This window comes from Podarcis gaigeae, assembly GCF_964106915.1.
Source record: "Podarcis gaigeae genome assembly, chromosome: 3".
NCBI classification, from domain to species: Eukaryota; Metazoa; Chordata; class Lepidosauria; order Squamata; family Lacertidae; genus Podarcis; species Podarcis gaigeae.
The window spans coordinates 120,668,346-121,803,730 of NC_139680.1; the positions used below are offsets into that span (position 1 = coordinate 120,668,346).

Here is a 1,135,385-nt window from a genome sequence, read left to right on the forward strand (position 1 = left end):
TTTGGACACGATGCTTTAAAGCACAGACCTATGGCTAGAATCATTGCACAAAAGGAAGTCTGGGTGAGGCCTTTCCTGGATATTGCAGCCAAACATGATTCTGTGCAGCCCAAAGAACCAAGATGGCGGGGGAATGAGATGGGGCCAATCTTACTATAGGGTTAGGGTTACTATAGGGTTAGAGTTGCAGTGCCTTGCTGGAAAAACCAGCTAATAAGCTGAGAGTCTTTGGGAGCTAAATGAAAATGGATTATTTCATACTTGTTTGGCCTGATTTTATTTCTTTTGTAAGTAAAGAAGAACAAGGACTTCGCTCGGCCCATAATCAAATATGGCTGATATAGCGAATCAGGGCATTGGAATATGTTAATTCCTTTCCCTTGGTATAATAGGATCCATGTTTTGTCACCTTGTCTTGTTTAACCATTACGTCGATGCAAAAATAGCTCCTGTCGCTACCTTCCTCGCATTCACATGCCTGCGGTTTATTTATTTGGGTTTCGTTATATGTCTGCATTTCTTCGACAGTGATCTGTAATTGTACACGGACTCAGTATATTGCCATCAGATCCCTTTTGGGAACACTGTATTTTGCAGAATTTTGTATCTTTTTTTAAAAAAAGTAATAAAAATCATTTAAAAGGAAAACAGAACTGGAATAGGGGGTCGGGGAGCATAACCAGGAACGCTTGATCTGCAGAACAGATTTTGCTGTGCAGAGAATTAAGGGTGCAAATGGGTGTGGAGGAATTCCCACCCTCTGGGATCTCACAAGAAAAATCACCGCCCTGCCCTGCCTTGCATTTTGCCAGCACTAAGGCGGCAACCCTACCATTCCCCCCTCCCTTTTGTAAGCAGGAGCCAGTGTATTTGGCACCCCCTTCCCCAGTGGCCCACTCTGAACTGAAAACGCAGCTGCTTTCCAAGACTGCCGTGGGGAGGAAAAGATGGAGATATGAGAAACTGTGGGATGTGAAACACACGAGCAGTCAAGTACAACATTCCTAGAGTGTGTTAATGGAAAAATCTGAGGGCTCCCTTGGACAAAAACAAAGACACCAACCAGGATAACTTGGAGCAAAACAGCAGCCTGTAGGCTTGGCCTTTATTGAACTGTTGCAACAGGGTGCTCCCCTCACCTGCAGGAGAGAGGAAGGACCCAGAAAAAATGGTGTGCAAGGCCTTATGAAGACTTTTGAAATTGCCATCCTGTAAGTCAAGCCCACCCCCAGAAACATCATGCATACATCACAGAAAGGAGGGGTTGAGGGAGGAGTTGTGGTGGTAACCTGAGTGGCCTGTCACCTGGCTGGTTCCCCCTTTCCCCCTCCCCATGAGTACTTTCCAGGTGACAGAGGGGAGTTGGCAGTTTCCTGCCCCCAGAGGGAAGAGCTGATTATTGTCCTTTGTTCCAGTCCGTGCTGAATCCACTCCCATATTCAAGTTCTTTGTGATCTTGATGGTCTTCTGTCTAGGACCATCAGGGTTGGCATAGCAACTGGGCAGGGCTCCTGTGGATGTGCTGGTATGCTCAAGGGATTATGGCTGGCCTGTATCAAACCTTCCCCATTTTGTAGTCCTTCCTTCATGGAGTAAAATAAAAGTGGAACGGTGCAAATCCGATGTATGGTTGATTTTCTATGAATTTATAACAGAAGCGTAGCGCATGGAGTGTGTGAGTGTGTGTGTGAAGTTTGTACAAACTGAATGATTGGGGGGGGGGGTTCCTGCTACAAGTGAACATGTTTACACATGGAGAGGAATATTTGTTCAGCTTGCAGGTAAACTTCCTGTTTCCTTCTGGGCTGGGACAGACTTCCTCTGCATGTGACTAGAGGTGGGTGTGGCCTCACCTGTGCAGGTAACGACAAAAGCACAGGGCAGGGCAGCCATCTCTCTCTCTCTCTGACTACATGCATCGAAGAAGCAACATCTGCTTAGCCAAAGATGCTTCCAGCCAAGAGAGGACAAAGGGACTGTTTCCTTATGAGATAGTTTCCAAGTGTATGTTACTTTTCTAGGCTAAGTCTGCCTTCTGGGATCCAATTGTGAACAGAATGTGCATAAACTCTTTTTATATTTTTATAGAAGACTGTGTCGTGTCTTATCTTTTACGAGGGAATAAGTGGGAAATACCAAAACAGTTATTATAGAGGCTTTAGTGAGCCTGAGCAAACGCATCCGCTGCGAGTTTAAAAAGGGGAATATTACTCTGCTAAATTGTGAACTTGTTAACAAAAGTTGGAAAGGCTATAATCAAGCAGTATATCCTCTCCTGCATCCCTGAACATTCCCACAGAAACTCCATGCTCTTTGCCTTTCCTCAACAGTCAAATTTTATTCTCCTGCAAAATATACAGACAGGTCTGGTGCCTGGGTTCCTTCCCTACAAAAATATCTGTGATGGAAGCGTTCCTCTGGAAGAGTTGATTTTGTGCATCTTGGCTTGTGTGCCGTCTGGATATCGTGCCCTGCCATCTTGCCACCGCTTCCTTAGAAGTAGAGACTAAAAGAGCTGCGGGGGAAGGGTGCGCAATAAATCTATTATATCCTTATAATAGGCAAGGAATAGTGGGGATGGGCTTAATAGCTCTGTCCCCTGGCAATTGTCACCGCCACCCTCAAGTTGGAGGGTGACTGTCATGGAAAGCTTGCCCTACTCAGTTTTTAAAAGTTTGGGGTGGGGACTAAGGTACGGGAGGGGGATTTTGGAGCTGGGCCCGTGGGGAAGAGGGTTGGATGGCTCGGGTGAGTTTTTGACAGGGCTCTTACTGTAGGAAGTCTGGAGACTTGGTCATGGCATGTTCGAACTCCACCAGGGAGAGCATCTTGTCGTTATCCAAGTCGGCCTCCTCCAGGACCTGCATGGAACGGAAATGTCTGCCTTGAAGACCATTTGCCCCTTCCTGACACAGGTGTCCCGGCCAACAGGAATGCCCTGTGTGAGAGACCTACACCCCAAACCATCTGGCTCTGAACATGAGATCAGGATCTCCTGTTTGCTAGCCAAAGGATGGAGCAAGCCAGCTGTCCCCAACCTAGTGCCCTCCAATTTTTTAAAAAAATGTAAGATCTCAGAGCCTGGGTGAGTTCATAGGAGAATATATATAGCATCACAGTTTTGAGATTGGAACATCCCTCCCAACACTGCCCTCAAAGCACATAGAAATCATGCACTGAGGACCACACCTAAAGTTCTCCCAGTTGGCCTCCTTCATCTTGTTCTGCACCTCCATCTTCTTAATCAGCAACTCAAGGACCACCTGCATCTTCTTGGTCAGAAATGGACTACAACTCCCAACAGCCCCTGGGGCCATGGTGTTGGGTGCAATAGTGACTGGCGCTGGTGGGGGAGAAGACAAGGAGCCCAGTTGACTCAGACTGATGGGAGTTGTGGTGCCAAACATCTGGAGGGTACCAGGTTGAGGAAGGATGAAACAAGCTTGCTCTGCTCTAGCACTGCACTAGGAATTGGTGTCCTCCATCCCCCCTTGGCCTGCTTTGGCCATTGCGGGACATCCCAACATGGCCAACGTCTTGTCCCAAGGTCTCTGGAGATCTCATAAAAGGAAGGGCATGCTGGGAAGTGGGGCAAGACGCACATGGTTGGCCAGAGATGCGATCTCTTCCTCGCTGAGGTTGTTCCTGTTGATCGATCTGCGGATGACGTTCTGGAGGTCTTCCTTGTCAACAAAGCCGTCGTCATTGAAATCTGCTCAAGGGAAGTGTTGCAAAATGTGCGGGTGGAATGGGTCACAATGTAGGAACATCGGAAGAGCATGCAGGATCAGGCCAATGGCCCACCTAGTCCAGCACCCTGTACTCACAGTGGCCGACCAGATGCCCGTTATGGGAAACCCACAAGCAGGATTTGTACCCAAAGCCAACCATCTCCCATCCTGTGGTTTCCAGCATTCAGAAGCATGGCTACCCCTGGCCGTGCAGGCAAACAGGTGCCCATTAGGATTGGGCGATACCTGGTTTTCAAAATAGTGATGTATCACCAGCTAAACATTGCAATGTACTGATACATCGCGATGTCTGACATAAGGATGGAGGCAGGTAGAGGCATGGGCTGGCTTCACGGTTTTCCCTGCATTGTAATTTTTGCACATACACAAATCTTGATTAAAGGAATAATCCGGGAGCCATTTTTTCGCCTTTCTGATCTTAAATGCATCAATCAAGCGCTGGTTTCACGAATCATGATGTTAGGGCTGGGCAATATATTGTCCCAAACTGGGTTGAGTCCATATTGTGATATTGGTTTCATAATTGTCGACCTGGAGAATCAACATGTGCAAATGGCTTGAGATACCTGTTAGGTCCATAAATCACCATATAGCTTATTTCTAGTTACAGGTAGGTAGCCGTGTTGGTCTGCCGTAGTCGAAACAAAATAAAAAAAAATCCTTCCAGTAGCACCTTAGAAACCAACTAAGTTTGTCATTGGTATCTGAAAAAGTGTGCATGCACACAAAAGCTCATACCGATAACAAACTTAGTTGGTCTCTAAGGTGCTACTGGAAGGAATTTTCATATAGCATATATTCAATACACAAAAACAGCGACAATTTGTTGTTGAAAAAGGACAGCTGGAAATATAAAGGGCCCCATTACCTTCAGGAGGTTAGGGCCTCATCAAAACTAAATCCGACCCTGACCCCACCCAAAAGGCGATGACCGCATTCCTCGGACCTCGGTTGCCGCAAGGAGAATTTGGGGGGAAACACCCTACCGTATATCAGAAAAGCATACTCCATCTTAATGCTCTGGCACGCTCGGTCGCTGAAGACGGACGCCATCCCAAGGATGTCCTCAAAGGTGAAGTAGCCGTCGGTGGAGAAGACCTTGCAGATTCGGTCCCGGAATGGATTCACCTGTGTGGACAGATGAAGAGGGATTGGCATAAACTGAAACCCACATCCCAAGGGCAAGGGAGCAGCTGGTGAAGGAGGCAGTGGGTCCTTCTTGAGAAGTTCAGAACTCAACTATGTGGAAATGGCAAAACTGATTGTTAAAAGAAAAGGACATTGCGATGGATTGTTTAAGGAAGAATGGTGACCATTGATGGACTAGGTAAAAGGTAAAGGTAAAGGACCCCTAGTCGGTTAACTCCAGTCAAAGGCGACTATGGGTTTGCGGCGCTCATCTCGTTTTCAGGCCGAGGGAGCCAGCTAATGTCCGCAGACGGCTTTTCTGGGTCATGTGGCCAGCAGGACACTTCTAGTGCAACGGTACACTGTGATGGAAACCAGAGCGCACAGAAACGCCGTTTACCTTCCCACCACAGCAGTACCTATTTATCTACTCGCACTGGTGTGCTTTTGAGCTGCTAGGTTGGCAGGATCTGGGACAGAGCAACGGGAGCTCACGCTGCTGCATGGATTCGAACCAGTGACCTTCTGATCGGCAAGCCCAAGAGGCTCAGTGGTTTAGACCACAAAGTTAAAAGGTAAAGGATGCCTGGATGGTTAGGTCCAGTCAAAGGTGACTATGGGGGTGCGGCGCTCATCTCACTTTTAGGCCGAGGGAGCCAGCATTTGTCCACAGTCAGTTTTCCAGGTCATGTGGCCAGCAGAACTAAACCACGTCTGGTGCAACGGGACACCGTGACAAAAACCAGAGCGCATGGAAATCTCGTTTACCTTCCTGCCAGAGCAGTACCTATTTATCTACTTGCACTTTGTGCTTTCAAACTGCTCGGTTGGCAGGAGCTAGGACCGAGCAACGGGAGCTCACCACCATCACAGGGATTTGAACACCTGACCTTTGGATCAGTGAACCCAAGAGGCTCAGTGGTTTAGACCACAGCGCCACTGGCATCCCACCACCTATCAAACTATTATTCATACATGAAGTCACAGGCAGGATTTGAAATATAAGCAATGGGTTATTGAAAGAATTGACAATATCAGGGCTTAGATAATAAATACATATTTGTTCTAAAAGAGAGTCTCATGCTCTATCAAGTGAGCTAAAGCAAGCAGATTATCAATCAATAATGGTTGTAATTTTTTTTATATTGAATGTGGAACTTGGATTTCTCATGCGGGGTTTTGTTTTGTTGAGATTTGCAAGCTGCTAGCAGATCCCTGTTGAAATCTGAAGCAGCGTCTTCATTAATTAGTTAATTGATTAACTGAACGAAGGCCTCTGACTTCCCCTCCCCCATCCCAAGCAGTACCCCTCTTCTACCATGGGGAGGCAGTAGGGAGCTTCTTCTCCCTGCCTCCTTTTGTCCAAAGGAGATTAAATTTCCACTCTGGGTAATATGATAATCTCCAAATGCAGACTTATCGCTCGCAGTCTATGAAATGCCCTTTGGAAACCAGCGCTCGATTGATGCATTTAAGATCGGAAAGGCGAATAAATGGCTCTTGGATAATTCCTTTAAGCCGCAGAAGAGTCCGACGATAACCGTTGCCTGGTGCTGGGAGCAAAGTGAGGGGGTCTGCAACCCACCTCAGCCCCACCAACGTCCACCACCGCTGCCCCCTCCTTCGGCTGCCCCAGATGCTTGCTATAGGGCAAGAGCATGTCTGTGGGTGCTCCCCCCAGCTCCCAGTGGGGTGTCCTTTCACACTGACATTTGGGACTGAAACTCCCAGATTTCATAATGGAACCTGTGGACCTCATAGACCCTGGTATCCTCTTCACATGTACCTGGCTTGACAGCAGCACATGTGAAAAGAATCCAGGGGTCTTAGGTCCAGATCCGAGGGCCTTCTGGTGGTTCCCTCCCTGCAAGAAGTCAAGTTACAGGGAACCAGGCAGAGGGCCTTGTCGGTGGTGGCACCCGCCCTGTGGAGCACCCACCCACCAGATGTCAAAGAGATAAACAACTACCTGACATTTAGAAGACATCTGAAGGCAGCCCTGTTCAGGGAAGCTTTTAATGTTTAATAGACTATTGGAAGCCGCCCAGAGAGGCTGGGGAAACCCAGCCAGATGGATGGGGTATAAATAATAAATTATTGTTATTGTTATTGTTATTGTTATTGTTATTGTTTGCCAGAGGCATATCCAGGTCAGGTGGTACCCTGTGTGAAAAACTGCAAATTTTGAGAACGTTGGCCAGAGTTGTTGAGCTTTTTTTTAGGGAGGGTTCGCTGTGAAACAGATACGCCCTACGCTCACCGATCGCAAAAATCCACCAAGAGGTGCCAGGATGATTGCCGGGAATATTTGCGCAATCAGCGGGTGGATTTTCACCACGACGATTGTGCCAATCATGGAAATCCACCCGCTGGAAGTGCGAGCATCACCACACCGATCCACCTGGGGGGGGATTTTCACCCCCCACACATGACACCCGGGGCAGACCGCACCCCCTTGAGATGCCCCTGGTCTTAGCAGACCACAAGCTTAACATGAGCCCACAGTGTGATGCATTAGCAAAAGAAGAAGAAGCAAATACTATTCTAGGCTGCAGCAACAGAAGTCCAGGGTCCAGATTTAAGGAAGTCGTAAAGGTAAAGGGACCCCTGAACATTAGGTCCAGTTGTGGCTAACTCTGGGGTTGCAGCGCTCATATCGTTTTATTAGCCGAGGGAGCCGGCGTGCAGCTTCCAGGTCATGTGGCCAGCATGACTAAGCCGCTTCTGGCGAACTAGAGCAGCGCATGGAAACGCTGTTTACCTTCCCGCCGGAGCAGTACCTCTTTATCTACTTGCACTTTGACATGCTTTCAAACTTCTAGGTGGGCAGGAGCAGGGACCGAGCAACGGGAGCTCACCCCATCGTGGGGATTCGAACCACCGACCTTCTGATCGGCAAGCCCTAGGCTCTGTGGATTAACCCACAGCGCCACCCGTGTCCCAAAGGAAGATAATAGACCTGCTCTGTTCTGCCTTGGTGAGTCCACATCTGAAATACTGAAATACCAGTTCTGGGCACCACAATTTAAGAAGGATGTTGACAAGCTGGAAGGTGTGCAGAGGAAGGCGACCGAGAGGATCAAGGGTCTGAAAACCAAGCCTCTCTAAAATAGATCCCACCCCGTAGCCCAGAACAGTCAGGAGCGGCAAAAGAGAGAGGGAGAGAGAGAGAAAAATATATCCATTGTTCCTCCTGAAAGGAAAATAAGTGCTTTCAAAAGAGTCGTGGACAGTGTGTTGTGCGTGCATTACTTTCGCTGGAATGGATGGCTGTGCTGTTAGAAAAAAGAGAGGCATTTATTTTGGGGAGGAAGCAAAGCGTCAGAGGCTCAGTAGAGAATGGAAAGCCACTCAGCCCAACCCACCAATTTAGCCAAGGTGCATCATCAGGTGCTGAGCATAAGCGCAGAAGAAGAGGCTGCTGGATGAGGTCAACATCCTGTGCTCACAGGTGACAGCTGTCTTCCTGTGGGGAAACTGAGAAGCAGGAAATCGAACACCAGAGCAACTCTCCCCTCCTGTCTTTTCCACAACTGGGATTCTTACGCACTGCTGCCTCTTGACCACAGAGGCAGAACAGAGACCTCCCAGCTAGGAGCCACCGAGAGTCCTCTTGTCCTCCAAGAATTCATCTTTTCTTTTCTTTTGCCTTTGTTGCTTCTTCTATTTTTAAAAAAATATATATTTGGAATTTCAACATAACAACTTATCAAAAATACATCATCCTCACCCCCCCCATTTTCCCCCTCTCCCCCTAAAAAAGAAAAAAAGAGTTTTGCAAACTTCTGTCATGTCGCCTCTTTGAAATGCCTCTTTCTCAGGCGCCCCACAAGAACTGGCATGGCTCTCGCCCAGCCTTTGTCAGTCTGGGCCCCCTCCAGAAATTTGGGGCGACTCTGTGTTGCCTGGGGCGGGCGGGAGTTGTGGTCCCACGATGCTGGTCGAAGCCCCTGGAAGCCAACTGAGATGGCAACATGTTTCCTGAAGATGGCAGCCCTCCATCAGCAAAGAGGTTTCCTCCAGCCCATCTCACATCGCCCAGAGAAAACCAACTCCAACACAGTGGTCCCTCGGTTCTCAAATGCCTTGGAATAATTATAACTATAGGGGTAGGGGTTGGAAGTAAGTGTTCTGGTTTGTGAACCCTTTTCAGGAGCCGAACATGCTCTGTTTTGAGTGTTACGCTGAGGTCTGTCTGTTTTTGCTATTTATTTTGCATTTTTGTTTTCACAGCTTTATTTGTTTTGTTTTTGTGACTGTGTGGAACCCAGTTCAGCTACTGACTGATTGTGTGACTGCAGTACATTGTTTATTGCTTTCATTTTATGGATCAATGGTCTCGTAAGATAGTAAAATTCATGTTAAATCACTGTTTTAGGGATTGCTTTTAAAAGTCTGGAATGGATTAATCCGTTTTGCATTACTTTCTATGGGAAAGCGCCCCTTGGTTTTGGAACGCTTTGGTTTTGGAATGGACTAAGTTTGAGAACCAAGGGACCACTGTGCAGCCGAAAAATAAAACTCCTTTATGCCCCAAGATCAGTCCTCAATGTTGTTATGACAATTTTCTGCTTACTGAGGGTGTTTTCACCCCTCCCACCAGCAATTTGTTATTTTGAAAAGAGTACAGAAAGCAAATATCAAGAGGACATTTTGTCTCCGTTGCTGTAAATGGAAATAGTTTTGTTTCTGGAGCCAAGACTGGACATTGGCCCCCTGGGCAGAGGGAAGCAAAAGTTACATCTGAGGTCACCAATAAGCCGTCCTTGATTTGAGATTCTGGGTTCAACCTCTGACAGCATCTCTGGGTTGGGCTTGAAATCCTGATGTGCTACTGCCAGTCAGTGTAGACAAAACTAAACTAAATGTAATGGTGATCTGACTCAGTACAGTCATACCTCTTGTTACGTTCGGTTCAGGTTATGTCTTTTCAGGTTGCGTTCCGCACGACCCGGAAGTACTGGAAAGGGTTACTTCCGGGTTTCGCCGCTCGCGCATGCGCAGAAGTGTGAAATGACATCACGCGCATGCGCAGAAGTGGCGAATCACAACCCGTGCGTGCGCAGATGCGCCGCTGCGGGGTGCACTCTGTTCATGTTGCGAACGGGGCTCCGGAACAGATCCCGTTGCCAACCAGAGGTACCACTGTACAAGGATGGAAAGATGGGTTAAAAGAGACATCATCATCATCATCATGGCGCTCGGGGGGGGGAATTGTCATCCCGCCACTCCTTGGTGTGTGGAGTGCCTCAGGGTGCGATTCTCTCCCCGATGCTTTTTAACATCTTTATGCGCCCCCTCGACCAGCTTGTCCGGAGTTTTGGGCTGGGTTGCCATCAGTATGCTAATGACACCCAACTCTTTCTGTTGATGGACGGCCATCCTGACTCGGCCGCAGATACACTGACCAGATGTCTGGAAGCTGTGGCTGGATGGTTACGTGGGAGCCGGTTGAAGTTAAATCCCTCGAAGACAGAGGTCCTCTGGCTGGGACGGAGCGATATGGGATTGAGGGAGCAACTCCCATCTCTTGCGGGGGTGCAATTAGTGCCAGCATCGTCCGTTAAGAGTTTGGGTGTAATCTTCGATACCTCCCTCTCTATGGAGGCGCAGATTGCAGCTATAACAAAGGCTGCATTTTTTCATCTCCGCCAAGCTAAGCAGTTGGCTCCTTACCTCTCTCGCCCTGACCTAGCCACTGTGATCCACGCGACGGTCACCTCCAGACTGGATTATTGTAACTCGCTCTACATGGGGCTGCCCTTGAGACTGACCCAGAAACTCCAGCGGGTGCAAAATGCCGCAGCGAGACTCCTTACGGGGTCTTCGCTTAGAGATCACATTCATCCGGTGCTATACCAGCTGCACTGACTCCCGGTGGAGTACAGGATCAGGTTTAAGGTGCTGGTTTTAACCTTCAAAGCCCTATACGGCCTAGGGCCCTCGTACCTACGGGACCGCCTCTCCTGGTATGCCCCACAGAGAAACCTACGGTCTGCAAACAATAACATCCTCAAGGTCCCAGGCCTCAGAGAGGTTAGGCTGGCCTCAACTAGAGCCAGGGCCTTCTCGGCTGCGGCTCCAATCTGGTGGAACGCTCTGTCTCAAGAGACTAGGGCCCTGTGGGACCTGACATCTTTCCGCAGGGCCTGCAAGACAGAGCTGTTCCACCAGGCCTTTGGTCAGGGCGCAGCCTGACCCCCTCCTCTGGCAATCTGCACAGAATTTTGCTTAATTGGTTGCCATCAATTTGATTTTGATTTGATTTTAATTAATTTTATAATGAATGTTTTTAGAATGTTGGATTATTTTGATTGTTGTTAGCTGCCCTGAGCCCAGCTTCGGCTGGGGAGGGTGGGATATAAATAAAATTTATTATCATCATCATCATTTATTATTTATACCCCACCCATCAGACATTAAAAACTTCCCTAAACAGGGCTGCCTTCAGATGTCTTCTAAAAGTCAGAAAGTTGTTTATTTCCTTGACATCTGGTGGGAGGACGTTCCACTGGGCAGGTGCCACTGTTGGAAAACAGGCCTTCTCGGGAGAGTCTGGCCCCTCCCCCAGGTTCCCGACTTGTTTACCGGTGACTTCCCTGGCTGCAATCTCCGCAAGTCCAGGATAAGTCTCAATAGGCGACATCTCCCAGCGTGGGAAAATGCACACCCCCTCGCTCCTTGCTTCCCTAGCAGGGAAAGGAGATAGCCAGAAATCTATTTACATCTCTTTATTTCTGACTTTGCAGCACTACACAAAACATGTCCGATCAGTTCAGACTTCAGCAAGCAAGTGACAAAGACTTCCTTTACAAACACAACAGGAAGGTCTCATATTACACACTGAGCAAATTCCGGTGACTCGCCCTGTGAACGGACTGTAACATTGTTTCCCACTGTCAGCCCCATCATGTGATGTTTTCACCGAGCTGGTTTGCAGCTGCGTTGCATTCATATCGTAACAGCCATCACCGAGAAGGCCCTCTGCCTGGTTGCCTGTAACCTCACTTCTCTTAGAGAGGGAACCACCAGAAGGCCCTCGGAGCTGGACCTCAGTGTCTGGACTGAACGATGGAGGTGGAGACGCTCCTTCAAGTCTACTGGGACGAGGCCGTTTAGGGCTTTAAAGGTCAGCACCAACACTTTGAATTGTGCCCAGGAACATACCGGGAGCCAATGCAGATCTCTCAGGACCAGTGTTATGTGGTCCCAGCGGCCGCTCCCAGTCACCAGTCTTGCTGCCGCATTCTGGATTAGTTGTAGTTTCTGGGTCACCTTCAAAGGTAGCCCCACGTAGAGCGCATTGCAGTAGTCCAAGCGAGAGATAACCAGAGCATGCACTACTCTGGCGAGACAGTCCTCGGGCAGGTAGGGTCTCATCCTGGGTACCAGATGGAGCTGGTAGACAGCTCCCCTGGACACAGAATTAACCTGCGCCTCCATGGACAGCTGTGACTCCAGAATGACCCCCAGGCAGCGCACCTGGTCCTTCAGGGGCACAGTTACCCCATTCAGGACCAGGGAGCCCCCCACATCAGCCCGCTCCCTGTCCCCACAAAACAGTACTTCTGTCTTGTCAGGATTCAACCTCAATCGTTCTTCTTTTTAGATGAAAAAAACCCTTCTCTCTTTTGGTACAGGCTCCCACTCCACCACTGAAAAGCAGGAGGGTATTATTATTAGTAGTGATGTATGGAAGTGAGAGCTGGACCATCAAAAAGGCTGATTGCCGAAGAATGGATGCTTTTGAATTCTGATGCTGGAGGAGACTCTGGAGAGTCCCATGGACTGCAAGAAGATTCAACCGATTCATTCTTGAGGAAATCAGCCCTGAGTGCTCACTGGAAGGACAGATCCTGAAGCTGAGGCTCCAAGACTTTGGCCACCTCACGAGAAGAGAAGACTCCCTGGAAAAGACCCTGATGTTGGGAAAGATGGAGGGCACAAGGAGAAGGGGACGACGGAGGACGAGATGGTGGGACAGTGTTCTCGAAGCTACCAGCATGAGTTTGACCAAACTGCGGGAGGCAGTGGAAGACAGGAGTGCCTGGCGTGCTCTGGTCCAGGGGGTCATGAAGAGTCAGACATGACTAAACGACTAGACAACAACAACAACAACTATCATCATCATCATCATCATGCCTGTTACCTGCCAGACCACAGAGCCCCTTCCTTTTAAAGGCTAGTTTAGGCAGCTCTGGGGAGGGAGGGAATTTTCTCCCCGTCTGGCAGAAAAAAGGAGCATCTCACTTCAGAGCCAATGCATTTTCCCACCTCAGCAGGAAATCAAGCAAAATGGGATGAAGTTCAAAGCAAAATAACCTTTACAATTTATTTATTTTTAAAGGAAAGTGCCTCAACCCCAAAATGCTGAAAAATAGCCTCATGCAATTCTAGCAAAAGCACATTCCCCCCCCCCCACACCCTGGGGAGTAACTGGATGTTCCCTGACAGTTTAAATAGCTTCGGCACAGAGAGATCTGCAGAAAGCATCCAAGGGGAGAGGCAGGGAATGGAGGAGACCTTCCCTGGTTGTGCCGCAACCACGCACATTTCCCTCCCCGCTTTCGTTGAAGGGCTGAAGGGCAGAAGAACCTCCTGGAAGAGACACCAGGGATCACATCTATTGTTAATTTTGTGGGTTGGTGGGGGGGTCAGTCTGGATGATGCCCTGAGATCCCTTCCAATTCTGTGAGTCCTGCACCCAGTAAGGGTCAGAACCTAAGAGAGGAGGCTGCTGAACTGGTCAGGTGAGTTTCTTCACAAGACAGTGACCTTAGCTGGCCACTCAAATGTCCTCATCGGCATCCCAAAAGGAAGGAACCAGGTTGCAAGAGCTACAACTAAAGGATGGGGTCCTCCAGGTCAGGCATAGGCAAAGTCTGTTAGGATATTTCCGTTCCACCTTTAGAAGGGAGCAGGTTGTTGTGTCACAGCCTGCGTATTTCCTGTTCACAGGAAGTTTATGTTTTGTACATTGCTTTCGTTCTCTCTCTGTGCCTGAACACGCAAGCAGGCAGTCATGTTTTTTCTTTGTTCTGATCAACGCTGAATAAAGTTGTAAATAATGCTCTCCTGAATGTACCTTTCGTTGTACGAACTCTGCTGATAGAGCATGCACGAGCTCTGGAATGTGGCAAGCTATTTCTTGAGGCTCGTGTTGCTAATTGACTGATACTGTATCTACAGGAGATCGATGGATCGTCCGGAATCAACGTGGGGGTCATGATGGCCTTTGTCTCCCTGGCAGTATCCCAACAAAGTCAGCCCTCCAGATGTTTTTGGGACTACAACTCCCATGACCCCTAGCTAGCAGGACCAGTGGTCAGCGATGATGGGAGTTGTAGTTACTTCTGGGTTTCGCCGCTCACGCATGTGCAGAAGCACAAAATGACGTCACATGCATGCGCAGATGCGCCATTGCGGGTTGCGTTCTTTTCATGTTGCAAACCAGCCTCCGGAACGGATCCCATTCGCTGTACTGGTTTGTGTTTTCATCTGTTTTTAGTTTATCAGTGATTTTAACTGTTTTTGAACATTTTAAATGTTTTTAAAATTGCTTCCCCTTCCTTTTTTCCCCCTTCTTTTTTTTTTTGGAAACTGCTTTAAGGTTTTGTTTTGTCTTTACCATGAAGAAATGCCAGACTAGGACCCGGGAGAGAGCAGGGATAACTTATGCATGGCAACTTGTACGGTGTTGGAAGCCACCCAGAGTGGGGCAACCCAGCCAAGATGGGTGGGGTATAAATAATGAAATTATTATTATTATTATTATTATTATTATTGTTGTTGTTGTTGTGAACAAGCAGGTGGGATGTAAATGCAGCAAATAGAAATTCCGACTAAAGAAGAATGGCAGATAAAATTAATGGACTATGCAGAATGGGATAAAATGACAGGAAGGATTCGAAACCTACGGGACCAGAGATTTACAGAAGATTGGAAGAAGTACGTGAACTATCTGAAGAGCAATTGTAACCAACAAATTATGCTAGTCGGACTACAAGAAGTTTCGTAAGGAGAAATATATGAAACGTTACAACGTAGACAAAGAATAGAGATACTAGTTATGAGTTTTAAATGTAATAGAGAAAGTAAGAAATGTATACTAAGAGATTAGATTGGAAAATTTTCAGACAGGACTGATGGAAGTCAAAAAATTGTATCAGATGTAAACGTATGTTTAATTACTGTCAAAATGATATGTTAAAAAATTAATAAAAATGTATATATATAAAAAGTAAATGCAGCAAATGAATAAATAACATGTTACACAAAAAATCAATAACTTGCCTAACTTTTGCGCACTTAAAAAACGATAGTGATGCTTTCATTCACTTGCCCTCTAACAAACATGAGAATCGTGGGAACTTCCACAACGGTTTTGCTTTTTTTAACAGATCTCTGCAACATCCCGAACCCGGAATCTGTAAGGAGCTTTTTTAAGAAGAAGAAGAAGAAGAAGAAGAAGAAGAAGAAGAAGAAGAAGAAGAAGAAGAAGAAGAAGAAGAAGAAAACCCAGCTGACTTTCAACAGTTTTTAAATCTCCAGCCCAGTGTTGCTAAGTGACTTGCAATTGAGATGGAAATCCTCACCCTACTAGAGAGACTGGCGATGGTTCAGATTCAACTCCTGATGAGAAAAAGAGAAGCAGCTATTTGCCAGAGCACGGGCTGCATCCCAAAAAGCTGTCGCAGAAGCTCTCTCGGCCCATTTGATCAATGCAAAGTTCTGCATTTGGTATTCCGGGGAAATGGCTTTTTGCCTGCGGGGGAAATTCTTCATTTAAGTACAGAGGCAGGGAGGTGGGCTGAAATGGCTACAGAAGGGACCTTGAAATAAGGAGAGTTTGTGTTTTTCAGTTGGTGGGGTTGAGGGGACAGACAAGAGGGGCTCTCCAGGGAGCTGCTGAATAAAATAATTTGGAGGTGAGGAATGTTCCTACTTCATTTTTTTAAAAAAAGGAACAGGTTTTAAGAGAAGTTTTGGAAAACTACACTTGGGGGAGAGAGTGTTCAGGGGAGATAACGATAATTCAATAAATGCAAAATTGTAAGACCATAGCAGTCTCAAGGAATGGGGGCAATGAGATGTTCAGAAAATAATAATAATAATAATAATAATAATAATAATAATAATAATAATAATAATAATAAATTTATACCCCACCATCTGGCTGGAACCAGAAAAGACCCTGAGGTTGGGAAAGATGGAGGGCACAAGGAGAAGGGGACGACAGAGGACGAGATGGTGGGACAGTGTTCTCGAAGCTACCAGCATGAGTTTGACCAAACTGCAGGAAGCAGTGGAAGACAGGAGTGCCTGGCGTGCTCTGGTCCAGGGGGTCACAAAGAGGCGGACACGACTAAATGACTAAACAACAACAACAACCTACGGGACCGCCTCTCCTGGTATGCCCCACGGAGAGCCTCAAGGTCCATAAATAGCAACACCCTAGTGGTCCCGGGCCCTAAGGAAGTTAGATTGGCTTCGACCAGAGCCAGGGCCTTTTCAACTCTGGCCCCGGCCTGGTGGAACGCTCTGTCTCATGAGACCAGGGCCCTGCAGGATCTGATTTCTTTCCGCAGGGCCTGTAAGACAGAGTTGTTCCGCCTGGCCTTTGGCTTGGAGCCAATTTGATTCCCTCTCTCTCTCTCTCTCTCTCTCTCTCTTTTTTTCCCCCTCCTCTTTCTTTCTTTTCCTTCTCCTGCGATCAGGCTACATTTTAATATTTTAATGTTCCATTATTTTAATGTTGTATTTTATTTTTGTTTTTAAGTTGTAATCATTCATCTTGTTTTTATTATTGCTTGTAAGCCGCTCTGAGCCCGGCCTTGGCTGGGGAGGGCGGGGTATAAATAAAAAATTATTATTATTATTATTAATAAAAGCTATGCAGTTATTTAGATGACTATTGCTCCTTCTTACTCCTCCAAAGGCTTCAGCCGGCTGACACTCCATACGTAGATTGAGGATTTAAATTTATACCTGCCCTGTAACAAACTCACCCTCTAATTTTCAGAGCAGGCACTGTTTGGCCCATTACTGTGCCAGGATTCGGCAGCGAAAAAAGCAGGCTCATTAAGATGCGGCTGTTTCCCTTTCCGAAAACATTGCAAAGCGTCTTCCTTGCTTTTGTACAGAACCTCCCTCCCTAATTAGGCTGCGTCGCAGAAGGCAGCTATTTTCAGTGTCGCCTTTTGACACTCGCGAGCCATGTCAACAAACACAAATAGGCTTTGGGCTTCTTGTTTTTTTTTTTTTTTTAATAAATAGAATCGTAGAATGGCAGAGTTGGAAGAGACCCAAAATGTTCATCTAGTCTAACCTCCTGCATTGCAGGAATCTCAGCTAAAGAATCTCCAATGGATAGTCAGTCAACCTCTGTTTAACAACCTTCTGTGATGGAACCTAGGGCTTTCCAATCAGAAGGTTGGCGGTTCAAATCCCCGCAATGGGGTGAGCTCCCGTTGCTCGGTCCCTGCTCCTGCCAACCTAGCAGTTCGAAAGCACATCAAAGTGCAAGTAGATAAATAGGCACCGCTCCGGCGGGAAGGTAAACGTTGTTTCCGTGCGCTGCTCTGGTTCTCCAGAAGCGGCTTAGTCATGCTGGCCACATGACCCGGAAGCTGTACGCCGGCTCCCTTGGCCAATAAAGTGAGATGAGCGCCGCAACCCCAGAGTCGGCCACAACTGGACCTAATGGTCAGGGGTCCCTTTACCTTTACCTATGATGGAGAGTCTGAAGACGTCTGTTCAGCTGTCAAACAGCTCTTGCCCTCAGAATATTCTTCCTGATGTTTAGTTGGGATAATAATAATAATAATAATTTATTTATATCCCGCCCATCTGGGATATATTCCATCCACTTTTGTGCTTGGTTCCTGCTCACAGATTTGCACAGGCATATGTTTGGTGCTGGAGGAGACTCTTGAGAGTCCCATGGACTGCAAGAAGATCAAACGTATCCTTTCTTAAGGATATCAGCCCTGAGTTCTCACTGGAAGGACAGATCCTCATGAGAAGACTCCCTGGAAAAGACCCTGATGTTGGGAAAGACTGAGGACACAAAGAGAAGGAGACGACAGAGGACGAGATGGTGGGACAGTGTTCTTGAAGCTACCAGCATGAGTTTGACCAAACTGCGGAAGGCAGTGGAAGACAGGAGTGCCTGGCGTGCTCTGGTCCAGGGGGTCACAAAGAGGCAGACACGACTAAACGACTAAACAACAACAAGTAAATAGTATACAATTTAGTTTATTCAGCTGTCAGTGATCCAATGCCTTTTCCCACTGCACAGGAATGTGGAACAATCTGAGGTCATTGCAGAGATGTCATATTGTAGAATCATAGAATTGTAGAAGAAGAGGAGGAGGAGGAGGAGGAGGAGGAGGAGGAGTCTGGATTTGATATCCCGCTTTATCACTACCCGAAGGAGTCTCAAAGCAGCTCACATTCTCCTTTGCCTTCCTCCCCCCACAACAAACACTCTGTGAGGTAAGTGGGGCTGAGAGACTTCAAAGAAGTGGGACTGGCCCAAGGTCACCCAGCAGCTGCATGTGGAGGAGCAGGGAAGCGAACCCAGTTCACCAGATTACGAGTCTACCGCTCTTAACCACTACACCACACTGGCTCCAACTATGGAGGTTGAAAACAGTCACTGTGGGTGTCCCTGATCCTGCAAGCTCTTCTCAAGTTCTTATGTAACAGGATGCTGGGCTAGAGATCTGCCATGGACCTGATCCAGCAGGCTCTCATGTCCTTCTATCTCCCTCTGTGCTGCCAGAAACCTCCAGAAGCTGCAAGGCAAAGGCAGTGGTAAGCGCCACAGTTAAATTTGCCAGCTCCTCAAGAGCTCCCTGGGATTATCTGCGCATCTGAGCGAACGCAGCGGCACTCTCCTGATAGTGCAGCGCAGGGATCCCGACAAGGCTGTCCGTTGCCAAATGGCACCATGTCGAACATCGCTTGCCGGATCTCGCATGGAGCTCTTTGCAAGGCAGCCCTCGAGAAGAGGGAATTAATCATCCCGGCCATGTTCAGCATCCCTGCGTGCCATCATTTCTCTCCCTGACAGCCACGTCTCTTAGCGGTGGCCAAAAACATCCCAGTGATCCTTATTTAGAAATTCAGCAGCGAGCATTGGGTTGGAAAGCAGCGAGCTTAAAGGCTTCTGAACTGTGCAACAAAAGCAAACTCTCTTTTGTGTCGGTTGCTTTGCAAATACAAGGTGACATTCCTCTCTCTCTCTCTGCAAAAGCAGAACAATTGCAGCCCTCCCTCTCCCCTCTGCCCTGCCTCCAAATTAAGGTGCTATTTCTGCCAGCAATGTTTTCGGGTGCTACAGATGCTTAGCGAATGTCTCACACCCCCATGACGACCTCAGATGGACCCACACTTCTGTGCTATCAGAGGCAGCATCAAATATCTCTAGGCTGCATCAAGAGTACGGCAGTCACACAAAGTGACGTAAAACTACCGCTCTATTCTGCCTTGGTCAGACCCCACCTGGAGTCCTGTGTCCACCACAATTTAAGAAAGATATTGGCAAAGTGTGCAGAGGAGGGCAGCAAGGGTGACCAGGGGTCTAGAAACCAAGCCTGGTGAGGAACAGTTGAAGGAGCTGGGGATGTTTAGCCTGGGGAAAAGGAGATTGAGAGAAGATAATGAGAGCAATCTTCAAATATCTGACCCATGGAAGAGGGGACAAGCTTGTTTTCTCCTGCTCTGAAGAGTAGGATCCAAGACAATGGCTTCAAGTTACAATAAAGGTAAAGGGACCCCTGACCATTAGGTCCAGTCATGGCTGACTCTGGGGTTGCGGAGCTCATCTCGCTTTATTGGCCAAGGGAGCCTGCGTACAGCTTCCAGGTCATGTGACCAGCATGACTAAGCCGCTTCTGGCGAACCAGAGCAGCACACGGAAACGCCATTTAGCTTCCCGCCAGAACGGTACCTATTTATCTACTTGCACTGGTGTGCTTTCGAACTGCTAGGTTGGCAGGAGCAGGGACCGAGCAACGGGAGCTAACCTCGTCGTGCAGATTCGAACCGCCGACCTTCTGATTGGCAAGTCCTGGGCTCTATGGTTTAACCCACAGTGCCACCTGCATCCCTAAGTTACAATAAAAGTGATCCCAAGAACTTTCTGATGGTAAGAGCTGTTCAACAGTGGAACAAACTCTTTCTGGACTCTGGTGGTGGACTCTCCTTCCTTGGAAGTATTTAAGAGAGGGGTCAGCAAACTTTTTCAGCAGGGGCCGGTCCACTGTCCCTCAGACCTTGCGGGGGGCCAGACTATATTTTGATGAAAAAAATGAGCGAATTCCTATGCCCCACAAATAACCCAGAGATGTATTTTAAATAAAAGGACACATTCTACTCATGTAAAAACACACTGATTCCTGGACCATCCACGGGTCGGATTGAGAAGGCGATTGGGCCAGATCTGGCCCCCGGGCCTTAGTTTGCCCACCCCTGGCCTAAAGCAGGGGTCAGCAAACTTTTTCAGCAGGGGGCCGGTCCACTGTCCCTCAGACCATGTGGTGGGCCAGACTATATTTTGAAGGGAAAAAATGAACAAATTCCTATGCACCACAAATTACCCAGAGATGCATTTTAAATAAAAGGACACATTATTTGTTGTTTAGTTGTTTAGTCATGTCCGACTCTTCGTGACCCCATGGACGAGAGCACGCCAGGCACTCCTGTCTTCCACTGCCTCCCGCAGTTTGGTCAAACTCATGCTGGTCGCTTTGAGAACACTGTCCCACCATCTCGTCCTCTGTCGTCCCCTTCTCCTTGTGCCCTCCATCTTTCTCAACATCAGGGTCTTTTCCAGGGAGTCTTCTCTTTTCATGAGGTGGCCAAAGTCTTGGAGCCTCAGCTTCAGGATCTGTCCTTCCAGTGAGCACTCAGGGCTGATTTCCTTCAGAATGGAGAGGTTGGATCTTCTTGCTGTCCATGGGACTCTCCAGAGTCTCCTCCAGCACCATTCTACTCATGTAAAAACACCAGGCAGGCCCCACAAATAACCCAGAGATGCATTTTAAATAAAAGCACACAGTCTACTCATGTAAAAACACGCTGATTCTCGGACTGTTCACGGGCTGGATTGAGAAGGTGATTGGACCGGATCTGGCCCACAGGCCTTAGGTTGCCTACCCCTGATTTAAGCAGAGGTTGGAGGCCCATCTCTCATGGCTGCTTTAGCTGTGATTCCTGCAGTGCAGAGAGTTGGACTAGATGACCCTTGGGGTCCCTTCCCAGTGGCCAGCCAGATGCCTCAATGGGAAACTGGCAAGCAAGACTCAAACACAAGAGCAACTCTCACCTCCTGAAGTTTCCAGCAATTTTCAGAAGCATCGCTGCCTCTGTGAATCTGTCTAATCCTCTTTTGTTCTCACATTCTTGGTTCTTAAGTGCCATCAAGACATAGCAATGGTGTTTCTGGAGTTCTCTCTCTCTCTGTGTGTGTGTGTGTGTGTGTGTGTGTGTTTGTGTGTGCATGGGGGGGGGAGCGGCTTTAAATTGTCCCTTTGCACCAACTATCCTAAATATCACCACAGCCCTGTGATATTTTCAGAGGAGTGGGATCGCATTTCCCAGTTGCGAGGAGTCCGCTTCAACAAATGCCGATCGCCTCCTCCTGCGTCCTCCTATGCAAATAGCGTTAATTAAATGTGCAAAAAAATGTAAACATGCTCGCTGTAATCCAAATTGACAGTGTGGCTAAATATATTTATTTCCCGGGTTTTAATTAAACCCCGCAGTGCCTGAATCTTTAAACATGACTTGCATGAGCTCTGGTGAAACAGGCCTGAGTTGTGGATCAGGAGGCTGATCCATGCTGGCCGCAATTAGCACTCGCTGCCTGAGTGGCCGTCTCAGCTATTGTCTTGCAGGGGAGAGGCTTGCCTTAAATGCAAAGATATTATTTTGCCGACAAAGGTCCGTATAGTTAAAGCTCTGGTTTTCCCAGTAGTGATGTATGGAAGTGAGAGCTGGACCATCAAGAAGGCTGATCGCCGAAGAATGGATGCTTTTGAATTCTGGTGCTGGAGGAGACTCTTGAGAGTCCCATGGACTGCAAGAAGATCCAACCTCTCCATTCTGAAGGAAATCAGCCCTGAGTGCTCACTGGAAGGACAGATCGTGAAGCTGAGGCTCCAATACTTTGGCCACCTCATGAGAAGAAAAGGCTCCCTGGAAAAGACCCTGATGTTGGGAAAGATGGAGGGCGCAAGGAGAAGGGGACGACGGAGGACGAGATGGTGGGACAATGTTCTTGAGGCTACCAGCATGAGTTTGACCAAACTGCGGGAGGCAGTGGAAGACAGGAGGGCCTGGTGTGCTCTGGTCCAGGGGGTCACGAAGAATCAGACATGACTAAAAAACTAAACAACAACAACATTATTGGGGGGGGGAGTGTTGCATCCTAGCAGAGGTTCAGCTGCATTTCCTGATGCTGCAGAAAAGTTTCTGGAGACTTTGCTTTCCTTCCCTGGCTTGTCATGTTGAACCAAATCCCTTGCCTAGGATGTCATAGAATCATAGAATCCTAGAGTTGGAAGAGACCACAAGGGCCATCGAGTCCAACCCCCTGCCAAGCAGGAAACACCATCAGAGCACTCCTGACATATGGTTGTCAAGCCTCTGCTTAAAGACCTCCAAAGAAGGAGACTTCACCACACTCCTTGGCAGCAAATTCCACTGTCGAACAGCTCTTACTGTCAGGAAGTTCTTCCTAATGTTTAGGTAGAATCTTCTTTCTTGTAGTTTGGATCCATTGCTCCGTGTCCGCTTCTCTGGAGCAGCAGAAAACAACCTTTCTCCCTCCTCTATGTGACATCCTTTTATATATTGGAACATGGCTATCATATCATATGTCCTTTTTGGGCTAGAACCCCATGGGACTGGGACAGAACAACCACCAATGCATTGCAAGGGGTGGACTAGAAACTTCAGCTGGTGCAAAATTCAGCAGCTAGATTGCTCAGCGGAGCAAGACAGTTTGAGCATATGACACAGATCCTGGTCCAACTGCACTGGCTACCGATTAGTTTCCAGGTCCAATTCAAAGTGATGGTTTTGACCTATAAAGCCTTAAATGGCTCAGAACCCCAATACCTCAAGGACCACCTCTTGCCATATGAATCTACCCAGACCCTGAGATCATCTTCTGAGGCCCTCCTTCGCGTGCCTCCTCCTCGAGAGGTCTGGAGGGTGGCAACACGAGAGCAGGGCCTTCTCTGCAGTGGCTCCCTGGAATGTTCTACCCAGGGAAGTTCGCCTGGCGCCTTCATTATACACCTTTAGGCGCTAGGCAAAAACGTTCCTTTTTAACCAGGCCTTTGTTTGACTGATCAACATCTTATACCCTTGGATTATTTTCATTTTTGATGTTATATATTGTGATTTTTATTGTACCTCTGGGTATAGGGCGGTAAATAAATTCAATAAATATAATAAATAATAATAAGGACCTTTTGGGTCCCTTCCAACTCTACAGTTTTATGATTCTATTCCAGGGGTCGGCAAACTATGGCCCCCGGGCTGGATCAGGCCCACCTGGGTCCTAAATCCAGCCCACACCGTGAAGCTGCAACTAGCCGCAAAGCCAAGACAATGGCGGCAGAAGGAAGAGGCTGAGTGGCAGCGGCTCTGCTAATCAAACGCCACTGAGGTAAACCAGTCGCGGTGTTTGAGTGGCAGAGCCGCCGCCACTTGGTATCTTCCTCCCATCGCTGTCACCGACTGTCTGGCCAGAGTGGTGCATGCTCTGGTTATCTCCCACTTGGACTACTGCCATGCGCTCTACGTGGGGCTACCTTTGAAGGTGACCCAGAAACTGCAACTAATCCAGAATACGGCAGCTAGACTGGTGACTGGGAGCAGCCGCTGAGACCATATAACACCGGTCTTGAAAGACCTACATTGGCTCCCAGTACGTTTCAGAGCACAATTCAAAGTGTTGGTGCTGACCTTGAAAGTCCTAAACGGCCTTGGTCCAGTATATCTGAAGGAGCGTCTCCACCCCCATTGTTCTGCCCGGACACTGAGGTCCAGCACGGAGGGCCTTCTGGCTGTTTCCTCCATGCGAGAAGTGAGGTTACAGAGAACCAGGCAGAGGGTCTTCTTGGTAGTGGCACCCGCCCTGTGGAACGCCCTCCCACCATATGTCAAGGAAATACAGTGGTACCTCTGGTTAAGAACTTAATTTGTTCCGGAGGTTCGTTCTTAACCTTAACTGTTCTTAACCTGAAGCACCACTTTAGCTAATGTAGCCTCCTGCTGCCGCAGCGCCGCTGGAGCCCGATTTCTGTTCTCATCCTGAAGCAAAGTTCTCAACCCGAGGTACTATTTCTGGGTTAGCGGAGTCTGTAACCTGAAGCGTCTGTAACCTGAAGCGTATGTAACCCAAAGTACCACTGTAAACAACTACCTGACTTTTAGAAGACATCTGAAGGTAGCCCTGTTTAGGGAAATTTGTAATGTTTGATATTTTATTGTGCTTTTAATATTCTGTTGGGAGCTGCCCAGAATGGTGGGGAAACCCAGCCAGATGAATGGGGTATAAATAAATTATTATTATTATTATTATTATTATTATTATTATTATTATTATTATTACCTGCAACTATCAGTTTAGAAAAATCTGCATTTAAATCTGCATTCTGAAAGCTTTTTTAAAAACATTATTTTTCTGACACGTTTCTAGGTATATTTTCCTCTGAAAAGTACACCTTTCAGAGCTTACAGTATTTTGATATGCTTAAACATTCGAGGAGTGCATTGCAACATACAGAGAATCTACGAGGAGGTCAGTTTGTAGCAGGGCAGGCAAATGCCAGGTCCCAATTCAGAGGATGGGCAAATGAATGGAAAGGTTTGCTTAGCAGACCTGCCCCATCCCCAAATTGCCTTCCGGGGCTGCTCTGTGCACCGAGGAGAAAGTAATGAAGTGAGAGTTCGTTAAGAAGAAGGCACAGGCTCCTTCTTATTTGTGCAGTCACCCCAGGATGGCTGGGAGCTTCAAGTTAATTAAAAGTGTTGGATTTTTGAAGGAAGTTGGGGTTTGCACATGAGCGCTCGGGTTGGGAGGCAGCAAATGAAAAGAAGCCGTTGCAACCAATGTAAACATTGCATAATGTCTGGGAACTAATAATAATAATTTGTTATTTGTACCCCACCCATCTGGCTGGGTTTCCCCAGCCAATCTGGGTGGCTTCCAACAAAGATTAAAAATACATTAAAATGTCACACATTATAAACTTCCCTGACCAGGGCTGCCTTCAGATGTCTTCTGAATGTCAGGTAATTGTTTATTTCCTTGACATCTGATTTGATATCCCGCTTTATCACTACCTTGAGGCGTCTCAAAGCGGCTCACATTCTCCTTTCCCTTCCTCCCCCACAACAAACACTCTGTGAGGTGAGTGGGGCTGAGAGACTTCAGAGAAGTGGGACTGGCCCAAGGTCACCCAGCAGCTGCATGTGGAGGAGCGGAGACGCGAACCCGGTTCCCCAGATTACGAGTCCACTGCTCTTAACCACCGCACCATGCTGGGCAGGTCACCCTCTCATCTCGCTGGTAGGCTTACCTTCAGTTGGGGCCAGGTGGAGACCTGATCTGAGGTAAGTTTCTCCTGTCTATAATCCTTTCCTTGAGGGCAGTCACTGCAGAAAGCATCATAGATTCTGAAAGCGAAGGAAAAGGGCAGGCTGTTGGCTGGGCTGGGCTTGCACCATCAAGGCTCCTTAAGAAAATACAGTAGTACCTTGGTTCTCAAACAACTTGGAACCAAAACACTGCAAACCCAGAAGTAAGTGTTCTGGTTTGTGAGCTTTTTTCAGAAGCTGATTGTGCTCCATTTTTAGTGTTACACTTCCAATTTGAGCGCTACACTTCTGCTTTGATTGTTATTTGATATTTATTTTGCGTTTTTGTTTTTGCAGCTCCTTTTGTTTTGTTTTCGTGACTGTGTGGAACCCAGTTCTGCTACTGATTGATTGATTGATTGATTGATTGATGGTGTGACTGCAGTACACTGTTTGTTGCTTTCATTTTATGGCTCAATGGTCTCGTTAGATAGTAAAATTCATGTTGCATTGTTGTTTTAGGGGTTGTTTTAAAATGGAAGGGATTAATCCATTGTGCCTTACTTTCTATGGGAAAGCACGCCTTGGTTTTGGAACGCTTTGGTTTTTAACGGACTTCCGGAACGGATTAAGTTTGAGAACCAAGGTACCACTGTACCATAATAGCTTAAGAAGGGCCTGTTGGGTCAGGCCAGTCGCCCATCTAATATAGCATCCTGTTCTCACAGTGGCCCAACCGGATGCCTCTGGGAAGCCCACTTTTTAGGAGGACTCAAATAACACTTGTAATGTAACAAGGACTTTGGATATAATGGACAATCAAATAATTGGAGTGACATATAAAAAAGGACAAGTACTGAACCCATGGAGTGGTGAAGTCAAAAGATTCAAGAGAATCTTGTGTGTCTGTTTTTATTTGTGATTTGGAATGTAAACATTAATTTGTAAAACAAAATAAAAATTAATATTTTTTAAAAAGGAAATTGTAGCTCTGCAAGGGGAATAAGGGTCGCGGGTGGCGCTGTGGGTTAAACCATAGAGCCTAGGACTTGCCGATCAGAAGGTCGGTGGTTCGAATCCCTGCAATGGGGTGAGCTCCCGTTGCTTGGTCGCAGCTCCTGCCAACCTAGCAGCTTAAAAGCACATCAAAGTACAAGTAGATAAATAGGGAAGGTAAACGGCGTTTCCAGCGGGAAGGTAAACGGCATTTCCGTGCGCTGCTCTGCTTCGCCAGAAGCGGCTTAGACATGCTGGCCACATGGCCGGCTCCCTCGGCCAATAAAGCGAGATGAGTGCTGCAACCTCAGAATCGTTTGTGACTGGACTTAACGGTCAGGGGTCCTTTACCTTTTTAACAACTCTCAGTACCCTTAACAAACTACAATTCTTGGGATTCTTTGGAGAAAGTCATCCCTGTTTAAATGTATGGGGTGAACTCAAGATGCCTGTACGTAAATAGCAGGTAGGAGCCAAAATAGAGATGCACCTACCGTAGGATCTCCCCCTTGGTAAGAAATGTCAGCACCTGCAGGAGAGATAATGCAACAACATGAACCATATATTGGACTTTTTATTAGGAATTGTGCAGTAGGTGCAGAAATACTGAAGGAGCAGAAAATACTGTTATATGTCTTTACGTGAGCACGCAGCTCATGTTATAAAATACACATTTCAAGAACATAAGAAGGTAACAAGAGAACATCCCTCAATAGGAAACCCAAAAGCAGGATTCGATCATAAGATCACCCTCCCCTTCAGTGATTTCTAGCTACTGGTATTTAGAAGTGTTGTCTATTTACAGTTTAGTAGCGCTGCAGAGAGCTTGCTGGGAAGACCATGCATTAAAAAGGGACTAAAAAAAAAAGCTGCTGCTTCTTCTTCTTCTTCTTCTTCTTCTTCTTCTTCTTCATCTTCTTCTTCTTCTTCTTCGTCTTCTTCTTCTTCTTCTTCTTCGGCAATCACTCATAGCCCAGTAAGATTGTCTTCAATAATAATAATAAAAAAATAATAATAAAATTTTATTTATATCCCGCCCTCCCCAGCCAAAGTCGGGCTCAGAGTGGCTAACAACAATAAAAGTAAGACAGCATTCTAATATCAATTCTTTTTAAAATCAATTCAAAATCAAATTAATGGCAACCATTGGGCTAGAGTTCTGTGAAGAATTACTAAAGGAGGGGGTCAGGCTGTGCCTTGGCCAAAGGCCTGGTGGAACAGCTCCGTCTTGCAGGCCCTGCGGAAAGATGTCAAGTCCCGCAGGGCCCAAGTCTCTTATGAGAGCAAATTCCACCAGATCGGGGCCACGGGGCCGAAAAAGCCCTGGCTCTGGTTGAGGCCAGCCTAACCTCCCTGTGGCCCGGGACCTCCAAGATGTTTTTGTTTGAAGACCGTAAGGTCCTCCGTGGGACATACCAGGAGAGGCGGTCCCGTAGGTACGGGGGTCCTAGGCTGGTTTTAACAATGAGGGTTGTGTACAGCTATTAACCAAATGAAATACTGTACAACAAAGCCAGTGGACCTGATGGGATACCTGTTGAAGTCTTCAGAGTGGGTGGGATTTCAAAACATTGCTGCCTCCAGCCGTGGATCCAGGGCTTAGGCATCGTGGCTAGTATTCATCTCCACCCCCGTCGTTCTGCCTGGACACTGAGGTCCAGCTCCGAGGGCCTTCTGGCAGTTCCCTCACTGTGAGTAGCAAAGCTACAGGGAACCAGGCAGAGGGCCTTCTCGGTGGTGGCACCCACCCTATGGAACGTCCTCCCATCAGATGTAAAGGAAATAAACCACTGTCTGACTTTTAGATGACATCTGAAGGTATAGGGAAGTTTTTAATGTTTGTTGGTTAATTGTGTTTTTAGTATTCTGTTGGGACGCGGGTGGCGCTGTGGGTTAAACCACTGAGCCTAGGACTTGCCGATCAGAAGGTCGGTGGTTTGAATCCCTGTGACGGGGTGAGCTCCCGTTGCTCAGTCCCTGTTCCTGCTAACCTAGCAGTTCAAAAGCACGTCAAAGTGCAAGTAGATAAACAGGTATTGCTTCGGCGGGAAGGTAAACGGCGTTTCCGTGCGCTGCTCTGGTTCGCCAGAAGTGGCTTAGTCCTGCTGGCCACATGACCTGGAAGCTGTATGCCGGCTCCCTCGGCCAGTAAAGCAAGATGAGCACCGCAACCCCAGAGTTGGTCACAACTGGTCCTAATGGTCGGGGGTCCCTTTACCTTTACCTAATATTCTGTTGGGAGCTGCCCAGGGTGGCTGGGGAAACCCAGCCAGATGGGAGTGGTATAAATATTCTTAGTATCATTAGTATTAGTATTAGTATTAGTATTAGTATTAGTATTAGTATTAGTATTATTACCATATAGGTTGGTGGTCATCCCTGCCTCCAGTGGCAGTGAGTTCCATCATTTAACTCCACATGCCATGAATAAGTCCTTCCTTTTACAGTCGTACCTTGGAAGTCAAACGGAATCCGCTCTGGAAGCCCATTCGACTCCCAATACGTTCGGAAACCAAAGTGCAGCTTCTGATTGGCTGTAGGAATCTCCTGCAGCCAATCAGAAGCCCTGTTGGACATTCAGGTTCCAAAGAACGTTCACAAACCGGAACAGACATTTCCGGATTTGCAGCGTTCGGGAGCCAAGGTACAACTGTATCTGTCCTGAATCTTTCAACATTCAGCTTCATTGAGTGTCTACAAGTTCCAAGTGTTATGGGAGAATTTTTTATCTATCCACTCCCTCCATGCCATGCCTAATTTTACGAACTTCTATCATGTCACCTTCTTACTCGCCTTTCCTCTAAAGTCTCAAATGCTGCAAACTTTCTTCATTCGAGAATGATGAATATCTAGCGTAAAAAAAAATTCCCAGTGGTTGCAGAGCTGACATAAAATGCAATGTTTAAAACTCCAGAATTGAGTCATGGCCTGCATCAACCAAAATGACAATAACTGCATTACCCTGCTGTGGATTTTGGAATTGTTTTAAATTTGGATCAAGATGGCTTACCTTTGCTTTTAATATTTTTAAAGCTGCTATGTCCTGGTGAGTTGTTTTTTCCCAGTGTTAAAGAATGAAGAAAGAAATACTAGACAGTGCTTTCTTTCCAACTCTGAGTGATAGCTTTGGTTTATTGGACAGTACATCAATTCACACTTTCTTGAATATCTCAGAAGGGAGCCTACATTGAAGTTTTCACAGCCTGCAAGCTTAATTACACGCAGGCAATGAATTAACCAATTAAGGCAGCTGACTAATCAGCTAAGGTGATTAATGGGTGGAAACTGCCTCATTCCCCACCCCCAAGACAAATGTGAGACTAATTTAGGGGCTTTTGTGAGATCAATACTCCCGTACATTTTTCAGGGGAGTTAAAATAGAATCATTGAACTGTGGAGGAACCCACGGGATCATCTAGTCCAACCCGCTGCAAATGCAGGAATCTCAACTAAAGCACCCACAATACTTTTGAGACCTGTAGATATTGCTTGGGGGGACTTGAAGGGTCTCTATTGAAGAGTTAGCAAAAAGTCAGGTGGCGCAAGGTAGTGCGCACAAGGTAGCGCATGAGGTGTCAAGAAAAGCAAGAAAACATCCATGTTGCTGTTGCCATGGACCACCACTATAGCTGTCAAGTGTCCCTTATTTGGCGGGAAAGTCCCTTATCCCAGCGCCGTGTCCCGCTGCTGTCCCTTATTGATGACGTCCCTTAAATTTCCCGGGTTTCAAAGAAAGCAGCTCCTCTCCCTCCCTCCCTGACAACCAGACAGGAGGGAGGCTCCAACTTTGTTGCTTGGCTGCGTTGCTCACCCAATAAGGAGTCTAAGAACGACTGGGGGGTGGAGCTTGCATGCCTTGTGCTGATCAAATCGGCCGTGTTGCCTGGGGACTCGCCTTTGCTCAGCGCTTCCCAGCGGAGAGGTGACGGTGGTTTCCCTTGCTGCATCCCCTTTGCCGGGTTGCTGCGCTGTAGGAATCACCACTTGAGGCTTCGTTTGGCTGCTGCCTGAGCTTTCTGTCTTTGGCTCGGAGGGGCCTTAGAAGTCGAACATACCTGTGCCTGGGAAATCCCTTATTTTGGCTGCTGATCCCTTATTTTCAAATCTGCAAGTTGACAGCTATGACCACCACTAACTCCCATCCGATCACAATCTCTAACCACTATGCCACACCACTGATGGGAGTGGTGGTCCAAAATGCCTGGAGGGCACCAGCTTGGGGAAGGTTGCTCAAAGGCCTGGATGCGACCCACATTCACAGACAGGACCTATCCTGCCTGTTTCAGCCATCTTCATCCCAGGCCACTGGGGTTTCCCATCAGCCAGACATAGGGTGCAATTCTTCACTTTTGGCCAGGTTCATGGCTGGCATAAGCAGTGCGGCATAGCGGTTAGAGACCTGGGAGACCAGGCTGCAAGTCCCCATTCAACAAGGAAGCTCATGGGGCCAGTCGCTGCCTCTCTTGTCCTCACAGGGTCGTTGTGAGGATAAACTGGAGAGGAAGGGAGCCATGTATATAAATATGGTAGTGGACCAAATATAACAACACAGACCACAGGGGTGTTATTTTGCTTCACGGACGACACCGAATATCTGTCTGGGACAAGTGACGATAATAAATATTAAATTTTTTTATTTATACCCCGCCCTTCCCAGTTCAAAAACTGGGCAAAGGGCAGCTAACAACAAATTTAAAACACTTAATTATAAAATACAGTATAAAAACATGAATAACAATAAAATTCCAAATTCAAAAATCAATTAGATAATCCCCAGGGCTAGCTGGCTGAATTGATCCTACTTGGGGCAGTGAGGAGGCCAGGGGAGAATGAGCTGTGGGGTCTCAGAGTGGGTGATCTTCATAAAAAGGCGAGGGGAAGGGAAGGAATATAAAAGATCAGGCTGAATTCAAATTAAAGGCCAGGCGGAATAGCTATCTCTTACAGGCCTGATGGAAGGAGGTTAAATCCTGAAGGGCCCTGGTCTCATGGGACAGAGCATTCCACCAGGTTGGAGCCATCACTGAGAAGGCCCTGGCCCTGGTGGAGGATGGTCTGACTTCCTTAGGGCCCAGGACCTCTAAACTATGGTTATTCATGGACCTTAAGGTCCTCTGCGAGGCAGACCAGGAGAGGCGATCCGTATAGTTAAAGCTATGGTTTCCATGATCACTGCAGATGGTGACAGCAGCCACGAAATTAAAAGACGCCTGCTTCTTAGGAGAAAGGTGATGGCAAACCTAGGCAGCATCTTAAAAAGTAGAGACATCACCTTGCCAACAAAGGTCCGTATAGTAAAAGCTCTGGTTTTCCCAGTAATGATGTATGGAAGTGAGAGCTGGACCATCAAGAAGGCTGATCGCCAGAGAATGGATGCTTTTGAATTATGGTGCTGGAGGAGACTCTTGAGAGTCCCATGGACTGCAAGAAGATCAAACCTCTCCATTCTGAAGGAAATCAGCTCTGAGTGCTCCCTGGAAGGACAGATCCTGAAGCTGAGGCTCCAAGACTTTGGCCACCTCATGAGAAGAGAAGACTCCCTGGAAAAGACCCCGATGTTGGGAAAGATGGAGGGCACAAGGAGAAGGGGACGACAGAGGACGAGATGGTGGGACAGTGTTCTCAAAGCGACCAGCATGAGTTTGACCAAACTGCGGGAGGCAGTGGAAGACAGGAGTGCCTGGCCTGCTCTGGTCCAGGGGGTCACAAAGAGTCGGACACGATTAAACAACTAAACAACAACAATAACAACAAAGGTCCTCTGCAGGGCATACCAGGAGATGCGGTCCCATAAATATGAGGGACCTCTCAACTATGGTTATTCATGGACCTTAAGGTCCTCTGCGGGGCAGACCAGGAGAGGCGGAAATACGAGGGCCCTAAGCCACCAACAGGAGGGTTTGGGGATCGTCTGTCCCTCTGCTCACCTGATATTCTTCCAGATCCTTTTTCTTCATGGAGTGACTTAAACACTGACCCATTCTCCTGCCCAGAATGTCAACCCTGGGGAGACGAATGGAATGAGGGACCCAGTAACCATTGGTGACAGAATGTGCGCCATGGATCCAGGCCTGCTTCTGTCATAGGTGCCAATCGAATCTTCCCATAAAATGGGCGTAGGGACACCCTGTTGCCTTCAGAGAGCTGGAGGCTTGTAGGATCTCTCCTTTGTCTTCATTGTGATGATCCGCATGCTTTCATAAGATGTGTGTGTGTTTAATTTTAAAAATATGATTAACAGCTATGTTTTTAGCTGTTTCTGTTTTAGATGTGAGCCACTTTGCATATTTGATGAAGGGTAAAGGTAGGATTATTAATATTATTATTATCAGTGGGGGTTTTTCAGGGGGTACTCAAAGGTACGCGATGCTGGCACGTCTTTTGTTTTGTTGTTAATAAGTGTGGCACGTACTGTAACAACTTCATGGTGAGTATCGGCACCTATTTTCCTAGAAAAAAAGCTATTATTATTATTATTATTATTATTATTATTATCTACTTGATTATTATCTACCAGACTTGATTATTGTAACTCACTCTATGTGGGGCTGCTGTTGAGACTGACCCAGAAACTCCAGCGGGTGCAGAATGCTGTGGCGAGACTCCTTACGGGGTCCTCACCACGAGATCATATTCACCCGGTGCTATACCAGCTGCACTGGCTCCCGGTGGAGTACAGGATCAGGTTTAAGGTGCTGGTTTTAACCTTTTAAGCCCTATACGGCCTAGGACCCTTGCACCTACGGGACCGCCTCTTCTGGTATGTCCCATGGAGGACCTTAAGGTCCACAAATGACAACATTTTGGAGGTCCCAGGTCGCAAGGTGGTTAGCTTGGTCTCAACTAGGGCCAGGGCTTTTTCGGCCGTGGCCCCGATCCGGTGGAACGCTCTGTCCCAAGAGACTAGGGCCCTGCGGGACTTGACATCTTTCCGCAGGGCCTGCAAGACAGAGCTGTTCCGCAAGGCCTTTGGCCAAGGCACAGTCTGACCCCCTCCTTCTGTAATCCTCATAGAACTCTAACCCAATAGTTGCCATTAATTTGACTCTGAATTGATTTTAGAATGAATTGATTTTAGAATGCATTTCAATTAATTGATTGTGATTTTATGTAAACTGTGTTACTTTTACTGTTGTTAGCCACTCTGAGCCTGGCTTCGGCTGGGGAGGGTGGGATATAAATAAAAATTTGTTGTTATTATTATTATTATTACTACTACTACTACTACTACTATAACCTTGAGGGGCAATTGGAAAAGGGTGTGGTTGCTCCATGGAGGGCAGGTTAGCGTAAAGAGGGGTGAGGAAAAGGCAACTATGCCCATTCTGGTTTCCCTCATTTTCTCAATCTTAAGTTCTCCACATTCCCACATCAGTCTGTGATTGATTGATTTAAAAAATCGAGTGTCCTGATCTGGGCACTTCAGTTTAAGGAAGATATGGACAAGCTGGAAGGTGTGCAGCCAAGATGATCCAAGGTCTGGAAACCAAGCCTTATGAAGAATGGTTGAAGAAGCTGGGTATGTTTAGCCTGGAAAACAGGAAAAGAGATGCGAGTGCTGCCTTCAAATATCCAAAGGGCTGTCACATGGAGATGTTAGGATATAATTCCGTTTCACCTTAAAAGGGTACAGGCCTGACTGTTGTGTGTCACATGCCTGTTTACTTCAAGCACTGTCTCGCTGGGAACTTCCGTTTGTATAGAGCTTTTGTTTTCAGTTGTTTTGTTGGAGACGAAGGGAAGCCAACATGTTTTCCTTTGTTCCTGAACTATGCTGAATAAAATACCTGTAAATACTGCTTACACATGTCTCTGTCCGCCTCTTCTGTTGCAAAGAGTTCTTATCTCTGCTGGTTTGCCTGCTCAGAGTCTCTCAAGGTATCTGAGGCTTGGGTTGCAGTTTTGATGCTGTTCTGAGAACCGGAGTATCGCCCGGCTGCCGGCTGGTGGGTGGAGCCAGCTGGGGGCCTGAATTGCCCCCGTCTCCCGGCAGCATCCCAACAGAAAGATGGAGGAAGCTTGTTTTCTGCTGCCCCGGACAGTAGGATTTGAACCTTGGCTTCCGGTTACCAGGCAGGAGATTCTGACTAAACATCAGGAATACCTTTCTGGTGGTAAGAGCTGTATGACAGTGGTATGGACAACCTCAGAAGGTGATGGACTCTCTTTCATTGGAGGTGAAAGCAGCAGTTTAGTGGCCACCTGTCAAAGTCTCTTTAGCTGTGATTCCTGCATTGCAGAGGGTTGGACTAGATGACCCTTGAGGTCCCGTCCATCGCTACAATTCTATGATTCTAAATGGTTTATATTTCAAATAGAATGAATGAACAGCCCATCTTCCTGTTGTGCATGTTGGCAACCATGCTGATCTATCAGCTACTTTAAAATAAGCCTGCATTTTGAATTGCATTTTAACCTGTATTTTAAATTGGTTTCCCCCCCCCTTTTTGCTCCCCCCTCTCTTTCCCCCCATTATGTTTTTACTGTGATTTTATTAGTGTTAGCCACCCTGAGCCCAGCTCTGGCTGGGGAGGGCGGGGTATAAATAAAATTTATGATGATGATGATGATGACGATGTTTGATTCACTCTGTATTCAAATGTGAAATTTGCGCTTTCCGAACCAAAACAGAGTTATCCCATTCATCTGAATTTTGCAATGCAGTTCATTAGGAGGCTGTGTTCATAAAAAAAAATATTATATGAATGAAAGCAGCTTATATAGATGCATGATCAGATTAGGGGCCATATCTGTGGGGAGCCAGCAATCAGGATTCGAACTCAAGAGCAACACACTCCCCTCCTTGCTTTCCAGCAACTGGTATTCAGAAGTGTTGCTGCCTCGAACTATATTATGGGATAGCTCAACTCAAATGTGTTATGTAATGTACAGAGAAATGTCATTGCATGTTGTCAGAGCTGCCTCTAGGTCCCAGCTCACAGAGGACCAATGCTAGGCTGTCGTAATGTACAAAAGTCTTTATTGAAGTTCAATTTCCATTTCAAAGCCGCAGCGTGCAGCCCTACGTCTTAAACCCTAGATCGGCGAAGTCCCGTCTGAGTCTCCTCCCCTCTGACACCAGTTTAAGATCCTAGCCCTGCTCCACCTTTTCCGCTGCTCTCTCCTCCTCTGGGTCCTCCTGCCCGCTGGGGCATTGCCCTTTCTGGACTCTTCCGACGCTGAGTCGCTTAGCTCCTCCCCCTGCCTCCGGCGGGCTTTAGGACCCGGTTCCCAATCCTCATTCTCCGTTGTCCCGCGCTCCTGTACATTTGAACTTGCCTCTCGCGCCAACCCAGTGACCTTTCTCCTAACCGTTACACTACTTCTGTCACTGCTTCCCTCTTCCGGGATGCTGGCCGGATCTGACCTTCCCTCCGTTGTCCGACTCTCCGATGGAGGCGTGGTCAGCCCTGCCTCGTCTTCTCTCCCTGGTGGGGAGTGCACTGGCCCCGATACTTGGGACCCTTCCCCCCCACTCTGCTCTGGTGGGGAGGCTGGTCCTGATTTCCAACTACTGCTCTGGGAGTCCCTGCTGCCCCCTTGCTCCTGGGGCGTTCCCCTTGGGAACCCCCTACCTCTGGCCACTGGCGCCCCCTTCTGTGAATCTTCCGATTCGCTGGAGAGGCTCATGGAATCCCTTGGCCCACTGTCCTCTTCTCCTACGCTCCCCTCGGATTCTTCCCCTTCGCTCTCCATTCCCTCTCTTCCCTGTGCCTCTGCCCCTGAGCCCCTGACACATGTGAATATGTTCAGAGTGCTCAAAATGTTGCTGACATATTTGCAAACCGTTGTCGTTTGTGAAAAACAAGCAAATGTGTGTATGCTTCCATTTGCAGAACAAAGTGGGGTAAAATACTTTGTATGTGCTCAGAAGTTAATTGCACTGTGTGTGAGCTGTGAGGGGGTGTTGGGAATCTGAATACATGCAGCTACCCACACAGAGTCAATTAGGGTTTGGCAGACAGCCAAGGCAATGTGAAGGAGTAAGTCTGCCTGGTGATAACAGAGGCATGGAGACAGCTCCCTGATTGGTCAAGCTCTCTCATGGGAATAATGATTAATGGCCTACTAACCTGAAGGTGTTGGTTTCAGTAGTACAAGTTTCAGTTCAGGTGTAGGAGTTGTGAGTCGTGCATGAGAGATCTAGTTAAAGATCTGTGTTCTGTTCTGTTCTGGTAAATAGTCCACTGTATATAGTCCACTGTATAAAAAGCAGAGACATCACCTTGCCAACAAAGGTCTGTATAGTTCAAGCTCTGGTTTCCCCCGTAGTGATGTATGGAAGTGAGAGCTGGACCATAAAGAAGGCTGATCACCGAAGAATTGATGCTTTGGAATTCTGGTGCTGGAGGAGACTCTTGAGAGTCCCATGGACTGCAAGAAGATCAGACCTCCCCATTCTGAAGGAAATCAGCCCTGAGTGCTCACTGGAAGGACAGATCCTGAAGCTGAGGCTCCAAGACTTTGGCCACCTCATGAGAAGAGAAGACTCCCTGGAAAAGACCCTGATGTTGGGAAAGATGGAGGGCCCAAGGAGAAGGGGACGACAGAGGACGAGATGGTGGGACAGTGTTCTTGAAGCTACAAACATGAGTCTGACCAAACTGCGGGAGGCAGGGGAAGACAGGAGTGCCTGGCGTGCTCTGGTCCAGGGGGTCACGAAGAGTCGGACACGACTAAATGACTAAACAAACAACAAATTCCTGATTCCTGCTTTGTCCATCCTGTCTGCAGCCAAGCTGCCACTTGCTTTCGTGAACTCTGTGTTTACTCTGCGAGGTCTGGCTAAGGTCCTGCAACTAGAAGAAGAAGAAGAAGAGTTTGGATTTGATATCCCGCCTTTCACTCCCCTTCAGGAGTCTCAGAGCGGCTAACAACCTCCTTTCCCTTCCTCCCCCACAACAAACACTCTGTGAGGTGAGTGGGGCTGAGAGACTTCAAAGAAGTGTGACTGGCCCAAGGTCACCCAGCAGCTGCATGTGGAGGAGCGGAGACACGAACCCGGTTCCCCAGATTATGTGACTGCCGCTCTTAACCACTACACCACACTGGCTCTCAAACTAGCCAGAAAGTTGCAAAACAACAATAGGTTATGCCAATACATGTGACTCTTAATCTCAGGGTTGTGAGTTCAAGACCCGCATTGGACAAAAGATTCCTGCATTGCATTGGGTCGGACTAGACGGCCCTCCCAACTCTACAATTCTATGAAACTGTGGAGGGCATTGCTTAGCTATCATGGCCCCCCTCCTCTATGCATTTTTCTAAACCTCTTTCAAGGCCATCTGGGTTGGTGCCCATCGTGCCCACGGGGATCCCAAAATCAAGACCTTGTCCTTCCAGCGTCTTCAAAATCTTAGCTTGACACTGAAAATGCGCCACGAGGTTTTGTACGTAGCATCTGCCTCTTATTCCTAGGGGAGGGAGGGGCAGATTTGAGGAGCCTGTTCCCCAGAGCCGCACCACACTTTAAATCCAATGCCTTGCGGAATATCCGCTACCTTTGGAAGCCTGGCGTCAGCCAATTTCGCAAGCGTACATTTGATCCAAAGGCATGAAAAACCGGCTCGAAAAGGGCTTAACGAAGAAAATAACGGCAATGCCCCATGCTGGGTGCACGTCATTGCTTTCAAGTGAAGTTTCATCCATTGTTTGTTAGCAGAAGCCGTGGATGGAAGTCGGTTCCAGGGTGGGGGGGGGGATGGAGAGAGAATTTGGATTGACAGAAGGAAGCTTGCTGTGCAGAGAAAATCCAGGACCACAGTTCAAAGTTTTTCCATCACTAAAACATAAACAAACAAATATAATGTTACACACCTCCCGAATTTTGAGGCGGTGAGGGAATCCAGGGATTTCTGTGCTAACCCATGGTTCTGTTTCAATAATAATAATAATAATAATAATAATAATAATAATAATAATAATAAATTATACCCCGCCCATCTGGCTGAGTATCCCCAGCCATTCTGGGCGGCTCCCAATCAAGTGTTAAAAACAGTACAGCGTTAAATATTAAAAACTTCCCTGAACAGGGCTGCCTTAAGATGTCTTCTGGATGTCAGGTAGTTGTTTATCTCTTTGACATCTGAAGGGAGGGTGTTCCACAGGGCGGGCGCCACTACCGAGAAGGCCATAATAATAATAATAATAATAATAATAATAATAATAATACCCCACCCTCCCCAGCCAGAGCTGGGCTCAGTACGGCTAACACCAGTAAAATTACAGTAAAAACATAACAGGGGGGGAAAAAAACCCAATTTAAAATACAGGTTAAAATGCAATTTAAAATGTAGCCTCATTTTATAAGTAGCCCATAGATCAAGACCATAAGGGGAGGGAAACATAAGAGTCAGACTGGGTCCAGACAAAAGGCCAGGCGGAACAGCTCCGTCTTGCAGGCCCTGCGGAAAGACGTCAAGTCCTTGGAATGAATGGAGATCAACAGAGATTGTGGTGTTTGGGCTGGGGAGGGCGGGGTATAAATAAAATTATTATTATTATTATTATTATTATTATTATTATTATTATTATTATTATTATTATTATAAAGCAACTGTACCAAAAGGCATTACAGTGGTACCTCAGGTTACAGACACATCAGGTTACAGACTCCACTAACCCAGAAATAGTACCTCGGTTTAAGAACTTTGCTTCAGGATGAGAACAGAAATCGGGCTCCGGCAGCGCGGCGGCAGCAGGAGGCCCCATAAAGTGGTGCTTCAGGTTAAGAACAGTTTCAGGTTAAGAACAGACCTCAGGAACGAATTAAGTACTTAACCCTTATTGTTGAAATAAGACATTGCAGGGGGATTTTTGTCTCGCTCAGGGTGCCCTATTACCAAAATCTGCCCTACTTCCAATTTTTCCTTTGCATCCACAGCCTTAGCTGCGGAGAGTTTTATCACCCAATTTGGAGATTTGTGAAACTGGAAAGCTTGCATATTTCTACACCAACCCAGGTTGGCGCCTTTTTCCGCCAATATCTCCATGTAGGAAGAAAACTGAGAGTAAGGCAGACTCATTCCTCACGGCACTTGGAAACTGTCACACGTGCTTTGCCAAAGCCATTCCCGATCTCAGGAGGGGGGGGTGTTGCGGGCTCACGACCCCATCCACATTCTCGCGGGGCTGGCGCCAGCCCCGTGGGATTTTGGATTTCTCATTAGTATGCACCTTTCCCAGCGTCGGCCAATCGGCGGGCTGAAGGGGCGGGCCTACCTAAGGGCACTTAAGGTCAGGGCAGCCCTGGCTCGCCCCTTTTCCTTCTTCGCAGCAGCCGCGGTTTCCCACCCACCTGCCCTTTAGGTTTGCCTTGGACTTTGCTATGGGCTTCGGCTGGTCCCACCGCAAGGGGCCTGGTAGGAGTTTTTCCATTTGGCTAATTGGCTGAATTTCGAAGCCACTTGGTTTTTTCGCCTACCTCGTAGCAAAACGTCACAACTCCTTGGTTTTGGCGGTTAGGCATTGGCAGGGGTATTGTTATGCAAATGAGATTGGGGGGGAGGAGCGCCATCACCTCCCCCAATTCTTGATGGGTAGTTCGTTAAAGGACTCCGAGGGGCGTCGCCTCATCCGAAACCTACGGAGGCTAGGGCCTAAAGCGCGCCCCCGAGCGGTAACCCCTTGGGGAGCGCCAAGGGATGTGCATCTCGGGGGCTCCCCCTGTTGGTGGTTAACCCTTCCCGGTTAGACCGGATAGTCCAGGGGTCTGCAACCTTTAAGACAAAAAGAGCCACTTGGACCCGTTTCCGAAGAAAAAACAACAACTGGGAGCCGCAAAACCATTGCAACATTTAAAACAAATATAACACTGCATACATTGTTTCTTAGCCCAATGTTATCCTCGTCATTATAAAAATAACTTTTTTGACACTTTTTAATTATTTTTTGTTTGACCCCTCAGAATTACTCCTCCTCATAGAAATAAACGTTATATTAACAAGTTACCTTTTTTTGAGTGTGTGTTCTTCACTCCCCTTCAAAACAGTAGCTGCAAATTGCAAAGCAATAGCAGCAAATCAGCCAGCAACAAAGACATGCTATATACCGTATTTTTCGCTCCATAGGACGCACTTTTCCCCTCCAAAAATGAAGGGGAAATCTGTGTGCGTCCTATGGTGCGAATGCAGGCTTTCGCTGAAGCCTGGAGAGCGAGAGGCATCGGTGCGCACCGACCCCTCTCGCTCTCCAGGCTTCAGGAAGCTATCCGCAAGCCTTGCAAGCCCGGCGGGAGTTCCCACAGGCTCACAAGGCTTGCGGGCAGCAGCCTGCAGCCCCAGCGAGTGTCCGCAAGCCTTGCGCGCCTGGCGGGAGCTCCCGCCAGGCGCGCGAGGCTTGGGGCGGCAGCCTGTTGCCCGAAGCACGGGGAGCCCTCCGGAGGGCTCCCCGTGCTTCAGGCGAGTGTCTGCAAGCCTTGCGCGCCCGGCAGGAGCTCCCGTCGGGCGCGCAAGGCTTGGGGCGGCAGCCTGTTGCCCGAAGCACAGGGAGCCCTCCGGAGGGCTCCCCGTGCTTCGGGCGAGTGTCTGCAAGCCTTGCGCGCCCGGCAGGAGCTCCCGTCGGGCGCGCGAGGCTTGGGGCGGCAGCCTGCCGCCCGAAGCACAGGGAGCCCTCCGGAGGGCTCCCCGTGCTTCGGGCGAGTGTCTGCAAGCCTTGCGCGCCCGGCAGGAGCTCCCGTCGGGCGCGCGAGGCTTGGGGCGGCAGCCTGCCGCCCGAAGCACAGGGAGCCCTCCGGAGGGCTCCCCGTGCTTCGGGCGAGTGTCTGCAAGCCTTGCGCGCCTGGCAGGAGCTCCCGTCGGGCGCGCGAGGCTTGGGGCGGCAGCCTGCCGCCCGAAGCACAGGGAGCCCTCCGGAGGGCTCCCCGTGCTTCGGGCGAGTGTCTGCAAGCCTTGCGCACCCTGCAGGAGCTCCCGCCGGGAGCTGCTGCTGCTGGGAGCCCCCACAACCCCCGAAAGAGGACTCGCTCCAGAGATCCTGGCGGCTCCCAACCCGGGGTCGCTTCACCGCGCGGGGCAACAATGAGTGAAAGGAGGCGCACTAAAAACAATGGCTCACGGGGAAGGCGGGCGCGTGCCGCTCGGCCCTTGGGGAGCCTTCCTGCTGCCGCTGCCCTGCGCCCAACTCGCGAGGAGAGTGGCGCTGCCTTCTGCTCTCCGCCGCCGTCTCACAGATGACAGCGACTGCACGGGAACAAAGGAAAATGCGCCTCCTCCCCTCGCCTCCACCCCGGAGCCGCGGCAAAGGCGTTAAAGAGCCGCATGCGGCTCCGGAGCCGCAGGTTGCCGACCCCTGGGATAGTCTGTTAGGGCCAATGCCTAAGGCCAATACCGCTCTTACCTGTAATCAATAAAGTTGTGCCATTTTCGCCCATTAACCTTAATATTGGTGTCCGGTGTCTTTATTTACTACATCTGGGGATGGGGTGGGAATTGCCACGCAAATGGCTTTGCCTTGCAAAATGGGCTCCTCCTTTTTTTACAAAAAAACACAAACCCACTAAACTCTGCTCCTGCTTCTCTGTGTTTGTAGGGAAAAAAGATCTTCACCCCCTTTTTAAAAACCAGGCCTGGTCTGGGTTGTCTTTTGAGGCCTGGCCTGTCGCTTTCCAGCTGAGTAGACATATGGTCTTCATAGATAATTCAAAGTTTAACCACATTAGAGAGTCTAAAAATAAACTCTCCTGGAAGTGTGAGCCTTTGTCGTCGTCCTCAGAGAGGACCACGTGGTCGGGGCAGCCATGCCAGCTCAAGGAAGACTCAAGGCAGGCGCTCCCGTTCGGACTTCTGCTCGCCCGAAGGACGGTTTGTTAAATGAATTGTTTGGGAAATTATGGGGGGGCACATCTTTAAAGTTAAATATTACAATGCGGGTGGCGCTGTGGGTTAAAGCTTCAGCGCCTAGGGCTTGCCGATCGAAAGGTCGGTGGTTCAAATCCCCGTGGCGGGGTGCGCTCCCGTTGCTCGGTCCCAGCGCCTGCCAACCTAGCAGTTCGAAAGCACCCCCAGGTGCAAGTAGATAAATAGGGACCGCTTACTGGCGGGAAGGTAAACGGCGTTTCCGTGTGCTGCGCTGGCTCACCAGATGCAGCTTTGTCACGCTGGCCACGTGACCCGGAAGTGTCTCCAGACAGCGCTGGCCCCTGGCCTCTTAAGTGAGATGGGCGCACAACCCCAGAGTCTGTCAAGACTGGCCCATACGGGCAGGGGTACCTTTACCTTTACCTTTTTATTACAAATATTATGCCTGAATGTATCCTTTCAACTTGACAGCTCAGGGAAGTTACCTAGCTTTAAAAATAATATAAAATCATCTCCTTTCCAAGTTTCCTCCATTCCAAAGCTATTTTCCCCTTGAAAAAGGACTCCAGGAAGTTCCCAGAGGTGACAATTGCTGGGCTCATTGTTAGCCAAGGGAAGCCAAATCTCATCACCTGACTTGCCTCAGGCTCCAGACATGCAAAGGAACTTCTATTGTACTTTTGGGTGGTGGGTACTTAAGACATATTTGTCTATCCTAATCTTATACCTGGGTCTTGCCCTCCCACGTCTGCTTATGCTAATCTTGTGCCAAGGACTTGTCTGGACATAACAAAAAAAATTCCTTCCAGTAGCACCTTAAAGACCAACTAAGTTAGTTCTTGGTATGAGCTTTCGTGTACATGCACACTTCTTCTTGTCTGGACATGTTTGCCAAGGTTAACCCCACCCCTTTTGTGACATGTCAGTGTCGGAAATCAAGCCTTTATCAAGAGAAACTGGCAACTCTCCCAGGCACCCGGCATGATTCCCTGTTGACCTCCCTGGCTGCATTCCCCAGCAAGTTCCAGGCGAGGTCTCGATAGGCGATTCTTCTCAAACGTGAGAAGAACACACCCCCTCTTTCCTGCCCCCTGGCAGGGGAAAGAGATAGACAGAAACATATTTACATGCCTTTATTTCTGTCTTTGCAGCATTACAAAAAACATGACTGTTCTCTTCAAGCTCCAGCAGTCAAGTGACAAACACTTCCTGGACAGGAATAAACGGAAGAGCTCATATTACACTCTGAGCTAATTTCGGTGCTTCGCACTGTGAATTGACTGTCCCTCTGTTTCCCACGGACAGTCCCAACATTCCCATTATGTTTTGCTTTCAAGCTAGCAGTTTGCAGCTGCATTGCTTCAATATCGTAACAGTCAGTGATGTAGCAATGATGTAGCAATGATGCTGTACGAACTATATTCTGGGATATGGTGGGAAACTTTCAAAAGTCCTTCTCACGCCATCCTTGGGGTTCAAAATTCCTCTTTGAACCTGTTGCAAAATAAACTTTGGTCTACAGCTATTTGCTCCAGTTGGTGGCTGGACTCCTTCCTTTATTCTGCAGGGACCCGCGGGCTCTGCCCGACCAGCTGGGGGACTGAGCAGCCTCGCACCTAGAGTTTTCCATAACAGAATGAAGAACTAGCTGACCTTGGGAGTAGATTGCTGCGTCTTAAAGGCCCCGATTTGCTCAGGGTGTGGTCTTAGAAGCACAGAGTTGTAGATGGCAAGGGACCCCGAGGGTCATCCAGTCCAACCCCCCTGCAGTGCAGGAATAGAACCGTAACCACTGCCCCCTTCCTGAAGATGAGGAGGTCTGGCTCCGGTCAGTGCTTGAATGAGTCGTTTTCTGGGAGTCATTTGGACACGGCCTTGGGTTCCATGATGGAAGAAAGAGGAGACAAATGGATGGGAGAGAAAGAGAGAGAGAGAGAGAGAGAGAGAGAGAGAGAGAGAGAGAGAAAGAAAGAAAGAAAGAAAGAAAGAAAGAAAGAAAGAAAGAAAGAAAAGAGAAGAGATGGATTACAGTGAGCTTGTTGTTGTTTAGTCGTTTAGTCGTGTCCACCTCTTTGTGACCCCCTGGACCAGAGGACGCCAGGCCCTCCTGTCTTCCACTGCCTCCCGCAGTTTGGTCAAACTCATGCTGGTAGCTTTGAGAACACTGTCCCACCATCTCGTCCTCTGTCGTCCCCTTCTCCTTGTGCCCTCCATCTTCCCCAACATCAGGGTTTTTTCCACGGAGTCTTCTCTTCTCATGAGGTGGCCAAAGTCTTGGAGCCTCAGCTTCAGGATCTGTCCTTCCAGTGAGCACTCAGGGCTGATTTCCTTCAGAATGGAGAGGTTGGATCATCTTGCAGTCTGTGGGACTCTCAAGAGTCTCCTCCAACACCAGAATTCAAAAGCATCCATTCTTCGGCGATCAGCCTTCTTGATGGTCCAGCTCTCACTTCCATACATCACGACTGGGAAAACCAGAGCTTTTACTATGCTGACCTTAGAGGAGGAAATTGCACCTTGGAAGCCAAATTTACTGCTTGGGGCAGTAAAGGCAAGTGATGGACAGGAATGCTGTGGCCTTCCAGATGTTGTTGGGCTCCAGATGTTGTTGGGCTCCAACTCTCACCAGCCCCAGCTAGCATGACCAATGGTCACAGATTGTGAGAGCCACACCTGCTGGGCCACTGGATTAAACCAATCCAAGTCCCTGGAGGGCTAGTAAGGTGCAGTGGTTTTGGTGTCTGGCTATGACCTGGACAACCAGGAGTTCAAATCCCCACTCAGCCATGAAACCCACTGGGTGACCTTGGGACCAGTCACTCACTCTCAGCCTACCCTGCCTCACAGGGTTGTTGTGAGAATAAAATGGGCAGGAGGAGAACTATGTACACCCCCTCACTGGAGGAAAGGTGGGATGGAAATGCAATCCACCCATCCATCAATTGAGTCCAAGTGCAGCATGATGCTTAGAGCATCAGCATACTGGGACCCAGAAGAGACCAAAGTTTGAATCTCTGCTCAGTCGTGCGACTCACCAGGTGACCCTGAGGCCCGTCATTGCCTCTCTCAGCCTAATATAGCTTGCAAGGTTGCTGTTGTGAGGATAACATGAAGGGGGGGATAGATAGATAGATAGATAGATAGATAGATAGATAGATAGATAGATATAGATAGATAGATGATAGATAGATAGATAGATGATAGATAGATAGATAGATAGATAGATAGATAGATAGATAGATGATAGATAGATAGATAGATAGATAGATAGATAGATAGATAGATGACAGATATACAGTGGTACCTTGGGTTAAGTACTTAACTCTTTCCGGAGGTCCGTTCTTAACCTGAAGCACCACTTTACCTAATGGGGCCTCCTGCTGCCGCCGTGCCACTGGAGCACAATTTCTGTTCGCATCCTGAAGCAAAGTTCTTAACCCAAGGTACTATTTCTGGGTTAGCGGAGTCTGTAACCTGAAACATCAGTAACCCGAGGTACCACTGTAGATGATAGAGATAGATAGATGTAGATGATAGAGATGATGATAGATAGATAGATAGATAGATAGATAGATAGATAGATAGATAGATGATAGATAGATAGATAGATAGATAGATAGATAGATAGATAGATAATAGATAGATAGATGATAGATAGATAGATAGATAGATAGATAGATAGATAGATAGATAGATAGATATAGAAAGATAGAGATAGATAGATAGATAGATAGATAGATGATAGATAGATAGAGAGATAGATAGATAGATAGATAGATAGATAGATAGATAGATAGAGATAGATAGATGATAGATAGATAGATAGATAGATAGATATAGATAGATAGATAGATGATAGATAGATAGATAGATAGATGATAGATAGATAGATTAGATAGATAGATAGATAGATAGATAGATAGATGATAGATAGATAGATAGATAGATAGATAGATAGATAGATAGATAGATAGATAGATATAGATGATAGATAGATAGATAGATAGATAGATAGATAGATAGATAGATAGATAGATAGATAGATAGATAGATATGAGAGAGAGAGAGAGAGAGAGATGGATGTCAAGGAAATAAACAACTATCTGACTTTTAGAAGACATCTGAAGGCAACCCTTCATGTTTGATGGTTTACCATGTTTTTAATATTTTGTTGGCAGCTGCCCAGAGTGGCTGTGCGTGGGGTCATTATTATTATTATTATTATTATTATTATTATTATTATTAGGACCAGTCCTCCTATTATGGAAAGTGAGATGACCCCCACCTCAGGCTGAAAATTTGGAGGTACAGTCATACCTCGGGTTGAAGTTGCTTCAGATTGAGCGCTTTCTGGTTGCGCTCTGCGGCGACCCGGAAGTAACAGAACGCATTACTTCCGGGTTTCACCACTCGCGCATGCGCAGACGGTCAAAGTGATGTCACGCGCATGTGCGGAAGTGGCAAATCGCGACCTGCGCATGTGCAGATGCGCAGTCACGGGTTGCGTTCACTTCAGGATGCGGGGCTCTGGAACGGATCCCATTTGCATCCTGAGATACCACTGTACCATTAAGAATGAAGCATTAATTCATGATTCTCTGTTGTTTAATCCTTGTCGGCAGGCCAGTCTTGGGATCCTCCACCTCAGGCGCAGAAATATCATGGCCACCTCTGCATTTACACCTCTATGCGTTGCTCATCAAAACCCATGGATTCCTCCCCCTCATTTTGCATGCATGCAACGGATGCTGCTCCTGTCAGGTGAGAGAGCCCCCCGCCCGGATCTTGCCGCCCTCGCTCAGGATGCTGCAGAGGTGCCACCACCGGAGGCTGCGCTTGCAACTTGGCTGCCTCGGTAATTGAATTAAGCTTCTTAATAAAGCTACTTGCTATTTCCCTAATTCCTCTCCAGACACTCTAATGCTATTACCCCAAACAGAGCGCCATTTAAACTGCTTAGTTTTGATTGCTTTGCAAGCGCAGCCTGCAGGGTGAAAGCACCACACGCCCAGTCTGAAATCCAGGAGGACCACGGAGGCACAGAACTGGAGGGTGGGAAGGGGTCAGTCATCTAGTCCAACCCCCTGCAATCTCAGGGATCTCAACTGAAGCACCCAAGACAGATGGCCTTCCAAACTCTGCTTAAAAACCTCCAAGGAAGAAGAGTCCAATACTTTCTGAGGTTGTCCACTCCACTGTCAGAAAGTTCTTCCTGATGTTTAGTCTGAATCTCCTTCCTGGTAACTTGAAGCCATGGGTTCAGGTCCTACCCACCAGAGCAGGAGAAAACAAGCTTGCACCTTCTTCCATGGGATAGACCTTGAGATATTCGAAGGTGGCTTCCATATCTAGCCACTGTGATCCACGCGACGGTCACCTCCAGACTTGATTACTGTAACTCGCTCTATGTGGGCTGCCCTTGAGACTGACCCAGAAACTCCAGCGGGTGCAGAATGTCGCAGCAAGGCTCCTTACAGGGTCCTTGCCATGGGATCGCATTCATCCAGTGCTTTACCAGCTGCACTGGCTTCCAGTGGGGTACAGGATCAGGTTTAAGGTGCTGGTTTTAACCTTTAAAGCTCTATACGGCCTAGGACCCACGTACGTATGGGACCGCCTCTCCTGGTATGTCCCACAGAGGACCTTACGGTCTTCAAACAAAAACAACTTGGAGATCCCGGGCCACAGGGAGGTTAGGCTGGCCTCAACCCGAGCCAGGGCCTTTTCGGCCGTGGTCCCGATCTGGTGGAACGCTCTGTCACAAGAAACTAGGGCCCTGAGGGACTTGACATCTTTCTGTGATGTATGTAAGATGTTTCTGGGAGTGGTCTTGATCTACAGGGTGGCAATTTCAAAAGTCCATATAAGACCTTGCACATCATTGTTCTGGGTTCCTCCTTCTTTCCTGCAGGTGAGGGGAGCACTGTTGCAACAGATCAGTAAAGATCAGGCTTACTAGCTGCTTTGCTTCTCAATATTCTCTGGCTGGCCTCTGTTATTTTCTCCTACCAATAGAGAACCCACATAAGGACTCTACATGGGCACTTGGATACCCCATAAGGGGAAAGGGGCAGATTTTGTTTACAACAGTTTCCAAACTTTTATGGGCCACTTTCACAGTGCCCCCTGCCCTGTGCTATAAAAAGCATTATTTGGAATTACAGTTTACACAACCCACTAAGAATCATAGAATTATAGAGCTGGAACGGAGCCCAAGGGTCATCTACTCCAACCTCCTGCAGGAATTATTAATGTATATATTACATTATAGACCACCTTTATCTTCCAAGGAGCTCCAGGTGGCCTCCATGGTACTCCTACACACACACCCCATTCCATCCCCACAACAACCTTGTGAGGTAGGTTAGGCTGAGAGATGGCAACTGGCCCGAGGTCACCCAGTGAGTTTCATGGCGGATTCGAACCTTGGTCTCCCAAGTCATAGTGCAGCACTCTAACCTTTAGGCCAGACGATAGCACAACAAAAATCAAAGCAGTGGCAATTAATTGCGCATTTATTCTAAATCAAAATATTTGGTTTAATTATGTGATCAAAGCCGATGGACTAGATCCCATGACACCAGCCTTTCAGAGTCTGGAGGTCATTTACACCTCCAGCGCTTGAGGCACCTGATAACGGAGCAATCTATCTCTAAGGCAGGGCCTACGTGCTTCTTCTTACTAGGAAGAGATGATCTTGAGGACCTTCTGAAATGTAAATGAAAGGGAAAGCAGAAGAATATTAGTAGTCATCTGTCTGGACCCATCAAGCAAAAAGCGTAATAATAGTCTAGCAGAGTTTTGTAAAGGCCAGTGGTTAATAAACAGAAACTGTACCCTAGACACATTGAGAATGGAGCATTGGAGCATTTGTGAACATGTTGTTAAAAAGCATAGGCTCCAACAGTGATCTCACTTTCGAAACCCGTCCATTGGGAGAATTGCCCGATTATTCCTCCTCTCTGCTTCCTGTTTCTTCACTTGCCATGGGATCCATAAAAGGCCCTCTCCTCTTCTTCCGAGGGAGAGGGGAGAAATTAGTTCACTTCGCACTTCCTGAACTCAAGCACAGCTTCCTTCCAAATACACGCTTGGGCGAATTTTAAAATGAGGTTTTTCGACCCCAAATTGTACATCAGAATACTTTATCAGTGACCGCAGTGCACAATGCACTGCAGAAGAGGAGACTGAGAGGTGAGGAGATTATTATCTTCCAATATAATAATAATAATAATAATAATAATAATAATAATAATAATAATAATAATAATAATTTATTATTTATACCCTGCTCATCTGACTGGGCTTCCCCAGCCACTCTGGGCAGCTTCCAAAAAAATATTAAAATACTGTAATACATCAAACGTTAAAAGGTTCCCTAAACAGGGCTGCTTTCAGATATCTTCTAAAAGTCTGGTAGTCGTTGTTCTCTTTGACATCTGGTGTGAGGGAGTTCCACAGGGAGGGCGCCACCACCAAGAAGGCCCTCTGCCTGGTTCCCTGTAACTTGGCTTCTTGCAGTGAGGGAAACGCCAGAAGGCCCTCAGAGCTGGACCTCAGGCTGAATGATGGAGGTGGAGATGCTCCTTCAGATATATTGGACCGAGGTCGTTTAAGCCATTTCTCAAGGGCTGTTACATAGAAGATGGAGTGATCTGGTTTTCTGCTGCTCTGGAGGGTAGGACTCGAACCCATGGCTTCAAGTTACAAGAATGGAGATTGCAACTAAACAACAGGAAGAACTTTCTAATGGTAAGGTGCAGTTCAACAGTGGAACAAACTCCCTTGGGAGGTTGTGGACTCTCCCTCTTTAAAAAAATTTGGGTGGCCATCTGTTTTGGGTGCCTTAGCTAAGATCCCTGCGTTACAGGGGGCTGAACTAGATGACCTCTGGGGGTCCCTTCCACCTGTACAATTCTAAGGTTTTATTATTCTGTCTGGACCTGTGACCAGCCCAGGCTCTGTTCAAGACCCAGAGTGATCAATCAGAGCTCTGTTCTTAGAATCTCTTAGAATCTTAGAATCTCTAGAATTGGTAGGGTTCTGGAGGGTCATCTAGCCCAACCCCTTGCAGTGCTGGGTCCTTTCCCACTCTACAATTTGATGATTCTGTGATTATACTTGCAAAATTCACACGTGGTCCCTTTCTTGCAAAAGTGCATATACAGTTGTTGGAAATGTAAAGAAAAAGAAGGTACCTTTTTTCATATGTGGTGGACGTGCCCCAAGGTGAAAGACTTCAGGGGAAAGATTTATAATGAGTTGAAAAAAAGTTGAAATATACATTTATTAAGAAACCAGAAGCCTTTCTACTTGGAATACTAGGACTGGAGTTGCTCAAAAAGGATGTTAGACTGTTTTTGTATGCCACTACAGCGGCAAGACTTTTATTAGCTAAAAATTGGAAATCGCAAGAAATACCAACAATAGAAGAGTGGCAGATGAAGATGTTGGACTTTTTGGAGCTGGCCAACCTGACTGGAAGAATTGCGACCAGAAAGAAGAGGATATACAAGAGGATTGGCAGAAATTTAAAGAATATTTAGCTAAATATTGTGATATAAGATAAATAGAAAATTCTTGGAAGTAATAAATAGGCTTAGGGATAGAATAAAAATACGTGGTGGTAAATATTAAGGATTAGAATACTAATAAAGGAGAAGAGGTTAGTTAATGAAAGGAATCAACATAATTAGAAATATGAATTTGGAGAACTGTTATATAGGTGATATAATGAAATTCAGTCAGAGGGGATTCGAGGAAGTCAGTTATCAATGTAATGAGAATTAGGTATTTGAAGAAATAATTTTTCTTTGTGTTGAATTTTATTGTAGTGTAGTGTGTTTTTCTTTGTTGTGTGTTTTGTTATGTCATTTTGTGATAAATGTGGAAAATCAATTTTTAAAAATGGAAAAAAGTGCATATGCAAGTCATACCTCAGCTTACGAATGTTGCAGACTGCAGAAGTACTGGAACGGGTTACTTCCAGGTTTCGGCGCATGCACATGTGCAGAGGCACAAAATGACGTCACACGCATGTGCAGAAGCACCAAATTGCATCACACGCGTGTGCAGACTTGGCGCTTCAGGCTGCGAACACTGCCGGTTGCAAATGAGCATCTCGCACAGATCACATTCACAACCCGAGGTATGACTGTATCAGGAAAAATGTGTGCAAAAATGTTAGTGAGTCTTCATGAACATTTTCAGGAGGGTGGTTGCAAACGGATGTGGAAATGGTGTGAACTGAATTATACAATGGGGAAAATGAGAGATGGGGAGAAAGACTCTCCTCCCTGAAAGAGAGGGGAGTGGTTGTGGGCGGGAGCCCGAGCACCGCCCAGCAGGGGGCGTTGCCCCCTGCCTCCAGCTCACCTGGCTGGCGCTCACGCCCCCCCCCGGTGGCCACCCAACCAGGTGCCGCGGTGGGGGCGTGTTCAGCAGCCTTTTGCTGCAGCGCCAGCCTTTCCCTGGCCTCATTCCTCCTCCTCGTCCCGTCACGAGTCACCCACCCTCCACTCCCTTTGAGTTAGGGCTTAGGTCATTGGCCTTGCTATGGACCTTAGGTTGGTCGCCCTGGTTGTCCGGGGGGCCTGGTAGGAGTTTTTCCATTTTGCAATAGGCCTTTTGGTTTTTTCGCCTACCTCGTAGCAATCGTCACAACTTTTGTGGTATTGGTGGGTAGGTTAGGCATTGGAATAATGTGTTGTGGTGTGTCGAAGTGCTAGGTGTGGCCATCGCCTATGCCTTCAATTTTTAGGGGTATTCCATTAAAGGAATCTGGCGGTCGTGTATTCTGTCCGATGCCTGCTTGGCGGGAGGCCATGGCCCGACCCTCGGTGACAGCAGGGGTGAGCCTATAGTTGGATTAGCATCAACAGGTGATGAACCCCTGGTGAATAAACCCACTTGTTTCGATCCAATGCCTAAGCCAATACCTTTTCATTGCTGTAATCAATAAAGTTGTGGCCTTTTCTAGCCCATTAACCTTATATCACGTGTCCTTGTGTCTTCATTTCACTTCGCGGGGGTCGGGCCCTCGAACCACAAACTGAAATTGACAGATACCCCCATTCCCAACCCATCCATCTAGACCCACGGGGCTTAGCACTGCTCCATTTGCCAAAAAAATGTTTTCCCCCTCAAAGACAACAGGGAACTGTCCAGCAAAAGCAGCTCCTGAAGAAGCAGAGAGTTTGGCACTTCTGCTGCTGATTCTTGCTGATTTCCTCCTAGCAATGTGATTCTCTAGAGCAACGGTTCTCAACCTGTGGGTCCCCAGATGTTGTTGGACTACAACTCCCATCACTCCTAGAAGGCCAGAACTCAGGGATGATGGGAGTTGTAGTCCAACAACATCTGGGGACCCACAGGTTGAGATCCGCTGATCTAGAGCATGGGTAGGCAACCTAAGGACTGGGGGCCAGATGCGGCCCAATAGCCTTCTCGATCCAGCCGGTGTATGGTCCGGGAATCAGCGTGTTTTACATGTGTAGAATGCGTCCTTCTATTTAAAATGCATCTCTGGGTGATTAGTGGGGAATTTGTTCATTTTTTTCTTCAAAATATAGTCCGGCCCTCCACATGGTCTGAGGGATGGTGGACCGGCCCCCGGCTGAAAAAGGTTGCTGACCCCTGCTCTTGAGCAATCGGGACATGTGGGGAAGAATTTCCTTCCTCCTGGTGGCCAGGTCCATTGCTGTATGGTACAGGTACTGTAAAGCTAAAGGTAAAGGGAGCCCTGACCATTAGGTCCAGTCGCGGACGACTCTGGGGTTGCAGCACTCATCTCGCTTTACTGGCCAAGGGAGCCGGCGTACTTCTTCTGGGTCATGTGGCCAGTATGACTAAGCTGCTTCTGGAGAAACAGAGCAGCGCACGGAAACGCTGTTTACCTTCTCGCCACAGAGATACCTATTTATCTACTTGCACTTTGACGTGCTATCAAACTTCTAGGTTGGCAGGAGCTGGGACTGAGGAACGGGAGCTCACCCCGTCGCAGGGATTCGAACCTCTGACCATCTGATCGGCAAGCCCTAGGCTCTGTGGTTTAACCCACAGCGCCACCCACGTCCCAATGAGGAGGTGATAGCTATCTTCAAATATAACAAGGGTTGTCCCGTGGAAGATGGAGCAAGCTTGTTTTCTCCTGTTCCAGAGGGTAGTACCTGAACCAATGGATTCATGTGACAAGAGATTCCGACTAAACATCAGGAACAGTTTTCTGATGGTGAGAGCTCTTCTAAAGTGCTGTGCTTGTCATCAGCTCCCAAGCCAGCCCTCCGCTGACCTCCCAAGATCTCTGTTTCTCCTGATTCAGCGAGAGCCTCTCTGACGCAGATGGCACTGTGACGTGGCACAACCGACAGCAGCTTCTCCCCGAGCCCCAGAAACACAAATCTCCTTGAACTGAGAGAGACATCCAGGCCTGGAAGCCAGCTCAGAAGTTTGCTCACAACAGTTAGTGACCCGAAGCATGGCGAGTTGAACAGAGCGTTAAAATAGAAGAGGCTGCCACGTAGACCGACTGCTAATTGGGCTCAAGGAAAAGGTTTCGGGGGGGAAATGTGCCCACATTTCCCTGGGCAGTTTGAGAATGTGGGGGGGGGGGAGAGGCTGCTGCACCCCCAGGAAGGATCTGGGTCACAGCTGTGAGGAATCTGACCCCTGAGCAAGGTGCATCTCTGATTCTGATGCTGCTGCTCCAGCCATCACTCTTTGCAAATTGCAGGCACCCGGGACAGAAGCATGAGTGTGAACCTGTGGGATGTGAAACACAAGAGCAGTCAAGTACAACATCCCTAGAGTGGACATAAAAGGGGGTGTCTGGACCAGCCAGTCAGAACTTCCTGTTTCTCCTAGGCTGAGACAGACTTCCTCTGCATGTGACTAGAGGTAGGCGTGACCTCACCTGCCCAGGTAACAAAAGAGCAGGACTGGTCAGCCATCTCTCTCTCTCTCTCTCTGACTATATTCGTTGAAGAAGCAACATCTACTTAGCCTAAGATGCGATGCTCTGTAGCCATGAGAGGACAAAGGGACTGTCTCCTTATGGGATAGATTCCAAGTGTATACAGTGGTACCTCGGGTTACAGACGCTTCAGGTTACAAACTCCGCTAACCCAGGAATAGTACCTTGGGTTAAGAACTTTGCTTCAGGAAGAGAACAGAAATCATGCAGCGACAGTGTGGCAGCAGTGGGAGGTGCCATTAGCTAAAGTGGTACCTCAGGTTAAGAACAGTTTTAGGTTAAGAACGGACCTCCAGAACGAATTAAGTTCGTAACCCGAGGTACCACTGTATTATTTTTGTAATTTAAGTCTGCTTTCTAGGCTAAGTCTGCCTTCTAGGATCCGACTGTGAACAGAATGTGAGTAAACTCATATGAGGGCAGCCATCTCTCTCTCTCTTTGACTACTTTCGTTGAAGAAGTAACATCTGCTTAGCCAAAAATGCTCTCTTGGCTCCAGCCAAGAGAGGACAAAGAGACTGTCTCCTTATGAGATAGTTTCCAGATGTATGTTACTTTTGTAACTTAAGTCTGCCTTCTGGGATTCATCTGTGAACAGAATGTGAGTGAGTAAACTCTTTTTATACTTTTATAGAAGACTGTGTCGTGTCTATCTTTTTATGAGGGACTAAATGGGGAATTACCAATGAAACGTATTTTAGAGGCTTTAGCAAGCCTGAGCAGATGCATCCGCTGTGCAAGTTTAGAAAGGGGAATGTTACTCTGCTAAATTGTGGAACTTGATAACACAAGTTGGAAAGGCTATAATCAAACAAGATATCCTCTCCTGCATCCCTGAACATTCGTACAGAACCAGCATTGAAATGGCACCGGGTGAAAGCTAGATAAAGGTTTGGAATCTGTTCCCAGTGCCAGAATTCACTCATAGAAATGTTAAGTATAGTAATTGTAATTGTAAATGTAAATGTTTGCGTGCATTACCATGTGTTTAAATTTGATTGAATTCTAAGCAGTTCTCTAGTAGTTCTCATGTGACTGGCTAATGTTGGTCACACAGGAGCTATCTAGTGAAGGAGAGACTCTATTTTATGTGAAGCAAGATGACTGTGTTCTAGAATCCACTGTGAACACTGCTAAGTTGAATAGAGTGTTGCAGTGCTTCTTCTCGGCTTGAAAGAAAGAGAACAAAGCCGTAGGAGAAGGCGAAAGTGGAAATCTCTCCTAGGCATAGCCTACGTAATTGAGATACAGGAGATTGCTAAGCTCTGGAAAGAGAGGAAAATAGAGTTGTTTGGAAGCTGGAAGAAGGGACTGTAGGCCCATGCTTGGACAACCATGTGACTGTAAATATTACATTTCAATTCATCTGTAACTAAGTTTCTGCAAGGTTTTGAAGGTTGGACATTGGTTTAATTTCCAAAGAAGAGTATCAGTCAGATATATGATTTGAGCTTCTTAGCTGCCATATCGCTGCTCTTACTTCAACAGGAACAAAGGAGGTAAGAGTGAAATACAGAGCGCCCCTGAGCATGTGTAGAACACGGGGTGTTCAGTTATTTAATTTAGGATACTGGGGAATCAGCAGACATTTATTCCATGCTAAAGCTGTACAAAACCAAGAGAAGCTTCAGGACAGAGAATAGAAAGTTCATCTTCACAAAGCACATATTTAAACTATGGAACTCAATGGCAGAAATGACATTTTCTTGGTATGCTTTGCACATGGTGTATCTTCAACGGGGTTCCAACCTGCCTTGAGTCCCTGGGAAAGGCCAGGGCTGTAAACAGAGGCTCCTTCTCTCTCCCAGACACACCCCTTCAAGCATCATATTGGCCTCCTGGTGGTCAATTCCTGGCTCCTCCAGAGTCCCACTCCAGCCCTCCAAACTTGGGTGGCTCTTTCTGGCTTGCTGCAGAGCAACAGAACAGCCTGAAACGGCATGCTTCGTTCCGTGGGAAAAGTCCACCGGCAAGAAGCAAGAACAGACCCTTCTCATTAGCAGATCTTCATGTCTGACGAAAGGAAAAACAAACAGTTTCCAAACTCATCGGGGACGCCTCGGAGCTGTGGCAGAAGCGGGGCCCAGAGGTTACTTTCTGGCTTTGTGGCAACTCGGAAGGCCGGCATGCTCCTTGTTCCATTCTCAGGACCCCGCTGCCCCCCTGCCGCCTCCGCAGCCCACCTCTCAGCCCCTCAGGACGCCCTCTGTTCCAGGCACATTCCTGACAAGCAGCTGTTCCCAGTTTCTCTGTCAAGGGACTATGAGGAGTTATGACCCCACCACCCCAGCTGTGGAACACGTTCCAAAACAAGCACCATACCCATTGGTGGTAATGCACGCCCAGTTTCAGGGAAGGCTAGCATCAGATGCAGTTGACGCTCTGAATGAATGGTTCCCAAAGCAGGCAGTCGTCATCTTCTTCTTCCTCCTCCACCACCTCCTCCTCCACCTCCTCCTCCTCTTCTTCTTCCTCTTCTTCTTCCTCTTCTTCTTCTGTGATCCCTCATAGCCAAGTAAGATTGACTTCCATCAACACGGTTTTAACAATGAGTCTGTAAGTGACAGTGAAAGCCAATTCTGGATCCACACTTCCTTCCACAGTGGGGACATTGTTTTCCGGGCGGGAGTTGATCACGGTGTGGATTTGCCAAGCGTGTCTTCCTCTTAGCACACAAAGGTGTCCTGGGCTTTGAAGACACTCGAACTCAGGACGCAAGGGAGAAATGTGCTAAGAGGAAGGCACGCTTGGCAAACCCTCACCGTGAAAAACTCCCGCCTGGAAACCAATGTCCCCACTGTGGAAGGACGTGTGGATCCAAAATTGGCCCCCACAGTCACTTACGGACTCATTGTTAATAATAATAATAATAATTTATTATTTATACCCTGCACATCTGGCTGGGCCCGGCCTCCAACACAATATTAAAATATTGTAATGCCTCAAACATTTAAAGCTTCCTGAAACAGGGCTGCCTTCAGATATAATCTAAATGTCTGGTAGTAGTTGTTCTCTCTGACATCTGGTGGGAGGGAGTTCCACAGGGAGGGCGCCACCACCGAGAAGGCCCTCTGCCTGGTTCCCTGTAACCTCACTTCTCGCAGGGAGGGAACCGCCAGAAGGCCCTCGGTGCTGGACCTCAGTGTCCGGGTAGAACAATGGGGGTGGAGACTCTGGGTCATCTTGTCCAACCCCCTGCAATGTAGGAATCTCAGCTAAAGCATTCGTGACACATGGCCATCTAACCTCTATTTGAGCACCCAGTCTCGGTTTAAAAAAAACCCTGATAAAGGAGAGCCCACCGTCTCCCGAGGGAATCTGTTTCACTCTTACCATCAAAAAGTTATTCCTAATGTTTAATCAGAATAACTCTTCTTATCGTTTGAATCCGTTGGTTCGGGTCCCCCCCTCTGCAGCAGCGGAAAACAAGCTTTCTCCATCGTCCATGGAACAGCCATTTAGATATTTGAAGATGGCTCGCATATACCTTCTCTGTCTCTTCTTCTTCAGATCTCCATGCGCGTCTGGAGCATGGAAAAATGGCCTGGTTCTGCAGATGGAGAGAGGGCGAAAGTGATGTAATTCCTCACCCCAATGGAAGAGAAAGATATGTGGATGGACTCCAGGATAGAGATATCCCATCTCATTCTCATGTGGAATGTGGGCAAAACAATTTCCATAAGAGCTGGGATTCCTTAAAAAAAATATAGAGCATTCAAACAGCATAATTTGACCATTGGATTCCAATTTTGATGTTGAAATTTTGAAAGCAAAATGTGACATAGGAACTGGAGAGGTTCCCCTCTCCCTGTTCACATAATTTGATTTAATGACTGGTTTGCAGAACGGTGAGCCTGGTTTTCAAATAAAGAAGTAAATAAATAAAAACTTAAAATCGAATTTAGATTAAAATACAGAACTGAAACTACGACTGAAAATAGACAAGTAATAAACACAATAAAGCACAAAAGAAACATTACCTTTCAAGTACCAGGGACATGATGGAACAATGCAGAGCAAAGGCACAGAGGAAGAGAAGAAAACGTTGGAAGGAAGGTCATCCAAAATTCATCTGGGGCTGTTGAAGAAAAGGCCCTGCTAGTTTGGGGAAATAAATCCGGACTCCACAACCATTTGAATCTGCTGCATCAGCTGGCCTTAAATGTTGAGGCAATTCACAATAATATTTGGGAATAGACTAAATTCAACTGAATAATTGAATATAATTAATAGTATGAAACTGACTAGGAGATATTGCAAGATTTGCAAAGCAGCGATTGGATACTGTGAAACTTCACATCTTTGAAGTGTGTAATTTATTCATACATTCACTTAGAAAAATGTATGGACCATTTCCATCATAAGAATCTCTATGTGGGATACGCAAAAAGGGAATTATGAACAAAACATGGATAAAATCAGCAACACTTGAAAAGCAAAAATTTGCAAAGTAATTATATCAAGAAAACTGTTAGTAGACATCTGGGATTATAAAAAAAAAATTGCATTACATATATGGCACAATTTCTTCCTCCTCTCTCTGATACAGGATATTGCCATTTCTTTTCACATTTGCTGATATGCTAAAGCTTTGCAGTAGAGAAACCTATATGCTGCTGCATGTCTGTAGGCAAGATCCTGCACGGTGTTGCTTGCTGCCGGGAGGAAGCATTGCATGTCAAACATTGACGTTGAATATCAAATATTGGCCAAATATCCAGCCATTTGGAAAATTGGAACAAGTCTGCCCCTGTGGCTTGATGGAGGTAGAAACGGTCTCTCTTGTCTTGTTACACTGCCGTTTCTACAGGGATCTACGCTCGGCATTTATCACTCCCGTTATACAAAAATCTCCAAATGGGTCCGAACTTCAATGTCTAAAACTCCTGGTAGAGGACAAGGATCTAGAGACCACGCTCAGGGTGGCCAAATTCTGTGCGACTGCCATAAAACTTAGGGAACACGCTGTACTACCAAAATGATTAAGGTTTTAAATGACAATTTTAGGTTTTATTTTAGTGATCAAGATTTTAACTGCCTCTATATCTGTATTAGGGACGCAGGTGGCGCTGTGGGTTAAAGCCTCAGCGCCTAGGACTTGCCGATCGAAAGGTCGGCGGTTCGAATCCCTGCGGCGGGGTGCGCTCCCGCTGCTCGGTCCCAGCGCCTGCCAACCTAGCAGTTCGAAAGCACCTCCGGGTGCAAGTAGATAAATAGGGACCGCTTTCTAGCGGGAAGGTAAACGGCGTTTCCGTGTGCAGCTCTGGCTCGCCAGAGCAGCGATGTCACGCTGGCCACGTGACCCGGAAGTGTCTCCGGACAGCGCTGGCCCCTGGCCTCTTAAGTGAGATGGGCGCACAACCCCAGAGTCTGTCAAGACTGGCCCGTATGGGCAGGGGTACCTTTACCTTTACCTATATCTGTATTGTCTCTGTTATACCCAATTGCAATTCAATGTATTTCTGTGGTGTTTTATGATTTTCCTGATATTGTAAGTGAGCCGGAACTGGTCTGTGACCGTAATAATAAAATTCAATTCAACCAATTTCAGCGTACAGGACTCTGCTATCCTACTCAGAGAAGTGGGTCTGTTTCCCAGCACACCTGAGCTTCAGCAATAACCCACAAAGGCAGCACATCTCAGATGTCTAGAAAGGGAGACTGGTTCAAAGAACGGAGGGAGACAGCCGATCTTGAATTCAGACTTTATTTTGTTTCTAAAATGAAAGTAAAAGAGCAGTACAAATATGCTTTGGCATGAGAAAAAGAGAAGATTTGTCCAGGAGCATTTTATTCCACCCCACCCCCACCCCCAACTCTTTATTTTTCTATGGGTGAAAAAAACCCCAGCTAAGAATAAAATTCTCCCCAATTGCTCGGAAGCAAATTTCCCCCTGCAATACCCTTGCAAAGAGATCACGTCTACATCGATATGGTGTGTACATAGCATCATTTATAATAAATAGCTCTTCTTTAAAATCCCATATCTAATATTATATACAATGTTGTCAAGTATTAGAAATTGGGGAGGGGGGGTTAAATCTTCTTCGCCTGTGAAAAAATAGCAAAATGCAGGGTCAGCTTTGCAACTTTGCAAGCCGAAACACCGGCTTGATCCATTTCCCCCGTGACCTTTGAATTCTGCCCCCCAACCCCCAAAATACCCTAATAGTCCAAGTGGGCTGGCCCATAAAATGAATAGGAAGAGGAAGGAATATTGCCGCAGGGCTCAGTCCTAGTCTTGAGCATCTCCCCAACCTGATTCCCAGCATCTTGCTGCATCGGTCACGCAGCTGCAGCATAGAATGATAGGACTGCAGAGTTGGAAGGGAACCCTGAAGGTCATCCAAACCAACCCCAATTTGCAATGCATCTGGCGCTTAGGTTAGTTAGGCTGAGATTTCTTTCCTCCCTGACTTGAGCCACCGCCTTTGGTGCGCAGCGTTAGCCGGAAAAGGAAAGCAGAGCGGCTCTTTGGCAAAGCAGAGGCGTAGCAATGGGCAGGAGCAGCGTGCCAGTGCCAGCACAGGAGGCTACGGGTTCGAGTTCCGACCAGGGACACGTCCGGAGGCTTCACCTTTTTGCGTTTGGCAGGCTTCATTCTTTCGCAGCAGAGTCTTGCAACAGAGTAGAAGGCCAGCTTTTTGCGTTTTGAATTTCTGGATTTATTTTGCAACAAAGCATTTCTCTTTGATCGGTGTTTTGGGATCGGTTTGCCCATCAGAGCAATGGGGCAGTGCACCTGTGAAGAAACAGCGGGCACCTCCCTTTGGCTTGCTTAGTGGCCTTGGCCCTCCCAGTTGCATGTCAGCCAGGGATTCTTTCGCTGAGGTCCCTGCATTGCAGGGGGTTAGACTGGATGATCCTTGAGGGTCCCTCCCAACATTATGATTCAATGATTCTGTCTACCCTCTTCCCACCCCAGTTGCACCATAAACCACTCACCCAGTCTCAATGATTTCTCCCAACTGGTTGTGGGAGAATCACTGCAGCTCTTAAGCTGTAAGAATCATAGAACTGTTGAGTTGGGGGTGGGGCTACCAAGGGTCATCCAGCCTGACCCCTTTGCCATGCAGGAATCTCAGCTAATGCACACCTCCTTGTTCACACGTACATTTCCTCCACTCTTTCCAGGCATGGCTCACTCTTTATGTGGGATGTGAAACACAGGAGCAGTCAAGTACAATATTCCTAGAGTGTACATGTTTACACATAGGGAGGAATGTTTGTCCAGCCAGCAGGTAAACTTCCTGTTTCCTTCTGGGCTGGGACAGACTTCCTCTGTGTGTGACTAGAGGTGGGTGTGGCCTCACCTGTGCAGGTAACAACAAAAGCACAGGGCAAGGCAGCCATCTCTCTCTCTCTTTGACTACATGCATTGAAGAAGCAACATCTGTTTAGCCAAAGATGCTCTCAGCCAAGAGAGGACAAAGGGACTGACTCCTTATGAGATAGTTCCCAGGTGTATGTTACTTTTCTAGGCTAAGTCTGCCTTCTGGGATCCGACTGTGAACAGAATGTGAGTAAACTCATATGAGGGCCGCCATCTCTCTCTCTCTTTGACTACTTTCGTTGAAGAAGCAACATCTGCTTAGCCAAAAATGCTCTCTTGGCTCCAGCCAAGAGAGGACAAAGAGACTGTCTCCTTATGAGATAGTTTCCAGGTGTATGTTACTTTTGTAACTTAAGTCTGCCTTCTGGGATTCATCTGTGAACAGAATGTGAGTGAGTAAACTCTTTTTATATTTTTATAGAAGAATGTGTCGTGTCTTATGAGGGAATAAGGGGAAAATACCAGAACAGTTATTATAGAGGCTTTACCGAGCCTGAGCAAACGCATCTGCTGTGAGTTTAAAAAAGGGGGATGTTACTCTGCTAAAATTGTGAACTTGTTAACACAAGTTGGAAAGGCTATAATCAGACAATATATGCTCTCCTGCATCCCTGAACATTCCCACACTTTAAACCTCAATGTCCGAGCACTGCTCTTCCCCCCCCCCCATGAAAACTCAATCTCTAAAGGTGAATCGGAACAAACAGCAATGCGCAGGAAACCTGAATTGACGTTTGCTCTGATAATGCACTCAAGAGTGGTTTTTCGTGGGGGGGAAAGATGGAGCTTTAAAGCACAGAGCTGTGTCAGGAAAGAGCTGGGTGAAAGGTGCGTGTGGCCAAGCCCCCTGAGACAGCTTTCAAATGCCACTCTCATTCATCGCTTCTGGGTGTTGATTATTATCATTTTTCTGGTTTCTATCTTTATTCCCCCACCAGCAGTGAAGCCCTGCGGAATTCCCCTGCAGTCGAGGAATTCAGCAAAAGTCCCTGACAGGGAAATAACTCTAAAAACACATTTTTCCCCTTAGACTTTAGCTGCCCGGCTAATTCATTGCAGCAGAATCACTTCTGATAGCTCAAGGAAAACAGACCGTGAACCCAGATCCGTTGATGGGGCAGGGGGAGGTCTTATTATTCTGAGATAATAACCCTGCAAGTTGCTTCTGTCTCAGAATAATTAGGAGGCTCTGAGTTTAAGACTGGGGGTGACTAGGGGCTCTTGATGTGCCTTGGTTTCGTCTGGCGCCAAGTGAGGAAACTGCACTCATTTCCTTGGATGTGCAAAGGCGGGTGGAATATAGGGTTTCCCCGGAAACAAGCAGTGGATCAAGAATAAGGAGCTTGAATGGAAATAATTTGGGGTTCGCTGCACCCACATTATCGTGTGTGTGTGTGTGTGTGTGTGTGTGTGTGTGTGTGTCCTGCTGTCTGAACATGGACAACCTCCAACTACCACAAAATGACCCCGGCATGGGTCACTCATGTTGCACGTAACTCAATGTTAAGTCCTGTTGAGCTCAATAGGACTTAGAAGCATAGAGTTGCAGAGTTGCAAGGGACACCCAAAGCTCACCTAGTCGAACCCGTGCGACGCAGGGATCGGGGCTTGTAAATTGAGACTCATTTCTCCCTGCGCAGCTCAGGTGTGTGTGACTAATTGCCTCTAGGGTGTGGGATGTGATAGATAAGGAGCAGTCAAGTACAACATTCCTCGTTTTCCTAGAGTGGACATGCAGGAGGATGTTTGGTCCAGCCAGTTGAATACTTCCTGTTTCCTCCTGGCTGGAGCATCCTTCCTTTGCTTCCAGCCAACAGAGGACACTGGGATTATCCCCATATGGGGTACATCCACATGTACATATTTGTAACTAAGTCTGCCTTCAGGGATCCAACTGTGAACAGAATGTGAGTAAACTACTTTACACAAGATTGTGGCGTGTTTATTCTTTTAAGAGGGGTATAAGGGAACTTACCAGGAACCTAATAGTGAGATGCTCACACGAGCCTGCAACCAGCTACCCGCTGTGTGTTTGGAAAGGGGAAAGTGAAGCTCTGCTAAGTTATAGAACTTGCTAGCACAAGTTAGGAAGGATATTAATAAACAATATATCCTCTCCTGCCTCCCTGAACATTTCCACGAAGCAAACCATAGTGATCAACACACATTTGAGGTTCACATAATATATTGCAGGGTTACTGGTATAACCATAAAATTGGTTGCAAGGGACCCTCAAAGGTCATCCAGCCCAACCCCCTGAGATGCAGGAATCGCAGCAAACTGATGGTATTCAGGATAATTTTATAATACGACTTTTCTCGTGGTTGTGCTGTTTAGCCTATTTGTTAAGTTGTTTCGTTAACAGTGCTTTATCGAAGAAGGTTGTTTTACCGATGATTTGTTAATTATTTTACATGATTTATGTTGTGATTGTGGTGTTCTGCTATGGTATTATTTATTGTACGTAAGCCGCTTTGTGACTCGGGTGAGTTAAAAGCGGTAAACAAATTTAAAAATGAAATGAAATGGATGAAAGTGCATCAGGGGAGCCTTGCTGGAACAGAACAAAAAACTCATCTTGCCTCCTGCAGACAAACAGATATTCCCAGGCATCAATCAGGGATTTTCCAAGGGGATGGGGGCAAAGGAAAACACAGGAAGAGAGAGAGCAAGTTAACAGTCCCCAAAAAATTAGAAAAGCACCTGTACGTTGTGCCTCCTATCTCAGGTTCTACAAAGGCTAGAAACTTATTCTTGATTTTTTGAATGAAAAATGGGGATCTGGAGATTATGGTTCATATGGAGAGGGTGGGAACTGTCCTCTTTGTCACCCTGGGGGCACCCATATTTTCAGGGTCTCATGAAGAAGGGTATTCCTGAGGGATTAGAACAGGCTACCTCAACCTCGGCCCTCCAGGTGGTTTGGGACTACAACTCCCATGATCCCTAGCTAGCAGGACCAGTGGTCAGGGATGATGGGAATTGTAGTCTCAAAACATCTGGAGGGCCGAGGTTGAGGCAGCCTGGATTAGAACCGCAGAATCGTTGAATTGTGGAGCTGGAAGAGACTTCCATGGGAGTTGTTCACACAACACGTAGATTCAAAGTCACCCAGGTACGTGTTGCCGGGTGCATGCAGTTCTCTGTTGTGAAATGTTCCTTAAAAAGGCAAGGAATTAATGAGGAATGCTGGGAAGAACACAGATAGGCGAAAATGCTATATGACTACAGCTCCCATAATCCCCAGCAGCTGACCGGGAGCGATCGGAACTCTAGACCGGCATTATCAGGAGAGCAGCATGTTGGTTCAAAGGCCAGGGACACAGGAGGGGCGCAAGACCTCCCTGCCATGTTTCAGTTTCAGTAAATGCCATCTTTGAGGTCCTGAGCCAGGGCTTCATTGTGTTCCCAATGCTGAATCTGAATTGCGAAAGAAGTGCATCTGAGCATGTGCAGAGCGCCTGTCCGGAACTCATCCCTGGAACCCTGGACAGCCACTGCTAGGCAGCATAAGGGCTCCTGTGCTGGGCTGAACCCTGTTGTGTCTTGGTACCAGAATCCTGACTTCCTGGGATCCTGCAACCCAGACTTTGCTCCTCTTGGATCAGGGTTTCCAGGGACAATTGATCCTCTGCTTGAGAAACTGTGGCTCATTTAAGCCAGCCGGCAGATATTGCTTTCTCGCCTCCCTTCTTACTCCCAGGTAATGAAATGCGTGAGGGAAGATCTCATTCGCTCAGTGCCTCCACTCCCCTCCCCCTCCCCGTTAAGCCACTATTGCTTAACGACGCGGGATGGGCATGATTGACAGTGGCGAGAGCAATATGCTCGCTTAATGCTTCCTGGCCTAATTCTGCCTCCTAAGAGGCCTGTACAGCTTTGCCAAAATGGACGGATCAGAAAAGGGGTTTTTATCGAGCGGGGCCGTGAATTGCACACATGCACACACGCATGCAGAAAGATGCATTTCTCCTTCCGAAAAGAGCCCAGGGATTGTTTCTCCTCCATCGACCCATCCACCTTCCCCCTCCATGCTTTGCCGCTCTGGAACCAGCCACAGGGCACAGGGCGGCATCCCAGAGGGTTCGTCTGCAACCCAGCCGGCCTCGACTTCCTCCTTTGCCTACGTGACACTTCGCGGGTTGCCTCTGCCACCGCGGCCGGGGTCACATGGGCAGAAATATAAAAAGCTTTCGCCTAAGACCGTCTTAGCCTAATTTGCTCGCTGGTGCGTGAGCCTGTTTTACTTGGGAAGCAGAGCTGGACTGTGATTCTCTCTCCCTCCCTCTCTCTCTCTCTCTCTCTCTGTGTGTGTGTGTGTGTGTACTTTCCTCCCAATTCCCTCCGCTGCACGGCACACAGAGTGCTCTGCACACCGATGTTCAGCAAATGTGCAGAAGGAGAAGCAACGGATGCTCGGGAGGAAGTTTAATGCTCTTAGCTCCAGAGCAGGCCACGGACGGAGGGCGAGGTCAGTGGAACTTGCCCCAGGAAGGGAGAGAATGGGGACAGGGGTTCTCCACCACCACCATCACTCAGAAAGAACAGCGGCCTCTAAGGCCAGCCCCAAACATTGTGCTGCCCAAAGGGGGTGGCAAGATGGCGTCCGCTCCCAGACTGACCTAGGACGTTGGAGATGGAAGAGAAGTGCCAGGACCCCCCCTCCTCCTTTGAAATCCCTCGCCCACTGCCACAACTTCCACCATCTGAAACAACGACAGTGGTACCTTGGTTCTCAAACGGAATCCATTCCAAAAGTCCGTTCGACTTCCGAAAATGTCCAACAACCAAGGCGCAGCTTCTGATTGGCTGCAGGAACTTCCTGCACTCAACTGGAAGCAGCGTTGAAGGTTCAGCTTCCGAAAAACGTTCACAAACCGGAACATTCATGTCTGGGTTTGCGGCGTTCAGGAGCCAAAACGGACGAGTACCAAGGCGTTTGACAACCAAGGTACGACTGTAATATAAGGTGGGGGACACATCCTGCGCAACTGTCCTGTTTTAAGTGGGACATTCTGAATCTACAGAAGTCGCCCCGGCTTCTGATCCCAACCTCTAAAATAGATGTCCTATTTTAGCTCCAGTGCTCTGGCCGCCCCAGAGTGTTGGGCCAAAAGCCACACTTTTGGGGTCCCACACGGTGGCAGCGCAAGTCTGTTGGCTCACACCAGAGGCTGGCATCAACTCTACAGTCCTATGATTCTAAGAACCAGAGGCCACTCCAGGAAGCCCCATCTCTGTGCCGCTTTTAAAATTCTGCTCCAGTAAGGCAGGTAAATAGTATCACAAACTGGTGTGGAATCATGGAGAACTGAACTGGAAAAGATGAGAAACCAGAATGGGCAGATCGGATGCTTCTCTGATCATGTGTTTCAGCTCTTGGGGAGAGTTGGCAGAGGGAGGGGGCCACTGGTCTGGCTGACCCCACACCATTCTAGCATGCCCTCATTGGCTTTGCAGGTTCTTTCCAAGGCCCTTGGCCAACATCAATGGCGGAGAGGTGGCTGGTTTTCCAACAGGAGCAACTGGCTGGTGGGGTCAATGGACTTCTCACTGGCTCATTTTTGCCTGCTAAATACCCCTCTTTTGTATGGCTACTGCATTTTTGCAGGAAAACAGCCGTTCCTAGAAAAGTGGGAATTTCTTGGGTGCAGGGGTGATGGGTCGGAGCTTGCCCCCACAAGTCAGGACGTTAATGGCATGATCCTGCGCTGTGCCTAAAGAAAAGAGCAATGCAACCGCGATCCAAAACAGAGACGGATTTGAGAGGAAGCTGTGGGGGCTGAGGACAAAAAGAGGGAGGGGTGGGTCAAGACTGGGGTTATATGGGGCACAGCTCTGAGCCCCATGGAGCAGGACGTGGGTGTTTCACGGGCTTCATGTACTCTTGCATAAAAGGTCTTCTCTGCAAGGAGGGGCGAGTTCATTCGCGTTGCAGAAAGCACACAAGCCCAGAGGTGCGCGACCCAGGAGCTGCTTTGCATGGCCTTGTCCCCTGGAGTGGAGATCGCCCCGAAGGAACGGGACGCAGCACATCAGTGGCCGCCTTTGGCCACCCAAGCGCCAACATGCACCATTCGTAACTGAAGAAATTTGTACACTTAGGGTCAGAGATCCCTGCCCCGTATCCGATGCACAAACCCCTCCACACAGGGGAGAAAGGAGCTAACTCTCCCCTAAAATGAAGGGAATGAAATGAATGGCGTGGGGTGACCCAGAACTTAATTTCCCCCCATTTATTGGCCAGGGGTGAAGAGAGATGCTATGTCCTTCCATCAGTCTACGCAGAGGTATAAATCACACTCAGCCAGGAGATCCGCCGCCACCACCCCACTTTATCCCATACCCCACTCCCATGGGGTCGGGGGATCCCAATTTTCAAGTTTCACATTTTTGCGGAGCTGCTGCAACTGGGAGCATTCAGAAGTGCGGCCAGCAGGACTCTCTTCCAGGGAAGAAAGGGCTTGAAGCAGCTGACCCCTCTGGAGCAGCTTGACCTCCATATCTCACCCCCCTTTCTGCAGCTGAGCCCCCTCGGAGCTCTCCATGACTCGGTTTCCCCGTGACCCAGGGAGCCAACCCATCTCTTGCTTTGTCCTCCTAGGCTCACACCCACGACTCCCGGCCCAGCTGCTGACTCTTCCCTTCCCTTTAGATTGTCACCTGTATGGATTTTCGGTTATGGTGGGCACCGTTCCTTCCCTTCCTGGGGTCTCTGCATGCCTATCTCCCCACCCACCCCCACTGCTCTCCTCCTCCCCTTCCTCTGCCATGTAGGACAGTCCCGGAGAGGGTCTCGCTAGCCTTCAGACCGAGCTACGCCGCTTCATGAGTCCCTGGAAGGCGGAGAGGCTGTGCAGGCCCGTGGAGACAGAACTGATGGCCGATCGCTGGGCGTTGCAGAAGCACCGGTTGGGCGGCGTCTCGGGGTACCGCCCCGGAGACGAGTGGCTCTGTTCCATGCAGGTGTCCGAGGTGGAGAGGTCCCTGGGGATGATCATGGGAATGGAGTACTGCAACTTCTCCCGGCTCTTGTACCAGAGGCAGGAGCACATGGACTGGAAGTGCAAGACCTCGGCATAGACGTTCCGGAGGCCCCCACGCCCCCCGGCCCCACCGCCCACCCCCACGCCCCCCAGTGCGGCGGCCGTGGAGGACGCCGTGGTGTCCGTAGTGTGGACGCTGCTGGCTTGGCCGTTGCGGCTGAGCAGCGCCCGGTGCTCGGCGTCCCTCTTCTCATCCTCGGCGTTCATGGTCATGAAGCGCAGCACCACCAGGTTGAGGAAGGCGCCGATCACGGTCAGGCCGGTGAGGATGTAGATGAAGCTGAAGGCCACGTACTGGGGCTGAGTCTGCAGGGCCTGCTCCTTCTGCAGGGCCACATAGTCTCCGAAGCCGATGGTGGTGAGCGTGATGAAGCAGTAGTAGTAGGCCTGGAAGAAGGTCCAGTTTTCATAGTAGGAGAAGGCGGCGGCCCCGATGCAGAGGGTGCTGATGCAGGAGAAGAACCCGATGGTCACCATGTTGGCCATCGAGACCTCTGGCCGCCTCATCCCAAGGCACTTCTTGATGCGGTGGAGGAGGTATCTCACCAGCGTGTTAATCCTCTCCCCGAGGCTCTGGAACATGACCAGGGTGAGCGGGATCCCCAGCAGGGCGTAGAACATGCAGAAGACCTTCCCGCCATCGGTGCTCGGGGCCGCGTGGCCGTACCCTGCGGAACAAAGACACAAAGCAGAGGCAAGCCCGGTCAGTAGCGCCTCGCAGGTTACGGGGACCGGTCGCTGGTGGGGAGGAAGGTGGAGAGATGGGCCTCCAACCTCCTCGTCTGGGCTCGGCAGGCAGGCGTGCTGGGAGTTGCCTCCTCCTCCTCATCCAAAATGGCAGCCGGAGAGAAGGGAGGGGAGTCGGGATGGGCGCCGCTCTGGCCTGCAAACTCGGTGGTGGTGTGTCTGGGCCACGGTCCTCCTCTTCCGGTCCATGTGCTCCTGCTTCTGGTACAAGAGCCCGGAGAAGCCACAAGGCTCCATCGCCATGATGATGTTGTTGCCGCCAATGCCGCCACCCCAATCCCTTCAGCCTGGGCACGCAGCAGAGCCACACCACCAAGTCTGCAGGCAGGAGCAGCGCCCACCTCAAGCAAAGCGAGGGGGCAAAGGGGGGAATGGGGGGGTCAGGACACGGGGGGGTTGAGCTTGTCGTAGGACTCACCGTATGGGGCATGGAGGGCTGTGTGGGGAGGAGAAAGGGATGGGCAAACGGAAACTTGGAAGGGTGGAGGGGGGAATCGGAGGGGAACAAAGTCACGGAGTGTGGTGTGGCTATGCAAAGTGCCCGAGGTGTGCTTCCCCCGTAGAATCACATATTTAGTTATTTATTGTTAAGTACAGGCATACCTCACGTTAAGTCTGCTTCAGGTTGTGTTTTTTCGGGTTGTGGACCGCCGAAACACGTAAGTACCAGAACGGGTTTACTTCCGGGTTTCGGCAGTCGTGCATGCGCAGAAGCGCCGAATTGCATCCCGTGCGTGTTGCAGACGTTTCGGGTTGCGAACGTGCATCCCACACAGATCGCGTTCGCAACCCGAGCACCCACTGTACCCTTCACCTTAAAGTCCAACTGTCAGGGAGCTGACAAGGAGAGCAGGTCGTTCACAGATCAGGGAAAGACAGGGAACCACCAGCTAACTTACAATTAATTCATGTGTTTTTTTCCATTAAGGAAGCAGAACGGAGACTTCTCAGGGTTGATCCTGTCTAGATGAAGCGGTTGCCCGATCTGGCTTGTAACGCCGCCGCCCCCTCCTCTCCTTATCCCTCTGAGTCCGGCACTTCACTCTGTCTACGCAACTCCCAAGGGACCCTCTCTGTGTCTGCCTGGCTCTCCGGCTCTGCAACATGCATCAGACACCTTGTTCTGGGAGTGGAGGGGGCTTGCCGGCTGTCAGAACAGAAGCTGTCAGGGTGGCTCTGTGGTGGAGCTGCCAGGTCAGATTCCTGTCTCTGCCTTGCGCTGGGCCACCTGCCTGTTTCCTCCTCTTTCTCCTTCTCCAAGATAATAATAATAATAATAATAATAATAATAATAATAATAACAACAACAACAACAACAATAACAATAATTTGTTATTTGTACCCCACCCATCTGGCTGGGTTTCCCCAGCCACTCTGGGCGGCTTCCAACAAAGATGAAAGATACACTAAAATGTCACATATTAAAAACTTCCCTGAACAGGGCTGCCTTCAGATGTCTTCTGAATGTCAGGTAGATGTTAATCGCTTTGACATCTGATGGGAGGGCGTTCCACAGGACAGGCGCCACTACCGAGAAGGCCCTCACCCTAGTTCCCTGTAACTTGGCTTCTCGCAGTGAGGGAACGGCCAGAAGGCCCTCGGAGCTGGACCTCAGTGTCCGGGTAGAACGATGGGGGTGGAGACGCTCCTTCAGATATACTGGATCCCAGCCTCCAGCACTTCTCAGCTCTTCCCCTCCTCTGGGGTGTGGGCCTAAACCTCTATTCCCACCGCTAGGATCCAGAATCCAAATTATCTCCCTCTGTGCTTTCCCTGGGTTTCGTTCTTCCACCATTCCTCTTCATCCAGCCAGTGCCTGACACTAGGGCAGATTACAGTATTTAATAATAATAATAATAATTTATTATTTGTACTCCGCCCATCTGGCTGGGTTTCTCCAGCCACTCTGGGCTGCTTCCAACAAAGATTAAAAATACATCGAAATGTCACACATTAAAAACTTCCCTGAGCAGGGCTGCCTTCAGGTGTCTTCTAAATGTCAGGTAGTTGTTTATCTCTTTGACATTACAAAACAACATTAAAAATAAACAACAGCAACAACAACAACAACAACAACAATGTATCCCACCCATCTGGGCGATTCCCAACAGAATTAAAAGCACAATAAAACATTAAACATTAAAAAAGTTCCCTAAACAGATGTCTTCTAAAAGTCAGATAGTTGTTTATTTCCTTGACATCTGATGGGAGGTGTTCCGCAGGGCGGCCGCCACCACCGATAAGGCCCTCTGCCTGGTTCCCTGTAAGATCACTTCTCACAGGGAGGGAACCGCCAGAAGGCCCTTGGTTAAGGTTACCAGACAACCCCGTTTCCCCGGATTTACTCATCAGTCCCCTGACAAAATCCATATATTTAGTAGGAAGTTGAAAAGCATCCCCGGATTCATTGAAAAAAATTTGGTAACCTTACCCTTGGCGCTGGACCTCAGTATCCTGGCTGAACAATTGGGATGGAGATGCTCCTTCGGGTATACTAGGCCATGGCCGTTTAGGGCTTTCAAGGTCAGCACCAACACTTTGAATTGTGCTCGGAAACATACTGGGAGCCATTGTAGGTCTTTCAAGACCGGTGTTATGTGGTCTCGGCAGCCGCTCCCAGTCACCAGTCTAGCTGCCACATTCTGGACTAGTTGTAGTTTCCGAGTCACCTTCAAAGGGAGCCCCATGTAGAGCACATGGCAGTAGTCCAAGCAGGAGATAACCAGAGCATGCACCACTCTGGCAAGACAGGCTGCGGGGAGGGAGGGTCTCATCCTGCGTACCAGATGGAGCTGGTAGACAGCTGTCCTGGACACAGAATGGACCTGTGCCTCCAGGGACAGCCGTGAGTCCAAAATGACTCCCAGGCTGCGCACCTGTTCCTTCAGGGGCACAGTTACCCCATTCAGGACCGGGGAGTCCTCCACACCAGCCGGCCCCCTGTCCCCCCCCCCCAAATAGTACTTCTGTCTTGTCAGGATTCAACCTCAATCTGTTGGCCGCCATCCATCCTCCAACCGCCTTTCGACAGCTGAAACAACTTTCGACCCTAAAAACAAGGTGGGTTCTAAGAACATACTACTCCAGTGTCAAGAGCAAAGAGGTGTTTCTTCCACAACCTTCAGAAGCCATACAACGAAGGTGCCATAGCTTAGGGGCCACCACTGAGAAGACCATATCCTGCTGGACCAGAACCACCCCTGAGCCTCTGAGGATGGAGGAACTACAAAGAGAGCCCCCTCTGCTGATTTCAGCACCCACTGCAGGGAAGGAGGCAAACCTCTTGATATTTCACCTTCTGGTTTTCCCTCACAAAGCGTGGTTGATTTGCCAGCTGGGATGTACGGAACTGGAAAGCAAAAACTCTCGTTCCAGTTTCGGACAAAGGCTTTAAAGGTCAGGTTTTCCAGGGGGCTTGCATGACAGGCTACTGCCATTGGGGGTGGGGGCACAGTTTCTGCCCCCCCTTTCAATTTGGAAGACTGCTTGATGCTTGCACCCAAACAGAAATTTCAGGCAGTCGAATCTAGGAGTGGAGGAGAAATCCAATGCAGAACATGTTTAAAAGCAGCTCTACCCAGTCCACACTTTCCAAGGCGATATGCAGATTGAAATTCAGACATCCTTCAAAATTTGCACATAGCCGAATTTTGCAATGCAGTGCTCCAACCAAGCAATAAATGCAAATATTACGGAAGCATGTGCATAAGAATGAAGATATTAGTGCAAATAACGTACCAAAAAAATAGGGGAAATGGCTTGCAGAAAATGATAAGGCTGCATATAAATCTGTGTTTATCAGGACAGATTTGCACTGAAATCCTGACAAATTTTCATTGGTAATCACAAATCGCCACCAGGTGCAGAGGACTGTGTTTAAGACTGGGGGGAAATGAGAAAGTGAGAGATCATGAATTGACAGGTCCTTTCATCCCTGGTTAAATCGGATACAAGAAATGACAATATCCATAAATCTCAGCAGCCATGGTTGTTACTGGGCAGGAGAAGCCAGGCCTTCGAGACAAAGTAGACAGCTAGGTTGCTCCCCATTGCTGGCCCTTTGCAGTCCCGGATTTATGTGGGGGCCCCAAAAAAATCTAAAGGGGAAAAAACTGGATGTATATTTCCAAAATATAAGATGAAAAAACAAATGAAATAAAACCCACATACAGCAACAGTGTTTTGTGTTGTGTAGGCTCCTAAGATGTAAGTCATTGGCCCTGCCTGCCAGCCACTCCCTCAAATATCCCTGGTTTGCTCCTTTCTATATATAGGGCCCCCACATTCTGCATGGACTGGTTGCAGGGTAACATGCGCAAATGGCTTGAGATACCTATGAGGTCCACAAATGACCATAGAGCATATACAAAACAGAGACAATTTGTTGTTGACAAAGGACAGCTGGACATAGAAAGGGCCCCATTCCCTTCAGGAGCTGAGGGCCACATCCAGCCTAAGGAGATCAGACAAATTTATGGAAGACAGTAAGGCCGTCCATGAGTATAAAGGACAAAAGAGAAACAGCATATAAATTTGCACGCCACCCAGCTTGCCCTTCTCAGAAGTAAGCTGCATTCAATTCAATTGGACCTCCTGGTGGCCAGGTCAGGATGTAGACTTGTAGGAGCTAATAATCATAAAATCATAGAGTTGGAAGGGCCCCTGAGGGTCATCTAGTCCAACCCTCTGCAATGCAGGAATCTCAGCTAAAGAATCCATGACAGGTGGCCCTCCAACCTCTGCTTAAGTGCCTCCAAGGAAGGAGAGTCCAGCCACTTTTGAGAGAGTCTGTTCCATAATCAAACAGCTCCTATTGTGAGAAAGTTCTTCCTACTGTTTAGTAGGAATCTCCTTTCTTGTCCCTTGAAGCCATGGGTTCAAGTCCTACACACTGGAACAGGAGGAAGCAAGCTTGCTCCATCTTGAATGTATCATTTCATCATCATCATCATCATTATTACCACCATCATCTTTATTATTATTTATATTTTCACAACTTCATTCAAGACAGGTAAGAGAAGGATCCCTCAATTGGGCACACACTTCATTCCATTAAAAAAGAAAAAAATCATTTGAATTTCATGATGTTTGAGGAAGCTCCCCAATAACTCTGCTGCTGGCTTCGGCAGGCAGGGAAGTCGCCGAAAGATGTTTCTCAATTTAATTTGCTCGGAAGCGGTGGTTGATCTATGGGCTACTTTTAAATTGAGGCTGCATTTTAAATTGCATTTTAACCTGTATTTTAAATTGGGGTTTTTTCCTATTATCTTTTTACTGAAATTTTATTGGTGTTAGCCACCCTGAGCCTGGCTCTGGCTGGGGAGGGCGGGGTATAAATAAAAGAATATATTTATTATTATTATTATTATTATTATTATTATTATTATTATTATTAACAATAAGCCCCCCCCCGAGTCTTAGTGCTCCACGTCTCTATATCTGCCGCCACAGACTTCTCCAGCCAGCTCTCATTTTTTGAAGCACAACATTGTGTCTTCTCATTGTGGAGCTTTCCGTTCTGACGTTTCAATTTCAAAGTTGGATGGATTTATATGATGGGCGCTCCTATTTTAAGATTTGCATAATGGGTGTTGTTGTTTTTTACACTTTGTACACTGCTTAGAAGGCATTAAGCAGCATGTACATTAAATAGTTACAACTCATGGAAGAAAATGGGCCAAGGAGGGCGACCAAGACTGATCAAGGAAGCCAAGCCTTATGAGGACGCTTGAGGAAGCTGGAGAAAAATTGGTTTAATTTGCACTGACGTGGAAGTGCCTATGTACGATGAAAAGGCCATAACTTGGAGGCTTTCCACAGGGCTATATAAAAAGCAAGAAGAACTCTCTCTTTTTGGAGGTTGAAAATTAACTGTCGTGGATGCTTTAGCTGAGATTCCTGCATTGCAGGGGGTTGGACTAGATGACCCTCGGGGTCCCTTCCAATTCAATAATAATAATAAAAATTCATTTGTACCCCCACCCATCTGGCTGGGTTTCCCCAGCCACTCTGAAGCTACCAGCATGAGTTTGACCCAACTGCAGGAGGCAGTGGAAGACAGGAGTGCCTGGCGTGCTCTGGTCCAGGGGGTCACAAAGAGTCAGACACGACTAAATGACTAAACAACATGATCCCACCATCTGGGAAACAAGAGACTGTGGCCAGAACTCTGGCCAGGTCTGTGCTGGTCCACCCTGCTGCTCCCTGTTCCCTGGCCAGTCCAAGGCCCCTGTGTACCTTTCCCTGAGACTCGTACCAGGCAATTCTTCAAGTAGAGGACTATCTCTTGCAAAAGTGGGACACTTCCCACCTCTATTCCCTCGGCACGTGTGTGAAAAACAAGCCGGCGGGTGCCATTTTGATAAATAATGCATAAACGGCGCAGAATTCAAGTTTTCTTGGCAGAGACTCTTGACATATTTATGCACGGAGTCCTGAATTATGCATGGCGTGGAGAAAGTGGAGGAAGAAAAGTGTTTCTCCATCTCTCGTCACGTTAGAACTTCTGGGCATCCAGGGAAGCTGAGCGTTGGAAGATTTGAGGCAGGCAAAAGGGATTTTCTTCTTCTGCGCAGCGCATGGAGTTCAACTGTGGAACTCCCTGCCACAAGAGGGAGTGATGGTTGTGAACCGGGGTGGGTTTAAAAGAGGGCTGGACAAACCCCCCCTTTTTTCAGCTGGACCTCGCCGGAACTAAGTTCTGGCACCTCTCAGATGGGTACCATTGCCATTCCAAGAGAACCAGGGAGAGGTTCATTGTGATGATGATGATGATGATGATGATGATGATGATGAATCTATGCCCCGCCTTTTCAGCTGACAGGGCATCAAGGTAGCTTACAGATAAAGTAAGAACAGCCTGCATCCTCACCACGCTCTGAGAATGGTTACTCTGGCATCTCTGTCAGGAAAGGAGTAACCGAATGTTACCTCGATGAGCATATGCTGGGAAGGAGTTTTGTGGGCCATTGTGTGGGATGTGAAACACAAGAGCAGTCAAGTACAACCTTCCTAGAGTGAACATGTTTACACATGAGGAGGAATGTTTGTCCAGCCAGCAGGTCAACTACCTGTTTCCTTCTGGGCTGGGACAGACTTCCTCTGCATGTGAGTAGAGGTGGGTGTGGCCTCACCTGTGCAGGTAACAACAAGAGCACAGGGCAGGGCAGCCATCTCTCTCTCTCTTTGACTACTTTCGTCGAAGATGCAACATCTGCTTAGCCAAAAATGCTCTCTTGGCTCCAGCCAAGAGAGAACAAAGAGACTGTCTCCTTATGAGATAGTTTCCAGGTGTATATTACTTTTGTAACTTAAGTCTGCCTTCTGGGATTCATCTGTGAACAGAATGTGAGTGAGTAAACTCTTTTTATACTTTTTATACTTTTATAGAAGACTGTGTTGTGTCTTATCTTTTATGAGGGAATGAGGGGGAAACACCAGAACAGTTATTATAGAGGCTTTAGCGAGCCTGAGCAAACGCATCCGCTGTGATTTTAAAAAGGGAAATGTTACTATGCTAAATTGTGAACTTGTTTACACAAGTTGGAAAGGCTATAATGAGACAATATATCCTCTCCTGCATCCCTGAACATTCCCACACATTGGCATTTGGGCATCACTTGCCAGATTTACACCAAGTGAAATTGTTCCCTTCTCCTCTAATTTGGACAAGCAGACCTCTTCACAAAGACAAAAATGGGCTCCAAAACAGAGGTCTTCCTAAGACAAGTGAAAGTTAAGAGGCCCCCCACTGTCAGCATTGCCCTCGTCATCTGTGACCAAAGAATTACCCATGATCCTCCTCTTGGCAGCCATCTTTGCTGGTCCCCCCAAAATGCAACTGGTTCCCACTAGAGGGCTCCAAAGATGCTTGCTGAGCCCCGAAAGGTGGTGGCCTGTCTACTAACCCTCTTGGAGCTTCCCGAGTGGATGATGGGAAATTTCCTCGTTGACTGATCTCCGCAGCGGTGAAAATGAAAACTGGGCAGTGAAATCAGCTTTCAACTTGCCCTGGAGTTGCAAGGCATAATTACAGATGGTTCTAAAGCCTTAAGAGGATAATATGACCAGAGAGAGAGAGAGAGAGAGAGAGAGAGAGAGAGAGAGAGAGAGAGAGAGAGAGATGTAGTGATGATGTGATGATGGTGGCAGCAGCAGGAACATCAGTGGCGCAGCAGGGTAGTGTTGTGAACAAAAATCTGCCCATTTTCCCTTATGGGGTATCCAAGAGCCCATATAGATTCCTTACGTAGGTTCCCTATTGGTAGGAGAAAATAACAGAGGCCAACCAGAGAATATTGAGAAGCAAAGCAGCTAGTAAGCCTGATCTTTATTGATCTGTTGCAACAGGGTGCTCCCCTCACACGCAGGAGAGAGAAGGAGGAACCCAGAACAATGGCGCACAAGGCCTTATATGGACTTTTGAAATTGCCACCCTGTAGATCAAGACCACCCCAAGAAACATCATACCTACATCACAGAAAAGGCGGTCTAAAACAGAAATTTGAATGTTGTTTTTCCTGTTTGCCAGGTTATCTGCTTGCTTTTCCTAATAGTCTTCACCCATTAAAATGCTAATTACTGTACTCAATTCCTGAGGCCATGGGAAGGCTCTCTGACCCCCCTCCCTCCTTGCAGGGAAAACATTTGGTCATTTTGGGAATCAAAATGGTTTCAGCTCGGTCTTCCTGCGCTGATCTATGTACGTGCTTGGCTGGTACACTTATGAACATTTAACATATATCTAAGACCTCAAAATTCCTATCGCAATATCACGACAAAGATAAAAAGGTGTTCCTTGTGGTTTGCAGGGTAACAAAGATTAGGGGGTTACTTCTGGGCTTTCATGATTTCTGAGTGAATTTCAAGCAAATTCCAGGTTGCAGAATCAAAATGGATTTGAAGGTCTCGTGCAACAAGCTCGTCTCTCCAAAAGATTAGACTTTCCACCATAAAGGGAGCAGAAAACGGCTAAGGGAGCTGGGCATGTTTAGCCTGGAGAAGAGGAGGTTAAGGGGTGATATGATAGCCATGTTCAAATATATAAAAGAATGTCACATAGAGGAGGGAGAAAGGTTGTTTTCTGCTGCTCCAGAGAAGCGGACACGGAGCAATGGATCCAAACTACAAGAAAGAAGATTCCACCTAAGCATTAGGAAGAACTTCCTGACAGTAAGAGCTGTTCGACAGTGGAATTTGCTGCCAAGGAGTGTGGTGGAGTCTCCTTCTTTGGAGGTCTTTAAGCAGAGGCTTGACAACCAGATGTCAGGAGTGCTCTGATGGTGTTTCCTGCTTGGCAGGGGGTTGGACTCGATGGCCCTTGTGGTCTCTTCCAACTCTAGGATTCTATGATTCTATGAAAAGATTATTTGTGTCTGCAACGACAGCAGCGCGGATACTATTGGCCCAGAGATGGAAAGAAGACCAGAGACGAATGGTTGATGAAGATGATGACGAAATGGGAAAATGGACTGGAAAATCAGGAACCAGGAAGAGAAGAACTTTAAGAGGGAATGGGGGGGGTTAGAATGTATTTAAGAGAACACTGTAAACAACTAAAAACTTGGGCAGGATTTGAGTAACGCTTCTAATGTACTAAGAAACATGGTAAAAATGGATTATTTAAGAAAAATAAGAGAAGCAGTTGGAAAAAGATTGATAGTGGTAATCGTGGAAGGGAATCAAAAGATTCAGACAATCCTTAATGTCGATGTTGATGTTTAATGTTTGAATGTAAATCTGCTATGTAAAACGTAATAAAAAAGATTTGACCCAAAAAAAAGACTTTCTTCCACAAAGAGCTAGGAGGGGAAGTTCACTGGAAAGTTTGGAATAATTTTGTGCCATAATGTTGTCTAATCCAGCTATTGTTCTAGAAAAAGAGGTGCCGAACTCACCATGAACACCTCCCTCGTTCTCTTGGAATGGCAACGGCACACATCTGAGAGGTGTCAGAACTGATTTCTGGCAAGTTCCAGCTGGGGGAAAAGCCCTGGTCTGACCCCCCTGCAAACAAACCAGGATGAACGCATTGCATAGACTGGAAAGAGAAGCTGCTGAATTGCAACTTATTACCAAACTTAAAACCATGGAGAGACCTGGTCTGAACAGAGACATTGGATTCTTATCTCATTATACACGACAAAGCCATTTTTCACCTTCTCACCCCTTGCTTTTTCCTGTAAGACCTATTGCAGTCGTTAAGAGTCGTCAACAGGCTCATCACAGCTATGTGCCAATCACCCATTCCCACCACCCTTCTGAGTAATACCCCTCCCCACCTTCTCACTATATAGAAGGGTCTGGAAACTTCTGTTTCAGTGTATCTGAAGAAGTGTGCATGCACACGAAAGCTCATACCAAGAACTAACTTAGTTGGTCTTTAAGGTGCTGCTGGAAGGAATTTTTTTTGTTTTGACTATGGCAGACCAACACGGCTACCTATCTGTAACTGCATTGCAGAGGGTTGGTTTAGATGACCCTTAAGTTCCCTCCAGCTCTACAGTGCTATGAAAATTCAATAAACCAGTCATCAGGAAGCTACCTAAGAGGACCTCAAGAGGGAGCCTGTGCCAGCCTCAGGCTAGATTCGTTTCCTTCGAAGAGCCCCAGGGAAAAACATTTCTGCTGCTTAGCTTTCCCTTTCCCTGAATCACAGCAACTCAATCCCCTAATTATTTGTTCCTGATAATACAATAATTGACACTGACACCAAGTGGGATGATCTAGAATCAATTTGCCATAGGTGGGCGAGTCAAGAGTTGTGCAAACCCTACGCCTGACGGTTCTGCTGAACAGACCGGGATTATTTTGCTGGGCCTTGAAATTCCTACAGATGTTTTGCCTGAGCAAAAGGCAGCCCATTTAATCACCAGCACCACCGTCTGTCTTACCCCACCCCCCTCCCCTCCACAAATCAAGAGATTTCAATAATTGCTCTCATTTGCAGCTGATCTGACTGCTGGGATACATGCCTGAATTGCCTCTCGCTTAAATTACCACCATGCACTCTTCATTGCTTTCTGGAGTGAGCTTTGCTTACTACATTACACGGGTCCTGCATCAATTGCATTGGCTTTCTGTTTGTTTCCTGGTGTGCCTTCAATGCGCCGGCAAGCAAAATACAAATTCTCCCCCAGCTGAGTTTACATGGCCTCCAATTGGGAGAAAAGTGAGTACAGTTGTACCTCTGGTTGCGAATGGGATCCGTTCTGGAGGCCCGTTCGCAACATGAGCAGAACACAACCCACATCTGTGCATTTGTGGGTCGCGATTTGCTGCTTCTGCGCATGTGCATGACGTCATTTTACACGTCTGCACATGCGCAAGCGGCAAAACCTGGAAGTAACCCTTTCTGGTACTTCCGGGTCACCGTGGGACACAACCTGAAAATGTTCAACCTGAAGCAAACGTAACATGAGGCATGACAGTATGCATAGTGTGTTTGCACTCCCCAGGGACACTGTCCCTATTTTCGTCACACCTAGGCACACCCCGTCCTTGTGGGAATGGCTGTCCTATGCACTTTGGGGAAGGACTCTCTAGCTCAGGGGTAGACCTTCTGCCCTGCATGAAAAGGTCCCAGGTTAAACATCTGATGGCATCTCCAGGGCAGGTTGAGGGAGACGCCTGTCTGACCAGCTGCACAAACATAAGATGGGGAACATCAGGCTTACCAGTGGTACATGTGAAAAGGATCTATGGGTCTTGGTGGACCACAAGCTTAACATGACTCAATCAACTTTGTTGGACTGGTCCTGTTGTGCGGATGCCTGATGATCACCTTCCAAAGCAGCTACTCTATTCTGAACTTAAAAATGGAAAGCGGAATGCTGGTGGTCAACAAAAGAGGTTTAAACACCCTCTCAAATCTTAAAAAATGTAGTATGAACACCAACAACTGGGAAACACTGGCCTACGAGCACTCCAGTTGGAGAACAGCCTTTACCAAAGGTGTCCTGGGCTTTGAAGATGCTCAAACTCAGGACGAAAGAGAGAAGCATGCTAAGAGGAAGGCACGCTTGGCAAATCCACACTGTGAACAACTCCCACCCGGAAACCTGTGTCCCCACTGTGGAAGGACGTGTGGATCCAGAATTGGCCTCCAGAGTCACTTATGGACTCAGTGTTAAGACCGTGTTCATGGAAGACAATCTTACTCGGCTACAAGTGGTGAAGAAGAAGAAGAAGAAGAAGAAGAAGAAGAAGAAGAAGAAGAAGAAGAAGAAGAAGAAGAAGAAGAAATGGGTGCTCTTCTAGGCTGCATCCACAGAAGTCTAGTGTCCAAATCAAGGGAAGTGATAGTCCCACTCGATTCTGCCTTGGTCAGACCACACCTGGAATTCTGTGTCCAGTTCTGGGCACCATAACTTAAGAAGCATGTTAACAAAAAAGGATACGGGAAATGCAACACTAAGAGGAGACGTGGTAGCCAAGTATCTCAAGGGCTGTTACATGGAAGATGGAGCAAACAAGCAAGAGATTACTACCAAACATTAGGAAGACAGTAAGAGCTGTTAGCCAGTGGAATAGACTTCCTTGGAAAGTGGTGGACTCTCCTTTGTGGAGGCTTTTAAGCAGAGGTTGGATGGTCACCAGTTTGGGATTCTTTAGCTGGGATTCCTGCCTTGGACTAGATGACTTGGCTTGGGTCCCTTCCAATTCTACAACTCCAAGATGCTATGATAAGGACACTGGTGACCTCTAACCTCTACAATTCCCAGTGCTGAGAACCACATACCATTGGTACATTTTAGAAAGGGAGTTTCAGAGCTAAACAGTCCTAGCTGTTGCAATCTACAAGTGCAAACTATATGGTCATGATGCACCAGAAATCCTGAATGTGGGTCCCCCCAAAAAATAACCCTGTGTGCCCTCCATGTGAGGAGGCTCTTCTCCCAGTAAGGCTATGTCTCTAGGTTTCAAAACAGCCATGGGGCTGGAGATGCCCCACAAGCTCTTTGCTGACCTGGCCGATTCCATTAGACACAGATGCAGATAATCCCCCAGGAAATATAAGGAATAAGCCCTTTTAACATAATTTAACATGTGGTTTGGGACAGGCCAGATGGAGATTAATTGAAATCCTGCTTCAGGCATGAACCCTGCTCTCTGGGAGAGGGCTTTTCAGCCATTCCCAGCCATGCACCCCCAAATGACATGGGGGGTTCCTAGTTTTCCTGTTCCCCTTCCTAAAAGCTCAGTAGGTCTCACTTTGGTGGCTGGTGAGGAGGTGGAGTCCTCTGTGTGAGAGCGCCATGGAGGACGCTGCAATAGAAGGGGAGGAAATGGAGGCAGTGAGAGATTTTACTTTCTTGGGCTCCATGATCACTGCAGATGGTGACAGCAGTCACGAAATTAAAAGACGCCTGCTTCTTGGGAGAAAAGCAATGACAGACCTAGACAGCATCTTAAAAAGCAGAGACATCACCTTGCCAACAAAGGTCCGTATAGTTCAAGCTCTGGTTTTCCCAGTAATGATGTATGGAAATGAGAGCTGGACTATAAAGAAGTCTGATCACCAGAGAATGGATGCTTTTGAATGATGGTGCTGGAGGAGACTCTTGAGAGTCCCATGGACTGCAAGAAGATCAAACCTCTCCATCCTGAAGGAAATCAGCCCTGAGTGCTCACTGGAAGGACGGATCCTGAAGCTGAGGCTCCAAGACTTTGGCCACCTCATGGGAAGAGAAGACTCCCTGGAAAAGACCCTGATGCTGGGAAAGATGGAGGGCACAAGGAGAAGGGGACGACAGAGGAGGAGATGGTGGACAGTGTTCTCGAAGCGACCAGCATGAGTCTGACCAAACTGCTGGAGGCAGTGGAAGACAGGAGGGCCTGGCGTGCTCTGGTCCAGGGGATCACGGAGAGGCGGACACGGCTAAACGACTGAACAACAATGACATAGGGTGAGCCCCCCAGCGGGATCAGGCCATTGCCCATCTAGACCAGCCCCTCGTTCTCCCAGGGGCCAATTAGATGCCTGAATCCCAAAAGCAACACTCTGCTGGCCTGCGATTCCCAGGAACTGTGAGCCAGACTCTTAGAATCATAACCTTGGAAGGGACCCAGAGGATAATCTAGTCCAGGAACGCAGGACTAGGCAGATGTCCCATATGGAGATTTGAACCTGCAACCTTAGTAGTAACAGCACCATGCTCCAACCAATGGAGCTACCCAGGCTGGCCAGCATGACTGCCTCTGATCATAGGGAAAAACTTTCTGACAGTAAGAGCTGTCGTGCAGGAATTTCAGCTAAAGTACCCATGGTGTCCAAACTCTGCTTAAATACCTCCAAGGTAGGAGAGTCCATTGCCTTCTGGAAGAGTCCGTTCCACTGCTGAGCAGCTCCTGCTGTCAGAAAGTTTCCCCCTATGTTTAGTCGGAATCTCCTTTCTCGTCACTTGAAGTCATGTGTTCGAGTCCTACCCTCCAGAGCAGGAGAAAGCAAGCTTGCCGCACCTTCCATGTAGTAACCAAACAATTAAACCCCTGTGTTGCAAACAATTATCAGTAATATCCAAGGCAACACGATGACCCAGTACAACAATGCAATATCAATATAAACTCTGTATATAATCTATATGGAACATAGAACAGGATGAAATATGCACTCTCTGCAAACCCAATAAACAGAAACCTTATAAATCTCTGAAAGTCGCAAAATGTGCACTCTTGATGGATTCTTTTGAAAATGTAGAACCAAATAAACATAAGTCTTATAAGTCTCCGAAAGTCTTTGTAGACTATGCAAGTCTCTGAAAGAAGCAACGGGTCAGATTCTTATCTGGTGAAGACAAGCCATAAAGCTTTGTTTTATGACGTCCAACACTGCCAAAGTGGTCCACAAACAGACGTAGTGAACAGTGATTCCGGATATACCCACTTTTTCATAGAATTCTTCTTCAGCACAGCAGAAGGATACAGAAATGCTTCACAAACCCATTTATATGGTGAATGGAATTGTATAACAACAATAGCTATGGAGCAGTGGCCATTACAGTTATGTAACTGCTCCATAGCTATTGTTGTTATACAATTCCATTCACCATATAGATGGGTTTGTGAAGCGTTTCTGTATCCACTTTCCATGTGACAGCCCTTCGGAGATTTGAAGATGCTCTCACCTAACAGGTGGACACCCAACCTCTGCTTAAAAACCTCCAACAAAGGAGAATGTGCCACTTTCCAAGGAAGTCTGTTCCACTGGCTAACAGCTCTTACCACCTTCCTAATGTTGGGTCGGAATCTCTTGCTTGCTTATTCCACCTTCCATGTAAGAGCCCTTGAGATATTTGGCTATCGTATCCCATGGACTGCAAGAAGATCCAACCTCTCCATTCTGAAGGAAATCAGTCCTGAGTGCTCACTAGAAGGACAGATCCTGAAGCTGAGGCTCCAAGACTTTGGCCACCTCCTGAGAAGAGAAGACTCCCTGGAAAAGACCCTGATGTTGGGAAAGATGGAGGACACAAGGAGAAGGGGACGACAGAGGACGAGATGGTGGGACAGTGTTCTCGAAGAGACCAGCATGAGTTTTACCAAACTGCGGGAGGCAGTGGAAGACAGGAGTGCCTGGTGTGCTCTGGTCCAGGGGGTCACAAAGAGTCGGACACGACTAAAGGACTCAACAACAACAAAAAGAATTGCATTAGCTTCTTTTGCTGCTGCATCACCCTGTTGACTCATATTAAGCCTATAGTTAAATCATTGGAGGTTAAGTCTTTTTCGGCCGCTCATGGTCCTCCCTGGACCATGCAAGGCAGGCAGGTATAGGCATCAGACATAGGAAAACACCTTATACCCAATCAGAGCCTTCGTCTATCTCGCTCAGTATCTCGCTGGCAGCATCTCTCTGGGATTTCAGGCAGGGATCTCTCCCAGCCTTACCTGCAAAGGTCAGGATTTGAACCTAGGACCTTCTGAATGCAAGGCAGCTGCTCTACCTGTTGAGCTACGACCTGTTCCCAATCAATGTCCAGCCCGTATCTCCTGCCATAATCCACCAGAGTGATATTTATGTTAGTTTGTGGCCAAAACCTTCCAGTAACAAATTGCAAGCATTAGGTTTCATTCTGCAAATTTTCTTCTGTCTCAGGGCCATCGCCAGGCAAAATCTATTCTTAATCTTCAGATTAAGGATATCGATGCAAAGCACCCGGCTCGCGAAACCTCCTCTCTGTTGCATCTTGGTCTTTGCCTATTGATTAGTCTAAGAGTCGTGCCAATTATTTAGACAGCTTGACTCTTTCCAAATATTGGCTGCCCTTTTGTAGGGTCAGATTTAATTGCTTTCCTGGAGGGGGATTGGAGTATTCCCCAGAGTGGATGGCACTGTCTCTGCGATGGCAGAAACGGCCAGAAATTTAGCATGCGCTTTCTCTAAATGAGATTTTCTATGGTGATGAGCAAAACTCCTGCAGTATCAAAATATCCAGCAACGGGTTGAGTGGTACTTGGCTTAATTATTTAAAATAATGGATGATAGAGTTGGAAGGAGCCCTGTCGGAAGGGACCCCGAGGGTCATCTAGTCCAACCCCATGCAATGCAGGAATCTCAGCTAAAGCATTCATGGCAGATGGCGATCCCACCTCTGCTTAAAAACCTCCAAGGAGGTCGGTCCCAATGTCGAACAGCTCATACCGTGCCAGAAAGTTATTCCGTATGTTTAGTCGGAATCTCCTGTCTTGTAACCTGAAGCCATGGGTTCAAGTCCTACCCTCCAGAGCAGGCGAAAACAAGCTTGCTCCATCCTTGAGATATTTGAAGTTGGCTCTCATTTCTCCTCTCAGTCTCCTCTTTTCTGAGCTAAACATACCCAACTCCTTCAACCATTCCTTTTTGGCAACTCTCCCCACACCGCATGCCATTTCCACAGTGTCCTCTTTCTGCTGATGGTCTCCTCTCAGCCTTGTTCCCGATGTTCAACTTCCCCCCACTCCAGTTCCTGATGTAGAACTTCACTCACCCCTTTTTCCTGGGCTGGGGCCACCCATTTGTCCTTCTGATCCTGAATGGGGTAACTGTGCCCCTGAAGGACCAGATGTGCAGCCTGGGAGTCATTTTGGACTCACAGCTGTCCATGGAGGTGCAGGTCAATTCTGTGTCCAGGGCAGCTGTCTCCCAGCTCCATCTGGTACGCAGGATGAGACCCTCCCTGCCCGTGGACTGTCTCGCCAGAGTGGTGCATGCTCTGGTTATCTCCCGCTTGGACTACTGCCATGTGCTCTACGTGGGGCTACCTTTGAAGGTGACCCGGAAGCTGCAATTAATCCAGAATGCGGCACCTAGACTGGGGACTGGGAGCGGCCGCCAGGACCACATAACACCGGTCTTGAAAGACCTACACTGGCTCCCAGTACGTTTCCGAGCACAATTCAAAGTGTTGGTGCTGACCTTGAAAGCCCTAAACAGCCTCGGTCCAGTAGACCTGAAGGAGCATCTCCACCCCCATCGTTCTGCCTGGACGCTGAGGTCCAGCTCCGAGGGCCTTCTGGCAGTTCCCTCCCTGCGAGAAGCCAAGTTACAGGGAACCAGGCAGAGGGCCTTCTGAGTGGTGGCGTCCGCCCTGTGGAACACCCTCCCATCAGATGTCAAGGAAATAAACAATTATTTTACTTTTAAAAGACAACTGAAGGCAGCCCTGTTTAGGGAAGTTTTAATGTCTGATGCTGTATTGTTTTTAACATTCAGTTGGAAGCCGCCCAGAGTGGCTGGGGAAACCCAGCCAGGTGGGCGGGGTATAAATAATAAATTATTAGTATTATTATTAGTATTATTAGTAGTAGTATTATTATTAGTATTAGTATTAGTATTAGTATTAGTATTAGTATTAGTATTATTATTAGTATTATTATTATTATTCTCCGGTGGCAAAATGTCCTGGGCTGGCTAGCCCGCTGCTTCAATCAGCAAAACTTGTCCTGTTCCACACAACACCTGTTCTGCATTTGCAAGAACTCAATATTTTCACATGGCAGGACCTACCCTTTGGAACTCACTGCCTCTTGAGGTTGCATTCTTTTTGGCTTCTGCTAAAAGCATCCTTGTTTAGACCAGCTTACGAAGGTGTTTAGAAAACTGATGCGAGCTTCAGCCTGCGGGAAAGCTTAAACCATTGTCATTATTTATTTTTTCTTATTGGCAGTTTTGTCTCTTTTCGTAAACTGCTTCGAGGCTGCTTTTTCACAACCAAGCGCTGCAAACAATTTTTGTTGTTGTTTTTATTTAGTCATTTTGTCATGTCTGACACTTCGTGACCCCCTGGACCAGAGCACACCAGGCACTCCTGTCTTCCACTGCCTCCCACAGTCTGGTCAAAATCATGCTAGTGGCTTTGAGAACACTGTCCAACCATCTTGTCCTCTGTCGTCCCCTTCTCCTTGCGCCCTCCATCTTTCCCAACATCAGGGTGTTTTCCAGGGAGTCTTCTCTTCTCATGAGGTGGCCAAAGTATTGGAGCCTCAGTTTCATGATCCGTCCTTCCAGTGAGCACTCAGGGCTGATTTCCTTCAGAATGGATCGGTTGGATCTTCTTGCAGTCCATGGGACTCTCAAGAGTCTCCTCCAGCACCAGAATTCAAAAGCATCCATTCTTCGGCGATCAGCCTTCTTGGTGGTCCAGCTCTCACTTCCACACATCACTAGCACTTTTACAAAGTAAAACACTTTTACAAAGTAAAAAAAAGGGAAAAATAAAGAGAATAGGAAGTGTTCCTGGGCATGCGCAAAGCACAAAAGTCCTGGCTTCCTTCTGCAGGGACCTTGCTGCCCTAGAGGTCAGTCCAGCCCCCAAAGGCTGCATTCCATGCTCTTTTCCTGTCCTCGCTTGACCTGCGCAGAGGACGGCACATGTTTTTAGAAGTTGCCGGGGAGAGAAAATGCTTCCTGCTGGATTGCATCTCCTTGCGGATGCAAGTATGAGGCCTGCCAGGGGTGTTCTGGGCATGGGGCACAGAGTTTCCTCCTCCCCAATTTATCAGGACACCCCCCTCTCCTGCAGGCTGCCTGTCCTCACAGTGCCCCTGCCTTCAGGGAGGGAGAGACCCATCGCATTCGCTTAAGCGCAAGAGCGCAGAGACAGCTCATCTCACCAGGCAGGGATGCAGAGGAGGCTATAAAAAGCACGAAAGGGAGTCTGGGTCGTGCGTTGCTCATCTCCCCGGTCTGACTCAGCACCCTTTAGCCCGCTGCAAAAGAAAAATTAAAAATTCCAAAGCCAGCGAGCGTCAGCCCCAAATGTCCCCCCTGGGCGAAACCCCAAAGCCGTCTCAGGCCAAGGGTTTTGAGCAAAGGACTTTGGCCCCAGAGCTTTAAATGCAGCCCTGGAAACAGAGAAGCATTAATAGAAAAGCCTGCCTCTGGGCATGTACGGAGTGCCTTTGGCTTGGAGTCAATTTGATTCCCTCCCCCTCTTTCTTTTTCCTTTTTCCTCCTGTAATGAGGCTGCATTTTAATGTTTTAATGTTGTGTTTTAATCTTGTTTTTAAGTTGTATTCATTCTATTTGTTTTTCTTATTGCTTCTTAGCCGCCCTGAGCCTGGCCTTGGCTGGGGAGGGCGGGGTATAAATAAAATTTATTATAATTATTATTATTAGCCGCAGTGAGCAAATCAGGGAACATGCAGAGGGCCGAAGTGAATGCTTCTCATCTCTGACAGTTTGTGCACCTAATCGACACAGTGCAAGATGGTTTTGGATAAACGTTAGGCAGCCCCGTCCTCTATGTACTGTGACGTGCACAGATTGGGCTGCAGGGAACTGCTCTATTCAATTTTTAAAACTCATTTTTATTGATTTCCCAATAAAAAAAATCCAATTAAATATCCAATCATAATACTTCATTTAAAAAAATAAAATAAAAAAGATCACATTATAGTCCAAATTGTATTTATTTATTTATTTATTTATTTATTTATTTATTTATATTTAAATATATATAATATATAATAAATAAAATTATATATAATATAATAAAATAAATGAATTTAAATAAAAGAAAACTGCTATATTCAACAATGCTTTACTCAGAGTTGACCTACTCCAAGTAACAGACCTAACATAGTCTACTCTGTGGGAAACCACCCTGCGTTTTGGAAAGTTGTTGGTTTCCTAGGCATTTGGGCACCTCTTAAGACACTTTAAAGGGACGCGGGTGGTGCTGTGGGTTAAACCACAGAGCCTAGGGCTTGCCGATCAGAAGGTCGGCGGTTCGAATCCCCGCAACAGGGTGAGCTCCCACTGCTCGGTCCCTGCTCCTGCCAACCTAGCAGTTCGAAAGCACCTCAAAAGTGCAAGCAGATAAATAGCGAGAAGGTAAACGGTGTTTCCGTGCGCTGCTCTGGTTCGCCAGAAGCGACTTAGTCCTGCTGGCCACATGACCCGGAAGCTGTACGCCGGCTCCCTCGGCCAGTAAAGCGAGATAAACGCCGCAACCCCAGAGGCGGCCACGACTGGACCTAATGGTCAGAGGTCCCTTTACCTTTACCTTAAGACACTGTAACTGAATCTTGAAGGATTGTATAGAATTCTGGATTTGGAAGGAACCCCAAGGTCATATAGCCCAACCCCTTCCAACACAAGAATCGCAGATAAAAAATCCCCCACAAGGGGCCATCCCACCTTTCTTTAAAAACCTACAACATAGGAAAGTACAACATCTTCTGAGGTAGTCTATGGAACTCGCTCCCACAGGGCCATTGGCCTGACGGTGCAGTCTCCTCTTCCATCTGCATGTCCTTATGTATTCTAAAATATGAGTCATGGGCCCCACCTGCTCGCTGCTCCCTAAAATATCGCTGGTTTGCTCCTTTCTATATATAGGATGCCAACATCCTGCAGGGACTGGTTGCAGGGCAATATGTGCAAACATCTTGAGATACCTGTTAGGTCCATAAATTATCATATAGCGTCCAGTCATACCTCATGTTACGTTTGCTTCATGTTACGTTCTTTCAGGTTATGTCCCGCAGTGACCCGGAAGTACCGGAAAGGGTTACTTCCGGGTTTCGATGCTCGCACATGCGCAAAAGTGCAAAATGACATCATGTGCATGCGCAGAAGCGGTGAATTGCAACCCGCGCATGCACAGACGCACCACTGCAGGTTGCGCTCTTTTCATGTTGCTAATGGGCCTCCGGAATGGATCCCGTTTGCAACCAGAGGTACCGCTGTATATTCAACACAAAGAAACAGCAACAAGTGAGAGCTGGACCATAAAGGAAGCTGATCGCCAAAGAATTGATGCTTTTGAATTCTGGTGCTGGAGGAGACTCTTGAGAGTCCCATGGACTGCAAGAAGATCAAACCTATCCCTTCTGAAGGAAATCAGCCCTGAGTGCTCACTGGAAGGACAGATCCTGAAGCTGAGGCTCCAAGACTTTGGCCACCTCATGAGAAGAGAAGACTCCCTGGAAAAGACCCTGATGTTGGGAAAGATGGAGGGCACAAGGAGAAGGGGAGGACACAGGACGAGATGGTTGGATAGTGTTCTTGAAGCTACCAGCATGAGTTTGACCAAACTGCGGGAGGCAGGGGAAGACAGGAGGGCCTGGCGTGCTCTGGTCCAGGGGGTCACGAAGAGGCGGACACGACTAAACGACTAAACAACAACAACAAAGGACTGCTGGACGTATAAAGGGCCCCATTACCTTCAGGAGCTGAGGGCCTCATCAGACCTAAATCTGGGCCTGCTTGACATGTTGGGGTCTTTTCTCCTAATGGGAAGAACGCAAAAGTTCTCTGGAGATGCCCCTTATCTCCAAACTCTCCTGGGAAGAGGAACGAGCGACTGAGTACATGTTGTGGGAACGTTGATCTGACATCTGATCTCAGAGTCTCCTCCAGGATCATCGTTCTCTTCTTCCCTAATCCCTCTCAGTTTAATAGACTTTTGAGATGGTTTGGAGGAGAGGAGCAGGTTCCTGCTGAGATTTTCGCCCGCCCGCCCGCCCCCGCCCCCCCACCAGCTCCCATCCCAAAAGATCTCCGCCCCGGGGGTCTGCCAGCTCCTCACCCCAACTATCTCCAACAAACAGGTGATGGGGTGGGTGGAGACGAGCAAATCCATCCATTTCACTTGATCTCACTTCCCCTGTTTTAAGTTCATAGGAGGCAGTGTGGTGCAGTGGTTAGAGCACTGGCCTATGACCTGGGAGAAACAAAGGTTCAATAATAATAATAATTTATTATTTATACCTCGCCCATTTCGCTTGATCTCACTTCCCCTGTTTTGAGTTCAGCTCTGCCTATTTCATACGCTGCATAGGAGGCAGTGTGGTGCAGTGGTTAGAGTGCTGGCCTATGACCAGGGTGAGACAGGGTTTCAATAATAATAATAATTTATTATTTATACCCCGCCCATCGGGCTGGGTTTCCACAGCCACTCTAGGCGGCTCCCAACTGAATATTAAAACACAATACAGCATTAAGCATTAAGAACTTCCCTAAACAGGAATAATAATAATAATTCAAATCCCAATGGGCCATGAAGCTCACGGGATGTGTCTTTGGGGGCCAGCCACTACCCCTCAGCCTCACCTCTCTCACAAGGTGGTTCTGGGGACTAAATGAGAAGGGAGATAATCTTGCGCAACACCTCGATTGAGCTCCTTAGAGAAAAAGGTGGGACTATAAATGCAATAAATAAACAAACATTTTGACATCAAACTGATTTTTTAAAAAAATGAAAATTCACCAGCCATTTAGTGCGAACTTCTCCTAATAAGCAGATCATTTTCACAAAGCAGTTTCCCCTCATGTGGTCCATCTTTAGCTGTTATTTTCACTGATACTTGCATTTATTGCACACTTTGCCTTAGACTGTGCCTTTTCGTACACATCACTTGGGTGGAAAACTACATTGCAAAATTCAGAGAAGTGCAAATTTCAAAGAATGTCTGAGTTTCAGTTTTCAGGTTGTTTCAGAAAGTGCAAATTAGGCAGGTTCACCCTTGAAATATTCTCGGAGTCGAGAGTGGATTTCATGCTCTTTATTCAGCTCATAGTGGTGAGGAATGGAAGTTCCCCCAGAATGTCTGCTTTATATACATTATTTACACAATGGGCTGCACATGATTGGCTAATTCCGGGATTCTCCTGTAGGCCAATCAGGTTGCAGATTCACTTCCACCTGGAGCTGGATTGGGTGGCTCCTGCAGACCAATCAGACTGCTGCATTCTGGATCCTTTTGTTCTAGGACCAATCAGACGGTTAAATCCCTGACTCTGGGGTTGCGGCGCTCATCTCGCTTTACTGGCCAAGGGAGCCAGCGTACAGCTTCCGGGTCATGTGGCCAGCAGGACTAAGCCGCTTCTGGCGAACCAGAGCAGCGCACAGAAACACCGTTTACCTTCCCGCTGGAGCGGTACCTATTTTTCTACTTGCACTTTCACGTGCATTCGAACTGCTAGGTTGGCAGGAGCTGGGACCAAGCAACGGGAGCTCACCCCGTTGCAGGGATTGGAACTGCCGACCTTCTGATCGGCAAGTCCTAGGCTCTGTGGTTTAACCCACAGCGCCACAGATGCAGTAAATTTAATCTTAAAGATGGAATGCATGGACAGAGGGAAGCAGGTCTAAGGGTTCCAAAGTACTCTGTATTTTGATGTTTGAAATGGTTTTGTTTTGTATGTATATATTTTTAAAAAACTTAATCTCATATATACACACACACACACACACACACAGAGACACACATAGTGGTACCTCGGGTTACATACGCTTCAGGTTACAAACACTTCAGGTTACAGACTCCGCTAACCCATAAATAGTGCTTCAGGTTAAGAACTTTGCTTCAGGATGAGAACAGAAATCGTGCTCTGGCGGCACGGCAGCAGCAGGAGGCCCCATTAGCTAAAGTGGTGCTTCAGGTTAAGAACAGTTTCAGGTTAAGTACGGACCTCCGGAATGAATTAAGTACTTAACCCGAGATACCACTGTATATGGAAACATTTAGTGTAAGAGAAGTCACGCAGACATCGTCTAGACGCGAGTGGTCTAAAAAGCAGAAGTCAAATGGTTTGAGATGGGCCTGCGGTCGAGAAAAGCCACAGAAAGCCTGTCTGCCTGATTTAAATCTGCATGGAAAAGGTCACGGAGAACAGCGAGATCATTATCAGGAATATCACAATGCCCTTATCCCAATTTACAGTGCAACCGCATTTGGGATAATGTGTGCAGTTCTGGCTGCCTCACCTGGAAAAGAATATTGTAGAGTTGGGGAGAGCCGCCCCCCCAAATAAATTGATTAAGGGGATGGAGAGACACACCTGTGAAGGCAGCCTGCAGCCTTTGGGACTAGAGATAAAGTGAGGCACGATAAGAGTTTATAAAATTATGCCTGGCTTGGGGAGAGTGGATAGAGGAAAGTTTCCCTTGCTCTCTCATAACACTAGAACTCATGAAGCATGATGTACAGGGCCTTTTTGGCCATGGCCCCGATCTGGTGGAACGCTCTGTCACAAGAGACTAGGGCTCTGCATGACTTGACATCTTTCCACAGGGCCTGCAAGACAGAGCTGTTCCACCTGGTCTTTGGCCAAGGCACAGTCTGACCCCCTCTCTGTAATCCTCACAGAACTCTAGCCCAATGGTTGCAATTAATTTGATTCTGAACTGATTTTAGAATGTATTTCAATTAATTGACTGTGGTTTTATGTAAACTGTGCCAATTTTACTGTTGTTAGCCGCTCTGAGCCTGGCTTCGGCTGGGGAGGGTCAGATATGAATAAAAATTATTTTACTTTCTTGGGCTCCATAATCACTGCAGATGCTGACAGCAGTCTCGAAATTAAAAGATGCTTGTTTCTTGGGAGAGATGCAATGACAAACCTAGACAGCATCTAGGTGTGTATCTGAAGAAGTGTGCATGCACACGAAAGCTCATACCAAGAACTAACTTAGTTGGTCTTTAAGGTGCTACTGGAAGGAATTTTTTTTGTTTTGAGCATCTCAAAAGGAAGAGATGTCACCTTGCCAACAAAGGTCTGTATAGTTAAAGCTCTGGTTTTCCCAGTAGTAATGTATGGAAGTGAGAGCTGAACCACAAAGAAGGCTGATCGCCAAAGAATGGATGCTTTTGAATGATGGTGCTGGAGGAGACTCTTGAGAGTCCCATGGACTGCAAGATCAAACCTCTCCATTCCAAAGGAAATCAGCCCTGAGTGCTCACTGGAAGGACAGATCCTGAAGCTGAGGCTCCAAGACTTTGGCCACCTCATGAGAAGAGAAGACTCCCTGGAAAAGACCCTGATGTTGGGAAAGATGGAGGGCACAAGGAGAAGGGGACGACAGAGGACGAGATGGTGGGACAGTGTTCTCGAAGAGACCAGCATGAGTTTGACCAAACTGGGGGAGGCAGTGGAAGACAGGAGTGCCTGGCGTGCTCTGGTCCAGGGGGTCACGGAGAGGCGGACACGACTAAACAACAAATTATTATTATTACCAACTTGGGGCCAATTTACCAAACAGGCCCTGCATAGAGTGCATTGCAGTCATCCCATCTGGAAGCAGTCGACAAACACATACACAACAAGGTTGTATGAATCCTTTCCATCTCCTGGGATGGATCTTCTGTTTGAAGAAAGCTTTTGTTCCCTGCCAAAGCAACAACAAGATTTCGGTGGCCAAGTGACCTTCTGCCGGACATTCGCGGAGCATTTGGGAGCTAGCAGATGACAGCCCAATTGGCGCGGACGCCATCGGAGAGGAAGGACGCCTTGCCAAGGGGAGGCCGCTGTTGCCAAGTATGCCTGCCTCTACCATCCCAGCTGTTGCCAGCGAAGACAAAAGTATCCCCCAGGGGATGGAGATTTATGAAATAAGCCCTCGAGGGCACAATGAGGTCGAATCTCAGCTGCCCTACTTTTTAAAAGAACAAGTGCTTAACCCTCATCGTTTGGGAGGGACGCAGGAGAGCTTTCGCACTCAAGGCCGAGAAATCTGGTGGTGGGATTCCAGGGATCAGGATGCGGCCGTGGGAGGCGCTGGGTTTCGGTCTCCTTTGTGTTACGTGCCCATTTCCCACAAGCATCTAGTGCAGGGCTGTTACGTACTGAGTTGAATAGGATCCAAAATGCAGCAGTCTGATTGGTCCTAGAACAATAGGGTCCAGAATGCAGCAGTCTGATTGGTCCTAGAACAATAGGATTCAGAATGCAGCAGCCTGATTGGTCCTAGAACAATAGGATCCAGAATGCAGCAGTCTGATTGGTCCACAGGAGCCACCCAATCCAGCTCCAAGTGGAAGTGAATCCGCGACCTGATTGGCCTACAGAAGAATTCCGGAATTAGCCAATCACATGGAGCCCATTGTGTAAAGAATGTATATAAAGCAGACATTCTGGGGGAACTTCCATTCCTCCTCCTCACCACTATGAGCTGAATAAAGAGCATGAAATCCACTCTCGACTCCGAGTATATTTCAAGGGGTCAGCAAACTTTTTCAGCAGGGGGCCGGTCCACTGTCCCTCAGACCTTGTGGGGGGCTGGACTATAATTTGGAGGGGGAAAATGAATGAATTCCTATGCCCCACAAATAACCCAGAGATGCATTTTACGTAAAAGCACACATTCTACTCATGTAAAAACACCAGGCAGGCCCCACAAATAACCCAGAAATGCATTTTAAATAAAAGGACACATTCTACTCATGTAAAAACACCAGGCAGGCCCCACAAATAACCCAGAGATGCATTTTAAATAAAAGGACACATTCTACTCATGTAAAAACGCGCTGATTCCCGGACCATTCGTGGGCCAGATTTAGAAGGCGATTGAGCCGGATCCGGCCCCTGGGGCTTAGTTTGCCTACTCATGATCTAGTGGAAGAAGCCAATGCAAGGAACGTTCTGACAGCCTGTCTGCATCAGAAGATGCAGTGCTGTGCAGTGGTTAGAGGGCTGGTGTCAGAGGGGGAAGAGGCAGGTTCACACCAGAACAGAGGAATGTACGATGTAGCGGCAAACCTGACGCAATTCTAGGCCGTGCCAACAGAAGGATAGCGTCTAGATCAAGGGAAAGAATGGAAAGGCTTTATTCTGCCTGCCGGGGGTCCTGTGTCCAGTTCTGGGTGCCACAGTTAAAGAAGGATATTGACAAGCTGGAAGGGGTGCAGAGGAGGGCGACCAAGATGATCAAGGGTCTGGCAACCAAGCCTGATGAGGAATGGTTGAAGGAGCTGGATATGTTTAGCCTGGAAAAGAGGAGACTGGGAGGAGATATGAGCGGTGCTTTTTTTCTTTAAAAAAAATGTTTAGGGGTACTCTCATTTTGACTCAAGAAAATCACCGGGAAAGGAAAGGAAGCTGCCATCGGAGGTGGTAACAACGAAACTGACCAATCACCGTGCTAGATTCCAATTCCTACTTCACACATTAAACGCCCGCTTCCGTCTGAGACTCAGGAAACACCGTGACAGGAATTGAAGCCGCCATCAGGAGTAGCAACAGAATGGACGGTTCACCGTACTAGAGAAGATTCACAAAATGTTTAGGGGTATGCATACACCCTGCGTTCCCCCAGAAAAAGAAGCACTGGATATGAGAGTCACCTTAAAATACCTTAAGGGCTGTCCCATGGAAGAGGGAGCAAGCTTGTAGGACTTGAACCCATGACTTTAAGTTGGAACAAAGGAGGTTCCCCTGAGGTCCCTTCCAACTCCATAATTCTATTGTTATATGATTCTCATACCAGGTCAGAGCATTATTCAGTCCTTCTAGCTCAATATGGCCTGCACTGAGTAGGAGCAGCTTTCCAGATTTCTAGTCAGGGCACAAGCCCCAGCCGTATTTGGAGTATCCGGGGATTGGATCTGGGACATTCTGGTGGATCTAGTGGAGTATCGGGTCAGGTTTAAGGTGCTGGTTTTGACCTTTAAAGCCCTTTGTGGCTTAGGGCCCTCGTACTTATGGGACCGCCTCTCCTGGTCTGCCCTGCAGAGGACCTTAAGGTCCATGAATAATCATAGTTGAGAGGTTCTTCATATTTACGGGACCGCCTCTCCTGGTCTGTCCTGCAGAGGACCTTAAGGTCCATAGATAATCATAGTTTAGAGCAGTGTTTCCCAACCTTGTGCCTCCAGATGTTTTTGGCCTACAACTCCCATCATCCCTGACCACTGGTCTTGCTAGCTAGGGATGATGGGAGTTGTAGGCCAAAAACATCTGGAGGCACAAGGTTGGGAAACACTGGTTTAGAGGTCCCGGGCCCTAAGGAGGTCAGATTACCCTCCACCAGGGCCAGGGCCTTCTCAGTGATGGGTCCCACCTGGCGGAATGCTCTGTCCCATGAGACCAGGGCCCTGCAGGATTTAACCTCCTTCCGCAGGGCCTGTAAGACAGAGCTATTCCACCTGGCTTTTAATTTTAATTCAGCCTGATCTTTTATTTCCCTTCTCTTCTCCCCCCTCCCCTTTTCATGAAGATCACCCACTCTGGGATCCCACAGTTAATTCTCCCCTGGTCTCCTCGCTGGCCCAAATAGGACTAATTTTGCCAGCTAGCCCTGGTGATCATCTAATGTTTATTGGATGGATTTCCCCCCTAAATTGATTTTTGAATCCTGAAATTGAATCCTGAATTGTTATTCACGTTTTATACTGTATTTTATACTGCTTTCTGTTGCATCAATTAAGTGTTGTAAATTTGTTGTTAGCCGCCCTGAGCCCGGTTTTCTGAACCGGGAAGGGTGGGGTATAAATAAAAATTTATTGTTATTTATTATTATTCTGCATGCCAGGCTGCTGAGCCCTTCCCCCATCTCAACCAAACCTCAACACACACGCAACGAGCTTGGAAATGTCACTGTGTCCCACCCTAAGCTACCTTCTAGTGTTGCTCTGAGGGTAAAAAGGACGGAGGGAACAGTTTGTGCCACCCGTGAGCTCCTTGTTGCAAAGGTGGGATAAAAAGGCACTCTAAATAAAGAGACGCGGATGGCAGGTGTTTCTGGGAAGTCAGCAAGCAGGGCATGGTGCCAACATCCACTTTGTTTACATGCAGAAAGATGCAGGCTGATATTTACAGGCTCTGTGCAGAGTCCATGAAGCAAGCACTGTTAGATATCCACAAATACGATCATTCCTTTTCCCTGCTTTACCATCACGCGGTCACGAAATTAAAAGATGCCTGCTTCTTGGGAGAAAAGCAATGACAAACCTAGACAGCATCTTAAAAAGCAGAGACATCACCTTGCCAACAAAGGTCCGTATAGTTAAAGCTATGGTTTTCCCAGTAGTGATGTATAGAAGTGAGAGCTGGACCATCAAGAAGGCTGATCGCCGAAGAATGGATGCTTTTGAATTCTGGTGCTGGAGGAGACTCTTGAGAGTCCCATGGACTGCAAGAAGATCCAACCTCTCCATTCTGAAGGAAATCAGCCCTGAGTGCTCACTGGAAGGACAGATCCTGAAGCTGAGGCTCCAAGACTTTGGCCACCTGATGAGAAGAGAAGACTCCCTGGAAAAGACCCTGATGTTGGGAAAAATGGAGCGCGCAAGGAGAAGGGGACGACAGAGGACGAGATGGTGGGACAGTGTTCTCGAAGCTACGAACATGAGTTTGACCAAACTGTGGGAGGCAGTGGAAGACAGGAGTGCCTGGCGTGCTCTGGTCCACAGCGTCACAAAGAGTCGGACACGACTAAACGACTTAACAAACCATCATGCAAGTCTATACTTCATACTTTCTGGGTGTCCCATGAGCATGTTATAAAGAACTTGTGTTCTGTGTTATAAATCGAGCACTGCTAAGAGTTGCTTCTTTTTGTTTCCCAAAGTATAAAGAAAATTCAGCAAGGTGTGAGCAAGCTTTTATTCTATAAAGGTGGCCCGGAGTGAAAAGTTTGAGAACCAGGCTTAAAACCCATCGTCAGCAGCTGGACAGCAGAATGAGCAGTGGTACAAGTCACTTTGGCGATATGCATTTCTATTTAAATTGCAGCGACAATTTTTCAGTTTGCATCTAGTTGTATAAGTGAGCATAGGCGCATATTTATGCAATTATGTGCCCACCTTGTTTTGGGAGAGGGACGGGTGCATTTGCTCTTTGGGGGCAATGGATTAAGTGTCTCCCCATCTCTGCTGAGCACAGGCCTGCAGCAAGCTTTTTCCTAGAGACAAGGAGGTGAAGTCTGCCCTGTGATTGATCTCAATGGGCGGAGGAACTTCACGAAGCCTGGGTACCACATCCACCCCCAGCGCATGAAGACAAAACATTGCCTCTTCCTAATCATCCCCTTCTTCGGGTTACAGTGACTCCTTTTCTGTGCAGGATAGATATGAAGTCAAAAGACAGAAGAAAGGTCCCTCGCCGGGGCATCTTTTCCCAGGAGAGTAAATCAACAAGAGCTTGATCTTTCCCTGGCAGATGGATGACCGCGACTCGGTTCAGAGAAAGCGTCTTCCTTTCATCTCGGAATCTCACCATGCTCTGGACGACAACATCCAGCCAAAGAAAGGATGTTGTTTGAATTAGAGAGACAGAAAGCTGGCAGGCGAGGCTCTTTTACCCCCGGAGAATAAACTCCGACGAGATGTTAATGGGAATCTCAGCACAAGAGTTTGGGGATTTGGTTCAGAGAGGTTCGGCACAGAGCAGGCTTCCTCAACCTCAGCCCTCCAGATGTTTTTGGCGTACAACAGCTGTCCATGGAGGTGCAGGTCAATTCTGTGTCCAGGGCAGCTGTTTATCAGCTCTATACGGTACGCAGAATGAGACCCTCCCTGCCCACAGACTGTCTCGCCAGAGTGGTGCATGCTCTAGTTATCTCCCGCTTGGACTACTGCAATGCGCTCTATGTGGGGCTACCTTTGAAGGTGACCCGGAAACTGCAACTAATCCAGAATGTGGCAGCTAGACTGGTGACTGGGAGTGGCTGCCGGGACCACATAACACCAGTCCTGAGAGATCTACATTGGCTCCCAGTACGTTTCCAAGCACAATTTAAAGTGTTGGGGCTGACCTTTAAAGCCCTAAACAGCCTCGGCCCTGTATACCTGAAGGAGCGTCTCCACCCCTGTCATCCAGCCCGGACACTGAGATCCAGGGCTGAGGGCCTTCTGCGGGTTCCCTCATTGTGAGAAGTGAGGTTACAGTGAACCAGACAGAGGGCCTCCTCGGTGGTGGCGCCCGCCCTGTGGAACGCCCTCCCACCAGATGTGAAGGAAATAAGCAGCTGTCCTATTTTTAAAAGACATCTGAAGGCAGCCCTGTTTAGGGAAGTTTTTAATATTTAATGCTGTCTTGTTTTTAATACTCGATTGGGAGCCGCCCAGAGTGGCTGGGGAAACTCAGCCAGATGGGCGGGGTATCAATAAACTGTTGTTGTTGAGCTGGAAAAGGGGAAGAGAAGTGATCAGTAAGGCAGAGCGCTGCTGCTCCAAGGACAGGCTAAAACTTTGGGACTTTTCCGTTCAGAAAACAAAAGTTAGGAGGAGTGTTAGAGGTTTGTGAAATTATGCATGGGGAGGAGAAAGTGACGGGGGACGAGGCGCAAAAGGGCAAGGCTGTTGGCAGGCATCCCTCCCTTCCTGGCAACTGAGCCAGAGCGAGGGCAAAGCCATTGTGCCTTTGACATGTTTGGCCAGCACATTGCCTCATTTACTAGAACTCTTCTCTTCCCATTCTCTGAAATGCCGGGAGTCATTATCATGTGCTGTGATCTCAGACATCCAAGATCTACCCAACCTCCCAAAAAAATATTGTGCCCCTGCTTTGGTATGATGCAATAGCTTCGCAAAAGTCTCTTTTTTTGACGCTCGTTTTCTTGCTGTGCTTTATCAAACCAAGAGGGATGAGTTCTGCTGCCCGGTGGATTGCAGCAATCTGCCTGGTGCTTGCTAGGCCAGCTGACCTTACATTGCTGACATTCCTATTATTTTATTTTCTCCCGGTTCTCGTCCCCAGCTGTCACCCTTCGTTAGCGTTTTCTCCAAAGAGCTGTTTACCCTCAAAGTGGCACCGAAACCTCACAACTCCGGGGGAGAAAATAGAGCATATGCTATTAATAAGGAAACGGGCTCACATGCTAAAGTCTCGGCCGAGAAGGATCCGTCAACGGAAGAGGAGTCAGCGGAGGCGGAAGAGGAGACCCCCACCCCAGCTCCTCTTCATTGCTTGGCCAGATATGACTTGGCCTTGGCTGGGTCTTAAGCACCGCACCGTGGGTGGGCTTCTGGATGCAGATATCAACCCAGCTGCTGAAACAGCTGGATTTGTCTTGGGTGAACAGGGCAGCGACTCTGGCCGGCACAGCCAAAGGGCACCCACGAGGTGGCCTGCCAGGAATCATAGAACTGTAGTGCTGGAAGGGATGCCAGAGGTCATCTAGGCCAACCGTCTGTAGTCCAACAACAGAACACAATAAAATTGTACATGGTATGAAGAAAGCAGGTGGAGAAACCATAGTATACCTAAAGGAGCGTCTCCACCCCCATTGTTCTGCCCGGACGCTGAGGGCCTTCTGGTGGTTCCCTCATTGCGAGAAGCAAAGCTACAGGGAACCAGGCAGAGGGCCTTCTCGGTGGTGGCACCTGCCCTGTGGAACGCCCTCCCACCAGATGTCAAAGAGATAAACAACTACCTGACATTCAGAAGACATCTGAAGGCAGGCGTGTTCAGGGAAGTTTTTAATGCGTGACATTTTAGTGTATTTTTGGTCTTTGTTGGAAGCCGCCCAGAGTGGCTAGGGAAACCCAGCCAGATGGGCAGGGTACAAATAATAAATTAGTAGTAGTAGTAGTAGTAGTAGCTTGAGGATGATGTAGTGGCTGTTAAAGGGACCCGTGACCATTAGGTCCAGTCGCTGACAACTCTGAGGTTGCGGCACTCATCTCGCTTTACTGGCCAAGGGAGCCGGCGTACAGCTTCAGGGTCATGTGTCCAGCATGACAAAGCCGCTTCTGGCGAACCAGAGCAGCACACGGAAACGCCGTTTACCTTCCCGCCGGAGCGGTACCTATTTATCTACTTGCACTTTGAGGTGCTTTCGATCTGCTAGGTTGGCAGGAGCAGGGACCGAGCAATGGGAGCTCACCCCATCACGGGGATTCGAACCCCCGACCTTCTGATCGGCAAGTCCTAGGCTCTGTGGTTTAACCCACAGCGCCACCCGCGTCCCAATAATAATAATAATAATAATAATTATAGTGGGTAGCTTGAGGAAGATGTAGTGGCTGTGGGGAAAGGCAAATTCTGTGGGATGTAACATAAGCAGTCAAGTACATTTCCTGTTTGCCCAGAGTAGATACGCAGGGGAATGTTGCTCCAGCCAGGAGGACTTCCTGTCACACCTGGTCTGGAGCTTCCTCACCCTACGTGTGACCAGGTAGATAAGCATGAGCCTGGTGGACCCCATAAAAGGACTGGTCACACAGCCATCTTCCTCTCTCATTCCTTCTTCTATCTTGATGGTTTTGCTGTCTGCTGGCCCTCAGCCAGCAGCACATGGGCTCAATCCCCACATGGAATAAACTAACACTCTCTTCTGTAACTACAAGCTAAAGCCTGCCTTCAGGGATCATACTGTGAAATGAATGTGAGTAAACTTCTTGTTACTTTTAAGAGAAGACTAAAAGGGGAATTTGCCAGGAACAAAGCCAATCTGAACAAAGCCAGACTGGATTGCTTAACTCAAGAGATTCAAACGAATCTACCAACTAGCTTATAAAGGACGTGGGTGGCGCTGTGGGTTAAACCACAGAGCCTAGGGCTTGCCGATCAGAAGGTCAGCGGTTCGAATCCCCGCGACAGGGTGAGCTGCCGTAGCTTGGTCCCTGCTCCTGCCAACCTAGCAGTTCGAAAGCACGTCAGAGTGCAAGTAGATAAATAGGTACCGCTCCAGCGGGAAGGTAAACGGCGTTTCCATGCGCTGCTCTGGTTTGCCAGAAGCGGCTTAGTCATGCTGGCCACATGACCTGGAAGCTGTACGCCGGCTCCCTTGGCCAGTAAAACAAGATGAGCGCCGCAACCCCAGAGGCGGCCACGACTGGACCTAATGGTCAGGGGTCTCTTTACCTTTACCAACTAGCTTCCTGCAATATATATACAGGGGAATGTGCTCTGCTACCAGCTCACCAGCATGAGTGAGGAAGGATAATATTCAATCAATATATCCTCTCCTACTATCCACAACATCCTCACAAATTCCATGCTAGGGATCATCAGGAAAAGGACGGAAACTAAAACTGTCAGTATCACAACGCCATTATATAAATCTATACAAATTATACAAATCTATGGCAGGACCGCATTTTGAATACTGTGTGCTGTTCTGGTAGCCTTACCCGGGAGAGGATATTGCCAAGTTGGGAAAGATTCAGAAAAGGTCCATCAGACTTACCCAGAGGTTGGAGTAGCTCCTTTAGGAGGAAAGGTCGCAGTGTTCTGGACCTTTCCGTTTAGAAAAAAGGTGAGCAAGCCTTCTAAAATTATGCGCGGCATGGAAAAGGAGGGTAGAATGAACAGTTTTTCTTCTCCTCTCCTAAGACTAGATCTCATAACATCTGATAAAGAATGTCGGAAGATTCAGGACAGATTTTTAAAAAGCCCTTCTTCATGCAGTTAAACTATGGAACTCCTTGCCACAGGAGGCGGGGATGGCCACCCACTTAGATGGTCTTTAAACCGGATTAGGCAAATTCATGGAGGAGAGGCTATTGATCACTACTAGCCCCTATAGATCAGCTCTGCCTCCACAGGTGAAGGCAGAAATGCTTCTCAATACCAGTTGTTGGAAACCACAGGAGGGGAGATGGTTGGCTTTGGGTGCAAATCCTACTTGTGGGTTTCCCATAATGGGCATCTGGTCGGCCACTGTGAGAACAGGATGCTGGACGAGAACAGGGGGCCCTGGCCTGATCCAGCACACTCTTCTTATGTTCTTCGGCTTAGGTTTTCCTCCAGAAAACCAGAAAACTCAGATCAATCTGGAGAAAACCCAATTGACATCGTTTGCAAATGGTCAAAGGCCTGGAAACGATGCCTTATGAGGAACGGCTAAGGGAGCTGGGCATGTTTAGCCTGGAGAAGAGGAGGTTAAGGGGTGATATGATAGCCATGTTCAAATATATAAAAGGATGTCACATAGAGGAGGGAGAAAGGTTGTTTTCTGCTGCTCCAGAGAAGCGGACACGGAGCAATGGATCCAAACTACAAGAAAGAAGATTCCACCTAAACATTAGGAAGAACTTCCTAACAGTAAGAGCTGTTTGACAGTGGAATTTGCTGCCAAGGAGTGTGGTGGAGTCTCCTTCTTTGGAGGTCTTTAAGCAGAGGCTTGACAACCATATGTCAGGAGTGCTCTGATGGTGTTTCCTGCTTGGCAGGGGGTTGGACTCGATGGCCCTTGTGGTCTCTTCCAACTCTATGATTCTATGACAAAATGTAGCTCAGTTGGTTAGAGTGTCGTGCAGGGTCAGATTGAGGCTGGATGAGGCCCTCAGCTCCTAAAGGTAATGGGGCGCTTTATATGTCCAGCTGTCAACAACAAATTTTCGCTGTTTTTTGTGTTGAATGTTAAATTGCTGTTTGAGGGGTTGTTTTTAAAAGTCTGGAACAGATTAATCCATTTTACATTACTTTCTATGGGAAAGTGCACCTTGGTTCTGGAACGCTTTGGTTTTGGAACAGACTTCCGGAACAGATTAAGTTTGAGAACCAAGGTACCACTGTATATAGAATGAGCAAACCAGTGATATTTTAGGGAGGAGGCTAGCAGGCAGGACCCATGACTAACATCATGGGAGCCTACACAACACAAAACACTCTTGCTGTATGTAGGTTTTATTTCATTTGTTTTTATCTTATATTTTGGAAATGTACATCCAGGTTTTTTTCCCTTTAATTTTTTTGGGGGGGCCGCAGAGAGTGGGGCCCTAAGCTAGAGCTTGTTTAGCTTATACTTAAATCCGGCACTGGTGTCGTGCCAATAATGCCAAGGTTGCAAGTTCGATCTCCTAATGTGACAGCGGCATATTCCTTCATTGCAGGGGGTTGGACTAAATAATAAAAAGTTGTTGTTGTTGTTGTTGTTGTTGTTGTTGTTGTTGTTGTTGTTGTTGTTATTATTATTATTATTATTATTATTATTATTTATTACTTATACCCCTGCCCATCTGTCCGGGCCTCCCCAGCCACTCTGGGCGGCTTCCAACAGAACATTACAAACACAATAAAACATCAAACGTTAAAAACTTCCCTGGTCCATAGTTCTGCTTGACTGGGGTTACTAGAGATTAGTGTTTGTTCCAATTCAGCGGTAAACAGTAGGGGAAAGCAGCAGGGCAAAATGGTAGAATTGTAGAGTTGGAAGGGACAGCCAAGGGTCATCTAGCCCAACCCCCTGAGATGCAGGAATCGCAGCATATTCTGTGCCTTCTGCACCCAGCTCTGCATTGCTTCCCTTCCAGCTCTACAATTCTACGACATTTGCACCGATTTGGTGGTAAAATCAGGTTTCCACAGGGGGAAGTGGTGAGAGGCTAGATGAGCCCTGAGTGTTTGGATGAGGGTCATTTATGAATTATTTGGGGCACCTCGGCAGCTGGGGCCAGCGGCGTAGCGTGGGTTGTCAGCACCCGGGGCAAGGCAAGTAATTTGTGCCCCCTAACCCCTAACCTGTCGCCGCTGCCAACTTCTTCTTGCTGCTGCCTGGTCTGGTCTGGTGTGGTTCTCTCCCGCACTCAGCGCTGTGCTGGGCGGCCGCTGCACTGTCCCTCCCCCAGATAGTTCCTGCTCTCTCTCCGCACTGCACGCCTGGCACCCCCCCACACACAGTGGGCGGCGACCCGGCAGCTCGGATCGGATTCGCACAGCCAGCACTGCAGTGAGAGAGAGTGAGTGAGCCAGGTAAGGGCAGAGAGCTGCGAGTGCGAGTGCGCCCCCCCAGATGTTGCGCCTGGTGTGGCCAGCCCCCCCTGCACCCCCCACGCTACGCCACTGGCTGGGGCCAATTGCCAGAAAGGAGGGTCTGTGGACCCCAACAATGAAATGGAAATGGGAAGGGCTGGGGACTTTTGCCACACAGGGGAGGGAGCAGCAGGCAGCCTGGTAATCCAGGCAGTGGAACACCTGATTCCTGACTAATCCCTCATTTCCCTGAGAGGTGGGGGCAGGAAGCCGAGGCCTCTGACAGGAGAGATTTAGGACAATCGGCCCTAGAGACCCAGCTGTTCTCTGCCTGGGCATTTGGAAAGTCAGATGCAAAGGGACGACATTGTGTGTTTGTGTGTGTGCTTTGCTCCTGGCCGTAGATCTGCAACCTGGACGTAGATCTGCAACGTTTCTGAGCACAATTCAAAGTGTTGGTGCTGACCTTGAAAGCCTTAAACAGCCTCGGTCCAGTAGACTTGAAAGAGCGTCTCCACCCCCATCGTTCTGCCCGGACACTGAGGTCCAGCTCCGAGGGCCTTCTGGCGGTTCCCTCGCTGCAAGAAGCCAAGTTACAGGGAACCAGGCAGAGGGCCTTCTCGGTGGTGGCACCTGCCCTGTGGAACGCCCTCCCAGCAGATATCAAAGGCATAAACATTCAGAAGACATCTGAAGGCAGCCCTGTTTAGGGAAGCTTTTAACGTTTGATGCATTACTGTATTTTAATATTGTGTTGGAAGCTGCCCAGAGCGTGGTATAAATAAGATATTATTATTATTATTATTATTATTATTATTATTATTATTATTATTATTAATATTATTATTATTATTATCCTGTCCCAGACTTGGTTTGGAAGGGCGAGGTCTCCAAAGAGAGAATGCTTGGGACACATGAAGTCTGCACGCACTCAGAGAAACTCTTTCCCGCAGCAAGGCTTCGCGTGTTCCAGCGCTGAGCCCAAGCTAAAGGTGGCCAACTAGGCGTCACCAAAAAGAGAAGGCAAAAGAGGAGCCAGAGTTTTACCAAGTTTGCAGAAGCTGGTTTTAGTGCGTTAAGGAGAGGGTCTGGATCAGGCCAATGGTCCATCTTGGTCCAGCATCCTCTTGGAGGGTATGCAGTTATCTGAACCCCAAGCTAAGGAGATAAGTAGATACAACCTTTAGAAGACATCTGATGGCAGCCCTGGATAGGGAAGGTTTTTGTTTTTTAAAATGTTTCATGTTTTATTCTGTTTTTATATATGTTGGAAGCTGCTCAGGGTGGCTAGAGCAACCTAGTCAGATGGGTAGGGTGTAAATAACAGAATTATTATTATTATTATTATTAGGCACATGACGGGGCTGGTGGGTCACAGAGCTTTCCTGTAAAATCTGCTAGACAGAACTCTATGAGATCACTTCCTTTGCCTGCCTTGGCAAGAAGCTATATCCAAGTCGTGTCTTGGATCTCAAACGCCTTGGTTCCCGAACAATCGAAACCCGGAAGTGAGTGTTCCGGTTTTTGAACAATTTTCAGAAGCCCAACATCTGGCATGGCTTCCACAGCTTCTGATTGGCTGCAGGAGCTTCCTGCAGCCAATCAGAAGGTGCATTTTGGTTTCCGAACATTATGGAAGCCGAATAGACTTCTGGAACGGATTCCGTTCGACTTCCAAGGTCCAACTGCACTTCCTTCTGCCTCCTCTTTCTTTTACCTGCTTACCGGCTGACCACACATGCAAGTCTGAACCATCCTGAACCTAGATTTATTATTGTTATTGTTCCTGTTGAATAGAAACACCCCCTATTTTCATTGGAGAAATGTTGGAGAGTATGCTGTAGTTTCCAGCAATTGGTTCCAGAAGCATCACTGCCTCTGAGAGATCAGAGCCATCAAATGAGCTTCATTCTCCTACATGAATTTGCCTAACCATCTTTTAAAACCATCCCAGTTGGCGGCCATTGCTGCTTCCTGTGGAAGGGAGTTCCACAGGTTAACTCTGCACTGGGCAAATACGAAATCTCATCTGTCCTGTATAATGAGATGACAAAGATGTTGAAATATACATTTTTTTAAAAAAAACCAGAAGCATTTTTACTTGGTATTATAGGTCAGGACATTAATAGGCAAGATGTTAAATTGTTCTTATATGCAACAACTGCGGCAAGAGCATTGTTAGCTCAGAAATGGAAACAAGAAGAAATTCCGATGAAAGAAGAATGGCAGACGAAATTAATGGACTACGCAGAATTAAACAAAATGACAGGAAGGATTCGAAACCTGTGGGAACAGAGATTTACAGAAGATTGGAAGAAGTATATGAATTATTTGAAGAGCAACTGTAATCAACAAATTATGCTAGTAGGACTACAAGAAGTTTTGTAAGGAGAAAAGTACAAAGTAGAAAAAGATAGAGATATTGGTTATGAGTTTGAAATGTAATAGGGAAGATAAGAAATGCATACTAAGAGATTAGATTGGAAAATTTCCAGACAAGATTGATGGAAGTAAAAAAAAATGAAAAAGATGTAAAAGTATGTTTAATTACTGTTGAAAATGATATGTTAAAAAACATATATACACTGGTACCTCAGGTTAAGTACTTAATTCGTTCTGGAGGTCTGTACTTAACCTGAAACTGTTCTTAACCTGAAGCACCACTTTAGCTAATGGGGCCTCCTGCTGCTGCCGCGCCGCCGGAGCATGATTTCTGTCCTTATCCTGAAGCAAAGTTCTTAACCCGAAGCACTATTTCTGGGTTAGCAGAGTCTGTATGTAACCCGAGGTACCACTGTATATACATACATACATATTTGCTTTCGTAGATTTTCACGGGTACAGGAATGCAGGTTTTGGTGTCCTCGGGTGTCTTCCCGTGTAAAAGTTGGGGTGTCTAGGCGACGTTTCGACGAGGTCTCACTCGTCATCTTCAGGCTGGTGCTTTCGGCTTCTTGTTACTGGAGCCGAAAGCACCAGCCTGAAGATGACGAGTGAGACCTCGTCGAAACGTCGCCTAGACACCCCAACTTTTACACGGGAAGACACCCGAGGACACCAAAACCTGCATACATACATATATATATATATATATATATATATATATATATATATATAGGGACGCAGGTGGCACTGTGGGTTAAACCACAGAGCCTAGGAATTGCCGATCAGAAGGTCAGTGGTTCGAATCTCCGCATCGGGGTGAGCTCCCATTGCTCAGTCCCTGCTCCTGCCAACCTAGCAGTTCAAAAGCACGTCAAAGTGCAAGTAGATAAATAGGTACCGCTCCGGCGGGAAGGTAAACGGCGTTTCCATGCGCTCTGGTTCGCCAGAAGCGGCTTAGTCCTGCTGTCCACATGATCTGGAAGCTGTACACCAGCTCCCTTGGGCAGTAAAGCGAGATGAGCGCCGCAACCCCAGAGTCAGCCACGACTGGACCTAATGGTCAGGAGTCCCTTTACCAGGGGTCCCTTTACCTTTATATATATATATATATATAAGAAGCCTCATCTGTCCTGACCCTGCCCACATTCGGCTTTTTCTCTGCATGTCCGCGAGATCCGGCAATGCAAGAAAGGGAGATACGGCCGGCTGTATCCCAGGAAGGTCCAGCCAGCATGCAGACCTGTCAGGTCAAATTTGTCATCCTTGCCTGCCTCCCCCCCCCCCCCAAGATCTCTGGTGCTGCTGCTCAGCTGGGAGGGACCTCAGCCCTCCATCGGAGCTGATGGTGTCATGGAAAATGCTGCAGCCAGCCAAAGGGAGTGTTTGTGCCGACAGAATCAGGCAATTTCTCTGCTTTTTTCTGCTTTCTCCTTGGCGCCTGGCCAGGCGCAGCCAAGTTCTTTCCGCAGAGGATCAAGGCAGAAGGAGAGAGAGAGAGCGCTCCGTCTTCTTCCCTCCCCTTCCCCACACCCAGGCCTGGAGGGAGAAATGCTTTTTCCCCCCTCCAGTGACCACAACCTCCCTCCCCAGAAGCAGCTTGCTTTTGCCAGCCAGAGGGAAGGAGGGTTTCAGAGGAAGGAGCAGGAAAAGAAGAAGAAGATGATGTAGCCATGCTCTGCTTCCATGGCCACAGGCAGGTTCTGAACCTCCTAGTTGCTCTAAACTGCAGGAGGGGAAAAAGAGATCCTGCTTGCGGGTTTCTGGGTGGCTACTGCAAGAACAAGATGCTCAACTAGATCGTTGTTGTTTAGTCATTTAGTCGTGTCCGCCTCTTTGTGACCCCCTGGACCAGAGCACACCAGGCCCTCCTGTCTTCCACTGCCTCCTGCAGTTTGGTCAAACTCATGCTGGTAGCTTCGAGAACACTGTCCCACCATCTCGTCCTCTGTCCTCCCCTTCTCCTTGTGCCCTCCATCTTTCCCAACATCAGAGTCTTCTCCAGGGAGTCTTCTCTTCTCCTGAGGTGGCCAAAGTCTTGGAGCCTCAGCTTCAGGATCTGTCCTTCCAGTGAGCACTCAGGGCTGATTTCCTTCAGAATGGAGAGGTTGGATCTTCTTGCAGTCCATGGGACTCTCCAGAGTCTCCTCCAGCACCAGAAATCAAAAGCATCAATTATTTGGCAATCAGCCTTCTTGATGGTCCAGCTCTCACTTCCACACATCACTACTGGGAAAACCATGGCTTTAACTATACAGCTCAACTAGATAGTAATACTAATAATAATAATAATAACGAAAAAAGAATGCAATGAAGGTGCCTACTAACCTCAAGAGGCAGGGAGTTCCAAAGGGCAGGTGCTGCCGCATGAAAAGATAGAGTTCTTGCAAATGCAGAATGGGTGTTTTGTGAAACAGGGCAAGTTTTGCCGATTGAAGCAGAAGGCTAGCCAGCCCAGGACATTTTGGCACATAATAATAATAATAATAATAATAATAATAATAATAATAATTTATTATTTATACCCTGCCCATCTGGCTGGGCTTCCCCAGCCACTCTGGGCGGCTTCCAACAGAACACTAAAATACAATAACCTATGCATCACCTTGCCAACAAAGGTCCATATAGTTAAAGCTCTGGTTTTCCCAGTAGTGATGTGTGGAAGTGAGAGCTGGACCATAAAGAAGGCTGATCGCCAAAGAATGGATGCTTTTGAATTATGGTGCTGGAGGAGACTCTTGAGAGTCCCATCGACTGCAAGAAGATCAAAAATTCGTAAGGAAATCAGCCCTGAAATCAGTCCCATGGACTGCAAGAAGATCAAACCGATCCATTCTGAAGGAAATCAGCCCTGAGTGCCCGGACTCTGAGGTCCAGCTCCGAGAGCCTTCTGGTGGTTCCCTCGCTGCGAGAAGCCAAGTTACAGGGAACCAGGCAGAGGGCCTTCTCAGTGGTGGCACCCGCCCTGTGGAACGCCCTCCCACCAGATGTCAAAGAGAAAAATAACTACCAAACTTTTAGAAGACATCTGAAGGCAGCCCTTTTTAGGGAAGCTTTTAATGTTTAATAGGTTATTGTATTTTAGTGTTTTGTTGGAAGCTGCCCAGAGTGGCTGGAGAAGCCCAGCCAGATTGGCGGGGTATAAATAATAAATTATTATTAGTAGTAGTAATAGTGGTAGTAGCAGTAGTATCATCATCATCATCATCATCACACAGTTAAACTATGGAACTCCTTCCCACAGGACACAATGAAGGCCACCAACACGGGTGGCTTTTAGAGGACTGGAGAAATTCGTGGAGGAGGAGAGAGTTATCGGTGGCTAGTGCTAGTCAGCTCTGCCTTCACAGCTGGCGGCTTCTGAATCCCAGTTGGTTGCTGGAAGCCGCAGGAGAACAGAATTGTTCTTGGGTTCTTTCAAGAGGGGTTTCCTGACTTTTGGGTTTGGTGGGTGTGCGTCAGTAAACGAGGGGAATTAAGACTAAGAGAGCTGGGTGAGGGTGCGCTTGTGTAATCTCACTGTATACAAGTTGTACAAGTGACAAGAAAGTATTTCAATTTTCAATTTCAATTTCTCAGGTGCCTGCCAGCTTTCAGAACTGCAAAAGCTGAGAATATGCAGAGTAGCCTCTTTTTCTGGAGAAAAAAAAATAGCACTGGGTTCAAGGCATTCCCTGGCCTGATTCTCCCCCCACAATATTAAAAGCCAACTCCTTTTGCAACTTATTCAGAATGAGCTTCTGAGCACATCCTCAACGAAACTTGTGCCTTGCATTGTGTTATTTTAACTAAAACATTTTCTTTTTCATGCTGTTCTCCATTGCTATTTGACCCATTTAAGGTGGGCCATTTTATTCCCTCCCTCCTTTGGTTCCTGCAATGAAGGGGGTTGGACTAGATGTCCTTTGGGTACCTTCCAACTCTTCGATTCATTGATCCTATGATTCTATATCGCAGCTGTTGTTATCGCACTATACTTGGGGTTTTTTTAAGCTTTTTAAAAAGGGGGGTTATTTATAAATAATAATAAAAAATCAGCAGAGGCTTGTTTTAGAGCAAAGTTCCATCCTGTGTCAGCAACACCGCTATAGATGCTACGAGAGATTAAAAAAAGAAAGGAGTCACAGCAAATGTTCTTAAAATAAACTGCTCCTTTGCAACCTGGGTGAGCAGCAGCTTCCATTCTGCACCCTTCCCAGTCGTGCGGAGGAGGCGGTGCCACTAGGCGCCGCTGTCTTTCGATGCTGACAGAGCATCTTTGCACTCGGGAAACCTTGGATTTTCTTGATATAGACCAATGGTAGAGCACAGTTTGGCAAACAGCCTTGCTGAAAAGATTATCACACAAATTAAAAGTGTCTCACGCAACTGGCAACATTATGCTTCTGGCATAATGGGACACCGTGACGGAAACCAGAGCGCACGGAAACATCGTTTACCTTTCCGCCACAATGGTACCTATTTATCTACTTGCACTTTGTGCTTTCGAACTGCTAGGTTGGCAGGAGCAGGGACTGAGCAATGGGAGCTCACCCCGTCGTGGGGATTCGAACCGGCAACTTTCTGATCAACAAGCCCAAGAGGCTCGGTGGTTTAGACCACAGCGCCACCCGCGTCTTTTACCTTTGCATCGGGTTAACCACTGTGAGGATAGGATGCTAGGCTATATGGTCTGCTGCACTGATCCTGCAAGCTCATCTAATGTTCTTAATGAAGTGGCTTCATGTATGTATGTATGTATGTATGTATGTATGTGTCGGGGTGTGCATGATCCAAACAGGCACCAGAAGAAGAAGAGTTTGGATTTGATATCCTGCTTTATCCCTACCCATAGGAGTCTCAAAGGGGTTAACAATCTCCTTTCCCTTCCTCCCCCACAGCAAACACTCTGTGAGGTGAGTGGGGCTGAGAGACTTCAGATAAGTGGGACTGGCCCAGGGTCACCCAGCAGCTGCAGGTGGAGGAGCAGGGAAGCAAACCCGGTTCACCAGATTACGAGTCTACCACTCTTCACCACTAAACCACACTGGCTCTCAGGGGGAAAGGGCAGAGATTCTGATTCAGCAGGAGACCCTTGGCTGGCAGAGGGCGATGGAACTAGAGAACGAAGACCCCAAGCAGGTTTGGGATGGGGGTATAAGGACATCAAACCGCCGGTCTTCCGATCGGCAAGCCCATGGGGCTCATGGTTTAGACCACAGTGCCACCCACTCCCATAGTCGCCTTTGGCTGGACTTAACCGTCCAGGGTCCTTTACTGTTTACCTTTAGGAGTCTCCAGGAGTACACAGAGAAAGGTAGAAGGCAGAGCAGAGGTGGGTTTGCAACTGCTTGGGAAGCAAATGCAATAAGCAAAATGCTGCAACATTAATGGTAAGTGTATTATAATTTGCCTGGTTCACCATCAGTTCCTAATACTGAAAATAGATTTAAAAAAAAAAATTCAGGGGGGGGGGGTTTAATGAGTTCATAGATCCTAATGGTTTCAATTTACTTTAGTTTTTGTACACCCAAAACACTTCCTTTTTCCTTTTGCTGTCCATTAATATTTTGAAATTCCATTTTAAAAAGCAACTTGGGTTGGAGGGAATTCCACTTACATCTTAACTGGAACCTGCCTGAACAGAGCATCCTCAAGAAAACAAATATATGCATCGGGTCAGAGCTATCCTTCAAAATTTGCGCTTTTCCAGATTTTGCAAGGCGGTTTTCTAACCAATAAAGAGCACCTGAAAACATACATAATGTTGGATAGTGCGCAGAGGGAAAAACTCTGTGAGGTTTCCTACAACTGAGCGGTATGTGAATTTTGTGCAATAAATAAGTAGATCAGGCTCTAACCACTGCACCGCATTGCTGCCTCTGCCTCTGAGCCTCCCCTCCTCCCTAGCATCGCTTGAGTCTCCCCCCACACAATACTTTCCCACTTGCCCTTACCAAATTTCATTGTGTCGCTCTAGAGGCCCCTTTGCCAAGGTCAGGGGAAGTCCTCTAATCCTCTCCTCTCGAGGGTATCATCCTACTTTGATGTCCTGCTGTGCAGCCTGCGAAAATCCTGCTCCATGCCCAGAATTGCAGGCATGTGTGTGTGTGATTTAGCCAAGCCAAGGCCAGATCTCAATATTAATAACCTACTTGGATGTTGGACCAGCTTTGCTAAATGTCTGAAAGGCCAGATGATGCGTCAGGCGAGGCACAATTGCTGTCCTTATACCCCCATCGCAAGCCTGCTTGGGGTCTTTGCTCTCCCGCTCTACCACCCTCTGCCAGCCAAGGGTCTCCTGCTGCATCAGAATTTCTGCCTTTTCCCCCTGGTGCCTGTTTGGGTCATGCACACCCCGACACATACATACATGAAGCCACTTCATTAAGAACATTAGATGAGCTTTCAGGACCAGGGCAGCAGACCATATATATAGTCTAGCATCCTAGCCTCATAGAGGTTAACCCAATGCAAAGGTAAAAGACGCGGGTGGCACTGTGGTCTAAACCCCTGAGCCTCTTGGGCTTGCAGATCAGAAGGTTGATGGTTTGAATCCCCGCGACGGGGTGAGCTCCCATTGCTCTGTCCCAGCTCCTGCCAACCTAGCAGTTCGAAAGCACACCAGTGCAAGTAGATAAATAGGTACCGCTGTGGGGGTAAGGTAAATGGCATTTCCATGCGCTCTGGCTTCTGTCACGGTGTCCTGTTGCGCCAGAAGTGGTTTAGTCCTGCTGGCCACATGACCCAGAAAGCTGTCTGTGGACAAACGCCAGCTCCCTCGGTCTGAAAACGAGATGAGCGCCGCAACCCCATACAGTGGTACCTCTGGCTGCAAACAGGATCCGTTCCGGAGGCCCATTCGCAACCTGAAAAGAATGCAACCCGTGTCTGCGCATCTGCACATGTGCGGGTCACAATTCACCGCTTCTGCACATGCATGTTAATGTCATTTTGTGCATCTGTGCATGCGTGAGCGGCGAAACCCAGAAGTAACCTGTTCCGTTACTTCCAGGTCGCCGCGGGACGTAACCTGAAAACGTACAACCTGAAGCAAACATAACATGAGGTATGACTGTAGTCACCTTCCAAGGGGGGGGGGGGGGCAAAGCACAGCCCTCCCTCAAACACTTTAGCTTTTCTCCAAAGGAAAACTCCAAGAACTCGGAGGAGCTGCAGGGACACGGCCCTCGGAAGTTGTGTACCTGCCACCTGATCTGCCTGAAAAGGTGATTTGATGTTCTTTATTGCACTCCGACATACGAGGATCCTCTGAAAAGCAGTAGAGGAGGGAAATTGCTTGTTTATTGTTCAAAACCTGCCGATTTTGTCCAGGGAAAGCCGTCTTCGAAGAGTAGGCAAAGCGAGCGGGGCATGAATCGGCACGTCGGTCATAAAACTGACCTGGGAGAAGCAAGGCACGCCTGTGTTAATTAAATCAAAGGCCAGGTGGGCCTTCTTTCTATTGGTTTTGTCACCTGGGGTTTCATGAGCATTGCTCTCTGACCTTGAGATGATGATGCTCGTAAATCCAAGAATGGAACAGCCTTGGCTTATCTCTGCATCTCTCTCTCTCTCTCTCTCTCTCTCTCTCTCTCTCTCTCTCTCGGGTTTGGTTTCCAGGGACCGGGATGACACATTGATGGCCCCGTCCTCCTGACGCCATCTCAAAGAGCAGGACAAAAGAGCAGCAAACAAACCATGTGCAGCACCTGTTGAGTTGACATCTCAAGGCCAGGTCAGTAGAGGGTTCCATGCCTTGCCACATGTGGGGTGGGCGGAAAGGAAAAGCCCCCACCCTGCGCCCTAGGATAAGGGAGGGTTTCATTTCTGTTCGCATTTAAAGGCCAGCCTCCCAAGTTCACATTGTTCTGGAACGACACGTGGAACATAACGCAAAGCCACCCTTCAGAAATTTGCAATGTCGTTCTCCAGCCAAGCAGTGCACGTCAAAATGCTTTAATAACTCATGCACATAGATGCATATATTAGTGGGGGGGGGGAGTAAAGGGACCCCTGACCATTAGGTCCAGTCGTGGCTGACTCTGGGGTTGCAGCGCTCATCTGGCTTTATTGGCCGAGGGAGCCGGCGTACAGCTTCCGGGTCATGTGGCCAGCAAACCAGAGCAGCGCACGGAAATGCCGTTGGCCTTCCCACCGGAGTGGTACCTATTTATCTACTTGCACTCTGACGTGCTTTCGAACTGGCAGGAGCTGGGACCCAGCAACAGGAGCTCACCCCGTCGTGGGGATTCGAACTGCTGACCTTCTGATCAGCAAGTCTTAGGCTCTGTGGTTTAACCCACAGCACCAACCACATCCCTATATTAGTGAAACTACCATGCAAAAAAGTGCATCATGTTGGGGAAATCTGTGTTGTAGAAAGTTCATTTTGGACAAAATTTCACTTGGAGATGTGTGCGGTCGGAGAAATTCGCACCGAAAGGCTGGCGAACTTTCGTGAGGACTTTCAAAAAAGATCTTCAGCTGATTCAGAAGTGTTGGGAACAGAAGTTAAGATTCGAAAAATGAGAAACTGAGAGGTTCACTCATTCCTACAGACAACAAGACAGCCCTCTTACTAACATATACTACATGTGCTCAGAGATCTGCATTAGCAAGTGATTTTCTACCAAGCAGGTTTAGATTTAGCAACGCTTATCATTGAGCATCTTGCAAGAGCTGGATCTGAGAGAACAAGGACCTCAGGTGTAGCAAATCATGTTAATCTGGTTGGAAAGGAGTGGGAACCTTGTAAGGAGCTCTGATTTAAGTCGGGCAGGATGGGCTTGCAGGTATCATTTGCAAAACGGTTTGGCTCCACCGTAAGCTAATTAAAACAAGGACCTGAAGTGCCTAGGTATACTCCGCTGTAAGCTGATTAAAATGAGAACATGAACCAGGTGGCGCTTTTAATTGGCTTGCAAACAAACTGCCTTGCCTGGCGCAGTGTTTTCCTGTGATCTGAAAAGCAGCTCATCGCTAAGAGATAATTGACTCTAATTGCCACGGACCTTGTTCAAGAAACAAGATTGAAAGGAAACACAAGGAACAAGAGAAGAGGTGCAGAAACGGAAGGGAAGGGAGTCGGCAATAGAGTGCAGTGTCTCCATTGAGATTGGCACATGCCACCTTCGCCATCCTGCAGCCAACTTTGTGGGTGTTGTGGGTGGTGCCTGATTCCAGGACCACAAAGACCTTAAGCGCTTATGAGCAGAAGGAAATACCACAATTTTTGCTCTATAAGACTCACTTTTTCCCTCCTAAAAAGTAAGGGGAAATATGTGTGCGTCTTATGGACTGAATGCAGGCTGCACAGCTATTCTAGAAGCCAGAACAGCAAGAGGGATTGCTGCTTTCACTGCGCAGCGATCCCTCTTGCTGATCTGGCTTCTGAGATTCAGAATATTTCTTTTCTTGTTTTCCTCCTCCAAAAACTAAGTGCGTCTTGTGGTCTGGTGCGTCTTATAGAGCGAAAAATACGGTAAGTGGCTTGCCTTTGCATCCTTCAAAAATTGTGCCAGAAGAGTCGCCAAGTCCCTGCTCATTCACAAAGTTGTGGGATTGGTTGCGGCTTAATTTCAAGAACACAAGCATTGCAGGGGGTGGGACTGCATGACCCTCCAAGTCTTGGATTCTATGATTCTAAACTCCTTTCATGAAGGGACTGCAACCAAGCAGCCTATAAATGTTATGAAACAGACATGCAGCAATTTGACGGCAGAGAAATCCTTAATCCTCGTATAATAAATCCCACAGACCGTGGGGTGAAATTTGCACTTGCAAATCGAGGGTGAGGTGACCACAGCTTGCTACAGAACAGCATGAAGTGTTCTTGCACTCAGGCAAAGCTTTTCACAGAGGGGTCTTAATCAAAGGCAGCCACTCCCAGCTCAAAGGCCTCCGGTTAATCGTAGAATCCCGTCTGGCTGCCAAGTGCAAGAGCGAGCTGGGAGAAATAATCTCCCCCACTTTCTTTCTCTAGCAGTTAAGTGAGACTGAAATTTCATGCCTCAGATGCAACAGCTGAACGCTCTCTAAGAAACAGGCATGCCAAAGATTGCCAGCCAGCTTCCCAGTTAACCACCCTTTTTCTGTTGCGCTGTGCCGCTCTGCACCCCATTGCAGCAGAGCCAAGCCAATTCGGCTGCTCTGATCTTTGCTCAGGAACCTACAGAAAGCTGTCCTAGGACCCACATACCTGTGGGACCGCCTCTCCTGGTATGCCCCGCGGAGGACCTTAAGGTCCACAAATGACAACACTTTGGAGGTCCCAGGTCGCAAGGTGGTTAGATTGGTCTCAACTAGGGCCAGGGCCTTTTCAGTACTGGCCCCGACTTGGTGGAACGCTCTGTCCCAAGAGACTAGGGCCCTGCGGGACTTGACATCTTTATGCAGGGCCTGCAAGACAGAGCTGTTCCGCCTGGCCTTTGGTTTGGACTCAGTCTGACCCTTATGTTGCCCTTCCCTTGTGGTTTTAGTCTATGGGCTACTTTTAAAACGAGGCTGCATTTTAAATTGCATTTTAACCTGTATTTTAAATTGGTGGGGGTTATTCCTACTATGTTTTTATTGTAATTTTACTGGTGTTAGCCACCCTGAGCTGGGGAGGGTGGAGTATAAATAAAAAATATTAGTAGTAATAATATTAGTAGTAGTAGTAGTTGTTGTAGTAGTAGTAGTAGCATGTACTGGATAAAAGTAGATTCAGGTAGGTAGCTGTGTTGGTCTGCTGCAGTCGAAATAAATAAAAAATTGTCCAGTAGCACCTTTTGTTGTTGTTGTTTAGTCGTTTAGTCGTGTCCAACTCTTCATGACCCCATGGACCAGAGCCCCTTCATGGATCACTGCCTTGCCGTGGTGAAGGGGTTTGAATAACTCAGAGAAGCTATGAGCTATGCCGCGCAGGGCCACCCAAGATGGACAGGTCATAGTGGAGAGTTTTGACCAAACGTGATCCACCTGGAGCAGGAACCAGCAAGCCAGTCCAGTATCCCTGCCAAGAAAACCCCATGGACAAAGACAACAGTAGCACGTTAGAGACCAGCTAAGTTTATTCTGGGTATAAGCTTTCGTGTGCATGCATAAAATCTGAAGAAGAAGGTTTCTGAAGAAGTGTGCGTGCACATGAGAGCTTATACCCAGAACAAACTTAGTTGGCCTCTAAGGTTCTACTGGACATCATCATTATTATTATTATTATTATTATTATTATTATTATTATTTGGATAAAAACAGTCACCCAGGCACCAACAGCGAGCTGAAGATCCCGGAAGTTCGTGCCGTAACAAAATGGTTAGGTTGTCAGGTGCCGCAGAAGACTTCGCCATATTTGATACGACACGCTGATTCTGGGGAAGACAGGGAGCTCAAAACAGGCCAAGGGTGCAAACAGGGGTGGAGCACCTTCCTTGCAAGGAAGTGTTAAAGTAGTCATTTGCAAAGTGGGTGGTAGCCCCCTCTGGGGGTGGCAGGATTGCCTGGGGGTTCTGTGAGGAAAGGGGGTGCAAAATGACTATCAGACCTTGAAAAGCTGGTGTCCCTGGATCACCCCTTCTGTTGAGTTAAACTAAATGGTTTTCATTGGGTTTTGAGGAAATGTGCAGTTAGCGGAGAAATGGTTGTTGCAGAGAGATAAAAACTATGCTATGAATAAGGTAAATGTTATGTACTGAGTTGAATAGGATCCAAAATGCAGCAGTCTGATTGGTCCTAGAACAATAGGATTCAGAATGCAGCAGTATGATTGGTCTGCAGGAGCCACCCAATCCAGCTCCAGGTGGAAGTGAATCTGCAACCTGATTGGCCTACAGGAGAATCCCAGAATTAGCCAATCATGTGGGGCCCATTGTGTAAATAATGTATATAAAGCAGATATTGTGGGGGAACTTTCATTCCTCACTACTATGAGCTGAATAAAGAGCATGAAATCCACACTCGACTCCGAGTATAATTCAGTAAAGGTAAAGGACCCCTGGATGGTTAAGTCCAGTCAAAGGCGACTATGGGGTTGCGAGGGAGCTGGCATTTGTCCACAGACAGCTTTCTGGGTCACATGGCCAGCAGGACTAAACCGCTTCTGGCGCAATGAGACACCGTGACGGAAACCAGAGCGCACAGAAACGCTGTTTAGCTTCCCACTACAGTGGTACCTATTTATCTACTTGCACTGGCATGCTTTCGAACAGCTAGGTTGGCAGGAGCAGGGACCGAGCAACGGGAGCTCACTCCATCGCAGGGATTCGAACCGCTGACCTTCCGATCAGCAAGTCCAAGAGGCTCAGTGGTTTAGACCACAGCGCCACCCGGATCATGATTCCACAGAAGCACAATGGAGCAATCAATAACAAGTTCCAGAATACAGTCAAATCCAGATAAAGTCATCCTTTGCTAGGCATGAGTTTGTCTTTTGACGTAAATCATGAACGGCTACCATATGGTTGCACAATTCATAGGTTTGGCTATACCCCTGGAAACTTGTAAAAGAATGATTGAGTTTGTCAGGCACTGCAATAAAGGCCTGCTTGCACTTTCGAAAAAGTCTTTGCAAAAATGCATCAGCATATTAGTGTGGACTTCTTCTAATACTTTATTATTATTATTACTACTACTGCTACTACCAGATCTGCTCCCCTCTGTTTCCCTTGATGGGACTCAAGATGGCTTACAGATAAAAACAAGAAAAGCCTGAATCAATCATTAAAATACAATTAAGCACTGATGGAATTAAAACTATATATATATATATATATATATATATATATATATATATATATATATATTCCGTTAAAAGCACACCAATAATTACAATAAAAATAGCATGGCACCAGCCTGTTCATTAAAAGCAGGAAGTTCCCAAAGGCCTGTTAGAATAGAAAGGTCTTCACCGGCTCAGTCGGCACAACATGAGACACTTAATCCCAGGGATGTGGGTTCGAGTTCCACAATGGGCAAAACATTCTTCCATTGCAGGGGGTTGAGCTAGATGACCGCCATGGTCCCTTTCCAGTTCTACAGTTCTATGATCCTGTGCTGATTCTGTGATTCTGTGCTGGTGGAAGGACAGCAAGGAGGGAGGCAGTCTGGCTTATCTAAAAAAGGGACAAAATTTTGGTGTTGCACAGGGCACCACTGAGAATTTAAAGCCCAATTTCCACCGCCGGCCTCCTCCAAATATCCCCAAACGTGGGCACTCCAAAATTTGTAGAAGTGCAGATTTTGAAGGATGGTTCTGTGTTTCGGTTTGAGCAGCGTTTCGGAAAGTGTGAAATGGGCAGGTTCGCCTTTTGCTGAGAATGGTATCAAATCCACTCCCCCGTTACTAGTTGAGATCTACGGAGCTGTAGCTGGGGCAGATGAATGCTAGGACATCTCTGCATTTTTTCCTCTCTCATTCCCCCCCCAAAGGTCTGTCCCAAGAAGCCATTGGGCAGCACAGGGCATCTGGACTGTCTTGCCAGAGTGGTGCGTGCTCTGGTTATCTCTTGCTTGGACTACGGCAGTGCGCTCTACGTGGGGCTACCTTTGAACTTGACCCGGAAACTACAACTAATCCAGAATGTGGCAGCCAGATTGGTGACTGGGGGCGGCCGCCGAGACCACATAACACCGGTCTTGAAAGACCTACATTGGCTCCCAGTACATTTCCGAGCACAGTTCAAAGTGTTGGTGCTGACCTTGAAAGCCCTAAATGGCCTCGGTCCAGCATATCTGAAGGAGTGTCTCCACCCCCATCGTTCTGCCCGGACACTGAGGTCCAGCTCCGAGGGCCTTCTGGCGGTTCCCTCCCTGCAAGAAGCCAAGTTACAGGGAACCAGGCAGAGGGCCTTCTGGGTGGTGGCACCCACCCTGTGGAACGCCCTCCCACCAGATGTCAAGGAGAAAAACAACTACCAGACCTTTAGAAGACATCTGAAGGCAGCCCTGTTTAGGGAAGCTTTTAATGTTTGGTGCATTACTGCATTTTAATATTGTGTTGGAAGCCGCCCAGAGTGGCTGGGGAGGCCCAGCCAGATGGGTGGGGTATAAATAATAAATTATTATTATTATTATTATTATTATTATTATTATTATCATCATCATCATCATCATCATCATCATCATCATCATCTGCCCTGCAATGGTGTGGAGCCTTGGCCCCCTTTCAGATAAAGTGTGGAAATCAAGCCTTATGAGGAATGGTTGTACTTCGCTTGAGAAAGAGGAGACTGATATGTGCGGGAGGCACATTTGTAACCCGTAGTGTTCGCAACCCGCAACCTGCGCGTCTGCGCATGCGCAAAGCACAATTTAGCGCATCTGCACATGCTCAAGCGCCGAAACCCGGAAGTAACCCGTTCCGATGCTTCCGGGTTCGGCACAGTGCGCAACCCGAAATCGCACAACCCAAAGCGTCTGTAACCCGAGGTATGACTGTATTTCAAAGGCTGTCACATGGAGCGTAGAGCAAGCTGGTTTTCTGCTGCTCCAGAGTAGAGGACACAAACCAAATGATTCAAATGAGATTCCGACAAAACATCAGGAAGGGCTTTCTGACAGCAAGAGCTGTTCAGCAGTGGAACAGTCTCCTTGGAGGTTTTTCAGCAGAGCTTGGATGCCAGCCTGTCAGGGATTCTTTAGCTGTGATTCCTGCATCACAGGGGGTTGGACTAGATGACCTTTGGAGTTCCCTTCCAACTCTACAATTCTGCTTCTATTATCTCTCCTCGGTTCGGAGGCCCAGACCTCACCATCCACCCACCCACCTCCGAAACACCTCCCTTGCCACAAGGAGCTAGTAAGCCCATTGGTTTCTAAGCACATTTTCCTTTCAGTGTGTTTAGCAAACATTAATCATCATATCCCTCCAGGGAGGTCAATTGGCAAATATTTTCTCTCTCGTGTGCAGATAATTAATCAAATAAAAATATGACAGGGTGTTTCAAAGGACCTTAGCAACTGCTCTAGCCTTCAATTTTCTGGGCAAACAAAATGAGGGGGGGTGGGGAAGGATCCACAGAATTTAGCAAAAGGTCACACATTTAAGGATATATGTATTCCGCTTCTGACGACTTCTTTAAAAAACAGAAATGAATATTGTCATTAAAAAAGATCAGAGTTAGCCAAGGAAAACCAAAGCCATGGAACAGGCCACCACTAATGAATGGCTTTGATTTGATTAAAGCCTTTTTACTGGATTAAATAACCATAGAACTATAGTCTTCAAAGGAACCCTTTTAAAATTAGAGGCAGGATGTCCTATTCCTAATAAACCCAAGTAGTTTCCATACCAACTATTATTTCTGGACACTGTTTGAGAGACGGCGTGGCATAGCGGTTGACAGCGTGAGCTATGAGCTAGGAAACTGCCAGGTTCAAATCTTGCTCAGGTGTGAAAACATGTCATGTAGCACAGGGGCGTTATCCAGACTCAAACCATTTGTCCCTTTCAATGTAGGAACATAAGAAGAGGCTGCTGGATGAGGCCCATGTCCCATCTAGTCCAGCATCCTGGTCTCACAGGGGCCAACCAGTTGGGGAAACCCAAAAACGAGATCTGAGCACATGAACCCTCTCTCCTCCTGGGGTTTCCAGCAAAGGGGACTCAGAGATTTTTCCGCCTCTGGCAGGCGAGGCAGAGCAGAGCAATCCTGGCCATTAGTCATCCATAGCCCTCTCCTCTTCCATGAATTTGTCCAATCCTCATTCAAAGTCATCTAGATTGGTGGCCATCACTGTGCTCCAGCGACAGAAAGGTAAAGATAAAGGGACCCCTGACCATTAGGTCCAGTCGTGGCCGACTCTGCGGTTGTGGCGCTCATCTCGCTTTACTGGCCGAGGGAGCTGGCATACAGCTTCCGGGTCATGTGGCCAGCAGGACTAAGCCGCTTCTTAGAATCGTAGAATCATAGAATCATAGAGTTGGAAGAGACCACAAGGGCCATTGGGTCCAACCCCCTGCCAAGCAGGAAACACCATCAGAGCACTCCTGACATATGGTTGTCAAGCCTCTGCTTAAAGACCTCCAAAGAAGGAGACTCCACCACACTCCTTGGCAGCAAATTCCACTGTCAAACAGCTCTTACTGTCAGGAAGTTCTTCCTAATGTTTAGGTGGAATCTTCTTTCTTGTAGTTTGGATCCATTGCTCCGTGTCCGCTTCTCTGGAGCAGCAGAAAACAACCGTTCCCCCTCCTCTATGTGACATCCTTTTATATATTTGAACATGGCTGTCATATCACCCCTTAACCTCCTCTTCTCCAGGCTGAACATGCCCAGCTCCCTTAGCCGTTCCTCATAAGGCATCGTTTCCAGGCCTTTGACCATTTTGGTTGCCCTCCTCTGGACACGTTCCAGTTTGTCAGTGTCCTTCTTGAACTGTGGTGCCCAGAACTGGACACAGTACTCCAGGTGAGGTCTGACCAGAGCAGAATACAGTGGCACTGGTGAACCAGAGCTGCACATGGAAACGCGTTTACCCTCCCGCTGGAGTGGTACCTATTTATCTACTTGCACTTTGAAGTGCTTTCGAACTGCTAGGTTGGCAGGAGCAGGGACCGAGCAACAGGAGCTCACCCCGTCGCGGGGATTCGAACCGCTGATCAGCAAGACCTAGGCTCTGTGGTTTAACCCACAGCACCACCTGCGTCCCTTCCAATGACAGAGGAAGTCAAAAAGACAGAGGGTGCTGTGTGCCTTGTCCTTTTTGTTACTTAATCAGGTAAGGCCACGCCCACCTCTAGTCACATGCAAAGGAAGTACCGGTATGTCCCAGTCCAGGAGGAAACAGGAAGTTCTGACTGGCTGGACCAAACATCCCCTTGCATGTCCACTCTAGGAAAACAAGGAATGTTGTACTTGACTGCTGCTTATGTATCACATCCCACACCAGGGTCATCTAGGAATTGCACCTGAAGAGAACCCTGACAGGTGGCCATCCAATCTCTGGTTTAAAAACCCCAAGGAAGGAGAGTCCACCACATTCTACAGTAGTCCATTCCACTGTCAAACGACTCTTACCATTAGAAGGATCTTCCTATGGTTAAGTCAGAACCTCCTTTCTTGTCATTTGGATGGGTTCAGGTGGTCCTCCTTTCGAGGCAGCAGTAAACATGCTTATTCCATCCATCTATTATTTTATTTATTTATTTATTTATTTATTTATTTATTTATTTATACCCCGCCCATCTGGCTGAGTCTCCCCAGCCACTCTGGGCGGCTCCCAATCAAATGTTAAAAACAGTACAACATTAAATGTTAAAAACTTCCCTGAACAGGGCTGCCTTCAGATGTCTTTTAAAGATAGGATAGCTGCTTATTTCCTTCACATCTGATGGGAGGGCGTTCCACAGGCCGGGTGCCTCCACCGAGAAGGCCCTCTGTCTGGTTCCCTGTAACCTCGCAATGAGGGAACTGCCAGAAGGCCCTCGGAGCTGGACCTCTGTGTCCGGGCTGAACGATGGGGGTGTAGACGCTCCTTCAGATATACTGGACCGAGGCCGTTTAGGGCTTTAAAGGTCAGCACCAACACTTTGAATTCTGCTTGGAAATGTGCTGGGAGCCAATGCAGATCTCTCAGGACCGGTGTTATGTGGTCCTGACGGCCAGTTCCAGTCACCAGTCTAGCTGCCGCATTCTGGTATTAGTTGTAGTTTCTGGGTCACCTTCAAAGGTAGCCCCAAGTAGTCCAAGCGGGAGATAACTAGAGCATGCACCACTCTGGTGAGACAGTCTGCAGGCAGGTAGGGTCTCAGCCTGCGCACCAGTTGGAGATGATAAACAGCTGCCCTGGACACAGAATTGACCTGCGCCGCCATGGATAGCTGTGAGTCCAGAATGACTCCCAGGCTGCGCACCTGGTCCTTCAGGGGCACAGTTACCCCATTCAGGACCAGGGAATCCTCCACACCTGCCCACCTCCTGTCCCCCCAAAAACAGTACTTCTGTCTTGTCAGGATTCAACCTCAATCTGTTAGCCGCCATCCATCCTCCAACCTCCTCCAGGCACTCACACAGGACCTTCGCCGCCTTCCCTGGTTCCATGGGACAGCCCTTCAGATATTTGAAGATGGGTGTCTTGTCGCCTCCCAGTCTCGACTCCTTCCCAGGCTAACCATCCCCGACTCCTTCGACCGTTCCTCACAAGGCTTGGTTTCCAGACCCTCATCATCCTGGCTGCACACCTTCCCACGATGCACTAGTTCAGGATCCCTTCCTGCAATCTGCATGTGGAGGGAAACACTTGGGGGGAGAGCGGCAGCAGCCGTCTTCTGGCAACCCTTTGTGAGCCGGGGGGGGGCGGGCACAGGCCATGCTCCTTTGCCACCGGGCCTGCTCCCCCTCACTCAAATTGCCAGCTCCTCTCTCCCCGCCGGGACCTGCACCATGAATGATTCATTGGCCGAGTCAGCGCCTCGCCATATCCAGACGCCAGCAGTCACTCCAGAGCGAAAGTCATTTGATAAATATTTAATTGAACCCATCAATCCGGCAGCCGAGGCAGCAGCACCAGGTGCTAAAAATATTCGCTTTGCCTATAGGACTCTGCCAGGAGGGGCAAGGTGGCACGGGTGGCTCCAGGGGGCAAGGCTGGGTGGGGGAGATGCCAATCTCTCTTGTACAAGATGCTGTCAGGTGCCCTCTGGCTTTGCTACCCTGTTTTGGGGATAGAATCCTAGAATTGTAGAATTGGGAGGGATCCCCAAAGGCCATCTAGTCCAACCCACTGCAATGCAGGAATCTCAGCTGAAGGATCCACGGCAGTTTGGTGTGCTTAAAAAATCTGTGTTTGATAACTTCCAAGGAAGGAGAGTCCAAATACCAGAAGGGTTCCTATCATGAGTCACAAGAACATCAGAGGGACCCAATGGCCTCTCCGAAAATCTCAAAACCAGGAGAGGTTCGTATGGGGGAATGTGCTCTTTCAGAAAGCTTGGCTGCAAGTCATTTAAAGGGCATAATCAATGGTCACTCTCAAGTGTCCCAGGACAGGGCCGTTTTTGGTGGCTGTGATCTCACACGATTTCATGCCGAGATCTCGCCCTGAAATAGGTGCTTTGATCAAGGCTGTGTTAAAGCTATGGTTTTCCCAGTAGTGATGTATGGAAGTGAGAGCTGGACCATAAAGAAGGCTGATCGCCGAAGAATGGATGCTTTTGAATTATGGTGCTGGAGGAGACTCTTGAGAGTCCCATGGACTGCAAGAAGATCAAAAATTCGTAAGGAAATCAGCCCTGAGTGCTCACTGGAAGGACAAATCCTGAAGCTGAGGCTCCAAGACTTTGGCCACCTCATGAGAAGAGAAGACTCCCTGGGAAAGACCCTGATGTTGGGAAAGATGGAGGGCGCAAGGAGAAGGGGACAACAGAGGACGAGATGGTGGGACAGTGTTCTCGAAGCTGCTAACATGAGTTTGATCAAACTGTGGGAGGCAGTGGAAGACAGGAGTGCCTGGCGTTCTCTGGTCCATGGGGTCACGAAGAGTCGGACACGACTAAACGACTAAACAACAACAACAACAATCAAGGCTGTGATCTCTTGCAGTGCTCCAAAATGTGTCATGGGCAGGCCAGCAACAGCCTGATCTGTTCTCTGGGTGAAGCTTGCCCACCGAAGAGTCACCCACTTACGTCTCGCATTAACTGGGCCATTGGTCCACCCAGCTCGATACTGCCTGATTTTTAGCATCTCCAAAGAGGAATAACAGACTCATAGATCTGGAGACTTGGAAGGGAACCCAAAGGTCAACTAGTCCAGCCCCCCTTGCGATGCAGGAATCGCAGCTAAAGAAGTCTCAAAGCATCAGCTCAGTTGCTTAGAGCATGGTGTTGATAATGCCAATGTTGCAGGTTCGATCCCCGTATAGGACAGCTGTCTTGCAGGGGGTTGGCCTAGGAGTGGCCAACTCCCAAGAGACTGTGATCTACGCACAGAGTTAAAAACTGACAGTGATCTTTTTTTAGGAACGAGGAAGGCCTGCTTTTTAGGGGAGTCAAAGTTATTGAGCTTCTTGGGGAGAACCAGTGATCTACCAGTGATCTACCTTACCTTTCTTGCCCTGATCTGGCCACAGTGATCCATGTGACGGTCACCTCCATGCTTGATTATTGTAACTTGCTCTATGTGGGGCTGCCCTTGAAGCTGACCCAGAAACTCCAGCGGGTGCAGAACACCGTGGCAAGACTCCTTACAGGGTCCTTGCCGTGGGATCACATTCATCCAGTGCTTTACCAACTGCATTGGCTTCCAGTGGAGTCCAGGGTCAGGTTTAAGGTGCTGGTTTTGACCTTTAAAGCCCTAGGACCCACGTACCATGGGACTACCTCTCCTGGTATGCCCTGCAGAGGACCTTAAGGTCCACAAATGACAACACTTTGGAGGTCCCAAGACGCAAGGTGGTTAGATTGGTCTCAGCTAGGGCCAGGGCCTTTTCAGCACTGGCCCCGACTTGGTGGAACGCTCCGTCACAAGAGACCAGGGCCCTGCAAGACAGAGCTGTTCCACCTGGCCTTTGGTCTGGACTCAGTCTGACCCTTATGTTTCCCTCCCCTTACGGTCTTGATCTATGGGCTACTTTTAAAATGAGGCTGCATTTTTAATTGCATTTTAACCTGTATTTTAAATTGCCCCCCCCCCATTATGTTTTTACTGTGATTTTATTGGTGTTAGCTGCCCTGAGCCCGGCTCTGGCTGGGGAGCGCAGTGTATAAATAAAATTTATTATTATTATTATTATTATTATTATTATTATTATTATTATTATTTATTATTATTATTACCACAATTCACGATCTACCTATTGAACGTGCCTCAACTAGATCCTCAAGGTCTCTTCCTACAATTCTTTGGCCTGGGGGTTGTGCAAAGTATTTGCTTTCCCAGCTCAGTTATTCTACCTCTTCCTCTTGGGGTTGAGAATCGTTGCCCCAGCTCTATGCCCTTCAAAGTTGTGCAGCAGACAGAAATTCAACAGGTTCAGCTCTCTCTCTCTCTCTCTCTCTCTCTCTCTCTCTCTACCTCCTTGCTGTAGAGATAAAGAGGACTTCACCTGTTTGATTTCTGCAGCAGCCCTGCCAGACAGAAAGGTGGAAACCCTTTCCCCCTAACACAAGCGGAAGATAGCCGGGGAGTTATGAGGGTGGGGCAGTGCAAGGGTGGGAGAGCAGGCAGGAATCTGACTGCAGCTGTTCCGCTTGGCAGTTGGGGAGAAGGTCACCCGGCAGATAATTTTTCCGTTTGGGCAGGGAGAGAGGGAGAGAGGGGGAACGTGACACACGCGAACATTGTTCTTGGATCCCTTCAAACCCTCCCCGCTGCGCTTCTCCCATCCAGCCTCGAGACGATTTTGCTCATCGTTAATTAATGTATCCCTAAACATAGCCATTAAAATAATATCGGAGCAACATGGTCCATTTCCTTTTGTGCATTGCAGACCCAGAGTTTTATTTCTCTCTGTGTATAAATCATAAATGCATATATATATATATACACACACACACACACACACACACACACACACACACACACAGATACTGGTTAAGAGAACTTTTGTTCTGCAAGCATAGATCCACATTCCTGGCAGCTGCTGGGAATACTTCCAAGGCCCTTTTTAGCATGCCAGGGAGAGGCTCCTTCCATTGCACATGTGAGTTGGTCGGCTCAGCAAATCTAGGAAGAGAGCAGGCCTTGGATCTTTCAAGAGCCAGTGTGGTGTGGGATACTCAGAGTGCCAGACCAGGGGTTCAAATCCCCCCTTGGCCACCCTGAAGCTCACCAGGCGCGATCTTGGGCCAGTGGCCTGCCTCACAAGGTCGTCGTGAGCATGAAATGGAAAGGAGGAAAAGCTGCACTCCTTGGAGGATGGCAGGCAGGGTGCAAATGGCCATGAATAGAAGTGCAGAACTGAAGGGAACCCCAAAAGGTCTTCTAGTCCAACCCCTGCGGTGCATGAATCGCAGCTACAGTCCCTGGAAACAGCTATCCCACACATGAGCCCTGAACAGCCCAACCCATAAGGGAGGCGGTCAAAATCAGCAAGTCGCACGGGGGTGGTATCAGGGTCGTCTCAGTGGTGCCTCCTTTTCTGTGGGATGCACAAATTTACACTGTTTTTGGTTTTTTTAAAAAAAGAATTTTGTTACCTCTACTGCTTTTGAATTTGGAATCTTATGTTGTTTCATTATAGCAGTGGTAGTATTTTAAACCTGTTTTTCGAGTAACTGTCCCGAGTATATTTAGTGGAGGTCAGGGTGCAAAATACTCTTCAGGAACATCCAACAGGTAGATAGTGATCTACCCCCAAAGAAGCTCAACATGATTTTGGCCCTGCTTTCCTCCTTCTTAAAAAAAAAGCTCAACAATTTTGACCTGTATCCCCCAAAAGGGGGTAGATCACTGCCAGTTTTTAACTATGTGAGTAGATCGCAGTCTCTTGGGAGCTGGCCACCCCTACTCTAAATGAATTAGCAGTATCTCACCTGAGCTATGAACTCATCTGGTGGGAGTCAGGCTTCCACAACTACCTGACCTGATGGATCAGTTATCTGTCGCTGCAAGATTATTAAGAAAAGCCAGCATTGCAGACCTTCCTAGTGTCCCTGTTTTCCAAGGACGTCCCTGATTTAGAGAAGCCATCCTGGTTTCTGATTCGATCCCGGAATGCCTTGCTTTTCCTTGTTGTTGTTTAGTCGTTTAGTTGTGTCCACCTCTTCGTGACCCCCTGGACCAGAGCACACCAGGCCCTCCTGTCTTCCACTGCCTCTCGCAGTTTGGTCAGACTCATGCTGGTGGCTTCGAGAACACTGTCCCACCATCTCGTCCTCTGTCGTCCCCTTCTCCTTGTGCCCTCCATATTTCCCAACATCAGGGTCTTTTCCAGGGAGTCTTCTCTTCTCATGAGGTGGCCAAAGTCTTGCAGCCTCAGCTTCAGGATCCGTCCTTCCAGTGAGCACTCAGGGCTGATTTCCTTCAGAATGGATCGGTAGGATCTTTTTGCAGTCCATGGGACTCTCAAGAGTCTCCTCCAGCACCAGAATTCAAAAGCATCCATTCTTCGGTGATCAGCCTTCCTTATGGTTCAGCTCTCACTTCCAGACATCACTACTGGAAAAACCATGGCTTTAACTATACAGACCTTTTCCTTAAAGGTAAAGGGACCCCTGACCATTAGGTCCAGTCGTGACCGACTCCAGGGTTGCAGTGCTCATCTCGCTTTATTGGCCAAGGGAGCCGACGTACAGTTTCCGGGTCATGTGGCCAGCAGGACTAAGCCGCTTCTGGCGAACCAGAGCAGCGCATGGAAACGCCGTTTACCTTCCCGCCAGAGCGGTTCCTATTTATCTACTTGCACTCTGACGTGCTTTCGAACTGCTAGGTTGGCAGGAGCAGGGACCGAGCGACGGGAGCTCACCCCGTCGTGGGGATTCGAACCGCCAAACTTCTGATCGGCAAGTCCTAGGCTCTGTGGTTTAACCCACAGCGCCACCCATGTTCCACAACCTTTTCCTTAGGACATCCCTATTTTCATTTGAGAAATGTTGGAGTTATCCAACCCCTGAACTGTTCTGAAGGCAATTCTGTATAGGGGAGGGCTTTTAAAAAAATGTTTAATGTTTTATTATTATTATTTTTAATATGTTGGAAGCCGCCCAGAGTAGCTGGGGCAACCCAGTAAGATGTTTGTGGGGTATAAATAATAAAAAATATCATTGTGGAATGGGATGTCCCTATTTCAATCGGAGAAATGTCGGAGGGTATCGGATTGTGCAGCGGCTGCAGCGTCGAACTAAGACCTCGGAGACCAGGGTTCGAATCTGCACCCAGCCGTGAAGCTCATGGGTGACCCTGGTCCAGTCGGCCGAGCCTACCTCCCAGGGTTGTTGTGGTGGGGATTAAATGAAGAGGGGAAGAAGTATGGCAGAGCTTAGCCATCATGGCTAGTAACTCTTCTGTTCACACAGCGGCCGGATGCATCTTCTGGGAAATCTCCAAGCAACAGCAACCCTTGCCCACATACACACACACCCACACACCCTGGCTGTTCGGCTTGGAATCAACTTGATCCCCTCCCCATTTTTCATTTTTCCTTTCTCCTTCTGTGATGGAACTCCTATTTGGGGACTTCCCTGGCTTTTTCTGGCCCGTGTAGGACCAGTCTGGATAGTTAGCCTTGGTGAAGACTTGACGTTTTCATCCCCCAAAATGTTTTTGATTTGAGTTTCTACTGAAATGAGGCTGCATCTTAATGTTGTATTTTAATCTTGTTTTAAAGTTGTATTTCAATCAATTTGTTTTTATATCGGGTGTTAGTAGCCCTGGGCCCGGTCTTGGCTGGGGAGGGCGGGCTATAAATATTTTTTTTTTTTTGGTATAATTTTTATTAAAGATTTATACAAAACATATTATCCAAAAGATGTCATCCTTAATTTCCCCCCTCAGTTCCAGTCTTTGGTTTCTTGGTGAATGCTGTTGTCTGCATGTTACAAAGTTGTATAAATCCTTAAATTGTTTAACTGATTATTGTCAATAAAAACTTGGTGAGTGTTTATTCAAAGCCTGCCAAGAAGTCCAGTTCACTTTGTTGCCTTTGCGAAGGGTTCCCATTCATCTTTAAAGTCACAGTTATCCTTGTCCCGTAGCTTGTGTGTCAATAATTATTATTATTCACAGCAACTGGAATTCAGAACTGTGCTGCCACCGCCAATATCACGAGGGTGGGCTGCTAGATTCCCTTCCCGCCAGGACCCAGCCTTTTCTTCTCCTTAGGAATCAGCCGCACCCAGCCAATGCCGCTGGCGAAAAGAGGCTTCCCACGTACGGCCCATCTGGCCGCATCCAGAGCCCTAGACGGCTGTCCACTCAGCCTCTCTGCTGGGTTCAGTTCAAGCCGAGGTCCACATTGACGTCAGTGGCATTAGCGGCCGCACTCCGGCGAGAAAATCTTCTTAGCCCCGGGCAGCAGGCAGGGAAACGTGCCACACCTGCTGTGGCAAGAGAGGAACGAGGGTGGGCAGGTATCGTCCCCACGCGCCCCAAACATACTGCCACCATGGGGCCAGGAAGGCCGGAGGGAAGGGGGAAGCGGGAGAGATGTCCAGCAAAGGCTCCGCTGAAACTAAAATTCTCATTGTAAATAAGAGATTTCTCTCTCTCTCTCATCAGGAGAGAGGGGCTTCCCCATGCAACTCAGAAAAGAGCAGAATTTACAGCGGCAATTCTTTCATTGGCCTCTCGTCAGGATAATAATAATAATAATTTTTAATTATACCCCGCCCTTCCTGGTTTAAAAACCGGGCTCAGGGCGGATAACGGCAAATATAAAACATGGATTAAAATGTGACTTAAAAACAGCATAAAATGCAGCATCAATATCAATAAAGTTCAAAAATTCAGGGGTCATTTTTTTTTGGGGGGGGGGGGGAACCAAGTCAATAGACATCAAATGATCACCAGGGCTAACTGGTCATGTTGGTCCTACTAGGGCCAGCAAGGAGACCAGGGAAGAGTTTAAATGTGGGGTCCCAGAAAGGGTTTCTTCTTAGAAGAGGGAAGGGAAAAGGGAATAGAGGATCAGGCTAATTCAAATTGAAGGCCAGGCAGAATAGCTCTGTCCTACAGACCCTGTGGAAGGAGATCAGGTCCTGAAGGGCCCTAGTCTCGTGGGACAGAGCATTCCACCAGGTCGGAGCTGTCACTGAAAAAGCCCTGGCCCTGGTGGAGGATAGTCTGGCTTCCTTAGGGCCCGGGACCTTCAAGCTATTATTAGGGTCCTCTGCGGGACATACCAGGAGAGGTGGTCCCATAAATACGAAGGCCATAAGCCACAAAGGGCTTTAAAGGTCAAAACCAGCACCTTAAACCTGACCCTATACAGTCATACCTCTTGTTACGTTTGCTTCAGGTTGCATCCCGCCGCGACCCAGAAGTACCAGAAGGGGTTACTTCCGGGTTTCGCCGCTCACACATGCGCAGACACGCAAAATGACATCACGTGCATGCGCAGAAGCAGCAAATCGCAACCTGTGCAGACACGCAGACACGGGTTGCATTCCTTTCATGTTGCAAATGGGGCTCCGGAACGGATCCTGTTCGCAACCAGAGGTACCACTGTACTCCACCGGGAGCCAGTGCAACTGGTAAAGCACTGGGTGAATATGCTCCCATGGCAGGGACCCCGTGAGGAGCCTCACTGCAGCATTCTGTACCCGCTGGAGTTTCTGGGACAGCTTCAAGGGCAGCCCCGCATAGAGCGAATTACAGTAGTCAAGCCTGGAGATGACCGTCGCATGGATCACTGTGGCCAGGTCGGGGCGGGAAAGGTAAGGGACCAACTACTTGATACAGCGAAGATGGAAAAATGTTGCCTTGGCTGTTGCTGCAACCTGCGCCTCCACAGAAAGGGAGGCGTCAAGGATTACACCCAAACTCTTAACGGAAGGCAATGGCACTAATTGGGCCCCCGCAAGAGAAGGGAGTTGGCCCCCCAACCCCATGTCATCCCAACCCAGCCAGAGGACCTCTGTCTTTGAAGGATTTAATTTCAGTCGGCTCCCACGCAGCCATCCAGCCACAGCTTCCAAGCATCTGGTCAGTGTGTCCGGGGCCGAGTCGGTGTGGCCGTCCATCAGCAGATAGAGCTGAGTGCCAGCTCCGGACAATCTGGGCGAGGGGGCGCATAAAGATGCTGTCAGCATCGACATTGCTTCCTCTCTCTCTTCGACGGAAAGAAGCACCCGAAATGTGGCAATGGGGGTATTTGTCATTTAAGAGCAGAGAGATAGATTGACTGATTGTGTATCGATCGGGTTTTTATATCATCTTTAGATGTTGGGTTGCTGGGGAAGTTTGTAGACTCAGCACGAAACAGCAATTAAGCATTACAGTGGACGCTCAGGTTGCGAACATGATCCATGCGGGAGGCATGTTCGCAACCTGCAGTGTTCACAACCCATGACCCGCACGTCTGCACATGCGTAGGTCATGATTTGGTGCTTCTGCGCATGCGCAAGTGCCGAGATCCAGAAGTAACCCATTCCGGTACTTCCGGGTTCAGCACAGTGTGCAACCCGAAATCGCACAACCCAAAGCATCTGTAACCCGAGGTATGACTGTATGTTACATGTCACCCCACTCTCCAGGGGGTGAGAGATCTCTGGGGTTCCAGGGCTCAGTTGGGTTCAGTTTCCTTGGAATTAAGGTCAGCAGAAGATATAGTGTCTTTAGGGAAATGGTTTTAACTACCCATATATACAAGCTAAGCCTAGGATGGAAAGGCTCACAGCCTTGACAGCCCAACCAATCTTGCTTCTCTCTCTTTTTTTTTTTAAATGATATTTATTAAAGTTTCAATTAATACACATAAACACAAACAACAACACAAACATACACAAACAAAAACAAGTATAATTTAAACCTTATTTTCTTAAACCTTGTTTCCCCGACCTCCTCATACCTCCCCCTTCTGTATTCTAATTTCTAATTGTCAAATCAGCAAATCCTCTCCCTTATTTTCCATATTTTTTTGATCTTTCTTTTCCTTTTCCTTATTCAATACCGCTGAAAACCACTTGAGTTTTAAACCCACGTCATTCTAGCATTCATTAATTTTACAATGTTTGTTAAGATAGTCCTTGAATTTCTCCCAATCTTCTTCCACTGTCTCTTTCTCCTGATACCGGATTCTGCCAGTCATCTCTGCCAATCCCATATAGTCTATCATCTTCATCTGCCATTCTTCCAAGGTGGGTAAATCTTGTGTCTTCCAATACTTTGCGATAAGTATCCTTGCTGCTGTTGTAGCGTACATAAAGAAAGTTCTGTCCTTCTTTAACACCACTTGGCTAACCATACCCAGGAGAAAGGCCTCTGGTTTCTTCAAGAAGGTATACTTAAATACCTTTTTCATTTCATTATATATCATCTCCCAGAAAGCCTTAATCCTTGGGCATGTCCACCAAAGGTGAAAGAATGTACCTTCATTCTCTTTACATTTCCAACATTTATTATCTGATAAGTGGTAAATTTTTGCAAGCTTGACTGGGGTCATGTACCACCTATAAATCAATTTCATAATATTCTCTCTCAAGGCATTACATGCCGTGAATTCCACAACCTTTCCCAGTCAGCAAACATAATGTTATGACCAATATGCTTCTCCATTAGTCATGACTTCGAATCCAGCACAGAGCAAGCAGGTCTCTGTGTCTCCAGCTTCCAGTTCATCTCACATCCACTCTGGCAAATGTCCTCCTACTTGGCAGCTAGGTGAGCGGGTGGAGGAAAGGCCCACCCATTACCCAGGAGAGCCCCAGGACTTAGTTGCAGCTCTTGCAAGCTGGCTCATTCTTTGGAGATGTTGATGAGGACACCTGAGCGACCAGCTAAGGTCGTTGTCTTACAAAGAAACTTGTCTGATTCATTGAGCAATATTTATTAGATGCTAAACTTCCCTGGGTACAGGACCCCCAAGAATTGGAACAGTTACTCAGGGCATCATCCAGACTGACGCCTCCAAATCCACAACTTCACAATAAACCTCCAATAGTCCTTGCAACAGAGACATCATCACACAACAATCAAAAGAGGCAGAAGTTCGAAACACATCAGATGGTAAACACTTGGCAGAAGAAGGAGGTATTAAAATACATTAAAATTCACAGCCTAGGACCCTCATACCCACGGGACTGCCTCTTCTGGTATGCCCCACGGAGGACCTTAAGGTTCCATAAATAGCAGCACCCTAGAGGTCCCGGGCCCTAAGGAACTTAGATTAGTTTCAGCCAGAGCCAGGGCCTTTTCAGCACTGGCCCCATCCTGGTAGAACACTCTGTCTCATGAGACCAGGGCCGTGCGGGATCTGATTTCTTTCTGCAGGGCCTGTAAGACAGAGTTGTTCCACCTGGCCTTTGGCTTGGAGTCAATTTGATTCCCTCCCCATCTTTCCTTTTTCCTTTCTCCTCCTGTGATGAGGCTGCATTTTAATGTTTTAATGTTGTATTTTAATCTTGTTTTAAAGTTGTATTCATTCAACTTCTTTTTATTATTGCTTGGTAGCCACCCTGAGGCTGGCCTTGGCCGGGGAGGGCGGGGTATAAAAAATTATTATTATTATTATTATTATTATTGGTGCCAGATGAATATTCCCATGTGGAGAGAATTCCACAGGGAGCCACAACCAAGGAGACTTTTTCAGCATCTAGGTTTCAAAAACATTGTGCCACTCCGAGTTCCCTGCTGGACGAAACGTTGGGTGTCAGTCCCCCTTGATTCCTTTACAGCCACTTTTGTCCAAATAGAAGCACCTCATCATTGTTGATTTATTCCTGGAGCAGTTCCTAAAACACCTACAAAGTATAGAATCGCAGAATAGTAGAGTTGAACTGGCGGCTAACAGACTGAGGCTGAATCCTGACAAGACAGAAGGACTGTTTTGGGGGGACAGGGGGCAGGCAGGTGTGGGGGACTCCCTGGTCCTGAATGGGGTAACTGTGTCCCTGAAGGACCAGGTGCGCAGCCTGGGAGTCATTCTGGACTCACAGCTGTCCATGGAGGTGCAGGTTAATTTGGTGTCCAGGGCGGCTGTCTACCAGCTCCATCTGGTACGCAGGATGAGACCCTATCTGCCTGCAGACTGCCTCGCCAGAGTGGTGCATGGTCTCACTTGGTCTACTGCAATGCCCTCTATGTGGGGCTATCTAGGAAGGTGACCTGGAAACTACAACTAATCCAGAATGTGGCAGATGGACTGATGACTGGAAGCAGGCCGCCAAGACCACATAACACCGGTCAGAAAGACTTACATTGGCTCCCAGTATGTTTCTGAGTACAATTCAAAGTGTTGTGCTGACCTTTAAAGCCCTAAATGGCCTCAGTCCAGTATACCTGAAGGAGTGTCTCCACCCCCATCATTCTGCCCGGACACTGAGGTCCAGCCCCGAGGGCCTTCTGGTGGTTCCCACATTGTGAGAAGCAAAGCTACAGGGAACCAGGCAGAGGGCCTTTTCGGTGGTGGCGCCCACCCTGTGGAACGCCCTCCCACCAGATGTCAAAGAGAAGAACAACTACCAGACTTTTAGGAGACACCTGAAGGCAGCCCTGTTTAGGGAAGCTTTTAATGTTTAATAGGTTATTGTATTTTAATATTCTGTTGGAAGCCGCCCAGAATGTCTGGGAAATCCGAGCCAGAGAGGCGGGGTATAAATAATATGTTGTTGTTGTTGTTGTTGTTGTTGTTGTTGTTATGAAAGGGACCCCAAGGGTCCTCTAGTCCAACCCGCTGTAATGCAGGAACCTCAACGAAAGCATCCATGACAGATTGGCCACCCAACCTCTGCTTAAAAACCTCCAATGACTTTTGATCAAATGAAAGGTTAAGGGGGGAACCACGTGGATGCACTAAGACTTTCACTTTGCCGGGGGCTGGACTAGATGACCCATGGCGCCCCTCCCAACTCTGCAATTCGGTTCATATCCACACCATCCATGCCACAAAACCCATGGCTACTTTTCAGACTACGCGAGAGGTCCCATCAGCCCCACCCTTGCCGGCTGCCAGCTTCCAAATCCCTTAACAGCCCTGGGGATCATGACAGCTTCTAATCCTCCCCTGTAACTCAGCAAAAGAGGGCAGGATTTGGGGGCCGGCTAAAGCCCCAGGATCCGGCCTCTGAAGGGCGGCAGCAGCTGCCTGCCTGGCACACCAGCTGGGTTAACAGCACCACATGGATGTCCGTGTTTGAGCTGCGGCTGGGGCTAAAATTAAGCCAAGCTGTGTGCCACTTGGCAAGGCTCTCTGCAGCTATGACCGAAGGGCACCCCCTGGCCTCTCTCCTGCCTGTGCCCCCAAGGACCTCAAGTCTCAAAAGAGGCACCAAGGCTCACCAACAGCTGACAATAGCACTCTCACTCTCTCTGAACTGGCAGCTGCCCTCTGAGTAGCGGTTGCCATTTTGGGCCACTCTCCCCTCCTGTGGCTTCCAGGAAGTGGAATTCAGAAGCACGGCGGCCTCTAAATGTGAAAGCAGAACCATCATGGCTAGTGGAGACAGCTAGCACTCTCTTCTGCCATGAATTTGACTCATCGCCTTGCCACAGAATCAGAGAACCTTAGAGTTGGAAGGGACCCCCAAAGGTCATCCACCTAGCAGTTCGAAAGCACGTCAAAGTGCAAGTAGATCAATTGGTACCACTCCAGCGGGAAGGTAAACGGCATTTCCATGTGCTGCTCTGGTTCACCAGAAGCGGCTTAGTCATGCTGGCCACATGACAGGAGGGAGAAAGGTTGTTTTCTGCTGCTCCAGAGAAGCGGACACGGAGCAATGGATCCAAACTACAAGAAAGAAGATTCCACCTAAACATTAGGAAGAACTTCCTGACAGTAAGAGCTGTTCGACAGTGGAATTTGCTGCCAAGGAGTGTGGTGGAGTCTCCTTCTTTGGAGGTCTTTAAGCAGAGGCTTGACAACCATATGTCAGGAGTGCTCTGATGGTGTTTCCTGCTTGGCAGGGGGTTGGACTCGATGGCCCTTGTGGTCTCTTCCAACTCTATGATTCTATGATTCTATGACCTGGAAGCTGTACGCCAGCTCCCTCAGCCAATAAAGCAAGATGAGCACCGCAATCCAGAATTGGTCACGACTGAACCTAATGGTCAGGGGTCCCTTTACCTTTATTCTGCATTGACCAAACTGCGGGAGGCAGTGGAAGACAGCAGAGCCTGGTGTGCTCTGGTCCATGCGGTTACGAAGAGACAGACACAACTAAACGACTAAACAACAACAACAATTCCCCATGAAGTTGTTACACTTTTAACCAGTGCTTTTCTTCCAGGGAAAAAAAGGCAACGGTTACTGCATATCCTTGAGTATCCCAGAATAAGAGCACTGCTAAAAAAAACCAGGCGTCTACACACACAGGAAAATAGGTCTTGGTCCAAGTACCCTGTTCTGTGACTTTGCAAACTGCAGGACCAAATGAGTCTTGGGTGTTTATGATTAAATGGTCCTGGGTCTCCCCAGGGTGAACAAGAGGCTTCAAGAAGCACCTACAGCATCAAGAGTCCACAAAGAACAAGGTCAGCCAGGGTTACCACTTACTTGGACGAAGCAAAGGGAGCACAGCTGAATTCCTTGGAGGTTTTTAGAAAGTTATTAAAGCAATGCTTCCCTCCGCATCGTGGAGAAGGGCATGTGTCCATCTGGACATCTTGGCCTGGGGGCTCCTCTCTATCTGAAGTTTTCTGGTGAACATCTGGAGAACCTGCCAGGCTGATTTGTGGAGCCCTTCCTCTCCTCTCGGGGTCTGTCCCAGGGAACAGGATAGCTGGGCAGAAATATTTCACGTTGTCCTTGGGCCGGAGGATGGGTAGCTTGGCTGACTCAGTAGAACAGCTCAAAAACCAGACTGCCGGCTCTCCTCAGGGTCTCATCCTGGCATTGCTCACACATATAAGCAGTTTGAGGCCTCTATCCTGGGTTGCATCTCAACTAGAAGGGCTCAGCCATGCTCTGTATCTTTTTACATAACTTTGATGGAGGCGTTGGGGGAGGGCTCATCAAATTCGCAGATGACACCCAGCTGGGACAGGTAGCTAATATTGCAGAAGACAGAATTGGGATTCAAGGTCACCTTAACAGATTGGAGCCCAAACTACCAAAGTGAATTTCAATGGGGACAAATGTAAGTTTCCACACTTAGACACGAAGAACCAGCCGTACAAATATAAGATGGGGAACACCTGGCTTACAAGGGGGAAAACAATGCTGTCCAGGGTTGTAAAGACTGCAGAGAGAATAATTGGGTGCACTCTTCCCACCTTGGATCAAATCTACGCTTCCAGGTGCCATAAGAAAGCTGCAGAGATAGCGCAGGATAGTGCGCACCCTGGAAACGATCTCATTCAGCTACTGCCTTCTGGAAGAGGGTCCAGGGTTATAAAGGCTAGGACTAGCCGCCTGAGAAACAGTTTCTGCCCAAATACAATTTTGGTTTTAAACACAGTGTAAAGTAGTCTCTATGGGAGTATATTGTATTTAAAAATGGGTTTTCAGAGTTTTTAGGGGGCTAACCAGGTTGGGACAGCTGGGATAGCAGGCTTGTTGGGTGTTGAATGTCTTATGTAGATCTTTTTCAATTGCATTGTTCTGTATGGGACAATGACAATAAAGATTATCGTATTGTATCGTACATGTGAAAAGGATGAAGGGGTCTCCGTGGACCACAATCTTAACATGAGTCCACAGTGTGGCACAGAAGCAAAAAAAGGGGGGGGGAAGAGCACATGCTATTCTAGGCTGCATCAATATGATAAAGGTCTGGAAACCAAGCCTTATGAAGAAGAAGAGTTTGGATTTGATATCCCGCTTTATCACTACCCAAAGGAGTCTCAAAGTGGCTAACATTCTCCTTTCCCTTCCTCCCCCACAACAAACACTCTGTGAGGTGAGTGGGGCTGAGAGACTTCAGAGAAGTGGGACTGGCCCAAGGTCACCCAGCAGCTGCATGTAGAGGAGCCGGGAAGCGAACCCAGTTCACCAGATTACGAGTCCACCGCTCTTAACCACTACACCACACTGGCTCTCTTATGAGGAATGTTGAGGATGTTTAGCCTGGATAAAAGGCGACTGAGAGGAGATGTGATAGCCTTCTTCAAAAGGGCTGTCACGTGGAAGATGAAGCAAGCTTGTTTTCTCCTGCTCTGGAGGGCAGGACCCGAACCCATAGCTTCAAGTTACAAGGAAGGAGATTCCAACTAAACATCAAGAAGAACTTTCTGACAGTAAGGGGCGTTTGACAGACTCCCTCAGGAGGCTGTGGACTCTCCTTCCTTGGAGGTTTTTAAGCAGACGTTCGGTGGCCATCTGTCAAGGACGCTTTAGCTGTGATTCCTGCATTTTAGGGGGTTGGACTAGATGACCTTTGGAGTTCCCTTCCAACCCTACAATTCTATGATTCTATGCCCAGGCTTTGCATGGTTAAGTCTGCCTCTGTTGTGTGGCTCAGCTTTTACTGGCGGGTGGCAGAACGCGTCCTTGTGTTGTTGAAGGAGCATTTTAGGAATTTTGTTTTGCACACTGTTTGCAACTTGATTGTTGAATTGATTTTATCTGCTTATATTTTGTCTTGCTGCTATGTCACTCTGACATTTTATTATTATGACTTTGTGTAAAACAACTGACAAATGTAAACCGGCATCACTGCTGGAAGGTTCCAAAATTCTTAGGCAAATTCGGGAAGCAGGAGGAGAACTCTGTTAGCCCACAACTTTGGGACCCATGGGGCAAGGTAACTATGAGCAATTCCATGCAGCAGCAAAAAAACAAAACACCCTTTTTCTCCTGCTTTGGAGGGTAGGACTCGAACCCATGGCTTCAATCTACAAGGAATGAGATTCTGACTAAACATCAGGAAGAACTTTCTGAGGGTGATAACTGTTTGACAGGGAACGGTCTACGATTCTATGACAAAGTTGAAAGAAGGGCTGTGCAAACTGAATCAGCCAAAAAGCAGACAAGATGATAGATTTTCCGTGGAAATCCCCTGCTCAGAACTTACACAGAAATGAAATTAAGCTTGCGGGGTCTACGACATAGGCTTTACTCATGCCCTGTTTTTAGGATTTCTGCGGCGGAGGAGGGAAACTGAAAGCCCACAAGCACACACTTCAAAACCACCAAAATTTTCGGCATGGGTAAGTAACGCTGAGTGTACATGTGCTGATTCCTCAATGCTGACATTGCAAAGCTCACGGAGGTATATGCCCTTAAATTAGAAAGTACATGTGATGGAAACCGACATGGCCAGAAATAGGAGTTCAAAAAAAGGAATGAACTTGCTTTCCTCCACTACAGTAGCATGACAAACTCTTCCTGTTTCTCTGTTGAAAGATAATTTGAGGGCAGAAGAGGGTGCCTATTAACTTATTGCATCACTCTCTGCTTTGCCAGCTTCCGCTGCCTGTGAATCGGGGCCTCCACCAACCAGGCATGCTGTGAATTATGTTGTCAGGAAAGGATGTGTCCTTGCACTGAAACAGTTGGAAAAGAATCCCACTAATTATTTTTCTCAATGTCTCAGTTGGTCATGGAGGCCTTAGCTGGTCCTTTCTGGTGAGGAGGAGGAAGAGGAGAAGAAGAGAGTGGGATGTGGAACACAAGAGCAGTCAAGTACAACATTCCTAGAGTGAACATGTTTACACATGGGGAGGAATGTTTGTCCAGCCAGCAGGTAAACTTCCTGTTTCCTTCTGGGCTGGGACAGACTTCCTCTGCATGGGACTAGAGGTGGGCATGGCCTCACCTGTGCAGGTAATGACAAAAGCACAGGGCAGGACAGCCTTCTCTCTCTCTTTTGACTACATGCATCGAAGAAGCAACATCTGCTTAGCCAAAGATGCTCTCTTGGCTTCCAGAAAAAAGAGGACAAAGGGACTGTCTCATTATGAGATAGTTTCCAGGTGTATATTACTTTTGTAACTTAAGTCTGCCTTCTGGGATCCGATTGTGAACAGAATGTGAGTCAGTAAACGCTTTTATACTTTTATAGAAGACTGTGTTGTGTCTTATCTTTTATGAGGGTATAAGGGGGAAATACCAGAACAGTGGGACACAGGTGGCGCTGTGGGTTAAACCACAGAGCCTAGGACTTGCCGATCAGAAGGTCAGCGGTTTGAATCCCCACGACAGGGTGAGCTCCCGTTGCTCGGTCCCTGCTCCTGCCCACCTAGCAGTTCAAAAGCACATCAAAGTGCAAGTAGATAAATAGGTACCACTCCGGCAGGAAGGTAAACGGCGTTTTCGTGCTCTGCTCTGGTTTCGCCAGAAGCGGCTTAGTCATGCTGGCCACATGACCTGGAAGCTGTACGCTGGCTCCCTCGGCCTATAGAGCGAGATGAGTGTCACAACCCCAGAGTCAGCCACGACTGGACCTAATGGTCAGGGGTCCCTTTACCTTTACCAAAACAGTTATTATAGAGGCTTTAGCGAGCCTAAGCAAATGCATCCGCTGCAAGTTTAAAAAGGGGAATGTTACTCTGTTAAATTGTGAACTTGTTAACACAAGTTGGAAAAAAAAAAAATCCTTCCAGTAGCACCTTAAAGACCAACTAAGTCAGTTCTTGGTATGAGCTTTCGTGTGCATGCACACTTCTTCAGATACACTGAAACAGAAGTTTCCAGACCCTTCTATATAGTGAGAAGGTGGGGAGGGGTATTACTCAGAAGGGTGGTGGGAATGGGTGGTTGGCAGATAGCTGTGATGAGCCTGTTGACGACTCTTAACGACTGCAATAGGTCTTACAGGGAGAAGCAAGGGGTGAAAAGGTGAAAAATGGCTTTGTCATGTATAATGAGATAAGAATCCAAGGTCTTTGTTCAGGCCAGGTTTCTCCATGGTTTTAAGTTTGGTGATAAGTCTGTAACAAGTTGGAAAGGGTGTAATCAAACAATATAACCTCTCCTGCATCCCTGAACATTCCCACAAAGAGGACATTCCATGCCCATTGAACCCCTAAGCTGGACTCCAGCCAGTCTGCCAGGCGGCAGGGGAAGGGTAGCATTGCGCCCCAGCTCTGTCGGAAGGGAAAAGGTATCAGGAAGTGCTTCTGTCCTCTGGCTCAGAGGATGGAACAGCCCGTCCACCTGCCAGCTGTCTGTGCCAACCCGTCACTCCGCCTGAGTCTTAATACCTGCTGTTCTGGGAGCCCCCTTGGTGATCTCATTCCTGCGTATTTATTTAAGCGAGGCAGCTCCCATAAAAAATACCGGCCAATTAAAAATACCTTCTGAAACAGCAGTGGTAAAAGCAGTCAGCGTAAACTCCCGGGAAGAACAGCTACTGAGACAGCAAGCCGTGGCAACGTCCCACTCCCCGGGTGGAGTCCTGTGTCCTGTTCTAGGCACCCGAAATGTAAGAAGGGTATTGAAAGATGGAAGATGTGCAGAAGAGGGATGGCCAAGCGTCTGGGAACCAAGCCCTGCGAGCAACGGTTGAAGGAGCTGAGAACGTTTAGCTTGGAAAAGAGGAGGGTGAAAGATCGCCCGCACTTGTCTTAGTGGACACTTCCACCGCTGAATCGCAGCACATTTCAACTGGGTTTTTCTAAGATTGACATTTGCTATAATTCAGTGGTAAAACTCACTCTACGTGGGGCTGCCCTTGAGACTCCCAGACAACTCCCATCTCTTGCGGGGGTGCAATTAGTGCCAGCACCGTCTGTTAAGAGTTTGGGTGTAATCTTCGATACCTCCCTCTCTATGGAGGCGCAGATTGCAGCTATAACAAAGGCGGCATTTTTCCATCTCCACCAAGCTAAGCAGTTGGCTCCTTACCTCTCTCAGCCTGACCTAGCCACTGTGATCCACGCGACGGTCACCTTCAGACTGGATTATTGTAACTCGCTCTACATGGGGCTGCCCTTGAGACTGACCCAGAAACTCCAGCGGGTGCAGAATGCCGCAGCAAGGCTCCTTACAGGGTCCTCGCCGCAGGATCACATTCATCCAGTGCTATACCAGCTGCACTGGCTCCCGGTGGAGTCCAGGGTCAGGTTCAAGGTGGTGGTTTTGACCTGTAAAGCCCTATGTGGCCTAGGACCCTCGTACCTACGGGACCGCCTCTCCTGGTATGTCCCACGGAGGACCTTACAGTCTTCAAAGAAAAACACCTTGGAGGTCCCAGGCCACAGGGACCAGAGCCAGGGCTTTTTCGGCCGTGGCCCCGATCTGGTGGAACTCTCTGTCCCAAGAGACTAGGGCCCTGTGGGACTTGACATCTTTCCGCAGGGCCTGCAAGACAGAGCTGTTCCGCCTGGCCTTTCACAAAGGCACAGTCTGACCCCCTCTCTGTAATCCTCATAGAACTCCAGCCCAATGGTTGCCATTAATTTGACTCTGAATTGATTTTAGAATGTATTTCAATTAATTGACTGTGATTTTATGTAAACTGTGCTATTTTTACTGTTGTTATGAGCCCGGCTTCGGCTGGGGAGGGCGGGATATAAATAAAATTTTATTATTATTATTAAAGCATGGGTTTTCCTGGGGAAAGCGATGGGACAAGCAAAAAACAAACAAAACCCCTCTCACACCAAGGAGAACCTAAAAAGAACCTTCTGGACCAGGCCAGCAGCCCCTCTAGTCCAGCATCCTATTGTCACAGTGGTGACCAGATGCCCAGTATGGGAACCCTGCAATCAGGATTCGAACACAAGGCCCCTCTTCCCTCCTGTGGTTTCCAGCAACTGGGATTCAGAAGCTTCGCTGGCCGGGAGCCAGCGCTGTCCACAGACACTTCCGAGTCACGTGGCCAGCGTGACAAGCTGCATCTGGCAAGCCAGCGCAGCACACGGAACGCCGTTTACCTTCCCGCTGGTAAGCGGTCCCTATTTATCTACTTGCACCCGAAGGTGCTTTCGAACTGCTAGGTTGGCAGGCACTGGGACCGAGCGACGGGAGCGCACCCCGCCGCGGGGATTCGAACTGCTGACCATGTGATCGGCATGTCCTAGGCGCTGAGGTTTTACCCACAGCGCCACCCGCATCCATCTTGTTAGAAGGTACAGGACCGATAAAAGAGCACTTGTGGAACTCACTGCCACAAGAGGCAGGTATGGCCACTAACCTGGATGGCTTTAAAAGAGGATTAGGCAAATCCATGGAGGAGGAGAGGGCTCTTGATGGCTACTAGCAAGGTCGTCTCTCTGCTCCAGCTCCACTTCTGCTTCTGAAACTCCAGAAAGGGAGGGTGCCTTGCGTTCGAATCCTGCTTGTGGATTTACTGGACTAGATGGACCAGGAGCCTGATCCAGCCTCAGGGCTGTTCTTATGTCCTTACGTTAAGTCAAAGTTTCAAAGGAAGGGGTTCTCAGTGGGATATCGTTTCCCCTCTCGGGCAAGAACAGAGAAAAGCTTGCAGAACTGATGCTGGCACAGAAAGGCAGAAATGCAATGTTGGCAATGGAGATCGTAACTGGCAAGGCAGCGGCAGACTGCAGAAAATCCCTTGCCAGCTTGGGCCGAAAGCAGGTTGGAGGCTGGCAGAGAGGGAGAGGTTCTCAGGCTGGCACAGAAGAAAATGCCAGCTGCCTGCCCCGTACAATGACACGGCTGCCTCGTTGCTCCATGCAGAGTGTTTGTCCTCTCTGCTAAAAGGAGGAGAAACATTTCCTTTAAAATGCTGTTGGTTCAAGCATTGAAATTCTGCAAAGGAGGCGAACCTCATGACCTTTATAAATTGCAGTGGTGAAGCACATTGCATCACATAGAATCATAAAGAGCTGGAAGGGACCCATTGGTCATCTATCCCAACCCCCTGCAATACAGGAGTCACCATGTTTAATAATAATAATAATTTATTATTTATACCCGGCCTATCTGGCTGTGTTTCCCCAGCCATTCTGGGTGGCTTCCAACAAAATATTAAAAATACAATAAAATATCAGACATTAAAAACTTCTTTAAAGAGGGCTGCCTTCAGATTTCTCCTAAAAGTCATATAGCTGTTTGTTTCCTTGACATCTGATGGGAGGACATTACACAGGGCAGGCACCACCACCAAGAAGGCCCTCTGCCTGGTTTTATCATGTTTTTAATATTCTGTTGGGAGCCACCCAGAGTGGCTGGGGAAACCCAGCTAGATGGGCAGGGTATAAATAAATTATCATCATACTGACTACGATATGAAAACTTCAAAACACTCCATAAAGGGATCGCAAGACCATGAGGTCTAGAAACATGGCTAGGATCCCAGATCTCTGACAGCACACCCTGAACAGAAACTACTCTCATCCAATCCGGATTCAGTGGAGGAAGCACACCTATGATCAATGTGCTTCGTTCGCAGGCTGCGTTGCAATGCCGGGTGGCCGGCCGTGTTCCTCAAAGGAGCCGACACAGAGGTGTTGTTCGAAGCTCATCTTCAAATGGAGATTTCCTCGAGGGTTGGAGAATTAGATCAGGAAATGGTTGGGGAGATAAGCACAGCCTCATGAGTGGAGCCAAGAGCCGGCCGCCGAGTCAAGGCCGGAGCAGGGATTCCGGAGATAGCGTACATTCTGTGCGGTTGGGAGGAGGGCGACGTTTCATGCGCCGCAGCGGCCTGGGTGCTTTCAGAGCCGCCGTGGCCTGGGAGCATCACAGAGGAAATAAACCAGAGGGTGAGGAGGCCTTTCCCCTAATTCTCCAACCGCTCTACAGTCCGAGAATCACACTGCAGTCGGAGGCCAGTTGCTGGAAAGCACACGAGGAAAGAGCACTCTTGCGCACAAATGCTGCTTGCGGGTTTCCCACAGGGCTGACTTTAGGTTGGATGAGGCCCTAAGCCACTGAAGGGAACGGGGTCCTTTCTATGTCCAGCTGTTCTTTGCCAACAACAAATGTCACTGTTTTTGTGCTGAATATATGCTATATGGTCATTTATGGACCTAATAGGTCTCTAAAGCCATTTGCAGGGACACGGGTGGCGCTGTGGGTTAAGCCACAGAGCCAAGGACTTGCCAATCAGAAGGTCAGCAGTTCGAATCCCCGCGACGGGGTGAGATCCCGTCACTTGGTCCCTGCTCCTCCCAACCTAGCAGTTCGAAAGCACATCAAAGTGCAAGTAGATTAATAGGTACCGCTCCGGCGGGAAGGTAAACGGCGTTTCCATGTGCTGCTCTGGCTCGCCAGAAGTGGCTTAGTCATGCTGGCCACATGACCCGGAAGCTGTATGCATATTTCATTGTTAACTGACTTCCTCAGATCCCTCCTATCTGAATTTCATTGTATCACCTTATAACAGCTCTCCAATATCATTTTTCTATTAAAATTAATGCCGTCAATTAACTATCTTCTTTTCTTTTCTTAATATACTAAATCCAAAAAAGAAAGATAAATTGGGTTTTACAAGAAATATGTGTTTAATTTTTTTTTGTTTTTCTTGTTTTAGCAATGTAATGTGTTTTGTTTTGTGTGTTGTTTTCTTTTCTATGTTATAATTGTGGAAAACTTAATAAAAAAAAATTGGGGGGGGGGAATCCATATTAGGAGAAATCCTCCGTAAGGTGCTGAAGAATTTTCACGAGGACTTCTAAAAAGAAGAAGAAGAATTCGTAAACTCGTATGGAGAACTGAACTTTAGAGCGAAAAAAATGAGAAACTGAGATCAACCGAAACTGACAGATTCTCCCAGCCCTCACGGCCCTTTTGTCCTTGTGGACCATGAATCAGCCCCTGTAATATTCAATAAAAGAGAGTTCCCGGGGCTTCCCCGGCAGACGCCTCTCACATGACACCTACTACTCGTCTCCCGTGATTTTCATTCCTACAATCACCTCAGGCTCTCCCTTGTAAAAACTAAGCTCTGGACTTGACTCTCCAAGCTCCCCTCCCCGAAGCGGCTGCCTTGCTGCTTGACCTTTCCCTCCCCTCCCCCCATCCTAATTCCACCTAATCTCTCTCTCTTCACATTTGGTTCCAAATCCAGCCTCCCTCAGCTTCCCTGGATTAACCAACTTGAACAATTTGCATGCAAAGCTTGGGGAGCACCGGCCAAAGGGACTCGAAGCAGCCCCAAGCGAAGAAAGATGCTTTTGCACCTGGCTCTCCATTGAGCGCAGTATTGCACGCACTGGCTGGCAGAGGCTCTCCGAGGGTTTCCCCCATTCTGCTTACTCCCCAGCCCTACCTGGATGTGCCCCGGACCAGACCTGCACTTTGAATGAGCTGCCACCTTTCCCATCACATCCACACAGGAATCCACGCAACCCATTCCTATCTTTCCAATTGCTGGCAAGTACAGTCATACCTTATAAGTACAGTTCAAGCTCTGGTTTTCCCAGTAGTGATGTAGGGAAGTGAGAGTTGGACCATCAAGAAGGCTGATCGCCAAAGAATTGATGCTTTTGAATTCCGGTGCTGGAGGAGACTCTTGAGGGTCCCATGGATTGCAAGAAGATCAAACCTCTCCATTCTGAAGGAAATCAGCCCTGAGTGCTCACTGGAAGGACAGACCCTGAAGCTGAGGCTCCAAGACTTTGGCCACCTCAGGAGAAGAGAAGACTCCCTGGAAAAGACCCTGATGTTGGGAAAGATGGAGGGCACAAGGAGAAGGGGACGACAGAGGACGAGATGGTTGGACAGTGTTCTCGAAGCTACCAGCATGAGTTTGACCAAACTGGGAGGCAGTGGAAGACAGGAATGCCTGGCATGCTCTGGTCCAGGGGGTCACGAAGAGTCGGACACGACTAAACAACAACAACAGTCATACCTTGGGTTACAGCCGCTTCAGGTTGCGTTTTTTTGGGTTATGGACCACCAAAACCCGGAAGTATGAGAACGGGTTACTTCCGGGTTTTGGCGGTCGCGCATTCACAGAAGCTTTAATTGCACTTTGTGCATGCATGCCGAATCGCAACCCGTGCATGCAGAGACGCACAGAAATGGGTTGCGAATGCTGCAGGTTGCGAATGTGCATCACACACGGATCACATTCACAACCTGAGCGTCCACTGTAGAAGGCTTGTTATGGGGCAGTCTCAGCAAGACAAGGTGGCTGATGGGAAACTCCCCATGGGGGTCACCTTCATCATGCTGCCTGTCCTAAGAGATGGGCGGATGATGATTACTACCTTGCCCATCAGACTGTGTTTCCTCAGCCATTCTGGGTGGCTCCCAACAGAATATTAAAAACACGATAAAACATTAAACATCAAATGGCAGTGAGAGCTGGACCACAAAGAAGGCTGATCGCCGAAGAATGGATGCTTTTGAATTTTGGTGCTGGAGGAGACTCTTGAGAGTCCCATGGACTGCAAGAAGATCAAACTGATCCATTCTGAAGGAAATCAGCCCTGAGTGCTCACTGGAAGGGCAGATCCTGAAGCTGAGGCTCCAAGACTTTGGCCACCTCATGAGAAGAGAAGACTCCCTGGAAAAGACCCTGATGTTGGGAAAGATGGAGGGCACAAGGAGAAGGGGACGACAGAGGACGAGATGGTTGGACAGTGTTCTCGAAGCTACCAGCATGAGTTTGACCAAACTGGGAGGCAGTGGAAGACAGGAGTGCCTGGCGTGCTCGGTCCATGGGGTCACGAAGAGGCAGACACGACTAAGCGACTAAACAACAAAACATCAAACATTAAAAACGTCCCTAAACAGGGCTGCCTTCAGGTGTCTTCTAAAAGTCAGATAGTTCTTTATTACCTTGACATCTGATGGGAGGGCGTTCCACAGGGCAGGCGCCACCACCGAGAAGGCCCTCTGCCTGGTTCCCTGTAACCTCACTTCTCACAGGGAGGGAACCACCAGAAGAGTCTTGGAGCTGGAACTCAGGATCCAGGCTGTAGGATTTATACCCCGCCCATCTGGCTGGGTTTCTCCAGCCACTCCAGCCGGCTTCAGGCCAGTGACCCATCTAGTCCGGCCTCCTTTTCTCACAGTGGCCAACCCAATGCCCATTATGGGAAACCCACAAGTAGAATTGAAGCACAAGAATGATCTCTCCTCCAGAAACTGGTCTAAACTAAAACTGAAAAGCCCCAAACACGGTACGCTTTTTTCTTAGGGGATTTCGCTCCAGCCCTCTTGAACATTTTGGTTGTCCTTCTCTGCACTGGGATATTGCAGATGACGATTTAGATTTAGTACCCAACAGTCTATAAATTAAACACAAGGGAATTTACAGTCTGGGTCAATATACACACACTTGAATTAAACTCAAGACAATATCAAGTAACTCCCGTAAACAATCTAAAAACTACCGTATTTTTTGCTCTATAATACTCACTTTTCCCCTCCTAAAAAGTAAGGGGAAATGTGTGTGCGTCTTATGGAGCGAATGCAGGCTGCGCAGCTATCCCGGAAGCCAGAACAGCAAGAGGGATTGCTGCTTTCACTGCGCAGCAATCCCTCTTGCTGTTCTGGCTTCCGGGATTCAGAATATTTTTTTTCTTGTTTTCCTTCTCCAAAAACTAGGTGCATCTTATGGTCAGGTGCGTCTTATAGAGCGAAAAATACGGTAGAAAGGTCTTTAAGGCGACAAGATGAAGGAATGGAGCCAAACTTGGCAGAAGAGTTTGAGAGCTGTATCTCTCAAATATCACATCGTTCCACTGATATGAGACGCATCCTCTGGAGTTATTAGAGCAATTGGTTTGGAACTGGGAGCTGGCTTCAAACTTAATTATATCTCCACCCCACTCTTCCACCCTGAGCACAGTTTTTCACCTCCCCCTTTCACCCCCTACAACAACAACCCTGTGAGGTAGGCAAGGCAGAGAGACAATGGATGGCTCAAGATCAGCCGGCGAGCTTCAGAGCTGAGTGGGAATTTGAACCCTGGTCTCTCCCACATCTTACTCCAACACGCTCTCTAACCATTACATCAAACCGGCACTTAATAAAACTTCATTCCTTTTTCTACTATTATTTTCTCATGGGTTTCTATGAGATTTGACCCATTGATATCACACACACACACACACAGAGGAAGGAAGCCATGGAAGAAGACAGAAAGTATCCATCCAGTAGACAGACAGTAGGATTAGAAGCTCAAAGTCCTGGATTCAAAACCTGCCACAGCAACAGACTACTTAAATTTGCTGCCAATGTGCTTCCTGTGACTGTTATGGGCTGTTTCATGTGTACAGGTGTTTGAATTAATTCTTCTAATCGTATGGTATATTTATATTTATGTATTGAAAAGTGATGTGAGCTGCTTGGAGAATTTTGCGTAACATGCAAACATAAATACATTACGGTTCAAGTTTCTTGTATTAATTCACAAAGCCCTGGGGCAACTTAGGTCCAGGGTACTTCAGGGACCACCTGAATTCTCCTATCCCCACTCGGTCATTGAGGTCATCTGCAAAGGCATCATTGGTCATCCCCCAAGTTGCTGGGGCTCAAAGCTAAGCCTTTGGTGTCATTGGCCCTGTCCTCTGGAACTCTCTGCCACTGGAAATTCACCAGACGCCTTCTGTGTCGACTTTTAAAAGCCTGCTGAAAACTTTTGTATTCTGCCAGGCCTCTGACCACATTGGTCCACAACTGTTGTTTGAGGTCTGTTTTTAACTTTTATATGGATGCCATTGTGTGGCTTTTATGTTTTCATTTCTGTAAACTACTTCGGTTTATTTTTTAATGATGCAGCAGTATACAACTATTCTTATAAATAAATAAATGCAACTATCAAGACTAAATGATAATAATCAAGGTTGAACAAGACAATGTCACTCAAAGGCAATTTATGCTATAATTCCAGCACAACCATGCAGTGGGGGAAAACTTGACCTCTTGGTCACAGAAGGGTCACCCCAAAGGTCATCTAGTCCCATCCCCTGCAGTTCAGGAATCACAGCCACCCGACCTTGGTTTGAAAACCTCCAACAAAGAGTCGACCACCTTCCACTGGTACTGGCACATTTGCCATCACTAAAGCCACTGGGATCTTAACAAAGGTTGCAATTTTCCCACAGCCATTGTGCGCCAAAACTGCAGTAGGAATTGAGTCTCGGGCTGAGTTTTCCAACCGATCCAATCCCTTGTAACCTCTGGAATTGGCCTCTGCTTTCCATGGAGCTGGACTTGGCAACTAGTGCAGCCAAATAATAATAATAATAATAATAATAATGTATACCCCGCCCATCTGGCTGGGTTTCCCCAGTCACCCTAGATGGCTCCAACAGTATATTAGGTAAAGGGACCCCTGACCATCAGGTCCAGTCGTGGCCGACTCTGGGGTTGCGGCGCTCATCTCGCTTTATTGGCCGAGGGAGCCAGCGTACAGCTTCCGGGTCATGTGGCCAGCATGACTAAGCTGCTTCTGGCAAACCAGAGCAGCGCACGGAAATGCCGTTTACCTTCCCGCCAGAGTGGTACTTATTTATCTACTTGCACTTTGACGTGCTTTCGAACTGCTAGGTGGGCAGGAGCAGGGACTGAGCAACGGGAGCTCACCCCGTCGCGGGGATTTGAACCGCCAACCTTCTGATCAGCAAGTCCTAGGCTCTGTGGTTTAACCCACAGCGTCACCCGCATCCCTTAAAAGTATATTAAAAACACTATAAAACATTAAACATTAAAAACTTCCCCAGCCATCTCAAGGGATCCTGCGCAGCCTCTTTTACAAGAAGTGCCCTGGTTCTTTCTTGCCAGAGTCAGGAAACTACAAAAGTCAGAGAGGCCTTTTCCCTAACGGACAGTGGCATAGCGTGGGTTTGGCAGCACCCGGGGCAAGGCAAGTAATTTGTGCCCCCTAACCCGTGGATTTTAGTAGGGGCAGAGAGCTGCAAGTGCGAGCGCGCGCCCCCCCCCCCCCAGGTGTTGCGCCCGGTGCAGCCGGGCCCCCCTGCACCCCCCACACTACGCCACTGCTAACGGAGTCCAGCTGCTGTTTACATTCTGTAGCAAGCCCCCCCAGTGCCCTGGGATGTGAAAAGGCCACTGTCAGAGGGTTTAGGGCATGGGCAGGCAAACTAAGGCCCAGGGGCTGGATCCGGCCCAATCGCCTTCTCAATCCGGCCCATGGATGGTCCAGGAATCGGCATGTTTTTACATGAGTAGAATGTGCCCTTTTATTTAAAATGCATCTCTGGGTTATTTGTGGGGCATAGGAATTCGTTCATTTCCCCCAAAAAAATATAGTCCGGCCCCCGCAAGGTCTGAGGGACAGTGGACCGGCCCTCTGCTGAAAAAGTTTTCTGACCCCTGGTTTAGGGACTCTTTCTGTTCTTGTGACTTAGAATTATAGGATTGTGGAGTTGGAAGGGACCTCTGAAGGACATCTAATCCAACCCCCTGCGATGCAGGAATCTCAGCTAAAGCATCCATGATAGAGGGCCATCTGCTTAGAAACCTCCAAGAAAGGAGAGTCCACCACCTTCTGAAAAGTCTGCTCCCCTGTCGAACAGCTCTGACCATCAGAAAGCTCTTCCTGACTTAGTTGAAGTCTCCTGGAAACGATGCCTTATGAGGAACGGCTAAGGGAGCTGGGCATGTTTAGCCTGGAGAAGAGGAGGTTAAGGGGTGATATGATAGCCATGTTCAAATATATAAAAGGATGTCACATAGAGGAGGGAGAAAGGTTGTTTTCTGCTGCTCCAGAGAAGCGGACACGGAGCAATGGATCCAAACTACACGAAAGAAGATTCCACCTAAACATTAGGAAGAACTTCCTGACAGTAAGAGCTGTTCGACAGTGGAATTTGCTGCCAAGGAGTGTGGTGGAATCTCCTTCTTTGGAGGTCTTTAAGCAGAGGCTTGACAACCATATGTCAGGAGTGCTCTGATGGTGTTTCCTGCTTGGCAGGGGGTTGGACTCGATGGCCCTTGTGGTCTCTTCCAACTCTATGATTCTATGATTCTATGATTCCTTTCTTGCAGTTTGAAGTCTTTGGTTTGAGTCCTAACCCTCTGGAGCAGCAGAAAACAAGCTTGCTCCATCTTCAGATATTTGGCTAACGTGTTTATGGAGTGCCAGGGAAACTCAACTGGTCCTTTCATTATATATCTTTAGGTGCCAGGCAAAAACATCCCTCCTTCTCCCAGGCCTTTAACAATCTACGTTCTTTGGAACTGGGGTTTATTGCTTTTGTTTGTTATTATGCTATATATTTTTCCATTGTTATGTTATAAACTACCCTGTGATCTTTGGCTGAAGGGTGGTATAGAAATTTAATAAAGAATAAATATTTCGGAGAAGATAAAAAGCTATCCTTTTCTGGGACACCTGCACTGAGCAACCAATTCCGGTTGTGCTGCTGCTATAGATTCAATTGCATTTATTTCTTTGTTTTATTAATACTCTTTTGGGGCATAAGTATTGCCAACCAGCAACAGCAGTCAGTGTCCTCTCTCAAAAGGGTGTTCTGAACAGGAACGAGAACGAAAAGCCGTAGAAAGATTTTTTCAAAAAGTGAAATAATCCAGCACAGAGGGAAAGCACCAAAAAAATCGAAACCAGGAAGAGAGGGTGTGCGCCATATTTCAAGGAGACTCTGCAGGGAAGCGCTTTTAAGAGCTCGGGATTTGAGAAACAATTTGGAAGCGTTGCAACAGGCTTCAAGGCTGTCTGGCCTCTGGGGGTCTTTGGCCAGAATTCCAGAGCAGCGGCATAAATCAGGAATTAATCTGATTGCAAGCAAGAGTTAGGAGCTTAAACTGATCTCTTCCTCTGCGCGTCAAACTGCGCCCAATTGCATTCGTTTGTCCTTAAAAATGCTCTATTTGTAGCTGGCTTAATACGCCATAAACAGAGGCACATAATTTCTCCTTTTAAAAAGCGTCAAAGGAAAGCCTTCTGTCCCCATTAAGAAGAGAAATGTCGAAAGGGTCAAAGTGAATGCCTGTCCAGTTTACTCAACAGGCAATATGATTCTGTGTTCGCTCCAAAGTTCAATGTGACTTACTCCTAAGTAAAAGTGCGCAGAACTGAAGATGAACTACATCATGCACAGCTAAAGATTTAGACTTTGCAATACAGCTGACCTTTCTCACTTTATTGTATGGAGGCAAGAGAAAATATTGAGGTGCAATTAATACATTTCTGCCTACAGAAGAGTCCTTTTCTCATTTCCCCCATAGAATATCTAATATTGTGCAAATGAACTTTGGGATAATCCAGGGGTTTCTTGCCCACCCACCTCAGATCACATGACGTAGCCCATTGGGGGGGGGCACTTTGAGTACGATGAGGAAACAACAAGTAAACTTCAAGGACGCTAGAGCTTTGGGGCCAAAAAGGCCTGGGATTTAATTTCTCTACCTTCTGACACGGGTTCCCTTCTGCCCACCTCAACTCTCCATCTGTAAAATGGGAACAAGCCCTGGAACGCCAAGCACGCAAAAGGGGTAAGGGGAAAAACATTGCTACGCATTTGGATTATTATTGAAAGCTTGGCAGGTCAGGATCCCACGATTACGGCGAAGTGAGTCCCACTGGGCTCTATGGCGTTTACTCCTTCGTTAGTGTGCTCACGACTGCAGACTGAGCTGAAAGATGCTCTTAAAGATCTGAGGCTCTTGCCTGGCGCAGAGGATCTTCCGAAGCTTAGTGGAAACGAGGGTGGCAAAGAAGATCTCCAACTATAGGACTTCTCTGGGCAAGGGAACCCCCCTTCTATTTTCAACGCTGCCCACTCGCAGGAATCCTGCGCATTGCAGACACGGCGAGACCTCCCCCCCACACACACACACACGCCTTGCCTTCCTGTGTGTTTTGATTCACATGTTTGGAAACTGGCAAAATGACAGGCTGGGTGTTCCCCATAAACAACCCACGAGCCCTGAATCCACGAGCTCGCCTCATCCTTCTGGAAACAGCGGAGGAGCAAAAGAGATCCATTTTTGTTTTACTCGAGAGAAGCGGGAAGAAAAACAAGCTTCCTGAACCTCGGTCGCTTCCTGCACAGGAGGGTAGTTGGGGGGGGGCAACCTTCCTCTTGCTAAGCCCACGCACCCACCCCCAAAAAACACCCCTCTTGAGGGCAGGTAGATAAAGTCAGCTCACGCCTTTTACGACAGATTAATAAATCGCCTGCATCACACGCAGCGTCGGATCTCTCTCCCTACAGGGATTAGGAAGCGGTCACGCACAGATGGCAAGGGGGAGGGGTCCGAAAAGTGCTTCCTAACTCTTGCAGGCCGCGATCCGGCGCGCCTACTCGAGAGTAGACCCCGCGGAATGCAGCTGGGCTTGCTTCTGAGGGACCAGGCGTGGGATTGCACAGTGAATGCATCTGATAAGAACCTCGGTCGCTGCCTTATGACAGTCAGAGAGACTACTGGTTCATCCGACACAATATTGTCGACACGGGCTGGCAGCAGCTGCCCAGGGTTTCAGCCAAGGATCTCTCCCGCTTCTGCCTGGAGATGCCACCGCGGACTGAACCTTCTACAAGCAAAGCAGCTGTTCTGCCTCTGAGCTACTACCTTTCTCATTCCGTGCAAAAGATATCTTTATGGCCCAGCCTATGCATTTTTACTCAGAAGTAAGCCTGATAACTCTTCCCAGTACATTTATATACTCCTATCCGCAGCCCAATAACGCACCCTACGGCATGTTTACTCAGAAGGAACTTCCACTGTGCCCAACAGCATTGACTCTTTGGTAAGCATGCTTCGGAAGACAGTGGAGTCAATAATGCGAGAAATTCCTAATCACCCTAAGCAGCCCCCCCCCCCCATCCCATAATCGACAGCCGCCGCCCTCCCCCACCCCACCCCCAACTCAGCAAAAGATCATTCGGCCACAGCTTCTACCCAGACACACCAACGACCCTCCACGAGAAATTCCGGAGATCCCAGTCGCGCCTCCAAACCCAACCAGTAATCTGGTTTGGTGGTCTTAAATGGGGAGGGGGGAGAGACGAGAGAGGAGGGGTCTGCTTTCCAGGGAAGACCCTTTGTCTTCATTGTTTCTCCGCGCTTTAGCATGCATTTCAAGCTCCCTGCCTCCAGACCTCTCCGCGCCCCTCGCCACTTTTTCCATAGAAGCCTGCTGCGGTGGGGGGGGGGGGTCATTATAAAAACAACCAGTCCCCCACTTTTCCAGAAACAGGTTTGCTTTAGGTCTGGAAGGGTGTTGCTGTTTTTTTTAAGGGAGATTTTTCTTCCGGGCGCCGCTGAGAACGTGCCATCTCCTGCGCACACCCCACCCGGAGACTATACTTTCGGGGCGGGGGGGGGGGGGACAACAGAAGAAGGCAAAGGAGGAAAAGACGAGTGGACGGGGCTCGGGGCGTGAGCCGTGTTCTGAGCTTGGATGATGATGGAGAGAGAGAAAGCGATTATATAGCTGGAAGAGGGGCTTTGTGTGTCTATTGGAGAGTAAAGTAATAAGGGAGGGGAACCCCCCCCCCAAAGAAAACCACTCAGAGCTCAGCGAAAGGTTTCCGAAGCCCGTTCTTAAGTTGCCCAACTCCTCTCCAAACCGGCGTCTCCCTCTCCAAAGTGGGAAAGCGGTTCTGCAACGCAGCAGGCGCGTTTGGGGAGGCAGGTCCGGCCCCAAAGGGGAAACTGAGGACAAAGTATACACGTGGAATGTGGCGGCGGCGGGGTGGGGGGAGACAGGCACGCACGCACACTTTCTGGGGACAGTCCCACCCACCCCCTCCGGGGCTTCGTGCAGCCTCAGGCGGCGCCCCGGGGCGCAGACGGCGGCGGCGACGGGCGCGCGGCGAGGCCGCCTTACCGATGGTGGTGATGACGGTGATGGCGAAGTAGAAGGATCCGGCGAACTTCCACTGGACGCCGGCCTTGTGGGGCTTGAGCTTGAGGACCACCCCCTCCAGCTCGCAGTAGTTGGCCTCGCTCAGGTTGTACTTGCTCTTGAGTTCCAGCTGCTTCTCCTCCAGCGCCGTCCGGTCGGCCGTCTCCGCCTCGGACTCCAGCGCGTCGAAGACGGCGGCGCCCACCAGCAGGTAGGTGAAGGTGCAGATGATCAGCGCCAGCGTCCGCACGTTCTGCCGCTTCATGGTCCCGCCGGGCTGGGGCTGCCGGACGCCGGGGAGCCGCGAGCGGAGGGCGCTTCTGCTGCTGCTGCTGCTGCTACAGCCGATGGAGACGAGGATGGAGAGGAGACGCAAGAAGCGGCCGTTGCCTGGCTCATGGCTGCTGCTCCGGCGCCTGCCTGCTGCCTGCTGCCTCCTGCCGCCGCCGCTGCTGAGGCTCCCGCGGCAGCTGGGCTGGCCAAGGCGACGGCTGCTCCGGGAAGGCGGGCGGGCGGGCGGGCAGCACCCGCCGCCCAGGCTCCCCGGGGGGAGGGAGAGAGCGCCGGAGGGCGGAGGGAGGGAGCCGCGGAGCTGTTCCTTCAGCACCACCTCCAGGAGAGCCCGGGCCACGCCAACTGGGCGGGAGGCCTTGGAGGGGAGAGGGGAGGGGTGCGGTGGGGAGGGGAGGGGTAAGGAGAGAGGACCCCCCCCCCCAGGGAGAAGACCCCGGGCACGCACCAGCGTGGATCCCAGGGGTGCTGTTTCCATGCCCCACGCGCTTTGCTAGCTCGGGAGGGTTGGAAGAGTGGTCCTGTCTAAGGCTCCGCGGGGCAGGGACCTCCGGGAAAGGGTCCTTGAGAGACAGCCGCCCGACCACCTGTGTTTACAAACCTCCGGGGAATTATAGCATTATGGGGTAGTAGCGTTGGAAGGGATCCCAAGGGTCTACTAGTGCAGCGAAAGGATCCTCCAGAGGCGGCCGCACCAACTGTTTTAAAAGCCTCTGTGTGGCAGAATCATGCAATTGTACAGGTGGAGGGAATCCCAAGGGTCATCTAGTCCAACCCCCTGCAATGCAGAGATAACGGCGAAAGGATCCACCATAGATGGCCACCCAACCTCTGTTTTAAAATCCCAATGAATCATAAACATTGCAGGAGTGGAAGGGGCCCCATGAGTCCAGCCCCCTGCACTGCAGGGATCTTATATTAGGGTTACCAGACGTCTCCGGTTCCTGGGGACAGTCCCCGGAATTGCAAATCTGTCCCCAGACAAATTCTGTCCCTGGAATGTCCCCCGATTTCCAAATCTGCCCCCAGGAAGTGTGACGCGGCAGCTAAAAAAGCCAATGCAATTCTGGGCTGCATCATTAGGAGTATAGCATCTAGATCAAGGGAAGTAATAGTGCCACTGTATTCTGCTCTGGTCAGACCTCACCTGGAGTACTGTGTCCAGTTCTGGGCACCACAGTTCAAGAAGGACACTGACAAACTGGAAGGTGTCCAGAGGAGGGCAACCAAAATGGTCAAAGGCCTGGAAACGATGCCTTATGAGGAACGGCTAAGGGAGCTGGGCATGTTTAGCCTGGAGAAGAGGAGGTTAAGGGGTGATATGATAGCCATGTTCAAATATATAAAAGGATGTCACATAGAGGAGGGAGAAAGGTTGTTTTCTGCTGCTCCAGAGAAGCGGACACGGAGCAATGGATCCAAACTACAAGAAAGAAGATTCCACCTAAACATTAGGAAGAACTTCCTGACACTAAGAGCTGTTTGACAGTGGAATTTGCTGCCAAGGAGTGTGGTGGAGTCTCCTTCTTTGGAGGTCTTTAAGCAGAGGCTTGACAACCATATGTCAGGAGTGCTCTGATGGTGTTTCCTGCTTGGCAGGGGGTTGGACTCGATGGCCCTTGTGGTCTCTTCCAACTCTATGATTCTATGATTCTATGATATGAAATGTGGCAGTGGCAGTGGCAGCCTCAGCAGCCCGGAGCCAGCCTGGTAGCACAGTTGGCTCTGGCTGGCTTCAGGAGTTGCTCGCTGCCTGCCATTTTCCCCCATATGATGTGTCCCCATATGATGGGGAAGTCCCCATGTGATGTGTCTTGTGCGCATATTATGTGTCTTGACCCCTTCCCTATTTGTTTTGACTGATCGGGGGAGGCTTGGGAGTTGCAGGCAGGCGGACGTTGCCCAGTTTTTTAAAAACTCTGCGCATTTATGTTTCACAGGGTGCGAAAGAAGGGCTCTACACCTTTATACAACATGCCTGTGTGCTTGGGCCCAGGGTCTTTTGCCTCACCATCCCCACTACTGACTTCCTGTTGCTACTCAGCTTAATTTTTTTTTTTTTAAGTGTCCCTGGATTCATTGAAAAAAATCTGGTAATCATATCTTAGATAAAAGAATTCCTCACAGATGGCTAGTCAAGGAAGGTGAGTCCACCACCTTCTGAGGTCATAGACTCACAGAATTGTAGGGGCTGGTAGGGACCCGCCCCCCCAGGGCCATCGAGCCCAGTCCCTTGCAATTCAGGAACCACAGCTAAAGTGTTAAAGTTAAGCTACAGAACTTCCTCCCACAGCAGGCATTGAAGGCCACCAATCTAGATGGCTTTGGAAGAGGATTGGACAAATTCATGAAGAGGGCTTTCAGTGACTACTAGGCATCATGACCTCCACAATCAGAGGGAACAATGCTTTTGAATACCAGTGGCTAGGAGGGGAGAGGGATCTTGTTTCCCGCAAGTATTTTAAAATTCACCTTCTGTTGTTCTTATTGTTGTTTTGCAATTGTGCTTCAGCTATGTCTTTTACAAGATAAACCAGATCGCCTTGTGAAGGGGGGGTTGGCTGGCCAATGCAAGAACAGGACGCTGGACTAGATGAGCCATTGGCCTGATCCAGCAGAGCTCTTCTCATGTTCTTATTTATTAATCCCCTTATTTATTAATCCCCTGAATTTGCCCAGTCCTCTTTTAAAGCCATCCAGGTTGGTGGCCGTCCCTGGATCTTGTGGGAGTGAGTTCCATAGACTAACTCTGCATTGCATGGAAAAAGTCTTCCTTTCCCCTGTTCTGAATCTTCCACCATTCCACTTCAGTGGATGCCCACGAAGGCTTCTAGTGCCACGAGAGAGGGAGAGAATCTTTCCTGTTACGGGTATTACCGTATTTTTTGCTCTATAAGACTCACTTTTCCCCTCCTAAAAAGTAAGGGGAAATGAGTGTGTGTCTTTTGGAGCGAATGCAGGCTGCGCAGCTATCCCAGAAGCCAGAACAGCAAGAGGAATTGCTGCTTTCACCGCGCAGCGATCCCTCTTGCTGTTCCAGCTTCTGAGATTCAGAATTTTTTTCCCTTGTTTTCCTCCTCCAAAAACTAGGTGCGTCTTGTGGTCTGGTGCGTCTTATAGAGCAAAAAATACGGTAGATTAAAGGGCCCAGACGGAAACGATTACCGCTGTGAATAGGTCACTCCACTCTTTTCTTGTACACGTTTGGGAAGTGCTTAGAAATGTCACGAGCAAAGTGCTCCCTTTATATCTCGTGGCCTTTTAGGACCACAGTTTACAAAAGTTTTCTTCTGTGCTTGTATGCGAGTGTCTATCTGCCAGCTGGAAGCAGGACTTCCTTCGTTTGGTGAAAAGAGGATTCCAGAAGCCACGCTATATCTGTTAGTCTTGGAGGTACCACCAGACTCTCTAGACTCTGCTCTGGTTTGCCAGAAGCGGCTTAGTCCTGCTGGCCACATGACCCGGAAGCTGTACACCGGCTCCCTCAGCCAGTAAAGCGAGATGAGCACCACAACCCCAGAGTCGGCCACGACTGGACCTAACAGTCAGGGGTCCCTTTACCTTTTCCTGGGTTTACCAGGAACAACCCAATCTGGACAAGCCAGACTGGATTGCTTAACTCAAATGATTCTAACAAATCCATCGACTAATTTCCTGCAATGTGCAAGAGAATGTGCTCTGGTTCTGCTTCTTTTTTGGTGATCCCTCGTAGCCAAGTAAGATTGTCTTCCATAAACACGGTTTCAACAATGAATCCGTAAGTGATTGTGGAGGCCAATTCTGGACCCAGACATCCTTCCACAGTGGGGACATAGGCTTCTGGGCGGGAGTTGATCACGGTGAGGGTTTGCCAAGCATGCCTTCCTCTTAGCACATTTCTCCCTTGCGTCCTGAGTTTGAAGAAGAAGAGGAGTTTGGATTTGATATCCCGCCTTTCACTCCCTTTAAGGAGTCTCAAAGTGGCTAACATTCTGCTTTCCCTTCCTCCCCCACAACAAACACTCTGTGAGGTGAGTGGGGCTGAGAGACTTCAGAGAAGTGTGACCAGCCCAAGGTCACCCAGCAGCTGCATGTGGAAGAGCAGAGACGCGAACCCGGTTCACCAGATTACGAATCTATTGCTCTTAACCACTACACCACAGTGGCTCGAGTGTCTTCTTTTTTTATTTATAATAATTTTTATTAATTTTCCAACACAAATTAAAAACAAAACAGCTCACAAAACATAGACAAACAAAACATATAAACATGTATAATTTCAAAATCTCTTTTTCATAAACCTAACTTCCCCTTACCTCCCCTTTTCTGCATCCCTGTTTTAAAATTCCTTCAGCAACCCCTCACTTCAGTTAACTAATTATTTTCTTTTTTTGCCCTCTTCTCTTACTTAATCAATTACAGCTGTAATTTTATTTTTTCCTTTCCCTTGACATTTTAGCACTCATTAATTTGACAACAATTCTTAAGATATACTTTAAATTTCTTCCAATCTTCTTCCACCGTCTCTTTTCCTTGGTCACGGATTCTGCCAGTCATCTCCGCCAGTCCCATGTAGTCAATCACCTTCGTCTGCCATTCTTCCAGCGTGGGTAATTCTTGTGTCTTCCAATACTTTGCTAAAAGAATCCTTGCCCCTGTGGTAGCATACATAAAAAACGTCCTATCCTTCCTTGACACCAATTGGCCGACCATGCCCAGGAGAAATGCCTCTGGTTTCTTATGAAAAGTACATTTAAGTACCTTCTTAATTTCATTATAGATCATTTCCCAGAAGACCTTAATCCTCGGGCAAGTCCACCAAAGGTGATAGAAAGTACCTTCAGTCACATTACATTTCCAGCATTTATTATTGGGCAAATGATAAATTTTTGCAAGCTTGACTGGGGTCATGTACCACCTATAAATCATTTTCATAATATTTTCTCTTAAGGCATTACATGCTGTAAATTTTATACCGGTGGTCCATAACTGTTCCCAGTCAGCAAACATAATGTCATAACCCACTTAATCATAACTTGTGCCCACTTAATCATAACTGATTTAACTGTCTCATCTAGTGTATTCCACTTCAACAGCAGGTTATACATTCTTTTTTTAAAAAAAATAATTTTTTATTGATTTTCCAATTTTGTCAACAAAACAACACCAAACAACACCAACAACAACAAACACAAACAAAAACATAAATTTTACTTTCTTAACCTCATTTTCATAAGCCTCTTTTCATGGACTTCCCCATACCTTCCCCTTTTTGCATCCTAGTTTTACAATTTTCAGCAACTTTTTTAGCCAATTAAGATTTAACTTATTCTCCTTTTCAAAATCGCATTAAAACAAAAAGAATCAATGTAGCTGCAATTAACATCTTCCTTTCCCTTCACACTTTAACACTCCTCAATTTTATAACGGTTTTTAAGATATACTTTAAACTTCTTCCAATCTTCCTCCACAGTTTCTTTCTCCTGGTCACGGATTCTGCCAGTCATTTCTGCCAGTCCCATAAAATCGATCACTTTCGCCTGCCATTCTTCCAGCGTGGGTAGCTCTTGTGTCTTCCAATATTTTGCTAGTAGAATCCTTGCTGCCGTTGTGGCGTACATAAAAAAGATCCTGTCCCTCCTTGGCACCAGTTGGCCCACCATACCCAAAAGAAATGCCTCTGGTTTCTTATGAAAAGTACATTTAAGTACTTTCTTAATTTCATTATAAATCATTTCCCAGAAGGCTTTAATCTTCGGGCAGGTCCACCAAAGGTGATAGAAGGTTCCTTCAGTTTCATTACATTTCCAGCATTTATTATTGGGCAAATGATAAATCTTAGCAAGCTTGACTGGGGTCATGTACCATCTATAAATCATTTTCATAATGTTTTCTCTTAAAGCATTACAAGCCGTAAATTTTATACCTGTAGTCCACAACTGTTCCCAGTCAGCAAACATAATATCATGTCCTAAGTCCTGTGCCCATTTAACCATTGCTGATTTAACAGTTTCGTCAATTGTATTCCACTTCAACAGCAAGTTATACATCTTTGATAAGTTCTTAGTATTGGATTCTAACAGTTCAGTTTCTAATTTCGATTTTTCCACCTGGAACCCAATTTTCCTGTCTTGTTTAAAGGCCTCCATTATTTGATAATAATGGAGCCAATCTCGTACCTTGGACTTTATCTTCTCAAAACTTTGTAATTTAAATTCGCCACTTTTTATTTCTAAAATCTCAGAATATTTTGGCCAATTAGTTCTCATATTAAGTTTCTTCACCTCTTTGGCCTCCATTGGTGATAGCCACCTGGGAGTTTTGTTTTCCAGCAAATCCTTATACCGAGTCCAAACATTATACAGTGCTTTCCTAACAATATGGTTTTTAAAACCCTTGTGCACTTTAACCTTGCCATACCAGATATATGCATGCCAACCAAACATGTTATTAAAACCTTCCAAATCCAGAATGTCTGCATTTTCAAGTAGTAGCCAGTCTTTCAACCAGCAGAAGGCTGCTGATTCATAGTACGGTCTTAAGTCTGGCAGGGCAAATCCCCCTCTTTCTTTTGAATCAGTAAGTATCTTAAAGTTTATTCTGGGCTTTTTGCCCTGCCAGACAAATTTAGATATATCTTTCTGCCACTTCTTGAAACAATTCAGTTTATCTACAATTTGTAATGTCTGAAACAAAAATAACATTCTAGGCAATACATTCATTTTAATCACTGCAATTCGTCCTAGCAAGGTAAGCTTCAGGTTCGACCATATTTCTAGATCTTTCTTAATCTCAGTCCAGCATTTATCATAGTTGTCTTTAAATAGATTCACATTTTTAGATGTCATATCAATTCCCAGATATTTCACTTTTTTTGCCATATGGCAGCAGGTTATACATTCTTGACAAATTCTTAGTATTGGGTGGCTCGAGTGTCTTCAAAGCCCATGACACCTTTGGTGAAGGCTGTTCTCCAACATCCACACCACCCCCAGTGGGGGGGGGCAGGTGAAGCAGGGGAGGGGAACCTTGGGTCCAGTGTCATAGACTGGTTGGACAGAGGAATGGTGGAAGGAACCAGCTGGGGAACCATCAAGGGAAGAAGGCTCAGAGCCCAGGGAGTGGTGGTGGGATGGTGATGAGCGATCAGAGGGAGCAGACTGGGAAGAAAAGGTGTCGGAGGCTGAAGGGGTAACAGGGCTTGGTGAGCTGGGAGAGTTTGTGGCAGAGAGAAGTCAAGAACTAGAAGCTGAAGCAGAGGAAGAGGGAAGCCAAGAGGCAGAGGTGAGCCAGGCTGGTGAAGCCTGCTGCACCAGGCTCCCTTCTTCCCGTGACACCCAGAACCAGAAGAGGCATGAAATGGGAGGAGCAAAGGCAGGCTGCACACAGGCTCAGACTCTGATTGCTTGGAAGAAGCCCTGGGAAGGAGGAGACCTAGATGGCTGTGGGGAGGCAGGGAGTTTTAATCTCTGCAACTGGCTTCGTGGAGTAAGACCTACAAGGCAACAAGCTGCTGTGCTCATGAGGCCTGAAACTCTGTCCAGTCTGTGAAGATCATGTTCTGCTAATAAAGAGTTAACTCCAGTGTTGAACTGTGTGATTTACTGGCTGGCTGGCTGGCTCCTTGACACCCAGGGGCCATATGTAGCCCTCCAGTGCTCTCTCTATGGCCATCCAAACTCTCTTCAGGCCACGCCCTCTATCTCCAGGCCACACCCCCTCGCCAGCCCTGCTTCACAACCCAAGTTACCTGACTGGAATGTATCCTTGAGTTCTAACTGTGGGAATGTTCAGGGATGCACGAGAGGATATATTGTCTGATTATATCCTTATCCAACTTGTGTTAACAAATTCCACAATATCACCAGAGTAACATTCCCCTTTATTTTAAGTTTGCAATGGCTGCATTTGCTCAGGCTTGCTAAAGCCTCTATAATAACTATTCTGGTAATTTCCCCTTATTCCCTCATAAAATACAAGAGACGACACAGTCTTTTACAAAAGTATAAAAAGAGTTTACTCACATTCTGTTTTTTTAAAAAAAAAAAAAATATTTATTAAAGTTTTTTGATACAAATACCCAAATAATAAACAACATTACTTATATCAAAACGTGGTTTCATCACTTCTTTGGACTCCCTCACGTCTCCCGCTCCCACTTACATCGTTAAAAAGTTTTTCCAAGCAAATTATCAACTTGTTTACAATCTTGTATCCACTCATTTAAATACAATCTAGTAATTCTCCAAAAGGTTTGTGTTTTCTTTAACCTCACTTATAATCAAATTCAGATCTAATTTAGTGGTGGCCAATTATTTATAATCTAGCATCCTTCTTAACATTCAAACAAATTACAATGTTTTTGTAAATACATCTTAAATTTCTTCCAGTCTTCCTCAATCCTCTCTTCTCCCAGGTCTCGGATTCTGCCAGTCATCTCGGCCAATTGCATATAGTCCATCAGCTGCATCTGCCACTCTTCCAATGTGGGTAAATCTTGCATTTTCCAGTTCTTGGCGATAAGTATCCTTGCTGCCGTTGTTGCGTACAGAAAAAATGTTCGGTCCTTCTTTAACACCTTCTGGCCGACAATACCCAGAAGGAAGGCCTCTGGTTTCTTAGTGAAGGTATACTTAAATACCTTTTTCAACTCATTATATATCATTTCCCAGAAGGCCTTCACTTTAGGGCAAGTCCACCAGAGATGAAAGAATGTTCCTTCATTTTCCTTACATTTCCAACATTTATTGTCAGACGAATGATATATTTTGGCAAGTTTAACTGGGGTCATGTACCACCTATACATCATTTTCATTACATTTTCCTTCAGAGCATTACATGCGGTGAAGTTCAACCCAGTGGTCCACAACCTTTCCCAGTCCTCAAACATAATGTTATGCCCAATGTCCTGTGCCCATTTTATCATGGCCGATTTAACCGTTTCGTCTTGTGTATTCCATTTTAACAGCAAGTTGTACATTCTAGATAGTACCTTAGTCTTTGGTTCTAGCAATTCTGTTTCCAATTTCGATTTCTCCACCTGGAACCCTAACTTTCTGTCATTTTTAAAAACTTCTTTAATCTGAGCGTAATGTAACCAGTCTCGCACTTTATCCTTCATTTTCTCCAAACTCTGCAATTTCCAATTGTCTCCATCTTTTTCTAATATTTCCCAATATTTTGGCCATTTGGCCTCCATATTGGGTCTTTTTCGGGCCTTAGCTTCCAGAGGCGAAAGCCACCTCGGAGTCTTGTTTTCCAATAAGTCTTTGTATTTTATCCAGACATTAAATACTGCTTTCCTGACAATATGGTTCTTAAAGGCCTTATTGATCTTAACTTTGTCATACCATAAGTATGCATGCCAACCGAAAGCATTGTTAAAACCTTCCAAATCCAACACATCAGTGTCTTCAAGAAGTAGCCAGTCTTTTAGCCAGCAGAAAGCTGCGGCTTCATAATACAGTTTTAAGTCTGGCAGGGCGAAGCCCCCTCTTTCTTTCGCATCAGTTAATATCTTAAACTTAATTCTGGGCTTTTTGCCCTGCCAGACAAATTTAGAAATATCTCTCTGCCACTTCCTGAAACACTCCGTCTTGTCCACAATTTGCAATGTTTGAAACAAAAACAACATCTTAGGCAATACATTCATCTTAATAGCAGCAATTCGGCCTAGCAAAGAAAGCTTCAATTTTGACCAACTGTCCAAGTCTCTCTTAATTTCAGACCAACATTTTTCATAATTATCCTTAAATAGACTCAGATTTTTTGCTGTTATGTTTACCCCTAGGTATTTTACTTTTTTAACCACAGTTAGTTCTGTTTCTCTCTGAAACCGTTCTGACTCTGTATCTGTCAAGTTTTTCCCCAACACCTTGGTTTTCTGTTTATTTAGTTTAAATCCCGCCACCCGACCAAAGTCTTGAATCAGTTGTAATACTCTTTTTGTACTAGATTCTGGCTCCTGCAAGGTCAAAACTAGGTCATCTGCAAAAGCTTTAAGTTTATATTGTTTCGCTCCGACCTGAATCCCTTGCACCAACCGGTCCCCTCTAATCCTATTCAAGAGCACTTCCAGGACCGAAATGAATAGCAGAGGGGAAATCGGGCAGCCTTGTCGTGTACCTTTTTCAATTTTAAACTCTTCTGTAACCACATTGTTAACTATCAATTTTGCCTTCTGCTCTGAATATATTGCATCAATCCCATTCTCAAAACCCCGTCCCACTCCCATTTCTTTTAAATTTCCCTTCATAAATTTCCAAGAGATATTATCAAAGGCCTTCTCCGCGTCTATGAAAATTAAGACTGCTTTTATGTTTATGTCTGTTTGCAAAAGTTCCAAATGTCAATAATGTTTCTTGTATTAGCAAACATGTGTCTACCTGGGAGAAAGCCTGCCTGGTCTTTATGGATTACTTCATTTAGAACTTTTTTAAATCTTCTTGCCAAAACGTCTGCAAATATTTTGTAATCCACATTTAAAAGGGAGATGGGACAATAGTTCTTGAGTTGTGTCTTTTCAGATTCCGATTTGGGTATCAATGTGATAAAAGCTTCTTTCCACGATTCCGGCGCCCTCTTCCCCTCTATAATTTCATTGCTGACCTCCATCAGTGGTTGTATCAGATAGTCTTTTAATGTCTTGTAATACTTGGAGGTCAACCCGTCTGGTCCTGGAGATTTGCCCAATTGCATGTTCTGAATGGCTTGTTCAATCTCTTGTCGTGTTATTTTACTACTCAGGGGTGATCTATTTTCTTGTGAGAATTTTTTAAGTCCATTTTTTTCCAAAAATTGTTTAATCTCTACTTCATCCTGCGGCCCTTGAGTGTATAATTTTTTTAAATATTTCTGAAAACATTTTCTAATCTCCGCGGGGTTCTGGATGTTTCTTCCTTCAATTTCCAAATTCGTAACTGTATTTAATTTTTGTCTCTTCTTCAACTGCCACGCTAGCAGTTTCCCACATTTGTTTGCCGATTCAAAGGTTTTTTGTTTCATTAGTTTAATCTTCCACTCTATTTCCTGATTTATCAGTTTAGAATATTGTGCTTGATGAAGTTTAATTTCTCTCAGAATCGGCTGTGACTTCGGATTTAATCTTAACTTCTTTTCTAATTCTTTGATTTTCTCCAAAATCTTGTCTTTCCTCTCATTTTGTGTCCTTTTCTTTACAGCATTCTGTTGTATCAAGAACCCCCTCATCACGGCTTTGCTTGCGTCCCAAATAGTTCTTTTTTCCACCGTAGTGTTCATATTTATCTCAAAATAGTCCTTCAGAGTTTTTTGGGCCTTCTTAATGATCTCCTGATCTCTAAACAAGTTGTCATTCATCTTCCATCTAAAGGAACCGGTTGGTAATAGTGTCATATCCATTTTCAGTGCATTATGGTCGGAGCAGGTCTTTGGGCAGATTTCCACCTTTCTGACCTTGGGTGCCAGACCTCTAGTTATCCATATTTGGTTGATTCTTGTCCAAGTCAGCTGGGCTTCAGAGAAAAATGTTCCTTCTCTTCCCAAGGGGTTTCTCACTCTCCAGATGTCAATCCAATCCATATTGTCTGTCATTTCAAAGAAGGTCTTTGGTAGTCTTCCGTCTTTTGTGACGTTTTGGCTTTGTGACTTATCCATGTTAGTTGATACAACCCCATTCATATCTCCCATCATTATGATGTTGTTATAGTCCAGATAGTCCAGCATAATCTCATGCAACTTCTTATAAAATTCCGATTTACCTTCATTCGGAGCATAAATTCCTAATATCAGGATTTTCTCTCCTTGATGTTGTATTTCGATTGCCAAAATTCTTCCATGTTCATCTTTAAATAGAAATTTGGGTGAAAGACTCTCTTTTGCATATATCACCACGCCTCTCTTCTTTACTGTGTCCGAAGATATAAATTCCTGGCCGAGCCTTTTATTTATTAATACTTTTCTGTGGAGCCTAGTCACATGTGTTTCTTGTAAACAAATAATGTCCAATTGTTCCTTTTTTAATATGTGAAAAATTTTCCTCCTTTTTTCCGGAATGTTACAGCCATTTATGTTCCAACTTAAAAGTTGCAGAGACATCCTGAATAAATCTGGTTATTTTCCTTGGGGTGGTACTTTGTTCTCCGGGTCTTTAGGGTCCAATGGTGCAGGTACCCCTGGTGGTTCAGGCCCCGCGGGTAGTTCAAGTCCTTTATGAAGGTCCTCTCCGTATGCAGTCAGAAACTTATCTCTATCTTCCAATGTTCTAATTTTGATCTTCTTCCCTCTGAAAGTGAAAGATAATCCTTGGGGAAAGTCCCACCTGAAGATGATTGAGTTGCTCCTCAACAATTTTACTAGTTCCAAATAATCAGATCTAAGGTCCAACAGTTGTTTAGGGATGTCCCTGTAAATTTCAATTCTTTTGTCCGAAATGTCCAGTGACTTTCCGTAATGCAGGCCCAAAATCTTGTCCCTTTCCTCCTTTGATCTCAACGTAATCAAACAGTCTCTGGGCTTCTCTTTTTTTATAAGTCTTCCAAGCCTAAAAGCTGATACAATTTTAAAGTCTTTTTCCTCTAGGTTCCAAAACTTGGAGAATTCTTTAGTCAGAAACTCAGCTAGGTTGCCTTCTTCCACTTCTGGTATCGACCTTATCCTTAAGTTGGTCTCCCTGTTCCGAAGTTCTATCATAGAAAGATAGGTCTGATGTTCACCTACTTGTTTACTGAGTGGTCTTACCTCTTTTTCCAACTCTCCCAGTCTTTGGCTGGTATCCTCAACCAATTTCTGATTTTCACCTGCAGCCTCCTTCAGTTCTCCAATTGCTTGAGCATTCTGTGCAACTTGTCCAGATAGTCTATTTAAACATTCTGTATTTTGATCAATTTTGGCTGTTTGCTGATCAACTTTTCTGTCCAAAGACTCCAATTTTTCAAGAATTCTCTCTAAAATAGAGCCAGTTGCTCCTGAAGCCATATCTTCCAATTGTAATTCCTCAGTTTCTCCCTCCCCTGCCCGTGGCAGAGAAGCAGCTTCTTCCTCCGAAGGCAAAGTAGGCACAGATGATCTACGTGCCTGAGAGGCTGCGGTTAAAGTTGTTAAAGTTGTTTGTCTAGTTCTTGGTCCCTTTTTTCTAGCGCCACTCATTCCAAAGTTATCTAAAAGTCAAGGTCAAGCTGAGTTGTTCCCATGAGAAAACAACGGCCCAGATGGTGGCAGTCAAACAGGAGGCCGGGAAAAGGAAAGTAAAACAATGTCACTGCTGTAAATCCCAAATCCTCTAGGGGGAGCTTAAAATGTCTTTAGGGGGACTTCCGGAGGCGGCGCGAAATAGCAATGGCGGTCCTCTTTGCGCTGTGAAGAGGGGCTCCGCGAAAAAGGGTCGTCCGCTGCGGCAAAGCGGAGACCCATTAAGAAAAACTGCAGGCAGAGCGAGCCTGCGGCCGTGGGACTCGGCGGGCGCCTGGAGCCCCCCCAGAAGCGGGGAAGGAGCCTCGTAAGAGGCTCCGGAACGTGAAAGGGGGAGCGGCGCTGTGAGTTCATCGCTCTTTTCGTGGAAGCAAAGCCGCGCTGCTGCTGCTGATGAGCGCTGACCTTTCTTCTTGAAATTATCGGAATTGGAGCAACATACCCGTGAGTAAGGGACCTAAATTTTCTAACTTAAATTGAAGAAATTCGGCTGAAAGCGGGAGGCGAGTAACAGGAAGTCCGCCTCCCGACTCTGCTAATTAGATCAAAGCAAGGGCTCGAAAACGAGCTGAAGTATTTAAAAAGGGATTATAAAAGTGGAAGAAAGGGTGCATTGAGAGACTCTGCATTTTGAAGATAAAAAGGAAAGAACTGTGTGTTGTATAGACTTTTATTCTTTAGAACTATCCTCCAATTTCTGGGCTAAACGGGGTTGAAAGAGATAACCCCGTCACCGGGCTGCCAGTGCATAGAAAAAGAACTGTCAAACTGCTGTCAAACTGACGACATTGTTGCAGAGATCGAAATTGTTGCATAGACTGAGATACTAACATTAAACATTGTTGCATGGACCTGTATCGATACTTTATGGCTGGATTTTAAGAGATTAGAAGTTCTGGAAACCTTCCTTTTGTGTTTGGGAATTACAAAACTCAATATGGGGAATTGAGGAACTTCAATGGCGGAAAATAGTTCCTTTCTTTTTTGAAACTTTGAAATACTCCCCCTATAGGACTGTGGAAATATAGTGGCATGGGAATTGAGCTTTATTGAAACTTTTTGTGGTTCTTTTTGTTTATATTTGGGACTTGTTTTTCCCATGGGACAAAAGACCACTTGACCTTGAACAGAGGCAGGTGTGGAATGAGCGGCACAGGGAGAACAAGAGCAGCTAAAGCTAAAGATAAAGAAAAAGAGAAAAAATCTGGGCAACTTTTGCAAACAACTTTAACTCATCACTGTAGATCATCTGTCCCAACTGTGCTGACAGCACAGGAGGTGGAACTAGTGCAGCCTGCTGCAGAAGATATGGCAACTGGAGGATCTGAAACAGTTTTAAAACAAATTTTGGAACAATTGGCAGTTTTAAACCAAAAAGTGGACAATCAAACATCAAAGATTGACCAAGCTACATCCTCTATTGGCAAATTAACTGAACAGGTTTCGCAGCACACTCAGGCAATTGAGAAATTGCAAGGAGCTACGGCAGAAAACTACAAATTAGCTGTGGAAGCCAACCAAAAAGCAGAACAGGCGAATTTAAAGGTGGATGAAATTAAAGGAGAGGTAAGACCTCTGAGAAGGCAGGTAGGGGAACAACAAGCCTACCTGGCATTGGTTGAATTGAAAAGTAAAGATAGTAATCTCAGGATAAGGGCTATCCCGGAATTGGAACAAAATAATCTAGAGGGATTTTTGACACTTTTGTTCTCCAAATTCTGGGGAATTGAGGAAGAAAAGGACTTTAAAATTGTGACAGCCTTTAGACTGGGAAAATCAGTAAAGAAAGATAAGCCCAGAGACTGTTTGGTTGCTCTGAGATCAAGAGAAGAAAGGGATAAGATATTAGGCCTACATTTTAAGAAATCTTTGGAGATAGAAGGCAAAAGGGCCGAAATTTACAGAGATATACCCAAATATCTCTTGGAACTTAGGACTACCTATATAGATTTGACCAAATTGTTGAGACACAACGGAATTCCTTACAGGTGGGAGTTTCCACAAGGACTTTCATTTACTTACAAAGGAAGGAAAATAAAGATTAAATCACCTGAAGACCAGCAGAAGTTCCTACACGACCACGAGGAGGACCTGCAAAAAGGAGCTGCAGCTTCTTGGCCTCCACCACCACCGGGACCATCTCCAAGAGTTATACCACCAGGATCAGGACCAGCATTACCTCCCCCGGGATCGGGAGGAAGCTTAGATACCCCATTGTAGAACCCGTCAATTGATTCAGGATGTCTCTGCAGCTTCTTAGTTGGAACATAAATGGCGGAAACTCCCCGGAAAAAAGAAGGAAAGTCTTTCACATTTTGAAAAAGGAACAACTGGACGTTATCTGCCTACAGGAAACACATGTGACAAGGCTCCATAGAAAAGTGTTAATTAACAAAAGACTAGGCCAAGAATTTATTTCTTCGGACAAAGTTAAGAAGAGAGGAGTGGTGATTTACGCAAAGGAGAGCCTGTCACCGAAATTTTTATTCAAAGATGAATGTGGCCGAATTTTGGCGATTGAAATACAGACACAAGGAGAAAAAATTTTGATATTAGGAATATATGCTCCAAATGAGGGAAAGTCGGAATTCTTCAGGAAGCTGCATGAGACTATGCTGGATTATTTGGACTATAGTAACATCATTATGCTGGGTGATATGAATGGGGTTGTGTCTGTAAATATGGATAAGTCACAAAGTGCCAACATATCGAAAGACGGCAGACTACCCAAAACTTTTTTTGAAATGACAGACAATATGGACTTAGTCGACATTTGGAGGGTTAAGAACCCTCTAGGGAAAGAAGGGACTTTCTTTTCTGAAGCTCATCTGACATGGACACGAATCAACCAAATCTGGACAACTAGAGGACTGGCACCTAAGACTAGAAAAGTGGAAATCTGCCCAAAAACCTGCTCCGACCATAGTGCTTTGAAAGTGGAATTGAGACTTAACACAACCGGTTCTTTTAGATGGAAAATGAATGACACTTTATTAAGAGATCAGGAGATTGTGAAGAAGGCCCAAAAAACTTTAAAGGACTATTTTGAGATAAATTTGAATACTACTGTGGAAAAAAGAACAATCTGGGACGCAAGTAAGGCAGTCATGAGGGGGTTTCTAATACAACAAAACACGATTAAGAAAAGGCTCTGGAATGAAAAGAAGGAGAAGATATTGGAGAAAATAAGAGAAGGAGAGAAAAAATTAAGATCTAGGCCTAAGTCGAAGGACGTGTTAAGAGAAGTGAAATTTTTCCAGGCGCAATATTCAAAACTGATAAACCAAGAGGTGTAATGGAAAATTAAACAAATGAAACAAAGATCCTTCGAATCGGCGAATAAGTGTGGGAAACTGCTAGCTTGGCAGTTGAAAAAGAGACAAAAGCTTAATACGGTTACAAATCTAGAGATCGAAGGGAGAATGGTTCAGAAACCCGAGGAAATCAGAAAGTGCTTCCAGAGGTACTTCAAAGAACTTTATACACAAGGGCCGCAAAAAGCCTCAGAGGTGGATCAATTTCTTAAAACTAATGGATTACAAAAAATACCCCTGGAAATGAGAACAAACCTGAACTGTAATATTACACAGCAAGAAATTGAAAGTGCCATTCAAAATCTTCAACTTGGCAAGTCCCCAGGCCCGGACGGCCTAACCTCCAAATATTATAAAGTTTTAAAGGACTATTTGATACAACCTTTGATGGAGGTTTGCAACCAGATAATGGAGGGAAGGAAGGCACCGGAAACGTGGAAAGAAGCTTTCATCACATTGATACTTAAATCAGAGACTGAAAAGACCCAACTTAAGAACTACCGCCCCATTTCACTCCTAAATGTGGATTATAAAATTTTTGCAGATATTTTGGCAAATAGACTTTAAAAAGTACTAAATGAAGTGATTCACAAGGACCAGGCTGGCTTTCTCCCTGGTAGGCATTTGTTTGATAACACAAGAAACATTATTGACATTTTGGAACTTCTACAAACAAATCTGAACACCAGAGCGGTTTTGATTTTTGTTGATGCAGAGAAGGCCTTTGATAATATTTCTTGGATGTTTATGAAGAAAAATTTGGAAGGGATGGGAGTGGGGCGGGGGTTCGAAAATGGTATAGAAGCAATCTATACAGAACAAAAAGCTAAATTGATAGTAAACAATGTGGTGACAGAGGAGTTTAAAATTGAAAAAGGGACACGCCAGGGGTGCCCTCTATCCCCCCTATTGTTCATTTCAGTTCTGGAGGTGTTGCTAAATATGATTAGAAAGGACCGGTTGGTCCAGGGAATTGAGGTCGGAGTGAAACAATATAAATTGAAAGCATTTGCAGATGACTTGGTATTAACACTTCAGGAACCAGTCTCCAGCACTAAAAGAGTGTTAGAATTAATTTCTGATTTTGGTCGGGTGGCGGGGTTTAAGTTAAATAAGCAAAAAACTAAGGTTTTAGCAAAAAATTTGACAGTTACAGAAACAGATGAGTTCTCCAAAGAAACGGAGCTGAATGTGGTTAAAAAAGTAAAATACCTAGGGGTGTACTTGACCTCCAAAAATTTGAATTTGTTTAAAGATAATTATGAGAAATGCTGGTCAGAAATCAAAAGAGACTTGGAAATATGGTCAAGATTGAAACTTTCCTTATTAGGCCGAATAGCTGCTGTAAAGATGAATGTATTGCCGAAAATGTTATTTTTGTTTCAGGCCCTACAGATCGTGGACAAGGTGGAATGTTTTGGAAAGTGGCAGAAGGATATTTCTAAGTTTGTTTGGCAGGGCAAAAAGCCCCGAATAAAGTTTAAAATATTAACTGATGCGAAAGAAAGAGGGGGATTTGCCCTGCCAGACTTGAGGCTATATTATGAATCTGCAGCCTTCTGCTGGTTGAAAGATTGGATTTTATTGGAGAACACTGACGTCCTGGATCTGGAAGGGTTTGACAATGCGTTTGGGTGGCATGCATATTTGTGGTATGACAAGGCTAAAGTGCACAAATTGTTTAAAAACCATATTGTCAGAAGAGCAATTTGGAGGGTCTGGATAAAATACAAAGACTTATTGGAGAGTAAAACTCCGAGGTGGCTCTCACCGGTGGAGGCCAAGGCACGTAAGAGACCCAACATGGAGGCCCACTGGCCTAAATATTGGGAAATAATTGAAAAAACTGGAGACAATTGGAGGTTGCTAAGCTTGGAGAAATTGAAAACTAAGGTACGAGACTGGCTGCACTATGCGCAAATTCAAGAGGTATTTAAAATAGATAAAAAAGTTGGATTCCAGGTGGAAAAATCGAAACTAGAGACTGAATTGTTAGAGCCAAAAAGTAAACTACTTTCGAGAATGTATAACTTGCTGCTTAAGTGGAATACACAGGATGAGACAGTCAAATCCGCTATGATAAAATGGGCTCAGGATGTGGGGCATAACATTATGTTTGCAGACTGGGAAAGGTTATGGAACACCGGTTTGAAATTCACGGCATGCACTGCCTTGAAGGAAAATATTATGAAAATGGTATACCGGTGGTACATGACCCCAGTCAAGTTAGCCAAGATATATCATCTGTCTGACAACAAATGTTGGAAATGTGGAGAGGCGGAAGGGACATTCTTTCATCTCTGGTGGACCTGCCCGAAAGTGAAGGCCTTCTGGGAAATGATCCATAATGAACTAAAAAAGGTATTGAGATTTACCTTACCTAAAAAACCAGAGGCCTTCCTTCTGGGCATGGTGGACCAGAGAGTGCTTAAGAAGGACAGAACCTTTTTCATGTATGCTACCACAGCAGCAAGGATCCTGATTGCAAAATACTGGAAGACACAAGATTTACCCACGCTGGAGGAATGGCAATCGCAGTTGATGGACTATATGGAACTGGCTGAAATGACTGGCAGAATCCGAGACGTGGGAGAAGAAACAACTGAGGAGGACTGGGAAAAGTTTAAGGACTATTTGAAAAAACACTATAAGCTGTATGAATGTTAAAAAATGCACCTTTCAGGAAATTCTAGCTTCAGCAAATGTAAGTTAATGAAATGAAAATTAAGACACAAGAATTCAGAGGTAAAATAATGAAATAACTTTATTGTGTTTAATATAAAACATATAAGAATTGAGCTATAGTAAAATTGAAAATAGGGAACATGATAAAATGGAAGTTACAATAAGTTTTGAAATAAGTTAACAAATTGCTGATGCTTTATAAGACAGAGAACGCAAGGTTCGGAGGATGTGGGGAAGTCCTATAGATTAGATGGAAAAAGAATATGGAAATTTGTTATTTATATCTTTTTTTCTTATAACCACTCTTTATTCTTTTTTCTGTATTTCTGTATCTTTAAAAAGCAATAAAAAAATGTTTTAAAAAAAAAGTCTTTAGGGAAGAGATCAATTCCAATAAAGTTAGTAAAATCTAATTTAATGTCCAGGAACCTTCAATAAAGTAGATTTTGCAGAGTTAGTGTTTAAAAAGTCACAATGTTTCAAACAGTGCTTACTGGTATTCCAAGAGGTGCTTCAAAGTATCCAGTTCAAACTCCCTCAGATTGTTTCAAAGTTTAAGTTCAAAGTATCCAACCCTGCAGACTGGCTGCTCAGTTGCTCAGGCAGTTCCAGCACCTGGGTTTCTTGCTTAAGTTGTAATCCAAATAGAAGAAAGGTAACACAGTCCAAATGAAAGTCATAAAATCAATTGCTTAAAATCCTTATTCTGCTTAGAAGTAATTTCCATGGATGCCCAGATCAGTTAAGTAAAAGTTCACTCTTTGCCTCCACTCCTCCAGCTCTTTACTTTCAAGTTCAGTGTTAGCGGAAGACGGACTTCCTGTTTTTCGTCACTCCGCTTTCAGCCAAATTCAATGTTTTTGAGTCTCCAACTTTTGTAAAGTCCTTATTTACTCACGGGTTGTTGTTTTCCGAATCAGCAGTTTCAGGAAGAGAGGTCAGCGCTCACCGGCAACAGCAACACGGCTTCGCTCCTTTGACCGCGAAACGACCCACAGCGCCGCTACCCCCTCCACGATCCGGAGCCCCTTACGAGGTTCCTTCAACGTTTTGGAGGTAGCTCCTGGCGCCCGCCGGGTCCCGAGACCACAGGCTTCTGCCGCCTGTGGTTTTTCAAAGTGGGTCTCCGCTTCGCCGCAGCGGACGACCCTTTCTCAGCGGAGCTTCCCTCTCCCGGTTAGAAGAGGGCAGCCATTGCCATTCGCGCCACCTCCGGAAGTCTCGAGTTTACTCACATTCTGTTCACAATCAGATCCCAGAAGGCAGACTTAGCTTAATGAAGTAACAAACATTTGGAATCTATCTTATAAGAAAACAGTCCCTTTGTCCTCTCTTGGCTGGAAGCCAAGAGGGCATCTTTGGCTCAGTAGATGTTGTTTCTTCGATTCATGTGGTAAAAAAGAGAGAGGTGGCTGCCCTGCCCTGTGCTTTTGTCGTTACCTGCACAGGTGAGGCCACACCCACCTCTAGTCACATGCAGAGGAAGTCTGTCCCAGCCCAGAAGGAAACAGGAAGTTTACCTGCTGGCTGGACAAACATCCCTCCCCATGTGTAAACATGTTCACTCTAGGAATGTTGTACTTGACTGCTCTTGTGTTTCACATCCCACACTAACCACGACCCTTGCTTGTCTGAGTGGAGGATAGAGATTAGCTTACCACTGGCTATACTCATGGAGTACAGTGGTACCTCGCGTTACAGACGCTTCAGGTTACAGACTCCCCTCACCCAAAAATAGTCCTTCAGGTTAAGAACTTTGCTTCAGGATGAGAACCGAAATCGTGCTCCAGTGGCGCGGTGGCAGCAGGAGGCCCCATTAGCTAAAGTGGTGCTTCAGGTTAAGGACAGTTTCAGGTCAAGAACGGAACAAATTAAGTACTTAACCCGAGGTACCACTGTATAACCATTGGCATGAGAAGTAAGGCAACCTTCCAGAGTCCAGTGAGCAAGTGAACCAAAGAGCAAGATGCAGGGAAATAAAGGGGAGATTCAGGACCATGGACAGCGCATGGGATGCTGCTGCAGGTGATCTTGAGGGTTGAGATAGTCCTGAGTGTTGCTTCAGCACTGGTCAGGCGCTCCCCACCACCACAAGGGCTGAAAGACCATCACACCCTAAGTTTTAAGTCAGATTCTCCTTTCTTGCCATGTGAATTCGTTGGTTTGGGTGCTTCATTCTGGAACGGCAGAAAACAAGCTTGCTCCAAGCTCCACATGGCAGCCCTTTAGATATTTGATATTCTGATCCATTTCCTCCTTAATATTGATTTTAGGAGTGGATTCCCTGTAAACCCTAACCTGTAGTGTTAAATCACAAGGCCAGCCAATTGCCTCTCAAACAGCTGATGATGCTTTCTCCTCCCCCCCCCTTTTGCAAACACCATAAAGTCAGGCACAGCTGTGCTGCCCAACAGAGTCAAAAGGAGCTGGGGTTTTATTCGCTAATTAAAAATCTCCTAGCAGCCAAGTCTCTGCTGTCTGGAGGCAGATCAGATGTCTGCAGAGTTACCAAAACCGAGACGGTTCTCTTGGTTCCCAAAGCCCGTCAGCATGGAAAGTTCCATGGCCAGGTGCTCAGAGAACCATCTCACACCCCAGTCCTACTTTCGCTTGATCTGTATTTTGGTAATAATAATAATAATTTATTATTTATAACCCACCCATCTGGCTGGGTTTCCCCAGCCACTCTGGGCGGCTTCCAACACAGTAATGCATCAAACATTAAAAGCTTCCCTAAACAGGGCTGCCTTTAGATGTCTTCTAAAAGTCTGGTAGTTGTTCTTCTCTTTGACATCTGGTGGGAGGGCATTCCACAGGGCGGGCACCACCACTGAGAAGGCCCTCTGCCTTGTTCCCTGTAACTTGGCTTCTCGCAGTGAGGAAACCGCCAGAAGGCCCTCGGCGCTGGACCTCAGTGTCCGGGCAGAACGATGGGGGTAGAGACGCTCCTTCAGGTATACCAGTGTTATATGGTCTCGGCGACTGCTCCCAGTCAGCAGTCTAGCTGCTGCATTCTGGATTAGTTGTAGTTTCCAGGTCACCTTCAAAGGTAGCCCCACATAGAGCGCATTGCAGTAGTCCAAGCAGGAGATAACCAGAACATGCACCACTCTGGCGAGATAGTCTGCGGGCAGGGAGGGTCTCAGCCTGTGTACCAGATGGAGCTGGTAGACAGCCACCCAGGACACAGAATTGACCTGTGCCTCCATGGACAGCTATGAGTCCAGAATGACTCCCAGGCTGAGCACCTGGTCCTTCAGGGGCACAGTTACCCCATTCAGGACCAGGGAGTCCTCCACACCTGCCCGCCTCCTGTCCCCCAAAAACAGTACTTCTGTCTTGTCAGGATTCAACCTGTTAGCCATCATCCATCCTCCAACCACCTCCAGACACTCCAGACACTGGTCGCATTGTGTGCAGATTAATTCCCCTGGGATTTTCTCATTGTCCCGTGGCTGGAGATGCTGAGAGCTGAACTTCCACCTTCTGCTTGTTCTTCCACTGAGCTCTGTTCCCTCCCCACTTTGGCTTTCCAGCGGCAGGAAGTTGTGTTTGCAGAGGCACCAAAATACTTCCTGAAAAACATGGGGAATATTACTCTTCTGTATGCCTGTTTTCAGCCATTACTTTGCCAGACTGCTGCTGCTGAGGCACCATCTAGTTGTCGGCGTGCTCCCAGCCAATCAGGAACCAGTGTTTATGTGGCCAATTGTGTGCTGATGTCATGGGCAGAGTGTGAGCCAAACTTCCTGGACTGGTCCCACTGGGAAGCCGAGTCAGCCAGCAAAGGGAGGGCAACTCTCCATTGGCCTCTGTAAAACAACAGCATCTCCCAGCATGTTCTCCTCTGCAAGCTTCTCAGAAAAGATGAACAGGGAAGAAAGAAGACCTTGCCCAGGAGGATTTCCCAGTAGATGGGACTCTGGGGAGGCTAGGAGATTTTGCACGCTCTCAGAGCCACGCGAGGCATCTGTTGCTGCCTCCGAAACCGGACCTTGATTTGTAACATAGTTAAAAGCAGCAAAATGGAGATTTGATTAAGGGAACATCTGGCGCCTGTTTGTTTAAATGCTCAAAAGTCATTTATCACACTGGAGCTCGCTGTGGCTCTTCTCCAGGGGAGTTGAGACATAGGGACAACGGACAAGTGAGCAGGAGTCTTGCTCTGTGATCGCCTGCCGTTCATGATTCGTTATCTCCATCCAAAACAGACGAAGGCCTCTCATTTCCCAGCGGTGCTCCTTAACTGCTCTGCCATTGCACAGCTGCTCCCAGTCATGTCAATGGGGCTTGTGCGAGAGAAATGGCCAGAGGGCCAAGTCCTTGCATAGTTAATAAAGGTAAAGGGACCCCTGACCATTAGGTCCAGTCGCGGACAACTCTGGGGTTGCAGCGCTCATCTCGCTCTATTGGCCGAGGGAGCCAGCGTACAGCTTCCGGGTCATGTGGCCAGCATGACTAAGCCGCTTCTGGTGAACCAGAGCAGCACACGGAAACACTGTTTACCTTCCCGCCGGAGTGGTACCTATTTATCTACTTGCACTTTGACGTGCTTTCGAACTGCTAGGTTGGCAGGAGCAGGGACCGAGCAGTGGGAGCTCACCCCGTTGCGGGTTGCGGGGATTTGAACCACTGATCTTCTGATCGGCAAGCTCTAGGATCTGTGGTTTAACCCACAGCGCCACCCACCTCCCTTGCTTGCATAGTTAACCTACTCCTATATTCAGAACTTTGGGCTGGCATTTTTTTTGAGGATTATTTTTAGATTGAGAGTCACTTAAAATAAAATTTTAAAAACCCCTAGGGGCATCTTCCATCCTAGCACTGCAGCAGCTACCATTCTGCCTTGGCCAGATCTCCACCTGCAGTTGTGGGCACCACAGTTTGAGAGGATCAGGGGTCTGGAAACCAAGCCAGATGAGGAACAGTTGAAGGAGCTGAATATGTTTAGCCTGGGGAAGAGGAGAGACGGAAAGGTGATGTGGTGGCCATTTTCAAATACAGGCAACTCCCCAGCTATAAACGCGCTCTCCAGATCAAAAATACGGCATCCAAAAATATCCACAACTGGAATGGAAGCTCTGGGGCTGGCAGGAGGTGTTTTAAATATCCCACAGTGCTGATAGGGAGGGGTGTGGTAGGTCAGGTGGGGGGCAGTGACTGGCCCAAAGTCACACCCAATGAGCTTCATGGCCAAGCAGAGATTTGAACCCTGATCTCTCCCAGTTCCTAGTCCAACATTATAACCACTACACCACACTGGTGTAATGGGAGCAATTAAAGACAAACTACCTTGGTTCTCAAATGCCTTGGTACTCAAACAACTTGGAACCCAAACACTGCAAACTCAGAAGTAAGTGTTCCAGTTTGCAAACTTTTTTTGGAAACCGAACGTGCTCCATTTGGAGTGTTATGCTTCCGATTTGAGTGCCACACTTCCACTTTGAGTGTTACACAGATATCTGTCTGTTTTTGCTATTTATTTTGTGTTTTTGTTTTTGCAGCTCTTTTTGTTTTGTTTTTGCGACTGTGTGGAACCCAGTTCAGCTGCCAATTGATTGATTGTGTGACTGCAGTACATTGTTTATTGCTTTCATTTTATGGATCAATGTTCCCGTTAGATAGTAAAATTCATGTTAAATTGCTGATTTAGGGGTTACTTCTTAAAGTCTGGAACAGATTAATCCATTTTGCATTACTTTCTATAGGAAAGCATGCCTTGGTTTTGGAACACTTTGGTTTTGGAACGGACTTCCGGAACAGATGAAGTTTGAGAACCAAGGTACCACTGTAGTTTAAAACAACCATTAAAATACAGCAGAACACATTTAGAACCAGCGATTAAGATACAGTTTGCCTTGTCTGAACCTAGTTTCCAAAGGCCTCTCTGCTGGTGAAATGATAAGGCTTTTAATAATGCTGTATTTCCTCCAGGGTCCTCTGGAACTACACCTGGATGCAGAGGTAGCGTCTGTAGCAAGGATGTCTTAGGCTGATTCACCTGCTATGACCCTTCCTGGAGAGGAATGACCAAGTGATTCATGCCTTAGTCACATCGAGATCGGACCACTATCATGTGCTTCATGAACTCACATAAGCATGCCTTGGGAAACTGCAACTGGCTCAGAAGACAACTGGAAGTCGGGGAGAGCTCAGCCAATGCAGGCTGTTTGAGTTGCAAGTCAGGGAAAAGGGCTGCTCTTGTACTCAGGCCCTGCTTGCAGCCTTCCCGCTGAGACATCTGGCTGACCGCTGTAAGAACACAATGGACAGGATTCAAGCACAAGAGCAAAGTCCCCTCCTATATGTGGGAATGTTCAGGGATGCAGGAGAGGATATATTGTTTGATTATAGCCTTTCCAACTTGTGTTAACAAGTTCACAATTTAGCAGAGTAACATCCCCCTTTTTAAACTGGCAGAGGATGCGTTTGCTCAGGATTGCTAAAGCCTCTATAATAACTGTTCTGGTATTTCCCCCTTATTCCCTTATAAAAGATAAGACATGACACAGTCTTCTATAAAAGTATTAAAAGAGTTTACTCACTTACATTCTGTTCACAATCGGATCCCAGAAGGCAGACTTAGCTTAGAAAAGTTATCTACACCTGGAAAGTATCTCATAAGGAGACAGTCCCTTTGGCTAAGCAGATGTTGCTTCTTTGATGAAAGTAGTCAGAGAGAGAGAGAGAGATGGCTGCCCTGCCCTGTGCTTTTGTCGTTACCTGCACAGGTGAGGCCACACCCACCTCTACTCACATGCAGAGGAAGTCTGTCCCACCCCAGAAGGAAACAGGAAGTTTACCTGCTGGCTGTACAAGCATTCCTCCCCATGTGTAAACATGTTCACTCTAGGAATGTTGTACTTGACTGCTCTTGTGTTTCCCATTCCACACTATATGTAGTTTCCAGTAGCTGGGGTTCAGAAGAATTGCTGTCTCCAACCATGGAAGCAGAAAAAGGTAAAGGTAAAGGTAAAGGCCCCCTGGATAGTTAGGTCCAGTCAAAGGTGACTATGGGGTTGCGGCGCTCATCTCACTTTCAGGCCGAGGGAGCCAGCGTTTGTCCGCAGATGGATGCCTGATTATTGTCTTCCAAAACAACTACTCTATTCTGGACTTAAAAATGGAAAGTGTAATGCTGGTGGTCAACAAAAGAGGTTTAAAGACTGTCTCAAGGCAAATCTAAAAAAATAATGTAGTATAAAAACCAACAAATGGGAAACACTTGCCTGTGAGCGTTGCAGTTGGAGAACAGCCTTTACCAAAGGTGTCATGGGCTTTGAATTACAGGTAAGTAGCCGTCTTGGTCTGCCGTGGTCGAAACAAAATAATAATAAAAATTCCTTCCAGTAGCATGTTAGAGACCAACTAAGTTTTTTATTGGTATGAGCTTTCGTGTGCATGCACACTTCTTCAGAAACACTGAGACACTCAGATTCAGGACACAAGGGAGAAACGGGCTAAGAGGAAAGCATGCTTGGCAAATCCACACTGTGGTCAACTCCCGCCCAGAAACTGATGTCCCCACTGTGGAAGGACATGTGGATCCAGAATTGGCCTCCACAGCCACTTATGGACTCACTGTTAAAACCGTGTTTATGGAAGACAATCTTACTCAGCTACGAGTGATCGCCAAAGAAGTCTGCATGCTTCTTAGTTGTTGTCTAAGGTGCTACTGGAAGGAATTTGTTAATTTTGTTTCAGCCAAGGAAGAAGACAGACAGCTTTCCAGATCATGTGGCCAGCAGGACTAAACCGCTTCTGTTGCAATGGGACACTGTGACGGAAACCAGAGTGCACGGAAATGCCATTTACCTTCCTGCCACAGCAGTACCTATTTATCTACTTGCACTGGCGTGCTTTCGAACTGCTAGGCTGGCAGGAGCTGGGACAGAGCAACAGGAACTCACCCCGTCGTGGGGATTCGAACCCCCAACCTTCTGATTGGCAAGCGCAAGAGGCTCAGTGGTTTGGACTACAGCACACCTGCTAGCCATTGTGGCTAGCAGTCCTTGGTGGCCTTTTCGTCCTCCATTAATTCACCTAATCATCTTTGAAAGCTGCCAATCTAGTTCTCCCTGCAGCCTTGAAACCCGACCAGAGGCGACTCACAGGTGCAGAGAACAGCTGCATTCTCCGGGCTGATGCTGCCTGTGCCATTTGCAGGATTGCAGCTGCTAAAATGCAGCCCTTTCTCGGGCCGAACTTTGTCAACTATTTCGCAGCAAAGAGCAACATGTGCTTATCCATCGCCAAATGTCACGCAGCTGCAAGCAGAGTCTGCTTCCATGCACCTCGGTCCAAAAGAGCAGAGTGTACTGTGATCTGGGTGGCTTCGTCTTGTGGCTCCACAGGCGCCCAAATTCTGCACCCTGGCAAACAGCCTCCCATCAGATGTCAAGGAAACAAACAACTACCGTATTTTTCGCTCTATAACACGCACATAGTTTTTAGAGGAGGAAAACAAGAAAAAAAATATTCGAAACGAAACAGTGGATGTATGATTTTTGTGGTTCATGCTGTGGCCACAGACATGTGATCTGACGGTGAGTTTCGGGTAGCCCAATGCAAAAATCCTGAGGATCCATGTGGATCCATGCTTTGTAACCACGTTTTTGCACCACTGCGGCCCCGGGCAACAGTGGGTGCGTGATTTTTTTTGGTGCAAGATGTAGCCATGGACATGCTATGTGATCTGATGGTGAATTTGGGGTGACCCAGTGCAAAAATCCTGAGGATCCATGTGGATCTGTGCTTTGTAACCACGTTTTAATTGGGGAGGGAAGGAAAAGCACTCAAGGGACAAGGAGAAGGATGCTGCTAATAATGCAGAAGAGGGGTATAAGGGGAGAAGGCTCCTCTCCTCTCCTCTCCCACTTTGCTCCTTTAAAGCAAGCAGGCTCTGCTTTTCTCCCTCCTCCCCGCTCATCCCCAGCTTAGCAAGCTGAAAAACTTTGCTGCTATTTAGCGAGCTGAGTGGGGAGGAGAGAGGGACAGAGAGCCTGCTTACTTTAAAGGAACCAACCGGACAGGAGCCGCTTACACTCGTGTAAGTGGCTCCTCTCCTCTCCCACTTTGCTCCTTTAAAGCAAGCAGGCTCTCTGTCCCTCTCTCCTCCCCACTCAGTGGCTCTTCTCCCGCTTTGCTGTTTCAAAGCGAGCCACGGAGGAGGGAAGGAAGGGGAACCATGGATCCTCTGCTCACGACTGCAGCAGATCCCCCCCCCCCCGCCATTCGCTCCATAACACGCACAGACATTTCCCCTTACTTTCTAGGAGGAAAAAAGTGAGTGTTGTGGTGCAAAAAATACGGTATTTTACTTTTAGAAGACATCTGAAGACAGCCCTGCACAGGGAAGTTTTTTTAAAACGTTTGAGGTTTTATTGTGTTTTTAATATTTTGTTGGGAGCTGCCCAGAGTGGCTGGGGAAACCCAGTCAAATGGCCAGCATATAAATAAAATCATTATTAATAGTATTATTATTAGCCACATTCCATTATCCCAGTTGCCTTTGTCCATGGAGTTTTCTTGGCAGGGATACTGGAGTGGCTTGCCGGTTCCTCCTCCAGGTGGATCACGTTTGGTCAAAACTCTCCACTATGACCTGTCCATCTTGGGTGACCCTGCACGGCATAGCTCATAGCTTCTCTGAGTTATTCAAGCCCCTTTGCCACGGCAAGGCAGTGATCCTAGACAACGTCTTAAAAAGCAGAGACATCACCTTGCCAACAAAGGTCCGTATAATAAAAGCTATGGTTTTCCCAGTAGTGATGTATGGAAGTGAGAGCTGGACCATGAAGAAGGCTGATCGCCAAAGAATGGATGCTTTTGAATTATGGTGCTGGAGGAGACTCTGGAGAGTCCCATCGACTGCAAGAAGATCCAACCTCTCCATTCTGAAGGAAATCAGCCCTGAGTGCTCACTGGAAGGACAGATCCTGAAGCTGAGGCTCCAAGACTTTGGCCACCTCATGAGAAGAGAAGACTCCCTGGAAAAGACCCTGATGTTGGGAAAGATGGAGGGCGCAAGGAGAAAGGGACGACAGAGGGTGAGATGGTGGGACAGTGTTCTTGAAGCTACAAACATGATTCTGACCAAACTGCGGGAGGCAGTGGAAGACAGGAGTGCCTGGCGTGCTCTGGTCCAGGGGGTCACAAAGAGTTGGACATGACTAAACGACTAAACAAACCATCATGCAAGTCTATACTTCATTATCCCATTGGTGTGGTGCTGAGCCGTTCTAATTAGAGCAGAGCTAAGATTTCTCTTTAAAACATTTTATTTTGTTATCCAAAGCTTGGTATTGGCATCCAACCGAAAGCTGGAGGAGGGTGCAAATTGCATGAAAATGCTTTCTACTCCCCTTTTCTTCTCTATCGCATGTCCCGTAGTCCTGCCATTGGCAGCAACTCCTGGCTACAGCTGGGCCCCTTTTTGTTTTTTACCCATCACACTTCAGAGGAAAGGAAGGAAGCACTGACCTCACTGCACTCTTTTCAGCACCTGCTAAAAAAGTGTGCCGCCTCCTCGAGAGGTCCGGAGGGTGGCAACACGAGAGCAGGGCCTTCTCTGCTGTGGCTCCCTGCCTGTGGAATGTTCTCCCCAGGGAAGTCTGCCTGGTGCCTTCACTACATACCTTTAGGCACCAGGCAAAAATGTTCCTTTTTAACCAGGCCTTTGATTGACCTGATTGACATCCTATACCCTTTTAAAATGTGGCTCATGGGGGGAGGGGATGTTATTGGGTTGTTGTTTTTATTCTGATTATATACATTGTGATCTTTTCTGTGATGCGCCCTCAGACCTCCAGGTATAGGGCAGTATATCAATTTAATAAATAAAACAAATAAATAAAAACAGTCTTGTTTCAACAAGCCTACCTAGTTGCTTAGAAAGTTGAGGTGATTTTAATCTGTTTTAGTATTTTAACTTTGGCTAGAAATACAGTTAGGATGGTTGTCTATTGGCTACTTTTTAAATGAGGCTGCATTTTAAATTGCATTTTAACCTGCATTTTAAACTGCATTTTAAATTGGTGGTTTTTTCCTTCACCCTATTATGTTTTTACTGGTTACAGATAGGTAGCCGTGTTGGTCTGCCATAGTCAAAACAAAATAAAAAAATTCCTTCCAGTAGCACCTTAAAGACCAACTAAGTTAGTTCTTGGTATGAGCTTTCGTGTGCATGCACACTTCTTCAGATACACTGAAACAGAAGTTTCCAGACCCTTCTATATAGTGAGAAGGTGGGGAGGGGTATTACTCAGAAGGCTGGTGGGAATGGGTGATTGGCAGATAGCTGTGATGAGCCTGTTGACGACTCTTAACGACTGCAATAGGTCTTACATGTTTTTACTGTGATTTTATTGGTGTCAGCTGCCCTAAGCCCAGCTCTGGCCTGGGAGGGCGGGGTATAAAATAAAATTTATTGTTGTTGTTGTTGTTCTTGTTGTTGTGTTCCCCCCCCCCCCCCGATTTCACTGTTTTTTCTTTTGTAAACTGCTTTGAGTTGCTGTTGTTGTTTTTACAACAAGCAGTGTAAAATTTTCATGAAATAAGTAATAAGAACAATAAGAACCTTCTGGATCAGGGCAAAGACCCATCTAGTCCAGCATCCTCTGTTCACAGTGACCAACTGGACACCCCAGTGGAAAACCCACAAGCAGGATTTGAACACAGGAGCAATTCTCCCCTGCTGTGGTTCCCAGCAATGAGCATTTAGAAGCACCACTGCCTCCAACTGTGGAGGTGGAACAAACCCTAGGACCCTTATACCTACGGGACCGCCTCTCCTGGTATGCCCCGCGGAGGACCTTAAGGTCCACAAATAACAACACTTTGGAGGTCCCAGGTCGCAAGGTGGTTAGATTGGTCTCAACTAGGGCCAGGGCCTTTTCAGCACTGGCCCCGGCTTGGTGGAACGCTCTGTCACAAGAGACCAGGGCCCTGCAGGACTTGACATGTTTCCGCAGGACCTGCAAGACAGAGCTGTTCCGTCTGGCCTTTCGTCTGGACCCAGTGTGACCCTTACGTTTCCCTCCCCTTATGGTTTTGACCTTTAAAATGAGGCTGCATTTTAAATTGCATTTTAACCCGTATTTTAAATGTCCCCCCCTTTCCTATTATGTTTTATTGTAATTTTATTGGGGTTAGCCGCCCTGAGCCCAGTTCTGGCCAGGGAGGGCGGGGTCTAAATAAAAAAGTATTATTATTATTATCATCATCATCATCATCATTTGGGGCTAGGAGTCATTGATGGCTCTCTCCTCTTCCATGAATTTCTCCATCCCCTTGATCGCTGGGGTGGCAGCGAGGCCTCGTAGCCGCTGCTCCCCTCGGAGGGGCAGGGCTCAAATTTGGCTCCCGTGCTCTTCCCAGCCCCGCCACCTGTCAGGCATCTAAATATAGGCACCCGGCTGGCAAATTATTGTGTTTTATTGGCAGGCTAGGGCCTGCCCTGCTCAGATTTCCTCTGGAAAACAGGGACGCAAACAGGCTGAGAATTGTCTGTCCTGTGCCAGCGTCCTGGCCACAAGAGAAGCAGCTGGCTGCCGGAGGGAGGGGGGGCCAGAGAGAAAGCAAAAAATAGCTGCCCCCACCACGCAGGGGGCTGAGGGCTTTCAGCATCCTGGCCAGCTCCCAAAATTTCCATGGAACAAGCCCAGGCTGGTTTCAGGCATGGAAGGGAGACCACAGCACCTGTCGTGGGAAGAGAGCTTTTGTCCCCGAGGCTGTTGCCAAAGAATTGTGCGGAAGGGTTTTCTTTTCCATGGGGGGGCGGCGACTGTGAGCTCCTGGAAGCAGGTTTGCCATCGTCAAGGCCAGCCTGGGGGTGTTTTTTGGGGGGTGGGGAACTGCCTGGGTGCAGAAAAGTCTAACCAGCACTTTCCTAGTGCGCTCTCGCTCTCTCTCGCGCTCTCTCTCGCTCTCGCTCTCTCTCTCTCTCCTCTGTATATAGTGGTACCTCGGGTTACAGATGTTTCAGGTTACAGACACTTCATATTACAGACTCCGCTGACCCAGAAATAGTACCTCAGGTTAAGAACTTTGCTTCAGGATGAGAACAGAAATCGCGGCCCCATTAGCTAAAGTGCTACTTCAGGTTAAGAACAGTTTCAGGTTAAGAACAGACCTCCAGAACGAATTCTTAACCCGAGGTACCACTGTATATATCCACACACACACACATCGAGATAGACAAGATCCATTTATAGCAGACCCTCCAAGTGCTCCTATTTTCCAGAGAAATCCCTGATTTAGAGAAGCCGCCCCGGTTTCTGAATTGATCCCAGAATGTCCCACTTTTCCTTTGTTGTTGTTTAGTCGTTCAGTCGTGTCCGACTCTTTGTGACCCCCTGGACCAGAGCACACCAGGTCCTCCTGTCTTCCACTGCCTCCCGCAGTTTGGTCAAACTCACGTTGGTAGCTTCGAGAACAGCGGTAGGCAACCTAAGGCCCGGGGTGCAGATGTGCCTACCTTCCCGCGGACTGTCTTGCCAGAGTTGTGCATGCTCTAGTTATCTCCAGCTTGGACTACTGCAATGCGCTCTCCGTGGCTCACCTTTGAAGGTGACCCGGAAACTACAACTAATCCAGAATGCAGCAGCTAGACTGGTGACTGGGAGCGGCCACTGAGACCACATAACACCAGTCCTGAAAGACCTGCATTAGCTCCCAGTACGTTTCCGAGCACAATTCAAAGGGTTGGTGCCGACCTTTAAAGCCCTAAACAGCCTCGGTCCAGTATACCTGAAGGAGCGTCTCCACCCCCATCATTCAGCCCGGACACCTGGGTCCAGCTCCGAGGGCCTTCTGGTGGTTCCCTCCCTGCGAGAAGCTAAGTTACAGGGAACCAGGCAGAGGGCCTTCTCGGTGGATCAAGAAGCAAGGAGTCATGAGGTCAGGGGTCTGAGATCAGGAAGCAAGGAGTCACAAAGTCAGGGGCCTGAGGATCCAGAAGCAAGGAGTCATGAGGTCAGGTGTCTGAGATCAAGAAGCAAGGAGTCACAAAGTCAGGGGCCTGAGGATCCAGAAGCAAGGAGTCATGAGGTCAGGGGTCTGAGATCAGGAAGCAAGGCAGGGAACGTGTTGCTGTGGCAAAGAGCCGAAGGGAAATCCTGACCTTATATCCCTTCCCAGCTCTTGCCACCAGGTGCTGTGAGTTAGCAATCAGCCTCACCTGTGAGGCCGTGCTTTGCCTCTTCAGAACAAACTTCTGAAGGCCCCAGTCCTGCAAAGTCCTATTAGTCACAGGGCCTGGCTCCTGCATGCACTCCTGACACGGACTCAACATTGGGGAGAACTTCCTGACACTAAGAGCAGTTCAATGGTGGAATGGCCAACCTTGGAAAATGGCGGACTCTCCTTGCTTGGAGGTTTCTAAACAGAGGTTGGACGGCCACCTATCAGAATGCCAGTGTGTTTTTCAAGTTCATTGCTGGTTTTGATTTTCTTCTTAACGTTTTGAATGCTTTTACTAAATAAGATTATTGTTTTATTCTTTTTGAAAGTGGCTTCGAGGGTGGGTGGGTGTTTTAACAATCAAGTGGTATATAAAATGTATTAAATAAATCAATACGCAGTTCTGGTGTGGTTCCTTCATTGCAAGGGGTCTCTTGCACTTGGGGTCCCATCCAGCTCAACAGTTCTATGTTTTTCCTTCCTCAGTGACATGCTTATGGAGAAGGGGCAGGGCTCTAGTCAAATGTTCCTTGGGGGTGTCTCCCCCACCCTGAACAATAGAATGATAGCGTTGGAACGGATGGAGTTTGTCTGGCACCCAGCCATTATTTTGACCTACCAGTGTCAAGACAGGGCTGTTCAAAGGAAGTGCTCTCCTGCTGGTCATGCATGGTTTCTGCTACTTGTCGACTTGCAGTTTATGGGAAGAATAATCTGCTGGTGATCATCAGGAGATTATTCTTCCCATAAACTGCAAGTCGACAAGTAGCAGAAACAATGCCTTATCTTAAACAGCAGGACTGAAATTGTTTTCCATTTGGTTGTGTGCTTTTTGACGTGCTTTATTTATTGTTTATGACTTTTGTTATGCTGGTAATTACCGTATTTTTTGCACCATAACACTCACTTTTTTCCTCCTAAAAAGTAAGAGGAAATGTCTTTGCATGTTATGGAGGGAATGCCTACGGGTGGATTTTCCTCTAAAAACTACATGCGTGTTATGGTCAGGTGCGTGTTATAGAGCGAAAAATACGGGTATTTAAATCTTGTTACAGGTAGGTAGCCGTGTTGGTCTGCCATAGTCAAAACAAAATAAAAAAAATTCCTTCCAGTAGCACCTTAAAGGACTCCTGACCATTAGGTCCAGTCGTGACCAACTCTGGGGTTGCGGTGCTCATCTTGCTTTATTGACTGAGGGAGCCGGCATACAGCTTCTGGGTCATGTGGCCAGCACGACTAAGCTGCTTCTGGCGAACCAGAGCAGCGCATGGAAACGCCGTTTACCTTCCCGCCAGAGTGGTACCTATTTATCTACTTACACTTTGACGTGCTTTTGAACTGCTAGGTGGGCAGGAGCAGGGACCGAGCAACGGGAGCTCACCCCGTTGCGGGGATTTGAACCACTGATCTTCTGATCGGCAAGCTCTAGGCTCTGTGGTTTAACCCACAGCGCCACCCATGTCCCGATTAGCACCTTAGAGACCAGCTAAGTTTGTTATTGGTATGAGCTTTTGTGTGCATGTACACTTACACAAAAGCTCATACCAATAACAAACTTAGCTGGTCTCTAAGGTGCTACTGGAAGGAATTTTTTTATTTTATGTAAATCTTGTCATGTTGTAAGCCACATTGAGCATTGTTTTAACTAAGGAAAGGCGGCATAGAAATAAAATTATGATGATTATTATTATTTCAATCCTGTTTCACATCATGCCGTTTCTGGAACAGGAGCAAACTTTGCTCAGATCTTTGGCTCCGATTGTTTTCCTAATGGCGCAGCAGGATAAGCTCCCCTCTTGCGCTCGTGAGAAGCATTTGATGTTTGTTCCCGCAACTGGGACTGAGCGGCTGTGCTTGTATGTGTGTCGCACTTTGCTGTGCTACAGGGAGCCGCTGCTGAATTCTGTGCTCTGCACAGGCGAAACTCATTCAGCTGGCTGGCTGCCTCCTTCTGCGCTCTCCTTGATTCCCACAGGTCCAACCATATGCGCAAGCAAGCTTTAGTCAATCTGCACCGTGCCTGATGATCTGCCTTGTAATTACCTGTCTAAAGCAGTCCAGCGTTATGAGATGTTTGCCTGAGCAGGAACATTGTTCTCTTTCCTCTCATTTGCAGGGTTTTTTCCGTACCTAGGACAGTTTGCAGAGGCAGGTCTACCTGTTTGCAAGCGTGCAGATACAGCCGGGAATGTCCTTTGCCGTTGCAGTACAGAACGCTTGCTCTGATACCGTCCCTGCAAAATCAGCTGCTCCTAGAACCTGTTATCATGTGCAAAGCTCAATATTCATTATGAAAAGGGAGGTAATGGGTCAGACTGCACATTTTGCGGTTACAGAGCAGGAAATGGTTATTGCATGAGCCTGTGTTTTGTTTTGTTTTGCTTTTCAGTGGTTTATTCTCCAACAAGCCATTGATGCAATGATAGGGGGGAAGAGAATCATAGAATTGTAGAGTTGGGAGGGACCCTGAGGATCATCTAGTCCAACCCCCTGCAATTATTATTATTATTATTATTATTATTATTATTATTATTATTACCCCACCCACCTGGCTGGGTTTTTAATGAAAGGGCTGACGCTATTTATTGTAATTACTGGTATGTTCTTAATTAGATAGATTAGATAGATAGATAGATAGATAGATAGATAGATAGATAGATAGATAGAGATAGATAGATAGATAGATAGATAGATAGATAGATAGATAGATGATAGATAGATAGATGATAGATAGATAGATAGATAGATAGATAGATAGATAGATAGATATAGATAGATATAGATAGATGATAGATGATAGATGATAGATGATGATAGATAGATAGATAGATATAGATAGATGATAGATGATAGATGATGATAGATAGATAGATAGATAGATAGATAGATAGATAGATAGATAGATAGATAGATAGATGATAGATAGATGATAGATGATTGATAGATAGATATAGATGATAGTTTTAATTCTATTAATGTTTAGTAGTTTTTAAATGGTTGTTACCTTTCCGTGGTTTTAGCTGTTCTGATCTGATCTGTAAGGTGCCTTGTGTCCCTGTCAGGGGAAAAAGCGAGGTATAAAATATATATATAATCATCATCCTGGATCGCTCAGTTCGTTGGAGCGTAGTGCTGATAACATCAAGATTGCAGGTTCAATCCCTGTATGGGACAGCTGCATATTTCTGCATCTTGAAAGACCTACATTGGCTCTATGTACATTTCTGAGCACAATTCAAAGTGTTGGTCCTGTATACCTGAAGGAGCATCTCCACCCCCATCGTTCGGCCCAGACAAGCGAAGTTACAGGCACCCAGGCAGAGGGCATTCTCGGTGGTGGCACCCGCCCTGTGGAACGCCCGCCCATCAGATGTCAAAGAAATAAACAACTACAGTGGTACCTTGGGTTACATACACTTCAGGTTACAGACACCTCAGGTTACAGACTCTGCTAACCCAGAAATAGTACCTCGGGTTAAGAACTTTGCTGCAGGATGAGAACAGAAATCATGCTCCAGCGGCACAGCAGCAGCAGGAGGCCCCATTAGCTAAAGTGGTACCTCAGGTTAAGAACAGTTTCAGGTTAAGAACGGACCTCCAGAACGAATTAAGTTCTTAACCCGAGGTACCACTGTATCTGACTTTGAGAAAACATCTGAAAGCAGCCCTGTTTAAGGAAGTTTTTAATGTTTGATTTTTGTGTGTGTGTTTTTACTACAGTCATACCTCGGGTTGAATGTGCTTCGGGTTGAGCGCGTTCCAGTTGCGCTCTGCAGCAACCCGGAAGTAATGGAGCATGTTACTTCCGGGATTCGCCGCTTGCGCATGCGCAGATGCTCAAAATGATGTCATGCGCATGCTCAGAAGCGACAAAAAGCAACACACGCGTGTGCAGACGTGCCGTCACTGGTTACGTTTGCTTCGAGATGTGAACGGGGCTCTGGAACGGATCCCGTTCGTATCTAGAGGTACCACTGTATTCTGTTGGGAGCCGCCCAGAGTCGCTGGGGAAACCCAGCCAGTGGGAGGGTATAAATAAGTTGTTGTTGTTGTTGTTGTTGTTACTGGTTTGAGTCCTACCTTCCAGAGCAGGAGAGAACAAGCATGCTCCTTCTTCCATCATTGTCAAGCCATGGGATTCCAGCTCCCACCATCCCTGACCATTAGCTATGCTGTTTGGAGCAGCCCTTTGGATGCTTCACGGATGCAGGAGAGGATATATTATCTGATTATATCCTTATCCAACTTGTGTTAACAAGTTCCCAATATCAGCAGAGTAAAACATTCCCCTTTATATTAAGTTTGCAACGGCAGCGTTTGCTCAGGCTCGCTAAAACCTCTATAATAACTATCCTGGTAATTTCCCCTTATTCCCTCATAAAATAGAAGAGACGACACAGTCTTTTACAAAAGTATAAAAAGAGTTTACTCACATTCTGTTCACAATCAGATCCCAGAAGGCAGACTTAAGCTTAATGAAGAAATATACATTTGGAATCTATCTTATAAGAAGACAGTCCCTTTGTCCTCTCTTGGCTGGGAGCTAAGAGGGCATCTTTGGCTAAGCAGATGTTGTTTCTTCGATTCATGTGGTGAAAAAGAGAGAGATGGCTGCCCTGCCCTGTGCTTTTGTCGTTACCTGCACAGGTGAGGCCACACCCACCTCTAGTCAGATGCAGAGGAAGTCTGTCCCAGCCCAGAAGGAAACAGGAAGTTTACCTGCTGGCTGGACAAACATTCCTCCCCATGTGTAACCATGTTCACTCTACGAATGTTGTACCTGACTGCTCTTGTGTTTCACATCCCACAGCTTGGAGATGGCTCTCATATCTCCTCTCAGCCTCCTCTTTTCCAGGCTCAACATCCCTAACTCCTTCAACTGTTCCTCATCAGGCTTGGCTTCTAGCCCCCTGATCATCTTGGTCATTTTTCTCTGTCAATATCTCCTTCATTTGAGGTTTTTTCTGTTTTTGTGTTTTACTTTTCTTTTTTATTGGTTTTCACATATTACTTTACAATACAGATGTACCAAAGCCAACACCATTTCCTCCCCATCCCCCCATACATTTACATTTCTATTTCCTCAGTCCATCATATTATCCTTTTCTCCTTCCTCCCACTTCCCTCCACCCCCACTCGATTTCCTCCACGTTATACAATTTACAATAATCTTTGCATTCTACAACCTTCTCAAATCATCTATATATTCTCATTATCTTTCCTTACTAGTTTTTCTTCCATCTAGTTCTTCACATTTTAATCTAGGCATATTAGCGTATCTTTTTTTGAGGAATATTTTGCCATATATTCATCAAAACATTTCCACTCCTTTTTTAATTTTTGTTTTGACCAGTTTCTTATTATAGCAGTTAATTTTGCCAAGATTAAATATTCATTTAGTTCACAAATCGATTCCTCCTCTGTGGGTATAGTTTGTGACTTCCACCTAGCAGCAATCACTATTCTAGCAGCTGTACTCGCATATAGAAAAATTCTCCCCCCCCCCCCCGTGGTATCTCTTCGTCTATCAATCCAAGGAGATATGTCTCTGGTTTCTTTGTTATTGATATTTTCAATATCGTCTTTAGTTCTTCGTGTACTACTATCCAAAATTTCTTAATTTCCTCCTTCATTTGAGGTTTTTAAACAGGGACTAACATCTTAAAAATCAGAGACATCACCTTGCCGACAAAGGTCCGTATAGTGAAAGCTCTGGTTTTCCCAGTGGTGATGTATGGAAGTGAGAGCTGGACCATAAAGAAGGCTGATCGCCAAAGAATAGATGGTTTTGAATTCTGGTGCTGGAGGAGACCCTTGAGAGTCCCTTGGACTGCAAGAAGATCAAACGTATCCATTCTTAAGGAAATCAGCTCTGAGTGCTCCCTGGAAGGGCAGATCCTGAAGCTGAGGCTCCAAGACTTTGGCCACCTCATGAGAAGAGAAGACTCCCTGGAAAAGACCCTGATGTTGGGAAAGATGGAGGGCGCAAGGAGAAGGGGACGACAGAGGACGAGATGGTTGGATAGTGTTCTCGAAGCTACCAGCATGAGTTTGACCAAACTGGGGGAGGCAGTGGAAGACAGGAGGGCCTGGCGTGCTCTGGTCCAGGGGGTCACAAAGAGGCGGACACGACTAAACGACTAAACAACAACAACAACGAAACAGGGACTGGGTGGCCCCTGCCAGGGATTCTCCAGCTGCAGTTCCTGCATTGCAGGGGGCTGGACTAGATGGCCCTTAGGGGTCCCTTTCAGTTCTGCAGTTCCACAATTCCCTGTCTGGAATGGCATCTGCCATCAGGTCAGGGTAACCCTGGACCCACAGTAGTCCTGACTGATTTGCCTGGCACAGAGTATCATTAACCCTTCTCATATCTATTTTTAGATCTCTAGCTGATGTACCCTAAGCTCTTAAAAGACGATTTCACCCAACATAGTCCGATAGGGTTATTCATAATAACTGGGGGCAACTCTCCAGCTTCTGCAGTCTTGCAGGGACAGGCTGAGGCAAGAGAGGGGCTTTTGCATCGCACGCTGACCTTAAATGCTATAAATGCACACACACTGTGCCCTTGGGGGCAAGCTATTTATATGATCTGCCACGATCACAGTTGATTTCCATTAACATACCAGAGAATGTGTCTTGAAGGCGTCAGCTCTGTCTCATCCCGACCCAACTGGCTGAATGTTGTCATTTCAGTCTCTGAAAAGAAGCTGGGCTTTCGTAATAGTTACAAAAATAGGCTGCTCGTCTTGCTCAAGTGGCAGGGAGTTCCAATGGTGTACATATTTCTTTGACAGGGTCTGCTTCCAGACAGCACGCAAAACATGTGGTTCCTTTGCAATTACCTGTTCAGGTTCCTAATAATAATAATAATAATAATTTATTATTTATACCCCGCCCATCTGGCTGAGTTTCCCCAGCCACACTGGGCAGCTTCTAATCAAGTGTTAAAACAATACAGCATTAAATATTAAAAACCTCCCTAAACAGGATGTCTTTTAAAGATAAGATAGCTGCTTATTTCCTTCACATCTGAAGGGAGAGCGTTCCACAGGGCGGGTGCCACCACCGAGAAGGCCCTCTGCCTGGTTCCCTGTAACTTGGCTTCTCACAGCAAGAGAACCGCCAGAAGGCCCTCGGAGCCTCAGTGTCCGGGTAGAACGATGGGGGTAGAGATGCTCCATCAGGTATACTGGACCGAGGCCGTTTAGGGTTTTAAAGGTCAGCACCAACACTTTGATTTGTGCTCGGAAACGTACTAGTTGTAGTTTCCGGGTCACCTTCAAAGGTAGCCCCATGTAGAGCGCATTGCAGTAGTCCAAGCGGGAGATAACCAGAGCATGCACCACTCTGGCGAGAGTCCGCGGGCAGGTAGAGTGTCATCTTGCATACCAGATGGAGCTGGTAGACAGCCGCCCTGACACAGAATTGACCTGCGCCTCCATGGAGAATTTTAGTCCAAAATGACTCCCAGGCTGCGCACCTGGTCCTTCAGGGGCACAGTTACCCCATTCAGGACCAGGGAGTCCTCCATACTCGCCAGCCCCCTGTCCCATAAAAACAGTACTTCTGTCTTGTCAGGATTCAACCTCAATTTGTTGGCCACCATCCATCCTCCAACCGGAATGCAATGGCAAGCAGGCCTGGCTTGATGCATCTGTAGGCAGACGAAGCTGGTAGACAGCTGCCCTGGACACAGAATTAACCTGTGCGTCCATGTACAGCTGTAAGTCCAGAATGACTCCCAGGCTGCGCACCTGGTCCTTCAGGGGCACAGTTACCCCATTCACAGGGTGTGAAAGAAGGGGTTTGCACCATGCCTGGCAGAGAAACCGTGCACCTTGCACCCCTCCTGGGCAACGGCCACCTGCCTGCGACTCCCACGCCTCCCCCAATCTGTCAAAACAAAGGGGGAAGGGGGCAGGAGATCTGTTCTGCCAGACGTCCCCGGTTCCCCTTCAGCAGTGGCGGTGGCAGCGAACAGCTCCTGAAGCCAGCCAGAGCCAATTGTGCTACCAGGCTGGCTCTGGGCTGCTGAGGCTGCCGCTGCCACATTTCTCTGGGACAGATTTGCAAATCTGGGGACATTCCGGGGATGGAATTTGTCCGGGGAGAGATTTGCAAATCCGGGGACTGTCCCCGGGAACCAGGGACATCTGGTAACCCTAGATTAATGTGATTCCTGCATTCTTTTAGCTGAGATTCATAGAATCATAGAACGGTAGAGTTGGAAGCATGAGAGTCTTCTAGTTCCTCCCCCCCCCCCACCCCAATGCAGGAACTTTTTTGCCCAAGGTGGGGCTCAAACCCACAACCCTATGATTAAGAATCTTCAACATCAACTTCGTTGGAATGGTCATGTTGTTTGGATGCCTGATGATCATCTTCCAAAGCAACTACTGTGGGCCCTGCTCCCCCTCCCGATGCGCAGCCAGTGTACATCGTCTGAAGCTCTGGAAAAAAGGCGAAGAGCTGGACTTTCCTGCTTCCCAGATGGCCTAATGCAATCACAGCTCAACCCCCGCTGCTCCCGAGATGCTGGAGCTCTCTCTGTGTGGCGGTCAGACACACTCTGGCCTCTGCTCTGCTTGGTGGAATCTGATTTCATCTATTAAATCTGGGAAGCAAAACCGGAGGGACACATTTTGCAACCTGCTCTTCAGATGTTCGTTCCGGAGGCAAAGGTCCAGTTTGTCTCAGGCCACAGGCCTGTGAGCAACAAAAAACAAAGACTCTGGTTACAGCAGGGCTGTTTGGAGCCAAAGCACCTTGCTGCCCGCCAGGCACAGGGCATGGCAACCAAGGCTAGCCAAGTTATTTTGGCATCTCATATAATAAGAATAAGAATAAGAATAAGAATAAGAATAAGAATAAGAATAAGAATAATTTATTATTTATACCCCACCCATCTGGCTGGGCTTCCCCAGCCAATCTGGGCGGCTTCCAACACAGTATTAAAATACAGTAGTCTGTTAAACATTAAAAGCTTCCCTAAACAGGGCTGCCTTCAGATGTCTTCTAAAAGTCTGGTAGTTGTTCTTCTCTTTGACATCTGGGGGGAGGACGTTCCACAGGGTGGGTGCCACTACCGAGAAGGCCCTCTGCCTGGTTCCCTGTAACTTGGCTTCTCACAGTGAGAGAACCACCAGAAGGCCCTCGGTGCTGGACCTCTGTGACTGGGCAGAATGATGGAGGTGGAGCCACTCCTTCAGGTATACTGGGCCAAGGCCATTTAGGGCTTTAAAGGTCAGCACCAACCAACACTTTGAATTGTGCTCAGAAACATACTGGGAGCCAATGCAGGTCTTTGAAGGCCGGTGTTATGTGGTCTCGGCAGCCGCTCCCAGTCACCAGTCTAGCTCTTAGCATGTTTCTCCCTTGCGTCCTGAGTTTGAGTGTCTTCAAAGCCCAGGACACCTTTGGTAAAGGCTGCTCTCCAACTGAAGCACTCACAGGCCAGTGTTTCCCAGTTGTCAGTGTTTATAGCATGCACAATCTCACTCACAAACGCACTCGAGATCCTAAGCTCCATCTTGCACCTTCCTTTTCCCCAGCCGAGCTGGAGCTACCGTTCAAGGTTGTTGTGACAGGTAGAAGCTTTGCCCAAGATCTACCATGCATGCCACACAGAGGCAACCCCACACTTCTGCTGCAAGCTCCCAGCAGCCTAGAGTCTTTGCCAATTTGCCTTGGCCGGCTAGCTTGACGGAAGCCGGCGTTCCAATTCCCTGGTGACGTTGTCCTCCTGGTGACATCACCCTTCTCGAAGCTGGGAAGGCTAACGTCGGAGCGCTATTTTAAGGAGAATGACTCCATTGCCCCTAAAAGAACATGCACACATTCCTGTCAAAATACAGGGTGGGGATGGTTCCAGTATTATTTTTAAAAAACAAAACAGCATGGAAAGAGATCTTCTGTATCAAATCAAAATTCGTTCTGGTTCACTGTTTATTTCCAGCGATGGGTAGCCAGATATCTCTGGGAGCTCACGGGTGCAGGAGGCCCTTAGGAACATGAGAAGATCTCTGTAGCTATATGGCCATTGGCAGGGCTTCCGTAAGTCCAGATTTTACCAGGGATTACTGTTAAATTGTGGGTGAACATATCAGACGACACAGCGATTCTTGTTTATTCACAGGCCAGAACAGAACTGAACTGAAGGGTTCAGCCAGCCTGCTTATATGGAGCTCAACTACAAAGCAACAGTAACAACTTTCTGTAACTATCCAATCACTGAACGTCACTTTCAATCCCTTATTTGCATATGTGGACCTGAGTGAAAACTATCTACAGTATCCCCCTGCTGGCCCAGGGTAAGTACATAACAATTACGATTTCGAAGGCAGAATTGATGTCCAGGGGAATTTCCAAAAGGCAGATCCTGGATCTTAGTCAATTGAAAAATCGCCAAGAAAAAATTGGTGTTTATGTAAAAAAAAAACAACTCAACAACTTTCAGGGTGTCTTCCTGGTTTTTACTTTTTGAAATATGGCAACCGTACCACTGGGCCATCTCAGCCAGCATCCTGTTCTCACAGTGGCCAACCAGAAGCCCATTATGGGAAGCCCACAAAGGAATCAAGGACCAGAAAAACACTCTCCCCTCCTGTGGTTTCCAGGAACTGGGGTTCAAAAGCGCGGCTGCCTCCAACTGTGGTGGCAATGCATAGCCAGGAGCCCTCAAGAGCCCTCTCCTCTGTAGGGATGATCGCGGAGTGGGGAGTGGGGTCCGGAGGGAGCACACTCCCCACCAGCAGGCAGCCACAGTCTGCCTGCCTGCACACGTGACCTTGGGGTGCGGAGGAACCCCCCCCCAGACAAGCCACAGCTGTCTGAACATCGTTCCCTCTGTCTAACCTTTTGCGGTCTCAGTAGTCTGCGGTGTCCTGTCTGTAACCTTTGTCCCTGAGACCTTTTGTCTCCTTCGTCATACACTTTGCAAGGGGGAAATGATGTGGTGGAAACAGGTGACAAAATAACTTTGTACCACCCCACGATCTCGGGACCGGAAGATGTGTAAAGGTCACAGCCCAAAATGTATCTGCCTGGTTTGCATATTTGTCTCAATAAAAGGAGGCTCCACAGGGCTGGCCGGCAGCTTGCATGCAGCCCACCTGTGCGCAGCTCACCTGCATTATCAACTCCTGCCTCATGTCCTTCACTTCACTCCTCCTCCATGAATTTCTCTCCTCCTCTTTTAGAGACATCCAAGCTGATGGCAGGCACCAGCTTGGAGGAGCTTTTGCTAGAAGACACCTTCCTTTCCTCCCTCCCCAATAGGATTTACTCTCTGGTATGTTCCTGATGTGTAGGGATGTGGGTGGCGCTGTGGTATAAACAACAGAGCCTAGGGCTTGTCGATCAGAAGGTCGGCGGTTCGAATCCCTGCGACGGGGTGAGCTCTTGTTGCTCAGTCCCAGCTCCTGCCAACCTAGCAGTTCGAAAGCACACCAGCGCAAGTAGATAAACAGGTACCACTCCGGTGGAAAGGTAAACAGCGTTTCCGTGTGCTGCTCTGGTTTCGCCAGAAGCGGCTTAGTCATGCTGGACACATGATGTGGAAAAACCTGTCTGAGGACAAACATCAGCTCCCTCGGCCAGTAAAGCGAGACGAGCACCACAACCCCAGAGTCGTTTGCGACTGGACTTAACTGTCAGGGGTCCTTTACCTTTTTACAGTGGTACCTCGGGTTAAGTACTTAATTCGTTCTGGAGGTCCGTACTTAACCTGAAGCTGTTCTTAACCTGAAGCACCACTTTAGCTAATGGGGCCTCCTGCTGCGCCGCCGGAGCACGATTTCTGTTCTCATCCTGAAGCAAATTTCTTAACCTGAAGCACTATTTCTGGGTTAGCGGAGTCTGTAACCTGAAGCGTATGTAACCCGAGGTACCACTGTATATGTTCCTGATCATTCTCACAGTTTCCATTATTATTATTATTATTATTATTATTATTATTATTATTATTAACTCAAGGCAGCTTACAGCTAACATTCCATTCCATTGACCTCCTGAAGGTGCTTTAAATGATACTTTCCCTCGCCCTTTTTTTTCATTACAACAATCCTGCGGTGCAGGTTAAGCTGAGAGGTTGTGAGTGGCTTGAAGGGACAGATGAACTGCATATGGTTGTATGACATCTATGTCTCCGGTGAGACAGAAGGCGGGAGAAGCTTCCTGGTGTGGAAGAGAATGTCCATGTCTTCCTTGGAGAAACGTTGGAGGGAGAGAAGAGAAAAAGAAATTCAGCAAGTTGTCTGCCTGCAGGTGTAGCAAGCCAACCCAGCTTGCCATTTCACTCCAGTTGGAGGATGGATGGCGGCAACAGATTGAGGTTGAATCCTGACAAGACAGAAGTACTGTTTTTATGGGACAGGGGACGGGCGGGTGTGGAGGACTCCCTGGTCCAGAATGGGGCAACTGGGGAACTTCCGGAGGCGACGCGAAACGGCAATGGCGGTCCTCTTTGCGCTGTGAAGAGGGGCTCCGCGGAAAAGGGTCGTCCGCTGCGGCAAAGCGGAGACCCATCAAGAAAAACCGCAGGCAGAGCGAGCCTGTGGCCGTGGGACTCGGCGGGTGCCCAAAGCCCCCCCAGAAGCGCAGAAGGGACCCCGTAAGGGGCTCCGGAACGTGAAAGGGGGAGCGGCACTGTGAGTTCATCGCTCTTTCCGTGGATGCAAAGCCGCGCAGCTGCTGCCGATGAGCGCCGACCTTTCTTCTTGAAAACATCGGATTGGCAGTAACATACCCGTGAGTAAGGGATACCAAAATCTGAATCTAAAATTTAAAAATTGGAAATTTGGCTGAAAACGGGAGGCGAGTAACAGGAAGTCCGCCTCCCGATCTTGCTAAACAGATCAAAGCAAAGACTCTGAGGAATGCGGAGGAGATTAAAGGGGATCGTAAAAGTGGAACTATTGTGCATTTAAAGATTTATTTGAAGGATAAAGGAGAAGTTACTTTCGAAACTGTGGGATTTGTTCTTGGAACTTTTTTCTTCCTTTACCTTTGTTTTTGGATTTATAAGGGACAACCAAGCCGTCGGGCTGCCAGTGCTTAAGAGAGCTGTCAAACTGCGGATTACTGTTACAAGAGTTTAAACTGTTACATGTATTGAGGTTTCAACACTTAAACATCGTTGTTGCCACTTTTCTTGCTACCTTGTGGCTATTCATTAAGAAATAGAAAGCTTTGGGAACTTTCCTTTTGTCTCGGAACTATAAGGATTCAACACAGGGAATATAGGAACTTCAATGGCGGAAAAACTCTTTCCTTCCTTGAAACTGTGAGCCACCCCCCCTAGTGGATTGTGGAGACATAGAGGCCTGGGAACTACATTTTGTTTGGACTTTCTGAGGTTAATTGTTTACACTCTGGATTTGTCTTTCTCATGGAATAAAAGACAATTTGATCTTGAACAGAGGCTGTTGGGGAATGAGCGGCACAGGGAAAACAAGAGCAGCTAAAGCTAAAGAAAAAGAAAAGAAATCTGCCAAACTAACCCAAACAACCTTAACCCATCAACGTAGATCATCTGTTCCAACTGTGCTGACAGCACAGGAGGTGGAAGTCGAACAGCCTGCTCCAGAAGATATGGCAGCAGGAGGGTCTGAAGCAGCCTTGAAACAAATTTTGGAGCAATTAGCAATTTTGAACCAAAAAGTAGACAATCAATCAACAAAAATTGACCAAGCAACATCCTCCATTAGTAAATTGACTGAAAAGGTTTCTCAGCACACTCAAGCAATTGAGAATTTGCAAGGAGCAACAGCTGAAAATCATAAACTAGCTGAGGAAGCCTATCAAAAAGCAGAGCAAGCGAACAAAAAGGTTGATGAGATTAAGGGAGAAGTTAGGCCTCTGCAAAGACGGGTAGGGGAACAGCAAGCCTACCTGTCAATGGTGGAACTGAAAAGTAAGGAAAATAATCTCAGGCTGAGGGCCATCCCAGAATTGGAGGAAGGTAATTTGGAGGGATTTTTGACACTTTTATTTGCCAAATTCTGGGGAGTAGAAGAAGACAAAGACTTTAAAATCGTGACGGCATTCAGACTGGGTAGATTGGTAAAGAAAAACAAGGCCAGAGACTGTTTGGTCATTTTGAGATCAAAGGAAGAAAGAGACAAGATACTAGGCCTACATTTTAAAAAATCTTTGGAGATACAAGGTAAAAAGGCTGAAATTTACAGAGACATACCCAAACCGCTTTTGGATCTTAGAGCCACATATTTAAAACTGACAAAACTGTTGAGATACAACGCAATCCCTTACAGGTGGGAGTTTCCACAAGGATTATCATTCACATACAAAGGAAGGAAAGTAAGAATCAAAACATCAGAGGATCAGCAGAAGTTCCTGCACGACCACGGGGAAGACCTCCAAAAAGGAGCAGCAGCTTCTTGGCCACCGCCCCCACCGGAACCTACACCTGGAGCCGGACCAGTACTACCACCACCGGGACCGGAGGAAAATCAAGACACCCCATTGTAAGACTTACGAATTGATCCAGGATGTCTCTGCAACTACTTAGTTGGAATATAAATGGCGGAAACTCTCCGGAAAAAAGAAGAAAAGTGTTTCATATTAAAAAAAAAAGAACAATTGGACATTATTTGCCTGCAAGAAACCCATGTGACAAGGCTCCATAGGAAAGTGCTAATTAATAAAAGGTTAGGCCAGGAATTTATTTCCTCGGATAAAGTTAAGAAAAGAGGAGTGGTGATATATGCAAAGGAGAGCCTGTCACCAAAATTTTTATTTAAAGATGAACAAGGCAGAATTCTGGCGATTGAAATTCAAACACAAGGAGAAAAATTTTTGATATTAGGAATCTATGCACCAAACGATGGAAAATCGGAATTTTTCAAGAAGTTGCATGAGACTTTACTGGACTATCTAGACTACAACAATATTATTATGTTGGGAGATATGAATGGAGTTGTGTCTGTACACATGGATAAGTCGCAAAGTGCAAACATAACGAAGGATGGCAGACTACCTAAAACCTTTTTTGAAATGACTGACAATATGGACTTGATTGACATATGGAGGGTTAAGAACCCCCTAGGAAAAGAAGGAACTTTCTTTTCTGAAGCTCATCTGTCATGGACACGAATCGACCAAATATGGATATCTAAAGGACTGGCACCCAAGACTAGAAAAGTGGAAATCTGCCCAAAAACCTGCTCCGACCATAATGCCTTGAAAGTGGAATTGAGATTAAACACAACCGGATCCTTCAGATGGAAAATGAATGACACTTTATTAAGAGATCAGGAGATTGTTAAGAAGGCCCAAAAAACTTTAAAGGACTATTTTGAGATAAATTTAAACACTACGGTAGAAAAAAGAACAATCTGGGACGCAAGTAAAGCAGTTATGAGAGGGTTCCTAATACAACAAAATACGATAAAGAAAAGACTCTGGAATGAAAAGAAGGAGAAGATATTGGAGAAAATAAGAGAAGGAGAGAAAAAATTAAGATCTAGGCCTAAGTTGAAGGAGGTGCTGAGAGAAGTGAAATTTTTCCAAGCACAATACTCGAAACTGATAAATCAAGAAGTGGAATGGAAAATTAAACAAATGAAACAAAGATCTTTTGAATCAGCTAATAAGTGTGGGAAACTGCTAGCATGGCAGTTGAAAAAAAGACAAAAATTAAATACAGTCACAAATCTAGAGATTGAAGGGAGAATTGTTCAGAAACCCGAGGAAATTAGAAAGTGTTTCCAGAGATACTTCAAAGAACTTTATGCACAAGGGCCGCTGAAAGAGTTTGAGGTGGATCAATTCATTAAAACCAATGGATTACAAAAAATACCCCAGGAAATGAGAACAATCCTGAACAGTAAAATTTCACAGCAGGAAATCGAAAGTGCCATACAGAATCTCCAACTAGGCAAATCTCCAGGCCCTGATGGACTTACCTCCAAATATTACAAGGCTTTGAAGGACTATTTGATACAACCCTTGATGGAGGTCTGTAATCAGATAATGGAGGGGAGGAAGGCACCGGAAACGTGGAAAGAAGCCTTCATCACATTGATACCTAAACTAGAAACTGAAAAGACCCAACTTAAGAACTACCGTCCCATCTCACTCCTAAATGTGGATTACAAAATTTTTGCGGACATTTTGGCAAGTAGATTTTAAAAAGTCCTTAATGAAGTGATCCATAAGGACCAGGCAGGCTTTCTCCCTGGTAGGCATTTGTTTGACAACACAAGAAACATCATCGACATTTTGGAACTTTTACAAACAAATTTCAACACTAGAGCGGTGTTAATCTTTATTGATGCGGAGAAAGCCTTTGACAACATTTCTTGGATGTTCATGAAGAAAAATTTGGAAGGGATGGGAGTGGGACGGGGGTTTGAAAATTGAATAGAAGCAATTTATTCAGAACAAAAAGCTAAATTGATAGTAAACAATGTGGTGACAGAGGAATTTAAAATAGAAAAAGGGACACGACAGGGGTGCCCCCTATCACCTCTATTGTTTATCTCAGTCCTGGAGGTGCTATTGAACATGATTAGAAAGGACCGGTTGGTACAAGGAATTGAGGTCGGAGTGAAACAATATAAACTGAAAGCATTTGCAGATGACTTGGTATTAACATTACAGGAGCCAGTCTCTAGTTCTAAAAGAGTTTTAGAAATAATTTCTGATTTTGGTCGAGTGGCGGGATTTAAGCTGAACAAGCAAAAGACTAAGGTTTTAGCAAAAAATTTGGCATCCACAGAAATAGATGAGTTCCAAAAAGAGACAGAATTAAATGTGGTTAAAAAAGTGAAATACCTAGGGGTATATCTGACCTCCAAAAATTTGAATTTATTTAAAGATAATTACGAGAAATGTTGGTCCGAAATTAAAAGAGACATGGAAACTTGGTCAAGATTGAAACTTTCCTTGTTAGGCCGAATAGCAGCTATAAAGATGAATGTATTGCCGAAAATGTTATTTTTGTTTCAGGCCCTACAGATCGTGGACAAGGCGGAATGTTTTGGAAAGTGGCAGAAGGATATTTCTAAGTTTGTTTGGCAGGGCAAAAAGCCCCAAATAAAGTTTAAAATATTAACTGATGCGAAAGAAAGAGGGGGATTTGCCCTGCCAGACTTGAGGTTATATTATGAATCTGCAGCCTTCTGCTGGATGAAAGATTGGTTTTTGCTGGAGAACACTGATGTCCTAGATCTGGAAGGGTTTGATAATGCATTTGGGTGGCATGCATATTTGTGGTATGACAAGGTTAAAGTTCACAAACGGTTTAAAAACCATATTGTCAGAAGAGCAATTTTTATGGTCTGGACTTATTGGAGAGTAAGACCCTGAGGTGGCTTTCACCGGTGGAGGCCAAGGCACGTAAGAGACTTAACATGGAGGCCTATTGGCCAAAATATTGGGAGATAATTGAAAAAATTGGAGACAATTGGAGGTTGCAGAGCTTGGAAAAATTAAAATACAAGGTGCGAGATTGGTTGCATTATGCCCAAATTCAGGAAGTTTTTAAAGTGGACAAAAAGGTGGGATTCCAGGTGGAAAAATCGAAATTAGAGATAGAATTGTTAGAACCAAAAAATAAATTGCTTTCGAGAATGTATAACTTGCTGCTTAAATGGAATACACAGGATGAGACAGTCAAATCCGCCATGATAAAGTGGGCACAGGACATTGGGCACAACATTATGTTTGAAGACTGGGAAAAGTTATGGAACACCGGAATGAAATTCACGGCATGCACTGCCTTGAAGGAAAATATTATGAAAATGATATACCGGTGGTACATGACCCCAGTCAAGCTTGCTAAGATATATCATCTGTCTGATAAAAAATGTTGGAAATGTAAGGAGGCGGAAGGGACATTCTTTCACCTCTGGTGGACCTGCCCGAAAGTGAAGGCCTTCTGGGAGTTGATTTACAATGAGCTAAAAAAGGTATTTAGGTATACCTTACCTAAGAAACCGGAGGCCTTTCTTCTGGGCATGGTAGACCAGAACGTGTTAAAGAAGGATAGTACCTTTTTTATGTATGCTACTACAGCAGCAAGAATCCTCATTGCAAAGTATTGGAAGACACAAGATTTACCCACTCTGGAGGAATGGCAGACGCAGTTGATGGATTACATGGAACTGGCTGAAATGACTGGCAGAATCCGAGACTTGGGAGAAGAAGCAATGGAAGAGGACTGGAAAAAATTTAAGGACTATCTACAAAAACATTATAAGTTGTATGAATGTTAAGAAAATGCGCTCTATAGGAAATTTTAACCCCAGCAATAGCAATTAGGTGAAATGAAAACCAAGGTATAAGAAGTTTGATGTGGAATCAGGAAATAATTTTATTGTGTTTTGATTAAAATATATAAGAATTGGTGTACAACATTTTGAATTTGATAACATGATAAACTGAAAGTTACAATAAGTTATGAAACAAGATGACAAATTGCTGAAGTTTGTATTTTAAATAATGCAAGGTCTGGAGGATGTGGGGAAGTCCAGTAGTCTTGACAAAAGATCTATGAAATCTTTGTATTCTTTTTTCTTCTATCTGTTTTTCTTCTATTCTGTAAAATTAATAAAAATATTTATTAAAAAAAAAACAGAATGGGGCAACTGTGCCCTTGAAGGACCAGGTGCACAGCCTGGGAGTCATTCTGGACTCACAGCTGTCTATGGAGGCGCAGGTCAATTCTGTGTCCAGGGCAGCTGTCTACCAGCTCCACCTGGTACTCAGGATGAGACCCTACCTGACTGCGGACTGTCTGCCCAGAGTGGTGCATGCTCTAGTTATCTCCCGCATGGACTACTGCAATGCGCTCTATGTGGGGCTACCTTTGAAGGTAACCTGGAAACTACAACTAATCCAGAATGCGGCAGCTAGACTGGGGACTGGGAGCGGCCGCCGGGACCACATAACACCAGTCTTGAAAGACCTACATTGGCTCCCAGTACGTTTCTGAGCACAAAGTGTTGGTGCTGACCTTTAAAGCCCTAAACGGCCTCGGTCCTGTATACCTGAAGGAGCGTCTCCACCCCGGACACCGGGGTCCAACTCCAAGGACCTTCTGGCAGTTCCATCACTGCGAGAAGCCAAGTTACAGGGAACCAGGCAGAGGACCTTCTCAGTGGTGGCGCCCGCCCTGTGCAACGTCCTCCCTTCAGATGTGAAGGAAATAAGCAGCTATCTTATCTTTAAGACATCTGAAGGCAGGCCTGTTCAGGGAAGCTTTTAATATTTAATGCTGTATTGTTTTTAATATTCGATTGGAAGCCGCCCAGAGTGGCTGGGGAAACTCAGCCAGATGGGCGGGGTATAAATAATAAATTATTATTATTATTATTATTATTATTATTATTATTATTATTATTATTATTCCAGGCCTTTGCTGCCTTCTGGATTCCGCAAGCAGAGGAGCCCCTTTCAGAGACCGGGAGCATCTATTATTTCCCCTCCAACAGCAGAGGCTGGAAACCCCTTTCTTAAACGAAGCTAAATGGAGCAGCCCCAGGCACCAACCGCTCTCTCTCCTAATGAGCCCAGAAGGCAAGGATGGGGCCCTCTCCTTCCACAGACAGCTGGCAGCATCAACCCATCAATTACCCCGGGCATCAGGGGGTGGGAGGCAATTTGTCCAGGGAAAAGCAGAAAAAGCCCTTCTTCCCCTCCTCCCCTGCTAATGAGCGAGACTAATGAGGTGACGAAGCGCCCATCCATCTCGCTATCTGGAACCGAAAGGCTTTGCCAGCTCTCTGGCACTCCGCAAGACAGGACTGTTTATTATTCCCGGGATTTAAAAAAAAACGCAGCAGCAAAAACTGAAAATTCTGCCTTGACCCAAGGCTTGCAAATATGTTGTTGTTGTCTAGTCGTTTAGTCATGTCCGACTCTTCGTGGCCCCATGGACCAGAGCACACCAGGCACTCCTGTCTTCCACTGCCTCCCATGGTTTGGTCAAACTCATGCTGGTAGCTTCAAGAACACTATCCAACCATCTCGTCCTCGGTTGTCCCCTTCTCCTGGTGCCCTCCATCTTCCCCAACATCAGGGTCTTTTCCAGGGAGTCTTCTCTTCTCATGAGGTGGCCAAAGTCTTGGAGCCTCAGCTTCAGGATCTGTCCTTCCCGTGAGCACTCAGGGCTGATTTCCTTCAGAATGGAGAGGTATGATCTTCTTGCAGTCCATGGGACTCTCAAGAGTCTCCTCCAGCACCAGAATTCAAAAGGATCCATTCTTCGGCGATCAGCCTTCTTGATGGTCCAGCTCCCACTTACATACATCACTACTGGGAAAACCATGGCTTTAACTATACGGACCTTTGTCGGCAAGGTGATGTCTCTGCTTTTTAAGATGCTGTCTAGGTTTGTCATTGCTATTCTCCCAAGAAGCACGCGTCTTTTAATTTCGTGACTGCTGTCCCCATCTGCAGTGATCATGGAGCCCATTAGCTGTGCAGTGATAAGAGGCAACATGGGTTAAGATCCACACTCGGCCATGAAGTTCACTGGGTGACCTTGGGCCACTCACACTCTGCCTAAACTTCCTCGTAGGGTTGTTGTTGTTGCAAGGATAAAATGGGGAGGAGGAGAAGTACATATGCCGCCTGGAGCTCCTTGGGAGAAAGGCAGGATAAAAGGTAAAGGGACCCCTGACCGTTAGGTCCAGTCGTGACCGACTCTGGGGTTGCGGCGCTCATCTTGCTTTACTGGCCAAGGGATCCAGCGTACAGCTTCCAAGTCATATGGCCAGCATGACTGAGCCGCTTCTGGCGAATCAGAGAAGCGCACGGAAACGCCGTTTACCTTCCCGCCAGAGTGGTACCTATTTATCTACTTGCACTGGTGTGCTTTCGAACTGCTAGGTTGGCAAGAGCAGGGAATGAGCAACGGGAGCTCAACCCGTTGTGAGGATTTGAACTGCTGACCTTCTGATCCGCAAGTCCTAGGCTCTGTGGTTTAGACCACAGCGCCACCCACGTCCCAATACAATGAATAAAGGTAAAGGGACCCCTGACCATTAGGTCCAGTCGTGGCTGACTCTGGGGTTGCAGCGCTCATCTCATTTTATTGGCCAAGGGAGCTGGCGTACAGTTTCCGGAACATGTGGCCAGCATGACTGAGCCGCTTCTGGCAAACCAGAGCAGCGCACGGAAATGCTGTTTACCTTCCCGCCGGAGTGGTACCTATTTATCTACTTGCACTTCAATGTGCTTTCGAACTGCTAGGTTGGCAGGAGCAGGGACCGAGCAACGGGAGCTCATCCCGTCGCGGGGAGTTGAACCGCCGAACTTCTGATCGGCAAGTCCTAGGCTCTGTGGTGATAGAAATGCAATAAATAAGAATTGTAAAATTATGCATGGCATGAGGACTTGCAACATGGCTTGCACTCTTACCTGGAAGTACATTTTTTTACAGTAGATGCATGCCTAGGAGTCCATGTTGTCATTTATCTCGCTGGTGGTGCATGGTGGCTTTTCCGATCACAGGAATTCTGGCTCCTAGCTTGGCACAAGCAACGCCTGCGAATCCTGCATTGCAGGGGCTTGGAATGGATGACCCTGTGGGGTCCCTTACAACTCGACATGCCCGTGATTCGATGCTCTCTTGGCAGAACAGTACAGTGGCCCCTTGGTTCTCAAACGCCTTGGTACTCAAACAACTTGGAACCCAAACACTGCAAACCCAGAAGTAAGTGTTCCGGTTTGCGAACTTTTTTTGGAAGTCGAGCATGCTCCGTTTTGAGTGCCACGCTTCCGTTTTGAGTGTTACGCTGAGGTCTGTCTGTTTTTACTATTTATTTTGTGTTTTTGTTCTTGTGGCTCTTTTTCGTTTCGTTTTTGTGACTGTGTGGAACCCAGTTCAGCTACTGGTTTATTGATGATGTGACTGCAGTACATTGTTTATTGCTTTCGTATTATCGATCTATGGTCTTGTTAGATAGTAAAACTCAAGTTAGATTGCTGTTTTAGGGGTTGTCTTTTAAAAGTCTGGAAGGGATTAATCCATTTTGCATTATTTCTATAATAATAATAAATAATAATAATTTTTTATTTATAGCCTGCCCTTCCCGGTTCAAAAACCAGGCTCAGGGTGGCTAACAACAAATTTAAAACACTTTAAAACACTTAATTATAAAAGCAGCATAAAATAAAGTATAAAAACATAAATAAAAAAAAAAATCAGTTAGATTAATCCCCAGGGCTAGCTGGCTGAATTGGTCCTACTTGGGCCAGCGAGGAGGCCAGGGGAGAATTAGCTGTGGGATCCCAGAGCGGGTGATCTTCATAAAAGGGGAAGGAAGGGGAATAAAAGATCAGGCTACATAAGTTTATTTTTTTTATATAAATAAATTTATTGATTTTCATCCAGTTATACATTTTAAACCGAATACAACATATTATACCTGTTTTGAACTTCCTTCAGCGCCTCTGACTATCATCCATATTTATACCTTTGATACACATTCCCTTTTTTCATAAAAAAGGAAAAAAGGAGGGGGGGAAAAACAGGCTACGTAAGTTTAAATTGAAAACCAGGCAGAATAGCTCTGTCTTACAGGCCCTGCGGAAGGAGGTTAAATCCTGCGGGCCCCTGGTCTCATGGGACAGAGCGTTCCACCAGGTCGGAGCCATCACTGAGAAGGCCCTGGCCCTGGCGGAGGATAGTCTGACTTCCTTAGGGCCTGGGACCTAAGGAAGCTCACCTTGGTTTTCGAACGCTTTGGAACGGACTTCCGGAACGGATTACATTTGAGAACCAAGGTACTACTATAATGCAATTGGAAGTCTAGGCCGTACCCAGGAGGAGAGGCAGACCCCTCCGTGAAGTGTCTTTAAAAACCCAATAACACCAGCTCTCCGGCTGCCATCTGTTGTAGCTGCAATACCAAATAATCTTGTTCTTTTTCCGGATGGAAAAGTCACAGCTGCCTGGACACAATGGCTGTCAACCTGCAGGACCTTTCGGGTAACGGAGTATGCGAAAAACCCTGCTTTTCTGCCTCTGCAGAGTTGAAAGTGTTGCCCAGTCGGTGCTACACAAATTCAAAGGTTGCTGCAAAAAAATTCCGAATTCATTTTTGACAGAGCTTATAAATATCACCGAGGAAACTATTCATCCTCATCCGAAATTAATGTGGCTGAGTGTTTTCGATGACTCCAACATAGATAGACCGTCAAAAGAATCGGTCTTACATATGGCTGCAATCGTTTGCAGCAAGCAAAATAGCTGCTCTATAAAGGACGAAAGATGTTTGCCATGAAGGGGTTGAATAATCGTGAGACTGGAGAAGCCACTATAAATTGCATTTTCAGCTGAATTTGGCGGGGGCGGGGGAGGCACTTGAAGCATCCGTTGTACCGAGCCGTTTCAATTGCTTTGATTTGATTTGCTCATTGCAAACAGCCGAAAGTCTGTAAATGTTGATAATAAACCCAATTTGCAATGGGGGGGTTGAATAATTTCAATTGCAACCGTATGATCTTGGCAGCACAACAGTAATCACAACTCAATGGGGAAAAGCCCATACACTTACACACCGGATACTTGGTGGTGCTCGCTCTGGAATAGAGCTATTATGGAGACAATCATGAATCCTCTGAGGTTTCGACAGGGGCTAGAACCTCCAGGCACGTTTAATTCGATTTGGTGTTCCTTTATTGCATGTACAGCAAAAAGCATCATTTTCAAGGCAACCAGGGCACAAGCCTGACAAATCTGAAGCAGTACAATCTGATAAAGTCCAAAGCCTTTGCTATTTTAACCCCTGTGCAAGTGGACTCATTCTACATGCCTATCTTATAGTTCTGTTTTCCCCCTTTTAATTTTTGTCTGGTGGTGTTCTCTCTGTTTCATATGCATCATAACATGAAAGAACAGTGAAAATCCGGACAGAAAAGTTGTTGAGTTTGTTTGTTTGGCCTTGCTGAGCCTTCCCCCCCCCCCTCCAAAATCAGCATTTCTTAGCTTTTTTAAAATGGAAAATTGGCAAACAACATCCAGATTTCCCTGTACTATTTTTTAAAAAACCAACTTTCACCAGAATCCCAGTTTCTGGAAACCACAGGTGGGGCGGTGACTGGCTCTGTGTTCAAATCCTGCTTGCTGGTTCCCCATTGGGGCATCTGGTCGGCCCCTAGATGGGCCACTGGGCCTGATCCACAGCCTCTTCTTCCTTTCTTACATCTCAGCAGCCTTTGCCATCCTTTTCCACCGCAGGGGAGAGAACGGCTGTGCGTTTGGGTGTTCCTGAGGAAATTGAAGTTGATGGACGCGTCTCCCGGAACCGGGGAAGTTGGTGATCTGAAGGCTGATCCCGTCCTTGCGTCAACTGCAATTTTTCAGCTCCGTGTCAAAACGTTGCCTTTTAAAGCCTCTCTCTCCTTCCCCTGCTGTGCTCACCCCCCCCCCCCGCAACACATACAAAACGAAGAGAATAGGCTGCCTCCCTTTTAAACAAAAAGAAGAGACAGCTTTCCAAAATAGGTGTCATGGAAAATCTCCAGGTATCTGCTCATCTCGGCTGCGTGCATAAGCTATTCCGAACCTGGCAAATTCAATTACTCGGGCAAGGGCTGTTTCCTGAGCTGGGAGTTGTTGGGGGGGGGAGCTGGAGAGATAAAAAGGAATTGGATGTTCCATTAACGAACAAGCGGCGGCCACATGCGCTGATTAATTGCGACAGGACGGCGGAACCGCCTCCCGGGATCATAAACAGCCCGGGACATCAAGGCCGTGGCAGAGCTTTTAACTCTAATTCACCAGCACAGACAGGTGTGCAACAGGAGTCCTGTTTGCCATCACCTGGGAATCTGCAGGGAACCGTTTCCCCTTCAGAAAAACAAGCAGGCCCTGGATGGAACAGATGTTGGTAATCAGGGGTTTGGGGTGGGGAGGAAGAGCGGAGAGATCAGAAACATTTCCCCCCCCCCCCAGCTTTTCATCGCATTTCCTCTATGGCTCTGCTGTGGCGTAATCTCATTGCATGCCCAAGGGTGTGGTAAAGGTAAAGGGACCCCTAACCATTAGGTCCAGTCGTGGCTGACTCTGGGGTTGTGGCGCTCAACTCACTTTATTGGCCGAGGGAGCCGGCGTACAGCTTCCGGGTCATGTGGCCAGCAGGACTTAGCCACTTCTGGCGAACCACAGCAGCGCACAGAACGCCATTTACCTTCCTGCCGGAGTGGTACCTATTTATCTACTTGCACATTGAGGTTCTTTCGAACTGCTAGGTTGGCAGGAGCAGGGACCGAGCAACGGGAGCTCACCCTGTCGCGGGGATTTGAACCGCCAACCTTCTGATCGGCAAGTCCAAGGCTCTGTGGTTTAACCCACAGCGCCACCCGCGTCCCTTTATATACACAGGGGTGTGGTAGGCAGCAATAAAAAGGGATATGAGGAGATATGGAAAGCCAGCCGGGACTCCACATTGCGTGATAGTTGGACTAGAGACTCGCGTTTGATCCATGCTGATCAGAAGGTAGGCGGATTGAATCCTCGCAGCGGGGTGAGCTCCCGTTGCTCTGTCCCAGCTCCTGCCAACCTAGAAGTTTGAAAGCACGCCAGCGCAAGTAGATAAATAGGTACCACTGTGGCGGGAAGATAAACGGTGTTTCTATGCGCTCTGGTTTCCATCATGGTGTCCCGTTGCACCAGAAGTGGTTTAGTCATGCTGGCCACATGACCCGGAAAGCTGTCTGTGGACAAACGTTGGCTCCCTCACCCTGGTTGGCCACTGTGAGAACAGGAAGCAGAATGAGGTGAGCCTTTGGCCTGATCCAGCCGGGCTCGTCTTATGTTCTAGTACAGGGGTCAGTCAACTTTTTCAGCAGGGGGCTGGCCCATTGTCCCTCAGACCTTGTGGGGGGCTGGACTATATTTTGGGAAGAAGAAAAAAGAACAAATAACCCCACAAATAACCCAGAGATGCATTTTAAATAAAAGGACACATTCTACTCATGTAAAAACACGCTGATTCTCGGACCATCCGTGGGCTGAATTTAGAAGGCGATTGGGCCAGATCCAGCCCCCAGGCCTTAGTTTGCCAACCCATCATAGCTGTCAACTTTCCCCTTTTTTAAAGGGGAATTTCCTTATTTCGAATAGGATTCCTCGCAAGAAAAGGGAAAAGTTGACAGCTATGCTACCCATGTTCTAGTATGAAGCAAAGCACTATGCAAGGCTGCTCCTCAGCATGCAAAAGAAGATGTGCCTTGCAAAACCTGGACTGCCTTATGCAAAGCTGCTGTTCTGCATGGGAAGATGTGCCTTGCAAAACCTGGATTTACTGCGAATGTTAAGTAGAGCGCTCTCTCTGTGTCTGTCTCTCTGCACTTGAATGTTGCTAAACCTTGGCTGCTCACCAGATTGAAGGTCCTGCAAGTGAACTCTCTAATTTCATAAGACGTTTTCTTTTCTAAAATGGCAATACGAAACCTCTGAACAGATTTCCTTTCAAGATACAGATATTTAAAAGAGCAGCCTTGGCTTGCCTGAATCTGAGCCTGGTCTGGGACCACAGACGGAGGGCAGGCTAAATAAAGATGCAAGGTAAAGGGACCCCTGACCATTAGGTCCAGTCGTGGCCGACTCTGGGGTTGCGGCACTCATCTTGCTTTACTGGCCGAGGGAGCCGGCGTACAGCTTCCGGGTCATGTGGCCAGCATGACTAAGCCGCTTCTGGCGAACCAGAGCAGCGCAAGGAAATGCTGTTTACCTTCCCGCCGGAGCAGTACCTATTTCTCTACTTGCTCTTTGACGTGCTTCCGAACTGCTAGGTTGGCAGGAGCAGGGACTGAGCAACGGGAGCTCACCCCGTCGCTGGGATTCGAACCGCCAACCTTCTGATCGGCAAGTCCTAGGTTCTGCGGTTTAACCCACAACACATAAAGATGTAGTAAGTAAGTAAATAAATAAACGGAGGCCATCATCAAGGCCTCCCCACAAAAAAATAAAACATAGGTGTAGCATCCTGCACACGTTTACCGAGATGTAAACACCACTATAAACACTGGGCTTACTCCCAAGGAATGTCCATCCCCTGGAATTTCACAAATGGGCAAGGAGCTGGATTGGCTGACAAGCTGGTTGAAAGTACAGGAGGACAACCCTTAGAACATAAGAAAAGTTCTGCTGGCTCCAGTCTAAAATCCTGTACTCACAGCGGCCAACACAACAATTTTGGGAAACCTGCAAGCAGAATTCAGGCTGGAAGCTGGAGACACAGAGACCTGTTTGCTCTGTGCTGGCTCCAAAGCTGCGGATAATAGAGAAGCAAGACCTCCTGGGGTGTCGATGCTGTGAGCCCTTCCATCTTATGTGCAGTTTGCACACATGTGCAGATAAAACCATACATCCCAAAGACACCGCGGTCTCTGCTGACGTTCATTCCAAGGAAACCAAACCTGGATAACCTAGAATCTCTCGTTGCTGAGAGACTGGGGTAACAGATGCTTTCTTTAGCGAGGAGGAGGCAGTGGCACTCTGCACGCGTGTAATGACACTCTTTTCTAAATTAGGTTCTGCACAAGTCCTATTGTAATGAAAATTGGAATGTTAAAAATTGCAGCCCCACTAAGTTGAAATATCACCAGCCGCCACTAACAGCGACGTACTGGCAAATATGAACGTAAAAAGGGGCTCCTGGATCAGGCCAATGGCCCGTATAGGCCAGCATCCTGTTCTCACCGTGACCAAACAGAAACCAGCAAGCAGGGTTCGAACTGCTGTCCAGAAGCATCGCTGCCTCTGACTGTGGAGGCAGAGTGCGGCCATTGTGGCAAGTAGCCAGCGATAACGCTCCCCTCCTCCATGAATTTGTCTCCTCCTCTTTTAAAGCCATCTGAGTTGGCGGCCCTCACCACCTCCTGTGGCAAGGAGTTCCGCAGTTTAGCCACGTGCTGCACTAATAAGTGCTTTTAATTTATCTCTCCTAAATCCGGGTGGGAATGGCTGCTGAAAACATCCACAGGGCACCAGGATGGGAAAGGCCGGCACCCCATCCGTCAGACTGACCAGCAGGCAGTGCACGACACATTGAAATAAAAAATTAAGGTCTTATGTATATAATAAAGGTTCATAAATGTACCAAGCAAACGCATACATATATATATAAGCCACGTGTCTGAAGCAGCACAGGAAAACAGCCCTGGAACCATATTTTATTCCCAAACTGACCAAATGATTTCTCTGCAAGGTTAAGGAAAATGGAAAAGCCTCCCCATTGTCTTTTCCTTCACTAATCCTGGCCTAAGGGTATGTCTGTGAATGAATAGGGTGAGCCTGTGACCTGGCTCAGGAATAAAGTATCTATCATTACAAAAGACTAGCCAGGCTCCCCAGGGTATCCAATCAAGTGACCATTAACAGGTAACCTGCCAGACAAGAGGTAAACAATGCACTCAGATTTCTGGTAAACAAAGCACTCAGATTTCTGTTGTAGACCACCCCTTTCTGTGATATATGTATGATGTTTCTGGGGGTGGTCCTGAACTCCAGAGCAGATAATATGAATTGTCTATGTAAGGGCGGGCACACTTGGGTCCTGGGTCCTCTTCCTTCTTCTGCGTGTGAGGGGAGCACCCTCTTGCAACAGTTCAATAAAGATCAGGCTTCTTAGCTGCTTGGCTTCCCAATATTCTCTGGTTGGCCTCTATTATTTTCTCCGACCGATGGAGAACCTGCAAAGGACTCTACAAGGGCTCTTGTGTCCCCCATAAGGGAATAAGGGCAGATTTTCGTTTATTACACACCATTCTCCTTATCCCTCGCTGGGCATGTTTTAGTCGAGGCAAACTTTTGCAGAGCTCAAGCGCAAACAAGCACACAGCACCTCCTTCTCCCCTCTTGGTGTGACTCTCTCTCTCCCTCTCTTCTCTCCCCCCCCCAGCCCCCGGATGTATCCTGCTGGCTGGGCCTGGAGCTGATCTTATCATCTTGTTATTTTCCACTGGTTATAAATCTCCGGACTGCTTGTGTTTGTCTTTGCATCTCGGATGAGGGATTATGAAAAATGAATACATTCTCCGTGTCACCAAAGAAGGAGAAAGTGATGGAGCTTGAAGGAGCTGTGAGAGAAGGCCAGGAGGCGGAGGACTGCCGACTGGAGGGGGCACGATGCGAACTCCGGGCAGGTCCAGCTGCAACTCACCCCCTTGTACCTAATTATTATAGGAACACAGTAAGGAGGGGGTCTTTCGTAGGAGCACCAGCTCCCAGCGGCTGCAAAGGGTCAGGAATTCTGCTTACGTTTTTGTATGCATTGGTCTGGATGCTTAGTCTCTGCTGGAGGTCATATAACCATGCAATCGTAATAATAATAATAATAATAATAATAATAATAATAATAATAATAATGTTTAGTCATGTCCGCCTCTTTGTGACTCCCTGGACCAGAGCACTCCAGCCCCTCCTGTCTTCCACTGCCTCCCACAGTTGGGTCAAACTCATGCTGGTGGCTTCGAGAACACTGTCCCACCATCTCGTCCCCTGTCGTCCCCTTCTCCTTGTGCCCTCCATCTTTCCCAACATCAGGGTCTTTTCCAGGGAGTCTTCTCTTCTCATGAGGTGGCCAAAGTCTCGGAGCCTCAGTTTCAGGACCTGTCCTTCCAGTGAGCACTCAGGGCTGATTTCCTTCAGAATGGAGAGGTCTGATCTTCTTGCAGTCCATGGGACTCTCAAGAGTCTCCTCCAGCACCACAATTCAAAAGCATCAATTCTTCGGTGATCAGCCTTCTTGATGGTCCAGCTCTCACTTCCATACATCACTACTGGGAAAACCATAGCTTTAACTATACGGACCTTTGTCGGCAACGTGATAATAATTTATTATTTATACCCCGCCCATCTGGTTGGCTTTCCCCAGCCACTCTGGGCAGAACATTAAAACAGAACATTAAAAACACAATAAAACATCAAACATTAAAAATGTCCCTAAACAGGGCTGCCTTCAGATGTCTTCTAAAAGTCAGATAGGTAAAGGTAAAGGTACTGCTGCCCGTACGGGCCAGTCTTGACAGATTCTAGGGTTGTGCGCTCATCTCACTTAAGAGGCCGGGGGCCAGCGCTGTCCGCAGAGACTTCCGGGTCACGTGGCCAGCGTGACAAGCTGCATCTGGCGAGCCAGCGCACCACACGGAACGCCGTTTACCTTCCCGCCGGTAAGCGGTCCCTATTTATCTACTTGCACCCGGAGGTGCTTTCGAACTGCTAGGTTGGCAGGCGCTGGGACTGAACGACGGGACGCACTCCGCCGTGTGGATTCGAACTGCCAACCTTTCGATCAGCAATTCCTAGGCGCTGAGGCTTTTACCCACAGCGCCACCCGCGTCCCTAAAAGTCAGATAGTTGAGTTGTTTATTTCCTTTACGTCAGATAAGAGGGCGTTCCACAGGGCTGCCTTCAAATGTCTTCTAAAAGTCTGGTAGTTGTTGTTCTCTTTGACATCTGGTGGGAGGGCGTTCCACAGTTTGGGTGCCACCACCGAGAAGGCCCTCTGCCTGGTTCCCTGTAAGCTCACTTCTTGCAGGGAGGGAACCGCCAGAAGGCCCTCGGAGCTGGACCTCTGTGTCCGGCCTGAACTGTGGGGGTGGAGTTGGAAGGGACCCCCAGGAGTTAATAAAACCATGGAATTGCAGAGTTGAAAGGGACCCCTGAAGGTCATCTGGCCCAACCCCCTGCGAGGCAGGAATCTCAGCTAAAGAATCCCTGACAAATGTCCATCCAACCTCTGCTTAAAAACCTGCAAGGAAGGAGAGCCCAGCCGAGGGAGACTGTTCCATTGCTAAACAGTTCTTGCTGTCAGAAAGTTCTTCCTGATGTTTGGTCAGAATCTTCTTTCTTGTTACTTGACGCCATTGCTTCAGATTCTACTCTCTGAAGCAGCATCCATCTTCCATGTCACAACCCATCAGGTATTTTACTCGTATTTTCTTTAAACCATAAGGTCCCTACTCTCTACAAAAACAACAACAACAACAATAAATTTTATTTATACCCCACCCAGAGCCGGGCTCAGGGCGGCTAACACCAATAAAATCACAGTAAAAACATAATAGGGGGGAAAGGGGGGGGAGAAAAGGGGAAAAAATTAAAATACAGGTTAAAATGCAATTTAAAATGCAGCCTCATTTTAAAGTAGCTGATAAAGCAAACCGTAAGGAGAGGGAAACATAAGGGTCAGACCGAGTCCAAACCTTGCATTTCGTAAGTACTTAAATTCATCTAGCAAGTGTTGGAATGAGAAAGGCTCCATTTTATAGGAACCTGGGAAGCTGCCTTATTCTGAGTAATTGATCCAACCAGCTCAATAATGTCTACACAGGTCAGCAGCTGCTCCCCAGAGTTTCAAGCCGGAGACATTCGCTTAGGATATGGATCATCTCCAAGGTGTCCAGAGGAGGAAAACCAAGACGATCAAGGGTCTGGAAACCAAGCCTTATGAGGAACGGTTGAAGGAGCTGGGTATGTTTAGCCTGGAAAAGAGGAGACTGAGTGGAGATAGGAGAGCCCTCTTCAAATATCTGAAGGTCCATCACATGCAAGATGGGAGCAAGCTTGTCTTTGCTGCTCTGGGGGGTAGGACTCGAACCCATGGCTTCAAGTTACAAGAAAGGAGATTTCCACTAAATATTAGGAAGGACTTTGTGATAGTAACAGCCGGATGTTCTCGGAAGGTAGACTCTCCTCAGTTGGAATTTTTTAAAGCAGAGATTGAATGGTCATCTGCCAGAGATTCTTCAGCTGCCATTCCTGCATTGCAGAGGGTTGGACTAGAGAATCTTCAGGGGTCCCTTCCAACTGTACAATTCTACGATTCCGTGATTCATTCCTACCTGGAAATACAATGAATCATACAAAGCGGATGTTCTGCCCCTTAGCTCTGCCCCCCTTCCCTCTTTCCCCTGTTTTCTCACTCTTTATAGCATCTGCGCCTGGGATGCACACCAGAGTGTGCATACAAGATTCCTGGCATTGTGTCAATGTCTGAAGAAGAAGAGTTTGGATTTGATATCCCGCTTTATCACAACCTGAAGGAGTCTCAAAGCGGCTCACATTCTCCTTTCCCTTCCTCCCCCCCCCCCCCAACAAACACTCTGTGAGGTGAGTGGGGCTGAGAGACTTCAGAGAAGTGGGACTGGCCCAAGGTCACCCAGCAGCTGCATGTGGAGGAGCGGAGACGCGAACCCGGTTCCCCAGATTACGAGTCCACTGCTCTTAACCACTACATCACACTGGCTCTCTTATGATGATGGTCACTGTGGCGTTTTGACCACCTAGGTGTGTGACATCATACTGGGTTCAACAGGAAAGGGTTAACTAATTGTAAAATGACTAACCTATAGGAACCCAGGGGGAGGAGTTAGAGTTAGAGGTGTTAAGAAGTCAGTCTGGAGTTAGAGAAGAGAGAGGGAGGATAAGTCTGTGGGTTGGGCTAGTCTGATGTGGGAGAGTGAGAGAATCTGTTAAGAGGAGTCAAACAGTTGAGATAATCAGGCAGAAGGTATTAGGAAGGTATAGGCCGGTAAACAAACTAAAGTTAAGAAACTGACAATAATATTATCTGAGAAACCATAAACTTGTTATCACTTATAAAATAAACTTGTTTATTTGGTTCAATTTTAACAACTGTCTGGACTCAGTGTGTACCCGAGAGTAATGGGTTGGTGGCAGCGGGGAAGTGGGCACAGTGGTGCACAGGGATCAATAGACCATCAAACGTCCGAGGACCCTGTGTGATCGCCACAGTCACCATTCGGGACATGTCCAGCAGCTGTCAGGGCAACTGCTGAGGCTTCCATACATTATCATCTCCATTTTACACCTCACTTGGGAAGACAGGCGAACTAATGCCAGTGTACTGGAAGAAGCAAAGATCGCCAGTGTTGAAGCAGTGATTCTTGAGCATCAACTTCATTGGACTGGTCATGTTGTGCAGATGGCTGATTGCCGTCTTCCAAAGCAACTACTCTATTCCGAACTTAAAAATGGTAAGCTGGTGGTCAACAAAAGAGGTTCAAAGACTCTCTCAAGGCCAATCTAAAAAAAAGTAGTATAAAGGTAAAGGGACCCCTGACCATTAGGTCCAGTCGTGGCCAACTCTGGGGTTGCTGCGCTCATCTCGCTTTATTGGCCGAGGGAGCTGGCGTACAGCTTCCAGGTCATGTGGCCAACATAACTAAGCCGCTTCTGGCGAACCAGAGCAGCACACAGAAACACCATTTACCTTCCCGCCAGAGTGGTACCTATTTATCTACTTGCACTTTTACATGCTTTCAAACTGCTAGGTTGGCAGGAGCAGAGACCGAGCGACGGGAGCTCACCCCGTCGTGGGGATTCGAACTGCCAACCTTCTGATCGGCAAGTCCTAGGATCTGTGGTTTACCCCACAGCGCCACCCGCAACACCAACAATTAGGAAACACTAGCCTGCGAAGGCTCCAGTTGGAGAACAGCCTTTACCAAAGGGGTCATGGGCTTTGAAGATGCTCAAACTCAGGACACAAGGGAGAAACGTGCTAAGAGGAAGGCACGCTTGGCAAACCCTCACCGTGATCAACGCCCGCCCAGAAGCCTATGTCCCCACTGTGGAAGGATGTCTGGGTCCAGAATTAGCCTCCACAGTCACTTACAGACTCATTGTTTATGGAAGTACGGGTACGAGTGATCGCCAAAGAAGATAGGCATCTCTCACCTGCCAAAGTCAAAACAAAGCTTTTTTTTAAAAAAAATCCTTCCAGTAGCACCTTAAAGACCAACTAAGTTTGTTATTGGTATAAGATTTCGTGTGCATGCACACTTCTTCAGAGTCAAAGTCAAGGTTCTTTATCTGCAGTGCATAGCATGAGAGGTCTCAGTTCATTCAAACCGCTTTCCCTGCTAAAAACAAAACTGTAGCCACAATTTCTTTTTAAAACACATGCAACTGAAAACATACTGGGGTTCTGGAGTCCCTGCCCTGCAAGGATAGGAAGATGAGGCCATTTTAGACAGGATTGTGATAGAAGCTTGTAAAATCAGGAGAGTGGATATTATTTTCCCCTCCTATAATTTGAGGGTCACCCCATAAAATCAACGGGCAGCAATATTTTTGCATTATGGATGGTATCAAATAAATACTTTCTTCATAAGATGTATTGGTTGCCTAATACAAAAAGAGCCTCAAACACTTTCAAAGGCATTCAAAACAGGAGCTGGCGTTCACCCAGGGCTGCAGCCCAGTGCTATGGCCAGAAACTCCAACGGGTGCAGAACACCGTGGCAAGACTCCTTACAGGGTCCTCATCGCGGGATCACATTCACCCAGTGCTTTACCAACTGCACTGGCTCCCAGTGGAGTACAGGGTCAGGTTTAAGGTGCTAGTTTTGACCTTTAAAGCCCTATACAGCCTAGGACCCTCCCTCATACCTATGGGACTGCCTCTCCTGGTCTGCCCCACAGAGGTCCTTAACAAATGACAACATTTTGGAGGTCCCAGGTCGCAAGGTGGTTAGATTGGTCTCAACTTGGGCCAGGGCCTTTTCAGCACTGGCCCCGACTTGGTGGAACACTCTGTCCCAAGAGACCAGGGCCCTGTGGGACTTGACATCTTTCCGCAGGGCCTGCAAGACGGAGCTGTTCCTCCTGGCCTTTGGGTTTGGACTCAGTCTGACCCTTATGTTGCCCTCCCCGTATGGTTTTGATCTATGGGCTACTTTTAAAATGAGGCTGCATTTTAAATCACATTTTAACCTGTATTTTAAATTGGGGTTGCTGTTTTTCCTATTATGATTTTACTGTAATTTTACTGGTGTTAGCTGCCCTGAGCCCGGCTGTAGCCAGGGAGGGCACGGTATAAATAAAAATTATTATTATTATTATTATTATTATTATTATTATTATTATTATCCTGGCACCTTTAAACGTTGTGGCTGCCGACTTAAGTAAGAGCATAACAAACATGAGAAGAGCTTGCTGGATCAGGCCAGTGGCCCATATAGTCCCACATACTGGTCTCACAGTGACCAGCCATGGTGGGAAACCCCTAAGCAGGATTTGAACACAAGAGCAACACTCTCCCCTCCTGTGGTTTCTAGAAATTCAGGAACATTGCTGCCTCCAGCTGTTGAGGCAGAGCAGAGTCATCTTGGCTAATGGCCATCGATAGCCCTTCCCCTTCTCTGTGATTTTGTCTAATCCTCCTTTAAAGCCATCAAGGTTGGCGGCCATCACTGTGGCAGGGAGTTCCACAGTTGAACTCTGCCCTGTGCAAATCACCCTTTTTATCCATCCTGAATCTCCCAACTCTCAGCTTCATCCAATATCCCTGAGTTCTGGTCATCCGCTTTCTCCAATTTTATAAACTTTTGTCCTATTCCTTCTAACTCGCCTCTTCACTAAACTAAAAAAATCCCAAATGCTGCAGCCGTTCCTCACAGGTGAGTCGCCCCATCCCCTTCACCATTTGGTGTGTGCGATTTTCAATTTTATTGATTTGTTAGCCATAGAGCATCACAGCCCAGAAGAACAAAAGTACTAAGATACCCCCCAAAGCGATAATGAAGTATTAACTTATACAAAGATTCCCTTTTCAAACAATACAGATTTATTGATTTGTTCATTTGTTTATTTATTTGTTTATTTTAAAAAATTGCTTGCTCATTTCTCAACCTTTTCCAACCTTTCGATATCCTTTAAGGGATAAGGAAACTGTGCAACTGCACACATTTTGGACTCACAGCTGTCCATGGAAGTGCAGGTTAATTCTGTATCCAGGGCAGCTGTCTACCAGCTCCATCTGGTACGCAGGATGAGACCCTACTTGCCCACGGACTGTCTTACCAGAGTGGTGCATGCTCTGGTTATCTCCTGCTTGGACTACTGCAATGCGCTTTACGTGGGGCTACCTTTGAAGGTGACCCAGAAACTACAACTAATCCAAAATGCGGCAGCTAGACTGGTAACTGGGAGCGGCCGCCGAGACCATATAACACTGGTCTTGAAAGACCTACATTGGCTCCCAGTACGTTTCCGAGCACAATTCAAAGTGTTGGTGTTGACCTTGAAAGCCCTAAACGGCCTCGGCCCAGTAGTCCTGAAGGAGCATATCCACCCCCATTGTTCTGCCCGGACACTGAGGTCCAGTTTCCAAGGGCCTTCTGGCGGTTCCCTCTCTGTGAGAAGCGAAGTTACAGGGAACCAGGCAGAGGGCCTTCTTGGTAGTGGCACCCACCCTGTGGAACACCCTCCCAGCAGATGTCAAAGAGAAAAACAACTACCAGACTTTTAGAAGACATCTGAAGGCAGCCCTGTTTAGGGAAGCTTTTAATGTATAACAGAGTACTGTATTTTAATTCTTTGTTGGAAGCTGCTATTCTATTCTATTCTATTCTATTCTATTCTATTCTATTCTATTCTACCGTATTCATGCTTCCCGTCCTTAATGCAGATGTTTCACTCACAAGCGAGGTGACTCTTGTCTTTGGTGCAGCAGAAGGGGTTAACTGGGACGACCCCCCCTCCAGGTCCAGCGCCCAAGCCTCACTCCTTCCCCTAGCCGCTGATAGAAGGCAGGTTTGAAAATAGCCCTGGCAAAGGCCTTTTAGTGTTTTTCCATCTTTTCCCCCTCTTCTCCCGGCCTCCCACAGGTCACGGCCCAGAGAGAGAGGCTGACGCGGGATGGAAAAACCATTTATCTCCAGGCTGAGCCCTGGAGCGGCTTGTGGCGAGGGGGGTTGGCAGCTGGGAGGAGGGGGGGTGAAGTGTAAGACAGCAGCAGCCGCCCAGCTGACTTCAGCCTTGGCTGGAAACCTCCGACCCAGGTGCAAAAGCAGCCGGTCTGTCGTGCGATGCATCCCTGGGGGACGTCTCCATCACCCATCGCTCCAGGGTGGGAGGGTGGTCCTTTGGCTGCCGGCCTGGAACTCAGTGAGGAGGCCGTCAGCTTACTCTCTGGAAAGAGGGGTGGGCATAGGATGGCTCTGGTGGGAGGCCCTCTATGTGTGGGGCACCGGCAGTCTCAGATGGCCGCTACTACAACAAGGTACTGTTTCTAAGCACAATTCAAAGTGTTGGTGCTGACCTTTAAAGCCCTAAACGGCCTCGGTCCAGTATACTTGAAGGAGCGTCTCCATCTCCATCATTCAGCCCAGACACCAACGTCCAACTTTGAGGGCCTTCTGGCGGTGCCCTCACTGCGAGAAGCCAAGTTATAGGAAACCAGGCAGAGGGCCTTCTTGGTGGTGGCGCCCGCCCTGTGGAACGCCCTCCCACCAGATGTCAAAGAGAACAACAACTACCAGACTTTTAGAAGACATCTGAAGGCAGCCCTGTTTAGGGAAGCTTTTAATGTTTAATAGGTTATTGTATTTTAGAGTTCTGTTGGAAGCCGCCCAGAGTGGCTGGGGAAACCCAGCCAGATGGACGGGGTATAAATAATAAATTATTACTATAAAGGAAAAAACCTGGATGTACATTTCCAAAATACAAAATTTATACAGGGTATAAATAAATTATTATTATTATTATTATTATTATTATTATTATTATTATTATTAAAACATTTTGGGGTGAGAGACTACTCAACAGCCCTGCTCATCGGGGTGCAAGTCCCCTGAGAGTCCATGCGGTCAGTTAAAAAAGGAAGTTCCAACGAAGTAATTTGGAGCAAAACAGCGGTCAGTACACCACAATCTTTATTGTTGCGCAACAGGTCCCCCCAGGAGTAAGAACCCCAAGCATGTGGTGACGTCCTCTTTTAAAACTTTTAAAAACAGAATACACTTTGAGCAGCATCACTGAGACAGCATCACTGAGCTCAGGGCTTGCCGATCAGAAGGTCGACGGTTCGAATCCCTGTGACGCAGTTAGAAAGCATGTCAAAGTGTTTTCGGGGTCGTGTGGCCAGCAGGACTAAACCGCTTCTTGAAGCAACGGGACACCATGACGGATACTAGAGCACACGGAAACGCCATTTACCTCCCCGCAACAGTGGTACCTATTTATCTACTCACACTGGTGTGCTTTCGAACTGCTAGGTTGGCAGGAGCTGGGACAGAGTAATGGGAGCTCACCCTGTCACACGGATTTGAACCGCCAACCTTCCATTTGGCAAGCCCAAGAGGCTCAGTCATTTAGACCACAGCGCCACCCGCGTCCTAGTGTGGCACGTTGGAACTCCCTGCCTATTAAGTGTGCCGTCCATGAAGTAAACAGCCATGCACTGCAGAAGAAAAGGAGCCTCTTGCAAATTCCCAAGAACAGAAGAGACCTGCAGCTGGATCAGGCCAAGGGGGGTCCATCTGACCTTGACAGATGACCCCCCAACCTCTGCTTGAAAACCTCCAAGGAAACAGATTCTACCACCTTCCACAGTCAAACAGCTCTTACTGTCAGAAGGTTTTTCCTTGAAGCCAATGATTTGGAGCAGGAGAAAACAAGCATGCTCTCTCCTCCATGTGAAGCCCTTCAGATATTTGAAGGTATTGAAGAACCTCTTAATGAGGGTGAAAGAGGCGAGCGCAAAATATAGTCTGAAGCTCAACATCAAAAAAACCAGATCATGGCCACTGGGCCCATCACCTCCTGGCAAACAGAAGGGGAAGAAATGGAGGCAGTGAGAGATTTTAATTTCTTGGGCTCCATGATCACTGCAGATGGGGACAGCAGTCATGAAATTAAAAGACGCCTGCTTCTTGGGAGAAAGGCGATGGCAAACCTAGACGGCATCTTAAAAAGCAGAGACATCACCTTGCCAACAAAGGTCCGTATAGTTAAAGCCATGGTTTTCCCAGTAGTGATGTATGGAAGTGAGAGCTGGACCATCAAGAAGGCTGGTCGCCAAAGAATTGATGCTTTTGAATTCTGGTGCTGAAGGAGACTCTTGAGAGTCCCATGGACTGCAAGAAGATCCAACTGATCCATTCTGAAGGAAATCAGCCCTCAGTGCTCACTGGAAGGACAGATCCTGAAGCTGAGGCTCCAAGACTTTGGCCACCTCAGGAGAAGAGAAGACTCCCTGGAAAAGACCCTGATGTTGGGAAAGACGGAGGGCACAAGGAGAAGGGGGCGACAGAGGACGAGATGGTGGGACAGTGTTCTCAAAGCTGCCAGCATGAGTTTGACCAAACTGCGGGAGGCAGTGGAAGACAGGAGGGCCTGGCGTGCTCTGGTCCAGGGGGTCACGAAGAGTCGGACACGACTAAACGACTAAACAAAAACAACAACAAAAAATCATATCACCTCTAAGTCTCCTCTTTTCCAGGCTAAATATACCCAGTTACTTCAACCGTTCCTCATAAGGCTTAGTTTCCTTTTTTAAAAAATATAATTTTTATTAACGGACCAATCAAATCAAATCACATCACATAAATTCCGAATTACAAACCCGAATTTTAAATTTCAAAGGGGGATTCCGATCATCTTCTTGCTACTGCGTTCATATCCAAATCAGTCCAGATAAAGCTCATAATTCTATCCAGTCTTATCTTGCTGTTTCCACATCTCATCTTGTTCGTACATTTAAACTGTGGTGTCCAGAATTGGACACAGTATTCCAGGTGGAATACTTCTGACCAAGGCAGAATAGAGCAGGACTATGGCTTCCCTGGCAGACGCAGGTGGCGCTGTGGGTTAAACCACTGAGCCTAGGGCTTGCTGATCAGAAGGTTGGCGGTTCAAATCCCCACGACAGGGTGAGCTCCCGCTGCTCGGTCCCTGCTCCTGCCAACCTAGCAGTTCGAAAGCACAAAGTGCAGGTAGATAAATAGGTATCGCTCCGGCGGGAAGGTAAACGGTGTTTCCGTGCACTGCTCTGGTTCGCCAGAAGCGGCTTAGTCATGCTGGCCACATGACCCGGAAGCTGTACGCCGTCTCCCTCGGCCAATAAAGCGAGATGAGTGCCGCAACCCCAGAGATGTCTGCGATTGGACCTAATGGTGAGTGGTCCCTTTACCTTTTCTTTCTTTTCTGCCTTATGAGCCACTTTTCTTTTTTGCACTGCTTTCGAGGGACCCAAACTGAGAAGTGGCACAGAGGGTGGCAAAGAATCGGCTTCTTCCAGGGAATTTTGCACTCGCCTGTGTTCTCAGTCTGCAAGGCAGCTCACAGCGGCGCTGCAAGCTCCCCCCCTGCTGGTCCAGCACATCAGCGCAGCCTTGTTTGGCTGCACATTGAGAGTGCATCTAATTGCTTCACCTGAACCAGCTCAGGGGTGGTGCAAGTTGTGTGCACCTGGACATGATGACATCGACAGGAATCCACAACCCACGTTTCAGTGCTGAAGCGAGTGCAACAAGAATTGCAAGGGCTGTCATGACTCTAGGAACGCCTTGCCCTTCTGCAACTTCAAAAAAGTTTTGTATTTGTTTATTGCGCTTTATTTATTCCACCTTTCCTCCAGGGAGTTTGAGGTGGCCGACACGACTTTCCTCCTCCCCAGTTTATCTCTCAACAACCCTATGAGGTAGTTTAGCCTGGGAAGCCAAGGCCAGTCCCAACCAGTGAGCTTCACGGCTGAGTGGGGAATTGAACTCAGATCTCCCAGGTCATAGTCCAACACTCTAACCCAGGCTAAGGCAAACTCGGCCCTCCAGATGTTTTGGGACTACAATTCCCATCATCCCTGATCACTGGTCCTGTTAGCTAGGGATCATGGGAGTTGTAGTCCCAAAACATCTGGAGACCCGAGTTTGCCCATGCCTGCTCTAACCACTGCACCACACTGCCTCCCAAGGAGTTTCTCTTTCATTTCACCCACCTGATTTGTTCCCATCAAGTCCCTTTAATCAGGAGGAAGCCGGTAGAAGCATAATGCAAAATATTAATGGAAAAATTAAATATTTTTCATTCATAGGGTAGGATTGGCTTCCCACCATCACAAGAACACAAGAAGTGCCCTGCCGGATCAGGCCAGCGGCTCATCGAGTCCAGAATCCTGTTCTCACAGTTGCCAACCAGCAGTGGCGTAGCGTGGGGGTGCAGGGGGGGCCGGCCGCACCAGGCGCAACATCTGGGGGGGCGCTCGCCGCCTCCGGAGTCGCCGAAGAGCCTCGGGCGTAGGACGAGCTGTGCACGCATCCGGGCTGAAGGCGTCCGGCAGGCAGCAGCTCTCAGCGCTCGCCGCGGTCCCCGCGTGTCAGGGCCGCGGAGGGCGCACCAGGCAGCCCCTCCTCACAGCCCCCCCCCCCCGCCGCCACCGCTGCTGCTGCAGCTGCTGGGCCATGTTGCATTTTCCTCGCCTCTCTGCCCTCCTCCTCCTTCGGGCTAGCGGCGTCGTTTGGGTGGCAGCGCCAGCAGCAACTCACCTCAGATCACCTGACACAGACCCGCCGCCGCCGCCATGGCTACCTTACCGTAAATACCCCAGTCCAGGCAGCAGCAAGAAGAAGCTGGCAGCGGCGGCAGGTTAGGGGTTAGGGGGCGCAAATTACTTGCCTTGCCCCGGGTGCTGACAACCCACGCTACGCCGCTGCCAACCAGATGCCCATTATAGGAAACCCACAAGCAGGATTCGAACACAAGAGCGACAGTTGTGTCCAGCAATGAGGATTCAGAAGCATCACTTTCTGTTGGAATTCTGGCCCGGTCAGAGGTATGTGCCTATCTATACAGGCACCGGCTGAATTCCTTTGACCTCCCTCCGGCGACTCCCGGCAGGAAAAAACACACAAGGTCCGTTCCGGCGATTTTTCTCAGGCTGTGAGAAAAACACACCAACTGCTTCTCCTCCTCCCTGCATATCCCCAGGGAGGGGAATCAGACACAGACAGAAATGTAACTACATGCTTTTATTCCTGTCTTTAGCAGCCATACAGTATAAGATGTCTGCTCTCTTCAACAAACAGAGAGAAACTCCAAACTCCACCCATGTACATCCTGTACAGGTCGTATAACACACACTGAGCTCACATCCGGTGCTCAATAAGGAGAATGGACTGCCCCTTTGTTTCCATGGCAACAGTCACAAACTTCCTGTTTGGCTTTGCAGCCACAAGCAGCTGACTGAGCTGCTAGAGCCTTTGCTTGCTGCAGCATTGCTGCTTTAGAATAACAGTGGAGGCAGAACACAGCCACCCTGGCTAGTTGCCATCAACAGCCTGTCATGAAAATTCAGCTCAGTGTTGATCCAGAGCAGATTCCAACGTATACCGGTAGTTAGCAGAACAAGAACTTAAACACATTGCAGGATTCCCCAAAAATAGACGAGAGGCCATTGTATTTCATCCAGCAGAGCTTTGCAGCTACTGAAGGCAAATGAGAATAATGGTCAAAAATCCAATGCAATGGTACCTCGGGTTAAGAACTTAATTCGTTCCGGAGGTCCGTTCTTAACCTGAAACTGTTCTTAACCTGAAGCACCACTTTAGCTAATGGGGCCTCCTGCTGCCACCGCCGCACGATTTCTGTTCTCACCCTGAGGTAAAGTTCTTAACCTGAGGTACTATTTTTGGGCTAGCAGAGTCTGTAACCTGAAGCGTTCTGCAATCTGAAGCATCTGTAACCCGAGGTACCACTGTACAGTCATACCTCATGTTATGTCCACTTCATGTTACATTCTTTCAGGTTACGTCCCGTGGCAACCCAGAAGTACCGGAAAGGGTTACTTCCGGGTTTCGCCGCTCGCACATGCGCAGAAGTGCAAAATGATGTCATGCGCAGAAGTGGCGAATCGCAACCTGTGTGTGCGCAGACGCGCCGCTGTGGGTTGCGCTCTTTTCATGTTGCGAAGGGGCCTCCGGAACAGATCCTGTTCGCAACCAGAGGTACCACTGTACATTCAGGATCGACACAGTCCATAAGAAATCCGGTTGCAGCAGACTTAACTTAAACTTACAATAACTTATAATAAGTCTAAACCTTTACGCTAAGCATACTATGTACAGAACACCACACCAGAGGGGAGAGAGAGAGAGGGAAAGTGAAACCCGGGCTCCTTCTGGCCCTAATTTTATAGTCAGCGTGTCCTTGGCAGAAGAGATAGCAGGACCAGTTGAAGGCAGCGGTATTCATCTTCTCGGAAGGAATAACCCAAACATCAGGAACCTTCTGCTTGTTTCTTTCACGCAGAGAAGCTTCCAGAAGCCTCTTGAATTAATTAGAATGGGAAATATCTCTACACATCAGATCCATACTTTCTGCACTGAGAAATGCAAACTGACACAGCCCTCTCTTTCTCCATGAATTTGTCTAATCCTCTTTTAAAGCCATCCAAGTGGCAGGGAGTTCCACAGTTTCAACTCTGCACTGCATGAAGATATCCTTTTGCTTGTTCTTTCTGATAGTCTGATCTTCCCCCAATTCATGCCACTTTATCTATCAAATGATATTATAGTCTGTCTTTAGTTCCTTCCCCCCACACAACCCTGATACCTTGCTGCTTGATTACTTCTATAGCCGTGGTTCCCTGATTGCTTCACTTAGGGCTTATCATGCGATTGCCTCACTTAGGGCTTAAAAACCTCCAGCAAAGGAGAGTCCGCTATCGCCAGAGGAAGTCTGTTCCGCTATCAAACAGCTCTTACCATCAGAAAGTTCTTAATGTTTAATCAAATCTCCTTTCTTGTAACTTGAATCAATTGGTTCAGGTGCTCACCTCCAGAGCAGGAGAAAGCAAGCTTGCTCCATCCTCCATGTGACAGCCCTTGAGATATTTGAATACGGCTCTTATATCTCCTCTCAGTCTCCTCTTTTCCGGGCTAAACATACCCAGCTCCTTCAACCGTTCCTCATAAGGCTTAGTTTCCAGACCCTTGATCCTCTTGGTCGCCCTCATCTGCACACTTTCTTGGCTTGTGGTGCCCAGAATTGGACTCCAGGTGCGGTCTGACCAAGGCAGAATGTTGTTGTTGTTTAGTCGTTTAGTCGTGTCCGACTCTTCATAACCCCCTGGACCAGAGCATGCCAGGCCCTCCTGTCTTCCACTGCCTCCCGCAGTTTGGTCAAACTCATGCTGGTAGCTTTGAGAACACTGTCCCACCATCTCGTCCTCTGTCGTCCCCTTCTCCTTGTGCGCTCCATCTTTCCCAACATCAGGGTCTTTTCCAGGGAGTCTTCTCTTCTCATGAGGTGGCCAAAGTACTGGAGCCTCAGCTTCAGGATCTGTCCTTCCAGTGAGCACTCAGGGCTGATTTCCTTCAGAATGGAGAGGTTTGATCTTCTTGCAGTCCATGGGACTCTCAAGAGTCTCCTCCAGCACCAGAATTCAAAAGCATCCATTCTTCGGTGATCAGCCTTCTTTATGATCCAGCTCTCACTTCCGTACATCTCTACTGGGAAAACCAGAGCTTTAACTATACGGACCTTGGTTGGCAAGGTGATGTCTCTGCTTTTTAAGATGCTGTCTAGGTTTGTCTTCATTACTTCATTTGATCTGGATACTATACTTCTGTTGATACAGCCTAGAATAAAGGTAAAGGGACCCCTGACCATTAGGTCCAGTCGTGGCCGACTCTGGGGTTGCGGCGCTCATCTCACTTTATTGGCTGAGGGAGCCGGCCTACAGCTCCCGGGTCATGTGGCCAGCAGGACTAAGCCACTTCTGGCGAACCAAAGCAGCGCACAGAAACGCCATTTACCTTCCCACCGGAGTGGTACCTATTTATCTACTTGCACTTTGACGTGCTTTCGAACTGATAGGTTGGCAGGAGCAGAGACCGAGCAACGGGAGCTCACCCCGTCACAGGGATTCGAACTGCCGACCTTCTGATTTAGACCAGAGCGCCACCCGCGTCCTAGAGTAGCATTAGTTTTTTTGCTGCGGCATCACACTGCTAACTGATGTTCAGCTTGTGGTCCACCAAGACCATGGGTCAGCAAACCTTTTCAGCAGGGGGCTGGCCCACTGTCCCTCAGACCTTGTGGGGGGCCGGACTATATTTCAGGGAAGAAGAAAAAAGAACAAATTCCTATGCCCCACAAATAACCCAGAGATGCATTTTAAATAAAAGGACACATTTTACTCATGTATAAACACAATGATTTCCGGACCGTCTGCGGGCCAGATTTAGAAGACGATCGGGCTGGATCCAGCCCCCGGGCCTTAGTTTGCCTACCCATAACCAAGACCCCTATCTCCTTTTCACATGTACTACTAGTAAGCCAGGTGCCCCCCCCCTTCCTATATCTGTGCATCTGGTTCTTCCTGCCTAAATGTAGAACCTGACTTGTGTCCCTATTGAAATTCATTTTACTGGTTTGGGCCCAAGCTACGGATGAAGGGCAGTATACAAACATTATTATTATTATTATTATTATTATTATTATTATTATTATCATTCCTGTTGTCTTTGTCCATGGAGTTTTCTTGGCAGGGATACTGGAGTGGCTTGCCGGTTCCTCCTCCAGGTGGATCACGTTTAGTCAAAACTCTCCACTATGACCTGTTCATCTTGGGTGCCCTGCTTGGCATAGCTCATAGCTTCTCTGAGTTATTCAAGCCCCTTGACCACAACAAGGCAGTGATCCATGAAAGGGATCACTTGCCAACAAAGGTCTGTATAGTAAAAGCTCTGGTTTTCCCAGTAGTGATGTATGGAAGTGAGAGCTGGACCAAAAAGAAGGCTGATCTCAGAAGAATGGATCCTTTTGAATTCTGGTGCTGGAGGAGACTCTTGAGAGTCCCATGGACTGCAAGAAGATCAAACCTCTCCATTCTGAAGGAAATCAGCCCTGAGTGCTCACTGGAAGGACAGATCCTGAAGCTGAGGCTCCAAGACTTTGGCCACCTCAGGAGAAGAGAAGACTCCCTGGAAAAGACCCTGATGCTGGGAAAGATGGAGGGCACAAGGAGAAGGGGGCGACAGAGGACGAGATGGTGGGACAGTGTTCTCGAAGCTACTAACATGAGTTGGACCCAACTGCGGGAGGCAGTGGAAGACAAGAGTGCCTGGCGTGCTCTGGTCCACAGCGTCACAAAGAGTCGGACACGACTAAAGGTAAAGGTAAAGGTACCCCTGCCCGTACGGGCCAGTCTTGACAGACTCTGGGGTTGTGCGCCCATCTCACTTAAGAGGCCAGGGGCCAGCGCTGTCCGGAGACACTTCCGGGTCACGTGGCCAGCGTGACAAAGCTGCATCTGGCGAGCCAGAGCCGCACACGGAAACGCCGTTTACCTTCCCGCTGGTAAGCGGTCCCTATTTATCTACTTGCACCCGGAGGTGCTTTCGAACTGCTAGGTTGGCAGGCGCTGGGACCGAGCAGCGGGAGCGCACCCTGCCGCAGGGATTCGAACCGCCGACCTTTCAATCGGCAAGTCCTAGGCGCTGAGGCTTTAACCCACAGCGCCACCCGCGACTAAACAACAACAATTATTATTATCATTATTTTGTGTTATGTACTGAGTTGAATAGGATCCAAACTGCAGCAGTCTGATTGGTCCTAGAACAATAGGATCCAAAATGCAGCAGTCTGATTGGTCCTAGAACAATAGGATTCAGAATGCAGCAATCTGATTGGTCCTAGAACAATAGGATCCAAAATGCAGCAGTCTGATTGTTCCTAGAAGAATGCAGCAGTATGATTGGTCGGCAGGAACCACCCAATCATGCTAGATAGAAGTGAATCCACAACCTGATTGGCTTACAGTAGAATTCCGGAATTAGCCAATCATGTGCAGCCCATTGTGTAAATAATGTATATAAAGCAGATACTTTGAGGGGACTTTCATTCATTCCTCCTCACCACTATGAGCTGAATAAAGAGCATGAAATCACTTTGCGACTCTGAGTATATTTCATTTTGAATCCCAATTTTGTCTTCTGTGGAATTAGCTACCTCTGGAGGCATCACATGGGGCGAAAAACAAGGCTATCTGCACCCCCACCCATAGCTACAGCACTGCCCAGTGGTCACTGACCACTGTCCACCTGTTTCATTGGATGCTTGGAGCTCAAAGCATCACTCGGACCAAACAACACAGACTCCCATTGTCTTCAGAGTCAGACGGATAATAATAATAGTAGTAGTAATAATAGTAACAGTAGGGGGAGGTAAGGGGAAGTCCGAGAAAGAAGGTTCACGAAAAAGAGGATTTGAAATTATACTTGTTTATATGTTTTTGTTTGTCTATGTGTGTATGTTATTTTGTTTTAAATTTGTGTTGGAAAATAATAAAAATTATTATAAAAAATAATAATAATATTAACAGTAATAATTTATTATTTATACCCCGCCCATCTGGCTGGGTTTCCCCAGCCACATTGGGCAGCTCCCAAGAGAATATTAATATTAATATTAATAAAGCAATAAAATATCAAACATTAACAACTTCCCTAAACAGGGCTGCCTTCAGAGGTCTTCTAAAAGTCAGATGGCAACCAAAGCTTACCATTCTAGAAAAGTACACATTGCTACATTTAAAATACATCAGGAGATAAACGAAGTCCATTATTAACTAAAAGCACTCATCCTGCGATAACGTTAACAGGACACAGCCCGCCCGCACCTCTAAAAATATTCATTTAAAGCGAGTTGGGGTGTGTTTTTTTTGCTGCATTCATAGAATGGCAGGAAGAGACACCCCGTTTGCCTTTTGCAAAAATAGGAATTGCAAAAAAAATAAAAATCAGAGTTTGCAAGTGTATGCAGGGGGGAGCTTGGAGGAGTGACCCCCTCCCTCTTGCACGGTGATTGGCACCAGGGGGGCGGACCCCAGATTTGGGAGCCTCCCCCCCGCCCTCCCCCAACCCCCCCGTCAGCTGACTGGCTGCGGTCATGTGACCTGCCTAGGAGGAAACGCGCCCGGGCTGTGGCTGAGCCGAGCAGCTGCTTTGGTGCCGGAGCTGCAAAGCGGATCCGGGGCGGTTTAATTTCATTTTATTTCTGGATCAAGGCTCGGCTGCGGAGCGAGGATGGCCTGGACCAAGTACCAGCTCTTCCTGGCCGGGCTGATGCTGGTCACCGGCTCCATCAACACCCTCTCGGCCAAGTAAGTCCCGGGTCCCCCCCCCCCCCAGCACTGCCTTCTCCTCCTCGTGGGGTGTTCCAGATGGCCTTTGGGGGTCCCTTCCAAGGCAGGGGATGCTGGGGCGAGGGGTCCAGGCGGGCGGGATTTGGGGAAGGAGGAGGTCGGGGGGGGGTGTCTTGTTGCAGTTTTTTGTGTTTTTTTGAATTTGCATTTTATTAGTACAGTGGTACCTCGGGTTACAGACGCTTCAGGTTACAGACGCTTCAGGTTACAGACTCCGCTAACCCAGAAATAGTACCTTGGGTTAAGAACTTTGCTTCAGGATGAGAACAGAAATTGTGCTCCGGCGGCGCGGCAGCAGCAGCAGGAGGCCCCACTAGCTAAAGTGGTGATTCAGGTTAAGAACAGTTTCAGGTTGAGAACAGACCTCCAGAACGAATTAAGTACTTAACCCGCGGTACCACTGTATTAATAATAATAATAATAATAATCTATTATTTATACCCCACCCATCTGGCTAGGTTTCCCCAGCCACTCTGGGCGGCTTCCAACAAAACACTAAAATACAATAACCTATTAAACATTAAAAGCTTCCCTAAACAGGGCTGCCTTCAGATGTCTTCTAAAAGTTTGGTAGTTATTTTTCTCTTTGACATCTGGTGGGAGGGAGTTCCACAGGGCGGGCGCCACTACCGAGAAGGCCCTCTGCCTGGTTCCCTGTAACTTGGCTTCTTGCAGGAGGGACCCGCCAGAAGGCCCTTGGAGCTGGACCTCAGTGTCCGGGTAGAACGATGGGGGAGGAAACGCTCCTTCAGGGATACTGGACCGAGGCCATATATTTGTTAACATTCTTATGTTACATCGATAAACGTTGTCCTATTACATTACAGGACTTACTATAAGATGTATACAAAAATTATATACAAAAGTTATATACACCTAGAAAGAAAATGAAACAAAAATAAAAAGAAAGAGCAAAGAGAAAGAGCAAAAACAATTTCCCCTCCCCAAAATCATATACATACCAATACACTAGACTTCCTGTCTTTCCCGTTGTATATTCCTTTTTTATAATAATTTAAAATAATAATAATTTATTATTTATACCCCGCCCATCTGGCTGGGTCCCCCCAGCCACTTACAACAATACACTAAAATACAGTAACCTATTAAACATTAAAAGTTTCCTTAAACAGGGCTGCCTTTAGATGTCTTCTAAAGTGTCTTCATTCTACAAACGAATGTGCTCTTATTACTGTGTATTTCTTTACATATTATCTAATATGTTCCTATATCAATATGTGCTCTTAGTCTTGTTTCTCAACTCAGTCTCACTCCAACGTCAATCGAACGCTAGCATAGATAGCAAACTAAAGGTTTGTATTTTTGAACATATGTTTTATATTTATCCCACATTTCGATAAATTTTTGTTTTGAGTTGCCCCTCAGGGTATTTGTTAACTGTGCTGTTTCAGCAAATTCTTGTAGCTTGTAATGCCAGTCCGTTATTGTCGGGGCTTCTTGTTCCTTCCACCCTTTTGCCACCAAAGTCCGAGCTGCGGCCGTTGTGTATAAGAACACCTAAGAGGTGAGAATTTGTCCGTGAATTTGTCCAATCCGCTTTTGAAGCCATCCAAGTTGATAATCCTCACTGCCTCCTGTGGCAGGGAGTTCCACAGTTTAACTACGCACTGCTGTATGAAATCTAAAGGCAGCCATCTGAGCAGCAGCAGCAGCAGCAACAGCATCCTTGTCTTTTTAGCTAAGCCAGCAGAATGTGGACCTCTCCTGACGGTGCATCTTTCGCTCGCTTACTCAGCTCCCGATTTTGCAAGAAGCAGCCCCCAGGAACACAAAGATTAGTCATTGCTTTGGTCTGGAGGGAGGGGCAAGAAACCCAGAACGCCACAGGTTTCGAAACCCCTGCAGCCCTACGAACACCGACTCCGTGTTCACAAGCACTAGGAGTGAAGAGGCAAAGTCCAGAGACCACTCCCAGTGCCGGATTTACATATAAGCTAAACAAGCTCTAGCTTAGGGCCCCACTCTCTTAGGGGCCCCCAAAAAAATTAATGGGGAAAAACTGGATGTACATTTCCAAAATTTATTGTTGTTTAGTCGTTTAGTTGTGTCCGACTCTTCATGACCCCATGGACTAAGTTTGTTATTGGTGTCTGAAGAAGTGTACATGCACACGAAAGCTCATACCAATAACAAACTTAGCTGGTCTCTAAGGTGTTGTTGTTGTTGTTGTTCTTTAGTTGTTTAGTCGTGTCTGCCTCTTCGTGACCCCCTGGACCAGAGCACGCCAGGCCCTCCTGTCTTCCACTGCCTCCCACAGTTTGGTCAAACTCATGCTAGTAGTTTCGAAGACACTATCCAACCATCTCGTCCTCTGTCGTCCCCTTCTCCTTATGTCCTCCATCTTTCCCAACATCAGGGTCTTTTCCAGGGAGTCTTCTCTTCTCATGAGGTGGCCAAAGTCTTGGAGCCTCAGCTTCAGGATCTGTCCTTCCAGTGAGCATTCAGGGCTAATTTCCTTCCGAATGGATTGGTTTGATCTTCTTGCAGTCCATGGGACTCTCAAGGGTCTCCTCCAGCACCAGAATTCAAAAGCATCCATTCTTCGGCGATCAGCCTTCTTGATGGTCCAGCTCTCACTTCCATACATCACGACCGGGAAAACCAGAGCTTTAACTATACGGACCTTTGTTGGCAAGGTGATGTCTCTGCTTTTTAAGATGCTGTCTAGGTTTGCCATCGCCTTTCTCCCAAGAAGCAGGCATCTTTTAATTTTGTGGCTGCTGTCACCATCTGCAGTGATCATGGAGCACAAGAAAGTAACATTTCCAAAATATAAGATAAAAAACAAATGAAATAAAACCTACATACAGCAACAGTGTTTTGTGTGTGTGGACCTGTTAGGTCCATAAATTACCATATAGCATATACAGTAGACCAGGGGTCTGCAAGGTTTACCTCGCCTGAGCTGGTTCACTCCAGCGGACATCCCTCCATGGACCGGATTGTGTGTGCACATGAGCGCCCGCGCCTGCAATTTCCAGCATCTGCGCAGACAGGATTTTAGGTGCTGCACTGCGCTGGTTTAGCGCAGCGCATGGGGACTCGCTGAGCGGTCGGCTCAGTTCAGGGGCAGCTCGGGGGCTGGTTAAACGACTCCCGTGGGCTGCTTTGTGGATTTAACCTCCGGATTTAACCTCCTTCCGTCGGGCCTGTAAGACAGAGCTATTCTGCCTGGCCTTTAATTTGAATTCAGCCTGATCTTCCTTCCCCCTCCCCTTTTATGAAGATTACCCACTCTGAGACCCCACAGCTAATTCTCCCCTGGCCTCCTCGCTGGCCCAAGTAGGACCAATTCAGCCAGCTAGCCCTGGGGATTCATGTTATTCATGTTTTTATACTGTATTTTATTCTGCTTTTACAAGTAAGTGTTTTAAATTTGTTGTTAGCTGCCCTGAGCCCGGTTTTTGAACCGGGAAGGGCGGGGTATAAATAAAAATTTATTATTATTATTATTATTATTATTATTATTATTATTATTATTGTGGCCCATGGGCCTTAGGTTGCCTACCCCTGCAGTAGATCCTCAGCTTATGTTACCCTCGGGTAACGTAAACTTCGGGTTGCAAAAGCGGCAAACCCGGAAGTATATTTCCGAGTTTTGCCCCTCACGCATGCGCAGAAGTGTTCTATGCACCGTGCGCATGCACAGAAGCGTTTTCCCATGCCACGCACGTGTGCAGAAGCGGCGCCTCCAGTTGCAGAACTTCGGGATACCGCCGGATCTCCATAACGGATGCCGTCCACAACTGGAGGTACGACTGTGTTCAACACAAAAAAACAGCGACCATTTGTTGTTGGCAAAGGACAGCTGGACATATAAAGGGGCCCATTACCTTCAGGAGCTGAGGGCCTCATCCAGCCTAAATCCAGCCTTGCACCCTCCCCAAACCAGCCTTCAGCAAGCTAGTTACCCACCAATTGTTTTGGACGGCAGTCACTCCGTAGAGGAAGAACGCAGAATCATAGAACTGTTGGAAGGGACCCGAGGGTCATCCAGCCCAACCCCGTACAATGCCGGAATATCGAATTCAGCATCCGTGAGCCGTGTTCTTACAGCTGAGGAACTGCTGTAAGCTTTCCCTGAGAGACGTCTCGAACAGCCTTGTGACGCGGAGCATCTCCTTGCCTTTCATTTCTGGCAGAGATGAGTGGCAGGTTGGACATCCGATCTGCGGCAGACTCTGCCCTCTTTGTTATATTCAGGTCTCCGGTTCCAGGAACCTGGCAAGCGCTTGGCGTGACCTCAGCCGACAGATGCCCCTGCCTTTGCTCCTCGGCTCGGGGGCAAGTCCAGGCATGGAACGAGGAGCCGGCACAGAAACAATTCCATTCCAGGTCACAGGAAGGTGCTTCGTAGGCAAAGGCAAAGCAATGGCCTACGCAACCATCGGCTCAGGATTCTTCACTTGCGATTTCTGCTTTGCAGCGGGTTGGACTAGATGACCCCTGGGACCCCATCCTGCTGGGTTCCATACCTGGGAGGCCTCCAGGTACCCTGCTGCTGTTAGGAACCAACCTTCCCTAACCTGGTGCCCTCCAAACGTTTTGGACTTGTCTGCTCAGTTTCCTTGCTGAAACACTTCCATGTTTTCTCTTTTGGACAGACCTGGTATAGCGCTTGATACTCTAAAATTAATTGATTTTTAAGAAGGTGAGAACAAACTGACCTAAAAAAAAAAAAAATTCAAAAGGCAGCATTTAAAAATATGCATTCTAAAATATTCTAGCAAGGATTATGATGTTTTTAAGATACTGAAATCTGTGAGACCCCAGATTCCACCTTTGGGGGTGGGTCTAGGCCCATTATACCTGAAGGAGCGTCTCCACCCCCATCGTTCTGCCCGGACACTGAGATCCAGCACTGAGGGCCTTCTGGCGGTTCCCTCCTGCGAGAAGTGAGGTTACAGGGAACCAGGCAGAGGGCCTTCTCGGTGGTGGCGCCCACCCCGTGAAATGCCCTCCCACCAGATGTCAAAGAGAAAAACAACTACAGTTGACGCTCGGTTTGCGAACGTGATCCGTGCGAGATGCATGTTCGCAACCCGCAGTGTTCATACTCCGAGTCTGCCCACACACAGGTTGCGATTTGGCACTTTCACGCAAAGCGCGATTTAGTGCTTCTGTGCATGCGCGACCGCCGGAACCCGGAAGTAACCCGTTCCAGTACTTCCAGGTTTCGGCAGTCCACAACCTGAAGCGGCTGTAACCCGAGGTGTGACTGTACCAGACTTTTAGAAGACATCTGAAGGTAGCCCTGTTTAGGGAAGCTTTTAATGTTTGATGTTTTATCATGTTTTTAATATTCTGTTGGGAGCTGCCAAAAGTGGCTGGGGAAACCCAGCCAGGTGGGAGGGGTATAAATAGTAAATGATGATGATGATGATGATGGAAGCCCAAGGAGGTGCATGTGGGGGGTTCTAAACCATGCCCTTCTTTTTCAGGTGGGCAGACAGGCTGAGTGCGCGAGGATGCAATGCCACAAGCGAAGAGCACACCTTCCAACATCCCTTCCTCCAGGTACTGCCAGATGGACTCTGCCTGCTTCCACGTAACGTAGAGGCTTCCATCCTCCTTTGATTGCATATCTGCCCATTTTGGCCCTGAGGTGCTGCCCCCAAATGGCCAGGTTGCTGGCAGGGGCTCCCTTCAGATCCCATAAAACCTGTTTTGAATCAGCTGTGCTGGCCGCTGGTTTCTTTCTACGCACAATTCAGGGGGCTCACGTCAGTGTTCAAAGCCCTAAATGACATAGCTGTCAACTTTTCCTTTTTCTTGCAAGGAATCCTATTCGGAATAAGGGAATTTCACATTAAAAAAGGGAAAAGTTGACAGCTATGTAAATGGATCAGGCCCCACATACCTGAAAGTCTCCTCCCCGACAGACCCTCTCGGGTGCTGAGATCAGCAGAGGGATCCTCTTGGTCAGGGGTCGGCAACGTGCGGCCCATGGGCCGGATGCGGCCCACAAAGAACATTTTACTGGCCCACAAGCCGCCCCTGAACCAAGCCACCTGCTCGGCGAGTCCCAGCGCGCTGCCCTAAACTGGCGCAGTGTGGCGCAGGGACTCGCCGAGTGGCACCGAAAATTGCGTCTGCGCATGTCCAGACACCAAAAATTGCTTCTGTGCATTCGCGATTATCAGCATCTGGGCATGCGCAGAAGCAATTTCCAGCACCGCAGACATGTGCAGATGCAATTTCCGGCGTCATGTTGCAGCAGTCTGGCCCACGGAAACCTTGCTGACCCCTGCTCTTGGTCATGGGTAGGCAAACTAAGGTCTGGGGGCTGGATCCGGCCCATTCGCTTTCTCAATCCGCCCCATAGATGGTCCGGGAATCAGCATGTTTTTACATGAGTAGAAGGTGTGCTTTTATTTAAAATGCATCTCTGGGTTATTTGTGGGGCATAGGAATTTGTTCATTCCCCCCCCCCTCCAAAATACAGTGGTACCTCTCGATATGAACGGGATCCGTTCCGGAGCCCTGTTCGCATCCTGAACTAAACGTAAGACGTGACTGCACGTGCGCGGGTCACGTTTCACCACTTCCGTGCGTGCGCATGACATCATTTTGAGCATCTGCGCATGCGCGAGCGGCGAAACCCAGAAGTAACGTGCTCCGTTACTTCTGGGTCACCGCGGAGCACAACCCGAAAATATTCATCCCGAAGCTACTTCAACCCGAGGTATGACTGCATAGTCCGGCCCCCCACAAGGTCTGAGGGACAGTGGACTGGCCCCCTACTGAAAAAGTTTGCTCAGCCCTGTCCTAGAAGCACATAGCTACAGTGTTTGGAAGCAACCCCCTGGACTGTGGAAATCATGTTGCTTTTCTGCTACTGGTCATGATCCAGAAAGCTCACAGGCCCCCTTTCCTCCCTCCTAGGCCGTGGGCATGTTCCTGGGCGAGTTCTCCTGCTTGGCTGTCTTCTACCTCCTGCTGTGCCATGACCGGCGGAGGCCAGAGCCCACCATGGACCCCCCTCAGTCCTACAACCCTCTCCTTTTCCTGGCTCCAGCCCTGTGCGACATGACAGGGACTAGCCTCATGTATGTGGGTAAGTGATGATTCGGGGTAGCTTTGACCTCTGCAAAAACTTGGGGGTGTGGAGAACCCTGCTGGGAACCTCTCTCTCTCTCACAAACTCATATTTCTCAAGGAAAGGAGGAGCAGAAATGCTTGCAATACGTCTCTTAATATTTGGAGTATTTACAGAAGTACTGTTTCTGGAGGACAGGGGGCGGGCGGGTGTGGAGGACTCCCTGGTCCTGAATGGGGTAACTGTGCCCCTGAAGGACCAGGTGCGCAGCCTGGGAGTCATTTTGGACTCACCGCTGTCCATGGAGGCGCAGGTCAGTTCTGTATCCATGGCAGCTGTCTAACCAGCTCCATCTGGTACGCAGGCCGAGACCCTACCTGCTTGCAGACTGTCTCGCCAGAGTGGTGCATGCTCTAGTCCTCTCCCGCTTGGACTACTGCAATGCGCTCTACATGGGGCTACCTTTGAAGGTGACCCGGAAACTGCAACTAATCTAGAATGCAGCAGCCAGACTGGTGACTGGGAGCGGCCGCCGAGACCACATAACACCAGTCTTGAAAGACCTATACTGGCTCCCAGTACGTTTCCGAGCACAATTCAAAGTGTTGGTGCTGACCTTGAAAGCCCTAAATGGCCTCGGTCAGTATAGCTGAAGAGGCGTCTCCACCCCCATCGTTCTGCCCGGACACTGAGGTCCAGCTCCTAGGGCCTTCTGGCGGTTCCCTCATTGCGAGAAGCGAGGTTACAGGGAACCAGACAGAGGGCCTTCTTGGTAGTGGCTCCCGCCCTGTGGAACGCCCTCCCTTCAGATGTCAAGCAAATAAGCAGCTCTCTTATCTTTAAAAGACATCTGAAGGCAGCCCTGCTTAGGGAAGTTTTTAATATTTAATGCTGTATTGTTTCTAACCTTTGATTGAAAGCCGCCCAGAGTGGCTGGGGAGACTCAGCCAGATGGGCGGGGTATAAATAATAAATTATTATTATTACTATTATTATTATCACTGCAATTTCCTATGCCTGGACTGGGTGAGGAAGCGTAAAACCAGCCTGTCCTGACACTGTTCTTTCCTTGCTAAGCAAACACAAGCTCTGCAGATCTTTAAATTTAAAAGGGGGCCAGATGTTGCTGCAGCAATTGAAAAACTAGGGGTCAGCACAGTTTTCCCAGTAGTTTTAGAGTAGTTTTACTCAGGATAGGTCTTCTGTCTGTTTCCCACTGCATGCCCCCATGGCCCCCTTCTATTTCCCCTCCCCTCTCATCCTTTTATATATTTCTATTAATTTTTATATAAAAAGATGAGAGGGGAGGGGAAATTTCAAATTTATTTACTTTGGTACCTTGGTTCTCAAAAGTAATCCGTTTCGGAAGTCCGTTCCAAAACCAAAGTGTTCCAAAACCAAGGCATGCTTTCCCATAGAAAGTAATGCAAAAGGAATTAATCTGTTCCAGACTTAAAAACAACCCCTATTGAACAGCAGTATAACATGAATAATTCATCAAACATTAAAAGCTTCCCTGAACAGGGTTGCCTTCAGATGTCTTCTAAAAGTCAGATAGCTGTTTATTTCTTTGACACCTGGTGGGAGGGCGTTCCACAGGGTGGGCACCACCACCGAAAAGGCCCTCTGAATGGTTCCCTGTAACTTGGCTTCTCGCAGTGAGGGAACCGCCAGAAGGCCCTCGGAGCTGGACCTCAGTGTCCGGGCTGAACGATGGAGGTCTACTGGGCTGAGGCCATGTAGGTCTTTCAAGACCGGTGTTATATGGTCTCAGTGGCCGCTCCCAGTCACCAGTCTAGCTGCCGCATTCTGGATTAGTTGTAGTCTCTGGGTCACCTTCAAAGGTAGCCCCACATAGAGCACATTGCAGTAGTCCAAGCGGGAGATAACCAGAGCATGCACCACTCTGGGGAGACAGTCTGCGGGCAGGTAGGGTCTCATTCTGTGTACCGTATAGAGCTGATAAACAGCTGCCCTGGACACAGAATTGACCTGTGCCTCCATGGACAGCTGTGAGTCCAAAATGATCCCCAGGCTGTGCACCTGGTCCTTCAGGGGCACAGTTACCCCATTCAGGACCAGGGAGTCCTCCACACCTGCCCGCCCCTTGTCCCCCCAAAACAGTACTTCTGTCTTGTCAGGATTCAACCTCAATCTGTTAGCCGCCATCCATCCTCCAAAACAATCCAGAGCAAACTCTTCCCGTGTGTGTGTCTGGTACTAAATATCCTTGAATTATTTCTTATTTCCTCCTCCGCCCCTCTTTCCCCCCCGTCCAGCTCTGAACATGACCAGCGCGTCCAGCTTCCAGATGCTGCGAGGAGCCGTGATCATCTTCACTGGCCTTCTCTCGGTGGCCTTCCTTGGACAGAAGCTGGTGCTCAGCCAGTGGCTGGGCATCCTGATCACCATTGTGGGGCTGGTGGTGGTCGGCTTGGCAGACCTGATGAGCAACGGAGATCACGAGCACAAGCTCAGCGAGGTCATCACAGGTAGGGCAGGGCGGGGAGAATATTCAGCCACTCATGACTGAGGGGAAGTGCGTGGAACAGGTCTCAGTGTTTCGATTTCTGGGAATGGAGTTGAGAGACGACCTAACCTGGGGAGAAAACAGCAAAGACCTGGTGAAGAGAACACAGCAGAGGTTATATTTTCTGAAAATCCTCCGGAAAAACAATCTCTCAAAGGACCTGTTGATGGCATTTTACCATTACACTGTGGAGAGCGTACTAACTTATGGTCTGTGTGTGTGGTTTGGGAGCTGCACGGCCAGGGAAAAAACAATGCTGTCCAGAGATGTAAAGACTGCGGAGAGAATAATTGGGTGCACTCTTCCCACCTTGCATCAAATCTATGCTTCCAGGTGCCATAAGAAAGCGGCAGAGATAGCACATGATAGTACGCACCCCGGAAATGATCTCTTTCAGCTTCTGCCTTCTGGAAGAAGGTATAGGGTTATAAAGGCCAGGACTAGCCGCCTGAAAAACAGTTTCTACACTAATGCAATTCTGGTTCTAAACGCAGCATAAGGGGTCTCTGTAGTATAGTGTATTTTAAAGTGGGGTTTTAGAGTTTTTTTAGGGGTTTTTGAATGTTTTATGTAGTTTTTTTGTAGTTTTTTTGTAGTTTTTTTGTAGTTTTATGTAGTTTTATGTAGTTTTTCAATTTCATTGTTCCGCAAGGGACAATGACAATAAAGATAGTGTATCGTATCGAGAGCCAAAGGGGGGGGTCCCCAATACCAGGAGGACGGCTCTGGTGGCCTCCTGCAGCGCTCCTTTCCTTCGGGGTCCTTGCTTCTCTCTCCCGCTCCTAATTCTGTCGTTCTCAAATTGGTGGGTACAAACAGAACTTCACATCTTATACAATATTTTTTGGACTTCCATCAACGCCTCTGATGATTTTCCGTTCTCATCGCTTATTGTGCATTTCTTAATTTCATATTACCTTATCTTTAACTAATAATTCTCCTCGTTGTCTTTTTTGCAATATTTCAAATAATTCACTTTACAAAACGTATTGCAGACTAGCGTAAATCTGTCCATCACAATTACTTTTCAAATAGTCTGTAAATTTACTCCAGTCTTCCGGTGAATCTCTGGTCCCGCAGGTTTTGAATCCAGGGTCAAATAAATTCATCTCCTCTACAGTTGGGGGCTACCTTGGCTATGTAATTTGTTCTGATTTTCCTAGTGGCAGTCGCAAAGAGTGCTACATGCCAGGTCACATACTTATCTGTGTCTGCGAGGGTTAAGGTTAGGGGGAGTGGGGGCGCCAGGCCCTTTCAGAACTGCCCAGACTCCCCTTTTTTTCTCTCCTGCAGGGGACCTTCTGATCATCATGGCCCAAGTGATTGTCGCCATTCAAATGGTGCTGGAACAGAAGTTTGTCTACAAGCACAACGTCCACCCCTTGCAGGCTGTGGGCACGGAAGGTGAGCAAGCAAACAGGTGCTGGGGGAGCGGATCGGGGGCTTTGTCTTTTATTTCTAGGACTTCGCTCCCTTCTCCATCGTTCTGCCCGGACACTCAGGTCCTGCTCTGAGGGCCTTCTGGTGGTTCCCTCGGTGCGAAAAGCCAAGTTACAGGGAACCAGGCAGAGGGCCTTCTCGGTGGTGGCGCCCGCCCTGTGGAACGCCCTCCCACCAGATGTCAAAGAGAAAAATAACTACCAGTCACACAGTCAATCATTCGGTAGCTGAACTGGGTTCCACACAGTAACAAAAACAAAACAAATAGAGCCGTAAAAACAAATACGCAAAATAAATAGCAAAAACAGACAGACCTCAGAGTAACACTCAAAACGGAAGTGTGGCACTCAAGTTGGAAGCGTAACTCTCAAAAGGGAGCACATTCAGCTTCCGAAAAAAGTTGGCAAACAGGAACACTTACAGTGGATGCTCGGGTTGCAAACGTGATCCATGCGGGATGCACGTTCGCAACTCGCAGCGGCGCTTTTGCGCACGCACAGGTTGCAATTCGGCACTTCTGCACATGCACTTCTGCGCAATTTAGTGTTTCTGCGCATGCGCAACCCCTGGAAGTAACCCGTTCCGGTACTTCCGGGTTTTGGCAGGTCCGTAACCCAAAAAAATGTAGCCTGAAGCATCTGTAACCCGAGGTACGACTGTACTTCCGGGTTTGCAGTGTTTGGGTTCCAAGTTGTTTGAGTACCAAGGCATTTGAGAAGCAAGATACCACTGTTCTGGCTATGTGCAGATCATTCATTACTGGCTACATGCAGCTCATTCAATAGCCACCCTCTTCCAGTGCCTCACTTTCTCAAAACTACGTCCAACATCAAAGAAGGTCCCCAGCCCTATCACTTCCTCCTAACTAACTGATTAGGACATTAAAGGCTGTTCTCATGCCATCAAAGAACTTACCGTATTTTTCGTCTATAAGACGCACTTTTTCCCTCCTAAAAAGTAAGGGGAAATGTGTGTGCGTCTTACGGAGCGAATGCAGGCTGCGCAGCTATCCCAGAAGCCAGAACAGCAAGAGGGATTGCTGCTTTCACTGCACAGAGATCCCTCTTGCTGTTCTGGCTTCTGGGATTCAGAATATTTTTTTTCTTGTTTTCCTCCTCCAAAAACTAGTTGCGTCTTACCGTCTGGTGCATCTTATAGAGCGAAAAATACGATAACAAGAGACATGGAGGGGGAAGGAATAGAAGCAGGAAGGATAACCGTGTCAGATCACTAACTCCTCAAAATACAATTTATCTTCCGGATAGATCGCCCATACAGTGGGAGGGTCATTGTTTCAGTCTACACCTCTCGTTCGGTTAGTTGACGGAAAGCCATGGCCCACGTCCCCCTTTCTGAGCACCTCTCTCTCCTCCCTGCTCAGGGTTTTTCGGCTTCCTCATCCTCTCCCTCCTGCTGGTCCCCATGTACTTCATCCCAGCGGGCAGTTTTGGGAGCGGACCGCGCCGCGTCCTGGAGGACGCCCTGGACGCCTTCTGCCAGATCGGCCGGGCGCCGCTCATCGCCGTGGCTCTGCTGGGCAACATCAGCAGCATCGCCTTCTTCAACTTTGCCGGCATCAGCGTCACCAAGGAGATCAGCGCTACCACCAGGATGGTGCTAGACAGCCTGCGCACCGTGGTCATCTGGGCCGTCAGCCTGGCTGTGGGCTGGGAGGTCTTCCATGCCCTCCAGATCCTCGGGTTCTTCATCCTCCTGCTGGGCGCCGCCATCTACAACGGCCTCCACCAGCCCTTACTGGCACGGCTGCCCTGGCGGAGGGCGGCAGATGCAGATGCGGATAGGGAGGGCCTCTTGGCCGCGGATGGAGCCTCCATCAATGGGGACAGCTGACCGCCAAGCAGCGCCCTTGCCCACTCCAGAGCTTGGCCAGACCTCTGCTGGGCGGACTGGCCAGCTTCTCAGGCTGGAGCACGAGACTGGTTTGGGGGTCTGCGTTGCCGTGAAATGTCGGGACGTTGCTCTGCCACCTGGCTCCTTGAGCAACTGCCAAGGACATGCCCTCTGCTTTTGCTTGACCACATCTCTCATCGTCCCTGGCCGTGATGGGAGCGGGAGACCCAATGTGAGCTCGACATTGCCTGCTTTAAGCAATTGGTTGAGGGTTTCCTGTCGCTGGTAGGCCCTCAGCAATCGGCCTGTGAGACATCTCTGGGCAGCTCGACTCCCAGACTGAATCGGCTTGCTTTGTGGGGACCCCTAACACCACTTTCCAGGACTTTCCCCCAACTTCCTTCACCCAAAGGTGATAAGGGAGGTTTCCTAACAACCCTTCCCAGTAAGCAATTCCCTCTTTCCGCCCCTTCTGCTAAACAAAATATTTCTATTTGCTCTCATCCCCGCCCAAAAGGATGCCCAGAGTGGTACAGATGCCCAGAGTCCAGAAATATTTCCCAGAATCCCCTCTGATGCGGCAACGAAGTCTAACCTCTCCCTGGCTGGCCACCTTCAAGGTGTTTCAGATAGCAGCACCATCTGGGCTGTGGCGGGTGGAAGTTGTCGCCCCGAACATCTCAAAAGGGGGTCCCAGGCTGATGAAGTCTGCTCTAACTTGGCAGTTCGATGTTGTTTTTCCCCACTGGGTCTGTTCCAAACCTCCCTAAGAAAAGCAAATGAGCATCTTTTTCTTAGGCCTCCCCTGTTTCTATTACACTTGGGGTTCTGCAGGAGGCGGCGCCTCAGATCGGGCCCCTTGAGGCTAGAGTTCGAATCGGTGGCATGGGAATCACTTCACAACCCTCACACCAGTGGCAGTGGGTGAAGTTGTGGGTGACCTGAGAGTCCTTTGCCCTGTGGCACGGTGGGTCTCTGGGCCTTGCCTATTAGATCAGCTTTGGGCTGCCAAAATTACTGGGGGTACCCATTGATAGAGGCTCCTTCCCCGACGGATCACGTAGCTGCGATTGGGAGCTGTGGGGAAGGGAACACCCCAGGAATGCCCCCACGTATGACGCTGCTGCCGCCTTGTCCACATTTTGGGGGGACAGGGGTGTCTGCTTCTTCCTAAGGCTGGAGCTGAGTGATGGGGATTGAAGGAATCCTCGATGCTCCCTTAGCATACTCAAGAGGAGGCAGCACTCCGGTTCCTTCGTCCGTCATGTGACGGATTATTCCCCCTCGTTCCGAGCATTTTGGAGGGGGCCCAGAGAGCTCACTCCTCAACCCTCTCCTGATTCTGTTCGGAGCCTGCGAAATGTGTTGCCCCCCCCCCAGCTATCGCGAGTCCTGGGACCTTAATTTCCCACTGCTAGCAAGGTGAAGGTGAGAGCTGAAGTCTTGCCCAGTTGTAGGGGACTTAAGAGGGCTCTCTGGTGCCACTTTGGGTTTCGGTCGTATGGAGAGCACCCCTCTCTCTAGCATCCAAGCCACGAACACAGCTGGTCTAAGCTGCGCAGCCAGGATCCGTCTCCTCGACAAAGTTCTCAGGTGCTGAGCAGACCCACTTCGGTGTTATGGGCGATGAGAGGGAGGGATGGGCTTGTCTTTGCCTTGGGACTATGAACAAGAATGCATTTATTCACCAATAAAAACTGTCTGATCTTAAGGCTGTTTCTAAAAAAACAAGACTGGCTGAACCTCTCTTTTTTAACATGTGGGCTTTTGATGGCATGTATGAGCCCAGGGCTCTCTTTTTGGGGGTTGGGACAAGGGGGAGTGGCAAGATTAAAAGGTTCTTTAATTCCTCCTCACTTTCTGCCATCAAGGTTGTGTCATCTGCATATCTGAGGTTGTTGATATTTCTTCCAGCAAACTTAATTCCGGCTTGGGATTCATCCAGCCCAGCCTTTCGCATGTTGAATTCTGCATATGAGTTAAATAAGCAGGGAGACAATATACAGCCTTGCCGTACTCCTTTCCCAATTTTGAACCAATCAGTTGTTCCATATCCAGTTCTAATTGGAGTGGCTTGTCGGTTCCTGCTCCAGGTGGATCATGTTTGGTCAAAACTCTCCACTATGACCTGTCCATCTTGGGTGGCCCTGCACGGCATAGCTCATAGCTTCTCTGAGTTATTCAAGCCCCTTCGCCACTGCAAGGCAGTGATCCAGGAAGGGCTTTAAAACTATAATACATTATAAAAAAATTACTTTATATACTTATTTATAAGACTTCAGTTATCCCCAGGGTAAAAAAAAGGGGGGCGCACATTATCTACCTGGTCCGGGACCTCTGCCTGGCTCTGCAAGGTCCTGCTCCCAGGCACCAGAATTTGTCCAATGCGCAAAGCCAGCAAAGTAAGGAGAAGGATGGATCTATGGGGCGAGAGACCTCTAGGGGGCGGCGAAAGAGACCAGCTGCAGCGGATCTTCCTCCGCGGGACTTTCGCTTTCCTTTTCCGCGGTGCGCGCAGCAGCCGGGAACCGTGCGCGCTCAAGGCCGTGGAGAGGGGCGAGGGCTTCCACCCAGGGGGTCCCAACACCCCAAATCCCGGATTGAGAGCCGCGCCCCGGGGGTCCCAGCCGGGGAGAAGCCGACTTCCAATTCCCCCTGCAGCGCGTTCCGCAGGTTAACTCCTCGGACCTTGGCCGGCCAGAGGAGAGATCCAGCCCGGAGGGCGCGGCTCTTTCCGGGGATCGGGGCCCTGGGCGCTGCGGAGCAGACAGGGTCGGGGATCGACTGAGCGCCGGATCCAACCCCACCGAGTTATGTCCGGGAGGTGGGAAGACCAGAGCAAGGCAGAGAAGCTCCGCCAACAGGCATCCCATAGCCAGGTGAGATGGAGGGAGGCGAGGGATGGGCGAGGCACTCTGCACATGCTCGGTAGCGGCGGCTTCAGGTCAGGGGAGACGCCTCTCCTCCCGTGCAGAGAGCCCCACCCAATGCAGAAATTGGGGGAAGGCAAAGCTTCCTTTGCTGGTGACGGGACCCGGGGGGCGGGGCGCGTTCCTGAACCAGAGCAAAGTTCGTAAAGGGGGGTACCTCACCCACCTTGCAGGGCTGTCTTGGGCATAAAATGGGGAGAACCATTTCGGCCCCAGCATCACGCGCCTTAATTGGGACGCGGGTGGCGCTGTGGGTTAAACCACAGAGCCTAGGACTTGCCAATCAGAAGGTTGGCAGTTCAAATCTCCGCGATGGGGTGAGCTCCCATTGTTTGGATGGAAATAGGGAAAACCTCGCCATTGTCCCTGTGCTCACAAATCCTGCCTTAAGAGCACATTTGGGTATGTGGGACATGGGTGGCGCTGTGGGTTAAACCACAGAGCCTAGGACTTGCTGATCAGAAGGTCGGCAGTTTGAATCCCCACAACCAGGTGAGCTCCCGTTGCTCGGTCCCAGCTCCTGCCAACCTAGCAGTTCGAAAGCACACAGTGCAAGTAGATAAGTAGGTACCGCTCCGGTGGGAAGGTAAACGGCGTTTCCGTGTGCTGCTCTGGTTCGCCAGAAGTGGCTTAGTCATGCTGGCCACATGACCCGGAAGCTGCACGCCGGCTCCCTCGGCCAGTAAAGCGAGATGAGCGCTGCAACCCCAGAGTCGGCCACGACTGGACCTAATGGTCAGGGGTCCGTTTACCTTTACCTATCACACACCTTAAAACCCAGGCCAAAATGGGATGGTTACAGAAGATACATTCAGAAATACATTAATATTTTTTTCTCCGTGCTAGCATTTGAGTGATAAAAGAACTAAAAGGAGGTGGACAAGTAAGGATTTATTATATCTTCAGAATGCATTGGAAAATTTGTATAGAAAGGTTTATTGTTTTGCGCACATTCGATTGTAAGATAAAATATATGCAAAGGGACTTGACAGGAAGTCAAAATTGAAGAAAAGATTTTGGAAGATGAAAGGGGGGGAAATATTTACTTTTATTATTATCATTTTGGGTGTGTGGGTGTCTGCACATATGTGTGTTTTTGTATGGGATGTTTGGGAGGAAATAAGACAGTAAATAACAAACGAAATATTGATGTATGTAATTTTTATTTCTTAATTATATTTAGTGGTAGTATGGTTGTATTGTTTTTTGTAACATAAAACCATTCAATAAAAATTATTTTTAAAAAATAAAATAAAACCTAGGCCAAAATCTAGGGGGGGGGGTGCCAGGAATCATAGTTTTGCAAGCTCCCTCCCGGCGTCTCACGCTATAACTCCCATCAGCCTTGGACAGCATGGCCAGTACTCATGGGCTACAAAGTTCAGCAATACCTGTTTGTGCTGTTTTTGAGGGGCACCCTCTGTGTTCGCAGCACCGAGAGCAAGGCCAGGCAGAGAGCAGAGCTGGTTCACTGTCAAAGCAAACATCGAGTCGGGCAGAAAAAGGCTCTCTGGACTCAGAGCCGCAGGCAAGTAACAGAGTCATCTTCTTAAGCTGCTGATGGGAAGTTCATTAATTCTTTTTCAATATTGTGCTTTTATATCATTGCAATTTGCTGTGGGACCTCGTGCCGAGGGGCAGGTGAGAAACCAATAAGATAGGAATGGTGATTATATCAATCATCAAAGATGGAGGGGTTGTTACTGGCATCAGTCTCTGTCTTGAGAGACAATGGAGTGTGCCTCCGGGGGTGAAGACAAAGCACTGTGTTTGCAGCGCCGAAGTGACCACCCTGGGGTGCAAGCCTCCATCAAGGTCCTGGGCTTCCCAGGTGGCAAGACTTCTTCGGGTTCTTGGCCTCGCTGAGTGTTGCGTTCCGAAGGCAAAGGAAGGATTGGACCCTGATTAATAAAATACACACAAGGTTTGGCCAGCAAGACTCTGGGAGGAAGTGCCAATAATAATCGGCCACACCCTGGCCCAGGTCCCTTTTATTAACAAAAGAACTCTTAACACAGAGCTTGTAAGAACCAATCTGATTTCCTCTGAGCATTTCAAAAAAATCACCATGTGGGGACAAAGTTAAAACTACAAAGAGCTAATTTGAGCATGCATACATTTTGGATGGCGCTGTGGGTTAAACCACAGAGCCTAGGACTTGCCGATTAGAAGGACAGCAGTTCAAATCCCTGCGATGGGGTGAGCTGCCGTTGCTCGGTCCCTGCTCCTGCCAACCTTACAGTTCGAAAGCACGTCAAAGTACAAGTAGATAAATAGGTACCACTCCGGCGGGAAGGTAAACGGCGTTTCCGTGCGCTGCTCTGGTGTCATGCTGGCCACATGACCCGGAAGCTGTACGCCGGATCCCTCAGCCAGTAAAGCGAGATGAGCGCCGCAAACCCAGAGTCGGCCACGACTGGACCTAACAGTCAGGGGTCCCTTTACCTTTACATTTTGGGTAAATAAAACAGGAATCAAGGAGGAATGGATTTAGCAAACCCCAGAGGTCATAAGGAAAGGAAGGACAGGCAAGGAAAGATAGTATTTACCATCTCCTTGTGAACTCTCTTCCTGGCCCTTGTTGTTTAGGCATTTAGTCATGTCCGACTCTTCCAATTCCACTGAGAGCCAGTATGATGTAGTGGTTAAGAGCGATAGACTCGTAATCTGGGGAACCGGGTTCGCTTCCCTGCTCCTCCACCTGCAGCTGCTGGGTGACCTTGGGCCAGTCCCACTTCTCTGAAGTCTCTCAGCCCCACTCACCTCACAGAGTGTTTGTTGTGGGGGAGGAAGGGAACGGAGAATGTGGGCCGCTTTGAGACTCCTTTGGGTAGTGATAAAGCGGGATATCAAATCCAAACTCTTCTCCCCACCTTGAAAACCTGCACACACCCCTTTTCAGCCAGCCCCCAAAAAAGTACAGGGATGGAGCCTGCCTAGTGTCAATTGGCAGGGAGTTCCAAAGGGCAGGTGCTGTCTCAGAAAAGTAATCTCTGCTTCAGAGTGGAGAAACCCAGGTTCAAGATCCCAGCTTGGCCACAAACTTCCCATGTGAAGTGGAGCCTGTCCCTAGGCCGCTGCTTGGCCACCTCACAGGGCTGTTGTTAGGATTAGAGGCTGGATGAAAGTTGCATCTTCCTAGGTAGTGGCTGGGAATCTGGGGTCCTGCTTGCAAGCTTCTTCCCATGGGGGCATCTGGGCAGTGAAATAAAAAAAAATAAGGTCATATATATATGACCTTATATCTATCTATATCTATATCTATATCTATATCTATATCTATATCTATATCTATATATATCTATATCTATATCTATATCTATATCTATATCTATATCATCTATATCTATATCTATATCTATATCTATCTATCTATCTATCTATCTATCTATCTATCCGATGATAAATGTTCATAACTGCATATATAAACCACATGTCTGAAACCCCACAGAAAAAGTCCTGAAACCATTTTGTCCCTCCCAAATTGACCTCAAATATTTTTCTGCAAAGTCGAAAGAAAATGGAAAAGCCTCCCCATTGTCTTTTCCTTCACAAATCCTGTCTTAAGGGTATGTCTGTGTTTAAATAGGGTGTGAACCTGTGACCTGACTCAGGAACTAAGTATTTATCATTGCAAAAAACTGGCCAGGCTCCCCAGGGTGTCCAATCAAGTGGCCATTAACAGGTAACCTGCCAGACAGGAGATAAACAAGGCACTCTGATTTCTGTTGTAGACCGCCTTTTCTGTGATGCATGTATGATATTTCTGGGGGTGGTCTTGGACTCCAGGGTGGGCAATTTAAAATGTCTATATAAATGTGCTTGCACGCATGCCTTGGGTTCCTCCTCCTTTCCTGCGTGTGGTGAGTGAGCACCCTGTTGCAACAGTTAATAAAGATCAGCCTTACACGCTGCTTTGCTTCTCAATATTCTCTGGTTGGCCTCTGCTATTTTCCCCGACCGATGGAGAACCTGCAAAGGACTCTACAAGGGCTCTTGTGTCCCCCATAAGGGAACAAGGGCAGATTTCCGTTTATTACAGCAGACACTGTGGGAAAAGGATGCTGTGCTACATGGGGCCCCCTTGGCTCTTTAATCCACCTGCAGTGTTCATGCATGAGCAAGGTGAGACTCCTGCCTTGCAGGGGGTTGGACTAGATGACCGCTGGGTTCCCTTCGATTCTCCTCCAAGGCAGCATTCCCAGTGCGTGGCTATTGTCTCCTTAGTGAGGCTGGTCTTCTCTCTTGCTTGCTTTATGTTCGTTCTGCTTTTAAGAGGCTTCTTCTCGTGCCTACAGCCTTCGAAATCGAACAGCCACTATTATTCACCAATGGGAGGAACCTCAAGCCAGACGAAAACCAACCCTCCACAGTCAGAGATGCAGGCAAGTCCTAAAATCAACGCCAGGAAACCCCGGGGCTGGTTTTAACTTCCAGGCACCCCCTCAGTGGGGGTCTTTGGGCTGCTTCGTTATCATGGATGCTTAAGTTGAGATTCCTGCCTTTTAGGGGGTTGGACTAGATGACCCGAGGGTCCCATCCAACGCTACAATTCTATTATTCCTCATGTCACTTGCCTCCTTGGAATCGCAGGATTGCCAAGTTGGAAGGGACCTCAAAGGGGCATCTAGTCCAACCCCACTGCAATGCAAGAATGTCATCATCATCATCATTTTTTCTTTGTACACCGCCTTTCCAGAGTTAAAACAATGGTCAAGGTTGCTTACAATATGAAAACAAAATATGTAATTACAAACATTGCAAAGTAGTCATAAAAACAAACAAAACACATTAAAAACTACATAGCCAATCTGAACAATTTCCACCAAAAAATAAAGATACAAAAAGTTAATATCAGTAAAAACAGCAAAAACTCCCCACTAAATGTGAGAAGCTTTGCTGCTATTACTGGTCATTATTGCTATTATTACTCTGCTGTTGCATGTGGGGGAAACGGAGTCCAGGGCAGGAAGGCAGCTCTGTCTGGTATGCAGGATGAGACCCTCCCTGCCCACAGACTGTCTTGCCAGACTGGTGCATGCTCTGGTTATCTCCCGCTTGGACTACTGCAATGCGCTCTACGTGGGGCTACCTTTGAAGTTGACCTGGAAACTACAACTAATCCAGAACTCAGCAGCTAGACTGGTGACTTGGAGCGGCTGCCAGGACCACATGACACCGGTCCTGAAAGACCTTCATTGGCTTCCAGGACGTTTCTGGGCACAATTCAAAGTGTTGGTGTTGACCTTTAAAGCCCTAAACGTCCTTGGTCCTGTATACCTGAAGGAGCGTCTCCACCCCCATCGTTCTGCCCGGACACTGAGGTCCAGTGCCAAGGGCCTTCTGGCGGTTCCCTCATTGCGAGAAGCCAAGTTACAGGGAACCAGGCAGAGGGCCTTCTCGATAGTGGCACCCACCCTGTGGAACACCCACAGATGTCAAAGAGAACAACAACTACCAAACTTTTAGAAGACATCTGAAGGCAGCCCTGTTTAGGGAAGCTTTTAACATTTGATGCATTATTGTATGTTAATATTTTGTTAAAAGCCGCCCAGAGTGGCTGGGGAAGTCCAGCCAGATGGGCAGGGTATAAATAACTTATTATTATTATTATTATTATTATTATTATTATTATTATTATTATTATTATTGCCCAACACAATAGTATAGTACAACCTGGCACCCTCCCGGCGTCTCACACTACAACTCCCATCAGCCCTGGACAGCATGGCCAGTGTTCATGGGCGATGAAGTTCAGTGATACCTGTTTGTGCTGTTTTTAAGGGGCACCCTCTGTGTTCGCAGTGCTGGGAGCAAGGTCAGACAGAGAGCAGAGGTGGTTCACCGTCAAAGCGAACATCGAGTTGGGCAGAAAAAGACTCTCTGGACTCAGAGCCGCAGGCAAGTAACAGACTCATCTTATTAAGCTACTGATGAGAAGTTCATTAATTTTTTTCAATATTGTGCTTTTATATCATTGCAATTTGCCATGGGAACCTCGTGCTGAGGGGCAGGTGAGAAACCAATAAGATAGCAATGGTGATTATATTAATCATCAAAGATGGAGGGGTTGTTGCTGGCATCCGTCTCTATCGAGGGACAATGGCGTGTGCTTCCAGGTTGAGACTCAAGTTGAGACTCCTGCCTTGCAGGGGGTTGGACTAGATGACCGCTGGGTTCCCTTCAATTCTCTTCCAAGGCAGCATTCCCAGTGCGTGGCTATTGTCTCCTTAGTGAGGCTGGTCTTCTCTCTTGCTTGCTTTATATTCGTTCTGCTTTTAAGAGGCTTCTTCTCGTGTCTACAGCCTTCGAAATCGAACAGCCGCTATTCTTCACCAATGGGAGGAACCTCAAGCCAGACGAAAACCGACCCTCCACAGTCAGAGCTGCAGGCAAGTCCTAAAATCAACGCCAGGAAACCCCAGGGCTGGTTTTAACTTCCAGGCACCCCCTCAGTGGGGGTCTTTGGGCTGCTTCGCTGTCATGGAGGGTTAAGCTGAGATTCCTGCCTTTTAGGGGGTTGGACTAGATGACCCGAGGGTCCCATCCAACGCTACGATTCTATTATTCCTCATGTCACTTGCCTCCTTGGAATCGCAGGATTGCAAAGTTGGAAGGGACCTCAAAGGGGCATCTAGTCCAACCCCACTGCAATGCAGGAATCTTATCATCATTATTTTTTCTTTGCACGCCGCCTTTCCAGAGTTAAAACAATGCTCAAGGTGGCTTACAGTACGAAAAGATTTACATAATTGCAAGCAAAGCAAAGTAGTCATAAAAATAAAACACTTTAAAAACTACATAGCCAAACTGAACAATTTCCACCTAAAAATAAAGATACGAAAAGTCAATATCAGTAACAACAGCAAAAACTCCCAACAAAATGTGAGAAGCTTTGCTGCTATTACTGGTCATTATGACTATTATTACTCTGTTGTTGCATGTGGGGGAAACGGAGTCCAGTGCAGGAAGGCTGATTGCCCGACGCAATAGTATAGTACAACCTGGCGCCCTCCTGGCGTCTCATCAGCCTTGGACAGCATAGCCAGTACTCATGGGCGATGAAGTTCAGCGATGCCTGTTTGTGCTGTTTTTAAGGGGCACTGGGAGCGAGGTGAGGCAGAGAGCAGAGGTGGTTCACCGTCAAAGCGAACATCGAGTCGGGCAGAAAAAGGCTCTCTGGACTCAGAGCCGCAGGCAAGTAACAGACTCATCTTCTTAAGCTGCTGATGGGAAGTTTCAATATTGTGCTTTTATATCATTGCAATTTGCCATGGGAATCTCCTGCTGAGGGGCAGGTGAGAAACCAATAAAATAGCAATGGTGATTATATTAATCATCAAGATGGAGGGGTTGTTGCTTGCATCCGTCTCCGTCTCAAGAGACAATGGAGTGTGCCTCCGGGGGTGAAGACAAAGCACTGTATTTGCAGCACCAAAGTGACCACCCTGGGGTGCAAGCCTCCATCAAGGTCCTGGGCTTCACAGGTAGCAAGACTACTTCTTTTTTTTTTTAATGAATATTTATTGCCATTTTCAAAAAGCATATACAAAACAAAAAGCAAAAATTAACAAAAAACATACAAAAATACAAAACAATTAAAAACACATAAAATTTCAATTACTTATTTTCTTTTACCTTATTTCTCAGACCTCCTCTCACCTCCCCTTCTAGTATTCCCATTTAAAAATTATCAGCACAGCAAATCCTTAACATATATCTCCACTTTAGTTTAATAATTTAATCCAACATAATATTATTTTACTTTACTTCTTTCTTCCATTTTATCTTTACAAACCTTATTTTTATTTAATTTAAACCCCAATTTTAACTTAACTAAATTTACACATAAATACTTATACCTCATTAATTCATCTTAAACCTTTTTCCTAAAGTTGATCAAAATTTCCCTTCCACGATTTTCCCAATTTCCATACAAATAACCAAATAAAAAATAAAAACAAGACTTCTGGCGGTTCTTGGCCTAGCTGAGGGGTTTCAAAGGAAAGCACAGCAAGACATTTGACACCTGTTTGGCTGCAGGAGTGCCGGAAGGAGGCTTACAAAGTGCCAGCCAACCATCTTAGGAGGCTCCCACAGCCCCAGGGGGGCGAGAATAATAAGATCTGGAGCTCAGCAAACAGGGATGAGACTCTTAAAAGCAGCATGAACCTGTTTGGGCTCACCTGTCCGGAGTTTTGGTTTGGGGTGCCATCAGTATGTTGATGACACCCAACTCTTTCTGTTGATGAACGGCCACCCAGACTCGGCCCCAGACACACTGATCAGATGTTTGGAAGCTGTGGCTGGATGGTTACGTGGGAGCCAGTTGAAGTTAAATCCTTCGAAGACAGAGGTCCTTTGGCTGAGGCAGGACAATATGGGATGGGGGGCAACTCCCATCTCTTGCGGGGGTGCAATTAGTGCCAGCACCGTCCGATAAGGGTTTGGGTGTAAGCTTCGACGCCCTCTTTCCATGGAGGCGCAGATTGCAGTTACAACAAAGGTGGCATTTTTTCATCTCCGCCAAGCTAAGCAGTTGGCTCCTTACCTCTCTTGCCCTGACCTAGCCACTGTGATCCACGCGACGGTCACCTCCAGACTGGATTATTGTAACTCGCTCTACGTGGGGCTGCCCTTGAGACTGACCTAGAAACTCCAGCAGGTGCAGAATGTCGCAGTGAGACTCCTTACGGGGTCCTCTCCACGGGACCACATTCACCCGGTGCTATACCAGCTGCACTGGCTCCCGGTGGAGTACAGGATCAGGTTTAAGGTGCTGGTTTGAACCTTCAAAGCCCTATACGGCCTAGGACACTCGTACCTACGGGACTGCCTCTCCTGGTATGCCCCACAGAGGAACTTACGGTCTGCAAATAAAAACATCTTGGAGGTCCCAGGCCACAGAGAAGTTAGGCTGGCCTCAACCAGAGCCAGGGCTTTTTCGGCCATGGTCCCGAACCGGTAGAACGCTCTGTCCCAAGAGACTAGGACCCTGCGGGACTTGACATCTTTCTGCAGGGCCAGCAAGACAGAGCTGTTCCACCAGGCCTTTGGCCAAGGCACAGTCTGACCCACCTCCTTTGGAAATCCTCACAGAACTCTAGCCCAATGGTTGCCATTAATTTGATTTTGAACTGATTTTAGAACAAATTGATTTTAGAATGCTGTGTTACTTTTATTGTTGTTAGCCACTCTGAGCCTGGCTTCCGCTAGGGAGAGCGAGATATAAATAAATAAAAAGTTTTGTTGTTGTTGTTGTTATCTCTATTCACAGGACCAGGTTCAAGACACAGCAGAGAGTGGAAGTTGCTCCACGGCAAACGGAGCATCGCGTCAGACAGAGGCGGACTCTCTGGAGTCACAGCTGCAGGCAAGTAACTGAGAGACATCATAGACTTGTAGCATTGGAAGGGACCCCAAGGGGCATCTAGTCCAACCCCCTGCAGTACTGGAATAATAGCCTGATGACATTCAAAACAGGAAAAGTTAACTGCATCTTTTTCTTCTTTTTCAAAACTCAATTAAAATGACTTTGTTTAATTAATTGGTCATAACACCAGAAAGTACAATACGATACAATAATCTTTATTGTCATTGTCCCATACAGAACAACGAAATTGAAAAAATCTACATCAGACATTCAGAAACCAACAAGCCTGCTATCCCAGCTATCCTAACCTGGTTATCCCCCTAAAAACTCTGATACCCCATTCTTAAAATACAATATACTCCTGTAGAGACTCCTTATACTGCGTTTAAAACCAGAATTGCATTTGGGTAGAAACCGTTTCTCAGGCAGCTAGTCCTAGTCTTTATAACCCTGTACCAAGGTGGGAAGAGCACACCCAATTATTCTCTCTGCAGTTTTTACAACCCTGGGTGGCATTGTTTTTTCCCTGGCCGTGCAGCTCCCAAACCACACACACAGACCATAGGTTAATACACTCTCCACACTACAATGGTAAAATGCCATCAACAGGTCCTTTGAGAGATTGTTTTTCTGGAGGATTCTCAGAAAATATAACCTCTGCTGTGCTCTCTTCATCAGGTCTTTGCTGTTTTCTCCCCAGGTTAGGTCGTCTCTCAACTCCATTCCCAGAAATCGAAACACTGAGACCTGTTCCACGCACTTCCCCTCAGTCATGAGTGGCTGAATATTCAGTTTACATTTCCTAAAGTCCACAATAATCTCTTTTGTTTTCTTTAAGTTAAGGAGTAAGTTATTTTTCCTGTACCACTCCCCCAACTGCTCAACTTCCTTCCTATAGGCCGCCTCCCCCTCTCCAGCTGTGATTAAACTAACCACCGTTGTATCATCTGCAAAGTACACAACCAAATTAATAATAATAAAGATACAAAAATAATACAACACCCAAGAGAAGCCCCCAAACAGCCCAAGAGTTCAGCAACCTCAGCTTAGTGCAGTTGGAGTCAGTCCCACCTCCAAGACTCCTCTTACAAGGCCTGTTATGTAGCTCAAGGAGTTTCCCACAAGTCTCTGGGCTCGCCCCACTTCACTGCTTAGATTGCCTTGACAGCCTGGGACCTTCCCTCTTTTGCAGACTTTGAGGGGTTCCTTGCACCCCTTGGCTTCCCAATTCCTCCAGGCCCAGGAGGTGGTTGTCCGAATCGCTGCCCAGCTGTTGGCCGATGATCAGCCCCCAAGAAGCAGCCTGCCAGCCGCAAAGCCCTACCTGCTGGAAGCCAACTGGCGGCTCCGTCAGCAGCTGAGCGAGCAAAAGGAGCTCGTTTTCCAGCTAAAGGAGAGAAATCGGCAGCTTCAGAGCATCCAGGAAGAGCAAACGGCCCGCAGGCTGGAAGAGAACCAGCAGCTGCAGGAGCAGAAAGAAGAAGTGTCCCGTCTGCTGAAGGAGATGCAACAAGTCCAGGAGAAGTTGGGGGACCAGGAAAAACTGGTGTCCGAGCTACTGGGAAAGAATGGGGAGCTTCAGCAGGAGCTGGAGGAGAAGGACATTCGAGTGTCACACCTGGTGCAAGAGAACGACTGGCTCCGTCAAGAGAATGTGAGACTCCAGAGGGGCCCCGGGTCCCAGAGATGGACGTCTTCCTCCTGGCCCAGTTCAGCTCCCCCACTCACAGGTAAGCACAGCCCAAATGCAGCCATTTTGAGTGTGAGTGCCTGGAGGCGGTTGGAGGATGGATGGTGGCCAACAGATTGAGGTTGAATCCTGACAAGACAGAGGTACAATCATACCTTGGGTTGAAGTAGCTTTGGGATGAATATTTTCGGGTTGTGCTCTGCGGCAATCCATAAGTAACGGAGTGTGTTACTTCCGGGTTTTGCCACTCACGCATGCACAGACGCTCAAAATGATGTCACGCACATGTGTGGAAGTGGCGAATCACGACCCGCACAGATGCAGGTTGCGTTTGCTTCAGGATGTGAATGGGGCTCCGGAATGGATCCCGTTCGCATCCAGAGGTACCACTGTACTGTTTTGGGGGGACAGGGGATGGGTAGGAGTGGGGGACTCCCTGGTCCTGAATGGGGTCACTGTGTCCCTGAAGGACCAGGTGCACAACCTGGGAGTCATTTTGGACTCACAGCTGTCCATGGAGGTGCAGGTCAATTCTGTGTCCAGGGCAGCTGTTTATCAGCTCCATCTGGTGCACAGGATGAGACCCTCCCTGCCTGTAGACTGTCTTGCCAGAGTGGTGCATGCTCTGGTTATCTCTCGCTTGGACTACTGCAATGCGCTCTACATGGGGCTACCTTTGAAGGTGACCTGGAAACTACAACTAATCCAGAATGCAGCAGCTAGACTGGTGACTGGGAGCGGCCGCCGAGACCACATAACACCGGTCCTGAAAGACCTACACTGGCTCCCAGTACGTTTCCGGGCACAATTCAAAGCATTGGTGCTGATCTTTAAAGCCCTAAACAGCCTCGGCCCTGTATACCTGAAGGAGCGTCTCCATCCCAGTCTTTCAGCCTGGGCACAGAGGTCCAGCTCCGAGGGCCTTTTGACAGTTCCCTCCCTGCGCGAAGTGAAGTTACAGGGAACCAGGCAGAGGGCCTTCTCAGTAGTGGCCCAGTGGAACATCCTCCCATCAGTTGATCAAAGAAATAAACAACTGTTTGATTTTTAGAAGACATATGAAAGCAGCCCTGTTTAGGGAAGTTTTTAATGTTTGATGTTTTCTCATGTTTTTAATATTCTGTTGGGAGCCATTCAAGAGTGGCAGGGGAAACTCAGCCACATATTATTATTATTATTATTATTATTATTATTATTATGCTGGGAAGATGGTTTGACTACAACTCCCATCGGCTCCCCTCACCTTGTATAGTCATACCTCGGGTTACAGCCGCTTCAAGTTGCGTTTTTTCGGGTTACGCACTCGCCAAAACCCAGAAGTACCAGAACAGGTTACTTCCGGGTTTGGGCGGTCGCGCATGCACAGAAGCACTAAACCGTGCTTTGCGCATGTGCAGAAGTGCCAAATCACAACCCACACATGCACAAGCGTGCTGCTGCGGGTTGCGAACGTGCATCCCGCACGGATCACGTTTGCAACCTGAGCGTCCACTGTAAATCAATAAATAAAAATAATAATGTAGCCAAGTAGGGGTGGGATTCCAGCCATGAACTGAAAGGGATCTCTCTCTCTCTCTCTCTCTCTCTCTCTCTCTCTCTCTCTCCCTCTCCATTCCCTTCTTCCCTTCCTCCTCTCCCCAGCCTTCCCCGTGCAGCTCTGGACCACTGGGCAGACGGGAGGCTGCGAGAAGGACATTGTCAACGACGTCTCCAAGATCCTGGTGGGCTTCGGCATCTCCCTCCAGCAGGAGGGTTACGAAGAGCAGTCTGACCGCTTCCTCCTCCTCTTCTGCCCTGTCTCCTCGCGCGTGGGCAGCGACACACTCTGTGCCCTGGCAGCGCTGAACAGTGAGTAGCTCTTCCTGGGCAAGCAGGTCTGCGCTCTGCCCCACGCGGACAAACAGCTCGCATTCACGCCCCCCCCCCTTGCAAGCATCCCAGTAAGGGCATCTGGTTGGCCACTGGGGAAACGGGATGCTAGACCAGGTGAGCATCCTCTGGCCTGATCCAGCCAACAGGCTCATGTCATGGGCTTTAAAAAGGTACAGGGTACCTCTGGATGCGAACGGGACCCGTTCCGGAGCCCTGTTCATATCCAGGAGCGAACACAACCCGCGTCCGCGGGTCGCGATTCGCTGCTTCTGCGTATGCACGTGACATCATTTTGACCGTCTGCGCATGCATGAGCAGCGAAACCTGGAAGTAACGTGCTCCACAACCCAAAAAAACGCAACCTGAAGCGGCTGTAACCCGAGGTATGACTGTACAAATTGACTCCAGTCTTTAGAAAATACTCCATCTTCCTGGTTCCTTAATACAGTCATACCTCAGGTTGAAGTAGCTTCGGGTTAAGTATTTTCGGGTTTCACACTGTGGCGACCCAGAAGTAACAGAGGGCGTTACTTCCAGGTTTCACCGCTCGCGCATGCGCAGATGCTCAAAATGACGTCATGCGCAGAAGCAGCAAATTACGACCCGCAGACGCGGGTTGCGTTCGTTTCTGGATGCGAACGGGGCTCCGGAACGGATCCCGTTTGCATCCAGAGGTACCACTGTAATAATAATAATAATAATAATAATAATAATAATATTTTTTCTGCTCCATTTCCCCCCACCCCAGGAATACGAAAGGCCGTCCTGGTCGTCCTTCACCACAAGCCAAAGGGCAGCACCCAAGCGATCTTGGACACCCAGCGGCAGGTCCAGCACGAAGCCCTGGTGCGCACGGTGCATGCCTGCTACAGCATCCAGGACGGATTCTACCCCTGCGAGATGAACGAGGCCGCCGTGGCGTCCGTGGCAAAGGCCATCCAGGAGCAGAGGAGGAGCTGAGCCACAGATCCGGCGCTCCGAATTCTGTAGGGTGTTTGACCGCGGTGGGCATGCAAAATCGAGTTTTCGGGGAATGAGGGTGCTCACTGCAATGCACGTTTTTCAGACTGGCCTGGCCTGGCTCCAGGCTGCCTCCACTCGCCCTGGGATGTCATGGTAACGGGTGCAGAGCTCTCGGAAGAAGGTGTCTTGTCAGAGTCAGAGCCTCGGGTCCATCTAACTCTACACAGTCTACACTGGCTGGCAGGGTTCTCTCCCCCCCCCCTTACCTGGAGATGCCAGTGGAGCGTTTACCTTGGACCTTCTACGGGCCAAGCAGGTGTCCTAGTACTGGCTGCCTTCAGCTGGGGAGAGCGTCACCTTCAAGTTTCCAAAACCCACCGGCCCACTTCCAGCCGTGATGGTACCTGGAGGGAGCTAAAAGCCAGCCTTTTTGCAGGAACTCCGCATTACAAAATCACGGCTGGAACAGCTCTTGAATCTGGTTGCTCCAGAAGAGAAGTGCAAAGTTTTAAAGTTTGAAATCAGGGGGTTTTTTAGAATTGCAATTGGGGTTCAAGTGCCAACGGTGGTGGTTGAGAAATTTGGGTCACCCGTGTTCCCTGCCAGACATCCAAAATCTGCAGCCCGGTTGCAGATGTCTGACCATGTGCATATGTGCTTTTCACACAAGGAGCACATGCAACTGTGTGAAGGTTGTCACAGTTGTTAAACGTTCTGCTGCATTGATGATGGAGACTTGAGCACCCTCTCTAGGCTTCTGCTTGTATGTGTTTGCGTGGCTGGATTTGCATTGGTAACGGGGGTCTTTCGGCTTTCTAAGTCTCTGAGAGGAAGGCATAAAATTAGAGCTACACTTCAGGGGTGGTGTTGGAGACAGAGAAGGCAAATTTGGGTCTGCTCATGCACATGTATCAGCAACTGTTGTGTCCCCAGTGTGAAATATGGAAATAAAGCTAATAAATTGTGCTACTAAGCCACCGACTGCATTTTTGTTCCCTATAAAATCCAGCCTGTGAACAACCCTTTTTATCACAGACCTGAGAGATGAGCCTATGGGTGCTGCAAATTTGTATTGTCAGCGATGTGTCCTAAAATAATTTTCACAACTGCGAGTGACTTTTCAGCCTGAGGAAGAGCAAATAGAGTCCGGGGTTACGGACACGCCATACATTTAAAGCATATTTTTCCTCTGTGGAATCTAGTGGGGGAAAATGTGCTTTATAGTTACGGCATGTTTGCAGGCAGAGACCGTGAAATCTTATTTAGTGAACCTTGTTGTTTGTCTCTATACAGTGGTACCTTCCTTCTCAAACAACTTGGTACTCAAACAACTTGGAACCCAAACACTGCAAACCTGGAAGTAAGTGTTCCAGTTTGCGAACTTTTTTTGGAAGCCGAATGTGCTCCATTTTGAGTGCCACACTTCCATTTTGAGTGTTACGCCGAGGTCTGTTTTTGCTATTTATTTTGCATTTTTGTTTTTTCTTATTTCTTTGTGACTGTGTGGAACCCAGTTCAGCTACTGACTGATTGATTGTGTGACTGCAGTGCATTGTTTATTGCTTTCATTTCATGGATCAATGGTCTTGTTGGATAGTAAAATTCATGTTCAATGTCTGCTTTAGGGGTTGTTTTTAAAAGTCTGGAATGGATTAATCCATTTTGCATTCCTTTCTATGGGAAAGCACACCTTGGTTTTGGAACGCTTTGGTTTTGGAACGGAATTTCCGGAACGGATTAAGTTTGAGAACCAAGGTACCACTGTACAGTGGTGCCTCACAAGACGAAAAGAATCCGTTCTGCGATTCTCTTCGTCTAGCGGTTTTTTCGTCTTGCGAAGCAAGCCCATTGACAGCTTAGCGGATTAGCGCTACAGCGGTCTAGCGGCTTCTAGCGATCAGCTGTTAAGTGGCTTATCAGCGGATCAGCTGTTAAGCGGCTTAGGAAAAGGGGGGGGGAGCGGAAAAAACCCGCGGGGACTCGCAAGATTTTTTCGTCTTACGAAGCAACCCCATAGGGAAATTCGTTTTGCGAAGCGCCTCCAAAACGGAAAACCCTTTCGTTTAGCGGGTTTTCCGTCTTGCAAGGCGTTTGTCTTGCGGGGCACCACTGTCTATTAAAAGTGTGTTAAGGGCCAAGCTACAAGGGCTGGCACATTTTGCAAGGTGGTAATACACATGCACATTAAGTACACAAGCGCCAAGGCCCCAACTCGCATGCCTGCAGTTACTGCTTAATGACTGAAACAGACAGAGGTTCATAGAACTGTAGACTTGGAAGGGACCCTCAGCGGTCATCTATCCCAACCCTCCGCAATGCAAAACTCGCAGCTAATGAACCCCGGCAGTCGGCCATCAGACCTCTGTTTAAAAAGCTCCAGGGAAGTAGCGTCCACTTTCAGAGGAAGTCCAACGGCTCTTAAGTCTCAGAAACTTGTTCCTAAGCTTTCTCCTCTACAAAACCAAACCAAGAGGAAATACACACAGCACCAATGCGTTCCAGAGCGTTGGGCCTAATATAATCTTTTATTTCGGGTTCGGATCGGCAAAGACCCAGCAGCAAAACCAGGGCAGGTGGTACAGTGTAAACTACTAAGACAGACAGACAGCGCTTGGCGGGCGAAGGTCCTCTGAGGTCCTAAGAGAGCATTGGCAGCAGGAACGGCAGAAGGCTATGGCTTCTCTCTCTCTCCCTTGTCGTGGCCTGAGATCCGGGGGGGGGGGGCAGGTGGGGGGGATGGGGAGGCAAAGCTATTCCCTGTTGGAATGGGGGGGAGAGAGAAGGGGGAAAGAGAAAGTTACTTGTTGCGGAAGAACTACCGTATTTTTCGCTCCATAAGACGCACCTTTTTCCTCCTAAACAGTAAGGGGAAACGTCTGTGCGTCTTATAGAACGAATTTGTGGTTGATCGCTGGCTTTCTGCATGGCTGTCAACTTACAGATTTGAAAATAAGGGATCAGCAGTCAAAATAAGGGATTTTGGCTTAGCTTATACAGAAATCCGGCACTAATGGAGGCATGCTGCTTTGGCTGCGACTGACTGTGTTTTGCAGAGGGTTGGACTAGATGATCCTAAGGGTCTACAACTCCAACCAAAGAAGAGGGGCAGACAAAACTGATGAACGACGTCCAGATGGCAAAGCTTACAGGCAGAATTAGAAACCAGGAAGAGGACCTCTTTCATAAAGAATGGGGAAAGTTTATAATTTAGTTGAAAAACTATTGTAAAGAGTTACATACATTGCTGGATTGACAGGAAACTTGTAGTAAAAATTTGAACTATGGATGGACAAATGATTTATAAAAATAGAGTTAGGAAAGGGATGCAGAGGGGGAAATCACTACATTCAGATGCTGCACTGGTTGGAGGGGATGCTAAGCAGCACGTCGGGGCTGCCGTCGTCTTGGAGCGAGGAGTTCCACCAGCCCTTCCCCGCCCAAGAGAGAGGCAGGGAGGGAGGGACAGAGACTCTCGCCCGCACCGCCCGCGAGCCTGGCATGAGGCGGTTGTGGCACAGCCGCGGCCGCTGAAGCGCCGCCCTTCTGCGTCCCTCCCCATCCCCTCCTCTTCCTCCTCCCTCAGGCCACCTCCTCAGCTGCTGCCACCTCCGACTTCCCCTGGCAGCGTGGCGGAAGTGTTGCAAGAGAGGGGCTGACTGCCCGACCGCTGCCACCCGTCTCCTCACAATGCGCCCCTGAGGGGGAAAAGGGAGAGACGGAGACGCGGCAGCTTGTGCTCGCTCTCTTGAGGCGGAGGACCCGGAGCCGGGCGACCATGAAACCCGGGAAATTTAAGGGACATCATCAATAAGGGACAGCAGCGGGACATGGCGCTGGGATAAGGGAGTTTCCCGCCAAATATGGGACGATTGACAGCTATGCGTTTCTGGCCCCGATCCCTTGCCCAGGCCTCCATTTTTGAATGTTCTACAGACGGAGGCTGTTTGTTTCCCCATCGACATGGGACTGGCTGATTAGATTATCTGTCTGGAAACTGTAGAAATGGCTCCCTTTCCTTTCCTAAAGAAGCTGCAGAACTGTGAGTTGAACCCCATAAAAACAGGATTTTTTCCCTTTGCAAAGTAAGCTCAACAACTGTGAGCTGATCCTCAAAAAAAGGGGGCTTTCCCCTTTCCTCCTCTAAAAACTAGGTGCGTCTTATGGTCAGATGCGTCTTATGGAGCGACAATACGGTGAATAGCCAAATACAGCGGCCAAATACCCCATGGAAGCTAGGAATCCAGGTAGAGTGCCCCTGCCCTTGGAAGCTCCATAAGAAGAGCCCATGGAGCCCAGTTCGTTTCTGAGAGGTGGGCACACCGTTTGGAGCCTCCAATTTGAGGCATGGCCTCTTGGGGGAGCCTGAGCCATCTGCCTAGGCTAAAGCTCAAGGGCTCAGTCCCCCCCCCCCAAAAAAAGTTAAGTAGCCCTGTCTCTGGGCTGGACTGGGTCAGATGGGGGGTGTCACGTGATGGAACGCGCCAGTGAGCAAACTCCGATCCCATTCGAGACCCCCTCCCGCGGTCCTGAATGGTAGAGCCCAAAGAGCCGCTATGGAACCGCTTTAAACAGTCACGGCTGTCCCCAAAGAACCCTGGGAACTGTAGTTTTCTCAAGGCATGCAGAGCTACAATGTCCAGAGTTCGCCGTGGAGAAGGAAGGATGGTTAAGCCATAAATCGCTCTGAGAATTGTAGCTCTGCAGGGGGAATAAGGATCTCGGCGCCCTGAAAACTACAGCTCCCAGAATTTTTTTCTGAGAAGCTATTACTGTTTAAAATGCTATCTAGTTAATCTGTTGTTTGGTCTACCGTTATTTTAACTTTTCAAAAGTCTGAAATTTCTGTCAATAATTTTTTAATCTTTTTTTTAAAACCACTTTGCGGTCTTTTTCTCATTTTAAATCAAGCAGTTTTTATAAACTAAATAGTGCTTTAAAGATATGGTGTGAATGTGGCCAAAAGAGTGCTTTAGCAATCAATCATTCACAGGGAACTCTGGGAATTGTACCTGTAGGGGGATAAGAATAATGAATCACGAGTTAGGAGGGACACCCCAGGGTCATCTAGTCTAACCCCCTGCAAGAAAGGAATCTCAGCTAAAAGCATCCATCCCTGGTGGCCATCCAACCCCTGCTTAAAAATGGGACCAGATCTACTCCACAATGCACTCTCTCCAGCTAATTCTGGACTACAATTCCCATCATCCCCTGGTAGCTCAGGATGATGGGAGTTGTAGTCCAAAAAAACGATGTTTGGGAAACCCTGGTCTACACGGATTGGCAGCCATGGCTGTTTGGGGTTTCAGGCAGAGTCTCTCCCCCAGTCCTACCTGGAAGTGCCACCACATTTTGAACCCAGAACCTTTCCCCTGCAAAGCTGATGGCTCTAGCCACTGAGCCACACCACCTTCCGGACACACTTACACTTCATTGGCCTTGAACTGGCGGATGGCCTGCTTGGTCACCAGGTCCATGAATCGGGGGTCTTTCACCTCCAGGTCCCCCGGCACCAACAGGGTCAGCGGCTCAGAGTCAAAGAGCTGGACGGTCACCTGTGTGTCCGACGGCTGGGCTGGGTCCTCAGGGTCAGAAGTTTTGGTCGCCACCTTGAAGAAAAGGGGGAAAAGCAGATCAATGGCTCTTAGCACATGCAAGCGATTCAGAAGGCAGTTCTTGCGGCACACTGGATTCTCCCAGCTGTGACCGGTGTTGCGTTCTGAAGGCAAAGGAAGGACTGGACCCCAATTAATACAATAGACAAGGGGCTTGACCAGCAAGACGCTGGGAGAAAGTGCCCATCCCACTCCCTGGCCCAGGTCATTCTTATTAACAAAAGAACTTTTAAAAAGCGTTTGTAAGAACCAATCAGATTTCCCCTGAGCATTTCAGAAAATCCCCATGTGGGGACAAAGTCCAATCAGAGAAAGCTTCTTAACTACAAAGAACTATTTCCTATTTTGAGCATGCATACATGTTTAGGCTAAATAAAACAGGAACCCAGGAGGAATGCATTTAGCAAACCCCAGAGGTCATAAATAGGCAGTAAAAGGAAAGACAGGCATTTTACCACCTATATGTGAACTCTCTTTCCTGGCCCAAAAATCTACCTAAAGATTAACAAAAGCCACAACTTTTGGGTTGTGGAATGGGTTACTTCCATGTTTCGGCGGTCACGCATGTGCAGAAGCGCTAAATCTTGCTTTGTGTATGCACAGAAGTGCTGAATCACAACCCACGTGTGCGCAGACGCGGGTTGCGAACGCTGTGGGTTGCGTACATGCATCCTGCACGGATCATATCCGCAACCCGAGCGTCCACTGTAAATTACAACAACTAACAACCACGACTAACAACAACAACAAAAAACAACCATGGCTAAGCAAGGTTTTTGTGTTTGGACATAATGCCAAACCACTGTTAAACCATGATCCGTAAGGCAACAAACCATGGTTTGCTGGTAGAAAACAAACCATGGTCAGTGTGCTTGGCTGCATCCACACATGCAAACAAACCATAGTTAGGCTGAGCAAAGCATGGCAGAGCATTATGGGCGGACTAGGCACAGGGGCAAGGAGATACCCACCATGGTGACCTGCAGAAGTTTGTCGCTATTCCGCGTGACGTTGGCCAGGCGGGACACCCAGCCAAACTGCTGGTTGAGCTGGTCCAGGAGACTCGTGGTGTTGAGCATCTCCTCCTGGAAAGCCTTGAGGATTTCGTCGTATCTCCGGGTAAAGCGCTCCGCCAGTCGAAGGGCGTCCTCAAAACGCTCTCTCAGCAGGGTCTGCTCCGGGTCTGTCTGGGAACAATCTGGAGGAGGTTTGGAGGCAGGGAAGCAAAGGTCGAGGGAATCAGAGAATCATAAAATTGTAGAGCACAGAATCTTTGATCAAAGATCATTCTGGAAAGCGATCAATCCAGAGCAAAACACCCTCATCTTTTCCCCCCATATAATTTTTACTGATATTTTAAAATTACAGTCATTCTTTGGGTTACAGATGCTTTAGATGCGTGTTTTCAGGTTACAGACACGCCGAAACCTGGAAGTACCGGAATGGGTTACTTCCGGGTTTTGGCACTCGCGCATGCACAGAATCACACCTTGCACATGCACAGAAGCACTGAATCGCTGCAGGTTGTGAATGCTGCGGGTTGCGAACGTGAATCCCGCAAGGATCACATTCGCAACCCGAGCATCCACTGTATAAGAAAAGAAAAAAATTACAGAAAGAATAGGAGAGAGAAAATATGCCAGGAAAAGAAGTATTATGCAGCCTCATTATGCACAGAACAGGAGTACAGCAGAATATGTTTGAGAATATTCCAAATCTTTGGAAAATAAAAACACCCCGGTAATTACCAATACATTGGCTGGATCAAACAAAAACGTTCATCTTAATTCCCTTGCCGTCTTATCATGTGCACATCGTATGAGCAGAGAGACCATCAGAATAAAATATGATAAAATAAAAGAGCATGGATTTATTGTGTCTTATTGATTGTATTTTCATGAAACCCATATTTTAGCGGGAACGACCATTTGTCCACATGCCTCCTTATTTGTAAAGGATATGAAATCAAGCCATACCGCAATAAATGTGTCCTTTTTTACTAGACACCCCCACACCCAGTGAAAGAAATAAGGAATTGTCAATGAAATATTATTTTCAAAAGCAATTGATCAGTGCAAAATTCAGACTCTATAAGAAAACTGCTTCATTGACTATGCAAAAGCCTTTGACTGTGTCGACCACAGCAAACTATGGCAAGTTCTTAAAGAAATGGGAGTGCCTGATCACCTCATCTGTCTCCTGAGAAATTTCGTATGTGGGACAAGAAGCTACAGTTAGAACTGGATATGGAACAACTGATTGGTTCAAAACTGGGAAAGGAGTATGACAAGGCTGTATATTGTCTCCCTGCTTATTTAACTTATATGCAGAATTTATCATGCGAAAGGCTGGGCTGGATGAATCCCTAGCCAGAATTAAGATTGCCAGAAGAAATATCAACAACCTCAGATATGCAGATGACACAACCTTGATGGCAGAAAGTGAGGAGGAATTAAAGAACCTTTTAATGAGGGTGAAAGAGGAGAGCACAAAATATGGTCTGAAGCTCAATATCAAAAAAAACGAAGATCATGGCCACTGGTCCCATCACCTCCTGGCAAATAGAAGGGGAAGAAATGGAGGCAGTGAGAGATTTTACTTTCTTGGGCTCCATGATCACTGCAGATGGTGACAGCAGTCACAAAATTAAAAGACGTTTGCTTCTTGGGAGAAAAGCGATGACAAACCTAGACAGCATCTTAAAAAGCACAGACATCACCTTGCCAACAAAGGTCCATATAGTTCAAGCTATGGTTTTCCCAGTAGTGATGTACGGAAGTGAGAGCTGGACCATAAAAAAGGCTGATCGCCGAAGAATGGATGCTTTTGAATTCTGGTGCTGGAGGAGACTCTTGAGAGTCCCATGGACTGCAAGAAGATCAAACCTCTCCATGCTTAAGGAAATCAGCCCTGAGTGCTCACTGGAAGGACAGATCCTGAAGCTGAGGCTCCAAGACTTTGGCCACCTCATGAGAAGAGAAGACTCATTGGAAAAGACCCTAATGTTGGGAAAGATTGAGGGCGCAAGGAGAAGGGGACGACAGAGGACGACATGGTGAGACAGTGTTCTCGAAGTGACCAGCATGAGTTTGACCAAACTGCGGGAGGCAAAGGAAGACAGGAGTGCCTGGCGTGCTCTGGTCCATGGGGTCACAAAGAGTTGGACATGACTAAACAACAAGAAAACTGAATGAGAGATGGACAATGTTTTCATGAATCAAGAGGCAGCCTTGACCGACTCACCGACGTCCAAGATGGCCTGGCATTTCTCGCACCTCTCCTTCATCCTCAGGCAGCCGGCAGAATTGCGGCGGATCTCGCGGCACACCAGGCGGTCGTCCGCAGGACTGGGGGCCCCTGGCAGAGAAGGAGAGAGACGGTGACTCTTATGGCGGGGGCTTCTAGTCCCTCCCTGATGCACATGAGGCACAAACTGGCATCATCCATTAAAGCCAAGGGGAACTGCAAGTATCATAATATTTTCCTCACCCCATCCTAATGGGAAAAGCTCAGCACCAAGGCAGCTGCTTTGCAAGCAGAAGGTCGCGGGTTTGATCCCCACTGGAGCTGGGCGTATCTCCTGCCTGAAACCGGAAATAACCGCTGCCAGTCTGTGCAGGCAGTATGGAGCTACATGGACCCACCGACCTGACTCATTGCATAATAGCATCACGATACTGGCAGTTTCATTTCCAGTTCCTTTCCTAATTATTCCTAGCATGGTGTTTGCCACACACAGGGTCAACCTCCTCATCAAACCATCCACTCCAACTGCAAGGTCTCGTTCCTGCTTCATCAGTTCAGACCCCATGAGTGCAGGTGTGAAATTAAGATTTTGTCCCCCTCCGACATGCATCAGTTTACATTTGTCAACATCTAATAGCATTTCCTGTTTTGCCACCCATTCACTCCTTTTGCAACTCTTGGCAACCCCTTTTGGTTCTAACCACCCGGGACTCTAGATAATTTGCAAACGAGTCAAAAAGCACAGGTCCCAATTCTGATCTGGGCTGGGGACTACACTTTCTACTTCTCTCCATTATCCCCAACATAAAGGACTTTGGGGGGGGGGGAGTGCTTTTAAACATTTTTTTCCAATTCATTATGGATCATTTCCCAATACTCTTTTACCCTTTTACAAGTCCACCACATATGAAAGAACATTCCCTCTGCCTCTTTGTATCTCCAGCACCTATCTGATTCAATCTTATACATTTAAGCAAGCCTAGTAAAGGTAAAGGGACCCCTGACCATTAGGTCCAGTCGCAACCGACTCTGGGGTTGCGGTGCTCATCTCGCTTTATTGGCCGAGGGAGCCGGCGTACAGCTTCCGGGTCATGTGGCCAGCATGACTAAGACGCTTCTGGCGAACCAGAGCAGCGCACGGAAACGCCATTTACCTTCCCGCCAGAGTGGTACCTATTTATCTACTTGAACTTTGATGTGCTTTTGAACTGCTAGGTTGGCAAGAGCAGGGACTGAGCAACGGGAGCTCACCCCGTCACGGGGATTCGAACAGCCGACCTTCTGATCAGCAAGTTTAACCCACAGTGCCGCCCACATTGCCTACTCGGAGTTAAATACCATATGTAAATCATTTTCAAGTAGTTCTCCTTCAAAGAATAACATGCTGTAAACTTCAAATCGCTTCTCCAAAGTTTTTCCTAGAGGTTAAATTAACAATTACACCCAGTACGTTTCTGAGCACAATTCAATGTGTTAGTGCTGACCTTGAAAGCCCTAAACAGCCTCGGCCCAGTATACCTGAAGGAGCGTCTCCACCCCCATCATTCTGCCCTGACACTGAGGTCCAGCGCTGAGGGCCTTCTGCCGGTTCCCTCGCTACGAGAAGCCAAATTACAGGGAACCAGGCAGAGGGCCTTCTCGGTGGTGGCACCCGCCCTGTGGAACGCCCTCCCATCAGATGTCAAGGAAATAAGCAACCATCTGACTTTTAGAAGACATCTGAAGGTCTGTTTAACAGACCATTGTATTTTAATACTTTGGAAGCCGCCCAGGATAGCTGGGGAAACCCAGCCAGGTGGGCGGGGGATAAATAAATTGTTATTGTTATTGTTATTGTTATTATTAAAATCTATATTATGTCCTATATAGATTGTCCAGCAGGCAGGCAATTCTGGACAGGTGTCGGAGGCCAGACCTGCTCACCTGCCCGCGATCTCCACTCACCTGTCGGGAACCTCCCCAGGGAAAGCCCCGGCCGTCCCTCTGGCCACTGGCTGTAGGGCCCCTTCTGCACCCCATCCATGAGCTGCTGGGTCATCTGGTGGAGCGACTGGAAGAGCTGGTGGAAGTCCTGGTGGGGTCGGTACTGGCCTGGGAAGGAGGGGAAGGGGGACACATTCCGGGCCAGGCGGGACCCCGGCAGGCGGATGCTGCGGATGGGACCCCAGAACATGTCCCGGAAGCCGCTGAAGGGCGACTGGAAGAAGGGGGCCAGGTGCCCGTAGGCCTGGGTGCTCTCTTGGAAGAGGTCGTCCACGCCGCCCTCGACCAGGCTGTAGCGTTCCTCAAGGTCGTCCAGCCGCTGCCCTTGGTCTTCGTCCGCGTCCTTCAGGGAGTCGATGCGCTCCCCGTTGACCCAGATCGTGAAGGGCGAGGAGTGGTTGAGGAAGTCCTCCAGCTGGAGCAACGAGAGCAGAGAAAAGCCCTGAGCATCCTTTCAGCTTCTACACCTATAAAGCCTTAAACGCCTCAGGACCACCTCTGAAGGGTGGCAACACGAGAGCAGGGCCTTTTCTGCAGTGGCTCCCTGTCTGTGGAATGCTCTCCACAGGGAAGTTCGCCCGGCACTTTCATTATACACCTTTAAAGGTAAAAAGGGACCCTGGACCATTAGGTCCAGTTGCAAACAACTCTGGGGTTGCGGCGCTCATGTCATTTTATTGGCCGAGGGAGCCGGCATACAGCTTCACTCAGTGTGCTAGGAGAGAGAGAAAAAAACTTTTCTCGATCCCCCTTCTCCACACTGTGCATAATTTCATGAACTTGTGGCATGACACCTCGTACTTGCCTTTTCTTTAAATTAAAATGTTAGTGTAGGTTTCTGCACGCAGAGGAAAAGGGAAGAGAAAGGGCTGATTTTGGTGTGCTGTTTAATTTGGCCATGCCTCATCCTGCACCTGCAGCTAGTTAAGCATGTGAGAATGAGTCAGCAAGCATGTGAGAATGAGTCAGCACAATATACAGTATAAATGCTGATGTGTTTGAGGCGAGCTTCAGAGCATCGTCTACATGCTGCAAGGATCTACAACTGTGTGAAACTGCATTATGCTGTCAGCAAAGCAAGTGACTCTTCCTAGAACGGTTTGGTGTTGCCATGTTCTTTCGGAACACTCTGCTGGCATTGCCCCGGCACTCTGCACATGCCCCGGCATAAAATGTCCCCAATGTTGCAGCCTTTCCAGATAATGGATGGATGGCGGCTAACAGATTGAGGTTGAATCCTGACAAGACAGAAGTACTGTTTTTGGGGGACAGGAGGCGGGCGGGTGTGGAGGACTCCCTGGTCCTGAATGGGGTAACTGTGCCCCTGAAGGACCAGGTGCGCAGCCTGGGAGTCATTTTGGACTCACAGCTGTCCATGGAGGCGCAGGTCAGTTCTGTATCCAGGGCAGCTGTCTACCAGCTCCATTTGGTACGCAGGATGAGACCCTCCCTGCCCACGGACTGTCTCGCCAGAGTGGTGCATGCTCTGGTTATCTCCTGCTTGGACTACGGCAGTGCGCTCTACGTTGGGCTACCTTTGAAGGTGACCCAGAAACTACAACTAATCCATAATGTGGCAGCTAGACGGGTGACTGGGAGCGGCCGCCGAGACCATATAACACCGGTCTTGAAAGACCTGCATTGGCTCCCAGTACGTTTCCGAGCACAATTCAAAGGGTTGGTGCCGACCTTTAAAGCCTTAACCGGCCTCGGTCCAGTACATCTGAAGGAGCGTCTCCTCCCCCATCGTCCAGCCCGGACTCTGAGATCCAGCACCAAGGGCCTTCTGGCGGTTCCCTCACTGTAAGAAGCCAAGTTACAGGGAACCAGGCAGAGGGCCTTCTCGGCAGTGGCGCCCGCCCTGTGGAATGCCCTCCCATCAGATGTCAAAGAGAACAACAACTACCAGACTTTTAGAAGACATCTGAAGGCAGTCCTGTTTAGGGAAGCTTTTAATGTTTAATATCCTGTTGGAAGATGCCCAGAGTGGCTGGGGAAACCCAGCCAGATGGGTGGGGTATAAATATTATATTATATTATATTATATTATATTATATTATATTATATTATATTATATTATATTATATTATATTATTAGTATTAGTATTAGTATTAGTAGGGAGCTGCTCCATCCCCGTGAGATCATTCTGGGTGCCCTTTTCCAAACCTTTTCCAACTCTTCGATATTCTTTGTGGGCGAGGCGACCAGAACCTCCAGCCCTAGGCTGCTTCTCCCCTTCAAAACCCAAAACAGTTTGCAGAGTCTGGGTACCTTAAGGACTTTCTTCCATATGCCCACTCCTGGGGACCCCGTTCATCCCCTGAGGTCCTGATCCTTCGCCCCTGGCACAACAAGTGAGGACGAGGGACAGAGCCTTCTCTAGTTACAGATAGGTAGCCGTGTTGGTCTGCCATAGTCAAAACAAAAAAAAATTCCTTCCAGTAGCACCTTAAAGACCAACTAAGTCAGTTCTTGGTATGAGCTTTCGTGTGCATGCACACTTCTTCAGATACACTGAAACAGAAGTTTCCAGACCCTTCTATATAGTGAAGCAAGGAGTGAAAAGGTGAAAAATGTCATGACAAAGCCATTTTTCACCTTTTCACTCCTTGCTTCTCCCTGTAAGACCTATTGCAGTCGTTAAGAGTCCTCAACAGGCTCATCACAGCTATCTGCCAACCACCCATTCCCACCACCCTTCTGAGTAATACCCCTCCCCACCTTCTCACTATATAGAAGGGTCTGGAAACTTCTGTTTCAGTGTATCTGAAGAAGTGTGCATGCACACGAAAGCTCATACCAAGAACTGACTTAGTTGGTCTTTAAGGTGCTACTGGAAGGAATTTTTTTTTGTAGAGCCTTCTCTGGCTGACTTGCCATGCCCGCCCCTGAGGGCCCCGCCTGGCCCCATCCAGTTATTTATCTTTCCGTATCAGATGTTGCCCCGGTTCTCCAGGTGGGTTCTTGGGGTAACCAAATCACATGCTCACCTGCCTGCCGACCAGACCGGCCCCGCTGTGGCACGTCCGGGTGTAGAACCTCATGCAGGTCTGCTTCAAGCAGGGCTTGCATTCTTCCCAGAGGGCCAACATGGTCTCGTTGCAGACCTCCTTCTCGCTCAGCTGTTTCTCAGTCTCCTGGGCAAGGAGGAGAGCTTCCTACAATAATCAATAATAATCAATAATAATAATAATAATAATAATAAATTGTATTTATATCCCGCCCTCCCCAGCCGAAGCCGGGCTCAGGGCGGCTAACAACAATAAAACAGTACAAAAGTACAACACAACACAACACTCTAAAATCATTCATTATAAAATTAATTCAAAAGCCAGACAGGGCTGTTAAGTTCTTTGCAAGAGGGCAAGACAAGTAATAAATGTTGGAAATGTATTGTTTTTTTAAAAAAATAATTAAAAATAAATAAATTTTATTAGTATTTTCCAGACAACAACAAGAAGAAAGATATCAAAAAGTAACAATACACAACGCACAAAAATCAACATTCGAAAACTAAAAACAAACAAACAAATCCATATCTTACAACTTAATATTATAAACACTAAAACAACAACAAGACATTGACTTCCACCCATCCCACAGCACCTCCTTTATCTCTCATTATCTCTCCTTTATCTCTCATTATCTCTCATTTATCTCTCATTATCTCTCATATCTCTCATCTCTCCTAACATCTAGATATAAATCCTTCTTAACTTAACTTAATAATTTTCATTAAGTTTCTTACAGATGTAACACATATCACAACAAAAGAAAAACAGGAAAAAAACAAAAAGGGAAAAGAAAAGATCACAAATATAAACAAAAAAGAGAGTAAAAACAAGGTACCGGTAAATACCTAAACAACCTAAACAACACAAATTAATTAATTATTTAGACTTCTCATAAACATATTTTGGGCTTCCTCTGAGCCTTCCCATCTGAATTTCCTTGAAATTAAAACGCAGCAGTTTTCTGATATCATTTTTTTTAAAAAACCACAATATTCCAATAAAAATAAAATTTCTTAACTTTCCTTAAAGTTCTAAATCTTATTTATTTAATTAAATCTTAATTTAATCCTAGGCCTATTTTGGTACTTTCAAGTAATTTCTAATTTTTAATATCACAGTATTTATTCAACTCTTCTTGGTATTCCTCTTCTTTTTGGTCGCGGATCTTAACATATTTAACTAAATAATCCTTAAATTTCTTCCATTCCTCTTGTACTCCTCCTCCTTCTGGTCGCAGACTCTTCCAGTAAGGTCAGCCAGCTCCATATATTCCATCATTTTCATCTGCCATTCTTCCACAGTTGGTAGTTCTTGTGTTTTCCATTCCTTGGCTATTAAAATTCGAGCAGCAGTTGTGGCATACAAAAATAACTTTACATCTTTCTTGGGCAGTTCAGAACCTATTATTCCAAGGAGAAAGGCCTCTGGTTTGTTTAATAAATGTATATTTCAACATTTTTTAAAATTCATTATAAATCTTTTCCCAGAAGTCTCTCAACTTGGAACATGTCCACCACATGTGATATAAGGTACCTTCCTTTTCTTTACATTGAAAATGTTTTGTTGGAGTGGCACACAAAGGATGAACAAGTTAAATCTGTTATGATAGATTGGGCAAGAGATGTCGGACATAACATAATGTTTGAAGATTGGGAAAGGTTGTGGAGGAAAGGGGTCAGGTTCACTGCATGTACGGCGTTAAAGGAAAATGTTAGGAAAATGATGTATAGATGGTACTTAACCCCTGAAAAACTAGGAAAGATTTACCACCAAAGCGATAATCTATGTTGAAAATGTAAAGAAAAAGAAGGTACCTTTTAAATAATAATAATAATAATAATAATAATAATAATAATAATAGTAGTAGTAGTAGTAGTAGTAGTAGTAGTAGTTATACCCCACCCATCTGGTTGGGCTTCCCCAGCCACTCTGGGCGGCTTCCAAAAAATATTAAAATACTGTAATACATCAAACATTAAAAGCTTCCCTATGTGGTGGACGTGTCCCAAGGTGAAAGACTTCTGGGAAAAGATTTATAATGAATTGGAAAAAAACGTTGAAATACACATTTATTAAGAAACCAGAAGCCTTTCTACTTGGAATAATAAGTTTGAAATTGCCCAAGAAAGATGTCAGATTGTTTTTGTACAGCACAACTGCCGCTAGAATTTTGCTGGCCAAAAACTGGAAATCACAAGAAGTACCAACAGTGGAGGAATGGGAGATGAAGATGATGGATTTTTTTGGAGCTAGCCAACCTGACCGGAAGAGTCTGCGACCAGAAGGAGGAGGAGGAAAAAATAAAGGTCAAAACCAGCATCTTTGGGGGCGAAGTCAAGCTGTTGCAAGGTTGCAGCAATTTGACCTCACCCCAAAGGCGCTGCTGGTCAGCTTTGAGTTGCATCTTTTACAAGAGGTGGGCATTTTGGGGAAAGTTGTGCAGACAGACCTCCTTCTGCTTCTTGGTGTCCTCCAGGGCGTTCAAGATATTCCGGTGGTCCCTGCTGGTCTGGTCCATGAGGACCTTCATCTGCCGGACGCCGTTGATGGCATTCTCCAGCTCCGAGTCGACCAACTTGCTTCCCGTTTCAGACATCTCTGCGGGAAGAAAACTCGCACACTTCAGAAAACGGCCGGCAGAGAGAAATCGCTTCCCGTTCCGTGGGGTCGTCTCACATAAGAACGTCTATCTATCAGACTTCTGCTTGAGGCTCCACGGAAGATGGCCAACAATACCATCGCTCCAGCTCCCACAAGGTAATTAGAGGCTGAGATGGGAGTAATCAGCCTCCCAAATTCTTCCCGGGGTAAGGGAAGATGCAGATTCATCTGCAGATGCCCAATAAACCACCCCCAAAGTTCATAAAGAAGGAGGGCGTGGGGGCACTGGATGGAAAGCCCCCGAGGGAGTTCGGATCTCCTGAACGCTGTCCCCGCGAGCGCACCAAGTTCCATTTCTTAAGATGAAAAATTGGATTTAAGTTTTGGACATGCTTTAAGTGAGGAGGGGGAAATTAATCTGCCAGTTAAGCCAGCCACTGAGCTGCCAAGAGTGACAGAGAGGAAGAAAGAATAACATCTAAGAATAACATCCAAGTCGGTATGTTGGAACGGAATGGAAAAAGGGGGGGTCAAGCTTTTTATTACTATGATTTATTACAATACCTGACAAACCCCCCCACCACCTCCACCCCCCGAAGAACCGTTTACATTATTTACAGCAACTGAGATGGGAAAATATAAACTGAGTGAAAATAACAATACTATATAACTAAAGCTTCTGTTTTTTGAAATGCTTGGAAGAAGATAAAAGACCATCCAAATATTGATATCAGAAAGAAGAAGGATCTCTTTAGCTGCCGGAGAGACTCCAAAAAAACTTTGGAAAGACCGAGTTGGAGAGATAAATAGTCATAGGGGGAGGTGAGCTCTTAATTTGTTATTATATCTGCCCTTCAAGTCCAATTTGGCAAATCTCCCCTGGAAAGGCGAATGTTTGATGCAACCGGTCTGAGAAAATTAATGAGCAAACGCCTAGAATTGATTTTATCGGAACTGAGAGAAGATGACGTCAGCGAAATGACTTTTGGATTGATTCGGCATAAACACCAGTATGTGAGGAGTTACTGCAAAATTCACACAGAAGCACATCATTGCTTACTTCAACTCGCCTGTGGAAACAACTCAGAGGCCATGGAATATTTAATATGATTTGATTGGATTGTTAAAATGGAAAATTTAATAAAAATTATTTTTTTAAAAAAATGTCTATCTATTTATTTCTCTGTTGCATTTGTATCCCACCTTTTTCTCCACGGAGTTTAGGGTTGCGTAAACGGTTCTCCTCATTCAATCCCGACAACAGCCCTGCAAGGCTGAGAGGGCAAGGTCACACCCAGTGACTGGGGGATTCGAACCCTGGTCTCTCCCAGCTCCTGACCACCACGCCATAATGGCTTTCAGAAGAAGAGCCTTGCTGGATCAGGAAAGCGGCCCATCCGGTCCAGCATCCTGTTCTCACAGTGGCCACCCCAATGGCCTTTTGGTAAACCTGCAAGCAGGATTCGAACACAAGACCCCTCTCCCCTCCTGCTATTCAGAAGCACTGCTGCCTCTGGCCATTGAGGCAAAGCATAGCTTTTGTGGCTAGTAGCTATCAATGACCCTCTCTCCCATGAGTTTGTCTCATCCTCTTTTAAAGCCCTGTTTAAACTTTCCAAACGTTTTACGTTATTGTTCATTTTTCTTGTTTTTATTTTTACTTGCTTTGTCATTTTTTTGTATCGGGTCAGGTTCAAGGTGCTGGTTTTGACCTTTAAAGCCCCTTGTGACTTAGGGCCCTCGTACTTACAGGACCACCTCTCCTGGTCTGCCCCGCAGAGGACCTTAAGGTCCATGAATAATCATAGTTTAGAGGTCCCGGGCCCTAAGGAAGTCAGGCTATCCTCCACCAGGGCCAGGGCCTTCTCAGTGATGGCTCCGACCTGGTGGAATGCTCTGTCCCAGGAGACCAGGGCCTGCAGGATTTAACCTCCTTCCACCGGGCCTGTAAGACACAGCTATTCCGCCTGGCCTTTAATTTTAATTCAGCCTGATCTTTTATTTCCCTTCCCTTCCCTTCCCTTCCCTTCCCTTCCCTTCCCCTCGCCTTTTTATGAAGATCACCCACTCTGGGACCCCGCAGCTAATTCTCCCCTGGTCTCCTCGCTGGCCCAAGTAGGACCAATTCAGCCAGCTAGCTCTGGAGATTATCTAATGCTTATTTTCCCTAAATCGATTTTTGAATTTTATTTTTATTCATGTTTCTATATTGTATTTTATGCTGCTTTTATAACTAAGTGTTTTTAAATTTGTTGTTAGCAGCCCTAAGCCTGGTTTTCTGAACCCAGAAGGGCGGAGTATAAATAAATTATTATTATTATTATTATTATTATTATTATTATTATTATTATTATGTTATATTTACAGAATCAATGTAAAGAAATCGACTCCCGTGCAGGGTTTGATGAAACACTTGCAATCAACAAAACAAATGCAGAAATTATTATTATTAGTCTCATTGTTAATTTTATTGTTTTATCCCTGTTTGTAATTTTTTCTTTTTTTACAATCAAGCAGCTCATTCATGCAATTTATAAACATACCATGCATCCCAGAACTTGGGAGAAGTGGGGAATAGCCACTGACTAGTGAATTATTCCTGCCTTTTCCTGCCCTTCTTTTTGCATCCTGTCTGGGGCTTTTCAAGTGCAAACAATCATTCCCAAATCATCTACACACATACAGAAACAGCAGCCTCCGCCCTGAACCCTTGACCGCAACCCTGGCAGTTTGGCAACCCTAGCAAAACACTGCGAACTCGCCAGGCAGAAATGATTCCCCCCACGAGCCCCTGAGTCACAGTTCTGGGAAATGACTTCATGGTGCAGGTGTTGAAATTATGCCCTTGGAGCCTAAAATTGGCAAGAACATTTCTTTTTATCCCTTTTTTTTAAGACTCTGGGCATCTATTATGGATGCCACAGGACAGGTCTGATCAAGCCGCAGTTCCAACACATCCTCTCTCCCTGCCCCCTACCCTTGTCCAAAAATAAAAAGTGCAAAGTTTTGTTTTTTTAGCAAACCTGATTGATTTGTGACTCAAATGCAAAAGCGTTTTCCAGCCCGGGGCTCCTTCGACTGCAATGGAATGAGAAGCACTTCCAGCACAGTCATACCTATTGTTACGTTTGCTTCATGTTACGTTTTTTCAGGTTGCGTCCCGCATGCGCAGACCCACAAAATGACGTCATGCGCAGAAGCGGTGAATTGTGACCCGCGCATGTGCAGACGCACAGACGCGGGTTGCTTTCCTTTCATGTTGCGAACGGGCCTCTGGAACAGATCCCGTTCGCAAGCAGAGGTACCACTGTGCATTATTATTATTAATAATAATAATAATAATAATAATTTTTTATTATTTATACCCCACCCATCTGGTTGGGTTTCCCCAGCCACTCTGGGCGGCTTCCAACAAAGTATTAAAATACAGTAGTCTATTAAACAGGGACACGGGTGGAGCTGTGGGTTAAACCACAGAGCCTAGGACTTGCCGATCAGAAGGTCAGCGGTTTGAATCCCCGCAACGGGTGAGCTCCTATTGCTTGGTCCCTGCTCCTGCCCACCTAGCAGTTCGAAAGCATGTCAAAGTGCAAGTAGATAAATAAGTACCGCTTCGGTGGGAAGGTAAATGGCGTTTCTGTGCGCTGCTCTGATTTGCCAGAAGTGGCTTAGTCATGCTGGCCACATGACCTGGAAGCTGTACGCCAGCTCCCTCAGCCAGTAAAGCGAGATGAGCGCCGCAACCCCAGAGTCGGCCACAACTGGATCTAATGGTCAGGGGTCCCTTTACCTTCTACCTTAGTCGGTTAAACATTAAAAGCTTCCCTAAACAGGGCTGCATCTGTTGGGAGGGCGTTCCACAGGGTGGGTGCCACCACTGAGAAGGCCCTCTGCATGGTTCCCTGTAACTTGGCTTCTCGCAGGGAAGGAACCACCAGAAACAGACTGGGAGCCAGTGTAGGTCTTTCAAGACCGGTGTTATATGGTCTCGGCGGCTGCTCCCAGTCACCAGTCTAGCTGCCGCATTCTGGATTAGTTGTAGTTTCCGGGTCACCTTCAAAGGTAGCCCCACGTAGAGCACATGGCAGTAGTCCAAGCGGGAGATAACCAGAGCATGCACCACTCTGGCGAGGCAGTCTGCAGGCAGGAAGGGTCTCATCCTGTGTACCAGATGGAGCTGGTAGACAGCTGCCCTGGACACACAATTGACCTGCGTCTCCGTGGACAGCTGTGAGTCCAAAATGACTCCCAGGCTGTGCACCTGGTCCTTCATTTAAGACGAATGCAGACATATAGAAGTGCCAGCCTCTCCACCGTTGCTTACTTACGTTTCAGCTCTTCAGGAGGAACAAGGCAGTGTCCGCCATCCCAGAAAAAGAGGAGCCCCAGCAGAGGGAGCCATCCAGAAAGCATCATCTTCTCCGCAGAAACAAAACCAGGTTCTGAAAAGATAAGGAAAGTCGTCAGGAAGACAGGAGGGCCACATCAGACAGCGGGAAGGGTTCAGGTACTGAACTGTTCATGTACAGTCACACCTCATGTTACGTTCTTTCAGGTCATGTCCCGCCGCGTCCCAGAAGTACAGTGGTGCCTCGCAAGACAAAATTAATTCGTTCCGCAAGTTTTTTCTTCTTGCGAGTTTTTCGTCTTGCGAAGCACGGTTTCCCATAGGAATGTATTGAAAATCAATTAATGCGTTCCTAGGGAGACCGCCTTCAGACCAGGTCTGTCCCCGGACCTCCTCTGAAGGCTGACGGGGGAGAAGGACTTTTCTCCCCACCGCCAGCCTTCAGAACAGCCTTCTGAAGGCTGGCGGTGGGAAGAAAAGCCCTTCTCCCGCCGCCAGCCTTCAGAAGAGTTCCCGCAGGGCTGCCTAGGCTGCGGATAGCAGCCTGCTGCCCGGCGCACGGGGCACTCTGAAGCAGAGCGCCCCTCGCGCGGGGCAGACACCTGCAGCTTGGGGAGCCCTGCAGGACTTCCCCGCAGGGCTCTCCAAGCTGCGGATAGCAGCCTGCTGCCCCATATGAGGGGCGCTCTGAAGAAGAGCGCCCCTTGTGCGGGGCAGACATTCGCAGCTTGGGGAGCCCTGCAGGACTTCCCCGCAGGGCTCTCCAAGCTGCGGATAGGGGCAGCAGGCTGCTATCCGCAGCTTGGGGAGCCCTGCGGGGAACTCTTCTGAAGGCTGGCGGGGGAGAAGGGCTTTTCTTCCCACCGCCAGCCTTCAGAACAGCCTTCTGAATGTTGGCGGTGGGGAGGAAAACCTTCCTCCCACCGCAAGCCTTCAGGACAGGTCCGGGAACAGAGGAGAAGGCGCGCTGCGCTTCCCCGCGGTCCCCAGAGATTTCCCTATGGGCTTTCGTCTTGTGAAGCAAGCCCATAGGGAAATTCGTCTTGCGAAGCCGCTAAAAGTCGGAAAACCCTTTCGTCTTGCAGGTTTTTCGTTTAGCGAGGCATTCGTCTTGCGGGACACCACTGTACCAGAAAGGGTTACTTCCGGGTTTCGTCACTCGCGCAGAAGTGCAAAATGACATGACATCACACGCATGCGCAGAAGTGGCGAATCGCAACCCGCGCATGTGCAGACGTGCCACTGCGGGTTGCACTCTTTTTCCCCCCCAAGAATATTTATTAAGGTTTTCAATAATAATACAATAAAAATCAAAAAGTAAAAAATCAAAAATAATAACAAAAATACAAAAATAAAAATAATTTTTTTAAAAAACACATAAAGTTTCCATTACTTATTTTTCATTACCTTATTTCCCAGACCTCCTCATACCTCCCTTTTTTGTATTCCAGTTCAAATTATTAGTTCAGCAAATCCTAATTAATAAATTTTAACCTATTTCTGAGTCTTCTTTTTTTTTTCATATTCTCTTAAAGCATTACAGCTGGAAACCACTTAATTTCCATCCGACATCATTCTAACATTCATTAATTTTGCAATATTTCTGTAAATAGTCTTTAAATTTCTTCTTGCACTCTTTTTATGTTGCAAATGGGCCTCCGGAACGGATCCCGTTCGCAACCAGAGGTACCACTGTATGCTACAACTGCGGTTAGGATATTGCTAGCACAAAGATGCAAAAGTATTGAAACTGAAGAAGAATGGCAAGGAAAGCAGGTGGAATACGCTGAAATGGCAAAACTAACAGAAAGACTTTGAGAGAAAGACAACAGAGATTTCAAGAAGGACTGGGAACCATTTCTGTTCTATTTACAGAAGCAATGTAAAAAAATGGACTCACTCAGCATATTTATCTATATTTTCCATTTTGCCTTTATATGCAGATACGGTTCAAGCCTTGAAATAAAATTATTTGTCAGCATAACTTTTGGGGAAATTATTTATATACTTACTTATTTAAAAGACTTCAGTTATCCCCAGGGTAAAAAAAAAGGGGGGAGCACATTATCAACCTTGCCCGGGCCTCTGCCTGGCTCTGCAAAGCCCTGCTCACAGGGTTTGACTAAACACTTGCAATTAACAAAACAAATGCAGAAATAGAAACAGGGTTTTAAAATGATAAGAGAATAATAATTATTTTTCTTTTTAAAAAAAAAAGAATGAAAAATAACCAATAAGCAGGGAAAGATAATATGGCAAGAAACCCAGAAAATGAAGTTGAGGGAAATCACCGGGGGGGGGGGGGCGTGTTGAGGATTTATAATGTATTTTGTTTTTGAAATAATGATTGTGGTGGTGGTAAAATTCAATAAAAATTATTATTATTATTTTTAAAGGGTTCAGATACTCCAAGGGTGGACAGGAGGGGCACCTCGAAGTGCCGAGATGTTGAAGCGTCCCTCTCCTGCCAAAAAAGCACAAGGAAGCTATGGGAGGCGGCGGAACTCCTTGCTGCTGGAAACCAACCCTGTGTCCTCTCAGTCATTGCATTACTGAAATTGTAACTGCTGGGTTGTGGTTGTTGCTTTTACAAAAAGTTTATTACCAAAAGTTTATTAGCATTCTGTTTCCATGTTTGATCTTGCTTTGGATTTGCCGTGGCTGAATTTCACTGTATAAGCCACTTTTAATTGAATACTTGAAAGGTGAGTTTGATGAGAACACAAGGAGAGCCCACCCATGGCCCATCTAGCCCAGCATCCTGTTCTCACAGCAGCCAACCAGATGCCCCAAAGGGAAACCTGCAAGTGGGATTCGAACTCAGGAGCAACTCTCCCCTCCTGCAGTTTCCAGCAACTGGGATCCAGAAGCATTGCTGCCTTTAACTTTGGAGGCAGAGCAGAACCATCCCGGCTAGGAGCCATTGACAACCATCTGTTCCTCAATGAATTGGTCCAATCTTCTTTCAAAGCCATCCAAGTTGGTGGCCATCACTGTGGCAGGGAGTTCCACAGTTTAACTCTGCACTGTGTGGAGAAGTCCTTCCTTTTAAATAATAATAATAATAATAATTTGGCTGGGTTTCCCCAGGCACTCTGAGCGGCTTCCAACACAATATTAAAATAAAGTAATGCATCAAACATTAAAAGCTTCCCTAAAGAGGGCTGCCTTCAGATATCTTCTAAAAGTCTGGTAGTTGTTCTCTTTGACATCTGGTGGGAGGGCGTTCCGCAGGACGGGCGCCACTACCGAGAAGGCCCTCTGCCTGGTTCCCTGTAACTTGGCTTCTCGCAGTGAGGGAACCACCGGAAGACCCTCAGTGCTGGACCTCAGTGTCTGGGCAGAACGATGGAGGTGGAGACGCTCCTTCAAGTCTACTGGGCCAAGGCTGCTTAGGGCTTTAAAGGTCAGCCCCAACACTTTGAACTGTGCTCGGAAACGTACTGGGAGCCAATGTAGGTCTTTCAAGACCGGTGTTATGTGGTCCCGGCAGCCGCTCCCAGTCACCAGTCTGGCTGCCGCATTCTGGATTAGTTGCAGTTTCCAGTTCATCTTCAAAGGTAGCCCCACGTAGAGCACATTGCAGTAGTCCAAGCGAGAGATAACCAGAGCATGCACCACTCTGGCGAGACAGTCTCGGGCAGGTAGGGTCTCATCCTGCATACCAGATGGAGCTGGTAGACAGCTGCCCTGGACACAGAACTGACCTGCGCCTCCATGGACAGCTATGAGTCCAGAATGACTCCCAGGCTGCGCACCTGGTCCTTCAGGGACACAGTTACCCCATTCAGGACCAGGGAGTCCCCCACACCTGCCCGCCTCCTGTCCCCCCAAAACAGTACTTCTGTCTTGTCAGGATTCAACCTCAATCTGTTAGCCGCCATCCATCCTCCAACTGCCTCCAGACACTCACTTTCTCTGTCCTGAATGTTCCAACATTCAGCTTCATCGCATGTCCACTGCCTCCTTTTTCATCTTTAATTATTACATTTGCATACCGCCCTTGATTTGCAGATCTCAGGACGGTTCAAAACATTTAAGAAAAACCCACAAAATAAGTATTAAAAGCAAAATAAGTATTAAAAGCAACAAACCAATTTTAGAGATTGCCTTCATTGCAGAGGCTGCCGTCATGCTCTCTGAACAGCTGGCGCTCTGGCCGTGTGCATTCTGTGCCTTATCTAGTCCAGCCATTGAAAAACAAACAGGGAACTTGGCCGCAGAGGAGATGACGGCTGAAAAACGCTCCACCTGCGGCTCTTGGAAGCGGCTGGAGTTTTGCATCGTTCTCCCCGTCCCCCTGCTGCCCTAGAGACCAGCTGCAAGACCCTCCAAACAGAAGCCAGCCAAGAGCCACAAAACAGAGGTGAACATGCTCTGAGTACAGAGTGTCTGAAGGGAGAAACACACAGAGAAGTTTCTTGGCCAGCCGCCCTCGTCTCCATGGCCTGGAGCTTCTGGAATCCAGGGGGGTGCGGAAATGGGGGCTTCATTGTGCCAAGGTCCCGCTTTCTGGAAACTCCCTCCCTTGTGCCCATTGGGAGGAAGAGTTGCGTAACAGATGGCACTGCCATCCAAGGCAAGCGGGGCGGGCAGGCAGCTCTCACGGAGAAATAGAACGAGGGGGGAGATTGGCAAGCTGGCTGCGTGTGCCCTCTGAATCAGCAGGCATAATGGGGGGAGGAAAGGAACAGGCTGAGCCTCCCTCCCTCGGAGATTTTGTGCCTGTGCCTTCAGCAAGACTGGCAGATGGATCCCCACCAGGAGAGGAAAGGGGGGGAGAAGTGCTGGGAAACGTTCGGGAAAAAGCCAACCCAAACCACCCAGGGTTTGAGCAAAAAAATCCCCGATGATGGCAGGCTGGAGGGGGGCTGGCAAAGAGAGAATAGACAGGAGGGGAACCTCAGCAGACTTTGGTAATCTTTGGCAACACGGTGCCCTGAGCGAAGCCAACATTTGGAGCCCCCAACCCGATCTTCTCAATTGTGGATCTTCTTGATTTTGAACCCCCTTGGCTAGGTGTCGGTACAGTGGTACCTCTGGATGCAAAGGGGATCCATTCTGGAGCCCCATTCGCACCCAGAAGCGATTGCAACCAGCGTCTGCGCATGCGTGGGTCGCGATTCACCGCTTCTGCACATGCGTGTGACATCATTTTGACCGTCTGCGCATGCGCGAGCGACGGAACCCGGAAGTAACGCGCTCCGCTACTTCCGGGTCGCCTCGGAGCGCAACCAGAAAATACTTATCCCGAAGCTACTTCAACCCGAGGTATAACTGTACAGGCAAACACCACCCAAAATCCAACGCTGCTCTTGCTCCGAACACTAGAACTCGCAATCATCGAAAGAAGCTGAATGTTGGAAGATTCAGGACAGAAAGTGCCGGATTTGCGTATAAGCAAAACAAGCTATAGCTGGGGCCCCACTCTCTTGGAGGCCCCCCCCCAAGATTTAAAGTATACCTGAAGGAGCGTCTCCACCCCCATCGTTCTGCCCGGACACTGAGGTCCAGCGCCGAGGGCCTTCTGGCGGTTCCCTCGCTGCGAGAAGCCAAGTTACAGGGAACCAGGCAGAGGGCCTTCTCGGTGGTGGCGCCCGCCCTGTGGAATGCCCTCCCACCAGATGTGAAAGAGAACAACTGCCAGACTTTTAGAAGACATCTGAAGGCAGCCCTGTTTAGGGAAGCTTTTAATGTTTAATAGGTTATTGTATTTTAGTGTTCTGTTGGAAGCCGCCCAGAGTGGCTGGGGAAACCCAGCCAGATGGGCGGGGTATAAATAACAAATTATTATTAGAAAGGAAAAAACCTGGATGTACATTTCCAAAATACAACATAAAAAACAAGTAAAATACAGCAACAGTGTTTTGTGTTGTGTAGGCTCCTCTGATGTACCGTAAGTCATGGGCCCCGCGTGCTAGCCTGCTCCCGAAAATATCCCATATAAAAAGCCCCATTACCTTCAGTAGCTTAAAGGTAAAGGGACCCCTGACCATTAGGTCCAGTCGTGGCCAACTCTGGGGTTGCGGCGCTCATCTCGCTTTACTGGCCGAGGGAGCCAGCGTACAGCTTCCAGGTCCTGTGGCCAGCATGACAAAGCCGCTTCTGGCGAACCAGAGCAGCACACGGAAACGTCGTTTACCTTCCCACTGGAGTGGTACCTATTTATCTACTTGCACTTTGACGTGCTTTCGAACTGCTAGGTTGGCAGGAGCAGGGACCGAGCAACGGAAGCTCACCCCGTCATGGGCATTCGAACCACCGACATTCTGATCAGCAAGCCCTAGGCTCCGTGGTTTAACCCACAGTGCCACCTGCGTCAGTGGCGTAGCGTGGGTTGTCAGCACCCGGGGCAAGGCAAGTAATTTGTGTCCCCTAACCCGTGGATTTGCGCCCCCTAACCCTAACCCCCAGATGTTGCCCCCGGTGCGGCCGGCACCCCCCTGCACCCCCCACGCTACGCCACTGACCCGCGTCCCTCTTCTGTAGCTTAGGGCCTCATCCAACCTCAATCCGGCCCTGGGGAACTCGCAGCAGCAGGAAACCAACTCCCCATCATGGGGCAGGGAGTAAAATGCACATTCGAAAGGTACCATTTTATCCTTGAGTGCCAGGGGGCTGCCCCACACAGGAGTGACGCCCGGGGCAGCAAGAGGCTGTGTGCTTTGGATTCTTGCAACAAGTAGCCAGTGTATCCCAAGCCGCCCTTGCCCTCCCCAGAGCTCGATGGCGTGGGAATGGAGCAGAAGAGGCATCATGTTGCTCAGACCCACAGCTCAATGGCAAAGCAGCTGCTCAGGGATGCAAGAGGTCCCTGTCTCAGGCCCTGGCACAGACACCTGGGAACGTGTAGCCGGCAAAGAGCATCTCTCTCCCACCCTCCTCGCCTTCCACCTGCTCAGCGGCAGGGCAGGTGCTTGGCATGCAGAAGGCCTCGGGTTCAACACCCCCCCAGCAGCTCCAGTTAAAGGGATCGGGTAGCAGCAGGGGATGGGAAAGACGTGGCCGACTCGGCCCAGGAGGCCCGCCAACAATTCTGGGCTCAATGGACCAGGGTCAGTGCATTACCTCTTTTCAGCGACAAACACAGTTTTCTCTCTAGACAAGAAACGACAAGGGGGACCCTGCAAAAACTCGGCACATCCACACCGTATACTGTGTTTGAAGACACATGTTTGAAGAGACTGCTGGATCAAGGCCATTGCAGGAATTTATGTATAGGTTGGGGGGGTTGCCCCTCCAGCAGATATCATGCACATGCAGCCCACTACCAAAATCAGCACAATCACTTTTGTGACTTCTGTGATTTGTCCCCACAAAACACTTCATCACAGTTTCTTCCTATCTGTTCAAAGGGCTTCTGCTGCACAATACCAAATGTAAGAATTCACTGATAAATGTATCTCTGTACTGGCTCACTGGGAAAACTTCAGAAATTCCTATAGACATGTGAGCTCAGCTACTCAGCAGCCCCTCTGCCTGAGTGATAATCCCTGGCATCCTGATACCTGAGTGCCAGACAGGTAGCCCTTCCAGAAATAACAAACCCAGATGAAGACAAAAGGGTGTGATTAACTTGGCTGGGAAACAGGGAAATGAAATTATCTCTTTTGTTCCACTTGATGGGTGTTTGGTGGAGGGCAAGAGGAACCATGGGGCAGGGTCCAGGATGCTCAGATTATGGCCACCAGACCTCCCCTTTCATGATGTATGAGTGATGTATTAGTGATGTAGTTTCGGGGGGGTGTAACATGGGGATTAAAAGGTAAAGGGACTCCTGACCATTAGGTCCAATTGCTGACATCTCTGGGGTTGCGGCACTCGTCTAGCTTTACTGGCCGAGGGAGCCGGTGTACAGCTTCCGGGTCATGTGGCCAGCATGACTAAGCCGCTTCTGGCGAACCAGAGCAGCGCACGGAAACACCGTTTACCTTCCCACTGGAGCAGAGCCTATTTATCTACTTGCACTTTGACATGCTTTCGAACTGCTAGGTGGGCAGGAGCAGGCACCGAGCAACGGGAGCTTACCTCGTCACGGGGATTCGAACCGCCGACCTTCTGATCGGCAAGTCCTAGGCTCTATGGTTTAACCCACAGCGCCACCCGTGTCCCATAACATGGGGATTAGCAGCTAATAAAAGTTGGGTTCTCTTTTGTTTGGGGCTTCCATCTTGTTCCACCTGGTGGCAGGTGGGAGTCTTGTTGCAACAGTCTTCAATCAAGACCAAACCTACTGGCTGCTGTTTTGCTCTGGTATTCCTGGCTGGTGTCCTTGTCCAAGGGAACCCTCAGATTTCTCCATTAACAGGGGAAAGGCGGCTCATCTAGTCCAGCATTCTGTTCTCACTGTGGCAAACCAGATGCCCTAAGGTAAACCCTGCAAGCAGGATTCAAATACAAGAGCAACTCTCCCCTGCTGTGGTTTCCAGTGAAATAAATATTGTCTTGCTCCCTTTAAAAGCGTCCCAGCCTCGTAGGGAGGACAGGACTCTCAGAGAGAGCACTTTTGCGGAGGCTCTGCACCGGTCGGGAAATATAGTACAGTATAGGAAGTGGGTGTACGACCTTTCAGAAGACATTCAGAAGCCTCGCTGCTTCTGACTGTGGAGGCAGAGAAGAGCCGTAATGGCTAGTAGGCCTGGACAGCCCTCTTCTAATAATTAATAATAATAATAAATATTTATACCCCGCCCTCCCCGACCAGAGCCGGGCTCAGGGCGGCTAACACCAGTAAAAGTACAGTAAAAACATAATGGGGGGGGAACAATTTAAAATACAGGTTATAATGCAATTTAAAATGCAGCCTCATTTTAAAAGTAGCCCATAAATCAAAACCATAAGGGGAGGGAAACGTAAGGGTCAGACTGAGTCCAAACCAAAGGCCAGGCGGAACAGCTCCATCTTGCAGGCCCTGCGGAAAGATGTCAAGTCCCGCAGGGCCCTGGTCTCTTGTGACAGAGCGTTCCACCAAGTCAGGGCCAGTGCTGAAAAGGCCCTGGCCCTAGTAGAGACCAGTCTAACCACCTTGCAACTTGGGACCTCCAAAATATTGTCATTTGTGGACCTTAAGGTCCTCCGCGGGGCGTACCTCTATGAATGTGTCTCGCCCACTTTTAAAGCATCATTCGGAATTGGTTGGAGCCTTTTAGGCAAAATGGCAGTGGAAGGAAACTGGTCCAGCAAGTGAGATCTCAGCACCTGCTTTGTCTCTGTCTTTATTCTCTGGGACCAACGAGGCATCAAAACGAGGGAAAGAGAGAGAAGCTGAAGGGCAGAGAAAGGGGGCTGTGAATGCCAGCAAAGTTGGACTGCTGCCCTTCTGCCCAGGCTGCAAAACAAAAGAAGCAGGGAAACAGCTCTGGGACAAAGTAAATTCCTCCCAGAGATAAGGCGCCAGACAGGGAAGAGGAGGGGGAGGAGGAGGAGGAGGAGGAGGGAATTGTTCCTGCACTTGCAAACAAAAAATAAAAATAGAGAAAGAGAGAGAGAACCTTCTTGATTCAAGCCCTGAGCCCTTCACTGTGCAAACAGACCATAATGATCTTCCATGCCCTTCAAACATACACAGCTGCCCACACCACCTCTCCAATTCCAGGGCCTGAATGAAAAACACGAACGGTGTCGGCTGCGTTTCACAGCGGCCGGCATTTCACGCACGGAAGCCAGCCACACAAATCTGCCGGGATCACGTTCCACAAACTGGCTGTGCATCGCTGGCCCGCTCTCCAACCAGATTGCATCTCAAATGAGAAAAGCCAGCAGCTCAGCCCAGCCTGGAAGCCCTGCCAGGCCACAGGTGCTCAGTGATGGCAGAAATGCTCTCTGCACTGTTCTTCCCATGCTCCTGTGTTGATTTCTAGTGGGCCCTGGCAAATAATAATAATAATAATAATAATAATAATAATAATAATAATAATAATAATAATAATTTATTTATACCCCGCCCATCTGGCTGGGCTTCTCCAGCCACTCTGGGCGGCTTCCAAAAAATATATATATTAAAATACTGTAATGCATCAAACGTTAAAAGCTTCCCCAAACAGGGCTGCCTTCAGATGTCTTCTAAAAGTCTGGTAGTTGTTGTTCTCTTAGTGGGAGAACACTAAGTGGGAGGGCGTTCCACAGGGAGGGAGCCACCACCGAGAAGGCCCTCTGCCTGGTTCCCTGTAACTTGGCTTCTCGCAACAAGGGAACCTCAAATAAAGTCTTATTTTCCAAATGATGGACTGACTGTGATTGATTCTCAGTTAAATATCTGGCTAGTTCAGATGACAACCTTGAGCTTTGAACTTTGAGTAATTAAAGAAGAAAAGCCACTTTTCCCAGGGACAATCCTAATTACTTTTTCTTAATGGTGACACGGACCATTCATAACGTAGGGATATTCTTCACAACTGTGAGGGTTGGGGCAAGCGAAGATGAGCGACGAAAATGAGCTCCAGCGTTTTGCACTGCTTCTGCTCAGGCTGCGCGGAAAAGGCATTTTGGTTCCTGAAATTCATTCTGATTGTGCGGATCAAATAAAACTGCTAGAATGCCACGGGACGCTGCATTAATGTGTGAAAACAGCCTGGGTTCAATGATCCCCAGATGGTGGAGACGTCGGGCACCAATCCTGGCTCCCGGGCCAGGTTGGTTCACTTGGTTGGTTCACTTCACTTGGTTGCAAGTGGTTGATAGCCAGACATTCCACTTTGGTGACTATAACCTTGGTTTAAGGAGCCTTTGGCACCTAGTTCATATACTTTAGTTTCTAACATCTAGTCCAACCCCCTGCAAGGCTGGAATCTCAGCTAAAGCATCCCTGACAGAGAGCCATCCAACCTTCGCTTCAAAACCTCCACCACCTTCCAAGGGAGTCTGTTCCACTGTCAAATGCCTCTTACATGATGCCAGCTTGAGTCCTTCCACCCAAATAACAGGCACAATCTTTGTATTCTTTGATAGCAATAAGCCATCCGCTGCGGCACTCTGAATACAGCAAGCGTTCCTTGTTTGCAGACATGGCAGGCTCCTTTGCAGGGGAGAGAGGAGCAAATTTGGCCAGCCTTTAGGAATACTCTTCCAGGAAACTTTTGACATCTGGGTTAAAAAACCCAAGCAAGTTTCTAGCTCTCATTAACGCAGAAGAATACGCTGCCTGCAAACTTGGGAGAACAGAGGAGGGCCGAAAGCCTTTCAAGGCAAGACCCAGTGTCAAAATGAATGGGGCACCAATTCACGGGGGTGTGCAAGAGAGATATGATCACTATTGTCATCCCTCTAGATGACAATTTGACACTCTTCCCTGCTGCTCTTTGAGCACCAGAGCGCAGCTATCCGGTGCAATCACATTTTAGAGCAGGAACAAAGCCCGTCATGAGAGATCAAACGGATCCATGCCCCGGGTCTTGCACTTAAGGAACAAGCTGCCCCAAATGCCTAAAAATCTGCAACAATTTTCCAGGCACAAGAGGGGGAGAGAGGGAAGAGAAGTATCAAACGCTGCCACAAAGAACTGCAATTGCAGAAAAATATAACGACACGGCTGGTGGGTTGCTATTCGGCTGCAAAAGGCCCGTTTTAGAGCTCACCAGAACCTAAGAGGAGCCCTTTCTGGGAGATGATATATAATGAAATGTAAAAAAAAAATGTTTAAAATAACTTTTGTTAAAAAAACAAAAAACCCAGAAGCTTTTCTATTAGGAATTATAGGTACAGACGTCCCAAAGGAGAGCAGAAAAGACTTTTTATGTACGCGACAACAGCCGCACAGATGCTACTAGCCCAGGGATGGGAAGAAGAAAGAGTTCCCTATGAGGGAGGAATGCCAAGCTGAGCTGATGGACTGTGCAGAGATGGCAAAGTTGACCGGAAAGCGAAGGAACCAAGAGGATGAAAACTTTTAAAAAGAATGGAGGAAATTTATAATCTGTTTGAGAGACGGTTGCAAGAAGATGAAAACAGCAGGGTTTTAATCTCACTTGTAAAACACTATAATTTTATGCTTGTAAAATCAAATAAAAATGATTTCATTAAAAAAAGAACCGAAGGAGAGCCTGCTGGATCAGGTCACCCTTTTTTCAAACCATCCAAGCTGCATGTGGCAGGGAGTTCCATAGTTTCTGCACTGAGTGAATCTGTCCTGAATCTTCTAACCTTCAGCTTCATTAAAGGTAAAGGGACCCCTGACCATTAGATCCAGTCGTGGCCGACTCTGGGGTTGCGGCGCTCATCTCACTTTATTGGCCGAGGGAGTCGGCGTACAGCTTCCGGGTCATGTGGCCAGCGGGACTAAGCCGCTTCTAGCGAACCAGAGCAGCGCACGGAAACGCCGTTTACCTTCCCGCTGGAGTGGTACCTATTTATCTACTTGCACTTTGACATGCTTTCGAACTGTTAGATTGGCAGGAGCAGGGACCGAACAACGGGAGCTCACCCTGTTGCGGGGATTCGAACCGCCGACCTTCTGATCGGCAAGTCCTAGGCTCTGTGGTTGAACCCACAGCGCCACCAGCACCCACAAATTCTAGAGTTATGAGAGAGTTATGAGGCATCCTCTATCCACTACCTCCATAATTTTTTATCCTCTTCCTCATAGCTGAAAGCTGTTTGACAGTGATACAGACTCCCTCGGAAGGCGACGCACTCTCCATCGCAGAAACATAGAGTTGGAGGGGACCTCAAAGGTCATCCAGACCAACCCCTGCATGGCAGGAATCTCAACTGTAGCATCCATGAGGTTGGAGGCTTTCAAGCAAAGGTTGGGTGGCCATCTGTCAAGGATGCTTTAGTTGCGATTCCTGCATTGCGGGGGTTGAGCTGGATGACCTTTGGGGTTCCCTCCCTCCTCCAGAGTTCTGTTTCTGCTTGCCTTTTCTCTGAACTAAAAGGCCCCAAAGGCTGCAACCTTTCTTCATGGAGTCGTTCCATCCCTTCAATTTTGCGTGCAGTTTTCTAAACTTCTCCCACCTCTACAATATCCTTTTTGAGCAGGATGAAGGCTGCAACTCGGGCGAGGGGAGAGGGTGCTGGAAGGGATTAGGGTACCCTCCCTCTTGCAATTTGGGGTGGTGCAGGGCCCCCACCCTCAAGCTCCACCCTGCCCTCCCCTTCCTCGGTTTCCCCCATGTTGGCATCTAGACTGGCCAGGACCTGCACACTTCCTCCCTCTGCCAAAGCCCCAGATAGGAATTCAGAGGCGTGTTTTGAACGGTCATGAGGTCTAGAAACCTTGCCAGGCGAAAGCCCGCTGCTGATGCGTCAACAACTCTCTGCCCGAGTACCATTCCGGGGTCAGCAAAGCATTGTTTCCCAAAGGCAGCCACAGAGCCAGAAACTGCATCAGGGACACGAAAGGAACACGGTGTACCTGGTCTGCTTAATCTGACCCAACTCAGCTGCGGCGACAAAGCCATGCCCATCCTCAAGGCCGTGGGCGATTCTGCATGGCAACAAGGGTGGGGCTCAGGGCACAGGATCTGCACCGACGGCCCCCCTTGCAGCCTCCCACATCTCCAGGGAGGGCAGCTGAAGGGTCCCTTGTCTGAATTCCCAAGAGAGATGCTGCCAGTCAGTGCAGGGAGAGGTGGGACAACGGTTTGACTCGGGATAAGGAAGCTCCCAACTCCGTTCAGTATAAGGAAGTGAAACACTCTTAATTGAAGGGGGGGACTCTCACCACTATACGGCACTTCCCTCCAGCGTATCCCCTGGAGCCAGGTTCCCAACCACTAGGCGACACAGCCTGCCCTCCTTCCCATCAATGTGCCACACTACGGCAACCCGCACGCTCCGTCTCGGGGGCGTACCCAGCCCATCCTCTCCCCCACACCCCACGCCGAGCACGCGCGCACAGACCAACCCACGCGCGTGCGCGCACACAGACACACACACCCCTCCAACAACGCAAGACGTCCCAGCCCGAGTTCTCCCGCAAAGACCCGCTCCTTTCCCACCATCCCCAAAAAGGCCGTTTTCTAACCGCGTCCTTGATGGAAAGCGTTCACACGTGACGCGTGTGCCCGCGCAGGTCAGACTAGGGCTTTTCCCGCATCCACCTACACAGCAGATGTACGGCGGTCGCTTCTTGAATCCACCACCCCTTCCCCGCCCCACTTGCCCTACTCCGAAGCAGCTGCGCCCTGCAGAGCTCTCCTCTCCGGCTCCGCGCACGTGTGGATGCGCTGCTCCGGAAAGGAAAGGGGGATCCTGCCTTTGCAAATATTAAGCATCATCGCCTCCCCTTTTGCGCGCGCCCTTCCCAGCCCTTTGCAAACCCTGCCCGGCCTGCGCAGATATTCGCAGCCGCTGTTTGCAGGCGGGGGCGCAAAATCCAGCTGACTTTGCGCGCTGCCTCCACTTTTGCTGCAAAAGCGCCGCAGCTGCATCACCTCTCGAGTCGCTCTCGGCTTGTCCTCCTCGCCCGGTCGATCCGTGGCGCAGTGGCCGCTCTGCGCTTTTATAGGCGGGCGCCTCCCCCCCTTCTCTCCCCCCCCCCCTCAGCTGCTCTGAGCTCATCGCAGACAGAAATCAACCTCCAGCCCCCCCCCCCGGCCGCCCGCCCTGGATGGAGCCTGGGAAAGCAGCAAGCCAGGGCGCAGCTCCCCGACCTGCCGCCAGGGGTAGCTCCCGCTCCATCGCCGACGGGGCGCCCCCAAACCGGTTCTGGTTCCCCCAGACTCCCGCTGTTTGGGTCCATTCGTAAAAGGGGAGCCAGAGCGACCCCGCCCAGGCCTCCTCACCGTCCCCCATCGCCGCAAAGCCCCTTTCTCCAAAGCCTTCTTCATGCACATGAAGAAGAAGAAGAGTTTGGATTTGATATCCCGCTTTATCACTACCCGAAGGAGTCTCAAAGCGGCTCACAATCTCCTTTCCCTTCCTGCCCCACAACAAACACTCTGTGAGGTGAGTGGGGCTGAGAGACTTCAGAGAAGGTCACCCAGCAGCTGCAGGTGGAGGAGCGGAGACGTGAACCCGGTTCCCCAGATTAAGAGACTACCGATCTTTAACCACTACACCACACTGGCTCTCTGAATTATTTGTTGTTTAGTCGTGTCCGCCTTAGTCGTTTAGTCGTGTCCGCCTCTTTGTGACCCCCTGGACCAGAGCACGCCAGGCACTCCTGTCTTCCACTGCCTCCCACAGTTTGGTCAAACTCATGCTGGTAGCTTCAAGAACACTGTCCCACCATCTCGTCCTCCGTCGTCCCCTTCTCCTTGCACCCTCCATCTTTCCCAACATCAGGGTCTTTTCCAGGGAGTCTTCTCTTCTCATGAGGTGGCCAAAGTCTTGGAGCCTCAGCTTCAGGATCTGTCCTTCCAGTGAGCACTCAGGGCTGATTTCCTTCAGAATGGAGAGGTTGGATCTTCTTGCAGTCCATGGGACTCTCAAGAGTCTCCTCCAGCATCAGAATTCAAAAGCATCCATTCTTTGGCGTTCAGCCTTCTTTAGATATTTGAAGATGGCTACCATATTTCCTCTCAGTCTCCTCTTTTCCAGGCAAAACGGAACCGCCTCACCTGGTCTGCCCCACGGAGGACCTTAAGGTCCATGAATAATCATAGTTTAGAGGTCCCGGGCCCTAAGGAAGTCAGACTATCCTCCACCAGGGCCAGGGCCTTCTCAGTGATGGCTCTGACCTGCTGGAATGCTCTGTCCCAGGAGACCAGGGCCCTGCAGGATTTAACTTCCTTCCACAGGGCCTGTAAGACAGAGCTATTCTGCCTGGCTTTCAGTTTGAACTTAGCCTGATCTTTTATTCCCCTTCCTTCCCTCCTCTTCCCATTTTATGAAGATCACCCGCTCTGGGATTCCACAGCTAATTCTGCCCTGGTCTCCTCACTGACCCAAATAGGACTAATTTAGCCAGCTAGCTTTGGTGATCATCTAATGTTTATTGGATGGATTTCCCCCCTAAATTGATTTTTGAATCCTGAATTTATTGTTATTCACGTTTTTTATGCTGTTTTTTGTTGCATCAATTAAGTGTTTTAAATTTGTTGTTAGCCACCCTGAGCCCAGTTTTCGGAACCCGGAAGGGTAGGGTATAAATAAAAAAATATTATTATTTATTATTAAATGTACCCAGCTCCTTCAACCATTCCTCATCAGGCTTGGCTTCTAGACCCTTGATCATCTTAGTTGCACTCTTTGGGTTTGGTCTGCCAACCAGCTGCAAATCCACCTAACGGTTGCCTCATCCAGTTCACATTTTGCCTACTTCTCCACAAGAATATCATGCGGGACTTTGTCAAAATCAATTTCAATAGGAGCTTTGCAACCATGTTTTTCTTCCAAGGAGCTCAGAGAGGTCTCGGACATGGTTCTCCCCATTTCACCCTCACACCAACCCTGTGAGGTGGGTTAGGCTAAGAGACGAGGACGGGCACAAAATCACCCAGTGAGCTTCATGGCTGAGCGGGAATTTGAACCCGGGTAAACTGCTCCCAAGTTGTTAGGGCTTTATATACCATTAGTAGTAGTTGTGGTTGTTGTTCAGTCGTTTAGTCGTGTCCAGCTCTTCATGACCCCCTGGACCAGAGCACGCCAGGCACTCCTGTCTTCCACTGCCTCCCGCAGTTTGGTCAAACTCATGTTCATAGCTTCGAGAACACTGTCCCACCATTTCGTCCTCTGTCGCCCCCTTCTCCTTGGGCCCTCCATCTTTCCCAACATCAGGGTCTTTTCCAGGGAGTCTTCTCTTCTCATGAGGTGGCCAAAGTCTTGGAGCCTCAGCTTCAGGATCTGTCCTTCTAGTGAGCACTCAGGGCTGATTTCCTTCAGAATGGATTGGTTTGATCTTCTTGCAGTCCATGGGACTCTCAAGAGTCTCCTCCAGCACCAGAATTCAAAAGCAACCATTATTTGGCGATCAGCCTTCTTTATGGTCCAGATCTCACTTCCATACAGCACTACTGGGAAAACCAGAGCTTTAACTATACGGACCTTTGTTGGCAAGGTGATGTCTCTGCTTTTTAAGATGCTGTCTAGGTTTGTCATTGCTTTTCTCCCAAGAAGCAGGCGTCTTTTAATTTCGTGACTGCTGTCACCATCTGCAGTGATCATGGAGCCCAAGAAATTAAAATCTCTCACATACCATTAGTAACCCTAATCATAATGATAATAATACCATCTCCACAAGAACCTGTGATAACCCAAGGATTGGGTTGTGGGTGAGAGTCTGGGTCAGTTCAAAGGGACAGCAGTGGTTGTGGCTGCAGCAGTCGGGCAGCTGTGGGGATGCTGACGTCCACACGTCCAGTGGTGGAAGTGAAACTGGGGCAGAGGGCTAAAAATAAAAGAAATCCTTGCTCAGCTGTGGCAACTGATCTCTTGCCAAATCACAAGATCTGTCTGGCTTTGGGGTTTGTCAGATCTGAGAGAGGGGAGTTCTGCAGAAGGGAACACACATATACACCTTAGAAACCTCCCTGGATAGCATCATAAGATTCTATAGTGGTGAAATATACTCAGAGTCGCAAAGTGATTTCATGCTCTTTATTCAGCTCATAGTGGTGAGGAGGAATGAATGAAAGTCCCCTCAAAGTATCTGCTTTATATACATTATTTACACAATGGGCTGACCATGATTGGCTAATTCTGGAATTCTACTGTAAGCCAATCAGGTTGTGGATTCACTTCTATCTGGAGCATGATTGGGTGGTTCCTGCTAACCAATCATACTGCTGCATTGTTCTAGGACCAATCAGACTGCTGCATTCTGAATCCTATTGTTCTAGGACCAATCAGACTGCTGCCTTTTGGAGCCTATTGTTCTAGGACCAATCAGACTGCTGCAGTTTGGATCCTATTCAATTCAGTACATAACAAGTGGGGATAGACCCCAATGTGGGGATGTTGAGGGTGACAGGAGAGGATATATTGTTTATTAATATCCTTCCTAACTTGTGCTGTTGTCTTTGTCCATGGAGTCATCACCTTGCCAACAAAGTTCTGTATAGTTCAAGCTATGGTTTCCCAGTAGTGATGTATGGAAGTGAGAGCTGGACCATAAGGAAGGCTGATCGCCGAAGAATTGATGCTTTTGAATTCTGGTGCTGGAGGAGACTCTGGAGAGTCCCATGGACTGCAAGAAGATCCAACCTCTCCATTCTGAAGGAAATCAGCCCTGAGTGCTCACGGGAAGGACAGATCCTGAAGCTGAGGCTCCAAGACTTTGGCCACCTCATGAGAAGAGAAGACTCCCTGGAAAAGACCCTGATGTTGGGGAAGATGGAGGGCGCAAGGAGAAGGGGACGACAGAGGACGAGATGGTGGGACAGTGTTCTCAAAGCGACCAGCATGAGTTTGACCAAACTGTGGGAGGCAGTAGAAGACAGGAGTGCCTGGAGTGCTCTGGTCCAGGGAGTCACGAAGAGGCGGACACGACTAAACAACAACAACAACTTGTGCTAGCAAGTTCCTTTACTTAGCAGAGTTTACATTCCCCTTTTTGCATGCACAACAGATAGCTGGTTGCAGGCTCGTGTGAGCCTCTCACTATTACACAATTCAGTCTGTCTCAGGTTGAATTGTATAGTTTCTAGTAAGTTCCCTTGAATCCCTCTTAAAAGAATACATTGGTACCTCGGGTTAAGAGCTTAATTCGTTCCAGAGGTCCGTTCTTAACCTGAAACTGTTCTTAACCTGAAGCACCACTTTAGCTAATGGGGCCTCCCGCTGCCACCGCGTGATTTCTGTTCTCATCCTGAAACAAAGTTCTTAACCCAAGGTACTATTCCTGGGTTAGCGGAGTCTGTAACCTGAAGCGTCTGTGTGCTGGTCCAGGGGGGAGGTTACCGTGGGGCGAGGTCCAGGACCTGAGTTGAGGGTCGACAGACAGTCCTCCTCGGGCAAAGCAGGGTCCACAGCGGGAAACCGGGCAAGGACAGGAACTCTGGGGGAAACAAGACTGGATGCTGGTCGAAACAGCTCATCAACGACGTTGCTCCCGCAACCTGGGACCGGGCTGACTGGCCTTTATCTTCTCTGAGGCCAGGGGCGGCCCCGGCCCCCAGGAGACCCGCCTCTCCTGGCCTTAAGGTGAGCACTCCTCCTAGGAGAAACCAGTTCCCTTCGCCTCTCTGCCCTGAGCCTCTGCAGTTCAGGAGAGGCTGGAGGGTTACTGGGCCCAGGGGGGAGACTCACCTGTAGGCACTGAGTCCTCAACCACCTCTGGAGCCAGAGTGGATTCACCTGGTGCCTGCTCCTGAGGATCCGGCACAGGTGCAGGCGCTTCAGATCCAAGGCCCTGCCCCAGTTCAGCCGGCCCTGGAGGCGGGGACTCCTGTGCAGGCTGGGATTCCTCCGGTTCAGCCTCTGAATCGGATTCCCAGGCCATCACACCCTGTAACCCGAGGTACCACTGTAAAGACACAGCAATCTTATTCAAAGTCAATAAAAGAAGTTTACTCACATCAGTCCACAGTTGGATTCCTGAAGGCAGACTTAGTTACAAATATGTACATGTGGATCTACCCCATATGGAGGAATAATCCCAGTGCTGCTAGCTGAGAGCTAGCAGAGCAGTCCTAGTTAAAAACTGGTCCAACGAAGAAGGGAGTCAAAAAGAGAGAGTGTGCTGCTCGCCTTGTCCTTTTTGTTACCTGGACAGGTAAGGACACGCCCACCTCTAGTCACATGCAAGAGGAAGGATGCTCCAACCCAGGAGGAACAAGAAGTTTCCACTGGCTGGACCAAACATCCCCTTGCATGTCCACTCTAGGAAAACAAGGAATGTTGTACTTGACTGCTCCCAGTGGATTATATCCCACACCCAAAGGGCCATCTCGTTCAACCCCTTGCAATGTGTTGCTCTTCTTAGATGCAAAGTGGGGCATCACCAAAGACTGCCCTCTGGAGCCAGGGGCAGCTATTATTGTGGTGGGCATCTGTCTCTCTCGGCAGACAGTGGAGGAGTGTGCCTTTACAGGTAAAAGCAAACCGTTGGAGAGTTTCTGCGCCTGCTGTGGCTGTAGAGGCCGATACAGGAGAGACATGTTTCGTTGTAGGCGGGGCAGATGAAGGCGTCCAGTTTCACTACTGCAGATGCACCAGGGTGTTTCTTCTTTCACCACCCCTTCTCTCGTGTGTGTGTCTCAGGAAGAAAATCCAAAAGAGAGGAGAGCTTTTGGCCTAGCTGGGGCCACTCACAGAATTGTAGATTTGTAGGGCGGTCATCTAGTCCGACCCCCTGAAATGCACAAGATGTGTCCAGCAGCTGACAAGGTGGCTGTGTGGCTGTGCGGCTGTTGAATTCAGTAATCACCTGAAAGGGGGCAGGACCACAGAGGCTGGGGTTGTGGGGAGAGGAGGAAAAGACTGAGCAAGGTTTGGGGGGGGGGGCTTGAAAGTGAGTCTCCAATTCCTGATGGGCCTCCCTTCTGTCAGCAGAGGGCAGCAGCCCCAAGCGCTCAAGCCCTCTGTGGGAAAGAGGGTCTCTTGTTAGCCTGTTGCAAGAAAGATCACCAGGAGAGCACTGCAGCCACTGGGTCAGCCAAAGGGGGTCCCAAAAGTCTGGCTTCCTGTCCTCCCAGAGGGCAACCAGATGCCCATTAATAGAAATAGAAATACTTTATTGTCACTGTACAACTTGTTTAAAGGTAAAGGGACCCCTGACTGTTAGGTCCAGTCGTGGCCGACTCTGGGGTTGCGGCGCTCATCTCGCTTTAATGGCCAAGGGAGCCGGCGTACAGCTTCCGGGTCATGTGGCCAGCAGGACTAAGCCGCTTCTGGCGAACCACAGCAGCGCACGGAAACACCGTTTGCCTTCCCGCCGGAGTGGTACCTATTTATCTACTTGCACTTCATGCTTTCGAACTGCTAGGTTAGCAGGAGCAGGGACCGAGCAACGGGAGCTCACCCTGTCAAGCGGATTCGAATCGCCTACCTTCTGATCGGCAAGTCCTAGGCTCTGTGGTTTAACCCACTGCGCCACCTGCGTCCCTCATATGATTTGTTTACAGTGAGATTAAACAAGCCCCCACCCCCACAATCTCTCTGCCCTTGTTACACTCTGTGTGCTGTCCTACAACCACCAACCCTGAACATCAGCTGCAATGTTGCTGTCTTCTATTCAGCAGCCTCACAGCCCATGGGTAAAAACTGTTATTTAACCTGTTGGTGCAGCTTATCATGCTTCTACATTTCTTGCCTGAGGGCAGGAGATTTAAAAGGTGCTGGCCAGGGTGTGAGTCATCGCTGAGAATGTTCCTCGCTCTTCTGAGGCAATGGTCTCCTGCGATGACATCTAGAGCAGTGTTTCCCAACCTTTGGCCTCCAGCTGTTTTTGGACTACAACTCCCATCATCCCTAGCTAGCAAGACCAGTGGTCAGGGATGATGGGAATTGTACTCCAAAAACAGCTGGAGACCAAAGGTTGTGAAACACTGATCTAGAGGACTCAGGGGACAGCCCATGATATCATGCGCTGTCTTCACCACCCTCTTTAGGGACTTTCTGTCTGTGGCTGTCAAACCAGCGCACCACACCATAATACAGTATGAAAGAACACTTTCTATCATGGACCAAAAGAAGGAATTCATCAGTTGCTGTCTAATATATATATATCAGATATCTATGTCAGATATATATATATATCAGATTTCTTCTAAAAGTCTGGTAGTTGTTTTTCTCATTGACATCTGGTGGGAGGGCATTCCACAGGGCGGGTGCCACCACCGAGAAGGCCCTCTGCCTGGTTCCCTGTAACTTGGCTTCTTGCAGTGAGGGAACCCTTGGCACTGGACCTCAGTGTCCCGGCAGAACGATGGAGGTGGAGACACTCCCAGTCCCCAGTCTGGCTGCCGTATTCTGGATTAGGTAGCCCCACATAGAGCACATTGCAGTAGTCCAAGCGGGAGATAACTAAAGCATGCACCACTCTGGCAAGACAGTCTGTATTGTATGCTCTTTCTTCCCAGAAGTCCTAGGTCAGAGGTCAGCAACCTAAGGCCCATGGGCCAGAAGCGGACCAAGCCACCCACTTGGTGAGTCCCCGTGCGCTGCGCTAAAGCAGCGCAGCACAGCGCAGGGACTCTCTTCTACGGCTCCGGAAATCACTTCTGCACATGCCCAGATGCCGGAAAACACTTCTGTGCAGGTGTCTGGGCATGTGCAGAAGTGATTTCCAGCACCGCGGACATGCGCAGACGCTATTTCCAGCATCACGCTGCGCCAGTCAGGCCCACGGAGGATCTCTGTGGGAATGATCCGGCCCATGTCCGGTAAGCCTTGCCGAACCTTGTCATGGCTGCTACCTGAAATCTGCATGGTCCCACAAAGAGCCTCCTTCGAATGCCTCCTCCCATCTTCCATCTTTTCCCTGCCCCCACCCCCTTCGCTTCATTTACCATCCCAGTGAAGAGTAATGGAGAACTTGAATGCTTGGACACTATTTTGGGATGTTTTGCTTGGCCTAGTAAAGACCAGTTATTGATTTTGAGATTTTCCTTATGGACCTGCAAGGCTGTCTTTGGGTGTGTGTGTGTGTGTGTGTGTGTGTGTGTGTGTGTTCCTTAGAAACCAAAGTTTGTGAAAACAACTTGTAAGGCACAAATCCAGGAAGGACTTCTACAAACTCAACCCCACCGAAGGTCCCTAAGGCTTGAAGTGATGATGGCTGCAGTTTTTAAAAATATGAACATGTTCTCAATCTGTTCCAGAACGTTAGAGCTGGCACCTCTACAAGATTTTAATTCCTTCTTTAAATAAAAGAAATGGGCATTTGGCCACCAGCTCTAGAAATCGCCATTTCAAGAGACTCGGAAAGAGATAAATGTAAAACTGTGATAAATGCACATTTCTATTTACGTATAGGGTCTGTAATGCATCTGCATAAGGGCATTTGTGTGTTTACATGTGTGTGCTGTTGTGTGTCTACACAAGTACATCAGGATGACAGTGAGGTTTTAAAAAGGCTGAGTGGCGTCACTTCCCCCAAAATATGACTTTGTGTGAAGGGACCCCAAACTTTCAATCAACTCAACCAACACACTGTATACCAAGACAGTATCATTTTTCTAAGACCTTGACCTGTCGAAGAAATCACTATTCTATGGGATACAATGCTCCTTATTTCAAAGGAGTCTGCAGCCTCCATTGTGCCGAGCAAGTCACTTTTGCTGCCACTTTACAGAGGGGAAACTGAGGCTCCACACGCAACGTATTTAAAGCAAATTCAATGCACACGGCCCCCAAGAATCCTGGGAACTGCAGTTGGCTAAGAAAGCTGGGAACCGTAGCTGTGTGAAGGGTAAACTACAGTTCCCAATGTTCTTTGGGGAAGTCATGTGCTTTTAAAAGTGTGTTGAGTGTGCTTTGGGTGATAAACAAATGGTCAAAGGCCTGGAAACTTATGAGGAACGGCTAAGGGAGCTGGGCATGTTTAGCCTGGAGAAGAGGAGGTTAAGGGGTGATATGATAGCCATGTTCAAATATATAAAAGGATGTCACATAGAGGAGGGAGAAAGGTTGTTTTCTGCTGCTCCAGAGAAGCGGACACGGAGCAATGGATCCAAACTACAAGAAAGAAGATTCCACCTAAACATTAGGAAGAACTTCCTGACAGTAAGAGCTGTTTGACAGTGGAATTTGCTGCCAAGGAGTGTGGTGGAGTCTCCTTCTTTGGAGGTCTTTAAGCAGAGGCTTGACAACCATATGTCAGGAGTGCTCTGATGGTGTTTCCTGCTTGGCAGGGGGTTGAACTCGATGGCCCTTGTGGTCTCTTCCAACTCTAGGATTCTATGATTCTATGATTCTATGACTGCAAGAAGATCAAACCTCTCCATTCTGAAGGAAATCAGCCCTGAGTGCTCACTGGAAGGACTAAACAGCAACAAGAAGACCTCCATGGTCGAGATGCTTCTGAATCCCAGTTGCTGGGAAGCCACAGGAGGTGAGAGTACAGTATTGCTCTTGAGTTCAAATCCTGCCTGCAGAGTTTTCCACATTAATCTGGTTGGCTCCTATGAGGACAGAATGCTGAACTAGGTAGGCCATTGGCCTAACCCAGCAGGCTATTCTTAGGCCCCTCGAAAGGGCATGCTTGGGGGGTGGGGAGACCCCGGATCCCCACATCAACCCCCCCCCAAAACACTGCCTGCCTCCTGCTTGCCTCTTTCTCTCCCCCTCCTCTCCCCCCTTCCCCGGTGAAGAGGACATTTGTTAGCAATTAGGGCTGGAGGGAGGGGACCCAGCGCATATTTCGGCAAAGCTCCAACGCCGCCTCGCCTCCCTTTCCTCCCCTCCCTCCCCCACCCCCACCCCCTGCTGGATTTGGGGGCAGCGGCCATGGGAGGGAAGGCTCCAGCCAGCCGGAGAGGCGGCTGGCATATAGAGGAGCCACTCGCCCTGTTTTGAAAGCGCGAGGAAGTTTGTCTGGGCAATGGACCAGGGGGAGCACGCAGGAGAGGAGAGAGAGCCGTGCGCCCTCGAGGCAGCAGAGATGCGGCTCTTTGCGCACTGACTGAAGGCCACTCTCTGGGACGAGGGGAGCCAGGCAGGGGGTGGATGTTTAGCCAGGAGGAGGAAGGAAAACCCAGTCACCTTCATGGGGCACTGAAGGGGTGAGTCTCGCCGCCACCTCCCTCGGCGCACCGATGGCCAGGTGAAAAAATGGCCCACTTTTAGCAGCGCTGGATGGAAGCGAGGACCCCCTTCTCCAGGCTGCTGTGGAGCGGGGTGCGGGGAAAGGATGTCCACTCCACGCTCCGGAGCCGCGATGCTCTGTTCCCCGAGCCGCGTCCGGTGTCTCTGGGATGCGCTGCTGGGATGTGGCGCGACCCTCTAAGCTCCATCCTCGAGGACCAGAGACGTCTGGCAAGCTGCGCCTCTTCACCTGCAAGGCCTACTGGAGTCAAACCTCCCTCGCTCGCTTGCTTGTTTCGGTAGAAGCGGCTCGGACTGGGTCGTGGGGGTCGCAGTTCTTCTCAGGGGGAGGATCATGAAAGGTGAGTCGGAGGCAGCGAGGCTGCTGTGTCCACAGAGCTCTTTGTCGCTTCCGCTACAAGAGAAAACGGTGGCGACCCTTCTGGAAATGGAAGAAAGGTCTCCCTTTAGTGATCTGAGGTTTGTTTAGAATTGATGCAGCTCTTCAGAGCCACAGTTATGATCTGTCATCTGCCCTGAGGTTGGCACTGGAGAATGTCCCGGTGGACATTAACGCATCTGGGCAAAGGCATAGTAGATCTGTTTGGATTTTCTCCTTTGCGCGTCCAATTGACTTGGGCTGGCCCAGACTGAACGCATAGCATCCGCTGTGAGAGGAGTCCTGGGTACACTTCCGAGCCTGAAATCTTGTGATTGACTCTACATACATGATGTTAGCCACAGTCAACAGCTTGTAGTGTCCAGGTCAAAGGAAGGAATAGTCCCACTGTGTCCAGTTCTGGGCACCACAATTTAAAGAGGATATTGACAAGCTGGAAGGTGTGCAGAGGAGGGCAAGAGAGATTCTTGGTTCTGAAAACTAAGCCTTACGAGTAATGGTTGGGGGAGTTGGGGATGCTTTAGCTGAGATTCCTGCATTGCAGGGGGGGTTAGGCTAGATGACCCCTGGGGACCCTTCCAACTCCACATTTCTATCATTCATAGCCATCCTGTCATTTCTTACGAAAGGCTGTGTTTTGATGTATTTTCCCCCCTCCCAAAAAAACCCCCAGCTTCGATCCAAACTAGGGCAAAAGAAAACCCCAGCTGCGTTTTTAACTGGTGATGTGCCCACAGCCTAAATCTCCAGGGCGCTTAATTCAAAATGAGCGTCCCCTTTGCAAATGCCGGAGCCCCCGAGATGTTTGTGAGGGAGACTGGGCGAGGAAGGCAGTCGGGAATTGCTACCAGGGGCCTGAAGAAACTCCAGAGGCGGGGGTGGGGAGGGGGAAGTGGGCGGGAGAGGCGGAGCCGGTGTGCGGAGTGAGTCCGGGGTTACGCAGAGGGCTCACAGCTCTGGCTACAACAGCGGCTCATTGCTTGCCTTCCAGTCCTCAGGACACCCACCCACCCCCTCCCACTTTCCCCCCTTTTTGTCTGACTTCAGAGATCAAAAGTACCGCTCAGATTTCAGAGTGCAAATTACCAGAAAAACAGATGGAGGGGACGGGACGGGACGGGACTCTTTCTCGTCCGTGCGCAAGACGCATCATTTAGCGCTGATAGTCATAATTGCGGGCTTGAAACGTGACCCCGCAAATGTCGCTGGGTTCCTGGTGCAGGAAAGCGCCGTTTGAATCTGCTCTTGGCCCAGGCAGCTTCTCGGTCCGGAACACGCCCTGAGGTTTCCTTTTCCCCTCGCTCTCATCCTGCAAGCGCCACCCTCTGGGATTGCTGAGGGCCGGTTCTGCCGCCGTGCAGTCACAGAATTGTAGAGCTGGAAGGGACCTCCAAAGGTCATCCAGTCCAACCCCTGCAGTACAGGAATCACAGCTGTAGAATGTCTTAATCAGAGGTTTTTAATCAGAGGTTGGATGGCCATCTGTCATGGATGCTTCAGCTGAGATTCCTGCATTGCAGAGGGTTGAACTAGATGCCCCTTAGGGGTCCCTTCTAACTCTACAATCACAACCTGACTTGTGGGAAAATAGCAGTGCTAACCCCACATAAAGGTCAAGGGACCCCTGACCGTTAGGTCCAATCGTGGCCGACTCTGGGGTTGCGGCGCTCATCTCGCTTTATCGGCCGAGGGAGGGCGTACAGCTTCTGGGTCATGTGGCCAGCAGGACAAAGCCGCTTCTGGTGAACCAGAGCAGCGCACGGAAACACTGTTTACCTTCCCGCCGGAGCGGTACCTATTTATCTACTTGCACTTTGATGAGCTTTCGAACTGCTAGGTTGGGAGGAGCAGGGACCCAGCAATGGGAGCTCACCCCGTTGTGGGGATTCGAACTGCCGACCTTCTGATCAGCAAGTCCTAGGCTCTGTGGTGTAACCCACAGTGCCACCCACGCCCCCCCTAACCCCACATACCTGGGAGTAAACCTACTGATTTCAATAGGACTTCTGAGTAGAGCAGACATGGTTAGAAGTGCACTGTTAGAGATGTATTTATTGTTGCATTTTGTGGCCTATTTAGGTATGGATTCTGTGTGTGTGTGTGTGTGTGTGTGTGTGTCTGTCTGTCTGTCTGTCTGTCTGTATGTCTTACATACACAAAGACACCCTGACCTACATCCTAGTGTTTAGACATGAATGCGGTGCAGAACTAGGGCATCATCAGATAGCATGGATGGGGCAGTAAGTGGGAACTCCTAGTCATTAGGAAGACAATGGACTCAATTGACTGGGAAGGTCTCATAACGACCCAAGAAGAGCGCTGCTGGATGAGGCCACTGCCCAGCATGGTCTTCTCACAGCGACCAACCTGATGCCTCGATGGGAAGGAGGATCAGAGCCCAAGACCGTGGTGAGACAGGTTAGTTTTACCCTACTGATGATGTGTTGTTGCGATCGTAATCCTGCTCAGTACGAGAGGAACCGCAGGTTCAGACCTTTGGTGTATGTGCTTGGCTGAGGAGCCAATGGGGAGAAGCTACCATCTGTGGGATTATGACGGAACACCTCTAGGTCAGAATCCCCCCTAAACGTAACGATACCGCAGCGCCGTGGAGCCTCGGTTGGCCTCGGATAGCCAGTTTGCCGCGCATCCACGCGGCCTCCCGGTGCGGAGAGCCGTCCGCCCGGGGAGCAGAGCGCGGCCAGAAGGGGGCTGCCTCTCGCCCTTGGCACACCGCACATTCGTGGGGAACCCAGTGCTAAATCATTCGTAGACGACCTGATTCTGGGTCAGGGTTTCGTACGTAGCAGAGCAGCTCCCTCGCTGCGATCTATTGAAAGTCATCCCTCGACACAAGCTTTTGAAATTAAAAAAAAAAAATCAGAGCCCAAGAGCCCCTCTCCCCTTTCCGGCAACTGGGATTCAGAAGCATAACCATGGAAGGCCTCTGTTCTAAACAAAACTTGCCCTTATTCCCTTATGGGGGACACAAGAGCCCATATAGAGTCCTTACGTAGGTTCTCTATTGGGAGGAGAAAATAACAGAGGCCAACCAGAGAATACTGAGAAGCAAAGCAGCTAGTAAGCCTGATCTTTATTGATCTGTTGCAACAGGGTCTCCCCTCACATGCAGGAGGAGGAGGAGGACCCAGAACCAAGGTGTGTCCGCCCTTATATAGACATTTTATATTGCCCGCCCTGGAGCTCAAGAACACCCCTCCATACAACATACATACATCACAGAAGAAGTGTAACCCAAGATCAGCCCCCACATACCTGCATCACAGAAAGGGCGGTCTGCAGCAGAAATCTGAGTGCGTTGTTTATCTCGTCTGCCAGGTTACCTGTTAATGCTCACTTGATTGGATACCTGGGGGAGCCTGGCCAGTCTTTGGTAATGATACATACTTAGTTCCTGAGCCAGGTCACAGGCTCACACCCTATTCATATCTTAAACGTGCCCTTAAGACAGGATTTGTGAAGGAAAAGATCGTAGGGAGGCTTTTCCATTTTCCTTTGACCTTGCAGAGAAAATCTTTGCTAAGTTTGGGAATCAAAACGGTTCCAGGTCAGTCTTCCTGTGCTGATCTATGTACATGCTTGGTTGGTACATTATATATCTAAGACCTTAAAATTCTTATCACAATTTATATCCTCCTCCACAAATCTGCCTAATCCTCTTAGTTTGGCGGCCATCACTGCCTCCTGTGGCAGGGAGTTCCATAGCTTAACAGTGTGCAGTGTGAAGATGAAGTTTCTTTTATCTTTCCCAAATCTTCCAGCATTCAGCTGCATTGGATACCTGCAATGTACCTCCTTTTTGCAAATGAATGGGAGTTGGGCAGCCAGAGCAGACCCTGGGTCATTCTTCCAGATCTGTGGATTCCAGCCCCCTGCCTTAACCCTGCTGATAGGCAGAACAATCCCTGTTTCTTTGGCTTAAAAGCTGCTCCTGCCCAAACAAGAACCGGAGCTCTTTTCGTCTTGCACGCACTGCAGGCTTCATTTTTGGCTAACAGAACCCCCTCATTACCAGATCCCCAACCCGGAGTTTACAATAAATAAATAAATTAAAGGCCTGCATCTCGCAAACCCACCAATCCTGGGAGTTCAAACCAGCAATCATCTCATTTCCAAATGGAGGGCCTGGTCATTCCTTACTCTCCTTCAAAGGCCTCCTGGAGTTCACCCTGATTTTTGTGGACCTCTTCCATGCTATAATCACTCAGAAGAGAGACGATCTGCAATCATGAGTATTGGTCTGGACTTTGATGAGCTTTTGTGCAGATCCCAGACTGGGTCTGGAGCTTATTAATTTGATGATGATGATGATAACTTTGGAAAAATAAAGGGGTATGTGACAAAGGTTTAGAAAACTATGCACAGGCATGGGGAAAGTTGGCAGAGAAACATTTTCCTCTTCTCAGCTCCTAAAACAAGACCGCCGTGAGGATCATCCAGCCAAGCAGGCAGATTCACTTGGACAAAAATATGGTCCTTGGGGGGGTCTCTTCCAACACGGCAGCTCTATGATTCACACAGTGCTTTGGAATTCCACACCACAAATTCCTGTGGCGTCTACTAATTTTTATGGCTTCAAAGTGAGATTAGACAAATTGAATAAGGCTATCAGTTTCTATGCCTCCAGGCAGAGAATCAGCTTGGCCCCTTCCTGAAACAACTCATTTGGTAGGAGGAATAGAATTGTAATTGTAATTGTAATTATTTTTATTTTTATTACTATTATTATTATTATTATTTATAACCCGCCCTCCCCAGCCAAGACCGGGCTCAGGGCCGCTAACACCCGATATAAAAACAAATTGATTCAAATACAACTTAAAAACAAGATTAAAATACAACATTAAAACATTAACACACAGCCTCATTTCAATGGAAACTCAAATCAAAAACTTTTTTGGGGATGAAAACATCAAGTCTTCACCAAGGCCAGCTATCCAGACAGTCCCCAAATAATAGGAGTTCCATCACAGGAAAAAAGAAGAGGGGGAGGGAATCAAATTGCAGCGTTGGCAGGAATCCCCAGAGGTCATCTAGTCCAACCGCAGGAATCACGGTGAAAGAATCCCCAACAGATGTCTATCCAGCCTCTGCTTAAAAACCTCCAAAGAACAATAGTCCATCACCTTAGGAGGGAGTCCGTTCCTTTGTCGAAAAGCTCTTACTGCAGAAAGTTCTTTAGCGTGTGCAAGCAAGCTTTTGAGCTGCACAGGTCTCTTCATCGGGCACAATGGGAAACACAACTAGATCACAGGTACTCTTTTGGCAGAACCTTTCCACAGGGTGCAGCGTACGCCTCTGACTTTTGACCCCAAATCTCCAGGGTGCCCCTCAGCGCTAAGACTTTCACCTGGCAGCCCTCGGTCCTTCAGATGGCAAATATTTGCTTGCCTTCGCCGCAGGAGGATAAACGCAGGTGCCAGGTCTGCTGCTCTGGAAAACAGCCTGCGCCTGGCCGGACAGCTTCTCCCTTCCCCTTGTTGATGTAAGGGAAGGTGGGGGTTTCATAAGCTGTTGACCCAAGGAAGCCCGTCAGATGTTGAAAGGCTCTTTGCAAACCCCTTTGCTGGATTGATTTCGTTCCACATCAAAGGCCGAGCACTCAAGCCCACGGCAACCATGCGAATGCCACGGGGGCGCATGGCCTGGGGGAACACAACGCCCACCCTCTGGGCAGCCACCTGGGTGAGGCTAAGACAGGGGCTCCTGTCTCTCTCAGGTGCGCGGGGCCGCGAGGAGAGCCATCATCTGGCAATCTGGGCCATCTTTCGCAGGGCCTGCAAGACGGAGCTGTTCCGCTTGGCCTTTGGTTTGGACTCAGTCTGACCCTTATGTTTCCCTCCCCTTACAGTCCTGATTTATCGGCTACTTTTAAAACGAGGCTGCATTTTAAATTGCATTTTAACCTGTATTTTAAATTGGTGTATATTTGTTTTTGTTTTCCCTCCTGTTATGTTTTTACTGTGATTTTATTGGTGTTAGCCGCCATAAGCTCGACTCTGGCCGGGGAGGGCAGGGTATAAATAGAATTTATTTATTATTATTATTATTATTATTATTATTATTGGGACGCGAGTGGCGCTGTGGGTTAAACCACAGAGCCTAGGACTTGCCGATCAGAAGGTTGGTGGTTCAAATCCCCGCGACGGGGTGAGCTCCCGTTGCTCGGTCCCTGCTCCTGCCAACCTAGCAGTTCGAAAGCACGTCAAAGTGCAAGTAGATCAATAGGTACCGCTCCAGTGGGAAGGTAAACGGCGTTTCCATGCGCTGCTCTGGTTCGCCAGAAGCCGCTTAGTCCTGCTGGCCAAAGCTGTACGCCAGCTCCCTCGGCCAGTAAAGCGAGATGAGCGCCGCAACCCCAGAGTCGGCCACGACTGGACTTAATGGTCAGGGGTCCCTTTACCTATTATTATCATTATCATCATTATCATCATCATCATCTGCCAGGGCCCAGTATTGATGCCTGCCCCCAACCTCATAAGATCCCGCTGGATCAGGCCAAACGCCCATCTAGTCCAGCATCTCTTCTCAGCATGGCCAACCAGATGCCCCAATGGGGAACTCAGCCTGTTATGTACTGAAGTTCTCACCCTGGGCCAGCAGGGGGATACTGTAGATAGTTCAGGTCCAAATATGCAAATAAGGGATTGAAAGTGACGTTCAGTGATTGGATAGTTACAGAAAGTGGTTACTGTTGCGTTGTAGTGGAGCTCTATATAAGCAGGCTGGCTGACCCCTTCAGTTCAGTTCTGTTCTGGGCCTGTGAATAAACAAGAGCTGTTTGGAGAATCGCTGTGTCGTCTGATATGTTCAGCCACAACTTAACACAGCCAGCAGGATCCGAGCATATCAGCATCACTCTCCCCTCCTGGGGTTTCCAGCAACTGGTATTCAGAAGTCTTTTTGCTTCCGACTATGAAGGACAGGGCACAGCTATCCTGGATAGTAGCCATCAATATCCCTTCCCTCCTCCATGAAATTGTCCAGTCCTCTTTTAAAGCCGTCTAGGTTGGTGGTCCTCCCTGCCTCCTGTGGAAAGGAGTTCCATAGTTTAATAATAATCATAATAATAATAATAATAATAATAAATTTTTAAAAAACATCATTTTATTAAGTTTTCCATTTTAAAAATCCAATCCAATCACACTGAATGTTCCAAATCATACAAATACATATCAAATAGTCCAAATATTCTGCCTAAATTATATTTTTTTTGTTGGGACTTCCCATGTTTCAGGTTCGGAGGGGCTCTGATCATCTCATATCTCTACTGCCTTGAATAGTCTTTCCAATAGCTCCTTTAAATCTTCATGTTGTTAGCCTTCCTTCTTTCATGGCCTCTGAGTTGTTTCCACAAGCGAGTTGAAATAAGCAATGATAATAATAATAATAATTTATTATTTATATCCCGCCCATCTGGCTGGGTTTCCCCAGCCACTCTGGGCGGCTTCCAACAGAACACTAAAAACAGAATAAAACTTCAAACATGAAAAACTTCCCTACACAGGGCTGCCTTCAAAGTCCGGTAGTTGTTTATTTCCTTGACATCTGGTGGGAGGGCGTTCCACAGGGCGGGCGCCACCACCAAGAAGGCCCTCTGCCTGGTTCCCTGTAACTTTGCTTCTCACAGAGAGGGAACCGCCAGAAGGCCCTTGGAGCTGGACCTCAGGGTCCGGGCAGAACGATGGGGGTGGAGACGCTGCTCAGGTTTAATTCTGTGCTGCGTGAAGAAATCCTTTTATCTCTCCTGAAAACCCCAACATTCAATTTCAGTGGATTCCAACTTCACCATCATATGATTCTTTGAGTCTCTTGGTTTGTCCTTTTATTTTTATTTTCTGGTTCAGAAACATCAGCCAGTCTTGCATTGCTGACAGAGCAAGTCAAAACATCTCTTTTTTATTTTTTAACCCTAGCAGGCACTTGGAGGAATGGGTCTGAATTTGTGACCAGTGATGATTAGTTTCCCCCCTCAAACTGAGACATTGGTTTGCTGCTAATGGCTTCCATCTGTCTCCAGCAACCAGGCGCCGTTCAGAATCTTTGAACTACAACTCCCCGGGGCCATCTGTTTTGCACCCAGGTTTATGTATGTATTTATTTCACAAAATTTATACACCACTTAAAAACAACTCTGTAACTCATTCAAAATATAGAATCACCAATCAACTAAAAACAGATTTTTAGAAGTCCTCTTTCTTTCTTTCTTTCTTTCTTTCTTTCTTTCTTTCTTTCTTTCTTTCTTTTATTAAAGTTCTAACGTTATAACTTCAGACATTGTCATATTACATCACAAAACTTATTATACTGTAATTTTCAACCTGTATGTATACTTTATATATATAAAGAAAAAACAAAAAGAAAAAAAAACCAAAAATAAAAAGCTATTCAAAACTTTCTCCGAAATCATATATATACCAACACTTTGGACTTCCTTTCTATCCTGTTGTATATTCCTTTGTTTACAAATGAATGTACTATTATTGTATATTTCTTTACATTTTATCTAAAACATTCCTATATCAATATGTACCCTTGGTCTTATTTCTCAACTCGGTCTCTCTCCAACATCAATCAAATGCTTGCATAGATAGCAAACCTTTACTGTATTTTTGAACATATATCTTATATCTATCCCACTTTTCCATAAATTTTTGTTTTGAGTTGCCTCTCAGGCTATTTGTCAGCTGTGCCATTTCAGCAAATTTTTGTAGCTTGTTATGTCAATCTGTTGTTGTCGGGACTTCTTCTTCCTTCCACCCCTTTGCCACCAAAGTCCAAGGCATTTCTATTAAGTATCATTGGCAGGGACATCCAAAATGCCTTGAAGGAGGTTTTTTTTATATGCTATGGCTGCAGCCCTAGAAGTCCACATTCTACATGCCTGGAGAGGCTTGCCTAAACAAAAATGTTTTTAGCAGGTGCTTGAAAAGAGCACAGGGAGAGCATTTGCCTGGTATCAAGTGGCAGGGAGTTCCAAATTGATTCACTCCCCGCTGGCATCTGCAGGTAGGGCTTGCCTGAGACCCTGGAGAGCCGCTGCCAGCCAGTGTATACAAGACTGACTTAACATAAAGCCGTTTCCACTATTCCTGTACATTCTGGGACCGATCAGATTTGCAGTTCGAAGCATCTGGGAAGCGCCAGGTTGGGGGAGACTGGCTCATGTTGCTTTCAAATATAGGGCGTGAGTTGCATTTCTGATTTGGCTTTGAGGTGTTTCATTGTGTTTTTATGGCCCTATCGCCAGCCACCCTTGGCTTTATGGAGCCATGAGGCAGGATCAAGAGGGAAAGGAAAAGATCAAAAGCAGACGGTGCTGAAATAAACTGTGCCCCGAGCGCCTTTGGAAAGGAAACCTTCCCCCTCATCCATAGCTGCCTTAAACAAGGCCAGATCATTGGTCCATCCAGAATCATAGAAATGTAAAGATGCAAGGGACCCCCAGAGGTCATCCAGTCCAACCCCCGGGAAGGCAGGAATCTCGGCTAGAGCCATCCATGTCAGATGGCCCTCCAACCTCTGCTTAAAAACCTCCAAGGAAGGAGAATTCACAAGGGAGTCTGTGCTACTGTTGAACAGCTCTTACTACCAGAAAGTTTTTTCAGATGTTGAGTCGTAATCTCCTTTCTCGTCACTTGAAGCCATGGGTTCAAGTCCTACCTTCCAAGAGCAGGAGAAAATCTTTATTATTATTTTTTATTATTTATTGAATTTATATAGCACCCAGTACCTGGAGGTCCCTCTTCCATGTGACAGCCCTTGAGATATTGGAAGATGGCTCTCCTATCTCCTCTCAGTCTCCTCTTTTTCCTACTAAAAATACCCAACACCTAATGATGGGAGACTGCTATAATGCCAGCTGCATTTTCCAATTTATTTATTTTTATTTTTTATTTAGTCTTCAGACCAGCAGCGGCTAGTTTATCAAATGTTAGCTATCCTTGTCTTCCCCACCCCCCAGAAGAAGAACTTTACTTTTTTCTTTTTTCTTTCTGCAAATTCTTGTACGCTGTGATGGCGTTGGTGATTTCTTCCTCGTAACAACCCACAAAATTAGGAAAGGGGTCTCTCCCTGCTCCCGCCAAAGCAGCAAAACCCCAACACGTAAACCAACTTTGTCACCAGGGAAACATTTGGTAATTACACATTTCATTTCCTTTTAAAACTTTTTCAGAATAATAATTATATAATAATAATTTATTATTTATACCCCACCTGTCTGGCTGAGTTTCCCCAGCCACTCTGGGTGGCTTCCAATCAAGTGTTAAAAACAATACAGCGTTAAATGTAATTAAGATGTAATTAACTGCAAAACACACAAACAAAGCAATGCAGATTCAGTGTGTGTGTGTGTGTTTTACAGGAAGTTGTAAAAAGAGGTTTAAATGGGTATTTCTGAACTATTAATCAGTTTCATTGGCTGCAGCATATGGCACTGTCTTACCTTAATTCTCCCTAAATTCTGCTTTTGACTAGGCATGAAAAACTAAATTCGCAAATGCAATGCAAACAAACAAACACACCCAATCCCCTCCCCAACCGTTCCTCACACACATGGGCGCCAACTCCTAGGGGCTGAAGTCTGTTCGCCCTCCCCCCCCAAATATTTCAGGTGTCCGGGGGCCCCCAAGACTGATGGACATTGCCGTTCAAATGGTGCGTGTGTCCCGTGTCATGTCCTTGATTATGTGGGGTGGGGTTTGCCTGGGCCCCCCATTTTTTTATTCAAGTTGGCACCCCTGCTCACCCACAATACTGTGCGCCCCTACCTTGCAGCCAGGTGGCATTAGCACGAAGGAGCCCCTCACTTAGTTGCATCTCTCGCATCCTGGCTCCTTCTTTTGAGATGTTGATGAGGACACTCAAGGGGCCAGGAAAGGTCCTTGTTGTGTAATTAAACTTGTCTGACTAACACAGGAATTGGAAGGGGGCACACAGGGCATCATCTAGACTGACCCCCTAGCCCTGCCCACAACAGTGTGTATGTTTGTAAACCATAAGCCTAGCTGCTTTGGGTGAGGAACCCGCTCTGAGGGCTCTTGAAATCTTTCGTCTGTCTTCTTCATCCCTCGATGGCCGACGTCTCTGCCAGCTCTTATTCTCCTTGTCAGAGTGCCCGGCTTGCGGCTGGCAAAGAAATCCCTGGTGCGCCCTCATCTCTTAAATGAACCACAGCGTCCAAGAAACACAGAGCGGGGGTCCAAGAAACTCTTTGCTCTTTCCCCCGAAGCATCCCGGTTGTACTTGGCCATCTAGCGCTTTCGAAAAAGGCTGGAAGCCTCAAGGGAAGTGGGTCAGAAGGAGGTTCCTGACCAAAAATTCAGAGTAGGATGATTGGCATCTGTCTGTCTCAGGAGACAATGAAGGAGTGCACATTCTGGGGCGAAGTCAAACCGTTGGAAGGTTGCAGGACCTGCCGTGGCTGTAGAAAGCGATACAGGAGAGGCATGTTCATCTATGGCGGGGATGTGATAAAATTAAGAAATTTTGGGGAAATATACATGATCGCCGAAGAATGGATGCTTTTGAATTCTGGTCCTGGAGGAGACTCTTGAGAGTCCCATGGACTGCAAGAAGATCAAACCTCTCCATTCTGAAGGAAACCAGCCCTGAGTGCTCACTGGAAGGACAGATCCTGAAGCTGAGGCTCCAAGACTTTGGCCACCTCAGGAGAAGAGAAGACTCCCTGGAAAAGACCCTGATGTTGGGGAAGATGGAGGGCACAAGGAGAAGGGGACGACAGAGGACAAGATGGTCGGACAGTGTTCTTGAAGCTACCAGCATGAGTTTGACCAAACTGTGGGAGGCAGGGGAAGACAGGAGTGCCTGGCGTGCTCCGGTCCAGGGAGTCACGAAGACTCGAACACAACTAAACAACAAGCTAGTGGGGTAGGCACTTTAATGCCACGTGCACAAACTCTCGCTTCATAGGGGATCTGGCAATTCTTCAGCTATGGCCAAGGGCACAGAGTGCAGACGCAGAGCTGGAAAGGCTTTTCTCCATTTGACAATTTCAGTGCTGGTTGCAAAGTGAGGGCGAGGGTCCGAAGGGGTTGTTTGGCATGCCAAGGGCACAGACGGTTTGTTTAAAAAGGTTTAACACCGTACCCCTTTTGTGGTGTAGTGGTTAAGAGCGGTAGTCTCATAATCTGGTGAACCGGGTTCGCGTCTCCGCTCCTCCACATGCAGCTGCTGGGGGACCTTGGGCTAGTCCCACTTCTCTGAAGTCTCTCAGCCCCACTCACCTCACAGAGTGTTTGTTGTGGGGCAGGAAGGGAAAGGAGAATGTTAGCCGCTTTGAGACTCCTTCGGGTAGTGATAAAGCGGGATATCAAATCCAAATTCTTCTTCTTCTTCCATGGAAGCAGCTGATGCCAGCACTTTGTCCTTATTTTTTAACAAACAATGTTTTCATTTTGTATTTCAGAGGAAGACCTCATTGGAGAAGACGACGAGATGCCATCCTTTAGATACAGGCCAAATGGTAAGAGTCGCTGGGCAGAGAGTATGTTAGAGCCCAAAAAGAAGTGTGTGTGTGTGTGTGTGTGTGTGTGTGTGTGTGTGTGTACGCTCGCATGCTTGCAAGCGGTGATGCTAAGAGAAGGAACATACATAAAAGTATTGGGCATTTGAAACATGCCACAGAGTGCGTGCAGAGTAGACCACACAGAAGGAATCACTGAAGAGACGCAAAAATACCTTTGCATGGTTTAATAACAAAACTCCTCTAACACACATCTTGCATCTTCACCCATCCATTCACCAGGGGAGAGTAAGGTACATATTGCACATTATATATCATTCACAATTTCTGACACAGCTAATTACAGTGACTTATCAGCACCTGATACACTGCTAAACAGCTGTGAAAACTAGGTCAGGATATGCACTCCTACATTCAAAGTGGTACACATCCTGCGGAACAATAACAAACCCTAACATTTAAACAAGATATTCAAGAAAAAGTGGCAGCAGCAGCAATGTAATATGAACTAAGACTCCTCACACAGCTTTAATAATAATAACTAATAATAAACTTTATTTATTACCCGCCCGCCCCAGCCAGAGCCGGGCTCAGGGCGGCTAACACCAATAAAATTACAGTAAAAACATAATAGGACAAAACCAATTTAAAATGCAGGTTAAAATGCAATTTAAAATGCAGCCTCATTTTAAAAATAGCCCATAGATCAAAACCATAGGGGGAGGGAAACGAAAGGGTCAGACTGAGTCCAAACCAAAGGCCAGGCGGAACAGCTCCGACTTGCAGGCCCTGCGGAAAGATGTCAAGTCCCGCAGGGCCCTAGTCTCTTGGGACAGAGCGTTCCACCAAGTTGGGGCCAGTGCTGAAAAGGCCCTAGCCCTAGTTGAAACCAATCTAACCACCTTGCGACCTCCAAAGTGTTGTCATTTGTGGACCTTAAGGTCCTCTGTGGGGCATACCAGAGTCCCTCCAGACGTCCTTTTTACTGAACATTAATGATTATTTGTGCCTGTGATAGCATCGGAGCAGTCAGATGAACATGATCAAAAATTATCAAGGGGACAGAGTGATTCCCTTGCGAAGGGAGGCTGCAGCGTTTAGGACTTCTTAGTCTGGAGAAACGGCAAGCAAGAGAAGGCATTGTAGAAGCTTATAAAATAATGCGATACCCAGAATTCTTTGAGGGAAAGAATGTGCTTTAAAGTTATGGTGTGCCCACATCCCGGCATGCACTAAAAGAGGCAACCTGAGCATGGACAGATACAGAGCAGGAAGTCCGCTGTGATAATTAACAGTCATGCTTTAGCTGAGATTCCTGCATTGCTGGGGTTAGACTAGATGCCCCTCAGGGGTCCCTTCCAGTTCTATGATTCTATGATGCCAGCAAGCTTTCTGGATCATCTGGGGGCGGAGTTTTCAGGCCAGGAGAGAAACCTCCAGACAAATGTAAACTCCAGCATTTCTGATTAAGACATTTAAACTTGACACTGATGCACAAACACCTCTGCTAGACACACAATAGTCTCCCATCGAGTGTCCCAAAATCCATCTGTTCTGCAGAACAGCCATACGAGAAATATGTAAAATAACTAAGCAAGTGTTAGAAACCACCCCAGAATTGGCCCTGCTAAACATCTTCCAAGACAACAATGCCCATTTACACCACAAAGAACTCATAACCCACCTATTTTCAGCAGCCAGAAACATCATAGCCAGACACTGGAGAGACCTGTCAGGAGTAAGCATGGACCAATGGTACCAAATAGTATGGGAAACAGCCTTCCTAGAAAAATTAACTAATAAACTGAAACTGACACGGGGACAAACAGAAGAAGACACCTTGACCCCGGTATGGCTCCCCTTTATCACATACACAGCCCAGCAGGACAACGACAAAAATCCACCAACAGCATACAAATCAATATGGCTAACCTGATTCAAAACACCCAACTACCCCACTCACACATGAAAACAAAGACCACCACAGCCAACCACAAATGAACAACCACACCCCAGGCCAACCCCAACCTCTCTCACCACCAAAGGAACACAAGTGAACAACACAGAACCTGCACAAGCAACGCTGATACCAAACCCCACATATATTAAGTAATATAGAAACAGCTTCCTAATGTCTCAACAAATGAAACTGATCTGTAAAAAATGTTACTTGAAAAGAGAGAGAGACAGACATTGCACATACTTTTGTAAACCAAGAAAATCTTTAATACTTTTAAAAACAACAACAATAGTCTCCCATCTCTGCTTTTTGCTCCCTCTCCACTCCAGGCCGGATGAGGACCAACTGCAGTCAGTGCGAGAAGACCCTGACTCTGCAAACGTCCGTGAAAGTCCTGTATGTCTTTGTCGTCTTGCTCATTGTGGCTGTGGTGGTGCTGGCAGCTCTGGGTGAGTAGGAAACACACATCCCTCCTGTCTCTCAGGTTCAGGAAACAGAAACCGAAATCATCAAGGGGGTGGAGTGGCTCCACTCTGCAGGAAGGTTGCAGAACCCTGGGACTTTTTAGTTTAGAGAGAAGACCAAGAAGAGGCAGCATGGTAGAAGTTTATAAAATTATGCATTGCATGGAGAAAGCAGACAGAGAATCATTTTCCTCTCTCAAATAGATAGAACCAGTGAAGATCCAATGATGGTGAATGCTGGAAGATTTGGGACAAGGGAAGGACTTCTTCACAAAGTGCATAGTTGTGGGGATGTTCGGGGATGCAGGAAAGGATATATTGTTTGATTACACCCTTTGCAACTTGCGCTAACAAGTTCTACAATTTAGCAGAGTAACATTCCCCTTTTCAAACTTGCACAGCGGATGCGTTTGCTCAGGCTCGCCAAAGCCCCTATAATAAGTTTCCTTGGTAATTTCCCCTTTAGTCCCTCATAAAAAGATAGACACAACACAGTCTTCTATAAAAGTATAAAAAGAAATTCCTTCCAGTAGCACCTTAAAGACCAACTAAGTCAGTTCTTGGTATGAGCTTTCGTGTGCATGCATACTTCTTCAGATACACTGTGTGCATGCACACGAAAGCTCATACCAAGAACTGACTTAGTTGGTCTTTAAGGTGCTACTGGAAGGAATTTTTTTTGTTTTGACTATGGCAGACCAACACAGCTACCTATCTGTAACTGGAAGTATAAAAAGAGTTTACTCACTCACATTCTGTTCACAGATGGATCCCAGAAGGCAGACTTAAGTTTCAAAAGTAATATACACCTGGAAACTATCCCATAAGGAGATAGTTCCTTTGTTCTCCCTTGGTTGGAAGCAAGAGCATCTTAGGCTAAGCAGATGTTGCTTCTTTGACGAATGTAGTCAGAGAGAGAGATGGCGGCCTCCACTGAGGTATTTTGTTACCTGCACAGGTGATGCCATGCCCACCTCTGGTCACATGTAGAGGAAGTCTGTCCCAGCCCAGGAGGAAACATGAAGTTCTGACTGGCTGGTCCAGACATCCCCTTTTTATGTCCACTCTAGGGATGTTGTACTTGACTGCTCTGTGTTTCACATTCCACAATAGTTAAGTTGTGGAACTCTCTGCCACAGGAAGCAGTGATGGCCACCAACTTGGATGGCTTTAAAAGGCACTTTGAGAAGAAACTTTGGGAAGATCCATTTCAGTCGGGATTTAGGCCTGGTTTTGGCACAGAAACTGCTTTGGTCGCCCTGTATGATGACCTCTGTCAAGAGAGACACAAGGGAAACATGTCCCTGTTAATTCTTCTTGACCTCTTTCAACACCATCGACCATGGCATCGTTCTGGAACGACTCTCCGAACTAGGGTTTGGTGGCACCACTTTGCGGTGGTTCCAGTCCTACTTGGATGGTCGTTGCGGAGGTTGCTCACCAGAGCAAGACGGTCTGAGCATATTACACCAATCCTGGTCTGGCTGCACTGGCTACCAATTAGTTTCCGGGCTCAATACAAAGTGCTGGTTTCGACCTAGAAAGCCTTAAACAGATCAGGACCACAATGTTGGCATACAACCAAGTATCAGGGGGACAATTGGCAGGCCCCCAGCTTGCTCCAGCCCACCGGCCGGTGTGCCGGGCGATCTCCAGTCCTTGTTGCAGCATCTGCGACCCACAGCTTCAGAAGCCGGGGCACGCAACTCAGCAGAGATAACGCGCAAACAGAAGTGGCAAGAGAGGTTATGTAAGCATATTTACAAGCAGTTTATTCTGCATAAAAGGTAAAGGGACCCCTGACCGTTAGGTCCAATCGCGGACGACTCTGGGGTTGCGGCGCTCATCTCGCTTTACTGGCCAAGGGAGCTGGCGTACAGCTTCTGGGTCATGTGGCCTGCATGACAAAGACGCTTCTGGCGAACCAGAGCAGCACACAGAAACGGCGTTTACCTTTCTGCCGGAGCAGTACCTATTTATCTACTTGCACTTTGACGTGCTTTCGAACTGCTAGGTTGGCAGGAGCAGGGACCAAGCAATGGGAGCTCACCCCATCATGGGGATTCGAACTGCTGACCTTCTGATCAGCAAGCCCTAGGCTCTGTGGTTTAACCCAAAGTGTCACCCGCGTCCCGTTATTCAGCATACATCAGGACAAAAGGAAAACATCTCTTCTCCCCTTCGTGTCCAAAGCAAGACAGCATAAGCAAAAGCTATACACAAACAGAAGTTCCTAGCAAGCTGTGCTGGAGTGTAAACAGACATGTGACACACAACAGTTTCATGCCTGTCCCTTAAGGTGGAACGGAATATCTCAACACACAATACCTCAAGGACCATCTCTTTCGATGTGAACCTACCCGGACCCTGAGATCATTCTCTGAGACCCTTCTTTATGTGCCTCCTCCATGAGAGGTCTAGAGGTTGGCAACACAAGAATGGGCCTTCTGTTTTTTTGTCCTTGTTGCAGCACCCCATGTCACACCCTCTTGGCTTGGTGCCCAGCATAGGCAATACAGTTGCGCTTCCCTAAATCCGCTTCTTGAAAAATTCATGGAGGAGGAGAGGTCCTATCGACAGCTGTCATGTGGGATGTCTCTGCTCTGCCTCCACACTCAGAAGCAGCCATGCTTTTGCATGCCACTTCCTGGAAACTGCATGAGTGGAGAGTGGTTCTGTGTTCAAGTCCTGCTTTGGGCATCTGGGTGGCCATTGTAAGAACTGGATGCTGGACTAGATGGGCCGCTGGTCCGATCCAGTAGGCTCTACTTCTTACATCACCTATGAAAAGCCTTCTTGCACATGCAGACAATGTGTCTGTTCCCAGCCGGTCTGCTAGAACAGGGAGGGTGCCACCCTGACACGGTCCGATTCAAAGTCCCGGCTAAGGACGTCGGGACTGGGGACAAGACAGTGGGGTGGGAGAAGGAATGTGAGTCCGGAAGCCAGGAGTTAGGGAGCCAAGAGTCTGAGGGTCAAAAAGCCAGGAGCCAAGAAACCAAAGGTCCGAGGGTCAGGAAGCAAGGAGTCACGAAGTCAGGGGTCTGAGGATCAGGAAGCAATGAGTCACGAGGTCAAGGGTCCGAGGATCAGGAAGCAACGAGTCAAAGAGCCAAACGCAGCAAGGCAGGGAACCTGTTTCTGTGGCAAAGAGCCAAAGGGAAATGCTGACCTTATATCCCTTCCCGGCTCTTGCCACGAGGTGCTGTGAGTTACCAATTGGCCTCACCTGTGTGGCCGTGCCTTGCCTCTCCTGAACAAACTTAGGAAGGCCCCAATCCTGCAAAGTCCTATTAGTCACAGGGCCTGGCTCCTGCACGCACTCCTGAAACACCCCTCTTTCCATCCCAGGCCTCTCTGCCTGGGCGTCTTTCGCTGCATCCAACCTCCTGAAACAGCATCTGGCTCTCCAAGAGAGGAGGCCCTTCTCTCATCTCTGGGTCTCGGCCGAGACCACCCACTGCCTCTTGGCATGGCTGGCGCACCAGGTGGCCTGGGCTGAGAGCCCTTCCTTGGTCTGAGGCAGCAACTTCCCTGCTGCCCCCAGGTGGCCTTCCCTGCCGTGTTGTTTTGGGCAGAGAGAAGCTGCCCTCTCTCTCGAGATCACGTGCCCCAAAGCTGAACTCAACTTGTGGGGCTGGCACACAGCTGAGAGGAGCCTGAGGTTTGGGTCCTGTCCCAGCCCACAGCAGAGCCACGAATTCTGCAGCCCCGGCAGCTGCCTGGGTGGCGAAAGAGCTCTGCGTTCATATATTCATTGGCCTGATCCTCTCCTTACGGTCTTGCAAGAGAATCACAAATCACGCCTAAGGTAGCAGATGCCCGATGCAAATCGTGCAGACTGATGCAAGAGTCCTATTCGCAACTTTCGCTCAGAATGCAGAATTTCAGGTTTGCTTGGTGCAAAATTTCAGGGGTGTTTTTTTTTAGCCAAAGACCACCTTGTTCCAATGAGTCCTGGCCTTGAGCCAGTTTAGTGGCAGGAACATTCAAGGAACTCAGATGGAGACGCAGTTGGCTAAAGAAGTGGGGGTATCAGCTGGCAACCAAAGTTGCCTAGAGGACAGGCAATGGATGGGGCAAGAGAAGGCAAGAGCCAGCCTGAGAAGCCAGGCTGGGGGGTGCAGATGCAATAGCTTTGAGAAGCTGGCCCCCACAGCACCAACAAACTGCCAGTCCAAACCTAAAACTGGCAATACACTCATACCTCAGCTTACAGACGCTTCAGGTTGCGTTTTTTCAGGTTGCAAACTGCCAAAACCCAGAAGTACCGGAATGGGTTACTTCCGGGTTTCGGCAGTCGCACATGCGCAGAAACGCTAAATCGCGCTATGCGCAGAAGCGCCAAATGGCAACCCACATGTGTGCAAACGCAGGGCTGCAGGTTGCGAATGTGCATCCCGCACAGATCGCGTTCGCAACCCAAGCATCCACTGTACAGTCGTACCTTGGATCCTAAACGCCTTGGTACTCAGACGTTTTGGCTCCTGAATGCCGCAAACCCAGAAGTGAATGTTCCAGTTTGAGAATGTTCTTGGGAACCCAAATGTCCAATGGAGCTTCCAATTGGCTGCAGGAGCTTCCTGCAGCCAATCGGAAACCGCGCCTTTGTTTCCGAACATTTCGGAAGTCGAATGGACTTCCGGAATGGATTCCGTTCGACTTTTAAGGTACGACTGTATAAGGATCAGTTGCAGGGCTCAGCTGGCCTGCGTTCTGAAGAAGGCAAGATCTTAGCATCGAGTGGAAGGGAGGAAGGCTGTCAGATTTTTGTGTGTGACTCAAAGCTACACAACTGGTAAAGCTTAACTATTTATTTATTTATTTATTTATTTATTTATTTATTTATTTTCTTTCTTTCATAACGTTTTCACATTGCTTGACTGTAAAAAAACAACAACCCACCTCCAAGCAGTTTCCCCAAAAAATGGTAAACACAATAAAATTATCAATGGAATTGGGAAGCTCCAATTAGTGCAGAATGCTGCAGTACGATTGCTGACCAGAGTGAGGCCTTGCCAGCATACAGCACCTGGGATCAGAGATCTGCACTGCTTACCAGTTTTCTACCGGACCAAGTTAAAGATGTTGCTAATAGTATAATAAAACCCTTAACAACTTGGGACCAGTTTACCTAAGAGATCATAAAACCCTTTCTGCATTTGTAAAAAAAACCTCCCTCATTTAGTATGGCTTTAGTATAGCAGCGTCTACACTTCGGAACTCCCTGCCTATTGATATCACGCCTTTGGTGCACAATTTTCAACGCCTGCTAAAAACATTTTTGTTTAGACCCAGGTGTTTAAAAAGTTGCTGCGAGTTCTTTTCTCAGCGTATTGTTCATTCCACTTTTCAAAAGCCTTAAATTATTGTTGTTAGTTTCTCTTATTGATCATTTTATTGCTTTCCCCTTTTTTTGTAAATCGCTTTGAGGGGCTTTTAAAAAAACCAACAACCCTCAAATGTTGGATGGATTTTATGAAATAAATAAAGCACCAATACTTTTATGAGCACCATACAGAGATTAAAACCTGCATGTTCACAGTCAGAGAATCACAGCACAAAATGAACATGACATGAGGAGGGAAGAGGAAAGCAAAGCCATTCCTTGAAATTAGTAACTGGAAAGGGGGCAGGAGGGGGAAGTTTGAAAGGAAACCAGATCTGGGTCAGGAGTATTTTTAGAAATAAAGAATCCATTTCTGAAAAATGCCGGAAACTTTGGGAACTATGTTGATAGGCTGCACTGTAAGCATTTTCAACATTGCAAGGTTGGTAAACGAAGCTGAGATTGTGCCTAAAATCTGGTTTGACATAAAAAGAAGATTGAAATCCTACACACACACACACACACCTACACACACACTGCGTCAACGAAGCAGCGTCACCATTTTTCCACCTCATTTTCCCCAGGAAAGGAAACCTCAAGGGTACAATACAAAGCGAAAAGCGAGGATCAGATAACCAGCTGGCCGGGAGGACCGGTGGGATACGGTGGACTGCAAGCGAGAAACATGAGTCAGGAAAAGCGAGCGATTGCCAGGAGAAGGGGATGTTTCTTGGGGATGCATTAGCCAAAAGAACGTGAAACAGTTCCGCTCTGCTTAGTCCTTGGCTGCAGCCGGGATCTCCACCCTGGAAGGAGGAGGCGGACAAATTTCAGAGGGTAAAACACAGCAAAACGAAGGGCAGGAGAGCAGGGTGTTCTGCTTGCAGAAAGAAAAAGAGATTGCCCTTGTTGTTGTTGTTGTTTAGTTGTGTCCGACTCTTCGTGACCCCCCGGACCAGAGCATGCCAGGCACTCCTGTCTTCCACTGCCTCCCCCATTTTGGTCAAACTCATGCTGGCAGCTTTGAGAACACTGTCCCACCATCTCGTCCTCTGTTGTCCCCTTCTCCTTTTGCCCTCCATCTTCCCCAACATCAGGGTCTTTTCCAGGGAGTCTTCACTTCTCATGAGGTGGCCAAAGTCTCGGAGCCTCAGCTTCAGGATCCATCCTTCCAGGGAGCACTCAGGGCTGATTTCCTTCAGAATGGAGAGGTTTGATCTTCTTGCAGTCCATGGGACTCTCAAGAGTCTCCTCCAGCAACCATAATTCAAAAGCATCCATTCTTCGGCGATTAGCCTTCTTTGTGGTCCAGCTCTCACTTCCATACATCACTACTGGGAAAACCAGAGCTTGAACTATACAGTCCTTTGTGGGCAAGGTGATGTCTCTGCTTTTTAAGATTCTGTCTAGGTTTGTCATTTCTCCCAAGAAGCAACCCACCCCAGAATTCACAGCAATCAAGGTGAGCTTTTGTGTTCAAAGCCAGGTAGCCCCAGGGATAATGTGCTCACTTTTTGTGTCATCCTTGCAGTCTTCAAGAAGGTGGATTCTATAGCTGACGATGTTAACTCGGCCCAGACGTACTACGAGAAGAAAATCGGGTCGGTCCAGGAGAACCTCCAAGAGCTGGGTAAGTTAGAGGTTTTTCAAGAAAGGTTAGGTGTCCACCTGCCAGGGTTTCCTTGCCTGTGATCCCTGCATTGCAGAGGGTTGGGCTCGATGACCTTTGGGGTCCCCCTCTGATTCTGTGATTCAACTAGCTCAGTATTGATTACAGCAGCTCCCTGTGCTGGGCCTGGGGGTTAACCCGAACCACACGGTCTAGGTCTGGTCCTGAATCCAAGGATTCCACGAGGCGTCAGTCCAACAGGGCCAAGGCAGGAAACCAGGCTAGGTCAGGCACAGGGTCTCAGGCAGGTTCTAGCAACATTGCTCCCGCAACCTGGGACGGGGTCCGACAGCCTTTTATCTCTGTCGGGGTAAAAGCCGGTCCTGATCTCCCGGCGACTCACCTCCCTGCCTTGCCCGAAGGCGAGCACTCCTCCTGCAAGTACTCAGGTCTCTCCTTCTCTCAGACCTCAGTCTCTACAGCTTGGGAGATGTCGGTGGGTGACTAGACCCAGAAGCTGCCTCAGCCTCCCCTGACCCAACCGGTAGTGGAGCAGCTGTAAGTGATGGCCCAGCTGGAGGCAACGAGGTCATCCCCACATCTGGAGCCAGGGCAGGCTCAGGCCCCGGACTCGGCCCAGCTGGTGCTTGTTGCAGGGGAACCTGTGCAGACTGGGGCTCTTCAGAATCAGGCCCCAGACTTGGTTCAGGTGATGCCTGAGGCAAAGGAGCCGGTGCGGACTGAGACTCCTCTGGTTCCGAGTCTGAGTCCATGTCCCAGGCCATCACACTCCCCAGACTGAGGTTGCTCCCAGCCCTGCCTGAACATGACAGGGATTCAAACCAGGACTTTCTGCATGCCAAGCAGGTGTCCTGCCTTTGAACTACGGACCCAGGTAAACCACAGCCAACCTCGGCCTCCTCCGCCAAATCTAGAAAACGCGGCAGCCTCAATGTCACCTCCCAGTTGGCTCTTAGGACAGAGCAGGGAGACTTCCCCAGTCTCCACCTGTCTCTAACTCAGCTCCTTTAACAGGCAATGTTGGAAGGGACATCTCCTCTGAGTTATCCATCTGTAGGTACAGGTGTGATTAAAATTGCCAGGCTGCACAGGGGGTTGGACTAGATGGCCTTAGGGGGTCCCTTCCAACTTGACAATTCCACAGTTTTACACACAGCTAGCTTTCCACGCTGGTATCTGCTGCTGGGATGAGCAGTTTCCAGCCTGGTGACAATATTAATAATAATAATAATAATAATAATAATAATAATAATAATAATAATTTATTATTTATTATTTATACCCCGCCCATCTGGCTGGGCTTCCCCAGCCACTCTGGGCAGCTTCCAACAAAATATGAAAATACCGTAATGCATCAAACATTAAAAGCTTCCCTAAACAGGGCTGCCTTCAGATGTCTTCTAAAAGTCAGATACAGTGGTACCTCGGGATGCGAACGGGATCCGTTCCGGAACTGCGTTCACATCCCGAATGGAACGCAAGACGCAACGGCATGTCTGCGCGTGCGCGGGTCACGTTGCGCTGCTTCCGCACATGCGCATGATGTCATTTTGAGAGTCTGTGCGAGCAGCGAAACCCGGAAGTAACGCACTCCGTTACTTCTGGGTTGCCGCAGAGCGCAACTCGAACGCGCTCAACCCGAAGCACATTCAACTCGAGGTATGACTGTAGTTGTTTATCTCCTTGGCATCTGGTGGGAGGGCGTTCCACAGGGCAGGTGCCACCACCGAGAAGGCCCTCTGCCTGGTTTCCTGTAGCTTTGCTTCTCTCAATGAGGGAACCGCCAGAATGCCCTCAGCACTGGACCTCAGTGTCCGGGCAGAACGATGAGGGTGGAGATGCTCCTTCAGGTCTACTGGGCCGAGGCCATTTAGGGCTTTCAAGGTCAGCACCAACACTTTGAATTGTGCTCGGAAACATACTATAAATGTAAGCTTCTGTCAGGTGCTCAGGAATAGTTCTGCGCTCGGAGGTCTCTGCTTAGCAGGTCTTGCAAGATCTCTGTCGCAGAGGAAATGGATGAGTAAGACTTTGAATCGAGAAGAAGCAACATCTGCTTAATTGCTGAGCAACATGTCTTGTGAGGGAGCGAGAAAGTTTGCTGTCAGTCAGCAAACTGACGGCTGGGTTTTGCAAGCATCTGCAAGCGATTGGGACGTCTCTGACTCACTCCCAGGAACCAGAGGAAACCAGTCTAGCAGCCCCCTCCTAAGCCAAGTTCTCAAGGGTCCAGAGGCTCCCACACTTTTTGTGGGGGTGTCACTGTCCTCATGCTTCCAGCTCGCCCCCAGTGTTATCCCTCCTACCCTATAAAAAGGATTATTCAGAACAGCGGTTTGAACAACCCACTTGAGAAGATAATAACGCAATGGAATTCTAAACAGTAGCAACTAATTGCATGGTTTTTCTTTTTCAAAATCCAGTTAAAACTATTTAGTTTAATGAATTCCACGAAACAGATGAACTTGATCTAGTGAAACCAGCTTTTCAAAGTCTGATTGTCGTTTATACCTCCAGTCCTGCTCAGCCCAGGGAATTTTGGGGCATTGATGCCCCCAACTGCAGAGGCAAAGCAAAGCCATCCTGGCTAAGAGCCACTGAAGGCCGCCTCCTTCTCCAGGACTGGGTCCAATGCATAGCTGTCAACTTACAGTTTTGAAAATAAGGGACCAGCAGCCTTGAAAATAAGGGACCAGCAGCCAAAATAAGGGACCTGCAGCCTCACCTGTTCCAGGCACTCCAGTCTTCCTGTCCTCCTGCAGTCTGGTCAAACTCATGCTGATAGCTCCGAGAACACTGTCCAACCAACTTTGTAACCAGAGGTTCAACTGAATAGAATCTGAATCACATGCACCACAAGGCCTATGCAGCCTCAACTTAAGATGGCTCCCCGGCCTGCCTTTGCACTGCAAAGTTTGCAGCAGCACGTGCAGCAAAATGGCGTCCAGCATTCAAAAACCTCCTCAGCTTGCATTAACTAGCCACACACAAGGCATGCAAGCTCCACCCCCCAGTCGTTCTTAGACTTCTTATTGGGTGAGCAACACAGTTGGAGCCTCCCTCCTCCCTGGCAGGCAGGCAGGGAGGGAGGGAGAGGAGCTGCTTCCTTTGAAATTTAAGGGATATAATTTAAGGGACATTTAAGGGACATCCATCAATAAGGGACAGCAGCGGGACATGGCGCTGGAATAAGGGACACTTGACAGCTATGGTCCAATGCTCTTTCAAAGCCAGTTAGGTTTGTGGCCATCACTGCCTGCTGTGGCAGGGAATTCCACAGTTTGCACTGCATGAAGAAGGACTTAATTTTCTCTGTCCTGAATCCAGCTGCAATGGATGTCTGTGATTGCTAGTCTTATGAGAGAGAGAGAGAGAGAGAGAGAGAGAGAGAGAGAGAGGGAGGGAGAGAGAGAGAGAGAGAGAGAGAGAGAGAGAGAGAGAGAGAGACTGACTTTTCTCTATCTACTTTCTCCATGCCAGGCATACATTTATAAACTTTCCTCTTTCCTTTTTCCTTTCTCCTTCTGTGATGGAACTCCTACTTGGGGACTTCCCTGGCTTTTTTCCGGTCCACGTAGGACCAGTCTGGATAGTTGGCCTTGGTGAAGATTTGACGTTTTCATCCCCAAAAAGTTTCTGATTTGAGTTTCTATTGAAATGAGACTGCATTTTAATGTTGTATTTTAATCTTGTTTTTAAATTGTATCTTAATCAATTGTTTTATATCTGGTGTTAGCTGCCCTGAGCCCAGTCTTGGCTGGGGAGGGCGGGGTATAAATAAAATAAAATAAAATAAAATAAAATAAAATAAAATAAAACACAACACAACACAACACAACACAACACAACACAACACAACACAATACTTCTGTCATATACAAGAAAGCCCCAATGCTGCATCCTTTGTTCATAGGGGACTCGATCGATCTCCTTACCCTTTTTTGTGCCTTTCCCAGCTGTTCGATACCCTTTTTGAGCTGAGGCGACCAGAACGGTGCACAGTAACTGGGCAGATTTGCAGAGTTTTATTTCCGTGGTGCGTTCTGCTGTTTAGCTATGAGGAAGGACAAGGCCTGGTCAGCTGCTGGGTATGTGCTAGAAGCTGTTTAACCAACCTGCTTTCTTTCTGCACCCCGCCCTCCAATCCAGATCAGAAATCCCTGGGCAACTGCTCCTTCTGCCACGATGCAGGCCAGCTGGGACAGGAGATCAGCAGGCTGCAGGAGGAGCTGGAGGGCATTCAGAAGAAGCTCTTGGCGCAGGATGTGTTGCTCGACCGAGCTGGCCAGACCCACCAGCAGCTCTCGTCCGCCAGCAACAAGATCAATGAGGAGGTGGACGGGTGCTTCTCCGCCATCCAGCGGGTCAACCAGAGCCTGGCGCTCTTCCTGGCACAGGTGAGGGGCTGGCAGGGGGCCACTTCCGAGCTGGGCAGCTCGCTGAAGGAGCTGTCGCAAGAGCGCTTTGACATGGAGGCTGCCATGCAACAGATGAACTTCACTGTCGGCCAGACCTCCGACTGGGTGCACATCCTCCAGAGGAAGATGAACGAGGAAACCTTGACGCTGCAGAAGATCGTGTCCGACTGGCAGAACTACACCCGCCTGCTGGGGGGCTTGAGGACCACCTCCTCCAAAACTGGGGAGCTGGTCAAGGGCATCCAGACCAGCCTGGGCATCACCTCGCAGAGGATCGGGCAGAACTCGGAGGGCATGCACGACCTGGTTTTGCAAGTCATGAGCCTACAGTTGCAGTTGGACAACGTCTCCTCCTTCCTGGACGACCACGAGGAGAACATGCATGACCTCCAGTACCACGCCCGCTACACGCAGAACCGGACGGCCGAGCGCTTTGAGACGCTCGAAGGACGCATGACCTCCCACGAGATTGAGATCAGCACCATCTTCACCAACATCAACGCCACCGACAGCCACGTCCACAGCATGCTCAAATACCTGGACGACGTCCGGCTGTCCTGCACGCTGGGCTTCCATGCGCACGCCGAGGAGCTCTACTACCTGAACAGGTCGGTCAGCCTCATGCTCAGCGCCACCGACCTCCTGCGCGAGCGCTTCAGCCTTCTCAGCGCCCGCCTGGACTTTGACATCCGCAATCTCTCCATGGTCATGGAAGAGATGAAGGCAGTGGACACCCGACATGGGCAGATCCTCCGAAACGTCACTGTCTTGCGAGGTGAGAAGCGGCGATGGGGAGGCAAGCGGGAGGCACGGGGTTGTTTTTATCATTACTTGTTAAATTCATTAGCCGCCCTTTTCGTGATGGCAACTCAAAGCGACTTATGAAAAATAAAGCTATAATAGATGCATACATTAAAACCGGGAGACAGGATATACCGTATTTTTCGCTCTATAAGACGCACCTGACCATAAGACGTGCCTAGTTTTTAGAGGGGGAATGAAAGAGAAAAAATATTATTTAAAGGCAGCGCTGAGCAGAGCCTGTATGCATCCCAGGCTCTGCTCAGTGCTCCCTTTCGCAAGCCGCATGGAGCGTGTGTGCGGCGCTTGCAGGCTTTTCCCCGAGGAAGGAGAAGGGACTGACGGGCTGCCCTTCTCGGGGAAAAGCACCCATGAGCCGCACACACATCCAGCAGGATGAGTGCTCCCCCAAGAGCCACGCTCCCTTTAAAGAGCACACAGAGCGTGTGTGTGGTTCTTTCAAGGGAGCGCTGAGCAGAGCCTCCCGCCTGCATTCGCTCCATAAGACGCACACACATTTCCCCTTACTTTTTAGGAGGGGGAAAGTGCATCTTATAGAGTGAAAAATACGGTGCATTAAAGGATCTCACCCACTCTGAAAGGCCATAGATAGTTAAAAGCCTAGTTGAAATTGTTATTACTATGATTATAATTACAGTGGAACCTTGGTTCTCGAACGCCTTGGTACTCAAACATTTCAGCTCCCGAATGCCGAAAACCTGGAAGTAAGTAAGTGTTCCGGTTTTCAAATGTTTTTCGGAAGCTGAACGTCCATGTCAGCTATTGTTTCCGGGGCGCCTGCACCAATCGGAAGCTGCGCCTTGGTTTTTGAATGTTCTGGAAGTCGAACGGACTTCTGGAACAGATTGCGTCCGAGAAGCAAGGTACCACTGTATTTATATCCCAGTTTCTTCCCCGTCCGGGACTCAAGGTGGCTTACACAGATGAAGCAATGTTTTTGCAAAGTGCTTGAAAGTATGCAATGAAGGGGCCAGGCAAGCCTCTCTGGGGAAAGCGTTCCACAAACGGGGAGCCACCACCGAAAAGACCCCTTCTCATATTGCTGCAGGTGCCTTCTGTGCTAACCACTAATCACCTGCAGGAAACATTTCATTTCCACCAGGCCTATGCAGGCAGTTAAATGTACATCCTTCCACTATGGTTAAATGAGGTCTGTTTTTAACTTTTTGTGCTTCTTCTGGCATGCTTTAGGTTTCCATTGCTGGAAACCACTTTGACCTATTTTTCATGCCACTGGGGTATACAAATATTTTAATTAATGAATGAAACAATGAAAGACATCTTCCCTGCTCCCATGGCCAGTGCAAGGGACTCTGTGCCCTTCCTGTGCCAGGGGGTCTCGTGACCCCACGTGACCCAGTTCGGACTCAGGAAGGCCTAGATTCTGACCTGCACACTGTGGATTTCTAGGGAACCACTCTAGCCACCCAGCCACCCATGGAACAGAGTGGTAAGGGCTGCTTTCAATGCATGGCTTTGGATTTTTGCAGCCTCTCCTGAATTTCCAGAGCAGGTTTACTTGGGCTGCAAAACCCAAATAAATAGATGAGTCACAGGCTTGGGCGACAACCTCTAATATTTCTTAAGCTTGTTTTTGCCAATTTGCAGAGCTGTCTTTCCCATCAGCTGCTGGCCAGTCGAAACAAGCTTCATTCAGGGACTAATCAAAGTGGGTGTCCATATAACAAGAGAACGTAAGAAAATCTTTTGGACTCCGAAGCATTGCTGCCTCTGACTGTGATAGCCATCAATAGCCCTTTCCTCCATGGATTTGTCTAATCCTCTTTTGAAGCCATCCAAGTTGGTGGCCATCCCTGCCTCCTGTGGCAGGGAGTTCCATAGGTTAACTGAGCTGCATGAAGTCTTTTCTTCAATCTGTCCTGAATCTTCCAGCTTTCAGCTTCAGTGGATGCCTGGGAGTTCTAGGAGAGAGAGAAATAAAATCCTCCACTTTCTCCATGCCGTGCTTAATTTTGTAAACTTCTATTATGTCATGTCCTCCTTCATATTTCTCTAAGCTAAAAAGCCCCAAACCTTTCTTCAGGAGGGAGTCACTCCAGCCCCTCAATCATTTTTGTTGCCTTATTCCAGATTCACTAATCAGGATAGCTATAAAAACCCTCAGTGTCTGGGCCGAACGATGGAAGTGGAGATGCTCCTTCAGGAGCAGATCACACCAGGCATAATTTTCTAACTTTCTATCATGTCGCCTCCTGCTTGCTTTCCCTATAAACTAAAAAGCCTCCAAACTCTTCAAAAGCACACCAGCACAAATAGATAAATAGGTACCAATGTGGCGGGAAGGTAAACAGCATTTCCATGCGCTCTAATTTCCGTCACGGTGTTCCATTGCTCTAGAAGCGGTTTAGTCCTGCTGGCAACACGACCCGGAAAGCTGTCCGTGGACAAACGCCGGCTCCCTCGGCCTGAAAGTGAGATGAGCGCCACAACCCCATAGTCGCTTTTGACTGGACTTAACCATTGAGGGGTCCTTTAAAGGTAAAGGTAAAGGGACCCCTGACCATCAGGTCCAGTCGTGGTCAATTCTAGGGTTGCAGCGCTCATCTCGTTTTATTGGCCGAGGGAGCCGGCGTACAGCTTCCGGGTCATGTGGCCAGCATGACTAAGCCGCTTCTGGCGAACCAAAGCAGCGCACGGAAACACCGTTTACCTTCCCGCCGGAGTGGTACCTATTTATCTACTTGCACTTTGACGTGCTTTCGAACTGCTAGGTTGGCAGGAGCAGGGACCGAGCAATGGGAGCTCACCCCATCATGGGGATTCAAACCGCTGACCTTCTGATTGGCAAGTCCTAGGCTCTGTGGTTTAGACCACAGCGCCACCCGCGTCCCAACCAAGGGTCCTTTACCTTTACCTTATCTAATCCCTTGAAAATTCTGCCAGGCCACGAGCGAACTAGGCATCAAGTAGGCCACAGGCAAGGCACAAAGCCAGGCTCCCTTCATCTGTTCACACATGAACGCGGTGTTTGGGCGCTGCAGCGTTAAGGACGTAGTCCCCGCAGCTGGTTCCCATTTGACATGCGCTGCAACATGCATCATAAAAACACAGGCTATTGATTGGAAGCAGCTGAGTGTCAGCGCTCTGGCTGTGACTCCGGCCTCCCGGGGTGGAAGGAAGGAGGGTTTGCCTTTTAAGAAGATGCTTCACACATTGCAGCAGGGAGTGAAAGTCTGTGCCGTGTTGGGAGACCCTGCTGCAATGCGGGGATCTGCTCAGACCCCCCAAGGTGCACTGCTGCTGCTGCTATGGCTGCTGTCTCAGCGCATTGGACATTTTGCGCGCCGCCGAAATTCCAGGCCTGAGTCTGTGCATAGTTAAACTGTGGAACTGCCTCCATAGTCAGAAACAGCAAAACTTCTGAAGCTCAGTTGCTGGAAATCACAGGAGGGAAGAGTGAAGGCGGTGAAGGTCCTGTGTGAGTGTCTGGAGGTGGTTAGAGGATGGATGGCAGCTAACAGATTGAGGTTGAATCCTGACAAGACAGGAGTATTGTTTTGGGGGATGGGTGTGGAGGACTCCCTGGTCCTGAATGGGGTAACTGTGCCCCTGAAGGACCAGGTGCACAACCTGGGAGTCATTCTGGACTCACAGCTGTCCATGGAGGTGCAGGTCAGTTCTGGGTCCAGGGCAGCTGTCTACCAGCTCCATCTGGTACACAGGATGAGACCCTCCCTGCCAGCCGACTGTCTCGCCAGAGTGGTGCATGCTCTAGTTATCTCCCGCTTGGACTACTGCAATGCGCTCTACATGGGGCTACCTTTGAAGGTGGCCCAGAATCTAAAACTAATCCAGAATGCGGCAGCTAGACTAGTGACTGGGAGTGGCCGCCGGGACCACATAACACCGGTCCAGTACACCTGAAGGAGCATCTCCACCCTGGACACCAGGGTCCAGCTCCAAGGGCCTTCTGCCGGTTCCCTCCCTGTGAGAAGTGAGGTTACAGGGAACCAGGCAGAGGGCCTTCTTGGTGGTGGCGCCGGCCCTGTGGAATGCCCTCCCATCAGGTGTCAAGGAAATAAACAACTATCTGACTTTTAGAAGACATCTGAAGGCAGCCCTTTTTAGGGAAGTTTTTAATGTTTTATCTTTTATCATGTTTTTAATGTCCTGTTGGGAGCCGCCCAGAGTGGCAGGGGAAACCCAGCCAGATGGGCGGGGTATAAATAAGTTGTTGTTGTTGTTAATGGGTGGGCCATTTCTTCAGCCCCCTCACCCAGCTGCAAGGTGCGAGAACATGAGCCAGAGTTTTGGGCTGTGAGCTGAGGCGGAATCAGGCTGGGAGCTGGAGACACAGAGACCTGCTTGCTCTGTGCTGGGTCCAAAGCTCTTGCCCAACAAACCCACATCCCCCAAAGACTGAAATTCTTTGTGATGAGGAAGGTGATGGCCAATCTCCTGATACCCTGAGGGTGGGAGGAAGGGAAGTGTTGGTCTCCTAGGGTGGGAGGCTGGGAGAAGAAAGGAAATCTCCCAGGTGAGAGCTGGGAGGGGCTACTACCTTTTCAGAGAAACATAGAATCTTAGAGCCGAAGGGAATCCAAGACTCATCTAGACCAACCCCCTTCGAGGAAGGAATCTCCACTAAACTAACTTGTGGGAAGTAGAGAACTAGCTTTAAGAGAGGACGGCATGTTCTGTTTGTACTTTCCGTAGCTGTTCTTGTTTTTTATTAACATTCGTCTCGTCCAGTATTATGGGGGGGAAAACCTTTGTTAAAAATGTTAATAGGCAAGGTAACTGTGGGAATAACCAGTGCCTCTTTTTTTGGAAAAAGGTGCCACACTTTTAACATTTGAGGAAAATGTGATGGTACTGCGTACAACCTTGAGTACCCCCAGAAAAAAAGCACTGCAATGCTGGATCTAATCCAGAATGCGGCAGCTAGACTGGTGACTGGCTGCCGAGACCACATAACACCAGTCTTGAAAGACCTACATTGGCTCTCAGGATGTTTCCGGGCACAATTCAAAGTGTTGGTGCTGACCTTGAAAGCCCTAAATGGCCTTGGCCCACTATACCTAAAGGAGTGTCTCCACCCCCATCATTCTGCCCGGACACTGAGGTCCAGCTCCGAGGGCCTTCTGGCGGTTCCCTCACTGCGAGAAGCAAAGCAACAGGGAACCAGGCAGAGGGCCTTCTCGGTGGTGGCACCTGCCCTGTGAAACACCCTCCCACCAGATGTCAAGGAAATAAACAACTATCTGACATTTAGATGACATCTGAAGGCAGGGAAGTTTTGAATGTGTGACATTTTAATGTATTCTTAATCTTTGTTGGAAGCTGCCCAGAGTGGCTGGGGAAACCTAGCCAGATGGGCGGGGTACAAATAATAAATTATTATGATGATGTTCAAATCCAGCTTGCAGGTTTCCCATAGATATCTGACTGGCTTCTGTGAGAACCGGATGCTGAGTTAGACCGACCATTGGCGTCCTAGAATTGATGCAGTCGACAAAGTCTGATACTGGTCTGAGTCTCCCTAGCTGCCTGGAAGCTGGCAATAGTCAGTGATGAGATTACTCTGCATATGCTCAGAGTCCCCCTTTATTTCTCCCATGCACCTTTCAGGACAAGAGTTCCTGATTTTGGAGCTGAGCCTTGGATCAAACAAAGCCCTAGATTTGGGGTGCCAAGCCGGGACCTTCATCATCCTGCCCGCCTCCCCTAAATTTCGAGCCTCTTAGGAGCTGCCCTGTTGCCGCAGCTTCAGCAAATCTCCCCCACTTCCCTGGCCCAGCTGCTCCGAGTGCTGTTTATCCTTCCTGCTGCTGAGCTCTGTTATTTTAATTTTTTTTTATTGCTATGGAAAAAGAGTGCAATGCACAGCGAGTTGGCGCAAGCCAGAACCACCCCTGGGTACCGCCTCAGACTGGCCAGTTATGTGCGTGGCCTGGCAGGATGGTCTGAGTCAATACAGGATTGCGTCCCAAGCCGGCGGGGCTGTGAGCTTGCAAACGCCAGCTTGGGGAGGCCAAACCTCCTGGAGGTTTTCTTTGGCTTTCTGTGGGTGGGAGCTGAGCACTCGAGGCTGCTGTTGATCTCTCTGCTTGCAGATCCCAGCACATTGAGTTCCCAGACCACTCCCAGCCAGGTAGCCAGATCTAAGCAGTTCTAGGCTGGATCCTCCCCTCTTCACCCTCAGGTTGGCAAGGAGAACATCACACAGTTCCCTGTGACATGTTGCAGAAAGACACCGGCCCAGAGGCGCCTCGGGGCAGTCTCTGGGAGACCTGTTTGTTTGCAAATGTCCCGGCTCAGCTTCCAAATCCTAGAGGTTGAGCAAAAGAGCCAAGAATCTCAGCAAGACTGCTTTGCTTCTGTCGACCCTGTTAACGGAGAAATCTGAGGGCTCCCTTGGACAAAAAAACAAGGACACCAGCCAGGAATACCAGAGCAGTAGGCTTGGTCTTGATTGAAGACTGTCGCGACAGGACTCCCACCTGCCACCAGGTGGAACAAGATGGAAGCCCCAAACAAAAGAGAACCCAAACTTTTATTAGCTGCTAATCTCCATGGGACGTGGGTAGCACTGTGGGTTAAACCACAGAGCCTAGGACTTGCCGATCAGAAGGTCGGCGGTTCGAATCCCTGCGACACGGTGAGCTCTCATTGCTTGGTCCCTGATCCTGCCAACCTAGCAGTTCGAAAGCACTCCAAAAAGTGCAAGTAGATAAATAGGTACTGCTCCGGCGGGAAGGTAAACGGTGTTTCCATGCGCTGCTCTGATTCACCAGAAGCGGCTTAGTCATGCTGGCCACATGACCCAGAAGCTGTACGCCGGCTCCCTCAGCCAATAAAGCGAGATGAGCGGGGCAACCCCAGAGTCAGTCACGACTGGACCTAATGGTCAGGAGCCCCTTTACCTTTTAATGCCCATGTTACACCCCTCCAACTACATCACTCATACATCACGGTTACATCATGAAAGGGGAGGTCTGGAGGCAGTAATCTGAGCATTCTGGACCCTGCCCCATGGTTCCCCTTGCCCTCCACCAAACACCCATCAAATGTAACAAAAAAGATATTTGCATTTCCCTGTTTCCCAGTCATGTGAATCACACCCTTTCGGCTTCATCTGGCTTTGTTATTTCTGGGATGAATACCTGTCTGGCACTCAGGTATCAGGATGCCAGGGATTATCACTCAGGCAGAGGGGCTGCTGAGTAGCTGAGCTCACAGGTCTAGATGGATTTCTGCAGTTTTCCCAGTGAGCCAGTACAGAGATACATTGATCAGTGAATTCTTACATTTGGTATTCTGCAGCAGAGGCCCTTTGCATAGATAGGAAGAAACTGTGATGAAGTGTTTTGTGGGGACAAATCACAAAAGTCACAAAAGTGATTGTTCTGCATTTGGTAGTGGGCTGCATGTGCATGACATCTGCTGGAGGGGCAACCCCCCCCCAAAAAAAAAAACCCTATACATAAATTCCTGCAACAGGAACATAAATTCCTGCCACTGGTGTCACCAGTCGAGCTGCCGCATTCTGGATTAGTTGAAGTTTCCTGGTCATCTTCAAAAGTAGCCCCATGTAGAGCACATTGCAGTAGTCCAAGCAGGAGATAACCAGAGCATGCACCACTCTGGCGAGACAGTCTGTGGGCAAGGAGGGTCTCATCCTGCATTCCAGATGGAGCTGGTAAACAGCCGCCCTGGACACAGAATTGACCTGCACCTCCATGGACAATTGTGAGTCCAAAATGACTCCCAGGTGGCGCACCTGGTTCTTCAGGGGCACAGTTACCCCATTCAGGACCAGGGAGTCCTCCATACCTGCCCGCCCCCTGTCTCCCAAAACAGTACAGTGGTACCTCTGGATGCGAATGGGATCCGTTCTGGAGCCCCGTTCACATCCTGAAGCGAACGCAACCTGCGCGTGCATGGGTCGCAACTCGCCGCTTCCGCACATGCATGTGACGTCATTTTGAGCATCTTCACATGCGCGAGCAACGAAACGTGGAAGTAACGCGCTCCGTTACTTCCGGGTCACCGCGGAGTGCAACCCGAAAACGCTCAACATGAAGCTACTTCAACCCGAGGTGTGACTGTACATCTGTCTTGTCAGAATTCAACCTCAATCTGTTGGCCGCCATCCATCCTTAGTTGTTGCTCTTACAACTCAGATCATTATTTTGGGATGCCGATGAGGATATTCAAGTGGTCATTTTTCTTACAAAGAAACCTGTACGGTTCAGCAAACTCTTCTATAGGATCCCAAGCCTCACTGGGAACAGGAGGCCAAAAATTGGAAAGGAGACCCAGGGCATCATCCAGACTGACCCCCCATCACAATCTCATAGTCGTACACTGCCCTAGATGTTGTTGCATTGTTTACTGTCACTGACCCCATATTTCCCTCTCTTCCTATCCAGGTGTCCCTGGCCCCCCTGGCCCTCGAGGATACAGAGGCGATGTTGGCGTCAAAGGGCCGACCGGAAGCAGAGGAGCGAAAGGCGATTCTGGGAGCCTGGGGCCGCCGGGGCCTCCAGGAGCCCAGGGCCCCCCAGGCAACCCGGGCCCCGCAGGCGAGAGGGGCCTCGTGGGCGCAAAAGGCCTCCCTGGCTTCAAAGGGGCCAAGGGAAGCTTCGGACAAGGGGGCGCCAAAGGACAAGTGGGCCCCAAGGGCGATGTGGGGCCCCCAGGACCTGGGGGACCACCGGGACCAGCTGGACCTCCTGGGCTGCAGGGGAAGCCGGGCATCCCAGGGAAAATGGGGCCGCCGGGCCCAATCGGGCCGACCGGGCCAAAAGGGGACCCCGGGATCCAGGGGCGGCCGGGGTTACCAGGGCCTCCGGGGCCCCCGGGAATGTGAGCGGTTCCTTTGGCCCCCATACAAAAGGTGTGGGGCTAGAAGTGTTGGAGGTGGACAGGCAGACAGACTCTTTTCAACTGCCCCCCACATCCAGTGCAGCCCCACTCCCCGGCTCCTCATTTATTCTGCACAGTTCGGGGCACTGTTTGCAGCAGCTTCGGGGGAACTGGAGAACCATCCAAGGCGAAGAGTTGCAGCTGCTAAACTCCAGCCACCCTCCCGCCTCGTGTTGAGCACCCTCTTTGCCCACCCCCCGACCCAGGACCACTGAGATCGAACCGCTAAACAGATCCCCAGATCCCTGGCTATTTGCCCTTCCAAAGACTCCTTTGGAAGTGAGCCAGTGTGGTGTAGTGGTTAAGAGCGGTGGACTCGTAATCTGGTGAACCGGGTTTGCTTCCCTGCTCCTCCACATGCAGCTGCTGGGTGACCTTGGGCCAGTCCCACTTCTGTGAAGTCTCTCAGCCCCACTCACCTCACAGAGTGTTTGTTGTGGGGAGGAAGGGAAAGGAGAATATTAGCCGCTTTGAGACTCCTTCGGGTAGTGATAAAACGGGATATCAAATTCAAACTCCTCCTCCTCCTCCTCCTCTTCTTCTTCTTCTTCTGTCAACCTACACGTGAGCCAGGGAAAGATGGGAGGGTGTTTTCCACTGCAGTGGAAGAGCAAATTTTGTGCATGTGTGTGCTGGGCCCAGGGGTAGCCCGAGTAACACGGTCCAGGTCCGGTCCCGAATCCAGGGATTCCACAAGGAGTCAGTCTGACAGGGCCAAGGCAGGAAACCAGGTAAGGTCAGGTAAAGGATCTCAGGCAGGTTCCAGCAAGCAGCAATGTTGCTCCCGCAACCTGGGGCAGGGTCTGACAGCATTTTATCTCTGTTGGGGTATCAGCCAGTCCTGATCCCCTGGCGACTCACCTCCCTGTTTCGCCCAAAGGCAAGTGCTTCTCCTGTGAGTACTCAGGTCTCTCCTTCTCTCAGACCTCAGTCTCTGCAGCTCGGGAGACATCGGTGGGTGACTAGACCCAGGGGCTGCCTCGGCCTCCCCTGACCCAACCAGTAGTGGAGCAGCTGTAAGTGATGGCCCAGCTGGAGGCAACGAGGCCATCCCCGCATCTGGAGCCAGGGCAGGCTCAGGCCCCGGACTCGGCCCAGCTGGTGTTTGCTGCAGGGGAACCTGTGCAGACTGGGACCCTTCAGGATCAGGCCCCAGACTAGGTTCAGATGATGCCTGAGGCAAAGGATCCGGTGCGGACTGAGACTCCTCTGGTTCCAAGTCCAAGCCCGAGTCCCAGGCCATCACAATGTGTAGATTTGGGTGTGTGCATATGTTCATGTGAAAGGTTGCCACCTTTTCCCCTTGCCCTGCTCCTGCACCTTTTAGCAGCAGCCCAACACATAAAAATGCATCGTTAAACTATGGAACTCCTCCCCACTGGAGATGGCCACCAACTTGGTTGGCTGCACAGTCAGAGGCAGCGATGCTTCTGAATACCAGTTGCTGGAAGTCGCAGGAGAGGAGAGGGCTCTCATGCTCGGATCCTGCTAACAGCCTTCCCATTAAGGTATCTAATTGGCCACTTTGAGAACAGGATTTTGGACTGACCTGACCCAGCAGGCTCTTCTTAGCTGGATATACTCTTCCTCCCTCCTGCTCCCATGGGAGGAAAAGCCTTAGCTGCTACATTTCCGGATGCGGGTTGTTGCAGAAAGCAGAAGAGCAGGGCTGGCAGCACAGATGTTCAGCGCTCCCGGTAGAACGTCTGCAGGCTGTTTCCCACGATTCTGGTTTCTCCCACAGCAGCAGAAAAGGAGAGATGGTTAGGACAGGCCGTAGTTCATTGGTAGAGCCCAGGCTTTGTGTGCAGAAGAAGGCCTCAAGTTTGACCCCTGGACTCTCCAGTTGAAGGGCAGTAGATCAGGGACGGATATCTTGCTTTGCACAAGACCCTTTTAGGCAGAGCTGCTGGCCGTCAGAGTAGCCAGCCACACTGCAAGGCAGGTTTGGAGATGGCCTCCTCAATCATAAGGGGGCAGAGCAGCTGCCTTGAGTGCAGAAGGGCTCAGGTTGAACCCCCAACAGCATGTCTAGGTAGAGCGGAGAGAGATTCCCACGAACCCAATGGCCTTCCTCCGTTGCCTGGAATCACAGAACTGCAGTTGGAAGGGACCCTCCAAAGGCCATCTAGCTCAACCCCCTATTGCAGCTGAATAATCCCCAACAGGTGGCCCCTGCTTAAAAGCCTCCAGCGATGTCCTGAAGAGGCTGACCTGTGACTCTCCAGGGACTAGGCCAGAGGAGAGTTTTTCCTCCAGAACCTTCTGGAGATCCTGTCAGAGATTGAACCCGGAATCTTTCACGTGGAGAGACTACAGAATTCCATCTGAACTTCTGGGCTGGATCCACAGAATATATACAAGGTGTTCTAGCCTCTCTCACCTTCGCACAGTGAACACCCCCGTTTCAGGAACGGGTGCCCCACCACCTGCAGGTCAGCCAGGCTGAGGAGTGGGCAGCGTGCCAACACGCCAGATCTGGCTGAGGAAGACCTCGGTGGGCTGGAGACAGCTGCAGATACCCCCAAAAAGGTGTGCGTGTGCCCCACAATCCCAAAAGGTGCCCCCACGGTAACCCTCTGCAACGATGCAAAGGACTGTGGGCGCAAGCTCATTCACCCCCCGAAATATTGTGGCCCGTTCTTGCGACAGCCGTGTGTGTGATGTGAGGATCAGTAGCACTGCTTCCCGTTGCATGCTTGTTGTGTTGTTTCTGTGCGCCCGCACGCCCGTTCCATGGTGCAGCTGGTTTGTGTCATCAGTCCCCCGCCGATGTGTAACCCTGGTATCCATGTATCATGTAACAGCAGCCGCATGTATAATTCCAAGACCAATAAAGATACGGATGTACAAGTCTCATCGCTTGACTCCCTTGGGCACAGGGCAGGGGGTGGGCACCCCCCTAAAACCAAGGAGAGACTGAGGGCAAAGGGGTCCCAGCTTGTAGCCTGCATTCAATCAGAAAGCTGTTTAAAGGCTTCATAAAGAGTTTGATATACGGGGGGGGGGGGACGGGGGGACACACACACCCTTTTTCTTACTCGCTGGTAAAGCACGTGTAACATATCCATATTTTCATTCCATTTATTTATATCCCAGCTTTTGCCTCAAGGCAGTTCACACAATTTAAAACAACACAGATAAAACCCAAAACCAGTGGGTAAGATAATAATTACCTTTTTCGCTCCATACGCACTTTTTTCTTCCTAAAAAGTAAGGGGAAATGTCTGTGCCTCTTATGGAGCGAATGCATGGTCCCTGGAACCGAATTGCCCAGGGGTGAAAAGCAGATCATGCTTTTTTTAAAAAAAGAGGGAAGGGGGTGTTGAAACAAAGCCGCTGATCGGCTAGCGATCGGGAGGGAGATAAGGGACACTCGCAATAAAGGAGGCTGCCTGGGAGGGGGGAGGTAAAGACAGTGAACTTGCAAGGAGAGGAGACAGGAAGACTAAAGCAATAAGGAGAGAAATTAGAAGAAAAGGAGCAAAAAACTGTTCCAGCTAAGGAAAAGACACTAAGGCAAACAAGAGGGAAGGGAGTGTTGTAGGAAACAGCTGATCAGCAAGCGATCAGGAGGGAGACAAGGGACGCTAGAGATAAAGGAGGCTGCCTGGGATGGATCCTTGGGATTTTTGCAGTGGGTCACCCCAAATTCACCATCAGATCACATGTCTGTGGCCACAGCATGAACCACAAAAATCATACATCCGCTGTTTCGTTCAGATTTTTTTTTTTCTTGTTTTCCTCCTCTAAAAACTAGGTGCGTCTTATGGTCAGGTGCATCTTATGGAGTGAAAAATACGGCAAACCGTAATTAAGCTCTGATAGATATATTAAAATGCAGACAGTTCTTTGTTTGTCACTATGCTATGCATTTTTTGTGTTTTTATACTGTAAACCGCCCCGTGATCCTTGGATGAAGGACGGTACAGAAATTTAATAAACGATAATAGTAACGATAATAATAGCAGCAGCACAGCGTTGCTCTAAGCCCTTTCCTTAAAAACAAGCCAGTTCCCTAAGGCCAGATGGAAGAAGAAAGTCTTCACCTAGTAGTAGTAGTAGTAATAATAATAATAATAATAATAATAATAATAATAATAATAATAATATTTATACCCTGCCCATCTGGCTGGGCTCCCCCAGCCACTCTGGGCGGCTTCCAACAAAATATTAAAATACAGTAATGCATCACACATTAAAAGCTTCCCTAAGCAGTCTAGCTTCTCTAGGCAGGGAGTTCCAAAGTTGCCTCTCCAACATTTCCACCAAGCAGGCCTGGGAGGCTGGAGAAGATCTCAGAGCCTGGATATGTTCATGCAAGGAATTTATGGCATTTCAGACGGTTGGAGCTAAGCTGTATATAATTCACGCAGCCCCCATTGAAAAGGAAAAATTAAAGTTGCCCTACTCTCATCGAGTTATGGCTCACCATTTTCAAACACAGTTTCTCCCTCCCAGCCCATTTGAGAGCATGCTCTCTCTTTTGCCCCCCAAGTGAAATTGACTAGACCAGAAGCCCCATAATCTGGTCCAGTTAATTTCTCCTGTACAGTGGCAGGGATTCCCCCAAGGCACACACTTAATGGAATTGCCTTTGAGAAGGGCACAGAAACTTCAGAATAGAGAAGCCTGCTTTTCCAATAGTCCGATGTGGATCATCCGATCTCGTTGCACCTTCCTTGGCTCCCAGTGAACTATATGTAAACTCGTGCACCGGCTAAGGTCCTCAGCTGAGGCCTCATTCTGCTTCCAGCTAGGTCAGAAGAGCAGAGCAGGTTAGGAGAGCTCAGAACAAAGAGCTTCCTTCCTTCCTTCCAGCATTTCAGTCTTGCCAAGGATGAGAAAATAATAATAATAATAACTGGGGGACGGAACACAAAGGCATTGCAAAATACATAAATGTTGCAACAGCCAGCAAAGCTGGAAAACCAAAACAAGATAAATAAAACAGAAAAGAGCAATAACACGGAACAGCAGAGCAGAGCAAAAATGAGAAAAACAAAAGCCAGAGATCTTTAATCATAAGAACTGATTAAAGTTCTACAGCTGCCAAAAATAACGCTTTGACCAGGCACCCAAAATCAAAGAAAGAGCCAGCCTGTTTCTTGCACAGAGTTCCAGGGCCTGGGAGCCAACACTGAAAAGGCCTTCCCTTCATACCCTGCCCATTTTAGGGAGTGGCCCTGCCAGAGGTGCCAACTTGAATAAAATATTGGGGCAGAAACAAAATTTAAAAAATTCCTTCCAGTAGCACCTTAGAGACCAACTAAGTTTGTTATTGGTATGAGCTTTCGTGTGCATGCAAATTTATTCAGATATAATACAGTGGTACCTCGGGTTAAGTACTTAATTCATTCTGGAGGTCCGTACTTAACCTGAAATTGTTCTTAACCTGAAGCACCACTTTAGCTAATGGGGCCTCCTGCTGCCGCCGTGCCGCCGAAGCACGATTTCTGTTCTCATCCTGAAGCAAAGTTCTTAACCTGAAGCACTATTTCTGGCTTAGTGGAGTGTGTAACCTGAAGTGTACCACTGTATCTGAATATTCTTCAGATATTGGGGCAGGTAAGCCGCACCCCACATAATCACACACACCATTTGAATGGCAATGCCCATCAATTGGAGCCCCCTCAAATATTTTACTGGGGGAACCAAAGGGACCTCAGCCCCTAGGAGTTGGCTTCTATGGGCCCTGCCAACCTGCTTCCTCCTCCTTCTTCTCTGCGTTGCCCTTGCAGCAGGGAAGATGTGCTGGTCCAGGGGGGAGGTTACCGTGGGGCGAGGTCCAGGACCTGAGTTGAGGGTCGGCAGACAGTCCTCCATGGGCGAAGTGGGGTCCACAGCGGGAAGCCGGGCAAGGACAGGAACTCTGGGGGAAACAGGACTGGGTGCTGGCCGAAACAGCTCTTCAACGACAACGTTGCTCCCGCAACCTGGGACCGGGCTGACTGGCCTTTATCTTCTCTGAGGCCAGGGGCGGTCCCGGCCCCCAGGAGACCCGCCTCTCCTGGCCTTAAGGTGAGCACTCCTCCTGGGAGAAACCAGTTCCCTTCGCCTCTCTGCCCTGAGCCTCTGCAGTTCAGGAGAGGCTGAAGGGTTACTGGACCCAGGGGGAGACTCACCTGTAGGCACTGAGTCCTCAACCACCTCTGGAGCCAGAGTGGATTCACCTGGTGCCTGCTTCTGAGGATCCGGCACAGGTGCAGGCGCTTCAGACTCAAGGCCCTGCCCCAGTTCAGCCGGCCCTGGAGGCGGGGACTCCTGTGCAGGCTGGGATTCCTCCAGTTCAGCCTCTGAATCGGATTCACAGGCCATCACAGAGGAGGAGGATGGGGACCAACCTAGGATTAGAAGGCTGTTGCCTCTAGCGCCATCACAGAGGAGGAGGATGGGGACCAACACAGAGGAGGAGGATGGGGACCAACCTAGGATTAGAAGGCTGTTGCCTCTAGCGCCACCTCCTGTCGGGCTCCCTGCCTTCTGCCCTATGAGTCCCAATGGGTACCAGTCACCAAGGACCCTACAGCCTTGAGCAGGAGCCAAGCCAGATGATTGTGGTGTGGTAACTGGAGAGGGGGGTCTGTTTCCACCTCCTCTGTGTTGACAAAGACATGGGCACACTCCCCCTGTGCCCACACCAGCACGCCTCACGCTAATAACCCCCCCTTTTTTGCAAATCCACATGGCTTCCGTGTACAGACATGGACTCTTCCGCTCAGCAGTTGAAAGGGCGAACGGGCTTCCAGGCGCCTCCTCGCTTGACTCCCAGCTGCGAGCATCTGGAGAACAGCTCCCCAAAGCCCCAGGCTTCCCGGATGGGAAGCGGATGTAGAAAAAAGCAGAGTAGCCGCTGGGCAACAAATGCTTTTCACATCCCCAGAGGAACACTGAGCCTTGTGGACAGGCCTTCGGAGGGTCTGTGCTGGCCAGTGTGAGCCAGAGAGTCATAGAATCATAGTCATGCTCGCTTCGGCAGCACATATACTAAAATTGGAACGATACAGAGAAGATTAGCATGGCCCCTGCAAAGGGATGACACGCAAATTCGTGAAGCGTTCCATATTTAAAAAAAGAAGAAGAATGAATGAAACATAGTGACCCCAAAGGGACACAGGTGCCGTTGTGGTCTAAACCACTGAGCCTCTTGGACTTGCCGATCAGAAGGTCAGCAGTTCGAATCCCCACGATGGAGTGAGCTCCCTTTGCTCTTTCCCAGCTTTTGCCAACCTAGCAGCTCAGAAGCACACCAGTGCAAGTAGATAAATAGGTACCACTGCGGTGGGAAGGTAATCGGCATTTCTGTGCACTCTAGTTTCCATCACAGTGTCCCGTTGCTCCAGAAGCAGTTTAGTCCTGGTGGCCACATGACCCAGAAAACTGTCTGTGGACAAACACCGGCTCCCTTGGCCTGAAAGCGAGATGAGCACCGCAACCCCAGAGTAGTCTGCGACTGGACTTAACCATCCAGGGGGCCTTTACCTTTATTTTTAGTGACCCCAAGGGTCATCTAGTCCAACCCCCTGCAATGCAGGAATCTTTTTGCCCAACATGGGACTCTAACCCACAAGCTTAAGATTAACAGTCGCGTGCTTTACCGACCGAATATATTGGTGAACACAGCACCCAAAAATGCATCACGTTGTTTCCAAAAATGTGTGCATGACTCAAAACTGTGTTTATCAGGGGACGTGCTCACTAAAATGCTGGTGGATTTGCATGAGATTTTCTTTCCTAAAAATTAAAACGAAACCTGCTCCAGAAATGTGCAGACCCAAATGTAAGACTGGGAGAATGAGGAACAGAGACAGCAGTCGTTGACAGATCCTTCCGTCCCTTCTGGAAAGGGCAAAGGCTAAGCCTACAAGGACCGAGGGAGAAGATTGAAAAGCATAACCAGAAATTAATAAACAGCAAAAGAGGGCCCCAGAGGGGTTGTGGTCTGCGCAGGACGGCCTTTCGGCTGCCTTCTTTCCCCATCTGGCTTCATTCAGGAAGTGGGTCATTCTAATCTTTCAACCCGTATCCAATCTGTTGTGTTTTGGTGTGTGTTTTTTAGGCAGAAAATCAAACAATTTAGCCTCTGGAAAATTGGGAGCCCAGGGATGGGGGTGGGAGTGATCACAATGTGTTTATTTATCTGGAAATGCTTTTGTGATGAAACGCAACAAGTTCAGTCCACGATAAAATCACAGCATCCCAACTTCTGACCAGTTCCCAGTTTGGGGGAGGGCCTGGGAATGTCCCAGCGGGAGTTGGGTCTGATTGCCCTGAATTAAGGGGGGGGTTGATGAAGGGAGAATAACAAGACTTATCCCAACAATAGGAATTGATTTCATAATAGGCCGGATCTCTCTTGAAGATGCAGAGCAAGAAGCGTTGAGGCTGCAGTCTTCCACACACTTACCAGTGAGTAATGCCTGCCCGCCCCCCAAATGAGTGGCACTACCTTGTGAGTAAGCATGCAGGGCGTCAGCTGGGTGGTGCGCCCAAATGTTACAAAGGAAGATGATAAAAATGAGCTAAGCATAGCCTGGCAAGTGAAGTTGGGTGTTGATGTATTGCTTTGTTTTATTTATTGGAAATACTTTGTATTTTTATACAGTGCTACCTTTGTATTTTTATACAGTGGGATGCGGGTGGCACTTTGGGTTAAACTACAGAGCCTAGGGCTTGCCGATCAGAAGGTTGGCAGTTTGAATTCCCACCACGGGGTGAGCTCCTGTTGCTCGGTCCCTGCTCCTGCCAACCTAGCAGTTCGAAAGCATGTCAAAGTGCAAGTAGATAAATAGATACCGCTCTGGCGGGAAGGTAAACGACGTTTCCGTACGCTGCTCTGGTTCGCCAGAAGCGGCTTAGTCCTGCTGGCCACATGACCTGGAAGCTGTAGGCCGGCTCCCTCAGCCAGTAAAGCGAGATGAGTGCGCAACCCCAGAGTCGGTCATGACTGGGCCTAATGGTCAGGGGTCCCTTTACCTTTACTTTTACCTTGTGAGTAAGCATGCAGGGCGTCAGCCAGGTGGTGCATCCAAATGTTACAAAGAAAGCTGATAAAAATGAGCTAAGTATAGCCTGGCAAGTGAAGTTGGGGGTTGATGTATTGCTTTGTTTTATTTATTGGAAATATTTTGTATTTGGTTCTCAAACTTAATCCGTTCCGGGAACCCGTTTGACTCCCAAAATCATTCAAAAACCAAAGCGTGGCTTCCAATTGGATGCAGGAGCTTCCTGCACTCAAGCAGAATGTTCAGCTTCCAAAGAACATTTGCAAACTGGAACACACACTTCCGAGTTGCGGCGTTCGGGAGCCGATTTGTTCGGGAGCCAAGCCATTCGAGTACCAAGGTACCACTGTATATTGCATTTTTAAATTGCAGTCTTCTTCTTCATCAGCCTGGCAGAGCTTTTTAAAAAATGAAAGGCAGCCTCAAAAGGCTGCAGTTTTGAGAGGAAGGGCATTAACGGGGCATTTAACTTACCCCCCCCCCCACCACCATCAGGGCTTTTCCTACTCAAAATCCCTCCTGCTTGCATTGCCAACTGTAGTCTCCCATTCCTACTCGCTGGATCATCGCCTTGTCGTGGTGAGTGGGCTTGCACGTTCCTATGACCCTTGTGAGCGAAGCCGTCGGGAATCTCGTACTCCCAGCAGGGTCACCCAAGGCGGTAAGGTCAAAGGGAAGGAGCTAGACAAAGAATGATCCGAGAAGTCCACTTACTGGGCTACGAGTGATCGCCAAAGAAGAAGATGCTGTCTCCCATGAGTGCTTTCCAATGGACACAATGGAGCCCCCTGCTAAAGTCTCCTGTCTCACATCTACTTTGCCCTTTGCTCTGCCACCAGGGCTACTCCAGAGTAAACGTCCATATCCCTACTTACAGGTAGGTAGCCGTGTGGGTCTGCCGTAGTCGAAACAAAAACTTTGAAGTAGCCGTCGTATTACAAAAGAATTTCAGAAATAGACTGGAAAGAGAAGTTGCTGAATTGCAACTTATTACCAAACTTAAAACCATGGTCTGAACAGAGACGTTGAATTCTTATCTCATTGTACATAATAAAGCTATTTTTAGCCATCTCACCCCTTGCTTTTTCCTGTAAGACCAACTGCAGTCGTCAACAGGTTTACCACACCTATCAGCCAATCGCCCATCTCCCACCACCCATCTGAGTAATACCCCTCCCCACCCTCTCAGGATATATAAGGGTCTGCTGACTTCTGTTTCAGTGTATCTGAAGAAGAGTACATGCACACAAAAGCTCATAACAAGAACAAATTTAGTGGTCTCTAAGGTGCTACTGGAAGGAATTTATTTTTTCATATCCCTGCAATTTTTTGAAAGCAACACCTGGGCCCTGATTCTGAAGACTAAGAGATGGAGGCCCAGCCCTTGTCTTAAGATGCTCCTGCAACGTGGGTGAGTGGGGCAAGATCCAAAACGGAAAACAGGCACAAAATATCAAGCCCAACTTTTTCCTTTTTGTGGTCACGTCACACATGTGTTGATCATTTGCTGACCTTCCTTAAATGCACCAGATATTTGCTGACCAACCAAGCCACAGCTGGCCAGCTGGTATGCTATTTAAATCACAGAAATAAATAAATAAAAATTGCACAAGTTCTTGCCCAAGAATTAAACAGGATTTTCTTTTTTTAAACCACCAACACTTCTGTTTCAGATACCTCCTTCTCCAGTTCCTCTTCTGCCAAAATCTTATTTGTTCCGTAGCCCTAAGCATGTGGCAAAATTAAGCAAAGGAAAGGCAGATGCAGAACAGCTGGAGGAAGACCCGTCCGTCCTTCCAGCAAGGATGTAAGAACCAAAGAACCTAAGAAGAACCTGATGGATCAGGCCAATGATGACCCAACTGGTCCAGCACCAGGCGCTTACAGTGGCCAAGCAGATACCCCAAACAGAAACCTACAAGAAGCAGGACCTGGGCACAAGAGAGGCATTCTTCCCTCTTGTGGTTTCCAGCAACTGGTGCTGTATTCAGATGCATTGGTTTCTCCAGCTGTGAAGAGCAGAACTCAACCATCCTGGTTAGCAGCCATCAATAGCCCTCTCCTCCTCCATGAATTTGTCTAATCCTCCTTATGGTGCTGGAGGAGACTCTTGAGAGTCCCATGGACTGCAAGAAGATCCAACCTCTCCATTCTGAATGAAATCAGCCCTGAGTGCTCACTGGAAGGACAGACCCTGAAGCTGAGGCTCCAAGACTTTGGCCACCTCATGAGAAGAGAAGACTCCCTGGAAAAGACCCTGATGTTTGGAAAGATGGAGCGCACAAGGAGAAGGGGACGACAGAGGACGAGATGGTGGGACAGTGTTCTCGAAGCTACCAGCATGAGTTTGACCAAACTGCGGGAGGCAGTGGAAGACAGGAGGGCCTGGCGTGCTCTGGTCCAGGGGGTCACAAAGAGTTGGACACGACTGAACAACTAAACAACAATATCCTAGTTCCTGAGTCCAGGTCACAGGCTCACCCTTTTCATACACAAATACTCCCTTAAGACAGGATTCCCCAGCAAAAAGACCCATTTGCCTCCCTTCCTGCAGAGGAATATTTGAGGTCACTGGGAGAGTTGAAATGGCTCCAGGATTGCTCTATTCCAGACACATGGTTCATATATTTAGATACGTGTGCATTTACGAATATCTATTCTATATTTGAGACCTTAAAATTCTTAGAACAATGGCAAAGATTTGCCCACAGACAAAGGCAGAGAGCAGCAGCAGGGTTCCCAGGGAGGCCAGCGTTTAAGAGGCTGATGGATTAGGCTGGGGGGGGCCCCATCTAGTCCAGCGTCCAGCCAGATACTCCCCTGGAAAACCCACAAGTGGGACTTCAGCAGCTCCCCTGCGGTGTTTTCCAGCAACTGGGATTCCAAAGGATTGTTGCTTCGGACCAGTGGAAGCAGAGCCATCACCATCACCATTTGGAGCGGGAGCCTCAGTCGCCCTCGCCTTCCATGCCTGGCTGCTGGGGGTCCCTGAAATTTAATCCCTGCTTAGCAGAACTATCTCACTTCATCTGCCCACCTCCCCGGCCACATCCACCCCAGGCAGCCTGCCTGGCTCCAGAAAAGCCATGAAGGGCTGAGGAATTAAAACAAAGCTGCTCTCCACCTCCCCTTCTCCAAACATCCCCCCACAAACACACACACATTTTGGGAGCAGCCAACAGCGTGGGAAATAGCCAGGGTGCTGACTGTCTTCAAATCAAATGAAGGGTTGGATAAAACCACAAACCCCCCATCCCACCCCCCGGGACTGGAAGAACTGTTCCAGCAAGTGAGGAGAGAGACCATTGCTGGATTTCCATTCTCCAAAGTAGTAAATTGCCCAGCCTCACGCAATATGGCTTTTCTTTTTTTCTTTTCTTGTACAAATCCTCTCCTAAGGTGCTGGTTTTGACCTTTAAAGCCCTTTGTGGCTTAGGACCCTCGTAGCGCCTCTCCTGGTCTGCCCCGCAGAGCACCTTAAGGTCCATGAATAATCATAGTTTAGAGGTCCCGGGCCCTAAGGAAGTCAGACTATCCTCCCCCAGGGCCAGGGTCTTCTCAGTGATGGCTCTGACCTGGTGGAATGCTCTGTCCCATGAGACCAGGGCCCTGCAGGATTTAACCTCCTTCCGCCGGGCCTGTAAGACAGAGCTATTCTGCCTGGCTTTTAATTTGAATTCAGTCTGATCTTTTATTTCCCTTCCCTTCCTTCACCCGCTCTGAGACCCCACAGCTAATTCTCCCTTGGTCTCCTCACTGGCCCAAATGGGACTAATTTAGCCAGCTAGCCCTGGTGACCATCTAATGTTTATTGGATGGTTCCCCCCCCCCCAATTGATTTTTGAATTCTGAATTTATTGTTGTCCACATTTTATACTGTATTTTAAGCTTCTTCTTTTTTTTGTAGCCTCAATTGTTTTAAATTTGTTTTTAGCTACCCTGAGCCCAGTTTTCTGAACCGGGAAGGGCGGGGTATAAATAAAAAAAAATTTTTTTTAAATTATTATTATTAAACCTGTGAAACCACACTGGTACCACCGTTTGCCCACAGGAGTGGTGTGTGAACATGCCTCCGTAGCTAGCACATCTTGGAGTAATGCATTCTCCCCCTCTCCCCACTCCCTGCCTCTGTGAACTAGAAAGCAAGCTCAGAAAGGAGGTTTCTGTGTCCCGTGACTGGGGAGAAATCATCTCCAGGATCCAAATGCTCAGGCACATTCCGGGGCAGAAGGAATCTCCCCTCCGAGCTACATGGCCTGGTTTGCATTACAGAGAAGTTTGGCCAGGGGCCCTGTTGACAGGCGTCCAGGCGAGGTTTACACGCTACCCTGTGATTGTGGGAGAAAGGGAGCCATTCACAAGAAGAGTCTTGTAGGGGTTGGCATCTGCGGAGAGGAAGAGACGAGCCGCAGAACCACCACTTTGGAGGGCAGCGGGGCTCAGTGGTCATCACCCGGCGTAGCTCTTGAATTCTCCGCAGTTTGGGCATCACAACTGTTATGTACTGAGTTGAGTAGGATTCAGAATGCAGTGGTCTGATTGGTCCTAGAGCAATAAGATTCAGAATGCAGTAGTCTGACTGGTCCTAGAACAATAGGAGTCAGAATGCAGCAGTCTGATTGGTCCTAGAACAATAGGATCCAGAATGCAGCAGTCTGATTGGTCCTAGAACAATAGGATCCAGAATGCAGCAGTCTGATTGGTCCTAGAGCAATAGGATCCAGAATGCAGCAGTCTGATTGGTCCTAGAACAATAAGATTCAGAATGCAGCAATCTGATTGGGCCTAGAACAAAAGGGTCCAGAATGCAGCAATCTGATTGGTCCTAGAACAATAGGATCCAGAATGCAGCAATCTGATTGGTCCTAGAACAATAGGGTCCAGAATGCAGCAGTCTGATTGGTCCTAGAACAATAGGATTCAGAATGCAGCAGTCTGATTGGTCCTAGAACAATAGGATCCAGAATGCAGCAGTCTGATTGGTCCTAGAACAATAAGATTCAGAATGCAGCAATCTGATTGGGCCTAGAACAAAAGGGTCCAGAATGCAGTAATCTGATTGGTCCTAGAACAATAGGATCCAGAATGCAGCAATCTGATTGGTCCTAGAACAATAGGGTCCAGAATGCAGCAGTCTGATTGGTCCTAGAACAATAGGATTCAGAATGCAGCAGTCTGATTGGTCCTAGAACAATAGGATCCAGAATGCAGCAGTCTGATTGGTCCTAGAACAATAGGATCCAGAATGCAGCAGTCTGATTGGTCCTAGAACAATAGGATCCAGAATGCAGCAGTCTGATTGGTCCTAGAACAATAGGACCCAGAATGCAGCAGCCTGATTGGTCCTAGAACAATAGGATCCAGAATGCAGCAGCCTGATTGGGCCTAGAACAATAGGGTCCAGAATGCAGCAGTCTGATTGGTCCTAGAACAATAAGATTCAGAATGCAGCAATCTGATTGGGCCTAGAACAAAAGGGTCCAGAATGCAGCAGTCTGATTGGTCCTAGAACAATAAGATTCAGAATGCAGCAATCTGATTGGTCCTAGAACAATAGGATCCAGAATGCAGCAGTCTGATTGGTCCTAGAACAATAGGACCCAGAATGCAGCAGCCTGATTGGTCCTAGAACAATAGGATTCAGAATGCAGCAGTCTGATTGGTCCTAGAACAATAGGATCCAGAATGCAGCAGTCTGATTGGTCCTAGAACAATAAGATTCAGAATGCAGCAATCTGATTGGGCCTAGAACAAAAGGGTCCAGAATGCAGCAATCTGATTGGTCCTAGAACAATAGGATCCAGAATGCAGCAATCTGATTGGTCCTAGAACAATAGGGTCCAGAATGCAGCAGTCTGATTGGTCCTAGAACAATAGGATCCAGAATGCAGCAGTCTGATTGGTCCTAGAACAATAGGATCCAGAATGCAGCAGTCTGATTGGTCCTAGAACAATAAGATTCAGAATGCAGCAATCTGATTGGGCCTAGAACAAAAGGGTCCAGAATGCAGCAATCTGATTGGTCCTAGAACAATAGGATCCAGAATGCAGCAATCTGATTGGTCCTAGAACAATAGGGTCCAGAATGCAGCAGTCTGATTGGTCCTAGAACAATAGGATTCAGAATGCAGCAGTCTGATTGGTCCTAGAACAATAGGATCCAGAATGCAGCAGTCTGATTGGTCCTAGAACAATAGGATCCAGAATGCAGCAGTCTGATTGGTCCTAGAACAATAGGATCCAGAATGCAGCAGTCTGATTGGTCCTAGAACAATAGGACCCAGAATGCAGCAGCCTGATTGGTCCTAGAACAATAGGATCCAGAATGCAGCAGCCTGATTGGGCCTAGAACAATAGGGTCCAGAATGCAGCAGCCTGATTGGGCCTAGAACAATAGGATCCAGAATGCAGCAGTCTGATTGGTCCTAGAACAATAGGATCCAGAATGCAGCAGTCTGATTGGTCCTAGAACAATAGGATCCAGAATGCAGCAGTCTGATTGGTCCTAGAGCAATAGGATCCAGAATGCAGCAGTCTGATTGGTCCTAGAACAATAGGGTCCAGAATGCAGCAGTCTGATTGGTCCTAGAACAATAGGGTCCAGAATGGAGCAGTCTGATTGGTCCTAGAACAATAGGATCCAGAATGCAGCAGTCTGATTGGTCCTAGAACAATAGGATCCAGAATGCAGCAGTCTGATTGGTCCTAGAACAATAGGGTCCAGAATGCAGCAGCCTGATTGGTCCTAGAACAATAGGATTCAGAATGCAGCAGCCTGATTGGTCCTAGAACAATAGGATCCAGAATGCAGCAGTCTGATTGGTCCTAGAACAATAGGATTCAGAATGCAGCAGCCTGATTGGTCCTAGAACAATAGGATCCAGAATGCAGCAGTCTGATTGGTCCTAGAACAATAGGATTCAGAATGCAGCAGTCTGATTGGTCCTAGAACAATAGGATCCAGAATGCAGCAGTCTGATTGGTCCTAGAACAATAGGATCCAGAATGCAGCAGCCTGATTGGTCCTAGAACAATAGGATCCAGAATGCAGCAGCCTGATTGGTCCTAGAACAATAGGATCCAGAATGCAGCAGTCTGATTGGTCCTAGAAAAATAGGATCCAGAATGCAGCAGTCTGATTGGTCCTAGAACAATAGGATCCAGAATGCAGCAGTCTGATTGGTCCTAGAACAATAGGATCCAGAATGCAGCAGTCTGATTGGTCCTAGAACAATAGGATCCAGAATGCAGCAGTCTGATTGGTCCTAGAGCAATAGGATCCAGAATGCAGCAGTCTGATTGGTCCTAGAACAATAGGATTCAGAATGCAGCAGTCTGATTGGTCCTAGAACAATAGGATCCAGAATGCAGCAGCCTGATTGGTCCTAGAACAATAGGATCCAGAATGCAGCAGTCTGATTGGTCCTAGAACAATAGGATCCAGAATGCAGCAGCCTGATTGGTCCTAGAACAATAGGATCCAGAATGCAGCAGTCTGATTGGTCCTAGAACAATAGGATCCAGAATGCAGCAGTCTGATTGGTCCTAGAACAATAGGATTCAGAATGCAGCAGTCTGATTGGTCCTAGAACAATAGGATCCAGAATGCAGCAGTCTGATTGGTCCTAGAACAATAGGATCCAGAATGCAGCAGTCTGATTGGTCCTAGAGCAATAGGATCCAGAATGCAGCAGTCTGATTGGTCCTAGAACAATAGGATTCAGAATGCAGCAGTCTGATTGGTCCTAGAACAATAGGGTCCAGAATGCAGCAGTCTGATTGGTCCTAGAACAATAGGATTCAGAATGCAGCAGTCTGATTGGTCCTAGAACAATAGGGTCCAGAATGCAGCAGTCTGATTGGTCCGCAGGAGCCACCCAATCCAGCTCCAGGTGGAAGTGAATCCGCAACCTGATTGGCCTACAGGTGAATCCCGGAATTAGCCATTCACATGGGGCCCATTGTGTAAATGATGTATATAAAGCAGACATTCTGGGGGAACTTCCATTCCTCACTACTATGAGCTGAATAAAGAGCATGAAATCCACTCTCAACTCCAAGTATATTTCTGCTCTGTTGGCTTCCAAGGCTGGGCCAGGAGCGGAGAAGGCTTAAGAGCTTGTTTTGGTTGGGTTTGTAAGTGAAGTTTTGGCGCGCAACTGTGGAAAAAAAACGGCAAGAGCGGCCACCTCTCTGGGAAAATAGCCCAGCACCTCGGGGCAACCTAGTGACTCACAGCCATGAGGGGTCCTATTGCAAAATAGGGCAGGGAGAAGAGGACAAATTGCCATCTTGCTTGGGTTACAGAAACGTTGCAGGCCTGTCATGGGACACCAGAGGACATCTGAAGTCAGCAGCGGCAAGTTAGCGCTCCGTTGAAGACCTGTGTCTTGGGAAGCCAAATCACCGCTGTCATAGGCTCTGAGGTCCAGGCGTAGAAGGAGGGAGCTGTGTGCCAGATTTGGTGGGTCAGGGAAGCCTGGGTGGTTGGGAGGCAGACAAGAAGATACAACACAGTGGCATGGAAAATAAAACTGCCAATATCTTCATGGTGCTCCTTGTGGTTCAGCAATAAAAATGGACAGCCCATTTACAAAGCTAAGCAGGGTCAGGTATGGTTTCAAATTGGATGGGAGAATGCGTCCATCTTGGGTGGCCCTGCAAGGCATAGCTCAGAGCCATCACCTTGCCAACAAAGGTCCGTATAGTTAAAGCTCTGGTTTTCCCAATAGTGATGTATGGAAGTGAGAGCTGGACCACAAAGAAGGCTAATCGCCGAAGAATTGATGCTTTTGAATTCTGGTGCTGGAGGAGACTCTTGAGAGTCCCATGGACTGCAAGAAGATCCAACCTCTCCATTCTGAAGGAAATCAGCCCGGAGTGCTCACTGGAAGGACAGATCCTGAAGCTGAGGCTCCGAGACTTTGGCCACCTCGTGAGAAGATAAGACTCCCTGGAAAAGACCCTGATGTTGGGAAAGATGGAGGGCACAAGGAGAAGGGGATGACAGAGGATGAGATTGTGGAACAGTCTTCTCGAAGCTACCAGCATGAGTTTGACCAAACTGCGGGAGGCGGTGGAAGACAGGGGAGCTAGTGTGGTGTAGTGGTTAAGAGTGGTAGTCTCGTAATCTGGGGAACCAGGTTCGCTTCCCCGCTCCTCCACCTGCAGCTGCTGGGTGACCTTGGGCCAGTCCCACTTCTCTGAAGTCTCTCAGCCCCACTCACCTCACAGAGTGTTTGTTGTGGGGAGGAAGGGAAAGGAGAATGTGAGCCGCTTTGAGAATCCTGAAGGGGAGTGGAAGGCGGGATATCAAATCCAAACTCCTCCTCCTCTTCTTCTTCTTCTTCTTCTTCTTCTCTGGTCCAGGGTGTCACAAAGAGTCGGACACGACTAACAACAACAGATTAGAATTCCTGTAACATTACATTGTCAAGAGCTGCTTTGAGTCTGCTTCTGCCATGGAAAAATAAACTCAGGTTGCTGCCTCTGGCTGGCCTTCCCTCGCAGGTGCTTTCGAGTCCGTGTGGCCGTGCCTGCTTCAAGGTCATGCCAGGGCAGAGGAGGGGCGAGCTGGCAAATACCCCAGCCGCTTCCTCTCTCCAAAACAACTGCTCTCCCCACGCAGAGCTGCAGACCAAGCCAGGGGCCTCTTTCCCATGAACTCCTGGACCCCCTCCAGGCTGCAATGGCAGGGAGCGCAAATCTCCGTTGGGAAGGAGAAAGGGGGGGCAGAGGCACTCCAACAACAAACCGTGGGGTGGAAGTAGAAAGAGGGTCTCCAAGCCCTCCCAGAAGAGGACATCAGATCACTGTAGGGCAGCTTGCAGCTGCCTGTCTGACAGGCCACCATTTGCGGACGGCAGCTCCCGACATTTATTTTTTGAAATAACTTTTCTGCGGGGATGGAAATTCTGCTAAGGTAGCACATTATGGTTGTTAATATAGGGAGGAGGAGAGGCTGGCAAGGGAGCAGAGGGACTGCGGAGTAGAATTTCAATCACGTTAGCAGAAAACCTCGAAAAGTCAACTTGTTTTCTGCTGCTCTGGAGGGTAGGACCTGGTCCAGCAGAGTCCGGTTACGAGAAAGGAGGTTCTGACTAATTGTTAGGAAGGTGGTAAAAGCTGTTTTGCAGTGCAATAGTTTGCCTCTGAAGGGGGGGGCCCTCTGGCAGGGGTTCTTCCGCTGTCATTCCTGCATTGCAGGGGGTTGGACAAGATGACCCCTAGGGGTACCTTCTGTGATAGGAATTTTGAGGTCTTAGATATACGTTAAATGTTCATAAGTGTACCGATCAAGCATGTACATAGATCAGCACAGGAAGACCGACCTGAAACCATTTTTGATTCCCAAATGTTTTCTCTGCAAGGTCAAAGGAAAATGGAAAAGCCTCCCCATTGTCTTTTCCTTCACAAATCCAGTCTTAAGGGTACATTTAAGATATGAATCACAAGGAGAAGGGGACGACAGAGGACGAGATGGTGGGACAGTGTTCTCGAAGCTACAAACATGAGTCTGACCAAACTGCGGGAGGCAGTGGAAGACAGGAGTGCCTGGCGTGCTCTGGTCCAGGGGGTCACGAAGAGTCGGACACGACTAAAGGACTAAACAACAACAAGAAGATATGAATAGGGTGTGAGCCTGTGACCTGGCTCAGGAACTAAGTATTTATTACTACAAAAGACTGGCCAGGCTCCCCAGGCAATCCAATCATGTGACCATTAAACAGGTAACCTGGCAAACAGGAGATAAACAAAGCACTCAGATTTCTGCTGCAGACCGCCCTTTCTGTGATGTAGGTATGATGTATCGGGGGGGGGGGTGTCTTGAGGTACATCCCTTCTGTGATGTATGCATGATGTATGGAGGGGTGGTCTTGAGCTCCAGGGCAAGGAATTTAAAATGTCTGTAGAAGGTCTTGTGTGCCATTGTTCTGGGTTCCTCCTCCCTCCTGCGTGTGGTGAGTGATGACCCTGTTGCAACAGGTCAATAAAGATCAGGCTTACTAGCTGCTTTGCTTCTCAATATTCTCTGGTTGGCCTCTGTTATCTTCTCCTACCAATAGGGAACCTATGTAAGGACTCTATATGGGCTCTTGGGTACCCCATAAGGGGGAAAAAGGGCAGATCTTTGTTTACAACACTTCCAGTTCTAGGATTCTGTGATTCTATGAAAAATCAGACAGGAATCATCATCTGACAGCAGGCCAAAGATGGTGGCTGCTGAAGGCTCTGGGCTGGAGCGCTGAGCATCTCAGCGTCACCTCCCAGCCTAGCTGTCAACTTTCCGACTTGAAAATAAGGAATCAGCAGCCTCCCCTGTCCCGGGGACAGTCTACAGGATATCTAACAATCCGGGATAGCAGTGGGAAGCAGCGGGAAACGGTGCTGGAGTAAGGGAATTTCCTGCAAAAAAAAGGGAAGGTTGACAGCTATGCCTCCCAGCTCCAGGCCAACTGATGGAGTGGGCGATCTCCTTGTTTTCCTCCTCTGAGTTGCTGTAGAACAGACTTTCCCCATGCAAAGCCCTCCAGGTGTTTTGGATGCATCGGCCTCGGCCAGTCATTGGCAGCTGCTCTGGAGAGCAACCCAGTTCCAGATGCAGGAACCCACTTGCAGGCTTTTCTTATGTCCTTATGAAGGAGCGTCCACCATCTTCTGAGATCGCCTGTTCCACACGTTTGCCAGTGGGACTAGAAACAAACTGCACATGCTCAGAGAGGCCCAAAATTACTGCACAGCACGGTTCCAGGACTTCAGCTTCAGACTCAGAAACAAGTTTCGGGGCCTAGACCTGCTTCTCCCATGGCCACCTTCTTGTAGGGTTGCCGTATTTAAAAAAGTAAAAACCAGGACACCCCAGGAAATCCCAGACATTTAGCAGCCCTACCCTCTGGCCTCCTTCGCTGCCTTATCCCTGAACCCTCCAGATCCACTTAACCTTTTCTCTCGGCCTCCTCCACTGTTGCTGAAAGGCTCCTTGTGTTTTTGGGAGCCTGGCAAAAGTGCCTCTTGTGGAAAAGTTACTTTGTCATCAGAACCAGGCCTGCCAGCGGCCCCAACAGCTGGGGAAATGTTGACCTTGGCCAGCGAGGCTGGAGCGAATGTAAACGCGAAGAGACCGCGGCCCTCGGCCCTCGGACACCCCTCCCTCCCGCTGAGCCAGCGAGGCAAAGTCTGAGTCGGCTGAAGGAGGGCTGGGCATCACCCGCCGCTCTCTGACCCTGGGATGGGAACCTTTTTTCCCTCCAGGGGTTTTCGTGAAGAGTTGACAGCACACCTGCTTATTGCAGCTAGAACGGCCATCACACAGGTTGGGAGAGATTTAGACACAGTCAACCTTGTTTTTTAGATCCTGTTTGTTTGTAGCGTGATGAGAGGGCTGTGATGTCTTGTTCTATTTTGCTAATTTTTGAGGACGTTTGTTTTTTAGGGAATGCTTTCTCTTTTATGCAAGCTCCTCTGGTGATGACAAACCTAGACAGCATCTTAAAAAGCAGAGATATCACCTTGCCGACAAAGGTCCATACACTTATGAACATCTAAAATATATCTAAGACCTCAAAATTCCTATCACAACATCAATCAGGTTTTTTGCGGACTGACGTTAGTTCCAGTTCATTGGTAAACAACACAGGACAAGTGGAAGTGGAAGGTATAACAAGGGTCCATGTTTTGCAACCTTGTATTGTTTTTTACCATTATGCTTATGCCGTAAATGGTTCCGCTTTGCTACCTTTGACACATTCACATACCTGTGGTTTCTTTATTTTGGTTGCATTGTATGTCTGTATTTGTTCAGTGGTGATCTCCAATTGTTTGTTAGACTTTGGTTGGACGCCACCTCCGATCTCTGCAGGGCTGGCAGAGAATCAAGACACAGCGGAGGAAGCTGTTGTAGGTTTAAGAAATAGGATCAATTCACGCATTCACACCTGAATTTAGATGGAGGTGTTTCAGACCTTGCAGCACACAGAGACAACGTCTTGCGCCTAAGACTGACAGGGCCCAGCATGCGTTGCAGACTCCCCTCTTCCATGTGTTTAATCATTTGTGCATACCAAACTGCATAAAAATTGTCAAGCTTTTTTTTAGGCCCTCACTATATTGCAAGTAACTGTAAGGATTTTCAGGTTCCAGCCATTGCTATCCTAGCAGCTGAAGGCACAAGTCAATTCTGTGACCAGGGCAGCTGTCTACCAGCTCTGTCTGGTGCGCAGGATGAGACTCTCCCTGGCCACAGACTGTGTCACCAGAGTGGTGCATGCTCTAGCTATCTCCCGCTTGGACTACTGCAATGCGCTCTACGTGGGGCTGCCTTTGAAGGTGACCCGGAAACTACAACTAATCCAGAATGCGGCAGCTAGACTGGGGACTGGGAGCGGCCGCCGAGACCACATAACACCAGTCTTGAAAGACCTTCACTGGCTCCCAGTACGTTTCCGAGCACAATTCAAAGTGTTGGTGCTGACCTTGAAAGCCCTAAATGGCCTCAGCCCAGTATACCTGAAGGAGCATCTCCACCCCCATCGTTCAGCCCAGACACTGAGGTCCAACGCCGAGGGCCTTCTGGTGGTTCCCTCACAGTGAGAAGTGAAGATACAGGGAACCAGACAGAGGGCCTTCTCGGTGGTGGCACCCGCCCTGTGGAACGCCCTCCCATCAGATGTCAAGGAAATAAACAACTACAGTCATACCTCGAGTTGAATGTGCTTCGGGTTGAGCGTTTTCAGGTTGTGTCCCGCAGCGACCTGGAATACCGGAAAGGGTTACTTTTGAGTTTCGCCGCTTGCGCAGACGCGCAAAATGACGTCACACGCATGCGCAGAAGCGACAAATCATGACCTGCGCATGTGCAGACGCAGGTTGCGTTCTTTTCAGGTTGCGAACGGGCCTCCAGAACGGATCCTGTTCGCAACCAGATGTACCACTGTATCTGACTTTTAGAAGACATCTGGAGGCAGCCCTCTTTAGGGAAGCTTTTAAGGTTTGGTGTTTTTAATATTCTGTTGGGAGACACCCAGAGTGGCTGGGGAATATATTAGTAGTAGTAGTAGTAGTAGTAGTAGTAGTAGTAGTAGTATTAAACCTGCTCCACTGTTCTGTGATTCTGTGATTCAGTTCAGATTGGCACACACCATCACAGAGCCGCCATGAGGGTCTTGCTCCTGCAGGCAGCTCAGACCGGTCAGGAGGCGATGAAGGCTACAGCTAGGGCTGGACGGAGCCCAGGTGCTGACTCAGCCATCTGAGGGGATGAAGAAGGAAGGAAGGAAAAGCCATGAACTGAAGCATTTGGGTCCAAGACATGAGGCAGAGTAACCTCACTTGGCCCTGAGGAAGAGAGTATGGGGTGGGGAACTGGGACAGATCATGCTGCCTGCCTGATTTTTCATAGAATCATAAAACTGTAGAGGGCTAAGGGATCCCCAGGGGTCATCTAGTCCAACCCCCTGAAATGCAGGAATCTCAACTTAAGCATCCATGGCAGATGGCCATCTAGCCTCATATCTTAGCCTAATCTACCTCAAAGGGTTGTGGGGAGGAGTAGGAGGAGTTTTATATACCTTTTTGAGTTCCTTAGGGGAAAGGTGTGGCCAAAATGCAATAAAATAAATAGCATGTGGACTTTAGGAAATGTAAATATTCAGCCACTCATTATTGAGGGGAAGTGCGTGGAACAGGTCTCGGTGTTTCGATTTCTGGGAATGGAGTTGAGAGATGACCTAACCTGGGGAGAAAACAGCAAAGACCTGATGAAGAGAGCACAGCAGAGGTTATATTTTCTGAGAATCCTCCAGAAAAACAATCTCTCAAAGGACCTGTTGATGGCATGTTACCATTGTACTGTTGAGAGTGTATTAACTTATGGTGTGTGGTTTGGGAGCTGCACGGCCAGGGGAAAAACAATGCTGTCCAGGGTTGTAAAGACTGCGGAGAGAATAATTGGGTGCACTCTTCCCACCTTGGATCAAATCTATGCTTCCAGGTGCCATAAGAAAGCGGCAGAGATAGCACAGGATAGTGTGCACTCCAGAAATGATCTCTTTCAGCTTCTGCCTTCTGGAAGAAGGTACAGGGTTATAAAGATTAGGATTAGCCGCCTGAGAAACAGTTTCTGTCCAAATGCAATTTTGGTTTTAAATGCAGTGTAAGAAATCTCTATGGGAGTATATTGTATTTTTAAAATAGGGTATCAGAGTTTTTAGGGGGCTAACCTTAGGCTGGGATAGCTGGGATAGCAGGCTTGTTGGGTTTTGAATGTCTTATGTAGATTAATTTTTTTTTCAATTTTGTGTTCTGTATGGGACAATGACAATAAAGATTATTGTATCGTCTCTGCAAGGGCGGGCCAGTCTTTGGACCACCGTCCTGCCTTCCGAGCCTCGCAGGCACCTGGTTGGCCACGGTTAGGAGACGGATCATTGGGCCTGATCCAGGAGGCCCTTTTGAGGTCCTGAGGTTATTATGAGGAGGCCCAGCCAAGGACTGACGGAGGCCTCCCACGCCGGCTGGGCAGGAAGCCTCTGAGCGAGCCAGGAGGCATCATGAGACCAGGAAAGACTCACGATGTTCTGCAGATGCCTCCAGAACAAGCAAGAGGAGAAGGCGAGGAAGTCCCCACCCAGCAGTGTCTTCTCTGGGCAGCTGGCGGGCGGGCACTTGCCAGCCAGTCTGGAAAACAAAAACTGCTCCAGGCAGGGACAGCACCCTGCAAGCTCTGAACTGGGGAAAGGAAACAGAGAGGACTGGACTCTCTGCACAACCTTGGGCCATTGGAGACTGTGGCCTCACAAGGCCAGCAGGGACCTGGTGATTTGTCTGCTGCATCAAAGGTGCGCTTGTGTTTCGTTTGTTCCTTAAGAAAGTAAGAAGGCTAGTGGATCAGGCCGGCGGCCCCTCTCGTCCAGTATTTTGTCCTTGCAGTGGCTCAGCAGGCAACTGTCCAAAAGTAGCGTGATAGGAATTTTGAGGTCTTAGATATAGGTTAAATGTTCATAAGTGTACCAATCAAGCATGTACATAGATCAGCACAGGAAGACCGACCTGAAACCATTTTTTATTCCCAAATGTTTTCTCTGCAAGGTCAAAGGAAAGTGGAAAAGATTTCTACTGTAGACCGCCCTTTCTGTGATGTAGGTATGATGTTTGTGGGGGGTGGTCTTAGGTTACACCCCTTCTATGTATGTATGATGTATGGAGGGGTGGTCTTGAGCTCCAGGGCAGGGAATTTAAAATGTCTATATAAGGGTGAAACAAAAAAAATTCCTTCCAGTAGCACCTTAAAGACCAACTAAGTTAGTTCTTGGTATGAGCTTTCGTGTGCATGCACACTTCTTCAGATACACATATATAAGGGTGGGCACACCTTGGTTCTGGGTCCTCCTCCTTTCCTGCGTGTGAGGGGAGCACCCTGTTGCAACAGATCAATAAAGATCAAGCTTACGAGCTGCTTTGCTTCTCAATATTCTCTGCTTGGCCTCTGTTCTTTTCTCCAACTGATGGAGAATCTACAAAGGATTCTATATGGACTCTTGATACCCCATAAGGGGGAAAGGGGCAGATTTATGGTTTACAACAGTAGAAACAGGATGCAAGCACAGAAGCACTCTCCTTACCTGAGTGCAACAGGTGCTCAGAAGCATTGCCTAGCCATCAATAGCCATATCTTCCCTGAAGTTGTCTGATGCTATCTTAAAGCCATCCGAGTTGGTGGCCATTGCTGCCTCTAAATTATTATTATTGAACAGATTCAGTAACAGCAAAATTATTAGGGGGCGGGGAAGAGTCTGATCCGTTTACTGCAAGAGAAGTACACAAATCTGGCGTTTTCCTAGTGGCCTTTTTCTAAGATTTTAAAGATAGATGTAGCTTCACAAAACATTTCATTAGTCCAGATGACTTTTCACAGCATGGTTTTCCTTTGCTGCATGACGTGGCCCCGATTTTGAACTCGGGTTTATGTCTGTGGGCTTATACACGGTGTCTCTGTCTCCCGCTGGCTTTGCAGCAGTAGCCACGGCTGAGTTTATTGCCTTAAAATGTTTTGAGCTTCCTTGTGGCAACAGGATGGGGAAATCTGGATTATTTCATTTTCTAAAGCAGCAGCCAAGCCTGTCTTACCGCATCTCTAGATCTAAGAAAACAAACAGAGCAAAACAAGAGCTTTGTTTGAAGTGATGCAGCCCCAATTATGTGTGATTCATGTTGTGCAATTTATTTTATTTGTGCAGTGAAGAGCCTCAAATGTTGTGGCCTGTGTGTGTTTTTGCAAGTTATGCATACAGCTTCCCTTCAACTGCTAGGAGCTCATGGAAAAACAAACCCTTCCTCGTCTTGCAAAGGATACGGATCTAAGAGTTTACCAAGAGCTCCACCTATGTGGGGCTGGCGCTCTGTACATGCCTCCCAAGCTACTGGATTCCCTTAGGTCCACTCTGTGCAACAGGTAGGAGCTCCGGTGTGGAGTCGTGCGATGGCATCAGAGTGGGACCTGGGAGAGACCACGGTTCGAATTCCCACTCAAGTCAGGATGCTCAGAGGGCAACGTTGACATCAGCAGTGGCCTCTCAGCCTCACCAACCTCACAGGGTTGTCATGAGGATTTAGTGAGGAGGGGGAGAACCAGGACCAGGAGTCGGCAAAGTTTTTGTGGCTTGGGCCGGTTCACAGTTGCGCAGATGCCGCAGTGGGCCAGAGTACGCATGTGCGCGCATGCATGCGGAAACACTGTTTCCGGCACTCCTTCCGGTGAGGAGGAGGAGTGCGCAGCTTCCCATTGGGATATGCATTTATATTTATTCCTCTTACAGGATTGCTAATTGCATGGTGGGAACATCACTGAATAGGGCTAATGTGTTGATAATAAGGAATAGCTTCCTCAAAATTATCCCTTTCTCAATTTGATTCCGTGATGCAGCCTTATAAGATCTCAATAATTGGCACCAGTGGTGTTTGCTTGGTTTTGAGTAAGAGACCATTAACTTCCTTGAATTCTGTAAAAGTTTGTAAAGAAAACACAGGAACTGTGTGCATATTTGAAATGCATGATTCCAATAAATATTACTGTTGACTATTTGCACTCCAGTAAATTTTGCTTACAAAAGAAAATAATAACAATAAATGCAAATGAAAGTGAGCACTGTCTCAGGCCACCACCCATCTCTAGGTATAGAATTGAGAGGAGCGCAAGGCTCCAAATGTGAGCTAATGCCCACTGCCACATTCGCCACCACTGCCACCTTGAGAAGACACTTTTATCCAGCCGTTTATTGGCTGTGGGAGAGAAGAAAGGCCTCTTGTTCAGACCACGCCTGGAATACTGCATCAAAGTTCTGGGCACCCCAATTTTAGAAGGATATTGACAAGCTGGAAGGAGTGCAGAGGAGGGCAGCCAGGGTGGCGGCCTGGAAACCAAGCCCTGCAAGGAACGATTGAGGGAGTTGGGGGTGTTCCGCATGGGGAAACATACTGAGAGGTGGTGTGAAGACAGCCTGCAAATATTCGAAAGGGCTGTCTCATGGAAGATGGAGCAAGCTTGTTCTCTGCTGCTTCGGAGGGTGGGGAGGATGAAGAAGAAGAGCAGGAATAAGAGGAGGAGGAAGACGAAGGGGAAGAAGGAGAAGGGGAAGAGGAAGGAGGAGAGGAGGAAGAGGAAGAGGGAGAAGGGGAAGGGGAAGAGGAAGGAGGAGGAGAGGAAGAAGGAGGAGGAGAAGGGGAAGAGGAATAAGGAGAAGAGGAGGAGGAAGAAGAAGAAGAAGAAGAAGAAGAAGAAGAAGAAGAAGGAGAAGAAGAGGAGGAGGAGGAGGAGGAGGAGGAGGAGTTTGGACTTGATATCCTGCCTTTCACTCCCCTTAAGGAGTCTCAAAGCGGCTAACAATCTCCTTTCCCTTCCTCCCGCACAACAAACACTCTGTGAGGTGAGTGGGGCTGAGAGACTTCAGAGAAGTGGGACTGGCCCAAGGTCACCCAGCAGCTGCATGTGGATTACGAGTCCACCGCTCTTAACCACTGTACCACGCTGGCTCAAGGAAGGAGATTTTGACTCGGCATGAGGAAGAAGTTTCTGATGGCAAGAGCCATTCCGACACTGCAATGGGCTACCTTGGAAGCTGGTGAATCCTCCTTCATTGGAGGTTTTTAGGCATTGGAGGAACACCTGCCGGGGATACCTCAACTGCAATTCCTGCACTGAAGGGAGTTGGGACTAGATAACCAATCCTATGATTCTAAGCAACCATCAGACGTCCTGACTCGAGAGTTGCGAAGAGGATCAAACTGATAAACTGGGTACCAGGAAAGACATGCTTCTCCTCTTTAAGTGTAAACAATGAAGCCTTAATTTATGACACCTTAAAATTAGGAATATGAGACATGTTTTCCCAAAAATGACAATTTCTGCCCTCTTCACCCCAAATTCATCTCACATAGGCAGCAATGGTAATCTGAAGGAACAGACATTAAAACATACACAGTCAAACGACCGGGCAAAAGGGTGAGCTCTCCATAGCCTGACAGCTTGCAGGTTTCAGAGAGAGAGGGGAGAGCCTAGCTCTCAACAAACAGGAGAAATCTTAATCTTTACTCTCGAGTCCTCACTCTCTTCTGGATAAGGTAGAAACCCTGCTATCTTCCTTTTATAATTTCAGGTCTGCAACAAATAGATAAAAGACGGATAAAATGTGTTTTCATGCAGCACAGTTAAGCCATCACTTCCCTGCACGGGAAGCAGGGACGGCCACCAACTTGGCTGGCTTACAAAAAAAAAAGATTAGACTAAATGTCTTGTCAAAAGAACTGGTCTTATATATGATCTGGGCAGCACAAACAGATATTGTAACTCAATGGAAAACAGCCCAAAATCTTACACTAGACACATGGTACCGCTCACTCTGGAAGAGCTGCAATGAAGAAAGCCATGCATAATTTGAGAATGTCCACACTCGTATTTATGTGATCTGGAATTCCTTTATATGACGTATAAAGCGAAACCATCATTTTCAAGACAACCATTGCACAACAGCCTGGCAAATCTGGAACAATACTCTTGTGATCTGATAAAAGTCCAAAGTTTTTACTTGGGCTTTGTGACTTTAACCCATGTGCAACCGGGTTATTTTATTGTTTTGTTTTTCATCCTTAATGTTCGTCTGTTGCTGTAATTGTTCTCCCTGTTTCATATACATAATAACATGAAATAACAGTGGTACCTCGGGTTACAGACGCTTCAGGTTACAGACTCCGCTAACCCAGAAATAATACCTCGGGTTAAGAACTTTGCTTTAGGGTAAGAACAGAAATCACGTGGCGGCAGCAGGAGGCCCCATAAGCATAAGTGGTACCTCAGCTTAAGAACAGTCTCAGGTTAAGAATGGACCTCCAGAATGAATTAAGTTCTTAACCCGAGGTACCACTGTAATGGAAAGGTTTACCCCACCAAAGAGATTAGACAAATTCAGGGAGAAGAGGGCTATCAATGGCTCTTAGCCACAACAGACATTCTCTGCCAGCTCAGGAAGAGGCAGTGGTGCTTCTGGGTACCAGTTGCTAGAAGCCGCAGGACAGGAGGGGTCAGATCCTGCTTTGGGGTTTCCCACAGGCATCTGGTTGGCCACTGTGCGAACAGGATGCTGGGCTCCCTTTGGCCTGACCCAGCAGGCTCTGTTCTTATGAATGTTATGCTCACTTTCTGTTTCTTGGAACTCAGGGATCTGTTGTCTTTAAGCTAGGAATGCGAATGCATCAGTAATAAAACTGCCGCCTGCACCTATATTTGCACTATAAATTACACAATGGATTTTAGCATGCACACTGTCTTGCAATAAACCAATCACTCGTCCATTAGCTCCTGGTGTGCAAGTTTCTTTTTATTAGGCATCAGGGTTGCAGCAACAGGCACACATTCAGGCAATGTGCGTTAAATCTGCGCCAAAGTTCCCATTTCTCACAGAAGGGAATGCTGAGCCTCTCATGAGGACTGCACACATGTGAAGGTTCAGACAGACACACTTAACATCCTCTAGAGTCGTTCTTGAGGTCAGGCAGAGCGCTGATGTGTAGACACGATGGAGGTACTAGGGGAAGCCCTAGGCCAGACTCTCCCCAACCTAACACCCACCCCAAACAAAATTCCAGCTAGTGGAGCTGCGTAACTACAGCCATAATCCAAAACATCAAGAGGGCATCATGTTGGGGAAGGCTGGCCTGGGCTGAGGTTGGCGCTTCTTCCTCTAAGGTCGCTGATGGGGCAGCAGGAGCACGCGGTTGGTCCTGACCCCATGGCAACGTGAAAGGCGTTTTTTGGGAGCTTGGAGTCAGGTCTTGTGGTAGGAACTTCGAGCCTCTGGAGGGGACGAGGGCAGTCCTGACGCTGTTGGAGGAACTGGGAATTAAACCCCCACAATCTGAGGCTCCCCAGTCTGGTCTTAAAAAGCAGCTGCTTCTCCCCTTTGGAAAACTTCAGAGAGGAACTGTGATGCCCCTGCTTGAGAAATTTCAAGGAATGCATCTTGCAACCTTCCCCACAGAGGCGAACCAAACAGCTGTGAGCCCTGCTAGCTTTGCAAACGAGACGCTGGGGACGAGAAGTGGAGGAGAGAGAAAGCCAAAACGCGGGTGGGGTAGGGAAAAGACACAGAGAGACAGACAGATTGCCTAACTGCAGAAAGAAAGCATATTGAGAGAGAATCACATTGCCAGCCTTAAAAAAAAAGAGTGAAAAAGGAGCAGTTAAAGTTTGCTATGGAGGGAACGGTCAAAGGAGAGATTTTCCTGAGCTGCTGCTACTAGGGCAACAGGCAGAAGAGAAGCAAGCAAGGAGTCCCTCACAAGGCAAGTGCTGGTAGCTGAGGGTGGAGAGGTCGAATTCTGCCGCCAGAGCCCTGGGATGATCCCACAGTCGGCCTCGCTCAGGGCACCAGTGGGCTGCACAGAGATCACACAGAAGTCCAGTTTTACTTGAACAGGGGCAGTGAGCTTTGTGGGGTCTGGCATGGAGGTCCCATCCCATCCCTACGGTTACATGACTGCTCAAATGAGTGATGCTCTCGAGATCCAGGCAAGCATTTTACAGCACGGGCGATGCAGCTGTGCGGAGCAGATTCTTACAGAGTTTAAAGAGAGAAGCAGACTCTTGACACAGGTGCACTCGACCAAAGGGAGGAGGGGGACCACAAACCCATCACTTAAGGAAAAAATACCCTAAACCCAAACACTGTGAAATGAAGACTCAGGTCACAGACTCCGATTCTAAGGCCACGGTCTGCTCCCCAGGAGGCTTCCGGCATGAAAAGCCACAGCCGACAGCACCTCCCCAAGTTCCCCTGGAAAGGTGCACGCCTCCTCGCGGCTCTGGAACTGGAAGGTGGCAGCCACAGAGCGTCTGTCCAGGAAGGGGAGGCGCCCACCTCCTCCCGGACGCTGGCCAGAATGATGAAACGGGCACAGAGACTCCCAAGTTCGCTTGCTTATTTTTGGCACCGACAGCGAAGAGCTCAGGTCCGTCTTCATCGTCCAAGAGGAGGGTGCCTTGGTTTACATAAAGTCATCTGAGTCGTTGCCGTCCTGCGGGAGGGGAGGACAGAAAAAGGGCTTTCTAGAGGATGTTTTAAGGGCGGGCAGGCGAGCTTTGCAGGGACTGGGCAACTCTCAGGCTGGACCCCAGAATTAATTCTCCCTCACTGGGTCCACATCTACCTGATCATCACAGAAAGACAAATGCCATCAAAAGCCTTCCCCCCCTCCTGCATGAACTTGTCTAATACTCTTTTGGAGTCATCCAAATTGGTGGCCATCCTGTGGGAGGGAGTTCCACAGGTAAACAATGCCAACCAGCTGGGGACAGGCAGCTTTTCAGGATTAAGTCTTTCCTGCCTCCTCATTCTAGTCACATAACTCTAACCCTTACAGGCAAATGAGTCTGGAGTTCACTTTCTGGCTGAGAAGCCTCTTCTGCCTCCTGCTGCTCACTAGGGCAACAGGCTCCTCGCGAGACGCAGCCTGGACATACCTGGTTGGAGGACATGTTCTCCGCTTTCATTAAGGAAGAGTAACTCCTGCAAAAGGAAAGGCAACAGTGCATTCAGACATTGCTCAGCTAGAGAAAACCTGGCTGGCAAAAAAGCACAGCCCTCTAATGCAGGGGTGAGGACAGAATCCTGTGACTAGCCAGGATGGCTCTGCTCCACTTCCAAAGCGCTTGGAGGCAGCGATGCTTCTGAGTGCCAGTCTCTGGCAGCCACAGGAGCAGAAAAAGCCCTTGCGCTTGGGTCCTGCTTGGGGGAATCTGGTCGGCCGCTGGGAGAACAGGATGCTGGGCCAAATGAGCCACTGGCTCTCCCGATGTTCTTATGGGCCACCTGCCTATCACCTGAAATCAGGTAACCCAATTTCAAAAGGAAAGCAGCAGAAGGGCACTCACAAATCTATCCCTTCTTCCTCTCAAGCTACGAAACCCACAAACAAGGATCCCATACGAAAGCAGGTGACGCCCGAGGGGCTTACTTTAAGCATCAGTGAACAGACTGGCACTTACAGCAAGGATGACTTGCCGAGGAACAACCGTGTTTTCAAGGCTCCTGATTTCTCCTTTGCAGACACGTTTTTACTTGCCCTACACATGTTGTGGGCACGGTTTGGGGGAAAACGGAGCCAAGTTATTATCCCTCCTGGGCGTAACTTGGCCCACAGGCTGCAGCATCCCCACTGTTGCTCTAATAGTTCCTTCAAGAGCTTGCAAGATCAGAAAAGCTGGAAGCCAAAAGAATTCCATTTCCCACAACTGGCAGTCAGCCCCCCAGCTGCAAAGGTCCAGGGACCCCCAGATCAGCACCCCATGAGGCTCAAAGGGCTGCTGCAACCAACTTTATTAATAATAATAATAATAATAATAATAATAATAATAATAATAATAATAATAATTTTTATTTATATCCTGCCCTCCCCAACCGAAGCCGGGATCAGAGCTTCGCACATAGAGAACCACACACCCTTGGTCATCTCTGGACCTTGGCCAAAGTCAAACCCAGGCAGCCCAAACACCAGTTTCCTGACAAATCCATGGAAGAGGAGCCCAGGAGGCAGTGAACTGCAACCAAAGCCTAGCAAGGAGGCAGGGTTCATGGGCAAATACCAGCATGCTTGAAAGCACCCTAGTGGGGCGCTCACATGCTTATGCCACTGGCCAGCACGAACAAGGAAGGGGTGGCATGACACACACTGGCCAAGGAACCAACCACTGTCACGGGGTGGGGGTAGGGTTGTGCCCCCCCAAAAAAACCCTGACAGAAAGTTGCTTGCCTACGTCTGCAGCAAGGCCAAGAGGCATCGCTCCTGCTGCTCGGAGAGCCTCTCGGCTCAACACATTGCTGGCCTGTAGAGTCAGCGGAGGCAGGTCCTAAATCGTGGCATAATATCAAGGTTATTTAAAAGTTATGTGTGAATTTGTCTAGAAAGGGAAGACAAATCTGTGCCTAGCCCTGGGCTGTGTTGCTCAGGAAAGCAGGCCGGCTGCCTTCGTTTTCTGCTTTTTTCTACACCCCCCCACCCCTCCGTTCAACTGGGCCGGGCCCAACCTGACTTCCCAAAGGGGGTCATTGCCTGGCTCACCTGAGCTCTTCCATCTCTTTCTTCTTCTTCACCTCCTCCTTCTCTTTCCGCTTCATCTCCTGGATCTGGGCTTTCTTCTCGTTTCTCTCCTCCCGGTCGCGGGATTCCTTCTCGGCAGCCAGGTCCGGGAACCGCTCCACTTTGGTCTTCTCCAGCCGGTTCAGGATCTCGTTCACCCTCTTCTCCACCGTGACAATCTTCACCTGGGGACAGAAAAAACCGGTGATCAGCATTCGCATGGACCTGCACCCACCTCCTCAAAATCGCTGGAGGCCAAAGCTGTGATTCCTGCACTGCAGAGGGTTGGACCTGATGACCCTTTGGGTCCCTTCCAAATCTTACAATTCCATGTTTCTGGGAAAGGCTGTCGCAAGGAAGGCATCACAGTTGGGGGCACCCTGGACAGCACGAACGGCAACTGAGTTACAGTCAAGCTGGAAGGCACAGCATCCCCGACAAACCTCATCTTTCCCACCCCCACGAAGTCAACACAGGAGGAAAAGCCCAGGGCCCTGCTCTCCTGAGCATCTGTAAAGAGGGAATGAGGCCAGATACAGCTGTGGCTCCTGCCAAGACCAAGTGGAAGGTTGCCATTGTCACCCTTGCACTTCTAATTATTCAGAACTGAGGTTGTTTTGAACAGCTGTCAGACACCACTCTGCCCTTCCATCATGTCGCTAGTTCAAAACATTAAGTCAGCAACTTCCTGCCTTCATTTGGTTAAAAATACATTATTTTAAAAAATTAATCCCATGCTACAGGGCCTCCAGTATCTGATTCAATGTCATTGATGTCATTGGAAAGGTTTCTTTTTTCCAGGCTCAAGAGATTACATCACTCGCCCAGAGTAACACAGGAAGTCTGCGCAACGGCCAAAGCACACCCCCAGGTCAGGCTGGCTGGCTCACCGCATCCATCCCCTCTTGGAGGCCATCGCCACTTCCCACCTCCCCTTGCTATCCCCCTCAATCCTGGCCACACTGCCAGGGCTTGAAGCCCGAGCGACCCTGTGGGGAAGCCTCACACCCTGGAGAGGAGAGGGATGAAACACATCAACAAGTCACAGGCCCATGTAAGTGTTGAAGTCAAAAAATGCACCCCTGAAATGTTCAGCTGGCTGGAGTAGCTCAGGACCTGGAAGGAGGAGGAGAACAAAACAGGGTTTCTCATTCCCAAGTGCAGGCCACTGACTGTGTTTTACAGGTTCGCCTCTGGCTGGTGGCTTTCCTTTCAATTCCAGGCTGAACTTTTCACACACAAAAAGGGGGGAGGGAGGTGATGTGCTTTTGGGCCCTGGGTTTGCAAGGACAATGCTGAACATGGGAGAAGCATGACCTTTGCCAGGGGCCTTGTAAACAAGTCAAGGCATTGGCCCATTTGGCCCAGCCTGGGAGCTCTGGACAGAGTTTCTTCCCAATGGGCTTTGAAGGAGGAGTAGACAAATATCAGTGGTTGCTAGCCATGATGGCTATGCTTTGCCTTCACAGTTCAAGGCTGCTGGAAATCTCAGCAGGGAGGAGTTGCTCTTGTGCTTGAATCCTGCTTGCAGGCTTCCCAATGGGGGCATCTGAGAACAGGATGCTGGACTAGATGGGACACCAGGCTCTTCGTATATTCCCAACCTCATTTTCTAAGGTCTTTTTTATTTTTATTTTTTTTGGGGGGGTGAACCAAAAGTGTCTTGAGGCATCTTAAGGCCCAACACACAAGCACATTCCAGGGTGATGACAAGAAGAATGCAAAGCTCCCAGCTCAATCCCTGTCGTCATCTCCAAGAGCCCTGCACACCTCTGAAAATGAACAGGAAGCAGTGGGGACTCAGCCCCTCCCAACTAAAGGTGATGCAGGTGGGGCTTCACCGGCCTGCCCAGCAAACATGGATCTTGACCCCACCTATGCGCACCTCTGACTCAGCTTAAAAAAAGCTTCAGCACACTTTCCTAACAGTAAGGCCGCAACCAAAACAAAGCACATAAATGAAGTGAGCACTTTGAATTGACCTGAACATAGGAACCAGCAGAAGGTGCCACCAGGTCAGAATAAAAGGTAAAGGTAAAGGTACCCCTGCCCGTACGGGCCAGTCTTGACAGACTCTGGGGTTGTGCGCCCATCTCACTTAAGAGGCCAGGGGCCAGCGCTGTCCGGAGACACTTCCGGGTCACGTGGCCAGCGTGACATCGCTGCTCTGGCGAGCCAGAGCCGCACACGGAAACGCCGTTTACCTTCCCGCCGGTAAGCGGTCCCTATTTATCTACTTGCACCCGGAGGTGCTTTCGAACTGCTAGGTTGGCAGGCGCTGGGACCGAGCAGCGGGAGCGCACCCCGCCGCAGGGATTCGAACCGCCGACCTTTCGATCGGCAAGTCCTAGGCACTGAGGCTTTAACCCACAGCGCCACCTGCGTCCCAGGTCAGAATAGATGAGTGCTAAACAAGTTAAGAACCTAATAAGAGCCTGCAGGATCAAGGCAAGGGCCCATCTTGTCCAGCTTCCTGTTCTAACAGTGGCAAACCAGATGCCCATTATGGGAAACCTGCAGGCAAGAGCCCTCTCCCACTCCCGCAGTGTCCAGCAACGGGCATTTGGAAGCACTGCTGCCTCAAACTGTGGAGGCAGAGCCTAGCCATTCTGGCTAGTAGCCATCAGTAGCCCACTCCCCCTCCAAGATTTTGTCTAATCCTCTTTTAAAGCCATCTAGGTTGGTTGTTGTTGTTTAGACGTTTAGTCGTGTCCGCCTCTTTGTGACCCCCTGGACCAGAGCACGCCAGGCACTCCTGTCTTCCACTGCCTCTCGCAGTTTGGTCAAACTCATGCTGGTAGCTTCGAGAACACTGTCCCACCATCTCGTCCTCTGCCGTCCCCTTCTCCTTGTGCCCTCCATCTTTCCCTTTTCTATGTTGGTAGCTTTGAATTAACTGTGGATATTATTAACATTATTAATTAATCATAACTGTGGATACTGTTGTTGTTTTTTAAGAATAATTTTTTATTAACCGACCAATCACATCAAATCAAACCAAATTACATAAATTCCAAATTACACAGCCGTATTTTGAATTTTACAGTTTTATAATATGCAGAGAATAACATAGGTTGAAAAATCAGAGAGAGGAGCTGAGGGAAGTCTGGGGGGAGGGTTTTTCTTGCGGGGGAGGGGGAAAATGGGAGGGAATGAAGATGATATGTTTTTGGTAATTTGTTATGCTAAAATTCTTAATAAAAATTATTTTTTTTAAAAAAATAAGGTTCAGTTGTGTTTGCAATAAACTACAATATTTGTTGTTAACTTGAAAAAAAATTAACTGTGGATAGAGGCAGGCATTTTTGAATTCTGGTGCTGGAGGAGACTCCTGAGAGTCCCATGGACTGCAAGAAGATCCAACCTCTCCATTCTGAAGGAAATCAGCCCTGAGTGCTCACTGGAAGGACAGATTCTGAAGCTGAGGCTCCAATACTTTGGCCACCTCATGAGAACAGAAGACTCCCTGGAAAAGACCCTGATGTTGGGAAAGATGGAGGGCACAAGGAGAAGGGGACGACAGAGGACGAGATGGTGGGACAGTGTTTTCGAAGCTACCAGCATGAGTTTGACCAAACTGCGGGAGGTAGGGGAAGACAGGAGTGCCTGGCATACTCTGGTCCAGGGGGTCACGAAGAGGCGGACACGACTAAATGACTAAACAACAACAGAGGCAGGCACGCACACACACACACACACACACACACACACAGGAGTGTGGCATACAGCCACTGTCCACTTCAAACCTTACTTAATCATTGTGGCTTCTCACATGAAATCATAAACGGTTGCTTGGCAGAGCATACGCCGTTCCCCCCTGCAAACCAGCCCCCACCAGCAATCCACACACTGCACAGACTGTAATCTCAGTGGGTGAGGAGCCAAAGGGTGCCGTGATGCCTGAAGAATGGCAGCAGGAACTCCCACCCACTCCTTCCTCACTTTATCCATGCAGCAAACCTCCCACTGTTTCCCTGGTGGGCCGGTGCTCTGGAGCCAGGAGGTGGGTATCTGAGAAGATGGGAGCGGGGGCAAGACACTTACGTCCTTCTGGTTGTGAAACCCGATCTGCCCCACGTCCATTTCTGCCGTCTTCTTTAAGTTGGCCCAGGAAGTGTACACAATGTTGACATTATTCATTTTGCAGCCTAAAAGAACAAAGGGGGCCGTTCTGTTCACCAAGCTGATTCTTCTCTCCCGCACACCCCCTGTCAACCCTAATTCCTAACAACTCTTCACATGACTTGGTAAGCCAGCATGGTGTATGGTGGTTAGCGTTGGACTAGGTCCTGGGAGAGATCAGGGTTCGAATCCCCACTTGGTCATGGGGCTCACTGGGTGACCTTAGGGGTCAGTCCCTGTCTCTCATCAGCCTAACCTACTTTACAGGGTTGTCGTGGGAATTAAATTGAGGAACGTGGGAGAGCCACATGCACCACTGAGCTCCTAGGAGGAAAACGGTGCGACAGAAATGAAATAAATATAAAGAATAAGAGTCCTTTAGGTTGGCAACAAGGCAATGTCAGCAGCTGTACCCCAAGAGACTGGGCACCTCTACAGAAATGATATCCATCAGAGAGATGGTTGTTGACTGGGCTGGCAAAGGAGGAAAGGGAGGACGTCTTAAGCAGCTCCTGCGATGCCTGCCCCTTGCGAGGCAACGGGTGGGAGAAGCCACACCATCAGAGCAGCGTCCGCTGGCTCCAGCTGCCCCCAAAGGCCTCATTCTCCACCCATGATTCCTCTCTGAATCCTTGCTGGTTTCTCCAGGCCAGGGCATGCTGGAGAACAGCAACGCCTTACCTTGAATGCTGTTGGCTTTCACCAGGTGGGCGCAATCTATCAAAACCTCCTTTGGGATGTCCTCCATCGTCTGCCCCTGAAAGGAAGCAAGGTAGGAAGTGAGCAGCTCGTGCGGAGGAAGAGGAAAAAGGCATGCTGGGAAGGAAGCGGATTCTGAAGGCAGAGCCGGGGGTCCCTGCGACCAAACTGCAAGCGCAGGGCCACTGTAATTAGTCTGTTACAGCAAAGATAACAACCAAATTAGTCAGAGTAGACTCATCGAAATACAGAGATTCCAACGGGTCTGCTCTCAGTAGAACTTAGTCGGATGCAACCTGAATAGTTTTGCAGCACTTTAAAGACTGAGAAAATCACGGAATAAAAGTTTGCAGGGTAGATACATCCGACACAAAATCATACACCACAATCAGTGGATTTACTGTATTTTTCCATGTATAAGACTATATCCCCCCCCCAAAAAAAAATTAAGTTTAAAATTGGGGGTTGTTTTATACACGGAATGTTGCAGTTAATTATTTCTTAATTTTGGGCTTCAAAAATAGGGGTCGTCTTATACATGGGGGTATCTTATACATGGAAAAATACGGTAGCTTTCAGAGGCTACCAGGTGTTGAAGAAAGCCAGTCTCAGGGGCTTGTTCTTTATGCAAAATATTTTATAGGCTTTGTAATAAAATGGCCTTGATCAACTCCGACAAGACCTGCAGAGTGCTGCAAGCATATGTCAGAGGACCTCTTTTAAACATGATAGTTTTCAGCAGCTGGTGCATTACCTTGGGGGAGGCTGACAGGCCCTGAGAGGAGGGGGTGATGGCTGCAGCCCCCAAAGTGGACAAGGGGCCCTCCCTCCCCACCACTTGGCTGAGTAAGAACCACCGCAGAGGGCAAGAAGCAGAGCAAGGCTGTTTACCTTGTGCAGCCGGAGGTAGACATGGGCAGAGGAGAGCTTGTCCACATGGAACCTGCACACAATACAGCACAGATCTGAGTGAGGAGATGATTCAACCCAAAAGAAATGTTGCCCTACGTACTGCTGCAAGAGGCTGGCCGCCACCTGGCCACCAGCATCTTAAAGCATGCATACTTGATAGTGGGGGAAGGAATTTTTATGGCTTATCACGCTCACATCTCTGCAAAAGTATGCAATGGCCTGAAGAGGAAATTGAAAGGCTGAAGGAAACAGCTGCTAAAACAGCGCCAGTTCCCTCTGAGCCTAGTGCTCCCTCTAGCGATCCCAAGGCCAACAATACAAGATGAATGAGACTAGGCCTTCTTCACACTGCACACACGGAGGAAGAGAGGGCTCTCGATGGCTCAGCTCTGCCTCTGCAGTCAGATCTGCAAAGATTCTGAATAGCAACTGCTGGAAACCACAGGAGGGGAGAGGGCTCTCGTGCTCGAATCCTGCTTGGGGGTTTCTCATTGGGGCATCTGATGTGAGAACAGGATGCTGGGCTGGACGGGCTCCTGGCCTGATCCAGCAAGCCCTGCTTAGGTTCTTATGTGGAGCCAGTGTGGTGTAGTGGTTAAGAGTGGTGTTACTCGTAATCTGGGGAACCGGGTTCGCTTCCCCGCTCCTCCACATGCAGCTGCTGGGTGACCTCGGGCCAGTCCCACTTCTCTGAAGTCTCTCAGCCCCACTCACCTCACAGAGTGTTTGTTGTGGGGGAGGAAGGGAAAGGAGAATGTGAGCCGCTTTGAAACTCCTGAAGGGAAGTGGAAGGCGGGATATCAAATCCAAACTCTTCTTTAGAGCTGGATAAGGAACCTGATGATGTTGTCCGACTCCCAAGTCCTACCAGCCCTGGCCAGGATAGCCGACAGGAACATGGGAAGCTGCCTTATAGAGAGTCTATAAGGCCATTGGTCTACCCAGCTCAGTACTGTCTGCATTGACTGGAAGTTCTCCGGGGCTTCAGGAAGGGGACCTTCCCAGCCCTACCTTGGAGATGCCGCTAGGGACTGAAACAGGGACCTTCTCCAGCATTCAAATCAAATATCTTTAATACGGTCAATGACCTGAAAGCAATTTATAAAAAAATATGACATTATAAGTAGTATTGTGCTACAACATAGCAGGGAAATATGTCCAATTCACAGAATTGGTGCTTATATTTATGACCAGGTTTCGTCTTTTAAGGTTTTAAGAATTCAATTCAAATGTCACTACTGTTTATTATCGTTCCTTCGACGTTTACAATTTGAACTCCATTGCTGACATCATTGCTCGTCTTATTCTTGTTGCAATGTAACAGTACTTTGCCACAGGCCTGTTAATTTCGGGCTCTTTGTCAGCTAAGAGGTGTCTGATATAGGTGCCGTCTGTACTACGGGGTATTTTCCTCAGAATCGGTTCGATCAGCTCTTTACTTGAGTCTCGATATAATGGGCAGTATAAGATGACATGCCCGATGGTTTCGATTTCGTTGCTGTTACAGGGACATAATCTTTGTTCGATCAGTATTTTGTTGTATCTTCCCTCTAGAAGAGCTGAAGGGAGAGCGTTAAAGCGGGCCCTGGAAAATGCCCATCCAGCATTGTCCAAAGGGTGCAGTGTTGCCCTGCTTTACAAAAACCGCTGTAGCCATTTCCCCCTCCAAGGAATAGAGCCAGTCTATGACTCATCCCAATCTGAAGCTTGCATTTACGCTATCTTCCAATGGCTAAGAATTATCAACAAACCTGGGTAGTCTGCCTTGTTGCTCAACGAGACGGGGAGGGGAAGAATTGATTGCTTGGGCCCTAAAAACATTCCAGACACATCAGACACCTTCAAACAGTCACGTCCTGTCACAAGAGATCAGGGCCCTGCGGGATTTGACATCTTTCTGCAGGGCCTGTGTTGTTCCACCAGGCCTTTGGCCAGGGCTCAGCCTGACTCCCCTTCTCTTTTTGTATAAGGACTAGTATGAACCAGTATTCTCACAGGCCCTTATAAGAACAGCGTAAACACTTGGGCCTGATGAACATTTAGTGTTCCCAACCCTAATCCTGCAGAAAGCCATCTAATTAGATTTTAATCTGATCCTGACTTGTTTTTAGGAGGTAATTATTGTTTGATTTTATACCAATATTTGATGTTAGCCGCCCTGAGCCCGGTCTCGGCCGGGGAGGGCAGGATACAAATAAAAGGTTTTTTAAAAAAATCACCATATTTTTCACTCTATAAGACGCACCTAGTTTTTGGAAGAGGAAAACAAGGAAAAAATTATTCTGAATCCCAGAAGCCAGGAAAGCCACCGAGATCGCAGCGCAGCAATCCCACTGGCTGTCCTGGCTTATGGGAGAGCGGCACGCAGCCTCTCCCGGGCAAGGGGAGCCTTCATCCCCTGCCCAGGAGAGGCTGCGTGCGGCTAAGGCTCCCCCAAGAGCTGCGCTCCCTTTAAAGAGTGTGCAGTGTGGGGGGGGGCTCTTGGGGGCTTTTCCCCGAGGAGGGCTGCCCTTCTCCCACCTCCTGCAAAAGCCAGCAAGAGCCACGCGCTCTTCAAAGGGTGCGTGGCTCCTGCGGGCTTTTCTACGAGGTGGGAGAAAGACAGCCCATCAGTGACTGTCCACGCAGACCGTGTGTGCGGCTTTTGGGGGCTTTTCCTGCCTGCCTCCCACCTGCATTCACTCCATAAGACGTACACACATTTCCCCTTACTTTTTCAGAGGGGTAAAGTGTGTCTTATGGGGCGAAAAATACGGTATTATTATTACTTGTCAGGGAACTGCCATCGGAGAGTCAGGTGGTGGAAGGGCTCAAGGAGGCTAGGAGAGCTTCGGATGCGGAGGAAGGAAGCAGTAGGGGGAGAGGGAGAGTTCCTGCAGAAACTCAATCGGAGGAATGGCTCCAAGATGTTTCCAGTGAGAACAGCGGGGAGGGCTCAGGACCTCTGCTGGGGACGCCCACTCCGCGAAGGAAACTGTCACGCAGAGAATCCAGAAGGAGAGTGTCCGTCAAGGAACTCTTATGTTGGCGTAAATTCCGGAAATGCCCACTGACGGATTCTGCCAGCGATTGAGGTAGCCATGCACCCATGGCTCCTCGGACTGGGAAAGTTTAGGAACTGATGGTAAAGTTTGGAGGACCTAAACGCTTACGCACGAGCAGCCCCCTTTTCCCATTACATTACTGAAGGATGAAGCTGACTAGTCCACCCGTCTGACTCGTCCACAAGCCCCTCTCCACTGGCTCAAAGAGGCAGCATCTACAAGAGGAAGGTTACAAGGGAACACGCAGCAGCTCCTAGTTTCTGTTTCATACTCTGCCCTCACCTGCCCTCTGTTCAGCTACTGTCATTGCTTACATTATTCACTGTAGCCCATTGCTTTAACTGCTCATTTCATTCCTCGTATTTTAAATAAACCAAAATAAAAAGCACAGCAACCTTTTGGGGTTAATGCTGGGAAGAGAGAAAGAGAATATGAATTAAATGCTTCGTGGGGTGGTTTATGCTGCATTTGCTTGCTTAATATACAAAATGGCTTGTGTGAAATCTGTTGGTGGATCTACTGAAGTGGAAAAAGATCATCATGTTAACTCCTTTGGATCCTCTCTGCCTTTGGGTGTAACCTAGGCACCGCTTTCTGGGCCAAGGCAGAAGTGCTTTCGTCTGCCAGTAACCCGATCATTCAACGTCCAGTCCTTCACAACGTTTCTTTGTGGCTTCTCACGAAATCATAAATTTACAACATTTCTGTACTGCCTTTGTCAAAACAGATCCCAGGGGACCGTGGAGTTATATATTAGTTAAAGTCCAAAAGAATAAAACACCAGCATTAGCAAATGTAATAAGAGATGGCAGATAAAAATTACAAAGCTAACAAGGGATTGCAGAAATAAAATTGCCAGAAAGATAGCAAAGTGGACATGGAAAGGCCTGGAGCCAGCTGGACTCAGATGAAAGGGAAAATATAAGGAAGGAGACACCAGTAGTACAAAACACTTGGCAGGACAACAGACATCGCAACTGGATGTTGGGAAATTATCACTGGAACCTTTTTGGGATGGGGGGGGGACAGAACAAGACAATCTTGAATCACTGAATGTTGCTGCATTAAAATATATATATATTAAGAACTCACACCTGTTTTGTGGGAAACTATCGAATCAAGGTTCTGGCCCCTGATATATTGGGGGAGCTGAAGCTGAGGCTCCAGTACTTTGGCCACCTCATGAGAAGAGAAGACTCCCTGGAAAAGACCCTGATGTTAGGAAAGATGGAGGACACAAGGAGAAGGGGACGATGGAGGACGAGATGGTTGGATAGACCAAACTGCGGGAGGCAGTGGAGGACAGAGGTGCCTGGCGTGCTCTGGTCCAGGGGGTCACGAAGAGTCGGACACGACTAAACGACTAAACAACAACAACAATACTGGGGGAGGGGGCATGATAAGCACAGGGGGCTTTTCTTTGCATTTAGAGTAAAATTTAAAACTAGGATCCCACCTCCAGTCTTATACAATGCAGAGAAAGAAGGGCTCTAAAATGTGATTTTGCTGTCAGCTTTACTCATTTCACAGACTAATGACCATGACAAGTACAAAAGGAGAGGATCTGCTGGATCAGGCCAATGACCTATCTAGTCCAGCCTCCTCTTCTCACAGTGGTTGACCAGAGGCCCCAATGGTAAACCCGCAAGCGGGATCCGAACACAAGAGCGCCATCACTCTCCCCTCCTGTGGATTCCAGCAACTGGTGTCTGAAGCATTGCTGGCCCTGACTGTGGGGGCAGAGCAGAGCCCTCCTGGCTAATAGTCACTGATAGCCTTATGCAGGGGTCAGCAAACTTTTTCAGCAGGGGGCCGGTCTACTGTCCCTCAGACCTTGTGTGGGGCCGGACTATATTTTGAAGGGGGGGGGGAAGATGCAAGAGCACCACGAATCCCGGTGGAGAGCAGCAGGGGCTGGCGGCGGAGGGATGATGAGCAGCGCGCGAAAGGACTTGCATAGCTGTCAACCTTCCTTTTTTTTGCGGGAAATTCCCTTATTCCAGCACTGTTTCCTGCTGCTTCCTGCTGCTATCCCGGATTGTTAGATATCCCGTAGACTGTCCCCGGGACAGGTGAGGCTGCTGGTCCCTTATCTTCAAATCTGAAAGTTGACAGCTATGCTCTGGAGAGGAGCTGCTTAAAATGGCGGCCACTCGAGCGCTGCTGCTGCTGCTGGCACCAACAAAGCCCAGTCCCCTTCCTCCTTTAGGCAGGGCAGGGAGAAGTCAGGAGGAGGGAGGGAGGAGATGCCGGCGCCACTGCCATGTGTGTGTGAGAGAGAGAGGGAAAGAACGCGTGTGCTGGCAATCCACGTGGCGATTCCCGGACCATACGCGAGCCAGATACAGAAGGCAATTGGGCCTGATCCGGCCCGCGGGCTTTAGTTTGCCGACCCATGGCCTTATGCTCCATGAATGTGTCTAATCCTTTTTAAGCCACCCAAGTTGGTGGCCATCACTGCCTCATGCAGGAGCAACGTCCATAGTCCATCTCTGTGCTGCACAAAGAAGGACTTTATCTTTCCTGGAAGCTCCAACATTCATTTTCATTTGATGTCAACGAGTTCTAACGCTATGAGGAAAAAAATTCTCTATTCGGTTTCTCCACACTATGCACAATTATTTAAATTTTATGTCGCCTCTTGCTTGCCTTTTCTCTAAACTAAAAAGTCCCAAACACTTTAACCTTTCCTCACGGGGGAGGCTGAGATTTCTGAACCTTTTCAAACTCTACGATAACTGTCACTGCCAAACTACATTTGCCATTAGCACCCATTCGCTCAGTTTGGAGGGGTCCTTTTGGAGCTCTTCTTAATCTGTTTCTGTTTTCGCCACCCTGAACAATTTCAGCAAACTCAGCCACCTCACTGCTCACCCCTAAGTCTGGACCATTTAAGAACAAGTTAAAAAGCCAAGGTCCCCCCCAATACAGATCCTTGGGATACGGCACTTTCTACACCCCTCCACTTGGAAAACCATCCATTTATTCCTCCTCTTCTTGCTATTTAAGCAGTTCCTTATCCACATCCCCTCTTATTTCATGTCTGCTAATCTTACTCAGAAGTCCTTGCTACCTTATTGAAACCTTGCACCCAGGGCATTAAGAGAGGCTCAGATCAATACTTACCAAATATCTTCCGGCCAGCCATGTTTTATTAGGTCTTCATCTGCAAGGAAAAAGCCAAGCCAAGCAGTGAGCGGAAATAATTCCCTCTCAGTCCTCCCTGAGAGTCAGGTTACAACTGGACGTTTGGGACAGAGATTATCACTAGAGTCCACTGGGTCACAAACCAAACTGTGAAACAGGAAGATCTCTCTAGAAACAATGGAATTCAGTACTAAACTTTCAAGACAGGAACCATTATTTCAGTTTGAACTATGCTGCAAATTTTGAGTGCTGAAGTTCCTAACTGGATCTGAGCAGATGTGTAGCACTGCTGAACGATTAATGCAACACTAGCAGTTCAAAAAGGTGATGCAGACACACACATTTCCCTTGGTTGTCTCTGCAAGGGAAATGCTTTGTGCACACATTAAGTATCGTGAGACAATAGAGGTCTAACCTTTTATACTTTGGCTTCATCTGGTTAGACGTGCACAGGATTGTGCTGCTAAATGTTTCTTCAGTTTAAAAACACAAACAGATTTCAAGAAAGATATTGGGAGAATAGCTCAGAAATAATCCAGAAGTAGCTGTTTTATTTCAATAAAGGTGCACTAAACAACCACCACTGTACAGCAAATATAAGTAAGTAGGGAAAGGCCCTGTGTAATTAATATTACTAAATATATTTATGTCTGTGAAAATGACCTCATATTTCAGTGCATAAATTTAAGTGACCCTTAACAAAAAGGGACGGATGATTGCTACTTAATCGTATGAAAGACTTCTTAGATTAGCACAATTTGGGACAATTGACTGGTAGAGAGGACATAAATTCAGAGGAGATTTCAAACGTTATTTTAAAGGGACCAAGCTCAAACAACAGTACAATTCTGTAAAACATTTTCCTTAGGATTAAAAATAATGTTGGTATCTGAAAAGTCATGGGTGACCATCAAAGAGTAATTTTAACAGTTGCATGTGCAAAAATAATCAACCAGCTGATGTATTTCAAGGAACTGCTCATTACTTTCTTGAACTCCTACCAACAAAAATTGCTTCCGCAATTTCAGTATTATAACATTGGAAAGTCTGTGACAATGTGAGTAGAAACAGTTTTCCCTTTCTTTTGAAAGTCACGCAACTTTCGGGCTACAAACTAATCAGAAAAAAAGAATCTATGCAATGACTTGCTTTTGAGAAAGTATTTCAAAGCTGTTGCTTCTTGACAAAAATTGGATACAGATACACACCATTTAGCTAAATGCCAGTTTATACATCAGAATTGCCTGACTGGCCTCCTTGGATTCCAATTTTAAGATAAAATCCCCCACCCAATCTCAGTGGGGGTGAGATCACTTGCTCACAGTCCTGTTAGGAAGTTCACTAAAAGCAAGAAAATGCCCTTTTTTTAAAAAATGCTAATTTACATCAGCATTTGGCTCAAACGAGAAACGTTTTACACAGAAATAACATAAACATGTTTATGCCATCAGCCTTTTGCTGAAATGTGGTCTGAGGCACCCAAGAATTGACTCTATCAGTTCCATCCCCAACAGCAGGTCCAGAAGCCATCCAGGATCTCCATGCACACTGCTCAGGTTTGCACCCTAAGGATCACCTTGATGCTGCTAAGGCAGCAGTTTGACTTCACCTCTGGAGGCACACTATTGTCTCTCAAGACAGACAAACACCAACAATGTCTGCATGCTTGTGCAACAAGATTTTGGGTTTCCCTCCCTTCCAGCGCTTGCAGAGCAGATTCTGGGGACACACAGGTGGCTGCAAGCCAGCGAAAATGTGGAACCAGTCAAATTCCCATCCACTGGCTCCTCTACAGGTTGTTGCCTTGTTAAGGGCGGACTTTTTTTTTTTTTGCATGTTTTTATATTAAATTAGTGTTAATGCAGTTGGCTTCCCTCCCGTCCTTAGCTTGCAGAGCAGATTTTGGGGGTACACAGGTGGCTGCAAGCCAGCGAAAATGTGGAACCAGGCAAATTCCCATCCACTGGCTCCTCTAAAGGTTGTTGCTATGTTAAGGGCGGAGGTTTTTTTGCATGTTTTTATATTAAATCAGTGTTGATACAGTTGCCTTTTACTTCAGCATCTCTAAAGGTACTTATGTTTCCCATGAATTTTACTCATGGAAACTGTTTTGTATCAAGCTATCATAAAGTGTCAGGGATTTAATCCTAAAATGGTGTTTGTTTTCTAAAACAATGCTGGGCAGGGGAAACCCCACTGATCAGGATAACGGCTTGTTTTCTGCCATACCAAAGAGCCAATGAGTTCTGACTGAAGATGCACAACTTATCAGAAGGTCTGTTTTAAAATAAAAATGGGGTCAAACACAAAATACATAAAATCGATTCCATCTTGACAGGCATATCCAGAGTGTTGTACTTACTTTCGTATTTATCTTTTCCCATGTAAATTGTGTAAGCAGCGCCAGGAACAACTGAGGGGAAGGAAAAGGGAAACAAAATGAGGCAGAGTTTCGGATCAAACCCCACACAGACACACAGTGTGTCTTCCCCCCCCCCCAACTTATTTGCATCCCACCCACAACAAAATCTGTTGTATAAGATGACAAGGTTCTGCTCTAGCTCAGAGGTTCGGAAGCTCTGTTCCAGGCCAGGACAAGTTCTCCCAGAAGTTCTTTCAGCTGGCCCAGATGTGAAAATGCCAAGAGGCGGCCCTTCTTCAGTCTCACAGGTTTGGCAACGATAAAGAGGGAGGAAACCCCCAATAATTCTAACAACCTACTGCACAGGACTATTGTGAGGATGAAATGGAAGAGTGCGGGATAACTAGGTATGCCACATTTGATTTTTTAACTTTGGCAGATTTCAAAAAAAAAAGTCTTCAATGTTGTGGCCCCAAAGCTGCCAGAGGGGGCTGTAGCTGAAGCATTCAGAGAAGTGGATCAGGATTCTGATGTCCATATCAGCTCCAAAGACTTTGAATTGGCAATGAGCTGCGGACAGGATTTTTGTCAGCGCTTCCTCTGCCCTGAAGTATGTTTCCCAATGAAAGCAGCCAAAGGAAAAACCCCACAGCTAAGGTTGCCTGAAATCTACGAAGCATTTTCCTTCAGAATCTTTTTTTTTAACGAATCAAGGCAGATATGATGCCTGGACAAGCTGCCTTTTGAACCCTCCATGGGATGTATAGAGTCTTTAAACATATATTCTGGTTCTCAGGATTGAGGATGAATTCTGACGTGACAGAAGTACTGTTTTGCGGGAACAGGGAGCGGGTGGGTGAGGGGGACTCCCTGGTTCTGAATGGGGTAACTGTGTCCCTGAAGGACCATGTTCACAACCTGGGAGTCATTTGGACGCACAGCTGTCCGTGGAGGAGCAGGTCCATTCTGTGTCCAGGGTAGCTGTCTACCAGATCCATCTGGTACGCAGGTTGACACCCTACATGCCTGCAGACTGTCTCGCCAGAGGCTCCAGTACTTTGGCCACCTCATGAGAAGAGAAGACTCCCTGGAAAAGACCCTGATGTTGGAAAAGATGGAGGGCACAAGGAGAAGGGGACAACAGAGGACGAGATGGTGGGACAGTGTTCTCGAAGCTACCAGCATGAGTTCGACCCAACTGCGGGAGGCAGTGGAAGACAGGAGGGCCTGGTGTGCTCTGGTCCAGGGGGGTCACGAAATGTCGGACACGACTAAACAACAAAAACCTTTGAAGGTGACCCGGAAACTACAATTAATCCAGAATGCAGCAGCTAAGACTGGTGACTGGGAGCAGCCGCAGAGACCATATAACACTGCTCCTAAAAGACATTGGGTTATAGGACATTTCCGAGCACAATTTAAAGTGTTGGTGCTGACCTTGAAAGCCCTAAACAGCCTTGGCCCAGTATACCTGAAGCAGCATCTCCACCTCCACCATTCAGCCCGGACACTGAGGTCCATCTCTGAAGGCCTTCTGGCAGTTCCCTCCCTGCAAGAAGTGAGGTTACAGGGAACCAGGCAGAGGGCCTTCTCAGTGGTGGCGCCCACCCTGTGGAACGCCCTCCCATCAAGGAATGTCAAGGAAATACACAACTATCTGACTTTTAGAAGACATTTGAAGACAGCCCTGTTTAGGGAAGCTTTTAATGTTTGGTGAATTATTGTATACTGGTACCTCGGGCTACACACGCTTCAGGTTACAGACTCCGCTAACCCAGAAATATAATCTCGGGTTAAGAACTTTGCTTCAGGATGAGAACAGAAATAGTGCTCCAGCGGTGCGGCCGCAGCAGGAGGCCCCATTAGCTAAAGTGGTGCTTCAGGTTAAGAACAGTTTCAGGTTAAGAACAGACCTCTGGAACGAATTAAGTACTTAACCTGAGGTACAACTGTATTTTAATATTTTATAGAGTGTTTGGATTTGATATCCCGCTTTATCACTCCCTTTAAAGAGTCTCAAAGCGGCTAACAATCTCCTTTCCCTTCCTCCCCCACAACAAACACTCTGTGAGGTGAGTGGGGCTGAGAGACTTCAGAGAAGTGTGACTAGCCCAAGGTCACCCATCAGCTGCATGTGGAGGAGCGGGGAAGCGAACCCAGTTCCCCAGATTACGAGTCTATCACTCTTAACCACTGCTCTACACTGGTTCTCCATTTTAATGGAACTTGCCCAGAGTGGCTGGGGAAACCCAGCCAGGTGGGTGGATAAATAATAAATTATTATTATTATCATCATCATCATCATCCTCCCCCCCCCAGTATACTGCTTTTTGCATTTTGAAAAATAAGAAATAAAGAAATTGGAGTGTGTGTCTGTGTGTGTGTCGAACTATGTGTGCGACCCTTCAGCTCCCCTGAGGGAAAGGGAGAGATGCAGATACGATGAAGCAACAGCAGCAACAGCCCCGAACTACCTCGCGAGGTTGTTGTGAGGATGAAACAGTGTGCTTGGGGGGGGGGTCCCCCCCTCCTTGCTCCCCCCCTTCAGCTCCTCTGAGGAAAAGCAGGGGATGCAAATGAAATAATAATGATAATAAATAGATAAAGGTAAAGGTACCCCTGCCCATACAGGCCAGACTCTAGGGTTGCGTGCCCACCTCGCTCAAGAGGCCGTGAGCCGGCGCCGTCCAAAGACACTTCCGGGTCATGTGGCCAGCGTGACGAAGCTGCAGCTGGTGAGCCAGCACCAGCACAGCACACGGAAACGCCGTTTACCTTCCCGCCGGAGCGGTCCCTATTTATCTACTTGCACTTAAGAGTGCTTTCGAACTGCTAGGTTGGCAGGAGCAGGGACCGAGCAACAGAAGCTCACCCTGTCGTAGGGATTCGAACCGCTGACCTTCTGATTGGCAAGTCCTAGGCACTGAGGTTTTACCCACAGCGCCACCCACGTCCCTAATAAATAGATAAAGGGGGAATAAACCGAGGCGAGGACCACCCCCCCCAAAAAAAAACCCTCATGCTGGTAGCTTCGAGAACAATGTCCCACCATCTCGTCCTCCGTCGTCCCCTTCTCCTTGTGCCCTCCATCTTCCCCAACATCAGGGTCTTTTTCAGGGAGTCTTCTCTTCACATGAGGTGGCCAAAGGATTGGAGCCTCAGCTTCAGGATCTGTCCTCCCAGTGAGCACTCAGGGCTGATTTCCTTCAGAATGGAGAGGTTGGATCTTCTTGCTGTCCATGGGACTCTCAAGAGTCTCCTCCAGCACCAGAATTCAAAAGCAACCATTCCTTGGCGATCAGCCTTCTTTATTCTCCTGCTCTCACTTCCGTACATCACTACTGGGAAAACCAGAGCTTTAACTATACGGACCTTTGTGGGCAAGGTGATGTCTCTGCTTTTTAAGATGCTGTCTAGGTTTCTCATTGCTTTACTCCCAAGAAGCAGGCGTCTTTTAATTTTGCAGCTGCTGTCACCATCTGCAGTGATCATGGAGCCCAAGAAAGTAAAATCTCTCACTGCCTCCATTTCTTCCCCTTCTAGTTGTTGTTGTTGTTGTTATCATCATTCTCCCCCACCCCCAGTATACTGCTTTTTGCATTTTGAAAAATAAGAAATAAAGAAATTGGAGTGTGTGTCTGTGTGTAGAACCATGTGTGCGACCCTTCAGCTCCCCTGAGGGAAAGGGAGAGATGCAGATACGATGAAGCAACAGCAGCAACAGCCCCGAACTACCTCGCGGGGTTGTTGTGAGGATGAAACGGTGTGCTTCTTGGGGGGGGGTCCCCCCTCCTTGCTCTCCCCCTTTAGCTCCTCTGAGGAAAAGCGGGGGATGCCAATGAAATAATAATAATGATAATAAAGAGATACAGGGCGAATAAACCGAGGCGAGGACCCCCCCCCCAAAAAAAACCAAGGCCCTACGGAGAGCGGGAGGAGCGCGGTGGGCGTGGCCGGCGGCTCCCCCCTCAAAACAACCCCCGCCCCGAACCGCCTACCGTTGGACGTGAAGTAGAACACCATGGCAACGGGCCGCCGGGCGGGTCTCCTTCGCGTCCGCACCGGGTGGGGGGGGGCAGGAAGGAAGCGGAGCGAGAGCAGAGTTCAGCGACTTCCGGCGGCGACGGCGGCTTCCCGGAAGTGACGTTTCCCCTCACGTTCCATAGAGTTAGGAATAATCGGGAAGGGCCCCTCGGAGGCCGTGCAACCTAGTGGGCTCGTTGAGGAGAGCGCGGCGCCCGGGTGGGAGCCTCGGGTTCAAATCCTCTCACCTCCGGCATGGCCAGTCGCCACCTCTCGCCTCGGGAACGAGGAGGCCGTGTGGGGACCCGTCAGGACTACGACTCCCGTCATGCCCTGACATTGGAGTCGCCGCAGGGGCTGATGGGAGTTGGAGTCCGAAAGTAGATAAGCGGTGGGCGGGAAACGGATTCGCCATTGCGAGGCCTACCTCGCGGGGGTGTTGTGTGAGGGGCGAAGCGCTGAGGAAAGGAGGTCGGGATATAAAATTAATATTAGACTCATAGAATTGTATGTTTGGAAGAGGGCGCAAGGGTCATCTAGTCCGACCCCCCGAAATACGGGGATTTTTTTCGAACCATGACCCTGGGATTCAAAGAATCATGCTCTACTAAATTATTATTATTATTATTATTATTATTATTATTATTATTATTACGCTGCCCTTCCCAGTTCAGGAAACCGGACTCAGGGCGGCTAACAACAAATTTAAAACACTTAAATGATGCAACAAAAAACAGCATAAAATACAGTATAAAACAACAATAAATTCAGAATTCAAAAATCAATTTAGGGGGAAATCCATCCAGTAAACATTAGATGATCACCAGGGCTAGCTGGCTAAATTAGTCCTATTTGGGCCAGTGAGGAGACCAGGGGAGAATTAGCTGTGGGGTCTCAGAGCAGGTGATCATCATAAAAAGGGGAGGGGAAGGGAAGGGAAATAAAAGATCAGACTGAATTCAAATTAAAGGCCAGGCGGAATAGCTCTGTCTTACAGGCCCGATGGAAGGAGGTTAAATCCTGAAGAGCCCTGGTGTCATGGGACAGAGCATTCCACCAGGTCGGAGCCACCACTGAGAAGGCCCTGGCCCTGGGGGAGGATAGTCTGACTTCCTTAGGGCCCGGGACCTCTAAACTATGATTATTTATGGACCTTAAGGTCCTCTGCGGGGCAGACCAGGAGAGGTGGTCCCGTAAATACGAGGGTCCTAGGCCACAAAGGGCTTTAAAGGTCAAAACCAGCACCTTAAACCTGACCTGATACTCCACCAGGAGCCAGAGCAACTGGTAAAGCACTGGGTGAATGTGCTATTTTAATAATTTATAATAAAAAAACAAAAAAAAAACCGCTGGCTGAACCCTTCGTTGCAATTAAAGGATTGTTTTTCCTTTTTTTATTTTACATAAATTATTGGTGGTCATAATTAGAAATTATGATCCCCAAGAAGTGCACAATAAAACAATTATAATAATGCAACAACAGACTCCCATTTCTTCACATGCCCATGCATGGCACATCGCCGCAGAAAATCCTGGGAACTGTAGTTCCCAGAGCTACAATTCCCAGGAAGCTTAACAAACTACAGTACCCATGAGCCTTTCAGAGGGGAAGAGAATCACATGCTTTAAATGTCAAAATATTGGGTTTCGAATCTGCTGGATGCACTTAATCTGCCCCTGGTGGTTGTTGTTGTTTTTTAAAAAAAACCAACAATACCCTAAAACGAGCATATATATGAGAAACAAACACCAGCAGCAATAACAGAAATGAAGATACGATACTAATTCAGGCATGCAAAATATCTTCAGTCCAGCAAGATCCGGAATGGGCTGTAACTAAGATGTCAAAATAGCCTGGGGCCAGCACACTTGCAGGTGTTTAGGGTGAGCTCAGGGTGGCAAAAGTGCCACCGACCTATGCCAGAGCCAGCAGGCTATAGTGATTAGGTGACCTTGGGGGCCAGCTCTGGCCTGCCTCTCAGCCTGGCCTGCCTCACAGGGTCGTTGCCGGGATGAAAGGAGGAGAGGGAGAAACAGGTGCACCTCTTTAGGCTCCTTGGAAGGAAAAGATGGGTTATAAATGCAAGGATTGTACTAGAGTACAGTATTATTATTATTATTATTATTATTATTATTATTATTATTAGTGGGCATCTTTCCGGGCCGTGCTCTGGCGAAGACCAAAACTGAACATCCTGGGATCCAAGCAGAAGCTGGGATGGCTTCTGTAATTCCAGGATGTTTTCCTCAAATTGGGCAGCTGACGGGTCTGGGATGGGGGACTAGAGGGGCCCCCTCTGGAAGATCCAGCCCATCACACACCCTGTAGTTGAACTGTGGAACTCCCTCCCACAAGAGGCGGTGATGGCCACCAACTTGGATGGCTTTAAAAGAGGATTAAACAAATTCATGGAGGAGGAGAGGACTATTAAGGGCTACCAGCCACAGTCAAAAGCAGCAATGCTTCTGAATCCCAGTCACTGGAAACCGCAGAAGGAGAGAGTTGTTCTTGTGCTCAAATCCTTTTTGTAGGTTTCCCAAAAGGGGCGTCTGGTTGGCCACTTTGAGAACAGGATGCTGGTCTAGCTGTCCTCTTTCTCTGCCCCCCTCCCACCAACACCCCTGAAATAAAAAATTAAGGTCTTATATGTATAATCCTGCCAACCTAGCAGTTCGAAAGCACATCAAAGTGCAAGTAGATAACTAGGTACCCACTCCAGTGGGAAGGAAAACTGCATTTCCGTGCGCTGCTCTGGTTCACCAGAAGCAGCTTGGTCATGCTGGCCACATGACCCGGAAGCTGTACACCAGCTCCCTCGGCCAGTAAAGCGAGATGAGCGCCACAACCCCGGAGTCGGTCATGACTGGACCTAATGGTCAGGGGTCCCTTTACCTTTAAAGCACGGGTGTCAAACACAAGGCCCGCAGGCCGAATCCGGCCCGCCAGACCTCGTCATGTGGCCCGTGTAGCCGCCGCCGGCCGCCAGCCTTCACCTTTTATTCTCGCTCTTTTTTTTTTTTTTTTTGACACAAGAAAGCCGCCTCTTCAGCGCATGCGCGGCAGCCTACAAGCCAGAGAACGTCTGCCCTCTAGCGGCGCCGGCCGTTCTACACAGGAAACCTCCACTTTACATGCATTCAGGAAACCTCCACTTGTTTTTATATTGAGCGCATGCCATCCTGTGATGTGACAGATCCAACGGCTGCCTGAACCCTTCTCTCCTGTACTGTAAGTACATATGATGTATGCGGGGGGGGAAGGGGGGTCTGCTTATTATTCTGCTTAAAAGTTTGCTTAAAAGTCCGAGCAGTAAACTTTGGATATACTGACCACTTCCGTGTCACTTTACAGTGGTATAGGGACCATAAACTACAATCAAATGCAGTGACAATAATTTATGATAATAAAGAGTGGACACATAGTCCTACAGATACAACCGGCCCTTTGAGGGTGACCAAACTGAGGAGATTTCACCCCTCCCATATCCAAGAATCTCCTGAGGAGCCTGCTGATTCTACAGAGAGGAGGAGCAATGTTCTGCTTTCTACTTAGTGAGTCAGTCAGTGAGTGTATCAGAGAGAGAGAGAGTGTTAGAGATCGTGTCTAGAGATAAGGTTGCTGCTAAGAGCAGCTGCAGATTCTCAGTGTAGCATTGATTTATGCTTAGATATTTTAGCTCTGTATATAGTTTTGTATCATAGTTGTAGCTATAGAATAAAAGGAAGATATTCTACAGACCTGCTCTCCGAGTGGTTTATACTCTGCAAGACTCTTCAAAACTCTGCTGCACAACGACTGTATTATTGGTCAAGTGAATCCGGTGCTCTCAGCTCTAAGCTGTGAGTCCACAGCACGGTGACCTGTCCCTGTGAGAAAGATGGTCGCTGGCAGTGCTACCCAGCTCGCCTAGCCCAGTCGGGGTTGAAGTGCATGAGTCCACTTGGTGCACTGGCTCAAGGGCGATGCTGACAGATGCGGCCCCCAATGAATTTGAGTTTGACACCCCTGCTTTAAAGGTAAAGGTACCCCTGCCCGTACAGGCCAATCGTGACCAACTCTAGGGTTGTGCGCTCATCTCACTTAAGAGGCCGGGAGCCAGCGCTGTCCGGAGACATTTCCGGGTCACGTGGCCAGCGTGACAAAGCTGCTCTGGCGAGCCAGCATCAGCGCAGCACACGGAAACGCCGTTTACCTTTACCTATGTATAATAAATGTTCATACATGTACCAAGCAAACACGTACATAAATATATAAACCACATGTCTGAAGCAGCACAGGAAAACAGCCATGAAGCCATTTTGGCTCCCAAACTGACCAAATGTTTTCTCTGCAAAGTCAAAGGAAAATGGAAAAGCATCCCCATTGTCTTTTTCTTCACAAATCCTGTCTTAAGGGTATGTCTGTGTATGAAAAGGGTGAGTGTGCTGGTCCAGGGGGGAGGTTACCGTGGGGCGAGGTCCAGGACCTGAGTCGAGCGTCGGCAGACAGTCCTCCATGGGCGAAGCGGGGTCCACAGTGGGGAGCCGGGCAAGGACAGGAACTCTGGAGGAACAGGACTGGGTGCTGGCCGAAACAGCTCATCAACGACGTTGCTCCCACAACCTGGGACCAGGGCTGACTGGCCTTTATCTTCTCTGAGGCCAGGGGCGGTCCCGGCCCCCAGGAGACCCGCCTCTCCTGGCCTTAAGGCGAGCACTCCTGGGAGAAACCAGTTCCCTCTGCCTCTCTGCCCTGAGCCTCTGCAGCTCAGGAGAGGCTGAAGGGTTACTGGACCCAGGGGAAGACTCACCTGTAGGCACTGAGTCCTCAACCACCTCCGGAGCCAGAGTGGATTCACCTGGTGCCTGCTCCTGAGGATCCGGCACAGGTGCAGGCGCTTCAGAATCAAGGCCCTGCCCCAGCTCAGCCGGCCCTGGAGGCGGGGACTCCTGTGCAGGCTGGGATTCCTCCAGTTCAGCCTCTGAATCGGATTCCCAGGCGATCACAGTGAGCCTGTGACCTGGCTCAGGAACTAAGTATTTATCACTACAAAAGACTGGCCAGGCTCCCCAGGGTATCAATCAAGCAAGCATTAACAGGTACCCTGCCAAACGGGAGATAAACAATGCACTCAGATTTCTGTTGTAGACCGCCATTTCTGTGATGTAAGTATGATGTTTCTGGGGGTGGTCTTGGACTCCAGGGCAGGCAATTTAAAATGTGGGCACACCTGGGTTCTGGGTCCTCCTCCTTCTCCTGCGTGTGGGGGGAGCACCCTGTTGCAACAGTTCAATAAAGGTCAGGCTTACGAGCTGCTTTGCTTCTCAAAATTCTCTGGTTGGCCTCTGTTATTTTCTCCAACTGATGGAGAACCTACAAAGGACTCTATAAGGGCTCTTGTGTTCCCCATAAGGGAACAAGGGCAGATTTTTGTTTATTACACCCCCCACCCGCAAGCTCACAGAGAAAGTACAAATGCACCAGCAAGAGGATGGGGGTACAGAGATGTAAACGTCCAGCCAATTTATTTGCAGCCTGGAACGAAGCAACACAGACCAGCTGTGTCCCGCCTGTGTAGGATAAGGAAAGCAAAGGTCCCTGCAGGAGAGTCCCTTCCCCAGCCCTCTGGCCACGGAGCCTTTTCTGCGCCAAGGCAAGCGGGCTGAGCGCCTTTGCTAAGGCCCTTAGGGCGCGCTGCTCCTGTGGGATTTCTGCTTGGACGAGGCCTTCTTGAATTGCACCGGGGAGGGTTGCCTGGGCAATTTCTTCAGCGCCCCAGACTTTTGCGGGCTCCGTGGCGCCTTGGGCGTGCCGAGCTGCAGGGACACCCTCCGGGAACTTTGCCTGGGGCTGGGCTCCAAGGCATTTATATTTGTGAGCAGAGAGTCCTGCCTGTGGAGCAAGATTCCCTCGTGGTTTGGGGGCTTGGAGTCGTCGGGAGAGGACGAAGGGGACCACGGCCTCTCGGGGGACTTGGGCAGGGCAGGCGGGGAGCCCTGCCTCTTGGGGGGCTTGACAGGTTTGCCTCGCACCTTCGCCCAGACATTCTTGATGCAGAGAAGCAGCCGCTTCAGGATGTTGGGGCGCTTCTTGGGGGGCACGGCAAGCACCGTGCTGGGGGCCGGCATTCGGAGTTCTGGCTCGGGCTTCATTTTCGGTGGCGGGATGGGTTTCGGGACGCTTCTGCCGTGGCTTTTAGGCCTCATGTCCAGCCTCTCTGCCGACTGCTGCCTGTGCAGGCGGACAACCTTCTCTGGGTCCCGAGGCTGGGGGGTGGCTGCCTTGTTCTTCCGCCGCTTGCCCTTGCTCCTGTCCAGCTTGGAGGGCAGCCCCTCTTTGCCCGGGCGCGTCCGGGAGGCATCCGGCTTGCACACCAGCCCCCACTCGTTGGCCTCGGACCGCTTGATCTTCAGCAAGAAGCCCAAGCCCATGTGGACCTCGCCTTCGCGCACGCTCAGCCGGGGGTAGACCACCAGGGAAGGGCTGTACCGCGAGGGCGGGTGGGGGCAGTAGGGGGTGCAGCGGCCGCACAGCAGGCAGACGGGGTACTCCACGCACGGCCGGCCGCGCCCCTTCCCCAGCCCCTTGGCTAGGGCCTGGTGCAGGTCCTGCACAGCTTGGTCCTGGTCCAGCGACTCCACCAGCGCGTGGGCCAGGCACGGGGTCTTGCCGGACGGCACAGCAGGCTGGCACACCTCCTGCTGCAGCTTGGCCGGGCCCAGGGCCAAGCAGGGCATCTCCAGCTGCGCCTGGCACATGAATAACGGGTCCAGGACTGGCGGGCGGGTGGCGCTCATTGCGTCGCGGATTGCCAGAGGCCTGGGGGCTTCGGGTGCAGTGGCGTCGGCCCAGCTCAGGCGTCGCACCTTGCGGTCCAGGGTGGCACTGATCTCGATCTCCAGGGGCTTGGCCTTTGGGCTAGCGGCTCTGGCCTTCGGACTGGCAGCTCTGGCCTTCGGACTGGCAGCTCTGGCCTTCGGGCTGGCGGCTCTGGTCTCCTTGGGGTTGCTGTGGGGCCTCCGACTGCCCCCGACATCCCTCTCCTTATCCTTGGGGGTGCCGGGTCTGCTCAGCTCCTTGGCCAGGGGGCCTTTGCCAGGACCGAAGAGGCCAAGTAGGGTCTCCAGGCCCTCCTTGGCAGCCTCGCTGCCCACCTCACCCGCAGCCAGGCCCCGGAGGCTGCTGTGACTCATGGTCTTGCATACAAGGATGGGGGGAGTCAGTAGCTCTTCCCGGGGCGGCGTGGGGGGCCTGGGGCATGGGCTGCGCATGTGGAGGATCTTGGGCGGGCTCTGGCGGCCCGCCGGGTGGGGCAGAGGGGGCGTGCGGCTGCGCGACCTCTGGCATGTGGGCAGCTGCGGGCTGGCGGCCCACTGAGGGACCCCGCCTTTGGGAGCTTCGAGGCTGACCACCCAGGACCTGCCTTTGGGGCTGGGGTCCCTGCGAGAGTGCATTGCCAGCACTGCGTCTTCTTCCTTCTGGCGCTGCTTGGTGTGGACGTGCCAGTTGAGCAGCTCTTGGGACTTGTAGTCCAGGAAGCCGATCCTGTTGGGCGGTTTTGGTGGGTGGGGTGGGCCTCTGGGGTGTTTGTTTGCGGGGTGCCAGGGAGGGGGGGTGCAGATGCGCCTGATGGTGGAGTCCGAGCAGGGTGTGGTACTCCCCCATTGCCCCTGCAGCCGCTTTTGGTACAGGCTGGAGTCCTGCTTGGGGCAGGGGTGGGGCTGGTGGTGGGGTTGGTGGTGGGGCTGGTGGTGGGGCTGGTGGCAGACCACCCTGGGGGGTTTGGGGAGATGAGCTGCTGGGGCTGCCGCTGCTTTGTTCAGGGAGGTAGGAGCCAGGGAGGGGGGCACTGCTGACCAGCTGTAGCAGGTGGTGTCAACTTCGACCTCTTCCTCCTCTACATCTCCTCCTCCTCCTCCTCCTCCTCCTCCTGAGGAATGGCCCCAGCTGCAGATGGAGGTGACGGACCCCATGGAGACATTGGACGGGGTCCGCGAGATCCTGGAGGGGGTCAGGTGGGAGAGGCAGAAAGGCAAAGGAGGTCAGAACAGGCATTTTTTTTGCTTCGTCTTGTTTGTCACCAGCAAAGGAATGTTATAAGAATGTTAAGGTCTCAAATATAGGACAAATACAGTGGTACCTCTCGTTGCAAATGGGATCCCGTTGCGAACGGGGCTGCAAAATGGATCCCATTTGCAACATGAGCAGAATGAAACTCGCATCTGCGCGGGTCACGATTCGCAGCTTCTGCGCATGCGCACGACGTCATTTTGCACTTCTGCGCATGCGCGAGCGGAGAAACCCGGAAGTAACCCTTTCCGGTACTTTCGAGTCGCTGCCGGACGCAACCTGAAAATGCTCAAACTGAAGCAAATGCAACATGAGCTATGACTGTACTCATAATTATATGAGCCATGTGTCTGAAATAGTAAGCCATTTCGACTTTCCCAATGACCTCAAATATTCCCCTACAGGAAGGGAGGCAAATGGGGAAAGCCTTCCCATTATCTTTTTACTTGCAATTCCTGTCTTAAGGGAGTATTTGTGTATGAATAGGGTGATCCTGTGACCTGGACTCAGGAAGTAAAGTATTAACCATCACAAAAGAATAGCCAGGCTGCCCACATAATGCAACCAGTGACCATTATCAGGTATCCTGGCAAGCAGGCGTTCTGCTGTAGACCGCCTCCTCCTGTGATGTATGTATGATGTTTTGGGAGATGGTCTTGGACTACAGGGTGGGCAATTTCAGAAGTCTATATAAGGGCTTGCGCACCATTGTTCAAGGTCCTCCTTCCTACTGCGTGTGGTGAGTAGGGACCCTGTTGCAACAGTGAATGAAGATCTGGCTTACTAGCTGCTTTGCTTCTCAATATACTCTGGTTGGCCTCTGTTGTTTTCTCCTACCGACAGAGAACCTGCAAAAGGACTCTATACGGCAGGGGTCAGCAAACATTTTCAGCAGGGGGCCAGTCCACTGTCCCTCAGACCTTGTGGGGGGCTGGACTATATTTGGGGGGGGGGAATGAAAGAAAAGAGAAGGGTAAAAAGAAATAAACCCTTGCCCAGAGGGACAAAAGTGCAAAGTTAATAAAATATTGTTATGAGTTGGCATTAGGCTGAAAGCCTTGGCATCCTTCTAATTCTCGGAATAGCCAGGCTAGCTTCCTGGTGAGGTAATGGGAACATAGATAGCTGAGCTGGTAGAGCACGAGGCTCTTCATCTCAGGGTTGTGGGTTAGAGTTCCACGTTAGGCAAAAAGTTCCTGCGTTGCAGGGGGTTGGAATGGATGACCTTCGGGGTGCTTGATTTCTGTTTGACTCCAAGGCTGTGGCTTGGCGAAGCAAGGCCCTTTGGGGATGTTAATGCTGTGAAGCCCTCCATCGTAGGCTCAGCTTGTATATACAGTGGTGCCCCGCAAGACGAACGCCTCGGAAGACGAACAACCCGCTAGGCGAAGGAGTTTTTCGTTTTCTTAGCCGCTTCGCAAGACGCATCTCCCTATGGGCTTGCTTCGCAAAACGAAGCTTGCCCCGCAAGCTCCGGGGACAGCGGGGAAGCGCGCGCACCTTCCCCTCTCTCCCCGGACCCCTTTTGAACCAAGGGGCGGCAACGGGGAGAAACGATTCTCCCCGCTGCCCCTTCCCTTGCTTTAAAACAGGTCCGGGGACAGAGGGGAAGGCGCGCGGCGCTTCCCCTCTGTCCCCGGACATTGCGGGGCAGGCAACGGGGAGAAGCAATCTTCTCCCTGCCGCCCCTTGCTTTAAACAGGTCCGGGGACAGAGGGGAAACTGTGCTTCGCAAGACGAAAAACTCGCAAGAAGAAAAAACTTGCGGAACGAATTAATTTCGTCTTGCGAGGCACCACTGTATGTGTGAATAAACCATGTATCTGTGGTGTCTTTATGTGCATCATTTCCAAAAGGAAACAGACCCTGTGCCTGCAACCCCTGGAAAACTGATCCGCTCAGTGCAACAGCAATGAGTCACGGGGTGTAGATAGGTTTGCCATATATCCAAATTTTCCTGGACATACCGGGAATTCTGCAGGCAACAGTAGCATCTGGGTGAAAATTGGGAAAATGTCCGGGAAAAGCCAGGCGTATGTCTGCTCATGTTGGCAATGCTGTTTTTGCCGTTTCCCCCTAAAAATGGCATTTTTAAAAAGCGATTTTGCCCAAAAGGCTCTGTCCAGATTTTCACTGTTTGAAATATTGCAACCCTAGGTGTAGGGAGTGTGTGTATGACCTTAACAGTACTTAGCTTACGTTTTTGGTTGCTATTTTGTTAACATCGTTAACATCGTTCTATAGATTATAAATGCCTTATTGATCTGCTAATCATATAATATGATTTTTGCTGTAATTGTGACGCTGAGGTTATTTTTTTAGTTGCTGTTTCGTTAAGTGTTTTGAGGTTGCAATTGTTTTATTGATGGTTTGTTAATTATTTTATATGATTTATGCTATTTTTGTGCTGTTCCATTATGCTATTGATATTTACTCTTTGTAAGCTGCTTTGAGATGCACCTGAATAAAAAGTGCCATAGAAATACAGTACATCAAATCAAATCAATAGAATCAAACTCCTCCGAATATTCACTTTGCAGATACTAAAGAGATATGAAAACAAAAGTTTTCTCCCCCTCAGACTGCAAGTGCATGGTGTTTTCTAGGATTTCCTTACGTGCCGCTGATGCGTTGCATTTGCCAGGCGAGATACTGGATGTTCTTGTCCAAGGTGTGCAGAGTGCGAGGCAAGCTCAGGATCTCGCACGACCTAAGAAAAACCAGAGAAGCAGGGCAGCATAAGAACATAATAAGAGTGTCAGCAAACTTTTTCAGCAGGGGGCCGGTCCACTGTCCCTCAGACCTGGTGGGGGGCCGGACTATATTTTGGCAAAAAAAATTAATGAACGAATTCCTATTCCCCACAAATAGCCCAGAGATGCATTTTAAATAAAAGGACACATTCTACTCATGTAAAAACATGCTGATTCCCAGACCATCCGTGGGCCCGATTTGGAAGCCCTTAGTTTGCCTACCCATGGATGACTCTCAGTGTCTACACTCCTTTGGGGAACTGGGACAGATGATGCTGCCTGTCTGATTTTTCATAGAATCACAGAATTGTAGAGTTGGAAGGGACCCCCCGGGGTCATCCAGTTCAACCCCCTGCACTGCAGGAATCGAGGCTCACCTCTTTCCCGATTCTGTGCTTGTGTTCCATCTCACTTCCGTGTCTGTGCTGATGTCTCTTGCTCCTTCTAAAGGTGCTGCAAAGAAAGGCAAGGAAGAGCCCGTGAACCGCGTGGCGGCGCAAGCAGCAGAATCCCGGCTGCCCCAGGGATGGGGCAGGAAGGTGGGAGGGCGCCCGCTGCTTACTTATCCATGCTGCTGGGTGCTTGGTCTGCTTCTTCTTGAGACAAGGAGGAACCTGTCGAAGAACAGCAAGGCGAAAAGAACAGAGCTGAAGGCAAAGCAGGGAGGCGGCAACAGAAGCAGGGGAGGAAACGGCGAGCGGGACTGAATCCCTTTCATGGTCTGCTGGGCCTGTCCAAGGCTTTCTGCCACCTGAAGCAAAGTGCAAGGAGTTTCCTCCTCCCAGGCAGACAGCTGAATCTTATTTCAGCATCCTTCCTTACACCCTGAGGACAGCGGCCTGGTTCAGTGGGTGCAGGGCAGGTTGCATGTCACACAGGCAGAGCTCTGTCCCACCCCGATGCCCATCTATGGCCGCTGCTTCACCCTGCCTCATGGTAGCGCCGGCCCCGTTAGTCTTGGTGTGTTTCAGGTTCCCCCAAGGTTTTTTTTTCTTAAGAACATAAGAAGCACCTGCTGGATCATCTTGCCCAGAACCTGCTCTCACAGGGGCCACTCAGATCCCTCTAGGGCAGCGGTTCTCAACCTGTGAGTCCCCAGATCTTGTTGGACTACAACTCCCATCATCCCTGAGCTCTGGCCTTGCTAGCTAAGGGTGATGGGAGTTGTAGTTCAACAACATCTGGGGACCCACAGGTTGAGAAAGACTGCTCTATGGGAAACCTGTAAGCAGGATCTGAGCTCAAGAGCGCCTTTGCTTCCTGTGGATCCCAGCAGCTTGAATTCACAAGCCTTCCTGCCTTTAATAATAATAATAATAATAATAATAATAATAATAATAATAACAACAACATTTATTTATACCCCGCCCTCCCCGGCCAAGACCAGGCTCAGGGTGGCTAACACCTGATATAAAAACAAATTGATTGAAATACAACTTAAAAACAAGATTAAAATACAACATTAAAAGATTAAAATATTAAAATACAGCCTAATTTCAATGGAAACTCAACTCTGAATGTGGAGGCAGAGTAGAGCCAATGTGGCTGGGAGCTATCCATAGCCTCCTCCTCCATGAATTTGTCCAATCCTCTTGTAAAGAATTGGCCTCCACTGCTTCCTCTGAAAGCATCAGAACAGCACAGAGGGAGAGAGGAGAGGGGGGGGGGTCTGCAAAGAGAGTGCAAAGATGGATCTGTCCCTCTGCCTCCACTGCCAGAGGTGATCTGCATTTGAAAGTGCCTTGCAGCTAGGAATCACAAGTGAGGGGATGGCTAGTTTCATAGAACTGTAGAGTTGGGACACCCAAGGGTCCTCTAGTCCAACCCCCTGCGAGGCAGGAATCTCAGCTAAAAGCATCCATGACAGATGGCAACCTCTGCTTAAAAACCTCCAAGGAAGGAGAGTCCACCACAGGGGAGACAACCTGGGTCCCAGGTCATGACATCCCCTCCCCCAGCCTTGGAACCTGACTTCCAGTGGTACCGAAACTCAGCTTCCAAGATCTCGAGAGACCTCAGGCACCCACGGCCCCCCATAGTTGGCGCCCCTGGTCCACCACCTCCCGAGGGAGCTAAACATGTTTAGCCAGGAAAACTAAACTGTTTTTTTAGTCATATTTTCTATGAAGAAAGGTTTTAGCATTTAACATTTGGGACTTTTTTTTAAAGAAAAGGCACATGAGAGGTGCCAGAATAGTTTGCTAAAAGTTTTTTAAAATTATGCACGGCATGGAGAAAGCAGAGGGAGAATCACAGAATCTTAAGAGTTGGAAGAGACCCAAAGGTCATCTATTCTAACCCCCCGCAATGCAGGAATCTTAGCTAAAGCTGAGCAGAGTCCACCAGTTCCACTGTCAAACAGCCATCAATAAGTTTCCCCAAATGTTTTGTCGGAATCTCCTTTCTTGCAACTTGAATTCTATCCCTCTCTCACAATGCTAGAACTCATGGAAACTCAACAACGCTGAATGTTGGAAGATTCAGGGCAGATAAAATGCAGCCCTCATTCATGCAGCGTAGTTAAGACTGTGGAACTCTCTCCCACTTGAGACAGTGAGTCCAGCAGCAACCAGTTTGTAGGCTATGCCGTTCTGGGTGCCAAGAACCAGAACCCCAGATCTCACCTGGCTCCAAAGGCTGAGCCTTACTTACCCAGGATATTCTCACGTTTTCGGCAGCCCAGTTACCGGCGAACAGCAACGAAAGCACCAGCAGCAGCAGCAACAGCAAATGGCAGCTATTTGGGATGGCATCCAGCAGGTTTGCCAGCATGGTCTTGGGGCAAGGCAGCTGCTCTGGCCGGACTCCAGGCAGGGAGTTCACAGGGCCCCTTCTCCCGAGGTAACGCTTGCATCACAAATGTCTTCTGTAGTCCACCCTGGTTGGCTCAGGGCCTCTCTGTGATCAACCAGCCAGCAGCAGAATGGGTGGCATTCATCCAGCCCTCTGAGCTGGGCTGGGCTGAGAGCCAACTAACCCCCAAGAGTGGCTCCTGCCCCACAGCTGAGGTTTCGATCCTGAAATGAGAGGACCTGAAACTCATGTACGCTTGTGCTGTATATTGCAGACCCGCCAAGGCTCCCTCTTTCCCAGATGGACAGAAGCCATCCCAGTTTCTGATCTGAACCTGGAATGTCCCGCTTTTCCTTATCACATTCCTATTTTCACTAGAGAAATGTGGGAGGGTATGACATTGAAGGCGACCCGGAAACAACTCCCTGGTCCTGAATGGGGAACTGTGTCCTTGAAGGACCAGGTGTGCAGCCTGGGAGTCATTCTGGACTCACAGCTGTCCATGGAGGAGCAGGTTAATTCTGTGTCCAGGGCAGCTGTCTACCAGCTCCATCTGGTACGCAGGATGAGACCCTCCCTGCCCGCAGACTGTCTCGCCAGAGTGGTGCATGCTCTGGTTATCTCCCGCTTGGACTACTGCAATGCGCTCTACGTGGGGCTACCTTTGAAGGTGACCCGGAAACTGCAACTAATCTAGAATGCAGCAGCCGGACTGGTGACTGGGAGCGGCCGCCGAGACCACATAACACCGGTCCTGAAAGACCTACACTGGCTCCCAGTACGTTTCTGTGCACAATTCAAAGTGTTGGTGCTGACTTTGAAAGCCCTAAACGGCCTCAGTCCAGTATATCTGAAGGAGTGTCTCCACCCCCATCGTTCAGCCCAGACATGGAGGTCTAGCGCCAAGGGCCTTCGGGCGGTTCCCTCCCTGTGAGAAGAGAGGCTACAGGAACCAGGCAGAGGGCCTTCTCGGTGGTGGCGCCCACGCAGTGGAACGCCCTCCCATCAGATGTCAAAGGCGTAAACAACTATCTGACGTTCAGAAGACGTCTGAAGGCAGCCCTGTTTAGGGAAGCTTTTAATAGCTGATGAATTATTTTATTTTAATATTTTGTTGGAAGCTACCCAGAGAGGCTGGGGAAACCCAATCAGATGGGTGGAGTATAAATAATAAATTATCATCATCATCGTTGTCGTCATTGTACAGCTGGAGAAGGATCAGGAAAGGGCAACCAAAATGATCCAGGGGTGGAGCAGCTCCTCTACGAAGTTGCAGCGTTTGGGGATTTTTAGTTAAGAGAAAAGGCAAGTGAGAGGTGACATGATAGAAGATTATAAAAGTATGTATGGCCAGGGGTACAGCATGGGGGGCGGCAGGGGAGCCTGAGCCCTGGCACACGGGTTTTTTTGGAGTACAACGATCCCCGTTCCATCCTGCCAGCTGTGCTGCGTCCCTCCCTGCACGGGCGGGCAAGGGCACATAATGGCCCCGCTTGGCTCCAGCGGGCAGGCTTGAACCAGTGCGCAGGCTCTGTAAAACCTCTGCACCCCATGGGTCGGTGCCCAGCAGCGTTGGCAGTGAGGACTGGCCTGGCGCGGTGCCCTGGTCTGCGCCACCCCGTCTGGCGCATGCGCAGCTGATTACAGTGGTACCTCGGGTTACATACACTTCAGGTTACATACGCTTCAGGTTACAGACTCCGCTCACCCAGAAATAGTACCTCGGGTTAAGAACTTTGCTTCAGGATGAGAACAGAAATCGTGCTCCGGCGGCAGTGGGAGGCCCCATTAACTGAAGTGGTGCTTCAGGTTAAGAACAGTTTCAGGTTAAGAACGGACCTCTGGAACGAATTAAGTACTTACCCCAAGGTACCACTGTAGTTGTCTACTTTCTTGACATCTGGTGGGAGGGCGTTCCACAGGGCGGGCGCCACCACCGAGAAGGCCCTCTGCCTGGTTCCCTGTAACTTGGCTTCTCGCAGGGAGGGAACCGCCAGAAGGCAGTGGCGTAGCATGGGGGTGCAGGGGGGCTGGCCGCACCGGGCGCAACATCTGGGGGGGCGCGCTCGCCGCCTCTGGAGTCTCTGAAGAGCCTCGGGCGCAGGCTGTAGCAGAGCCCCATGTCTTGCAGAACCGACGAGCTGTGCGCGCGTCCGGGCTGAAGGCGTCTGGCAGGCAGCGGCTCTCAGCGCTTGCCGCGGTCCCTGCGCATCAGGGCCGCGGAGGGCGCGCCAGGCAGCCCCTCCTCACAGCCCCGCTGCCGCTGCTGCTGCTGCAGCTGCTGGGCCATGTTGCATTTTCCTCGCCTCTCTGCCCTCCTCCTCCTTCGGGCAAGCGGCGTCGTTTGGGCAGCAGCGCCAGCGGCAACTCGCCTCAGATCACCTGACACGGACCTGCTGCCGCCGCCGTGGCTACCTTACCGTAAATACCCCAGCCCAGGCAGCAGCAAGAAGCTGGCAGCGGCAGCAGGTTAGGGGTTAGGGGGCGCAAATTACTTGCCTGGCCCCGGGTGCTGACAACCCACGCTACGCCGCTGCCAGAAGGCCCTCGGAGCTGGACCTCAGCGTCTAGGCAGAACAATGGGGGTGGAGATGCTCCTTCAGGTATACTGGACCGAGGCTGTTTAGGGCTTGAAAGGTCAGCACCAACACTTTAGTCGAGGCCCTTTAGTCTAGGCAGGGGTTCAGATCCCCTCCGTGGGGTAGAACGTGGTGCTGATAACACCAAGGTTGCAGCTTCGATCCCCGTATGCATTGCAGCTGCGCTGCAGGGGCTGGACTAGAGAGGATCCTCGTGGAAGAGAGTGACCACCACCCTGAGAAGGGAGCAAAAAACCGCCCACGACCCTAAGTTCTTTTGATAAATCCCAGGAATTCCAATGAGATTATTTGCAGGTAAATCCGGCAGCGATCCAGCGCTGGCTGGGGAGAGGACATTTTTTTTTAACTGTTTTTATTTTTCTGTACTTTGTTTTTTTTCCCTTCTTTTTATTATTCTGTAATCTTTTTTTTTTTTGAACCTTTAATGAATATCTTTTTTAAAAAATGAATTTTAAAAGAGTTTCTATATATATATGATAGCAGGGGTGTAGCTACCAACTGTTTTACTTAAACAAATAATTAGCAAATTGTTTATCACATTGGGCCTTACTGCTATATAATTTTTTAAAAGGTAATTACTATACTACGGAAGTTTTAATTAACAGAAAATCAACTACCAGGAAAATATATGCATGATTGGGGAGAGGACATTTGTTTCTGAGTAAGCAAGCAGAGAAGCAACAGCGACCCTCTCTGAGATCATTTGGAAGGGATCTCCAAGGATCATCTAGCCCAACCCCATGCAATGCAAGAAACTCGGGATCTCCCTGAGCTGCCCTGAGCCTAGCAAGCCACCAGGCGTGCAATTTGATCCCTCCACGATCCGTCGGAATCCGGGCAAGCGCGCTGCCTGCCCCTCCCGTTGCCCCCCTGCATGGATCCAGGGGACGCAACTTACCAAGAAACTACAACCCCCACAATGCCTTGCGACCAAACCCGGGCTTCTCCCATCATCTGATTGGCCAGGACTTGTTGACAGTGAGAGGTTAGCGCTTTCTATTGGTCGGGGAGCCCACGAAAGGCGGGCTTCTTCCTTTAGTCCCGTCTCCAGAGGCTACGCTCTGCACTCGGGCCAATGATCGCCGAGGCAGCGATCGGACTGGCGGCGCGGCTGGCCAATGGGCGTGAAGGCGCGAACGGGGAGAGTTTCGAACGGAGCCGCGGCGCCGTGAGGGGAAAAGAGCGGCGGGAGCTCTGAGGTGGGAAACGTGAGGTAAGAAATGGAGCAAAAGGGCGGCTTTCTGTGAGGGGGAAAGCGGCGGGGGGCGATGTTTTTAGGGTGGTAACGGTGCCCGAAATTTCCCTAGGCTCCCTTCCCGGGCGAAGAAGCCTCGGCGCCGCACTTTGGCGCGGAGCTCCCCGCACGTAGAAAGGGAGCTCCTCAGGGAGGAAGCGCGGAGGCTTGACCTAATAAAGAAAAGATATAGCGATAAATAAAATGAAGGGGGGGGGAGAGAAGAGAGACATAGAAACGGTTCTTGTCCCTCCGGGCGCCGGTGCTTGTGGGGTTCAGGAGAGGCAGGGTGAAGCTGCGGAACTCCCTGCCACCGGAGGCAGCGAGGGCCCCCGACCCCGAGCGGCTTGGGAAGAGGGAGATGGCGGGGGAGCTTCGTGGGAGCAGCCAAAGGCCACGAGACAAAGGGAGGGAAAGAACTAGACGCCCATCTATCTCTATATGGAGAAGCAGAAGCTCTCTCTCCCCCCCCGAGATATATAAAGATAGCTTTAAAAGAGGATTAGACAAATTCACCGGGGAGGGCTGGGGCTGGACTAGATGACCCCTGAGGTCCCCTTCCTGTTGGGTCTGGTTTCAAACCCTGAGCTATCTTTGCAACAGAGAGCCAGTGAATTGCAAAGACAGGGAGGATCCATGGACAGATCTTTATTTTACCTAAGTACATGCACAGAAAGGATGGCCGACCCCGGAGGACTCTTGGAAACAGGCTTTTAAACTTTCATTTATAATAATAATAATAATAATAATAATAATAATAATAATAATAATTTATTTATACCCCGCCCATCTGGCTGGGCCTCCCCAGCCACTCTGGGCGGCTTTCATAAAAACCAAAAATACAGTAAAATATCACACGTTAAAAACTTCCCTGAACAGGGCTGCCTTAAGATGTCTTCTGAATGTCCGGTAGTTGTTTATCTCTTTGACATCTGATGGGAGGGCGTTCCGCAGGGTGGGCGCCACCACCAAGAAGGCCCTCTGCCTGGTTCCCTGTAACTTGGCTTCTCGCAATGAGGGAACCGCCCGAAGGCCCTTGGCGCTAGACCTCCATGTCTGGGCTGAACGATGGGGGTGGAGACGCTCCTTCAGGTATACAGGATCGAGGCCGTTTAGGGCTTTCAAGGTCAGCACCAACACTTTGAATTGTGCTCGGAAACGTACTGGGAGCCAGTGTAGGTCTTTCAAGACCAGTGTTATATGGTCTCGGCGGCCGCTCCCTGTCACCAGTCTAGCTGCCGCATTCTGGATTAATTGCAGTTTCCGGGTCACCTTCAAAGGTAGCCCCATGTGGAGTGCATTGCAGTAGTCCAAGCGGGAGATAACCAGAGCATGCACCACTCTGGCGAGACAGTCTGCGGGCAGGGAGGGTCTCATCCTGCGTACCAGATGGAGCTGGTAAACAGCTGCCCTGGACACAGATTTGACCTGCGCCTCCATGGACAGCTGTGAGTCCAAAATGACTCCCAGGCTGTGCACCTGGTCCTTCAGGGGCACAGTTACCCCATTCAGGACCAGGGAATCCTCCACACCTGCCCGCCTCCTGTCCCCCAAAAACAGTACTTCTGTCTTGTCAGGATTCAACCTCAATCTGTTAGCCGCCATTTTCTCCTTACTCCCCTAATTCCTGTTGGTTTAAGAAATTGCCACAGACAGACTTCCTTGAACGCCTTTTTCCTACCTTACTCCTTGATATGTGCCCCCACCGTTACATACAGTCACATGCATCCCATGTACATTTAAATTAGTAATTTAAGGACAAAGGGTGTGTCTTTTAATATTCATGAGATATTTATGCGTGCGTACTTTCTTAAGTCAGCACCTGCTATTTCTTGTTGTCTTAGATTGTAAATCTTTCACTCTTAGCGCCTCTTGGCTATCTACAGGCCTTGAGCAATAAAATGAGTCCTTAAACCTAACACATTCCAAACAAGAGCTGGTAAGAGGTAATTTAACAAGTAGATGCGGGTGGCGCTGTGGGTTAAACCACTGAGCCTAGGGCATGCCAATCAGAAGGTAGGCGATTCGAATCCGCTTGACAGGGTGAGCTCCCGTTGCTCAGTCCCTGCTCCTGCCAACCTAGCAGTCCGAAAGCACACCAAAAGTGCAAGTAGATAAATAGGTACCACTCCAGCGGGAAGGTAAATGGCGTTTCTGTGCGCTGCTCTGGTTCGCCAGAAGCGGCTTAGTCCTGCTGGCCACATGACCCGGAAGCTGTACGCCGGCTCGCTCGGCCAGTAAAGCGAGATGAGTGCCGCAACCCCAGAGTCGGCCACGACTGGACCTCACGGACAGGGGTCCCTTTACCTTTAACAAATAGACGCAGGTGGCACTGTGGTCTAAACCACAGAGCCTACGGCTTGGATCAGAAGGTCGGCGGTTCGAATCCCCGCAACGGGGTGAGGTCCCATTGCTCTTTCCCAGCTCTTGCCAACCTAGCAGTTCGAAAGCACGTCAGAGTGCAAGTAGATCAATAGGTACCGCTCCGGCAGGAAGGCAAACGGTGTTTGCATGCACTGCTCTGGTTCTCCAAAAGCGGCTTAGTCATGCTGGCCACATGACCCGGAAGCTGTGTGCAGCAACCCCAGAGTCGTCCGTGACTGGACCTAATGGTCAGGGGTTCATTTACCTAACAAATAGACAAAATAAGAAATTCAACTTCAAAAAGCCAAGTTATGGACTGCAAACTGGCTTTCTTTAGCATAACACTTGATAATAATAATAATAATAATAATAATAATAATAATAATAATAATTTATTATTTATACCCCACCCATCTGGCTGAGTTTTCCCCAGCCACTCTGGGCGGCTCCCAATCAGTGTTAAAAACCGTACAGCATTACATATTAAAAACTTCCCTGAACAGATTCCTTCAGCAGGGAAGCATAGACAGCAAGCACAATTTTGTGCAGAAGCAAATATAGCTGGTTATTTTATATAAAAACAGGATCAATAATCATTTCTGACCCCACATTCCCACTCTACAATTCTCTTATTCTGCTCTTGCAAGAGGCAAGGGGTCTCTGTGGTTCTCCCATTAGAGGCAGCAGTGTTTCTGAATAGCAGTTGCTGGAAAGTGTGCTTTTTCTCTAAGCTTCTTGTGGGTTTCTCTGTGGAGCCTCTGGTTAACTGGATGGGGCCCCATTTAGCCTGATCCAGAAAGCATCTCCTTCCTTAAGCATCTGCGCTGCTCTGGCCAAGCCTGTTGATGGAGTCTCCTGGCCTGGGGCTGCCTAAGCCTGCTCCCCCCCCCCCCCCCCAGTGCTTTGCACCGCAGCTCTCCTCAGCTCCAGCCAGAATGCAGAAACTACTCCACTCCCTGATTTTTGGTTGAAGCATGTGAGCTTGTTGGAAGAAGCGAAAAGATCCAGGCTGTTTTATGCTGCTGTCCCAAGGCTAAAGGGTCTACCAGTATAAACTGGCCTGGGGGGGGGGGGCGGATCAGGAATATCAGTGGCTTGCAAAGATAGGCAAGGGATGCAAATATGAGTTCTCATTCTAATCCTGGCTCTGTGGGCAGATAGATCACACCTGTCAACACATAACTGACTAACGCACCTGCCTCTGACTTGTAGGCGCTTTGCTGAGAACATGGCGTTTGTTACTCCAAGGAAGCGAAAACACAGTATTGACAGGTGAGATTGCCGTTGCAAGTTATCCAAGAGCTTTAGCTACTGTTGTGACTTGAAAAATCAGAGGGAATTATTTTACTGTTGGTCTTGGGATGCTACAAAACGATTGGAATGTACAACATCCTGCTCTCTTCCTCTTAGGTACTTTCATTCTTCACTTTCCAAATTAATGATTAAGAGATTTGGTTTAACATTGTCCAAATTGGAGTAAGGTGTATTGCAAGTGTTATGTACTGAAGTTCTCACCCTGGGCCAGCCGGGGGATACTTTAGATAGTTTTTCACTCAGGTCCACATATGCAAATAAGGGATTGAAAGTGATGTTCAGTGATTGGATAGTTACAGAAAGTTGTTACAGTTGTGTTGTACTGGAGCTCTATATATGCAGGCTGGCTGAACCCTTTAGTTCAGTTCTGTTCTGGCCTGTGAATAAACAAGAGCTGTTTGAAGAATTGCTGTGTTGTCTGATATGTTCACCCACAACTTAACAGTAAGAGACACTGTTGTGTTATTTCATTTAGATCCAGTTTGTGATCCAATATTTTGTGTAATGAATTTCCTGTGGTAATACAGGAAACTAATTATGTTTCTTCTGAATTCACTGATTGCTTAACATAATTTAATAGGAAGAACAGAGAAAGGAGTAGGAACCCATATCCTTACCTGTAAATTTTTATAACTTGATTTTTTTTATCATCTTCCAATATGTATTTGTCATCTTACACATCCATCACATGTGGAAATGCACCAAATTTCAGTATCTTCAACTGGCTAATCTAGCTCTTAAAAGATTGCATAGGTTCTTCTAAAGTTAGAATGATGTCATATGCAAAAAGTTTTATCCCCCCCCCTTTAAGTAAAGAGTGAAATATTAACTTTATATTGTTGTAATGGATTACACTTCCTCACACCGGCCAGACCTCAACCCCAGTCCAGTGCCCGAACCATAGAGGATGTAATGACTGTCCCTCAGGAGCCTCTGGGTAATGTAACGGAAATTCTTACTGTGATTTTCTTTTCCCAGAGTCTCCTGAAGGACAGTATCCACCACACTGGGAGAGCCTTCATGGTTCATTAGTTGTATCTGGAGAAGGCAATTTAAACTCAGTGCACTAACTTTTCTTTTATATGGTCTGTGTATGATACTTTGGATATGGAGTCGTCACTGGCTATGGTTGTTGTTTTACTGTTTATGCATAATGAAAACAAACATTAACTTTACATTTTGCAGCTTGTTACTAGTACACAGGAATCCAGCGAAAAAACTGATGATGGAATTCGTTGGGGATCTGCCTGTAACAGATCCTGCAGGACAGCATACTGTATCTCAAATGCTGAGTTTCCAAGATGAAGAAAAAGAAAATCAAAACCTGTCCCAAGCATCAAGAATATCACAGAAGCTTGATAAGTCTCCACTACAAACGGCCAGTGTGCCAAAGGGGATACAAAGGGAGTTTCCACAGAGAACGTCTCCTGAGTGTGGCAGCACATACAGTTCCATTGTACCCCCCAGCTCCTTTTACAACAAAGGGAAGCAATATCTAAACCTGCTGGAGAGGAAACTAGCAAATGAAAGCCATCCTCTGAATCCAAGAAATGATGACGGAAACCTACCTGCGGCCAACAAGACTGAGACAACACAGCTGAAAGTGATGACAAACAGGAGCAGAACTTCAAAAGCATCCAAGCGGCCTGCTGCTTCCAGGCAGGCCAAGGCTTTGCCAAGAAACACCAAAAAAGCCAAGGTAGAGGTGGTGCTTCCCAAGCCTGTGGAGGGGAACAAGGATGCTAACTGTGCTATTCAAAATAAAGTGGAGACTCCTTTTAAAGTATTAAGCATGAAATTCAAACCTGTACCGAAACTCCAGACGGGGGCAGCATTCTTTGCCACTGGAAAGAAATGGCAGCCTGGCTCTAAGAAGATACTTTCATCTCCATCGTCCCCCTGCTCAGTTAGCAAGCCCACAGTAAAAGAGAGACAGGGCAGACACCTGGCTCATTCCAAGCTCCACTTGTCCACTGAAAGCGAAGCAACGGAAGCAGGCAGGAAAGGAAGCCCCAAAGAGAAAAAATACAATCGTGTGGAAGATGGTGTGAAATTGATCTGCAATACAAGGCAGGAGACTCTGTGTGAAGTGGACCTGTTGCAAGATACCAGCCCTCTCCAAACGTCTCATTCTGGTTGCTCAGAGACTCTGGTAGAAAAGGAAGCTGATGCTGGAACTCAGGTATGTAGAATCTATGAAAACTGGTAACCAAAGTTTGCATTTATGGAATTTCTGCTGCGATACACAATTTTGGAGCTTCACCGTGTGTAGACAATGTTTTGTCCATTGAATATTTATTTAATTTGTATACTGCCCTTCGCCCGAAGAGTGATTCAAACATAAAAATACAAAATGAGAACACATAATGCATAATAAAGCAAATAGCAAATACAAACCAATCATCCCCCTCCCACAAACACATTTTAAAAAGCGTGGTAATCAGCCAGATGCCTGGTTGAAGAGAAATGTTTTCACTTGGCACCTAAAGATATGTGTGAGGAATGTGTGTGGTTGCTCACGAAGATAACAGCCAGGACTCCGACCTGTCTTTTACAGGTTTTATTGAGTGCAAAAACTATGTACAGTGCAGAAGTCCAAAATCCATGTCTGCCTCAATCACCAGCAGATTCCGCAAGTGGTTTCTTCTGGTTTGCCCTCCAGCACAAAAGCCTGGGAAAACCCCCTCTCTGCCTCTTCTCCTTACGCTTACTTCCCTGGCGAAAACTACCGTATTTTTCGCCCTGTAGGTCGCACTTTTCCCCCTCCAAAAATGAAGGGGAAATTGTGTGCGTCCTATGGGGCGAATGCAGGCTTTCGCTGAAGCCTGGAGAGCGAGAGGCATCGGTGCGCACCAACACCTCTCGCGCTCCAGGAAGCTATCCATAAGCCTTGCGCGCCCGGGGGGGAGTTCCCCCCGACGCGCAAGGCTTGCTGGCGGCAGCCTGCAGCACGGGGCGCTCTCCGGAGGACGCCCTGTGTTTCGCACAGGTGTCGGCAAGCCTTGCGCACCCGGGGGAACTCCCCTCGGGAGTGCAAGGGTTGCGGGCGGTAGCCTGCAGCGCGGAGCACGGGGCGCCCTCCGGAGGATGCCCCGTGCTCCGCACAAGTGTCGGCAAGCCCCGCGCACCTAGGGGATCTCCCCCCGGGCGTGGAAGGCTTGCGGGCGGCAGCCTGCAACATGGGGCGCCCTCCGGAGGACGCCCCGTGCTTCGCGCAGGTGTCCGCAGTCTGCCGTCCGGCGCGTGGGGCACCCTGAAGCAGAGCGCCCCTCGCGCCGGGCAGACATCCGCAGCATGGGCAGCCCCGCGGGAGTTCCCATAGTGAGCCTTTTTCAGCAACCCCCCCTTCTTTCTTCATCCGTTTCTCCTGCGGGCTCGCCTTAACCACACTCTGACAAAGTGCAGCTGCTCAACAAAGGGGGAGGCTCTCTGTACGTTCCTGCCTCTCTCCCCTCCCCTGATGGCAGCTCCCTGACAATATGTAATGAAGGCTCCAAGTGAGCTTCCCTGTGTGGAGCATTCCACAAACTTGGAGCAGAAAATGTCCTTTCTTGTGTTGTCGCCCTCCGTAAAAAGAAGGACCACAAGAAGACGTAAAAAGAAGGACCACAAATGATGATTGCAGGGTCTGGATCTGTTCATATGGGGAGAGGCGATCCTTCAGGTATTATGGTGTTGAATGCACTGTACATTAGCAGGTTATACACCATCCTTTAATTCTTTTTAAAATCTCACAAGCAAGCAAAGAAAATTTCAATTAATATAACACAGTATAATAAACACTTAATATTAACACAGGTGTCAAAATCAGTAAGATCCAATAAAGCCATAAATTAACACTACTTCAGAAGAAAATACTGAAAGGCCAAAGCCAAAAATTCATAAAATTTGATATCTGAGTAGCCTCTCTGCAGTAGGCTTTCCATGTATGAGATGTCAGAATTGGGTGCGGGGATGAGGACACCTCTAGTCACCACACATTTTACCTTTCAGCAACTTGGAGACTTGAAAAAGGGTTTCATAATGTTCAGCAGTAAAAATGAGGAATTTGCAGAAATCTCTGCCTTCTATTCACAGAATTCACTGGGTCAACAAGCCTGTTAGCATGGCAACAGTTTTAGATATGTTACTATGCCATGGTCACTCTGGCATTCCATGACAGCTAGTGCATCTTATTAAATCCCACCTTTCTTCCATGACATGGAGGGTGCTGTTTGCAGTGGTGGTTTTCTATTAAGCCACTGACCAGACCTAGATCTGTGCTTCTTTTCAGCAAGGTTGCTCCATTGCATTTCTTCATATCATTCCCTCAAACCTTAAATGGAAACTTCTGAAGGGGTAACCAAGTAGCAAAATTTATTATTGGGGCACCTTGAAAATTTGCCTTGTCGAAAAAACATTTGTCTTCTTCATTAGGACCCTGAAGAAATCTTGCAGGGATCACCAAAAAACGTGGACAAGCACGAGACTGCCTCTTCCAGCAAGCTTTCTAGTACGATAATCAAGGATAAGCGTAAGTAACATTGAGAATATATTACAATCTCAGATGCATCTGTTCTGTGTTCATGGAAAGCTTGATAGGCCCACCCTATCATGTTCATCACAATACTCTGAATAGAGAAAGTTCTCCATGTCATTGGGACCTGGCACAAATTGCCAATGGAGGATAGAAATCACATTATTTTTTTTCTCTTTTCCCCAGAGCCATCTTCAGCAAGTGACACCCATCCATTTTTCAGTACGCCTTCCAGCAACAAAAAAAGGTATGGCAATCTTGTTCTGATATTCAGAAGTGATATGTAGGTGAAAGGAGTTCTTCAGTTTTGATACTTTTCTTTATGAACCTGTTTTCCCCGGTGAATATTTACTATATAATCCATTACTACAAGATATAAATTCCTTAAATAAATTTCAGGCCACACAGTCTCTCAGATGAGCAGTCTTCAGCTGTATCGTTCAGTCCAGTAGGACAGAAGGTTCCTGCCATTCTGAGAACCAGCAAGAAGACAAAGGAACTGAGCAAAGATCAGATGATCATTGTAAGTATATTTCTGAATATATTGTTAATGACTGTCAGGTCAACTAATGCCATGCAACTTGGAGCTTCTATTTTAGAATAGAAAAGCCCACCTTAGCTGCTAATCAGCTTTATATGCACTCCTAAAACATTGTACAGTGGTACCTCGGGTTACATACGCTTCAGGTTACAGACTCCGCTAACCCAGAAATAGTGCTTCAGGTTAAGAACTTTGCTTCAGGATGAGAACAGAAATCGTGCTCCGGCGGCAGCGGGAGGCCCCATTAGCTAAAGTGGTGCTTCAGGTTAAGAACAGTTTCAGGTTAAGTATGGACCTCTGGAACAAATTAAGTACTTAACCCGAGGTACCACTGTACATGGAAGTGAGAGCTGGACCATAAAGAAGGCTGATCGCCGAAGAATGGATGCTTTTGAATTCTGGTGCTGGAGGAGACTCTTGAGAGTCCCATGGACTGCAAGAAGATCCAACCTCTCCATTCTTAAGGAAATCAGCCCTGAGTGCTCACTGGAAGGACAGATCCTGAAGCTGAGGCTCCAAGACTTTGGCCACCTCATGAGAAGAGAAGACTCCCTGGAAAAGACCCTGATGTTGGGAAAGATGGAGGGCACCAGGAGAAGGGGACAACCAAGGACGAGATGGTTGGATAGTGTTCTTGAAGCTGCCAGCATGAGTCTGACCAAACTGCGGGAGGCAGTGGAAGACAGGAGGGCCTGGCGTGCTCTGGTCCAGGGGGTCACGAAGAGTCGGACACGACTAAATGACTAAACAACAACAATCACTGTACAGTTTTTTCCTGATGCCTCAGGCCGGTTTGGGCATGGCAACATGGTAACTCCCTCTTTCCCCTGACAGGATGCTGGCCAGAAACATTTTGGTGCCACTGTCTGCAAATCATGTGGTATGGTCTACTCAGCTGCGAGCCCAGAAGATGAAACACAGCATGCCCAGTATCATCAGCGGTTCCTTGAAGGAATAAAATATGTGGTAAGACACAAACTAAATGCACCATGGTATCCTTTGTGAATTGATTTTGTTTTGGACAACAGAATTCCCTAGAGCATACCTTGCTAAATGGAACAGGGAATTCTTAGGAAACTGAGCACAAATGTTATCTGAGCTCAACAATCCAGCACACACTCCAGCATTTTGTGTGAGAAGTACTTCACTTGAGTGTCTTTTGCATGGCTGAGACTCTTCATGGTGCCTTCCAGATGTTTTGGAGTACAACTCCCATTGTTCCTGAATATCGGCCTTGCTGGCTAGGACTGATGGGAGTTGGAGCCCAACATCTGGAGGGCCAGAGGTTGGGGAAGACTACCGTAAAGGAACGTGGAGGTTGTTTTAATCATGACTTTAATATATGTAGTGGTTTACAACTCTCACGAATTAAAGTCTTGGGCATCTACACTTTTTGCCCTCTTCTGTCTTTTTCTCCTTTTGATAGAGCTGGAAGAATGAACATGTTGCTGCAGAATTCTGGGATGGAAAAATTGTCTTGATTCTTCAGGATGATCCAAAATATGCCATCAAAAAGGTGCAGTGCTGACTTTTCTTCTAGTCTTGCTCCTCCAAGTGGGAGTGGTCTGCTACTTGATGCGAAGGAAGAATCTGGAGCATACACTCCTGGTTCTTTTTTCTTTTAGTTGTGGATTGACCCTTCTCACAAAGGTGGGTGTGGTTCACCCCAAACAGCTTGGTAGGCCTGCAGGCTGGAGATTCTCCACAACTGGTGTAAAATATTTGCCCTACCTCCAAGTAAAATGAACTAATTTTAAAGTGTGTACAGTGGTACCTCGGGTTGCATACGCTTCAGGTTACAGACTCCGCTAACCCAGAAATAGTACCTCGGATTAAGAACTTTGCTTCAGGATGAGAACAGAAATCACATGACGACGGCGCGACGGCAGTGGGAGGCCCCATTAGCTAAAGTGGTGCTTCAGGTTAAGAACGGACCTCCGGAATGAATTAAGTACTTAAACCGAGGTACCACTGTATGTATTCTTGTTTATTTATTATTATTATTTTAATTTTTTTTAATAAGGGAAAGTCTCCACCTTCCTCACTGTATCAGTTCTATTTACTTTTTCTGGCTCTTTTCCTTTTTAGTTTGTTAAATTTGAATTTTAAAAAATTAACTTGTTTGGAGCAAAATTAGGGTGTTTTTTTCCAGCCACACTTCTTGTATTGTTACAAAAAAATACACCCGTTGCCTCAGATTTTAGGATTTAATCATGAATTCTTCAGTTGTTTCTGCGGATAACTGCTGGAAGGCGCAGTACCAATGTATTTAGAAAAAAATGTTTGTTGTGACCTGGATTGAGTTTTGTCTAGTTTAGTTGCTGAGCTTTATATATGGCATTTTCCTTGCACAGGCTGAAGCAGTACGGGAGCTTGTAGATAATGAGCTTGGATTTAAACAAGTTGTGTTGCGCTGTCCAACCCAAACATATCTGTTTGTATCCACTGAAAAGAAGATTGTTGGCTGCTTAATTGCTGAGCCGGTCAGACAGGTGAGTAACTTGACAAGTGGAAAGAGCGATAATCTGGATCAGGGCAGACCCTTGATACAGGAGTTCATCCTTAGAGGTGTTTGTGACTTGGCAAAGAGGAGCAGTGCAGTTGACTAGACCTCTTTCAGCCACGTGTCTTGCTGCTTGAATAAAGCAAACCACTTTAGTCCTAAGAACTCGGTCTGCTGGTAACTCTCACTGCACTGAAAGCAGGATTTTGTCACTTGGAGCAAAATCTTTTGACAGTATGGAAACAATTTAAAAACAGTTGGGAGTGTCTGCTGTTCATTCTTAGATGTGAAGGGAAACATATTGCTAGAAATGGGAAGTGAAAGTTCTTCATCAAGTTTGATAAATGTGGACTGGAGCTCTGGCTGCAAGTCTCCACTGTGCCTGGCAACTCCTCTTTCTGCTTGTAGTTCTAAGTCCTTGCTAGATGGGACTCAGTGAGCTTACCTTTCCTTAGCTAATGGATTCTGTTGGGTTAGTTCCCTTTACAGAGAAAGAAGTGTCATCTGCTTAACGAAAGCTGCACAATATACCTCTTCCAGAGCATTAAATCGCTCTTGTCCTAGATAAAGGAAAAAGTAAATGGGGAGGAGAGGCCAATTGCAAGAAAAATGAATATGCACATTTTCTCTGCTGTCTTGTATGTCAGAACAAATCTGTCTTTTAGAGCCTTTTAGCTGGTCCCTTATTCTGATCTAACATCATTCTAAATGAGTTTCTGGGCTGGTATCATTCCAGTGTAGCTCTCCCCTGGAGATGAGCCCACTGACACATTCCCATGCCTAGATGGCTGGCTGTTCATAGCATTTTAATTGTGGCGATTGTTAATCTGTTGCTGTAAAAATAGCTTCTTAAAGGCTAACAAATGTTTTATGGATGACATTTGTAGGTAACTCTGCTTCACCAAGAATAATTGAAGCACTTCTGGCATTTGGTGCAGACACCCCAAACATGGTGCTTTGGACATCGTGGTGTGTCCCATTGAAGCCTTGCATAAAGTGTGCTTTGTTAGAGGCTTGCTGCTGTTTCCCCCACCCCACTGCCTTGTTATAAGCGTATCCTGTTGTTCCTAGGCTTACCAAGTGCTTTCAGAGCCTCCAACAGTGTCAGGGTCTCCTACTAATGACAGTCTGGAGCCTCAGCGTGCCTGGTGCTGCTCAACAAAGCCAGAGAAGGTGTTTTGTGGGATCAGCAGAATCTGGGTGTTCAGCCTGATGCGGAGAAGAGGCATTGCCAGTCGTCTAGTGGATGTGATGAGGTAAGGAAATGTAATATCTGAAATAAAAGTAGACAGTGTTCTCAGATATCAATTTTGATTTTGCCATCAATTTTGATTTTAATTAATTTTATAATTTTTTATAATGTTGCACTGTTTTAGTGTTGTTAGCCGCCCTGAGCCCGGCTTCGGCTGGGGAGGGCGGGATATAAATAAAAATTATTATTATTATTATTATTATTATTATTATTATTATTATTATTATATGACCTTCTGGGATTACAGCCAGTTTTCAGTTTGCTTTAAAGGAGGTTTACCAGCAAGTAATATAATACTTAGGATCTGGTTCCTGCTTAAAGATCTAGTGTATGAACCACATACAGCAGGGTGTTGAGAGAAACTTGGACTTAACTGCCTCTCTGACTCCCAAGCCTGGTGCATATGCTTTGGTCAGTGATAGTTTGGGGCTCTGTATAACAGAAACGAAACAATCTTCGTTCCTCCTCACCCCACCCAAGGCCCACTTTCTGATGCAGATCACAGCCTTGCAAACACCCCATGCATAAAACATTCTTCATGAACCAAGGCTTGTGAGAATATATTACCATACAAGTATGCCCCAGCCATCACCCACAAGAGGTTTGCAGATCCTATACAACACATTGAAGCTTGGTGGGTGTCTTAAGTTTCAGATAACACTAGTTTTTTAAAACAAGCTTTTCCTTCTAATCCAGAAAACTGTGCCCAGTGATTGTGAGTGTTCAGTGATGAGGGAAAAGGCACTCCTTGCATGTCCGGTGTGTTCCCCATTTCTTTAATACTGACAAATTTAAATATACAAACTGACCAAAACTGAAATGAGCATGAAAACAGGACTGGATCCTTGCGTTACATTGATAACTTTTCTTTTCTTTTCTTTTCCAGACGTACATTCTTATTTGGCTCTTTCTTAAACACCAACGAAATTGCTTTTTCTGACCCCACACCAGATGGCAAGCTATTTGCAGCCAAGTATTGCCAAACACCCAACTTCCTTGTTTATAATTTCATTAGTTAAGGTCAGTTGAGGGTGTCTTCCTACGAAGATTCAACAAGCTATTTTGTCATTTTCCGTGTGTTATATTCTGCATTTTAACATTGTAATATAAATTAGGAGCGGCAACAAACCATGTTTGTGTTGCTTTAAAAAGTTTTATTCTGAAAGTTGAAACTTTCAAAGTTGATTGTAAGTTTTAGATGGTACGAAGAGAAGGCCAATTTAGTCTATCTACAGCTGACATCTGCTTGAGCTATTTGTATCCTCTGCCTCCAGCGTTCCGAAACTTTGAACTCCTTCTGTCAAAACTATTACTATAATAGAAGATTGGCTTCTTTGTTTAGGTGAGAGTTTGAAGTCAGGGGCCAGTGTTCCTTCAGATATTGGACCTAATGGTCGGAGATGACTGGAGATGTAGTTCTGCAACATCTAGAAGGTGACTTATTCTCCATTCTTGCTTTAAGCTAAAGAAAGTCACTCTTGACAAAGAGTGAAATCTTCCTCACAGAATGGAGGTAGGAAGAGTCTGAGATGTTCTAATGCTGCTATGGGCCAGTTAAATATTCTTTTTGCACCTGTTGGTGGCTGCACAGCATGAGGCTACTTCTGCAATCCTAAAGCATGGGATTTTGAATCCTGAGCCTGTGTCTGGGAACTGCTGCAATTATTGCACTAAACCTTGTTCGAACAAGTGTGTTCAAATAAAATATTTGTGTAATTTTGTCTCTTTGTGCTCATGTCAATATTGCTGTGTCTGGTGGGGTTTGTTGGCTTCCATCTGTCTTGGGAGACAATGGAAAAGTATGCCTTTGTGGGCGTAGTCTGTTAGAAATATGATAGGGGTGCCAAAAAGTCTGGCTCATAAAGAGAACTTGTAGCAGTCCTCACAAGTTTAAACGGGGTTAAAACAAAAATCACCTATATCCTTTCACTTTTAATGAAAATCATTGATAGCTAACTTACTACACTATTGTCTTTTCTATATGCCCAGATATGCTTTTCTATTCTACGTGCACCAGAAATGTAAAGCCTATAAGGCAGAGAGAGAGAGAGAGAGAGAGAGAGAGAAACTTCCACTTGAATAACAGTGGCTGAAAAGAACCGAAAAGCTCCCTCCCTTTCCGATTAGATTGCTAAAAGAATGTGGGGTGAGAGAGATAGAGAACAGAATCAGGTGTAGATTTTTGTGTGAAAAGAGGTAGGGTTGATTCTGATATTGATCATGTATTACTGGGCTGAGCTTGTGCTTAGTGACACCGTCCGTAATTCTTTGTTGTATCTGTGGTTCCTGCTGCAGGGGTTGGACCACAATCTAACTAGAATTTCCAACTGTACAGTTCTCTGATTCTGCGTCTGCCTGCTTCAGCCATGTCCTTGCACTCTGCTCTAGTTGATATTTTCAGGGTCCTGGGGCAGGCAAGAAACTAGATCCCACAATCTTGGGAGTAGGCCCACCTTTCGTGCATCATTCTATTCATACAACTAGTGGCATCTGTTGTGAGACAATGGAGTCACTTGTATTGAAATGACAGAAGGAAAAGATTCACAATGGGCAAACACATCCTATCAAGCCTCTTGAAAGGGAATGGGGAGTTGATCTCACTGAAATGGAGGTAAAGGTAAAGGGACCCCTGACCATTAGGTCCAGTCATGGCCGACTCTGGGGTTGCAGCGCTCATCTCGCTTTATTGGCCGAGGGAGCCGGCATATAGCTTCCAGGTCATGTGGCCAGCATGACTAAGCCGCTTTTGGCGAACCAGAGCAGCACACAGAAACACCGTTTACCTTCCTGCCAGAGCAGTACCTATTTATCTACTTGCACTTTGACGTGCTTTCGAAGTGCTAGGTTGGCAGGAGCAGGGACCGAGCAACGGCAGCTCACCCCGTCGTGGGGATTCGAACCGCCAACCTTCTGATCGGCAAATCCTAGGCTCTGTGGTTTAACCTACAGTGCCACCTGGAAATGGGGCCTTGCTTTGTTATGTAATTTATCTTTTGTCACCTAAGAGTAAGCTTCCTGGCTATCCCTTTCACTATGGCCTTGAGCTAATTTTCTGCTACACATACAGCCTGTTTGCTGAAAATGGGACTTTTACCAAAGGGTTTAAAACTCCTATCAAGCTGGAGTAGCTTTGATAATCTTTCATTTTCAGGACGTTGGTGCACCAATGCAACTCTTACTTGTTTTACTCCTTTAAGTGGGGGCCAGAGCAATGCCATTGAGGTTATAGAACACTAACATCACAAATACACCTGTTAGAGTGACTAAACAGCTTATGATGAATTTAAGGAGTTTTTTATGTGGGGACATCATCTCTTGTAGCAGTTTGTGTCAGATTCAAATGAAGGAGGCTGCTTCTGGGTAGAAGTAGAATCTCTGAAACAAAACCCTCTTCAGTATCGTGGTCCTAATCCCCACATGGAATCCTTTCAGATGTCTTGTGCATGAGGTGGGATTGTCTTCTATAACCCACGCTGCTTTTATGTCCACTACAGTAGTACCTCGGGTTACATACGCTTCAGGTTACAGACTCCGCTAATCCATAAATAGTGCTTCAGGTTAAGAACTTTGCTTCAGGATGAGAACAGAAATTGTGCTCCAGTAGCATGGCAGCAGCAGGAGGCCCCATTAGCTAAAAGGGTGCTTCAGGTTAAGAACAGTTTCAGGTTAGGAACGGACATTCAGAACGCATTAAGTACTTAACCCGAAGTACCACAGTATTCTGTACCAAACACTACGTAATTTCGCCATCTTGGTTCAGAGCCTTATGGCATCAGCATATAAACAGCTAAATTTTGTGTGCCTGTATGGCTGTCATGCCATTTTGTTTGCGATTGCAGAGTTCTATCCCACCCTACATGAATGATCTGGAATAGGAACACCCCAATATTTGTCCCAGTTTCTCCTCAGTAATTAACAAATCTAAGCCTCAACTCCACCATCTCAGCTGTCCTGTCTAGTTTTGGCCCCCAAGCGTGTTGTAAGAACTGGGAGTATACTAACAAAGGTACTGGATTTCAACTTCCTACCTAACAAGCTCCTTGGAGGTTTGGACTCATCTGGGAATGAAACCCAGACTGTCCTGATCCTTAGCCCAACAAGTACCGTAGTTTTCGCTCCAAAACACGCACTTTTTTGCTCCTAGAAAGTAAGGGAAAATGCCTGTGCGTGTTAAGGAGCGAATGCACGGATCGGAGCCATGGCTGCCGTCAGTCAAGCAGAGCGGAGCCGCTTACACACTCTACGAGGCTCTTTCGCTTTGCTTGCTTTAAAGCGACCTGGAGCCGGGGAGGAGGGAGGGAAGGAGAGCCATGGCAGCAAAGCGGGCAGCAGCCTCTTACGCGGGAGGAGGGACAGACGCTAGCAAAGGTCCGTGCGCTCTCTAAACAGAGCAATGAGGCTGCAGAGGGACGGCAGGAAAGATAAAATTTAAGCAACCAGCAGCAAAATAAAACCAACCTCGAGCTCTGAGCCACGCAGTGAAAACCAGGAAGTTAAAGAAAAAAGGCTGGGGGTGAGGGAGAGGGGAAAACTTCGCAAATCCCCGCGTCTCAGCTGATCCGCTGGGAGGGAGCAGCTTGTTTTCAGGCAGGATAGATTCGAGCATTGTCTGGGTCCTAGTGCCCCTATCACTTTTTTGTGCTCTTCTATTGCTGCTGGTGGCTGCTTATCACTCAGGCTGCAAGGAGGAGCGCTTTTACACAGCTAATGGTGAATCCCCTGCAATCCAAGTCCTCCTCACTTGCTCAAATCTACTCTGCCTCAAAACAAGGAGCGGAAGGAAAAGGCTGCAAACTGTTAAATGGAAAAAAACCCAGGCACAGGGCAAGTACCTTAAGTATACCTTTAAAGCAACAGTGCTCTTTCCCTCCCTCCTCCCCGCTCAGCTCACCGAAAAACTCCTTCTCCACGCGTGCTCCTTGTCCCTTGAGTGCTTTTCCTTCCCTCCCCACTTAAAACGTGGTTACAAAGCACGGATCCACATGGATCCTCAGGATTTTTGCATTGGGCTACCCCAAACTCACCATCAGATCACATGTCTGTGGCCACAGCATGAACCATAAAAATCATGCACCCACTGTTTTGTTCAGAATATTTTTTTCTTGTTTTCCTCCTCTAAAAACTACGTGTGTGTTATGGTCAGATGCGTGTTATAGAGCGAAAAATACGGTAGTTGAATGCAGAGGGACCTGACTTTACATCAGACAGGAGAGCCCAGTTTAAAACCAGCGGCCACAAGAATGAGAACGCGGGTGCATGGGTGGTGCAAAGCCAAAAGATAACCAAGGAACATCACCCCCCCAAAAAAAAATTCCTTCCAGTAGCACCTTAGAGACCAACTAAGTTTGTTATTGGTATGAGCTTTCATGTGCATGCACACTTCTTCAGATACATCAGATACAAGGAACATCACCTCACTGCCAAACCGCCATTTTCTAAACAAGAAAATAAACCACTTTTTGTGCCAAACTGACAAGTTTGAAAGGTTTTATTTCAACAGCCACAAATGTTCTGATATTTACTCATAAGAGAAAAGTACAAGTCAAGATCAAAATGAACAACGCAAACACAACCAGAAGAAGAGGAGGAGCAGGGAAGGGAATTGAAAGACCTGCCCAAGTTGCTTTATATTTACCATACTGAAAAACTAACTACAAGGCTGCTAAGCATCAGCTAAGGGCATGTGTGTGTGTGTGTGTGTGTGTGTGTGTGTGTCACTTAAGACACAACTTTGTGGAATACGGAATATTTACAGTCAGCGTCTAAATAGCTTGAAATGAAACCTTGTTAAAAAACCCCAGTTCTAATATAAAACTATGGGAAGCTAAAAGTCCATATCCCCATGTATGAACACTACACAGAAAGCAATAAAAGAAACTTCTAAAAGAAAATGAAGCTGCCACAGTAGTGCAGGGTTGTAGAAGAGCGCACTTATTGTATGGATCCTTCCGCCTCCAAAACATCCACGATATGTGCAGCGGCAGGGCGCTTTTCCGGCTCCTCCATAGTGCAGAGAGAAAACAGCTCAATGACCTTTTGGTAGGAAGGATCCAGCTCTTCCATGTTGAGTGGTGGCCGAGTCCCAAGGGCAGCGTAATAAGCGTCTTCATCAAAGTCATCTTCATCAAAAGAAGACTCTACGGAGACAAACAGGCCAGAGCAAGCCAGTCACCAGATGAAATAAAGGCCCTCACAGTTGTTATGCTGGTATCGAACGAGGAGGGAAATGGGATAGAAGGAGCATGCTCTAGGAAAGGCACAAAATTAAATCACTTGAGGGTCTTTTTAAAATGCAAAACTCAAGCAGGCTGTATTACACACAAAAGTATTTCTCTTATCCCTTGGAAATGTTAAATAAGTACAACTGAGTAGAAGTTGTCTTACCGTATTTTTCGCTCCATAATACGCACGTTTTTCCTCCTAAAAAGTAAGGGGAAATGTCTGTGCGTCTTATGGAGCTAATGTGTGGTCCCTTGAGCCGAATTGCCCAGGGGCGAAAAGCAGGTGGTGCTTTAAAAGAAAAAAAAGAGGGAAGGGGGTGTTGAAACAAAGCCGCTGAGCAGCTGATCGGCAAGTGAGCGGGAGGGAGATAAGGGACACTAGCGATAAAGGAGGCTGCCTGGGAGGGGGGAGGTAAAAGCACATGGATCCTCAGGATTTTTACATTGGGTTACCCCAAATTCACCATCAGATTACATAGCATGTCCATGGCTACAGCCTGCACCAAAAAAATCACCCACTGTTTCGTGGGGCCGAAATGACGCAAAAACATGGTTAGAAAGCACGGATCCACATGGATTCTCAGGATTTTTTATTTGGGCTACCCCAAACTCGCTGTCAAATCACATATCATGTCTGTGGCCACAGCATGAACCACAAAAATCATACATCCACTGTTTCATTCAGAATATTTTTTTCTTGTTTTCCTCCTCTAAAAACTAGGTGCGTCTTATGGAGCGAAAAATACGGTAAATCTTCAAAGTATTGGGCTGCAAAATAATGCTCAAAAGTCCTTAGCCCAGAGCCTGTTTCCCTAGACCATAGAAAGCTTGGTCCAACAGAAAGCCAGCTTCATGAGTAAGTCTGCACTCGGCTGGACCCAAAAGAAGCCCAAACACACCTTCATCTTCTTCCTCCAGGTTAAGATGAGGTATTGAGAGAGTCATCATTTCCCAGAGTGTAAGCCCAAATGCAAAGATGTCAGCCTTGTCGGTGATGGGGCCATCTCCCTCCAGAGTTTCCTTGGGCTTCCAGGGCTCCGTGCCAATATAATGAGCTTCTGGGTCACTCACTGCATGGAAACATAATCCAAATCAAGATATCAAGAACCATCCTCATGATGTGGTGCACACCTCCCAGTTGGCCAAGAGTAAAGCAGAGCAAAGGCAGGCGCAGAGATGCAGGGGCAGAAAGCAGAAGAGAGGATGCAGCAAAGAGGACTTGGCCATTGAGACAGCAGCCATAGGACATTAAAAGATGCCACACATACCCGTCATATTCTCATCCAGAGGCAGTGAAACGCCCACGTCGCAGATCTTTATTGACTCAAAGTCACCTTTAATGACAACATTGGAAGATTTGATGTCGCCGTGAAGCAAGTTCTTGTCGTTGTGTAGATACTGAAAGGCAGAGGTTAGGATGAGTGCCTTGCTACCAAAGGGAATCAGAACCGAAAGATAATTTCAAGGCAGGTGTGGGCTTTAATGCAAGTCTCTCTTCAGGAAACGCCTCTCAAGTTTTCACTTCAAGTGCCAGGCACTGTTAAGGTGAAGAGTAGAGATTCAAGGCCCCCCTGCTTTTAGGGATCCTGCCCTTATTCACGCAGGATCCTTGGACCACACATCTTGGAAAGGCCTGATCTTTAAGCCAAGTAGATGCTGGTAGACACCCCAATTTAAAATCCTGCAATGTGGTACCTTCAAAGGAGACGCATAGCGTCAGTAAGTGATTTCAGTGAGGTAAAGCAGCTTGCGACGGTGCCAGCATTGCCAAGAGACAGAAATGTTAAAAAGGCATGTGACCAACATAAGGCGACAAGCCAGGTAACTCACCTAGCTAACTGTAAACCCCCCCCCCCCAATGACTTCCTCAGGACACCTCTGCCAAATTCCTCTCCTTCTGTCAAGACATCCCTACTCAACTGTCCTCCTGAAATTCCTGCCCTGGTTCCATGCCACTCTTTGTAAACAGGGGCCACATCGCTTCCATGTGCTATACATACGTTATTACTGCTGAAACTAATTGACTGTGCAACAGACCACCAGCCTTGCAGCAGTGGACATTATATCACCTGTCAGGGAACTGCCGTCGGAAGAGGGGAGGGAGGCAGGGATACAGAGAGCCTCCGAAACTCCTGAGGAGCTGTTCCTCTTCCTGCGGTGGGGAAGAGAGGGAAGTGGCCAGCCAAGCGAGGAAAGGGCTTGAGGATGCTGCTGAGAGCCCCAGCGCCCCACCTCGCCAGGCTGGCCAGGAGGGACGCACGCCACATCCGTCGCCCAGCCTTGCTCAGAGGGGTGAAACGCAAGAAGGGGAGGAGGAGGCTTAGGGTGCCGAAGTTCTTATGTTGGGGGAGAAGCTGGAAGGGGCCACTCCCAGATTCTGCAAGAGACTGAGACAGACATGAACTTGGTAGGATCTGTTGGATAATTAGTGTGACGTCGCTAATTGGTTTACGACCCCAATACTGTAAATACCGTATTTTTCGCTCTATAGGACGCACCAGACCACAAGACACACCTAGTTTTTGGAGGAGGAAATCAAGAAAAAAAACATTCTGAATCTCAGAAGCCAGAACAGCAAGAGGGATCGCTGCACAGTGAAAGCAGCAATCCCTCTTGCTGTTCTGGCTTCTGGAATAGCTGCGCAGCCTGCAATCGCTCCATAAGACGCACACACATTTCCCCTTACTTTTTAGGAGGGGAAAAGTGAGTCTTATAGAGCAAAAAAAATATGGTAGTTTGCGCAATAAAACCTGTAAAAGACAGGTTGGAGTCTTGCCTGGTTACTCACAAGCAACCACCATCAGCATCTGACATCACCACTCTGCATTCTAAGGGGCTTTCCAACCAGTCTCGCCCAGTCCAATTCCGTTTGCCCCCTTCACAGTTTGTTGCTCCCACTTTGAACTGGACCTTCTTATTTGTCTCCCGCGGTCCCTAGGGAGCTCTTATCCCTGGCACTCCAACCTCAGACAGTCACTTCCCTCTGAGAGAGACTCTTCCCTTTGCTTCAGAACCAGAGAAGCCTTTTAGCCAAGCTAGTTTTCTCGAGACCAATGACTCTCCCGTCGCTACAGCATCACATGCCAACCTCCAGAGACCTACCTTCAGGCCCCTTGCCATGTGCAAGGCAACTTTCAGGATGGTGGCAGCTGGAAAGGGCCCCAGATGTTTCGTGTTCCTTTCTTCAATTAGGTCATTGAGAGACTTTTCTCCCCCGTATTCCATGGCCAGGCACAAGCTTCCATCTTTAGCTTCTGCAAACGCACGGTAGCCTTCAAAGACAAGCGCACAGCCATTTGTTTATGGGCCAGAAAAGCCATCTCCATTTAATACCAGCCCACATTGCAGTTATTCCCAGGTTTTATCCTTGTTACACAATTTCCCCCATGTTCAAGTATTCCTTCAAAACACGATAAAAGATAACACATATTTATAATACAGTCGTACCTTGGTTCTCAAATGTAATCCATTCCGGAAGTCTGTTTGACTTCCAAAAACGTTCGAAAACCAAGGCACAGCTTCCAATTGGCTGCAGGAGCTTCCTGCACTCAATCGGAAGCTGCGGAAGTCGCGTTGGACGTCCGCATTCCAAAGAACGCTTTGAAACTGGAATATTTACTTCCAAGTTTTCAGCATTCAGGAGCCAAAACGTACAAGTCCCAAGGCATTTGAGAACCTAGGTAAAACCGTAATGGTATTAAAAGTATACCTTGGATAAAAATAAGGATAAAATAAAAATGATAAAAATTTTCCAACTACATATGCCTCCCTAGGATGCGGGTGGCGCTAGGATGCGGGTGCCGCTGTGGGTTAAACCACAGAGCCTAGGACTTGCCGATCAGAAGGTCGGCAGATCGAATCCTTGCGCCGGGGTGAGCTCCCGTTGCTCGGTCCCTGCTCCTGCCAACCTAGCAGTTCGAAAGCACATCAGAGTGCATGTAGATAAATAGGTACCGCTCCGGCGGGAAGGTAAACGGCGTTTCCGTGCGCTGCTCTGGTTCTCCAGAAGCAGTTTAGTCCTGCTGGCCACATGACCCAGAAGCTGTACGCCGGCTCCCTCGGCCAGTAAAGCAAGATGAGCGCTGCAACCCCAAAGTAGGCCGCAACTGGACCTAATGGTCAGGGGTCCCTTTACCTTTATGCCTCCCTAGGGAGAAAAACGTGGCACCACCATCAAGAAGGCTCTCAGCTCATCACCCATTTTAACTCCGATGGCAGAGAACGTGGAAGAGCATCCAAAGATCACTTCAATAGACAGGCAAGTCGGTAGGGTGGTTTGCAATTCCCAGCCACTAGTTGAGGCAGGTTCCCTATTCACATTTTACAGCTAGGGAACAAAAGCTGTTTGGACATCCCTGAATAATTTAGAAGAGCGACCTCCATCCCGTTGGCACATAAGTCCTCATGGGCTTAAACGCAGGCTTCTTCAACATGCCATAGCCTGGCAGTCCGCAGCTGGTCTACTACCGCCAACCCTGCCCACTGCTACATTCCCATGGGACAGAACAGTGGGCCCTACTCTTCAATGCCAGTTATGTCTGGCCCATATGAGGCTGCAGGCTCCTGCATGTCTGCACATAGGCAAATATCAGCCTGGGAAAACCCACCTCTGGCTAATAGGTCTGAATGAGGACCCCCCATTTCCCCCCATTCAAAGCTTACCCACAATGTTTGGGTGCTGAAGGGTTTTTAGAATCTTGGCTTCTTCATTCAGCCTTTGCTGATATGTACTTCTTTGGCTGGCGTCACATTTGAGATTGATTTTCTTCACAGCCCAGGGAGAGCAAGAAATACCTTTGGGAGACCTGGAAGCAAACTATGGAAATCAGAGAAAGGGATCTGGGCAAACCAGATTTCTTGGACCACAAGAACGTGTTTTCTTCCTACTCTGAGGACGGCCGACGTAGCAGATTGAATCAGTTTTAATCAGAGGCCATATTTTTATGACATTTAGGAGGAAACGGCACATATTACTCTTACCCCAACCCTAGATCAGGTGCTCTGACAAATCCAGAATTAATTTTACTGTAGTATGTCTCTAAATACACCCTCGGTCCAGAAATCCTTTCAGATCCTCAGTCAATCCAGATTGCAGTGCATTGTAAGTACATATTAAGAACCACCAGGAGGCGCCATATGAATCAGCCTGCACAGCAGTTAAGTGTTTCCAGCATCTGAGCCACAGGGAAAGACAACTCACCCAAATAGGCATATTGACCCAGGGGGGACCGCCTTCTCTACCCCAAATCTGGCAGGCGCTTTACTAAACCAAATATTCCTGGCAGCCTTTAAGTTACCGTATTTTTTGCACCACAACACTCACTTTTTTCCTCCTAGAAAGTAAGGGGAAATGTCTGTGCGTGTTATGGAGGTAATGCCTACGGGTGGCAGGGGGGGGGGATCTGCTGCAGTCGTGAGCAGAGGATCCATGGTTCCCCTTCCTTCCCTCCTCCGTGGCTCGCTTTGAAACAGCAAAGCGGGAGAAGAGATGCCGAGTGGGGAGGAGAGAGGGACAGTGAGGAGACGAGCCGCTTACACGAGTGTAAGCGGCTCCTGTCCGGTTGGTTCCTTTAAAGCAAGCAGGCTCTCTGTCCCTCTCTCCTCCCCACTCAGCTCGCTACATAGCAGCAAATTTTTTCAGCTCGCTAAGCCGGGGATGAGCAGGGAGGAGGAAGAAAAGCAGAGCCTGCTTGCTTTAAAGGAGCAAAGTGGGAGAGGAGAGGAGCCTTCTCCCCTTATACCCCTCTTCTTCATTATTAGCAGCATTCTTCTCCACCCACCCCACGCGTGCTCCTTGTCCCTTGAGTGTTTTTCCTTCCCTCCCCACTTAAAACGTGGTTACAAAGCACGGATCCACATGGATCCTCAGGATTTTTACATTGGGTCACCCCAAATTCACCATCAGATCACATAGCATGTCCATGGCTACATCTTGCACCAAAAAAATCATGCACCCACTGTTGCCCGGGGCCGCAGTGGTGCAAAAACGTGGTTACAAAGCATGGATCCACATGGATCCTCAAGATTTTTGCATTGGGCTACTCCAAACTCACTGTCAGATCACATGTCTGTGGCCACAGCATGAACCACAAAAATCATACATCCACTGTTTCGTTTAGAATATTTTTTTTCTTGTTTTCCTCCTCTAAAAACTACGTGCATGTTATGGTCGGGTGCGTGTTATAGAGCGAAAAATACGGGTACTACCCTTGAGAGTATCTGTTTCTAGAAGCAATTGTTTTATTTTTTTAATTGCACTTGTTTTATTTTGAGTTTTTAACTCCAATGTGCCCTGGGCTCCTTCGGGAGGAAGGGGCAAGATAACACATTTAATAAATACATATTCTTTCCCAGCCCCCAGCAACATAAATCCACTCCACTTGGCAATATCAATCTTGCTGCTTGAAGTCCCCACCATCCTTTAAGACAGCTTACCTTTTCATAAGATAAACATTGACTCCAGTTCCATACCCAAGCTTCTGCATGAAGGGAGAGGCCGGAATAGCTATTGAGGGCGAAGAGCCACTCTGCCCTGTATTTCCAAAAACAGAGATGTTGCTTTTGTTATTAGACATGCAAGAAAGATTGCCACCCCATGTAATAAGTAGAAAACCCAAGAATTACCAGCGATAGAAGAATGGCAGATGAAGATGATGGATTTTTCGGAGCTAGCCGACCTAACCGGAAGAGTCCGCGACCAGAAAGAGGAGGAGTATCAGGAAGAGTGGATTAAATTTAATGATTATTTAGTTAAATATGTTAAGTTAAATTAATTGAAAACAGCTTGCAGATACTTAATTGGTTTAGGATTTTATTTATGTTAAGTGATGAATGAATATGCTTAATTTCATAATGTGAAGATTTAAGGGTTTTAATGTTTAAGTTAAATTTTATAAGAACTGTGATTTGGAAAACCGTTAAAAGGATATGCAATGTTTATAATGTTGTGAAAACCAATAAAAAAAAAATTGAAATAGAAAGATCGCCACCCCATGTGTTTTCCATAGACAACGGAACAGTAACACACCTGATACTTTCTTCCTCTTCTTAAGGATAGCAAACCCCCTCCTGTTACAAGTTTTTCAAACAGAGTAGGGTATGGCAAGACTCCATTTGAATCCTTCCAACCAGCTTTCCCCAAACTTGTGCCCTCAGACGGTCTCCACTTCAGCCTCCACCTGCCCCACCCACTATGGCCAATGGTGAAGCATGATGGGACCTGTAGTCCCAATATTTAGAGACCATGCACTCATTGCCCTGGAGAATAGCCGTAGCAGCAAAACAAAAACCTCTCATCTGCTTCTGCCAGGGAGATTTAGCTACAGCAGGGATGGGGGCTCTGTGGCCCTCAAGATGTGGTTGGGTGCCAAATCCCATGAATCCAAGCCAACGGCCTTGGTCCTGTATACCTGAAGGAGCCTCTCCACCCCCATCGTTCAGACCGGACACTGAGGTCCAGCTCCAAGGGCCTTCTGGCGGTTCCCTCCCTGTGAGAAGTGAGGTTACAGGGAACCTGCCCTGTGGAACGCCCTCCCAGCAGATGTAAAGGCAATAAACAACTATTTTACTTTAATAAAACAACTGAAGGCGGCCCTGTTTAGAGAGGTTTTAAATGTCTGGTGCTGTATTGTTTTTAATATTCAGTTGGAAGCTGCCCAGAGTGGCTAGGGAAACCCAGCCAGATGGGAGGAGTATAAATAATAAGTTGTTATTATTATTATTATTATTATTATTATTATTATTATTATTATTAGGTGGCCAGTGCTCTGGGCCACAGATTCCCCATCTCTAACACAGAGGAAAACATCTATAAAGATGTTTAAAGATTCTTTTAAAGACTGTCTTCAGACAAAAAGACTTGATTCTCTTAAGGGAGTTCTTTTTGGATCATCTTTTAATAAAAAAAGTTTTTTTAATCTTTCCTCTTGTTATTTATTATAGAGGGAAGCATTTATAGTTCAAATGAGCACCCAATTTTGCCTGTGTGTTAGGGACAATGTGTGTCCCTAACACACATTGACAAAGCATCGCCTCACCTGATCTCTTCCCCCCAGGTGGCTTGCTAGGGGTCTTGAAAGCAGTTTCCACATCCATGGCTGAGAATTATTCTCTGGGGAGAGAGAGAAGAGTTATTACTGTACAGTCCCAATGGCTTTCCCCCCAGTTATCATCGCCATTATCTACCCACCATTCAACCCTAAGTTCCCAAGATGGGTTAGGGCACTTAAAACCCCACGTTAAAAGCAGTTTTAAACAACTTTCAATCATAAAAATTAAAGGTGATTGTGGTGAGGAGTTTTGGGAGCATTCGGGATGTGGGTGTGTAGGGACCATAGCTGTCAACGTTCCCCTTTTTCAAAGGGAAATTCCCTTATACCGAATAGGATTCCTCGCAAGAAAAGGGATAAGTTGAAAGCTATGGGACACGGGTGGCGCTGTGGGTTAAACCACAGAGCCTAGGACTTGCCGATCAGAAGGTCGGCAGTTCGAATCCCTGCGACTGAGTGAGCTCCCGTTGCTCGGTCCCAGCTCCTGCCAACCTAGCAGTTCGAAAGCACGTCAAAGTGCAAGTAGATAAATAGGTACTGCTCTGGCAGGAAGGTAAACGGCGTTTCCGTGCGCTGCTCTGGTTCGCCAGAAGCGGCTTAGTCCTGCTGGCCACATGACCCGGAAGCTGTACGCCGGCTCCCTCGGCCAGTAAAGCGAGATGAGCGCCGCAACCCCAGAGTTGGCCACGACTGGACCTAATGGTCAGGGGTCCCTTTACCTTTATGTGATAGATAGATAGATTCTTTATTGTCATTACACAAGTGCAACATTGCACAAGTGCAACGAAATTGGATGCCATCCCTTAAAAACAGCAAAAGCAACACAACAACAACAACCAAACAAACCACATTCCAGCCACACCCACACCCACACCCATCAAACTCCCAGGTCACACTATCGAGTTACTGCATTTAAGAAGGCCACAGCTCTTGGATAGAAACTATTTTTCAGTCTATTTGTCCTTGACTTGATGTTTCTGTATCTCCTGCCAGAAGGCAGTAGTACAAACAGACTGTGTCCCGGGTGAGATGCATCCTGCAGGATATTGTTTGCTTTCCTAAGACAACGGGAACCGTACAGTTCTTCCAAAGATGGGAGGGGATGACCAATAATCCTTTGGGCTGTGGTTATGACCTTCTGGAGCACCTTCCTCTTCCTAGCTGTACAGCTGGAGAACCAGGCACAAATACAGTATGTGAGAATGCTCTCTATGGAGCCTCGGTAGAAGGACACCAGCAGTCTCTCACTCAGATTGTTCTTCTTTAAAAGTCTGAGGAAATAAATTCTCTGCTGGGCCTTCTTCACCAGAGCAGTGGTATTTGCGCTCCAAGTCATGCCCTGATCGATAGTCACTCCCAAAAACCTGAATTCCGCCACCCTCTCCACCCGTTCCCCGTTGATATACAAGGGCTGAATGTCCGCCTTTTTTTTCCTGTAATCCACCACCAATTCCTTGGTCTTAGTCGTATTAAGAGCCAGATTGTTCTCTCCACACCAAGCACAAAGCCGCTCCACCTCGTCCCGATAGGCGGACTCATGTGGACTCATGTGGGGTTAGCACAGCTATTTTCCCACAAGTCAGCTTGTGATTGTAGAGTTAGAAGGGACCCCTAAGGGGCATCTAGTCCAACCCTCTGCAATGCAGGAATCTCAGCTGAAGCATCCATGACAGATGGCCATCCAACCTCTGATTAAAAACCTAATGGGGGGTCCCTTTATATGGTAGGGACTGGGGCTCCTGCAAACCCACTGCATCCCACTTCCTCATACATGGCCACCACGACCCCCCAATCCTACGAACCCCCCCCCCGAAGTACCTCTTCTAGGTTTCTAATTTCCACGGGGGCTGGGAGGAAATCCCTAAATGAACTCCCCCCCCCCAGCCAGGGTCCTTTGCAACCCCCAAAATAAAAAGCTGCGGGGGAGGTTTGGGAGGATGGGGGGGACAGTTAGGGGAGGATGGGGGACAGTTAGGGGAGGAGCTGGGTGGGACAGGGCTTGCGAGCCCCCCAAGGCCCTGCGCAATCCAAGAACCCCCCCATCATCACACCCCCTTCCTTGGGAACTTGGGGGGGCGACGTCCCGGGGTCGCTTTTCCTCCCTTTCCTTCCTTTCCTTGTTCGTGCGTTTTGAAGGGGGGGATGTCGCCCGACGCCCCCTCCCTCTGCGACCCCCGCCCCCCCTTGGATCTTCCTCCCCCCACCTGGGAGAGCCGGACGCCGCCCGCTCCCTGCGCAGCTGCCTCCGTTTGAATCTTGGCGGGAGCGGGAGGCGCCGACGGTGGCCGGCGAGGCTCAGGAAGGGGGCGGGGCGGGGGCGGGGCCAGGGAGGAGCTAGAGATAGGAAGGAACTGGGGGGCAAAGTGTTTAGTGGGGGCATTTGCAAGGGGGGGGGTAAGAGATGCTTTATCTTTCGGCGTCAGCGTTGCTTGTGCAGGTTCTTTGCTGTTCACTTGTGTTCCTACATATATTAAGTGAAATAGAAAGGGAGGCAGTGAGAGATTTTACTTTCTTGGGCTCCATGATCACTGCAGATGGTGACAGCAGCCACGAAATTAAGAGACGCCTCCTTCTTGGGAGAAAAGCAATGGCAAACCTAGACAGCATCTTAAAAAGCAGAGACATCACCTTGCCAACAAAGGTCCGTGTAAAAACAAAAAGAATTCCTTCCAGTAGCACCTTAAAGACCAACTAAGTCAGTTCTTGGTATGAGCTTTCGTGTGCATGCACACGTCTTCAGATACACTTCTTCAGGTCCGTGTAGTTCAAGCTATGGTTTTCCCAGTAGTGATGTATGGAAGTGAGAGCCTGTCTTCCACTGCCTCCCGCAGTTTGTTCAAACTCATGCTGGGAGCTTCGAGAACACTGTCCCACCATCTCGTCCTCTGTCGTCCCCTTCTCCTTGGGCCCTCCATCTTTCCCAACATCAGGGTCTTCTCCAGGGAGTCTTCTCTTCTCATGAGGTGGCCAAAATCCTGGAGCCTCAGCTTCAGGATCTGTCCTTCCAGTGAGCACTCAGGGCTGATTTCCTTCAGTATGGAGAGGTTTGACCTTCTTGCAGTCCATGGGACTCTCCAGAGTCTCCTCCAGCACCAGAATTCAAAAGCATCCATTCTTCGGCAATCAGCCTTCTTTATCGTGTATCTGAAGAAGTGTGCATGCACACGAAAGCTCATACCAAGAACTGACTTAGTTGGTCTTTAAGGTGCTACTGGAAGGAATTTTTTTGTTTAGCCTTCTTTATGGTCCAGCTCTCACATCCATACATCACTACTGGGAAAACTATAGCTTTAACTATATGGACCTTTGTTGGCAAGGTGATGTCTCTGCTTTTTAAGATGCTGTCTTCTGCATTACAGTGATGCGAAACACAACACTTTGGTGCCCATTTCTGGCTTTGGAGACATTGTTTACTCCTCTTCAACCATGGAGGCAATCCTACAGCTGCATTGAAACTAGAAACTCTGGCCTGTGTGAGAGAGGCCAAGAGAAACCTAAGGCTCTGAGCCTGGCCACTTCAGTGATATTCTCTTTAGAAGGAAACCTGTCTTCGGTTTCTGGATATACGAGGGCTGGGCCAACATGCAGGCTGAGTAATGGCTCAGTAAGGCATAAATCATTGTTCACTTAGGAACATAGGAATCTTTTTAAGATGCTGTCTAGGCCTGTCATTGCCCTTCTCCCAAGAAGCAGGCGTCTTTTAATTTCGTGGCTGCTGTCACCATCTGCAGTGATCATTGAGCCCAAGAAAGTAAAATCTCTCACTGCCTCCATTTCTTCCCCTTCTGTTTGCCAGGAGGTGATGGGCCCAGTGGCCATGATCTTCGTTTTTTTGATGTTGAGCTTCAGACCATATTTTGTGCTCTCCTCTTTCACCCTCAATAAAAGGTTCTTTAATTCCTCCTCACTTTCTGCCATCAAGGTTGCGTCATCTGCATATCTGAAGTTGTTGATATTTCTTCCGGCGATCTTAATTCCGGCTTGGGATTCATCCAGCCCAGCCTTTCGCATGATGAATTCTGCATATAAGTTAAATGAGCAGGGAGACAAAATACAGCCTTGTCATACTCCTTTCCCAATTTTGAACCAATCAGTTGTTCCATATCCAGTTCTAACAGTTTCAGTTTATTGGTTAATTTTTCTAGAGGGGACAGCTATGTGTTGATGTTCCTAAAGGCTGGCAGGATACAGATGGAGATGCGGGGCAAAGTCCCTGGCATTTCAGCCAGAAGCTCAGCAGCAGAGGAAAGAGGGCAGCGACCAGGGAGAAGAGTTGGTGGAGGAAGATCGGAAGAAATTTAAAGACTATTTACAGAAACATTGTAAAATTAATGAATGTTAGAAGGATGTTGGAATGAAGCTATGTGGTTTTAGCAGAAATGTTATAAAGGATTAGGAAAAAACAGACTGTTAATTGGTGAAAGGAGGGAAAGGAAAGTTACATTATATTAAGATAAATTACAGGACCAAAATTGGAAAAGATGGAAAGGATTTGCTGAAATAGTTAACCGAACTAGAATACAAAAAAGGGAGGTGTGAGGAGGTCAAGGAAACAAGCAAATGAAAGATAACTTATGGGAAGATTCCTTGTGTTTTTTAAAATGGATTTTTTTTTTCTGTTTTCTTCTTTTCCTTTTCCTTCCATTTTAATTTTTTTTCCTTATTGTGATGTGTTGTTTTGTTTTTGTTTAATATGGTGTTTTTACTTTTTCTTTTTGTAACCTTTAAAACTTTAATAAATATTATTTAAAAAAAAAAAGGAAAGAGGGCAGCGGAGGGCAGAGGAAAGCGAAGCCTGGGCAGAAACGGAGGAAGAGCGCCCCTTCCGGCGGAGACAGGAATTGCGCTTAGGGCAGCGGGCGGCGGAATGACGGAGGCAGGGAGGCGGGCGCAAGTAGAGAACAGCGCCTGCAGCCCTCCTGAGGTTTCTCCCGAGTCCCGCCCAATCAGAAGCTTCCAGGCAGAGTGGGTGGGCGGGAGCCGCCCATCAATCAATAGGGAAGGCGGGCACCGGGAAGAATTAAAGGATCCGTATTGGACTCCATGCCAAGAGTGACAGTGCTCGCTACCAATTGGGCGCCGGGGGATCGCGCGCGTCAGAGGATGCCGTACCTTCCGCGTATGCCGGCGACGTCACGGGAGGGCCGATCTCGCGACGCCGTCACGTGCCCAGAGGCGGCGGCGCCCGTTGCCTCTCCCAAGATGGCTCCGCGGGAGCGAGGAGCCGCGGAAGGAGGGAGGGGAGCGCCTTGGTGACGTCACGGGGACCGATCTCGCGACGCCGTCACGTGCCCAGAGGCGTCGTCGTCCTTTGCCTCTCCCAAGATGGCTCCGCGGGAGCGAGGAGCCGCAGAAGGAAGGAAGGAGGGAGGGAGGCGAGCGGCTTGCTGACGTCACGGGTGGGCTGATCTGCCGCGGCGAGCGGGAAGGCGGGGGCGGGGCGAGGTACGGAAGCCGGCGAGGGCGGACCGGGCGCGCGCGCTGTGAGGGAGCTGCCCGGCGGCGCCTGTCACGGCGGCGAGGCGCGTCTCTCTCTCTCTCTCTCTCCCCGACAGCCTCCGCCATGGCCGGCTACGAGTACGTGAGCGCCGAGCAGCTGGCCGGCTTCGACAAGTACAAGGTGGGCGCGCTGAGGGGGCGGCGGGGGACCGGCTGGATGACCTTTGGGGACCCCTTCTCCCTTCCCCCTCGTTCTCCGGGCTGCACGCGGGACCCGCCCTGACTCTCAGGCGCCGGAGGGGCCTCCTGCCTTTCCCCTCACAGGGCCGGCCTTGGAAGGCCCCCTCACCCCTTCTCTGGCCGGGCGCCTGCGGAACTCCCCGCTACTGCTCCCCGCTGGGCAGCGACGCAGAAGGGAGCGAGCGAGCGGCTGCCGCGTGTTTGCCGGTTCTCACGTGCCCGGGCTGCAAGATGGGCAGAGCCGCTTGGGTGGCTCCCTCGTGCAGCCGCTTCCACGCCGGCCCTCCGGGGTCTCTTCGGAAGCCGGCGGGGTGGGGGCGGTTAGGGGGTCCAGCGAGGACCCGGGAGAGACCCTTCGGCTGGACTGCGTAGCTCCTTGGGCCTCGCCGCCCGACCTCCTTCGCAGGGTTGTTGTGAGGGTGGGAGGAGGAGGCTGGAGAATGCCCTGGAGGCCCCCTTGAGCTCCTTGACCCCAGTCAGTTGATAGGGCTGTAGAGTTGGGAAGAGACCCCCTAGGGTCATCTAGTCCAACCCCAGGCAATGCAGGAAATATGCAGTGGTACCTCGGGTTACAGACGCTTCAGGTTACAGACTCTGCTAACCCAGAAATAGTACCCCAGGTTAAGAACTTTGCTTCAGGATGAGAACAGAAATCATGCTCCGGCAGCAGCAGGAGGCCCCATTAGCTAAAGTGGTGCTTCGGGTTAAGAACAGTTTCAGGTTAAGCACGGACCTCCGGAACGAATTAAGGACTTAACCCGAGGTACCACTGTAATGGGACGCGGGTGGCGCTGTGGGTTAAACCACAGAGCCTTGGGCTTGCTGATAGAAGGTCGGCGGTTCAAATCCCCGCGACGGGGTGAGCTCCCGTTGCTCGGTCCTTGTTCCTGCCAACCTAGCAGTTCGAAAGCTCGTCAAAGTGCAAGTAGATAAATAGGTACCACTCTGGCAGGAAGGTAAACGACGTTTCCGTGCGCTGCTCTGGTTCACCAGAAGCGGCTTAGTCATGCTGGCCACATGACCCGGAAACTGTACGCCGGCTCCCTCGGCCAATAAAGCGAGATGAGCGCCCCAACCCCAGAGTCGGCCATGACTGGACCTAATGGTCAGGGGTTCCTTTATCTTACCACTGTAATCAGATAGAATTGTAGGACGGATTCTCATTAATGATTCCCACGTTGGAAGAGAGTGTATGGGGGCAGCTGCAAGCGCATGAGAATCCTCTCCTGCAGTGAGCAAGGGGCAGCCTGCGCATGGTCTCCACCCAGAGGACTTGTGACAACTTTTGGGTTATTCAGGTTTCTCCTTCTTAGCCCTGTGGTGCCGAGGTTCGTGAGGGACCTTACACATCCCCAAAGGGTCAACATTTGTTCTTCTCCTCCGTCCCCATCCCTGCAAAATTTTAATTTTGCCAGACATGTTCTGACTGTCAGGGCTTCATCTGGCGAAAGAGCCATGTGGGAATAAATGGTGGAATTGCGAAATCTCAGTGGCTTAGTTCAAGAAATACCAAATGTTCTTTCCTTTGGCAAGGAGCAGATTGCAGGGCGTGGCTGGTAGTTACAACTCGGTGGCGGAGCAGTCGTGGGTTCAATTCCCATCCTCTCCAAGTCGGGCTCAAAAAGACTCATTGTCCAAAGTCCTGCGAAGCCATCGCCTGTCAGCTAGAGGAACAGTGAGCATGACTCAGTATTTATACTCCTTTTTGGCAAGGAGCACAAAGTGGTGTACCTACTTCGCCTCATGGCAACCCTGTGATATTTAGGGGGGCGGTTATACATCATGGCGAAGTGGGTGTTTGAATCCTGCTCTCCCAGGTCATGGTCTGGCACTCTACCCACTACACCACACTGCCTTTCTTAGCAACGTATGGCCAAACCACTCCTGCCTTTCCTCCCAATCTTGGAGCGGGGTAGAGATGCCTATGAAACTCCAGGACTGATCACCACCAACTTTTGCAGCTCCCAGGCTGCGAAGGAGGCTCATCTCCCCACGCTCCCCAGATGATTATATGAGTCAGGGGAGAACCATGTTTGCCACCTTGAGCTATTTGGAGAGGAAGGTGGGATAAAAATGTCATCCTGAGCATCTCGGAGCTCCTTGGCTGAGTGGTAGCCAAATGGGCGGCTTCATTTTCCCAGTGAAAGGATGACTGGAGTCTTGCCTGAGACACCTGGAGCACATTGCCCAAGAGAGGACCACACAGGCTAGCTGCAGGCCTCCTGCTCTTGTTGGAAAATGAGATTGGGATGGGGCTTCCTTAGGCACAAACTGTGCAGAGGCAAAGGCAGCCTGTCATCCTTTTTTATCTTTGTGAACAAGGCTAGTCAAAAATTGTGCATCCCTGTAGATGAGTGGTTGGAGTGGAGGAAACCATTTCGGTTTGCAAAACAGACCCAGTAGTGGGGTTTTCCTACAAGTGTCTGTTACTCTCCTGATGATATTTTAGGGATTGGGGTTGTTGAAATACAAGGGGGGCATGTAACCAACTGCTTCTCTGTGTCCCCAGTCTGTTCCCCCTTCTCTTTCTCCCCCCCCCCCAACCGCTTACTGTTCTTCCTGTTTCCATCCTCCCTTCTCACAAAGGCGAGGCCCAGCATAAATGTTTGTCCTCAGAGGTGAAAACTCACACTGCCCTATGCGCAGGTGGTTTTGCTCAATGCCCCCTCGCTTTTCTCTCCTGCTGTTGTCCCCTTGAGCAAGCGCATTTATATACTATAAAACCCTTAATTTTTCTGGTGCTTTGGAGGGTCGGAGGAGTGTTTTCTTGTTTTTCTTGTTGTTTTTTACTTCTTTAAATCTTGGGGTAGATAGAATGTCTGTCTTTCCTTTCAGTAGGGCAGTTTTGCAGTCAGAACGGCTGGCCGGTCACCATGGTTCTGCAGTCCGTAGGGACTGTGGTTTTCTGCACAAATCATTCCTCTAAAAATCCACCTCTGCGCCGTCACCCACGTCACGTTCAACTTGCATGGTCGTAGTTGCTGAACCTTAGGCTTAGGAAGGCATCCTGTATTGTCTGTGGTGCAGCTTGCCCCCTTAGGAATAAACCTTTTTGCTTCCATCTGCACATTTCTGCCATATGTGAGACTCAAACGGTCAGACTTCCTTTCTCTAATAGAAGCTGGTTCAATAAGAGACAGAGATTTCCCAGTTTTGAATATTGCTCCGTGGTGCCGACACTCTTATCTGCACGTCTTGCCATTTTTGACGATAGCTGTGGATTTGCAGTGGCCTGATTATTACCAGCTTAACTTGAGGGGGCCAAGTCACTTGAGATTTTTGAATTGCTCTTGAGAGTTATAGGAATGAGCTGATTATCTGAGAGGCAGCCTTTTTTGGGGGGGGGACGCAGCCCCCTTGTCAACAGGGGGAGCTCATGTCTGCATCTTAGAACGTGAGACGAACCCTGCAGGATCACACCAAAGGCCCACCTGGTCCAGAATTCTGTTTTCTTCTGTTATCTGGTATTCAGAGACATTATGAGTACAGTATGAGTACAGTAGTAGCTTTTGATAGGTTTAGCCTCCATGATGCTCTCTAAACTATGGTTACCAGATTTTTTTCAATGAATCCGGGGACACTTTTTTTTTTTTAAAGCTGAGTAGCAACAGGGGTGCAGGTGGCGCTGTGGGTTAAACCACAGAGCCTAGGACTTGCCGATCAGAAGGTTGGTGGTTCGAATCCCCGCGACGGGATGAGCTCCCGTTACTCAGTCCTTGCTCCTGCCAACCTAGCAGTTCGAAAGCACTTCAAAGTGCAAGCAGATAAATAGGTACTGCTCCGGCGGGAAGGTAAACAGCGTTTCCGTGCGCTGCTCTGGTTTGCCAGAAGCGACTTAGTCATGCTGGTCATATGACCCAAAAGCTGTACGCCGGCACCCTCGGCCAATAAAGCGAGATGAGCACCACAACCCCAGAGTCGGCCACGACTGGACCTAATGGTCAGGGGTCCCTTTACCTTTACCTAGCAACAGGGAGTCAGTAGTGGGGATGGTGAGGAAAAAGACCCTGGGCCCAAGCACACATGCATATTGTATAAAGGTGCAAAGCCCTTTCGCACCCTGTGAAACATAAATGCACAGAGTTTTTAAAAAACTGGGCAACGCTCGCCCGCCCACAACTCTTGAGCCTCCCCCCCATCAGTCAAAACAAAGGGGGAAGGAGATCTATACTGCCAGACATCCCCGATTCTCCTTCAGCAGTGGCAGCGGCAGTCAGCAGCCTGGAGCCAGCCTGGTAGTGCAGTTGGCTCTGGCTGGCTTCAGGAGCTGTTCGCTGCTGTGGCGCCCAATACTTTTCCTCGCCAGAAGTCCATATATGACATGTCTTGTGCATAACACATCATATGAGGACTTCCGGTGAGGAAAAATGGGGGGCGCCATGGCAGCGAGCAGCTCCTGAAGCCAGCCAGACCCAACTGCACTACCAGGCTGGCTCTGGGCTGCTGACTGCCACTGCCATGTTTCCCAGGGACAGATTTGCAAATCTGGGGTCATTCCAGAGACGGAATTTGTTCAGGGACATATTTGCTAATCTGTGGACCATCCCCGGGAAACAGGGACATCTGGTAACCCTGCCTTAAATGTCTGTTTAAGCCGTTGAAGTTGATGGTAGTTGCAACATCTAAAGAGTATCAGATTCCATAGTTTAGCCGTGTATATATTATGTGAAGATGGTTTTCTGATCATTTTGGTTGCCTTTTTTTGCTCCTTTCCCACCTTCTATATTCTAATATCCTTCTTAGATGCAAGAGCCAGAATCAGTGAATTGGATCAGAAACAGATTGAAAGGTCTTTTGACTCACAGTGCTACAGCCTGTTAAAATCCTTTTCTCCCTGTCAAAACAGGCTAACCACCTAATTGTAGTTTCTGTGGGGCTTCAGTTTTGATTTCCAAGAAAGCAAATAAGAAACCAAATAACAGGAGACCTAGGAACTTTAAGCTGCCTGAGGACAAAATCAGATATTTTTTTCAGTTAGGAAATTGGAGCTTATAACTGTGATGGTCACCAAGAAAAAACAGATAATGTGTAGGCAATTTCCGTTGAAGGTGAAGGCTGTCCGGATTAAACTTTCATTAGACACACAACACAGTTGTTTGTCCCTCTCTCCTGACCTCATTTTCATTGGTTTCGTTGCCAGGGAAAATACCCAAAAGCCTGTCTAGAAAGATTTATATAGCTCCTGCCCCGACCCATATTGGGGCAGCCGGAATAATACTTTCACAAGGATAAGTCAGTACACATGCACACAGATTTAATAATTCATCCTCTTAACGAAACCTGATTTCTGGAAAATCTGAATATTCTGTAGTGATTATAACAGACCATAATTCAGTCGGCAGAGATATGCATGTTTTTGGAAATTTTGAATAAGACACTTTCTGGAAAATTTTCTAATAATCCTAAATCAATCAGAATCCAACTGGCATGTCTAGATTATTTATAATTTAATGCTTCCCTCATCCAACCTCATCCAACCCCAAGTGTTCACACACATTCATAAAACACATTAGTGCGCATTATATATTGAATGCTTTCAAGGGTTGGTCACCTGGAAAATTGAATCACAACTTTCAGATTGTCCAACTTGACTGCTGCACTCTTTTTTTTATTCATTTAACGGATTAATTTCACAAATTAATTTCTAGAAGTGGAACATGTTATTTGGTAAAACGAGGTACCGGTAATGGGAAAATTTCCAGCCCTTTCACTGGTGCTCAAGTTACTCTGTTGATTTTTTTGCCACTAAATTGCATTGTGGTTTAATGAGTGGTAACAGGATTCCCTCCCCACCAGCTGCCCCCTGTGTCTTCTGTGGGGTAGAAGCTTGCCCCAAGCAGATGGGGCTGTGCAGCTTCCTTCGCAATTGACTCGAACTCTGCAAGATTCAATTAAAGAGTTGATTGCAGGTTTTCCTGTTGGAGCTTAAACTGAATACTCATACGAGGTTATCCTGGGGACACCGATCTGATGGTCTTTAATTGCAATAGCCCCATCGAACTCCACAGCATGGGTGGCAGCCCGGGCTTGCTCTACTCAGAGTACACTCCTTGAAATTAATATACATGACTTTTGTTTATTTATTTAGAGCATTTGGCACCCTGCTCTTCAGCCAAAAAGGCTCCCAATGGAAACAATACAGTCCCTCCCCTCAGGCTTACAATCTAAAACCCACAGCACACAAGGAAAAAGGAAGAAGGAGGGATGAGGAAAATTAAAACTCAGGCACCAGATTCTAAACCAGGGGTCGGCAAAGTTTTTGTGGCTTGGGCCGGTTCACAGTCCTGCAGATGGCGCAGTGGGTTGGAGTGTGTGTGTGTGTGTGTGTGCACGCATGCACAGACGCTATTCCTAGCGTGGAGGAGGCATGCACAGCTTCTCATTGGCTTCAGGAGCTTCCTGCAGCCAATGGGAAGCCGGCCAGTGTCACGGAAGGCAGTCCCCGTGCCAGTTTAGTGCGGCACACGGGAGCTGACCGAGTGGGCGGCGGGGGTCCATGGGCTGGTTAAATGACCCCCACGGGCCGCTTGTGGCCCATGGGCCTTAGGTTGCCGACCCCTGTTCTAAACACTTGCTCCGATAATGATCTGCTGGCATAGTTCAGGGGTAAGAGGTTCCTGATGGAGCGAGCTCTGCTTCTCAGGTCTTCCGCTGTGGCGGATCTGCTCTGGGACTTTGTTGGATACAGCCCTGTGTTTCGGAATACCAGCTGGTGGGAATCACAGGTGGGGAGAGTGCTGCGCTTGGGTTCGAATCCTGCTTGTGGGTTTCCCTTTGGGGCATCTGCTTGGCCGCCGTGAGAACATGATACTAGACTAGATGGTCCATTGACCTGGCCCAGCAAGCTCCTTTTATGTCCTTAAGTGAAACTTCCTGGTAGCAAAACAGCCTTCTAGAGCAGACACCCCAGTGTTTGTCTCTTCGGGAAGCCTTTTTTCCTGTCGGAGCCGAGGTTGGATTGTAGAGCTCTGCTGCCTGTTTTCTTCAGGGGTTCTAGGTAAGCAAGGAATTTTCCTGCCCTCTCACACACGCCTTTGCACACTCCCCAAAACAAAGAGGCATTGTGCGGCAGCCCTGGCTTCTTAACGTTCAGAGTCCAAGCTGACGCTGCCGTCCTGTGACCCTGGCTCGCTCTCTGGATCCTACTTCTTCTCCAGGATGCAAAGTCCTCCACTCTTCCGGCTTCCAGCTCGATGCCTCTGGGTGGAGAGTTTAAGGGGAGCAATCAGTTCGCTTCATTCACTTGGACATGAGAACAAGCTGTTGCTGGAACGAGTGGGAGGTTTCCGAGAAGCCGAAGCAGAACTGAATGCTGTGTTAAACGATGGTTTTTCATGGGGCAGCTTTTGCCTCTTATTATTAGGAAGCATATGGAGAACACCAAGATAAGCATGTGGCAACAATACCTTCATCTTCTCATGCCCTGGTATCTGTGTTCTCCATTCAGTCCGCACCCCAAAATCTGCACCCATTTGTCATGGTTTTATTAGGTTTACTGGAAAGCCGTTTGCTTAAGTCAAGCAATTCCTAAGCAATCAAATAAATATAATGACTAACTTGTAGCAGAGCAAATTCAGTGTATGTCTCCTCACCTTTCCTCCCGAAGGTATGTGCACTTTGGCCCCAGGTATACGAAGCTGGGTATATCACAACAGCTGAAAACCTGTGCGTTGTCAGGGCTCAGAAACCATGCCTCTGTTGAATTGGCACGCCAAGCTTTTGCCTTTTAAGAGCTGGGAATCTTTTAGCAAGAGGAAGGGGTGGAATCGTGGGGCTTTAGAGTTGGAAGGGACCCCAAGGCTCACAAAGTCCGACCCTCTCCTCCTCCATGTATTTGTCTAATGCTCTTTTAAAGCCATCGAGTCTGGTGGCAATGCCTGCCTACAGGAGTGCACTGCTGGAATAAATTCTTTTATCTGTCCTGAGCCTTCCAACATTCAGCTTCTTTGGGGCTGATGGGAGTTAGGAGTCCCAACAACATTTGGAGGGATGCACAGTTCCCTCTTCTGCATTGTTGTTGTTGATTAGTCGCTTAATCATGTCCGCCTCTTCGTGACCCCCTGGACCAGAGTACGCCAGGCCCTCCTGTCTTCCACTGCCTCCCGCAGTTTGGTCAAACTCATGCTGGTAGCTTCAAGAACACTGTCCCACCATCTCATCCTCTGTCTTCCCCTTCTCCTTGTGCCCTCCATCTTTCCCAACATTTTTCCAGGGAGTCTTCTCTTCTCGTGAGGTGGCCAAAGTCTTGGAGCTTCAGGATCTGTCCTTCCAGTGAGCACTCAGGGCTGATTTCCTTCAGAATGGAGAGGTTGGATCTTCTTGCAGTCCATGGGACTCTCAAGAGTCTCCTCCAGCACCACAATTCAAAAGCATCAATTCTTCGGCGATCAGCCTTCTTTATGGTCCAGCTCTCACTTCCATACATCACTACTGGGAAAACTATAGCTTTAACTATATGGACCTTTGTTGGCAAGGTGATGTCTCTGCTTTTTAAGATGCTGTCTTCTGCATTACAGTGATGCGAAACACAACACTTTGGTGCCCATTTCTGGCTTTGGAGACATTGTTTACTCCTCTTCAACCATGGAGGCAATCCTACAGCTGCATTGAAACTAGAAACTTTGGCCTGTGTGAGAAGAGGCCAAGAGAAACCTAAGGCTCTCACCCTGGCCACTTCAGTGATATTCTAGACCTCTTTAGAAGGAAACCTGTCTTCGGTTTCTGGATATACGAGGGCTGGGCCAACATGCAGGCTGAGTAATGGCTCAGTAAGGCATAAATCATTGTTCACTTAGGAACATAGGAATCTGTGCACATGGTGGACGGATGCCAGGGAAAGCAGCACAAAAACAAATTCTGAAACTGCACCGTTTTCGGAGGAACAGGAAGCTGCCATATACAGATGAAGGATATTCCCAGTTCCACCTGGCTTGACCCTGGGACCTTCAGTGAAGCAGATGCTCTCCTGCTACTGCCCTTGGTGAAGGGAAGAAAGGGGCAGGATGACAGTACTTCAGAAAGATACACAGGGACACTTGCCGTCCGGTTGTATTAAAGCCAAAATGTAAACATCAAATTAAGATGCCCATCCCATAATATCAGACATACAGGGCTGGCTTGTGGCTGCTGCATTTCTTACAGTTTACTACTGCAGTCTCATATACGGCACACTTAACATTCCCTTGGGATCTGCAAGACTAAAAATAATTTGCTCCCTTTAGTGTGCTACCTTTATGTTCAGCAAAACAACTGTCAGCTGATTTGAGAAAAGGGCGCATGGGAGGAGGAATCCTCTCCTATCCTGTCCTCTCCAAACCCAGGAAGGTGTTAACGCACATGAAGTCTTGTTGGCTGTAGGATTTCATCTCAGTTTGCAGTTCAGAGAAGGTCATGTGTGCCTCCACCACCAAGCAAGTTATTTTGATGTGGAGCTTATTTTGATGGAGTTATTTTGATGTGGAGCGAATCGTTGTTGTGGGATTTGTAGTTGTTGTAAGGATAAAAGCAGGTGGCGGGGGGAGAGAAGAGAACCACGTAGTCTATGCTGCTGGGATTACTGGAATTCTTGACTCGTGTTTTTAGTGAGAGGAAGGAGGAAATTATAAAGGGGGAAGATGATGCAGCGATGCATAGGTGAGAGTCTTGTGGCGAACGGAGTGAGGATCCCAGGACTGTGGAACTGGCGCACAGTGGCAAATAGAAATTGCTCTTTTTAAAAATAGGCTTGACCTGTGGTGCAAGATTTCCAAGGAGCAGCATCCTTTGGTCTGCAGGAGGGGGAAAGGATGAGACATTGGCAGCCACCCTGGGACCAGGACAGCAGGAAGCTAGGATGGAGATTGCAAGCACAGTTTAAGAACGTATGAACTGCTCTAGGGCAAACATATCACACATTCACATCTGAAAGCAAGGCTGCTGGCTGCTTGGGTGTGGTTCTGTGTTTGGGGGGCAGGAGGGCGAGGTGGCGGTGGATGCGTGGGTAAGCAAGAATCCAAAAGACTTGGGAGGAGGGAAGAGTGATGCAATGGCTGATAGCTGGAGAAGGAGATTGGGTCAGGGACTGCCTCTTTTGTAACTTTTGATTACAGGTAGCTGTTGGCAATGTTGCAGGTGTTTCTTGAAGCTCACTTGGGATTGGAAGCTAGCCAGGAAGGTTGGGCAGGGCCACTTTCTCTGCAACTCAAGGAGCAAGCTGGGGATTGGCATGCGCTATCTTGAGGTTGTAATTGAGGTGTCCCATTCCCACCACCACCAAAAAAATCATAGTTCAGCTGCATTGTGTAATATACCACAGACCCAGGCAGCGGTCAATGTGGGTTTTGAGGGAGGGCAGGGTGGTGGTAGGTGGTGCTGTGGATAAAACCTCAGTGCCTAGGACTTGCCAATCGTATGGTCAGCGGTTCAAATCCCCGCGACAGGGTGAGCTCCCGTCGTTCGGTCCCAGCTCCTGCCCACCTAGCAGTTCGAAAGCACTCTTAAGTGCAAGTAGATAAATAGGTACCGCTCCGGCGGGAAGGTAAACGGCGTTTCCGTGTGCTGCGCTGGTGCTGGCTCACCAGCTGCAGCTTCGTCACGCTGGCCAAGTGACCTGGAAGTGTCTTTGGACGGCGCTGGCTCCCGGCCTCTAGAGTGAGATGAGCACGCAACCCTAGAGTCGGACACGACTGGCTGTACGGGCAGGGGTACCTTTACCCTTTACCTTAGGGTGGTTGTAGAGATGATATGATTGCATCAGCCTATTGACTTGACTTCCTTTTGGTGATTTTATGTGTGTCCTTCTGGTGGTCATGTAGCCACCTGTCATGGGCCCTGTGAGTTAAAGCTGCTTGCAGCCAGCTTCTCCATCCTAGGCCCACACAACATGTGCTAGGAAAGAGTTTAGGCCCTGCAGGGCGATCGGGTGGGTTCTTCTCAGTTGCCCTGCCTGCGCTTTGGAGATGCATTTGTCTCCTTTACTGGTGACATTCCAAGTCGAAGTGCTTTGTCCTGGCAAGCCTTTGGTTGGCTCTTAGAGTCTATTCTTGTTTGACTTTTCTGCCAGCCTGTTTCCTTGACAGTATTTGATTTATATTGTCTGCCTGTCTCCTGGGAATTTTTTGTAGTGTGCCTCTTTATTGACGTGTGTGTGTGTGTATGTGTCATCTTCTTGTGAGCCACCTTGAGTGCCTCACGTGGAGCAGGGATATAAACCAGGAGTGAGGAACCTGTGGCTCTCCAGATAATGCTAGACTACAACTTGTAACAACTCCCACAATGTGTGAAAAGGATCTGGGGGTCTTAGTAGACCACAAGCTTAACATGAGCCAACCATGTGATGCAGCACCAAGAAAAGTGAATGCTATTCTAGGCTGTATCAACAGATGTTGAGTGTCTGTATCAAGGAAAGTAATAGTACCGCTCTCTTCTGCCTTAGCCAGACCCCACCTGGTGTCCTGTGTCCAGTTTTGGGCGCCACAATTTAAGAAGGATGTTGACAAGCTGGAAGGTGTGCAGAGCAGGGCAATCAAGAGGTTCAAGGGTCCGGGAACTAAGCCGTATGAGGAGCGGTTGAAGGAGCTGGGTATGTTTAGGCTGGAAAAGAGGAGACTGAGAGGAGATAGGATAGTCATTCGAAAGGCTTCCCCAGGGAAGATGACGCGAGTTTGTTGTCTCCTGCTCCGGAGGACAGAACCCAAACCAATGGCTAATAATTGCAAGAAGGGAGATTCTGACTAAACACCGGGGATAATTTCCCGACAGTCAGAGCTGTTTGACAGTGGAACGGTCTCCCTCGGGAGGTGGTGGACTCTGTTTCCCTGGAGGTTTTTAAGCAGAGTTCGGATGGTCACCTGCCATGGAAGCTTCAGTTGAGATCCCTGCACTGCAGAGGGTTAGGCTGCACAATTTCATGGTCCTTTGGTGAGCCTGGCTGGGGCTGATGGGAACTGCAGTGCCGCAACGACTGCAGAGGAACAGGCCAGGGAATGTTGGTTGTGGCTTCCCAGGGTTTCTTTCCAGGGACTCTTCTAGCCCTACCTGGATATTGTTCCTACAAAGGTGCCTCGGAAGCTACCTGTTGTTGAGTCAGAGCGCTGGTCCATCTAGCGCAGCACTGATTTGCAGTGGGTCTCTGGGGCTTCAGACAAGGAATCTGCCTGGAGATGGTGTGGGTTGAACCTGGGTGTGATTCAGGCGCTGCACCCACTGAGCAATGCACCTTCCCTGGGGAAGCGTTCTTAGATGAGCAAGCAGGCAGAGGTGCATTGCAGTAAACTGCCCTTTTCTTGCTAAGTGAGCTGTAATTAGCTGGGCAGTCTGGCTGACTTTTAATTTATGAGCAGATCTGCGCAGGTGACCAGCACCTCCCTACCATTCTCCTCTGACTTTCTGGGGGCCCATTTGGGAAATTCCTTTTTGCATGTTGCAAGATTGCTACTTTTCCGAATTGGGTGTAAAGTGTGAAACATCCCGCGTGAAGCAGGATGGATTTTTTCAGGGCTAAGCTACCAGACTGATGATCCTCTTTTGAATGTCTGCAACCAGAGAGGGGTTTTTTATTGGGGGGGGGGGGGTGTTCCGATAATCGGAGAAGGGAGGTGAGTGTGACATTTCTCGCTCTTCTTGTCCATCTCCTTGCCTCTCTTGAGCCCAGCCCACCTGCCTCCGTCTCCTTGGATAGAATAGTACCGGTTTCCGGAATTGATTTTGTACACTAATATCCTCCCTTTTCCTTCTGTCGGCGGTAGCTTGCTGCCTCTTATTTATTACTGTCTAGCCACGGTGTTTGTTCTGTCCTGCCTTTCATTGAATACATGCCCCCAGGAAGGTTTCGCAAAAAGAGCAGGAACAATAAGTGCACAATAAGCAGACTGTGGAACAATAAAATGGTCTGTGGTGTCATTAAGCATGCATAGTTCAAGTTGGTTAACTGCATGCTGGGATAAAGCTGTCTTTGTTGCCCGCCGATAGGCAGGCAGCGAAGGAGCCTGGGTGGGCCCCGTTGTGCTGGGAAGGCAGGCAGGAAGCCTCCATCTCCATCATTCTCCCTCCAGCAAACTTGAAAGAGCAAAAGCAATAAGGAAATTTCATTAGAGAGGGACAAGGGCAGGTATAGGCAAACTCGGCCCTCCAGATGCTTTGGGACTACAACTCTCATCATCCCTGACCACTGGTCCTGTTAGCTAGGGATGATGGGAGTTGTAGTCCCAAAACATCTGGAGGGCTGAGTTTACCTATGCCTGGACAAGGGGAAGGCCACTCTGAAACCAAATTGGACGGGAATGGTAAGTACTGTGTACTGTTCTGGTCTCCTCACCTCAAACAAAGACATTAAAGACCTGGAAAGGCTTCGAAAAGGGGAAGCAAAATGATCAAGGAGATGGAGCAACTGGTGTTGTTGTTGTTGTTGTTTAGTCGTGTCCGCCTCTTCGTGACCCCCTGGGCCAGAGCATGCCAGGCTCTCCTGTCTTCCACTGCCTCCCGCAGTTTGGTCAAACTCATGCTGGCCACTTCGAGATCACTGTCCCACCATCTCGTCCTCTGTCGTCCCCTTCTCCTTGTGCCCTCCATCTTTCCCAACATCAGGGTCTTTTCCAGGGAGTCTTCGCCTCTTCATGACCCCCTGGACCAGAGCACGCCAGGCCCTCCTGTCTTCCACTGCCTCCCGCAGTTTGGTCAAACTCATGCTGGTAGCTTCGAGAACACTGTCCCACCATCTCAGCTTCAGGATCCGTCCTTCCAGTGAGCACTCAGGGCTGATTTCCTTCAGAATGGAGAGGTTGGATCTTCTTGCAGTCCATAGGACTCTCAAGAGTCTTGTCCAGCACCAGAATTCAAAAGCATCAATTCTTCAACGATCAGCCTTCTTTATGGTCCAGCTCTCACTTCCATACATCACTACTGGGAAAACCATAGCTTTAACTATATAGTTAATGCTATAGTTAAAGCAACTGGTGAGGAAATGTTAAAATGTTTGCAGTGGGCCCATGCAGAGTGTTTGGTAAAATTCCTCCCCCAGTTGCAGCCCACAAATAGCGAGAAGAGTTTTGGCTCACCCCTGGTATAAGCTGCTCTTCTTCTGAGAAGTTCCAGGTAGCTGCTCAGCTTGACTATTTCCCTGTAAGGTGCATTATTGTGCTGTGTTTGCTATTTCCACATGCAGCACATTGCAATTGTGTCATTTTTTTATTTGTAGGTTCCTTGCAGGAGGGACCTGTTTTCTTGCTGACCTGTCTTAAGGTCACCTGGTGAGCTCTTGGCTGAGGAGAGGAGGAGAGCCACAGCTTACCCGCATAAAAATCCCAAACTTTGGCATGCCATGCTTGCTCCATCATCAGTTCACCTTTAGGTTGGGAAACAATTTGGGGCATCTCCTGAGGAAGTTGGACCTCAGTGACGTGGGGGGCTGCTAGAACTGCTGTGCGTGCGTGGATGCAAAAAGGAGCCATTAATACAGGAGTTCGACAGAACTGGCGTCCTCCTCAGCTCGCATGTGCAGTCCTTTCCTCCCGGACAAGAGATGCGCCAGGAGCTGTTCAAGGTCTCCTGCTCTGCTTCGCAGCAGTTTGCTCAGGGAAATACCTTTGATCATCGTGGAAACTGAACGATTTCCACGTAGGAACTTCAAATATTTGTTTTATTTCAGTGGCCGACAAAACGGAGATTAAATTTTAACAGTCAGGCATTTCAGCTCCTGCCTCCATCAGGTCCTCTGACGTGAATCAAAGGATGCTGTTGCCAAGGTGATTTTGCTGCAACCTGCCAGAACCCAAACTTGTATGAAGCCCCCAAGCAGGGTGGATTTGATTTAAATGAAATCGATTTAAATCACGATTTAAATCACTAGTCAGTAAGACTTGATTAAATTCATTTTTTTACAGACTGGTTCAACCTTGCTGGTATAATCTTAATATTTACAACCAGATGAAGCTTTTGTTTTTGGAGTCATAAATTTTCAGAGTAGTTTTTACAGTTATATCAAAAATTACTGATTTGGTTATACCATTAAAAATACATAGACAGATAATTGTTATTGTTCATATTTGGACAACTTTTCTGCTGTACTTTATTGGAGAAAAATAACCATTTCCTTAATAACAATTTAAACAATTTATTTAACTAAAACAACCCCTCCTGCCTCTTTTCCAGGAGGCGGCCAGCTCTCTGAGTGTCTGTCCCTTGTATTGGGCTCTGAGAACAGGCTGAGGATTCTGAGTGTCCTTCGCATTCGTCTGCCCATTGGTCTCTCTCTGCCTGAGCAGAAGGAGATTGTCTGGGATGTGGCACTGAGCGCCCCTGAACTGCTGTCCTACGGAACAGGGTGGCACACTTTGTGGCTGCCATGACAACCGTGGCACTGTCCCAATACGTTATCGGCCTGGCGCACGTGACAGGACACGCTATTGATCTGCTTTTTCTCAGGCAGGGAAGAGGGAAGGGTGTTGGAAAGCGGAGAACTTTTAACACGCAGTCCTTTGTCATTGTCAGACCAGCGTCAAGGTTTAGGCTATCAGCAGCCTTTTTCCTCTGCAAGGGGCGCGGGGACTTGTTATGATCCGATGGCTGATGGAGCCAGATGTATCTTAGAGGACTCTGGGCAGGGGATTTTCCATCTGATGTGGCTGGTGCTTATTTCAGAGTTGCCATGTGGGATGTGAAGACGACTGTAGCCGTTGACGTGATTATATATTGCAGTCTATTGCGTTAAAATTTAAGTTCCGTTGAGTTCAAATTCTAACCTCATAATTACAATCTAAGAAATGAAGGAAGCAATAAAAATACAGTTGGAAATAAATATGAATACAATGGTACCGCATGTTGCGTAACCTCCTGGTCACAGAATCTTCGGGTTATGGCTGCGGCAAACCTGGAAGTGTATACTTCCGGCTTTCACCGCATGCGCAGAAGTGCTCTGCATGCCATGTGCATGTGCAGATGCAGCACCTCTAGTTACAGATTTTTTGAGGTGTGCACAGCACCCCGAAACGAATTAAATCCGGAACCAGAGGTACCACTGCAATGCAAGGGATGTGCCCTCTCCTGCCTTCAACTGTGCATCCGCACGCACACCATGGACCACCTGAATGAAACTCACAGGGCACTGGACCACAAATCAGGAAGCCCACGTAATTTTTCTCTTCTCGTCTCACTAATTTTTCTCACACACATGGTTTGCATGTGATCCTAGCACAAATGGCCAGGCATGAGTATGTGGGCACTGCCAGGAAACTGGTGACTGCCTTACCCAAGTGTTTAGGAGCTTGGTGCATTGAGGATATATCCAGTGAGATATGTCCATTCAGCCCTCAGCTGCATCCTGTGACATTTTTGCAAGCTTAATAGAATGTCATTTGCATCTCTTGTGCCAAGTTTCGATTCGATATGATACGGTAATCTTTATTGTCATTGTCCCATACAGAAGAACAAAATTGAAAATCTACATGAGACATTCAGAAACCAACAAGCCTGCTATCCCATCTATCCCAGCCTGGTTAGCCCCCTAAAAACTCTGGTACCCTATAATTAAATGCAATATACTTCCATAGAGACTACCTTACACTGCGTTTAAAACCAAAATCGCATTTGAATAGAAACTGTTTCTCAGGCAGCTAGTCCTAGTCTTTATAACCCTGGACCTTCTTCCAGAAGGCAGAAGCTGAAAGAGATCTTTTCCGTGGTGCGCACTATCCTGTGCTATCTCCTCAGCTTTCTTTTGGCACCTGGAAGCATAAATTTGATCCAAGGTGGGAAGAGGGCACCCAATTTTTCTCTCTGCAGTCTTTACAACCCCGGACAGCATTGTTTTTTCCCTGACCATGCAGCTCCCAAACCACACACCCTCCAGGTTTAGTACAGTTCCATTAGTGGAAGTGTCCTGGTGCTATTTGACCCGGTGCTGTTGGCTGTCTTTCGATTGTTGAGGCCTGAGGATGTGGGAAAGGTAGTTGGACGTGTTTGGCTGGTGGCTACCTGCCAATGACACTTGGACCAGTTGGGTTTTTGCAGCACGTTCTCTGCAAGGTTATCTTTGAAAACAGCTTAGAAACGAGGGCGGTGAGATTGCAACTGGGGAGTGGTAGATATGATCTGCTTGCAGGTTTCCTGTAATGGGCATCTGTGGGCATCATTGCCTGATCCAGCAGATGTTCTTCTTGCGTTCAGCAGGACCTGAACACAAGAACATTCTTGATACCCCACACCCACTGTGATTTCCAGCAACTGGTATTCAGAAGCATTGCTCTTTATGATGTGGTTGCTTCATTTTGTGTTCTGGGGGTTTGGGTTGGGTTTTCATCAATATGCGGATGACACCCAGCTCTACCTCTCTTTCGAATTTGAACCAGTGAAGGTCCTGTGTGAGTGCCTGGAGGTGGTTAGAGGATGGATGGTGGCTAACAGATTGAGGTTGAATCCTGACAAGACAGAAGTACTGTTTTGGGGGGACAAGGGGCGGGCAGGTGTGGAGGACTCCCTGGTCCTGAATGGGGTAACTGTGCCCCTGAAGGACCAGGTGCACAGCCTGGGGGTCATTTTGGACTCACAGCTGTCCATGGAGGCACAGGTCAATTCTGTGTCCAGGGCAGCTGTTTACCAGCTCCATCTGGTACGCAGGATGAGACTCTACCTTTCGCCAGAGTGGTGCATGCTCTGGTTATCTCTCTCTTGGACGACTGCAATGCTCTTTACGTGGGGCTACCTTTGAAGGTGACCCTGAAACTACAACTAATCCAGAATGCGGCAGCTAGACTGGTGACTGGGAGCAGCCGCCGGGACCACATAACACTGGTCTTGAAAGACCTACACTGGTTCCCAGTACGTTTCCAAGCACAATTCAAAGTGTTGGTGTTGACCTTGAAAGCCCTAAACTGCCTCAGTCCAGTATACCTGAAGGAGCATCTCCACCCCCATGGTTCTGCCCGGACAGTGAGGTCCAGCTCCAAGGGCCTTCTGGCGGTTCCCTCACTGAGAGAAGCCAAGTTACAGGGAACCAGGCAGAGGGCCTTCTCGGTAGTGGCACCCACCCTGTGGAACGCCCTCCCAGCAGATGTCAAAGAGAACAACAACTACCAGACTTTTAGAGAAGCTTTAGGGAAGCTTTTAATGTTTAATAGGTTATTGTATTTTAATACTTTGTTGGGTGCTGCCCAGAGTGGCTGGGGAAACCCAGCCAGATGGGTGGGGTATAAATTATTATTATTATTATTGTTATGTGTCCCAGTTGGAAGGATGAAGGGGCGTTTTTTAAAAATAATAATAAAGGGTTTTGGGGAAAGAGCATTATTTTTGAGGGGTTTGTGATTATTTTGGCTCTGTGTGCCATTTAAAACTCTGCAAGCACAATAACATACTATGAAACGCCTTGGGAGCATGTGACTCAACTCAGGGCCCACCAAGCATCTGATACATGAAATACAAGTTCCTCCAGGTTGCTAGCAGTCATACTCAGTAAGATATAAATACTTTCTTGGGCAGTCCCCGACCAGTCAAGCTGCTTCCTTGCAACTGTGGGTTGACTGAGTTCATGTTGCCCCCAGTATCCTCTCCTCTGCTCAGTCTGAGATGTGTTTGTCCACTGGGATAAAAACAAATCTGAACCATTAACAGGATAACGCTCCCTGAGGACAACCAGCTCAAAGCTACAAAGTAGGTAGCAAGCTTTGAAGAACTCATCTCCATTTTATGTTCAGTAAAGATTATTGGGCTTGAGGGCATGGTAAGAAAAAGAAGCTCACAGTATTGGCCAAGGTGTCATTTCAGAAATATAGGAAATGTCATTTCAGAATTAAAATGGAAGATGTTCTTTCTTGGCTCATGACTATGGTCGGCATTCAACTCTAGGTTTTACTTGGAGTATACCAGGCATAGGCAAACTCTGGCCCTCCAGATGTTTGGGACTACAATTCCCATCATCCCTAGCTAACAGAACAAGTGGTCAGGGATGATGGGCATTGTAGTCCCAAACATCTGGAGGGCAGGTTTGCCTGTGCCTGGTGTATACCCACTGACGTTAATGCATCTAGCGAGGGCCTTCCCAGATAGCTCAGACGGCAGAGCATGAGACTCTTAATCTCAGGGTTGCAGGTTCGGGCCCCACATTCAGGGCCAAAATGATTCCTGCACTGCAGGGGGTTGGACAAAGTGACCCTCATGGTCCCTTCCGACTCTACAGTGCTATGATTTCACATTAATTTCAGTGGGTTTATTCTGAGTAAACCTTAGTTGAATACCACCCGTTGTATATATGGGGTGGGAGCCTGATATGCATGTGGGACAGGCTCCATGTAGCAAGCTGGTGCTTGCCTCCCCCTCAAAAAATAAATAAATGAATGGTTGGGTCCTGGCCAGCAAATTCACATTGCATGGTGCTAAACAGCTTCAGCGAGCAGAGTGGTACAGCCATCCACTTCATGAACTCAGGACGCAAGGGAGAAACGTGCTAAGAGGAAGGCACGCTTGGCAAATCCACACCGTGATCAACTCCTGCCCGGAAACCAATGTCCCCACTGTGGAAGGACGTGTGGGTCCAGAACTGGCCTCCACAGTCACTCACAGACTCATTGTTAAAACCATGTTTATGGAAGACAATCTTACTCTGATACTAGGGATTGCCAAAGAAGAAGTATAGCCAAGGTGCTTTTCAGTCCATATTTGTGGCAGACCAGTTTGCGTTGACACTGGCTTGAAGGATCAGTGGCTCTGACTCAGAGCATTCTTCGAAAACACTAAGGATATGAGAATGCTGGCACAGAATTGTATCACGAATCTGAATTGTATCTGAAGAGCTGGTAGGACTTGTCAAGGCTCCCTGTTGAGTGATCCTCTATCTGCGTTGCGTGAAAGTTCAGGCAGACTGCCTAGACGCAGCATCCTTCAGACAAGGGTGAGCTGGGATGCAAGCTCGCCCGCCTATTTCAGGATGAATAACGCTTGGCATTTCTGTGGCGCACTTCAGGTTATTTCTGTAACCCTTAAAACACTTCCGTAAGGCAGAAAAGTGCTCTCAGTCATTTTGAGTGGATACGCAATGGTGGTATACCCGCCTTAGGAGAGAGAACGCAAAAGCACTTCATGTTATGGCAAGTCCTGCTGGGCATGTTCAAACCCTTGAGTCTGCCTGAAGTGGCTCCTTGGATCATGGCCACAGAGAGCTTGCCACATCCAGTAAAAATATTGTCATTTATTCCCTTCCTCCTCCCCCCGCCCCTGTGTGATTGTGAGAGAGATGTGGCAATGTAATTTGTCAGTGGCTTCCATATGAAAGAAATAGCCTGAAATGGTTAAAGGTATGACCTCTCAGTGGAGGTGGTTTTTTTTTGGGGGGGGTGATATAGAGAAATCTACTTCAGGGGTTTTCTGTTTGCAGTTATTTTACTTTTACTTCTTTTACGCCTAGACATTCTGTTGTGCCCATAATCAGGGTTTAAGGTGCCAATTAGCTCCTAGCTACTATATCTCAGAAACTGAGATATAGGGTCCCTTCCAAATCTACAATTCTATGGTTCTATCAGTATGGCTTGAAGGATGAGCAGCAGCAGCCTGGCAATTCTCAGAGGTTGTAACAGAACTACTACTTAAGTTTTCTCACACAGAGGCCTCTAATGAAATCAGTTTGTGGTCTTCTCCTACCTGGGGCAAGGTCCGGACCGCCTTGACTGATCCTGACATAGCTAGAGCTTCAACACAGGGAAAGCAGCCCATGTAGACACCATTCCTTTGCTCTCTGCAGTCCTGGAAAGAAATCTTTGCTTTTGCCTTGTGCAGCTGGATCAAACCAAAGGCCTGTCTAATCTTCCTGCTTCCCACAGTGACTGAGAAGAAGACCACAAGCAGGGCATGAACGCAACAGCACTCAGTGGAAAAGGAGGATTTTGAAGACTCAAACCTTGGCTTTCAAGGCTAAATTAATTTTAATTTAGCATGTTTTTTATGCTGATTTATAAAGCATTTCGAACGGTTGGAAAGCAAAGTTCAGTCCATTAAAAAATGACAAGCAGTGAAATCTAAAACGGTCTGACAGATGGCAAATAAAGAGCAGCAGGTTTCATCCCTGATACGGGCCAGCAAAAAGGGCCTCTTTCTGAAAGATCCAGCAGAGCAAACCTATTTTTGCAGGTCTCTGAAAAAGAGGAGAAACAAAAATGACAGGTAGCCGCAGTGATATGGCACACCTTTTATTAGGACCATCTACATTTTTGCACTATAGTGAGCAAGGTTGAACAAAGGTGACTCTGGAGTGTGAATCTAAATGGAGCCACAATTGAAGCCATTTCCCAGGCAGAGCTTTGAACGGAGGGGATTGGCTCAGCCCAGAATCTGCATTTCAGCGGCGTTGACTGCTCTGCCTGCCCTCCTCCTCTGGGATCCCAGCGGAATGATTAAAGTCTTGCGGCTCAGGCAGTCTGAGGCCTTTGGTGTGCTTCTGCAATGCGCACAAAGGACGGAGAGCTGGGAATGGCTCTCCCTCGAGCTTGCCACTTGGCAGCCACTGCCGCCTCTTGCTGACATGCTAGGAGGCCAGCATCATGTGCTGCAGCCCCAGAGAAAAACGCCACAGGGCTTTGGGCAGGGCTGCTTCACTTGCACGTAGGTGCTGCCTTCTCCCCATCTGGCTCCCTTTGGGAAGAAAGGGAATCCAGCAGTTTCTCCCCTAAGGAGCAGGAGGCCTCCTCTTGGACGTGGGTCAGTTGCATTGCATCAGGTCTGGGTTGCCTCTGTGCAAGCAAATTGAATTATGGTTGCTGGAGGAGACTCTTGAGAGTCCCATGGACTGCAAGAAGATCCAACCTCTCCATTCTGAAGGAAATCAGCCCTGAGTGCTCACTGGAAGGACAGATCCTGAAGCTGAGGCTCCAGTACTTTGGCCACCTCAGGAGAAGAGAAGACTCCCTAGAAAAGACCCTGATGTTGGGAAAGATGGAGGACACAAGGAGAAGGGGACGATGGAGGACGAGATGGTGGGACAGTGTTCTCGAAGCTATGAACATGAGTTTGACCAAACTGCGGGAGGCAGTGGAAGACAGGAGTGCCTGGCGTGCTCTGGTCCAGGGGGTCACGAAGAGTCGGACACGACTAAACGACTCAACAACAACAACAAGGTGCTGGGCTTATTGCACCTCTTCCTTCTTTTTTTACAAAAATTCTGCCGGCAAAAGCCAGTGATGCCTGATGAGGCTATGGGGCAGAGCTGAACCTAGTTGTACCTGGGGAGACCAGAGTGTGGCATCTGGCTGTACAGAGGTGGGCTGGATGTGGGGATGCTTCAGGCAGAACAAATGGCATAAGCTGTGCATCTTCCACAGCAAGCTTTGTACCCCATAATTCCTCCTGCTGCACAAGACTGTCTCCCTCTTCTTTGGAGTACCCTGGCTCCTTGAAATTGTATAATTCAGCAAGCTCTGGCTTCTGAAACTTCCATCAGGCCACACACACATTTCAGTCCCAGGTTTCCATCCAAAGGGACAAGAAACCTGCCTTGGAAATGGGGAGTTTCTTGGAAATCCTGCATCCTAGCCAATGTGCATTGTTTGCCAGCAGCTATAGCAGGGTTGCGTGTATTAATATAGTTCCAAGCAGGTTTAGAATGAAGGCCAGGCCTGGAGCAGTTTCTTTTTTTATATATATATAAATATTTATTAAGGATTTTTATAAGAAAAAAGCATAAATAACAAACAACAATGCTTATGTCATACACAAAATTCCATAACTCCTTTGGACTTCCTCACGTCTCCTGCTCCCACTTACATTGTTAAAAAGTTTTTCCAAGCAAATTATCATCTTGTTTTCAATCTTATATCCACTCATTTAAATATGATCTAATAGTTCTCCCAAAGGATTTGTCTTTTCCTTAATCTCACTTATAGGCCTGGAGCAGTTTCAATTCTGTGTTGGGAAAAGAAAGACTGGAGGCAGTGGGAACTTGTTTTGGGCTGTTTGCAGTGGTCCTCTCTTAAACTCCAGATACACGAGGGGCACAAAGAAGAGGTGTCACTCTTGCAAATGTTGTTTAGTCGTTAGTCGCAAATAGTCTAATTATTTTTACAGGAATAGTGCACATCTGCCACAATCCAGGCCTACTATCAAATGCAAAATGTTTCATAGCTTAGCATCCAGCCCATGAGTACCCCTTTCTAGCTCAGAGCTTGGAGGGTGGGTTGATAGTTTTGATCCTAGGCTGTTGGGTTTTTTTGCTATTATGAATTTTGTGTTTTATGTTGTAAACTGCCCTGTGATCTTTACATGAAGGACAAACTGTGGAACTCGCTTGGGCAGGTGACTGAAAGCCAGAAACCTAGATGGCTTTAAAAGAGGAGTGTAAGTCTATCCATGGACTCTATCCATAATGGCTGGGCTGGGCCTCCACGCTCAGAGGCAGCAGTGTATCTGATTAACACAGGCATAGGCAAACTCGGTCCTCCAGATGTTTTGGGACTACAACTCCCTTTATCCCTAGCTAACAGGACCAGTGCTCAGGGATGATGGGAGTTGTAGTCCCAAAACATCTGGAGGGCCGAGTTTGCCTATGCCTGGACTAACAGTTGCTGATCCTCCTTGCGGGTTTTCCCTGGGCATCTGGTTGGCGCTGTGAGAACAGAATGCTGTACTAGATGGCCCAATGGCCTGACCCAGCAGGTTTTCCTCACATTTTCATTTTTAGCGCAGGGGTCGGCAAGGTTTATCTCGCCTGGGCCGGTTCACTCCCGTGGAGATCGCTCTGTGGGCCAGATCGCATCTGCACAGACGCAATTTCCAGTTTAGTGCAGCTCATGGGGACTCACCAAGTGGGTGGCTTGGTTCGGAGGAGGCTCATGGGCCATTTAAATGAACCCCCATGGGCCGTTTGTGGCCCATAGGCCGCAGGTTGCCGACCCCTGGTTTAGCTCGTGGGTTAACTTTTGCCTGTGTGATGCCATAGCCCAGGGGTCAGCAAACTTTTTCAGCAGGGGGCTGGTCCACTGTCCCTCAGACCTTGTGGGGGGCCGGACTATGTTTTGAAGGGGAAAATGAACAAATTCCTATGCCCCACAAATCACCCAGAGATGCATTTTAAATAAAAGGATTCTACTCATGTAAAGACACGCTGATTCACAGGCCGGATTTGGAAGGCGATTGGGCCAGATCCGTCCACCAGGCCTCAGTTTGCCTACTCCTGCTGTAGCCTCTAGAACAGGCTTCCTCAACCTCAGCCCTCCAGATGTTTTGAGACTACAATTCCCATCATCTCTGACCACTGGTCCTTCTAGCTAGGGATCATGGGAGTTGTAGGCCAAAAACATCTGGAGGGCCGCAGGATGGGGAAGCCTGGTCTAGAAGGAGGAGAGGAGTATCTGTTACCATGTTTTGAATTCAGACATCAGCCCAGGCTCAAGTTAACCTTCCATTTGGCCCTGAGATGCTTCTGGAAACATGAGTCCTTCGAAAGCGTTGCGTAGATCTAACGACAGACTTGTGTTTTTATCCTGACCGAGAGAGGTTTGGTTTTGCTGTCTTCCGGCTAAAGAAAATGTTGCTTCTGGCTGATTTACGATGGGCTTAGTAATTGAACGTGGCTAATTAGGAGGGGCATTATTGCAGGGCAGGCTTAAGCGAGAGACACAGCCTCCTGGCACTTGAGCCTTGAAGCTCTGCCGCGCTCCTAATTCTGCAAAGAGATGATAGCTGGGAGGACGCCTCATCAAAAGGCAGTTTCTGTCGCTTGGCTGTGGAACCGCTATTTGCTGTGCTTTGCTTTATATGGCTGCCCATCAATAAAAATTCTCTCAGAGGCTTGCAAATCAATTCTGCAGTATTTTTAAATACAAATTAATTAAAGAAAAAAAATCGGTAAGAACAATGCCCTATTACAGAGACAGAATAAAACAGTTTGAAGCTCAGCTCAAAGCTGCACTTCGAGAGATTGCATAAGGCTTACTTGAAATTGCATTGAAACAGCAAAGGTCTGCATTTACTGTGAAATATTTGTGGTTTTTCTGCAGGGGAATATAATCCCACCCCACGCCCCCAATAAAATAGACTTGGATTTTTATATTTGCTGTTTTGTAACCAACACTTACTGGGACACGGGTGGCACTGTGGGTTAAACCACAGAACCTAGGATTTGCCGATCAGAAGGTCAGCGGTTCGAATCCCCGCAACAGGGTGAGCTCCCGTTGCTCGGTCCCAGCTCCTGCCAACCTAGCAGTTCGAAAGCACGTCAAAGTGCAAGTAGATAAATAGGTACCGCTTCGGCAGGAAGGTAAATGGCGTTTCTGTGTGCTGCTCTGGTTCACCAGAAGTGGCTTAGTCCTGCTGGCCACATGACCCGGAAGCTGTACGCCAGCTCCCTTGGCCAATAAAGCGAGATGAGCGCCGCAACCCCAGAGTCGGCCACGACTGGACCTAATGGTCAGGGGTCCCTTTACCTTTACCTTTTAACCAACACTTTTATAAAGAAGAGAGGAGATTGGCATGATTTTTCATTGACTTCTAACGAGCCTTACCTCTGTGATGTAATTATTCTTCTGAGTTGCTGTGGACTCTCCTATGCTGGGGGTGATTCGCAAGGTGACTAAGATCGCGGATGATGCTAAATGGTTCAGGGTTCTTAAAGGGAAAAAAGGATTGCGAAAAGCTCCAAAAGGACCTCTCCAAAATGAGTAAATGGGGCAGCAAATTTATTGTAAACAAGTGCACGCAAAAAAAAATCCCAATTTCGCAAACAGGCAACTCCCCATTTTCACAGGGGTTGCGTTCTGGGCACCAATCCTGCCCTGCTCCACCTCCACCCCCTTGCAGTGCCAAAATTGGTGCACACATGCCAGTCTTGCTCAAATGGGGAGTTGCCTGGGCATACTTGTGGGATTTGAAGCAGTGGTGATGGTCCAGGAGCAGGTTCTTGGGGTTGGCGTGACTAGCTGGGTGAAAACATCAACATAGTGTTCAGCAGCTCTGGGAAAAGCAGGCTCCATGCTTGGGAAATAATTTCTTACGAAAACAATGTCAGAATTAACAAATTATACATGCGTACAACAAAGAAGACTGGTGTGTAATTTGTTGAGAACTGGAGAACATTCATTGATGAGAAAAATAAATCATGCTCTTTTATGATGTTTTAGATATTTACTTTCATACTAACACGCGAAATAAACTTAATGGAAAGGAACTGAGGGCCGCACTCAGGTGCTTTCTCTGTAGGCTGGAGTTGCAGGTGTCTTGTTTCTCTTGGCAGTGGCTGGGCTCTGAAACCAGAGCAGGTGCTTCTGTAATGGGACCCGAGGCTACGTGATATGCAGGCTCAAGATTACACCAGTAATTGTGTCCCAAATACCTTCCCCCCTGCCAGGTGAACTTCAGACCATGCCAGCCAGCTCCACCTCCTCCTCCTCCCCCCCCCCCTCATTGCCAGAAAATGTCGCTGCATTGAAAGTCCATTTCTCTGCCAGCCTTGTCCAACCTGGTGCCCTCTAGACATTTTGGACTACAACTCCCATCAGCCTCGACCATCTTAGATCTGCCTGCTAGGGCTGATGGGAGTTGTAGTCCTGAACACCAGGTTAGGCAAGGCTGGCATCTAGACAGTTTAAGTAGCACCATGCTAAAACTCTTTTCTGAAGGGGAAGCAGAAACTTTGGGTTTACGTCTCTAATTGAAGTGTGTCGTTTTCAAACTGCAGCAAAGGACTCTACCTAATCAGTGGTGCTTCTAGAGAAAATGAGCGACTTGGCTGCGATGGAGATGAACTAGTTTATTGTGGTGGCAGTTTTTGTAGGCTGGAAGTTCCTTCACCAAACTGGAACCTTCTGTCCACGAGATCTGCCTTAGTTTCCAGCCAGAAACTGGAGTTAGCATGGTCCCTTGACTCAGTGGTACCTTGGTTGTCGAACGGCTTAGTGTTCGAACAAATCGGCTCCCGAACGTCGCAAACCCGGAAGTGAGTGTTCCGGTTTGTGAACAATTTTGGGGAGCCGAACGTCTTCCGCAGCTTCTGGTTGGCTGCAGGAAACTCCTGCAGCCAATTGGAAGCCGCACCTTGGATTTTGAACTGTTTCGGGATGATACCTTCCCTAGCTTCTGAACTTGGAAAAAGGGCAATATATGTAAGACAAAGGAATTCTGTGTGATTTGGCGTCTTTAGGATTTTGGAGCATGGATATGATTTTTCTGGCCTGGTTCCCTGGCTAGTCTGGGACATTCCTTTGAAATGGTAAATACCTATTGTTACACAAAAGATGCTCATTTGGCAGGTCTGGTTTGAGGTTAACAGAAATTTGCCAGACCAGCTGGAAGGATTTGCCAGTGAAAGAGCTATTGGGAAAGGTTTTCCAAGATGAACAGAGATGGTTTTGGGATTGCTCATCCCAAATAACCAAATGAAGTGTAATTTCCTCAGGGAATATTTCCTAAATTTTGAAGGGCAAAGGATTGGTTTTCTGAGGAGTGTGTGTCTGCTATGTGTCTGCACCCTAAAAAAAAAATTATAACACCCCTCAGCCATGAAGCTTACCTTGGGCCAACCACCACCTCTCAGCTTCAAAGTTTACCTTGTATATCTCTGGAGCTGTCATTGGGGAGAGAGAAGTGGCCACTGCTTCAAATGACCCATTCCGAAGGCAGCCTCAAGCTGCAAAGTGCATTGAGGTGTCAGCTTGCGCATCTGCAGGAGGAAAGGCATGGAGTTTCCTTCACTAAGGCCTGGGCTGATGGCTCAGGTTAGGAGTCGTCGTCATGCACTAACTAACTCTTTGCACCAACCACTTGCAAAATAATAAGTGACCTGATTGTTCGGCTTTGTAAGATGAGTTTAGGGTTATTCTGGAAGGAGTCGTCCTCCTAGGTGATTAAATTGAAACTTAATCTTGATTGCCTTCAGGTTTGAAGATTGATCTTGATTATCTTCTGGTGTGAAGATTGCGCTATCAAGCCAGCCTTCCCTCTAGTATTGCTCTGTCCCAGATCACCCAGCCTTCTTTTCTCCCTCTGCCTCCTATTCAGCACTTCCCATAATAGTAATCTGACTCTCTGGTGCTTAAAAGCCAAACAATTGAGAAATGAATGGTCTGGGGCTGCATCTCAGCAGGAGCTGCCAAGGGAAGAATGAATGGGATTATTATCTTCATCTAGTCCTTGGTGCTGTCCAAAATTACAAATATTAAGGTTGACTGATCTGTGGCAGAGCTTGTTTGTGTGTAAGCACTGGCTGCACTGGTACTCAAAACTCAAACCCAACACCACTATAACCCACATTCTTCTCTAAAGCAAGAAGAATTCTGTGACCTCTTTAAATTACACATATGAAGCAAATTGCTGAGTACTATAGATTTGGATGTCCTGGTTGGGTTTCCCCTCCTCGCTTGCTCCTGATGCTGCCAGGATAGAAACCATGGTCTAGCTCAGCATTACGTCTCAACCTGGGCTGATAGTCTGCTTCTCTCCAAAGAAACCATGAAAAGTAACAGGGCCAGCCCACCCACGAGGCAAGGTGAGGCGATCGCTTCAGGCAGCAGGATCCACAGGGACGGCAGATCCAGCAACCAAGGAATGCATCGCTCGCTGCCACAACAGCGGCTGCAGCAAGCTCCTTGCAGGCCAGATCGGCCGGTTCTCACCAGCCCTAATAATAATAATAATAATAATAATAATAATAATAATAATATATTTATACCCCACCTATCTGGCTGGGGCCTCCAAAGCCACTATACAGCGGCCTCTCAGCAGATAGGAGAAGCTGCTGGTCTCCTCTTCACCAAGAGACCAGTAGCAGCATCTTGGTCACCCAGCCCAAACTGCCTCACAGGCTTGTCGTGTGGGTTAAATGAAGGGAGAACCATGCAATCCACTTTTAGCTCCGTGGAGAAAAAGGTGGACTATAAATAAATAAAGTTAGTAAGTAATAACCAACAAAATAAACTCCCAAGCACAGAGTTGGCTGGTGGTGCTGAATACCTGGGTATACAAACAGCTTTAAGGCCCTAACCCAGCCTTTGCCAACCTGCTGTTGACGGCAACTTTCCTGCTACCTGCGGCTGATGGGTGTTGTAGGTAAATACATCCAGTTGGCAAAGGAGGTCCTCACCTCTCCTTCCTTTACCTGCAGAAAAGAATAGATTTGGGAAGAGAGCTTTGCTCATCTGGAGGTATGAAGCCAACGAGAGCAAAACCTTTTGGCTTTGCAGGCGGGATGCCAAATGTTTGACAGGTTGCCTTCTGGTGTTCTGGTGCTGCTGGTGCTGCTTGTCTGCCACAGCTCAAGGCGCAATGTTTGCAGCCCTTCCTGCAGGGCCACAATACTGGATTTACTACAGTGCAGGCAAAGCAGTCGTCTAGAGTGATCTCTTCCACTGACTCCAAATGCTCAGGAGCAGCCTTTCCCGACTTCCGCAAGAAGGATAGAGATAATGGGATTTGAACAAATCTGCCAAGTACCCCCCCCCCCCTTGCCATTAACTGAAATCTCATTACCTCCTAAATCGCTTGGTAGTGCCGTCCTTGGAGACGGAACGGAGCTGGTGAATCAGGTGCCAGGGAGGCTGATTATATATTGCAGTCTATTGCGTTAAAATTTAAGTTCCGTTGAGTTCAAATTCTAACCTCATAATTACAATCTAAGAAATGAAGGAAGCAATAAAAATACAGTTGGAAATAAATATGAATACAATGGTACCGCATGTTGCGTAACCTCCTGGTCACAGAATCTTCGGGTTATGGCTGCGGCAAACCTGGAAGTGTATACTTCCGGCTTTCACCGCATGCGCAGAAGTGCTCTGCATGCCATGTGCATGTGCAGATGCAGCACCTCTAGTTACAGATTTTTGTAGGTGTGCACAGCACCCAGAAACGAATTAAATCCGGAACCAGAGGTACCACTGCAATGCAAGGGATGTGCCCTCTCCTGCCTTCAACTGTGCATCCGCACGCACACCATGGACCACCTGAATGAAACTCACAGGGCACTGGACCACAAATCAGGAAGCCCACGTAATTTTTCTCTTCTCGTCTCACTAATTTTTCTCACACACATGGTTTGCATGTGATCCTAGCACAAATGGCCAGGCATGAGTATGTGGGCACTGCCAGGAAACTGGTGACTGCCTTACCCAAGTGTTTAGGAGCTTGGTGCATTGAGGATATATCCAGTGAGATATGTCCATTCAGCCCTCAGCTGCATCCTGTGACATTTTTGCAAGCTTAATAGAATGTCATTTGCATCTCTTGTGCCAAGTTTCGATTCGATATGATACGGTAATCTTTATTGTCATTGTCCCATACAGAAGAACAAAATTGAAAATCTACATGAGACATTCAGAAACCAACAAGCCTGCTATCCCATCTATCCCAGCCTGGTTAGCCCCCTAAAAACTCTGGTACCCTATAATTAAATGCAATATACTTCCATAGAGACTACCTTACACTGCGTTTAAAACCAAAATCGCATTTGAATAGAAACTGTTTCTCAGGCAGCTAGTCCTAGTCTTTATAACCCTGGACCTTCTTCCAGAAGGCAGAAGCTGAAAGAGATCTTTTCCGTGGTGCGCACTATCCTGTGCTATCTCCTCAGCTTTCTTTTGGCACCTGGAAGCATAAATTTGATCCAAGGTGGGAAGAGGGCACCCAATTTTTCTCTCCGCAGTCTTTACAACCCCGGACAGCATTGTTTTTTCCCTGACCATGCAGCTCCCAAACCACACACCCTCCAGGTTTAGTACAGTTCCATTAGTGGAAGTGTCCTGGTGCTATTTGACCCGGTGCTGTTGGCTGTCTTTCGATTGTTGAGGCCTGAGGATGTGGGAAAGGTAGTTGGACGTGTTTGGCTGGTGGCTACCTGCCAATGACACTTGGACCAGTTGGGTTTTTGCAGCACGTTCTCTGCAAGGTTATCTTTGAAAACAGCTTAGAAACTAGGGCGGTGAGATTGCAACTGGGGAGTGGTAGATATGATCTGCTTGCAGGTTTCCTGTAATGGGCATCTGTGGGCATCATTGCCTGATCCAGCAGATGTTCTTCTTGCGTTCAGCAGGACCTGAACACAAGAACATTCTTGATACCCCACACCCACTGTGATTTCCAGCAACTGGTATTCAGAAGCATTGCTCTTTATGATGTGGTTGCTTCATTTTGTGTTCTGGGGGTTTGGGTTGGGTTTTCATCAATATGCGGATGACACCCAGCTCTACCTCTCTTTCGAATTTGAACCAGTGAAGGTCCTGTGTGAGTGCCTGGAGGTGGTTAGAGGATGGATGGTGGCTAACAGATTGAGGTTGAATCCTGACAAGACAGAAGTACTGTTTTGGGGGGACAAGGGGCGGGCAGGTGTGGAGGACTCCCTGGTCCTGAATGGGGTAACTGTGCCCCTGAAGGACCAGGTGCACAGCCTGGGGGTCATTTTGGACTCACAGCTGTCCATGGAGGCACAGCTCAATTCTGTGTCCAGGGCAGCTGTTTACCAGCTCCATCTGGTACGCAGGATGAGACTCTACCTTTCGCCAGAGTGGTGCATGCTCTGGTTATCTCTCTCTTGGACGACTGCAATGCTCTTTACGTGGGGCTACCTTTGAAGGTGACCCTGAAACTACAACTAATCCAGAATGCGGCAGCTAGACTGGTGACTGGGAGCAGCCGCCGGGACCACATAACACTGGTCTTGAAAGACCTACACTGGTTCCCAGTACGTTTCCAAGCACAATTCAAAGTGTTGGTGTTGACCTTGAAAGCCCTAAACTGCCTCAGTCCAGTATACCTGAAGGAGCATCTCCACCCCCATGGTTCTGCCCGGACAGTGAGGTCCAGCTCCAAGGACCTTCTGGCGGTTCCCTCACTGAGAGAAGCCAAGTTACGGGGAACCAGGCAGAGGGCCTTCTCGGTAGTGGCACCCACCCTGTGGAACGCCCTCCCAGCAGATGTCAAAGAGAACAACAACTACCAGACTTTTAGAGAAGCTTTAGGGAAGCTTTTAATGTTTAATAGGTTATTGTATTTTAATACTTTGTTGGGTGCCGCCCAGAGTGGCTGGGGAAACCCAGCCAGATGGGTGGGGTATAAATTATTATTATTATTATTGTTATGTGTCCCAGTTGGAAGGATGAAGGGGCGTTTTTTAAAAATAATAATAAAGGGTTTTGGGGAAAGAGCATTATTTTTGAGGGGTTTGTGATTATTTTGGCTCTGTGTGCCATTTAAAACTCTGCAAGCACAATAACATACTATGAAACGCCTTGGGAGCATGTGACTCCTGATGTGGTCAACTCAGGACCCACCAAGCATCTGATACATGAAATACAAGTTCCTCCAGGTTGCTAGCAGTCATACTCAGTAAGATATAAATACTTTCTTGGGCAGTCCCCGACCAGTCAAGCTGCTTCCTTGCAACTGTGGGTTGACTGAGTTCATGTTGCCCCCAGTATCCTCTCCTCTGCTCAGTCTGAGATGTGTTTGTCCACTGGGATAGAAACAAATCTGAACCATTAACAGGATAACGCTCCCTGAGGACAACCAGCTCAAAGCTACAAAGTAGGTAGCAAGCTTTGAAGAACTCATCTCCATTTTATGTTCAGTAAAGATTATTGGGCTTGAGGGCATGGTAAGAAAAAGAAGCTCACAGTATTGGCCAAGGTGTCATTTCAGAAATATAGGAAATGTCATTTCAGAATTAAAATGGAAGATGTTCTTTCTTGGCTCATGACTATGGTCGGCATTCAACTCTAGGTTTTACTTGGAGTATACCAGGCATAGGCAAACTCTGGCCCTCCAGATGTTTGGGACTACAATTCCCATCATCCCTAGCTAACAGAACAAGTGGTCAGGGATGATGGGCATTGTAGTCCCAAACATCTGGAGGGCAGGTTTGCCTGTGCCTGGTGTATACCCACTGACGTTAATGCATCTAGCGAGGGCCTTCCCAGATAGCTCAGACGGCAGAGCATGAGACTCTTAATCTCAGGGTTGCAGGTTCGGGCCCCACATTCAGGGCCAAAATGATTCCTGCACTGCAGGGGGTTGGACAAAGTGACCCTCATGGTCCCTTCCGACTCTACAGTGCTATGATTTCACATTAATTTCAGTGGGTTTATTCTGAGTAAACCTTAGTTGAATACCACCCGTTGTATATGTGGGGTGGGAGCCTGATATGCATGTGGGACAGGCTCCATGTAGCAAGCTGGTGCTTGCCTCCCCCTCAAAAAATAAATAAATGAATGGTTGGGTCCTGGCCAGCAAATTCACATTGCATGGTGCTAAACAGCTTCAGCGAGCAGAGTGGTACAGCCATCCACTTCATGAACTCAGGACGCAAGGGAGAAACGTGCTAAGAGGAAGGCACGCTTGGCAAATCCACACCGTGATCAACTCCTGCCCGGAAACCAATGTCCCCACTGTGGAAGGACGTGTGGGTCCAGAACTGGCCTCCACAGTCAGTCCTTCAATTTAACAATGAGTCATTGTTAAATTGTTAAAACCATGTTTATGGAAGACAATCTTACTCTGATACTAGAGATTGCCAAAGAAGAAGTATAGCCAAGGTGCTTTTCAGTCCATATTTGTGGCAGACCAGTTTGCGTTGACACTGGCTTGAAGGATCAGTGGCTCTGACTCAGAGCATTCTTCGAAAACACTAAGGATATAAGAATGCTGGCACAGAATTGTATCACAAATCTGAATTGTATCTGAAGAGCTGGTAGGACTTGTCAAGGCTCCCTGTTGAGTGATCCTCTATCTGCGTTGCGTGAAAGTTCAGGCAGACTGCCTAGACGCAGCATCCTTCAGACAAGGGTGAGCTGGGATGCAAGCTCGCCCGCCTATTTCAGGATGAATAACGCTTGGCATTTCTGTGGCGCACTTCAGGTTATTTCTGTAACCCTTAAAACACTTCCGTAAGGCAGAAAAGTGCTCTCAGTCATTTTGAGTGGATACGCAATGGTGGTATACCCGCCTTAGGAGAGAGAACGCAAAAGCACTTCATGTTATGGCAAGTCCTGCTGGGCATGTTCAAACCCTTGAGTCTGCCTGAAGTGGCTCCTTGGATCATGGCCACAGAGAGCTTGCCACATCCAGTAAAAATATTGTCATTTATTCCCTTCCTCCTCCCCCCGCCCCTGTGTGATTGTGAGAGAGATGTGGCAATGTAATTTGTCAGTGGCTTCCATATGAAAGAAATAGCCTGAAATGGTTAAAGGTATGACCTCTCAGTGGAGGTGGTTTTTTTTTTGGGGGGGGGGGTGATATAGAGAAATCTACTTCAGGGGTTTTCTGTTTGCAGTTATTTTACTTTTACTTCTTTTACGCCTAGACATTCTGTTGTGCCCATAATCAGGGTTTAAGGTGCCAATTAGCTCCTAGCTACTATATCTCAGAAACTGAGATATAGTACTATATCTCAGAAACTGAGATATAGGGTCCCTTCCAAATCTACAATTCTATGGTTCTATCAGTATGGCTTGAAGGATGAGCAGCAGCAGCCTGGCAATTCTCAGAGGTTGTAACAGAACTACTACTTAAGTTTTCTCACACAGAGGCCTCTAATGAAATCAGTTTGTGGTCTTCTCCTACCTGGGGCAAGGTCCGGACCGCCTTGACTGATCCTGACATAGCTAGAGCTTCAACACAGGGAAAGCAGCCCATGTAGACACCATTCCTTTGCTCTCTGCAGTCCTGGAAAGAAATCTTTGCTTTTGCCTTGTGCAGCTGGATCAAACCAAAGGCCTGTCTAATCTTCCTGCTTCCCACAGTGACTGAGAAGAAGACCACAAGCAGGGCATGAACGCAACAGCACTCAGTGGAAAAGGAGGATTTTGAAGACTCAAACCTTGGCTTTCAAGGCTAAATTAATTTTAATTTAGCATGTTTTTTATGCTGATTTATAAAGCATTTCGAACGGTTGGAAAGCAAAGTTCAGTCCATTAAAAAATGACAAGCAGTGAAATCTAAAACGGTCTGACAGATGGCAAATAAAGAGCAGCAGGTTTCATCCCTGATACGGGCCAGCAAAAAGGGCCTCTTTCTGAAAGATCCAGCAGAGCAAACCTATTTTTGCAGGTCTCTGAAAAAGAGGAGAAACAAAAATGACAGGTAGCCGCAGTGATATGGCACACCTTTTATTAGGACCATCTACATTTTTGCACTATAGTGAGCAAGGTTGAACAAAGGTGACTCTGGAGTGTGAATCTAAATGGAGCCACAATTGAAGCCATTTCCCAGGCAGAGCTTTGAACGGGAGGGGATTGGCTCAGCCCAGAATCTGCATTTCAGCGGCGTTGACTGCTCTGCCTGCCCTCCTCCTCTGGGATCCCAGCGGAATGATTAAAGTCTTGCGGCTCAGGCAGTCTGAGGCCTTTGGTGTGCTTCTGCAATGCGCACAAAGGACGGAGAGCTGGGAATGGCTCTCCCTCGAGCTTGCCGCTTGGCAGCCACTGCCGCCTCTTGCTGACATGCTAGGAGGCCAGCATCATGTGCTGCAGCCCCAGAGAAAAACGCCACAGGGCTTTGGGCAGGGCTGCTTCACTTGCACGTAGGTGCTGCCTTCTCCCCATCTGGCTCCCTTTGGGAAGAAAGGGAATCCAGCAGTTTCTCCCCTAAGGAGCAGGAGGCCTCCTCTTGGACGTGGGTCAGTTGCATTGCATCAGGTCTGGGTTGCCTCTATGCAAGCAAATTGAATTATGGTTGCTGGAGGAGACTCTTGAGAGTCCCATGGACTGCAAGAAGATCCAACCTCTCCATTCTGAAGGAAATCAGCCCTGAGTGCTCACTGGAAGGACAGATCCTGAAGCTGAGGCTCCAGTACTTTGGCCACCTCAGGAGAAGAGAAGACTCCCTAGAAAAGACCCTGATGTTGGGAAAGATGGAGGACACAAGGAGAAGGGGACGATGGAGGACGAGATGGTGGGACAGTGTTCTCGAAGCTATGAACATGAGTTTGACCAAACTGCGGGAGGCAGTGGAAGACAGGAGTGCCTGGCGTGCTCTGGTCCAGGGGGTCACGAAGAGTCGGACACGACTAAACGACTCAACAACAACAACAAGGTGCTGGGCTTATTGCACCTCTTCCTTCTTTTTTTACAAAAATTCTGCCGGCAAAAGCCAGTGATGCCTGATGAGGCTATGGGGCAGAGCTGAACCTAGTTGTACCTGGGGAGACCAGAGTGTGGCATCTGGCTGTACAGAGGTGGGCTGGATGTGGGGATGCTTCAGGCAGAACAAATGGCATAAGCTGTGCATCTTCCACAGCAAGCTTTGTACCCCATAATTCCTCCTGCTGCACAAGACTGTCTCCCTCTTCTTTGGAGTACCCTGGCTCCTTGAAATTGTATAATTCAGCAAGCTCTGGCTTCTGAAACTTCCATCAGGCCACACACACATTTCAGTCCCAGGTTTCCATCCAAAGGGACAAGAAACCTGCCTTGGAAATGGGGAGTTTCTTGGAAATCCTGCATCCTAGCCAATGTGCATTGTTTGCCAGCAGCTATAGCAGGGTTGCGTGTATTAATATAGTTCCAAGCAGGTTTAGAATGAAGGCCAGGCCTGGAGCAGTTTCTTTTTTTTATATATATAAATATTTATTAAGGATTTTTATAAGAAAAAAGCATAAATAACAAACAACAATGCTTATGTCATACACAAAATTCCATAACTCCTTTGGACTTCCTCACGTCTCCTGCTCCCACTTACATTGTTAAAAAGTTTTTCCAAGCAAATTATCATCTTGTTTTCAATCTTATATCCACTCATTTAAATATGATCTAATAGTTCTCCCAAAGGATTTGTCTTTTCCTTAATCTCACTTATAGGCCTGGAGCAGTTTCAATTCTGTGTTGGGAAAAGAAAGACTGGAGGCAGTGGGAACTTGTTTTGGGCTGTTTGCAGTGGTCCTCTCTTAAACTCCAGATACACGAGGGGCACAAAGAAGAGGTGTCACTCTTGCAAATGTTGTTTAGTCGTTAGTCGCAAATAGTCTAATTATTTTTACAGGAATAGTGCACATCTGCCACAATCCAGGCCTACTATCAAATGCAAAATGTTTCATAGCTTAGCATCCAGCCCATGAGTACCCCTTTCTAGCTCAGAGCTTGGAGGGTGGGTTGATAGTTTTGATCCTAGGCTGTTGGGTTTTTTTGCTATTATGAATTTTGTGTTTTATGTTGTAAACTGCCCTGTGATCTTTACATGAAGGACAAACTGTGGAACTCGCTTGGGCAGGTGACTGAAAGCCAGAAACCTAGATGGCTTTAAAAGAGGAGTGTAAGTCTATCCATGGACTCTATCCATAATGGCTGGGCTGGGCCTCCACGCTCAGAGGCAGCAGTGTATCTGATTAACACAGGCATAGGCAAACTCGGTCCTCCAGATGTTTTGGGACTACAACTCCCTTTATCCCTAGCTAACAGGACCAGTGCTCAGGGATGATGGGAGTTGTAGTCCCAAAACATCTGGAGGGCCGAGTTTGCCTATGCCTGGACTAACAGTTGCTGATCCTCCTTGCGGGTTTTCCCTGGGCATCTGGTTGGCGCTGTGAGAACAGAATGCTGTACTAGATGGCCCAATGGCCTGACCCAGCAGGTTTTCCTCACATTTTCATTTTTAGCGCAGGGGTCGGCAAGGTTTATCTCGCCTGGGCCGGTTCACTCCCGTGGAGATCGCTCTGTGGGCCAGATCGCATCTGCACAGACGCAATTTCCAGTTTAGTGCAGCTCATGGGGACTCACCAAGTGGGTGGCTTGGTTTGGAGGAGGCTCATGGGCCATTTAAATGAACCCCCATGGGCCGTTTGTGGCCCATAGGCCGCAGGTTGCCGACCCCTGGTTTAGCTCGTGGGTTAACTTTTGCCTGTGTGATGCCATAGCCCAGGGGTCAGCAAACTTTTTCAGCAGGGGGCTGGTCCACTGTCCCTCAGACCTTGTGGGGGGCCGGACTATGTTTTGAAGGGGAAAATGAACAAATTCCTATGCCCCACAAATCACCCAGAGATGCATTTTAAATAAAAGGATTCTACTCATGTAAAGACACGCTGATTCACAGGCTGGATTTGGAAGGCGATTGGGCCAGATCCGTCCACCAGGCCTCAGTTTGCCTACTCCTGCTGTAGCCTCTAGAACAGGCTTCCTCAACCTCAGCCCTCCAGATGTTTTGAGACTACAATTCCCATCATCTCTGACCACTGGTCCTTCTAGCTAGGGATCATGGGAGTTGTAGGCCAAAAACATCTGGAGGGCCGCAGGATGGGGAAGCCTGGTCTAGAAGGAGGAGAGGAGTATCTGTTACCATGTTTTGAATTCAGACATCAGCCCAGGCTCAAGATAACCTTCCATTTGGCCCTGAGATGCTTCTGGAAACATGAGTCCTTCGAAAGCGTTGCGTAGATCTAACGACAGACTTGTGTTTTTATCCTGACCGAGAGAGGTTTGGTTTTGCTGTCTTCCGGCTAAAGAAAATGTTGCTTCTGGCTGATTTACGATGGGCTTAGTAATTGAACGTGGCTAATTAGGAGGGGCATTATTGCAGGGCAGGCTTAAGCGAGAGACACAGCCTCCTGGCACTTGAGCCTTGAAGCTCTGCCGCGCTCCTAATTCTGCAAAGAGATGATAGCTGGGAGGACGCCTCATCAAAAGGCAGTTTCTGTCGCTTGGCTGTGGAACCGCTATTTGCTGTGCTTTGCTTTATATGGCTGCCCATCAATAAAAATTCTCTCAGAGGCTTGCAAATCAATTCTGCAGTATTTTTAAATACAAATTAATTAAAGAAAAAAAATCGGTAAGAACAATGCCCTATTCAGAGACAGAATAAAACAGTTTGAAGCTCAGCTCAAAGCTGCACTTCGAGAGATTGCATAAGGCTTACTTGAAATTGCATTGAAACAGCAAAGGTCTGCATTTACTGTGAAATATTTGTGGTTTTTCTGCAGGGGAATATAATCCCACCCCACGCCCCCAGTAAAATAGACTTGGATTTTTATATTTGCTGTTTTGTAACCAACACTTACTGGGACACGGGTGGCACTGTGGGTTAAACCACAGAACCTAGGATTTGCCGATCAGAAGGTCAGCGGTTCGAATCCCCGCAACAGGGTGAGCTCCCGTTGCTCGGTCCCAGCTCCTGCCAACCTAGCAGTTCGAAAGCACGTCAAAGTGCAAGTAGATAAATAGGTACCGCTTCGGCAGGAAGGTAAACGGCGTTTCTGTGTGCTGCTCTGGTTCACCAGAAGTGGCTTAGTCCTGCTGGCCACATGACCCGGAAGCTGTACGCCAGCTCCCTTGGCCAATAAAGCGAGATGAGCGCCGCAACCCCAGAGTCGGCCACGACTGGACCTAATGGTCAGGGGTCCCTTTACCTTTACCTTTTAACCAACACTTTTATAAAGAAGAGAGGAGATTGGCATGATTTTTCATTGACTTCTAACAAGCCTTACCTCTGTGATGTAATTATTCTTCTGAGTTGCTGTGGACTCTCCTATGCTGGGGGTGATTCGCAAGGTGACTAAGATCGCGGATGATGCTAAATGGTTCAGGGTTCTTAAAGGGAAAAAAGGATTGCGAAAAGCTCCAAAAGGACCTCTCCAAAATGAGTAAATGGGGCAGCAAATTTATTGTAAACAAGTGCACGCAAAAAAAAATCCCAATTTCGCAAACAGGCAACTCCCCATTTTCACAGGGGTTGCGTTCTGGGCACCAATCCTGCCCTGCTCCACCTCCACCCCCTTGCAGTGCCAAAATTGGTGCACACATGCCAGTCTTGCTCAAATGGGGAGTTGCCTGGGCATACTTGTGGGATTTGAAGCAGTGGTGATGGTCCAGGAGCAGGTTCTTGGGGTTGGCGTGACTAGCTGGGTGAAAACATCAACATAGTGTTCAGCAGCTCTGGGAAAAGCAGGCTCCATGCTTGGGAAATAATTTCTTACGAAAACAATGTCAGAATTAACAAATTATACATGCGTACAACAAAGAAGACTGGTGTGTAATTTGTTGAGAACTGGAGAACATTCATTGATGAGAAAAATAAATCATGCTCTTTTATGATGTTTTAGATATTTACTTTCATACTAACACGCGAAATAAACTTAATGGAAAGGAACTGAGGGCCGCACTCAGGTGCTTTCTCTGTAGGCTGGAGTTGCAGGTGTCTTGTTTCTCTTGGCAGTGGCTGGGCTCTGAAACCAGAGCAGGTGCTTCTGTAATGGGACCCGAGGCTACGTGATATGCAGGCTCAAGATTACACCAGTAATTGTGTCCCAAATACCTTCCCCCCTGCCAGGTGAACTTCAGACCATGCCAGCCAGCTCCACCTCCTCCTCCTCCCCCCCCCCCTCATTGCCAGAAAATGTCACTGCATTGAAAGTCCATTTCTCTGCCAGCCTTGTCCAACCTGGTGCCCTCTAGACATTTTGGACTACAACTCCCATCAGCCTCGACCATCTTAGATCTGCCTGCTAGGGCTGATGGGAGTTGTAGTCCTGAACACCAGGTTAGGCAAGGCTGGCATCTAGACAGTTTAAGTAGCACCATGCTAAAACTCTTTTCTGAAGGGGAAGCAGAAACTTTGGGTTTACGTCTCTAATTGAAGTGTGTCGTTTTCAAACTGCAGCAAAGGACTCTACCTAATCAGTGGTGCTTCTAGAGAAAATGAGCGACTTGGCTGCGATGGAGATGAACTAGTTTATTGTGGTGGCAGTTTTTGTAGGCTGGAAGTTCCTCCACCAAACTGGAACCTTCTGTCCACGAGATCTGCCTTAGTTTCCAGCCAGAAACTGGAGTTAGCATGGTCCCTTGACTCAGTGGTACCTTGGTTGTCGAACGGCTTAGTGTTCGAACAAATCGGCTCCCGAACGTCGCAAACCCGGAAGTGAGTGTTCCGGTTTGTGAACAATTTTGGGGAGCCGAACGTCTTCCGCAGCTTCTGGTTGGCTGCAGGAAACTCCTGCAGCCAATTGGAAGCCGCACCTTGGATTTTGAACTGTTTCGGGATGATACCTTCCCTAGCTTCTGAACTTGGAAAAAGGGCAATATATGTAAGACAAAGGAATTCTGTGTGATTTGGCGTCTTTAGGATTTTGGAGCATGGATATGATTTTTCTGGCCTGGTTCCCTGGCTAGTCTGGGACATTCCTTTGAAATGGTAAATACCTATTGTTACACAAAAGATGCTCATTTGCCAGGTCTGGTTTGAGGTTAACAGAAATTTGCCAGACCAGCTGGAAGGATTTGCAAGTGAAAGAGCTATTGGGAAAGGTTTTCCAAGATGAACAGAGATGGTTTTGGGATTGCTCATCCCAAATAACCAAATGAAGTGTAATTTCCTCAGGGAATATTTCCTAAATTTTGAAGGGCAAAGGATTGGTTTTCTGAGGAGTGTGTGTCTGCTATGTGTCTGCACCCTAAAAAAAAAAATTATAACACCCCTCAGCCATGAAGCTTACCTTGGGCCAACCACCACCTCTCAGCTTCAAAGTTTACCTTGTATATCTCTGGAGCTGTCATTGGGGAGAGAGAAGTGGCCACTGCTTCAAATGACCCATTCCGAAGGCAGCCTCAAGCTGCAAAGTGCATTGAGGTGTCAGCTTGCGCATCTGCAGGAGGAAAGGCATGGAGTTTCCTTCACTAAGGCCTGGGCTGATGGCTCAGGTTAGGAGTCGTCGTCATGCACTAACTAACTCTTTGCACCAACCACTTGCAAAATAATAAGTGACCTGATTGTTCGGCTTTGTAAGATGAGTTTAGGGTTATTCTGGAAGGAGTCGTCCTCCTAGGTGATTAAATTGAAACTTAATCTTGATTGCCTTCAGGTTTGAAGATTGATCTTGATTATCTTCTGGTGTGAAGATTGCGCTATCAAGCCAGCCTTCCCTCTAGTATTGCTCTGTCCCAGATCACCCAGCCTTCTTTTCTCCCTCTGCCTCCTATTCAGCACTTCCCATAATAGTAATCTGACTCTCTGGTGCTTAAAAGCCAAACAATTGAGAAATGAATGGTCTGGGGCTGCATCTCAGCAGGAGCTGCCAAGGGAAGAATGAATGGGATTATTATCTTCATCTAGTCCTTGGTGCTGTCCAAAATTACAAATATTAAGGTTGACTGATCTGTGGCAGAGCTTGTTTGTGTGTAAGCACTGGCTGCACTGGTACTCAAAACTCAAACCCAACACCACTATAACCCACATTCTTCTCTAAAGCAAGAAGAATTCTGTGACCTCTTTAAATTACACATATGAAGCAAATTGCTGAGTACTATAGATTTGGATGTCCTGGTTGGGTTTCCCCTCCTCGCTTGCTCCTGATGCTGCCAGGATAGAAACCATGGTCTAGCTCAGCATTACGTCTCAACCTGGGCTGATAGTCTGCTTCTCTCCAAAGAAACCATGAAAAGTAACAGGGCCAGCCCACCCACGAGGCAAGGTGAGGCGATCGCTTCAGGCAGCAGGATCCACAGGGACGGCAGATCCAGCAACCAAGGAATGCATCGCTCGCTGCCACAACAGCGGCTGCAGCAAGCTCCTTGCAGGCCAGATCGGCCGGTTCTCACCAGCCCTAATAATAATAATAATAATAATAATAATATATTTATACCCCACCTATCTGGCTGGGCCTCCAAAGCCACTCTACAGCGGCCTCTCAGCAGATAGGAGAAGCTGCTGGTCTCCTCTTCACCAAGAGACCAGTAGCAGCATCTTGGTCACCCAGCCCAAACTGCCTCACAGGCTTGTCGTGTGGGTTAAATGAAGGGAGAACCATGCAATCCACTTTTAGCTCCGTGGAGAAAAAGGTGGACTATAAATAAATAAAGTTAGTAAGTAATAACCAACAAAATAAACTCCCAAGCACAGAGTTGGCTGGTGGTGCTGAATACCTGGGTATACAAACAGCTTTAAGGCCCTAACCCAGCCTTTGCCAACCTGCTGTTGACGGCAACTTTCCTGCTACCTGCGGCTGATGGGTGTTGTAGGTAAATACATCCAGTTGGCAAAGGAGGTCCTCACCTCTCCTTCCTTTACCTGCAGAAAAGAATAGATTTGGGAAGAGAGCTTTGCTCATCTGGAGGTATGAAGCCAACGAGAGCAAAACCTTTTGGCTTTGCAGGCGGGATGCCAAATGTTTGACAGGTTGCCTTCTGGTGTTCTGGTGCTGCTGGTGCTGCTTGTCTGCCACAGCTCAAGGCGCAATGTTTGCAGCCCTTCCTGCAGGGCCACAATACTGGATTTACTACAGTGCAGGCAAAGCAGTCGTCTAGAGTGATCTCTTCCACTGACTCCAAATGCTCAGGAGCAGCCTTTCCCGACTTCCGCAAGAAGGATAGAGATAATGGGATTTGAACAAATCTGCCAAGTACCCCCCCCCCCCTGCCATTAACTGAAATCTCATTACCTCCTAAATCGCTTGGTAGTGCCGTCCTTGGAGACGGAACGGAGCTGGTGAATCAGGTGCCAGGGAGGCTGGCCGGACGCCACTCCGGAGACCCAGCGGCGTAGCAAGGCGTCACTCGCCCTGCCAGCCTGAAGCAGGCAGCACAGCAAGACTGACCTTCTGACTGACGGTGCCCGTTTCTCAAGCACTTCTGGGGGACAACATGACATTTGAGAGGGAGGGCGGTTGGAAGCAGAGAGAGAAGCTCCATCATCTGGAATAATTACTCAGGTGGGATTATTGCAGCACCTTGGTGTGTTTGTTGTTATTGTCGTGTCTGACTCTTCAAGACCCCACAGACCAGAGCACGCCAGGCACTCCTGTCTTCCACTGCCCCCCGCAGTTTGGTCAAACTCATGTTCGTACCTTCAAGAACACTGCCCCACCATCTCGTCCTCTGTCGTCCCCTTCTCCTTGTGCCTTCCATCTTTCCCAACATCAGGGTCTTTTCCAGGGAGTCTTCTCTTCTCATGAGGTGGCCAAAGTCTTGGAGCCTCAGCTTCAGGATCTGTCCTTCCAGTGAGCACTCCTCCAGCACCAGAATTCAAAAGCATCAATTCTTCGGGGATCAGCTTTCTTTATGGTCCAGCTCTCACTTGGTGTGTTTAGGAGACTTCTAACGTGCAGTTGTATGTGGCTGAGTTTCTGGCCTGTGGACGCAGGTTGAGCCAGAATTCTCTCCCGAAAGCAACCTCTGCCAAGCTGTTGGGCGTGTGCCCTTGGCACCCTGAACCACCGCAATGGAAGAATTGCAGCATGGCTGTGTTGGCCTGGGCAGTTGGGAGTTGTCATTTTAGAGCACCAGGTTGGGGAAAGCTGGTGTTTGTTGTGCATTTCTCACTATAAGGTCATAAGAGCCTGCTGGATCAGGCCAGTTCCCTAGGAGTGGGGAGTCTGCCATCGTAATGCTTGCTTTCCCCATTACGTTTTGGGGACAGCCTGATCCCTGCATAGATCCAAGAGTGCCTTATTAGACAGCCTGTTCCCTCCAGCTGCATCCTGCCTTGAAACTCGGATCAGAAGCAGACGTGGCATTGCCACCCACTGTGTTTTCCCTCTGTCCCACCCCTTGCTTTGCTTACCATCTAGCCCAGTGGTTCCCAAAACGGGCAGTATCACCCACCCATCCTTTTTTGGGGGGACGGGACAGTGGGATTACCTGGGGGGTTGCTAAGATGCAGGGAGGGGGGACTGGAGGTATAAGAGACGTATCAGACTCTTAAAACCTGGTGTCACTACATCAAGTTATTTTTATTATTTATATAATTCCTATTCCACCCTTCGCCTGAGGACCACAGGGCATTTTACGATATAAATAAGGAAGCAAAAACAATAACCCTCGCTCTCACAATCTTTGTTCTTTATTAAATTTCATCCATTTTGTTGAATTAAATAGTTTCAATTGGATTTTGAATAAGTGTGCAGCTAATTGTCCCTGGACGGGTTTTCATCGGGTTATTGCCTTCCTCGGGGAGTTGTGCAAACCCCTATCCTGAATAAGACCTCCTACAGAACAGGGTGCACTGGGGATGAGTTCGGTCGCTCGAAAACGTTCGGAAACTGCTGCTCCAGCCTGATCGTTCTGGAGAATTCAAAAGCTTGCTGGCAACCTTTATGCCATTTTGGTTGGCCTGATAAATACACATTTAGGTATTTCTCTGTAGCTCTTGCTGGTGGACTTTCTAGAGAATCTTGCTGGGTTAGAAAATCTCCAGCCTAACCTCTCTCTCCTCTCTGTTTCTTTCACAGTACAGTGCTGTGGACAACAACCCCCTCTCCCTGTACGTCATGCATCCCTTCTGGAACACGGTGGTCAAGGTGAGTTGGCCCTCCTGCCTTCCTCCGTGCCCTGTTGAGTGCGCTTTCTGTGCTTGAAGTGGACCTGTTGGCATCCCTGTCAGTGGAGAAGTTGCCAGTCCCCTTTCTGGCTGGCGTGGCCTCTTGCCTGTTCTGGTCTGTGACTCACGCAGGAGCTGCTTCTCCTCCTCTTTGAGGGGGCTTAATTGTCCAGAGATGCACAAGCTACACTCATGCCCTGGACTCCTTTTTGTTTTGCCGCACGAAGGATAAGCAAGAAAGACAAACATCACCCTAACTCTCAAGGAGAGTCCCTTTCTCCTCCTGCCTAAGCGTCACAGAGGGGGCTTGACTGTACATGGCTAATCAATTAATGTGGGTTTTCTGCATGTGTTTTTGCTGCTTTCTCACAGATTTTCCCCATGTGGCTGGCCCCCAACTTGATAACGTTTAGTGGCTTCCTGCTCCTTGTCTTCAACTTCTTCCTCATGGCATACTGTGACCCTGACTTTTATGCATCTGGTAAGACAGTTTTTCTTTAAAGAGGAACAGCAAAAGCTGCATACACATTTACAGGCATGAAAGTGATACGAGCTGAGATGGTGCGTGTTCTTCACTCTGTCTCTGCACATTGATGGCATCTTGACTTCCTTGTTTCTACGGTGACACACTCAAACGTCAGTTCTGGACTGCGGCCGGGGGGGGGGGGAATGGGCCACGACTGTCTCGTCACCCCACACATCTAAAGGGGAGCAGAGTATTGTGTGTGCCTAAAGGCGGCCAAGGGACGCGGGGGGCGCTGTGGGTTAAACCACAGAGCCTAGGACTTGCCGATCAGAAGGTGGGCGGTTCGCGACGGGGTGAGCTCCCATTGCTCGGTCCCTGCTCCTGCCAACCTAGCAATTCGAAAGCATGTCAAAGTGCAAGTAGATAAATAGGTACCACTCTGGCGGGAAGGTAAACAGCGTTTCCGTGCACTGCTCTGGTTCGCCAGAAGCGGCTTAGTCCTGCTGGCCACATGACCCGGAAGCTGGACACCGGCTCCCTTGGCCAATAAAGCGAGATGAGCGCTGCAACCCCAGAGTCGGCCACGACTGGACCTAATGGTCAGGGGTCCCTTTACCTTTAAAGGCGGCCAACACTGCTGGGTACCTTAGGAACAGCTACTGCTCTTGCGCTCAAATCCTGCTTGCAGGTTTCCCATGACGGCCATCTGTGAGAACCGGGCACTGGTCTGGATGAGCCGTTGACCAGATCCAGAAAGCTGTTCTTACGAGGGGGCACCAAGTTGGGAGAGGCTGCCTTGAGCTGCTGCCATAGTCCTAGTCCCCGTCATTGCAGGGGGTTGGGCTAGATGTCCCTTTGGGTCCCTTTGACTCTACAGCTCTAGGATTCTTCCCGGATCGGCTGGGAATGCCAGGGTGGTACCCTATGCCTAGGGAGTTGCCTTCCAGCCTTGGAAACCTGACAGTTGGGAGAAGGCGTTGGTGGCAAACCTCTTTACAACCTGGGTGATAAGCTCCAGGACTCTGCCCTTGACTGAAATGAGCAGGGAGGGAGTTGTCAGTTTGCAGAGGTGATGATCACCAGTTATCTGGATGGCCTTGATCTTTCTGTCGAAACCCTACCTGGAGTGTTGTGGTCCTGTACTGAGCCTCCCCTATCCTTCCTGGAAGTGTCACCTGTTCTTTGGCCCCTGAGCATCATTGGTCATCCCACAAGTTCGTGAGGCTTGATTGACAACAATGACCTTTAACGCCGCTAGAGATCCAGCGAGTGCCTTCTGTGTCAACATTTAAACCCCTGCCCCAAACTTAACTGCCAGGCCGAGGCAGGCAATTAAGAAGACATCCTTCGGCAGTGGTTAACTGGCGTCTGTTTTAAACCTCTTATTGCAAGGTGTTAATGGTTTTATTGCTGCAAACTGCTTTGATATATTATTTTCTGTTCTACAACGGTATACAAATATTATTATAAATAAAACAAATATAAGTCCCATCTCCTGCTGGCTGCTCCTGTTGTTGCTGCTGCTGCTACTACTGCTTGTGTGGCCTCCTCCTCGTCCTTCACAGGGACATCTCGGCGAATCGTCCCAATAAATTTTCCTGGATAGTCCCTGCAGCATCTCTCTGGCATGTTCCCAGTTAACCTGTTTATTGGCCTGACCTTCATTTCCAATGCCTCTTCAGTCTTGGGCAGGGACCATGTCCCTCCCTGTATACCGTATTTTTCACACCATAGGGCGCACCGGACCATAGGGCGCACCCAGTTTTTTTGGGGGGAAATAAAGGGGGGGAAATTATTTCCCCCCCAGGCGCGGGGCTGGGACGGGGGAAGCTCGAGCTTCCCCCGACCCCAGCCCCCAAACAGGCAAGTCTCCGCAAGCAGCGGGAGCCCAGCGCTGTCCCCCGAGTTTGCGGGGCTGGCGACGGGGAGGAGCAGGCTTCTCCCCCCCGGCAGCCTTCTAGCCAAGTCGGGGGACAGCGGGATGGCGGCTGCGCCTCTCCCGCTGTCCCCCAAGTTTGTGGGGCTGGCGACGGGGAGGAGCAGGCTTCTCCCCCCGCCAGCCTTCTAACCAAGTTGGGGGACAGCGGGATGGCAGCGTTCCGCCTCCCGGCTGTCCCCCGAGCTTGTGGGGCTGGCGGTGGGGCTCTCCTGAAGCCTGGAGAGCGAGAGCGGTCGGTGCGCACCGACCCCTCTCGCTCTCCAGGCTTCAGCGAAAGCCTGCATTCGCACCATAGGACGCACACACATTTCCCCTTCATTTTTGGAGGGGAAAAAGTGCGTCCTATGGTGCGAAAAATACGGTATCCCATGCCAGGGGTCAACAAACATTTTCAGCAGGGGGCCAGTCCACTGTCCCTCAGACATTGTGGGGGGCCGGGGGCTGGATCCGGACCAATCGCCTTCTAAATCTGGCCCGTGGACGATCCAGGAATCAGCATGTTTTTACATGAGTAGAATGTGTCCTTTTATTTAAAATGCATCTCTGGGTTATTTGTGGGGCATAGGAATTCGTTCATTTTTTTCTCCAAAATATAGTCTGCCCCCCCCCCCCAAGATCTGAGGGACTGTGGACCAGCCCCTGCTGAAAAAGTTTGCTGACCTCTGCGGACCTGGGTCTTCAGATGAAGGGTATCATACAAATATAATAATAACAATAATGATTATAATAACGATTGTGCAGTCAATAATTCACAATCAATAAAAAGTCAATAATGTCAATAATGATTGTGCAGCAAACATGTCCCTAGAGGTTGTGTTGACTCTCAAAATGATTTTCTTTCCACAGCACCCGATCAGCAGCACGTCCCGAACAAAGTGTGGGTCATGGTGGGCCTCCTCAATTTCATGGCTTACACGCTAGGTAAAAGCTGGTTCTTACTGTATCTTTGTGTCTGTGTAAGAGGCGGTAGAAAGGGGTGTGGGTGGCGCTGTGGGTTGAGCCACAGATCCTAGGACTTGCCGATCAGAAGGTCGACGGTTCCACGCCCCATGACTGGGTGAGCTCCCGTTGCTCGGTCCCTGCTCCTGCCAACCTAGTAGTTCAAAAGCACCTCAAAGTGCTCTGATTCGCCAGAAGCGGCTCAGTCCTGCTGGCCACATGACCCGGAAGCTGTACGCCAGTTTCCTCAGCCAATAAAGCGAGATGAGCGCCGCAACCCCAGAGTCGGCAACGACTGGACCCTTTACCTTTAAGAGGCAGTAGAAGGGGGTATTTGCGACAGTGGTCTCAGCAGTCGTAGGGGCCTAACGACTTGCAAGCAGGAGCCCCCTTCCGTCACCACGGTGTTCATAGCCCTGCTCATAGCCCTGCAAGAGGACTCTCCTTTCCCCTTCGTACTGAAGCTGCTTTTAAAAGCACACCTTGAAAGAAGACTCTGCTCAGTCAGAGGTGGCCAAGGGTTCATCTTCCTTGACTCTTTAAGTGATGCTTTTTAAACAAAATATTTTCCCCCTTTATATTTCCCCCAGAGGATCTCCCCCCCCCAACCTGCATCTATGAACACTGCAGCTTACAACAGCATATATGTGTTAAATATATTCTTATTAACCGATCCACAAGCTCTAACTAAAAATCTTTGGGAGTAGGCTTTGGTTTTCTGGAGTGCTTGTGAATGAAAGAAATCCCCACCGTCCTCCAACAAAGGTCTCTTTGTGCTTTGTTCCCCTTGCCCATCTCAATTTGCGGGTCAGTTTCTCCGTAAGGGCATCGTGCCACCCTCTCTTGTACCAGGCATTCACGTTCACGCCTCCTAAGCCCTCCCAGAACATGGCCGTCAGAGAAATCCCGTTAGCGGTTTATCCACCGAGTCCTGAATCTGTTTAGGAGCACAGGAAGCTATCTTAGAGTCAGACCACTGGTCCCCCTACCTCAGTATTGCAGACACTGAACGACAGCAGTGGCTTCCCAGGGTTTCAGGCAGGAGTCTTTCCCAGCCGCACCTGGAGATGCCAGTGAGATTTGAACCCAGGACCTTCTGCTTGCAAGGCAGACACCCTACCCCTGACAGATAAATACAGATTCTTTAACACAAGCTCTGGCTTTTGGGCTTGTGCCTCTCCTCCCAGCCAGCCACTGGGACTGCAGGGGGTTGACCCGTGCCTCTGACGCCCACCTTTCCTTATCCCCCCCCCCCTTCTAGATGGCGTGGATGGCAAGCAGGCCCGGCGCACGCAGTCCAGCACCCCTCTGGGAGAGCTCTTTGACCACGGCCTGGACAGCTGGGCCTGCATGTTCTTCGTGGTGACGGTCTACTCCACCTTTGGCCGGGGCCCCAACGGCGTCAGCGTCTTCGTCCTCTACATCCTCCTGTGGGTGGTCCTCTTCTCCTTCATCCTCTCCCACTGGGAGAAGTACAACACGGGGGTTCTCTTCCTGCCCTGGGGGTATGACATCAGCCAGGTGGTAAGTGCGGCGCTTCCTGACCCTCCAGTTCCCTCTTCCCACTTTTGCTTTATTCCATTTACAGTGGTACCTTGGTTCTCAAACTCAATCCGTTCGACTCCTGGAACCATTCGAAAACCAAGGCACGGCTTCCGATTGGCTGCAGGAGCTTCCTATGCTCAATCGGAAGCCGTGTTAGACGTTCGGCTTCCAAAAAATGTTAGAAAACCAGAACAGTCACTGTTTGCGGTGTTCGGGAGCCAAAATATATGAGTACCAAAGTGTTTGAGAACCAAGGTATGACTGTATAGGCTGCCTTTTCCTCCCAAGGAAGTCAATATTGTGCGCATAGCTCTCCGGCTTTTGCGTTGGGGGTTTTTAGGATTCAGAAGTTTTACAAATTTGATACGTATTTTCCCAAATCACATTTGTTTCAGTTACAGATAGGTAGCCGTGTTGGTCTGCCATAGTCAAAACAAAAAAATTCCTTCCAGTAGCACCTTAAAGACCAACTAAGTCAGTTCTTGGTATGAGCTTTCGTGTGCATGCACACTTCTTCAGATACACATTTGTTTCAGATTTGACTTCCCCTCCACCCCCTCCATGGTTTTCACATGTTTTCTAAAATTTCTGCGTATTATGGTCATTCTGTGTCCTACCTTCTGCACAATATTCTCCAACAAATATTTTGCCGATGTTCTTCATTCAAATCCTACCTGTGTTTTTACATGTTTACAGTCATGCTTTAACTATTCAACAAAAGGTTTCCAGTCCTCCTTACAGCCTGCCTCTTCTAGCTCTCCTGCTCCCCGTTTTACCCCACAAGAACTCTGTGAGGTATAGGTTAGGCTGAGAGGCAGCAATTGGCCCCCAGAGTCACACCCAGTGGGAGGATTTGAACCCAGGTCCTAGTCCAGCACTCTAACCACTACACCACAGTGGCTGCCTATCACCTTTATCTGCATGTGGATTTGCTTTTATTGGTTTGTTTTTCATGTGCTGTTTTATTCTGACAATTGAGTATTTTTAATTTTTGGTGTTGTGATGCCCATTGTGGGGAAGGCAGTGAAAAACTTAAAACCTCAATTTTTTATTACTACTGCTTGGCCCTCTTACATAGGGCTATGTTTAAAACTTATCATTGAGGTTTTCATACCTTTCTTTAACATCAGCAGTCAGGAGCGCTTCAGCTCTGTTTTTGAGTGTCTGCCCTGTTGTTGAGTTTGTTTGAAACTTAAAACCTCAATTTCTTATTACTACTGCATGATTCTCTTAAATAGGGCTATGTTTAAAACTTGTCATTGAGGTTTTCATACCTTTTTTGTAAACTCGAGGAAGTGTTTCAGCCCTGCTCTTGACTTTGTTTGATATCACTTAAAATCATTTAAGGTTTATAATTTCTTTATTTCCAGGAAACTGATTAGTTCAGTGAAACGAACTTTGTAGCCGGCATCTCATAGAGTCTTTGTTTAATTCTAGGTTAACTTTTCCTTACATATTTTATTTTTGTTATTTAATTCAATTCTATAGTCGGTTACTTCTGGTTTCAGGGATTTTCACGGCAATTCTTTTGTTTTGTGTAACATTGTGGGGAAGGGGCTCGTTTGAGAGGCAGAGGGTGGAAAAGAAACACTTAGCTACTTGAAAACAAGCTCCAGGAAAAAAACCCCTGGCCTGGCTTGCAGGGCTGTGTCCTTATTTCGCCTCCTAGAATGCCTTTCTGCAGTCCGAGTGGGTGGAGAGGGACGGAGTGTTTTTCACAGCAGCACAGAACGCCTCCTCTTAAGGAGGGTTGCCTTGGGCTAGTCAGTGTGACCACAGAATTTCACTGCTGGGAAAGACGTAAGGATCTGCCCCAGGCCAGCTTGAGCAAGCCATGCCTGGAAATGGCAGACTGTTCCCCTCCAAAGATTACAAAACGGTCTTGGAAATCTTTGGAACTCCCTGCCTATTGAGGCCAAGCAGGCGCCCTCACTGTATTATTTCTGGCACCTGCTAAAAGAAACATCCTTGTTTAGACAAGCCTGTCCGGATGCTTAAAAAACTGATGTGGATTTTAACCGGGTTTTAGTATTTTAACTTGTTTGTATGTTTTAAAATGTTTTCCCTTGATTTCCTTGTTTTATCTTTTTGTAAACATTGAGGTTTTTTTGTTTGTTTGTTTTGTTTGCAATCAAGCGGTGTATAAATTTTTATGAAATAAATGGGGAAGAAACATCGCGAGTAAAAGTTAGAGCGGAGGAGTGGAGAAGATCTTTTGCAAGGAATTGCAGTGTTGAGTCAGATGGGTAGCGCTAGGAGGGACCGAACTGCAAAACAACAGGGCTGCAACATTTTATGGAGCAATTGATTTCCCAACAATTTGCATCAGTATTTTATTTGTGCCAGTGATAAGCCAGGCAGCTGAGGAAAGGAATCCAATTTCAAAAGATGCCAGGCAAGAGGCAACATCTTGGAAAGGCTGTTCTGCCTTCCTTCCACCGCAACACAGCAGTCGCTTCTCAGATGGCGCCTGCTGTGACATCTGAGGTTTCCCCCCCTTCCTTCCTTCCTGCTGCTCCACATTTTAATAGATGAGTCTGTCAGCCAAAGCAGTCAACATTCATCGACTAAGATCTGCAGAGTCCTCCCTGACTTAATTACTTGGCAGACGTCATTGCCTTGGAGGGGGGAGGAAGGGGGTCATGTGTTCTGCCACCAGCATCTCAGTCAGCTGCGCTCACGAGAAGAAATTGCTGGGTCAGATCAGTGGCCCATCTAGTCCAGCTTCCTGTTCTCACAGTGGTTGACCAGATAATAATAATAAATTTTCTTTAAACCCCGTCCTCCCCGGCTCAGGGCAGCTAACACCAATAAAATAAAATCACAGTAAAAACATAATACGGGGGGAGGGGGAGAGGGAGAGGAAAAAAACCAAATTAAAATACAGGTTAAAATGCAATTTAAAATGCAGCCTCATTTTAAAATAGCTGATAAATCAAGACCATAAAGGGAGGGTAACTTAAGGGTCAGACCGAGTCCAGACCAAAGGCCAGGTGGAACAGCTCCATCTTGCAGGCCCTGCAGAAAGATGTCAAGTCCCGCAGGGCCCTGGTCTTTTGGGACAGAGCGTTCCACCACGTCAGGGCCACAGCCGAAAAAGCCCTGGCTCTGGTTGAGGCCAGCCTAACTACCCTGTGGCCCGGACCTCCAAGATGTTTTTGTTTGAAGTCCATAAGGTCCTCCGTAGGACATACCAGGAGAGGCAGTCCTATAGGTACAAGGTACAAGGGTCCCAGGCCGTATAGGGCTTTAAAGGTGAAAACCAGCACCTTAAACCTGACCCTGTATTCCACTGGGAGCCAGTGCAGTTGGTGTAGCACTGGATGAATGTGATCCCGCGGCAAGGACGTAAGGAGCCTCGCCGCGGCATTCTGCACCCGCTGGAGTTTCTGGGTCAGCTGGAGTTTGTGGAAAACCAGCGAACAGGACCTGAGCATGAGAGCCCTGACTGGAGGCAGAGCAGAGTCATCCTGGCTAGTCCCCATTGCTAGCCGCCTTCATGGGTTTGCCCAGTCCTCTTTGGACCATCGCTGCCTCCCGTGATCATCTGCAGGTGTGCAGCTTCTGCCTTCTCTCCCTCTTGGCAGGAAAAATACCTCTGGGCAATCATTTCCCGGCTGTCCTTCCCCTCCCCTCCCCAGCCCACGGCCATGGATCGCTTTCTGAACAGCCGTTCACCACGCTGGAGCCTTGGAAGGGCCCTTTGCCCCCGGATGTTTGCCGCCTCACACAGCCAGTCGGAGAGGTTTTGTTGACTTGGACTTGGCTGAGCAGAGACCTCTGTGCAATGCTGTCCCATAAATTGCCCTGGGGGAGAAGAAGGGGGGGGGTTGTACCTGCGTTGGTCAATAGATTTTGCAGGTGGGAACATAAGACTCTTGGGGCAAATTTCGTTCCTGAATCAAAAGGGAAGAAGCAGCTTGAGGTGTCCCTCTTCCTGTCCACCTTTGGTTGTGTGTTTTTGAGACAGTTCATAGTTAAATTATCCTCCCACAAGAGGCAAGGATGGCCACCAACTTGGATGGAGGAGAGGGCTATTGATAGCTCTGTTCTGGAGGCAGCAGTGCTTCCAAATACCAGCTCCTGAGAACTGCAAAAGTTGTTGTTGTTATTATTATTAGAGGAGGAGAGGGCTATTGATAGCTCTGTTCTGGAGGCAGCAGTGCTTCCAAATACCAGCTCCTGAGAACTGCAAAAGTTGTTGTTGTTGTTGTTGTTATTATTATTAATAATAATAATAATACCCTGCCCATCTGCCTGGGTTTCCCCAGCCACTCTGGGCAGCTTCCAACAAAATATTAAAATACCGTAATACATCAAACATTAAAAGCTTCCCTAAAGAGGGCTGCCTTCATATGTCTTCTAAAAAGTCTGGTAGTTGTTTATCTCTTTGACATTTGGTGAGAGGGCGTTCCACAGGGCAGGTGCCACCACCGAGAAGGCCCTCTGCCTGGTTCCCTGCAACTTGGCTTCTCGCAACGAGGGAACTGCCAGAAGGCCCTTGGAGCTGGACCTCAGTGTCTGGGTAGAACGATGGGGATGGAGACGCTCCTTCAGATATGCTGGGAGGGGAGAGTGGGCTGTGGTGCCCTGGTCTTGCTTGCAGATAGATTTCCCTTTGGAGCAGGCACAGGGAAATCCAGCCCTCCAGATGTTTTGAGACATCAACTCCTGCCGAGTTTGCCTAGGCCTGCTTTGGAGCATCTCATTGGCCCCTGTGAGAAGAGGACTCTGGACCAGATGGGCCTGTTTGGGCCTGATCCAACAAAACTCTTATGTTCTTAAGACTCGTGTGAATTCAGATCCCTCCCTCTGTCATGGGAGTTAACATATTTTTCTGTCTATAAGAAGCCCCCATGTATAAGACGCCCCCTATTTTGGGGGACTCAGATTTAAGAAAATGGGGGGGGGGGAGAGAGAGAGATGCATCCTTGTATAAGACACCCCCTAATTTCTGACATTATTTTTTAGGGAAAAACCCTAGTCTTATACATGGGAAAATACGGTAACTTTTACAGGCTGTGCAAATAGCCCACGGGACTTCGCTCCCACAGAGCGCTAATACTTCGGACTCAAATCCCTTCTAAGCAGGAAGACATTTACGCCTTTCTTGGAGGTTTTTAAGCAGAGGTTGGAGGGCCATCTGTCCGGGATGCTTTGCTTGCATTGCAGGGGGTTGGACTGGATGACCCTCGGGGTCCCTTCCAGCTCTATGATCTCTTCCTTCAAAAAGCTCAGGACCAATATATTTTTTTAAAACAATATTTATTAAATTTCCCATTTTAACATTCCAATCAAATCACATAATATATTCCGACTTATACAAATTATTCAATAATTAAGCAATCCAAATTTTATGCCTGATTTTTCAGGGAGACTTCACCATGCTCTGAGGTCGGAGGGGATCTGATCATCTCATACATCTACTACTTCTCATATTCATTTCCGATGGTTCCCATAAGTCGTTCTGATGTTAATCCTCATTATTTTCCGCAGCCTCTGAGTTCTTCCAACAAGCGAGATAAATCAAACAATATGTTTCTGTGTGGTTTTATGTCCAGGATTCCCCTATATAGGTTTGCAGCGTCTCTTCACAGGCTGGTATTTCTGCCAAATCAGTCCAAGAATCCTCCCATTACATGCAGATGCAGATGTCCAGTCCATTCTGTCCAGATAAAATCCAATCAAGGCATCCGCCCCATACTTTTCCCAAACCAGTTGGCATTCAAAAACTAGCCTTTCCAGGGAAGGGTTTTAGTTAAAAATACAAAAATAGAATATTGAAGACTCACCACCCCCGCTCAGGACCAATATAAGTGGTTTTTATCCGCCCCTCCCATGAGGTCAGGGACGCGGGTGGCGCTGTGGGTTAAACCACAGAGCCTAGGACAGGGGTCTGCAACCTTTAAGACAAAAAGAGCCACTTGGACCCATTTCCGAAGAAGAAAAACAACTGGGAGCCGCAAAACCATTGCGACATTTAAAACAAATATATCTCCAGAGCCGTGATCTGACAGCGGGTGGGAAGGTGACGTCGGGACAGTGCGTGACTAACGCACGCACCGCCCCCATGCGACATCACAGCCAGTACAGCGCCCGTCACAGTGGGGAGTGTCAGGGCGCACAATGCGCCTCCTCCCCTCGCTAGTATCCGCCCCGGAGCCGCGGCAAAGGTGTAAAAGAGCCACATGCGGCTCCGGAGCCGCGGGTTGCAGACCCCTGGCCTAGGACTTGCTGATCGGAAGGTCGGCGGTTCGTATCCTCGTGACAGGGTGAGCTCCCGTTGCTCGGTCCCTGCTCCTGCCCACCTAGCAGTTCGAAAGCATGTCCAAGTGCAAGTAGATAAATAGGTACCACTCCAGCGGGAAGGTAAACAGCATTTCCGTGCGCTGCTTAGTCCTGCTGGCCACATGACCCGGAAGCTGTACGCTGGCTCCCTCGGCCAGTAAAGCGAGATGAGCGCCGCAACCCCAGAGTCGGTCACGCCTGGACCTAATGGTCAGGGGTCCCTTTACCTTTACCTTTTTTACCCATGAGGTCGCCAGGGAGTGGGCTTTGTGACTGAGCAGAGATTTGAATCCTAGTTTCCTGCCCCACTTTCTCCCCTCCATGTCTGGTGGTGGAAAGTGGGCTGAATCAGGTTACAAACAACCTCTTACCAAAAGCAAAAACTGAAAGGAGCGGTTGGCTGGTTCCCAGCACCTTTATAAATAAGCATGTGTCTGTCTGCCTGTTCAGAGACCACTTCACGTTGTGTTGCCGGTCTTTGCAAGAGCAAACCTGTGATACAGACCAGTACAATCCCCATCTTCCAGCTGAGGCTGCGGGTGACTCTCCCAGCCGTGGCGAAGCTGGCATCCTCAAGATTTTTCAGGCTTCAGCTCCCACCAGGCTCAGCTGCCACATCCCAGGGGAGCTTCAAGCTGGGCAGGTTTGTGGGTCTGCTGTTTGCAACCAGCAGTTGCCCCTGGGAATGCATTTGTAGGAACAGGGTGGGATGGAGAGGGGGAAATGGCTTTGCAAGGTCTGTTTTTCCACCCCAGGGGCATAAGCCCGGGCTCCTTTGGGCAGTGTCCTAACGTGGCTAAGAGCTTTCTGATCGCTAAGCCATTCTATCCAAACACCAGCTGGCCGGATGAGTCTTTCCAGATGCTGCAATTCTGCCTCTCTCTCTCTCTAATTGCTTTTCAGACCATTTCCATCGTGTACATTGTGACGTCTATTGTGGGAGTGGAGGCCTGGTACAATCCTTTCCTCTTCAATTTCTTGTATAGAGACCTATTCACTGTAATGATCTTTGGTAAGGAGCTTCCTCTGAAAGCCTGTATTTTAAAATTTCCTAATATACAGTGCCATAATCCCATGTTCGCCTTCCTATGTTTTCTTTTGTTTGCCATGTGCTTCCTCCATTCCTTTCTTTGGAGTACACAGACTGGGTCACAATTAGGAACTGCTTGCTCCAGAATTTTAGACCCTATTTAAGATCAATGAGGTATTCTAGATTTGTGGATAGTGGCAAGATTTCATTGAGGCCGGTCTGGGGCAAATTTGTTGTATAATTACAATGTTAGGAAAATATCTGCCTAGCTTTTCATTTGCTGTTTGCTTTTTCTTGGTCTTTCATCTTAAGGTCCTGGGTAAGGTTACATGGAGTGTGTATTGCAGGGGGTTGGACTAGGTGAGGCATCCCCAAACTCAGCCCTCCAGCTGTTTTAGGACTACAACTCCCATCATTCCTAGCTAACAGGACCAGTGTTCAGGGATGATGGGAATTGTAGTCCCAAAACAGCTGGAGGGCCAAGTTTGCCTGAACTAGATGACCATGGGGGTTTCTTCCAACTCTGATTCCTATAAACTAAAATGCAAAATAATGAATAAGCCACAAAGCATAAAATGACGATGATTTAATTTGTACCCTGCTCATCTGGCTGGGTTTCCCCAGCCACTTTGGGCTGCTCCCAACAGAATATTAAAAGCACAATAAAACATTAAACATTAAAAACCTCCCTGAACAGGGCTGCCTTCAGATGTCTTCTAAAAGTCAGATAGTTACTTATTTCCTTGATATATAATGGAAGAGCATTCCACAGGGCGGGCGCCACTACCGAGAAGGCCCTCTGCCTGGTTCCCTGTAACTTGGCTTCTCGCAGGGAGGGAACCTCGGAAGTCAAACATAATCCTTTCCGGAAAGACGTTTGACTTCCAAAACTTTCGAATTCTGAGGCGCAGCTTCCGATTGGCTGACAGCTAGGCTTTTTTGCAGATCAGAAGCTGCGTCGGACATTAGGCTTCCAAGGAACGTTAAAAAACCAGAGCACTTCTGGGTTTTCAACATTCAGGAACCAAAACATTCGAGAACGGAGCGGTTCGAGAACTGAGGTTCCACTGCATTTATTTTTATAGCCTGCCTTTTGTTCCTCAAGACAACTCACCTCTGCACACTGCCCATTAAAGCAGTATTAACAGAACAGAATGAAGCAAATGCATTTTTCCATGAATGATAGAAATGGCCAGCACTGCAGGACGTGCAGCTGTTGAGCCAGTCCACCAAAAGCTTCCTTCTTCACCAGCAGCTGCTCCCCCCTTTCTGGAGACACTCGCATTCCCCTGCCACAAGTTGCTGTTACAAATCCGAGTGAGGGTTGTGGAACAGGCTTTGCTGTGTGGTGGCATCTGTCTTTGTGTGAAGGGAAACGCGTGCTCTGAGTCGTAACATGGCCCTCCTCTCTCTCCCTTAGGTTGCGCGCTGACTGTGACCCTCCCCATGAGCCTGCTGAACTACTACAAGTAAGTCCTGTCTGAGGTCGGTTGTCAGTGCCCCATGGGGTTGGCTGCCCCAGTTCTGCTGGGGTGTCAGCGCCACTCAGTGTCTCCCCCAGTGGGGAGAGTTTTGAGAAAACAAAGTGGGCACGAGTGATGGCAGGGGCAAGCCTTTGCTTTTGAGACTATGGAGCAGAGAGATTGGCTGGGCCCTCTCTCTGAAACAGCTGGGCCAGGCCTCTTGGACAAAGCCTGGCCTCCTATATGTATTTTATTTCATTTATTTTGAGGATTTTGTGCCCCGCTTTTCAGCCAGGAAGGCTCCCATAGTGGCTTAAAGGTAAAGGGACCCCTGACTGTTAGGTCCAGTCGCGGCCGACTCTGGGGTTGCGGCGCTCATCTCGCTTTACTGGCCGAGGGAGCCGGCGTACAGCTTCCGGGTCATGTGGCCAGCAGCACTAAGCCGCTTCTGGCAAACCAGAGCAGCGCACGGAAACACCATTTACCTTCCTGCCGCAGCGGTACCTATTTATCTACTTGCACTTTGGCGTGCTTTCGAACTGCTAGGTTGGCAGGAGCAGGGACCGAGCAACGGGAGCTCACCCCGTCGTGGGGATTCGAACTGCCGACCTTCTGATCGGCAAGCCCTAGGCTCTGTGGTTTAACCCACAGCGCCACCCGCGTCCCTACAGAGTAGCTTACATACTATCAAAATGAGACTGTCTCGCAGAATTATACTGCCCTCCCCAAAAACCCACGACACGCAAGGAGAAAGGGACAGGGAGGGAAGAGGAAAAGGAAAACTGAGGCACCAAATTCTAAATAGTTGTTCCTCTAATGACCAGCTGGCCCAGTTCAGGGGCAAGAGTTACCCAGTGGAGGAAATGGACCTCTGGAAAAGCTGGTCGTATAAGTCCTGCTGCTTTTCTGTCTCTCCCACTGAGGCAGCCCGAGGCACTGGCTGCCCCAGGTAACCTTTGAGGGGAGAGGAGGTCTGATGGGGCTGGCCTGATCCCGGTGGAGGGGGCTCTCCTTCTCAGTCCCAATCTTCCATTTGCTGGCCACACTTCAGCCTTGCAGATGAGACCCCATTGGAAGAACTATATCAGGTTCTGCCTCCTTCAGAGTTAGTCTGATGGTGCTCCCAGCTGCCTTTCAGGACCGCCCCCCTTTTGAAAATTTTATTTATTAAAAGAGTTGTATACCGCTGTGTCATTTTAAAAATCAAAGCGGTACCGCACCAAGTTAAAAACGGACATCAGTTAACCATTGCGGACGGATGCATTTGTGATTGCCTGGCAGAATAGAAAAGTTTTCAGCAGATGTTTAAAAGTTGGCACAGAAGGCTCCTGCTCAGTCTCCAGTGGCAGAGCGTTCCACAGGACTGGGCGGGTGACACTAAAGGCTCAGGTTTTTGTTGTCCAATGAGCCTCACCAACTCTTGACCAGCAAAGCTCCTGCAGGCGACCTCTTGTTGATGCTTTTCCCGTCTTTCAGAGCCTACAGAAGCAACACCCTGAAGCACCACTCCTTCTATGAGGCGATGCTGCCCTTCCTCTCGCCGGTCCTCCTCTTCATCCTCTGCACCATTTGGATCTTCCACTCGCCCACGCAAATCCTGGAGACCCAGCCCCGCCTCTTCTACTTCATGGTCGGCACAGCCTTCGCCAACATTTCCGTAAGTTCCTTCTGCTGCAGAGACGCCTGCGCAGAGGGGCTTGGCGGGGCAGGAGCCAAGCCACTTTGCCTCGGGGTGTGGCCCTCCAGCCCTCTTTACTCGGCCCTCAGCAATCTCTCTTGGCCACGCTCCTCTCTGGCCCTCCTCCAGCATTTCCCCCCTTACGTCTTTGAGCTGTAATCAGTTCCTCCTCCAATGGTGAGATGCGCACATCGAAACCTCTGGCTTCCATGTGGCTGGACTCTAACCTCCTTGCGCAAGAGTTCACCCAGGAGACTGCTTTGCCCTGCATGTGCCACTGATTTGTTCAACGGAATGGGCACTGCTGGAGGCGCCACATGAGACCCACGGAGCATTGAGGGCAGCAGCACCTAACCTTAGGAACTCCCTGCCTGTTGATATCAAGCAGCGCCGTCACTGTACTTTTTGGCACCTGCTAAAAATATTATTGTTTAGACAAGCCTACCTGGATGATAGGCAGGTGGATGTGATTTTTCAACTGTTTCAGTATTTTAAGTTGTTGTTTTTTAAAGCATTGATGTATTTCTCCCCCCCCCCCCCCATTTTACAGTCATACCTCGGGTTAAATACGCTTCAGCTTGAGCGTTTTCAGGTCACGCTTCGCAGCGACCCAGAATTAACGGAACATGTTACTTCCGGGTTTCACCGCATGCGCAGACGCTCCAAATGACGTCACGCGCATGCACAGAAGCTGTGAATTGCGACCCGCGCAGTCACAAGTTGCATTCTACTCAGGATGCGAATGGGGCTCCGGAACGGATCCCGTTCGCATCCAGAGGTACCACTGTATTGGTCTATCTTTTTGTAAACCAACCACTTTGAGGTCTGTCCCACCCTCACCCCCCAAATCAAGCAGTGTCTAATTTTTATGAAATACATAGATAAGAGTCATGTGGTGCAATGGGCCCGGAAGGCTGTCTGCTGAGGATCATGGGATAATAGAATCAGAGAACTGTAGAGTTGGAAGGGACCATGAGTGCCATCTAGTCTGACCCCGCTGCAATGCAGGAATCTTTTTGCGCAACGTGGGGATTGAACCACCCTGAGATTAAGAGTCCCATACTCTGCCGACTGAACTGCTGTGAATCTTTTGTAAAAAAATTAATTTAATTTCTTTTTTTGACAAAGTAATAATCATACATAAATAAGAATAAAAATGTGCACCCACCACCACCAAGACCATTCCACTGTAACTATCCAACCTCCCAAAATTTCAACACCTCTTGCAATGGTTTGTCCCCTTTCCATTTTAACAGTGCAAATTCTACAAACAGCCTCCATATCTCATCAAAATCATTTCTCCTGCATATTCCCCATCTTACTTTAACGGCACATGTTAAGTTATCATTCATAGCTATATTCCAGACCTCTTTATACCATTCTTCCATTTCATATTCCCCTTGCCCCTTCCACTTCCCAGCTACAATAATTCATGGAGCTGTCAATAAATTTGTGAGCAAGTCCTTCACAGCCTGCGAACCTTCCAACCCCTCGTAAATTCAAAATAATGCTACCTCTGGACTTTCGGTCAGCTTTAACCCCGTGAATTCTGTTATCTCTTTGCCAAAACAAATCCCTTTGCCAAATTCCCTTGCCAAAACAAATGTGAATCTTTTTAAGGAAAGAAGCTTTTTTATGAAAAGCCAGCCCCTCTTTTTTTTTTTTTTAAGGAAAAAAACTTCCATATCCCTGGTCTAACTTTCCAGGTTCCCTGAACTGGGGAGTTAGTTCAAGGGGCAAGGAGGAGAGCCTCAAAGCCAGGAGGGTCCCAGAGCCCCCTTGACGACTATATGGGTTTGCATGTGCAGAAAGCAACTCCGTGCCAGCAGGGGTTTGCATTTTGGGCTGCCTGCCCTCCAGCGTTGCTCTTGGATTCCTGCCCACCTGTGGGACTGAGTCTCTGTTAAAGAGGATCCGTCGGCACTGCAGCAGTAGAGTTCTGCCAGAAGCCCTAGAGCGGTGCCTCTGGAGCAGTGAAGTTCTAGAGCGGCTCCCTCAGCGGTGCTCCAGGAAATGGCCCTGGATGGATTGGAGCGGCTGTTGGTGGAGGGCCTCTCCTCCCATCCTGGTCCTTCCTTACCAGCTGTTCCTCCTCTCCCCCCAGTGCCGCCTGATCGTCTGCCAGATGAGCAGCACCCGCTGCCAGCCTCTCAACTGGCTGCTCTTCCCGCTGGCCCTGGTCATCTTCGTGGTGCTCACGGGCGTCTTGCCGGAGAGCGAAACCTTCCTCCTCTACCTGCTCACCACCTTCATCACCGTGGCACACATCCATTATGGAGTCGGCGTGGTAAGTGATCCCGTGGCACGTGTGTGTGTGGCAAAGGTAAACGGACCCCTGACCATTAGGTCCAGTCGCGGATGACTCTGGGGTTGCGGTGCTCATCTCGCTTTATTGGCCGAGGGAACGGGCGTATAGCTTCCGGGTCATGTGGCCAGCATGACTAAGCCGCTTCTGGTGAACCAGAGCAGTGCACGGAAACGCCGTTTACCTTCCTGCCAGAGTGGTACCTATTTATCTACTTGCACTTTGACGTGCTTTCAAACTGCTAGGTTGGCAGGAGCAACGGGAGCTCACCCCATCGCGGGGATTCGAACTGCTGACCTTCTGATCAGCAAGTCCCAGGCTCTGTGGCTTAACCCGCAGCGCCACCCGTGTCCCTGTGTGGCACAGAGCGCCCTGCAAAGGATCCTCACCGCCACCCTTGCCTGCTGCAGTTTGCCACAGAGCCCAGCCAAAGCCTCCCATCTCTTCTCGGCGGCCTGGACTCACCTGAGGTTTGTTCTCCGGGACGAGCCACTTGTAGCAGTGGCACTTCTGAGGCAGGCTGAGCTGGGGGCTGGCCTCATCTGCTGTGGCAGCCCTTCAGCTGAGCCACCACAAAGGACCCAGTGCTGGTTTGGCAGGCAGAGGTCAAAATGCTGCCAGAGTCTTGACGTTTCTGTCGCAACAGACCCTGGGTGGCTTCACCTCTAGACTCAGCCCATCTTCTTTTTTTCTTTTTTTCTTTTCAATTTTTTAATATATAATAATTATTATAAATTTATTTATACCCCGCCCATCTGGCTGGGTTTCCCCAGCCACTCTGGGTGGCTTCCAACAAAATGGTAAAATACAATAGTCGGTCAAGCATTAAAAGCTTCCCTGAAGAGGGCTGCCTTCTAAAAGTCAAATAGTTGTTGTTCTCTTTGACATCTGATGGGAGGGCATTCCACAGGGCAGGTGCCACCACCGAGAAGGTCCTCTGCCTGGTTCCCTGTAGCTTTGCTTCTCGCAGTGAGGGAACTACCAGAAGGCCCTCGGCGCTAAATCTCAGTGTCCAGGCAGAATGATAGGGGTGGAGACGCTCCTTCAGGTTTTATTGGGTTTTACATTTTTGACATAATCACATCTGACAAAATAAATTACCAATTATCCCCTGCCCCCCGACTTCCGCTTCTGGTTTATAACATATTAACTTCTTCTGCTTGCTGTCTTATCCCTTCTTCTTAGCAGTTGAGCAAGAGGGAGGGAAGGTGATAGAAGTGTTAGAATGGGCTGTGGGCCTGATCCAGCATCCTCTTCCTACATTCTGTGTTCTCGGCACTTTCCAAGTGGGAAAGGTTTGGGAGCCACTGATCCAGCTCCAACCATCTCCTCCTCGACGATGTTGCCTCTGCCCCAGGCCCTTTCCATTTTGCAGGCAAGGCAAAGGGGAGGCTATAAAGGAGGAAGACGCACATTCACAGCGAAACTCCCAACATCGGCCCCTGTAGTTCTGCCCATGTAGTTCTGGGCCAACCAATCCGAATCCATCGCTTTCATATTGGCTAGAATCTGCCCCTAGGAGGGAAAAGGGAGAGGAAGAATGATGCCCTTCTCCCTCCTTAGGGAAAAGCCCCCAAGAGCCGCACACACGCTCCGTGCGCTCTTTAAAGGGAGCGCGGCTCTTGGGGGAGCCTTAGCCATACGCAGCCTCTCCCGGCCAGGGGTGAAGGCTCTCCTTGCCCGGGAGAGGCTGTGCACGGCCAAGCAAGAAGCCAGGACACCTAGCGGGATCGCAGCGATCCGCTGGCTGTCCTGGCTTCTTGTTTAGCCACGCGCAGCCTCCGCAGGGGCTATCCCAGAAGCCAGAACAGCAGCTCTGTCCCTTCCCCCACCTCCCAGAAAAGCCCCCAAGAGCCACGCTCCCTTTAAAGAGCTCGCGGCTCTTGAGGGAGGTGGAGGGAAAGCCAGTAGGCTTGCTTTCACTGAAGCCAGGAGGGCAAGAGGGATCAGTGCACGCCATTTCCGCTTGCTCTCCTGGCTTCAGGATTAGCCCTGCAAAACCTCCTGTGCAAAGATGGAGGAGCGCTCCCTCTTAGCTCAGAATGCTTTGCGTTGCTTTCTTGTTTTCCTCCCCTAAAAACTAGGTGCGTCTTATGGTCCGGTGCGTCTAATAGAGCGAAAAATACGGTATATGTAGAACTTGAAGGCAGGCAGAGGAGAAGAAAGGATGGGGCTTGGAGGAGAGGGGACCACGGTCAGGGGTCTGCTTTCCTGCAACAACACCCCCCTCACCTTGCCCGTTCTCTCTACTGCTTTCTCGCCCTCCCAGGTGAGCCAGCTGAGCAAGCACTTCAACATCCGCCCCTTCTCGCTACGAAAGCCCAGCTCCGATTGACTAGACGTGGAGGCGGGAGAGAAGAAATCCGGCCCACCGCCTGCAGGGGCTCTGTGAACGCAGCCCCCTCCCCCATGTAAATACACTTCAGCCATCACCACGGAACTAAAATTTGACCCACTTTGGGTGGCAACGAAGCCTGGCAGCCTTGCAGAGGGACGGACCCCTTCTTGCACCGCCTCTCTCACGGATGCGCAGGTGGCTGGGCAGGGGCTGAACCACCGCAAACGTGTCCTGAACCAGCATGATGCTTCCAGACCAAGCATGGGTCCATGCCACCCAGAACTCTCCAGGGAGACACCCAAAAAACCACAGATGGGCGCCAGGGGCGTCTCTGAAGCCACACAATTGCCGCAACACATCTTCAGGTTACGCTGAGGACAGCGTGGCCTGCTCTCCGTGGACCCAGCCACGCAAGAGGGGTTTTTTGTGTGTGGCTAGAACGAATCAGCTGCTTTAAGTAAGGGGCCTTGGTGGCGGTAATCACACAGTGAAAACACGACTATTCTATGTAGGTTATATTATCCTTCCATTCACTTCCTCCTCCCCTCCCACCCACCCCTGTTCTGGCTTCCACATGGCCAAACCAGATGTTGAAGCAGGCAGATGCTGTCTCCAACGGAGGAGGAGCCTGCTTTCCAGCCCACCCTGTCTGAGCTGCTCTGGAGAGCAAAGCTGCAAAACCTCCTTCACCTTTCCGGCAGGATTACGTTGCGGCAAGCGGCACTCTTCTGTGGGATAACCTTTGGGGTGGGGGACGGAGACCGGCCGTTTCCAAGAACTGTTTTGTCAGGCGTATAACCCTTCCGTGCGGGTCCATTCTGAGTAGCTCTGCTTCCCTCTAGAGGAAATAATCGAGATCTCCTTTCATCGAAACGACAAACGAACTCGGTGTTTGCCTCCATGCTCGGCTTTAGTAGATGAAGGTGGCTTTCCTCTGTGTTTGTTCCCCAATTGGAAATGTTGTGTTCAGCCATCCTAACCCTGCTTGAACTGTGTGGTGGTGAAGTCTGCGCCGATTCCCCCTCCCTTCTTCTCTTTAATTTCATGAACAAGCCTTGTGTTTGGGGTGAGTACGCCTGTGCATCCTGCCATGAAGAGGGCAGCCGAAACCCAGCTTTTTTGGAACGGTGGCACCCGGAGGAGACCCAATCACAGCAAAGGATGTTCCTACGTGATTCCGAGGGCAGGGGCTGCTTATGGCTTCTGCTCCTAAAATGAGAGGGGGCGACCCGCTCTTGTGGATGACACATTCCACTCTGGGGAGAGAGAGAAATGGGAATTGTGAAATGACTATTTAACCTTTCTTTTTGTAGGCTTAAATCATTATGTCAACAAGCAATGTGAAAATCCAGGAGCCAGTGCTCTTTTCTGCCTCCAGCCCCTTCTAAATAGATGCTTTTCTTTTTCTGTTTTCTTCCCACGCTTTAAATGCTTTTTAAAATTTCTTTTGGCGTGTTAATGAGCAAGGGAGGAGCTTGTTCTGACCCTTAGTGAGGCACCTCTCAAAAAACCAGCAGGAAAGAGCACTGGCCTCCGGGCATGGAATGATGAAACAGAAACAGGTTCTCATTCTTCGCTTGTTTGGTGAATGTTTTCATGGCTATAAAAGGTGAACCAGAGATGGGGATTGGGTAAGCTTTTCTCTCACTCACTCACTTTTTTTTTTAATTAAATGATTTTGCACAGAAAAAGTTGGGTGTACAGAGGAAATGAGACGTGCTTTGAATACTTGACGCTATCACAGCCGAAATGAAATGCAGCAATCAGTTGATAATTTTGGTGCACTGAGTTAGACCCACCCCAGAGCCGGTTTCCAATTCTGGAGGCGGCTGAGTCAGAGGGAGGGTCTCCTTTATTTTGTGTGTGTGTGTGTTTGACTAATGAATCATTGTGAGAACATGTGTTCCTCTTTACTTTCTCTCTTTGCTTTGGAAGCAGGGGTTCTCAAATTGACAGTAACTGGTGGCAAACTTGCACAGGCCCTGATGGTATAAGCCGAGATGACGATAATGATGTGACTCACTAAATCATTCCTTGACGTGCTGCCTTGGAAACATCGTCCATGCTCCAAGGCGCACGTCCAGAGGGGGCCAGGCCAGCACTGAGTGGACGAAAGGACAAAAGGTGTTAACTTCCTGGCGTCTCCCAAGGCAGGCTTTGCTTGGCTGTCGTCTCTCTAAAGAAACCTGGTTCTGCTTCCCTTACCTATCTAGGCTTCTTGATAAGGAACCTGGTGCCTTAAGAAGATTTGCCTCAAGTTGGAGAAAAGGTCGGCTGTCTTAAGCAGAATGTTGGAAAAGTAGTTGTCCAAGTTAAAGGGAGTACAGCGTGACATCTTCAGCTGCGGAAACGGGTTTAATTTCTGCTGTTTTGCCATCTTTATTGTTTGAAGCTCATTCGGCAATCTGGGAGGGACTCCGATGCACCATTTAACCATTATTATTTCTGTCTCGGGTTTTGGTGGCATCAGGGGTTTTTTGTGTTCATCTCAAATATTCTTCGAAATAAAGGTATTGCATGTTGAAGAGGTGAATGTGTGCCCGCTGCCACTCTCAGCAGGTGATTGTAAAAACGCTTCGAGGAGTCCTCTCCGAACCCAAACCCGTCTTCTCTTTCCGATATTCCCTCTGCGATTGAAAGGGGCATCTGAGGCAGCGCTCGTGACACTTAAACTACTTGCTCCACATTTTGCAGTTCTTTGTCGCCGTCAGAAATCACTGCCCCGCCTTTTTGCACGTTCTGAGAGCGAAATCTTCCTTTCTCTGCCTTGATTCACTACTGCTGCCTGTGTAGCTGCGGATGCGCTGCTGGTTGGCTCAACCTTTTAAGACGCAGTTCTCCGGAGGCGTGGGCAAAGGAGCTGCGGGGAGCGGCACAGCACCCCACCCCACCCCAAATCAGTGCCCTGCAATCCTGCAAGGTTCAGGCTTTGGTAGTAGCAACCTGTAGTCCAAGCAGTGGGTTGCACAGAGGCACGGCCAGCTTTCCCTGTTGCTCAGAAACTCCCTGGCAGGCAGAGAGGTCTAGATGTAGAAAGTCCCTGTGCTTTGCAGAAGCACCTCTCTTCCCCCACCCCAAACCCAAATGCAGGCTTGAATAAGATGAATCGGAGCTGAATGCAAACAGCTTGGCGGCTGAGTGACAGCTGGCCTTCAACCCAGGCTGCTCCTCGGCTGCCTCCCCCGCCCCCCCGGCCTTGATTTCAGAGCAGGGTGTTCGGCGCATGAGTCTCCACTGCTGTGGGTGTGCAGGTCATGCGTGTCGGGCTGGGCAGCTACTCCCAAGTGCCATTTTCATTTGAAAAGCAACCCTAGGAAATAAGATATTTCGTGATAACTTAGAGCAGGGGTGGGGAATAATTGTGTGCGCCCCCCCCAAAAATCTTGCTGGACTCCTGCTGCCATCAGCCTAGAGTGTCTAGAGTGATGTGAGCAGAAGTCCAGCAAGATACGGGGGCCCCCAAGGTTTCTCGCCCCTAACTTAGATACTCCTGTTTGCAATCTCCCCACTAAACGGGCTCCGCTGCTATCTTGGATTGGTCTGTTTCTCTGCGTAGGACAGACACACGCCCTGCCGGTGTAGTTCAGGCCTTCGTCGCCTTCCCCAGGCAGCAAGTTAGACAGCATCTTTGCGCCCCCTCCCCCAAGAATTGGAAATGGGGCTCTCAGTACAGAGCTCACCCCTTTAGACAGGACTCGAGAGCTCTCACCTGGAAGGCTTCAACAGCATACTTCAGATCTCTTGCGGTTGGGGAGGAAAGTAGCCGAAACCTTTTCTCTGCGTTACAGCCTTACTCTGAAAATGCAGGCAGTTGGGAACGGGGGTGTGCCATGCATGCATTTTGGACCAGTTTACCTTCTGGGTCTCTGTGGCCCTGGTGATTTTTCTTTTTTTAGAAGCTGAATTTTTAAGCTATCAGGTGAAAGGTGAGGTTGGAATCCTTCCTTCTCTCCAATGTATTGCATTGTATTGGGGTAGGGGGTCACATTTTGAATGAGTAGCCTTGCTCGCTGCTTCTTTTGTCCCCCGCTAAATATGAGGGTGAATGTTCAGTCCCTTGGGCCTCGTTGGTGCTCTCTCTGCCAGGAAGGACCGTCCTCGGACAAAAGGGGGGGGGGCGGTCTCTCCGGCCGGTATTCTGCAAAGCACCGGTTGCGCCAGACTGCCAAGGGCTGGGCTGTGTCAAAGCAAACGGACTGTACAGATCGTAATTATTATCAGCGAGAGAAAATTGCAATAGGAAACCTATACATTTCTCGCGGCAGATTTCTCCGCCACCCCTTCTTCACGCTTGCATCAGGATTCATGTCTGTCTCATATGTACATTGTTTGAGGTTGACAGTCTTGCAAATGGATTTGGATTCCATTCCATGAAATGCTATTGGTGAATATTTATTGTATTTAAAAACGGAAACAACAAAGCTTCAAAAAAAGAGAACCTATTATGAAATAAAACTTCAATTAAAAAATTCCCCGTGCTTTTTAACATCTCTGTCTCCTCATCTCTGTGGGTGTTTCTGCTGTGGAAACAGTTTGGGGAGTGGGGTTGCTCTTGCAAATAGTGACTGGAAGCTAGCAAAAGAGCTGCAGCTTCTGCCACCATACCAGGTTGCTAGGGCTGGCTGGGGAGAAAGATGGTGGTGAAGATGAGGATGAGGAGGAGGAGGAGGAGGAAACACCCTCCCATCAGATGTCAAAGAGATAAACAACTACCTGACATTTAGAAGACATCTGAAGGCAGCCCTGTTCAGGGAAGTTTTTAATGTGTGACATTTTAATGTATTTTTAATCTTTGTTGGAAGCCGCCCAGAGTGGCTGGGGAAACCCAGCCAGATGGGCGGGGTATAAATAATAATTATTTTTCCTTTTCCCCAGACGTGGACTCAAGGTCTTAATATTGTTTTAATTCTTCATAGAATTAAAACAATACAAGAAACAAATTTATAGATAATAAAAATTTATAGATAATAAAAACAGCAGTATTAAAAGCTTTTTCCTTTAAAAAAAAACAGTTCCCCAAGAAAGGCCTGTCGGAACAAGATCTTCTCTTGACGGTGGAAAGACAAGGGAATTCCAAAGTTGCCCTGGGAACAGCCACCGAGGCGTCCCTACCAAGTGAGATCTCAAAACTTGGGCTTGTTCATATGGGGGAAATACTGTTTCAGACGGCCTGGTCCTAAGCCACCAGGCAAGATCCTTGCTCCTGTTGTTTTCTGGGCTTGGGGGAAGACAGAGAGAGGGTGGCTCATAGCTTGTCTTGCTGCTTGGAAAGTGTTTGCTATCTCTGTGGCGTGTGTTCCCATAGACCAATGGCAGCTTCAGGTGTTTTCACCTGAAGGAGCGTCTCCACCCCCATCGTTCTGCCCGGACACTGAGGTCCAGCTCCGAGGGCCTTCTGGTGGTTCCCTCATTGCGAGAAGCCAAGTTACAGGGGACCAGGCAGAGGGCCTTCTCAGTAGTGTCACCCACCCTGTGGAACGCCCTCCCATCAGATGTCAAAGAGAAAAATAACTACCAGACTTTTAGAAGACATCTGAAGGCAGCCCTGTTTAGGGAAGTTTTTCATGTTTGATCTTTTATCGTGTTTTTAATATTCTGTTGGGAGCTGCCCGGAGTAGCTAGGGAAACCCAGCCAGATGAGCAGGGTATAAAACTAGTGTAGTTCTTTATCTCCTTGAAATCTGAAGGGAGAGCGTTCCACAGGGTGGGTGCCACCACCAAGAAGGCCCTCTGTCTGGTTCCCTGTAACCTCACTTCTCACAGGGAGGGAACCGCCAGAAGGCCCTCAGAGCTGGACCCAGGTGTCCGGGGTGGAGACGCTCCTTCAGGTCTACTGGGCCGAGGCCATTTAGGGCTTTCAAGGTCAGCACCAAGACTTTGAATTGTGCTCGGAAACATACTTTGGGCCTTTAGAACTGTAGCAGGAAACCCCCCCCCCCCATCGTTCAGTTTGTACAAACTCGACACTCACACTCACACACTACATACGCTACGCTTCTGTTATAAATTCATAGAAAATCAACCATACATCGGATTTGCACCGTTCCACTTTTATTTTACTCCATGAAGGAAGGACTACAAAATGGGGAAGGTTTGATACAGGCCAGCCATAATCCCTTGAGCATACCAGCACATCCACAGGAGCCCTGCCCAGTTGCTATGCCAACCCTGATTGTCCTGGACAGAAGACCATCAAGATCACAAAGAACTTGCGTATGGGAGTGGATTCAGCATGGACTGGAACAAAGGACAATGATCAGATCTTCCCTCTAGGGGCAGGAAACTGCCAACTCCCCTTTGTCTCCTGGAAGTGACTCATGGGGAGGGGGAGAGAAGGGAACCAGCCAGGTGACAGGACACTCAGGTTACCACCACAACCCCTCCCTCAACCCCTCCTTTCTGTGATGTATGCATGATGTTTCTGGGGGTGGGCTTGACTTACAGGATGGGAATTCCAAATGTTTTTATAAGACCTTGCACACCATTTTTCTGTGTCTTTCCTCTCACCTGCAAGTGAGGGGAGCACCCTGTCGCGACAGTCTTTCTTCAATAGAGACCAAGCCTACAGGCTGCTGATTTGCTTCAATTTACTCTGGTTGGTGTCTTTACTTTTTGTCCAAGGGAGCCCTCGGATTTTTCCGGTAACAGAGATTTTTAGGAATCTGAGACCAGCTGCTGCCTAAGTGCTACACAGGGAGTCGATTGCCTCCCAAGGGCTGGCCAAGGAGTCTGAGGATCAGCAGAGTTGGGTTTGAGACCAAAGAGGAATTTGTGAAGGGGCCTTGGTTGGTCCTGGCCAGAGGGGGTGAACTAAATGACCTTTGCGGTCGCTTCCAACTCTGAGTCTATTATTTTAAGTGTGGGGGGTGCCTTTTTAGGCTAGGGGTGCAGAGATGCGAGAAGGCCTTAAATGCAGTGCTGGTTCCTAATTCTAATGTTCTCTGCCTGCTGGTTTCTTTCTCTCGCTCACCACCTTGTGGCTGAACAACTCTCTGCAGTGCAACATCCCAGCTCCAGCAACAGTCCCTGCTGCACACATCAAGCTTGCGAAGATAAAAGAATTTAAACACACAAGGACTCAGCCGCATATATACTAAATCAGGGGTCAGCAAACTTTTTCAGCAGGGAGCCGGTTCACTGTCCCTCAGACCTTGTGGGGGGCTGGACTATATTTTATTGGGGGGGGGGGGTTAAAAAATTAATGAATTCCTATGCCCCACAAATAACCCAGATACGCATTTTAAATAAAAGCCCACATTCTACTCATGTAAAAACACGCTGATTCCCGGACTGTCTGTGGGCCGGATTGAGAAGGCGATTGGGCCGGATCCGGCCCCCGGGCCTTAGTTTGCCTACCCATGTACTAAAGTAATATTTTTATATGGTGCACTGTAATAAAAGGTGATTTAATTTTGCAGGGCAGGAAATAGGTTATGTATCTGTTTTATTTGTAGCATCATACAGTGGTACCTTGGGTTAAGTACTTCATTTGTTCCAGAGGTCCGTTCTTAACCTGAAACTGTTCTTAACCTGAAGCACCACTTTAGCTAATGGGGCCATGATTTCTGTTCTCATCCTGAAGCAAAGTTCTTAACCTGAGGTAATATTTCTGGGTTAGCGGAGTCTGTAACCTGAAGTGTCTATAACCTGAAGCGTCTGTAACCCAAAGTACTACTGTCCTGGGCTTCCGGGAATCAAGTCCTGTTGAATTCAAAATGACAAATACTTTCTCGAATGACAGTTTCGTAGTTTTACGTCTCGGCAAATCAGTCAGACCCCTGGTCCACCTAACTCAGTATGGCCCACTTTGACCTGCAGGATCTCTGCAGGGACCCCCCCCCCCAGCCTGCAGCCCCCAGATGTTGAGCCTCGTACCTTCCGCATGCCTAGCAACATAACTTCCGCTGCTGGGCTGCAACCCTTCCCCATACCTACGAAGCGTGGGCCATCCTCCTCTGACCAGATGTTTGCAGGAGGCTACAGGCATGGGGGGCAGTCCCTTCCCCGAGAAAACCCACATTCTGCCACGAAAGCCTTTGCCCCCGAGGCTGCAAACTGCCACGTCCAAACCCCAAAGCAGCTCCTTCCATTCTGCAGTCCTTGAAGCCTGGTCTGGCACTGGGCTTTGGGCTCCACCGTCCTGCTTGGAGGTCCAGTTGCGGCCAAAGGCTGGCACCAAAGCGTGTTCCTTTTTTTGCATCCCAGACAGAGCTGCTCACTTGACAGCGGGCCTCCCTCGATCACGCTGTGTGTGGAAGAACGGAGAAGGGGTTGTTTAGTTTCCTTCAGAAATATTTCAAGACCGCTAATTAAAACGCTTCCATCGGCGGAACTGGCACTGCTACAGGTGCGATGGACATCCGCTCCGCATTTGTAAGAACTCAGACTTAAATGTGGCAGCACCTGCAATTTGGAACTCCCTGCCAATTGACAATTGACAGAAATGTAAAGTATTGCACTTGGGCAAAAAAAGTGAGAGGCACAAATACAAGATGGGTGACACCTGGCTTGAGAGCAGTACATGTGAAAAGGATCTAGGAGTCTTGGTTGACCACAAACTTGACATGAGCCAACAGTGTGACGTGGCAGCTAAAAAAGCCAATGCAATTCTGGGCTGCATCAATAGGAGTATAGCATCTAGATCAAGGGAAGTAATAGTGCCACTGTATTCTGCTCTGGTCAGACCTCACCTGGAGTACTGTGTCCAGTTCTGGGCACCACAGTTCAAGAAGGACACTGACAAACTGGAACGTGTCCAGAGGAGGGCAACCAAAATGGTCAAAGGCCTGGAAACGATGCCTTATGAGGAACGGCTAAGGGAGCTGGGCATGTTTAGCCTGGAGAAGAAGAGGTTAAGGGGTGATATGATAGCCATGTTCAGATATATAAAAGGATGTCACATAGAGGAGGGAGAAAGGTTGTTTTCTGCTGCTCCAGAGAAGCGGACACGGAGCAATGGATCCAAACTACAAGAAAGAAGATTCCACCTAAACATTAGGAAGAACTTCCTGACAGTAAGAGCTGTTCGACAGTGGAATTTGCTGCCAAGGAGTGTGGTGGAGTCTCCTTCTTTGGAGGTCTTTAAGCAGAGGCTTGACAGCCATATGTCAGGAGTGCTCTGATGGTGTTTCCTGCTTGGCAGGGGGTTGGACTCGATGGCCCTTGTGGTCTCTTCCAGCTCTATGATTCTATGACACCAGACGGGCGCCTTCCCTCTCCTCTTTTCGGCACCCACTAAATAAAACATCTGCCTATCCAGATGCTTAGAAAGTTGATGCGAGTTTTAACCTGTTTGTAGCCTATTGTTATTTAAACTTTCCAAAGTGTTGTTAATCTTTCTAATTGATCATTTCATTGTTTTGTAAGCCCCTTTGAGGGTCTAACAGTGTATCAATTTTATTCCACACCCATGCTTTTATATTTTATCTTATCTTACCACGTTTCATTACAGCTCTATTCCTACGGTTGGACACATGATACAAAAGCAAGGGAATTAAAATTAATGTTTCTGTTTGATCCACCTCACATTCAGCATACAGTGCTGGCAATCACTACAGAATTTTCCTTTCCAAATGTGTATTAAGGCCGGGCAATATTCTGCCGAATTCATGTTCCATGTCTGCACTAACGCTGCAAAATGCTCTCTCTTGTACCCTGGTATCCCCTCTCTCTCTCTCTCTCTCTCTCTCTCTCTCTCTCTCTCTCTGTGTGTGTGTGTGTGTTTTCTTTATTATTTTTCCTTCTGTAATTTCCCCCTTATAACGTTAAAACTTCAATTAAAATTTATTATGTAGGGGTTGTTGCAGGAATTTATGTATAGGTTGGGGGGGGGGTTGCCCCTCCAGCAGATATCATGCACATGCAGCCCACTACCAAAATCAGCACAATCACTTTTGTGACTTTTGTGATTTGTCCTCACGAAACACTTCATCACAGTTTCTTCCTATCTATTCAAAGGGCCTCTGCTGCACGATACCAAATGTAAGAATTCACTGATAAATGTATCTCTGTACTGGCTCACTGGGAAAACTTCAGAAATTCATATAGACACTTGAGCTCAGCTCCTCAGCAGCCCCTCTGCCTGGGTGATAATTCCTGGCCTCCTGATACCTGAGTGCCAGACAGGTAGCCCTTCCAGAAATAACAAACCCAGATGAAGACAAAAGGGTGGGATGAACTTGGCTGGGAAACAGGGAAATGTAAATATCTTTTTTGTTCCACTTGATGGGTGTTTGGTGGAGGGCAAGGGGAACCATGGGGCAGGGTCCAGGATGCTCAGATTCCTGCCACCAGACCTCCCCTTTCATGATGTATGAGTGATGTATGAATGATGTAGTTTTTGGGGGGTGCAACATGGGGATTAGCAGCTAATAAAAGTTTGGGTTCTCTTTTGTTCGGGGCTTCCATCTTGTTCCACCTGGTGGCAGGTGGGAGTCCTGTGGCGACAGTCTTCAATCAAGACCAAGCCCACTGGCTGCTGTTTTGCTCTGGTATTCCTGGCTGGTGTCCTTGCTTTTTGTCCAAGGGAGCCCTCAGATTTCTCCGTTAACAGGAATACATTTTATTAAATCAATGCCCTTGGTCTACCCACCCCCGACCCTACACATTCTGCTTCCGTTCCAGTCCCAGTAAGGACTTTGACAGCACCCAGTAGATGGGGACAGTTATGGGGCACCCGTGCGATTCCCTGCCCGCTTTGGGTGCCCATCCTCACCTCCTGTAATGTCCAGCAAGTCTTTCATCTCCTGCTGAATGCGGAGGTGCAGGACTTCACGCAACAGCTCCTGCCGCAAGCTCCAGGGCGCAACTCCCATGCGCTCCAGCGTCTCGTCCGTCAGGCGCAGCAGGGCCTTTCCGGAGATGGCGTGGCTGTGCGCCGCTTCCAGAAGGGGTTTCCCCTGAGCCCCCAGGGACCCTCGTCTCAGCCAGGAACAAACCTCGGAGACGGTCCACTGGGCCACTGGCCGCCTCACCTGGTCCTCCTCTTCCGAGTCCTCTTCCAAGCCCTGCAGGGCAGAAGTTTGGCAGGCTGATTTCTCTGCCCTCCGCTTTTGAATTCACCCCATCCAACCTCAAGCACGGACATAATAAAGTAAAAAAATCTAGCGTTTGGTTTGGAGCCCTTTAAGATGAGTTGACCAATCCAGAACAGTGGGAGGAGGAGGAAAGGCCTCATTCGGCTCCCTCTTACTCTCCTCCTTTTGGAGAAAATAACGTGTGATTTTGCTCTGTCTCCTTTGGGGTTCTGGGGATCTGGCATGATTCCCAGATCTTTGCAGTTCTTTCTAGTAAGTACCATAATAATTAAGATTATTCGCCGGCAGCTTGCAGAAATCAATTATCTCCAAATGTGGCAGCCTCGAATTTAAGAGTCCAGAGTCTGTGCCATGCAGCAGAAGGCAGCGTTTTGGAGTCTCTCTGCAGCTGCCACCTGGGCTCGCTTGTCAAAAGTTCTGATAATCAAGATGTTTCTCTTCCTTAAATTATAACTAGTATCTTGTAAACTGTGGCTCGACCTTGCGTTTCGCACTGCCAAGCAAAGTGTCCGGCCACCCAAGCTTCATGCAGCCTCACAGTTTAGAGGAGTTAGAACAATAAAACAAATATTAAGGATTAGAATATTAATAAAGGAGAAGAACTTTGAAAATATTAGGAGTCAATTTTATTAGAAATATGAATTTGGAGAACTGTCATACAGGTGATATAATGAAATTCAGTTAGAGGGGATTCGAGGAAGTCAGTTATCAATGTTATGAGAACAAGATATCTAAGAAATAATCCTTTTTGTGTTTAGTTTATTGTATTGTAAAGTGTTTTTCTTTGTTGTGTGTTTTGTAATGTCTTTTTTTGTCATAAATGTGGGGAAAAAAATTAATTTTTTTTGGGAAAAGAGAGGTTGGCGTAGAATGAATGCACTCACCGCGTCTGCAGTTGTGGGCTCTCCCAGTTGAGCTGCCAGGCCGTTCAGGACCCCCGCCAAGCCGCTCCCGGGACTGGTCTCCATGAGGACCCTGCGGTGGAAGAGGCAGGGGTTGGAGGCTGCAAGGTGGCGGCAGCAGGTGAGGGGCTACCTGCAGACAAGGCGGGAAAGAGATCTAAGCAGAGTAAGAGAAAGGGGTGGAAGCAGAGGTGCCTGAGCTGCAGAGGCTGGTGTCCCCATGGACACTTTTTGAGTAAATGCAAAGGGATGTAACAGAGAGAACTAAAAGGGGGGGGGGGGACTCAGCTGCCAAACATTCCCCTCTAAAGCAGCCTCAGCCAGCAAGTGAAATGCTGGCTTATCAGTAGTGGTGGTAATAATAATAATAATAATAATAATAATAATAATAATAATAATAATGCTATTTATACCCTGCCCATCTGGCTGGATTGCCCCAGCCACTCCAGTCCCTTTTTGATGGTTGACATAATCTTCTTTCTTCTTTGGCGATCACTCATAGCCAAAGAAGATCGTCTTCCATAAACACGGTTTTAACAATGAGTCCGTAAGTGACTGCAGAGGCCAATTCTGGATCCACACCTCCTTCCACAGTGGGGACATTGGTTTCCGGGTGGGAGTTGATCATAGTGTAGATTTGCCAAGTGTTCCTTCCTCTTAGCACGTTTCTCCCTTGTGTCCTGGGTTCGAGTGTCTTCAAAAGCCATTACACCGTTGGTAAAGGCTGTTCTCCAACTGGAGCTCTCGCAGGCCAGTGTTTCCCAGTTGTCCGTGTTTATACTACATTTTTAAGATTTACCTTGAGACAGTCTTTAAACCTCTTTTTGTTGACTACCAGCATTACGCTTTCCATTTTTAAGTTTGGAGTAGAGTTGTTGCTTTGGAAGATGATAATCAGGCACAAAAGACCAACGAAGTTGATGTTGAAGAATCAATGCTTCAACACTGGTGATCTTTGCTTCTTCCAGTACTCTGGTTTTAGTTTGCCTGTCTTCCCAGGTGATGTGTAAAGATTTTCAGAGACACCATTGATGGAATCAGGGGCTAACAAAGGCGTCATGACACCCGGGGCGGGGCGTCGCCATGTAGGGTGCGTGTGCAGCGTCGCTACGTACGACACATGCACCCTACATAGCGACACCGCACATGCGCTGTACATAGTGGTTTGTCGGCGCCACCAAGATCCTCTGCTCATGGCTGCAGCCAAGAACAGAAGATTCTCCACATGTGGCTGCGGAAGTGCAATGGTTGTTTGCTCCGCCGTGAGCCCGCGCAGGGTGCCTTCTTGTCACCCCCCCCAGACATGGCACCCAGGGCGCACCGCCTCTCCCCCCCCCCCGTTGTGATGCCACTGGATGGAATCTTTCGAGGAGTTGGAGATGGTGCTTATAACATAATCAGTCCCTGCTGGATCAGTCCAGCCGCCTGTCATCACAGCAGCTGACCAAATGCTCCAATGAGAAACCCCTTAGCAGGATCCGAAGCCAAGAGCAACTCTCCCCTCCTGCAGTTTCCAGACACTGGCATTCAGCAACATTGCTGCCTCTGACCGTGATGGGCAGGGCACAGCCATTGTGGCGAGCAGCCATCAACAGCCCTCTCCTCCTCCATGAATTTGTCCAGTCTCCTTTTAAAGCCATCTAGGCTCCTGTGGCAGAGAGTTCCAAAGTTCAGCTAGGCAGAGTCAAGTTTCTCCTTTCCCCTTCCTGTTTTGTGGAATCTTTTATTAGACCTCCGGCTGGTCCCTGCTTCACACCCAAAACCTTAGTCAAACACGAGCCACTCTGATAAGCACTAAATAGTTGTTTTCCTGCTTTTCCTGTGCTGCCAAAGTTCTACCCACATCCTCTTTTGCCATGCAACCTCCCTCCCTTATGAAACTTCTGGGTATCATCCAGCTGCAGCTTATTTACACACCTCCAGTTTCCAAATGCTGTCACCTTTTGATGCTGAACTCTAAACCCACCCCAGCATTGTATTTTATTGCATTTGAATATTTTGCTGTTATGTTTCTGTGACCTCAGCTGCTTACAGGCTGTTATAAGAAAAACTGCTCCTTTTCCCTTATGGGGTATTCTGGAGCCCGTATAGAGTCCTTACGTGGGTTCTCTATCAGTAGGAGAAAATAAGAGAGGGCAAGCAGAGAATATTGAGAAGCAAAGCAGCTAGGAAGCCTGATCTTCATTAAACTGTTGCAACAGGGTCCTCACTCATCACACGCAGGAGGGAGGAGGAACCCAGAACAATGGTGTGCAAGGCCTTATATAGACTTTTGAAATTGCCCACCCTGTAGCCCAAGACCACCTCCCAAAACATCATACATCCATCCATCACAGAAGGAGGCATCTACAGCAGAACTCCTGTCTGCCAGGATACCTGATAATGGTCACTGGTTGCATTACCTGGGCATCCTGGCCATTCTTTTGTGATGGCAAAAACTCTAGTTCCTGAGTCCAGGTCACAGGCTCACCCTATTCCTACACAAATACTCAAATACTCCCTTAAGAAAGGATTTCCCAGCGAAAAGACAATGAGAAGGCTTTCCCCATTTGCCTCCCTTCCTGCAGAGGAATATTTTAGGTCATTGGGAGAGTCGAAATGGCTTCAGGATTGCTCTCCCGTACTATTTCAGACACGTGGTTCTGTAATAATAATAATAATAACTTCTTCAGGTATCTGAAGAAGTGTGCATGCACACGAAAGCTCATACCAAGAACTGACTTAGTTGGTCTTTAAGGTGCTACTGGAAGGAATTTTTTTTGTTTTGTAATAATAAAATTTAAGGTCTTATATATATATATATATAATAAATGTTCATAGCTGTACCAACCAAGCATGTACATAGATCAGCACAGGAAGACCAACCTGAAACCATTTTGACTCCCAAACTGACCAAATGTTTTCTCTGCAAGGAGGGAGCGGGTGAGGGAACCTTCCCATTGTCTCAGGAATTGGGAAATCACCATCTCAAAGGGTGACAGACTACCAGGAAAGGGAATCAGATAAGGCATTATCAGATAACCTGGCAAACAGGAAAAACAACAACATTCAAATTTCTGCTGTAGACCACCTTTTCTGTGATGTAAGTATGATGTTTGTGGGGGGTGGTCTTGAGCTCCAGGGCAGGGAATTTAAAATGTCTATATAAGGGCAGGCACACCTGGGTTCTGTGTCCTCCTCCTTCTCCTGCGTGTGAGGGGAGCACCCTGTTGCAACAGATCAATAAAGATCAGGCTTACAAGCTGCTTTGCTTCTCAATATTTTCTGGTTGGCCTCTGTTATTTTCTCCGACCGAAGAATGGATGCTTTTGAATTCTGGTGCTGGAGGAGACTCTTGAGAGTCCCATGGACTGCAAGAAGATCAGACCTCTCCATTCTGAAGGAAATCAGCCCTGAGTGCTCACTGGAAGGACAGATCCTGAAGCTGAGGCTCCAAGACTTTGGCCACCTCATGAGAAGAGAAGACTCCCTCAGAAAGACCCTGATGTTGGGAAAGAAGGAGGGCACAAGGAGAAGGGGATGGCAGAGGACGAGATGGTGGGACAGTGTTCTCGAAGCGACCAGCATGAGTTTGACCAATCTGCGGGAGACAGTGGAAGACAGGAGTGCCTGGCGTGCTCTGGTCCAGGGGGTCACGAAGAGGCGGACACGACTAAACGACTAAACAACAAATTGTTATCATGGGGGACTCAGGCTGAGCATCCGGTCGACTCCTGACAGGCTGCAGCCTGTGAACTCACCTGCCTCCCCACTCCAGCTGTCTCATCCGTACCCAGCGAAGGCTCCGGGGGCTTTGTTCGGCTGTGCCCCCCACCACAGAAGATCTCCCCAGTCCTCCTGCCCGTCTCCAGACCTGCCTCGGAAATGATCTCAGCTGTTTTGCCTTCATCTGCATGCTCCTCCCTGGAGTTCAGGCCCAGGCAGGATCGGACTCTGTCTCCTGGCTTGCTGCCAAACCACCGACATGCCCTTTCGTGTTCCTGATAGAGCGAGTGTTGCAGAAATCTCCTAGAAGGCTGCTCTCCGTCTCTTCTACCCCCGGCATGCGAAAGTTTGCCTAATCTGATAAGCACCCGAGTTTCACTTGTGCACAATCTTCAATGCACACACCCAGGTGCGTGGGCACACAATATCACATCCCTTTTAATGACAGGGCAATGTTTAAGTGAATAGCCCAACCGCCATGTCTGTGGATTGCGAAAAGAAAACTTTGCTTCAAATCTCTTGGGGTGTAGGAACAGACGCTGATTAATCCCTGACGAACAGAAGGCCCTTTGCTCATTCACTCTTATTTATTACTGCACTGTATATCCAAAAGCTGCGAGCACTGTTATAAGAATTTTAAGGTCTTAGATATGTAATAAATGTTCATAAATGCAGCAAGCAAACACGTACATAAATATATAAAGCACATGTCTGAAACCCCACAGAAAAAAAGTCCTGAACAAATTGACCTCAAATATTTCTATGCAAGGTCAAAGTGGGAAACCTACCCGTTGTCTCTTTCCTCACAAATCCTGTCTTAAGGGCACATTTAAGATATGAACAGGGTGTGAGCCTGTGACCTGGCTCAGGAACTAAGTATTTATCATTACAAAAGACTGGCCAGGCTCCCCAGGGTATCCAATCAAGTGACCATTAACTGGTAACCTGCCAGACAGGAGGTAAACAATGCACTCAGATTTCTGTTGTAGACCACCCTTTCTGTGATGTAGGTATGATGTATCTGGGGGTGGTCTTGAACTCCAGGGTGGGCAATTTAAAATGTATATATAAGGGCAGGCACACCTTTGTTCTGAGTTCCTCTCCTCCCACCTGCGTGTGAAGGGGGCACCCTGTTGCAACAGTTCAATAAAGATCAGGCTTCCAAGCGGCTTTGCTTCTCAATATTCTCTGCTTGGCCTGTTCTTTTCTCCGACTGATGGAGAACCTGCAAAGGACTCTACAAGGGCTCTTGTGTCCCCCGTAAGGGAATAAGGGCAGTTTTCCATTTATTACAGCGCTGCCATTTAAATGAGTTCTGGTGAACATACGGGGAGCCTGCAGGATCAGGCCAAAGGCGGCCCATCTAGTCCACCATCCTCTTCACACAAGTGGTCAAATGCCCCCAAGAACCTAGGAATCCAGATAGAGTGCCTCTGGACCTGGAGGTTCAGTAAGAACGTAATAAGATTCCACAGGATCACGCCAAGGGAGACCCATCTAGTCCAGCATCCTGTTCTCACAGTGGCTGAGACGTTGCCCGTGGGAAACCAGCAGGCAGGATCCGAGCACAAGAACAACTCTTTCCTCCTGCACTTTCCAGCAATTGGTGTTCAGAAAGATGGAGTGCCTCCAACATTTAAAATGCACCCAGGGATAGCAAAGGTAAATTAAAGAACTGCGTAATGTTTGGAAGACATCTGAAGGCTGCCCCGTATTGGGAAGTTTTTAATGTTTGGTATTTTACTATGTTTTATATATATATATGTTGTGGAGGGACGTGGGTGGCGCTGTGGGTTAAACCACAGAGCCTGGGGCTTGCTGATCAGAAGGTTGGTGGTTCGAATCCCCATCACGGGGTGAGCTCCCGTTGCTCGGTCCCTGCTCCTGCCAACCTAGCAGTTCGAAAGCACGTCAAAGTGCAAGTAGATAAATAGGTACCACTCCAGCGGGAAGGTAAACGGCATTTCCGTATCTGAAGAAGTGTGCATGCACACGAAAGCTCATACCAAGAACTGACTTAGTTGGTCTTTAAGGTGCTACTGGAAGGAATTTTTTTTGGTTTTGACTATGGCAGACCAACACGGCTACCTATCTGTAACTGGCATTTCCGTGCGCTGCTCTGGTTCGCCAAAGTGGCTTAGTCCTGCTGGCCACATGACCCGGAAGCTGTAGGCCGGCTCCCTCGGCCAGTAAAGCGAGATGAGCGCCGCAACCCCAGAGTCGGCCACGACTAGACCTAATGGTCCTAATGGACTGGACCCTTTACCTTTACCCTTTACCTTTACAGGGGTTACACTAGTTTAACCTTGGCAAACATGTCCAGACAAATCCTTGGTACCTTTATTCATTGTATTGGGACGTGGGTGGCGCTGTGGTCTAAACCACAGAACCTTGGACTTGCCGATCAGAAGGTCAGCAGTTCAAATCCTCACAACGGGGTGAGCTCCCGTTGCTCAGTCCCTGCTCCTGCCAACCTAGCAGTTCGAAAGCACACCAGTGCAAGTAGATCAATAGGTACCACTCCGGTGGGAAGGTAAACGGCGTTTCCGTGCGCTGCTCTGCTTCGCCAGAAGCGGCTTAGTCCTGCTGGCCACTTGACCCAGAACCTGTATGTCGGCTCCCTCGGCCAGTAAAGCGAGATGAGCGCCGCAACCCCAGAGACATCTGCGATTGGACCTAATGGTCAGGGGTCCCTTTACCTTTATATATGTTGTGGGACGCGGGTGGCGCTGTAGGTTAAACCACAGAGCCTAGGACTTGCTGATTGGAAGGTCGGCGGTTCGAAAATCTTGTTTCTTCCAATCCTTCGCTAATAATATTCTCTTTTGCCAAGCCTGGCTCCAGTGCCATTGCCCCTCCCCCCCATCACTCACACCTGTGCTCTAGCCCCGCCCACAAGGAGCTCCCACCTTGAGCACACAAGCTTTGGGGCTGCATCCTGCCTGGATCTCGGACACCCAGCACAAACATTTGCATGCCCGATACCAGGTGCAGCCTGCTGGAGACACCTGTTCTGGCCAAGGATGCTCTCCGGCAACCTGGACCACTCAGACATCACCATGGTCCCTTCCCTCTCTGTGCTGCTTGCAAGCTGCCTGTCCCTGGTATTGGGAGTAGCTTGGGATGGAGGTGAAGCCCACAAGGTAAGCCTCTTGCATTCATTCTCCCCCAGGGCATTCTCCTCCCCCTACATTTGGGGGGGGTCCTAAAACTTGAACTGTTATGGGGGGCCCCTTTGCAACCAGTAATGAGGTCTAGCCAACCAGTTACCTTCTTCAGTGGGGTTGTTCCACAATGGATCACCCCAATTCTGTAAAAAAACAAAACAAAAAAACGCTACTGCATCTCAGACTTTGATTAAAATTGCTGTACTTGATGATCTCACATGTCAAAGTCACTGCTGTGAATTGTTGTTGTTGCTGCTGCTGTTATGTTTATGTGCGGCACATACTTCCAGCACATATAAATAATGAAAAGAATGAATTTGATGAATCCCTGAATTGAATTTTATTATCGGTCACAGACCAGTTCCAGCCCACATACGATATCAAGGAAGTCATAAAACATGATAGGGATACTTTTGAATTTGCAATTAGGTATAACAGGGACAATACATATATATATATATATATATATATATATATATATATATATATATATATTAAAACTAAGTCACTAACATATAACCTAAAATTATCATTTAAAACCTTAATCATTATGATAGCACAGCTTGTTCCCTAAGTCATATGGCAATCGCACAGAATTTGGCTACCCAAATTTGAATGATGAATCCCTTATACCGTATGTGTTTGAGAAATTTGTTCTTCTCTCTTTTGTTTTTAATCATGATTTTTATTGAGTTTTCCGTATTTCATTACATTTTAATTACACAAATCCATAACTTAAAACATTGCTCACACAAAGCATCGACCTCCTTCCCTCCCTCTTTCTTTCTTCCAAACATCTTTTACCAATTCCTCACATTTCTATGTTCTTATTTCTTTTGTATTTGTTAATGACTTGGAAATTTGGGGGGTGGGGTGGGGACTGTTAAAAGAAAAAAGAACTGTGCAGGTTCTGGCCAAGGGCTTTGGAGCCGATGGAGGGGAAGCCAAGTTATTCTCACTACAAAGCTTTGAGTCATTTTAACTGGTGTGGCTGTGCCTCCCCAAACATCCTGGGGGGCTGTGGCTTGGTGGTGGGGTGTGCTGAGAGGGATCCCAAATGGGGACCCCTTGATGCAGGCTGGGGGGCTTCACAGAGCATCTGTCCCCAGGATTATGGTGGGCAGAGAAGGGAAGCCTTCAGACCCTTGTGGATAAGCCCAGAGTATCAGGGGAACTGGCCACCTTGCAAAGGATGCTGTCTCATAGGAACCCAAATTTGCTCCCCCACTTGACCCCCTTCAAGGATTGCCCCATGGAAAACACGCCAGGCCTTCCCCAACACCACCAGGGCTGCCCCACCTCTTCTGCAAAAAACTGAGTTTTGCATGCAGGGCGGGGGACATATCCTGCCCTTCCAGAAGCCAGGAAGAAACACATGTAAATCTTTCTGCAGAGGATGTTTGCTCTCTGAGATGTCCTGTTAGGGACATGTTGCCTTCCAGGTTGATGCGTCTGTGTGAGCAGAGTCAGGCTCCCAAGGAGGCTGGCAAGGAAGGGCTGAAGAGGGAGACACACACCCCATAGAAGAGGGAGGCTGCACACACACCGTGCATTTAAAGTGCGCACACACACCAAGAATCCTGGGAACTGTAGTTTAAGGGTGCAGGGAATTGTAGCTCTCTGAGGGTTAAACCATAGTGAAGGACATAAGAAGAACCTGCTGGATCAGGCCTGTGGCTCATCTCGACCAGCATCCTGTTCTGACAGCGGCCAACCAGATGCCCATCACTGTGGGAGGGAGTTCCATAGTTTATGCGCTGCGTGAAGAAGGGCTTTCTTCCCAGGATAGTTCTTTGGAGTGGGGGTGGGGGAATGTGCTTTTAAATGTAAGGTTAGGTAAAAGGTCAAGGATCCTTGGACAGTTAAGTCCGGTCAAAGGCGACTCTGGAGTTGCTGTGCTCATCTCGCTTTCAGGCCAAGGGAGCCGGCATTTATCCACAGTTTTCCGGGTCATGTGGCCAGCATGATTAAACCACTTCTGGTGCAACGGGACACCGTGACAGAAAACAGAGCACACGGAAACTCTGTTCACCTTCCCACCACAGCGGTACCTCTTTATCTACTTGCACTTTGTGCTTTCGAACGGCTAGGTTGGCAGGAGCAGGGACTGAGCAATGGGAGCTCACCCCGTTGCGGGGATTTGAACCGGCAACTTTCTGATCAACAAGCCCAAGAGGCTCGGTGGTTTAGACCACAGCGCCACCCGCGTCTTTTACCTTTGCATTGGGTTAACCACTGTGAAGATAGGATGTTGGGCTATACAGTCTGCTGAGCTGGTCCTGCAGGCTCATCTAATGTTCTTAATGAAGTGGCTTCATGTAAGACTCACTTTTCCCCTCCTAAAAAGTAAGGGGAAATGTGTGTGTGACTTATGGAGCGAATGCAGGCTGCGCAGCTATCCCAGAAGCCAGAACAGCAAGACGGATCACTGCGCAGCGCTCCCTCTCGCTGTTCTAGCTTCTGGCTTAGCCCCTCAGTCCCTTCCCCCACCTCCCAGAAAAGCCCCCAAGAGCCGCGCTCCCTTTAAAGAGCCACGTGGAGCGTGTGTGCAGCTCTTGGGGGCTTCTCCTCCTCGGGGAAAAGCCTGCAAGTGCCGCACACGCGCTCCACGCGGCTCGTGAAAGGAAGCGCTGAGCAGAGCCTGGGATGCATACAGGCTCTGTTCAGCGCTCCCTTTAAAAATACTTTTTTTCTTGCATTCCCCCTCTAAAAACTAGGTGCGTCTTATGGTCAGGTGCATCTTATGGAGCGAAAAATACGGTATTTATCTACTTGCACTGGCGTGCTTTCAAACTGCTAGGTTGGCAGGAGCAGGGACAGAGCAATGGGAGCTCACTCCATCACGGGGATTCGAACCACTGACCTTCCGATCAGCAAGCCCAAGAGGCTCAGTGATTTAGACCACAGCACCACCCGCGTCCCCTCACTTTTAAATGTATGGTATATGTGGCCCCGATGCATTGTGCATCTGTGAAACTGGGTTCCAATTCACGAAAGGCCACTTTCCAGCACAACCTTAAGGTCTCGCCTCTCTTTCCTCCTAGTGCCTCAGAAGTCGTTCGGAGGGTGTCGATTCTTGTGGGCCCCGAGTCAAGAGACAAGATGGTGAGTGAAAAGGGACTCTCAGAGGCAGGGCTGGACTCAGTATAGGTTCAGCTGGGGCAGTGGAGGTGGATGAATCCTGCCCCTGGCTGGCCAAACAGAGCCTCCAGCTTTGAGTCAAAGGTTGAGTCCAAGGCACATTGTTTGGACTCCAGGCTGGAGAAGCAAATTTCACCTCCTTGCTTCCCTCTGCCCCGTCATGCGCCCCCAATCAAAACACCCACATTCCATAAGTTCTCACACAATCCTAGAGTTGGAAGGGACCCCGGGGGCCGCCCAGTCCGGCCCCCCTGCAATGCAGGCAGTGGCGGAACTTGGGGTCTCAAATTTCAGCTTTTTCTGCTGCCGCATCACACGGTTGACTCATGTTAAGGTTGTGGTCTATTTGCTAAGACCCCTAGACCCTTTTCACATCGTGAGCCAGGTGTCATCCATTTTATATTTGTGCATCTGGTTCTTCCAGCCCAAGCAGTGCCAGATTTACGTATAAGCTAAACAAGCTATAGCTTAGGGCCCCACACTTTTGGGCCCCCCAAAAAAAACATTTGTTGTTGTTGTTTAGTCGTTTAGTCGTGTCCGACTCTTCGTGACCCCATGGACCAGAGAACGCCAGGCACCTCTGTCCTCCACTGCCTCCCGCAGTTTGGTCAAACTCATGCTGGTAACCTCGAAAACACTATCCAACCATCTCGTCCTCCGTCGTCCCCTTCTCCTTGTGCCCTCCATCTTTCCCAACATCAGGGTCTTCTCCAGGGAGTCTTCTCTTCTCATGAGGTGGCCAAAGTCTTGGAGCCTCAGCTTCAGGACCAGTCCTTTCAGGGAGCACTCAGGGCTAATTTCCTTCAGAATGGATCGGTTTGATCTTCTTGCTGTCCATGGGACTCTCAAAAGTCTCCTCCAGCACCAGAATTCAAAAGCATCCATTCTTTGGCGACCAGCCTTCTTGATGGTCCAGCTCTCACTTCCATACATCACTACTGGGAAAACCATAGCTTTAACTATACGAACCTTTGTTGGCAAGGTGATGTCTCTACTTCTCAAGATGCTGTCTAGGCCTGTCATTGCCCTTCTCCCAAGAAGCAGGCGTCTTTTAATTTCGTGGCTGCTGTCACCATCTGCAGTGATCATTGAGCCCAAGAAAGTAAAATCTCTCACTACCTCCATTTCTTCCCCTTCTATTTGCCAGGAGGTGATGGGACCAGTGGCCATGATCTTCGTTTTTTTTCTTCTTAATTGTGTTTCAGTTCAACGATTACTTTGATAAAATGCATATTTTGTTATGTGCAAATGGCTTTAGATACCATATAAATTACCATATAGCATATATTCAACACAAAAAACAGTGACAATTTGTTGTTGACAAAGGACAGCTGGACATATAAAGGGCCCATTACCTTCAGTAGCTGAGAGCAGGAGTCAGCAAACTTTTTCAGCAGGGGGCCGGTCCACTGTCCCTCAGACCTTGTGGGGGACTGGACTAGATTTGCGGGGGGGGGGGGGTGAACGAATTCCTATGACCCACAAATAACTCAGAGATGCATTTTAAATAAAAGGGCACGTTTTACTCATGTAAAAACACGCTGATTTCAGGACTGTCTGTGGGCCAGATTGAGAAGGCGATTGGGCCAGATCCGGCCTTAGGTTGCCTAGCCATGGCTTGCAGCGGTTCTCAACCTGTGGGTCCCCAGATGTTGATGGACTACAACTCCCATCATCCCTGAGCTCTGGCCTTGCTAGCTAGGGGTGATGGGAGTTGTAGTTCAACAACATCTGGGGACCCACATGGCCTCATCAAACCTAAATCCAGCCCTGTGCCCAAGTGTTGAATAGATGCACACACACAGAGGTAAAGGTAAAGGGACCTCTGACCATTAGGTCCAGTCGTGGCCGACTCTGGGGTTGCGGTGCTCATCTCGCTTTACTGGCCGAGGGAGCCGGCGTACAGCTTCCGGGTCATGTGGCCAGCATGACTAAGCCGCTTCTGGCGAACCAGAGCAACGCACGGAAATGCCGTTTACCTTCCCGCCTGAGCAGTACCTATTTATCTACTTGCACTTTGATGTGCTTTCGAACTTCTAGGTGGGCAGGAGCAGGTACTGAGCAATGGGAGCTCACCCCGTCGTGGGGATTCGAACCACCGACCTTCTGATCAGCAAGTCCTAGGCTCTGTGGTTTAACACACAGCGCCACCCACGTTGCATTAGGTCCATAAATTACCATAAAACATATATTCAACACAAAAAAACACAAACATTACCATATAGCATATATTCAGCACAAAAAACAGCTGGACATATAAAGGGCCCCATTACCTTCAGTAGCTTAGGGCCTCATCAAACCTAAATCCAGCCCTGTGCCCAAGTGTTGAATATATGCGCAGGCGCACACACACACACACACACACACACACACACACACAGAGAGAGACAATGTATTAAAACATACAGTTCATTACAGTACAAGAAAAACATTGAAGCTGCACCAGCCATTTCTTAAAAAGCAACCCGGAATAAGAAGTGTTGTGCTGACCTACCCAGGGGCCACCCGGGGTGGGGGGTGCTGAGGCAGGACCCCCCCATACAACTCACTGGCTCCGCTCTTGCCCAGCTGTGTGGCGCAGGGGCGGAGGTGTTGTTCTGCGCCCACGCTTGTCTGCTTTCTCCCCCAGGCCTGATCCGTGGCGCTGCCTACCTCAAGCTCTCCCCGGGGTCCTCAGCGCCCTTAGACTCTGTGCAGGTGCAGCAGTTCCTCCAGGCGGTGAGCGTCCCCCGGGAGGTAGCTGGCACATCAAGCAGCATCGCCAGCCTGGACGTCACGACCAGTGAGTAAAGGAAAGGGCCTCCTGGGGCTGTTATCACCTTCACAAACCATCTTGCTCTCTACCTGCTTCAAGCTTCTGGTCCTCAAGGGGTTGGGATTATTGTCTCTTGACTCTGTATCTCCAGGCTTGCCTTATCTGCTGAGATCGTCTTCTGAGGCCCTCCTTCGTGTGCCTCCTCAAGAAGTCCAGAGGGTGGCAACACGAGAGCGGGGCCTTTTCTGCAGTGGCTCCCCATCTGTGGAATGCTCTCCCCAGGGGAGTTTGCCTGGCGCCTTCATTATACACGTTTAGGCACCAGGCAAAAACATTCCTTTTTAACCAGGCCTTTGGTTGATCTCATATACATCCTATGTCCTTTTAAAATGTAGGGTTTTGGGGGGGGGCGGTTATTGGGGTGTTGTTTTTTATTCTGATTACATATATTGTGGTTTTTATGTTGATATTTTCTGTGAACCGCCCTGAGACCTCTGGGTATAGGGCGATATATAAACCCAATTAATAGTAATAGCAATAAAAACAATGATTTATTATTTATACCCATCTGGCTGGGTTTCCCCAGCCACTCTGGGCCTGGCTCCCAACAGAATATTAAAAATGCGATAAAAGATCAAACATTAAAAAGTTCCCCAAACAGGGTTCCCAACCTGTTAAGAATGAAAACCCAGATCTGTCAGTTTCAGTTTCTTGTTTTTCCAGTTTTAAATTCTTCAACTGCCTATCAACCTCCTTCAGAGCACTGTTCATCCACATTTTGCAGACGCCATACATTACTCATCTTATTCTATTATCTGTTTATAACTCCCATTAATGCAGTTGTGGGCAGGTTAGGGGTGTGAATCCTCTGTTGTCATGAGTTTGAAGGGGAAAATGCAAATGTTGGAATTAAACAGCAATGGAACATGGCAAATATGTCTGTAACAATTCAACTTAGAGCTTAAATGTATGCAAAATAACCCTTCACAGCAGCGGCAATTGGTGACAGCACAATCATCTCAGCTTTGCTGCATAAATTGACACTTGTAATAGGACAGGAAACCATTGCCTGCAGTGCTGTGATTCTGGCAGGTCTCTGTTCAGACTTTCATTGCTTTCAAAGCACAGAATCATAGAAGTGTCGAGTTGGAAGGGTCCTCTAGTCCAACCCCCTGGAATGGAGGAATCTGTCAGGAGCTCGTCCTACTCTCGAGTAGGACCCTGGCAGAGACACATGCCCGACTGGCATGTTCCCTCCCTCCTGGTTGATCGTACGGGAGCTTCAAAACCTTCATTCTGCCCGAACATCACAGCGACCGATGCCAACAGACATCGACACACTTAGGGATCCGCAGAGTTTGAGCATCATGTGCAACAGACCTCAGCAACTCAGCATTTTGGCTAATCTACTTTAAAGGTAAAGGGACCCCTGACCATTGGGTCCAGTCGTGGCCGACTCTGGGGTTGCGGCACTCATCTTGCTTTACTGGCCGAGGGAGCCGGTGTACAGCTTCCGAGTCATGTGGCCAGCAGGACTGAGCTGCTTCTGGCGAACCAGAGCAGCGCACAGAAACGCCGTTTACCTTCCCGCCAGAGGAGTACCTATTTATCTACTTGCACTTGGAGGTGCTTTTGAACTGCTAGGTTGGCAGGAGCAGGGACCGAGCAACGGGAGCTCACCCCGTCGTGGGGATTCGAACCGCTGACCTTCTGATCGTCAAGTCCTAGGCTCTGTGGTTTAACCCACAGCGCCACCCATGAATACATGCTGAATACATGCCTGTAAATAATGCTTACACATGTCTCTGTCCGCCACTTCCATTGTGAGAAGATTTATTCACTCTGCTCATAGAGCGTGCCAAATCTTTGAAGGTATCTGAGGCTTGTGTGCTGCTCCAAGGGAGACTGGAGATCGCCCGGCTGCCGGCCGGTGGCTGGAGCCAACTGGGGGCCCGCCTCATGGCCCCGTCTCCCCGGCAGTATCCCAACACATCCTTCTACTTCTCTCTCCCCCCAGAGTGTGACCCCCGGCAGTGGGAGATGATGGTGTTTGGCTACAGCCGGACTTGCCGCTGTCTCCCCGGATACCAGTACAGCGACAGAGACTGCTCTCGCTTCCAGGGGTGTGGGGGTCTCTTCCAGGCCGCGGCCTCCTTCGTCTTCACACCCCCTTGCGACTGCCTCCGCTGGACTTCTGAAGACCCTGGCTACTGCCTGCCGCTGCTGGAGGCAGCCACAGGTACGCAAAAGCCCACCCGGTGTGGCATCGGTACACTGCAATGCGCCCTGGGTGGGGCAGCCCTCCACCTGGGGCAGAATGCTGCAGCTGGATTGCTGGCAGGGACTTCTGACCGGGAACATAGGACCAGTGGCGTAGCGTGGGTTGTCGTCACCCGGGGCAAGGCAAGTAATTTGCGCCCTCTAACCCTGAGTGAGCCAGGTAGAGGCAGAGAGCTGCGAGTGCAAGCGCGCCCCCCCAGATGTTGCACCCAGTGCGGCCAGCCCCCCCTGCACCCCCCACGCTACGCCACTGCATAGGACCCCATTATATATGTTGTTGTTTAGTTGTTTAGTCGTGCCTGACTCTTCGTGACCCCCTGGACCAGAGCACGCCAGGCACTCCTGTCTTCCACTGCCTCCCTCATGCTGGTAGCTTCGAGAACACTGTCCCACCATCTCGTCCTCTGTTGTCCCCTTCTCCTTGTGCCCTCCATCTTTCCCAGCATCAGGGTCTTTTCCAGGGAGTCTTCTCTTCTCATGAGGTGGCCAAAGTACTGGAGCCTCAGCTTCAGGATCTGTCCTTCCAGTGAGCACTCAGGGCTGATTTCCTTCAGAATGGAGAGGTTGGATCTTCTTGCAGTCCATGGGACTCTCAAGAGTCTCCTCCAGCACCAGAATTCAAAAGCATCCATTCTTTGGCGATCAGCCTTCTTGATGGTCCAGCTATATATATATTATATATACCGGTGTATATACCTGTCAGAGCTGCCCCAAGGTCCCAGCTCACAGAGGACCAACGCCAGGTCGTTGTTATATACAAAAGTCTTTATTGAAGTTCAGTCTCTATTTCAAAGCCGTGGCGCGCAGCTCTACGTCTTAAACCCTAGACCGCCGAAGCTCCGTCTGAATCTCCTCCCCTCTGACACCAGTTTAAGACTCTAGCCCTGCTCCACCTCTTCCTCTGCTCTCTCCTCCTCTGGGTCCTCCTGTCCGCTGGGGCATTCCCCTTTCTGGACTCTTCTGACGCTGAGTCCCCTGACTCCTCCCCCTGCCTCTGGCGGGCTTTAGGACCTGGTTCCCAATCCGGGTTCTCTGCTGTCCCGCGCGCCTGTACATTTGAACTTGGCACTTGCACCAACCCAGTGACCTTCCTCCTGACGGTTACACTGCTTCTGTCACTGCTTCCCTCTTCCGGGAGGCTAGCTGGACCTGACCTCCCCTCCGTTCCCTGACTCTCCGATGGAGGCGTGGTCAGCCCTGACTCATCTTCTCTCCCTGCTGGGGGAGACGCTGGCCCCGATACCTGGGACTCTTCCTCCCCACTACGCTCTGGTGGGGAAGTTGGTCCTGATTTCCAACTGCTGCTCTGGGAGTCCCCGCTGGCCCCTTGCTTCTGGAGTGTCCCCCTTGGGACCCCCCTTGCCCTGGCCACCGGCGCCCCCTTCTGGGAATCTTCCGATTCGCTGGAGAGGCTCATGGAATCTCTCGGGCCACTGTCATCTTCTCCTACGCTGCCCTCAGATTCTTCCCCTTCGCTCTCCATTTCCTCTCTTCCCTGTGCCTCTGCTCCTGAGCCTCTGACAATACCCATTATATATACCGGTTTGTGTATATATATATATCATATGTATATATTCCCTCCCTCTCTTTCTTTTTTCTTTTCCTTCTCCTTCTGTGATGAGGCTACATTTTAATATTTTAATGTTTTCAATATTTTAATGTTGTATTTTTAAATGTTGTTTTTAGGTTGTAATCATTTAACTTGTTTTTATTATTGCTTGTAAGCTGCTCTGAGCCCGGCCTTGGCTGGGGAGGGTGGGGTATAAATAATAATAATAATAATAATAATAATAATAATAATAATAAATAAATTTTTATTAGTTTTCTTTAATATACCATTTCCAACAATAATTAAACATACTTTTACATCTTATTCATTTTTTTGACTTCCATCAATCCTGTCTGGAAATTTTCCAATCTAATCTCTTAGTATGCATTTCTTACTTTCCCTATTACATTTAAAACTCATAACCAATATCTCTATCTTTTTCTACTTCGTATATCCCTCCTTACAAAACCTCTTGTAGTCCTACTAGCATAATTAGTTGATTACAGTTGCTCTTCAAATAGTTCATATACTTCTTCCAATCTTCTGTAAATCTCTGGTCCCGCAGGTTTGGAATCCTTCCTGTCATTTTGTCCAATTCTGCATAGTTCATTAATTTTGTCTGCCATTCTTCTTTCGTCGGAATTTCTTCTTGCTTCCACTTCTGGGCTAACAATACCCTTGCCGCATAGGACCGCATTGTTAAAACAGCGGCACCAGCTGCCCACTCACTACCTAGCCAGGTTCATGAAACAGACCCTTTGGTGTCAACGGCCCAGTCCAGTGGAACTCCCTGCCACTGAGAATTCAACAGGCACCTTCTGTGCCAGATTTTAAATGCCTGCCGAGAACCTTTCTATTCCACAGGGCCTCTGTGGGCAGTACATCCTTCCACAATGCTTAACCGATGTCCCTTCTTCACTTTTAAATGGTTTTAACTTGTTTCTGACTTATTAATGATTCCACTGCCTGTTTTTTTTATTGTTGTAAACCACTGTGATGTAATTCTGTGATACAGTGGTACATAAACAACTTTATAAATAACTAAATAAGTGCCTCGGTTATGGTTAGATTTTTGTTTTCGTTGTTAGGGCTGGTTTTAGTGTTATGTTTTGTGTTTATTTGTAAGCGGTTTTGAGATGTTGTGGCAAAAAAAAAGAGGGACCAATAAAACGGATAATAAATAATAATGGTATATATACACACACACACATTTTTATTGTTTTTTTACATATCATTTCCAACAATATTTAACATAACTTCTTATCTTATACAATACAATATTTTACACTTCCAGCAACCACCTCTCATGCTTTTCCTTTCTTTATCACTTATTCCGCATTTCTTAATTTCTCTATTACTCTTAATTACCATTAACTAATAGTTCTCTTCATAGTCTTTCTTGCAATACTTCAAATAGTCCTCCTTACAGAATTTCTTGCAGTCCTGCTAGCGTAATCTCTTCATTACAATTGCTTTTCAAATAGTTTGTATATTTACTCCAGTCTTCTAAGAATCTCTGGTCCAATAAAAATGCTAATTAAAGAGGAGGGAGAGAGGAACAGAATGCTTCTTTCTCCTAACTTACCCCCTCCAACACCCCTGGATAGTAGGCTAGGCTGAGAGAGGCAGGGACTGGCCAGCGTCGCCCAATGGAAGCTCCCTGGCCAAGTGGGAGGATTTGAACTCGGGCCTTTCCTAGTCTGACACTCTAACAGCTGACATCCCATCCCTTCCAGTTGCAGACAGCCAGCAGCTGCCTCCGGAAGTGGCCTCTGGCGGGGATGACCAAGACCTGACCCTCTCCTTCAGCCTGAAGGATGGAGCTACGGAGGTGAAGTTCTACCTGCTCAGCTCCCAGGGAGCCAAGGAAATCTTCAACGGGACGCAAGTGACTCTGCTGCAGAATGGCTCTGAGGTGGAGCTGAGACTCTCCTCCGTCTCCCCGGACTGGGCTGGTGCTGTATCGCTCTTCCCTCTCTCTATGGAAAGAATGATTTCGGTCTAAATATGTGTCTGTGCATGGGTGTAGCCCAGGGGGAGGCAGGGGCAGCTCCCCCCCCCCAATAATCAATAAAAAACCAATACAGTGGTACCTTGGTTCTCAAACATAATCCGTTCTGGAAGTCCGTTCCAAAACCAAGGTGCGCTTTCCCATAGAAAGTACAGTGGTACCTCTACTTACGAACGCAATCCGTTTCCGGGTGCGAACAGTCCGTAAGTAGAGTGCGCTACTGCGCATGCGCGAAGTGTGATACAGCGCTTCTGCGCATGTGCGCAGAGGGAAGAGCTGATCATTGTCCTTTCTTCCAGTCTGTGCTGAATCCACTCCCATATGCAAGTTCTTTGTGACCTTGATGGTCTTCTGTCTAGGACCATCATAGCAACTGGGCAGGGCTCCTGTGGATGTGCTGGGATGGTGAAGGGATTATGGCTGCCCTGTATCAAACCTTCCCCATTTGTGGTCCTTCCTTCATGGAGTAAAATAAAAGTGGAACGGTGCAAATCCGATGTATGGTTGATTTTCTATGAATTTATAACAGAAGCGTAGTGTATGTAGTGTGTGAGTGTCGAGTTTGTACAAACTGAACGATTTGGGGGGGGGGGTTTCCCTGCAACACAAAAGCTGTGGTTCCTGCACTGCCTGGGGTTGGACTAGATGCCCTTTGGGGAACCCCCTTCCAACTCTGCAGTTCTCGGATTCTGGCTCCCAGTTCTGACATGTGTCTCCTACAGGAAAATACATCTGCCGCTACTTGTACGAAAACGCCATGCATGAGCTGACCAAGGAGGTGATCGTTCCCCTCGGGGAAGCGGACCTCATGCAGACACGGTCGCAGCTCTCCATGAACTGCAGCTCCCCTGAGGGCCTGACTCTGCAGTGCTGTGTCCGGAACAGAGGAGGAGAGCTGAGAGCATCCTGGAACCCAGGTGCCCCAGACCCAGGTGGGCAAGGGGAGGGCAGGGAGTGACTGGTGAGGCCCGCCAGCTTGGGATGGGCATTGTGTTTTCTTTAAATTGCATTTTAAATTAAACTGCATTTTAAATTGCATTTTAAACTGTATTTTAAATTGGTTTTTCCCCCCTCCCTCTTTTTCCTCCCTATTATGTTTTTACTGTGATTTTATTTTATTGGTGTTAGCCGCCCTGAGCCCAGCTCTGGCCGGGGAGGGCGGGGTATAAATAAAATTCATTATTATTATTATTATTATTATTATTATTATTATTTCATAAAATTAATGCACGGCTTGATGGTAAACAAACAATGACGAAAACTCAAAGTGGTTTACAAAAGGATAAAACAAGAAAAAAATGCAATGCTTTTTGTTGTTGTTGTTTAGTCGTTTAGTCGTGTCCGCCTCTTTGTGACCCCCTGGACCAGAGCACGCCAGGCCCTCCTGTCTTCCACTGACTCCCGCAGTTTGGTCAAACTCATGCTGGTAGCTTCAAGAACACTATCCAACCATCTCGTCCTCGGTTGTCCCCTTCTCCTGGTGCCCTCCATCTTTCCCAACATCAGGGTCTTTTCCAGGGAGTCTTCTCTTCTCATGAGGTGGCCAAAGTCTTGGAGCCTCAGCTTCAGGATCTGTCCTTCCAGTGAGCACTCAGGGCTGATTTCCTTCAGAATGGAGAGGTTGGATCTTCTTGCAGTCCATGGGACTCTCAAGAGTCTTCTCCAGCACCAGAATTCAAAAGCATCCATTCTTTGGCGATCAGCCTTCTTTATGGTCCAGCTCTCACTTCCATACATCACTACTGGGAAAACCAGAGCTTTAACTATATGGACCTTTGTTGGCAAGGTGATGTCTCTGCTTTTTAAGATGCTGTCAAGTTTTTTCATTGCTTTTCTCCCAAGAAGCAGACGTCTTTTAATTTCGTGACTGCTGTCACCATACAAAATACAAAATACACCATACAAAATACACCATACAGCATACAAAAATTAAAAGACTAAAACAGATTAAGATTCACAACTTTCTCAGCATCTGGGAAGGCTAGTTGAAACAAAGATGTTTTCAGACCCCTGCTTGAATTGTATAGGCAGGGAGTTCCAAAGTGCAGGTGCTGCCACACTAAACAACCAAGTACTTTTAAGTGGGAAACAGGTCTAAGGTGGTGCTGGAAGTAGTGCCAGTTCTGCTGACTGCAGGGGTCTTGTGGGTGCATGTGGGGTGATGCAACCTCGCAAGGAGGGTGTTAAGATAGCAGAGGGGGTCCTCCTGGTAGTTCTTCCCCCCTTGGAAGTTCGTGCATTAATGTGCTTGGCCCAGATGAGGGCCTTCTCGGTGGTGGCCCCCAAATTGTGGAACTCCCTCCCCACCGAGTTGCCAGCCGGGTTCCCAGCAAGCAGGACCTGAGCACAGCAGAAACTTTCCCCACTTGGGATTGCCAGCATTTGTTGTAGTTGAATCGTTTCCGGCTCTTCGTGACCCCCTGGACCAGAGCATGCCAGGCACTCCTGTGTTCCTCTGCCTCCCGCAGTTTGGTCAAACTCATGCTAGTAGCTTCGAGAACACTGTCCCACCATCTCGTCCTCTGTCGTCCCCTTCTCCTTGTGCCCTCCATCTTTCCCCACATCAGGGTTTTTTCCAGGGAGTCTTCTCTTCTCATGAGGTGGAAAACTACTGGAGCCTCAGCTTCAGGATCTGTCCTTCCTGTGAGCACTCAGGACCGATTTCCTTCAGAGGTTTGATCTTTTTGCAGTCCGTGGGACTCTCAAGAGTCTCCTCCAGCACCAGAATTCAAAAGCATACAAAAATTCAATTCATACAGAAAATACAGAATTCAATTCTTGGGCGATCAGCCTTCTTTATGGTCCAGCTCTCACTTCCATACATCACTACTGGGAAAACCATAGCTTGAACTATACGGACCTTTGTTGGCAAAGTGATGTCACTGCTTTTTAAGATTCCTGGCCCTTAAGATCTATCTAAAGATTAAACTACATCAGAGTAACCTACTATCTTTATGTACTGAGGATGCCTGGTGAAGCAACTGGCCTGTGTTCCAGAATGCTTATACATGCCTGTCAGGTGTAGAGAAAGCTAATGGCAGAGGTGCAGAGGCCTGTGGGATTTGATCAGAAACTATTGTCAATGAATCAAACCCAGTCAATGCCATGCTTTCATAGTGGACACAATGGCTTGCTCCATATTTCATAATTCCTCATAGCAATCCCACCTTACCCCCACACTCTGGATATTTGCACCCCTACATCCCCCCGCCAGATCTTTCCCTTCCTTCTTCCGTCATTCCCTGCCCTGAGCATCTGCCCCTTCTCTCTCCGCAGTTCGCCTGGGGGGCAACGGAGACCCTCTCTGCCACTTCCTCGCCCTGAGTTCCTGCCCCAGCGGTGACACTGCCTACCAGTGCACATTTGAAAGCAACCACCTGGGAACCGTGCAGACCACAGTGTGGGTGGCCCCGATTCAAGGTAACAGGGGAGACAGGGAAACTGGCGGCCAGAGATTTGGTGCCTTTCCGGCGCTCCTTTGAGAGCTGGACGTGTTCCATGAAGGCTGTTCCTGCCTGTGCATGTGTGTTTCTTGTGCCGTAGCCGGAGATCTCTTCTGCCCCGGCGAGAACTCTACAGGCAGGTGGGATGCCACGAAGGCAGGGCAGGTGGCTGAGCTCCTGTGTCCCGAGGGGACCGATGGAAAGATGCTGCGGTCCTGCTCTCCTGGAGGGACCTGGGAAAATGTCCAAGACAGCTGCACGGATCACCGACTGTTGTCTGGGTTGCACGAGGCCCAGGTAACGGGTGGATTCTTCTGGGCTTCTCTCTCTCTCTCTCTCTCTCTATATATATATATACACTCATACCTATATACAGTCTATATACAGTTTATATACCGTCATACCTTGGGGTTACGGACCACCAAAACCCGGAAGCACCAGAACGGGTTACTTCCGGGTTTTAGCGGTCGCGCATGCGCAGAAGCGCTAAATCACACTTTGTGCATGTGCAGAAGCGCCGAATTGCAACCCGTGCATGTGCAGAGGTGGGTTGCAAACACTGTGGAGCCCCGTTCGCATCTAGAAGCAAATGTAACCCACGTCTGCGTGTGCGCAGGTCACGTTTTGGCGCTTCTGCGCATGCGCGTGATGTCATTTTGAGCATCTGCGCATGCGCAAGCGGCGAAATCCGGAAGTAACAAGCTCCGTTACTTCCGGTTGCCACGGAGCACATTCAACCTGAGGTATGACTGTACTTGATCTTCCTGGTTCCTGATCTTTCCCGTCAGTCTCGCCATCTCTGCATATTCCAAAAATTTGGTCTGCCATTCTTCTCTGCCATCATTATGGGCCAAATTCTTGTACCTGTTCCCATGTTAGCTCTGCTATCAATGGGAAATGATACCGATAGGATACGATACAATATCTTAATTGTCATTGTCCCATACAGAACAATGAAATTGAAAAATCTACATAAGACATTCAAAAACCCCTAAAAACTCTGAAACCTCATTTTAAAATACAATATACTCCTATAGAGACTCCTTATACTGCTTCCCAATGTTGAGCCTAAAGGGTTGGTCTTACTTTTTATGGCAGCCATGAGACAAATAGTTGCTTCCAACTGGGGTGGAAACGCCCCCCCCCATGGGAACTCGGACCCAAGATTTGTGGCATCTAGCACTTAAATGCTTAACTCAAGAATAACAAAGAAAGACATGTTTCACTCTGTACGGTCTTGATCTGTATCGTTCATTAACCCTAATCTCCTCTCTGTCTCAGTCACAACAGCAACTATGGAGAAATCATTTTAACACTGTAGACTGGAGTACACCCTGTGGACGTAAATTTAATTAACAATATTAATAATGTGAGCTTAATCTGTAATGTAAAAGATTTCCCAAGTCTGTTTTGATGCCATGTGGATGATTTTTTTATACTTGATGTTTTAATTATGTTTTTTTGATATGCTGTAAGCCGCCCAGAGTGGCTGGGGAAACCCAGCCAGATGGGTGGGGTGTAAATATTATGATTATGATTATAATTATTATTGTAATTATTCCTGCATACAAGGTTTTACACATCTGAATATGCATTTGTTCTGTTTGCCAACAGTTTATGGTTGGTAATTATTTTTTACATTTTTCAGTAGAGCTTGTAATAAAACAAAAAAATAAAACCTCACAGTGATTTCCGTGTGACAGCCCATCAGATATAACAAAAAAAATTCCTTCCAGTAGCACCTTAAAGACCAACTAAGTTAGTTCTTGGTATGAGCTTTCGTGTGCATGCACACTTCTTCAGATACACTGAAACAGAAGTTTCCAGACCCTTCTATATAGTGAGAAGGTGGGGAGGGGTGGGAATGGGTGATTGGCAGATAGCTGTGATGAGCCTGTTGACAACTCTTAACGACTGCAATAGGTCTTACAGGAAAAAGCAAGGGGTGAGAAGGTGAAAAATGGCTTTGTCATGTATAATGGTCTGGAAACTTCTGTTTCAGTGTATCTGAAGAAGTGTGCATGCACACGAAAGCTCATACCAAGAACTAACTTAGTTGGTCTTTAAGGTCTTTAAGGAAGGAATTTTTTTTGTTTTGACTATGGCAGACCAACACAGCTACCTATCTGTAGCCCATCAGATATTTAAAGATATCTCCTTTCAGCCTCCTCTTCTCCAGGCAAAACATCCACAACTCCCTCAATAAGGCTCGGTTTGCAGAACCTTTACGTTCTCGACTGCCCATCTCTGCACATGTTCCAGCTTGTATTTTTTAAACAGCCAGTGGGTATTGTGGAATCCAGTGGCAATGAGTTCCATAGGAAGCCGCCTTCGGTCTAATATTCTCCCTGCTCTGTTTGTGTGCAGCTGCTCCAGGCAGGGCTGGGCAGCCCCCAAACGGAGGTCCCTTGGATGATAGACTGGCTGAAGGCGGAGTCGGAGTCCGGGAACATCCAGGGCAGAAACCCCCGGGACCTCCTGGCTGCGCTCGACACAATGGACATCATCTCGGAGGTGGCTCTGGGAGCCCAGATGCGCCTGGAGAGCAGCGTTGTGTCTGTGAGTAGCAGCACCCAGGGAGGGAAGGACTTCAGGGCGGGATTCCTGCAAAGCACTCGGCTTGGGGCTTATCCTGGGGCTTGATGCGGAAGCTGGAATTAGTGCAGGATGCTGCAGCACAATTGCTGGCAGGAGGGAGGCCTTGTCAGCATAGCAACCCCTGTCCTCAGGGATCTGTCTCACCAGAGTGGTGCATGCTCTGGTTATCTCTCACTTGGACTACTGCAATGCACTCTACGTGGGGCTACCTTTGAAGGTCACCCGGAAACTACAACTAATCCAGAATGCGGCAGCTAGACTGGTGACTGGGAGTGGCTGCCGAGACCACATAACACTGGTCTTGAAAACCAACATTGGCTCTCAGTATGTTTCCGAGCACAATTCAAAGTGTTGATGCTGACCTTGAAAGCCCTAAACGGCCTCAGTCCAGTAGACCTGAAGGAGCATCTCCACCCCGGACACCAGGGTCCAGCTCCAAGGGCCTTCTGGCAGTTCCCTCACTGAGAGATGTGAGATTAGAGGGAACCAGGCAGAGGGCCTTCTCGGTGGTGGGCCCGCCCTGTGGAACGCCCTCCCTTCAGATGTGAAGGAAATAAGCAGCTATCCTATTTTTAAAAGACATCTGAAGGCAGCCCATATTTAATGCTGTATTGTTTTTAACACTCGATTGGGAGCTGTTAAGGGAAGCTTTTAATGTTTGATGTATTACAGTACTTTAATATTTTTTTGGAAGCCGCCCAGAGTAGCTGGGGAAACTCAGCCAGATGGGCGGGGTATAAATAATAAATTATTATATTATTATATCTGCACTGACTGCTGATTGGCTACTTGGCCAAGTTCAATATGTTACTGTGGGGATATAAAGCCCTTAACTTTTCCGATGAGATAAGCTTTCCCTACATACATCTGCTAGACCAATCAGTGGAATTGGCATGATTACAGGTGCCACACTCAGAGGGGGTGGCTAATAATAATAATAATAATAATAATAATAATAATAATAATAGTTATTATTATTATGCATTCATAAGAACATTTAGTGTGGCAGCACCTAAACTTTGGAACTCCCTGCCTGTTGATATCAGCTAGGTGTCTTCCCTGCACTCTTTTAGGCAACTGCTAAGAACATTCTCGTTTAGCCTAACCCAGATGTTTAAAAAGCTGGAGTGAGTTTTAATCTGTATTGCGTCTGTCATTTCCTTAACATTTTGAACGTTTTAAATTATTGTTCATTAATTTATTTTGTTGATAACATTATTGTTTTATCTTGCTTGTAAAGCGCTTTCATTTTTGTTTGTTTGTTTTCTTCTTCTTCTTTGGCCATCCCATGTAGCCGAGTAAGATTGTCTTCCATAAATAGGGTTTAACAGTGAGTCCGTAAGTGGCTGTGGAGGCCAATTCTGGACCCACACGTCCTTCCACAGTGGGGACATAGGTTTCCGGGTGGGAGTTGATCACGGTGTGGATTTGCCAAGCGTGCCTTCCTTTTGGCATGTCCTGAGTTTGAGTGTCTTCAAAGCCCAGGACACCTTTGGTCAAGGCTGTTCTCCAACCGGCCAGTGTTTCCCAGTTGTCAACGTTTATACTACATTTTTTTAGATTTGCCTTGAGAGAGTCTTTAAACCTCTTTTGTTGACCACCAGCATTACGCTTTCCATTTTTAAGTTCAGAATAGAGGAGTTGCTTTGGAGGACAATAACAATCATGCTATTTATAAAGGTAGAGGGACCCCTGACCATCAGGTCCAGTCGTGACTGACTCTGGGGTTGCGGCGCTCATCTCGCTTTACTGGCTGAGGGATCCGGTGTACAGCTTCCGGGTCATGTGGCCAGCATGACACCAGAGCAGCGCATGGAAACGCCGTCTACCTTCCCGCCGGAGTGGTACCTATTTATCTACTTGCACTTTGACATGCTTTCAAACTGCTAGGTTGGCAGGAGCAGGGACCGAGTAACAGGAGCTCACCCCATCGCGGGGATTTGAACCGCCGACCTTCTGATCAGCAAGTCCTAGGCTCTGTTTAACCCACAGCGCCAACCACGTCCCTTATGCTGTTTCTACATTTTGTGAAATAAATACATAAGGAGGCAGTCGTCTCAGTGGCACACCCTGGAATAGGGAGGGAGGGAGGCTGTCGATGAGCACCCAGCCTCACCCCAGGGAAAGTCTGCTCACTGATTCCTTGACCACTTCTCACTGTAAGACTTGGCCATTGGCCAAGGATTGTTTAGCTGTGATGCCTGCATTGCTGGGGTTGGGCTAGATGACCCTCAGGGGTCCCACCCAACTGTTCTACAATTTTTTTAAAAAATAATTTTTGTTAGAAATTTAAACAAAACATATTATCCAAAAACATGTCATCTTTGGTCCCCCCCCCCCCATTTTCCTCCCTCCCCCACCCTCCCATACAAACCCCACCCCCACCCCCGACTTTCCTCAGTTCCAATCTTTGGTTTCTCTCTGAATGCTATTCTCTGCATGTTACAAAGTTGTATAAATCCTTAACTGATTATTGTCAATAAAGAGTTTGTGAGTGTTTATTCAAAACCTGCCAAGGAGTCCAATTCACTTTGTTGCGTCTTTGTTCCCATTCATCTTTAAAGTCACAGTTATCCTTGTCCCGTAGCTTGTGTGTCAATTTTGCCAGTTCTGCATAATCCATCAGTTTCTCTTGCCATGATTCTTTGGTTGGAATTTCTTCAGTCTTCCATCCTTGTGCTATTAGGACTCTTGCGGCCGTTGTCGCATACTTCAAGATGTTTTTCAGCTTTTTTGGCAGGTCTTTCCCTACAATCCCTAATAAAAATGCTTCAGGTTTTTTAACAAATGTTAAGTGGAACATTTTCTTCAATTCATTGTATATCCTTTCCCAAAATTTTTAAATTACATTACAATCCCACCACATATGATAAAATGTCCCCTCCTTTTCCTTACAGTTCCAACATATATTTGAACTAGTTTAGTACATTTTCCCTAACTGTACTGGTGTCATGTACCATCTATACATCATCTTCATATAATTCTCCTTCAACAACAAATGAGTAAATTTTAAATCAGTTTTCCATAACTTTTCCCAGTCTTCCATCATGATGTGGTGACGTACATCTTGTGCCCATTTAATCATAACTAACTCTTCTACAGTTCTAACCGTGACCCAGGTTAATGAGCAAATGCCTCCTTCTGCTTTCAGAATTTGCTGGCTGCTGCCAACATGATGCTTGACGTAGACCCGGGGCTGGAGTGGTCTGCGGTGGAAGCCCTGAGCCCTTCGGCCGCTTCCAGGCTCCTGCAGTCCATCGAGAACCTCGCCAGCCTCCTCCTGCCGCCCTCGGGCAGCCCCTACAACTTGACGCTCCCCAACCTTGAGCTCCAAAGCGCCCAGATGGGCCCTGAGTTTGAGGACTTCAACAAGGGCTTCGACACGGACCCCCCTCTCCGCGTCCACATCGAGGAAGAGGAGTTGCTGCGCTGCGGGCAGAACGTCACCGTCACCAGCCTGGTGCTGAAGAAGCTGGGCAGAATCCTGCCAGGCAGCCGTGGTGCCAAGGCCAGGCTGGGCAGCTTAGTGATGTCCAACTCCGTCATGGCTTCCAACGGGAGCGTCTCACAGGTGGAGGTGGAGATGACCTTTGGCCACTGGAACAGCACCGTCGAGGGGCGGGAGGAGGAAGACGAGGAGGAGAGGGTGGCGTGGTGTGTGTTCTGGGACCACAGCCTGCACGGCAAGGTCGGCGGCTGGTCAGCCGCGGGGTGCCAGGCCTCCGGCGCCAAAGCCGCCACCAAGTGCACCTGCCGCCACCTGACCTCCTTTTCCATTCTCATGTCTGCCCATCCTGTGCCAAACAGCTTCGCCCTGACCTTCCTGGGCACCTTCGGGGTCTGTGCCTCAATCCTGGCTCTCATCGCCACCCTCGCCATCTACTACCTCGTCTGGACTTCGGTGGTGAAGAACAAGGTGAGAGACAAGCAGGCTGCACCCTTTGGGAATTTTAGGTTGGGGGGAAAGGCAGGGCCGGATTTAGGTGTCATGTGGCCCCGAGCTCCGGAAGGGAATGGGGCCCTTTCTATGTCCAGCTGCCCTTTGCCAACAACAAATTGTCTCTGTTTTGTGTTGAATATATCCTCTGTGGTCATTTATGGACCTCATAGGTATCTCAAGCCATTTGCGCTTGTTGCCACGCAACCAGTCCATGCAGAATGTCGGCACCCTGTATATAGAAAGGAGCAAACCAGGGATATTTTAAGGAGCAGGCAGGGCCCATGACTCACATCAGGCATAGGCAACCTTCTGCCCTCCAGATGTTTTGGACTACAATTCCCATCATCCCTGACCACTGGTCCTGTTAGCTACAAAAATCTAAAAACATATCAAAGATAATAATTATAAACTCTAACAGAATTAAAACAATAAAAAAAAACACACCTATTAAAATACAGACAATAAAAAACAGCACAGCACTATTAAAGTCTCCTTCATTGGAGGTTTTTAAGCAGAGGTTGGAGGGCCACCTATCAGGGATTCTTCAGCTGTGTGATTCCTGCGTTGCGGGGTTGGGCTACATGACCTTTGGGGGATCCCTCCCAACTTTACAAATCTGCGATCCTAGGGCCCCCTGAGGCCTGCCTGGCCCCCTCTCACCCTGACCAGCCTTCTCCCGTTTCCCAGGTGGCTTACTTCCGCTACACCACGCTGGTCAACATCGCCCTGTCTCTGCTGATGGCCAGCTTCTGGTTCCTGGGCGCCTCTCGGATGGCATCCGACCCCGAGAGCAAGCTGTGCGTGGCGGCCGCCTTCTTCACCCACTTCTGCTACCTGGCCATGTTCTTCTGGATGCTGGTCCAGGCCCTGATGCTCTTTCATCAGCTGGTCTTCGTCTTCCACCAGCTGAGCACCCGCTCCGCCCTGCCTGCCATGGTCTCGCTGGGCTACCTGTGCCCCTTTGCCATCGCCGTGGCCACGGTGGCCGCCTTCCTCCCCCAGGGGGGCTACCTCCACCAGGCCGTCTGCTGGCTCTCCTCCCGCAGCAAAGCCATCTATGCCTTTTCCGTCCCCGTCCTGACCGTCGTGTCGGCCAACGCGCTCATCCTCTTCGTGGTGCTGCTGAAACTCATGAGGCCCTCGGTGTCCGAGGGGCCGCAGGGAGAGGAGTGGAAGGCTCTGGTCAGCATCTTCAAGGCCCTGCTCATCCTCACACCCGCCTTCGGGCTGACGTGGGGACTGGGCGTCATCACCATGACCACGGAGGCCTCGCAATTCACGCATTTCACGTTTACCATCCTCAATTCGCTCCAGGTGGGTGTGGAGCAGGGCCAAGGTAATTGTGTTTGTGTGTGTTTGTGTAATTGGGAGTCAGAGTGCTGCCACACAGGTTGGCTCAGAAGCAAGGTGACTGGGAGGTAAAGATAAAGGGACCCCTGACCATCAGGTCCAGTCGTGACTGACTCTGGGGTTGCGGCGCTCATCTCGCTTTATGTGGCCAACATGACTAAGCCACTTCTGGCGAACCAGAGCAGCGCACGGAAACGCCGTTTACCTTCCCGACTGAGCGGCACCTACTGTCTTTTTCACTCTATAAGACGCACCTGACCATAAGATGCACCTAGTTTTTAGAGGAGGAAAACAAGAAAAAAATATTCTGAATCTTTTATTTCTGTAGAGCCTCTTTTCAAAAGCTTGATTTTGCAAGTGAACAGGAAAAGCATTTTAGCTGGCATTAGTGCTTGGATTTCATTCTCTCACAGAAAGCCCAAGGGTTAAAAAGGGATCATCTGGCCGTTTGGAGAGATAGAGGCACATGGTTTGGGCAGTGATGGAATCCAAGACTGACTGAAGAGGGAAAACAAGAATAATGTTCTCCTGTCTGTTTGTCAAGTTGCTTAGGGGGCTAAACAAGGGCTATCACACAACAACCTCACAACAACCCAGTGAGGTTAAGGTGGAGCCTCTTCCGTTTTTCCTCCCGCTTTGCTGAAGAGGTGCTGCGCAGAGAGGGAGATTTGGGAGGTCACCCCAAATTCACCATCAGATCACATAGCATGTCCATGGCTACAGTCTGCACCAAAAACACACACGCATCCACTGCTTCTTGGGGCCGCAATGGCGCAAAAACGTGGTTACAAAGCACGGATCCACATGGATTCTCAGGATTTTTGCATTGGGCTACCCCAAACTCTCCGTCAAATCACATGTCTGTGGCCACAGCATAAACCACAAAAATCATACATCCACTGTTTCATTCAGAATATATTTTTTCTTGTTTTCCTCCTCTAAAAACTAGGTGCGTCTTATGGAGTGAAAAATCTGGTATATTGTTTAAGACTGCTGAAGGGTCTTCACTAAGCAACATTCTTCTCTGTTACAGGGAGTCTTCATTCTGATTTTTGGCTGCCTCATGGACAAGAAGGTAAGCAGCACCCCCTCCCCAAATTGGCAGTGCTTTGTTTTTTCCAACCAGGAGGGTCTCAGAGACCTGGAGGGGGTGTGTGATGTGGAGGCTGTTCCAAGCACAAAGGTATGAAGGGCTTCTGACTGCATCGGCCACAGGAGAGAAGAATCTTTGCCAGTCCAAGCACTGGTCACCGAGACCCACAATGGGGGTGGCAGATGCACTTGGGGGGGGGAAAGCTTCTTCTACATCAGGCATAGGCAAACTCGGCCCTCCAGATGTTTTGGGACTACAACTCCCATCATCCCTAACTAACAGGGATGATGGGAATTGTAGTCCTAAAACATCTGGAGGGCCAAGTTTTGCCTATGCCTGTTTTACATTTCTGGGGCAGGGGCTGTGACCCACAAGTGGTTTCTTCAGGCTGCTTGCTGGCTTTGAACACCACCCAGTTGATTTTGCTCCTTTAAAAAAAACTTTGTGGCCAATCATTCACGCCCCAGGGCAGGTGAGAACTTTGAAAACAACTTTGTTGTTGTTTAGTCGTTTAGTTGTGTCCGCCTCTTCATGACCCTCTGGACCAGAGCACGCCAGGCCCTCCTGTCTTCCACTGCCTCCCGCAGTTTGGTCAAACTCATGCTGGTAGCTTCGAGAACACTGTCCCACCATCTCAGCTTCAGGATCCGTCCTTCCAGTGAGCACTCAGGGCTGATTTCCTTCAGAATGGATCAGTTGTATCTTCTTGCAGTTCATGGGACTCTCAAGAGTCTCCCCCAACACCATAATTCAAAAGCATCATTTCTTCGGTGATCAGCCTTCTTGATGGTCCAGCTCTCACTTCCATACAACAACCACAAAAATGGTGATGGAAACTGTCGCTTTGGACCGATGGCCCCCCAGAACAGGACATGCAAATGGAGAGGTGAAAGGGATGCTGGTTTATACTGCAAAAACTCCCTAGCAGAGGGTGTTCATGGCCAGGACTCTCGCATGTTCCTCTGATGGCCTCAGGAGTCACTGTTTGTTTCTTGCAGGTGAGGGGAGCGCTTTGCAAGCGTCTGTGCAAGTCATCTGCAGCTCAGGTAAGCAAGATCCCAGCTGTTCCTCCACTTCCCTGTCTTCGCGCCACCGGCTTCGCTGGGAATGAACTGCCACCTCCCCTTTCGCCTGGCGTCCAGGCTTGGAGGCTGTAGATCCTTTGCTGAGGCCCTTTGTTTCGGCCTCCTATTTATCCAGAACCTGCTTACCTGCCCCTTGAAACCGGCTCTCCCTCTGGAGAAGCCTCAAGGGCTTCTTCTCGCCACAACCCTTTCCTACAGCTTTTCCGGAGGCCCAGCTCCATCAAAAACCTTGCCAGCACGGAAAGCGCTTCTTCACGCAGTTCATAAACTGTGGAACTCCCTGCCACCAGGGATAAGGACAGCCACCAACTTGGATGGCTTGAAAAGAGGATGAGACAAATTCATGAAGGAGGATAGGGCTATCGATGGCTAATAATAATAAATAATAATAAATAATAATATTTTATTTATATCCTGCCCTCCCCAGCCAAAGCCGGGCTCAGAGCGGCTAACAATAAAAGTAACACAGCATTCTAAAATCAATTCATTCTAAAATCAATTCAGAATCAAATTAATTGCAACCATTGGGCTAGAGTTCTATGAGGATTTCAGAAGGAGGGGGTCAGACTGTGCCTTGGCCAAAGGCCAGGCAGGCGGAACAGCTCTGTCTTGCAGGCCCTGTGGAAAGATGTCAATTCCTGCAGGGCCCTAGTCTCTTGGGACAGAGCATTCCACCAGATCGGAGCCACGGCCAAAAAAGCCCTGGCTCTGGTTGAGGCCAGGCTAACCTCCCTGTGGCCTGGGACCTCCAAGGTGTTTTTGTTTGAAGATTGTAAGTTCCTCCGTGGGAAATACCAGGAGAAGGGGTCCCGTAAGTACGAGGGTCCTAGGCCATATAGGGCTTTAAAGGTTAAAACCAGCACCTTAAACCTGATCCTGTACTCCACTGGGAGCCAGTGCAGCTGGTATAGCACTGGGTGAATGTGATCCCGCGGAGAGGACCCCGTAAGGAGTCTCACTGCGACATTCTGCACCCGCTGGAGTTTCTGGGTCAGTCTCAAGGGCAGCCCCACGTAGAGTTAGTTACAGTAATCAAGCGTGGAGGTGACCGTCGCATGGATCACTGTGGCCAGATGACTCTGCCTTCATAATCAGAGGCAGCAATGCTTCTGAAACCCAGCTTTCTAAACATCTGGGTTAGGCTAAACGAGAATGTTCTTAGCAGTTGCCTAAGAGAGTGCAGGGAAAACACCTGCCTGATATCAACAGGCAGGGAGTTCCAAAGTTTAGGTGCTGCCACACTAAATATTCTTAGGAATGCACAATAATGACAACTATTATTGTTGTTGTTGTTGTTTAGTCGTTTAGTCGTGTCCAACTCTTCATGACCCCATGGACCAGAGCATGCCAGGCACTCCTGTCTTTATTATTATTATTTTATATGCCACCCACTCTGAGTGTGGCACCTGTAATCGTGCCAATTCCACCGATCAAAGTGGTCTAGCAGATGTGTGTCGGGAAAGGTTATCTCATGGAAAAACTGGTCCCAAGTTAAGGGCTTTATATCCCCCACAGTAACATACTGAACTTGGCCCAGTAGCCAATCAGCAGTCAGTGCAGATCTCTGATGACAGGGGTTGCTATGCTGACAAGGAAGGGAGAACGATGCTCTAGTGCTCGGATCCTGCTTCCCAGGGGGCACATGGTCAGCCACCAAGATGCTGGACTAGATGGGCCATTGGCCGGATGTAGCAGGCTCTTCCTATGCTCTCACAGAACCTCCAAGTCTAGTGGCAGTCTATCCCTCTTAGTTTTTTTACAGGAATTTGGCTGGACTAGATGGCCCCATGGCCCGAGCCATCAGGATCTTCTTAGGTCCTTCAGCTATTCTCCTTGCTGCTGGGTGAAGCGGCTTCTCTCTCCCCTGGGCTTTGGGGGGGGGGCGGGCGAAGGGAGTGGAGCCAGGGCGGGGGCTCCCCACTGCTTCCTAGGATGCTGCCAGGTGGAATCCAGGGACAACAGTAAAATGGTAGGGCTGCTTTACTCACCCTCCTTCTCTCCCAATTGGGTCCACAGACCAAGAGCGAAACGCTGGACTCCAAACTCAGCAACTGAGAGGCTGGAAGTCGCACAAGTGAGCAAGCAAGAGGGTGGGGGTCTCCTCTGGCCAACCAAAACGTTAAGGGTGGCTGATTCCATGTCACCAGGAAGAACTTTTCAGGGGGATATGTGGGCAGGCAAGGACTGCAGAGCCAGCCCAGCTTTGAGAACCCCACCCTTCTTTGAAGGCAGAGTCCCTTCCCACAGCAGCCAAGTACGTTTCCGGGCACAGTTCAAAGTGTTGGTGCTGACCTTGAAAGCCCTAAACAGCCTTGGTCCAGTATATCTGAAGGAGCATCTCCACCCCGATCGTTCTGCCCGGACACTGAGGTCCAGTGCTGAGGGCCTTCTGGCGGTTGCCTCCCTGTGAGAAGCCAAGTAACAGGGAACCAGGCAGAGGGCCTTCTTGGTGGTGGGACCTGCCCTGTGGAACGCCCTCCCATCAGATGTCAAAGAAATAAACAACTACCTGACATTTAGAAGACCTCTGAAGGCAGCCGTTTAGGGAAGTTTTTAATGATGTTTTAATATATTTTTAATGATGTTTTAATATATTTTTAATGATGTTTTAATGGATTTATTTTTGGGGGGGACACGGGTGGTGCTGTGGGCTAAACCACAGAGCCTAGGGCTTGCCGATCAGAAGGCTGGTGGTTCGAATCCCCGCGACGGGGTGAGCTCCCATTGCTCAGTACCTGCTCCGGCCAACCTAGCAGTTCGAAAGTACATCAAAGTGCAAGTAGATAAATAGGTACCGCTCCAGCGGGAAGGTAAACGGCGTTTCCGTGCGCTGCTCTGGTTCGCCAGAAGCGGCTTAGTCCTGCTGGCCACATGACCCGGAAGCTGTACGCCGGCTCCCTCAGCCAGTAAAGCAAGATGAGCGCTGCAACCCCAGAGTCGTCCACGAATGGACCTAATGGTCAGGGGTCCTTCACCTTCACCTTTAATGTATTTTTAACCTTCTGTTGGAAACCCAGCCAGATAGGTGGGGTAGAAATAATATATTATTATAAGGAGGTGCAGTGACAGAGCTCAACTCCCTTCAAGGCGGGCGACTAGTAAAAGGTGCAGAGCGATTCTCTCCTAGCTGGATGGGGGGCAAAGCACAGCAGCCGTGTCTCCTGTGGGGGTGCAGCCCCAGCGCCTGCAACTCTTACACATAAAGGTAAAGGGACCCCGTCATGGGGATTTGAACAGCCGACCTTCTGATCGGCAAATCCTGGGCTCTGTGGCTTAATCCACATCGCCACCTGCGTCCCACCCACTCGTACACATAACCCCTTGCAAATCTCAAATCTCAATAGAGTCGTACCTCAGTACAAAGCCCCACTTTTTGTATTGTAGACAAGATGCCTGGCTTTGGGTTTAGGGTGGGAAGTTAGAGAGCAAAGCTGGCTTGGAGGACAGAAGAGGGTTGTGTATTGTGTGGTGTTTTTTTTTTAATTAAAATAAATTCTTGTCATCTTACAACCCCACAGCTTTGGGCAGTAGAAAAGGGCTCTTGGCTTGCCACCATCCTCCTCCCTGCCCAGTCAAAAACATATTGCAGCTTTTGGAAACCAGGAGCAAAGGTTCCTTTTATGAAATGTGGGAAGCCAGTTTTGCCACCCACTTTCGCCTACAACCATGAGCACCATGCCAGCAGCGGGACTTCAGAAGGACAACACAGGATCAGGTCTTTTCTGCAGTTTGTGGAACGCTCTGCCCTGGGAGGCTCAACTGGCCCCTTCATTATACACCTTCAGGTGCCAGCTGAAAATGTTCTCTTTCAACCAAGCCTTGGGCTGACTAACATCCGATATCCTTTTAAATGTGTTTTGTGCGTGGAGGGGGAGTTATCAGGTTTCTTTCTTATTTTTCTTATATATTTTGTGTTTTTTATCTTGCATTTTTATGTTGTGAACCTGAGATCTATGGATGAAGGCAGTAAATAAACTTAATAACTTCTAAGAGCAAGCTGGTGTTAAAAGCAGGTGCTGTATAGTGGTTAGCACGTGGGACTTGGGCTGTGAAACTCACGGGGTGAGCTTGGGCTGGTCACTGCCTCGCAGAGTTGTTGTGGGGATTAAATTAGGAGGGGGGAACCCGCCATGTGCGTCACCTTCAGCTCCTTGGAGAAAAAATAGGGGGATAGATATGTAATGAAGGAAGGAAGGAAGGAAGGAAGGAATAACACTGTAAGCGCTTACAAGAATTAGATGATGGTAGAGAATAGCTGAACCCCTGTGGATGGAATGGTGGGGTATAATAATGGCTGAAGCAAACAGATCCCCCCCCCCCCCCCGTGAGCCGATATCACCCTGCAGGAGCCAAGAGACCTGAGCTCTGAGGAATCCCCATTGTAATGTTGGTCGTGGTGGTGGTGGGGTCTGTTGCAGGCTGCCTGCCCCCTCAAGGACCGTGGAAATAACTGGAGAGAACAAGACACACACTCGCCACGCCCACCTTGTATCTCTCATTTATTAAGGCACAGGTGTGGAGACACAAACGCTCCACCTTTGTTAACAGTCCACTTCCTTTGGGCTGAGCCCTCCCCCCTTGGGAAAAATTAAATATCCCAGTTGACTGCAGTTCAGATCGAAAACCCTATTGAAAAACGGCAACAGGCTTAACTTTAAAAACCGAACCATTCATCTCTGGACTTCCTCCTGCTTTCGGAAGTCAGAGCACTCCAAATCTTTAACGTGTTCTCATGCAAGAATACAAGGGGGAGGTGTCCTGCATTTCAGAAGATAAACTGCAGAAGGCCCCTCTATGGACTAGGCAGAACTTCCAAGGGTCCAACTGCTACTAGAAAATATGTACAAAGGCCATTGGGTGTCCATTCGAGGAAGGACCAGGGAGGGATTCTTGCATTAGCGCATTGAAGCGGGATGGCTGTGTCACGAAGGGCGAGAGGAAGACAGTCCTGGATGGGGTTACTGTGGGTAACGCTCCACGATCATGGCGTGGCCCTGCAAACAGAAGAGGAACAGGAAAGGGTTTATTCATTAAGGGACCTGCAGGTGGAGGAACAAACCTCTCCCCTCCCACAGAAAGGCAGGAAGGAGGAAGAGGATGGGATTTCTGGGAAAGGAGGACCGCAAAGGCTGCTATTTAGCAAGACCCTGCAAGGGCTGAGATGCCAACGGCAAGGAAGGCAGGCAGCAGTCCCACTGGGAGGGCGAGGTGGTGCTCCTTTGGCTTACTTGTCCTCCAGCGGCGCATGCGGCCACTAGGCCATACTGCCCTCCTTCCTTCTTCAGCCTGTGGGCAGCGGTCATGACCAAGCGGCAGCCGGTGGCCCCAAAGGGGTGTCCCAGGGACAGGGACCCGCCCCAGTTGTTGAACTTCTCCAGAGGGGGAGCGCCGACCTGCAAGCAGAAGGCAAGAGAAAAGTAGGGCCCTGAGTACGAGTTACCAAACTCACCACCAATGTGGGGAAGGATCAGCTCCTGGTGGAAGATCAAGGGGGGGTCCTTCCAGGTCAGCCGCATCAAGACCGCCAAAGGAGCAAAGCCGTGGGGGCAGTGAGAAGGGAGAAAGCCCTGGCATTGAAAACTGGGTACTGGGTTCAGGGGCTCCCCAAACTGTGGTCCTCAGGCCGCCAGTGGCCCGCCAGTTTCATTCAGGTGGTGCATAGCTGAAGCGCATGTTCAATTTGAATTCCATAGAATTCACTGTGTAAGGTAAAGGTAAAGGTACCCCTGCCCGTACGGGCCAGTCGTGTCCGACTCTAGGGTTGTGAGCCCATTTCACTTAAGAGGCCGGGGGCCAGCGCTGTCCGGAGACACTTCCGGGTCACGTGGCCAGCGTGACAAAGCTGCTCTGGCGAGCCGGCACCAGCGCAGCACACGGAAACGCCGTTTACCTTCCTGCTATAAAACAGTACCTATTTATCTACTTGCACTTAGGGGTGCTTTCGAACTGCTAGGTGGGCAGGAGCTGGGACCGAAAGACGGGAGCTCACCCCGCCACAGGGATTCGAACCGCCGACCGTGCGATCGGCAAGTCCTACGCACTGAGGTTTTACCCACAGCGCCACCCTTCACTGTGTAATACAGTGAAATAAATAAAAGAAGCAATAAAACTACATTAAAAATCACACAGCTTCAAGCACAGTGCATTTTCAAGTGGTCCTTGGGGAAAGATTTGGGAGCCACTGATCCAGCTCCAATCATCGTCTCCTCAATAATATTAATAATAATAATTTATTATTTATACCCCACCCATCTGGCTGGGTTTCCCCAGCCACTCTTCAACGATGTTGCCTCTGCCCCAGGCCCTTTCCATTTTGCACGCAAGGCAAGAAGGTAAAAGGTAAAGGGACCTCTGACCATTAGGTCCAGTCGTGACCAACTCTGGGGTTGCGGCGCTCATCTCGCTTTACTGGCCGAGGGAGCCGGCGTACAGCTTCCAGGTCATGTGGCCAGCAGGACTAAGTCGAAATGCAGTTTGCCTTCCCGCCGGAGCGGTACCTACTTATCTACTTGCACTTTGAAGCGCTTTCGAACTGCTAGGTTGGCAGGAGCAGGGACCGAGCAATGGGAGCTCACCCTGTTGCAGGGATTCGAACCGCCAACCTTCTGATCGGCAAGCCCTAGGCTCTGTGGTTTAACCCACAGCGCCACCTGCAGGCGAGGCAAAGCAGAGGCTATAAAGGAGGAGGACGCATTCACAGCAAAACTGCCAACATTGGCCCCTTACCTTAGACTTCCTGCCCATGTAGTTCTGGGCAAACCAATCCGAATCCATTGCTTTCATATTAGCTAGAATCTGCCCCTAGGAGGGAAAAGGGAGAGGAAGGGTGACGCTCTGGGCAGCAACAGCAGATAGAGCCCTAGAACTGTAGAAGCACTAAAATCGAGATGTGGAAAATATGGATAGAAGGAGAAGCAGGACTAAGATATAGAGATATGCTTCAGAGATACAGACCATGGGGAGCTCCGAAAAATTACTAATTATAATTTGGACTATAATTTGGTCTTTTTTATTTTAGTTTTTTATTTGAATTGGAGCATTATGATTGGATGTATTAATTGGATGTTTCTTACTGGGGGGAAAATAGAGTCCTAGAACTGTAGGCTCGGAAGGGACCCCCAAGGGCCATCTAGTCCAGCCCCCTGCAAGGCAGGAATCCCTGTCACGTAATCTCTCTTTAAAAGCCTCAAAGGACGGAGGGTCCACCATTGGAGACCACTGGTCCAGGTCCCACCCTTTGAAGCCGGAGACGGCAAGCTTGTTCAGTCTTGTACACGGCAGCTCTTCAGATGTTTGAAGATGGCTATCCTATGGCCTCTCAGCCTCCCCTCTCAGAAATACTTACTGCAAAGGCCTCGTGGAATTCAAAGACATCAATGTCTGCCATTGTTAAGCCGGCTCTTTCCAGGACTTTGGGCGTCGCGTAGGTTGGCCTGGGAGGGGAGCAGAACGGAGAGTGGCGTTCAGAGTGGCTGCGAGTGCAGAAAGAGCTGCCCGCCTGGGGAGGAGGCTTGCAGGGGCCGGCCCCGGGGGCCACTGCCTGTCTCGCCAGCACCCAGAAAGCCCTTCTGGGTTGAATTTGCACCCCATCCTCTGCTAAGATAACCAGGGCTATTTTTATTTGCTTAAGGCCTACAAGACACTAACAATATAGTCATACCTCGGGTTGGAGTAGCGCTTTCGCTCTGCAGCAACCCGGAAGTAACAGAGCGCGTTACTTCTGGGTTTCGCCGCTCGTGCGTGCGCTCAAAATGACATCACGTGCATGCGCGGAAGCAGTGAATCGCAACCCATGCATGCGCAGACACAGGTTGCGTTCGTTTCAGGATGCGAACAGGGCTCCAGAACGGATCCCATTCGCATCCAGAGGTACCACTGTACTGAGATGTGGGCGGGTGGGCAGGAGGAATCGTGACACCCCTACCAGAACCACTCCAAAGTGCAATAAGGTTTTGTGCAGTTCCTCTGAGCTGCCAGGACTCAGGCTTGCCCCCCTCCCTCAAGGCCTCAGTTCCAAAATCCAGGCACCCAAACTGGGGCGCGGGTGTTGTTGGCAAACTGGTATTTCTTGCCACTAATCAGCATTCACCTGTTCCAACTTGGCCGCCTCCCCTGAATGACTCTGGGATGGGGCTGATGCCAACCACACGAGTCCCACCCCACGGAAAGAGTAGACGGGGCTCGGCCTGCATGCCCAAGAGTCAAAGAGATGGGTGGCCCCTGCCTTGCCTGCCTCGGGCCCCTGCTACTTGCAGGACCTGAAAACTGCCCAACCCCAATCGCCCCAGGAATATCGGAACTGCCCACTGAGAGCCAGCGTGGCCTAATGGTTAGAGGAGGCACCCCAAACTCAGCCCTCCAGCTGTTTCAGGACTACAACCCCCATCATTCCTAGCTGACAGGACCAGTGTTCAGGGATGATGGGAATTGTACAGGTGAAACTCGGAAAATTAGAATATTGTGATGACATGGCTCTCCAAATCAACACAGACTGTGGAAACTTCACATTGGACTTCAAGCATCTGGCATTGTGTGCCTCCCCGTTCTTCCTCCAGACTCTGAGTCCTTGGTTTCCAAATGAGATGCAAAAGCTGCTCTCATCAGAAAAGAGATTTGGGGAGCCATGCCACGCCGCATTGAGGCAGCAATTGATGCAAAAGGGGCCCAAACCAAGTACTGAGTACGTATGCATGCTTCTACTTCTCAGAGCTCCAATATTGCTCTATTTGCAGTCCTTGTTTTGCTGGTTTCATTTAATATTCTAATTTTCTGAGACTGTGAATTTGGGGTTTTCATCAGCTGTACGCTATAAGATCACAATTATAACAAACAAAGGCTTGACATATCTCGCTTTGCATGTCATGAGTCTATCTCATATATTAGTTTCACCTTTTAAGTTGAATTACTGAAATAAATGAACTTTTCCACAATATTATAATTTTCCGAGTTTCACCTGTAGTCCCAAAACAGCTGGAGGGCCGAGTTTGGGGATGCCTTGGGGAGTGTTGGACTAGGACCTGGGAGACTGGGGTTCAAATTCGCACTCAGCCATGAAGCTCACAGGGCGACCAGGGTCCAGTCTCTGCCTTCTCCCAGCCTAACCTGCCTCTCAGGGCTGTTGTGGTGCATTAAACGAGGAAGGGGAGAGCCATGCACATCACCTTTAGCTCCTTGGAGAAAAAAGTTGGAATATAGGTAAAGGCAAAGGGACCCCTGACCGTTAGGTCCAGTCGTGACCGACTCTGGGGTCGCCGCACTCATCTCACTTTATTGGCCGAGGGAGCCGGTGTTTGTCCGCAGACAGCTTCTGGCCAGCATGACTAAGCCGCTTCTGGCGAACCAGAACAGCACACGGAAACGCTGTTTACTTCCTGCCAGGGCGGTACCTATTTATCTACTTGCACTTTGACGTGCTTTCGAACTGCTAGGTTGGCAGGAGCAGGGACTGAGCAACGGAAGCTCACCCTGTCGCGGGGATTTGAACCACCGACCTTCTGATCGGCAAGTCCTAGGCTCTGTGGTTTAACCCACAGCGCCACCCGCGTCCCATAAACACAACAAATAAACAAACCAGGAAAGGATATAGCCAGGAAGCTTTGGGAGAGGGCAGAACTGGCTGTGTGTGGCTAGAAAGGCAGCCTCAGGTCTTTCGACGGAGAGGAAGAACCATTTGCAACATACCCAAGCAGGAGCTGGTCCTTTGGGTCCTGGGAGACGTACACAAAATCCCTGAGGAAGAAAAGCAAATAAGTTGGGGGTTCTTGGAGGGAGGAGACAGCAGAGGGAAAGGCCTGCCACACTATCAAAAGGGATGGTGTGGAAAAGCAGAAGATGGATGCCCGCGTAGTACCTGAGGTAGGCCTTTGGTTTGTACCCCATCGCTAAAGCCTTCTCTTCGGACATCAGCAGCACCGCCGAGGCCCCGTCAGTCTGGGGAAAGGAGCCAAGAATATTCCGTCAGCCGAGAGCAGGGACCGCTCCCACCCCCACAATCTGCCTGTCTCTGTATTCAGCTGCACTACATATGAATTGTAGAGTTGGAAGGGACCCCTAAGGGTCATCCAGCCCAACCCCCTGCAATGCAGGAATCACAATGGGGAAAAGGACGTTGCATTTTAGTGAGTTTCAATCTCAGGAATTCAAAAGGAAGGCTTAAAACTCACTGTCATTCTATGACATGCTGAAATCAAGGCCTCCTTCTCAAAGAGGCTGCCAGCCTGCATCTGTGGTGCCAGGGAAGGGGAGAGACAGCTGTTTATGGGGGGGGGGGTATTGATACATAGGGCCAAATGCAGGAGGGGTTGGGGGGGAGAAAGCCGAGGTGGTCTTCCTGCTGTTGTTGGGCCATAACTCCCATCCCCCTTGACCGTTGGCCTTCCCGGCCGGAGCTGATTAGAGATTACGCTCCATTCATGTTCAGTGCCAAACAACGGGCTGGCAGCAGGCAAGTGAGCGCCAGGCACTGGCAGCCTCTCCTCCCATCCCACTGGCCCCCTGGGGACAGGCCTAAAGAGGGACGCTGTATGTCTGTACAGAGACAATTGCAGTTTGCTGGCAAACCAGAAGACAGACCTCTCCCTCTCTCTCTGTAAAGTCAAATTCCTTTACCTCTTTTAGCCCTATATCTATCTATCTATCTATCTATCTATCTATCTATCTATCTATCTATCTATCTATTTATCTACCTATCTATCTAAAAGGGACGCGGGTGGCGCTGTGGTCTAAACCACTGAGCCTAGGGCTTGCTGATCAGAAGGTCGGCGGTTCGAATCCCTGCAATGGGGTGAGCTCCCGTTGCTCGGTCCCTGCTCCTGCCAACCTTGCAGTTCGAAAGCACACCAAAGTGCAAGTAGATAAATAGGTACCGCTCCGGCGGGAAGGTCAACGGCATTTCCGTGCGCTGCTCTGGTTCACTAGAGGTGGCTTAGTCATGCTGGCCACATGACCCGGAAGCTGTGGACAAACGCCAGCTCCCTCAGCCTATAGAGTGAGATGAGCGCTGCAACCCCAGAGTTGTCCGCGACTGGACCTAATGGTCAGGGGTACCCTTACCTTTATCTATCTATCTATCTATCTATCTATCTATCTATCTATCTATCTATCATCATCTATTTTAAATCATATAAATACATACCAGCTAAATCTTGGGCCACAGAGCACTCTAAGGATGCAAGAAGAGCCTTTAGCTGGATCAGGCCCATGGGGCCCCATCCTGCCCAGCAACCTGTTTGCAGAAGAGCTGACCAGATGCCTGTGGGAAACCTGCGGGCAGGATTCAAACACAAGACCGCTCTTGCCTCCTGAGGTTTCTGGGTACTGTATTTAGAAGCATCGCTGCCTCGAACTCTGGTCAATGATTTCAGGTGAAAATCCCTTGTTCAAATGATGCGGCGTGTGGTGCCTTACCAGGAAAGACGAGTTGGCGGCTGTGACTGTCCCATAGGGCTTGACAAAGGCGGCTTTCAGCCTCCCCATCTGCTCCATCGATGACGGGCGGACTCCGTTGTCCCGCACAACAGTGTCCCTGCCTGGCAGAACCAAGGTTATTTAGAGCCCTGCAGAGTCCCAAGATTTGGCTAGCTATTTTCAGACCAGTATTTAAGCTTCAGGCTTCCTCATTTCTACAGTGCCCAAGGATATCCTCACCTCAGCAACGTCTCCCGTACCTACAGGCCCTCTCTTCCCTATCCCCACCCCACCCCTTTTGCTCCTAGAAGCCCTTCCTTTCGTTAGGAATTTCTGCCTCTGCCTGGGGTCAACAGCAGCCAAAGGATCAGATTCAGGATCAAAGTCGGCCAAATGTGATGATGAGGATGATGATAATAATAATAATAATTTTTATTTATATCCCGCCCTGAGCTAACACCAATAAAATCACAGTAAAAACATAACAAGGGAAAAAGAAAAAGGAAAAAAAAGAAAAAACCAATTTAAAATACAGGTTAAAATGCAATTTAAAATGCAGCCTCATTTTAAAGATAAAGGTAAAGAGACCCCTGACCATTAGGTCCAGTCGTGTGGGTAAAAGGGAACTGGGCTTCCCCCTCCTGCAGCAGATAATTCTTACCCCCTCCCCATCCGCAAGTTCCCAAGCAACGCCCCACGAATTGCCCAGGGGTTCCTCCCAACAGGACCCCCATCGTGGTACCTGGCACTTTGAAGGACACGAGGTCAGTGAGGAGCCCTTCGTCCTGGGCCTTCTTGGCCAGGCTGTGGGAGCGCAGGGCATACTCGTCCTGCTCCAAGCGCGAGATGGCAAAGGCGGCTGCCAGGCGGTCTGCCGAGTGGCCCATCGTCTCGCTGGTGGAGAACTCAGCCACGGCTGGGAGCTGGTGGGAGCCAGAGAGGGCTGGGTGAAAATCGGTCATAGGAATCTTTTTCTACTACGATAATACCTAACAACCCCCCCCCCCGAAGAACCGTTTACATTACCTACAGCAAGTGAGATGGGAAAATATAAACTATGTGGAAATAACAATACTAAATAATAATAATAATAATAATAATAATAATAATAATAATAATAATTTATTATTTGTACCCCGCCCATCTGGCTGGGTTTCCCCAGCCACATAACTATATAACTAAAGCTTTTGTTTTTTGAAACGCTTGGAAGAAGATAAGAGACTCTCCAAATATTGATATTAGAAAGAAGCAGGATCTCCTTAGCCGCTGGAAAGACACCAAAAAATTTTGGGCGGATTCTGAGAAGGGTAATGTGACGCATTCTTTAATTGGGATCCGCCATTATGGGATAAGACCGAGTTGCAGAAATAAATAGTCATGGGGGAGGTGAGCTCTTATTTTGTTATTATATCTGTACTTCAAGTCCGATTTGGCAAATCTCCCCTGGAAAGACTAATGTTGGATGCAACCTGTCTGAGAAAATTAATGAGCAAACGCCTAGATTTTATTTCATAGGAACCGAGAGAAGATGGCGTCTGCCACCAGAGAAGGACTTTTGGATTGATTCGGCATAAACACCAGTGTGTGAGGAGATACTGCAAACAATAGACTTACCAACTGCAAAAAAAAAAAAAAAAGGAGAGTCATACATATTTCACACAGAAGCACATTATTGCTCATTTCAACTCGCCTGTGGAAACAACTCAGAGGCCATGAAAGAAGGAAGGATAACAAGAGGAAGATTTAAAGAAGGAACTATTGGAAACTCAAGGCAGTGGAGACATAAGATGATTGGAACCCCAACGAACTTGAAGCATGGGAAGCCCCAATCAAAAAAATTATAATTTGGCAGAATATTTGGACTGTACGATATGTATTTGTATAATTTGGAATACTTAATGTGATCTGATTGGATTGTTAAAATGGAAAGCTTAATAAAAATTATTTTTAAAAAAGAAATAAGAAAATTGGTCATAGGAAGGAGCAATCAAACCCATTGGTCCATCTTGCTCCATATTGTCCACACTGGCTGGCAGCAGTGGCTCTCCAGGGTTTTGGACGGGGGTCTCTCCCAACCCCACCTGGTGATGCCAGCGGGGACTGACCCTGGGACCTCTGGCTTTCAAAGCAGATGCTCTACCCCTGAGCTACGTGCAGACAGCGCCAACACAAATCATCATAAATAAATAAGAATAAAAATGTGCACCCCACCACCGAGACCATTCCACTGTAACTATGCAACCTCCCAAAATTTCAACCCCTCTTGCGATGTTTTGACCCCTTTCCGTTTTAACAGTGCAGATTCTACAAACAGCCTCCATATCTCCTCAAAATCAATTCTCCTGCATATTCCCCGTCTTACCTTAACAGCACATGTTAATTTATCATTCACAGCTATATCCCAGACCAATTTATACCATTCTTCCATTTTATATTCTGCTTGCCCCTTCCACTTCCCAGCTATAATAATTCATGCAGCTGTCAACAAATTTGTGAGCAAGTCCTTCACAGCCTGCGAACCTTCCACCCCATCGTAAATTGATAACAATGCTACCTCTGGACTTTCAGTCAGCTTTAACCCCGTGATTTATGTTATCTCTTTAAACACCCTTTGTCATCTTTTTAAACATATATACACCCCCACCACATGTGAACATAATTCCCGGTTTCCTGGCATCCCCTCCAACATAACACCAAATATTCCTTGTTTATTTGATTTAATCTGACTGGTGTTAAATACCGCCTCCAAACTAATTTACAATAATTCTCTTTTATTCTTATAGACAATATTTTCAATGTATGTTTCTTCCTTATTTCCCCCCACCTTTGCCTATCTATCTGCCCTGTTGTCTCCTTTTCCCACAAACACCTGCCGTTTTAACATTCCTAGCACTTCCAGCTCTGGAAACCTCTCCTTCTTGAAACTACACCAGCTCATCCTTTTGCTTCCTTCACCAACACACACTGTGACGTTTTCTGCCACCCCCAAATGGACAGCCTTGATCCTGCCTCTCCTCCTCCCCTTTCCCCAAGTGCAGCTCTCTGCTCCCTGGCAGCTGCTTCTTTCTCCACGGCCCAAGATTCTGCGTCCTCCCATGGAGTTTGGGGACGGGAAAGGGGAACTTCTTCAACCCCTAACAAAAGAACCTATGTCCAGCATCCTTTCTCACAGTGGCCTTTAAAGCCCTAAACCAGGGGTCGGCAACCTAAGGCCCATGGGCCACAAGCAGCTCATGGGGGTCATTTAACCGGCCCACGGACCCCCACAGCCTGCTCAGGGACCCCCGCCACCCGCTCGGTCGGCTCCCATGCGCCACGCTAAATCGGCACAGAGCAGAGCGGGGACCACCTTCCGGGACGCTGGCCAGCTTCCCATTGGCTGCAGGAAGCTCCTGCAGTCAATGGGAAGCTGCACACGCCTCCTCTGTGCCAGAAGGAGCACTGGAAATAGCGTTTGCATATGCATGTGTGCACACGCACACACTCCGGCCCATTGTGGCATCTGCAGGACCGTGAACTGGCCCAAGCCACAAAAACTTTGCCGACCCCTGCCCTAAACGGCCGCAGCCCAGTATACCTGAAGGAGTGTCTCCATCCCCATCGTTCTGCCCGGACACTGAGGTCCAGCGCCGTGGGCCTTCTGGTGGTTCCCTCATTGCAGGAAGTGAGGTTACAGGGAACCAGGCAGAGGGCCTTCTCGGTAGTGGCACCCGCCCTGTGGAACGCCCTCCCAGCAGATGTCAAGGAAATAAACAACTATCTGACTTTTAGAAGACATCTGAAGGCAGCCATGTTTAGGGAAGCTTTTAACGTCTGAAGTTTTATTCTGTATTTAATGTTCTGTTGAAAGCCGCCCAGAGTGGCTGGGGAAATCCAGCCAGATGGGTGGGGTAGAACTAACAAATTATCATTATTATGGTGAGAAACCAGCAAGCAGGATCTGAGCACAAGAACAACTCTCCTCTCCTGCGGTTTCCAGTACTGGTATTCAGAAGCATCACTGCCTCTGACGGTGGACACTGTCAAAAGCCTCTCCTCTATGAATGTATAACCCTCTTTTAAAGGCAAGCTGGTGGCCATCACTGCCCCCCTGTACTTCCATGGTTTAACTATATGCACTGTGTGAAGAAGGACTTAGTCTGCCCTGAATTCTCCAACATTCAGTTTCTTTCACAGCTTCTTGGTTTCCTTGAGTGCTGGGAACTGAACACCAGACTAACGGTTGTTTGAGGAGAGGTTTGTCCTCTTGTTGTCCTCACCGAAGAAGCAAGAGGAGAGAGAAATGGGGTTAGCCTTGTTCATTGTTTTTACCTCTGGAGCAAAGTAATCGGGACGGATCCTGGAGATGAGGGACAGCCTCTGGCCCAAGCTTTTTGCCCTCGTGAGTCCAAGCATCGTCTTCCTCATTTTCCGGCTGTGTCTGATGGGGACGTCGGACATCAGCTCAACGCCACCAGCCACCACTGCGTCCATCTGGCCAGATGCAATGAGACCGACTCCTGCAGATATTGGGAGGAAGGAGGCGCCGAGGAGTTACACTTCCCAGGAGAGAAAAGGCAGCATGACCTCCTGCGTGAGAAATGCCCTCCCTGCTACTGCCCTTGGGTACTTGCCCAGGGGGAGCTCCCACTCACCAAGGAACGGCCAGGCGCTCCCTTTAAGCTCCTGAGTGTCCTTTGCACCCACATCTTTACCTGCCCCATGTGGTAGCAGCAGGGCAGCAGGTGGCCGTGGTCTGGGGGAAATGGCCTCACGGCCTCTTTACGCAGACTCCAGCCCAATCCGTCTAGAGGAGCCTTTCTCAACCTGTGGGTCCTGAGATGTTGTTGAACTACAACTCCCATCACCCCTAGCTAGCTCAGGGATGATGGGAGTTGTAGTCCAACAACATCTGGGGACCCACAGGTTGAGAAAGGCTGGTCTAGAGCATTTATTTACAGAAAAGGTTATCAGTCTTCCAGATTCAGAACACCCAAAGCAACACATTCGCCAATTCTTACTTGAAATCTTTGATCAACGCCCACCATTTCTATCCATTTTTACAGCGCAGTGTCTACTGCAACTGCGAAAATTTCTTGCCCTCTAGGTGCTCCGACTGTAAGTGGAGAGGGGGGTGTTTCTATGGGCTGTTTCGAACCTTCTTCCTTCCGTGCTCACCCTCCTTGGTCAACCTGCTCCTCTGTCTTGGTTAGATCTCACCCATTTGCTGTCTTAAGTGGGACAGCAGCAAGAATCTGCCAGACACTCCTTCTGCATAGGACAAGGCACAGTGGTCCCCAAACATTTTCAGACTGCTGCCCCCTTGGTTCCATAAACTCACTGCAGTGCACCTACCCTACCCTATGAAAAGCATAATTCAGAACTCCGCTGTGCACAACCCGCTAATGCAGATGACAACACAATAAAATTCATAACATTAACAATCCATTGCACAATTACTCAAAATCCAATGAAAACTATTTAGTTTAATTGATTCGACAAAATGGAAGACCCTGATCCAGAGAAACCCGCCATTACCAACAGCTGGCCATCTTGTGATGACTCAGAAATACAAACAAACGTGACCAAAGGAAATAAAATTGTAAGTGATAAGAACAGTAAAACTTAAACTACGAAGCAAGGAAGCTGCTCCGTTTTGGCTCCAGCTTGGTCAGTTGTAAATAAGAGATCAAGGCGCTAAGAGGGGCCCAATCCAGTGCCCCCCTGCCCCCCGCTTGCCTCTTAGCCTTCCCCTAGGTAATCCCACTGGCCCCCAGGGGGTGGTACCACCCACCTGGGAACCACTGACCAGGCACGTGTCCAGTCATCAATCCACAAGAAGGAACATTGCTGCTTACCAGAGAGAGCTGCATTTTTGGCTTTTGCCAACATGTGTTCAAACATTTAACAGTTTTTTTTTAAATTAAAAAAGGTGCTTTTTGAAAGAGGAGGCTGTTGTTTCTGGACAGAGCGGAGAGCAATGAACTCCCACTTCGGAGACCCAGGGCAATACCTTGCTTCCTGCTGGAGAAGCATCCGACAGGTTATTTGCAACTCTACAGCCAATTGCTGCATTCCCCCTTGTTCTTCAACTGTGCCCCCCCCCCCAGACAACGCTGGTACCTGTTGTCATCGCCTGGTTTGAAGAGATGCATGCCATGGTGACCGTGTGGGCAGGTGTCTTGTCAGAGAAGCCAGCTCCCAGGGCAGCCTACAGAGAGGAGGAACACAGTGCAGAAAGCTTAGCAAACAGAGTGCTGAGAAAGAGCTTTATCTTTACAACACTTCCTGCGGTGGGAAGCAGGCTGTGACTTGTGTATCAGTTGACTTTGCAGAAATCTTGTGAGGGGCACCTGGGTCTTGCCAAAGGCCACTTGACGTATTATGTGGCTGAGCAGGGAGGCAAATCTGCTCTTTGGGTCCGTACAGACAACCACTTGCTAGCACAAGAAGCCTGCAGAAACTATGATTCTGTTAAAACAAAACAAAAAATGATTCTGTTGCTATTCAAAAGCAGGGTAGTGGCCAATGAAACCATTTGTCCCCTTAGAACACATTCTGGAGTCTCTGCTTGTTCACTGGGAGCACTCACCTAAATGTGCTTTAAGATTTTAGCATTTCAGAAGAGGCTACTATTGGTCTGAGGGTGAAGACAAAATATCCACCAAATTTGACAAGTTATGTATGTTGAGAGCCAGTGGTGCAGGACTAGGACCTGGGAGACCAGGGTTCAATCCTTGCTTGGCCATGAAGCTCACTGGATGACCCTTTGGAGCCAGACACTGCCTACCTCTCAGACCTGCTGTGGGGATTGAATGAGGAGGGGGAGAACCATGTATGCCACTTTGAGCTCCTGGGAGTAAAAGGCAGGGTACAAACACAATAAAATAAATAAGATAACATGTACCGTAATTGCCACCCTGGGCTCCTTCGAGAGGATGGGCAGGGTATAAAGTGAATAAATAAATCCTATTTTTACTCCATACATTTAAATCAAGCTGACAGAAGGGGAAACTCAACATTTGTCAGGAGGAAAATATTAAGATTGACTGTATCAAGTTGGTGGACAATGCTGAAATGGCAAAAATGACCAGAAATCAGGAAGACCGAAACTTTAATAAGGAATGGGTGAAATTTATAATTTGTCTTAAAAACAATTGTAAACAGTTAAAGCCGTTAGGACTGGAATGACACTTTTAGTTTAATGGTGAGTTTGGGACATAATGGAGAGGTAAAATATTTGAATTATTATAAAAGATGCAGGAGGAAATGATTTAATAATAGGACCCACAAAGGGGAGGAGGGAAGTCCAAGAGATTCCTTGGAATCTTGTTTTCATGTTGCAAGTTGGATATGTGACTGTAAAGTTTTAATTTGAAAAACCAAATAAACAAATTTACAGAAAGAAAGAAAAAAAGATTGACTGCATCAATAATACGTCATGGCGCTCAGCCTAATGACAATTATGACCAGGCTTCATAATCTCTGGATAAAGGATAACTTGGGGACAAGGGCTGGGAAAGGCCCATCTCTACCAGAGAGGAGGAGGAGGAGAAGAAGAAGAAGAAGAAGAAGAAGAAGAAGAAGAAGAAGAAGAAGAAGAAGAAGAAGAAGAAGAAGAAGAAGAAGAATGAGGAGGAGGAGGAGGTGGTGGTGGAGGAGCGGGGAATCGAACCCGGTTCGCCAGATTACAAGTCCACCGCTCTTAACCACTACACCACACTGGCTGGTGTAGTGGGAAACTGTTGCTAGCCAGAATCTGCAGAGCCCTAGGCTAGGTGAGCCAATGGCCTGGCTGAGGATTTCCAGGGGGTTGGACCCAATGACCCTTTGGCTCCCTTCCAACACTAAAATTCTGTGATGCTACGGGATAAGGCAGCCCCCGCCACGTGTCCATGACACAGGAGGAAAACACCTGAGTCATGGAGGCTTGGATACACATTGCCACAGAATGCTGCTCCTGAGACACAGCCAAGTGGGTGAAAGTTCAGGACAGGGCTGGAAGTTAAAATTAAAAACAAGGGCTGGACTGAGCAGCCCGTGAGATGGGAGCCAGCAGGCTGCGGCAAACGAAGCAGGATCCTGGAGAAGCACTGCCAGCTCTACACAGCGTCCGATGGCACTGGGCTTCCCCTGCCAGACAGCCGCACAAACGGTTGCTTGGCCTTAGAGAGAAGGTGCAGACACTGCAAGACGTTCTGGCCACGATCAGAAACCAGGGATCATTTGTGTGCAAGACAAAAAGTCACTGGTGGAGGATTGCCAAGGGTTGCTGATAAATAAATACTGACGATTTCCAATGTTTGCAATCTACACGTACGCAGACAGGCGCACTGGCAAAATCAAGTATTTGGTAAAACGAAAGGGGATCCCAGCTGGCAAGTTCAAAGTCTGCTCTCTTGTAGGGGAGGGGTCGTGGCTCAGTGGCAGAGGGTCTGCCTTGCAAGCAAAAAGTCCCAGCCTCTCCAGGTAAGGTGGGGAGAGACTCTTGCCCGAAACCCTGGAGAGCCACTGCTGCCTGCCCGTGTAGACAATACTGAGGCAGATGGACCAAGGACTTGTTATTAGGCAGCTTCCTGGGTTCCTATCAAAGGGAATGAACAGGTTGACACGCAGGTGCCTCCTAGGTGGGTCATAAGGAAAGGTGGGTCATAAGAAAAGGGTTAAAATGTGATTTGATTGGCCAATGAGAATGCAAGGGGGAAGTAAAAGTTAGAGTGGGAGGTTTTGAAAGGCAGTTGAGGTTTGGGAGTTGGAGAAGGAAGAGGGAGGATTAGGTGTGGTTTGGTAGAGTTGTACTGTGAGAGAGTGAGAGGAATCGTTAGGTTGAGTCAGATAGATAGTTGGAATAATCAGTTTGGAGTTGTTAGGAACTAAGATTAAGAAACTGACAAGAGAAAAATAAACTGAAACCATAAGCTTGTTCCTGCATTTAAAAATAAACTTGATTATTTGTTTATGTTATCAACTGTCTGGACTCCGTGTGTCCCCATGAGAAACGGGGTGGTGGCAGCAAAGAAAGCAGTTGCAGTGGTGGCACAGGGTCAATAGACCGTCAAACGTCCGGGAGCCCTGTGTGATCGCCACACCCACCACGATTTGCCCATTCATAAAACACACAATTGGTATTCAAGTGACCGCAGAGATGTTCTGCTGTGTAGCTGCCTAGCGCTTCTTTCAATAATTTAACATACCTCTCTAGCTACATTGCTGGTTTTCACCTCCTGGATAACGGTGCCAAACACAATGTAGTCCACAACGTCCTTGGGCACATCAGTCCGGTTCAGCAAGCCTCTGCGGGAAAAGGTCAGAGAGGAAAAAATCAGTGGCAGGCAGGCCAACCCAAGAGCATTTCCCTCTGGGTGGTTATTTCACATTAGCTGGGAAGCAGCTGGGTTTGGAAGATGAACCTGTTTTAGGGTTGCCATACGTTCGAATTTTCTGGACATATCCAGCATCTGGGCAGAAATCGGTAAAATGTCTGGGGGAATCCAGACATATGGCTGACCATGTTGGCAGTGCCTTTTTCCATAAAAATATCTCAAGAACGGCAATTTTATTTTGTGATTTTGCCGAAAAAGCTCAGCAGCTTTGCACTGTTTGAAATATGGCAACCCTACCAGTTTGCTTAGCAACAACACAATAGCAGAGAGCCAGTTGCTGTGTACACCCAGATCCACAGCTTTCATAGCAACCATGTTACCCCACTAACATATTTGTTTTGTCACTCCAAGTAAATCTAGAGTGTAACTCCTGCCATTCAGGAAAAAAAACTCTCCAATTGTTGTTGTTTTACCCATTAACTCACTACTTACTTTAGTGCTGCTCTGGCCAAGTCATGTGGCATCAAGTCTGCATACCTGACGATTAGAGAGGAAAGAAAAACATTAAGGCCTCAGCAATGCAAGGATTTTGTTTTTTGCTCAGCGCAGGGTGAACAGATCAATCAAATCTTTATTACAGTCACAGACCAGCATAAGTAGGGTGGGGTACAATCATTTAAAATCTGCAAAACATTCTGGAAAACTAAAATTATTAAAACAGAAGGTATATATAAAAGACTATAAGAATCTAAAAGAAGCTAAAAGATTCTAACAGAAGGGTTAGGAACGTTAAACGGATGTGGAAGAGCATGAAAGGTTTGTATATAAAAGGATATGACTATCAATTTACAAAGCACTCTAATATGGGTGTTAACTAAATCTAGTTTGTGGCACAGGTCATGAACAGAGAAAAATGATGTGACCAGCAACCTTTTAACATCGACTTTTAATCGACAAAATAATATAACCAATCAATAACTAATTATAAGTAATTCTACATTGCTACGAGTGCTGTTTTGGATCATAAGGCTGGTCCATGAAAATATACTGAATTACTTAATGGAAGAAAAGTCCACTGCAAAAGTGGACGTTGCCTGGTAAATCTTGGCAATGCCTCATAACTTTTCAGCCACTCACTGCTCTACAGATGGGCACAGGACAATGGTAGCTGTCGAGTCTCTTATTTACATGCCAGGCTAGTAAGCGCATCATCTTCAGTTAACTTTAAATTAATTTTACGAAGCTGCACAGGCATTTTCTCCGTCAACACAGGTTTCCCCTGAGACATTATAAGTCCTTTACAAGTTCCCAGACTTTACAAGGAAGGATTTAATACTTACGAGGTTCCTGACTGCAGAAATGGAATGCGAACCCCGTCCACCACCACAATATTCTTCACCCCATTTTTAGCCAAGGTTTTTTTAGTCTTGGGCTGAGCTGTGGAAAGAGAATGATAAATGACTACTGAGTGAGACAACGCAGATCAAGAGCAACATTTCTGTTATTAAAAGGCAAGGAAGAATGCCTGGGTTTTTGAGCGAGAGTCCTTTTTGAGTTTAAGCCAGGAAGGGGGAACTGTGGGCACTTCAGAGACTGCTGGCTTCTAGTTCCCACCATCCCTAACCACTGGTCATGCCTGCTGGGCCTGATGGAAGCCCAATCCAACAAGACCTGGAGGGTCATTAGTACTCCATCCCTGGTTTCAGTCAAAACCTGAGTTTAATTCCCCATCACAGTCACCATCCAGTCTGAGAAGCATTCAAGACTGTGTGTTCAGCTATGCCCAATCTATTGGCAAAACATACTCCTGAAACAACATACACAAAGTTTCATGAACACTGAAAAGTGCTAATCCTTATAACCTACTCCCAAATGTTGAAAAGTTGAAGGAGCTAGAGTGAAGGCCTTCTGGGAAATGATATATAATGAGCTGAAAAAGGTATTTAAGTATACCTTTACTAAGAAACCAGAGGCCTTCCTTTTGGGTATTGTCGGCCAGAAGGTATTAAAGAAGGACTGAACATTTTTTATGTATGCAACAACGGCAGCAAGGATACTCATCGCCAAGCACTGGAAAATTCAAGATCTACCCACACTGGAAGAGTGGCAGATGCAACTGATAGACTATATGGAACTAGCCGAGATGACCGGCAGAATCCGAGACCTGGGAGAAGAGAAGGTTGAAGAAGATTGGAAGAAATTTAAGATTTACTTTAAAAAGCACTGTAATTTGGTTGAATGTTAAGATGGAGGCTAGATCATAAATAATTGAGCACCACTAAATTAGATGCAACTAGGATGATAAGTGAGATTGAGGAAAAATCATAAACCTTTGGGAGAATTATTAGATTATATTCTAAATGAATGGGACATAAGAATGTAAACAAGATGATAAATTGCGGGCAAGAATTGACAATGATGCAAGCGGGAGCGGGAGACGTGAGGGAGTCCAAAGAAGTTAAGAAATTATGTTATGATATATGTTACATTGTTCATTATTTTTGCATTTATGTTTAAAAATCCTAATAAATATATATTAAAAAAGAAAAAGAAAAGTTGAAGGAGCTGAGTATAAAGAAAGAAATAACTTTTAGGGACAAGTTTGCTAAGTTAACAATAAATGGCCTAGTAGATTTTAGGGCAATCTTGAAATTTGTCTAGAAACTCATCATTAATGACAAATAGCACAGCACTTGGATCCCCAAACAGCAAATGCAATTTAAAGACAGACAAACAGGGACACCCAGTTTCCATTGCGTAAAGAGGGTCTCACTTCACAAGGTGACGTTCTGAACCAGAACACCAGCTTTTGTGGATTCCGCACAGGTATGATTTGCAGTGAGCACAAAATGTTTGCAGAAACAAGACAAAATCAAAGTCCAAAGTGCCTATTGGGTGTAGGTAGTGCATGTCTAACCCACTTCAGTGGAAGAAGACACTAAGTAAAGAGACTTGGAGACCTGGTTGTAAAGAGGACCCAAGGTTATCTTATTGAGAGCCTTGAGACTCTCTTCCCAGGAACCTTCAGTCAGTCTCATTAAACTGTTATTCCAGTTTGACCACTCCCTTACAAGATTCCTGTACATCACTGGGAGTGCCAGCTTGAGATCACAGAGAGTTGCAACTAGATGCCTAAGAATTTTGTAATAATGCAAAAGGAAAAACAAGAAACTATTGCTGGAGCTAGAAAGGATTTCTCTCTCAGTTTGTTGCTGTTGTTTTAAGAAGACAAATCAGAATCAACTGAGAGCTGCAATGCACTTACAGTCCTACCTCGGGTTACAGCCACTTCAGGTTGCGTTTTTTCGGGTTACGGACCGCCGAAACCCAGAAGTACAAGAACGGGTTACTTCCGGGTTTCGGCAGTCGCGCATGCACAAAATCGTGCTTTGCGCATGCACAGAAACACTGAATCGCAACCCACGCACGAGCAGATTCACAGGCGCGGGTTGCGAACGTGCATCCCGCACGGATCACGTTCGCAACCTGAGCATCCACTGTACTTGAAATCAACCAGTGGGATTTATTTCCAAGTTTGACAGGGGATCTGTATGATCCTAAGCCTCCAACACACTCCCAAGCTAGTTGCAAGACCACACCAGCCCTGAAGTTGATGTACTTTATTCCCCAGCCACTGCCTGCCGTCTGTGGGTGGGAATTAAAATACAAACCCCAGACCACAGCAGGAAAAGAGGAAAATGTCCCTTCTTCCCACCTTCTGCTCTGGCCAGCATGAGCTGGCAGGGCTTACAAAGGACAATTTCTCCAATAGAGCATCTTCTCCACCCCACCTCCACCTTAGGATTGCTCTACTGGTGATGTTATTGGTTTACCTGCTGTCTGTAGCTGGGGCGAACAGCTGAGGGATCTTACAGCTGGAAGAAAAGCAGAACAAAATCCAAGTTAGGAACAAAGCAACAGCACCAGAGATTATCTCAATTACCAAAGCTCAAAGAGACTTTAATGTTTAGGATGAACAGCGGCAGGAATATTACGCTGCAGCTTTTCTTTGGTCTCAATTTGGATGACAGTGCTTTCAATTTCAGATCACTTCCAAATCTGCAACTGGCCTATTGTGCAATTGATTGTCATGGTTTATAGACAAAGCAATCTGGCACAGATGTTCAGATGATGAGGCATTAAAACAAAAGGAATCATTTAGGCAGGGCCACTGGCATCCTAGTTTAGTTATAGTGCAAGTTTTCTATGGCAGATTGTGCCCAAAGCAGCTTGAAATAAACATGAAGTATAAAAACAGAGCGACATATTTAGACACAATTACAAGACACTGCAAAAGCTTCAAATAAGAGAAATGATTCATGCTGTCAATGTTACAGTTAGTTACAACCCACTATGACTAATCTTTTAATATTTGTACAAATTTGGCCCCTAACCAGAAGCAGCTGAACTTACCTAATCGAGCAGCCCATGGTGAGATAGCAGGAAGCGTTCTGGCAGAGCAGGTCAGCATGGATGTCATTTTGGAATCTGAAATGGGGGGTGAGGAGGGTTAGACAGCCAGTGATTTATCTTGCTTGGCTTGTTAGCAACATTCATGTTGGTCAGCCAATTCAGCTCACATGCCCGGTCCAGGAAAGTCAAGGTCATCACTCCCCCCCACCCCACCTGCTTTCCAAAGCCACTGCCAAGTCTTCGGACAGATCACTGGGCAAGCAGAAACTACAACCTGAGACACAATGATGTGATTCTTTCTCTACAGTGCAAAGATGCAAAACTGATTACCGTATTTTTCGCTCTATAAGACGCACCAGACCACAAGACGCACCTAGTTTTTGGAGGAGGAAAACAAGAAAAAAAAAACATTCTGAATCTCAGAAGCCAGAACAGCAAGAGGGATCGCTGCACAGTGAAAGCAGCAATCCCTCTTGCTGTTCTGGCTTCTGGAATAGCTGCGCAGCCTGCATTCGCTCCATAAGATGCACACACATTTCCCCTTACTTTTTAGGAGAGAAAAAGTGAGTCTTATAGAGCAAAAAATACGGTAACTGACTGCAGATTTCCCCCCAGTTATCTTATGGAAACTTTTTGCAGCAATGTTGCCCAAAGGGCAAAGTAGCCCGACATCTTTGATAAAACCAGAGAGTTTGCAACCCCAGTAAACAGAGTTTGCTACAGTTGTGTCTTTGTCTTTATTTGTTTTAAATCTCTGCCTGAACAGGCACTTAGCATGTTTAAGAAATGACAAAGGATAGCTTTACACATCAGCTTAAGACTGTAAAAAGCCTATGTTTTTTAACACCATGTTCAAAGCATTCTCTCTCCGTTCCAAGACAAGAAATTCAGCTTTATTAAAAGTCAAATACCTCAAAAAAAATCCTTACAAGTGTTCGGCTCATAACCATATTACTCAACCCATTCATTTCCCTAATCTTTCATTTCAGGAACCAACCTCCCCAGCTCCATGTTACAATCTAGTTAGCCCACATACGGTGAGTTGATAGTTAAAGGAGGAGGAAAATGGAAAATGAAATCTTATGAACAAGTTAAAAACTATGTATATGATTGGTTGCATTACTTCCAAGCAAATGAAATGTTTAAAAAAGATCTTAAGGAGAAAGGATTTGTTGAAAAAGACTCAAAATTTCAAACAGAAATAATAAATAATGACTGTAAAATTTTGTCAAAAATGTATAAAATGCTGTTGGAATGGTATACAAAGGACGAGGAAGTTAAGTCGGTTATAATACATTGGGCCAGAGCTTTCGGATATAATATACAATTGGATGACTGGGCAAAAGTATGGAAGGAGAACATAAAATTTACAGCATGTACTGTGTTAAAGGAAAACGTTATGAAAATGGTATATAGATGGTATATTACACTGGTTAAATTAGCGAAAATGTTCAAAACATGTAATAAGTGTTGGAAATGTAAAGAAAAAGAAGGGACGTTTTACCATATGTGGTGGGAGTGTAAGAAAGTGAAGAGTTTCTGGGAGATGATCTATAATGAATTGAAGAAGATGTTGAAATATACATTTGTAAAGAAACCAGAAGCTTTTCTTTTAGGAATAGTAGGAAATGAAATAAATAGAAAAGACTGTAAACTTTTCCAATACGTAGTGACAGCGGCAAGAATATTAATGGCCCAAAAATGGAAACAGGAGGAACTACCCACCCTTGAAGAATGGAGAATGAAACTGATGGATTATGCAGAACTGGATAAACTAACTGGGAAGATTAGATATCAATGAGACCATAAGTTCATCGAGGACTGGGGAAAATTTGTAGAATATCTGAAAAGTATATGTGATGAAAAAACAACCCTTGTGGGATTTCAAGAAGCTCTGTGAAAGTTGGAGGAGTATTGTAAAAAAGTAAATAAGATTGGGAGGGTATATTAAAAGGCAATATTAAATTTAGAAAATGTGTAACCAAATATTAAATACGGATGATTGAGAGAGAAGCTGAGGGAAGTCCAAAAGAGAAAATTTGTGATAAATTTTTGATATGGTAATTATGTATATCTGTATTGAAATTTAATAAAAATTATTATATACAATCAAGTTAGCCTTCGGAGGCGGGGGGCAGGTCAGTTTTTTTGGAGACCAAATTCCTCTCAATGCCGCACCAAGCTCCCTCCTTGCAGGTGGGTCCAAACCCTAAAATGATTCTGGAACCATACCATCCCTCCGAACCAAATCCCACCCCACACTAGGTAATACCTAACCTAGTCCATCCCCATTAAGGTCTTTGGGAAGAGGCTATAGGTTAGCGGTGGAGCATATTCTTTGCATGTATAAGGGCCCAGGCTGAATCTGCAACATTTATAGGTAGAACTGGGAAAGAATGGAGACTCTGGAGAGACACTGTCAGTGAACAGAGAACTAGATGATCCAGCTATCTTTCTCAGCATAATATTAACAATTATGTGTGCCAGCATAATATTAACAAAATGAACAGCTTCTTCTTGGCCTCCAGCATCTGCCATCAGCACAAAGCCCTCCCTTGAGCTCCATAAGAGCCACAATATCCATCAAGTTCCAAAACTGGCAAATATACTACCTGTAAAGAAAATATGCAACCACACAGCACACCACAAGCCCAGGTAGTTTCATAACATGTGAGGCTGGAGCAGTGTAGAGACTGGACTACAAATTACAAAATTACAAATTACAAAATCCCTGGTCTGAATTTCATGCCCGCCATGAGGCCGTAGTTAAGTCAACCACTCCCTCTCCTAAGAGTATAACATGGTGAAAACAACAATTGCTACCTCACAAGGCTGTTGTAAGTATGACAATAGGACTGTGTACATTAAGCACTTTGAATGTTCTAAAGAGGCTATGAAGTTTTCTACATTGTAGTAATAATGGGACACTCTCTGTCCTTTCCTTGTTGTCATAGTTTGTAATAATAATAATTTTTATTATATATACCCCGCCCATCTGGCGGGAGTTCCACTTTCCTCAGCCACTCTGGGTGGCTTCCAGCACATAAAAAATAGAATAAGGGATCATACATTTAAAAATTCCTGATACAGGGCTGCCTTCAGAAGTCTTTGGAAAGCTGTGTATCTCTTTGACATCTGCTGGGAGGGCTTTCCACAGGGCGGGCGCCACCACCGAGAAGGCCCTCTGCCTGGTTCCCTGTAACCTCACTTCTCACAGGGAGGGAACCGTCAGAAAGCCCTCGGAGCTGGAACTCAGGATCCAGGCTGAACGATGGGGGTGGAGACACCCCTTCAGGTACACTGGACCGAGGCCGTTTAGGGCTTTCAAGGTCAGCACCAACACTTTGAATTGTGCTCGGAAATGTACTGGGAGCTAATGCAGGTCTTTCGGGACTGGTGTAGTGGAAGCTTTTAAGGAACCAGGGCAGGGTTTTGTCAACCAGAATATAAATACAGTGGTACCTCTGGTTACGTACTTAATTCGTTCCAGAGGTCCGTTCTTAACCTGAAGCTGTTCTTAACCTGAAGCACCACTTTAGCTAATGGGGCCTCCCGCTGCTGCCGCCACCACGCAATTTCTGTTCTCATCCTGAAGCAAAGTTCTTAACCCGAGGTACTATTTCTGGGTTAGTGGAGTCTGTAACCTGAAGCGTCTGTAACCCAAGGTATCACTGTCTTTAAAAAAATGGAGGATAAAGACTGCTATCAAGGCATGCCTCTGGTATCCCCAGTCAGGAGAGGGCTACTGCCCCCATTCCCTGCTTGTGGGCTTCCCATTAGGGAACCTGGCCGGCCCCTGCAAGAACAAGAGGCTGGCCTAGATGGGCCCCCGGGTTTGGCCTGATCCAGCTGCAGGGACTCTTCTTAGGGCCTCAATTCTGACGCCAGGAGTTTTCGTACTGCTCTGACTGAGCTCACTTCCCTTCCATACTTCCAGTTACAGATAGGTAGCCGTGTTGGTCTGCCATAGTCAAAACAAAAAAATTTCCTTCCAGTAGCACCTTAAAGACCAACTAAGTTAGTTCTTGGTATGAGCTTTCGTGTGCATGTATCTGAAGAAGTGTGCATGCACACGAAAGCTCATACCTAGAACTAACTTAGTTGGTCTTTAAGGTGCTACTGGAAGGAATTTTCCCTTCCATACAAAACCCCCCACCCTACTTTCTTCAGCCCAACAATAGAGGGTGTGTGTCAGTCATGTGACTGTCGCCCCTGGTAATCCCTCGGGAGCCATAAATCCTCCCCGATCCCCTTGATCTCATCCCGCCTTTCATTAATAATAATAATAATAATAATAATGGTAATTTTTTTTTTATACCCCGCCCTCCCCAACCAAGACCGGGCTCCATTCCCAAGGAGCTCCAGGGTCCGAACACGGCTCTCTCTCCTCCGCCCTGTGAGGTAACCTGGAGCTGTAGAGTCGGAAGGGGCACCCAGGGGTCATCTAGTCTAACCCCCTTCGGTGCAATGCATGGGGCTTAAGCTAAGGGAAGCAGAGGGCGGCTCAATGTCACCCCCCAGAGAGCGGCCTCGAGGCCTGGTCCCCCTCCCCCCAGGCCCTCAATCTATGGCTCTAACCATTGGGTCACACAGCCCCCCCCACCGCCCCCAACCCCTGTCAGGACTCGAACCCGGCGCCCCACGGAGCTCGGAGAGCGAGGGGGACAACCGGCGGCCCTTCTCCTCCTCCTCCTCACCTGACGCGCCCGGCAGCCTCCTTCGCCCCTCCGACTCTCTCCCTCAGGCGTCGCCACTCCCCCTCCGAGCGCGCCTCGGCCAGGAAAGCCCCCTCGGGCCTCCACCGTCGCCCCTGGGGCTGCCTCAGCGCCGCCTGACGCCGCGCGACGCTTTCCCCGGCGCATTCTGCGGAGGGAAAAAACCCGCGAGGAAAGGGAGAAGCGCACCTTCGCGGGTGACAAATATCCATGTGAGGAGGAGGGCCGGGGGCGGCCGCGAGGGGGGCGTTTTCCAGCAGGCATCGCCGCGGACACCCCTTGACGTAGTCAAGAAGCGCCGGGGCGTCGCGGGAGGCCCCTCCCCGCCCCCTGGGCCAGGGCCGCCCTCCGTCCTCGCGCCCGCCCGCCTCGCTCGCTCTCGCTCGACCTCCGCGCTCGGCCAAGATGGCGGCTGCTGTCCGGGCCATCGGGAGCCTCACGCGCTTCACGCCCGCCCTCAAGTACTGCCGGGCCCGGGGCTGCCGCTCAGGTGAGGCGGGGGGGAGGGGAGGAGGGGGCGCCCGGGCCTCGTCTCCCGGGGGAAGGGGAGGAAGGGGAAGGGGACACCCCCGGGCCCCCTCCGGACCCCGTTCTCGGCCCCTGAAGCTGCTGAGAGGCAGGGGGGCCCCTGAAGGTCATCTGCTCCCCCCCAGCCCTTCCCCCTCCTCTTCCCTTCCAGGGCCATAGCTGCCAACTTCCCCCGCTTTCTAAGGGAAATTCCCTTATTCCGAATAGGATTCCTCGCAAGAAAAGGGGGAAGTAAAGGGACTTGCTAATGCAAGTTAGCAAAGATAGTAATAAAGAATGTATCCTCTCCTGCCACCCTGAACACCCCCACATTGGGGTCTGTCCCCACTCTAGAATCTTATGATGCTATCCCAGGGCATAGCTGCCAACCTCCCCCCCCCCCTTTTTATGGGAAATTCCCTCATTCCGAATAGGATTCCTTGCAAGAAAAGGGAAAAGTTGACAGCTATGATTGTGGCCTCTTTATTCTTTTAAGAGGGATTCAAGGGAACTTACCAGGAACTGAGACAGACTGAATTGTGTAATAGTGAGAGGCTGCAACCAGCTATCTGCTGTGCATGTAAAAAGGGGAATGTATGCTCAGTAAAGGGACTTGCTAATGCAAGTTAGGAAAGATATTAATAAAGAATGTATCCTCTCCTGCAACCCTGAACACCCCCACATTGGGGTCTGTCCCCACTCTAGCATCTTAGGATGCTATCCCAGGGCATAGCTGCCAACTTTCCCCCTTTTTTAAGGGAATCCCCTTATTCCGAATAGGATTCCTCGCAAGAAAAGGGAAAAGTTGACAGCTAGGCCTTTCACCCTCTTCCCTCCACCCCCCCCCCCCCGGGGCCCTGGCTGGGCTCCTCGCTTCCGCAACCACTGGCCGCCCAAAGGTCTCTCTAGCTAGCCCCTTCCTTCTCTTTTTTTCCCTTTGCGCCTCCCCCAATGGAATCCCTTAAAAATATGTGTATATATTAAAGATTTTGTTGATTTACGAAAGTATGTGCAATGTCTCTCTCTCTCTCCCACCCCCAAGTAACATTTTTTACAGATCAGTTTCATTTGTTGAGACATTAGGAAGATGTATCTATTTTACTTACTATATGTAGGGTTTGGTATCAGCGTTGCTTGTGCAGGTTCTTTGCTGTTCACTTGTGTTCCTTTGGTGGTGAGAGAGGTTGGGGTTGGCCTAGGGTGGGGTTGTTCATTTGTGGTTGGCTGTGGTGGTCTTTGTTTTCATGTGTGAGTGGGGTGGGTGGGTGTTTTGGATCAGGTTAGCCATATTGATTTGTATGCTGTTGGTGGATTTTTGTCGTTGTCTTGTTGGGCTGTGTATGTGATAAAGGGGAGCCATACCGGGGTGAATGTGTCTTCTTCTATTTGTCTCCATGTCAGTTTCAGTTTATTGGTTAATTTTCCTAGTAGGGCTGTTTCCCCATACTATTTGGTACCATTGGTCCATGCTTAGTCCCCCCCAATGGAATCCTAGAACCGTAGAGTTGGAAGGGACCCCCCCTCAAAGGACATCTGGTCCAACCCACCCACCCCTGGGATGGGTCAGTGCACCTGGCTGCTAACCAGAAGGTTGCTGGTTCTGACCCACCAGGATGCTTGCCTTGCAAGGGGTTGGACTAGATGACCCTCGAGGTCCCCTTCTAACTCGGCAATTCTGTGAATGCAGGAATCTCAGCTCAAGCCCCCATGGCAGATGGCCACCCAACCTCTGCTTTAAAACCGCCAAGGAAAGAGAGTCCTCCGCTTTTCAAGGTAGACCATTCCAATGTCAAAACAGCTCTGATTGTCAGAAGGTTCTTCCTAAGGTTTAGTCGGAATCTCCTTTCTTGCAACTGGAATCTGTGGCTTTGAGTCCTGCCCTCCAGAGCAGGAGAAAGCAAGCTTGCTCTCATCTTCCATGGAACAGCCCCTGAGATATTTGGAGATGGCTATTCTATATCTCAGTCTCCTCTTTTGTTTGTTTTATAAAAGTTATACACCACTTGATTGTAAAAAACAAAACTCAGAGTGGTTTACAAAAAGATAAAACAGTAAAATCAAGGAAAATGTTACATCCCAGCTTTAAAAAATATGAGAGCTAGAATACCAAAACAGATTAGGATTTCCTCAACTTTCTAAGCATCTGGATAGGCTTGCCAAAAAGAGTACCGTGAGGGTGTCTGCTTGATCTCAAGGGGCAGGGAGTTCCAAAGTGCAGGCACTGCTACTCTCGACAATCAAGTTCTTCCAGATATGGAATGGGTATTATTTGGTGCATGTAGTGATGCCAATTCTGCTGATTGAAGTAGTTGAGTGGGCACGTGTGAGTTAAGGTGATATTGCAGGTAAACTGGTCCCAAGCCAGTGGTTATCAAATGTCCCTCAGTGGAGTCCTCCAGAAAAGCCTCAGTGTTTAAACTGATCAGTGCTTTCCTACAGTATTCTTCCTTGGCTGGTGCCTCCTAAGAGTGACTGTTCCAAAAGCAGAGGTGGCGAGCCTGTCGGCTGTGGGCAAAACTGGGCACCCAGATGTGGTGCTGAGCTGAGAGATTGAAACCTCTCATCTCAGCACCGTGATGTGGTGACTGACTTTGCCAGACCTTGCATATGTGCATGAGAGTGACAATTGGCCATTGGATGATTGAGCAACCCTTAAGTAGTAATAATAATAATAATTTATTATTTATACCCCGCCCATCTGGTTTTAAGTATGTCCTGTGGGTCAAAATCCTTAGCTTCTCCCATTCTAAAGAATTTGGGGACTCAGTGGGAACGGGGAGACCCTGAATTCATGCTACCGCTGCAGGATTATGGGACATTTAGAAGTGCCTCACTGTTGTATCAGACTTGAGTGCATTCTGGTCCAGTATCCTGTTTCTAATAACAGCCAGCCAGATACTTTTGGGAAGCCCATAGGCAGGGTTTGAAGGCTGCAGACCTTCCTGGCTGAATATCCCCAAAATCCGAAAGGTTTACCTGGTGTTTCTGCTTAGCTGTCACAGCTAATAGCTGTCGGTAGGTCTTTTACCAATAGCTGTCGGTAGGTCTTTTACCAATGGGTTTATGTAACCCCCTTTTAAAGCCATTCAAGAAACTCTACTATTCTGGGACCGGCAGTAAGGAATCGTGTAGCTGGATCAGACAAAGCAGGTATATAATCCAGCTTTCCGTACCCAGCTGTGATCAGCCAGATTCTGCTGGAGAAAAGCATGAAGACAACAACTTCCTTTTCTGCCAGTCGAGTAGCCGATCCTTGGAACTGCACTTCCTCTTGACAAAATAGATTGAATTCAGTTACAGCAGAGTGTTTTAGGATTGCTTGTTCTGGGAAAATGAAATAGACGTATTTGCCTTGCATCAGAAAATCAGCATAGTGGGTGCCTGTCTAGACTTCCTGGAGAGATCATTTCATCACTGAGACACCTCCATGTGTCCTTCAAAAGTGGTCTTGATTGTATGGGCAGCGTCAGCTTGCTTCCTTTCTAAATTTCACCCTTTTGTTATCTGAACATCCTGGGCATCTTCCAGGCCTTGGTTAACTGCAAATCGAAGGACACTTTCTAATCCTGTTAAATGTGTGCAGCCTCCCATGTTTCCTCTGTACCAGGCCTGTATGTTTTTTTGTTGCAGTTGGATTTAAAGCCATCTCCTCCTAAAGTGCAACTTAAAAACAACAACTGTACTTCTGCAGAGTTTCTTCTAAATGGCAGTACAGTCGTACCTTGCATCTCGAACGACTTGCAAAATGAACGTTTCGGCTGCCGAATGCCGCAAATCTGGAAGTGCTTGTTCCGGTTTGCAAATGTTCTTTGGGACCCGAACATCCGTCACGGCTTCCGATTGGCTGCAGGAGGTTCCTGCAGCCAATCGGAAGCCACACCTTGGTTTCGAACTGTTTTGGAAATTAAATGAACTTCCGGAACGGATTCCGTTCAACTTCCAAGGTACCACTGTACAAGAAATATTTGGTGCTGCATGGGGAAGGCCCTTGTTATCCAGAGTTTGTATTTCTGGGAAAGGGAAGTTTCTGGAAAACAAGGTGGGGAGAAGGGTTGATGTAGTCATACCGAACGCTGTGTTGCAACATAACATTTGGCGATTGCCATGAAATGGCCTGCAGTCTGGAGCCTCTTCATTCATTGTCAGGTTGTGGCAAACTCAGAAGCTGCTCTGGGCTTGAGCTAAATGGGGTTTGCTCGTATGATATGACTGATCCTCTTTCCTGCTATCTCGCATGTTTATAAGCAGCCAGAGAAGCAAGTAAGCATTAGGAACCCTAAAAACAGTATAAGACTTCTTTGTAGCAAAAAGGCACCATATTGACACTTCTGTATTGTGTGACAGAGAAGGTCTGATTTTAAAATATTTGCTTTCAAGGTGGCAAGGGGGGCACTTATCACTATTGGGCCTGCCTAAAGGCTCATCCCTCCTGCCAACCTAGCAGTTCGAAAGCACGTCAAAGTGCAAGTAGATAAATAGGTACCACTCTGGTGGGAAGGTAAACGGTGTTTCCGTGCGCTCCTCTGGTTCGCCAGAAGCGGCCTAGTCATGCTGGCCACATGACCCGGAAGCTGTACGCCGGCTCCCTCGGCCAATAAAGCGAGATGAGCGCCGCAACCCCAGAGTCGTCCGCAACTGGACCTAATGGTCAGGGGTCCCTTTACCTTTAAAGGCTCACCCACACTGCTGCTTGACCTGTATTTTGACCATATTGTGTCCCGAAAAGTTCCCCGGGGTCCGACAGCTTTTCTCAATGTTGCCCAGCTCTGCCTTACGGAAATCCAAAATTGCTTGCTGAATTGAAGGTCCGTTAAACAAAATCTCTCTTTGGATTTTCTGTGTATCTGAGAAGATCCACTTCAGTGGGCAAGACTGGGTTTTCTCCAGGGACAGAACAAAGAGGAAAGTTTTTGGACCCGGGAGGGATTAATCTGTACAGAAAATATGATTAAATATTATTGAAATTTGGGTTGAGCAAAAGTGTGGATGAGACCTTTGCAGTGAAGCAGCCTGGTTTTTGTGATGCTAGCTCGAGCGCCCGGGCAAAAAAGGGGCAAGTCTTTCACATCCCAATAAGCATTTGTGAGCATTTTCATCTGCACAGAATATGTGAAGCATAACTCTGGCATCTTTCTCAGCTGGCTCTGCTCTCAAGATAGCGGGAGCCCTCCAGTTCCCCCAGAAGAGACTCGCTGGCAATTTCATCAACCTCCAAAGTGCCGGCATTTATGGGCACGGCAGGATGTAGGTGAAAGGTCCTTTCTTTTCCACTCTGGAAATGTGGGCCAGAGGCCATGGCGCACCTCCAGCTTTGGGGCTGGGTCACGTGACCGGCTTGCGCAAGGCAGCATATTTGGCCTCTGATGTGGTGGCTCCCCATCCCCTCAGGTGGACTTGGGACCCTCTGGAACGGGCTGCTGTGTCTTGTTAACACAATGGATAGATCAGATCAAGTTTCAGAGTTTAACTTAATAAATAGCAACGCTCAGACTTCCAGGTGTATGTTGGGAAGCCGTGCTTGGAAAAGGCACATAGCAAACACCGGGAAACGCCAAATGTGCCATGCTGGCTTGTGTAACCATGTGCAAGGCGATGTTGAGTTTTCAAGTCCTTTAAAGCAGGGTGGATAAAAATCCATTGGATTTTTTTTTATTTAAATCAGATTTTTTTTTTATTTAAACCAGATTTTTTAAAAAATAAAATGCTTTTGGAGGGAAAATCTTTCTAAATACAGTGGTACCTCGGATTACATATAGATTAGGTTACATACGCTTCAGGTTACAGACTCTGCTGACCTAGAAATAGTGCTTCAGGTTAAGAACTTTGTTTCAGGATTAGAACAGAAATCGTGTTCCAGCGGCGCGGCAGCAGCAGGAGGCCCCATTAGCTAAAGTGGTGCTTCAGGTTAAGAACAGTTTCAGGTTAAGAACGAACCTCCAGAACGAATTAAGCACTTAACCCGAGGTACCACTGTATAGTTTTCTATTCAGTGGAGTACAGGGTCAGATTTAAGGTGCTGCTTTTGACCTTTAAAGCCCTTCACGGCCTAGGACCCTCGTACCTACGGGACCGCCTCTCCTGGTATGCCCCACAGAGAGCCTCAAGGTCCATAAATAGCAACACCCTAGTGGTCCCAGGCCCTAAGGAAGTTAGATTAACCTCAACCAGAGCCAGGGCCTTTTCAGCAATGGCTCCCGCCTGGTGGAACGCTCTGCCTCATGAGACCAGGGCCCTGCAGGATCTGATTTCTTTCCGCAGGGCCTGTAAGACAGAGTTGTTCCGCCTGGCCTTTGGCTTGGAGCCAATTTGATTCCCTCCCTCCCTCTCTCTTTTTCTTTCTTTCTTTTCCTTCTCCTCCTGCAATGAGGCTACATTTTAATATTTTAATGTTCCATTGTTTTAATGTTGTATTTTATTTTTGTTTTTAAGTTGTAATCATTCATCTTGTTTTTATTATTGCTTGTAAGCCGCTCTGAGCCCGGCCTTGGCAGGGGAGGGCGGGGTATAAATAAAAATTATTATTATTATTATTATTATTATTATTATTATTATTATTATTTAAGTTACATTATAGTCCAAAGGCTATTCATCAGGAAATAAGGGTTTATTTTAAGTTTTTCGTGTGTGCTAAAACTCAGTCTAAGTTTTTTAAAAAAACAAAACAAAACCTTTAACCACATCAGTTAACAAACATGGATACATATGCTATAATGTTATTGTTTTAGCTAAATAAATTGTTTAAATTGTTACTAAGGAAATGATTATTTTTCTCCTTCCAATAAAGTACAGCAGAAAAGTTGTCCAAATATAAACAATAATTTTATAATTATCTGTTGATATATTTCTAATAGTATAACCAAATCAGTAATTTTTCATATAACTGTAAAAGCTACTCTGAAAATTTATTATTCCAGAAATGAAACCTTCATCTGGTTGTAAATATTAAGATGATACTAGCAGGAATGAGTCTTTTTGTAAAAAAAAATGATTTAAATCAAGTCTTACTGACTAGTGATTTAAATCATTTGATTTAAATCAAATCCACCCTGCTTTCAACTGAGCCTCAACACTCAGAAAGAGACTTTGCTTGAAGGCACCAGCAGGGATGGCAAATGTTCTGATTTATTTGCTGGTCCAAAGTAACTCCTGAAATCTCTCTCTGTCTCAGGTTATGCCTGCCGAAACCTCAGCACATCCTCCCCTGTTAAGTGTAAGTCAGTTTTTGGGTCTGGTGGGGTTTGGTGGCGATGACGGGGGTCTGCCCTGGTTGAAAGAAATCTGGCAGAGAAGGCGAATTTGCTGGGGGGCGGTGTTTCGGGTTGCGTTTTTCACCCTTGTAGTAATAACAAGGAGACCGTAGTGACTTCAGTGTAGTGGAGGTTGGGGAACCTTTTTGCCTCCAGGATCAACCTTGCAGGCCCAATTTGACCACCCACATGTCGTCACACAAATGCTGTCGTGAAATCACATGATTGACAGGTGGGTGCAGCCCCCCACCTCTCAAAATCCCCTCCATGGCCTTGCAAAGCACCCTTTGGAGCAATTGCCACCTCTCCTATTTCAAACAGCGCTTGGCTCTGCTTCTCCATTAAGTGGGTTTGTGCCAGCAGTGGCCCACGATGACCTTTCCCTCTTCTGCCTCTCTGGGGAGCTGGGTGGTGGCAGCAGCCGTGAGGTCCAGAGAGCCTGGCACCCATGGCATCCAGATGTGCCCATGAGCCTAAAATGGTTGGTGGCCCCTGTCCTAAGTTTTGCTGAAGTCCTGCATGGAGAAATAATAAATATAGAATCTTAGAGTAGGACGGGACCCCGAGGGTCATCTAGTCCAACCCCCTGCAATGCAGGAATCTCAGCTAAATCATCCTTGACAGATGGCCATCCAACCTCTGCTTAAAAACTTCCAAGGAAGGAGAGTCCATCACCTCCCAAGGGAGTCTGTTCCACTGCCAAACAGCTCTTACAGTAAGAAAGTTTTTTCGAAAGTTTAGTCGGAATCTCCTTTCTTGCAACTTGAAGCCATTGTTTCAAGGAGAAAACAAGCATGCTCCGTCCTCTATGGGACAGTCCTTGAGATATTTGAAGATGGCTCTCCTATCTCCTCTCAGTCTCCTCTTTTCCAGGCTAAACATCCCCAGCTCCTTCAACCGCTCCTCACAAGGCTTGGTTTCCAGACCCTTGATGACCTTGGTTGCCCTCTTCTGCACACCTTCCAGCTTGTCAACATCTTAAATTGTGGTGCCCAGAATTGGACACAGTATTCCAGGTGTGGTCTGACCAAGGCAGAATAGGGTGGGACTATTCCTTCATTTGACCTGGACACTAGACTTCTGTTGATACAGCCTAGAATAGCATTAGCTTTTTTTGCTGCTGCATCACACGGTTGACTCATGCTCATCTTGTGGTCCACCAAGACCCCTCGATCAGCCTTCCTCAACCTGTGGGTTCCCAGATGTTGTTGAACTACAACTCCCATCACCCCTAGCTAGCAAGGCCAGAACTCGGATGATGGGAGTTATAGTCCAACAACATCTGGGGCCCCACAGGTTGAGAACCGCTGCCTTAGATCCTTTTCACATGTACTGCTAGTAGGTCAGGTTCCCCCCCCCCCCATCCTATATCTATGCATCTGGTTCTTCCTGCCTAAGTGCAGAACCTGACATTTGCCCCTATTGAAATGTCCCTATAAATCTCTCTTTTTCCCCGCTCCAGCAAGAAGCCATGTTAACTATGACATCAAAGGAGATGTTGCTGTCGTGCGCTTTAACTCTCCAAATTCCAAGGTAGGTTTTCCTGTCGCTTCCCTGTGGGCTCAAGCGGTTTAAACTGCGCAGAGAGGTTTAAAGGGGTGCCTGGGAGTCATGGAGATAGAAAGGAGGGAGATGGTATGCCACACCAAATAGAAGGGTGTGCTGCCGGCTGCTTACGAGTACATTTCAAAGCTTCAAGACATTTGGCATGCCATCTCTTTCCCGATGCTGTTCCATGTTGGCGAGGACAAGCAAGGGCCATTCTCCTTCCAGAGTGGGAGCTTGCCCTTTGCCCGCCTCAGCTTCAGCTTGTCTGTTCATTTCCCCCAGGTCAACACCCTCTCCAGGCAGCTGCAAGACGACTTTTCCGCCGTAATGAACGAAATCTGGGCCAACGAGGCCGTCAGTAGCGCCGTCCTGATCTCGTCGAAACCCGGCTGCTTCATTGCTGGCGCAGACATCAAGTAAGTTCCACTGGGGCGGGAAGAGGTGTCCCGTTGGGTGGAGAAATGGGCAAACCGGTCGTGTGCTTTGGGGCAGCCTTTGCTTGCTTGGTGCCCTCCAGATGTGCTGGGCTCCCATCAGCCACAGCCTCCCCTAGTGGGAGCTGCGGTCCAGAACATTGGAGGTGCACCAAGTGGGCAAAGGCTGCTTTGGGGAATGGCTTCCCAATCTTTTCGGGTCTGTGGGCACATTTGCCAATGGGGCTGGCTGTTGTGGACACTACACACACACACACACACACACACACTGCAACCTGTTCTGCTGGCTTTCAAACCTCGTTTTGGTGGCGGGGACTCTGTGGGTGTTGTGTTGTGGAAGTCACTTGGTAGTTCACCACACCTCAACCTGTGTGGTGCATCACCAGCGTAAGCGGAGGCCCAGTGGAGGCCTCAGAGATTTCCTATTCCCTTTTCCCCCCCAAATTTTTTTAATTAGTTTTCGCAATATTATCAACAAACAATCAATCAAACAAACAAACAAACAAACAAACACACAAGACAAACAAACATAAATCATAGCCTTATTGAAAATTACACTTATTAACTTTGTTAAGTGACTTCCTCGCTTGTTTGAATTTCATTGCATGTCCTTTTAACGGTTTTCCAAATCCCAATTCTTATGAAATTTAACTTAAACATTAACATCTTTAAATCTTCACCTTATGGAATTAAACATATTAATTAATCACTTAACATAAATAAAATCCTAAGCCAATTAAGTATCTGTAAGCTGTTTTCAGTTAATTTAACTTAACAAATTTAACTAGTTAATCATTAAATTTATTCCACTCTTCCTGATACTCCTCCTCCTTCTGGTCGCGGACTCTTCCGGTTAGGTCAGCTAGCTCCGAAAAATCCATCATCTTCATCTACCATTCTTCTATTGTTGGTAATTCTTGGGTTTTCCACTTTTTAGCTAACATAATACGAGCAAAATAAAAAAATTCCTTCCAGTAGCACCTTAAAGACCAACTAAGTTCTTGGTATGAGCTTTCGTGTGCATGCACACTTCTTCAGATAATATAATAATAATAATAATTTATTTATACCCTGCCCATCTGGCTGAGTTTCCCCAACCACTCTGGGCGGCTCAACAGGCATCTGAAGAAGTGTGCATGCACATGAAAGCTCATACCAAGAACTAACTTAGTTGGTCTTTAAGGTGCTACTGGAAGGAATTTTTTTATTTTGTTTTGACTATGGCAGACCAACACGGCTACCTATCTATAATACGAGCAGCAGTTGTGGCATACAAAAATAATTTAACACCTTTCTTGGGCAATTCCAAACCTGTTATTCCAAGAAGAAAGGTCTTTGGTTCTTTATAAATGTATATTTCAACATTTTTTTCAATTCATTATAAATCTTTTCCCAGACGTCTTTCACCTTGGGACAGGTCCATAACATATGATAAAAGGTTCATTCCTTTTCTTTACAGTTCCAACATATATTGTCACAATTATGATATATCTTTGCTAATTTTACAGGAGTCAAATACCATCTATACATCATTTTTCATTATATTTTCCTTTAACAGAGTACATGCGGTGAACTTGACCCCTTTCTTCCACAGTCTTTCAGAGATTTCCTGTTCCCAGCAGCTTCTTCCAGAGTTCCCGGTTAAGGAAATGCTCCTCTCCCATACAGTAACACAGTGTTTATTGCTAACACTGTCACCACCCTAGTTGACGCTGCTGTGCCTAACCCACAGCCTCTTCCCCTGGCTCTCGCAGATTCAGAGTCAGGCCCCAACTGCAAACAGGACATGCAAGACAAGACAAGCAACAGGACATAATGAAAGCAATGCCCTAGATGGGAGCCTTCTTGGTAGTGGTGGCAGCCCTGTTGAGGGACGTTTTTAATATTTAATGCTGTATTGTTTTTAACACTCGATTGGGAGCCGCCCAGAGTGGTTGGGGAAACTCAGCCAGATGGGCAGGGTATAAATAATAAATTATTATATTATTATCCCCGCCTGCCACTGCTTCAGATTGGAGCAGCTGCTGCCCTCGCCGTAGTTGGCTGGTGAAGGGTGCTGTTTTGCAGAGCCTTGGTTACACAGAGGTCTACTTGGGACCCAGGGCAGTAGCACCCACCTCTCTTCTTGCTTACTAGCTGGTGGCAGGTAGTTCTGAGGTAGCTCTCTCTTCACAAGTGAGATGTTAGGACCCTGCAGGAACAAAAGCTGACTCTTGGGGAAATACCTCCAGAAAGGAAGTCCCCTGAGAGGTTGGGCCAGTTCACACCGTTAAAGTTTGTGGGTCGTAAATCCTTTGACCCAGGGAGTCTTGCTGCAACAGCACTGCAATAAATTTGATTTATTGCCACTCGCGCACTGCCCCTCTTCTCAGTTGTCGAACATTAGCAGAGTTCACACGCAGCCTAAAATGACTTAGTCTGTGTCTGCGTGGTGTCTTCAAAAACTCAGCTCGACACCAGTGCTTCTGTTCTATCATCCTTTATTTAGAAGCATACAAAAACGGAAAAGAGAACCTACAGAATCTAGCTGCATGCTTGCAGCTTTATGCCTCTAACGAAACGAAACTGCCTTGCTCACATTCTCAGACAGACTGATCTCTGCAGCCCTCAGAGAGCATAGATCATAGGAAAATGCCTGGATCACGTGGGCAGTGCACCCAGTTAATAAGAACGCTTCCTGGAGTGTTAACTCTTAACTGTCCAGAACCTCAGCACACACACACACACACACACACACACACACACACACTCCCTCACATGCCCCAGGGTCTGGGACAGCAGATCTGTGTTGCAGCAGAGAGTCTGATAAAGCGAGGAGACGGTTGCGCCCAGTTGCAGCACACACCTGCTTCCCTAGCAGCAGTCACACAGAGTTGGGCGAAGGAGGAGCCCTGTGTCACTGGGCAGGCAGCTTGAATTGCTTCTCTTCAGAGGTAGGATGACTTTGTAAGGTGGGCAGCGGTGCGCCTCGTTCACAGCCACGAAACTCTCTCTTTGTCCCGCCCGTAGCATGATTGAGGCCTGCCAGTCCAGCCAAGAAATAACTCTACTTTCTCAGGAAGGACAGAAGATGCTGGAGAAGCTGGAGAAATCGCCAAAGCCCATCGTTGCTGCTATCAGCGGGTCCTGCCTTGGGGGAGGACTAGAGGTAGGGAGCAGCCAGCAAAGCCTGTGCTCCATAATGAAAGGGAGAATGGTGTGTGTGTGACTGTGTTCTCTGCATTTGCCATAAGGGAAGGATCCTGGCTCGCCTCCAGACCAGCTGCTCTGCGTGCAGAAGGCCCTGGTCTCAGTCCCCAGCATCTCCAGTGTGGGAGAGCCAGTGTGGTGTAGTGGTTAAGAGCGGTGGACTCGTAATCTGGGGAACCGGGTTCAATTCCCCGCTCCTCCACATGCAGCTGCTGGGTGACCTTGGGCCAGTCCCACTTCTCTGAAGTCTCTCAGCCCCACTCACCTCACAGAGTGTTTGTTGTGGGGAGGAAGGGAAAGGAGATTGTTAGCCGCTTTGAGACTCCTTCGGGTAATGATAAAGCGGGATATCAAATCCAAACTCTTCTTCTCTTCTTCCATGGAGGGCTGGGAATGGCCGGTCCTGTCCGAACCTCTGGAGACCCCTTGACCATTCTAAGCCAGATGAACGCAACCGCCTGACTGTGCATTCAGGAAGCTCCCTGTTCCCTTTCCAGGTTGCCATTGCTTGCCAGTACAGAATAGCAACCAAGGACAAGAAGACTGTTCTGGGAACCCCAGAGGTGCTGCTGGGGCTGCTGCCGGGGGCAGGAGGCACCCAGAGGCTGCCCAAGATGGTGAGTGGGTGAACACCCCACCCCAGAGAGGGAGGGAGTCTGCCTTTCCAGCATCCCTGCTCTTCTGGCATGTAAAACTCATTTCCTTCCATGTTTCAGGTGGGGCTCCCTGCTGCCTTTGACATGATGCTGACCGGAAGAAACATCCGCGCTGACAGAGCGAAGAAGATGGGGCTGGTGGACCAGCTGGTGGATCCTCTAGGTTAGCTGGAGACGCTTCTAGGTGCACACACCTGTTCTGTGGCCTTGCACTGGCTTGGTGTGGTCTGTGATGTTTCAGGCCCCAAGGCAGGGGCAGGGAACCATCACTGACCTGCAACTCCCGTCAGTCGCAGCAAATACAGCCAGCGGCCAGGGATGGTGATGGGACTTGTAGGGCAGCAACACTTGCAGGGACAACAGCCCCTGAGGCTGGAGTGGGAAAACATATCTTGCAACCGCTGCCGCAAGCAATCTCGCTGCCACATTCTGCCCCAGCTGCAGCCTCTGGGCCAACCACTGCAGTAATTCAGCCATGTGGTCAAGCTGTGGCAGTCTAGGAACGTCTGCGGCCGCCTTAAACAGTCGACCAAAGGCTCCAGTGAGAGACCTGGATGCAGGATTCTCCCTTAGGAAGTCTGTCTCCTTTGAATGCACCTTCACTTCCTGCTAAAACAGCACCTCTGCCTTCGCAGGGCCAGGGATCAAGAGCCCCGAGGAGCGGACGCTGGAGTACCTGGAGGAAGTGGCCATCACCTTTGCCCGAGGCCTCGCCAAGAAGACGATTTCACAGAAAAGGAACAAGGGGCTGATGCAGAGTGAGTGGCCTGGCCTGGCCTGGCACCGGGGGCAAGCTGCCCTGGCCCTTGGCCTCCCTGGGGTCAGCCCCCTGGGCCGTTTCCTCCCTTGAACCTTCTTTGCGTTGCCTTGCAGAGATGATGGACTATGCCATGGGCATTGGCTTCGTGCGGCAGCAAGTCTACAAAACGGTGGAGGGCAAAGTGCGGAAGCAAACGAAAGGCCTCTACCCGGCTCCCCTTAAGATCATCAAGGTGAGGGCCATTTGTGCGCATGAGGGAGGGCAGGGGGACGTCTGTGCCAGGGTGTGAGTGTTGGGATGCTGCCGGGGAGACGGGGGCATTTGGTAGGCCCCCAGCTGGCTCCAGCCACCGGCCAGCAGCTCGGTGATCTCCGGTTCCCGGAACAGCATCAATCAGCGACACGAGCCTCAGATACGTTTAGAAGCTGTGCAAGCTCTTATCAGCAAAGTGAATAAATCCTCACGACGGTAGTGGCGGACAGAGACATGTGTAAGCATATTTACAGGGACGCGGGTGGCGCTGTGGGTAAAACCTCAGTGCCTAGGACTTGGTGATCGCATGGTCGGCGGTTTAAATCCCTGCAGTGGGGTGAGCTCCCGTCGTTCGGTCCCAGCTCCTGCCCACCTAGCAGTTCGAAAGCACTCTTAAGTGCAAGTAGATAAATAGGGACCGCTTTATAGCGGGAAGGTAAACGGCGTTTCCGTGTGCTGCGCTGGTGCTGGCTCTCCAGAGCAGCTTCGTCACGCTGGCCACGTGACCCGGAAGTGTCCTTGGACAGCGCTGGCCCCCGGCCTCTTAAGTGAGATGGGCGCACAACCCTAGAGTCGGACACGACTGGCCCGTATAGGCCGGAGTACCTTTACCTTTAAGCATATTTACAGCAATTATTCAGCATAGTTTAGGAACAAAGGGAAAAACATGTCTGCTTCCCCTCGTGTCCAGCAAAACAGCAAGAAAGCAAAAGCAGCATACAAACGGAAGTTCCCAGCGAGACAGTGCTGGAAGTAAACAGGCATGTGACACACAACAGTCATGCCTGCTCCTTTTAAGGTGGAACGGAACTATATCCTAACAGTGAGCACACTTGGTTTCTGCCCTGCGTGTGGCAAAACACTGGCATCTCTAGTTCTGCCCATCTTTAGGTGGGGTTGGACGAGTTGACCTTGGACCCACCCAACTTGGATGGCCAGTAGCCAGGATGGCTGTCCTCTGCCGGCACAGTTGGCAGGGGATTGAATTAACTTGGGGTCTCTTCCAACTCAGCAATTCTATGAGGCAGGATACCAGCAGCTGGTAATTGCAGAGTGTTATGGTGCCCCACAGACTCCACCATCCCTGCCTCAGAGTTTCCATTTGTCTAATACTATTCCGTTTGATTCCTGTGGCATTTAAGAAGTCTGGCCATATAGGCAGCCGGTCCTCCTGCCGGCATTCATCGTGATTTTTTATCGTGATTCCCACCATCCTGAAGCGCAGGCAGGAAGGGATCAGTGAGGGCTGGGCTGCGGGATCTGTCTTCATCAGCACCAGCCGAAGGGGGAGGCCTGCCAGCGTATGTGGGTGCCTCTTTGGCACTGGCTGAAAGGGTCTCTGGTGCATTCCTGCCCCTACGCATCCACCCACTCTGCTCCCCACCTTCCTTGCACTGCCTTTCGCCGTTCCTTTCCTGCTGTTTTTAATCTTATAAACCATCAAGATCACCTTGCCGCAGATAGGCCCACTCAAGCCACTCCTACCCTTTGGAACTCCCTGCCTCTTGATACCAGGCAGACGCCTTCACTGTACTCTTGTCGGTGCCTGCTAAAAACAGTTGTTTAGACAAGCCTACCAAGATATTTAAGGGACGCGGGTGGCACTGTGGGTAAAACCTCAGTGCCTAGGACTTGCCGATCGTATGGTCAGCGGTTTGAATCCCCGCGGCGGGGTGAGCTCCTGTCCTTCGGTCCCAGCTCCTGCCCACCTAGCAGTTTGAAAGCACCCCTAAGTGCAAGTAGATAAATAGGTACCGCTTTATAGCGGGAAGGTAAACGGCGTTTCCGTGCGTTGCCCTGGTGCAGGCTCGCCAGAGCAGCTATGTCACGCTGGCCACGTGACCCAGAAGTGTCTCCGGACAGCGCTGGCCCCTGGCCTCTTAAGTGAGATGGGCGCACAACCCTAGAGTCGGACACAACTGGCCCGTATGGGCAGGGGTACCTTTACCTTTACCGAGATATTTAGAAAACTGATGTGAGTTTTTAATCTTCTTTGAGTCTGTTGTTATTTTATCTTTTTGAAAGTTTTAAGTTGTTGTTCTTACTGATAATTTTGTTGCTTTGTCTTTTTTTTTTTTTTTGTAAGCCGCTTTGAGGCTTGTTTGTTTTGCAATCAAGCGGCGAATACATTGTATGAAATAAATAAACGTTAAACCACCCTGGGCGTTTCAAACTGAAGGGCGGTATAAAAATGTTTCAAATAACCCAAGATGTTGTTCCTCTTCAACTTTAGGTTGTGAAGACAGGCTTGGAACAAGGCAACGAAGCTGGCTACCTTGCAGAATCCCAGGTAAGCCTTTTATTGCCTGTCACTTTGGACATTGAACTTTGTAGTCTGTGCAAGAGCTTCTCAGCAAGAGGCATCCCGTTCGAATCACAGCAAAGGCCTTAACTGTTCACATGGTCTCTGATCACAAGATCTGGGTGCTCAGAGGCCCTGTTCAGGTTTCCAGTGAGTCCACAGCGTTGTCTTGGTGCCAAATGTCACACCTAAGTCCCATGTTTTTTGCTGGGGGGCTTGTAGAAGAGGGTGGGGAGGAGGACCAGGTGGCCGGGAGAAGGTGGGGGCTTGGGAAGACTGGGAAGGGCAAGAGCAGGCTGGGCATGCAAGGCCACTGTGATGGGTCAAGGAGGGGCAGGGTTTGTAGGAAAAGGAAAGGAAGGAAGCCCAGGAATGCTCCTGTGGCCTGGGAGTGGGGGAGATGACGGCAGCATCTAGGGCTGTGGTAGCTAAACTGCTCACTTAAGCTCCCATTTGGAGTGACTTAAGGGAAGCATGGGACGCGGGTGGCGCTGTGGGTTAAAGCACAGAGCCTAGGACTTGCCGATCAGAAGATCGGCGGTTCGAATCCCTGTGACGGGGTGAGCTCCCATTGCCCGGTCCCTGCTCCTGCCAACCTAGCAGTTTGCAAGCACAAAGCGCAAGTAGATAAATAGGTACCGCTCTGGCGGGAAGGTAAACGGCGCTTCCATGCGCTGCTCCGGTTCTCCAGAAGTGGCTTAGTCCTGCTGGCCACATGACCCAGAAGCTGTACACCGGCTCCCTCGGCCAGTAAAGCGAGATGAGCACCACAACCCCAGAGTCGGTCACTACTGGACCTAATGGTCAGGGGTCCCTTTACCTTTACCTTTTAAGGGAAGCAGCTGCTGCTGGAGGGGAGCAGAGAATTGTTACGTTTCCTTACAGTTTATTTATATGCCACCTTTCAGCCCAAAAAGACACCCCAAACAGCACAAATGCAAATGCAAGCAGACCAATGGAAATGCAATACAATAAAAACCAAACAAAACCTTAACACTACAAAAGTCCAGGCGACTCCCCACTTACGCGGGGGTTAGGTTCCAGGCTCCCACGCACATAAGCAGAATTGTGTAAATTGGGGACGCCTTCTAAACTAAGGTTATCAGATTTTTTCCAATGAATCCGGGGACACTTTTCAACTTCCTACTGAATAGGTGGATTTTGTCAGGGGACTGATTTGTAAATCTGGGGACTGTTCCCGGGAAATGGGGACGTCTGGTAACCTTATTCTAAACCCCCTTCAAACGCCCTCTCTGCCATTCTCTCTGCCACCCGTACCCAAAATACCATATCCCATAATATCTGCAACTAGAGTTGAAGCCGGAGGATGCGTGGAAAAGCAGCTGGTGCCCTGCATTGGCTCTTAGGCTGGGAGGCTGAGCAGCCAAAACAAAGCGCTTCTGCGCATCAGGTCTCTTCGAGGTTTCTTCTGCCCTCACTGACACCCTCTTTGGGCTGGGGGGGGGGCCTCTTCATGAGAGGGTCTCTCTCCCACTATTTCTGTGCTTGAACTGAATTGTTTAATTATTTCCTGCTGCTGCACATATATTTGGTCAGGTGTGAGTAAAAGTAAAGGGACCCCTGAGCATTAGGTCCAGTCGTGGACGACTCTGGGATTGCGGCGATCATCTCGCTTTACTGGCCGAGGGAGCCGGCGTGCAGCTTCTGGGTCATGTGGCCAGCATGACTAAGCTGCTTCTGGCGAACCAGAGCAGCGCACGGAAATGCCGTTTACCTTCCTGCCGGAGCGGTACCTATTTATCTACTTGAACTTTGATGTGCTTTCAAACTGCTAGGTTGGCAGGAGCAGGGACCGAGCAACGGGAGCTCACCCCGTGGCGGGGATTCAAACCGCCGACCTTACCCCATCACCAGGATTCAAACTGCCAACCTTCTGATCGGCAAGTCCTAGGTTCTGTGGTTTAGACCACAGCGCCACCCGCGTCCCAGGTGTGAGTAGAATGCGCTAATATGCATTCATTTTGCTGCCATAAAGGCAGCAGATTACTCCCCACAAAAACATTAAGGGGAATGCCAGAACCAGTCTTTTAAACGACACTTCTTCCTTTGAACGGTAGCAGGGAAGAGGTGGGGCAAAGCTGGTGGAATAGCTTTGCCCCCAAGGTCTGCCCCCTGTAGCAAATTGTGTCTGGCATCCTCGGTGACCCCTTGGCATGAATGCAGAAGCCGTTGGCCCTGGTTGCTTCGGCCTGCACTTTAGTAAGCTGTTCTCACCGCTGCTTAGAAGCTCCTGGGCTGGAAAGAATAATAACAGTGGGGATTGGGGCCGCCTCTGCTGGGCCAAGTACAGTTTGCCACAGGCAGACATTGGGCTCTTTGCACCCTCTTGCACAGACCCACGCAGACTTTGTAGCCTCCTATTCTTTGGGGGGTCCTAATTTGCGGCTGGCTTCTCTTGACCACTTAACTTATGCTGGACAGACGTTCCTCCTGAGCCGCTGGCCTCCAGATACGGAAAGGTAACGTTATGGGGGAAAGGCACCCTGTGTTTTTTCCAGTCTCCCTTCCCATCCACCTTGTGCGTTCTCCATTTCCTCCGCTGTTGTTCTCGTTCTGGGTGGCTGATGTGGGAGGTTTGCAGTCACCTCTTGCCACTTCCTGGCTTCCCCACCCTTCATCCACTTGTCACTTTACTTTCCCCTGTTTCGTTTGTCTTGGGAGATGCACGGTTGGACCCACAAAGCCACCTTTCTTTATTCGTACGCCCTGGCTGCTCAGTTCCCTTTCGCGAGGGACCTGGGGGTGCAAAAGCAGCTTATGATGAATTGTGCACGTTGTGTACACTTGCAAAATTTGCTGTATCGATGAAGCCTGTGTTCACATAATAATAGTAATAATTTATTATTTATATCCCGGCTAGGTTTCCCCAGCCACTCTGGGCGGCTTCCAACAGAACACTAAAATACATTAACCTATTAAACATTAAAAGCTTCCCTAAACAGGGCTGCCTTCAGATGTCTTCTAAAAGTCTGGTAGTTGTTCTTCTCTTTGACATCTGGTGGTAGGGCGTTCCACAGGGTGGGTGCCACCACTGAGAAGGCCCTTGGCCTGGTTCCCTGTAACTTGGCTTCTTGCAGCGAGGGAACCGCCAGAAGGCCCTCGGAGCTGGACCTCAGTGTCCGGGCTGAACGATGGGGGTGGAGACGCTCCTTCAGGGATACTGGACCGAGGCCATTTAGGGCTTTCAAGGTCAGCACCAACACTTTGCACTGTGCTCGGAAACGTACTGGGAGCCAATGTAGGTCTTTCAAGACCACTGTTATATGGTCTGGAAATCTGTGTTTGCAGATTTCCAGATAACTTAGGAACATACAGAGAGGCCTCTTCTTTTGAGCTCCCGCCCTGGGTCTTTAATGTCAACATCCCACTGGAGACAGGATTGGCCTGTATCCCTGGTCCCTCCCTGAGTCCTTGACTTTCCCATCCATTGTCGCCCTCCGGCCTCCGCTGTCGCCGAAGCCTCTGTGGGCCTGTCCGTTTCCCCCTCGTTGCTTTCCCTGGGGCGTGATGCAGAGGTCGCCAGGCCCTCTGACCGCAGCCTTCTCTTCTCCCTTCCCCTGCAGAATTTTGGGGAGCTCGGGATGACTTCTGAGTCCAAGGCGCTGATCGGGCTGTACCACGGTCAGGTGCAGTGCAAGAAGAACAAGTTTGGGCAGCCGAAGCAACCCGTCCAGTAAGTCCAGCTACAGGTGGGGTAGATCTGTGGCAACCCATTTGCCTCTGCAGGATGGAGGAGAGACTTGGGTTCAGTGGCTGGTCGCTCTTTATCCCCCCCCCCCAAAAAAAACACACCCCTTCCTTCTCTCTGCAGGAACCTTGCCATCCTGGGAGCAGGCCTGATGGGCGCTGGAATCGCCCAGGTCTCCGTGGACAAGGGGATGAAGACCATTCTGAAGGACACGGCCCTGGAGGGCTTGAGCAGAGGACAGCAGCAGGTCTACAAAGGGTAGGCTCATTGGTAGCCCTGCGCTGTGTGGTGCCCCTGGGTCCAGGCGGGGGTTTAAATCTGAGCCTGAGCAGGGGCCTAGAAGTGGTGGGGTGCCCCTGAGCATGTGCAGAATACATCTCCCTCGTTGCTGAGGACAGTTCAGTGGTTCTCCATGTCTAAAATGTGGGGAGGGGCAAGGGAGTTCCAGGCTAGGGAAAGCTGCTCATTTATGCTTTGGGCTTTAAGAACGTGCCCCGTGTGCAGCTCCTTCCTTCCTTCCTTTCTTCCTTCCTTCCCTCCCTCCCAGATTGGGCTCTCCTTGCTCCCCACAAAAGAGGGGCTGGTTTTTGTTTTTTAAAAAATAATCTTTATTAATTTAAATTACACACTTAAACAAAGAATTTACAATCTCATACTACAAAAAGAAAATTAAAGAAAAGAAGAAAATACAGAAAAAAGAAAGAGGAAAAAACAAATTTACGTACATAAAAAAAATTAATCTTCCTAATTAATACTTAATCAAACACTTAAATAAAAAAGGCTTCTAACAAAACGAGTCTTCCAATCATTCTCATTGTACTGTTTATACTGTCGTTTTTTCCGCGCAGTTTTATATTCATTAATATTGTTCTCGTCTACTCCACAAACGGTATTTGCTGTGTTTGCCCCCTCCTGCAAAGGGGCGGGTGGGTCAGCTCCGATGCGTGGAGGGCATCTATTCTGGCTTGAGCTTGCAGAGGTCCCAGTGTGCCCTCACAGAGGTCGTTCGCCCACTGACAAAATATCCTGGCAGCTGCAAAGCTAAGAAGTGAAATAAGAGGAGGGAGAATTAGGATGCTGCTTAGCGTATTGTTTTTCCTCTCTCAGGTGTGGTCTTGCTTCGGCTTGGCTCCCCCTTCTCTCCCCATCCTTTCTCACATCCCCCCACTTGGAGGGGACAGGAGCGTGTGGCGCTACAGCCCCAAGCTGACCCCAAACAGAAAGACTAAAAGCGGAGCTCAAAATCAGAGCCTGGGGAAATGGAAAAGTCTTTGCCTAGAGTTGTGAACACCTGGAAGGAGGGTGGCGTCAGGCCAGCCGCTTCATTATAAGAATTACAGAATTCTGGAGGTGGAAGGGGCCCCCAAGGGGTCATCTAGCCCAACCCCCTGCAATGTTGAGGGGTCGCAGTACTTGGCCGGCTCCTTCCCCAGCCAGGCCTTTGCTCTAGGCTCCTGTTTAGGGGAGCTTTTAATGTTTAATGCATTACTGCATTTTGACATTTTGTTGGAAGCCGCCCAGAGTGGCTGGGGAAGCCCAGCCAGATGGACGGGGTATAGATAATAAATTTATTATTGTTGTTGTTATTATTATTATTATGCCTCCCTCTCCTTTCCCAGCTTGAACGACAAAGTGAAGAAGAAGAGCCTGACGTCGTTTGAGAGGGACATGATCCTCAGCAACCTGACGGGGCAGCTGGATTACAAGAACTTTGGGACGGCGGACATGGTGATTGAGGCCGTCTTCGAGGACATCAGCATCAAACACAAAGTGGTGAAGGAAGTGGAGGCGGTGAGTAAGAGGCTGGGCTAGGGGGCCACTTGCGTGAGAGGCCAGGGGCATCTTCCAGAGGCTGCCCTTAAGTGCTCCTGTGCCCCACTGCCTCCCCACCCGCAGGGGGCGGCCTCATTCCTTTGCAGGGGCTGGAGGTGCTCTCAGGGTCCTCCTCTGTTTCACCTGATCCCTGTGCAGTCAACATGGTGGGTGCTGGGAATTATGGGCTGCCCCGAAGGCTGGGCAGGTAGACCGGTGGCGGGGGGGGGGGAGAGGTGAGCATATGACTCCTTGCACCTCCTCCCCTGTAGACCTCTGCTCATGGGCCACCAAAGTCAGGGACAGCAGTTGCCAGCTTTGGGGTGTTTCAGTCGTGCTGGTCTCCCAGCATTTTGCAGTAGAGCCCATGGCTGTGTGAAGGTTCTCAGGGGGTGTATGTGTTATTTATTTCCGGTCTTGAAAGACCTACACTGGCTCCCAGTATGTTTCTGAGCACAATTCGAAGTGTTGGTGCTGACCTTGAAAGCCCTAAATCGCCTTGGTCCTGTATACCTGAAGGAGCGTCTCCACCCCCATCGTTCAGCCCAGACACTGAGGTCCAGCGCCGAGGGCCTTCTGGCGGTTCCCTCACTGCGAGAAGCCAAGTTACAGGGAACCAGGCAGAGGGCCTTCTCGGTGGTGGCGCCCGCCCTGTGGAACACCCTCCCACCAGATGTCAAAGAGAAAAATAACTACCAAACGTTTAGAAGACATCTGAAGGCAGCCCTGTTTACGGAAGCTTTTAATGTTTAATAAGTTATTGTATTTTAGTGTTTTGTTGGAAGCTGCCCAGAGTGGCTGGGGAAACCCAGCCAGATGGGCGGGGTATAAATAATAAATTATTATTATTATTATTATTATTATTATTATTATTATTATTACAGATAGGTAGCCGTGTTGGTCTGCCATAGTCAAAACAAAAAAAATTCCTTCCAGTAGCACCTTAAAGACCAACTAAGTCAGTTCTTGGTATGAGCTTTCATGTGCATGTGTATCTGAAGAAGTGTGCATGCACACGAAAGCTCATACCAAGAACTGACTTAGTTGGTCTTTAAGGTGCTACTGGAAGGATTTTTTTTTGTTTTTATTATTATTATTATTATTTCATAAAATTCCTGCACTGCTTGATTGCAAAAAAGACGCTCAAAGCAATTTACATGAACGATTAAGAAAGATTTAAGACTTTCAAAAAGCTAAAATAGCAGCAGGCCAAAAAGAGATTAGAACTCGCATCAGCTTTCTAAACATCTGGGTGATCTTTAGCAGGCGCCGAAAACTGCACAGTGAAGGTGCCCTGCTTGGTATCAACAGGCAGGGAGTTCCAAAGTGTAGGTGGTGCCACACTAAATAATTGTGTTATTACAGATGCAGAACAGGTTGTTATGTGACAATCACAGCAGTACCAGTTCTGCCAATTGAAGCCGCCAGGTGGACGCATGTGGGGCAAGATGATCTGTGGAATTATCCCAGAGTGGCATGTTCCTCTCTGAAGAAGAGCAGTTATTGTCAAAACGTTGCTAATGGGTGTGAAAGAGGAGCGGAGCTGAGGGCTGGGGTTTTCCACAAACAGCTGGGTGATGTAGCCATTAATGCCGCATAAAGATTGCAGTTAGGCAGAGAGCGCCAGACCTCTTGGATCCCTGTCCTGCCCCATGGCAACATCCTCCATGCCCCCAGCTGCAGCCTTCATGGGGACCTGTGGATTCAGTGGCCACCAAAAACCCACTGCTGACACCAACAAGGGACTGCAGGTATCTGCTGTGCTTCCCCTACGCAGCAGAGATGCGTCCTCACAGAGGATTGAAAAACAATCTCTCAAAGGACCTGCTGATGGCATCTTACCATTGTACTGTTGAGAGTGTATTAACTTATGGTCTGTGTGTGTGGTTTGGGAGCTGCACGGTCAGGGAAAAAACAATGCTGTCCAGGGTTGTAAAGACTGTGGAGAGAATAATTGGGTGCACTCTTCCCACCTTGGATCAAATCTACGCTTCCAGGTGCCATAAGAAAGCTGCAGAGATAGCGCAGGATAGGAAATTATCTCTTTCAGCTTCTGCCTTCTGGAAGAAGGCACAGGGTTATAAAGACTAGGACTAGCCGCCTGCCTGAGAAACAGTTTCTACCCAAATGCGATTTTGGTTTTAAACGCAGTGTAAGGAGTCTCTATAGGAGTATATTGTATTCAATTATGGGGTATCAGAGTTTTTAGGGGGCTAAAAGGGTTAGGATAGCAGGCATGTTGGTTTCTGAATGTCTTATGTAGATTTTTTCAATTTTGTTGTTCTGCATGGGACAATGACAATAAAGATTATCATATCGTATCGTAACCTAACCTGTACGTTATCTCCCCCAGGTGGTCCCCCCTCACTGCATCTTCGCCAGCAACACATCGGCTCTCCCCATCAATCAGATCGCCTCCGCCAGCAAAAGGCCAGAAAAGGTGAGTCCTGGATCTGGCTGCCATCTTCTGTCTTCATCCATCTCTTCATCATACATCAGGAGTCCTCAAACTTTTTCAGCATGGGGCCGGTCCACTGTCCCCCAGACCTTGGGGGGGCGGACTATATTTTGCAAAAAAAGAACACGGGACGATGAGCAGCGTGCGAAAGGGCTCCAGAGAGGGGCTGCTTTAAATGGCGGCCGCTTGAGAAGGGCGCTTAGCCAACCGCGGCTCCTGTGTCTTGCGAGTGGCGGCGGTGGGAAAATGAGCAGCACCAACAAAGCCCAGCCCCCTTCCTTCTCTAGGCAGGGCGGGAAGCCTGGAGGAGGGAGGGAGGAGACGCCACCGCCGCTGGGAGAGGGAGGGAGAGAGAAAAAACCCACGCACTGGCGATCCACGCGGTGATTCCTGGACCGTCCGCGGGCCGGATTAAGAAGGCAATTGGGCCTGATCCGGCCTGCGGGCCATGCCATACATCATCCATTGCATTTCTATCCCACCTTTCGTCCAAGGAGCTACAAGTAGTGTACGTTCGTCTCCTCCCCATTTTATTCTCACCACAACCCTGTGAGGTAGGCTAGGCTGAGAGAGAGAGAGAGTGATCGTCCCAAGGTCACGCCCACTGAGCTTCATGGCTGAACCCTGGTCACTCCCATCTCCTAGCCCAGCACTCCAACCATTACATGGCCTAGGACCCTCTTACCTACAGGACTGCCTCTCCTGGTATGCCCTGCGGAGGACCTTAAGGTCCATAAATAGCAACACCCTAGAGGTCCCGGGCCCTAAGGAAGTCAGATTAACCTCAACCAGAGCCAGGGCCTTCTCAACACTGGCCCCGGCCTGGTGGAACGCTCTGTCTCATGAGACCAGGGCCCTGCGGCATCTGATTTCTTTCCGCAGGGCCTGTAAGACAGAGCTGTTGCGCCAGGAATCAACTTGATCCCCTCCCCCCTCTTTCCTTTTTCCTTTCTCCTTCTGTGATGGAACTCCTATTTGGGGACTTCCCTGACTTTTCTCTGGCCCATGTAGGACCAGTCTGGATAGTTGGAATTGGTGAAGATTTGATGTTTTCATCCCCAAAAAAGTTTGATTTGAGTTCCTACTGAAATGAGGCTGCATTTTAATGTTGTACTTTAATCTTGTTTTTAAGTTGTATTTTAATCATTTGTTTTTATACCTGGTGTTAGCCGCCCTGAGCCCGGTCTTGGCTGGGGAGGGCGGGGTATAAATAAAATTATTATTATTATTATTATTATTACACCACACTGCCTTGCATCCCGCCCTGACCTTACCTGTCCTGGTCTTCCAGGTGATCGGGATGCACTACTTTTCCCCCGTCGACAAGATGCAGCTCCTTGAGATCATCACCACAGACAAAACGTCCCCGGACACGGCAGCCGCTGCAGTCGCCGTGGGCCTCAAGCAAGGGAAGGTCATCATTGTCGTGAAGGTGAGTTCTGTTTTGGTTTTCAGGGAACAGTTTCCAGGTGGGTCAGGAAGGGCAGAGGCTAGACCAGCGATTCCAAAAGTGGGTGGTAGTGGCTCCTGGAAATTCCCAGGGGCTTGCTAAGAGGCAGGGGGTTGGCAGGGGGGGGCACTTGAGGTGTAAAGGACCACCAGATTTTGAAAAGCTGGTATTGCCAGATCTAGTTTGTCCATTTTGTGGAATTTCCTGGGAAGGCAGCCCATTTAGGAGAAGGAAGACTCTGACCCTAAACCTCCGCTGCCTTGCGGGACATCTTTGCAAGAAGAAAAGACCGCTAGAATACTGGTGGCCAAAAATGGGAAGAGTCAGGAGACTCCTTCAATCTCAGAGTGGCAAATCAGATTTTGCGAAGATATTGAACTAGCCAAGATGACAGCATCAGTCAGATTGCAATCAAAACAAGAATTAAGAAAGGAATGGAAATGTGTTGAAGAATATATTGTACATCAACCTTCTGACCAGCAAGTCCTAGGCTCTGTGGTTTAACCCACAGCGCCACCCGCGTCCCTCAAATCCCCATGTTACACCCCCCCCAAACTACACCACTCGTACATCACAGTTACATCATGAAAGGGGAGGTCTGGTGGCAGGAATCTGAGCATCCTGGATCCTGCCCCACGGTTCTCCTTGCCCTCCACCAAACACCCATAAGTGGAACAAAAGAGAGATTTACATTTCCCTGTTTCCCAGCCAAGTTCATCACACCCTTATTTCTGGAACGGCTACCTGTCTGGTACTCAGGTATCAGGATGCCAGGAATTATCACCCAGGCAGAGGGGCTGCTGAGTAGCTGAGCTCACCTCTCTATATGAATTTCTGAATTTTTATCAGTGAGCCAGTACATAGGTACATTTATCGGAGAATTCTTACATTTGGTATTGTGCAGCAAAGGCCCTTTGAATAGCTAGGAAGAAACTGTGATGAAGTGTTTTGTGGGGACAAATCACAAAAGTCACAAAAGTGATTGTGCTGATTTTGGTAGTGGGCTGCATGTGCAGGATATCTGCTGGAGGGGCAACCCCCCCCAAAAAAAACCTATACATAAATTCCTGCAACAAAGCTGAATAACAAATGTGTTTAAGATAATTCTTTTATTGTTAATATTGATTGCCACTGTCAATAGCTGACCGTTCCCACCCATGTGTCGGGAGCAGATGGTTCTGCATCTAGCAAGAATAGTGTCCTGCGGGTGGGCAGAGTCTCTGCTGCCCTGCCCTCCTTGGCAGACTCGGCCATCAGCATTGCTCCATCTAGCTCCATCCATCTACACTGACTGGCAGCAGCTATCCCTGATTTCAGGCAGGGCACCTGGGGATTGGGTCTGGCGCTTTCTTCTTGCAAGGCAGACCCCACCCCTGAGCTACAACCCTTCCTGGCCTCATCTTCCTGCTTCCCCCCTACAGGACGGCCCGGGCTTCTACACAACCAGGTGCCTCGCGCCCATGTTGGCCGAAATCGTCCGAGTCCTCCAGGTGGGTGTCGGTTGCGAAGGGTGGGGTTTCTGGAGCATCTTCCTAATGGTGCTCTTGGGGAGATGTGGTGGATGGGGGGGGGGGGAGCCTCTGCACTTCGAGACTTGCAAGCAGGTGGAATTAGCACGGCCGCTGGGGCTGGGGCTGGGGCTGTTGTGTTTGGTTTCCTCTGCCCTGAGAAGCTCTGAATCCAGGCAGAGGAGGAGGACCCTCCTGGAGAGCCCCTACTTGGCCCTGTGGTTCTGCAAGGTGTCTTTGCTGGATGAAGCAGTTAAACGATGCTAGTTAACCTGTGGAACTCACTTCCACAGGAGGCAGGGACAGCCACCAACTTTGTCGTTGAGAGGAAAGGCAAATGAGAGACGAAACAATAGGAGGTTTTTTATTATATATTAGATTTACATGCCACCCTTATCACAAGATCTCAGGGCGGTTCACGGGACAAAATTATGCCTGACATGGAGAAAGTGGATGCAGAAAGGATTATCTTTCGTTCGGCCCGGACACTAAGGTCCAGTTCCGAGGGCCTTCTGGCAGTTCTCTGCCTGCAAGAAGACAAGTTTCAGGGAACCAGGCAGAGGGCCTTCTTGGTAGCGGCACCCGCCCTGTGGAACGCCCTCCCACCAGATGTCAAAGAGAACAACAACTACCAGACTTTTAGAAGACATCTGAAGGCAGCCCTGTTTACGGAGGCTTTTAATGTTTAATAGGTTATTGTATTTTAATATTATGTTGGAAGCTGCCCAGAGTGGCTGGGGAAACCCAGCCAGATGGGCGGGGTATAAATAATAAATTATTATTTTATTACAGTGGTGCCCCGCAAGACGAACGCCTCGCAAGACAAAAAACCCGCTAGACGAAAGGGTTTTCCGTTTTGGAGGCGCTTCGCAAAACGAATTTCCCTATAGGCTTGCTTCGCAAGAAGAAAGCCCATAGGGAAATCTCCGGGGACCTCTTTTAAATGCTAGCGGTGGGGAGCAAAGCCTTTCCCCCCCCTCCGGCCTTCAGAAGAGGTCCAGGAAGGCCGGCGGGGGCCGAAAGGCTTTGCTCCCCACCGCCAGCATTTTAAAAGCAGTCCGGGATAGCAGGGAAGCGCTTCCCGCTATCCCGGATGGCTTTTGAAGGCAGGCGGGGGGGGGAGAAAAGACTTTTGCCCCCCGCCCGCCTTCAGAAGAGGTCGGGGGACAGACTGTCCCCGGACCTGGTCTGAAGGCGGTTTCCATAGGAACGCATTGATTGATTTTTAATGCATTCCTATTTGAAACCGTGCTTCGCAAGATGAAAAACTCGCAAGACGAAAAGACTTGCGGAACGAATTAATTTCGTCTTGCGAGGCACCACTGTATTATTATATCTTCCTCTCTCATAAGACATCACAGACATCCAATGAAGTTGAAGGTTAAGGACAGGTTTCCCTCTGGGGCGTCTGGTTGGCGACTGTGGGAATAGGCTCCCGGACTAGATGGGCCCCTGGCCTGATCCAGCTGCAAACTCCTCTTTTGTCCTTACGGGGTGGGCCCTTCCTGGCCCTCCTCTCTCCCTTCCCCGGTCGTTCCCCCACCCCTCCACCCCATGACTGGCAGCAGTGCCTCCCCAAGTGCTCCCTGCTTTCCACCCGCCGCTGACCCACCTCTCTCCCTCGCAGGAAGGCAACGACGCCAAGAAGGTGGACGCCATGTCCACTGCCTTTGGCTTCCCCGTGGGAGCTGCCACGCTGATTGACGAGGTGGGCGTTGACGTGGCCACGCACGTGGCAGAGGACCTGGGCAAGGCCTTTGGCGAGCGCTTCAAAGGGGGCAACGTGGAGCTGATGAAGGCCATGGTGGACAAGGGCTTTCTGGGTGAGTGTCTGAGCGACGGCCTCTTCCTGGAACTCCTCTGTCAAGGAGCCAGCCGGGAAGGCTCCGGAGTTGGAGGAGGGGGAGAGCGGAGAGCCAGTAGCAGAGAGAGGGTGGAGCGAAAGGGGAAGTCTCTCAGGTGGAGGCAAGGCTCCCTGAGGTCAAAGGGCAGCAGCACCCCTCTACCAGCTCAGGCACGGAGGGAGAGGGAACACCAGTTCCATCAGCCCAGGACAGGAGGGGGTCAAAACGCAGAGAGCAACGTAGGCATTTCGGATTGCCCAGGCTGCTTTGCTGGAGGAGGAGCAGGAAGTTCCCACTCCCGGGATCTATTATGGACAATTTGGATGCTTGAAGAGATGCTCTGTACTTTAAATATTGTACAAATAAAGACTATACAGTGGTACCTCGGGTTAAGTACTTAATTCATTCCGGAGGTCCGTTCTTAACCTGAAACTGTTCTTAACCTGAAGCACCACTTTAGCTAACGGGGCCTCCTGCTGCTGCCGCGCCGCCGGAGCACGATTTCTGTTCTCATCCTGAAGCAAAGTTCTTAACCTGAAGCACGGTTTCTGGGTTAGCGGAGTCTGTAACCTGAAGCGTATGTAACCTGAGGTACCACTGTAAATACAACTCCAGGCAAGCTGAGGGATTTATTGCAAAGGGCTCACCAAACCCATCACATCCTCGCAGGGGAAACCTCCATATCGACAGCATGCGAGGAACCCCCACACCCGCCTTGCTTCCATTTGGGGAACAAACCTCTTCTGGGCAAACGGGGCAGAGCAAATCCTCGGCGCCTGGGTGCCGTAACCACATTGGTCTCACCCAGTCGCCACGCTGGGCAACCATTGAGTGGCAAAGGGACATTAGGGTCTTGAACTGGGACCTGGGAGAGACCCGGGTTCAAATCTCACCTCAGTGGGTGAGTTTGGGAGCTAGTCACTGCCTCTCTCATTTGTTCTGGTTGTATGCCGCTTCCCCCCCCCCAAAAAAATCATGCTCAAAGTGACTTACAGCAAAGAAACAGGGATGCATTTCGAACACACAATACGAAAGCTTCTGAGCTGGCTCCCAGTCTCTGGGTTCAGTCTTTAATTCTGCAAACAAGCCTGGAATCAATGGCTGTGGGAAGAGGTCCCAAGGCTCTCGCCTCCTCCTTCGTCTGCCACACACTTCTTCATTCATTCATTCATTCATTCATTCATTGAATTGGTATACCACCCTATACCCAGAGGTCTCGGGGCAGTTCACAATAAAAACCACAATCTATAACATCAAAAATAAAAATAATCCAATATACCCCCAAAAGTCGCCTTTTAAAGGGTATAGGATGTAGGTTAACATTTTTGCCTGGCACCCAAAGGTGTATAATGAAGGCACCAAGTGAACTTCCCTGGGGAGAGGATTCCATAGACGGAGCCACTGCAGAGAAGGCTCTGCTCTCGTGTTGCCACCCTCCGAACCCCTCGGGGAAGAGGCACATGAAGGAGGGCCTCAGAAGATGATCTCAGGGTCTGGGTCGGTTCATATGGAGAGAGGAAGCCCTTGAGGTCTTGCCGTCCTGAGCTGTTTCACTTCTGTCCCTTCCGGAGCAGAGGGGACCCCCCACCTCTCCCCACCCCTTTACACCTCTGTGCAACTTCTTTCGCAGGGCGCAAAGCCGGGAAGGGCTTCTACCTTTACCAGGAAGGCGTAAAGAACCGGAACGTCAACACCGGCATGGACGAAATCTTGGAGAGGTTCAAAGTGGCCGCCAAGCCGGAAGTGTAAGTTCGAAAAGGAAGGCCTTCCTGAGTGAGGCAGAGACCAGAGCTCCGGAATGAAGGCCCAGGATGCTGGTCTGCCCTCATTCCCCAACTGCAAACCAACAGGTGCAGCTGGCTTAATTCTGAGTTGGGGCAGCAGTCTGTCTTGGCTAATTCTGTCCACTCTGGCTGGCAGCAGCTCTCCAAACTGTCAGGTCAAGAAGGGACCTCTCCCAGTCCCGCCCTGTCCTATCAGAGGTCTTCCAGACATATATATTTAAAGGTAAAGGGACCCCTGACCATTAGGTCCAGTCGTGGCCGACTCTGGGGTTGCTGCACTCATCTCGCTTTACTGGCCGAGGGAATGTAAATGGCATTTCCGTGCACTGCTCTGGTTCACCAGAAGCAGCTTAGTCATGCTGGCCACAAGACCCGGAAGCTGTATGCCAGCTGCCTCGGCCAATAAAGCACTATTTATCTACTTGCACTTTGACGTGCTTTCGAACTACTAGGTTGGCAGGAGCAGGGACTGAGCAACGGGAGCTCACCCTGTCGCGGAGATTCGAACCACCAGCCTTCTGATCGGCAAGTCCTAGGCTCTGTGGTTTAACACACAGCACCACCCGCGCATATATATTTACTTGGTGCTAAATCACTTGGAGACTTCTTTCTTAGAAGAAAGCAAGACAGTGCAATCGTATCTTAATGTCTGTTTGACATGCACAATTTCAGCTGAAGGTAGACTGGTTGGGACTGCACAAGTTAAATCCAGGCAAGGTTGAGAGCTTGGGAGCTTTCTTCGCACCAGGTCCCCTCGGGGTTACCTGGTGCAAAAAAGAGCTTTTAAGCTGCCTGTATTACTTAATGGGCAAGGCTTGCTCAAGGCTTGAGATTCGGGAGTGCTCTCCATCTCACCCACGAGCCACGGGGCAGTTCTGAGCATCCAGTTAAGCGCTTTTTCTGTGTGAAACCCTTGCGACCGAACCGCTGCCTGAGATGCGATTGCACTGCACATGGATGTCACCTAAAGCCTCAGCCTACTAAAATGATTATACCTCCCCAGAGTTTGGTAACTGGACCCAAGAGCAAATGTGGGTAGCATTCAGTATGGGGGTTCAGGTCTAGAGTGGCACTGCTCCTGCACTGCCAGGGGTTGGACTAGATGACCCTCAGCATCCCTCTTCGAAATCCTGCCTGACCCAGCCACACTCTGCTCCATGATTTCCCTAGTGGCCTTTCCCCTCCGCTGCTCCCTGAGCTGGAGATGCTGTATATATAGAGTGGTCAGTGTTAGTGTTGGGTTGGGTGTCAGCTTCGCCTTTGAGCCAGTGCCACTGACTGGGCTCAACCTCTTCAGCCCCGACTGGGCCAGGCGAGCTGCGAAAGCGCTTCCAGAGACCTTCCACGCAGGAAGCAGGTCTAAGTGCTGTGGACTCACAACTCTGAGCTGTGAGCACCAAACTCACTTCCAGTAGTCAGGGGAGCACAGCAGAGCATGAACCACCCAAACAACAGCTTCTGTAGAAGAACTTCTTTTATTCTCTACAGCTACTATACAAACTAACTACAGACTAAATGGAGATGCTGGATTGCACTGAGTGTTACAGCTGCATGAGCAGCGAGCTTATCTACACACAGATAACACTCAGGCTTTGAAGTCAGGCTGGAGCGGAATAAGTAATGAGCAAAATCCGCCCCCTCCTTTCTGAAACATCAGCAGATTCTTGCAATGGGAGGGGTGAAATATCCTCATTGGGTTGGTTGCATTTGGTGTGTGTAAATGATGTTGGTCATGGTTGGAGAAGAAGACTTTTTAATAATAATAATTTATTATTTATACCCCGCCCATCTGGCTGAGTTTCCCCAGCCACTCTGGGCGGCTCCCAATCGAGTGTTAAAAACAATACAGCATTAAATATTAAAAGCTTCCCTAAACATGGCTGCCTTCTGATGTCTTCTAAAAGTCTGGTAGTTGTTCTCTTTGACATTTGGTGGGAGGGCGTTCCACAGGGTGGGTGCCACTACCAAGAAGGCCCTCTGCCTGGTTCCCTGCAACTTGGCTTCTCGCAGGGAGGGAAAACGCCAGAAGGCCCTCGGAGCTGGACCTCAGTGTCCAGGCAGAATGATGGAGGTGAAGATGCAAGAATAAAAGCAGCAATACTTTGCAAGAATACTCTTTCTCAAGGACTCTTTTGTGCCAGCTAAGGTCTGAGGACTAGGCAGAGGAGTAAAAAGGAGGTCAGAACCTTTTCTTTTTCAAACCCTGACATCTGCCTCCGGGGGACCTTCTGATTGGCTTCCCACCCCGGCTGACGGCCATCTCTACTCTCCCTCTCTTTCTCCAGCTCCTCGGAGGAAGACATTCAGATGCGCCTGGTGTCCAGGTTTGTGAACGAGGCGGTCCTGACCCTGCAAGAGGGCATCCTCAGCAACCCCGTGGAGGGGGACATCGGGGCTGTGTTTGGGCTGGGCTTCCCCCCCTGCCTGGGAGGTAAGAAGGCCCCGGCACGCATTCGTGCTTCTGCTAAATGTATATCTTCAGTCACAGCTCCCTCGTCCTCAGCTAGGCTGCCTGCCATTCAGAGGAAAACTGGCCAGCTTAAGAAGAGCCTGCTGGGTCAGGAGAACAGCCCATTTGCTCCCTCATCCTGTTCTCACAGTGGCTGACCAGGTGCCCATTCTGGGAAGCCAGGAAGGAGGATTTGAGTGCAGCTGGGATTAAGAAGCATTGCTGATTTTGACCATGGAGGCAAAACGCCCTTCCTGGCTAGTGGCCATTGATAGCCCTTTCTTCCTCCCTGAACTTATCCAATCCTCTTTTAAAGCCATCCAGGTTGGGGGTCACCACTGCCTCCTGTGGAAAGGAGTTCCATAGGTTAACTCTGCGCTGTGAAAATGAGTCATATTTTTGACCTGGGCCTGAGAGCAGCAGCTTTGGCGCTAACAGGCTTGCCTTATCTCAGCTGCTAGCTTGGGGTCGGCTGCAGAGGTTGCCTTCTGCCTGCTCCCAATAATAATAATAATAATAATAATAATAATAATAATAATAATAATAATACAGTCATACCTCGGGTTGAAGTAGCTTCAGGTTAAGCGTTTTCAGGTTGCACTCCGTGGCGACTCGGAAGTAACGGAGTGTGTTACTTCCAGGTTTCGCCACTCGCACATGCACAGACGCTCAAAATGACATCGCGCGCATGCGCGGAAGGAGCGAATTAGGACCCACGGATGTGGCTTGCGTTCGCTTCAGGATGCGAACGGGACTCCAGAATGGATCCTGTTCGCATCCAGAGGTACCACTGTAGTAATTATTATTATTATTATTATTTATTTATTTATACCTGCCCATCTGGCTGGGTTTCCCCAGCCACTCTCTCTTTTTTTTCTCATATAAATTTTTATTATTTTCTTTAAGTATTCTTTTTCCAACAATCCCTACCATCACAACATATTCCCTTTGACTCTGCCAAGTCTTGACTTCCCTCCCTCCCTCCAGTTGGTATATTTATCACATTCTTACAGCTTATATTATACTTATATCTCTACTATTTTACATTGAAGGGAATATTCCAGTCCTGCTAGTGTCTTTAAGTTTTTACCGTTCTCCTTTAAGCATTCAATGAATTTACTCCAATTGTTCTTGTGTCTCTGGTCCTCTTGGTCCCAGCCACTCTTGGCGCAGCTCCCAACAGAATATTAAAAAGGCGATAAAAGATCAAAGCTCCGCTAAACGGGTCTCCCAAGAAGGGCAGCTGCCTGATAAGTCCTTTTTGCTGGCGTGAAGGATTTTTAAAGCAGCCATATGGAAATGCCTTGATCCCTGGGGAGATACCGGGGGGGGGGCAGGCCAGCAGTCTAGTTGCCCCGTGGTTCCAGTGACCAAGATGGGGAGTCTCTCCTGCCCCCCTTCCCCTGTTCCCCTATGGGAGAGGAGGTCTTGCACCTTGCAGCCGTTGGCTCTGCGAGGACGTTTGCAGTTCCGGGGAGAACTGCGGAACTCTGCGGGCGGCGGGGGTCCCCACTTGCACAGGAGACCTTGCTCAACCCCCCCAATCTTTCTTTAATAATATTTTTTATTAAGTTTTCCATTTTAACAATCCAATCAAATCACGTTGAATATTCCAAATTCTACAAATACATATCATAAAGTCCAAATATTTTGCCAAATTATAAATTTTTTGTTGGGGGTTCCCATGCTTCAAGTTCAGTGGGGTCCAATCATCTCATATTTCTGCTTTGAGTGTCCACTAGTCCCTTCTTTAAACCTTCTTGTTAGTCTTCTTCTTTCATAGCCTCTGAGTTGTTTCCACAGGTGAGTTGAAATGAGCAATAATATGCTTCTGAACTTTGTATGACTCTCCCTTTTTTTTTTTGCAGCTGGTATTTTATTTGCAGTATGTCCTCTGCTGGTGTTTATGTCGAATCAATCCAAAAGTCCTTCTCGGGTGGCAGACGCCATCTTTCCTCAGTTCCGATGAAATAGAATCTAGGCGTTTGCTCATTAATTTTCTCAGACAGGTTGCACCAAACATTAGTCTTTCCAGGGGAGGTTTGCCAAATCGAACTTGAAATACAGATATAATAACAAAGTAAGAGCTCGCCTCCCCCTATGACTATTAATCCCCCCCCAATCTTTCACGGCAGGTCCCTTCCGGTACGCAGACTACTACGGGGCCCAGCGGCTGGTGGACCGCATGAGGAAGTATGAGGACGTCTACGGGAGCCAGTTCACTCCCTGCCAATTGCTGCTGGACCACGCCAAGGACTCCGGCAAAAAGTTCCACAAGTGAACGTGCCTCTGGCGCCACCGTCCGTCCGACCCCCGGGAAAGGCGGGGGGGGGGCAGGAGGCCTGCAGGAGAGTCTCCCGCCTGTAGCTCAGGGGGTTGTGGGTCTTCACCCTCCAAGTGCCTTAGCCGCACAGGCACTGTCTCCCCAACCCCGGCTCTGACCCCCTCGTCAGGCCGAAGGTCAGCCTTTGATTAATCCAGGGTCTTCTCTGCCCGGCCTCATCCTGGCGCCCCGCCAAGCCTGCCAGCGGCTTCAGGTCTCGGGCCAACGGCAGCTGATTCTGGGCCCAGGACTGGCCTGTGGTCATGACCCACACCCAAAGAACCCCTAACAATAAAACCCCAGTGTCTTGTTCTGTGGGTGAGCTCTGGTCATTTATTTGTGCCTGAATTTTCACTTCTAAACGGGAGCTTCAGAGAAGTCCCATCAGCATACAGGTGAAATTCAAAAAATTAGAATATCATGGAAAAGTTCACTTATTTCAGTAATTCAGCTTCAAAGGTGAAACTAATATATGAGATCGACTCATGACATGCAAAGCGAGATATGCTTCTACTTCTCAGAGGCTCAAACTTGCTCGATTTGCAATCCTTGTTTTGCTGATTTCCTTGAATATTCTAATTTTCTGAGATTGTTAATTTGGGGTTTTCATAAGCTGTACGCCATGATCATCACAATGATAACAAATCAAGGCTTGACATATCTCGCTTTGCATGCCACTACTCTATCTCATATAGTAGTTTCACCTTTCAAGTTGGATTATGTAAATAAGGGAACTTTTCCAAGATATTCTAATTTTTTGAGTTTCACCTGTAGTCCAGAGTGCTTTGATTTGGTGAGCGTCCCTGGAATGGGGGGGGGGGGATGACCCAGAGTGTCATCTAGGCCAACCCCCTGCCCTGCAGGAACGCTGTCTTCAGTGGGGAGCACCAGGGGTTCCCCAAGGGGTCTGCCTAACCCTCCCAGGAGGTCCATGGCACCATTCACATAACAAAAACTGCCATAGATATATCGAGATTTTCAAATGCGGGGGCTTGGCTTTTGAAAAACAGGAGGTCTGCAGTACTTGGGAACCAGGGGGTAGACAAATCTGATCCGAATGCGAATTATGCTGTGCTCTCGTGGGGAGGGGGCAGATGGCTGCCCTTTCTCCCTTGACCACCCCCCCTTGCTTGGCTGCAACACATCATAACGGCAGTTGGGGGAGGGCTATGGCAAGATGGTTGCTGTGGCTCCTTACCCAGCTCATAGGGCTCCTCACCACCTAGGGTCACCACGCTGGCCAGGCAGCTGCGTCCTGTTTTCCCACCTCTATGGGGCCCCATCCACTTCTGCCAGCCTCCAGCTGTCTTTGGACTCCTGCAGATCTCCAGCTGCCAAGGCTTAAATGGGCAGGGGTGAATTCAGAAGCCTTTGCCATCAGGATATGTGTCTGAGGTGCTGCCTCCATCAACGCTCTCCCCCTGCTCTGTTCAGCTTTGCACTGTGGTCTCCCCTTTCCAGCAGCTCCCCAGGAGGTCTCTGTCCCCCACATCTGATGCAGATCCTGTCAGTGGGGACCAGTGGTGTAGCGTTGATTGCCAGCACCCCAGGACAGGCAGGGGGGTCACACATGTACCAGGGAGGCTCCAGCCCGGCGCCCACTGCCAATGGTGCCAGGGCGAAGCCATTCCTACCAGAGCAAGGGGGGGGGGACGACGTGCTGAGCTGCCTCCCCACCTTCATGGGGGAGACTGGCCACCCGACATGGCCCTTCGTGGATGGAGAGGAGCCATACTGCCTTGGCACCTGGTTTGCGCCCCCTCAAAAATTGTGTAGCCCCCCTGACACCCCCACACTATGCCCCTGGCAGGGACTGTACCTAGGCTGCCCCACTGCCAGTCCCCATTTCTCCTTCACACACACCCCAACCCTTGCTGGTGCCGCACCCGGTATTCTAAAGCAATCTGATTAAACAATCACATCCTGGGCACGACTTCATTTTTTAAATAAACTGATTTATTTGACTACGGCAGTGGCTAAAGTCGAAACGAAGACGAGAGTTCTGCAGGTCTCCAGGCTGGAATCCTGAAGTCGCCGTCCTCTGCTAAAAAGTTACGGGAATAAGTCGCGGCACTCTTGGGGGAGTAATGCTGACGAGTGTGTCTGCTGGGAGGCAGCAGAGTTGAACTGCAGGGCCGGATTAGTGAAAGATACCAGCTCACAGAGGGGCTGGGGTTGAAAACAACCCAGCTGCCCACAGGTTGTGCTAAAGTGCCGTTAGTGAGCTGCCCCCCTCCAGGGAGGAGTGTGCTGGACTCTGGCTGCCTCGTGCCAGGAGCAAATAAATTAACTTTAAATAAGCTGGAGTTCTTGTTATTAAATCTACCAAGAAAGAAAGCACACCAAGAACTCTGGCCAGGATAAGTTTCAGTAGTGGGAGTGGTCCCTACTCGCAAATCAGTAGTCAATTGTAACAAAAATTAATCAATTCAAATGTATGTATTCTGACAAGGATTACAAACTCAAACTCATAAGGCTATGTATAACACAATAATTCGTTACAGAATTAGAGATAAGAGTTTATGAGTAGAGATAAGTTCATGCTAGCCCATAGTCCAATTCGATGTGAAGGTCTTGGTTTCAATCATTGAGCAGAAGTTAATTATGGATCAGAAACCAGGACAGGGTGCTGTTTCAATGTATTCACCTTCATCAGCTGGAAGTATCAAACATGACATGAAAGTACACTTAAATTCTAAATTATCATGAATTATAAAACAGTCATAAAACAGTATTATACAATATTTGGTTCCTTATCTAATTTTTAAGGGGTTGTGTAAGTTTGAAGAATTTGTATAAATATATCCTGTTGTTTTCTACATTTGATTTGCGAGTAGGGACCATTCCCACCACTGAAACTTATACTGGCCAGAGTTCTTGGTGTGCTTTTTTTCTTGGTCTAGGAGCAAATAAATTGACACAGGCAGCAAATACCCCCAAACCTCTCCGTGGACAAATGAAGGAGTTGCTGAGGAATTCTTGAACTGTGTGTATCTGCAGTTGCGCTGCCCAAGCGTAGAGTTTGTAGCTGAGAATTTGTCACTCATACTTTCTTTAAGGTTCTAGACCTCGCGGCAGTGGAGACATGCTTTAAAGGGGGGGGGGCAGTGTCTGTAGTGAAGGCACGAGAGGGGCAGCTTCGGTGTTCTGTGTGATGCAGCCAAATCCACGAGGGCAGGTTTTGCTGAATCCCCCATCAAACGTCAAGCAAAGGCACCTCTTTTAAGACAGAGGAACTTTCTAAACATGCTGCCCTTCCATAAGCAGCAAGATTCCCCCATACATTGCATTCAAGCAGGTAAGTGCTCACCTTGCCAGCTCTCCAAAATGGAATACTCGGAAAAAGCTGTAGAAAAAAGAGACCGTCCTCTGAGGTCCTTCTTTGTGTTCCTCCTCTGCTAGAACTGTCCCGAGGGTGGCAACACGAGAACGGGGCCTTTTCTGCAGTGGCTCCCCATCAGGACTGCTCTCCCCAGCGAAGCTCGCCTGGCGCTTTCACTCCAGATCTTTAAATGCCAGGCAAAAACATTCCTCTTCTCCCAGGCCTTTGGCTGTTAAATCTACGGCCTTTTCAGTTGTGGGAAGGTATTGCTCTTTTTTTACTATTACATATTTAGTGTTCTAGGCTGTACACTGCCCTGTGGTCTCTTGCTGAAGGGTAGTGTACTAATTTCATAAATAACAATGACGGGGGGCCCAGAATAACCACAAGAAGCTCCCACCGCTATACCAGCTGGGGTGGAGAGGCTCTGGCTCCGTGGGGCAGCGGATGCTGGAGGGCAGGCCCCTCGCACTGTAGACCTAAAGCACTGCCTCCCACACCTCCCTGATCAAGACCCCGCACCCAGGGAGGGGGCCAGCACCACAGTCACCGGCTGCCTCAGTTTCCCGTGTGCAGAAAAGCTCCCTGGCCCCTGTCTGCCTCATCTTTCAAACTGGCGGCCCCACAGCAATGAGACAGATCTAATGGGACAGCCTGTTTGCTGGAATAAAAATGGGAGCTGTGGATCTCAGATGGGCTTCCGTTGGTCCAAATGAAGGTGGAGGTCTGGGTGAGAAATGGGGGTCGCATCACGACTCTCCTCCCAGCCCACTTTTGCATGGCTTTCTTTTCCTCTGCACTGGACAACTGGACACCCATGCACTGGGCTAGGGCAGGCAGAGTCCCCCCAAACACTCGTAGGTCTCCTTCAGACCCTTCGTCATCAACAGAAGAGCCTGCTGGATCAGGCCGATGGCCCAGCCAGTCCAGCAACTTGTTCTCCCAGTGGCCAGCCAGATGCCCTCATGGGAACCCCACACGCAGGGTTCAAACACGAGCCCTCTCGCCTCCTGCGGCTCCCAGCAACTCAAGCATTGCTGCCTCTTAAGCATGGGGGCAAGGCAGGGCCCTCACATCGATTGCCTTCTCCTCCCTGGATTTGTCTAATCCTCTTTCAAAGCCATCCTGCAGCAGTGAGTTCCACTGATAACCTCCTGGCTCCTTCCTTCCTTTTCCACTGGGTTTATGCTTCAGGCTCACCCATCCAGCCCTCCCTCCGTTCATGCCCTTGCTACTCTCTGCCCACCAGCGCTCTTGGGGGTGGGGGACTTTGCTCGCAAAGTGCCCCAGCGCCACTGCCCTCTTGCGACAGATCCAGAGGCCTCTCCCCACATTGCCAGGCAAAGCGACCCCCTTCGCCTGCAGGTCCAGCCCCTGCGGCCGTCCCAGGCTCCTCCTCCCACCCCACCCGGTTCTAGATCTTGGGGCGCCAGCCCTTGATGAACTGCATGATCTTCTTGACCTGGAGTTTGGTGAGGCGGAAGTCCTCCGACAGGATCTCCTCAGTCAGCTGCACGAAGATGCTGCCGTCAATGCGCTCCCGTGCAAAGAAGCTCACCACGTCCTCCGAGAGCCCGATGAAACGCAGGCAGCGGGAGACCTCTTCCAGAGACAGGGTGGACAGGTCAGCCGGAGGCTGCCAGGGAGAGCCGTCCCCACTGAGCCGGGCGGGGGGCACCTCGATGACCCCCGGGGCCAGGTTGAGGCGGGTGGCGGCGCCCAACTCCGCGCCACGGGTGACGGAGGGCGGCAGGGGCGTCCGGAGGGCGACATGCTCGGGGGACTCGAAGGCCTGCTTGGCAGGGCGTGGCGGGGGCACTGGGCTGTAGCGGGGCTCGCCCTCCGGGGAGGAGGAGGAGGAAGCAGTGGTGCCCTCGAAGGGGTCAAAGGTCTCGGGGGAAGAGGTCTTCTGCCACTCGAGGGGCTCCAGCCACTCCGAGGAGGCTGGGTTGGAGAAAGGGTTGAGCGCCCCAAAGGGGGCAAAGCGTTTCTGGGGCGCCTGGGGAGGCTTCAGGCGAGGGCAGCTGCGGTAGCTCTTGAGGGCGCTGGCGTCACTGCCCGCCAGCAGCGGGGTGGGCCTCCCTGTGGCCACGCTCAGGTCGCTGTACGGCCACGGATCCGACCACGAGGAGCCCTGGGCTTGAGGCTGGGCCGGGGGGCTGGCCAGCGGCCGGCCGGAGGACTCCCCCGCTTTGCAGTCTCCCCAGGTGCAGGGGTAGCAGTACAGGGAGTAGGAGTCGGGAGACGGGGAGCAGCTGCCACTTTGCGGCCTCGACCTGGAAGAGGAGAGGAGAAGGGAGTGCAAAGTCAGAGGCAGAGGGAACTCACAGACACCAAGCCTCCGCCGCCAGAGCCAGGCAGGGCAAGGGGATCTCTGCAGGGGTCAGAGGGTGCCTGGTTTGCACGCACACACACACACACACAATTCTGCACCCAGAGCCCCCCGGCAACCCCCACGCTATGCCACTGTTCTAGATCGCCTTTACCCACTCACTCGAAAAAGTTAGCCAGTCAGGAGTTCCCTTTGCAGAAGGCACAGGAAGCCAAAATACTTGTTTTTCCCCATAATTGCTTGGAACCTGGAAGCAAATGAACTTTCTGGCAGTAAGAGCAGTTGGATAGTGGATCCGTCTCCCTCAGGAGGTTGTGGACTCTCCTTCCTTGGAGGTTTTCAAGCAGAGGTTGGAGGGGCATCTGTCAGGGATGCTTTAGCTGAGATTCCTGAATTTATGGGGGTTGGACTAGATGGCCTTTGGGGGACCCTTCCAGTGGTACAATTCTAGGAGTCTATGATTCTAGGAGTCTACGGGCCCGGTCTTATTCAACATCTTTATCAACGACTTGGATGATGGACTCAAGGGCATCCTGATCAAATTTGCAGATGACACCAAACTGGGAGGGGTGGCTAACACCCCAGAGGACAGGATCACACTTCAAAACAACCTTGACAGATTAGAGAACTGGGCCAAAACAAACAAGATGAATTTTAACAGGGAGAAATGTAAAGTATTGCACTTGGGCAAAAAAAATGAGAGGCACAAATACAAGATGGGTGACACCTGGCTTGAGAGCAGTACATGTGAAAAGGATCTAGGAGTCTTGGTTGACCACAAACTTGACATGAGCCAACAGTGTGACGCGGCAGCTAAAAAAGCCAATGCAATTCTGGGCTGCATCAATAGGAGTATAGCATCTAGATCAAGGGATGTAATAGTGCCACTGTATTCTGCTCTGGTCAGACCTCACCTGGAGTACTGTGTCCAGTTCTGGGCACCACAGTTCAAGAAGGACACTGACAAACTGGAACGTGTCCAGAGGAGGGCAACCAAAATGGTCAAAGGCCTGGAAACGATGCCTTATGAGGAACGGCTAAGGGAGCTGGGCATGTTTAGCCTGGAGAAGAGGAGGTTAAGGGGTGATATGATAGCCATGTTCAAATATATAAAAGGAGGTCACATAGAGGAGGGAGAAAGGTTGTTTTCTGCTGCTCCAGAGAAGCGGACACGGAGCAATGGATCCAAACTACAAGAAAGAAGATTCCACCTAAACATTAGGAAGAACTTCCTGACAGTGAGAGCTGTTTGACAGTGGAATTTGCTGCCCAGGAGTGTGGTGGAGTCTCCTTCTTTGGAGGTCTTGAAGCAGAGGCTTGATAACCATATGTCAGGAGTACTCTGATGGCGTTTCCTGCTTGGCAGGGGGTTGGACTCGATGGCCCTTGTGGTCTCTTCCAACTCTATGATTCTATGAACTAACAGGCACCCAGAACTGAGACTCTTAAAGCATGCTTCCCTCATCAAGTTGTTGTTGTTGTTGTTGTTTAGTCATTTAGTCGTATCCGCCTCTCCGTGACCCCCTGGACCAGAGCACTCCAGGCCCTCCTGTCTTCCACTGCCTCCCGCAGTTTGGTCAAAGACATGTTTGTAGCTTCCATAACACTGTCCCACAATCTCGTCCTCTGTCGTCCCCTTCTCCTTGCGCCCTCCATCTTTCCCAACATCAGGGTCTTTTCCAGGGAGTCTTCTCTTCTCAAGACATGGCCAAAGTCTTGGAGCCTCAGCTTCAGGATCTGTCCTTCCAGTGAGCACTCAGGGCTGATTTCCTTCAGAATGGAGAGGTTGGATCTTCTTGCAGTCCATGGGACTCTCAAGAGTCTCCTCCAGCATCAGAATTCAAAAGCATCCATTCTTCGGCGATCAGCCTTCTTGATGGTCCAGCTCTCACTTCCATACATCACTACTGGGAAAACCAGAGCTTGAACTATACGGACCTTTTACAGATAGGTAGCCGTGTTGGTCTGCCATAGTCAAAACAAAATAAAAAAATTCCTTCCAGTAGCACCTTAAAGACCAACTAAGTTGTTCTAGGTATGAGCTTTCGTGTTCATGCACACTTCTTCAGATACACTGAAACAGAAGTCACCAGACCTTTCTATATAGTGAGAAGGTGGGGAGGGGTATTACTCAGAAGGGTGGTGGGAATGGGTGATTGGCAGATAGCTGTGATGAGCCTGTTGACGACTCTTAACGACTGCAATAGATCTTACAGGAAAAAGCAAGGGGTGAGAAGGTGAAAAATGGCTTTGTCATGTATAATGAGATAAGAATCCAATGTCTCTGTTCAGACCAGGTCTCTCCATGGTTTTAAGTTTGGTAATAAGTTGCAATTCAGCAGCTTCTCTTTCCAGTCTATTTCTGAAATTCCTTTGTAATAGAACAGCTACTTTAAGATCTTGTATAGAATGTCCTGGGAGATTGAAGTGTTCTCCTACTGGTTTCTCTGTCTTGTGGTTCCTGATGTCGGATTTATGTCCATTTATTCTTTGGCGTAAGGTTTGGCCTGTTTGTCCAATATAGAGAGCTGAAGGACACTGTTGGCATTTGATGGCATACACAATGTTAGACGATGAGCAATTAAATAATCCCGAGATGGTATGTGTGATGTTGTTGGGGCCAGTAATGGTGTTGTCCGGGTGTATGTGGCAGCAAAGTTGGCATCTGGGTTTATTGCAGGCTCTGGTGCCAGTGTCCGTGTTAAGTCTGGTTATAGTCTTATTGTGGGTTAGGAGTTGTTTAAGATTGGGTGGCTGTCTGTAGGCAATGAAAGGTCTTCCTCCCAGAGCTTGAGAAAGAGAACTGTCATTGTCCAGGAAAGGTTGTAGATCTCTGATGATGCGTTGTACTGTTTTAACTTGGGAGCTGTATGTGATGACTAGAGGTGTTCTGTTATTTTCTTTTTTGGGTCTGTCTTGCAGCAAGTTCTCTCTGGGTATCAGTCTGGCTCTGTTGATCTGTTGTCTAACTTCATCTGCTGGGTATTTTAGTTCTAAAAAGGTTTGCTGTAGATCTCTTAGGTGAGAGTCTCTGTCTGTAGAATTGGAGCAGATGCGGCTGTAACGTAGTGCCTGGCTATATACAATGGACTGTTTGGTATGTTTGGGATGGTAGCTAGAGGCATGTAGATATGTTTGTCGGTCAGTTGGTTTACGGTATAAGGTGGTGTCTATGCACCCATCCTGTATTTTTATAGTAGTGTCCAAAAAATGTATTTCTTGCATAGATTGATTCATTGCTAGGTTGATGGTGGGGTGAAAATCATTGAATTTCTAGTGGAAGGTGTCCAGGGTCTGTTGACCATGTGTCCAGATGATAAAAATATCATCAATGTATCGCAGGTACAAACTTAAAACCATGGAGAGACCTGGTCTGAACAGAGACATTGGATTCTTATCTCATTATACATGACAAAGCCATTTTTCACCTTCTCACCCCTTGCTGTTTCCTGTAAGACCTATTGCAGTCGTTAAGAGTCGTCAACAGGCTCATCACAGCTATCTGCCAATCACCCATTCCCACCACCCTTCTGAGTAATACCCCTCCCCACCTTCTCACTATATAGAAGGGTCTGGTGACTTCTGTTTCAGTGTATCTGAAGAAGTGTGCATGCACACGAAAGCTCATACCTAGAACAACTTAGTTGGTCTTGAAGGTGCTACTGGAAGGATTTTTTTTATTTTTTTTGTATACGGACCTTTGTCGGCAAGGTGATGTCTCTGCTTTTTAAGATGCTGTCTAGGTTTGCCATCGCCTTTCTCCCAAGGAGCAGGCATCTTTTAATTTTGTGGCTGCTGTCACCATCTGCAGTGATCATGGAGCCCAAGAAAGTAAAATCTCTCACTGCCTCCATTTCTTCCCCTTCTATTTGCCAGGAGGTGATGAACCCAGTGACAATGATCTTTTTTTTTTGATGTTGAGCTTCAGACCATATTTTGGGCTCTCCTCTTTCACCCTCATTAAAAGGTTATTTAATTCCTCCTCTCTTTCTGCCATCAAGGTTGTGTCATCTGCCTCATAAAGTAAAACAATAGAAATACTTAACTAAATGACCAATCATGTCAGTTCTGCTAACAAAGGTGCTGCCCGCCCCCCTTAACAAAAATCCTGGCTACGCCATGTCTTAAAGGCCCGGCAGGATAGTCAGGTTGACTTCCAGGACTAAAGGTCTCAGGAATTCTTCCAGGGTCACCAGCTGCTGTTTTCCCTTTTTGCAAAGCTTGAAAGCCAGCACAATTTTCCAACATCCAGACAGGATAAATCCAGTGTCTTTCCAAATTCTGCAGCAACATTTTTAGCACCGGAATTTTTGCACCTCCAGAAACAAACTTTGTGGCAACTTTCCGGCAGAGAAACTTCTCAGGAGTCCAATTCTGTGGCCACGTGGGGGCGCCTTTGTGCCAAGGACTATTTTAGCCAGCTCGCCCTGGTGATCATCTAATGTTTATTGGATGGATCTTCCCCCTAAATTGATTATTGAATTCTGAATTTATTGTTATTCACTTTTATACTGTATTTTATGCTGTTTTTTGTTGCATCAATTAAGTGTTTTAAATTTGTTGTTAGTTGCCCTGAGCCCGGTTTTCTGAACCGGGAAGGGCAGGGTATAAATTTTAAAAAATATTATTATTATTTATTAAGGGGAACAAGAGGAGAACCAGCCAGAAATGCAGTTTTCCTGGCAGTCAGCTTTCACCAATCCTAGATTGTGCCCTCAGTAGCCTGATGACCCAGGACCAAGTGGCTCTCCCCACATGCCCATGAAGTCCCGACACCTGACTCAGTGCTTCATTTAAAGCAGCCAGCACCAACCTGCTGCCCATCATAGAGTTGAAAGGGACCCCTGAAGGTCATGTAGCCCAGCCCCCTACAATGCAGGAACCACAGCTGAAGAACGTTCGACAGGTGGCCATCCAACCTCTGCTTACAAACCTCCAAGGAAGGAGAGTCCACAACCTCCCGAGGGAGACTGATCCAGTGTTGAAAAGCTCTTGCCGTCAGAAAGTTATTCCTGATGTTCACTGAGAATCTCCTGCGTTGTAACTAGTAGTCATTAGATTGGAGCAGGGGAATACAAGCTTGCTCCCTCTTCCACATGACAGCTCTTGAGATACCGTATTTTTCTGTCTATAAGACGCCACCATGTATAGGATGTCCTCTATTTTTGGGAACTCCAGTTTAAAAAAATGGGGGGAGATACTATCCGTGTATAAGACGAGCCCCCATTTTGAACCTTATTTTAGAGTAAAAAAACACGGAAGTATTTGAAGATGGCTCTCAAATCTCCTCTCAGTCTCCTCTTCTCCAGGCTAAACATCCCCAGGTCCTTCAACCGCTCCTCATCAGGCTCGGTTTCCAGATCCTTGATCCTCTGGGTTGCCCTCCTCTGCACACCTCCCAACTTGTCAACATCCTTCTTAAATTGTGGTGCCCAGAATTGGACACAGTATTCCAGGTTGGGGTCTGACCAAGGCAGAATAAAGTGGGATTATTTCATCCCTTGAGATGGACACAAGACTTCTATTGATTCAGACAAAAATAAAATTTGCTCTTTTTTTTGCACTACAACTCCCAGCATCCCTGAGCACTGGCCATGTCAGCTGGTGCTCATGGGCATTGTAGTCCATAACCTCTGGCAGGTGGCTGGTTCAAAGCCTTGTTGGGTTCATAACCAGGCGCTCCTTTGTGCCGAAAACTTACACGAAGGAAGATGGAGAATGAGAGCACTCTGGAGCATGGAGATCTCGCATGGCTTCAACTGAGAAGTCCCAGCCAGCTCTCTGGGAGGGAGGAGAGAAGCCCAGGGTCCTCAGCCCGCCCCCATCCCCCTTGGGAAGCAACTTACCCATCATGCAGTCCAGGCGAGTAGTAGGAGAGGCTGGAGCTGGGAGAAGCAGTGCCCTGGAGCTTCGGGAATCGCAGAGGCACCGGAGGACTGGAAGCGGCCGGCGGATGGCCCCCCCGGGGTGGCACTGGGGGCGCGACGAGAAGGCGGCACTCCTCTCTCACCTGGAAAAGATGGAGAGAGAGATTCATCCGCTTTCTGCAGTAGTGGTAGCCAGCTGGAAGCCAAGACCATAGCGATCAGAAGGGCAGAACACACACCTCTAAATGGGGGCACAGCAAGAGTCCCAATGGGGGGGCAACTTTAAGAAAGAAGCATGCCCCCAAAGATGAATGCCAGTGGCAGCTGGGTGGGCAGAAAGGGGCATTTGCAGAAGAGGCTTAGCAGATGTGGCCAGTTCTCCTCTGCAAGTCTCCACACCCTCCGGCTGGGTTTACTGTCACTGTCAGAGCTCAGTTTTGGGGGGGGGGGGGACTGATTAAATACACTTCCAGCCATTCACCCCTAAAAGCCCCTCTCTGCATTTGCCTTGGGAGGGAAACTCAGGGGTCACCCACCCCTTCGCCCAATCATATTGTATCCTGATTAATTCCCCCGAATCCAAGAGAATTTCTGGTTGTTTGGCATCTCTGCCTTGCAGAAACCCAATCTTAATGTGCTGAACTGAAAGGGCAGGTGAGCAAAATCCCTCTTTGGGTTTTCCGCACAACTGCTAAGATCCTGGACCAGTAGCAGCCAGGGATGGGAGGCAGGGAAGCAGCCAGCCAGGGAATGGGGCTCGGCCATTTTTACCGCAGGGAACCAAATTCTGTGCAATCTGTCATTTCATCCTAAGACTTGACTCTCCAGGTATGGAACCTTCTCTAGCCAAAAACCCCAATGCTAGCCATAAGCAAAGCTCAGCAGGACAGCTGGGGGGGGGGGAGAGACTCCAGAGCTGCCCCAACCCAAAATCTTACAGCCTAACACTTTTGTAGGCAAACCTCAAATCGGCCAATCTCAAAAAGGCGCCGCAACCACATGGAGCAGGTGACCTGATCTTCTGAACGCGCTCCTTTCTTGGTTTGTTTACGGTTGCCATCGCTAATAATAATGATAATGATATATTGATGTTTTTGAGCTATTTTTAAGAGAGATCAGCAAAAACAACGCAGCCGACATGGGCTGCCATAAGTCTGGATTTTCCCAGACATTTTGCCGAATTCCGCCTGGACACTCCTTCCAAATGCAGTACAGTCATACCTTGGGTTACAGCCGCTTCAGGTTGTGCATTTTCAGGTTGCACACTGCGCCGAGCCCGGAAGTACTGGAACGGGTTGTTCCTGGGTTTTGGCGCTCGCACATGCACAGAGACACTATAATGGTGCTTTGCGCATAAGTGCTGAATCGCGACCCGTGTCTGCACAAATGCGGCATTGTGGGTTGCGAATGCTGTGGGTTGCGCACAGATAACGTTTACAACCCGAGCGTCCACTGTATTCCGGGTATATCCCCGCAGGTAGTGAACGCCCCCTGCACCTGTGTCCCCAAACCTATCCGATCAAGCTCCTCCACACCCCTGCTCCCCCTTTCCCCGCTGCCTGAGGCATCCCTCACCGCATCAGACTTGGGCGGGACCGGGGGTGGGGCATCTCCCGCAGGCTCCTCCCCCAGCAGGCCCTGGTGGCAGGGTGGCGGGGACCCCAGGGGCGAGGCGAGGCCGGCGAAGGAGATGAGGTCTCTCTGGGCTGGGTTGGCGCTCTCCAGGCCGGCCGGCTTCCCGCTGGGCTCTGCGTAGCTTCCGCGGTTCTGGTTGGTCCACAGCTCCTCGTAGGGCAGTTCCGGAGCCCGGAAGGCCGGCTCGGTCCAGTCGGGCGTCGTGTATTCCCGCTCGGCGTCCGGGGCATCAGGGAAGAGGGCCTCGTGGTGGTCCTGGCGGGAAGGGAGGAGTGTCCTCTGGCTCCTCCCCCCGGAGGCGGGGTCCTGGCAGGCGCCCCCGGAGGTGCTGTAGAGGCAGAGCGAGAGGCGCTGGAAGGAGTGCGCCAGTTCGTCACGGGCATAGCCCTGGAGGCAGAGGCGGACGCGCCGGGGACTGGCGCACTCCTCCGCCAGGTCCGCCTTGGCCTCACGCACCGCCTTGGAGTATTCGTTGGGGTCGAAGCACTCCTGGCAGAGGGCGGCGCTCTCGCGGAGGAGCTTCTCCAGGCGGGCGTCCCCTCCGCCCCACAGCGCCCCCTCGGGGAGGAGGAAGCGGGGCATGTCCGTCAGCAGGAGGAAGTGGAAGGGGGCCACGGCGTCCCTGCGCAGGATGCAGCAGAGGACCACAGTCTTGGAGATGATGCTGAGCAGCTTGTAGCAGTGGCCCTCGCGGATGGCGTGGAGGTCGTAGGGGTTGCGTGGGGGCCGGGTGGGCACCGTCACGTTGACGGGCAGCCGCACCTTCTCGATGATGCTGCGGATGGTGTGCTCGCCCTCCTGCATCTGGAGCTCCAGCGGGGAGCGGGTGCTGAAGCGCCCCTTGCACTGGAAGGGCAAACTGAGGCTCTCGTTGGTGCGGTGGTTCATGCAGATCAGACAGGGCATCTTGCCCTTCAGCGGGCGGTTGCCCCCACCACTGGTGCCACTGCTGGTACCACCGCTGGCTGCGGCGCCTCCGCCAGCGACGCCCGCCTTGCCCAGCTTCCGCAGCAACGTGTTGAAGCGCGACTTCTCCTTGGCGGCTTTCGCACACAGGATCTCAGCCTGGCCCATGAGTGTCAGCTCGTCCCCGGCGTGCAGAGTGAAGTTATACACCTCGCTGTCCTCGCTGAACTCCCCCGAGACCACCTGGGAGGAAGAAGAGGGTCAGCCAGGAAATGGAAGAAGAAGGGGCACAAATATAGGATGTAGGGAAGCTTTGCTTGCCAGTAAGGTAAAGGGACTCCTGACCGCTAGGTCCAGTCGCTGACGACTCTGGGGTTGTGGCGCTCATCTCGCTTTACTGGCCGAGGGAGCTGGCATACAGCTTCCGGGTCATGTGGCCAGCATGACGAAGCCGCTTCTGGCAAACCAGAGCAGCGCACGGAAACGCCGTTTACCTTCCCGCTGGAGCAGTACCTATTTATCCACTTGCACTTTGACGTGCTTTCGAACTGCTAGGTTGGCAGGAGCAGGGACCGAGCAATGGGAGCTCACCCCGTCGCAGGAATTCAAACCCAACCTTCTGATCAGCAAGTCCTAGGCTCTGTGGTTTCACCCACAGCGCCACTTGCGTCCCTTTCCTCCAGGTCTATTTATCCACTTGCACTTTGACGTGCTTTCGAACTGCGAGGTTGGCAGGAGCAGGGACCGAGCAATGGGAGCTCACCCCGTTGTGGGGATTCGAACTGCTGACCTTCTGATCAGCAAGTCCTAGGCTCAGTGGTTTAGACCACAGCGCCACCTGCATCCCTTGCTTGCCAGTAGCACATGTGAAAAGGATCTAGGGGTTTTGGTGGACCACAAGCCTAACCAAAATAACCTGATGCTATTCTAGGCTGCCTTAACAGAAGTCTAGTGTCCAGATCAAGGGAAGGAAAAGTCCCACTCTCTTCTGCCTTGGTCAGACCAGGTCTGGAATCCTGTGTCCAGTTCTGGGCACCACAATTTAAGGAGGAGGTTGACAAGCTGGAATGTGTGCAGAGGGGGGCAACCAAGAGGATCGGGGTCTGGAAACCAAGCCTGATGAGGAGCGGTTGAAGGAACTGGGTATGTTTAGCTTGGAAAAGAGGAGATTGAGATGAGATAGGACAGCCATCTTCAAATATCTCAAGGGTTGTCATGTGGAAGAGGGAACAAGCTTGTTTTCTCCTGCTCGGGGGGGTAAGACTCAAACCCATGGCTTCAAGTTAGAAGAAGGGAGATTCCAACTAAACATCAGGAAGAACCTTCTGACAGTAAGAGCTGTTAGACAGTGGGAAGCAGAGGCTGGATGGTCATCTGTCAAGGATCCTGCAGCTGCAATTGCTGCATTGCAGGGGGTTGGACTAGATGATCCTCAGGGGTCCCTTCCAATTTTACAATCCTGTCATCCAGCAGCTCAGGTTTTGCGGTGCTTTCCCCACCTTATTATGGGGCAGGGAAGATTCCCAACACGGCTCAGCTCTTTGCCAAATGAGTAGAAGGAAGCCGCAGCGAAGAGGCGGGATTTCAAGTCGAGATGGGATTTCAAGGCTGCCCCTCCATCCCTTTTGCACTTGCACCCTGGGCTGAGATCTCCCCACCCTTGAAGTGCCACTGACCTTGACGCTGAAGGTGATGGCCTCCATGACGAAGACCCTGTCCGGGAAGATGCTGGCCACCTCTTCCACGCTGTTGAAGTACTGCACAGGCTCCCGGACATCCCTGTCCTGGTCAAGCAGCTTGAATTTCCCTGCAGGGTGTGAAACACAACTGGATCGGTTAAGGGAGACCTGCTGCTCCAGGGGTCAGCTCAGGGGGTCTGCATCTCCCCTGCTTTGCTGGGCACGGTCAAACCCAGATTGGCCTAGCCCAGATCGCTGCCTCCAACGGTGGTCAGAGCCCAAGGGAGGGGACTCCTCAGCCTGAGACAAAGGGCACCTGGTCCCCTCATTGATAAGAAGTATCCTGCCCTTGAACTTGGAATAATAATAATAATTTATTATTTATACCCTGCCCATCTGGCTGGGTTTCCCCAACCACTCTGGGCGGCTTCCAACAGAACACAAAAATACAATAACCTATTAAACATTAAAATCTTCCCTAAACAGGGCTGCCTTCAGATGTCTTCTAAAAGTCTGGTGGTTGTTTTTCTCTTTGACATCTGGTGGGAGGGCGTTCCACAGGGCGGGCGCCACCACCAAGAAGGCCCTCTGCCTGGTTCCCTGTATCTTGGCTTCTCGCAGCGAGGGAACCACCAGAAAGCCCTCGGAGCTGGACCTCAGTGTCCGGGCAGAACGATGGAGGTGGAGACGCTCCTTCAGGTCTACTGGGCTGAGGCCGTTTAGGGCTTTGAAGGTCAGCAATAACACTTTGAATTGTGCTTGGAAATATACTGGGAGCCAGTGTAGGTCTTTCAAGACCAGTGTTATGTGGTCTTGGCGGCCGCTCCCAGTCCCCAGTCTGGCTGCCGCATTCTGGATTAGTTGTAGTTTCTGGGTCACCTTCAAAGGTAGCCCCACATAGAGCGCATGGCAGTAGTCCAAGCGAGAGATAACCATAGCATGCACCACTCTGGTGAGACAGTTGGTGGGCAGGGAGGGTCTCATCCTTCGTACCAGATGGAGCTGATAAACAGCTGCCCTGGACACAGAATTGACCTGCACCTCCATGGACAGCTGTGAGTCCAAAATGACTCCCCGGCTGCGCACCTGGTCCTTCAGGGCACAGTTGCCCCATTCTGGACCAAGGAGTCCTGCCCCTGAGAGCTAGGCGCCCGGATGCCGTGAACCCTTAGCGCCAATGGTTAAGACGGCCCAGGTTCCAACCCCCTGCAATGCAGGAATATGCGGCTGTCTCTTCAAACTATTATGGCTGATAACCATTGGGGGAGAGCTCCTCCTTGGGGGGGGGATGTAGGGGGAGCCCGGCTGGGTCAGACCAAAGATCTCTCTATTCAGCATTCCTGATTCTCACAGTGGCTCCCCCCCCCCCCAAAAAAAAGGAAATACCAGGAGTGTGTTAGTCCCCGGCAACTGCTCTCCAGAGGCCTGATGCCTCTGACTCGGGCAGGCAGCCTACAGCCACTGTGGTCCATCTAGTTATTGTTTATTTGTTTCATGCATTTTATACACAATCTTGAGTGTGTGTGTGTTTTTTTTTAAAAAAAAGAACCACAAAGCTGTTTACAAAGAGAACAAAACAGTAACATGACAGTGGTACCTCGGTTTTCGAATGTAATCCATTCCGGAAGACCTTTCGAGTTCCAAAACATTTGAAAACTGAAAGCTCAAAATGGAAAACTCAATACGAAAAACTCAAGAGGGAAGCCGCGAGGCATGTTTGACTTCCGCAAAGTGTTTGAAAACCGAAGCATTTACTTCTGGGTTTACAGCATTTGAAAACCAAAATGTTCGTCAAGAGAGATGTTCGAAAACCAAGGTACCGCTGTATCAGTAAAAAAAATAATTCATTGAAATGTTCAAAGAATAAAACGAGCAATAAACTAAAAATGATCAAAACATGCATCCACATTCTACATGTCTGAGCAGGCTGTTCTAAACAAAAATCTTTTTTTGCAGGCACTGAGTTCCTATTGATAGTTCCAAAGGGCAGGTGCTGCCACATTCAAAGATCAAGATATTGCAAAGGTGGGGAGGGTCTTAGGTGGTACCTGCAACGCTGCCATTGCTGCCAACTGATGCAGCCAAGTGGGCGCATGTGGGGCAAGAGAATCGCGCAACTGAACAAGTTCCACATTGTACTGATAGTTAGCAGCAATTAGACAAACTGATGATGGAGAAAGGCTACCAATGGCTGCTAGCCCTGATTATTATTCTTAATATTTATTGAGTTTACGATATATACCGTCCAATCCCTGGAGGTCTCAGGGCAGTTCACAGAAAAGATCAAAATATAAGCAGAACGAAAACAACGCAATAACACCCCCCCAAAAGAGCCACAGTGTAAAAGGGTGCAGGATGGCTAGTGATGGGGGTCATTTCATGTGCATTGAAAGTGGAGCCGAGTCCCTCTGCACATGCTCTGTAGCCCTCTTGGCGCTGAAGACAAGGCTCTTCTGTGGTGTTATCGCTATGGAACGTGGCCACCAAATTGCACCTATTTTGCAGGGAGTCAATACAGTGAATTAAATCAGCCCCCTCCTCCTCCCCCAGCGGCAGCAGAGGCAAACTCAGCTGTGTTTATCGGAAGGGCTCCCTTCTCCCCCCCCCCCCCGCCTCCAGAAGATTCCCTGAAGACAGAGAGAGAGAGACACGGACATCCCAGAACAGAGAGGAAGCGAGCAAGAGACGTCCCAATCAATGAGTCAATTGCTTTCCAATCAATCAGAGCCGGCAGCTAAGCTTGCTGACATAGGGCTGTGTCCCCCACCCTGGCAAATGGCCTCCAAAAGCTGGAGCGCTTGGCAGCCCCGGGCCTTGAAATCATCTCACATGGAAATTCTTTAACTTGCAGACATGCAAGGAAGCTGGGAGTTTCAGGGCAAATCAACAGAAGTCTTTCTTCACTCAACACATTGTTAAACTGTGGAACTCCCTGCCACAGGAGGTAGTGATGGCCACCAACTTGGATGGCATTTAAAGAGGAGTAGACAAATTTGTGGAGGAGGAGAGGGCTCTCAATGGCTTCCAGACACAAGAGGCTCAGCGCCGGATCTAGGTTTGATGAGGCCCTGAGATACTGAAGGGAATGGGGCCCTTTCTATGTCCAGCTGTCCTTTGTCAACAACAAATTGCCGCAAATTGCCACAACAACAAATTGTCCTTTGTCAACAACAAATTTTGTGTTGCACATATACTGCAGATGGTGACAGCAGTCACGAAATTAAAAGACTCCTGCTTCTTGGGAGAAAAGCAATGACAAACCTAGACAGCATCTTAAAAAGCAGAGACATCACCTTGCCCACAAAGGTCCATATAGTAAAAGCTCTGGTTTTCCCAGTAGTGATGTATGGAAATGAGAGCTGGACCATAAAGAAGGCTGATCGCCGAAGAATGGATGCTTTTGAATTCTGGTGCTGGAGGAGACTCTTGAGAGTCCCATGGACTGCAAGAAGATCCAACCTCTCCATCCTTAAGGAAATCAGCCCTGAGTGCTCACTGGAAGGACAGATCCTGAAGCTGAGGCTCCAAGACTTTGGCCACCTCAGGAGAAGAGAAAACTCCCTGGAAAAGACCCTGATGTTGGGAAGGATGGAGGGCACAAGGAGAAGGGGACGACAGAGGACGAGATGGTGGGACAGTGTTCTCGAAGCTACCAGCATGAGTTTGACCAAACTGCGGGAGGCAGTGGAAGACAGGAGGGCCTGGCGTGCTCTGGTCCAGGGGGTCACGAAAAGTTGGAAACGACTAAACAACAACAACAATATGCTATATGGTAATTTATGGACCTAATAGGTATTTAAAGCCATTTGCCCATGTTGCCCTGCAACCAGTCCATGCAGAATGTCGGCACCCTGTATATACAAGTGAGCAAACCAGGGATATTTTAGGGAGCAGGCTAGCAGGCGGGGCCCATGACTTACATCTTAGGAGGCTACACAACACAAAACACTGTTTCTGTATGCAGGTTTTATTTCTTATATTTTGGAAATGTACACCCAGAACAGGCAAGAACAGGACGCTGTATCACAGGAGCGAATTGTGCGCCCCTCCCATGAGATTTTTGCCTCCTCTGGATTCCTAAAACTGGGACTCCCTGGGAACAAAGCTCTTTGCCTCAAGGATGTGGGAACTGGCTACGGTTTACTCAGCCGTGCAGGGAAACGGGGACTGGCTATATTTGTTGAGAAGCCCCCTTCCCTCCCATCACTTGCTCCAGGTCCTAGGTTGCCTCGACTCCCGATTCCAAGAATCTCGCACCTGCTTCCCAGGGCCAAAAGCCTTCTTTACTTTCACTGCTCCCCCCAGAAAAGATCGTGCCTTAAGCCAGGCAACGACCCCCTCCCCTCCACAAACATGTCTGTCTCCAGAGCCCACCCCCTCCTGCAACAGCCCCAACTAAAGGAAACAAGGAGGATGATCGAAGGCAGGATGCGCAGATGGGGAAAGCTGCTATGAGGATTGGGGGGGGGAGAGAAGCAGAGTGAGGCAGAGAAGCCGCCCCCCCCATTCTGGAGACAGCTGTGTCCGTCTTCTCCCCAAGGAACCAGAAATGTGGGAACAGGCTGACAAGGCGGGGGGGCGTTGTGGCACCAGCTGGAAGAGGAGCAAAGGCAGGATGGGGGGGGAAGAGACTTGTGACTGTTGCAGGAATTTATGTATAGGGGGTTTTTTTGGGGGTGGGGAGGGTTGCCCCTCCAGCAGATCTCATGCACATGCAGCCCACTACCAAAACCAGCACAATCACTTTTGTGGCTTTTGTGATTTGTCCCCACAAAACACTTCATCACAGTTTCTTCCTATTTATTCAAAGGGCCTTTGCTGCACGATACCAAATGTAAGAATTCACTGATAAATGCATCTATGTACTGGCTCACAGGAAAAACTTCAGAAATTCATCTAGACCTGTGAGCTCAGCTCCTCAGCAGCCCCTCTGCCTGAGGGATAATCCCAGGCATCCTGATACCTGAGTGCCAGACAGGTATTCATCCCAGAAATAACAAACCCAGATGGAGACAAAAGGGTGGGATGAACTTGGCTGGGAAACAGGGAAATGTAAACATCTCTTTTATTACACTTGAGGGGTCTTTGGTGGAGGGCAAGAGGAACCATGGGGCAGGGTCCAGGATGCTCAGATTTCGGCCACCAGACCTCCCCTTTCATGATGTATAAGTGATGTATGAGTGAAGTAATTGGAGAGAACTCCCAGAAGTGCAAGCTGGATTTAGAAGAGGCAGAGGAACCAGAGACCAAATTGCAACCATGCGCTGGATTATGGAGAAAGCTAGAGAGTTCCAGAAAGACATCTACTTCTGCTTCATTGACTATGCAAAAGCCTTTGACTGTGTCGACCACGGCAAACTATGGCAAGTTCTTAAAGAAATGGGAGTGTCTGATCACCTCATCTGTCTCCTGAGAAATCTCTATGTGGGACAAGAAGCTACAGTTAGAACTGGATATGGAACAACTGATTGGTTCAAAATTGGGAAAGGAGTACGACAAGGCTGTATTTTGTCTCCCTGCTTATTTAACTTATATGCAGAATTCATCATGCGAAAGGCTGGGCTGGATGAATCCCTAGCCGGAATTAAGATTGCTGGAAGAAATATCAACAACCTCAGATATGCAGATGACACAACCTTGATGGCAGAAAGTGAGGAGGAATTAAAGAATCTTTTAATGAGGGTGATAGAGGAGAGCGCAAAATATGGTCTGAAGCTCAACATCAAAAAAGCGAAGATCATGGCCACTGGTCCCATCACCTCCTGGCAAATAGAAGGGGAAGAAATGGAGGTAGTGAGAGATTTTACTTTCTTGGGCTCAATGATCACTGCAGATGGTGACAGCAGCCACGAAGATCATGGCCACTGGTGCCATCACCTCCTGGCAAATAGAAGGGGAAGAAATGGAGGCAGTGAGAGATTTCAGTACTTTGGCCACCTCATGAGAAGAGAAGACTCCCTGGAGAAGACCCTGATGTTGGGAAAGATGGAGGGCACAAGGAGAAGGGGATGACAGAGGACGAGATGGTTGGATAGTGTTTTCGAGGTTACCAGCATGAGTTTGACCAAACTGCGGGAGGCAGTGGAGGACAGAGGTGCCTGGCGTTCTCTGGTCCATGGGGTCACGAAGAGTCGGACACGACTAAACGACTAAACAACAACAACAAAACATGGGGATTGTTATTGTCGCTCATTCCCCCCCCAAAAAAATATACTCCGGCCCACCACATGGTGTGAGGGATACGGCTGAAAAAGGTTGCTGACCCAGGAGCATTGCAGAGCCATCCATAGCCCTCTTGTCCTCTTTAAAAGCCATCCAAGTTGGGGCCATCACCACCTCCTGTGGCAGAGAGTTCCACAGTCTGCGCTGCGTGAAGAAGGACTTTCTTTGATCTGCCCTGAATCTTCCAACATTCAGCTTCACGGGATGTGTACCGGTTCTAGTGAGAGACAGACATTTGCACACCTCCGAGCCAAAACTGGCTGTGTGTGTGTGTTTCAGACAAGGGCGGGGGGGGGGGGCAGCTAGAAGCCTCTTCTCTTCCCCCACCTTACCATCTGCTCCAATTTTATGAATGGGCCAGCCCAGCAGGTTAACACGCTTCCCTGCTCTACTCCCTCCCCTCCTGTCCCATTGCCCTCCCCAAGGAACAGCGATTAGCTGGGTCTCCCATGATTTATTCATCCTTGCACATCATTACCAGAGATGGGAAGCACTTAGCCGGCTCATTAAGGGCCGGGATGATCTCAACCCTGCTAATTCCCAACTCCCACTTGGGTCACTCTCCTCCTCCTCCTCAGTTCAGGGCCTCCCAGACAGGCGCCAACACTTCCACCCCCCACCTCGCTGACCTTCCACACCAGGCACCTCTTTCCAAGCTCTTGCAAGCCCAGGAGTAGGCCAGGCGTGTCCTTAATTCTGCATTCAACCCTGCAAGGCAGGCCATGGATATTATTTTTACACCTGCAGGACCAAGTTGGAGAGGGAGCAAGCTTTGAATGCCAACCCTCCCACAGCCCCCATGTGTGCAATGCTGCCAATATATTATTATTATTATTATTATCATTATTATTATTATTATTATTTACTTATACCTGGCCCATCTGACTGGGTTACCCCAGCCACTCTGGCTTCCAACAAAATAGAGGTGGGAGAGGGATCTGGAATATTTTGTGGCCAAATTTTGGGCCACTGGTACCCAATTGGGTGCCCTCCAGATAGAATTACAGAGTTGGAAGGGACCATAAGGGCTGTCTAGACCAACCCCCTGCATTACAGGATTCACAGATGTTTTGAGACACAACTCAATTGCTAATACAAGTCTAGGCTGCATCAACAGAGATCAAGCAAAGTCATAGTCCCTCTCTATTCTGCCTTGGTCAGTCCCCAACCTGGAATACTGTGTCCAGTCCTGGGCACCACAATTTAGGAAGGATGTTGACAAGCTGGGAGGTGTGCAGAAGAGGGCAACCAAGAGGATCAAGGGTCTGGAAACTAAGCCATATGAGGAACGGTTGAAGGAGTTGGGTATGTTTAGCCTGGAAAAGAGGAGACTGAGAGGAGATAGGATGTTGTTGTTGTAGTCATTTAGTCGTGTCCGACTCTTTGTGACCCCCTGGACCAGAGCACGCCAGGCACTCCTGTCTTCCACTGCCTCCGCAGTTTGGTCAAACTCAGGCTGGTAGCTTTGAGAACACTGTCCCACCATCTCGTCCTCTGTCGTCCCATTCTCCTTATGCCCTCCATCTTTCCCAACACCAGGGTCTTTTCCAGGGAGTCTTCTCTTCTCATGAGGTGGCCAAAGTCTTGGAGCCTCAGCTTCAGGATCTGTCCTTCCAGTGAGCACTCAGGGCTGATTTCCTTCAGAATGGAGAGGTTGGATCTTCTTGCAGTCCGTGGGACTCTCAAGAGTCTCCTCCAGCACCAGAATTCAAAAGCATCCATTCTTTGGCAATCAGCCTTCTTGATGGTCCAGCTCTCACTTCCATACATCACTACTGGGAAAACCAGAGCTTTTACTATATGGACCTTTGTGGGCAAGGTGATGTCTCTGCTTTTTAAGATGCTGTCTAGGTTTGTCATTGCTTTTCTCCCAAGAAGCAGGCGTCTTAATTTCGTGGCTGCTGTCACCATCTGCAGTGATCATGGAGTCCAATAAAGTGAAATCTCTCACTGCCTCCATTTCTTCCCCTTCTATTTGCCAGGAGGTGATGGCACCAGTGGCCATGATCTTCGTTTTTTTGATGTTGAGCTTCAGACCATATTTTTCGCTCTCATTAAAAGGTTCTTTAATTCCTCCTCACTTTCTCCCATCAGGAGATAGGATAGTCATCTTCAAATATCTCAAGGGCTGTCACGCAGCAGAGGGAGCAGGCTTCTTTTCTCCTGCTCTGGGGGGCAAGACTCGAACCCATGGCTTCAAATTATAAGAAAGGAGATTCCGGCTAAACATCAGGAAGAACTTTCTGATGGAAAGAGCTGTTCGACAGTGGGAAGGTCTCCCTCAGGAGCTGCTTCCTTGGAGGTTTTTAAGCAGAAGTTGGGTGGCCATCTGCCATGCATGCTTTAGCTGAGATTCCTGCATTTCTGGGGGTTGGACTAGATGACCCCAAGACCCCTTCCAACTCTACAATTCTAAGATTTTATGTTATCCCATCAGCCCAGCTTGCGGAGAATAATGGCTTATCATCGTGATTCCTGAGGCTGCTGACTAAAAGGTAACTCAAATGATGGATTGTGGAGGAGATGTAGCCGGACCAAATTAAAATATATATAACTGGGACACTCAATGATCCGTGGCAACCTTGATATTATCAGCACCATGGTCTAACCAACCGAGCTATTCAGGCTGACAAAGTTGGAAGGTACCCAGCGGTCATCTAGTCCAACCCTCTGCAATGCAGGAAATCTCAACTCACAGTCTCCCATCCAAGCTGAAACCATAATGGACCCTGCTTAGCTTCGCAAATGTGCTAGCAGTTTTATTGCTGCGCCATCGTCCTGCGACTGGTGGATCTGTGGAGGAATGGCTGGGGACACCCAGCCAGATGGGCAGGGTTTAAATTATTATTGCTATTGTTATCCCTCGTATTTACAGGACCGGCTCTCCTGGTCTGCCCCACAGAGGACCTTAAGGTCCATGAATAATCATAGTTTAGAGGTCCTGGGCCCTAAGGAAGTCAGGCTATCCTCCCCCAGGGCCAGGGCCTTCTCAGTGGTGGCTCCGACCTGGTGGAATGCTCTGTCCCAGGAGACCAGGGCCCTGCAGGATTTAACCTCCTTCCACAGGGCCTATAAGACAGAGCCATTCCGCCTGGCCTTTAATTTGAATTCAGCCTGATCTTTTATTTCCCTTCTCTTCCCTCCCCCTCCCCTTTTATGAAGATCACTCGCTCTGAGACCCCACAGCTAATTCTCCCCTGGTCTCCTCGCTGGCCCAAGTAGGACCAGTTCAGCTAGCTAGCCCTGGTGATCATCTAATGTTTATTGGATGGATTTCCCCCTAAATTGTTTTTTTGATTCTTGATTTTATTGTTATTTATGCTTTATACCATATTTTATGATTTTTTTTTGTAGCATCAAATAGGTGTTTTAAATTTGTTGTTAGCTGCCCTGAGCCCGGTTTCCTGAGCCCCCTCCCCTGCCCCATTACCTGGGTACTGGAGGGGGATGTCAATCTTGGGGCCGATGACGTAGTGTCCCTCCTCCAGGCTATGGGCTGTCACTGTGGTCCACTGGCGGCAGGAGTGGATGAGGAGAACGTCCTGGTCGTTGACCCCTTCCACGTACTCTCCTGCGGCAGGAAAAGAGGGAGACATCAGCACAGAGTCCCAGCGATGATCCCCTCCCTAAGGGTCTCCCTGCCCACCGTCCCCCCCCGGAGGGGGGGTCAGTCTACAAATCTCAGAAAGGCAGAGCTGCAAGGGACCACCAAGGGCCATCTAGTCTGACCCCCTGCAATGCGGGAACCACAGTGGATTCCTTTCGGGATTCTGGAAGCAGCTTTCGTTGCCTGCGTGGTGGCAGGTCTGGTTTACACAAAAGCTGAGGTTCCCACATTGCAGGGGGTTGGACTTGGTGACCCCTGGGGTCCGATCCAACTCTGTGGCTCTGTGGAAATGAAGAGGAGTCTCCATGAACCCTGCAGGGACAGCCACCCTCTCAAAGAAGGCAGCAACTTCCCTCCCCAGTTGGCTAGCCATGCAGTATTAAGACAACGATGATTAATTAATATAATAAATCATAAAGGTAAAGGGACCCCTGACAATTAGGTGCAGTCATGGACGACTCTGGGGTTGCGGCGCTCATCTCACTTTATTGGCCGAGGGAGCCAGCGTACAGCTTCCGGGTCATGTGGCCAGCATGACTAAGCTGCTTCTGGCGAACCAGAGCAGCACACGGAAATGCCGTTTACCTTCCCGCTGGAGCGGTACCTATTTATCTACTTGCACTCTGACGTGCTTTCGAACTGCTAGGTTGGGAGGAGCAGGGACCAAGCGACGGGATCTCACCCCATCGCAGGGATTCGAACCACCGACCTTCTGATGGGCAAGCCCTAGGCTCTGTGGTTTAACCCACAGCGCCACCCGCATCCCTCATACTAATAAATCATTAATATCCCACCTTTCTTCCAAGGAGCTGAAGGCAGCTTACGTATTCTACTTCTCATTTTATCACAACAGCCCTGTGAGGCAGACTGGGCTGAGAGGCAGCGACTGGCCCAATGTTACCCGGGGAGCTCCATGGCTGAATGGGGATTTGAACCCTGGTCTCTCTCCCGGGTCCTGTTCTGGGACACCAAGCACTAGGCAACAGAATCCCTCTGCGCATGATCAGAAAAGCATCTTAAAGACCATTTTGGGAACCACAGTTCACTTCACCCGATGCCAAATTACCAGCTGCAGATAAAAAAACGTATTGGCAACTCCACGTTCCTTACCAACCAAGTTTTACAAGCCCATCTCCCCAAAGCCATTAATAGTAGCACATTAAGGATGCAATTTTGAATTCTGGCGCTGGAGGAGACTCTTGAGAGTTCCATGGACTGCAAGAAGATCAAACCTCTCCATTCTGAAGGAAATCAGCCCTCAGTGCTCACTGGAAGGACAGACCCTGAAGCTGAGGCTCCAAGACTTTGGCCACCTCAGGAGAAGAGAAGACTCCCTGGAAAAGACCTTGATGTTGGGAAAGATGGAGGGCACAAGGAGAAGGGGACGACAGAGGACGAGATGGTGGGACAGTGTTCTCAAAGCGACCAGCATGAGTTTGACCAAACTGCGGGAGGCAGTGGAAGACAGGAGGGCCTGGCGTGCTCTGGTCCAGGGGGTCAGGAAGAGGTGGACACGACTAAATGACTAAACAACAACAAGGATGCAATAAGAGGCAAAGGCCCATCCAGTCCAGCGTTCTGTTCTCACAGGGGCCAACCAGATGCCCATTATGGGAAACCCACAAACAGGAGGTTCTCTTCTCCTGGCATTCAGCAATATTGCTGCCTCCATCTGTGGAGACACAGCCATCCTGGCCAAGAGCCATCGATAGCCCTTTCCTCCTCCATGAATTGACTGGTCCTCTTTTAAAGCCACCTCCGTTGGTGGCCTTCACTGCCTCCTGCGGCAAGGAGTTCCACAGTTCAACTCTGCACTGTGTGAACACAAAGATTTGATGGACTATGAAAGAACTCAAGGAATGGAAGCGACTGAAGAACAGATGTAAAGGTGAACTAGAAACCAAGAGCCGTGTGGTGAATGCGGTGGAAATCTTTTTAGAATATTTTAACTAAGATTTATATATTGTAATGTTTGAAGTATAAATTTGGTATTATTGATCATGAAAAGTATTTTTTTCTTTTCCTCCTTTTCTTTTATCTTTTGTCTCTTTTATTTTCTAGTCTGCATATTGGAAAATACGTAGACAAATGTGTTTACAGTGTTATGTATTGATTTTTGTTTCTATTTCTTTTTTCTTTTTATCTTCTTGTAATATTTAATAAAAACTAATTTAAAAAATCCTTACATAGCGATTCATTTGAAAAATGACACATCTTTGATTTAGGGTTTTTAAAACGCTGTATTGCTTTTGTGTAACAAATAAATAACCATATAAAGTCAAAAACAAAAATACTCTGCACTGCTTGAAAAGTCTTTTCTTTATTCTGTCCTGAATCCTCCAACAAGGACTTTCACACCCCAACAGCCAGCCGATAAAAAAACCTAGCGCTTCCCCACCAAGCCAGTTTTGCAAGCCCTGCTCCCCAAACCATTAAAGGAAGCAGGTTGATGCCACACAGAAGATCTATTCTATGCCCGAAGTCTGTGGGGCTGCCTGGTTGCAGGACAGCTGCATGGCTGGCTGAAGGGGGCATTTGCAAGGAACTGCCAGCTATTAAAACTCTGAATGCCACAACCCACATGCATGAGGTCCGGGACATTCGCAGGGAAACCAAAATGCTTGTTTGCAAAGCTATTGTACTCCCAACCTTACTGTATGCTTGTGAAACGCAGACCACCTATAAACGCCATCTCCAAATCCTCAAAAGATTCAGTGTGTCCGAAAAAATTACATATCACTTGGGAAGACAGGCAAACTAATGCCAGTGTAGAAGCAAAGATCACCAGTGTTGAAGCAATGATTCTTCAACATCAACTTCGTTGGACTGGTCATGTTGTGCAGATGCCTGATGATCGTCTTCCAAAGCAACTACTCTATTCCGAACTTAAAAATGGAAAGCGTAATCCTGGTGGCCAACGAAAGAGGTTTAAAGACTTTCTGAAGGCAAATCTAAAAGAATGTAGTATAAACACTGACAACTGGGAAACACTGGCCTGCAAGCGCTCCAGTTGGAGAACAGCCTTTACCAAAGGTGTCCTGGGCTTTGAAGACACTCGAACTCAGGATGCAAGGGAGAAACGTGCTAAGAGGAAGGCATGCTTGGCAAATGCACACCGTGATCAATTCCTGCCTGGAAACCAATGTCCCCACTGTGGAAGGACGTGTGGATCCAGAATTGGCCTCCACAGTCACTTACGGACTCATTGTTAAAACCGTGTTTATGGAAGACAATCTTACTCTGATACAAGGGATCGCCAAAGAAGATTAAAACTCCAAATGCCACAACCCACATGCATGCAAATCCACCAGTCTCCCTGTCTGAGGCCAGCCTCCCAGGGAGAATTTGGAGGGTAGGACAGGTAGCCAAGCCATCGGCCTCTCTGGCCTCCCCTCCGGCCCTCCGAATTGCTCTTCCGACAGCAGCAGGGCTCATCCTCCGCCTCATCCCCCACCCCAGCCAAGCCCAAGGGAGCAGGCCTCTGGCTCTGCCTGCCAAGAGAGAGGCAGGTTGCCCTGGAAACATTTTGCTCTTTGTTTGTGCTCAATGGCCAGAGCTCCAGCCCAAAGGCCCGCCTGCAACAGCCGCCTTATTGGCACCGAATCCGGGACGGAGGCCTCCTGGAGAGGAGGCAGAGTGGGCAAACATTTCGGAGGTCCCCCCTCCCACCGTCCAAAGGCCACAGCTGAGGAAACAGAGGCACCACCCTCTCTGCAAGAGCCCTGGGAAGGCCAGCTTCAGGTTCAGCCGAGAACCATAGAATTGCCGAGTTGGAAGGGACCCCAAGGGTCATCCAGTCCAACCCCCTGCAGCAGAAATTGCAGCTCAAGTATGCCTGCTTTTAGTTTTCCATTTCAGGCCCCAAAACTTCTTGGGTGGGCCAGTTTTAGGGCTGCAAGTGGCGCCCAGTGCCCTTTGTTCGGTTGGTCAATAACCTTTCGGAGGCTCACAAAACTTAAGGGCATCACCACCGCCAGTCGACAAACTGTTTTAGAATGTTTGAGACACGGCTAAGTATTGGAAAGAGAATCGGTTACCCACTAGGGGAGAGTGGTTATGTAAGCTTTCAGAATATTTAGAATTAGCCAAATTGACAGATATAAGAAGACAAAAAGCAAAAAGTGAAGTGAAAACGGAATGGGAATACCTCAAAAGCCGAGGTTCGAGTACAGAAATCTGGCTGAGTCTGGAATAACCTTGTGAAGTGAAAGGATAAGAAAGAGGTATTTATATCTAGATGCTAGGATAGAGGTGATAAGGAAAACAGGAAAACAGGAAGACACAATGAGAGGTAAAGGAGGTGCTGTGGGATTGGTGGAAGTCAATGTTTGTTTTTCTTTTCAATGTTTATATTACTAACTTGTAAGATAGGGATTTGTTTTTTGTTTTGTTTTTTTGAATATCAGTTTTTGTGTTTTGTGTACAGTGGTACCTCAGGTACCACTGTATGACAATTCGTTCCGGAGGTCTGTACTTAACCTGAAACTGTTCTTAACCCAAAGCACCACTTTAGCTAATGGGGCCTCCCGCTGCCGCCGCGCTGCTGGAGCACGATTTCTGTTCTCATCCTGAAGCAAAGTTCTTAACCTGAAGCACTATTTCTGGGTTAGCGGAGTCTGTAACCTGAAGCGCATGTAACCTGAAGCTTATGTAACCTGAGGTACCACCGTATTGTTATTTTTCCGATATTTTTCGTTTTGTTGTTGTTGTGTGGAAAATACCAAAAAAATTGTAATAAAATTAAAAAATAAAATAAAAATAGAATGTTCGAGACACTTCGTTTACAACATCCCTGCAAGGTAGGCCTATAATGCCATCTCTGGATGGCAGTGGGGAGACAAGTTTTGAGAGAGACAGAGAATGGTTTGCTGAAAACCACTCCCAGTGACCCTATGGGCACTTTAAGCTGGTGGTGGTGGGGAGTCCTTGTGGCTTTCAGATGCTGGCTCCCTTAGCCACAGAACGGCCCATCCAGGAAGGATCTCAGCCCCGCCTCCCTTGAGCCCCTTTGGGCTGGGCTGGATGACCTTTTGGCTCCCTTCCAGCCCTATAATTCTATGATCCCAGGGCTTTCTCTGTGGGAGAAGGAAGGCGGCCAGTCTCTGGGGCTGGGGGCTGGGCCAAGGGGTGCTGGGAGGCCAGCTGTGGCCTCTGCGCTTCCCCAAATGGACGCCCCCCCCGGCATGCCAGCCACGGTAACCAGGGAAATCTGCTCCGCTCAAAAGCCTTGGCAGCCCTCACACTGAGGAGAGGAGCCCTTTGTAGGGCTGCAGAGGAGTGGAAAGAGGCTGTGCAAAGGCAAAAAGAGAAAAACAAACGCACACTGCTTATTTTGAAAGTTTCAAAAGCCAACGCGCCCCACATTCAGAATAACAGAGGTGCAAAACCCTTCGCTGAGCAAAACCAAAGAAAGCGAATTCCCGGAGGCAGCAGCAACCATGGAGACCTGCACACTCAACACCTCCATCCCAATTCAAATCTGGGCCACGATCCCACCATGCTAACCTTTAGCTGAGATTCCTGCACTGCAGGGGGTTGGACTAGAGGACCACAGGGGGGCCCTGAGCACCTGGGAAGGTCCCATCTAGTCAGGAAGCTTCTGCCCAAGAGTGGCTAGCAAGATGCTTGCAGGGAATGAAGGCATTCGCGGGTAGACTGTCTTGGGACCTGGAGGTTCAATTCAGCAATTGTTGGTTTGAAAGGGAAATGACATACATTAAGGGCGAGAGGTCTGGTGTTGACTAAGTCAGTGGTCATCCCTCCATCATGGGGCGGTGAGTTCCACCAGTTAACTCTGTGCTGTGTGAAGAAGTATTTTACTTGGTCAGTGTGGAAGGGGCAGTGGGGGCTACCAAGGTGAATGGCTTTGAAAGAGGACAGAGCAAATTATTTTCATTATTCTCTGTGTAGATTAGGTGAAGGTAAAGGGACCACTGACCATTAGGTCCAGTCATGGCCGACTCTGGGGTTGCGGCGCTCATCTCGCTTTACTGGCCGTGGGAGCCAGCGTACAGCTTCCGGGTCAGGTGGCCAGCATGACTAAGCCATTCTGGCGAACCAGAGCAGCGCATGGAAACGCCATTTACCTTCCCGCCTGAGCGGTACCTATTTATCTACTTGCACTTTGACGTGCTTTCAAACTGCTAGGTGGGCAGGAGCAGGGAGCGAGCAACGGGAGCTCATCCCATCGCGGGGATTCGAACCGCCGACCTTCTGATTGGCAAGTCCTAGGCTCTGTGGTTTAACCCACAGCGCCACCTGCATCCCTCTGTGTAGATTAGCTTGTCTTTTATTGCATTGTGAAAAGTGTAAATAAAACTTTATATAAAAAAGGAGCAAGTCAGCGACAAGGAACCTGGAAATCCGGCAGCTGGATGGGAGAAAGGAGCTGGAATGAAATTTCCTCCCCTGCCAACCTGGGAAGTCTTTAAAATATTTTATTTTTTAGGGGACATGTTAGAAAGGCCCCTCCGCCAGTAGTCTTAAGCCTCAAACCTTTGCACACAAAACCATTAACCACAGGATCCGCTGGGTGCATTGCTCCACAGCCTTTGCATATATGTCATCAAAGAGACACTTATCAATCCTACAGCTCGAAAGGAAGCCTGAGGACATCTAGTCCCCCCTCCTCCTGCCAGCAGTGGCCTTCCTCACCTAAAACCCCTTTCCCAAGGGAAGGAGGGGAAATCACCTGCGCTGGGAACAAGCTCCAGCCATAGGCACCCAATACCTGAGGAGCTGCTGCATGGAAGATGGAGCCTGTTTTCTGCTGCTCCAGAGGGGAGGCCCCAATCCAGCAGATTCAAAGGACAAGGAAATTCCTAGGGAACATCAGGAATAACTTTCCGACAGGGAGAGCAGTTCAACTGTGGAGGGGTCTCTCTCTGGAGATTGTGGACTCTCCTTGCTTGAAGGTTTTCAAGCAGAAGTTGGAGGGCCATCTGTCAGGGATGCTTGAGTTGAGACTCCGGCATTGCAGGGGGTTGGACTGGATGACCTTTGGGGTCCCTTCCAGCTCCCCGGTTCTATGATCCTTGGATACCTGGGGGGAAGCTCCCTTCCAGCAGAGGTCTCAAGCATCAGAAGCTGCCCGTGAATAACTGAGCAGAGCTTCCCCCTTCTGCTCTCCACGTCACCAAAGTCCTTCGGTGCCACAGACCCAAGTTGATCCAAACTAACCCTGGCAAAACTTTGTTGGTGCCACTGTGCAAACGAGGACTATCCTAATTTGTCTGACCCTTTTCCAAAGCCATCTGGGTTGCGGGTTATCACTGCCTACTGCGGGAGGGAGTTCCAGAGTTTAACTTGTGTGCCAATGGATTTAATAAACTCAGCAGAAACCCACGATGCCAGCTTGCCCGGAAAGAAACAAGAGGTTGAGAATTCTGTGGTGGCAAGAGGACCACAACAGCAGCTGACCAGGCTGGCACAGAGAGGAGTCCCTAGCCTCTCTCCCCCCCCCCCCCAGCAAACAGGCCTGAAGGCTGGACAGAGGCAGAAAGCGACATCTGTCTGTCTCCCCTGATCTTGGGGGCGGAGGGGGACAGGGCCTAATCCTGCTGCGTCCTTTTTCAGCAATCAGACAGCTTGGGAAAGAGAGAGAAAGGGGTTTGGTGGTGGGGGGGGGAGGTTGTATCGTCTGCTTTTGTTTTCCCATCCTTCCCCCGCTCCTGAAATTCATTCCCTAGCAAGGGGGGGGGGCAGAAAAGAGACAAGCCGGTTCCCCCACCGCATTAGTATGCAAGACACCACCGACGGCTCAACTCCCCATTCTTCTCACGGTGTACAAAACCCGAAGCCAGCCGGGCAGCCTGCCACGGAAAGCGCCCCCCCCCCCTTTCCCTCTGAAGGGCGGACATCTGCGGGCAAATCCTCCCCAGCAATCACAAGGGAGAGAAAGTGGGGCAGCGGGAGGGAGTAGGGTGACTCTAGGGCGTGGGGAGAGAAAGAGAGTTACCAGGAGACACGATAAAACCATTCACACGTCCGTCCCCCGTCCCCCCCCCCCCACCGCACCCAACAGACAAAAACGCACCAGTTTCCAAAGTTCCCCACTGGCACAGGGACCCCCCACAAAAGGGTTAGGAAAAAAGCAGATTACAGAAGCCCCGCACCAAGGCGAGAAAATGCTTCCCCCAAGAGCGCGGCAGAAGGAACTGACAGGTCGCCTTGTCCCAAAGTAAAATATACGCGGGGACGGGACTCTTTGGCGCCTGGCGCAAAACCAAGAAAGAAAACGAGCGAGAGTAAAGATGGTGATCTTCCAGGTAGGACGAGGACCTGGGGGAGACCCAGGTTCAAATTCCCACTCGGCCATAAAACTCACGGCTCGTCCGCTGCCTCTCCGCCTCACCTGCCTCGCGGGCTTGTTTTGCTGCGGGGATTAAATGAGGAGGGGGAGCACCTTTCGCGCCCCCTCCAGCTCCTTGGAGATAAAGACGAGATGCGAATGCAATACAATAAATACATAAGCCGCCCGCCGAGAGAGCGCTGCTACGCTGCTGGTCGGTCCGCGCCCGTCCGAGGCGCCCCGAGGTCCGGCGTGCGCCTGGCACGGGTCGGGGACCGCGCGTAACAAAGCAGCCTCGCCGGTAGGAGAAGCGAGGCAGGCGCCTCCGAGCACCAGGATGGGGGGCGGCCCCGAGGGGCTACGCAGGAGAAGGTCCTGGACCAGCCCCCGCAATGCTCCTGAGCTTGCAGGGGAAACTCCGTCGAAGCGCCCTCCCCGTGCCAAGCGCGCGCAGCCCGCGGAGACGCACCGGGCCCGGGGCGCACGAGAGCCGGGAGGCGGCACTTGGCCACGATGAGGTCCAGCGGCAGCGGCGGCCCGGAGCTCCACGCCAGGCGGCCCAGCGCCGCCGCCAGTCGCTCCATGCTGACCTCCGCCGCCGCCGCCGAGGCATCGCCTTCCCTCCGCCGGAGACGCGCCCGAGCAGCCGCCGCCTCGTCCGCCCCGTCGGGGAAGCAGCCGGCGAGCTCCTTTCGCGCTCCGGACGCCGCCGCTGCTGCCGCCGCCGCCGGACTGGCTGCTCCCCGGGATGGGATGAGCCAGGCACGCCCCCGGGAGGGGCCGCTTCGACGCCGCGGCCGCGCGCGCCGCCCCTGCCCCTTACTCCGGGGGAGACCTCTTTGCGCCTGCAAAGGGCATCGGCAAGTTTCTCTTGGGATGCCCTGCCTGCGTTGCTTACATCATCATTAAGCAATCAATTAATTCAAATTACTAGTCGTTTTATTTTGCCCAGAGCAGCTCAAAGAGACTTGCAAACAAAACCCCACAGAGAGGGAAGGGGGCTGTTGGTTTGTGAGAAGGGGTCGTTCTTGTTTTTATTAGGTGTGTTTTTCTCCTGTAAACCGCCCTGAGATCAACAGAGGAAGGGCATTATTCAGATTTAATAATAATAAAAATAAGCCCAAGCCTGGGTGGGAACTACATCAGAAACATCCCACCCACTTCCGAACGCCCCCCCCCGTTAAAGGCCTGGCAAGAGAGGGAGGGTTTTTTTTGCTTGTCCTTTGGAGCATTTGTATGGAGATTTATTTATTGTTCCAGAGTTTGTGGAATTGTTTTCCTTCGTCTTAGAGTTGGTGTTTCCCTGTCTGTTTTATGCCAGAAGGTGGTCTATGACTGTGTTCAATATAGGAGCATTTCCCCTTTATTTCTGCTTCCTATCTTTAACCAATTCCTGATCTGACCTTTATTTATTATTGCCTTTGTCTCCCCCCTTTTCCTCAAGGGAGTTTGAGTTGGTGGGCCTGGCTCTCTCCCCCCCCCCCCTTTCAATCCCCACCACAACCCTGTGAGGCGGGTCAGGCTGAGAGGCCACTCAGTGAGCTCCATGATGGCCGAGTGGCCATTCAAACCCTGGTCTCTTCCAGGTCATGTCCGATACTCTCCTTGCTACACTGGAACCTTTCCTTTGAGGCAGAGTTCTGTGCCCTTAAGAAGCTTAAATCCTGCGGCTTCTGCCTCTTAAAACCCACATAAAGTTATCTGATTAATATTTGTTCCAACTTTTTTGTATGATCCTTTTTCTCCACTTGGGTCTCTCTGTTTATTGTTCTCAGAAAACAGGCTTCCATAGTAATCCTGCCCCAGCAGTGGTATTTTGGGGAGCTGGGATAGTCACCCTCTTCTAGACACAGGCCTAGGGAAACATTTTGCAAGCAGCAGGAGCAGCTTTGCAGAACCTGAAGCATCTGAGAAACACCCCCCTTTCTCTTGAGCCTGCTCCTTCCAACCTCAGTTTTTTACACAGTCCACATTGCAGAACGCCTCCCGTGTCAACCAGCGAAGGAGGAAAGGCTGAGGCAGGAATTTACGCAGGAGAAATCTCACATTAACTCTGCTGTTCTTCATTAGATAGGTCTTCTGTTTATATTTTGACGTGTTCCCCTGCCCTCCGTTATGTCAAGAAAAGCAATTCTCTGTTGGAGGATGAATTATTGCATTCTTCAAAGCAAAACTGCAACCAAACAGTGCTGGAACAGGTTATAAACAAAGATGTGCCACAGAACTGGGTCACCCTAGAGAAGCAAGGGGGCCTCTGAGCATGTACGCTGTGCATTAGCCCATCTGCAGACGTGAGTGGCAGGCTGGTGGCATTTCCAGCAGATAATTGGTGTGTTGCTGGGCAACAGAACTGCAAGCTGTTTTTTTTTTTTGGGGGGGGTTGTAATTAATGCTTTTCTTGAACAAGGTCTGAGGTGAGAGGTTTGTTGTGCACAGATACCATTTAAGGGGAGAAAAAACACAAAAGAAATGCAGTCCATCCACCTGACCCATTTACTCATCAAGTCCCATAGGAATGAAAAAGACTGTGCCTGGCAGAGACATCAAGAACAAGGCCCGTCTGCAATCCTATGGGTGCTTACATGGGAGTCAGCCCCCCCCCCCCAAAGTAAACATGCATATATGCCTTACCTCTACAAACTTGGGAGAGTCACTTGGGGCTCACTTTTGCATTAAATGTGGACTATTGGGTTGTCAAATTCTCATCCAAGTGCCCCCATCTTGTTTTTTTAACCACCCCTTTGGCCCTGCAAAGAGGGAGATGTGATCTCCCATATCAAAACCATGCTGGAGGCAATTAAAATGTAATCTAAGGTGCGTTTTAAGAATGAAATGCACACATTTCTGCCCTCTTCCAGCTAGATTGAGTAGTACAGCTGCTCACATTCATTCCCTCTCTACTCTTAGTGTTTGGGGGAGTGAACGCATGTAGTACTTTTAAGGCCAGTTAGAACTGCAAGCTGTTCACTTTTCAGCAGAAACCCATGTAAAGCTGGACTTTTGCAAACATTTGCCTTGTGGACTTTTGCAAACATTTGCCTTGTGATTAATGGAAGAGCAGCACCCTCTACTGTCGGACTGAGATTCTGCAGAAAGAAAGGACAATTCTATATCCCTGTAGCGCTGTTCACAGTGGTCAATCCCAGAGTGAAAAAGCCCATAAGGGCTAGACCATTAGAGAGAGCGGAAGGAATCCAGCAGCACAGCCAAGCTGGAAGCCATGGGCCACAAGGCAGCTTGTTTCAGATTGCTGCTGCGTTTAAGATTGCTGCAATGCACTCTATGCAGGGCCTCCCTCGTGCTTGATCCAGAAGATGAAGGTAGTGCAGAATGTGGCAGCATTGCTGAGAGGCCTTGTGAGCATAGAACACCTGCACTGGCTGCCGATCTGCAACCAGGCCAGGTTCAAGGTGTTGCTGTTAGCATATAAAGCCCTGAACAACTTAGGACCAGTTTACTTACGAGATCCCCTTACTCCAAATGTGCCCACTCGACCGCTTTGATCAGTGGAATGGGCACGACTACAGGCGCCACAGAATACTCATCCCACACCCGTAAGCTCAGTTGTTTATTGTGGCAGCACCTACACTTTGGAACTCCCTGCCTGTTGGTAATCAAGCAGACACCTTCGTGGTTTAAACCTCTCGTATGAATTGGAACCAGCGAAGGTGGTGAACGTCCTCTGTGAGTGTCTGGAGATGGAGGATAATAATATAATAATTTATTATTTATACCCCGCCCATCTGGCTGGGTTTCCCCAGCCACTCTGGGCGGCTTCCAACAAAACACTAAAATACAATAACCTATTAAACATTAAAAGTTTCCCTAAACAGGGCTGCCTTCAGCTTGGTAGTTATTTTTCACTTTGACATCTGGTGAGAGGGTGTTCCACAGGTCTGAAGGCAGTTAATGGATTGAGGTTGAATCCTGACAAGACAGAATAACTGTTTTGGGAGTGGTACATGCTCTGGTTATCTCCCGCTTGGACTACTGCAATGCGCTCTACGTGGGGCTACCTTTGAAGGTGACCCGGAAACTACAACTAATCCAGAATGCGGCAGCTAGACTGGGGACTGGGAGCGGCCGCCAAGACCATATAACACCGGTCTTGAAAGACCTACATTGGCTCCCAGTACGTTTCCGAGCACAATTCAAAGTGTTGGTGCTGACCTTTAAAGCCCTAAATGGCCTCGGTCCAGTATATCTGAAGGAGCGTCTCCTCCCCCATCGTTCTGCCCGGACACTGAGGTCCAGCTCCGAGGGCCTTCTGGCGGTTCCCTCACTGCGAGAGGCCAAGTTACAGGGAACCAGGCAGAGGGCCTTCTCGGTAGTGGCGCCCGCCCTGTGGAACACCCTCCCATCAGATGTCAAAGCGATAAACAACTACCTGACATTCAGAAGACATCTGAAGGCAGCCCTGTTCAGGGAAGTTTTTAATATGTGACATTTTAGTGTATTTTTCATCTCTGTTGGAAGCCGCCCAGAGTGGCTGGGGAAACCCAGCCAGATGGGCGGGGTACAAATAATACATTTTATTATTATTATTATTATGGGAGGACAGGAGGCGGGCAGGTGTGGAGGACTCCCTGGTCCCAAATGGGGTGTGTCCCTGAAGGACCAGGTGTGCAGCCTGGGAGTCATTTTGGACTCACAGCCGTCCATGGAGGTGCAGGTCAGTTCTGTGTCCAGGGCAGCTGTCTCCCAGCTCCATCTGGTACGCAGGATGTGACTCTATCTGCCCGCAGACTGTCTCGCCAGAGTGGTGCATGCTCTGGTTATCTCCCGCTTGGACTACTACCATGCGCTCTACATGGGGCTACCTTTGAAGGTGACCGAGAAACTACAACTAATCCAGAATGCCTCAATAGGTCAAAAACCATGTGCTAGCTGGAAGTCTCACATGGAGGTGCCTCTTCCAACTTTTCCATGGAAACGTCAGTAGTGCAGGTATGAACAATATTGTAAACGCCATTGCAGGGAAGGTGACAGGTGTGGACAGGTGTGTGCTGGATGAGAAAATGGGATCAGGCACAACAGGAAGGTAAATGGATTTTATCTTGCTGCTATTCCCCGCAGGGCTGCAACTGTGCCTGGAGAGAAGCTGCAAAACCCTGAAACATTCCAGCTGCTTCATTTAGAACTAGAGTCACCAATTTTACATTGAAAACCTCACCCCCAGGTACAAATACTCAGTTAATGACATACCTTCACACTGTGAATGGGACATGCTGGAAATCAACCCCTAAAACAAGATTGAGTGGGTGACAAACGTAGACTGCTCAACTTAATCTATCCAAAGCCTACTGGAAGCTTCAAGGAAGCATATAGAGTAGGGAGACCAGTTATAAAGTCAAAAAGTTTTGCTGGATAGGCCAGGTGTTCTCAAAGTGAGGGGAAGAGGGATTACCTAGGGGGGCTCTAAGAGGAAAGCAGGAGGCAGGGGGCGCTGGAGGTGTCAGTGACTCTTGGATTTTGAAAAGCTGCCATCACTGGATCAAGTCTGTCCATTTGGCTGAATTAAACTAAATAGTTTTGACTGAATTTTGAATAAATGTGCAATTGTTACTGTAGGGGGCACTGGGGATGAGTTTATGGAACCAAAGCTGCCCAAAGTTTGGAACCACAGATGTAAGTAGTATGATTATTTTTTTTAACATTTATTTTGCATGAAGTGTCAGCACATAGCTTAATTGCACATTTCTCAAGGAAAGCAGTCCCAGTAGCTGCGCTCCCCAGCCAAGCAGGGGATTTTGGTGCAACGCTGGGACTACCGGGAGGTCCTGTTGTTTGCCAGATACAGGAGTGCCAGCTGCCATCTCCTGTTCTTGTCCTGCACGGGGGATTCTGGGGCAGATCTGTAAAAGTGACTAAACCGGAGAGGGCCGGGGGAAGAGATTGCCAGGGAGGCAAGCTGAGCGAGATGCCGGGAACCAGGAGGAGGAGGAGGAGGAGGCCAGAAGATGCTAGCATGGCCTTGATGGAGCCTCACAAGCCAGTGATGGTGCTGGCCTTGCGGTCCCGGTTCCATCAGGAGACCCTGCTTATCCTGCCCATCGAGGGTCAAGCCCCAAGAGCTTCACCAGCAAAAGAAGGAAGGGGAACTGACCCACCAGCTGCAAGGCAGAGAGAACAAAGAGTCAGTACACTGTAGTGGTTAGTCTTGGACGAGGGTTCAAATATCCGCTCAGCCATGAAGCTCGCTGGGTGACCTTGAGCCAGGCAGCTTGCCAGGCTAACCTACCCCACAGGGTTGTTGTGAGCATAAAACGGGGAGGAAGAGAACTGTGCAGTGCCACTTTGAGGAAAGGCGAGTGATCCAGCCATCTCCCTGCAAAGCCCAGATTCTGGTGGCTCTGTGGATTGGATTCAGCTTCTGGGACGAAGGGGCTCCATGGATGAATTGGGACCAGGTCTTGCCATCACTAAGGGGAGTGCTTGGGCGCAGGGAAGACACTGCAATGCACCACCCTCGGAGCAAGCTGCTGGCTGCGGCGGGGCTGGAGGGCGCAAGGTTGGGGAAGGGCTGCTTCACCTGGATCGTGGGAAGAAGCTGCACCCTTCCAAGGCATGGCTGGGCAGTGAGAGGTGGAGAGATGCCCCTGGCGAAATGGGAGGCCAAAAGGGGTTCCACGCTCCCAGCCAGGAGGGAGGGAGGATGGGGGGGGGGCATTCTGCTGTTACAGGAAATACTCTGAAACATACAAAACCCACATCACATTTGTCAACATGAATAGAAATAGACCAGCTAGAAATATTTCAGTTTATTTAACTTGTTAAGTAGAATATGAATTTTTAGCTAGTAGTACCAGAGAGTGGACTGTTTTCTTTTTTAACTGCTTGGTGCTTAATGAACACAGCTTTTACAAAGGATCTCAAAGAGACTCATACAGGAGGGCCAGGCCCAGGAAGCAAATAAAAAAAGCGCACATTTTTAAACAAAGGTTATACAAAAAAGGATTTCGATGCAGACTCCACATTCCCTTTTTTCTCTCTCTTGGTAACGTTAGAAAGTGTAGCTCTGAAAAGGTAGCCAGCCATTTTCTATTTACAACACTAATCAGTAACACCATTACACATGGAACAAAAAACTGCACTGGTTTTTTGTTTTTTTTGTCCCCTCAATTCACCCAGTTATTTTGCCTTTGCTTCAACAGCCACTCAGCTGGGAGAGGGTAACAAGCACGGGAAGAGACAGACTGCTCAACACAGGAGAGAAAGGGAGAGAGAGAGAGAGAGAGAATGAGAAAGGACAGTTACTACGCAGGTGACACCAGAGCAAGGCTAGAGTTCCAAACACTTTCGTGTGTGTGTGTGTGGCTTTAATTAAAAATTAAAATCAGCATCACCTGCTGATTTAATTAGTAGAGGAAGTTTCCTAAAAACAAGGGCAAGAAGTTCATGCTCAAGCCAACCTCTGGAGCACACCTGGGTTGGGGGGAGAGGAGGGGGCCGCAGGAGAGGCTGTGCTGCAAGAGCCCCCTCCTGCGGTGGGTTTGCAGGCAGGCTTGGCGGTGGGGAGAAGGCAGTCCCAGTAAGGCACCCCTGCTCAGCACCAGCTCTCGTCCCGACTCTGGCTCTGCCTGAAGCAAAAGACACCCCCCCCCCATTCTCAAGGTGGGCGCCCCGTCGAGATCTCTGCAGCAGAGACGGAGCAAGAGGCAAGGCAGCAAACTGGAAAAGCAAGTCCTGCCCCCGAGGGGAACCCAAAAGCAGAGCGTGCGCCCGTTTGCAAAAGGGAAAAAAGGAAGAGAGGAGGTGCTGCGTTTACTCGCCATCCTTCCGCATTCATTGAAAGAAGTTACAATTGCCCAGGGTTGCAAACAAGGGATGTTTTTTATTGTGAAGAACTCAAACACAGAAGGAGAGCATCCTAAGGGTGCGACCATTCAACTCACCTGCCCTCTTTCCCCCACCCCCACCCGTCTTAAATATGTACTAGGCTACCGAGTCACCTGCCTGGAGCAGCAAAGAGAACCAATTCTGTGTCGAGGGCTGTGGATTCGTGAACCGCCTGGCAGAGTCATAAATAAAGATCAACAACAGCCACATCATCATCACCACCATCCTCCATAGGAAACTAGTGCATGCAATTAATTCTTCCATTATTACCATAAACCCCAATAACTACGCAGGAGGGAGGGGGGGGATAGTAGCGGGCCTGACGTTTGCTAGACAAAGGTTAGTAGATACTTCACGTTTTACCTCAGAAAGCTAGAATCCGTGATCAGTGCTTCGAATTAAATTTGGCAAACGTACTGTGTTGCCATGTCTTAAACACATCACACCATAAAATAAAAAAATAAAATAAAACCGGCATGCAAGCAAAAAAGAGAGAGAGAGAGAGAGAGAGAGAGAGAGAGAGAAAGGAAATAAGGAGGAAATTGGTAGAGAGAAAGAAAATGGCAGCAGGAACTGGTCAGCATTTAAAGCCGCCCCCCCTTTCCCTCCCCAGGGAAGGAGGAGACACCAAGCAGACTTGAATCTCTTGCTCTAACCCCCTTGTCCTCAATTCACTACATCAATCACAGTAAAGTCATCACAGGAGAGTTTGATAGTTTAAATGTGGCGGAGTCAAGTTGGGGGGGGGGGGGCAACTCTCCCGGTCCTGCTTCCATCAGAGCAGGAAGAGGGGAGGAAGGGACAAAGGGGGAGGGGGAGAACCAAAGTTCCTTTCGACATAAGGCACAGGACAAAATAATAAAACCCCATTTACATACTCAAGGTGAATGGATTTTTTTTTTTTTTTGCCAATGCAAATATGGTGACTTAAGCACAGAATTCATTAACATTAAAAGAAAAGAAGAGTCAGACATGATTTTAATACAGTTTCCAGAAAAATTATCGTCAGCGAGTTCTCCCAAAACAGAAGAACAAAGGAAGAGTGGAGCCATGTTAAGATGAGGAACAAAAAAAATTTTTTTTTTCTTAAGGTTAAAAATGGGCAAAGTGGTTTATTCCACAGCAAGAAGAGGAGAAGGAGGAGGAAGATGGCGCTTGGCGAGGAGGGAGCACGTTCAGCAGCACTTGCTCTTCCATCCCGTCACGCCACCTCCACTGCTGATATCTACATTTTCACTGTTGGGCTCTTTTACAGGGGTCTGCAACAAAGCGGCAAGACAGGGGTCAAGTCAGAATTGCAATGCTCCTTCAGTGAACATCAACAGCACAGCGACTGGGGTTCAAAGGCAGGGTTTCCCAAACTTGGGTCTCCAGCTATTTTTGGAATACATCTTCCATCACCCCTTGCTAGCATCACCCCCAGTGGTCAGGGATGATGGGAATTGTAGCTGGAGACCCCAACTTTAGGGAAACCCTGAAGTATAGCACTTAATGGGCAAAGAGCTTGTTCTCAGGGTACGTTACGTTATGGGCCTGGGAAGGGTCATGGCTCCGTGGCAGAGCAGAAGGTCCCAGGTGCTGCCAGCAGCATCTCCAGGTAAGCCTATCAGAGGCCACACCTGAAACCCTGGAGAGCCACTGCTGCCAGTCAGGGCAGACAGTACAATGGACCAGGAGGCTGGCTTGCTTTCCTGCACCAACATGCACGGTATTCAGCCACACACTGATTTCTACAGTGACTCTGGATTGTGTCCCTCCCCTCCCCTCCCCTCTCCCAGCAACCTTGCAGGCTATTCTATCTGGGGAAAGGAATCACAGAATTGGAAGAGACTCTGAGGATCATCTCGTCCTCACCCCTGCAATGCAGGAATACGCAGCTGTCCCTTACAGGGACTGAACTTGCCATCTTGGCACTATCAGAGCCACACTTTAATCCAATGAGCTATCCAGGCTCAAGAGGCCGATACTGCAGCTCTGGGCAAAAGTCGGGGAGGAGGGAAGGAGAAGCACCCATTGGGGCCCCATTTGTGCCACCGAGTCTCAATGGCTCTCAGTCCTGTTCCCATCGTCCTGTTCAGCTCCTGCCCCCCCTCCCGCCCAGCAACCAAGCCCGCAGTTACCTTTCGAAGAATGTCTTCTGCTAACGTGAGGAATGCCTTCTCAATGTTAATATTTGCTTTTGCACTAGTTTCAAAAAACCTAATACCGTGCTCCCTTGCAATCTAGGAAGAAAAGGGGAAACAAAAAACCTGTGAGGATGGCAAATGCTTCACTGCTGCGTATCAGAAATGGGCGCCTGCCTCTGTCCTGCTGCCCAAATGCAGCAGTGAGAAGAGATGCTTCAGCCTCAGCAATAAAAAAATTACAGGGCAGTACAGGAATGTTCCCAAAGAAGGTTACACGCAAGAACATAAAACATTTGATACATATGGCATGTCTGCTGGATGCTCAAGTGAGCTCAGTGTGGTGAGCAGAGGCCAGTTCCAGCCTGGGTTGCTTTGCCTGCTAAAATTTAGAAAGAGACAAAACTAATCCAGCAAAGGAGCTCAGTCTCTGAGCCGATACTGAACCACCGTGAGGATGTGCGGAGAGGACACTCAGGTGGCCCCTATGAGAAGAGGATGCTCAACTTATAAGACTGGGCTAGTTTACTTAAGGTGACTCACAGCCCTAACCTGTGGGACGAAATGTAGGTCCGCAGGGAACACATGACCACTTGGGGTAACCCTGAGCTCCCTCCAGAAGCCGGGGATACTACGCTTTGAAGGGGTGGGGAAAAGGAGACAGACAGGAACATTTGCAAAGCTTTTCAGAGACTGGCCTGTGTGTTTGTGTGTAATGAAAGGACAGCTCAGTATAAGAAATGCTAACAGGTTTTGTAACATAAGTCACCGTATTTTCCGCTCCATAAGACGCACCTAGTTTTTAGAGGGGGAAAGCAAGAAGAAAAATTCTGCGCAGAGCATGTAAGCAGCTCTCGCTTTTCTTGCTTTAAACCCTTCCTCCCGCTTCGCTGAGAAGCCAGCAGAGCAAGAGCGATGGCTGTGCAGGGCCTCTTCTTCTGGCTTCCCAGCAAAGCGGGATGAGGGACGAGAGGGAGCCCTTACAAGGGAGTGCTGAGCAGAGCCTGGCTTTTCCGGGAGGTGGGGGAAGGGACAGAGGGCAGCCCGTCAGTCCCTTCTCCCACCTTGCGGAAAAGCCCCCAAGAGCCGCGCGGCTCTTTAAAGGGAGCGCTGAGCAGAGCCTCCTGCCTGCATTCGCTCCATAAGACGCACACACATTTCCCCTTACATTTTAAGAGGGAAGTGCGTCTTATGGAGCGAAAAATACGGTATGTGGCCTGGGCCTGTGGAAATCTGTGTCCGATGCAGATTAGCCACAGACCTCCACCCTGAAGGCAGACCACCTGGCGACAGCTGCCCACAGGTGACTCCAAACCCAGGGGTCTCCTCCTCCTCCTCCTCGGCCCGCTCTTTGCCACCTGCAGAGTCCAGCGGAACTGCCACTCACCTGTTCGCCTTTTGCTTTGGGCACCACCCTCTTGTCATCCATGTCACACTTGTTACCTAGCAGCATCCTCTCCACATCTTCGTTGGCATGCTAGAGGGCGGAACCAAAGAAGAGGACTGTTAAGTTCTCCTTCACTGCATTGCTCCTACTCCCTCCAGAAAGCAAGGCTGGCCTAGCTACGCCATCGTGAGTGGCCTGTCGCATAGAACAGTTCCTGGGAGAACCATGCAATCATAAATGATGGGTTATTGTGTGATTCGGCTTCCATATTAGATTACTGCATGCGCTCTACGTGGGGCTGCCCTTGAGGACGGATCAGAAACTTCAACGGGTCCGAAGCGCAGGGGTCAGAGCACTGGCTGGGGTCCCCTTTAGAACTCATAGCCTGTTCTGAAACAGCTGGCCCAATTCAAGGTGTCCAAGGCCCCTGGAGGCTTACGCCCCAAATATCTGGGAGACTTTATCCATTCCCACAGACCCTCTTGGGTGTTAAGGTTAAGCAGTTACCAAACCCTCAGAAGCTGGGGGTTTGGTGGCCTGGCAAAGAGTCTTCTTTGTGGCATCTCCCTCTTCACAGAAGTGCACCTGGCACCTTCCCTGGGGAGCTTTTGGCCAATGCTGAAGATGCACCTCTATCCCCTGGCCCTTGACACCTGAGATGTAGGACCCACCCTGCTCCTGGGGACGTCATCTGCTTCAAAGAATTGCAGAGCTGTAGTCCAACCCCCTGCAACACGGCAATAATGGAGAGTGGCCAATCCATTTATTATTATGAATGGTAATAAGAATAAATGTATTATTTAAGAAGGCCAATGTCTTGAAAATAGGGAGAGAAAACACTGCTATTTTATGTCCGTTTGCTCCATTTAGTGCTTTGCTTCTTAAATAATTTCCCTGCTACCTTTCTGAGGACAGTCTACTGAAGGTGGTTCGCTTTATCAAAACAGCATAAAAAAATGTTTGTTACAATGCTAGTCAGTAGCCCAGAAGTCCATTTCCCCGACCTCCGCTGCCCCACCGCTCAAGCTCATACTCTGATATGCCCAGGCATAATAATAATAATAATAATAATAATAATAATAATAATAATAATTTTTATTTCTACCCCACCCTCCCCAGCCAAAACCGGGCTCAGGGCAGCTAATACCAGGTATAAAAACAATTAATTAAAATACAACTTAAAAACAAGATTAAGTACAACATTAAAATGCAGCCTCATTTCAGTAGAAACTCAAATCAAAAACTTTTTGGGGATGAAAATGTCAAATCTTCACCAAGGCTAACTATCCAGACTGGTTCTACGTGGGCCAGAAAAAAGCCAGGGAAGTTCCGTCACAGAGAAAGGAAAAAGGAAAGGGAGGAAGGGGATCAAGTTGATTCCAAGCCAAAGGCCAGGCAGAACAACTCTGTCTTACAGGCCCCGCGGACGGAAATCAGATCCCGCAGGGCCCTGGTCTCATGAGACAGAGCGTTCCACCAGGACGGGGCCAGTGTTGAAAAGGCCCTGGCTCTGGTTGAGACTAATCTGACTTCCTTAGGGCCCGGGACCTCTGGGGTGTTGTTATTTATGGACCTTAAGGTCCTCCACGGGGCATATCGGGAGAGGCGGTCCCGTAAGTACGAGGGTCCTAGGCCGTGAATCCAATGAAGGGGAGGGAGGCCTTCAGGTGCCAACTCCCAGATCTGAGTGGGAGGCTGCTTCCAGAGAGCGGGGCCAAGTGAAGGCACCTAGGCATCAAATCTTGACTCACTGATTCTGCATATCAGGAAAGAAGCCAGCCCTGTCTGTGCTGAGGGAGAGCTGCATGGTACTTCGCAGGAGGATTAGACAATTTCATGGAGTAGATGGCTATCGGAGGCTACTAGGAAGGAGGGCCATGCACCACTTCCAGCAGGTTTTCCTTGCGTTCTTAACCTAAGCACTTTCTGTTGAGGCAAACCTACCCTGCCCTGCTTCACCCGAGGGTGACTTTTTGCCACACACACACACACACACACACAGAGCTCTCCAAATGGGCAGCATTAGGGTCCCCACCCCCCACGACTCACCTCATCTATGTTTCTGAGCCATTTGCTGATGTTTTCAAAGCTTTTGGCATTGGTGATGTCATACACTAGCATGATTCCCATGGCACCTCGGTAGTAGGAGGTGGTGATGGTGTGAAACCGTTCCTGCCCTGCTGTGTCCCTGTGGAGAGAAGCAGAGAAACATGCAGCACTGCAGCAGCAGCAGCAGCAGCAGCCAAGCTCCAAGGGGGAAGCACAGAATGGGCCCACAAAGGGCCTTCAGCACTTGAGGCTCTACTGCCCTTGAGAAGCAATAGCGGTTTCATGACACCCGTTTTGTGATTTTTCAACTGGCAACGTATCACAAATCATAATGTGTGTTAGAGCTGGGCGATTTATCATTCAAAACGGGTTTCAAGTCCATACTGGCTTCATGATTTTTGACCTGGCGAGATATGATGTGTGTGCAAGCGCTCTGCAAAAACCACAATGTGGGGAAAACCGTGAATAATAATAATAATAATAATAATAATAATAATAATAATAATAATAATAATAATTTATTATTTATACGCTGCCCATCTGGCTGGGTTCCCCCAGCCACTCTGGTCGGCTTCCAACAGAACACTAAAATACAATAACCTATTAAACATGAAAAGCTTCCCTAAACAGGGCTGCCTTCAGATGTTTCCTAAAAGTTTGGTAGTTATTTTTTTTTTTACATCCGAAGGGAGGGCGTTCCACAGGGCGGGTGCTACCACCAAAAAGGCCCTCGGAGCTGGACCTGAGTGTCTGGGCAGAACAATGGAGGTGGAGACGCTCCTTCAGGTACACTGTACCGAGGCCATTTAGGGCTTTAAAAGTCAGTACCAACACTTTTAATTGTGCTTGGAAACGTACTGGGAGCCAGTGTAGGTATTTCAAGAGAGGTGTTATGTGGTCTCGGCGGCCGCTTCCAGTCACCAGTCTATACTGGAAACCAGCCAATGCCTTGACATAGCTCCACCCTTTATTTCAGACACTGTGGTATATCAGTATATTGCGATGTTTAGCTGCTGATATAGCATGATGTCGAAAACCAGCCCTAGCCCTCATTACCGTTTGAGTCCGCACAGGATACTTCCCCACCGCCCTCTGCCCAATAGATGCCAGACAGCATGACAATAAAGGCCCCCACTCACCACGGCAGAATCTCATCACCCAGCTGTAATGCTTCGTAGGAAACCTGCCAAGCACAGCCATGAGAATTCCCAGCGGCAGGTCCGCTGTGCCCACCTGTGCTGGCTTAGCTCTGGGGCCGTCTCTCCTTGAGCAACCCAAGGCATTTCTAGGCCAGGTGTGGAGGAAGAACAGAGTGCTTTAACCTCCGTCTTTCAGACCACTGACTCGCCTATGATGACCAGGCAAGTGCTAGTGTATTCACCTGCCTGTGGACAGGATGCAGGTAGGCTGCACCAAATGCTTGTCTGTTTAGGTCAAAGGCAGACTTTGGGGCTGCAGAAGAATTGCCTGCAAATGCCTTAGTTGCAAGATCATTCAGCTTTCCTCCAGTCCTGTTTGACGGTCTCTCTCTCCCTGCTGTGGCTGATCTCTTCTCATTGTGTTGTCTTCCTCAATTAGCCACAGGGCACATACTGAATGTTATTTATGTTACATTCTGTCTAGCTAATCGACCCTTTTCACTGCAGTTATGAGAATCACAGAGCACTTCTTGACATTGCCAAAGCATCTCACCCCCCCTTTTTCGCATCAACATACCCCCCCCAAATTCTGAAGTGCCACTTACCATATCTGCAGTTTGATCTTCTTTCCTTGCAGTTCAACTGTTTTGATCTTGAAATCTATCCCTAATATATAAAAGAAACAACAGAAGTCATGACATGCCCAGAAAAACTATACCGAAAAGTGCAGTTATGTAAGATCCATCATCAAGCCCCCCAACCTCCACTATAGAAAAATCTTGAAACCTTGCTTCTATACCTGTCACAAATCACCAGTCCATATAGCCTACAAATAGCCTTACATTTTAGTCAATCTCCTGGCCATTCCGGCTAACATGGCATTTGGTGCTTCAAGATACAAAGCGATTTCACTAGTGCCTATAGTTGATTCCAAGTTATACTGAAATGGAGTTGTCTTTTTGCAGATTCCTCCAAGTCATTAAGCTGTGCGTAAGTGCAGTTCAATAACACCTACAGCACACAGCAACTTCCGGATTAAAGAGTAGGTGAAGTCTCTTCACCCAGGCTTCTCATAAGGCACATGAGGAGGTGTGGTCTGTATTTTTTACTGTGCTGTCATACAGTTAAGGTGCTCTGTTGCGAATGTTAGTTTATGCGACCTGACAGTTACGTATGCGTTTTTGATTTATTATGTGACCCACCCTGGGGCTGGGAAAGAAATTTAATACAGGACATAAAGACTCTCCCTCTGTGAATACTTCCGTAAGAAGTGAGTTTCTGAACATGCGTAAACAGGGCTACAGGCAGCCCAGGTAGCACCAGGGTCTGAAGCTAAGGCCTATGCACCATGGTCTCTCTTGAAGTGTAGTCCTTCTGAGGAACAGCAAAATGCTCTTCTTTTTAGAGTCTTTGGGATTCTGATTCATGGCTGACTTTTCCTAATTTTTTGATTATGTTGACTTTCTTCTGCATCGCTTGTTGAGAGTTAATCTGAAAGTTTTCACAGTTTCTGCTCTGTTATTATGTTCATTATAGGTGGGTGTATTTAATTTACTGTAAGCTGCTTTGCAGGTTCAGAACAAAAGGTTGGAAGGGAGGAGAGGAAACAAAAATTTGTCCTATTATTGTATTTTCAATTTGAGGTCAATCTCATTCATCCTGGTCCTCTGCCTCTCCGGGATTATCTTAAAGTTTCATCAACAACAAATTTTTAAAATGGTAAACAAAGGAAGCCACCAATTTCTCAGGCAATTCATATTTGCATTTAAGCACAGCACCGTAATGTTAATTGTCTGCTGTCCAAATAGACTTGCAAAGCACCCACAAAAAGATTCGTGCATATGCTGTTTGAGAACTTCTATAAAAGGGTGGTTTAATAATGATAACAATCAATAATTATGTGTGTTCAAAAGGAACGTATATGTTCCGCTCACAAGGGTGTGGGATGCCGCAGCTGCATCCCAGTCAGGTACCAGGATTAAGGGCCTGGCATTCATCATTCAACATGTGGCATCATGAGAGACGAACCTAAATCAGGAGCACTATAGTTATGCTTACTTCAGCTCTCACACAGTACCCTTCCTACAATCCAGAATTACAGCCAACACAAGATTTTGCAAAAGCTTCCTGTTAGAAAAATGCCCACATTGGTCTTAAACCAAAACTTGAACCTTCTCAGAATCTGAGAGCACTACAAGCAAATGTCAAAGCTACACTCAGATGAGCATAGCAGTTACTGGGAATAGATAAAATATTGTGAAATCTTAATGAACCGAAACATGATCTTGGAGCTGCAGCAGAAGCAACACCAAGGCGAACAAACTTTCATACTATGGAAAACAAGTCCAGGGCCTTCTCAATATGGGAAGTCCAGCATGTGAAGATACCTTTTACATATAATGATAACAATTTATTATTTATACCCCACCCAAAATGTAAGCTTTTAAGTGGAGACAGCTAACATATCCTCTAGGAAATGTTTCATAACTTCAGACATGTTTGCTGAGGTTAATATGAAATACACGTCATGGAAACAATTTTAAGTTGAATTTGAATTAAATCCATGTTTCCCCTTGATTTAATCCATGATTTTATCTGGAGGACTTTCAAACAGCCAAGTGTTCAGCTCCCCAGGTGGCTTACAGAGATGAGTCAAGACAGCCCCTGCCTTCAGCCTTGCAACCTAAAGGGTGCGATGACAAAAGGAACAGGAGGTTGGGAAGGGTGGAGGGAAAGGGCAACTGGGGCACTGTGTCCACAGAGTCCATGCAATAACCGGAGGAAGCAAAGCAGAGTTCAAGGAGAGGAGCAGGAGGAGTGGAAAATTATTGAGCAGCAGCTCAGCTTCCCATCTTCCCTCTGCTACGACTTGATGAAGCAGCTGCTGCTGCAGCCAAGCAACTGCTGGTGGAAGGAGGAAACAGAGGTGGGTTTTTTTTTTCTTTCTTTCTTGGAGCAAGATGGGAGTTCCTCCACCTCTATTGCAACACTGGAAGTGAGACAGCATCACTGGGACAGAGGTGTGGAGGACTCCCTGGTCCTGAATAGGGCAACTGTGAGGACCAGGTGCGCAGCCTGGGAGTCATTCTGGACTCACAGCTGTCCATGGAGGCGCAGGTCAGTTCTGTGTCAAGGGCAGCTGTTTATCAGCTCCATCTGGTACGCAGCATGAGCCCCTCCCTGCCCGCAGACTGTCTCGCCAGAGTGGTGCATGCTTTGGTTATCTCCCACTTGGACTACTGCAATGCGCTCTATGTGGGGCTACCTTGGAAGGTGACCCGGAAACTGCAACTAATCCAGAATACGGCAGCTAGACTGGTGACTGGGAGCAGCCACCAAGACCATATAACACCGGTCTTGAAAGACCTACATTGGCTCCCAGTACGTTTCCAAGCACAATTCAAAGTGTTGGTGCTGACCTTCAAAGCCCTAAATGGCCTCGGTCCAATATATCTGAAGGAGCGTCTCCACCCCCATCGTTCTGCCCGGACACTGAGGTCCAGCGCTGAGGGCCTTCTGGCGGTTCCCTCACTGTAAGAAGCCAAGTTACAGGGAACCAGGCAGAGGGCCTTTTCGGTGGTGGCACCCGCCCTGTGGAACACCCTCCCACCAGATGTCAAAGAGAACAACAACTACCAGATTTATAGATGGCATCTGAAGGCAGCCCTGTTTAGGGAAGCTTTTAATGTTTGATGCATTACTGTATTTTAATATTGTGTTGGAAGCTGCCCAGAGTGGCTGGAGAAACACAGCCAGATGGGCGGGGAATAAATAAATTATTATTATTATTATTATTATTATTATTATTATTATTATTATTATTATTATTATGCCCCCTCGCCCCACCCTCCATTCTTGCATGATCTATAGAACAGAAGACGGAATTTTCTCTCTGAGGCTGATTGTATTTTGGTGAGCAACTTTCCCCCTTTCTCCCCCCAAAATGCTCAGCATCTTTGGCCTGAACCCCTTAAAAACTGAGACTTTCCTCCCTAAAAAAAACTCAACAACTTTCCCCTGAACCCCCATCCGATCACTGCCAGTTTTTTTATTCTGTCAGTAGATCGCAGTCTCTTAGGAGTTGGAAATCCAGAGCAGGCAGTCACAAGCTGAACAGCCATTCCAGTACCCTCACTCACCCCTGCTCCAAACCAAGACCAACTTCGCCTCAAGTCTCAGTCAAACTTACAGGGTTTCAGAAAATATGAATCACTACATGACGTTCAGGAGCAGCTCATGCACAATACAAGGGATTCTGCACTGTGGTTAGGAGAGCAGGAAGTGTGCACATACACACAGTGTGTGCCAATGAGGAAAACAGGCTAGGAAGTAAGGATGCATAGCAACATTTCTGTGCCGTTCCTTGTGCACAAGAAGGGGCCGGCAGGAGACTCACGGCGACCCTGATGCTTATAGCACAACAAAAACATACATTCAGAAGGAATACTAAGGGGGAATTCCCAAGAACAGAGCCTCCTGGTGGCCCACCTGAGAGGTGGGAGAGAAGGCAGGAAGGAAACAGAGGGAAGGGATGGAGTTCCCTGAAAGGGACCCTCTGGCTGCTGGAACCCTGAACAGTTGCCAGTAATCTCTGCAGAACAACAGCAACTTATTGCTCTTCCTCACAGCATCTCACACCTATAGAATAAAGGATGCCTAACATGAGTTCCTTCCAGTTCTAGCCTAAATGAATGTCTCCAAAGCCTCGAGCACCACCTCACGTGACCCTCATTTCTCTTTCTACAAACTCAGTAGCAACGGTGTCACAACCAACCTTCACTAGTTTTGCCAGCAAAGACAAAGGTGATTTTTTTTTGGCAGTGGGGAGAGCCCACTTTCCCCAGCCCTATGTCTCCATAAAATCTGGGGACAACTCAGCTAGGGATTGGCATTGCATTCTTTTTGTTTCTGTAGTCTTCCTCACAGCACCTAAGTAAAATTAGATTACTTCTGTCCTCCAACTTGGCGGATTTTTCGTTGTGCCTGCTCTATTGTGTGTGGAGGGGGAGACTGCAGGGTTGAGCTACAAGAAACTCGAGCAGTGGTTCCCAAACGTTTCCCTCCCTCCAGACTTGAAAACTGCAGATGTTTTTGGTCGACAACATTATGATTTTTCTACACTCTAACCCAGGGGTCGGCAAGGCTTACCTTGCCTGGGCTGGCTCACTGCCGCGGAGCCCCGTTCGTGGGCCGGATCGCGCACCCGTGATTTCTGGCGTCTGTGCAGACATGATTTCCAGCACTGTGAAAGCAAGTCCCCGCGCTGGTTTAGCATAGCGCGTGGGGACTTGCCGAACAAGTGGCTCAGCTCATAGGCCAGTAAAATGACCCCCGTGGGCTGCTTGTGGCCCACGGGCCTTAGGCTGCCAACACCTGCTCTAACCACTAGGCCACACTGGCTTTGCTGAACAGGTATTTCTACAAGAGCAGAAGGGTTACCTTTATTACTCAGGCCTCACGCACAGCTACTACCAGAAGAAGACAGACCAGTCACCCGATGCTTTTCAGTACCAAGAAGAAGAAAAAGCTGGAGGAAGCACCTAATGGAATAATGATCCTCTAACTAGCTGGTACTGGGGACAATGAAACCGTCTCAGAAGTGACATCTTAGAAGACACTCATCTTCTCTAAATTATGCACAGAGACAGCCACAGTTATAGGTTAAGTAGGTTTCTGCAGATCTTTTCATCTAGATGCTAGCAAGGGAAGTTATTGAGTGATATCCAACATTAGTGATACTCAGAATAGACTCCAACAAAAGCAATGGACTTAGGAAGTTAAGCTTGTTGATTTCAATGGGTCTAGTACAAGTATGAGTTAATTGGAGTCCTCCAATGTGTATTTAGTTGCATATGCCACACCTAGCATATCTGTTCTGAACCACACCCAAGCCCAGAAGGCTGGCTGAATGCTACTGAAAACCAATTGCTGGGAATTGCCAGTGGGCAGACTGCTGCTGCGGTGCTCATATCCTCCTTTAGGGTTTCCCAGAAGAGGCATCTGGCTGGCTGGCCACTGTGAGAACAGACTGCTGGACTAGACGGGGCACTGGCCTGATCCAGGAGTAAGCTCTTCTTATGCTCTTCCTAGCAGAAAGAGCAAGGCCACTATGCATTCACAAGAAAGATATAACAGAGAGATTTGCAGGACTGGGTGCAAGGCAAGAAGGGATTCCAGTGCTGTCCAACTGACATGTCACCAAGTAGCTATTATTTCTCTTGTCCAATGAAATGTGGAAACGAAAATATACTTACACCACCAGTAGCATGAAAGCTGGCAAGTATTTAGCAGACCTAAAACTATTCTCCCACCTTCACAGTTTCTCAAGCATGGTTCAAGAGGGAACCGGCTGTTCAAAGGCCTGGAAACGATGCCTTATGAGGAACGGCTAAGGGAGCTGGGCATGTTTAGCCTGGAGAAGAGGAGGTTAAGGGGTGATATGATAGCCACGTTCAAATATATAAAAGGATGTCACATAGAGGAGGGAGAAAGGTTGTTTTCTGCTGCTCCAGAGAAGCGGACACGGAGCAATGGTTCCAAACTACAAGAAAAAAGATTCCACCTAAACATTAGGAAGAACTTCCTGACAGTAAGAGCTGGTCGACAGTGGAATTTGCTGCCAAGGAGTGTGGTGGAGTCTCCTTCTTTGGAGGTCTTTAAGCAGAGGCTTGACAACCATATGTCAGGAGTGCTCTGATGGTGTTTCCGGCTTGGCAGGGGGTTGGACTCGAGGGCCCTTGTGGTCTCTTCCAACTCTATGATTCTATGATTCCTACCGGTAGTTTTAACTCCTTCTTCTGCCTCTGCCTCTTAGGACTGCAAAGAAGGCCAGCTGGCAGCCCTGATCCAAGCATTCTGGCCTGGGGGAAAAGGAGAGCCGGCCAGCTCTAACCTAAGGCAGAACAATGGTACAGACTAAAGAGAGACGCAGATCAGCTCCACTGAGATGCCATCTTCGGAACTGTTACGTGGCACCACTGAAACAGCACAAATTATAGCACTGCTCTGGGGCGATGCACAAGTTTATTTGAACATTGCAAACCACGCCTAACAAGGATGTCTTCTCAGGAAGGCATTTACTCATTCTTTACTCTGAACAGAACAGAATCCTTCTCATGTCTGGACAAGTGCGGTAGAAGACAGAATGCCATGAGACCACTGGCTACGTTTGGGCTCAGCCTTTTAGTTCTCCTAAAGGGACTTGTACTCTGGCTTTAGAAGCTAGACCCTGGAAGCTGTAGGGATTCCAGGGAGGAAAAACAAGAGCCCATGCAAGACTGGTCAGTCTGCCCTCATATATGTGTCAGGGGGGGGGGGGGGGAGTGCTATTAAAAAGGAAGTATTCTGAAAGATGAATCAGATAAAACATGGCCTTCCACCCCAGGAGGGCAAAAATTACCGTATTTTTTGCTCTATAAGACGCACTTTCCCCCTCCTAAAAACGAAGGGGAAATGTGTGCGTGTCTTATGGAGCGAATGCAGGCTTTGCAGCTTTCGCTGAAGCCAGGAGAGGTGCTGTGTAGATTTCCCTCTCTGCGCAGCACCCCTTCAGCGAAGCGGGAGGAGAAACAGAGCCCCTTCCATTTCTCCTCCCGCTTTGCTGGAGAGGCGCTGAGCAGAGAGGGAGAGAATATTTTTTTCCTTGTTCTCCTCCTCTAAAACTAGGTGCGTCTTATAGAGCAGAAAATACGATACTAACCTAAGGCAGGGGTGGCTAACCCAAAGCTTGGATCCAGCTCCTTTCCCCAGGGCCCCCCGTCATTTGGGGTGTCTTTTAAAAAAAGTATCCAAAGAATTTAAAACCTTGCAACAACTTTTGATCTGGCTAATTTAAAAGGGGCAATTTCCACACTCATGTACAGAAACTGGAAGAGTGGGGAAGCTGATCTAGCTTTATTCTACCCACTTCAGTGAATAATTGGGGGTGGGGGAGGATCATGGAAATAAAATTGGAATTGTAGAGTGGAAGGGACTCCTAGGGTCATTTAAAGGTAAAGGGGTAAAGGGACCCCTGACCATTAGGTCCAGTCGTGACCAACTCTGGGGTTGCGGCGCTCATCTCGCTTTACAGGCTGAGGGAGCTGGCATTTGTCCACAGACAGCTTCCGGGTCATGTGGCCAGCAGGACTAAGCCGCTTCTGGCAAACCAGAGCAGCGCATGGAAATGCCATTTACCTTCCCGCCAGAGCGGTACCTATTTATCTACTTGCAGTTTGACGTGCTTTCGAACTGCTAGGTTGGCAGGAGCTGGGACCGAGCAACGGGAGCTCACCCCGTCATTGCGGGGATTCGAACTGCCGACCTTCTGATCGGCAAGTCCTAGGCTCTGTGGTTTAACCCACAGCGCCACCTGGGTCATCTAGTCCACCCATAATCACAACATTCCACAGAGTCACAACATTCCAGAAACAAGCTCTAAAAAACAAGACCTCAACATGAATCCAAACACACTGCGAGCCACACAGAATATTCACAGCTGAAACAATGCCCCGCTTATCATTCACTTCATGTCTAACATAGTAAACAGCTCCCATTTAGAATACCTGCAACAAGAATTGCCTCAAGGAGAAGCTGCCTCAATGCCAGATTCAGATGACGCCCAACTTGAAGAGCTGATTCAAACTGGAATTCTCCCATCTATGTCCCTTTACAGAATCAGCCAAGAGGAAGATACCTTCCCAGGTTGTCTCGGAAGAACTCCACAACAGAACTCTCAATGTTAGCGAGTCAATCCAAACGGAGGATAAACATTAAATTATCCTTAAACAATTAAACACGAGAGATTTAACGGATGTGATACCTTTGGCAAGATCTTTTTCTCCTCCCAGGGTCCATCAAAGAAGCACGAGCATTAATCAAAGTAAAAGAAAAAAACGAGTTTCGACATTGATTCTATGCACGCTTACTGTAAAAATAGCTGCTTCCAAGTCCACTGCCACATTCACTACCGCCAGCAATCTAAACTGTTGGTGCCAGAGGTTCAAGGTAACCACTTGCATAAATCTATAAACCTGGTTTCTAAAATCAATAAGAGTTACTTATCACTGGCCATTAAATGCACACCCATTCAGGGCTGGTACAGGAGAGGCCCCCAAGCTTCCCAGCTTTAGCAAAATGCCTAAGAAGCTACCCCAGAGCTGGGCAACAACCACCAAGAGCCCTCTGACCAAACCTTCACATTCAAGCTGATGGCACACTTAGGAGCAGCTCTCGGGACACAGGAGAAACTTCAGGGGAGGGCGGGAAATTTCTCCAGTGCTTCATTTTTCTGCGACAATTAAAATTTTATGGAACATTTAAAAAAAAACCAACAACCCACAGTTCCAGTTACAGATAGGTAGCCGTGTTGGTCTGCCATAGTCAAAACAAAAAAAAAATTCCTTCCAGTAGCACCTTAAAGACCAACTAAGTTAGTTCTTGGTATGAGCTTTCGTGTGCATGCACACGAAAGCTCATACCAAGAACTAACTTAGTTGGTCTTTAAGGTGCTACTGGAAGGAATTTTTTTTTTGTTTCAACAACCCACAATTTGCTTTAGGGTAGATAAAAATAAATTATTTAAAAGTAATAATAATAATAATAATAATAATAATAATCATAATAATCATAATCATAATAATTTTTTTAAAAAATTTAAATCGGATTTTAAAATAAAATGCTTTTGGAGGAAAAATCTTTCTATAAATATAGTTTTCTATTTAAGTTACATTATAGTCCTAAGTCCATCAGGAAATAAGGATTTGTTTTAAGTTTTTCATGTGTGCTAAAACTCAGTCTCTTTTTTTAAATTGTTTAACCACATCAGTTAACAAACATGGATACATATGCTATAATGTTATTGTTTTAGTCAAATAAATTGTTTAAATTGTTATTAAGGAAATGATTATTTTTCTCCTTCCAATAAAGTACAGCAGAAAAGCTGTCCAAATATAAACAGTTAACTTATCAAACCACAATAATTTCATAATCATCTGTTTTATGTATTTCTAATAGTATAACCAAATCAGTCATTTTTATATAACTGCAAAAACTACTCTGAAAATTTATTATTCCAAAAATGAAACCTTCATCTGGTTGCAAATATGCAAGAATGAGTCTTTCTGTAAAAAAATGATTTAAATCAAGTCTTACTGACTAGTGATTTAAATTGATTGGATTTAAATCGATTCCACCCTGTTTAGGAGTAATTTAAGAATGGAACTCATTATGCAAAGGGTGAGGTTACCTTTGGAAGAGGTAGTTTTCAAGATCGCAGTTACTTTCCCTGATAGCTGTGAATAGAGCTTCCATCTTCAGGATTAAAAACGAAAAAAATTCCTTCCAGTAGCACCTTAAAGACTAAGTTAGTTCTTGGTATGAGCTTTCGTGTGCATGCACACTTCTTCAGGAGTAGTTTGTCTCCAGCACCTGATAACCAGAAGTGAATAGGAGGCCACTGTCTCCACCTCCTCAGGGTCTCTTTCTTAGGACCACTGCTGGGAACAGACTTCTGGATGAGACGGCCCTTAGATTTCATGCACAAAGACATTTCTCACATTTTTATGCTCAAACAGCTTAGGCATTTGGTGGTCCAGAACTGCCCATCAATATCTTCCTGAAACTTTGCAGATCCTCCAGCAGCTATAGGATTTAACTCACTTTTCTACTGTGCAAATGAAGGCATCTCCCCACTTCTACGCATTCTACTCACGCACAACCGCACATATGTGCGGCACCGGGAAATAAATAAATAAAATCCTGACAGGAAATGGCAGGAGAGAGTTGGAGAGTCCTCGTGGCTCACAAGGAGACCCTCCCAGGAACGCAAAGAGGACGTCAGTGAGGGTGGAGGAAGCCCCCAAAAGACCTGAGGCACAGCAGGGCTTTGTTTAGGCTGCTCAGCCTCCCCGCCTAACAGCTGATGTACGGGGTAGGGCAGTTGCCGCTTTCCCATATGTCTTCCGGGCTTCAGCCGGGCCCACAGCTTCAACTCTAGTTGAACAGAGTTGTGTGGAAAGAGAGCTGGAGATCAGGGACACATAAGCATTTAGGGGCTTTCAAGAGGGTGCTTCCCCACTTTGTGTGATTTCACTTAAGCGTGCAGTGGCCAGAACGTAACCCCCCGCATAAGCAGGGTGAAACCTCTATAAACTTTTAACGTGACCGATGCTACTGCCGCAATATACCGCTTTTTGCAGAAGTCTTAACAAAAAGCACAATTGCAACGAACCGTTCCAGAAAGAGATAAGCTTTGCACAGGGCCCAAGAACACCACTCACAGACGACGGTGCATCGGTTCCCATGGTCAAGAGAGGGAGGGCCCGAGAACATCCAAGCACAGCAAAAGGCGCCAAGGTCACCTTAGCGCGAAGAGCTAGAAAAGTTAACAGTTTGTCACAAAAACTGTAATGCTATCTGCTCAGCTTGAACACACTTGGCATTGGTCTCAGCAGCTGCCAATGAAGCAACACCCTTGCCAAGACTTCTAACTTTGCAAGTAAATGGATAGGGATCCCTTGAAAATCACTATTAATTCAGATTACGAAAACTGGAAGAGAGACTCCTTCCTCTCCCAACACATCCCCAGCACAGTCACTAAAGGCTTGTTCTATGCCTGTAGCTTCGATATTTACATTGGGGACAAAGAGTCCATCAAACTCTCCCAGGTATGACCAATCAATCAGTAGAGCAGGATGAGACTCGTAAATCTCAGGGCCGTGGGTTGGAGCCCCACGTTGGGTAAAAGATTCCTGCATAGCAGGGGGTTGGACTAGAGAGCCAGTGTGGTGTAGTGGTTCAGAGCGGTGGACTCGTAATCTGGTGAACCGGGTTCGATTCCCCGCTCCTCCACCTGCAGCTGCTGGGTGACCTTGGGCCAGTCAAACTTCTCTGAAGTCTCTCAGCCCCACTCACCTCACAGAGTGTTTGTTGGGGGGGAGGAAGGGAAAGGAGAATGTTAGCCGCTTTGAGACTCCTTCGGGTAGTGATAAAGCGGGATATCAAATCCAAACTCTTTTTCTAGATCAGAGTTTCCTAAACTTGGGTCTCCAGCTGTTTTTGGACTACAACTTCCATCATCCCTAGCTAGCAGGACCAGTGGTCAGGGATCCTGCAAGGCATGAGCCCTTCCACTAAGCCACGGCCCTTCCTATAAGACAGAATAAACCTTGGTGGGGGGTTTCGGGTGGGGGGACAACAAGAGGTTTACTGCAATGGCACGGCTGTGACTCTCACAACTCTGGTGGGTTGTGTCCTCAATGGTTATTTTCCATCAAAACTGTACAACTCTTCCCCCCTTAATTACTAAGAGATCTGGAAAAGGAAACCAAGGACTTAGTCACGTTTTCTATATTGCCACATCAATGTTCAAGTTTGCAGTGAACGGTAAAACGCTCAAACATATCAAGGTAACTTCTAAATAGTATCTGACTGTCAAATATAGCAACACAAATCTTATTTAGATTTATGCTAACTGTGCCTTTCTTTGTGATAAGAACTTTCAGTTGTTTTAGATTTATAATTTTTATGCCACTTAATATTTAAGGGGCTCTATTGATGAACCCAAAAAACAAATTTAAATGCTGGCTTATTCTGCATTCTAGCAGAGGATGAGAAATCCTGCAATTTATCATCCAGAGAATAATTTAACATACTCCCAAAACTCAGAATACACCATATTACCCATTAAATTTAACAAGAGGGTTCAATCAGATCTTGCAAGATAAGTAAATGAAAGCACTGAAATGCAAGTGTCACTGTGATCAGAAAGAGCTCTTGGCCTCTTCAACAATTCTACCTTTTGTATTCCCATTCTTCCACTCCAAAAGAGCTAACAACCATTTCTCGGTTTTCACAGTCTCTTTCAACATTTCACAAAATGTATGCTGCAAAGGGCTAGCATTCTTTGAGCCATTTTGATGGTTGCTCCCAAAATTTCCTTTCAAGACACCAAAGGGAACTCAACTGTCCATGCCTGTAAGGATTTGAGATGCAAGAGGTGGCAGTTGGTATTTATTGACGATTAAACAAGATGAATTCACTGTAAAAAACGAAACAGTGTACCGTATTTTCCGCTCTATAAGACGCACCACACTACAAGACGCACCTAGTTTTGGGAGGAGGAAAACAAGAAAAAAAAAATTCTGAATCTCAGAAGCCAGAACAGCAAGAGGGATCACTGCACAGTGAAAGCAGCAATCCCTCTCACTGTTCTAGCTTCTGCGATAGCTGCGCAGCCTGCATTCGCTCCATAAAATGCACATACATTTCCTCTACCTTTTTAGGAGGGAAAAAGTGAGTCTTATAGAGCAAAAAATATGGTACTTCAAGGGGTCATGGCCTGCCTGAGTGAAATGTGATTTATACATTTTAAAAGGAATCATATTCTCTGAATATCATCATTCCTGTTCCTGTAAATGATTAGCTATTTTGGGAGGCCAGAGAGAAGTGTCAAGAGTTGTTTTGAACAGAATGAACAGAGGACAAGGACAAGGTTTGAACAAAGCTTTTGCTACTTGGGCAAGGAGTTTGAACCACTCTGGTGTCCAGAACCGTTCCCCACTTACTGGCTGCTGTAACAGATCTGGTGCCTTGCTGAGCTTCACATCCAGCCAGGGAGTAGCAGGGAGTGCAAAGGAAAACAGAACAGTGGGAAGGCTGTTCCTGGCAAATTCTGTGTCCTCTACCTCCTACCACACACAGAATTGCTGGAGCTGGCAGCTATTTGGGACCAGGATGAAACAGAGCCGCACCCATACAACACGGTGGTCAGTATCAAGGATGCCTGCGATCACACATTTCCCAATCTGACCTGATCGGGGCTTTTTTTTCTTTCAGCCGAAGTACAGTTCCAGCTCCTCTCAGATGAGCGCCATTGTGGGCCAGCATCTCCCCTTGCCCATTTCTTGCCTTTATGCCCAAAACGGACATTTTGAGTCAAAACGGAAGCTGGCCAGTGTGTACAAGTCTACACTTTTCCTTAAGCTTTCCAGCCAAGTCTCTACATTGCACACATGTGTGTTTGTGCCAGGCCCTTCTGAGCTGCCCATGCCATCCGTCCGAATCTAAGGAGGTGGGGGCGCATTTATTTGACCTGCACAAGAACCAGGGGCGACCCCCCAATCAGCTTGCCATGGTTTTTAGCACCTCCGCAGGCAGTTAAAGCAGCTGTTGTCAGACTGGCATCTGTTCAGGGCTGACCAGAGTCGCCCAGCGATTTATTGTAACAAACTCATGGTGAGTTCAAGCACCTATTTTTCTTGGAAAAGAACACTGGACCTTACAGAACAAAATGTCATATGAGCAAGGAAACCGAGAGAGGAAAAATAAGAATACTGACGGATGTTGAGCTACAGCTGTTGAGACTTTGGTCTGATTCAGAGAATCTCCCAACGCCTGAAAGATCAGGGAATGAGTCGCAAAAAGTCTCAGGTTGTGCAATCTCACTTCCCACTCTCCCTCCTTTGCATATGAGGAAAGTGAAAGCATCCACCAGCCAGTGCCAACTCTTTAAGGACTGTGGTTTGCTCCAACCAATTCAGATTAGCTAAAACAAGCCAGGATATTAAACCATGGCCACCTACATTAGGTTTAGGAAACTGTCTGAACTGGGCCACTGTCGGGAAGAGCACATTCAGATCTGAGCATTTTGGAGGCATCAATCCTTGACCATACAGGATGCCCAAAGCTGAAAAAAAGGACAACAGCATTTTTCTGAAGATTAAGACCTTAAATGTATCACATCTAGGACCACAAACTCCCACAGATATTCAGTTTGCCTGGTGGTTAACTCTGGAGCACTGCTGCTGTTGAAAGAACTGTTCTTTCCAGCCAGGCGCTCTGGACATTAAGGATATGGATATGGCTCCTTTTTGGCTGCACAGCTATCCTATTTCATCACATTCCCTCTCGGGACAGTTTTTATACACACAGGCAGCCTCTCTCAAAGTTGCTGCAACACATTTAATAGGCTCAATATCCATTCTAATACTTTCTCTCTCTGTCTCTCGTGTGTGTGTGTGTATGTGTGTGTGTGTGTGTGTGTGTGTGTGTGTGTGTGTGTGTGTGAGAGAGAGAGAGAGAGAGAGAGAGAGAGAGAGAAACCTTAGATACAGCTCCATATCATGTGAACCTGCAAAGCCAGTAGGATACCAGCAAGGAGTAGTAAAGTGCAGAAGTCCCAAGTAGTTCAGCCAACCCAGGAGATCTCTGTCACAGGCCAGCTGAAATAATTTTTGAATGGCAAGCTAGTCAAGTGACAGACCTGGTGTGTTTTACCAGCTGTCAACAAGGAGCGCTTGCACCATGCTAAGCACACAGGAAGTTGATATCTACCCCTAAATGTCCCAGGACCATGTGCATGTCCCATGGCAAATGAACCCCAGAAGTGCTCCACGAAAGCATCACCTGCACTTTCGAACAGCCAGCTGCCAATCAAATTAAACCCGTGACAGATGGAGCAGAGTGGGAAGAGAGGATTCTCAGAAGCTCCCTCTAACATTGGTAAACCAAATGCCGCAATTAACACACAAATACATAAGCACAACTTAGAGCGTTATTCTGCATGTAGTGCAATAGAGCTTTCTTGGAGAACTTTAAATGTCACATCTTGCCTTTGAAGACAAATGCTCTGCCCTATTCAGGGAAGTTATGATGACTTGGGGATTTTCACACTGGAGGCTATTTATAGTATTCCTAGCTAGGGTACTGAAGTCATCGGCCCTCCCCTCAGCAATTTACTTTTCAAATAGAAGCTGGACCACAACTAAAAATAACAAAGTGTCCTAAATTATTGGCAAGCTGAAAGGTGTGCCATGACACTGCCAAAAGCACTATGCCCTTATTTTTGAAGATCCAACGTTGCCCAGAAGTAGAAATGCATCTTAATCATTGTGCAAGATCAATAAACTAGAAAGCGTAGGAACTCAGCAGTTGCTGAATATGGTAAGCCTGTTCTGAATTTTGCTCAACCTGGGAATGAACAAATCTGTCAAGACTTGTTTAAGAGCCATCACACAAAGCCTGAAGAACCAAAGTATGGGGGGCGGGGAGTGTCCTGGATTTACCTACTGGCAGGTAGACGGCAGCAAGCCACACAAATGTTTAGCTGAGTAATGTTTGATAATCCAGCTGTGTGTCTTGCAGAAAAGTTGCTACTGTATGTATGGCTGCTACAGAGAGAGTGTTCTTCTAGGCTTAGTAATAAGAAGCTTCACTGCAGGCCTTCAGCATTTGAATAGCATACCTTTAATGTTTGTCAGATTGATGGTCCCATCTCTATGAAAAAGATTCAGATTTGTTCATGCCCACACAAACCTGTTAGCCATCTGTAGCCCAAAAAGCAGGCGTGGGGGCCTTTGTAAACCAACTTCCATGCTTCAGAATCTCCTTTGTGTGACTATTTGACACAAGCAACCTTGCAAATGACTGTTTATAAGCCTGAGCTGACACAAAGCTACAACTAGAAAGACTGAACATAAAAAATTACAGTTCAATTTTAGAACAGTGAAGCCAGATGTCTGCAGAGCAACCGCCAGCTATAAACAGTACCTAAATTAAGCCCACAGAGCAAGAAAAAATGCCAGCTACTGTACATCTCATGAAGTCGGCTCTTTCAATACCAGTTCTGCCAGTTTTAAGGTGCCACAAGGCTCTTGCTTCCACTGCAACAGTTGTTAAGAACTATTTCCCACATTATTATTTCCAGTGTGGTGTAGGGCTTGAATCCCCACTCTGCCGTGTCACTGGGCAACCTTGGGACATTCACTGCCACTCAGCCTAACCTACCTCTCAATGCTGTTGTGAAGACAAAATTGGGAGGAGAACTATGTCTGCCACCTTGAGCCCCTTGGAGTAAGGTGGGATAGAAATGTAATAAAATAAAATAATAAAATTATATTTTTTAATGCAAATGTAAAATAAGTGTGAACATGCTTATCCTAATCAAGGCGCAATAACCTGTAGCTCCCTGTTCAGACAATTCCATGTTGACATCTGTACAGTGTGCGAAACAACTCTAGGATGTCTGACCTTCAGAACTCAGATAAAATATTCCACCACCACAGACAAGTGTTTACGGAGTAATCATATCTTCATAACACACAGGCAACCTGATAAGAGACATCAAATATTAACTATTATTACTCATGCAAACTGAGTATAATCCTGTGCAACTCTGATCAATTAAATCTTAGAGAGGGAGAAACCTCCTCAAGGGAAGTGATCTGGGATTCACAAATGATGATCTTCTACCTTTCCCTGCTGTTTACATTTAAACCTGGAGTTATGAGTGGACAAGGTCACATAGAATAGTAGCACAAATCCCATCTTTCCAGTTTATGTCAGGAGAACAACTGAAGTGTGTAACTATGCTGCTCAGCAAGTACAGTAGTACCTCGGGTTAAGTACTTAATTCGTTCCGGAGGTCCGTTCTTTACCTGAAACTGTTCTTAACCTGAAGCACCGCTTTAGCTAATGGGGCTTCCCGCTATCGCCGCACCGCGATTTCTGTTCTTATCCTGAAGCAAAGTTCTTAACCTGAAGCACTATTTCTGAGTTAGCGGAACCTGAAGCGTATGTAACCCAAGGTACCACTGTACTTGAACTACTGCGCAAAGCCTTATAATCACAGCTCAATCTATCCTAAACAGCAACTAAGGGTCCAACAATTTGTAGACTGAAGTGTATCAACTTTTGTCTCTAGGAACCACCCAGGAAGCCGAAGGAAGAGAAACAGCAAGCGACAGAAACATCCTGGTGGGCAGCCGCTATTTGTGCTTGCCCTCTTCAAATACAGGCTTTTAAAAGGGTGTTGAAATCCTCTCTTCACTCCTGCCTTTCCTTAAGACTGCTAATGACTTGTGAAATTCAGAGCAGGTTTTTCATAATAACTGTACACCTATCTGATGCATCTAATGCACGTTTCTTACGTACATTGCTTTGGGAGGGTTTGGCCTTAAAAAGCGGATTAATACTTTGAATAGAAGACAGACAGATTGCCACCTACTCTATGGTAAAACTGACTGCTGTGTTTTAATATAAAATGTTTTGTTCAGTTTGTATGAAAAGCAGTGTATGGAAATATTAAACCAAGATCACGTAGCTGTAACTAGCAGGTACCTGGCAGTTTATTGCTGAGAGGCACTCCTGCCCTGTCCAGGAACTACCATGAAACCTCTGCTTGTAACTTGAGATCTTGGGTGAAATGAGTTCGCATAATAAGGGAAGCAAAGCATGTGAAACTGTTGATCTTCAGAGATTGCAAAATAATTAAATTGAACCCATGTCAGAATAATGTGAAGCAAAAATATCCTATCCGCAGGAAAAATTGCAAGTATCTTCATGAGAGGCTGGGCGAGAGAGAAATAAACAGGTTTAGGGCACCTGGGACTTCATTTCCTGAATCAGAATTTTCAACATTATTAACAGTGATTTAGAAATCCCCTTCTAAATCACCATCTCAAGGCCACTTTCATATAAAACAAATCCGGTTAAAACAAGACTAAAACCCTAACAAGGGCAGATAATGCATTGTGTCTTGAGTTCAGCCCATTAAGGACCCCAAATTTCATGCCAAAAGCAAGCCCTTAGGGATTCCGATAAAGGCTTCCTCTCCTCCAACACACAAACCTCCTCAACCCTGAGGAATTCTAAAAAAAACAGGTGGGAGCATCTGCATAATTTATATAGGCCAGTGTTAACGCTTCCTGTACTAAGTTTTCCATCTACAGTGCATACACACAGCCTGGGTATAGCTCAAAGCATACAGCAGGATTTATGTTGGCTCAAGCCACACCTATCTACTATAGCAATGTTAAGACATCAAACAAAGCAAAATGCAGGCAGCAGTTGTCTCCAAGATAATGTTTCTTTGGTCTCTGATAAGTCCTCCGTGCCCATTCCCAGCCTGACAGTCTCCATCGCCTTAAGAGTACAGCAAACTCAGCACTGAAAAAAAAAATCCTAAAATATTCCTCACGTTTATACTACTCTGTGCTGAAATCAACACCATCTCTTTGAAAGCACTTCTAGAATTTCACCCCTCTGAAGATAAGAAATTGACAGTCAATATTCATAGTCAGCTATTCCTCCATTTGAGGCACAATAGCTGGAAGCAGATACAGATAATAGCATAAAATGTGATACGCCGAAGGATAAAAGACTCCATGAGCAAAGAGTAGCCTCAGCACTAGGGGGTGTGGTATGAGTAAGAGCCCTCAGGCCGATGCTGAGGTCACTCCAAGAAGTCAGCCTGGTGTTTTGGAAGATGCAGCGGTGGATGGGCAGGTGCCAAAGATACCAAGGGGCAAGAGTGAGGGGAACAAAACAGCGCAGGGCTGCAAAGGAATCAAAGGCTGCTGCCAAAGGAGGCAGATAGCAGTGCAAGCCAAAGCATTAGGAGCATTCCTCCGGCCAGCGCCTCCCATTCAGAAAACAAAGCTGGACAAATATAATCCTGCTGTGCATCCAGAGTGACAGGCGGGGCTGCTATGACCAGGGCAGGGAGCCCGCATGGCAAAGCAGACACACTATAGGAAGACTACCAGGGCCAAGCAGTAGCAAGCACTCAGATGGGGGGGAGGGGGAGTAGATACAGCACAAGGAACAAAAGATGACGCTGGGAGGCTGACAGCTATGGGGCAGGATGGGGAGGGTGGTCCTGCAGGCAGGGTGGAAGGGGAGCAAGTGGGGAGGTGGGGGGGGGGGAGAGCCCACCTTTCCAGGATGGTGGGAGGTGGGTGGGTTGGATGCACGGGGAGGAAGACACGGGGAGGAGGAGAGCCCACCTTTCCAGGGTGGGGAGGGTGGTCCTGCAGGCAGGGTGGAAGGGGAGCAAGTGGGGAGGTGGGGGGGGGAGAGCCCACCTTTCCAGGATGGTGGGAGGTGGGTGGGTTGGATGCACGGGGAGGAAGACACGGGGAGGAGGAGAGCCCACCTTTCCAGGGTGGGGAGGGTGGTCCTGCAGGCAGGGTGGAAGGGGAGCAAGTGGGGAGAGCCCACCTTTCCAGGATGGAGGGAGGGGAGGGGCACGAGGAGGAAGACACAGGGGTAAGGTGGGGGGGGTAGAGAAGGGGTGTCATCCAGGGGAGCCACGAAGCGGGATCAGGCCCAAGGGGGCCCCCCCAGTCCCAGCACCCTGCTCCCCCCAGGCAGATGCCCCCAGCAACTGTGCCCGTGGCCAAGGGTCGGGGGGGTTGGAGGGGCCATGACCCCGGAGGCTACGGGGAGGGGGCTCCCCCTCCCCCCCCCTCCTCACCGATGGTGGAGATGAAGGTGGTGTTGAAGGCGTCGTCGGAGAAGCGGAAGAGCACGCAGGTCTTGCCCACGCCCGAGTCGCCGATCAGCAGCAGCTTGAAGAGCAGGTCGTAGGTTTTCTTCGCCATGGGGGCCCCCCCGCCGCGCCGCGCGCCCCTCCCTCGCCAGGCTCCGCCTCAAGAGGCCTCCCTCCCGCCCGCCCGCCCGCCCGCCCGGACCCCCCTCACGGGCACCGCCGCCCTCGCTCGCTCGCTCGCTCGCTCGCCTCTCGGACTCTCCCTCAGGGCCCCGGCGGCGCTCGGGAGGCACAAAATGGCTGCTCAGGCAGCGGCGGCGGCGGCCGGGATGGGCGAGTCTGGGCGGAGCGGGCGGCGGCGGCGGCGGCGGCGCGAGGGCCCTCCTGGTCGGGGGCGGCGGCTTCTCCTCAAGGGGCGGCGGCGGCGGCGGCGGCAGCGCCCGGCTTCATACCCTCCCTCAGAAACGCCCGCGCGCGCGCGCTCCGGAGGCGAAGAAGAGGAGCAGGCCGCACGCAGCACGCACGGGCCGACTGACTGACTGACGGGCGGGCGGGCGGACTGGGCGGAGGCGCCGTGTGCGCAGGCGCGGGCCGGGCGGGAGCGCGCACGCCGCCGGGCCTCTCCCTGCCTTTCTTTGCCTGCCCAGGCGCCGGAGGGGGCGGGGCTGCGCGCTGACGTCGACGCCGCCGCCGCAGGATGTCGGAGGGCAAGGCCGGCGCGCGCCCTCTCGCTGGCTCGCCTCACCCGCCGGAGCTCGGGCGCATGCGCGCAGGCCGACCCCCTCCCCTCGGCTCGCCCAAGAGGTCCTTATACGCGTGCGCGGGGAGGGAAGGGCTCACGCACGCACGAACCGTACGTAACGCTGCGCTGGGCGCCTCCAATGGGAGAGCGGCGAAGTGACGCCAGCGGCCACGCGAGCTCGCGGATCTGAGGGAGAAGGGAGGGGAAGTGGGCGGGGCGTCGGGCGCTCCCTGTTCCCTCACTTTGTCTCGCGCGCGCATGCGCCCCCGTAAAAAGGCCGGTTTTCGAAAACATGAGGCGAAGAAGCCCCGCCCATGTCCCTCCCGGATTGGCTGAGACTCCTGGATCGCGGTTGGCCAGCTGCGGGCAACTCCGGGAGCCGCGGGGATGACGTCAAGCGGAGGAATGAGGAGTGGGCATGCGCAGAGCGAGACGGAGTTCTCACGCCGCGGGAGGGTTGGCTGCGCTCATTATGCAATTAGCACATATATGTAAATTATATGTAAATTATATTTTTTGCATATATGCAAATTAGATGTGCCAACAAAGGTCCGTGTAGTTCAAGCTCTGGTTTTCCCAGTAGTGATGTATGGAAGTGAGAGCTGGACCATAAAGAAGGCTGATCGCCCAAGAATGGATGCTTTTGAATTCTGGTGCTGGAGGAGACTCTTGAGAGTCCCATGGACTGCAAGAAGATCCAACCTCTCCATTCTGAAGGAAATCAGCCCCGAGTGCTCACTGGAAGGACAGATTCTGAAGCTGAGGCTCCAAGACTTTGGCCACCTCATGAGAAGAGAAGACTCCCTGGAAAAGACCCTGATGTTTGGAAAGATGGAGGGCAGAAGGAGAAGGGGACAGCAGAGGACGAGATGGTGGGACAGTGTTCTCGAAGCTACCAGCATGAGGGAGGCAGGGGAAGACAGGAGGGCCTGGCGTGCTCTGGTCCAGGGGGTCACGAAGAGGCTGACACGACTAAACAACTACAAATTAGAAACTCAGACTCGTGGTGCTGCAAGACCCTTGCACGCTTGGCATGAAACCTGAACTCAGCCCCATTAAGTAGCAAATTGAAATCAATTGATTTTTAAAATACTTTTAGTGTGTATCCATTTTATTGCATTTCTGTTTTCATTAAGCAACATATTGCTGGGAGGGGAGCTCCGCCTGCCTCCCTAGTGCTGAGCCTGGCTCAGTATCAGATTCATAGAACTGTAGAGTTGGAAGGGACCCCAAAGGGCATCTAGTCCAGCCCCCCCGGCAGGAATCTCAGCTGAACCACACAGGACAGGTGCTTTAAAAGTTCCAAGGAACCTGGGAGTCCATTCCACTGTTGAAAGTTCTTCCTGATGTTTAGTCTTGAATCTCCTTTCCTGTAACTTGAAGCCATGGGTTCGAGTCCTACCCTCCAGAGCAGGAGACGACAAACCTGTTCTCTCTCCCACTTGACAGTCCTTGAGATATTTGAAGATGGCTCTCATATGTCCTCTCAGTCTCCTCTTTTCCAGGCTAAACATACCCAACCTCTTCAACCGTTCCTCACAAGGCTCAGTTTCCAGACCATTGATGCTCTTGGTTGCACCTTCCAGTTTGTCAATATCCTTAAATTGTGGTGCCCAGAACTGGACACAGTATTCCAGGTGTTTTCTGACAAAGGCAGAATAGAGTGGAACTATTCCTTCCCTTGATTTGAACATGAAATTGATGTTGATGCAGCCAAAAATAACATTAGCTTTTTTCGCTGCTGCATCACACTGTTGACTCATGTAAAGCTTAAGTTCTACTAAGACCTTTAGATCTTTTTCACATGCACTACCAGCTGGCCAGGTGTCACCGGCTCCCTCAGCCTGAAGCGAGAGGAGCACCACATCCCATAGTCGCCTTTGACTGGGCTTAACCGTCCAGGGGTCCTTTACCTTTACCCCCATCTTATATTTGTGTAGTTGGTTATTCCTGCCTAAGTGCAAAATCTTACATTTGTCCCTGTTGAAATTCATTTTCTACGGTTTCCCCCTGCTCTCCAATCTGCTCAAGGTCATTTTGAATCCTGATTCTGTCTTCTGTGTCATCTGCAAATTTGCTAAGCATCCCCTCAATTCCCACATCCAAGTCATTTATAAAGATGTTGAACAATGACGGGCCCAGGACCTTGCGACACCCCACTTGTCCTGTTATTCCAGGATGGCAAGGAACCATTAATAAGTATTCTTTAGGTTCGCTCAGTCAGCCCGCTACAAATCTACCTAGTAGTTACCTCATCCAGCCACATTTTACCAGCTTCTCCGCGATCATTTCATGGGGGACTTTGTCAAAAGCCTTACCGAAATCATGATACAATACGTCCACAGCATTCTCCTGATCCAGCAAGCTTATAATTCTGGTCAAAAATAAAGAAATGAGCATCGTCTGGCATGACTTGCTTTTGAGAAACCTAGGATGTTTCCTGAAGGAGTGAGTTCCATAGTCTGAGGCTGCTGGACAATAGCATGGATGATATACCCACAACATCCATTCTCTCCCTTCCTTGACTGCACACCAGGGACAAAATTTTCATCCAGCTCCTGGTTTGTGCCTTCCGAACCGTCTCCGCCTACATACAGAATATGTAATGGACTTGTTGGAACATGAGTCCCTGGTTTGGTTACGTGTCGCTTTTTTATATTTTAGAACGCTGAGCTATGAATCAGGAACTCCCTGGTTCGAAACTCACCCAAAGCTCAACAATGGCCCACCTACAAATATGTCCGGATACTTCAGTCTTTAAATGTGGCAACAGGTCCTCTCTCCTGCCTTCAGCCCTCCACCACAACTGAGATTCCTGCATTACAGTGAATTGGGCTAGATCAGCCTTTCTCAACCGGTGGGTCTCCAGATGTTGAACTACAACTCCCATCATCCCTAGCTAGCAAGCTAGCAAATAAATAAAATATTATTATTATTATTTATTATCATCTCAGGATTGTCTGATGTTTTATTGTATTTTTAGTATTTTGTTGGAAGCCACCCAGAGTGGCTGGGGAAACCCAGCCAGATGGGTGGGGTATAAATATATTATTATTATTATTAGTCAGGGTCAGCCACTGTGAGAACAGGATGCTGGACTAGATGGGCCATAGGCCTGATCCAGAAGGATCTCCTTATGTTCGTATATGCTACATATGATTATTATTGCTTCCAAGAAGACGTGTGCTCTAGCAGTACACTGCAATGCCTCCCTGGAAGCTGCTTCCCTCTCCCTAAGTCACATTGCAAAATAACTGTTCCCGACACCCATAGATTTTTGCAAGAGGCCTCATTACCCAAGCTTGGCTTCTTGCCCGTCTCCTGGGATCCTCGTTCTGCCTCTTTTCTGATGCTCTTGGGCAGAACTTTCCTCGGCGCTGGGTGATTTTGGTGCCCAGGAATGTGATGCTGTCGCCCATGTAGCCCAAGTGTTTTTCCAGCTCAGCAGGTTATCTGTGTGTCAGGGAGACGCTCCTGGCTTTTGTCTTGTTTTTGGGTTTTGACACAGACTCTGCATGAGCAGATCACAGCATTCCTGCTAAGGGGATTAAAGAGTTTAAAAGTGCACTCTGTCAGCAAAATGGTATTTATGAAGGGAGAATCTACCTTACAAAAAGCGGCATGTTAAAATGTCCCAGGCTGACCTCAGAGTATTTCATGCTTTACAAAAACAACAAGGAATCTTGTGGGCATCTTAAAAGGCTAGGAATCTTCTTCTGGTGCAAGTTTTGTGGGCTGCAGCCTATTTCATCAGGTGTGCGGTTATCCTAAGTTGCATATGTGGTTGGCAGGGGAGGACTGTACAATGGGGTAGGAAGGAAAGGAAATTCAGGAAAGTACAGAGAGTGATAATTACATGATTAGCAGTGGCCGCAGACACACGAAAAGGCTGGTTGTGTTGATAACACAGACATTGTGGCATTGGTAAGCCCAGGGGTACTCAAACTTTTTCAGCGGGGAGCCGGTCCACTGTCCATCAGATCTTGTGGGGGGCTGGAGTATATTGGGGGGGTATAATAATAAGAAGAAGAATTTATTATTTATACCCCACCCATCTGGTTGGTTTTCCCAGCCACTCTGTGTGGCTTCCAACAGAATATTTAACCTATTAAACATTAAAAGCTTCCCTAAAGAGGGCTGCCTTCAGATGTCTTCTAAAAGTCTGGCAGTTGTTTTTGTCTTTGACATCTGGTGGGAGGGTGTTCCACAGGGCAGGCGCCACCACCAAGAAGGCCCTCCGCCTGGTTCCCTGTAACTTCACTTCTTGCAGGGAGGGAACCGCCAGAAGGCCCTCGGCGCTGGACCTCAGTGTCCGGCAGAACAATGGAGGTGGAGACGCTTCTTCAGATATACTGGACCGAGGCCATTTAGGGCTTTGAAGGTCAGCACCAACCCTTTGAATTGTGCTCGGAAATGTACTGGGAGCCAGTGTAGGTCTCGCCCCCCCCCTCACAGATTGTCTCTTAATACTTGATTGAAATTTTCTTTCAAGATCAAATCAATCTTATTTTGATGCTTTCTCTCAGGGCCCCTGAAAGGCGTGGGGCCCTTAGTCTGGTACTTACTCTGCCTGTTTGGTAACTAACCTGGCACTGCAGAGACCTTCTGCCTGGGATGGAGATGCTGAGCTTCCGAAACATGACCCCAGGTCAGTGCCACGGTCCACGCCATCCGTCCGATTAGGCGCACTGAGTCGTGGAGCCCATTGAAAAGGCAGAAGGGGGGGGTGGGTTGGATGCTGCAACCGGTCAATTATTCAACAGCCTTTTTGTTCCCCTGATGCTAATTTCTGCCCATGCAGAGAGCTGCACTCTGCCAGCTGCTGCATCCCACAGCTGACCTTGAGGCCACCTTCCCAGCCGCCACGGATATACCCAGGAAGTGGGGAATGGGGGGAGGTGTCGTGGGCACAAGGAGACCCTTTCTCTCCTGCAGCCCACATCTTCTCAGGCCCAGGACTTTGAAGCAGAGAAAATGCACCAATCAATGGAAGGCAGGGAGGCCCGTCATCAAAACATAGCTCATTCCTCCTTGACCGAGAATTCCAGGCCAATTCCTCAAAGGATGAGGAAGAGCTGGAAAAGGTTCAGGAAAGGGCAACCGGAGGGCCCTTGTGATGCTGTTTGTTGTTGCTGATTGTGCTTGCTGTAATGCCAAGATGGTGTCTCAGGAGTGCCAGAACTGCCACGTTGACTGCCAAGCTGCTGTGAACCGAATGATTAACCTGGAGCTCTATGCTAGTTAAGGGACGCGGGTGGCGCTTTGGGTTAAACCACAGAGCCTAGGACTTGCTGATCAGAAGGTCGGCGGTTCGAATCCCCGCGATGGGGTGAGCTCCCGTTGCTCAGTCCCTGCTCCTGCCCACCTAGCAGTTCGAAAGCACATCAAAGTGCAAGTAGATAAATAGGTACCACTCCGGCGGGAAGGTCAACGGCATTTCTGCGTGCTGCTCTGGTTCGCCAGAAGCGTCTTAGTCCTGCTGGCCACATGACCCGGAAGCTGTACGCCGGCTCCATCGGCCAATAAAGCAAGATGAGCGCCACAACCCCAGAGTCGGCCACGACTGGACCTAATGGTCAGGGGTCTCTTTCCTTAACCTATGCTAGCTATGTCTACTTGTCCATGTCCTACCACTTTGACCGTGATGATGTTGCCTTGCACCACATGGCTAAGTTCCTGAAAGAGCAATCCCAAGAAGAGAGGAGCATGCAGAGAAGTTCCTGCAGTACCAGAACAAGCGGGGAGGACGCATCCTGCTGAAGGACATCAAGAAGCCAGAGAAGAATGAGTGGGGAAGCAGCCTGGGCACCCTGCAGTCTGCCCTGGAGCTGGAGAAGGTGGTGAACCAGGCCTTGCTGGATCTTCACAATCTTGCAACAGAGAAGGGAGACCCTCATCTGTGTGACTTCCTGGAGGCGGAATACCTGGAAGAGCAGGTGAAGGCCATCAAGCTGCTTGGAGACCACCTCACAAACCTAAGACGCCTTGTGGTACCCCAGAATGGCATGGAAGATTACCTCTTTGACAAGCTCACCTTGGGAGAGAGCAGCTGTGCAGCATCTTAAAATGTTATAGCATATGATGGTGTTAAAAATAAGAAAAACAAGGACGCCAGCCAGGAATACCAGAGCAAAACAGGAGCCAGTGGGCTTGGTCTTGATTGAAGACTGTCCAACAGGACTCCCACCTGCCACCAGGTGAAACAAGATGGAAGCCCCAAACAAAAGAGCCCCCAAACTTTTATTAGCTGCTAATCCCCATGTTACATGCCCCCCAAACTACATCACTCATACATCACTTATACATCATGAAAGGGGAGGTCTGGTGGCCGTAACCTGAGCATCCTGGACCCTGCCCCATGGTTCCCCTTGCCCTCCACCAAACACCCATCAAGTGTAACAAAAAAGATCTTTACATTTCCCTGTTTCCCAGCCAAGTTCATCCCACCCTTTTGTCTTCATCTGGGTTTGTTATTTCTGGAATGGCTACCTGTCTGGCACTCAGGTATCAGGAGGCCAGGAATTATCCCTCAGGCAGAGGGGCTGCTGAGGAGCTGAGCTCACGTGTCTATAGGAATTTCTGAAGTTTTCCCAGTGAGCCAGTACATAGATACATTTATCAGTGAATTCTTACATTTGGTATCGTGCAGCAAAGGCCCTTTGAATAGATAGGAAGAAACTGTGATGAAGTGTTTTGTGGGGACAAATCACAAAAGTCACAAAAGTGGCTGTGCTGATTTTGGTAGTGGGCTGCATGTGCATGACATCTGCTGGAGGGGCAAACCTGTCCCCCATACATAAATTCTTGCAACAGCAAGAATTCTCCGTCTCATGACTTCTCCTCACACCTTTTCGCCATGTGCGTCCCTTCCCACAGCTCTTTCCCTCCCTCCCTCCTCACTTTCTCCCAGGGAGCAGAAGGAAGACTTGAAAGGGGCCTTTGTACTCCAGAAAGCAAATACGGTCCCATTGTCCCTTCCTTCCCCTCCACTGCTGCCATCGCTGCACATCCAGTGAGCAGCAGCAGCAGCAGCAGGACAGAATATCAGGAATGGATGAAGCATCACCGGTGCCACTTGTTTATGGCCTCGGGACGGGTCACAGGTTGTTCAGAGCAGGTGTGAACCCCTGGAGGCATCAGCGAGGAAGAGGTGGGTGAGGCAGCAGGCAGGCAGCCGTTCCTGGATTGGGGCTAGAAATCTCAGATTAGCCAGCATGTAAAATCAGAATTAGCTGGACCATAAAGAAGGCTGATCGCCAAAGAATGGATGCTTTTGAATTCTGGTGCTGGAGGAGACTCTGGAGAGTCCCATGGACTGCAAGAAGATCAGACCTCTCCATTCTGAAGGAAATCAGCCCTGAGTGCTCCCTGGAAGGACAGATCCTGAAGCTGAGGCTCCAAGACTTTGGCCACCTCATGAGAAGAGAAGACTCCCTGGAAAAGACCCTGATGTTGGGAAAGACAGAGGGCACAAGGAGAAGGGGACGACAGAGGACGAGATGGTGGGACAGTGTTCTCGAAGCTACCAGCATGAGGGAGGCAGTGGAAGACAGGACGGCCTGACGTGCTCTGGTCCAGGGGGTCACGAAGAGTCGGACACGACTAAACGACTAAACAACAACAAAATCAGAATCAGCCTTGGGGAGTGAATGTGGGCCCCCAGGCCTCTCTCTCTATGGCCCCTGAGATTCTGCCCGGGCCACACCTCCACCCTAGGCCACGCCTCCCAAGAGCCCTGCTCCACCCACCTTCCTCAAGGGGGTTGCTGCCTGCCTGGGCTGTCTCCTTAAGCTCTGGCCATGGCTCTGGTTTTTCTTTGGCGTGTTGCATAGAAACCAGGGTTGTAAAGACTGCAGAGAGAATAATTGGGTGCACTCTTCCCACCTTGGATCAAATCTACGCTTCCAGGTGCCATAAGAAAGCTGCAGAGACAGCGCAGGATAGTGCCCACCCCGGAAACGATCTCTTTCAGCTTTTGCCTTCTGGAAGAAGGTCCAGGGTTATAAAGACCGGGACTAGTCGCCTGAGAAACAGTTTCTATCCAAATGTGATTTTGGTTTTAAACGCAGCGTAAGGTAGTCTCTATGGGAGTATATTGTATTTAATTATGGGGTATCAGAGTTTTTAGGGGGCAAACCAGGCTGGGGTAGCAGGTTTGTTGGTTTCTGAATGTCTGATGTAGATTTTCAATTTCATTGTTCTGTATGGGAAAATGACAATAAAGATTATCGTATCGATTATTGTATCGTATCGTAACCTCAGGTTGAGTGCGCAAAGGTAAAGGTGACATGTGCTGAGAACACTTTTGCCTCTTGCCCTGGCAAGCCAGAAGGTTGCCCGATGGCGAATGTGGCTTCTGCTAAGAACAGCTGTTGGGAGGAAGGCGAGTGGGTAGGCAAAGGGGCATGAGGACCCTTCAGCTCTGGCCTGCGTGGAAAGGAGACCCTCTTGCTGCTTCCCTGGGGGTCCTGGCAGGCCTGTGAAAGGAGTTGGTGGAGGTGCTCAGAGCCCATCCAAGGGCCACAGAAGAAGTGCTGCAGGATCAGGCCAGTGGCCCACCTAGTCCAGCATCCTGTCAGGATTCGAACACAAGAGCAGCTCTCCCCTCCTGTGGTTTCCAGCAGCTGGGATTCAGAAGCATCGCTGCCTCTGACCATGGAGGGAGAGCAGAGCCATCTTGGCTAGTTAGCCACTGGCAGCCCTCTCCTCCTCCGTGAATGTGCCCAATCCTCTTTTAAAGCCATCCAAGTTGGTGTCAGCCACAGTCTCCTGTGGCAAGGAGTTCCATAGTTTAACTGGCCTAGATGATGACATTGTCAGGGGTCTGGGGAAGGCGCTTCACTGCCCCTCAGCTGTCCTACACCTGAGAAGGTGGCGACTCTCCAGAATTTCTGGCGTAGCCAAATGGGCCCCAAGCGCAGGCCCCGCAGCCGAGCCCTGTTTCGGAGTGATTCTGGCTGCGTGGATCAGGCTGTAAAAACTGCAGCCGGCACAAAGGAGGCGTCCCTGCTTGTGCAATGCTGGGTGTGCCCAGGGCCGCCTCAGCGTGACTCAGAGTCCTCAGCGAAATGCAAGAGCCAGCCAGCCTGGGATTACTTCCTCCCCCCAGAGCCGGTTTTAGTCCTTGTTTGAAGAAGGCTGATCGCCGAAGAATTGATGCTTTTGAATTATGGTGCTGGAGGAGACTCTTGAGAGTCCCATGGACTGCAAGAAGATCAAACCTCTCCATACTGAAGGAAATCAACCCTGAGTGCTCACTGGAAGGACAGATTGTGAAGCTGAGGCTCCAGTACTTTGGCCACCTCATGAGAAGAGAAGACTCCCTGGAGAAGACCCTGATGTTGGGAAAGATGGAGGGCACAAGGAGAAGGGGACGGCAGAGGACGAGATGGTTGGATAGTGTTTTCGAGGTTACCAGCATGAGTTTGAGCAAACTGCGGGAGGCAGTGGAAGACAGAGGTGCCTGGCGTTCTCTGGTCCATGGGGTCACGAAGAGTCGGACACGACTAAATGACTAAACAACAACAACAGGAGGGAAATCCAGCAGCCCAGCCCAGTAGTAATACAGTGGTACCTCGGGTTAAGTACTTAATTCGTTCTGGAGGTCTGTTCTGATACGGAAGGGGGGGCATGTCTTCTTTACCTTCTTCTTCGCTACAATATATCTATTTATTTCCAATTGTCAATGTCAAAAGGGACTAAAATCTATAAAATTCATAGAAAATCAGCGTGCCAGTTTGCTCAATTACTCTAGGACTCCATCACACCTCCCCTGTCCAGCATAATCCCTCAAGCAAGGTGTCAAGACCCTAATCCTTTCAAATTGCTCTGATCAGCCTTTCCTCCAGGCAATGTCAGGTGGCAGACTATGCATATTTGGGACCATTGTTTTCTCATCCCCAGGAAGTGTTTATCTGCGCATATCTCCAGCTCTGCATATTCCCCCCTCCCTCCTCCATATGTTAATCTGTGTAACCCAACCTCCCTTTAATATATACATGATGTAATCTGTGTAACCAAACCTCTCTTTAATGTATTCATGACGTGTTTTGCACTGTATTCTGGGACATGGAGGGAGTTTCAAAAACTGATGTCACCCCTTTCTCACTGTTCAATCTCGCCTTGAACCTGTTGCGCAATAAACTTGGATCTTCTGCAGTTTGCTCCTGTCTACGGCTGAGCTCATTTTTCCTCCGCAGGGACCCACGGACTTAGTCCGATGAGCTGGGTGGCAGAGCAGCCTCGCACCCAGATTTTAGCCGTAACAGTTCTTAACCTGAAACTGTTCTTTTTTTATAATTAATTTTTATTCAATTTCCAATATGCATTCCATCCATGTTTAACATCCACTTCTAACATCTTATAGACTTCCCTCAGCCTGTCTGACAATTTCCCATATTATCACAATTACTCACATTTCTTAAATTTATATTGCGCTTTAACAATCTTAATCTCATCATATCTTTTAAGCAACATTTCTATCAATCATTTTCAAGGAGCTTCTTGAAAGCCAACAAGCGTTAATTGCTCCTCACATACATTTTTGATATACTCTGTAAATTTATTCCAGTCCTCGGTGAATCTCTGATCGCGTTGGTTCCGAATTTTCCCCGTTAATCTATCCATTTCTGCGTATTCCATCAGTTTCATTCTCCATTCTTCCCTCGTCGGCATTTCTTCCTGTTTCCATTTCTGGGCCATCAAAATTCTAGCTCCCGTCACTGCATACCTAAATAACTTCACATCCTTCTTTTTAATTTCATTCCCTAATATTCCTAATAAAAATGCTTCTGGTTTCTTAACAAAACTATATTTCAACATTTTCTTCATCTCATTATAAATCATTTCCCAGAAACCTTTTACTTTCTTACACTCCCACCACATGTGATAAAATGTTCCTTCTTTTTCCTGACATTTCCAACATTTATTACTGACTTTATACATCTTACCAAGTTTCACTGGTGTTACATACCATCTATAACCTGATGGAAAGTTGCCGCTTTCCCATATGTCCTCCGGGCTTCAGCCGGGGCCACAGCTTCAACTCTACAGTGGTACCTCGGGTTAAGTACTTAATTTGTTCTGGAGGTCTGTTCTTAACCTGAAACTGTTCTTAACCTGAAGACCACTTTAGCTAATGGAGCCTCCTGCCGCCAGAGCACGATTTGTGTTCTCATCCTGAAGCAAAGTTCTTAACCTGAAGCACTGTTTCTGGGTTAGCAGTCTGTAACCTGAAGCGTATGTAACCCAAGGTGCCACTGTAATAATAATAATTTATTATTTATACCCTGCCTTTCTGGCTGAGTTTCCCCAGCTACTCTGGGCGGCTCCCAATCGACTGTTAAAAACAATCCAGCATTGAATATTCAAAACTTCCCTAAACAGGGCTGCCTTCAGATGTCTTTTAAAGAGAAGATAGCTGCTTATTTCCTTCACATCTGATGGGAGGGCATTCCACTGGGTGGGTGCCACCACTGAGAAGGCCCTCTGTCTGTTTCCCTGTAGCCTCGCTTCTCGCAATGAGGGAACTGCCAGAAGGCCCTCGGCGCTGGACTACAAAGAAAGGGCTTCACGGCACAGTACTATGCAATCTCACACACAGACCTAATTCTGATGTTTTCCTGCTTGAAAACACAAAGCCTGTATTCAGCCAGGGACCATTCTGAGAGGGCTGTGCCACATTTTTCATGCTCCAAGCTGCCAGGTGCTGCTGCTGCGCAGCTGCTGCTCCACTTTCTAGGCAGGGAGGGTCTCGGGGGGGGGGGGCAGGAGTTTCTGGCTTCTTGGCAGGAGGTGAAACACCCCCAGGGACTTACTGCCTCTGAACTGTGCTGCTGGCCAATAGAAATGTGCACTGTGTTTTTCTCAGATTGTAAGCCTGTAGGCAGGGGGAACATATCGCTATGATTTTATGTAAGCCGCCCCATCCCATCTGGGAAAATTTTCTGGCCAAAGAGCAGGGCTCAAATGCTCCAAATTGGTGTTTCCCTAAATTTAGGTCTTCATGGAATTGCCCAGAAAATATATTAAATTATTTTTGTATGCCACTATAGCGGCAAGACTGCTGTTAGCTAAAAATTGGAAATCTCAAGAAATCCCAACTGTGGAAGAATGGCAGATGAAGATGTTGGACTTTTTGGAGCTGGCTGACCTGGCCGGAAGAATCCACGACCAGAAAGAAGAGGAATATCAAGAAGACTGGAAGAAATTTAAGGACTATTTGAATAAATATTGTAATATAAATAATTAGAAATTACTTGAAAGCGCCAAATAGGCCTAGGATTAAATTAGGATTTAATTGTGGATTTAGAACAGTAAGAAAAGAGAATAAGATAGTTAATTGATGGAAATAATTTTAGTTTAAGAATGATATTGGAGAGCTGTTACATGAAGATACAATGAAGGGGGGGGGATCTGAGGAAGTCAATTAACAATGTAAGAGAAATTGGGTTTTCAAGGGATATGTGTTTAAGATTTCTTTTTTCTTTTTCTTTTTTAGTACTGTATTGTGTTTTCTTTTGTGTGTTTTCTTTTTTTTCTATGTTATATTTGTTATAATTGTGGAAAATTTAATATATATATTTTTTGAAAAAACCAAACTTGGGTCTTTTGGACTACAACTCCCATTATCCCTAGCTAGCAAGACTAGTGGTCAAGGATAATGGGAATTGTAGTTGGAGACCCAGGTTTAGGGCAACACTGCTCTAAATAACAATAACAACAGTAACAAAACATTTGAGGAGAAGCTCAGAATGCTTTATTCTTTTGTGTGTGTTATTTCTTACTCTGTTAATCCTGTTACAGCTATAGCTGAATAAAATGTTTAAACCATTTGACCTGATCCAGTCTACCTGATCCCTGCCTGTTTCAGATGTTGGAGAGGTGTCAATATATCTCACCAAAAGTTCTACTCTCCTGGACACTGTCCAAGGCAAGGCGACCCAGACATCCTGGCCCCTTAGGTCACTGGGACAATGTAAGAGTCTACACTTACAAATAATCCGCTGCACAAATATAAAATGAGGGAAGCCTGGCTTGCCCACAGCACATGTGAAAAGAACCTAGGGGTCTTAGTAGACCACAAGCTTAACGTGTCAACAGTGTGAAGCAGCAGCTAGAAAAGCAAATGCTATTCTGGGCTGCATCAACAGAACTATAGTTTCCAGATCGAGGGAAGTAAGAGTACCGCTCTATTCTGCCTTGCACAGATCACACCTGGAATACTGGGTGCAGTTCTGGGTGCCACAATTTAAGAAGGATGTTGAGAAGCTGGAAGGTGTGCAGATGAGGGCGACCAAGAGGTTCAAGGGTTTGGAAACCAAGCCTTATGAGGAGTGGTTGAAGGAGCTGGGTATGTGTAGCCTGGAAAAGAAGATACTGAGAAGAGATATGAGAGCCATCTTCAAATATCTCAAGGGCTGTCCCATGGAAGATGGAGCAAGCTTGTTTTCTCCTGATGGAGAAGATGGAGCAAGCTTGTTTTCTCCCGAACCAACAGTTTCAAGTTACAAAAAAAGGAGATTCCAACTAAATAACAGAAAGAACATCCTGGCAGTAAGAACTGCTTGACAGTGGAACCGACTCCCTCAGAAGGTGGTGGTGAACTCTCCTTCCTTGGAAGTTTCTAAGCAGAGATTGGAGTCCCCAAAAAATAAATCCATAGGGTGTCAGGTTGGAGCCCCGCCAAAGAGCGTCCCCACGACTCTGGCGTCAGCGGGAGCGCCTTGCTGCCCAGATTCCCTGGGCGAGGCAGAGAGGCCAGGCAGAGGCGGCGCCAACTGGGTGGCGCTGGGCGGGCAGACCTTGCTATGGACTTTGGTTGGCTGCCTTGGTTGCCCAAGGGGCCTGGTAGGACTTTTGTATCCATTTGGCAAATTGGCACCAGCCTCTTGGTTTTTTCGCCTACCTCGTAGCAATATTTGTCACAACTTTCTGGTTTTGGCAGTTAGGCATTGGAATATGTGTTCTGTATTGGAGGATTGGGAATACGCCATCATCTACCCCTCCTCTTTTGGGTATTCCATTAAAGGAATCCAGTGGTCGCGGATCCTGTCCGGTGCCCTGCTGGTGGCTAGGGCCATGGCACGACCCCCGGTGACTTCATGGGGGAGCTTCCAGTTGTATTTGCATCAACAAGCTCCTCCCATTGGTTGTTAACCCTGATATGACTCCCGGCTGTGCGGGGTGGAGTCTGGTATTGCTCTTTCATCCAATGCCTAAGCCAGTACTACTCACATGCTGTAACCAATAAAAGTTGTGGCCTAATTTCGCGCATTAACCTAAAATAATGTGTCTGTGTGTCTTATTATAATCCTATGCTATTCTAGGCTGTATCAACAGAACTATAGTTTCCAAATCAAGGGAAGTACAGTAAGAGCACCACTCTCTTCTGCCTTAGTCAGGCCCCACCTGGAGTCCTGTGTCCAGTTCTGGGCGCCACAATTTAAGAAGGATGTTGACAAGCTGGGAGGTGTGCAGAGGAGGGAGACCAAGAGGATCAAGGGTCTGGAAACTAAGCCTGATGAGGAGTGGTTGAAGGAGCTGGGTATGTTTAGCCTAGAAAAGAGGAGACTGAGAGGAGATAGGAGAGCCATCTTCAAATATCTCAAGGGCTGTCCCATGGAAGATGGAGCAAGCTTGTTTTCTCCTGATGGGAGAAGATGGAGCAAGCTTGTTTTCTCCCGAACCAACAGTTTCAAGTTCCAAAAAAAGGAGATTCCAACTAAATAACAGAAAGAACATCTTGGCAGTAAGAACTGCTTGACAGTGGAACCGACTCCCTCAGAAGGTGGTGGTGAACTCTCCTTCCTTGGAAGTTTCTAAGCAGAGATTGGAGTCCCCCCAAATTTATAAACCCATAGGGTGCCAGGTCGGAACCCCGCCAAAGAGCGTCCCCACGACTCGGCTCCTTGCTGCCCGGATTCCCGGGCGAGGCGGAGAGGCGGAGACCGTCTCCTGCTGCTGCCCGAGCAGTCTCCGCAGCGGAACCGGGCCTCGGCCCCTGGGCAGGGCTCCTCCGCTGGGCTCTGCGGACGCCTCGGCCCGCCTGGATGGAGCCCCGAGGCGGCAGAAGAGCAGGAGGCTCCGCGGCCGGGAGCGCGACACTGGCACTGACCCGCTGCGGCGGAGACTGCGGGGGCCCCGCGCTGGCCATCCCCTGAGCGCTCGGAGCGTCGCTCATAGCTGTCAACGTTTCCCTTTTTGAAAGGGAAATTCCCTTATTCCGAATAGGATTCCTCGCAAGAAAAGGGAAAAGTTGACAGCTATGGCCTCGCCAAGTGCTGCGCCCATCCGGCCATGCTGGTCAGCTGCGACCTGTACCTCGTGCGCGCCAGTAAGTGCCGGGGCTCCGTGCGGGGCGGGAGACGAGAGAGAAAAAGACCCCCCGGGGGTCAGGATCGGCGCCCGAGACCAGTGCGCTCTTCACACACGCGCATCTCCTTCGACCCCCAGCGCAGACCCGGCTGGCCGTCTTTCGGGGCCCTGGCCTTGGTGCTGAACCCGGGCTGCCCCGCACCCCGACGGCCTTTCTGGCCCTCGGGGTGGGGCGGGGTGGGGAAAGCGGGGTTCTATCTGGCCCCAGCTCTGCCCTGCCCGGCTGCCCCGCGGACAGGAGCGCTGGCTCCGTCGTCGTTGTCGTTTAGTCGTGTCAGCCTCTTCGTGACCCCCTGGACCAGAGCACGCCAGGCCCTCCTGTCTTCCACTGCCTCCCGCAGTTGGGTCAAACTCATGTTTCTAGCTTCGAGAACACTGTCCCACCATCTCGTCCTCTGTCCTCCCCTTCTCCTTGGGCCCTCCATCTTTCCCAACATCAGGGTCTTTCCCAGGGTGTCTTCTCTTCTCAGGAGGTGGCCAAAGTCTTGGAGCCTCAGCTTCAGGATCTGTCCTTCCAGTGAGCACTCAGGGCTGATTTCCTTAAGGATGGAGAGGTTTGATCTTCTTGCAGTCCGTGGGACTCTCAAAAGTCTCCTCCAGCACCAGAATTCAAAAGCATCCATTCTTCGGCGATCAGCCTTCTTTATGGTCCAGCTCTCACTTCCATACATCACTACTGGGAAAACCAGAGCTTGAACTATACGGACCTTTGTTGGCAAGGTGATGTCTCTGCAGAGATATCACCTTGCCGGCTGCGTCACTGGCCGCAAATTCCCTGTGGATCGGGGCAGCAGCGCCACAGCCAAGCCAGGCTCGGGCCCCTCTCGGAGTGCCTCGTTCCCGGCCAAATTTATTAGAGCAAAAGCCTGACTCCAGAGGAGACCACGGATGCCAGCTGCTCTCACGGGCAAGAAGGAGCCTCTGCCCACCTCCGCCTCCTCGGGCAGTGGCAACAGTGGCGTAGCATGGGTTGTCAGCACCCGGGGCAAGGCAAGTAATTTGCGCCCCCAACCCGTGGATTTGCGGGCCTGCCCCCCCTGCACCCCCCACGCTACACCACTGAGTGGCAAAGGTCTTTGGCAGGGGCACCCTGCCCTTGACCCACGAGGAGAAGGGGACTCTGGCCCACTCTGACGCCCAAGGCCCCCCAAACCACCCATCTCCTTCGGTGCACACTTGACCCACGAGAATCCACGGTCACGATCCCCTCCAGTCTGGCCTGCTTTGCCCAGAATCCGGACAGAAACTGGCAACTGTTGCTTCACTTCCAGCTGCCCAAGACAAGGGTCCGGACTCTGCCTCGCTTGGAGGGGGACACCTTTTGACCTCCCCATCCACCCGGGCATTACACACCGCCTTCCACCCCCCAGACTCCCCTACTTGGCGGGGTCCGTCTTGTTAATGCATAATAGCTGACTTTGAGCCGAGGACCCTTTGGAGTGCAGCCCACCTCATTTCCTGGGCTGTAGCACCATCTGCTGTTGAACTTGGCTCATTGCACCAGCGACAAAGTAAAGGTAAAGGGACCCCTGACCATTAGGTCCAGTCGTGGCCAACTCTGGGGTTGCGGCGCTCATTTCGCTTTATTGGCCGAGGGAGCCGGCGTACAGCTTCCGAGTCATGTGGCCAGAATGACTAAGCCGCTTCTGGCGAACCAGAGCAGTGCATGGAAACACCATTTACCTTCCCGCCAGAGCGGTCCCTATTCCATAGAATCATAGAATCCTAGAGTTGGAAGAGACCACAAGGGCCATCGAGTCCAACCCCCTGCCAAGCAGGAAACCCCATCAGAGCACTCCTGACATATGGTTGTCAAGCCTCTGCTTAAAGACCTCCAAAGAAGGAGACTCCACCACACTCCTTGGCAGCAAATTCCACTGTCGAACAGCTCTTACTGTCAGGAAGTTCTTCCTAATGTTTAGGTGGAATCTTCTTTCTTGTAGTTTGGATCCATTGCTCCGTGTCCGCTTCTCTGGAGCAGCAGAAAACAACCTTTCTCCCTCCTCTATGTGACATCCTTTTATATATTTGAACATGGCTATCATATCACCCCTTCACCTCCTCTTCTCCAGGCTAAACACGCCCAGCTCCCTTAGCCGTTCCTCATAAGGCATCGTTTCCAGGCCTTTGACCATTTTGGTTGCCCTCCTCTGGACACGTTCCAGTTTGTCAGTGTCCTTCTTGAACTGTGGTGCCCAGAACTGGACACAGTACTCCAGGTGAGGTCTGACCAGAGCAGAATACAGTGGCACTATTACTTCCCTTGATCTAGATGCTATACTCCTATTGATGCAGCCCAGAATTGCATTGGCTTTTTCAGGTAAAGGGACCCCTGACCATTAGGTCTAGTTGTGGCCGACTCTGGGGTTGCGGTGCTCATCTCACTTTATTGGCCAAGGGAGCCGGTGTACAGCTTCCGGGTCATGTGGCCAGCAGGACTAAGCCGCTTCTGGTGAACCAGAGCAGTGCACAGAAACGCCGTTTACCTTCCCGCCAGAGCGGTACCTATTGATCTCCTTGCACTTTGACGTCCTTTCGAACTGCTAGGTTGGCAGGAGCAGGGATCAAGCAACGTTGCAGGGTCCTAGGCTCTGTGGTTTAACCCACAGCACCACCCGCACCCCTTGCAAATCACCAGTTCTTCCAGGTGATGGCATGGCAGAGGTGAGCACATCCAGCTCTGGCCATAATGCATGGGCAAGTGGCACTGTCAGGCCAGGAGATACAGGGAATGGCAGATGACACCTTTGGCGACCCCTCGTAACCAGGGAAGATGGTCTTCCATGAACACGGTTTTAACAATGAGTCTGTAAGTGACTGTGGAGGCCAATTCTGGACCCACACGTCCTTCCACAGTGGGGACATTGGTTTCCGGACGGGAGTTGATCATGGTGAGGGTTTGCCAAACGTGCCTATTTCTCCCTTTAGTCCTGAGTTCGAGTGTCTTCAAAGCCCAGGACACCTTAGATAAAAGCTGTTCTCCAATTTATGTCTGCAGCTACAGCTGCAAGAATGTTATTTGCCCCCAAATGGAAAGAAGATGTTGCAACAAAAGAAGAATGGATGCTGAAACTAAGGGACTCTGCAGAAATGGCGAAGCTTACTGGAAGAACAAGAAATCAAGTCGCTAAACATTTGTAAAGGAATGGAAATGGTTTATTGAATATTTACAAATAAACTGTAAACAGATTAAGACATTGGCAGGATGATTGTAAAAACCTGCAGTTTCAAAAATAAATATGAGAACAGATGATTAAAAGAATAAGTTAAGATAACTCGGAGCATGCAGAGAATGTGAAAATAGATGCAAGGAACCACAGAAAGAGGGAGAAGGAAATCGAGGTTCGAAATGTTAGAATTATTGTAGAACTATTGTTGTAATGTATATAAATAAAATTAAAAGTAAGATTTTTAAAAGGATCCTGCTTCCTTTGTTTTTTGGAGCTGCTCTGAGGTGCCCCCTCCCCTTCCCCAGGCCTGGAGCGGAGAAGAGGCGCCTTCTCAGTGAGTCTTTGCAGGGGAACAATGTCAAGAACGGCTGCCTGTTAAGGGACCTTTTAGATCAAAGCATTTCCACTGATAAATCTATTAAATGTTTGCAAATGCCCCCCGCTTTAAACACAACTGTACACAAGTAAATGCCATTTCTTTAAGTGGGATTCCTTGGAAGGTGGTGAGCTCTCCGTCACTGGAGGTTTTTTTGATGGCCACCTGCCAGGGATGCTTTAGTTGAGATTCCAGCATTGCAGGGGGCTGGACTAGATGACCCCTGGGATTCCCCCCCCCCAACTCTACAATTCTATGATTCTATAAACAGGATGAAACACTAGCATGGCTGCTGTCAGTCTCAGATGAGTCAACTGCCTCAGTCCATTATTTGTTTGTCTCTTTTGCCTTATTTTATATCTGTTTTTCTGTTTTTCATGTTGTTTTGCAATACAGTGGTACCTTGGGTTAAGTACTTAATTCGTTCCGGAGGTCCGTTCTTAACCTGAAACTGTTCTTAACCTGAAGCACCACTTTAGCTAATGGGGCCTCCCGCTGCCGCTGCACCGCCGAAGCACAATTTCTGTTCTCATCCTGAAGCAAGTTCTTAACCCGAGGTAATATTTCTGGGTTAGCAGAGTCTGTAACCTGAAGCGTATGTAACCTGAGGTACCACTGTACTGAAAACCTCAATAAATATAATAATAATGGTAATAATAAAAAAAATTATTTATACCCCGCCCTCCCCAGCCAGAGCCAGGCTCATGGTGGCTAACACTGATAAAATCACAGTAAAAACATAATAGGGGAAAAAGAGGGGGCGGGGGAACCAATTTAAAATACAGGTTAAAATGCAGTTTAAAATGCAGCCTCATTTTAAAGTAGCTGATAAATCAAGACCATAAGGGGAGGGAAACATAAGGGAAACATTATTACACACACATACAAAAAGCTCAGGTTGTTTTGAAGGGCAGTGCCAATTTGCTTAGAGAAACAGTGGAGGGTGAGGGGCGGGTTTCACCCTCCACCAAGCTGTTTTCCTGACCCAGATCCCCCATGTATTTTGAGTTGGAAAAGCAGCGCAGGAGCGCAGGGTGAGGCCCTCCCTCCCCAGAACCTGCTCTGATCTGCTCCCCCTGCACCCCAATTCCTCCCACATCAGCTGTAAAGTACTGTGATGGCCTGGGACTCAGGCTCGGACTCGGAACCAGAGGAGTCTCAGTCTGCACCGGATCCTTTGCCTCAGGCATCACCTGACCCAAGTCTGGGGCCTGATCCTGAAGAGCCCCAGTCTGCACAGGTTCCCCTGCAACAAGCACCAGCTGGGCCGAAACAGGGGCCCGAGCCTGCCCTGGCTCCAGATGCGGGGGTTACCTCGTTGCCTCCAACTGGGCCATCACCTACAGCTGCTCCAGTACCGGTTGGGTTAGGGGAGGCTGAGGCGGCCTCTGGGTCTAGTAACCCACCAATGTCTCATGAGTTGCAGAGACTGAGATCTGAGAGAAAGAGAGACCTGAGTACTCGCAGGAGGAGTGCTCACCTCCGGGCAAAACAGGGAGGTGAGTCGCCGGGGGATCAGGACCGGCCGTTACCCCGACTAAGATAAAAGGCTGTCGGACCCCGCCCCAGGTTGCGAGAGCAACATTGCTGCTTGTTGGAACCTGCCTGAGACCCTGTGCCTGACCTAGCCTGGTTTCCTGCCTTGACCCTGTCAGACTGACTCCTTGTGGAATCCTTGGATTCGGGACTGGACCTGGACCGCGTTACTTGGGTTACCCCGGGCCCAGCACAAGTACAAAGAAAAAATCTGGGAGTTTCAGCCAGGGAACTTCATTTCTTCACACACACACACACACACACACACAGAGAGAGAGAGAGAGAGAGAGTGTTCTTGTGCAGACAGGATCATCCTTTCTCCTTGCTCTGCATGCTTCACCGTTTGACGAGACTCCTGCGTGTCCCCTGAGCCCAGCCGCTTAAGCAGCCCGTAGATTAACCTTGCCTTTCTTCCCAAACCCTCGCGATCCTCTTCTCTTTTTCTTTCTCTCCCTAATCTCATCCTCCTTTCTCCCAGCAGGCTTAATGCTCCGGAGCCTTATCTGCGATTCCGCTCTTTCTTTTCGCCCCAGCATCATGCGCTCATGCTCCTTCTCTGGGAAGCAGCCAAAACCTGCCCCTTTCTTTCTGCTGACTCAGCCAAGACTTTAAATCGAGCTCTTCTCATCATGCTTATCGATTTCTGCAGCTTACTGGGTTGCCTGGTTTTCCTGCCTCTGTTTCAAGCCACCCCCATCTCTGGCCACCTAATTCCTCCCGGTTTCTCTCGCTTTCTTCTCCCAGCAGCTGTCATGGATGCTTCAGCTGAGATTCCTGCATTGCAGGGGGTTGGTCTAGATGGCCCCTGAGGGCCCCTTCCAACTCTCCAATTCTACGGTTCTGTGTTTTGAGGTTGTACATACCTTCCAACATTTCTCTAATGAAAATAGGGAGTTCCTATTCCATAACAATTTTACTATTTATACCCCACCCATCTGCCTCTCTGCCACTCTTGGTGACTTCATATATATATAACCAAAAAATAGCCAATATCCTCAGAAACCCCAAGGATAAAATCCAGTTGGAAAACCAAGGGATCTATGAAATACCCTGCAAAGTCTGCCCAGCCACGTACATTGGACAAACAAACAGACGAATAAATGCACGTATCGCAGAACACAAGAATGCCGTCAAAAAAGAAGAAAAAACTTCCTCTCTTTTCCAACACATGAAAGAAACAGGACACGAAATTAATTTTGCAGATTCCAAATTGCTCTTTAACACGGAACATCACCACAAGAGAATAATCATGGAAGCCATCGAGATAGAGAAACACCCTCACAACATGAACAAGCGTGACGACACATCCCGCTTGCCAGACATCTGGAAATTAGCCCTCCCCACAAAAACTGACACCAGATCCAGAGGCACACAGAACGCCAACACCAATCAACCACACCAGACCCAAACCCAGACCCTCTCCACAGATGAATTACTGACACCATCCAGTAGCCAATCCATGGTGGCACCTCCGGATGCTGCACCCCCCTGCAATCCCTACACAGATCTGGCTGACACAAGCCACAAAACCACAGCTCGCCCCTATACACGAAGCCAAGCCAAAGCACAACTAAGTGCAATACAGCCATCTTCTCAGGAAAACTCTTCACAAAGTTCAAGAGGTCAAGACACAAAGACTTTAGCAACTAATCCACACCTAATGACCCACCTAAGTGGTACTCAGGATATCACTCAAGAAATCACTCAAGGTATCTCTCAAGTAATTAAGGAACAAAAGAAGAAAAGGCACACTAGCCTGGGAACTTCCTCTCTGCCCAGAACATTGGAGGCTAGACACCACACCCCCTCTACAGTATTTATAGGAACTCAAACATTGAGATCCCGCTCTGTTCCAGTAACAAGAAGCCGAAAGCACCAGCCTGAAGATGACGAGTGAGACCTCGTCGAAACGTCGCCTAGACACCCCAACTTTTACACGGGAAGACACCCGAGGACACCAAAACCTGCATTCCTGTACCCGTGAAAATCTACGAAAGCAAATATATATATATATATACACACACACACACACACACACACACACACACACACACACATACACGGGTTAAGTACTTAATTTGTTCCGGAGGTCCGTTCTTAACCTGAAGCACCAGTTTAGCTAATGGGGCCTCCTGCTGCCGCTGCGCCGCCAGAGCACATTTTTTTTTATATGCTCATTTATTTACAATATACTTATACTTAAGTATGGGGATGCGTGTGGCACTGTGGGTTAAACCACAGAGCCTAGGACTTGCCGATCAGAAGGTCGCCGGTTCGAATCCCCGCGACGGGGTGAGCTCCCATTGCTCAGTCCCAGCTCCTGCCAACCTAGCAGTTCGAAAGCACGTCAAAGTGCAAGTAGATAAATAGGTACCGCTCCGGAGGGAAGGTAAATGGCGTTTTTGTGCGCTGCTCTGGTTTGCCAGAAGTGGCTTAGTCCTGCTGGCCACATGACCTGGAAGCTGTATGCCGGCTCCCTCAGCCAGTAAAGCGAGATGAGCGCCGCAATCCCAGAATCGGCCATGATTGGACCTAATGGTCAGGGGTCCCTTTACCTTTACAGGCATGCTCTGTGGCGGCCACTAAGAGGAGGATGCCATGAGAAATGTGAAGCTGCTGCTGTTACCTCCTCCTTCCTGCCGCCCACCGTCTCCTGTGCACGCAGCCAGCCAGCCAGCCGGGCCTCACGCTCTCTCTGCAGCCAGGTCGAGTTGTTGGTATGGCTATGACCACCAAGCAGGCGCCATGTGATGCGCCCAGTGCTTCACATCACCCGGTGATGGCTACTTGGCAGGGAGTGGGGCGGTGATCAGTGGCGGTGGCAGCAGCAGCAACCCTACAGCACCTGTGTGCACTTCCCTGCGCCACCACCTCGGGTGCGCCAAAGGCCGCCTCGTCCTCCGCTCGCGCGCTCCTCTGTCCTCTTGCCCACCGCCTTCGCCAACGCAGCCCTTGCCAAGCAGAGCTTAGGCAGCTTCAGCGGCAGGCCCCTGGCGCCCCCCAGAATTTGGCGCCCAGGTGCCCCACACCCCTTGCACCCCCGTAAAGACAGCCCTGGTCATTGATTTAGGGTTGTTTAAACGAATGTAAATTAGAAAATTTAATAATTTCAGTAGAACTGAAATAAACTTCATAATGGGAAAACACAAGAAATTAATTGGATCATAATATCAAAATCAATTAAAAATGTATATTAAGACTATTGTTGAACAATATTTGTAAATGAATATAGACAGACATCAAGAATTGTATATATAGAAAGATTTGTTTGTTTTCAGAAGTTTTATGGAAAAAATGGAAGAACAACAATTATGTATAAAATGGACAAAGACAATGCGTAAAGTTAAAGACAACATAAAAAAGCCGGAAGAAGGAAGGAGGGAAGTCAGCTTGGGAGGGCAAGAACAAATGTGAAATATAATGTGTGTTTATGTATAGTATGTAACTAAAAATTCGATAAAGATCATCTAATTTTTTTAAAAAAAATAAAAATTATATATATATAGGGACTTTGGAGGGTCTGTGTTATGTCTTCCAATGAAAACCGCCCCCCCCCCCCGGGGTTCTGCCTTTCCTTTCCTCACACTGTTCTGTATTCCTTCAATGCAGCGATTTCTAGATCCTTTCTAGATGCACAATTGCTGAACCCCCCCGCCATTGCCCCCCCACAGCCCCCTCCAGATGTTCACTGCCTGTTTGGCCAGGTGTCTGTCCTAGTGCAGGGAGGGGGTGAGGCTGGTGCAGAGAAGCCTGTGCTAAAATTAGGCCGTGTGCAGGGAGGATGCAGGGCCAGCCCAGCACATCTGCTAAAAGTGTTTTTGGAAGGAATCTATGCCTGGCTGGGAGCCACCCGTGGCAGGATGCAGAGCAGAGGCAGATAGTGTTGCTTCCGGGCGAGGGGGGCACGCCAAGGCCCCCGGGGTCGGTTTACAAAAGGGCAGGCTGCTTTGCGGCGGAGGGAAAAGAGCCATGGAGGGCAGCTGCCTTCAGAAAACGTGAACCTCCAAAAGCGCTGAAAACCCGGACTCAGCTTGCCTGGCCTTGTGGGGACGATTCTTCATCAGTTCCATCCCCCAAGCCGTGATCCTGGCCCCAGTTTCCCAGGTGCAAATGAGAGTGCCAGAAGTCCTGCAGCAGCTGGATCCGAACAAAGGAGCCCCAGATGATCCTGGCAGCAGCTGACCAGATGCCTGGTTGGGTAAAGGGAAATAAGGAACCTCAGAGCATCCGTTTCTCTGGCTCAGTACCAGCCTTCCCCAGTCTTCCAGATGAGGCCAGCCTACCCTGACTGGCAGCAGCTGCCTGGGGTCTCAGGCCGAGGACCCCACCCCCAGCTCTTGGAGGTATCAGGGATTCTGCCTCTGAGCTGTAGCCCAGCAAGAACTCTAGGAAGCAGGAAAAACGTTTCCTCCATTTTATGTGTGTAAGGAAATGGCTTGTTGTCTTTGTCCATGGAGTTTTCTTGGCAGGGATACTGGAGTGGCTTGCTGGTTCCTGCTCCAGGTGGATCATGTTTATTATTTTTTTAAAAGATATTTATTAAAGTTTTACAAATAAAAAGAAGTTACAGAATAAAAAGAAGGAAAAAAATAAAAATAGAAAAGATACAAAAATACATAAAAATACAAAATACAGGAAAAGTGAAAAAACAATTAAAAACAAATCATTCTTTTCAGATCTTATATTTCATTTATTTATTTCCCTGACCTCCTCACACCTCCCTTTTTTGTATTCCAGTTCACATAGTTAATTCAGCAAATCCTTCCCCTCTTTGTTTTTATCTTAATTCTATGTCTTAACATATTATAACTTTATATTTTCATCTGGTTATCAATCCATTTTTACATATTCTTTTTAACCTTGTTCGTAAAACCACTTCATTTCAATCCAACATCACTTTAACATTCATTAATTTTACAGTGTTTCTGCAGATAGTCTTTAAATTTCTTCCAATCTTCTTCCACCAACTCTTCTCCCTGGTCTCGGATTCTGCCAGTCATTTCCGCCAATTCCATATAGTCCATCAATTTCATCTGCCATTCTTCCCGGGTGGGTAAATCTTGTGTCTTCCAATACTTCGCGATGAGTATTCTTGCTGCTGTTGTTGCATACACAGGTCGATCATGTTTAGTCAAAACTCTCCACTATGACCTGTCCATCTTGGATGGCCCTGCGCGGCATAGCTCATAGCTTCTCTGAGTTCTTCAAGCCCCTTCGCCACGGCAAGGCAGTGATCCATGAAGGGGCTGAAGAATGGATGCTTTTGAATTCTGGTGCTGGAGGAGACTCTGGAGAGTCCCATGGACTGCAAGAAATTCCAACCTCTCCATTCTGAAGGAAATCAGCCCTGAGTGCTCACTGGAAGGACAGATCCTGAAGCTGAGGCTCCAAGACTTTGGCCATCTCATGAGAAGAGAAGACTCCCTGGAAAAGACCCAGATGTTGGGAAAGATGGAGGGCACAAGGTGAAGGGGACGACAGAGGACGAGATGGTGGGACTCTGGTCCATGGGGTCACGAAGAGGCGGACACGACTAAACGACTAAACAACAACAAACTAAATGGCTTGTATGTGGAATCAAACAGAATGCTGTTATTATAACGTCAGGGTCGTGGGTTTGAGCCCCATGTTGGGTGAAAGATTCCCAAATTGCAGGGGGTTGGACTAGATGACCCTCATGGTTCTTTCTATGATTCATTTAAGCCTCACAGGTTCACAAAAACACCTCACACCAATTCAAAACTTCATCTTTATTATTGACATTTTTGGCTGCAGTGTCTCAGCCCCGGTGGCCCTTCAATCAGTTGGCAGCTGCAAGCAGGAGAGGTGGAATCTGTTCCCATACCCAGAACCCCCAAATGACAGGACTGGCTGGACAAAGAGGGGTGCTGGGAGGCACCAGCCAGGGAACCCCCAAGGGGAACCCCAGAGGAGGAAGGCTCAGAGCCAGAAGGTTGGTGGTGGGACATGGAAGAGAGGTCGAAGGGAGAAGATGGGGAGGAGGGGCTGGATGCTGATGTGGCAACAGGGTTTAGTGAGCAAGAAGAGCCCGTGACAGGGAGCAGTTCAGACTCCGAGGCTGAAGCAGAGGAGGGGGGGGCAAGAGGCTGCTGGAGAATTCCGGGAGTCCTTGAACCCCCTCCTGGGTGATGGCACATGACTTTTTGCAAACAGCTTTGAGGTGTGTGATATATATATATATATTTGTTGTTGTTTAGTCGTTTATTCGTGTCCGACTCTTCGTGACCCCATGGACCAGAGCACGCCAGGCACTTCTGTCTTCATTCATATATATATATATATATATATATGCAGGTTTTGGTGTCCTCGGGTGTCTTCCCGTGTAAAAGTTGGGGTGTCTAGGCGACGTTTCGACGAGGTCTCACTCGTCATCTTCAGGCTGGTGCTTTCGGCTTCTTGTTACTGGAACAGAGCGGGATCTCAATGTTTGAGTTCCTATAAATACTGTAGAGGGGGTGTGGTGTCTAGCCTCCAATGTTCTGGGCATTGGAGGCTAGACACCACACCCCCTCTACAGTATTTATAGGAACTCAAACATTGAGATCCCGCTCTGTTCCAGTAACAAGAAGCCGAAAGCACCAGCCTGAAGATGACGAGTGAGACCTCGTCGAAACGTCGCCTAGACACCCCAACTTTTACACGGGAAGACACCCGAGGACACCAAAACCTGCATTCCTGTACCCGTGAAAATCTACGAAAGCAAATATATATATATATATATATATATGCAGGTTTTGGTGTCCTCGGGTGTCTTCCCGTGTAAAAGTTGGGGTGTCTAGGCGACGTTTCGACGAGGTCTCACTCGTCATCTTCAGGCTGGTGCTTTCGGCTTCTTGTTACTGGAACAAGAAGCCGAAAGCACCAGCCTGAAGATGACGAGTGAGACCTCGTCGAAACGTCGCCTAGACACCCCAACTTTTACACGGGAAGACACCCGAGGACACCAAAACCTGCATTCCTGTACCCGTGAAAATCTACGAAAGCAAATATATATATATATATATATATGCAGGTTTTGGTGTCCTCGGGTGTCTTCCCGTGTAAAAGTTGGGGTGTCTAGGCGACGTTTCGACGAGGTCTCACTCGTCATCTTCAGGCTGGTGCTTTCGGCTTCTTGTTACTGGAACAGAGCGGGATCTCAATGTTTGAGTTCCTATAAATACTGTAGAGGGGGTGTGGTGTCTAGCCTCTAATGTTCTGGGCAGAGAGGAAGTTCCCAGGCTAGTGTGCCTTTTCTTCTTTTGTTCCTTAATTACTTGAGAGATACCTTGAGTGATTTCTTGAGTGATATCCTGAGTACCACTTAGGTGGGTCATTAGGTGTGGATTAGTTGCTAAAGTCTTTGTGTCTTGACCTCTTGAACTTTGTGAAGAGTTTTCCTGAGAAGATGGCTGTATTGCACTTAGTTGTGCTTTGGCTTGGCTTCGTGTATAGGGGCGAGCTGTGGTTTTGTGGCTTGTGTCAGCCAGATCTGTGTAGGGATTGCAGGGGGGTGCAGCATCCGGAGGTGCCACCATGGATTGGCTACTGGATGGTGTCAGTAATTCATCTGTGGAGAGGGTCTGGGTTTGGGTCTGGTGTGGTTGATTGGTGTTGGCGTTCTGTGTGCCTCTGGATCTGGTGTCAGTTTTTGTGGGGAGGGCTAATTTCCAGATGTCTGGCAAGCGGGATGTGTCGTCACGCTTGTTCATGTTGTGAGGGTGTTTCTCTATCTCGATGGCTTCCATGATTATTCTCTTGTGGTGATGTTCCGTGTTAAAGAGCAATTTGGAATCTGCAAAATTAATTTCGTGTCCTGTTTCTTTCATGTGTTGGAAAAGAGAGGAAGTTTTTTCTTCTTTTTTGACGGCATTCTTGTGTTCTGCGATACGTGCATTTATTCGTCTGTTTGTTTGTCCAATGTACGTGGCTGGGCAGACTTTGCAGGGTATTTCATAGATCCCTTGGTTTTCCATCTGGATTTTATCCTTGGGGTTTCTGAGGATATTGGCTATTTTTTGGTTGGTGCAAAAGGCTGTTTTGATATTGTGTTTATGGAGGATTTTGCTAATTTTATCTGTAGTGCCCTTGATATAAGGAAGGAGGGCCATGCCATTGTTTTCTTCTGTGTCTTGGTTTTTGGGGGGTGTTTCCTTTTGGATTAGCTTCGTAATCCTGTTTTGCTGGTATCCATTGGCAATTAACACATTTGAGAGATTCTGTAACTCAGTTGTCAAGTGGTCTTTGTCAGCCAGGCGTTTGGTTCTGGAGATGAGAGTCTTGGCTACGGAGTTTATTTGTGCAGGGTGGTGGTGTGATTGTGCATGTAAGTAGCGGTTGGTGTGTGTTTTTTTTCTGGTAGATAGTGTGTCCTAGGGAGCCATCAGGTTTTTTGTAGATTAGGACGTCAAGGAAGGGAAGTTGGTTGTTGGCTTCTATTTCCATAGTGAATTGTATTTTGGGGTGTAAGTTGTTGAGATGTGTGAGGAAGCTATCCAGTTTTTCCTTCCCGTGTGGCCAAATTACAAAGGTGTCGTCAACATATCTGAGCCAAAGTTTGGGTTTGTGTTCTGACTTGTCTAAAGCATTGGTTTCAAACTTCCTCTCTTTTCCAACACATGAAAGAAACAGGACACGAAATTAATTTTGCAGATTCCAAATTGCTCTTTAACACGGAACATCACCACAAGAGAATAATCATGGAAGCCATCGAGATAGAGAAACACCCTCACAACATGAACAAGCGTGACGACACATCCCGCTTGCCAGACATCTGGAAATTAGCCCTCCCCACAAAAACTGACACCAGATCCAGAGGCACACAGAACGCCAACACCAATCAACCACACCAGACCCAAACCCAGACCCTCTCCACAGATGAATTACTGACACCATCCAGTAGCCAATCCATGGTGGCACCTCCGGATGCTGCACCCCCCTGCAATCCCTACACAGATCTGGCTGACACAAGCCACAAAACCACAGCTCGCCCCTATACACGAAGCCAAGCCAAAGCACAACTAAGTGCAATACAGCCATCTTCTCAGGAAAACTCTTCACAAAGTTCAAGAGGTCAAGACACAAAGACTTTAGCAACTAATCCACACCTAATGACCCACCTAAGTGGTACTCAGGATATCACTCAAGAAATCACTCAAGGTATCTCTCAAGTAATTAAGGAACAAAAGAAGAAAAGGCACACTAGCCTGGGAACTTCCTCTCTGCCCAGAACATTAGAGGCTAGACACCACACCCCCTCTACAGTATTTATAGGAACTCAAACATTGAGATCCCGCTCTGTTCCAGTAACAAGAAGCCGAAAGCACCAGCCTGAAGATGACGAGTGAGACCTCGTCGAAACGTCGCCTAGACACCCCAACTTTTACACGGGAAGACACCCGAGGACACCAAAACCTGCATTCCTGTACCCGTGAAAATCTACGAAAGCAAATATATATATATATATATATATATATATATATATATATATATATATATATATGATTTCTTATTTATGCCCCACCCATCTGGCTGGACTTCCCCAGCCACTTTGGGCAGCTCCCAACAGAACATTAAAAACACAATAAAACATCAAACATTTAAAAATTCCCTAAACAGGGCTGCCTTCAGATGTCTTCTAAACATCAGATACAGTGGTACCTCGGATTACAGACACTTCCGGTTACAGACTCCGCTAACCCAGAAATAGTACCTCAGGTTAAGAACTTTGCTTCAGGATAAGAACAGAAATTGCGCGGCAGCAGCACAGCGACAGCAGGAGGCCCCATTAGCTAAAGTGGTGCTTCAGGTTAAGAATAGTTTCAGGTTAAGAACGGACCTCCAGAACGAATTAAGTTCTTAACCCGAGGTACCACTGTAGTTGTTTATCTCTTTGACATCTGGTGAGAGGGCGTTCCACAGGGCGGGCGCCACCACCGAGAAGGCCCTCTGCCTGGTTCCCTGTAACTTAGCTTCTTGCACAGAGGGAACCGCCAGAAGGCCCTCGGCGCTGGACCTCAGTGTCCGGGCAGAACAATGGGGGTGGAGACGCCTCTTCAGATATACTGGACCGAGGCCATTTAGGGCTTTAAAGGTCAGCACCAACACTTTGAATTGTTCTTAGGGCTAGTAGCCACCCAAAGCCCTTTCTTTCTCCATGAATTTGTCTAATCCTCTTTTGAAGCCTTGGGGGCCATCGCTGCCTCCTGTGGCGGGGGAGTTCCACAGTCCTGCTTTCTCACAGGCATTTGGTTGGCCACTGAAAACAGGATGCACGACCAGATCGGCCACCGGCCTGATCCAGCACAGCTCTTCTCATGTCTTCACCCCGCTACACATACATCAGTTATTTGTTTCCCTGCTCCTAAATTGGTTCCTGGGAGAGTGCATTAATGCTCTGCTTCCTTATGGCACTGGGGCAGCGGGCTTCATGCTGATTCCCATTCCAGCACATGGCGGGGGTGGGCAGTAGGAGCACGGAAGCTGCGATGCCCCTGCCAGGTGATCTGGGGTTGCTCCTTCCTGCCAGTCTGCGTTGGACCACCCACGGAGCCTCACTGATCCGCCCCCCCCCCATCCTTCCTCTTTCTAACTCCCACATTTGGCCCCAGTCCCAGAAGGCAGAGTCAACTGAGGACACGATTCCCCCCAGCCCTCCTGCTCCCCTGGTGGGCCCCTGGTCATGCCACCGGACTTTGTCCACAGCCCTCTGGCCATCATTGCAGCTCCCACCCAGGGCTTTGCTGTGCCAGCCCCAGTTTACATTGGAGCACATTTCTGGAATGCGGTGGTTAGGAAAAGATACCTCCCCCCACCTCCACTCCCCAAATAATTAATTAATTGATTAACGGAGGGGATAATCTCCTCTTCTGAGGAAGCACACAGGGGGGTGAGACTTGGCTGGGTTTAATCCCAACTGCAAAGCTCTTTGCCAAGCACCCCCACACCCCCTTGGCAGCAGGGCCAGAGGCCAGTCCCACCCGGGAGAAGACCCCTCCCCACCCAATGCTGGAATGATGCTCAACAAGGTCTGATGCAGAGGCCGCCCCGCCCCCCCCCCCCCCGGTGGGCCAGGCAGGGAGAGGAGTGAGCGAGGGAATGAAGGGTTGCCCTTGCAGAACGACCACCATAGCTCAGGGGGCAGAACATCTGCTATGCATGCAGAAGGGCCCAGGTTCATTTCTGGACATTTATTTCATGAAATTTATATACTACCTGATTATATATATAGCTGTATCCCAGCTCCATCTGGTACGCAGGATGAGACCCTCCCTGTCTGCAGACTGTCTGGCCAGAGTGATGCATGCTCTGGTTATCTCCCGCATGGACTACTGCCATGCGCTCTACATGGGGCTACCTTTGAAGCTAAATTGGAAACTACAACTAATCCAGAATGCGGCAGCTAGACTGGTGACTGGGAGCGGCTGCCGAGACCATATAACACCGGTCTTGAAAGACCTACACTGGCTCCCAGTACGTTTCCGAGCACAATTCAAAGTGTTGGTGCTGACCTTTAAAGCCTTAAACGGCCTCAGCCCAGTATACCTGAAGGAGCATCTCCACCCCCATCATTCAGCCCGGACACTGAGGTCCAGCGCCAAGGGCCTTCTGGTGGTTCCCTCATTGCGAGAAGTGGGGTTACAGGGAACCAGGCAGAGGGCCTTCTCGGTGGTGGCACCCGCCCTGTGGAATGCCCTCCCACCAGATGTCAAGGAAATAAACAGCTATCTGACTTTCAGAAGACATCTGAAGGCAGCCCTGTTGAGGGAAGCTTTTAATGTTTGATTCTATTTTAAATACAGTCATACCTCGTCTTATAGATGCTTCAGGTTGCGTTTTTTTGGGTTACAGACCTGCCGAAACCTGGAAGTACTGGAATGCATTACTTCCGGGTTTCAGCAGTTGCGCATGCGCATAAGCGCTAAATCGTTCTTTGTTGTTGTTGTTGTTTAGTCGTTTAGTTGTGTCCGCCTCTTCCTGACCCCCTGGACCAGAGCACGCCAGGCACTCCTGTCTTCTACTGCCTCCTGCAGTTTGGTCAAACTCATGTTTGTAGCTTCGAGAACGCTGTCTAACCATCTCATCCCACCATCTCGTCCTCCATCGTCCCCTTCTCCTTGCGCCCTCCATCTTTCCCAACATCAGGGTCTTTTCCAGGAAGTCTTCTCTTCTCATGAGGTGGCCAAAGTACTGGAGCCTCAGGCAAAGTTAATTGTAAACAATGTGGTTACTGATGGATTACCTATTGAAAAAGGGACACGGCAGGGGTGCCCAATATCCCCATTATTATTTATATCGGTCCTGGAGGTTTTATTAAATATGATTAGGGGGGACCAGCTGGTGAAAGGAGTTCAGGTCGGAGCCAGACATTATAAACTGAAGGCTTTTGCAGATGATTTAGTACTGACTTTGCAAGAGCCAGACACTAGTACAAAAAGAGTCCTAGAATTAATTCGAACCTTTGGTCAGGTCGCAGGATTCAAGCTGAATAAACAAAAAACTAAGGTACTGGTAAAAAATCTAACAGATGGTGAAAGAGAGAGATTCCAAGAGGAAACTGGGTTAAAAGTGGCTAAAAAAGTAAAATACCTGGGGGTTAATATGACATCTAAGAATGTAAACTTATTTAGAGACAACTATGACAAGTGCTGGACAGAGATAAAGAAAGATCTAGAAATATGGTCGAACCTGAAGCTTTCCTTGTTAGGTCGAATTGCAGTGATTAAAATGAATGTATTGCCTAGAATGTTATTTTTGTTTCAGACATTACAAATTGTGGACAAACTGGACTGTTTCAAGAAGTGGCAGAAAGATATATCCAAATTTGTCTGGCAGGGCAAAAAGCCCAGAATAAATTTTAAGATACTTACTGACTCTAAAGAACGAGGGGGGTTTGCCCTGCCAGACTTGAAACTGTACTATGAAGCGGCAGCTTTCTGCTGGTTGAAAGACTGGCTACTTCTTGAAAATGCAGACATTTTAGATTTGGAAGGATTTGATAATAGGTTCGGTTGGCATGCATATATTTGGTATGACAAGGTCAAAGCGCACAAGGGTTTTAAAAATCATATTGTCAGGAAAGCACTGTTTAATGTTTGGATTCGGTATAAGGACTTATTGGAAAATAAAACTCCCAGGTGGCTCTCACCAATGGAGGCTAAGGAGGTGAAGAAACTTAATATGAAAACCAATTGGCCAAAATATTGGGAAATTTTAGAACAAGAAAGTGGTGAACTTAAATTACAAAGTTTCGAGAAAATAAAGTCCAAGGCACAAGATTGGCTCCATTATTTTCAAATAATGGAGGTTTATAAACAAGACAGGAAAGTTGGTTTCCAGGTGGAAAAATCGAAATTAGAAACAGAATTGTTAGAACCCAATACTAAGAATTTATCAAGGATGTATAACTTGAAGTGGAATACAATTGATGAGACAGTGAAATCAGCCATGATTAGATGGGCACAGGACATAGGTCATGACATTATGTTTGCTGACTGGGAGCAGTTATGGACCACAGACATTAAATTTACGGCATGTAATGCCTTAAGAGAAAACATTATGAAAATGATTTACAGGTGGTACATGACCCCAGTCAAGCTTGCGAAGATTTATCATCTGCCCAATAATAAATGCTGGAAATGTAATGAGACCGAAGGTACCTTTTTCCACCTTTGGTGGACCTGCCCAAAGATTAAGGCCTTCTGGGAACTGATTTATAATGAAATTAAGAAAGTACTTAAATGTACTTTTCATAAGAAACCAGAGGCATTTCTTTTGGGTATGGTCGGCCAATTGGTGTCGAGGAGGGATAAGATCTTTTTTATGTACGCCACAACGGCAGCAAGGATTCTTCTAGCAAAGTATTGGAAGACACAAGAGCTACCCACGCTGGAAGAGTGGCAGGCGAAAGTGATCGACTTTATGGGACTGGCAGAAATGACTGGCAGAATCCGTGACCAAGAGAAAGAGACTGTGGAGGAAGATTGGAAGAAGTTTAAAATATATCTTAAGAACTGCTATAAAATTGAAGAGTGCTAAAATGTTAAGGGAAAGGAAGAGGTATAATTGCAGCGGCAAATTTTTTTATGATTTAGGGTGAAATTGAAAAGGAGAACAAATTTAAAATTTAATTGATTAAAAGGGTTGCTGAACAATTGTAAAATAAGGATGCAAAAAGGGGAAGGTACGGGGAAGTCTGAGAAAAGAGGCTTATGAAAATGAGGTTACGAAAATATGATTTTATGTGTTTGTTTGTTTGTTTGTTGTTGTTGTTTTGTCTTTTAAAGATGGAAAATTTAATAAAAAATTTATTAAAAAAAACAAAGTACTGGAGCCTCAGCTTCAGGATCTATCCTTCCAGTGCGCACTCAGGGCTGATTTCCTTCAGAACGGAGAGGCTGGATCTTCTTGCAGTCCATGGGACTCTCCAGAGTCTCCTCCAGCACCAGAATTCAAAAGCACCAATTCTTTGGCCTTCTTGATGGTCCAGCTCTCACTTCCATACATCACTACTGGGGAAACCAGAGCTTGAACTATACGGACCTTTGTTGGCAAGGTGATGTCTCTGCTTTTTAAGATGCTGTCTAGGTTTGCCATCGCCTTTCTCCCAAGAAGCAGGCGTCCTTTAATTTTGTGACTGCTGTCACCATCTGCAGTGATCATGGAGCCCAAGAAAGTAAAATTTCTCACTGCCTCCATTTCTTCCCCTTCTGTTTGCCAGGAGGTGATGGGCCCAGTGGCCATGATCTTCGTTTTTTTCGTGTTTTTTTACGCACGTGCGAAAGCGCCGAATTGCAACCCGCACTTGTGCAGACGCACTGCTGCGGATTGCGAACGTGCCTCCAGCACGGATCACATTCGCAACCCGAGCGTTCGCTGTATTCTGTTGGGAGCTGCCCAGAGTGGCTGGGGAAACCCAGCCAGATGGGCAGGGTATAAATAAATTGTTGCTGCTGTTGTCACATACCCTCCAAGTGCCCCTATTTTCCAGGGACAGTCCCGGAATTACAGAAGCCATCCCAGTTTCTGAGTTGATCCCAGAATGTCCTCCTTCTCCTTTTTTTCTCCCATCCGTGTCTCGGAGAACATGGGTGGGTGGGTGAAAAAAAGGGAATCCTGTTTGTACTGAAAATAAAACCCCTGCACCCAGTGAAGGAAGTGGTGAATGTGGCACACAAAGACCTCCCTATCATCATGAAGGAAAAGGTCACCCATCGACTGGCGATGGAAGCGGGAGCGACTGCAACTTCCCCTCCTTCCCAATGTGTTGACTTGGTAGCAGGAGGGGGGGCGGCTGGGGGAGGGAGTGGGAACGCAGCCTCTCCCAGGCTTAACTGTGCCTGGCAAAGCTGGCAGGGCCTGGCGAGGGGGCGGGGAGGCGGCCCTGGCACTCCTCTCCTGGGATTCAGGCTTCCACAGGCCGGCTCCATCCCTCGCCCACTTCTGCCTGCCGACACTTGTCTTTTTCTGGGTGACTGCAAATGTCTCCTTGCTCTCTTGCCGGGGATGGCGCAGCTCTCCCTTGACGCTGGGGAAATTAATAATAATACAGTGGACGCTCGGGCTGCGAACATGATCCGTGCGGGATGCACATTCGCAACCCACAGCATTCGCAACCCGCAGCGCCGCGTCTGCGCACGCACAGGTTGCAATTTGGCGCTTCTGTGCATGCGCAAACCGCAATTTAGCGATTCTGCACATGCGTGACTGCCAAAACCCGGAAGCAACCCATTCCGCTACTTCCAGTTTTCGGTGGTCTGTATCCCGAAAAAACTCAACCTGAAGCAGCTATAACCCGAGGTAGGACTGTAATAATAATAATAATAAAAAATTATTTATACCCCGCCCTTCCCGGTTCAAAAACCGGGCCCAGGGCGGCTAATTTAAAACACTTTAAAACACTTAATTATAAAAGCAGCATAAAATACAGTATTAAAACATGAATAACAAAAAATTTCAAAAATCCATTAGATGATCCCCAGGGCTAGCTGGCTGAATTGGTCCTCCTTGGGCCAGCGAGGAGGCCAGGGGAGAATGAGCTGTGGGGTCTCAGAGCGGGTGATCTTCATGAAAGGGGAGGGGGAGGGAAGGGAAGGGAAATTCTCTCTGAAAAGTCAGGGTTTTGCTTTCCAGAAACCCAAATTGGAGAGTGTGCCAAACTCCAATTTCCCAGAAGGCTCAGCGGCTGGTGCAGTGTGCCGGGTGTCTCAAGAGAGTTTTTTCTCCAAGGCTAGACCACCGAGCGACCCAGACTCTCCCCTCTGCCCCTCGCCTCCCCTGTCTCTGAACCTTGAATGTATGGTGGGATTATTGCAGTACCATTTTTGGGGGAGCTGTTTTTAGGCTGATTCTGCCCCCCTCCTGCTTTGGTTGATGTTGTTTGGCATGGGAAGGGCTGTAGCTCTGTGGGCAGGCAATCCACTCTTCATGAAGAAGGGCCTGGGTTCAAGTGCAGCTGGTGTCTCCACTGCTGCCAATGAGTGTGGGCAACACTGAACTAGGTGGACGAGCAGCGCCCAATGCTCCTATGTTTGTTTTTATCAGTGATATATATAGTAAATACGTGTGTGTGGTATTTATTGTTCAAAGATATACAAAAGTTCGTGCCCAAGGCAAAGTATTTTTTTATAATACACTGAAATAAAAGAAATGTTTAATTGAAAAGGGAATGGAGTTGGAAAGAAAAAATAAAAAGGGAAAGGAAGGAAGAGAGAGAGAGAGAGAGAGAAGAATAATGAATATAATATTATTATAACAATGGCATATTTTGGTGATGACGTTGATGGTGTACCATAAACAACCCTGAACATTTCTGCTGAAGGATGGTGTGTTTGTGTGTGCTTAAAGGTAAAGGTAAAGGGACCCCTGACCATTAGGTCCAGTCGTGGCCGACTCTGGGGTTGCAGCACTCATCTCGCTTTACTGGCCAAGGGAGCTGGCGTACAGCTTCCGGGTCATGTGGCCAGCAGGACTAAGCCGCTTCTGGCGAACCAGAGCAGCGCATGGAAACGCCGTTTACCTTCCCACCGGAGCGGCACCTATTTATCTACTTGCACTTTGACGTGCTTTTGAACTGCTAGGTTGGCAGGAGCAGGGACCGAGCAACGGGAGCTCACCCCGTCGCGGGGATTCGAACCGCCGACCATCTGATCGGCAAGCCCTAGGCTCTGTGGTTTAACCCACAGATAAATAAGAAAAGCTAGTTTTTCAAATGCTCCGCAACCTCCGAGCATCCTTCCCCGACGTTGCCTCTGCTGCTACAGAGAAGGCCTGAGATATATGTGGAGGAGACCTGCTGTGGGAAATGCAAGGGCAATTCTGATGGCATCTTCCTCCCTCCTTACATTAATTAATGTTCCACCGATAAACTTCACCTGCCCTTTGAACCTGTGCAGAAGAAATTCATGAGAGCACAAGGGGAACCTGGCAGCAGGATCAGACCCAAGGCCCACAGCGGCCATTCGCCTTCCTGGCAGATCATGCCTTGTGAGTGACACCTGCTTGTCTTTTCCTCTGCTGCAAAACCCAGATCAGCCTGTTTCCCGCACTCGCCATGATAAGGCTGCCGGCCTGGGATCAGGGTTCACAACCCCCAACATGCCAGCCAAGGGAGACCCATAAATGATGGTGGTGTTTTAAAGGGGCACCCAGAGGAGAGGCCACATGCACAGACTGTGCCCAAAATATGCCCAGAGACAATCATTCAGTCCTTACATTAACCCTGCGAGGCAGTTGAAGAACCTAAGCTGAGGTGAATACTGGCCCCAGGTCACTCCATGGTCAAGGGACGGGATGCGAAACCCGGTCTCTTCCAGGTCGTTTCCGGGAACAATTCAAAGTGTTGGTGCTGACCTTTAAAGCCCTGAATGGCCTTGATCCTGTATACCTGAAGGAGCGTCTCCACCCCCATCGTTCTGCCCGGACACTGAGGTCCAGCTCCAAGGGCCTTCTGGCGGTTCCCTCACTGCAAGAAACCAAATTACAGGGAACCAGGCAGAGGGCCTTTTCGGTGGTGCTGCCCACCCTGCAGAACGCCCTCCCTTCAGATGTGAAGGAAATAAGCAGCTATCTTATCTTTAAAAGACATCTGAAGGCAGCCCTGTTCAGGGAAGTTTTTAATATTTAATGCTGTATTGTTTTTAACACTTGATTGGGAGCCACCCAGAGTGGCTGGGGAAACTTGGCCAGATGGGCGGGGTATAAATAATAAATTATTATTATTACAATGGTACCTCGGGTTACATACGCTTCAGGTTACAGACTCCGCTAACCCAGAAATAGTGCTTCATGTTAAGAACTTTGCTTCAGGATGAGAACAGAAATCGGCGGCGCAGCAGCAGCGGGAGGCCCCATTAGCTAAAGTGGTGCTTCAGGTTAAGAACAGTTTCAGGTTAAGAACGGACCTCCGGAACGAATTAAGGACTTAACCCGAGGTACCACTGTATTATTATTCTTATTATAGGTCCTAAGAAGAGCACTCTAACCACTACACCCCGCTGCCAGCTCCCACCCTTCTCAGCCCCTGCCTCCAGCAGCCGGGAGTTTTCCCGCTGCCGAGCGCTGCCCATCCTCGGCCCTTGGGTACCATCCGCCGCGCATCCCTCTCCGCCGCTGCATCCCTCCGGCGCGCAGCCTGCAACAAAGGTTGGACTCCATCCCCCGGCGTGCTTTGCGAGGCAGGGGCGGGGCCAGGCGGGCAGGAGGGGCTGTGGTGGGCGGGGTCTGGGGACAAGAGGGAGCCACCCCTCCCCCTCCCTCCCCCCTCCCCCCCCCGCCCCGCTCGGCAGCATCAGCATCTCCCCCCTCCCTCCTGTTTTGCTCCTTCATTCTCTCGCATCCGCGGAGGCAGCAGCTGCTTCTGCTGAGCTGCAATGAATGAGGCTCCCGCCCGGGGAGCCCGGAGCCTTGCCCGGCCGCGACGCCGCCTGGAACCGCCGGTGGGTCACCTCGGGAGGAGGCGCCGGCACTAGGCGGGCAGCCAGGCAGCCAGCTTGCCCCGCGCGAAGGTAGGAGGCGAGGCCAGCCAGCCAGCCAGCCAGCCCAGCTCTCCAAAACAAGAGGGGCGGGCTGAAGATCTCCCCCCCAGCCCAGCCCAGCTTTGCCCAGCGGCGGGATGCGCCAGGATGGGTGGCTCAGGGCGCTCCAGGGCTGCGGCGGGATGCCCGGAGCGGGTCACGCCTAGCCGCATCCATTGTGCCCAGCGAGGGGACCGCTAGCCGTCGCCGCAGCAGTCTCCTGTCAGCAGCAGTGCCAGTGTCGCAGCAGCAGCAGCAGACCGAGGCAGGAGAAGCCCCCATGCCCAGCCCGCCCCCCTGACAGCCACAGGTCGAGGGGGAGCCCGCCAGGGGCAAGGGAGGCGCCATGGCCACCCGGCCGCCCAAGAGCAGCGAGGCCCTGAAGGTGGTGGTGCGCTGCCGGCCGATGCACCGGAAGGAGGAGGCGGCAGGCTACGAACGGATCCTGGACCTGGATGTCAAGCTGGGGCAGGTGACCATCCGGAACCCCAAGGCCTCCCCGGGGGAGCTGGCCAAGACCTTCACCTTCGACGCCGTCTACGACGCCAGCTCCAAGCAGGCCGACCTGTACGACGAGACCGTGCGCCCGCTGATTGACTCGGTGCTGCAGGGCTTCAACGGGACCATCTTTGCCTACGGGCAGACGGGCACGGGCAAGACCTACACCATGCAAGGTGCCTGGGCCGACCCGGAGAAGAGGGGCATCATCCCCATCTCCTTCGAGCACATCTTCACCCACATCTCCCGCTCGCAGAACCAGCAGTACCTGGTGAGGGCCTCCTACCTGGAGATCTACCAGGAAGAGATCCGGGATCTGCTGGCCAAGGACCAGAGCAAGAAGATGGAGCTGAAGGAGAACCCGGAGACCGGCGTCTACATCAAGGACCTGTCCTCCTTCGTGACCAAGAATGTCAAGGAGATTGAGCACGTCATGAACCTGGGCAACCAGGCACGCTCGGTCGGCAGCACCAACATGAACGAGTACAGCTCCCGCTCACACGCCATCTTCGTCATCACAGTGGAGTGCAGCGAGGAGGGTCCTGACGGGGAGGACCACATCCGCGTGGGGAAGCTGAACCTGGTAGATCTGGCCGGGAGCGAGCGCCAGAGCAAGATGGGCACCCAGGGGGAGCGCCCCAAGGAGGCCTCCAAGATCAACCTGTCTCTCTCCGCCCTGGGCAACGTCATCTCGGCCCTGGTGGACGGCAAGAGCACCCACATCCCCTACCGGGACTCCAAGCTCACCCGCCTGCTGCAGGACTCCCTGGGCGGGAACGCCAAGACCATCATGGTGGCCACGCTGGGCCCGGCCTCGCACAGCTACGACGAGAGCCTCTCCACGCTGCGCTTCGCCAACAGGGCCAAGAACATCAAGAACAAGCCGCGGGTCAACGAGGACCCCAAGGACACGCTCCTGCGGGAGTTCCAGGAGGAGATCACCCGGCTGAAGGCCCAGCTGGAGAAGAGAGGGATGCTGAGCAAGAAGAGGAGGAGGAACAGCCGGAGGAAGAAGTCGGCCGGAGGGGAAGGGACCCCCGAGGCGGAGGACGGAGAGGAGGACGGGGGTCTGGAGAAGGACATGAAGAACTACCTGAAGGAGCAGGAGGAGAGGCTGGAGGAGGAGAAGGCAGCCATCCAGGACGACCACAGTCTGGTGAGCGAGGAGAAGCAGAAGCTGCTGCAGGAGAAGGAGAAGATGATCGAGGAGCTGCGGAAGGAGCAGGAGGCCACGCAACTCCTGGCCACAAAGTACAAGGTAAGGCTCGGCTGTTTCTAGGTGGCGCTTTGCACATGCACGCAGCAACTGCACAGCCCCCACACCAGCCCTGCAAGGCTGGACCCTGTATTCATGGAACTGTAGAATGGTAGAGTTGGAAGTGGCCCTACAAACCTCCTGCAGTGCAGGGATCATAGCTGACAGATCCCTGACAGATGGCTGCCCAGCCTCTGTTTAAGGCCACCTTTTGAGGGAGACATCTCTTGTTGTCAGAAGGTTCTTCCTCATGTTGAACCTCCTCCATTGTCATTTGAACCCATTGGTTGGGGTCCTTCCTTCCAGAACAGGAGAAAACAAGCTTGCACTGTCTTCCAATATCTGAAGATGGCTCTCATTTCATCTTTCAGTCTCCTCTTTTCCAGGCTAAACATCCCCAGCTCCCTCAAGTGTATCCAGGCCCATTACTCAGATGAACAAGCAGGGGGGTGGGACAAAGACTCTGCAAAGGACATCCAGGCTGTCTTCAAGGCCACATGCACGATGGTTGAAGGAAGGCAGCCCTTTGGCAGCCTTGCCCACTTCCCCTCCCAATGCTCTCCCTTCCATCAGAGGTGAAGCCGTGTTCTGGTTCCCAGTGCTGACTGTCCGTGGTCCTGGGGATGTTAACTATCTGAGGATGGTGGGATCCTGCATCCGGCAGCTCCGGGGACCCACGGCTCACGTTCCGCCTGCTGGGCCCTGCACCTGGGTGTCCGGCTTGCGCTGGCCGCAGTGGCGGCTGGGCCTGCTGCCTCGGTTTCTGCGCTGTCACGTCTGAGATTCCTTTGCAGGGGCTGTCAGAGGCTCCTCCATCTGGCCTCCTGGCAGTGGGAGTGGCTGAGCCGAGGGGGCAACAAAGCCCAGGAGGGGGTCCGGGGCTAATCAGCTCCCGCCACACAACAAAAGCAGCCGCGCAGAAACAGCCACATCCCTCCCCGTGTGGAGGTGACCTCCTGCGCACACATTGGCCAGCCTGAGGCAGGAAGGGAGCCGGCTAAGAGGACCCCCCTGCCTGTCCAAGGGGGTCTCCTTTTGTCTCTCCAAGTGGCTGTTGACAGAAGCCGCCGCCGCTGCCTCCCTGCCTGTGGCATCTTCTTTTCCCGCAGCCCCTCAATTTTGGCACCTAACCCCCCCCCAGATGGATACCCTGTGCAAATAAATGGGTCTGGGGTGCAGCTGGGGGCTCCTGTCCCCTGGACCTGCCTTTGGCTGTGGACAAGCACAGCGTGACACCCTGAGTCAGCCACCCCCCCTGCCCCCAGGGGTGGGTGGCAGGGAGGAGCCCCTCGTGGATGAGGGTGTGTCTCAGGCTTCCCAGCACTGTCCCCCCCAGCCCAAGACTTGGCCTCCGGCCCACTCTGGTGACCGATACCTGCCATGGGGCGCTGGCCACCGTGAGACAGGCTCTGTGCTGTCCTCTCTGGGGTGGCGCTGGGGGGCACAAGCCCAGGTTTACAGGGAGGTCCAGGAGAGAAGGCTGGGGTCTCGGCGCCTGGACTCCACTCCCGAAGAGCCCTGCTCTGACCCACTGAGGAGGCCCCCCTCTCCCAGAGAATACAAGGATCCAGTTCTGCAGAAACCCCGCACAATTTCTTTCTTTTTAAATCATTTTTATAGATTTCCCAATAAAAAACATCCAATTAAATATCCAATCATAATACTTCAATGAAAATAAAAAAACTTAAATCAAAAAGATCAAATTATAGTCTTAATTATGTTTGTTAATTTCTCGGAGCGCCCCACGGTCTCTGAAGCGTATCTCCACATCTTAGTCCTGCTTCTCCTGAAACCCCGCACAATTTCGTGCTGATGGCAGCAGAGTCGGGTCCCAGGCTGGCCTGCTCCCCCGCCCAAAACAAACGCAGCATTTTAAAAGTTGCTGGATCAGGGAGAGCCAGGCGGAGACGCTTACCCTCAAGGAAGCAGCTCACTGCGTGACCTTGCGCCGCTTGCTCTTGCCCAGGCTGGCCTACCTCAGGAGGCCGTTGTGAAGATAATAGGTGTGCGTTTGTGTGAGACCCTTCCGCCTTCCCCATGCCTCCTTGGAGGGAGAGCAGCAATAAACAAAAGATGAATGTAGATCACATTCTCCTCCGAGAAATCCTCTTCCACACCCCCTGCTCTACCTCTTGTCTTCGGACACGTGTGTAGGCCATGGCTTAATTTGATCATGTGAGCAGGCTTTAGCATATGCGCCACCAGGGTGCAAAGATCCACCCAGCACCCCAAATTTAGTTAATTTCGTGTGTGCGGTGCCGTTGAGAATGACAAGTGCCATCGCTGAGTCTGAGAAGCGCTGCTGTTGTGAATGACAAGCGCTGGCGCATCGTGTCTTTGGTAAATAAGCGCACAAAGTCAAAAGTCCTTAAGTGAAGCAGTAGGTATACATTTCAGTAATACCTAGGTATATATGTATTTTGTTTTTTTAGCTTGATTATTTCATAACAGGAAGATAGTTAAGGGGACGCAGATGGCGCTGTGGGTTAAACCACAGAGCCTAGGACTTGCCGATCAGAAGGTCGGCGGTTCGAATCCCCGCGACGGGGTGAGCTCCCATTGTTCGGTCCCTGCTCCTGCCAACCCAGCAGTTCGAAAGCACGTCTAAGTGCAAGTAGATAAATAGGTACCGCTCTGGCAGGAAGGTAAACGGCGTTTCCGTGCTCTGCTCTGGTTCGCCAGAAGCGGCTTAGTCATTCTGGCCACATGACCCGGAAGCTGTACACCCTTGGCCAATAAAGCAAGATGAGCGCCGCAACCCCAGAGTCGTTCACGACTGGACCTAACAGTCAGGGGTCCCTTTACCTTTACCTTTTAGATAGTTAAGAGCTTAAGTGGCTTCAGCAATGAGTGCCTGGAGCTCCCCAGAATTCGACGCCCGGGTGCCCCACACCCCTTGCACTCCCAGGTAAAGACGGCCCTGGATGTGAGAGCCTCGTAACAAAGAGGGTGCCTCTGAGGATGGGCAGAGTGCTTCCCCCTGGACCCCCTTTGTGGACCGTCCACATGAGCTCTGCCTCGTTGTCACCCTGCCAGGTCTGTCCTCCCCTGTCCCCCCCACAACTCCCAGGGGCTTGCCTGGGGGGCTCAGCCTGAACCAGAACAGAGCAGGAGCTCAGCCACACAACCTGCACTCAGTACTCAAATCGTATTCTCAGTCCTGGGACCCAGGAGGCGGAATCATGCCTCTGAGCATGCGCAAACCACTGGCCCATCTTGGCCAAGTAACCACCGCAACGGACCTAGGCACACCTAATAGTGGCTTCTCTCTTCATGCTCTCAGAAGCCCTACAGGATGAGGGTGAATTTAAGCGCGCACTGACTCCCTTGACAACCTCCACCCATTCCCTTAAGCAGGGAGGGTCACGATCCTGCTTCTCCAATCTCCCCTTTGCAAATGTGACGTTTTGGAGGGCTGGAGAAACTTCCCTGAATCTTCGCTGGAGAGGGATTCCATTTGGCTCTGCTCACTGGTGTGGGGACAGTCCTCTCTGCACATGCCCAGAGGCACTCTCTTCTAGGTTCTTCTTGGGAGTCTTCTTGGCACTGAGAGCTGAGCCCCTCTGTGGATTTGCGAGGGGAGAAGGCAGTGTGGAGGACAGGGTGGCACGCCTGGTGAGGTAGAGCTCAGAGGACTCAGAGCACGTGCAGAGTGCAAAAACTGGCCCTCGATTAGGTGGGACCTTGGGACCTTGGAGAGGGGCTAATGAGCCACAGCAAATCTTGGGGAAGCGAGTTCTGTGGCCAGTGGTCTTCCTTGCCAGAGTATTTCTCAGTTAGGAGGGTGGAAGTTTCCACTGGGACTGCGGCAGGGCAAAGGATTAGGCCTCACCCACTGTCAACACATCTGCATATTTCCAATATGAGTGCAAAGAGTGATATTTAGCCTGGAGAAGAGGAGGCTGAGAGGGGACAAGAGAGCCATCTTCACCTGTCTGAAAAGCTGCCCCATGGAAGAGGGAACAGGCTTGCTTTCTCCTGCTCCGGAGGGTAGGACTCGAACTCACAGCTCACAAGAAAGGAGATTCTGGCTGAACATCAGGGAGACCTTATTGGGGGCAAGAGCTGTCCGACAGTGGAACGGTGAAGACCTCTCCTTCCTTGGAGGTCTTCAAGCAGAGGTTGGGTGGCTGCCTGTCAGGGATTCTTTGGCTGTGATTCCTGCATTTCAGGGGGTTGGACTAGATGTCCCTTGGGGGGCCCTTGCAAATCCGTTCTTCTGAGAGAGGCAGGGTTTTGGTGGGGTACAGAGTGGGGCCTTCCTTGCCACCAACATTTCACCTCGCGACATTCCCAGATCTCCTGCCCAACCACCTCCTGCTATCCTGGAACCCATCTCTGGATCCTGGCAGCGGTTGCTCAGTGGTGAGAGACACGCCCTTTGCACATGCCCAGGGGCACTCTCTTGCTTGTAGTTTCTGGGCTCGGCCAGGCTCATCCTTGCTTCAGCTTCCACAGGGAGCCTGCTGCATCCGACTGACCCCTTGCAGCTGCACAGGAAGGGGGGCAGAGCCTGCATGAATGGCCCCCTCTGTCCGGCACTGTCGCTCCCCCCCCCCCAGTGAACAAGGACAATGCCAATAGCGAGGGGCAGGCGTGGGTTGAGCCTTGGGAATCAAGGGCCCCCTTGTCTTTGGATGGCGACGGAGGCGGCTTTGCGAAGAGAGGGGTGGGAAGGGGGTCATGCAGGGAAACCAGTGGGGCTCCAGCAGCCCTCCAGCTTCCCAGACCCCTATCTGGGCTGGTTGGGTGTGTCATCTCCACCCCCCTGGGGAAGCTGCCCTCTCTCAGCCCCCACGGTGTGGGGAGAAGCAGAGAAAGTGCGCTCAGAGCGTCGGACACGAGGGACCCGGGTTCGAATCACCGCTCAGCCATGAAGCTTACCTTGGGTTAGTCACCCACTTTCGGCCTTGCCTACCTCACAGGGTGGTTGTGGGGATTCAGTGAGGAAGGGGGGGACCAGGGGCTTCTGGGAGGAAAACGTGAGAGAGAAACACAGTGAATGAATGAATATTATGGGCTTCTCCTGGCACAGGGAGATGGGAAGGGCTCATCCGCCCCCGTCCTCTGGACAGGAGGGTGAAGGGGCTGCCAGGAGCCCCCCATGACCAGCTGCAAATATAGTTTAATGACTCACAGAATTGTAGTCAGAGGGGACCCATAGGGCCATTTAGTCCAACCCCCTGCAGTGCATGTTTAGGAAGTCAGTGATGCAGTGTCAGAGTCAAGCCAATGCCCCAAGGATTTCCATGTCAGGTGTGTTTCACCCCCCCCCCCCGAAAACATGTGTTTCCTCCTCCAACTTACTTCCTCCAAATTAATTATTATTATTATTATTATTATTATTATTATTATTATTATTATTATTTTATTTATACCCCGCCCGCCCCGGCCAGAGTTGGGCTCAGGGCGGCTAACACCAGTAAAATTACAGTGAAAACATAATGGGGGGGGGAACCAATTTAAAATACAGCCTCATTAAAATGCAATTTAAAATGCAGCCTCATTTTAAAAGTAGCCCATAGATCAAGACCGTAAGGGGAGGGAAACATGAGGGTCAGACTGAGTCCAGACCAAAGGCCAGGCGGAACAGCTCTGTCTTGCAGGCCCTGCAGAAAGATGTCAAGTCCTGCCGGGCCCTATTCTCTTGTGACAGAGCGTTCCACCAAGTCGGGGCCAGTACTGAAAAGGCCCTGGCCCTAGTTGAGACCAATCTAAGCACCTTGTGACTTGAGACCTCCAAAATGTTGTCATTTGTGGACCTTAAGGTCCTCCGTGAGGTATACCAGGACAGGCGGTCCCGTAGGTACGAGGGTCCTAGGGCTTTAAAGGTCCAAACCAGCACCTTAAACCTGACCCTGGACTCCACCGGGAGCCAGTGCAGCCGGTAAAGCACTGGATGAATGCGATCCCATGGCAGGGACCCCGTGAGGAGTCTCGCTGTGGCATTCTGCACCCGCTGGAGTTTCTGGGTCAGCTTCAAGGGCAGCCCTGCTTAATTAATTGCCCACCCTTCACCCTAAGGTCCCCCGGGTCCAATCCTGGCACAGCCAATCCAGAGGCTCATTGGGGAGAAAGTGGGGGCGGGGATATAGATTTCACAAAGAAAGCAAAGGTAACAGATCCAGGCCTTGCAGAGGATGGAACACTGTGTGCCTGACTCAGAGTAGGGCCACTTCTCTGGAGCTGCTGCCAGCCTGGGCTGGGGAGGGTGGGAGGACAGCAAGCTTCTTCACGGGGAAGTGAGAAGGGGTTCCCTGGCTGGAGGGATGTGAATGGCAGGAGGAGGGGGCAGGCTCCCCTGCTGCTCCCCTGGGGATGCTTGCTGCTCGCCGTAGGTGAGCAGACGAGAAGTCAGCTGCAAGCCTCTGCTGGTGGGTAAAGCGGCCTCCGCAAAAGGCTGCCTTTCACAGGGGGAATGTTCAGGGGCAAAACGAAACAAGTGCAATGCATTCTGCCGGCCTCCACAGTGCCGAGGACTCTGAAGGGCCAAGCGGTCGGGTGCTTGGAGCGACGAAGGTCCTTGCAGGCCAAAAATCCCCTTAACCTGGGACTGTGTTTTGCCACTGGCGGCTGTGCTCCAGGGTTATAGGCCAGTGGCTAAGTAGGGCGGAGCATGCAGGGAATGAACCCGGGTCCTTCGAATCATTGCATTGGAAGGGACCCCCAAGGATCACCCAGTCCAACCCCCTGCAATGCTAGAGTCTCAGCTAAAGCATCCATGACAGACGGCCATCCAGCCTCTGCTTAAAAACCTCCCCTCCACACAGAGCAGGTTCTCTACCTGGAATAACAGGAGCTTGTCAGCAAAGAGTTTGAAAAATCAACAAATACTTTCTCTTTTCCCATAGCCTCTTCCCCCCCCCCATCTGTGGCTCAGGTGTTAAGACACCTTTGTGTTTGTTTTCCATTTGCAGGATTTGTGGCACTGATGACAATGGTGTGCTTTTTATTTTGAAAAAAGTGTGTGTGTGTGTGTGTGTGTGTGTGTGTGTGTGTGTGTATTCTTACTACCATGTTACGGAGAAATCATTTCTGAGCAGGGATCTTGAGAAACACCATTGTGAGAGGCGCCTGACCTAATTTTGACAGCGAATGGGGCGAGAGTCATACTGGTAGGCAGCGTAGCTGGGCTTCCTCTGGGAACGACTCTGTGAGGCTTGGGAGATGTGATTCTTCCTGGCAGAACAGTCTGGTGGAGGAGGCAGCAGCAGCATCCTGATAATGGCAGTGGGAGGGGGGAGAGGATGGGGGGGGGGACAGTGCTGGGCAACAAAGCCCATCTCCTCCTCCTCCCCCTCCATTTCGCTGACATTCAAACGGAAGGCTGTTGTTGTTGGACAGCTTTCGGCTCTGCTCATATTTTGCTCCCTCCTTCCTGCAAGGAAGCGTGCGCGGAGCGTTGCGGTTGTGGAGGAGCAGAGCGGAAGCGCAGGATGCTGTGGAGGGCATCATCCCAGCCAGGCCTCTTGAGAAGGTCAGCTTCTCTTTGGTGGGAAAGTGGGGCTTGAGAAGCTAGAGCTGGTGTCAAGAAGAAGAAGAAGAAGAGTTTGGAGTGGATATCCCGCTTTATCACTACCCAAAGAAGTCTCAAAGCGGCTGACACTCTCCTTTCCCTTCCTCCCCAGAGGAGGCAGGGCTGAGCCGGGTTCTCAGGTGGCCGAGGGCGTTCCCTGCCATCAGCAACGCTGGGAAGGAATAAGAACTGCAGAACAAATGGGGCAAGGGATGGCTCAGGTCGCAGAATTCACATTTCCCTTGCTCTGTTTTGTTTTGTGTACATGCAAGAGGTACACGCAGCCCCATGCAAGGAGCAACCTGAGAGCCCCATTGGTCAGGCCCACTGAGCCAAGATGCCTGGCCTGGCTAGCTGCTGCACAGAATCATAGAATTGGAAGATACCCTTAAGGGTCATCTAGTCCAACCCCAGCAATGCAGGAACCCCTGGAAGATGGTCCTCCAACCTCCTCTCTCTCTCTACTGCACCTTCCTCTCTGTCCCCCGGTGGCTGCTCTTAATGCAATTTGCTCTTTGAAAACACATTTGCAGGGTGGGTATCCATTCCATGGGTCTAAGATACACATCTGGGCTGCATCCAGTGATTTGGATTGGCGGGGGGGGGCAGGAGGATCTGTGGCCCTGCCTTGCAGTTCGTCCAGGCGAGTCCAGAGACCACAACATCAACCCAGGGAGATCTTGGGGGCTGGAGAGTAGGAAGAGGCATTTGTCAAGACGAGAGATCTTTGAGCAGAGCATCTCCGGAGGGAAAAGGTGGGAGGAGAACCTGTTGCCCGGCAACCGACTCCGCTGAGCATCATTGCAGGGAGTTTTCTTCTCCAGAGCAAAGATCTGCAAGGCACCTCCTTTGGTGGCATTTAGGCAGGATCCGTTACCAAGGCTCCCCATGTTCATCTTCGCCCCACAAAAGGGAGCTGTGGTGGTTGCTCTCTTGGCTTGGAATTCCCAAATCACAAGTTGGTAGTCATCTGCACCCCAACACACAAACACATCAGCTTCCTCTCTTCATGCAGGAAGAGTCTGTAGCAGAGAGCAGTGCAGATTCAGAGGCAGCAGTTAAAGCAGGAGGCCATGGGGCAGAAATCAGTCAGGCTGGTGAAGAAGCCAGGGGGTCTCCCCCTCCTGCTGCAACAAGCTCTCCTCCCAACTGGTCTCCCAAGACCAGGAGAGATATGAAGCAGGAGGAGCATAGTCTCAGATTGCTTGGGAAGGACCTGGGCTGGGGGAGGAGATTTAGGCAGCTGTGGGAAGGCAGGGAACCTCAGTCCCCACAACTGCCCCATACGGGCAAGATCTCCCGGGATGAGCTGCTGTGCTCTAGGCCTGGCCTCCTGAGTAGAACTTGTTTCCATTAATAAAGAGTTGGCTCCACTTACACCATGTGATTATTGCTGACCTGCTCCTGAAGGAGCGTCTCCAACCCCCATCATTCTGCCCAGACACTGAGATCCAGCGCCGAGGGCCTTCTGGCGGTTCCCTCACTGCAAGAAGCAAAGCTACAGGGAACCAGGCAGAGGGCCTTCTCAGTGGTGGCACCCGCCCTGTGGAACGCCCTCCCATCAGATGTCAAAGAGATAAACAACTACTTGACATTAAAAAGACATCTGAAGGCAGCCCTGTTTAGGGAAGCTTTTCATGTGTGACATTTTAATGTATTTTTAATCTTTGTTGGAAGCCGCCCAGAGTGGCTGGGGATACCCAGTCAGATGGGTGGGGTACAAATAATAGATGATGATGATGATGATGATGATGATGACGATAGAGTGGCCGGCCGGACTGATAGCTGCTTGCATGCAGAGGGTCCTGGGCTCAGCCCCCATGGCGTCTCTGGGTTAAGGCCACTCACCACCACCCCCTGCCCTGTCCAAAACCCTTGAGAGCTTCTGCTGACCAGTGTCCTAAGCGCTGCTGAGCCGGGTGGGCCCAGAATGGTCTGACCTGGCCTAAGGCCACTCCCTGCGTTGTGGTGCTGGTCGCCTGCCCTGCCTGGGTCTGGGGAGGTGGTGCCAATCAAAGGAGCTCTTTGGGCAGCCTCAGCTGCGAGGAAATGTCGGCAGCGCTGGTTTGCCTTGCCAGAGTAGCCGAGCTGATGATGAGCTCAGACCCGGGGTCATTTCTGCCTGAAAGCAGGGAGTGCCCTTTTAAAGGCTGGAAGTAATTTTCCACAATGTTATCAGCACGATATGAAGAGGAGCTGGCGTAATAGGCGGAGAGCGACCCAAGGGCCTGTAATATCTGGGAAATTAATTCCACGCCGTCTCAGTTACGGCCGCGTCCTTTCGAGGGTGGCTGCTTTGTGAGCATGCAGCCCCTCTCCCATTTCTGCACACGGGCAAACAGCGCAACGAGCTCATCCGTGTCGTAAGTTGCCCAAGGATGCTGCGAAATCTCAAGGAAGGGCTGGCTGGCAGAGGAGTCTGCCGGCGCTGCTTGGAGCTCTCCACCATTCTACCTAATGATCCTAGTTTGCTTCAGGGAAGAGAAGTGTTCCCAAACTGCTTTAGGTCCCTTCCTTGGTTCCATCAACTCATCCTCAGTGCCTGCCCCAGGGAAAGCATCATTCAGAATAGCATCATGCACCAAGGCAGATGGCAACACCGTAAAATTCAGAACGATGAATTCCACATGGATTCAAAATCCCGTTAAAACTATTTAGCTGAGTTAATTCAACAAAAGTGATGAACTTGATCCCGTGAAACCAGCTTTCCAAAGTCATTTCCCCCGTTTCCTCCTAGCACACACACATACACACCCCGAGGTAATTCCATATAACACGCAGCCCTAGATATCAGGAAGAACTTTCTGATGGCAAGAGCTGCTTGGTCTATCAGGACAATAAAGCTTGTATAGCGTTGCTCCATTCTGAAGGATGCACACAGAGAACAAAGTATCTACAGATTAAGCTTCACCGAGCTAGATAATGCATCCAGAAAGGAATTGTGAAAGTGTCCTATATGCCAGGGAAAGAAATACCTGCCGATGCACTAACCAAAGTTGTTAACAGGGAGCAACTCGCTGTGTTGTTGTTGTTTAGTCGTTTAGTCGTGTCCGCCTCTTTGTGACCCCCTGGACCAGAGCACGCCAGGCACTCCTGTCTTCCACTGCCTCCCGCAGTTTGGTCAAACTCATGCTGGTAGCTTCGAGAACACTGTCCCACCATCTCGTCCTCTGCCGTCCCTCTGTCATCATGTACCAAGGCAGATGGCAACACCCTAAAATTCAGAACAATGAATTCCGCTTTGATTCAAAATCCCATTAAAACTATTTAGCTTAGTCAATTCAACAAAAGTGATGAACTTGATCCCATGAAACCAGCTTTCCAAAGTCATTTCCCCCGTTTCCTCCTAGCACCGCCCCCCCAGGTAATTCAATCTCACATGCACCCCTAGATATTAGGAAGAACTTTCTGATGGCAAGAGCCGCTTGGCAGTGAACCAGGTGACCTCAGAAGGTGGTGGGTTCTCCTTCAGGGGAGGTTTTTAAACAGGTTGGATGGCTGTGATCCCTGCATATCGGGGTTGGACTAGATGACCCTCGGGGTCCCTTCCAACTCTAAAATGCTGTGATTCTTTGGGTGGTCTGGCTGAGGATGCTTCTTTCAGGGGTGCTTCCTCCAATATATTCCAGGGGCAGAAGTGGGAATGGAAACAAAGCATGAGATAATGTTTTAAAAAGACAGAAAGGGAGGGGAACCCCAATTTATTGGTCCCCGTTTGATGGATGAGAAGCTTTCTTGAGTAATGAAAGACAAAGATGAGTCCCTGACGGGGGCTGTTCGTCATCCCCTCCAGATGATCCCCAGAACACCAACCACAAGGCATCATTTAGCATTTAATATTGTCTGAGTCTCTCAATCTAGGAGGGAGGAGGGGAAGGAAGAGAGATGAGAAGATGAGAAATAGTCAGCCCTCTGTTGAACTGAGAAGCGTTTTTTTAAAAGCCCAGGATGCCCTGCCACATCACAGAGAATGCTGAAACATGACCCCTGGATTGCACAAGGGCCATGTGGTCCAGTGGGTGGAGCACACCATTTGAATGCAGAGAGGTCCCAGGTTCACTCCCCCCACACCCCACACCCTGCCCCACACCCGTCTCTCTAGGGAGGGCTAGGAAAAGACTCTTGCCAGAAATCCTGGAGAGGTCTTGAAATTCAGCGCAGGGAAGAAATCCTGTTCCATTTGCCTTCCCGACTCCTTGGCAGCTGGCCTTTGAAATCCTCACTTCTCCTGATTTTGTGATGTGGCTCCCGACCAGATAAGACAAAACCAGGCAGAAATGTGTGCAGCGGGGGGGGGGGGGAGCTGCGTAAAATGCGCATGGTGGCAACAATAACTGTAGAAGCACGGGTGCTATTAGCAGGCATTGCTTGCGAAAGCAAAAATGTGTCTGTCAGGGAAAAGGGCACACAAAGGGGCATGGCTCTGGAGAATGGAGACCCTTTTCAGTTTTTTGTGAGTCTTTTAAAAACAATCCAAACCGTTGCAGAATTGGGGAGAATTTAAGCTTGGGAAAATGAGAAAGCTTGGGAAAAGAAATTGAATCATCCGGTTTGCTTTTTGCTTGTTCTTAAATCTCCTTTTCTGAAGGATTGTTCTTCTCCAACCAATCCAAGAGAACCTTTTATTAAAAAAGAAGAAGGGAAATATAGATATCTCTCCCCACTGCAGTAAGGCTCTCTGGACCAGCACTCATCCCAAACTGCTCTCTGGGCCTGGATAATCAGAAGCAGCTTCCCTCCTGCAACTGCACCACCCAAAGATCGTGTCTGTTCACAGGAAAAGAGACATGCGCATGCACTCACATAGAGAGACACCCCAGCTTGTTCCAATTATGACAGCAGCAGTTATGCTTTTGTTCCAAAAGCACAACACGGTCGCTTCATGCAGACTGGCAATGCCTGAACCTCCTGCCAGGGAGAGAGGGGAAGTGTGTGTGTGTCTTTTATCTTTAGACAAATTCATGGAGGAGGAGAGGTTCCTGGAAACCACTGGAGGGGAGTCGCAGTGTTAGAAAGTCAGATATATAAATGAATTGCCAAATGGCACCCTAAACTTAGGTTATGGTAGCCAAAATGGAATCAGAAACTCCAAGTGTCCCTATTTTCCACAGACGTCCCTGATATAGAGAAGCCACCACGGTTTCTGATTTAATGTCCCGCTATTCCTTAGAACGTCCCTATTTTCACCGGAGAAATGTTGGAGGGTATGGAGTTATCTGACCCCCGAGCCGTCTGAAGGCAGCTTTGTATACGGAAGTTTTTTAATGTTTCACATTTTGTTACGTTTTTATATATGTTGAAAGCTGCCCAGAGTGGCTGGGGCAACCTAGTAAGATATGTGGGGTATAAATAGTAAAATTATGGTTATGGGATGGGACGTCCCTATTTTCATAGGAGGAATGTTGGAGGGTATGCCGAATGCCTAGGTGCCTTTGTTTTTTTGTTTTGCAGAGAAGTGTTGTTGTTGTTGTTGTTGTTTTCATTTCTATACCGCATTGTATTTGAAAGAACAAGTCTCAAGGCGGTTTACAAGCACATTAAAACATCAAATACAGTCACACCTCATGTTACGTTTGCTTCAGGTTTTGCGTTTTCAGGTTGTGTCCCGCTCGAGCTGGAAGTACCGGAAAGGGCTACTTCCGGGTTTCACCGCTCACGCATGCGCAGACGCACAAAATGACATCATGCGCATGTGCAGAAGCAGTGAATCACGACCCGCACACACGCAGACGTGGGTTGCGTTCTTTTCAGGTTTCGAACGGGGCTCCGGAGCGGATCCCGTTCGCAACCAGAGGTACCACTGTGAAACAATCCAGAATAAAACATAATCAAGCTTCAAGGAAAATATTTCGGGTCCATCTCTGAGTGACTCTTTGCTTTCCCCATTTGCCATCCTGGCATCCAGAGATCTCAATGCGGTTGCCATCAGACTTAGGCCCATTGCAAAACGCGCCTGGCACCTGGCTGATTTCACCGAGGGTCTTCTGGTGGTTCCCTCACTGCGAGAAGCCAAGTTACAGGGAACCAGGCAGAGGGCCTTCTCGGTGGTGGCACCTGCCCTGTGGAACGCCCTCCCACCAGAAGTCAAAGAGAACAACAACTACCAGACTTTTAGAAGACATCTGAAGGCAGCCCTGTTTAGGGAGGCTTTTAATGTTTGATGTATCACAGTATTTTAATATTTCTTGGAAGCCACCCAGAGTGGCTGGGGAAGCCCAGCCAGATGGGTGGGGTATAAATAATAAATTATTATTATTATTATTATTATTATTATTACTATTACTAACACTGGAGAGATGGCATGGTGCTTGAATCCTTGCAGCAGTCCTCTTTGGAGCATCTTGTTGAACAGGATGCTGGACTCGATGGGCCACTGGTCTGATGCTGTTCTTCCCCCTGGGAGCCAGTGTGGTGGAGTGGTTAAGAGCGGTAGTCTCATAATCTGGGGAACCAGATTCGCATCCCCGCTCCTCCACCTGCAGCTGCTGGGTGACCTTGGGCCAGTCACACTTCTCTGAAGTCTCTCAGCCCCACTCACCTCACAGAGTGTTTGTTGTGGGGCAGGAAGGGAAAGGAGAATGTTAGCCGCTTTGAGACTCCTTAAAGGGAGTGAAAGGCGGGATATCAAATCCAAACTCTCCTTCTTCTCCTTTTAATGCATCCTTGTGAAACTGAATAAGGTTGTTACGGAACGGTGTGCGTGTTCGCCTTCCGAGATGGATTCCTTTGGGTCTCCTCCAGAGCAGATGGCGCATGTGCTGGGTCTGTTAGTGCCAGGCTTCCTCTGTGAGTGTGCCTCTAAGTGCAAATAAGTGTGTAATTGGCAGAGGTGTGTTTACGGCGGCATGTGGTGCCGGCGGTTTCCAGTTTCACTCTTTAATCCATTTAGTTAGCCTGCTCCTGCCGCAGAGGCCTCCCCGGAGCCAGATGTCGGTGAAATTGCAACGCAGGCAAGGAGGAGAGGCGGGAAGAAACCCTTTCAAGACACCCCCCGCAACACCCGCCTGCCCTGGGAAGCACCCTCTGGGACGGAGGGAGGCTTCGATCCATAGAATAGCCAGTGGGGGAGAGCGAGAAATAGTTACAGCCCTGCCAACGGAAGCGCATTGCCTGCTTGCGGTGACCTATATAAGTGTGCTAGATGCAGGGTATCTAGAGCAGTAGGCCCCCTGAGCTTGCAGCCAGTGAGCAGCGTAAGGCGGTCAGGAGGCCTCATTGCTTTGGTCCCCCTGCGGCCCCCCACCCTTCCATGCCGCTCACAGAGGGGCCTTCATCCATCCATCTATCCATCTATCTCCTCCTTGCGTGTATTTTCATTTAGCGGGCCTCAAAAGACATAACAAAACATGAATCTGGGTAGAGAGCAGGAGAAAACCCCCAAACCTGAAATCTTAGTAGGGAAGGATAAAAAGAGAGATAAGAAAAAGAAATAAGGAGGACTTCTGATTGTCCATCAGCTGATAATGTATATAAAGATTATTCAAAATGCTCAGTCCAGGATCATGTCCAGCTGTTCCTCAGTCTGCCAGGTGGTGTTTCAAGCGAAACAATTTTTCAAATAAAGCAAGAAAAGGCACAGAGGAGTAGCACTCCAAACCCTTTCTCCCTCCCGGAATTTATCCCCAGAGACCGGTGGGACTTTTTGTTCCCTCGCTTCCTTGAGTGGCTGTGTCTGGAAGTGTCCGTCTTGCGCAAGCAGCTGTTTCATCCAAGGTGGGCAATTTCCAAAGAAAGCTTATTTTGCTGGTGAGCCGAGTTGGACCGTAGCAGCAATAATCCCACAGATTACAATATGCAGAAATTGGCTTACCTCCAAGGTCTCAGTTTAACAGGATTGTGCATCTGTTGGACGGGAAGTTTGTCCTAATGGATCGGCGAAATCTACCTAGTTGCAATTTAAGCTCACTGCTGTACATCTTTTCCCCGGCAGAGGGGCTGAACAGCAATTCCCCACTTCCTCATCTTTCCATCATCCTTTTATTTGAAAATTGTCAGCATATCTGCACACAGACACTCCTTCTCTGAAGGCAAAACATTATCCTGCTCCCTTGATGCAAGAACTCGCTAGAGTCAGCAGATGGAACGGGGGGCTCCTCTGGACAACATCGTTATTAAGCCTTCATTCTGATGTGTTTGTGGAGTGGTTGTATGACAATGATAGATAGATAAACTTTATTCGCATTAGCCAACAGCCGTAGCAACATAAAACAAGCAATATACAGTGGTACCTCAGGTTACATACGCTTCAGGTTACATACGCTTCAAGTTACAGACTCCACTAACCCAGAAATAGTACCTCAGGTTAAGAACTTTGCTTCAGGATGAGAACAGAAATCGTGCTCTGGCGGTGCAGCAGCAGCGGGAGGCCCCATTAGCTAAAGTGGTGCTTCAGGTTAAGAACGGTTTCAGGTTAAGAACGGACCTCCGGAACGAATTAAGTACTTAATCTGAGGTACCACTGTATATCTGAGGTACCACTTAAGTACTTAATCTGAGGTACCCCTTCATGGATCACTGCCTTGCCGTGGCGAAGGGGCTTGAAAAACTCAGAGAAGCTATGAACTATGCCGAGCAGGGCACCCAAGATGAACAGGTCATAGTGGAGAGTTTTGACCAAACGTGATCCACCTGGAGCAGGAACCGGCAAGCCACTCCAGTATCCCTGCCAAGAAAACTCCATGGACAAAGACAACAGGCATATAAAAGATATGACGCTGGAAGATGAGCCCCTCAGGTCGGAAGGCGTCCAACATGCTACTGGGGAAGAGCGGAGGGCAAGTACAAGTAGATCCAGAGCTGATGAAGCGGCTGGGCCAAAGCCGAAAGGACGCTCAGTTGCGGATATGCCTGGAAGCGAAAGGAAAGTCCAATGCTGTAAAGAAAAATATTGCATAGGAACCTGGAATGTAAGAACCATGAACCTGGGTAAGTTGGAGGTGGTCAAAAATGAGATGGCAAGAATAAATATTGACATCCTGGGCATCAGTGAACTAAAATGGACGGGAATGGGTGAATTCAGTTCGGATGACCATCATATCTACTACTGTGGGCAAGAAACCCGTAAAAGAAATGGAGTGGCCCTCATAGTCAACAAAAGAGTGGCGAAGGCTGTACTGGGATGCAATCTCAAAAATGATAGAATGATCTCGATACGAATCCAAGGCAGACCTTTTAACATCACAGTAATCCAAGTTTATGCACCAACTACTGGTGCTGAAGAAACTGAAATTGACCAATTCTATGAAGACTTACAAGACCTTATAGAAGTGACACCAAAGAAGGATGTTCTTCTCATTATAGGGGATTGGAATGCTAAAGTAGGGAGTCAAGAGATAAAAGGAACAACTGGCAAGTTTGGCCTTGGAGATCAAAACGAAGCAGGGCAAAGGCTAATAGAGTTCTGTCAAGAGAACAAGCTGGTCATCACAAACACGCTTTTCCCACAACACAAGAGACGACTCTACACATGGACATCACCAGATGGGCAGCATCGAAATCAGATTGATTATATTCTCTGCAGCCAAAGATGGAGAAGCTCTATAGAGTCAGCAAAAACAAGACCAGGAGCTGACTGTGGCTCAGATCATCAGCTTCTTATAGCAAAATTCAAGCTTAAACTGAAGAAAGTAGGAAAAACCACTGGGCCGGTAAGATACAATCTAAGTCAAATCCCTTATGAATACACAGTGGAAGTGAGGAACAGGTTTAAGGATTTAGATTTGGTGGACAGAATGCCTGAAGAACTATGGATGGAGGCTCGTAACATTATACAGGAGGCAGCAACGAAAACCATCCCAATGAAAAGGAAATGCAAGAAAGCAAAGTGGCTGTCCAATGCGGCCTTACAAATAGCGGGGGAGAGAAGGCAAGCAAAATGCGAGGGAGATGGTGAAAGATACAGGAAATTGAATGCAGATTTCCAAAGAATAGCAAGGAGAGACAAGAAGACCTTCTTAAACGAGCAATGCAAAGAAATAGAGGAAAGCAATAGAATGGGAAGAACCAGAGATCTGTTCAAGAAAATTGGAGATATGAAAGGAACATTTCGTACAAAGATTTCCATAATAAAGGACAAAAGTGGAAAGGACCTAACAGAAGCAGAAGACATCAAGAAGAGGTGGCAAGAATACACAGAGGAATTATACCAGAAAGAAATGGATGTCCCGTATACCCCAAGTAGTGTGGTTGCTGACCTTGAGCCAGACATCCTGGAAAGTGAAGTCAAATGGGCCTTAGAAAGCACTGCAAATAACAAGGCCAGTGGAAGTGATGGTATTCCAGCTGAACTATTTACAATTTTAAAAGATGATGCTGTTAAGGTGCTACACTCAATATGCCAGCAAGTTTGGAAAACTCAGCAGTGGCCAGAAGATTGGAGAAGATCAGTCTACATCCCAATCCCAAAGAAGGGCGGTGCCAAAGAATGCTCCAACTACCGCACAATTGGACTCATTTCACACGCTAGCAAGGTTATGCTTAAAATTCTACAAGGCAGGCTCAAGCAGTATGTGGACCGAGAACTCCCAGAAGTGCAAGCTGGATTTAGAAGAGGCAGAGGAACCAGAGACCAAATTGCAAACATGTGCTGGAATATGGAGAAAGCTAGAGAGTTCCAGAAAGACATCTACTTCTGCTTCATTGACTATGCAAAAGCCTTTGACTGTGTCGACCACAGCAAACTATGGCAAGTTCTTAAAGAAATGGGAGTGTCTGATCACCTCATCTGTCTCCTGAGAAATCTCTATGTGGGACAAGAAGCTACAGTTAGAACTGGATATGGAACAACTGATTGGTTCAAAATTGGGAAAGGAGTACGACAAGGCTGTATTTTGTCTCCCTGCTTATTTAACTTATATGCAGAATTCATCATGCGAAAGGCTGGGCTGGATGAATCCCTAGCCGGAATTAAGATTGCCGGAAGAAATATCAACAACCTCAGATATGCAGATGACACAACCTTGATGGCAGAAAGTGAGGAGGAATTAAAGAATCTTTTAATGAGGGTGAAAGAGGAGAGCACAAAATATGGTCTGAAGCTCAACATCAAAAAAACGAAGATCATGGCCACTGGTCCCATCACCTCCTGGCAAATAGAAGGGGAAGAAATGGAGGCAGTGAGAGATTTTACTTTCTTGGGCTCCATGATCACTGCAGATGGTGACAGCAGCCACGAAATTAAAAGACGCCTGCTTCTTGGGAGAAGGGCAATGACAGGCCTAGACAGCATCTTGAGAAGTAGAGACATCACCTTGCCAACAAAGGTTCGTATAGTTAAAGCTATGGTTTTCCCAGTAGTGATGTATGGAAGTGAGAGCTGGACCATAAAGAAGGCTGATCGCCGAAGAATTGATGCTTTTGAATTATGGTGCTGGAGGAGACTCTTGAGAGTCCCATGGACTGCAAGAAGATCAAACCTCTCCATACTGAAGGAAATCAACCCTGAGTGCTCACTGGAAGGACAGATTGTGAAGCTGAGGCTCCAGTACTTTGGCCACCTCATGAGAAGAGAAGACGCCCTGGAAAAGACCCTGATGTTGGGAAAGATGGAGGGCGCAAGGAGAAGGGGACGACAGAGGACGAGATGGTGGGACACTGTTCTCGAAGCTACGAAGATGAGTCTGACCAAACTGCGGGAGGCAATGGAGGACAGAGGTGCCTGGCGTGCTCTGGTCCAGGGGGTCACGAAGAGTCGGACACGACTAAATGACTAAACAACAACACCACTGTATACAATTAAAAAATCAACAATGGGTAAAAAGGACAATCAAATGACCAAGATTATTGTTCATTTAGTGGCCCTTAATTTCATTGCACCCTTGATCATCCTAGCAACCTTTGCTGCTGTCTGATCATTTTGATCTGATAAAAGAAAGAACAATGTGGCCTCAGATGGGCGGCCTGGGATGGGGAGCAGGAGTGGGGTGATGGTCTCATTCCTCAGGTCTTTATAAAGGGGGCAGGACAGGAGAGCATGAGCCACTCTGCCATCTGCACATGGGCAGAGTCGTTTCTCAGTTGGAATCTTTTGGTCTCTGCCCTCAAGTACGGCAGAGGGCATCACATCCAATCTGGCCAGTGTGAAGGCACCTCTGTATTTTGGGATAGTTAATTTATACAAATATGGTGCCAGGGAATCAAACTGAGAAGGGGGGGGGGGGGAGGCATACCAAGGACAGAGTTTCTTTATAATGGCCAGATTGTTCTGTTGCTCTAAGTCCTTCAGACGCTGTCCAATTAGCCTTTTTGCTTTAATAAAGCCCATCATGAGAAGTTGATGTGGGTGGAGTCTGCAGGAGAGGAGTTTTTGGTGTACAATTTTAGACCGCGCACTTTTATGAGGGTCTTGTGTCACTAAGGGCAGTAGGCCGGGTGGATTATATGACAATGAGCTCCCCCCCTCATTTGGTTTGGGGGTGCTATAAGAAAAAATACTGCTCCTTTTCCCTTATGGGGTATTCCGGAGCCCATATAGAGTCCTTAAGTGGGTTCCCTATTGGTAGGAGAAAATAACAGAGGCCAACCAAAGTATATTGAGAAGCAAAGCAGCTAGGAAGCCTGATTTTTATTAAACTGCTGCAACAGGGTCCCTACTCACCACATGCAGGAGGGAGGAGGAACCCAGAACAATGGTGTGCAAGCTCTTATATAGACTTTTGAAATTGCCCACCCTGTAGTCCAAGACCACCCCCCAAAACATCATACATACATCACAGGAGGAGGCGGTCTACAGCTGAACTCCTGCCTGCCAGGATACCTGATAATGGTCACTGATTGCTTTACCTGGGCAGCCTGGCCATTCTTTGGTGATGGCTAATACTTCAGTTCCTGAATCCTGGTCACAGGCTCACCCTGTTCATGCACAAATACGCCCTTAAGACAGGAGTTGCAAGCAAAAAGACAAAGGGAAGGCTTTCTCCATTTCCTCCCTCCTTGCAGAGAAATATATTGAGGTCAATTTGGGAGAGTCAAAATGGTTCTAGGATTGCTCTCCTGCACTCTTTCAGATATGTGGTTTATATACTTATGTATGTGTTTGCCTTGTACATTTATGAACGTTTATTTTATATTTGGGACCTAAGAATTCTTATAACAGAGGTGTTCTGATGTCTTCTCGTTACTCATTTGTTCATCCAACATTTTGCAATGTGTTTCCCCCATCATTTTCCAAACTGCAAAACATTTGTTTCTTCTTTAAAGTGGATTGCACAAACCTGTCTTTCTCAGTATGGGCTTGCACCTCCACTCCCTGACTCTGGGGGTGTCCTGACTCTGTTCCTTCATACCAGTCTGAACTGGTGGTGACCAGAAATGAGACCTTGGAGCTGTAGCAGATTGCTCAGTGAAGATGTTCCTAGTCTCTGCTTCGTGTTTCTTAACCACTTACTGATGCACAAGAATCCTTCTATAGCTGTTAAGCTTACTCAGTCTTCGGTGAAGTACTTTGTCCAAAGCTTTTTGAAAGGCTGAGGCCAATTGCATGACCTTCCGTCTATTTGCTTGTTGACACGAGACAGGGTTTCCTTACCCTTGCAGAAGCCATGCTGCTTCTGCTTCGGCAAGCCTTGTTCTTCGATATGCTTCATAATTCTACCTTTAAGGAAGTCTTCCACCCTGGCTGAGGCCGCTGGGAGTTGGAGTCCAACAACCTTCTGGAGAGCTGCAGATTCCCTTCCTTGGAATATAGGAAGCTGCTTAGACTAAGGCAGCCTCCAGATTCTCTGTATTTTGTGGGAGGGATTCAGGAGCATCCCAGAACTTTAAAGGTAAAGGGACCCCTGACCATTAGGTCCAGTCGTGGCCGACTCTGGGGTTGCAGCGCTCATCTCGCTTTATTGGCCGAGGGAGCCAGTGTCCAGCTTCCGGGTCATGTGGCCAGCATGACTAAGCCGCTTCTGGCAAACCAGAGCAGCGCACGGAAATGCCGTTTACCTTCCCGCCGGAGCGGTGCCTATTTATCTACTTGCACTTTGATGTGCTTTCAAACTGCTAGGTTGGCAGGAACAGGGACCGAGCAACGGGAGCTCACCCTGTCGTGGGGATTCGAACTGCCGACCTTCTGATCGGCAAGCCCAAGAGGCTCAGTGGTTTAACCCACAGCGCCTCCTGCATCCCTCCCAGAACTTTACATGTGTGCAGTGGAGCAAAAGCAGTCTGTCTGGCAGGAAGAGCCATTTGGCAACGGAATGGACCGCCTGTCTTGGACTCTCCTTCCGTGGAGGTTTTCACGCAGAGGTCGGGCTTTTTCAGCTGCGATTCCTGCATTGCAGGAGGTTGGTCTGGATGACCCTCAGGGTCCCCTTGAACTTTACAACCCTCCGATTCTGCGAACCCCAGCAACTGGGCTTCTGAGGCAGCCCGGCTCTAAATATAGCCGCCCGTGTGGGAAGCAGCCGAGCACGTTGACAAAGGCCAGGGGGAACCTTGTTGATGGGCATGGGGAGCGCATGTTTGCTTTCCCAAGGCCCCTGAGATGTTATGAGAGCTGACAGGGACCTCCTGTGGGAGAGGAGGGAGGGAGGCGGATGTTTCGAGAGGAAGCTGGTGGGCTGTACCATCCCCCGGGAGCTTGGCAGTCTCTGACAAGGACTCTGCCCGATTGTGCGCTGCCTTTTTTTGCTCCTCTTCCTCCATTTGGGGAAAATCCTGGAGTGGAATCTGATGCTCACTAACCATAAGGCAATTATTTCTCAGGATTCCAAAATATTTGGGGCCAGGCTGTTTTGACACCTGAAGAATTCATTGTTGTTGTTGTTGTTTAGTCATTGAGTTTTGTCCGCCTCTTTGTGACCCCCTGGACCAGAGCACGCCAGGCCCTCCTGTATTCCACTGCCTCCCGCAGTTTGGTCAAACTCATGCTGGGAGCTTCGAGAACACTGTCCCACCATCTCGTCCTCTGTCGTCCCCTTCTCCTTGCGCGCTCCATTTTTCCCAACATCAGGGTCTTTTCCAGGGAGTCTTCTCTTCTCATGAGGTGGCCAAAGTACTGGAGCTTCAGCTTCAGGATCTGTCCTTCCAGGGAGCACTCAGGGCTGATTTCCTTCAGAATGGAGAGGTTGGATCTTCTTGCAGTCCATGGGACTCTCAAGAGTCTCCTCCAGCACCAGAATTCAAAAGCATCAGTTCTTTGGCGATCGGCCTTCTTTATGGTCCAGCTCTCACTTCCGTACATCACTACTGGGAAAACCATAGCTTTAACTATACGGACCTTTGTCGGCAAGGTGATGTCTCTGCTTTTTAAGATGCTGTCTAGGTTTGTCATTACTATTGCAATTACCTGTTCATTACATCTGTGCCCTGCCTTTTTCTCCAAAGAGCTCAAGGTGGCGTAACATGGCTGCCTCCCTTATTTAACCCCAACAACCACCCTGCGAGGTAGGTTAGGCCGTGAGGCAGTGACTGGCCCCCCAGGTCACCCAACTAGCTTCATGGCCGAGTGGGGGATTTGAACCCGGGTCCTAGTCCAACACTCTGTCACTATGCCACGCGGGCAGCTCCCCACATGGTCAACACAGCAGGGGCACAGATTGGCTGGGGGTCCTCAAGTGGGGAGGAGACGGGCATTGCTCGGTTCAAAAGGGCTTCCTGGTGGATTTTGCCCTCAGAAATGCCACAAGTCCATCCCCTGAGGTGGCTGTAGTGGCCATTTATTTATATTTTTTATTTTTTATTTATTGAATTTATATACTTCCCCTATCCTGGAAGTCTAAGGGCAGTTCACAGAATAAAATCAAGATATAAAACCACAAAATACATAGTAAAAATAAAAACAACAACCCAATAGCCCCTCTCCCCACAAAAACACATTTTAAAGGGCACAGGATGTCAGTCAAATGAACCAAAGGCCTGGTTAAAAAGGAGCGTTTTTCCCTGGCACCTGAAGGTGTATAATGAAGGCACCAGGCGAGCTTCCCTGGGGAGAGCATCCCACAGACAGGGAGCCACTGCAGAGAAGGCCCTGCTCTCGTGTTGCTACCCTCTGGACTGCTCAAGGAGGAGGCACACGAAGGAGGGCCTCAGAGGATGATCTCAGGCACCAGGTAGGTTCATATGGAAAGAGGTGGTCCTTGAGGTATTGCGGTTCTGAGTTCATCTTCAACCTCTTTGGTCCGGCACTTCCTCGTTGGCACTTCTTCTTCCCTGCTCCAAAACATCACACCTCATCCACTTCCTTGGAGGTTTTTAGGCAGAGGTTGGATGGCCACCTGTCGTTGAGATTCCTCCTTTGCAGGGGGGTGGACTAGATGACCCTTAGGGTCCCTTCCAAGTCTACAATACTATGATTCTGTGATCTTCACAAAGCCGAGTGGCTTTCTTCAGCCCACAGATTCCCCTCCGTGTGTGGGGGGTGTGTGTGTCTCATTGGGGGCTGCTTTCTCCATGCAAAAAAACCCCAGTCCCTGACTGCCTTGAAAGCCACTTGCCTGCCAGCCTTCCGGGTGGGGGCTTCCGCCGCTGGGGTTTGTGTGGGGAGGGGGCTGCTCTGGGCAAGAAGGGCCTTGCAAGCTGGGGCTGCAGCTGTTCTGCAGGCGGCAGCGGCAGCTGTGGAGCCCGACAGCTGTGCGGAAGGGAGGAAGGAAGGGAGGAAAGACGGAGAGACGTGGTCCTGGCGTTGGGCCAGCCCAGCGTGGGATGTGTCGGGACCAAGGCCTGGGAACAGGCGCCCAAGGGGGCACGGTGCCCACAGCTCCTTCCTCGCCAGAGGTCAGCAGGCCAGCTGGGCATGCCCTGCGCACGGGGGACGGTGGCTGGGGGCATTCTTTTTTAAAAAATATTTTTTATTAGGAATTTCAACATAATTTATCAAAAACACATCATCCTCATTCCCTCCCCTTTCCCCTCCCCCCTCTCCAAAAAATACCCCCCCCCCCAGACTTGCCTCAGCTCCTCTTTCTGGTTTTTCAGCACATGTTATTCTCTGCATATTATAAAATTGTAAAGATCCTTAATTTATCTATCTATCTATATATTACCAATAAAAAGTTTGTGTATTCAAAACCTGCCAAGGAGTCCAGTTCGTTTTGTTCTTCCTTTAAGTACTTTGTAAAAGGTTCCCATTCTTCTTTCAAGTCACAGTTGTCCTTGTCACATAGTTTGTGTGTCAATTCCGCCTAGTCCATCCGTTTCTCTTGCCACAGGGCTGGGGGCATTCTTGGACTCTGCCGGCCCTTGTTCACAGCTCTGGAACTCGGTGCGAAGAGAGGCAGCACCCCAAGGTCCTCTTCTCTGGTTCCAGCCCTCTGCCTCCCCACCAACACTCCGCTGGTCCTCATAGGCAGGAAATCCCCACGCTCCCGATGGATGCTGATGGAAGGTCACTGCAAAACCCTCCAGAGATCTTCCCTGGGCAGTTCGTTTCGCTGAGAAATCTTCTGACTGAAGTCTTGCTTTTGTTGCATCTTGTATTTTGTGTGTTTCTCATCAGGGGTGACCACACAGGTGCTGTTGAGATGTCATCCCTGTCTTATTTACTGTGCTGGGATCCTAGAATCCTAGAATTGTAGAGTTGGAAGGGTTTCAAATCTTGCTTTGATTTGGTGTCTCAACAGCATTGTAAGTCTGTTGCTGTTGTTGTTTAGTCATTTAGTCATGCCTGACTCTTCGTGACCCCCTGGACCAGAGCACGCCAGGCCCTCCTGTCTTCCACTGCCTCCTGCAGTTTGGTGTCAAACTCATGCTGGTGGCTTCCAGAACACTGTCCCACCATCTCGTCCTCTGTCGTCCCCTTCTCCTTGTGCCCTCCATCTTTCCCAACATCAGGGTCTTTTCCAGGGAGTCTTCTCTTCTCATGAGGTGGCCAAAGTCTTGGAGCCTCAGCTTCGGGATCTGACCTTCCAGTGAGCACTCAGGGCTGATTTCTGTGCGTTCTCTTTTCCCTCTTACATGCCCAAAAGGAGCCTGGGGCTAGACTGGGAGGCCCAGCAGCTCCGCCACACTGGTCCATGGAAGCCACCTGCAAACCATGGCTTCAGGTCCTGTTTGCTTGCTTTTGGTGGTAAACAAACCACAGTTCAGCTGCTGTGTGTGCACAGCACTTAATACTAAGCCATGGCTTGATAAACCATTGTTTTCCTCCTCCTCCTTCCTTTTTTCCAGGCGATGGAGAGCAAGTTGCTGATTGGTGGAAGGAATATCATGGACCACACCAACGAGCAGCAGAAGATGCTGGAACTGAAGAGGCAGGAGATTGCAGAGCAGGTAGACAGACGGGCAGGGTGGGAGCAGGGCCACTAACAACCCCCCTGCCTTTCCTCCCCTCTGCTGGCTGATGAATGTGGCCCTCACCAGCCCATTGCAGCCATAGTTGGCAGCCCTTTAAAACACACCTGTCCCCTTCCTTCCAGGGCTCTGCAGGAGAGAAGCAGGGCCTGGCTGCTGGGCTGTAGTCCGCAAGCCCTTGACGGCGGCCATCTGTGGCCGTTGGGTCTCCAGCTTGCTCCCCTTCTTGTAGGCTGCAAATCTGGTGTCACTCCCCCAGGAGCGTGGCCAGGTGCTCAGGACACCTCGGGCGTAAAGCCGGCATATGCTGATGTCAAGGAGCCGTCAAGTGAGCCCAGGTCATCCTTACGGCAGGAAAGAACGGGAGGCACGATTAGCTTTTTATTAACAGAAAATACCATATTTTTCACTCTATGAGACGCACCCGACCATAAGATGCACCTAGTTTTTAGAGGAGGAAAACAAGAAAAAAAATATTCTGAATCACATGTTGTTGAAGAAAGCAACGCAAAGCTTCAGCGAAAGCAACGCAAAGCCTCTTCAGAACTCTCCCGTTGCCCTGAAGAGGCTCCATGCAGCTATCCCAGAAGCCAGAACAGCAAGAGGGATCGCTGCGCAGCAATCCCTCTTTGCTCTTCTGGCTTCTGGGATAGCTGCGCAGCCTGCATTTGCTCCATAAGACGCACACACACTTCCCCTTAATTTTTAGGAGGGAAAAAGTGCATCTTATAGAGCGAAAAATACGTTTTCTTAATCCAGCAGAGATGTTGCTGAAACTGACCACTGGCCCTGCCCTTCCCACTCTAGCCTCTCACCCTGGACCCCTCTCAAGCAGACAAAAGTTGTGTCCAGAGGGCGAGATCCTCCTCTGGGCCTGTCCAGCCCTTTGCTCAGCAATGTGCAGGACTCTCCTCAGTTTGGGTTTCAGGAGGGAAGAGATCCAGTGGGGCTGTTGCTCCTGCTGGGCAACAAGGACAACCTCGGACTCACCTCTGTCCGAGTCTACACTCACACTCTGACTCTCAGCCTCCAGTCCTATCCTGGAAGGGTTTCCTACTCCTGACCCCCCTTGACCACCCACTTCCCTTTCTCAACCCGTGGGTCCCCAGATGTTGTTGGACTACAACTCCCATCACCCCTAGCTAGCAAGGCCCAGAGCTCAGGGATGATGGGAGTTGTAGTCCAACAACATCTGGGGACCCACAGGTTGAGAACCGCTGGTCTAGAATCTCCCAGCTTGTCCTTTCTCCAGGATGCTCCCCAGTGTCCCACCGCCAGGGTCCGGGGTCTAAGTCCTCTTCTTCTGTGTGTCCCCTGTGGGGCTCTTGGGTGGGAGACCCCCTCTCCCCCCGGGCCCTAACAGCTGATTTTATGGGCAGGTAATAATAATAATAATAATAATAATAATAATAATAATAATATTTTTTTATTTATACCCCGCCCTCCCCAGCCAGAGCCAGGCTCAGGGCGGCTAACAACAATAAAATCACAGTAAAAACATAATAGGGAGAAGGGGGGGGGGGGGGAGGAAAATGAAAAAAAACCAACAATTTAAAATGCAGGTTAAAATGCAGCCTCATTTTAAAGTAGCTGATAAATCAAGACAATAAGGGGAGGGAAACATAAGGGTCAGACTGAGTCCAAACCAAAGGCCAGGCGGAAAAGCTCTGTCTTGCAGGCCCTGCAGAAAGATGTCAAGTCCTGCCGGGCCCTATTCTCTTGGGACAGAGCGTTCCACCAAGTCGGGGCCAGTACTGAAAAGGCCCTGGCCCTAGCTGAGACCAATCTAACCACCTTGCGACTTGGGACCTCCAAAGTCCTTAAGGTCCTCTGCAGGGCATACCAGGAAAGGCGGTCCCGTAGGTACGAGGGTCCTAGATCGCACAGGGCTTTAAAGGTCAAAACTAGCACCTTAAACCTGACCCTGTGCTTCACTGGGAGCCAGTGCAGTTGGTAAAGCACTGGATGAATGTGAAGTTTGCAGGTGGAAGGGTGCCTTGCAGCAAACCCAGCCATGCCTCCCCCCCCCCCCCGGGCAGCGTGTTTCAGAACGCAATGGCACGGGCGAGGGTCCGCAGGTGGGGGGTTTCAGCTGAGAAGCCCCTGACCCGCGCAGACTAAGGCTTTGCTGGTCTCAACCCACAGAAGCGGCGGGAGCGTGAGATGCAGCAGCAGGTGCTCTTGCGAGACGAGGAGACCATGGAGCTGCGGGAAACGTTCACCTCCTTGCAGCAGGAAGTGGAGATCAAGACCAAGAAGCTGAAGAAGGTGAGCAAGGGGGGGGGGAGCGTGGCCAGAGGGGGCGGCGGGAGATGGGGGGGGTCCCTCCTTCCCCATAGCTGCAGTCCGAGGCCCAGCGCGAGAGCCCAGGTCAAAGCTTCGCTTGCCAGGGATCGGGACCCAAGCCAGAGGACAAACATTTTTTTCCAAAGTTTTCATTTCTGCTTTTCAAATTTATACATTTCATTAGTTTTACACTGAACATTTCAAAATTTGACTTCCTTCCCCCTCTTTCTGCAGTTCCTTAATTTTTTTTTTTTATACCTTCTTCATATCCAAATTAATTTAACTTGCTGATTTAATGATCTACTGTAAATATATACCCTTATGAAACTGCAGGTTGTTGCAATAATCCTGCCACTGTTTTTATCCGTTTACAATTTATCTGTAAATATTGAATAAACCATTTCCGTTCTTTTATAAAAAGTTTGTTATTCATTTGTTATTTCTTATTCTTCTGGTAAGTTTTGCCATTTCTGCATATTCCATAAGTTTTTGTATTAATTCTTCCTTTGCTGGGACTTCTGCTTATTTCCATTTTGGGGCGAGTAACATTCTTGCTATTCTAGTACCATACATAAATAAATTTCTATACAGTTTGGGTAGTTTTGTCTCTATAATTCCCAAAAGAAAAGCTTCTGGGTGTGTTTTTTTTTATAGAAGTTATTTTGAACATCCTTTTCAATTCATTATATATCATTTCCCAGTAAGCTTTAACCTTACGACAAGACCACCACATATGATAAAAAGAACCTTCTTTCTCTATTTATTTATTTATTTATTTATTTAACCCTGCCCATCTGGCTGGGCTTCCCCAGCCACTCTGGGCGGCTTCCAACAAAATATTAAAATACAGTAATGCATCAAACATTAAAAGCTTCCCTTTCTTTACATTTCCAACACTTATTTGATTTAGATTTATACATTTTTGCCTATTCACTCGGTGCTAAATACCATTGATATATCATAGAAGAATCATAGAATCCTAGAGTTGGAAGAGACCCCAAGGGCCATGGAGTCCAACCCCCTGCCAAGCAGGAAACACCATCAGAGCACTCCTGACATATGCTTGTCAAGCCTCTGCTTAAAGACCTCCAAAGAAGGAGACTCCACCACACTCCTGGGCAGCAAATTCCACCGTCAAAAAGCTCTTACTGTCAGGAAGTTCTTCCTAATGTTTAGGTGGAATCTTCTTTCTTGTAGTTTGGATCCATTGCTCCGTGTCCGCTTCTCTGGAGCGGTTCATTTTCATATCATTTTTCATTTTCTCTTCAACCATAACATGCTGTAAATTTTACACCCGTATTCCACAATCGTTCCCGTGCTTCCATGTCTATATTATGACCGATATCTATTGCCCAACGTATCATTGAGCATTTTGCTTGCTCAACCTCCCATTCCAATCATATTTTCTGCATTTTAGACAACACTTTTACATTACATTCCAACAGGCCTCTCCCCAGTTGTGATATTTGTTCCCCAAACCCTCGTATCCTATCTTTCTTAAATACTTCATTCAAATGATGATATTGTAACCATGTTGTGAATTTCCCCGATAATTCCTTAAATTTAATTTGTACTCTACTCCCTCTTGTTTTAATAAATTTCTATAAGTCGTCCGCCCTTCTGTCAATTTGGCCTTCAGTGCCCGTGGCGGCTTGTGGCAAGGTGAAGGGCACATGGGCTGGCAGTGGCACAACGGCCGTTCCCCCTACACGAGCGATGCCCATGAACTATATGGAACTTGCCGAACTGACCAGGAGACTCCGAGACCAGAGAGAAGAGACGGTGGAAGAAGACTGAAAGAATAAGGAATATTTGAAAAAATATGTTAATATTTAAACCCTAGAATAGCTTTGGAAGTGGGTATAGGCTGTAGGGTTAGAAGCAGAAGATAGGGCATTTAAAAATAATATTATTTGTAAGTGATAAAATGTGAAGTTATTTTAAGTATGATTAAAAAAAAGATGGTTAGAAATTATGATATATGTAAACCGCTAAAGATGAAATAGAATGAAAATCAGATAGGTGGGACTTGGGGAAGTCAACTTAACAATGTTTAGAAAATAAGGATATGACAAGAATTTGTTCGTATTGTTTGCCTTTTCTGTCTGTGTTTTTTATTTGTGTTATAAAATGAATAATATTTTATATTATAAACGAGGGATGCCCCTTTTTCTCTCACCGGCAGCTCTATGCAAAACTCCAGGCCGTGAAGGCTGAGATCCAGGACCAACACGACGAATACATCCGCGTGCGGCAAGACCTGGAGGAGGCACAGAACGAGCAGACGAGGGAACTGAAGCTCAAGTGAGTGTCTGGCAGGGCTCAGCCGGCAGCAGCAGCAGCAGCAGGGGGAGCCCAAGCCAAGGTTGCCCCCGCCTGACCTCCTCCTGCTGCCCCTGACACTCTCAGGGGCTGGCGGTCTGGAGGCCTGAGGGGGTGGGCAAGCGTGCCTCAGGTTGGGGGAGCCAAGCCTGAGCCCACAGCTTTTTAAGTGAGACTCTATAGTGGTACCTTGGTTCTCAAACGCCTTGGTACTCAAACAACTTGGAACCCAAACACAGCAAACTGGTTTGCCAACTTTTTTTTGGAAGCTGAACATGTTCCAATTTGAGTGCTACGCTGAGCTCTGTCTGTTTTTGCTATTTACTTTGCGTTTTTGTTTTCACGGCTCTATTTGTTTTGTTTTTGTGACTGTGTGGAACCCAGTTCAGCTACTGATTGATTGATTGTGTGACTGCAGTACAGTGGTACCTTGGGTTAAGAAGTTAAAAATTCTGGAGGTCCGTTCTTAACCTGAAAATGTTCTTAACCTGAAGCACCACATTAGGTGATGGGGCCTCCCGCTGTTGCTGCGCGGCGGCGGCACAATTTCTGTTCTCATCCTGAAGCAAAGTTCTTAACCCGAGGTACTATTTCTGGGTTAGCAGAGTCTGTAACCTGAAGCGTCTGTAACCTGAAGCGTCTGTAACCCGAGGTACCACTGTACATTGTTGATTGCTTTCATTTTATGGATCATTTTATAGATAGTAAAACTCATGTCAATCTGCTGTTTTAGGGGTTGTTTTTAAGTCTGGAACAGATTAATCCACTTTGCATTACTTCCTATGGGAAAGCGCGCCTTGGTTTTGGAACGTTTTGGTTTTGGAATGGAGTTCTGGAATGGATTAAGTTTGAGAACCAAGGGACCACTGTATTGGCCCTTAGTGTTACCTGAGCCCCCTCCCTCAACTGGACGCTGCAGTATCTCGTTCTGGCCACCTATGGTGGGGGCGCAGGAGGGCAGCGGGTGGCCAGCCAGCTGATCCCTCCCTGGTGTAGGTGGAAGGTGAGGGGGTTGACTTGTCATCTCACCTTGCTGGGCCCTGGGATGAGATGTCAAGGGCTGTTGGGATGGGGAGAGTCGAGTGTCCCTGGAGGGGGCAACGGAACAAGAGGGCTCCAGAGGAAGGGGTCCGTAGGGAGGACTTGAAGGAAGGCAGGGGAGCCAGAAGGATCCCGAGAGAGGGGGATGTTGTTGCTGCTGCTGCTCTCGGAGTGAGGGTGGAAGTTGTTTTGAAGACCAGGTTGACGTCTCAGTGCAAATGGGGTCAAACTGCTTTAGCACAGCTCCTTGTTGTAGGAATGATCGCTGGGTATGGAGATACTTTCACCTGCGGGCAGCCTCAGCTGTCCACACACGTGACCTTGGGGTGCGGAGCACACCTCCCCCCCCACACAGACAAAGCCACAGCTGTCTGAACATCATGCCCTCTATCTAACCTTTGATCTCTTAGTGGTCCGTCTGTGACCTTTGTCTCCTTCATCATACATGGTTCAAGGGGAAACTGACGCAGTGGAAACAGGTGCCAAAATAACTTGGTATCACCCCACGATCTTGGGACTGGAAGATGTGTAAAGGTCACAGTCCAAAATGTATTTGATCGGTTTTGCATATTGTGCCAATAAAAGGAGCTTCCACAGAGCTAGCCGGCAGCTTGCTCCTGCACAGCTCGCCTGCATTACCAACTCCTGCCTCATGTCCTTCACTTCACTGGTAAGGGATGTCCTAAAATGTGAGAACACGAGGAAAGCCTGGCAGCTGGATCTGGCCCACCTAGTCCAGCATCCTGTTCTCACAGTGGCCAACCAGATTCCTACACTGGTATGACCAGTTCACACTTTTCAGAACAAGTGATAAAATAAATCCACTGTTGCTCGCTCGCTCACCTGCCTGTTTTCATCGGCCCCCAAGCTGTCCCCGCCTTCTTCTTCCAGCCGTGTGGGAATAAATAAAAATCTGAAATCCCCATGTGGCCAGACCCCCCGCTTCTCTCGGCAGCCTGCCTCCTGCTGATGCTGCCGGTTCCATCAGTATGTGTCAGGAGCTCGTCCTACACTCGAGTAGGACCCTGGCAGAGACACCTGCCCAACTCGCATGTTCCCTCCCTCCTGGCCGATCGTTTGGGAGCTTCAAAAGCTTTCTTCTGCCCGAACATCACAGCAACCGATGCCAACAGACATTGGCACACTTAGAGATCCGCAGAGTTTGCGCAGTTGCATAACAGACCTTAGCAACTCAGCATTTTGGCTAATCTACTTTATTTACATATAAACCCACACGGAGCACTGCAACATGGCTCCCTCTCTCTCTAGCATCAGACAGCAAAGAGAAAAAGAACAAAGGACAATAGTCCCACTTCACGGAACACAGGAACACAAACATCCTGTCTCCGTCACTTCCCAAACATATACCGTCATGTAAAAGACAACAATCCCATGACTGCAATCATGGAGCAGGAATTCTAACAGTTCACACCTTTCAGAACAAGTGATAAAATAAATCCACTGTCGCTCACTTAGTCACCCACCTCTTTTCATTGGCCCCCAACCTGTCCCCGCCTTTTTTTCCAGCCGTGTGGGAATAAATAAAAATCTGAAATCCCCACGTGGGGAAATCCCCCCCCCCCGCTTCCCTTGGCAGCCTGCCTCCTGCTGACGCTGCCCGTTCCATCTTTGCTCAGGTATCTGATCATTGAAAACTTCATCCCCCCCGAAGAGAAGAACAAAATCATGAACCGCCTTTACTTTGACTGTGAGGAGGACCAGTGGAAATTCCAGCCCTTGGTGCTCACGCCAGGAAGGTGAGTTTCTGAGCCCTTTGGTGGGAGGAGGGTCTGCCAACAAGGGCAGGACTGCTCTCTGCCCAAGCAACACCCCCCAAAAAAACACCTGGGTTCCTCAGCTGGAGCCATGACAGTTGAGCAGATATCAAGCTCATCTACATTTGTAGCACAGTCAGTAGCCCAAATGAGAAGCACCTCTGAGGACAGCCAGGAAATCCCAACCCTAACTATGATTATTGTGACAGATAGGTAGCCGTGTTGGTCTGCCATAGTCAAAACAAAAAAAATTCCTTCCAGTAGCACCTTAAAGACCAACTAAGTTAGTTCTTGGTATGAGCTTTCGTGTGCATGCACACTTCTTCAGATACGATTATTGTGATTATTAGATTTATTTATATTCCACATTTATCCCAGACTGGGACTCAGGGCGGCTTTCCTCTTCAGGCTCCGGCTCACGAGGAGACCTTCCCAGGGCCAAAGAGGATGTGGGGCGGGTCTCTTCACAAGCCACGCACCACTTCTGGGTTCCCAGCGCCATGCAAGGAGATTTCATGCATGTGGGGAGTTGCCTGCTTTCTCATTTTGTATTTGTTTCTGTTGTGAGCTGCCTTGGGATCTTTGGATGAAGGGCAGTGTACAATTTTAAAATAATAATAATAATAATAATAATAATAATAATAATAATAATAATATATTTATATCCCGCCCATCTGGCTGGGCTTCCCCAGCCACTCTGGGTGGCTTCCAACAAAATATTAAAATACAGTAATACATCAAACATTAAAAGCTTCCGTAAACAGGGCTGCCTTCAGGTGTCTTCTAAAAGTTTGGTAGTTATTTTTCTCTTTGACATCTGATGGGAGGGCGGGCGCCACCACCGAGAAGGCCCTCTGCCTGGTTCCCTGTAACTTGGCTTCTCGCAGGGAGGGAACCGCCAGAAGGCCCTCGGAGCTGGACCTCAGTGTCTGGGTAGAATGATGGGGGTGGAGACGCTCCTTCAGATATACTGGACCGAGACCGTTTATTTAACGAATAATAGCAAATTTAAGAAATAACAGTAAAATAATTAGATGGGGCAAGGCAGACCGGGAATCCTTTGCCCACTAGCTCAGGCGCAGGGTGGCAGAGATATGCCACACATGAAGCTTTTTATCAATGCTGATGATCCTGAGCCCGTCCTGCGCCCATTCTCCATTCTTGGAAACCAATCTCTTTACAGCAGCAGCGGGAGCGGGAGCAACAGCCCCACCACCACCACGGCCACCCAGATGAAGAAGCGGCCGACCTCCGCCGTGGGGTACAAGAGGCCCATCAGCCAGTACGCTCGCCTGGCCATGTCAATGGGCTCCCATCCTCGATACCGGGTGAGCCGAGAGGACAACCGAGGGGGGGAGGGGGAGAAATGGGGTCTGGGGGACGGAAGGGGACCCTGAGATGACCGAACTTCCTGGTCACAAAGCAAGCACTGCCCAGATGGACCAATGGAAAGTCTCGGATCTGGAAAAAAACATCTACAAGGCAGCCGACAAGATTGTAAAATCCACAACACAAAAGTACCATATTTTCCCGTGCACAGTGGTACCTTGGGTTAAGTACTTAATTCATTCCGGAGGTCCGTTCTTAACCTGAAACTGTTCTTAACCTGAAGCACCCCTTTAGCTAGTGGGGCCTCCCGCTGCCGCCGCACAATTTCTGTTCTCATCCTGAAGCAAAGTTCTTAACCCGAGGTACTTTCTGGGTTAGCAGAGTCTGTAACCTGAAGCATCTGTAACCTGAAGCGTCTGTAACCTGAAGTGTCTGTAACCCAAGGTACCACTGTATAAGACTAGGTTTTTTCGCTAAAAAATAATGTCAAAAATTAAGGGGCGTCTTATACATGGATACATCTCCCCTCCCCCCATTTTAATAAATCTGAGTCCCCAAAAATAAGAGGCGTCTTATAAATGGGGGTGTCTTATCAAAACCAAGATAAGAATACAGTAAGTCTGAACAGTGGTGGCCTAACTCCGCCCTCCAGATGTTTTGGGACTACAGTTCCCATCATCCCTGACCACTGGTCCTGTTAGCTAGGGATGAAGGGAGTTGTAGTCCCAAAACATCTGGAGGGCTGAGTTTGGCCACCACTGCGCCTTCTTCTCTCCAGTAGCTCCTCCCAGTGATGGAGGACCTCAAAAATAGGGGCAGCTCCATATGGGAGGAGTCCGGGACCTGCACCGTTTGGGTCAAAGGCAGCACTCAGAGGAAGCCCCCTTCCTCTCCCTGTGGCTGCCATTTTGATGGCGCAAACTCACCTCAGGGAACTCTGTCCATCTCCGATTTGGAGGAAGGTTCACACAGATTTGTAGGAAGACCATCTTCTAGGGCTGTGGCTACAGCAACTATGCTTTAAACAATGGTCTCTGTTGCCACAAAGGGCTCACAATCCAGGCTAATTCATGGGGAATTAGCAGAAGGCAAAGGTTATCAGTATTTCTTTACCTTCAAGGTGATTTGGGGGATTCTTTCTTTCTTTCTCTCTCTCTCTCTCTCTCTCTCTTTCTCTCTCTCTCTTTCTTTCCTTCCTTCCTTCCTTTCTTATTTTTTTTTTAATTATTATTATCTGTCAAATGTTGTTTTTGTCTCTTTTTTCAAGTTACATTTTCTACATTTTCTACAGTTTCATTTGTGGAGGCATTAGTGTTACTTTAGGAAGAAAAGAGGGAAAGAGGTGTAGGAGGCCATGATGAGTGAGAAATATGTAAAATAACTAAGCAAGTATTAGGGAATCCACTTTCTAAATCCTTGGAGGGGTTTTTTTTTTTAGCAGAGTTTGGGTGGCTATCCATCTGGGATGCTTCAGTTGTGAATCCTGCCTTGCAGGGGGGTTGGACTAGATGACCTTGGGGGGTCCCCTTCTAATTCTACCATTCTGCAAATCGACGAGAGGACAGATCCCTCTTCGTATTTTTTGTGGATGTGTTGCATTTTCACCCTTTTCTGCGCCACCTCCTTGGCAAACTGGCCTCTCCTTTCTGAATTCCCTCCCTTCCCCGATTTCATCACAGGCTGAGAATATCATGTTCCTGGAACTGGATGTCTCCCCGCCGGCCGTCTTTGAGTTTGAGATCACACGGGACCCGAGTGAGCACGATCCACGGGCTCTGCACCTGGAGAGGCTCATGCGTCTCGACAGCCTCCTGGAGCGGCCGGCGGCGTCGCGAGTGCGGAAGTCGCGGTCTTGGTGAGTGAGCAAGAGAGAGAGGAGTGATGGAGAAGGTTTTGTGGAGTGCTCATCTGCACAGCTGGGAGTGAATTTGAGGTGGAGACAATTTTCCCACCAGGATGTCAGGAGTTCAGCCTACACTCGAGTAGGACTCTGGCAGAATCTGGGGCCACTGGAGAGGTTCAAAGGTACGGCATTAGCCGAGTAAGAAGGTTAGGAATGGTCACCCAGGACCGGCATTTCATCTGTTCAGCTACGTGCCAGCCAATCAGAAGAGCAGGCTGGGAATCAACCAGATTCTGGGATGCCTTGCATAAACAACAGAGAACCGTGGGGTGACCTCAGGTCATTTTCCAGATTTGGGGGATTAACAGCTGTGAGCGGACATTTTCACTATGTCCTCTCTCTCTCTGGCAACGGAGAAGTTAAGGCTGCTGAGTAAGGTAAAGGTAAAGGTACCCCTGCCCGTACGGGCCAGTCGTGACCGACTCTAGGGTTGCGCACTCATCTCGCTCTAGAGGCCGTGAGCTGGCGCCGTCCGGAGACACTTCCGGGTCACGTGGCCAGCGTGACGAAGCTGCAGCTGGTGAGCCAGCACCAGTGCCGCGCACAGAAACGCCGTTTACCTTCCCGCCATAAAGCGGTACCTATTTATCTACTTGCACTTAGGGGTGCTTTCGAACTTCTAGGTGGGCAGGAGCTGGGACTGAACGATGGGAGCTCACCCTGCCGCGGGGATTCGAACCGCCGGCCTTGCGATCAGCAAGTCCTAGGCACTGAGGTTTTACCCACAGCGCCACCCGCGTCCCGGGCTGCTGAGTAGGGGTCAGCAAACTAAGGCCCCCAGGCCGGATCAGGCCTACCTGGGTCCTAAATCCGGCCCGAGCCACGAAGTCGGAACCCGCCGTGAAGCCAAGACTCCCGGTGATGGCGATGGGAGGTACGGCGTTTGATTGGCAGAGCCGCCCCTGCTCGGCCGCTTCCTCCCTTCACCACCGCCCTGGTGCTCCTGTGGGCCAGAGAGCGGTGCGGACAAGCTCACTCTGCCTACTCGCTTCACAAGAAGTGGCAGCGGTGGCACCTTCTTTCTCTAGGCAAGGAGGAAGCCCGTTTCATGCTGCCGCAGCCAGCCCTTTGGCGAATGAGGCAGGCGGCACACCGAGAAGGCGGCTGGGGTGGGGTGAGGAGAAGGACTACTTGCCCCCCTTCAAAGTGTGCGGCGAATTGCAACCTGCGCGTGTGCAGACATGCCACTGTGGGTTGTGTTCCTTTCATGTTGCGAATGGGCCTCTGGAACGGATGCCGTTCGCAACCAGAGGTACCGCTGTATATAGTCCGGCCCTCCACAAGGTCTGAGGGGCAGTGGACCGGCCTCTTGCAGAAAAAGTTTCCTGAGCCCTGCTGCTGAGTCTGGAGGGGCTGTTGGTCTTCCCTGGGTTCTTCCGCAATGGGAGGGGGAACTTCCTTGATGGATGCGGGGCATTTGGGCCGGCAGGGAAGAAAGAAAGGGGGCAACATGGCCCCTCACTCTCCCCCTCCTTCTCGTCTCTCTCCTCCAGGTGCCAGGCTCCTCGTTCCCTGCCGTCGTCGACGACGCACGTGTCCCTTGCCTCCAGCTCACAGAACGCTGCCACAGCACTGGCTCACGAGTAACAAGGCCCCGTTGGCCCTCCCTGGCCCTTCCTTTCGCACATGGAGGATGAGGCTCCTTCTCCCGTCACCTGCTGCCTCGGAGGACACGTGGTCCAGGGAGGGGGGGTCCCCCTGCACTAACTCATCCTTGTCCTTAGCTACTTCTTGTGTGTGTGTGCGTGTGTGTGTGTCTCTGTGCATCCATACGGGAGGATGGTTCTGGGGGGCCCGTCCCCCCGCCCTCTCTGGACTGTCGCTCTATTTATTTAACATATTTATTTATGATGTGTCTTTGTAAGGATGCTGGGGGCGGGTTCTTCTTTGGGGCCAAGCAGCGTCCTCCGTGCCAGCTGCTCCCCTGGCAATGTTGGGGCATCCTGGCACCACGCACAACCTTCCTAGAAGGCGGACTCTTGCTTTTTCTTCACCCTGTCGACGTTCTGAGCTCAGTTGGGACACCTGTTTGGGGCAGGCGGAGCCCAAACCACTTGCACTCGGCTCCCTCTGTTCCCTCCGGCCTCGGAAGAAGTTGCTGTCTCCTTGCAGTGTCCCCTACGAGGAGTGTTTGGTCGGTGCTGGCAGAGCTTGGAGGCAGGATTCGACCTCCTTGCCAGCCACGGAATCCTCTCTGCTCTCGCACCAAGACCATCGGCTTCGCCTTGCCTTCTGTTCACCCAGCCAAAAAACACACCAAACGGCTCCATGCTGCGCAGCGAGAGCCTGAGGACTGATTATGCAAGCAGATCTGTGAGGGGGCTGGGATGCTACCAGACCTTCTCACCAGCACCACTGGCTGGGGGCCCCCGCTTGACCCACCAAGTGACTGCAATGGCCCACGTGGTGGGGTTGTTGCATATTGCCTCTCCAGGACAGGAATCATCCATATTCCGATTGGGAAGAGACGTCCTGAAGTCAAGAACCAATCATGTGCCTCACATGGGGAGAGAGGCAGAGGGCCCCGCTCCCCTGAGAGAGCAGAGGGAAGGGCGCCTCTTGAGTTTTACGCGAAATTCATGGCTCTCTTGCAGTGGCAACGGGGACAGGCAGCTTTGATGCAGCGTCCAGCCGGTGGCAAGGACCTCCTGGGGCCACGTTGAGGTCAGGAGGGGAAGGCAGAGAAATCAAAGAGAAAGGGGGAGGGCAAGGTGGAATAAACACCCCGCCGCCACCACCAAACCCAACCCTCACGCCCCCTGCGTTTTCCTCATGGTCAGTGTCTCTCTGCATAAGTTGCCCTTTGGCTTCTAGTCAGTTAGCTTTGTGGCTGCCCCTAAAATTGGCCTGGGAATTTCCTAGAAATAAGCAAAACTCTGGGTTCATCCACTTTCTCATGGGGAAAACCACTCTTTAGTGCTCAATCGCAACCAACGGCAATCTTCTTGTTCCGATTTGAGGCTAAAGAGTGGGTATTTTCCTGGGAAAGGAGAGGGGCAAGAGGGAAATGGCTGAGACTTTGCTTTCTAGGCAAGGAGAGTGTTGATGAGCCTTCTCTCCGGGGGAAAGCCCGCAGGCTGCATTTAGCTTGGGGAGATGGAGAGCGCTTGATGCCTGGTGTGATAGCTGCCAGCACGCCGTTGCCACCAATCCTCGTGATGCTGCTCCCAAACAGACCTCCTGGTGCCTGGGACTTGGCCACAAGCAGCCACCATGGGCAGAGTTTTGCAGTGCTCTGTGCCTGCTACAGCTTTTGTAGCAGAAGGGCTCTTCCGCTCTCCACGGTCCAAGACCAGAAGCCAGAGGAAGGGAAAAGGAGGGACTTGGTGAAAAGGCGGCTGTGGCACTGAGCTAGGGGCCGGGCCGTGGCTCAGTCAACACAGACACCTGCTCTGCGTGCAAAAGGTCCTTGTCATCTCCAGGGAGGGCTGGGAAAGACCGCAGAGAAATCGTGGACAACCAGGGATGCCAGCTGGTGCAGAGCAGATTTTGACGAAGCAGTGGTCTGAGTCTGTCAATGGCAGCTTCTGATGTTCCTAGCTGGGCAGTTGGCCTGAGAGACAGCACAGCCTGAAGCACTGGGGTGTGGCTACAGATCCCCCTCGGTCAGCCCAACTCCCCGAGTTTCCTTCTTGCCGCTCTGGTCCTGGCCAAGGATTCTGTGGCTTCCTCATCTCTCGTTTACTCTGGAGCCAGCCCCAAATAATAATAATAATTATAATAATTTATTATTTGTACCCAGCAAATCTGGCTGGGTTTCCCCAGCCACTCTGGGCGGCTTCCAACAAAGATTAAAAATACATTTAAATGCCACACATTAAAAACTTCCCTGAACAGGACTGCCTTCAGATGTCTTCCAATTGTTAGGTAGTTGTTTATCTCTTTGACATCTGATGGGAGGGCGTTCCACAGGGCGGGTGCCATCACCGAGAAGGCCCTCTGCCTGGTTCCCTGTAACTTGGCTTCTCACAATGAAGGAACCGCCAGAAGACCCTCGGAGCTGGACCTCAGTGTCCGGGCAGAATGATGGGGGTGGAGATGCTCCCTCATATAAGTCCCTGTGACAGCTAAAGGAAAAGAAGCAGGACAAATTCTTGCCCCCCATATGAGACTACCCTTGAATGAAGCAGGGATTCTGATCCATGCCTGGTGGTTGCGAGTATGGAATTTGCCTGAGGGTTGTTCCAGGGGGCAGAGCAGCAGCAGTTATTCCCGACTCCTGGATGCAGAGCGGGGGGGGGGTGAGTTTGTGGTCTCTGCTTCTGAAAAACACAAACCGCCAGAAGGTGGGTGGGAAGGGGACTCTGCAAGCTGCTTTTGGGCAAGGGAATAGGCTCCAAAAGCAGTGAACAACAATATATATTATTGATATAGATAAAATATATACTAAAAGTACAGTGTACCTGGAAAACTCTCGATGCAGAAAAGGCTGTCCAGAGGTGGTCCCACAGGAACCAACTTGCTATGCAGTTTAATTGTGTGTTATGCCCCTTGGTCCCTGACCAGCTTCCCTGGCTGCTCCCAGCGCTTTCTGTGCCCCGGCTGCGCTGGCCCTCCAGAGATGCTGAGCTGCCATGATTCGTTGGGGTCCTGCACATGGCTGGGGAATTAATAGTGCATAGTAGCAGCAGAGAAAGCTGTGCTATAGGGACTATCGGAACAGAGGAAGCTGCCGTGCACAAGGCCAAACCATTGGTTCATCTGCCTTTGTACTGTCTTCATTGATGTGCAATGGCTCTCCAGGGTTTCTGACAGGGGTCTTTACCAGCCCTCAATGCAGCTGGGGAGTGAACCTGAGGCCTTCTGCATCCAAAGCAAAAAGGATTGTCTTTCCTGTTGGGCTGGAAGAAGTTGCTGGGCAGCCAGAGAGGGTCAGGGAGGCTGAATGCTTACAAAAGAAGGTGCATTTCTGTAGTCCAGCAGCTGGAGGAAGGCCCTTCTCACTCCTTCACCTGTCTGAGAGTGGATTTGAATTAACTCTGCACTTCCTTGCCTTTGATTCCCATAAACTCAGAGATCTGTGCATGGCTCTGGAGCCAGGAACAAGCACACCCAAGGGAAGCTGCTTGGTTTACTTCACAGCACAACAGCCACACACACTAAAGGGACAGCAAAGGGACAGCAGAGACTTCTGAAGGCCAGCCCCACGTCTAGAGGTGCATATGAAGGCTCAGCTGAGCTTTGTGTCCTTTGTTTGCCGTGGGTTAGAAAAGTGTGCTTTCTGGAGATCTGCCAGAAGAGAGGAGATGCATCCTTCCCAGTTTCAAAGGCTAAAGACATTACTTCTCCCTGAGGAATTGTTTTCTACAGCACCACAAAGACGAGAGCAGCCATCGCATTGGGAGCTACAATAGAACAGAATTATTTCCATTCAGCCTGGATGGGAAATGGAGGAGGTCAGTGTGTTGAGGCCGAGCAACGCCTCCTGCGCTACAGATTTTGGCTTTAGGGAGTTGGAGGTGTCACTGGGAAGTTAACCTCACTCACTGCCCCCCCCCCCGCCACCGGCAGTGGTGGTGCAAACAAGGGGTCCGACAAGCTATACTTTTTACGCCAAAGCCTGCCATTTCCTCCTGCCATGTACTTTGCGTTGGGAGATCTCTCACACTCTGCGTTTCTCAATCCACCGCTGTGCTGCCAATAACCTCCAACGTCCTTCCTAGCACAAAACTCAAGGACAGCTGTAAAGAAATACTGTTATTTAAGACAGGAGCCAGTTCCCGTTGGCGGAGGTGTCTCTGTACAAGGGGCTGCCACAACCTCAGATGTAGATTTCTGATGTTCTTTGTTCTTTGTATGTTGGCGAGTCTGTATTTACATATGAATGTGTGTGTTGGGGGTGTGTATGTGTTGCGTGGCTGCTTGTGGGTGTCCTGCCCAGGGGAACTGGGGAATTTGCGCTAATGTGGGGGGCTGGAGACTGGGGGAAATTCCAGAGTGGGGTGGAAAGCGGGAGGGACTTGGCTGATCAGCAAGACAAGGGCCTAGACTGGGACCAAAATCGTCTGTGCCTGTTGCGGCGGTGGTGATTTACTTAGGAAGTCAAAAGTTGGTATACGGTGGTGGCCAATGCTTGTTGCTCTATACATATGAATATACAGGACATATTAAGCATAGTTATATTATACATAATGTACTGGCAGAGGTTGTCGTCCCACACCCCCTCTGGTTCTGGGTGGAGAGCTCTTCACTACCCTTGTGACGTCGCTTTGATTTGGTGTGGGCCTGGACATTGTGGTGGCAGCACCGTTCCAAAAAGCCCAGCCCTGACAATAAAGGAATGAGCATTGTTGAAAAAGGAGACCCGATTCATTCATTAGCATCACTCCTGACTTTGTTTTGGAGGGGGGGGGGGGAGACACTTGCCCTAAATTATCCCACCATGGTCAGATCTGACCTCCATAGTAGAGCCCCACATCACAAGCCGGAAAAGGTCCAGGCCAGCAGAGAAAGTAGATGCTCAGGACAAACAGCAGAAAAAATGTGGGGCTGGTTGGGGGAGCATGACGAGAAAGCCCCAAGGTCTGCAGTTTATAACGATGAAAATAAAAGTGTGTGAGCTAATTAAAGAGATTTTGGATTGTGTCTGGCTGTTTCTTCGTCACAGTGGCTGGCTGGTCTTGTGAGTCTTTATCGGGAATCTTCTGCCCCCCCCCGCACCCCCCCATTAGCTTCCCAGAACAGGGGCATCACAGTGCTGAGCTCTGATGAACGCGGAGCAAAGATTGGCAATCAGCAGGCAGCATGTCTGGGAGACACGGGGGAACTTGCCGTGTCATCAGCCGGGCACGTTATTCCTAAATGTTCAGGAAATAGCACGCAAAAAGCTGGCAGGCTTCTTGATGGATGGGGTTTGGCCTGATGACATTTGGAGGGCCACAGCCCCCCCCCCCCTTGCTAGAACTCCTCCTCTTGGTCAGGTGTCATGTTTGTTTAGGCATCATGTTCTCCTGCCTTTCCTCCAAAGTTCTCAGGTGAAATACATGGCCTGCCCCCTATTTATTCTCACAGCAACCTGGTGAAGCAAGTTGGGTTGACAATGTCTGACCCGGGGTCCATGAGTATTGTAGCTGAGTAAAGGTAAAGGGACCCCTGCCCATTAGGTCCAGTCGCGGCCGACTCTGGGGTTGCAGCGCTCAACTAGCTTTATTGGCCGAGGGAGCCAGCATCCAGCTTCCGGGTCATGTGGCCAGCAGGACTAAGCCGCTTCTGGTGAACCAGAGCAGCGCACCTTCCCACCAGAGTGGTACCTACTTGCACTTATATGTGCTTTTGAACAGCTAGGTTGACAGGAGCAGGGACCGAGCAACGGGAGCTCACTCTGTCGTGGGGTTTTGATCCGCCGACCTTCTGATCGGCAAGCCCTAGGCTCTGTGGTTTAACCCACAGCACCACCTGCGTCCCACATTGTAGCTGAACAGGGATGCAAAATCAAGTCTTCCTCCATGTCCATCACCCCGAGCTGGATGGATCGGTGGGTCTTATTCAGTGTAAGGCAGCTTCCTGTGGCTCAGGACTCCACCTGAGCATCAGCAATGCAGCGCAGTCGCCACATCTAGCTGCGGCAGGCCTGGTTTCCTCGGCAGGGATGACTCACCACCTGCCCCTACTTCTGCAGGGAGATCCAAGTTGGCTGCAGCCCCCAAGAGGTTTCTGCAGGGTTTGATTTGCGACCTGGCAGCTGTCATCTTAGAAATGACACACCACTTGTGCCATTACTCAGCCAGTGCTCCACTTCTTCCTTTTCAAAGAGGGAGGGAGGTGTTAGGTCAGGCCCATCAGATTTGGAAGGCCGAACCTTTTATCTCCGCTGCATGGAGGAGTTTCTTGGCGTTCAAAACAAGTTCCGTGTCTTGAGTTCACGGCTGCTATGCAGAGGGATCTTGGAATTACACGGCCAGCAATTCATCTCCTTTTGCTAGAGTTGTGAGGGCACCTAGTGGCCTTTCTCCTGCATTGCTTCTAGCATGCAAAATGGATGCACAGCTGAATTGCACACTGGGCTCCAAACATGACTGTGACAGGCTACAGACATATTGGGCTGCTGCTTGACCACTGTTCCAAAAGCCTATGGTCAAGGTCCCACAATTCCTTCTACCACAGTGATGTCACCCAAATCTTCTGGGTTGATGTGTTTCCTAGATCTCCTGTGATAATGGGAGAAGGCGATGGGGTGTTCCATATGTTAGGATATTTCCGTTCCACCTTAAAAAGGGAACAGGCTGTTGTGTGTCACATGCCTGTTTACTTCCTGCTCACTGGGAGTTTCCGTTTTGTATACAGCTTTTGCTCCGGCTGTTTTCCTGGACACGGATGCAAGCAGTCATGTTTTTCCTTTGTTCTGATCAACACTGAATAAAGCTGTAAATAAAGGGACACAGGTGGCGCTGTGGGTTAAACCACAGAGCCTAGGACTTGCCGATCAGAAGGTCGGCGGTTCGAATCCCCGCGACGGGGTGAGCTCCCATTGTTCGGTCCCTGCTCCTGCCAACCTAGCAGTTCAAAAGCACATCAGTGCAAGTAGATAAATAGGTACCACTCCGGCGGGAAGGTAAATGGCGTTTCCGTGCGCTGCTCTGGTTCACCAGAAGCAGCTTAGTCATGCAGGCCACATGACCCAGAAGCTGCACGTCCGCTCCCTCGGCCAATAAAGCGAGTTGAGCGCCGCAACCCCAGAGTCGGTCACGACTGGACCTAATGGTCAGGGGTCCCTTTACCTTTAATAGGGGAAGGGGGGAAATGAGCCACCCCTTTACCTTTACCTTTATGCTCTCCTGGCTGAAAGAAAACAGAAAGGGTGTGCACGAGTCTTGGAATGTGTCTGAGGCTTGTGTCGCTGATTGACTGATGCTGTTCTATGGGAGACCGGGAGATCATCCGGAGACGATGTGGAGGCTGCCTGATGCCTCTGTCTCCCTGGCAGTATCCCAACAAAGGTTATGGGCCCAGATTCACGGAACTACGGTCAATGTCCTTCCACCACAGTGATGTCACCCAAATCTTCTGGGTTGATGTGTTTCCTAGATTTCCTATGATAATGGGAGAAGGGGATGGGGTGTTCCACATGCTCCAGGAAATCCCAAAGTGGGCAGGTAAGACATCAGACCCCTGGGAAGACCTCCGTGGAGGCTTTAGGTGGATGGCAGTGAAGTGCCAATTCATGACCACCCAGAGAAAGGGCTGTGGAGGGGCATGAACCTTCAAGCCTCATGCCCACCCACTGTGTTTTGTCCCGTCCCCACCCCTCACCACACAATTGAAATAAAAGTTCCACTTACTAGAGCATACTCTTGATTTTAAATGTCTTTCCATACTGCAGATGTGGCACTTCTCAGATTAAAAAGTATCATTTTGGAAAACATCATTACCAGACAGTCAGTGTTGTTGTTGTCCCATGGACTGCAAGAAGATCCAACCTCTCCATCCTTAAGGAAACCAGCCCTGAGTGCTCACTGGAAGGACAGATCCTGAAGCTGAGGCTCCAAGACTTTGGCCACCTCAGGAGAAGAGAAGACTCCCTGGAAAAGACCCTGATGTTGGGAAAGATGGAGGGCACAAGGAGAAGGGGACGACAGAGGACAAGATGGTGGGACAGTGTTCTCAAAGCTACCAGCATGAGTTTGACCCAACTGCGGGAGGCAGTGGAAGACAGGAGGGCCTGGCGTGCTCTGGTCCAGGGGGTCACAAAGAGGTGGACACAACTAAACGACTAGATGTTCCCTTTGAGTCCTCTTTGGTCAGGGTAACTTGGAGCCAGTGCAGCCTGTGAAATAACTGCAAGCTGGGTCAGCACGAAACGAAATGGGATTTCTCTTTATCAAACCTAGAGAAATCCCCAGCGGCCACTTGTCACTTAGCTGACATGGTGTGTGTGTGTTTGGCTTGCCTTGGCAGGATTGCACTTTCATGCTCCAGTTACTACCAGGCAGGCAGTTTGCTAAAGGTCATGCAGAGAAGGGCTGCAAGGAGAGCACAGCCTCCTGCCGCAAATGGCAGAATAGAGCCAGTGGGAATAGCTCCATACTGATTTGCATGCAAGAAATATGCTTTGGAATGCTTTAATTATCCAGATCAACATCTGTATCACAAGGCATGCTACCTTTTAGCAGGTGCATATTATCGGCAAGCTTTTTCTGCACACATCTGTGTGGGTAGTCTCAGAGGTGATAGCTGAGGTTAATTTCCACCAGCAATTTCAATGCTACAGATTCATGGCATTCCCATATACAGTCATGTTGTTGTTGTTGTTGTTTAGTCGTTCAGTCGTGTCCTATAGATTTGTAGTGGTAGACCATAGCTGTCAACTTACAGATTTGGAAATAACGGACCAGCAGCCTCAAAAATAAGGGATCAGCAGCCAAAATAAGGGATTTTCCGGGCACAGGTATGTTCAGCTTCTGAGCCCCTCCGAGCCAAAGGCAGAAAGCTCAGCCAGCAGCCAAACGAAGCCTCAAGCGGTGTTTCCCACAGTGCAGCAACCTGGCAAAGGCGATGGAGCAAGGAAAACCACTGTCACTTCTCCGCTGGGAAGCGCTGAGCAAAGGCGAGTCCCCAGGCAACGTGGCTGATTTGATCAGCACAAGGCAGGCAAGCTCCACCCCCCAGTCGTTCTCAGACTCCTTATTGGGTGAGCAACGCAGCCAAGCAACACAGTTGTAGCCTCCCTCCTCCCTGGCCGGCAGGGAGGGAGGGAGAGGAGCGGCTTCCTTTGAAACCCGGGAAATTTAAGGGACATCATCAATAAGGGACAGCAGCGGGACACGGCGCTGGGATAAGGGACTTTCCCACCAAATAAGGGACGATTGACAGCTATGGTGGTAGACTAGCATAGATAGTCTGATCTGCGGGTTTACTTCGGGCGCTACTCCCCCCCTTCCTCCCACCCCGCCTGATGGAACTGAGAGCTGCAGACGGAGCACAGGAGAAAAGATAAAGAACTGCAGCAGCATCTTCGTAGCTTGGACTTCGTTTTGCGCGAAAAGTGGTTGCTGCTTGTAGTTATTTAATTGCAGTGTTTCATCGGCTGGTGTCTGGAGCAGCAACCTCTGGAAATGAAGGGCTAAAAACCGGCGCTGCTCTCCAAAATTGTTGTTGTTGTTTAGTCATTGAGTTGTGTCTGACTCTTTGTGACCCCCTGGACCAGAGCACGCCAGGCACTCTTGTCTTCCACTGCCTCCAGCAATTTGCATCTGAAGAAGTGTGCATGCACACGAAAGCTCATACCAAGAACTGACTTAGTTGGTCTTTAAGGTGCTACTGGAAGGAATTTTTTTTGTTTTGACTATGGCAGACCAACACGGCTACCTATCTGTTCCAGCAATTTGGTCAGACTCATGTTTGTGGCTTCGAGAACACTGTCCCACCATGTCGTCCTCTGCTGTCCCCTTCTCCTTCTGCCCTCCATCTTTCCCAACATCAGGGTCTTTTCCAGGGAGTCTTTTCTCCTGAGGTGGCCAAAGTCTTGGAGCCTCAGCTTCACGATCTGTCCTTCCAGGGAGCACTCAGGGCTGATTTCCTTCAGAACGGAGAGGTTTGATCTTCTTGCAGTCCATGGGACTCTCAAGAGTCTCCTCCAGCACCAGAATTCAAAAGCATCCATTCTTCGGCGATTAGCCTTCTTTGTGGTCCAGCTCTCACTTCCATACATCACTACTGGGAAAACCAGAGCTTTAACTATACGGACCTTTGCTGGCAAGGTGATGTCTCTGCTTTTTGAGATGCTGTCTAGATGCTGTCTCCCAAATTATCTGGTCCCTTTTCACTTCGCATTTCAGCTAGTTGACTAAACTCCCTTGTTTTGGCTGCTGCTCCCTTATTTTCCAATCTGTCAGTTGACAGCTCTGCTCCTGGGCCTCCCGCCTTCCTCTTCCTCCCGCCTCTCTGCACTGCGCAGGCGCTCTGCGGATTCCCCGGAGGCGGACCAAGGTGGCAACAGCCCCCTCGCAGCAGCGGCGGCGGCGACACACCGCGCATGCGCCCAAGGACATCCGGGCTTCGAAGATGGCGGCGGCGGCGGCGGCGGCGGCCTGCGCGTGCGCCGGGCTTCCTCGTATCCTCTTCCTCCCCCTCCCTTTCAAAGGGCGGAGCCTCTTGCCCAGACTCCGCCCCGGCCGGCCGGACTCTTTTTCCCCTTCCTCTCCCGGGCAGGGGGGCGGGGCCTGGCCGGGCGGGGCGGAGGCGCCGTCACGTGACTGCCGAAGGATTCCCAACATGGCGGCCGGGGGAGCCGCTGGCGTCGCTGGCCTGAGGGTGTAAGCGGCGCCCGCCGCGCAGGCCGAGGCCTCCTGGCTCTGCCCTTCCCGGCCCTCGGCCTCCTCCTCCTCGCCCTCCTCGCCGCCCGGACAGAGAGAGCCCGCCCTCGCCCGCCTCGGACGCCCCTCGCTCGTCCCGCCGCCATGAGGGAAAAGGGCCGCAAGAAGAAGGGCCGCACCTGGGCAGAGGCCGCCCGGACGGTACGCGCGGCGGGGCCCGGGGAGGAGGAAGAGAGGGGCGGGCGGGCGGGCGGGCCTGGCTGGCAGGAGGGGCAGCCCCTCTCCCCTCCCGAGCTCCCCGCCGGACGTGTGAAGGGCTCGCCCGACACGTGTCTGAAGGCCCTCCTGCTCCAGGCCGAGAGGAAGGGGAACCCGCCGGTCATCCAGCCCACCCCGCTGCAACGCCGGGATCCCCGCCTGGGCGCTTCGGAAGGAGCTGTCCGCTTCCCTGCCGTTGCAAGGGGAAAGGGAGGCTATTTCGCCGGTGGTGTTATGCTTAGCGAGGGCTGTGGACCCAGATGTTGGGTTGAAATAACGAGCGTCATCTGGGAGGCACCTCCTGAGCAAGTCTCAAGGAGCCTCTTTTATTGATTATTACAGCGTTGCCACATATGTGCTTATTGCTGGTTGGTTAACACGAGTACAAAGCAAAGGTTGCATATAGGGATTAATCACCAATAGATTAAAGGCTGGGAAAGGGAACACAGAATTGGACAGGCGTGAAAACCTCCTTATTAAACTTTTACTATTGACTGATATAGCATTCATCCGTAGATGTGGTCAACTATGCATTAAGAACAGGTCAGAGTACGAACTCAATGTGAACTGAACATTTTAGGAATGTTTCAGCTTAGAACGGTTTGTGCAGCATCATATGCAGAAGCGAAGCTTAGGAGCAAGACATCCCATCAGGCCACAGTCATGTGCAAGACTCATAGCATCCCATCAGGCACTCGGGGGGCTGATGGTTCCAAAACATCAGGAAATGGCTTTTCTTTCCCCAAAGTATTTGGCTTGTCAGCCCTTGCAGGTTGAGTTGAGAAGCAGGAAGCAGTAAAGCTGCCTTCTGAGGTGGCTGCTGTGGAATATCTGTCAGCCCTGGCAGTTGTGGCAATCCCTTAACTTCGCAGGGCTTTGCACTGTCTTTCATGGTGCTGAGGTGATTGTGTATCTGAGCTAATTTGAGATTTTCGGAGGAGGTGCAGTGGCAAATTGCAAAAGTTTGCATCTGACAGTGGTTCTTTGTGGAAAGGGCTCCTGGTGACCACAGCATGTGTGTAAGGAAAGCTGACAGCTGAGACGACTGTGCACTCTGGAACCCTTTACTCATCACACAGTGAAATGGACCAGCAAAAGAAAGCTGCTCCCCAAAACTTAGAAATATATGTCAAAATTACTCACTACTACTGTCTGTTTTTACACCTCTCATCTTTGCCCAATTTTTGCTCAGAGTCTTGCACCTTTTGGGGCATCTGTTCCCATGAATCAGGTGAAAAGGAGGTTGTCGTTAACTGTGGGTGGCATGTAATTCTGTGTTCCCACTCTTGGTGATGGGGTACCATGAGATACAATGTGGCCCCCATTTCAAAACAGCAGTCCCTTGTGAGATGCTCTGGAAGGCCAAGCCCACATGTGTAGGCTTCTTTCTCCCCCTTGTCTCAGTGATAAAGCACATGCTTTGCATGGAAAAGGTCCCAGAATTAAATGCTTGGCATCTCCTAGCAGGGCTGGGAAATGCTCCTGCCTGGAATCACAGAGAATTGCTGTCACTCAGTACTGAGTTATATGGACCGGTAGTCCAACTAAATAGAAAAAAGATTTCTATGTTCCTTTCCAAGCTGTCAGAACTGTAGTTTGCCTCCATCCTCACTTCTTTCCTCTTCCTAGAACTTCAGTCTTAATGGTGGAACAGCCTGTTCAACCAAAAGCTACTTGCTACTCCGGAAAGCTCTGCTAATGGTAAACATACATGATGACTACAGCCTCTTAAGCTTCTAAGAGCCCCCATCCTGTCTGGAGTTGAAGACTCCAAAGCTCACTGAAGAGTGAGCTCTCAGACTATCTTGCGTTAATCCCTGCTGTGTTTGGAACAGTATTTAGCTAGATGCAAGCAAAGACTTAATAACAGCTTTCAGGTACCAGTTAACAAGATAGTTCTCCAGCAGGCACCAAAATATCTCACGCTGTTTCTGGGCAGGACTGCTCTTAATGGCATCAGTTTTTAAAATTCAGGGTAACCAAAAGAAAGAACTAATTAACTAAAAATGTTAAGTAGGCAGACTCATTGTCTGTCAGTGAAATGCCCATCTTTTCCAGCACCTTCATCTCAGTAAACAAAAACACAAGCATCCATACTTCTGTTTTAGAAAAAACAGGTCCAGGCAACATGCAGGATGTTTCTGTCTCCTGGGCGGGCCAGGGTGCATCGCAGAGCAAATTAGTTCCTGGAATTGACAAACCTCTGTTCCCAGAAGGTTCATTAGGGATGTTTTAATAGTTCTGGAGGTCTGCTTGTGCACCTGAGTCATTCTGGAATTCATTGTCATTAGTAGTAGAAAACGGAAAGGAAGAATGGTTTACTAAGTTGTTGGTATGTACTGTTGTCAATTGAATCATCTGCAGAAAATCACAGCCCACATAATAAAACTGTTCCCGTGACTTTTATATATATTTAGAAAAGTAAGTGAGAATGTGATAGAGGTGTGTAAAATGATGCATGATGTGGATTGAGAGTAGTAGTTATCTCTCAAAGTGCTAGAATCCTGGTCATGCTATGAAGCTGAATGATGAGTGATTCAGGATGGACAAAAGGAAGCACTGCTTGACTCAGAGTGTAATTAAACAGTGAGAGTCACTAATGCAAGGTGTGTTGGTAGTGACCACAATCTTAGTGGCTTAAAAAGGTTCTTGGACAAATTCATGGCTACTAGTCAAGATGGCTCTATCCTACCTCCAGAATCAGAGGCATCTCAGTCACAGAGAATCACAACAGGAGAGGGCTTCTCATCTGGTTGGCCACTGGCAGCAGAGTCAGAATAGAATGCTGGACTACATAGACCATCAGTTTCATCTGGTAGGCCTGTTACCTGGGTCTCATGAGGGGCAAATCCTTTTATTTTTATTTATATATAGTGAAAAGAAGGGCATACATTTTTTAAATATGTCTCAAAGCAGCTTACATTTTTTAAAAGCATAATAATAATTTTATTATTTCTATACCGCAACCATCTGGTTGGGTTGCCCACATATAAAAACATACAAAATACAATGTTCAAAATAGATAAAAACTTAAGAGTATAACATTGGAACTGCACATGGAAACCACGAAGGGAGGAAGAGGGAAGTTTAGACAGATAGGTGAAGGTAACTAAAATTTGTATGTATTAAAATTTTGGAAATTTAAGATAAAATAAAATAGAACTGCATCTATGGTGCAAAGGCTTCTTGAAATAAAACCATTTTAATCTGAAATCTGAGACTCAGCAGGGATGTCGCCTGCCTGATTTCTAATGGAACTTGTTTCTGAGTAAACCTGCAGGAGCTTCTGTCTGAAGAAGTGTGCATGCACACGAAAGCTTACTGGACAATTTTTTAATTTATTTTGACTGCGTCAGACCAACATGGCTACCTACCTGAATGCAGAAGCTTCCATCATGGGAATAGACATCAGAGAACCATGGCCTTAAAAGGTTTCAGTGTGAAAGCAACCACTCCCAGCCTCACCTTCCTTGTGCTGTTGTTAGGAACAAGTGGTAGGAAGGGATGCACAAAGAGTTACTGTGATGTAACGGACTGTGCTTAAGCTGTTGATGCTGTGCTTAGAGTTTAAAAAAAATGTTTTGATGTGCATGCAGATTATTTTTAAAGGTGACAAGAGCAGGCAGATGCTGAGGGTTGTATCTAGCGAAGTCCTTCTATTCAATTGTGCAGGAGACGTTCCCTGCCCCGTGCACTCCCTCCAAATGTGTTGTTCCCCCCACAACTCTCTGAAACAGATAGGGAGCGGAGCTTTCGTTGGACTAGCAGAAGTCCTTGCGCAAATGGGACGGCTTTGTTGGATGAAGCCCTGAATGTCATAATACTGAGCCCAATTCAAGGTGTGAGTGGGGGAATACAAAGCCCTTAGCAGCTTAGGGACCAAGTACTTAAAGGAATGCCTCCACAATCCCTCCTTCCCTTTAGGGTTGAGGCAGACAGGGAGGCCCTGCTCATGTTCCCATGGACAGGTATGGCCTATGGACTGGTGACTTGAGAAAGGGACTTCTCTGTGGTGGCACCTTGATTGTGGAACTCCCTCCCTGGGAAATGCAGCTGTTTCCCATGTTGTCAATTTTTAGATGTTGGCCACACTTGCTTGCCTGGGCTTTCAGGAGACGCATTTGCTTTGAGTCTAGCACTGGTAGCATTGTGCTTTTTTCAGCTTTAATTATTGTGTGCAAATGGTTTGTTTTTATTACGCTGTACAGTGCCCTGTGCTCCTTCAGGAGGAAAGGGTTGTATATAAATACAATAATATCAAACGAAACTGGCTTTTGTGTATGGTTGTTGTTGTTGCTGCTGCTGCTGCTGCTTTATGTGGTGATGTGTTGCCAGGCTGCCTCCTTGGCTGCTTGACAAGTTTTGCCATAGTTTTGTAGGTTGCGCTATTCACCGTGTTGGTTAAACAGCACTGCAGGACACCCCTCCAGGGTTAGCTTGGCTTTTTAGATTGATTTGCATTGTCAGCGGAGGCAGTCCTTTTTAAAAGTTTGCTGTGGGTGGAGAAAGAGGCATTTAAGCTTTTGTTCCCTAACACCACCATCTCAAATGTTGCATCTGATGTCTTCTAGGTTTCCTCTTTTGTTGAACTCTGACTTCTTCTTCGTCATCATCATATTTATGTGTGTGTATTTTCAGATTTAAAAAGAGCAAATCTTTTTCTCTAGTCTTTCTGTGGCATATACTGACAATGTGCTTGGGTTCTGGGATGTTGCAGTAGATTGGTGTGATGGCTTCCTTGAACTGAAACCTTGAAGTGCTTCTGTACAGACAGAGCTTTAAGCTGACATCCATCTTTCATTGACAGTATCATGACACTTGAGTGTGTGGTTCCCTTTGGGGGAATCTGCCATATGTTGCATTTTTTCATGTGGGATATTGTGGTGTGTCGCATAGAGTGCCAGGCTAGGACTGAGGCTCTCTCCCTCCCCCGTCAAAACCTCAGAGAATAATATAATAATATAATAATAATTTATTATTTATACCCCGCCTATCTGGCTGGGTTTCCATGCCAGATCATGTAGAACCACCACCTTGAGGCAAACATGATGGCTTCATTGACAGTCCTCACTCCTGGACACTTTAGACAGGCTTAGTGGGGTTGCTGCTTTTTCCTTTTTAAAAACAAAAATGTGTTCAGTATTTATTATTATGTTTGCATCCTGCCCTTCCTCCAAAAAGAGCCCAGGGTGGTGCACAACACAACAACATATCAGTCTGTTTACAGCAAGAGATAAAACATCTAAAAACCAGCAGAGCGAAAATAAACAATACAGCACAATACTGGAACTGCCAGGTTCAGATTGGCTCCATCTCCCCGAAGACTGAGTGAACCAACATGTTTTGTCTTCACATCTCAGAGGGAGCGAAATGAGGGGTAGCCTTACCTTCCCAGGAAGGGAATTCAACCCAGTCTAGGTGTGTGTGCCTTGTGCCTCTGAACATTTGCAGAGTTTCTTTTGCTAGCGGAAAAACCTTCATAAGAAAAGGTATGGGGACTATTCTTTGCCTCTGCCCCAGCCAGCGATCCTGGTATGCAGTGTCCCCAAGGACCTAGAGGGGCTTGAGTGGGATGGTAGCCCATAGAACGTGTGGGGAAATGCTAGCCAGCAGCCCCATAAGCTCTGCCACTGAAGCTTCATGCTTGGTGTGTCCAATAGGAGAAGTTAGGCCATGTGGGTTAACTTGGAGGGGAAAGGGGTGGGAACGCTCTGGGGCATCATGGCTGGGGGGAAATGGCAGAAACCTGACTTTCCCAAATGAGAAACCCTGTTGTATCTCAATCCCTTCTCCGAATGGAAGGAACCCTTCCGTTTGCAGGAGGGCAACTCTGGATCCAACCCTTTGTGTTGGTTGTAGTGATTTTATGCTAAATCTTCATTACATATCTTTAGGCGCCTGGCAAAAACATTTCTCTTCAACCAGGCATTTGGCTGATTAACGTTCTATGGCCTTTTCAATGTATCTGAGGGAGGGGAGGGGGTTATTGTTTTGTTTATCTTTTATTATGTACTTGGTGTTTTCATAATTGTGTTTTTATGTTGTGAACCGCCCTGTGGTCTTCAGATCAAAGGCAGTATACAAATTTAATAAACAACAACAACAAATCTAATATGATGATGAATGGTGAGAAATTTCCTGCATTGATTAGATTGGTTGGATTAGATGCCCTTCAAAGCCTTCTATGAGTTTATGATATTATTATTATTATTTATACCCCGCCCATCTGGCTGAGTTTCCCCAGCCACTCTGGGCGGCTCCCAATTGAGTGTTAAAAACAATACAGCATTAAATATTAAAAACTTCCCTAAATAAATAACACTCTCTTCCTGATTGAGGATAGAAAAGGAGAACTTGGTGGCCAGAAATGGAAGTACATTTTAAGCATCTGATGTGAGCAAGTGTGCTTCAGCAAGTTTGCCATCTCCCTCCTTCCCTCTTTTTCTTCTACCCCCCCCCCCCTTTTCCTTTCTGGCTGTTTCCAAGGTGAAACTGGTACTATTAACTTTGGAGCTGGTTTTTCACACATGTCTGTTGACAGTACCAGTGTTCAGATCCTTAAATCTTCCTGCAGGCATGGATTGTCACTAGGTGGCTCTTAATTTGATGTTACTTTGCTGTCTCTCCTGAGCAACTCACTGGTTGGTGCTGCTGCCTCCTCCCTTCTGCTTTCTGCAGGTTAGCTAGCTGAGTTAAAGGGAACACTGTGTGTTTGTATTTCTATAAAATAAAATAGACAGCAGGCAGAATGCAGACACACGTGATCTCTAATTACCTGGCTGCTTCTCCTTCCCTCATGACCCCAATTCTAATTAAAGCCTTGAACAGCATTTGGCTAATTGGATGAGTCAGAGGAGCAGTAATCTGGGTCAAGTCCTCCTCAAACCTGTCCCTCCTTCCCCACCGCTGGCTTCCCCTGTGTTGTTTCTAGGCAGTGATGTGGGATTCCTGAATGGTGGCCATTTTTCCAGGGCAATTTGCATCAGAAAATTTCTATGGAAACTTCTCTGGTGCCCTGAAAAGTGATCTAATTTAGCATATCTATTTTATTTGCATTTTGTAAACAAAGGTAAACATTTCAAAACATCCAAGCTTGATTAATACTGTATTTGCAGTTCATTGCTTTTAATGCATTTAACTAAATGGAAAATTTTCCGGGGGGGGGGGGAGCGCTGGAAGAAATTTCTATCCCTTATCACTGCTTCCAGGTGAAAATGACACTTGCTTCTTGTCAATGACAGCTGCTGCTATTACAGAATCCTTTAGAATAGTAGGAAGATGGGATCCACTGCTGTCATTAAGCCAAGTCACACAATTCCTTTTAGGTCCAAGACTCTTTGTGAGACACGCCTTCTCCCAGGTTATTTGTTGGGCAAGATGGTCTTGCCATACATCATCATTTTCTCCATGTCTTTTCAGCTATGATGCAACGTGGAAGGACTATTGGGTTTGGAAAACCTGGGCTGAAATCACAGCTCCATTGTCTGGAAAAAGTGAGAGTAGTAGCCCTGTTCCTGGTTGTGAGGGATGGATGCTGCCAGAGTGTCCTTCTCAAGTGCGCTCTTTGTCACAGCCAATTTAGGGCGTGTAATTTGCAAGGCCAATTTCACATGTGTGTGTTTGCACATGTATGTAGGTAGAATGGCAATTGCAGCTGGTCATCTACTCTTACTGGCTACTCTGAAACAGGAGAATAAGGATAATTCTGCATCTAAAACATCTCCAATAGATACCTGTCCTCAAATAAGATTTCTGATTCCAGCTACTAAGCTTAGGCACAATCTTTCTAATGTTTAACCTAGTCTTTGCCTTTCAAGTTTAAAATCGGTTCTCAAGAGCTGTTCTTTCCTACAACATTCTGAGAACACTCCAGGGACTAGAAAGCTGAATATGGATTCAAAGAGCTATTAATCTTTTCTCTAGACCAGACACATTCTCAAAGGCGTCACTTTCCAGACCATTTGCCATCAACTTGGTTCTCCTCTGAATCCATCCATTAGGCTCTGTGTGCGCTGTGAACAGTATGTTGGCACCTGTCAATCTCAGGAGACAGTGGGAGAATGCGCCTTCGGAGGTGAAGTCAGACCACTGGAGCGTTACAGCACTTACTGTGGTTGGTGAGACCAGTATGGGAGAGACATGTTTTATAGTAGCTGCAGCAGATGAGGATGTCCAGTTTCACTGTTACAGATGCACCAGGCTGTTTCTTCTCTCTGCGCTCCTCCCAGTGGTCATTCCTCCTCTGGCCACTGCTGTGGATGCACGGTCTGTCTGTCTCCAGGCACTGGGGTCGTCTGCAAGGGATTCCCACACGGCAGGGTTGATGTTGGCAACCTTCATATCACATTTGCAGACATCTTTGTAATGCAGAGTTGGTCTGCCAGTGGGTCTAGTGTCAGAGGCCAGCTCCCCGCAGAGCCCGTCCTTGGGGATCCTGCCATCTTCCATTCTGTGGACATGACCAAGCCAGTGTAAACGTTGCTGAGATGGAAGAGCAAACATGCTGAGAACGTGGCCTTGGGAGAGCACATCTTAGTGACACTGTCCTGCCATGTGATGCCCAAAACCTTCCTGACAACAGTGCATATGGAAGGCATCGTGGCATCAGCATCCAGACTCTGCTTGTCTCTGGATGCCCCTCCCTCCCTCTAAGAATGCCATCAACTCTTAGGTATGAGGGAAAGCCCCAGGAAATGATGGAATACCAACGGAAGTGCTGAAAGCAAGCTTCACTCCTTCCCTCATGACACAGCTTCTTGGCCTCCTCTTGCAGAACTGGGAACAAGGATCCATGCCAGAAGACATAGATAACTCCAGCATTGTGACCCTCTACAACAGTGGTTCTCTACCTGTGGGTCCCCAGATGTTGGACTACGACTCCCATTGCTAGCTGGGGGTGATGGGAGTTGTAGTTCAACAACATCTGGGGACCCACAGGTTGAGAAAGGCTGCTCTACAAGAACAAAGGCAACTGCCATGACTGTAACAACTACCATGGGATCTCCTTGCTGAGTGCCATGGGGAAAGCCTTTGCCCATGTAGTTCTCAACAGATTATATTCACTTGCTGACAGTCTATCCCAAATTACAATGCAGCTTTAGAGCTCTGAGGTCAACAGTTGACATGATTTTCTCACTGCTGCAGCAGAAATGCCGAGAGCAGAGGCGCCCCTTGTACATCGCCTTTGTGGAGCCGACAAAGGCCTTTGGCCTTGTCAACCGACAAGGACTCTTCACACTGCTCAACAAAATAGGATGCCCACCTGAGCGCCACAAAATGATCACGTCATTCAATGAGAACATGCACAGCACCATCCAGTATGATGGCTCATCTTCAAGACGCCTTCTCTATAAAGATGGGTGTGAAATGGCTGTGGTCTCGCCCCAACTCTCTGGCATATTCTCTCTATTGCTCTCATGTGCCTCCAGCTCATCTGAAGACGGTGTGTACTTTCATTCAAGGAGTGGCACCTCTCCATGCCAAGACAAAAGTGCGGCAGGTTCTTACCCATGAGATGTTGTTTGCAGATGACGCAGCCTTGACAGCGCACTCTGAGGAAGCTCTACAGAGACTCATCAACCATTTTTGCAAGCCTGCACAGAGTAGTTTTAAACAGTGTACTTTATAATTCAGAATGGTGTTCCCCTCTGTGTGGTTCAACTTTGGGCTTCAAAATCCTTCAGCGCATTGTGTGAGACTTAACAATATTGCTGTTGCATTGCTATGAGCAGAGCTAGCAGTAATAACTTATTCTACTGCTTATAGGACTTAGCATGCTGTTGGTGTTTATGCACAGAGCATAGAAATAGCATTATCTGTTCAGAGTGTGTGAACTATGGGTTGGGAATTGCCTGTCTCAAAATCTAATCTGTCTCTTTCAAGGCAGAGGCAATGGGGTGGCAACAGAGAGAACAGTAACTTTGGGAAGATTGACGTAGCCCATCACCCCATCACAGACTGACCACTGAATCCCAGATCTTAGAATCATAAAGTTGTAGAGTGGGAAGGGAAACGAAGGATCATCTAGTCCAATCCCTTGCAGTGCAGGAATCACAGCTCAAGAATCCCTGACAGATGGCCACCCAACCTTTGTTGTGAAGACCGCCAACAAAGGAGAGCCCACAACTTTCCAAGTGAGTCTGGTCCACTGCTGAACAGCTCTTACTGTTGGAAAGTTCTTACTGATGTTTAGCTGAAATCTTTCCGGTAACTTGAAGCCGTTGGTTCAGGTCCTCCTCTCTGGAGCAAGAGAAAACAAGCTTTCTCCATCTTCCATGTGACAGCCCTTGAGATATTTGAAGATGGCTCTCATATCGCCTCTCAATCTCCTCTTTTCTAGCAGAGCAAGAGAGGATTAAGCCCACCTGCTTTTCAAGCTGGCACATCAAATCCATGAAGGTCACAGTTCCACCAATCTGTGATGTATCTAACTTCAGGTGGAGAAAGACACCTGGTTGTACCAATCCAGACTGCTCTCCAAAGCAAAGAGGCATATCGAAAATCTGTGACAATTCAACTGCCACCTAGGCTTATAGCAGGAAATTGCTTGCTTGAATGCTGCTGTCCATCTCTCATGGATGGAGTGTGCTGGCACCTCACGTTGCTAGGGTCCCTTAATTGTTTGTTTCTGTTGCGCAGACTAGATGGCTTTCCTGCTTAGTCTGTTTAGTTTGAAGAACTGACAAAAAGCTCTCCTGCTCCTTCCCACAGGAGACGGTAGATGGGAAGAGGAGAAAACAGATGTGTGTGAAACACTTGCAAGGTGTCCTGTTGAACGAATCCCCCATTGTCTTTGATGAGAGGGGCATCAGGAGCTCTGGAAGAATGATAACCATTGAGGAGAATGATGAGGACTTGTGGGGTGTGCAGTTTTCCCCAAGAACACATTCCCCAAATGTCCAAACCATGGAATTGAAAGCAGGGCTTTTAAAAGGGTAGCAGCGTGAGTGTGTTGGCAGGTTACACAGAGGTGAATTTGTCAGAGCGACTTCCTTGTGGGTTTTGGTATTCAGGAAGGGGACTTCTGTCATCCTGGTGGTGGAATTGCATCGTCACTAGGATGACACATTCCAGTTGCCTTCCTGAATTAATGATGAGAGAAGAGCAGACGCTTAAGAAATTGAAAGCAGTTAACCAAGTGCCAAGGCAGGTTGAAGGATGAGGCTGGCTCAGAGGTGGGATTGCAGGAGGCTGAGAGCAAAGCAATGCAGTTTTGATAGCATCAGCAGAAGGTTTTTGAAAGACCCACCATCACCACTGGAGCATGCAGGTGCAGAATGCTGCAGCCCTTGGTCAGGGCTGTACGGGGAGATACTTAAGCAAATACTTCCAGTTCAGAAGTCATTGCATATTTGTGGGAAATGACTCTTTTTTGTTGTTGTTGCACCTCTCATTTCAAAACATATGTGTACAATGCAACTGATAGCATCTGATTTCCAGACCTACACAGCACAACAAGAAAACAAGCTGCTAAGTGGGGCAGGGAGACAAGCTGTTGTCCATTGGGCATGAAACCAAAGAGTTCATTGACTTTACCTAGCCATTATTTGTTTATTTCTACTGAGGAGTCTCTTCCCATAAAATATCTCAAAGCAATTTCACAGTAAAAATAGCTGCACAATTTTGTATGTAAGACGTATCAGAACGTCTAAAACAAAATACAGACACAACAGAACAATTTTGTATGTAAAACAGTTTCAGGTCTAATACAGCCACAGATTGGGATAAAGATCTCAGCTTCAAAGGCCTGTCGAGAAAGGAAATTCTTCAGTAGGTGCTGAAAAGTCAATTTGAATGGTGCCTGCCTGATTTGTACTGGGGAAGCTGTTCCAGAGGGCGCGAAAGGCCCAGTTCAGGCACCTCACTAGATCAGACCTCCTGATGTTGAGATGGTACCTGCAGGGTGGATGGGACAATCCTTTAGGTATCCTGGTCCCAATCGGTATAGCGCTTTGTAAACTAGTTCCAGTATCTTAATCTTAGCCAAGCAGGTGATTGGCAGCCAGTGCAATTTTTCCAGCCATGACATAATACGGTGGGAATGGTCTGCTCCATTTTTACCTGTGGCAGGTTGTGGGCCAACCTTGTGGGCTGCACCACCCTGTGTGAGGTTCCTGCTTCCAGCGGACAGTTTTCCTGTTGTGGGCAGAGTTCTGCAGCCTGGCTCCAGGTTTCTCCTAAAAGCCTTGCAGCACTCAGAAAGGAAGTTCCCAGGAAGAGTTAGCGATATCATGGCAGATGAAGCCAGCTGGGCAAGTCGTTTTTTGGATCTTTCTTTGTTTGCCGTGACCGTTCGCAGTAATGCTCTCTTGGTTGTTCTTCATGCCAGAAGGGCTGTGCCCGCTTTAGACAGGTTCCACTTCAGTATCTGGGGCAGCTTTGTATTTCAGCACCAATGTAGGGACTCAAAATAATTGCCTGCAGGTGGCTTCACAGAGAATTTGGCAAGAAAATGGGCTGGCAGCCAGCACAGAATCAAGTGGGTCTGTCATGGGGGGGGGGAGCCCTCTCCCCTCCCTGCATAGAAGCGCAGCAGGCTGTGTGTTAGAAGAGAGAGTGGCAAAGCCCTCTGCCCCTTTGCAAGCCAATTGGGTCCGTCCCCCCCCGCCGCCTTGTTTACTTGTTTACAAGGCTAATCTAGGGCACTGTTTTTAATTGAGAAAACAACGTGCTGAGTTGGATATTCTCCATTCCGGGCATTGCAGCAATGTTAAGCGAAGGTGCTGGCGGTCTAAGTTGGCCTCGGATCTCAACCCCTTTAGTGGGAGGTTGCTGACACGTAGATATGTGTGGCGTCTGTGCATTGGCATCTGCCTTACCCATCCCTCCCCCTTGAACTCTCTCCTTGGCATCAGCCCTGTTCCCTTAAATTGTTTTGCATCTGGTGGTTTTGATCCCATGCCCGGTGTCCTGTCCATTCAGGACTGCTGGCAGCAGTTTCCCATCACTCTGCGAAGTCAACACAGTGGGAATTTGAGAAGCCTTTGTATGCAAAGAATGTGCTTCCTTAGTCATCCAGGCCTTTGCGTGTGCTGCTACGGAATGGCGTTGCGCGGTGGGTCATGAGGTGGAAACACAGCAACGCTTTGCAAGGGGGTAGAGCAGGCAGTTGCACCCCCACAGTGCCTTTTGGCATCTGCTCAAACTGTACTTCCGAAAAACCCCACCTCTCTTGCTGTTGAAAGAAGTGAAGTTACCAGGCACAAGCTTTTCCTTTTATTAGAACATTTATACGCAGCCTCCCTTGGGAGACGTTGGACGAGGAACTATCATTGAGCATCTTTAAATAAAGTTGTTTATGGTCTTGGTTAGAGAGCGCCTTGCATGTGCTGACATTGCACCCTGCAACAGGGAAGAGGCTCTGTGGCTTATATCTGCTACGTTCTTGGGAAACGGTGCCTCCCTGGGAGAAATTGCCCTACCCTTGACTAACAGATACCAGCGCCTGGGCAGGTGGGCAAGGCTGTTCCTGCTGCCTAGTTTTTCTCTCTCGTAGGGCAGAGCTTTCCTTCCTCGTGTCAGTGGCAGTTTTGGTTGTCCTGTAATTGGTAGCATTGCAAAGCGCGTTCCTGTGCCCCTACCGGTCTGATCTGGGACCACTTGCTCATGTGTGTCTCTAAGGAGGGTAATGGTCAGGTCACGAATGTGAGAGCAAATGAAAAGAGACAGCATTGATTCATTTTGTCCTCTGGGCGGATTCAGTGATCTTGCAAACATAGAAGATGGATAGGAGAAATTGAAGGGGGTGGGGAGAGAGAGTTAAGTCTAGAGCTGGATTAAATTTATGACATGGCAGCCAGGGGGGCCTGGTTCTTTAAAGTCTCATCCGTCATCCCTGACATAGCCAGAGCTTGTATTAACTTCCTTTTTCCTTTACAAACACCCGTCCGTAATAGTGGATACAAATGATGGCGTCCACACAGGAGGGACAGCAATTTTTCATTACATAGAAGTCTGCATCTGAAATGCTGCAGCTGAGACTCCCATGCATTTCAAAGATTGCTTGCCAAGTGCCGTACATGGGATGCGGAAGAGGGTCTCACCCAGGTGGGCCTTCTCAGCCAGTCATGTCACATTTGTTGGGTAAAATGGTTTGATGTCTTTTGGGGATCCCCATCTCCAGGCTGTGAGGCGGAATTTAGTTAGGAACTTCGTGTGTCTGTGAAGGGGTGCACCTTATTCCCTAGAAATAATGGAGGGCATGAGACCAGAGACTGTCCCAGACTCCACAGGGTATTTCTGGTTTGCATTTGCAGTCATTAAGCTTCAAAATGTACAGTTTCTGTCAGATGGTGGTGTGGTTGCTCGAGAGCAAACAGGCAAGACTCTGACCTGTCTTCTCCAGGCTTTATTCTTAGTGCAAAACTATTTACAGTGAAGAGCGTCACAAGTTCATGTCTGGCTCAGTTGCTAGCAGAATCTGGGAGTGGCTGGTATTGGACCTCCCCCAGCATAACAGTCGCTTGACCCCCAACCTTCTCCTCTCCCTGCGCCGAAACCTACTGCGCAGGGTGGGCGCTGGCAAAGGGGTACTTCCCTCCCCTCCGGCTTGCTCAGGGTCAGTGTTGAGGCTCTCCCTAGCATCCCCTGGTCCCACCACTTCCTCCCCACTGGAGGTGGGGCTTTCCTCCTCGCCAGAGGAGGGATTGCTTCGCAAGACTATCGGAGGTTCCCTATAACACAACTGCCCTTCCACCTCTCGCATCTGAGCTGATGGTAGTTCCCTGACAGTTTCCTTAGTCACCCCACTGCAATGCATTATTATTTGGGTGCCATCTCTACTGTATTGTTGTTGTTTAGTCATGTCTGCCTCTTCGTGACCCCTGGACCAGAGCACGCCAGGCACTCCTGTCTTCCACTGCCTCCCGCAGATTGGTCAAACTCATGCTGGTAGCTTTGAGAACACTGACCCACCATCTCGTCCTCCATCGTCCCCTTCTCCTTGCGCCCCCCATCTTTCCCAACATCAGGGTCTTTTCCAGGGAGTCTTCTCTTCTCATGAGGTGGCCAAAGTCTTGGAGCCTCAGCTTCAGGATCTGTCCTTCCAGTGAGCACTACTGTATAGACTACTCTAATGGGGAGGCCTCATCCAGCAGTGCATGGCTCCCAGTTTGGTGTGTGAGGCCACTCCCCACAAACCACAACCACCAGTCACATCAGGGATGGTGAGCTCCCAATGGTTCCTTTGCCAGCTGGGCCCCCTGATGAGTGCTGGCAGGGAGCCCCATTGGGATGCGCTTCCCTAGAAGCTCCCTAGAGCAGCCAAGGGCCTTGCATTCTCCTTTCTGCAGAGGAAGAAGCAGTTTATAGCATTCCCCCCCCCCCCCCGCTTCTGCAACATCCTTTGAAGTTGGGCGGTTGATTGTGTTGACTTGGGTAGGGGAGATGGAATTGGGGATCTGGTTCACTGAGGTCCAGCTCCGAGGGCCTTTTGGCAGTTCCCTCACTGCGAGAAGCCAAGCTACAGGGAACCAGGCAGAGGACCTTCTCAGTGATGGCGCCCGCCCTGTGGAACGCCCTCCCACCAGATGTTAAGAAGATATAAACAGCTACCTGACATTTAGAAGACATCAGGGAAGGTTTTAATGTGTGACATTTTAATGTATTTTTAATCTTTGTTGGAAGCCCCCCAGAGTGGCTGGGGAAACCCAGCCAGATGGGCGGGGTACAAATAATAAATTACTATTACTTTTACTATTCCGCCACCCCTGCTGTGCAACATGAGCAAACATGAACACAGGAGTTCTCTGCCCCAAGAAGCTTAGAATTTAAAGTTGGGCCTTGTAAAGTGAGCAGAAGGAATGAAAGGCAAAGATCAAACGGAATCCGTGGGGAAATGAAACTGGTGTAAGCCCTCTCCTCTCTACTGTAATAGATGGTTCGTTGCAGTTGGTGGGGGGTACTAAGCGCATCTTGAGGAGAAATTTGAATCAGGCCAGAGAGGTGAACTGGTTGAGCTAGTCGTGTATGTAGGGTCTGAAAAGGTTCCTTGTTTCTCTGTGCTCCCTCCAGGGTTACTCAGATTTGACCATCTGATGGGCCCCTCCTGCTTCTTCGTTTATCCTGCTAATCTTGGGGTGTCCCTCAAGCTGGCAGTCTGGCCATGTGGGAGTCCCAAGGGTTCCTACTTCTGTATTACAAAGTTCCTGCTGTGAAGGAAGTTGCCTGAGGGTGAACAAGTTTCTTAGAATTTCAGATAACGCTTATTTCACATACCACTTAATATTCAGAATCTCTGAGCGGCGCACATAAAATCTTTGAAGATACACATACAAACCTTTGAGCCCCTGACCTGCTTTTGTGGTATCGGTTTGGAATGTGCTGCACCTGCAGATGTTCCAGCTGCAAATCCCTGTGGTGCTTCGAGTGCAGAAGGGACTCTGTTTTATGTTTCCCTGGGGCAAGAGCATTCTCTGTTGCTCCTGTATCAGTGGTGTCCTGTATGGAAAGCAACTTCATCTTTTTGACTCCCTGAAAAATAGTAAATGTCTGTAGGACTTTGTTTCGTTTCTTTCAAAGCTTCTGCTTCTCTGAAAGCTGGATGCTTGCAGTTTTAACTTTGCAAAGGATTTTTTGGGTGTTTAGTTTCAGAGGCAGATTTGGGGGAGTGTGACCAGTTTGGGTGCCCTGGATGCGGAGCCTTGGGGGGGGGTGCCACAGGAAACAACTGTGAGTTAGAATGGACCATGAGAGATGTGGGGGCACCAACTTCTGGCATTGCACAGGGTGCCACTGAAATCTGAGACTCCGAGGTCCACCACTGTTAAAAAGGTAAAGGGACCCCTGACCATTAGGTCCAGTCGTGGCCGACTCTGGGGTTGCGGCGCTCATCTCGCTTTATTGGCCAAGGAAGCCGGTGTACAGCTTCTGAGTCATGTGGCCAGCAGGACTAAGCCGCTTCTGGCAAACGAGAGCAGCGCACGGAAACACCGTTTACCTTCCCGCCTATTTATCTACTTGCACTTTGATGTGTTTCCAAACTGCTAGGTTGGCAGGAGCAGGGACCAAGCAACGGAAGCTCACCCCATCACAGGGATTCAAACCGTCGACCTTGTGATCGGCAAGCCCAAGGCTCTGTGGTTTAACCCACAGCGCCACCCACGTCCCACCACTGTTAGCTTGCTGCATTCTGTAGGCTTTGGTCTTTGTTTTGGGGTCCAGTGATGATGCTGGTGATGTGTGTTTTGAGGCAGCTTGAGCTTCTTTGCATTAGGTGCAAACTCAGCTAATTGGCTATTCAAAAGAGAGAGAAAAACCTTACTGATTGGGCACTATTACATGTACCAACATTGTGTAAATGCTCTGCAGCATTTGAATATATTTTTGTTGAGGATACTTTTGTTCTGGAGAGCTTTCCCAGTGGGATAAATGAATCTTTGCCATGTGTATCTGTATTGTGGTTTTTTAAAGATATATTTGATAATGTGTTCTGTGTTGTTTTTAGCTGTTTTTATTTAATTTTGTACATCACCTTGAGACGTGTGGAAGATAATAAATGAATGATGAAGATCATCATAAATAAGAAATTTTTGCCCTGGTTTTCTCCATGTCTCCAAGCAGCTTACCAAAAAAAAAAAAGTGAACCCTTCACACCAGTTTAAAACATGAACTAAAACATCTGAGAGTACAATGTTCGAACTGCATTTCATGGTGCGAAGGAGCCTACTTCTGAGTAAACCTACAAGAGCCTTGGCCATGGATACAGGCATTGCAGCATGCTACACTGCTGTCTATATCCATTGCTAGGTGGAAGCACTGTATTAATTCCATTTCCAAACAGCAACAGAAAACTTAAAAGTGTTCCAGGTCCTTAAAAGTGGAATCAGCTGAATTCCTCACCTTCCTTGTTCTGTTGTTAGGAAGAAGTGGTAGGAAGGGAGGCACAGTGAGCTTCTGTAATGTAACTGACTGCGCTTAAGCAGTTGATTCTGTATTTGGAGTTTTTAAAAAATGAAATTTTATGTGCATGCAGATTTTTGAGCAGGCAAATGCTGAGGGTTGTAGCCAGCGAAGTCCTTCCATTCACACAAAGACTTGTGCAGGAGACGTTCCCTGCCCCTTGCAGTTCCTCCAAATGTGTTGTTCCCCCCACAACTCTCTGAAACAGATAGGGAGAAAAGGTTACGTTGGACTAGCAGAAGTCCTTGCGCAAATGGGACCGCTTTGTTGGATGAAGCCCTGAATGTCATAATACTGAGCCCAATTCAAGGTGTGAGTGGGGGAATACAAAGCTCTTAGCGGCTTAGGGACCAAGTACTTAAAGGAATGCCTCCACAATCCCTCCTTCCCTTTAGGGTTGAGGCAGACAGGGAGGCCCTCCTCATGTTCCCATGGACGGGTATGGCCTATGGACTGGTGACTTGAGAAAGGGACTTCTCTTTGATTCTCTGTTGCCTGGTTGTTTATACTTTGGAACTGTCTCTCTCATGGGAACACATACAGTCTGACCTTGATACATAGACGGGATTGGAATGAGCGACGCAGGGAAAACAAGGTTGGCTAAAACAAAGGCAAAACAATTGGTACAAACAACTTTGACTTCCCAACCACGCAGATCATCGGTCCCAACTGTTCTAGAAACACAAAAAGAGGTGGATGAGCAGACACCCACAGGGGATATGGCTTCAGGAGGATCTGAAAAAGTTCTGAATCAGATTTTAGAACAACTGGCAATTTTAAATAAAAAGGCAGATGAACATTCGACTAAAATTGATCAAGCTACATCCTCAGTAAATAAATTGACTGACCAGGTGGCTCAACATACACAAGCAATTGGGAATCTTCAAGAAGTAACAGCAGAGAACCACAAACTGGCTGAGGAAGCCAAACAAAAAGCAGAGGAAGCCAACTTGAAAGTTGAGGCATTAAAGGTGGAGGTGAAGCCGCTGCATAAACAGATAAATGAACAGCAGGCCTATTGGTCGATGACTGAACTGAGAAATCGGGAAAGCAATCTTAGACTTAGAGCTATTCCAGAACTTGAACAGGAGGATTTGATTGGCTATCTGACATCAGAATTTTCAAAGTTCTGGGGTATTGAAGAGGATAAAGATTTTAAAATTGTGACTGCTTTCAGATTGGGAAGAGTGACGAGGAAGGATAAACCCAGAGACTGTTTGATTATTTTAAGATCTAAGCAAGAGAGAGATAAAATATTAGGCCTTCATTTTGGAAAATCGCTTGTCATCCAGGGCAACAGAGCTGAAATTTACAGAGACATACCCAAACAGCTTTTGGATCTTAGAGCGACGTATACGGAACTTGCAAAATTACTGAGAGGCAACTCAATTCCTTATAGGTGGGAGTTTCCTCAAGGAATATCTTTTAATTTTAAAGGAAAGAAAGTTAAAATTAGAACAGCAGAAGACCAACAAAAGTTTTTGAACGATTACGAAGAGGATCTACAGAAAGGGACAACAGGAGCCTGGCCACCACCACTACCTACATCTATACCAGCACCTACACCCTCGGGACCAGAGGACCAAAAGAAAGGGACGCCACCACAGGACCAATAGTTTGATCCAGGATGTCTCTGCAGTTGCTTAGTTGGAATATAAATGGCGGAAATTCCCCAGAGAAAAGAAGAAGAATCTTTCATATATTGAAAAAAGAACAATTGGACATCATTTGCTTGCAGGAAACACATGTGACCAGGCTCCACAGAAAAGTCTTGATTAACAAAAGATTAGGCCAAGAATTTATTTCATCGGACAAAGTAAAGAAAAGAGGAGTGGTGATCTATGCAAAGGAGAGCCTGTCACCAAAATTTTTATTCAAAGATGAGCAAGGAAGAATTTTGGCTATTGAAATACAGACCCAAGGAGAAAAATTTTTGTTATTAGGAATTTATGCACCGAATGAGGGGAAATCAGAATTTTATAGGAAACTGCATGAGACAATCCTGGACTATTTAGATTACACTAACATCATCCTGATGGGAGATATGAACGGAGTGGTCTCTACAAATATGGATAAGTCACAAGATCAAAGTCTAACAAAAGATGGCAGACTACCCAAAACCTTTTTTGAACTAACTGACAATTTGGATTTAATTGATATCTGGAGGACAAAGAACCCCTTAGGTAGAGAAGGAACCTTCTTTTCCGAGGCCCATCTGTCATGGACAAGAATAGACCAAATATGGACAACTAGAAGGCTGGCACCTGTGACTAGAAAAGTGGAAATCTGCCCAAAAACTTGCTCCGACCATAACGCTATGAAAATGGAATTAAGACTTACTCCAACCGGTTCCTTTAGATGGAAAATGAATGACACTCTACTAAGAGATCAGGAGATTGTGAAGAAGGCCCAAAAAACTTTGAAAGACTATTTTGAAATAAATTTGAATACCACAGTGGAAAAAAGAACAATCTGGGACGCAAGCAAAGCAGTTATGAGAGGGTTTCTGATACAACAGAACACGATAAAGAAAAGGCTCTGGAATGGGAAAAAAGATAAGATTTTAGAGAAGATAAGAGATGGAGAGAAAAAGTTGAGATCTAAACCAAAATCGAAGGAGATCTTGAGAGAAATTAAATTTTATCAAGCACAGTATGCGAAACTGATAAATCAAGAAGTTGAGTGGAAAATTAAACAGATGAAACAAAGATCATTCGAATCAGCTAATAAATGTGGAAAACTTTTAGCATGGCAATTGCAAAAGAGACAAAAACTGAACACAGTCACCAATCTAGAGATTGAAGGGAGAAATATCCAGAAACCTGAAGAAATTAGGAAGTGCTTCCAGAGATACTTTAAAAAGCTTTACACTCAAGGGCCACAAGAGGAGAAGGAGATAGACCAATTTTTGAAAACAAATGGTCTACCAAAACTTGCTCAGGAAAAGAGAACAATCCTGAATCATAAAATAACACAACAAGAAATAGAGAGTGCCATTCAGAATATGCAACTAGGCAAATCTCCAGGTCCGGATGGGCTTACCTCCAAGTATTATAAGACATTGAAAGATTATTTGATACAACCATTAATGGAGGTATGCAACCAGATTTTGGAGGGGAAGAAGGCACCGGAATCGTGGAAAGAAGCTTTCATCACATTGATCCCTAAAGTGGAAACTGAAAAGACTCAACTAAAGAACTACTGTCCCATCTCACTCCTAAATGTGGATTACAAAATCTTTGCAGACATTTTGGCGAGTAGACTTAAAAAAGTATTAAATGAAGTAATCCATAAAGACCAGGCAGGCTTTCTCCCAGGAAGACATTTGTCAGACAATACTAGGAATATTATTGACATTTTGGAACTTTTGCAAACCAACATTAATACAAAATCAGTGTAAATTTTTGTTGATGCGGAGAAGGCCTTTGACAACATCTCTTGGAGATTTATGAAGAAAAATTTGGAAGGGATGGGAGTGGGAAGGGGGTTTGAAAATGGAATAGAAGCAATTTATTCAGAGCAGAAAGCGAAACTGATAGTAAACAATGTGGTGACAGAAGAATTTAAAATTGAAAAAGGAACACGACAGGGGTGCCCTCTATCCCCTCTGTTATTTATCTCTGTTCTGGAGGTGCTTTTGAACATGATTAGGGAAGACCGGTTGGTACAAGGAATACAGGTCGGAGTGAAACAATTTAAACTGAAAGCTTTTGCAGATGATTTGGTTTTAACATTACAGGAGCCAGAATCTAGTACGAAGAGAGTGTTAGAACTAATTTATGAATTTGGTCGGGTAGCGGGGTTTAAATTGAACAAGCAAAAAACTAAGGTTTTGGAGAAAAACTTGACACCTTTGGAAATAGATGGGTTTCAGAAAGAGACAGAATTAAATGTTGTTAAAAAAGTAAAATACCTAGGGGTAAACTTGTCTGCCAAAAATTTGAATCTATTTAAAGATAATTATGAAAAATGTTGGTCAGAAATTAAGAAAGATTTAGAGATTTGGTCAAGATTGAAACTTTCCTTGATGGGCCGAATTGCAGCTATAAAGATGAATGTATTGCCGAAGATGTTATTTTTGTTCCAGACCCTACAGATCGTAGACAGAGTGGAGTGTTTTGGGAAGTGGCAGAAAGATATTTCTAGGTTTGTCTGGCAGGGCAAAAAGCCCCGAATAAAATTTAAAATATTAACAGATGCCAAAGAGAGAGGGGGGGTTGCCCTGCCAGACTTAAGGTTATATTATGAAGCTGTGGCTTTCTGCTGGATGAAAGATTGGTTACTCCTTGAGAACACTGATGTCCTAGATCTGGAAGGGTACGATAATGCTTTTGGATGGCATGCATATTTGTGGTATGACAAGGTAAAGTTTCATAAAATGTTCAAAAACCATATTGTCAGGAAAGCTATATTCATGGTCTGGACAAAATACAAAGACCTATTAGAAGGTAAGACTCCGAGGTGGTTATCACCAGCGGAGGCCAAGGCCAGAAAAAGACTCAATATGGAGGTCGGGTGGCCAAAATATTGGGAAATAATAGAAAAAACTGGAGACAACTGGAGACTGCAGAGCTTTGAAAAATTAAAGAATAGGGTGCAAGATTGGTTTCATTATGCTCAAATTCAAGACGTTTTTAAGTTGGACAAAAAAAAGAGGATTCCAGGTGGAAAAATCGAAACTAGAGACAGAACTGTTAAAACCTAAGACCAAGGTACTTTCGAGAATGTATAACTTGCTGCTTAAATGGAATACCCAGGATGAGATAGTCAAATCAGCCATGATAAAATGGGTTCAGGATATTGGGTACAACATTATGTTCGAAAACTGGGAAAGGTTATGGACCACTGGAATGAAATTTACGGCATGTAATGCCTTGAAAGAGAATATTATGAAAATGATATATAGGTGGTACATGACCCCAGTCAAACTCGCAAAAATTTACCATCGGTCTGATAATAAATGTTGGAAATGTAAGGAGGCTGAAGGGACATTCTTTCACCTTTGGTGGACTTGTCCAAAAGTGAAGGTCTTCTGGGAAATGATCTATAATGAGTTAAAAAAGGTGTTTAGGTACACCTTTCCCAAGAAACCAGAGGCCTTCCTCCTGGGCATTGTGGACCAAAGGGTGTTAAAGAAGGATAAAACATTTTTTTGTACGCAACTACAGCAGCAAGAATACTTATAGCAAAATATTGGAAGACACAAGATCTTCCCACGCTGGAAGAATGGCAGACGCAGTTGATGGACTATATGGAACTGGCTGAAATGACGGGCAGAATCCGAGATCTGGGAGAAGAGACAATGGAAGAAGACTGGAAAAAATTTAAGGACTATTTACAAAAACACTATAAGTTGTATGAATGTTAAGAATCTGCATGATTTGGAAACTTAGCCCCCGCAACTAGATTGAGAAAATAGGAAGATAAGTTATAAGTAAGAAAAAGTTGAAATTTAAAGTAATTATATCTTTTATTTTAAGGTATAAATATTGGATAAAAGGTACTTTAAACCTAGAAGTAAAATATTTTGAAAGATATAAATAAGACACGAAACTAGGAAATAATTTGCTGATATGTTTTATTGTAAAGAACGCAGGGTGAGGGAGATGTGGGGAAGTTCAGTTAACAACTTAAAAATGTATTCTGAAGGTTGGATTATTATTCTTTCTTCTTTTTTCTTTTTTGTAAACTGAAAATACAATAAAAATTTTATAAAAAAAAGAGAGAAAGGGACTTCTCTGTGGTGGCACCTTGATTGTGGAACTCCCTCCCTCCCTCCCTCCCTGGGAAATGCAGTTGTTTCCCATCTTGTCAATTTTTAGATGTCGGCCACACTTGCTTGCCTGAGCTTTCGGGAGACGCATTTGCTTTGAGTCTAGCACTGTTGGCATTGTGCTTTTTCTGCTATGCTGTTCTCAGCTTTTATTAATGTGTGTAAATTTTGTGTCAGCTGACAAATGAACCGATCTACTTCATTACAGTACAAATTAACGGGTAATTAAAACCTTGTGGCCTCCCAGGCTTCAAGCAAGATGCCACCTCAGAGTTCATAGGGAAGAGAGCCGGGTTCTTGCTGTGCGTTGCCCAGTTCCCATGGCTGCCAGCCAGTTGCCCTGGGTGGGGCAGAGCTCAGTCAGGCAAGGCTGTATCATGCGTTGTGTTTGCCTGGAATGCTGGCAGCAGCAGCGCTTTGCTGCATGTGGCACCTGCCAGGCTGGATTGGATTTAAATCACAATTTACATCACTAGTCAGTAAGACTTGATTTACATCACTAGTCAGTAAGAATTGATTTAAATCATTTTTTTACAGAAAGACTCATTCTTGCATATTTACAACCAGATGAAGGTTTCATTTTTGGAATAATAAATTTTCAGAGTAGTTTTTACAGTTATATCAAAAATAACTGATTTGGTTATACTACTACTACTACAACAACAACAACAACAACAACAACAACAACAACAACAACAACAACAACAACAACAATTTATTTCTACCCCGCCCATCTGGCTGGGTTTCTCCAGCCACTGTGGGCGGCTTCCAACAAAGATTAAAAATACATTAAAATGTCACACATTAAAACCTTCCCTGAACAGGGCTGCCTTCAGATGTCTTCTAAATGTCACGTAGTTGTTTATCTCTTTGAAATCTGATGATAGAAATACATAGACAGATAATTACACCAGTTAGGTGTACGGTACTAAGTGTGTGTCGCTATCATGTTTCCTGAACAAAATTGGGCAGGCTGCCCACAGAGTTTACCCGCCATAATAGCTTCAAGGGGAGAGTGGAGATGGGATTCCTGTAGGCCTGCTCCTACCTTAGAAAGGGAAAAACAGAAAGCCTGAAAGTTCCCCAGCCCCCTGCCTAAGGCTTGTGCCTGGTTCCTGTCCATCAGCTTGTGCCTGGGGAAATAAACCGTTGGCAGAATTGGGTCCAAATCATTCAGCATGCAGCTGAAGACCAGGCAGACAGACAACGCCTGGCAGAACCAAAGTTTCCTCTTTAACCTTCCCTCTAAATCTTTTTCTTTCCAGGTCCTAGAAAAAAATCCCAACACTCCCATGAGCCATAAAGAGATCCTTCAAGTTATCCAGAAAGAAGGATTGAAAGAGATCAGGTGAGTGTTGATTGAGTCACATGGTTATAGCTGCTTTGGGAGCTTTTAAGCACCTTTATTGACCTGCTACACTTTCCAGGTGTATTGTGTGTGGAGTGCCATTCAGCTAACACGGCTCCCTTTTGGGGTCATATTAAGTGTTTCACATACCCACCTCCCAAATAAGTGCACATTCAAGTATGTTTGCACTTCTCTCAGTGTGTTGATGGCAATCCACAGTTCAGCCTGCCATTAGCCATGCAGGTTTATCTATTCTATTTTGTGTGTGGACGCTCACACATGCCAATTAAACACATCAGACACAACACACTACAAAACCACACTCACACAGCAATGCAGTTGAAATAAAGAGGATAAGTCTCATCTGTATAATGGAAACACCACTGTTTTAAATTACAACAAGCTGTAAATTATGGCAAAGCAATTATTGTTCCTATTGTACCTTGCCTTGCCAAATTCTGTAAAAGGTTGCTGCTGCACTGTAAATTTCACTTCCTGCTGTGTCTCAAACTAAAAACACTTAATTTAGTTAACTGCAGTGTCTGCCAAACATTATTTATCCTCTCTCTGTATGTTGGGCCACCTGAAATATATTTATTTCTGAGCAATTGTAATTTTAGCAGCTATTGGTAGGGTTGGGGTTATTATCCAGTGAGTTCTCTATGTATTCACATTATTAATTTCTAAAAGCACTGGTTTTTGTTTCATTGGTAATGCATATCCAGTCATCTTGTGTAGGTCTCTTCTAGGTCGAATCTAATTTGTATACAAGGACAGGAACAATAAATGTGTCAGTGACCTGCTGCAACTAACCCACATTTCCACCAAGCTGTATCTGTAGTAGATTTTTCTCAGGTTCACACACATAGCCTTACTTGCACCTTCTATGAGAGAAGTTTCACATTTTGTAATAGCTGTAATTACCCCAGCTTGATGATATTGTACAAGATCTGGGCAAGTCATTCTGCCAAAATATGTTGGCCTAGCTAATTACACTCGGGTTTTGTTCTTCCAGGTAGTTATGTGCTTAGTTTCTGGGAAATGTGGATGGTCATTGGAAAAGTTGGAAAATGTTGCTTTGCTAAATATTTAAAGAGTTCTCTCTCCCTCTCTCTTTCTCTCTCTCTCCCCCCTCCACTCTTTTTGGATTTCAATCAATTCCAGAAGGTAAGAACTACTGTTGGTGTACAAATGCCATTGAATTCAGCTAGCAAACATCACTGTTGATTAACTTTAAGCGGCAAGCTTGTTTTGCTCTGAGGCTTAGAAGTGTGTGTGTGTGTGTGTGTGTGTGACAATACTATTTAGGTTAAAGGGTTGTTTTCCTGCCTGCCTGGAGCCAGAGCTTTGGGACGCAGCAGCCAGCTGAATGGTGTGGGAAGGGCTGGTGCGTTCCTGATTAGCGCACGGAACTGCCTTTAGTCCTCCTTGACCTGAGCAGCCGTCTCGGCTTGGGCTGTGGCTTTGCTGAGCAAAAGGAGCTTAGTGCAGCTCTTCAGTCTGGATGATTTCATCTCTGATTAACATGCCAAGCTTCTCTGAGCCATCTTGTGGCTCACTCCAGAATCTCCTGAATGCTGAATTAGACCACAGGCATGCCTGCCTGGGAACCACCAGCTGCACCGCACAAGTGCCAAGCACAAGATGCGTCTGTGGTGGAGGGCAAGTGCCTTACGGCCCGGGGTTCCCTCCCCTGCCGTGGGGCCAGCTGCATAAACTACTGCAAGGCCCATGCTGGTTTGGGAGGTGACGAGTGCAGGCGGAAGCCCCTCTGCACACACTCGCAGGACTGGAGGCATTTTTTGAGAGCATCTTCAGTCCCACCAATAACTTGCCTGGAATGTGATTGCCAAAAGGTTTAGGCACACCGTTGTGTTCTTTGGTTTCAGGTGCAAAGATTTGGAAGGGCACAAGCTAAGCAGCAAAAATGAATTGACCAAAGCAAATCTTTCACCGATATTGTGGCCTGATGTAAATCAACCAAACTGTATTGTGGGGGTGGAATTCTTCTTAAACCTACAACACTCTAGCCGATGTTTTTCTTGTTTGATTAAGTGCTTAGGCAACCTTTAGCAGATCCTAAACAATAAACATTGCCATTGCATTTGTGTCTCCAACGGACTTCTGTCCAATGAAGGCTTAAAGCATTGCATAGAGACAGATCTGCTTTAATTGTGGGTTCTTGTATTACTTGCCTGTTATCTGTTTACTAAAAACGATAAGAAAGAAAGAGCCAGTATTTTAAAACCATGTAAAGAAACACATAAAAACAGCAGCAGAAAAAAGCTGGTTTATTTTAATGGAGATTTGATAAACTACATTAGAATCAGCTTGCAGTAGTCTAAAACTGAGCCTTGGAGTCTTTCTTCTCTGATTGATTATGGACATCAAACAGACCCTGCTGATTGCAGCTGATCAAGAAGCCCTGGACCTCGGTCTCAGCCCAGCACACGCTTATTTAGGGCTACTAGCTATGAGGACTACTCTCTTTTGCGATGGTCGGAAACCACCAGAGGGGAGAGAGTTGCTCTTATGCTTGGGTCCTGCTTGTGGGCTTCTTCCCTTTGGGGCGTCCAGTGGGCCACTGAGAACAGGATGCAGAACTAGATGGGTCCCTCTTGGCCTGACCCAGCATTCTCCTCTTACGTTCTTAGGACTAGAAAGGAAACAGCGGAGCAAAGAAAGCCCTCCCCGTGCTCTGGGGATGCTATTCTGCTCTGAAGGCCAGAGCAAGTCTCCCTCCTGGCCTCAAGAAGAAAGGGGCAGGACAGGAATGCATTGTGTGTGAGCCCTCCATGCAATATATGCCGCAGTACCCTCCCTTTGGGGCTCCTCTTTGTTCAGCTGTTGGGTGCATTTGTTTGCTGTCTCCAAAGCTGCCCTCGAGTGCCACTGCCTTGTGAGCTCAGTGCTGGTCAGCCTGGCCTGGCTCATGGGGAGACTGGCTCCCATTTGAAGTCATCAGCAGCTGGGCAAGGCCTTGGACAGGGCAGATACGAAGTTTGGCAGCAGCATTCCCCTTGTGTGTGCCAGGGGGACTAACCCTGCCCTTCTCTTTTCAGTGGGACTTCTCCTCTTGCATGCCTGAATGCTATGCTGCACACCAACTCCCGTGGGGACGAGGGCATTTTCTACAAGGTCCCAGGGCGGATGGGCGTTTACACCCTGAAGGTAAGGGAGTCTCCTGCAAGGAATCGGAACTGGGCTGCCGTTGGGATCCCACGCACTGCCAGGATACACACTGCACTGTGTGGCTTACAGCAGTCCCTCAAAGCATGGGGGTACTGTTGTCTTGTTTTTCTTTTTATTATTTACTTGTGTTTTTATCTTGTGCTTTATTCTGTGAACCGTCCTGAGATCTTGTGACCAAGGGTAATATATAAATTCAGTATAAATAATAATAATAATTATAATACAGTGGAACCTTGGGTTACGTACCGTCCTCCTTATGAACGCTTCAGGTTATGAGCTCTGCTGACCCGGAGGTAGGTGTTCCGGGTAGTGAACTTTGCCCTGGGATGCAAGTGGAAGTCGTGTGTCGGTGGCAGTGGGAGGCCCCATTAGCAAAAGCACGCCTCAGGTTAAGAACAGCTTCAGGTTAAGAACAGACCTCCGGAACGAATTAAGTTCATAGGTACCACTGTAATTTTGCATCTTTGTTCCTGGTGTGGGCTTTAAGCATCTGGATCATAACCATGGTGTTGGCTTGCAGAAATGATTTTTTTGAGCCTGGGTTTCCCCCCTCTGTTGTCCTTACACTAGTTATGCTGCTTAAAGCCACTTGCTTCGCCTTCAGCGGACATGTGTCTAGCATGTGCATATTGGAGTAGTAGTGCTGTCGTTAAGATTTTGATCAGGAAGGCTGTGATGGAAGAGTTTGCTGGGCCTTGAAGTTCACTGGGTAAGCAGCCTTGGCCAACACACATGGAAAGTTCCAACCCATCCCACCTAGTGAACCTGCCTAGGGGGGTTTGTGAGAGGGCAGCGGCGTGGAGAATGGCAGGAGAAAGAGAGCAAGGAAGAGCTTGGCAGAGGGTGGGGGCTCTGTAATACCTGCCAGCTGCTGTGCCCTTTAAAGGGGGGCAGTTCAGTATAGTATAGGTGGATTTGAGGTGGACTCTGAGGGTGGCTGCTGCTTTTTAAAAAGTCTGCTCCAGGTCCTCTTGCAGAGCTGAGGAGGTGGCCTGGGGTTGCTTTATTGACCTGAGATCTTCCTAATTAACCAGAATACCCAGCCAGATGGGTGGGGTATAAATAATAAATTATTTTAATAAATTATTATTATTATATATTGTGCCCATCCAAAAAGAATGGCATAGCTTTGGGGCAGCACCTGCAGTGCCGGAGGTTGAATCTAGGACACAGCGGGGGGGGGGCTCTTTTTTCTCTGTTGCTCTGACAAGGTTTGTGCCATGCGTGGGGCGATGATGGACAGCTTACCTTGGCTTTTGCTGCAAATCATTCCAGGAGCAAACTGGTTGTGACCTGCCTGAAAATCGGAAACAGGTTTCTCTTTTTTGTTTGAAACCCAGTTTAGCTTGAGGGAGCTTTGTTAGCTGCAGGAGCTGTTGGGCCTGAGCTGGCAAAGCGTCCCAGTGGCTTCTTGATGAGTTGCTTGGGTGCAAAGGTGCTCAGGGCATGTGGCCTTGAGGAGTTATGCCAAGATACTGGAATGGACCCTGGCAAGAGGTCATAGAGCACACACTTTGCCTGCTGTTCCTTCCAGACTTGAATCACTCTCCTATCCATCCGAAGGGTCTTGGGAGGAGCCGCCTTCTGTGCCTGAGACCCTGGAGGGCAGCTGCTGGTGAGGGTTGGCAGCATTCAGGTGCACAAGAAGGCAATATATACGTATATTTATGCTTTTGCGTTGGAAAGAATTACTCCGTAGGAGATTCTAGAAGAGAAATCCTGTGCAAACAGGCCATGAGAACTGGATAGAGAGAAGGAGATTGGGCAGGATGGACTACATAATGGGCTAGTTACAGATAGGTAGCTGTGTTGGTCTGCCATAGTCAAAACAAAAAAAATTCCTTCCAGTAGCACCTTAAAGACCAACTAAGTTAGTTCTTGGTATGAGCTTTCGTGTGCATGCAGGTACCTGAAGAAGTGTGCATGCACACGAAAGCTCATACCAAGAACTAACTTTGTTGGTCTTTAAGGTGCTACTGGAAGGAATTTTTTTTGTTTTTACATAATGGGCTGACAGCCAAGTTTTTAAAAGAACATAAAAAAGAGTGCTATCTCCATAGGAGAAAGGTTTCGTCTATGTGGGCTGTGGAATCCCATTCCTTGGAAGGAGGCTGGGTGGGTGGGTGGGCAGCCAGCCCTTTGTTGGGAATGCTTTGGGGCAAAAGGGAGCCTTGCTGTGGAGTGGAGGAGAGTCCCCTGGCCCTCAGGACCGTAGTCGACCTGCAATTTCAGGTTCCTGGAAAAAAGTCTTGCACAGTTGCCACTAATTTAAAATCGGATTGCATGCAAGAGGAGCCTCCGGGTGGATTATTATGCCCCCTGACTTTTGAGCCAGAGGATGGCGCTTGCGATGTTCTTGTCTTTAATTCTCTCTTTCTCTCCCCGCCCACCCCCAACCCCGTGGCCCAGTCTTAGTGAATGTTGAACTGACATAGAGATAAACGCACCAAGGTCCCCCTCTTTGTGTTTTGCCTGCAGAAGGATGTTCCAGATGGGCTGAAAGAACTCTCCGAAGGCTCGGAAGAGAGCAGTGACGTGCAGTCAGACTCCCCCAGCTCAGAGAACAGCAGCAGCAGCAGCAGCAGCAGCAGCAACAGGAGCAGCAACAAAGGAGGAAGGAAAAGCCGGTGGCGAAGGAAAGGTAGCTATTCCTGAAGAAACTCACAAGCTGGTTGTCCTCCCCCTACCCCCCACCCCCAGCCTGCTTTGCACACCAGTTGCTGGGGCCGTTTGCTGTTGCTTGTTGCAACCTGGTCCTCACTGCAAAAGTGGTTTCAGAGGATAACTTAGCTGAGGTCGCTTAGAGTATGGCACTAGTACTCAAAAAATTTCAGGCCTGAGCTTGCGTTGGTAGCCAGTGAAGTGCTCCAAACAGAAGCCTGAAGCTGTCAAGTGCCATCTGAATATTGTCCTGAATAGAGCTTTTGTCCCTGGCCCTGACAGTCGGGAAATGGGCAAGCTCTCCCTTGCTTTGAATGGATCTTTCTGGAGGTGGGGAGAAGCTAGAGTTCACTTTTGGAGAGGAATTGACTCAGTTGAATGTAGCTTTGGGGCGCTTGGGGGAAAGGTTGTTTGCTGTTTGTTTGGAGTTCAGAATTGCCTGCAAGGCTTCTGATTCAGAGGGCATTTCAAATTTCCGGATGTGCAGAGACCCTTATGCAGGGCAGTGGAACTTGCAGTCCCAGCACAGCCCATTGATGGCTCAGGAAACCTTGACATCTTGTTGCCCGCCTTCAGTTAATAAGTGGGGAGACGTGCTGTGTCCCTGGAGTGCCACAGTACATGGGCCTGCTGGGTTGCCCTCATTGTAGTGCAACTACTGCTAGAAATCCTGGACACTAAAAGAGCAGGCTGCAAGCTGCGGGGGCAGGAGGGTGATGTTCAGTTTTCTGTGCAAGGAGCTGGAGGAGCCAGTGACCACCACAACAAGTTACTGCATTGTTGTTGTTCATGAGAAACACCTGCAAAATGCTCTTGCTAGTGAAGAGCACCACTTAGTAGCTGAATAAATGATTTGTGAGCCGTGAATCATATAGCGGTATCTGCATGTGTGTTCAGCCAGGAAAGTTCGCACAGTGACTTAGGGCAAGTACCCGTCTCTTGCTCTGTGGTATAGGAGACAGGACTTCTCACACTTGGTAGACCTCCCCAGGTCAAAAAACACCGTTGTAAGACCTCCCCATGTAGGAGTGGCAGCAAAAGGCTGCAGCAGTTGTTCCAGCGCCACTGAAGCTCGGTTGCAGCAAGGGGGAGGCATGCAACAAGTTGCCAAATGAGAATTGGCTGCTACTTGCTGCTTTGATGAGGGGCAGTTCAGAGTTGTACTAGATGTGTAATCAGGGGGAAAGTTGAATAGTGCACACTTCTAGGAAATGTGGAGAGTCTTCCATGCTGAACTGTGAATCATTTCTGTAAAATCTGGTGTGGCTAATCCCTGTTGGGAATGTAACATGAGCAAACTGAGACGGGAAAAGCTTGGGAGAGCCAGATTGCAGCTGAGTCATCATCCCTCTTGGATTTTGAAATTATGTTGAGATTAGCTTCTTATCAAGCTCGTCATCCTCAAGGCTAACTGTCTGTCTCCGTTTGCTAGAAGAGATAGGAGCTTGTGAAGGTCAAGTATCGTCTGGGTTCACAACAATGAATCTGTGCTGAGATGGTGGACCGATAGCAGCTGAGGCCTTGAAATGCGAGGCAGCAAGTCTCTGAGCCACGCTTTGTTCAAGCAACGGCAGGGTCTTCAGCAAGCCAATAATGGGCTAAATAATAAGATAAAATTAATAAGCCCCCTCCCTCAGTAATGTAATACAGTGGTTCCTCGGGTTATAGACGCTTCAGGTTACAGACTCCGCTAACCCAGAAATAGTACCTTGGGTTAAGAACTTTGCTTCAGGATGAGAACAGAAATTGTGTTCTGGTGGCGCGGCAGCAGCAGGAGGCCCCATTAACTAAAGTGGTACCTCAGGTTAAGAACAGTTTCAGGTTAAGAACGGACCTCCAGAACGAATTAAGTTCTTAACCAGAGGTACCACTGTACAGAGATTACGGCACTGGTCTACCTTGCATAGTTGTTGTAAAGATGACTGAGACCGTGCATGAAGTACATTGATCACTTTTTTGAGAGGCTGTGCTTTGCAACTCAGGGGCAATAACTGAGTATGCATGATGTTGCTTATTCACCATTCTTCTATGCTTCTCCTGCCTGTGACCATAACCACGTGTTGCTTCCACAGCAGAGCTGCGGTGAAGAATAAAAGTGCAGCCCTGACCTTTCCTGTAGCAAAAAGCAGCAGTTGAAAGAGGTTAGGTCCCTGCCGCTCTTGGAGGTGTCTGTCTCTACCTTGTTGTAACGAATGGTGACGATCCAGAGGAAGTCGACTGCCTAGATGCCTGCTCAGGACCATAAGAACTGGCCTAACCCTGTTCCATGAGCTCTGTGTTTTCAGCAGTGCTGCTTTTCATCCCTATGAAACGGCTCATCAAGCTGGCCCAGTGCCCTTTTGCTCACTAAGCCTCTGGGAGCAGCCGGCTTGCTTGCAAGCCAGTATCTGAAGCAGTGGGTGGGTGAGGGTTAAGCAGAAGGAAGCTGGATCCTGGCGAGGCAGAGGCAGTGCTGATCTGTTTGTGCTTTGAAGAGCGGAGATTGCCCCATCTTGGCAGTTGTGGAACCTGGGGCTGCTTCTGGGTGAACGGAAGGTGGCTGTGATCAGGGCCCCCTCTTCCCAGCTAAGGCCATGCTGTCCCCATTCTTCTCTTCCTCTTATTGCTGAGAGATCTTCTCCTGTTTATACTATCCCCACTTCCATAGCCTTCAGGGTGTACTGCCGTCTTAAGCTTGCTGTGAGGTTGGTGTTGAAGACTGCTTTCAAGCTATCCTGGTGCAGGGGCATCCCAGGAGGTGAGAGCTTGTTTAGCCATGGGCTGGATCCCAGGAGCTCCATTCTCCAAATCAGGCACCTTGTTCTTGCCTTGCTAATACTCTGGACCCCACGATACCTCCAAGGTGGCCTCCCTTGTACAGTCACACCTCAGGTTGAGGTAGCTTCAGTCGAGCATTTCCGGATTGCGCTCCATGGCGACCCAGAAGTAGCGGAGCCTGTTGCTTCCGGGTTTCGCCACTTGCGCAGACGCTCAAAATGACGTCACGCGCATGTACGGAAGCAGTGAATCACGACCCACAGACGCGGGTTGCATTCGCTTCAGGATGTGAACGGGGCTCCGGAACGGATCCCGTTCGCATCCAGAGGTACCAGTGTCAAGCCATTTCTGCTCTTCTGAGGTTTAGAGGTGTCCCAGAAACACAAGGTGAGGACATCATGAATAAATTGACAAAAGGAAATAGCGGAATGGCTTGGAGTGAGGGAAGAAGACTTGATATTGGATATTGACGAAATTTTCAGGATGAAACCAGATGCTAAAAGACCATTTAAGGGGCCAGGGGATTGCCTAGTTTTCCTCAATTCGAGGTTGCTGAAAGATAAGGTAAAGGTAAAGGTACCCCTGCCCATACGGGCCAGTCTTGACAGACTCTGGGGTTGTGCGCCCATCTCACTCAAGAGGCCAGGGGCCAGCGCTGTCCGGAGACACTTCCGGGTCACGTGGCCAGTGTGACAAGCTGCATCTGGCGAGCCAGAGCCACACACGGAAACGCCGTTTACCTTCCCGCTGGTAAGCGGTCCCTATTTGCACCCGGGGGTGCTTTCGAACTGCTAGGTTGGCAGGCGCTGGGACCGAGCAGCGGGAGCGCACCCCGCCGCAGGGATTCGAACCGCCGACCTTTCGATCGGCAAGTCCTAGGCACTGAGGCTTTAACCCACAGCGCCACCTGCGCCCCTTGCTGAAAGATAAGATCTTACAAAAATGAAGAATGGCAATAGATGGACGTAATATATTAATATACAAGGAAATTCCTAAAAAACAAAATAATTACAAGATATTGACAGATGTGCTGAAATCTAAAGGAATTCTGTTCAAATGGCTATTCCCTGAGGGACTGTCTTTCACATTTAAAGATAGGAGAAGGAACATAAGATCTAGAGAAGTGTTAACTTTCAGGAGCAAGGCTTCTGCCACAATTCCTCCAGGTTCTGGAGGCGCCTCCCTGGGGAGCACATTTCCACTGCAGAAGTACTATAAAACCCTCTTGACTCTGGGTGACCTTTTGGTGGAAGGTCTCTCCTAATTTAGTATGCTCTACGTTGGATTTTTGATCTGTTTGTGATGCTTAATCTGAGTTGCAAATAATTTTTGCATTTGGCACCTTTTAGACGAAGGGCGAGTGAGAGGCAACTTGATAGAAGTTTATGAAACTATGCCTGGAGAAAGTGGTTAGAGAGTGTTCCTCCCTTTCTCATGAGACTCGGATTCAGTGATGCTGAAAGCTGGGAAGTTCAGGACAGATAAAGGAAACCTTCACACAGTGAAGTAAACCTGTGGAACTCCTTTCCACAGGAGGCAGCGATGGCCACCAACTTGGATGGCTTTGAAAGAGGATTGGACAAAGTCATGGAGGTGGGGAGGGCTATCGGTGGCTCCTAGCCAGGATGGCTCTTCTCTGCCTCCACAGTGAACAGAGGCTCAATTGTTCTGAACACCAGTTGCTCAAAACCACAGGAGGGGTGTTGACTCTTGTACTTCACGGTCTAGGACCCTTGTACCTAGGGTACCGCCTCTCTCGGTCTGCCCCGCGAAGGACCTTAAGTTCCATAAATAGCAACACCCTAGCGGTCCCGGGCCCTAAGGAAGTCAGACTAGCCTCAACCAGAGCCAGGGCCTTTTCAACACTGGCCCCGGCCTAGTGGAACGCTCTGTCTCATGAGACCAGGGCCCTGTAGGATCTGATTTCTTTCCTCAGGGCCTGTAAGACGGAGTTGTTCCGCCTGGCCTTTGGCTTGGAAGCAACTTGATCCCCTCCCCCTCTTTCCTTTCTCCTCCTGTGATGGAACTCCCATTTGGGGACTTCCCTGGCTTTTTTTTCTGGCCCATGTAGGACCAGTTTGTATAGTTAGCCTTGATGTTTTCATCCCCAAAAAAGTTTTTGATTGGAGTTTCCACTGAAATGAGGCTGTATTTTAATATTTTAATGTTGCATTTTAATCTTGTTTTTAAGTTGTATTTCACTCAATTGTTTTTATATTGGGTGTTAGCCGCCCTGAGCCTGATCTTGGCTGGGGAGGGTGGGGTATAAATAAAATTTATTATTATTATTATTACTCAGTTCCTGCCTGCAGGTTTCCCTTTGGGGTTTCTGGTTGGCTATTGTGAGGATGCTGGACTACCTGTGCTGGTGGTCTGATCCTGCAAACTCTTCTTATGTTTTGATATGTTTCTGGTGCTCCAAAAGCTGTGCCATCCCTTTGCGGCCTCCGCAGGAGAAAGGCCTCCAGCTGTTCCTTCCTGGCAGAGAGGCAGCGGCACACCTGAGCTGCTGGCCCAAGGAGGGTGGGGGCAGGCTGCCCTGAGAGCCGCTGTGGCCACAGCTTGTTCTTTTCCAGTTGTCAGGCAGATGGTCCCCCGGATGACCACGTTGGTTGCTAGTTAATCTCTGTCTTGAATTCTAGCTACTGTTTTTTTATTTTAAAAAACTTGTATCCTGCTCTTCATCCTATGACCCATTTAAAGGACCTACACCTGTGAGTTTGTGTGCTAATACTCTCCAGCAGCACAATCTAAGCATACTGGTTGGCACAAAGTTTGGAAATGGGTCGCAGAGAAAAGGAGGAAGGTGGATGTTCCTGGTAAGTAATTGTGTCCAACTTCATATTAAAAAACACGCACATCCTTAAGCACTGGGTGCTGGTCAAACAATATACAAAGGGTATGTTATACAGTCATAGCAGTACTTAGTTTGGTGTTTATATCTTGGTGAGATCCTTGGTAGGGGCTTCAGCACCATTAACTGGTCAGTTTCCCCACCTGTGAAGCTTCAGTCTTCCTGCTTAGTGGTCCTCCGGTCTTCCTGTTTTCCTCCTTTACACGCCAGGCAAACTCTTGAGTCCAGGGTTCGGTGTTTCCCTGCAAAAACGGACGGGATCCCAGGTTCCTGGAGCAAAGGAGGAAACAGCAGCTTCTCTTCTTTGTTATTTGTAGGTATTTGGTGTCGTCAGCCGAGGCTGAGGAAACACAGGCTTCTGAATTTGGGCCTTGCCAGGTGAGTAAAGGAGGAACTGGCACTTTCAATGGAAAGGGAGGCTGCATTCTGAGCGCTTGCAGTGCTGCTGCTGTGTTTTGGCATTCATCTGCAAGTTTATAGCAATGTTAAAATATTTAGAACTAGCAGGAAAGGCCTGTCTGTTGAGAACAAGGGTCCACCTGCCTCCAGACTTTAAAACTGACTATTTTGCTATGTAAACCACACTGAAAGCCCTTGAAGCTCTTGGGTGTTTGCGTCAGAGAGTGGCACGTTAGGCGGGGAAGCTTGGCTTTCCTAAGTGTGTCTGAGCCAAGGGTTGGGAGAGTCTGTTCTTACCTGTTCCAGTAGAACACCCAGAACATAATGAACAGGTGAGTGCCTCCCATTTGCACAGCTGAAGGTGCTGAGAGGTGCTTTAAGCAGCAAGCTCCTTTGGCAGAGACACAAGTGTACCTAAATCACAGAGGCTGCCTCTCAGCCCCACTCTGGTGCTGTAACTGGGAATTGCAATGGACTTCGGTGCAGATCTGATGTTCAGGGATTGTGTTGCACGCTGCTTAAATGAGTGGCAGGCACAACAGAGCGGATGATTGGCTCGGGAGACGGCTGTTTCGTAGTGCCAGTCCTTCAGTCATAGATTGCCTTGATGAATCTAATGAAGAACAGGGCTTGTGCCTTGCAACCCAGCTTTCGGGAGCACGTGTATGTTCTTACTTGCTTTAGGTAGCGAATAAACTGAAGTCTCCATAAGACAAGTTTTCTATAATGTCCTGCCCTGAAGGGGTCAAGTGCAGGTGACCCTGGGGCCTCCACTGAAAAGACCCTGTATCTCTTGCATGCCAACCTGGCTGGCACCACTGCATAGCAGCAGCTGAACTTTCTGGCTGTATTGTGAGCTGACAGAGGACCCCGGGCTCTTCTTAGGAGAACACCTGTTTTCTTTGCGGCGGGGGGGGGGGGGTGAGTGGAAGGACGGAGCAGCTGAGCTGAGTATTTTGTGCCGTGCGGGAAGGAAGGCTGGCCATGGTTAGCTTAGCAGTTCACCCTAATGTGGTTCCACCATCGTTATTCATATACATACAAAACAGGAAGCGCTTTCAGATCATATCAACAACAGACTTCCTTATATGTACAAAAATAAAGTTTCGTGACAGCAACGAGACTGACACTTAAAGCGGAGACAAGCTTCGCGTTTGTGGGTCCAGCCAATCCGGAGCCCCTATGAGGCGTGTGGGGTGCCGAAAGCCAGCCCTGGTCGGAGCTCTTTTTCTGTGAGAACAGAGAGAAGGTGTCTGTTTTCTCTGTAGGCAACAGCCATGTCCCGAGAGAAGCTTTCTGAAATTCCGTTGCGAGGTAAGGCTGAGTGGCCCTGCCTTGCAGGGAAGCCTGGAGACGGTTTCCACTGCCTGTGACCAGCTCCTTACGTGGCTGTCCACGGAGGGAGGGAGGGAGGAGGGAAGGGCAGGGCAGGGCAGAGAGCCTCCCTGTGTGTGCTGCCTCCTCCAGGCTTAGGGCTCAGCAAAACTTGTGGCTGCCAGCTATCACTGCAGAGGTCCTGCCCTGCTTTCTGCGCAGCTTCACCCTAACTCAGCCAAGCATGGGGGGCATTCTGTGGGGCAGGGAATCATCACAATGTCAGAAGAGCCCTGCTGGATCGGACTAGGGGCCTGTCTGGTCCAGCATCCTGTTCTCACAGTGGCCAACCAGAAGTCTCTAGGAATCCCCGCCAGAGGCCTGGAGTGCAGCACCAGCGCTCTTCTCTCCTGCGGTCTCCAGCGCCACTTCCGACAGGAAGTGAATTGCTGGCATGGACCCAGGTGTGTCTGCAGTTGGGCTGACTTTGAGAAAGCCACCCAATCACCCTTGTGTCATGAAGAATGAATTCCACTTGGGAAATGCAGCTTTCCTAACTCTGGAACTCGGGGGTTTCACTCTGAAGCACGTTGGCGTTTTGTAAGTTGCGCCAGCATAAATGCTTACTGTTCTCTCTGCCGGCTGCAGGGGGTGTGAACGCTGCTGTGTCCTGTTTCAGTGGCCACAGCTGCAGAACCACCAAGAGTCGGCAGCCGCGGGCTAGCAAAACGCTGCCCCCGGAATGACTCTGCTCTGCCTCCACTGTCCGAGGCAGCTATATTTCTGAATCCCAGTGGCTGGAAAACACAGATGGGGAGAGGGCTCTGGTGCGCAGCTCCTGTTTGGGGGTTTCCCTTTGCCGCTGTGAGAGCAGGAGCCTGGACTAGGTGGGCCATTGGCCAGAAAACATTCTGCTTTATGGGAGCTCAAACATTCTGAGTCATCAGCAGTTACGACCCCATAGGAGAATAAAGTTTATGAGAATTGAGAATCCCATTAGCTGTGAGTTGGAGGAATTGTGGTGTCCAAGCCTGAAAACCTGTTCAGAGTTAGTCATGGAATGAAAATTACGGAAGCTGTACTGTACTCAGTGACTGGGTGCAGTTTAACATGGGGTTGAGGCATTGGCCCTTCTGAGACCCTTCTTTGTGTGCTGCCTCCTCGAGAGGTCCGGAGGGTGGCAACATGAGAACAGGGCCTTCTTTGCAGTGGCTCCCTGTCTGTGGAATTCTCTCCCCAGGGAAGTCCGCCTGGCGCCTTCATTATACACCCAGGCGCTAGGCAAAAACGTTCCTTTTTGAAACAAGCCTTTTGTTGATGTGATTGGCATCCTTTGCCCTTTTAAAATGAGGCTCTTTTGGGAGGGGTGTTATTGGGTTGTTGTTTTTATTCTGATTATATATATTGTGGTTTTTCTGTGAACTGCCCTGAGACCTCTGGATATAGGGCAGTATATAAATTCAAGAAACAATAATGATGATGATGATGATGATGGCCTGGGCTTCTGAACAAGAGCAAATTATACTATAAGCTACTCTTAATGGTGGGCAAAGGCCAATGAGGATAAAGGTCTTAGCAAGCGCTTGGGGCCTTATTTCATAGGGGGAACATAATAAAAATGCAGCAGTATGACAGAAGTCATAGCAAATGTCTTACGTGGAAGAAGACTGGACTTCTTGAAAGGGCACCCAGGGTTGGCTTGGGCAACTCTGCTCCTTTGGCCAGACTTCACAGAGGACCAGGGTGGGCCCGTCAAGCATGGGTCACTCAGCCCCAGACGCTGGCCTCCTTAAGCCTCTCTCTTCAGCATCTTCCTGGGCAAGCAAATCCCACCCATATATTAGCAGAATGTTACAGCACATCATATATTGAAGACCAGAGGGTTGTGATAAAATTAAAAACCATGTCGTTGAATGTAATTGCACTTAGACAGATAGAATAAATATATTTAAGGAATCTAATAATGAGGTTTGGCAGAACTATTCAAAAGTACTCCAAGTACCAGAGAAGAGAGATTGCTGCCTTTAACGCTTTCCTATATTTATCCCAGACTGTTATCACAGTTTTGTAGTGCCAGGAGTGCAGTGCAAAAATACATCCCTGCTAGATTCCCGCTGCATGTTGCAGGTGGGAGCCTGTATGGATAGGGAGCTGGCGGACTAACTGGGATCCTCGCTGCCAGACCCTCCAAATGGAGCAGGTAATGCTGCCTGTGAGCAGTCAAGAGATGCTGAAACAGATCTCCCCAAATAATATTTTCCTCTGCTAAACCAGTTCTGTCACTTCCTGTGACAGGCATCGCTTGTGGCTTTGTTGACAGCACCAGCCCTTGAAGCCAGCTGCCTCTGTTCTTCCGGGATGCTTCTGGTTCATGTTCATATCTGCAAATCTTGCTCAGCAAAGATTTTGGGAAGATAAGTTTGGTGAATAAGTTTCGTAGGCCTTCTGTCACCCAGATGCAACTGTGTCGTGTCTGTTTTTATTATATTGAGTCATGGGGTGTCCCATTGACTTCAGAGTCTGACTTTCCCAGATGAGCTTGTTTAAAACAACTGGACTCCTGAAAAGACCATTTCCGACTCCTAGGTATGTTTTTAAACCCACTGGTGAAGTGTTGGTGTATTTAGAGCAGTTTAACTGGGTCCCAATACCCAATACTGGGTATTTAGAGCAGTTTAACTTTTACAGACAGTAATAACGTGTTCCATTCTCCCTGTTTATGTCATTTATCCACCATTCTTTTACCACAGCCTGCTGGAGAAAATTGGTGTCAGTATTGGGACCTGTGGGACACGGGTGGCGCTGTGGTCTAAACCACAGAGCCTAGGGCTTGCTGATCAGAAGGTCGGTGGTTCAAATCCCCGTGACGGGGTGAGTGCCCGTTGCTCAGTCCCTGCTCCTGCCAACCTAGCAGTTCGAAAGCACGTCAAAGTGCAATTAGATAAATAGGTACCGCTCCGGCGGGAAGGTAAACGGCATTTCTGTGCGCTACTCTGGTACGCCAGAAGCGGCTTAGCCCTGCTGGCCGCATGACCCAGAAGCTGTACGCCAGCTCCCTCGGCCAGTAAAGCGAGATGAGCGCCGCAACCCCAGAGTCAGCCACGACTGGACCTAATGGTCAGGGATCCCTTTACCTTTAAACGATCTAGAGTTAGACGTGAGTAATGAAGTGGCCAAGTTTGTTGGTACCAGATTGTTTAGGAAGGGTAAAAGGATCTCTCCAGACTGGGTTAATGGGCAATGAAATGAATTGCTTTTGCCAGTGTAAACAAGTGCAAAATGATGCACATTTGGGGCAGAAAGTCTTAATTTCACTTATATGCTCATGGGGTCTGAACTGGCGGTGACTGACCATGAATGAGATTTTTGGGTCATCGTGGGGAGTTCAGTGAAGATGTCCACCCAGTGTGTGGTGGCTGTGAAAAAGGCAAATTCCATGCCAAGGATCGTTAGAAAAGGAATTGAAAATAAAATTGCCATTACCATAATGCCATTAAACAAATATATGGTGCAGCCACATTTGGAATAGCATATATCAGGGATGTCCAATTTCCAAGAGACTGCGATCTACTCACATGATTAAAATCTTTTAATCATTTGGGGGGGGGGTTCAGATCAAAGTTGTTGAGCTTCTTTAGGGAGGTACATCCCAGTTTTTTTGGGTGGGGTTCAGGTCTAATAAATGAAAAAAGGCGCTCAGCGATAGAACGCTTAGGAGACAGTCAGCATCGCTGCAGAAACTCTATCTTCCATTCTAGTGATCTAGAGGATGGGGGGAGGTAGGGGGGCCGGATGGAGGAGCCAGCGATCTACCACAATCTACCAAAACTTCCTGGGGATCGTCCAGTTGAACCCGATCTACCTGTTGGACATCCCTGGCATATATAATTCTTGTCGCCTCAACTCAGAAAGGATTCTGTAGAGTTGGAAAAGGTTCAGGAAGAAGGTTCATTGTAAGAACATTAAGAATTAGTCCCTGAGTTTCCTTGTTTTTCCTCTTCCTTCTTTATCTCCTCTTCCGTTTGTGTTACCTGTTTTAGGCAGGTAAGCCTGCAGGCAGAAGCTGTCTTCTTTTTTTCTGGTTTTATGTAAGCCACTTTGGGGTCTTTGGGTCTTGAAAAGTAGATGCAGATGCTCCAGATAAATATAAGCAGCAGAATGAGTGATAGGTTATTTTCCTTAAAAACAACAACAACCCAAAAAACCCCCAGACATGGGGACGTGTCAGTTTATTTCAGCCACTGGGGAATTTTCCCAGCAAAGGGTGGGCATTTTAGCTTCGGGGACCTCTGACAATACACCAGCTTGAATTCAGAAGTGTAAATGGTCAGCTCAAAGCTCAGCTTCCCAATGGTGGTTTAGAAATTGTTCACAAGGATTGTTGCTGCCTTTGTTCCTCATTGGGGAATTTATCATCACGGCGGTTGCCATGTGTGCCACATGTTGAGACAGCTTTCTTCTGTGGCAGCAGCAGGGCTCCAACAACGTATGAACTGCTAATGCAAACATACAGAAACAGAAGCACTATACATTCAGAAAGTCTTCTGCAGCCTCTCTCGTGCTCATCCTTGCCAAAAGTGTGGGGCAAGGGTCTCACCGCAGACTGGGAATGAAGGCTGAGAGGCGGAAGGGAAGCCTGTTGCGACAAGGATGTGGTCTGAATGCCGCCCTGCCAAGTCCAAGCCCAGCTCTGTCCGCTGGGGGCACCCAGGGAATGCGCACGGGGGGCTCCAGGAAGAGGGGTGGAGGCATGATCTTGTGGGGCAAAAGGCCTTGCCTCGGAGGAGGGCAAGCGCTGCCACCAAATACTCTGAGCTCTCGCCACCCTCGTTGCTCTTTGCTCTGGTACTCGAGGGGCAAAGCACATGGGTGACATGCTCTGCGCAAGGGTTAGGCAGCCTTACATCCTCCAGGGGTTCTGGAACTGTGTCTCCCATCATCCTTGACCCTTGGCCTTGGCCTTGCTGGCTGGGGCCGGCAAGAGTTGGGAGTCGAAAGCATTGGGAGGGCAGCCCCTGGCCATCCCTGTTCTTTGTGCTGAAATTCGGCACATGAGATTACGTGGGAGAAACTCCGTGAGGCACAACATGAGACCTCCGGGTATAGGGCAGTATATAAATTCAATAAGTAATAATAATAATATCCACCTGTCTGTGTTGTTAAGGTGCAGCTCTGTTTGTTTACATCACAGGAAAATTCTTCATTTAGATCGCAGGAATTTTATATGGTGTTCTGTGGATATTATTCTTACTCTTATGCTATTTATTTACTGACGTTAGGCTCTTGTGCTAGTGAACAGATGATTGGCGATGTTGCGCAACAGAGGAGTCCAGCCCAATGGCTGCGCTAGCAGAAACTCGCTACGTAGCAGGTCACGCCTTCCGTCATGCCGCAAAGTGAACTAGCGACTTGCTTGTGCATCTTCTTGCACAGTGAAGTATTCTGCTGTCAGAAAACATTTCCCCAGTGGAACGAGCAGACCGCCAAGTGACTTAGCACTACATTGGATACAACCCATTTTGATGGTTTCATGAATAGCTGCACTTACTGTTCAGTTGCTGTCCTGTGATCCACTTCAGGAAAGGGCCATATAAAAAGATGGCAATAATTCTTGTGATTCTCTGGGGCAGGATATTCTTGGCCATGTGCCGGGGGGTGGGCGGAGCAGACAGCCTTTTCCTGGCCTTTTGCAGAAGGTGACTTAAGCGTTCGAAACTCCCATTGTTCTAGGCCCGTTTTGCAACAGGGAATTTCATTAAAGCGAGCAGTTTCTGAGCTCTGGGCATGGTGCTGTGCCTAAGATTTCAGATTAAAACTGCCACTCCTGGAAGAAAAGGAGGACCTTTTTCTGCCTCCCCACTGGAGAAGGGACCCTCATAAGAATATTGGGGGGGGTGGGCAGGGGAAATATGGCTTTGTGGGGTTTTTTGCAGTCTTCAGATGAGGACTAGACCATGTGAAAAATGAACATAAGATTTTAGCTGCAGTTCATTCATTTTCAGCTTTGTACTCTTGTCATAAAAAAGCACGCCCAGACACTCCGTTGCAGCGCCCATCACCTCGGTTTAAGGTGCCCTTTAGCTCTTTCCTCTCTCAGTTTCTAACTGGGTGCCGTGCACTTGTCCTGGGCTGCTGGCTTAGCTTCCCTGCGCTGTTTTTCTCTTCCTTTCTCTAGCGTCGGCCAGGCTCCTGCAAGTGACCTCTCCCCAGCCGGGCTGCCCCTCTCCTTCCATTCCACCAGGTAAAGCCATCTCATCATCTCAGAAGCTCAGCAAAAAGGCGCTCAAGCAGGTGAGTGGAGAAGCGAGGGGCAGGGTTAAATTGGTCCCTGAAATATTCCTCCCACTTCTGCATTTCAGGGGCACGGACCTGCCCTTTGCCCTGAGGCCCAAAAGCCTGGTGTGCCTTCCCTCTGCGGCTCCTCTGAGTCAGGGAGCCAAAGCTCTTTGGTACGGGGCGAGTGGATAGAGAAACGTTTCTCTCTGTCTCTCATAACGCTAGAAGTCATGGACACCCAGTGAAGCTGAGTGTAGGAAGACTAGGAGCAGATAAGTACTTCTGCAGTGAGAGCCAGTGTGGTGTAGCGGTTAAGAGCGGTGGACTCGTAATCTGGTGAACCGGGTTCGCTTCCCCGCTCCTCTACATGCAGCTGCTGGGTGACCTTGCGCCAGTCACACTTCTCTGAAGTCTCTCAGCCCCACTGAGGCTGTGGGGGAAGAAGGGAAAGGAGAATGTGAGCCGCTTTGAGACTCCTTCAGGTAGTCATAAAGCAGGATATCAAATCCAAACTCTTCTCTTCTACTTCTGCAGATCAGACATAGTTAAACTATGGGACTCGATCCCACGGGAGGCAGTGATGACCACCAGCCTGGGTATTTTGACAGTGAATTAGCCACATTCTTGAAGAAGGGGCCTACCAAGGGCTGCCAGCCACAATGGCCATGTTCTGGTTCCATGGCTGGAGGCATTGTTGCTTCTGAATGCCAGTCGCTGGAAGCCGCAGGAGGACAGAGGGGCTGTGGCTTCCCCTGGATATCAGGCTGGATGGGCCCCCGTCCTGACCCAGCAGGGCTGTTCTTGCATTCAAGAACAATGTTAGAGAACTGGGGGGCATCCCCCCAGCAAAAGAGCAGGAAAAACCAGAGTGTCTTCAGGCTCCCCAGGGAAGCCTCCCTGGAAAGCCTAGGTGCAGTGCTGGGATGAACTTAGAGATGGGGCCAGCCAGGCTTCATTGGGGAGGGCGTTCCCACATCTGTGTGCCACAGCTAAAAAGGCCCTGCTGCCTCCTCTTTTCTGTCTCCTCCCTCTCCTCGTAGGCTCTGAAGCAGAAGCAGCGGAAGCAGCAGCAATGCCGGGGAGCTAGCGTGCAGCCCGTCTCCTCCAACCACCACCTCCTCCAGCAACACGCAAAGGCCGCCAGCCCCTCCGTCCCTGCAAAGCCTGGTATGAGACCCCAACACCTCGCTTGCCCCCTTGCCTCTTACAGGCACAACAGCCGGCCTGAAGCGGCATCCAGCAGTCCGTTGTTGTTTCTTACTGTTGTCAGAGCCGTTGACCAGAAGTGGCCTGTAGGGATGATGGCTGGGTGTGGAGCACACTTCCGCCCGCGGGCAGCCTCAGCTGTCTGCACGCGTGACTTCGGGGTGCAGAGCACACTCCCCCCCCCCACAGACAAAGCCACAGCTGTCTGAACATCATGCCCTCTATCTAACCTTTGCTCTCTTAGCGGTCTGCCGTGCCCTGTCTGTGACCCTTGTCTCCGTCATACATTGCGCAAGGGGAAAATGATGCGGTGGAAACAGGTGTCAAAATAACTTTGTACCACCCCACGATCTCGGGATTGGAAGATGTGTAAAGGTCACAGTCCAAAATGTATCTGACTGGTTTTGCATATTGTGCCAATAAAAGGAGCTTCCGCAGAGCTAGCTGGCAGCTTGCTCCTGTACAGCTTGCCTGCATTACCAACTCCTGCCTCATGTCCTTCACTTCAGTGGCCCTCAGCAGAGAAAGGTCATCCCAAGCCCCTCTGGTTGAAATGCTTTTTTTAGCTGTAGAGGCAATTCCCTGTTTGCATGGGGGTTATGTTCCAGGTCAGCCTGCTCAGCCCCTGTACACGTGCCAGCAGCTGCATGTGCCTTGGTCACATGCAAAAGGGTCGTTCCCTGCAGATGCCAGCGGGACGGAGCCCATGACTTTCTGCCTGCTGCCAGGCAGGGGCTCAGCTGCAGGACTGCCTCCTGTCTTCTTACTCCCCAGGAGCAACTCCTTTGGGGATGGTTCCCACTGGGATATCCATGCAGGGAAGTTGTTAGCTGCTGGGGGGAGGTGCATTGTGTGTATAAACTGCTTAGAGGTTTTACTGCAACCAAGCAGTATATACCATATTTTTCGCTCCATAAGGAGCACTGGACCATAGGGCGCACCCAGTTTTTAGGGGGGGAAATGAAGAAAAATAATCTTATTTCCCCCCCCCCCCAGCTCCAAAGAGCAGCGTACAGGATGCGCACAACCTCTCCCTGCCGGAGGGGTTGCGCGCGGCTATGGCTCAAACCAAGGCAGCCAGCCTCTTCAGCCCCACGCAACCTCTCTATGCCGGGAGAGGCTGCATAGGGCTAAAGAAGCCATAGCCACATGCAGCCTCTCCCTGCCAGGCTTCAGCGAAAGCAACGCGAAGCCTTTGGAACATGGAGGGAGCGCTCCCTCTGCGCTTCAGAGGCTTCGCGTTGCTATCACTGAAGCCAAGGAGCCTGTATTTGCTCCATAAGATGCACACACATTTCCCCTTAATTTTAGTAGGGGGGAAAGTGTGTCCTATAGAGCGAAAAATACTGTAGATTTTGTTAAATAAATAAGTTTGGCTGTGTAGCCCATGGCTAGATCTCCAGCTCCACCTTCCCTGATGTGAGCAACCTGGGGTTGCGTTCAGTCTGCTGTGTCTGCCGCTGGTCCTGCTTCTTTGCTGTATCACTCAGGATTAGGCCCCATTAGGAGAGTTCAGGTGGACGCCCTGTATAGATAGAAGGCTTCCAAGAATTAAGAAGCTGTGGTGCTGATTAAGGTATTTTAATCGTTAAGGCCAGTTTGCGAAGTTTTTCCTAGTTGATTTTGGACCAGTTTGCATAACCTGGATTGGAGATGGCTGACAGTTTGAAAAGTGAAATTTAAGATCACTTGATACAGATCTTAATTCTTTTTTAAAAAAAACCAAAACAATTTTTATCAAATATTTTTTTGGTTTACAAAAGTACATACATTGTTCCTTTTTTGTAGGTTGTAAAGTCTTTTCTGCAGATCAGTTACAATTGATATGAGACCTTAATGTTGTGTTCAGTGTAAGGTCGGGGGAGAAGAGAGGAGGGGTGCTTTGGTGAAACTTATATTCTTTTATATAGTGTCCATGTGGGGTTTTGTGTCAGCATCACCTGGGCCTCTTCTCTTTCTATTCACTAATTACATTTCCTTGGTAGTGAGAGGGATGCATCTGTGAGGAGGGATTGCTGGGTCAAGTATGCTGTCAGTGGTGTCTTGTTGTTGTCTTGTTGGGCTGTGTATGTGACCAAGGGGACCCACACCAGGTTGGAGGCGTCCTCTTTGTCCCTGGGTCAGTTTCAGTCTGTTGGTCAACTTTTCTAGTAAGCCTGATTCCCATACGATTTGGTCCCAGTGGTCCAGGTTCACTCCTGACAGGTCTCTCCGAGGTCTGGCTGGGAACCGATCTTAATTCTGATGCGTTTTCTCTTTCCCCCTGCAGCTTGGGAAGGAAAGCAGTCTGATGGACACTCAAGCAGCTCCCAGAACTCTACATCCAGCTCGTCTCCCTCCGTTAAAACAGAGCCTTCCCTGCCAGTTCTGGGGAAGAAGCCCTTCCAGAGATCAGAGAGGCTCCATGCAAGTAAGACGAGACGATAATCTTTATTGTCATTGTCCCATACAGAACAACGAAATTGGGGAAAAAAATGTATCTACATAGGACATTCAAAACCAACAAGCCTGCTATCCCAGCTATCCCAACCTGGTTAACCCCCTAAAAACTCTGATACCCCATTTTAAAAATACAATATACTCCCATAGAGACTACCTTAAAGGTAAAGGTAAAGGTACCCCTGCCCGTACGGGCCAGTCTTGCCAGACTCTGGGGTTGTGCGCCCATCTCACTCAAGAGGCCAGGGGCCAGCGCTGTCCGGAGACACTTCCGGGTCACGTGGCCAGCGTGACGAAGCTGCTCTGGGGAGCCAGAGCCGCACACGGAAACACCGTTTACCTTCCCGCTGGTAAGCGGTCCCTATTTATCTACTTGCACCCGGAGGTGCTTTCGAACTGCTAGGTTGGCAGGCGCTGGGACCGAGCAGCGGGAGCGCACCCCGCCACAGGGATTCGAACCGCTGACCTTTCGATCGGCAAGTCCTAGGCGCTGAGGCTTTAACCCACAGCGCCACCTGCGTCCCTAGAGAGACTACCTTACACTGCGTTTAAAACCAAAATCGCATTTGGATAGAAACTGTTTCTCAGGTGGCTAGTCCTAGTCTTTATAACCCTGGACCTTCTTCCAGCCACTGTTGCTGCTTCCATTTTTTAACGAAAAAAGGGGTTTCCTTGTCAGAGGCCAGTGATGAGGTTTTGGGGAGGGGGCTTCAGGGGGCTCCCAGCTTTGAGGACAAAGGCTTGATGAGCGGGAAGTTGGGGGGGAGCAGGTTGAGCAGTGTGTCACCCCACAAAATATCTTCTGCCGGTTCCCCTCTGGACCACACCCCACGTTCTCAGAGGGGCAGATACCACAATCATTCCGTTTTTGTGTTGGCAGGCTCATGTGGGTATTTCACGTTGTCGTGTTCCGGTTTACGGGCAATCGAAGTCCCCGCAGGGGACATCAGGACCAGGGGCAAGATGGCAGTGGGAGCAGGAACTGGGGTCCAGAAACCAGGAGTCAGGAAGCCAGGAGTCCGAGGCTCAGAGAGCCGGGAGTCAAGAAGCCTAGGGTCCGAGGGTCAGGAAGCAAGAAAAACAAAGTCCAAGGGTCTGAGGATCAGGAAGCAAGGAGTCAAGAAACCAAACACAGCAAGGCAGGGAACGTGTTGCTGTGGCAAAGAGCTGAAGGGAAAAGCTGACCTTATATCCCTTCCTGGCTCTTGCCACCAGGTGCTGTGAGTTACCAATCGGCCTCACCTGTGCGGCCGTGCCTTGCCTCTTCAGAACAAACTTAGGAAGGCCCCAGTCCTGCAAAGTCCTACTGTCACAGGGCCTGGCTCCTGCACACACTCCTGACACACGTGCTCTGAAGGTGCAGAGTCTGCTCTACTGAAGGTGGAGAACAGACCCAGGTTAGCTGCTGAGTGTTGGACAAGGAAGAGGAGCAAACCCTCCTACTTCCTGATGGTGGCAGCCTGGCATTGCCAGGAAGAGGTCCTGCCAGAGGACACTGAGCCTTGAGGAGTCTTTCGAGCCCAGGCTTTGGGCTGCTGCTCTGCCCCCCGTCGAGCCCTGCTGTGGGGCTGGCTTTCCCCTTCTGGGCTGAGGAGCTGCGTTCTGGCCTGCTGCTCCTCCCCTCCTTGCCGATGATCAGGGCCCTCTGTGCCTCTTTGCCCAGGGCAGCTGAAGAGGACGAAATGTGCGGAAATTGACGTGGAGACGCCCGACTCCATCCTGGTGAACACCAACCTGAGGGCGCTGATCAATAAGCACACCTTCTCCGTGCTGCCGGCCGACTGTCAGCAGAGACTGCTGCTGCTGCTCCCCGAGGTGGACAGGCAGGTAGGCCTTGTGGACTCATAGAGTTGGGAGGGCCCCCAGTGGCCATCTAGTCCAGCCCCCTGCAATTCAGGAATCGCACCTAAAGCATCCCCAACGGATGGCATCCCTGTGGAGCTTTGGCGGTGGGGCAGGAGGGCAGCAGGGCATGGGGCAGAGTGCGTGGTCTGCGTGGCTCAAGTGGGTGTGTTGCCCTGGACAGACTTGTGGTCCGAACCTGGTTCTGTTTGCTTGAAACATCAGCTGAGCAAACAGCCGCTTGGTTTGCACAAGCTGCAGCTTGTGTTCTGGGGCATCAGCGGGAGTTGAGCTGCTCTGCGGCTTCTCTGCTCAGTCAGAGCTGCGTGCGGAAAAACAGGAACCCCAAAAGGACCCAGACCCCACCCCCTTGCAGCTCCTGCCGCTGCAGCACTGATATTTTTGGAAAGGAGAATTAAAGACGCCGGTTTTGCCACATGTTGACCTGCCTGCCTGCTGCTGTGTGCCCCTCCCCCTGGTGCTTTTCATTCATCTATCTGTCTGTCTGTCTGTCTATCTATCTATCTATCGTATTTTTCCGTGTATAAGACTAGATTTCCCCCTAAAAAATAATGTCAAAAATTAAGGAGCGTCTTATACACGTGTTCTTCTCCCCCCATTTTCTTAAATCCGAGTCCCCCCAAATAGGGGGTGTCTTATACATGGGGGCGTCTTATAGACAGAAAAATACGGTGTGTAGGTTTTATTAAATTTTCTGTTTTACAATTTAGAACGCTCATTTAAACATCCTTAAAATACGTATGGCATTCCTTCTTCTCTTTCCGTGGTTCATTTTGCATATCATAAATATTTTACAAATATTTTACAAAAGTTCAGTATTCCATTATTACATCCATCAAAACTTACTTACGCTGTTGAATTTATCTTAGTGCTGCCAACGTTTTCAGGTGTACACAGTTTCCCATAAACATTTTCTAATCTTCTCTAAATACATGTTCTTCTTATTCTATATGTTACATCTGCAAGCTGCGCATATTCTGTCAGCTTAAGTTGCCATTCTTCTTTAGCTGGGACCTTGCTCATTTTCCATTTTGGGGCTAACGAAACACGGGCCGCAGTAGTAGCATACATAAATAACCTTTTTTTTTAATTATCCCAAACAAGAAGGACTCTGTTGTGTTTTTTTGAAAAGTACTTTTAAACATTTTTTTTCAATTCATTATGAATTATTTCCCAACACAGTGGTCCCTCGGGTTACGTACCTCTCTGGATACATAATCTTCGGGTTGCGAAAGCGGCAAACCCGGAAATATTTTTCTGGGTTTCGCCACATGCGCAGAGGTGATCTGCGCGTTGCGCGCATGCGTAGAGGCACTCTATTGCGCCATGCGCAGAATCGGTACCTCTGATTATGGATTTTTCAGAGTGTGCACGGACCCCCGGAATGAATTAAATCCATATTCAGAGGGTCCACTCTACTCTTTTACCCTTTCATGGCCCAGTATACCTGAAGGAGCGTCTCCACCCCCATCGTTCTGCCCAGACACTGAGGTCCAGCACCGAGGGGCTTCTGGCGGTTCCCTCATTGCAAGAAGCCAAGTTACAGGGAACCAGGCATAGGGCTTTCTCGGTGGTGGCACCCGCCCTGCGGAACACCCTCCCACCAGATGTCAAAGAGATAAACAACTACCTGACATTTAGAAGACATCTGAAGGCAGCCCTGTTCAGGGAGGTTTTTAATGTGTGACATTTTAATGTATTTTTAATCCTTGTGGGAAGCCACCCAGAGTGGCTGGGGAAACCCAGCCAGATGGGCGGGGTACAAATAATAAATTATTATTATTATTATTACAGGTCCACTTCCCCTGGTGTTTTTCAAGGACCTTTAGAGAGAGCGGCGCCTGCCACCCAGGGCAGGACATGGGCTTGATTCCTTAGTTCTAACCTTCCAATTCTGCCTGAAAAACACAGTGCTCCCTTCTTCCCTTCAGGAAAAGCACCGTTGCATTGATGTGGCCTTCCTAAAGTCTTCCTAAATGAGCAGGTCCCCAGCAGGTGGTCGTGGGAGGGGGCTGCAGGGGGATTTGGGGACAGGCAGGGAAGAAGCCCCCCAGACCCAGAGTCCCTGCTCTCTAATCCTGAGGCCGGTTTCTCCCTCCCTGCCTAGACGCTGCTTTGCCAACCTCCCTTCTCTGCTGGGAGACCTGGCAGAGGGGGTGTCGGGTCCTTGGCACCCCGTTATTCTTCCTTCTCTCTTTCTCAGGTGGGACTGGATGGCTTGCTGAAGCTTAGCAGCTCTGCCCTCAACAACGAGTTCTTTACTTCTGCTGCGCAAGGATGGAAGGAGCGGCTATCGGAAGGTGAGGCCGCTGAGCCCTAAGTGAATTAGAACAGCAGCAGCAGCCCCTCACCACCAAAGGGAAGCTTTTTTGGGGGTGCAGAGAGGGAAGTTGTCCCGGCTGCTTTGGAGAAGGCTGCTTCGAACCCCTGAGCTCCTGCGCTCGGCTCAGCAGCTGCTGCGTTTGGTTGGGCAGGGGGGCAGGTGCTGGGGGGACGGGACTGTCTCTCCCCTGCTGAACCCTTCCTCCCCTTGCCTTGCGCGTGTGGCAGGAGAATTCACTCCGGAGATCCAGCTGAGGCTTCGTCAGGAGCTGGAGAAAGAGAAGAAGGTGGAGTTGTGGAAGGAGCACTTCTTTGAGAGCTACTACGGCCAGAGGTGAGGAGGGCATTGCCTTGCGCTGCACTGCGCTCCCTCTTCCCTCATGCTTAGCTCTTCTGGGGTTCTGGGCTTCCAAGCGCACCATCACATAAAAGCAGTGTGTGTGTGTGTGTGTGTGTGTGTGTGTGTGTGTGGAGAGAGGGGGGGCATGCTGTGTCCATCACTCAGAAGCAAAGCATCTCCCTCTCCCTCCATCCCAGTGTCTGAAAGGGCAGCAGAAAGAGAATGAAATGAGTGAAAGAAGGCAAGGAGCTTCTCTCTTTTTTCTTCTGAAAACTGTGACCATTTATTTATTTATATATTTATTTATTTATTGAATAACTTTTTAAAATTCACTTTCACTTTTAACATTTCTCATCATACAGAAATCATAATCATTTTACAAATAGAATTCTCAGAATCCTCGAACTCCCCCCCCCCCATCGTTTCCCCAGATATTCTTTTCAAACTGCATCGTATCATATTCTCCATATTTTCCTAAATCTACATTTTTATCATAGTTCTCGCTTCATTGCAAGTGTTTTTAAAATACTGCCAATGTTTTCAATTGTTTACAGTGTTCTTTCAAGTAACTTTAAAAAAATTCCCCATTCTTTATTAAATTTATTTCCTCTTGATCTCTGATTTCACCCGGTTGTTTTTGGCAGTTTGGCACAGTCTATCATCTCTATCAGCCTAGAATCAAGGAGTTTATCGTCAAGTGTGGGGCAGGGCAGGCATCTCCTGTCACGGGCAGCTGGCTGCCTACCAGGTTTGGGCAATGTATCGCCCTTCCAAATGCCAGTGGTGTGAGATTCTACTCTGCCATCACCCTGTCAGAGTAGTAGTAATAATAATAATAATAATAATAATAATAATAATAATAATAATAATAAATTTATTATTTATACCCTGCCCATCTGGCTGGGTTTCCCCAGCTACTCTGGGCGGCTTCCAGCAGAACACTAAAATACAATAACCTATTAAACATTAAAAGCTTCCCTGAACAGGGCTGCCTAATGATGGGGGTGGAGACGCTCCTTCAGGTATACAGGACCAAGGCGATTTAGGGCTTTCAAGGTCAGCACCAACACTTTGAATTGTAACTGGGATTCAGGTTGTTCCCTCCCCCTCCTCACATCCAGCTAGCCATCTTACATTTCCCTCCCAAAACTAGGCCCCTCTGGGACTGTGTGGTTTTGAGTCCAAGGGGGAGCTGACCTCTGCTGTGGAGTGCTGTGGGGATAGAGCCCCCGCCCGGGCGTCTCACTGGTGCCTCTCCTTTCTCTCTCTGCCTCTCCTTCCAGCTCTGGGCTGAGTCTCGAAGAGTCGGCGCAGCTGACCTCCACTGCCCCACCTGCTGCTCAGGAGGACCAGCCGCAGGCCGAGAACCCAGCCACGCAGCCTCCACAATTCATGCCGGTCTCCTTGGCCACGCCTTGCAAAGAAGAGGCTGCTCCTGTGGCAACTCCAAAGGCGCAGGATGCCCTGGTGGTGCCACCGCTGCCAGGAGCCGCCAGCAAAGAGGCGACGGAGGAGGAGAAGCCGCCACGGGCTTCCACGCCACCGGAGGAGCTTGTGAAGTCGTCCTCCAGCAACACGCCCACCAGCCAGGCTCCCCGCAGGCCTTCCAGGGGGGCAGAGGAAGAGGCTCTGGCTGGGCGAGAAGAGGAGGCAGGAGAAGCCAAGAGGCCCCACCTGCCCTGCCTGGAGTCCCTTCCGGGGAAGGGGAGCACCGCCACTGCTGCCGCTTGTGCCGCCTCCATCGCCAGCCCGGAAGGAGAGTCTCGGGCGACGCGTGCCAAGGATGCCCTTCCTGCCAGCGCGGAAGAGATGGACACCGGAGTGCAGGCTCTCAAGAGGAAGCCCGGGCCCCCTGAGGAGGCGGCCTTGTCCATGCCAGAGAAGCGGGCCCACGTTGAGGAGAAGTGCCCCCCCAGGCCGCCCTTTCAGAGCCCGCCGCAGCCCTTTCCCATCGCTCCTGTTCCCAAGGTTCCCCCACTCCGGGTAAGAGAGCTCTCTGCCTCGTCTTGGTTATGGGCTCTGGAGGGGGGGCGGGGGCCCTGCGTCTCTTCCTCCTCCACGGCGAGAGAGAACCGCACGCCCTCTTGAGCTCCCGGGAGGAAAAGGTGGGGTGCAGATACAGGAAGCCAACAAAGACCCCTCGGAGCAGGGCGGCGGGGAGGGGCGGGCGCAGGCTGGGCACATCTCGACTCTTGGGAAGTTGGCTGGCAGCTGCAGGGTCTGCTTGCATGTCACCCCAAGCTTAACCTTGGCAAATCCACTTAAGGAAGACTCTCATGAGGCCACAGAGAGTTTGGAACCAGCCTGGTTGCCAGCGCTGGCTTCAGGGGGCCAGAGGGGGAGGGACCTGCTATCCATCATGACAGGCACCATAAAGTGTCACCCAGCGGAAGGGAAACCTTGTTGGTGTGCTGGTCCCGGGGGGAAGGTTACCGTTGGCGTAGTCAAAGTCCGGTCCTGGGTCACTAGCCTGGAAACAGTTCACAAGGAGTGGGCCGAGGTCCGAAGCCAGAAGCCGGGCGGGGACAGGAACACTGGAGGGTCAGGTCTGGGTCCGGGCAGGAACAGGTACTCAACAACGATGTTGGTCCCGCAACCTGGGACCAGGCTGACTGGCCTTTATCTTCTCTGAGGCCAGGGGCGGTCCCAGCCCCCAGGAGCCCCACCTCTCCTGGCCTTAAGGCGAACACTCCTCCTGGGAGAAACCAGTTCTCTCTGCCCTGAGCCTCTGCAGTTCAGGAGAGGCTGAAGGGTTACTGGACCCAGGGGGAGGCTCACCTGTAGGCACTGAGTCCTCAACCACCTCCGGAGCCAGAGTGGATTCACCTGGTGCCTGCTCCTGAGGATCCGGCACAGGTACAGGCGCTTCAGAATCAAGGCCCTGCCCCAGTTCAGCCGGCCCTGGAGGCAGGGACTCCTGTGCAGGCCTGGGATTCCTCCGGTTCAGCCTCTGAATCGGATTCCCAGGTCATCACAGTTGGCTTTAGGGCCAGGTCCTTATAAGGATCTGCCTCATGGCCCCAAGGGGGCAGGTGGGTAGGGTCTCCACCTGTCAATGATGTCAGGGGTTTTTGTTTTGTCCCTTGACGTCCCAAAGTTGGGGTGTCAAAGCACATAGAAACCATAGAATTGTAGAGTTAGAATGGACCCTGAGGATCATCTAGTTCTAGATAGCGAGCTGCTGCTATGAACAAGCATCCCCCCCCCATTCAGCAGCTGCTTTGTTGCAGACCCCCTCTGAGTAGCGCCTGGCTGTCTGCTGCAGGCATTGAAAACACAGCCAAGCTGAGCAAGTTTGGGTGTGCGAGAGCTTCCTTTAGGGCGATCTCTTGCGCACCCAAAACACCCAGGGCTGCCCTCTCTTATCAGCTGGTGGTTGGATGCTGTGACCAAACCCTGCCCTTTCCTGTGGACATCAGGTGTGGGGGGTGTGAGTTGCCAAAAAAAGGGGCCAAATGCGGAAGTTGAGCAGGCCAAGAATGGCCCATGAGCTGGAGGTTGACGTCTCACGTGGGATCTTGCCTGCTGGAGCTCATTGACAGCAATGCTCTCGCTTCTCGGGAAACAAATCCTTTCTTGGCCTAGGGACTGGCCAGCTCAGAGGTGCCACTTTGCCCGGAATCCTCCCGCCAGCTCACCTGCCTTTCTTCTCTCTTCCAGATCCCCGTCTCCAGGATCCAGGGTTCTCCCTCACCATTTCCTGCCGCCAGCCAGGTCTCTCCCAGGCCCGGCTTCCCAGTCACCATCACCAGTCCCAGGAGGACGGGGGCCAGGACTCTGGCGGATATCAAAGCCCGCGCCAGGATGGCCAGGGCCCAGCGGGCAGCAGCCGCCGCGGCCGCTGCCGCCTCCGGCGCTGCTCCTCCTGCGTCCTTTGTGGGAGCCATCCCAGGCCCCGGCCCAGGCGGGGGGAGAGGAGAGGAGCGGAGCAGCGTCGCACCAGGGAGGCCTCATGGAGCTGCGCTGGACCTGGCAGGCCCTGGAGGCGGGGGAGGTCCACGAAGGGCCCCTGGCCCAGGAGCCCCCTCCGCCTGCCCCCCAGCGGCACCCCCCGCGGCGCCCCAGCCAGCACCCTCTGTCGGTCCTGCAAGAGCACAGCTACAGCCGGCTCCCCCAGGGCGGCCTCCAGGAGCGGGCCCCGGGGCGGAGACCCCGCCAGCCCCCCAGGCAGAGATAGGCAGCGCCAGCCACTCGCCTTTGGCCACCTCTGCCGGCCGGGGGGTGCCTTCGGGCTCAATCGCCAGGCCGCCTGCAGGGATGGGTGGCCCTGGGAACGCCTCTCCCACAATCATCCTGATTTCTGGGGCGACCTGTGGTTCCGAAGGCCCCAGCCCAGCCAGTAAAAGTGGGGCTGAAGCGGCTCCGGCTGCCGGTGCCACGGCTCCAGGGGGGAAACCCCTCTCTTCAGCTCAGGCACCCCCTGGGCTCTTCCGGGCGCCCCCGCCTCCCACCGTTCAGGCCGGCCCACTCCTACCGCCGGCTGCAACATCCCCTGCCCTCGCCCACAGCCTTAAAGCCCCCCCTGGCCCCTCGAGCGGGAGTGCCGCTGCCACCCCGTTCCTCAAGGCCAGCTCCAGCATCCCAGCCAACAACCCCCTGGTGGCCCAGCTGCTGCAGGGGAAATCGGTGCCCATGGAGCAGATCTTGCCCAAGCCCCTGACCCGGGCTGGGGAGATGAAGACCCTCCCTCTCCCCGCGAAGGAAGGCAGAGAGCCGCCAGCAGCTCCTCCGCAGAGGGAAGCCGACGAGAGGCAGCCGCCTCCCCCAGCCGCCTCGCAGCTGAGCGGGAAGCCGGACTCCAGCCAGGGCAGACAGCTGCTGCCTCCGCCACCCCACGGCCCTGCCCCCTGCTCCCCCTTCCCAGGACGGGACTTGTGGGGCGTCAGTGCCGCCCCCTTCTCCTGCCAGGAAGCCCAGGAGCAGCACCTCCTCCTCCAGGCCCTGATGCAGGCGGCACCCAGGCAGGGCCCCCTGCCCCCTGCTGCCGCCGCCCCTTCCTCACCCCCTCCCCAGCTCCCTCCCCTCCCCGCAGACTTCCCTATGGAGAACAGCAGCTCCCCTAGCCAGAGCTTCGTCCTGGGATTCGCCGGCAGGAGGACGTCCAAGCCTGCCATGTCAGGACACTATCTCCTGAACATCTCCACCTACGGGCGCTGCCCCGAGAACCTGCGGAGGAGCCTGGCAGTGCCCCCGGAGAGCCGCCTGTGCCCCGAGGGGCCCAAGATGGAGTTCAAGGAAGGAGAGGCGGCGGCCGTAAGTGGCGGGGAGGACGGGCAAGAGACGGACGACACGGAGGACGAAGAGGCGTTTGTTGCGGCAAAGGAGGAGCCCCTGCCTCACAAGGGGGCAGGAGAAGAGGGAGAGCCAGCGAGCCCCCCCAGAAGGAGCACCAAGAAGGGGGAGCTGGCAGAAAGCAGCCCGGCCGAGGCAGCCACTCGCACGCTCTCTGCAGGCCCAGATTTTGCACCCAGTGCCCTGGCTAGGGACTTCCTGCGGGCAGCCCAGGAGCAAGTGGCTCAGGCGGTGAGGGGGGAGAGGAAGCCCTGCAGCCTGGAGCTGCCTCCCTCGGCCGCGCAAGCGGAGCCCCTCCCTCCCCGGCCCCCGCTTCTGCTCTCCCCCTCACAGCAGCCCCCCCAACTCTTTGGGGGTCCGGTCGGGGCGCCGCTCCTCGGCTCGGGCTACAGCGGCACCATCAACGTCTCTGCGTCTCCCGACCTGCGCCAGGAGGCTCTCTTGACGGGCCTGTCGGACCCCGGGCGCATGGGGGACGTGGTCTCCTTCTCGGTGACGGTGACAACCATCCCTGCTGGGCAGCAGGGGCCCGCAGGCCGAGGCCACCCTCTCCCGGGCCAGGCCTTCTCGGAGGACGGCCGCTTGGACCTGCCCTCCAAGTGCTACTGCCGCTTGAAAGCCATGATCGTCTGCAAGGGCTGTGGGGCGTTCTGCCACGACGACTGCATCGGCCCCTCCAAACTCTGCGTCTCCTGCCTGGTGGTGCGGTAGCAACTCCAGAGGGGCTGCTGGGGGGGTGGCGTCCCCTTTGGGGAGCGGGAGGGGCACCCTGCCGAACTGGGAGCCCTTTCCCCTGCACCCCAGCCATCCGCTCTGTTTCCTCCAGAGCGTCGGAAGCACCTTGGACAGACGGACGGACGGCAGAAGCTCTTGGGACAAGTGTTTGCACTTCAGGAATCATGTAAATACGTTGCGTTGTGTGGTGTTTTTTCTTTTTGTCTTAAAAAAGAAATGTTTCAAATTGCTTAAGATCAATCTGATTGATTTGAACTCCCATGTTCATCGAGCGTGGCAGCCAGCCCGCCCCCTGGCATGCCATTCTTCTCATTGGTGGTAGAGGCCGGCACCCAGGTCTGGCTGGCTGGCTGCCCCCTTTCCTTATGGCACTGTGTGCGCACTCCTGCACAGTGCCCTAATGAACCCGGCAGTTGTGGGTCTTGTGCGCCTGGCTTCTCTGCAGGGCTTGGTCGCTCTGGATGCTATATTGTGGGGAAAGTCCCCTTGGGGCCCCATCCAGCTCAGCACTCTCTTCTCACAGCCCCCAGCCAGAGGCCCATGAGATGGGAAGCTGCCCGCCTGTCATGCGTTCTCTCCTCACCCCCCCCCCTCCATGGGCCCCACACATGCGGAGTTTTGTATTTGAAGCAGAGTTCAGGGTTCTTCGGAAGGAAAGCTTCCCCTCTCTTTTCTCAAAGGCCAGGAATACTGAATCAAGCCCCCCCGGTCCATTATGCCTCGGCAGCGTTCTCACTCGGGGCCCAGTCAGTTGCCACGTCCTGGCTTCAGGTGTTTGGCATAGAAGGGGAGCGCAGATCTGAGTCGTGGGGCTAGCGGGGGCTCCAGCTGGCAGCAGAGGTGGGTTGCAGGAGCCCGGGCAACCTGGCCCCACCTCTGCCTTTTCTCAGAATTGCTTCCTGCCAGGAGGGCTGGGGAGCAGAGCCCAGCCTGGGCCGCCCCCTCATCCTGGAGGGCTTGCAAGCTCATGGGAGCCCCTGGGGCCACGGCAGGGAGCGCCCTCTCTTACCCTTCCTTTTCGTTTTCTGCCCCGATGCAATATATTTGATATGACTGAAAATCGAATTAAGAGATTATAATTAATATATTTTAAGTAATATATATTTTAGTACATCCGTATTATGAAAGGAGAATGGCAAAGGACTTGTGAAGCAGACACACAAGGTGTTTGTGCGTGTGCACAAGGTTTTGAACCTGTCTCTCCCTCCCACAGAGGAACTGAAAGCACCTGTGTCGATTGCAATCAAGAGGGTGGTCAGGGAGAAATGCAGCGGGGCTCATCGGAAGGCCTTTCACTTCCCCTCGGCTAAGAGACATGCTGAGATACCTGAGGGAGTGCAAAACTTTCATCTGCTGTTGCCTTTTAAAAAGAGACTTAAATTGGAACTGAGAATATGTATAGAGACGTCAGGTTGACACCATTTAAAAAGTCATATTTTTTCACAAATAATATAGAAAGAAAAGAATATTTTACTTAAGAGTTTTAAGTATTTGAAATAAATATAGGTATGTAAATATTCTGTATGTACTTCATATATTCTTTTATTTTACATTTTATTGTAAACAAATGGATATTAAAATCTTGGAACTGGTTTGATGGTTGCCTCCGACTTCTGGGAAGCGAATTGTGAATCCTGAAGAAGAAGAAGCTTTGCTTTGTGTTCTCTCTTCCCATTTCCCCTTTTGTTCCGGTGGGTGTCTAGAGCATCCTTGAAGTTTACAAGTTTACAATCCTCCTTTTGGGGAGGATAATCGGAGGAAGAGTGGCGTCCCCAAAGGCCCACCAGAGTTGGGAATTCCTGTGTCAAGGCCAACATCTCAGCAGCAGCAGTTTGCACCACACAGCGTGTTTCTGTTGCGATGCGCCCAAGGGAACGGGGCCAATTGGCAGGCCCCCGGCTAGCTCCAGCGCACCGGCCCGTTGCCGGTCGAACTCCAGTCCTCGGTTCTGCATCAAAACTGCAACTTAGAGCTTCAGAAGCTGAGCACGCAAGCCAGCAGAGATAACAAACTCTTTGCGACGGAAGGGTGGACAGAGGCATATGTAAAGCATATTTACAAGCAGTTTATTCAGCATAGATCAGGACAAAGAAAAGCATGTCTGCTCTCCTTCATGTCCAAGAGCTAGAAGTAGCATAAGGCAAAAGCTATACACAAACGGAAGTTCCCAGCAAGCTGTGCTGGAATGTAAACAGACATGTGACACACAACAGCTCCACACATCTGTTTAGGTGGAACGGAACATCAATATCCTAACAGTTTCTAGATGCTCTCTACATGGAGGAGGGAGGGAGGGAGGGACTGGCGGTGAACAGTGTGGCAGAATCTAGTGATCTAGTTCTCGGTAAGGTATTGGAGAGAGGTTTGAATGGGACAGCAGGTTTTGAAAAAGCAGGCAGGTTTGCTGGCATAGGCAGAGGAGGCAACAAGGCAAGGCTCGAGAGCCAGGTTTCCCAAACTTCGGTCTCCAGCCGTGGTTGGACTACAACTCCCATCATCCTTGACCTTGGTCCTGCTAGCTAGGGATGATGGGTGTTGTAGTCCAACAACAGCTGGAGACCCAAGTTTGGGAAGCACTGTTCTAGAGACAAAGAAGTAGAGAACATGTTGCGGGTGGTGGTGTCGTACCGACTAGGAGCGTGACGGAGCCAATTTGGAGATTTAACTTGAATGCAGTGATGGAGAGTGGTTTGGGAGCTGCTTCCTCCAGCTTTCCTGAGCTAAAATACAGTGATTTCCCAATCACCTTGAAGCTCCTCCCAGCTCTCCTAATTCCAAGGCCTCTTGGTCTGCCTGCACAGGGACTGCTTTCAGGAAAGACAGCCTCCAGTGTCCTTGGGGTCTTCGCTCGCTCTCCAGCCCTCACAGTCAAGGAAGGCTCCCAGGTGGGAGAACATTTTTGCCTGCCCTCCAAAAGTGTCGAGCAAAAACTGCTGGTATCTCAGAGAGGCAGTGGCTCTTGGGGGGGTTGCAAGAACATGCCTGGGACATTGACCCCCACCCACCTTGATCTTTCCTGTGACCCAAATCAAAGTTCTTGTTGTGGAGGTGGTCTTGGAACACATTTGGATACGTTCTGAGAGCCCAGTCTCATCAATGCCACTGCCTGGAAGATGTCTTGAAGCAATAATTTCTTCCCAGGCCTGACAGTGCTCCGAAAAACCTCTTCACCACACAAGCGATTTAGGAAAGCTTCAAATTACAACAGCTGCCTTGGGTCGCAAATGGCCATGAGTAGGCCATCCATCTGCCTCCGAAGTGCAAATTGTGTGTATGTTCACATGGAAACTTATTGAGGGCCGGATCGTGTCCACCAAGGATTGCCCTTGTACAAACCCCACTGCGAAAATGCTTTGGTGGGGCTCTGTTTCTTTCAACTATCCCTGTTCCTTTTAATTTGTATGGGGAAGGAGCCGATTGGGCTCAGACCCCAGAATGTATTGGTTGGAAATGTGCCAAGCACATCTCGGGGTAAAGACACATCTTGCAATCAACGCCGCATGTTTCTCCAGCCCACTTAGATGGAACCAAGTTTTACATGCCGTTGCCGCAGTGAAATTTAAAATTGCACAGAGCAGAAGTATTAAAATGCATGCATTGTGTGTTGTAGGGTGGGTGGCCTTTTTGAACAACCCCTGGGCTGAATGTTCCCCTTTGTTGCATTTTCAAATTGCATTGTTGGGGCAGAGGTTCTGCTGGAATTCCTGCAGGAGCCCTTTGCCAAGAACGGAAATCCCTGCAGCAGCTCTGGAGTAGTAAAGAGCAGGGCAGGGATCTGGTGAGGATCAATACTATTGGCCAGACAACAAAAAAGGCTGAAAACTTAATCATTACAGTGCAATCATGTGGCAGCAATTCACGCTTTGAGAGAGAACAGTACAAGTGTAAAAGCTCCAGTGTTAAAAGGGTAAAACCCGGACATGTCCTCTTTTGGGGGGACAACATGCCCATCTGGGCAGATTTTTACATTTTAAAGGAAACATCTGGGGGTTTGCCTTGGGAGCAGCAGCGGCTCTGCAAGCCATGGCTGCTGCCAGCCTGAGTGGGGTGCAGTGACCCTGTGTGCCTCTTCCCCCAGCTCGGACTGCCCTCTTATTTGGTCTTCAAGATACGGCAACCCTAGTAAAACCAGCGGGTCACAAATGAAGACGCAGCCTCTGGATTTCTACTCCCCCCCCCCCAAAAAAGAAAAGGCCGATTGCAAATTATTTATTTCAACCATTTATGTGCCACTTAACACTTTCCTAAGTGGTTGCAGAACATAAAATCAGTTAAAAGTAGGAAAAAATTAGGAAAAGATCTGGGTTGGGGGGCTCAGCCTTCTTTCTTTCCTTTTCAACTGTTCCCTCAGGTGACCATTATCCTCCCCTCTTTTAACTTCAGTAGTTCCCTCCTTCCTTATCATGCTGCCAACATTCAGCTTCGTGTTTCCTCTCTGTCCCTTCTTCAGCTATTAATAAATTACCGTTTCATCTTTGGAGAAAATCTCTGGAATGCAGAACTTGTGGTCTGGCCTCATTATCAGTTTGTTTCCTCCTTTCCCTTCAATTTTAGTTTTGGCTGTCATTGTCTCTTGTGGTTATTTTCGATTCCACTTTGTCTCATCTCCCTTTTGTTCACGACAGAGTGAAATTCTGCCATTATTATTTTGAAGGTTCTTTCAGCTCTTTCTCCTGCAGCAACCCAATAATTCCCAAAAACACACTGGTCTTATTTGGTCCTGCCAAGCACATCTTTTTTGTGAAATTCTCATCTCCATTTCTTTTGTCCATTTGCAGACCTGCTGCTGGTCTTGCTTTTTCCTGCTTCCAGTTTGATATTTCTCCTCTCTTTTCTACGGTCCACGTTTCATCCCTTTTGGGCTTCATCTCCTGGGCCGCTGCCTCTGCTTCTCTACGCTGTAGTCTTCTCTCTGTTCCCGCGTCAGCCCCAGGCCCAGATCCTTTGACCCTCTTCTGCCCCTGCAGTTCCCAGCCCTCCTCACCTCCCTGCCTTCTTGTTGTTTAGTCGTTTAGTCGTGTCCGCCTCTTCGTGACCCCCTGGACCAGAGCACGCCAGGCCCTCCTGTCTTCCACTGCCTCCCGCAGTTTGGTCAAACTCATGCTGGTATCTTCGAGAACACTGTCCCACCATCTCGTCCTCTGTCGTCCCCTTCTCCTTGTGCCCTCCATCTTTCCCAGCATCAGGGTCTTTTCCAGGGAGCCTTCTCTTCTCATAAGGTGGCCAAAGTCTTGGAGCCTCAGCTTCAGGATCTGTCCTTCCAGTGAGCACTCAGGCCTGATTTCCTTCAGAATGGAGAGGTTTGATCTTCTTGCAGTCCATGGGACTCTCAAGAGTCTCCTCCAATTCCATAATTCAAAAGCATCCATTCTTCGGCGATCAGCCTTCTTTATGGTCCAGCTCTCACTTCCATACATCACTACTGGGAAAACCATAGCTTGAACTATACGGACCTTTGTTGGCAAGGTGATGTCTCTGCTTTTGAAAATGCTGTCTAGGCCTGTCATTGCCCTTCTCCCAAGAAGCAGGCGTCTCTTAATTTCGTGGCTGCTGTCACCATCTGCAGTGATCATGGAGCCCAAGAAAGTAAAATCTCTCACTGCCTCCATTTCTTCCCCTTCTATTTGCCAGGAGGTGATGGGACCAGTGGCCATGACCTTCTTTTTTTGATGTTGAGCTTCTGACCACATTCTGCACTCTCCTCTTTCACCCTCATTTCACCCAGCCTACAAAGGGCCAAAGGACATGCCTCCCACCCCTTTCCCCTCTTGCCATGTTGCAGCAAACCCTCCTCTCTCTCATCGTGAGCTTGTACTCCGCAGAGAGCTTGTAACCGCTCCTTTTTTATCTAAAAAAATGAAAAGCAGTATATAAATATTTTTAAAATCCATTTTGGAAAAAGGTATATAAATCTTTTTGCTTGTATGATAAAGAGTTTTGAAAAAGCATGTTACTAATTATTGGGGCTCAAAGCAGGGTCAGGCTAGGGGAGCAGGGAGAATAATCTGATTTCTTATCAGATTATTGGAAGGAACAAGATATAGGTGGGCATATCTCTTAATGAATGAATAAAGCAAATGTCAGGACTGCCAGCTGTGCTCTTGAACGTCTGTCTGGGGCCACCATGCTGGGTCTGTTGACCTTGGTGACACTCCCACCTGCCCCATTAAGCCAAGTGCAACCAGAAGGGGGGGGGGAGGCAAGGGCCAGCTGTGCCGCTGAGGGCATCTTCCTGCACACTGCTGATCCTTGCCCAGCTTTGATGGGCCAAATTGCCCTGAGCGATTCCTGCAGGCTGCTGCTGCTGCCTTGGTCTGCTGCCTTCTCACCCTGTTGACCCTGGCTAGAACTCCCAAGCGGATTCTCTTTCGCCCACTCTCATTAAGCTCCGGCAGTGGATCAGCACCCTGCCCTCCTTCCGGCCTCCTTAATGGCACTTCCTCGCATGCTTTGAAAGTCTTCACCTGTCTCTTTTCCTTCCTCCTGCTTGGTTTTTCGGCACACCCCTCCCTCCTCCAATTTGTCATTTGTGAAGGCATTAAATGTGGCCGCAGCAAGTGGGCCTGAAGCCCAAAGGTTGCCCGTCCTCTTCTTCAGCTGTCATTTTCAGAAATGCATCTTCCTTTCCGATCTCTGCTCACTCCACCATTATTCACCAAGACAAGGACTCCCAACCAGCACTTCGCTTTAATATTTCATTAGGTTTTTGAAACTTCAGAACTCCCCAAGAAGAATGCATGCCTTCAGGATACAAAACGTATGGTCTCCACTCTTCATAAAGTTACAAAAATGAAATGGCAAGATTTATACAGGACAAGAGTAACCGGAGTCCAACGTAACATTGGACGGGGATGTCGAAATATTGCAACGAAACTTTACAGAAGTGTGTATTACTTTCAGCTCCACTTCCCCTCGCAGCCTCTCCCCTCTTGGGTCGATCTCCCTACGCCCAGATCATTATTTTTTCATGTAAGACCTGGGAGTCTCCCCAGGGGCAACATCAGCATTGTTCAGCGTACTTCTGCATGACCTAGAAAGTTGAAAGAGTCCAAGGCATTGATGCATTCCTAGAAGAATCTGTATCAGCAGAACAGCTCTGGGCTCATCCAGCTCCCCAGGTAGGCAAGAGAATGAGGCAATATTAGCCATGGGGAGGAAGTGGGCTGCCCCCCACCCCAAGGAGAAATTTCAGACAAGTTAAACCAGAGCATATCTCCCCTCCCCACCCCCGTTTCTGGGAGTCTATACTCTGGAGCATGGGGAGGCAAATTAAGGCCTGGGGGCCGGATCCGGCCAATCACCTCAGTCCAGCCCACAGACAGACATAGGGGCATAGGAATTCGTTCTTTCTCCCCCCCCCCAAAAAAAATATACGGTAGTCCAGCCCACCATGGTGGACGGGCCCACAGCTGACTCCTGCTGACCCATATTTTAGGCCATGGGTAGGCAAACTAAGGTCCGGGGGGCGGATCCAGCCCAATCACCTTCTCAATCCAGCCCATGGACGGTCCAGGAATCAGTGTGTTTTTACATGAGTAGAATGTGTGCTTTTATCTAAAATGCATCTCTGGGTTATTTGTGGGGCCTGCCTGGTGTTTTTACATGAGTAGAATGTGTGCTTTTATTTAAAATAATAATAATAGTAATAATAGTAATAATAATAGTAATAATAGTAATAATGATGATGATGATGATAATAATAATAATAATAATAATAATAATAATAATAATAATAATAATAAAAAATACCCCACCCATCTGTGCTGGGCGGCTTCCAACAAAATATTAAAATACCGTAATGAATCAAACATTAAAAGCTTCCCTAAACAGGGCTGCCTTCTCTGGGTTATTTGTGGGGCCTAGGAATTTGTTCTTTTCCCCAAAAAAATATAGTCCGGCCCCCCACAAGGTCTGAGAGACGGTGGATTGGCCCCCAGCTGAAAAAGTTTGCTGAGCCCAGCTCTGGAGTGTCCTTCAGGAAATGGTTCATTGAGCCCCGCAGAGCTTGAAAGAACAAAAACTGATGCTTAATGTACGTTAATCAGAAGCGCTTGCCAGTGGTTACAGTCTCAGACCACCATCAGGGTTCAGGTCTCCACACAAGAGCCTACTCTGCAGGGTTGTTGTGCGGATGAAATGAGGGGGCAAACCATGCACACCACCCTGGGCTCCCTGGAGAAAAGGGGAGGTGGAAATTAAATCGATTAATTAAATTACGAGGGTTTCAATGGCTAGTATAATGGGAATGCTGTCAAGTCCAGTTGCTTGCTCCAGGCACTGCAGTCGTGTGCCAGGGATGCCCACATGGCACTGTAATAAACATAAATCTGCCCTTATTCCCTTATGGGGGACAGAAGAGCCCTTATAGAGTCCTTTGCAGGTTCTCCATCGGTCGGAGAAAATAACAGAGGCCAACCAGAGAATATTGAGAAGCAAAGCAGCTTGTAAGCCTGATCTTTATTGATCTGTTGCAACAGGGTGCTCACTCACCACACGCAGGAGGAGGAGGAGGAACCAGAACCCAGGTGTGTCCGCCCTTATATAGACATTTTAAATTGCCCACCCTGGAGTCCAAGACCACCTCCATATACATCATACCTACATCACAGAAAGGATGGTCTACAACGGAAATCTGAGTGCCTTGTTTACCTCCTGTCTGGCAGATTACCTATTAATGCTCACTTGATTGGATACCCTGGGGAGCCTGGCCAGTCTTGGTACCTTTATGAACCTTTATTATATACATAAGACCTTAATTTATTTCAGCAGAGTTGATTTGCTAATGCCCCATACACCTGGGAATCAAAGGCGATGCTTTGTTGCCTCGGAATGGATGCTGAGGTCCAGCTCTGAGGGCCCTCTGGTGGTTCCCTCACTACAAGAAGCCAAGTTACAGGGCCTTCTCGGTGGTGGCGCCCGCCCTGTGGAACGCCCTCCCACCAGATGTCAAGGAAATAAACCACTATCTGACATTTAGAAGACATCTGAAGGCAGCCCTCTTTAGGGAAGCTTTTAATATTTAATAGACGATTGTATTTTAATATTCTGTTGGAAGCAGCCCAGAGTGGCTGGGGAAACCCAGCCAGATGGGCGGGGTATAAATAATAAATTATTATTACTACTGTATTATTATTATTATTATTATTATTATTATTATTATTATTATTATTATTATTATGGGCTGCTCAGGCTGTGCTCCATCCAGCTGTGGCAGCAGTTTTATTTTGAATGCTGGGCATGGAAGCGAACTACACTTCCCAGAATTCTTGGACGGGCTCCTTTTCCCTGACCTGCTACCTTTCTGCATGCGGGGAGCCCTTTGCGCATGCGCTCTGAGGCCTGAGACGGGGAGGCCGTCGCTTCCCGTCACCATGGCAACGGGGTTCGGGCGCCTGCGCAGAAGGCCGCGCGTGAGGCGGTTGGCCGGGCATCTGCTCGCGCATGCGCCCCGGCTCGCCCTTGGGAGGTTGGGGGGAGGAGGAGGGAGCGCGGCCCTTGGGCCCTCCCCTCGCGCCCTCCGATTGGCTCCCGCCCGCCGGGGGAGGGCGTGGCTGGGCGGCCGGGTCCTCGCCTCCCCATTGGTGACGCCCTCGGCGGCGGGCGGCTCGGGACGCCTCGCGGATTGGTCGGCGCGGACGGCTCTCCGCGGCCGAGGCCCGGATTGGTCGGCGCGCTGCCCAGGAGGCGGGAGCGCGGGTGGGGGGCGCCGCGTCGTGCCTCGGGCGCGAGCCTCTCGCAGCCGCCGCCTGAGGAGAAGAAGCCGAGCCGGGAGGAGACGGGCCGGCCGAGAAGTAAGCGGGGGCGGGCGGCGTGGGAGCAGCCCCGTGGCTCCCTCAGGCCCCGAGAGACCCCGCTCTCCTCCTGAGGGGGCGCCTCCTCGGCTCACAGCCTGCGCTTCTCACCGCCCCGCCAGGTAGGCGCCTCCGCTGCGGATCGCAGGTCTTCTCGGAGGGGAGGGGGAGGGCCGGTCTGGGCGCCGCGATACCTTCCTTAGCCTTGAAGGGAGGCGCAGGCCGACTGGGCCCTCCAGCTGTTTGCGGACTACAACTCCCATCACCCCTGACCACTGGTCCTGCTTGCTAGGGATGATGGGAGTTGTGGTCCCCAAACAGCTGGAGGGCCCAGTTGGCCTGCGCCTGCTTCGCCCCCCAGAGGGTCCTTCCCCCCCCCCCCCCGGGCGCCTCTGCTGCGGATCGCAGGTCTTTCCCGCGAGGTCCGGGAGCGACAGGCCCGGCGGCTTCTCGGAGGAGAGGGAGGAAGGCCAGTGGGCGCTGAGCGGGTCTTCTGGGCGCCACGATACGTTTCTTAGCTTTTGAGGCAGGCATGGGCAAACTCGGCCCTCCAGATGTTCTAGGACTACAACTCCCATCATCCCTAGCTAACAGGACCAGTGGTCAGGGATGGTGGGAATTGTAGTCTCCAAACAGCTGGAGGGCTGGGTTTGCCTATGCCTGCTTTAAAGGGCAACGAGGCTCCCGGGTGCACATGGCTTTGCCCCCCCCCCGAGGGTCCCCCCCTTGTGCGCCTCCGCTGCGGATCTCAGGTCTTTCCCGGGAGCGGCAGGCCCAGTGGCTTCTCGGAGGAGAGGGAGGAAGGCCAGTGGGCGCTGGGTGGGTCTTCTGGGCGCCACAATACGTTTCATAGCCTTTAAGGCAGGCAGAGGCCAACTGGGCCCTCCAGACGTTTGGGGACTACAACTCCCATCGTCCCTAGCTAACAGGACCAGTGGTGATGGGAGTTGTAGTCCCCAAACAGCTGGAAGGCTGGGTTTGCCTATGCCTACTTTAAGGGGCCACAAGGCTCTCAGGTTGTCGCTGGTCCTTCCTATGGTACCCAAGCTAGGTAGATTCCCCCCGCCCCTGCCCACCATAGTTGCATCTTTTGTCTAAGTGGCTTTTGGGGGCAAAAGTGGAAGGGTGCAGATGGCTAGGAAATGGAAGAAGATCGGGCGTTATCTGTGACTCCACATGAGTGCCAAGAATGCCCTGTGGGCAAGCAAGGTCTTCAAGCCATGGAAGAGCTTGTTTCCTGAAGATGGTCCCTGTAACATAGCAGCAGCTTTGCCTGGTTTTGAGGCACTCCAGGCTGGGCTGCAGAGTTCAGGGCCCCGTTGAAGCCCAACGTTGTACAGCATTGAGCCTGGGCTGAATTCCTGGGTTCTTTACCTGGGTGAATCAGCACCAGATGCTGAGGGACAGCACTGTGCCTGCCTGCCTGACTGGTTAGCTTCTGCTGCCTTTGGGGAAAGGCACTTCATCCGGGGACAAAGGGTACCTTGCATGTAAATAGACGAAATGGAGCCCTGGGGCTCTTCTTTTCACTGAAAAGCAGCCCTGGACGACTGCAACCTTGAGTGGATGTGCAGTGTTGAGATAGACTCTTAAACGAAGGTTGCAGTTGCCAAAACAGAATGTCTTGTTGCCATTTTTGGGCAAGATGGCTCTAAAGTCTTCTTTTTCTTGGACTGACTGAGATTGATTGCCAGCTATACACATGGCTAGTGCAGATGACAACCGTGAGCTAGGTTAACAACTGAGAACTTAAAGAAAATTGACTTGATCCAGGAACAGTCTTCATATATATTGGCCTATTCCTACCTCTTTTTCTTGATGGTAACACAGACCATTCATAGCATAAGAATATTCTTCACAGCTGTGAGCAGGGCAGTGGGGTGGGATAAGTGAAGACAAGCTACAGTAATTAGCTATAACATTGTTCACTGCTCCTGCTCAGGCTGCACAGAAACATTCTCATTGTGCAGATAAAGTATAATGGATAGAATTCTACAGGATGAAGTATTAGTGTGTGAGGTCAAGATCCAAGGATCCCCAGGCATGCACCTCCAGATGGTGGGGTGCCATCCTGGCACCCAGGCATCTTCACTTGGTCACAAGTGGCTGGCAGCCAGGTGCAAAATGTGCCTGGCTAATTTTGAACACTGATTGTGATGCTGCATTTGTGAATCTCATGAATTGGAGGGAGTTTGTGTTGGATGACCTTTGAGATCCTGTCAACCTTTATATGTCTATGGTGCCTTGAAGCGTAAGGCACCTAAGGGACTACAGGGAGGCCAGAAGCAAGAGGGCTGAGGAAAAGGTGCAGACTAGGCAGTAGAGCAGAGGACCTTCCTTGGAAAAGGTAGGTGGGCAACAAAGCTTGAAGGGGGGCAGGAGGGCTCTCTAAAGAAACACCAGGGTCAAGGGTCACCTGTATAAGGTAAGGGAGGAAAAGAGGCAGTTTCCTGAAGAACAGGAACCTTAACATGGAATATTGGAGGGAGAAAAGGAGAAAAAAGCACTGGGATACCCCATCACACAGGGCACAGGTCCTCCATCTTCCTTGCACACTAGGGTCTCCGGAAGTTGTGGGGCTCCATTCCCTTTACCCTTCAACTGAGGCCATGATGGCTACGGCTGGTGGGAGTTGGAATTCAACAGCCTCTGGAAGACCACAGTTTGCCCATCCCTGGCCTACAGGAAGGTGGGACTGTGGGAAGTGGGAGGCAGCTGAGGTATATAAGATTCGTGATTTGTGGGAGTCCAGAGAGCCAAGAGGAGATGAGTCTCCTACAACTCAAATCTCACTGTTGGCATCCAGACCCTTTCTGTTGTAGTTTCTGCTGATGCTTCCGTGTTGTGACCTAAGAGCCCATTGATAATAGTATCCGGTTAACTATGTGCAGGGGTCAGTACATCCACCTGCAGCAGAGGGGGTCCCTTCCTCCTCCAGCAAGCCCACACTGCCCTACTCCTCATCCATGTGCTGATCATGCTCCAGCCACGTTCAGCACCTCCCTCCCAGGTGCTCCTTGAGTTAGTACCCACAGCCCTTCTCCAGATGCAGCTTAAGACCAGGCAGATGAACTTCCATCCTGTTCCTGAGCTGGTTGTCTTGAATGATGGAGGATGAGACTTTGCTGAATCTGAGCCTGGAATATGTGTCTAAGTGGGTTTCTGTGATTTCACATGGATGACTACCCTGAGCATTCTAAGATGATCTGGTCAGATTGTGTAACTCTTCTCAGATGTGGATTTCTAGTACTGCAAGTGGTATAAATTGACATTGCTGCTTTGTGCAAATGGTTCACCATAGGCAGCAGCGATGTGGAAGGAATTTCTTTTCCATTGCTTTGTTTTCTGTGGAAAACTTTTCATTTAATCATTTAATCATTAGGAGCAATGGTATTTGGCAAGTGTGGCGGTTTCAAAGTAAAATAAACATGTTAAACCAGATCATGCTCGGGGCACCGAAAAATTGCCCTAATTGGCACAGAGAAACTTTTTTCCTGAAATCCCACATCTCCGGGAAGGAGGAAGCCCAAATGCCATGTGGACTCAATGTCCACAATTTGCCCAGAAGGCAGGACTTTCACTCAACATGATGCAATGGCCAAGCCTCAGTGGGTTTGCCTGGCCTTTCTGCTAAACAATAAATACCGGTAGGTTTTTTCAAGAGAACAAGTTCAATGGACCATGTAGAAAAACAACAGCATCTGTTCATTCCTGATTATTGTTGTTGATATTTATTAATGTTGTAAGTAAGTGTTCATAGGATGGAATGGCAGCCCTTGTAATTGTATTTTAATTGCATACACATGTTTTTGCTTTAAAGTCTAAACCTTTTCCTTAGTCCACTTCTGTTGTTTCCATCTTTTATTTTGTCTTCCCCTTTTTTCACAAACAGTTGGAGTATAATTTCAAAATATACATATACATATTCAAAACAAGTATGTAAAAGGGGACTAAATATTTTGTTTAATGCACCATAGAAACCCATTTTGACTTGAAAGCCGCTGGGAGTTTTTTGAATCCCAACAATCTCATTGTAAAAATAAAAGACCAACCTACAGCTCACACGGTCTACATACTTTCCCATGCAGTGTTTACAGGTACATTTCATTGAATTCATAATGCCCTGACAGGGGAGCATATTTTGTTTGTGTGGCGTTTTGATTTGGGAGTCTGACACCACGACTGTTGTACTTGACACTATTAATAGTCTTGCTGCTGAGGTGCATAAAAAGAAATCCCAATTGGCCCAAATGCTCTTAAAAAAGGCACCAGGCAAGGTTTATCTGCATGGTTAGTTGATCTTTCCACCTCCCTCAGTGCAAGGAAATGTGTGGGGAGATCTGCCAGCCCCCTGTTTTTTTTTAAGGACAGGTGGTATTTGGAGTTTGAAATTTATTCCAGATTTCAGTGTTGCTGCCTTTGAGTGTAAGTGTTAGTGGACTGAGTTCTGTTTTGTTGATTATAATTGTAACATTCTCTTTTGAAATGTTTGAGATATATATATTTTTGGGTTACCTTTGCTGTGCTAAATGTGCATTCTGCACTTGTCCTCCTTCGTACTGTTTTATTTTGAAATCTTTAAGATTATATTTTAGTTTTCTGTTAGTTGTGTTGTTTATATATGCCTTTTTGTGTAATATTTTATTCTGGGTTGTTTGATTTTTTAATGTAAGTTGTAAACGGCTTTGAGATTAAGTTTCTTTAAAATATAAAGCGGTGTGGAGATGAAATGAATAATAGTAATTGTACACTGCTTTGTGTTGGTGTATGGAGAAGGACAGCAATGTAAAATAAATAAAAAGAAATAGGTTGGCTTCTTCAGCTCTGTCCAAAGTGAAGTTCATAATGTGTTTACCAAGTTAGTAGCTCTGCAGGTCAATTGTAGGCATTAAAATGCTGCTTTGACCGGCTGAGCTGCCTTCCCTCGTGACTGCACTTGCTCCGCTCTGGTCATAGGGCTCACTCTTTAGGGTCTGAAGAACTTCTTGATGCTTTCACGTATACAACTTGGGAGGATGGCTTCAGGAAGGGCAAAGGACTGACATTTAGATGTTTGAAATGTCTTTGGCAAAGCCCTACTCAAGTGTAATGGGCAGCATTGTCTTGGCTATACACTCGCCTGGATTGTGAAAGAGTGGGAATGAATAGTGCATTTCATCATGCTGAAAGGTTAAGGGTACGTCATCCTAAGGCTGTGTGCCTCCTAGAATTAGCTTAAAGGCAACTCATAGGGGGGAAGTTTAAGCTCTTGTGTGATGTTGAGAAAATCTTTGATCACATTTAAGGCCCTGCATCAAGCTGGAAAAACATCCTGAACTTCTTAGGAGCCAGTCTCAGAGATTGGTGTCTTGGTACTAAGGCAGTTTCTTCTCGCCTTAATTCTTGTATTGCTGGTTCTGTCTCCCAAAGAAAACACTTGAGAAGGAAAAGAATATGGAAGCAGTGGTAATATGAAGTTGTGAGCAAACTGCTGTGAAATGCTAGATCATAAAGGTTAGAGTAGGTTTAATGCAGATTCCATAAGTATATAAAACAACGTACAGAAAATGGAATAGGAACTCGTTACTTACGTTCACATTGTGGCTAACTACTCTCCCAAGCCTCAGACAGGTTGCCCTTCTGAGACCACTCCCCAGACCACCCATAAGAACATAAGAAGAGCCCCTTTTGATCAGACCAGATGCTGACAAGGTGGGATGGTCAGTGTTGAGAATCACTTGAGGAAGGAAGGGTTGGGTGGAGAGACTGTATGTGAGGTTCTGTTGATGAACACTCCACACTTCCTGAGCCTTCTGATATTTGGGAAGCTAAGGAGACAAGGTGGAAAAGGAGTTTTTTTAAAATTAATTTTATCTGTAAAACTTATTTTCTGTGTTATAACCAGAGAGAAGCACTCAAAATGGCTCACAAGACCAAAACAACCCAATAACCACAATCTAAAACACCTGAATGATACCAGATGCCAGGGTTGCTCCTCAAAGGCCCTCCTGACAGGCTCTTTTTCAGGGAGATGGAGCTCTGTAGAGCTCAGGGGTCTCTCTTGCTCCCTATCCCCATCCTCGCTGCCCTTGCAGGCTTGAATGTCTTGATGCAAAGGCTGGGCAGAGGGAGGAAGGAAAGTGGTTGTGTGCTAGGTAAGGGTGTGTGGAGAGTTATGGGCTGGTAGAGTTCACACACGAATTGAAAACAAGCAGCCAGATCTTCTGGTATGTGCTGCTTTTTTCCATAGACCCAGGAATTGGGGGGGGGGTGTGCCCAGAGGATTTGGCGCTCTCTGTTTGCGGCTGTCTCCATCTGTTCTGCTGCAGAACTGGGGTGAGATAAACAGAGTTTTCCTTTCAGAGCTAATGTTCTCTCAGCATACAGCTCTGTTATTCATAAACAGCAACTGCCTGCATTGCTACATGGGGGTTTTCTTTTACTGAAGAGGGGAGAGGAGGAGGAGAAAAGCTGTGGCCGAAAATGCAATGGCGACATGGTCTTGCATTAGAAGAAGGCAGGTGCAGTTTGTCAAGTGCTGTTCAATGGAGGCTGTGCAATGGAAGAAGCAGCTGTGCTGTAGGGAGCATATTGTGCATGGTGCCTGCAAAACCAGAAAAGCTTCCAGTCAGCTTATTTAAAAGTTTGCTTTTGAGCAGGCTTGAACTGCGTCATGTGATCTCTTATTCTTCATCCTCCACTTAAATTTTAAAAAGTCACTTCCAGTATTGCATTGTAATAAGTTTCAGAGCTGGAGGCAATTCGGATCAATTATATTTTTTAGAAAATATGACCCTTTCCCTCTTGTTGACTTGTGCCTTGGGGTTGTTCCCTAGTCCTTCCCAACAAACTTGGTTTAAGTGGATCTGTGCTCTCCACGGTCCTACTTCTCAATAGCAGCCCATGCTTTCCGCCAGCAGAACATGCATGCCATGTCACTGATCCTGCTGTTTCGCTCTACCTGCGGCTTATTCTGCAGTCGCTTCTTGCCTTGATTCTGCTGTCTTCTGCCTTGCTCCCTCCTGCATTAAAACCACCTAGTTGCTTTCCTTGAGAATGACCGTCTCCTGAAAAGAAAAGTTGTTCTGGCCTGCCGTTTAAGGCAACCAAAAGCCTTTTTTTCCCCTTTTTTTTTTGCAAACTGCAAGGCAAGGAAAAGCTACACAGACTAAGTCAAATGATTGCTGTGGGCAAAACTTGAGAGATTGAAATGAATATTGCTCTTAGGAAAAGGAAGTGTTGTGCTCCAAAAGGCAGCTCTGACTTGATCAGCTTTTTGTTGTCCTGTATTTACTCGAATGTCACTTTTGGGGGGCCAAATTACGTCACCAAAATTAGGGTGCGCATTAGATTTGATGGGGCATTTACATTTGCCAGCAAATACTTTATTGGTTTCAAGTTTTTGAAAATTGAGGTGCGCAGTAGATTCACGTGAATACAGTAAATCTTCATCAGGCTGTATGAGGAATTATTGGACTAGTCTCTTACCCAGGAGAGAGTTAAGTCTTTGGTGTAATAACAGACTTGGGGTGGGGAACTTGTAACTGTTGGATTTCCTGCATCTTCTTTTTGAATTACTTCAGCATTATGCACAGCCTCAGGTAGAGAATATAATCTCACTCAGGTGTTATTTTGCCCTGTGGAACGCCCTCCCTTACAGGGAACCAGGCAGAGGGCCTTCTCTGTAGTGGCGCCCGCCCTGTGGAACTCCCTCCCAGCAGATGTCAAGGCAATAAACAACTACTATACTTTTAAAAGACAACTGAAGGCGGCCCTGTTTAGGGAAGTTTTTAAATGTCTGATGCTGTATTGTTTTTAATATTCAGTTGGAAGCTGCCCAGAATGGCTGGGGAAACCCAGCCAGATGGGAGGGATATAAATATATTATTATTATTATTATTATTATTATTATTATTATTATTATTGCCATAGAAGTTCATGCCACTGACCAAAATGACAGAAAGGCCTCCTTGGACCCAGCTAGGACAAGTACCGGTAACTATCCATTGTCAAGAAGATACATTGGAGTTAGGATAGCCAGTTTCCAGATATGTTGGACTTCAGTCCCCGTTAGTCCCACTTCTGCACGGCCAGTGGTCAGGGGTCCTGGGAGTTGTAGTCCAAAGCATCTGGTGGTTGCCATGTTGGATACCCTGGATTATTGTGTGGCCTTATTTGAGATCTCAGTTCCATAATGAGAGAATCTCTCTTGCTAAGCACACCCACATTGATCCCTTTGGTTCAGACTTGGCTATCTCTGGAAGAGTTGGTAGCTGCCCATGTGAATTCTGTTGTGCTGAAAGAGTAAGCCATGATATATTTCCATGCAGCTCTACGGCACGCTTGTTGCAGGACTGAAACAATGCCATTGCCTGAAAAGAAATGAAAAGCAGTGAAGTTAGGATGTCTTGCCCCAGCTCTGTACAGTATATGAAAATGTGGCACAAGTGTTCTTAGTTTGTTTTTGTTCTTGTTTTATTATATATGTTGTGTTCTCATTCTGAATTTTTATGCTGTGAATTGCCCCAGGATCCCGGGATGAAGGGTGGTGTGCAGATTTAATAAAAATGAAAATGGGTGGCCAGAGCTGTGGGGAGATAGTGAGGATTGGGGTGAGTTGTAAAGGGTGGGGAGTTGGCCAGGGGGAGTGGCTGTCTTGCCTAGTGGAGCAAGCAGGGGCAGAGTCCCTGTTGCTCTACCTTCTGTTCGTGGGTTTGTTCAGGGAAGGTCTCCAGAGCAACAGCATATGCAGATGTAACCTAAAAGTAGAATCTCACGTTCTGTCCGCCGTGAATTGTAATTGGACTAGGAGAGGTTTGCCCTTGTGGGAAGAAAATTATACCGTAGTAGTTTTGCAAAACTGAGTCGTAGTGGTGTCAGCTAATGTGCTGCTCACATCCTACAGGTTGTGTAGGAGAATAGATGGCAGTTGTGTACTCGGAGCAGGGGTTACACTATAGAATTTATCTCTTAAAGAGTTTAGTCGTGCCGTAGCTAAATGTTCTGTAAGCTCAGAAGGTGTAATTAAGATTCCACAGCCTACACAACAGGCTCAAAATCGTGCACAAAAAGTGAGCTCGGTGGGGAAACCCAGCCAGAAGGGCGGGGTATTATTATTATTATTATTATTATTATTATTATTATTTATTTTCTCCCTTCTGCTTTGTCCTAGAGAAGGTGAGCAGGAGCCATAGTTACATGCTAAGTGCAAGTTTAGTGCTAAATGTCCAGCATAGTACAGTGGTACCTTGGTTCTCGAACTTCATCCGTTCCAGGAGTCCATTCGACTCCCGAAACCATTAAAAAACCAAGGTGTGGCTTCCGATTGGCTCCAGGAACTTCCTGCACTCAAGCGGAAGCCTCACCGGAAATCTGGCTTCCAAAAAACGTTTGCAAACCGCAACACTTCCGGGTTTGCGATGTTTGGGAGCTGATTTGTTCTGCCATTCAGGAACCAAGGTTCCGCGGTACATGTGTCTGGATTGGTTAACTTTGAGTTACAGCACAGAGGCACTCCTGAGGGTGTGAAAATTTCTGTCTGTCAGCCCACTTGAACTCCAGATTTGAATCCCTGTAATTTTTCTCTCTGGCGAAATAATAAAGTTTGTCAAAATAATGTGATGTCTCTCTGTGTGTGTCTCTCCAAATCTAAATTTGCAAAGTCGCATCAGAATCGTGCTGTGTGTCCCCCCCCCCCGCCTGCCCCCCGACTGATGGATAAAAAACTTTTGTGCAGTGTAAAATACCTCCTATTTTGGTTACTTTGTGGACTAAGGCAGTGTGATCTGTCCTTCACTGGGGCCACAGACTGACACTTCCTCTCCTGTGCTCTGCAGCCCTCCCTCAAAATCTGCTCTGGAGGGTTGGGGGACCCTCCAGGGTATATTTTGGGGGGACACATGGGGAAGAAATAGAATTCCCAATTGTGACAGCAGATCTAAGCACGCAGAGAAATGGGTACAATTCCTAGGTATCTGTTGTATCCTGTTCAATTTCCTATGTTTTTGGTAGGCAGCAAAATAATTTAAAATGGTAAAATGAGTAAAACATTGTAAAACAGTGAAATCTCAGCAGGCATTGCTCTGTTCTCATGTAATTCCATTATAAAAATGTACAAATGTAGGAGCTTTGCCTTGTTTTCCAGAGCTGTGTGGCTGCTGTACTATGAAAAGTAGAAAGCAGAGTTATTTTGATACTTGGCTGATATGGCCGAAGGGGGAATCTTAGGGATAAGTCCACCAGATAAAGCCTTGGAAAACATATATTTTGGGAAATATTGAAATATCTTTTCCTATTAGAGCTAAACTCAGTTTAGTTTAAGAATATAAAATGCAGTAAAGTAATACTGTATGGTACATACGTATATGGAATTAAAAAGTGTAAGTGGCTCACTTTCGTTCAAACAACAATTACAAATGTACTCATTAATTATCTTTCATTTCCAATACCAGAAAAGGAAGTTTATTGCAGTGGGCAAAAATCGATCCATCTGTAAAAGTCAGGGTATATTAAATGTTATAGGCAGTGTGCCATCTATAATCACCACCTTCAAGAAGCAACACAAGAACCTGCAACATTGGTTTAGCTGAGGTGGCAATGGGATGCATGGACACTTTCCGCTCTTGTGTGGTGGAAGGAGCCTTAGGTCTGCATCCAGCCTGTGAGATCAGTGCATCAAGGAGTGTCAGGAATCTGGATATTGTTGAGCTCAACATTGGCATGGATTCAAAAGGTGCTTGTGTGGGTAGAATATGTTTCCTTTTGTGCCAGAGGCATCACTCTCCTTCAGTGTTCATCTGCAGCCTCCAGGCCACGTCCCACACCTTTCCTGGGGATCCTCCTAATCCTTGGGAGAGGTTTTTGCCAAGGACACAGGTGACTGCAGTGAGGAAGAGGAGATGGCAAAGCCTTATTAATGTTTTGAACTCTGCACAATGCTCTTTTCGACTCTTATCACATTAGACAATATATCCATGAAAATACTACCATCTCAGGCTTTATCCTAATTGGTTTCTGAACCATCAGCTGTCTCTGTTTTTGTCCTTCTGATTACCCCACCCTGCATGGCCTTAGGACCAGCGGTGGAGAACCTCATGCCTGCAGGCCAGACCTGGCCCAGCAGATCTCCCCATTTGGCTCACCAAGTCATCTCTCCAGGAAGCCACACCTGCCTGCCCTACACTTGACACTAGACCTGACATCAAATGTGGGCAGGTAAGGGCAGGGCTTCAAAGGAAAATCAAGAGCTTCAAGTGAGCTCCTGGTTGTTTCCCTTCTGGAGCAAAGCATGATCCCACCCAGCCACCTCTCAGCTCATGCCTTGCTCCAGGAAAGGGACATGGTTTCGTTTAATCATGGAAGCCTCTTTTCCCTCCCAGTGCTACGCTTTGCAGACTTGGTTGTTGGGTCTTCAAAGCGCAGCACAGGGCTTTCCAACAACCTCCATGGTTCTCCTTCAAACCTGCACTTTGAAATCCTGACAACTGAGGCTTCTAAGTTCAGTATCTCCTGATGTCACTGTGATATCAGGTGGTTGTCAAACTTGGTACACAAGTTGAGGAGATTAAGATTTGGCCTACTGGCCAAAAGAATTTCTCTTCCTCTGACGTAGGAGAACAAAACGTATGTACAGATTGAAACAACTTTTTCCGGGCTTGGGGTGTGTGTGTGTGTGTGTTTTGCTGTATGTATTTCCAAACATAGTCGTCAGTTTATTTCACATGCTGTAGAAGGCCAAGGAATCTAATTCAGACAAAGAGTTTAAGTGTATATAGAATTGTAATTGCCCAGTATTGTAGATTGCATTCAAATAGCTAAGGATTTTGGGTTAGTATGGGCAACTAAAATAAATAAATAAGAAAGACAGACAGACTGCAGATATATATATATATATAGAGAGAGAGAGAGAGATTTTTACTTACCTGGGAGGAATTCCTGTTGAACTTAATGATGCTTACATTGCTATCGTATATCACAGGCTAAAACTGTGTTAGAGGCTGATGACCTAGTCCCTGAGTTCTTACTCAAAAGGAGCTCACACCTGCCGCTAAGAGTCTCAGACACAAACCAGTGGCAAATGTGACCAGGCAGCTGTTTCCGCCTACACCTGGCCAGGAATCTGGCCAGCTGGTTTTTTTATTTTTGCACATCAAATGTTGGACAACTGCCATCTCAGATTTCAAAGATAATGCATGTTGTAATACATTGTGTCCTTGGAAGGTGGGCTTGCGTAGGGCTTAGAGGCAAATGGTGCTCCATGTTCCTGACCATCCGATCATCACGTTCCCGTTGAGAAAGTATTGCAAAATAGGCCGTTACCTACAGCTGATGAGCTCCAAGAAGAGCGAAACCTGTTAAAATAGGTCCTGTAGTATTGGCCAAGAGAGCAGCTCCTTGGTGTGGCACCCTTGCCCCAGTAAACATGCTCTGGTTATCTCTCACTTGCACTACTGCAATGCGCTCTACGTGGGGCTGCCTTTGAAGGTGACCCGGAAACTACAACTAATCCAGAATGCGGCAGCTAGACTGGGGACTGGGAGCGGCCACCGAGACCATATAACACCGGTCCTGAAAGACCTACACTGGCTCCCAGGACGTTTCCGAGCACAATTCAAAGTGTTGGTGCTGACCTTTAAAGCCCTAAACGGCCTCTGCCCAGTATACCTGAAGGAGCGTCTCCACCTCCATCGTTCTGCCCGGACACTGAGGTCCAGCTCCGAGGGCCTTCTGGCATTTCCCTAGCTGCGAGAAGCAAAGTTACAGGGAACCAGGCCGAGGGCCTTCTTGGTGGTGGCACCTGCCCTGTGGAACGCCCTCCCATCAGATGTCAAAGAGAAAAATAACTACCAAACTTTTTGAAGACATCTAAAGGCAGCCCTGTTTAGGGAAGCTTTTAATGTTTAATAGGTTATTGTATTTTAGTGTTTTGTTGGAAGCCGCCCAGAGTGGCTGGAGAAGCCCAGCCAGATGGGCGGGGTATAAATAATAAATTATTATAATTATTATTAAACTATGATGCCTCCCTGGGATCACCAGTAAGGCTACCCAGGCATGTGACTTTTAAACTTTTAAAATAATTTTAGCTAATCCTGCCTTCCAAGGCAGAAGTCATAGGGCACGCTTCTGTCAGCCCTTTCCCCTTACCACTACTTCTATCTACCTTACATTTCCATTTTGACATGCAGCTTCCTTTTCCCCATCTGATTTCTTACTTCAGAAAAATAACGAGGGAAGAATTTGCATTATCTTTTTAAATTTAGCATTCCAAAAACTCTTGGCACATGTGAGAATGCATTTAGGCTACTGCTACTACTGTTTAGAATACCAGGACTTCTGTGAAAGGCAACTGGACAGAAAAGACAAGGCTAGTTCTTCTTTGCCATATCTAAGGAGCATCGCTCCACTGATCCTGCTAATAGTCGTCTTTCAGAGAACTGACTGAGCAGCGAAATCAGTGGGAGAGGGAAAGCAGGCCATATGTTCATGGCCAAACAGGTTTTTTTTGTTTTTTTTTTTTTTTGCATTCCTTCCATGAAAATAGGAATTCCATTCCTGGGCTTCATGTGATAAAGTTGTCCCGAATGGAAAGAAAAGGTTCATCCAAGGCATTGGGAGAGGAGCTGCACACCTGCTCCCATTGAAACCTTCTGCACTTTCAATGTAGGCCTTGCAAACAAATGCAAAAATGCTGTCGTCCCAGTAGCTTTTCTGGTGGCTGTCGTGGAGGACTAACATAGCATAAGCAAGGGAAGCATCAGTATTACTCAGACACAATGCTGGAGAAGGAGCCACAATGGAGAGCTGCCTGTTTCTAAGTCAATGCTGTTTGCAAAACGGAGGTGACAGAAGTTTTTATTGTCAATTTTATTTCCTAAAGCAAAAGCAACCATCTCACTCCGGTCAGCCTGTTTTGCAAAATAAAGTTGCCCTCTTCTTTCCCACTTATACCTGGGTCTGTATTTAAAACAAAATCGCAGGAGGAGGTTTCTTTATCTTGCTAGCATTCCCCCCCCCCCCCCCCCCGCTCTGCATACATCCCAGATCTCAGACTACCAAAGTAATTGGCGTAGTTCACTTTGCCTAGTGGTTTCTGTTCGCTGTTTCCTGTGTGACTTTCTAGATCAGATTAATACGGAAACTTCACGAAGCCCCTGCAGGCTGGCTTAGCTGGAGAAGCCAATGGGGCTGAACCTCTCACTTTGTGTCTTTAGGATGATTGAGGAGAGCGGGAAGAGGAGGAGAACGATGGCAGAGAAGAGGCAGCTGTTTATGGAAATGAGTAAGTGGAACTCTGCTGTAGCTGACAACTTCACAAAATAACATTCTGCAGTCTTTTGAAAGCATGTTAAAATGAACCATGGAAAGAGAAGAGAAGTCGCTGGATATTTTAAAGTTTGTAAAATGTTTATTTGAAATTGTAAAACAGAATATTTAATAACATGGGGTTTTTATTTTAATAATAATTCTTAACTAAATTGGTTCCACTTGAGAGTTTTGGGGTGTCACATTTCAAAGACCAGGGGTGTTTGTGAAGCTTATACGTTTAAACGTTTCAGTCTTCAAATAACATCTAGTGGATACCTCATCTCATATCCCATGACACCCTAAAGAAGCATCGGTTGAATTCTGGGGACGAGGGTCTACCTTAGCTCTCAGCTTTTGGGAATCCAGCTCCCTGTTCCATGCTTGATCCTCAGTTTCCATCCCTGACCATTTTCCTTGAGATACTTGGGGAAATGCCATCTAGGAGGAGGCTGCTGATATTGCCAAGGGCAGATGCAAAAATGAGAAGAGAGAGAGAGAGAGAGAGAGAGAGAGAGAGAGAGAGAGAGGCAAGGCTCTGAGGCTGTTTGCCAACATGTCATGGGGCCTTAAAGGACAGGAATCCTTTATTGCTCAAATAGCGATAGATTATTTTTAAAGCATTATTAGGAGAACAAAAACATTGTTTAATCAACATCCTAAAGGCAATTACAGAAACAGATTAGTTAAATGTTCCTGTGAAAAAGTTTGTTTGTTTTTAAGTGTATGAATTGTTATAACATTTAGCAGGTAAGAACCCCAGAATGCACACCTGGGCAAGACCTTTCTGAGGTCCAGCAAAAACACCACAAATGGTCATCCACTGATTGGAGCTGCGGTGGGTGATTGACATAGGGCATGACATAGTGTTATATATGCTTTATTGATGTTTTCACTGTTGTGCCATTTTAAGTTATTTCATAGGAAACGATTCAGAAAGGAAGTGAAGGAAATTAATAGTTCTGACACAGAATTACCAGCTGTCTTGAAAACTAGACCAAAAGTTCAGTTGGGAAATGGATTCTGTGCCGGGATGTGATCCAAGGCCTCTTCCCACTATAAGACAAGAACTCTCTTGCTTCTAATTCACAGGGGCTCAGAACTTTGACGTCATCAGATTGTCAACGTATCGGACTGCCTGCAAACTGAGATTTGTGCAAAAAAGATGTAATCGTAAGTGAAAAGTTCCACCCTCTGTAGAAACATCTTAGATAAGTGCACATGTAAAGATTTATCTTCGCATAAACTCCTCTGTATTGCACTGACTCAGCTCACAATAAGAACAAATCAACCCAAACCTTGCATTGTTTGGGGGAAAGATAGACAAAATTAAAAGTGGTAATGCCAAGCTGGGAAAGGCTTTCTGTGCCTCCACCTCCTTTGCACAATGTCCTTGTTGTCATGTGCTGGTGTGCTCCTGTTGATCCACGTGAGGCACACAAAGACTAGCTTTTATTTAGAAGATCCCATGACGCGCTTTCTTCTGGCCAGGGGACAATCTGGTGCTTTGAAGTACATGCTTGAAGATCACACACAGAAAACTTGAATGACCAAGTGAAGGGCAGTGTTCAGACGGGAGTAAAGTGTTGTAGCTGTGCATAAACCACAGGGCAATGTGCAAGAGAGGGGTGTGTTGAAGAGGCATGGAGAAGGCCGTGTGACTTAGAAATGATGTTGAGAGGAGGAAACAGCCTGCTGGGAGGAAGCTCTCTCTCTCTCTCTCTGTGTGTGTGTGTGTGTGTGTGTGTGTGTGTGTGTGTGTGTGTAATTGGACTCTCTGGCACTGAGCATGTTCTTGTTAGTTTGGAAATGCCACAGGAAGAGTCTGTTGGGCAGGGTCACGTGGCACAGAGAAGAATGAGGAGGCTTCTTCCAGACAGCCAGTATTTTGTGGGAGAGATGGAGTAGCATCCTGGGAAATTCAGGTTACACAATTAAAGTGGGCTTGGGCTGCCTGAGCAACAAACCCCTGCTCCTCCCAGAAAGTGCAGAATAACAATCGCTCGACACAAAAGAATCAGAACAACTCGCTCAATAGATGGAGGGTGCCGTGTAACCAAATCAGGATGAGTGCTCAATCAACATGTCATCTGGAAGTCACCTAAGCGATAAAAAAAAAGCAGAGAATCGTTCCTAGAGAATGCAAGGGCCATGGCAAGGTCATCATGTGGCATGGCCGTATTTGGGGTAGAAAGTAAAGGGTTGGGGGATCATTAGAGAGTGTCACACTTCAGAGAGAAGTGTTGTGTTTTTTCCTGTCATCCACACCCCCCACCCTTGGGTAGTTGGTCCATCCTCCATCTCCCCCCCCCCCCCACTCCATGCAAGGGGGCAGTCGCTTGCTTGCTTGCTTGCTTGCTTGCTTGCTTGCTTGCAAGCAGAGTTCAGTGGACTAACAGCCCCCCCCCCCCGCCCTCTCCACCCTTCCCTGTTAGAAGAAGGAAAGCCTGGCTGTTCTCAAGGGGCTCCTCTTTGTGCTTCGCCACCAGGGGCTGCTGTATCTGTGGAAACAGCACCATGGGGACACCTGGTAATGGGAAAACAAGCAGTTGTGGCTTAGCTTTAGGTTTACCAAGCAAGGGAACTGCGTTTGGGGAGGCAGGCAGGCAGCAACGCCCAGTTACTGAATCCAGACAAGAAGCTGTATTTGCAGCGTCTGGCCTTGTTTAGTGCGACCAAGAGGGGAGGGGTGCCACTCACCTTACTGGATTTCTGTCCTGTTTCCTAGCCAAAATGTATCCCCCATAGTTGAGGCAATGCATCCTCTGCACGTGGCCACGCTCATGCTGCCTCAGTGCTGGGGCCAAGGAGGCTGGTTGTTGGAGGCTGACTGGGGGTGGTGAGGGGCTGCAGTTTCTCCCCACACCACTTTTTCCTCAGCCAGGCTTTCCCCTCTTCCTTATGTACTGATAAGGCAAGTGCAGGTCTACACCCAACCCTGGACAGCCAGCCACAAAGATTGGCCATGTAAACTGAATTTCAGTCTTGCAATGCCAAGTTAAGATTGTGAATAGAAATGCCTAGATAATCATGGAGCCTCAGCTCTGGCAGAACCCCTGGAGAAAGCTGGCAGAGAGCAGCTTGACTCTGTTGGCTGAAGAGTTAGCAGAATGCACAAAGAATCGTAAGAGTTGAAGGGACCCAAGGGGTCATCTAGTCCAACCCCCTGCAATGCACAAACTGCAACTAAGGAATCCCCAACAGATAGGATAGCCGTCCAGCCAGCCCCCCACATGAGCTGTGCCTGTAGAAGGAAATTCCTGGAAACGTCACTGTGTTTTACAGTAGGGATGCTTCATAAAAACGCAGCCGAACTTGCATCAGTTAGGAGTAAAACTTATCTTTCCCCTTTCCCTTCCAGTTCACCTTGTGGATATCTGGAATATGATAGAAGCCTTCCGAGATAATGGCCTTAACACATTGGATCACAACACGGAGATCAATGTGTCTCGATTAGAAACCATCATTTCCTCCATCTACTACCAGCTGAACAAACGCCTTCCTTCTACTCACCAGATCAGCGTGGAGCAATCCATCAGCCTTCTCCTCAACTTCATGATAGCAGCATATGACAGGTCAGGGGCTTCTCTCTCCTCCAGGCTGCGTTGCTTCCAGGCAGCCGTTGTGTGGGCTGGGGCAGAGCCTGAGGCCTTGGGCACCCCTGGGCTGGAGCAGTCTTTGGCCCTTGACAGAGAATCACACCCGTGTTTCATCCTCAGAGCCCTTCTTTGAGCAAGGGGGTTTATCCCCCTGTGGTGTCTCAGTGTTCCTTCAGGCTGCAGATCCAGACAGATTTGTGAGCTCATGTGCTGTAGTCATCTGCTCTGTCAGCAATTAAAAACGGAGCAAATGTTCCTGCTGCAAAGTGAGCATGAGCCTAGGACATGACCCTGCAGCTGGAAAAGGCCAGGGCCATTTTCACACTCAAGTCACTCTGCAGCACACACACACACACACACACACACACACTTCAAACCCTGTTGCTCAGTTTTGGATTCCGCACATCTGACCAGTTGAAAGGTTATAGAGGGTGATGGGGGTTTTTCCACCTGAATGTGTGGATTCAAAAACTACATTTTTAAAATGGCGCAGTCCAATTCCATGAGGCTAAAAGGAGCCTTCCTCGCAACCTCTCTCCAAAGGAGCCTTAAAACAAGCTGCTGGGGGCACAGAAATTTCTGCAGCGGTTGTTGCAAAAGGCTGGCTCAGGCTAATGTTTCCCCATGGAGTTGCACACCCAAGTTACGCACTCTGTGCCACTGCAGGGGAGAGCATGTTGAACCCAGTTGTGGGTACCAGCCCCACCCTTTCCTAGTCCCTTTGGCCTCTTTCCTTGGGGCTGAATATGAAGGTGAAGCAGCAGTTTCGCGTGTGAATCTCCAGTAGTCAACCTCCATATCCCCAATTTTAGGCCGTAGTGGAGCAATGTGTAAGCCTCTAATCCCAGCCAAGAGCAGGAGAGCCAAAAACTCCTCAAGATAGGCTTTGCTACATTTCACCTGGCTGGCAGCTGTTGAAGTTTTTCTGCTGTGCATGTTGGAACAGTGTGCCCTCTTGGGCAAGAAAGATAGAAAACTTGGCTTTACTGGCGTGGAAGGCTCTGCTGGTGTTTCGGATGGAGCTCTCTGTCTTTCTGCAGCTGCCCTCTCCGATAGAAACTGCTCCTCTTCCTCCTCGGTGGTTGCAGTTGGGAGGCAGAAGACTTTGTAGACCAGAGGAGGACAAGTTGTGCCGTGATGGAAGTCCAATAACGTATCACGGGATCTGTTTTCTTAATATTTTGAGAGTTGCGGGCTGATAGCATCCTTGGGAGTCCTTTTTCCTTTAGAGCCTTCCTGTGTGTACAAAGTAGCCCAGTCAGTGCAGAAGAGGCTTCTCTTACCAGAAGACCTCTTGTTTTGCTCAGGGGGCAAGCATGCTGTCATCCTCGTAGGGTAATGGCGTGTCAATCGGCTGAGGACCTTTATGCATCTTCGTTTTGCTAGGAGTGTTTAAAAAGCATGTCCCTTTCCTTTATGGCAATAGAATCACGTTTGACAGCATGGATGCAGGCAAAAACATCTCAGCACATCTCATTATTCCGATAACCTTTGTTGGGCACAGCTAACGGAAGCCCCTCTCTCTCTCTCTCTCTCTCTCTCTCTCCCTCCCTCCCTCCCTCTCCCCCCCCCCCCACACACATTGCATAAGATGTTCCACCCCATGACCAGCCAGGAAAATGTGGGGCAATTTTCTTTCTTGCACACTTTCTGAATGTTGCTCTTGTGTTGTCCTGCTGAATAATTTGTGTCTGTGCATGAATGGATCATAGACTTGTTCCTGTCACAACGAGCAACGTCCGGGTTGCAAGCTGCCTTGAGCATGGTTTTAGCTTTGGAAAGGCAGCATAAAAATAAAATGATTGATTGATTGATTGATTGATTGATTGAACTGCAGTTTTTTTTTGTTTTTTTTTTTACAGTGAGGGCCACGGAAAGTTGACGGTGTTTTCCATAAAAGCCATGTTGGCAACCATGTGCGGTGGGAAGATTCTGGACAAGTTGAGATGTGAGTATTTTAAGGAGATAATTTGGGGTAGGTGGAAGGATACTGCATAATACTGTCCTTAAAAGAAAAGAAAAAATGGCCACCCATCAGCTGCAGAAGCTATCCTTTGCTTTGTGTTCTTCTGCTTACCTGTTCAGTAGCAAGAACGCAGGAAGAGTCTACTGAATCAAGTTCCTGGATCAGACCCTTGTCCACAAGTATCACTGGAGCTATGTGAGAACGAGAAAAACTTTTTTCTGAAGACTTGAGGCTCAGCTGAGAGTAGCAATGTGGGGCAGGGGAGAGTGCCTGTCATTTCTCCCCTTGGTCTTGCCTGCTGGAAGGCCTGGTGCTGACTGGGAACACTTTTGGGGGTTTCCCTGGTGAATGGGAGTCAGCTGTTCTCCTGCTCTGGGCAGGCCTCTCTTCTGCTGCCTTGGCCGCCTCAACCCTTCACTTTCCCCAGTTCCAGCCCACCAGAGTTTCTCTCGCTGTCGTCTTCCAGTGGACGCCCTCCTGAGCCTCCTTCGCCCGGGAACTTGGCCCTGCTTTCTCCCTGAGTGTCCTTTTGCAAATAACTGACTCTGCCTGCTCAGTTTGCGGCACACCTGCTGGAGATCAGTACTTGACTGGGTTCCTAACACCTTTCTGTCCTTGGGTGTGTATAAATAACTTCTTCCTGGCTGTGGACTAGGAGTTCCAGTAGGCACTGCAGGCATCATTTTTTATCCTGGGCTTTCTGTTCCCCCCACCCCACTTTAAAATAAAATTAAAATACAATGCAATAGGTAAAGGGATAAAGGGGCCCCTGACCATTAGGTCCAGTTGCGGCCAACTCTGGGGTTGCGGCGCTCATCTCGCTTTATTGGCCGAGGGAGCCGGCGTACAGCTTTTGGGTCATGTGGCCAGCATGACTAAGCCCCTTCTGGCGAACCAGAGCAGCGCACGGAAACACCGTTTACCTTCCCGCCGGAGCGGTACCTACTTATCTACTTGCACTTTGACGTGCTTTCGAACTGCTAGGTTGGCAGGAGCTGGAACCGAGCAATGGGAGCTCACCCCGTCGCAGGGATTTGAACCGCTGACCTTCTGATTGGCAAGCCCTAGGCTCTGTGGTTTAACCCACAGCGCCAGCCGCATCCAGCAATACTGTGGTGCTAATTTTCTCTCCAAGAATAAAATTCCCATGCAGGGTCAGCCTGAAACGTTTTGATGCCTGGGGTTTAAAATCAGGCTGATCTTCCCTCTCCTCTTTTCCTAGCATTGAAAATAATTTCACATTAGATAACTGCTGACTCAGCTGCCCTTCAGCAGCACTCCTCGCGCTGCCTGACGGTCAGGCTGGATGCCTCTCCTTGAACCCCTCCTTGGGCTTTTCTGGCACCCCGTGAGCTCACGCTGCCCCTCCAGACTGAAGCTTCTGTTTCAATGCTTCTTGAGATCAGAGGCGGCCAGGGAAGAAGGCTGACAGGATCAGGCGGTGGCCATGGGCTGTCCATCTGAAGTACTGGTCAAAAGGAGCGTTGTTTCTTCTCTGGCTGGGTGTGCTCTTGATCTTCTATTTCCACTATGTCACCCACAATTTGTCTCCTTAACCAGCAGACATCCTGGCTTCTCTTTGCCCTGATCAACTTTCTTCACTCTCTTAAAGTCCTTCTGATTGTAGAACCTACAGGTTCCTGGCCTGCTGCTTCTTAATTTCATGAAATGTATACACCACTTGAGAGTCAAAAACCTCAAAGGGGTTTACAAAATTATAAAGCCATAAAATAAGGAAAAAATTACAATACAGTGGTACCTCGGGTTACGAACAGCCTAGTTAACTAACTTTTTGGATTACGAACACTGTTTTATTTATTTTATAGTACAGTACATTGATTATTGCTTTCATTATGGGTCAATTGTCTTGTTAGATAGTAAAATTCATGTTAAATTGCTGATTTAGGGGTTGTTTTTAAAAGTCTGGAACAATTAATCCATTTTGTATTACTTTCTATGGGAAAGTGTGCCTTGGTTTAAGAACGCTTTGGTTTAAGAACGGGCTTCCGGAATGGATTAAGTTCATAAACCAAGGTACCACTGTACATTCAAACATATAAGAAGTTAGTAGATTAAAATTCACACCGGCATTTCTAAGCATCTGGGTAGGTTTGTCTAAAGACGAACGTTTTGGCAGTTAGCGTGCAGAAAGTCCTTTTTCTTCATCCTCCTCCTTCATAGAAGAAGTGTTGGAATTGGCTTGTCTTTCTTCTCCCCTCCATCACCAGCAGATGCTTCACCATCGTCACCTTGATCCTTCCGCATGTGGAGCTCCTTTTCTCAAAGCTTTGTGCGCTGTACTTTCAGGACTATTTGGCGTTCTGATTTCCTCTTAACTTCATTCTAGATACAGGCAAATAGTTCTTCCATTCTCCACTCAAGCACTGCTGTCTTAGGTTGGCTTGCTTTAAACCTTTAAAAGATTCATGGTTAATTCCTTTCTGCCACTCCTCCGGGAGTACTTGACAGAGTGCAGCAAAGGGTTAAGAATGCAAGTTCCTTTTTTAAAAGAAGTTTAGAAATCTTGCTAAAGGTGTTATCCCCTCCTCCAAGAATAAATTGGCCTGACATGTTTAGAGGGAAATTCTCTGTGCACAGAAGACAAAAAGTCACTTGGTTTTTTTTTGGGGGGGGTGATAAAAAGGCATAGACGAAGAACATAAGAAGAGTTTGCTGGATCAGACCAATGGCCCCTCTAGTCCAGCCTACTGTTCTCCCAGGGGCCAGCCAGATTCCTGTGGAAAACCCACATGCAAGACCTGAACACAAGAGCACTTTTCCCTCTGTGGTTTGCATGCCTGTTTCTGGCTGTTCATGACCAAGAGTCATTGACAGCCTCTTTAAAGTTGTGTGGTGCAAACATTCCCTCCCCCCCCCCCCCCGAAATAATTTAAAAGTAAATGTAATTGTTGTGTCCTTTCCACAAGGGCAGCGTTTACAGTTAATCCGAATTTGATTTGCGTTTTTTTAGATATCTTCTCTCAGATGTCGGATTCCAACGGCCTGATGATATTTTCCAAGTTTGACCAGTTTCTGAGAGAGGTTCTCAAACTTCCCACAGCTGTGTTCGAAGGGCCTTCCTTTGGGTACACGGAAAACTCTGTGCGGACGTGTTTCTCCCAGCAGGTAAAGTTTGGGAAAGGGGAAGGTTTGGAGGAGATCCTGTGTTAAAGGCTTTCTGTGCTGCTGTTGTTTCTTCCAAAGGAGCCGCCAAGCTGGAGTCCAGTAGAAGAGGCAATACAGCTGCAGTTCCCCTGGGAACTCCGCCTGGTTCTGGGATCTGGCTCAGTTTAAGTTACCTGATTAAATCAACATGGAGCACGAAGTACCGTATTTTTCGCTCTATAGGACACACTTTTTCCCCTCCAAAAATTAAGGGGAAATGTGTGTGCGTCCTATAGAGCGAATGCAGGCTGCGCGGCTAAGCCCAAAGCCAGAACAGGGAGATGGAGCGCTGCGCAGTGCTCCGTCTCGCTGTTCTGGCTTGGGGATGGCTGCGCAAAGCCTCCACAGGGCAGTGGGGTACCTTCTCCCCGCTGCCCTGCGGAGGCTACAAAGGCTGTCCCCAAAGCCTCAAGCCTTTGGAGCACAGCGGGAACTGAAGATACATCTGAAGAAGTGTGCATGCACACGAAAGCTCATACCAAGAACTAACTTAGTTGGTCTTTAAGGTGCTACTGGAAGGAATTTTTTTTTTTTGTCATGCCTACTTAGATGATCTATCAATCTATCAATTGATCTAATATCCCACACCTCCAATGGAGCCCTGAGCGGCCCAAGTTTACTCATGGTTTAAGTGGAGTCAGGGTTGAAGCCTGTGTTACAGCGCTGAGTTACTTCTGTTCCTGCTGCTACACCCGACTGTGGTTCTTCTGCTAAAGACTGCAAAGTCTCGTGGACCTTGAAGACCAATAAATGCACTGTAGTCTTTCGCATACCACAGGACATTTTCCTGTCATTCTGCAGCAGAATAACGCAGCCGCCACTCTGGAAATGGTTTTGTGAGAATCTTCCGTAAGCTGTTTTATGAGAAAGTTTGGGGTCTGTAAAGTCAGGAGATAAATATTCTAAATAAAATGCTAAATAGTGAGAGTGATTTCAGCATGTGCTTAACTGCACAGTTGAAATCAGCTTTTAAGACAGCCTTAATTCTGGGAGTGCTGTGTGTTTGGCACAAACACTCTTTTTGTGGAGGATGAAATTTCACTGCTCTTTTCTGAAACAGACCGCAGTTGGCTTTTCTCTCACTTTGACCTCTCTCCACAGAAAAAGGTCATGCTAAACATGTTTTTAGACACGTTAATGGCTGACCCGCCGCCCCAGTGCCTTGTGTGGCTACCTCTCCTGCACAGACTTGCCCACGTTGAAAATGGTAAGTGGGTCACCGTTTGCAGGACTTTCCTTCTGCTGAGGAGCACTGCAGCCTGGGGGCTCACTATGGCAAGCGTGGGGTGTGGGGACCTGTGTCTTCTGTGCCGGAGAGCTCAATTTCTTGAGGCTCCCCTAATATAGGTCATCAGGTGCCCCTCCACATCAGAACCTCAGAGGAGCCCTGCAGGGCCAGACCCAAGACCTCCCAGGTCCTAGTCCAACACTAACCACTATACCACACTTCCTCTCAGTGTGCCTCAGGCTTCCCCTAGGCATCTGGTTGGCCACAGAGAGAACTGGATACTGGACTAGATAGGACTGGCAGGGCCGGATTTAGGTTTGATGAGGCCCTAAGCTTCTGAAGGTAATGGGGCCCTTTCTATGTCCAGCTGTCCTTTGTCAACAACAAATAGTCACTGTTTTTTGTGTTGAATATATGCTATATGGTCATTTATGGACCTAATAGGTATCTAAATGGGATGCAGGTGGCACTGTGGGTTAAACCCCAGAGCCTAGGGCTTGCCGATCAGAAGGTCGGTGGCTCGAATCCCCGCGACAGGGTGAGCTCCTGTTGCTCGGTCCCTGCTCCTGCCAACCTAGCAGTTCGAAAGCACGTCAAAGTGCAAGTAGATAAATAGGTACCACTCCGGTGGGAAGGTAAACGGCGTTTCCATGCGCTGCTCTGGTTCACCAGAAGCAGCTTAGCCCTGCTGGCCGCATGACCCGGAAGCTGTACGCCAGCTCCCTTGGCCAGTAAAGCGAGATGAGCGCTGCAACCCCAGAGTCGGCCACGACTGGACCTAATGGTCAGGGGTCCCTTTACCTTTACATAGGTATCTAAAGCCATTTGCACATAACAAAATAGGCGCCTACACAACACAAAACCCTGTTGCTGTATGTAGGTTTTATTTTATTTGTTTTTTATCTTATATTTTGGAAGTGTACATCCAATTTTTTTCCTTTAAGTTTTTTTGGGGGCCCCAAGAGAGTGGAGCTTGTTTAGCTTATACGTAAATCCGGCACTGGGCGCTGTCCTGATCCAGCAGACTCTTCATACCTGCCACACATCCACACAAATTGCCGCCTGTCTTCCAAGTTACAGCCTCTTTATAGCTTTGCCATCTCTGCTCAGCCCCACCCTGACATCTGTTTCTTGGTGCAGGAGTGTCAGGAGGGGATTTTAGATGGCAAATCAGGAACTATCTAGAGAAGTCCTGGAGGAAAGATCTAGGCACTGCTGCTGTTGCATTTCTTACCCAGACTTCACCCAAAGGTCCCACCATGTTGTAAAATCACAATAAAAAAATTAGTTTAAAAAACCATTTAAACTGGGAAGAATAGGGTGGGTCCAGAAGTGCCAAGCTGCCCCCAAGATTAAAGGGCCCAGTGCAAAGCGTGTCTGCATGGTGGAGAAGGCTGAGCACTCTGGAGTAGCCGGACACTGGACCTACATCACAGTACGCATGGCACATGCAGGGCTGCCTCAACATGGAGTGGCGCTGAGGGGGCCAAGGTGCCTTCAGCCCCCTAGTGTCGGCATGCCTGGGCGGATCCTAATATTTTCTTCCGTTTCTGAGAAGAGGGTAAGGATGCCAGTGCCTGTTTACCAGGCTGGCAGGCAGCCATGCGCCCCAATTAGCACACGCCTGTTTGACGTGTGGGGAATGCTAGGAGTTTGTCCTTTTTCAGAGGGGTGTGTGGGGTGTGCCTCATTCAGGACGAAGCCTCCTGCTGCTCCGGAGGCGCTTCTGACTTCTCTTCCTCCCCTTTCCCTCCCAGTCTTCCATCCTGTGGAGTGTTCTTACTGCCGCTGTGAGAGCATGATGGGCTTCCGCTACCGATGCCAGCAGTGCCACAACTACCAGCTCTGTCAAAACTGCTTTTGGCGCGGCCACGCAAGCGGCCCTCACAGCAACCAGCATCAGATGAAGGAGCACTCCTCTTGGGTAAGCCTCTTGGTCTCCTGCGGCTCAGGCGCATTGCTTTTCTGCCGTGGGCGTGTTTGGGGCTGCGGGTTCTCTATTGCGCAGCCCCAGAGGTCTGGCCATCATGGGAAGGCCAGTAGCCTGTCGGTTCTGCAGGGGCCAGTGTGGAATGGCCACAGGTCCTCTTCTAAGGACACCTGCGTGGTGTGTTTTTTACTCCACTGATCCTGCCTGCGTCTCTGAAGATCGATCTGTTGTCCTCAAAGCTCGCCTTTATTTGTCAGGATAACCTGGGAGCCCAGCAGTGAACACCCATGTTCTCTATATCAGCACAAAACCTGTTAGCCACTCAGGAGCCTCTTGCCTGGAGCCCAGCAAGTCATGCAGGTCTCTTGGGTCAGGGAGGGTGAGCTCTTGAATCCCAGAGAGAGATGGGAGGGGGAGGCATCTTGAGAATAGGATTGTTTGCCTTGGCAAGAAACAGCAAAAGTAGGAAATGCAGCAGGCAGGGTTGCTGAAAGAACGTGCCTGAATGGTCTTTGGTGCAAAACCACTTCTGGTGCTCCGTAGCAGAGACCTTGGGCTGCACTGCTGCTGCTGCCAGGGTTGTGTTTGCTTGCTATACAGACGGAGGCTCTGTTTCTGAAACTTGATGCCTTTTAAAACGGAGAATAAATGTTTTGGGCTAGGAATTCTTTCCTAATCTCAAGGAGTCTATTCTGGATTCATAGCCATTGACAGGCATCCCTTTCTCTCTCAATCTTTAATGGATATAGGAAAGTGTTAGAACAAGGTGCTTTTTTATGGGAATTAAAAATGATGTCTGCTGATTCAGGAGAGAGGCTACTGTTTCTCAGAGAAGACAATTCTCCACTTGAGCAAGGACTTCGGGGTGGCGCTGTGGTCTAAACCACTGAGCCTCTTGGGCTTGCCGATTGGAAGGTTGGTGGTTTGAATCCTCATGACAAGTGAGCTCCCGTTGCTCTGTCCCAGCTCCTGCCAACCGAGCAGTTCGAAAGCACACCAGCACAAGTAGAGAAATAGATACTGCTGCGACAGGAAGGTAAATGGTGTTTCTGTGTGCTCTGGTTTCCGTCACAGTGTCCTGTTGCGCCAGAAGTGATTTAGTCCTGCTGGCCGCATGACCCGGAAAGCTGTCTGTGGACAAACGCCGGCCCCCTCAGCCTGAAAGCGAGATGAGCACCACAACCCCATAGTCACCTTTTGATTGGACTTAACTGTCCAGGGGTCCTTTACCTCTGGGTTTTGTTAGCAACCTGATCATTTTCTGACCTTTGTGTATCAGTAGAAGTCATTCTGACTCTCTGTGAAGTCCTCCACTCTTGCTCACTTCCTGGGTATTGGAAGGACAGGGGGCTGCAGCTGAACCTTAAAAACTTGACATGACTGTCTATTAAGTGGAACCTGTTTTGTGAGATGCATGAGACGGGCTGGAAATGAAATGGGTATTTATTGTATTTGTATGTGAACATTAACAGAGTGTGGTGGAGAGAAAAGACCTAATGTGAGATTTAACAGATAATATAACTCCAAGGATGCACCCTCAGAAGAAAAATACAGTACACAGCCAGCATTTCCTGGAGCATCAAAGCATGAATAGGGGAAGTGTTGTATTTTAAAAGCTAAGTGTTAAATCCAGGTGTGTGGGAGAGAGAGAGCCCCTTTGCAGCATGTGGCTGTATCATTTGTTACTGTATGAAATTTGAACATTACAACTCTCCAGTCAAGCGAAATACTAAATTCTAAAATGCTAAATACTAAAACGAAAAAGAAAACAAACAGATCCCTCTGTTTTGCATCAAGTCAGCAGATTGCACCTGACACAGCACTCGGGAGAGGCTGGATGTGTGCGCATGCTCACTTGGGATGCTGCAGTGAGGTCAAGAGATCAGGGAATTCCCCTTGATGAGTGTCTTTCCACTGACACAACTCTGCATGCAAACCAGCTACGGTTAGCTGAGCATAAAATGGGTTTAATGCGCAGTACCTGGATTGAGACTCTCCATCATGCACGGCCCAAAGGAAGATGCCATCATAATTTCTGTGGGTGTGATGGGAATCCACAATATCTCGCTCCTCGATTCACCTAAGACAGCACCTGAAGAAGACATGCCCAGTTTTGTGGCACCATACTTCACAACAAATGTTGACAGTTTTGAGTTCAGCTTTCTAAAGAGAGAAGTGCAGCTGGAAAAGGGGTATATTTGGAAAATGTTAAACAGTTGAGGAATAAAAAGTTAAAGGACCCCTGACAGTTAAGTCCAGTCGCAAATGACTCAGGGGTTGCGGCGCTTATCTCGCTTTACTGGTCGAGGGAGCTGGCGTTCGTCCGCAGACAGTTTTTCGGAGTCATGTGTCCAGCATCACTAAGCCGCTTCTGGTGAACCAGAGCAGCACACAGAAACGCTGTTTACTTTCCCGCCGGAGTGGTACCTATTTATCTACTTGCACTTTGACGTGATTTCAAACTGCTAGGTGGGTAGGAGCAGGGACCGAGCATTGGGAGCTCACCCCGTCGTGGGGATTCGAACTGCCGACCTTCCAATTGGCAAGGGTGTGAGAATGAAATATTGAACAGGCACCAAGCAGGTTTCTCTTAGGGAGGGCAGAAGTTGCAGCCTTGAGGTGCAGCCACAGAGATGCACCACACTCTGGTGTGAGCATTAAATGCCCGTTTGCAGATAGTAAACTCAGTCCTTTACAGCAGAATGCATCAATTAAGTAATTAAAAGCACCCTGCAACATTATGCAATGCGAGAATGAGACATTACAGTACTGATATCTGGTACCGCCTGCAGAAAAGGGTCTCTGGAGGAAGGTCTGTGGCGTCTCAGCCAAAGGACATCTTGCTAACCCAGAACCTCTTTCAAATTAATTGAGAGCCTGTCTGCATATACTTGTCTCCTGTATCAGTATAAAGCATTTTCCTCACTGTATTGCACTCTTGGAAATGGTGTTCCTAAATTTTTTAGGATGATGTGAAGTTTCTCCAGCAGAGGGCAGGGTCTGCTCATGTTCTCGTGCCAGAAATCCCAGTCTTCACCTTGGGGTGGAATTTTTCACTTGTTAAGGCAGAAAGCAAAGCAGCCGGGATGTGTTTAGTGACCTCCTCCATTCTCTCCCCAGCTTCTCTGCACAGATTATTTTTTAACCTTGGCTACAGCCTTTTTCTTTGATAGAGCAGAGCAAGGGGCTCTCAGCGCAAATGCATGCATAGAGCAGTGTTTCCCAACCTTGTGCCTCCAGATGTTTTTGGCCTACAACTCCCATCATCCCTAGCTAGCAAGACCAGTGGTCAGGGATGATGGGAGTTGTAGGCCAAAAACATCTGGAGGCACAAGGTTGGGAAACACTGGCATAGAGGACAAGCGAGCAAAAGCACTTTTCATGGGTCACAGGCCTCTCCTTTATTTATTTCACCAGAGTTTATTAAATAAGTTTTAGAATATAGCGTACAACTCCCCCCCCCAAATAATATATGCTCTAGGCTCATAAAGTGACTTAGTTGAATTCAACCCTATCATTATCATCTGCCTCTAAATAATCTATTGCTAAGCATATTATTTTCTATTCAGTTTATATCCTGCCCTTCCTCCCTAAGGGAGCCCAGGGCAGCAAACACACAAATGGTAAAACATCTTAAAAACAATTGTAGTGCAGATACAGACTGGGATAAAGATCTTCATTTTTAAAGTATTTCTTTACATGCATGACATTACATATATTTATGTCTTCCTTTTCCTCCATTTTACCTATGTAACAGCTCTGTGAAGTGGGCTAAGCTAAGCTAATATATGAATAGTACACCCATATACACTTAAGCAGCAGTTCTTGTTAGGATATAGTTCTGTTCCACCTTAAAAGGGTGCAGGCATGACTGTTGGGTGTCACATGCCTGTTTACTTCCAGCACTTGCTGGGAACTTCCGTTTGTATATAGCTTTTGCTTTGCTGGAGACAAAGGGAAGCAGACATGTTTTTTCTTTGTTTCTTTGAAAAAAATGCTGTAATATACTGCTTACACATTTTTCTGTCCACCTCTTCTGCTGTGAGAAGATTTACACACTCTGCTGATAGAGCATGCACGGGTCTCTAAACGTATCTGAGGCTCGTGTCACCGATTGTTGCTGTTTCAAGGGGGACCGGCGATCACTCCCCACCTGCAGGGCCTCTGTTTTCTCAGGTGCAAGCTGTTTAGTATCCCTCCTCTGTTCTGCAGTGAAACATGCAGTGTTCTCAGCCTGTCCTGACTAATGTTGTGGAGAAAGAGAGCCGGTTATGATCAGAGCATGGGTGACATTTGCCCCCAAACTCCTGTTCGCTGCCTCTTCACAGCAGTCTCGGTAAAGTTGCAGCCTGGGCAGTATTCCGGCTCAAAAGGCTTGTTGGGAGAGGAAGAGCTTCAGGAGGAGCAGATGAGGCAGCAGGCGGCGTCTGCCCAGCATTCAAGGGAGAAGGAATTCCAGAGGGCAGGAGCCACAACACTAAAAGCCCATATTTTTAATCTTTTGTTGGAAGCCGCCCAGTGTGGCTGGGGAAACCCAGCCAAATGGGCAGGGTATAAATTATTATTATTATTATTATTATTATTATTATTATTATTATTATTATTATTATTATTATATCACACACAACAATACCTTGTAAGAAAACAGCTCCTTCCTCCACCATCAGCTCTGCCCTTCTAAAGTGTAGTGAACTGCTTTTGAAACGTAGATTCCTGCACTGCAGAGGGTTGGACTAGATGACTCTTGGGGTCCCTTCCAACTCTCCGATTCTATATCCATATGTGCTAGAAGAAAAGCCCGTCTTTGTTCGCCAGCTGAAAGTACGTACTGGCAGTTCCCTGTGGTCTGTTAAGACTATAATTTAGAAGATATTAGGTAATGTAAAACCGAGAGAATCCAAATAAGATTTGCAACATTTTGGACACCATGCCATTATTTATTTTTAAAAAACAAAAAGCAGACATACGCTGGGAAGTGCAGTTTTGGCATAATGGTTAGCACTGAAGCTTTCAGTAGTTCTTTGCTCCTGAACATGAAATGACACACTTTATCCTGCGAATAGTGCAGAATCGTAAGAGCATGAGCATATAATAATAAAACAAAGAATAACGAAGGCTTAAAACCGAAGACAAATACAACATTTAAATTACTGAGCATCAAAGAAAGGAAAAGAAGGCTTAAGAAATGAAACGGTCCCGTTAGCTGACTTCAACTTGCTCTGCTCCAGAAACCTCCTAGCTGAACAAGCAGCAAGAACATCCAGCACGCATAGCTAGTGAGATTATCCTCTCAAAACCTTGCTTTTTGAAAAAATCAAAACTGCTTTTGCTGGCAGAAGCACAGAATAACGCCAGCCGTGCAGGTTAGCATGTTACTGGAGCCCTCAAGAAGTGTTGCTTTGTCCCTCGGCACGTGCTGTGCTGCCATCATCTCCAAAGAGCTTTTTCTAGCGAGGTCAGTGGCACCTAAGAAATCCATGTGGGAAAACGAAAGCTTGACTTTCGCCTTTGGAAAGAGAAATCAGTGCGTCAAAATAACATATGTGTATGTTCTTGACCAGGTTCTCTGGGTATAGAAGCTTGAGCTGTTGGTTACCCAGATGTCCTTCTGGTTGGTTCCCAGTGACTGGGAGAGGGGTGGGTGAGTGAGTGCCTGTGCTTTTTTGGCGCCCGCTTTCCTGGTTCCTTGTTGGTTCCCCCAGTTCCATCTGCCGCTCTCCCTTTCTCTTAAGTCAGTACATGGTTCTTACTTTCCTCCTGCCTTGAAGGACTTAGAGGTACCATGTCTCCTGAAGGAGGGCAAACCACCAGAGGGACTCCTTGTGAATGGCTTTGGTCTGCCCTGGCCACTTGCCCACCGAGCATTTGCCACCCTACATTTTAGAACATTTTTGTGTGTTCACTCTGCCCATGCCCTACCATAGCAGGCAAAGATTCTTCAACATCAACTTCATTGGACTGGTCATGTTGCTCGGATGCCTGATGGTCGTCTTCCAAAGCAACTACTCTATTCCCAACTTAAGAATGGAAAGCGAAATAACCGGTGGACAACAAAAGATGTTACAGATGCTCTCAAAACCACTCTTTTAAAAAATATAGTATAAGCACTGATAACTGGGAAACACTGGCCTGCGAGTGCTCCAGTTGGAGAACAGCCTTTACCAAAGATGTCACGGACTTTGAAGATGCTCGAACTCAAGACACAAGGGAGAAACGAGCTAAGAGGAAGGCACGTTTGGCAAACCCTCACCATGATCAACTCCTGCCCGGAAACCAATGTCCCCATTGTGGAAGGATGTGTGGGTCCAGAATTGGCCTCCACAGTCACTTATGGACTCACTTTTAAGACCGTGTTCATGGAAGACAATCTTCCTCAGCTACGAGGAATCGCCAAAGAAGATGACCATAGCAGGCAAACAAGGCTCTCTGCCTAAGCTGGAGGCCCGGTGTTGAGGGATTCCTGGGGTCGTGGTTGCAGTTGGATCTCAGCTTCTGCACCGAGGTCACCCGGTCCAGGGACTTCATGGCTACCATGATCACCACAAGTCTGTCCCGGTGTGTCTGCATGTGAGCAGAACATGCTCTTGACTTTGTCTTGTTGACTCACCAGGAAGATGGTGAATATGAAAGGGGTAGAATTAACATGAACGTGAAGCTGAGGCTCCAAGATCCAACCTCTCCATCCTTAAGGAAATCAGCCCTGAGAGCTCACTGGAAGGACAGATCCTGAAGCTGAGGCTCCAAGACTTTGGCCACCTCGTGAGAAGAGAAGACTCCCTGGAAAAGACCCTGATGCTGGGAAAGATGGAGGGCGCAAGGAGAAGGGGACGACAGAGGACCAGATGGTTGGACAGTGTTCTCGAAGATACAAACATGAGTTTGACCAAACTGCAGGAGCCAGTGGAAGACAGGAGTGCCTGACGTGCTCTGGTCCAGGGGGTCACGAAGAGGTGGACACGACTAAATGACTAAACAACAACAACAACAGCAATTAACATCTATCCCATTGTCACGGTTAGATCATTTCCTGTTGAGGTCAAGACCTTCAGCAGCCATTTCCCTCTGCAGGAGTGCCGGAGGGGGGGGACCTGTTATTAAACAGTCCCCTCCTGGAGGCGGACGGATTCCGGAAAGCTCTGGGGAATTTTCCTCCTAGTGTGGTTGATGCTTCTGTTGAAGCCATACTCACTCTGTGGAATGTGGAGATGACCTGGGCAGTTGACAGCAGTCGCGATGCCCTGATGCCCAGTTCAGCTCCCTGGTGGGCACCTCTGCGGAGGGCAGTGAAGCCAAAGAGGTGGCAGCTGGAACAGAAGGTGGAAGAAGACCCTTGCGGAGTCCCACCAACTCCCACATTTCTTTGGCAGTTTTCTTATTCTTTCTATATACTACTTGCTGATCGCTGACAGCCAAATTAATTATCGCCCTGGCTTTCATATCTCCTTTCGACCAAGCATTAGTCACAGGGTCAGGAGGGTCATCAGTCACATAGATCCACACTTCTCGAGAGGTCAAAAGCGCCTCCACCCAAAGCGACCATAAACTACAGTTCTCATCTGTCAGCTGTGGGAACGTCAGAGCTTTCTCGGCTTCTGGAACCCGGTCGACCATTCTGGAACTCTTCCAGACCCACAGAACCGCACCAACAGGAGAAGGAGTTTTCAAACCTTTCTCAAAGTCCAAAAATGTGCAGTCATCTACTCAGCAGCTGGGCCCATAACCAAAGATGTTGGCTATTTGCAGATTAGTTGCGCTGCAGAAGGCGTGCTGGGGAGACCACACATTCAAGAAACGCAAAAGTAACTTTTGCTTGGTTTAATAACAAATAGCAAAAACAAAAACTCCTTTTACACTAAATTACATTATATCAATAAGTGTAACCCATCCACCAGGGCACTGAGAGAGCTACATGCTGCTCTTTATATACCATACCCAACAGCTTAATTAACATAACAGCACCTGCCATACTGCTTTACAGCTGTAAAACTAGGTCATGTTATTTGCTCTGGCCTTTAAAGACGTACACATCTTGTGAAACAATAATGAAACCTAAAATTTAAAGAAACCATTCAACAGGAACGCCTGTGGGGGCTTCTTCTGTGGTGGCAAAGAGGGAGCTCTTTTCTGGGGTTGAGGCCTCCTGGCGTTACAGACAAGGTGTTTGGCCCAGTCCAGCCCACCACCGATCCGATGGACCTTTGCCTCTCTAGCCTCATTGCCTCTAATAAAGAGAAGGTTCCTGGCTGGGTCCAGGAGTCTGCAAATTCCTCCTTGTTAGAGGGCCTGATGCCAAGAGCCTCAGAGTGTGAACCAGTTTATATTAAAAAGCTCTAACCCAAGAGGTCTCTCCAGATGTTTCCATGGGTCTGGGGAGGTTGTCTCAATTGATTGTTGCTTCTCACATGCGAAGGGATCTTTTTAGCGCTTTCAGGGCTTATGCCTCCCCTCAGACCTTGGCTCCAGCTCCCTCCCTCCCTCCCTTCCATCCATCCACCTAGTCCTTGTCAAGGACACATCCTCTTAAAACCTTTGAGTATGGCAACGGGAACGAGCACCTTGCGACAAGGTCACACCTGCAGGCCCTGCTCATCTTTCCAGCCACAAGGTTAGGGAAATTGCAGTAGAGATTGCGTAGGTGCCTCTCGTGCAGTGAGACCACAAGCTGGTGGCTGCAATCCATGCCAGGGAAGGGCTTGTGGGCTTCTCTGACTGTGGTTAGAAAAACCAGTGACAAGAAGACGCTGGTTTCTCTGATAGGAAATTGAGACCCCCTCTTTTGATTCTGGCACACTCTGCTGAGCATTGCAGGGGGTAAGACTAGATGGCCCTTGGGTTCCCTTCCAACCCTACAGTTCCATGATCCTATGAGTGAAAAGCACGCTGGCCTCTTGTCCCTACAAGGCCTTGATGCCCTGGAGACAAGGCAGTTGCAACAAGCCTATGGACTCTTGCACCATGCATAATATTAAACCCAGCAGTGATGATTTATTAAATTTATATACCGCCCTTCATCCAAAGATTGCAGAGTTGTTTGTGGCATAAAAGCACAAAATGCATAGCATAATAACAAAACAAAAATACGTCTGCCCCCCGCAGCCAAAGGCCCGATTGAAGAGGAGTGTTTTCACCTGGAGCCTAAAGACATATAATGATGGCTCCGGAAGACCACAAAAACGGGCCTCAGATGACCATCACAGGGTCCGGGTCGGTTCACATGGGGAGAGATGGCCCTTGAGGCATTTAAGGCTTTATAGGTCAAAACTGGCCCTTTGGGTTGGGCCCAGAAGCTATTTGGCAGCCAGTGCAATCAGGTTGGGGTGGTGGGCAGGGTGGGAGAGAGCCTGGCTCCAGGCCCCCTTTGGACACCAGGCATTGTTTGGCGGCTGCCTGGGGCTTGCGCCTGGAGAGCCCTGGGAGGCTGGACCACAGATCTTCTTCAGCTCTGCGCTGTGCTGCACTGATTGCTTTGCTGTGCTAATTCCCATTTCTGTGTTTAATTCTCTCTCTCTGAAAAACAAACAGAAATCGCCTGCCAAGAAGCTGAGCCATGCCATTAGCAAATCTCTTGGTTGTGTACCCAGTCGAGAGCCTCCTCACCCCGTGTACCCGGAGCAGCCAGAGAAGCCCCTTGACCTGGCCCACACAGGGTGAGTACCTCTTCCGCTCTGCGCCAATGTCTCCTCTCGCTCTGCCTCCCTTTGTACGCCTGGCGCCTGGGTTCTGGAAGGGCGGCCAAGAGAATCGCAGAGAGGAAGGGTCTCTGCCCGAAAAGGCTATCTGTGCAAGGAGCCTTGAGAGTCATTCTGTTGATTCTCTTGGAGCGGATTCTCGCTGTTTGGTCTTCGCTGTTGTGCTGTGGGTGGAAAGATGCTCAGCTCCTAGACTTCCTTCTGTAACCTCACAAGCGCTTGCAGAAGATTGGCTGACTGCAGCCTTCCCTGGTGTTCTGCCCTCCGGAACAGCCGTAGGATGCCCAGGCTGATGGGAGTTGTGGTCCAGAGTGCCTGTAGGGGGGCAGTTTGGAGGAGGCTGTCCTGTCTCCAGAGGCGGAACTGCGGCAGGTGTGTGTGTGTGTGTATGTATGTATGTCTGTGTGTCTGTGTTCCAAATGGCTGGTTCTGCATTTGGCCTGGCTGGCATCCTTGAAGCAGCATGTGGGGAGGCAACACCAGCGTCCGGTGAGTCACTTTTTTAGCAGTTACTGGGTGAGCAGAACCTGGCAGGAATCCTAGAATCAGAAGGGACCCCGAGGTTCATCTAGTCCAGCCCCTTGCAATGCAGGAATCTGTAATCCTGCTCTGGTCCGATTGCCCGGGACATTATGTCGTTGAATGTTATTGAACTTGTGTGCTCACCAGATTTAATCCAGAAAATGGCATCACAGGTGTTAAATCGGAAAAGGTCTGCCAGGGCCTCTTGCTGCAGGGGAAGTGATGGTCTGGAAGAGAAGTCACGGGTGACCTTGGTTTTCTCAGGCTGGGCTTGGTTGAGGAGGCAGCACTTGTGTGGTATGATGTTCTGCAAAGTTTCTGCAAACAGATCGGAATGGATGCTGAATAAGCAGCCAACATTGTATGACCTCCCTGCAAACATTCTGCAAATTAATCAGGGTGAATGCTCAGGAAAGAGGTCGCAACCTCAATACCCAACCTCAATACCCAATAATTTCATCTCCAAATATTGGGGAGGGGGTGCTACTATCCCCTTCTTCTCCTAGTTTTTTCAAGGCACCTCCATCTTTCTTTCTCCCATTCCCCCACCGGGCCTTACCGCAGCTAGCAGAAGGCTGCGCCACCCTGGGCTGTGTTGGGAGGTGTGTGACATCGCATGACACGTGCATGATGTCTTGGGGGCAACCTGGCACCTGTGTGGACGGCAGCAGTCCCAGGGTGGAGAGTCGGAAGAGGCAGAATGTGTTTGTTGCATTTTACTGCGCCTTGTTCTCTTCTGATGTTGGGCACAGTGTGCCATGGAAAGGTTGCGTACAGATAAGCTGGTGGTGGCATCTTGCATTCTGTGTCTGTCTCTGCCGCCTCCCTGAGGCTCTCCCCACCCGCTTGCTGCTTGTCTTCAGAGTGGGAAGGAGTGCGGAAGAGGCAGCCTTTTACCCAGGTCTCAGTGACTTCCTCTGAGCAGTTTTCCAGGAAGCCTGGAACAGGCAGAGAGGGGGTTTGCATTGGGCGTTTGCATTGGATTGGAAGGGTGTTGGCAGGGGGATATAGTTCTTTGATTTAGGTATCCCCCAAAGATGTCTGCTTGTTGGAACAGCCTTTTCTAAAATCCAGTTAAGCGCTCTGTGGTTTTCAGGGTGGGATCCTAAGAGACCAGGAGAAAGAGTGTTTGTTTCCTGTAGAATTCCTAGCTTGACACTTATTCCCGGGAGTGTCTTGGCATACCTGTATCAAGAGCAACCTCCTTGGCTTCGGTTGTTTCCTAGGTCTGTTTTAAAGCACACGGCCAGAGTCCCTTTACCAGCCAGATGGGCGGGGTATAAATAAATTATTATTATTGTTATTATTATTATTATTATTATTATTATTATTATTATTATTATACCACCTTCCCATATTGGCAGGGGCGGCAGATAGGTGGAGTTCCTGTAGCAAACATAAGCAATCTCTGGCTCCCTGGTGCCCGTCTGGTCTGTCCCCCCCACTGCCCCCCCAGAATACATTTTGCCACTGCCCATGTGTCCCTGGCAACACAGAACTCCTACCAAAATCCTGCAAAAGCTCAGCCCTTGTATTCAAGCAACCTGCATGCTTTATAAATGAGCAGCTTTGCGTAAATCGAGCATTGAATTAGAGGATATATATATATATATATATATATATATATATATATATATATATATATTGCTTTCGTAGATTTTCACGGGTACAGGAATGCAGGTTTTGGTGTCCTCGGGTGTCTTCCCGTGTAAAAGTTGGGGTGTCTAGGCGACGTTTCGACGAGGTCTCACTCGTCATCTTCAGGCTGGTGCTTTCGGCTTCTTGTTACTGGAACAGAGCGGGATCTCAATGTTTGAGTTCCTATAAATACTGTAGAGGGGGTGTGGTGTCTAGCCTCCAATGTTCTGGGCAGAGAGGAAGTTCCCAGGCTAGTGTGCCTTTTCTTCTTTTGTTCCTTAATTACTTGAGAGATACCTTGAGTGATTTCTTGAGTGATATCCTGAGTACCACTTAGGTGGGTCATTAGGTGTGGATTAGTTGCTAAAGTCTTTGTGTCTTGACCTCTTGAACTTTGTGAAGAGTTTTCCTGAGAAGATGGCTGTATTGCACTTAGTTGTGCTTTGGCTTGGCTTCGTGTATAGGGGCGAGCTGTGGTTTTGTGGCTTGTGTCAGCCAGATCTGTGTAGGGATTGCAGGGGGGTGCAGCATCCGGAGGTGCCACCATGGATTGGCTACTGGATGGTGTCAGTAATTCATCTGTGGAGAGGGTCTGGGTTTGGGTCTGGTGTGGTTGATTGGTGTTGGCGTTCTGTGTGCCTCTGGATCTGGTGTCAGTTTTTGTGGGGAGGGCTAATTTCCAGATGTCTGGCAAGCGGGATGTGTCGTCACGCTTGTTCATGTTGTGAGGGTGTTTCTCTATCTCGATGGCTTCCATGATTATTCTCTTGTGGTGATGTTCCGTGTTAAAGAGCAATTTGGAATCTGCAAAATTAATTTCGTGTCCTGTTTCTTTCATGTGTTGGAAAAGAGAGGAAGTTTTTTCTTCTTTTTTGACGGCATTCTTGTGTTCTGCGATACGTGCATTTATTCGTCTGTTTGTTTGTCCAATGTACGTGGCTGGGCAGACTTTGCAGGGTATTTCATAGATCCCTTGGTTTTCCAACTGGATTTTATCCTTGGGGTTTCTGAGGATATTGGCTATTTTTTGGTTGGTGCAAAAGGCTGTTTTGATATTGTGTTTATGGAGGATTTTGCTAATTTTATCTGTAGTGCCCTTGATATAAGGAAGGAGGGCCATGCCATTGTTTTCTTCTGTGTCTTGGTTTTTGGGGGGTGTTTCCTTTTGGATTAGCTTCGTAATCCTGTTTTGCTGGTATCCATTGGCAATTAACACATTTGAGAGATTCTGTAACTCAGTTGTCAAGTGGTCTTTGTCAGCCAGGCGTTTGGTTCTGGAGATGAGAGTCTTGGCTACGGAGTTTATTTGTGCAGGGTGGTGGTGTGATTGTGCATGTAAGTAGCGGTTGGTGTGTGTTTTTTTCTGGTAGATAGTGTGTCCTAGGGAGCCATCAGGTTTTTTTCCAACACATGAAAGAAACAGGACACGAAATTAATTTTGCAGATTCCAAATTGCTCTTTAACACGGAACATCACCACAAGAGAATAATCATGGAAGCCATCGAGATAGAGAAACACCCTCACAACATGAACAAGCGTGACGACACATCCCGCTTGCCAGACATCTGGAAATTAGCCCTCCCCACAAAAACTGACACCAGATCCAGAGGCACACAGAACGCCAACACCAATCAACCACACCAGACCCAAACCCAGACCCTCTCCACAGATGAATTACTGACACCATCCAGTAGCCAATCCATGGTGACACCTCCGGATGCTGCACCCCCCTGCAATCCCTACACAGATCTGGCTGACACAAGCCACAAAACCACAGCTCGCCCCTATACACGAAGCCAAGCCAAAGCACAACTAAGTGCAATACAGCCATCTTCTCAGGAAAACTCTTCACAAAGTTCAAGAGGTCAAGACACAAAGACTTTAGCAACTAATCCACACCTAATGACCCACCTAAGTGGTACTCAGGATATCACTCAAGAAATCACTCAAGGTATCTCTCAAGTAATTAAGGAACAAAAGAAGAAAAGGCACACTAGCCTGGGAACTTCCTCTCTGCCCAGAACATTGGAGGCTAGACACCACACCCCCTCTACAGTATTTATAGGAACTCAAACATTGAGATCCCGCTCTGTTCCAGTAACAAGAAGCCGAAAGCACCAGCCTGAAGATGACGAGTGAGACCTCGTCGAAACGTCGCCTAGACACCCCAACTTTTACACGGGAAGACACCCGAGGACACCAAAACCTGCATATATATATATATATATATATATATATATATATATATGCTGCAACCTTAACCTAAACGTTAGGATGTAGAAGTTAGCAAATGAACAGAAATTAGATTTGGTCTTTCCTGGTAATTCTGATTTGCTAATGGAACAGATGAATCTGTGCCAGCGAGACCACGTGGCAGTGTTAATCGCTGCCTTTCCCCTAAGTCGTTTCACTTTTGAAAATTTGGAAGGGCGGATTTGGAACGGTGGGGTTGTTGTTTGCTGCACCGCCGCCTGTTGGGCAGTTTAGCTGGTTTGTTTATTTATTGCCTTCCACACATGTCTCAATGTGCAAAATGCAATAAGAAAATAAAAACAGGAAACAAAAGCCGATGAATTTTGAAAGCAATGCAAAGTAGGCACCCATGGCAGAAACCTATTCCTCCAGCTGGGGAAGCTTGTGAGAACACAAATGCCTTCAACTGGTTTTTGAAAGTGAAGGCCGTGTGCGCTTGTCATGTCTCAATAAAAATGCTGTTCCCCAGAACAGGGGCAGCCACACTAACAGCTCCTCTCCGAGTTACTGCAGAGCTGGCTTCTGATCTCCTTGGAAGTTGCAAGAGAAGCTCTCCTGCAGACCACAGTGACCTACTGGGTATTAACCAGTTTGAGGGTTCCTTTTCTTTTACAATTAAGCAGTATATACACTTTAGGAGAGGGACGCGGGTGGCGCTGTGGGTTAAACCACAGAGCCTAGGACTTGCCGATCAGAAGGTCGGCAGTTCAAATCCCCGCGACGGGTTGAGCTCCCGTTGCTTGGTCCCTGCTCCTGCCAACCTAGCAGTTCGAAAGCACATCAAAGTGCAAGTAGATAAAGAGGTATCGCTCCGGCGGGAAGGTAAACGGCATTTCTGTGCGCTGCTCTGGTTTGCCAGAAATGGCTTAGTCATGCTGGCCACATGACCCGGAAGCTGGACCCCGGCTTCCTCAGCCAATAAAGCGAGATGAGCGCTGCAACCCCAGAGTTGGCCACAACTGGGCCTAATGGTCAGGGGTCCCTTTACCTTTATTCATTGTATTGGGACGTGGGTGGCGCTGTGGTCTAAACCACAGAGCCTAGGACTTGCCGATCAGAAGGTCAGCAGTTCAAATCCTCACAACAGGGTGAGCTCCCGTTGCTCATTCCCTGCTCCTGCCAACCTAGCAGTTCGAAAGCACACCAGTGCAAGTAGATAAATAGGTACCACTCTGGCGGGAAGTAAACAGCATTTCCGTGTGCTGCTCTGGTTCGCCAGAAGCGGCTTAGTCCTGCTGGCCACATGACCTGGAAGCTGTACTTCGGCTCCCTTGACCAATAAAGCAAGATGAGTGCCGCAACCCCAGAGTCGGCCACGACTGGGCCTAATGGTCAGGGGTCCCTTTACCTTTACTTACACTTTAGGAGATAATTATATAAGACAGTCTCTCACAGTCCTGCACTCTGTAGGGCCATATATAGTTCCAATACCAGCATCTTGCTCCATAGCAGAGTGGCACCTAGAGCAAATCCCACAAAGCAAGGAGTGAGGTGCTGGGGGCATTTTGCCCCCCGAAGCAAGCATTTTGCCCCAGCTGCAGCTACAAGGGGAGCCCCACATAGAGCGCATTACAGTAATCCAATGCTGAGGTTACCGAGCTATCCTGGCCAGCTATTCATTTCTGCTTATTTGGTAGAACAGAGGCAATGCCTCTGGACCAAGGACCACCGTGAAACCTGTGTGTGTTTGCATGGAAGCAGATCTCGCTGAGTTTAATGGGCCTTGCTCCCAGGAAAGTTTGTAGAAATCTCTGCAGTCTCAGTGCGACCACAGGCTGTTTGGGGCTGGCCCCAGGTGAGAGAGGTGTTTCTGGTGGGTGGCCACGGATGCATTTCAGAAGAAGGAAAATTGTTTTGCAATTAGAATCGCTACTCAAATTGCACCGTGTAATTTCTTCCCCTGGATTGCTATTTACCATAAAGCTTCAAGCGTTAATTCTGGGAGGAAAAGAAAATTAAAAGGAGCGGGCAATTTTGACATTAAAGCAACACTCCAAATTGCGAGGACTCCCGAGTACGGAGCGGTAATTTGGGAAAGCAATTAGCACACAAACGTTTTCCTTCTGATGCAGCTTCTTGTTCTGGCTGGTGCGTATTAGGCCCCGAATGGACTTGTGTAATGATCGCAAAGCAAATCCAGCCGTGACGGATGGCTGCAGGTAAGTTCTCCTCCTCTCTGCCTCGCCAGCCGGTTCCTGCCAGGAAGCAAAATGGCATCTCCTTCCACAGCACGGAGGGGAGGCAGGAAGTGGGCAGAGAGAAGCCGGCAAGGAGGGCTGGTGGAGAATCAGACACGGGAGTCTGTAGAGCTGTTCCCTGCCTTGCCTGGCTCCACAGGCACACAGAGGGAACACACCGGTAGCCGAGGTGGCTGCAGAATTATTGATCCTTTCCACCCCACCTTCCTGTCCGTAAGGCACCAAAGGCAGCATATAAATTCCCCCCACCACACAGCCAGTGGAACATACCAGATGCAGGACATCTTGCAGGATAAAGCTAAGGAAAATGCAAAGGTGCCTGGGATAGATTTGCTGGTTCTCAGTCCCCCTTGTTCAGCAGAGGGACTGCACTCCTGGTATTGTCTCCCTTTCAGCTTCTCTGCAATCCTCAGAGATGGGTTAGACCAGCTTCCTAGCTGGACGTGACTGTCCCATTTTTGACTGTCCTGTGTTGCAGCCACTGGCTCACCGCTTTTTAAAAGCATTAAGGCCAACACTGACCTTTCGTTTCCCGTCCTCCTAAGAGAAAGCTCAGCATGAAGCTTCATGTTTCTTCTAGAGTTTGCATGCTTTTAAAAAAATCTCTAATGAGATCTCGTGTAGACTTTACGGTGTAATTGCAGAGCCTTACAGATTCTTGTTTAAATTAGTCGTGGGAGTCTTTTACTCCATGTGATAGAGTGAGCATCAGAGATGTTTATCTTCTGGTACCCTTAAAAAAAAAAGAAAAAAGGAGGAGAAACCCTGAACTGCATTTGGGTCAGGAAAAACAGCTCACCCTTTTCGTTTTGTAAAAAACGAAAATTTGCCCTTATTCCCTTATGGGGGACACAAGAGCCCTCATAGAGTCCTTTGTAGGTTCTCCATCGGTCGGAGGAAAAAACAGAGGCCAACCAGAGAATATTGAGAAGCAAAGCAGCTAGTAAGCCTGATCTTTATTGATCTGTTGCAACAGGGTGCTCCCCTCACATGCAGGAGAAGGAGGAGGACCCCGAACAAAGGTGTGCCTGCCCTTATATAGACATTTTAAATTGCCCACCTTGGCGTCAAAGACCACCCCCAGAAACATCATACCTACATCACAGCAAGGGCGGTCTACAGCAGAAATCTGAGTGCGTTGTTTACCTCCTGTCTTGCGGGTTACCTGTTAATGCTTACTTGATTGGATACCCTGGGGAACCTGGCCAATCTTTTGTAATGATAAGTACTTAGTTCCTGGGCCATGTCACAGACTCACACCCTATTCAAACACAGATATACCCTTAAGACAGGATTTGTGAAGGAAAAGACAATGGGGAGGCTCCTCCATTTGACCTTGCAGAGAAAACACCTGATCAGCCTGGGAGTCAAAATGGCTCCATGGCTGCTCTCCTGCGCAGCTTCAGACATGTGGCCTGTATATCTATGTACGTGTTTGCTTGGTACATTTATGAACCTTTATTATATACATAAGACCTTAATTTATTTATTTCCATTTCCTTCCGACTCTTTCCCTCTGGCTGTCACTGTTCTTTGTGGGTTTTGCCACTCCCTCCCTTTTGGATAAGATGCAGGCAAGATAAGGGGAATAACCAGAACAGCTTTCCTAGATCAGGCCAACGATCCATCTGGCTTCATGGCCTCTTTGGCTGTGGCCCCCAGGATGGAGGTAGCTGCTGCCCCTTGTTCCTCTCTAGCGCTGGCTTTGAATCAATGGGCATCGTTTTCTAAAATACTATTTCTGCCCCAGCTCAGAGTGTGCTGTTGATAATGCCAAGGTTGCAGGTTTGATCCTGCATATTCTTGCATTGCTGGGGGTTGGGCTAGATGATCCTCAGGGTCCCTACAATTTTATTTATGATTTGTGACTCCTAAGTGGTGGCTTTTACAACTGGGAAAGCCAAACATAGGCGCCTGATAGCAAAAGCTTTGCTGGGACAAAATGGCTTTTAATGGCTCATTGGTAGTGGCGCCCACCCTGTGGAACACCCTCTCACCAGATGTCAAAGAGAAGAACAACTACCAGACTTACAGAAGACATCTAAAGGCAGCCCTCTTTAGGGAAGCTTTTAATGTTTGATGCATTACTGTATTTTAATATTTTGTTGGAAGCCACCCAAAGTTGCTGGGGAAGCCCAGCCAGATGGGCGGAGTATAAATAAATAAATAAATTATTATTATTATTATTATTATTATTATTATTATTATTATTATATTGGAAGCCATGGGCAGAGGGGGGCATGTCTACTCCTCCACAATGAGGCACACCCTCTGAGAAGGCCCCTCTCTTGCCCACCCTGCTCAAATGTGCCACCACCTGAGGGGGATCTCCTGGGATCATTTTGGACTCACAGCTGTCCATGGAGGCGCAGATCAATTCTGTGTCCAAGGCAGCTGTTTACCAGCTGGTACGCAGCATGAGACCCTCCCTGCCTGCAGACTGTCTCGCCAGAAGTGGTGCATGCTCTGGTTATCTCCCGCTTGCACTACTGCAATGCGCTCTACGTGGGGCTACGTTTGAAGGTGACCCAGAAACTACAACTAATCCAGAATGCGGCAGCTAGACTGGTGAATGGGAGCGGCCGCTGAGACCACATAACACCAGTCCTGAAAGACCTACGTTGGCTCCCAGTACGTTTCCGAGCACAATTCAAAGTGTTGGTGCTGACCTTGAAAGCCCTGAATGGCCTCGGTCCTGTATACCTGAAGGAGCGTCTCCACCCCCATCATTCAGCCCGGACACTGAGGTCCAGCTCCGAGGGCCTTCTGGTGGTTCCCTCCCTGCGAGAAGTGAGGTTACAGGGAACCAGACAGAGGGCCTTCTCGGTAGTGGCACCTGCCCTGTGGAACATGCTCCCTTCAGATGTCAAAGAGATAAACAAATACCTGACATTCAGAAGACATCTGAAGGCAGCCCTCTTCAGGGATGTTTTAAATGTGTGACATCTTAGTGTATTTTTGGTCTTTGTGGAAGCCGCCCAGAGTGGCTGGGGAGACCCAGCCAGATGGGCGGGGTACAAATAATAAATTCTTATTCTTATTCTGGCTAACGTCTAAAGAACGAAGAAGATCCTGCTGGATCAGGCAGTGGACCCTCCAGTTCGGCATTCTGTTCTCACAGTCGCCAACCAGATGCCCCCACAGGGAAACCCATAGGCAGGATCTGAGCGCAAGAGCCCTCTCCCCTCCTGGGGTTCCCAGGAACCAGGATTCAGAGGCCTGGCTGTCTCTGACTGTGGAGGCAGAGTGGAGCCATCACGGTTCGTGTCCACCAGGAGCCTTATTCTCCTCCATGAATTTGTGTAATCCTCGTCTGAAGCTGTCTTGGTTGGTGCAGAACCCATGCAGAGCCTCCCTTTCATGCAAATTGCCCCCTTCATTTCAGAGTTGCCCTGTAATGTAGCCCTGAAGGATGGCTCAGCGAGTAGAGCACGAGACTCTGAATCTTAGAGGCAAGGGTTCGAGTCCCAGGCTGGGTGAAAGATCCCTGCATTGCAGGGGGTTGGACTAGATGGCCCCTATGTGGCCCCTTCCAAGTCCCTGTCTGTCTGTGATACATTGAGGCAGCCTTCCCCAACCTTCTGCAACTGCAGCTGCCAAACTGCTTGACTTTTGGGGAGGCTGTGGGATCTGCCTGGCTTTTGTGCCTGCAAACAGGGGCCTCCTTAGCTCTGGGACCTGAGATTTGGGGGCCCTTTTTTGTTCATCTGTGCAGCTGGCAAGCCTGAAGCTGGGCTCTGCACCCAGGCAAGGCTAGGCTACCTTTCTGCCCTGCCCAGTGCAAATGTTGGCCTGTTCGAAGGCCCTGCCTTGCCTCGCTTCGGCCTCTCCATCCTAGCACCAGCCCAGTCACAATTCCTGTAGGACCAGCTTGTGTTTTGAGTTTGCTTTTCAAAATTGGGGTGAGCGTGTCTCCCCAGGGGGTGCGTGTGACTGTCCTCCCTCCAATCCGGCGCCTGCTGGCTCTCCTTGCTTCCTTCCCCTTCCTTCCTTCCTCCTCCTCCTCCTCCAGGCCCCAAGGGTGTGTTTCTTTCGAGAAGCTTCTCTGCTGTCAAGGAAATCTGGCTTTTGAAAACGAAGCGGGTTTTTTTGCTGGCATTGCAGTTATCTGCTGTGCCCTTTTTCAGAAAGGGGAAACTCCTGTATTGCCTGACGAAGATTCTGGTTGTGACGGGGATGGGGGAGTCAGCAAAAAAATAAAATAAAATAAAATAAGGCAACCCAGAACCCAGTATCAGCTCAGAAGCAGCAGTGTAACTGTGTGCTTTATGAATTCTTCAAGAAGGAGCTGTCCAGGCTGCTGAGATGCTTGAAAGGGGAGATGCAGGGAGGCAAGGCGACGGCTTAAAATAGCTGCTGCCTCTGGCTGGAGCCAGGTAGCGGGGAGGAGGTCCTGGTGCCTCTCTCACCTTGAGCAGCTGGAGGTGCAGGTGAGTGTACACCTGCCTCTCCGGGAGGCCTTCCTGGGGGGTACCTGCTCTTCCCCAAGAGACAGAGAGAGAGCCAGTGGCTGGCAGGCAGGAGATCCTCACGTGACACGTCTGTTTCCTTAGAGACAAGGGAGGAGGAGGAGGAGGAGGAGGAGGGCTGGGCCACGCTCCTGCCCTCTTTGGATGCCTCTTTGGCAAAGGAAGGCAGAGGCACCTGCTCTCCAGCAGGGAAGGTTTGCTGTCTTTGCTTCTCTCTCTCTCTCTCTCTCTCTCTCTCTCTCTCTCTCTCTCTCTCTCTCCTTTAGGGCTTTTGCATGCACTTGTTTGGGGCACTGCAGGGAGCCCTTTCCCGCCACAGAGTGAACTTCTCAGAACCAGGCGGATGAAAAGAAACAACCTTTTCCAGCAGTTCTTTGTGGTTCTTTGCTATGGGGTGGGAGGGGGTTGTAGGTGCAAAGGAGGAGGCAGCTTTCTGGCGCTCTCTCTCTCGCCTGGTGCCTTTGAAGGAGGCTCCTTCGACAGCAGGGCAAGGGACAGCTGCTTCCTGAGCTGCTGTCGTTCTCAAGACCTCCTTGAGATGCTTCGAGAGCAAAGGTCCTTTGCAAAGTGGCCTCTTTAGCAGGAAGGGTTCAGGGTGCCGGGCGGGAGGAGAGACATCTGAAACTGCGGCCGTGCAAGTTCAGGGGCCGACAGAAAGAACTCCTGGAGCCTGAGGGTGGCTAGATTTATCTTAACGTTTGCCATTGATCTCTGAAGAATTGCTCTAGCGATGACATCTAAGCACTCCTCTGTGGTTCCTGATGCCTTTTTCTGTACCAGACCTTCTCATGCATGAAAGCTCTTCTTCCCTCTCCACCCCTGAACTATGTTTTCCCCCTTCCCCAGAAAAAAATGTGAGCATTTTATAAAGCTGACTGAGAAGTTTTAGCACCAGAACACGCTGTTTTGAGCGGCATTGTTCTAATTAATGTAGATTAGCATTTGCTGTTTAATGCTCACCTTTTTGATGCCCCCTTTTCAGACAGGATTTCTGCTCTTTTTATAATTGAAAGCCAGAGTCTCCCAGCCACCCTTTTCCAATGAAATATAGCTAGTCTGGTGAGTTCCATCAAAAGGGAGGCTGACATATGTGACTCTCAAAACGGCTAAAGATGGATGGAGAGCCTCTGGCCAGGCTGAGTGGCAGGAGGCCATGATCCAGGCCCTTTAGGGTGAAGCGGGGAATCTGCGCTCTCCTCCTGGCATGTTGCTTGGATAAGGGGCAGCAGCCTTCTCCCTCCCTGATATTACGGGGGGGGGGGTCCACAGCCATGTCTCTCTCTCCTCCCCCCTCCCCTTCAGCTGGGCTAACAGAAGTTGTGGGAAAGGAATGAATCTGGAGAAATAGCCATTATGACACCTGGGGAGTCCAGGGCACCAAGGTGGCTTCTAAATTTGACCCAAGTTTTATATGTTTGTTACCTGATTAGGGCACAGTTGCCCCTTCAAGCCTGTGCACGCAAAAAAAAATCATTTTAAAAGGTTGCCGCTTGAAAGACATAATGCACACTCCTCAGAAATATAAAAGCATTAATAAAGGCAGCAGCAATTAATATAAAGCAGAATGTAATAATTTCTTGAAATGAGGTCGCTCTAATTTCCTGGAAAGAGTCTTGTAAGTGACGTTACCCTTAGGCTGTCTGTTTGAGGGGTGTATGTGTTTGTGCGTTGCACAGATATAAAACCCCCCAACGTATGAGATGCAGAATGGTCTTGGTGCTCTGTCTGGGGGCTCTGCTGACCCACTGCCTGTTTCCGTGCCCCATAGCGATTGGCAGGGCAGCCAATGACTAGATGACCCCAGGGCTCCCTCCTGACTCTGCAGTGTTTCTGTAAGTGAGGCAGGCAAGTGTTTGATGGCACAACAGGTGCTAGGACATTGGCCGGACAAGGGACACGCTCCCCCCGGGCTCCCCTTTCAATGGGGGGGGGGGCAATTTCAGCGCAGCAAGTGGCATGTTTATTTGGATGGGGCAAGCAGACTTGAACTCCTTCAGGTGTGTGGGCCTGAGCTACCTGCTCACGTAAGCATCTCCATCTCCTAGGCAACAGCACAGGGTTGAATCCAGCCTGGGTGCCTGAAGCCTCCCGAGTGGGTGGGGACTTGGCAATGGAGACTGAGGGAGGGGCAGGCTCTGGTGGCATGGGAGAGGGCCCCATGGCTGGAGGCAAGGCTGGCACTGGGCGCCTTGGGCAGTAGGAAGGACCAGGGAGGGATGACGTGGCAGCAACCCACTGGGTCCCTCCCTTGGCTTGGATTCCTTGCCCACTGTGACCCCTTCATAGAGCTGGAAGGGAACCCCAAGGGTCATCTAGTCCAACCCCACAATGCAGGTGCACAGCCTGGGAGTCATTTTGGACTCACAGCTGTCCATGGAGGCGCAGGTCAATTCTGTGTCCAGGGCGACTGTCTACCAGCTCCATCTGGTACGCAGGATGAGACCCTCCCTGCCCACAGACTGTCTCACCAGAGTGGTGCATGCTCTGGTTATCTCCTGCTTGGAATAGTGCCATGCGCTCTGTGTGGGGCTACCTTTGAAGGTGACCCAGAAACTACAACTAATCCTGAATGTGGGAGCCAGACTGGTGACTGGGACCACATAATACCAGTCTTTAAAGACCTACATTGTCTCCCAGTACATTTCCGAGCACAATTCAAAGTGTTGGTGCTGACCTTGAAAGCCCTAAACGGCTCAGTCCAGGAGAGTCTCCACCCCCATCGTTCAGCCCGGACACTGAGGTCCAGCTCCGAGGGCCTTCTGGCAGTTCGCTCCCTGCGAGAAGCCAAGTTACAGTGAACCATGCAGAGGGCCTTCTCAGTGGTGGCACCCACCCTGTGGAACACCTCCCATCAGATGTCAAGGAAATAAACAACTATCTGACTTTTAGAAGACATCTGAAGGCAGACGTGTTTAGGGAAGCTTTTAAAGTTTGATGTTTTATTGTGTTTTTAATATTCTGTTGGGAGCCGCCCAGAGTGGCTGGGGACACCCAGCCAGATGCCCGGGGTATAATTTATTATTATTGTTATTATTAACATTTCACAAGGCACACGTACAGCCTCCCATAACCTGCTGGGTCCCTCTGCACGGCCACCAACCCGCAGCTCCTCCCAGCCCTCATTCAGCCCTGACCACCCTGTCCAGGGCTTCTTCTCAGGGATCATGACTCGAACCCACTGCCCCTGTTGCCACCTGGAGGGGCGCTCTTGCGCTACGGTGCAAGGATCATTTGCGGTATCAGAAATTAGAGGGTTTCAGCAGGAAGCCACGTGACATGCTGTGATGGAGAATGAAGCAGTCTGTTCCCCCTGAGTGCCTTGGTGCCATCGTGAGTGCAGAGCAGAGAGGTGAATTCTTGCTTCCTGGCACTGGGCACTCTCCTGCTCCTGCAGCCAAGGGTTGCATTAGCTTGCATGCACCTGTTCTGCTCCTGTTTGTAAGTGCATCCACATTTGATCTGTTCCCGCCTCCCCTCCCTGGAACAGCATGCTCAGTTTTGCCTCTGCCGCCAGAGCTTTCTGTATATAATTCATGCTCCGACTAATTCAGGAGGGAAATGCCACCGCGTGCTTTGAGACGCTGGCAGTGGCAGGCGCAGAAAGCCTCTGCCATCTTGCCACCTTCTTGCCTGGTGCTGTTCTGGCCCAGCAAGTAGAGCCACCGGCGATGAGGGATCCTGTGGAGTCTCTGGGTGTCTCTGACGTGTCTCTGCAAAGAGCAAAAGGAAGTTGTCTTTGGAAAGGCAAAAGTGCTTCTTTGCCTCCTCTCATCCTTTGAGACAAAAATGAGGTCAGGAGGAGTGCTGCCACCACTGAGCTGGGCAAGGGAAGCTGAAGCGGGAGGAAAGAGAAAAAACTGGTTTTCCCTCCCCTCCCCACCAAAATTTGCTGCCTCCGGGTTACTAAAAACTGCCCCGAGTGCAGTGTTTCATAGGCTTTCTTTTCTCTAATCTCTTTCTCTCTCCTCATTTTCATTTTCTTTTTTGTGTGTTAGAAATATCCAGCACCAATTTCTAACCTCTTGGCAGCAGTGTCATCCAACCCTGGGTTCTGTGTGTGGGCACCTTCATTGCCACGCCAGGGCAAACTTGCAGTAGGCTTGATAATCTGGACGGACAGACGGAGCCATCGCTCAGAGGCTGGGCTGCTCTTCTGTTCTCTTCTCAAGGCTGCTGCTGGCTGAGGGGTCCTGCCATTCAGCTCAGCCAAGTAGCCAGTTGCACACTCATCGAATCATAGAACTGGGATCCCAAGGGTCATTTAGTCCAACCCCCTGTAATGCAGGGATCTCAGCTAAAGCATCCATGACAGATGGCCACCCAATCTCTGCTTTAAAAAGTCCAAGGAAAGAGTCTTTGACGGTGAGCTGGGCCCAGGCGTAACCCGTGAAACGCGGTCCAGGTCCGGTCCAGAGTCCAAGGATTCTGCGAGGAGTTAGTCCAACAGGGCTGAGGCAGGAAACCAGGCAAGGTCAGGCACAGGGTCTCAGGCAGGTTCTAGCAAGCAGCAATGTTGCTCTCGCAACCTGGGGCGGGGTCCAACAGCCTTTTATCTTTGTTGGGGTAACGGCCGGTCCTGATCCCCCGGCGACTCACCTCCCTGTTTTGCCCAAAGGCGAGCACTCCTCCTGCGAGTACTCAGGTCTCTCCTTCTTTGCAGCTCAGGAAACATCGGTGGGTTACTAGACCCGGGGGCCGCCTCAGCCTCCCCTGACCCAACCGGTAGTGGAGCAGCTGTAAGTGATGGCCCAGCTGGAGGCAACGAGGTCATCCCCACATCTGGAGCCAGGGCAGGCTCAGGCCCCGGACTCGGCCCAGCTGGTGCTTGTTGCAGGGGAACCTGTGCAGACTGGGACCCTTCAGGATCAGGCCCCAGACTTGGTTCAGGTAATGCCTGAGGCAAAGGATCCGGTGCGGACTGAGACTCCACTGAGTCGGAGCCCAAGTCCCAAGCCCAAGTCCCAGGCCATCACAAACGGATTAGTCTTTGTACCCTTCCATGGGGCAGAGGCAGGGGCTTAGTGATAAGTGTGTGACACGGCCCCCTTTTGACTATGTTTTCATTTTTATAGGCCCCCATACCAACTGGAGCAAGGAAATAATTCCTCCACACACACACCCATCCTTCCCTACACCACAGCAGCATTATTTTGCTACAAATTGGAAATTGAAGGCAGCAGAGTACAAAAGCACATTGCCCCCTCCCTGTTTTTTTTATTTTTAATTCTGCTTCCCTTAGTGCAGTTGCTTCAGCAAGAGATGTGGGACAGCGAGAGGGTCTAGCCTGCCGAAGAAGGGCTTTCTCCCTGCTGCCTGGGATTCTTGCAGATCTTGGGGACCACTGGGGTGGGGAAAGAGAAGGATGTTGTTTGACAAGCACACAGAGTGCAACAAGATTGAGTGTTTGGGGTGGTGGGGAGGTTCGGTTAATTTCATAGTGTTGCAGGAATTTATTTATAGGTTGGGGGGGGGTTGCCCCTCCAGCAGATATCATGCACATGCAGCTCACTACCAAAACCAGCACAATCACTTTTGTGATTTGTCCCCACAAAACACTTCATCACAGTTTCTTCCTATCTATTCAAAGGGCCTTTGAAGAATTCACTGATAAATGTACTGGCTCGCTGGGAAAACTTCAGAAATTCCTATAGACATGTGAGCTCAGCTACTCAGCAGCCCCTCTGCCTGTGGGATAATCCCTGGCCTCCTGATACCTGAGTGCCAGACAGGTAGCCATTCCAGAAATAACAAACCCAGATGAAGACAAAAGGATGTGATGAACTTGGCTGGGAAACAGAGAAATGTAAATTTTTGTTACACTTGATGGGTGTTTGGTGGAGGGCAAGGGGAACCATGGGGCAGGGTCCAGGATGCTCAGATTCCTGCCACCAGACCTCCTTTTTCATGGTGTAAACATGATGTAACATCTGGTGTCCTTGGTTTTCGTCCAAGGGAGCCCTCAGATTTCTCTGTTAACAGTTGTACATAGGTTGTACATTGACAATAAAATTTGACAATTATTATTATTATTATTTCAAGCATTGCTGAGTGACAGCTTGAGGCAGCTGCAGACAAGCTGGTTTCTGGTTGCCTATTGAATGTTCTGAGCCTTGTGTGTTTGGTGGAAACCACAGGATGGAAGAAGGGTGCTCTTATGCTGCTCAGGTTCTGCTTGCGAACTTCCCATGGGTGCATCTGGTTGGCCTCTGTGAGAACAGAGTGCTGGACTAGGTGGGTCTTTGGCCTGATCCAGCAACCTCTTCTGATGTCCTTGCTCCAGTCCCAGAAGGGCAAGTGAGCATCTGCACCTGGCTACTCACTCTGCAAACAGCTGTGCTTCCCTCTCTCCCTTGCGCAAGGTAGCGACTGGCCTGTGACCCTTTGAGAGGAACTGGACTGAACAGTTGCCTAATAGAGGGAGCAGAAAGAGGCTTGGTCTGCTGACGGCAGGGATTTTGTTGTTGCTTTTTGGTAGCATGCAGCTAGACACAAAATGTGGAAGCGGGAGAAAAATTGTGCAGCTGGCAAGTTGAAAATGTGCAGCTGGTAATGTGCAGGACAGGACTTGACATGTGTGTTTGTTGAGCACTTGAATGACTGGCAATGCCAGGGACAGCTTGCACACAAGCAAGGTAGAAGGCGCTCGGTTGTATTCTCGTCATTTCACAGTTGGCTTTTATTTGTTTGTGAGCCGCCTCCAAGCTGCTGAAATGAAAGGCAGTTGTAACAGATACCGTGTTTTTCGCTCCATAAGACGCGCCTAGTTTTTGGAAGAGGAAAACAAGAAAAAAAATATTCTGAATCCCAGAAGCCAGGACAGCGAGAGGGATCGCTGCGCAGTGATCCCTCTTGCTGTTCTGGCTTCTGGGATAGCTGCGCAGCCTGCATTCGCTCCATAAGATGCACGCACACATTTCCCTTTACTTTTTAGGAGGGGGAAAGTGTGTCTTATAGAGCGGAAAATACAGTAGATTGATGACGATGTCGCCCCAGTGTGTGGCATCTGTGGAGAAGGCAAGCGCCATACAAAGGATCATTAGGAAAGGAATTGAAAATTGGACTGCCAACATCATCCTGCTGTTATACCAGTCTATGATGCAGCCACACTTTGAGTGCTGTGTTCAGTTGGGTCAGCTCCCCTCCGAAAGGAGATTGTCGAGTTGGAAAAGGTTCGGAAAAGGGACACTGAGATGATCCAGGGGAGACTGCAGCTCGCCTGTCAGGAAAAGTTGCAGTGCCTGGGACTTCTTAGGTGAGAGAAAAGGGGAGTCAGAGGCAACGTGATTGAAGTTTATAACATCGTGAAGAATTTTATAATTGAAGAAGAATGGACTACTTTAAAAAAATATTATAGTCAAATGAAATTGCAGGCAGGATTCGAGGCAGAAGCGGAGGAAGCAAAATGGGAAAATGTTGGTAAATAGAGGAACTTTTTTCTGACAGATAAAGACATAATGCAGTAGAAAAGATTTGAGTACCAACACTGCGGAGGTGGGAGTGGGAGGTCAGTTTATGAAACAATGCAATTATTTGAGATGAGGATCATTGTGAAAATGTTTGGGAAATCTAATAAAAAATTATACCACAAAAAAAGGAAGTGGGGGCAGAGTCTCCAACCAGCTACTGACCCCGAAGAGTCCGTGGTTGGTTTTCCTCCAGCCCTGCACCATCTCTTGGTCCTCAGCCATAACCCACCATAAAACCTTTCTGTTTCAGCCCTTCCCGGCCCCTCACAAACATGAATGATGCCATGGTGACCCACATGTCCTCCGGAGCCCCAACTCCAACGAAAAGGTAGGGATGTGCACTCCGTTTGTGAGGGGTGGGAGATGGGGGGCTCCTCTCTGGGTGCTGCAGAGAGAAGGAGCAGAGATGGCAGCTCCTGCTCTGAGTGTTCTGGATATTGCTAAAACCAAGTTTGATTGCTGGTGGTGTCTCTGCTGCTTGAGGTTCCCCCCCACAGGGCATTTGATCCATTTCTCTCCACCTGGAGGAGGCACTGGGGTTCCCTGTCAGCTGGCAGCAGCCCTTCTCTCTCTCCCCACCCAAACCACCACCCTTCAGGTCTGAATTCCTCCCCACCCCACCCCCACCCCCATGACCTGCCGTGCAGAACCGGAAACAAGTTCATTTCCCAAATGTCAGGAGGCAACTGAGGAGGATAAAACCACAACTGACGGCTGGAGAGATCTGATTTGGCGTTTCCCATTGACTCTCTCCTTTCTTAGGCAAAGATGGATTGGAGTCTTCTTTTTATGTTCCTTTCACTTGTTTTTTAATCATCAGTTTTGTCTCCTTTTCTCTCCTGCATATAAAGGCTACAGTACGTTTGTTTTGATCTTGTCCCTTAAGTGAGTTTAATATACAGTCATACCTCTGGTTGAAGTAGTTTCGGAATGAGTATTTTTGGGTTGCGCTCTGTGGCGACCCAGAAGTAACTGAGTGCATTACTTCTGGGTTTCGCCGCTCACGCATGCACAGATGCTCAAAATGATGTCACACGCATGCGCGGAAGCGGCGAATCGCGACAGGCGCAGATGCAGGTTGCGTTCGCTTCAGGATGTGAACGGGGCTCCGGAATGGATCCCGTTCGCGTCCAGAGGTACCACTGTAGAAGGATTACCCTGACTGGGATGAGCGGTGCTTGTCTCTTACCTGGCCCAGGGAGCTACCTTAGACTAAGCAGGGACCATTCTCCCATTGGGTTTGATCTGTCTTTGAACACTTCTTAAGGGCACAGTGGAAAGGAAAAGAAAGAGGGGAACCTACTGACCAGGCAATCTTCTCGAGTGGGCATTATCTGGAGCTCCAGGAAGGGGCTGGCTCTGGGAGTAACATCTCCATCTTCCGCTGCTCCAGCTTCTCATCACTGCCTGGATGAGGCGGCAGAGTCAGGAAGAGAAGGCGCAGGAGCAGCTGCAATTGGGCAACATCAGAGAGGGCACAACCCTCACAAGCCAGAACGGGCCCTAAGCTAAGGCACCAAAGAGTTGGGCGCTCTCGGAGGGTTCACACATGGCTTAAGAACACTCCTCTGGCTTCCAGCAACTGCTATTCAGAAGCATCACTGCCAAGCCTAGCCATTATGGCTAGTAGCCATGAGGAACCATTGCCCTTCATGAATTTGTCCCATCCTCTTTCAAAGCCACCCAGTCGGGTCAGAGGAAGCGAGAGGCACCTGTCCCTGCCAGAGCAGCCCTTGCTGAGCAGCTATGCCTTCAGCAGTCCTCCACTGACTTGCCCTGCCTGTGCCATGTTCTCACGTCAGTTTTGCAGTTTTCACCTCCAGGGTTGAGGAACGAGAATGTTCTGTAATAAGCGCACACATGAACATTCAAGCAGCACCCGAGCTCTCTGTTTCCTGCTGTCTCTTTCAGGATTCAGGTGGAGGAACATGTTGGTGGAGCAAGTTTCTTCTCGTTCTTCCTCTCTCCTGCTTGTTCTTCTGCAGCCGCCCCCTTCCCATATATCACAGGCTGCTTTTCTGACGTTTCCAGACAACAGGGTCCGGATTCTCCTTGCCTCTGCCCAATTGCACATTTTATTAGAAGCCTTGAAACTCTGGTGCCCAGATGCCTCTGTCCGGAGAGCAGCTCTCTCTTTTGATCTAGGCCAGAGGGAGGCCTGCTTGAGATTTTGTTTTGAGCCTTTTGCCTTGTGAGCAATTCAGAGCCTCCTTCCACAGACACAACCTGAGTTGGGGTGGAGCTGGAGCTGGAGCCCACACCTCGTAAACGGGAGTCTAGCCAGACCATAACGCATCCAGCAGCTCGCTTTGTGTTTGCTCTGCCCATAAAGTGATGTCACGGCGAGTGTTACAAGCCCTGGTTATGACCGTGGTGCCTCGGAATGGGGGGGGGGCGCAAAGACAGGTCGTGGCCTTTTGTACTCCGGCACCGGAAAGCCGGTAGCAGAGCCTCGGGCATCCCTGAACTCCTGCTTTTCTTAGGAGTTCTGGTCTTACGAGAGAGGGAGAAACCATTTGGGCAAGGAGACTTAAAACAGTCTTGAGAAATGTAACACAGGAAGATCAGACAGGATTTCTGCCCCCAAGGCAACTGAGGGATAGTGTGAGGAACAGTGTTGAATATCATTGAATATTTTGAAAAGCATGGTGATAAACAGATAACCGTGGGTTTCTTTAGATGCTGAAAAAGCCTTTGAACTGCCTTTCTCACAATCTGACCCACGAGTTCTAGTCTTATGAAAGAGGGAGAAATACTCTTTCCATTTTCTCAATGCCGTTCACAATTTTATTTACCTCTGCAATGCCCCCCCCCCTTACTCACCTTTTCTCTCTCCCCAAGAGCTCGAAAAATTGTAATTTTTCCTCATGGGGCGGATGCTTCCTTTCGCTTGGTCATTTTGGTTTTCCCTTTCTGAACCTTTAATTCAAGCCTCTTGGCTTGGGGGGCCACCGGCTTTTGGAATCTTGTGCCTCTGCCACCCTGACGTTCATCAGAGGGGGGGAGTCATTGGCTTGCATTGTTTTTGTCCTTGCTTTTATTATGTATTCTGTATTTTTATTCTGTGAACAGCCCTGAGATTTGCAGATGGAGTGTGGTATACAAATAATAATAATAATAATAATAATAATAATAATAGTGGTAGTAGTAGTAATAATACAGTGGTCACCTTGCCGACAAAGGTCCGTATAGTTGAAAGCTCTGGTTTTCCCAGTAGTGCTGTATGGAAGTGAGAGCTGGACCACAAAGAAGGCTAATCACCGAAGAATGGATGCTTTTGAATTCTGGTGCTGGAGGAGACTTTTGAGAGTCCCATGGACTGCAAGAAGATCCAACTGATCCATTCTGAAGGAAATCAGCCCCGAGTGCTCACTGGAAGGACAGATCCTGAAGCTGAGGCTCCGAGACTTTGGCCACCTCATGAGAAGAGAAGACTCCCTGGAAAAGACCCTGATGTAGGGAAGGATGGAGGGCACAAGGAGAAGGGGACGACAGAGGACGAGCTGGTGGGACAGTGTTCTTGAAGCTACCAGCATGAGTTTGACCCAACTGTGGGAGGCAGTGGAAGACAGGAGGGCCTGGCGTACTCTGGTCCATGGGGTCACGAAGAGGCAGACACGACTAAACGACTCAACAACAACAAACTCGGGTTAAGTACTTAATTCGTTCCGGAGGTCCGTTCTTAACCTGAAACTGTTCTTAACCTGAAGCACCACTTTAGCTAATGGTGCCATGATTTCTGTTCTAATCCTGAAGCAAAGTTCTTAACCTGAGGTACTATTTCTGGGTTAGCGGAGTCTGTAACCTGAAGCATCTGTAACCTGAAGCGTCTGTAACCCGAAGTACCACTGTAATAATAATAATAATCATCATCAGGGTGAAACATGTCAGCACACAACCACTAAGTTAAAACCCAGCCCGTTACTTTAAAAAAGGCTCCCTGGACAAGTGAAAAGTCCCCCATCTGTTGCTGAAAAGGCATCAAAGTTTGGCGTCTGGGTGGGGAAGATGAAGAGCCACATGCCCTGTCCGCAAACATTCACCCAGCTCAGCAGCAGCCTTGCTCCCTCCGGGGGATCCTTCCTCCTCCTCCTCCTCCTCCTCCTCCTCCTCTTTCGTCTTGCTCAAGATGGGCCGTTGCCTCCTGGAAGGTCCCCCATGAATCTTACAGGGAGGGGGGCCTCCTTGTTTATGACTTTTCACTGCCGCTAAGCCCAGCTTTATGGCAAGGCCATAAAACACTGCAAGCAGCCATTGAAGTCAGCTTGGAGGTGTAATGCCTTTAAAGCATGATGCGGGGTCAGAGGTGAGCCTCGTAAATAGTCTCATGCCATAAAAGTAATTGGGGAAAGGGAGGCCGCTCCAAATTGGAGAGCAGTCTTTGTGCACCAGGGAGAGAGGAGGCTGGTTTGGTGCACCCCAGGAATAGCTGGAGCTACAACTCCCATCACCCCTGACCATTGGCCATACAGTCTGGAGCTGATGGAAGCTGTCCTCCAGCGACATCTGTGGGGCACCAGGTTGGGAAAACTTGGCTTAGAGCAGGCAGTAGAAGAGCCTGCTGGATCAGGCCAGTGGCCCAGTTAGTCCCGCATCCTGTGGGCGACCAGAGGAGTCAATGGATTTGAGCACAAGAGCACTCTCCCCTCCTGCGGCTTCCAGCACCTGCGATGCAGAAGCATTGCTGCCTCTGACAGTGGAGGGCAGAGCAGAGCCATCCTGGCTAGGAGCCATCAATGTCCCTCCTCCTCCATGAAATTGTCCAATCTCCTTTTAAAGCCATCTAAGAGACACTTGGTTGCACTGTGGGTTAAACCACAGAGCCTAGGACTTGCTCATCAGAAGGTCGGCGGTTCGAATCCCCGCAATGACGGGGTGAGCTCCTGTTGCTCGGTCCCTGCTCCTGCCAACCTAGCAGTTCGAAAGCACGTCAGAGTGCAAGTAGATAAATAAGTACCGCTCCAGCAGGAAGGTAAACGGCGTTTCCATGCGCTGCTCTGGTTCGCCAGAAGGGGCTTAGACATGCTGGCCACATGACCCAGAAAAACTTGCTGTGGACAAACATCAGCTCCCTCGGCCAGTAAAGCGAGATGAGCACCGCAACCACAGTGTCGGCCACTTTTAAGTTGGTAGCCTTCTGTGGGCTGTGCACTCCATGAAGTAGGACGTCAATGCAAGAAGACTCTTGAGAGTCCCATGGACTGCAAGAAGATCCAATCTCTCCATTCTGAAGGAAATCAGCCCTGAGTGCTCACTGGAAGGACAGATCCTGAAGCTGAGGCTCCAATACTTTGGCCGCCTCATGAGAAGAGAAGACTCCCTGGAAAAGACCCTGATGTTGGGAAAGATGGAGGGCACAAGGAGAAGGGGACAACCAAGGACGAGATGGTGGGACAGTGTCTTCGAAGCTACCAGCATGAGTTTGACCAAACTGTGGGAGGCAGTGGAAGACAGGAGGGCCTGGCGTGCTCTGGTCCAGGGGGTCACGAAGAGGTGGACACAACTAAACGACTCAACAATAACAGGGGAAGGAAGGGAGTGAGGAGCTGCTGCTTGAGAGACGAAAAGTGGCAAGGGGCATATCTTTGCCAGAGCGGGGAGGGGTGGAAGCAAGCAAATCTTGTTTTGTCAGGCGTGTGGCAGAGAAGCAAAGGCCTCTCCATTTGTGCACTGAGGCTGGAAGCAGAATGCTGGTGGGGGCTGCTCCTGGGTCTCTCCTCATTATGGCACCATTTGCGCCGGGGCGGGGAGAGCTCCTTAGGCACACCTGGGGCAGTGTTTGCATTTTGGGACTCCTCAAGTGCTGCCTCCTCCTCCCTCCTTGCACAAGAGTCTCATTTTGCAGAAAGGCGGCTGCTCTTTGCCCGTCGGGCAGCAGGTTCCAGGTGACGTGGGCAGCTTTGGGGTGGGGGAAGAAATACGGGAAGATCCAACTCTTTCTCCTTTCCACAATGATTCCACACTCTTTCCAATGAGGTTCCCGCACATTTCCTTCCATGTTTTGAATGTTTTTAAGTTTCCTTATTTTAATTGTTGCTTGCCATCATTTGCATTTTCCCGAATGCCCTCATCTTTTTATTTCTGTTGTGTTGTTTTGCCTCCTTTCCTCCCCCCCCCCCAGGTTGCACTACAGCCCGGCCCCCTCCAAGCGGCTTAGGGATGAGCATGCCCTGATCGCAGCCTATGTGAGCCAGCTCCAGAGTGGCACACGGTCAGTCTTAGGAGAGGCGGGAGGGCAGGGGGAGCCCATGAACACGGCAGTCCCATGCGCAGATGCGCCCAAAGCCCTGAGTAGCCAGCTGGACCACTACAGAAACTGAAACTTGCACATGGAGACGGGCCATGAGGCTGCAGCACTCAGTGCCCCAAAGGGTGCGCGTGCATGCATTGGATCTGGGCACATGGCCCAAAGAGGGTTAGTTTTTAAAACCGCATTCTTTATAAGCAACTTAATGGGGAAAAAAGCTTCTAAATGCTTTTTGAGAGTCCTGAAATATTGAGCAGTTCCGAATGAACTATCTGTAGCCTATGGTTCAAACATGTTTATTACAGGGCTCTCTTTCCTTCCTGCCTAAATTTGGTGAGGGGTTTCCTCTGCGATAATGACTATTTCACCTTGATGCATGGTTTCAAAATGAGGAAGCAGCCTTGTTTTGGGGGTGGAGGGGGCCATGATGGTATTTGTAAAACATGCAGCCTGGCTGTGCTGTGGGTTAAACCACAGAGCCTAGGACTTGCCGATCAGAAGGTCGACGGTTCGAATCCCCGCGATTGGGTGAGCTCCCGTTGCTCGGTCCCTGCTCCTGCCCACCTAGCAGTTCGAAAGCACGTCAAAGTGCAAGTAGATAAATAGGTACCGCTCCGGCGGGAAGGTAAACCAGAAGCGGCTTAGTCCTGCTGGCCACATGACCCAGAAGCTGTACTGGCTCCCTTGGCCAGTAAAGCGAGATGAGCACCGCAACCCCAGAGTCGGCCACGACTGGACCTAATGGTCAGGGGTCCCTTTACCTTTACCTTAAGAGCACAGAAGCAGCAGCAAAATTCAGTTAAGCAGCAGCAGCAAGGCTGTTTTGTCCTTTTGAGTTTCAGAAACAACCTCCTTTCATTTGCTTCGAAGTTGGTGCCCCAGGAGCCCAGCACATGGGTGCATGAGCCTCTGGTTTGCAAAATGCGTGCTCACTATTGTGCGCAGAAATGCACACCATCCCTGACCTAGCGTGCAGCTTTTTCACAAAGGAAAGCCCAACGGAAATGGAATACACACCATCACTTGCTCACCCCACACCTTCTCACACACAGCCCAACAGCCAGGGTACGTCTTTCCCAGAGGAATTAGGGGGACACCACCTCCCAGGGCATCTTCACCCTGAAATCTGGACCCAATTGTGTTTAAGATGGCTCTTCAGTTGGGTTCACTTCCTCTCGGCAAGACATTTGGTTGTCGCGTCATTTTAAACAGGGCAAGTTGCCTTCCTTTTTATTTTTACGCACAGGAAACCATCCCAAATGACTCAGCCACTCCACTGGTTGGTGCTGTGTCCAATCAGTTCTGGATTGCCACAGCTGAAGCCCCTTCAGATATACAGCCTGAGCTTTCAGTCCAATCCCTGCATCCCGTTTCTTATTCTGAAACATAAGACTCCCATTGTCCAATTCCTCTTTCAAGTTGGTACCAGCCGTATATTCCTGAGGCCTTTTGCAGACTCCAGCCGGCTCCCTGTTCCCCACTTTGCTCTGGCCATTTTGTCATCTTTGTAGCGCTTCAGATTTGCAAAGCGCTTGGCAGCTTGCAAAACAAACAAGCCCACGTTAAAACCAGTTAAGACAAACACAAGCAGTGAAAGTTTAATAACCCATCGGAGATTCTTCCAGATCCCACGTCGCTAAAAAGAGGCCCCAAAGGGCCCAGACATTCCGCCTGCTGCCAGGACAGGGCCACCACCAAAAAGGCCTGCCCTCATTTGCCACCCTCTGGACCTCCATGAAGAAGGGCCTCAGTTGATGACCGCAGGGTCCAGCTTGGTTCACATGGGGAGAGGTAACCCTGGAGCTTTTCGGGTTCTGAGCCACATAAGGCTTTATAGGTCAAAACCAGAACGTTGACTTGGGCCTAGGAACTAGCTGGTAGCCTTTTGCCACTTTTGATGCTGGTGTGGCAGGAGGTAAGGTGGGAGGGCCCTGACTCCTGTCTGGTGTTGGGCAACTGCAATTACTATTATTCCAAACTTTTAGAAGACATCTGAAGGCAGCCCTGTTTAGGGAAGCTTTTAATGTTTAATAGGTCCTTGTATTTTAGTGTTTTGTTGGAAGCCGCCCAGAGTGGCTGGGGAAACCAAGCCAGATGGGCGGGTATAAATAAGTTGTTGTTGTTGTTGTTGTTGTTGTTGTTGTTGTTGTTGTTGTTGTTACCGGCACTCATGCTTGTTGTCTTTCTCTCCCCGGCCCCAGCAGCGTCCTGGACAGCCCCAGCAGGCTGGATGAGGAGCACCGACTCATCGCCCGCTACGCTGCCAGGCTAGCTGCGGAAGCTGGAAACGTGGTAAGCAGCCAGTCTGGCCCTCTCTCTTGCTAACGGTTTCTCCGATGGCTGTGGTATGCTCAGCTGCTGCTTCCCTGGGCAGGTGAGCTGGCAGCGCTCGGCTTCTTTCTAAACATGCTGCATCAATTCGGGAGGAGCATTTTGCCCCGCTGAGTCTGTGTCCCTCCGGTCAATTTCGTCACGTTGCACCACAGGCGTGGCGCTCAGATTGGGAGTCACATAATTGGTTGGATGCCAGGCTGGAGCCACGCAGGCCCAGTGTCCCCAGGGAGGCTTCCTTCCAGAGACTCAGCAGAGTGGAGCAAAGAAAATCTTGTATGCTTGCTTGCTTACGCTTCGCAGCATTAAGAATAGGTTCTCTGGGTGGTGTACAACTTTGCTGTTAAAAAGCAAAACAAAAAGACGCACCATAAAATATCAAAATGCAGAACATAAAAAGGTTAAGACAGCATCAAAAGTAAATCAATAGCGGACAACAGTAGCGCCCTCCGGGTCCACAAAGCACTGAAGCGTGTTTTTAAAAAGCCTGGTGAAGTTTCTAAAAAGGTTGGAACTGGAAGGACCACAACACAGGCCTCAGGTGAGCCTCTCTGGGGAGGGCATTTCGTAACTAGGGTGCCACCACTGAAAAGACCATCTCCATAGTAGCAACTCCCATAAGAACCCAATATGATTGATTGATTGATTGATTGATTGATTGGGGTGATATGATAGCCATGTTCAAATATATAAAAGGATGTCACATAGAGGAGGGAGAAAGGTTGTTTTCTGCTGCTCCAGAGAAGCGGACACGGAGCAATGGATCCAAACTACAAGAAAGAAGATTCCACCTAAACATTAGGAGGAACTTCCTGACAGTGAGAGCTGTTCGACAGTGGAATTTGCTGCCCAGGAGTGTGGTGGAGTCTCCTTCTTTGGAGGTCTTGAAGCAGAGGCTTGACAACCATATGTCAGGAGTGCTCTGATGGTGTTTCCTGCTTGGCAGGGGTTTGGACTCGATGGCCCTTGGGGTCTCTTCCAACTCTAGGATTCTATGATTCTATGAGGAGCCAGCTGGATCAACCCATCTGGTTGGCCACAGAGAGGGCAGAATGCTGGACTACAGGGTCCATTGGCCTGATCCAGAAGGCTGCCCCTGGGGACAAGGCACTAGCTCAGTCAGTAGAGCACAAGACTCTTTATCCCAGGGTTGTGGGTTCAACCCCCACGTTGGGCAAATAATAATTTTACTATTTATACCCTGCTCCTCTGGCTCGGTTTCCCCAGCCGCTCTGGGCGGCTCCCAGGAGAACACTAAAAACAGAGTAAAACCTCAAACATCAAAAACTTCCCTAAACAAATTCCTGCATTGCAGGGGGGTTGGACTAGATGGCCTTTGGGGTCCCTTCCAACTCTACGATTAAACGACAACCTGATCTGATTTCCTTCCCCGTCTTTACCACCATCTCCCCAGCGCTGTTGGTGATGGGGAGGGGGCTGCCCACGTGGGTTTCAGTGCTGGGTCCTCGTTGAGCCGTGTGTGTCTTTGGGGTCTCTTGACAGCCACGCCCACCCACAGACCTGGGGTTCAACTTCGATGCCAACAAGCAGCAGCGGCAGCTGATAGCAGAGCTGGAGAACAAGAACAGGTAAGGGGGCTCAGGTGGCGGGGAGGAGGGGTGGCCGCCTGGCCTTCGCTGGGCTCCGGAGCAAGAGATCTTCTCCTTCCACACTTTCCATTGCTGTTGCCTCCCGGTGGGAGTTCTGTGGGTGGATGCTTTGACAAGGGGACAGCCCCACAGTGCAGCTGCTGGTGGATTTTGCAATCCTTACACTCCATCAGCTCAGTGAAAGGTTTCATTTTCCTGCTTGGCAGGGGGTTGGACTCGATGGCCCTTGTGGTCTCTTCCAACTCTAGGATTCTATGATTCTATGATTTTTTATTTCTGCACAAGAAAGTTGGGGTGGAGAAAAATGAAGGCTTGGTGTTTTAAAGGGGCATGCAAAATATTCATGCCCTGGCATGGCAAAGAGAGAGAGAGAGAGATGGGGGAAGAGTCTGGACAAGGTCCCCTCTGTGCCGGACTCTGGAAGAAGGCGGGGACTGGACTGATTGACCCCTGGGACCTCTTAATAATAATAATAATAATAATAATAATAATAATAATAATATAAATTTTATTTATACCCTGCCCTCCCTAGCCAAGACCGAGCTCAGGGCAGCTAACACCAAATTTAAAAACGATTGAAATACAGCTTACAAAACAAGATTAAAATACAACATTAAAACATTAAAATGCAGCCTCATTTCAGTGGAACCGCAATCAACTCTTCCAACTCTACAACTCTGTGGAAGTTGAGGGCAGCCCATTCTGCCTCCCCACTGGCCTTGGCTCCACACCTGTTCAAAACTAGGCATCCCACAGGTGGGTCTCCTATAGCATTTTTTTTTCTAGGATGTATCTCTACCTGATGATACAAACCCGCCCAAAAATAATTGGGTTGTGTGTGTGGATTGTGCTGCAGAATCCTGCTAGGCAGTCAGATTGCAGCCCAGCCAAGGCCAGAGGTCGCTGACTCCACTGACATATTAAACCCTGTTTAAACTCCTTCCCTGGGAGTTTAGAAAGCAAGAGGGCTAATGCTGGTTTCTTTATTTTACTTGCACAGAGAGATTCTGCAAGAAATTCAGCGGCTGCGGCTGGAGCACGAACAGGCCTCTCAGCCGACACCAGAGAAAGCCCAGCAGAATCCGACGTTGCTGGCGGAACTGAGGCTATTGCGGTAAGAATGTAGGGGGGGGGACGGGACCCCAGGAGGGAGGTTGCTTGCACAAGAATACTTATTCACGCAGCAAGCAGTTCAGCTGTGACTCCCTCCCACAAGAGACAGGGATAGTTGCCAGCCTGGATGGTCAGGGGGGAAACAGTGCTGCCCAGGGTTGTAAAGACTGCAGAGAGGATAATTGGGTGCACTCTTCCCACCTTGGATCAAATCTATGCTTCCAGGTGCCATAAGAAAGCTGCAGAGATAGCGCAGGATAGTGCGCACCCCGGAAATGATCTCTTTCAGCTTCTGCCTTCTGGAAGAAGGTACAGGGTTATAAAGACTAGGACTAGCCGCCTGAGAAACAGTTTCTATCCAAATGTGATTTTGGTTTTAAACACAATGTAAGGTAGTCTCTATGGGAGTATATTGTATTCAATTATGGGGTCTCAGAGTTTTTAGGGGCAAACCAGGCTGGGATAGCTGGGATAGCAGGCTTGTTGGTCTTGAAAGACCTACACTGGCTCCCAGTACGTTTCCGAGCACAATTCAAAGTGTTGGGGCTGACCTTGAAAGCCCTAAACGGCCTCGGTCCAGTGTACCTGAAGGGGTGTCTCCACCCCCATCGTTCTGCCCGGACACTGAGGTCCAGTGCCAAGGGCCTTCTGGCGGTTCCCTCATTGCGAGACGTGAAGTTACAGGGAACCAGGCAGAGGGCCTTCTTGGTGGTGGCGCCCTCCCTGTAGAACGCCCTCCCATCAGATGTCAAAGCGATAAACAACTACCTGACATTCAGAAGACATCTTAAGGCAGCCCTGTTTAGGGAAGTTTTTAATATGTGACATCTTAATGTATTTTTGGTCTTTGTGGAAGCCGCCCAGAGTGGCTGGGGAAACCCAGCCAGATGGGCGGGGTACAAATCAATTATTAGTATTAGTATTATTAGTTTCTGAATGTCTGATATAGATTTTTTTTCCAATTTTGTTGTTCTGTACGGGACAATGACAATAAAGATTATTGTATCGTATTGATGGCTTGAAAAGAGGATTAGATGAATTCAAGGAGGAGGTGGTGGAAGAGAGGGCCATCTTATGTTCTCCTGCTGGTGGTGCTTGGCAGTGGCAAGCAGACTGAACAGACGGCAGAGCTGTGCCCGTCTCTGATTCTGTGCCACCTTTACCCAAGGCAGAGGGCTTTTCTTCACCCTCACAACTGCCCTGCAAGGCACTAAGCTGCATAAGTATTCTGCCCATGAAATCGGGAAGGATGGGGGCCATATTTGCAGGCCGCTTGACCTTCTTTGAATACCAGCGGAACTGCCCTTCTGACGAACTGGCCGCTTCTCCTTCTCCAAACAGGCAGAGGAAGGATGAGCTGGAGCAGCGAATGTCCGCCCTTCAGGAGAGCCGGCGGGAGCTGATGGTGCAACTGGAAGGGCTTATGAAGCTGCTCAAGGTAAGGCCTGCCGGCGCTGGACATCCCCTCCTCAGCACCTGCCACATTCGCAGCTCCCAGGCAGGCTGTGCCTCAAACCTGTGAGAAGCCCTTTCCGTCCTGCCTTAGGCTGAGTCAGACCATCCTTTTCAACTGGCAGCACTGATCAGGGTTGGACCCAGGCCTTCCAGCACTCAAAGCGGGGGCTCTGCCTGCCCATAAGCTACAGCCCTGGCCCTTGCCCTGGGAGAAACCGCCTCCAGAGGGCTGTGTGTGAGATCCAGCCTGCTCTAGCATTCAGAAGCCCCTTCATACTTGGCCAACGGAGCCCCCAAGAAGGGCTGCCCTCGTCTCCCTCACTGTCTTTTGTCCCTTCCTGCAGAGAAGGGATTTGCCTGCAGCATCTTCCAGGTGGCGTGGGTCTTTAGAGGTCCTCTAGTCCAGGCATAGGCAAACTCAGCCCTCCAGATGTTTTGAGAATACAATTCCCATCATCCCTGACCACTGCTCCTGTTAGCGAGGGATGATGGGAGTTGTAGTCCCAAAACATCTGGAGGGCCGAGTTTGGCTATGCCTGCTCTAGTCCAACCCCCTAGGGCTCAGTGATGGAAATCCAGTGCTAGAAGCATTCTCTGTGCTCAGGTATCTGTCCAGCTTCTGCCTGAAGACCTCTAGCAGGGGAGATCCCAGCCCCCAGCCCTGCCCCCAACTCGTTCCATTACTGCTTATCCTTAGGAAGTATTCCCCCCCCCCCGATGTTTAGCCCAGTAGGCCCAGCAAGAGGAGAAGCGAAAGAGTGTTTCCCCTCCTCCTGCGTGATGACAGCGTTTGGGGGGCTTAAAGGTGCTCTGCTGTGTTGGGGTGTGGATAGATGCCAGGAGAGGATATATTTATTAGATATTATCCTTCCTTCCTCACGTTCGTGAGTTCAGCAGAGTGCATCCCTTTGCAGCTTAACAGGGAAGCTTTGATAGACTACTTTTAGCCTTTTCATTTAAGGATTCCAAGGTGCTTTGAGGCAGCCTGGATTTTCCTGGTATTTCCCCCTTAGAACAATAACCGCGCAGTCTTGTAGAAGGTAAAAATAACATTTACTCACTCAGAATACCTGTCAAAGAGTAACCAAACACAGCAGCTTTGTTCAGGCAGGCTCAAAATAGTAATTCAGTTACAAGGACATAAGTAAATCTAGTTTAAGTCTGAGCATGGAGCTCAGATGAGCAGGTGTTCTCACATTGCTGGCAGAGAGGGAAGAGGAAGAGGTGAGAGGCGGTGTGCCCAGGCAGGTAAGAGAAAATACATGGCTATGGCCTCTCCTTGTCAGGGCACGGGGGGAGTGTCTCTCACAGACAAGCTCACAGGAATACGCAGAGCTTCAGCTCCCATCATGTGCCTATCTAACAAAGCAGGAATTGTTTGTTTGACTGTATGTTAGATATCCCACATCCTGTCCCCTGCTCAGTCCTCTGAGTGTTCCCCGATCCTTCAGCCCTTCCTCACGTGTCTTCTTTCCCACCCAGGTTTCCTGCATGCAGAGCCCAGACCTCACTCCCTGCCCTTCCCTCTCTCGCTGGACCAGGGGCACCTAGACTCAGCCTGTAGCATCCCTGGGAGGGAAGCCAGAGGCAGCCGTGATGGTCTCACACAGCGCAAGGGAGCGGCTCCTGCCCTCCTGCCTCCCTTCCCTGTGTCCTTCTCCGCCTCCTCTCTTGGTGTCCTTGAGTGTCGGCAGACGTGGGGGTTCCTCTTGGGGATCCCTGCCTGTGTCTGTTCCCCCCGTCCTGATAACGATTAACTGTCCTCTCTCTTTCTCTCACACCTTTGCTTACTGCCAACCTTTATAGGAAGAGGAGCAGAAGCAGGCAGTAAGTTGATACCCCCGTGAATCTTTTCTTCCCTTTGGTTCTGCATGAAATGACTCTGTGCGGCACTTTCTCATCCTGGTGGGGTTTGGGTGCCCAGGAGGCAAGTGGTGCCCAGTGCAGGATGAGGGTGCTCCTGCCTCCCGCAGAGTGTGGGCTTATTAACCCTTGGCACACCCGCTTAATTTCTCAATGTGTTTATTTCCCAAAACGTAAGACTAATGAGCCAGTCCCGGTTTGATTTGTGTGCGCGTGCGTTTAATGAAATGTGCATGATTGACAAGACATGGAAATGCAGAGGTCCTCCCATGTTGCTCTGGTTGCTTTTTCTGCCCTAAGGCACCTGATTGTCTCCCGCCTTTGGGAAATCCCTGCATTCTCCTTCCTGGCCATGCGCACGAGTCCACGCATGGAAACGGACAGCCCTGTCTGGCCCTGCATCCTGCTGCCTTGACAAGCCTGGCTCAGCAAAACTGTTTCTTCCGGGGTGGGGGGCTCCTCCAAGAGACCTCCTTGTTGAGCATCTGTCTTGATTTGTTTGCACAGGGATTATGCAGAGGTCCAGAGACGATGCAATATTCAGATCGGTTTTGTGTGGAGGTTCCATGACAAGGAGCGTCTGTCCTGGTCTGCTTGTGTGGGTGGAGACTTTGCTCTGTCCCGGCTCCTGCCAACCTAGCAGTTCGAAAGCACACCAGTGCAAGTAGATAAATAGGTAAAGGATCCCTGGTGGCGCTGTGTTCTAAACCACTGAGCCTTTTAGGCTTGCAGATTGGAAGGAGGGCAGTTCGAATCCCCACAACGACGGGGTGAGCTCCCCTTGCTCTATCCCAGCTCCTGCCAACCTAGCAGATAAATAGGTACTGCTGTGGCGGGAAGATAAACGGCGTTTCCATGCACTCTGGCTTCCATCATTGTGTCCCGTTGCGCCAGAGGCGGTTTAGTCCTGCTGGCCACATGACCCAGAAAAGTGTCTGCAGACAAACGCCGGCTCCCTCGGCCTGAAGCGAGATGAGCGCCTTTGACTGGACTTAACCATCCAGGGGTTCCTTACCTTTACCTTTTTTTAAAACCTTCTCTGTCACTTGCTTAAAGGTAAAGGGACCCCTGACCACTAGGTACAATTGTGACCGACTCTGGGGTTGCGGCGCTCATCTCGCTTTATTGGCCGGGGGAGCCGGTGTACAATTTCCGGGTCATGTGGCCAGCATGACTAAGCCGCTTCTGGCGAACCAGAGCAGCGCACGGAAACGCCGTTTACCTTCCCGCTGGAGTGGTACCTATTTATCTACTTGCACTTTGACATGCTTTCAAACTGCTAGGTTGGCAGGAGCTGGGACTGAGCAACGGGAGCTCACCCCGTCGTGGGGATTCGAACCGCCGACCTTCTGATCGGCAAGTCCTAGGCTGTGTGATTTAACCCACAGCGCCACCCACATCACTTGCGTATCTGACACTTATTGGTGCAGATGGGTGCCAACCAACCATTTGTGCATTTCTCCATCACTTTACTAACCAAAAAAAATACTTTAAAAAAGTAGACTTGTTGCACCAGAGTGCTCTAATCCACATTAATTGCATAGACCTGAACTTCCAGATGCAGCTGAAGCCCTCCAGCAAAATACTGACGTCTGCAGGAGACGATCCCTCCCCACCTTATTCCTGCCCGGCAATTAACTCCGAGTCCCCTGCAGAGGGAGCCATCCTTCTTTCCTAAGCGAGCAGCCTTTGGTGCTGGTGCAGCAGGATGGAAGCCAGCTGGTGGAAGCGCCAAACCTCTGGCCTGCTGGGGCTTCCCTTGGGGATTGGCACATCTGCAGTGATGTGCAGGTCCCCCAAAGGCTGGGTTTGGGGAAGGAGAAGCACGTTTTCTGCGTCTGTTGAAAAAATCTCCATAAGGGGTGCAAAGAGGTGCCTGGAAGCCAAGAATGACCCCTTCCCTGCCTTGTTGAAGCCAGGCTGACCTCCTGCGCAGAGCCTCCTGATGACTTCACAGTTCCAATCTGTCGTAGCTTCTGGTGAGCGTTCACATCTGTCGAGTGCTTCCCCTTTTCATGACACCTCAATGATGTTTTAGGGGCTACTTCTGGGTTCAGCACCATGCGCATGTACGCAATCCCACGTCATTCGGATGTGCCTAAATCAGCAGTTGCCTGTATTTATTGTGAAAGATAACGCAGCTGCTTCTACAGCACTGGATCCCAACGCACATCAATGTAGCATCTAGGCAGCTATGGCCAGATCCGCTGTCTGTGGAGCCGTTGCCACAACTGGGGACCACTCTCCCCTCCACTAGTTCATGTACCTTCCCCTGACGGGCTGCGCACATACAGCCAGAGACTGCGCCTGTGTGGAAACCTCCTCTGCTCTTCCCACTTCAGTCTCCTCCTGGTTCTGGGAGACGGGATGCAGGAGAGGCTGGGGAAGCCCCTGGCTCTTCATTTGCCTCTTCCTCCTCCTCTTCCATCCCCTCCTGTGCGCCCCCCTCCAGCTCTGAAGCTTCCCCTGCCTCTGCCCCTTGCCTCCTGGCCGGCACAGGTCCCCACAAACCGCTGCCCCCCTCTCCCAACTCCATCAACCTCTTGCCAGCCTCTGACAACACCTGTTGAGCAAACGGGAAGTGGCCATTTTGGTGTGTCTGACTTGGCGTGCAGGGGGACACGGGTGGCGCTGTGGGTTAAACCACAGAGCCTAGGACTTGCCGATCAGAAGGTTGGCAGTTTGAATCCCCACCACGGGGTGAGCTCCTGTTGCTCAGCCCCTGCTCCTGCCAACCTAGCAGTTTGAAAGCATGTCAAAGTGCAAGTAGATAAATAGGTACCACTCCAGCGGGAAGGTAAACGGTGTTTCCGTGCACTGCTCTGGTTCGCCAGCAGCGGCTTAGTCCTGCTGGCCACATGACCCGGAAGCTGTACGCCGGCTCCCTTGGCCAGTAAAGCGAGATGAGCGCTGCAACCCCAGAGTTGGCCACGACTGGACCTAATGGTCAGGGGTTACCTTTACGTGGCACGGAAGGAGCACAGGGGAGAGACCTGCCCTGCCCCCTTTTGCAGTTCCTTTCCAGGCCCCCTGCAAAGCCACTTCCCCAAACCACTTGCACTTCCCTGCTATTCTGGTGGGAACAACCCCCTGTCCATCCACAAGGCAAAGCAAACTTTGCCTTTGGTCAGATTGCAAAGAGGCTCTTGCCCATGTGACTGCTGGCTGCTGACCTTTGCAACGACCCCCTGGTACGTGGCCGGGCTGTCTGGCTGCTATCAAGCAGCCACCAGCATGAATTGTCTCTCCCGCTTATCATCACAAATAGCCCCCAGGGTGGAGAGAATACAGCCCCCAAGGCTTGCACACCCTCGGCACCTGGGTCTCATAAAAAGCTTCGGAGTTAAATATTGACACGTTTCACTCCAGAATGTGGAAGAATGGGCTGTCCCTTTCAAGTGAGCTGCCTGCAGACTTTTGAAACTCCCATTTCTGTCTCCTGGGGAGGGCCCAGGGACCGGGGTAAGCCCCAAGGAGTTTCCTTGGCAGCCTGGCTTGTGGGGGTAGGGTGTCCCCTGCTCTAGCTGTGGGAGGAGAGGCTCCCCATAGAACTTAAGGTGGGTTTATTTTGAGGATCCCTGTATTTCAGAAGGGTTGGACTAGATTACTCAGGGTCCCTTCCAACCATACAAATCTCTTGCTGAGAAGGGGAGTTAAATGGTGGGCTGTATCTTGTATGTGATGTAAAGGTGCTAGGCAGGTAGAAGGGGAGAGAGAGAGAGAATGTTTCTGCAAGCACCGAGTTAACAGTTTATTTTTCCAAACAAGATTTGGGAAAGAGGATCTGCTCCCACAGATCTATTTTTCCATGACATCATTGTGTAGAAGTACTCAGTGCATCCTGAGTAGACTGCAGTTTGCCACGTCCAGAGAAACCTGAAAACGTGGTTTGGATCAGCTCTCCGTCACAGAGGCCTGGAGGTGTTCACCAAACTCATTCAGGGCACCAAGTCCACGTAAAAGTTGCCGCGGCTGCATAAAGAGCCATTGATCCTGGGAATTGGCCCTCTCGTCCTCCAGGCCATGAGCGCCCGGTTTCTCGGCAGAGCCTTTCCCCACCTCTCCTTTCATCAGGGTTTGTGGCTGTTCCCTTTATCTCACCAGATGCCCCCACTTCCCCACTGGTGCCGCTTCTTGAAAAATCTTAGGAATAAGCAAGGCCTGGAGCCCAGGGTGCTTTTAGCCTGGGAGCCATGAAGCTCTGCTGAGCCTCCATCCTGGCTTCCGAACTGTAGGAGGTCTTCCTGGGAAGCTCTGGGCATTGGGAACGAAGGAGGAGCCCTCAGCCCTGGTGCAGAGAAAGGCCTCTTGGGCTCAGCCGCTGAATCCCACGGGAGAAGAGCCTGGGTGGGGAGCAAGGACGCGTCACATGACCACTGCGGTGGGAGTCTTATCTGAAGGCAACGCCCCATGGCTTCTCTGTGTGAGGAATCCAGTGGTTTTTTTGGATTCCTGGTCCCATAAAGCGGAAAGAAGAGAACTTTGAACAAACGGGGCTTTGTGATGTTGGGTTTGGCACAGCTGCCTAGTATCCGAGGAAGAAGGGTCTGCAGCCAAACTGCTGAATGGGGCTGATCCTTTGGGTAGGGGTGGGGGGGGTGAGCTTAGCCTTGGAGATGCTTTAGCGGGGTATACAGTGGCCTCGATCCCTGTCACAAAGGCCAGATGTTGCTGCAGAGGAAAAGGAGGAGGTGATGTTTGCTGACAGGTTACTCAGAAGAACAAGCCTTGCTGAAGAAGAACAAGCCTTGGCTTCTGCTCAAGCACGTTTTCTCTCTATTTGAGTTATTTGAGAGTGTCAACAAGCACATAGAGGTCATCCAGTGGACATAAAGTACATGGGTTTTCCAAATTCTTTTCAGAATGCACTGCACCAAAGACTCCCAAGTAATGGAACAAGAGGGGAGGTCCTCTTGTGGATCAGGAATTGGTCAGGGAGCAGAAAACAGACAGCAGAAATAAATGGAGAGATGTAAGAAGTGGCTTTTGGGGGGGGGGACTCTGCCCAGAGGTGCCCCTCAGCTGATCCAAAGGACGTGCCCTTTCCTCCTCCCCCTCCCTGGAGGCACAGGGGGGCAGTCTTGCGGCTCCCAGTTTGACCACAGTGGCATTGGGCACTTCCCAGCACACCAGGTGTGTAGTGATGGTCAGTCCCGTGCGCAAGGGGTGTTGTGCTGCGGACCCTGCCTTGTCCTGCGTAGTTCACCCTGAGCCAGAGGGAGCCCAGGAGCCCTCAAGGCTCTCACTCAGGACCAACGTTTCTCTGAAGTGCTTCTGCTGACCATGTGGCTGGTTTCTTACTCCGATCCTCCTGTACCCAAAGATTTCTGCCTTGTCTCAGGCCCCTGCACATAGCTAGCCGTGCCAGGAAGCCGCCATGTTGACAACTTCCTCCATGAACCTTGGGAAGACGTTTGGCACCCCACAAGCTTCCCCACACTTCCTCAGTGACCACCAGGCCCGGGGCCAGGGCCTTTGCTTGCCCACAGACGTCGTCCTGGTGAGGCTGAAACTCCCCTTGAGAAGATGGAGCTCAGGCACTGGCTGTAGATCAGGAACTGTTATGTGTTTGTGCTTTTAACTCGGGTGAGCTTGGCTTGCCCTTCTTGTCTGGCTGGACTCCTCTGGGGCAGTTTCAAGCCTCTTTCTGTGGGTCACTCTCCAGACGGGGTCTGGCCTGTGCCTCTGCGGAGCCAGGGGTGGACGTCTTGGGCTGCCTTTGGCCCCTTTGCCCTGACGGGACAGGCACTCCGTGCCCTGCCCAGGCAGCCCTGCCGGAGGGCAATGGACAGTGGAGGCCCCTTCCCTCGAAGGACCCCCTCTCTGTTCCTGGACAGTCGGCACTTCCCGCTTCACACAAGTTAATCATTAGGGCTGCGATGGAGTTTGCCTTCTCCCTGCCATGGAGCCCCACTCCCGCTTTGCAAGGGAGGAGCCTCTGCCTCGTTTACTCTGGCCTGGAACCATTGCGTGCAGCCAAGGGGAAGGGGAAGGAGCGAGGGCTGAGTAGGGGGTCTGCAGGCCCTTTTCCCAAAAAGCCAAATGAGCTGCTTCGCATTTCTGCCGGGCTCCTCTCTCGGGCGTGTGCGTGCAAGCCCTGCTGCTCTGTCCTTGACGTTCTCCGCCATCTTAGCTATTTCTGGCTCCCTCGTCCTGCCGCCACGGCGGCGGCAGCAGCAGCCCCCGCACCACACAGGCTCCCCCAGCACCACAGCTGCTGCAAAGGCCCCGGACGGATGAGCGTGCGTGCCGGCGCGCTTTAATTGAATTACGCAATTCTGAGCAATTAAACGCAATCTTCTGCCTCGTAATCCCGTCGATCCTGCCTGCTTCCCCCCTCCCTCCTTTCCATGTGTTTGATTAGACAGCTGTGCTTTTTTTGGGAGCTGCCGGTGCCAGCAGAGTCCCAAAATAGAACATGCGAAATGGACGGTGCACGTCTGCCTGCCTGCCTGCCTCCTTCCCTCCCTTCCTCTGCCCCCCCCCCCTCTACTGTACATTGCTGTCCGGGTGCCAGGAGCACATGCTGCGGCCCCCTCTCCTGGCCGCGCACACAAGCACCTTTGCCGCCGCCAAGGCGTTTCTGCGCAGCCCTGGCGAAAGGCAGCAGCCGAGAGGGTGATGGCGCTTGTTTTGCTTAAGCATGCAGCGGCAGAAAGCAGGGAATTGTCCTCCCCAGCCATCTGCTCACCTGGCTGCCTTCCATTCGCTCAGGAGACAGCGGAGTACGTGGGGATGAAGAGCCTCTTTCATTCCGTTGCCATGATAACAGGGCCGGTTTCGGAGTTTTAGCAGGGAAGGGGTTATTAACGCTTTGGGGAAAAGAAAGGTTATTGGGCTGCTGGAGTAACAGGGAGTGTTCCTGGAAGTTTCGCCGCAACACACAGAGAGGGGAGACCAGAAGGGCCCTTTCGGAGGCAGGAGCCGCAGCTGACGGGGGCCACAAATAGGAGCCTGCATTGCATGGGCTGCCCACCCTAAGCACTCCTCTGGGTGGAAGGCTGGACATCAGGGGAGCCCTGGGGGATCAGACCAGTGCCCATCTAGCCCAGCATCCAGTTCTCCCAGTGGCCAACCACCTGCCGAGGGCAGAGCAGAGCCATCCTGGCTGGTGGAGATCAATAGTCCTTTCCCCCATGAATTTGTTCAGTCTTGTTTCAAATAAGTTGCCTTCAGCCTGGTGCCAAGTAGCTCAAGGATTTCTGGCCGTGCAACAGAGCTTTTTCTCTCTCTGCCCCCCGCTCCCTCCCGCGTACCCCCGTAAACCTGTTCTTCAGCTTCCCCTAGCTCTCCGGAGCAGATTTGGGAAGGGGGGAAAGGAGGGGAGTCCTTTTGTGCTAACAGTAATCCTTGTGCTGGCAGGATGCGGGAGTGGAATATCCCCCAGGGCTGCAGCGCAAACGTTGCTTCCAGAGGACCCCCAGTATCTCCAGTTGAAAGGGGGCTCTGGTGGGTAGCAGGCCTGAGCACAACCTCAGCTGGGAAACTGGAGAGAGAAACTGCAGTGCTAGGCGAGGTCAACCAAAGATGTGGCATCATGAATCCATGTCTGGCCTCCTGGATGGTAAAGGGGTGTTGTTGTTTAGTTGTTTAGTCGTGTCCGGCTCTTTGTGACCCCCTGGACCAGAGCACGCCAGGCCCTCCTGTCCTGCACTGCATCCTGCAGTTTGGTCAAACTCATGCTGGTAGCGTCAAGAACACTGTCCCACCATCTCGTCCTCTCTCGTCCCCTTCTCCTTGTGCCCTCCATCTTTCCCAACATCAGGGTCTTATCCAGGGAGTCTTCTCTTCTCAGGTAAAGGGGTAGAATTGTAGAGTTGGAAGGCATCCCATCGGGTTCTCTAGTCCAGCCCCCTGCAATGCAGGAATCTCAGCTAAAGCTACTTCCTGCTAACACCCCTCCTGCCCCCTTTGTGTTGCCTGTTAAGAACCAGGCCTGTCTGTACCCCAAGTGCACAGCCAGGTTGGGCCAGAAGCCGCAGAAAGAAGCAGGACATTGGTGACCTTCATGAACAGGAAAGTGTGTAGGGGGAGCTAATCTCCAAGTCCTCTTCCAGCCGAACCCCCGCCTCTTCCAGGGATGAAAGCTGGCCTCCTCCCTGGCTCAGAACCTGCAGCTGAGCCCAGAGTCCGGCTGCCTGGGTTTCTCCTGGCCCCCGCCTTCAAGGAGATGCTCTTGCGCAGTAATCATGGATTTCGGTGGGACTTCCTTGCAGAAAACGAGCGCTCAAGCTCTGCTCATGCCTCTTCTGCACCCGGCATCTTTGCTGCAGAAACTGAAGCATCTCAGCCGGCTGGCTTTATTTTTAGCTGGATTTCCAAGTGTGTTTTCTGTTCCTAAATGACTTGGAATGCGATGGGATGCAGCCAGCCCATCCACGGAGGCATTTGGCTCTCAGGACCCGACTTCCTTGCCCTGTGCAGCCGGCCTCTGCGTAGCAGGACTTCCATGGATCCTGGCCCAGGAGAAGCCTGCAGGGTTACAGTGCGGCCTGGTTTTATTTTTGTAGCCATCCGAGCCCCGGGATTGTCGGCCTGCCACTGTCCTCTTCCGCAGCCATGCCAGAATCGGGGTGGAGTACGACGACCCGCCTCTCTTGCTTATTTAAAAGAGCCTGGCAGGTCAGACTTCACCTCCAAGCCAGATTCTGAATTGGCCCAGTTCCCGCGGCCCATGCTCAGAAGCAAAACGCCCAGCCTAGTCCTGATCCCAGCACAGGTGGCAGCAACTCCAGAGCTGCTAAGTTTTCTTATTGATTGTGTTTTAATCATCATTCTTGATTTCATGTTAAATCGTCTGAGAGGTCCCCGGAGACCTAAATTGACTAAAAGAAACAAGTCAATTTGTAGTTGAGCACATAAGAAGAGCAGCTGGATCCGGCCCTGTGGCCCAGCTACTTAACTACACATCCATGAGGAAGGACTTTCATTTACCTGCCCTGAATACTCCAGCATTCAACTCCATAACGTTCCTTATTTTATAAACGTCTGTGGGATCTGCTGCTGTAGTCGCTCTTCACACGACTGCACTTTGGGGTCCTGCTCATTTCCTGTGAAAACACAATGACCAGCGGACAGGACTGGGAGCGGCTGTTGGCTCCAAGGCCTCTCAGCATTCAGACTGACAGTATAAGGGGAGAAGCAGGTGGTTTGGCGGGGAAGTGGCCCCTGTCTTGAGATGCCCGTTGGAAGATCTCTGCTGGATCTCCCTTGCACTTGCTTCTCTGGGGCTTGAAACACAGCTTAGAACTCTCCCTACCCATAGGAGGCAAACTGCAGCTGCCACCCAGGACAATGGATTTGGAGCACCATTAAGGATAAAAAAAGATAAAGGACCCCTGACAGTTAAGTCCAGTCGCAAAGGACTCTGGGGTTGCGGCACTCATCTCACTTTACTGGCTGAGGGAGCCAACGTTTGTCTGCAGACAGTTTTTCCGGGTCATGTGGCCAGCATGACTAAGCCGCTTCTGGCAAACCAGAGCAGCGCACAGAAATGCCGTTTACCTTTCCACCAGAGCGGTACCTATTTATCTACTTGCACTTTGACGTGCTTTTGAACTGCTAAGTAGGCAGGAGCAGGGACCGAGCAACGGGAGCTCACCCTGTTGCAGGGATTCGAACCGCCGACCTTCTGATCGGCAAGCCCTAGGCTCTGTGTTTAACCCACAGCGCCACCCGCGTCCAGGGTGCAAGACCCAGAAAGTAGACCAGCCTCCTCCAGCTTGGCCCCCTCCAGGTCTTTGGCACTCCAAGTCCCTGTTTGGGGCTGACACCTGGGGGGCAACAGCTTGGCCAAGGCTAGGGGAGGCCCATCTTGGGGCGCAAACTGCAAGGAAGCTGCGTCACACACAAATTCCGATGAAACGAAAGAGGGAATATGGCAGTGCAACTCCCATCCGCCTCAGAGAAATTCCCCGTGGATCGTGCCCCATGTTGGTAAACTTCAGCTCTCTGAAATCGGAATCCACAGGGCCAGCCCTGTCCCCACAAAAAAGGCCGGCTGATTAGAAATGTATGTGCAGACGCACTCTATCCCCCACAAGGAATTCTCCAGCTGGACCAGCTTTTCCTCTGGCGTTGGGGGAAGTACGATTCAGTAATGGAATTTCTTTTCCAGCTCCCTTCTGATGGCAAAGGAGTCAAGTTTATTTGGCCCGGTGCCTTGAGCTGAGGTCACCTGCTGGCACTGACTCTGCAGGACCTTTTTTGCAGGCAGAGTTGTCTCTCCAAAATGGAGCCCCCCCCAATTCTGAAATGAGAGAGGCCCCTCTCACCTCTCCCTGCTACCGTGGGCCACTCATGCGGTGATGGTGATCTCCTGCTGGCGGTGGCAGCCTCCGGGTGCCCAGTTGGCCACCTCTTTGCCTGGCTTCTGCTGCCCGCTGGGAATCCCTGCTGACATGAAGCTTCTCTCTGCGCTCGGAGTCTGTGGAGCTCCATCCCAGCTGCTGTTCTTTGTGGGCAGACACGTGGCACCCCTGCCCTTCCATTTCTGAAATGCCTCTCTTGGTTTGCAGAAGGTTTCCATTGCCTCCTTCATCTGGCAGAATTTCTAAATGTCTGCAGGGCTCCGCATGGTGGCCAGGTAGATATCCCTGTCCCTAAACTGGGCAAGACAGGGAGGGCATGTCCATTCACCCCCTGCTTGCCCACAAACCCCTTTGGAGACTTTAAAAATGGTGGCTGGTAGATTTTGACAGGTCTCTCTTCTGCATGGTCACCTAAGCCCACTTTTCTAAAAAATAAAAACACAATACGATCACATCTTATGCGTACCTAATATGCATGATTTCAATCATAGGCAGATGAAGGCAGGCCGGTTGAAACTGTTCAAGTTACCGTATTTTTCGCCCTATAGGACGCACTTTTCCCCCTCCAAAAATGAAGGGGAAATCTGTGTGCGTCCTATGGGGCGAATGCAGGCTTTCGCTGAAGCTTGGAGAGCGAGAGGGGTCGGTGCGCACCGACCCCTCTCGCTCTCCAGGCTTCAGGAAGCTATCAGCAAGCCTGGGGAGCCCACAGGAGTTCCTGCAGGGCTCCCTAGGCTGCGGATAGCAGCCTGCTGCGCGGGGCGTGCTGAAGCCGCGGCTGGGGGGGGAATATTTTTTTTCTTTATTTCCCCCCCCAAAAAAACAACAACTAGGTGTGTCCTATGGGCTGGTGCGTCCTATAGGGCAAAAAATACAGTAAATCTAAGCAGAGCTTAAAATCTCTTTTTGCACCAGGTCTGCTTGGGGTTACCCAGCACCTAAAGTGCTTTCAAGCTCTCTGCCTTGCTTGCTGGGCACGGCCTGCTCAGCGCACAGTCTCTGGGAGTACAGGGGATTCTTCCTGTCTCCCTCTCACCCAGCAATGTGTGATTTTCCTGTATTTGCAGAACCCTTAGCAGTGAACCTCTGCATAGCATGCAGTTGTGCTGCACTGGTTTCTGTAAGCTTGCCTGGGAACCTTTTGGGCTAAGTGGCAGAGCAGCAGTGCCACAAAGCAGATCCTGCCAGCTTCCCCTGGGCAGTGGCAGCCGCCTCAGGGTGTCAGGATGGAGCTTTGCGGGCGCTGAGCTATGCTGTTGTGTGTCCCACTATTTTGCTGCAAGAAACCCCCCCACTCTGCAGGCGCTGTTCCTCTCCTGCCACTGGCAGCCCAGTGATTCCCCACATGGGGGACCACAGCGTGGCTCCTGAGACCACACATGTGACTGCAGGGCCAGCGTGGGTCTGGGGGCACAGCAGGAGTAGAGTTTCACTCCGAACACCTCCGTGTCTTGCCTGTGGGTCCCAACTGGCTGCAAGGAGTGAACGTGAAGTTTTGCAAACAGGGTTTTCAAACAGGGTTTTTGGCCCAGGTCAAATATCCTCTCAGGTGTGGGGGCTGTTGATTTGGCTGGGATTCCAGGCTCCATCCTGCCCTCATTCCCGGAGTTCCCTCTGAGCGGCTGCATCCTTGTGGTCAGTTTCCTCGTCTGCTTGCCTGGAGAGCTGGCTGTGGCTTGCCTGCCTCATCCTGCAATAGCCTTTCGGCTGCACCTTGGGCCTTTTCCTGGGTCTGTGCTCTAGTGCTGAGTCCCACCCTTCCGTTCCTGACTCTCCAGGGAGCCTCTGCTGCTGCTTTGCTGTTGAAAATCCCCCCTGGGGATGAGAGTGGTATTTAAATCTGTCTAAGCCAAGCACAGACCCTCTTCATTGCAAACCTTGAATCTCAGGAGGCGTGTGGGTGAAAAACCCGCAGCAGACCTTTGTTGGCAGAAGGGGAAAATGAGGTTTTTCTGCCTTGTGTTTCCACATCTTGCAAGAGAAACCCCACGAGGAGGTTTTCTGTTGTTTTCCTTCCTCCTTTCCCCATCTGGGGCCGGACCCTTCGGGGAGTGCTTTGCCGTAACAACCACAGGCTGAGTTTTGTTTCGGGATCTGCAGGGCTGCTGCCCACACCTTTCCCTGGAGGAGATTAAGTCCCTGCTGCTCTTGGTGACGAAGAGGAAGTTCTCTGCCATCAAGGAATGTAGTCCTCTAGTCCGTCAGCATCTTTTCCCCAATATCTGCATCAGGGTGTGTGTTGGAAAAGGGGTGCGAAAACAGGAGGTGGGAACTCCCTGCTGAGGCCACCTTCATGCCCGTGTCCATATCTGTGGTGCTCTTTCTCTGCTGTCAGTGAAATCTTGAATGTGTTTCTGTAGATTTACAGGCCTGCTTGTAGGAAGTGGTGATGAGGGAAACAAAGCAGTCAGGCTTGGAGGTTCATCCTGCAGTCAAAATCTTGCTGCTGCTGCTGCTGCTGCTGCTGCTGCTGCAACAACAACCTCCCCCTGCCCCACTTTCATTTTTCCTCCTTGGGGCACAAGACAGCAGTCCTCACGATTCAGCCGCAGCATCCCAATACTGGGAAAACCCAATGTCCCAGAGGCCCCGGAGCAGAATATCTGCCAAAGTGGGCAAGGCGAAGAGCTTTGGCCCTTTCCTTCCTTGGTCGCCCAGAGCCACGTGGGGCAGCACACCAGGGAATTTGACCCTTGCAGCTGGCACCTCTGCCCCTCCAGGCAGGAGGGCTGTGCAACCCAGGGGGAATCCCAGGCTGAGGGTGCAGTGGTACCTCGGGATGCAAACGGGATCCGTTCCGGAGCCCCGTTTGCATCCTGAATGGAATGTAAGATGTGACAGCGCGTCTCCACGTGTGCGGGTCATGTTTTGCTGCTTCCGCGCATGCGTGTGATGTCATTTTGAGCGTCTGCGCATGTGCAAGCAGCAAAACCCAGAAGTAACACGCTCTGTTACTTCCGGGTTGCCGCAGAGCGCAACCCGAAAGCGCTCAACCTGAAGCACATTCAACTCGAGGTATGACTCTATACTAAATAGGGAACACAAAGACACAAAGCTGACAGCTGGAACGAGCGAGGGCCCCTGCAGTGTAGGCCAGAGAGCCACGCCTTCCCCAGCAACTCCCGCCAGCCCCAGCCAAGAGACTCCATTGCTCCTATGAACTGCCAGGCAACACAGGGCCAGAAGGGAGTCCAGGGCTCTCCTTTGGGATAAGCAGCCCTTCAGCCCTCTGTCGCTGGGAGACCCTCATCAGTGCAGGCTGGCAAGCTGCAAACGAGGGGCTGCAGGAGACCCCAGCCTTTCAAGACAGCAGCCACAGGAAAACACCACCATCAACTTCTGGTTTGACCTTGAGGCTCCTCTAGATACCAGAGTCCCTGCTGTGGATTCCCTGCCCTGAAGTGCTGCCTGTGCTGGCATGTGGCTTGTGATGGAACAGGATCTGGTTGATCACTAAATCCTGAGCAAACTCCTCTCAGAGGCCAGTTTAGGGTGTCTGAAAGCAGACCCAAAGGTCTCCGTTTGGGTCTTAGGGGAGGCAGTGCCGTGGGGGGAGCTGCTGCAAAAAACCCCCAGGCCCAGAGAGACCCCCTGCCATCCTTCGAGCGAAGCTCTGTCGAAACCCACTTCCCCCGACTTACTTTTGTGGGCATTGCCAGGCACCATCCGCTCCGGTGACGACACAGTTTCCATAGTAGCAAATGTGGTTCAAAGGTAGGGGGCTGTTTCTTTAAGAAAAGAATGTAAAAGAGGATAAAGACCAGATGAAACAACAGCAGAAGCTGAAGGAGAGAGGATGTGTTGGGCCTGTAAAATGTTAATGGGGTAATTATGGCATTAGTCACAAGCATTGAGGCCTCGACAGCCATGAGCCCTTCCGGCCGTCTGTGTGACACGGTGTGCAGCTCAGCGCACAGAGAGGGGGACGCAGTCAAAGTGCTACTGTCACATGTCAAATTAGGAACGGCACCGAGACGGAAAGGGAGCGCTCCCCTCTGGCTCCTGGGGCTGCCTGGCCGAGGCCAGCCTGCGGCAGTGGATCAAGTTTGAGACGAGGACCTGGGAGACTGGGGTTTGAATCCCCACCCTCCCACTTGGTCGTGGCCCCTCTGGGCAAAGGGTTGTGGGCAGGGTGGAATGGGGTGGGGAAGAGCACAAACTGGACCTCTTTGGAGGGAAAACGAGGTGTAAATGTAGAGGTGGTGGCACTGGGGGGTTCTGGGAGACTTGGGTCAGGGTCCAAAGGGCGGCAGGAGCAGAGGAAAGCCCCGCAACTTTATAGAATCCCAGAATTCTAGCCTTGAAGGGACCCTAAGAGGGCTGGGCTGCATGAGGCCCTTCGGTCTCTAGGGCTTCTGCTAGGAGGAATAAGGAAGTCAGGCTGCTGTGCCTTCTTTTGGATTATTAAGTCTCCACAGTCTGGTTCCATTGCTTCTGCACCTTCATGGCAATGCCCAGATCATTTCTCTTTTGTGTCCCTTATTGGACCAGCGTGGAGACAACAGTGCCAGCCAGTTTATTGAAGTATCTGGGCCCCAGACATCCCCCTGGACATCATGCCTTCCCCAGTCTTGTTCCTTCTGGATGTTGTGGACAAGCCTTGGCCAGGGCTGATGGGGGTTGCAGTCCTTCAGGACATAAGAAGAGCCTGCTGGATCCGGCCAGCATCCTGTTCTCTGGGAAATCTGCACGCCAGAACTGGAGCACCAGAGCAGCCTTTTCCCCTCATGTGGGTTCCATCCTGGCTCTTGTAGCCTCCTTCTCCATGAATTTGTCTCTTCCTCTTTCAGAGCCACCCAAACTGGGGGCCATCCCTGTCTCCTGTGGGAGAGAGTTCCGTAGTTTAACGCTGTGCTGCAGGAAGGACTGTATTCCACCTGCCCTCAGTCTCCCAACATCCACCTTCCTTGGGTGTCCATGAATTCCAGCATTACATGAGAGAGAGAGCACTTTCCTCTGTCGCTTCCTTCTTGCCAGGCATAATTTCCTGAGCTGCCCTTTTCTGCAGATCATCCGAAGGGCACAAGGCCTGTGACTTTTCCAGAGCCTCCCACCCTGTCCTTTTCCACTCCAGCCCAAGATTTCCTTATCTGGCATCTGTTCCATGTGGGCCACCAGCTCCGCACCCACATCTCCCCAGGGATGCCCTGTGAGCTCTTGTCTTCGCATCACTGAACACCCGCTGCAAATGCACTGAATTTCAGGCCGGGCTTTGGGGACCAGGAGCCGTCTCCTGCATCACTTCATTCCTTAAAATATTCATCTTGGTATTTTGCTCTTCAAGAACTCAGCTTACACTATTTTTGCTACTTGCTTTTATTTATTATTTGGGCTGCTCCATAACTAAAGGTTACCTGGTGGCCTTAGAGCGGGAATAAAAGGGTTTACAACAGGAGCCCCAACCACCCAAAAACGCTTAAAAAATCATGATCCAGCATAAAACTTGAGGAACAGGAAATACTAAAGCTTTAAACTAGGAACACGTTTTGCAGACAAGTTGGTTTGATGCCACCAGGGAATGTGGCTTTTGGGGGCGATTTGATTTAGAATCATAGAATTGTAGAGCTGGAAGGGAACTCCAAGGGTCCTCTAGCCCAACCCCCTGCAATGCAGGAATCTCAGCTCAAGCACCCCTTGCATGTCCTTTTGCCTAAGCTAAGAGTTTGTCGTTCCTGAGGTTGACGCCTGCCTTCTGCTTTTGGAAGAGCTGTTCAGAAGGAGATAACAGACTCAACGGGTCTCCATCTTGTTTCAGGCTCAGGCCGCAGGGTCTCCTCCGACCTCCCCCGGCCACGGAACGGGGCGCTCCATGCCCATGCCAGTCCGGTCCACCTCCGCCGGCTCCACCCCAACTCACGTCCCCCAAGATTCCCTGGCGGGCGTCGGAGGAGACGTCCAGGAAGCGTTTGCACAAGGTGAGTGTTTTGAGAACCCCGTGGCACTTGATAGCTGTGTGGGTGCAATTTTGCGCCTTTGTATATAATGCGCGGGACACGGGTGGCGCTGTGGGCTAAACCACAGAGCCTAGGACTTGCCAATCAGAAGTTTGGCGGATTGAATCCCCACGACGGGTGAGCTCCCATTGCTCAGTCCCTGCTCCTGCCAACCTAGCAGTTCGAAAGCACGTCAAAGTGCAAGTAGATAAATAGGTACCACTCCGGTAGGAAGGTAAACAGCATTTCCGTGTGCTGCTCTGGTTCACCAGAAGTGGCTTAGTCCTGCTGGCCACATGACCTGGAAGCTGTACGCCGGCTCCCTTGGCCTATAGAGCGAGATGAGCGCCGCAACCCCAGAGTCGGTCATGACTGGACCTAATGGTCAGGGGTCCCTTTACCTTTATATAGTGCACAGAGAAATTTGTTTCATGAGTTTGGGCCCAGCTCACCCATGAGTTAAGGTCATATTGAATCCCGATCCTGCAGCGATAGCTACCCCTCCTTCGCAAATTTAGGTGTTGGGTTCTCGCCTGCCAAATGCACAGGCAGAAAAATAGGACCTAAACAGCCCCACTTGGGAAGCCCCCTCAGTGCTAAGAGGAATTTTGGGTGAGTTGTCAGTTAACCTTACATATATGCCTACCTACACATAAAAGGGGGGAATGTGTTAAACACGTTACCTTCTGTTAGTAATTGCATGATGTAACTCCTTTCAATTTTCTCCATTTGCATTTTGGAAATCAAATGTTTTAAAGCAACAACAACTTCCCGTGCCTTTCCTTCCTGGAAACCTAATGTATTTTTCAAAATAAATGTGTAAGATCTTGAGTCTGAGAAGCAGTGCTGGTCCTTGCATCCTAAAGGTGCTTCTCCGATGCCTCCCCCTCAAGCCAGCGCACCCCCTCATTGAGCATCACAAAGGCAGCCAGTGTGGTGTCTGGTTAGAGTGCCGGGACTCCAGAACTGGGAGAGACCAGGGTTCGAATCCCCACTTGGCCACAAAGCTCACTGATGTGGCCTTGGGCTGGTCACTGCCTCTCAGCCTAAGCTGTTTTGTGGGGATTCTATGAGGAAGAAGAGAACCATAGCGGTCTTCAAACAAAAACATCTTGGAGGTCCCGGGCCACAGGGAGGTTAGGCTGGCCTCAACCAGAGCCAGGGCCTTTTCAGCTATGGCTCCAATCTGGTGGAACGCTCTGTCCCAAGAGACCAGGGCCCTGCAGGACTTGACATCTTTCCGCAGGGCCTGCAAGAGGGAGCTGTTCCACCAGGCCTTTGTCCAAGGCACAGTCTGACCCCCTCCTTCTGTAATCCTCACAGAACTCTAGCCCAATGGTTGCCATTAATTTGATTTGAATTGATTTTGAAATGAAATGGTTTTAGAATGCTGTGTTACTTTTATTGTTGTTAGCAGCTCTGAGCCCGGCTTCGGCTGGGGAGGGCGGGATATAAATAAAAATTTGTTGTTATTATTATTATTATTAGTAGTAGTAGTAGTAGTAGTAGTAGTAGTAGTATATCTGCTACCTTGAGCTCTGTGGAGGAAAAGAGGGGATAGGAATAAATCTGGAGCCTGAATAGCAGTGGCTAGAGATAGGATCCCCCGGCACCACTTCCAGGGGAGCCTGACTTTGTGGGTGCAGACTGTTCCCCTCAAGCATTTATTGGGAAGCTGGCCGTCGCATCGAAAGGCCAGCCGTCTCTCAGGCAGGGGGCGTTTCCGGTCCAGACTCTCAGACTCCACATCATGGGCAAGGCATCGGGGCCCCTGTGTGGCTCCTCACGTTCCTTACCACCTCCATTTCTTCCCCAGGGACCCGGCGAAACCTCCGTAACGATTTGCTGGTAGCAGCCGATTCGATCACGAACACAATGTCATCGTTGGTGAAGGAGCTTCATTCGGGTAAGTGGGAGAATGGAGGGCAAGCAGACGCTTCCAGTTTGGAATGCCCTGTTTGGGAACTGGGGGCAGTTCTTCAGTTCTCTAGTTTTGAGTTCCACTGGAACGAGCCCCGTACTCTCCAGCTGCCAAACAGCTAATAGCCAAGAATCACCTGTGACTCTCAGGCAGCCACTTTCCGCATTGCAACAGGTATATAGCAAAGGAGGCCTCTGGTCCACCTGCCTCCATCCAGCTTTCCCTGCAGACTGACCGGCTGGTGGGTTTGGGACCTGGGGGGGTGAACGTGATGCCTCCGCGCTGCTTCTGGGGAACAAAACCGGGGAGAGACGATGTACTTGCAATGGAGGCAGTTAATTAGTGCTACACTCAATTTTTGCAGGGTTCAGGTTTTGCAGGGGAAATGGCTGTTAAGTGGGGGGGCAAAGATAGTTATGGAAAAGCCACTACTTTTTGCTCAATTTTCCATGCCTGTTCACAGCCCTGCTCCTCCCCAGCCAGCCGCTTCTTTGACCTTCCTTCCTTCCTTCCTTCCTTCCTTCCTTCCTTCCGGCCCCTCCAGTGAGCAGTGCCATCCAGCTGAGGACTGTGGAGCTAAACTAATTAAACCACAGAATTGCATGGCCAGCTGGGTGGCTCTGACTTCCTGACAGTGTCCCTAAGGCCCGATGAAGCCTTTCCGTGGCCCTCACTAAAGACGGGAGAGGCGAGGGAAGAGGGGGCCCAGGTCAGGCTGAGCTGGAAGTTTCATTTTCCCACAAGGACTGGCAGGAAAAGGTCCATCCCAAACCAGCTCTTGATTGCGCATGATTGTGCAGGCCGCGTTGTGTGTGGCTGCCAAGACTTTGCCGGATTTAGGATAAATCCTTTGCTGTCAGAATGGAGAAGCAAGTTGCCTGGATGTGCTGGGGAAACTCTTCTGAGCAGGTTGGAAGGGCCTTGGGCTAGATAAGTTCAGGTGGGTTAAATCTCTTCTGGTCATACATCCAAGAGTATCTTATCTACCCAGTGAGCTTTAGGGGGGAGGTTGGATGTCTGCAGAGCCCCTCCCAGTTCTGATTCATAGAAGCACAGAGCTGTAGAGTTGGAAGGGACCCTGAGGGTCATCTTGTCCAACCCCCTACAATGCTAGAATCTCAGCGAAAGAATCACCCAACCTCTGCTTAGAAACCCCCAAGGTCCACCACCTTCCAAAGTTCTCTTCCATTCCTTGCATTCCCAGAGAGCAGCTTGAGCCCTCCTGGTCCTTCTGGAGGAAAGGCTGCAAGGCCACCCCCTGCCTTCCCTGTGGCCTCTCTGGGCCTGAAGGAGCCTTCCTATGTGAGGAGGAAAATGCCCAGGCCTGTGGCAAAGGTGGCCTCTGGGCCAGTGATGAGTTCTCTGCTCCCCAGTGCTTTGCTGGAGCAGTCTCCTCTGGGGCGCTTGGTCCTTTGGGCTGAGCCAGAGGCTGCCAGCGTCGGCTCTGGCAAGAGGGAGCCCTGTGTCTTCCCGTCCGGGTGGGGGCTTAGCAAGGCTGCCTCCTTCACTCCCTTCCTCGCTCCGGGAAAAGGCAGCCTCTTGGGCAATAACATTCGGCAACAAAGCAGGGCTTGTTCTGCCGGCGGCTGCTGCGCTGAGCTCTTGGGCTGTGCGGGGAGATGACAGATGAACAGACTGCAGGCTCCCACTTTGATAAGATGCAGGCCAGGGGACCCTGGAAAGTGTCTGCGAGGATCTCATTTGCGTAAATCCATGGAAACAGCTGGAGTCGGGAGCCCGGCCGCAGCAACCTCTGCCAGAAGGAGTCTGGTTGGAGCTGGGCGTCCGTGCCCAGGCAGGCAGGGCCTTGGGCTGCAGCTTCCCGCCCCCTGGGAAGAGGCGTTGTGCCCTGGTGGGAATCAGCGTGGGGTGGGCCAGGGCCCCTTGATTCCAGCAAGCAAGCAGGTGGGGGCCCGGCTGCATCCTCTGCGCCCCCCCCTCCGGGAGCAAGGCTGCCTGCCATCTTGCCTCTGGGGTGCTGGATGCAGATCCCCAGTGGAAGGCCTGTTGGTGGGGCAGCTTGGGGCTGCCAAGCACAGCTGGGGGGTTCAGAGGGAAGCAGAGCTTCCCCAGCACTTCCCCCCAGCCCCGTCCTCCTTGGGGTCCAGGCATGCAGATTCCACTCCCCCCACCTTAGTCCCAGAGTTGTCGCTCCTTTTCACCCACTGGGACAGTTTCGTCTTTTGCCTTCCTCTCTTTTTCCGCTCATGCCCTCACCACCCTACCCCCCACCCCACCCCTCAGTCTGCTTCCTGGGTGTCTGAGGGAACACACACAACAACACACTTCCTCGCTGGCCCTTTAAGAAACGGACTGAGACACTGCATGTCTTTTATAGGGGGGACCTGGCCTATTTAATGGACATTTCCTCTTTTGCAATCATGCTTCTTTGATGCTGACCACCCTGAGCAGCCAGAGTTGGCCACCCATCCTCTCTCACCTTTCCTCCTGGGAGAATGTTTAGATGTCCTTGCTTGGCGCCTGAGCTCCCGTTCTTATCATCTTGGGCCCACACCCGTGACCCAATGACTTGGGAGCAAGGAGTCTGCCCCATAAGAAGGACTCCCCCTCCTCCGGTCTCCTAGAAGGGGCAGCAGAGTCACTCTTGCCCACGGCCCTGGCAGCCTGACCTGCAGACCCCTCCCTGGAGACTCTCCCTTTGGCCCAAACCCTCACTGCTGGTTCTTTGTTTTGTTTCAAAAGGTGAGGAAGGAGGCGAGGAGGAGGAGGAGGAAGACAAGATCCAGAACGGGAAGGACCGAGGTGAGATCAGGAGGGGGGCGGGAAATCCCCTGGCCTGTTTGTGGGGCAGGTCAAGGTGGTTGGGTGCTGCCACCTTTGCACGACAGGTGCTTCCCTCCGTGTGGAAGGAGGTTCCTGGTGGTGGGAGGGGGCTGCCCAGTTCTTCCCAGCTGCGGTACGGTCGCATCCGACAGCCAGGAGGGGTTGATTCCAAGGGTTCCCCATGTACACAAAAGCACGTGCCCTCTGCTCCTGGTTAAAGTCTCTTTTTGCGCCTCAAGCCGCCCCAGCGCAAACAGAGCATTGAAGTTCCCTGCCTTGCTTGTGTCCAGCTTGCGGAATTCCAACCAGCCTTCCATCAGCCACCTATGGCTGAAATTAAATGGGCGTAAGAGTTAAGTTGGGACGCGGGTGGTGCTCTGGGTTAAACCACAGAGCCTAGGACTTGTCGAAGGTCGGTGGTTCAAACCCCTGCGATGGGGTGAGCTCCCATTGCTCGGTCCCTGCTCCTGACAACCTAGCAGTTCAAAAGCACGTCAAAGTGCAAGTAGATAAATAGGTACCGCTCCAGCGGGAAGGTAAACGGCATTTCCGTACGCTGCTCTGGTTCGCCAGAAGTGGCTTAGTCATGCAGGCCACATGACCCGGAAGCTGTACGCCAGCTCCCTCAGCCAGTAAAGCGAGATGAGCGCCACAACCCCAGAGTCGGCCACAACTGGACCTAGTGGTCAGGGGTCCCTTTACCCTTTACCTTTAAGAGTTAAGTGGGCATCAGATGCAATCGTATTGTCCTTAGTTTGCCTATCTGGTTGTCTTTGGAGGTCCACGTTGTCTTCCCATCAGATGTCAAGGAGATAAATTAACTAGACAACTTTTAGAAGACACCTGAAGGCAGCCCCGTACCGGGGAGCTTTTAATGTGTGATGTTTTATTATGTTTCCATATGTGTTGGAAGCCTCCCAGAGTGGCTGGGGCAACCCAGCCAGATGGCCAGGGTGACTTCTTGTTGTTACTATTATTCATAATTCTTTAAAAATGCTTTTGGACATAAACCACTGCAGGTGCTTTCTTCAAAGGCATGGTATAGACCTTTCAAGATAAATACATAAAACCTTGCCTGGGTGGGGTTTTGCGGCTGCTTCCACCATTGCAGTTTGTTCCTGGCTTTCTCAGCCGGCCCTTTGTCTTGTCCCACAGGTTAAGCGGAAGACTTCGCCCTGGCCAGCCATTCAGGTGAGCAGACGCCCTTTTCTTTTCCAGGTAAGGTGTTTACAGAGTGTTTACAGAGGGATGAAAGGCAGATTGCAGGACTGCCTGCCTGCCAGCGACGCTGGCCCCCAGTAGGCAGGGTCCCAGACAGGACAGGCAGGGAGACCCCGCCTTTGAATCTCAGGGACTTCTGAACATCCCTTTTGCCCTCAGCACAGCCACGGTGCTCTGAGCCTGACAGATGTACCCAAGAGTCCTCCTCAAGTGCTGCGTTTTTTACCCTGTGGGGCCAAGCAGAGACCCTTTGTGGCTGCCGAGTGCACAGGGGCATAGCTTCCCCCAACTGAGTGCAGGTGGTGTCCAAGCCATTGGTGATGAATTCGTCGTTTGATGTGGGGGACCCCTCAGTAGCGGGAGTCCCACCCTCCCTGGCGCTTAGCAGAAGGAGAGGCTCCTGGCTTCAGATCTTGGAAGCGTAGATTTGGAAGAGTCATCTTTGCTCTTAATTCCTGTGACCGCCTAATCAATTCCAGCAGAGCTCCTTCCTGTTCAAAAGGGCTTCTCAGACCTTTCCTTCTCCACCTGGAGCTGAAGGGGCCCCCGACTGTGGCTCTGCTCTGGAAGGGATCTCAGGTATGCGCAGGTTTCGAAGGACACGAACATGCCCTCCCCACAGTGCAAATGTCCCCTGGTTTGAAAGCAGCTTTGACGGCTCTTGGGTCTCTGCCAAGGAACCTCGGGGAGGGCATGTTCATGAACAGGCAAGCCTGAGAAAATCCTCTGCTCTCTAACCAACCACAAGCCCCTCCAATTCCCAGGGCTCATTGCGGGGAGGGGGGCTTTGGAGGGGCACCGGGTGGTCTCCCGCTCCGCCTCACTGGCTGCTCTGTGTCTTTGGCGCAGGTAAAGAGGCGCGAGCTCCTCTTCTCAAGACCGTTTCCACATCCTTCCGACGAGGCATGCGCCAGCCGACACATCTGCCATTGTCAAGTCGCGAGGACTCGCAGGGAAGCCGCCTCTTTCCAACAGACCGCGTGGCGGCCTTCCTGGGGGGTGGGGAGGGCGGGGGCATCTCCTTTGGTTTGCATGTCCTGTTTCCATCCGTCTCCCCCCCCCCCCCGTGCTTAATTGGGCAGCACCTCATCTCAAGTTTGGACCAGAAGACGTTGTCGAGAGCTGCTTCCAGGCAGAGACCGGCCATGTCTCCCGCGAAGCATCCTCTTCCCTCCCCGGCAGAGCGGTCGCCTCACCACCCACGGGCCAGCCCCCCCCCCCCCACGTGGTCTCCAGAAAAAGCAGACTTCTTATTCCATGTGGCCGAGTTTCCTTGTGCAAAGTGTGGGGGCGGAATGCTCTGTTGCGGAATGCGGAAGCCCCTCTGACCTTCCCCACATGCCATGGATGTCGGGTTCCCTGGGCCATTTGCGGGTGCAGTTCACACAGGACAGGCTGGGAGGCAAGTGGGATGGATGGCTCCCTGGGAGGTGGGCATTCTGGCCCACACAAAGCCCACTGGGATGAATGTGCCAGCAGAGCCCCCCCTTCTTTCAACAGTGGCTGCGCAGGGAGCATCCTGGAGGAATGTGCCCCATGTTCAGGGGACGGGGTGCGCTGCCATTTGGCTCTTCCCCCCGGAGTCCCCGAAGGTCTTGTGCCGGCTCCAGTGCCAAGAGGAGAGGAGTGGGGCAGAGGGAGACCCAGCCTCTGGAGGCTGCCCTGCGCGGAATCTTCAAGTGGTGGGGCAGCAGCAGCAGCGCAGCTCACTCAGTTGAAGGGACCCACAAGGGGCATCTAGTCCACCCCCTGAATTGCAGGACTCAAAGAAAGCAGCTGGTCTTTGAACAAAGAAGACCCTGGCCCTCTTGGGTACTTGGCACCAGAAGCCAATCTCTCTACTGCTGGCCTTGTTTGGGGTTTGGAAAGTGGCTCTTGGTGGATGGTCCAAAGGCGTAAATGGATGGGGGGGCAGCGAAGGAAGGCAGAGCAATAATCCCTGGAGCCCAGTTGGCACAGAGTGAGCTGCCCGGTTGCCCTGGCTCTCTGGGGGTGGGGAAGGGGGTCCCTGCATGTCTCTCCATGTTCCAGAGAGAGAGGGGGGAAAACAGCCGTGTTTGCTGGCGATACAGTCCAACCAAAATATTGCGAATGGGCTGTCAAGCAAGGAAAGATGATAACCTGCTGGGTTCTTTGCTCAAAGCGAGAATCACAGAACTGTTGAGTTGGGAGGGCCCTCCAAAGGGCATCTAGTGCAACCCCCTGCAGTGCATCAAATACAGCTAAAGCACCCCTGACCCAAAGGGCTCCTGGCCGTCCTTTGGTCTGGTGACGAGCCGCGTGCTGGACTCCGGCCGGTGAGGTGTTGGGGGAAGGAAGAGCTGCAAGGGAAACATCAGGGCAAAGCACAAATCCCGGTTGGTGGTGCTGAAAGGTTCAGGCCTCAGCGTTTGGAGGGGGGGGGCTGGGCTCAATCCGCCCCTTTGGGCTGGTTTGGGGGGGGCAGTTCTGCTTCTCTCCTCCCTGGGCATTGGAAGTGGTCTCTCTGACTGCAGAGAACTGTCTAGGGCGGCATTTCTTTGGTTCTCGTGAACGCAGCAGAAAGGAGGGGATTCGGAGCAGGGTTTTTCCTGGGGCATTCTGACATGTTGCCAAACACAGGAAAGGCCTTGCTTGGCTCAGACCAGACACCCTCCACCTCGCTCAGCAGCCACCCAGAGGCAAAAGACAGCGAAGGAAACCCACCAGCCCCATCCCTTGGCTGGCCGCCTCCCCTCATTTCAGCCAGATTGTACCCCTGCAATAGCCTTTCACAGCAATCCTCCCCCAAGTGAGAGCCCCTCCTGTCGCTCTGGGCCCCAGGAGGAGCCCCCTCCTCTGCCCTCCATTACCCACTCCAAGACACCAGTCAGTGATGCCCGGGGTGGTGGCCAGGTCCCTGTCCCTCAACTCTCCTGGGACTTCCTCTTGCTGCCAGCCTGTGTTTGAAAGTGACCTATGCCGTGGTCCTTGGTCCCATTGCCCCCCCCCCCCCCCATGTAAGCCTACCAAGTGGTCTGGCAGACGCTTCAGCCTACCAGAGCCTGCTCTTAGTCTTCCTGAGAGTGGCAGGAGATGGAGAGGCAGTCGGTGGCCATGGGGCCGCACACCCTCTCTGCCTCCCCAGCAGCCGCGGGCAAGGGGGGTTGTCGGCCAGCCCCACGGCCGCCTGCCATTTTGAACCCTCCGAGGCCTCGACTGGTCTCAGCCTGGCGGAAGCTCTGCGTGGGGCTGAGCCAGGGTTTTCCAGGGGCGCCTGCACAGCCTCTGCATCTCTCGCTTCCCCAGTGACAGCTGGGGCTGCTTCCGGTTGTGGAAATCCCCCTGGCCGTGAGAAAAGGGGGCTGGGGAGGCGAGTGGGAGAAGGGGGCTCTTCTGCCTGCAGGGGCCGTTGGGGGGAGGCCAGGAAGCTCTTGCAACCATCTTCTGCCTGTCACAGGAGCTGGAGCTCTGCCAGAGCTCCCTCGTCAGGCTTGCTGGGGGGCCCAGCACCGCCTCCCGCTCTGCCTGGACCTCGGAGGCTCCCCGTTTCTGCCTCTTCTCCAGGTGCAAAGCTTCTGCTCTTGCAGTTCAGGCAAAAAAGCCTCTGGCTGCCGGGGTTCCAGCTTGGGCTAAAAGAGGGATTTGTCCCAGCCTGCCGGACGTCCCCCCACCCGCCTTGGGACACCATCCTAACTTGTTATTAATAATAACAAAGGATCGCAGGGCGGTGTACAATATAAAAACTCAAAAATATGTACCATGGTAGCAAGCACAGCAGTTTAAAAGGCCATTGATTGCTCCCTGTAGCCAATAAATAATGCTACCAATTACCAGGAGGGGAGAGGGTTCTCCTGCTTGCGAGGTTGTGGGTATCTGGTTGGCCCCTGTGAGAGCAAGATGCTGGCCGGATCTCTTTGGTCCAGCAGGCTCTCCTTGTGGTCTGAAAGTGGGGCTTGGACATGAAGCCTCTTTCCAAGGCACCCTTCGCTTGCCGCTGTCCCATCAGCCGGGGCCTCCTTTGCAGCTGCCCCCCAAGGGCTCCCGCTGTCCCTGTGAGGTGGCCGTCTCCACCATCTGGGACTGCAGGCCTCACCGTTGCATTGCCAAGGCCTCCATGCCTTACTGTGGCTCAGAGTGGGGGTCCCAGAAGGCTCTCTGCGGCTGGTGGGCTCCAGCCGGGTGGGGCAGGATTGGTTTACGGTGTTGGCGGCCAGGAAGGCTGGCCATTATGACCCCTGTCCTCCTGCTCCTTGCCTTTCATTCCTCACAGCAACTAGTTTTTCCTTAAGCTCTGCAGGGGCACCTCTGGGCTTCTGGAAGCAACAGAGAAACACTGGATCATAGAATTGTAGAGTGGGGTCATCTAGCCCAACCCCGATTGTGAGGCTCGAACCCACAACCGTGAGATTCAGAGTCTCAGGCTCTACAGACTGAGCTATCCCAGGGAAGGTGCCAAGTGGGTGAAGGGAAGGAGGGGCTGGTTGTGTTTTCGTTCCAGGTGGGTCAGTGGCTCCCCCAATTCTCTTGCTTCTGGGGATCAGCAACAGAGCTGCTGGGTTTTTTTTGGGGGGGGGTCATCTGCCTGTTCATATCTTCCCACATCATGTCCCCCCAGAACTGCCATTGGACTCTGTCTCCAGTGGCATCTGTTGCCCCTGAATCTGACCTTCCCTCAGAACAAGCATCCATGTGCAAAGTTATGTCCTGGAAAGCAAGGGTGGCAACTGTGCCAGGCCCCCCCAAGCCCCTGGAGACTGGGGGTGGGGGGCTTTGGGTGGGCTCCTGGGGGAGAAAGCAAAGCGTCTGAGCAGGGACCCCCTTGCAGATGCCTCCTGCGTTTTCAAAGTCACTCGGCAGCCAGGTGGAGAAGGCCTTAGCATGCAGACTTGGCGCCTGTGCCAGCCCAGGGCCCCTGGTGGCAGCCTGCCCTTCGCCCGGGGGCTTTCATCACAGTGACTCGAGGCCTGGGGAGCTTTGCCAAGTGAAAACAGGTGTGGGGAAGGTGACCGGAAAGGAAGTCGAGGCAGCGGGAGCTTAGAGGGCAGCAACTGTGCCAGGGCTCTGGGGCTGGGGTGGCCGAGAGGAGCTGCTGCTGCTGCTGCTACTGCTGTCAGTTGTGCGTGGACCCAGTTCCACCTGCCCAAGGTTGCCAGCTAGGCAACCCCTCAGGCCTGTGCTCTGCAGATACCTGGCTAGTGAAAAGGAACGGTCTCATTTTGCAATGCCTGTCAGAGGCCTCTGGATATTAGTTGCAGGTGGGGAGAAGACGGGGTCCTGCTTGTGGGCATCAGGTTGGCCACCGCGACGATAGGACGTGGCGACGATGTTGGAGGGGAGAATGTGGCCGGGAGTTTCTGTGGAACTGCAGGAGGGAGACCAGAGGAGAGTGTGTTTCCTCCCAGGTGGGAAGCGGAGGCGAATCAGCCAGATGGCAAGTGGGGGCCATGATAGGCAGAAAGCGATCAAGGGGGGTCTAGGCCACGGACGCTCATGGCGGGCATGTTCCTGATCTCAGGTGCTGCTTGCCAGACTGGGTAGCCAGGGCTTGTGCCATGCCGCTGGGGCTCCCCTGAGTTAGCCAGGCTGTGAGGGAGGGCTGTGGAGGGCATTGGGGATCTGTGCCCTTCCAGAGCCCTGAGTTCCTGCCAGGGCCTCAGTTGTGAGCACATTGGAGAGGCCACGTGGGGCCTGTGTTTCCCAGCCCAGGCTAGATCTCAAGCGATCACTAGGACTGCAATGGACGACGGACGCTTCCTTGTCCGCACACCCAAATCTGTCCGGGTGCTAGTTGAAGGCCAGTGTGAGGACCCTTGTAAGAATTCCAGTTCACAACCACTTCCCCGCTTCTCATCTCTGTGTGTGTGTCTGCCTGTCTGTGTGCGCGTGGGAGCACACACCTGAATGTACGAATGTGAGTCCTGGGCATGAGTGTTTTCATTTTACAAAAGAAAAGGTTGAAATACCTGGGAGATTCTGTACATGTTGGGAACACGTCTAATTGCAAGTGTAAACTGGAAGCCACGTTCTCTCATCTGCCAAATATTTAATAAAACAAGTCCCGTCCATCTCACTTGGTGTGTGCCCTGAATTTCCGGTGGGACCAGGCAGGTGACCCGAGCGAAGCCCCAGGGGCACCAAGCCCCCTTTGCCTGCCCCTTCCTTGGCTGCTTCCGCTGGGAAGAGGCCTCAGCCCGTGGGCAGGGGCTGGCTCCCTGGTACACCTTGCGCTGCCTCCTCCTCCTCTTCCCCTTTCTGGCTCCAGGCAGCTCCTCTCCAGACCCCGAAAAAGCCAAGGCCCAGAGCCCTGTTTGTCCTGGCCGGATAATGAGGGGACGCCACAAAGATCCCCCGCGGAGTCATTGAGCCTGTGTGTGTCAGCACCTAATGAGGCTGGCGGCCGACTCGGAGGGTCAAGGGAGGCCTGGGCTCCTCCTGGGGCGCTGGGGTCAGCGGGGAGCAGGGAAGGTGAAGGGGTCAGGCTGCCTCTGGAGATGGACAAATGGGGGTGGGGGTATTAATTCTAGAGCCCCGTCTGGGCCAGGAGGAGGACAAAGGAGGAGAGGGGGCTGGCCTGCCCTTCCTGCCACAGGTTGCCTTCCTGTCCTGGTGCGTCTGGGGCAAGGCGGGGAGAATGTAGGGACCTCTCCCCCCATGAGAGTAATTTTATAGGCATGTACTTTATACCCGGGGACGCGGGTGGCGCTGTGGGTTAAATCACAGAGCCTTGGGCTTGCTGATCAGAAGGTCGGCGGTTCGAATCCCAGCGACGGGGTGAGCTCCTGTTGCTCAGTCCCTGCTCATGCCAACCTAGCAGTTCGAAAGCTCATCAAAGTGCAAGTAGATAAATAGGTACCGCTCCAGCGGGAAGGTAAACGGCGTTTCCGTGCGCTGCTCTGGTTCGCCAGAAGCGGCTTTGGCTTAGTCCTGCTGGCCACATGACCTGCGGACAAACGCCGGCCTTTCCCTTTTTTTTACTTTATACTCAGTCAGACCAGTATAGCATTGTCTACACCCTCCAGGAGTTGGGTCCCTCCCAGCCTGACCCAGAGGGCTGAACTCGAGACATTCTGCTTCAAGGTGGGTCCTCTGCTGCCGAGCTACAGCCCTTTCCTGCCAAGGCCTTGCACGCCCAAATGCTTATCTCGGGACTTGCAAGGACGCTCAGGTGTTTGCCATGGGGGGCTCTGGGGGCCTGTGGTGTAGTGGCAAATCCTGACAGTGCTGGCACTCTTCACGCTGAGACCCATACCCAGGCAGAGGCTGCAACAGCGAGGGTTGGACCAATGCAGACATTAAGGCCGGTTCCCTGCACCCTTCAACTCTATACCCCACACCTGATGAAGAGCTCTGGTGGACTCAGAAACTTGCTCACTACTTGCTCGCTATTATTGTTGCTGCCCACCATCCCAATCTCTGAGCGATGCAGGATTCCAGAATTCCAGGGATTTGCCCAGGATTAATGTTTCCTTATGGTGTTGGAGGAGACTCTTGAGAGTCCCATGGCCTGCAAGAAGATCCAACCTCTCCATTCTGAAGGAAATCAGCCCCGATGCTCACTGGAAGGACAGATCCTGAAGCTGAGACTCCAATCCTTTGGCCACCTCATGAGAAAAGAAGACTCCCTGGAAAAGACCCTGATGTTGGGAAAGATGGAGGGCACAAGGAGAAGGGGACGACAGAGGACGAGATGGTGGGACAGTGTCTTCGAAGCTACCAGCCTGAGTTTGACCAAACTGCGGGAGGCAATGGAAGACGGGGTGCCTGGCGTGCTCTGGCCCAGGGGGTCACGAAGAGGCGGACACGACTAAAAGATTCAATGACAATGTTTCCTTTGGAAATGAGGCACAGTGGAGACGGCAGAGTCTTTATAATATGTGGTTTATTTATACATATACAACCTGAGTCTATGATGGAGGGCTTCACGGCATCAACACCCCAAAAGGGTCCTCTTTCTCCCATAACCATAGCCTTGGCTTCCAACAGAAATCAAATGTTGCTCTGACTCTCTCTCCAGCTTGCTGTTTTTCCTCTAGCTCACCTCACTGCTACTCTCTGCTCTCAACTCTGGTTTGTCTGTTGAGGGAGGGGCTCCAACCATTTGCCATCTCACACCCGGACCCTTAATCCCCATCACCTCACCAGAGAGCCAGCTTGGCTGTTCCAGGAATTAGAAGCCTTGATTAGCTTTTAATCAAAGGATTAGAGGGGGCTGGCATACACATAGCCAAACTCATAACACTATTATTATTATTATTATTATTATTATTATTATTATTATTATTATCATCATCATCATCAAAAACAACAACATCAATTTTTATACCGCTTTCATTCAAAGATCACAGGGCAGTTTACAACAAAAAAACACAAAATGCACAACATCATAATAAAAAAGACAACATCCTCCACACACATATTTTAAAGGCCATCAAGTGTTTGACAGCCAAAGGCTTGGTAGAAGAGGAACGCTTTTGTCTGGTGCCTAAAGGTGTATAATGAAGTTACCAACTGAGACTCCCTGGGGAGAGCATTCCACAGACAGGGAGCCACTGCAGAAAAGGCTCTGTTCTCGTGTTGCCACCCCTCGGGACCTCTAATGGAGGAGGCACTCAAAGAAAGGCCTCAGAAGATTATCTTGGGGTCTGGGTAAGTTCATATGGAGAGAGGCAGTCCTTGAGGTTTTGTGGCCATGAGCTGTTTAAGGCTTTGTAGGTCAAAACCAGCACTTTGGATTGGGCACAAAAACTAATTGGCATCCAGTGCAGTCGGTCCAGGATCGGTATAATATTCTCAAACCGTCTTGCTCTGGTGAGCAAAATGACACTTGGTGACATTTGGGTTGGTCTCTGGGATTTTTCAAAATCGAAGTGGCACCTCAACCCTTGGCAGGTGGGGGGGGGGTGTCTCCAGGGTTTGGCCACTTCTGTGGCTTCTCTGATGTCCACATGTAGCATCCACGTCACCACCCAACAGGCAGAGAGGACCAGGGGTCTGGCCCTGATGAAGACGGGCGATGAGATGCCAGGAGGAGCCCACCAACCGTGGCCCATCTCCTCTGCCCCACCTCCCCCACTCTTGCCCACTCCAGCCTTCCTCAGCGTGGCTCCGTTTGGGACTCCAGCCTCAATCAGACCAATGGGTTTGGGAAGGCAGGTCGAGACTTTGCCTGGCAGCCGCTGGCCAGGGGCCCAGCAGAGTCCCTTTTTAAGCAGGAAATGCTCTTGCTGGGCTTTGAAGCTGTGGAATGCCAGTGGTGGGAAACCACATGAATTTGTCTCATCCTCTTTCCAAGCCATTTCTGCATTCTCCAGCAGTGAGTTCCACAGTTTAACTATGCACTGAATAAACAAGGATTTCCAAAGGCAACGGGAAGCTGTGTGAGGGTGTCCAGGAGGCTGTTAGGATCTGGCAGGGCCCTGCCGTTGGGCCAGGGGACATCCCTGCTGCCTCTGAAAGGATGATGCCACCAAGAGCCAGGTTGGGTCAGCAAGTGGAGGCTGATGGATCTCAACCATGTCTGAAGCAGCCATCCCTGGTGGAGCCCTTTTGGGAGAGGAGCCCCACTGCTTGGGCTGGTGGTCCTGCTGTTTACAAATGCCCAAGAAGAGCTGCTTTGAGGCTTCCTCTGTCCCGGAGGCTTTAGTTGGGATCCCTGCGTTGCAGGGGGTTGGACTAGATGACTGCTGGGGGTCCCTTCCAGCTCTATCCTGCCCAGCTTTCGCCTTTTGGAGACGGCTGTAACTGCAGCCACCGGGAGCCCAAGGGCTTCATGCTGCAGGCCCAGGTGGCTGGGTAGGATCGCTGCTGGCAGCGTCCAGCTATGCTGCCAGCGGAGTCCAGCACAGTGGAGCTATTAGCTGTCATTAGCAGCCCTTGGAAGCAAGCAGTGGCCTGGCGATCCCCCTGGCCTGTTGGGGCCAGGAACAGCAGGCCAGCAAACGGGGAGGTCAAAGGGCAACCTGCCGCTAATCTGAGCAGATTTGGCGGCGGCGGCTCTCAGGTCAAAGGTCAGAGAGGGCAGCTCCGCGTGGTGCCAGCCCCGCCTGGGCTAGGGCACAAGGGGCTTTGCCCCACGACTGAGCTGCAATGTCCATGGATTTGCTGTGCCAAATTCGGCTCTGCAGTCCCCCTTCCTGGCACTTTGCGTCTCCTGGCGACTGATGCCCTGGGTGTCTCAGCACAGGCAGACCATGAAGAAGTAGAGAGCTCTCATTAGTTAGTTGGCTTAAAGGTGTGTTTGTTTGTTTGTTTATGATGTTGCCTTCCCTGCCTTTCTCCCATTGTACGTTTCTGGGCACAATTCAAAGTGTTGGTGTTGACCTTGAAAGCCCTAAACGGCCTCAAAGGCCCAGTAGATCTAAAGGAGCATATCCACCCCGGACACCTGGGTCCAGCTCCGAGGGCCTTCTGGCGGTTCCCTCAATGCAAGAAGCCAAGTTACAGGGAACCAGGCAGAGGGCCTTCTTGGTGGTGGCACCCGCCCTGTGAAACGCCCTCCCATCAAGGAATGTCAAGGAAATAAACAACTATCTGACTTTTAGAAGACATCTGAAGGCAGCCCTGTTTAGGGAAGCTTTTAATGTTTGATGTTTCGTTGGGAGCCGCCCAGATGGGCAGGACATAAATTATGTGCAGGAATTGCAATCAAATCATCCCTGGCAGGAGGAGCTCAAGGCAGGAGCAGATGCTGCGTGAGGGGAAACAGGGGCAGCAACTGCCAACGTCTCTTGCACCTGAGCTACCTTCCCCTGCCTGGATCCCTCCAGGTGTGCAGAATAAGAACAAGGGCACAGGTGAGAATTAGGAACTGCCTTCTCCTAAGTCAGGTCCATCTTGCTGAGTTTGGCTGGCAGCAGTGGCGCTTTGGGGTTCCAGGCAGGAGTCCCTCCCAGCCCTACCTGGAGAGGCCATCGGGATTTGAACCCGGGACCCTCTGCATGCCAGGCAGATGCTCTTCCGGTGAGCTACAGCCTTTCCCCAAAATGGTCTCCTAAGACAACCTCCTGCAGCTGTTGAATTCTCCACTTTCACAAGCCTGATTTATTCCATCTTATTTATTATCAAATTCCTTAGCTGCCTCTCCCCATGAGGTCCTGGGGCTTGTTATAACAATATAAAAACACAACACTGCAATTGGTTAAAACAATCTACAGTCAAAAAACTAGGGTGGGCACTGATCTCTTGCCGCCTCCCCTCCCCTTCGGACCACCTTTTCAAAGTGGTTGTGTGAATCAGGAAAAGGGGTGCAGAGTCCGGCTGAGGAAAGTGGGGTGAGCGAAGTCAGGAGAGGACCCCCCAGCTGAGCCTGACTGGGCTGAGGTGGAGAAACTGGGCGGCAGGGCTGGGCCAGGGGGCCTGAGGAACTTGTGGGCATCCCATGAAGCTGAACGATGGAAACGAACTATGCAGAATTAGATAAACTAATGGGAAGGATTCGAAACCTGCGGGACCAGAGATTCGCAGAAGACTGGAGTTAATTTACAGACTATTTGAAAAGTAATTGTGATGAACGGACCACGCCAGTAGGTTTGCAAGCGGTTTGGTAAGGTGAATTATTTGGAATATTGCAAAAAAGACTGAGAATTATTAGTTAAAGATAATTAAAGGTAATATGAAATTAAGAAATGCATAATAAGTGATAAGGACGGAAAATCATCCGAGGTGTTGACGGAAGTCCAAAAAATATTTTATAAGATGTGAAGCTTTGTTGTATAATAATAATAATAATAATTTTTTTATTTATACCCCGCCCTCCCCAGCCAAGGCCGGGCTCAGAGCGGCTTACAAGCAATAATAAAAACAAGATGAATGATTACAACTTAAAAACAAAAATAAAATACAACATTAAAATACAACATTAAAATATTAAAATGCAGCCTCATCGCAGGAGGAGAAAGGAAAAAGGAAAAGGAAAGGGGGAGGGAATCAAATTGGCTCCAAGCCAAAGGCCAAGTGGAACAACTCTGTCTTACAGGCCCTGCGGAAAGAAATCAGATCCCACAGGGCCCTGGTCTCAAGAGGCAGAGCGTTCCACCAGAGTTGAAAAGGTCCTGGCTCTGGTTGAAGCCAATCTAACTTCCTTAGGGCCCGGGACCACTAGGGTGTTGTTATTTATGGACCTTGAGGCTCTCCGTGGGGCAGACCAGGAGAGGCGGTCCCGTAGGTACGAGGGTCCTAGGCCGTGAAGGGCTTTAAAGGTCAAAGGCAGCACCTTAAATCTGACCCTGTACTCCACCGGGAGCCAGTGCAGCTGGAAAAGCACTGGATGAATGCGATCTTATGGCAGGGACCCCGTGAGGAGCCTCGCTGCAGCATTCTGTACCCGCTGGAGTTTCTGGGACAGCTTCAAGGGCAGCCCCACGTAGAGCGAATTACAGTAGTCAAGCCTGGAGATGACCGTCACATGGATCACTGTGGCCAGGTCGGGGCGGGAAAGGTAAGGATGGTATGAATGTTAATTCATATGTTAAAAACTAATAAAAATGTATTTAAAAAAAGAAGCTGAACGATGGAAGATTTGGGACAAAGGAAGTCCTTTATCATGCAGCACATTGCCTGCGGAACTCCCTCCCACAGGAGACAGCGAGGGCCACCAACTTGGGTGTGTTTAAAGAGAATGAGGCCAATTCATGGAAAAGGAGAGATGGCTCTGCTTTGCCTCCACAGTCAGAGGCAGCAATGCAATACTTCTGAATCCCAGATGCAGGAGGGGAAATGGCTCTTGTGTTCGAATCCTGCTTGCTGGTGTTTGAACAGGAGTCTGGACTAGATGGGCCACTGGACCTGATTCTGCAGGCTGTTCTTAGATTCCTCCTCCTCCTCCCAGGAGTGCCTGCTCCTTCCCTCCCTCCCCTCCTCCCCCCTTCCGGGGCTTCCTCGCCCCCCCCCCCCTGTTTATTCTGTGTGTGCAAATGTTTTCACACCTCATTAGTTTGGTGCTTAAACCCAATTACCCCCAACCCAAAGGAGCAGGGATGAGCCCCTATTGAAGACCCCAGCAGATGGCCCCTTCCCCAAAGGGAGCTTAATGACCCCACAAGGTCCCCTGGGGGCTCACTGTCTTGCCAGCAGGAAGCAAGAGGGAGGGGGGCATCCTTCCCCTCGCTGGGTCATTTAACCCTTCGCAGGGAGGGCACCGCAATCAATGGCAAAGGGGAGCAGGGACGGGGCATGTCAGAGGAGGCAGGCAGGCGGAGCGCCAGGGCAGAGGCCTGGCACACCCGGATCCTGTCTTCAAGGGGCAAACTTTCCACGCTGCCAATCTGGTCTGGCAGGAGCCCAGTTGGAAGGGGGGTGCAGTGTGGGGGTGCACTGCCCCCGCAGTTTGGTCAAACTCATGCTGGCAGCTTCAAGAACACTGTCCCACCATCTCGTCCTGTGCCGTCCCCTTCTCCTTGTGCCCTCCGTCTTTCCCAACATCAGGGTCTTTTCCAGGGAGTCTTCTCTTCTCATGAGGTGGCCAAAGTCTTGGAGCCTCAGCTTCAGGATCTGTCCTTCCAGTGAGCACTCAGGGCTGATTTCCTTCAGAATGGAGAGGTTTGATCTTCTTGCAGTCCATGGGACTCTCAAGAGTCTCCTCCAGCACCAGAATTCAAAAAAGTTTCATTTAATACAAACAAAATACAGTAAAATTCAACAATCATTTACCTACATTCTTTCCCCACACTCTGCTGAGCATTGACTTTCTTCCCTCCCTTCAACAGGTTTTCTTACGTCAGTTACTTTTCCACAGTTTCTTGTTGTATCCAATCCTCTCTACATCGTAAGATTTATTTCAGTCCTTCCAGAGTCTTCAGATTTCTACAGTTATTATTTATGTACTCCATACATTTACTGCAACCTTTTTGGAATTTTGCTTCCTCCTGATTTCAGATTCTACAGGTCAGTTTTGCTAGTTCTGCATAATCAACCATCTTCGTCTGCCACTCCTCTGTTGTTGGTAATTCTGGTACTTTCCATTTTTGGGCTCACAAAGTTCTGGCAGCAGTCGTAGCAGACATAAATAACCTGTATTTATTCTGCTTTTTCTATTTCCTCTCCCATCAAGCCTAGCAAGAAAGCTTCCGGCTTTTTCAGGAAAGTGTATTTAAATATCTTTTTCAATTCGTTATAAATCTGTTCCCAAAACTGTTTCATGTCCACCCCCAGTATTCTGCTTTCAATGGGGCACTGACTGGACCCATCCCCACTCAGGGTACCCCTTTGTTTGCAATGCCAACCAACAGAAAACCCACCTGGGCCAGGCTGTTCAAATGCATAGCAAGCGCTGATCCCACAGATGTGGGCCTCTCCCTTCTCCCCATTTCTCCTAGAACCATAGAATTGTAGAGTTTGAAGGGACCCCCCAAAGCCCATCTAGTCTGACCCCTTGCAATGCTGGGGCTACAGCTCAAGGAACCCTGACAGGTGGCCCTCCAACCCCCCCTTAAAAACCACCAAGGGAGACCCCCTTTGTAGGGTGATGGGATGAGAGTCCCCCACCTTCCAACCAGAGATGAATTTTTGGAAGAGACTCCCCCCCCCCCCAAGGGTACTCCAGTCCTACCCCCTGCAATGTGGGAACCGGTAATCGAAAGTAGGTGAAGGCCCCCCTCCCCACGGGGGGGGGGGAAACAATTGCCTAATGCCTTTTGACACCAGAGGTCAGGGGTCACAGTCAAGAGCTGCCCCCAACAGAGGTGGTGACCTTTCCTAGGGGCTGGACCCTGGCTCCCTGTGTCTTGAAGATGGGGCTCTGCTGATGCCCCCCGCCCAGCACTGAGGATGAAGAGTGTCCCTAGTCCTTGGTGGGTGATGGTGGGCTTTGCCCCCTGCCGGGTGGCATCTGCTGCTTCCTCCTCAGCCTGCCCACCCCTCCTCTTCCTCCCCACCCCTCAGCATTGTGAACCCCTGACCTCCCAGCCTCCCTTAGAGATGCCCCCCTGCCCCTTTTAATCCCACCCCCCTCATGGTGGTGCCAACAGGGGTTTTCTCTCTCTCTGGCTCCTGCGTTGGGTAACTAAAGGGAGGAAGAATCCTCTGAGATCTCTTTCCCAAAAGATGCCCCCCAGGCCCCCTCCTTGTTTTCCTCCACCTTCTCTGTCGGAAGAGGGTCTCCACTCTGTTTACTGAGCTTGTTTTTACGCCACAGAATGCGTCTCCTATTTACCAAAGGCACCGGTTGGCCTTCCTTCAGGTGTAGAGAGGAAGTGAGCTGATCCAACTCTTTTCTTTCTTTAAAAAAATAATAATTTTGTTTTGGTTTTACATAAAAGTTATACACAACAAACATAACATTTCCAAAAATGAAAAGCGGTTCTTTCGAACCTTGAGACCTCCTTCCTTCCTTCCCTCTATGGCTTCTATTTCTATATTTTATTCCTGCATCTTTTAATGTAATCTATCTATTATATAATCATGGTTTCCAAAGTTCATGTTATTTTACAAGTGTCTTTGTATTCCTGCCAATGATTTCAAATGTTTACAGCGTTTCTCTCAAACATGTTAAAAAATTATTCCAGCCTTTTAGAAATACTTGATCTTCCCTGTTTCTGATCTTTCCTGTCAGTCTTGCCATTTCGCGATATTCCGTCAGCTCTTCTCTGGTCCAGACTTTTTCTTCTTTCCATCTCTGGGCTAGGATCTGTCTACAGTGGTACCTCATGTTGTGCCCGCTTCAGGCTGCGCTTTTTGGGGTTGCTGATTGCTGAAACCCGGAAGTACCAGAACGGGTTACTTCCAGGTTTCGGCAGTCGCGCATGCTCAGAAGCGCTAAATTGCTATTTGCGCATGCGCACTAGCGCCGAATCGCAACCCACGCATGCGCAGACACGGGTTGCGAACGCTGCAGGTTGCAAACGTGCATCCCACATGGATCACATTCACAACCCGAGTGTCCACTGTATTTTCTCAGCGGCAAGAAAGACCCTGAGTGACTTCTTTGTGACTCTGGGCTCCCTCCCAGTACAGTGGTACCTTGGGTTACAAACACTTCAGGTTACAAACACTTCGGGTTACAAACTCTGCTAACCCAGAAGTAGTTACCTCAAGTTGAGAACTTTACCCCAGGATGAGAACGGAAATTGTGTGCCGGCAGCACGGCAGCAGCAGGAGGCCCTATTAGCTAAAGTGGTGCTTCAGGTTAAGAACAGTTTCAGGTTAAGAACAGACCACCAGAACAAATTAAGTGCTTAACCAGAGGTACCACCTCCGTTCCTGAGGCCCGTTCGCAACATGAGCAGAATGCACCCCACGTCTGCGCATGCGCGGGTCGCAATTCACCGCTTCTGCACATGTGCATGATGTCATATTGTGCGTCTGCGCATGCGCAAGCGGCGAAACCCGGAAGTAACCCTTTCTGGTACTTCCAGGTCGCCACAGGACGCAACCTGAAAACGCTCAATCTGAAGCAAGCGTACCATGACGTATGACTGTATGTTCTCCCCCCTCCCCAAACCCTGGGCATCCAGGACTTCCTCTCCTCCCCTCGCCCATCCCTCTGCCTTGCTCTGGGCAACAGTCAGCTTGCAGGTGACACCAGCAGAACATCCTGTCCGCATCCCCCCCCCATCCCAGCTAGTGGCCCCAAGTCCCACTCCTCCCCAAATGTCACCATGACCACTTGCAGGGTGGACCACTCATGTCCAGGGTGAGACCCCGTGCTCTAATAAGGGGCAGGGAGAAAGGGGTGTCTGGGGCCCCCCAATATAATACAGAGGGCCTCAAGGGCTGCTGCCAACTCTCCTGGCTTAGAGGGAGTCCCGTGTTGGCTTCCCCTCCATGCCCAGTAATTGGTCGGACCCCCAGAGCACCGCCTGGCTGCCCCTTCGCCCCTGCCATGCCATGTGGAGCATGACACCCCCCCAGTGCCCTCTGGGACCCAGGTCAGCGCTAATGAGCCTCCTCCTTGTCCGCCCCATTCAGGGCCAGGCCTTGTGGCGTCTGCTCCCTGGGCTCCCATCCATCACCATAAAATGAATTCTCCCTTCACTTTCAGGCTGTGCGGGTGACCTGCCCGCCTCCTTTTCCCACCGGGGGACCCTCCCTCCTGGCGCAGCCCATTAATGATTGATGGCGGAGGAATGCAGCCTCTGGGTTATGGGGCTAAACTGTCGGGCAAACGCAGGGCCTCTGGGAAGTCATCACGGCAAAGCGGGGCTGGGCTTGGACAGAGGGGGGGGTGGGGAGGGCCAGGTCTCCTGAGAGGCATCAGAGCTGAGATAATACATGCAGAGCTAGCAGAAGGGCCACTCGGCTCACAGGCCCCTGTCTCTTCCCAAGTCCAAGACAGTTTTTGCAAGAGAGGTTCAAAAAAAGCCCTGCTCCCATTTGGCTCCAAGAAATGCAAGACCTGCTGCTCTGAAAAGCTTCCACTGCCGTCCTGCGGTTTCCAGATACCGGTTTTCTGACCGTGGAGGCAGAGCAGAGACATTGAGATCCTTCTCCTCCATGAATTTGTCTTTTAAAGCTATCCAGGTTGGTGGCCATGTGGGAGGGAGTTCCACAGCTGAACTATGCATTCGTGACGAAGGACCTTCATTCATCTCTCTCGAATCTTCACTGAATGTCCGCAGGTCCCAGCGTTTTTGAGCCAGGGAGGCTGCATCTGGTGCTCTCAGGTCTGGTCCGTTTCTCCTGCTCCAAAAAGAGTGGCTGTCTTGCTCTGAGCCCAGGGGCAGCAAAAGCTGCGTTCAGAGGACTCCGGCTCCGTCTTCACGCCTCCCGGAAAGAGGGGCTGATGTCACAGCTGCCCACAAATGTCATCCTTTGATCCGGACCCTTCCTCCTTCTGTGTGGGCACTTCAAGGCAGTTTCTTAAAGGCTAACCATGCGTTATGTGCCAGCATGTGTCACCGAGTCTCCCACGCCTTTATTTTTGGGTAAGAAAAACTGCTTGGAGAGCCTCCCTCCCCCCCACCAGCCACAGCTTCTCTCTGCCACCCAAATCCCACCCAAAGTGACTTTTCTTAAAAATAAAACTAGTGCAGGCTCTCTGTTAAGAAGCAACAACAATAACCTCATGGGCAGCGAGAGGAGAGGAATGCACTCTGTGTCTGCCCTGGAGCTAGTTGATCTCTCCAGGTGGGTGTCTTAGCTGAGGATCCACTCAGTCCCAAAAGATCGGATTCAGATCTCTCAGGGGGACCCTTGATCCAGAGATCTGGCTAGATGAACAGGTGGCGTCTTTTTCTGACTTCACCTGGTTCGCGATGACCCTTCTGTTATGCATCCCCCAGTGACTCCAAGATTAAACTATCAGAACACCTCTCTGTGGGGCTGCCCTTGAAAAGTGTTCAGAAACAGCAAAGAGTGCAAGCAGCAGCGGCTGCAGTGCAGCTGACCAGAGCTGGGTGTTCCTACCTTATGATGCCCATTCATTTCCAAGCTCTGTTCAAATCATAGAATTTAAAAGCTGGAAGAAGAAGAAGAGTTTGGATTTGATATCCCGCTTTATCACTACCCGAGCAAGTCTCAAAGAGGCTAACAACCTCCTTTCCCTTCCTCCCCACAACAAACACTCTGTGAGGTGAGTGGGGCTGAGAGACTTCAGAGAAGTGCAACTGGCCCAAGGTCACCCAGCAGCTGCATGTGGAGGAGCGGAGACGCGAACCCCGTTCCCCAGATTCTGAGACCACTGCTCTTAACCACTACACCACACTGGCTCTCAAGGTCCTACTCTCTGAAGCTTGCTCCCTCTTCCATGGGACGGCCCTTCAGAGAGTTGAAGATGGCCATCATATCTCTTCTCAGTCTCCTCTCCGCCAGGCTAAACATCCCAAACTCCAGGCATGGCTGATCCACACTTTCCAGACACAGGTCTGTTCTTTAAAGCTCCCAGGCGAAAAAAGAGAGAACTCAGACCTGGAAAGCACAGGCCCCCCCCCAACCGTTCCTCATCAGGCTTGGCTTCCAGACCCTTCATCATCTCTGCCCCCCTCCTCTGCACCCCTTCCAGCCTATCCACATCCTTCTTAAACTGGGAGCCCAGAACTGACATGGGACTCCAGGCGAGGTCTGGCCAAGGCAGAATAGAGCAGTACAGTGGCACCTTGGTTCTCAAACTTAATCCATTCCAGGAGTCCATTCCAAAACCAAAGCGTTCCAACACCAAGGTGCACTTTCCCATAGAAAGTAATGCAAAATGGATTAATCCATTCCAGACTTTTAAAAGCAACCCCTAAAACAGCAATTTAACATGAATTTTACTATCTAATGAGACCATTGATCCATAAAATGAAATAAACAATGTACTGCAGTCACACAATCAATCAGTCAGTAGCTGAACTCGGTTCCACACAGTCACAAAAACAAAAACACAAAATAAATAGCACAAACAGACAGACCTCAGCGTAACACTCAAAACGGAGCACATTCGGCTTCCGAAAAAAGTTTACAAACTGGAACACTTACTTCCGGGTTTGCAGTGTTTGGGTTCTAAGTTGTTTGAGTACCAAGGCATTTGAGAACCAAGGTGCCACTGTGCTATGACTTCCCTGGACGCTAGACTTCTGTTGATGCAGCTGCAAATTGCATTTGCTTTTTTGCTGCTGTATCACATGGTTGACATCAAGGCCCTCAATGTCTCAGGCTCTCCTGGGAACCGGCAAGAGCACCTTCCTGGAGGTGACCCTCCCCGTAGGCTCCAATAAGTGGCCTATATATTTGATGGCCCTTGAACTCCACCCAGCGTGGCTGGCAAGTGACATGGCCCTGGGCTTTTTCTGTTGTGGTGGTGCCCCCCCTCCAGTCGAGGTGTGCAGGGCCCCCATCCCTTTATGTTTCAGGCACCTAGGAAGGAAGGAAGGAAGGAAGGAAGGAAGGAAGGAAGGAAGGAAGGAAGGAAAAGTCTAAAGTTTTTGACAAAATATTCCCCTAACTTACGACTCTTCTTGATTTAGTTTGACAGCTGTAGATTATTTTCCTCCCGCTCTTTTTACATTAACTTTCTGTCTTGGGTTAAGAATGGGCAGTACAATGTATTTTAATATTGCGTGCAGTTTCATTTTCTATCTGCCTTCAGTTTCTTCTGAGAACTGGCTAGATTGAAATAACTGCATAATGGCCTTTCTTCCTTTGTTCCAGAGCTGAGCCCCCACTCCCCAAAAGTTTTCAATCTGCTCTGCCAAGTTTCTGGGGAGCCTCTGCATTCCTGGGAACCTCATCAAAGCTGCTGTATTCAACTCATCTACTCTATGTGGCATCTCCCTCCCTCTCTCACACAAGATCACAGAACAAATTCGAGGCTCAAAGTAGCAAGCACTCCCTGCTGCCCACCTGGTGCTGACCCCCCATCGTTGAGGCCGGGGCATGGAGGAGATCAGGACCTCACGCCAGATTGCATGTGTGACATCAGGACATCTGGGCTCCCCAAGGTGCTTAAGAAGAAGGTGCGGAGCTCTGCATAGGTGGAGCCTTTAAGGAAACCGCTCTGAGCATGCTCAGAACAGAGGCACGATTCTGAGAGGTCCACCGGCTGTTGGCCGACCACAGCAGGAGCCCAGCTATAGTTCTATACTTTGGCTGGATTGGCCCCTTGGCAACGGGAGGGAGGCAAACCTGCAAAATTAGGGCTAAGGAGAGACTGCAACTCTAGCTAAAGACCAATTTACCAGGTGATTTTTTAGGTGGGAGGGGCCTCCAGGACACAGCAAGACTTTTGGATAGGGATTGGCTGGGGGGGGGCAGAGAGCTGATTGGCCAGAGAACAGGAGACGAACAGAAATATCTCCAGGACGGGAGTGTCTTGGAATTCAAACAGGATAGAAGTGCATGAGGCAGGAGAGAGGGGGGCTATGAGATTTGTTGGGGGTGGGCCTCTAAAACAAGGCTCCAAATGCCACTGGGAGGGGGCGCTGTGCTCCAGTGGAGTTTCTTCTCTGCACTGGGAGGTCGCCCCATGCCAATCCTGTGCCAATGACACAGAACACAGAACAGACTGGAGGAAGGATCAGGGTCAGTGTTGATCTACTTCTGAACCCTTTTCAGGCTGGCCTTTCAGCCAAGAGCAACACAACTGCCACTCTCACCATTGCCCTTGCCCCCCCCTCCAGCATCTGTACAAGGCGGGCGACACACACACACACCCCAACATCACAGGAGGAGCTCAGCTGGGCTGGGAGAAGCCACTTCTCTCTCCCTCTGCCCAGTCAAATCTAAACCAGAGAATCAGAGAACTGTGGAGTTGGAAGGGACCCCGAGGGTCATCTAGTCCAACCCCCTGTAATCCAGAAATCTCAGCTAAAGCATCCAAGACAGATGGCCATCCAGCCTCTGTTTAAAAACCTCCAAGGAAGGAGAGACCACCATCTCCCAAGGGAGTCCGTTCATAGAATCATAGAATCCTAGAGTTGGAAGAGACCCCAAGGGCCCTCGAGTGCAACCGCCTGCCAAGCAGGAAACACCATCAGAGCACTCCTGACATATGGTTGTCAAGCCTCTGCTTAAAGACCTCCAAAGAAGGAGACTCCACCACACTCCTTGGCAGCAAATTCCACTGTCAAACAGCTCTTACTGTCAGGAAGTTCTTCCTAATGTTTAGGTGGAATCTTCTTTCTTGTAGTTTGGAACCATTGCTCCGTGTCCGCTTCTCTGGAGCAGCAGAAAACAACCTTTCTCCCTCCTCTATGTGACATCCTTTTATATATTTGAACATGGCTATCATATCCCCCCTTAACCTCCTCTTCTCCAGGCTAAACATGCCCAGCTCCCTTAGCCGTTCCTCATAAGGCATCGTTTCCAGGCCTTTGACCATTTTGGTTGCCCTCCTCTGGACACGTTCCAGTTTGTCAGTGTCCTTCTTGAACTGTGGTGCCACTGCTGAACAGCTCTTACTGTCAGAAAGGTTTTCCGAATGTTTAGTCGGAATCTCCTTCCTTGTCACTTGAAGCCATGGGTTCGAGTCCTACCCTCCAGAGCAGGAGAAAACAAGCTTGTTCCCATGAGATATTTGAAGATGGCTCTCATATCTCTTTTCAGGCTCCTCTTTCTGAGGCTAAACATACCCAGCTTCTTCAACCACTCCTCACAAGGCTTAGTTTCCAGACCCTTGATCATCTTGCTTGCCCTAATCTGCACACCTTCCAGCTTGTCCACATCCTTCTTAAATTGTGGTGCCCAGAACTGGACACAGTATTCCAGGTGTGGTCTGACCAAGGCAGAATAGAGAGGGATTATGACTTTGCTTGATCTGGACACTCGACTTCTGTGGATGCAGCCTAGCCTAGCGGCATTAGCCTTTTTTGCTGCTGCATCACACTGTTGGCTCATGCTCAGCTTGTGGTCCACCAAGACCCCTAGATCCTTTTCACATGTACTGCTAGTAAGCCAGATGTCCCCCGCCCTATATTTGTGCATCTGGTTCTTCCTGCCTAAGTGCAGAACCTGACATTTGTCCCTACTGAAATTCATTCTGTTAGCTTGGGCCATGGGGAGAACAGGATACTGGTCACAGACTCCTAGAAGTTGGAAGGGACCCCAAGGGTCATCTAGTCCAACCCCCTGCAATGCAGGAATCTCAGCTAAAGCATCCCTGACAGATGGTCCGGATAGGACACCCAGCAAACTTCTCTTATGTTCCTATGCCACCTTGCTCTCGGCTGTGGCCAGAATTATTATTATCATCATTATTCTGTATTATATTTCGGTACTGCCCTCCATCACATTTCAGGGCAGTTCACAGGACAAAATGCAAGGTCAAAAGACAAGCAAATAGTTAAAATTAAACAGCAAAACAATACCCCCCCCCTTTTTGTGAATGGCCTTCTGAGCCCCTCCCTGGCACCCTGCCGCCCTCCCCTCCAGTTTCCTGGGGAGGCAGGAGGTGGGTGGCTGGGCCTCTGGGCTCCGGCTTGCTTGCAGGAGATCTTATCAGCCTCTCCCATGACTAAGCTGGGGTCTGTGTCAGCAAATAATCTGTGGGCTATTTAGTTAGCAAATGATTAATGATGACACACTGGGACTCATCATCCTTAGTCACCCACATGGGAGGGAGCCGGCGAGGCAGAGCAGAGACAGGCAGGCAGCCCCCAGGCAGGCCTGCGGAATGTCAGGTGGAAGCTCACCTGGTGCAGCAAGTCTGCTCCTGTCCACAGAACTTGCCCTGCTTGTGGGATCTCCAAATGGGCTTCACCAAGGAGCACCGAGGAACGGCCTCGTGGCAACAGTCAGGCAAACGGCTCCGGCTGCCCCAGACAGCCCTCTCTTGCCTGCTTCTCGAGGTTGCTCCTACCATTAGGCAACACTCTCGGGCAGCAAAGTGTGTGCTGCTTAATTTATTGTTGCGGGTTTTTTACTGCCAGGGAGAAGCAGGGGCAGGAGAGGCACATGCGGGATTTCCTGCCAATGTTTTTGGGTGCCTCTACACGCCATCGTTGCAGGAATTTATGTATAGGTTGGGGGGGTTGCCCCTCCAGCAGATATCATGCGCATGCAGCCCACTACCAAAACCAGCACAATCGCTTTTGTGACTTGTCCCCACAAAACACTTCATCACAGTTTCTTCCTATCTATTCAAATGGCCTCTGCTGCACGATACCAAATGTAAGAATTCACTGATAAATGTCTCTGTGTACTGGCTCCCTGGGAAAACTTCAGAAATTCCTATAGACCTGTGAGCTCAGCTCCTCAGCAGCCCCTCTGCCTGAGGGATAATCCCTGGCCTCCTGATACCTGAGTGCCAGACAGGTATTCATCCCAGAAATAACAAACCCAGATGAAGACAAAAGGGTGTGATGAACTTGGCTGGGAAACAGGGAAATGTAAATATCTCTTTTGTTCCACTTGATGGGTGTTTGGTGGAGGGCAAGGGGAACCATGGGGCAGGGTCCAGGATGCTCAGATTCCTGCCACCAGACCTCCCCTTTCATGATATAACTGTGATGTATGAGTGATGTAGTTTGGGGGGGGGGGATTTTTGTAAACCTACCAAAGAAGAAAATCAAATCAAATCTGAATTCCAGGCTTTTCTCAGGACGGCGGAGGACATTTGTCCTGTGTCCCGTTGGGGAAGCGGCGGTGGCACTCGCCCTGCTTCCGATAGGAAATGCTCTGTGGGGGTCAAGGAGGGTCAGTTGTGGGGGGAAGGAGTGAGAAATGCCCCTGTTTTTATCTGAGGAATGCTGGAGGGTGTGGGGCTGCTGTGGCGGCAGCAGAGTGAGTGTCCTGCTGCCCTCTGGAGAGAACAAACCGGCTCCTGAGGAGACCCATCCCTGCAGACAGGCTGAACGCATTAGGAGGGCTGTTGCTGGAACAATCAAGGAGTTATTTGCAAGCCAGGAGGAGGGCCTGGCTAATGTTGCCAACCCACAATGGTCAAGGAGGAGGAAGAATAATGATTGGGGGGGGGGAGACCCCAAAATGTAAGTCCACCCCTGGGTGGGGCTCTGGGCAGGTCAGAGATGGTGGAACTGCTCCACAGTCCTAGAGAGAGCTGCTGCCAGGCGCTTCCCCTCCAGGCCTTGGAGTAATGGACCTAGAGATGGAGGTCTACTTGTGAGTAAACTATCCCTGGTGCTCCTTCATTGCCAGCAGCTGTGGCTTAGAAGGCCTGAGTATTTAAGGCCCCCTCTGCCCTCCTCTAGTTGCTGGAGATAACAATGAGTGGCCGTGGCATTTTGGCGCCTGAGGGCACAACACAAAAAATGGCACCAGCTGTGGATCTGTCCTGCGGATTCCTGTGTTCCACCTGGGTCTGTTTGGGCTGCTGCCGGACTCCTAGAAGCCCCACCTGTGTTGCTTTGCAAGATGTCCAAAGGTCTGGGGACCAAGCCTTGTGAGGGAGTGTCCCTATTTTCCAGGGACAGTCCTGGACTTAAAGAAGCCGTCCCAGTTTCTGATGTGATCCCATTATGTCTCGGATTTTCCTTAAAAGGTAAAGGGACCCCTGTCCGTGAAGTCCAGTTGTGGCCGACTCGGGGGTCGCGGCGCTCATCTCGCTTTATTGGCCGAGGGAACGCAAACCAATGGAGTCCCATGACAAGGAAGGAGATCCCAACTAAGTGTTAGGAACGGTCAGGGGTCCCTTTTAAATTTGGCTGTGGAATGGGTCACCTCAGAAGGTGGAGGTCTCTCCTTCGTTGGAGATTTTTCAACAGAGGGGATCTGTGGGGGATCCTTCACCTGCAATTCCTGCCTTGCAGGGGTTGGATCAGCTGAGCCTTCGCAGTCTCTGATTCTGTGATTTTTGCAAATCCACTACCAGTGACCGAGGCCCAGAGAGCAATTGCTGCACTTTCTTGGTGATGTTATGAAGGAGGAAAAGCAGAGCAAGACCAGAACTGGCTCCTTTCTCTGACTGGCCTTCTGCCCTGCCACCGGCTGCCAGCTGCCACTACCCATTCCCATAAAGCATCCTCACACTTGGATATTCAGGGGGCCACACTGAAAAGGGGAGGGCCTTTTCTCATCTCAGCAGGGGCAGTGTGGTGTAGTGGTTAGAGCTGTGGACCAGGACGTGGGAGGCCGGGGTTTAAATCCCCCCCTTGGATATGAAGGATGCTGGGTGACCTTGGGCCTAACCCGAGGATTAACCAAGGAAGGGGAGAATCAGGTTTACCACTTTGAGCTTGTTGGCAGATAGAAGGAGAGAAATGCGATCAATACTCCCTGCAACGAGGATTTGGTGCCTTCCAGCCACTTCAGAACTGGCTGCCTCAAACTATGCAGAATAAGATAAATTAACAGGAAGGATTCGAAACCTGCAGGACCAGAGATTCTTAGAAGACTAAATATATGAACTATTTGAAAAGCAACTGTAATGAACAGATTACGCTAGCAGGACTGCAAGAAGTTTTGTAAGGAGGACTATTTGAAATATAGAAAGAAAGACTATGAGGAGAATTATTAGTTAATGATAATTATGATTAATGGAGAAATTAAGAAATGCAGAATAAGTGATAAAGAACGGAAAGTCATCAGAGGTTGTTGACGGAAGTCCAAAATGTTCTATAAGATAAGAAGTTGTTAAATGCCTGTTGATATGTTAAAAAATCAATAAAAATGAGTGTGTGTATAAGAACTGGCTGACTCAGGGACCGGCCGTGTGTCACCTTCTTCTAATTCGGCATCCGCCTTCTTGGTGAAATAAAAAATTCAAATTGTCCCGTTGAAAGTCCTAGGAAGGCGTTCCAAGCTCTGCAAATTGGCACTTGTCACAGCAGCTTTGCACTAAAGGCGGGTTCAGGATGAGTCTCTTTCTGCAGGTGCAGCTGGCAAAGTGGGGGGGGGGACTGCCAGGCATGTGGGACTCCGGTCTCCTGCAGGAGGGGCAGGGGGGTGGAGAGAGTGGGATTAATTCCTGAACCTAATTCCTGAGTTTGCTTCCTGGGGAGCCTGTCCCAGCTTTGCAAGTTCTCAGCTGTTTCCAAGAGAGCTCATCCACGTGGAGCACTCATCCTGGCTACCATAAAACCTCTTTGGGACCAGATCCGCTGCAAGTGCTCTTTCTCCAGGTGATCCTGGCAGGACAGGAGGAAGCAATGCTTTTGGTTTTTTTAAAAAAAAAGATTTTTATTAAAGTTTCAAAAATTATATAAAAACAAAACAAAACAATAATACAAACAGACAAAAACAAGTATAATTTCAATCCCTTATTTTCTTATAATTTACTTCCCCGACTTCCTCATACCTCCCCTTTCTGTATTCCAATTTCTAATTTATTCAGCAAATCCTTTCCCTTAATTTTCATTTAATTTTTGGCCTTTCTTTTCTTTTTACTTAGCCATTACAGCTGGAAACCACGTAATTTCTAAACCAACGTCATTCTAACATTCATTAATTTTGCAATGTTTCTTAAGATAGTCCTTAAATTTCTTCCAATCTTCTTCCGCTGTCTCTCTCCCCTGGTCTCGGATTCTGCCAGTCATTTCTGCCAGTCCCATGTAGTCTATCACCTTCATCTGCCATTCTTCCAAGGTGGGTAGATCTTGTGTCTTCCAATACTTTGCGATGAGTATTCTTGCTGCTGTTGTAGCATACATAAAGAATGTTCTATCCTTCTTTGGCACCAATTGGCCAACAATACCCAAGAGAAAGGCCTCTGGTTTCTTCAGAAAGGTATATTTAAATACCTTTTTCAGTTCATTATATATCATTTCCCAGAATGCCTTAATCTTTGGGCACGTCCACCAAAGGTGGAAGAAAGTACCTTCATTTTCTTTACATTTCCAACATTTATTATCAGGCAAGTGGTAAATTTTTGCAAGCTTGACTGGGGTCATGTACCACCTGTAAATCATTTTCATAATATTCTCTCTTAGGGCATTACATGCCGTAAATTTCATTCCGGTGGTCCACAACTTTTCCCAGTCAGCAAACATAATGTTATGACCAATGTCTTGTGCCCACTTAATCATGACTGATTTCACCGTTTCATCCTGCGTATTCCACTTCAACAGCAAGTTATACATTTTTGACAATTTTTTTGTATTGGATTCTAACAATTCTGTTTCCAATGGAGGAAGCAATGCTTTTGAATCCCAGTTGCTGGAAACTGCAAGAGGAGACAGAGAGCTCTTGTGCTGTTGCAGGAATTTATGTATAGGTGGGGGGGTGTTTGCCCCTCCAGCAGATATCCTGCACATGCAGCCCACTACCAAAATCAGCACAATCACTTTTGTGACTTCTGTGATTTGTCCCCCCAAAACAAAACACTTCATCACAGTTTCTTCCAATCTATTCCAAGGACCTTTGCTGCACAATACCAAATGTAAGAATTCACTGATAAATGTATCTATGCACTGGCTCCCTGGGAAAACTTCAGAAATTCCTAGACCTGTGAGCTCAGCTACTCAGCAGCCCCTCTGCCTGAGGGATAATCCCTGGCATTCTGATACCTGAGTGCTAGACAGGTAGCCATTCCAGAAATAACAAACCCAGATGGAGACAAAAGGGTGTGATTGACTTGGCTGGGAAACAGGGAAATGTAAATATCTCTTTTGTTCCACTTGATGGGTGTTTGGTGGAGGGCAAGGGGAACCATGGGGCAGGGTCCAGGATGCTCAGATTACGGCCACCAGACCTCCCCTTTCATGATGTAACCGTGATGTAGTTTTGGGGGGTATAACATGGGGATTAGCAGCTAATAAAAGTTTGGGTTCTCTTTTTTTCCGGGCTTCCACCTTGTTCCACCTGGTGGCAGGTGGGAGTCCTGTGGTGACAGTCTTCAATCAAGACCAAGCCTCCTGGCTGCTGTTTTGCTCTGGTATTCCTGGCTGGGGTCCTTGGTTTTGGTCCAAGGGAGCTCTCAGATTTCTCTGTTAACAGTGCTCAGAGCCTGCTTGCAGGTATCCCATGGGGACATCTTTGGACTAATCCCATAGATGGTTCTTCTGATGTTAAGGCCTCTCCAAAGGTCTGAAGGTCTTTCGGAGAACCTTCTTTTGGAAACAAAAGTTGGTTGGAGCTTTGGGGGTGCCAACACAGTGGGGCTTCACATCTCTTAATTTCCTCTCCGTCGTGGACCCCTGGTTGCCACGTTTGGTGCTTTTGCACACATTCCTGGTGAAATAAAAAAATTAAGGTCTTATGTATATAATAAATGTTCATAAATGTACCAAGCAAACACGTATATAAATATATATAAACCACATGTCTGAAGCAGCACAGGAAAACAGCCCTGGAACCATTTTGGCTCCCAGACTGACCAAATGTCAAAGGAAAATGGAAAAGCCTCCCCGTTGTCTTTTCCTTCACAAAATCTGTCTTAAGGGTACGTCTGTGTATGAATAGGGTGAGCCTGTGACTTGGCCAGGAACTAAGTATTTATCCTTACAAAAGACTGGCCAGGCTCCCCAGGGTATTCAATCAAGTGAGCATTAATAGGTAATCTGCCAGACAGGAGATAAACAATGCACTCAGATTTCCGTTGTAGACCATCCTTTCTGTGATGTAGGTATGATGTTTCTGGGGGTGGTCTTGGACTCCAGGGTGGGCAATTTAAAATGTCTATATAAGGGCGGACACACCTTTGTCCTGGGTCCTCCTCCTTTCCTGCGTGTGAGGGGAGCACCCTGTTGCAACAGATCAATAAAGATCAGGCCAACTCAATATTCTCTGGTTGGCCTCTGTTGTTTTTTCCAGCCGATGGAGAACCTGCAGAGGACTCTAGAAGGGCTCTTGTGTCCCCCATGAGGGAATAAGGGCAGACTTACGTTTATTACAGAGGCACCTTTGTAGCCGCACAACTTCCACAGACTAGAGCCCGCGATGCCAGGTGCGTACAGGCTTATTAGTTTAAATTGGAATCCATTGCATTACTGCGTAAGCTGAATGTCGAAAGATCTGGGGCAGGTAAAAGAAAGTACTCCTTCGAGAAGTGCAGAATTGTACTCTGGAACTCCCTGCCACAGGAGGAAGGGATGCCCAGGTGGCTTAAAAGAGCATTAGGCAGATTCATGGAGGAGGAGATGGCTGGGTCCTAGGCAGGATTGCTCTCCTCTGCCTCTGTGGTCAGAGACAACAATTCTTCCGGGTACCAGCAGCTGGAAACTGGGGGGGGGGTCTCTAAAACAGGCATCTGGTTGGCTCCTGTGAGAACAGGATGCTGGACCTCATGGGCTCACCATGGCCTGAACCTGCAGGCTCTTCTACAGTGTTTATAAAGGCATATATTCCCCCCTATCCAACAAGTGTTTTTTTGTGCCTGGGGATACACAGCTGAGCCAACGCAGAAGGGCAAGGGTCAGCAAAGTTTTTCAGCGGGGGGCCGGTCCACTGTCCCTCAGACCTTGTGGGGGCCGGACTATAATTTGAAAAAAATATATATTAATGAATTAATTCCTATGCCCCACAAATAACCCAGAGATGCATTTTAAATAAAAGCACACATTCTACTCATGTAAAAACAGGCTGATTCCCAGACCCTCCGCAGGCCGGATTTAAAGGCGATTGGGCTGGATCCGGCCCCCGGGCCTTAGTTTGCCTACCAAGTGGCGTAGCGTGGGTTGTCAGCACCCGGGGCAAGGCAAGTAATTTGCACCCCCTAACCCGTGGATTTGCGCCCCCTAACCCTAACCCCCAGATGTTGCGCCCGGTGCGGCTGGCCCCCCTGCACCCCCCACGCTACGCCACTGTGCCTACCCATGCAGAAGGGCCTGGTTTGGGCAGGGCAAAAGGTGAGGAGAGGTCTGAAATCCACACCTTAAGGACCCAGGAGCAGGAAGCAGCTGAGATCCCCTGGCTTTGCTATGCTAATTTATCTCTTCCAGTGGGAAAATTCCACTTCAGCAGCCTCTCTTTGAAGTTCAGCAAAGGATGAGAATATTTGGGTCCTGGGAGACGGAAAGGCTCTCCCGCTGCTTTCGGAGTTTTGCCATCTCTAATGTTCGGTTTGCGTGTTTACTCTCTTGCACAGAGAATAACGGAGGGGCTTTGCTCTGGCTAGAAAGCGGAAGGGGGTGGCTGGCAGAGGGTGCTATCGTTCATGTGCTCCAGGTGGCATGGCTGATGTTAGGAGGCCCCCTAATACTGTGGACAATGGGGGACAGAGCTGATCTTCATTAAACTGTTGCAACAGGGTCCTCACTCACCACACGCAGCAGGAAGGAGGAACCCCAAACAATGGTGTGCAAGCCCTTATATGGACTTCTGAAATTGCCCACCCTGTAGCCAGAGACCACCCCTGAAACATCATACGTACATCACAGAAGGAGGCGGTCTACAGCGGAAATCCTGCCTGCCAGGATACCTGATAATGGTCACTGATTGCTTTATCTAGGCAGCCTGGCCATTATTTTTTGATGGAAAATAATAATTCCTGAATCCAGGTTACAGGCTCACCCTAACATACACCCTTAAGACAGGTAATGGAGAGGCGTTTCCATTTCCTTCCTCCTTGCAGTGAAACATTTGAGAGAGTCAAAATGACTTCAGGATTGTTCTCCTGTACTATTTCAGAAACGTGTTTACATACTTAATGAACATATATATATATATATATATATATATATATATATATATATATGCTTTCGTAGATTTTCACGGGTACAGGAATGCAGGTTTTGGTGTCCTCGGGTGTCTTCCCGTGTAAAAGTTGGGGTGTCTAGGCGACGTTTCGACGAGGTCTCACTCGTCATCTTCAGGCTGGTGCTTTCGGCTTCTTGTTACTGGAACAGAGCGGGATCTCAATGTTTGAGTTCCTATAAATACTGTAGAGGGGTATTTATACAGTATTTATAGGAACTCAAACATTGAGATCCCGCTCTGTTCCAGTAACAAGAAGCCGAAAGCACCAGCCTGAAGATGACGAGTGAGACCTCGTCGAAACGTCGCCTAGACACCCCAACTTTTACACGGGAAGACACCCGAGGACACCAAAACCTGCATATATATATATATATATATATTTATGAGACCTTAGAATTCCTATAACATCTGTGAGGTGCCCCCTTTACTGTTGCTGAGTAGCCATTTCAGGTACTGGGGGGCCATTGGCATGAGCTGGCATTTGGATCAAGTGCCCCACTGTGGTCAGAAACTTTCACTCTGCTCCCCTGCACATGAAGGCAGAGAAGGATTGGGGACCAGAGACGGGGCCTTCTTGGTGGCGGTGCCCCAGTTGTGGAGCTGCTTTTGCCGCATCACACAAGCACCTACCTTTTATTTATTACTTATTTGCATACCGCCCTTCCCCACAACATAAAAATACAAGACGAAAACACAAAATGCATAATAAAAGCAAGAACGAAAGCAACCAAACCATTAATTCCACTTTCATCTTTGATCATCTCCCAGAATCATCGAAAGTCCTTTTGACTCAGCCAAGCACATGGGGACTCTGATCTGTGGCATTTGAATCATTAGGGCTGTCTGGTTCTGTTTTAGAATTACAGGATGGTTCATTGTTTCTGTTTCGGTTGTTTAAATCTTATTGTTTCAGTCTGTTGTTGGGTACAGTGGTACCTCAGGTTAAGTACTTAATTCGTTCCTGAGGTCCGTTCTTAACCTGAAACTGTTCTTAACCTGAATCACCACTTTAGCTCATGGGGCCGCCCGCTGCCACGGTGCCGGAGCCGCATTTCTGTTCTCATCCTGAAGCAAAGTTCTTAACCCGAGGTCCTATTTCTGGGTTAGAGGAGTCTGTAACCTGAAGCGTATGTAACCCGAGGTACCACTGTATTTGGAAACCCTGCTGTGATCTTTTTCTGGATGGAAAGCAGCATATAAATACTTGAATGAGGCAATTAGAACAATGGCAGGAAGTTGTCCTGGAGCCCAAGGCCTCCGCTGATCTCTGGGATCTCCTGGGCAGCCCCCCCCCCCATCGACTGTGATAGTAATCTTATCACTGTGCTACTTTCAGGCAACAAGCTTAAAAGTTAAGGAAACAATTCTTAAATCACAAAATAGTTAATGCAGACCCACAGAATACATAATACCCATTCCCAGTTTGTAAGGCCTTGATCTTGATCTTTTTCTTCTTCTTTTTTTTAATTGATTTTCCAAAATTTTAAACATAGATCTTAACTGTACTTAATCCAATCTTAGTAACATTGTTAAGTGACTTCCTCAAACCCCCCCCCCTGCTGAGTTTCATTGCATATCATTGTAACAGTTTTCCAAAACCAATTTTCTCATAAAATTAACTTAGTCACAGTAAGGACTTGATCTTTTAGTGCGGCAGCACTTTGGAACTGCCTGCCTATTGAGATCACGCCTTCTGCTGCCTGCTAAAAATATTCTTGTTCAGACAAGCCTCCTTGGGTGTTTAGAAAGCTGATGTGCATTTTGGTATTTTTTTTAGTCTGTTGTTTTAACTTCTTGAAAGTCTTAAATCGTCGTTGCTCATTTTTCTTAGTGATCATTTTAATCTGTTTTTGTAAACTGCTCTGATGTTCTTGTTGTTTTGCAATCAGCTGTGTATAAATTTTATAAAATAAATGAATCAGTGTTGATTTGTGGTTTCAGAAAGGCCCCCTTCACTTCCAAGATTTTCGCCCTTTTCTTCTTTGGTGAAGATTTCCTTTTGCACCCGGGACTGCGATGAAGTTTGCCATAGGGGGGCTTGTGCCCCCAAGAGAGAAACAAGGAAAAAAGGGGGGGCTGTTAATCTTCTCCCTGACATGCAGGTGTACACATTTGTCCTGTTTGGTGCTAAAACCCTGACAATTTGGTTTTGTTAACTATTTGCATGTCCCATTGAGAAGCACACTTTGCGCTGGGGGGGGGGGAAATGTGGTGAGGGGGTGGCAAAAGGAGGACAGGTGTGGGCTTGGCCAATACATGCCCCCCCTCCGGTCACCCAGTTGTGGAGCTGCTTTTGCAACTTGTTCAAAAGAGGCTCAACTTAGAATCACAGAAACAAACTGTCATAGATTTGGAAGGTACCCAAGGAGCATCTAGTCCAACCCCAGCAATGTCAGAATCTCAGCTAAAGCATCCAGGACAGACAGACAGACATCCAGCCTCTGCTTTAAAACCTGCAAGGAAAGGAGAGTCCACAGCCTCCCTGGGAGACCGTTCCACTGTCAGAAAGTTTTCTCCTGATGTTTTTCCTGAATCTCCTTTCTTGTAACTTGAAGCCATGGGTTCAAGTCCTGCCCTCCAGAGCAGGAGAAAACAAGCTTGCTCCCTCTTCCATGGGACAGCCCTTGAGCTATTTGAAGACTGCTATCATAATAATAATAATAATAATAATAATAATAATAATAATAATTTTATTTATACCCCACCGTCCCCTGCCAGAGCCGGGTTCAGCGCAGCTAACACCAGTAAAATTACAATAAAACATAATGGGGGGGACTACTTTATTAAAATATGGGTTAAAATACAATTTAAAATGCAGCCTCATTTTAATAGTAGCCAATAGATCAAAACCACAAGGGGAGGGAAACATAAGGGTCAGACTGAGTCCAAACCAAAGGCCAGGCGGAACAGCTCTGTCTCGCAGGCCCTGCGGAAAGATGTCAAGTCCCACAGGGCCCTGGTCTCTTGTGACAGAGTGTGCCACCAAGTGGGGGCCAGTACTGAAAAGGCCCTGGCCCTGGTTGAGACCAATCTAACCACCTTGTGACTTGGGACCTCCAAAGTGTTGTCATTTGTGGTCCTTAAGGTCCTCCGTGGGGCAGACCAGGAGAGGCGGTCCCCTAGGTACGTGGGTCCTTGTAACTCTTCTCAGTCTCCTCTTTTCCAGGCTAAACATACCCAGCTCCTTCAACCGTTCCTCATCAGGCTTGGTTTCCAGACCCTTGAACCAGGCAGAGGGCCTTCTTGGTGGTGGCACCCGCCCTGGCGAACGCCCTCCCATCAAATGTCAAGGAAATAACCAACCACCTGACTTTTAGGGGACATCTGAAGACAGCTCTGTTTAGGGAAGTTTTTAATGTTTGAAGTTTTATTGTGCTTTTAATTCTGTTGGGAGCTGTCCAGAGTGACTGGGGAGGCCTGGCCAGATGGGCAGGGTATACATAATAAATTATTATTAATAATTATTATATTATCATCCTATTGGTTGCCCTTCTCTGCACACCTTCCAGCTTGTCAACATCCTTCTTAGACAGTGGTGCCCAGAATTGGACACAGTATTCCAAGTGAGATCTGACTACACAGCAGAATCGAGTGGGACTATGACTTCCCTTGATCTGGACACCAGACCTCTGTAGATGCAGCCTGGAAGAGCATAATTGGTGCCACTGCAAACCATCTGTCTCCACCCATTCTCAGCTTTACGTTTGGGCCACTGAGGCTCCACAACAGCCCAGCAGAAGAGCCTCTTCTGTGCAGGAATGAATAAGCAGAAACAGTCACTCTTGGATCTGCATGTGGGCAGCTCATTAATTCCTCTGCACAGGGATTTTGTCAGGTGTGAAGGACCCCTGAGTGACTTGCCAGGAGGATTCAGCTTAGCACTGAAGCAGAGCGGAGGAGAAGGAGGATGGGGGCCTTTTGGGATTGGTGGAGGCCACCCCCACAGCTCCCCCCAAACCACCCACGGCCGGCATTGACAGCGGCTTCTGCACATGCACCCCTCCACACACAAACGCATGAGACTGCGGCTGTTTAAATCTCATAGAACCATAGAATGGCAGGGTTGGAAGGGAACTCCAAAGGTCCTCTAGTCCAGCCCCCTGCAATGCAGGAATCACAGCTAAAGGATCCCGGACAGAGGGCCGTAAAAGGAGAGGCCACGATCTCCCATCTCCTTCATTGTCCTTTTAATCTGTTGCAGGAGATAACAAGGTTGCTCCTTCTTGCATGGGACAGCCCTGCAGATCTCTCTGTCTCCTCCTCTCCAGGCGAAACACAACAGCCTTTTTTTAAAAAGTGCCTTTTGATATTTGCCTTCTGGTTTACTACAAGGCAGAGGTGCTGCTGGGTTACAGGGCTGCTGTGATCTTTCCCCTGGGCGACAGAATTGCCTTTGTGTGGACAACTCATCACCACCATCAACGCTTTTAATTTGTGCACCGTCTTTCTATTTTGCAATACCCAAGGCGGTTCACAAGCTGAAGAAACAGAGAATGTACGCCATATACTGTTGTTAGCCGCTCTGAGCCCGGCTTCAGCTGGGGAGGGCGGGATATAAATAAAGTTTTTTTATTTTTATTATTATTATTATTATTATTATTATTTAAATATTCTAATCCAATACAAAAATGTGATAATAAAACGTAACTTTAAAATAAGCATCCTACATCAAATAAAGCAACATTCAACAATCCATTAGATTAGTATAGAATGATATTAAATATCAGCATATAAAAATTAAGCAGAAATCCACTTTAACAGTTAAAATAAATTATTTCTAAACTAATAATAATAATTAATATTTTTATTTTTATTTATACCCTGCCCTTCCTGGTTCAAAAACCGGGCTCAGGGTGGCTAACAACAAATTTAAAACAATTATAAAAGCAGCATAAAATACAGTATAAAAACATGAATAACAATAAAATTCAAAAATCAAAAATCAATTTAGGGGAAATAAGCATTAGATAATCCCCAGAGCTAGCTGGCTAAATTAGTCCCATTTGGGCCAGTGAGGAGACCAGGGGAGAATTAGCTGCGGGGTCTCAGAGCGGGTGATCTTCATAAAAAGGGGAAAGGGGGGGAAGAAAAGGGAAATAAAAGTTCAAATTAAAGGCCAGGTGGAATAGCTCTGTCTTACAGGCCCAGCGGAAGGAAGTGAAATCCTGCAGGGCCCTGGTCTCCTGGGACAGAGCATTCCACCAGGTCGGAGCCACCACTGAGAAGGCCCTGGCCCTGGTGGAGGATAGTATGGTTTCCTTAGGGCCCAGGACCTCTAAACTATGATTATTCATGGACTACAATCAATAAAACAATGGCAAGTCACAGTGCATGAAATAATACAATACAAACTGAGAAGCAGAGACTGGAGGGTGGGGCAAGGCAGGTGGAAGAAGGCCTTGCCTGGTGAAGTCTCTCCCCTCAGCCAGAGAAGGGATGGTTTGTGCCACTGACTTCTCCTCTTGGGAAGCCCAGAGATCCACTGGCTCTCTCTGTTTGCTTACTGGCTCCCTGGCCCTGTTGGTGAGAACAGGGTGGGTTCCATGCTCAGGGCTCATGAGAAAAGGGGTTTATAAGAAGACTGCCCATAACCTGTGTAATAAAAGCAAATCTGCCCTTATTCCCTTATGGGGTATCCAAGAGCCCATATAGAGTCCTTACATAGGTTCCCTATTGGTAGGAGAAAAAAAGCAGAGGCCAACCAGAGAATATTGAGAAGCAAAGCAGCTCGTAAGCTTGATCTTTATTTATCTGTTGCAACAGGGTGCTCCCCTCACACGCAGGAAAGGAGAAGGACCCAGGACAAAGGTGTGTCCGCCCTTATATAGACATTTTAAATTGCCCGTCCTGGAGCTCAAGACCCCCCCCAGATATATCATACCTACATCACAGAAGAGGCAGTCTACAACTGAAATCTGAGCGCGTTGTTTATCTCCTGTCTGGCAGGTTACCTGTTAATGCTTGCTGTTGTTTAGTTGTTTAGTTGTGTCCGACTCTTCATGACCCCCTGGACCAGAGCACACCAGGCATATTGAGTGTAGCACCTTAACAGCATCATCTTTTAAAATTTTAAATAGTTCAGCTGGAATACCATCACTTCCACTGGCCTTGTTATTTGCAGTGCTTTCTAAGGCCCATTTGACTTCACTACACTACCTGGGGTATACGAGACATCCATTTCTTTCTGGTATAATTCCTCTGTGTATTCTTGCCACCTCTTCTTGATGTCTTCTGCTTCTGTTAGGTCCTTTCCACTTTTGTCCTTTATTATGGAAATCTTTGTACGAAATGTTCCTTTCATATCTCCAATTTTCTTGAACAGATCTCTGGTTCTTCCCATTCTATTGCTTTCCTCTATTTCTTGCATTGCTCGTTTAAGAAGGTCTTCTTGTCTCTCCTTGCTATTCTTTGGAAATCTGCATTCAATTTCCTGTATCTTTCACTATCTCCCTCGCATTTTCCTTGCCTTCTCTCCCCCGCTATTTGTAAGGCCTCATTGGACAGCCACTTTGCTTTCTTGCATTTCCTTTTCTTTGGGGTGGTTTTCGTTGCTGCCTCCTGTATAATGTTACGAGCCTCCATCCATAGTTCTTCAGGCATTCTGTCCACCAAATCTAAATCCTTAAACCTGTTCCCCACTTCCACTGTGTATTCATAAGGGATTTGACTTAGATTGTATCTTACCGGCCCAGTGGTTTTTCCTACTTTCTTCAGTTTAAGCTTGAATTTTGCTATAAGAAGCTGATGATCTGAGCCACAGTCAGCTCCAGGTCTTGTTTTTGCTGACTGTATAGAGCTTCTCCATCTTTGGCTGCAGAGAATATAATCAATCTGATTTCGATGCTGCCCACCTGGTGATGTCCATGTGTAGAGTCGTCTCTTGTGTTGTTGGAAAAGTGTGTTTGTGATGACCAGCTTGTTCTCTTGACAGAACTCTATTAGCCTTTGCCCTGCTTCGTTTTGATCTCCAAGGCCAAACTTGCCAGTTGTTCCTTTTATCTCTTGACTCCCTACTTTAGCATTCCAATCCCCTATAATGAGAAGAACATCCTTCTTTGGTGTCACTTCTATAAGGTCTTGTAAGTCTTCATAGAATTGGTCAGTTTCAGTTTCTTCAGCACCAGTAGTTGGTGCATAAACTTGGATTACTGTGATGTTAAAAGGTCTGCCTTGGATTCGTATCGAGATCATTCTATCATTTTTGAGATTGCATCCCAGCACAGCTTTCGCCACTCTTTTGTTGACTATGAGGGCCACTCCATTTCTTTTACGGGTTTCTTGCCCACAGTAGTAGATATGATGGTCATCCGAACTGAATTCACCCATTCCCGTCCATTTTAGTTCACTGATGCCCAGGATGTCAATATTTATTCTTGCCATCTCATTTTTGACCACCTCCAACTTACCCAGGTTCATGGTTCTTACATTCCAGGTTCCTATGCAATATTTTTCTTTACAGCATTGGACTTTCCTTTCGCTTCCAGGCATATCCGCAACTGAGCGTCCTTTCGGCTTTGGCCCAGCCACTTCATCAGCTCTGGATCTACTTGTACTTGCCCTCCGCTCTTCCCCAGTAGCATGTTGGACGCCTTCCGACCTGAGGGGCTCATCTTCCAGCGTCATATCTTTTATATGCCTGTTGTCTTTGTCCATGGAGTTTTCTTGGCAGGGATACTGGAGTGGCTTGCCGGTTCCTCCTCCAGGTGGATCACGTTTGGTCAAAACTCTCCACTATGACCTGTTCATCTTGGGTGCCCTGCTCGGCATAGTTCATAGCTTCTCTGAGTTCTTCAAGCCCCTTCGCCACGGCAAGGCAGTGATCCATGAAGGGGTCAGAATATTTAGATTTAGCCAAATTGACAGATATAATAAGACAAAAACCAAAAAGTGAAGCGAAAAAGGAATGGGAGTGCCTAAATGAATAAAAAGGTAAAGGTACCCCTGCCCGTACGGGCCAGTCTTGACAGACTCTGGGGTTGTGCGCCCATCTCACTTAAGAGGCCAGGGGCCAGCGCTGTCCGGAGACACTTCCGGGTCACGTGGCCAGCGTGACAAAGCTGCATCTGGCGAGCCAGAGCTGCACACGGAAACGCCGTTTACCTTCCCGCTGGTAAGCGGTCCCTATTTATCTACTTGCACCCGGAGGTGCTTTCGAACTGCTAGGTTGGCAGGCGCTGGGACCGAGCAGCGGGAGCGCACCCCGCCGCAGGGATTCGAACCGCCGACCTTTCAATCGGCAAGTCCTAGGCGCTGAGGCTTTAACCCACAGCGCCACCTGCGTCCCCCTGCCTAAATGAATAAGGTACCTCAAAAGCCGAGGTTCGAGGACAGAAATCTGGCTGAGTCTGGAATAACCTTGTGAAGTGAAAAGATAAGAAAGGGATTTATATCTAGAGGCTAGGATAAAGGTAAAGGTAAAGGTACCCTGGCCCGTACGGGCCAGTCTTGACAGACTCTAGGATTGTGCGCTCATCTCACTCTATAGGCTGGGGGCCAGTGCTGTCCGCAGACACTTCCGGGTCACGTGGCCAGCGTGTCAAAGCGGCATCTGGCGAGCCAGCGCAGCACACGGAACGCCGTTTACCTTCCCGCTGGTAAGCGGTCCCTATTTATCTACTTGCACCCGGGGGTGCTTTTGAACTGCTAGGTTGGCAGGCGCTGGGACCGAACGAAGGGAGCGCACCCTGCCGCGGGGATTCGAACCGCCGACCATGCGATTGGCAAGCCCTAGGCGCTGAGGTTTTACCCACAGCGCCACCCACGTCCCAATAGAGGCTAAGATAATGATAAGGAAAACAGGAAGACACAATGAGAGGTAAAAGAGGTGCTGTGGGATTGGTGGAAGTCAGTGTTTGTTTTTCTTTTTAGTGTTTATATTATTAACTTGTAAGCTATGGATTTGTTTTTTTGTAAGCTGGCTTTTGTGTTTTGTGTATTGTTATTTTTTGATATTTTTCGTGTTGTTGTTGTGTGGAAAATACTAATAAAATTTTAAAAATTATTTTGAAAAAAATCTGTAAAAAGAGAGGTATGTCCCCCACAGTTCCAGATGTGAGACAGAACTGAAAGCACTTCTCAAGTTGGCCTATTTCTGTGCAATTCTGGGTGAATCTGACATGGACTTCCTGGTATGAAAGGGCCCCTCTCAAAGAATCACAGAATTGCAGCGTTGCAAGAGAGCCTTGAGGGTCATCTAGTCCAACCCCCTTCCTTGCAGCAATCTCAGCTAAAGCATCTGCGACAGATGGCCAGCCAAACCCTGCTTGGAAAAACCCCCCAAGGAAGCAGAGTCCACCACCTGCCTTGGGAGACCGTTCCCGTCGAACAGCCCTTAACTCTTCCTGAACAAGAGTTCCTCTGAGCACGTGCAGAGAGCCTAAGTCCCAACACCACGCGGCTCGACCCAGTGGAGGAGGTGCTTTTCACGGCGATCTTCCGGGCTGCCTAGGCCAGCTGAGAGAAACCTGCGCATAGCTGTCAACCGTCCCTTATTTGGCGGGAAACTCCCTTATCCCAGTGCCATGTCCCGCTGCTGTCCCTTAAATTTCCCGGGTTTCATGGTTGCCCGGCTCGGGGTCCTCCGCCACACGAGAGAGCGCGTGCACGAGCTGCCGCGTCTCCATCTCTCCCTTTTCCCCCTCAGGGGCACATTGTGAGGAGACGGGTGGCAACGGGCGGGCAGTCAGCCCCTCTCTTGCAAGACTTCTGCCGCGCTGCCAGGGGAAGCCGGAGGCAGCAGCAGCGGCTGAGGAGACGGCCTGAGGGAGGAGGAAGAGGAGGGGATGGGGAGGGGCGCAGAAGGGCGGCGCTTCAGTGCCACAACCGCCTCATGCCAGGCTCGCGGGCGGTGTGGGCGAGAGTCTCTGTCCCTCCCTCCCTGCCTCTCTCTCAGGCGGGGAAGGGCCGATGGAACTCCTCGCTCCAAGACGACGGCAGCCCCGACGTGCTGCTTAGCATCCCCTCCAACCAGTGCAGCATCTGAATGTAGTGATTTCCCCCTCTGCATCCCTTTCCTAACTCTATTTTTATAAATCATTTGTCCACCCATAGTTCAAATTTTTACTACAAGTTTTCTGTCAGTCCTACCAATGTATGTAACTCTTGACAATAGCTTTTAGATTAGATGATTAGATTAGATTAGATTAGATTAGATTAGATTAGATTAGATAAATTTATTGTCATTGTCCGTATATACACAGTATACACAACAACGAAAATCAAGCACCCAAGACCGGATTCACATACACATTCGCACGTATCTCCAACACTCTCATCCTATTCAGACATAATCTATTAAAACATAACATAATCCAGAATATAACATAACCTATTAGAAGCATAGCATAACCTAAAACCTATCTCATTCCTTACTACTCACTGCTTGCTATTTCTTACAACTGGCCCTGAGATCATTATTTAGTGCAATCAGAGCTCTTGGATAGAAACTATTCAGAAGGCGTGTGGTTCGTGTTTTCATTGTCCTGTATCTTCTGCCCGAAGGCAACAGTTCAAAGAGGTTGTGAGCAGGATGGGTGGGATCTCTCAGGATATTGTGTGACTTCTTCAAGCTGCGAGACGTGAAGATCTCATCCAGGGTTGGTAGTTGGAGCCCAATAACATTCTGGGCAATTTTAATTATTCTCTGTAAAGCTTTTTTATCCATTTCAGAGCTGCTCCCATACCACGATAATATACTATAGGTTAAGACACTCTCAATGGTACTGTGATAATAGGACAGAAGTAGGTGCTGAGATAGATTCAATCCCCTGAGCATTCTCAGGAAATACAACCTCCCCTGCACCTTCCTCACAACCATATTAATATTTGCAGTCCATGAGAGGTCCTCAGAGATATAAATGCCCAGGTATTTAAAACTACCAACCCTCTCCACCTCCTCGCCATTTATGTGCAATGGTAAAAATACACTTTTCTTTCTCCTAAAATCAATTATGAGTTCTTTGGTTTTTTTGGTGTTAAGCATAAGATTATTTTCTTTACACCATTGAATTAACCCCTGTACTTCTTTCCTATAAGCAGCCTCATCATTCTCACTAATGAGCCCCACCACTGTTGTATCATCCGCAGATTTGATGATTGTGTTGGACTTATACAGTGGGGTGCAATCAAATGTGTACAGGGAATAGAGAAAGGGGCTTAACACACACCCCTGAGGGGCTCCTGTGCTTAATACTAGAGTAGAAGAATAGTAAGGTCCCATTCTCACTGTCTGCGGCCTATCGGTCAGGAAATTCCTTACCCACAAACAGATCTTCTGATGTATACCCAAATTGGTCATTTTAAGGAATAACCTGTCTGGTAGAATTGTATTAAAGGCAGAACTGTAGTCCACAAACAACAGCCTTGCGTAGGTTCCCTGTCGTTCTAGATGACTCAGTACAGTATGGACAGCGATGGAAATAGCATCATCAGTAGATCTATTTCTTCTGTATGCAAACTGGAACGGGTCTAGAGTGGATGGAAGACCAGCCTTAATATAATCTAGCACCAATCTCTCAAAGCATTTCATAACGACAGATGTTAGGGCTATTGGTCTGTAGTCATTGAGAGATGCCACCACTGACTGTTTAGGGACTGGCACTATAATCGATGTCTTCAGGCAGGTAGGGACAGAACCCAGCAACAGGGATAGATTAAAAATGTCCGTAAATACACCAGCTAATTCTGCAGCACAGTCCCTAATAACTCGTCCCATAATTCCATCCGGTCCAGCTGCCTTCCTAATATTAATGCTCCGAAAAGCACGTTGTACGTCGGAGGTCTGTAATAAAAATGGTTGTTTATCAGTAATAGTTTCTGATGATGTGCTGGTAGCCAATGCTGTAGTGACGGTGGTTCCAGTTCCCACCTCAACTAAATTATAAACTTTCCCCATTTTTTATGAAAGAGGTCCTCTTCCTGGTTTCTAATTCTGCCTGTAAGCTTTGCCATCTGGACGTCTTTCATCAGTTTTGTCTGCCCCTCTTCTTTGGTGGGAATTGTAGACCCTTAGGATCATAGTTAAAGCTCTGGTTTTCCCAGTAGTGATGTATGGAAGTGAGAGCTGGACCTTAAGAAGGCTGATCGCCAAAGAATGGATGCTTTTGAATTCTGGTGCTGGAGGAGACTCTTGAGAGTCCCATGGACTGCAAGAAGATCCAACTGATCCATTCTGAAGGAAATCAGCCCTGAGTGCTCACTGGAAGGACAGATCCTGAAGCTGGGGCTCCAAGACTTTGGCCACCTCATGAGAAGAGAATCATAGAATCATAGAGTTGGAAGAGACCACAAGGGCCATCGAGTCCAACCGCCTGCCAAGCAGGAAACACCATCAGGGCACTCCTGACATATGGTTGTCAAGCCTCTGCTTAAAGACCTCCAAAGAAGGAGACTCTACCACACTCCTTGGCAGCAAATTCCACTGTCAAACAGCTCTTACTGTCAGGAAGTTCTTCCTAATGTTTAGGTGGAATCTTCTTTCTTGTAGTTTGGATCCATTGCTCCATGTCCGCTTCTCTGGAGCAGCAGAAAACAACCTTTCTCCCTCCTCTATGTGACATCCTTTTATATATTTGAACATGGCTATCATATCACCCCTTAACCTCCTCTTCTCCAGGCTAAACATGCCCAGCTCCCTTAGCCGTTCCTCATAAGGCATCGTTTCCAGGCCTTGGACCATTTTGGTTGCCCTCCTCTGGACACGTTCCAGTTTGTCAGTGTCCTTCTTGAACTGTGGTGCCCAGAACTGGACACAGTACTCCAGGTGAGGTCTGACCAGAGCAGAATACAGTGGCACTATTACTTCCCTTGATCTAGATGCTATACTCCTATTGATGCAGCCCAGAATTACATTGGCTTTTTTAACTGCCGCGTCTCACTGTTGGCTCATGTCAAGTTTGTGGTCACTGGAAGACTCCCTGGAGAAGACCCTGATGTTGGGAAAGATGGAGGGCGCAAGGAGAAGGGGACGACAGAGGACGAGATGGTGGGACAGTGTTCTCGAAGCTACCAGCATGAGTCTGACCAAACTGCAGGAGGCAGTGGAAGACAGGAGGGCCTGGCGTGCTCTGGTCCAGGGGGTCACGAAGAGTCGGACACGACTGAACAACTAAACAACAACAACAACAACAACAACAAGGATCATCTAGTCCAACCTCCTGCAAAACACAGTCAGTCGCAGCCAAAGCAGCATGGCTCCATCAGTGGTGGATTTATGTATAAGCTAAGCAAAATAGCTTATTTTGGCTGCTGATCCCTTCTTTTCGAGGCTAAAGGTAAAGGTAAAGGGACTCCTGACCATTAGGTCCAGTCGTGGCTGACTCTGGGGTCGCGGCGCTCATCTCGCTTTACTGGCTGAGGGAGCCGGCGTACAGCTTCCGGGTCATGTGGCCAGCAGGACTAAGACGCTTCTGGCGGACCAGAGCAGAGTACGGAAATGCTGTTTACCTTCCCGCTGGAGCGGTACCTATTTATCTACTTGCACTTGGAGGTGCTTTTGAACTGCTAGGTTGGCAGGAGCAGGGACCGAGCAATGGGAGCTCACCCTGTCGCGGGGATTCGAGCCGCCAACCTTCTGATCGGCAAGCCCTAGGCTCTGTGGTTTAACCCACAGCGCCACCCGCGTCCCTGGATGCAGCCTGGAAGAGCATAATTGGTGCCACTGCAAACCATCTGTCTCCATCCATTCTCAGCTTTCCATTTGGGCCACTGAGGCTCCACAACAGCCCAGCAGAAGAGCCTCTTCTGTGCAGGAATGAATAAGCAGAAACAGTCACTCTTGGATCTGCATGTGGCGGATTTCTGACCCTTATTTTGGCTGCTGGTCCCTTATTTTCAAATAATGTAAGTTGACAGCTCTGGCCAGGCGGGACCCGAGGGGAGAAGAAGCGGGGCGCTAGGACCCGTCGGGCGCGGGCGGCGCTGTCTCTCGGTCTCTCTCTCTCTCTCTCTCTCTCTGGCGCCCCCTGTGGGCGGGAGGCGGGCACTGCGCGCCGATCGCGCCCGAGCCGAGCCGAGCCGAGCGGCTTCGGTGCTGCAGTGGCGGCGGCGGCGGCGGCGGCGGCGGCGGCGGGCGAGGCCTCCTCCTCCTCCTCCTCCCCGGGCAGGGCAAGGCGAGCGCAGCGCGGAAGGAGGAGGCGGACGAGGAGCCCCCCCGGGAAGGAAGCAGCAGCTGCAACGCCAGCGCCGGGGAGCAAGGTAAGAAAAAAGAGGGGGGAGGAGGGGGGGCGCAGCAGCAGCAGCTGACAGGGGGGCGGGGGGAGTCCTCGATGCCCCTCTTTTGGGGGGGGCGCTGCGTTGACATGCTGCTGCTGCTGCTGCTGCAGGGAAGCGGGCAGAGCCCACCTCGCCCCCCCCCGGCCGCCTTTCTCGCCTTGCATTTTGCAAGGTGCCCAAATTGCAGCAGCAGCAGCAGCAACTCTGCCCCCCCCCCCCGCGCTTGTTGCATTGCACGGAAATGGGAGGCTTCCCCCCCCCCCGCCGTCCGCCACTTGCTGGGATGGGTTGGAAGGAGGGAGGGGAGGGGGGGTTGGCAGCGCCTCCACATCTCCCCCCCCCCTCGTCAAGTTCAAAGGGGTTGGCACGGGGACTGGCAAGGCTGCATGTTGTGTGCCCCCCCCCGTTTTCCACCCACCACCCCCTCCCTCGAGATCCTGCCCATTGGGTTGAACTTGAACTTCACGTATCTGGCAGGGAGGAGGAGGGACAGGAAGGTATCTTGGCGCGGCGGGGGGGGGGAGAGGAGGCAGAGTGCAGCGAGGCGCCCCCCCCCTCCTCGCCTGTGTTCGTGTGCGCGCGTGCGCCGTGCGGTGTGCCCGGGCGAGAGGGAGGAGGGAGGGAGGGAGGGAGGGGGGGTCGGCTGTGATTATTTATTAATTCCCCCCCATTTCTGCAGACGTGTCTGACCCGTGTCTGCTCTATTGGGGGGGGGAGTTTGCAAAGATGGGAGCCCCCCACCCCACTCCACTCCCCCCCCCCGAGCCACGCATGGGGGAGACCCGGGGGTTCCCCAAGATCGCCTCCGCTTCCCGGGTTTGACATTCTCCTGCCAAGCGGGCGGCAAACATGGCAGCCTGGCATGACCCTGGGGGGGCGCCCCTCTTTCCTTCCAGGGCGGGGGGGGCAGGAGAGGCGACGAGAGGGATCTGGGGGGGGGTCTGCCTAGGAGGGGCGGCGGGGGGGGAAGCCTAACTCTCGCCCTCCCCCCCCGCACACCTGTAGCTTGGCCCGGCGGGGGGGGGGGTGGAGAAGGGAGGCTGGTGCATTTCCCCCTCCCTCCTCCCTTGCCTCGTTTTGGCGGGGGGGGGGGGCGGCGGAAATGATGCATGGCGAGCGGGCGCCTGTTTCCCTGCAACCCCCTCCCGGTTTCGATCGCGGAGTGTGTGTGGGGGGGGAGCTTGGCCCGAGGCTTCCCTGCCGGGGGGGGGGCGAGGCTCTGCCTGTCACCCTTCTCTGCCCGGAGCTGGGGGGGGGGGGCGGGCGCAGCTGTGTCCTTGAAGGCTTTGCACTGCGGCTGGTGAAGGGCGAACGTGGAGGGGGGGCTGCTGCTGCTGAGCTCCCCACCCCTCCCTAGCAAGGCAGATCCGCTACAGGAAGCCCCCCCCCGGTCTGGATTCCCACCCCCACCCCACGCTCCGTGCAACAGCCCCCCCCCCGCTGTGCCCCCTCCGTTGCGTGCGGGGATGGCTTCGCCCGCTGGCACGGTGCCAGCCTCCCAGCTCCGCCTCCCTCCTGCTCTTTTGGAAGGGGGGGGTCTTTGCGTGCTGCTGTTGCCCCCCACCAGTGGTTGGCGAGGGGGGGGGAGATGGGCACAGCCCTGCAGTCGCGGAGGGGGGGCTCCAATGCCCCCTGCAGGCCCAGAGACCCCCCCATCTGGGTGCCCTGTGGCAAGAGGCAGGTCAAGGGCAGCCCATGCCAGGGTCACCCTGATGCCCCCACCCTCACCCCACACCCTGTGACATCTCTGTCCCCTGCCAAACTCCAGACCCCCCTGGGGGGGGGGTTCCTGCTGCCAGGATCAGGAATGCCCCCCTCCCTGCCCCCAAAAGATGACAATCTCCCTGCCCACCCTTGGGCACCTTTATTTAAACGCTTGCCAAACTTTTGGGGGACCCCAAGCAGCACCCTGTGACCCCTTTTTGGGCGAGGGGGGAGAGATCGGGGTGCCCCTCCCTGTGCCAGGCTGGGCTTTTCCGTGGAGCTTGGGGAACGGGCAGCTAGGAGTTGGCTCCCTTCTTGGCGGGAGCCGAGGAGGGTGGGCACTGAATGGGGCCAGGTGGGCAGGGCATTGGCGCACCCTCAACGCCCCCCCTTGTGCCATCCCACCTGCCTGCCCACCTTCCTTGGCACCCCCCTCTGTCTCTGGGGGGAGGGGAGCAAGATTTCTCCTCTCCTCTCTCTCCTTCTCAACCCCAGAGCCAATTCTTCAGCCCAGCGGCTTTGAAAAGGTCTTGACAATAAGGGGAGGGGGCGACCTTTTGTGAGATGGAGATTTGGGGGGGGGTCCGCTCTCCCTAACCCCTCGCCTGCTGAGTCAGCTGGAAACATGTTGGCAGGGGCTCTTTCTCCTTCCAATTAGATGTCTAAAAACATTTGAGGGGCTAATGGAGGCCAGGCCGATTGCCTGGAGTTACTTGCAGGGGAGGGGGCAGCTTTCCAGGCCCCCCCCCTCCGCCCTTGGGATAGCAGGATTAGATTCCGGGTGAGGCTGCCTATGGGCTGGGATAATCTCTTATAAATTTCTCCTGGAGGGAGCCAAACTTTGATTGTCATGAGAAATGGGGAGGGGGGGCGGGAGGCGCACAAAGGAATGTTTGCCTTTAGAAAGTTGGCAGGATCCCATCTTTTCCCCCCTGCTCCTGCCTCGCAAACTTCCTTTGGAGGGTGGGAACCACCTCTCCCCCCCCCCCGCCAAATCCATCCTTTTAGCGTTTACAGTCAGTTCTTATTTTGATAGCGAATCTCCTCTTTTGCTCCAGGGGAGGGCAGGCGTTTCCTGGGAGCGTGCAGAGTTCTCCGGGGCTGCCTTGCTTTGCACCCCACACACGGGGCCTCCAGCTCTCATCAGCCGCTGTCCAAGGATGCTGTGGGGGGGCAGTGCCTTTGGGAGCCGGGAGGGCAGACAGGTTGCGACCCCTAATCCAGAGCAGAGGCCTTCCCAAAGGGAATCCCCGGATGAGATAGCATGGGGGGGGGGACGGGGGGGCCCTGCTGAGGGCAGGCAGGGAGGTCGCCTGAGGGCACTGGAGCCATCGCATCCTGACCAGCTTCGGATGCTCTCTGCTCTCCATCTGGACCCGTGGGGGCTGCAGGTTGCTAATAATAATAATAATAATAATAATAATAATAATAATAATAATAAATTATTTATACCCCACCCTCCCCAGCCAAGACCGGGCTCAGGGCGGCTAACAACCAATAATAAAAACAAGTTGATTGAAACACAACTTAAAAACAAGTTTAAAATACAACATTAAATCATTAAAATGCAGCCCCCCCAGTTCCCATTACCACAACAGATTCAGGGGGGCCCAAACGTCTTTTATGGGGGTCCTACTTGCTTGTGTGCTTCTCACCTGTACAGGAGAGGCTGCAGACTCTCGCAAGAAGGTGGCATTTTTCCGGCCGGTCTTTGTTTAGGAGTGTATTTTATCTCCCCCCCCCCCCCCCCCGTAATTAAAGCAACTAATTCAAATCTGTATTAAGGGAGGAATTCACTGAGGCGCTGTGTTCACTTCTTCCGTCAGGGCCTGTTTTTCAGCCGGACGGAAATATACCCCCATCTTCCCTCCCCCTGCATGCTGTTCTGGGGGTTCCCCCAGTCAGGTTTTTTTTTGGGGGGGTGTGGAATCCCCATGGAGCTAGTGGAGGTCCTTGCGTGTCCCTTCTGGTGGCAGGACTAGTTGGCTGAGTCTGGCCTGGCGCACGTTGGGAACATGCGGGGTTTTTCTTAACGGTGGTGCAGCCCCGTTAAATGCATTGGTTTTTCTGCGTGTGTTTATATTGGGCTCGCATGCCGCCTTCCTGCCAAGGCACCCACAGGTGGCTCACTGTCTTAAGATGCTGCAGCAAATCCGTTATCTCGACGGCAGAGGTGGCCCCGTCCTCTCAGGCTGACCAGGAGCTGGGGGTCTGTGTGCTCCCTGGCCGGGACTCCTTCCCTTCTGCGCCAGAAGGCTGCATCTAGCTCCATATTGTCTGCACTGAACGGCAGAAGCTCTCTCCAGGTTTCAGGCTGGAGTCTCTCCCACACCTGCCAATAAATGCTCAGGATTGGACCTGCTTGCAAGGCAGTTATTTATTGGTCCATCTGGCTGCAGCAAATGGGGCCTGAGAAGTGGTTTTCCACTTATGGGGCTGGAATAGATTCCATACCCTCCAACACTCCTCCAATGAAAATAGAGATGTCCCATTCAGTAATGGTGATTTTACTATTTATTACTATTTATACCCCACACATCTGACTGGGTTGCTGCAGCCACTCTGGGCAGCTTCCAACATATATAAAAACACAATAAAACATTAAGCATTCAGACGATTCAGGGGTTGGATAACTCCACACCCTCCAACATTTCTCCAATGAAAATAGAGATGTCTTAAGGAAAAGCAGGACATTCCAGGATCACTCAGAAACCGGCACGGCTTCTCTAAATCAAGGATGTCCCTGGAAAATAGGGGCACTGGGAGAGTCTGAGATTCCCTACTTGAAACCCCAGAGACCTGCTGCTGCCAGTCAGTGCAGGTGGCCCAGAGTGCTGGGTTTTGAACATCCATCCCGCAGCTTGCTCCATTCCTCAGGGCTGCTGCGAAGGCCTGACGCAGCCTTGCTAGCGAGAGCGTCATCTAAAACCCAGCATGGCCCTAATTTATTTACTTGCATTTATATCCCTTTTCCTCCTATTACTTTTCCTCCAGCGGACGCGGTTCTCCTTCCCGCTCCTCACCTAATCCCCGCAACAACCGTGCATTGCAACCCCACAATTTTTGCATTGGACCGGGTTGGACTGGATGACCCTTGGGGTCCCTTCTAACTTGAACCATTCTATGAACGCTGGGAAGTTGGTTGGGCCGTGAGAGGCAGTGGCCAGCCTTGAAGGTCACCCAGCGAGAGCACCATGGCCAGGCGGGGATTTGAACCCTGGCCTCTCATGTCCTGGTCCGTTGCTCTAACCACTGGACCACACCGTATTGGAGCCTCAGGGAGGGCAGTGATGCCAACGTTTCCCTTCCTCTTGCTGCCCCAGAGTCCCTAGATGCAGAGAAGGCCTTCTCCTTATTGCTATGATTCATTGCATCTGCCCCACTTTTTCCTCCACGGAGCCCCATGCGTGGTCCTCCCCCTCCTCATTTAATCCCCACAACAACCCTGTAAGGTAGGACAGGCAGAGTGGTGGTGGCACCCAGCGAGCTTCAGGCCCGAGCGGGGATTCGAACCCAGGCCTCTTCCACAGTGACCCATATGAGTGGGTCACAAGCTCCTTGTCGCCTGCCACAGAGGGCAGAGCTGGCTGGAACCGGGTTATAAATCTGCTCTTCCAATCTGATAGGGATGAAGGAGGCGTCTGGGCTGGGCCCCTTGATCCGTTTCAGCTTTCCTTGGGGGGCCATGTGTGTGTCGCTCCCCCAGCCGTGGGGCAGAACGGCTTCTGCAGGGCAGCTGGGTCTGTTCTGCCCCCCCCCCTCCCGGAGTCACAGCTGATGCTGTGAGAAAGCAGCCCCTCCGCAGTCCATGCCTAGCCTGCTATGTGCTGGAAGTCAGAACCATGCGCTGGGGCCCAAGGGGAGGCCTTGCGCCCTAGACAACACCTTTCCCCCTGGGGAGATCTGGAGGGTTTTTGGGGGGGTCTGTCTGGGGTTCCCTCGCACTTGGGAGACATAGACTCTGCTGGGATCTTGTGTCTGTCTGGCAGTCAGGATTGTGCTCAGGGGACGCTTATGTATTTGTGGTCTCTGCACCCCTCCTTTCTCCCTCTAGGGAGCTCCAGGTGACCTCGGGGGTTCTTTCCCCCCGCCCTGTACCCTCCCAACAACCCTGTGAGGTAGGTTAGGCTGAGGGGCAGCGACTGGCCCCAGGACAACACCCGGTGAGTTTCATGGCTGAGCCTTGTCCAACACTCCAACTGCTAGGCCACGCTGTCGCTCTTGCTGCATTTGCCCCCTGGTGCACAGGAGAGCAGGATGCCCAGGGAGCTTCCTCTCCCCGAAGGCGACCCACGCCTGTTGGGCTGCTGGGACGGGTGTTTCTCCAAGACTTTGGAGCTGGCAGACTTTGGAAGAAGCCCAGGTTCTTTTTGCTCCTGGCTATGGATTGACGGCTGTCTGTTGGGAGTGATAGCAGGGCAATTCTGCGTGCCTGTGCCCTGCGGGTGGCGCTGATTCCTTCCCTCTCCCTCACGGGCCTTGGGCAAGTCACTCCTCTTGGCTCAGGGGGGAGGCAGAGGCGGATTTAGGGGAGCACAGCTGGTTTGCCCGCACTGGGCGCCGGGCCAAGAGGGCACTGCAACAAGGATGGGCAAGGGGGGGGAGAGGGGGTGCAGTGTTAGAAACTCAGGTGTGTAAGCTAGGTGCTTAAATCTAGGTTACGGTAACCACAACAGAGTGTCTGTTTGCCAGGGGGCTGGACTAGATGCCTCTGGGGACCCCTCCCAATGCTACGCTTCTACAATTCTATGCTCTCAGCGACATCGCTGGGCTGCTCTTACAACAGTTCACTTGTCCCAGGATGCAAGAAGGAGAAACACACACAGTGGAAATGGATAGTGGAGGTTTTCACAACCTGGTGCCCAGAGATCTCCATATAGTCATCATTTGACCTGTGCCAGTAGCAAAACGCGCCTGGCTAATTTCTAACACTGAAATTTTTAAGCCCAAAGTCCGCCACTGCGGGGAAGCACCATCCGCAGGTGGGGAGGGCTAGTGGCCAGAGGGAGCTCCCTTGGGGTGGTGCGTTGGCAGCAGCAGCAGCCCAGAGCTCTGGTCTGAGGATGCCTGTGAGAGGGGCGGGGGAATGATTCTAGGAGGGTCTTGGGACCCTCTGCACAGCCTGGCCCAACTGGGTGCCCTGCAACCCCTTCAGCCCCAGCTGAAACCTCCCCTCTCGCAGTTTCCAGCAGCTGGTACCCAGAAGCGTTGTTGTCTCTGACCGCAGAGGCACAGCAGTGCCATCCATGCCCATCTCCTCTGTGAATTGGCCCAGCCCTAGGTTGGCAGCTGTTGTTGCCTCCAGTGGCAAGGAGTTCCAGAATTTAACTCTGCGTGAAGGAGCACTTCTTTTTATCTGAAGGGCGCTTGCTTGGGCACAGCTGATTTCAGGGGCCCCCTGTGCGCCTGGTCTCCCCAAAATATCACAGCCTGAAGGGGACTGAGCTGAGCCACTGTGGCTTCTCTTGTCCTCTGGTGTCCTTAAAGGCACCTCCTGGCATGCGCTTGGCGCCGTCCCGTTCGTGAGCACCAAGAGCATCAGATGCGCCAGCCCCAAGGGGGTTCCATCCAATCCTGTTTCCTTCAAGTCCAGTCCCCAAGGGGGGCAGTCCTGCTTGCAGGGTTAGCGCAACAAGCTCTCCTTTCCCCTCTGGGGATTCCCAGGCGCTGGCAGGCGAAAGTGGGTGCATTTAGCCCGTGGGCACTTTGCTTGGCACAGGGAGAGGGGAGGCACCTTTGGGTTGGGTGGTTCTGCATGAATGCAAGTTGCTGGAAACCCCAGGAGGGGAGAGGACTCTTGAGCACGGATCCTGCTTTCAGGTTTCCTGTTCTTGTTTGGGTTCTCCTGTGGCATCTCTTGGTCTTTGGACTCCACTGTTTACTGTTTCCGTCCTGTGCACATGATAGAATATTACGTAATGTGTGTGTGTGTGTTTATCTCTCTGTGAAACCTGCCGGCCGACAACAGAAGCCTTCCTGCGAAGTGTGCTCTGGCCCAGGGAAGCTTTTCCCAGGACAGAGAAACATGCCCTCCTTTAAGGCAGACCCAACCTTTTTGCTGGGACGTGAGTGGCGCTGTGGGTTAAACCACAGAGCCTAGGGCTTGCCAATCAGAAGGTCGGCGGTTCGAATCCCCGCGATGGGGTGAGCTCCTGTTGCTCAGTCCCTTCTCCTGCCAACCTAGCAGTTCAAAAGCACGTCAGAGTGCAAGTAGATAAATAGGTACCGCTCCGGAGGGAAGGTAAATGGTGTTTCCGTGCGCTGCTCTGGTTCGCCAGAAGCGGCTTAGTCATGCTGGCCACATGACCCAGAAGCTGTACGCCGGCTCCCTTGGCCAATAAAGCAAGATGAGCGCCGCAACCCCAGAGTTGGCCACGACTGGACCTAATGGTCAGGGGTCCCTTGACCTTTTTAACCTCTTTGCCATTCTTCTCTGCAACTGAGAAGGAAGACACTGCTCTTCTTTCCCTGCAGTTTCCCTTCCCTGGCATCTTCCCCGTTCTCCTCGCCCTGGTTCTTGCTCTGGGTTCGAGAGCTACCCCGGGCTGCTGCTCTGCACATGTTTGCAGGAGGCTGGAAACGGCGATAAGACAGAACACATTTTACATTTGATGCGTTTTCTTGTATTCTCTTGCACGCAATTTGGATGGGATCTCCTAGAATTGCAGAGGGAGGGAGGAATCCCAAAGGCCATCCGCTCCAAGCCTTTGCAATGCAGGAATCGCAGCTTGTGTTCTGAACAGAAAAGTGGGAGATCTGCCCTGAATACAGTAGGCACAGTGCCAGCTGCCCTCTCTTGCCCCTGTGGGCCTGCCCCATGCCAAGGCTCTCCTCCCAGCTGCCCTTTGGGTGCCCCTGCCCTGCAAGGTGGGGCTGGAGGAGGGGGGAGGGTCCTTTCGCTGGTGGGATCCTGCAGGCAGCAGCCAGGCTCTTTTCCTGGCAGCCGGCAAAGAAAGACATTTTTACTGCTGGGCTATTTAAGGCATAAGTGACTTTGGCGGCTGCTATGGTTTTTTAATTATAATTCTGGTTTGCGTTTTTGTTTTTTCTAAATGTAAACAGCCCTGGAAGCACGAGGACGTGTAAGAAATACTAAAAGAAATAAGTTCAGCCGTTGGCTCTTGACCCTTGAAAATCTGGGGTGCCTAAAGTGTTGGCCCCTGCGTTGTGGGGTGGGCTGGGCTAATGGTTAGAGTGCTGGACTAGGACTTGGGAGAGACCAGAACTCCCAAGAACCTCACTGGGTGATCTCTGGGCCACTCTCTGCCTTTCAGACTCGCCTACTTTGCAAGGTTGTTGTAAGCTCAAAATGGGGAGGGGGAGAAGTATGTGCCCCATGAAAAGTGGAATATAAATGCAATAAATAAACATAAATCAGTAAATAGAATGAATTGATTTTAGAATGCATTTCAATTAATTGATTGTAAAGTGTTACTTTTATTGTTGTTAGCTGCTCTGAGCCCGGCTTCCGCTGGGGAGGGTGGGATGTACAGTGGTACTTCGGGTTACAGACGCTTCAGGTTACAGACTCCGCTAACCCAGAAATAGTGCTTCAGGTTAAGAACTTTGCTTCAGGATGAGAACAGAAATCGTGCTCTGGCGGTGCTGCAGCAGCGGGAGGCCCCATTAGCTAAAGTGGTGCTTTAGGTTAAGAACAGTTTCAGGTTAAGAACAGTTTCAGGTTAAGTACGGACCTCCGGAATGAATTAAGTGCTCAACCGGAGGTACCACTGTAAATAAAATTATATTATTTATAATAAATAAATGAGCTCTTTCAGTGGCTCCGACTTTCCAGACGGCCATTTCGCCTGGCACTTGTCTGTATGTGGAGACTGCATGAACCTCCTGTTGTCACAAAGTTCTTCCTGCGTGGGAATCTCTTTTCTTGAACCCATTGGTCTGGGTCCTGCTCTGGAGGGTAGGACTCGAACCCACGGCTTCGAGTGACGAGAAAGGTTGATTCCCACTGCACCTCAGGAAGAGCCTTGTGAGAGTGGGAGCTTTTGGGCAGTGGCACTGGGCGGTGGTGGAGGTTTTTGAAGAGAGGTCGGATGGCTGCCTGCCAGGGATGCTTTAGCTGAGATTCCTGCCTTGAAGGGGGTTGGTCTAGAGGACCCTCAGGGGTCCCTTCTGATTCTCAGGTTTGAGAGCCTGATCCTGATTTAAGCCTTGGGAGGCAGGTCTGGTTTCTGGACTTGTGTGTTGGAGGGCCTGAAATCGGGGCTGGTTTTGTTGTCCCCCGAGACTCCGTAACTGGTAGACCACTGACTGCACCAGTTGAACTGGCAGCAGATTCAAGACGCACAACTCAGGGAGCCATCAATGCCTGGCTTAACTCAGGCGTGGGAATGTTGAGTTGGAAGGGGTGCCAGAGACCCTGTAGCCCCCCCCCCAACAGTCTGGCCCTGACTAGAGACTCTCCCTGGCATTTGAGCCTTGCCCAGTTTTGCCTCTGGCTGTGGCACTCCTGTCCCCACTTGGGTACGGCTGAGTCCTCTCGCCACATGAGCTTAGCAAGGTTGTGCCAAGGGGGTGGGCAGCCGGCCTTGATAGGGGACCCCCTCTCTGTGAGTAGGGCTGCCCTGTGGCAAAGTGGGGAGGGGGCTTTCAAGCACCTGGCAAACACCTCCTGAGACGGAGAACTCCTCTTTGGGCTCTCCATCCTCGCCTGCCCCCCCCCAGACCTGGCTGATTGGCAGCTCTGCCTTCTGCGTGGGAGGGAGTCGTGCAAATTTCCTCGTGCATGTGTCACACCCCCTCCCCTCCTTGCAACTCCTTGAGGCTTTGCCGCTTGGCAGAAGAGCTGCGGTGCCAAGGAAGGGGGTCCTTTGCCCTGGAGGCTGTGGCGAAGACGAGGGGGTCCTCGCAGAGTCAGGGGAGCGCATCTTGGGGCAGCAGAGAGGTGAGATGCTCAGAGCTCGCGATGGGATCCAAACCTGTTTGCCAGGGGGCCGTTGAGTGGGGAGGCTTCCAGTATCCAGGAATCTGATTTATCCAGACTACCAGTCTGTCTACATTTGACAGCAGCGATGGCTCTCAGGCAGGCAGTTTTTCCAAGCCCTCCTTGGAGATGCCGGCAGCGTAACTTGAACCCGGGATCTTGTTTTGCTGGCAAGGCAGCAGGTGCCCCGGCCCTGTGCTAGGACCCTTTCCCATGAGGGGGGTGGGCTTGGCACAGGCAGTTCTGATGGCTCCTTCTTGGCTAGGGGGCTTCCTCTTAGCCCCCGTCTCTGTGATGCTCAGGGGAGATCCCAACTTGACTGTTTTGAGAGCTGAAGGAAACGGAACCCCAGATTTGTTGCTCTTTCCCAGAGAAGCTGCTGTGTGTGTGTGTGTGTGTGTGTGTGTGCAGTGTCCTCTTTGCATCTGATTTGGGAAGATGTCCTCTTGTGGCAAGGGACGCGGGTGGCACTGTGGGTTAAACCACAGAGCCTAGGACTTGCCGATCAGAAGGTCGGTGGTTTGAATCCCCATGACGGATTGAGCTCCCGTTGCTCGGTCTCAGCTCCTGCCAACCTAGCAGTTCGAAAGCACGTCAGAGTGCATGTAGATAAATAGGTACCACTCCGGCGGGAAGGTGAACAGCATTTCCGTGCGCTGCTCTGGTTTGCCAGAAGCAGTTTAGTCCTGCTGGCCACATGACCCAGAAGCTGTACACCGGCTCCCTTGGCCAGTAAAGCGAGATGAGCGCCGCAACCCCAGAGTCGGCCACGACTGGACCTCACGGACAGGGGCCCCTTTACCTTTACCCCTTGTGGCAGGAGGGGGTCCCCTCGGGAGCCAAATCTTCCTTTTTCTTGGGTGCTTCCTTTAGACCAGTGGTTTCCATAGTGGGTACTGGGATTACCTGGGGGGGGGCGGTTCTAAGAGGTGAGGGGATGGCAGGGGGGTCACTGGAGGGGTAAGTGTGTATTGGACTTTGAAAAGATCATCAGTTTGGGGGAGCCTATTAGTTTATTTTGAATAGATGTGCAATAAGTTGCTGCTGTTTGCATTGGGTTTTTGTCTTCCCTGGTTGGGTCTGAATAATGCTTCTTATGGGGTGGGGGGGCACAGGGGGAGGAGTTTATGGGACCAAGGGGGCAGGCCCCAAAACAGTCTGGGGACAGATGTTTCCTGGAGTGTGGAATTAGCAGAGATGGCAAAACTGGCAGCCCTGATAAGAAACATCTCTAGTCTGTTTACGAAGTTACTTTCCAAAGTGAAGTACGCAGCGGAGCTTGAAGTTTAAGGGGAGAAAAATAGCAGAACATATTAATAAACCTGTTAGAGAGGATGAAAGGAATAGAGAGATGGTGGAATTGCAAGATGCAGTTGTCCGAAATGTGTATTGCAAACATCGTTGGTGGGTGAGCGGGAGTTCATTAGTATTGTGGAATTTGGGATAACGGATGGCTGGCAAAACGTAACTTTTAAGGTTGAAATAAAATAAAATATTACACCCCCCCAAAAAAGATGCTGCAGTGGAACTCATCCACAGCCGCTGCTCCCCATAGCCAGATCAGCCCCACACCGAGAGCAGAGGGGCAGGGAGGGCTGGGTGCCCTGAGCCTTCGTGGGCACCTTGGGGGGCTGGCAGGGGCTGGCATGTGAATTTGGGTGTGGGGAAGAGCCAAGGGAGGCTGCTCAGATTCTTCCGCAGCAATCCCTGCCCACTTGCAGGGGGCATTGAGTGCCACTGTGGGTCAGATGTGGGTCAGATCTTGTTCCTAGCCTGGCAGGGGGCCGAGGGGGGGTTGTCTTCCGCCTGGGAAGGGCTGATTCCCTCTCCACCTTTCACTTGTGACTTGGCTCACTTGCAGTGCATTACGTCCCTTTAGCTGCAATTCCTTTATGGTGGGGGGTTGGGCGCCAGAGGGGTCGCATCCTGTGGCCCTTTGGCATTCCCAGGCAGAGGGCGGACCACAACCATTGTGTGTGGGGGACACACACCCATTTCCAGAGTTCTTCCCCCCTTGCATTGGAGGTGCCCAGACTGGAGGCCTCTGTTGCATTCGGCTCCTGATTCATAGAGTTGGAAGGGACCCCCAGGGTCATCCAGTCTGACCCCCGCAATGCAGGAATCTCGGCTCAAGCATCCCTGACCGATGGCCCTCCAACCTCTGCTTAAAAACCTCCAAGGAAGGAGACTGTTCCATTGCCAAAGAGCTATTACTGTCAGAAAGTTCTTCCTAATAATAATAATAATAATAAATTTTATTTATCCCCCACCCTCACTGGCCAAAGCCAGGCTAAGGGCAGCTAACACCAATAAAATCACAGTAAAATCTGGCGGTTCCCTCATTGCGAGAAGTGAGGTTGCAGGGAACCAGGCAGAGGGCCTTCTTGGTAGTGGCACCCGCCCTGTGGAACGCCCTCCCTTCAGATGTGAAGGAAATAAGCAGCTATCCTATCTTTAAAAGACATCTGTTTTTAATACTTAATGCTGTACTGTTTTTAACACTCGATTGTGAGCCGCCCAGAGTGGCTGGGGAAACTCAGCCAGATGGGCGGGGTATAAATAAATTATTATTATTATTATTATTAGGGGGAAAGAGGGGGGGAGAGAAAGGAAAAAAACCCCAATTTAAAATACAGGTTAAAATGCAATTTAAAATGTTTGAATCTCCTTTTTCTTGTAGTTTGAATCTTTTGGTTTGGGTCCCTATTTCGGGACTAATCTCCTTGAAGTAGCAGATGCAATTGCCCCCTCCCCCCCTTGCCCCCACCCCCATTGCCCCTTGTGCAGCGCCAAGGCCTGTTCCTTCTCCCACCCCATAGCTCTTGCCCTACCAATGGGTGCTGAGGGTGGGGGTCTCTGAGCCAGGTGGGGACCTTTCCTTCTGCGAATGGCCCTGGCCCAACCATATCACCCAGAGCCAAAGCTGTGCCCCCCCCAGGCCCGCAAGGGGCTCTCCCTGCCCCAGTGCGTGAGCGCCTCTTGCCCTGGGTCTGGGGCTGGCCCTCTGACCGCCTCCTCTCTTCTGGCCCTTCCAGGTGGCAGGGAAAGCAGGACAGATCCATCCGCAAAGGGGGGCCCTCGGCGTGCCAGCTCTCCCGCTCCCCCTGAAGCCTTTTGCACCTTGACCCCCCCAAGGGGACCAGCCTCCCCCCTGCCGCTTCGCTCGCCATGCCGTCCAATGGGGCCGTCGACACCAGAAGCCCCTCCGCCGACCGGGAGTCAGCCGATGCTCACAAGGTAAGCGGGGGGGGGGCAGCGGGGGCGCGCTGTGATCGGGCAGGGTGGCAGCAGGGCCAGTAACAGCCTGCGGGAGAGCTCAGTCCATGGATCTCAAGGTCACGGGCAAAAATATTCCTGCATTGGGGGGTTGGACTGGATGACCCTTGGGTGTCCCTTCCAACGCTGATTGCACCTGTGCAAAGTTTGTGCTGCATGGCCTCCACCAGGGCCAGGGCCTTTTCAGTGATGGCTCCGACCTGGTGGAATGCTCTGTCCCAGGAGACCAGGGCCCTTCAGGATTTAACCTCCTTCCGCAGGGCCTGTAAGACAGAGCTATTCCGCCTGGCCTTTAATTTGAATTCAGCCTGATCTTTTATTTCCCTTCCCTCCCCTCCCCTTTTTATGAAGATTCCCCGCTCTGAGACCCCGCAGCTAATTCTCCCCTGGCCTCCTCGCTGGCCCAAGGAGGACCAATTCAGCCAGCTAGCCCTGGGGATTATCTAACTGATTTTTTTTTTATTACAGATAGGTAGCCGTGTTGGTCTGCCATAGTCAAAACAAAAAAAATTCCTTCCAGTAGCACCTTAAAGACCAACTAAGTTAGTTCTTGGTATGAGATTTCGTGTGCATGCACACTTCTTCAGGTACCTGCATGCACACGAAAGCTCATACCAAGAACTGACTTAGTTGGTCTTTAAGGTGCTACTGGAAGGAATTATTATTATTATTATTATTGTTATTGTTATTCATGTTTTTATGCTGTTTTTATAATTAAGTGTTTTAAAGTGTTTTAAATTTGTTGTTAGCTGCCCTGAGCCTGGTTTTTGAACCGGAAAGGGCGGGGTATAAATAAAAAATGATTATTATTATTATTATTATTATTATTATTATTATTATTATTGGCTGGTATGGAGGGGTCTTCTCTGTCTTCTCCAGCATCGGGTTTAACCCAGCTCTGGTTTTTGGGGTGGGAGCGTCGGCATAACGGGGGGGTTGGACTAGATGACCCTCAGGTGCTTTCCCCCTCCTTTGATTCTTTGATAATGAGATGGGCAGCTTTGAAGTCTATGGGGCAGAGGAGCAGCCTGCGCTTGGTGGGCGGCAGAGGCGGAGGAAGAGAGAGCATTATGGCATGGGCTTTGCCTTGGTTCTCAAACATAATCCGTTCCGGAAGTCCATTCCAAAACTAAAGTGTTCCAAAACCAAGGCACTCTTTCCCATAGAAAGTAATGCAAAACAGATCAATCCATTCCAGACTTTTAAAAACAACCACTAAAACAGCAATTTAACCTGGATTTTAGTATCAAGAGCATCGATCCATAAAATGAAAGAAATAATCAATGTACTGTATTATAAAATAAATAAAACAGTATTGTAGATGATAAAAATAAAAATTAAAAATTTTTCATACCTGCACTGATGATTGCCATTGTTTGGATGGGGGGATTTTATCCATTTCCACAGTCACACAATCAATCAATCAATCAATCAATCAGTAGCTGAACTGGGATCTGCACAGCCACAAAAACAAATTAACCAGAAAAGCCTCAAAACAAAAAAACGCAAAATAAATAGCAAAAACAAAAGCACCAAATATAAGCTCCAAATATCAATTCAAAACACTGCAATCAGAAACAGAAGACTTGAATTACAATGGGGGGGGGGGGAGGATGCAAATTAGCAGCGTAACAGGAAACACAGGGGGACTAAAAATGGAGCACGTTCAGCTTCCGAAAAAAGTTCGAAAACCAGAACACCTACTTCCGGTTTTGCAGCGTTTGGGTTCCAAGTTGTTTGTGAACCAAAGTACCAAAAGTGTGTGGGTGACCTCAGAGTTGGAAGAGACACCCAGGGCACATCTAGTCCAGCCCTCTGCAGGGAGCCCCTGGGGCAGGTTGCGGTGCAGGAGAGAGGATACTCTGCACATGCTCCGTTCTCTCGTGAGAGGCGGGCAAAGGCCTGGGTCAGGGAGCTGGTAACATGTGGGCATTAGAAGAAGCCTCAGCTGAGTTCTCAGAAAGGCCCAGGGATGGGGTATTTCTGTGACATGTTCCATTCACACAAATCCCAAAGCGTCTTGCAAACATCATTAAGTACAGCATAAACTGTATGCTATAATTAACAACACATCAAAAAAGCAGTTACAATCTTTGAAACAATTTTGGCAAACCGGCAACTAAAAATACTGTGTTTTATTTCATACAGTTTATATACTACTGATTGGTTAAGAAAGGGAGGGAAAGACCCAAAAACCTCCACGTGGTTTAAAGAAAGCAGTAATATTATCAATAAACCTTTTTCTCTCTCTTTATTTTGAATTTGCATTTTATTTATTTGTTAACATTTTTATATTACATCGGTAAACATTGTCATATTACATTACAGGACTTACTATAATATAATTTTCAACATGTATACAAAAATTATATACACATTTTATATTCCTAGAAAGAAAATGAAACAAATAAGAAAGAACAAAGAGAAAAAACAAAAACAACCCCCCCTCCATAAACCTTTCTCAAAGTTAAATTAAAATAACAATGGACTGGAAACGGACGATAACGCTCATCCTCTTCCTGAATGTCTGGACGGGCTTGTCTAGACACGAATGCTTTCAGCAGGTGCCAAACAGAGGGGGGCAAAGGCTCAAGTGGCGGGGAGTTCCAAAGGGGAGATGCTGCCACACAGGAAGATCTGTGTATTTACAAATGCAGAAGGGGGTGTTATGTGCCAGTTTGGAATGGGATAATGTTTGGAGGGGAGACCAGAGAGAGGCAAAGCTGTCATGCGCATGTGGGGGGGCGGAATGCAGGTGAGGCGTTCCAGGATCAAGGAAACCGGAGCGAGAGAAAGAGACCTGTTTTTGCACCGGAGGGCAGGGAGCCAGCTGGCACAGCCTGGCTCATGCCAGGACTGACTCAGGGTTGCTCTGCTGTGTCCTGAGGGTGCCGGGTTCCAGAGCCGCTCTCCATTGAGGCGTGCATTATGTGTCCGTGGGGTTTTTCCTACGGCTCGGTTCACGGCTTCCAGCTCTCTTGCAGCCCCCACACCTGGAAAGCCCTAAAGGGGCAGCATTTAGGTGCTGCTGCTGAGGACCATCCGGGGACTGGCACTCACCCCGCAAGTCTGCCACTTGCGCTGTTCTCTCACCCTGGCACAGGAGCCCACTAAGGCTGCGCGGGAGGCTCCAGGGCTCGTGCAGAGGGCTCCCTGCGGGCTTTCACCTGGCCCTCCCTCCCCTGTTCTGCACCACAGTCTCTCGGGCGCCTGTCCCAGGTGACACCTGAAACTGGGTTTTGTGTTTCCACTGCATGTGTGCGCCGGTGTGCGCCCCCTCCCGCGCATTCTCCCTCTCTGAGCACAGCAGAACGTGCGTGCATCCAGGTGGAAGATTCAGGACAGAGGAAAGAGAGAACTTTTCCCCGCAGCGCATAGTTGGAACTGTGGAACTCCCCGCCACAGGGCCTCGAGGGCTTGAAAAGAGGATGAGTGATATCGATGGCCCCTAGACAGGATGGCAATACCTCTGGAAACCACATGAGAGGAGAGAGATTCTCTTTTGCCCCCCCCCCCCCAGCTCCTGTGCCCAGGCTGCCCCAGAGGCGTTCCAGTATCCTAGGCTCCTGCCAGCTGTTTCCGTCACTTGCTGCCTGCTGCGCAGCCCTGTTTCTGCAGGAGAATCCGGCCCTCGGAGGGGGGAGCTGTTCCCCTGCCCCCCCAACAAGGGAGTTTTCCCTGGAGCTGTTTGGCAGGAGCAGCAGGAGGGAGGTGGGTTGGAGGGGCCCTGGGGGGCTTTGCAGGCAGCCAGGTGGCTCGCCGCACCTGAGGCACAGGTGGAGCAATTTGATTTATAGCGGGGCGGACCTGATCCGAGCCGGCGGAGGCAGGAGCCTCACTGCACAGGGGAATACGCCTTTCCTGACTTTGCCCTGGGATCACATAGCAACCCGCCTGCTTGTTTGTCGGCCGGGCCTTCAGGCTGCGTCTTCTCTGCCAAGGAAGCGTCTTCTCTTCCTGTCCATCTTCTAGGGCACCTGTTAATCTCGAGAGAGAAGGGAGGGCACCTTTGGGGGTCAGGTCAAACAGCTGGATTAGCATGCGCCACAAGCCTGGGCAGCGTGTCTGGGGGTCCTGGGCTGCCCTGGCAACAAGACCCTCCCTGTCGGCCTCACCGGTGTGGGTCCAAAGGAAGGCAGAGCAAGATGTTGGGCACCAGCTTGCAATAGTAATAATAATAATAATATATTTATACCCCGCCCATCTGGCTGGGTTTCCCCAGCCACTCTGGGCGGCTTCCAACTAAACATTAAAATACAATAATTCACCAGCTATTAAAAGCTTCCCTAAACAGGGCTGCCTTCAGATGTCTTCGAAATGTCAGATAGTTGTTTATGTCTTTGACATCTGGTGGGAGGGCGTTCCACAGGGCGGGTGCCATCACCGAGAAGGCCCTCTCCCTGGTTCCCTGTAACCTCACATCTCTCAGTGAGGGAACCGCCAGAAGGCCCTTGGCACTGGACCTCAGTGTCCGGGCAGAACGATGCGGGTGGAGACGCTCCTTCAGGTATACAGGATCGAGGCCGTTTAGGGCTTTCAAGGTCAGCATCAACACTTTGAATTGTGCTCGGAAACGTACTGGGATCCAGTGTAGGTATTTCAAGACCAGTGTTATGTGGTCCCGGCGGCCGCTCCCAGTCACCAGTCCACCTGCTGCATTCTGGATTAGTTGTAGTTTCCAGGTCCCCTTCAAAGGTAGCCCCACGTAGAGCGCATTGCAGTAGTCCAAGCGGGAGATAACCAGAGCATGCACCACTCTGGCAAGACAGTCCATGGGCAAGTAGGGTCTCATCCTGCGTACCAGATGGAGCTGGTAGACAGCTGCCCTGGACACAGAATTAACCTGTGCCTCCATGGACAGCTGTGAGTCGAGTCCAAAATGACTCCCAGGCTGCGCACCTGCTCCTTCAGGGCCACAGTTCCCCTCTGTGCTGCTCAAATGAGGACTTTCCTCCATCTGTCCTGAATCTCCCAACATCCGTAGGTCTTTGCTTACAAGAGAGGGAGGAAAACCTTTCTCTGTCTGCTTTCTCCAAGGCGGGCCCATTTTAGAGATTTCTGAAATTAGGACTGGCGTAATTCCTTTCCAGCCTTTAAAGCACTTGTCGCTGTGCATCTCAGGGGGGGGGGGCTGCTGCTGCTGCTGTGGCCCTTGGGCCCTTCCCACAAGCAGGGGGGGACTGTAGGAGAGGAGGACTGGGACTGGGTGAGCCCCCCTTTGGTCTGATCCAGCGGCCAGGCTCTCCGAACGTCCTGATTTTCCTTCCCATTTTATGGAGGGATGAAAGGAGAGGTGGAGGTGGTGGTTTTGGTGGTGATGGAGAAAGATTCCTCTGAGGTCGTGCAGAGAGTCTCTGGCCAAAGTCGAGAGAGGAGCCGTCAGGCCCAGCGCACAGCCGCTTCCTACACTCCTCTCTGCCTCGACTGTGCGGCTGCTGTGCGGGTTTTAAGTTGTGAGAGTCCCTTCTCTGAGCTGCACAGTTCCAAGCACCTCTCCGTGGTCTCAGACGATGCCTTAGGCCCCAAGACCTAAAGCTTTCATCTGGTGGACTTTCGGGAGATTTCTGTGTCCGAGTTGGAAGGGACCCCTAGCGGTCATCTAGTCCAACCCCCTTGCCAAGAGAAGAGGGGCTTTGGCGTCCCGGCTGCCCATGGAGGCATTTTAGGCCTTTGAATGTGCAACAGAGCCAGTGCGCTCAAACAATGCCTTAGGCCCCAAGACCTAAAGCTTTCATCTGGTGGACTTTCGGGAGATTTCTGTGTCCGAGTTGGAAGGGACCCCTAGCGGTCATCTATTCCAACCCCCTTGCCAAGAGAAAAGGGGCTTTGGCGTCCCGGCTGCCCATGGAGGCATTTTAGGCCTTTGAATGTGCAACAGAGCCAGTGCGCTCAAACAATGCCTTAGGCCCCAAGACCTAAAGCTTTCATCTGGTGGACTTTCGGGAGATTTCTGTGTCCGAGTTGGAAGGGACCCCTAGCGGTCATCTAGTCCAACCCCCTTGCCAAGAGAAGAGGGGCTTTGGCGTCCCGGCTGCCCATGGAGGCATTTTAGGCCTTTGAATGTGCAACAGAGCCAGTGCGCAGGGAACTGAGTGAAGGTCCTCTTTGAAAGCCCCAACACACTCTGAGCAAGCCTTCAGGCTACACCAAATTTTTCATCGGGATAGGAGGTCTTTGGAGCAAAAACCACCAAAGAGAAGTGGGGTTTGGGGGCAGTTTAGGGTGCTGGCTGTGCTTTGGCTGCTTCAGGGCGAAGAGGCAGGAAGGCTTTTTCGTTTGGGGGTGCTCAACATCCTCATTGGGCCAAGGAAAGCTGCCTTGCAAAGTCCACAGGTCTCTTGGGCACAATTTCACCTTCCCCTGGCAAGGATGGGAGGCAGGTGTGGGTTGGTTCGTTTCTTGTTTCTGTGAGGGGTTGTCGCCATACTGGGAAAGGGCTCAGCCCCTGTTCCCTTGCTGGGGGCAGCTGGGTGGGGCTCTGATGTTTGTTCTGCAGGTTCATTCAGGGGCCACATTCATTTATACTAATCTGCACAAAATATGCTCTTTAAAAACACACCATGTGCTGGTTTTTTTGGAGGGGTGGGAATGACAAATGCAATAAACCCCGTCAGCTTCAGAACTATATTTTCTCACAGGCAGTAAATAAAAACGAGCATTTCAAAATGTTCTTTCAAAAAGCAATTGAGACAGTCATTACAGTGGTACCTCTAGCAGCGGGCATGATCCGTTCTGGGGTGCCGTTCACACCCCGAAGAGCCCGCAACTAGAGCAGTGCTTCTGCGCAAGCGTGGAGCGCGACAGAGAGCTTCTGCTCATGTGCAAAGCGTGCAGAACGCTTCTGTGCATGCGGCAAAACTGTTTGCTGCATTCGCAAGCTGAAAAGACGCAGCATGAACCTAACGCAGCACGAGGTATGTCTGTATATCAGTGCACTAGCAAGGGCTGAGAAAAACATGATTTGAATCAAATTCCTTCATTGGCAAGAGCTGGACTAGATGATCCTTGGTGGTCCCTTCGAACTCTACAGTTCTGTGATTCCATGAAAAACATGCACTTTTATAGTCTTTCTAGTTGGTGCCAGTTGAATGTCTTTTTCCTCCTCTGATCTTGTGAATAGTGCAATTTCACCATTTAGAACATTGCCTCTTAACACTCTCCCCCCCCTCCAAAACCCCCCCGGTGTGGCAGGATAAGTGTGTTCCTGTATGCCCTTGTGCCCCTGAGCGTCACCTTGCTGACCCACAACCTCACCTGGGGTGATCTCTCTCTCTTTTTCTTTTTTTAAAAAAATATTTTTATTCAATTTTCTTCAAAAGTAACAAAAATAAAAACAAACAATAACAAATACAACAGCAACAACAAACAAAAGAAAAATATACACAAAAACAATATCAAATCCATAAAATGGGATTTGCCGAGTCCCGTGATCCCCCCCGCCATTCCTTAAATTTTCTTTTCTGCATATCATTTCCATTGCAAATTATTTTTTGCTTCAAATTTCCTACAAGTGTTCTTAAAATCCTGCCAATGTATCAACCTTTTTACAGTTCTTTTGCAAATATATCATTGGAACATTTCCCATTCTTTTTTAAAAATACTTGTCCTCTTGATTTCTGAGTTTTCCAGTTACAGTCAGACACTTCAAGCTGCGTTTTTCAGGTTACAGACCCGCCGAAACCCGCAAGTACCGGAACGGGTTATTTCCAGGTTTCGGGGGTCGTGCATGTGCAGAAGCGCTAAACCGTGCTTTGCCCAGAAGCACCGAATCGCAACCCGCATGTGCGCAGATGCGCCGCTGCAGGTTGAGAATGCTGCAGGTTGCAAACATGCATCCTGCACGGATCACATTTGCAACCCGAGCATCCACTGTAGTTTTGCCATTTCAGCACAGTCCATTCACTTGGTTTGCCTGTCTTCTCTGGTCGGAACGGCTTCCTCTTTGCATCTTTGGGCTAACAGTACCTGGGCATAAACAATTTCTTCTGGACTTTTGGAATCTCCGCTCCTACCTGTGGTGACCGCTCTCTCTCTCTCTCTCTCTCTCTCTCTCCCCAGCAGGGTGAAGAGGACCCTGATGAGAACCGCAGCAAGGCGGAGAGGCCAGATGCAGGGATCCCCGCCAGGAAAGCAGGCCGTCCCGGAAGGAAGCGCAGGCAGCCCGTGGTGAGTGGGGGCCCAGGAGCCGTTGGGGGGCGAGGGTGACCGGGCACAGGTGGCCCTCTTGCGCTTGCCGGTCCCCATAAATGCCGGCCCAGGCATGGTGGCTGGGGCTGGCAGAAGGCGGAAGCCTCTGTGGAGCAGGTTTTGTGTGCCTCCTCTTGAGGAAGGATCCAGGAGGTGGCATTGGCAGAGTTACACAGCAGGGGAGCTGGGCGCTCGGCACTTCATCTCCCGGTTGTGAGAGCAGGGGGGGATCAGGGCTCCTCAGAGTAGACCCGTGGTCTCGGCTGGTGTGGAAACCAGGCCACGGAAGGAAGGAAGAGAAAGTCCCGCATTCTTGGGCCTCCCTGAGAGCCGCAGATCCACGTGAGCGCCTGCAAAGCGCACCCCCCCCTGCCCTGCCCCCTTCTGCTGCAAAGAATACGGCTCCCGGCGACATCCCTCTCTGGAAGCGTGGGCATGCGCAGACATGCCCGTCACCTCTGGCAAAGCGCGCAAATGCTCCTGTGAATCCGCTCCCGCAGGGGATGTGGAAGGAGGGGTTTTCGACGCCTCGGCTGCTTGGAGTGAAAGAGCTTCACGTTCTTGGCCTCGTAAACTGGAGTTCAGGAGAGGCGCCGTCTGCGAGACGCTTTCCCGTAGACACCGCCAGGCGCACGGGATTGCGCTGTTGCCCGATGGTTTCCTCGCTGGGCAAGGTTAGCAACGCCCCTTTTGACCCACACAGTTTCCCAGGGGGATTCCCTTTGTAAGAGGAACGGCTGGAAGACCCCTATCTCCCCCACGAAGAAGTCCAAGTGCTGAGATCTCTTTCGGAAGTTAGGCTGGCGTCTCTCGAGGACGGAGCCTTCTCAGTGCTGACCCCCCTGGCTGTGGAAATGGCCCTGGGGATTTCTTTTGCCAGATGGGACGGGGATTCTTCAGTTGCGGTTCCTGCCTTTCAGAGGGCTGGACTAGGCGACTCGTGGGGGCCCCTTTGAACGCTGTGCTTCTCGGTGTCTCATCCGTCTGCAGCAGAGGGTTCCCAGGGGCCAAATCTAGCCAGCTTTACGTCCTACATTAAATCAGCATTTGTTTTGCATGCGCTTTTAACTGAAATGTGCTTGACGCTGGCTGCTCCTTCTCGGTTTCATTGCGGTTCTTGATAGCTTGTGTTGTCGCCTGCTGATCGTTGTTTGATTTCTCATATTGATTTTATGTGTGTGTGTATTTGAAGCCATGTCTGTGTTTTAATCTCTGTACGTTGCTTTCCAAATTGCAATGAGCTGGCTGACTTGAGGGGCCATCGAAGGAGAGGGGAGAAGCCTGAGGGGTCAGTTGTAATTGCTTTTGCTCACTTGTTGGAAGTGCTTTGGAAACGTGTGAACTGGTTTTTTAAAAATGTACCTGGCTAAATGGGGAAAGGATGGATGTGCTAAGGATGGAATTTCCCCCCTGTTTAAACAAAGATTCTGTTTTTATTTATTTTATTTTTAACATCTTTGTTGAAAATTCAAGAAGTACATAATTATATGTGCACTGAACATGGTGAGAATAAATAAAAGAGAGAGAAAAAGAAGGAGAAGCAGAACCCGTGTAGAAGGGAAAATAAAGTGGGAAGGGAGAAAAACTCAAAACTGTGTAATTTGTAAATTTGTAAAACAGAGTTGTAAATTTGTAAAACAGAGTTGTACTTCACCAGATCTTAACCTATTACAGTATTTGTAAGAATGGATTCCAAGTATCATTGAATTTGTCCATGGCAAACCTGCATTTATTTGCAAGTTGTTCATATGTTGTGAGTTTGTATACGTCTTCAACCCAGTCGTAGAAGGGAGCTGCATTTTAATTTTTCCAGTTCATCAGTCTCCGTCTTATTGCCATGGTAAAGGCACAGAGAATCCACTCGTATTGTCCTTTTGCAGGGTTCCATGTGCTGGCTATATAATTCAAGAGGATGTTTTGCTCTGTCAATGTAAGGTTGTTCCGTACAGCTCTGTTGATAGTTTGAGTTACCTTCTGCCACAAACCTTTCAACAGAGGACAATGAAAAAACATGTGTTTTAGGGAAGCATTATCCCTGTTGCATCTCCGGCAGTTAGATACCTGAGCTAGACCTTTTTAAAAACAAATGTAATGGGGTCCAGTATATTCTAAATATTATGAGCCTCCATTTAAGGTCCAGAGACACCCTTGTTATAGCAGTTAAGACGTGATGAGCCTTTGGACAGCGGAACGGTCTCCCTCGGGAGATGGTGGACTCTCTTTCCCTGGAGGTCTTTAGCAGAGGTTGGGAGGCCATCTGGGATTCCTGCATCTCAGGGGGTTGGACTGGATGACCTTGGGGGGTCCCTTCCAGCTGTGCAGTTCTCCGGTTCTCTTTCTCTTGCGCTGCCTATGGAGATCTTCCACTGTTTCTCCCTCCCTTGTGGGGTCTCTGCTTTAGGTCCTGCCAAACACCCCAGACCTTTATTGGCCGTGGGGGAGGCCTAGGTCCTGGTTAAGCACCCACAACAGGTGGGGTGCCCAGCCCCTCCTCCTGCCCCTCTTTTTTCCATATAATTTTTATTGAGTTTTCATATTTAATTACACCTCATTTCACAAATCTATAACATAAAGCATTGCTCAGACAGAGCAGCGACTTCCTTCCCCCCCTTTCTGACTTCCAAACATTTTTTACTAAATTCTCGCATTTCTATAACCACTTTTTTACCTTTATTATGATAATTACCTCCTTATATGTAAATTGGATCCCTATTTTCACATTACAAAACATTTCAATTTAAGCCTACGAACGTTTTCAAGTGTTTACAATTTTCTTTCATATAAAATATAAATCTGCTCCAGTCCTTTTGAAACAAATCGTCTCACCGATTCCAGATCTTCCCCGTCAGCTTTGCCATCTCCACATATTCTACCATCTTTATCTGCCAGTTTTCCAATGTTGGACGATCCTGCTGCTTCCATTTCTGGGCCAGGAGTATTCTTGCAGCCATTGTGGCGTACATAAACAAATTTACATCTTTTCTGTAAATTTCCTCTCCCATTAACCCCAGCAAAAATGCCTCTGGTTTTTTATTAAAATTGTCATGCCCCTCATTGTGATCTCCACGGGGCGGGGTCTCCTGGTTCTGGGAGCCCCTGATGCAGCTGAGCACTCTTGGGGGGCGCATGGGAACGCCTCTTCCTCCTCCTGGCTGTGGGGCTCCTTCCTTGCCCCCCCTTCAGCTCTGCCCCCCTGCCTTGTGGAGCTGCAACCTGATTCTTGGCTGCGTCCGCTGCCAGGGCAAGCGAGGAGCAGAGTTGGCCCCCGGCCACACGCCTGGGAAGGGCTGTTCCCCCAGCGCTGCTGCCTGCTTCCTGAAATTGGATCGGGCCCGGCAGTGCGAGGGGTCTGCCCGGGGCAGGCAGGCAGGCCAGGTTGCTTGGAGGGCTGCTGGATGGCGGCCAGGCTGCTGTCTCGCTGCCGCCAAAGCGGGGGCCCAGCAGCAGAATGGTTGCAGCTGCTTGGCTGAGTCCCCAAAATCCTCGTGGAGTTAAAGGGCCAGCTCTCTCTGCTGCGGATGATGCGTGGGGAGGGAGGGAGGCCAAGAGTGGGGTGTGCACGCTCAGCCCCCTCTGTGGAGCTGGCCTGCCCTGCCCCACATTCTTGTATAAAACAGCCAGACGCAGCCCGAGGTTGGGGCGTGTGCTTGTGGCTTTGTGCGTGTGGAATTTTATTTTACAGCCTTTATCAATGCCAAGGAGCTCAAGGTGGTTCCCCCTTCCTCGTTTTCTCTCCGTGCAACAACCTGTCTGTGAGGTAGGCTTGGAAGCAGCGGCTGGCCCATGAGCATCACAGAGTGCATTTGGAGCCTGGTCTCAAGCAGAGACATCACCTTGCCAACAAAGGTCCGTATAGTTCAAGCTCTGGTTTTCCCAGTAGTGATGTATGGAAGTGAGAGCTGGACCATCAAGAAGGCTGATCGCCAAAGAATGGATGCTTTTGAATTCTGCTGCTGGAGGAGACTCTGGAGAGTCCCATGGACTGCAAGAAGATCCAACCTCTCCATTCTGAAGGAAATCAGGCCTGAGTGCTCACTGGAAGGACAGATCCTGAAGCTGAGGCTCCAATGCTTTGGCCACCTCAGGAGAAGAGAAGACTCCCTGGAAAAGACCCTGATGTTGGGAAAGATGGAGGGCACAAGGAGAAGGGGACGATGGAGGACGAGATGGTGGGTCAGTGTTCTCGAAGCTGCCAGCATGAGTTTGACCAAACTGTGGGAGGCAGTAGAAGACAGGAGGGCCTGGCGTGCTCTGGTCCAGGGGGTCATGAAGAGTCGGACACGACTAAACAACAACAACTCTCCCAGGGACTAAACCCCTGCAAGAACCCAGAAACCCGCTTTGAATTATCAGGCAGCTGGAATCATTTCATCCAAAGGAGGTCCTGTGGAACTTATAGCCACAGGATTTTGTGGCAGCAGCCACTTAGAAAGGAAGAGATGGATACTTGAGCAGTAGCCATTAACCATGACAGCCAGTAGCTTAACTCTCATGGTTAGAGGCTGGGTGACAATCACATGGAAGGGATTAATGCAGCCTTGCATTTAAGTGGTCGCCAGGGGCGAGCAGAAGTGGCAGGCAGGCGACCACACGGAGCACCATGTAGGCGAGTGAGCGTCTGGACTGGCAAGGTTAGGTGGAGCACTCCATTCCTCCTGTGGCCCCTCCAGCATAGAAACCAAGCATGCTGCAGGGGGGACTGAATTCTCCTCCCCCTTCGCTAGCCCCCCACAAGCTGCTAGCATCTTGGAGCTCCTATAGAAGGCTGGGGATGAATATCGCTCTTGCCTCTTGGTTGGTAACACCTGCTTCCTCGTGCAGCACCTGTGGAACTCCCTCCCACAGGAGGCAGTGATAGCCACTAAGCTGGATGGCTTGAAAAGAGGACCAGTTCACGAAAGAAGATCTTGTGCTTGGATCCTGCTTCAGTTGTTCAGCCTCTGTGAGAACAGGATGCTGGACTAGAGGGGTCGCTGGTCGGATCCACCAGGCTCTCCTTAAGGGATGAGGATTTAAGGGAAATATCCCTGACGGGTCCAGTGACAGCTCTGGCGCTGTGGATTTTTCAAGGTCGCTGGAGAGATGAAGGACACCTGTTTCAGCTGCAGGAGCAGAGGGGGGCGGGGGGGGGGAGGCTGCCTGGGACTCAGCTTGCTTTTGGAATTACAGTGGTACCTCTGGATGCGAACGGGATCCGTTCTGGAGCCCCATTCGCATCCTGAAGGGAACGCAACCCGCTTCTGCGCAGGTCGCGATTCACCACTTCCACGCATGCGTGTGACGACATTTTGAGCGTCTGTGCATGTGCAAGCGGTGAAACCCAGAAGTAACATGCTCCGTTACTTCCAGGTCACTGCAGATCACAACCTGAAAATATACATCCCAAAGCATATTTAACCCAAGGTATGACTGTATTGGATGCGGGTGGCGCTGTGGGTTAAACCACAGAGCCTAGGACTTGCCAGTCAGAAGGCTGGCGGTTCGAATCCCCGTGACGGGGTGAGCTCCCGTTGCTCACTCCCAGCTCCTGCCAACCTAGCAGTTCGAAAGCACGTCAGAGTGCAAGTAGATAAATAGGTACAGCTCTGGCGGGAAGGTAAACGGCGTTTCCGTGCGCTGCTCTGGTTCGCCAGAAGCGGCTTAGTCCTGCTGGCCACATGACCCGGAAGCTGTACGCCGGCTCCCTCGGCCAATAAAGTGAGATGAGCGCTGCAACCCCAGAGTCGTCCGCGACTGGACCTAATGGTCAGGGGTCCCTTTACCTTTACCTTTACTATGACTGTATTAGCAGATTGTCTGGGGCTGGACCTAAAGCTCTCGATGTTGTGGGGTGGGGGAGCCACATCTGCTGGCGCAAGAGAAATGGAAGGCTTAGCGTACCCCATATGGGTACCACGGGGCCGGGTGGGTGGTCTCCAGAAATTTTACACATCACTTGGGAAGACAGGCAAACTAATGCCAGTATACTGGAAGAAGCAAAGATCACCAGTGTTGAAGCAATGATTCTTCAACATCAACTTCGTTGGGCTGGTCATGTTGTGCAGATGCCTGATGGTCGTCTTCCAAAGCAGCTACTTAAATATGGAAAGCGTAATGCTGGTGGTCAACAAAAGAGGTTTAAAGACTCTCTCAAGGCCAATCTAAAACTAAATGTAGTATAAACACCAACAACTGGGAAACACTGGCCTGCAAGCGCTCCAGTTGAAGAACAGCCTTGACCAAAAGTGTCATGGGCTTTGAAGACACTCGAACTCAGGATGCAAGGGAGAAACGTTCTAAGAGGAAGGAACACTTGGCAAATCCACACCATGATCAACTCCTGCCCAGAAACCAATGTCCCCACTGTGGAAGGACGTGTGGATCCAGAACTGGCCTCCACAGTCACTTATGGACTCATTGTTAAAACCGTGTTCATGGGAGGCAATCTTCCTCAGCTAGTGAGTGACTGCTGCCAAAGAATAAGAATGGTGTTGTGTGCTAAACTGCCCCTTAGATTGGGCTGTTGGGGGGTTGCTTTGAAGCCTCTTCTCCCCACCCATCCCTTCCCTACACAAGAACCATCTAGATCAGGCCAATGCCCCAAACAACAGGCAGAGGGCCTTCTTGGTGGTGGCACCCGCCCTGTGGAACTCCATCTCACCAGATGTTAAAAGGAACAACTACCAGACTTTTAGAAGACATCTGAAGGCAGCCCTGTTTAGGGGAGCTTTTAAGTTTGATGCATTACTGTATTTTAATATTTTGTTGGAAGCCACCCAGAGTGGCTGGGGAAGCCCAGACAGATGAGCAGGGTATAAATAAATTCTTCTTCTTCTTCTTCTTCTTCTTCTTCTTCTTCTTCTTCTTCTTCTTCTGTAGGAATCTAGATAGATGACCTCCTCTTCTTATGAATCAGGTTTCCTTGCCTGCTGTCTCCAACGACGTGTTGGTTCAGTGGCTGCTGGGGGGCAGATGGGATCCTGCTCTGCTGTGGTCTCCCTGCGTGACATCCCTGTCCCACTTCACTTCCCCACCTGTAAAATGGGAACAGGGTGGAGCTTCCTCAGTCGTGTGGCTGCGTTGGGGGCGGCAGTCTCTGTCAGGCTTTTTGCAGCACCAACCAGACCAGCAAACTCTGCCCCCCTCGCCCAAATGTGGGTCTCCCCTCAATTTCTGCTTCTGGTGAGAGGAGGGGGGAACCCCTGGCGCTCCCCCATGCAGAGAGCACTTTCTGAAATGGCGCCTCCGAGCTTCCTTGCCACAGATGCGAAGTTGCGCAGCCGCTGCAGCCTGCTCTGTGTTGCGCATGCTGAATTTGCAGGAGGCCCTGCGCATGGGTCACATCCCTCCTGGTGCTCAGCCTGCGCAAGGCAAGGAGGTCAGTTCCTGGGCAGAGCGGAAAGGGGAAGGAAGAGTTGTGGTCACAATTGCGTGATTTACAGCCGCGGAGGGTGATGACTATTCACCATCACAATATGGGAGAGTTGTGAACTTGCCTGTTGTGGGTCCCTTGTGTCAGTTTGAATTTCTCCCTGCTCTGCCCTTCCCCAGGTGTCCCTTGCGGAAGAGAGTGGGGCCGGCCCCACTTTGCCTGCCGCTCTGTGTGGGTGGGTCCAGGGTGCTATTTTGGGAGAGCCCGTCCTCGCGAGGACATGGGCCTCCAGGGAGCAGGAGGAAGCCCTTGTTCTCGCTGCCCCCCGGCCCAGTCCCTCCCTCTGCGCCACGTGCAGGAAAGCGAGTGGGTGGCTCCGTGGGGCGGGGTGACGGCTTCCGTGGGGCTGGGTCAGTTCAAAGGCCCGTCTGCTCCAACCAGATTCTTCTTCACTGCGTTATTCCTGGCGGTAGGATTTGGAGAGCTGCCTTTTTTAAAACCTGCCATTTCTGAATGGCTCTCTCTCTGATCCTTACGACAACTTTGCAAGGTAGGCCAGTGTTATCTGTGTTGTGCAGGCAGGACCGGGTTCACGGCTGATTGTGGGGTTTGGGGTCCTTTAACGGCTGGGCTGCATGTGCCCAGTTGATTCTGCGGTTGGCATTTGGGTGAAGGGCCTGACTCAGCCCTTGGACGGTTGTGACAGCCGACTCATTGAAAGCCAGCTTTCGGTTTGCTGGGTCATAAGATGGGCTGATCCTAGAATCCTAGAATTGAAAGGGACCCCGAGGGTCATCTAGTCCAACCCCCTTGCTGCAGGAATCTCTAGGGAAGCATCCCTGACAGATGACCGTGTTAAAAAATTTCCAACGTAGGAAAGTCCACCACCCTCAATAGTAGATTGTTGGCAGCTGCCTCACAAGGTGGCAAAATTCCCGTTGGGAGGACTAGTAACTGGGTCTGTTGCTATAGCAACTGTCCATGCCCCCCAATTCAGCCGGGAAGTCCGTTCTGTTGTGTTTGGGTCTGGCTACGTCTTAGATGGGGTGCTCATCCAGTGAGCAAGAATGAGGACAAGGCTCTGAGGTGGCGCCGCTGTTGACGCTCCCCCCCAATAAAAAAAGTCTGCTATGATACTCACCTACTTCTTGCCTCGTGTCGCCCTAGGAGAGTGGGAAGAGAGAGATGCTGCTGTTTTGTACCTCTGGATTAACTTGACCTCACCTGTGGGAGAATCGTGTGTGTGTGTGTGTGTGTGTGTGTGTGTGTGTGTTTAATACTCTGTGTATGCAATGACAATCTTGAGTCGCTGTTGGCAGGCAACCCCACTTTTGGGGTGCCCTGCTCCCTCAAACAGCCACTTTCCGCCAGATGCAGAGGGCAGGATCCTCCCCACCTTGCTTTTTGCCCTGGAAAGCTGCCTTTTGGCTGGGAAGGAAGGGGATGCAGGATGCTCACAGGAGAGGAGGGAATGCCTCCCTCTGTTGCCAAGGCAACCAGGCTGATGAGGATGGGGGTGATGCTCATGGTCCTTGCCTTCCCTTCCTGGTGGCCAGTGGAGCCTCCAGTGCAGCAACAGGAGGCTGGGAGCTGCCAACCTTGTTGCCTTGGCAACAGGCATCCCTTCTTCTCCCTCTTTTGTTTGCCCGATGTTGCCTTGTGGGCCACTCAGATTGGCTACCTGGCTCCGTGGAGGGGTTGCCTTCGTGGTGTGGCCCCTGATTGACTACAATCACGAGGGGGGGGGGAGAGGAAAAACTGGTACCTGGAATTAAAAAAAAAAACTGGTACCCAGAGTTGTGTGTCTGCCTGAGGAGCACAGGACCGCTGCAGTCCTTCCCCAAAAGCCACAATGGTGATGCTCTGCCTGCGTGACCAAAATCCCAGTTTCTGGAAGCCACAGGAGAGCAGAGTTTTGCTCGTGTGCTCGAATCCTGCTCACGGGTTTCCCCAAATGGGCATCTGCGAGAACAGGATGCTGGACTAGGTGGGCCTGATCCAGCAGACCCCCCCTTATGTTCTTAAAGAGGCTTCGGATGTCTGGCTACACTGCTCTGACCAGGGTCTCAGTGGTGGCAGCCTTGCCAGTCTTTGGGTCCCTCCTGGAAAGGCCATTTGAAGCATCCTTTGCCTGCCCTGCCCCCCGCAGAAGCCCATTTGGCGCCGGGGGGGGGGGGCAGAGGCTTTGGCCGCACCAAATGGCTTATTGCCTCGTAAGGTCAACCCGCCTGGAATCAAAGGGAAATGAATTTAAGAGCAGGAGGCATATGGCTGTGGGTGAAAAGAGGTGTCAAAGGGCCCCCCAAGGACATTGCCTGTTAACATCTTCCTTTCCTGTCTCACTTGGGTGCTAGTCCTGGGGGGGGGGCGCTGTGGGCCAGCCGAAGGGGTGCCCTGTCCCTTTCTCTGCCCCCTGTCCACATCTCTGCACTTGCAATGGAACCAGATTTATTTCTTCCTTCGCCAGTGAAGCAAGGCTTGCAACTGGTTTCTTCAAGGGAGTGCCAGCAGGGCTGCCCAGCAGCTTGTGGGGAGAGGGAGAAAAGGGGGGGCAGGAAAGAGTTTCAGAGGCAAATGAGCAGCAAAGAGGAGGAGGGAGATTTTTCTCACCTGAGCTCTGCTTCAGCCAAAAACCTGATTTAAAGAAGTCGGTTTGGGACAAGCGGCGTAACTTCTTTGCGCAAGGCAAGTGCGCTCTTCGTAACAACATCACGGAGGAGAGGACTCCTCGAGAGTTGCTGGCTGTGGGCTTCTGTCCTGAACCCACAGAGCTCTCCTCTCCCTCTCCATTCTACTCTCACAACAGCTCTGCAAGGAAGTTCGGCAGATGAGAAATGAGGACTGGCCCCAGATTGTCCAGTGAGCTTCCTGCTGGAGTCGGGATTCGAACCCTGCTCTCCCAGGCCCAGCCCCCCCCTCTGATGGTCACACCACACTGGGGGGGGGGTGAAGGACATCTCGTCCTGCATCCTCTTCCTGGCAGGTGCTTGTGGGAAACGAGTTTTGCAGATGGTTTTGTGCCTGTGTGTAGAAAAGCTCCCCAAACATCTTTGACCACCTTGGAAGGTGCTGGACTCACCTTCATTCAAATTTTTTAACCTGTCGTTATCTCTCCCGCAAATCTCTTGGCTGCATTTGTTTTAAGGTTAGGTAGAAAACGTCATAAAGGTTTGGAGAAGATGGAAAAACGTTTATTGAATATACGGGGGGGGGGATTTGCGCACACCTGAAAACGTTGGCAGCATTCAGATAAATTCAACTTTTCAAATAAGTTTTGATGGATGCAATAATGGAATACTGAATGGTTTCGTTTTTGTAAAATTTGCGGGGATTTGTGATACGCAAAATGATACGGAAAGAGAAGAAGGGAAGTCATATTTTGAGAATGTTTAAATGAGTATTTTAAAATGTAAAACGAAAAAGTTAACAAAAAAATCATGTGTGTGTGTGTGTGTGTGTGTGTGCATTTGTGTGTATGAAAACACCATACACCTGAAGTGCATTTTTCAAAAAAAGGAAATGTGAATTTTGAGAATTCTCACCTACAGCAACTTGCTACTTCTCTGGTTCCTGTTTGCCTGAAGTTGGCTCCCCCCCTCCCTCCCCCCCTCCCTCCCTCCCTCCCTCCCAGGCTGTCAGTCAAGGGTCATTCCTTCCGAGGGTCTTGGACAATGCCCCTCCCTGCCCCAGGACCCCTCCCTCGACCCGGAGGGTGCAAAGCGTCTCATGCCCTCTCCCCGCTTTTGTCTCGCCTTTTTCCCTTCCAGGTGGAGAGCGCAGAAGCCCCCAAAGACACAGCCTCAGCGCCCAAGTGCCCCCCACCTGCCCACAACACCAGCCCCGTGGAGCAAGTGCCCAATGGAGACGTGGGGACGGGCAGCCCCGAAAACAGCGGCAGCACCACCACCGACCTGAAGGGCCGGCAGCCCAGCGAGGACCAGGCCAGCAGCCTCCCGGAGGGCGAGGTGGGGGGGCGGGCCTTGGAGAACGGCCGCTGCACCCCAAAGGACAGCCCTGACCCCCCTGCCAGCGAAGGTGAGCTGGGGACGTGGGAAGGGTCTTCGGTTGGGGCTCTTGTCCCACTGCAAGCGGGGGGCAGGGGGTGACTAGTCAGTGCAGGGGGGAGGGCAGGCTCTGGGGGGGTGTGTGTGGAAATGAGGCTCATCCAAGGGGTCACTTACCTTTAAGGAACCTCACAGTTGCCCCCTTTCCACATTCAGCCCAAACATAACATTTCTTCCCAAAGGAAGCAGTGCTGCAACCTTGCAAACAAATTCCGTCTGTGGGCAGGGCTGATTGGCTAGCACCAGTGACATCTCCAATATCCCTTTTGCAATTATAACCCCACCTCCCCCAACATCCTTCACTGTAAGGCGCAGAGTGAACATGCATGTGCTTTAAGAAATCACTTTATAGTGGTGAGGCACCTAAGAGGGGCAGGCCTGATGCTGCAGATGGCATTTGATTCACTGGAGTGTGCATCTGTTTCTCGTTCGCGGAAGCTGGGTTTGCTCTGCTGCCCCTAAGGAGTCCCTTGAAGGCTGTGCCCGCTTTCCTTCTCAGCTGCTCAAGGAGGGTGGCCAGAATCATAGAATTGGAAGGGGACCCCAAAGGTCATCCCGCCCAACCCCCTGCAATGCAGGAATTCTGACTTGGGAGTTCATGTAGCTCTACCTTCACCAACCTGGTGCCCTGTTGGCCCCTGCCAGCTTGGCCGTGTAGCGAAAGCCACAGACCGAAAGATCTGGAGGGCACAAGGTTGGCAAAGGTTGCCTTCTTTATTCCCGCCTTGCAGGGGGTTGGTCTAGATGTCCCTCAGGTTCCCTTCCAACTCTGCAATTCTGTGATTGTACGATGTGTGCCTAGTTATGCCAGCGATGTGGGTGATGGACTAAGGGTCACCTGGGAAGCTGGTGAGATGATGCTCTTGCTTCTGGACTCCCGCAATGGGAAGGGCTATTGTGCAGAGACAGTGTGGTGTAGTGGTTAGCGTGTCTGACTAGGACCTGGGAGACACCAGGGTTCGAATCCTGGTGTGGCCTTGGGCCAGTCCCTGCCTCTCAGCCTGACCTCCCTCACAGGGTTGTTGTGAGGACTCAGTGAGAAGAGAAAGAACAAGGATCTTGAGCTCTCTGGAGAAAAAGGGGGGACCTGCATGGCGATAAGTAGAGTGGACTCCTCCCGCAACACACACTTCCTAAGCCCTTGAATTAGGGAGTCTCTCTGCCGTCTTCCAAAAAAGCTCTCTGTGCAGTCCACTAGGCTGCCCACGTCCATAGGCGGCCAGCCCCCCAATTTGGGAGGCTCCAGGATCCGGCCTGCAGGTGCCAGGGCCAGCCTGGCTGCTGGGTGGCTCTGCCCATTGGCTTGGGCGAGGGAGAGCAGCTGCCAGGGCAGCAACCGGCTCAGAAGCCCACAAAGCAGGGGGCCAAGTGGGGCTGTGGTTTGGATTGCCGGCCAGAAGAGCTGCTTTCAGAGGTGTGGACAATTTGTGTGTGTGTGCGTGAGAGAGAGAGAGAGAGAGAGAGAGAGAGAGAGAGCGCAAAGGAGGCAGAGGCAGCCCAAGGTGTTGGAGGGAGTGAAATGAGAGAGGGAAAGAAACAAGACGGCCGTGGAGGGCTACTGGCCAGGATGAGCTATTGTTCTGGCTCCACAGTCAAAAGCAGCCATGATTCTGAACCCCACTTGCTGGAAACCACAGGAGCCGGGAGTGATGCTCTTGTGGTCGGATCCCATGGTAAGAACAGGAGGCTGGACAAGGGGGGGGGGCATTGGCCTGATCCAGGAGCCAGTCTCTTGCAATGCTTCCATGCCTCCATGCCCACCACCTTGCCCTCCTGATTGAGGAGGCCTGGGCCGCACAGCGTCGGCACACCCTGCGATGGGCTTGTGCCGTGCGCCCATGCCCCGCGGCATGCTGGCATCACTTGTGGCTTGCATGCATGATGCGAGCCCGCCCCACGGCTGCCATGGAACTTTGAGGGGCCCAGTCTCTTCACTCATAATTTTCTGGGTGCCCCAGCTCCCTGGCCCCACCCTACTTGGCGTCCCTGTACACATTGGCGTCACCCAGCGGGGTGCTCCCTTGCGCAAGCACAGCCTGGAGAGTGGGGACGTTTTCCATGTGCAATTGCGTGGGATCAATTCCAATCTGTTACCTCCGAGGATGTGGACAGGCTGCTTGGACGAGTGAAGCCAACCACCTGTCTCCTTGATCCTTGCCCATCCTGGCTGATAAAAGCTAGCCGGGAAGGGCTGGGCGATGGGCTTCGTGGGGTGGTGAATGCTTCCCTCCGTGAGGGAGCCTTCCCAGACCCGCTGAAAGAGGCGATTCTTAAAAAACCATCTTTAGATGCGGCCACGATGGCCAATTATCGCCCAGTCTCAAACCTTCCATTCTTGGGCAAGGTGATTGAGCGAGTGGTTGCTGAACAACTCCAGGCACGCCTGGAAGAAGCGGACCATTTGGATCCCTTCCAGTCGGGATTCAGGCCTCATCATGGGACTGAAACTGCCTTGGTCGCACTGGTTGATGATCTCCGGCGGGCTAGGGACAAAGGTGAGAGCTGTTTCCTAGTTTTGCTGGATCTCTCAGCAGCGTTTGATACCATCGACCATAACATCCTTCTGGACCGTCTTGAGGGGCTGGGAGCTGGGGGCACTGTCCTACAGTGGTTCCGCTCCTTCCTCCTGGGCAGTGTTCAGAAAGTGGTGTTGGGGGGTGAGTGTTCAGACCCCTGGGCTCTCACTTGTGGGGTGCCTCAGGGTTCTGTCCTCTCCCCCATGCTTTTCAACATTTACATGCAGCCTCTGGGAGAGATCATCAGGAGGTTTGGGCTGGGTGTTCATCAGTATGCGGATGATACCCAGCTCTACCTCTCTTTTAAATCAGAACCAGTGAGGGCAGTGAAGGTCCTGTGTGAGTGTCTGGAGGCGGTTGGAGGATGGATGGCGGCTAACAGATTGAGGTTGAATCCTGACAAGACAGAAGTACTGTTTTGGGGGGACAGGAGGCGGGCAGGTGTGGAGGATTCCCTGGTCCTGAATGGGGTAACTGTGCCCCTGAAGGACCAGGTGCGCAGCCTGGGAGTCATTTTGGACTCACAGCTGTCCATGGAGGCGCAGGTCAGTTCTGTGTCCAGGGCAGCTGTCCACCAGCTCCATCTGGTACGCAGGATGAGACCCTCCCTGCCCACGCACTGTCTCGCCAGAGTGGTGCATGCTCTGGTTATCTCCTGCCTGGGCTACTGCAATGCGCTCTACGTGGGGCTACCTTTGAAGGTAACCCGGAAACTACAACTAATCCAGAATGCGGCAGCTAGACTGGTGACTGGGAGCGGCCGCCGAGACCATATAACACCGGTCTTGAAAGACCTACATTGGCTCCCAGTACGTTTCCGAGCACAATTCAAAGTGTTGGTGCTGACCTTGAAAGCCCTAAACGGCCTTGGGCCTGTATACACCTAAAGGAGCGTCTCCGCCCCCTTCATTCTGCCCGGACACTGAGGTCCAGCTCCGAGGGCCTTCTGGCGGTTCCCTCACTGCAAGAAGCAAAGCTACAGGGAACCAGGCAGAGGGCCTTCTCGGTAGTGGCCCCCACGCTGTGGAATGCCCTCCCACCAGATGTCAAGGAGAACAATAACTATCAGACTTTTAGAAGACATCTGAAGGCAGCCCTATTTAGGGAAGCTTTTAATGTTTGATGTATTAGAGGATTTTAAATTTTTTTTGGAAGCTGCCCAGAGTGGCTGGGGAAGCCCAGCCAGATGGGCGGGGTACAAATAAATTATTATTATTATTATTAATGTTTTACTGTGGTTTTATAATTTGTTGGAAGCTGCCCAGAGTGGCTGGGGCAACCTGCCAGATGGCTGGCATATTAATAATAATAATAATAATAATAATAATAATAATAATAATAATTTTTCCACCTGCCCCCTCCCTCCCAGGAAGGTCCCTGAAATACAAGGGAGCCCCCTGACCCCTTAGTGTGGGGCCTGTGCCCTATGGGTGAAATCTGCCCATTGCCCTCACCTGACAGTCTTTTGGGCTACCCAAAGTTCTGTCCTGAGGCAGGGGCAGCAGAACAGTGACGTGACGCCTCCTGAGGCAGGAGGCAGCAGGATCCTTTACAGGAGGGTCTATGCTCCCTCCTGCCTGCCCACCCCCTGCCCCCCAGTGGCTCCTGCCTGAGGAATTCCTCCTGCCCCAGAAATCCGGGGTGGGGGGGCTTTTTCCAGGGCGGTGGAGGAGAATGGCAGAGTCGTTCCACGTTCCCAGGCAGCTTAGGTTTCCTGCTGGCGGGGAGCCTGCGAGGGGAGGGGTCTTCCTCTGCCGCTGTGCCAGGATTGTTCCTTGGGAGGGGGTCTCCTCCCAGCCAAGGCTTGGCCAGATGGAAATTCTGGAAGCCAGGGACCCCCGGAGGAAGGAGGCGGCCGCCAGCAGCCCCGGAGTTGTTGCTGAGCTGGCCAGGGATTTATTGGGGGAGGGCAGGAGCAGAGAGGCTTTTGCCCCCTCCCCACCCTCCAGACTTGGGCATCCCAGGTCCAGATGATACTGGCTGGGGACAGGGCGGCAGCTTCCGAAAGGCTGTGCGTCCCCATCGAGGAGGAGGGGGCTGTTCACGGGGGGGGGGGGTGGCAAAACGCCAACATTTCCCAGATCTTTGGAGGGACCCAAAAGGGGGAAAGGAATAGTCTGTGTTTGGGGTGTGTCGCACAACAGATAAGACACGTAGATAGCATAAAACCCAAATTTTAACGAGCCACAAAGAGGGTGAACAGGCTCTTTCTCCAGCAAGTGGAGCAGCGGAAGAGAGCCCAGCAGGATCTGGCCCTCCCATGGGGCCCAATCCACCGGGACGTCCCCTAGCATGAACCGAGCCGCCCTCTTGTATGAGAACTTCTGTGCAGAGTGTTGAGGTGTTGCGGGCAGTGGCAGCTGCCCTGAATTTCTCCCTGCACATTGTGGGCAGAATCGCACCCGTTTGTGCATTTGGGATGGATGAAAGAAAGTCCTTATTCACAAAGCACATAGTTAGGGTTCCGTCCTCTCCCCCATGCTTTTCAACATCTACATACAGCCGCTGGGAGAGATCATCAGGGAGTTTGGGCGGGGTGTCCATCAATATGTGGATGATATAGCTCTACCTCTCTATTAAATCAGAACATCTGAAGGCAATGAAGGTCCTGTGTGAGTGTCTGGAGGCGGTTGGAGGATGGATGGCGGCTAACAGATTGAGGTTGAATCCTGACAAGACAGAAGTACTGTTTTGGGGGGACAGAAGGCGGGCAGGTGTGGAGGATTCCCTGGTCCTGAATGGGGTAACTGTGCCCCTGAAGGACCAGGTGCGCAGCCTGGGAGTCATTTTGGACTCACAGCTGTCCATGGAGGCGCAGGTCAGTTCTGTGTCCAGGGCAGCTGTCCACCAGCTCCATCTGGTACGCAGGATGAGACCCTCCCTGCCCACGCACTGTCTCGCCAGAGTGGTGCATGCTCTGGTTATCTCCCGCTTGGACTACTGCAATGCGCTCTATGTGGGGCTACCTTTGAAGGTGACCCGGAAACTACAACTAATCCAGAATGCAGCTGCCAGACTGGGGACTGGGAGCGGCCGCCAAGACCACATAACACTGGTCTTGAAAGACCTACGTTGGCTCCCAAGACGTTTCCGCACACAATTCAAAGTGTTGGTGCTGACCTTGAAAGCCCTAAACGGCCTCAAAGACCCAGTATACCTGAAGGAGCGTCTCCACCCCCATCATTCTACCTGGACACTGAGGTCCAGCTCCGAGGGCCTTCTGGCGGTTCCCTCACTGCGAGAAGCCAGGTTATAGGGAACCAGGCAGAGGGCCTTCTTAGGGGTGGCGCTGGCCGTGTAGAACACCCTCCCATCAGATGTCAAGGAAATAAACAACTACCTGACATTTAGAAGACATCAGGGAAGGTTTTAATTTGTGACACTTTAATGTATTTTTAATCTTTGTTGGAAGCCGCCCAGAGTGGCTGGGGAAGCCCAGCCAGATGGGCAGGGTACAAATAATAAATTATTATATTTAGATGGTGGAACTCCCTCCCACAAGAGGCTGTGAGGGCCACCAATGTGAAATGGACTTAAAAGAAGTTTGGAAAAATTCATGGAGGAGGAGGAGGAGGAGGAGATGGCTGTTGAGGCAGCAACACTTGTGAATTCTGGTTCTTGGAATCTGGCGGAGGGGAGAGTTTTGTTCTTGCGCTCAGATCCTGCTTGCACACTTTGGGGCATCTGGGGTGAGAACTGGAAGACTGGTGTGATCCAGCTGCTTCTAATGGAGCCTCCAGGCCCAGAGGCAGTCTCTCTGAACTCCTAGGTCCTTGTTGCTGCTGTGAGAACAGGACAGGCTCTTGCCCTGATTCACCGGGGTTGTTTTTGTGATCTTACGTTCTCATCGCTGCTGTCTCTCTGCCCCCACGCGACCGGTGCACTCGTCCTTCCTGACACCCCCCCCCACTGCCACCGCCTCGCAGAGGTGCTCTCTTCCGCTGCCCCCCGCCCACACCCAAATTTCAGGCTGGGTGCTATTTTTAAGCTGAGCTGCGGCCTCTGTTACCTGCGAGGAAGACGACACAGGAAGCTGGCGGCTCTCATGGAGGGAGGGGGGCGGAGAATGCAAAGGCTGAGCGAACGCTTGACCCCCTTCGGTTCCTCTTTGGCATATCCTGTCCCCTGCAGGCGTCAGGCACCCCCCCATGGCTTCCCGGGGGCTTCTCCCCATTCTTTGCCCCCCTCCACTGCTCTGGGGCTTCTCCCCACCCGCTTTGAGGAAGGGGCATCCTTGGCAGGTAGAGGGAGGTGAGTTTCCTGACCCCCCCCCCCTGTCTTGCTGGGTGACCTGGAAATGGGGTGCAGCTTAGAAGGGACAGAGAGAAGGGGGGGCCTGGCTGCCACCCCCACAAAATGTCAGAAGTCAGGCTCTGTGCGCAGAGAGGCTGGGGCAACCCAGTCAGGTGGGCAGGGTGCAAATAGTAAAATTATTTGTATTTCTGCATTGCAGGGGGTGGACTAGATGACTCTCAGGGTCCCTTCTACAATTCTGTGATATTGTTGTTGTTGTTGTTGTTGTTGTTATTATTACCTGTGCTGAGAGAGTGCTGGAACGCCCCTTGAATCACCTCTCTGAATTGTTCCACTGTCAGTTTCTGTTCCTGCAAGGCTTTGATTTCTCTTTTCATTTTTTACAGCATCATGCATCATACATAGTGCTCTCTTATTAACCCTCCCACACCCCCAAGGAACAGAAACTGACATGGGAGCAATTTAGAGAGGCCGTTCAAAGGGCAATTGACTTATTTATTTCATAAGAATCATACACCCCTCGATCGTAAAAAAACCCAACCCAACAATCCTCAAAGCACTTTACAAAGAGAATACAAAAATTATCAGTAAAAACAACTCTTTAAAGATAAAATCAGTAATAAACCGAAAGCAGATTGGAAAGTTGATGCCAGTTTTAAACACCTGGGTAGGCCTGTCTAAACAAGAATATCTTTAGCCGGTGCCAGAAAGAGTGTGGCAAAGACGCGAGCCTTATCTCCACAGGCAGGCAGTTCCACAGGGCAGCTGCTGCCACACTAAAATGTCGCTTTCTTACAAGTGTGGAACAGGTATTATGCAGTGCCAGTTCTGCAGATTGAAGTGCTTGATAGGATGATGATGATAATAATAATAATAATAATAATAATAATAATAATAATAATAATAATAAATTTTATTTATACCCTGCCCTCCCCGGCCAGAGATGGGCTCAGGGTGGCTAACACCAATAAAATCACAGTAAAAAACATGATGGGGGGGGGGGACAACTTAAAATACAGGTTAAATTGCAATTTAAAATGCAGCCTCATTTTAAAAGTAGCCGATAAATCAAGACCATAAGGGCAGGGAAACATAAGGGTCAGACGGAGTCAAAACCAAAGGCCAGGTGGAATAGCTTTTTATATATAAGATGTAAAGCGATATTGTTAAGAGGGGACACACATCTGGGACGCAAGAAGCCAGGCAGAACCTTCAAGGAGTTGCCTTTGCCAAGCAGAATGAGCCTGCCCGCTTATCCCTTGCCCCAGGGGTGCCAGCTTGGCAACTTGACCATGGATGCCTGGAGCCGTGCGTGCCATGCGGTGTGCGTGACCTTGGCACTGAGATTTGTGGGTGCCTGGGCCCTTCGTGGGCAGTTTTGTGGGTGCTCGGGCACCCAGGGCTCCAAGAAGTTGGCACCACTGCCTCTTCGCCCAAGCTGGTTTTTGGATGACAACTCCCATCAGCCCTTGCCAGCAGAGTTAGGCGGGGGGAAGGTTGGGGGGGCATGAGAGGGGGCCCCAAATTGTTTCTGCAGGCGATTAAAACAGCCTGCCATCTGTATGCACAGAAATGGAAAGGAGGCGAGGGAGGGATTTTGAGGTGAATGGTGAGATCGACGGCAAAAATAAGGGACCAGAATGAAGGAAAGTCGATGGAAGAATTGAAATGCCTGCCGGACTATTTTAAAAAGTGCTCTAGCCAAATGAAATCGTGGGCAGGTCTTGAAGTATAAGCAATGAAAGTATAGGAAGAACATCAAACAACTTTGGGAAACAATATATAATGAAATGAAAAAATGTTCAGATATTCATTTAGGAAAACTTTTGAAGGCAGGTGGGGCCCTGCCTGCCTTCCCGGGAGAGCGGAGAAACGCAGCGCTGCCGCCTGCCAGCATTTTAAGATCGCCCCGGACAGCGGAGAAGTCTCCGCTGTCCCGGGAAGGCAGGCGGGGGGGGAGCAAAGACTTTCGCCCCCCGCCGGCTTTCAGAAGAGGTCGGGGGACAGACTGTCCCCGGACCTGGTCTGAAGGCGGTTTCCATAGGAACGCATTTATTGATTTTCAATGCATTCCTATGGGAAACCGTGCTTTGCAAGACGAAAAACTCGCAAGACGAAAAGACTTGCGGAACGAATTAATTTAGTCTTGCGAGGCACCACTGTACAATATATCCAAAACAATGGGAGAAATCGGAAGGATCTCAAATGAGAAGATAGACAAGGACTGGAAGGTGTTTAAAGGATACTTGCAAAATCATATTGAAGAATCAGAACTCCTATTAGAATAAACAAGTTCCGTTGTAAATACTGAAATGCTAAATAAGATGGATAACAATGTGTAACAGAAAAAAAAGTAGAAAAGTTGGTTTAAAAGTGTGTGAAAGAAAGTAATAGAAGTGGAAAGAAACTGCAATTGAGTAGATTGGAAGTCCAAAGGACTTGTGGGATTGAGTGGGGGTATGTAGGAATATTTTTAAGGACTTTATGAAATGTGTGTTTGTTTGTATATTTGTAATATGTATGCTTTAATGTTGAATTATTTTAATAATAAAATTTATTTAATTAAAAAAGGATAGGAAGAAGAAAGCAAATAAAGAAATATTAGAATAAGTATTGAATACAAGGCAGCAGGAAATTGTTTTTTTGGGGGGAACATTGCGAATGTTAAGATGGGAAGTCGAATTGTTAGGAGAAGTGTATGAACTGGATTTTGTGCGAAGTTTTTAAATCCAGTAACAATTTAAATGTGTGAAACGAGAGAGGAGGACCCTGGCCATGAGGGGGGGCGCCACCAGACCCAGCACGGGCACAACACCCTCCTTTGTGTGGGGGCACTTGCCCCCCACCAAAGGGCCCGCATGGCCCAGACGTCTCCCCCTGGCCCTTCGGGGATCCTGGCGCTCAGTCTGTTCTCTCTCTCTTTCCAGGCAAAGAAGAGAAGGAGGAAAACCACTACAACTCCCTGAAAATGGAGGCAAGTATTTTCTGCACAGCTGGGCCCGTTTTTTTGGGGGTGGGGAAGCAGCTTCCATGACCCCCAAGCTGGAGCATTGCTTGCTTAGAGGGCGAGTCCTGCTGCACTCTCCCAGGGACTCTTGGATTAAAGCCCCATCAGAGCCAATGGGTGGGGACTAAGGGGGCTGCCCAATTCCTGCCCCCCACTCCTGATGTAGAGCATATACTCTTTAGCCGAAAATGGCTCATAGAAAGACCAGGAATACAACAGTCCCAGTCTGAAACGTGTGACACACAAGGAAAAACGGGATGAGGAGGGCAGAGGAAAACAGCAGGCTCAGGCTCCTGTTCTTAAAGCGGCAGGTCTGATCTTGACTGCTGGGGGTGGGAAATGGTTCACGGAGGACATATTTTTATTTCCCCCCTTCCAACAGAGCCCTATAAATTCAAAATTTTACCAGTCTAAGCAATGCACTTTACTACACATAATTTTTATCATCATTAATAATTGTTAGTACTTTTTGTATATACATTTCGACACAACTTTTTGAATGTATTCAGAAACATTTGTCTGAGTCTTGTTGTTTTATTTTTATTTTTAACGTAATTGTTGCAAGTATTGGGGTCCAGTGTAAACCGAGAAATATCTCGGTGCTGAACCGTGTGAAACCCGCCCTGTGGGACACCCTCCCACCAGATATCAAAGAGAACAACAACTACTATTACTACTACTACTACTACTACTATTATTATTATTATTATTATTATTGAAGAAACGGAATGAAAACGGCCTTGTCCCCCCAAAATAAAAGCAATGCTTTTATGAAGGCCACCTTTTGGAAATAAGTTCTTGTTATTAAATATACTAAGAAAAAAGCACTGTAAGTTTCAGTAGTGGGAGTGGTCCCTCCTCGCAAATCAATAGTCAGTCGTAACAAAAACTAATCCATTCAAAAGTATTGGCTATTGATTTGCGAGGAGGGACCACTCCCACTATTGAAACTTGCCTTGGCCAGAGTTCTTGGTGTGCTTTTTTCCCGGAAATGGCAGGAGGGCAGAGCGGGTCTGGCGCTCGGGGCATCGGCTGAGATGGGAATCCGGCCCGATCCGGCGATCCCTTCTGACTCTCCTCTCCCCACGCAGGGATCCCGCGGCCGCCTGCGAGGAGGAGGCCTGGGCTGCGAGTCGAGCCTTCGCCCCCGGCCGATGCCGCGCTTGACCTTCCAGGCGGGCGACCCCTACTACATCAGCAAGAGGAAGCGGGACGAGTGGCTGGCGCGCTGGAAGCGGGAGGTGAGCCTGGGCGCCCCGGGTCCCGGGGTGGAGGCGTCCTGGGTGGGGCCCCCTTCTGCCCCCCTCCCCACGGGCCCTCAGCTCTCCCTGGGTTCCCCTCTTGGCCCCTCCAGGGTGGTCAGTGTGAATTCTGCCACTTCGGCTTCTCAATGTCCAGGCACAAATAAGGTGGACCAAGTCTGCCCCCACGCCCAATATTTCTCAGGGGTCTCAAGATGGGCTCTGGGTGTTGGTTGGCCTTGGGCTGGTTCTGGGGTTTTCCGAGATGCTATTGGGGGGGTTATGCTTTCCAGGTGATGTCTTGCTCTGTCAGCCCCCCTTCGGGCAGCACAGGAAGATGCCTCATTCAGGTCATTGGTCCATCTTGATCAGTATTGTCTGCACTGACTGGCAGCTCTCCTGGAGTCTCTCCCAGCCCTGCCTGGAGATGCTGCCAGCGGGGCTTGACCTTCTTGCAGGACAGGTGTTTTCTACCACTGAACTACGGCTCTTTCCCATAGCGCTTTCTGCCCCAGAGATGGGAGAGGGAGACTTTGCCAGAGCAAACCATCCCTCTTGCCTGCACAGCGGACATCTAGGGGTCCACGGGGGAGCCATCCCCAAATTACAGTTCTGACAATCATCTAGTCCAACCCCATGCATTTCAGGGGGTTGGACTAGATGACCGCAGGGGCTCTTTTCCTACTCTACGATTCTGTGATCCAATTGTGCTTTGGGGAGGGGGGAAGAAGCCACGCTGCGCCTGCCCCAGAGAAGGTTGGGGCCTTGGCGGGGCTCTGCCTCTTGGTCCTGCCCTGGGCCAAGGCGGTGGTGCATTGGAGGCCATGCAAGGCAGGAGTGAGTAGTGGTTGGAGCGGCTGCTTTGGGGTGGCAGCGGGAAAGGGTGGCTGCCAGCAGAGCAGGGGTGGCTGTCCTGCTGGCTGCTTGGTGGGGGTCACTGAGAGGGGGGTCCCGTGTGTGTGCAGTGGACGGTGGGGGTGGGGGGGTCATGAGTGCCAGCCTAGGCTGCCCCAGAGGCGTTGCTGGGTCTCTCTAGCACTCCCCTTCCCCTCCTAGCCCAGAATGGGCTGTCCCATTGTGCAGGATTCTAGAGTTGGAAGGGACCCCAAAGGTCCTGTAGTCTAACCCCCTGCAATGTCGCTTTGCTGCTTGGGGAAATGTGGGGAGCGGGTCTTCTATTTCCTAGCACACCCCCTGACCCCTTGTGTTCTCATTCCAAGGAGAAATAGCCAATATCTCTTGGCTCCCCAAATCCCTTTTCTGCCTTCTTCCCACACTTGAGGGTCTTTCGTAGCCCTGAGGAGAGACTGGAGGGCACGGCTGCGAGAATTGGAGGGTCTCTGCTCTCCCTCTGTGTGTCTAGGGCAAGAGGGGGGCTGGTCGCATGCCTGGGGGGAAGCTGGATGCAGGGGGGGGAGAGGAACTTGGCATCCTGGCTAGCTCAGCTTCCGCTGTTTAAAGAATCAACTTTCTAGTCCTCAAGAGAGTCAGGAGTGGCTTGAAAATGTAGAGGAAGTCTTGGGGATGAAGCAGCTTCTGACAAGGTTGGGGGGGGGTCAGAGCCTTCCCTCTAATTAGCAGGATATAATTATGCAAATCATATGTAAGTCTTCATACTTTTACATAGCTTGCAGCATTCGGTTTTGCTTGGCATGTATCTTTTTTTTTAATGTGTGGTTATCTACTTATTGATTTCATTTCCTAATATTTCCCCCACCCCTCCTTCACCCGTCTGCTTTCTGAGGTAGCCGCTTACTCAGCCAGGCATTGAAGTGTCTCACAATTCCCCCCCCCCCCAAAAAAAACAAAAACTACGCTCAATCTTCTATGGGAATCTTGGGCCTGAGAGATCTGGGCGATTTTGGTCAGGCCGTCATAGCCTCCAGTGGCAGTGAGTTCCACCATTTAGCCATGTGCTTGGCAAAGTGCACCTGGACCACCCTCCCCTCTTGGTCCCCCTTGTTGGCATCACCCCCCCCATATCTTCTGCCTTCCACATGTTCGGGTCCAGCTGCCTGTAGGTCTGCCATGAACCTACAGAGCCCCCCTGGTTTTCCTTCCCTCGTCCCATGACTTTGCCCGCTCCTGGGCGCATCTGCCTGGGTGCGCTCACATGCTGCCCATCAAACGGTCTGGCGTTCAGGAAGGGCGCACGTCCACCGTGGGCACGGGTTCATGAGATGTGAGGCTGTGCGCTTGCAAAAATGCATCGCTGCAGATGTTCTGCAGATGCTTTGAACTGTGCAGAGACCAGGAAGGGCCCTGGCGGTGTTTGCGGGGGGGCGGGCACAGGGTTCAGGCGATGATGGGCTGCACTGGGACTCCCACACCCTCTTTTCCTTCCGGATCATTGTGGCCACTTATGTTTGTGTAACTTCCTGGCATTCCTAGAATCATAGAACTGGCAGGGACCCACAACTCTTGGTTCAAATAATAATAATTAGGGAGTTAGAGAGGTGGCTTTTATCGTTAAGTCTTTGCAGCATCTCTGTGACCTAGTGGCACCCTCCTTCCCAGCATGCTTTGCTGTGCCCTGGTACCCGGGTCTGGCTGCAAAGCATTATGGGTTGGCATCCTTGAGACTGGCGCAGCGTAGGACGTCCTGAGCAAGGAGGGGGACTGGGGCAGGAGGTGCTCCAATACTGAATATTTGTATACCAATTCCCTATTATTATTATTATTATTATTATTATTATTATTATTATTATTATCTCCCCCCCCCCGCATTTATTATGGTTCATGCCAATAAAAATATACAGCCACGGAAAGAAGAAGTTAGAAACAGACGTCAAGTAGCCGTTGGGCAAGGATGGCGCTCTTAATTCCCTGCTTAAGTCAAGAGGGAACCGAAAAGTTTCCAGTAGGTGTGGAAAAAGCTGGCGCAGAAGGCGCTTGCTGTGTCTCCAGTGGTAGGGAGTTCCGCAGGACTAAAGGCTTGGCTTCTCAGGGAACAACCCACGGCGCTCCTGCAAGTGGTCTCAGGCTGGCATTGGGCAAAAGGGCGAGGACCTCAGTCGCTCAGGCTTTGCTCCTGCCTTAGGTGAACTGGCACCTGCCGAGCTGTGCCCCCCTCTGTGTGCCCCCCTCCTGTGCCTGCCTGTGGGGCAGCGGCAGTCGCGTCCTCTTGCTGTGGCTCTTGTGTGTGCTAACTCCCTCCTCTCCTTTACCTTTCTCCCACAGACTGATAACCCAGCGGCAGCTCAGCTCGACAAGGTTCGTGGCCCACCTTTGGGGTTTTGCGGGGAGGGGGGCGGCTTGTCTCATGTGGACCCCGTGCCGGGGCTTGTGGGTTGCCAGGGGGGCTGTGGGTGTGCCCACGCCCTCCCCCTGCGTCTGCCCACTGCCAGGGAGCGCCCCTTCCTCCTCACGCACAGGCGCCCACTGTGCTCCTCCTGCAGGGCACGGTTTGGGAAAGATGGGGGCAAGGGTGGGGGCACCCTTTCGCTGCTGGCCCCTAACCCCCCCCCCACAATCTCCTCTCTCTCCTCCTCCTCCTCGCACGCCCAGAACCTCTTTTGCCCCAGAGCTATGTCACCATTGCCCACGGGCACCAGGCTGGCACCTTGGACCTGATTGTAGGCACCCACCGTCCCACCGCCAGGCAAGCCACCCTCTGGGGGTTGGGGTGCTTTGTAAAAATTATTATTATTATTTGTTGAATCTGTGAGTCACTTTATCGGGCCCAGGGCGAGCCGGGGGGGGGGGGGGGAATTGCGGGGGAACCCGTCCCTGCCCTGGGGAGAAGGAAATGGGGGTCTGAAAGGAGTGGAAATCCTGCGTCAAGATAACCCGACTCATTTCTCCAGACAAGAGCTGAGAGGGCACTGAGGGGAGGCCTAGTGGGTAGAGCATCCGTCTGGCACCCCGATTCGGTCCTCAGTGGCCGCATCTGCAGGTGGAATATATTCTTGCCTGGAACCCTCTGCCCAGTCAGTCGGGACAGTGCCAAATCCTTAAACCCTGGAATTGTAGGGTTGGGTGGGACCTGAGGGTCATAAAGTCCAACCCCCGTAACACGGGAATCTCAACTCGGTGGATCCGTCCTCCCAGCATAAGGCAGCCTGCCACATAGCTGGAAATCTTAGCCAGCAGTTGGATCTACCGTTCCGTGATCTTACCCAGCCCTGCCCACTCCATTCCAGAGATGCCACCTGGGCTAGACCCTGCCTTATTTCCCTCCTGTTAGCTGCCTGCCAGAGCTGGCAGGCTGGAACAGGTGAGTTGGGGCGATCACAGAACTGCAGAGCCGGAGGGGAACCCAAAGGCCACGCAGCCCAACCTCCTGCAATGTGGGAATCGCAGCCAAAATCAGCTGAATCAACGGCCGCTCCTTTTGCCCCTTCCCACCCCACGGAATCAGTGGGGCTGTGTGGGGCTCAGGATCCTGCTGCAGACCTCTCCCCGCCCTGTTTCCCAATGCAAGGCTTCCTTCCTGGAGTTTCTCCCCCTTCCAAATATGTTCTGTGGATGAGCTGAAAGCGAGAGAGAAAAGGGACTTTTCAGAGAGAAAATAAACCATTGAATGCTTGGCTGCCAAACTCCCAAGACGAATACGCTGCGTTCCTGCAATGAGAGTTGCGGGGAGATTTTTGGCACTGCTGTTTCCTGACCCTTCTGTCATCCCGTGGATTTTCAAGTCGGGCTGGTTGGTGACTCGCACCCGGCACCCTTCCTGGCCCGGGGGGGGGGGCAGGTGGTGCAAGCAGAAGAGGTCTGCTGCTGCTGACCAGGACCTTTGCTCCTGTTCACAGAATCCTAGTAGAGTTGGAAGGGACACCCCAGGGTCATCTAGACCAACCCCCTGCTGGCAGGAAGCACAGCTCCTTGTGATGCCGCTGGGTGCAGGGAGAGGGGGAGGGCACCCTTGGGAGGAGCCTGGGGACCTCTTTTTGCACCCAGGGGTGCCTCAAAGGCTGTTGATAGGGGGAGGCCCAGGGAGGGGCAGAGGTCAGCCAGGGCAGGGCGAGGGGAGGGGGGTGAGGGGGCTGCGCAGCTCTGCAGGGGGAGGCCCTTTGGGATAGTCCCGGGGGGGGGGGCACACCTGTTGAGGGCAGGCCAGGGCTGGAGAAACATCTAGCAAAATACCCACTTGCTTCAATGGGCATCAAGGGGGCACCCAAGAGATTTGCCATGGCAGCAAAACCAGGTTCTACAAAAAAGGCTCCCAGAATTAGTGGGGGGAAATCCCATACATACATACATACATACATACACATACACACACACTAATAATAATAATAAAATAACAAAATCTCTAATAATAGAGATGAAGGAGATGTGGTTTATTCTTGTTTACATTTTGAACTAGATCTATAGAATCAGCCCTGAGAGTCTAGTCCAGCCCCCACAAGGCAGGGACCTTGGCCACATCCTCCTTCCAGGGGGGCTCTCAAATCTTCCGAGTGCTCTGGTCTTAACCCTAGTTTTGGATGGGCAAAGGGGGGGGGGGAGAGCAGAGTTTGAGGTGGGAGATGGGAGATGGGGCCAAGAAGGGCTGGGGCAGCTGGTATCTCACGGGGCAAGGGCATGGACGCCCCCCCCAGAAAAAGGGGTCTCGTGCAGCGCTGGGGCAGGAGGTGGTGCCCTGCAGTGATCTTGCAGTGCCAGGTGTTTCATCAGGGAGGGGCCCGGCTTGTGAGAGGATCTCTTAGGTTAGGGGTGCTTGTGCCACCACTGGGGGGCTCTCCTGCCCCAACAGAAAATAGCCGCCATCTTCTCCTGGGGTTTTACCTCCACAGGAGGCCCTTAAGGGAAGACTGGGTGGCTGTCTGGCAGGGATTCTTTAGCTGGCAGCGGGTTGGGCTGGATGACCTTTGGGGGGTCCCTTCCAACTCTACAATTCTAGGCTTCCAGGTGGGCTAAGCTCTCCAGGAAAATCAGGCCGTGTCCCTCCCAGCCCTGCCTGCGCTCTGCACCTGCGACCCTCTGCATGCAAGCCCCTGCTCTGCGGCCATTCCTGAAGTGCTGTGCAAAAAGGGGGGAGCCTCAGCTGCAAACACCCCCCTCCTCTGGTCTGCTTTCGCCGCCTCTACAAAGGATCTGAGGGGTCAGCTTGCGCCCGCACACTGCAGCAAAATGGCGGAAGCAGAGACCCCCTCCCCATGGCAGGGCTGCCGCAGAGCGCCCACGGTGCCCCCGCTGCCACCCACCCGTGCCCCCCCCGGGCATGCAGTTGCACACAGCAGCCGCCCTGCCCTCCTCCTCCTCCCTCCCCGAATCTCCTCCGTGTCCCTGCTCTTCGCGCTGCCTCACCGCTGGGTCTCCCTAGCAACAGGTCCCCTCCTGCTCGGCCCTGCTCTATTTATAGCCTGGCAGCCCTGGCTGCTGGCATGGCGGCAGGAAGAAGGAGCCAGAGCGGCAGGCACCTCCCGCATCCAGATAACACGGGGCCTGCGTGGCTCAGGCGCATCCTCTCACGAGGCAGCGGTGCCCAAGGGGCGGAGTAGGGGACCCCTTAGCCTCACCCAGCCCCAGAGGCAGGGCTCTAGGGGTGAGGGAGGGCAGGGAGCAGCCAGTGGGGGAGAAAGGAGGAGCGTGCAGGGGGGCGACAGGCACTCCCCTGCACGGCTGCTCCTCTGCCGGTGAAAAGGACAGGCCAGCAGGTATCACAAAATGGCAGAGTTGGAAGGGACACCCAGAGTCACCTAGTCTGACCCCCTGCCACGCAGGAATTGCAGCTGAAGAATTGCGGCTTGGCCAGGCCTGGTTCTTCATCCACCTTGCCCAGGTCTCTCTCCTGCATGGCAGGCGGTCCCTTTCCCCATCCCTTTAGAGTCTTCTGGGGCCTGCAGGTGCTCTAACCACTGGGGCGCATGGCCCTTCTGATCTCCCCCACCATTGCGCATGGGCTTTCCTTCAGAAGGCTTGGGAGGGCACACATGGAAAAGGCTGCCCTGTTTGTGCCCCCGGCGTTAAAAGGAGGCTCTGTTCAACCGAGAGCAGCACAGATTGGACAGCGGCAGGGATAGCAAGGAGTTAATGTACAGAGGTCTGTATTGGTGACTGGGGGGGGGGTCACTCTGCTTTGGTCTGCAGGCCAGAGGTGCTTTGCTACTTCCTGGCATGTAGAGAGCTGGCATGTGTGGCGAAAGCGGCCTTCCCCTGACTTGCTAGATTTCAGTGTGCAGGGAGATACGAGACGGAGGAGCATTTGAACCCAGGACAGCTGGGTTCTGAAGTGGCAGAGGACAGGAGAAGTCATGGCATGTGCTGTTTCTCCTGCTCTCGTCTATCGCTGGACGTTGGTTAAATGACCAATGAGGCCCTGGATGGAGCAGGAATTCCTTGCAAGTCGGAAGTGAGAGGCTGGTCAGCATTCTGGGCTGGTCTCTCTGGGCTTGAGGGACGGCCAGTGGCGTCTCTGGAGGGTCTGGGGATTTGGGGGTCTTGCCCTGCAGCAAGTCTCCTGCCATGTGATATTTGGGGGGGGGCACAAAATGCGCTGGAATGGGAAAGGCAGAAGTACCCCTTCCTTCCTTCAAAAGAGACACAAAACTTTGCATTCCTGAGTGTGCTAAAAATCCAGATGCATTTTAAAATCACAGTTCTTTTTTTGGGGGGGCGCAGGAAGGGACAGGACTAGTTGCAGTGTTTCTCAGGTGGGCGGGAGGCCTCTGTAGAGGCAGCGGTGGCTGTTCAGGATTTTGGGAAGGGGGCAGTCCCAGCCCTGAGACGCTCTTGGGGACAGGAACCTGGGTCGTTCTGCATGCCAAGCAAGTGTCTAGCCACTCCCCAGCACACTGTCCCTGCTCCAACCCTCCCCCCCGCCCCCCAGGAATGGGATCCTCTTGGCTCCCCCCCTCTCCCCATGGAATGAGGTGGGCAAGCTGCAACAGAATCTGCCCTGAAGGGAGAAGCAAAAAGAGCGAGAGAGCGCTTTGCAGACTCCCTTTGTGGGGTGTTTTTGTGGGGGGGGGAGCACCCTGGGGACAGAGACGCATGGTGAGGGGGGGGGCGGTTCTGGGGCTGCCTCTTGCTTGCCCCCACTTGCCGCCTTCAGACAGGAGCTGGCTCTCTGCGCAGCCACCAGGTAACAGAGGTTTTCCAGAGGCAAAGGCTGGGCTGGCCTTGAGTGCAAGGGGACAGATTCCTGCAGGAGGGGGCTACGGAATTGTAAGTGGGGAGGGTCATCCAGTCCAACCCCCTGTCAGACTTTGGGTTCCCAGCCAGACACCCGAGGGCCTGGAAACGGCAGGAGGGGAGAAGGATTTGGGGTTCAGGTTCCGCTTGCCAGTTTCCCACTGTTTGGCCACTTCGGAGACCGGACAGGCTCCTTTGGGCCTCATCCAGCCGCCTCTTATGTTCCCAGTCTGCTGCACTGGGAATCAATGTGCAGAATGTGCCCGCCAGGGGGACCTCCAGACTCTGGGGCCAAGGGGCCCTAGGCTGCCTCCCTGCTCCTTTTGACCTTTTGCCAGCCTTGGCCACTGGCCACCCCTCTCCCTGTTTCAGTGGGGTCACTTCTGTGGCCAAACCCTGTCTCCCTCTTGGGGTCCTGCCATCCAGCAGCGCCTCCCCATACCAGATGCCCTCCAGATTCTGCAACAACTTAAGACACCGCAGCTGTGTTGTGGTCCGAAACATCTGGCGGGGGGGGGACCAGGTTGGGTTGCCAGGGGAATCTCAGGCTAAGATATGGTGATGGTCAGGAGCCATGTCTTGGTCCCCGGTTCCTGGACTAAGGTCAGGGTGGCATCTGTTGGATTTGCCTAGAATGTGTCTGTGTTTGGGGGGGGGGGTTGTAAACTGGTCCCCAGATTCACTTTCCTTACTGCTGGCATGGTTTTGGGTTGTGCTCTGAGTGTGCCAGTTGCATTTCAGGGTCAGGTGGGCAAACTTCTCTGGTCTGGGTTATAGGGACGCTCCCGTTACGCCTTTCCTTGATACTCCTGGACTGAGTCCCGCTCCGTCCTGCTCAGCCGACCCATTGAAGTCAATGGGCAAACTGAATTCCGGTGGGTCTCCTGAGTGGGATTCAGTTTCTCAGTTTTGCAGATAGTCCCCCACTTTTAACCTTGGGTTCTTTTTAATTAATGTATCCTGTAGCTGCCAGTTCTGCATGTTCGGTTTTCGATTGCATCCTTTGGATATGATGATGTTGTTGTTGTTAATAATAATAATTACAGTCTATATTTGGCTGTACGCCACTTAAGTGTTTTTTGAGACACTTTAAAATAATTGAAATACAGCAACAGGAGATGTACCCAACTCCTGTTGCTCCCTCTTTTACTTATTTTAAAAGAGAGGGAGCCCTCTTTTAAATTCTGCTGTGTGAACTCCCCCTTTGTTGCAGAGGGGGTGCAAACGGGAGGGGGGCTATAGACGCAGGTGGGGGTCCGGGGGTCCAGAGAACAGCATGTTGACTTTTTTGGATGGAGAGCTTTAAGGCTGCAAGGGAGGAAAAGTGCTTTAGGGAGCCAGATCCGCCTGCCACCAGCGGGCAGGGCCTTCCCATTCCATGGGCCTGATCCCGAGAGATTGCCCCCCGATCGCAGAATGGTAGGCTTGGCAGGGGTTCCAAGGGTCATCTAGTCCAACCCCGGGCACGTGGTCAGTGAAACCAACCGGGTCTGATTTCAAGTGCCATTGAGTGCGAGGGAAGAGAGGCCTCTGTGCGTGTGAATGATGGTTGCAGAGTTGTGGCTCCGTCGTCGTGTCGGTTCGGGACTCCGCGCATCCTTCCCAGTCGCGGGAGCCCCCCCCCCCCCCCGCGCCGGCCGGATCTGCTGCTTCTGGGTCGCGCAAATGGCCCCCTCGGAGCCACTCCCTGAAAACTGCGATTCTGCCCCTCCCAGGCAGGGAATTCGCTTGCAGGGCAGGGGCTGGGCTGGGGGTCCTGCCCGCGAGCCGACACGTGTCCCGAGCGGCATCTTTGGTAGTGGGGGGCATCTCTTGGAGAGCGTCTGTCCCAACGCGTGTTCCAGGGCAGCTTCCGAGGAAGAAAGTTAAGGTTTGTGGTTTCCCCAAAGTCCCCGCAAGGGTCGGATCCAGATTTCGCCAAGCAGCGCAGAAGCGCAAGCCGCCGACGGGGTTTCGTGACCCCTTTCCGGGGGGCTGGGGGGTTCCAGTGCCCCGGCTGCAAAAAAATAGAGACACCCCCATTTATTTCTCATTGAAACCCCGCGCAAATGCTGCGTGCCCCCTTCCTGTCTTTTGGAGGCGCGCAAGGAGCCAGGATCGCTGCCCCTGCGCTCTGCGCGCCAATAGGTTCGGGGGCGGCTCCAGTCTCCGGCTGACGTTGGAGACACCGCGGTGCTCCTGTACGTGCGCGCTTTTTCTTTGGCGGGGGGGGGGGGGATGGTGCCTCGTTGCATTTTCAGTCGGAGCAGACGACCCCCCCCCCCGAGACATCAGGAAGCCCCGCGCGATCCGGAGTGGGGCGTGTGAACGTGCCCGGACCGGAATCCGGATCGGGAAGCAGGAAAGCGGTGCTCGACCTCTCCCCCCCCCCCAGCAAAAAAAACCCCAACAACCCCGGATCTTTGCAACTTTGGGGACCCCCCCATCTGTTCTCTGCAGTCGTGCAATTGCAGAGGCGCCCCCCCCCCGCCAGACCAGCCTTGCAAACCCGACAAGCCCCCCCCCCGCACCTCTCTCTCTCTCTCTCTCTCTCTCTCTCTCCCCCCCCCCCCCGTTTCCATCGCTCGCGGCCAACCAGGAGCGGCGCCCCGCGTCACGTGTCCCGGAGTTTCCCAGACAAAGAACATTGGCGGCGCGGCCCCCTCCCCCCCCGCGCCCCCTCCCCGCCCCCAAAGCCCTCCCTCCTCCCTCCCTCCCTCCTCCCGCCCCCGCCCCCTCGGCGGCTCCGCGGATGCTGCAGCGGCGGGACATGCGGGCAGGTACGGAGGGGCGCCGGGGCGGCCGCGGGGGGGGGGTCGGCCGCTTTGCACCCCCAGATCCCCCCCGAGCAAATTTGCACGGAGTGCACGCGCGCGATCGGGGGGGTGGTGGTGTTTTTTCCTTCCCCCTCCACTCCGTGCGGGGGGGTCTGTGCGTGCAGAAGGCGGCGAGGGAGCGCGCCATCCCCCCCCCCCGGGATCGATTTGCAAAGAGAAGGGACGGCGCGGGGGGAGAGTAAGGGAAAGGGAGAGGAGTAACTTGCCGTTTTGCAAAGGTGGACCCCCCCTCCCCAATTCGCCAGAGGCGGGACAGCGGGGCTGGGGGGGGGAGGCTCCCGCCTGAAAAGTTTTGCTCTTGTTTGGGGGCGAGGGGGGATTATCTCTCGTCCCCTCCCGTTTGCTGCGCTCTCGGTAGAAGTTTTGGGGAGGGGGCCGTGCGGGGGCTGCCCCCCAAGCTCCCTCGGGGTCCCCATTCAGGGTGGGGGGCGCAGGATGGGCCCTTCCGCGCTGCAGCTGTCAGCCCTCCCTTTTGCCCCTGTCCGCCCCGGCACTTTTCCAGATAGTGCATCCCCCCCCCCAAAAAAATCCCATGCCTGGTCCCTGCCTGGGGGGAGGAAAGAGCAAGCGGACCCCCCACCCCGTTTCCCAGGCAAGCAACCTCTGAGCATCCTCCTGCCTCTGAGATGTTTGTCCCGAAGCAGAAGTTTTTTTTGGGGGGGGGTAGAAGGGGAAGGAAGCTGGGGGGGGGCGGAAGGCGCAGGCGGGCGGGTTGAATAGGCCTGAACGGACCTCGAAGGTTGCAGGGGGGAGAGAACAAAGCACCCCTTTCTTAACAGCCCCCCCAAAGGAAGAAGGGGCTGGGGGCAGCATGCAGCTGGCTCACGAGATCTGCCCCTTTTTGGGGGGGCAGAAGCTGGACTCTGCACAGCTGGTGCCCAGGAAAGAAAAGTGAGCAGAACTTGGCCAAGTCTGGATCAGAATTCGAATCCAGAGCTGGCTTTCCCCATTCGGTCCCTTTAAAGCGCCAGGAAGAATTTGTCCAGCAAGGTTGCCCTTTCCTCCTCCCCCTCCTCCTCCCGATTCAGACTCCGATTCTGTTCAACTGAGAAAGCCATTTTGTTCCTCCCCCCCCCCCCCCCGCTGGGCTTTGCTTCCCAAGAGTTTGCCAAACATCAGGGCTCGGCCTGCTTCCTGCTCCGTCTGTCCGGGTGGGGGGCTTCCTCTTCTCCCCCCGAAGCCCCCTTTCCTTGCCCACCAATCTGTGCTGCAACTCCGGCCCCCCAGAGGTTCCCGGACACTTTTTAAAGTTTAGTTTATCCAGTGCCACTTTTCCTCAGAGCCCAAAGCAGACGGCAGAGAGACACGGACCTTTGCTAAACGGCACATTTTGTTGCTAGACGTGTAAATAAATCCAGACAAGATAAAGATAGAGATGCGGGATAAATTCCACATTGCAATGAATAAAACTTGTGATCATAGTGAGCTCACCATCTCTTCTGTTTCTTTCTGGGAAATGCGGACCCCAACTTGGGGGACTTCAAAAGAGGACTGGAGAAATTCATGGAGGAGGGGAGGGCTCTGGGTGGAAATTTGCAGGTTTTTAGATAGGGTATCTTTCCTATAAAAGAAACCAGTTTTATCGGGTTTTAAACAAATACAGCAACCGTTAAACACTTATTGAGCAGTAGTATTTGAGCAAGATGCTGATTGCATGGGCCGCTGGCCTGATCCTGCAGAGATCTTCTCAGGAGAGCTTCACTCTCTGAGCAGTTTCCCTGGAAAGCAGAGCTGTGTGGTCCCCCCCTTCCCCCCCCCCATCCCAGACCCCTCACTAGTTGGGTGGGCCATGGTGGGACTCTGGCTCTTAGTTTGGTCTCTGTGCTTTTAGGAACCTTTGAAAGGAAGCAGTAAGTTCAGCCTGGAAGTCTGTTTGCTTGCAGGGGAGAGGGTAAGGCGAATCCTGGAACTCAGAGCCCACCCCCCAGATTCTGAGTGCGCCCCCCCCATGCCACACAGAACCCATGTCTCCTTCCTGTGGGTTAGCCAGGGCAAGGTGGGTGAGGGACCTCGTGAGCAAGAGCTAGGAAGACTCCATGAGTTGGTGGCCTGGCTTAAAACATCCGAGGGGCCACTGACAAGGGGGGGCCACCCACGGGCAAATCCCCACAGCCCCAAGCCCCATCTGGGGGGGACAGGGCTCCTTCTTCCTGACGCCCAGAAAGACCATTGGCTGTGCTCTGAGCATCAACCCCCCCCCTTGAGTCCTCCTGGCCAAGGGTATTCTTGCAGAGACCATTGCTGAGACGAGGACAGGAGCGTCCCCCCCCCCCCGGCAAGTGCTTTCCCTTGTGCAAATGGCCAGCAGATAAGAGAATTGCGGGGGTGGGGAGCATGCAGCTCCTTACCCCCTTTATGGGCTACCCAGGTGCGCCAAGTGTTCCGCTTTAGTCAGGGGACGGTTAGTTTTATGGGGTGCTACTGGAAGCTACTCCTCTTGCTTTTTGGGGGGGGGTCTGCTCAGTGTTAGAAACTGGGGTATGAATGCAAGGAGCCATGTGGCTCCTGGGACCTCGGTTGTGGGCGCCAAAACAAAACGTCTAGGCAGACCGGGCAGCAAAAAATAAAAATTGCTGCCCAGTAAATGGGGGGGGGGGTGTCTGCAGAGTAGCCTGGCAGCGGGAGACGGGTCTCTTGCCAGCACTCTCTCCTGCCAAATACCTGATTCACCCAGCCTGGCGATTCAGGGGGTCTGGAGGTGATTCAGGCGCATCTTTTGCTACTGCGCTACCGGTTGAATCAGCTGTTTGGCGGGACAGAGCAGTAGCAAAAGACACGACTTTGGCTTTGGCACTACCCTGCAGACCAGCGGTGGGCGACATATGGATATATCGTCCCAAACTGCTTTGAAGTTCACATCGTGATAATTGTTTTGTAATATTTAAGCTGGCAGTCTATCGCTAATAACAATGTGTGTAAGGGCTGGGCAATAACTGCTTTTCAATATTGCAATATATCACCAGCTAAGCATTGCAATGTTTTCAGCAGCTAAATCTTGCAATCTGCCACAATGTCTGAAATAAGGAACCATGCAGGACAGTGTTCTGGCAACTGCTACTACTTAAGGGTCTAAAACGGATAAATGACAATGTTATCAATTGCCACACAGTCTGTTTCGCCAGCAGGCAAGCCAAAATTCATCCCAGCAGGACTTTAGGTTTGGGGCTTGGCTACCCAGTGGTGGGATTCAGGACAATCTCAAAGTACGGCAATGAGTTGTAGGGAATCCAGTCATACCTTGGATTACAGACGCTTCAGCTGCACGGATCACATTTGCAACCCGAGCATCCACTGTACGAATAAACTGGGACTGCCAGGCTGCAGAAGCAGCAGTGGCCGAAACCGCTTGCCGTGACCGCGATACGTGGCGGCAGCAGCGGCGACTGACGCAGCCTCACGGCGGCGACAAACAGTGGCGGCAGTAGCAGCGCTCCGCAAGGCTTCGTGGCGGTGATGGAAGGTGGCAGCAGTCGTGGTGGTGGCCCTCTGAGGCCTTGTGGTGGCAGAAGCTGTGGCAGCCGGCCTCGGCGGGTCTTTGCAGGCCAGATGTGCTTCTGCCGGCGTCTCCTGCGCCACCGCGAGGCCTCAAGCTGCTGACAGCGCCATGGCAAAGCCTTGCAGGCGGTCTCCGCTTTCGCCAGTGCCACAAGGCCTGGCAGGCCACCATGACTGGCCATCATCTGCCATGGCAATGCTTTGCAGGTCCTGCAACCCCCACAGGCACCCCTGAAACACACAGGTGCCAGCACATGTTAAGGAGCATATCCACGGAAAGGCGGTGTGGGGCGGGTTTTCTAGCTTGGATTCTGGCACTGCAGGGGCCAGATTAGATGACCCCCCCCCCGGGGTCCCGTCCAACACTGCAGCTCTCTGATTCTTGGATAGGGAAGCCAGCAAAGGAACTTCAGAATTCCGCAATGGGTTGCATGTCCCATTTGACCAGGAGGGGAAATATGTGAGTGCCTTCCCTGTCTACTGAATTGCATTTGGTCTCAGAGTGTCCCCATCTTGATCTGGAGATGTGGGGCAGTCAAGAATCCCTTCCCCTAAGATTTGGGATCCCGGTTTCTCATGGGAACATTTCTAGAAGCCTGCTCTCCCCTTGAGCATCTCTCTCCTCCCCGTCCCCGGCCATTTATTTACCGTATTTTTCGCTCTATAAGATGCACCAGACCACAAGACGCACCTAGTTTTGGGAGGAGGAAACAAGAAAAAAAAATTCTGAATCCCAGAAGCCAGAACAGCAAGTGGAATCGCTCTTGCTGTTCTGGCTTCTGGGATAGCTGCACAGCCTGCATTCGCTCCATAAGACGCACACACATTTCCCCTTACTTTTTAGGAGGGAAAAAGTGAGTCTTACAGAGCAAAAAATACGGTATTTTGTTAGTGGCTTTCCGCCCCAATTTTCAGCCGCAAAGGCTCCCTGAGTGACTGACAGGCAGTCAAATGAAGACAGCCGCTTCCCGCAGACTTGCCATCTCAAAAACCCACAACCTGCAAGGGGACAGGAAGAGGAAATGAAGGCTTTTGGGCCACAGGAGCAAGCCCCCCTCCCCAGGTTGCCACATGCTGTTAAGGGTGCTGCTCCTGCGCTGTCAAGAGAGTTCAGCGGGTGCAAGACTCTGAGAAATTAGAGAACAAAGTGGGGGGGGCGGAATTCTTGGAATTTTGTGAAATATTTGAAAAAAATGTCACGGTGATACAAAAATGGTTGTCGGGTTTGATGTAATAGAGCAACGGAGGAGAATTTGTAGTTTAGCCATTTAGAATTGGTGTGTTTAACAGATAAAATGTAATCAACGTAGCAGCTTTATAAGGGAATAAAAGCACCGTAGTAGAAGGGGGGGTGGGAAGTCTGTGGACAGGAGAGATTGGTTCTCGCTGTATTTTAAAAGCATTTGTAAAATCTGAAAATCTAATTTAAAAAATACTATTTAAAAAAAGAGTTTAGTGGGGGAGGTTTGTGGGCTGCCAGTGGGGGGCATTGTTTAGTTTGGAGGCAGGGGCAAGAGGAAGGTTGGGGTGGGAGCAGCAACTAATAATAATAGTAGTAGCAGCAGCAGCAGCAGCAGCAGCAGCAGTAGGAATAATAATAATAATAATTTGTATAGTGCTCTAAACCCACAGGTCTCAGGGTGGTTTACAATATAAAAGCGCAAGAGACATAATAAAAACAAAAACATCCCAATAATTCAGCCCCCCCCCAAGCAAAAAAACCCAGGAGGGGATTCACACATCCATTATGCCGATAGCTCTCAAGGCTGCTTGACAGACAGCAACAACGACAATTAATTCTACGAGGCTTTATTAAGTTTTGTGAGCCCCCCAGAGTGAAGAGAAACATATTAAAATGCAATAGGTCAGCCGTCAATCGATGCAAGTAGAAAACTGCAACGTCAGCGGCAGGAGGAGGCGGAGGCGGGTCAGACCGGCTGCAATGCCCAGAGCGGCACCAAAATGTCTGAAAACATAGACCAGGGGATGGAGCCACCGGGGAAAGACACCCAGGGAAGGGCCTGGGATTGAGTGGGCACCCGGCGGATCTCCCTGGTCTCTTCTCCTGCATTGCAGGGGGTTGGGCTGGATGACCCCAGGGTGCCCCCCAACCCTACCATTCCGTAATTCCCTGGGAACAATGCCTCTCCCCACCCACCCCTATTCTCTCCTTCCCTGGAAGCCCTCTGGGGGAATGCGGGCAGCAGAAGAGGATATATTGATTAAATATTATCCCTCCTAACTCATGCTAGTGGGGTTATTCATACTGCAGAGTACAGGGCTCAGCAAACTTTTCCAGCAGGGGGCTGGTCCACTGTCCCTCAGGGCTATTTTTTTTGGGGGGGAATGAACAAATTCCTATGCCCTACAAATAACCCAGAGATGCATTTTTTTTAAAGGACACATTCTACTCATGTAAAAACACACTGATTCCCGGACTGTCCGCAGGCCGGATTTAAAGGCGATTGGGCCGGATCTATCCTCCGGGCCTTAGGTTGCCTACCTGTGGCAGAGTACATTCCCCTCTTTACATACCAGTTGCTAGTTGCAGATTCGTTAGAATCTCTTAAGTTCTATTATTCCTGGTAAGACCCCTTTGATTCCTTCCTAAAAGAATAAAGACACAACAGCCTTCTTTTAAAATAATAAGAAGTTTACTCTCATTCGGTTCACAGCTGGATCCCTGAAGGCAAAGAGGCTTTAGCTTAGAGTTACAGAAGAGGGTTTGAGTTCATCCCATATGGGAACTGATTCCACATGCTGCTGGCTGAGAGAAGAAAAGGAATAACAATTATATTATTATTATTATTATTATTATTATTATTATTATTATTATTTAGTATTTGTACCCTGCCCATCTGGCTGGGTTTCCCCAGCCACTCTAGCCGGCTTCCAACAAAGATTAAAAATACATTAAAATGTCACACATTAAAAACTTCCCTGAACAGGGCTGCCTTCAGATGTCTTCTAAAAGTCAAATAGTTGTTTATTTCCTTGACATCTGATGGGAGGGCGTTCCACAGGGAGGGTGCCACCACCGAGAAGGCCCTCTGTCTGGTTCCCTGTAACTTGGCTTCTTGCAGGGAGGGAACTGGACCTCAATGTCCAGGCAGAACGATGGGGGTGGAGACGCTCCTTCAGGTATACAGGACCAAGGCTGTTTAGGGCTTTAAAGGTCAAAAGAGAGGAAGGTGTCTGCGTGTCTGGACCTTTTGTGGGGTCTGGAAGGGTCACACCCACCTACCTGGTCACCTGCAAAGGTAGGATGCTCCAGACCAGGTGTGACAGGAAGTTCGACTGGCTGGACAAACATCCCCCTGTCTGTGTCCACTCTAGGCAAACAGGAAATGTTGTATTTGACTGCTTACGTTACATCCCACACGCTGGGGGGCCTCTTCCATGAATCTGGCCTTTTCTAAAGCCATCCAGGTCCGCTGGTTCTGCAGCTTGAACTCTGCACCGCGTGAAGAATAATAATAAATAAATAAATTATTATTATTATTATTATTATTATTATTATTATTATTATTCCTTTTCCCTCTCCTGACTTCCATCCTTCAACTGCAGGCGCTCCTCTGCCCTCGGTCCTCCTTGTGAGGCTTCCTTCTGCTGGCGCAAGTGAGCGGATCTGGCCGCCCTCTGGGCAGCAGAAGAGGCTGCCAGGGTCTGTTCTGGAGCCTCCTTGGGGGGCTGCCACAGTCCTTGCTGGGGATCGTTTCTAGGAGGTGGGGGCCTGAGGAATCTGGGGCAGCCCCAGAGAGAGAGAGACCCCTCCTTGCCCCTGCCTTTGGGGACATACAAAGAGGGGAGCTGTGTTGGTGACTGGACGCAGACTCTCACCCAAGCCCTGGGCATGGTGGGCGCTGGCATCTCTGCCAGAACCCGGCCAGATCTCACTTGGGTGCTGCTCTCCAGATTTCTGCACCTTCCTCGCTGCCCTTTTCTTGGCGTGGCTCTTGGGCCAGATCCTTCCTCCGGGGGCTACAGATTTGGGGTGGGCTGGTTGCTTTTAGCATGTGCAGAAACGGAACTGTGTCAAAAATGCCCCAAGCCGTTGGAAAGGGATGGAGAGGTTTCCGTCCACCTGTTGTTCTTCAAGAGAGGAAGAGTCTTGGGTGTTGGCCAGTTTTCTGGGGTGGGCAAGGGGGGGGTGAGCCTGAGTGCTCCCCCCCCACCCAAAAAGTCCCTTTAGTTTCCAGGTGGATTTGTGCAAAGCGAGATCCAGACAGGGAGGTCGGGGAAAGATCCCACGTGGAGGGGGGGTGGCAAGGACCTTGTGGGGGGGAGATGTTTATTTATAACTTATGTATAAATACCACAGCATCATAAAAACATATCCCAGCGGTTTCCAGCAGTATAACGCCAAGCAATAAAGTTACAGAAAGAAGTAAGCGATGGGAGGACCTGGGGGGGGGGTGGTTCCACTTCTGGGCACCTTGATCCTGACTTAGGTGGGAGTCGGGGCCATGCCAGTGGTGCTGAGTCCCTGTGCTGGGGGGGCCAGGACTCCGATCCAGGCCAGCCTTGGCGAACTTGCTTCCCTGCAGATGTTTAGCAGCACAGCTCCCATCAGCCCGTGTTGCCTGGGGCCATAATCCGCCTGCAGGTTAATAAATAATAATAATAACAATAACAATAATTTATTATTTATACCCCGCCCACCTGGCTGAGTTTCCCCAGCCACTCTGGGTGGCTTCCAACAAAGTATTAAAATACAGTGGTCTGTTAAACATTAAAAGCTTCCCTAAAGAGGGCTGCCTAAACAGGTTGTCCTGCGCCAGCTCCTTGGGGCCAGCGGAGGTCCCCCCCCCCCCCGAGACTCTCTCATCTTCAGTCTTCCCAGGGAGAGGCAGGACAGGCGCTTGGGGGGAGGAAGGCAGAATGTGGAATCAGGTGGGCAACTCACCTGTCCCAGCTTGGGGACGGTCTTCCCTCTCTCATGGTGACTTGGTGGAGATGCCGGCCTGCGATGCTAGTCAGCTTCAGGGTGTGAGAAGCAGCCCCCGCGTGCCCCCCCCCCCTTGGCGATTTCATCTTCTGTCTCCTTCCTGGAGTGTTTTGGGCTCTTGTGGGAAAAGGCGAAATCTGTGCTTACGTCCATCTCAATTCTGTAGTCTGAAGCAGATTGGTGGGACTGGGGTGAGCAGTTCTTGTTGCCTTCAGTGGGGGCGTCCTGGGGGGGGCTTGCTTTGTGCTCTCCTTGAGGTGCTTAGCAGCCGCTGCCAACACACAGTTGCCGCCACCTGAGCCCCCAAATCTTGGACACGCATCATTAGCCTGTGTCTCGAACTCAGGGCCCTCCCCTTTGCTCCTTCAGAGCCCCGGTCCTTCCAGAGAGGCAGTGGTAGGTCCTGCTTCCTCCTGGGGGCTGCAAAGAGAGATCCCCCCCACTTCCTTTACCCCCATCGGTCTGTTGCTTAGTAGTTGGAGAGAGCCGTTGCTTGAGGCCTTGAATGTGGGGGACACTTGCTAAAAATATTTGGCAGAAATACTCAAATGCTCGTTTTCGCTCTTAAAAACTGGTCTTCCCCAGATGTGGTTTGAGACCAGAATGTGGGGATATACTTGCGCCTGCCTGGGAGTCAGGGGTTTGGATCCTGCCTCCTGCATGGTGGATTCCCAGCGGGATCTTGGGCAAGCCAGCTCTCTGTTTCGCCTTACCTGTCCAGTGGATTCCTGAGTGGCCCGCCCCGCAGGGGGGTTGTGATGGGAAACAGAGAGAGAGATGAGAAACGACTTTGCGGGTTAGAAATGCTGCCCAGGTCAGAAACCTCCAGGGCGGATTTCCATCCTGCCCTAAGCAAAACCTTTTGGCAGTTTCCGTTACGCTGAGACTGTTTGGCATTGAGCTCTCTGGCCGCCTGCGGACTGGAATTGGCGAGCCTCAGCGTGGCTGGCAGAGCCTGTGGGGAAGGAGCAGACCCCCTTGCGCGTGGGGTGGGGGGGCTGTGGTCTCAACCAGGCCCCACATTTACGGAGCAAGGCCCCCCAGCTGAAAGACCCCTCCCCACCCCACAAGGTCATGCTGAATTTTGCAACTCTCAAATTCTCAAAACGAGAGGTGCTAAAAAGTTGAAGCGTGGGAATTCAAAAAATATTTGGGTCCAATTAATATAATTTAGTATTGCTTGGTAAGTAAAATATGTATAAAGTTGCTTATAAATTATTGCCAAGGGCTTGCAGTTAAATGACTTGGTTTTCCGAAAGCAGTTCATGTGCTTCTTCATCAAACGTAGAGTTACCAAGCTAAATGCGTTCCAGTTGCAAAAATAATTGCACCCGTAAACATATTTTTCTCACTGTAAAAAGGTAAAGGTACCCCTGCCCGTACGGGCCAGTCGTGTCCGACTCTAGGGTTGTGCGCCCAACTCACTTAAGAGGCCAGGGGCCAGCGCTATCCGGAGACACTTCCGGGTCACGTGGCCAGCGTGACAAAGCTGCTCTGGCGAGCCAGCACCAGCGCAGCACACGGAAATGCCGTTTACCTTCCCGCTTTAAAGCGGTACCTATTTATCTACTTGAACTTAAGAGTGCTTTCGAACTGCTAGGTGGGCAGGAGCTAGGACCGAAAGACGGGAGCTCACCCCACCGCGGGGATTCGAACCACCGACCATGCGATTGGCAAGCCCTAGGCGCTGAGGTTTTACCCACAGCGCCACCCGCGTCCCATTTTCTCACTGTAGAAATGTGCAAAAACTATAAGTTTTGCCCCCTGAAATGGCATGCCCTGCCTGCCAGTTTTTTCTGATGGAGCTTCCTTCCTGGCGAAATGTCTCTCTGTCCTCGGAAGGAGCGCCCCCTGAGCTGGCTGGGCTTTGCCTGGCAGTGAGTGCTCCAGGGTGGGCACCACAGAAGTGGGGGGGGGAGAGAAGCCCCTTCCCTCGAATGCCGCCCCAACCTTGTCTGCCGTCTCCCGCAGGCTGAGAAGAAGGCCAAGGTCATTGCCGGGATGAATGCGGTGGAGGAGATGCCCCCCAGCGAGCCCCAGAAGGAGGAGGAGGCCAGCCCCCCGGCCTCGCAGCAGCCCACAGACCCCGCCTCGCCCACGGTGGCCACCACCCCGGAGCCTGTGGGGCCCGAGGCTGTGGACAAAGGCATGTCCAAGTCGGCCGACGACGAGCCGGAATACGAGGTGAGCAGTGCCCTTCTGTGAGTTCCCCCCCTCCCGAGCTCCCGGCCCCCTAGCAATCTGCTGCATCCCTGGGGGGTCTCTCCCCACACTGAACGTTGACCCCCAGACGGGGCTGGCCTGAGCCACGCAGGGCAGAGGCTGTCGGCAAGGGCACCTCTGCAAGGGGAGAAGCCCGCCACTGCTGCCCCCCATGCAGCCATGTGCTGAAGATTGTGCCTATAGGGTGCCCCCCCACCTTGCATTGGGTGGATGAGTTGGCAGGGAGGAACAATGGGGCTGAGAGAGAGGGAGCGCCCAGGAGAGGGTTTGCTCTTAGCCGGAGGGGAAGGAGGCTCAAATCCCTAGGGAAGGTGAGGCCAAGATCCTGGGAGCAGCGTAGGATCGGAATTGTGGAGTCGGGGGGACCCCATGGGGACATCTAGTCCAGCCCCTGGCAATGCAAGACGGGAGGCACGGAGTTGGGGAAGACGCATGCTGGCTGGTGGGAGATGGCAAGGGGCCGGTTGGAGGGAGACTGGAGAGGGTGGAAGTGAGGTCTAGAAGCTTGAGAAGACCAGACACTGAAAAATAAGCTAAACGTGGCAAGTCCAGCACGAGTCATGTTAGGTGATGAACAAATCACCAACGAGAACCTATAAAATAATATAACAAGTCCACACACACACACTCTTCCTCCCCACCTAATGACTCACAATCTTTGCTTTTTTAAAAAAAGTTTTTATTTGATTTTACAGATTTGTTGACCCTCAAAATCACAAATAGTAAAAATTACACAAAATTCTTCAGCTGCATATTATAAGTCACTCTTAATTTTCCAGTTCTCCATTGTATCCAAAGCCTGTGTAACGTTACAAGAGTTATTTAGGACCTGCTAGAGAGTCCAGATGTTTACAGTGGTCTTTCAAGTATAGTTTTGATCTTCCTGGTTTCTGATTTCCGCGGTCATTTTTGCCATCTCTGCATAGCCCAGCAACTTGGTCTGCCATTCCGCTCTGGAAACTCTTGTCTCTCGAACTCTGGGCAAGCAGCTGTCAATCTTTGCTTCCTTCCTTCCATTTAATACACACCTCTGCAACAGAGCTGGACGTCCTCAGCCTGATGGCCTCTTGCTCTCTTCTTTCTCCTCCCCACGGCAGGACGGCCGGGGCTTTGGGATCGGGGAGCTGGTCTGGGGGAAGCTGAGGGGCTTCTCCTGGTGGCCGGGACGCATTGTCTCCTGGTGGATGACGGGCAGGAGCCGAGCCGCCGAGGGAACGCGCTGGGTGATGTGGTTTGGCGACGGGAAGTTCTCTGTGGTGAGTGGCCCGGGGGGGGGGCTGGGGGGGAGCCAGGCGGGCACTCGAAGGGGCCAGGAAGCGCCTGCTGGTGGTGGCCTGAGCCCTGGGAGGCCGGCAGGGTCCCCTGCATGAAAGAAGAGGCTGCAGGATCAGGCCAGGGGCCCAAGCCCAAGAGCCCCAGTCTCCCCCCCTGCAATTTTCAGCGCCTAGAATTCAGAAGCATGGCTGCCTCCATGCAACCAAACGGCCATCGAGAGTCCTCTCCTCTTCCATGAACTGGTCCAGTCCTCTTTGGAAGCCATCTGAGTTGGGGGCCATCTCTGTCCCCTGTTAACGGAGAAATCCGAGGGCTCCTTGGACAAAAAGCAAGGACCCCAGCCAGAAATACCAGAGCAAAACAGGAGCCAGTAGGCTTGGTCTTGATTGAAGACAGTCGCCACAGGACTCCCCCCTGCCACCAGGTGGAACAAGATGGAATCCCCCAACAAAAGAGAACCCAAACTTTTATTAGCTGCTAACCCCCATGTTACACCCCCCCCAAACTACATCACTCATACATCACAGTTACATCATGAAAGGGGAGGTCTGGTGGCAGGAATCTGAGCATCCTGGACCCTGCCCCATGGTTCCCCTTGCCTTCCACCAAACACCCATCAAGTGGAACAAAAAAGATCTTTACATTTCCCTGTTTCCCAGCCAAGTTCATCCCACCCTTTTGTCTTCATCTGGGTTTGTGATTTCTGGAAGGGCTACCTGTCTGGCACTCAGGTATCAGGAGGCCAGGAATTATCACCCAGGCAGAGGGGCTGCTGAGGAGCTGAGCTCAAGTGTCTATATGAATTTCTGAAGTTTTCCCAGTGAGCCAGTACAGAGATACATTTATCAGTGAATTCTTACATTTGGTATCGTGCAGCAGAAGCCCTTTGAATAGATAGGAAGAAACTGTGATGAAGTGTTTTGTGGGGACAAATCACAAAAGTGATTGTACTGATTTTAGTAGCGGGCTGCATGTGCAGGATATCTGCTGGAGGGGCAACCCCCCCCCAACCTGTACCTAAATTCCTGCAACACTCCTGTGGCAGGGAGTTCCGCAGTTCCACTTTGCTTTCTAACCCTAAGAAACTCCACCCCGCCCTCATTCTGACATTTTCCTCTCTTTCCGGCAGGTCTGCGTGGAGAAGCTGCTCCCGCTCAGCTCCTTCTCCAACGCCTTCCACCAGGCCACGTACAGCAAGCAGCCCATGTACCGCAAAGCCATCTACGAGGTGCTGCAGGTAAGGCCTGACTCTGGCCCCCCCACCCCCGTTCGCGTCTCCCACCTGGCCAGCGTTCCTGGTTCCTGTTTGCAGGCAAGTAGGAAGCCTCTAAGGGACGTGGGTGACACTGTGGTCTAAACCTCAGAGCCTCTTGGGCTTGCCGATCAGAAGGTCAGCGGTTTGAATCCCTGCGACAGAGTGAGCTCCCATTGCTCGGTCCCAGCTCCTGCCAACCTAGCAGTGCGAAAGCATGTCAAAGTGCAAGTAGATAAATAGGTACTGCTCCAGCGGGAAGGTAATAATAATAAATTTTTATTTATACCCCACCCTTCCCAGTTCAGAAAACCGGGCTCAGGGCAGCTAACAACAAATTTAAAACACTTAATTGATGCAACAAAAATCAGCATAAAATACAGTATAAAACATGAATAACAATAAATTCAGAATTCAAAAATCAATTTAGGGGGAAATCCATCCAGTAAACATTAGATGATCACCAGGGCTAGCTGGCTAAATTAGTCCTATTTGGGCCAGTGAGGAGACCAGGGAGAATTAGCTGTGGGATCCCAGAGCGGGTAATCTTCATAAAAAGGGGAGGGGAGGGGAGGGGACCTTAAGGTCCTCTGCGGGGCAGACCAGGAAAGGCGGTCCTGTAAGTACGAGGGCCCTAAGTTTCTGTGCTCTGCTCTGGTTTTGCCAGAAGCGGCTTAGTCCTGCTGGCCCCATGACCCAGAAAAACTGTCTGCGGACAAACACCGGCTCCCTCGGCCTGTAAAGCGAGATGGGCACCGCAACCCCAGAGTCGTCTGCGACTGGACTTAACTGTTGAGGGTCCTTTACCTTTGAAGGAAGCCTTTAAAAGGACAAGCCCCCCCCCCCATTCACGCTGCCCCACAGACCAGCTCAGGGGCTGGGAAGGGACCTGGCCACCTGCTCCACAGCCTTCCTCGCCTGCCCCAGATCCATCTGTGCCAGAAGCACAGAGGAAGAAAAGGGGCAGATTCACATGCACCTACAAGTAGGTGGGAAGAAGCCCAGGCGCCCCTGCAGAGTTTGGGGGGCGCAACAGAGGGTGCAGCGGGGGTATCTTTGCCAGCCAGACCCCCACCCTGAAGCAGCTGCCCTAGGACCCTAGGGAGCAGCCTGCGCTGACCGCTGAGCCCACTGAGGTATTGTTTGCTCTGACTGGCAACAACCGCTCTCCAGGATTTCAGGCAGGGAGATGCTGCCGTCGGGGATTGCACCAGGGTCTCTTCTGCATGCACGCAGGTGCTCTACCCACTGAGCGAACTGTCCCTTCTGCCCCCGCAGGTGGCCAGCAGCCGGTCAGGCAAGATCTTCCCCTCCTGCCCCGAGAACGACGAAACCGACACATCCAAAGTGGTGGAGATCCAGAACAAGCAGATGATTGAGTGGGCGGTGGGGGGCTTCCAGCCCTCTGGCCCCAAGGGCCTGGAGCCACCAGAAGGTAAGGAAGTGGGGCAGGGGCTGGGGGGGGGGCACTAGGGCAGGCGGGCAGGCAAACCCTGGGGGTTCCTGACCCCGAAGCCCGGTGAGAGCAAGGAGAGGAGCATCCTCACCCAAGGGACCGCGGAGCTAGATTCGCACTCGGGGTTTGCCCCCCTCACCACCTTCTTTCCTTGCAGAGGAGCGCAACCCCTACAAAGAAGTTTACACAGAGATGTGGGTGGAGCCGGAAACCGCTGCCTACGCCCCTCCTCCCCCCGCCAAAAAACCAAGGAAAAGCACAGCCGAGAAGCCCAAGGTCAAGGAGATCATTGACGAGCGCACCAGAGGTCAGCCGGGGGCCGGGGGGGCTGCTTTGGCTGGGAGGTTCCCCGCTTTCTCCGATGTCGGACCATCAAAAGGATCCGCCGGATCAGGCCCAAAGGGATCACCTGGTCCTCCCCCCCCCTCTCCCATTTGGGGATTGAACCTGCAAGCTTGGACTTGCCAGCACCATCCTCTCGCCAGCGCAGCCCAAGCAGGATTTGAAGACAAGAGCAGCGCACTCCTCCGTTAATTTGCCTTTCAAAGCCGCCTTTCTTAGCTGCCTCCTGTGGCAGGGAGTTCCAAAGTTGAACTCTGTGCCACATGAAGGGCTTTTCTGGCCCAGCTGCTTCTGGGGGCAGGGGCAGGAGGGAGCGCTGTAGGGCCTGCTGTGCAACCCCCCCCAAAACCTGTGTTCCTGGTCCTCTGTACCCCACTCCATCTGGGGGTGCCCCCTTCTCCTCGGCTTGCTAGAGTAGCTGCCCCCAGTTTCCTCCTGTGCAGAGAAATACCTAGGGTGTTGAGGTGTTCTAAGAGGCTGCGTGGAGCAGTGGTAAGAGCAGAGCTTTCCCTATAAGTGTGTCCTCTCTCCCTGTCTCCCCCCTTCTGGGCTGCAGGGGGCCCCCTTCTTGCCTCTGTGCTTTGTCATTTGCACCCTGGCGCTGCCCATGGGCAACCTTCCTGCCCCCCAGCCTCCTCTTCCCCCCTCCTGGCATCTCTGGCACAGAGTCCCTGTCCCAAAGAGGCCAGGGTTGTGCTTGGGGGGCTGGCTTAGAGACCCTTCCGGCTGTTCCTCTGGGCAGCCTGGGACCCTGCAAGAGGCTGTTAGGGGCCATGGAGGCTGCCCCCCCACCGGGTCATGGAGGACTCTGCAGGAAATGGGCAAAGTCTTTGCCCAGAGCTCAGAGCAGGCGGACATCCACAAAGCAAAACAGGAAAAGCGGGTAAACAGTTTCAATCAAGCCCTACCTAATCTGGGCAGATTTCGTCAAGACCACCTCTCTGTTTTTGTAATGGGAAAAGTGGCAAAATCAGCACAGATAAATAATAAATAATAATAATAATAATAATAATAATAATAAATAATTTTATTTATATCCCGCCCTCCCCAGCCGAAGCAGGGCTCAGGGCGGCTAACAACAATCAAATAATCAAACAGTCAAATAATCACACAATCTAAAAATATTTCATTATAAAAAATTAATTAAAATCAAATTGATGGCAGCCGATTAAGCAAAATTCTGTGCAGGTTGCCAGAGGAGGGAGTCGGGCTGCGCCCTGACCAAAGGCCTGGTGGAACAACTCTGTCTTGCAGGCCATCAGATGTGCTGATGAGCAGTTGAGGCCACCCCTTGGCATCCCATCATGCAGCCTTTGCCAACTTGGTAACCCCTCCAGAGAATAAAAAAATTGGGGAGTTGGAAGGGACCCCTGGGGGTCATCCAGCCCAACCCCCTGCAAGGCAGGAATCTCAGCTAAAGCGTCCAGGACAGAGAACCATTCAACCTCTGCTTAAAAACCTCCAAGGAGAGTCCCCTCACCTCCCAAGGGAGACCCTTCCACTGTCCAACACCTCTGCCTATCAGAAACGTTTTGGGTATGTTTAGTTGGAATCTCCTTCCTTGTCACTTGAAGCCATGGGTTCGAGTCCTGCCCTCCAGAGCAGGAGAAAACAAGCTTGCTCCCTCTCCCATTTGAGACATTTGAAGGTGGCTCTCCTATCTCCTCTCAGTCTCCTCTTTTCCAGGCTAAACATACCCAACTCCTTCAACCGCTCCTCATCAGGCTTGGCTTCTAGACCCTTGATCATTTTAGTCACCCTCCTCTGCACACCTTCCAGCCTGTCAATATCCCATCTTCCTAAAAACCTTTTATTTTTTAGTTCTTTTCCTGTATCCCTTTATGGTTTGATACTGATATAAACCGCTGTGATAGATTTTTATGATACAGTGGTGTAATAAATACTTTGAAAAGCAAGATAAATATAACTTTTTAATGTGTTGTTTTGTTGTTTAATGTGTTATATTTCCGGGAAGCAGTGGTATATAAGTATTTTTATAAATAGCAGAACGGAGCCCACCCTCCTGTTCTGCCAAAATCTGCCCTCCGCTCACCAACCCCCCCCCCCTTTTCCCTCCGCAGAGCGTCTTGTTTACGACGTCCGGCAGAAGTGCAGGAACATTGAAGGTGAGCCTGAGCTCTTGCTGCCTCGGATGCACAGAAGCGGGAGGGGTGCATGCATTTGGGGGGGGTCGCTTTTCCACATCCGCTTTCAGCGCTTCCCTTCAAGAGATGCTGGCCCCGGAAGCCGCAGGGTCCTGGGGGGGCGAGGAGCGTCCGTGCGTCTTCCCCCCGGCTTCGTAAGTGGCAGTCACTCAGTGCGGAGGGTCTTTTGTGCCCCCCCCCTTGCAGCTGCCAGCTCCGTCCGGTCCAGCAGGAGGGGCCGTAATGTTCCGGGTCCGGTCCACAGGTTGCTGGGTCTGCCTTTGGAAGAGGGGGAGCAATGCAGATAGGTACAAAGGGAGGTGGGTGGTAGACTTGCAAGGTGGGGGGAGGCCAGGGGCAGCTCCTATCTCCCTCCCCTTGCCCCCCTAACCCTTCTCTCCTTGTCCCCCCCCCCCCAGATATCTGCATCTCCTGCGGGAGCCTCAATGTCACCCTGGAGCACCCTCTCTTCAACGGAGGCATGTGCCAAAACTGCAAGGTAGGCCTTGAGGTGCCAGAATGCAAATAGGTAAAGGTAAAGGGACCCCTGACCCCAGTCGTGGCCGACTCTGGGGTTGCAGCGCTCATCTCGCTTTATTGGCCGAGGGAGCTGGCGTACAGCTTCCGGGTCATGTGGCCAGCAGGACTAAGCCGCTTCTGGCGAACCAGAGCAGCACACGGAAATGCCGTTTACCTTCCTGCTGGAGTGGTACCTATTTATCTACTTGCACTTGGACGTGCTTTCGAACTGCTAGGTTGGCAGGAGCAGGGACCGAGCAACAGGAGCTCAACCCGTCATGGGGATTCGAACCGCAGACCTTCTGATCAGCAAGCCCTAGGCTCTGTGGTTTAACCCACAGCGCCACCCGTGTCCCAGAATGCAAATACAAGCCCTGCAAATAATGGAGATTTTGTCATCGCCTGCAGGGAAGAGGCAGCAAGTGGGTTGACTTGGGGGGGATGGCAGGAGCCCCTAGGGGAGAGGGAGACTTCTGCTGTGGCAAGGCTCCTCACGGGTGTTGGCTATTTGCAGTTTAGTAGCGCTGCAGAGAGCTTGCTGGGGAGACCATGCATTAAAAAGGGACTCAAAAATAACTTAAACAAGGTTTTAATTACAAAACAAAAACTCCTTATACACTAAATACATTAACAACAAACCAGACCCAACCACCAACCCAACCCCCAGGGTAATGGGAGAGGAGCTAGGTGCTGCTCCTTATATATTATACCGAGTTGCTGACACACCTTAATCAATACAACTCAGCAGCACCTGCTGTGTTTCACAGCTGTAAAGCTGGGTCTCGTTATTTTGCTCTGGCCCCTTAAAGACACACACATCAGGTGGAACAATGATGAACCTTTACATTTCAAGAAACCATTCAACAACGGGATCTTTGCTGCAGGATCACATTCACCTAGTGCTATACCAGCTGCACTGGCTCCCGGTGGAGTACAGGGTCAGGTTTAAGGTGCTGGTTTTGACCTTTAAAGCCCTATACGGCAATGGACCCTCATACGCAGTGGCGTAGCGTGGGTTGTCAGCTCCCGGGGCAAGGCAAGTAATTTGCACCCCCTAACCCGTGGATTTGCGCCCCCTAACCCCCAGATGTTTCGCCTGGTGCGGCCGGCCCCCCCTGCACCCCCCACGCTACGCCACTGCTCATACCTAAGGGACCGCCTCTCCTGGTATGCCCCACAGAGGACCTTACAGTCTTCAAATAAAAACACCCTGAAGATCCCGAGCCCCAGGGAAATTAGACAGGCCTTGACCAGAGCCAGGGCCTTTTCAGCACTGGCCCCAATGTGGTGGAACGCTCTGTCCCAAGAGACCAGGGCCCTGCAGGACTTGACATCTTTCTGCAGGGCCTGCAAGACAGAGCTGTTCTGCCTGGCCCTTGGTTTATACTCAGTCTGACCCTTATGTTTCCCTCCCCTTACGGTTTTGATCTATGGGCTATTTTTAAAATGAGGTTGCATTTTAAATTGCATTTTAAAATGTTTTTTTCCTATTAAGTTTTTACTGTGATTTTATTGGTATTAGCTGCCCTGAGCCAGGCTCTGTCTAGGGAGGGCAGGGTATAAATAAAATTTATTACTATTATTACTATTATTATTACTATTATTATTACTATTATTACTATTCTCTGCCTGTGCCCCACCTGTAAGGGGGCAGCCAGTGCCTTTCCTGTTAGTGTGTTGCAAAGGGCATGGAGCTGTAGAATTGTGGAGTTCGGGGGGATCCCAATGGCCATCTAGCCCACCCCCTGTGAGGCAACAATCACAGTGCCAAGAAGGCCCCCTCACTCCTCTTGTCCCTCCCCCACCAGAACTGCTTTTTGGAATGCGCTTACCAGTATGATGACGACGGCTACCAGTCCTACTGCACCATCTGTTGTGGGGGCCGCGAAGTTCTCATGTGTGGCAACAACAACTGCTGCAGGTGAGCCAAAGGACGGGGGGAGGGTAAGAGGGAGGGGTCCACACCTGTCTGCTCCCCCCCCCCCCGGGCAGGGTAATAATGTTATACCCTGAAGTCCAGCTCTGAGGGCCTTCTGGCGGTTCCCTCCCTGTGAGAAGTGAGGTTACAGGGAACCAGGCGGAGGGCCTTCTCGGTGGTGACACCCGCCCTGTCGAACGTCTTCCCTTCAGATGCCAAGAAATAAACAACTATCTGACGTTTAGAAGACATCTGAAGGCAGCCCTGTTGAGGGAAGTTTTTAATGTTTGAAGTTTTACAGTGGTACCTCTGGTTGCAAATGGGATCCGTTCCGGAGGCCCGTTCGCAACCTGAGAAGAACGCAACCTGCGTCTGTGCATGCGCGGGTTGCGATTTGCTGCTTCTGCGCATGCGCGTGACGTCATTTTGCACTTCTGCGCATGCGCGAGTGGCGAAACCCGGAAGTAACCCTTTCCGTTACTTCCGGGTCGCCGCGGGACGCAACCTGAAGCAAACATAACTTGAGGCATGGCTGTATTCTGTTTTCAGTCCTCTGTTGGGAACCGCCCAGAGTGGCTGGGGAAACCCAGCCAGATGGGAGGGGTATCAACAAATTATTTATTTATTTATCTATTTATTTAAGAGAGAGAAGCCTTTGTGTCCCTCTTCCTGCTTGTTGAGGTGGGAGCCTGCCGGGACTTTCCCTTTGACTCCTGCGCGAGAGGCGGCTGCCAAGGGGAAGCCCTGCCTCACGCAGAAGCAGGCTGGGATCCAGACCGCAAGAAAAGCTTGCTGGACCAGCCCCATGGCCCAGGAAGACGCCCCAAAGGGAAACTCACAGGCAGGATCCGAGCCCAAGAGCAACTCTCTCCTCCTGCATTTCCAGCAACTGGGATTCAGAAATGTTATTCACTCTGACTATGGAGCCATCGATAGCCCTCTCCCTCTCCTCCTCCTCCTCCATGAATTTGTCCTCTCCTCTTTGAAATCCATCCATCTGAGAAATCCATTGCTTCCTCATGTGGAAGGGAGTTCCGCAGTTTAACAAGGCGCTGCGTGAAGAAGGGCTTTCTCTTATCTGCCCCGATTCTTCCAACATCCAGGCTAGGGATAAGGAAAGATTCGCCCAGCAGTTGGGTCTGGGTTGGGCTAGGCCTGGGAGGGACCCCTGCCAGTCAGTGCCAGGGTGATCCCACAGGCAGTGGAGCAGGGCAGGGGGGGGGGTCAGACTGTCAGAGTCAGGAATCCCTCCCTGCCTCCCTCGTCCTGCTGGGCCGGAGCGCTGACAGCTGGACTCTGCCCGCAGGTGCTTTTGCGTGGAGTGCGTGGACTTGCTGGTGGGCCCTGGTGCTGCCCAGGCGGCCATCAAGGAAGATCCCTGGAACTGCTACATGTGCGGCCACAAAGGCATCTACGGCCTGCTCCGGCGGCGGGAAGACTGGCCCTCGCGGCTCCAGATGTTTTTCGCCAACAACCACGACCAAGAGTTTGTAAGTTCAGGGCAGCGCGGGGGGTGGGATAAGGCGGGTCTTGGGGTGCCCTTTTGCCAGGACGGTTCAGGAGGCGGCAGGAGGCACCTTGGCCCTTGCTCTCTGCCATGGCCTCTGGGGAGCCACTTCTTTTGCTCGGTCAGTGGCAAGAGTGGTTTTATTCCATTGGGATGCTCAAGGCAACTTAGCACGTCAGCGGCTGGCAGGGAAGCCACACAAGGGAGCTCCAGGCCTATAAATTGCACGGGCTTCTATTTATAATACAATACAATACAATACAATACAATACAATACAATACTATACTATACTATACTATACTATACTATACTATACTATACTATACTAATTGATTGATTGAATTTATACACCACCCTATATATACCCAGAGGTCTCAGGGCAGTTCAATGTTTGTAGAATGGCATTCACCTTAGCTTTATACATGTGTAGAAATCCAGTCGCATTCTCTGGGAATGGACATCCTGAATTTGGGCTGGGCGAGATCTGGTTTTCAGCATTTATCACCAGCTAAACATGGCAAAAGAGTGGTACCTTGGTTCTCCAACTTAATCCATTCCAGAAGTCTGTTCCAAAACCAAAGCGTTCCAAAACCAAGGCGCACTTTCCCATGGGAATTTATGCTAAATGGATCGATCTGTTCCAGACATTTTAAAAACAACCCCTAAAACAGCACTTTAACTTGATTTTCACTATCTAAAGAGACCATTGATCCATAAAATGAAAGCAATAATCAGTGTACTGCAGTTACACCATCGATCAATCAGTAGCTGAACTGGGTTCCACACAGTCACAAAAACAAAACAAAAAGCCACAAAAACACAAAATAAATAGTAAAAACAGACAGACCTCGCGTAACACTCAAAACGGAGCACATTCGGCTTCCCAAAAAAGTTCGCAAACTGGAACACACACTTCTGGGTTTGCAGTGTTTGGGTTCCAAGTTGTTTGAGTACCAAGGCGTTTGAGAACCAAGGTACCACTGTATATGAATATATCCCGATGTCCAAAAGAAGCATGGAGCTATGTAGAGGCTTTGGTTGGCTTGCAATATCTCTGTTGGCCCCATGAGATCTCCCAGAAGCCTCGCCCGACCTTCCCTCCAGTGGGAGAATTCCAGGGGTCTTGACTTTGCACAAATTTGCCTCGGCATGCAAATCCCCGGGACACTACCCCCCGCCCCCGTCTGGCAGGTCTGCTGTCCTCTCATTTCTACTACACCGCCCCCTTCCTCTCTTGCCCACGCCAACGCCGTCTCTCTTTGCATCTTGGCAGGACCCACCAAAGGTTTATCCGCCGGTCCCCGCCGAGAAGAGGAAGCCTATCCGTGTGCTCTCGCTGTTTGACGGCATTGCCACAGGTGAGCCTGGCCCCCCTCCTGGAAGCGAGGGCCGTGCTGGGGTGCAGCCCCCCCTTGCGCACCTGTGAATGTCCCCCCTCCCTCCCTCCAGGTCTCCTGGTGCTGAAGGACCTGGGCATCCAGGTGGACCGCTACATCGCCTCGGAGGTGTGCGAGGACTCCATCACGGTTGGGATGGTGCGGCACCAGGGCAAGATCATGTATGTTGGGGACGTCCGCAATGTCACGCAGAAACACGTACGTGGAGCTCTGGGGAGGGGGGGAGGGCGGCTTCCCCTCCCTCTGTGTCGCTGGCCCAGGACCCCGGCCCCAGGGGGTGCCCCTCCCACCTCTGACACTCCCGCCTCCTTCCGCACTGCAGATACAGGAGTGGGGGCCCTTCGACCTGGTGATTGGAGGCAGCCCCTGCAACGACCTCTCCATCGTCAACCCCGCCAGGAAAGGCCTTTACGGTAGGTGCCCCCCCCCCCCGGTCCCTGCCGGGGCTCACAAGGTCAAAGAATTATCGGGTTGGGTCATCAGGTCCAGACTTTCCAAAACTTGGGTCTCCAGCTGTTTTTGGACTACAGTTCCCATCCTCCCATATCATTGAAAGACCTACACTGGCTCCCAGTATGTTTCTGAGCACAATTCAAAGTGTTGGTCCTGACCTTTAAAGCCCTAAACGGCCTCGGTCCAGTATACCTGAAGGAGCATCTCCACCCTGGACACCTGGGTCCAGCGCCGAGGGCCTTCTGGCGGTTCCCTCCCTGCAAGAAGCGAAGTTACAGGCAGAGGGCCTTCTCGGTAGTGGCACCCGCCCTGTGGAACGCCCTCCCACCAGATGTCAAGAAATAAACAACTATTTTAGAAGACATCTGAAGGCAGCCCTGTTTAGGGAAGTTTTTAATGTTTGGAGTTTTACAGTGGTGCCTCTGGTTGCAAATGGGATCCGTTCCGGAGGCCCGATCGCAACCTGAGAAGAATGCAACCTGCGTCTGTGCATGCGCGGGTTGCGATTTGCCGCTTCTTTGCATGCGCGTGACGTCATTTTGCACTTCTGCGCATGCGCGAGCGGCGAAACCCGGAAGTAACCCTTTCCGTTACTTCCGGGTCGCCGCGGGACGCAACGTGAAAAGGCGCAACCTGAAGCAAACATAACATGAGGCTACCAGACTTTTGGAAGACACCTGAAGGCAGCCCTGTTGAGGGAAGCTTTTAATGTTTAACAGACCACTGTATTTTAATACTCTGTTGGAAGCCGCCCAGAGTGGCCGGGGAAACCCAGCCAGATGGGCGGGGTATAAATAATAAATTCTATTCTATTCTATCAGTCCCACTCGCTAGGGATGGTGGGCGTTGTGGTCCAAAAACAGCTGGAGACCCAAGTTGAGGAAGGCCTGATCTAGTCCAACCCCCTGCAATTCAGGAATCTCGGCTAGAGCATCCAGGACAGGGCCCTCCAACCTCTGCTTAGAAACCTCCAAGGAAGGAGAATTCACAACCTCCCAAGAGAGACCGATCCGCTATTGAACAGCTCTTGCTGTCAGAAAGTTCTTCCTGATGTTTAGTTGAAATCTCCTTTCTTGTTACTTGAAGCCATGAGTTCGAGTCCTACCCTCCAGAGCAGGAGAAAACAAGCTAGTTTACTCTTCCATTTGATGGCCCTTGACATATTGGAAGATGGCTCTCCTATCTCCTCGCAGTCCCCTCTTCTCCAGGCTAAACATTCCCAATGACCTCAAAGCCGTTTAAATCACCTGTGTCACTGATAGCTGTGACCCCAGGGTTAGGGTCTTCCTTTGTCTAGTGACGGTGGCGCTGTGGCCTAAACCACTGAGCCTCTTGGGCTTGCCGATCAGAAGGTCAGCGGTTCGAATCCCTGCAAGGGGTGAGCTCCCATTGCTCTGTCCCAGCTTCTGCCAACCTAGCAGTTCGAAAGCACACCAGTGCAAGTAGATACTGTATTTTTCGCTCTGTAAGACGCACCAGACCATAAGATGCACCTAGTTTTGGGAGGAGGAAAACAAGAAAAAAAATATTCTGAATCTCAGAAGCCAGAACAAGAGGGATCGCTGCACAGTGAAAGCAGTGATCCCTCTTGCTGTTCTGGCTTCTGGGATAGCTGCGCAGCCTGCCTTCGCTCCGTAAGACGCACACACATTTCCTCTTTTTCGGAGGGAAAAAGTGAGTCTTATAGAGCAAAAAATATGGTAAATAGGTACCGCTGCAGCGGGAAGGTAAATGGCGTTTCCGTGCATTCTGGCTTGCGTCACAGTGTCCTGTTGCACCAGAAACTGTTTAGTCCTGCTGTCCACATGACCCGGAATACTGTCTGTGGACAAACGCCGGCTCCCTTGGCCGGAAAGTGAGATGAGCACCGCAACCCCATAGTCGCCTTTGACGGGACCTAACCACCCAAGGGTCCTTTACCTTCCCTTCCCTTGGGGTCTGGAGAAGGGGATTTCCCCACGCCCTTAATCACCCTGGAGTGTGGGGCCAGAAGGGCTTGCCAAGGGAGCTTTTGTGTCTTGTGGGCTGGTCTCGTGTTTGAGCCCCCGTTCATGGCGGTCTTCCTCCCCTCCCACCCCAGAGGGCACGGGCCGACTCTTCTTTGAGTTCTACCGGCTGCTGCACGAGGCCCGGCCCAAGGAGGGAGACGAGCGGCCCTTTTTCTGGCTCTTTGAGAACGTGGTGGCGATGGGCGTCAGCGACAAGAGAGACATCTCTCGCTTCCTGGAGGTGAGAGGGTGGGCAGCGGGTGGGTGGGCAGGCACCGCTCTTTCCTCCTTGCCCGCCCTGTGAATGTCCCTGGGCGGGAGAGGGAGGAGCAACCTGGGGGAAATTGCCGGATCTGAGCCAAAGCAGCCAGAACAGGACCAAAGGCAAAACCTGCCTGCCTCCCTGCTGTATTCCAGGCGCAGGGAGTTCCTCCTGCCACCAGAGGGCACCTGAGTGTTTCCAGGGCTCATCTTGAAAAGCAGCCTTGCCTAGCGGTTAGAGTGGCAGAGCACCGGGTTCAAATCCCCCGCTCTTCCAAGGAACGCTCAGCAGGTGGCTCTCAGCCTATCCTACCTAGCAGGGTTGTGGGGATTAAATGAGGAGGGGCATAACCACGTAGGCCACCCTGTGCTCCTTGCAGGGAAATTGGGGTATCAGTGTTGACCTCCTGTCATCCCTGTCTATTGTTCCTGCTGGCTGTCGGGATTTGGGGAAGGGGGCAGCTTCTGAGGGAGGGGGCAACATCTGGCAGCCAGAACGTTAGCCCCCCAGGGGTGAACACAACAGCCACATCATAAAGGAGGCGATTTAAGAGCTTCCGTCTGAGAAGCTGAATGCTCTGTTCCAGGATTGAATCAGGGTGAGGTTGTCAGACAGAGCCAGGGGTCAGCAAACTTTTTGACCACTGTCCCTCAGACCTTGTGGGCGGGCGGACTATATTTGGGGGGGGGGGGGATGAACAAATTCCTATGCCCCACAAATAACCCAGAGATGCATTTTAAATAAAAGGACACATTCTACTCATGTAAAAACACGCTGATTACAGTCCGGATTTAGAAGGTGATTGGGCCGAATCCGGCCCCCGGGCCTTAGTTTGCCTACCCATGATCAGGGCATTGAATGAATGAAATCTTTATTGCTGAAAGCAATAAGCCATCACAATTGGTCACAATGCATAGAATACAAATAATTGATTTAAAACTGAACAACAGCAACAGCAAACATACAAAAATGTGAAAAACACACCTGCATAAGTTAAGCACTCCATTTCTCTCGCTCCCCCTTATGATGCTTGCCTTGGTGCCCAGCTCTCAACTTACTCGCAGCCAAGGCAAATTTTGCAACTGTGCAGTAATAAATACGTTCTTGCCAGCCAGCAAACTAGAGATTTGCTGAAGGGGAGGTCAATTGGAAAGAGAGCAAAGGATGTAATCTAGGGGAATCCACTGAGAGGGATTGGGTTCTAGATTAAACCGCAGGGTGCCTTCCGCTCAATGAGGCCCTCCGGTGGGCAGGACAGGGCTGGCACAGGGGCACCGGAAGCTGCCTTCCACTGAACTGACTGGCATCAGTGGCTTTCCAGAGCTTCCTGCAGGCAAGGCGGGAGCTGCGCCACTGAGCTCTCCCCTTCCCCAAAGTCATGAGCAGGGGCAGGCCCTGCCGGAAAGGTCTGGAGGGCCTGAGCCCCAAAGCGCAGCTCTGCCTGGGGGGGGAGGGCAGCCCCTGCCCTGCCCACCCCGTGACGCCTTCCTCCTCCCCCCTTCTCTCTTGGCTGCAGTCCAACCCGGTGATGATCGATGCCAAAGAGGTCTCGGCAGCGCACAGAGCCCGCTACTTCTGGGGGAACCTGCCCGGCATGAACAGGTTGGTCAGAGGTCTGGCGCCAGCACCCAGAAACCCGCCCGTGCCAAGGAAGCGGTGAGGTCCTGCCAGAACCCTGCCTGCCTTGGGACAGAGAGGAAATGGAAATAATAATAATAATAATAATAATAATAATAATAATAATAATGGATTAAAACTTGAGCCTGCTTGCCAGCTCCTGTGGCACACATCTGTGAGGAGGGGGCTTGGGGGGGCGAAGGTGTGAGGGGTCTTGCAGGGAGGGGCGTTGAGGCTCCCGGGATCCCTGTTCTGGGCTGATCAGTTGTCTGTTTTCCCTGCAGGCCATTGGCTTCAACTGTGAATGATAAGTTGGAACTGCAGGAGTGTCTGGAGCATGGCAGGATAGCCAAGGTGAGTGCGGGGAATCGGGGCCGGGAGGGGAAAGGGACTCTAGTTCAGGAAGGAAGGAAGGCAGGAGTCGCCAAGTGGTCAGACCTGGCAGGCAGGGAAGCCCACCCACCTGGAATTATTATTATTATTAATAATAATAATAATAATAATAATAATAATAATAATAATAATAATAAAATTTATTTGTACCCTGACCATCTGGCTGGGTTTCCCCAGCCACTCTGGGTGGCTTCCAACAAGGATTAAAAACACATGAAAATGTCACACATTAAAAACTTCCCTGAACAGGGCTGCCTTCAGATGTCTTTTAAAGATAGGATAGCTGCTTATTTCCTTGACATCTGAAGGGAGGGTGTTCCACAGGGCGGGCGCCACCACCGAGAAGGCCCTCTGCCTGGTTCTCTGTAACCTCACTTCTTGGAAGGAGGGAACCACCAGAAGAATTTGCAGGGCCAGGGGCCTGATCCAGCAGCTTCCCCTTCTATCCTTAGGAGAACAAGCCAAGGGTATCTGATTCTGCTGAAGCTGCCGGTGCCCCCTGCAGCTGCCGTTCAGAGTTGGGGGCAACAGGAGTCCCCTGCTGAGGAAGGGCAGGGGGGTCAGGCAAAACAGGGGCTGGGGGAGGCGAGGCGCCCACTTCATGGGCTGGGACGGGGGAGAGGGGCAGGGTGGACCTCCCGCAGCCCCCCCCCTCCCGGCTAACCTTGCCTCCGCCCTCTGTGCTCCCTCCCAGTTCAGCAAAGTGCGAACCATCACCACTCGCTCCAACTCCATTAAGCAAGGCAAAGACCAGCATTTCCCCGTCTTCATGAACGAGAAGGAAGACATTCTGTGGTGCACCGAGATGGAGAGGTGGGTGCCTGCCCTCCTGGCGAGGGGGGGTGCTGGGGGCTCCCTTCCCACTTTAGGCATTCCCCAAGCAAAGGAAGGATTGAACTCTGATTAATAAGAATACACACAGAGGCTTGAACCAGCAAGACTCTGGGAAGAGTGCGTATAATAATAATTCCCCTCCACCCTCCAGCCCAGGTCGTTTTATTCACAAAAGAACTTTTCGCACTGTGTTCGTAAGAACCAATCAGATTTCCTCTGAGCATTTCAACAAACCCCATGTGGGAACAAAGTTAAACTACCAAAACTAATTAAGCATACACACTTCTGGGATAAACAAAACAGAACTACAAAGGAGTGCATTTGGCAACCATGGGAGGTGATAAACAAGCAATGTACATGATAAGAAGGATGGCCAGGAAGACAGCGATCATTCTCACCTTCAGGTGAGACCTGTTTCCTGGCCCTAAGATTAACACCCTAAGATTAACATATCAGAAAAGCTACATCAAAGAAACTGCCCACTGTCTTTGATGCCTGCCAGGCAAAGCAACTGGCAGTGTAGGTGACTGGTCAAAAAAGAAAAATGGAACAGGGATGCAGAGGTGTGGATTGATCAAGAATCATATCAAAATAGTTCAAACCCAGTCAACGCAATGCTTTCATTGCTGACACAGATGGCTTACTCTAGATTTGTTAGAATTCCTCATAGCAATCCCACCTGATCACTACACCACTCGACTATTCTGTGCTGTGGGGCGGGAATGGGGGGCTGGCTGGCTGGCTGGAGTCCTGGCTCCATGCACATGGGCACAGCTGTCAACGTATCCCTTTTTTTAAGGGAAATCCCCTTGTTTCGAATAGGGTTCCTCGTGAGAAAAGGGAAAAGTTGACAGCTACGCCTCCGGGGCCTGCTGGGTGCTGAGTGCCCCCCCCCCTTTCTGTCCCCGCAGGGTCTTTGGCTTCCCGGTCCACTACACCGACGTCTCGAACATGAGCCGCCTGGCAAGGCAGAGACTCCTGGGTCGCTCCTGGAGTGTGCCAGTGATCCGCCACCTCTTTGCCCCCCTGAAGGAGTACTTTGCCTGCGTCTAAAGAGACACCCGCCCTCGGAACTGGCAAAGCGGAGGAGGAGGAAGAGGAGGAGGCGTCTCAAACACAACCCCCCCCCCGAACAGAAGAGAAGGGGCACCAGAGAGGAGGAGGAGGTGGTGGCTGGTGGGCAAGAGGGAGGGAGGGAGGGAGAGGACGGGCCCCCCCACCCACGGGAGGGTCTACCACCCGCCCATCCTCTCCCCGGGTCAAACCGCCCCAGACCAACCGACCGGCCCCCCTTTTCTGTTGGTGACCCTTCAATTTCCTGCTCTTTCTGGACGGCTTCGCCTCGTCCGTTGGGTTTCCGCCTCTCCTCGGCTGAGCCCCGGGCACGGAGCCCGGCTGTCCGGGCGCCCACGGGCGTGTGCCCCCCCTGCCAGCCTCCGCAACGGAGGAGGAGAGCCCAGAGCTGAGCGGGCCTTGGGGCGACAGCTTCGCCCCTGCTCAGTCGAGGAGCACATAGGGAGGTGCCGGGGGGGGGCCTCCTCGCGTCTACCAGCGCCATTCCTGCGGCGGAGGGTGGGGGCGCAGGCCCAGAAGCTGCCCGCCCCTCCCTCCCTGCCCCCTCCCACCCTGCCCCCCTTCCCCACAGTATTTGGGTGCCTACCAGGCCGGAGACCTTGACCAGTCCAGCTCCTACAGCCGCTCTTACCTCTTGTTTACAGTTTATATATATGTGAGAGTTACGTGAGAGAAATGTCTATATATATATAAAAAAGGTACTGTTACTGCTGTACAACTGACTTTCAAAATGGTGCTTCTACATCAAGGGAGAGGGCGCACCCGTGGCAGCTTAAGGGGGGGCTCCGTGTGCTGGCCCCTGGGGGGGCTTCTCAGAAAGGGAGGGCAGGTGGCCAGCAAGGGCGGGTGCCGCTCTCTGCCCTGGGTGTCATGCAATAATGCTTCCCCCCCCCCCGCAAAAGGCGACCCTCAGGCCAGGGGCCCCACCTACCCACCCTCCGCAGTGTCCCAAATAGTGGCCCCTACGTAAACTGGTGCTTTCTCACAAGGGGGGGGGCCTGGGTGTCCTCCCCAGCGGGCAGACCGGGCGCTCCACTCAGCCGAGGTCTTTCTTTCGAGGTCTTTCTTTCCTCCATTTCTGCCCCTGGAACCGCAGGCTCAGCAGTGGGGGGGGGGGTCCGTGAGGGGAGAGAGGTAGATAAAGGGGGTGCCCTTTGGTGCCCGCCTCTCCCCATTCCTCCACAAGCGCGGGGGGCGTTTGGGGGGTCCGTGCCGCTGCTGCCCCTTTCCACCCGCGGCTGATGTGAACGGCAGGGCTCCTGTTTTGCTTGAACAGGCTCCGGCTGTGCTACCCGTCCCCCCCCCACCCGGCTGGCCCCCCAACCCACCCTTTGCAAGGCCCCCCACCCTCCAAATACAGGGTTGAAGGGCAGCTCCTCCCAGGGTCCTTGCGCAGAGGGTGGCGGGGTTCCTGGGCTCTGCCTCCCTTGGCAATTGTGTGCACTTTAGTCCTTTGGGGCAGGGGGGTGCAGAGTGCGGCCAGCTTGGCCCCCCCTCGGACGTCCCTCGGGGCGCGGCCTGGGAGGCTGCTTCTCCCTTCCGCCTGTGGGGAGGGCTCCCAGCAGGGCCCAAAGCCCTTGGTGCTAACGGGGAGCCGGGTTGGGGGTCCCCCGCTGCCCTCTGCCTCTGCCTCCCCCCCCCCCCCGGCCGTCTTCCCTGCGTTCATGGTGCTCTCGGAGGCAGCAGCTTGGTGCTGAGGCAACGCTCAGGAGCAGGGCAGGCCGGGTCTGCGGGAAACTGCCAGCCCCCCCCCACTTCTCCCCCCTCCCAGCGGGTGAAGCAGTTGCAGCTGGCAGGGCGCTCTCTGGTCTCGGTGCTAACCGGGGAGCAGGCAGGGGGCCTCCTCTCCCTTCCCCTCAAACTGTGAAAGGTGCTGGGGTCTCGCTCAGGACCCGATGGGGAAGCCAAGGGAGGGGGGGCATTGGAGGGGGGACGCGCTCCGAGCCACCTCCCTGGCAGGTGGGCAGGCGGGCATCTCCCTCTCTCCAGCCCCCCCAGGCGGGCGGCACTTCAGACGCGCCCCCGACGCCCCCACCCCTTGGCCACAAGGGGGGTGGGAGAGGGAAGGAGGGGGCCGCCTTGGGGCTTATTTTAGTCTAACTTCTTTGGTGCTATGTGGGACGCCTGGGGCCCCCTCCCGGCCATGACCTGTCCCTTTGGGGGGGCTTTCCAACCGGGGCCAAAGGGAGCCCACTGAGCGCTCCCAGCCCCTGACCAGGGAAGCTTATCTTGGCGGAGAATCGAAGGTGGGGAGGGGGCAGCGGCCCCTCCCCACAGAGCCTTCCTTCTAGCAACTGTTGGCTCAGTGGGGTGGGGGGGGTGGACTGGCCACCATTCCCAAATTCAGCATCTAATAGCTGGATTCCCCAGTTGCTGCCCCCTCCCTTAGGTCTGCCTGGCAGACCCTCTTTCTGAGCAGCCCAGCTTCATGGAACTCCCCTCCCCCCCCAGACCCCTCCCCAAACTGGAAGTGGCCTCTCGGGAAAACCTCCTGTCTGTTTTGTCTTTTCAGCCCCCCAACTCCCCCCCAAAAAGGTGTCCCGCTGTATTTGTCTTGGATCTGTTTTGCTGTCTGCTACAGAATCCACCTGCTTCCCCCCGGGGGGGCGAGAGGAAGACGGGGGGGGAGGATGGGGGGTGGCTTTAGGGACCGGCTTGACTCTGGTCTCCTCTTGCGATAAAGAGGGGGGCCCCCTCCCGCCAGGTTGCAGAGCCCTAGACTGAAAAGCGGAGCAACCGGACTGCCCCCCCCCCCACTTGCCTGAATTCCTTTGTCAACCACAGAAGGATATGGGGGCAACTAAGGTGCTAAAAAAAAATCCCTCTTTTATCACAAATCTCTATTGTTAACTTAAGTCTGCTGTCTGGACAATGACTGTTTTTTTTGTTTTCTTGTAGTGGAGTTTTAAAAGAGCTCTATTATTTTACTCTTATATATTATTATTAAAAAAAAGAAAAAAAGGCATTTTAACTTTGTACTTGAAACCTTTAAGGAAAGATTTCATGTGTTTTAGCCTAGGCATTGAAGTAGCTGAGACGCTTTTACTGTTTGTGGGAAATCATGTATTCATGCTGAAGAAATAAATCTTGTCAAGATCCTGGGAAGAGCTCGGCCACGATCCCCGCTCTCCAGCCGTCGCTGCCGCCTTCCTGACATTCCATGCCGCTGACCGCCCCCCCCCCGCCCCCAGCAACACCCCCCCTCACTTTTCTTTTCTTTGCTAGGATGATTTTGGGATGCGCCATCCTTTCTGCCGCTTTCCCCCCGCCCCTCTCTCTTTTTTTTTTAGGGTTGCTTCTATATTTATTGACAAATAAATAATGTACATTTCAGAGTATGGTTCTGCTATGCCAGGGGTGGAAAGTGGGGTGGGGGGGTGGGAGGCCCAGCTCTCCACCCCCGCCGGGCAGGCTGTTGTATCTCTGTGTAAGTATTGCTCGTGACATAGCTGTTTTATAAAAATAATTAAAAGGTCCATGGTGCCGCAGATGTTAGAAAGTCTGTCCGTTCCGCCTCCATCCCATCCTTTGCGTTTATTTTTCCTTTTCCATTTGTGCCCAGGACACTCGGGAGAAGGAAAGACTCCTTTGCTGATGTACTTTGTGCTGGAGAACACTTGAATAAATGTTCTGTTTTGTGCAAAAAGGAAAAGCGAAAAAGCCCCGGAGCCTGTCTGCCGTCATGTGCTTTTTGTCGCCCTCGTGCTCCGAGCGTTCGTGGCAGCGGCAGAGTGGCTCTTCCTGGGAGGCCGGGGGCACAGGCAGGCCCCCCCGGGGGTCTCTCCTAGCAGAGAAGTCCACTCTCACAAAAGGGTCAGGGGATCCACCAGGCCACATGCTTCACACGGCTGTGGAGCCTGAGAATCGCTGGCCGTGGGAAGGCTGCCTTTGCACACCCAGAAGGAGGCAACGCGCCTTTTTTATGGGAACTGGCCGCTACTGCTGGTAAAACGCCTGTCAAAAGCAGGATCTACTTCTGACAACTTGCCCTTACCCGGCTGACGTCAAAAGGATACCCAATTTCTACAGAGTTCTGTGCTATTTAATTACATATATGCAGTTGAGATTCCTGCATGATCCTCGGGCAGCGTTCAAAATCCACCAATTGGCCACTTGTGACCAAGTGAAGATGCTCAGGTGCCAAGATGCCCAGGTGCCTGGTGTCTCCACCTGGAGGTGCCTGCCTGCGGGTCCTTGGATCTTGCCTGTTTTCACACACAAGCAACACATCCTGTAGTAGAAATCTAACCGTGCTATTTTATCCACACAATTTGAATGAATTTCAGCAACCAAAAAGTCGTACTGAAAAATACAACTTTAGAGCCAACCAAATGGCAACTAGGCATTCCGTTTTGGCGACGGTTCCCCTGCCTTAAGGAGCCATTTGGCGCCTCACTGATATATCTCTTGAGTTTTTAACGCTGCCCCTGAGATTCCTTCCAACTCTGATTCCATGCTTAATGTTTACTATTTAAGCGGAAGACAAAAGTGCCAGGTAACCACAATAATTCTAATACAGGTTGCGTTTGGGAATGTGTCTTTTCACGAGAGATTTGTGCCTGCTTTTCAGGCGTAATCTTGCCAGGCCTGGATGTAGTGCCAACTCTAAGCACTAAATCTGGGTGTAGCTGCAAGACTGTGCCCGCATCTATTTATTATAGCTACAATTTATTTCACTGATTCCTCTTGGTTACTAATTTTTCTTTAAGTCAGCCCCCGCCCCCTCAGTCTAGCACTCTTGAGACAAGGTCAGAGGTCCTGTGAAGGACCACCAGGTCTGCGTGTGCCACTGGGCAAAAAGCACAGGCTCAAATTACACCACACATGGGGGGTGGGGAGGGAGAAGGAAGGACGAGAAACACGTTTCAGATGCATCTTTGGCTCCCCAGAAAGTCACCTGGAAGCCATTTGATTTGATTGTCACTTAGAAATCAAAACAATCCCATATAAGCCACACAACTCCCCCCCCCCAAAAAAAAAGAAACCCAGAGAGGACTCCCTCTCAACTGGGAAATTAGTCAATATGATAAAAGATGTGAGAATCGCTTTAAGGGTTTAATGGTCCTGGGAGAACAAGGAAGGTCTTATTCCCCTGCTGTCTAAGTGTTCGACCCCCCTGCACAGCAAATGGCCCCCCTGCTCCATTGTAGGCACCCCAGGGCCCTGCCTGTGTTTCCCCTAGCACAGATTTAGGAAGGTGGTAACCTGCCATTCCGTATCTTCCCAGGGTGGCCTCTGCAACATCAGCCAAGATTCCAGGGACGGCAGCCAGAGTCGTGCTTTGTAGCCACAAAAGTAGGGTTTGGTGGCAGCGAGATGCAGCCTCATGCCACCTTTACACACACCTTGATCTGCTGCCCAGGATCTGGGCCCCATAGGCCAGGGGTTGGCAACCTAAGGCCCGTGGGCCAGATCCAGCCCAATCGCCTTCTCAATCCAGCCCATGGATGGTCCAGGAATCAGTGTGTTTTTACTTGAGTAGAATGCATCCTTTTATTTAAAATGCATCTCTGGGTTATTTGTGGGGCATAGGAATTTGTTCATGTTTTTTTTTTCTTCAAAATATAGTCCGGCCCCCCACAAGGTCTGAGGGACAGTGGACTGGCCCCCAGCTGAAAAAGGTTGCTGACCCCTGCCATAGGCCTTCAAGCAGAGGACTGTCTTCTGCAAACTAGGACACCCCTCCAGTTTCACAGCCTGGGAGGGGCAGCTGGGTGATTTTCAGTAGACCCCAGCAAAGAGCTGTCCAGAAAAGGTGGAAGTAGTAGTAGTAGTAATAATAATAATAATAATAATTTATTATTTGTACCCCGCCCATCTGGCTGGGTTTCTGCAGGTGGCTTCCAACAAAGAACCAAAAATACACTAAAATGTCACACATTAAAAACTCCCCTGAACAGGGCTGCCTTCAGATGTCTTCTGAATGTCAGGTAGTTGTTTATCTCTTTGACATCTGATGGGAGGGTGTTCCACAGGGCGGGCGCCACTACCGAGAAGGCCCTCTGCCTGGTTCCCTGTAACTTCGCTTCTTGCAACAAGGGAACCGCCAGAAGGCCCTTGGAGCTGGATCTCAGTGTCCAGGCACAACGATGAGGGTGGAGACACTCTTTCAGGTCTACTGAAGCCGTTTAGGGCTTTCAAGGTCAGCACCAACACTTTGAATTGTGCTGGGAAATGTACTGGGAGCCAATGTAGGTTTTTCAGGACCGGTGTTATGTGGTCTCTGCGGCCGCCCCCAGTCACAAGTCTAGCTGCCACATTCTGGATTAGTTGTAGTTTCTGGGTCACATGGAAACAAGATGTTTGAGAGAGATTACTTTCTCGGCTTGTATCTCACACCCCTTGGGCACCCCAACATCAGGCTCCGACCCCCAAACGCTCGTCCTCTTGCCCTTCCCCAGGGTTCCTGACTTCTCAGCCCAGGACTTCTGAGGCACCAACAAAGCACACTCCAGGGACCGCAGGGTAGGATTAGAAAAAGATGAGGCCCAGTGGGTCATTTGTGCAGCCTCTGAAGGGGCTTGCCTTCACTTCCTTAGGAAGATGTTCCCTGCTTATTTTGGGCAGTTTCTGCCCTATCCGCAGTTTAAATCAATTTATTATTTGCCAGTGCTGTGCATATATGCGTTTGTGTGCAAGTCAAATGCACGTAACGGGAGAGACGCCTGAACTTGGAATATTTTCCGCTAAAAAGGGACAGCACACAGTAAGAATAAATATATAAGCAGCAACCACCACACTACGATTCAATGTGCCACTGAGGAATATGAGCTCTTCAACAGCCATGGGGTTGGGCTTAGCAGATACACTGCGGGTGGGCAGGGGGAGGCTGGCACAGCCTCAGGAGCGGGGCACTCTGCATTGGTGTCCCTGAGTGGGAAAGGAAGAGCAGATGCCCATGCTTTCACTGGGCTGGTTCCAAGTACTGCGAAGGGGAGAGGCTTACAGGGGGTGGGACACCCAAGAACTGCTGCTGCAGAAGAGGTCTTGCCAGCCAGCATCTAAGACCCAAGTTCTAGGGTTCTGGGTGCCCTGCCAGATGAGACCAAAGAGGGCCCCGTCCAGCCCAGCATCCTCACCCCATCATGAGACTCACAAGCAGAGCTCCAAGGCGACAGGTAGTTGGATGAAGGGCAGAAAGCTCCATAGCTGGGGGACAACCACCTAAAACATTTGTGGTCTCTACGGGGCACGTAAACACCTTTGTACTGGAGGCAGACCTGGAGATCTGCTGGGCATCAGCTCTTGACAGCTTCACAAGGCACAGTCTGCACCAGATGAAGCAGACTCGAACCCATGGCTTCAAGTTACACGAAAGGAGATTCCAAGGAGATTCCAAGTAGACGCCAGGAAGAACTTTAGGACAGTAAGAGCTGCTCAGCAGCGGAACAGATGCCCTCAGAGGTGGTGGACTCTCCTTCCTTGGAGGTTTCTCAGCAGAGGCTGGCCAGCCATCTGTCTTGGCTGCCGTAGCTGAGATTCCTGCAGTGCAGGAGGTTGGACTAGATGACCCTTGGGGTCCTTTCCATGATTGTAGTCTGAGCCGTCCCACACTGTGGGAGTCCTGAGGTCAGACTGAATGCTGTTGCTGTTGGCCTGGGTGGTCCCCAGAAAGAGGGAGGAGAGCATTCAGTGCCTGAAGGGGCAAGTCCCCATTGCAACCCAGGCCCCTCTTCTAGCTGGGAGGCTGAGCCTTGAGACAGGCTGCCCAGGGAGGGTCCGCTTCCTTTTCATCCTCTGCTGGTGCAGCTGATTGAGAAGCACCTCTGAGTAATCCAGCTTGGGGCTCACCAGCCAGGACCTTCCCCAGGCCGGCCGCCCAGGCCTGAAAAGCAGCCAAGCTATTCGCTGTCCAAGGTACCAGCCAGGAGAAAACATCTCCTGTGGAAAGCGAGCGAGTAGTCCAATGCAGAGCTTCAGGCTCTCCCTCCGTCGCTCTTGCTGCATTCACCACTTGATTCTAAAATACTTTAAACATCTTAAAATGAGCTGAACTTGCTAGGCATCTGGGTAGGCCAGGTGTGGGCCTGCGCTTCTTTGCATGCATGCTACTTTCTCCTGAAGGAGTGCTGGGAAACGGACTACAAAAGTCGTGGTTTCTTCGAAAGACATCACGACAAACAGGACTGATATTAGCAACTGAATCCCTGAGATTATTCTTACTGACTCTCTAGCCCACCGCTGACTGGTTGACAAAGATCTGCAGAGCCCACATTCAAAACTCTTGTGTGTATGAGCTGCCGCATTCTCCTGGATGGCAAGGAATGTGGGGCGTTCCCTGACTCTCAGACGACAGCAAGGCAAGGCGGGCACGACATGAGCCCAGCCACTGGGCGCACACTGGCAATGCCCAGTCCAGAAAGCTCTAATGGAGATAAACCCCACCAACCCCTGAACTCCCATTTGTACCTGCCTCTAAGTCACCAAATGCTGGGCCGTCTGGCCACCTCACTGCCCAGAAGGAATGGTGTCTGACTGCAAGGCCCAAAACATCACAACTTGTTTGGGACTTATGTGCCATGTGGGTGGCAAGGAAAGGAAAAAAGGACTGGCTGGGAAACTGGAACATCCCCTCCAGCCATAGTTTCCCTGTTAATCCCAGGGGCGTTAATTTAAAATGGAACTGCAGTGTGGTCTATGACCCAGGAGGTGGTGCCCTGGCGTCAGAATCGACGCCTAACATTTCAGTGCTGCCATGCTATCTTTGAGACACCTTCCTGAGCCTCACCCTTTTCCTCTCGGGAGGCTGCATTCCCCAGCCCCGTTCCCTGCCCCATAAGCTCATCTCTGGCACCAGCTGCCCGGCCCAGTCAATATGATGCCCCAAAGTGCCCCAAGCAGTTATTTCCTTTTAATTCCTTAAGCTTAAGCAACCATGTCCATTAGACAAGCCATACTAGGCTCCCAGCATCATCATAAGGCAAAGAAACCCCATTTTCTGAAACTCATAAATTCACCCCAAAAAAAGCCAAATAAATGATTTTATTTCATTCCAGAAGGTAATAAAATTGTGATCCGGGGATGGAACCTGACTCGTGACGTGAATGGAACAGGGATGTCATAATGCTCAAGAAGCGCCCTCACATACTTTGGATACCCATCCCAATTGCTAAACTGGGTGTTAGCAGTCCCGGCAAAGGGACCAGACTAAGGTGTTACCAGAATCGCAATACCCAGCTGGAAAGCCCATCCCCAGAGGGGAATGAGACCAAATTAATGAGAACAAATAAACGGTGTTAACCAAGTTGTAACGACAAAAGGACACATAGATACTTTCTTCTGCCAGCGTGAGACAGATGTTGCCACAATGCAATGACTGACTGATGATGTCACACGTGCACAACATGCGTGTGACACCTTATGGAGCACTGGCACTCTAGGCTCATCAGCCGGGTTGTGCCAGAGTGCCCGAGTTTCAGCCCTCCAGTGTGACCCTGCAGATGAGCACAGTGTGCCTTCCCTTCAGACAGGAAGACACTCTGGACTTGTCAGCAGCGTTGTGCCGTGCCAGAGATGCAGCCCTTTGGCACAGCCCTGCTCACAAGCCCAGAGCACCTTTCTGTCCAGAGGAGAAGGCACACTGTGCTCATCAGCAGCATTGCGCTGGAGGGCTGGATCTGTGGCATGACTGCGCTGATGAACCCAGAGCGCCGGTGCTCCATATGGCGTCGTGTGACAACACTGATGAGCTGGATGCCACTGTCCAAAAAGGGAAGAGACACCCAGAGAAGTAGAACAGCGTGTTGTGTTGCTGACACTTACAGATCATCTTCTTTGGCGATCCCTCGTAGCCAAGTAAGATTGTCTTCCATGAACACCGTCTGAACAGTGAGTCCGTAAGTGACTATGGAGGCCAGTTCTGGATCCACATGTCCTTCCACAGTGGGGACATTGGTTTCTGGGCGGGAGTTAATCACGGTGTGGATTTGCCAAGCATGCCTTCCTCTTAGCACATTTCTCCCTTGCGTCCTGAGTTTGAGTGTCTTCTAAGTCCATGGTACCTTTGGTAAAGGCTGTTCTCCAATTGGAGCACTCACAGGCCAGTGTGTCAGTGGTCAGTGGTTATACTACATTAAAAAAAAAATGCCTTGAGACTGTCTTTAGACCTCTTTTGTTGACTACCAGCATTACACTTTCCATTTTAAGTTCAGAATCTACTGGCCTTTCTGGAAGCTGACCTAACAGAGATTTGCCACTGGACCTGCAAGCCTGTGAGCCAATTGAGAGCAAGATCAGTTGGGAGCATGAAAGGCAGAGGAATCCTTCTGCCATGGCAGTAGAGGAGGAGGGCCCAATCCCTGAGATCCGGCGTTGATCATTTCCAGGCGGCCATGGGCTCTGCCTGCCAAAGCACAGAGCCTTCAGCAGAGCCGCAGCTTTGGTAGGTACAGATTCCCATCAGGTAAGCGGAGTGGTGCTGCACCAGTTCAGAGGCACTGGTGGTGGGAATGTGGATGACCTCTACAGTTAAAGTGTTGCCAGAGCAGACCAAACTGCAGAGCAGGCTGTGGGCTTCTTCCTTCGCAGGTCAGACCCGTGTAGCTGCATGTCTGCAGCTGTGTGAGCTGCCTTGGGGGCCTGTGAGTCAAAAGACAAGATAGGAATGTAAAGAAAGTGATCCTTGACCTTGAATGTGCCCAGGGCTCATCTTTAAAAGCACTTTTTAAAAGACAAGTCATCTGTTCACGGCAATAGAGGAAAAGCATGGATATTTTTAATATTCGAAATCCCTTGAAAAGGCTGTAAGTTAATGTGTTCCTCTCTGATAGTCTCTTGTTCTGTAAATTCAGTACACCACACTCAGAGGTCAGGCACAAGGCAACCCACCTAGTTCTCATGGCTCTCTTAGCAAGACCACTGCGGAGGCGTTTCCAAAGAAGATCACCGACCTCGGGGTCCGCTTCTCCTTTGGGAAGACCTCTCCCCTCCTGATGGGAAGGAGACCCTGGTTCAGACAGTCTTCCCACAGATTCTCCCTCTCCTGCCTCAGACTCAGCCCCCCATGTGACGCCTGTCTGTCCATCCGTCTGCCTGTCTGCCTGTCTGCCTGCCTGCCTTCCCCAGAGGCTCCACCGGCTCCTCCTCTGGCCAGAGACCAGATTCTCCTCAGAGAGGCTCCATCCAGAGCCCCTTCTTCTCCCTCAGTCCAGTCCTGGGTCCAGATCCCTCTTTCTGCCCCCTCTTTCCAAAGGAGCCCTGGCTCACTTTAAGGCCCTCTTTGGGGAAGCTTCGCTTTTCAGGGTTGACATTTTATTATGGTTTTAAATGGGCTGGAAGCCGCCCAGAGTGGCTGGGGGAACCCAGCCAGACGGGAGGGATATAAATGATTTAAGAATTATTATTATTATTATTATCATTATTATTAGCACTTTCCCTTATCAGAAATTGCTCCTTTTATTTTCCCTCCCAAAGTGATGGCTCCGCCCCCCTCTGGCTGGCTGGGGAGCCAATCAGAGAGAGGCTCCAGCCTCCTGGTGGCATTCCAGAGGATCTACATCCCTGACTCTGGTCTGGCTCTGCTGTCAATCATAGCATCCCTCGGACAAGGACTGCTGCGACTGATATATGTGCAAACCAGCTAGAGCTCCAAGACGGAGGGAGGCGTGTTTTCTCAAAAGTTCCCCCACAAATGACACTGGCAGAAGAGGATGCCAGAAGCAGACGGCAACTTTCAGCCCAGCAGAATCCAACCTCAGCTGCCCCTGCTCAAGGGAAGAGGTGCCCATGCTCACTTGCTAATTTCTGCTCACCAAGCTCCAAATACAGAGCAAGGAAGCTGTGCTTATAATGATTATTCATTATTGTATCTAATTTCAATTATAAATATGCATCTATTAGGGGTCAAGGGAAAAGTGTGGGGAGACCCAGGGGGTGGGGAATGGGAGCTCTGCAAGGAAGAGAGAAATCCCCTAATTTGGGGCATGGGCGCATGGCTGCCACAGGTTCTGTGAGGAAGCCAGAGAGTGGGACAGCAGGATGGTCCTGGGGGAACCCGGAGCCCAGTGTGTGGCAGTCATGAAAAAGCAAATCCCAGGCTACAGATCTTTTGGAAAGGAATTGAAAATTAAACTGCCAATATCATGCCATTACAGACATCTATGGTGCTCTCGCATTTGGAATATTGTGTGCAGTTCTGGTCTCCTCACCTCAAAGAGGATATTGTAGAGCTGGACAAAGTCTAGAAAAGGGCCACCAAAATGATCAAGGGGATGGAGACAGTGATTCCCCTGTGAAGGAAGGCGCAAGGGTTTGTGAGTTTTTAGTCTAGAGAAAAGGCAAATAAGAGGTGATGCAGATGTTTATAGAATTATGCATGGCGTGGGAAAAGTTGATGAAGGAAAGCTTTCCCCCCTCTCTCATGACACCAGAAGCTGCAGACATCCAGTGAAGCTGAATGTTGGAAGACTCAGAACAGATAGAAGAAAATGCTTATTCACACGGCACATAGTTAAGCTATGGAGAATGTTCCTGCAAGAGGCAGGGATGGCCACCAATTGGGATGGCTCTAAAAGAGGACTGGACAAAGTAATGGCAGTTGTTGTTTGGTCATTTAGTCATTTAGTTGTGTTTAGTCATGTCCGCCTCTTTGTGACCCCCTGGACCAGAGCATGCCAGGCCCTCCTGTCTTCCACCGCCTCCCGCAGTTTGGTCAAACTCATGCTGGTAGCTTCGAGAACACTGTCCCACCATCTCGTCCTCTGTCGTCCCCTTCTCCTTGCGCCCTCCATCTTTCCCAACATCAGGATCTTTTCCAGGGAGTCTTCTCTTCTCATGAGGTGGCCAAAGTCTTGGAGCCTCAGCTTCAGGATCTGTCCTTCCAGTGACCACTCCGTAATGGGGGAGGAGAGGGCTGTTGATGGCTGTGCTGGAAACCACCGGAGAGTGAAAATGGCCTTGTCCTTGAATCCTCCTGTCGACTTTCCCTGGGGGGCTTCTGGCTGGTCACTGCGAGGATGCTGGACAATATGCAGAGATTGGGCCGGATCCAGCAGCTGGGCTGTCCTAATGGAACCTCCCGCTCCAGAGGCAGTCTATCTGCAGGCGCAGCTTGCGCGGGGTTATTTGGCGACGGCGAGGACGGGATGCTGCGTGAGACGGTTGCTACGACAGACCTCGGGCCCGCCCCGTTGGGCAGAGCCCCCCCCCCGGCTGCCCCCCCCCCGCGGCCCGCCTGCGAGGCTCGGCCCGGGTCCCCGGAGCGAGCAGGCCCCGTCGCCATGGCGACGCCAGGATGGAGGCGGCCGCGCCCTGGTCCCTCGGCCCCGCCCCTCGGGAGTCGAAGTCCCGCCCCTGGCGGGGAGCCGGCGGCGCGGCGATTGGCCCGGGCGGCGAGTGGCGGGCGGGCGCGAGCTGGCCCCGCCTCCTGCCTGGCGCGCGCGCGGCGAGGGAAGCAGGTGAGGCGGCGGCGGCGGCGAGGACGGACGGGGAGGAGGGCGACGCCGAGGAGAGCCGGTGAGCGGGGGGGGGGGGAGCAGCCGGGACCCCGTGGCGACGCCTCCCGCCCGCTTTGTCCGCAGCGCCCCCCGCCGGCCTCGCCCCCCTGGGCCCCTCGCGGCCGGGCTTTGTGCTGCTCCGGGGGGCGGCGGCGGCGGCGGGGCCTTTGTCTGGGGTGGGCGCTGCCCTTGCCCGGGGGGGGGGGAGGCGGGTCCGGCCCTTCGGGGGGGGGGGGAACATGCCGGCGACGCCGCTGACAATGGCCGGGGCTGGGCGCTTTGTGCTGCTCCGGCCGGGCTGGGCGATGGGGAAACTGAGGCACGGCAAGGGCGGAGGGACGGGGGGAGGTCCTGCCGGGGGCGGCGGCGGCGGCGGCATGGCTCTCTCCCTGCAGGCGGTGGCTCTCTAGGAGGGGGGGCGCAAGACCCGGGCAGGGCCCTTCGATCCCCCCCCCAAAGCATGGGGCTGGGGTGTCATAGACTCTGGGGGCCACCTGGGGCCGACCAGCATCTTGGACTCTGAGATGGAGATCTGAGCGGAGGGCAGCAGGGGCATCCCCTGCCCCCCTCGGGGGCTTGCCCCACCCCGTTGCCCCACGGCGGCGGCCCCAAAGGCTGACCCAGTTGCCTCGCCCCCCCCCCCCCAGCATCCCCACCAGAGCCGAGTCAGGAGTAATCGCCTCGGAGCAAGGATTATGGACTGATGGAGGAGTCACGCCAGTTCACCCCATCCGCCTGGTCCCCACCCAGACACTCAAGCTGCCCCACCCCACCCCACCCCACAGAAGGGGGATCAATGGCACGCACAGCTGCCGCCGCCGCCGCCGCCACTGCTGCCTGTGTCATACCTGCCTCCTTTTAACGGGGAGGAACAATCAGTTGCTTACTGCCGCTCCATTGGGGGGGGGGGGGCACGGCCTGCGTGTTGGTGTGATATTGATTACTCTGAAGACGTTGGTGTCTCTACAGAAGGCACCACCCTCTTCCTTTGCTTTGCTGGACCACAGGCTCCCCTCCTGCCTAGGGCTGGCGGGGGGGGGGGGCACTTCCGCACTTTGGGGTTGGCGCAGCTTTGTTTTGTGTTGGATTGGTTCGCGTCCAGAAGGCACCCCAGGCTTGCAAAGGTTGACCCTGCCCCTGTGGCAGAGGGGCGTCTGCATGGGTGCATCTTGCGCCCCCATCTCCTTGCTGGCTATGAGCCGTTGCCTGTGAACTGCAAGTAGCTTCTGTCTGGCCTGAGAAGGACGATATCAGCAGCTGCAGAAGTAGGAACCACGGAATTCGGTGGGATTTGTTTCCTTGCAAGTCCACTGGATGCTGTGAAGTCTGATGCTGGCATCCATGTGTGCCCTGGGGGGCAGGGCAGATGCCCCAGTGTCTCCTTCCTCAGTTTCCCCCTCTGGGAGTGGGCCTATGGGGAGCATGCAGGCATTGGGCTGGAAAGCAGGGGAGAGATGCCTCATAGTTCTGACACCTTGTCTTAACCTCTGGCTGCTTCGTCAAATAAAAAGCTGTAGGCAGATCCTGCTGTTTTTTGTTCCGGTTTATTATTATTATTTCTTAGTAGTTAGAGATTTGATTGAAGTAAAGCAAGCAAATGAATGCAATGGAAATAATAGAAGTACAAAAGCTGCACAGTAAATCTGGGAGAGACTTAAAATTAGGTTGGTAAAGTACTTGGAAGAGCATTAGGACAGCCAAATTTCAGGTGGAGTCCTGGCTGTCTGCATTTGTTGAGCTATAAGATAAAATCCCATCCAACAGCACCGAATCTGGGTCCTCTGAGCCTTTGGCAACACATAATTAATGAGTAAATTTTTCGGCTAATGCTAACTGCCACATGGCTTTTGTCAGGAAAAAAACCAGTGTGTCTATTTCCCGCCCATGCTTTGAAGCTTGCGAATGATCCTCAGGAATTGGAAACACTTTTCCGTGCCGCTTGGAATCCATCGAAGGTATAGGTGACAGTGCCGCCTCTACCCAGCTTTCTCTCCTGTAGGGCTGGCCAAAGGACCATCCCATCATAAGGGTCTGAGGAAGGTCAGAAGGTCTTCCTGGAAGCAGTGTCCCTCTTGGCATCCCAGCCCGGGGCTCTGCCGGGGGTCCTGGCCCTCCCTCCGTGTTGCTTGGCGATGGGACCGGGACAGTAGCTGCCTGTCAGAAGCAAACAAAACCTTGAGTCAGGTTGGCCTGTGCTGGGGGAGGGGTGCCGGAGCAGCAAACAATGGCTGTTTGGCCGCCAGCTTCCACACTCTGGGGAAAATACAATGCTTCTCTGTGTGGAAGGCCCCCTGCAAAATAAACGCAGGCCAGGGAGCCCCCCCCCCCCCACAGTAGCAGTGCAAAAGGCTGAAGACAGGAGGGGTGTGGAGAAGCCTTTCTCTGGTGGGAAGCAGAGTCCCTTGCGACTAAGGGGAGATTTCTGGGCATCAGGTTGGTGACCACGGTTTGAAAACCTCTGCCTTAGTCCATAGTTATTTCCATTTCCACTGTGTGTGTGTTTCTCCTTTCATACTGAGACAAGTGCATTGTTGTAAGAAGAAGCTGCAGTCAAGCAGGTCATAGAATCGAAGAATTGTAGCGCTGGAGATGGACCCCACAGGTCATCTAGTCCAACCCCCCTAGCAAATAGACACTCTTTTGTGGCAACCGTAACCTAGATTTACAGTGGCATTTGGCGCCTAGCTGATATAGCTGAGTTTCTAACCCTAGTTGGAAGATGAGGATGGGCCGCTCCCAGGCAGCCACAAGTGGGGAGGAAGAGGAGGAGGAGGAGGATGGGCTGGGATGGTGGGGAGCAAGACTGGGGCTCTGAGGCTGCCCTCCCTGAAAGATGGGGATGGAATGAACATTCGCTTCCGGCTGGGACTCGAGAGCCCAACCTCTCGCCCAGGGATCTTGAATCCGCCCAAGTATTGCTTATTGCTTCTAACAAGCAATCATTCTGGGCATTCTGCGGCCTTTAAGACAAAGGCTGTCCAGGACGGTCAGTGGTCTGGTTGGATGGTAGAGAGGAGGCTGCCGTGAGCCAGTGTCCTAAACCTCTGTGCCTTGCCTCTTCGCAACCAGGATGTGGCATCAACATCTGCTCACTTTTGCCTGCACCTTCTAATTTCTCTTAGATGCTCCTGGGAATGCTAGGCAGATGCTGGCTAAGGAGGGCTGAGAATGCCTTTCCCTGGCGAAGCTTTAACTTAGGTTTGCCCCGTTGTTTTATAGCTGCCATTGCCAACCTGTGCCTCCCAGATGATTTGTGCTGCTGCTCCCAGGGGCTGATGGGAGTTGGAGTCCAAGCGTCTGGTTCCTCGTCATCCTGGGAAAAAGTGACAAGTGGGGTGCCGCAGAGTTCTGTCCTGGGCCCATTGTTGTTCAGCGTCTTTATAAATGACTTGGATGAAGGAATTCAGGGGGTGCTCATCCAATTTGCAGATGACACCTAATTAGGAGGGGTAGCTAATGCCGCAGAAAGCAGAATCAAAATGACCTTCAAAATTCAAAATGACCTTATCAGATAGAAGAACTGGGCCCAAACTAACAAAATGAATTTAAACAGGGACAAATGTCAGGTTCTTTGCACTTAGGAAGGAAGAACCAGCTGCACTGGTGGGGAACACTTGGCTTATTAGTAGGACACTTGAAAAGGATCTTGGGGTCTTAGTAGACCCCAAGCTTAACACAAGCCAAGAGTGTGATGATTATTTTTGTTTATTTAATTTATATACCGCCCTATATTTCTTATACCCTGCCCACCTGACTGCGTTGCCCCAGCCACTCTGGGCAGCTTCCAACAAAAATACAGGAAAAAACAACATCACACATTGAAAGCTCCCCAAAACAGAACTTCCTTCAGCTGTTTGCAGAAAATGATATAGCTGTTCAGTTTGTTGACATTTGCACGGAGGGCGTTCTGCAGGGTGGGTGGAGACTACCGAAAAGTCCTTCTGCCTGGTTACTTCTCGCAGTGAAGGAACCACAATAAGGTCCTGGGAGCTGGACTTTAGTGTCCAGGCTGAACGATGTGGGTGGAAACGCTCCTTCAGCAAAAAAGAAAGAAAGGAAAAGCTAATGCTATTCTAGGCTGCATGTCCAGATCAAGGAAAGCAATATTCCCACTCTGTTCTGCCTTGGTCAGGCCACACCTGGAATACTGTGTCCAGTTCTGGGTGCTGTAATTTCAAAAAGTTGTTGACAAGCTGGAACGTATTCAGAGGAGGGTAACCAAGAAGATCAAGCCATATGAGGAATGATTGAAGGAGTCTGGAAAAAGGACTGAGAGAAGATATGATAGCCATCTTCCAATATCTCAAAAGGCTGTGACATGGAAGAGGGAACAAGCTTGCTTTTTCTAGCTCCAGAGGGTAGAACCAATGGATTCAAGTTCCAAGAAAGGAGATTCTGACTAAACATCAGGAAGAACAGTGGACAGTGGAATGGACTCCTTTGGGAGGTGGTGGACACTCCTTCACTGGAGATTTTAAAGCAGAGGTTGGCAAAGGCTGCCTTGTGGGACCATCATCATCAGCACATCAGATGGTCTTTATTTATCCTGTTTTTGCCTCTATTCTCAGTATAAAAATAGAGAGCTGCCAGAGGTTGATTTTTTAGACTGTTTATCTGCTTGGAAGTGTAACATGCTCCTTTGATCATTCTATTCCTCTACAGTTCTTCAGTTTTCAAAGCATCATGAAATACGGATGGTTGAAAAAAACCTGGAACAGTGTGGGGCGCAAATGAAAAGTGTGGCGTCTTTGAGAATTTCTGTTTTGTTGTACTTTGGTGCATTGCTTGTGAGCACTTGGGCTTGAGAAGGGCGTGTGACTTCTTCCACTTTCTGCAGGGTGCATGTGCTACACTGGAAGGTCTGAGCTCTGGGCTGTGAGCCTAGCATTTAGGCTTACAGGTTGGAATTGGCCAGAGAGGCTGGGAAAGGTGGGCTGATCCCTCTTCTTCCTGGAGCCTGATGCCCTTGGAGCTTCCCTTAAGCGTGAGAGCTGCTGCTACCTTGGTGCAAGGATTGGACTTAGTACTAGGAAATGAGGTGCCAAGTGACACCATAGCTTGTTTCCTGCTCTGAGTAAATATTAGGAAGAACTTTCTGATAGCGGAGCGGATAACATCAGAGGGTGGTGGACTCTCCTTCCTTGAAGAGTTTGAAACAGAGGCAGGGTGGCCATCTCTCAGGGATTCTGTGATTCCTGCATTTCAGGGGGTTGGACTAGATGACCCTTTGGGGGGGTCCCTTCAACTCTACAATTCTATGATTCCATGAAGAAGCTCTTTGGCTGGGCAGGGTGTTGGCAGTCGGGGGCTCTCTCCTCAGCCCAGGGGCTTGAACTTCAGCCTCTGATGTCTGTAGCTTCCTAAGTGCCAGGTGACTCACCTCAGGGATTCCTCAGGTGTGTTCAGTTGCGCCGGCTCCTGGGTGAAGCTTGGGTCTGGAGGACCTGCCCAATGGACTGCTGTTCTTCCATATTTGGCTCGAGTGGAGGTCAGGGTGAGTGGTGGGGGCTGGAGGCTCTTTAGCCTCCATAGCCCCTCTTTTTGAGGCTATGCCCCCTCCCTCTTGCCCCGAGGTGGTGGCAACTAGAATACCAAGTGTGGGTGGTCTGGACTCTGGTCCTGAAAGGCACTTTCCCTCCAGTCCAAACAAGCCATCCCTGCACACAGATCTGCTGGTGCTCAAGCAGCTCTGTTCTCCGTGAGAAACTGTATCCCCATCCTGCCTCCCAGCTCTCTGGAGTTTGGGGCAGCAACTGGGGACTGTGCCTAGTGTCAAGTGGGGGTGCTCAAACGCTGATCTGCGGCCCCCCTCTTAATGCCCTGGTCTTCTCTGGCAAGGCCTTTGCCTCATTGACAAATGAGTCCAGGGACCTGCAGGTCTTGCTTCAGCTCAGGGTTAGGATTCTGGACTCTTGAGTAGCAGCTCCAAGTCATAATCTGAAGTAGCAAAAAATTCTGTGTGGGAAAGATCAGTCAATCATTGGAAATACAAAATTCCCACTTTTTATTAAAGTCACAAATAACACTGCGGGAGCTTAAAGACCAACAGATTAATTATGGCATCAGCTTTTGTGGACTGATGCCATCGTAAATTTGCTAGTTTTCAAGGTGCCTCAGCACTGCGGGGAAGGTGGGTGGGAAGAAGGGCAAAGACTCTGTCTCTCCAGCCTCTCAGCCAAAGGCTGCCTTTAATTTATTGAAACAATAAGATCATACGAACTCCAGGCCATCATTCCGTTCAGCTTTATTGTTTTCTTCTGAGGCATCTCATGAAATCAGAAGAATTACCCGCTGAAGGGGGCTTCCTCCTGCTCCTGCCTCTCTTCCTCTCCAGAGGTACCAGGGAAAGGTGATCTGCTGCCTGCCCTTCAGATGGACGAGTGAGACTCCTCTCTCCCTCAATAGGTTTCCATGTTCAGGCTGACCTTTGCCCACCAGGTGCCTCCTGGGCACTTCGGACAAGAACTCCCATAATAGCAGTGCTTGCTGGGGCTGGCGGGAATTTGGAGGAAACCTGGTTGACTTCAACACAGTTCCAGGTGACCAGAGCTGGTTTCTGAAGGGGAAAGGGGCAGTTTCCCTTGCTGACTGGGAGCATGGTGCAAGCGGGAGGCCTCCAGTCAGTGCCAGCTCTTGTCAAGTGGGTCAGAGATGGGGTGAGAGTGGTGGTGTTGAGGGGCTGAGTCCACTCCCTTTCCCAACCAAGACACTTCTGTCTGTAGCCCAGTCTGGTGGGTGGGGGGGGGGCGTCCCCCTGGGAGGTTGGTCTTGAGATTCCCAGCAGGAGGGATCTGTGCTGTCACTTTTCCTGTTGAGGGTGCCACACCCTGGGCCGGGCATCTGAGCTGGCACAGACCCTGATGAGACATAGACAGCGGCCATGGTTCCATCTAGCCCAGTGTTGTCCACAGTGACCGGCCGAGGCTGTTCAGGATTTCAGGCAGGGAATTTCAGGCAGACACTTGGCTAGAGCCCCAAACACTCTTCCTTTGTTGCATGAGAGTGGCTGCTGCTGCTGCAAAGGCCTTTAGCCAGAAGGGTCAGCGGGGAGATGCGGCTAAAGCAAATCTTTTCCTGGAGGGGGGGATTCTTTGCGTATCTTGGGGGAGGGTATTACCCCTTGCAAGGGGCTAGCATCTTCCCTCCAAGGCAGGACCATCTTTGCCTCTGGTGCTTCAGCTGACTTGGGTCTCCTCCAACCTTTTTGACACTGAAGAAGTTGTGATGTTTGGTGGGATATTATCATGCATCCCCTTAAGCTTTTCTCCTCCAAGGAGAACACAGGATTTGGGTTCCAGGCTGCTTGTCGTCTTCATTGTATTTTTCTGGACACGTTTTTCCAGTTTGTCCAGGTCTTCCTTAAAATGTGGCACCCAGAATTGTCACAGGCCTGTCCAGGAGAGAGTGGGACTCTGGCTTCCTGTGATCTGGGCGTTGTGCTCCTGCTAAGGACACTTGAGAAGCTGCATTAGCTTTTCTTTTGCAGCTGAATCACACTGGTGGCCCCAGTCCAGCTTAAGATCCGCTCAACACGCCCCCCCCCCCTTGCACATGAGGTGCTGCCAAGTCATGTCTCTCCCTTGCATTTGATTTGGCTTTGAACTTAAATGCAGCGCTTCACATTTGTCTCTGGTGCATTTGGCCTTGTTGGTTTTGGGCCAGGAGTCCGTGGTCCAGAGGGAGCTCTAAACTGGAAAGACGGATGCATCGCTCTGGAGTCCCAGCTCTGATGAAATTTTGCTGCCAACCAAGCAAGCAAAATTAGAGACTTGCTAGCAGACATGAGTGGGAGAGGCCTGGAGCACCCGGGCGCAGCTCCGAGTCATTGGCTGTGAGCTCAGCCTCCTCCTTTCTCATCAGTGGCCTCCTCCTCCTGCGCCACTGTGTCAGCCAAGGTGTGGCTGAAGATGCTGTACCATCTGTGGCACAGCGAGAGCGTCTTGAGCATGGAGGCGCTGCTGGACCTCCTTGCAGGCCTCTGGCCTGAGTGACACGCAGCTGCAGAAGGAGACGCTCGTCCCAGGCTTCCTCAAGTGGGAATGAACCTCCTGGTTATCGAGACCCAGAGTCAACACCCAGCATTCCACTCATCCTCCGTCTCTGATTATTTTTGCTCTTCCCTCTTGCCTTTGCTTCCCGTGTGGTGAAGGCTGCCCTTCAATCTTCACCATTAAACCGGTTATGCCTAAATGGGGGCCGTTGCCCATCTATGAGTTTCCTTGAGTTTTTATAACTGGCTGGTCAGGTGGCCGGGAAGCCTCTCCCCAAAGCAGAAATGTGAAAGCCTGGAGAAAAAAGCAGAAAAATTGGGGTAGGTTTTTTCCAAAATAAATGAGGGGAAGGGTAGCAGAAAAAATTGGGGTCATGGTCGCATTTTCCCAGTGTTTTTCGGGGCCTGCATATCTCTACCCCAAAGCCTCGGGCAGCAACAGAAAAGAGCAGAAGCGTTTCTAGAAAGAAAACTCTATGTGCCATGGTTTGAGTAATAATAATAATAATTTATGATTTATACCCTGCACATTTATACCCCATCACATGACCCAGCAGCCTAGGCAAAGATTTGAGGGGAGGAGTTGAGCAGAGGCCACTCTTGGGGCTACTCTCTGTTCCAGGGTCAGCTGGGTCCCTTTTGTGTGGGGGGAGGTCCATGCTTCTGAATGCCAGCTGCTGGAAACCACAGCAGGGGGAGTGTTGCTTTTGCCCTCGAGTCCTGCTTGGGGGCGTCTGGTTGGCCACTGTGAGGGCAGGGGGGTGGGCTTTGGCCTGATCCGGCAGGCGGACAGGCTCCTCTCAGGTTCTCCTTGTTCCGCAATTGCTGCTAGAAATGTGCCGATCCTGCCACTGCCGTTGTGTGCTGTGCCATGCGAGGCGCTTGCCTGCCTCTTGATCCTCAAATGTCTTCCTGTAATGACTCTCGTCTTCATCAGGCTGTCAGCGCTCCCTGCAAGGACTTCAAAACAAAGAACGGAGTGGGGGGGGGGTGTCTCAGGCACTCCTCCGATGTGTCATTGCTTGGCATCTGCACCAGCCCCCGCTTGCTCATTAAGCTTTCCCCCAGCGTTCCTTGTTAAAAGGACCTGCTTTCGTCTGTGCTGCAGCAGCGCACCAGGCAGCCTTGGGAAAGAGTTGGGGGTCTTGGCAAGTGGGGGGGGGTCCCAGGCTCTCCACAGGAGGGTCTGCATGTGCCTGTGGCCCCAGGGTGCTCTGTGTCTGATATTGCTTTCCCTCCTCTCTCTGGGCAGCTGCAGTGCCCTGGGTCCTGTGTGGCCTTTTGAGGCAAAAGAGGGGAGGGAGCCTCTGTCCACCCCCCCGCTGTGTGTCCTGAGGAGGAGTTGGGGGCTGCTGGCCGCCTTGTTGAGAAACTGGTGGGAGGTGATGTCCTGCAGGAACACTACAATTCATGGACATCCTAATCCCAGAGGGGCCCCAAAAGCAACTTTAATCCAGATTGCTTAAAAAAATGGGTTCTAGGTGACCCAATTTGGGTGGCACGACTCAAAGTGAGTATTTTGTTGTTGTATATATTTCACAAATCCCAAAGTTTGAGAGTCAGTAGCACAGATGTTGCTGGGTCGTGCCACAGCCTGGAGGAGGGGGCCTGGGTCTGCTTTGCCCGCCCTCTGAGCATTGTGCTCAGCACCCTCCGTGACTTTGCAAGGTCTCCTCCCCTTTCGCTCCTTCCTCCTGGAGCCCCTAAAGATCCTGCTTGGATGTGAAGAGCCAGCTCAGGGGCACAGGAGTTTGAAATGCCGGCTTGAGAGTGTGTTCCTTGCAGGGTGGGTGCAGCAGGTCATGGGGAGGGGGCTTGAACAATGGGGATGGGACAAAGCCAGTGGCTGTTATACCCTCCCAGGACACAAAGGCTTCTCTCTCTCTCTCTCTCTCTCTCTCTCTCTCTCTCTCTCTCTCCCTCCCTCCCTCCCTCCCAGTTGTTTCTCTTTCCTGGGGAGGACAATGGCCAGCATTTACCCATCCTAGCAAATGGTGGGTGGTGTTCTTTGTCACCTGGGTGCTGAAGGAGCCCTGAGCCCTGGGCTTGTGTGTTTAAAAGGAAGGAGTCTGCAGGTGGAGGGTGCTGAGGAGTTATGCAGTGGGGCTGGGGGACAGAAGGAAAGGAAAGACATGGATTGTGGGTGTTCCAAGCAAGGAGGAGGAGGTGGCAGCCAAGCTCTTTATGGATCTGTGGGTCACCACAGCACCTTGCATTTGGTTCCCAGGAATGTGGGTCCTTGAGAATCTTCTGATTTCAGTGAAGCTGGCTTATGTGGCATGCCAGACCTTATTTTAACATTAAATTGTTCTCAGTGTGTTGTAATTGTTGTCATCTGCCTTGGGGTGAAGGTTGTTTGCTGCTGCTGCTGCTGCTATTTACAGTGGTACCTCAGGTTAAGAACTTAATTTGTTCTGGAGGTCCATTCTGGAGGTCCATTCTTAACCTGAAACTGTTCTTAACCTGAAGCACCACTTTAGCTAATGGGGCCTCCTGCTGCCACCGCCGTGCGATTTCTGTTCTCATCCTGAAGCAAAGGTCTTACCCCGAGGTACTATTTCTGGGTTAGCGGAGTCTGTAACCTGAAGCATCTGTAACCCGAAGCGTCTGTAACCTGAGGTACCACTGTATTATCATTTATTAGGCTGCCTGCCAGGACCCCAGGAAGTGAAGGGTCATCCTTCAAACAGAAGGCTGGCCAGAAGGGTGTGGCGGATGTACACTTGGTGGCCTCTTGGGTCTGAGAGGCTGGAGGGCCTGGCCAGGGAAGCTGTGCTGCTCAACAAGGTGGCATCCTGCTCTGCGGCGGGGGGGGGGGGGCTTCCATGAGGGCTGCCTTACGCCTTAGTTGGGGGGTGTTTCTTGCACTTGGAGCTCCGTGGCCTCTGTGCAGAGGGTGTTCTGCTCTCTCCCCACTGACTGACACTGCTGCGTGTTCAGCTGCTGCAGGGGGGGAGAGGGGGCTGGCCTTAGGGCTTTTTTTGGGGGGGGGGGACAATCAGGTCCACAGCTGCTGGCTGCAGTTGCTCTTTGGGCCACACTTACTTTTTTCTCCATGTCTCCTCATATGGTCGGGTTGCTATTTTTCAAAAAGTGAAAATCCAGACCCCAAAGTTGTTTTGGGCTATTTTTAAAGGGAAATTGGCAAAAAAAGACACTACCGACATGGGCTGCCATATGTCTGGATTTTCCTGGACATTTTGCTGATTTCTGCTGGGACACAGCTTCCGACTGCAGTATTCCAGGTATATCCAGGAAATTCTGGGTGTATGGCAAGCCTGTGACCTCTGGAGAAGCAGCACCCAATTGCCCTGGCCCACGTAAGCCCCTTCCTGGGTGGGCAGGGCAGGGCTCTTTCACTTTAAGGTGCTTAGAGGTTTTCCATCCATCAAGTGATCCATACAATTCGTTAAATAAATGAGTAAAACCAGCAAGTCCCTTCTGTGAGCTGCTGGGCCTCTCATCTTAGGGAGTGCTAAGTTGAGCTGCAGAATCCTGTGCCCCTCAGTCCACTGTGAGAGAGGTGGTCTCACCCGGAGACTGTGGCTTTGCTGGACCCGTCTGGACCTATTTTCTCTGCAGGCCCCTTTCCTGCTTGTGTCCACACTGGTCATGGGCCTGTTAGCTTCGAGTTGTCTCCAATTCTGCTTTGACAACTGCGTGAACAATCTGTGGGTGCCTTTGAGCTTCCTAGACCTTTGAAAACCAAATGCTGGTTGACTTCTTCAACACACCTCATCCTGCATACAGATTGTGGGGGGCAGGTCCACTGGCCTTGTGTGGGGCCTGCCCCATTCCAAGTGTTCCTGTAGAGTATTCTGTGTCTGCCTGGTGCTCTCTCCACACTGCGCAAGAGTTGGAAGGGACACCCAAGGATAATCTAGTTAAACACCCTGCAGTGCAGGAATCTCAGCTAAAGAGGGGTCAGTGGAGACGCTCCTTTGTGGGGAGCAAGAGTGCCCTGCCAATGCCCTGCCCTGATGTCCAGGGCTCCCGTTTCCCCTCCCACTGCTAAGAGAGAGGGTGCCGCATTGCATAGCTACATGATAAGATGGGATGTCTATGGGCCACAGCAACTCTTCCTCCCCAAGCTTCAGGTCTGCTCTGATATGGCACCCACCTGAGTACCCAGTACTGTGGTCTCAGTCCTACAGACCCAGCTGGTTTCCTCATTCCCCATCAAAGCACGAGCAGCTGCAGACCCGAGGGCTGGCTGGTGGGCAGCTAATGTCCGCCTTGTCCCCAGCTGACTGTGCCTTGGGCCCTATAATTCCAAGCTGTGGGGAATCCTGGTGCAAGAAGGACGTCTGCTTCTCCCTCCTGCAAGCACCAGGCAAGGCATGCTCTCCCAAGGTCCTCTGCTCCTCTGCAATTGCAGCTTCAGAGTAGACCCTATTTGCAACCATGCAGCCATCCAAAGGGAAGGTACCTCCCTCTCCTCCAGGTTTTGGGTCCAGCTCCAGCTTGTGGGAATGCAGGTTTTGTTTGATTCCTGGAGACCCCTCCCTCCTCCCCCTTTTCTTTCGATCCGCCTCTCTCACACAATAGGAGCTGATGGTCTGTCTGGGAGCCTCTGAGCCAGCAGCTGTCAGGTCTGACTGCGCAGATTTCATGGCAAATGGGAGCTTCTGATGCTGGATGGAGGGGCTGGGTTTGCCGCCAAGGGAGGCCGTGTTCAGGAGGCCGTGTTCAGGGGGCCTCTTTTATGCAACGGGATGCCAGGGAGGCAGAGGAGGTTGCTGAAGGGCTGCAAGAGGAAGGGCTTTCCAGGGGAGGGAGCAGAGACCCCCTTTGCTGTGCCAGTCTTGGTGGTGCTGTTTTTTAAATATATTTTTCTTCCAGCTGCCAAAGAGGAATGGAGGATGTTTGTAGATATGTGGGGGTGGGGAGAGGACCAGGCAGCTGCAGCATCTTAAGGGCATATTGTCGGTAGGATGGCAGAGCTGCCAGGAGCAGCCGAGAAGGAGGCAGAGGTTCTGGCGGTCAAGAAGGGCTCTGCAGAGCGAAGGCCTAGCCAAGTCCAGCCGCCTCTTCTGACAGCAAACAACCAGATTCCCCCTGAACCTCCATGGCAGCTCAGATGGTTTCTGGGCCATCAGAAGAGCCCTGTAGCAGCAGCAGCAGGATCAGGCCAAAGGGGGACCATCTAGTCCAGCTCCTTTTCCCACAGGGACTGACCCAGTGCCCATAAGCAGGACCTGAGTGCAGCAGCAATTCCCCACCCCCCACATCACTTCCATCAACTGGTGTTCGGAGGCAATGGCTGCCTCAGACAGTGGAGGGGAGAGCACAGCTGTTGTGGCAAGTAGCCATTGAGAGCCATCCTTCCCAGTGTTAGAAACTCAAATATATATGCAAGGCTCCAAATGGCTCCTTAAACCAGGGTGTGTTTCTCGTGTGTGAAAACAGGCAAGGGCCAAGGATCCCCAAACAGGCACCTCCAGATGGGGGAGACATCAGACGTCACCCTGGCACCCGGGCATCTTCACTTGGTTGCAAGTGGTCGACAGCCGGGGGCAAAAAGCCCCTGGAGCCTGGTGAATTTCGAACGCTCATCCATCTGCAAGCCGTGCACCAGTTTTGATCCCCACCAGCCATACTTCCCTCAGAGGACGGATGCAGGGCCAGCCCAAGACATTGTGCTGCCTGAGGCAGAGTAGCACCTGCTGCCCCCATCCCTCCCCTGGTCAGGGCACTCATAGCCTGCAGCCAAATTATTTTGGTGCCCACATCTGCCTCCCTCCCTCTCTGTTGATAATCGGAAGTAGTAACAATAGGCTGCCTTTGGGGGGCACTTAAAAGGAGCTACCACAGGCTATTGCCTCACTTTCCCTCCTGGTAGGACCGGCCGCAGGGTAAGTGGGCCACAAGAAAGGCCTTGGAGGCTGAGCCACGTTCTCAGAGAAGGTGCGGAGGTGCCCTCGTCCCGGACAATGGGTGGAATTCTGTCAGCAAAAGCACTTCTTCTTTTCACCAGGCAGAACGACCTCTCTTCCCTCCAGCTCTGGGGGTTCTCCTGGCTCCCCCAAGCAGATTTCGGGAGAGGAGGTCACACTGCACTAGCAGGACTCCTTGCACTTGCGTCAACCAGTGCAGCAACCTGGGTGAATCCGGGCCCATGTCCTCCAGCTGGGGTGTTCTGTGAGCCTGAGGAGCTGGTCTGGAGCAGTCTGTGCTGTGTCTTACATGGCCGCGTTTTCTGAATTGCAGTGGCTCTGACCCTCAGCTGTCTCCTTGGATGCGATCTCTGGGCCGTGTGGCCTCTGGGCATAAGTTAAACTGTGGAACCCCCTCCCACAATGATGGCAACCAACCTAGATGGTCTTAAAAGGAGAGGAGAGGGCTAGGAATGGCATGAGCCTGTTAAATGGATGGCCTGTGACCTATGGAGTCTTGCCAGTGGGAGGGAGCAGCCCTGGCTCAGGCGTCCACGGCCCCTGATCTCCTTTGCCCTGTCCTCCTTTGCCAGAGCCATGCTCGCCAACGCTGCCACGATGCGGATCCTCATCAAGGGGGGGAAGGTGGTGAACGACGACTGCACCCTGGAGGCCGACGTCTACATTGAGAACGGCATCATCCAGCAGGTGGGCCGTGAGCTCATGATCCCCGGCGGAGCCAAGGTCATCGATGCCACCGGCAAGTTGGTGATCCCGGGGGGCATCGATACCAGCACCCACTTCCACCAGACCTTCATGAACGCCACCTGCGTGGATGACTTCTACCATGGAACCAAGGTAGTCTTCCTCCTCTCTTGGTTGTGTGGTGTGGGGGGGGGGATGCCCAGCGGGTGGTCTGGTCCACTGTGAGAGAGGTGGTCTCACCCGGAGACTGTGGCTTTGCTGGACCCGTCTGGACCTATTTTCTCTGCAGGCCCCTTTCCTGCTTGTGTCCACACTGGTCATGGGCCTGTTAGCTTTGAGTTGTCTCCAATTCTGCTTTGACAACTGCGTGAATAATCTGTGGGTGCCTTTGAGCTTCCTAGACCTCTTGGTTGTGTGGTGTGGGGGGATGCCCAGCGGGTGGTCTGGTCTTGGGCATTGATGACCTGTGTGTGTGTTCTCTCAGAGTAGGACAATTTCTGGGGAGACTTGAGATCTGTGGAATGGGTGAGACATGAGGCAGGTCCACACCATCCATTTAAAGCAAATCTAACACACATTTAAAGCACATGACACCCCCCCATATCCTGGGAACTGTAGTCCCCCCCCCACAGAAATACAGTTCCCAGGATTCTTTGAGGGAATTCATGTGCTTTCAGTGTGTTTTGAGTATGCTTTAAATGAGCAGTGAGCTCTGCCCCAGGAGTTGGGAAGCCAGGTGTGGACACTTCTGGCAGCCAGCACCCCCCTGAATCTATTTCCACAGGCACCTCCATTATTGCTGATCCAAATGTCATCATTTGCTGCAATGCCCCTCCATGCCACCCGTGCCCAGCAAAGAGCCAACTGAGCTCTGAATAGATACAAACCTCTCAGGCCTCCAAGGGCAGCCCTCCAGATATTTTGGGTGTCAGCATCCACCAGTGCAAGACATGCACTTCCGTGGACTCCAGATCTCCCTCTGACCCAGGACTAACTACTCTGGCCTTTCCATGCTCAGTGAGATCTGGCCTCTGGCCCCTTTCTTCACCCCCTTACTCCCCCCCCTCCGGACAATGCTGGCCTGTCCCTTTCGCAAGGGGGCAGGCCTGCTGTGGGTGAAGCTTAAATGTTGTAAGCAGAGTCAGAGCATTCCTAGACAGCAACAGCCATGTGATTCCAGAGCCCCGTCTGCGCTGGGCAGAGGAGTGTGTAGCCGGCTGCCCTCCCTCCCTCCCTCCCTCCCTCGATGATTCCTGGCCGCCCACTGCCTTGGCTGCCTTTTATGGGGTGGGGTGGGGGGCGGTGAGGGCTTTCCCTTCCCAAATGTGCTCCGGACCCGGGGGAAAGAACATCCCTGTTGACCAGTGGGGAGCGTGTGAAGTGACAGGAGCCTCCCTGGCAGCTGTTGGGGCCTCTTCCTGGGGTAGCTTGGCTGAGCAGGTGGCAGCTGCTGGTGTCATTTGCAGGGCAGGTGTGGGAAGGAGTCGGGTCACCCCATGGCGGGGGCTGGTCTCCCTTGCAGCACAGCCCTCACGTTCTGCCCCTCATGGCATCCTGGGCCAGGCAGCAGCAGCAGCTTCTTCCGCCTTGCTCAAGAGGAGCCTGGTCAAAAGCCCCAGTTGCTTGCAAGGCCTGGTGGGGGGGTGGATCTGGCCGCCCAGCCACCCACCTTCTCGGACTGGGCTGTATCTCTGCCCATCCGCCTGCCTGCCAGTCATCTTGGGGACTGGGGGGGAGCTGTCCAGGCCTCTGGTGCTGAAAGTGCTCAGCACAAGGCAAAAGCACCAGACTCCACAGAAGAGCAGGAGATCGTTTGCTTTCCATTTTGAAAAAGATACTAAGCCAGAAGGTGGTAGAACTCAGATTACTAATATTTTTATAGGAATTGTTTTTAGAATTTCTACTTTGTTTGTTTCTTTTTTTCCCCTTTACCAAGCAAACCCAAAGTGGCTTTCAAAAAGATGCAACCTGCTAATGCTCTTTTTTTAAAAAATGTTCCAAACAGAGCTATCGTAAAGGGAACAGGATTGAAATAACAGCCAGATAAGCATTATTTGTTTATTTCTTTTCTTCCTGTGAGGCACCTCAAGTGATTGATGATCTAATAAAAATGTAGGCTGATGTTCAACTAAGTTTTTCTGCTCGTGCAATGATAGTTCTTGTGCAAGGGGGTTCCTCCCCTCTCCAGCCGTGCACCCCTCCCCCCAAATCTGATTTGGGTTGGTGGAACTTCTAGAACAGATTTAGGCGGTGGGGAGATGGGAAGAATGTTCCATCATGCAAGAAGTTATCATCTGACTAATGGAACGCCCCATGTTGAAAACAGCTGAAACAACTATGGTTTTTTAAAAAGCATTCGGGCAAGTTCTACTCAGAGCAGCCCTTTCGAAATTAATGGACCTAACTTAGTTGTGTGCATTAAGTTCAGAAGGTCTACTCTGAGTAGAATTTTGCTGAACACCACCCACCCACTTGGCTGCTGTGCTTGAATTCTTTGGAGATGGCCTTCTGGCTGTGCACAGACTTGCCTTCTTGGAGCAGTGAGCCTGCTGTGGATCTACACACTCCCCTTTTTTGACAGGTGTGCAGCTGTTGTTCTAGCACAGAATCAAGCCCATGACTGGTACGTCCCCCTGTTTCCAACAGAAGCCAGCTCTGCAGAGAGCAGATTGAATGAGCTGTGCTTAACATCACAAACATCTAGCTGCTCAGGGTGTCCCTTGCGCCAGTCACGGCGCCACTGTCTCCTCTGCCATGAACAGTGTTCCAAATACAGTGGACGCTTGGGTTGCGAATGTGATCCATGCGGGATGCATGTTCGCATTTGCAGCTGGCAGTGGCGTGTCTGCGCACGCGTGGGTTGCGATTTGGCACTTCTGCGCATGTGCGACCACTGAAACCTGGAAGTAACCTGTTCCGGTACTTCCGGGTTACGGCGGTCCATAATCCAAAAAAAGGGAACCCGAAGGGTCTGTAACCCAAGGTCTGACTGTATTTACAAGAAGGGCTGGATTCTCAAAGAGTGCTCTGGAGAAATGCTTCATCATCCTGTGAGGCACTGGCTCTTTCCTTCCTTCTAGGGCTGCAGCCGTGCTCTCCACCTGTGCCCCCCCCCAGAAGAGAATGTGGGAAGGGAAAATATCTGTGACCCTCTGGTGCTGCTTAGCTATAACTCCCACCATCCCTGGCCATTGGCTGTCCTGACTGCAGTTGGTGGATGTGGGGAGTCCAGCAGCCCTTGGGGGGGGGCTTCCAATCTTCCCCTCCTGCAGAGTCTTGGTCAAGCCTCCTGTGGCTGGCGTGCTGCAGACCAGGGTGCCTGTGAGGGCAAGGGTTGATGGCTTGCTGTTGTAGGAATGCACTCTGCACACGCTCACATCATGTTTGCCATGGTTCAATCCCTGGCGTTCAAAGTAGTTTCTGGGCACTGAGCCCCTTCACCTAAATTTAGGCTGTGAGTAAAGTCTCTTCTATCCCCCACCAGCCTGTTCTCTCTCTCTCTCTCTCTCTCTCTCTCTCTCTCTCTCTCTCTCTCCATTTTCCTGACGTGCCAGGAGAACTGTTGGGGCAGCTTGGGCACCCCAGGGAAGAAGTGTGTTTAGTCCTGAGTGCCGTGTGCTGAACACAGCCAGGGCAATAGAAAGGGGGCTTCTGCTTCTGCTCACCAACCACCTCCTCCCTGCCCCCCCCCCCCACGAGGTCTCGGCCTTGGATTCCTCTTGAAATTGTGAAGGCCTTGGAACCCAGAACCCTCATGCAGGGTCCTTGAGGGAATGTAGGCAAGGCAACCAGCTTTTCCCTCTCCTCCCGCCCCCCCTCAAAAAAAGCAGCTTTGGGGATTAGCTGATGTCCCACAAGTGTCAGCTGAGGACACAGCCTTCCCTTTGCATTAGCAAGAAATGCTTCCTGCCGGCTCCTGACCCAGGGCCTCCACGCCAGGAAGGCTGCAGGGCTTGCAAACTCTGGGTTGGGCGTTGGTGGTTTGCTCCTCTGGAAGCTCTTTTGGGGTTTCCACGGGGGCAACTCTCACCAGCTTCCCTTTGCCCCTGTGCCCAGGCTGCCCTGGTGGGGGGAACCACGATGGTGATTGGGCACGTGCTTCCGGACAAGGACATCTCCCTCCTGGACGCCTACGAAAAGTGCCGCAGCCTGGCCGACCCCAAGGTTTGCTGCGACTACGCCCTGCACATGGGCATCACCTGGTGGGCACCAAAGGTAAGAGGGCAGGGGGCGCAGGGGGGTGGGCTTGTTGGTCTCCCTGACTCAGAATGAGGAGGTCTTTTGCCTTGACTGGCAGCGGGTCTTTAGGGTTCCGAAAGTGGAGTCTTGTAAGAGCACAAGGAGTAATAATACAACAAAACAAGACCACCACAAACTGGCTTATAAGTATAAAACCAAATTTACTAGAATGATAGCTAGAATAGAGATAGACTTGTAACCATTCAGACAACAAACATACTAAGGTGCCATGTGCAAGACAAAGCCTGGAGATACTGTAAACATGGAGTGGATAAATGTACAGCTCTATCTTAACAAGTTACATGCTCAGTAAACGTTACCCAGACTGGATAAATGAATCGTTCAACAAGTAGCGTAAGTCCAGCCACAGAACGGCAACCCCGTGCCGCCACAACGGCAAGGGTAGCCCACTGGAGAATATGAAAAGGGTTTTCAAAGCTGTTTTTCAAAGATTGAATGGGATGAGATGTTCTTCAGTTGGAAGACACAAAGCCGTGCGCACGGATCAACCATGGGAAGGCAAATCAAAGCCGCCACCCGGGTGAGAATAACGCCAGTGGGCAAAAGGAGACCTGTTGTTCTCTGGATATATTACAGGTTTTGCTACATGCTTCATCAGTCCGAAAAGCCAGTCATACAAAACAGTTTGCTCAGGATAAAGAAAGTATTCACAGGCCTGCCGGATCAGGCCAAAAGCCCATTGCATTCTGCATCCTCTTCTCACAGTGACCAGCCAGATTCCCATTATGGGAAACCTGCAAGCAGGACCTCAGCCCGAGAGCCCCTTCCCCTCCCGTGGTTTCCCGGCCTCCTGTGGCAGGGAGTTCCATAGATTGACTTTGCACTGCATTAAGAAGTCCTCTCTTTTATCCTCCCCAAATCTTCCACTTTCAACCTCATTTGAAGCCACAAATTCTGGTGTCAGGAGAAGAGAAAAACTTTCCCCTTTTCTCTGTGCCATGCAGATTTAAATTCTTCTTTTTTAAAATTTTGTTTATGATTTCCAGGTTTATACATTTCACTAACTTTACAGTCAGTTTAACATTTCCAAACTTGACTCCCTTCCCCCTCTTTCTGCGGTTCCTTACATTTATTTTTAATATCTTCTGCATACCAAATTAACTTGTAAATTAAATTTTTCTTATCTGTTTACAATTAAATTTTCAATAAACTATTTCTATTCCTTTATAAAAAGTTTGTTATCTTGGTTTCTTATTTTTCCGGTATGTTTTGCGATTTCTGCATATTCCGTAATTTTGTAAACTGCCATCGTTTTGCCTCTTAACTCCCCTTTAACCTAAAAAGCCCCCAACGCTTCAAACTTTCTTCACGGGGGGAGGGTGTTCCACCTGCCTGACCCTCCTGGTTGCCCTCACTGCAGCCCCTTGGGGAGGGAGCCTGGGGCTTTGCCCCTTCTCCAGTGGTGCCACCTCCATGCCCCTCGGCCATGTCTCCTTCTCCCAGTGCTTCTGCAGCCATCCAGCTGCCACCCTCCCCACCTGCTCCAGCCTGCGGAGATTTTCCTCAGGCCAACTGCCGGGCCCTAGCAGGATCTCAAGGCCAGGGGTCTCAAGCATGCCTGCCAGCCACCACATGGCCTCCAGCTGCTTCAAGGGCCGGGGAGCATCTGCTGGCTGGTAATTCTGGATTAGACCCCTGCCCACAGCCATCTTGTTCCCCAGCCCCAGCTGGGTGGCTTGACCTCCTTAGCCTCCTGTTTGGGTGTTTGTGGCTCAGCTCCTTCCTCCTCTCGGCCCCCTGACAGCTGTAACGGCCCTTTCCCTCCGCGGTTGGCCACTCCCTCCTCCTCCAGATTCCCCTCTTTGGTGGGCTTTGGCGCTGCCTAGCCTGGCTTCTGGCCCTGGGAGAAAATGCCCCCCACTTGTGTCTTACCTGCGCATGACCATTTCATCACAGCTTGGGGCACCCAGATGCGGCCTCTGTCTTCTGTAGTGGCACATGCCCTGTGGAACACCATTCCACCAGATGTCAAGGAATTAAAGAACTAATTGACTTTTAGCCCTGTATAGGGAAGTTGTTAATGTTTTATTGTGTTTTTAATATTTTGTAGGGAGGTGCCCAGAGTGGCTGGGGCAACCCAGTCAGATGGGCAGCATATAATAAAAAAGTATTTATTATTATTATTATTACCAAACATAGACCAACGACCTGCATAGAATACAGAGACAGAACATGCCTCTTGAACAAGGCATGAGCATGCCTGGATGCAGAGCAGATTCCTGGAAGAGGACCCTAGAGCAGAGATGCCTCCTTCTCTGCTCCAGAGGACCCTCCCCACTTTCCCCTCCCATTGGTGGAGGTTCAGTTTGGAGCAAGATGCTCCAAACACATGCAGGGCCAAAGAGCCTGTTGCTCAAAGGCAGGGCCGGCTCCTCACAGATCCAGGCCCAGAGCAGCGTGTTCCAGGTGACTCGAGTGAGTGAGCCAGTCTGCAGAGGAAAGCTGGAAACAAGCAAAGTCGGGAGACATTGTGATGTGGGGATTGGGAGCCTCTTGAGGTGGGGGGGGTGCAGCCAGACAAGAGGGAGCATGGCCGCCTTGGAACATCAAAGCAATAAGTACATGAGTGTCCATAGCTTCCTGCTTCCAAACATACCACTGTAAACAGGAAGGTCTGGAAATGTTCTGGATTTGCACCAACTTCCACATGAGACCCCTAGCTCACCTTCCTGTGTTCATCAGGGCCTTAGATTTGGGCATATTAGATGAGCTCAATATCTCAAGGCCTGTGGCTTTGGCCCTCTGCGTTCGGCTGGCAGCATTTCCACGGCTGCCGGGGTGTCAGTGGGCAGGGGAGACCTCTGGGTGAATGACGCCTGCCCCTTCTGCCTCAGGTGAAGGCCGAGATGGAGACCCTGGTGCGGGAGAAGGGCATCAACTCCTTCCAGATGTTCATGACCTACAAGGACTTGTACATGCTGCGGGACAGCGAGCTCTACCAGGTCTTCCACGCCTGCAAGGACATTGGCGCCATCGCCCGCGTCCACGCCGAGAATGGAGAGCTGGTGGCCGAGGTGAGCTGCTCGGGGGGCGGGGGCGCGGGGAGCTGCAGCCGGGGGGGCAGTGGAAGGGGCAGATCCCATCAGCTGATCCATAGGCTCTCCTCCCCTGGGAGAGGGGAGGAAGAGGCAGGGACCAGCAAGGGGGCAGGAAGAAAGTGACCCCTGTCCCCGCCTACCCCAGACTGACCCTCTCTTTTGCCTTTCCCTGCAGGGGGCCAGGGAAGCCCTGGAGCTGGGTATCACCGGCCCGGAAGGGATCGAGATCAGCCGGCCGGAGGAGGTAAGCGTGCCCACCAAGGAAGGAAGTGTTGCGTTCCCAAAGCAAGGAAGAATTGGACTCTGATTAATAGAATACACACGAGGCTTGACCAGCAAGACTCTGGGAGGAGTGTGTATCATATTTCCCTCCTCACCCCTTGGCCCAGGTCGTTTTATTCACAAAAGAACTTTTTACACAGTGTTCGTAAGAACCAATCAGATTTCCTCTGAGCATTTCAAAAAAACCCACGTGGGGACAAAGTTAAACTACCAAAACTAATTAAGCATGCACAAAGAGCTAATTTGAGCATGTATGCGTAGTTCAGAGTAAATAAAATAGGAAAGAAGGAAGAATGCTTTTAGGAAACCCTGGAGGTCATAAACAGGAGAGGAAGGATGGCAGAATTTACCATCTCCTTGTGAACTCTCTTCCTGGCCCTTAAGATCTATCTAAAGATTGACAAACTACATCAAAGTAACCTACTATCTTTATGTACTGAGGATGTCTGGTGAAGCAACTGGCCTGTGTTCCAGAATGCTTATACGTGCCTGTCAGGCATAGAGAAAGCAAATGGCAGAGGTGGAGAGGCTTGTGGGATTTGATCAGAAATTATTGTCAAAGAATCAAACCCAGTGAATGCCATGCTTTCGTCGCGGACACAATGGCTTGCTCCATATTTCATAATTCCTCATAGCAATCCCACCCGACCTCCACAAGGAAGGAAGCACACCCATGAATGAACACACCTGCCCTGCTAGTAATCTCACTCCCCCCAAGGCCCAAGAGAGAAGGGGGCAGTTTAGGACTTGCAGGGTCTCCTTGCCAAGGCTGCCAATTGCCTGGTGACTGTTTTCAGAGGGCGGTTCTTCCACCAGCCAGGAAGAACAACCAGGAGGAAGGTGGTGGAGGAGGGATTTGGCTGCCCATGCGAGGTTGGGGGCAGCTGGCTGAGCTTATGGGTGCTGCTCATAAGTGGGGGGTTTATCATGGCCGTTGGTGGTGGGTGGGGGGACATCTGTGCCCCACTGAGCTCCAGGACCCACCAGCTGCAGCTGAAAAAAAGTGAGGTCCCCCACCCGTGCCCACTGGTTTCACTGCGGCAGACGCTTGCCCAGTTTGTGCCCCATCCCATGAGCTTGAGCAGTTGGTCACTCCTGAGATGAGGGGGAAGTGTTGGGGTTCTGTTGGCACCTGCAGGCACTGACTGCCTCATCTCTCTCTCTCTCTCTCTCTTTCTCTCTCTCTCTGCATCACAGTTGGAAGCTGAAGCTACGCATCGGGTCATCACCATCGCTAACCGGGTGAGCAGCCTTAACCGCCCCCTCTTTCTGCTGCAGAGGACTGAGGCTGGGTCTTCTTGCCTGACTGGGTGGGGGCCCCTTTGCCATCCCAGGTGGATGGATGCCTTGGACTCCGTGCCCAGGTCTCTCTCATTGCCCCAAGCCCCTTGACGCCTTTCCTCTTCTTTTTGTCCTCCTCCCTCGGCAGACTCACTGCCCCGTCTACCTGGTCAACGTTTCCAGCATGTCAGCCGGGGACGTCATTGCCACCGCCAAGATGCAAGGTGAGTGGCGTTCCCTGGGTCTGGAGCAGGAGGTGCCCACACGGCAACTGCAAGGGGAGATGGCTAGCTGCCCTTGGCATGTCCCGGCCCCCGGTCCCATCCTGTCCCTCCTTGCTAGCCGTTGCAAGAAATAGGTCTTTTCTCCCCAATCAGCTGGGGTGCCTGTTTTGGGGTGCCCTCTGGGTCCCTCCCAACTCTGCAATTAACCTTCCCAGACCCTGAGATCGCCCTCTGAGACCCTTCTCTGTGTGCCTCCTCTATGATCTCTCCAGAGGGTGGCAACACAAGAACAGACCTTCTCTGTGGTGGCTCCCCATTTGTGGAAAGCTCTCCCCAGGGAGGCTCGCCTGGTGCCTTCCTTACAGATCTTTATGTGCCAGGTGAAAACATTCCTTTTTAAGCAGGCCTTGGGCTGATTAATATTCTACATCCTTCTCACTGTGTCTGTGGGAAGGTTGGGGTTATTGTTTTGCTGTTTTGTTTTGTTTCTCATGTTTTTTCCCTGCATTTTATTATTCTGTGAACCGCCCTGAGACCTCATGATGAAGGGCGGTATATAAATCCAATAAGTAAAAACCAAACACAACTCTGTGAGCAAAGTGTCTCCGGCACCCCCCTCGATTGCACAGCTGAATGATGCGCCCCGCAAGTCCTGCCTCTGGTGGCTGTGGGGCTCTCGAGGAAACCACCCTCCTCCCCGCCCCACGGGCAGGCCTGAGGTCCCTCCCCTTGCTTCCCCGCAGGGAAGGTGGTGTACGCAGAGACCACCACGGCCCACACTGCGCTGACGGGCTTGCACTACTACCACCAGGACTGGTCCCACGCGGCGGCTTACGTCACCGTCCCGCCCTTGCGGCTGGACACCAACACCTCCACCTACCTCATGAGCCTCCTTGCCAAGTAAGGGGGCCTGGGCTGGGGGGTGATCCAGCCCTACAGGATGAAGGGAGAGGAGGAGGAAGAGGAAGGGGGTCCTGGAACGGAGGGAGGGAAGGAAGGGGTGGATTTGCGTGGAGAGGCCAAGAAGCCCCCTCCCTGTCAGCTGGCGAGGGGGTTGCTAAGACCAGCTCTCCCCGCAGTGACACCCTGAACGTGGTGGCCTCCGACCACCGGCCCTTCACCACCAAGCAGAAGGCCATGGGCAAGGAGGACTTCACCAAGATCCCCCACGGAGTCAGCGGAGTGCAGGACCGCATGGCCGTCATCTGGGAACGGGGAGTGGTAAGTGGAGGCACCCCATGGGAAACGGGTAGATGCCCCCCTGTTGCCCCCATCCCGCCATGGGGAGGGGAGGGAGCCTGGGGCGTGAGAGGCTGCCAAGCAAGGAATTGACTCTTCATTGTCGAAGGGACGCTTGCAAGTGGGGGAAAGGCATGTCCTTCAGCCCCACATCTCTCAGCTCCTCCCAGGCGGTTGCCACAACAGAGACCTCCTCTTATGTCTCTTCCCCACCTGAGCTGCCTGCCAGCAGGAGAAGACTGGGCCTGCACGTGACCCGCCTCTGCTTCTCTCTCTTCCATCCTCTCTTGGTCCTGCCAGGCAGGAGAGGTGGGGGCAGGAGACGGCGGTGTGGAAGCCCTTGACTCTCCCCCCTCCTAAGCCGTCTCCCTCCTCTGCTGCTGTTCTTCACTCTCCACTTGTGTCCCCAATCACCGATCCCTTTTCCCAAGTCAGGCTCCAGTGCCCCTTCTCCCCAGAATGCAGCCATCACTCCCTGTGGCTCCGCCAAGTCCCTGACTTGCCAGTGTGGTGTAGTGGTTCAGAGCGGTAGACTTGTAATCTGGGGAACCGGGTTTGCATCTCCGCTCCTCCACCTGCAGCTGCTGGGTGACCTTGGGCCAGTCACACTTCTCTGAAGTCTCTCAGCCCCATACACCCCACAGAGTGTTTGTTGTGGGGGAGGAAGGGAAAGGAGAATGTTAGCCGCTTGGAGACTCCTGAAGGGGAGTGATAAAGCGGGATATCAAGTCCAAACTCCTCTTCTTCTTCCCTTTGCTCAGTGCAGAGGGACAAAGGCTGGCAGGAGAGGCTTGGAGGAAGCCCTGCTGGGGCCCCTCTGCTGGGTGGCTGCCCGCATGAGAAAGAAGGGGGCTCAGGGCAGGGCGCCCCCAACCCAGCCTTGCAGCAACACAGCGCTGAGCCCGCAGCAGAGCTCCCTTTGCCTGCTTCCCTGCCACCAGCACAGCCTGTCCTCCAGCAGCCAGGGGGCATACACACTAACATGGGGGGGGAATGGTCCAGGATCCATCCCAGCACCCCCCCCCCCAGAGATCTGCAAGAGGGGGAGAGAATCCCATGGCAGGCCTATGGAGGGGGCTTGGCAAGGCCATTTCAAAGGCAGCAATCCTAGCCAGGGAGTGGTCCTCTGGTGGTGGGGGGGGTCTCCCAGAGTGTTTCCCATCAGCTGCCCCCTGCCCCCCAGCTCCTGCCAAGTCCTCTGACCTCTGACCTCTCTCTCCCCTCAGGTGGGGGGCAAGATGGACGAGAACCGCTTTGTCGCCATCACCAGCTCCAACGCTGCCAAGATCTACAACATGTACCCCCGCAAAGGCCGCATCATCCCTGGGGCTGATGCAGACGTGGTCGTGTGGGACCCAGAGGCCACCAAGTAGGTGGGGGGGGGACACAAAGGGGCCACAAGGAACAGGGAGGGGGCTGGGTGTCAGCAGGGCCATGTTGGGAGTGGCAGTCTGGGGCTTATGGGCTGTGAGAAGAGGGGAGTTGACTGGGGGGGGGCTCGCTTTGACCTGATGCTGCTTCAGAAGCCAGGCTCCCCTCCCCTCCTGCTGGCTGCCTCCCCAGGGAAGCGGGGGGGGGGGGGGAGAGAAGGATGCTCACAGAGATAAGAGGTTCTCCCCCGCATCATGGCTGTGTGTCCAGCACTTGCTGCATCAGTTCATTTGATGGAATGATATATTATTTCATACAATTTATATGCTTCCTGATGGTTTGAAGAAACACACAAATAAACCTCCAAGTGGTTTACAAAAAAGATAAAACAATAACATGGTCAATAACAGGCATTAGAAAGTTCAGAAAGACTTCCAGGAGGACAAAATAACAGTAGACTAAAAACAGAACAAAACCTCCATCAGCTTTCTAAACTTCTGGGTCGGTTTGTCCAAACAAGAATGTTTCCAGCATGTATTGGATTTCCAGTGGTTCTTGTTGCTGGGGCTTCTTTTAACTGCCGATTGCTTCAAGGCGTTTTTGTGGGAAGCCATTCGTAAGTCAGTTCAACAGGTAATGAGGAAAGGCTTCATCCTCACCCTGCCCGCTCCCCAACAAGGCTTGCCTTTCTGCCACAGAGGCAGCGGGGGGGGGGGGGGGCTTAGGAAGTTGCCTTCTTCCATGTCAGACCCCCACTCCATCTAGCGCAATGTCGTCTGCACTGACCGGCAACAGAGGCAGCAGCTCTCCATGTTTTCAGGCAGGAGCCTTTTTTGCAGCGCTGCTTGGAGATGCATTGGGCACTGAGCCTGTGGCTTTCTTCATGCCAGGCGCGTTCTCTACCCTTCCTCTGAAGCTGCAAGCCGTGTTGGCTGGAGCTCAAGGGAGGGGCAGTTGGGTTGGCGTCAGGTTGGGGAGGGCTGCCTTCCCAAACTCCCCTCACTGTTCAGAAATGAGCTGGAACTCCCAGTGAACAAGCCTCTTCCAGTTGAAACCCCTGAAGGCATCTCTTCTTCTCAGGAAAAGACACCCAGTTTCAGTGCCGAAAGAAGGGCTCCAATTTCGCCAGACCCCTTAAGTCCGTTTAGTGCATGGGCAGAGAAGGACCCACTTGCTTCTGGGGCCTGCGCAAAGGTCTCTCTCCTTCCTCCTCCTCAGTTGCGCAGGAGCAAACTACAGTCCTCCTTGCCCAACAGATGATTGCAATACACTTCCCTGTGCTCTGATCCTGCTGCTTTCACAGCACACAGTAGATGGCGCAAATGCACCACTGCGTCCCGCTTCTGCCAGGGGAAGGGGACACCCTGAACTGCAGCTAAATATTGCAGCATGGAGTCCTCCTGGTCCAGGGTGCCAGGGAGCCAGCCACGCTCTCTCTCAGGATGCCCCGTTCCATTCCCCCTCTGCCACCTCTGGCAAGAAGCAGAAGGGCTTTTTTTGGCCCTACTTCTGCAGCCTTGCAGGGCACCTCTCCCCAAGCCTGTTGATCCATCCCTCTCGCTGGGGCTCCTCCATCGCTGCTCACGGGATCAGCACATGTATGACGCTGGGGGCCCTTCCTAGTTTTCCCCCTTGGAACTAACTGCCCACCCCCAGATGGTGGGGACATAATGCATTTCTGAGATGAAAAACTAGGAGGGAAACTTGCAATGTGAATTGGGCAAAGGGCACATTTCAAAGACACGCCTGGGATGAGGTTCCTGCTCTTTGCTTGGAGGCCTCAACCTGCCTCACTTTGACATTGCGTGTTGTTATTTCCATATCCCTCCTTTCCCAAATCACAACAGAGAAGGTTAAATAAAAAAAACCTATAAATGTACACAATGCAAAGTTGACATGCTCCCGAAGTCTTTGCTCTGGTGGGGCTTCTAAAGGAGCAGGGAGGGGGCTGGGAGCCTCCCCCCCCCCAGCCCAAGAGGGAGTCGGAGCAGCTGCCGGCCCAAGCCCTGCCTCACCTCCCTGCTCCCTGATCCCCCCAGGACCATCTCGGCCAGCACCCAGGTCCAGGGCGGGGACGTGAACCTCTTTGAGAACATGCGCTGCCACGGGGTGCCCCTGGTCACCATCAGCCGCGGGCGCGTGGTCTACGAGAACGGCGTCTTCATGTGCGCCGAGGGCACCGGCAAGTTCTGCCCCCTCCGCTCCTTCCCAGACTCCGTCTACAAGAAGCTGGTGCAACGGGAAAAGGTACCGGGGCAGAGTGGGGTGGGAGGGAGCGCATTGCATGCAGAGACACCCATCGCATGGCAGCCTTGAAGATCACCATGGATTGGGGGGGGGGGCTCTGCAGAGAGGAAGAAGAGGAGGGGCATGCCCAGAGGCTTTTGCTTGTGGTAGACACCAGATGGTGGGCAGGGGGGGAGGCTGGAGCCCCCCAGTTCCTCCTTTTCAGGTAGGAGTGTGGCTGCGGGAAGCCCAGCGGTTGGGGGTTGGAGTGGGGGTTTGTGGGAGGAGGATAGCGGGGCAGGAGGAGGCACAGAGGGAGGAGAGCAGGACTGGGCATCCCAGGTGTGCTTGTGATTTGGGCGTCCAAGTGCAGAAATCGGCATCCAGGTGTTTGGGGTTTTGTCTTTTGCAAAGAGGGAGGAAATGTCTCACCTTTTTCCTGCAAGGAGAAGAGCTGGGGCTTGGCCAGGCCTGGCATGGCTAGCGAGACTTGGCTAGAAGGGGGGGGGCCCTGAAATGGCTACCGCTTGAGCAGAGGGGCAACGTAGGGATAAAGAGGAAGAGGCTTGACTGGGAGGGGAGATGTTGGTCCCAGGAGAGGCTGGCAGGAGAGCAGAGGAGCGACTGAGAGACCCAAAGGAGAGGGGGCTTAGGGAGGTCACCAAGGAGCCCCCCCCCGGCACCCCAGCCCTCCCCGCTCCCGAATCCTGGAATGGTAGAATTGGCACAAGGACCCTGAAAGCCATATAGCCCTTCCTGGGATGGGGGGCAGCCAAGCTCTGCACCCAGAGACAAGGGAAGGCCAGGGGAGCCGAGGGAATCTTCCCAAGGGGTGGGGGCTGAAGAGGGGGTGAGTCAAGCAACTGGCCCCCGCCTCTTCACCCCACTTCCCTTCATAGTCCTTGCTGCAAAGAGAGGGGAGGCTGAGGAGCCCCCCCCCAGGGCCTCCTCCCAGCATGCCTCAGTGTTTGACCAGTGGTAGTCTGGGGCAAAGAGAGTGGAGTGGGGGGAGTGTAGCAGAGAGTGGCGTCTGGAGGGGGTCCCTGGCAGATGTGGCACCGAGGGCCCAGTACTTGCTGGTGGAGGGGGGAATGCGAGGAGCCCCCTTTCCCAGCCCCCAGAGGCAGCTGCTCCCAGCCAGCCCAAGCCCCCGCCCTGGCCTGCATTTCATCCGCCCGCCTTCCGCCCCGAGCCCCCCAAGAGGCAGGCTCCCCCTTTTCCCACCCTGGGGGCGTGGGGGTCTCCAGAGGCCGCCTCTTCCGCTGACCTGTGTGTGCCTTTTGTTGTCTTGCTCCGCGCAGAGTTTAAAGCTCAAGGGCGTGGACCGCACCCCCTACCTGGGGGACGTGGCCGTGGTTGCCCACCCTGGGAAAAAAGAGACGGGGACGCCCCTGGCAGACACGCCCACCCGGCCGGCCACGAGACACGGGGGCATGCGCGATCTCCACGAGTCCGGCTTCAGCCTTTCCGGTAAGAGCGGGGCTGGAGCACGGGGCCTTCTGTGGGGGAGGGCGCACAGAGGCGGGAGAGCCCCCCACACCATGCTCCTTGCACCCTCCCAGGCTGCGGCATCTTCCCTGCCCCGCTTGCCCGCCTCCTGTCTTGCCCAGCAGAGCCAGCTGCCCCACGAGGGCTAGGACCTGGCTTCCCCCCTCCCCTGCCCCACCACCCACCAGCGCCCCCCACCCCCAATTCCTGCAGGGCCTGCTCCCCACCCTGATTCTGCATTGGCTGGGAGTGAGGAGAAGGGAGAGCGAGAGGAGGAAGCCGCCAGAGTGGGACGCAGGCAGGAGTCAGGCCAAGCCGCTCTCGGGGGGGGGGGGGCATAGCATCCTGGAAGGGGCACCCAAGGGTCATCCAGCCCAGCCCCCCGCAATGCAGGAATCACAGCAGAAGAATCCGTGACAGGTAGCCAGCCAAGGAAGGAGAGGCCCCCACTTTTGGAGGGAATGGGTTCCCCAGCGCTTGGTATTTTGGCTGGGTCAGGATAGCCCCCCATCCTGCCCCTTCTCCCCCCCCCCTTGAGGCACACCTGCAGGGCTACACAGAAGGGGTGTCGCTCCTTGCAGAGGAGTCTCCTGCCAGCCGAGAGGGAGCAGTGGGGCCAGGCAAGGAGGCCTGTGGGGCTGAGGGGTCAGAGGGCAGGGCTCTGCCTCTTGCCTGAAAAGGGGTCCCTTTCCCTCCTTCTCTGCCACAGTCTTTTCCCACATTTATTCATACTTTTCAAGTTTATACATTTCACTGATTTTACAATCATTTTGACATTTCCAAACTTGACTTCCTTCCCCTTCTTTCTGTGGTTCCTTACATTTGTTTTTAATACCTTCTGCATATCCAAATTAACTTAATTTGCTCATTTGTTCATCTACTATATATACCCTTATAAAACTGCAGGTTGTTACAATAATCCTGCCGGTGTTTTTATCTGTTTATAATTTATCTGTAAATATTGAATAAACCATTTCCATTCTTTTATATTAAAAAAATGTTATCTTGATTTCTTACTCTTCTGGTCAGTTTTGCCTTTCCGCATATTCCATAAGTTTCGGGATCCGTTCTTCCTTTGCTGGAACTTCTGCTTCTCTCCATTTCAGGGCGAGTGACATTCTTGCTGCTGTAGCAGCAGACATGAATAAGTTTCTACTGTATACATTTTAGATAGTTCTATCTCTATAATTCCCAAAAGAAAAGCTTTTGTTTTTTAAATATCCTTTTCATTTCATTATATATCATTTCCCAGTAAACTTTAACCTTATGACAAGACCACCACATATGATAAAAGCAACCTTCTTTCTATTCACATTCCCAACACTTATTTGATTTAGATTTATACATTTTTGCCAACTTGCTTTGTGTTTGATACCATCAATATATCATTTTCATATAATTTTCTCTTAGACCATAACATGCTGTAAATTTTACGTCCATATTCCACAATCGTTCCTGTGCCTCCATGTCTATATTATGACCGATATCTATTGCCCAACGGATCATTGAGGATTTTGCCTGCTCATCCTTTGTCTCCCATTCCAATAATACCTTACACATTTTAGACAGCGCTTTTACATTACATTCCAACAGGTCTCTCTCCAGTTGTGATATTTGTTCCCCAAACCCTCATAAGATATTTTTCTTAAATACTTCATGCAAATGATGATATTACATCCATGTTATTAATTTTCCTGATAATTCCTTAAATTCTTTTAGTTTGTACTCCTCCCTCTTAATAAATTTCTATAAGCTGTCTATCTTTCTATCATATTCTTTTTCTTTACCACTATGGCTTCCAACGGTGAGAGCAAAAGTGGTGTTTTTACCTATAATAAATTCTTGTATTTATGCCATACTCTATAATTTTCCCCCTAATTATATGATTTGTAAATCCTTTATGAACTTTCACCTTTTCATACCATAAATAAGCGTGCTAACCAAAAATATTATCATGACCTTCTAGATCTAGAATATGTGAATTATTTAATGTCATCCATTCCTTCAGCCAACAAAGACAAGATGCCTCATAGTATAATCTCATATCTGGCAGGGAAAAACCTCCTCTTTCTTTTGCATTCTCTGCCGTAGTCCTGAGAAGAAAACCCCACCCCAAAGTTGCTATTTGCATTTCAAGGGAGTTGAAATGCAAATAGCAGCTTCCAAAAAGGAGGTATTTCTTGGTATCTGGTTTGGACCTGAGAGTGGGGGCTGGGGGGTGCTGGGGCTGGGGTCCGCAAACCATGTGAGGTGCTGTCTCTTCTTTGGAGGTGGTTCAGGTGGCATCTCTTCTGCTGGAGGTTGCATGGTCAGTCATTTTAGGGGGGGCTTTCAAGGGGTGATGAGTAGGCGAGAGGGCAGGCTGCACCAGCAATGTGGTTTTTTTCCCTTTTTTGGCGGGGGGAGAGATTCTCTTTGTGGTGACCTTTGTGGGCTCTGTTGTGCGCAGAAGCTGTGGTTGGCAATGGGGAATCTGCTTCCTAGAGCAAATTGGGGGGGTGGGGAGACTGCCAGCCTGTCTCTTTCGGCCTGTTTGTCCCTTCAAATTGGGGGGGGGGCAGGGACACATGTCTCTTACTCGAGGCTGGCAGAGCAAGATGTGCCAAGTCTGGCACTCAATGCCAGGTGTCAGAAGTGAGAGGCTTCAGGCTGGCCTCCAAAGTCCTGCTTGGGAATTCTGGGAGGTGCTTTTGCCACTGGATTAGACCTGGCAGGTCCCTCTCAGCCAGCACCTCAGTGTCCCCCCCACTCGAAGAGGGTGGGAGCACCTCCTCCTTCTCAAGCTCAACCCCTGGCAGGCTCTGGAAATCGGGATTATAGCCTCTTCCTTGAATTGCTCAGCAGTGGGGGGGGGGCAGGGAAGGGGGATTGCAAGCCCTGATGTAATAAGCCACTCTGGGCGGCTTCCAACAACATATTAAAATACTGTAATAAAAGGTAAAGGGACCCCTGACCATTAGGTCCAGTCCTGACTGACTCTGGGGTTGCGGCGCTCATCTCGCTTTATTGGCCGAGGGAGCCAGCGTACAGCTTCCGGGTCATGTGGCCAGCAGGACTAAGCTGCTTCTGGCGAACCAGAGCAGCGCACGGAAACGCCATTTACCTTCCCGACGGAGTGGTACCTATTTATCTACTTGCACTGATGTGCTTTTGAACTGCTAGGTTGGCAGGAGCAGGGACTGAGCAACGGGAGCTCACCCCGTTGTGGGGATTTGAACTGCCGACCTTCTGATCAGCAAGCCCAATAGGCTCAGTGATTTAACCCACAGCACCACCCGCGTCCCAAAATACCATAATACATCAAACATTAAAAGCTTCCCTCAACAGGGCCAGACGCCTTCTAAAAGTCAGATAGTTATTAATTTCCTTGACATCTGATGGCAGGAGGTGCCACCACCGAGAAGGCCCTCTGCCTGGTTCCCTGTAGATTTGCTTCTCACAGCGAGGGAACCGCCAGAAGGCCCTTGGAGCCGGACCTCGGTGTCCGGGCTGAACGATGGGGGTGGAGACGCTCCTTCAGCTGGATCCCCTCCCCTCCTGCTTCTGTCTCTCCTCCAGGGGCGCCAACTTGCCCCCCACATGGAGGGGGCCTGGCATCACATGACACCCCCTGCCCCTGCCCCGTCTGCAAGTGCTTGCCTAGCGGTGGCGGCAGGACATAATCACCCCTCAATATTGGGGGTGCTCAGCCCCTCCCCACAAATATTGAGGGGTCGAAGCCCCTTCTGTTCTCTATAGCCCCTGCTCCCCCCCTCATCCTTTGCTTGCCCCAAATTGCAACCTCAGGAAAGAGTTTTTTCTAGGCCTGGCAGTGGGGAGGGGGTTGCATCTGAATTTGGGGGAGAGCTGGTGGGGCTGTTTACGGGGGTCCTCGCCACAGCTTTTCTCCTCCCCGGCTGGTCCTTGTGGCCTGGTTGGGACAGGATGTGCCCCCCCCCCCCCGGTGTGCTTCTGACCGCCCCGTCCTTCTCTGTCTCCAGGTTCTCAGATCGATGACCATGTTCCAAAGCGAGCTTCGGCCCGGATTCTCGCTCCCCCCGGAGGCAGGTCTAGCGGCATTTGGTAGCTGCTCCCCCGACTTGTCCCCCAACTAAGGACGCCGTCGTCGCCCCCCCACTCGCCCGGCTGCCCCCCCACGCCCCGCGGGCTCCAGGCAGACACACCTTTCACCGGAGCTGCCGCCGCCGAAGACCAGCACTTCACACCTGATGACCCCCACAAGACCCCTCCCCGGAATGAGGCTGCCGGGGGGGTCCCGGGCCAGAGGCACCCCCCCTCACTCCACGGCTGCATGGAAACGCAGGCTGATGCACGGGGGGGGGGCGATGCTGGGCTGCTTCTGTCTCTTCCAGGTAGAGGGGGGCAGCTCCCCCAAGTGCCACGGGCGGTGGGGGTGGGGGCCGACTTAGGGAGGGGGCAGGGCCAAGGGGGGGCCACCTGGGCCCCCAGTTCCTTTCTGTTTTGCACGTTGGGTTTTTTGGATAAGTGACATTTTGACTTGTTTGTGCATCACGTGGAAAAAAAATGAATAATCCTGAATTGAAAGGTGCTTTGTGTGACTAGCAGTAGGATAGGAAGGGGGAGGCAGGTGGGGGGGGGCTGGACAGGTCTCTAGGGTGGAGCCCCCCCCCCTTTTCCAAGCAGCGTTTGCTGTGCAGAGAGGTTCATCCCAACATTGCTTAGCAGTACTGGGAGCCCCCCTTTTTGCTCTCTTCCCCGGGGAGGGGTGATTGAGGGGGGCGTCTGTCCTCTGCTGCCTGCCCCCCCCCTTTCCCTGGCCTTCTCTGTAGGCCCCACTCAGTGCCTTCTCTTGCGAGGGGGGAGGGCTAAAGTGGGAGAACTCCCACCCACCCCGTCCTTCCGCCAGCCCACCAGGCAGGAGTTGCCAGGGAGGGCCCCGAGCCAAGGGCGCAAGAGGAGGGCCAGGACCCCTGGGCTCCCCCTGGAGAGTGCAGTGCAGAGCAGTGGTTAGAGCAAGGGGACCTCTCTCCCCACATTCCAGCATAGGATACGGAGCTTTCGTATCTGCACCTTTTGGTAGGCAGGAATCCCTTTCTGATCCTTGGGTAGGGAGAATGGGTCGTGGGGTGAAGCCACCAGAGAGCTGGGAGGAGGCTGGCTGCTCCCCAAAGCTTTGGGGGCTCTCCTTGCCACTCCACAGAGGAAGAGGGGCTGGGTGCACTGTCCTCTGCGACCCACTGTGAAGAGCTTGTGGGGGGGGAGCCAGTTGGGGTCTCAGCCCATGGTGGAGAGCACCCGTTTGACCCGAGAGGCACCCTGTTGAGGTATGGGATGTCTTGAGAGTCGCCAGCATACTCACCCCAACATTCCTCTTTTAACACAATGGTGCTAAGCCCCCACCCCCCTGGCTGACTGTTGGGGCCACAGAGCCCCCCTCCGCCCCCCTTCCCCCACCCACCCACCCACCTGGTCTCCCTCTGGAGTAGTGTGAAGTGTGAACCGTTACTTGTGCACCTTCTCTCCCCCCCCCACTAGTTGGTCCCCGTAGGTGTGCGAGGCTGGTGGGGGGCACGACAGAGGACTCCTTTGCCCCAGGACCACGGCGGAGGAGGAGGAGTCCCGGCCCCCCGCCCGCCCCTCCGTTGGGATAGTCTTGTAATGGCTGTGATAGCACCTGCTGCCCTGTGAGTTTCTGTTTCCTCATTAAAGAGTGTTCTCATGGTACAAGGCTCCTGTGTCTGTCCTTCCGGGGTTTGGGGGGGAGAGTTGAGATTGGGGGGGGGGAGCCTTCACAAGTGCTCTTTCAAGGGTGGCTCAAGCCAACAGTCCATCAGGCACCAGCGATCCACAGGTCGCGATTGCATCTGCTTTGGCCGGCTACCGTATTTTTCGCTCTATAAGACACACCCAGCCATAAGACGCACCTAGTTTTAGAGGAGGAAAACAAGGGAAAAAATATTCTGAATGCGCAGCGCATCTCCAGCAAAGTGGGAGGAGAAAAGGAAGGGGCTCCATTTCTCCTCCCGCTTTGCTGAAGGGGCGCTGTGCGGCTGTCCCTCTCTGCGCTGCACCTCTCCAGTGAAGCAAAGCGTTCCTCCCGCTGCCCTGAAGAGCCTTCGCACGGCTGTCCCAGAAGTCAGAACAGCAAGAGGGATCGCTGCTTTCGCTGCGCAGCTCTCCCTCTTGCTGTTCTGGCTTCTGGGATAGCTGCGCAGCCTGCATTCGCTCCATAAGACGCACACACACTTCCCCTTTTTAGGAGGGAAAAGGTGCGTCTTATACAGCGAAAAATACGGCAATTAAATCTGCTGTGCTAAATGGGATGTGGGAGAGGTACGTGCACTAGTTCGCAGCAAAGGGCAGCATCGTGGGGGGCACAGAAGTGCATTTCCTCCTGCCCCCCCAAGGTGCCAAATTGTGTATTTTAGGTGCCCCTCCCCCGCATGCTAGAATGGATGATTTGATGATTTCTGTGTTCCAAAATCCTATTAATTTCAATCACACTCCAATCAAAATAGCAATCCCTTACACAACAACTGCAATATTAACAACTTCCATTCGTACTGACACATTAAATGATTTAAAACATGCAGGTGAAGCATTCAAACCATATCTTTCTTCTTCCTGTGGCAATTATTCTGTCTGTGATGTTTCTTTCCGTCCTTGAAAAATATTATGTCTATCTTTTCCTGATTGTTGCTGTTCTCCATCATTCCTTGGGTGGAGCTAATATCCCATTGTTGTTTCAGAAGTTCTCCATTGCTCCGTCCCGCGCTTCATTGTTTTGCAACTTTAGCAGCAGCTGCAAAAATCCCAAGCTGTCCCGATAAAAAACCTGTTTTCGCCATTTTTTCCTCTCAACCTGGGAAGGAGAGTGATCTGCAAATAACTCAGTGATGAACCTTATCAACTCCTTGACAAGCTCGCAGATTCCTTTCATCCTTCCATTCGGCCGAAGATAAGCAGTTACACTTCCAGTTTAATTAAATTCCAAGTCCTTTTAGCATTATTCGGTTCAGTCCGTAGATAATAAAGGATAGGGAAGAGTCAGCTCTAAGTTTCCATCATAAACCTTTTGCAAAATAGAGCTTTCCTACCTTTTTCCTTTTTCTTTTTTTACATACATAGTTCCATTTGATGTTATATTCCATATCTGCAATCCAGTTTCATCCCACTTCCCTGTACATACACAAGTTGAACAAAGTACCATATTTTTTGCTCTATAGAACTCACTTTTTCCCTCCTAAAAAGTAAGGGGAAACGTGTGTGCGTCTTATGGAGCAAATGAAGGCTGCACAGCTATCCCAGAAGCCACAACAGCAAGAGGGAATGCTGCTTTCACTGTGCAGCGATCCCTTTTGCTGTTCTGGCTTCTGAGATTCAGAATATTATTTTTTTCTTGTTTTCCTCCTCCGAAAACTAGGTGCGTCTTGTGGTCTGGTGCGTCTTATAGAGCGAAAAATAGGTACTTCAAGGGAGCGTTGCCGAATCATAAATGTACAAAAGAAAACTTTATATCAAGAAGCCATAGACTCCCCTTCTCCCCCAATCTTTTACACCAAATGAAGTCTTCTTTCAAGTTCAAACCTTAACAACCTTGCAGCTGCTTCAATTCCACAGCTGATGATCTCATCTCTTCTAGCATGCGCCTGTACATTAGTCCAAATTAAACTCTTAATAGGAGAAACTCTGCTTAATGGTGGCGAAGGAGGATTTTCAGCAGGCCAAGGGCTTTTGCACTCCGTGCCTCCCTGCCCCACACAATCCATGCCGGAGCAAGAGCTGGGTACCCAGACGATCTGCAAGTGAAGCACGTTCCCCCCTGTCCCGGGGGGCGGGGTGGGACTTGCAAGGACAATTACCCTCAATTATCTTTGTTTTTTCTTCTCCAACAATCTCCCACTGTCATGGGAGCTGCCTCCATTAAGGTAGACCAGAATCGGAAGCCCCTAGTTGTCTGTGTGTCTGATCTTCGCGGATCCCCTTCAAGGTGGTCAGTCTACTCGAATTAAAAGATCCTTCAGGTAACCATCGTACTGCAAACAAAGTACAGATCACCCATAGTTCCTTACACTGGTTCTCAATTTTACTCTTGGACCCCTCAGTTTGATCCCATTTGCTAGAACAAACTGAAGGGGGTCCAAGACCTCATCAGCTGGCAAAGGCAGAGAAAACTTCAGAGCCTTCTTACCTGCGAGATGCTTCCTGGTCTGCTTCAAAGTGTTTGCACCCGTTTTCTGATCAGATCCTGCCCTTAAGACTGCCAGCCCCCTGCTTATCTAGTCCCTTTAATGTTCATGTTTTCCTGGCAATAAGGAAAACATGCACCAATGTCCATAAGGATCCCATGCACCAATTCAGCCCCCCATTGATGAAAAGTAGAACTGGGAGGCTGGATTCCTCCCTTTGCTCCCAATCTCTGAATGACTTCACTCAGCAGTTTCATTAAGATTTTAAAGTGCCTGTGAGACAGGCAGAACCCTCCATGACCCCACACTTTCTGTTCTTGGGTGAGGAAGGGAGGTTTTAATTACTGGCTTTCTTCATTATTTTTTTCTGTATAGCAAAGTATTACTATTTTGTTACGAAGATGAGAAGAAGCCATTAATGAAAGGCATCTCACTGGAGGAGAAATAAGACCTTAGAGGAATTAAGAGAGGGCATGCAAGGGGCGAAAATATGGTCTGAAGCTCAACATCAAAAAAACAAAGATCATGGCCACTGGTCCCATCACCTCCTGGCAAACGGAAGGGGAAGAAATGGAGGCAGTGAGAGATTTTACTTTCTTAGGTTCCATGATCACTGCAGATGGTGACAGCAGTCACAAAATTAAGAAACGCCTGCTTCTTGGGAGAAAAGCAATGACAAACCTAGACAGCATCTTAAAAAGCAGAGACATCACCTTGCCAAGAAAGGTCCGTATAGTTCAAGCTCTGGTTTTCCCAGTAGTGATGTGTGGAAGTGAGAGCTGGACCATCAAGAAGGCTGATCGCCGGAGAATGGATGCTTTTGAATTCTGGTGCTGGAGGAGACTCTTGAGAGTCCCATGGACTGCAAGAAGATCCAACCTCTGCATTCTGAAGGAAATCAGCCCTGAGTGCTCACTGGAAGGACAGATCCTGAAGCTGAGGCTCCAAGACTTTGGCCACCTCATGAGAAGAGAAGACTCCCTGGAAAAGACCCTGATGTTGGGAAAGATGGAGGGCAGAAGGAGAAGGGGACGACAGAGGACGAGATGGTGGGACAGTGTTCTCGAAGATACAAACATGAGTTTGACCAAACTGTGGGAGGCAGTGGAAGACAGGAGTGCCTGGTGTGCTCTGGTCCAGGGGGTCACGAAGAGGCGGACACGACTAAACGACTAAACAACAACAACAATGCAAGGGGCAATTCATTCTAACCCTGACCTGGATCAAGAGGTGGTATTTTAAATTAACAGTGAAAAAAGACTTCTGGCGAATGTGACTTACTTGAGTGTAGACATTACAGAAGGATCTTGGCCACGGGGGGGGGGGAGAACATGGCTGGGTCCTATTCTGCTCTGCACAGTGCTGTGCGCAACTTCGGTTCTCATTCTGCTTCCAACTCATTATGGGAAAACAAATGCCTCAAGAACATGAGAAGCTCCAATATAGAGGCAGCTGTTGTTTCGGGACAAACAAAGCAGACCTGTTCTCCAAAACATTTCCCCCCCCATAAACCTTTTTATGTTCAGCTTATTTGCTTTGGTGAAAACAGCATGAATATGTCTAGGGCAGACCTCCAACCAGCCGCTTAATGCTTCCTGAGAGAGAGCTCTGCACAGATTCCAATGCCCTTTCGGCTGCAAAGCAAGCGTGATTGAGTCACGTGGAGCCAGAAATCAAGGGAGTTTAGAGCAGGGTTCCTTTGGTGGTGGTGTTTACTTCCCAAGAGGAGGTAGACAATACAATCATACTGTTTGCAAATATTCCACAATAAGCATCAGTGTGTAATGCCAATTATTAACTGATACATGGGGCATGCTCTAAGCTCCTGCACACTAATTCTCTATTGCTGGCTGAAGCCTCAACCGTCCAGGCCTAGCAATGGCCTCAGCACCGCGCTTGTCATGCTCAAGCTTGAGCTGCCGGGGCAAGCGCCACACTCTGGCCCACAGAATCACAGAACAGTAGAACTGGAAGGGACCCGCAGGGTCATCTAGTCCAGCCCCCTGCAAGGCAGGAATCTCAGCTCAAGCATCCATGACAGACGGCCATCCAACCTCTGCTTAGAAACCTCCAAGGAAGGAGTTTCCACCAAGTTCTGAGGGAGTCCCTCCTATTGTTCAACAGCTCTTGCCTTTGTTAACGGAAAAATCTGAGGGCTCCCTTGGACAAAAAGTAAAGACACCAACCTGGATAACATGGAGCAAAAGAGCAGCCTGTAGGCTTGGCCTTTATTGATCTGTTGCAACAAGGTGCTCCCCTCACTTGCAGGAGAGAGGAGGGACCCAGAAATATGATGCGCAAGGCCTTATAAAGACTCTTGAAATTGCCACCCTGTAGATCAAGACCACCCCCAGAAACATCATACATACATCACAGGAGGGGTGTAACCTAAGACCACCCCCCAGATACATCATGCATACATCACAGAAAGGAGGGGTTGAGGGAGGAGTTGTGGTGGTAACCTGAGTGTCCTGTCACCTGGCTGGTTCCCCCTTTCCCCCTCCCCATGAGTACTTTCCAGGTGACAGAGGGGAGTTTGCAGTTTCCTGCCCCCAGAGGGAAGAGCTGATTATTGTCCTTTGTTTCAGTCCATGCTGAATCCACTCCCATATGCAAGTTCTTTGTGATCTTGATGGTCTTCTGTCTAGGACCATCAGGGTTGGCATAGCAACTGGGCAGGGCTCCTGTGGATGTGCTGGGATGGTGAAAGGATTATAGGTGGCCTGTATCAAACCTTCCCCATTTTGTAGTCCTTCCTTCATGGAGTAAATAAAAGTGGAACAGTGCAAATCCGATGTATGGTTGATTTTCTATGAATTTATAACAGAAGCGTAGCGTATGTAGTGTGTGAGTGTGTGTGAAGTTTGTACAAACTGAATGATTGGGGGGGGTAGTTTCCTGCGACATCTTCAGAAAGTTATTCCTAAAGAATCTCCTTTCTTTTTATATATATTATTTTTATTGGTTTTCCAAATGATTACAAATCAACCCAAATAATTTAAATTTAATACTATTTCTTTAAAAAAAAAAACAGGTTTCCCGCTCCTGTCGCAAACATAAGTCCATTACTTCCTGACGCAGCCACTTCCTTCTTCTTTAATCTCCCCTTCATCCATCTTGATGTCAGTCCGTTCTTTCTATTTCGGACAATATGGAGCAAGGTGGCCCAGGGGCCTGACTCTGCAAGGAAGCGGCTGGGATTGGAAAGCATCCCTATCCCCGTGTTGCCTAGCAACCGCCACACTCTAGGCTGGGCAATGGGGTTCCCTGGTTGCTCGGCAACCCCAAGGTCCTCCCTCCTCTTCAGAAAGGAGCCAAGCTCCCAGCTGGGGTTGCCACATTGCGATGGCCGTGGAAGGAGACTTGCCCTCAAGGTCAGTTGTGGGGAGCCAGCTGGCTAGGGGGCTGAGATTCGACCGGGGGGGGGGGGCATGAGCTCACCTCCTGGGGAAGAGGCGGGAGGGCTTATTGAGAGGAAGTAGGCCCTGGAGGGATGATGCCCAGCCTTGGGCCTCCCGGCAGCCCCTCTGGCTCCCAGAGCTTCAGCATGGTGCTTGGGCCCCCTAGAGCCCCCCACAAGGTCAGGCCTCCAGGGAAGGCTGCTTGGGAAGGGGATGATCTAATGAAGGGAACTGGGGGGCAGATCATAGAAGTGTAGAGTTGAAAGGGGTCCTCAGGGTCATCTAGCCCAACCCCCTGCCCAACGTGGGGCTCAAACCCACATTGTTCTACCAACTGAGCTGTCCCAAAGGCTTGAGGGGGGGGTTGAGTAGCCCCCTCCGCTGCTCCCACCACCACTTCTCCTCTCCAAATGTCCCCCCTCCCCTCCGGTTAATGCTGGTGGGTCATTTTTATGGGGAAAGAGTGGCTGCAGCAACCCAGCGAAATGGGTGAGGGAATATTATTATTATTATTATTATTATTATTATTATTATTATTTACTACTAGCATTCCATTGCATGTTTTTCTGCTTTGCATAAGCTTTCTACTTGCTTTTTTGGGGGGCGGTGGTGTTTGTCAGGGGTTTCTAGTGTCCACTTTGCAGACTTGCTTGGCAATGAGAGCTGGAGGGGAAGGCAGCACCCCCCCGCCTCTGTCTATGACCCCCCCTTGCCACCTCTTGCCCCTGCCCAGCAGTGCCGGGGAGGGGGCAGCTGCAGGTCAAAGGGGCAGGGCTGGGCTGGATGACTTCCCTGATGGGATATCTGCTGGACTACCACGGGGTCTGGTATGGCTACTTCAGGCTCCTTGCTCTGAGCCCCAGTTCTGCCCAGAGAGAGGCAGCATTGACTCAAATCCAGCACAAGGGGATCCAAGCAGATCCCTGTGGAGGGGAGTCAGCTTCCGTGATTGGAGACTCGGATCCCCTCCTGGAAAAGGGCAGCTGAGCGCAGAATTTGCCTGTATCAGGAACAGCAAAAAATGTCATGGAACAAAGGACCAACTTTTGAGTTCATCTGGCGGGACGTTAAGCCAAGTGGGGAGCGGAAAGGGGGCTGGATGTGATGTTGGCAGCCTCCCAGGAGTCCTCCCAGAACGGGATGGCCAGGTGTCACTGAATTCAGGACCAGGAAAGGGCTTCTCCTGCTCTCTTCATCAATTCACCTCTTCTTCCTTCAGCACATAAAATATGGGAGGGTGGCTGTGATGGGAACTGTTGAACTTGTTGTTGTTGTTTAGTTTGTTTAGTCGTGTCCGACTCTTCATGACCCCGTGGACCAGAGCACGCCAGGCACTCCTGTCTTCCACTGCCTCCTGCAGTTTGGTCAAACTCATGCTGGTAGCTTCGAGAACACTGTCCCACCATCTCGTCCTCCGTCGTCCCATTCTCCTTGTGCCCTCCATCTTTCCCAACATCAGGGTCTTTTCCAGGGAGTCTTCTCTTCTCATGAAGTGGCCAAAGTATTGGAGCCTCAGCTTCAGGATCTGTCCTTCCAGTGAGCACTCAGGGCTGATTTCCTTCAGAATGGAGAGGTTTGATCTTCTTGCAGTCCATGGGACTCTCAAGAGTCTCCTCCAGCACCAGAATTCAAAAGCATCCATTCTCCGGCGATCAGCCTTCTTGATGGTCCAGCTCTCACTTCCATACATCACTACTGGGAAAACCAGAGCTTGAACTATATGGACCTTTGTTGAACCAAGATGCCTTT

The 1,135,385-nt window shown here is 49.4% G+C and overlaps 23 protein-coding genes, 4 long non-coding RNA genes and 1 pseudogene across 59 annotated transcripts in view; 16 read left to right on the top strand and 12 right to left on the bottom strand.

Annotated features, from left to right (window-relative positions):
• Positions 1 to 2,318: 2,318 nt before the first annotated feature.
• Positions 2,319 to 32,491, bottom strand: CIB4 (calcium and integrin binding family member 4). The gene is made up of 7 exons (XM_083733868.1): positions 32,405 to 32,491; positions 26,972 to 27,006; positions 25,484 to 25,580; positions 4,739 to 4,880; positions 3,603 to 3,712; positions 2,773 to 2,861; positions 2,319 to 2,515 (listed from the first exon to the last, which is right to left on the bottom strand). Exons 1-7 carry the CDS (start codon positions 32,456 to 32,458, stop codon positions 2,494 to 2,496), a joined length of 549 nt encoding a protein of 182 aa, XP_083589994.1. The 5' UTR covers positions 32,459 to 32,491; the 3' UTR covers positions 2,319 to 2,493.
• A 27,443-nt stretch (positions 32,492 to 59,934) lies between these two features.
• Positions 59,935 to 65,879, bottom strand: LOC310842196. The gene is made up of 2 exons (XR_014562987.1): positions 62,573 to 65,879; positions 59,935 to 61,262 (listed from the first exon to the last, which is right to left on the bottom strand). It is a non-coding gene; the product is annotated as an uncharacterized lncRNA (long non-coding RNA).
• A 27-nt stretch (positions 65,880 to 65,906) lies between these two features.
• On the bottom strand, positions 65,907 to 160,218 carry KCNK3 (potassium two pore domain channel subfamily K member 3). Its single transcript, XM_083733792.1, has 2 exons — positions 159,713 to 160,218; positions 65,907 to 69,292 (listed from the first exon to the last, which is right to left on the bottom strand). The coding sequence occupies exons 1-2, from the start codon at positions 159,993 to 159,995 to the stop codon at positions 68,385 to 68,387; spliced, it is 1,191 nt and encodes a 396-aa protein (XP_083589918.1). The 5' UTR covers positions 159,996 to 160,218; the 3' UTR covers positions 65,907 to 68,384.
• An 80,730-nt stretch (positions 160,219 to 240,948) lies between these two features.
• SLC35F6 (solute carrier family 35 member F6) lies at positions 240,949 to 255,924 on the top strand. Its single transcript, XM_083733692.1, has 6 exons — positions 240,949 to 241,241; positions 246,746 to 246,821; positions 248,190 to 248,361; positions 250,623 to 250,835; positions 252,167 to 252,277; positions 253,695 to 255,924. Exons 1-6 carry the CDS (start codon positions 241,165 to 241,167, stop codon positions 254,162 to 254,164), a joined length of 1,119 nt encoding a protein of 372 aa, XP_083589818.1. The 5' UTR covers positions 240,949 to 241,164; the 3' UTR covers positions 254,165 to 255,924.
• A 700-nt stretch (positions 255,925 to 256,624) lies between these two features.
• Positions 256,625 to 271,956, top strand: LOC310841883 (uncharacterized protein). 15 transcript variants are annotated; one of them, XM_083733567.1, is made up of 8 exons: positions 256,648 to 257,043; positions 258,506 to 258,622; positions 261,393 to 261,479; positions 262,879 to 262,995; positions 266,372 to 266,467; positions 267,660 to 268,197; positions 269,799 to 270,005; positions 270,778 to 271,956. In XM_083733567.1, the coding sequence occupies exons 1-8, from the start codon at positions 256,978 to 256,980 to the stop codon at positions 270,987 to 270,989; spliced, it is 1,440 nt and encodes a 479-aa protein (XP_083589693.1). In that variant the 5' UTR covers positions 256,648 to 256,977; the 3' UTR covers positions 270,990 to 271,956. The 15 variants fall into 15 exon arrangements, with proteins under 15 accessions (XP_083589684.1, XP_083589693.1, XP_083589694.1 ...); XM_083733568.1 differs by lacking the exon at positions 262,879 to 262,995 and adding an exon at positions 264,193 to 264,291; XM_083733569.1 differs by having other exon boundaries at positions 256,669 to 257,043; positions 258,527 to 258,622.
• Positions 271,957 to 273,498: 1,542 nt separating this feature from the next.
• On the bottom strand, positions 273,499 to 306,317 carry CLU (clusterin). Of its 2 annotated transcripts, none has more exons than XM_083733506.1 (9): positions 306,170 to 306,317; positions 291,778 to 291,891; positions 287,298 to 287,446; positions 284,825 to 284,992; positions 281,795 to 282,248; positions 279,848 to 279,961; positions 277,576 to 277,802; positions 276,417 to 276,598; positions 273,499 to 273,749 (listed from the first exon to the last, which is right to left on the bottom strand). In XM_083733506.1, exons 1-9 carry the CDS (start codon positions 306,294 to 306,296, stop codon positions 273,743 to 273,745), a joined length of 1,542 nt encoding a protein of 513 aa, XP_083589632.1. In that variant the 5' UTR covers positions 306,297 to 306,317; the 3' UTR covers positions 273,499 to 273,742. The 2 variants fall into 2 exon arrangements, with proteins under 2 accessions (XP_083589632.1, XP_083589633.1); XM_083733507.1 differs by having other exon boundaries at positions 273,499 to 273,742; positions 306,169 to 306,263.
• A 4,201-nt stretch (positions 306,318 to 310,518) lies between these two features.
• LOC310842040 (sterile alpha motif domain-containing protein 12-like) lies at positions 310,519 to 535,746 on the bottom strand. Of its 2 annotated transcripts, XR_014562790.1 has the most exons (5): positions 535,425 to 535,746; positions 531,667 to 531,817; positions 530,461 to 530,752; positions 527,394 to 527,991; positions 310,519 to 310,540 (listed from the first exon to the last, which is right to left on the bottom strand). XR_014562790.1 is itself a non-coding variant. In XM_083733907.1 (4 exons), exons 2-4 carry the CDS (start codon positions 531,748 to 531,750, stop codon positions 527,987 to 527,989), a joined length of 381 nt encoding a protein of 126 aa, XP_083590033.1. In that variant the 5' UTR covers positions 531,751 to 531,817; positions 535,425 to 535,725; the 3' UTR covers positions 527,174 to 527,986. The 2 variants fall into 2 exon arrangements, 1 of the variants encoding a protein (XP_083590033.1); XM_083733907.1 differs by lacking the exon at positions 310,519 to 310,540 and having other exon boundaries at positions 527,174 to 527,991; positions 535,425 to 535,725.
• SCARA3 (scavenger receptor class A member 3) lies at positions 316,046 to 355,640 on the top strand. Its single transcript, XM_083733454.1, has 6 exons — positions 316,046 to 316,726; positions 329,216 to 329,272; positions 331,562 to 331,681; positions 338,557 to 338,655; positions 342,805 to 343,848; positions 352,292 to 355,640. The coding sequence occupies exons 1-6, from the start codon at positions 316,720 to 316,722 to the stop codon at positions 352,729 to 352,731; spliced, it is 1,767 nt and encodes a 588-aa protein (XP_083589580.1). The 5' UTR covers positions 316,046 to 316,719; the 3' UTR covers positions 352,732 to 355,640.
• On the bottom strand, positions 382,639 to 404,848 carry CCDC25 (coiled-coil domain containing 25). Its single transcript, XM_083733852.1, has 9 exons — positions 404,701 to 404,848; positions 400,703 to 400,753; positions 398,320 to 398,359; positions 392,129 to 392,180; positions 391,220 to 391,295; positions 390,461 to 390,564; positions 386,399 to 386,601; positions 384,801 to 384,846; positions 382,639 to 384,355 (listed from the first exon to the last, which is right to left on the bottom strand). Exons 1-9 carry the CDS (start codon positions 404,723 to 404,725, stop codon positions 384,326 to 384,328), a joined length of 627 nt encoding a protein of 208 aa, XP_083589978.1. The 5' UTR covers positions 404,726 to 404,848; the 3' UTR covers positions 382,639 to 384,325.
• On the bottom strand, positions 410,214 to 556,785 carry PRR30 (proline rich 30). 2 transcript variants are annotated; one of them, XM_083733242.1, is made up of 6 exons: positions 556,715 to 556,785; positions 418,181 to 418,545; positions 416,091 to 416,142; positions 415,906 to 415,981; positions 415,393 to 415,485; positions 410,214 to 412,706 (listed from the first exon to the last, which is right to left on the bottom strand). In XM_083733242.1, exons 2-6 carry the CDS (start codon positions 418,298 to 418,300, stop codon positions 410,390 to 410,392), a joined length of 2,658 nt encoding a protein of 885 aa, XP_083589368.1. In that variant the 5' UTR covers positions 418,301 to 418,545; positions 556,715 to 556,785; the 3' UTR covers positions 410,214 to 410,389. The 2 variants fall into 2 exon arrangements, with proteins under 2 accessions (XP_083589368.1, XP_083589367.1); XM_083733241.1 differs by lacking the exon at positions 556,715 to 556,785 and having other exon boundaries at positions 418,181 to 418,632.
• Positions 421,983 to 436,361, top strand: ESCO2 (establishment of sister chromatid cohesion N-acetyltransferase 2). Of its 2 annotated transcripts, none has more exons than XM_083733374.1 (11): positions 421,983 to 422,134; positions 425,732 to 425,791; positions 427,019 to 428,015; positions 430,250 to 430,346; positions 430,536 to 430,596; positions 430,749 to 430,872; positions 431,725 to 431,856; positions 432,317 to 432,406; positions 433,245 to 433,382; positions 434,465 to 434,649; positions 435,532 to 436,361. In XM_083733374.1, exons 2-11 carry the CDS (start codon positions 425,748 to 425,750, stop codon positions 435,662 to 435,664), a joined length of 2,001 nt encoding a protein of 666 aa, XP_083589500.1. In that variant the 5' UTR covers positions 421,983 to 422,134; positions 425,732 to 425,747; the 3' UTR covers positions 435,665 to 436,361. The 2 variants fall into 2 exon arrangements, with proteins under 2 accessions (XP_083589500.1, XP_083589501.1); XM_083733375.1 differs by having other exon boundaries at positions 422,018 to 422,133; positions 425,672 to 425,791.
• Positions 423,098 to 542,394, top strand: LOC310842149. The gene is made up of 3 exons (XR_014562931.1): positions 423,098 to 423,334; positions 526,397 to 527,226; positions 542,221 to 542,394. It is a non-coding gene; the product is annotated as an uncharacterized lncRNA (long non-coding RNA).
• PBK (PDZ binding kinase) lies at positions 440,116 to 451,234 on the bottom strand. The gene is made up of 8 exons (XM_083733725.1): positions 451,119 to 451,234; positions 448,903 to 448,974; positions 447,302 to 447,398; positions 445,529 to 445,671; positions 443,969 to 444,138; positions 442,135 to 442,264; positions 441,766 to 441,936; positions 440,116 to 440,782 (listed from the first exon to the last, which is right to left on the bottom strand). Exons 2-8 carry the CDS (start codon positions 448,958 to 448,960, stop codon positions 440,577 to 440,579), a joined length of 975 nt encoding a protein of 324 aa, XP_083589851.1. The 5' UTR covers positions 448,961 to 448,974; positions 451,119 to 451,234; the 3' UTR covers positions 440,116 to 440,576.
• SELENOI (selenoprotein I) lies at positions 454,316 to 524,232 on the top strand. 3 transcript variants are annotated; one of them, XR_014562768.1, is made up of 11 exons: positions 454,389 to 454,534; positions 499,667 to 499,735; positions 500,128 to 500,236; positions 503,007 to 503,081; positions 504,361 to 504,623; positions 511,836 to 511,944; positions 513,383 to 513,431; positions 514,902 to 515,082; positions 517,208 to 517,755; positions 518,784 to 519,003; positions 519,445 to 524,232. XR_014562768.1 is itself a non-coding variant. In XM_083733644.1 (10 exons), exons 1-10 carry the CDS (start codon positions 454,478 to 454,480, stop codon positions 519,798 to 519,800), a joined length of 1,218 nt encoding a protein of 405 aa, XP_083589770.1. In that variant the 5' UTR covers positions 454,316 to 454,477; the 3' UTR covers positions 519,801 to 524,232. The 3 variants fall into 3 exon arrangements, 2 of the variants coding, with proteins under 2 accessions (XP_083589770.1, XP_083589769.1); XM_083733644.1 differs by lacking the exon at positions 518,784 to 519,003 and having other exon boundaries at positions 454,316 to 454,534; positions 517,208 to 517,390; positions 519,678 to 524,232; XM_083733643.1 differs by lacking the exons at positions 454,389 to 454,534; positions 518,784 to 519,003 and adding an exon at positions 464,364 to 464,453 and having other exon boundaries at positions 517,208 to 517,390; positions 519,678 to 524,232.
• Positions 546,476 to 565,930, top strand: ADGRF3 (adhesion G protein-coupled receptor F3). The gene is made up of 11 exons (XM_083733238.1): positions 546,476 to 546,691; positions 550,018 to 550,236; positions 551,015 to 551,224; positions 553,569 to 553,712; positions 553,836 to 554,032; positions 556,103 to 556,294; positions 559,485 to 560,249; positions 560,961 to 561,587; positions 562,657 to 562,698; positions 563,715 to 563,762; positions 565,818 to 565,930. The coding sequence occupies exons 1-11, from the start codon at positions 546,493 to 546,495 to the stop codon at positions 565,854 to 565,856; spliced, it is 2,682 nt and encodes an 893-aa protein (XP_083589364.1). The 5' UTR covers positions 546,476 to 546,492; the 3' UTR covers positions 565,857 to 565,930.
• A 2,353-nt stretch (positions 565,931 to 568,283) lies between these two features.
• HADHB (hydroxyacyl-CoA dehydrogenase trifunctional multienzyme complex subunit beta) lies at positions 568,284 to 593,759 on the bottom strand. 2 transcript variants are annotated; one of them, XM_083733598.1, is made up of 16 exons: positions 593,620 to 593,759; positions 588,923 to 588,997; positions 588,343 to 588,384; positions 585,850 to 585,946; positions 585,002 to 585,046; positions 584,381 to 584,480; positions 581,310 to 581,397; positions 579,519 to 579,706; positions 575,950 to 576,130; positions 575,208 to 575,329; positions 573,652 to 573,731; positions 573,483 to 573,530; positions 571,147 to 571,234; positions 570,528 to 570,602; positions 569,030 to 569,194; positions 568,284 to 568,795 (listed from the first exon to the last, which is right to left on the bottom strand). In XM_083733598.1, the coding sequence occupies exons 2-16, from the start codon at positions 588,987 to 588,989 to the stop codon at positions 568,760 to 568,762; spliced, it is 1,422 nt and encodes a 473-aa protein (XP_083589724.1). In that variant the 5' UTR covers positions 588,990 to 588,997; positions 593,620 to 593,759; the 3' UTR covers positions 568,284 to 568,759. The 2 variants fall into 2 exon arrangements, with proteins under 2 accessions (XP_083589724.1, XP_083589725.1); XM_083733599.1 differs by having other exon boundaries at positions 593,554 to 593,624.
• LOC310841206 lies at positions 583,891 to 584,150 on the top strand. Its single transcript, XR_014562405.1, has 2 exons — positions 583,891 to 583,963; positions 584,002 to 584,150. It is a non-coding gene; the product is annotated as an uncharacterized lncRNA (long non-coding RNA).
• A 23-nt stretch (positions 593,760 to 593,782) lies between the features above and the next one.
• HADHA (hydroxyacyl-CoA dehydrogenase trifunctional multienzyme complex subunit alpha) lies at positions 593,783 to 630,182 on the top strand. Its single transcript, XM_083733305.1, has 20 exons — positions 593,783 to 594,127; positions 601,313 to 601,354; positions 602,854 to 602,924; positions 603,222 to 603,355; positions 606,383 to 606,521; positions 607,060 to 607,179; positions 607,279 to 607,381; positions 607,854 to 607,976; positions 608,092 to 608,210; positions 610,464 to 610,520; positions 614,117 to 614,226; positions 614,365 to 614,499; positions 615,861 to 616,032; positions 618,407 to 618,493; positions 619,803 to 619,943; positions 621,383 to 621,451; positions 623,097 to 623,292; positions 624,944 to 625,058; positions 627,383 to 627,528; positions 629,682 to 630,182. Exons 1-20 carry the CDS (start codon positions 594,043 to 594,045, stop codon positions 629,825 to 629,827), a joined length of 2,310 nt encoding a protein of 769 aa, XP_083589431.1. The 5' UTR covers positions 593,783 to 594,042; the 3' UTR covers positions 629,828 to 630,182.
• Positions 606,533 to 881,359, bottom strand: LOC310842222. Its single transcript, XR_014563012.1, has 3 exons — positions 881,281 to 881,359; positions 761,752 to 762,022; positions 606,533 to 606,887 (listed from the first exon to the last, which is right to left on the bottom strand). It is a non-coding gene; the product is annotated as an uncharacterized lncRNA (long non-coding RNA).
• Positions 634,017 to 664,318, bottom strand: GAREM2 (GRB2 associated regulator of MAPK1 subtype 2). Of its 2 annotated transcripts, none has more exons than XM_083733243.1 (6): positions 664,199 to 664,318; positions 655,263 to 655,403; positions 645,608 to 645,738; positions 642,966 to 644,174; positions 641,370 to 641,533; positions 634,017 to 635,467 (listed from the first exon to the last, which is right to left on the bottom strand). In XM_083733243.1, exons 1-6 carry the CDS (start codon positions 664,311 to 664,313, stop codon positions 634,606 to 634,608), a joined length of 2,622 nt encoding a protein of 873 aa, XP_083589369.1. In that variant the 5' UTR covers positions 664,314 to 664,318; the 3' UTR covers positions 634,017 to 634,605. The 2 variants fall into 2 exon arrangements, with proteins under 2 accessions (XP_083589369.1, XP_083589370.1); XM_083733244.1 differs by lacking the exon at positions 664,199 to 664,318 and adding an exon at positions 656,234 to 656,461.
• RAB10 (RAB10, member RAS oncogene family) lies at positions 670,476 to 698,699 on the bottom strand. The gene is made up of 6 exons (XM_083733856.1): positions 698,500 to 698,699; positions 678,872 to 678,932; positions 677,128 to 677,266; positions 675,079 to 675,168; positions 673,689 to 673,790; positions 670,476 to 672,827 (listed from the first exon to the last, which is right to left on the bottom strand). Exons 1-6 carry the CDS (start codon positions 698,624 to 698,626, stop codon positions 672,744 to 672,746), a joined length of 603 nt encoding a protein of 200 aa, XP_083589982.1. The 5' UTR covers positions 698,627 to 698,699; the 3' UTR covers positions 670,476 to 672,743.
• Positions 704,415 to 705,321, top strand: LOC310842267 (ferritin heavy chain A-like; annotated as a pseudogene). The gene is made up of 2 exons: positions 704,415 to 704,497; positions 704,863 to 705,321. The product of its transcript is annotated as a ferritin heavy chain A-like (transcript).
• Positions 738,392 to 783,440, top strand: KIF3C (kinesin family member 3C). Of its 2 annotated transcripts, none has more exons than XM_083733308.1 (8): positions 738,392 to 740,482; positions 766,089 to 766,190; positions 768,357 to 768,479; positions 770,683 to 770,801; positions 773,498 to 773,617; positions 774,822 to 774,963; positions 776,644 to 776,819; positions 778,361 to 783,440. In XM_083733308.1, the coding sequence occupies exons 1-8, from the start codon at positions 739,073 to 739,075 to the stop codon at positions 778,452 to 778,454; spliced, it is 2,286 nt and encodes a 761-aa protein (XP_083589434.1). In that variant the 5' UTR covers positions 738,392 to 739,072; the 3' UTR covers positions 778,455 to 783,440. The 2 variants fall into 2 exon arrangements, with proteins under 2 accessions (XP_083589434.1, XP_083589433.1); XM_083733307.1 differs by having other exon boundaries at positions 738,528 to 740,482; positions 774,819 to 774,963.
• Positions 789,065 to 849,637, top strand: ASXL2 (ASXL transcriptional regulator 2). The gene is made up of 12 exons (XM_083733927.1): positions 789,065 to 789,319; positions 814,313 to 814,395; positions 817,458 to 817,566; positions 820,066 to 820,228; positions 833,748 to 833,863; positions 834,889 to 835,015; positions 837,324 to 837,464; positions 839,157 to 839,320; positions 841,560 to 841,656; positions 841,907 to 842,012; positions 843,302 to 844,001; positions 845,679 to 849,637. The coding sequence occupies exons 1-12, from the start codon at positions 789,263 to 789,265 to the stop codon at positions 848,019 to 848,021; spliced, it is 4,206 nt and encodes a 1,401-aa protein (XP_083590053.1). The 5' UTR covers positions 789,065 to 789,262; the 3' UTR covers positions 848,022 to 849,637.
• DTNB (dystrobrevin beta) lies at positions 857,709 to 955,058 on the top strand. Of its 3 annotated transcripts, none has more exons than XM_083733430.1 (21): positions 857,709 to 857,836; positions 872,026 to 872,093; positions 873,209 to 873,289; positions 875,478 to 875,691; positions 877,578 to 877,663; positions 880,653 to 880,807; positions 881,948 to 882,053; positions 883,832 to 883,998; positions 893,527 to 893,651; positions 912,490 to 912,567; positions 918,361 to 918,450; positions 920,688 to 920,778; positions 922,321 to 922,406; positions 923,428 to 923,541; positions 924,882 to 924,978; positions 926,802 to 926,822; positions 942,924 to 943,083; positions 944,918 to 945,007; positions 947,726 to 947,785; positions 948,962 to 948,997; positions 949,877 to 955,058. In XM_083733430.1, exons 2-20 carry the CDS (start codon positions 872,027 to 872,029, stop codon positions 948,964 to 948,966), a joined length of 1,893 nt encoding a protein of 630 aa, XP_083589556.1. In that variant the 5' UTR covers positions 857,709 to 857,836; position 872,026; the 3' UTR covers positions 948,967 to 948,997; positions 949,877 to 955,058. The 3 variants fall into 3 exon arrangements, with proteins under 3 accessions (XP_083589556.1, XP_083589558.1, XP_083589557.1); XM_083733431.1 differs by having other exon boundaries at positions 857,746 to 857,836; positions 920,691 to 920,778; XM_083733432.1 differs by lacking the exon at positions 926,802 to 926,822 and having other exon boundaries at positions 857,732 to 857,836.
• A 38,898-nt stretch (positions 955,059 to 993,956) lies between these two features.
• Positions 993,957 to 1,082,160, top strand: DNMT3A (DNA methyltransferase 3 alpha). Of its 5 annotated transcripts, none has more exons than XM_083733204.1 (24): positions 993,957 to 994,120; positions 1,007,819 to 1,008,020; positions 1,016,118 to 1,016,225; positions 1,027,365 to 1,027,632; positions 1,037,359 to 1,037,405; positions 1,038,530 to 1,038,679; positions 1,041,860 to 1,041,892; positions 1,059,989 to 1,060,201; positions 1,061,338 to 1,061,496; positions 1,062,645 to 1,062,752; positions 1,064,046 to 1,064,202; positions 1,064,381 to 1,064,530; positions 1,066,647 to 1,066,691; positions 1,067,129 to 1,067,208; positions 1,069,037 to 1,069,149; positions 1,070,453 to 1,070,636; positions 1,071,928 to 1,072,012; positions 1,072,104 to 1,072,249; positions 1,072,374 to 1,072,464; positions 1,074,585 to 1,074,733; positions 1,076,271 to 1,076,410; positions 1,076,656 to 1,076,725; positions 1,077,459 to 1,077,577; positions 1,078,510 to 1,082,160. In XM_083733204.1, exons 2-24 carry the CDS (start codon positions 1,007,952 to 1,007,954, stop codon positions 1,078,649 to 1,078,651), a joined length of 2,826 nt encoding a protein of 941 aa, XP_083589330.1. In that variant the 5' UTR covers positions 993,957 to 994,120; positions 1,007,819 to 1,007,951; the 3' UTR covers positions 1,078,652 to 1,082,160. The 5 variants fall into 5 exon arrangements, with proteins under 5 accessions (XP_083589330.1, XP_083589332.1, XP_083589331.1 ...); XM_083733206.1 differs by having other exon boundaries at positions 1,076,271 to 1,076,356; XM_083733205.1 differs by having other exon boundaries at positions 1,016,121 to 1,016,225.
• A 9,903-nt stretch (positions 1,082,161 to 1,092,063) lies between these two features.
• On the top strand, positions 1,092,064 to 1,127,768 carry DPYSL5 (dihydropyrimidinase like 5). 2 transcript variants are annotated; one of them, XM_083733465.1, is made up of 13 exons: positions 1,092,064 to 1,092,124; positions 1,106,565 to 1,106,829; positions 1,110,733 to 1,110,891; positions 1,113,771 to 1,113,950; positions 1,114,150 to 1,114,218; positions 1,115,454 to 1,115,498; positions 1,115,686 to 1,115,761; positions 1,116,505 to 1,116,661; positions 1,116,841 to 1,116,982; positions 1,118,227 to 1,118,369; positions 1,120,411 to 1,120,618; positions 1,121,899 to 1,122,067; positions 1,126,066 to 1,127,768. In XM_083733465.1, the coding sequence occupies exons 2-13, from the start codon at positions 1,106,569 to 1,106,571 to the stop codon at positions 1,126,149 to 1,126,151; spliced, it is 1,695 nt and encodes a 564-aa protein (XP_083589591.1). In that variant the 5' UTR covers positions 1,092,064 to 1,092,124; positions 1,106,565 to 1,106,568; the 3' UTR covers positions 1,126,152 to 1,127,768. The 2 variants fall into 2 exon arrangements, with proteins under 2 accessions (XP_083589591.1, XP_083589592.1); XM_083733466.1 differs by lacking the exon at positions 1,121,899 to 1,122,067 and having other exon boundaries at positions 1,092,066 to 1,092,124.
• Positions 1,127,769 to 1,133,511: 5,743 nt separating this feature from the next.
• MAPRE3 (microtubule associated protein RP/EB family member 3) overlaps positions 1,133,512 to 1,135,385 on the top strand; it is a 32,426-nt gene continuing 30,552 nt past the window's right edge. Inside the window, exon 1 of one of the 2 annotated variants that reach the window (XM_083733769.1) lies at positions 1,133,512 to 1,133,609. In XM_083733769.1, coding sequence (XP_083589895.1) covers positions 1,133,581 to 1,133,609 — 29 coding nt within the window. In that variant the 5' untranslated portion in view covers positions 1,133,512 to 1,133,580. The remainder of the gene's footprint in view (positions 1,133,610 to 1,135,385) is intronic. The other variant, XM_083733770.1, reaches the window with a different exon arrangement.

What these genes read in the sequence shown, in the direction of transcription:
- CIB4 (XM_083733868.1), bottom strand. Translation starts at nt 32,458, where the DNA reads ATGGGTCAGTGTTTAAGTCACTCCATGAAGAAAAAGGATCTGGAAGAA. An exon ending in CCACCTGGCCCCAACTGAAG is followed by an intron (nt 4,881 to 25,483) that starts GTAAGCCTACCA and finishes CTGTCCACACAG; the next exon opens with GTGAATCCATTCCGGGACCG. An exon ending in TCGCATCTCTGGCCAACCAT is followed by an intron (nt 2,862 to 3,602) that starts GTGCGTCTTGCC and finishes CGTTCCATGCAG; the next exon opens with GTCCTGGAGGAGGCCGACTT.
- KCNK3 (XM_083733792.1), bottom strand. Translation starts at nt 159,995, where the DNA reads ATGAAGCGGCAGAACGTGCGGACGCTGGCGCTGATCATCTGCACCTTC. An exon ending in CACCGTCATCACCACCATCG is followed by an intron (nt 69,293 to 159,712) that starts GTAAGGCGGCCT and finishes TTTGTTCCGCAG; the next exon opens with GGTACGGCCACGCGGCCCCG.
- SLC35F6 (XM_083733692.1), top strand. Translation starts at nt 241,165, where the DNA reads ATGGCCTGGACCAAGTACCAGCTCTTCCTGGCCGGGCTGATGCTGGTC. An exon ending in ATCAACACCCTCTCGGCCAA is followed by an intron (nt 241,242 to 246,745) that starts GTAAGTCCCGGG and finishes CTTCTTTTTCAG; the next exon opens with GTGGGCAGACAGGCTGAGTG. An exon ending in GACTAGCCTCATGTATGTGG is followed by an intron (nt 248,362 to 250,622) that starts GTAAGTGATGAT and finishes CCCCCCGTCCAG; the next exon opens with CTCTGAACATGACCAGCGCG.
- LOC310841883 (XM_083733556.1), top strand. Translation starts at nt 261,156, where the DNA reads ATGCTGTGCTACATGGGGCCCCCTTGGCTCTTTAATCCACCTGCAGTG. An exon ending in CTCTGGACTCAGAGCCGCAG is followed by an intron (nt 262,996 to 266,371) that starts GCAAGTAACAGA and finishes CTCTATTCACAG; the next exon opens with GACCAGGTTCAAGACACAGC. An exon ending in TTCAGCTCCCCCACTCACAG is followed by an intron (nt 268,198 to 269,798) that starts GTAAGCACAGCC and finishes TCCTCTCCCCAG; the next exon opens with CCTTCCCCGTGCAGCTCTGG.
- CLU (XM_083733506.1), bottom strand. Translation starts at nt 306,296, where the DNA reads ATGAGCTCAGAGCAGCTGAGGGGGGGGGGGAGAGAAGGGGGGGAGGCG. An exon ending in TCCTCCTGAAGAGCTGAAAC is followed by an intron (nt 287,447 to 291,777) that starts GTAAGTAAGCAA and finishes TTCTTCCCGCAG; the next exon opens with AGATGTCTGAAACGGGAAGC. An exon ending in CCGGTCTGGTCGGCAGGCAG is followed by an intron (nt 282,249 to 284,824) that starts GTGAGCATGTGA and finishes TCGTTGCTCCAG; the next exon opens with CTGGAGGACTTCCTCAACCA.
- SCARA3 (XM_083733454.1), top strand. An exon ending in GGTGGTGCTGGCAGCTCTGG is followed by an intron (nt 331,682 to 338,556) that starts GTGAGTAGGAAA and finishes TCATCCTTGCAG; the next exon opens with TCTTCAAGAAGGTGGATTCT. An exon ending in AAACGTCACTGTCTTGCGAG is followed by an intron (nt 343,849 to 352,291) that starts GTGAGAAGCGGC and finishes CTTCCTATCCAG; the next exon opens with GTGTCCCTGGCCCCCCTGGC.
- CCDC25 (XM_083733852.1), bottom strand. Translation starts at nt 404,725, where the DNA reads ATGGTGTTCTACTTCACGTCCAACG. An exon ending in AAAGAGATGGAAGAGCTCAG is followed by an intron (nt 384,847 to 386,398) that starts GTGAGCCAGGCA and finishes TTCCTTTTGCAG; the next exon opens with GAGTTACTCTTCCTTAATGA. An exon ending in AGAACATGTCCTCCAACCAG is followed by an intron (nt 384,356 to 384,800) that starts GTATGTCCAGGC and finishes CCCCTCCCGCAG; the next exon opens with GACGGCAACGACTCAGATGA.
- PRR30 (XM_083733242.1), bottom strand. Translation starts at nt 418,300, where the DNA reads ATGCTGGCAAACCTGCTGGATGCCATCCCAAATAGCTGCCATTTGCTG. An exon ending in GCACCCAGCAGCATGGATAA is followed by an intron (nt 415,982 to 416,090) that starts GTAAGCAGCGGG and finishes CTTTCTTTGCAG; the next exon opens with CACCTTTAGAAGGAGCAAGA. An exon ending in AGCACAGAATCGGGAAAGAG is followed by an intron (nt 415,486 to 415,905) that starts GTGAGCCTCGAT and finishes GGTTTTTCTTAG; the next exon opens with GTCGTGCGAGATCCTGAGCT.
- ESCO2 (XM_083733374.1), top strand. Translation starts at nt 425,748, where the DNA reads ATGGCGTTTGTTACTCCAAGGAAGCGAAAACACAGTATTGACAG. An exon ending in AAGCTGATGCTGGAACTCAG is followed by an intron (nt 428,016 to 430,249) that starts GTATGTAGAATC and finishes CTTCTTCATTAG; the next exon opens with GACCCTGAAGAAATCTTGCA. An exon ending in CGTCTAGTGGATGTGATGAG is followed by an intron (nt 434,650 to 435,531) that starts GTAAGGAAATGT and finishes TTTCTTTTCCAG; the next exon opens with ACGTACATTCTTATTTGGCT.
- PBK (XM_083733725.1), bottom strand. Translation starts at nt 448,960, where the DNA reads ATGGATGTGGAAACTGCTTTCAAGACCCCTAGCAAGCCACCTGGGGGG. An exon ending in AATGTTTATCTTATGAAAAG is followed by an intron (nt 445,672 to 447,301) that starts GTAAGCTGTCTT and finishes GTTTGCTTCCAG; the next exon opens with GTCTCCCAAAGGTATTTCTT. An exon ending in TCTGGATGAGAATATGACGG is followed by an intron (nt 441,937 to 442,134) that starts GTATGTGTGGCA and finishes GTTTCCATGCAG; the next exon opens with TGAGTGACCCAGAAGCTCAT.
- LOC310842040 (XM_083733907.1), bottom strand. Translation starts at nt 531,750, where the DNA reads ATGGAGACCAGTCCCGGGAGCGGCTTGGCGGGGGTCCTGAACGGCCTG. An exon ending in AGCCCACAACTGCAGACGCG is followed by an intron (nt 530,753 to 531,666) that starts GTGAGTGCATTC and finishes TCTGCCCTGCAG; the next exon opens with GGCTTGGAAGAGGACTCGGA.
- ADGRF3 (XM_083733238.1), top strand. Translation starts at nt 546,493, where the DNA reads ATGATGGTGTTTGGCTACAGCCGGACTTGCCGCTGTCTCCCCGGATAC. An exon ending in GCTGCTGGAGGCAGCCACAG is followed by an intron (nt 546,692 to 550,017) that starts GTACGCAAAAGC and finishes CATCCCTTCCAG; the next exon opens with TTGCAGACAGCCAGCAGCTG. An exon ending in CTTCGGTGGTGAAGAACAAG is followed by an intron (nt 560,250 to 560,960) that starts GTGAGAGACAAG and finishes CCCGTTTCCCAG; the next exon opens with GTGGCTTACTTCCGCTACAC.
- HADHB (XM_083733598.1), bottom strand. Translation starts at nt 588,989, where the DNA reads ATGACATCCATGCTGACCTGCTCTGCCAGAACGCTTCCTGCTATCTCA. An exon ending in CGTGTCCTTCAAAGTGCCAG is followed by an intron (nt 575,330 to 575,949) that starts GTACCACGATGG and finishes TGGTTCTGCCAG; the next exon opens with GCAGGGACACTGTTGTGCGG. An exon ending in ACATGGGCAGGAAGTCTAAG is followed by an intron (nt 569,195 to 570,527) that starts GTAAGGGGCCAA and finishes TTCTGCTTGCAG; the next exon opens with GTCGGCGCTCCCCCTCTGGA.
- HADHA (XM_083733305.1), top strand. Translation starts at nt 594,043, where the DNA reads ATGGCGGCTGCTGTCCGGGCCATCGGGAGCCTCACGCGCTTCACGCCC. An exon ending in AAATCGTCCGAGTCCTCCAG is followed by an intron (nt 621,452 to 623,096) that starts GTGGGTGTCGGT and finishes TCTCCCTCGCAG; the next exon opens with GAAGGCAACGACGCCAAGAA. An exon ending in CTTCCCCCCCTGCCTGGGAG is followed by an intron (nt 627,529 to 629,681) that starts GTAAGAAGGCCC and finishes CTTTCACGGCAG; the next exon opens with GTCCCTTCCGGTACGCAGAC.
- GAREM2 (XM_083733243.1), bottom strand. Translation starts at nt 664,313, where the DNA reads ATGGAGCGACTGGCGGCGGCGCTGGGCCGCCTGGCGTGGAGCTCCGGG. An exon ending in TCTCGTGCGCCCCGGGCCCG is followed by an intron (nt 655,404 to 664,198) that starts GTGCGTCTCCGC and finishes TTCCTGCCGCAG; the next exon opens with GAGAGTACGTGGAAGGGGTC. An exon ending in TCCCGCCCAAGTCTGATGCG is followed by an intron (nt 641,534 to 642,965) that starts GTGAGGGATGCC and finishes CATCTTTTCCAG; the next exon opens with GTGAGAGAGGAGTGCCGCCT.
- RAB10 (XM_083733856.1), bottom strand. Translation starts at nt 698,626, where the DNA reads ATGGCGAAGAAAACCTACGACCTGCTCTTCAAGCTGCTGCTGATCGGC. An exon ending in CACCTTCATCTCCACCATCG is followed by an intron (nt 678,933 to 698,499) that starts GTGAGGAGGGGG and finishes TTTATATATTAG; the next exon opens with GGATAGATTTCAAGATCAAA. An exon ending in AAGATCAAACTGCAGATATG is followed by an intron (nt 677,267 to 678,871) that starts GTAAGTGGCACT and finishes TTCTCTCCACAG; the next exon opens with GGACACAGCAGGGCAGGAAC.
- KIF3C (XM_083733307.1), top strand. Translation starts at nt 739,073, where the DNA reads ATGGCCACCCGGCCGCCCAAGAGCAGCGAGGCCCTGAAGGTGGTGGTG. An exon ending in GGCAGGAGATTGCAGAGCAG is followed by an intron (nt 766,191 to 768,356) that starts GTAGACAGACGG and finishes CTCAACCCACAG; the next exon opens with AAGCGGCGGGAGCGTGAGAT. An exon ending in AGACCAAGAAGCTGAAGAAG is followed by an intron (nt 768,480 to 770,682) that starts GTGAGCAAGGGG and finishes TCTCACCGGCAG; the next exon opens with CTCTATGCAAAACTCCAGGC.
- ASXL2 (XM_083733927.1), top strand. Translation starts at nt 789,263, where the DNA reads ATGAGGGAAAAGGGCCGCAAGAAGAAGGGCCGCACCTGGGCAGAGGCC. An exon ending in GAAGGATTGAAAGAGATCAG is followed by an intron (nt 814,396 to 817,457) that starts GTGAGTGTTGAT and finishes TTCTCTTTTCAG; the next exon opens with TGGGACTTCTCCTCTTGCAT. An exon ending in CCAAGGTTCCCCCACTCCGG is followed by an intron (nt 844,002 to 845,678) that starts GTAAGAGAGCTC and finishes TCTCTCTTCCAG; the next exon opens with ATCCCCGTCTCCAGGATCCA.
- DTNB (XM_083733430.1), top strand. Translation starts at nt 872,027, where the DNA reads ATGATTGAGGAGAGCGGGAAGAGGAGGAGAACGATGGCAGAGAAGAGG. An exon ending in ATGATAGCAGCATATGACAG is followed by an intron (nt 875,692 to 877,577) that starts GTCAGGGGCTTC and finishes TTTTTTTTACAG; the next exon opens with TGAGGGCCACGGAAAGTTGA. An exon ending in CAGCTCCAGAGTGGCACACG is followed by an intron (nt 918,451 to 920,687) that starts GTCAGTCTTAGG and finishes CCCCGGCCCCAG; the next exon opens with CAGCGTCCTGGACAGCCCCA.
- DNMT3A (XM_083733204.1), top strand. Translation starts at nt 1,007,952, where the DNA reads ATGCCGTCCAATGGGGCCGTCGACACCAGAAGCCCCTCCGCCGACCGG. An exon ending in GCAATGTCACGCAGAAACAC is followed by an intron (nt 1,072,250 to 1,072,373) that starts GTACGTGGAGCT and finishes TCCGCACTGCAG; the next exon opens with ATACAGGAGTGGGGGCCCTT. An exon ending in ACATCTCTCGCTTCCTGGAG is followed by an intron (nt 1,074,734 to 1,076,270) that starts GTGAGAGGGTGG and finishes TCTTGGCTGCAG; the next exon opens with TCCAACCCGGTGATGATCGA.
- DPYSL5 (XM_083733465.1), top strand. Translation starts at nt 1,106,569, where the DNA reads ATGCTCGCCAACGCTGCCACGATGCGGATCCTCATCAAGGGGGGGAAG. An exon ending in ACTTCTACCATGGAACCAAG is followed by an intron (nt 1,106,830 to 1,110,732) that starts GTAGTCTTCCTC and finishes CCCTGTGCCCAG; the next exon opens with GCTGCCCTGGTGGGGGGAAC. An exon ending in ATGGAGAGCTGGTGGCCGAG is followed by an intron (nt 1,113,951 to 1,114,149) that starts GTGAGCTGCTCG and finishes CTTTCCCTGCAG; the next exon opens with GGGGCCAGGGAAGCCCTGGA.